Source organism: Pleurodeles waltl, chromosome 4_2 (genome assembly GCF_031143425.1).
Source record: "Pleurodeles waltl isolate 20211129_DDA chromosome 4_2, aPleWal1.hap1.20221129, whole genome shotgun sequence".
Taxonomy (NCBI): Eukaryota; Metazoa; Chordata; class Amphibia; order Caudata; family Salamandridae; genus Pleurodeles; species Pleurodeles waltl.
Genome location: NC_090443.1, coordinates 708,324,311 through 709,477,743, shown reverse-complemented (window position 1 = coordinate 709,477,743; position 1,153,433 = coordinate 708,324,311). Strand labels below are relative to the sequence as shown.

The 1,153,433-nt window shown below is 45.1% G+C and overlaps 1 protein-coding gene across 2 annotated transcripts; it reads right to left on the bottom strand.

Annotated features, from left to right (window-relative positions):
- Positions 1-182,832: 182,832 nt before the first annotated feature.
- On the bottom strand, positions 182,833-710,781 carry PKN2 (protein kinase N2). 2 transcript variants are annotated; one of them, XM_069232308.1, is made up of 22 exons: positions 710,545-710,781; positions 560,976-561,261; positions 533,993-534,147; positions 530,464-530,581; positions 527,769-527,914; positions 527,463-527,676; positions 516,344-516,529; positions 515,649-515,758; positions 497,585-497,728; positions 483,463-483,538; positions 410,357-410,528; positions 365,125-365,245; positions 364,315-364,451; positions 327,529-327,604; positions 327,353-327,444; positions 288,672-288,848; positions 286,165-286,227; positions 284,208-284,284; positions 265,652-265,794; positions 249,868-249,975; positions 185,500-185,580; positions 182,833-185,421 (listed from the first exon to the last, which is right to left on the bottom strand). In XM_069232308.1, exons 1-22 carry the CDS (start codon positions 710,587-710,589, stop codon positions 185,218-185,220), a joined length of 2,931 nt encoding a protein of 976 aa, XP_069088409.1. In that variant the 5' UTR covers positions 710,590-710,781; the 3' UTR covers positions 182,833-185,217. The 2 variants fall into 2 exon arrangements, with proteins under 2 accessions (XP_069088409.1, XP_069088408.1); XM_069232307.1 differs by lacking the exon at positions 710,545-710,781 and adding an exon at positions 648,257-648,279.
- Between the last annotated feature and the right edge of the window lie 442,652 nt (positions 710,782-1,153,433).

Genomic DNA, 1,153,433 nt, shown 5'->3' with positions numbered 1-1,153,433 from the left:
GAGACGTGGGGGAACGCTGGGTTGAAGGAAATTTGTGGCTCCTCTCAGATTCCAGAACTTTCTGCCACAGAAATGTGAGGAACATGTGTTTTTTTAGCCAAATTTTGAGGTTTGCAAAGGATTCTGGGTAACAGAACCTGGTCCGAGCCACACAAGTCACCCCATCTTGGATTCCCCTAGGTCTCTAGTTTTCAGAAATGCACAGGTTTGGTAGGCTTCCCTAGGTGCCGGCTGAGCTAGAGGCCAAAATCTACAGGTAGGCACTTTGCTAAAAACAGGTCTGTTTTCTGTGATGTGTCCACGTTGCGCTTTGGGGCATTTCCTGTCACGGGCGCTAGGCCTACCCACACAAGTGAGGTATCATTTTTATCAGGAGACATGGGGGAACGCTGGGTGGAAGGAAATTCGTGGCTCCTCTCAGATTCCAGAACTTTCTGCCACAGAAATGTGAGGAACATGTGTTTTTTTAGCCACATTTTGAGGTTTGCAAAGGATTCTGGGTAACAGAACCTGGTCCGAGCCACACAAGTCACCCCATCTTGGATTCCCCTAGGTCTCTAGTTTTCAGAAATGCACAGGTTTGGTAGGTTTCCCTATGTGGCGGCTGAGCTACAGGCCAAAATCTACAGGTAGGCACTTTGCAAAAAACACCTCTGTTTTCCTTCACCAATTTGGCTGTGTCCACGTTGCGCTTTGGGGCGTTTCCTGTCACGGGCGCTAGGCCTACCCACACAAGTGAGGTATCATTTTTATCGGGAGACGTGGGGGAACGCTGGGTGGAAGGAAATTCGTGGCTCCTCTCAGATTCCAGAACTTTCTGCCACAGAAATGTGAGGAACATGTGTTTTTTTAGCCAAATTTTGAGGTTTGCAAAGGATTCTGGGTAACAGAACCTGGTCCGAGCCACACAAGTCACCCCATCTTGGATTCCCCTAGGTCTCTAGTTTTCAGAAATGCACAGGTTTGGTAGGTTTCCCTAGGTGGCGGCTGAGCTACAGGCCAAAATCTACAGGTAGGCACTTTGCAAAAAACACCTCTGTTTTCCTTCACCAATTTGGCTGTGTCCACGTTGCGCTTTGGGGCGTTTCCTGTCACGGGCGCTAGGCCTACCCACACAAGTGAGGTATCATTTTTATCGGGAGACGTGGGGGAACGCTGGGTGGAAGGAAATTCGTGGCTCCTCTCAGATTCCAGAACTTTCTGCCACAGAAATGTGAGGAACATGTGTTTTTTTAGCCAAATTTTGAGGTTTGCAAAGGATTCTGGGTAACAGAACCTGGTCCGAGCCTCACAAGTCACCCCATCTTGGATTCCCCTAGGTCTCTAGTTTTCAGAAATGCACAGGTTTGGTAGGTTTCCCTAGGTGGCGGCTGAGCTACAGGCCAAAATCTACAGGTAGGCACTTTGCAAAAAACACCTCTGTTTTCCTTCACCAATTTGGCTGTGTCCACGTTGCGCTTTGGGGCGTTTCCTGTCACGGGCGCTAGGCCTACCCACACAAGTGAGGTATCATTTTTATCGGGAGACGTGGGGGAACGCTGGGTGGAAGGAAATTCGTGGCTCCTCTCAGATTCCAGAACTTTCTGCCACAGAAATGTGAGGAACATGTGTTTTTTTTAGCCAAATTTTGAGGTTTGCAAAGGATTCTGGGTAACAGAACCTGGTCCGAGCCACACAAGTCACCCCATCTTGGATTCCCCTAGGTCTCTAGTTTTCAGAAATGCACAGGTTTGGTAGGTTTCCCTAGGTGGCGGCTGAGCTACAAGCCAAAATCTACAGGTAGGCACTTTGCAAAAAACACCTCTGTTTTCCTTCACAAATTTGGATGTGTCCACGTTGCGGTTTGGGGCGTTTCCTGTTGCGGGCGCTAGGCCTACCCACACAAGTGAGGTATCATTTTTATCGGGAGACGTGGGGGAACGCTGGGTGGAAGGAAATTCGTGGCTCCTCTCAGATTCCAGAACTTTCTGCCACAGAAATGTTAGGAACATGTGTTTTTTTAGCCAAATTTTGAGGTTTGCAAAGGATTCTGGGTAACAGAACCTGGTCCGAGCCACACAAGTCACCCCATCTTGGATTCCCCTAGGTCTCTAGTTTTCAGAAATGAACAGGTTTGGTAGGTTTCCCTAGGTGCCGGCTGAGCTAGAGGCCAAAATCTACAGGTAGGCACTGTTTTCAATGAAAAAATGTGATGTGTCCACGTTGCGTTTTGGGGCATATCCTGTCACGGGCGCTAGGCCTACCCACACAAGTGAGGTATCATTTTTATCGGGAGACGTGGGGGAACGCTGGGTTGAAGGAAATTTGTGGCTCCTCTCAGATTCCAGAACTTTCTGCCACAGAAATGTGAGGAACATGTGTTTTTTTAGCCAAATTTTGAGGTTTGCAAAGGATTCTGGGTAACAGAACCTGGTCCGAGCCACACAAGTCACCCCATCTTGGATTCCCCTAGGTCTCTAGTTTTCAGAAATGCACAGGTTTGGTAGGCTTCCCTAGGTGCCGGCTGAGCTAGAGGCCAAAATCTACAGGTAGGCACTTTGCTAAAAACAGGTCTGTTTTCTGTGATGTGTCCACGTTGCGCTTTGGGGCATTTCCTGTCACGGGCGCTAGGCCTACCCACACAAGTGAGGTATCATTTTTATCAGGAGACATGGGGGAACGCTGGGTGGAAGGAAATTCGTGGCTCCTCTCAGATTCCAGAACTTTCTGCCACAGAAATGTGAGGAACATGTGTTTTTTTAGCCACATTTTGAGGTTTGCAAAGGATTCTGGGTAACAGAACCTGGTCCGAGCCACACAAGTCACCCCATCTTGGATTCCCCTAGGTCTCTAGTTTTCAGAAATGCACAGGTTTGGTAGGTTTCCCTATGTGGCGGCTGAGCTACAGGCCAAAATCTACAGGTAGGCACTTTGCAAAAAACACCTCTGTTTTCCTTCACCAATTTGGCTGTGTCCACGTTGCGCTTTGGGGCGTTTCCTGTCACGGGCGCTAGGCCTACCCACACAAGTGAGGTATCATTTTTATCGGGAGACGTGGGGGAACGCTGGGTGGAAGGAAATTCGTGGCTCCTCTCAGATTCCAGAACTTTCTGCCACAGAAATGTGAGGAACATGTGTTTTTTTAGCCAAATTTTGAGGTTTGCAAAGGATTCTGGGTAACAGAACCTGGTCCGAGCCACACAAGTCACCCCATCTTGGATTCCCCTAGGTCTCTAGTTTTCAGAAAAGCACAGGTTTGGTAGGTTTCCCTAGGTGGCAGCTGAGCTACAGGCCAAAATCTGCAGGTAGGCACTTTGCAAAAAACACCTCTGTTTTCCTTCACAAATTTGGATGTGTCCACGTTGCGCTTTGGGGCGTTTTCTGTCGCCTGCGCTAGGCCTACCCACACAAGTTAGGTATCATTTTTATCGGGAGACGTGGGGGAACGCTGGGTGGAAGGAAATTTGTGGCTCCTCTCAGATTCCAGAACTTTCTGCCACAGAAATATGAGGAACATGTGTTTTTTTAGCCAAATTTTGAGGTTTGCAAAGGATTCTGGGTAACAGAACCTGGTCCGAGCCACACAAGCCACCCCATCTTGGATTCCCCTAGGTCTCTAGTTTTCAGAAATGCACAGGTTTGGTAGGTTTCCCTAGGTGGCGGCTGAGCTACAGGCCAAAATCTACAGGTAGTCACTTTGCTAAAAACACCTCTGTTTTCTGTGATGTGTCCACGTTGTGTTTTGGGGCATATCTTGTCGCGGGCGCTAGGCCTACCCACACAAGTGAGGTATCATTTTTATCGGGAGACTTGGGGGAACATAGAATAGCAAAACAAGTGTTATTGCCCCTTGTCTTTCTCTACATTTTTTCCTTCCAAATGTAAGACAGTGTGTAAAAAAGACGTCTATTTGAGAAATGCCCTGTAATTCACATGCTAGTATGGGCTCCCCGGAATTCAGAGATGTGCAAATAACCACTGCTTCTCAACACCTTATCTTGTGCCCATTTTGGAAATACAAAGGTTTTCTTGATAGCTATTTTTTACTCTTTATATTTCAGCTAATGAATTGCTGTATACCCGGCATAGATTGAAAACCCACTGCAGGGTGCAGGTCATTTATTGGCTCTGGGTACCTAGAGTTCTTGATGAACCTATAAGCCCTATATATCCCCGCAACCAGAAGAGTCCAGCAGACGTAACGGTATATTGCTTTCGAAAATCTGACATTGCTGGAAAAAGTTACAGAGTAAAACGTAGAGAAAAATTGACGTTTTTTTCACCTCAATTTCAATATTTTTCTTTTTCAGTTGTTATTTTCTGTAGGAAACCCTTGTAGGATCTACACAAATTACCCCTTGCTGAATTCAGATTTTTGTCTACTTTTCAAAAATGTTGCAGTTTCTGGGATCCAGCGTTGGTTTCATGCCCATTTGTGTCACTGACTGGAAGGAGGCTGAAAGCACATAAAATCGTAAAAATGGGGTATGTCCCCGTAAAATGCCACAATTGTGTTTAAAAATTGGGTTTTCTGATTCAAGTCTGCCTGTTCCTGAAAGCTGGGAAGCTGGTGATTTTATCACCGCAAACCCTTTGTTGATGCCCTTTTCAGGGGAAAAACCACAAGCCTTCTTCTGCAGCCCATTTTTCATTTTTTTTTAAAAAAAACGAAATTTTCACTGTTTTTTGGCTAATTTCTTGGCCTCCTTCTGGGGAACCCACAAAGTCTGGGTACCTCTAGAATCCCTAGGATGTTGGAAAAAAAGGACGCAAATTTGGCGTGGGTAGCTTATGTGAACAAAATGTTATGAGGGCCTAAGCGCGAACTGCTCCAAATAGCCAAAAAAAGGCTAGGCACAGGAGGGGGAAAAGGCCTGGCAGCGAAGGGGTTAACAGAGTATCCGTCAAAGCAGAATTGACCGAAAGTCAAAGAGGAATCGCCAACACACATGGGGATAGTCCAGATATAGCACTGCAGAAGTTTTATCAGGCTGACAACAGGGAACTTGGTGCGCTCACAAACGTAATGGATCAGTAAATAGTACCCTGCAGCTTTCAGCACAACATTTGTACACAGGGTGGCGTCTAAAATTCCCACTGCAACAGGGAACATCAGTGCCTCTGTGCTGATTAATCTCACAGCTAGTCACCACACAACCACCATCATTGGGTTGCAGTCAATGTGAATCTGTGTGTAGACCGTCAGGGCACAAACATGTTTTGTCCTTTCATGCACATTAGCAAACGTTGTTTGTTGCGCTGGAGGCACCATATCCAATCCATGCATACAGCCATAGTACACTGTCACTGTTTGTCACTCATGCATACATGAAACCCAGGCAAGGGATAGGGCCGGGATTAGGCTATTTGAATATCTGTCCCAGACCTTGATGCCATATGTAAACTGATTAAACTATTCAATATATTTGTGGATTCATCATAGACCTACTACACACAATACCCCAGGAGGAAAGTGAGGGCATGGAAAGCAACTATGAGAGAAATGTAGCCACAGGGAACCTCTATGGTAACACAAAGACAGGAACCAATCAGGCTAACAGGATGCACGCTCTGTCAGGAACTAACATGAACAAGGCAAATGTACAGAGAGCAGACTCAGACTGGGAAAAGCTGGAACAACACTGTGGAAAATAAAAACTGGATTTGAGCTGTGGGCTGCAATGTTACACAATAATCCAAGGGCTGTGTTACACAAGTGGCTTATACGGCACTGCACAACAAGGATATACATAAAATGGCAGCTTCTAAGCAGTTCCAGGCAGCAGCAATGGCAGTGCAGGTTCAAATGGCTGGTCTGCATGGAAGTGCTCACAGGTGTGTGCAGCTTCAGTCTCTCACAAGTCCGGTAGGTGTGCATCCAGTTCAAAGGGCCAACAGTACCTTTCACATGGGAAGCAATGGACAGGTGATTACAGGTCCTACAGACTGCCAGGCATTGCATTTTCGGACATGAAGTCCATGCAGACAGGTGAACTAGGACTATGGCATGCCGTACTAAAGAGGGAAGCACACTGGAGTCAGAATGTGAGTCTGGGTGTGTGTAGATGAAGGATTATTAGGGTACAAATACTCCACTTACAGGGCCACCTAGAGAAGGATAGGGAGAGACTGAATACATGTGTGTGGCAGAACTCAAACCTGGGATGGCATGCACAGGGCATGTCTTTTGAGCAATGTTTGTCATACCTGGGGTCACTTGTGCTATCCATTTGCAGCTTATATGGACTTCTTGTCACACATGCTCCTTGCAGAGATAGCTGATGTCACATTTACTGCTTTCAAGGGTGTGGTCATACATTCCTGTTACCAATGCAATTGCACATCCATGTATGAAACAGGTTTTTTACTTGTGATTGATGGTGTCTTAGTTGTGTGCCATTTGCTGCGATGAACCATGTTGCCAACATGGATGTGTGCCATAGCTGTGCTACTTTGATATTTCCCTTCAAATGTGAAATGAACACGGTATATGTCATTTACACTGTGTGTGAAGTTGAGTGTACATTCATACCCAACAAATGTGATGTGGCTTTTTCAGTATCCTAATCTGTTTTAATGCACTGCTCCATGAGGCTAAACTCTGATTGTGATTCCTAGGAATCATGTGATGCATAAATAATTACCCAGACCGTGATTTAGTGATTAAATTAGGTGTTTAACGACATATGATGAGAAAGTGGTGATGGTGACTATAGTTAAAAGAGTTTTGTACAATGTGTTGTCTCTGACGCAATCCTGCTGAAGTGTTTGGATGGACCCCCTCATGTTGATGGACAGCATCCTCCTCTTCCTCCTCTTCAGGCATTTGTGGGTCTGGTTCATAGAGGGGAATGTTCCTCCTTACACATATATTGTGCAGGATGGCACAGGTCAGAATGATCTTGCAGACCATTTCTGGTGAATATAAGAGGCTGCATCCTGTGATGTCGAGGCACCTGAATCTTGACTTGAGGATGCCAAAAGTCCTCTCTACTACGGTGCGTGTCCTCCGATGTGCCTCATTACAGGCACGCTCTGATGCAGTGCTTGGGTTTGCAAATGGGGTCATGATCCATGGCTGGATCCCCTACCCCTGATCAGCTGAAAGAGAAAATGAGTGAACATTTTTTGATATAGCTTGCACCATGATTATCACTTTGCATGGCAGTTGTTATCTTGTGTTGTCTGTGACCCACTGTGTTTGTGTTATTATGTGGAATCCTAGGTTTCTAGGATGTACCATCAGCATTGGGTTGTTTCAATATCTGAACTGGTATTTGGCTGATTGACCGGATATCAGCGGTATTTTTGTACACTTGCAGTACATTGTGTACTCCCATGCATTATGTCATGTGAAAGAGGTGTCCATGTGTCTTCACTGTGGGTCACATGATACTTCCACACACATAATCAATTCCACAGTGGTGGTAACACGGTTGCATCTACATGGCATGAACATCCCATCCAATTCAACATATGCAATAGCATGTGTTAAACAACAGTGAGGGCCTTTGATTTGGCTAGGTGACAATGTACAACACATCTCCACTGAAGTGTTGACAATTCACAAATATCCCATGTGTGACAAGTTCTATGCAAACCTATTTTTGTGCCCTCACCAAGTTGGCTTATGTTCAAACGTGCACCTACACTACTGAACCTGGTCCAGGTAATGTGGCTAACTTGGTTGTGGGGGTGAAAGTTCAATTGTCAGAAGGTCCATATGCCTGTACATCTGTTGTGCATATTTGTAATTGTCTCAATCCATATGTGTAACAATGAGCACTTTGCAATATTGTCACATCAATATGTGTTCTTAGCACAGTCCACTTGCTTATTTGTAGCGGGCAATGTCACCCCAGGAGTGATGTGAAATGTTGGTACAGCCTCAATGATTCCATGTCCCATTCATTAGAGTCATCATCATCATGCTATGTGTCTCATGGTGTTTGACCTTCAGCGAAACACATTACACACCCCATACACATTACTTATTGCTTGGAAGGCTGTGTGATTGAGTGTTATTGATGTGATGTTGGGAGATACATCTTCCAAGTTGTACTGCCAGTTAAGGTCATGTCATTGTCACTGTGTGGTTTTAAATTGCTCCCTTGTGTCTGTGGAGTGGCATCTGTTGTTATTTGCATCTGTCATTTGTCCATAGGTGTGTATCCCATTGGGTCAGTGTTAGAAATGGGGTTTTTGGTTGGCAGTTAGGTTGCCCTCTGTCCAAGCAAGAACCCTCACTCTAGTCAGGGTAAGTCACACACAATCCAAAATCAGCCTGTGCTCACCCTCCGGTAGCTTGGCACGAGCAGTCAGGCTTAACTTAGAAGGCAATGTGTAAAGCATTTGTGCAATAAATCATACAACACCATAGCATAACACCACAAAAATACACCACACAGTATTTAGAAAAATATATAATATTTATCTGGGTATCTTCAGGTCAAAACGATCAAAGTTGCAATATGAATTTGTAAAGATATCACTGAAAAGTGATATAAGGGCCCGTATTTATACTTTTTGACGCTAAACTGCGCTAACGCAGTTTAGCGTCAAAAATTTTTGCGCCGGCTAACGCCATTCTGAAGCGCCATGCGGGCGCCGTATTTATTGAATGGCGTTAGCCGGCGCAAGCAGACCGGCGCTGCCTGGTGTGCGTGGAAAAAAAACACGTACACCAGGCAGCGCCGGCGTAGGGAAAAATGGCGTTAGGGCGTCTTAAAAATGGTGCAAGTCAGGTTGACGCAAAAAAATCGCCTCCACCCGATTTGCGCCATTTTTAACGACGCCCAGACGCCATTTACATGACTCCTGTCTTAGTAAAGACAGGAGTCATGCCCCCTTGCCCAATGGCCATGCCCAAGGGACTTCTGTCCCCTGGGCATGGTCATTGGGCATTGTGGCATGTAGGGGGGCACAAATCAGGCCCCCCTATGCCACAAAAAAATTATAAAAATAAAAAAATGGATACTTACCTGAATGTCCCTGGGGTGGGTCCCTCCATCCTTGGGTGTCCCCCTGGGGTGGGCAAGGGTGGCAGGGGGGTCCCTGGGGGCATGGGAGGGCAGCTGTGGGCTCATTTTGAGCCCACAGGTCCCTTAACGCCTGCCCTGACCCAGGCGTTAAAAAGCGGCGCAAATGCGGGTTTTTTTGACCCGCCCACTCCCGGGCGTGATTTTTGCCCGGGAGTATAAATACGACGCATTTGCGGCGCAGTCATTTTTTGGGACGGGAACGCCTACCTTGCATCTCATTAACGCAAGGAAGGCGTTCCCGCAAAAAAATGACGCTCTTTACTCCTACTTTGGCGCTAGACGCGTCTAACGCCAAAGTATATATATGGCGTTAATTTTGCGCCGAATTTGCGTCGAAAAAAACGACGCAAATTTGGCGCAAACGGAGTATAAATATGCCCCAAAGTGTCTTAAGTCTTTAGAAAGTAAACAGAGTCTCTTTCAAACACAAAGTACCTGGTTTCTGGTGGAAAATCTCCTCAGAGGGCCACAAAGGAAGAGGTGCGTGGAAAAAGGGGTGTGTGCGTCGATTTCTCCCCAGCACACACGGACTTGCGTCGTTATTTTCCACGCGGGGAAGTCGGGCGTCGTTTTCCGGCGCGCGGACAGTCTCTTTCTGTGGGTCGCGGGGATTACCAGATGTCCCGGGTCTGTGCGTGGATTTTCCTGCTTGTTTTCCGGCTGCGTGTCGTTCTGCGGGGCTGCGCGTCGAAGTTTCGATCTCACGGCAGGCGTCGCGTTGATTTCTCCTGCGGAGTCGGGCGGCATTGTCCTTGCGAGGCCGTGCGTCAAAGTTTTGATCTCACGGCAGGCGTCGCGTCGATTTCTCCTGCGGAGTCGGGCGGCGTTGTCCTTGCGAGTCCGTGCGTCAAAGTTTTGATCTCACGGCAGGCGTCGCGTCGATTTCTCCTGCGGAGTCGGGCGGCGTTGTCCTTGCGAGGCCGTGCATCCAAGTTTCGGTCGTCCCGAAGGCGTCGCGTTGATCAGCGTCGGTGTGCGGCGTTTTTCTTGCCGCGGAACAAGCTGTGCGTCGAAAAGTTCGGCGCACGGAGCGTCCAAGAGGAAGAGTGAAGTCTTTTTGGTCCTGAGACTTCAGGGAACAGGAGGCAAGCTCTATCCAAGCCCTTGGAGAGCACTTTTACAGCCAGGCAAGAGTTCAGCAAGGCAGCAGGCCAACAGCAAGGCAGCAGTCCTTTGTAGAAAAGCAGACAGGTGAGTCCTTTGAGCAGCCAGGCAGTTCTTCTTGGCAGGATGTAGTTTCTGGTTCAGGTTTCTTCTCCAGCAAGTGTCTGATGAGGTAGGGCAGAGGCCCTGTTTTATACTAAGTTGTGCCTTTGAAGTGAGGGTGACTTCAAAGAGTCTCTAAGAAATGCACCAAGCCCCCTTTCAGTTCAATCCTGTCTGCCAGAGTCCCAGTAGGGGGTGTGGCAGTCCTTTGTGTGAGGGCAGGCCCTCCACCCTCCCAGCCCAGGAAGACCCATTCAAAATGCAGATGTATGCAAGTGAGGCTGAGTACCCTGTGTTTGGGGTGTGTCTGAGTGAATGCACAAGGAGCTGTCAACTAAACCTAGCCAGACGTGGATTGAAGGGCACAACAAGATTTTAGTGCAAAGAAATGCTCACTTTCTAAAAGTGGCATTTCTAGAATAGTAATATTAAATCCGACTTCACCAGTCAGCAGGATTTTGTATTACCATTCTGGCCATACTAAATATGACCTTCCTGCTCCTTTCAGATCAGCAGCTGCCACTTCAACAGTGTATGAGGGGAATCCCAATGTTAGCCTATGAAAGGAGCAGGCCTCACAGTAGTGTAAAAACAAATTTAGGAGTTTCACACTACCAGGACATATAACTACACAGGTACATGTCCTGCCTTTTACCTACACAGCACCCTGCTCTAGGGGTTACCTAGGGCACACATTAGGGATGACTTATATGTAGTAAAAGGGGAGTTCTAGGCTTGGCAAGTACTTTTAAATGCCAAGTCGAAGTGGCAGTGAAACTGCACACACAGGCCTTGCAATGGCAGGCCTGAGACAGGGTTAAGGGGCTACGGAGGTGGGTGGCACAACCAGTGCTGCAGGCCCACTAGTAGCATTTAATCTACCTGCCCTAGGCACATGTAGTGCACTCTACCAGGGACTTACAAGTAAATTAAATAGTCAATCATGGATAAACCAATCAGTAGTACAATTTACCCAGAGAGCATATGCACTTTAGCACTGGTTAGCAGTGGCAAAGTGCCCAGAGGTCAAAAGCCAACAACAACAGGTCAGAAAAAATAGGAGGAAGGAGGCAAAAAGTTTGGGGATGTCCCTGTCAAAAAGCCAGGTCCAACATGACCCCCTACCAGCCTAAAGCCAGGGGAGAACAATCACTATCCTGATGTACTTCCCTGTTTGAGGCGACAGAACAAGGACCCAGGCCCACAACAGCAGGGGCATGCTCCAGTTCTTCGCCTTCCTGACTCCAATTGGATCACTCTGTCCATACTCTCAGGGCCCACTAAGCCAACCCATGGGGAACCTTTCTCCTTACCTGCGGATCCCATCTGTGCAGCACCTAACCTTACTTTGCTCACAGATGTATCCCAGGATCAGGATAGTACCACCATGACCAACACAGTGGTGTTGCCCACTCTACCCCTGGGGTGTGACACTTGTCCCCTCCCCAGGGATAACTCTGTCCACCCGGACAGCAAGCCACAGTGATTACTGACAGCTGCCAGGGATGAGAGCCAGGCCCCAGGCCTCTCAAAGCTCTCCAACCACTGTGGCTGTGGAGAGTGGGGGGCGGTAGCCCCAGGTGCTGGGCACCCTTTAACCACTCTCCCTTCCACCAGGTCAGGGATGACAGCCTGAACCTGGTCCTCCCCTCTGGGGCTTTGTACCCTCCCTCCTGGAGCGGTACCCCCAGAGTCCAACATGGTCAGGGTGCTTACAGAAGTCACCCTGTACCATTCCTCCACCAGTGCAGGGCTGTTAACCTGCAACTGGCCCTCCAACCTGGGGCCTGTACCTTCAGGTTGGACTAGGGCCCGGGGTGAGGCTTCCCTCCCCCTGCCCTCCCTTCTGGGGTCCAGCACCCTCCAACTAGGAGTGGCCTCCTCAGAAGACAACATGGTAGAGGCACTGTTATCAGTAGCCCCTCCCTCCAGGTCCGGGGGGACACCCTGAACCTGGTCTTCCAGCCCAGGGTCTGTACCCTCAGACTGGATCACTGCCTGGCAAACCAGGACTTCCTGGGAGGCACACCTACCCCCCACCAGGTCAGAGTTTAACCTCTGCACCTGACCATTCAACTCAGAGTCACCACCCTGAAGTTGAACAATTGCCTGGCACGCCTGGACTTCCTGGAGGGCACACTGACCCTCCACCAGGTCAGAGTTTAACCTCTGCCCCTGACCATTCAACTCAGAGTCACCACCCTGAAGTTGAACAATTGCCTGGCACGCCAGGACTTCCTGGAGGGCACACTGACCCTCCACCAGGTCAGAGTTTAACCTCTGAACTTGGCCATTCAACTCAGAGTCACCACCCTGAGTCACCACCCTGAAGTTGAACAATTGCCTGGCACGCCAGGACTTCCTGGAGGGCACACTGACCCTCCACCAGGTCAGAGTTTAACCTCTGAACTGGGCCATTCAACTCAGAGTCACCACCCTGAAGTTGAACAATTGCCTGGCGCACCAGGACTTTCTGGGAGGCACACCTACCTCCCACCAGGTCAGAGTTTAACCTCTGAGCCTGGTTCCCCAACCCAGGGTCACCACCCTGAGGTTGGGCAATTGCCTGGCACGCCAGGACTTTCTGGGGGGCACACCTACCCCCCACCAGGTCAGAGTTTAACCTCTGAACCTGGTCATCCAACCCAGAGTCAACACCCTGAGGTTGGACAATTGCCTGGCACAGCAGGGCTTCTTGGGAGGCACACCTACCTCCCACCAGGTCAGAGTTTAACCTCTGAACCTGGGTATCCAACCCAGAGTCACCACCCTGAGGTTGAACAATTGCCTGGCACGCCAGGACTTTCTGGGGGGCACACCTACCCCCCACCAGGTCAGAGTTTAACCTCTGAACCTGGTTATCCATCCCAGAGTCAGCACTCTGAGGTTGAACAATTGCCTGGCACGCCAGGACTTTCTGGGGGGCAACCCTACCCCCCACCAGGTCAGAGTTTAACCTCTGAACCCGGTTATCCAACCCAGAGTCAGCACTCTGAGGTTGGACCACTGCCTGGTACACCAGGACTTTCTGGGGGGCACGCCTACCCCCCAACAGGTCAGAGCTTATCCCCTGAACCTGGTTAGCCAACCCAGAGTCACCACCCTGAGGTTGAACCATTGCCTGGCAGGCCAGGACTTCCAGGGAGGCACACCTACCTCCCACCAGGTCAGAGTTTAACCTCTGAGCCTGGTTCCCCAACCCAGGGTCACCACCCTGAGGTTGGGCAATTGCCTGGCACGCCAGGACTTTCTGGGGGGCACACCTACCCCCCACCAGGTCAGAGTTTAACCTCTGAACCTGGTCATCCAACCCAGAGTCAACCATTCTTGGAATGTGTGGAATGTCGTATCTTTTTTTGGAATGTCATGTCTTTTCTTGGAATGTGTGGAATGTCGCGTCTTTTATTGGAATGTTTGGAATGTCGTGTCTTTTTTTGGAATGTCATGTCTTTTATTGGAATGTGTGGAATGTCGTGTCTTTTTTTGGAATGTGTGACATGTCGCGTCTTTTCTTGGAATGTGTGGAATGTCATGTCTTTTTTTGGAATGTTTGGAATGTCATGTCTTTTCTTGGAATGTGTGGAATGTTGTGTGTTTTTTCGGAATGTCATGTCTTTTTTTTAGAATGTGTGGAATGTCGTCTTTTCTTGGAATGTGTGGAATGTGGTGCTTTTTTTGGAATGTGTGGAATGTCGCGTCTTTGCTTGGAATGTCATGTCTTTTCTTGGAATGTGTGGAATATAGCGTCTTTTTTTGGAATGTCATGTCTTTTTTTAGAATGTGTGGAATGTCGTCTTTTCTTGGAATGTGTAAAATGTCGTGTCTTTTTTTGGAATGTCATGTCTTTTCGGAATGTGTGGAATGTCGCGTCTTTTTTTTGGAATGTCATGTCTTTTCTTGGAATGTGTGGAATGTCGTGTCTTTTTTTGGAATGTGTGGAATGTCACGTCTTTTCTTGGAATGTGTGGAATGTCATGTCTTTTTTTTGGAATGTTTGGAATGTCGCGTCTTTTCTTGGAATGTGTGGAATGTCGCGTCTTTTCTTGGAATGTGTGGAATGTCATGTCTTTTTTCGGAATGTGTGGAATGTCGCGTCTTTTCTTGGAATGTGTGGAATGTCATGTCTTTTTTCGGAATGTGTGGAATGTCGCGTCTTTTTTTGGAATGTCATGTCTTTTTTTGGAATGTGTGGAATGTCGTGCCATTTCTTGGAATGTGTGGAATGTCATGTCTTTTTTTGGAATGTTTGGAATGTCATGTCTTTTCTTGGAATGTGTGGAATGTCATGTCTTTTTTTGGAATGTGTGGAATGTCATGTCTTTTCTTGGAATGTGTGGAATGTCATGTCTTTTTTCAGAATGTGTGGAATGTTGCGTCTTTTTTTGGAATGTCATGTCTTTTTTTGGAATGTGTGGAATGTCGTGTCTTTTCTTGGAATGTTTGGAATGTCGTGTCTTTTCTTGGAATGTCGTGTCTTTTCTTGGAATGTGTGGAATGTCATGTCTTTTTTTGGAATGTTTGGAATGTCATGTCTTTTCTTGGAATGTGTGGAATGTCATGTCTTTTTTCGGAATGTGTGGAATGTCGCGTCTTTTTTTGGAATGTCATGTCTTTTCTTGGAATGTGTGGAATGTCGTGTCTTTTTTTGGAATGTGTGGAATGTCACGTCTTTTCTTGGAATGTGTGGAATGTCATGTCTTTTTTTGGAATGTTTGGAATGTCGCGTCTTTTCTTGGAATGTGTGGAATGTCATGTCTTTTTTCGGAATGTGTGGAATGTCGCGTCTTTTCTTGGAATGTGTGGAATGTCATGTCTTTTTTCGGAATGTGTGGAATGTCGCGTCTTTTTATGGAATGTCATGTCTTTTTTTGGAATGTTTGGAATGTCATGTCTTTTCTTGGAATGTGTGGAATGTCATGTCTTTTTTCGGAATGTGTGGAATGTCGCGTCTTTTCTTGGAATGTGTGGAATGTCATGTCTTTTTTCGGAATGTGTGGAATGTTGCGTCTTTTTTTGGAATGTCATGTCTTTTTTTGGAATGTGTGGAAAGTCGTGTCTTTTCTTGGAATGTGTGGAATGTCATGTCTTTTTTTGGAATGTGTGGAATGTCATGTCTTTTCTTGGAATGTGTGGAATGTCATGTCTTTTTTCGGAATGTGTGGAATGTCATGTCTTTTCTTGGAATGTATGGAATGTCATGTCTTTTTTCAGAATGTGTGGAATGTCGCGTCTTTTTTTGGAATGTCATGTCTTTTTTTGGAATGTGTGGAATGTCGTGTCTTATCTTGGAATGTTTGGAATGTCGTGTCTTTTCTTGGAATGTCGTGTCTTTTCTTGGAATGTGTGGAATGTCGTGTCTTTTTTTGGAATGTCATGTCTTTTTTTGGAATGTGTGGAATGTCGTGTCTTTTCTTGGAATGTTTGGAATGTCGTGTCTTTTCTTGGAATGTGTGGAATGTCATGTCTTTTTTTGGAATATTTGGAATGTCGCGTCTTTTCTTGGAATGTGTGGAATGTCATGTCTTTTTTCAGAATGTGTGGAATGTCGCGTCTTTTCTTGGAATGTGTGGAATGTCATGTCTTTTTTTGGAATGTTTGGAATGTCATGTCTTTTCTTGGAATGTGTGGAATGTCGTGTCTTTTGTTGGAATGTCATGTCTTTTTTTGGAATGTGTGGAATGTCATGTCTTTTTTCGGAATGTGTGGAATGTCGCGTCTTCTTTTGGAATGTCATGTCTTTTTTTGGAATGTGTGGAATGTCATGTCTTTTTTGGAATGTGTGGAATGTCATGTCTTTTCTTGGAATGTGTGGAATGTCATGTCTTTTTTCAGAATATGTGGAATGTTGCGTCTTTTTTTGGAATGTCATGTCTTTTTTTGGAATGTGTGGAATGTTGTGTCTTTTCTTGGAATGTTTGGAATGTCGTGTCTTTTCTTGGAATGTCGTGTCTTTTCTTGGAATGTGTGGAATGTCGTGTCTTTTCTTGGAATGTGTGGAATGTCATGTCTTTTTTCGGAATGTTTGGAATGTCATGTCTTTTCTTGGAATGTGTGGAATGTCGTGTCTTTTTTTGGAATGTCATGTCTTTTTTTGGAATGTGTGGAATGTCGCGTCTTTTCTTGGAATGTCGTGTCTTTTCTTGGAATATTTGGAATGTCGCGTCTTTTCTTGGAATGTGAGGAATGTCATGTCTTTTTTCGGAATGTTTGGAATGTCATGTCTTTTCTTGGAATGTGTGGAATGTCGTGTCTTTTTTTGGAATGTCATGTCTTTTTTTGGAATGTGTGGAATGTCATGTCTTTTTTCGGAATGTGTGGGATGTCGCGTCTTTTTTTTGGAATGTCATGTCTTTTTTTGGAATGTGTGGAATGCCATGTCTTTTTTGGAATGTGTGGAATGTCATGTCTTTTCTTGGAATGTGTGGAATGTTGCGTCTTTTTTTGGAATGTCATGTCTTTTTTTGGAATGTGTGGAATGTCGTGTCTTTTCTTGGAATGTTTGGAATGTCGTGTCTTTTCTTGGAATGTCGTGTCTTTTCTTGGAATGTGTGGAATGTCATGTCTTTTTTTGGAATGTTTGGAATGTCATGTCTTTTCTTGGAATGTGTGGAATGTCATGTCTTTTTTCGGAATGTGTGGAATGTTGCATCTTTTCTTGGAATGTGTGGAATGTCATGTCTTTTCTTGGAATGTGTGGAATGTCATGTCTTTTTTCAGAATGTGTGGAATGTTGCGTCTTTTTTTGGAATGTCATGTCTTTTTTTGGAATGTGTGGAATGTCGTGTCTTTTCTTGGAATGTTTGGAATGTCGTGTCTTTTCTTGGAATGTCGTGTCTTTTCTTGGAATGTGTGGAATTTCGTGTCTTTTTTTGGAATGTTTGGAATGTCGTGTCATTTCTTGGAATGTCCGCGTCTTTTCTTGGAATGTGTGGAATGTCGTGTCTTTTCTTGGAATGTGTGGAATGTCATGTCTTTTTTTGGAATGTTTGGAATGTCATGTCTTTTCTTGGAATGTGTGGAATGTCATGTCTTTTTTCGGAATGTGTGTAATGTCGCGTCTTTTCTTGGAATGTGTGGAATGTCATGTCTTTTTTCGGAATGTGTGGAATGTCGCGTCTTTTTTTGGAATGTGTGGAATGTCACGTCTTTTCTTGGAATGTGTGGAATGTCATGTCTTTTTTTGGAATGTTTGGAATGTCGCGTCTTATGTTGGAATGTGTGGAATGTCATGTCTTTTTTCGGAATGTGTGGAATGTCATGTCTTTTTTTGGAATGTCATGTCTTTTTGGGGAATGTGTGGAATGTCGTGTCTTTTCTTGGAATGTGTGGAATGTCGTGTCTTTTCTTGGAATGTGTGGAATGTCATGTCTTTTTTCGGAATGTGTGGAATGTCGCGTCTTTTCTTGGAATGTGTGGAATGTCATGTCTTTTTTTGGAATGTTTGGAATGTCATGTCTTTTCTTGGAATGTGTGGAATGTCATGTCTTTTTTTGGAATGTTTGGAATGTCATGTCTTTTCTTGGAATGTGTGGAATGTCGTGTCTTTTCTTGGAATGTTTGGAATGTCGTGTCTTTTCTTGGAATGTCGTGTCTTTTCTTGGAATGTGTGGAATGTCGTGTCTTTTTTTGGAATGTCATGTCTTTTTTTGGAATGTGTGGAATGTCGTGTCTTTTCTTGGAATGTTTGGAATATCGTGTCTTTTCTTGGAATGTCGCGTCTTTTCTTGGAATGTGTGGAATGTCATGTCTTTTTTTGGAATGTTTGGAATGTCGCGTCTTTTCTTGGAATGTGTGGAATGTCGTGTCTTTTCTTGGAATGTGTGGAATGTCGCGTCTTTTCTTGGAATGTGTGGAATGTCATGTCTTTTTTTGGAATGTTTGGAATGTCATGTCTTTTCTTGGAATGTGTGGAATGTCATGTCTTTTTTCAGAATGTGTGGAATGTCGCGTCTTTTTTTGGAATGTCATGTCTTTTCTTGGAATGTGTGGAATGTCGTGTCTTTTCTTGGAATGTGTGCAATGTCATGTCTTTTTTCGGAATGTGTGATATGTCGCGTCTTTTCTTGGAATGTGTGGAATGTCATATCTTTTTTCGGAATGTGTGGAATGTCGCGTCTTTTCTTGGAATGTGTGGAATGTCATGTCTTTTTTCGGCATGTGTGGAATGTCGCGTCTTTTTTTGGAATGTCATGTCTTTTCTTGGAATGTGTGGAATGGCGTGTCTTTTTTTGGAATGTGTGGAATGTCATGTCTTTTCTTGGAATGTGTGGAATGTCATGTCTTTTTTTGGAATGTTTGGAATGTCGCGTCTTTTCTTGGAATGTGTGGAATGTCATGCCTTTTTTCGGAATGTGTGGAATGTCGCGTCTTTTCTTGGAATGTGTGGAATGTCGTGTCTTTTTTTGGAATGTCATGTCTTTTGGAATGTGTGGAATGTCGTGTCTTTTCTTGGAATGTTTGGAATGTTGTGTCTTTTTTGGAATGTGTGGAATGTCACGCTCTTTTCTTGGAATGTGTGGAATGTCGTGTCTTTTCTTGGAATGTGTAGAATGTCGCGTCTTTTCTTGGAATGTGTGGAATGTCATGTCTTTTTTTGGAATGTTTGGAATGTCATGTCTTTTCTTGGAATGTGTGGAATGTCATGTCTTTTTTCGGAATGTGTGGAATGTCGCGTCTTTTTTTGGAATGTCATGTCTTTTCTTGGAATGTGTGGAATGTCGTGTCTTTTTTTGGAATGTGTGGAATGTCACGTCTTTTCTTGGAATGTGTGGAATGTCATGTCTTTTTTTGGAATGTTTGGAATGTCGCGTCTTTTGGAATGTGTGGAATGTCATGCCTTTTTTCGGAATGTGTGGAATGTCGCGTCTTTTCTTGGAATGTGTGGAATGTCGTGTCTTTTTTTGGAATGTCATGTCTTTTTTTGGAATGTGTGGAATGTCGTGTCTTTTCTTGGAATGTTTGGAATGTCGTGTCTTTTTTCGGAATGTGAGGAATGTCATGTCTTTTTCGAAATGTGTGGAATGTTGCGTCTTTTCTTGGAATGTGTGGAATGTCATGTCTTTTTCGGAATGTTTGGAATGTCGGGTCTTTTTCTTGGAATGTGTGGAATGTCATGTCTTTTTTCAGAATGTGTGGAATGTCATGCCTTTTTTCGGAATGTGTGGAATGTCGCGTCTTTTTTTGGAATGTCATGTCTTCTTGGAATGTGTGGAATGTCGTGTCTTTTTTTGGAATGTGTGGAATGTCACGTCTTTTCTTGGAATGTGTGGAATGTCATGTCTTTTTTTGGAATGTTTGGAATGTCGCGTCTTTTCTTGGAATGTGTGGAATGTCATGCCTTTTTCGGAATGTGTGGGAATGTCGCGTCTTTTCTTGGAATGTGTGGAATGTCATGTCTTTTTTTTGAATGTTTGGAATGTCACATCTTTTCTTGGAATGTGTGGAATGTCATGTCTTTTTTTGGAATGTTTGGAATGTCGCGTCTTTTCTTGGAATGTGTGGAATGTCATGTCTTTTTTCAGAATGTGTGGAATGTCGCGTCTTTTCTTGGAATGTGTGGAATGTCATGTCTTTTTTCGGAATGTGTGGAATGTCATGTCTTTTTTCGGAATATGTGGAATGTCGCGTCTTTTCTTGGAATGTGTGGAATGTCATGCCTTTTTTCGGAATGTGTGGAATGTCGCGTCTTTTTTTGGAATGTCATGTCTTTTCTTGGAATGTGTGGAATGTCGTGTCTTTTTTTGGAATGTGTGGAATGTCACGTCTTTTCTTGGAATGTGTGGAATGTCATGTCTTTTTTTGGAATGTTTGGAATGTCGCGTCTTTTCTTGGAATTGTGGAATGTCATGTCAATTTTTTCGGAATGTGTGGAATGTCCCGCATCTTTTCTTGGAATGTGTGGAATGTCATGTCTTTTTTTGGAATGTTTGGAATGTCATGTCTTTTTTCGGAATGTGTGGAATGTTCATGTCTTTTCTTGGAATGTGTGGAATGTCGTGTCTTTTCTTGGAATGTTTGGAATGTCGTGTCTTTCTTGGAATGTTGTGTCTTTTCTTGGAATGTGTGGAATGTCGTGTCTTTTTTTGGAATGTCATGTCTTTTTTTTGGAATGTGTGGATGTCATGTCTTTTTTCGGAATGTGTGGAATGTCGCGTCTTTTCTTGGAATGTTTGGAATGTCGTGTCTTTTTTCGGAATGTGTGGAATGTCATGTCTTTTTTCGGAATGTGTGGAATGTCGCGTCTTTTCTTGGAATGTGTGGAATGTCATGTCTTTTTTTCGGAAAGTGTGGAATGTCGCGTCTTTTTTTGGAATGTGTGGAATGTCATGTCTTTTTTTGGAATGTTTGGAATGTCGCGTCTTTTCTTGGAATGTGTGGAATGTCATGCCTTTTCTTGGAATGTGTGGAATGTCGTGTCTTTTCTTGGAATGTGTGGAATGTCATGTCTTTTTTTGGAATGTTTGGAATGTCATGTCTTTTCTTGGAATGTGTGGAATGTCATGTCTTTTTTCGGAATGTGTGGAATGTCGCGTCTTTTTTTGGAATGTCATGTCTTTTCTTGGAATGTGTGGAATGTCGTGTCTTTTTTTGGAATGTGTGGAATGTCACGTCTTTTCTTGGAATGTGTGGAATGTCATGTCTTTTTTTGGAATGTTTGGAATGTCGCGTCTTTTCTTGGAATGTGTGGAATGTCATGCCTTTTTTCGGAATGTGTGGAATGTCGCATCTTTTCTTGGAATGTGTGGAATGTCATGTCTTTTTTTGGAATGTTAGGAATGTCGCGTCTTTTCTTGGAATGTGTGGAATGTCATGCCTTTTTTCGGAATGTGTGGAATGTCGCGTCTTTTCTTGGAATGTGTGGAATGTCGTGTCTTTTTTTGGAATGTCATGTCTATTTTTGGAATGTGTGGAATGTCGTGTCTTTTCTTGGAATGTTTGGAATGTCGTGTCTTTTCTTGGAATGTGTGGAATGTCGTGTCTTTTTTTGGAATGTCATGTCTTTTTTTGGAATGTGTGGAATGTCGTGTCTTTTCTTGGAATGTTTGGAATGTCGTGTCTTTTTTCGGAATGTGTGGAATGTCATGTCTTTTTTCGGAATGTGTGGAATGTCGCGTCTTTTCTTGGAATGTGTGGAATGTCATGTCTTTTTTCGGAATGTGTGGAATGTCGCGTCTTTTTTTGGAATGTCATGTCTTTTTTTGGAATGTGTGGAATGTCGTGTCTTTTCTTGGAATGTTTGGAATGTCGTGTCTTTTTTCGGAATGTGTGGAATGTCATGTCTTTTTTCGAAATGTGTGGAATGTCGCGTCTTTTCTTGGAATGTGTGGAATGTCATGTCTTTTTTCGGAATGTGTGGAATGTGTCTTTTTTGGGAATGTGTGGAATGTCACGTCTTTTCTTGGAATGTTTGGAATGTCGTGTCTTTTCTTGGAATTTCGTGTCTTTTCTTGGAATGTGTGGAATGTCGTGTCTTTTTTTGGAATGTCATGTCTTTTTTTGGAATGTGTGGAATGTCGTGTCTTTTCTTGGAATGTTTGGAATGTCGTGTCTTTTTTTGGAATGTGTGGAATGTCATGTCTATTTTCGGAATGTGTGGAATGTCGTGTCTTTTTTGGGAATGTGTGGAATGTCACGTCTTTTCTTAGAATGTGTGGAATGTCATGTCTTTTTTTGGAATGTTTGGAATGTCGCGTCTTTTCTTGGAATGTGTGGAATGTCATGCCTTTTTTCAGAATGTGTGGAATGTCGCGTCTTTTCTTGGAATGTGTGGAATGTCGTGTCTTTTTTTGGAATGTCATGTCTTTTTTTGGAATGTGTGGAATGTCGTGTCTTTTCTTGGAATGTTTCGAATGTCGTGTCTTTTCTTGGAATGTGTGGAATGTCGTGTCTTTTTTTGGAATGTCTTGTCTTTTTTTGGAATGTGTGGAATGTCGTGTCTTTTCTTGGAATGTTTGGAATGTCGCGTCTTTTCTTGGAATGTGTGGAATGTCATGTCTTTTTTCGGAATGTGTGGAATGTCGTGTCTTTTTTGGGAATGTTTGGAATGTCGCGTCTTTTCTTGGAATGTGTGGAATGTCATGTCTTTTTTCAGAATGTGTGGAATGTCGCGTCTTTTCTTGGAATGTGTGGAATGTCATGTCTTTTTTCGGAATGTGTGGAATGTCATGTCTTTTTTCGGAAAGTGTGGAATGTCGCATCTTTTCTTGGAATGTGTGGAATGTCATGTCTTTTTTCGGAATGTGTGGAATGTCATGTCTTTTTTCGGAATGTGTGGAATGTCGCATCTTTTCTTGGAATGTGTGGAATGTCATGTCTTTTTTTCGGAATGTGTGGAATGTCGTGTCTTTTTTTGGAATGTTTGGAATGTCGCGTCTTTTCTTGGAATGTGTGGAATGTCATGCCTTTTTTCGGAATGTGTGGAATGTCGCGTCTTTTCTTGGAATGTGTGGAATGTCATGTCTTTTTTGGGAATGTTTGGAATGTCATGTCTTTTCTTGGAATGTGTGGAATGACATGTCTTTTTTTGGAATGTTTGGAATGTCATGTCTTTTCTTGGAATGTGTGGAATGTCATGTCTTTTTTCGGAATGTGTGGAATGTCATGTCTTTTCTTGGAATGTGTGGAATGTCGTGTCTTTTCTTGGAATGTTTGGAATGTCGTGTCTTTTCTTGGAATGTCGTGTCTTTTCTTGGAATGTGTGGAATGTCGTGTCTTTTTTTGGAATGTCATGTCTTTTTTTGGAATGTGTGGAATGTCGTGTCTTTTCTTGGAATGTTTGGAATGTCGTGTCTTTTTTCGGAATGTGTGGAATGTCATGTCTTTTTTCGGAATGTGTGGAATGTCGCGTCTTTTCTTGGAATGTGTGGAATGTCATGTCTTTTTTCGGAATGTGTGGAATGTCGCGTCTTTTTTTGGAATGTCATGTCTTTTCTTGGAATGTGTGGAATGTCGTGTCTTTTTTTGGAATTTGTGGAATGTCACGTCTTTTCTTGGAATGTGTGGAATGTCGTGTCTTTTCTTGGAATGTGTGGAATGTCGCGTCTTTTCTTGGAATGTGTGGAATGTCATGTCTTTTTTTGGAATGTTTGGAATGTCATGTCTTTTCTTGGAATGTGTGGAATGTCATGTCTTTTTTCGGAATGTGTGGAATGTCATGTCTTTTCTTGGAATGTGTGGAATGTCATGTCTTTTTTCGGAATGTGTGGAATGTCGCGTCTTTTTTGGGAATGTCATGTCTTTTTTTGGAATGTGTGGAATGTCGTGTCTTTTCTTGGAATGTTTGGAATGTCGTGTCTTTTTTCGGAATGTGTGGAATGTCATGTCTTTTTTCGAAATGTGTGGAATGTCGCGTCTTTTCTTGGAATGTTTGGAATGTCGTCTTTTTTCGGAATGTGTGGAATGTCGTGTCTTTTTTGGGAATGTGTGGAATGTCACGTCTTTTCTTGGAATGTGTGGAATGTCATGTCTTTTTTTGGAATGTTTGGAATGTCGCGTCTTTTCTTGGAATGTGTGGAATGTCATGTCTTTTTTCAGAATGTGTGGAATGTCGCGTCTTTTCTTGGAATGTGTGGAATGTCGTCTTTTTTCGGAATGTGTGGAATGTCATGCCTTTTTTCGGAATGTGTGGAATGTCGCGTCTTTTCTTGGAATGTGTGGAATGTCGTGTCTTTTTTTGGAATGTCATGTCTTTTTTTGGAATGTTTGGAATGTCGTGTCTTTTTTCGGAATGTGTGGAATGTCATGTCTTTTTTCGAAATGTGTGGAATGTCGCGTCTTTTCTTGGAATGTGTGGAATGTCATGTCTTTTTTCGGAATGTGTGGAATGTCGCGTCTTTTCTTGGAATGTGTGGAATGTCATGTCTTTTTTCGGAATGTGTGGAATGTCGCGTCTTTTTTTGGAATGTCATGTCTTTTCTTGGAATGTGTGGAATGTCGTGTCTTTTTTTGGAATTTGTGGAATGTCACGTCTTTTCTTGGAATGTGTGGAATGTCGTGTCTTTTCTTGGAATGTGTGGAATGTCGCGTCTTTTCTTGGAATGTGTGGAATGTCATGTCTTTTTTTGGAATGTTTGGAATGTCATGTCTTTTCTTGGAATGTGTGGAATGTCATGTCTTTTTTCGGAATGTGTGGAATGTCATGTCTTTTCTTGGAATGTGTGGAATGTCATGTCTTTTTTCGGAATGTGTGGAATGTCGCGTCTTTTTTGGGAATGTCATGTCTTTTTTTGGAATGTGTGGAATGTCGTGTCTTTTCTTGGAATGTTTGGAATGTCGTGTCTTTTTTCGGAATGTGTGGAATGTCATGTCTTTTTTCGAAATGTGTGGAATGTCGCGTCTTTTCTTGGAATGTTTGGAATGTCGTCTTTTTTCGGAATGTGTGGAATGTCGTGTCTTTTTTGGGAATGTGTGGAATGTCACGTCTTTTCTTGGAATGTGTGGAATGTCATGTCTTTTTTTGGAATGTTTGGAATGTCGCGTCTTTTCTTGGAATGTGTGGAATGTCATGTCTTTTTTCAGAATGTGTGGAATGTCGCGTCTTTTCTTGGAATGTGTGGAATGTCGTCTTTTTTCGGAATGTGTGGAATGTCATGCCTTTTTTCGGAATGTGTGGAATGTCGCGTCTTTTCTTGGAATGTGTGGAATGTCGTGTCTTTTTTTGGAATGTCATGTCTTTTTTTGGAATGTTTGGAATGTCGTGTCTTTTTTCGGAATGTGTGGAATGTCATGTCTTTTTTCGAAATGTGTGGAATGTCGCGTCTTTTCTTGGAATGTGTGGAATGTCATGTCTTTTTTCGGAATGTGTGGAATGTCGTGTCTTTTTTGGGAATGTGTGGAATGTCACGTCTTTTCTTGGAATGTGTGGAATGTCATGTCTTTTTTTGGAATGTTTGGAATGTCATGTCTTTTCTTGGAATGTGTGGAATGTCATGTCTTTTTTCGGAATGTGTGGAATGTCGCGTCTTTTTTTGGAATGTCATGTCTTTTCTTGGAATGTGTGGAATGTCATGTCTTTTTTCGGAATGTGTGGAATGTCGCGTCTTTTTTTGGAATGTCATATCTTTTTTTGGAATGTGTGGAATGTCGTGTCTTTTCTTGGGATGTTTGGAATGTCGTGTCTTTTCTTGGAATGTCGTGTCTTTTCTTGGAATGTGTGGAATGTCGTGTCTTTTCTTGGAATGTCATGTCTTTTCTTGGAATGTGTGGAATGTCATGTCTTTTCTTGGAATGTGTGGAATGTCGTGTGTTTTTTCGGAATGTCATGTCTTTTTTTTGGAATGTGTGGAATGTCATGTCTTTTCTTGGATTGTGTGGAATGTTGTGCTTTTTTTTGGAATGTGTGGAATGTCGCGTCTTTGCTTGGAATGTCATGTCTTTTCTTGGAATGTGTGGAATATCAGGTCTTTTTTTGGAATGTCATGTCTTTTTTTGGAATGTGTGGAATGTCATGTCTTTTCTTGGAATGTGTGGAATGTCGTGTCTTTTTTTTGGAATGTCATGTCTTTTTTTGGAATGTGTGGAATGTCGCGTCTTTTTTTGGAATGTCATGTCTTTTTTTGGAATGTGTGGAATGTCGTCTTTTCTTGGAATGTGTGGAATGTCGCGTCTTTTCTTAGAATGTCATGTCTTTTTTTGGAATGTGTGGAACGTTATGTCTTTTCTTGGAATGTCATGTCTTTGCTTGGAATGTGTGGAATGTCGTGTCTTTTCTTGGAATGTCATGTCTTTTCTTGGAATGTGTGGAATGTCGTGTCTTTTCTTGGAATGTCATGTCTTTTTTGGAATGTCATGTCTTTTTTTGGAATGTCTGGAATGTCATGTCTTTTCTTGGAATGTTGTGTCTTTCCTTGGAATGTGTGGAATGTCACGTTTTTTCTTGGAATGTCATGTCTTTTTTTGGAATGTTGTGTGGAATGTCATGTCTTTTCTTGGAATGTCATGTCTTTTCCTGGAATGTCATGTCTTTTTTTTTAATGTCATGTCTTTTCTTGGAATGTCGTGTGGAATGTCATGTCTTTTCCTGGAATGTCATGTCATTTTTTGGAATGTCATGTCTTTTCTTGGAATGTCATGTATTTTCTTGGAATGTCATGTCTTTTTTTGGAATATCGTTTGGAATGTTGTGTCTTTTCTTCGAATGTCATGTCTTTTTTGGAATGTCATGTCTTTTTCTGGAATGTGTGGAATGTCATGTCTTTTCTTGGAATGTCATGTCTTTTTTTGGAATGTCGTGTGGAATGTCGTGTCTTTTCCTGGAATGTCATGTCTTTTTTGGGAATGTCATATCTTTTCCTGGAATGTGTGGAATGTCATGTCTTTTCTTGGAATGTCATGTCATTTCTTGGAATGTCATGTCCTTTTTTAGAATGACATGTCTTTTCTTGGAATGTCAGGTCTTTTTTTGGAATGTCGTGTGGAATGTCGTGTCTTTTCTTAGAATGTCATGTCTTTTTTGGAATGGCATGTCTTTTTCTGGAATGTGTGGAATGTCATGTCTTTTTTTGGAATGTCGTGTGGAATGTCGTGTCTTTTCCTGGAATGTCATGTCTTTTTTTGGAATTTCATGTCTTTTCCTGGAATGTGATGTCTTTTTTTGGAATGTCATGTCTTTTCTTGGAATGTCATGTTTTTTCCTGGAATGTCATGTCTTTTTTTGGAATGTCATGTCTTTTCTTGGAATGTCATGTCTTTTTTGTTAATGTCATGTCTTTTCCTGGAATGTGTGGAATGTCATGTCTTTTCTTGGAATGTCATGTCTTTTCTTTGAATGTCATGTCTTTTTTGGGAATGTCATGTCTTTTCCTGGAATGTGTGGAATGTCGTGTCTCTTCTTGGAATGTCATGTCTTTTCTTGGAATGTCATGTCTTTTTTTGGAATGTCATGTCTTTTCCTGGAATGTGTGGAATGTCGTGCCTTTTCTTGGAATGTCGTGTGGAATGTCATGTCTTTTCTTGGAATGTCATGTCTTTTCTTGGAATGGGTAGAATGTCATGTCTTTTCCTGGAATGTCATGTCTTTTTTTGGAATGTCATGTCTTTTCCTGGAATGTCATGTCTTTTCCTGGAATGTCATGTCTTTTTTGGAATGTCATGTCTTTTCTTGGAATGTTGTGTGGAATGTTGTGTCTCTTCTTGGAATGTCATGTCTTTTCTTGGAATGTCATGTCGTTTTTGGAATGTCATGTCTTTTCTTGGAATGTTGTGTGGAATGTCATGTCTTTTCCTGGAATGTCATGACTTTTCCTGGAATGTCATGACTTTTCCTGGAATGTCATGACTTTTCTTGGACTGTCGTGTGGAATGTTGTGTCTTTTCTTCAAATGTCATGTCTTTCTTGGAATGTCATGTCTTTTTTTGGAATGTCGTGTGGAATGTCGTGTCTTTTCCTGGAATGTCATGACTTTTCCTGGAATGTCATGACTTTTTTTGGAATGTCATGTTTTTTTCTTGGAATGTCATGTCTTTTCCTGGAATGTCAAGTCTTTTTTTGGAGTGTCATGTCTTCTCTTGGAATGTCATGTTTTTTTGGAATGTCGTGTCTTTTCTTGGAATGTCGTGTGTAATGTTGTGTCTTTTCTTGGAATGTCATGTCATGTCTTGGAATGTCGTGTCATCTCTTGGAAGGTCATATCTTTTCTTGGAATGTCATGTCTTTCATTAGAATGTTGTGTCCTTTCTTGGAATGTTGTGTCCTTTCTTGGAATGTCGTGTCTTCTCTTGGAATGTCGTGTCTTCTCTTGGAATGTCATGTGATGTCTAGTGTGAGAGAACAGGGCTGATTGCAGAGGCCTCTAACATTTTCCTCTTTTTTGCTGGTGTTTTCCTGACTCTGATGGTGCCCTGGGTGTGGCTAACCAGTCCCAGGGCCTGTGCTCTGTGTAAAAATCAGTATGCAAATTAGGCTAATTATAATTGTCTAAGTCAACCTACCTATAAGTCCCTAGTATATGATAGGGCATGTAGGTTTAGGGACCCCAGCATAGGTAGTGCACCCATAGGTGCACTGCTGAGGTGCCCAGTCTCATTTTAAAGGCAGGCCTGCCTTGCTGGCTGCTTTTAAATTAAAGTTATATGCAAACTTCACTTTGGAATTAAAAGTAGTTCCAAAGTCTTAAACTACCTTATTTTTACATATGTCACCCCTAAGGTGTGCCCTATGTGCCCCTAGGGCTGGGTGCCATGTAACTATAAGCAGGGACCTTATAAAAATAGTTTTATAAGCCATGGTGAGGTAAAACAGTGAAATTTGTTTCTCCCTCATTGTAGTGAATGGCCTCCATAGGCTAGAATGGGGAGACTTTATTTTAATTTTTAAAGTCCCCTTAAGTAACAGATACCTGAAGTTTGGTATCAAATTAATTGTTACAATAAATCTCACAACTTCCAGTTGTGGGATTTAATATAACTTGTTCAGGTAAAGAGTTTTAAACTTTACCTGAAAAGTTGCCAACTTCAGCCCTGCAGTGTTTTTGCTGCTGTGCTCTGATTGGCCAGTCTCTGGCAGCCTGGCCAGGCTGCATTGATGAAGTGTGAAGTGGCCTGGCTCCACACAAAGAGATCTGAAAACCCAGACAATTAGGTGCCCCCTTGATTAGATTAGGAGATGGCAGGAGAGGGATGTGTTTAGGATTTGTAGCCACACCAGTGGGTGGGCTCAGCCAGATGTAACCTCCAAAAATCACTTTCAGCCATGATGGATTTTTGAAGAATGTTGCTCCCTGGGATTGCTTTTTGCCACACTTCCCAGGAAGTGGTCATCACTGGGGGAATGACCCTGCCCCTGATTGGAGAACCAGGACCCCCCTGTTTTTCACCCAGGATCAAGGATACAACTGGCAGACTTACACCGACACCTCCGGCCCCTACCAGGAAGAACTACAGAAGAAGAAGGACTGCCCTGCTAGACCCCTGGCCTGCACCTGGACCCTGCACTCTGAAGGACTGCACCAGCTGCACACTTGGGCTTCACCACAAGAAGGACTTTGCCTGGCTTCAACTGGTTCAAGGAGGGACTCCCTGTTTGCTACAGGTGAAAACTTGTAAAACCAGAGTCCCCTGCACCAACTCCTGAGGAAACCAACCAGCTGACCAATGTCCAGTGGCCAAAAGGAGTTTGCTCCAGGTGCATTCTGGGAGTTGTAGTCCACACCCCAAGTAGCACCTCAGAGCTTCTGGAACCATGGGGTGAGCTGTGGACCCCAAAAGAACCTTAAGGGAATATCTTGAAGAAGATCCAGAAGTTTGGAGAACTTTGGAGAACTTTTGGAAAAAAGCTCCATAGAGGGACCAACCTGCTGCAGCAAGTCTAGCCGGCTTGCCTCACCACGACAAGGCCTGACTTGCAGGTTCGTCCCGGTGAAGAAAATCTCCAAAAAAGAGACTACGTCCGAACGTAGGAAGTTGACTGGGACCTCCCAGCCAGCGTATCCGAGGAAGGCTCCAAGGATGTCGGATCAAGATCCAGGTTTGCCCCGGTCGAAGGATTTACAGTCCGAAGGTAAAAATCTCCACCGAGGGCTCACGTGACACGTATCCGAAGAACAGTTCCAGGAGGTTGGATTGGACTGTCAGGTTCGTCCCGCTGAAGAAAATCTTCAGATAAACGACTAAGTTCTAAGGTAAACGTTTGACCAAGGCCTCCCACGGGCTCCATCGTGGTCGGCCTTAAACTTTGACTTTGCCCCGGTCAAGGTGCGACCAGATGACCAGATTGGCGCTTTTTGTTTCTAGGCACTAGAAAACAATAATTCTTTAAAAATTCATATCTCCGGTTCCCCGTATCCGATTTTATTCGTTTTTGTGTCATTTTAAAGATAAAAATATAATCTATTTTTATAAACTGATTTTGGATTTTTAAACTGTTTCCTGTGTTTTATTTGATTACTGTTTTGTGATATTTGAATGCTTTACACTCTCTCTCCTAAGTTAAGCCTTGTCGCTCGTTGCCAAGCTACCAAGGGTTGAGCTAGGTTTAATTTACTGAGACCTAACTGGACATAAGTGGAGGTTAATGGCCTATTGCTAAGTGTAGGTACTTACCTGCCCTTACCAGTAACCCATTTTCCAACATTTATGGTGCACAGTGGTGGGATCTTATACGTGTGTTCAGTATCATATTACAGTTTTAAGTAAAACAAATTAAAAATCATTTAAATTGTCCTAGTGCAAAAATTGTTTTTAATTTTTAATTTGGATTAATTTAAATTATTGAATTTTTGTGATTTTTCTAAATTCTTGTTTCTAATTTTTGCACAAGGTTTTTGTTGACACAAAACTAGGGAACCATGGAGCTTGATCTGGCTAGCCTACCCACACTGACAGTAGTCCAGCTTAGGGGGTTGTGTACTGCAAGGGGGTTCCCTGCAACCACTGACCTCAGGAAGCATGTCCTGATTAAATCCCTGACAGCATGGGCTGAGGCCCAAGAAGTAGGCCCAGAGGAAGCTCCAGAGGAGGAAGAAGCAGGGGAGGATGCTAGCTCCAACCACTCTGGGGAGGAAGGGCATCTGAGCCTAAGTGAGGATGAGGAAGACCGGTCCTCACTACACACAGTCACTAGGGTCATACCCAAAGCTAGTTGGGGGAAGTGGGTCCCTTCAGGAGGAGAGAACCTTTTCCCTCAGGGAAAGAGAGCTGGAGGCCCAGCTAGCATTTATATCTTTGGAGGCAGAGGAGCTGGCCCTAGAAAAGAAACAGTGGGAAAAGAAAGAGAAAAGAGATGGTGGCAGCGACAGAGAAGCTGAGGTGTCTATGGGTGGGGGTTTTGCCCCAGATTACCCAAAGGGGTGGTTCCTGCTTATGTAGAGGAGGATGACATAGACAAGTGGTTGTGTAGTGTGGTCATTTTTATGTATCCTTTGCGCGTTTGCTTCAGGCGTTAGGCTTTTGTGCACTTTGCCCTGGATGTATTTTATTCCTTTGCTCGCAGCATAGGGCCTCTGTGCACTTTGCTCTAAATGCATTTTATTCAGCTTCATACTGTTATTTTTCAAATAGCCAGTTCTACGGTCTTGTTTTATTTTTTATATCGCACTGTTTGGCCTACTTCAGCACTGGAGTTCTCAATAACACATTCTTGCTCACTCTGTGCTTCAGTCAAGGATACAGGGGGTCATTCTGACCTTGGCGGTCCATGACCGCCATGGCGGAGTGCGGCGGAAGGACCGCCAACAGGCTGGCGGTGCTTCCTGGGCGATTCTGACCGCGGCGGTAAAGCCGTGGTCGGAAAAGGGGAGCCGCCGGTTTCCCGCCGGTTTCCCGCTGGCCCTGGGAACCCGCCATGGCGGCGCTGCTTGCAGCACCGCCATGGGGATTCCAACCCCCTTCCCGCCAGCCTGTTTCTGGCGGTGTCCACCGCCAGAACCAGGATGGCGGGAACGGGTGCCATGGGGCCCCTGGGGGCCCCTCCACTGCCCATGCCACTGGCATGGGCAGTGCAGGGGCCCTTTAACAGGGCCCCACAAAGATTTTCACTGTCTGCCACTGCACCCGTCGCACCCCTTCAACTCTGCCGGCTCCATTCCGAGCTGGCTTCATTGTTGAAGGGGCTGTCCCGCTGGGCTGGCCGGCGGTCTTCTGGCGGTCGCCCGCCGGCCCAGCGGGAAATCCGGAATGGCCGCTGCGGTCTTTCGGTGGGAACCGCTTGGCGGGCGCCGACCGCCGCGGTCAGAATGACCGCCTCAGTCTGGTACATTGCTGATAGACGTGGTAGGAGTTTAGTCTTTGGGTTGCAGATATACATTCTTGCGTAGGGACGTTTTGCTATCACACTGACATGTTAGTTATAAAAACACTTCCTTGTCCTAATACACGCAAGAGGGACAACAAAATACAGATCCTTCACACAGAACACTTACCAAAGAATAGCACAGCTATTTGTCTTGCATCGGCCATGCTACCGTCAACAACTCACATATTGGCACTGCCCCACATATACCATGCTGTACAAACGTGAGGCAGCACCAATATTTAATGCCACCCGAGTTGTGCCATCACCATCTACATATCACCAAAGCATGCCCAATATACTCATTGTGTACACCTTTCCCTTGTGTGGTTCATAGTGCTGCACACATTGAAATACAACATCGCCATCTTTGAAAGGTTGTGTGTAGGAATGGACACCTCACAGCACACCAACAATAAAATCTGTAAATCCCACATCTCCTTACCATAATACAAGGATACCAACAGTGGACAGTGGACTGTGGCAGCTGAACTACTTCCAGTGTACTGCTGGAGTCCAGAAATGCATATGAGTGAGGAAACATGGGACTTAGCAGGGCTGGACTGGTGATGCAGGGCAGAGCAGAAAAGCACATCATGTCCTGTCCTGTTCCACGGGTGTCTGCAACCTCTTGCATACATCAAACATCAAAATGCATCCCCTACAACTGTGCCACAAGGTGCATATGAACCTCATGCACATATGCAAGCTAGCCAGCAATTAGCAACAACAACACTTTGTGCAAAGGAAGCATTTCAAGGGCAAAGGGTTAGGATTCACATGAAACACACAGGGCTCAACACCTGTTTAATGGCACACAACACACAAAAAAGGTACAAATTTACCTAACATCACTCTTCTGCAGGTCTAATTTTAAGGGACTAAGGGACACAAGTTAGAAAAGTGGTGCAGCATCCAAAGCAGCACCACTTTTCTTGCACCCTTTAGTGCCCCCCACTGCCAATATGTGTGCGATGTATTCAATATACGGAGCACCATGGCACAGATTAGGTGCAATAGTGTCAAGATAATTTATGCTACTGATGGACTGTGTAGGATTAGTGCAAAATGTTTGGTGCAAATCCTGCTTAGTACATAGGGGCCCATTGAAAGCAATGGTGTGCCCCCTCTTAATGCCTGCTCCGTACAGGTGTTAGAAGGAACCACTAAAAATGACACTTTGGAACGTCTTAGATTCCTCTGCACCGTTCTGCAGTCCCCCTAATGGGGGAACTCCCCCCTTGCATACATGTTATCTTGCACAAGCATAATGTTGCACAAGAGTTTACAAAGAGTGGCACTGCATGCGTAGTGCCACTTTGTAAACATGTCACCATGATTTTGGCCTTGTTGGGCCACAGTGGTGTCAATCAAAAGGACGCTAATGTTGCACAAGGAGGTGATATATCCTTCTAAATTTGGGCATCAGGGTCAAATATAGAAAACACCACACAAATTAGGCATTGGTGAACTGTCAGACCAGTAAATATTTAACAATCACCAGGTCCCTGAGGCACAACCCATGATAGGAAAGTGCACCACAACACACCGGTAAGAAAGTCCCCTTTTTTTGGTGTGGTTACTACCCCCACTTTTTGCCCGATATTGATGCTGACTGGACTGAGTGTACTGGGATCCTGCTAACCACGCCCCAGCACCAGTGTTCTTTCCCAAAAACTGTACTATTGTTCCCACAGTTGGCACGACCCTGGCATACAGTTTACAAGTCCCTTGTAAAGGTATCCATGGTACCAAGGGCCCTGTGGCCAGGGAAGATCCCCAAGGGCTGCAGCATGTATTATGCCATCCCGGGGGACCTCCTCACCAAGCTCATGCACACTGCCTTTGCAGCTTATGTGTGTTGGTAGGGAGAAAAAGACATGCATGCCTACAAACCACTGCCTGTGGCATAGGTAAGTCACACCTCTAGCAGGCCTTACAGCCCTAAGGCAGAGTGCACTATACCACAGGTGAGAGCATAGCAGCATGAACAATATGCCCCTATTGTGTCTAAGTCCATTTTTAGATATTGTAAGTGCAGTGTGGCGATATAAAGTACATGGGCTGGGAGTCATTACGAACTCCACAGCTCCATGATGGCTCCACTGAAGTCTGGGAATTTTGGTATCAAACGACTCAGCACAATAAACCCTCACTGATGCCAGTGTTGGATTTCTTGAAAAAAGCACCCAGAGGTCATCTTAGAGATGCCCTTTGTATTTTAGCCAAACTTCTAGTGTAGGACTGACCGGTCTGTGCCAGCCTGCCACCTCCAGATGAGTTTCTGACCGTGTGGGGTGAGAGCATTTGTGCTCTCTGTGGCCAGAAACAACGCTTGTACTGGGTGGAGGTGCTTCACACCTACCCCCTGCAGGAACTGTAACACGTGGAGGTGAGCCGCAAAGGCTCAGGCCTCCTATTACAGTGCCCCAGGGCACTCCAGCTAGTGGAGATGCCTGCCCCACCGGACAAAGCCCCACTTTTTGGCTTCAAGTCCAGAAGGAAAATTAGGAAAAACAAGGAGGAGTGACCACTTTAACTAGTACCATTCCTAAGGTGTCCAATGCTGAAGTGACCCCCCTCCTTGCAAAATCCCTTATCCTGTTTTGGAGGACAGGGACCAATAAGATTAGGTCTGTGTCCCCCTCCCCAAAGGGAGTGGACATTGGAAGGGTGTAGTCACCTTCAGGGACAGTAGTCATTGGGTCCTGCCCTTTGACCCCTGCAACACCCCTAAATCCAGGATTTAAGGGCTCCTGTGAACCTAGAACATCAGATTCCTGGTGACCTCAAGAAGAACGAAGAAGGACTGCTAAGCTGACCCCCAGCAGAGAAGACTGAAGACACTTGGGCCCATATTGATACTTTTTGACCCAAAACTGCGCAGGCGCAGTTTTGCGCCAAAAATATTACCACCGGCTAACGCCATTTCTGTGCGCCGTGCGGGCGTAAAATTTATACTTTGACGCACTGCGGCGCAAACCACAGGTGTAAGTCATTTTTTTTTTACGCACACCGCAGCGTCATGTCGTAAAGCAAAACGATGTTAGCGCAGCGGAAATTACTGTGGGTTGATTTACGACACTGCACACCGGATAGGCGGCGTTTGTTTGACGCGATAGCATAAAAATTCCTCGCAAAAACAGCCATTTCAGCAGAGGAGAGCCAAAATGGATCCCAGATGCCTGTACAGACCCCAGGAAGATGACAACAGACCAGGAACCAGTCAGGAGGACCCACACAAGACCCAGGACAGTTTTAAGAAGAAAAGAAAGTGTTGCTTCAGTGCAGAGGAACAGGAAATTCTGGTTAAAGAGGTGACGGAACACCAGCACAAACTGTCACCTCATAGTTGCCAATCAGTAGGAGAGAGGCAATATGGCAACAAATTGTTGACAAGATTAACAGTGTGGCAGAAGTACGCAGAACAGTCATTGAGTGCAAGAAACGCTGGCATGACTGCAAGCGCAGGACCAAGGAAAAAATGGCCAGAAACAGGAAGGCAGCACTGCAGACTGGAGGTGGGAGTCCAGCACACCAGGAGGCCCTGGACCACATGGAGGAGATGGTCGCAGCCGTCATCCCTGAGGAGATCATCACAGGAATTCAAGGACAGGACAGCGCAGACTACCAGGAGACAACGCACATGCAGGGTAAGTCGCATGGGGATTTAAAATGCACTAATGTCAACTGTAAGCAGGGGGGGATACGGACCACAAAATGCATGGAAGTCATCATATACATGGAGTGGCATGGGTAAAGGGGTATGGCATGGGGGCATGGCCTGCACAGAGAGAAGCTGGGGCACACCATTACACTACACCAACAACAGTCCCAAGGGGGCATGCTGCCATGCCAACGATGGAGCAAAGGTAAAGCCACGCCAGGAGGGAAGGGCACAACGTCAAACTGACATCCCGTCACACGTCAGCCACTATACCCCCTACATTAACTAGGGCCCAATTAACAACCTCCAGCCATACAGACAACTGGAATGTAACAGGGGGTCATTCTGACCTTGGCGGTCCATGACCGCCATGGCGGAGTGCGGCGGAAGCACCGCCAACAGGCTGGCGGTGCTTCCTGGGCGATTCTGACCGCAGCGGTAAAGCCGTGGTCGGAAAAGGTGAGCCGGCGGTTTCCCGGCGGTTTCCCGCTGGCCCAGGGAACACGCCATGGCGGCGCTGCTTGCAGCACCGCCATGGGGGTTCCGAACCCCTTCCCGCCAGCCTGTTTCTGGCGGTGTCCACCGCCAGAACCAGGATGGCGGGAACGGGTGCCGTGGGGCCCCTGGTGGCCCCTGCACTGCCCATGCCACCGGCATGGGCAGTGCAGGGGCCCCCTAACAGGGCCCCACAAAGATTTTCCCTGTCTGCTTAGCAGACAGTGAAAATCGCAACGGGTGCCACTGCACCCGTCGCACCCCTTCAACTCCGCCGGCTCCATTCCGAGCCGGCTTCATTGTTGAAGGGGCTGTCCCGCTGGGCTGGCCGGCGGTCTTTTGGCGGTCGCCCGCCGGCCCAGTGGGAAAGCCGGAATGGCCGCCGCGGTCTTTTGACCGCGGAGCGGTCTTTCGGCGGGAACCGCTTGGAGGGCGGCGACCGCCGCGGTCAGAATGACCGCCACAGTCTGGTACATTGCTGATAGACGTGGTAGGAGTTTAGTCTTTGGGTTGCAGATATACATTCTTGCGTAGGGACGTTTTGCTATCACACTGACATGTTAGTTATAAAAACACTTCCTTGTCCTAATACACGCAAGAGGGACAACAAAATACAGATCCTTCACACAGAACACTTACCAAAGAATAGCTCAGCTATTTGTCTTGCATCGGCCATGCTACCGTCAACAACTCACATATTGGCACTGCCCCACATATACCATGCTGTACAAACGTGAGGCAGCACCAATATTTAATGCCACCCAAGTGGTGCCATCACCATCTACATATCACCAAAGCATGCCCAATATACTCATTGTGTACACCTTTCCCTTGTGTGGTTCATAGTGCTGCACACATTGAAATACAACATCGCCATCTTTGAAAGGTTGTGTGTAGGAATGGACACCTCACAGCACACCAACAATAAAATCTGTAAATCCCACATCTCCTTACCATAATACAAGGATACCAACAGTGGACAGTGGACTGTGGCAGCTGAACTACTTCCAGTATACTGCTGGAGTCCAGAAATGCATATGAGTGAGGAAACATGGGACTTAGCAGGGCTGGACTGGTGATGCAGGGCAGAGCAGAAAAGCACATCATGTCCTGTCCTGTTCCACGGGTGTCTGCAACCTCTTGCATACATCAAACATCAAAATGCATCCCCTACAACTGTGCCACAAGGTGCATATGAACCTCATGCACATATGCAAGCTAGCCAGCAATTAGCAACAAGAACACTTTGTGCAAAGGAGGCATTTCAAGGGCAAAGGGTTAGGATTCACATGAAACACACAGGGCTCAACACCTGTTTAATGGCACACAACACACAAAAAAGGTACAAATTTACCTAACATCACTCTTCTGCAGGTCTAATTTTAAGGGACTAAGGGACACAAGTTAGAAAAGTGGTGCAGCATCCAAAGCAGCACCACTTTTCTTGCACCCTTTAGTGCCCCCTACTGCCATTATGTGTGCGATGTATTCAATATACGGAGCACCATGGCACAGATTAGGTGCAATAGTGTCAACATAATTTATGCTACTGATGGACTGTGTAGGATTAGTGCAAAATGTTTGGTGCAAATCCTGCTTAGTACATAGGGGCCCATTGAAAGCAATGGTGTGCCCCCTCTTAATGCCTGCTCCGTACAGGTGTTAGAAGGAACCACTAAAAATGACACTTTGGAACGTCTTAGATTCCTCTGCACCATTCTGCAGTCCCCCTAATGGGGAAACTCCCCCCTTGCATACATGTTATCTTGCACAAGCATAATGTTGCACAAGAGTTTACAAAGAGTGGCACTGCATGCGTAGTGCCACTTTGTAAACATGTCACCATGATTTTGGCCTTGTTGGGCCACAGTGGTGTCAATCAAAAGGACGCTAATGTTGCACAAGGAGGTGATATATCCTTCTAAATTTGGGCATCAGGGTCAAATATAGAAAACACCACACAAATTAGGCATTGGTGAACTGTCAGACCAGTAAATATTTAACAATCACCAGGTCCCTGAGGCACAACCCATGATAGGAAAGTGCACCACAACACACCGGTAAGAAAGTCCCCTTTTTTTGGTGTGGTTACTACCCCCACTTTTTGCCCGATATTGATGCTGACTGGACTGAGTGTACTGGGATCCTGCTAACCACGCCCCAGCACCAGTGTTCTTTCCCAAAAACTGTACTATTGTTCCCCCAGTTGGCACGACCCTGGCATACAGTTTACAAGTCCCTTGTAAAGGTATCCATGGTACCAAGGGCCCTGTGGCCAGGGAAGATCCCCAAGGGCTGCAGCATGTATTATGCCATCCCGGGGGACCTCCTCACCAAGCTCATGCACACTGCCTTTGCAGCTTATGTGTGTTGGTAGGGAGAAAAAGACATGCATGCCTACAAACCACTGCCTGTGGCATAGGTAAGTCAGACCTCTAGCAGGCCTTACAGCCCTAAGGCAGAGTGCACTATACCACAGGTGAGAGCATAGCGGCATGAACAATATGCCCCTATCGTGTCTAAGTCCATTCTTAGACATTGTAAGTGCAGTGTGGCGATATAAAGTACATGGGCTGGGAGTCATTACGAACTCCACAGCTCCATGATGGCTCCACTGAAGTCTGGGAATTTTGGTATCAAACGACTCAGCACAATAAACCCTCACTGATGCCAGTGTTGGATTTCTTGAAAAAAGCACCCAGAGGTCATCCTAGAGATGCCCTTTGTATTTTAGCCAAACTTCTAGTGTAGGACTGACCGGTCTGTGCCAGCCTGCCACCTCCAGATGAGTTTCTGACCGTGTGGGGTGAGAGCATTTGTGCTCTCTGTGGCCAGAAACAACGCTTGTACTGGGTGGAGGTGCTTCACACCTACCCCCTGCAGGAACTGTAACACGTGGAGGTGAGCCGCAAAGGCTCAGGCCTCCTATTACAGTGCCCCAGGGCACTCCAGCTAGTGGAGATGCCTGCCCCACCGGACAAAGCCCCACTTTTTGGCTTCAAGTCCAGAAGGAAAATTAGGAAAAACAAGGAGGAGTGACCACTTTAACTAGTACCACTCCTAAGGTGTCTAATGCTGAAGTGACCCCCCTCCTTGCAAAATCCCTTATCCTGTTTTGGAGGACAGGGACCAATAAGATTAGGTCTGTGTCCCCCTCCCCAAAGGGAGTGGACATTGGAAGGGTGTAGTCACCTTCAGGGACAGTAGTCATTGGGTCCTGCCCTTTGACCCCTGCAACACCCCTAAATCCAGGATTTAAGGGCTCCTGTGAACCTAGAACATCAGATTCCTGGTGACCTCAAGAAGAACGAAGAAGGACTGCTAAGCTGACCCCCAGCAGAGAAGACTGAAGACACTTGGGCCCATATTGATACTTTTTGACCCAAAACTGCGCAGGCGCAGTTTTGCGCCAAAAATATTACCATCGGCTAACGCCATTTCTGTGCGCCGTGCGGGCGTAAAATTTATACTTTGACGCACTGCGGCGCAAACCACAGGTGTAAGTCATTTTTTTTTACGCACACCGCAGCGTCATGTCGTAAAGCAAAACGATGTTAGCGCAGCGGAAATGACTGTGGGTTGATTTACGACACCGCACACCGGCTAGGCGGCGTTTGTTTGACGCGATAGCATCAAAATTCCTCGCAAAAACAGCCATTTCAGCAGAGGAGAGCCAAAATGGATCCCAGATGCCTGTACAGACCCCAGGAAGATGACAACAGACCAGGAACCAGTCAGGAGGACCCACACAAGACCCAGGACAGTTTTAAGAAGAAAAGAAAGTGTTGCTTCAGTGCAGAGGAACAGGAAATTCTGGTTAAAGAGGTGACGGAACACCAGCACAAACTGTTTGTCACCTCAAAGTTGCCAATCAGTAGGAGAGAGGCAATATGGCAACACATTGTTGACAAGATTAACAGTGTGGCAGAAGTATGCAGAACAGTCATTGAGTGCAAGAAACGCTGGCATGACTGCAAGCGCAGGACCAAGGAAAAAATGGCCAGAAACAGGAAGGCAGCACTGCAGACTGGAGGTGGGAGTCCAGCACACCAGGAGGCCCTGGGACAAATGGAGGAGATGGTCGCAGCCGTCATCCCTGAGGAGATCATCACAGGAATTCAAGGATAGGACAGCGCAGACTACCAGGAGACAACGCACATGCAGGGTAAGTCGCATGGGGAATTAAAATGCACTAATGTCAACTGTAAGCAGGGGGGGATACGGACCACAAAATGCATGGAAGTCATCATATACATGGAGTGGCATGGGTAAAGGGGTATGGCATGGGGGCATGGCCTGCACAGAGAGAAGCTGGGGCACACCATTACACTACACCAACAACAGTCCCAAGGGGGCATGCTGCCATGCCAACGATGGAGCAAAGGTAAAGCCACGCCAGGAGGGAAGGGCACAACGTCAAACTGACATCCCGTCACACGTCAGCCACTATACCCCCTACATTAACTAGGGCCCAATTAACAACCTCCAGCCATACAGACAACTGGAATGTAACAGTGACAACAGTTGCCACTACCACCTCCGCTCTGTGTGCAGCTCAAGTTGCCAATGGCAGTAATGTCCCCATGGATCATACACACCTAAATTAGCGGGTTGAGAATGACAACTTTAACAATCCCCTGAAACAAGACAAAGGCTCCAGTCCTGTCAAATATGAATGCCCATAGTTGCCGCAAACATCAGCCAATGTCATCAACACGAGGAGCTACACAGCACTAAGGACACACCCATGCTGTATATGCCAGGGCCCATCCTATGCCTGGGTCACAATGCAACATCCCAAATGTCATACTGCTCAGACAACAGCATTGAGGGGGAGGACACATGTAACTGGTCACTGACATACACCTGCACAGTCAGAGGAGGAAATAGGACACTGCTACAACTATCAGGGCAATCCAATGTACCACACATTCCCCAACATCAGCTGTACACATTACCAATGCTAACATCCATATCGTGCCATAACAATGCTATGCATAGAATACGCTACATGTCAACTACATATAAGTGGATGTGAAAGATCAGAGACTGGGGCAGGTCCAGATTGTTAAGTGTGCTGCTAGTGCCATCAGAGCACCCACAGCCAGTGAAAGGCCTCGCCATTAGAATGGATGTAGACGGAGGCTTGAATAGGACAAGAAGGTGGCAATTCACTATTTGGGCTAAAACAACACTAGAGGAGATGATGCCGACAAGTCTAATAACTTATTACAATACATGTGACATGCAGGTGGGCCATAGGCCTGGGAGAATGCCCATCTGAAAGACTGGAGCAATGAACAGGAAACAAGTTCACAGTGTTAATTCATCACAAAGCAGGCATGTCACATCACCAATGCCACAACACAGACACACTAATTGTACCCTATTTCATTGCAGAGGATGATGGATTTCCTGCAGATATGCCTGTCCAGGACTACCCTGATGACATGGATGACAAGCTGACAAGCATCACCCAGCAGACCCTCCAAGATGTCCTTGGAACCCTCCAGACCCCACCTTCTGTCACAAGGAGGATCTCAGAACAAGCAGCCATCACAGAGGACCCACCCACAACACCAATTGTAAGACCTGCCAGCTCCAATACAGCTGAGGACTCAGACGACACAGGCACCAGCTTTGAGAGAACTGTAGTCGGAGTACAGCGGGAGCTGGCCAAGGAGGTGGGGGTGGGGATGCAAACTATGGCAGCCAGCCTAGAGGGGGTGCGTTCGTGCATGATGTCATCTGCAGATCAGGCATAAGCCATGCAAGCCCTAACATCCATCCTGCAAGGACTACAACAAACTGTCAAGGAATTCACCACTGCAGTAAGGGAGTTGCCACAACAGCTTGCACCCCAAACCTTCCACTGCATGCACAAATGCAATCATTACCCCTTCAGGGCCGACCGGACTGCCTACCATTGTGATGTGGCTGCTATTCTTAAGAATCAGCAGATCCTCCTTGCAGCAGTACTGCCCTTAAGACCTTCACAGGTAGCAGCGACCGGGATGTCTGACTTTACGTCTTCTAACACTGAGGTGTGTGTTGCCCCTTCACAACCACCACCACCAAGAACAGAGGAGGCAACACACACATCAGAAGAAGAAGACATGGAACAGATCACCTTCACACGGAAAAGTACCCGGAAGCACTAGTCCCTGCCACATGGCCAACTATTACCAAGGTCCAGCACTTTGTAACATGCCAGTCTTACAACAACTGTACTCAATGACTGTTCTGCAAACTACTGTTTATCTTGTCATCCTGCCCAGTGATTGTCTCTCACTTACTCATTGGCAAATCCTGTCCCTCTGCACTGTCTGAAACATCACCCCAGCATGTCAAATGCATTTTCCTTTACCACTTGTGTAGGATCACAATGGAAGATGTCACTATAATGGACTCACAATCATGGACAATGTACATATAGCACTAAAGCACTTTCCAATAAATAGCACTTACACAACCACTTTGTCTCAGTGTAATGTGACACATCAACTGTGCAGTAGATAACTGAAATGTGCCTCCTGTCAAATTACGTAGCTTGTCAATGCAACTGTCCTGAAATTATGTAGTCTGATAACGTTGCACAGTGGCCTATATTGCATCATACTCTGCCCTTCCTGAGGGTAAAATCTGATAAAAAGAGAAACCATACACCATCATGCTGTGTTGGACGGAATAATGCTTCCTCAAGGGATATCTAAGCCATCAAATAGTGGCAACAAAATGTTGTCACCATGCAATACTAACACATATAACAGTGCCCACAAATCTCAGCAAACACTCAAAAAACTGCATGAATGAAGGTGTCTGAGTTTACATCCAAATAAGTAATCTTGCTGAACAGTGTCACAAATCATGTCTGTGAGTCATGAAGACGATACTACAAGAGTGCTTACGACCACTCACCTTATAAGGGTTTCCTTGAACATCACACTGCAGTCAGACATAAAACAGTTCCCCCAATACCAAATCTGGAAGCACTGTTTGTGACTTTGAAAACACTTATTGAAATAAACACGTTGGGATCCATATTAACTGTGATTGGTGGTTGCAATGAATGGTGGAATCTTTGCAAGGTAGCTCTGGGGTAGCTGCCAATCTTACAGCTCAGTTGGGATTTGTCCGTAGCATAGGACACAAATGTAATAGAAAAAAATGCATGTACACTTATGCCAAGGCCCTGATCAACAAGCATTTAACACATACTGTAAAGGGTTCACTATATATTTATTAAACGGTAATAACAGAAGAGGAAACTCGGGGAAAAGTCTTACCTACCCTAATCTACCCTAACTACTCATTACCCACAATTGTCCCTAACTAACCTAAGCTAAACTCACATGTAACGAAACGTTCTAAACATCAACTCCCCACCCCCTTATGAGACGGGACACATGGAGGACAACAGATACTAACCTAAACACATACTATCCTATACTAAACAAATATATATATTTTTTGTATTTTTTATATTTAAAAATAATAATAATTCTAAACACACATGAACCCCAACATAGCACACTCACACTCAAAAAGAAAAAATAGAAATAATCAGGACCCCCCCACCCACTAACACTAACTAAACTAACAGCCTATACTAACCTAACACTAAGCCCCCTAAGCCCACTAAGTATAAGAACAAGGAAAGAGGAGGGAAGGGAGGGAATCATGTCCATTTACAAAGTCTAGAGTTTGGCCCTCCGGAGGGTCCGCCTTATGGACCGCACACGCCTGTTCATATAGCGAACATCCCGGCTCAGGTGACTAATTTTACGTAGGACACGGTCCATTTTGCGCTGCATGTCCTGAAAAGCTGCAGGGTCAACTGTAGCAGCTAGGGCGGTCTGGGTACCAGCTGAGGACGTGTGTGGGCGTGTATAGTCAATGCCTGTGGGCTGCCCTGAAGGTGGTCCACTGCTAGGGCCTGGAGCACTTGCAGACGTTGTTGGGACAACAGTCCCAGCTGTGGGTGGTGCCACCTGGGTGGAAGTAGTGGTTGTGCTGGTGGTGGCTGTGGTGGGCAAAGTAGGGCCACCCTGTGGGAAAGCCTTCCAGGCTCCGGAGGCCCGTTCGTTCCTGTATCTTCAGGCCATCCGTCTGAACCCTGAGTCTACCAGCAGGATATTCTGGTAACTCGTTGCCCGCCTCTGGAACTCACAGACCTGGATGGGTGTCATGTTAGCAGCTGTGAAGACAAAGGCAAAAAATTACATTAGGAACTGCATTGTGTGAAATGGCACAAGAAGTAAATCAGACATTACATCTACTGTACTTGTAACAGCTCCTATGATCATACAGATCATTGAATGTCCCAGAGGAAGTACATGGCAGGCCAGCCTACAAAGGTCGTATCACACATAGCACATCCAAACCCTACAAGGTTGGTAACAACTGGCATTAATTTGGCATCAGAGTTCTGACAGTTGTCAGCTAACAATCATGCAGCACATCCTCCGCCAATGCCGGGGCTACAAATGTCAGTGTACGGGATGGAAATCTAGGGCCACATGATCTGCAAGTTGTAAATGGACTTGCTAGTATAGTACTCATGTGCTATACCTGAGTGTATATACTAGGTTCCGACCAAACATTCACAGATTTACATGTCTGTGTAACATACTTCTATCATCAGTCCTAGGTACACTATTCACAAACCCATGCCTGTGTTTGAGGGTGGAGAAACAACTAACAATTTCAAACAACATGGACACCCAGGAAGCTTAGGAAAGCTGGACATGTGTTTGGCTCTACACACACACCACAGGTAAGGTGTATCTACAAATAGGAGACAGCAAACACTTGACCAATCGCAGCGCCACACATGTCTGGAAATGCAGACCTTTGTCCACATCATATACTTCCAGTAAGGCATGACTTTCAACAGACACAGAGTTGCAAGAACACCCATGGCCATGATTTGCATGCACACCTAGGCCATTGCACTCATGTGCCGCATATTTCCAGTGATCAATTGCACAGAGGTGTCTTGTTCATGTGTGTGGTCCAATGTTGATCCTGTATATTTTTAGGGGTGTATGTTGTCACAGTTACGTCCAGGTCTCATCATGAGTCAGTGGCAGCTATTCCTGTATCTACTGAGTAACCTTCGGAGATCAATGTGAGTAAAGTGGATGAGAACATGAGAACCTACATGGGGATGGACCCGCCCTGTCACTGAAGTTGTGTAATGAGACTGTCAACGGGGCAACCTTGGTGTGCTGAGTGAGATAATGTGTCAGGTGTCTTGTTCCAGCAGGAGTCATTACAACATTTGTACACAGGTTGGCCTGCGAAGTTCCCACTGCATCTGGGAACATCATAGCCTCTGTGCTGATTAATGTAGCAGCTATTCAGCATGCACAGCCCATCAATATGTTGTGAGCAATGTGATTCAGCGTGTGAACTGTCAGGGTCCTAATATGTGTGGACTTTTCATGCACATTACCAGAGGTAGCTGGTTCTGCTGGAGGCACAATACCCAATCCCTGCATACGGCCCTGGCACACTGTCACACTTTGTTGTTCATGCCTACATGAGACCCAGACAAGGGATGGGCCATGACTTTGGTATTTAAAGACAAATTTACTAATATGGTACAATTAAAAAGCAGATGATGCTATACAATGTATTTGGGTATGCATTGATGAAGCACATGACAAAATACCCTCTGAGGAATGAGAGGTTTGCTAACGCAAGTGTGGTACATATGTAGCCACAAGGATAACGCACAGACAGGTGCCAGTCAGGCTGACAGGATGCAGGGTCAATCTGGATCCAGCAATTTCACAAGGTACATAATCAGTGGTCTGACTAAGACTGGTCGGAGGAAGGACAAGACAGTTGACATGGAAAACTGTGTATGTCCTGTGTTTTTGAAGGTGACACATAAACCCAAGGGCTGTGTTACACGGCTTAATTACTAGCGATGCATTACGGTGTATTTGACAAAATGGAAACTTCTATGCTGTTACAGGCATCAGCAGGGGCAGTGCATGTTCAAATGGGTGGTGTGCATGGAGGTGATCACAGGTGTGTGCTCCATCATTTTCTCACAAGTCCTGTATGTAAGATTCAAATTCAAATGGCCAACAGTACCTTTCACACGGGAAGCAATCTACAGGTGATAAAAGGGCTTCGAAACTACAAGCCAGTGTATTAATTGACCTGACGTCCATGCAGTCAGATGTACTATGACAATGGCATAACAAAGGAAAGGGTGTAGCACAGAGGATTAGTATTGTTTGTCTGTGTGTGTAGAGGAGGGAATATCGGGGTACACATATTACCATTCCAGGAGCCTCTTCAGACAGGTGGGTTGTGACCAGGAGCATGGGTGTGTCAGGTGTTACGAAATGGGCTGACATGTACATGGAATGTCATGTGCGCAATGCTTGTCATAGGTGTGGCACTTGTGCTGTCTATGTTCTGCTTATATGGAACTCTAGTCACAGATAGTCCTTGCAAAGATCGGTGCAGTTGGACTTACTGCTGTCAAGGGTCTGGTCATACATTCCTGTTACCAATGCAATAGCACATCAACTGCCTCATGTATGAGGCTTGTTTTCCCCTTATTGAGTGATGGTGTCTTAGTTGTGTGCCATATGATGCGATGAACCATGTTGCCAACATGTATGTGTGAAATAGGTGTGGTCCTCTGCTATTGCCCTTCAAAGGTTAAATGAACAGAATATATGTCATTTACAGTGTGTGTGTATGTGACTGTTGTATGATACGCATCACAATTGCTCAGGAATTTTCTGTGTCCTGATCGGTATATCAGCAATGCTCCATCAGCTATATTCTTATTCTGATAGTTAGAGATAAAGGTGAGCAAAAATGATTAGCCAGACCATGATATGGTGATTATTATCGGTGTTTATTCACATTAGTTAATACAGTGGTGATGGTGATTAGTTTTAAAAGAAATGGTTCACGATATGTTGGCGCCTACGCAATCCAGCAGCCGGGTTTTGTTGTTCCCCCTCATGTTGCAGGCCACCATCCTTCTCTTCCTCCTCTTCAGGCATGTGTGGCTCTGGTTCCAAGAGGGGAATGTCCCTTCGTATGCAAATGTTGTGCAGGATGGCACATGTTAGAATGATCTTACAGACCATTTGATGGGGAATATAAGAGGCTACCACCAATGATGTCGAGGCACCTGAATCTCGACTTGAGGATGCCGAAAGTCCTCTCGACCATGCTGCGTGTCCTCCTATGTGCGTCATTGTAGGCACGCTCTGCTGCAGTGCTTGGGTTGCCAAATGGTGTCATTATCCATGGCTGGATCCCATACCCCTGATCAGCTGAAAAAGAAAATGAATGGGATCATGTTGATGTAGCTTGCCCTATTGAAATCACCTTACATGGCAGTAGTTGTCTTGTGTTGTGTTGTCTGTGACTCTTTGGTATTATAGTGTTACTTCTTAGGCTTGTAGGATGTACCATCTGCATTGTGTTGTTTCCTTGGCTGAACGAGTGTTTGGCTGCTGACCGGTTGTCAGCAGTATGTTTTGGGATTTGCAGTACAATGTGCACTCCCTAGCATTGTGACTTGTGATACAGGTGTCCCTGTGTCTTCATTGGGGGTGAGATGATAGTTCCAGACACAGATTCATTTTGACAGTGTTGTGAACACGTTCACATCAATGTACCCTGGACATCCCATACCTTTAGACTTATGCAATGGATTAATTTAAACATCAGTGAGATGCTTACATTTTGCAAGGTGACAATTAGGCAAACCTCTCCAAACGTTGTGATCATGGAGGTCTTAACATTAGACTGTACACTAATTTCAGATGTGTGACAGGTTCAATGCTGACCTATGAAACATGGCTAGCGATGTCACGACCTCAGTGTGTTCCTGTTCACATGTTGCTGTCGTGGTGTATGTGTTGTGTGTCCTAGAGGGTTGCTGTGCAGTGTGTATATAATTAGGCTTTTGTACTTACCAACAAGTAGTCCATTGCCATACCGTCCATCCTGGAAGTGCTGATTGATGGTAGAGTGACGTAAGATGAATGAGTCATGGACACTCCCAGGATATTTTGCCATGATGTTGGTGATCAATCCTTGGTGATCAACAATGGCCTGCACATTGATGGAATGTGTGTGCTTCCTGTTGCAGTAGAGGTGTTCAGTTGCAGCAGGTGGCAAGAGGCGTACATGTGTGCAGTCGATGGCACCAAGAACGTGTGGGAAGCCACTAATGAGGTAAAACCCCTGTTTTGTTTCCTGCTGCTTCTGCAGTGTGTTTGGGAAGCGGATGTGGCGGGGTGTGAGTCCAATGATGGCTTCCAGAACTTTGGGCAAGAAGGCAGAAAATGATGGCTGTGATATTCCGGCAACCAGGGCACCAGTTGTTTGAAAAGAGCCACTTGTCAACATGTGAAGTACAGCTAGCAGCTTGGTTTCTGTTGGGATGGTGTTGGGTGTCAGCAGGGTGGGTGCCAACTGTGGCTCTATGTTTCGCAGCAGCTGCTGAATGGCCTGCCAGTTCAACCTGTACCTCTGGATGATGTCATGTTCCCTGAGGCCATGAAGGGTTGTTGTGGTGCAGAATAGCCTCTCCTGCCTTCTGCGCTGCCTTTGGGGTCCCTGCTGGTGTTGTGGTAGCTGCTATTGTTGTTGCTGGGCTCTGCGTCAGCGTGCACGCTGGATTAGAATCACCCCCATGTCTCCCTTTTGCTGCTCTGCTGTTGCTTCTGTGTGTTCTGATTAAATACAGGTGTGTTTGCCCCATTTTAACGCCTGCCCTGACCCAGGCGTTAATTTTTGACGCAAATCGGGCTGTGCGCCATTTTCCGGCTCCGCCTCCCGGCCGTGTGGGATTTTTGCCCGGAAGCATAAATATGACGCACGGCCGTTTAAGTAATTTTTTGGACAGGAACGCTTCCTTGCATATGATTAACGAAAGGCGGGTTGCTGCATCCAAAAAATGACGCACACTGTGGGATTTTGACGTCCGAGGGCTCAGGCGTCAAAGTTTAAATATGGGGCAAGGGTTGCACTGAATGTGCGTCAAAATGTTTGATGCACATTCGGCGCAGACAGAGTATAAATATGCCCCTAACTGCTTTGGCCCCAACCCTACCGGCCTGTCTCAAGCTTCTGAAGTTCCTGTTACAAAAAGGCGCACCCCAGAGGACAAAGATCTTCCATGGACAGCGGCCCTGTCCAGAAAGAAACTCCAGCAAAGAACTCCAGAATCTCCCCGAATCCACGAGTCGTACCCACTCTGCACCCAATGCCCACGGCCCATGTCTAGGTGGCCCAACTGACTAGAGCTGGTCCCCTTGCGATTCTGACCTAGTGTTCATCCTGGTTTGACCCCCTCCTATCCAGCACAATGATGCCTGTAGACTGAATGGTGCAGGACCCCCCCTGCCTGTGAAGGATCCAGACAAAGATACCCGACACCAAACGGTAACCTGCACCCACAGCCCTCTGGCCTTTGGGAACCAGACATCTGGTGCAGCAACGTACAGCAGGCAGCCCTCCTCTTTGTCCAGCCTGTGCCTTTTCTGAACCGACCCCCTGGACCCAGCCTGCAGCCAACTTGTGACCTCTGGGGTCCCCCTATTGAGAAGCATTGGGAGCCCGACTCTAAGTTTGCACCTTCACCCAGCCACCCCTGTGCTGCTGAGGGTATGTGTTTGGTGCTGACCTGTGCCTCCACTCCATTGCTCTCCTAAACCCCCCAGGTCTGCCCTCTGAAGACCCAGGTACTTACCAGCAACCAGGCCTGATTCTGAGTGCCCCCAGTCTCCACAGGATTCCATTTTAAATACGACAGCAACTTTGACCTAGGTGTCCAGTGGTCAAAGGTTGCTGGTGGTGGTTGTTTGGTGTTAACAAAACATATTTTTGCTATATAAACACAATGGACCTGGAGTTAGTCATTGATCGTGTGCTTCATTTATTGCCTGTGTGTGTACAACAAATGTTGTGCCCTACCCTCTGATAAGCCTAACTGCTCAACCACACTACCACAAAAGAGAGCATTAGTATTATCTACTGTAGCCTCTGTTAAGCTTCTGGGGAACCCCTGGGCTCTGTGCACACTGTGGCCCTCATTATGACCCTGGCGGTGAGTGATAAAGTGGCGGTAATACTGCCAACAGGCTGGCAGTAATTACCATCAAATTATGACCATGGCAGAGAAAACTCCCATAGACAGCCAATGTACCACACCAACCACCAGAGCATTAACAATACTGACCATGGCGGTAGCCAACAACAGCCAGTTGGAAGACAAAGTACCGCCTACCATATTTTGACCCTTCCATCTGCCATGATTTCCGGGGCAGTACCAACGCCATCAAAAGCCTGGTGGAAACCCATCACAGAAGACCAAATTCTCTCCATCGGAGACAAAGGGAAGAACAATGCAGCCATGGAACCGGAACTGCAAGTCTTCCCGATGCTTATCTACGTCATGCTCCAACTGAAACACCAACAATGATGAAGACGACTACGGTGAGTACAGCCGCCTAGCACACAAGAGAGGGAGGGAGGAAAATGAGAGTGACACACACACAACACACACCATACACACACACCATACACACAACCAGCTGCAGATGAAAAACAATGGCACACGATACATGGCAGAATAATGCAAGGACAACAAGAATGCAGTAATGAGAATGTATTGATATAAACAGCTACCAAATTAACCATTTGTGCGAAAAACAGATATGTACAAATGTACACAAAGGGCTAATGCCCAGTTCAATGTACTAAGGGCCCACATGGCCACAGGGCACAGTCCAAGGCCCAACTCGTATCCTGACTTCATCCAGATAGAACTCTGCAGGGGCATCAGTTTGCAAGTAGGCAGGCACCTAAGAGGGATGTGAGGCACCTCAGCCGAATACAGGAACAAGCCCACTGGTTCTGGAGGGGGCTCCATGCCCACTTCTCTGTGCTGGGGAGTGCAAGGCCACAGTTTCTCAGGTGGGTGACTTTCCCACTGGTTCTGGAGGGGGCGTCATGCCCTTTACTCTGTGCTGGTGAGTGCAAGGCCACAGTCCCTCAGGTGGGTGACTTTCCAACTGGTTCTGAAGGGGGCTCCATGCCCATTTCTCTGTCCTGGGGAGTAAAAGGTTACAATCCCTCAGGTGTGGAACATGCCCACTGCTCCTGGAGGGGGCCCCTTGTTCGGCAGTCCCTGGTGGGTGGCCTACATGGCGTTCGCTGGTGGTGATGGCTGCACTGTGTCATCTGGAGGTAAGGGCTGCACAGTGTCAGCAGGTGAATGTGCCTTCTGGGCAACGTCTGCTGGAGGTGAGGGATGCATTTCCTCAGCTGGTGGTGAGGGCCCCGTGACCACTGGGCCTCCTGACATCCTCCACTGGAGGTGAGGCCTGAACTGTGTTGGCAGGTGGAGGTGCCTCCTGGGCAGCCTCTGCTTGAGATGAGGGGATGTACTGTGTTGGCAGGTGGAGGTGCCTCCTGGGCAGCCTCTGCTGGAGGTGAGGGATGCACTTTCTCAGTGGGCGGTGGGGGCCCCGCGACCACTGGTGGTGGTGTCACCCTGACAGCCTCCACTGGAGTCGAGGGCTTCTTCCCCTTCATGGTAGGAGGTGTGGGATCCTTAACCTTCCCGGCTGGTGGAGTGGGATTCTTCACTGACTTGCCACCACGACTAGGTGGTGCCACCTCTGTCCACGTGGACTGTTTGGCTGAGGTGCTGGGCTGGGTCGTTGGGACCCTGCTCTTACGGGCAGGACAGGGGCGAGGGGGAGGGGGAGGGAAGAGGTTAAGTTGGGCAAGGAAAAGCTTCTTAGTGGTGTTGGGGTGGGATGAGGGAGGAGGGATGGGAGTGGAGGTGGAGGGAGTGGTTGTAAGAGGTGTATTTCTGCTGGACATGGGTGCAGGTGCATGGGCAGTGTGCTGATGTGAGGTGGATAACTGTTGGGTGTTTGAAGGCTTGTGTTTGCATCCTTGAGGAGGGGGGAACAGACAGGGTGGGAGAGAACACGGATGCGCGCATGTATTTTGTGGAGGTGTCTGCTAGTGAGGTGTGTGTCCTGCTTGATGTCGTGGTGCTGGTGGTGAATGTTGATGCAGTGAAAGCAGGTGTGAGTGTGGACGAGATTGTGAGGGAGATGGAGGAGGAGGACGGGGAGACAGTGGAGGCAGTGGATATGGTTGTGTCTGCAACTGTCTGGTGTTTGCGTGAGTGCTTGTGGGATGAAGTGTGGTGCTTGTGTTTGACTGTGCCTCTTGTGTGTTGTCTTGTGTGCATGCTTGTCTGTTTGTGTGCATGGAATGGGTTGGAGTTGAGGAGAATGGGACTGGGAAGTGGTAGTTGGAAGAGGTGACGGTAGGGACATGGACAATGGCTGCAATCAGAGAGGAGGCCAGAGCCTCAATTGATCTCTGTTGGGCCGCCAATCCACCGTGAAGGCCCACCAGGAATGCATTGCATTGCTGCATCTGGGATGCCAGTCCCTGGACGGCATTCACTATGGTTGACTGCCCTACAGAGATGGATCTCAAGAGATCAACAGCCACCTCACTCAGGGCAGCAGGGCTCACTGAGGCAGGGCCTGAGGTGCCTGAGGCGAAGGAGATGCCCACCCTCCTGGCAACTCACTGAAGGGCTACTGGGAGAGTGGTGCTGGCACAGGGGTGGTGGCTGTGCCTGCAGCTGGGGTGGTCACAGAGGTGTCCGTCACCACCAGGGAGCTTCCATCGGAGGAGGTATCTGAGTCTATGTTGTCACCACCTGTCTCTGCCGTGGTTCTCCCCTCGCCCTCCGTCCTACTGGTTCCCTCAGCATCGGTGGACTCTGCCTCCTGGGTCCTTTGGGATGCAGCTCTCTCTATAGCCGGTGCCCCTGCTCCTCCGCCAGATGATGCTAATACTCACATAGGATGACGGAAGAAAAAAGAGTGGGAGAGAGAGAGAGAGGAAACACTGAGTCAATTACTGCACCAACACCACAGTTGGCATACGCAGCACCGTCACACACAGGGATCAGGCTTGAGCACTATGCGTTGCACTGCCAGTGATTTGGCTATATGCCATGGCAAGATGGGGGCCACACACCACCAACTGCAGCCCTCCTGGTACCCACAAAGCCCTGACTGACATGGAATGCTAACAAGCTAGGTTACTTGCATTTGCCATACACCCATTACCATTGAGCTGGATCACGCTGCAATGTCTGGCCTTAGGGGCACCCACTAAGTCCGCCTGCCATATACCACCAGGGTCCACACGTCCTTGGCGATGGCACGCCATAATCCCTTCTTTTGATGGGTGCTGACCTGCAGAGGTAATACAGACAGGAAGACACCATTACACATACAATCCAGCCTGTCACTCAAATGGACCACCAATCCCGTTTCCGTCACCATTGGCACAGACATCGGCCCAAGCACACCAGGTACACTACCACAAGACATTCCCCTCCCAATGGCACAATGCTTGCACACACATCTCCATGCACCCTTCCCACATTCATCGTGCCCAAGGTGTACACACCTGTTGGCCTGGAAGCCCATACAGCAGTCTGTACTGGGGTAGGACCCCACCCACCAAATGCTCCAACTTCTTCGAAGTGAAGACAGGGGCCCTTTCCCTGGTCACACGGGCCATGGTAGGTTCCAGACACAGGTCACAGCAGCACACGACCTGTAGGTGTTCTCCTGTTGAAGGTCAAGAAACAAGTGAGGAATCAGATAAAAATTGCGGTCACGTCCACGGCGGTGTACACCGTCATCGCAGCACAGATCCCCATTGGCCACTGTACTCCATAGAGCCCCATCTTATCCAATGAGGAATTGCACTGCAGTGCAAAACTGCATTCAGCCACGACGCCTAACATCAGCGGAGTTACTTCACTTCCACCTGTCCCTACATACAGGACAATGGTCATATCAACCTTAACTGCGTCACAGCCTAGATTAGCACATACCTCGCCATTCCCACTGTCCCATCACATAAATGCACTATGTACACTGAGGTTGGGGTTCCATTGATCAACTTGTGACAGCCTACACACTCCTGTGTCCCTTGGATACCTACCGCTGCGGGTAAATAAGAGGAGGAGACATAACCCTGTGTACAGACCCCTTGTGGACTTGGCTACACTGGAGGACAAGCACAATATACTCACCTATAGATTGGACAGGGACACAATCACAGAGCTGTATGCCCAATTGGAGCCTGGCCTGATATCTGCTATCCGTCATCTGACTGGGATCCCCACTCTTGTGCAAGTGCTATCAGTGCTCCATTTCCTGGCAACTGGTTATTTCCAAGTAACAGTGGGCTGGGCAGCAGGAATGTCACAGCCAATATTCTCAATCGTGCTGGCAAGAGTTTTGTCTGCCCTGGTGAAACACATGTGCAGCTACATAGCTTTCCCCCAGGTGGAAGATCTGGCCACTGTGAAGGCCGGATTCTATGCAATGGGACATATACCCAATATTGTTGGGGCCATTGACGGAACACATATTGCGCTAGTCCCCCCGCCAGAATGAACAGGTGTTCAGGAATTGGAAGAGTTTCCACTCACTGAATATGCAAATGGTGTGCCTGGCGGACCAGTACATCTCCCACGTCAATGCTAAGTATCCTGGGTCAGTGCTTGATGCCTTTGTTCTGAGGACTAGCAGCATCCCAAATGTGTTGGCCCAACTACAGGGGCACAGGGTGTGGCTAATAGGTGAGCCATGGTCCCCACCCACTGTATGTTAATGTTATGACTTCAGGTGTCATTCCAAAATCATTGTGTGAGGCTAAATGTTGTCCTTCAATACTTGCAGGTGACTCTGGCTACCCAAACCTATTGTTGCTGCTGACCCCTGTGAAGAATGCAAGGACAGGGGCTGAGGAACGTTGTAATGAGGCACATGGGTGAACCAGAAGGACAATCGAGAGGACCTTCAGGCTCCTGAAGGCCAGGTTCAGGGGTCTCCACCTGACAGGTGGATCCCTGTGCTACTCACCCGGGAAGGTCTGCCAGATAGTAGTGGCATGCTGCATGTTGCACAACCTGGCCTTCAGATGGCATGTACCCTTTCTGCAGGAGGAGGAGACTGGAGATGCCCCTGTGGCAGCTGTGGACCCTGAGGACAGTGAGGATGAGGACAACAGAACATCAGTTATATGTCAATACTTCCAATGACACACAGGTGAGATACTGCAACTGACCATTCATCTAACTATTGATGTTTTCTGTGTGGCTGTAGCACGATGGCATTAACTTCCATTGCATCTCAACTTACTGTCACCTATGGCTTGTCATTTTACAGATGTTGGTGAGATAAGAACTGTGTACTGATGTGATGACTACAGACAGCTACAAGTCATTATTTCTATGCTCTCACAGTGTTCAGATCATTTGCACTAGATGTGACTGTTTCCATAAATGCACATTTTCCACACATAAAATACTAGAGTTGTGTTCAAAGGTGTTTGTTGTAGTGCTATAAAATTGAGGGAAAAGTGCAAAGGAATGGGGTGATGATGGAGGAAAGTCCAGGGTATTGTTCCAGTCTGTTTGTACCACAGGTCCAGTGTCCAAGGGGTCAGAGGAAGGGGAGCAAAGGCAGTTCATAGAGGATAAGGTGACAGGGTGGGACACAAGCGGGACAATCAGGAGAGTCTAATTTCCTGGAGGTGGTCTTGGCAAGTGTCTCTGGCTTCTGTCTGGGTCGCAGAGAACATTTGCAGGGTGGTTCACCTTCTGCAGGGGGAGGGATACTGGTGGCCTGTGGGTCCTATGGCGGGGCCTTCTGCCCACTAGCTGAAGCGGAAGTGGAGGGTTGGTCAATGGACTGGCTAGTGGTAGTGACCTGCTGGTGTGCTGTTGCTTCCCTCATGATGTTGGTCATGTCTGCCAGCACCCCTGCTATGGAGATCAAGGTGGTGTTAATGGCCTGCAAGTCCTCCCTGATCCCCTGATACTGTTCCTCTTGCAGTCACCTGTTCTCCTGCACATTGTTAAGGATCTGGCCCACTGTGTCCTGGGAATGTTGGTAGGCTCAAAGGATCTTGGTGAGGGCCTCCTGGAGAGTAGGTTCCCTGGGCCTGTCCTCCCCCTGGGGCACAGCTGTCCACTCAGTGTCCATGTTGGCCTGTGCCTCTGTCCCTTGAACGGTGTGCCCACTGCCACTGACCCCAGGTCCCTGATTGTCTTGGGTATGAGGTGTGGACTGGGGTACCTATACAGGTGGGCACACTGCTGATTGACATGTCCTGGGGACAGAGGTGTGGGTACACTGGGTGGGTGCTGTGGTGTTGGATACTGATGGGGGGGGTTCTGTGGTGGACTGTGAGTGGGCTTGGGTGACCCACTGTCCAGTGGTCCCTGATAGGCCAGGCCGTTGGTCCAGATCCTGTAGTTACTGTCATCACTGGGGGCATCTTCTGTTGGGGGCCTGGATAGTCATGGCGCCTCCTCTCCGGTGACATTGGCTGGAGCACCTGTGGAGATGTAAGTGATGTATTATGCTTTATGTCTGGGACATATTGTACATCTTGCCCTGCCACCTTTGTTTGTGTATGGTGATAAATTGTGTGATTGTTAGTTTCCCTGTGCTGTGCATGCTTTGGTGACGGGTGTCCATGCAGGGCTGGGAGGGCTGTCCATGCATTGGTATGGCATGCAGGGCTTGGCATTGAGGTTAGTCATCTGCATTGGTGCAGTGTGTGGGGTAGAGTGGAGTGATAGGAGTGAGGGTGAGGGGGTGTGATGGCATGCAGGAATGGGGGTGATAAATGGTAAATGTTGACTTAACAGTGTCCAGTCCTCCGGCTACTCCAGCGAGTCCCTCAGGATGCAGTAGTGCCAAGACTTGCTCCTCCCATGCTGTGAGCTGTGGGGGAGAAGGTGGGTGCCCACCACCAATCCTCTGTAAGGCGAGCTGCTGCCTTGCTGCCACAGAACGTACCTACCCCGTAGGTCATTCCACCTCTTCCTGATGTCGTTCCTTGTTCTTGGGTGCTGTCCCACGGTGTTCACCCTGTCCACGATTCTCCACCATAGCTCCATCTTCCTGGCAATGGGTATCTGCTGTACCTGTGCTCCGAACAGCTGTGGCTCTACCCTGACCATTTCCTCCACTGTGACCCTTAATTCCTCATCAGTGAAACGGGGGTGCCTTTGTGGGGACATGGGTGTTGTGTGTTGGTGAGAGTGTGTTGAGTAATGTGGTGGGGTGTGTGATGTGGGGTGCGTGAGGGATGTATGGGTGTATGTGATGTGTGGGTCTAGTCTCTGTGCTGTTCGTGTCCATATCCTGGCAGTAATTGTTGTTTGTAAAGGGTTGTGGGTAATGTGATTGTGTGTTTTATAGTGTTGTGGGTGGGTGTGGTGTGTGTATGAGTGTCAGTTGTGTGTTTTTAGTATTGGCCAATGTAGTGTTGTTTTGTATGTGGGTGTCCATTCTGAGCGCGGCGGTATGTACCGCCAATGGTTTACTGCCATTGAATGTCCGCTGTGGTGATTCGTGGGTCATAATGTGGTGGGCGTTGTTCTGTTGGCGTAACGGTATGGGTGTTGGTACCGCCACTTTAGCACTGACCCTTAGGCTGGCGGATTTGTGTATGTGGCTGTATTCTGTCAGATTGGTGTGTGTGTGTCATAATATCGAGAATGGATATTCACCACTGTGGCGGTATGTTGGCACCCGTCACTGTGGCGGTAAGCGGGATTTACTGCCAATGTCATAATGAAGGCCTAGTTCATGTGCCTAGCTGTTACAGGAGGAAGCCTGTTATGTGAACCGCCCCTGTCTGCAAAATTATACTTGTTTGTCTATTTTGCATAATATTTGTGCACCCACCAATGTCCCCTGGGACGAACAGGTAGATGTCCCCAATAAGGAGGATGACAACAATGATGCACAACAGGAGGAGGTGGAACAACCAAACTCTGCTGCTGGAGCACGAAGAAGAGAACAAATTGTGTACAACTTTTTCTCATAGATACTGTCCTCCAAGATTCATCATTTAAATATTGCAATAAAATCAAATTAACTCTATTTTCTCATGGTGTACTGATTATCACCATCACATACCATTCTTAACTTTCCCATATCTCTGAGAGCATGACTACACCACAACACCTGTAAATAACTTTGGAACACAGGCTTAGATTTAACAAGGCCTAGCACTACCTTGTGCAACATTAGCGTCATTTTTGTGATGCAATATGTGGCACAACAAGGCCAAAATTAATGCAATAGATTTACAAAGTGGTACAATGCATGCAGTGCACCACTTTGCAACTCCTTGCACCACATTATGCCTGAACCAGGCATAATGTATGCTAGGGGCGTACCCTGTTATGGGGGCTCCAAAATTGCGCAGTGGAAGCAAAGAGATTCCACTGCGTCATTTATTGCGGCTACGTTTAACACCTGCTCAGGGTTAGGGCCAAAAGTTTGGCCACTAAACCTGAATAGTACATCAATAGCACTAAATGAATAGACGCTATTGCCCCCTACCCTGCCACATGGTGTTCCTCATTTTCAATACGGTGCACACATAGTGGCAGGAGGGGGGCGCTAAGGGGTGCAAGAAGAGTGGCACTGCACTGGGTGCAACACCACTTTTTTTAAAATCTGCCCTATAGTCTGGAACCAAAAACAAATTAGTAGAATGCACTACCACATGAATGTGTGGGTGGAATGTAGGCATAGTCTGTAGCAATTACAGTTGACATTGTCATACACATAATACACAAGTGTGTTGGCTTGACATATGCCAGCAGCAATCCTGGAAATACACATGAAGACTGCTGTACAGATTTATGGTCTAGGTAGGAAAATGGTAGCAGTGGTAGGTTTGTGTCTGCTAAGTAAACAAGGATAGTGTGATTGACACTGTCACACATGACAACTGAAAACACTCCTCAGGGGCACTCACATGTCTGACCAAGGGAGAGTGACGTACAGGGACAGAAATTCCTAAATGTCTAGGTCTCTCACACTCAATCCAGTTTGGTATGTGCATTGAAGTCAAGCAATGTCCAAACATGTCACAGACCCTTACCAAATTGTACGTGTGATGAAGGTGATGAAGGAGACAGATAGGTATGAGTAGAGGAGATGCAACATTCAATCTATCACTTACAAAATACACTCATGGTGAAAATGGCATAGATTGCAGAATACAGAAGTGAGTGTGTGCCCATGTTGAACGAATGATGTGGAAGGACAGCTGGGAGTCTCCCTTATGTCAGTTTGAGATCCCGTATGTGGAGGTCTCTCAGGCACTACACAAGTGTGGCTGAAGTTCTGTAATGTGTGGGGGTGTAGGAGGCTGGCCTGGTGTGTGGTGGGTGGTAGGTGCCCAAGGTACTTGCACCTTATACCAGGTCCAGGTATCCCTTATTAGTGTAGTGTAGTCAGTGTCTAGAAGCCAGGCTCTCTAGAGGTAGCTGTGGATGAGCAGCCAAGGCTTATCTAGGAGACATGCAAACCTCATGCTATACCACTGTAGTCACACCCAGTACTTACACACATGAAATAAAACACTATGGGGCATATTTATACTTTTTGATGCAAAACTGCACTGACGCAGTATTGCATCACAAAGTTTAGCACTGGCTTTCGCCATTCCTGAGCACCAGCCGGGCGCCATATTTATGGAATGGTGCAAGCCGGGGCAGAGGGTGGGCTAGCGTCAAATAAAAATATCAATAGCCGGGGGGGTATGGGAGAAGGGGATTGTGCACCAAAAATGACATTAGGCTGGTTAGAGACAAAAAAGTGCCTCTAACCAGCCTAGCATCATTTTCTGATGCAAAACCAGCCATACCACATGACTTCTGTTTTAGAAAAGACAGGAGTCATGGCCACCACCCCAATGGCCAGCACAGGGGACCAGTGTCCCCTGGGCATGGCTATTGCACCCTGTGCCATGCAGGGGGGCCCAAGTTGGGCCCCTGATGGCACTTTAATTAAATGGAAGAAAAAAAAGTACCTATACTTACCTTACTTATCTGGGATGGGGTCCCCCATCCTTCGGTGTCCCTCTGGTGTGGGTGGGGGTGTTCCTGGGGTTTGAGTCAGGCACCTGCGGACCCATTCCATGGTGTTTAACCATGGAAATGGGGCCATATGTCCCCTAATGCCTGGTCTGACCCAGGCATTAAATAATGGGGCAAAGCAAGCTTTGCTCCATTACTAAGCACCTCCTCCCACCCTTGCATCATTTTAGCATGGGGGATAAATATGGGGCAGTGGGGTTAGCACCAATTTTTAGATGGGAACACCTACCTTGCATCTCATTGACTGAAGGTAGGTTCACACATCTAAAAAACGGTGCAAACTCCAACATTTTGAAGGTAGACGTGTCTAACGTCAAAATATAAATATGGAGTAGGTACTTTATTTTGGTGTCACAAATACCAAAAATAACATACAGGCTATAGTCCCTTAGGAAGTAAGTAATACACAAGCTATACACACTAGTATGCAGAAACAGGCATAAAACAGTTAGAAAACAATGCAATATAGTGAAAATCACAATAGGGAATAATGGTCCTAGGGGGAACACAAACCATATACAAAAAAAAATGGAATGCGAGACTTGATCCCCCACGTAGGGAAGTGGCGTGTGTAGAGGGGAGCTGGGAGTACTAGGAAAGCCCAAAGGTAAGTACCACAACAATCCCCCAGTGACCAGGAAAGCAGGAGTAAATCACTGTAAATTCCCAGGAACACCAACTTAGAAGAGAAGAAGTAGAACGCAAAGCCCAGAAGAGGCTGCAAGACACCAACAGTGGATTCCTGGACAAGAGGACCCGTGGAAGAAGGGGACCAAGTCAAACAAGCACAGCAGAGTCCAGGAAGGGCAGGAACCCCTATCCACCAGACTGAAGGTGCAAGAGATGAGTCGATGGTGCGAAAATAGAGTCAGCACTGCACCCTAGAAGACCGAGTCGAGTTCCTGGAGGATGCAGGTGATGTCCCACCTGGAAGAAGGATTTCAGTTGGGTTTGCGTCTTCGGATTCCACCAACAAGCCTTGGCACATGCAAAACTTGCAGTTGGTGGAAAGTGGTGCTTCCAGGAACCAGGAAGAACCAGGTGTACTCTACCCAGGAGGAGGAGTCAGAGGGGGCCCTCAGCAACACAGAGAGCCCACAAAAGCACAGGCCGCACCCACAGGAGTCCCACAGGACGGGAACATAGAAGTCAAAGAAGGAGCCCATGCAGCACTGTGAAAAGGAGTCCCACGCTGCCGGAGAACCACTCAGGAAGCTGTGCATCACAGGATGGAGTGCTGGGGGCTGGAGCTTCAGGATGCTTGAAGAGCCCTTAGAGAGCATGCCAACAAACCTTGCCAGCTGCAAATGACTAGGTGCATAGGGTTGCTGTCTTGCGTGGGAAGGCAAGGGCTCATCTCCACCCAATTTGGACAGCAGGAAGAGGGGACCATCGGGACCTCTTCAGTCCACCACCCGTGTTCTAGGATCCATGCTGCTCAGCAGGAAAGGGGATACACGCAGCCACTTGTCGTTACAGTTGGTGCCTGCAGATGCAGGGGAGTGACTCCTTCACTCTAAGGGAGATTCCTTCTTCTTTCTTGTGCAGACTGAAGATGGGCTTTCCTCAGAGGATGCACGACTGGGGAAATGTTGCAGTTGCTGGAAGGTGCCGCGGGTCCTGGAGCATCCAGATGCAGATTCTTTGGTCAGAAGTTGAAGTGAAGATTGCAGAGGAAACCTGCTGGAATCTTGCAAGCTGAATCTGAGGAACACCCAAGAGAGAGACCCTAATATAGCCCTGAAAGGGGGATTGGTGACCTAGCTGGGTGACCACCTATCAGGAGGAGGCTTTGACATCACCTGCCTGCACTGGCCACTCAGATGCTCCCAGAGTTCCTGCCAACCTTGAATCCAAGATGGTAAAACCCAGTGACCCCCTGGAGCAGCTCTGAGCACCACCCCTGGGGTGGTGATGTACAGGGAAGTGGACACTCCCCTTTCCTTTGTCCAGTTTTGCGTCAGAGCAGGGACTGGCGGTCTCTGAACCGGTGTAGACTAGTTTATGTAAGGAGGGCACCAAATGTGCCCTTCAAAGCATTTCCAGTGGCTTGGGGAGGCCACCCTTCCCAAGCATCTAACACCAATTTCCAAAGGAGAGGGTGTAACACCCCTCTCCCAAAGGAAATCCTTTTTTCTGCCTTCCTGGGCTTCAGCTGCTCAAGCAACAGGAGGGCAGAAACCTGTCTGGGAGGTGGCAGCATCTTGGGCTGCCTGGAAAACCTCAGAAGGCTGTAGGAGCAATGCTGGGGGTCGTCTAAGGAGCCCCCAGAGTGCATGGAATCACACAACTAATGCTTGCAAAAGCATTGGGGTATGATTCCAACATGTTTGATACCAAACATGACTGTATTCGGAGTTACCATTATGTAGCTGGACATCGATATTGACCTATGTCCAGTACACGTGTAAAATGGTGTCTCCGCATTCGCGAAGTCCTGGAAAATGGGCTTCGAGTTCGTGGGGGTACCTCTGCTAGCGTAGGGGTATTTTGCACCCTGACTTAATAATGGGGTGAGAAAGCTAGGGAAAACAAGGCGCTCAAGTTACAAAAGGACCACAGATCTCAAGGAAAGAGGATGCCTGCACGAGGGTAATCACCCAACCCTCAAATTGGTTCCAAAGGAACCATAAAACTAATCATAAAAAGTGCGATACCTCTTATGACAATCCGTAAACAATTTAGTTTCTGTAAATAACAGATACGTTTATAACTTTTTATAGATCAAACACTCAATTCCTCGTAATTCATCTACCAAATCCCATCATTAATTGTTGTGCATAGTATCATACATTGTTATATTTTTACATAAGTCAGGCCAAATTGTAACAATCAATTTATTGTAGTTTATCCATATTGTATATGTGATCAAGCCATGATTCAAATCAGCCAACACGTGTTTCGTCTCGGGACAATGTTTCTTTATATCCCCAACGACTTCTTCAGGGCTGAAAAGATTTTTTGAATATATATTGATACATGAAAGCAAAATGCTCCAACTTGAGATTGAAAAAAACGTCATAAAGGGTCCCAAATAAAAAGATATTTACATAATCCAGTATAATCAAGAAGGACCACCTTATATTCCAAAGGAAAGATGAGACAAGTGAAAAGAAGGCAAAAAATGTATGTCCACGGGGCTTTCCCAACCCCAAAACAACTATGAAGTATCCCTGAAAAAGGGAGAAATTTTTGCTGACGTCATGCATTACTCTTTCACCGTGATATAAAATACCCAATACACACCTCCGTGTAAAAAGTGAAAATCCCTTAGTGTCTAAATTTCACCTCTGTGTAGCATGCCATTCACTAACTGAATCCACTCAAATGGCCCAATTAACCATTACTACTGGTGCCTTGATTTAAACACAAAAAGGACAGATTTAGTTTCATCTGTCTTGAAAATACATGAGGTAACTCACCACTCGTCTTTATCAATATGATTCTATTACACAAACGAAAATAAACAAATCCCAGTGAAATAACAACCTCTTATAATCCAATCCTTGGTAAAATAATAGCACAAAGAATATATAATACCTACATTGAGTCCTCCAATCAAAAAAAGAAATCCATCACAGCTTAAACATGAAATACTCCAGTGTTATTCTAAATGTAAAATATATAATAACCATTAGTTGTCATCCAAGGTACCAGTAGTTATTAAAAATGAACTGTCCTAACTTAGTCGCTCACCTGACTAGTGCACGTGAATAAATAAAATCAGTAGTCAATGGCGCAGGACATCAGCGTGTCGAGTAAAACCAATGTATCAATTAAATCACCGAACAGATCTGCATAGAAAAAGATATACTTTTAACATTACTCTCAAGTCAACAACCTTCAAGTGTAAAAAAGCGCAACATAAATTTACCTTGGAACCACCGATACGATTCCAAAACAGCAACAACAGTTAAATCCTGCGCCGAGTTGCGAGTACGCGTACTCGTATCGGTGGCTCCAAGGTAAATTTATGTTGCGCTTTTTTACAGCCCAGTCCACACCACACAAATCCATTTCACCCCACTCCATTCCAACCTACCTAAATCCACCCTACTCAATCCAGTCCAGTCCAGTCCACCCTACTCCAATCCACCTCAATCCAATCCACCCTGCCCTAATCCAATCCACCCCACTTGAATCTACTCCAATCCAATCTTCCCCACTCCACTGCATTACATTCCACCCCACTCCAATCCAATCCACCCCACCTCAATGGACTCCACCCCACTCAAATCCGGCCCACCAAACTTTAACCCACTCCAGTAAACCGTGTTCCACCCTATTCCAATCCACCCTATTCCAGTCCACTACAATGTACCCCACTCCAATCCAATCTACTTCAATCCACCCCACTCTTCCCTAATCCAATCTACCCTACCCCAGACCAGTTCACCCCACTCCATTCCACCCCACTCCAATCCAATTAATTTAACCCAATCCACCCCACTCCAGTTCAATCTAATCCACCCCATTCCCATCCAACCCACCCCAGTCTAATTTACCTCACTCCAATCCACCTCACCCCATGTCAGTCACCCCACTCAACCCCATCCAGTCCACCCACTCTACCACAACCCAATCTACTCAAATCCAACCCCCAGACTACCTTGATCCACTCCATCCTATCCCACACCCCTCACACCACGACACACTCTGCCCCTGAACTTTACTCCCCTCAGCTTTACAACAATTCAACTTCCCCACTCTAACAAATCCACTCTACAACATTTCTCCCCCACTCCACTTTGACACTCCACACCACTAACTTTAGCCAGCTACACTGGTGTACAACCTGGCAAAAACCCATTGCCAAGCATTGAGGGCCATATGTACCAACACATTTTCCCATAGACACAGAATGGGTAAAACCCTTTGATACATCTGGCCCTGAGTCTTGTATTAGATGAGACCTATTGGCTTTGCCAATGGTTGTTCTTTAGGGTGTGTCGGCTTTCCTTCCTCTTCTTGTGTTAGTCCCTCACCTGGTGCATGGATGCATTACTGTGTCCTTCCACTGCTTGCTTTTTCAGGCACTACTTTTTTCTTTTCATTTAGGAACTCTACAAGAGTGCATTTGGTTTCCAACTGTCTCCCACGTATGCTGCTTCCCACCCACCGCGCTCTTCTATCTTGCTGATGGGCTTCTCCCCATGCCTCTTTCTAACCCACATGCTTTCTCCCGCTAGCACGACGTTGGTTTGCTTTCTCTCCCCACCCCTATGTTGGTTCCTCCCAAACGCCCATGTTGCTTCGAATTCACCACTTGCATCTTCATGTTGCTTCCCCTGCTTTAAAATTTACTTTTGTGCATTTCGTTTTTTTAGTTACTGATCCAAGTCAGATTGGTAACAAAAAGTACTTGCCTCATTTTATAGATGTGTGCACAGCTAGCTGTTCCACAATGCATTATGTTCTGAGGTTGTTATGGCAGAGATAGCACATGCAGCCCTGTGGTGGACAGGAAGCTGGGCGCAGGCCTCTGGTCTTAATTCCAGGAGGGCAAAAAAAAGATACGTCCAGGGTAAGGCTTTCTGTGTGCGTAGGCACAGAGACAAGGTGGCCATCATATCATAGGTCCAGCTGGTAGTTATAACAGGCTTCGGTCAGGATGACAGAGTGATATGTGATAAGTAAGGAGGGGAAGGGTGTGGCTAGATGTGAGATGGAAATGGATTTTAGAGCTGACAGCAGTGTCTACGTTGTGTGTTCTCCTCAATAAGACTGGCTCGAAATTTAGTAAGGTTAACTGTGAAAGGTAAGTGTTCAATGTGTGATTAGTGTCTGATGAGCTATAGCGTTTTTGGTTAGTGAGTGGGGGCAGTTGTGGTTTTTGGAATTGAAGCAATGGTGAGAAGGATAGCACTGAGTAAGATGAGGTGCCATGCAGACGTGGCTCGCCAGGGTTACAGGGGGAGGGATGGTGTGCAGAGTGAATGCCGGGGTGATATTAATAAAATAAATTAAAAAATTACCCCCACTCCGTGCTGCCACTCCTCTGCTGAAGGTACAGGCTCCTGGCCTGCCCTGCGCCCAATCCTGACGCTGCTCAGAGCAGCGTTAGGATAGGCTGGGAGCCTGGGCCTGCTCTCTCCAGCCCGGCAACACAGTGCCAGCCTGGAGAGAGCCTATTGCGCATGTGTGGATAGCCAGCCCCAGACGGACGTCCGAACATACCTGTGCACTCCCCTTACGGCTTGTCACCCCTCATGGCCCTGCCCATTTCACAACAAAAGGAAAATAAACAAAGGTTATTTTCCTTTCCTTGTAAAAGGTTTGCAGCTTCTGCTGCTGGCGGGCGGCGAGGCCATAGCGGAGGAGCCATCACTTGTGCCATGAGAGAGACTCAGTTGTTCCTTATTTGCCAGTTGTTGGTGTGTGCAGTAGGGAAAGTGAGAGTATTTGCTTGGGAGCCCCAAAGGCTTAGATGGATGTTAGTAGTGTGCTTATCTGTGCACTATTAGCATGTGTTTGAGCCGTGGTGTAAAAGACTTGCTGAGGATGAGGGCGTTGCGATAGCATATAGACGAGATGGAATTATTAACTTTGGAGCAGTTTGCCAATGGGGAGAGGGTTGCCTGACAAAGCATGTGGTAAGGAGGGAATGATAGAAATGAGTTGCTTATATGAGAGGGTACATTACAGAAATGTTTAGTGCCACAGCGAGAAGAAGAGTTATGTGAGAAGTACGGAGGGGAGTGGGAAGAGAAAAGTGACGAAGCAGGTTCGATATGAGATGTAAACTGGTTGGTAGGGAGCTATTCCATAGGGAATAATCCGAAAATGATTGTTGTCTGTGTGAAATGAGGGAATCGGGACTCTGAGGGCGGGTGGTGATTTGGGATAAGGATGTGAAACAAGGACGATTTTTAAGGGGAGTGGGAAAGAAAGGTGGCTGGAAGATAAACCCAATTAAGAAATTTATAAAATGGATGGTGATAGATTTAAATGGGGGTTGGAGGTAAAAAAGCATTGGCAAAGCCGATAGGTTTTGCCTATGCGAGATTTATTCTCTGTTAATGCCTGTACTACTATTGTTTTAGAGTATACATGAGGTGGTGGGTTAACACAGCTAATGGATGAGGAAGGCAGAGCTGCTAAATTTGGACCTGGATAACTAGGTTCGAGTCTTGGTGTCGGCTCAACATCCTGTGTTCCTGGGCAAATCGCTGAATTCCCCCGTATGTAATAGAAAGAAAAAAAACACAAAATGAAAGTGTCTGTAATGCAAATGGTGCTTATGTAAAACACTTTATCTTAGGGGACACAAGTGAGGGTGCAGGAGGTGGCTGAAGCAGGGTGATGGGTAAAACAACAAAGTACTGAGGAGGGCGTGGTGGGTTAGCATTAGTGAGTGAGAGGTGGTGAGGGAATACGCAGGGAGGATGGGAGACGTCCCACGGATACAATGACTGAGCTCACTAGGGCTCACGAACATTACAGTAAAAGGCTCACAAATACCGCAGCAGGCATCGGTGATACGAAGACGAGACGCAAAGACATTCACATAGCACTCGTAGATACCCCGATAATGCTTCACAAATGGGCTGGCAACCACGAGAAGAGGACTCGGACATCCCTAACTAGGACTCAGATAAGCCGTTTTTGCTGATTTCATCTGTGAGTTCTTTCACTTTGCACCACCCCTTTGAGGAGTCCAATGTGAAAATGGTTTACGGACAAAGTTGCATTTCCAAAACTTTGCTAGATTTCTTTTCACACAGCCCCCTTCTTCGCAGTTCATACAATGTGAGTGACAAAGGCATTTACGACTCAGTGTACCTTTTGTCCATTGAGCCTTAAGGTTTTGTTGCAATAGCAGTGTGTGTGATTTGGGGAACTGCATGCTTTCTGACAGCAAACCCTTTTGGCAAATCAGCTCCAAGGTCTTGTGAATGGAGCGGGTGTACTAACAAGCATTTGCATCCATTCCAAAATCGTTGTAAAGGCATGCGTGGTAAAGGCATTTGTGGTAACAACGCAGTCATTATTCTGACTGCGTTGTTCAGGCAGGCGTGGTTCCAGCATTCATTGTTCCATCATACATTCCTATTGTGGTGGTGTTGGGCACAATACACATTTATAGTCAGAAGTCACATTAGATTGCAGGTGCCCATTATAGAGTCAAATGGCAGATTTTCTGAATATCCACTTAAAATATAGATTTGCAAACTACAAGGCAGATTTATTTAATAAAAAAGAAGCAATGCAGTGAGCAAACAGAGGCCCAGATTTACAAAATTGTAACTCGGTGCAGCAGCCACAAATGCTGTGTGATGCTGCACTGCGTGAGAAGGAGAGACCAGGAGAGCTCCATATTTGCAGAAATAAGGCACTCTCCACCCTTCTCCCAAGCACTGGCGCTGATTTTTAGATGCCATGCGCCACACACACCTTTGCAACATAGTGCAAGGGTGTGCGCATGAATTTAGCATAGCTTTTGTACTGGAAGGATACCCGTTCCATTGCAAAACACTATGCTTGGACACACTTTAAGACGTTTCTTACTTTGTATGCGTGTTGCACAGTGAAGCATGCATGCAAAGTCGGAAAAGAAAGGAGAAATTAAAAAAAAATCTTCTTTTAACGCCTATTTCAAATGGCATTAACTTTTGGTGCAAAACAATGTCTACTATTGTTTGTAAATAGGGTTTTGTGTCAAATGGCATGGGTACGCCCATATACCACTTATGTAACGCCCCCTTGGCGCTACATAATGCTAAACAGTGCTTCATGCTGCCTGGCATTACTTTTAGAGTATTTTCTAGTGCAAAACAAGTTTTGTGCAGGAAAGTAAGTTAGTAAAAAAAAAAAAATTGTTGCTAACCCAGCGCAACATGTTTGTAAATTCCCCACCCCCCTCCCCAAAGTTGCTGCACTGTATTGGGCTTGGTGAAAAGCCATTTCAATTGATATATGGTGGTGCTGCTCTCTATATGTATGCACGATGTCCAGCAGGGGTTTTGTGCTGGAAGGTTACTGTAAGAAATTAGGTTACTGGTTGAGCAGTTCAAATAGTAATAAAGTGAAACATGACACAAGAAAAATTCCACACCAACTTTTAGACCTGCCAGACATAGGGTGGTCTCCCCACAAACTTTTTGCCTGCTTGCCTCCATTTTGTCTGGATTTCTGCTCTGTTGGCCTTAGGACTATGTGCACTTTACCACTGATAACCAGTGCTAAAGTGCATGTGCTCGCTCCCCTAAACATGATTTCATTGGCATATACCTGCTTCGCATATTTAATTGATATGCAAGTCTCTTGTAGAGTGGTATACCATATGCCTAGGACCAATAAATTAAATGCTACCAGTGGGCCTGCAGCACTTTTTATGCCACCCACATAAGTGGCACCTTAAAACTTTTCCCAGGCCTGCCATTGCCATGTTGACTTGGCATTTAAACCCCTTGCCAAGCCTTAAGCTCCCCTTTTATTACGTATACGTCACCCCTAATGTAGGCACTTAGTAGCCTATCGGGAAGGGTGCTGTGTAATTACAAGGTAGGACATGTATTTTTTAGTTTTACATGTCCTAGTAGTGAAAAACTGCCAAATTCATTTTGTCACAACTGAGAATCCTATCCCACAATAGGGTAATATTTGGTATTCCTTATTAAAATTAATACATTGTAATTCCTAAACCAGAGGTGGTAGATATATCATGTTTGATACCTATGAACTTGTAACGATAAACCCTCCTTAATGGTAAAGCCATATTAATCATCACAAGTTTGAAAGAGCCACTAAAAAAAAAAGCTGGCATTTTCCCACCACTTAGCCCTCTGTGCCTGTAATCTGCCTTAGGTCACATGACTGGGTGTAACTGACAGTTGGGACTTTGTGAATTCACCCCCGACAGTCCCACAATAGGGGGATTAGCAGAGCCTGAATGGGCCATTAACTGACTTGATTGGGTGCAACTAAGCACAACCCCACTTGCAACTGAATAGACTGGGCTCTTCCACCACACAATAGGCTTAATGACCCTGTATTGCCAGTGCATCCAGCTAGGACCAGGGAAGGCAGGAAATTCCAGGAACTTCAGAGAACTCTTCTGGCAACTTTTCCCAACTTCTAGGAGCAGGGCATCAGGGTATAAAGAGAGCACTCTAAGTCCTGTTCCTCAGTTCACTACTGGACCTGTGGAAGGCCTCTCAGAGAACTGCTGGCTCCTGTGGACTCTACCAGACTGCTGCTGTACCTGGAAGGACTGCTTTGCTGCCTGTGCCCTGCTAGGGACCTTTAGAGACCAGCCCTGCTGCAGAGCCCCGCATCACCACCTACACACAGGACTCCAGAAGTGACTCCAAGGGCTAGTTCAGCTGGTCTCCTGTTTTAAGCCACAGTGACATAACAGGCTCCCACCATTTAAACTTGCACCTGGACCCAGCCTGAGTGAAGTCTTGAGCCCCCAAAAGGCCTCCACCCACTCCTGGACCCTTGGTTGTGGTGCTAAAATGCCCAGGTGGCCATTTCTAAAACGGAGGACTTGCTATTTTGAACCTTAAACTTTAAAAATTCAGCACTCTGGTTCGACTAATTGGATTTATATGGTTTTGGTGTCGCATCATTTATTACCATTTTCTCTATTTTTCTAAATTCGTTTGATAGTTTTATTTGGTTGTGTTTTCACGGTGTTGCTGGGTACTGCATAAATACTTAACACATGGTCTCTAAGGTTAGCCTGACTGCTTTTTGTGCCTAGCTACCCAGGGTCAAGTACAGGTTAATTTAGTGACTTTTTGTGGGTCACTCTGCAAGGGAGTTTGGCTGTCGCTTGACAAGGGTTCACACCCTAGTCAATAAACAACCCAATTTCTCACACCAACTTAGAAAAAAAGAGGGAAAAAGTAATACATTATTTAAGACCAAAATTACAACAATCCGATCAGTAGAATTGAAGATATGCAATTATAAAGATTTAAGTGAATAGAGCACCAAGAAGCACAGAGCTCCAACTGTGGTTTTCTGGTTGTGCCGGACTGAGACAAAATCACAAGATCAAGCAACCGTGATCGAGTGTGGGCCAGATATAGGGACTAAGGCCCTGATTTATACTTTTTTTGCACTGTATTACCGTCATTTATTGATGCAAAAGCAGCGCAAACTTAAAGTTTGCACCGCTTTTGCGTAAAAAAAAGATGGTAATGTGGCACAAAAAAAAATCTAAATCAGGGCCAAAATCTGGCCTGCTGACCAAGAGTATCCTAAGTACTGGTTGCGGAGCCTTGTGAAATCCTGCGTCACGCAGCAGAGGTTCTAGGAATCTGCGAGGTGGCGATGTGAGGTCCTGCATCACAGCTGAAGATGCCGTCAACAAGGAGCTTGCGATGCAAAGTCCTGTGTTCAAGATGCGTTGCACACTGTCTGAATCTGAAGTTATTGCAGGGCTTGAGATGCGAAGGTCTGCATCAAGAATGTGTCGTACAGCAGCTGTTCCAATGAGGCTGCATATCGTGATGCGAAGTCCTGTGTCGTAGATACTTCGCACATCAGTTCTGATGCAGAGATTTTGTGAGGTGATGCATCAATACTACTGGGACAATAGCTGGGCTGGTAGAGCACCTTTAGGCACACGTTAAGAGTTCAAGACTCGGGTGACACCACCTGAGAAGGTAGGAATTGCAGCAGACACAGTTCAGGTGCTAGATTTAAGGTGGTTGGACTCTTCTGTCCCTGAGGCCCTGGTCAGGAGGCCAGCCAACTATCCCTTTGAGTCCCTAATCTGGTACTGGGCTCAAGTTGCAGGTCCAGTCCTTTCACTCAGGCAGCAGGGTGACAGTGCAGACCTGAGTTTTCCACTGGTGCAGAAGTGTACTGAAGAGTTAGGTCTGAGGGTCTAATATATGTGCCCACTTTGAAGTAGTAGAAGGTTCTGGACGGTTCCACCCCTAGAGATAATTGGAATTTCCTGCCTTCCTGGCCTGGCCCCAGATTGTCTGGAGTCGTAAAAGATAGTGTCAAACATTTGGTGAGTATGATGAGACAGAGCCTTTGCAATATTCAAGTGTGGTCGGTGGTAGCTCCCCACATCAGTTCAGACATGGTCCATCCTGCCAACTCTCCCTTTGTTTCATTGTCTGGGCCCAATACTCAAAGATGAACTGCCAGCTACACCTAGTTATGTGACCCAGTAAACATGCATCAAATGGTTAGGACAAGAAAATGCCAACTTTCTAAAACTGGCATTTTCAGAATTGTGACTTAAAATATAACTTTACCTTTAAAGAAGGTTTTAAATTACAATTCTTTAGACACAAAACTCAATATCCTGACCTGCTCTGAAATGAATGGTATCACTTATTAAATGTAACAAGGTAACATATGGTTATCCTATGGGAGACATTGGCCTCACTCTAGCGAAACAACAAATTTAGGAGCTTTTCACTACCAGAACATATAAAACATGAAGGTGCATGCCCAAGTTTTTAAATATACTGCACCCTGCAGTCTAGTTTGTTTAGGGCATACCATAGAGGTAACCTATGTGCAATAAAAAGGAAGGTTAGGGCCTGGCAAGAGGTTTACTTTGCTAGGTTGAAGTGGCAATTTAAAACGGCACACACAGGCTGCAGTGGCAGGCCTGAGGCTTGTTTAAAAGGGCTAAAGCGGGTGAGGCAATCATTGATGCAGGTTAACTAGTAGCATTTATTTTACAGGCCCCAGGCACATGTTGTACGACTTTACTAAGGACTTACAAGTAAATTAAATGTGCTTTCTGGTGTAAGACAATGTTACCATGTTTAAGAGAGAACAGAAGCATTTTAGCACTGGTTACCAGTGGTAGGTGCACTGAGTCCTAAAGCAAGTAAACACAAAGTTAGCAAAAAGAGGAGGGTGGATAGCAAGAATTGGGATGCCAGGTCCAACAGCTCATCATCAACAAGGTCAACAGTTAGGCGGAGGTTAAGAGGTCTGTTACTGATTGTAAGAAGCGTTGGCACAATTGCAAGCGCAGAACTAAAGAGAAAGTGGACAGGAACGGAAAGGCAGCACTGCAGATTGGAGGTGGAAGGACCTGGATGAGCTGGAGGAGATGGTGGCAGTGGTCATACCGGAGGAGCTGGTTACTGGAGTTGCAGGACAGCGCAGACTTCCAAGACCTACCACAAATGCAGTGTAAGTTGCAGTGGTGGGCAATATTGAAACTAACAAGTGGTAGAAGGGGGAGGCACGTAGGACACGCATGCATTTAAAAGGCTTGCATCTGGACACAATAATGCCCAAACACTTCCAATGCGCTCACGCCTTATCCCCTGTATGCACAGACCCAACCCACACAACAATCCCTACACTGTTGCAACTGAACCACCTGCCTATGTGTAACACTATTGGGCAACATGTACAATGCTTGTTGCACAGGGTGGGTTTAGATCTGGCATCCTTAGTGTGGTCTTCCCTGTCTTTTTTGCCTCTGCTTCCCATGTTTTGATTGTCTGCTGGTCGCTGTTTGTGCTGTTTTTGGTACTCTGGGCACGTTACCATTGTTGACCAGAGCTAAAGTACAAGTACCAGTGCTCCTGTGTAAAATGTATGTGTAATTGGCTTTTCCATGATTGGCACATTTGATTCACTGTTATGTCCCTAGTAAAGTGCACTAGAGGTGCCCAGGGCCTGTAAATAAATTGCTACTAGTGAGCCTGCAGCACTGGTTGTGCCACCCACTTTAGTAGCCCCGTAAACATAGCTCAGACCTCCCACTGCAGTATCTGTATGTGCAGTTTTTAACTGCCAATTCAACTTGGCAAGTGTACCCACTTGCCAGGCCTAAACATTCCCTTTTTATACATGTAAGGCACCCCTACGGTAGGCCCTAGGTAGCCCCATGGGCAGGGTGCATTGTATGTTAAAGGTGGAACATGTACTAATGTGTATTACATGTCATAACTGTGAAATACTGCTAAATTAGTTTTTCACTGTTGCAAGGCCTATCTCTCTCATAGGTTAACATGGGGGCTGCATTTAAATATCCTTAATGTGCAGTTTCCCTTTGAGAGCAGATAGAAATTAGGAGTTTGGGGTCTATGAACTCACAATTTAAAAATACATCTGTTAGTAAAGTTGGCTTTAAGATTGCTAGTTTGAAAATGCGACTTTTAGAAAGCAGGCATTTTCTTGCTTAAACCATTGTATGACTGTCTGTTTGTGGATTTCTTGTCTGGGTTAGACTGACAGTTGTGAATTCCCTTCTAGACAGTGGCACAAAGGAAGCTGGGGTGTAACCTGCATATCCTGATGAGCCCTCTGACCTGGAGTGGAAGGAGAAGTGGTCACTTATACCTTAATGGGCTGTGCCTTCCCTCACACAATGCAGTCTCCAACTCCCTGAGTGTGTCTGGGGCCTGGTCTGGGCAAAGCAGGATCTTGTGAACAACAGAGACTTTCCTAAGAAGTTTGCCTACTTCAAAGGCAGAAAGGAGAATAAGTATTGGACCAAAAACCCCAGACTGTAAATCACTTCTGGAACCAAGAGGAACCTCTGCGAAGGAGAAGAGCTGAGGAGAAGTGCTGCCCCTGTCTGTGACTGTGCTTTTTTGGGCTATCCTGCAGTTGCTGCTTCTGCCTGTAAAAGGGGACAAAGACTGGACTTTGTTGTGCATTCCTGCTGCAAGAAGAGTCTCCAAGGGCTCGAACTGAGCTTGCCTCCTGTTTTGAAGTCTCAGGGCCATCAAAGACTTCCTCTGCCAACACCTGAACTACCTATTGAGACTCCTGCCCTGCCAAGTGGTGCCCTATTCAGTCCCTGGATCCTTGAAAGCTGAAGTTTGCAGAACAAAAGCTGAAATCCACCCAAAAAATGCTGTGTGGGGAAATTGTCAATGCACCACCTACAACGCAGCTGATAAACGATGCACCACCGCTTCGCGACAAGAATCAACGTTCCACCTGCATCGCAGCTGGGAGATCGACACATCGTAGTTGGAAAAATGACGCAACACCCGCTTGCAGCTGCTGCTAATGACGCGAACCCCACACGGTGCAGTTTTCTAGCACCGTGCAACTGGATCATCCCTGGGTGCAAAGTCATCGTGAACCTGCGCAGATCTGAGGTGCCCCGTCTGGAAATTGACACATCGCTCTCTTGCTAGGGAGAAAAACGACACATTGCCGACCCGACAATAGAAGGAAACGACGCAAGGCGTCACTTGTGAGTAAGGCTCGCCCGTGCGGTTTTATTCTTGACTCAAATCAGGTACTTTGTGTAAAATCAACTTTTCTATTGTTTTCTATGGAGTAAGTCTCTTATTCTTTTGAAAATTCATACTTTGACTTGTGTATGTTGGAATTTTGTAATTTTTGTTTTGTTTGATTTAGATAAATATTGCCTATTTTTCTAAACTGGTGTGGTGTCCATTTTGTAGTGTTTTCACTGTATTACTGTGTGTGTTGCTACAAATACTTTATACATTGCTTCTGGGTTAAGCCTTTATGCTCATGCCAAGCTACCAAGGGGGTGAGTGAGGGTAAGTCAGGTGTGTTTCTCCTTTGCCCTGACTAGAGTGAGGGTCCTTGCTTGGACAGGGGGTAACCTGACTGCGAACCAAAGACGCCATTTCGAACAGTGGGCCAACAAGAACCCCAAGACGCCTCCATGCACCGCTGTGAATGGGCACAAAAGTGATCAGACACAACATATGGGGCATGTCTGTGATCATTATATGTGCTGCTGTACAAGTAGCCTCCATGTTACTAAGTAGCACGGTTGCCTGTGTACTGGGAATGTTTGGAGTCAGCCACAAAGGGAAACCTTCATGGATAACATCAACTACAAGTGGTCTCACTGTCTCACTAGGGGTACACATTTACAGGCCTTTCTGCAACATTAGCATCATATTGTATGATGCCAATGTGGACTCAAGAAGCCCATTCTCCTTGTGGTACCTTAACAAAGTCACACAATCCATGCATAGATCCACTTTGTACATCCTTTCACCACAATATGCCTGAGCCATATATGATGTATGCAAGGAAATATTTCTTACGCAGGGAGGGGAGAACAAATGGGGCAGACATTCCATAAAGATTGCACTGTACTATCTGTAAAGCTAATTTGTGATGCCTGCCAAAGGTATATGTGAAAGTGATGCAATCATTCTAAGCAATGGACCTCCCTGTGCTTTGATGTACTAGTTATCATGTATGGTGCCAATGCAGTAAAGCAACTCAATAGTGAAAAAGATCATGAGGCTACTGGGGAAATGTCCACCATGGTTACCAGTAATGTAAATACCATGGTTCCATGTTGTTGTTGGCTGAGACAAGGGTTCTGCTAGGAAAATGGTAGTCTGGGATCACTGTACCAAATACACAGAAAGTTTGCTCTATGTGTGATGCACAATGCAGCACACAATGAACAACTACAATCTTTGGAAATACAAACTTGTAACACACCCACTTGTCACTCACTCACCACCCTTGAATTCTAGACTACACTGAACCAAATGCAGATGTGAAAAATTTGTAAAGGCATCAGAAGCTTGGTGGGTCACATGTATTGCATGGGAAGATCCCAAATACCTGCCTATTATATGCAGTGTCAGGTGTGAGAGGGGGACATTAGACTTAGGGCAGGATAAGGTATGCAAGGTGATTTACCTTGGCATGGTACTTATGAGCTACTACTATCCAGTACTGGAGTGTACGGTAACAAAAAGATACATTGGTAGAGCACTATGATGTCTGTGTCAGGATTTTGTGTCACATATGTATCCATTCATGATGAAAGACACAGTGCAACAGCTCAGCGTGCTGTGCAGCATCATGACAAATATGCAGGGATGTGTATTTGTCACAAATAGTCAATGCATCCCTTAATCAACCTTGTTTATGGCAAAACATATGACGGACAATCCCAACTTTGCCACACAAACTGCATGGTGTAGAGGTGTCCCTCTTGCCGGTCCTAATACACATGTGCCGAAAGGTGCACATCCTGCAAATTCAACTAACAGGAATGCTGTCTGCCACTTACAATGCTTGATGATGATTTCAACAAACGTTTAAAGTAGTCCACAATAGAATTACAAGAACATCAGTCACCAGTACTATGACTACAATACCACCCCTGATGTGGTGTCCAAACATGATACATCCACACATCAACAAACCTCAAAATGTTTAATGTCCTCATACAACCGTGTTCTATGAGTGATGGAAGTGGCTGGGCTTTCCACATGCATCCCCCTAGCCACTTTGAGTCATGTGTTCAGCGTCCTGCACCACACAACATAACGATGGACCACCATATGTGTATGTGAGCAAACAGGAAGGTCTACCTTCCAGCAAAACAACAATCATTTCAGAGATGCAGGCATCCTTGCAGCTCTGCAACATGGAAACCTCTCATGCATGGATGAGTGTTGTTCTGCAAGAAGGGAGACATTCCTGTTTGCACACATACACACGTGGTGGCTGACTCTCACAATGGGTGGTGCAGGATGCTGAACACATGACTCAAAGTGGCTAGGAGGATGCATGTTGACAGCTTTGACCCTTCCATGACTCCAACAACACATGTAGAGTGGCAGAGAAGACCGTGACTCACTCAAATATCTCTAAAAACAAATGCTACATATTCTGTAAATCCCCATTTGTGGTGTGTTCACGCCCATGGCATGCATATGTAACACAGTCAAATCAATGAAAGTGGAACATATGCAGAAGACCATGATAAGGCAATCAAGGTGGGGGTTACACACTGGTGAATGTGGACTGACAGATTGTGCCACTGGTGACTCCTTTGAAATGATGTTCAGAGGGCACACTGTGCCACTAGGGGTCCATAAATGTGAGTCTTGATGTGTGAGTCTGTAAACCGAAACAAGAAAAACAGTAACTCAGGCCCTCGTCAGCAGCAGACTCGACTACGGCAACGTTCTCTACACTGGCATCCTGTCCAAACACCTGCAACGCCTCCAACGCATCCAAAACGCCTCCGCCCGACTCATCCTCAACATCCCTCACCACAGCCACATCACCCCCCACCTAAGAGACCTTCACTGGCTCCCCATCAACAAGAGGATCACCTTCAAGCTCCTCACCCACGCACACAAAGCACTTCACAACACCGGACCAACCTACCTGAACAGCAGACTCAGTTTCTACACCCCCACCCAGCAACTCTGCTCCGCCGACCTCACCCTCGTCTCCGTCCCCCGCATCCGGCGCAGATCCTCTGGTGGCAGATCTTTCTCTTACCTCACTGCCAAGACCTGGAACACCCTCCCGTCTGACCTAAGACAGATCCAGGACCTGCTCTCCTTCAGAAGACACCTTAAGACCTGGCTCTTCGAGCAGTAGCAGCACCCCCTCCCCCTCCAGCGCCTTGAAACCCTCACGGGTATGTAGTGCGCTTTAGAAATAGACTGATTGATTGATTGATTGATTGATTGATGTCACAAAGCCACCAGTAGCAAGTAAATGATGACTCATGTTAACAGCCACCACAGTACAATATTGTCCTTTTATTATCCCATTGCAGAGGATGAAGCCTTATCTCCTGCGGAGCTGCCTGTCTTGGATTTTTCTGATGATCTGGATGCTCAGCTGACGACCATCAATACTGGCACTCTCCAGGAAGTCCTGCATTCCTTCCAGAGACCATATCCAGTCACAGGGAGAACACAGTGTTGTGGGTTCTCCACACGAACCACCCAACAATCAACACACTGCACCGACCAGTACAGCCTGGACTCTGAGGACTCAGACATTCCCTTTCAGAGGACAGTGGTAGAAGTCCAGCTGGAGCTGGCACAGCAGGTGCGTTTGGGGATTGAGACCATAGCGTGCAGCTTAGCGGGAGTACAGAGGTGCCTCAGTCCATATAAAGACAACTCTGCTGCCATCAGAGGCACTCACTCTCCTCTATGTGGACTCCAGCACTCCCTGGCTGACATAGCTGCTGCCCTGAGACAATTGCCCTCCCAAAGTAGCAGCAGCATCATTGGCAACAGGCTGTGGTCCATCCAAAAGGTCCTGGAGTCCAAACATGTTATTTAACATCTACGTATCTCCCCTAGCAAAGATAATGGAGCCATATGGTCTTTCATTAGTGTCATATGCAGAACTAAAGAGATTCTGGGCTTAATATCAAGCCAGTGTAGTGACAGCTGCCAACATGCCCTCTTCGCTTTACCACTGATGATTCATCATGCCTGGACTGCCATAGTCTCAATTCCTACCTATTGTTAAATTGGACACCTCCTCACTGATGCTCACCTCTACTACACATGTCTCATGACATGTCCCTCAACCCTTGACTGACTGGACATTCAATGGCTTGAGATCTCTCTTGGGGTCAGTGAACTGTACATTGTACATCATCTATTACAAAACTTGCACATGTAGAAAATTACAATAATCACATATGTACTGTATTTTGCTGTGATCCATCAACTGTTTTAAATGTATGCATTGTGTGAAGCTAGGACACTGACCACAGAACAAACGGACAAGTGTGACTTTCTGTCTGACACAAAGTCACAAACATAGACCCACACATGACTAAGGTGACTGATAGCATTGTGAACTATGATAAAATGTATGAGTCTTCCAAGCATGTGATATACAGGTACATGTAAGTTCACATATGGCATGTGTGGTTCAGAACATGTGTCGGTAAGTATCCCTGATGATTGTGCCAGTACAACATTGATGTGACCAACAAAATAGGCATATGTAAGACTTTGAGGGGCAGCTGTTTGTGTGCCAGTATCCATTCCCCAAATGAGGTGGAGTGCAATGTGCTAAACCTTTCAAGAATGAGCGTTACAACACAAACAATAGATGTTGCATGATTATCTGTCTTAGAATTTATATCCATACACAAACTGAGTGCCAGGAACTTCACTGACAACTGTATTGAGTAGCTGATGTCATACTGCTGCCAATCAGACAGGTCCTTTGTTATAGGGGATACCCATAGTCACACATGTAAATCAATACTGAGAGCATACCCAAAGGCATTAGTCTAATGTGGCAAGTGCAGACATGATAACACCCAGGCAGTCAATCATCATGGACACCATGGGCCATATTTATACTTTTTGACGCAAAACTGCGCTAACGCAGTTTTGCGTCAAAGAAATTAGCGCCGGCTAACGCCATTCTGAAGCGCCATGCGGGCGCCGTATTTAATCAATGACGTTAGCCGGCGTTAGCCGCCGGCGCTGCCTGGTGTGTGTGTAAAAAAACAAAGTACACCAGGCAGCGCCGGCGTAGGGGGATATGGGGCTTGGGCGTCAAGAAATGGGGCAAGTCAGGTTGAGGCAATTTTTTCGCCTCAACCCGATTTGTGCCATTTTTTTCGACTCCCAACCCCCATAGAAATGACTCCTGTCTTAGCAAAGACAGGAGTCATGCCCCCTTGCCCAATGGCCATGCCCAGGGGACTTATGTCCCCTGGGCATGGTCATTGGGCATAGTGGCATGTAGGGGGTCACAAATCAGGCCCCCCTATGCCACAAAAAAAAATGAAAAAAAACACTTACCTGAACTTACCTTAATGTCCCTGGGATGGGTCCCTCCAGCCTTGGGTGTCCTCCTGGGGTGGGCAAGGGTGACAGGGGGTGTCCCTGGGGGCATGGGAGGGCACCTCTGGGCTCCTTCAGAGCCCACAGGTCCCTAAAAAACGGCGCAAAAGCGGCTGTACGTCATTTTTTTTCACCCGCCCACTCCCGGGCGTGAATTTTGCCCGGGAGTATAAATCCGACGCACATGCCTTGGAGTCGATTTTTTAGACGTGAACGCCTACCTTGCATCTCATTAACACACAGTAGGTGTCCACGCTAAAAAATAACGCAAACTCCATGGACTTTGGCGCTAGACGCGTCTAACGCCAAAGTATAAATATGGAGTTAGTTTTGCATCGAAATTGCGTCACAAAAAACGACGCAATTCCGGCGCAAACGGAGTATAAATATGCCCCCATATTGTAGAAAACTAACCATATTTATAATCACTAACAAACACTACATATACAAAAACCTAAGCTACACACTAACCTACTGTTGGAAAATGGGTTATTGGTAAGGGCAGGTAAGTACCTACACTTAGCAATAGGCCACTAACCTCCACTTAGGTCCAGTTAGGTCTCAGTAAATTAAACCCAGCTCAACCCTTGGTAGCTTGGCAACGAGCGATAAGGCTTAACTTAGGAGACAAAGCGTAAAGCATTCAAATATCACAAAACAGTAATTAAATAAAACACAGGAAACAGTTTAAAATCCAAACTTAATTTATAAAAATAGGAAATATTTTTAGCTTCAAAACACAACAACGAATAAAATCGGATAAGGGGGACCGGAGATATGAATTTTTAAAGAATTATTGTTTTCTAGCGCATAGAAACAAAAAGCGCCAATCTGGTCATCTAGTTGCACCTCGACCGGGGCAAAGTCAAAGTTTAAGGCCGACCGCGATGGAGCCCGCCTCGGCTACAGCTGCGGGAGGCCTCGGTCAAAAGTTTACCTTAATACTTAGTTGTTTTTCTGAAGATTTTCTTCAGCGGGACGAACCTGCCAGTCCAATCCGACCTCCTGGAACTCTCCCTCGGATACGTGTCGCAGGAGCCCTCAGTGGAGATTTTTACCTTCGGACTTAGTCGTTTTTTCGAGGTGAAAATCCTTCGACTGGGGCAAACCTGGATCTCGATCCGACGTTCTTGGATCCCTCCTCGGATACGCTGGCTGGGAGGTCCCGGTCAACTTCCTACGTTCAGACTTAGTCTCTTTTTTTGGAGATTTTCTTCACCGGAATGAACCTGCAAGTCAGGCCGGGTCGCGGTTGAGGCAAGCCGGCTAGAGTTGCCGCGGCGGGTCGGTCCCTTTATGGAGCTTTTTTTCCAAAAGTACTCCAAAGTTCTCCAAACTTCTGGATCTTCTTCAATATGTTCTTTTAAGGTTCTTTTGAGGTCCACAGCTCATCCCAAAGTTCCAGAAGCTCTGAGATGCTCCTTGAGGGTGTGGACTACAACTCCCAGAATGCACCTGAGGCAAACTCCTTTTTGGCCACTGGGCAGTGGTCAGCTGGTTGCTTTCTTCAGGAGTTGGTGCAGCGGACTCTGGTTAGCAATTTTTAACCTGTAGCAAACAGGGAGATCCTCCTTGAACGAGTTGAAGCCAGGCAAAGTCCTTCTTGTGATGAAGTCCATGTGTGCAGCTGGTGCAGTCCTCCAGAGAGCAGGGTCAAGGTGCAGGCCAGGGGTCCAGCAGGGCAGTGCTTCTTCTCCTGTAGTTCTTCCTTGGTGGAATCTGATGGGGATCTGAGGTGTGGATGCAGGTCTGCCAGTTTTATCCTTGCTCCTGGGTGAAAAACATGGGGGTCCTGGTTCTCCATTCAGGGGCAGGGTCCTTCCCCCTGTGATGACCACTTCCTGTGAAGTGTGGCAAAAATCAATCCCAGGGAGCAACATTCCTCAAAAATCCATCATGGCTGAAAGTGGTTTTTGGAGGTTACATCTGGCTGAGCCCACCCACTGATGTGACTAAAAATCCTAAACACACCCCTCTCCTGCTTCTCCTAATCTAATCAAGGGGGCACCTAATTGTCAGGGTTTGCAGGATGTGAGGGTGTTGCTGGGTTGCTCCAAATGTCCTTCTTTGCCTTTTGGCAGCCCTTCCCCTTCCTGCTTCACCATCTACTGAGGGGAGATCTCCTCCCACAGGCACATCTCTTTGTGCTGAGCCAGGCCTTTCACACCTCATCAAGGCAGCCTGGCCAGGCTGCCAGAGGCTGGCCAATCAGAGCACAGCAGCAAAAACACTGCAGGGCTGAAGTTGGCAACTTTCCAGGTAAAGTTTAAAACTCTTTACCTGAACAAGTTATATTAAATCCAACAACTGGAAGTTGTGTGATTTATTATAACAATTAATTTGATACCAAACTTCTGGTATCTGTTACTTAAGGAGATTTTTAAAATTAAAATAAAGTCTCCCCATTCTAGCCTATGGAGGCCATTCACTACAATGAGGGAAAAACGAATTTGGCTGTTTTACCTCACCAGGGCTTATAAAACTATTTTTATAAGGTCCCTGCTTATAGTTTCATGGCACCCAGTCCGAGGGGCACATAGGCACACCTTAGGGGTGACTTATATGTAAATAAATAAGGTAGTTTAAGACTTTGGAACTACATTTAATTCCAAAGTTGAACTTGCATGTAACTTAAAAACTTTAAAAGCAGCCAGCAAGGCAGGCCTGCCTTTAAAATTACACTGGGCACCTCAGCAGTGCACCTATGGGGGCACTACCTATGCTGGGGTCCCTAAACTTCCATGCCGTACCATATACTAGGGACTTATAGGTAGGTTAATTTTGCCAATTATAATTAGCCTAATTTGCATATCCACTTAACACAGAGCACTGGCCCTGGGACTGGTAAGCAGTACCCAGTGCACAACCAATAGTCAGTAACCACCAGTTCCTGTCCAGAAAGTTTGGGGGTGACCAGGGCGAAAAGTAGGACTTTCCTACACCTACATTAACCTAACCTATACTAACTTTTCTTAACTTATCCCTGCAGCTATCTATACTAATCTAAACTTATTTTATGCAAGTAACACCACACATTAAACATTGACCCCCCCACCCGCGTTAAGAGACAATAGGTGAGTAGGACGACATGAACTAAAGCTAAACATAGACTAACTAAACCTATTGTCTAAACAAATATATATATATATTTTTTTAAACATATACTCCTATATGTTACAAATTCCTAATTCCCCTCCAGCTATACTAAAAATTATCTAACCTAGTCTTTGCTACTTTACCTCTGCCTACCCACCTAAAACTATTTACAATGGACACTAGAGGAAGGGAAGGTTCTGGGAAGAGAATACTATCCACACTTAGAGCTTCTTCAGCTTCTTCTTGATGTATTTCAAGAGTTTATAATTCCTTGCATTGTCCTTCTTCAGTTTGGCTAACCTTGCTTTCACCTCCACCATGTCCTTGCACATATCTGCCTCAAAGGTTGAGCCAACAGCAGCTGATATAGTGGTTGGTGCTGGAATGCGGGTGTTGTATGGGCCATGGATATGGAGGGGGCAAGACCTGCTGAGGAACCCCTGACCCTCTGCGTTGAGGTCACACTCTTCTTTGAGACTATTGCAGGCTGTTTTGCTGGTTCCTTATGTGAAAACGCCTGCCACAACCCAACGTCTTCTCCCTTCTGTACCTTTTGCCCATCCCACAGTACCCTCTCTGGACCTCGTAGATGTGTTTGAACCACTCTGCTTTCTTTTCAGAAGCACGCTTCTGTACTGGAGTCATTGTGGCTGCTAAAACATAAGGAGAACATGTTATCAAAACCTGGGTTGGGTAGAGGAAGAACAAGTATGCAATGGAAACAGCTTCTTCAGATGACACGTTGTCCCCCAGACATCCTAAAACAGACAAAAGTCTATAGCAATCTGCCTTCCAAGTATCTACAATATATTGTTCATGGTGCTGGGATAACGCCTATCCAGTGTAGCACACTATCTGTGCCCAAGCTTGATACATCTCCTAAGTACCAGATAAACACTCATCATGATCATCTCATACACACGTGATGTGACCATGCTCGCTCACAATCATCATGATGGTTAGATCATGTATGTTTTTCTGCACCCATCTTCCTTGCTACAATCTGTAGACATGTCACACATCCATCTTGAGAAGAGCTGAAATGTCTATGTGTACCTAACTGACCGTTGGCCTTCTCAAAAAGCTCCTTGCATGGTAGGTGCCTCACTTAATTTCTGAAGAGTAGTGAAGCACCGGTGGTGCAGGTGTCTCATTGATAAGCCCTTTGGAGACCTCAACACGTACATAAATTGTACCATGTCCAGAGTAAATGTATGCAATGTGTGGCACACAGTGCAGTAACATGCTGTGACTAATATGTTGTCAACATCCATACATTTCTGAAAGCCCGCACCTCTGACACATATCTTGACTGATATCACTGTTTGTGGACATAATTACCTTTTCCAAAGACTCACTAATCCATTGCAGTGCACGTTGGCACCTGTGCATCATTCAACTCATTCCACATCCTCGACATACCATCAGACATGTTGTCGATACCCAAGGATGGAAGATTGTGTCTTAATTGACACACATGCCGTTTGAACATTGCATTGCACACATCATGCTCTCACACATAACCCTTGATCTACACATTTGACATACAAGGTGACACTTACTGGCTTCATCGGGGTCTTCAAAAAGGGAAACCTCACCAATAGTGTAGGGTGGAGGCCCACCTGCAAGACATTACAGGAATACACAGCTGTGTGATTGTTGAACAAAGAAAAGCATGGACAACTGTTACACATTCCACTTGTTTAGCTGAGTGACCTAGTAAACGTAGTTTTAGGAATGACCAACTGGCATCTATAACATGTCAGTCAGACAGGCATCGTTAGCCCACAAAAACATTTACAGATATGGGATTCACCCATACATACGTCTCACATACATATATACATTACAAATTTCTGGGGAACAGGATACTCTCAATAGACAGAAGGTTAGTTCTTTGTAGTATATCTATGTTAAAATGGAGTAAGCACTCAGATGCTTGACCATTTTCAACCCCCAACTCCCACCACATAACTCTACCATGCATGTGCTGTACTTGACATGGGGCCCACCATGGCGCATATTAGGACACTGACGTTGTAAACTATGACATCATGTTGGCACTTAGCATGCTTTGTACCATACATGAAGGTGCCAAACCGACTAAGTGAAAATAGGCATATTGAAAACAATGGAATTGCCATTTAACCAACCTGCCTTAGGCATGCATTCAGGGTCACTCCAAAAATGGCACAGTGTAAACTAGTAGATTTAAATGCTCATTTTATGTCTGCCTCCTACTGCAGGAATACACACCTTGCATTCATCATGCCTTGCACAGGCATCATGTGGCACCAGGGTTTAAAACAGCCACAATGCTTTCATTGCGCAAATGGTTTGGCAATTCTTGCCTCTGTCAGCCACATTACCTTCAAAAACTATGACACTGATGTTGCAGTTGGAGCAAGTAAGTCCTTCTTACATTTGTGTCCTTGTTGTGCCACTCTGCACATACATGACTCAAGAAACACCCCCCCCCCATTACTACCAATACTCAAGCTTCATGTTTGTAATCACTTAAAGATTACTTTACAAATTTCCACAGTTGTAAAGCCCATGACGGACATGTACACATGAACCTGGGAAATATGAACCCTTGCACCATTGCACAGGTGTGTTCCATTCTCGGCACTTCAATATGTATATGCGATACACACGGTACAATGAGAGGAATGTGCAAATTGTCTGCAACCAGTGCATTGCTGACCTCTCATGAATGCAGGTTGGCTGAGACACAAAACCTGCTGTCCTCTCCTTTATCATTACATTATGCAGTAATCCTTATGTCCTACTGTCATGCACATGCCAATAAGGATGTTGCTGTGTAGATGAGGTACTTACCAACAGTCCCACCGACCTGAATCACCAAGTGATCTAGGAGATCCCTTTCATAGGCAATGAGGTCTGCCCACCAGTGCTTCAACTGATGGTCCGTCTGCTTCATCGAGAAGACGCGTCAAAGCTGGTAGAGCACCTTTCCCAAGCACAGCTTCCTTCCATGATCACATGGCCACCCGTTGTCACCATGTTGGGGAGGTAGTGACCCCCATCCTCTGTGCCCTTCCCTTCTCTGGCATCTCACAGTTTCCCTCCACTGAAATCTAATTACCCCCAAAATAAAAAACGAATCCCGAACTAACCCCAACTGACCCAACAAACTTAACTACCCCAAGACAGACACCCAACAATACTAACACAATAACAGGACAGCAATGTACAAGAAAACTACAAAATTCAGAAGATGGGCAAGACAGTTTTAATCAACTGAAACAATAAACATTTACAACAAGACACAAACAGGACACAGCACAAAACAATCTCAAACCAACACTCCTCACACCAGCACAACCTCTCTCAAGCACAGACTACAAGACTGTCAAGTAAAAGTGAAAGTAAATTAACTTTTCCATGTGTGCAGCAAGAAAAGGCCTATTACATCACTTCTTGGGCATATGTGTCATGTTTTCTGATATGCATTGTTTTTTTGATGCATGATGGCCATGCATGGATTTTTCTAAGAAGGCAGACAAGGCATGAGGAATTAGATTTGATGCGCAAGTGCGAGGCGTCATTTTTGGTAAATGCAATGTTTGTAGGGCTACAGTATGCATCTTTTTTTAAACATGATGGCCATGCGTGGATTTTTCCATGAAGGCTGACAGTGCATGAGGATTTAGATGAGACGCGCAGGTGCGAGGTATCATTTTAGGGATTTGCAATGTATGGAGAAGTACCATATGCGCCTTTTTTTGACACATGACAGGCATGCGTGCATTTTGGAGGGAAGGTTTACAGGGCACCCAGATTCACATTACTTTGTAGTTTGTATGGTAGGGCAACATGGTTATGCATGTGTATTACAGTGTGTACCGTAAACATGGGAATGCGTTACCATAGGTTTGCAGGTGAGTGTGATGCATGAGAGGACTGATATTGTTTGTAAATGTGCATTCGTATGAAGATTGATTTTTGCATACATGTTTCCACTTGTGCACTGTGAGTGTACATATGTGATGGAAACCATAATGTGGGTCTACCACATTGTCATGTCAGAATTCCCACTGTACGTTTCACAAGACAGCATAAGATAGGAAGGGCCATGTGCCAAACATGTTAAAGCGTATGATACCCTTGACAAATCTTTAGCAAAGGATGCTGTTGACTAAGGCTGGGTTAAGTCCCGGTAACCCATGACAATGTGAGTGTAAGTATGTCCACACTCTGGTGTGTTCTAAGGGTCAGACTTCACGATGCAAAGCAACACGTGTAATGTATAGTTCCCCATGCATGCAAATTGTTAGAGATGGTGTGCTGACATGTGTCATTGTTGGCATGTATGTGACATGTTTGTGTGTGAAAAGATATATTTCATGTATGATAAGTGATGCATACTACTGTGGTGTGTTTATGGATTTGACACAAACCAATTCTCTTTTCCAGCATGGATATTTGTAGGCCATTGTCTCAAGGCTGTGTACTCATATCTCTTTTAACTATGTGTCCCTATGTGGGACCATTTGTACTGTTCATGTAAGTTTGTGTGTAAATATGTGACACATACACATTTCACATGTGAATTGTTCCCTTTTGTCCATACGCCAATAGAGGGCACCAAGCCTGGTCCACATAGGTGGGACATGTGTGCTAAGATTTAGGAAACCTATGTTTAGCACATACACTTGGAATGTAAAATGACTCAAACTTTATTTTAAGGCCATGTTTACATGATTGCATACAATCTGTATGACAGGGCTGCTCTCAGAAAGTGATGGCACCCTAGTCATCAGTGCTCCAGTGGCACTTTATATGCCCACACAAGGCCATTGTTGCATGTATTGACACAGGTTGATTGTGGTCACCTCAGCTCAGTTCACTGTGCACAGGCAGCAGGCCCCCAACATCTGTCAAGAGTCAATGTAACCTCCTCAAGGGGCTGGGGGGTGTTGGTTGGGGATCTGCCATCCTCTGCCATCCACAGAGATGCACAGCCTCCTGCAGACATACACCTGCACATTTGTGGTCTTATGAACAAGTATATTTTATAACCTTTGGGGTTGTTGATGTCAGTCTTCCCCAATTATGTTCTGGGGATTGGCAGCTTGTTCGTGTTGGATATGTCTCATCATTTGCTATGGTTTGACATGACTTGGCATACACAGGTGAGATTATTCCTATGATTCTTGGTTAGGTCATTGATAGTTTGTGGAACTGGGTCATGTCTTGAGCCCCAGGGTACAGATACTGTCATTTGTCACTAGCTTCTTTCACACTTCTTTGTGTTGGCCAAGCACATAGTTGTAGTCGTTGCCAATGTGACTGGAATATGCACTAACCTACACATTATCTGTGAATATGTGTCTGGGATTACATGGAAACCTTGCTGTGTTGTACAGTGAGCATTAGTCTATGTGTGGTCATTCACACACATCAATGGCATATTTTGTCATGTATGGTTCTAGTTCAACATTGCTGCCATAATTTACCCCTATGGTAGGCCTTCTAGCCCAGAGGGCAGGGTGCAAAATACCCATCATAAAAAGTGCGATACCTCTTATGACAATCCGTAAACAATTTAGTTTCTGTAAATAACAGATACGTTTATAACTTTTTATAGATCAAACACTCAATTCCTCGTAATTCATCTACCAAATCCCATCATTAATTGTTGTGCATAGTATCATACATTGTTATATTTTTACATAAGTCAGGCCAAATTGTAACAATCAATTTATTGTAGTTTATCCATATTGTATATGTGATCAAGCCATGATTCAAATCAGCCAACACGTGTTTCGTCTCGGGACAATGTTTCTTTATATCCCCAACGACTTCTTCAGGGCTGAAAAGATTTTTTGAATATATATTGATACATGAAACCAAAATGCTCCAACTTGAGATTGAAAAAAACGTCATAAAGGGTCCCAAATAAAAAGATATTTACATAATCCAGTATAATCAAGAAGGACCACCTTATATTCCAAAGGAAAGATGAGACAAGTGAAAAGAAGGCAAAAAATGTATGTCCACGGGGCTTTCCCAACCCCAAAACAACTATGAAGAATCCCTGAAAAAGGGAGAAATTTTTGCTGACGTCATGCATTACTCTTTCACCGTGATATAAAATACCCAATACACACCTCCGTGTAAAAAGTGAAAATCCCTTAGTGTCTAAATTTCACCTCTGTGTAGCATGCCATTCACTAACTGAATCCACTCAAATGGCCCAATTAACCATTACTACTGGTGCCTTGATTTAAACACAAAAAGGACAGATTTAGTTTCATCTGTCTTAAAAATACATGAGGTAACTCACCACTCGTCTTTATCAATATGATTCTATTACACAAACGAAAATAAACAAATCCCAGTGAAATAACAACCTCTTATAATCCAATCCTTGGTAAAATAATAGCACAAAGAATATATAATACCTACATTGAGTCCTCCAATCAAAAAAAGAAATCCATCACAGCTTAAACATGAAATACTCCAGTGTTATTCTAAATGTAAAATATATAATAACCATTAGTTGTCATCCAAGGTACCAGTAGTTATTAAAAATGAACTGTCCTAACTTAGTCGCTCACCTGACTAGTGCACGTGAATAAATAAAATCAGTAGTCAATGGCGCAGGACATCAGCGTGTCGAGTAAAACCAATGTATCAATTAAATCATCGAACAGATCTGCATAGAAAAAGATATACTTTTAACATTACTCTCAAGTCAACAACCTTCAAGTGTAAAAAAGCGCAACATAAATTTACCTTGGAGCCACCGATACGAGTACGCGTACTCGCAACTCGGCGCAGGATTTAACTGTTGTTGCTGTTTTGGAATCGTATCGGTGGTTCCAAGGTAAATTTATGTTGCGCTTTTTTACACTTGAAGGTTGTTGACTTGAGAGTAATGTTAAAAGTATATCTTTTTCTATGCAGATCTGTTCGGTGATTTAATTGATACATTGGTTTTACTCGACACGCTGATGTCCTGCGCCATTGACTACTGATTTTATTTATTCACGTGCACTAGTCAGGTGAGCGACTAAGTTAGGACAGTTCATTTTTAATAACTACTGGTACCTTGGATGACAACTAATGGTTATTATATATTTTACATTTAGAATAACACTGGAGTATTTCATGTTTAAGCTGTGATGGATTTCTCTTTTTGATTGGAGGACTCAATGTAGGTATTATATATTCTTTGTGCTATTATTTTACCAAGGATTGGATTATAAGAGGTTGTTATTTCACTGGGATTTGTTTATTTTCGTTTGTGTAATAGAATCATATTGATAAAGACGAGTGGTGAGTTACCTCATGTATTTTCAAGACAGATGAAACTAAATCTGTCCTTTTTGTGTTTAAATCAAGGCACCAGTAGTAATGGTTAATTGGGCCATTTGAGTGGATTCAGTTAGTGAATGGCATGCTACACAGAGGTGAAATTTAGACACTAAGGGATTTTCACTTTTTACACGGAGGTGTGTATTGGGTATTTTATATCACGGTGAAAGAGTAATGCATGACGTCAGCAAAAATTTCTCCCTTTTTCAGGGATACTTCATAGTTGTTTTGGGGTTGGGAAAGCCCCGTGGACATACATTTTTTGCCTTCTTTTCACTTGTCTCATCTTTCCTTTGGAATATAAGGTGGTCCTTCTTGATTATACTGGATTATGTAAATATCTTTTTATTTGGGACCCTTTATGACGTTTTTTTCAATCTCAAGTTGGAGCATTTTGCTTTCATGTATCAATATATATTCAAAAAATCTTTTCAGCCCTGAAGAAGTCGTTGGGGATATAAAGAAACATTGTCCCGAGACGAAACACGTGTTGGCTGATTTGAATCATGGCTTGATCACATATACAATATGGATAAACTACAATAAATTGATTGTTACAATTTGGCCTGACTTATGTAAAAATATAACAATGTATGATACTATGCACAACAATTAATGATGGGATTTGGTAGATGAATTACGAGGAATTGAGTGTTTGATCTATAAAAAGTTATAAACGTATCTGTTATTTACAGAAACTAAATTGTTTACGGATTGTCATAAGAGGTATCGCACTTTTTATGATTAGTTTTATGGTTCCTTTGGAACCAATTTGAGGGTTGGGTGATTACCCTCGTGCAGGCATCCTCTTTCCTTGAGATCTGTGGTCCTTTTGTAACTTGAGCGCCTTGTTTTCCCTAGCTTTCTCACCCCATTATTAAGTCAGGGTGCAAAATACCCCTACGCTAGCAGAGGTACCCCCACGAACTCGAAGCCCATTTTCCAGGACTTCGCGAATGCGGAGACACCATTTTACACGTGTACTGGACATAGGTCAATATCTATGTCCAGCTACATAATGGTAACTCCGAATACAGTCATGTTTGGTATCAAACATGTTGGAATCATACCCCAATGCTTTTGCAAGCATTAGTTGTGTGATTCCATGCACTCTGGGGGCTCCTTAGACGACCCCCAGCATTGCTCCTACAGCCTTCTGAGGTTTTCCAGGCAGCCCAAGATGCTGCCACCTCCCAGACAGGTTTCTGCCCTCCTGTTGCTTGAGCAGCTGAAGCCCAGGAAGGCAGAAAAAAGGATTTCCTTTGGGAGAGGGGTGTTACACCCTCTCCTTTGGAAATTGGTGTTAGATGCTTGGGAAGGGTGGCCTCCCCAAGCCACTGGAAATGCATTGAAGGGCACATTTGGTGCCCTCCTTACATAAACTAGTCTACACCGGTTCAGAGACCGCCAGTCCCTGCTCTGACGCAAAACTGGACAAAGGAAAGGGGAGTGTCCACTTCCCTGTACATCACCACCCCAGGGGTGGTGCTCAGAGCTGCTCCAGGGGGTCACTGGGTTTTACCATCTTGGATTCAAGGTTGGCAGGAACTCTGGGAGCATCTGAGTGGCCAGTGCAGGCAGGTGATGTCAAAGCCTCCTCCTGATAGGTGGTCACCCAGCTAGGTCACCAATCCCCCTTTCAGGGCTATATTAGGGTCTCTCTCTTGGGTGTTCCTCAGATTCAGCTTGCAAGATTCCAGCAGGTTTCCTCTGCAATCTTCACTTCAACTTCTGACCGAAGAATCTGCATCTGGATGCTCCAGGACCCGCGGCACCTTCCAGCAACTGCAACATTTCCCCAGTCGTGCATCCTCTGAGGAAAGCCCATCTTCAGTCTGCACAAGAAAGAAGAAGGAATCTCCCTTAGAGTGAAGGAGTCACTCCCCTCCATCTGCAGGCACCAACTGTAACGACAAGTGGCTGCGTGTATCCCCTCTCCTGCTGAGCAGCATGGATCCTAGAACACGGGTGGTGGACTGAAGAGGTCTCGATGGTCCCCTCTTCCTGCTGTCCAAATTGGGTGGAGATGAGCCCTTGCCTTCCCACGCAAGACAGCAACCCTATGCACCTAGTCATTTGCAGCTGGCAAGGTTTGTTGACATGCTCTCCAAGGGCTCTTCAAGCATCCTGAAGCTCCAGCCCCCAGCACTCCATCCAGTGATGCACAGCTTCCTGAGTGGTTCTCCGGCAGCGTGGGACTCCTTTTCACAGTGCTGCATGGGCTCCTTCTTTGACTTCTATGTTCCCGTCCTGTGGGACTCCTGTGGGTGCGGCCTGTGCTTTTGTGGGCTCTCTGTGTTGCTGAGGGCCCCCTCTGACTCCTCCTCCTGGGTAGAGTACACCTGGTTCTTCCTGGTTCCTGGAAGCACCACTTTCCACCAACTGCAAGTTTTGCATGTGCCAAGGCTTGTTGGTGGAATCCGAAGACGCAAACCCAACTGAAATCCTTCTTCCAGGTGGGACATCACCTGCATCCTCCAGGAACTCGACTCGGTCTTCTAGGGTGCAGTGCTGACTCTATTTTCGCACCATCGACTCATCTCTTGCACCTTCAGTCTGGTGGATAGGGGTTCCTGCCCTTCCTGGACTCTGCTGTGCTTGTTTGACTTGGTCCCCTTCTTCCACGGGTCCTCTTGTCCAGGAATCCACTGTTGGTGTCTTGCAGCCTCTTCTGGACTTTGCGTTCTACTTCTTCTCTTCTAAGTGGGTGTTCCTGGGAATTTACAGTGATTTACTCCTGCTTTCCTGGTCACTGGGGGATTGTTGTGGTACTTACCTTTGGGCTTTCCTAGTACTCCCAGCTCCCCTCTACACACGCCACTTCCCTACGTGGGGGATCAAGTCTCGCATTCCATTTTTTTTTGTATATGGTTTGTGTTCCCCCTAGGACCATTATTCCCTATTGTGATTTTCACTATATTGCATTGTTTTCTAACTGTTTTATGCCTGTTTCTGCATACTAGTGTGTATAGCTTGTGTATTACTTACTTCCTAAGGGACTATAGCCTGTATGTTATTTTTGGTATTTGTGACACCAAAATAAAGTACCTACTCCATATTTATATTTTGACGTTAGACACGTCTACCTTCAAAATGTTGGAGTTTGCACCGTTTTTTAGATGTGTGAACCTACCTTCAGTCAATGAGATGCAAGGTAGGTGTTCCCATCTAAAAATTGGTGCTAACCCCACTGCCCCATATTTATCCCCCATGCTAAAATGATGCAAGGGTGGGAGGAGGTGCTTAGTAATGGTGCAAAGCTTGATTTGCCCCATTATTTAATGCCTGGGTCAGACCAGGCATTAGGGGACATATGGCCCCATTTCCATGGTTAAACACCATGGAATGGGTCCGCAGGTGCCTGACTCAAACCCCAGGAACACCCCCACCCACACCAGAGGGACACCGAAGGATGGGGGACCCCATCCCAGATAAGTAAGGTAAGTATAGGTACTTTTTTTTCTTCCATTTAATTAAAGTGCCATCAGGGGCCCAACTTGGGCCCCCCTGCATGGCACAGGGTGCAATAGCCATGCCCAGGGGACACTGGTCCCCTGTGCTGGCCATTGGGGTGGTGGCCATGACTCCTGTCTTTTCTAAAACAGAAGTCATGTGGTATGGCTGGTTTTGCATCAGAAAATGATGCTAGGCTGGTTAGAGGCACTTTTTTGTCTCTAACCAGCCTAATGTCATTTTTGGTGCACAATCCCCTTCTCCCATACCCCCCCGGCTATTGATATTTTTATTTGACGCTAGCCCACCCTCTGCCCCGGCTTGCACCATTCCATAAATATGGCGCCCGGCTGGTGCTCAGGAATGGCGAAAGCCAGTGCTAAACTTTGTGATGCAATACTGCGTCAGTGCAGTTTTGCATCAAAAAGTATAAATATGCCCCATAGTGTTTTATTTCATGTGTGTAAGTACTGGGTGTGACTACAGTGGTATAGCATGAGGTTTGCATGTCTCCTAGATAAGCCTTGGCTGCTCATCCACAGCTACCTCTAGAGAGCCTGGCTTCTAGACACTGACTACACTACACTAATAAGGGATACCTGGACCTGGTATAAGGTGCAAGTACCTTGGGCACCTATCACCCACCACACACCAGGCCAGCCTCCTACACCCCCACACATTACAGAACTTCAGCCACACTTGTGTAGTGCCTGAGAGACCTCCACATACGGGATCTCAAACTGACATAAGGGAGACTCCCAGCTGTCCTTCCACATCATTCGTTCAACATGGGCACACACTCACTTCTGTATTCTGCAATCTATGCCATTTTCACCATGAGTGTATTTTGTAAGTGATAGATTGAATGTTGCATCTCCTCTACTCATACCTATCTGTCTCCTTCATCACCTTCATCACACGTACAATTTGGTAAGGGTCTGTGACATGTTTGGACATTGCTTGACTTCAATGCACATACCAAACTGGATTGAGTGTGAGAGACCTAGACATTTAGGAATTTCTGTCCCTGTACGTCACTCTCCCTTGGTCAGACATGTGAGTGCCCCTGAGGAGTGTTTTCAGTTGTCATGTGTGACAGTGTCAATCACACTATCCTTGTTTACTTAGCAGACACAAACCTACCACTGCTACCATTTTCCTACCTAGACCATAAATCTGTACAGCAGTCTTCATGTGTATTTCCAGGATTGCTGCTGGCATATGTCAAGCCAACACACTTGTGTATTATGTGTATGACAATGTCAACTGTAATTGCTACAGACTATGCCTACATTCCACCCACACATTCATGTGGTAGTGCATTCTACTAATTTGTTTTTGGTTCCAGACTATAGGGCAGATTTTAAAAAAAGTGGTGTTGCACCCAGTGCAGTGCCACTCTTCTTGCACCCCTTAGCGCCCCCCTCCTGCCACTATGTGTGCACCGTATTGAAAATGAGGAACACCATGTGGCAGGGTAGGGGGCAATAGCGTCTATTCATTTAGTGCTATTGATGTACTATTCAGGTTTAGTGGCCAAACTTTTGGCCCTAACCCTGAGCAGGTGTTAAACGTAGCCGCAATAAATGACGCAGTGGAATCTCTTTGCTTCCACTGCGCAATTTTGGAGCCCCCATAACAGGGTACGCCCCTAGCATACATTATGCCTGGTTCAGGCATAATGTGGTGCAAGGAGTTGCAAAGTGGTGCACTGCATGCATTGTACCACTTTGTAAATCTATTGCATTAATTTTGGCCTTGTTGTGCCACATATTGCATCACAAAAATGACGCTAATGTTGCACAAGGTAGTGCTAGGCCTTGTTAAATCTAAGCCTGTGTTCCAAAGTTATTTACAGGTGTTGTGGTGTAGTCATGCTCTCAGAGATATGGGAAAGTTAAGAATGGTATGTGATGGTGATAATCAGTACACCATGAGAAAATAGAGTTAATTTGATTTTATTGCAATATTTAAATGATGAATCTTGGAGGACAGTATCTATGAGAAAAAGTTGTACACAATTTGTTCTCTTCTTCGTGCTCCAGCAGCAGAGTTTGGTTGTTCCACCTCCTCCTGTTGTGCATCATTGTTGTCATCCTCCTTATTGGGGACATCTACCTGTTCGTCCCAGGGGACATTGGTGGGTGCACAAATATTATGCAAAATAGACAAACAAGTATAATTTTGCAGACAGGGGCGGTTCACATAACAGGCTTCCTCCTGTAACAGCTAGGCACATGAACTAGGCCTTCATTATGACATTGGCAGTAAATCCCGCTTACCGCCACAGTGACGGGTGCCAACATACCGCCACAGTGGTGAATATCCATTCTCGATATTATGACACACACAAACCAATCTGACAGAATACAGCCACATACACAAATCCGCCAGCCTAAGGGTCAGTGCTAAAGTGGCGGTACCAACACCCATACTGTTACGCCAACAGAACAACGCCCACCACATTATGACCCACGAATCACCACAGCGGACATTCAATGGCAGTAAACCATTGGCGGTACATACCGCCGCGCTCAGAATGGACACCCACATACAAAACAACACTACATTGGCCAATACTAAAAACACACAACTGACACTCATACACACACCACACCCACCCACAACACTATAAAACACACAATCACATTACCCACAACCCTTTACAAACAACAATTACTGCCAGGATATGGACACGAACAGCACAGAGACTAGACCCACACATCACATACACCCATACATCCCTCACGCACCCCACATCACACACCCCACCACATTACTCAACACACTCTCACCAACACACAACACCCATGTCCCCACAAAGGCACCCCCGTTTCACTGATGAGGAATTAAGGGTCACAGTGGAGGAAATGGTCAGGGTAGAGCCACAGCTGTTCGGAGCACAGGTACAGCAGATACCCATTGCCAGGAAGATGGAGCTATGGTGGAGAATCGTGGACAGGGTGAACACCGTGGGACAGCACCCAAGAACAAGGAACGACATCAGGAAGAGGTGGAATGACCTACGGGGTAGGTACGTTCTGTGGCAGCAAGGCAGCAGCTCGCCTTACAGAGGATTGGTGGTGGGCACCCACCTTCTCCCCCACAGCTCACAGCATGGGAGGAGCAAGTCTTGGCACTACTGCATCCTGAGGGACTTGCTGGAGTAGCCGGAGGACTGGACACTGTTAAGTCAACATTTACCATTTATCACCCCCATTCCTGCATGCCATCACACCCCCTCACCCTCACTCCTATCACTCCACTCTACCCCACACACTGCACCAATGCAGATGACTAACCTCAATGCCAAGCCCTGCATGCCATACCAATGCATGGACAGCCCTCCCAGCCCTGCATGGACACCCGTCACCAAAGCATGCACAGCACAGGGAAACTAACAATCACACAATTTATCACCATACACAAACAAAGGTGGCAGGGCAAGATGTACAATATGTCCCAGACATAAAGCATAATACATCACTTACATCTCCACAGGTGCTCCAGCCAATGTCACCGGAGAGGAGGCGCCATGACTATCCAGGCCCCCAACAGAAGATGCCCCCAGTGATGACAGTAACTACAGGATCTGGACCAACGGCCTGGCCTATCAGGGACCACTGGACAGTGGGTCACCCAAGCCCACTCACAGTCCACCACAGAACCCCCCCCATCAGTATCCAACACCACAGCACCCACCCAGTGTACCCACACCTCTGTCCCCAGGACATGTCAATCAGCAGTGTGCCCACCTGTATAGGTACCCCAGTCCACACCTCATACCCAAGACAATCAGGGACCTGGGGTCAGTGGCAGTGGGCACACCGTTCAAGGGACAGAGGCACAGGCCAACATGGACACTGAGTGGACAGCTGTGCCCCAGGGGGAGGACAGGCCCAGGGAACCTACTCTCCAGGAGGCCCTCACCAAGATCCTTTGAGCCTACCAACATTCCCAGGACACAGTGGGCCAGATCCTTAACAATGTGCAGGAGAACAGGTGACTGCAAGAGGAACAGTATCAGGGGATCAGGGAGGACTTGCAGGCCATTAACACCACCTTGATCTCCATAGCAGGGGTGCTGGCAGACATGACCAACATCATGAGGGAAGCAACAGCACCAGCAGGTCACTACCACTAGCCAGTCCATTGACCAACCCTCCACTTCCGCTTCAGCTAGTGGGCAGAAGGCCCCGCCATAGGACCCACAGGCCACCAGTATCCCTCCCCCTGCAGAAGGTGAACCACCCTGCAAATGTTCTCTGCGACCCAGACAGAAGCCAGAGACACTTGCCAAGACCACCTCCAGGAAATTAGACTCTCCTGATTGTCCCGCTTGTGTCCCACCCTGTCACCTTATCCTCTATGAACTGCCTTTGCTCCCCTTCCTCTGACCCCTTGGACACTGGACCTGTGGTACAAACAGACTGGAACAATACCCTGGACTTTCCTCCATCATCACCCCATTCCTTTGCACTTTTCCCTCAATTTTATAGCACTACAACAAACACCTTTGAACACAACTCTAGTATTTTATGTGTGGAAAATGTGCATTTATGGAAACAGTCACATCTAGTGCAAATGATCTGAACACTGTGAGAGCATAGAAATAATGACTTGTAGCTGTCTGTAGTCATCACATCAGTACACAGTTCTTATCTCACCAACATCTGTAAAATGACAAGCCATAGGTGACAGTAAGTTGAGATGCAATGGAAGTTAATGCCATCGTGCTACAGCCACACAGAAAACATCAATAGTTAGATGAATGGTCAGTTGCAGTATCTCACCTGTGTGTCATTGGAAGTATTGACATATAACTGATGTTCTGTTGTCCTCATCCTCACTGTCCTCAGGGTCCACAGCTGCCACAGGGGCATCTCCAGTCTCCTCCTCCTGCAGAAAGGGTACATGCCATCTGAAGGCCAGGTTGTGCAACATGCAGCATGCCACTACTATCTGGCAGACCTTCCTGGGTGAGTAGCACAGGGATCCACCTGTCAGGTGGAGACCCCTGAACCTGGCCTTCAGGAGCCTGAAGGTCCTCTCGATGGTCCTTCTGGTTCACCCATGTGCCTCATTACAACGTTCCTCAGCCCCTGTCCTTGCATTCTTCACAGGGGTCAGCAGCAACAATAGGTTTGGGTAGCCAGAGTCACCTGCAAGTATTGAAGGACAACATTTAGCCTCACACAATGATTTTGGAATGACACCTAAAGTCATAACATTAACATACAGTGGGTGGGGACCATGGCTCACCTATTAGCCACACCCTGTGCCCCTGTAGTTGGGCCAACACATTTGGGATGCTGCTAGTCCTCAGAACAAAGGCATCAAGCACTGACCCAGGATACTTAGCATTGACGTGGGAGATGTACTGGTCCGCCAGGCACACCATTTGCATATTCAGTGAGTGGAAACTCTTCCAATTCCTGAACACCTGTTCATTCTGGCGGGGGGACTAGCGCAATATGTGTTCCGTCAATGGCCCCAACAATATTGGGTATATGTCCCATTGCATAGAATCCGGCCTTCACAGTGGCCAGATCTTCCACCTGGGGGAAAGCTATGTAGCTGCACATGTGTTTCACCAGGGCAGACAAAACTCTTGCCAGCACGATTGAGAATATTGGCTGTGACATTCCTGCTGCCCAGCCCACTGTTACTTGGAAATAACCAGTTGCCAGGAAATGGAGCACTGATAGCACTTGCACAAGAGTGGGGATCCCAGTCAGATGACGGATAGCAGATATCAGGCCAGGCTCCAATTGGGCATACAGCTCTGTGATTGTGGCCCTGTCCAATCTATAGGTGAGTATATTGTGCTTGTCCTCCAGTGTAGCCAAGTCCACAAGGGGTCTGTACACAGGGTTATGTCTCCTCCTCTTATTTACCCGCAGCGGTAGGTATCCAAGGGACACAGGAGTGTGTAGGCTGTCACAAGTTGATCAATGGAACCCCAACCTCAGTGTACATAGTGCATTTATGTGATGGGACAGTGGGAATGGCGAGGTATGTGCTAATCTAGGCTGTGACGCAGTTAAGGTTGATATGACCATTGTCCTGTATGTAGGGACAGGTGGAAGTGAAGTAACTCCGCTGATGTTAGGCGTCGTGGCTGAATGCAGTTTTGCACTGCAGTGCAATTCCTCATTGGATAAGATGGGGCTCTATGGAGTACAGTGGCCAATGGGGATCTGTGCTGCGATGACGGTGTACACCGCCGTGGACGTGACCGCAATTTTTATCTGATTCCTCACTTGTTTCTTGACCTTCAACAGGAGAACACCTACAGGTCGTGTGCTGCTGTGACCTGTGTCTGGAACCTACCATGGCCCGTGTGACCAGGGAAAGGGCCCCTGTCTTCACTTCGAAGAAGTTGGAGCATTTGGTGGGTGGGGTCCTACCCCAGTACAGACTGCTGTATGGGCTTCCAGGCCAACAGGTGTGTACACCTTGGGCACGATGAATGTGGGAAGGGTGCATGGAGATGTGTGTGCAAGCATTGTGCCATTGGGAGGGGAATGTCTTGTGGTAGTGTACCTGGTGTGCTTGGGCCGATGTCTGTGCCAATGGTGACGGAAACGGGATTGGTGGTCCATTTGAGTGACAGGCTGGATTGTATGTGTAATGGTGTCTTCCTGTCTGTATTACCTCTGCAGGTCAGCACCCATCAAAAGAAGGGATTATGGCGTGCGATCGCCAAGGACGTGCGGACCCTGGTGGTATATGGCAGGCGGACTTAGTGGGTGCCCCTAAGGCCAGACATTGCAGCGTGATCCAGCTCAATGGTAAAGGGTGTATGGCAAATGCAAGTAACCTAGCTTGTTAGCATTCCATGTCAGTCAGGGCTTTGTGGGTACCAGGAGGGCTGCAGTTGGTGGTGTGTGGCCCCCATCTTGCCATGGCATATAGCCAAATCACTGGCAGTGCAACGCATAGTGCTCAAGCCTCATCCCTGTGTGTGACGGTGCTGCGTATGCGAACTGTGGTGTTGGTGCAGTAATTGACTCAGTGTTTCCTCTCTCTCTCTCTCCCTCTCTTTTTTCTTCCGTCATCATATGTGAGCATTAGCATCATCTGGCGGAGGAGCAGGGGCACCGGCTATAGAGAGAGCTGCATCCCAAAGGACCCAGGAGGCAGAGTCCACCGATGCTGAGGGAACCAGTAGGACGGAGGGCGAGGGGAGAACCACGGCAGAGACAGGTGGTGACAACATAGACTCAGATACCTCCTCCGATGGAAGCTCCCTGGTGGTGACGGACACCTCTGTGACCACCCCAGCTGCAGGCACAGCCACCACCCCTGTGCCAGCACCGCTCTCCCAGTAGCCCTTCAGTGAGTTGCCAGGAGGGTGGGCATCTCCTTCGCCTCAGGCACCTCAGGCCCTGCCTCAGTGAGCCCTGCTGCCCTGAGTGAGGTGGCTGTTGATCTCTTGAGATCCATCTCTGTAGGGCAGTCAACCATAGTGAATGCCGTCCAGGGACTGGCATCCCAGATGCAGCAATGCAATGCATTCCTGGTGGGCCTTCACGGTGGATTGGCGGCCCAACAGAGATCAATTGAGGCTGCAGCCATTGTCCATGTCCCTACCGTCACCTCTTCCAACTACCACTTCCCAGTCCCATTCTCCTCAACTCCAACCCATCCCATGCACACAAACAGACAAGCATGCACACAAGACAACACACAAGAGGCACAGTCAAACACAAGCACCACACTTCATCCCACAAGCACTCACGCAAACACCAGACAGTTGCAGACACAACCATATCCACTGCCTCCACTGTCTCCCCGTCCTCCTCCTCCATCTCCCTCACAATCTCGTCCACACTCACACCTGCTTTCACTGCATCAACATTCACCACCAGCACCACGACATCAAGCAGGACACACACCTCACTAGCAGACACCTCCACAAAATACATGCGCGCGTCCGTGTTCTCTCCCACCCTGTCTGTTCCCCCCTCCTCAAGGACGCAAACACAAGCCTTCAAACACCCAACAGTTATCCACCTCACATCAGCACACTGCCCATGCACCTGCACCCATGTCCAGCAGAAATACACCTCTTACAACCACTCCCTCCACCTCCACTCCCATCCCTCCTCCCTCATCCCTCATCCCACCCCAACACCACTAAGAAGCTTTTCCTTGCCCAACTTAACCTCTTCCCTCCCCCTCCCCCTCGCCCCTGTCCTGCCCGTAAGAGCAGGGTCCCAACGACCCAGCCCAGCACCTCAGCCAAACAGTCCACGTGGACAGAGGTGGCACCACCTAGTCGTGGTGGCAAGTCAGTGAAGAATCCCACTCCACCAGCCGGGAAGGTTAAGGATCCCACACCTCCTACCATGAAGGGGAAGAAGCCCTCGACTCCAGTGGAGGCTGTCAGGGTGACACCACCACCAGTGGTCGCGGGGCCCCCACCGCCCACTGAGAAAGTGCATCCCTCACCTCCAGCAGAGGCTGCCCAGGAGGCACCTCCACCTGCCAACACAGTACATCCCCTCATCTCAAGCAGAGGCTGCCCAGGAGGCACCTCCACCTGCCAACACAGTTCAGGCCTCACCTCCAGTGGAGGATGTCAGGAGGCCCAGTGGTCACGGGGCCCTCACCACCAGCTGAGGAAATGCATCCCTCACCTCCAGCAGACGTTGCCCAGAAGGCACATTCACCTGCTGACACTGTGCAGCCCTTACCTCCAGATGACACAGTGCAGCCATCACCACCAGCGAACGCCATGTAGGCCACCCACCAGGGACTGCCGAACAAGGGGCCCCCTCCAGGAGCAGTGGGCATGTTCCACACCTGAGAGATTGTAACCTTTTACTCCCCAGGACAGAGAAATGGGCATGGAGCCCCCTACAGAACCAGTTGGAAAGTCACCCACCTGAGGGACTGTGGCCTTGCACTCACCAGCACAGAGTAAAGGGCATGACGCCCCCTCCAGAACCAGTGGGAAAGTCACCCACCTGAGAAACTGTGGCCTTGCACTCCCCAGCACAGAGAAGTGGGCATGGAGCCCCCTCCAGAACCAGTGGGCTTGTTCCTGTATTCGGCTGAGGTGCCTCACATCCCTCTTAGGTGCCTGCCTACTTGCAAACTGATGCCCCTGCAGAGTTCTATCTGGATGAAGTCAGGATACGAGTTGGGCCTTGGACTGTGCCCTGTGGCCATGTGGGCCCTTAGTACATTGAACTGGGCATTAGCCCTTTGTGTACATTTGTACATATCTGTTTTTCGCACAAATGGTTCATTTGGTAGCTGTTTATATCAATACATTCTCATTACTGCATTCTTGTTGTCCTTGCATTATTCTGCCATATATCGTGTGCCATTGTTTTTCATCTGCAGCTGGTTGTGTGTATGGTGTGTGTGTATGGTGTGTGTTGTGTGTGTGTCACTCTCATTTTCCTCCCTCCCTCTCTTGTGTGCTAGGCGGCTGTACTCACCGTAGTCGTCTTCATCATTGTTGGTGTTTCAGTTGGAGCATGACGTAGATAAGCATCGGGAAGACTTGCAGTTCCGGTTCCATGGCTGCATTGTTCTTCCCTTTGTCTCCGATGGAGAGAATTTGGTCTTCTGTGATGGGTTTCCACCAGGCTTTTGATGGCGTTGGTACTGCCCCGGAAATCATGGCAGATGGAAGGGTCAAAATATGGTAGGCGGTACTTTGTCTTCCAACTGGCTGTTGTTGGCTACCGCCATGGTCAGTATTGTTAATGCTCTGGTGGTTGGTGTGGTACATTGGCTGTCTATGGGATCTTTCTCTGCCATGGTCATAATTTGATGGTAATTACTGCCAGCCTGTTGGCAGTATTACCGCCACTTTATCACTCACCGCCAGGGTCATAATGAGGGCCACAGTGTGCGCAGAGCCCAGGGGTTCCCCAGAAGCTTAACAGAGGCTACAGTAGATAATACTAATGCTCTCTTTTGTGGTAGTGTGGTTGAGCAGTTAGGCTTATCAGAGGGTAGGGCACAACATTTGTTGTACACACACAGGCAATAAATGAAGCACACAATCAATGACTAACTCCAGGTCCATTGTGTTTATATAGCAAAAATATGTTTTGTTAACACCAAACAACCACCACCAGCAACCTTTGACCACTGGACACCTAGGTCAAAGTTGCTGTTGTATTTAAAATGGAATCCTGTGGAGACTGGGGGCACTCAGAATCAGGCCTGGTTGATGGTAAGTACCTGCGTCTTCAGAGGGCAGACCTGGGGGGTTTAGGAGAGCAATGGAGTGGAGGCACAGGTCAGCACCAAACACATACCCTCGGCAGCACAGGGGTGGCTGGGTGAAGGTGCAAACTTAGAGTCGGGCTCCCAATGCTTCTCAATAGGGGGACCCCAGAGGTCACAAGTTGGCTGCAGGCTGGGTCCAGGGGGTCGGTTCAGAAAAGGCACAGGCTGGACAAAGAGGAGGGCTGCCTGCTGTACGTTGCTGCACCAGATGTCTGGTTCCCAAAGGCCAGAGGGCTGTGGGTGCAGGTTACCGTTTGGTGTCGGGTATCTTTGTCTGGATCCTTCACAGGCAGGGGGGGTCCTGCACCATTCAGTCTACAGGCATCATTGTGCTGGATAGGAGGGGGTCAAACCAGGATGAACACTAGGTCAGAATCGCATGGGGACCAGCTCTAGTCAGTTGGGCCACCTAGACATGGGCCGTGGGCATTGGGTGCAGAGTGGGTACGACTCGTGGATTCGGGGAGATTCTGGAGTTCTTTGCTGGAGTTTCTTTCTGGACAGGGCCGCTGTCCATGGAAGATCTTTGTCCTCTGGAGTGCGCCTTTTTGTAACAGGAACTTCAGAAGCTTGAGACAGGCCGGTAGGGTTGGGGCCAAAGCAGTTAGGGGCATATTTATACTCTGTCTGCGCCGAATGTGCATCAAACATTTTGACGCACATTCAGTGCAACCCTTGCCCCATATTTAAACTTTGACGCCTGAGCCCTCGGACGTCAAAATCCCACAGTGTGCGTCATTTTTTGGATGCAGCAACCCGCCTTTCGTTAATCATATGCAAGGAAGCGTTCCTGTCCAAAAAATTACTTAAACGGCCGTGCGTCATATTTATGCTTCCGGGCAAAAATCCCACACGGCCGGGAGGCGGAGCCGGAAAATGGCGCACAGCCCGATTTGCGTCAAAAATTAACGCCTGGGTCAGGGCAGGCGTTAAAATGGGGCAAACACACCTGTATTTAATCAGAACACACAGAAGCAACAGCAGAGCAGCAAAAGGGAGACATGGGGGTGATTCTAATCCAGCGTGCACGCTGACGCAGAGCCCAGCAACAACAATAGCAGCTACCACAACACCAGCAGGGACCCCAAAGGCAGTGCAGAAGGCAGGAGAGGCTATTCTGCACCACAACAACCCTTCATGGCCTCAGGGAACATGACATCATCCAGAGGTACAGGTTGAACTGGCAGGCCATTCAGCAGCTGCTGCGATACATAGAGCCACAGTTGGCACCCACCCTGCTGACACCCAACACCATCCCAACAGAAACCAAGCTGCTAGCTGTACTTCACATGTTGACAAGTGGCTCTTTTCAAACAACTGGTGCCCTGGTTGCCGGAATATCACAGCCATCATTTTCTGCCTTCTTGCCCAAAGTTCTGGAAGCCATCATTGGACTCACACCCCGCCACATCCGCTTCCCAAACACACTGCAGAAGCAGCAGGAAACAAAACAGGGGTTTTACCTCATTAGTGGCTTCCCACACGTTCTTGGTGCCATCGACTGCACACATGTACGCCTCTTGCCACCTGCTGCAACTGAACACCTCTACTGCAACAGGAAGCACACACATTCCATCAATGTGCAGGCCATTGTTGATCACCAAGGATTGATCACCAACATCATGGCAAAATATCCTGGGAGTGTCCATGACTCATTCATCTTACGTCACTCTACCATCAATCAGCACTTCCAGGATGGACGGTATGGCAATGGACTACTTGTTGGTAAGTACAAAAGCCTAATTATATACACACTGCACAGCAACCCTCTAGGACACACAACACATATACCACGACAGCAACATGTGAACAGGAACACACTGAGGTCGTGACATCGCTAGCCATGTTTCATAGGTCAGCATTGAACCTGTCACACATCTGAAATTAGTGTACAGTCTAATGTTAAGACCTCCATGATCACAACGTTTGGAGAGGTTTGCCTAATTGTCACCTTGCAAAATGTAAGCATCTCACTGATGTTTAAATTAATCCATTGCATAAGTCTAAAGGTATGGGATGTCCAGGGTACATTGATGTGAACATGTTCACAACACTGTCAAAATGAATCTGTGTCTGGAACTATCATCTCACCCCCAATGAAGACACAGGGACACCTGTATCACAAGTCACAATGCTAGGGAGTGCACATAGTACTGCAAATCCCAAAACATACTGCTGACAACCGGTCAGCAGCCAAACACTCGTTCAGCCAAGGAAACAACACAATGCAGATGGTACATCCTACAAGCCTAAGAAGGAACACTATAATACCAAAGAGTCACAGACAACACAACACAAGACAACTACTGCCATGTAAGGTGATTTCAATAGGGCAAGCTACATCAACATGATCCCATTCATTTTCTTTTTCAGCTGATCAGGGGTATGGGATCCAGCCATGGATAATGACACCATTTGGCAACCCAAGCACTGCAGCAGAGCGTGCCTACAATGACGCACATAGAAGGACACGCAGCATGGTCGAGAGGACTTTCGGCATCCTCAAGTCGAGATTCAGGTGCCTCGACATCATTGGTGGTAGCCTCTTATATTCCCCATCAAATGGTCTGTAAGATCATTCTAACATGTGCCATCCTGCACAACATTTGCATACGAAGGGACATTCCCCTCTTGGAACCAGAGCCACACATGTCTGAAGAGGAGGAAGAGGAGGATGGTGGCCTGCAACATGAGGGGGAACAACAAAACCCGGCTGCTGGATTGCGTAGGCGCCAACATATCGTGAACCATTTCTTTTAAAACTAATCACCATCACCACTGTATTAACTAATGTGAATAAACACCGATAATAATCACCATATCATGGTCTGGCTAATCATTTTTGCTCACCTTTATCTCTAACTATCAGAATAAGAATATAGCTGATGGAGCATTGCTGATATACCGATCAGGACACAGAAAATTCCTGAGCAATTGTGATGCGTATCATACAACAGTCACATACACACACACTGTAAATGACATATATTCTGTTCATTTAACCTTTGAAGGGCAATAGCAGAGGACCACACCTATTTCACACATACATGTTGGCAACATGGTTCATCGCATCATATGGCACACAACTAAGACACCATCACTCAATAAGGGGAAAACAAGCCTCATACATGAGGCAGTTGATGTGCTATTGCATTGGTAACAGGAATGTATGACCAGACCCTTGACAGCAGTAAGTCCAACTGCACCGATCTTTGCAAGGACTATCTGTGACTAGAGTTCCATATAAGCAGAACATAGACAGCACAAGTGCCACACCTATGACAAGCATTGCGCACATGACATTCCATGTACATGTCAGCCCATTTCGTAACACCTGACACACCCATGCTCCTGGTCACAACCCACCTGTCTGAAGAGGCTCCTGGAATGGTAATATGTGTACCCCGATATTCCCTCCTCTACACACACAGACAAACAATACTAATCCTCTGTGCTACACCCTTTCCTTTGTTATGCCATTGTCATAGTACATCTGACTGCATGGACGTCAGGTCAATTAATACACTGGCTTGTAGTTTCGAAGCCCTTTTATCACCTGTAGATTGCTTCCCGTGTGAAAGGTACTGTTGGCCATTTGAATTTAAATCTCACATACAGGACTTGTGAGAAAATGATGGAGCACACACCTGTGATCACCTCCATGCACACCACCCATTTGAACATGCACTGCCCCTGCTGATGCCTGTAACAGCATAGAAGTTTCCATTTTGTCAAATACACCGTAATGCATCGCTAGTAATTAAGCCGTGTAACACAGCCCTTGGGTTTATGTGTCACCTTCAAAAACACAGGACATACACAGTTTTCCATGTCAACTGTCTTGTCCTTCCTCCGACCAGTCTTAGTCAGACCACTGATTATGTACCTTGTGAAATTGCTGGATCCAGATTGACCCTGTATCCTGTCAGCCTGACTGGCACCTGTCTGTGCGTTATCCTTGTGGCTACATATGTACCACACTTGCGTTAGCAAACCTCTCATTCCTCAGAGGGTATTTTGTCATGTGCTTCATCAATGCATACCCAAATACATTGTATAGCATCATCTGCTTTTTAATTGTACCATATTAGTAAATTTGTCTTTAAATACCAAAGTCATGGCCCATCCCTTGTCTGGGTCTCATGTAGGCATGAACAACAAAGTGTGACAGTGTGCCAGGGCCGTATGCAGGGATTGGGTATTGTGCCTCCAGCAGAACCAGCTACCTCTGGTAATGTGCATGAAAAGTCCACACATATTAGGACCCTGACAGTTCACACGCTGAATCACATTGCTCACAACATATTGATGGGCTGTGCATGCTGAATAGCTGCTACATTAATCAGCACAGAGGCTATGATGTTCCCAGATGCAGTGGGAACTTCGCAGGCCAACCTGTGTACAAATGTTGTAATGACTCCTGCTGGAACAAGACACCTGACACATTATCTCACTCAGCACACCAAGGTTGCCCTGTTGACAGTCTCATTACACAACTTCAGTGACAGGGCGGGTCCATCCCCATGTAGGTTCTCATGTTCTCATCCACTTTACTCACATTGATCTCCGAAGGTTACTCAGTAGATACAGGAATAGCTGCCACTGACTCATGATGAGACCTGGACGTAACTGTGACAACATACACCCCTAAAAATATACAGGATCAACATTGGACCACACACATGAACAAGACACCTCTGTGCAATTGATCACTGGAAATATGCGGCACATGAGTGCAATGGCCTAGGTGTGCATGCAAATCATGGCCATGGGTGTTCTTGCAACTCTGTGTCTGTTGAAAGTCATGCCTTACTGGAAGTATATGATGTGGACAAAGGTCTGCATTTCCAGACATGTGTGGCGCTGCGATTGGTCAAGTGTTTGCTGTCTCCTATTTGTAGATACACCTTACCTGTGGTGTGTGTGTAGAGCCAAACACATGTCCAGCTTTCCTAAGCTTCCTGGGTGTCCATGTTGTTTGAAATTGTTAGTTGTTTCTCCACCCTCAAACACAGGCATGGGTTTGTGAATAGTGTACCTAGGACTGATGATAGAAGTATGTTACACAGACATGTAAATCTGTGAATGTTTGGTCGGAACCTAGTATATACACTCAGGTATAGCACATGAGTACTATACTAGCAAGTCCATTTACAACTTGCAGATCATGTGGCCCTAGATTTCCATCCCGTACACTGACATTTGTAGCCCCGGCATTGGCGGAGGATGTGCTGCATGATTGTTAGCTGACAACTGTCAGAACTCTGATGCCAAATTAATGCCAGTTGTTACCAACCTTGTAGGGTTTGGATGTGCTATGTGTGATACGACCTTTGTAGGCTGGCCTGCCATGTACTTCCTCTGGGACATTCAATGATCTGTATGATCATAGGAGCTGTTACAAGTACAGTAGATGTACTGTCTGATTTACTTCTTGTGCCATTTCACACAATGCAGTTCCTAATGTAATTTTTTGCCTTTGTCTTCACAGCTGCTAACATGACACCCATCCAGGTCTGTGAGTTCCAGAGGCGGGCAACGAGTTACCAGCATATCCTGCTGGTAGACTCAGGGTTCAGACGGATGGCCTGAAGATACAGGAACGAACGGGCCTCCGGAGCCTGGAAGGCTTTCCCACAGGGTGGCCCTACTTTGCCCATCACAGCCACCACCAGCACAACCACTACTTCGACCCAGGTGGCACCACCCACAGCTGGGACTGTTGTCCCAACAACGTCTGCAAGTGCTCCAGGCCCTAGCAGTGGACCACCTTCAGGGCAGCCCACAGGCATTGACTATACACGCCCACACACGTCCTCAGCTGGTACCCAGACCGCCCTAGCTGCTACAGTTGACCCTGCAGCTTTTCAGGACATGCAGCGCAAAATGGACCGTGTCCTACGTAAAATTAGTCACCTGAGCCGGGATGTTCGCTATATGAACAGGCGTGTGCGGTCCATAAGGCGGACCCTCCGGAGGGCCAAACTCTAGACTTTGTAAATGGACATGATTCCCTCCCTTCCCTCCTCTTTCCTTGTTCTTATACTTAGTGGGCTTAGGGGGCTTAGTGTTAGGTTAGTATAGGCTGTTAGTTTAGTTAGTGTTAGTGGGTGGGGGGGTCCTGATTATTTCTATTTTTTCTTTTTGAGTGTGAGTGTGCTATGTTGGGGTTCATGTGTGTTTAGAATTATTATTATTTTTAAATATAAAAAATACAAAAAATATATATATTTGTTTAGTATAGGATAGTATGTGTTTAGGTTAGTATCTGTTGTCCTCCATGTGTCCCGTCTCATAAGGGGGTGGGGAGTTGATGTTTAGAACGTTTCGTTACATGTGAGTTTAGCTTAGGTTAGTTAGGGACAATTGTGGGTAATGAGTAGTTAGGGTAGATTAGGGTAGGTAAGACTTTTCCCCGAGTTTCCTCTTCTGTTATTACCGTTTAATAAATATATAGTGAACCCTTTACAGTATGTGTTAAATGCTTGTTGATCAGGGCCTTGGCATAAGTGTACATGCATTTTTTTCTATTACATTTGTGTCCTATGCTACGGACAAATCCCAACTGAGCTGTAAGATTGGCAGCTACCCCAGAGCTACCTTGCAAAGATTCCACCATTCATTGCAACCACCAATCACAGTTAATATGGATCCCAACGTGTTTATTTCAATAAGTGTTTTCAAAGTCACAAACAGTGCTTCCAGATTTGGTATTGGGGGAACTGTTTTATGTCTGACTGCAGTGTGATGTTCAAGGAAACCCTTATAAGGTGAGTGGTCGTAAGTACTCTTGTAGTATCGTCTTCATGACTCACAGACATGATTTGTGACACTGTTCAGCAAGATTACTTATTTGGATGTAAACTCAGACACCTTCATTCATGCAGTTTTTTGAGTGTTTGCTGAGATTTGTGGGCACTGTTATATGTGTTAGTATTGCATGGTGACAACATTTTGTTGCCACTATTTGATGGCTTAGATATCCCTTGAGGAAGCATTATTCCGTCCAACACAGCATGATGGTGTATGGTTTCTCTTTTTATCAGATTTTACCCTCAGGAAGGGCAGAGTATGATGCAATATAGGCCACTGTGCAACGTTATCAGACTACATAATTTCAGGACAGTTGCATTGACAAGCTACGTAATTTGACAGGAGGCACATTTCAGTTATCTACTGCACAGTTGATGTGTCACATTACACTGAGACAAAGTGGTTGTGTAAGTGCTATTTATTGGAAAGTGCTTTAGTGCTATATGTACATTGTCCATGATTGTGAGTCCATTATAGTGACATCTTCCATTGTGATCCTACACAAGTGGTAAAGGAAAATGCATTTGACATGCTGGGGTGATGTTTCAGACAGTGCAGAGGGACAGGATTTGCCAATGAGTAAGTGAGAGACAATCACTGGGCAGGATGACAAGATAAACAGTGGTTTGCAGAACAGTCATTGAGTACAGTTGTTGTAAGACTGGCATGTTACAAAGTGCTGGACCTTGGTAATAGTTGGCCATGTGGCAGGGACTAGTGCTTCCGGGTACTTTTCCGTGTGAAGGTGATCTGTTCCATGTCTTCTTCTTCTGATGTGTGTGTTGCCTCCTCTGTTCTTGGTGGTGGTGGTTGTGAAGGGGCAACACACACCTCAGTGTTAGAAGACGTAAAGTCAGACATCCCGGTCGCTGCTACCTGTGAAGGTCTTAAGGGCAGTACTGCTGCAAGGAGGATCTGCTGATTCTTAAGAATAGCAGCCACATCACAATGGTAGGCAGTCCGGTCGGCCCTGAAGGGGTAATGATTGCATTTGTGCATGCAGTGGAAGGTTTGGGGTGCAAGCTGTTGTGGCAACTCCCTTACTGCAGTGGTGAATTCCTTGACATTTTGTTGTAGTCCTTGCAGGATGGATGTTAGGGCTTGCATGGCTTATGCCTGATCTGCAGATGACATCATGCACGAACGCACCCCCTCTAGGCTGGCTGCCATAGTTTGCATCCCCACCCCCACCTCCTTGGCCAGCTCCCGCTGTACTCCGACTACAGTTCTCTCAAAGCTGGTGCCTGTGTCGTCTGAGTCCTCAGCTGTATTGGAGCTGGCAGGTCTTACAATTGGTGTTGTGGGTGGGTCCTCTGTGATGGCTGCTTGTTCTGAGATCCTCCTTGTGACAGAAGGTGGGGTCTGGAGGGTTCCAAGGACATCTTGGAGGGTCTGCTGGGTGATGCTTGTCAGCTTGTCATCCATGTCATCAGGGTAGTCCTGGACAGGCATATCTGCAGGAAATCCATCATCCTCTGCAATGAAATAGGGTACAATTAGTGTGTCTGTGTTGTGGCATTGGTGATGTGACATGCCTGCTTTGTGATGAATTAACATTGTGAACTTGTTTCCTGTTCATTGCTCCAGTCTTTCAGATGGGCATTCTCCCAGGCCTATGGCCCACCTGCATGTCACATGTATTGTAATAAGTTATTAGACTTGTCGGCATCATCTCCTCTAGTGTTGTTTTAGGCCAAATAGTGAATTGCCACCTTCTTGTCCTATTCAAGCCTCCGTCTACATCCATTCTAATGGCGAGGCCTTTCACTGGCTGTGGGTGCTCTGATGGCACTAGCAGCACACTTAACAATCTGGACCTGCCCCAGTCTCTGATCTTTCACATCCACTTATATGTAGTTGACATGTAGCGTATTCTATGCATAGCATTGTTATGGCACGATATGGATGTTAGCATTGGTAATGTGTACAGCTGATGTTGGGGAATGTGTGGTACATTGGATTGCCCTGATAGTTGTAGCAGTGTCCTATTTCCTCCTCTGACTGTGCAGGTGTATGTCAGTGACCAGTTACATGTGTCCTCCCCCTCAATGCTGTTGTCTGAGCAGTATGACATTTGGGATGTTGCATTGTGACCCAGGCATAGGATGGGCCCTGGCATATACAGCATGGGTGTGTCCTTAGTGCTGTGTAGCTCCTCGTGTTGATGACATTGGCTGATGTTTGCGGCAACTATGGGCATTCATATTTGACAGGACTGGAGCCTTTGTCTTGTTTCAGGGGATTGTTAAAGTTGTCATTCTCAACCCGCTAATTTAGGTGTGTATGATCCATGGGGACATTACTGCCATTGGCAACTTGAGCTGCACACAGAGCGGAGGTGGTAGTGGCAACTGTTGTCACTGTTACATTCCAGTTGTCTGTATGGCTGGAGGTTGTTAATTGGGCCCTAGTTAATGTAGGGGGTATAGTGGCTGACGTGTGACGGGATGTCAGTTTGACGTTGTGCCCTTCCCTCCTGGCGTGGCTTTACCTTTGCTCCATCGTTGGCATGGCAGCATGCCCCCTTGGGACTGTTGTTGGTGTAGTGTAATGGTGTGCCCCAGCTTCTCTCTGTGCAGGCCATGCCCCCATGCCATACCCCTTTACCCATGCCACTCCATGTATATGATGACTTCCATGCATTTTGTGGTCCGTATCCCCCCCTGCTTACAGTTGACATTAGTGCATTTTAATTCCCCATGCGACTTACCCTGCATGTGCGTTGTCTCCTGGTAGTCTGCGCTGTCCTGTCCTTGAATTCCTGTGATGATCTCCTCAGGGATGACGGCTGCGACCATCTCCTCCATGTGGTCCAGGGCCTCCTGGTGTGCTGGACTCCCACCTCCAGTCTGCAGTGCTGCCTTCCTGTTTCTGGCCATTTTTTCCTTGGTCCTGCGCTTGCAGTCATGCCAGCGTTTCTTGCACTCAATGACTGTTCTGCGTACTTCTGCCACACTGTTAATCTTGTCAACAATGTGTTGCCATATTGCCTCTCTCCTACTGATTGGCAACTTTGAGGTGACAAACAGTTTGTGCTGGTGTTCCGTCACCTCTTTAACCAGAATTTCCTGTTCCTCTGCACTGAAGCAACACTTTCTTTTCTTCTTAAAACTGTCCTGGGTCTTGTGTGGGTCCTCCTGACTGGTTCCTGGTCTGTTGTCATCTTCCTGGGGTCTGTACAGGCATCTGGGATCCATTTTGGCTCTCCTCTGCTGAAATGGCTGTTTTTGCGAGGAATTTTGATGCTATCGCGTCAAACAAACGCCGCCTAGCCGGTGTGCGGTGTCGTAAATCAACCCACAGTCATTTCCGCTGCGCTAACATCGTTTTGCTTTACGACATGACGCTGCGGTGTGCGTAAAAAAAAATGACTTACACCTGTGGTTTGCGCCGCAGTGCGTCAAAGTATAAATTTTACGCCCGCACGGCGCACAGAAATGGCGTTAGCCGATGGTAATATTTTTGGCGCAAAACTGCGCCTGCGCAGTTTTGGGTCAAAAAGTATCAATATGGGCCCAAGTGTCTTCAGTCTTCTCTGCTGGGGGTCAGCTTAGCAGTCCTTCTTCGTTCTTCTTGAGGTCACCAGGAATCTGATGTTCTAGGTTCACAGGAGCCCTTAAATCCTGGATTTAGGGGTGTTGCAGGGGTCAAAGGGCAGGACCCAATGACTACTGTCCCTGAAGGTGACTACACCCTTCCAATGTCCACTCCCTTTGGGGAGGGGGACACAGACCTAATCTTATTGGTCCCTGTCCTCCAAAACAGGATAAGGGATTTTGCAAGGAGGGGGGTCACTTCAGCATTAGACACCTTAGGAGTGGTACTAGTTAAAGTGGTCACTCCTCCTTGTTTTTCCTAATTTTCCTTCTGGACTTGAAGCCAAAAAGTGGGGCTTTGTCCGGTGGGGCAGGCATCTCCACTAGCTGGAGTGCCCTGGGGCACTGTAATAGGAGGCCTGAGCCTTTGCGGCTCACCTCCACGTGTTACAGTTCCTGCAGGGGGTAGGTGTGAAGCACCTCCACCCAGTACAAGCGTTGTTTCTGGCCACAGAGAGCACAAATGCTCTCACCCCACACGGTCAGAAACTCATCTGGAGGTGGCAGGCTGGCACAGACCGGTCAGTCCTACACTAGAAGTTTGGCTAAAATACAAAGGGCATCTCTAGGATGACCTCTGGGTGCTTTTTTCAAGAAATCCAACACTGGCATCAGTGAGGGTTTATTGTGCTGAGTCGTTTGATACCAAAATTCCCAGACTTCAGTGGAGCCATCATGGAGCTGTGGAGTTCGTAATGACTCCCAGCCCATGTACTTTATATCGCCACACTGCACTTACAATGTCTAAGAATGGACTTAGACACGATAGGGGCATATTGTTCATGCCGCTATGCTCTCACCTGTGGTATAGTGCACTCTGCCTTAGGGCTGTAAGGCCTGCTAGAGGTGTGACTTACCTATGCCACAGGCAGTGGTTTGTAGGCATGCATGTCTTTTTCTCCCTACCAACACACATAAGCTGCAAAGGCAGTGTGCATGAGCTTGGTGAGGAGGTCCCCCGGGATGGCATAATACATGCTGCAGCCCTTGGGGATCTTCCCTGGCCACAGGGCCCTTGGTACCATGGATACCTTTACAAGGGACTTGTAAACTGTATGCCAGGGTCGTGCCAACTGTGGGAACAATAGTACAGTTTTTGGGAAAGAACACTGGTGCTGGGGCGTGGTTAGCAGGATCCCAGTACACTCAGTCCAGTCAGCATCAATATCGGGCAAAAAGTGGGGGTAGTAACCACACCAAAAAAAGGGGACTTTCTTACCGGTGTGTTGTGGTGCACTTTCCTATCATGGGTTGTGCCTCAGGGACCTGGTGATTGTTAAATATTTACTGGTCTGACAGTTCACCAATGCCTAATTTGTGTGGTGTTTTCTATATTTGACCCTGATGCCCAAATTTAGAAGGATATATCACCTCCTTGTGCAACATTAGCGTCCTTTTGATTGACACCACTGTGGCCCAACAAGGCCAAAATCATGGTGACATGTTTACAAAGTGGCACTACGCATGCAGTGCCACTCTTTGTAAACTCTTGTGCAACATTATGCTTGTGCAAGATAACATGTATGCAAGGGGGGAGTTCCCCCATTAGGGGGACTGCAGAACGGTGCAGAGGAATCTAAGACGTTCCAAAGTGTCATTTTTAGTGGTTCCTTCTAACACCTGTACGGAGCAGGCATTAAGAGGGGGCACACCATTGCTTTCAATGGGCCCCTATGTACTAAGCAGGATTTGCACCAAACATTTTGCACTAATCCTACACAGTCCATCAGTAGCATAAATTATCTTGACACTATTGCACCTAATCTGTGCCATGGTGCTCCGTATATTGAATACATCGCACACATATTGGCAGTGGGGGGCACTAAAGGGTGTAAGAAAAGTGGTGCTGCTTTGGATGCTGCACCACTTTTCTAACTTGTGTCCCTTAGTCCCTTAAAATTAGACCTGCAGAAGAGTGATGTTAGGTAAATTTGTACCTTTTTTGTGTGTTGTGTGCCATTAAACAGGTGTTGAGCCCTGTGTGTTTCATGTGAATCCTAACCCTTTGCCCTTGAAATGCTTCCTTTGCACAAAGTGTTGTTGTTGCTAATTGCTGGCTAGCTTGCATATGTGCATGAGGTTCATATGCACCTTGTGGCACAGTTGTAGGGGATGCATTTTGATGTTTGATGTATGCAAGAGGTTGCAGACACCCGTGGAACAGGACAGGACATGATGTGCTTTTCTGCTCTGCCCTGCATCACCAGTCCAGCCCTGCTAAGTCCCATGTTTCCTCACTCATATGCATTTCTGGACTCCAGCAGTACACTGGAAGTAGTTCAGCTGCCACAGTCCACTGTCCACTGTTGGTATCCTTGTATTATGGTAAGGAGATGTGGGATTTACAGATTTTATTGTTGGTGTGCTGTGAGGTGTCCATTCCTACACACAACCTTTCAAAGATGGCGATGTTGTATTTCAATGTGTGCAGCACTATGAACCACACAAGGGAAAGGTGTACACAATGAGTATATTGGGCATGCTTTGGTGATATGTAGATGGTGATGGCACAACTCGGGTGGCATTAAATATTGGTGCTGCCTCACGTTTGTACAGCATGGTATATGTGGGGCAGTGCCAATATGTGAGTTGTTGACGGTAGCATGGCCGATGCAAGACAAATAGCTGTGCTATTCTTTGGTAAGTGTTCTGTGTGAAGGATCTGTATTTTGTTGTCCCTCTTGCGTGTATTAGGACAAGGAAGTGTTTTTATAACTAACATGTCAGTGTGATAGCAAAACGTCCCTACGCAAGAATGTATATCTGCAACCCAAAGACTAAACTCCTACCACGTCTATCAGCAATGTACCAGACTGTGGCGGTCATTCTGACCGCGGCGGTCGGCGCCCGCCAAGCGGTTCCCGCCGAAAGACCGCGGCGGCCATTCCGGCTTTCCCGCTGGGCCGGCGGGCGACCGCCAGAAGACCGCCGGCCAGCCCAGCGGGACAGCCCCTTCAACAATGAAGCCAGCTCGGAATGGAGCCGGCAGAGTTGAAGGGGTGCGACGGGTGCAGTGGCAGACAGTGAAAATCTTTGTGGGGCCCTGTTAAGGGGCCCCTGCACTGCCCATGCCAGTGGCATGGGCAGTGCAGGGGCCCCCAGGGGCCCCACGGCACCCGTTCCCACCATCCTGGTTCTGGCGGTGGACACCGCCAGAAACAGGCTGGCGGGAAGGGGGTTGGAATCCCCATGGCGGTGCTGCAAGCAGCGCCGCCATGGCGGGTTCCCTGGGCCAGCGGGAAACCGGCGGGAAACCGGCGGCTCCCCTTTTCCGACCACGGCTTTACCGCCGCGGTCAGAATCGCCCAGGAAGCACCGCCAGCCTGTTGGCGGTCCTTCCGCCGCACTCCGCCATGGCGGTCATGGACCGCCAAGGTCAGAATGACCCCCTGTATCCTTGACTGAAGCACAGAGTGAGCAAGAATGTGTTATTGAGAACTCCAGTGCTGAAGTAGGCCAAACAGTGCGATATAAAAAATAAAACAAGACCGTAGAACTGGCTATTTGAAAAATAACAGTATGAAGCTGAATAAAATGCATTTAGAGCAAAGTGCACAGAGGCCCTATGCTGCGAGCAAAGGAATAAAATACATCCAGGGCAAAGTGCACAAAAGCCTAACGCCTGAAGCAAACGCGCAAAGGATACATAAAAATGACCACACTACACAACCACTTGTCTATGTCATCCTCCTCTACATAAGCAGGAACCACCCCTTTGGGTAATCTGGGGCAAAACCCCCACCCATAGACACCTCAGCTTCTCTGTCGCTGCCACCATCTCTTTTCTCTTTCTTTTCCCACTGTTTCTTTTCTAGGGCCAGCTCCTCTGCCTCCAAAGATATAAATGCTAGCTGGGCCTCCAGCTCTCTTTCCCTGAGGGAAAAGGTTCTCTCCTCCTGAAGGGACCCACTTCCCCCAACTAGCTTTGGGTATGACCCTAGTGACTGTGTGTAGTGAGGACCGGTCTTCCTCATCCTCACTTAGGCTCAGATGCCCTTCCTCCCCAGAGTGGTTGGAGCTAGCATCCTCCTCTGCTTCTTCCTCCTCTGGAGCTTCCTCTGGGCCTACTTCTTGGGCCTCAGCCCATGCTGTCAGGGATTTAATCAGGACATGCTTCCTGAGGTCAGTGGTTGCAGGGAACCCCCTTGCAGTACACAACCCCCTAAGCTGGACTACTGTCAGTGTGGGTAGCCAGATCAAGCTCCATGGTTCCCTAGTTTTGTATCAACAAAAACCTTGTGCAAAAATTAGAAACAAGAATTTAGAAAAATCACAAAAATTCAATAATTTAAATTAATCCAAATTAAAAATTAAAAACAATTTTTGCACTAGGACAATTTAAATGATTTTTAATTTGTTTTACTTAAAACTGTAATATGATACTGAACACACGTATAAGATCCCACCACTGTGCACCATAAATGTTGGAAAATGGGTTACTGGTAAGGGCAGGTAAGTACCTACACTTAGCAATAGGCCATTAACCTCCACTTATGTCCAGTTAGGTCTCAGTAAATTAAACCTAGCTCAACCCTTGGTAGCTTGGCAACGAGCGACAAGGCTTAACTTAGGAGAGAGAGTGTAAAGCATTCAAATATCACAAAACAGTAATCAAATAAAACACAGGAAACAGTTTAAAAATCCAAAATCAGTTTATAAAAATAGATTATATTTTTATCTTTAAAATGACACAAAAACGAATAAAATCGGATACGGGGAACCGGAGATATGAATTTTTAAAGAATTATTGTTTTCTAGTGCCTAGAAACAAAAAGCTTCAATCTGGTCATCTGGTCGCACCTTGACCGGGGCAAAGTCAAAGTTTAAGGCCGACGACGATGGAGCCCGTGGGAGGCCTTGGTCAAACGTTTACCTTAGAACTTAGTCGTTTATCTGAAGATTTTCTTCAGCGGGACGAACCTGACAGTCCAATCCAACCTCCTGGAACTGTTCTTCGGATACGTGTCGCGTGAGCCCTCGGTGGAGATTTTTACCTTCGGACTGTAAATCCTTCGACCGGGGCAAACCTGGATCTTGATCCGACATCCTTGGAGCCTTCCTCGGATACGCTGGCTGGGAGGTCCCAGTCAACTTCCTACGTTCAGACGTAGTCTCTTTTTTGGAGATTTTCTTCACCGGGACGAACCTGCAAGTCAGGCCTTGTCGTGGTGAGGCAAGCCGGCTAGACTTGCTGCAGCAGGCTGGTCCCTCTATGGAGCTTTTTTCCAAAAGTTCTCCAAAGTTCTCCAAACTTCTGGATCTTCTTCAAGATATTCCCTTAAGGTTCTTTTGGGGTCCACAGCTCACCCCATGGTTCCAGAAGCTCTGAGGTGCTACTTGGGGTGTGGACTACAACTCCCAGAATGCACCTGGAGCAAACTCCTTTTTGGCCACTGGACATTGGTCAGCTGGTTGGTTTCCTCAGGAGTTGGTGCAGGGGACTCTGGTTTTACAAGTTTTCACCTGTAGCAAACAGGGAGTCCCTCCTTGAACCAGTTGAAGCCAGGCAAAGTCCTTCTTGTGGTGAAGCCCAAGTGTGCAGCTGGTGCAGTCCTTCAGAGTGCAGGGTCCAGGTGCAGGCCAGGGGTCTAGCAGGGCAGTCCTTCTTCTTCTGTAGTTCTTCCTGGTAGGGGCCGGAGGTGTCGGTGTAAGTCTGCCAGTTGTATCCTTGATCCTGGGTGAAAAACAGGGGGGTCCTGGTTCTCCAATCAGGGGCAGGGTCATTCCCCCAGTGATGACCACTTCCTGGGAAGTGTGGCAAAAAGCAATCCCAGGGAGCAACATTCTTCAAAAATCCATCATGGCTGAAAGTGATTTTTGGAGGTTACATCTGGCTGAGCCCACCCACTGGTGTGGCTACAAATCCTAAACACATCCCTCTCCTGCCATCTCCTAATCTAATCAAGGGGGCACCTAATTGTCTGGGTTTTCAGATCTCTTTGTGTGGAGCCAGGCCACTTCACACTTCATCAAGGCAGCCTGGCCAGGCTGCCAGAGACTGGCCAATCAGAGCACAGCAGCAAAAACACCTTAGGGCTTAAGTTGGCAACTTTTCAGGTAAAGTTTAAAACTCTTTACCTGAACAAGTTATATTAAATCCCACAACTGGAAGTTGTGAGATTTATTGTAACAATTAATTTGATACCAAACTTCAGGTATCTGTTACTTAAGGGGACTTTAAAAATTAAAATAAAGTCTCCCCATTCTAGCCTATGGAGGCCATTCACTACAATGAGGGAGAAACAAATTTCACTGTTTTACCTCACCATGGCTTATAAAACTATTTTTATAAGGTCCCTGCTTATAGTTACATGGCACCCAGCCCTAGGGGCACATAGGGCACACCTTAGGGGTGACATATGTAAAAATAAGGTAGTTTAAGACTTTGGAACTACTTTTAATTCCAAAGTGAAGTTTGCATATAACTTTAATTTAAAAGCAGCCAGCAAGGCAGGCCTGCCTTTAAAATGAGACTGGGCACCTCAGCAGTGCACCTATGGGTGCACTACCTATGCTGGGATCCCTAAACCTACATGCCCTATCATATACTAGGGACTTATAGGTAGGTTGACTTAGACAATTATAATTAGCCTAATTTGCATACTGATTTTTACACAGAGCACAGGCCCTGGGACTGGTTAGCCACACCCAGGGCACCATCAGAGTCAGGAAAACACCAGCAAAAAAGAGGAAAATGTTAGAGGCCTCTGCAATCAGCCCTGTTCTCTCACACTAGACATCACATGACATTCCAAGAGAAGACACGACATTCCAAGAGAAGACACGACATTCCAAGAAAGGACACAACATTCCAAGAAAGGACACAACATTCTAATGAAAGACATGACATTCCAAGAAAAGATATGACCTTCCAAGAGATGACACGACATTCCAAGACATGACATGACATTCCAAGAAAAGACACAACATTACACACGACATTCCAAGAAAAGACACGACATTCCAAAAAAACATGACATTCCAAGAGAAGACATGACACTCCAAAAAAAGACTTGACATTCCAGGAAAAGACATGACATTCCAAGAAAAAAACATGACATTCCAAAAAAAGTCATGACATTCCAGGAAAAGTCATGACATTCCAGGAAAAGACACGACATTCCACACGACATTCCAAAAAAAGACATGACATTCCAAGAAAGACATGACATTTGAAGAAAAGACACAACATTCCACACGACAGTCCAAGAAAAGTCATGACATTCCAGGAAAAGTCATGACATTCCAGGAAAAGTCATGACATTCCAGGAAAAGACATGACATTCCACACAACATTCCAAGAAAAGACATGACATTCCAAAAACGACATGACATTCCAAGAAAAGACATGACATTCCAAGAAGAGACACAACATTCCACACAACATTCCAAGAAAAGACATGACATTCCAAAAAAGACATGACATTCCAGGAAAAGACATGACATTCCAAGAAAAGACATGACATTCCAAAAAAAGACATGACATTCCAGGAAAAGACATGACATTCTACCCATTCCAAGAAAAGACATGACATTCCAAGAAAAGACATGACATTCCACACGACATTCCAAGAAAAGGCACGACATTCCACACATTCCAGGAAAAGACATGACATTCCAAAAAAAGACATGACATTCCAAGAAAAGAGATGACATTCCAAGAAGAGACACGACATTCCACACATTCCAGGAAAAGACATGACATTCCCAAAAAAGACATGACATTCAAAGAAAAGTCATGACATTCCAAGAAAAGACATGACATTCCACACATTCCAGGAAAAGACATGACATTCAAAAAAAAGACATGACATTCCAAGAAAAGACATGACATTCCAAAAAAAGACATGACATTCCAGGAAAAAACATGACATTCCAAGAAAAGACATGACATTCCAAAAAAAGACATCACATTCCAGGAAAAGACATGAAATTCCAAAAAAAGACATGACATTCCAGGAAAAGACACGACATTCCACACGACATTCCAAAAAAAGACATGACATTCCACACATTCCAGAGAAAGACATGACATTCCAAAAAAGACATGACATTCTAAGAAAAGACACGACATTCCACACGACATTCCAAAAAAAGACCTGACATTCCAAGAAAAGACATGTCATTCTAAAAAAAGACATGACATTCCAAGAAATGACATGACATTCCAAGAAAAGACATGACATTCCACACATTCCAGGAAAAGATATGACATTCCCAAAAAAGACATGACATTCCAGGAAAAGACACGACATTCCACACGACATTCCAAAAAAAAGACATGACATTCCAAGAAAAGACATGACATTCCACACATTCCAGAAAAAGACATGACATTCCAAAAAAGACATGACATTCGAAGAAAAGACACAACATTCCAAACGATATTCCAAAAAAAGACATGACATTCCAAGAAAATACATGACATTCCAAGAAAAGACATGACATTCCAAAAAATGACATGACATTCCAGGAAAAGACATGACATTCCACACGACATTCCAAGAAAAGACATGACATTAAAAAAAAAGACATGACATTCCAGGAAAAGACATGACATTCCAAGAAAAGACATGACATTCCACACAACATTCCAAAAAAAGACATGACATTCCAAGAAAAAACGTGACATTCCACACATTCCAAGGAAAGACACAACATTCCAAGAAAAGACATGACATTCCAGACATTCAAAAAAAAGACATGACATTCCAAAAAAGACATGACATTCCAAGAAAAGACACGACATTCCACACATTCCAAGAAAAGACATGACATTCCAAGAAAAGACACGACATTCCACACATTCCAAGCAAAGACATGACATTCCAAGAAAAGACATAACGTTCCACACATTCCAAAAAAAGACATGACATTCTAAGAAAAGACGCGACATTCCACACATTCCAAGAAAAGACGACATTCCACACATTCCAAAAAAAGACATGACATTCCAAAAAAAGACGCGACATTCCACACATTCCAAAAAAAGACATGACATTCCAAAAAAAAGACACGACATTCCACACATTCCAAGAAAAGACATGACATTCCACACATTCCAAAAAAAGACATGACATTCCAAAAAAAGACCTGATATTCCACACATTCCAAGAAAAGACATGACATTCCAAGCAAAGACGCGACATTCCACACATTCCAAAAAAAGGCACAACATTCCACACATTCTAAGAAAAGACATGACATTCCACACATTCCAAAAAAAAGACATGACATTCCGAAAAAACACACGACATTCCACACATTCCAAGAAAAGACATGACATTCCACACATTCCAAGAAAAGACATGACATTCCAAGAAAAGACACGACATTCCACACATTCCAAGAAAAGACACGACATTCCAAGAAAAGACACGACATTCCAAACATCCCAAGAAAAGACACGACATTCCACACATTCCAAAAAAAGATATGACATTCCAAAAAAAGACGCGACATTCCACACATTCCGAAAAAAGACATGACATTCCAAGAAAAGACATGACATTCCACACATTCTGAAAAAAGACATGACATTCCACACATTCCAAGAAAAGACATGACATTCCAAACATTCCAAAAAAAGACATGACATTCCACACATTCCAAGAAAAGACGCGACATTCCACACATTCCAAGAAAAGACACGACATTCCACACATTCCAAGAAAAGACGTGACATTCCACACATTCCAAAAAAAGACACGACATTCCACACATTCCAAGAAAAGACATGACATTCCAAAAAAAGACGCGACATTCCACACATTCCGAAAAAAGACATGACATTCCACACATTCCAAGAAAAGACGCGACATTCCACACATTCCGAAAAAAGACATGACATTCCACACATTCCGAAAAAAGACACGACATTCCAAACATTCCAAGAAAAGACACGACATTCCACACATTCCAAAAAAAGACATGACATTCCAAAAAAAGACACGACATTCCACACATTCCAAGAAAAGACACGACATTCCAAGAAAAGACACAACATTCCAAACATTCCAAGAAAAGACACGACATTCCACACATTCCAAGAAAAGACATGACATTCCACACATTCTGAAAAAAGACATGACATTCCACACATTCCAAGAAAAGACATGACATTCCAAACATTCCAAAAAAAGACATGACATTCCACACATTCCAAGAAAAGACGCGACATTCCACACATTCCGAAAAAAGGCATGACATTCCACACATTCCAAGAAAAGATTCGACATTCCAAACATTCCAAAAAAAGACACGACATTCCACACATTCCGAAAAAAGACATGACATTCCACACATTCAAAGAAAAGATGCGACATTCCACACATTCCGAAAAAAGACATGACATTCCATACATTCCGAAAAAAGACATGACATTCCACACATTCCAAGAAAAGACGCGACATTCCACACATTCTGAAAAAAGACATGACATTCCACACATTCCAAGAAAAGACATGACATTCCACACATTCCGAAAAAAGACATGACATTCCACACATTCCAAGAAAAGACATGACATTCCAAACATTCCAAAAAAAGACATGACATTCCACACATTCCAAGAAAAGACGCGACATTCCACACATTCCAAGAAAAGACACGACATTCCACACATTCCAAGAAAAGACGTGACATTCCACACATTCCAAAAAAAGACACGACATTCCACACATTCCAAGAAAAGACATGACATTCCAAAAAAAGACGCGACATTCCACACATTCCGAAAAAAGACATGACATTCCACACATTCCAAGAAAAGACGCGACATTCCACACATTCCGAAAAAAGACATGACATTCCACACATTCCGAAAAAAGACACGACATTCCAAACATTCCAAGAAAAGACACGACATTCCACACATTCCAAAAAAAAGACATGACATTCCAAAAAAAGACACGACATTCCACACATTCCAAGAAAAGACACGACATTCCAAGAAAAGACACGACATTCCAAACATTCCAAGAAAAGACACGACATTCCACACATTCCAAGAAAAGACATGACATTCCACACAATCCGAAAAAAGACATGACATTCCACATATTCCAAGAAAAGACATGACATTCCAAACATTCCAAAAAAAGACATGACATTCCACACATTCCAAGAAAAGACGCGACATTCAACACATTCCGAAAAAAGGCATGACATTCCACACATTCCAAGAAAAGACGCGACATTCCAAACATTCCAAAAAAAGACACGACATTCCACACATTCCGAAAAAAGACATGACATTCCACACATTCCAAGAAAAGATGCGACATTCCACACATTCCGAAAAAAGACATGACATTCCACACATTCAGAAAAAAGACATGACATTCCACACATTCCAAGAAAAGACGCGACATTCCACACATTCCGAAAAAAGACATGACATTCCACACATTCCAAGAAAAGACGTGACATTCCACACATTCCCAAAAAAGACGCGACATTCCAAACATTCCGAAAAAAGACATGACATTCCACACATTCCAAGAAAAGACGCGACATTCCACACATTCCCAAAAAAGACACGACATTCCACACATTCCGAAAAAAGACATGACATTCCACACATTCCAAGAAAAGACGCGACATTCCACACATTTCGAAAAAAGACATGACATTCCACACATTCCGAAAAAAGACACGACATTCCAAACATTCCAAGAAAAGACACGACATTCCACACATTCCAAAAAAAGACATGACATTCCAAAAAAAGACACGACATTCCACACATTCCAAGAAAAGACGCGACATTCCACACATTCCGAAAAAAGGCATGACATTCCACACATTCTGAAAAAAAGACATGACATTCCACACATTCCAAGAAAAGACGCGACATTCCACACATTCTGAAAAAAGACATGACATTCCACACATTCCAAGAAAAGACGCGACATTCCAAACATTCCAAAAAAAGACATGACATTCCACACATTCACAAAAAAGACACGACATTCCACACATTCCGAAAAAAGACATGACATTCCACACATTCCAAGAAAAGACGCGACATTCCACACATTTCGAAAAAAGACATGACATTCCACACATTCCGAAAAAAGACACGACATTCCAAACATTCCAAGAAAAGACACGACATTCCACACATTCCAAAAAAAGACATGACATTCCAAAAAAAGACGCGACATTCCACACATTCCGAAAAAAGACATGACATTCCACACATTCCGAAAAAAGACATGACATTCCACACATTCCAAGAAAAGACGCGACATTCCACACATTCCAAGAAAAGACGCGACATTCCACACATTCCGAAAAAAGACATGACATTCCACACATTCCAAGAAAAGACGCGACATTCCAAACATTCCAAAAAAAGACATGACATTCCACACATTCCAAGAAAAGACGTGACATTCCACACATTCCAAAAAAAGACACGACATTCCACACATTCCAAGAAAAGACATGACACTCCAAAAAAAGACGCGACATTCCACACATTCCGAAAAAAGACATGACATTCCACACATTCCAAGAAAAGACGCGACATTCCAAACATTCCAAAAAAAGACATGACATTACACACATTCCAAGAAAAGACGTGACATTCCACACATTCCAAAAATAGACACGACATTCCACACATTCCAAGAAAAGACATGACATTCCAAAAAAAGACATGACATTCCACACATTCCAAGAAAAGACATGACATTCCAAACATTCCAAAAAAAGACATGACATTCCACACATTCCAAGAAAAGACACGACATTCCACACATTCCAAGAAAAGACACGACATTCCAAGAAAAGACACGACATTCCAAACATTCCAAGAAAATACACGACATTCCACACATTCCAAAAAAAGACATGACATTCCAAAAAAAGACGCAACATTCCACACATTCTGAAAAAAGACATGACATTCCACACATTCCAAGAAAAGACATGACATTCCACACATTCCAAAAAAGACATGACATTCCACACATTCTAAAAAAAGACATGACATTCCAAAAAAAGACGCGCCATTCCACACATTCCGAAAAAAGACATGACATTCCCCACATTCCAAAAAAAGACATGACATTCCAAAAAAACACACGACATTCCACACATTCCAAGAAAAGACATGACATTCCAAACATTCCAAAAAAAGACATGACATTCCACACATTCCAAGAAAAGACGCGACATTCCACACATTCCGAAAAAAGACATGACATTCCACACATTCCAAGAAAAGACGCGACATTCCAAATATTCCAAAAAAAGACATGACATTCCACACATTCCAAGAAAAGACACGACATTCCAAACATTCCAAGAAAAGACACGACATTCCACACATTCCAAAAAAAGACACTACATTCCACACATTCCAAGAAAAGACATGACATTCCAAACATTCCAAAAAAAGACATGACATTCCACACATTCCAAGAAAAGACACGACATTCCACACATTCCAAGAAAAGACACGACATTCCAAGAAAAGACACGACATTCCAAACATTCCAAGAAAAGACACGACATTCCACACATTCCAAAAAAAGACATGACATTCCAAAAAAAAGATGCAACATTCCACACATTCTGAAAAAAGACATGACATTCCAAAAAAACACACGACATTCCACACATTCCAAGAAAAGACATGACATTCCACACATTCCAAAAAAGACATGACATTCCACACATTCCAAAAAAAGACATGACATTCCAAAAAAAGACGCGACATTCCACACATTCCGAAACAAGACATGACATTCCACACATTCCAAAAAAAGACATGACATTCCAAAAAAAGACACGACATTCCACACATTCCAAGAAAAGACGTGACATTCCACACATTCCGAAAAAAGACATGACATTCCACACATTCCAAGAAAAGACGCGACATTCCAAATATTCCAAAAAAAGACATGACATTCCACACATTCTAAGAAAAGACACGACATTCCAAGAAAAGACACGACATTCCACACATTCCGAAAAAAGGCATGAAATTCCACACATTCCAAGAAAAGACTCGACATTCCAAACATTCCAAAAAAAGACATGACATTCCACACATTCCAAGAAAAGACGTGACATTCCACACATTCCAAAAAAAGACACGACATTCCACACATTCCAAGAAAAGACATGACATTCCAAAAAAAGACGCGACATTCCACACATTCCGAATAAAGACATGACATTCCACACATTCCAAGAAAAGACATGACATTCCAAACATTCCAAAAAAAGACATGACATTCCACACATTCCAAGAAAAGACGCGACATTCCACACATTCCAAGAAAAGACACGACATTCCACACATTCCAAGAAAAGACGTGACATTCCACACATTCCAAAAAAAGACACGACATTCCACACATTCCAAGAAAAGACATGACATTCCAAAAAAAGACGCGACATTCCACACATTCTGAAAAAAGACATGACATTCCACACATTCCAAGAAAAGACGCGACATTCCACACATTCCGAAAAAAGACATGACATTCCACACATTCCGAAAAAAGACATGACATTCCACACATTCCGAAAAAAGACACGACATTCCAAACATTCCAAGAAAAGACACGACATTCCACACATTCCAAAAAAAGACATGACATTCCAAAAAAAGACACGACATTCCACACATTCCACGAAAAGACACGACATTCCAAGAAAAGACACGACATTCCAAACATTCCAAGAAAAGACACGACATTCCACACATTCCAAGAAAAGACATGACATTCCACACATTCCGAAAAAAGACATGACATTCCACACATTCCAAGAAAAGACATGACATTCCAAACATTCCAAAAAAAGACATGACATTCCACACATTCCAAGAAAAGACGCGACATTCCACACATTCCGAAAAAAGACATGACATTCCACACATTCCAAGAAAAGACGCGACATTCCAAACATTCCAAAAAAAGACACGACATTCCACACATTCCAAAAAAGACATGACATTCCACACATTCCAAGAAAAGACGCGACATTCCACACATTCCGAAAAAAGACATGACATTCCACACATTCCGAAAAAAGACATGACATTCCACACATTCCAAGAAAAGACGCGACATTCCACACATTCTGAAAAAAGACATGACATTCCACACATTCCAAGAAAAGACGCGACATTCTAAACATTCCAAAAAAAGACATGACATTCCACACATTCCAAGAAAAGATGTGACATTCCACACATTCCCAAAAAAGACAAGACATTCCACACATTCCGAAAAAAGACATGACATTCCACACATTCCAAGAAAAGACGCGACATTCCACACATTCCGAAAAAAGACATGACATTCCACACATTCTGAAAAAAGACACGACATTCCAAACATTCCAAGAAAAGACACGACATTCCACACATTCCAAAAAAAGACATGACATTCCAAAAAAAGACACGACATTCCACACATTCCAAGAAAAGACGCGACATTCCACACATTCCGAAAAAAGGCATGACATTCCACACATTCCAAGAAAAGACGCGACATTCCAAACATTCCAAAAAAAGACATGACATTCCACACATTCTAAGAAAAGACGTGACATTCCACACATTCCAAAAAAAGACACGACATTCCACACATTCCAAGAAAAGACATGACATTCCAAAAAAAGACGCGACATTCCACACATTCCGAAAAAAGACGACATTCCACACATTCCAAGAAAAGACATGACATTCCAAACATTCCAAAAAAAGACATGACATTCCACACATTCCAAGAAAAGACGCAACATTCCACACATTCCAAGAAAAGACACGACATTCCACACATTCCAAGAAAAGACGTGACATTCCACACATTCCAAAAAAAGACACGACATTCCACACATTCCAAGAAAAGACATGACATTCCAAAAAAAGACGCGACATTCCACACATTCCGAAAAAAGACATGACATTCCACACATTCCAAGAAAAGATGCGACATTCCACACATTCCGAAAAAAGACATGACATTCCACACATTCCGAAAAAAGACACGACATTCCAAACATTCCAAGAAAAGACACGACATTCCACACATTCCAAAAAAAGACATGACATTCCAAAAAAAGACACGACATTCCACACATTCCAAGAAAAGACGCGACATTCCACACATTCCGAAAAAAGGCATGACATTCCACACATTCCAAGAAAAGACGCGACATTCCAAACATTCCAAAAAAAGACATGACATTCCACACATTCCAAGAAAAGACGTGACATTCCACACATTCCAAAAAAAAGACACGACATTCCACACATTCCAAGAAAAGACATGACATTCCAAAAAAAGACGCGACATTCCACACATTCCGAAAAAGACATGACATTCCACACATTCCAAGAAAAGACATGACATTCCAAACATTCCAAAAAAAGACATGACATTCCACACATTCCAAGAAAAGACGCGACATTCCACACATTCCAAGAAAAGACACAACATTCCACACATTCCAAGAAAAGACGTGACATTCCACACATTCCAAAAAAAGACACGACATTCCACACATTCCAAGAAAAGACGCGACATTCCACACATTCCAAAAAAAGACATGACATTCCACACATTCCGAAAAAAGACACGACATTCCAAACATTCCAAGAAAAGACACGACATTCCACACATTCCAAAAAAAGACATGACATTCCAAAAAAAGACACGACATTCCACACATTCCAAGAAAAGACGCGACATTCCACACATTCCGAAAAAAGGCATGACATTCCACACATTCCAAGAAAAGACGCGACATTCCAAACATTCCAAAAAAAGACATGACATTCCACACATTCCAAGAAAAGACGTGACATTCCACACATTCCAAAAAAAGACACGACATTCCACACATTCCAAGAAAAGACAATTTTACATTCCAAGTGTATGTGCTAAACATAGGTTTCCTAAATCTTAGCACACATGTCCCACCTATGTGGACCAGGCTTGGTGCCCTCTATTGGCGTATGGACAAAAGGGAACAATTCACATGTGAAATGTGTATGTGTCACATATTTACACACAAACTTACATGAACAGTACAAATGGTCCCACATAGGGACACATAGTTAAAAGAGATATGAGTACACAGCCTTGAGACAATGGCCTACAAATATCCATGCTGGAAAAGAGAATTGGTTTGTGTCAAATCCATAAACACACCACAGTAGTATGCATCACTTATCATACATGAAATATATCTTTTCACACACAAACATGTCACATACATGCCAACAATGACACATGTCAGCACACCATCTCTAACAATTTGCATGCATGGGGAACTATACATTACACGTGTTGCTTTGCATCGTGAAGTCTGACCCTTAGAACACACCAGAGTGTGGACATACTTACACTCACATTGTCATGGGTTACCAGGACTTAACCCAGCCTTAGTCAACAGCATCCTTTGCTAAAGATTTGTCAAGGGTATCATACGCTTTAACATGTTTGGCACCTGGCCCTTCCTATCTTATGCTGTCTTGTGAAACGTACAGTGGGAATTCTGACATGACAATGTGGTAGACCCACATTATGGTTTCCATCACATATGTACACTCACAGTGCACAAGTGGAAACATGTATGCAAAAATCAATCTTCATACGAATGCACATTTACAAACAATATCAGTCCTCTCATGCATCACACTCACCTGCAAACCTATGGTAACGCATTCCCATGTTTACGGTACACACTGTAATACACATGCATAACCATGTTGCCCTACCATACAAACTACAAAGTAATGTGAATCTGGGTGCCCTGTAAACCTTCCCTCCAAAATGCACGCATGCCTGTCATGTGTCAAAAAAAGGCACATATGGTACTTCTCCATACATTGCAAATCCCTAAAATGATGCCTCGCACCTGCGCGTCTCATCTAAATCCTCATGCACTGTCAGCCTTCATGGAAAAATCCACGCATGGCCATCATGTTTAAAAAAAGATGCATACTGTAGCCCTACAAACATTGCATTTACCAAAAATGACGCCTCGCACTTGCGCATCAAATCTAATTCCTCATGCCTTGTCTGCCTTCTTAGAAAAATCCATGCATGGCCATCATGCATCAAAAAAACAATGCATATCAGAAAACATGACACATATGCCCAAGAAGTGATGTAATAGGCCTTTTCTTGCTGCACACATGGAAAAGTTAATTTACTTTCACTTTTACTTGACAGTCTTGTAGTCTGTGCTTGAGAGAGGTTGTGCTGGTGTGAGGAGTGTTGGTTTGAGATTGTTTTGTGCTGTGTCCTGTTTGTGTCTTGTTGTAAATGTTTATTGTTTCAGTTGATTAAAACTGTCTTGCCCATCTTCTGAATTTTGTAGTTTTCTTGTACATTGCTGTCCTGTTATTGTGTTAGTATTGTTGGGTGTCTGTCTTGGGGTAGTTAAGTTTGTTGGGTCAGTTGGGGTTAGTTCGGGATTCGTTTTTTATTTTGGGGGTAATTAGATTTCAGTGGAGGGAAACTGTGAGATGCCAGAGAAGGGAAGGGCACAGAGGATGGGGGTCACTACCTCCCCAACATGGTGACAACGGGTGGCCATGTGATCATGGAAGGAAGCTGTGCTTGGGAAAGGTGCTCTACCAGCTTTGACGCGTCTTCTCGATGAAGCGGACGGACCATCAGTTGAAGCACTGGTGGGCAGACCTCATTGCCTATGAAAGGGATCTCCTAGGTCACTTGGTGATTCAGGTAGGTGGGACTGTTGGTAAGTACCTCATCTACACAGCAACATCCTTATTGGCATGTGCATGACAGTAGGACATAAGGATTACTGCATAATGTAATGATAAAGGAGAGGACAGCAGGTTTTGTGTCTCAGCCAACCTGCATTCATGAGAGGTCAGCAATGCACTGGTTGCAGACAATTTGCACATTCCTCTCATTGTACCGTGTGTATCGCATATACATATTGAAGTGCCGAGAATGGAACACACCTGTGCAATGGTGCAAGGGTTCATATTTCCCAGGTTCATGTGTACATGTCCGTCATGGGCTTTACAACTGTGGAAATTTGTAAAGTAATCTTTAAGTGATTACAAACATGAAGCTTGAGTATTGGTAGTAATGGGGGGGGGTGTTTCTTGAGTCATGTATGTGCAGAGTGGCACAACAAGGACACAAATGTAAGAAGGACTTACTTGCTCCAACTGCAACATCAGTGTCATAGTTTTTGAAGGTAATGTGGCTGACAGAGGCAAGAATTGCCAAACCATTTGCGCAATGAAAGCATTGTGGCTGTTTTAAACCCTGGTGCCACATGATGCCTGTGCAAGGCATGATGAATGCAAGGTGTGTATTCCTGCAGTAGGAGGCAGACATAAAATGAGCATTTAAATCTACTAGTTTACACTGTGCCATTTTTGGAGTGACCCTGAATGCATGCCTAAGGCAGGTTGGTTAAATGGCAATTCCATTGTTTTCAATATGCCTATTTTCACTTAGTCGGTTTGGCACCTTCATGTATGGTACAAAGCATGCTAAGTGCCAACATGATGTCATAGTTTACAACGTCAGTGTCCTAATATGCGCCATGGTGGGCCCCATGTCAAGTACAGCACATGCATGGTAGAGTTATGTGGTGGGAGTTGGGGGTTGAAAATGGTCAAGCATCTGAGTGCTTACTCCATTTTAACATAGATATACTACAAAGAACTAACCTTCTGTCTATTGAGAGTATCCTGTTCCCCAGAAATGTGTAATGTATATATGTATGTGAGACGTATGTATGGGTGAATCCCATATCTGTAAATGTTTTTGTGGGCTAACGATGCCTGTCTGACTGACATGTTATAGATGCCATTTGGTCATTCCTAAAACTACGTTTACTAGGTCACTCAGCTAAACAAGTGGAATGTGTAACAGTTGTCCATGCTTTTCTTTGTTCAACAATCACACAGCTGTATATTCCTGTAATGTCTTGCAGGTGGGGTTCCACCCTACACTATTGGTGAGGTTTCCCTTTTTGAAGACCCCGATGAAGCCAGTAAGTGTCACCTTGTATGTCAAATGTGTAGATCAAGGGTTATGTGTGAGAGCATGATGTGTGCAATGCAATGTTCAAACGGCATGTGTGTCAATTAAGACACAATCTTCCATCCTTGGGTATCGACAACATGTCTGATGGTATGTCGAGGATGTGGAATGAGTTGAATGATGCACAGGTGTCAACGTGCACTGCAATGGATTAGTGAGTCTTTGGAAAAGGTAATTATGTCCACAAACAGTGATATCAGTCAAGATATGTGTCAGAGGTGCGGGCTTTCAGAAATGTATGGATGTTGACAACATATTAGTCACAGCATGTTACTGCACTGTGTGCCACACATTGCATACATTTACTCTGGACATGGTACAATTTATGTACGTGTTGAGGTCTCCAAAGGGCTTATCAATGAGACACCTGCACCACCGGTGCTTCACTACTCTTCAGAAATTAAGTGAGGCACCTACCATGCAAGGAGCTTTTTGAGAAGGCCAACAGTCAGTTAGGTACACATAGACATTTCAGCTCTTCTCAAGATGGATGTGTGACATGTCTACAGATTGTAGCAAGGAAGATGGGTGCAGAAAAACATACATGATCTAACCATCATGATGATTGTGAGCGAGCATGGTCACATCACGTGTGTATGAGATGATCATGATGAGTGTTTATCTGGTACTTAGGAGATGTATCAAGCTTGGGCACAGATAGTGTGCTACACTGGATAGGCGTTATCCCAGCACCATGAACAATATATTGTAGATACTTGGAAGGCAGATTGCTATAGACTTTTGTCTGTTTTAGGATGTCTGGGGGACAACGTGTCATCTGAAGAAGCTGTTTCCATTGCATACTTGTTCTTCCTCTACCCAACCCAGGTTTTGATAACATGTTCTCCTTATGTTTTAGCAGCCACAATGACTCCAGTACAGAAGCGTGCTTCTGAAAAGAAAGCAGAGTGGTTCAAACACATCTACGAGGTCCAGAGAGGGTACTGTGGGATGGGCAAAAGGTACAGAAGGGAGAAGACGTTGGGTTGTGGCAGGCGTTTTCACATAAGGAACCAGCAAAACAGCCTGCAATAGTCTCAAAGAAGAGTGTGACCTCAACGCAGAGGGTCAGGGGTTCCTCAGCAGGTCTTGCCCCCTCCATATCAATGGCCCATACATCACCCGCATTCCAGCACCAACCACTATATCAGCTGCTGTTGGCTCAACCTTTGAGGCAGATATGTGCAAGGACATGGTGGAGGTGAAAGCAAGGTTAGCCAAACTGAAGAAGGACAATGCAAGGAATTATAAACTCTTGAAATACATCAAGAAGAAGCTGAAGAAGCTCTAAGTGTGGATAGTATTCTCTTCCCAGAACCTTCCCTTCCTCTAGTGTCCATTGTAAATAGTTTTAAGTGGGTAGGCAGAGATAAAGTAGCAAAGACTAGGTTAGATAATTTTTAGTATAGCTGGAGGGGAATTAGGAATTTGTAACATATAGGAGTATATGTTTAAAAATATATATATATATATTTGTTTAGACAATAGGTTTAGTTAGTCTATGTTTAGCTTTAGTTCATGTCGTCCTACTCGCCTATTGTCTCTTAACGCGGGTGGGGGGTCAATGTTTAATGTGTGGTGTTACTTGCATAAAATAAGTTTAGATTAGTATAGATAGCTGCAGGGATAAGTTAAGAAAAGTTAGCTTAGGTTAGATTAATGTAGGTGTAGGAAAGTCCTACTTTTCGCCCTGGTCACCCCCAAACTTTCTGGACAGGAACTGGTGGTTACTGACTATTGGTTGTGCACTGGGTACTGCTTACCAGTCCCAGGGCCAGTGCTCTGTGTAAAGTGGATATGCAAATTAGGCTAATTATAATTGGCAAAATTAACCTACCTATAAGTCCCTAGTATATGGTACGGCATGGAAGTTTAGGGACCCCAGCATAGGTAGTGCCCCCATAGGTGCACTGCTGAGGTGCCCAGTGTAATTTTAAAGGCAGGCCTGCCTTGCTGGCTGCTTTTAAAGTTTTTAAGTTACATGCAAGTTCAACTTTGGAATTAAATGTAGTTCCAAAGTCTTAAACTACCTTATTTATTTACATATAAGTCACCCCTAAGGTGTGCCTATGTGCCCCTCGGACTGGGTGCCATGAAACTATAAGCAGGGACCTTATAAAAATAGTTTTATAAGCCCTGGTGAGGTAAAACAGCCAAATTCGTTTTTCCCTCATTGTAGTGAATGGCCTCCATAGGCTAGAATGGGGAGACTTTATTTTAATTTTAAAAATCTCCTTAAGTAACAGATACCAGAAGTTTGGTATCAAATTAATTGTTATAATAAATCACACAACTTCCAGTTGTTGGATTTAATATAACTTGTTCAGGTAAAGAGTTTTAAACTTTACCTGGAAAGTTGCCAACTTCAGCCCTGCAGTGTTTTTGCTGCTGTGCTCTGATTGGCCAGCCTCTGGCAGCCTGGCCAGGCTGCCTTGATGAGGTGTGAAAGGCCTGGCTCAGCACAAAGAGATGTGCCTGTGGGAGGAGATCTCCCCTCAGTAGATGGTGAAGCAGGAAGGGGAAGGGCTGCCAAAAGGCAAAGAAGGACATTTGGAGCAACCCAGCAACACCCTCACATCCTGCAAACCCTGACAATTAGGTGCCCCCTTGATTAGATTAGGAGAAGCAGGAGAGGGGTGTGTTTAGGATTTTTAGTCACATCAGTGGGTGGGCTCAGCCAGATGTAACCTCCAAAAATCACTTTCAGCCATGATGGATTTTTGAGGAATGTTGCTCCCTGGGATTGATTTTTGCCACACTTCACAGGAAGTGGTCATCACAGGGGGAAGGACCCTGCCCCTGAATGGAGAACCAGGACCCCCATGTTTTTCACCCAGGAGCAAGGATAAAACTGGCAGACCTGCATCCACACCTCAGATCCCCATCAGATTCCACCAAGGAAGAACTACAGGAGAAGAAGCACTGCCCTGCTGGACCCCTGGCCTGCACCTTGACCCTGCTCTCTGGAGGACTGCACCAGCTGCACACGTGGACTTCACCACAAGAAGGACTTTGCCTGGCTTCAACTCGTTCAAGGAGGATCTCCCTGTTTGCTACAGGTTAAAAATTGCTAACCAGAGTCCGCTGCACCAACTCCTGAAGAAAGCAACCAGCTGACCACTGCCCAGTGGCCAAAAAGGAGTTTGCCTCAGGTGCATTCTGGGAGTTGTAGTCCACACCCTCAAGGAGCATCTCAGAGCTTCTGGAACTTTGGGATGAGCTGTGGACCTCAAAAGAACCTTAAAAGAACATATTGAAGAAGATCCAGAAGTTTGGAGAACTTTGGAGTACTTTTGGAAAAAAAGCTCCATAAAGGGACCGACCCGCCGCGGCAACTCTAGCCGGCTTGCCTCAACCGCGACCCGGCCTGACTTGCAGGTTCATTCCGGTGAAGAAAATCTCCAAAAAAAGAGACTAAGTCTGAACGTAGGAAGTTGACCGGGACCTCCCAGCCAGCGTATCCGAGGAGGGATCCAAGAACGTCGGATCGAGATCCAGGTTTGCCCCAGTCGAAGGATTTTCACCTCGAAAAAACGACTAAGTCCGAAGGTAAAAATCTCCACTGAGGGCTCCTGCGACACGTATCCGAGGGAGAGTTCCAGGAGGTCGGATTGGACTGGCAGGTTCGTCCCGCTGAAGAAAATCTTCAGAAAAACGACTAAGTATTAAGGTAAACTTTTGACCGAGGCCTCCCGCAGCTGTAGCCGAGGCGGGCTCCATCGCGGTCGGCCTTAAACTTTGACTTTGCCCCGGTCGAGGTGCAACCAGATGACCAGATTGGCGCTTTTTGTTTCTATGCGCTAGAAAACAATAATTCTTTAAAAATTCATATCTCCGGTCCCCCTTATCCGATTTTATTCGTTGTTGTGTTTTGAAGCTAAAAATATTTCCTATTTTTATAAATTAAGTTTGGATTTTAAACTGTTTCCTTTGTTTTATTTAATTACTGTTTTGTGATATTTGAATGCTTTACGCTTTGTCTCCTAAGTTAAGCCTTATCGCTCGTTGCCAAGCTACCAAGGGTTGAGCTGGGTTTAATTTACTGAGACCTAACTGGACCTAAGTGGAGGTTAGTGGCCTATTGCTAAGTGTAGGTACTTACCTGCCCTTACCAATAACCCATTTTCCAACAGTAGGTTAGTGTGTAGCTTAGGTTTTTGTATATGTAGTGTTTGTTAGTGATTATAAATATGGTTAGTTTTCTACAATATGGGGGCATATTTATACTCTGTTTGCGCCGGAATTGCGTCGTTTTTTTTGACGCAATTTCGATGCAAAACTAACTCCATATTTATACTTTGGCGTTAGACGCGTCTAGCGCCAAAGTCCATGGAGTTTGCGTTATTTTTTAGCGTGGACACCTACTGTGCGTTAAAGAGATGCAAGGTAGGCGTTCACGTCTAAAAAATCGACTCCGAGGCATGTGCATCGGATTTATACTCCCGGGCAAAATTCACGCCCGGGAGTGGGCGGGTGAAAAAAAATGACGTACAGCCGCTTTTGCGCCGTTTTTTAGGGACCTGTGGGCTCTGAAGGAGCCCAGAGGTGCCCTCCCATGCCCCCAGGGACACCCCCTGTCACCCTTGCCCACCCCAGGAGGACACCCAAGGCTGGAGGGACCCATCCCAGGGACATTAAGGTAAGTTCAGGTAAGTGTTTTTTTTCATTTTTTTTTGTGGCATAGGGGGGCCTGATTTGTGACCCCCTACATGCCACTATGCCCAATGACCATGCCCAGGGGACATAAGTCCCCTGGGCATGGCCATTGGGCAAGGGGGCATGACTCCTGTCTTTGCTAAGACAGGAGTCATTTCTATGGGGGTTGGGAGTCGAAAAAAATAGCGCAAATCGGGTTGAGGCGAAAAAATTGCCTCAACCTGACTTGCCCCATTTCTTGACGCCCAAGCCCCATATCCCCCTACGCCGGCGCTGCCTGGTGTACTTTGTTTTTTTACACACACACCAGGCAGCGCCGGCGGCTAACGCCGGCTAACGTCATTGATTAAATACGGCGCCGCATGGCGCTTCAGAATGGCGATAGCCGGCGCTAATTTCTTTGACGCAAAACTGCGTTAGCGCAGTTTTGCGTCAAAAAGTATAAATATGGCCCATGGTGTCCATGATGATTGACTGCCTGGGTGTTATCATGTCTGCACTTGCCACATTAGACTAATGCCTTTGGGTATGCTCTCAGTATTGATTTACATGTGTGACTATGGGTATCCCCTATAACAAAGGACCTGTCTGATTGGCAGCAGTATGACATCAGCTACTCAATACAGTTGTCAGTGAAGTTCCTGGCACTCAGTTTGTGTATGGATATAAATTCTAAGACAGATAATCATGCAACATCTATTGTTTGTGTTGTAATGCTCATTCTTGAAAGGTTTAGCACATTGCACTCCACCTCATTTGGGGAATGGATACTGGCACACAAACAGCTGCCCCTCAAAGTCTTACATATGCCTATTTTGTTGGTCACATCAATGTTGTACTGGCACAATCATCAGGGATACTTACCGACACATGTTCTGAACCACACATGCCATATGTGAACTTACATGTACCTGTATATCACATGCTTGGAAGACTCATACATTTTATCATAGTTCACAATGCTATCAGTCACCTTAGTCATGTGTGGGTCTATGTTTGTGACTTTGTGTCAGACAGAAAGTCACACTTGTCCGTTTGTTCTGTGGTCAGTGTCCTAGCTTCACACAATGCATACATTTAAAACAGTTGATGGATCACAGCAAAATACAGTACATATGTGATTATTGTAATTTTCTACATGTGCAAGTTTTGTAATAGATGATGTACAATGTACAGTTCACTGACCCCAAGAGAGATCTCAAGCCATTGAATGTCCAGTCAGAGTCAAGGGTTGAGGGACATGTCATGAGACATGTGTAGTAGAGGTGAGCATCAGTGAGGAGGTGTCCAATTTAACAATAGGTAGGAATTGAGACTATGGCAGTCCAGGCATGATGAATCATCAGTGGTAAAGCGAAGAGGGCATGTTGGCAGCTGTCACTACACTGGCTTGATATTAAGCCCAGAATCTCTTTAGTTCTGCATATGACACTAATGAAAGACCATATGGCTCCATGATCTTTGCTAGGGGAGATACGTAGATGTTAAATAACATGTTTGGACTCCAGGACCTTTTGGATGGACCACAGCCTGTTGTCAATGATGCTGCTGCTACTTTGGGAGGGCAATTGTCTCAGGGCAGCAGCTATGTCAGCCAGGGAGTGCTGGAGTCCACATAGAGGAGAGTGAGTGCCTCTGATGGCAGCAGAGTTGTCTTTATATGGACTGAGGCACCTCTGTACTCCCGCTAAGCTGCACGCTATGGTCTCAATCCCCAAACGCACCTGCTGTGCCAGCTCCAGCTGGACTTCTACCACTGTCCTCTGAAAGGGAATGTCTGAGTCCTCAGAGTCCAGGCTGTACTGGTCGGTGCAGTGTGTTGATTGTTGGGTGGTTCGTGTGGAGAACCCACAACACTGTGTTCTCCCTGTGACTGGATATGGTCTCTGGAAGGAATGCAGGACTTCCTGGAGAGTGCCAGTATTGATGGTCGTCAGCTGAGCATCCAGATCATCAGAAAAATCCAAGACAGGCAGCTCCGCAGGAGATAAGGCTTCATCCTCTGCAATGGGATAATAAAAGGACAATATTGTACTGCGGTGGCTGTTAACATGAGTCATCATTTACTTGCTACTGGTGGCTTTGTGACATCAATCAATCAATCAATCAATCAGTCTATTTCTAAAGCGCACTACATATCCGTGAGGGTTTCAAGGCGCTGGAGGGGGAGGGGGTGCTGCTACTGCTCGAAGAGCCAGGTCTTAAGGTGTCTTCTGAAGGAGAGCAGGTCCTGGATCTGTCTTAGGTCAGACGGGAGGGTGTTCCAGGTCTTGGCAGTGAGGTAAGAGAAAGATCTGCCACCAGAGGATCTGCGCCGGATGCGGGGGACGGAGACGAGGGTGAGGTCGGCGGAGCAGAGTTGCTGGGTGGGGGTGTAGAAACTGAGTCTGCTGTTCAGGTAGGTTGGTCCGGTGTTGTGAAGTGCTTTGTGTGCGTGGGTGAGGAGCTTGAAGGTGATCCTCTTGTTGATGGGGAGCCAGTGAAGGTCTCTTAGGTGGGGGGTGATGTGGCTGTGGTGAGGGATGTTGAGGATGAGTCGGGCGGAGGCGTTTTGGATGCGTTGGAGGCGTTGCAGGTGTTTGGACGGGATGCCAGTGTAGAGAACGTTGCCGTAGTCGAGTCTGCTGCTGACGAGGGCCTGAGTTACTGTTTTTCTTGTTTCGGTTTACAGACTCACACATCAAGACTCACATTTATGGACCCCTAGTGGCACAGTGTGCCCTCTGAACATCATTTCAAAGGAGTCACCAGTGGCACAATCTGTCAGTCCACATTCACCAGTGTGTAACCCCCACCTTGATTGCCTTATCATGGTCTTCTGCATATGTTCCACTTTCATTGATTTGACTGTGTTACATATGCATGCCATGGGCGTGAACACACCACAAATGGGGATGTACAGAATATGTAGCATTTGTTTTTAGAGATATTTGAGTGAGTCACGGTCTTCTCTGCCACTCTACATGTGTTGTTGGAGTCATGGAAGGGTCAAAGCTGTCAACATGCATCCTCCTAGCCACTTTGAGTCATGTGTTCAGCATCCTGCACCACCCATTGTGAGAGTCAGCCACCACGTGTGTATGTGTGCAAACAGGAATTTCTCCCTTCTTGCAGAACAACACTCATCCATGCATGAGAGGTTTCCATGTTGCAGAGCTGCAAGGATGCCTGCATCTCTGAAATGATTGTTGTTTTGCTGGAAGGTAGACCTTCCTGTTTGCTCACATACACATATGGTGGTCCATCGTTATGTTGTGTGGTGCAGGACGCTGAACACATGACTCAAAGTGGCTAGGGGGATGCATGTGGAAAGCCCAGCCACTTCCATCACTCATAGAACACGGTTGTATGAGGACATTAAACATTTTGAGGTTTGTTGATGTGTGGATGTATCATGTTTGGACACCACATCAGGGGTGGTATTGTAGTCATAGTACTGGTGACTGATGTTCTTGTAATTCTATTGTGGACTACTTTAAACATTTGTTGAAATCATCATCAAGCATTGTAAGTGGCAGACAGCATTCCTGTTAGTTGAATTTGCAGGATGTGCACCTTTCGGCACATGTGTATTAGGACCGGCAAGAGGGACACCTCTACACCATGCAGTTTGTGTGGCAAAGTTGGGATTGTCCGTCATATGTTTTGCCATAAACAAGGTTGATTAAGGGATGCATTGACTATCTGTGACAAATACACATCCCTGCATATTTGTCATGATGCTGCACAGCACGCTGAGCTGTTGCACTGTGTCTTTCATCATGAATGGATACATATGTGACACAAAATCCTGACACAGACATCATAGTGCTCTACCAATGTATCTTTTTGTTACCGTACACTCCAGTACTGGATAGTAGTAGCTCATAAGTACCATGCCAAGGTAAATCACCTTGCATACCTTATCCTGCCCTAAGTCTAATGTCCCCCTCTCACACCTGACACTGCATATAATAGGCAGGTATTTGGGATCTTCCCATGCAATACATGTGACCCACCAAGCTTCTGATGCCTTTACAAATTTTTCACATCTGCATTTGGTTCAGTGTAGTCTAGAATTCAAGGGTGGTGAGTGAGTGACAAGTGGGTGTGTTACAAGTTTGTATTTCCAAAGATTGTAGTTGTTCATTGTGTGCTGCATTGTGCATCACACATAGAGCAAACTTTCTGTGTATTTGGTACAGTGATCCCAGACTACCATTTTCCTAGCAGCACCCTTGTCTCAGCCAACAACAACATGAAACCATGGTATTTACATTACTGGTAACCATGGTGGACATTTCCCCAGTAGCCTCATGATCTTTTTCACTATTGAGTTGCTTTACTGCATTGGCACCATACATGATAACTAGTACATCAAAGCACAGGGAGGTCCATTGCTTAGAATGATTGCATCACTTTCACATATACCTTTGGCAGGCATCACAAATTAGCTTTACAGATAGTACAGTGCAATCTTTATGGAATGTCTGCCCCATTTGTTCTCCCCTCCCTGCGTAAGAAATATTTCCTTGCATACATCATATATGGCTCAGGCATATTGTGGTGAAAGGATGTACAAAGTGGATCTATGCATGGATTGTGTGACTTTGTTAAGGTACCACAAGGAGAATGGGCTTCTTGAGTCCACATTGGCATCATACAATATGATGCTAATGTTGCAGAAAGGCCTGTAAATGTGTACCCCTAGTGAGACAGTGAGACCACTTGTAGTTGATGTTATCCATGAAGGTTTCCCTTTGTGGCTGACTCCAAACATTCCCAGTACACAGGCAACCGTGCTACTTAGTAACATGGAGGCTACTTGTACAGCAGCACATATAATGATCACAGACATGCCCCATATGTTGTGTCTGATCACTTTTGTGCCCATTCACAGCGGTGCATGGAGGCGTCTTGGGGTTCTTGTTGGCCCACTGTTCGAAATGGCGTCTTTGGTTCGCAGTCAGGTTACCCCCTGTCCAAGCAAGGACCCTCACTCTAGTCAGGGCAAAGGAGAAACACACCTGACTTACCCTCACTCACCCCCTTGGTAGCTTGGCATGAGCATAAAGGCTTAACCCAGAAGCAATGTATAAAGTATTTGTAGCAACACACACAGTAATACAGTGAAAACACTACAAAATGGACACCACACCAGTTTAGAAAAATAGGCAATATTTATCTAAATCAAACAAAACAAAAATTACAAAATTCCAACATACACAAGTCAAAGTATGAATTTTCAAAAGAATAAGAGACTTACTCCATAGAAAACAATAGAAAAGTTGATTTTACACAAAGTACCTGATTTGAGTCAAGAATAAAACCGCACGGGCGAGCCTTACTCACAAGTGACGCCTTGCGTCGTTTCCTTCTATTGTCGGGTCGGCAATGTGTCGTTTTTCTCCCTAGCAAGAGAGCGATGTGTCAATTTCCAGACGGGGCACCTCAGATCTGCGCAGGTTCACGATGACTTTGCACCCAGGGATGATCCAGTTGCACGGTGCTAGAAAACTGCACCGTGTGGGGTTCGCGTCATTAGCAGCAGCTGCAAGCGGGTGTTGCGTCATTTTTCCAACTACGATGTGTCGATCTCCGAGCTGCGATGCAGGTGGAACGTTGATTCTTGTCGCGAAGCGGTGGTGCATCGTTTATCAGCTGCGTTGTAGGTGGTGCATTGACAATTTCCCCACACAGCATTTTTTGGGTGGATTTCAGCTTTTGTTCTGCAAACTTCAGCTTTCAAGGATCCAGGGACTGAATAGGGCACCACTTGGCAGGGCAGGAGTCTCAATAGGTAGTTCAGGTGTTGGCAGAGGAAGTCTTTGATGGCCCTGAGACTTCAAAACAGGAGGCAAGCTCAGTTCGAGCCCTTGGAGACTCTTCTTGCAGCAGGAATGCACAACAAAGTCCAGTCTTTGTCCCCTTTTACAGGCAGAAGCAGCAACTGCAGGATAGCCCAAAAAAGCACAGTCACAGACAGGGGCAGCACTTCTCCTCAGCTCTTCTCCTTCGCAGAGGTTCCTCTTGGTTCCAGAAGTGATTTACAGTCTGGGGTTTTTGGTCCAATACTTATTCTCCTTTCTGCCTTTGAAGTAGGCAAACTTCTTAGGAAAGTCTCTGTTGTTCACAAGATCCTGCTTTGCCCAGACCAGGCCCCAGACACACTCAGGGAGTTGGAGACTGCATTGTGTGAGGGCAGGCACAGCCCATTAAGGTATAAGTGACCACTTCTCCTTCCACTCCAGGTCAGAGGGCTCATCAGGATATGCAGGTTACACCCCAGCTTCCTTTGTGCCACTGTCTAGAAGGGAATTCACAACTGTCAGTCTAACCCAGACAAGAAATCCACAAACAGACAGTCATACAATGGTTTAAGCAAGAAAATGCCTGCTTTCTAAAAGTCGCATTTTCAAACTAGCAATCTTAAAGCCAACTTTACTAACAGATGTATTTTTAAATTGTGAGTTCATAGATGTAAGGAAATGCCTCCTTGGCATGGTTGCCCCCTGACTTTTTGCCTTTGCTGATGCTATGTTTACAATTGAAAGTGTGCTGAGGCCTGTTAACCAGGCCCCAGCACCAGTGTTCTTTCCCTAACCTGTACTTTTGTATCCACAATTGGCAGACCCTGGCACCCAGATAAGTCCCTTGTAACTGGTACTTCTAGTACCAAGGGCCCTGATGCCAAGGAAGGTCTCTAAGGGCTGCAGCATGTCTTATGCCACCCTGGAGACCTCTCACTCAGCACAGACACACTGCTTGCCAGCTTGTGTGTGCTAGTGAGGACAAAACGAGTAAGTCGACATGGCACTCCCCTCAGGGTGCCATGCCAGCCTCTCACTGCCTATGCAGTATAGGTAAGACACCCCTCTAGCAGGCCTTACAGCCCTAAGGCAGGGTGCACTATACCATAGGTGAGGGTACCAGTGCATGAGCATGGTACCCCTACAGTGTCTAAACAAAACCTTAGACATTGTAAGTGCAGGGTAGCCATAAGAGTATATGGTCTGGGAGTCTGTCAAACACGAACTCCACAGCACCATAATGGCTACACTGAAAACTGGGAAGTTTGGTATCAAACTTCTCAGCACAATAAATGCACACTGATGCCAGTGTACATTTTATTGTAAAATACACCACAGAGGGCACCTTAGAGGTGCCCCCTGAAACTTAACCGACTGTCTGTGTAGGCTGACTAGTTCCAGCAGCCTGCCACACCAGAGACATGTTGCTGGCCCCATGGGGAGAGTGCCTTTGTCACTCTGAGGCCAGTAACAAAGCCTGCACTGGGTGGAGATGCTAACACCTCCCCCAGGCAGGAGCTGTGACACCTGGCGGTGAGCCTCAAAGGCTCACCCCTTTGTCACAGCCCAGCAGGGCACTCCAGCTTAGTGGAGTTGCCCGCCCCCTCCGGCCACGGCCCCCACTTTTGGCGGCAAGGCTGGAGGGAACAAAGAAAGTAACAAGGAGGAGTCACTGGCCAGTCAGGACAGCCCCTAAGGTGTCCTGAGCTGAGGTGACTAACTTTTAGAAATCCTCCATCTTGCAGATGGAGGATTCCCCCAATAGGGTTAGGATTGTGCCCCCCTCCCCTTGGGAGGAGGCACAAAGAGGGTGTACCCACCCTCAGGGCTAGTAGCCATTGGCTACTAACCCCCCAGACCTAAAACACGCCCTTAAATTTAGTATTTAAGGGCTACCCTGAACCCTAGAAAATTAGATTCCTGCAACTACAAGAAGAAGGACTGCCTAGCTGAAAACCCCTGCAGAGGAAGACCAGAAGACGACAACTGCCTTGGCTCCAGAAACTCACCGGCCTGTCTCCTGCCTTCCAAAGATCCTGCTCCAGCGACGCCTTCCAAAGGGACCAGCGACCTCGACATCCTCTGAGGACTGCCCCTGCTTCGAAAAGACAAGAAACTCCCGAGGACAGCGGACCTGCTCCAAGAAAGGCTGCAACTTTGTTTCCAGCAGCCCTGAAAGAACCCTGCAAGCTCCCCGCAAGAAGCGTGAGATTTGCAACACTGCACCCGGCGACCCCGACTCGGCTGGTGAAGACCCAACACCTCAGGAGGGACCCCAGGACTACTCTGATACTGTGAGTACCAAAACCTGTCCCCCCTGAGCCCCCACAGCGCCGCCTGCAGAGGGAATCCCGAGGCTTCCCCTGACCGCGACTCTTTGAATCCAAAGTCCCGACGCCTGGGAGAGACCCTGCACCCGCAGCCCCCAGGACCAGAAGGACCGGACTTTCACTGGAGAAGTGACCCCCAGGAGTCCCTCTCCCTTGCCCAAGTGGAGGTTTCCCAGAGGAATCCCCCCCTTGCCTGCCTGCAGCGCTGAAGAGATCCCGAGATCTCTCATAGACTAACATTGCGAACCCGACGCCTGTTTCTACACTACACCCGGCCGCCCCCGCGCTGCTGAGGGTGAAATTTCTGTGTGGGCTTGTGTCCCCCCCGGTGCCCTACAAAACCCCCCTGGTCTGCCCTCCGAAGACGCGGGTACTTACCTGCAAGCAGACCGGAACCGGGGCACCCCCTTCTCTCCATTCTAGCCTATGTGTTTTGGGCACCACTTTGAACTCTGCACCTGACCGGCCCTGAGCTGCTGGTGTGGTGACTTTGGGGTTGCTCTGAACCCCCAACGGTGGGCTACCTTGGACCAAAAACTGAACCCTGTAAGTGTCTTACTTACCTGGTAAAACTAACCAAAACTTACCTCCCCTAGGAACTGTGAAAATTGCACTGTGTCCACTTTTAAAACAGCTATTTGTCAATAACTTGAAAAGTATACATGCAATTTTTATGATTTAAAGTTCCTAAAGTACTCACCTGCAATACCTTTCAAATGAGATATTACATGTAGAATTTGAACCTGTGGTTCTTAAAATAAACTAAGAAAATATATTTTTCTATACAAAAACCTATTGGCTGGATTTGTCTCTGAGTGTGTGTACCTCATTTATTGTCTATGTGTATGTACAACAAATGCTTAACACTACTCCTTGGATAAGCCTACTGCTCGACCACACTACCACAAAATAGAGCATTAGTATTATCTATTTTTACCACTATTTTACCTCTAAGGGGAACCCTTGGACTCTGTGCATGCTATTCCTTACTTTTAAATAGCACATACAGAGCCAACTTCCTACATTGGTGGATCAGCGGTGGGGTACAAGACTTTGCATTTGCTGGACTACTCAGCCAATACCTGATCACACGACAAATTCCAAAATTGTCATTAGAAATTGATTTTTGCAATTTGAAAAGTTTTCTAAATTCTTAAAAGACCTGCTAGGGCCTTGTGTTAGATCCTGTTTAGCATTTCTTTTAGAGTTTAAAAGTTTGTAAAAGTTTGAATTAGATTCTAGAACCAGTTGTAGATTCTTAAAAAGTATTCCAACTTTTAGAAGCAAAATGTCTAGCACAGATGTGACTGTGGTGGAACTCGACACCACACCTTACCTCCATCTTAAGATGAGGGAGCTAAGGTCACTCTGTAAAATAAAGAAAATAACAATGGGCCCCAAACCTACCAAAATACAGCTCCAGGAGCTTTTGGCAGAGTTTGAAAAGGCCAACCCCTCTGAGGGTGGCAACTCAGAGGAAGAGGATAGTGACTTGGAGGACAATTCCCCCCTACCAATCCTATCTAGGGAGAACAGGGTCCCTCAAACCCTGACTCCAAAAATAATAGTCAGAGATGCTGGTTCCCTCACAGGAGAGACCAACACCTCTGAAATCACTGAGGATAGCCCCAGTGAAGAGGACATCCAGTTAGCCAGGATGGCCAAAAGATTGGCTTTGGAAAGACAGATCCTAGCCATAGAGAGGGAAAGACAAGAGATGGGCCTAGGACCCATCAATGGTGGCAGCAACATAAATAGGGTCAGAGATTCTCCTGACATGTTGAAAATCCCTAAAGGGATTGTAACTAAATATGAAGATGGTGATGACATCACCAAATGGTTCACAGCTTTTGAGAGGGCTTGTGTAACCAGAAAAGTGAACAGATCTCACTGGGGTGCTCTCCTTTGGGAAATGTTCACAGGAAAGTGTAGGGATAGACTCCTCACACTCTCTGGACAAGATGCAGAATCTTATGACCTCATGAAGGGTACCCTGATTGAGGGCTTTGGATTCTCCACTGAGGAGTATAGGATTAGATTCAGGGGGGCTCAAAAATCCTCGAGCCAGACCTGGGTTGACTTTGTAGACTACTCAGTAAAAACACTAGATGGTTGGATTCAAGGCAGTGGTGTAAGTAATTATGATGGGCTGTACAATTTATTTGTGAAAGAACACCTGTTAAGTAATTGTTTCAATGATAAACTGCATCAGCATCTGGTAGACCTAGGACCAATTTCTCCCCAAGAATTGGGAAAGAAGGCGGACCATTGGGTCAAGACAAGGGTGTCCAAGACTTCAACAGGGGGTGACCAAAAGAAAGGGGTCACAAAGACTCCCCAGGGGAAGGGTGATGAGACAACCAAAACTAAAAATAGTAAAGAGTCTTCTACAGGCCCCCAAAAACCTGCACAGGAGGGTGGGCCCAGAGCCTCTTCACAAAACAATGGGTACAAGGGTAAAAACTTTGATCCCAAAAAGGCCTGGTGTCATAGCTGTAAACAGCATGGACACCAAACTGGAGACAAGGCCTGTCCCAAGAAAGGTTCCACTCCAAACTCCCATCCAGGTAACACTGGTATGGCTAGTCTCCAAGTGGGATCAACAGTGTGCCCAGAGCAAATCAGGGTCCATACTGAAGCTACTCTAGTTTCTGAGGGTGGGGTGGATTTAGCCACACTAGCTGTCTGGCCGCCTAACATGCAAAAATACAGACAGCAACTCTTAATTAATGGGACTAGAATAGAGGGCCTGAGGGATACAGGTGCCAGTGTCACCATGGTGACAGAGAAACTGGTTTCCCCTGGCCAATACCTGACTGGAAAAACTTACACAGTCACCAACGCTGACAATCAGAGAAAAGTACATCCCATGGCAATGGTTACTTTAGAATGGGGAGGGGTCAATGGCCTGAAACAGGTGGTGGTCTCCTCAAATATCCCAGTGGACTGTCTGCTTGGAAATGACCTGGAGTCCTCAGCATGGGCTGAGGTAGAACTAAAAACCCATGCAGCAATGCTGGGTATCCCTGAGCTGGTGTGTGTGAAAACAAGAGCACAATGCAAGGCACAGGGTGAACAAGTAGAGCTGGAGTCTGGAAGAATGGCCCAGCCTACCAAGAGGAAAGGAAAGTCAGTTGGGAAACCAACTGCAACACAGCAAAAGAAAGGGAACCTCTCTTCTCAGGAAGAAGTTCTGCCCTCTGAGGGAACTGAGCCTTTGGAGCTTGAACCTTATCAGGTTGAGCTCTTAGGCCCAGGGGGACCCTCAAGGGAGGAGCTGTGTAAGGGACAAGAAACCTGTCCCTCTCTTGAAGGCCTTAGGCAGCAAGCTGCTGAAGAGTCCAAAGGCAAGAAAAATGGAACACATAGGGTCTATTGGGAAGATGGACTCCTGTACACTGAGCCCAGAGACCCCAAACCTGGTGCCACTAGGAGAGTGGTAGTGCCTCAGCTGTTCAGAGAGTTCATCCTAACATTGGCCCATGACATTCCCCTTGCTGGACATTTGGGACAAACCAAGACGTGGGAGAGGTTAGTCAACCACTTCTACTGGCCCAATATGTCCAACATGGTTAAGAAGTTTTGCCTCTCCTGCCCCACCTGTCAAGCCAGTGGTGAGACAGGTGGGCATCCAAAGGCCCCCCTCATTCCACTTCCAGTGGTGGGGGTTCCCTTTGAAAGAGTGGGTGTGGACATAGTTGGTCCACTAGAACCTCCCACAGCCTCAGGAAATATGTATATCCTGGTAGTAGTGGATCATGCTACCAGGTATCCTGAAGCTATTCCCCTTAGGTTGACTACTGCCCCTGCAGTAGCCAAGGCCCTCATTGGTATCTTTACCAGAGTGGGTTTCCCTAAGGAGGTGGTGTCTGACAGAGGTGCCAACTTCATGTCAGCATACCTGAAACATATGTGGAATGAGTGTGGAGTGACTTATAAATTCACTACACCTTACCATCCACAAACTAATGGCTTGGTTGAGAGATTCAACAAGACATTAAAAGGCATGATCATGGGGCTCCCAGAAAAACTCAAAAGGAGATGGGATGTCCTCTTGCCATGTCTGCTTTTCGCTTACAGAGAGGTGCCACAGAAGGGAGTAGGATTCTCACCCTTTGAACTTCTGTTTGGTCATCCTGTAAGGGGACCACTTGCTCTTGTTAAAGAAGGCTGGGAGAGACCTCTTCATGAGCCTAAACAAGACATAGTGGACTATGTACTTGGCCTTCGCTCTAGAATGGCAGAGTACATGGAAAAGGCAACCAAAAACCTTGAGGCCAGCCAACAGCTCCAGAAGTTTTGGTATGACCAAAAGGCTGCACTGGTTGAGTTCCAACCAGGGCAGAAAGTCTGGGTTCTGGAGCCTGTGGCTCCCAGGGCACTCCAGGACAAATGGAGTGGCCCTTACCCAGTGCTAGAAAGGAAGAGTCAGGTCACCTACTTGGTGGACCTGGGCACAAGCAGGAGCCCCAAGAGGGTGATCCATGTGAACCGCCTTAAGCTCTTCCATGACAGGGCTGATGTGAATCTGTTAATGGTAACAGATGAGGATCAGGAGGCAGAGAGTGAACCTCTCCCTGATCTTCTGTCATCAGACCCAAAAGATGGCACAGTAGATGGAGTGATCTACTCAGACACCCTCTCTGGCCAACAGCAAGCTGATTGTAGGAGAGTCCTACAACAGTTTCCTGAACTCTTCTCCTTAACCCCTGGTCAGACACACCTGTGTACCCATGATGTGGACACAGGAGACAGCATGCCTGTCAAAAACAAAATCTTTAGACAGTCTGACCATGTTAAGGAAAGCATCAAGGTGGAAGTCCACAAGATGCTGGAATTGGGAGTAATTGAGCGCTCTGACAGCCCCTGGGCTAGCCCAGTGGTCTTAGTCCCCAAACCTCACACCAAAGATGGAAAGAAAGAGATGAGGTTTTGTGTGGACTACAGAGGGCTCAATTCTGTCACCAAGACAGATGCTCATCCAATTCCAAGAGCTGATGAGCTCATAGATAAATTAGGTGCTGCCAAATTCTTAAGTACCTTTGACTTGACAGCAGGGTACTGGCAAATAAAAATGGCACCTGGAGCAAAAGAGAAAACAGCATTCTCCACACCTGATGGGCATTATCAGTTTACTGTTATGCCCTTTGGTTTAAAGAATGCCCCTGCCACCTTCCAAAGGTTGGTGAATCAAGTCCTTGCTGGCTTGGAGTCCTTTAGCACAGCTTATCTTGATGATATTGCTGTCTTTAGCTCCACCTGGCAGGATCACCTGGTCCACCTGAAGAAGGTTTTGAAGGCTCTGCAATCTGCAGGCCTCTCTATCAAGGCATCCAAATGCCAGATAGGGCAGGGAACTGTGGTTTACTTGGGCCACCTTGTAGGTGGAGGCCAAGTTCAGCCACTCCAACCCAAGATCCAGACTATTCTGGACTGGGTAGCTCCAAAAACCCAGACTCAAGTCAGGGCATTCCTTGGCTTGACTGGGTATTACAGGAGGTTTGTGAAGGGATATGGATCCATTGTGACAGCCCTCACTGAACTCACCTCCAAGAAAATGCCCAAGAAAGTGAACTGGACTGTGGAATGCCAACAGGCCTTTGACACCCTGAAACAAGCAATGTGCTCAGCACCAGTTCTAAAAGCTCCAGATTATTCTAAGCAGTTCATTGTGCAGACAGATGCCTCTGAACATGGGATAGGGGCAGTTTTGTCCCAAACAAATGATGATGGCCTTGACCAGCCTGTTGCTTTCATTAGCAGGAGGTTACTCCCCAGGGAGCAGCGTTGGAGTGCCATTGAGAGGGAGGCCTTTGCTGTGGTTTGGTCCCTGAAGAAGCTGAGACCATACCTCTTTGGGACTCACTTCCTAGTTCAAACTGACCACAGACCTCTCAAATGGCTGATGCAAATGAAAGGTGAAAATCCTAAACTGTTGAGGTGGTCCATCTCCCTACAGGGAATGGACTTTATAGTGGAACACAGACCTGGGACTGCCCATGCCAATGCAGATGGCCTTTCCAGGTTCTTCCACTTAGAAAATGAAGACTCTCTTGGGAAAGGTTAGTCTCATCCTCTTTCGTTTGGGGGGGGGGTTGTGTAAGGAAATGCCTCCTTGGCATGGTTGCCCCCTGACTTTTTGCCTTTGCTGATGCTATGTTTACAATTGAAAGTGTGCTGAGGCCTGCTAACCAGGCCCCAGCACCAGTGTTCTTTCCCTAACCTGTACTTTTGTATCCACAATTGGCAGACCCTGGCACCCAGATAAGTCCCTTGTAACTGGTACTTCTAGTACCAAGGGCCCTGATGCCAAGGAAGGTCTCTAAGGGCTGCAGCATGTCTTATGCCACCCTGGAGACCTCTCACTCAGCACAGACACACTGCTTGCCAGCTTGTGTGTGCTAGTGAGGACAAAACGAGTAAGTCGACATGGCACTCCCCTCAGGGTGCCATGCCAGCCTCTCACTGCCTATGCAGTATAGGTAAGACACCCCTCTAGCAGGCCTTACAGCCCTAAGGCAGGGTGCACTATACCATAGGTGAGGGTACCAGTGCATGAGCATGGTACCCCTACAGTGTCTAAACAAAACCTTAGACATTGTAAGTGCAGGGTAGCCATAAGAGTATATGGTCTGGGAGTCTGTCAAACACGAACTCCACAGCACCATAATGGCTACACTGAAAACTGGGAAGTTTGGTATCAAACTTCTCAGCACAATAAATGCACACTGATGCCAGTGTACATTTTATTGTAAAATACACCACAGAGGGCACCTTAGAGGTGCCCCCTGAAACTTAACCGACTGTCTGTGTAGGCTGACTAGTTCCAGCAGCCTGCCACACCAGAGACATGTTGCTGGCCCCATGGGGAGAGTGCCTTTGTCACTCTGAGGCCAGTAACAAAGCCTGCACTGGGTGGAGATGCTAACACCTCCCCCAGGCAGGAGCTGTGACACCTGGCGGTGAGCCTCAAAGGCTCACCCCTTTGTCACAGCCCAGCAGGGCACTCCAGCTTAGTGGAGTTGCCCGCCCCCTCCGGCCACGGCCCCCACTTTTGGCGGCAAGGCTGGAGGGAACAAAGAAAGTAACAAGGAGGAGTCACTGGCCAGTCAGGACAGCCCCTAAGGTGTCCTGAGCTGAGGTGACTCTAACTTTTAGAAATCCTCCATCTTGCAGATGGAGGATTCCCCCAATAGGGTTAGGATTGTGCCCCCCTCCCCTTGGGAGGAGGCACAAAGAGGGTGTACCCACCCTCAGGGCTAGTAGCCATTGGCTACTAACCCCCCAGACCTAAAACACGCCCTTAAATTTAGTATTTAAGGGCTACCCTGAACCCTAGAAAATTAGATTCCTGCAACTACAAGAAGAAGGACTGCCTAGCTGAAAACCCCTGCAGAGGAAGACCAGAAGACGACAACTGCCTTGGCTCCAGAAACTCACCGGCCTGTCTCCTGCCTTCCAAAGATCCTGCTCCAGCGACGCCTTCCAAAGGGACCAGCGACCTCGACATCCTCTGAGGACTGCCCCTGCTTCGAAAAGACAAGAAACTCCCGAGGACAGCGGACCTGCTCCAAGAAAGGCTGCAACTTTGTTTCCAGCAGCCCTGAAAGAACCCTGCAAGCTCCCCGCAAGAAGCGTGAGACTTGCAACACTGCACCCGGCGACCCCGACTCGGCTGGTGAAGACCCAACACCTCAGGAGGGACCCCAGGACTACTCTGATACTGTGAGTACCAAAACCTGTCCCCCCTGAGCCCCCACAGCGCCGCCTGCAGAGGGAATCCCGAGGCTTCCCCTGACCGCGACTCTTTGAATCCAAAGTCCCGACGCCTGGGAGAGACCCTGCACCCGCAGCCCCCAGGACCAGAAGGACCGGACTTTCACTGGAGAAGTGACCCCCAGGAGTCCCTCTCCCTTGCCCAAGTGGAGGTTTCCCCGAGGAATCCCCCCCTTGCCTGCCTGCAGCGCTGAAGAGATCCCGAGATCTCTCATAGACTAACATTGCGAACCCGACGCCTGTTTCTACACTACACCCGGCCGCCCCAGCGCTGCTGAGGGTGAAATTTCTGTGTGGGCTTGTGTCCCCCCCGGTGCCCTACAAAACCCCCCTGGTCTGCCCTCCGAAGACGCGGGTACTTACCTGCAAGCAGACCGGAACCGGGGCACCCCCTTCTCTCCATTCTAGCCTATGTGTTTTGGGCACCACTTTGAACTCTGCACCTGACCGGCCCTGAGCTGCTGGTGTGGTGACTTTGGGGTTGCTCTGAACCCCCAACGGTGGGCTACCTTGGACCAAAAACTGAACCCTGTAAGTGTCTTACTTACCTGGTAAAACTAACCAAAACTTACCTCCCCTAGGAACTGTGAAAATTGCACTGTGTCCACTTTTAAAACAGCTATTTGTCAATAACTTGAAAAGTATACATGCAATTTTTATGATTTAAAGTTCCTAAAGTACTTACCTGCAATACCTTTCAAATGAGATATTACATGTAGAATTTGAACCTGTGGTTCTTAAAATAAACTAAGAAAAGATATTTTTCTATACAAAAACCTATTGGCTGGATTTGTCTCTGAGTGTGTGTACCTCATTTATTGTCTATGTGTATGTACAACAAATGCTTAACACTACTCCTTGGATAAGCCTACTGCTCGACCACACTACCACAAAATAGAGCATTAGTATTATCTATTTTTACCACTATTTTACCTCTAAGGGGAACCCTTGGACTCTGTGCATGCTATTCCTTACTTTGAAATAGCACATACAGAGCCAACTTCCTACAATAGACCCCAAACTCCTAATTTCTATCTGCTCTCAAAGGGAAACTGCACATTAAGGATATTTAAATGCAGCCCCCATGTTAACCTATGAGAGAGATAGGCCTTGCAACAGTGAAAAACTAATTTAGCAGTATTTCACAGTTATGACATGTAATACACATTAGTACATGTTCCACCTTTAACATACAATGCACCCTGCCCATGGGGCTACCTAGGGGCTACCTAGGGCCTACCGTAGGGGTGCCTTACATGTATAAAAAGGGAATGTTTAGGCCTGGCAAGTGGGTACACTTGCCAAGTTGAATTGGCAGTTAAAAACTGCACATATAGATACTGCAGTGGGAGGCCTGAGCTATGTTTACGGGGCTACTAAAGTGGGTGGCACAACCAGTGCTGCAGGCTCACTAGTAGCAATTGATTTACAGGCCCTGGGCACCTCTAGTGCACTTTACTAGGGACATAACAGTGAATCAAATATGCCAATCATGGAAAAGCCAATTACACATACATTTTACACAGGAGCACTGGTACTTGTACTTTAGCTCTGGTCAACAATGGTAACGTGCCCAGAGTACCAAAAACAGCACAAACAGCGACCAGCAGACAATCAAAACATGGGAAGCAGAGGCAAAAAAGACAGGGAAGACCACACTAAGGATGCCAGATCTAACACCCACCCTGTGCAACAAGCATTGTACATGTTGCCCAATAGTGTTACACATAGGCAGGTGGTTCAGTTGCAACAGTGTAGGGATTGTTGTGTGGGTTGGGTCTGTGCATACAGGGGATAAGGCGTGAGCGCATTGGAAGTGTTTGGGCATTATTGTGTCCAGATGCAAGCCTTTTAAATGCATGCGTGTCCTACGTGCCTCCCCCTTCTACCACTTGTTAGTTTCAATATTGCCCACCACTGCAACTTACACTGCATTTGTGGTAGGTCTTGGAAGTCTGCGCTGTCCTGCAACTCCAGTAACCAGCTCCTCCGGTATGACCACTGCCACCATCTCCTCCAGCTCATCCAGGTCCTTCCACCTCCAATCTGCAGTGCTGCCTTTCCGTTCCTGTCCACTTTCTCTTTAGTTCTGCGCTTGCAATTGTGCCAACGCTTCTTACAATCAGTAACAGACCTCTTAACCTCCGCCTAACTGTTGACCTTGTTGATGATGAGCTGTTGGACCTGGCATCCCAATTCTTGCTATCCACCCTCCTCTTTTTGCTAACTTTGTGTTTACTTGCTTTAGGACTCAGTGCACCTACCACTGGTAACCAGTGCTAAAATGCTTCTGTTCTCTCTTAAACATGGTAACATTGTCTTACACCAGAAAGCACATTTAATTTACTTGCAAGTCCTTAGTAAAGTCGTACAACATGTGCCTGGGGCCTGTAAAATAAATGCTACTAGTTAACCTGCATCAATGATTGCCTCACCCGCTTTAGCCCTTTTAAACAAGCCTCAGGCCTGCCACTGCAGCCTGTGTGTGCAGTTTTAAATTGCCACTTCAACCTAGCAAAGTAAACCTCTTGCCAGGCCCTAACCTTCCTTTTTATTGCACATAAGTTACCTCTATGGTATGCCCTAAACAAACTAGACTGCAGGGTGCAGTATATTTAAAAACTTGGGCATGCACCTTCATGTTTTATATGTTCTGGTAGTGAAAAGCTCCTAAATTTGTTGTTTCGCTAGAGTGAGGCCAATGTCTCCCATAGGATAACCTTATGTTACCTTGTTACATTTAATAAGTGATACCATTCATTTCAGAGCAGGTCAGGATATTGAGTTTTGTGTCTAAAGAATTGTAATTTAAAACCTTCTTTAAAGGTAAAGTTATATTTTAAGTCACAATTCTGAAAATGCCAGTTTTAGAAAGTTGGCATTTTCTTGTCCTAACCATTTGATGCATGTTTACTGGGTCACATAACTAGGTGAAGCTGGCAGTTCATCTTTGAGTATTGGGCCCAGACAATGAAACAAAGGGAGAGTTGGCAGGATGGACCATGTCTGAACTGATGTGGGGAGCTACCACCGACCACACTTGAATATTGCAAAGGCTCTGTCTCATCATACTCACCAAATGTTTGACACTATCTTTTACGACTCCAGACAATCTGGGGCCAGGCCAGGAAGGCAGGAAATTCCAATTACCTCTAGGGGTGGAACCGTCCAGAACCTTCTACTACTTCAAAGTGGGCACATATATTAGACCCTCAGACCTAACTCTTCAGTACACTTCTGCACCAGTGGAAAACTCAGGTCTGCACTGTCACCCTGCTGCCTGAGTGAAAGGACTGGACCTGCAACTTGAGCCCAGTACCAGCGTAGGGACTCAAAGGGATAGTTGGCTGGCCTCCTGACCAGGGCCTCAGGGACAGAAGAGTCCAACCACCTTAAATCTAGCACCTGAACTGTGTCTGCTGCAATTCCTACCTTCTCAGGTGGTGTCACCCGAGTCTTGAACTCTTAACGTGTGCCTAAAGGTGCTCTACCAGCCCAGCTATTGTCCCAGTAGTATTGATGCATCACCTCACAAAATCTCTGCATCAGAACTGATGTGCGAAGTATCTACGACACAGGACTTCGCATCACAATATGCAGCCTCATTGGAACAGCTGCTGTACGACACATTCTTGATGCAGACCTTCGCATCTCAAGCCCTGCAATAACTTCAGATTCAGACAGTGTGCAACGCATCTTGAACACAGGACTTTGCATCGCAAGCTCCTTGTTGACGGCATCTTCAGCTGTGATGCAGGACCTCACATCGCCACCTCGCAGATTCCTAGAACCTCTGCTGCGTGACGCAGGATTTCACAAGGCTCCGCAACCAGTACTTAGGATACTCTTGGTCAGCAGGCCAGATTTAGGCCCTGATTTAGATTTTTTTTTGTGCCACATTACCATCTTTTTTTTACGCAAAAGCGGTGCAAACTTTAAGTTTGCGCTGCTTTTGCATCAATAAATGACGGTAATACAGTGCAAAAAAAGTATAAATCAGGGCCTTAGTCCCTATATCTGGCCCACACTCGATCACGGTTGCTTGATCTTGTGATTTTGTCTCAGTCCGGCACAACCAGAAAACCACAGTTGGAGCTCTGTGCTTCTTGGTGCTCTATTCACTTAAATCTTTATAATTGCATATCTTCAATTCTACTGATCGGATTGTTGTAATTTTGGTCTTAAATAATGTATTACTTTTTCCCTCTTTTTTTCTAAGTTGGTGTGAGAAATTGGGTTGTTTATTGACTAGGGTGTGAACCCTTGTCAAGCGACAGCCAAACTCCCTTGCAGAGTGACCCACAAAAAGTCACTAAATTAACCTGTACTTGACCCTGGGTAGCTAGGCACAAAAAGCAGTCAGGCTAACCTTAGAGACCATGTGTTAAGTATTTATGCAGTACCCAGCAACACCGTGAAAACACAACCAAATAAAACTATCAAACCAATTTAGAAAAATAGAGAAAATGGTAATAAATGATGCAACACCAAAACCATATAAATCCAATTAGTCGAACCAGAGTGCTGAATTTTTAAAGTTTAAGGTTCAAAATAGCAAGTCCTCCGTTTTAGAAATGGCCACCTGGGCATTTTAGCACCACAACCAAGGGTCCAGGAGTGGGTGGAGGCCTTTTGGGAGCTCAAGACTTCACTCAGGCTGGGTCCAGGTGCAAGTTTAAATGGTGGGAGCCTGTTATGTCACTGTGGCTTAAAACAGGAGACCAGCTGAACTAGCCCTTGGAGTCACTTCTGGAGTCCTGTGTGTAGGTGGTGATGCGGGGCTCTGCAGCAGGGCTGGTCTCTAAAGGTCCCTAGCAGGGCACAGGCAGCAAAGCAGTCCTTCCAGGTACAGCAGCAGTCTGGTAGAGTCCACAGGAGCCAGCAGTTCTCTGAGAGGCCTTCCACAGGTCAAGTAGTGAACTGAGGAACAGGACTTAGAGTGCTCTCTTTATTCCCTGATGCCCTGCTCCTAGAAGTTGGGAAAAGTTTCCAGAAGAGTTCTCTGAAGTTCCTGGAATTTCCTGCCTTCCCTGGTCCTAGCTGGATGCACTGGCAATACAGGGTCATTAAGCCTATTGTGTGGTGGAAGAGCCCAGTCTATTCAGTTGCAAGTGGGGTTGTGCTTAGTTGCACCCAATCAAGTCAGTTAATGGCCCATTCAGGCTCTGCTAATCCCCCTATTGTGGGACTGTCGGGGGTGAATTCACAAAGTCCCAACTGTCAGTTACACCCAGTCATGTGACCTAAGGCAGATTACAGGCACAGAGGGCTAAGTGGTGGGAAAATGCCAGCTTTTTTTTTTAGTGGCTCTTTCAAACTTGTGATGATTAATATGGCTTTACCATTAAGGAGGGTTTTTCATTACAGGTTCATAGGTATCAAACATGATATATCTACCACCTCTGGTTTAGGAATTACAATGTATTAATTTTAATAAGGAATACCAAATATTACCCTATTGTGGGATAGGATTCTCAGTTGTGACAAAACGAATTTGGCAGTTTTTCACTACTAGGACATGTAAAACTAAAAAAATACATGTCCTACCTTGTAATTACACAGCACCCTTCCCGATAGGCTACTAAGTGCCTACATTAGGGGTGACGTATACGTAATAAAAGGGGAGCTTAAGGCTTGGCAAGGGGTTTAAATGCCAAGTCGACATGGCAATGGCAGGCCTGGGAAAAGTTTTAAGGTGCCACTTATGTGGGTGGCATAAAAAGTGCTGCAGGCCCACTGGTAGCATTTAATTTATTGGTCCTAGGCATATGGTATACCACTCTACAAGAGACTTGCATATCAATTAAATATGCGAAGCAGGTATATGCCAATGAAATCATGTTTAGGGGAGCGAGCACATGCACTTTAGCACTGGTTATCAGTGGTAAAGTGCACATAGTCCCAAGGCCAACAGAGCAGAAATCCAGACAAAATGGAGGCAAGCAGGCAAAAAGTTTGTGGGGAGACCACCCTATGTCTGGCAGGTCTAAAAGTTGGTGTGGAATTTTTCTTGTGTCATGTTTCACTTTATTACTATTTGAACTGCTCAACCAGTAACCTAATTTCTTACAGTAACCTTCCAGCACAAAACCCCTGCTGGACATCGTGCATACATATAGAGAGCAGCACCACCATATATCAATTGAAATGGCTTTTCACCAAGCCCAATACAGTGCAGCAACTTTGGGGAGGGGGGTGGGGAATTTACAAACATGTTGCGCTGGGTTAGCAACAAAATATTTTTTTTTACTAACTTACTTTCCTGCACAAAACTTGTTTTGCACTAGAAAATACTCTAAAAGTAATGCCAGGCAGCGTGAAGCACTGTTTAGCATTATGTAGCGCCAAGGGGGCGTTACATAAGTGGTATATGGGCATACCCATGCCATTTGACGCAAAACCCTATTTACAAACAATAGTAGACATTGTTTTGCACCAAAAGTTAATGCCATTTGAAATAGGCGTTAAAAGAAGATTTTTTTTTAATTTCTCCTTTCTTTTCCGACTTTGCATGCATGCTTCACTGTGCAACACGCATACAAAGTAAGAAACGTCTTAAAGTGCGTCCAAGCATAGTGTTTTGCAATGGAACGGGTATCCTTCCAGTACAAAAGCTATGCTAAATTCATGCGCACACCCTTGCACTATGTTGCAAAGGTGTGTGTGGCGCATGGCATCTAAAAATCAGCGCCAGTGCTTGGGAGAAGGGTGGAGAGTGCCTTATTTCTGCAAATATGGAGCTCTCCTGGTCTCTCCTTCTCACGCAGTGCAGCATCACACAGCATTTGTGGCTGCTGCACCGAGTTACAATTTTGTAAATCTGGGCCTCTGTTTGCTCACTGCATTGCTTCTTTTTTATTAAATAAATCTGCCTTGTAGTTTGCAAATCTATATTTTAAGTGGATATTCAGAAAATCTGCCATTTGACTCTATAATGGGCACCTGCAATCTAATGTGACTTCTGACTATAAATGTGTATTGTGCCCAACACCACCACAATAGGAATGTATGATGGAACAATGAATGCTGGAACCACGCCTGCCTGAACAACGCAGTCAGAATAATGACTGCGTTATTACCACAAATGCCTTTACCACGCATGCCTTTACAACGATTTTGGAATGGATGCAAATGCTTGTTAGTACACCCGCTCCATTCACAAGACCTTGGAGCTGATTTGCCAAAAGGGTTTGCTGTCAGAAAGCATGCAGTTCCCCAAATCACACACACTGCTATTGCAACAAAACCTTAAAGCTCAATGGACAAAAGGTACACTGAGTCGTAAATGCCTTTGTCACTCACATTGTATGAACTGCGAAGAAGGGGGCTGTGTGAAAAGAAATCTAGCAAAGTTTTGGAAATGCAACTTTGTCCGTAAACCATTTTCACATTGGACTCCTCAAAGGGGTGGTGCAAAGTGAAAGAACTCACAGATGAAATCAGCAAAAACGGCTTATCTGAGTCCTAGTTAGGGATGTCCGAGTCCTCTTCTCGTGGTTGCCAGCCCATTTGTGAAGCATTATCGGGGTATCTACGAGTGCTATGTGAATGTCTTTGCGTCTCGTCTTCGTATCACCGATGCCTGCTGCGGTATTTGTGAGCCTTTTACTGTAATGTTCGTGAGCCCTAGTGAGCTCAGTCATTGTATCCGTGGGACGTCTCCCATCCTCCCTGCGTATTCCCTCACCACCTCTCACCCACTAATGCTAACCCACCACGCCCTCCTCAGTACTTTGTTGTTTTACCCATCACCCTGCTTCAGCCACCTCCTGCACCCTCACTTGTGTCCCCTAAGATAAAGTGTTTTACATAAGCACCATTTGCATTACAGACACTTTCATTTTGTGTTTTTTTTCTTTCTATTACATACGGGGGAATTCAGCGATGTGCCCAGGAACACAGGATGTTGAGCCGACACCAAGACTCGAACCTAGTTATCCAGGTCCAAATTTAGCAACTCTGCCTTCCTCATCCATTAGCTGTGTTAACCCACCACCTCATGTATACTCTAAAACAATAGTAGTACAGGCATTAACAGAGAATAAATCTCGCATAGGCAAAACCTATCGGCTTTGCCAATGCTTTTTTACCTCCAACCCCCATTTAAATCTATCACCATCCATTTTATAAATTTCTTAATTGGGTTTATCTTCCAGCCACCTTTCTTTCCCACTCCCCTTAAAAATCATCCTTGTTTCACATCCTTATCCCAAATCACCACCCGCCCTCAGAGTCCCGATTCCCTCATTTCACACAGACAACAATCATTTTCGGATTATTCCCTATGGAATAGCTCCCTGCCAACCAGTTTACATCTCATATCGAACCTGCTTCGTCACTTTTCTCTTCCCACTCCCCTCCGTACTTCTCACATAACTCTTCTTCTCGCTGTGGCACTAAACATTTCTGTAATGTACCCTCTCATATAAGCAACTCATTTCTATCATTCCCTCCTTACCACATGCTTTGTCAGGCAACCCTCTCCCCATTGGCAAACTGCTCCAAAGTTAATAATTCCATCTCGTCTATATGCTATCGCAACGCCCTCATCCTCAGCAAGTCTTTTACACCACGGCTCAAACACATGCTAATAGTGCACAGATAAGCACACTACTAACATCCATCTAAGCCTTTGGGGCTCCCAAGCAAATACTCTCACTTTCCCTACTGCACACACCAACAACTGGCAAATAAGGAACAACTGAGTCTCTCTCATGGCACAAGTGATGGCTCCTCCGCTATGGCCTCGCCGCCCGCCAGCAGCAGAAGCTGCAAACCTTTTACAAGGAAAGGAAAATAACCTTTGTTTATTTTCCTTTTGTTGTGAAATGGGCAGGGCCATGAGGGGTGACAAGCCGTAAGGGGAGTGCACAGGTATGTTCGGACGTCCTTCTGGGGCTGGCTATCCACACATGCGCAATAGGCTCTCTCCAGGCTGGCACTGTGTTGCCGGGCTGGAGAGAGCAGGCCCAGGCTCCCAGCCTATCCTAACGCTGCTCTGAGCAGCGTCAGGATTGGGCGCAGGGCAGGCCAGGAGCCTGTACCTTCAGCAGAGGAGTGGCAGCACGGAGTGGGGGTAATTTTTTAATTTATTTTATTAATATCACCCCGGCATTCACTCTGCACACCATCCCTCCCCCTGTAACCCTGGCGAGCCACGTCTGCATGGCACCTCATCTTACTCAGTGCTATCCTTCTCACCATTGCTTCAATTCCAAAAACCACAACTGCCCCCACTCACTAACCAAAAACGCTATAGCTCATCAGACACTAATCACACATTGAACACTTACCTTTCACAGTTAACCTTACTAAATTTCGAGCCAGTCTTATTGAGGAGAACACACAACGTAGACACTGCTGTCAGCTCTAAAATCCATTTCCATCTCACATCTAGCCACACCCTTCCCCTCCTTACTTATCACATATCACTCTGTCATCCTGACCGAAGCCTGTTATAACTACCAGCTGGACCTATGATATGATGGCCAACTTGTCTCTGTGCCTACGCACACAGAAAGCCTTACCCTGGACGTATCTTTTTTTTGCCCTCCTGGAATTAAGACCAGAGGCCTGCGCCCAGCTTCCTGTCCACCATAGGGCTGCATGTGCTATCTCTGCCATAACAACCTCAGAACATAATGCATTGTGGAACAGCTAGCTGTGCACACATCTATAAAATGAGGCAAGTACTTTTTGTTACCAATCTGACTTGGATCAGTAACTAAAAAAACGAAATGCACAAAAGTAAATTTTAAAGCAGGGGAAGCAACATGAAGATGCAAGTGGTGAATTCGAAGCAACATGGGCGTTTGGGAGGAACCAACATAGGGGTGGGGAGAGAAAGCAAACCAACGTCGTGCTAGCGGGAGAAAGCACGTGGGTTAGAAAGAGGCATGGGGAGAAGCCCATTAGCAAGATAGAAGAGCGCGGTGGGTGGGAAGCAGCATACGTGGGAGACAGTTGGAAACCAAATGCACTCTTGTAGAGTTCCTAAATGAAAAGAAAAAAGTAGTGCCTGAAAAAGCAAGCAGTGGAAGGACACAGTAATGCATCCATGCACCAGGTGAGGGACTAACACAAGAAGAGGAAGGAAAGCCGACACACCCTAAAGAACAACCATTGGCAAAGCCAATAGGTCTCATCTAATACAAGACTCAGGGCCAGATGTATCAAAGGGTTTTACCCATTCTGTGTCTATGGGAAAATGTGTTGGTACATATGGCCCTCAATGCTTGGCAATGGGTTTTTGCCAGGTTGTACACCAGTGTAGCTGGCTAAAGTTAGTGGTGTGGAGTGTCAAAGTGGAGTGGGGGAGAAATGTTGTAGAGTGGATTTGTTAGAGTGGGGAAGTTGAATTGTTGTAAAGCTGAGGGGAGTAAAGTTCAGGGGCAGAGTGTGTCGTGGTGTGAGGGGTGTGGGATAGGATGGAGTGGATCAAGGTAGTCTGGGGGTTGGATTTGAGTAGATTGGATTGTGGTAGAGTGGGTGGACTGGATGGGGTTGAGTGGGGTGACTGACATGGGGTGAGGTGGATTGGAGTGAGGTAAATTAGACTGGGGTGGGTTGGATGGGAATGGGGTGGATTAGATTGAACTGGAGTGGGGTGGATTGGGTTAAATTAATTGGATTGGAGTGGGGTGGAATGGAGTGGGGTGAACTGGTCTGGGGTAGGGTAGATTGGATTAGGGAAGAGTGGGGTGGATTGAAGTAGATTGGATTGGAGTGGGGTACATTGTAGTGGACTGGAATAGGGTGGATTGGAATAGGGTGGAACACGGTTTACTGGAGTGGGTTAAAGTTTGGTGGGCCGGATTTGAGTGGGGTGGAGTCCATTGAGGTGGGGTGGATTGGATTGGAGTGGGGTGGAATGTAATGCAGTGGAGTGGGGAAGATTGGATTGGAGTAGATTCAAGTGGGGTGGATTGGATTGGGGCAGGGTGGATTGGATTGAGGTGGATTGGAGTAGGGTGGACTGGACTGGATCGAGTAGGGTGGATTTAGGTAGGTTGGAATGGAGTGGGGTGAAATGGATTTGTGTGGTGTGGACTGGGCTGGTGTAGGGTGGACTGTATTGGAGTGGGTGGACTGGGGTAGACCTTTCAGAGAGGGGGATTTTTTTTTGGAGTGGTTGGATTAGAGTGGGGTGTGGTGGATCGGAGTGGGGTGGATTAAGGCAATTTGGAATGGGTTTGATTGGAGTGTGGTGGATTCAAGTGGACTGGATTGGGCTGGAGTGGGGTGGATTAAAGTGAAACGGATTAGAATGGGGTAGACTGGAGTAGGATGGATGGAGTGGGGTGGGTTGGAGTGGAATTGAATGGATTTGAGTGAGTAGATTGGGTTGAAGTGGACTGGAATGGGGTGGATTGGATTGGTATGAGGTGGAGTGGGGTGAAATGGGATGGGGTGGGATGGAGTGGGGCAGATTGGATTGGAGTGAGGTAGATCGGAGTGGGGTAGGTTGTTTTGGATTGGAGTGGGGCAGATTGGCGTGAGTCAGATCATTTTGGATTGCAGTGGGGCAGATTGTTTTGGATTGGACTGGGGCTGACTGCAGTGTGGCACATTGTTCTGGAATGGGATGGGCAGATTGTTTGGGATCGGAGTGGGGCAGATTGCCCCACTCCAATCCAGAACGTGTCACACTGCAGACTGGAGTGGGGCAGGTTGTTTTTGATTGGCGTGGGTAAGATTGTTTTGGTTTGGAGTGGGACAAATTGTTTAGGATTGGAGTGGGGCAGATTGGAGAGGGGAAATCTGTTTTGGAGTGGAGCAGATTGGAGTGGGACAGAATGTTTTTAACTCGAATGGGGCAGATTGTTTTGAATTGGAGTGGGGCAGATATGAGTGGGGCACATTGTTCTGTATAAGATTGGGACACATTGTTTTGGATTGGAGTGCGGCAGACTGGAGTGGGTAACACTGTTTTGGATTGGAACGGGACACATTGGAGTGGGGCAGATTGTTTTATTTTGAAGTGGGGTAGATTGTTTTAGATTGAGGAGGGTGAGTGGTTTGGTGTAGGGTGGATTGGATTGAGTGGATTAGATTGAGTGGGGTGAGTTAGATTGAATGGGGTGGACTGGCGTGGATTAGAGTGGGGAGGTACATGATTACGTGTTGAAGCATAATTTTGAAAATTACACATAAAATACAATGTCGCTTTGCCATATTTAGAACAGGATACTCATGAGCGCAAAGAGAGAAAAGAAGATGTGGCAAAATAAAAGAGCTGACTATAGAAAATAAATAAAAGAGTTAGCTATATAAAATAAAACTGCAATTTTGTTTGACCTGGTGGACATGTTTGCCAGTCACATGCCTTCTGTTTGGAGGGGCTTGAAGTTAAAAAGAAGTACCTCAATCATATCAGGAGCAGTGGAGGGGCACTGATTTAAGTTGAATCAATAGGTGCTTGGTTCCTGCTCCAGAAAAGAATGGATATTATGCTTGGCCTGCACTGCCGAATTACGAGGCTTTAAAGAAGCATGCCACGCAAGCCAATAAACGGTAGACAGCGGGAGGGCTCCAAAACTTTTTTTTTTTAAAGTTGGTAACAGTTTAGCTAGTGCATGCTCTTGCAGGCTCGACCCCAAATAGAAGCATTCAAATGAGTGACAATGAAGCCAACCAATGGTAAGCGATGTGAGTGCTCTAAGCGCACTGTAAGTTAACAATGTCTTGCAACTGACAGTGCATGTCCAGTCTTAGGCAGGACCTAATTACCTCCAATGGTGCATTTGCTACATCAGTCTCCATCATTTTTGCTTTGCTCTATTTTTTCTCGATATCTCCCAGCAAATACAAAACTTGATAACTTACTATGTTGAAGCTTTTCAAATTCAGGAAAAATCCAATAACCAACTAGCCAGCTCATTAAGAATAAAATGGTTTGATTTACGTGCACGGGAACCATTGGCTTGAGACCCAGTTTTAATTAAGAAAGTCATACATGATCTTTTACTTCTGCAAACCACAAGGGCGTGTTCATGCATCTCATTAATCCTCCAAACTAACGTGATTATTTCTTGGATATTACAGAAAACATTACAGTTAATCTTTCCTAAATCAGTATATAAGGACAAGAAAAAAAAAGTACAGTAAAGGAAGTTAGCAAACATGGCCAACGTGCCTCACATTGTAAAATGGAATCTTCCACCCTCCATGAACAGCACCTACACAGGATAGTACATTTCTTAATACACATTAATTCAGCTAGCATGCAATGATATTTCATGAGGGCTGTTCTGGTAGCAAGCCTTGCATCATAATGCGTTGCGAGCAAGAAGAAAAGAACAGTAAACATGGTTCACCAAGGTCATGAGCTGTTCAATAAATAGGCCTTGTTATCATTGAGTATCACAGGGCCTAGCAGGCCAAAAATGGGTTCCAGATAAAACGCAATTCTACATTCTGCCCTGTGATACTCAATGATACCCTGCACGTTCTTGCAGCAGGGCCATTTCCTGGAGGGGGAGGAGGGCATAGCCCCAGTAATACGAGACCTCCTGCGGCAAGGGGCTTCGAGGGAAATACGGGACAGCCCCTGCACCACTCCTATCCTTCCAGTGAAGAAGGCCTTCAAGGGACCCGATGGGGCCCTGGTACACAGATTCGCACAAGACCTTAGTGAACTGAACAAGGTAGTGGTCCTGTCATTTCCAGGGGTCCCAAACCTGGTCATCATCTTGTCCAGTATCCCAATAAAAGCTACCCATTTCACAGTCCTAGCTTTGAGCAGTGCCTTCATTTCTGTGCCCCTCCATACAGTTTATCAGTACCTTTTTTTTCTTCACATTCTGTGGAAGGAGAGTAACATGGGAACGCTTGCCACAGGGGTATTGTGATTCACCTTCCATCTTTTCCAACACCCTACAGACCGATCTGACATCAGCAAGGAAGGACCACAAAGCTTCCCCCAAGAAATTACAGTTTTGCCAACAAAGGGTGTGATACATAGGCCGCAAACTCTCTCAGGGAACACGAAATTTAATGCCGGATAGAATAGCCAGCATCACGCGATTTCCTAGAGGACACAGGCAGAGGGAGGTGAGGGCTTTCCCTGGAGTTATGGGCTACTGCAGACACTGGATATGCAGGTATCAACTTGAGCAGAGGAACAAACATTCTTGGCACCCATTAAAACAAGCACTGGCATAGGCCTTGCCAACTGCTTTTGGCGATATGGACATCATCTTAAAAAAACAATAAATAAATAAAAATAAGGCAAAGCGTGCAACCACAACTGCTCATGTCATTCCAGTGATGCACACACGCATGATGTGTGCATGGGCGCATCAGAATGACACCAGTTTTTTTATTTACCAATCCGAGATAGATGGGTAAATAAAAAGGAATTAAAGGAATGTGAACGCGCTTTTTAAAGCTGCAGCACCAGCAGCAATTTGCTGCCTATCCCTTCAACAGATATACATATATGCCCAAAGGTAACTATAATTCGTGCCCCTGCCATGCAGTTTTCTCTTCTATAATTTTACTACAAGTGTTACATTGATATGATGAATGATGTTATCAAAGATCTCATGAGCGATGTAATTTGTGGGATCATTAGTAGTGGATTGCAAGGGTGTGAATTATAGTTATCTTAGGGCATGAGTTATAGTTACTTTAGATAATTATAACTGCTGAATTTCTATGGTTTTGTGGGAGTAAAATCTGAGCCCAACTATATTGTCCCTATAACCTTGTTTTTTTTTTTTTTTTTTTTTTGGTGAATTTCCATTTTTTAAATAATGTTAAGTAATTTGAACCACAGCCTGCCCACCCCAAAAGCACCCAGCTGTGCGTTGGGGGGGTTGAGCGCTGAGCCTAGCCTGTGGCCAACACCCTATTAAGCAGTCAAGCCCAAACCACGCACAGCCTTGGCAAAGAAAAGGCTGCAGGGTGGAAATACCCAGACCACCTACCCTTTGTGCTGGGGTCCCCCTTGGACCTGGCCAAGGAAAAAAAGCATTTTTGCTGCAACTTTGTGGCAGATTCACAAATCTGCAGCATTTCTTTTTAAAGGGCTCGTTTTTAACAAACCCCATGGGTGGACTAGGACCCTGATATTATATTTAAAAAAATAAAGAACGGGGCGACGCTCCTGTGGCTCTTATGGTCCCCGGGGACCACCACCTCCCTTGGGCTTTGATTTAAAAAAAAAAAAAAAAGAGGGGGGGGGGGGGGGATGTGCAGACCCTCCTCCTGGCCTTCACTAAATCCTGGGGTCCACCACCTTCTGAGGCTAAATAATAAAATAAAAAAAGTAGGAGTCCATGCAGATCCCCCTGGGGCCCAGGGACCACCGCCTCCTGGGGTCAAATACATTATCCAAAAGGTGGGTGGGCTTTAAATGAAGTTCCCTGTGTGCGGGGGCAAACGCTTAATCTGTTTCCCTGCCCACAAGGCAGGGAAACAGATAAAAAGTCTGCTTCCAGCACTTGGGATCATTTTGACAGCTCCAGCTTGCTGGATCCAGAGTTAGTGTTTGTTCTCGCTTGGAAGATGCTGTCACAGCTCCTGCCAACCAAAAGCAAACAGCTATCCCCGAGGGTGGCCCCCTCAAGAGGTAGCAGGAGCCTGCCCTGGGGTTGGCAGTCTCCATGCTATTAAAGGCTCTAGAAGTAGGGTTGTGTGGGCCCCCTCCAATCGTGTGCACAGGCGTGCCCTGGGGAGGTGGTGGCTCCTGGGGCCGTATTTGGCCCCCCTCACACTTTAAAAAATGCATTTCCGTGGGGAGGTGGTAGTCCCTGGGTTTCCCCACAGCCTCTGCATAAATAATTAGCCCTAGGGAGGTGGTAGTCCTCAGGCCATGTTTAAGACCCAGCTAGGGGGTCCATGTGGCCCCCCTTCCTTGTGCTAGTTTAGGCCCCAGGGAGGTGGTGGTCGTCAGGCTCTAGAACACCAAAGAAGGAGGGGGTCCGCGCAGCTCCCCTCCTTACTAACAATAAGGACCCAGGGAGGTGGTGCTCCCTGGGGGTCATAGGAGCCACAAGAGGGGGGGGGGGCGTCCCTGTGCGCTCCCTCCTTTAATTTGTGTATATATTGTCATGCCCCGGCAGTGAATATATCCAACATTTATTTTAAAAAGTTTTTTTGCCTTGGCAGGACCCCAGCACCAAGGATACAGGATCAGGTTGTTTCTAACCTGCCTCCTTTTGTTTATTTTTTTGTGTGGTTCAAGTGTTGGCAGCCAATGAGATCTCTACACGAGATCAGGAGAATTCACAAAGTATTCACTCACCTAGATATACAATGTTTTTTTCTCGAAAACTACTGAATGGATTTACACCAAATAACAAAAAGGGTGCTTTATGGTCCAAGAGCTGCCTATCTGCCAAATTTGGTGTAAATCTATCAAGCTGTTCAGGCTGTAGTTGTGTCTAAAATCTCTATGGGAATTAACACGGAAACACTTATTTTCCCCTCCCTTGATGCATAGATTCTCATTATGCTAATGATGCTACTGGATTTGAGTGGCAAAATCACAGATTGTGGGTACTAAGTACAATTCCACACCAAATGACACCTGTCAGCCTAATCCAGATTTTCTGGCTAACTAGCAGTGCCTCACCTCTACCCAAAAGCAGGGATAATTGTTGCAACTGGGCGAATGACAAGATATACTCCTCAGAGGAATCATGGTTGATCAGATCTCATCCCTTTCCCTCAGTTACCCAAGTCTCACACAGGCAAAGACAAACAGAGGCAGAATATAGTTCATTAATGATTTATTGAAGTAACTGGATCTTAGATAAAACAGCATATATTGCAATTTCTAGGATGATAAAATACAATAAAAGCAAGCAGTAGACAGGAGAGTGAAACACAAAAACAGTGCCATCATACTGTCCCTAGGAGTGATATATAGTTCTCCTACCTATGCTATGTTGGAGCACAGACTAATAAGATTAATCCACCCTTCAGGTTTCCCCTTGGGAAAGCATCATCCCTCATACCCGAGTGAAGAAGCCTGCAGTCTGGAAAGACACCGCCCCCATGTAGATCAGGGGTTCTGTCATCTAAGCAAGCAGCTGTAGCGAGGCAATCAGCATGCAGTCGTGGTCATCTGGCTGGAATCTCCCTCTAACGTGTTTAAGACAAAGGAGTGTTTTTATAATAAAACAGTTGACATTCTAAGAAGGGGTCGCCACGCATGTGTGTGTTTTTCTGTGAATGTTGGAGACACAGCATAGCACGTTTGTTGTCAACCCTATCTGACTTAGGCCTTGGAGAAAGCACAGAGTGAAATAAATGTCCTACCAAGAACATAATGCTTTCATAGGCTAAAGGACAATGAGATAGAGAGAAATAAAACAGCACTGCAAAATGTTGCTATTGCTAGAAAAATAAAGCGATGCTGATTAAAATGTAACTGGGTTAAAGTGCACAGCGACAGGCCTAGCTTGCTAAAATAATGTGTCTAAAATATGGCAAAAACGGCCATACAACACCCTTTTTCTCTGCTCCCACTTCACGGATCAGCCCGAAACCTTCCATGCACAACATGAGCCAATTTGACACTTTTTGGGAGAATTTAATGAAAATTCGTCAAACTGCAACAAAGATGTAGCCAAACCAGAAAAACATTTCCTATGAAAACTAGGTCCTAACTATAACTAACTTCGGGCAACTGCCAGTAGGTGATATATATATATATGGACTGAGCTCATTGGGCAGTGGGGAGGGAGCAGAAGCAACATGAAATGGGTGGCAGCGGGTAGGGAAAAAACAGCGAACGAGGGAGAAAAGCACATATGACAGAGCTTGCTGCACACAAGGAAGAAAGCAACTTGCAACACGGGGGGAGGGGCATGTATCTGAGAGGGAGAGAAGCAGGAGTCACCTGGAAAACACATGGACTCTAGAAGGGCCCAGGAAAGAAGAAAAAAGTTGTTTTCTATAGTATGTTTTGGAAGGATAAAAGCCAGCCTATCTGATAGATGATAAAGAGGCCGGATGTACAAAGCTTTTTTATGGTTGCAAACACCCCAACGTGACATTTGTGACTGGGAAAATGCTTTTTACAATGTACCAAACGCAAAATGTGATTCGATATTAGGAAGGGGCATGTTTCTAATATCAAATAGCACACGTATATATGAATGTTGTGCAACTGGAATGTGGTCACAAAACATTCATATCCCCCCTTTGTGAATGACCACCGCTTACTCTCAAAAATTGAAAAGAAAACTTTTCATTTTTGTAATGCATTCCCTTTTCTTTTAAGGAAAACGGGTTGCATTACTAAAAAAAAAAAAATATTTATTAAAAAAGCAATCACAGACATGGTCTGCTGACCCCAGCAAGTGATTGCTGTGATTGTAGCCGTTCACAATGGTTCGAAAATTGCAGTCTGTCTCATGAATATTGATGAGGCAGGTCCATTTTCAACCCACTGCAAATCGCTAAGTGTCAAACACACACTGTTGTACATTGCATTTTGCAATTTCCTATAGCAAATCGCTAAAATTCACTATTAGGAAATCACAAACATGCAATTACGTACATCTGGCCCTAGGCTTGATGGGACAAACAGACAAGGAAACCATTGAATAAGAAGCAAGCAAATGGAGCTAAGCAATGGCAAGTAAAAGGTAGGCTATGCCCCCCCCCCAATACCTCTTGGTAAGCCCACAATAGGTCTTTAGCATCCAGGCTCAGCCTAAAAAGCGGCATTGCAGACATTGAGACCTGCACCTTACATGCTAATAGAAAGCGACTTCTGTTCGGCACAGCTCGTGCTTTGACTTCCGATACGCTGGGGAAAAATACAGAATAGTTCACACATTGTATTATGTTAGCTTAAATCCTCACTCCGCTTTGGTTAGAAAAAAAAAAATACGTTGAGTGCCGCAGAGCAGGAAGAAAAGAAAAACAAGCATTTGCATTGATGTTTGCTCAAGTTAGAGCTATTAACGCTGTAAAATCCTAACTGGACTTTTCTTGCCACTCAAATTGAAAATGAAAAGCAAAACGGTTGACACAAGCGAGCGGATTCAAAGCGCCATGGTCGCCATAAGCATGAACGCAAAGGAGAGAAACAAAAGGATGAGGAAGTTCGCTTGCAGTCAAACACATCAGCAACCATGCAATTATCCATGTAACAAGGGCAGTCTGCAAGGCCGTAACAAAAACACCCCAAGGAGGGACAAACTTAAAGCATTTACCAATGACAAGAAAGGATTTTTGAAAGGCAAGCTCAGGAACGAGTCAAAGGGATGGGCGTGCAGTGGGCATGGTTAAAAGCTCACAATACTTACAAAAGCCTAGCATGATCGAGTCATTATCCACAGAATTGTTATATTAATTTCTTTTATCCTTTACACCTGTACCAGGCTTAAACGTAACAGAAAATTACCGCACATCTCCTCACTTCAATTACTCCTTTGGGTATTAAAAACTTGGACTCACCTTTAGGTATAATTTTAGATAGCTTCGCCCTCGCAACATCACCCACATCTCCTTTCAGTCTTTTCTTTCCTTCTTGCACATATCTTTATTGTGCCAGCACTCTGGCCCAAACTTTGTGCAACTTGGAGTTAAACACAGAAAACTCACCTGTCTATGGTTTCAGATACTTTGATGTTGGTATTCTACATCTAAGCGTCACAAACGGCAAAATGTGTGTCCGCGTCAATAGTCCTCATAGCCTACAAACTTTTCCTTAACTCCTGCGGTTTTCATATGTTTCAGACCTAGATGTTGTAAAAATGCCTTAAGCTCTGTGGAAGCAAATTAAGTACCATTGTCAGCCGGTTAAAACTGTGCTTGGAAACGTTATGTAGCACTTGTATTTTGCTTCAAAAAGTGATTAGTTTAAGTGTTCAAAAAAGCAGTGTTTTGGTGGTTTCAGAATGGGGCCTTACCTGTAGAACTGAATCACAAAGGTACTGTATTCAAGGATATTCTGAATTGAGGAGCACCTCACAGCCCCCGCCCACAGCAGCCTGTGCTTAAGGTCACTTGCCCCTTATATAAGTTTTTATTGGGCATTACATTTGTCACTGAGATTGGTTGCTAGGGCTAGGATTTCTAGTGAACTATGGGCTTAGGGTTTGAATTATGATTGGCTGTTAGGTCTAGGGTTCGGATTGGTTACTAGGGCTAGGGTTTCTACTGGACTAAGGGATTGAGTTCTGACTGGCTGTTAGGGCTAGGGTTCCTACTCGGCTTAGGGTTTGTGTTTTGATTGGCGGCTAGGGCTGAGATTGTTTAATAGGGCCAGGTTTTGATTGGTTAGGGCTCCATTGGCCAATAGGGCAATTTAAGCCTAGGGTTCAGGGTGCCAAGGCTAGGGGCGGAGAGGACAAGGGCAGTTGCCTGTTTGGGCCAGTTCGGGACCAGGGCCAGGAATGCTGCTCGTTTTGCCACTCACCAGCAACCACCTTACGCCATCCACAAACATCCAAAGACAATATCAGCAAAGCCATTCTACTCACGTACCGCAAGCAAACCTCATATAGATTTCAATGTCTCAACAACCACAACAAAACCCCACAACCTACACCTATAATCCCTTCTACCACAACTACAACATGGCACCCTTCATTCTCACACTAAGCACAAATCTCTCTCATATACAACTAACAAATCCACACATCACCAACACAACACAAAGCCACTAATATATAACTTTAAAGCATCCAGACACACACTCCCTGTTCAAGCAAAAAACACAAGCTCTATCCTCTACTTCCTTTTAACATATCCCTTTTTATCACAACAAAATGTATATTAAGCCTTTCATCATATCATCCACCAACACCCTCCTGCTCTTTTTACCACAAACACACAGCTAAACAATTCTTACACTCCACCACACATTAACTCTTCCAGTGATCAAACCTAACATACTCATAACTAGAATCCATCCTGCTACACACCACCCACATTTTCCTCCAGAACACATCCCCACACCTGTACAATTCAAATACCACTCACCAGCAGTACTTTACATAAAAATCCTTCTCAGAAAACTACTACAATATCAATATTTGCCTCTCCCTACACCACAAAAACAAAAGAGACACCAGTACAAGAGAAAAAACAATCACTCCCTCCAATGCAGTACTCTGTCTCACCCTATACCTCTCTCAAGCTATCCTCTTTCCTTCACTCTGACTCAGCCCAAACCTCATTCTACTATGATTTCCAAAGTAACACTTCATAGACTCTACCCTCCTCTATCCCACCTGGCTGACCCCAAACCTCAGTTGACTGCTATGATCGCCCAAACAACCCTACCAACTTCTCCCTCATTTATTTTCTTTTTACTCATTCCAAACCTCATTTTACTAACTTGATTTCCCAAATCCCTTTCAAAAGACTCTTCCCTCCTCCATCTGTCCATTTACTCATCCCAAACCTCATTTTACTACTATGATCTCCCATTTAACACTTTCTATATTCTTCCCTCTTCTAGCCCTCCATTATTCTATTCAATCTGACTAACAGACTCACATATCCACCACTCAAATTAACTTGTGTTACCCTACACTTATACTATACTCCTATTTTCCTATACTAATCCACCACTAATTAAAGCACTTTGACGCCTCATCAGAGGTAATAAGCGCTATGTAAATACAATTACTGCGGTGACTCCCTTCACCACATTTCCATATCAAAGCATAAATGGCATACTTGGTGAAACAGATAATGTACATTCGAATCCAGCACTCGTCTCTTGTATTACACTGTAAACATTGTGTCCTGTCCATCGCAAATGTACATATTAAGTAACGTCTACATTTGTACAATAATTTTTCTGTAGCCAAAGCCAATTCTTTTCATGGCCTTTTGCAGGGTACCTTGGATGAATAAGGTTTCTAAATGCAGCACATCAGTGAAACGTAATGCTGGGGTGTTGCAAATACCTCACACACGTACTGTAGAAAATACACTTATTTAACAGTGCGTAAGGGGAAAAGGAGCCTATTCTCTGCTTTTGGTAAAATGAGAATTAAAAAAAAGAGTGAGAACCTCTCCAGATGCTCTTGGGAGAGCAATACAAAGACTTCAGATGGAATTGGTCAACAGAGAAGGAAATAAAAGTCTGTCAGTGAGAAGAGCAAACGCCCCTTTCAGCAATACATAAAAGACAAAATGCATATGCATCTCAACAAAGAAATGAACGTGGGGGGCCCAAGGCCATCTGTGGCGGGTGATGTAATTGCCTTGGATTCGATTTCATGGGAAATACACCAAGGAGCCTATGAAGCATATAGTTAAATCCTGGAAAGAATGCCAGAATGATTTGCTGGAGTTAAAATGCCTGCTAGGTAAAGATTTTGGAAATTACCAAACTGGCCAAGGAGAAAGATTATCAGTTGCCCCACAATCCTGAAAGAAAGGCTGTAAAAACATTAAGCCTGTTTGGCAGTGCACCACTGGTAGTGATCCCCAAACATGTGGGACTGGATAACTTCTATGCAGGAACAATAGCAGAAGTCTGCTTTTCGAAGACCCATTTGTAAAGGCCATAGAAAACTTTGTACAGACCTTCAAAGGACCTTCAAGTTACAAATCTTTTCTCCAGCTGTGTTTTCCTAAGACAGGGAAAAAACATTTACCATAAAGGTTATGAACAGAGCAAAGGGCCATCTGGTGAGTCTTCCTCTCAACCAAATGTACACGTGGGGTGCATGGTTGAGAGAGTCAGAGTGATCCTAATAACAATGTTGAATGTAGCAGAATCAACTGTATGCCACACCATACCCGTTTACAAATCCTTTGTCCATTAATCCCCCAAGAGGAAAGAGATCTGTTCATGCAGAAGAACTGGAGAACAAAATAGGACATTCCTACACCCAAAGAATTTAATGAGCAATCTCTTTTCAGTCTGGAACAAGAAAGCTCAGGGCCATGATCAGAGTCACAGGAATTATACAGCAGGAGGGGACCAAATTAAGCAGTAGGGTTGACTAAATTATGCAGGAAGAAAGGGCAAATTATGAAGTGTAATGTGGACATTTTGTGGAAGTATTACTTCCTTATTTGGTCATTGTTGCACAGGCAAACATTGCCTGGGAAAAGGTTTCACCTCAGTAGTACCTGTTTAACACCCAAACACACCAATAAGCACCAGTAAAGGGCCCGGGCCACCATTGCAAAGAGCATTCCACTGCGCAGCAACACAAGTGTGTTTTTTAGTAACTTGATCTGTTTGAGCCAGAAACCATTTTCTGTTAAAATCTGCAGATTATGCAGGGGAAGAAGGACCATGTGGTGAAACTATAACTATGCGGAAAAAGCCATGGCCACAAAATTACATAGTTCCAGTGCCACTGGCCGTCATCCACCAGAAGAAGTAAATGTACGTGTGTTCCGGCATTCCTAGATGGAGGGTATCCATACTGCAAGGTACTATTACAAGGTAAAGGGTTTTCCACACAGTATGGATCTGATGGCTGCATTTTGCGTGGTTTCAATTCACAGTCCTAGCAGGAGGGTCCCACAGTTCCTTTTGTGGGGACAGACTCACGTGGTTTCTCCTCTGTCTCTGGCTTTTCACAAAAGTTGTTAAAACCAGAGAGCAGGACAATGAGGTCATTAAGATCAAGGTGTGTATTTACATGGCAAGGACATTTCCATACTGCAGTATGAAAACAAATTAATAGTGCAAATGACATGAAAAACCTTAAAAGGGATGATTTTTTAGGATTCTTGATAGATTAGGGAAGGAGACATTCACATTTTCTCTCAGGAAACGAAAAGAAATTGCCATTAATGGCAAAGCTAATAGATCTGGGTTTGACGTGCTAACGGATGCAGAGTTAGCACATGAGAACGAGGCAGAGTACAGAGGACAATGATGTAAAGTAAGCCCTCATGAAGTTCAATGCAATCACTTACTTAGAGGCAGACGGATACACCCAAACAGCTAATACCAGAAACAAATATTTTACTGGGCTTAGCCGCAACTTAATTGGCAAATTCTCTAGCCAGTGGCTCAAGGAAACTGTGTATATATTGCTAGTAATTGGTTCGTTTGACAACTGCATTGTCAAAATCCACACCCAGAATAGGAGGTCAAGAGAATCCTTATAGTAACGGTAATGTAGCTGGGAGGTTTGGCCCAAGTTACATGGCTGTTACCAAATTCAATGGAGGACACTCTTCCGGTCTAGTTAAACTACAAACCACTGCAGAGGCTTAAGAGCTTGCATGTACGTGAGTAAGACACAGAGACAAAGTGTCTCTGCCCACAGATGTTAGAATAGAGTTCAGTTGGTGCTTAGGCTACATGGACGCATGGAGCAAGAGATCAATCACAAGGATTTAAACATAGAATCAGATTCCAAAAGTTAAGACTTGGGAGTAAGTTGCAGAGATGTCACCACAGGAGGTTACTCATGAAGAGAAGAATCTGAATTTTAGGTACATTTTCTCGGACTTCATCAATCTATTGTGCAAAATGTTCTTGCTAAGGAAAGATTAGTGTTGCATTCTTTTGAGAAAACACAGCATTTAAGTGGTACACTACCAAAGCAATCTGGGACAAACACTCAATAATAATAGCAGGGCGGACCAAAGATGTCTGCCACTGCACCCTGGACAGACAGGTCTCAGTTGAGACAAATCCCCCTCCCCACTAGCCAGATATAGGAATCAAAATGGTTGTCTATTACTCCTCAGATCCATGCTATCACACCATCCTTTTTTCAATCAGATGAGCATCGTCTTTGATACACAGATTCGAAGTAGAGTATAATAGTAACATTTAGATAGCAATTCCCATTCTGTTTACAAAGTGTAAAGGCCTTCTATAAGTGGTAAGGTTGCATTATCTATGTAGCACTTCATGTGAAGCTGATGAATATGTTGATCTCAGGGAGATTGTTTTTTTTAATGTAAAGCAGAGTTTTTCTGAAATGGAAGCAGTCCTTATTTCATCAGACTAGGTGGCATTACATTTGATCCCAATAGTGGGGAAGATTCAATTGAAATCATTGTGCCTAGTCCACAAATCGGAATATGGTAAAAGTATTGCCACTAAAGTCATGTTTCCATAAGTATAACCTCTATCAGTCAGCTGTGCTCAAGCTTTCCTCTAGATTCTATTTTTCAGGAAAAGTTGGCAAGGTGAAAGAGCTTTCTCTGTGAGTGCAGCCAGAATATGGAAAATGCTGCCAATTTATAGCTGGGGTCTGGTCTATTGAGATTCAGAACACTTTGCTCTGTTCCTAATAGATCAACATTTGTGGCAAAATGCAACAGTAACATAGCACTAAGTACCTCATGTGGCAAAAGAATGTACTGGCCAACTGCCAGTTGCATCAATTTAGGGAAGCCAGCAATGGGAGCTTGAATCAGGCAGTAGAGATATCAAGTGACAACCACTGGGGACTACTTTAACAGGGATATTTTCATATTCTCCCTCAATTCTAAGCCACTAGTCTTCTTGAGCTGTAGCCTAGACTGGGGAGTGACAACAGCAGAGGCTTTCGTATAGGACTAGAAAGTCAGAATCTCATACATTCCTGTCATTTTCAATGATTCACAGAATGCTTATCCAAAAAAGGCATTAGGTGGAGTCTAGAGTGCAGATAGAATCCTGATGGATGTCACTGTCCTGGAAACTTCCTATGCCATTTGCCAAGCATCTGTAACTTCTGCCATATCCCACAGGTCAACCGATCAAAGAGGAGGCAGAACAATCAGTGCATTCCAGTCATCTATTCAGTAAGATAAAGCAAGTTGGATACTACAGCGATTAAAAATAATCCAGCTGTCTACTGACTCTTTAATAAAAGGGCAACAGAAGATACAGACTAGAAAAAAGTATACACAATGCAATGTTGTTAAGGCTTTACAGTTATGTTTGGAATACCCTAAAAATACGATCTTTCTTGAATGCACCTTTCAGGAAGACTTATGTCCAGTATAATTTAAAAGGCTTGTGATGAGAAATATATTGATTTTAGTGGCATTTTCTTTGGATTCAGCTGTTTAACGGTCACTACTGACAGGAGAATTAAAATGTTTTTAAACACTATATGATAGCCTTACTTTCCAAATCAAGCTAGGCTTAGCGTGGTGTGCTGCATAAAAAGAGTATGTGAATGTCACTAGAAACTGGTCCCCAATTGTTGATTGTAACTGTTGAACATTTTTGCTCCAGTGTCTCCTCACACTTAAGCAAATTGGGTGAGATGAGCTATGCATCAAGCATGCACTGACACCATTCCATTTGCCATAGATTTAACGAAGAAGCAATGTCTTATAAAGCAAAGCTTACTTTAGAGGCTATCCGCGAGTCTGCAGATTGGTTTGAGGAGTTGACTTTCAAGAGAAAGTATTTGAAGCCTATTAGTGAGATAGCTTTGTTGGTGGCAAGTAAGCTTTAGAATAAGCTTAATCCTAGCTTCTGGTTAACAGCAAAGAAGCTGCATTTTTAAAGATGTTGCAAAAAAAAAAAAAAGTCATGATTCTAGCATGAAAAAAGAGGAGAAGCTATTCCCACATTAGAGGTTACATATTCCGACAAACTACTGACTTGAGAATTTCTGGATTCAATTGCCACACTCGGGTTATGTGATCTGATTATCTGTTCTTGTTGTAATTCTACTGGTTATTTTAAGGTTAACAATATTTACAATAAAGAGTAACAGGATGCTGTCCATGTTCCAATAAGGTTAGGCAATTTTGGAATTTGGTTTTCAGGACACACTTTACAGTTTTGGAATCGCTGTTTCCTTTGTCTAAATAATATGGTGTGCTGAAATGATTATGCTAATTAGAGTAAAAAATGGAGATACGCATGACCTTAACTGTCTGTATCCTTACTAGACTCAATTTTTCCAACCAGTACAATCAAAATTCTGTTGGTTTAGGTACCATTTTGTTCTTGGAACAAAGCTATTTTATTCCACTCCTCTCTCAATAGTGCATACATCTCAAACCACAGCTTGCACAAAAAACAAATACAGCACAACACACTGTAGAAAGTAAAGCATACTTTAGACATGAAGCAGAAACTATTTGATGGTTTAATTTGTGCATTGAAGATATTACTTATTGACTGCAAAACACTTGGTTCTCTTTAGAATGACATATGTTAAAGGCACATTTGTTTTTAATGCATAGTGTACCAATCTAAAATGTCCTACATTCCTTAGAAAGTGCTCGAGCAGCCACTTACAGCTATAGAAAAATATATTTACAATCAAGAGTTTAAAATCTTACTCTGACTAAAAATACTTGATACCTTAAAAAAACTACAAAGATAAAATTAGTGCTTTCTTCAACTTAATTTTTGTGAACATACCCTGCCCTCTACGTTTAGTGATTCACATAATAAAAATAGTTTTATGTACAGTTATGTAGTAGTAAATGGATATGTCAGTTTATAATGCTAAAATGCTCTTTTATACATTGTCTACAGATCGGAGAATATAAAGAGCCTTCAAACTGTACCTCAAAAGTGATATATACATATTTATATATTTGTACATATATATGTATATGCAGTAAAATATCAATCACGTTTTTATTTTAAGGGTGCACAGTGCAGCAAGGATTTCCTCAAACTAGTAATCCAAACCTTAAAACAAGTTTTTTCATCACTGCACACTTTTACTAAAATGCTGAAACACATTTCTTTGACGGGAAATGGCTAATTCAAGCACTGGTAATGTACTAAAAGGTCAATACTGGACTTAATTCTTTTAGTTAGCAAAAACATTTGCATGCATGGACGCACAGAGTATTTTCTGTACAGAAAATTTAAGTCAATCGCCACCAACTCTGCTGTGGTATGATTAAGGTAAACGGCTTCTACAGACAATCTCTTTTAGAAATATAAATTTAAAATTTTCTACCTTGGCATCTGTCACTTAAATACACAATTCGGATGTGATATATTCAATAAATAAGCACACTATAAAGATCGGACTTCATTTTCCCTGGACCTGAAACCCTAGGTACAGAGAGATCACAATCGAGGAAAAAATGGTCTTACTTGCCACCAAGTACTTTTTCCTTTGGAAATACACTAAATGGGTACAAATAAGCACTTAATATAAAAATCATACAGAATATCCGATGAAGGTGTGTAACTTTCGAGGTACAGATGATTAGTGTTACAATAGATTTATAAAATATACACTGTTTTATCAAAAATATTTATACATTCTGTTACAACATATTGCTTTTACCCTCAGTTATTGCCAATACATTTGGAATGCTGTGGCCAAAAATGTATACAAGTGATTCTAATTAACCTGTTGAGCTTGATTGTGTCCCTGTACTACTGATCAAAACAAATGAAGTGGTATGCTTACTTACACGCCTGAAATTCAAAATAGATTACAACTTCCAAATATACACGTTCACAGCATGTATACAGCGACAACCTCTACATCATCAAACCATTATGTTACACAACAAATACAACACAAAATAAAATGCTAAATACAGCATAAAGTTATTACAAGTAAACCACATACAAGTATAGTTCATTGATCAGCTGGAAAAGTCTCCATATACTCAAAAAACGTACGCTTTTAAAGATATGTTGATGACTGAAAAGAGGAAATCCGTTGAGCAGGAACAAGCACATGCTGACAGTCTTGAATAAGACTGACAAAATATTGAGTTCCTTCTTCACATCCCAATACTGGTAGTTGTGTATGTTTCCCGTTCTGCAGCACGCTTGGAAAACTTGATAAGGCAAAGACTGATTAACCAATGACTTTGGTAACCTATTTTTTTTCTTTTAACTTATGGAAACACTTGCACCATTATTATCTCACAAGTTTAAGGCATAAAACATTTTCCTCTTAAATACCATAAAAGAATTACAAAATCAGGCAAGGTTTCAAAGTCCATGATTTGAAATCTATGGAGAAACGTGCATAAAAATGTAAAACAGCGCATCTTGGACAAAATTACATTAATTGTTTAAAATTCACTGGGAAATGAAGTGTCTGCCTTACACTAGATGAAACTGCATTCCATTTGAATAGCACTCTAAACCTATTTTCAACATGGTCACGTGAAGTTACTTTAGTGGAAAATCAGGCCATTCATCCAAAGAAGACAAGCACTTTGCAGAAACGTGACAGAGGGTAGAAGAACGCTCCAAATATATTCCTGTGAATAGGAGTGATTGGGCCAGACTATTTACAATTTCGCTTGACACAACATCTTAAAACTGTTGTCCAGTGTTCACATAAAAATGTATACAGTGAAATCGGCCACTCCTTGGCAAAGTATTAAAATGATGTTTTAAAATAAATCCTCATGTGATTCAAATCAGGCGATATGTGAGGGCACAAACAGCAATCCATGGTTGCCATTCTTTCGTTTGTCTCATTAACTGGCCGATTTAGTGATCACATTGTTTGAAATTTAACACCAATCCGCAATATAGTCAAACTCTCGGAAAGCTTCCTGCTCCTCTTCAGAAAGAAACCTTGGTTCCCGTGGTGGGGTCAGAATGGGTGCTTCTGAGGTAAATTCGTCATCGAAATTACTAACATCCTCCCGTCCTTTAATGGTGGGCACAAAAGGGGGCTTCACCTTCTTAGCCAACAATGCGTTCCAATCGATTAGCTGTAAAATACATTGAACCAGTTATTCCAGTTTTCAAACTCTTCTTTAACTTTCAGTGTTAATTAACACAACACCTACCCGAAAAAAATGATGTTTCTTCACATCCTCTGCATCCTTATCACCGGCTCCAAGACGACGTTCTGGATTTCTTCTCAGTAGCTGACAAAAAGTAAAACAGTATGATTATTAATGATGCACATAAATTGGAAGCAAGCTGTTTTAAAGCCGATTCAATTGGTAGTATAAACTTTAATGTGAGCAGAAAGCTTTGCTTCTCTATTAGTCTTTCACGACTTCTACAGTGCAAGCTTGTCCCAGCGAGGGCCTGGCTCATTAACAGTTTAGGCAAACAGAAATCAAATTATCTGGGAGTGTTGCAACATCAAAGCAATTAATAACTGATTAATTATTCTTAATTAAAATGAGCATTCACAAAATACATTATTCTTCAATCGCTGCATATAGCTTTGCAAACCAGTCATATCAGTTGATTCTAGTAAAATAACATCCAGATTGGGATCACTTTACAACATGGCTGGAAAAATTAAAACACAAGCATGGGCTACATAAGAACTGCTTCTACATTCAATTGCTACAGAGTTTGCTTCATGTCCAAACCTTAACATGAGTGACTTTATAAAGAACCACCAAGTCGTCTATGCTTCCTATGTATAGCTCCAGAGAGTTTGATGGGGTTAGAGACTCATTCATAACTTTGAACAGACTTGTTACCTTGAGCGGGAAAGTGAATTATATGTAACACACTATATATGAATCTAAGTATTACTGGTCTAAACGTATTGGCGCCTAGAGGAGTAGTGACATTCTGGATGACCATGTAGATTGCTTGGAGCTCAGTATGCTAGAAGTTTTCTTCTATTCCTAAATAGTATATTGATAAGTTTTGGAACAGAAAACTGGCAACTGTAGCCCTCCTACAGCTTTTACTGAGAACATGCTAAAGGGAGTAGCATCTTAATCACACATGACGGAGTCATTCGGTTTCTGTTAATTCCATTGCACATGTGGCAAAATGAACATACCAAACGAGTTACTTACCATCAGTAAAGCTTTTTCTGGTGGGTACTACAACTACAGATTCCTCACCTTTAGACTATCCCCCAGACACTAGACATAGAAGTGCTCCTGCACACCGCTAGATGATGGGAGAATGGTTGATTGCCCAACGTGGAAAGGAGTCATTACGTGGCAAGAAAGAAGGCCAAGTCCTCAACACCAGTTTGTCTGTAAAAATGAAAGCTGCAATAGGGGGGTTGTACTGGTAAAGTGGAGTTCATTCGGGCAAGCTGAAGTGATTGCAGATAGGAAGACAATCTTTATGGTCAGAAGATACAACAAGCAGCTGTGCATCAGCTTTAAGAGAATACACATGAGAAATGTCATGGTCTTTAGCCTTGTTAGGCTAAAGACAGTACAAACAAAACATTTGACAGACTTATTATGGGTCTGGCTTGAGGACACCCGGTGTAAATGGACTTCACAGAAAGATGCCTAGCAGCAATGATGACATCCAGAACCTCAAATGGTAGATCAAATCAAGTCAACTGCTGCCTCTCGATCCCCATGCACAGAAGTGTAGATTGAGCAGGTACAGGTGCAGAACCCTGCTCTGGTGACAGAAGATACTTCCTAAGTGGCAACCTAACTGGGGATCCGAAGCTCATGCCCAGAATATCTGGGTATACCACTCTCCTGGCCCAATCCAGAGCCACTAGGATGACAAGTCCAGTTATTCCTGATCTTCAACAGCCCTTGGGCTGGAGAGGCAGACAGAGGAATGCGTACAGGACTCCTGTACTCCACTCCACTAGGAATGTATGAATTTTTGTGGGAACTGTAATGTGCAAAAGTTTAGATACTACACATTCAACAATGGCAAAAATATCTAGACAGTTTCCCCCAGCTGATGTAGATGCCATGTGCACCTCGGGATGCAGACACCATTTGTGATCTGCCAGCTGCATTCAACCAATCTAGCATTCAAGAACCCCACCAGTTTGTTTTCGATTATTGAAATGGCCTGACACTTCAGTCAACCGATAGGACTCCAGTCCAACTTGCTTGCTGTAGTTCTAACTGTTGGTCTTTAAGAACCCATGCTAGACTCCTCTTGATTGATAGTAGAAAAGCCTTTAGCACCAGAAACATGAACCGCAATTGCAACATATTGATATGCAGGCAGGATTCCCTCAGGGAACAGACTCCTTTGATCTCTACTTCCTCCAAAATGACCTGTGCAACCTAGTAATAAAGCATCCATCATCACTGTCAGCTGTAGGTGGAGGCGTAGTCAACAAGCAGGATGCAGGAGGCTAACAGGCCATGAATCCTCAAAACTGTTCTCACTAAGATCCAGGACTGAGATTAAAACATCAGGATGACAGCCCAAATGTTCTGGACTTGTTGCAACAGAGGTCAGCCCAGGTTGCAAAACATCTGTAATGAAAGAAGCCTTGACTTCAACTTAATTCAATGAGCAGCTGAGATCCTGGATCTATTACTATTTTACCACAACAAAGGAAGAACACTTGTTCTGGACAATTAAGTCTGTATTGCATTGTCTTCAGGCGTATGTAGTGTCAGCAACAAAATAAATGAAGGACAGACCATCACAGAGTTGAAGTGTAAGCCTGCACTGGTGTTGGGACAGAGCCCATGATGGGTGCAGATACTTTAAAGAGCGCAGGGATGGATCTGCCAACGGTAATCCAACTGAGGACCCCTGGCAGATTTTTCAGGCCTGAAGGTGCACCAGAGGAAGCCATAACAGCGTAAAAGATACACAGCTTGGTCTTCGTAAAGGCCTTGATCTGCTGCAGTGCCACCAACGGCCCAAGGAACTCTGGGAGCATCATTATCAACTTTGGTACTTGCACTCAATTTGGAGCAAGAGTAGCACTTAGGTGAGACCTGTGACTACTTCCTATGTTTGCTGCTACACAGTTTTCTTGTCTCAGATTGCCTTCGGGTATATGATGGCATACTCATTGAGCGACTTGGAGTTGTACCCCATGCCCAAATATAAAAAATGTATGCAGTGTGGGTTCATGACCAACATGTGTTTTCTGCAGTCACAGCAAGGTTTGAAGCCTGTAGTATTATGAGTGGACATCCTACCGTTACAAACTGTATTTTCTTTGGGGGGAGTCTAAAGTGGGAGTGGATTTCAAGATCCATGTTTGTAGAAACAGAAAGACAGGAACCATGCACAGGGCTGGCACTTATGTGCATCTCTGCTCTGCCACTTATTAGGGCCAGCCAACAGATCACAAGGGGAGAGCCGCATGATGCCTCTTAGCGCCGTGCTGAAGCACTGCTATAAAATATTTGGGATCCAGTTTGGCACCTGGGGAATATTTTAAGGGTGAAGAATTCGCAGTTAAGAGTATCCAACAAAAAGTCCCCGTTTTGGCACTTTGCAACACACTTCTGCTTCCAGCGACCCTTTAGAGATGAGCCAAATGAAATCTTGCATATCTCAACCTATACCAAGGCTAGCATTTTTCCCAGTGTCTGTATTTCTTTTATCTTTTCTTATATGTTACTGGCAATTTATATTCACTTGCCTTTTTTCAGCCCCACCATCGGCATCACCATCAAGCTACAGAGGAAACTACAACGAATCCAGAACGCTGCTGCACGACTTATCCTGAACATACCCCGCCACAACCACATCTCCGGACACCTGAGGAAACTCCACTGGCTCCCAGTCAACAAGAGGATAACCTTCAGACTCCTCACCCACGCACACAAAGCCCTGCACAACCACGGACCAGAACTCATCAACCACCGCATCTCCTACACTCCTCCTCGCACCCTACGCTCGACCGGACAAGCCCTGGCAGCCGTACCACGCATTCGCAAAGCCACTGCCGGAGGCAGGTCCTTCTCTTACCTAGCAGCGAAGACCTGGAACTCCCTTCCCAGCCACCTTTGCGCCATACAAGACCACCTTCACTTCAGACGGCAGCTCAAGACCTGGCTCTTCGAGCATTGAACCCCCCCCCCCCCCCCAACAGCGCCTTGAGACCCTTACGGGTGAGTAGCGCGCTTTATAAATGCGACTGATTGATTGATTGATTGATTGACCTGAGCCTAAGTTCAATACCTCAGTGAACTTAGCCTTCTTATCTAGTTCTTTTACACTTATGAAACCACTGTTATTAGACAAGCACTACAGGGGATTTCATATTACTTTCTGCTCTCGGCTATACCTCACTCAATCATCATCCATTCGTGCTTTTCAATAATTATGGGTGTCGCCTCCTCATCTAAATATTTTCAATTGATGTCAAAGATACGGTCACTTAATGAGGAATACACTCTTCTTGACCTATATTTCTCATTCAATATTCTTCCTCATTAGATACCAAATGGTCCCTCCCTCTCTAGTACTGCTCCTTTATTATAGATCGTTCTTTAAATTACAATCAGGTCATGATCACTGACCTACTCTCTATCTTGAAGATAATTATGGAAACTAGTGGGTAATACTGAAGAAAACAGCCTATAAAGCAAACATTAAGTAAATTACATAACATATTTTTGGCTGGCTTATCACATAGACATTTTTTAATTTAATAGTCTCAGAATATATCATATTAACAGACTGTTGCAAACAAAATGAGGACTATATCAAACGCCATCTTCAAACTAAATCTCTTCAAGATAAGATACCTCCCCTATCCAATCTGGTATTAAAGTTGCCCAAAAGGATAAACTGTTAAGCCTCTGGTTTAGGGAGGACAATGAGTTACATAATTTTCCTCCACTTGAGGCTTTGTATCTATGTTAAGTGAGTTTTCCTTTTTTGTGAAGAACAGTTTATATCCATGCTAGAAAGAGCTCGATCAGGGTCTCCAAGTGACCCATGTAGCGTTGCTATTTACAATCAATTTGAGAATGCAATTAGTCCTATGTTTGAGCCATGCGGAATGCACTATTAACTCAAGGCACTTTACCAGTGGCATTCAAGAATGCAAAAGTGACCCCTCTCCAAATAAATGTGGTGTAGATACCACTGATTTGAGAATTCTTCACCCAATCACCCTACTTCCACTAGGTGCAAAGCTTTTTGAAAGCTTAGTGGTCGAACAACTGTCAATTTCTCTAAACTACTGACTATCTTACAGACACTCAAGTAAGATTTCATACCAAATTTAGTACAGAGACCATGCTTGCCTCGTTAATGGACAAGCTTACGTGGGAACAAGACAAGGAATAAACTAATGTCTTCATTCGACTCGTTCTTCAGCCACTTTTGACACGGTTAATCATTCCATCATAATAAACGAATCACTTTGCATAGGATGACTGGCAAATGCCATAAATCATTCCTGACCAGATGCTCACAAACTACAGAACTGGGAGCTTTTTCATCTGGAAAGGAATATGTTACTTACTCGGATGCATCTGCTCATGGCATGCAGTTCTGTAGATTTACATGCTTTGCATCCTCATGTCATTTAGTGCTGGGAGCAACTTGTTTTTCTTTGAAGTCTTTCGAGTCACGAGGTTGAGTGACTCCTCCTCTCAGTTGTAATGCGCACGGGCATCAACTCCATTGTTCGATTGTTTTCCCACAGGCGGGTGAGAAAGGAGTGAGAGTATGTGTAAGTATAATGCGATGACCATTCTAAACCTATATATAGTGAAAATAATAACTGAAAGTAACGGCCAAAGGTGTACGGAGAGGAGGGTGGGCACATGCAATTCTACAGCACTACATACCATGAACAGAAACTTACATGGCACGTAAAATTCTGTTCGATGACGTATGGCTGTAGATACACAGGCTCTGCATAGACTGTAAAGTGGTCCACCTCAGAAGCGGTGGTAAACCTATGGGTGTTGCAGTGGTTTGGAAAAAAGGTATGTAGCACTGCCTGACCTACATTGGCTTGCTGGTGTGCTAAAACATCCACACAGTAATGTTTTTATCTTTTTCAGGTGTCGAAAGTGCGTGATGGGGCACAGGGCCATCTACCTTCAATCCAGCTCCGAGTCCCTGGAGCTCTCCTTTCAGGTTTCCTGCCATGTCTTATTCCCCTGTTCTCTCGCAACCGCAATCTGACAATTTGCATCGCCCCTTGTTTCGGGTCAACTGTCACTAAGGATATCGTTCCAAGCTCGATTTTAAGGTACACCCGCTGAGGATTGACGACCAAACCAGTGTGTCGGCTGATAGAGCAGGTGACTCCACTACTCCTTGTTTCACACTATGACAAGACGAAGCACCACGCGTGATGTACCAGAGTGGATGGGGGTCAGACCAGGGAGCAGCGCTTGGCATTGGGCATCCGTGGAGATTGAGTGTTTGGGCTGTGATTGCACTGCGGCATCGCTCGCCCAGCAGTGGCACCGCCTTCCCTGCCACCTTGCCCGCCATTTAGGGGGACAGATTGCTGAAGGGAGGCTGTGAGAAGCCCTGCAGACCGTGTGCTGCTCCGCCTTGGGTCCGGCTTTTGGCCCGCATTCATTGGGCATCTGGTGTGAAATCTCCCAAAAGATACCTCGTGGGGGAGAGAAAAGGTGAGCAAAGGAAGGGGGTTTGGCAGCTGGAGTCCCCCAACAGGTAGGACCCGGCTAGGAGGGTTGCGGCTGTGTGTCTTGTTGCCCCGCGACCCTCTTCTCTACTCTTGCTCACCCCTCTTCAACCCCTTGAACTGTACAGTTGGAAGTAGGAGCAGTTCACCACAGCGGTCTATTTTTCTTGAAGTGGGGCATTGTTCAACTTCTTATAAGGAGGTGCTAAGGTGGGAGGCTGTTATCTACAGACTCAACTTTTGTTTGAACCTGTGCCTGCTTGTCAGTGCAGAGAACTGAAGAAGCTCAGCAGCAGAGGGTTTTGCTGGCTGATGCTTCATTCCTGTGATCTGTGGAGGTGGCAAGTGACACTGGAGGGCAGGTTTGGACGACCCTAGGCTCCCAGTGAGGTTCAGTGACTAAGATTTTACGTTAAAGGGGGCCCAAGGTGTCTTTCCTTTCCGATCTCACGAAACACACTGAATTAGGGCATGTCTGTGGCATTAGAAGAGCACAATGATTGCAAAGAAGCTGAGACAAGGGTGTTTGCTCCCAGGAAAGGCCTGCACAAAAACTAAATCTAATCCCTTTCGGAACAGAGACCTAGCCTGGGCGTTGAAGGGCAAGAATCAAATTGTTTCTCTTTGGGAAAAGGAGGAGTCTTCGCCAGAGGTTTTTGAAACCAATGATTAACCATGAAGGTTCAAATGGGGTCATGTGGTCTGGAGGCACAAGCGGGACAAGTTCCGAAGGGATCGCCTCAGCCATTTATCTTTGGGAGTAGGACAGGGTAATTACACTGCTCCATGTGTCCCTTCGGCAACAAGAAGGATCATGGCTCTTTAAGGGCCCCCACCTTGCCTCTTTCTACACCTCCCTCCCCTCTAGGCTCTACTTTGTTGCTGTCGTTACCAGCCTCAAATGGGTCGGACAAGTCAACTGCTCTTCTTCTGGAGGGCCAACCTCAAAGGATAGACTCTGGGTCTCAGGTTGAGGATTTCGCATTGTCAGATCTGGTTATGGATTTAAGCAGGAGATTCAAGCCACAAGATAAAGATCATAATCGGGAGCTTGTGGCATCCCCTCCCTGCCATGGACTACAGGGCTGCAGCATTTTAGTGGTACCCCCTTCAAATCATCCCTCTTTGTACTCCCATCAATCTGTGAGCCAGATCTGCACAAGTGATTACCTACCCTAAAACCTCCAAATCAAGAAGTTAAGGTCTCTGCATTACTACTCAGTCTAGAGAGACTGCTCTCCTCGATTTTAAATTTGTTGGAAAAATGTGTAGGACTGACTATCTTCGATACAGCAACGGCAATATTGAAAGAAATTAAAATTGTTAAAGGAGTCTTAATTAGTCGGGCACCCCCATCTGAAGCGGCACCAACACCATCGAGTACGGCAGGGAATAAAGATGTCCACTCCAGTACTGACTTTGGTTCTCAGGATGGGAAACCGCAATGTAAAGACCTGCCAATAAATGTCTCCCCTGCCAACAGTCCAGTTTCCTCCATTAGATTGATCTTTGATATGCCTGCTGGGAGGGGTTCTAGTGGAAAGACCCAGGGTGTGGGACAGGAAGTATTTCCTATCTTTAAAGCTCACTCTACGGTGGACATAGGTGTCAGTGAAACTCATTCACCTGAATAAAAGTCTCACAACAAAAACAAAAAATGGAATGGGGTGAAAAGACCCAATTGTAGAATTTCGAAAAAAGGGCCAAAGTAAGGTTTGTTTCAGAGAGGAGGTTGTCCTTCCACAAGGGCCTCAAATATGAGAAGGGCTATCGCAAAATTGTAAAACTGGCTCTTTGGAGGTGGGTGCGCTCTCTGAGGTCTCAAGCCCCTCCAGCTGAAACAAAAGAAGAGGCGACAGTAGTAGAGGAGCGTATGGCTCTACCTCCCTGTGATCCATTGGCTCTAAACCCTATGCAACACAGTTTGTGGACTCTGGCCTGAAGAAGGATCTGCCTGAGTGGCTGAACCTAGAGGAAAAAGTCAGAGGTGGCATAAAGTGGACTCTCACATTCTAGATTTTATTCCTCTTTTTGAAGTGGATTTAATTTTGTACAGATCCTCTTTGCTAACACATTTCTTGGAGAGTGAGACTGAGGCTAATCTGAATGTAAGTTGAGATATTAACTTGGTATATCATTGGTGGACTTGGGGCATTGTATTACAACAGGGGAGTCCTTTTATTCAAAAGTTACGGTTAATACGATTTTATATAACTGAATGGTTACAATGTAGGGGCCATTGATGTCATCCCAATATAAGGAGGGAAGAGGAGTCAAATGGTTGGTTGGGACTCCCTCCAGATTGGGAAAGGAGATGGTGGTTTGCCCCCCCCACCCCCCTTTTGCCCGCGCTTCACAATGGTGGATTTCTTCCTAACAAGCAAGGGCTGAAAGCTTTCTAGGGAGGAATAGCAGACAGGTGTTACTGAGAGAACCTTCAAATTCATCCTCTCGAGACCCAAATGATGGAGTTCATACTTGGAACCGGTTACCAGGTGTTTTAAATAGTTCATGTCCAATGACTTGCCCGTTGCAATTACATCATTAGCAATGAGCTTAAGGTCATCTCCTGGAATGCAGCAGAAATAAAGAATTGCAGGAAAAAATTGTCCCTAACAGCAGACATGACTGATCTCCAGGAGATATGGTGAGCTTTTGTGTGATGATTACTATTCATTATGTTGCAACACTAGGCACTCTAGGAGGGGCCATTCAAAGGGAAGAGTGGCTTGCCAGTTGACCAATAGGCTTAAATGGAAGTATGAATTCTATAGAGACCCCAGTAACCTGTTTATGGCTTTAACCTTTTTCAGTACAGGAGGGGAGTTGGGAGGTAAATCCCTCAATGCTAAATGCTTATATACCCCAGATATCACATATGATGCCCTCCTAATTCTCTTTCATTAATACATTTATGGATAGGAAGCAGGCCCCCAACATAATTCTGGCAGGGGATTTAAATGGTGAAGCTTCCAACTTTGCCTTGCATCACTTCTGGGGTGAGGAAAAAGAGGAAGCATTGCAAATTCCCTTGTTTCTCTTTTCCCCAAAGAAAAGAGCTGACAAGAGAGGGGACCTTCTTCTAGAGCAACTGAAAAACAATTAATGCATTATAGCTAATGGGAGATTCCCATCAGACTCCCCGGCCCTGTTTACTCATAAATCTCCAGAGGAAGCAGCAATATTGGACTATGTGGTGGTAGGCTGCACTGTATGCTTCCTGCAGGGTGATCTAAAGGTACTGGAGACTGCTTTTAGTGACCACAGCCTGTTGATCTTCTCCTTGGACTTCAAAGTATTTCCTACCACTTCATGGGGTTTTTGTAGTATTTGTTTCTAAAGAAGTTATGTGTTCTATGTATTTTATTATTGCATTTGTAATGGTATGTTTCATCTTCCCCTGTCCTGGCACAATGTGATCTCTTGGAATGCTGGAGGATGCTAGGGAGTTCAGTTGGAGGATAGAGATTGCTGTGCCAGGTGTGGGTGGAGTTTCTTAGTGTAGCACTTATAAATAAATTTTCAGAAGAACTTCAACTGGATTCCAGATTTCCTTCATTTTCTAGTGCAGTGTCTACTACAATTTGGCGACGAGCTGTGGAACTTTGGACCTTTCAGAAACTTCAACACATCGCTTCTGTTTTATTGCTTCCTCGTTTTATACTGAGGTACTGTAACTTTCATCTTTTTCAATTTTAACTTGAATTTAAATACTTCTATTTTCGGCTTAGAAACAATATTTCTGACACAGACTTTGTTCAGCTGTTAGTTGCCAAGCAACATAACCGGCGTTTAAAACCTTGCGCTTTTGATTTCCTCGCGCTTCCTGCTTGGAAACCACAGTGCATTTCAAGAACCTCGCATTTCTCTAAGCTGGATCGTTGCCACGCAACTGAACTTGTGCTTCAAACTCCACGCTTTTGATTTCTCGTGCCTCCTGCTTGAATACCACTTTGCATTTCAAGAACCTCAAACCAAGGATATTAAAGCACAAGTGTTTAGCAACCATTAAGATTTGTTGTTTAAAGCTTCGCGCTTTTTATTTACTCGCGCTTATTGTTTTGAAAATATAGCGCATTTCAAGATCCTCGCAACAAGGCCTTTTTCGCTCGTGTTGTGCAGTTCTATTACATCAATCATTGCAAAAGTTGTTACTTTGCATCTATTTAATCCTTTTTCTATGTTTGGAAATTATAGTGTTCTTCTCTAATCTATACGAAGGATTTGAATATTTATTTCTTGGCAATCTGTAATAAGAAAAATGGACAATATGGAAAGTTAAAATTGAATTAAAAAAATATATATATATTTTTTTTTAACTTGATTAAACAAAATTATTTCTAAAGAAATATTGGAGGACAGATTTCCGTTGTCATGCAAAATATTTCACCACCTCCATTTTTTCTATCAGTTCCTGGAGAACCGCCAATTCCATGGAACCAGTGGAAAAAAGTGTTTTTAACTTACCTCCGTGTATGTGGCAGCAATTTATCGGCGGATAGGAAAGCATCTCTTCTTCAACACTGTCTTGGCGCTGATGGGCAAGAGATTTTAGAGACTTTACCTTCAATCACCTCATCAGATGGTGCAGAAGGAGATTCTTCTGTTAATGAATTGGAGATTCGTTTGCTCAAATTGCATAAACACTAATTACCAAAGATTTCTATTGTTCTACAGAGATATTATTTTGGAAAATGTAAGCAGAATGACGATGAAACAGTGGAAGAATTTGTGACAAATTTACGAAAGTTAACAGCTCAGTGCAATTTTGGTGGGACTCTTGAAAAGCGTATTCGGGACCAACTTATGCTTGAATGTAGGAGTGACAAGATTAGGGAAGCGTTATGGTAAAAAAATGATCCAACTTTAGAGGAAGTATTGGCAATTGCAAAACAGGTTGAGCACTCGGAAATGTGCATGGATGATCTAAAGAAATCTAAGGAGAAGCTATTTACTGTTCAATCTCTGAGTTTTAAGACAAAAGACAAGACTTTTCCTGACAAAAAATCCAAGTTAAATTGTTTTAGATGTGGGTCTGTTTCTCATTTGGCTAACAGTAAAGAATGTCCAGCTGTGGGTGTCATTTGCAAGAAATGCAAGAAGGGGCATTTTGCTAAATATTGTAGGTCTGGTACTAAACTAAAAATTAAAGTTAGTGAAGTTGAGTGTGAGGATGATAACCATGACTTCGTTCTAAAGGTGATCAATGATGTCAATTGTGTTTCTAAGGTGGGGTGTTGTGATTATCCATCTGATTTTGTGGAAGTGAATGGTGTAAGAGTAAGAATGATGATGGGTTTGGGTGCAAAGCTAACCTTGGTATCTGTTACAGATTTTGAAAATTTATTTCAAGGAAATGTGTTTCTGGAAAAACCTGATGTGACGCCTTACGGTTATGGTGGTAAACCTATAGATTTAAAGGGATATTTTAATGCTTCGATAATGTTTAAAGGCAACAAAATTTATGGGAAGGTTTATGTTCCAGTTGTAGGAGACACCATCTTAAGTTGGCCGCATCAGAAATTATTAGATAGCATTCTTAATCCAAATTCTGTACCTCAAGTACAAAATGTTTGTGACTTTGGTGAAGAGTTGATGAACGAATTTCCCAGTGTTTTTAGTTCTAAAGTGGGATGTATTAAAGGTTACAAGCATCGCATAGTGTTAAAAAATGGTGCCTTACCTGTTGCATGTAAGGCAAGAAACATTCCTTTTAGTTTGAGGGAAAAAGTTAAGCTTGTGTTCTTAAACAAGTAATTGATTGGAAAAAAGAAAGTATAATTGCTTTTGCTTCACGTGGATTGCGGGATGCTGAACGTAGGTACTCTACTATAGAGAAAGAAGCATTGGCCATTTATTGGGCCATTAAGAAATTTAAACAGTTTCTTTGGGGAAGAAAGTTCACATTGCGTGAGATTTTTGAAAAAAAAAAAAAGGATTTGACAATGTTTCATCTAGGATTTGTAAGTGGGTTGTGGGACTACAAGACTTTCATTTTTCTATTAATTATGTTCCAGGATGTGAAAACAAAACAGCGGATTGTTTATCCAGGTTGGGAGTTGAGAATTTGGAGGTGAGAGAGAAAGATGATTCTTGGTGGGTTGATGATGAAGTCAGAGTATGCAGTGTGACGGATGGGTGAATATCTGAGGATGAATGGTTACATGAGTTGAGCGAGGATAAAGAATTGTCAGATTTATTGATGTCCGGGAAAAGTTGGAATGATTCTGAAGGTAAGAATTTGTCTTTTAAAAAAGTATGGGATGAACTCTCTGTTCAGAATGGAGTAGTTTTGAGACGTTGCAAATTGAAACCTCCACATAGACTTCGTGAACGTCTGGTTGATCTGGCTCATTCCGGCCATCATGGAATATGTAAAACTAAAGAAAGAATGCGAGGTGTATATTGGTGGCCTTGAATGGATTTGGTGTTGGAGAGAAAAGTCAGAGACTGTGTTGAGTGCAAACTTACTGACAAGTCCTTGAAGGTCAGGACACAACCCATGGAGTTAAAAGATTCCTAAGGAAGCTTGGGAAGAAGTTTGCATTGATATAATGGGGCCCATCTGTTGCGGAGGTGTTGCTAAATATGTTGTAGTACTGATGGATGGTTTATCACGTTGGACTGAAGTGTTAACTCCAGAAATAACGTCTATGGTTATTATTAAATTTCTTTCTAATGTGTTTGCAAGAGAAGGAAATCCAAAATTTATTTTGTCAGACAATGGGGTCCAGTTCACCTCTAAAATGATGAAAGAATTTTTAAGGTCTAGAGGGATTGTTCATAAAAAAACAGCGTTGTGTCATCCTGAATCTAATGGAATGGTTTAACGCTTCAACAGAACTCTAAAGGAAGCTATTCAGTTAACAAAACACTTAGGTGTAAATTGGGAGAAGTCAGTATTGTCTAAAGTGGAAGATTATAGGTTTACACCTCATTCTGGCACAGGTTTATCACCTTTTGTATTGTTCAAAAAACGTACACCTCACACCATGATTTACCCTCCTTGGGAGAAGGAGTATGTTTCAGAACAGTTCAATTATGATGAGCTGAAGGATTTTGCTCTGAAGAAAATGTGTATCTTCAGAAGAGAAGAGAAGAGAAGAGTGTGTATGATGCTCGTAAGTCTGTCAAACATATTGATGTAAAGGTGGGGGATTCTGTCAAAGTAAAATTGCCTGGTAAGTTTCATAGTGGACAATCTCATTACAGTAATGTATTCAATGTGATAAAGGTTTTTAAAAAAGCTGTAAAGCTAGATGATGGTCGTATTTGGAATGTAAACAGAATTGTAAAGATATCATAAATGTTTTTTTGTTTCTTTTATCACACTAATATTATTTTCTTGTATTTGTATTTGTTAGAGGAAAACAGAGTGTAATGTTTACTTTTGTTTGTTAAAAGGGAGATAGTGTAGTATTTGTTTCTAAAGAAGTTATGTGTTCTATGTATTTTATTATTGCATTTGTAATGGTATGTTCTATCTTCCCCTGTCCTGGCACAATGTGATCTCTTGGAATGCTGGAGGATTCTAGGGAGTTCAGTTGGAGGATAGAGATTGCTGTGCCAGGTGTGTTTGGAGTTTCTTAGTGTAGCACTTATAAATAAATCTTCAGAAGAACTTCAACTGGATTCCAGATTTCCTTCATTTTCTAGTGCAGTGTCTACTACAGTTTTGAAGGGTCTAGATCTGAAAATTGGGGAAGATGCAGTGGGACCCCTAGGATGGTCATGGGTCAATAAACATAAATTAGAAGCAATGCTTAGTAACCTTGAACGTTGGGTGGGAAAGGAACTGGAAAAATCTAACATGTTTATGCAGCAGCTGCTTGCGGGTGCTGGCCAGAAAATCATTGAGAGTAAGTTCAAGGTGATACCCCGCCCACTACTCCTACTGAATAGGGGAAAAAAATGCCCTTGTTAGGGAACAATACAGGGTATACCCCTTGGAAAGTAACAACCGGGCGTCTCTATTGAAAAGGAGATGTCTGAAGTCCCGTATAAAAAAAGCCTGTGACAGTCTTTGCGTTAGTATAAGGGAAGTAGCAGCAAAGGCCAGTCAAAGCACTTCTGGTCACTAGTCGCTGAAGGATGTGGCTAAAGAGTTAGATCTTTACCAACGATCATTGATGAAGCTAGCCGGATTGCCTTCATTTTGGGTATCTATGCCGCTAATGGGGTAGAGGATGAGCGGCCTATAGTAGGAGGGGGTGCATGCCTGTATGCTCCCGTCTGAGAAAGACATTGAGTCAGTCACTAGAGGAATACACAGTTTGGCTGCAATGGGGCCAAATTAAATTCCAATCTCGGTAATACAACAAGAGACACCTAACTGGAATAAAATATTATTTCTAGTTTATAAAAGTTGTTACGAACTAGGAAAATTCCCCCCTCTTCGACGGAATGTATTATTGTTCCACTGTTCCAAGAAGGGTAATCAAAATTGTCCTGGAAACTATCATCAAATGGACCTTTTAGATGCGGCAGGCAAAGTTTTTTCAAAATGTCTACCTACCCAGATAAGTGAATGGGCGGAGGAAAACAAAATTATTCCAACTGAGCAAACTAGGGTTAAGAAAAAGCATGGAACTACTGATAACATAGTGGCCCTTCAGATGATTAATGAAAAATATGCCTCAGTGAGAGCAGGGTGACCTATGCAGCCCACACAGATTTCTCCACTGTGTTTGATAAAGTGGATCGTGCTTTGCTGTGGAGTAAGATTTCTAGGTTGGACATGCAAGGTACTCTATTAGATTTAATGACCTCTTTCCACTCTTCCACCTGGCACAGAGTGCTTTCAGGTGGTGACAATTGCCTTTTACAAGAAATCCCTCCACCAAACAAGTTAAAACAAGGGTGCCTGCTACCACTGATACTCTTTTCTTCATATATTTCAGATCTACCCTGCCACCTAAATCAGAGTGAGGGTATTGCCCTTATAATGGGTGGGGGACCAATAGTCTGCCTTCTTTATGTGGACATAATCTCGGATTTCACCCCCAAAGGGTTAAATAATCACCTGCAGGCCTTACAACAGTTTGCAGAGGTCCACTATCTAAAGATAAATATTTCTAAACACAAGTTCTTGTGCTTTCATGGGAAGCAGAAATTGAAATAAGGAAATTTCTCATGGTTCCTGGGAGTGCAAAAGTTAGAAATAGTTAAATCATACACCTTTTTGGGGGGAGACAGTATGGTGGAACCTTAGTGACAATGCTCATTAGAACATAACATGAAAAAGGCCCGGTTTCATGCTAATGGCTTGGGCACTGTTTATAGGGTGACTGACAGGAGACACTGTGCATCTTCTAGAGGTTTTTCAAGCAAAAATCTTGGCTTCTCTGCTCTGTGGATTAGAGCAGACTGAAGCTACCATGTGGGGGTTCCTAGACAGGATGGAAAGTCGACTTCTTAGAAATTTATACTCTATAAATTCAGCTACCCTGTGGTGGCCCTATGGTTGGAAATGGGTTTGAGACGTGTGTTTGTGTAAGGATTGGCGGAGTGGTACACTGGGTTGGCAGTCTAGCGAGGAGCGATGATGACTATTTAAGGTCTCTTATAAAGAACAGCATTTTGGCAGGTAACAAGGCAAAACACACAATCTGTAGAAATTTTTACTCATGACGTAGATATGTTACCATTAGATTACAACCTTGCCTTGGCTCTTTCACAGCCGCAATTAAAAGCCAGCTTGAAGCAGGCCACTTGGTCCTTAAGTTTTCATCTAGACAGAGAGGCTTAAAAAAGAAGGCGCTCTCAGCTTATAAATGATACTGTGACAATAAAGAAAGTGCAACCGTACCTCACCTGGAATATGCTGCATGGGGTAAGACATTTCTGGATTCTGTTGTGGCAGGGGTTGCTTCCACTTAATGTTTTGTGAGCCCGATGGTAGGGTACTTCAGCTGTTTGTAATCTCTGTCGAAACAGCCCCGAAGATTTGAACCATGTCCTTTTTGTTTGCCCGTCTTTGGCTGCTATATCGTCGTAAATGGCCTAGACCCATATGTCTTCAATTATCTATATTTACTGTGCCTGAGGTATTACAGTCACTTTATGCCCCTCCAAATGAAATGTTCTGCTATAGAATTTTTTATTGTAAGCGTTTTTTAAATATGTATTAACTACATCGTATTTATAGCACTGTGATCTGCACTTTACCCCAGTTTTATTTTTGTGATGGAACGTGATGAGCATGACATTTTTAGGTCCTTGGAAATATGTATTTTAGTCTGTGGTTTATGTGGATCTCCTTTGGAGTTCCGTATCATAAATAAAATAAACTTGAAAACTTTAAACAATGTTTAGTGAAGGTGTGTGGTGTGGACCATGTAGCTGCCTTACATAAGTCAGCTACCGGAATATTTCCTAAAAAGCCCATGGTTGCTCCTTTTTGAGTAAAGTGTGCTCTGGGAGTTAAAGGTAAAGGTCTTTAAGCCTTAGCACAACAAGTCTGAAAGCATTTTACTATCCATCTGGCTATGCCTGATTTGATATATGGTTGCCTTTGTGTGGTGAAAAGATAACAAAAAGTTGCTTAGACTTTCTATCAGTTTTAGTTCAATCAATGTAAAACAGAAGAGCTCTTTCAACATTTAGTGTATGAAGAGCCCTTTTTGCAACAGAATCAGGATGAGGAAAAAAAAACAAAAAAGAAAACAGGCAATTCAATGGGTTGAATGAGATAAAATTTAGACATTACCTTAGGTAGGAATTTAGGGTTGGGCGGAGAACTACTTTGTGTCTCTGTATGTGGAAGAAGGGTTCTTCTATGGTTGAAGCCTGGAGCTTACTAACACAATTAAGTCAAGTAATGGCAACTACAAATGCCACTTTCTAAGAAAGGAATTGAAGAGGCCATGAGTGTAGAGGTTCAAATGGGGAACCCATGAGTCTTGTAAGTATGATATTAAGATTCCAGGAAAGTGCAGTAGGAACCCTTGGTGGAATCATTTGAGTCCTTATATGAAGGCTTTGATGACTTGAATTTTGAACAGAGAAAGGTGCTGTTTATTTTGGAGATAGGCAGCTATTGCAGCAAGATGTAAGCGTATGTAAGTGAATGCTAATCCAGCTATTTGTTAGAGAAGTAGGTACGAGACAATATCTTGCACCGCAGCTTTGAAAGGGTCAACTTGTTTTGAGTGGCAGTAGCGAACAAAACATTTCAATTTAGCTGTAAAGAGGCCAGACTGGTGGGTCTATGTGCTTCCTTAAGAACCTCCATACATTATGGTGGTAAGTTGAGGTAACAAATTCGGGAAGTACTGGTCCTGTTAAAGAGAAAGGAAGAGAACAGGGCAGAGGACGAGACATCTTGGTGCCCTCATGCTTCATCATGGGGCCTACTCCTAGCAGGCCAGGCACTGCAATATCCTACGGGCCCAACGAAGGGTCGCTTTAGCTGAGATATTTTTTCTGCTATGCCATATGAGGAGAAGTAAAAGTGTGAGGGTCTCCCAGGTGTGTCGGGTGGAGTGACAGTATATGTATAAGTGAGTGTGAACCATTACCGAGACCTGCCCATCTATGTATCTTCACCTTCCTCTATTTTCGGTATATGCATCAGCATTTTACACCACTTCAAAATGGCCGCCACCAAGGGGCGAACGTCCTGGGCTTCTTAAGTCACGTTGGCCATATTCAACCACACTGTCCTCTGCCAACAAACCTGATTGGTTAATTGACACTCGAACTCTTACATATACTGCATATTAGCCCATATGGTATGGCCCAGCATTTGTTGCTCGAATGAGAATTCTTTGTCTTTGTACTCCACAACACTATTATGAATGGGCATATTTTTGACAGATTTATCGAAGACCACCACCTATTCTTTTCACCTTCTCTTCTTTGTTGTTTGCATGGCGGCATGAAACACCACTTCAATATGGCCACCGTCGAGCATCCTGGGCTCCTTGATGCACGCACCTATGACTCTACCACAATGTCTCCTGCCCACAAGTCTAACTGGCTGTTCAATGCTTGCACCTGAATCCAATCCACCAATTTACTAAGCTTTCAGACGGGCCACCTCCTCTGCTCAGTCTCAATCCAGGCGAGCAGGGGGGTGTAGTTTGGTCGTGCTCTCCACATAGTAACCACATGAGTACAGTTCTCACCAACAGCAAGCTGTGTTTTCTTTAACTTCTCAGCTGTATTAGTTTCTCCTCGTGCTTTGACTGCCATTTTTGTTATTGCTTGACAGTTAGCAGCTGTGTGCTAACCTCCGACTCTGACCTATGGGGTATATCTGATTGATCCAAAGGGTAAGACCCCTCACCTACATCTAAATATAAATACATCACCCGGGCCCCACTCTGTGGCACTGAAACAGATTTGTTTATGTGTATATATATATACCACATGTTCATTTTCTCTGTTAAGTTGATGTGTGTACTGTTACTCTGTCTCTACACTTGTGATGTAACACAGCGCCTTCTTCACAGCATGTGTATGTCTAACCTTGGAGAAATGATGACACCATGTACTGGAAGAGCAATCTTGCTGATCGTTTAACCAAAAACATAATATTTTCTAGTTTAATAGGTTTAATAATCTTTCTCTCTTTCTCTTCTAGGTTGGATGATAATTTACTTATTACACTAGTATCATTTTCAGGGGCAACTCCTTTACCACACACAAGACTTTAGGTGTGGAGTAGGGCTGCACCGCCACGGTTTTTTAGGTCCTGAAGCAGCACTGCCAGGGATCCTTTCTTGGGCCTTTAAGCATGAAACATATCGATCTGAGGGCATTCACTTATTTTTTAGGCTGCTTGGGTACATTATACCCCCATAGTAGCACTGACCACCTTATTAGGTTTTTAACGCAGTCCTCCACCACATTAAAAGATCCATTTGGTACCTCTTAGAGAGGTATATCTTCCCTCACTTGTACATACACTATAACTTCTCATCATACAGCATAACAGAAAAAAGATCTTTGCTAAAGCAACCCTTCCTGGGGCCCGTAGGACACTACAGCCTCAGTCCTACAAGGAGCATGCCCTATGATAAAGCATGACATCTCTAAGGAATGTTTGAGGGCACCAAGAAATAACTTCTAGGATTCACAGTCTCGTCCTGTTCTCTTCCTTTCTCTTTAAAGGGGACAGTACTTCCCTCATGTGTTATATAATTATTTCAGAGCCTTGGTACTGGACCTTCTTTGGCTCCTAGTTCCCCCTCTCCTCTTACTCCAAGGTAAGTTGAGGTAACCAAACTCTATGACTTCAGGGGCCAAATTGATAGGTTGAGAGTTTAGGGGTCTGGGTGCCTGATATGTCTGTGGTTCTGATTGAGAAGGTCTGGCCTGCTGGGTAGTTTCTCTTGTGGAGAGGTCAGAGAGGTCTGGAAGTGTGGTGAACCAAGGCTGACGAGCCCAAGTGGGAGCAACTAGGATCATTATAAGAAAGGTTTGCCTGAGCTTCCGAACCAGAAATGGAAGGAGAGGGAGAGGCGCAGAAAAGCATATCCAAATATCCCTGACCAACCCATCCATAGTGCATTGGGTTTGGATAGTGGGTGTGGAAACATGGAGGCAAAGTTTGTGCATTTCGCATTTTCTACTGGGGAGAAAAGGTCTATTTGAGGGAACACCCACTTTTGGAAGTATGGTACAAGGACTTGTGGGTGGAGTTCCCATTTGTGGACTTGTTGCATTCTGCTGAGCAAGTCTGCAAAGTTGTTGTCTGTTCCTGGAAGGTATTCCTCTATCAGGTGAATGTTGTAATGTATAGACCTATTCCAGATGGTCTGAGACAGGTGTGACAGCTGTAGAAATTGTGTTCCCCCCCCCCTTTGATTTTGTAGGTAATACATGACTGTCATATTGCCCGTCCGGACAAGGACAACCTTGTGAGTGAGGTGAGGTAGGAATGCTTTCAATGCTAGATGAACAGCTTAAAGCTCTAGGAAGTTGGCGTGGAGACCCTGATGCTTGGGATTCCAGAGGCCCTGCACTGTGAAGTCTCACAGGTGAGCACCCCAGTCCATCTGTGATGCGTCCACTGTCAGAGTGATACGGGGAACAGGCTTGAGAAAAGGCTGCACCTTCAACAGTTTGATGGTGTTCCACCATTGCAGAGAACAGTGAGTGTGGTGGACTACCAACACTAGATCCTCCAACTGACCCTGTGCCTGAGATCACTGAAGAGCTAGACATTCCTGTAAGGGACAATTCTGTAATCTTGCGTGGGCAACTATGGCAATGCATGAAGACATCATCCCTAACAGACACATGGCCGACTTCACAGAGTTGCTGGTTTGTCTGAAACTGGGGCAATGATGCTGAAAGTTTTGAATTCTTGTGGGATTGGAGTAGGCTAATCCTAGATGTGTGTTGAGGATTGCCGCTAAATATAGTTGAATCTGTAATGGATGCAGGTGAGACTTAGGAATGTTGACAGTAAGCCCTAAGCTGTGGAAAAAATCTATTGTTATCTGAATGTGTTGCGGAGACTGATGAGTGCTGGCTTTGATAAGCATGTCATCCAGGTAAAAGAATACAAAGATGTTTTATATGCGTAAATGAGTGGCTACCACAGCTAGGCATTTGGTGAACGCTCAGGGTGAGGTACTCACCCCGAAGGGGAGAACCTTCAATTAGTAATGTTTGTCTGCTATAACAAATCTTAAGTATTTGCGATGAGCTGGGTGTATTGGTATGTGGAAATAGGCATCCTTTAGGTCTAGTGCTGCCATAAAGTCGCCTTGTTGAAGAAGCTGAATTAGGTCCTGTAAGGTGACCATGCGGAAGTGCTCTGATAGAGTGCACTTGTTTAAAGACCTGAGATTTAAAATAGGCCTCAAAGACCCGTCCTTCTGAAGGATTAGGAAGTACAGATCGTATATCCCTGAGCTCTGATGTTGGAAAGGAATGGGTTCTATAGCTCCTTTGAGGAGAAGAGCTTGAACTTCCTACTTGAGTAATGTTTGATATTTCTGCTTTAACCTGTGAATGCAAGGTGGAATATTGGGCAGTGTGTTAATGAGCTCCAGACATTGGCCATATTAGATAATGGCTAATAACCACTTGTCTGCTGTGATGAAATGCCAGGTTGGAAGGAAGTGCTGCAGCCTGACCCTGAAAGGTGTTATATGATTGGAGGTAGAATATGGTATCCACTGTGTGGCGGAGAATGTGGCTCCATGGGGGGAGTCACCTTTACCTCTACCCTTGGTGTTATTGCCTCTGAAGGAGCCATGGTAGTAGCCCTTCGAATAGGAACCTTAGGGATGTTTTTGTTGGGAGGTGGATGCCCCTGAAGAGGTAGATATGTAGGCCCCACGGTAGCTGAGTGACGAAAAGTCCCCCGGGAAGCAGGTGTCTGAAGCCCTCCCATGCCTTAAGTGGTCTGATTGTCTTTTTTATGTTCTCTGAAGTCAAGTATACCCGAGGAACAAACAAGGCATGCTTAGGACAGAATGTTGAAAATCAGGTTTAAACCCAGAGATACCGAGCCAGTTGTGACGCTTAAGTAAAATACTGGAGTTTACTCCCCTTGCTGCAATGGCTGGCGCATCTAACGCACAACATATGGAGGTGTTTGAGATGGTTTGTCCCTCTGAAACCAACTGTTGACTGTGTTTTCTAAATTTCTCTGGTGATACTGAAGAAGTTCTTCCATTTCGACCCAGTGGGCGCAATCATAGTGTGCTAGGACTGCTTGGGAATCACAATACGTCAGTGGTTAGCAGCCTGAGCTGCAACCTTTTTTCCTGCACAGTCTATCTTTTTGCTCTCCTTGTCTGGAGGTAGTGTCTTTTCAGTGGCTTGGAAGTTGGCTCTTTTACGTGCAACTGGAGAGTCTGGTGGTAGCTGTCCTCTGATGAAAATAAGTTCAAAGGTGCAAGTTTATACTTTGTCTACCCGAGGTGTCATGACCGTAGCTCTAATATGATCTTTAATAATGTCATCAGTATGACAAAGCATACGCTTTCACATGGGTAGATACTGTGTGGCCCTGTGTGTAGTGGACATTATATCAAAAAGAAAGTCATCCTCCAATGGCTCCCTGTTTAACTCCACATTATGAAAGGCTGTGGCCCGAGGACAGAGTAGTTTCAGCCCAAGAATGGCTGCCTGAGTCTGCAGCTCCGCTCCTGTTCCAGAATGTTCGGGCTTATACCCCATCATCTGACCACACTTATGCTGGTAAACGTGTTAAGAGATAGCTGAAAGCTTTCTCCATATAGCTGGAGATCAGCAATTATGAAAAGTGATGGAGATGAGCGTACAGCCTCTCTCACTGTCGCACCAAACAAAGGAAAATGGCGGCCGCGATTGGTGCAACGGTCTGCGATAAATGAGCAGCAATTATTAACCTCACAAAAAATAAGATCAATCCTTGCACATCTCTATTTTTCAAACAGAAGATTGATCTTATGCGGACTCTTACCTAAATATGCACACAAGCCCATCTCGTTACCCCATTAACTCCTCGTTACGCTACCGTAAACTAAATGCTTTGCCATACCACACTTAAAGAACGCATTCTCCTGCATTCGGCTTTATCATCTCTCCGCTTTTACCCGGCTATTGATCCGTGCAGCCTAAGAGGTTTCAGAGGATTACCTATAAATATTGCTGAAACAGAGTCCTCTTTGTCCACAAAATGGCAGCCAACGCTTTCTCTTTGTATTGGCCTTGGGAGAATTTGCTATAATTTCTACAGCTATGTATAGCCCTTCGATCGCCCAAAACTAAGTTCTTTCTTTTGGTTCCTTTTTTGGTTTTTAGTTGTTTTGGTTGTTCTTGGTCATTTATGGCTAAACTTAATTCAATGACTGTCATAACACTGAGCCTTGCATAATACATTTCTTGTGCTGTTGTGCAAATGGATACAAATGACATTAGATACAGAGTCCTCTAGAGTCGGGTTATCGTTCTAACTCCTCTGTTACAACTTCACATCACCATTACTCTTGCTCTATGTCAAGTGACTACTCACCTTTCTGCAGTAAAGAATTGCCTGGCGTCACGTCCTTACTTTTTGTACATCAACTGGCAGGAATGGCAGAATTCAAACCCAAAGAGGTAAAAGAAAAAAAGCAGTAAGGATTCCAAAGACAGGAAGACAACTCTAAAACGTCAAGAAGCGGAGCCACCTCTTCCGTAATCTCCAGTTAAATAGACTCCGGTTCAAGCTACTAACCTTGACATGATCTTACAGCGACTTCGGGCTCCTTATGAATTAGCACAGGAAACCAAAACAGCACAAATCCTATTTATCAGGACATCCAAGCACTGCAAGCTGACTTCAGAATCCTTTCAATAAGGCTCACCTATGCGAAATCGAGGATTGGGAGACTGGAAGACTCATCTACCTCTGAAAAGTAATACTGTGACACTTTCCACAATACAATTAAATCTCTATCCAGATAACTCCCCGAACTTGAAGATCGTACTAGAAGGGGCAATCTTGGATTTTTAGTCTAGCAAAAAACGCATAAAGTGAAGCAAACTCCTATGTAGAATTTCTTGAAGCTTGGATCCCTCACACATTAGGGGTCTCATTTGATGGAGACTTTGAAATAGAAAGAGCTCATAGAGTTCCTGTGAGTAAACCTCGACCACAAATCTCCATTGGAAATCCTAATCCACCATCCATGCTCTTTTGACCGCTCAGCTATAAATGTTCTGAAGTAATGTTACCTCATACGAGAAAGGTACAAAACATTGAATGGAATGGCTTCAAGATCAGCACAGCCCAAGACGTCTCCAAAAAGACAGTCTCTATCAGAAAAGGTCTTCTTGCACACCGTCACAGGTTGAGAGATCACTCCACTCTTTTTGGTTTTGTTGGCCTGGTGAGATTTCGTATCACGATTAAAGGGAAGAATCTGTTTTTCCCTGAACTGCCTGCTTTTTTGGACATGTTGGGGTCTGAATTGTGACATACATTATTAAATACAATCATAGTTGTTCCTTGTTCACATTCTTGCCCTAGGTGATATTTTTCTTTGATAATTTCCTATTTGCTTTTGGTGTGTTTGGCTAATTATGTTACATTACTTTTCTTTCCTTTTGGTGTGCTATCGCTGCTGTAGATGGTAAGGTGGGGTGGAAATCCATTTCTAATATTTTCTAGCTTGTTCTTACCCCTTTGTATTGCATATATGTTTTTCATATCTATGTTAGGAGGTCGCTTGCAAAATTTGCACATATATCCATCTGGACTGTCTTGTTCAATGTTGATGCTTTAGTACAATGAGTGCTCTGTAATGAGTCAGAGTGGTTTACAACGTATTACTTGATGTCTATGTTTTAACAATCATATTGACGTATGGTATAGTTATATTCTTCCTCGTTATTTATCTGCTTATCATGATGCTCTCTTCTCTACTTTCTCTCTTATTTTCATAACATATACAATTGTGTGGTTGTACTACCTATGCTAGATTTTATGCAATGTGTGGGATTCTGAAGTGTTCTGGGCTGGCCTGCTTGTGGCCTTAGCGTACATAATCAACAGGGGTAGGTAATGTTCCCTTGGCACATTTCAGAGAATGGGTGGTGGGTGGATGAATTTCAAGAGGGTATCTTTGATTTGATTACCTTATGTTATTTTTTTCTCTACTGTCGTATTCTTCAGCATTTTTTACTTTTCTTTTCAGGCTATACATTTACACAATGATTTCTCATTTGCTAGTGGAATCTATGGAGTCATTTCCAGATTGTTCAGATATTTAAATATATCTCCACTATACACACTCAATGTCACAATCTTCCTTAAATTTAATTGTGGATTTTTCCAACCCTTTTAATTTCCACTAGATACCATTTATATTGTGGGTATTTCTCTAAGACGCTACGACTCATCCTCTTAAGAATGTTTCCTTAAACACAAAGGGTCTCAATCATCTGGTTAAAAGGCAGAAGATTGCGGATTATTGGTATACACTGAAAGGTGATGTAATATTACTCCATGAGATCCATTTGGACTCTGTACAAACTGCTAAATGTTACAGCCTATAGACAGTGGATGATGGCATATCCCCTGCAGCTAAAAAGAAAAATGGGTTTATAACCCTAACATCCAGGAAATCCGGACTAACAATATTATCACATACTCATGACCAAAATGGTAGATGGCTTTTTTCTAGAGTTGTAAAAAAATAGTCTTGACTTTTTCATTGTTAATATATATGCTCCCAATGATAATGCAACACATTTCTGGAAAGACCTGGATAAACAATTAGCAGACCTTCTGGACAATCCTGGGATAGTGCCTGGAGGTGACATTAGTCTCTCAATGAATGGAAAGCTTGACACAATTTCAGCTTGTAAATGTATCCTTACCAACTCCCATAAACAGATGAAGATTTGTTGTAATAACAATAATTTTATCAATAGTTGGCGATTATACAATCCTGTGGGTTGTGATTACACATTTGTTTACCCCTTAACATTCTTTTACCCGAAGTGATTACTTATTAGCAATTGTCTACTGCATTCAGCCTATTCTCCACAAATTGAACCAATTATAATTTCAGATCATGCATGTATATCGCTAGAACTTGATTTAGCAGACTCTATCCCTCCTCCTCGTATATGGAGACTAAATGATGCATTGCTTGAAGAGGAAAATACTAAAAAGGAGATAGCACAAGTGTATGAGATGCAATTTTCTACAAGGAAGCAATCAGATATCTTACCTTAGACTAGACGGAATGCCCTTAAAGCTACACTGAGAGGAGTAATGATAAACCAAATGTCAATTAAAAGCAAATTATCTTCTGCTCATGTATTAGAATTAAAACGGGCGTAACTAAATTAAATGCACTCAGACATACAAGAGACTCAAAGGTCCTACAACAATTACGAGCTCTACAATATGAATACAATCAGATTTTGAGTGCAAGAGCTAAAAAATGGCTTTATGCTACCAATGCCAGTAAGATTTGCAATAGAAATAAGGCGGGGTAAAACTTTGGCAATCTATTTAAAGTACAAGAAATCGAAATCCCTTATTCCAGCAATCAAGCACTCGAAAGATCTGGTGGTCTCTGCAACACAGGACATTCTCGAGCACTTTAAGACTTTCTATGAAGAATTACAAAACTCTAATAATCGGGCTACCTGTCCTACTATTAATAAATATTTGGAAACTTGCAATCTCTCATCTCTCCCATGAAGATGCTCTTAATTTTAGCAACCAGATTAGGAAATATGAAGTTACTACTGCTATATGTACACTTAAAACTGGGAAAGCTCCTGCTCCGGATGGTTACACTGTTAAATTATATAAAACATTTGTAGATAAAGTTGCTGATCCTCTATTTACTGTTTTTCATCAATTTGCTAACTCTGGTTTGATAGTTGGTTCTGCGACAGAGGCTACAATTGTTGTTGTTCCAAAAGAAGGGAAGGATCCTTTAAATGTTAAGAACTATAAACCGATTTCTCTGATAAACCTTCAATGTAAAGTATATGCCAAGATCATGGCACACAGTTTGGAATCTGTTATTTTGCATCTAATTAGCTAATCACAGATGGATTTTTTTTTAAATGAAAGCTTGCCTCACATAATATATTATTTTGTCATGTCTTGGAAAAAGCCAAACTATTGCTCTCCCCGTCAGCTGCATTGGCCTTGGATGCAGAGAAGGCCTTTGGTAAAGTATGTTGGCCCTTTAAAGAAGCAGTTTTACATAAATACCAGCTGGAAGTGAAATTTATCCGGGTGGTTATGGCTCTATTGTCTAATTCGACTGCAAAAATTAGAATTAATGGCTATCTCTCACAGACATTCTCTTTACCAAGGTACTCGTCAAGGCTGTCCATTATCTCATCTTTTCCTTTTGGTCACTGAACCTTTGATTGCTTCTTTTAGAGGCAACACAGATATCCCTGGAATTTCTTTCCAATCAGGAAGGCAGATGGTGGTGGGCTAGGCAGATGATTTATTGCTATTCACGGAAGATGCACATAAAGCTATTTCTATCATCATGATAGAAATTGAGAGATATTCAACTGTGACTGGATATACTTTAAGAAGGGATAAAACTGAAGTTTTCACATTGAATACACACTGTACATCAGATCTAATTGGTAATCTAGGTTTGCAAAGGCAGCCAGAAAATACCAAATATCTGGGAATTTGGTTTGGTAGGGACGTTAATCAAATTCTTGCTACTAACAAACAGAAAACCCTCTCAAAAAATTAAAGAACTTCTGAACACTTGGTCTCCCACACATATTACTTGGTGGGGATGAATTAACACTATAAAACTGATCATAGCTCCCTTACTTTTATAGCTAGTATGCTTCCAATGTTCCTTTCCTCCTCTTTTTCACAAGGCTATAGATACTATTTCTGAAAAAGAAAAAACGAGCATTGCAATAACTATGTTGATGATGAGTTAATACTTGGGTAGTTTTAATCTCTATAATTAGTCTCATTACCAATCGACTTTTCTCATTGCTCAGGTATCTTGGTGGTTCCGGATGAATGACAACTTGCCCTCCTCTGTGGCTTCTGATAGAATCACAATTATTACAACCATTACCGCTTAGCTTTCCTCTTTCAATACGTAATTTGGCCAAACTCTTCTTGAAGCATTCTAAACTCATAATACTAGATACAAGTCTGGCCCTTTTACAGTTTGATAAGCGTCTTGACCACAAAATGATGGGCTCTACTATGGCCTCATTGTGGTACAATCATAAAATTCAATTAGATGGGAAGGCCCTACTTTGAAAATCAGAGGCAACAAAAGGAATAATCTGGTCGATGACCAAGTTACTCGACTATGCCCTACACCGTTTTACTCCTTTAGACGCACATTTATCTTGAGGATGTTGAATTTTATCAATATTTGAAACTCAAAGATGCTGTTGTTGACCTGAATTCTCCAGATATCACCGGCTTACCTGGCTTTTTAGGTAATTTCAAAAAACAAGGGCATGCTGCGTCCAGGGTCTATAAACTGTTGCAATTCTCTAAAAGGTGTGAGATTAAATCACTTTCTCAAAAATGGGACCCTTACTTTGACTCTGTAAGCAACATGGTTTAGTCAAATATTAAGTGGGAGAAAATGTGTCAATCTCCTTTTACTACTAACATCACACCAGCTCTGGCATAAATCTGATTCAGGTCTCAACACAAGACATTTTGGACACCTAGACTTCATAATATAGGTTTAACTGCAACAAATATATGTTGGAGTTGGGAGATTTGCAACACGCTTTTCACTTGTGAAATGGTTAAACCATTTTGGACGGATCAGATTTCAATATTGATTGATCTTATATTAGCACTAGGTGTTAAAGTAATACTTTCTGACATCTATTACTTCTTTTGAAAAATGATGGAACCTCCTTTGATTGACCCCATGGTGCAGATAATGTATTATCTACTTAGTAATATGGTACCACTCCTCGCTCCAGACATATATAGAAGGATTTTGATTTCTACTTGCATAAAAGCAAACCTCCATAGATGTATCATTTCTTCTGTCCAATTAACCTCCTCCAAAGGGTTTGCATGGAGTTTTGAATTCCATGTTCTTTGGGGATAATACTTGATGGAATTTTGTGAACTATGTGTAGCATGTACTTCTTTCTTTCTTTGCTTTTCTTCTTTTTCCCTATTTGTAGGGACTTTTCTTTCTTCTGTTTTTCTTTTCTACCATGAAATGCTACACAATGAACCTCTTTATTGTTGAATATTACGCAATACTATCATTACTTTGTATTTATGTACTTTTAATTCAATGCTTGGAATACACATATTAGTTGTTGCCCCTTACTATGGCTTCTTTAAATCTGACATGTTATAGATTGTGGGAAGTAATGTATGTCATGTTTTTTTATTTTTTATTTTAAAATTCAATAAACATTCTGGAAAAAAGAAAGGCTACAGACCTAGTTATGACCTCTTGATAACAGGTAGCGTCCTCAGAGGGGTTGGGGGGCATGGGTGAGAGTGGGTGTTTTGGGCAAGTGGGGTAAAGATCAGGATCCGTATGTACATGATGTGGTGGTGGAGAGGAACTGTGGTATCTTGTATTTCCTGAGTTGGTTCATCCCTTGCCCAGGTGTCCCCTCTGACCCTTATCATAATGGGCTCTCCCACCAAGATTCCAGGAGGAGAGCTTAGACTGTTGTGGAAGATCTGAGGGCGACGAGGCCTGTGATGTGAGGTGGCTGTGGCGTTGCATTATTAAACTTATCATTTCACCGCCATCGCTTTCCTGTGTGATCACTGGTCACCTCTACACTGGCGACGAGGATGGGATACTGTGATGCAAAAGATAACACACCCCAAAACGGCAAGTTGTGAACAGCACATCCGAACTGTGGAGAAGGATTAATTGAGCGCTGTGATCCTGAGACAGATTCCGGTGAGGCAGTGTCTTACTTTTCACGAGGGATGGTGAAATTTAAATGTAACCCTGCAGTGTAGAGGCAAAGTTATCGGATGTGAAAGCTTGCGTAACGACACAAGTGAACATCCGTCCTTTTAGCCAGCACTCTTGCACTGGAACATTTAGGCATTCTTGCCACATTTAATTAAGGGACATTACTATTACTGTTCAGCTCAGCGTGTGAGGAAAAGTGTAGTGGCTACGAATGTCAACTGTTTGTTACCTGGAAGTCTCTATATCTAGCAGCTAAGTCGTGGTAGTACAGCAAGGCAATAACTCTCCAGCTAAAGATCAAAGGTGTAAAGTGGTTTAAATCTGAACCGGCTGTGAGGCATGCAGATTATATCAATAATTGTGCTTCGGGGAATTCACCACAAAGGCCAGCAGCTATAAATCTGCAGCGTGCTCTGGGCGTTTCATTTACAATGTTCATATCACCTCAGGGAATTCCTCTCAGCTGAGGCAGAGCGCACGCCCTTTGCATGGTTAAACAAGGAAGAAACAAATAGTTCAAGGAATCTTCATGCCAATACGACTTAAACAACTGCTGTATTTAAAAAATGTGAAACATTTTATAGAACTGAACCTCAATAAGGGACATCGAGTCGTTTTTCTCAAGATACAGCTGCCATTTCTCCATAATAGCCCTTATGTGCTATTAGCACCATCTAGTGGACAAACTTGAAAGGTGTCAGGCAGCAAGAAAATAACATAGGTTTCAACAAACCTCTGTGTCTGAATCGAACACATTAGAACAGTGGGTACTAAAGAGATACAGTGATCCACACACTAGAAATATTCAGAGTACAAAGGAAAGAAACGCTTGCATAGTTAACAGTTGTGATACTCAAATTACAACCAATAAGATTGAAGGCACCCTTGTGTATTATAATACAAATACATATGCTGTGTGTATTGATTACTTCAGAATTTAATAATAGAATATTCATGTGAACTGCAAATAAATGTAATCAATATGTATATTTAAAATCAAGTGAAGAGCTACAAAAGGATAAAATATGAGGTTGTAGGTGCATATATGTGTCAAATAGCTTAGTACACAGGGATTTGGCCAAGCACATAACTCAAATAGCATCTAACCACATAGTCTCCCACCATGCAAAACATCACGCAACCTTCATTCTTCTTAAAAACCTCACGGGAACCATCAATGACATGGAATAAGTGGAAAAAGGTTTTTAATAACTACCTTATAGTGTGTGGTCCTAATATAAATGTTGAGAGAAAAGTTGCACTACTAGCACACTGCTTGGGAGCGAAAGGACAGGAAGCCTTAGAACACCTTCCAGATTTGTCAGATGAGGAAACAATTTGAATGCATATGAAATATGTATAAAGAAGCTAAATAAATACTACCTACCCAGGATTAATACAATTCTAGAGAGGTATCATTTTGGCAAACGCTCACAGAGGGAGGGGGAAGAGCATAGAGGACTTTGTGTCTGAGCTAAGGAGATTGGCTGCATCCTGTAAATTTGGTGCAACCTTTCGAAGAACGCATTCGTAACCAGTTCTTAATAACATGCAACATTGAGAGGGTCCGTGAGGAGTTATGGCTCAAGGTTGACCACCCCCCCTAATGAGGTATTAATAGCATCAAAACAGGTAGCACATATGCTTTCGTGTGTAAAAGAACTTAAGAGTTGAGAGTAAAAGTGAGACATCTGGGAATAAAGCAGAAATAAACATGGTGAAAGAGAAGAAGAAGGAAACTCAAAATACATCTGATGAAGAGTTTAGAGGACAGTGTTTCAGATGCGGAATGACAGGTCAAATGGCCAACTGGAGAGAGTGCCCAGCATGGAGGGCAATATGTAAAAGGTGTGGCAAGAAAGGTCATTTTGTCGCATGTTGTAGATATAAGAAAAATGATAAAAGAAATAACACTGTCAGAGTTTCTGAGGTTTATGATGAAATTGTGTTGCAAGTGAACGATTTAGGCGAAGGTAATCCCAAAGACATCATAAAAATAGATAACACTGAGGTTGAAGCAATGTTTGATTCATGTTCACGTCTAACAATCATTTCTGACCAGGTATTTTGTAGAAATTTTGCAAAGTAAAATTGCATGAAATGGACATACAGCCTGGAGGGTATGGGGGTCTGCCAATAGCCATGAGAGGATACTTTTGGGGAACTATTTAATATGGAGAAACAGAAACACAAACTAAAGTCTATGTAGCAGAAAGGGGTGACAACATTTTAAGCTGGCCTATTCAAAAAAACGTAGGAGTTATCTTGGACCCTAATGCATCACCTCAAATCAAAGTTCAAGAAGTACAAGAAAATAACTTTGTAAATACAATTCCAGAAGTTTTCACTGAGAAACTGGGATGCCTCAAAACATACATTCACAAAATAAAGCTGAAGCAGAACGCAATCCCAGTTGTTTCTAAAGTCCGACGACTACCAATAAGTATCCTAGATGCTGTGAGAGATGAGTTAGAGAAACTTTGTAAGCAAAATGTCATTGAACCTGTTGAAGCAACGGAGTGGCTTGCTCAGATTGTAGTGGTTCACAAAGCAGATAATAAAGTGAGATTATGTGTGGACTTGCGTGCACTAAACAAGGAAGTGGTAGCAGACAGATTTCCCCTACCTACTATTGCAGAAATGTTCACCGCCCAAAAAGGGGCAACGTCTTTTCAACCCTAGATCTGGCCTCAGCATATTACCAAGTCAGAGTACACCCAGATTCCCAAGACCTAACCTCTTATCACATCTATGGGTGCATATAATTTCAAACGTATGCCTTTTGGATTAATTTCAGCATCCTCGGTCTTAGAAAGACCTATGACAGAAATCCTAAAAGGTATTCCAGGCGTTTTCTACTACCAAGATGATGTGCTAGTTTGTGGAGCAACCAACACGGAACATCAAGCTAGGGTTGAAGAAGTCCTCAAAAGATTTAAGAAATTTGTCCTCACAGTTAGAGAGGACAAATGTCAATTCCCATGTCCAGAGATATCCTACCTAGGACACAAAATTTCAGGCAAAGGGATCGAACCGAAGAGAGATCTTGTGAAATCAATAATAGATTTATCAACTCCATCAAACAAAGATGAACTTCGATAATTTCTTGGGATGGTGGAATTTTACAGTAAATTCATTTCTAACTTCTCAGAAAGAACATTCTGCATGAGATCACTTTTGAAATCCAAAACAGAATTTATGTGGGACTCCTTGTGTGATAAAGAATTCCAGGATGTGAAACAGTGCCTCAGGAATGCACCCAACCTCAGTGCCTTTATACCAGGAAGGAAAGTGATAGTGACCACAGATGCCAGCACAAAAGGTCTGGGAGCTGTCCTATCCCAAGTTGATAGGTAAGGAGAAGTGACCATAGCGTTTGCTTCAAGATCATTGAGAGGAGCAGAAGCCAACTACTCGGTGAAAGAAAGAGAGGCACTGGCTGTCTATTGGGTCCTCCCAAAATTTTAAAACTTAATTTGGGGTAGTGAATTCAAGGTCAGAACTGATCACAAACCGCTAAAGGAGATATTTGAGAAGAAAGGTCTAGATGCTATATCAACTCGCATTAGGAAGTGGATAATCAATCTGCAGGAATACACATTCACAGTTGACTACATCCCAGGTGTAAAAAACAAAGCAGCAGACTACCTATCCAAATTACCTCCCAGCACAGATAGTTTCGGGGATGACAAACAACTGTCAGAGGAGGAAGATGTTGTGCTCTCAAATGTCTGCGTAATATCTGAGGGGGTGATAACAGAAGCAGTATGGAAAACAAACCTCAAAGAAGATGAGGATCTGAATTTGGTCAGGCAGTACTTGAACAGCAAATGGCCGTCTAAAACCCAAATCAAAGACAAGCTGAAGGCATTTTGGTGTGTGAGAAATGAATTAGCAGAACATGATGACTGCTTGTTTAGAGGTACAAAACTCATACCCCCAAGTAATCTAAGACTGAAGCTTATAAACAGAGCTCACGAGGGTCATTTTGGTGTGTCCAAAACCAAAGAGAGAATATGAATTGACTTTTGGTGGCCTGGTATGGATATCGAAATTGAAAGATGCATAAGGGAGTGTGTACCCTGCAATGAGAGTGACAAAATTCTAATTACAAGAAAACCACCAATGCAGTTGCGTAAACTCCCAAAACACCCCTGGGATGAACTGGCACTGGACATTATAGGGCCCTACAAGGTGAACAGGCCACACCATATATCATAGTTGTAATCGATTTGTACTCCAGGTGGCCTGAAATAAAAATCACAGCCGACATCAGCTCCAGTAGTGTCATAAAATTTTTAAGCAAACTATTTACAAGAGAAGGATTACCATCATCAATACAAACTGACAATTGTGTCCAATTCTGCTCAAATGAAATGCAAACATACATGAAAGAGAATGGCATAACACATTGTCGTTCAGCTTTATACCACCCAGAGACCAATGGAGCCATTGAACGATTTAACAAAACTTTAAAAGAGATCATTCAGCTTGCCAAAGTAAATTCCCTCAACTGGAAGATGAAAATAGCCAAAAGAATTATTGAATATCGCCTGACTCCACACCAAAGCACTCGGAAAACACCTTTTGAACTACTTAAAGGGAGAAAGCCCCATTCACAGCTACTTCCATCATGGATAAAATGGGGAAAAGGATGGGTCACGATAAACACGAAACAGCCATGGAGACAGCAGGAAATCCGAAAACAGGAGAGGAGAAAGGAGAAATATGACAGAGATAATCACACAAAAGACAATAAGGTTTCGGTAGGTGACTGGGTAAAGGTCAAGGCTTCCACGGGAAGCGCTAAGGACTCGAAATTTACAAGAACAATGAGAGTGGTCAAATTGTTCCGCAATGCTGTGAAAACTGATGATGGCAGAATATGGAACCTAGGGAGGATAGCACTAATCAATCCTTCCTCAATTGGATATACAACCCACAATGCCTGTAGAGGAGGATCAAATAAAAACAAACCACATGGAATTGTGGAATCCTCATCAACACCGTGTTAAAGTGAAGGCACCTCATGGAGATATCCCTGTAGAGTACGAACACGACCTGTTCGACCACTGAAATATTTAATGGACTGTGTCTGTAACTAAAAAGAACCTCAGATTATTCTCTGATTTGTGCAGGGTGGCTATTGAATGTTTTCCTTCATTCTTCATTATATGTTAACAGCCCTGGTTATTTGATGTATTACACATATGGTTAAAATGCGTCACATGTTCCTTTTAGATTTAATTAAGTTCTAGTTCTTTCCCCTGTTCACCCCTTTTTCCTACTCTGTGATCATCGGTAACTAACTTGTTTCTGTAATGAAAGGGGGATGTGTGGTATCTTGTATTTCCTGTGTTGGTTCCTCCCTGGCCCAGGTGTCCCCTCTGACCCTTATCATAATGAGTTCTACCACCAAGATTCCAGGAGGAGAGCTTAGACTGTTGTGGAAGATCTGAGGGTGATGAGGACTGTGATGTGAGGTGGCTGGGGCGTTGCATTATTAAACTTATCATTTCACCGTCATCGCTTTCCTGTGTGATCATTGGTCATCTCTACAGGAACCTTTTGAGAGTATACGTCCAGTCCTAATTTGTATGTGGATCTTGTTGAGTGTCCAGCTGTTTTTGCAGCTTGTGCAGAACGGACTCCACTGGTGGATCAGGAGCAGAGAAGCTTCGTTTTCACATGTGCTTTCGATGCAGCCAAAGCACTTTTCCAGTACCGACTGTGGCTAGACAGCAGTGGTGGCCTGGGGACCTCAGGTTCTGCGACCAGGGAAGGAAAACGTTTCTTGTAAACTTGGTTTGGAGGGCAGTGGGTGCAGTACTCCTAGGTTGAGCCACTAGTATTTCCTGTTTTTTAGGATCAACCTCAAGGTTGGAGCCAGAGTTTGCATCATAAGGTCACCTCTTCTTCGACAGATGGCTGCTCCTGGATGTGCTCAACTTCGAATATGTCAGGAGTGTCACTGATGGCTCTGTGAGACATCTCTGGGCGATGAGCTCTGTGGTCCCAAAGTGTTTTCTTGGACTTGAAGGACTTGCATGTGTTGCAGTTGGATTCCTTGTTGTGTGGAGACAGGCACAAGTTGCACACTGAGTGTTGATCTGTGTGCGGGTACTTCACCTGTCAACACAGACAAAACCGACAGGGTGTGCTGCATTAACAGTGGAGCACTGTTGGGAAAACTGGTATTTATATTGAAAGAAGTCCCCAGAGGGTGGTGCCCCGAAGAGGCTTTAGTTGAACGAAGTCGAACTGATGTGATTTTCCATCAAACAGCAGAAGTAAGAAACACAAACGGTAACAATTATGACAAAGTGGATAGAGAAAAGACCAAAAGTCGAACTGTAATGGGAGTCGAAACAGAGTGAAGGCAAACACGTCCGAAACAGACAGCGGAGAAAAAACAATCTGAGTTGATGCCAATGCACATTATCACCTACAGGAGGAGTCCTTAGACCTCCTGACTCGAAATAGTTCTTCGAAGAAAAACAACTTGCACAATGACGGACCCAACACTAGCTGGCAGGATCAGCCATTTCCCTGTTTAATATCTAGGCCTCCCCACTTGCCAGAGTACTGAGAAAGAGCGGCGTCAGAGCTTTTTTGTACACAAATGATACCCAGATTCTCTTGCATTTAGAGAGTTATCTATCCACACAAGATGCATACAAACAAACCCTGCATTACATCTGACATTGTTGAGAAAACTGAGGTATTGTTGGTAAACCGTTGAATGACCTTTAGCTAGACACCTTTTGGCCCCCTGAAATGGGTACTGAACTGCAACCAGCAACAAACATGAAGAACCCCAGGGGGGTCATACTAAACAATCAGCTGTTATCCTCCTCCTTTACACAAACCGCATGAAGGCTACTGTCTAATTTTTAAATCCAGAAGCATTGTGTTCAAAGCTCACTCTAAGATAGTTGCTAGCTGAATTCAGAAGAATCTCCTGAAGTATATACTGAGGAGGAAATGGAGATCCACCAATGCTAGTTCAGCAGTAGAATCTAAATTCCACAAAACTAGATCTGAAGAAGCTTTATTTTTATTTAAGGCAGCAAGACTCAAACTGTCCTCCAGTGAAGCTGCATGCTCAAATGTCTGAATTCCAGTTCTGTTGCCATTTAATGACAGTTACTTAGACAAGAATCTGACTAGAAGCATTGGGCTCATCTTTTCACTCACATCTGGAACTACGCCTAGGGATCGTATGTTAACACGCTTTACAAGTGATATTAATATAACACATCATAACTCAACAACTGTCTATATCGGAAGTTATGCAGGGTCTCAAGCACACTGCTAGCCATGGACGTCAATTCACCAAAATGCCAGGAGTAGCAGAAGTGACACCATGTGCCCTTTGACCTCCACTTTCACTCACCTAACATACTTACACATGCATACAAATTCACACTTACACACACACACACACACACACACTCTCTCTCTCTCTCTCACATAAACAAACACATCCGCAAGCATGTGTACACCACACTTTTAAAAGCATTTGTACTTTCCTCAGATGCCATGGAAGGGCATATTCAAGTTAATTGTCCCTTTTTTATTACACTAATAGTGAAAAATATGTTATTATCCACTATTAGTGTAATAAAAATTGACGGAAAACAAAGAGTGAGCCCCAACTGATGTCCATAAGACAAGCTGCCCCTGTGTTCCAGACACTGAATTTGCCACCTCTGAAGCGTAAATGATGTCCATGCTGCTAGCATTTTTCATCTGTGAATCATAATGAAAATGTCACTTACCCAGTGTACATCTGTTCGTGGCATCAGTCGCTGAGATTCACATGGTATGCATGAGCTCGCCATCTGGTGTTGGGTCGGAGTGTTACAAGTTGTTTTTCTTCGAAGAAGTGTTTTCGAGTCACGGGACCGAGTGACTCCTCCTTCTGTGCTCATTGCGCATGGGCGTCGACTCCATCTTCGATTGTTTTCCCCGCAGAGGGTGAGGTAGGAGTTGTACTATAGTAATAGTGCCCGCGCAATGAAAAATGTAAGTATGTACCTATTAAAGGATTAAGTAATATATATACAAATGTACAAAATTGAAGGTAACTTCTGAACTGCTACAGGCTTCCGGGGAGGTGGGTGGGTCCATGTGAATCTCAGCGACTGATGCTACGAGCAGATGTACACTGGGTAAGTGACATTTTCAGTTCGATGGCATCTGTCGCTGTAGATACACATGGTATGCATAGACTAGTAAGCAGTTAGTTCCCCATAAGCAGTGGTTTAGCCTGTAGGAGTAGAAGTTGTCTGAAATAGAGTTCTTAATACAGCTTGACCTACTGTAGCTTGTTGTGCGGATAGCACATCTATACAGTAGTGTTTGGTGAATGTGTGAGGCGTAGACCAAGTGGCTGCCTTACATATTTCCTGCATTGGGATGTTTCCTAAAAAGGCCATTGAAGCACCTTTTTTCCTTGTTGAATGTGCCCTGGGAGTAATGGGCAGTTGTCTTTTTGCTTTAAGGTAGCAGATTTGGATGCATTTAACTATCCATCTGGCTATACCTTGTTTTGATATTGGGTTACCTGCATGAGGTTTTTGGAATGCAATAAATAGCTGTTTAGTTTTTCTGATGTTCTTTGTTCTGTCAATGTAGTACATCAATGCTCTTTTGACATCTAATGTATGTAGTGCTCTTTCAGCCACAGAATCTGGCTGTGGGAAAAAAACTGGTAGTTCTACCGTTTGATTTAGATGGAATGGTGAAATAACTTTTGGTAAAAATTTTGGATTAGGTCGTAGGACGACCTTATTTTTATGTATTTGTATAAAAGGCTCTTGTGTTGTGAACGCTTGAATTTCACTTACTCTTCTTAGAGATGTAATGGCGATGAGAAAGGCAACTTTCCAGGTTAGGAATTGTATTCCGCAAGAGTGCATGGGTTCGAAAGGTGGGCCCATGAGTCTTGTTAGAACCACGTTTAGGTTCCATGAAGGAACAGGTGGTGTTCTTGGTGGTATAATTCTTTTAAGCCCTTCTATGAATGCTTTGATAACTGGTATCCTATACAAGGAAGTTGAATAGGTAGTTTGCAGGTATGCAGATATTGCTGCAAGGTGTATTTTAATAGAAGAGAAGGCTAGCTTTGCTTTTTGTAAATGGAGCAAGTAATTTACTATATGTTTTGGAGTTGCATTTAGTGGTTGTATCTGATTATGATGGCAGTACCAAACAAATCTTTTCCACTTACTTGCGTAGCAGTGTCTAGTGGATGGCCTTCTGGCCTGCTTTATGACTTCCATACACTCTTGGCTAAGTTGTAAGTGTCCGAATTCTAGGATTTCAGGAGCCAGATTGCTAGATTCAGCGATGCTGGGTCCGGGTGTCTGATCTGTTGGTTGTGTTGCGTTAACAGATCTGGTTTGTTGGGCAGTTTGATGTGTGGTACTACAGACAGATCTAGCAGTGTTGTGTACCAGGGTTGTCTTGCCCACGTTGGTGCTATTAAAATGAGTTTGAGTTTGTTTTGACTCAATTTGTTTACTAGGTAAGGAGGGAGAGGAGGAAAAACGTAAGCAAATATTCCTGACCAGTTCATCCATAGGGCATTGCCTTGGGATTGCTTGTGTGGGTATCTGGACGCGAAGTTTTGGCATTTTGCGTTCTCTTTTGTTGCAAATAAGTCTATTTGTGGTGTTCCCCAGAGTGTGAAGTAGGTGTTCAGAATCTGTGGGTGGATTTCCCATTCGTGGACTTGCTGGTGATCTCGAGAGAGATTGTCTGCCAGCTGATTCTGGATCCCCGGAATAAACTGTGCTATTAGACCAATTTGATGGTGGATTGCCCACTTCCATATTTTCTGAGCTAACAAGCTTAACTGCGTTGAATGTGTTCCTCCTTGTTTGTTTAGATAATACATCGTTGTCATGTTGTCTGTTTTGACAAGGATGTATTTGTGGGTTATGATTGGTTGGAAAGCTTTTAGTGCTTGAAAAACTGCTAATAATTCTAGATTATTTATATGCAGTTTTGTTTGATGTATGTTCCATTGTCCTCTTATGTTGTGTTGATTGAGATGTGCTCCCCACCCTGTCATGGAAGCATCTGTTGTTATTACGTACTGTGGCACTGGGTCTTGGAAAGGCCGCCCTATGTTTAAATTTATACTGTTCCACCATAGAAGCGAGAGGTAAGTTTGGCGGTCTAGCAACACCAGATCTAGAAGGTGACCCTGTGCTTGAGACCACTGTGAGGCTAGGCACTGTTGTAAGGGCCTCATGTGCAGTCTTGCGTTTGGGACAATGGCTATGCATGAGGACATCATGCCTAGGAGCTGTAGTATTGTTCTTGCTTGTATTGTTTGGTTTGGAGACATGTGTTGAATGACTCTGTTGAAATTGTGGATCCTTTGTGGGGTTGGCGTTGCTACTCCTTTTGTCGTGTCTATTATGGCTCCTAGATATTGCTGTACTTTGCTTGGCAGAATGTTTGATTTTGCAAAGTTGACGGTGAACCCTAGTTTGTAGAGGGTTTGTATGACTTGATTTGTGTGGTTTGAGCATTGTGTGAGCGAACTGGTTTTGATTAGCCAGTCGTCTAGATACAGGAACACATGTATTTGCTGCCTTCTGATGTGTGCAGCGACTACTGCTAGGCATTTTGTGAATACTCTTGGAGCGGTTGTTAAACCAAAAGGCAATACTTTGAATTGGTAATGTATTCCTTTGAATACAAACCTTAGATATTTCCTGTGTGATTGGTGTATTGGTATATGGAAATATGCGTCCTTGAGGTCTAGGGTTGTCATGTAGTTGTGTTTTTTGAGCAATGGTAACACTTCTTGTAGTGTGACCATGTGAAAGTGGTCTGATTTGATGAATGTGTTTACTACTCTGAGGTCTAGAATTGGTCTCAGTGTTTCGTCCTTTTTTGGTATCAAGAAGTACAGTGAATAAACTCCTGTGTTTATTTGTGTGCTTGGTACTAATTCTATTGCATTTTTTTGCAGTAGTGCTTGAACTTCTATCTCTAGAAGCTGTGAATGGTATTTTGATAAATTTTGTGATTTTGGTGGTATGTCTGGGGGGAATTGCAGGAATTCTATGCAATAACCATGTTGGATAATTGCTAGGACCCATGTGTCTGTAGTTATTTTGTCCCATGCTTCGTAATATTGACGTATCCTCCCCCCCACTGGTGTTGTGTGGGAGGGGTGAGTGACGTGTGAGTCACTGCTTGTTGGTAGTGGTTTTGGGGCTTTGAAATCTTCCTCTATTCCTAGGGAATTGCCCCCCTCTATACTGGCCCCGAAAACCTCCCCTGTACTGTCCCTGGTAGGTGGGCGGTGCGGACTGTGAGGTGCTAGCTTCTGTGGCCTGACCCCGAAACCCTCCTCTAAAAGGTGTTTTGCGGAAGGTGTTATAAGAACCTCTGCTCTGCGGGGAGTAGAGTGCGCCCATGGCCTTGGCAGTGTCAGTGTCCTTCTTGAGCTTTTCTATGGCTGTGTCGACCTCCGGACCGAACAGAAGTTTTTCGTTGACTGGCATGTTAAGCACTGCCTGCTGAATTTCTGGCTTGAATCCAGACGTTCTGAGCCATGCGTGCCTACGGATGGTAACCGACGTATTAATGGTCCTTGCGGCTGTGTCTGCTGCATCCATGGAGGAGCGTATTTGATTGTTGGAAATGTTTTGACCCTCCTCAACAACCTGTTTTGCTCTTTTTTGCAGATCTTTTGGGAGATGTTCAATGAGATGCTGCATCTCATCCCAGTGGGCTCTGTCGTATCGCGCTAGCAGCGCTTGTGAATTTGCGATGCGCCACTGGTTTGCTGCTTGGACAGCAACCCTCTTCCCGGCTGCATCGAACTTCCTGCTTTCTTTATCTGGGGGAGGTGCATCCCCAGAAGTGTGTGAATTTGCCCGTTTTCTGGCAGCCCCTACCACCACAGAATCTGGTGGCAGCTGAGAGGTGATGAATACAGGGTCCGTAGGAGGCGCCTTATACTTTTTGTCCACCCTAGGCGTCACTGCCCTACTTTTAACTGGCTCCTTGAAAATGTCCTTTGCATGGCGTAGCATGCCTGGGAGCATCGGCAGGCTTTGGTAGGAGCTGTGGGTTGAAGAGAGGGTGTTAAATAAAAAATCATCCTCTACTTGTTCCGAGTGGAGTTCCACATTATGGAATAGTGCTGCTCTAGCCACCACTTGTGAGTAGGCTGTGCTGTCTTCCGGTGGTGATGGCCTAGTTGGGTATGTGTCTGGGCTGTTATCAGACACTGGTGCGTCGTACAAGTCCCACGCATCCTGATCTTGGTCATCGTGGCTCATGGCGGTGTGAGCTGGCGAATGTGACGGGGTGTAAGTTGGCGAAGCCGGAGTTACAGGTGGAGGTGAGGGAGGAGGTGTTACCTTTTGTGCTGTTTGTTGCTGAGAAGTAAACTGAAGCGTTCTCTTTCGTTTGACAGGTGGAAGGGTACTGATCTTCCCAGTCCCCTGCTGAATAAAGATACGCTTTTGCATATGATCCACGTCAGTGGATTGCAGTTCTTGTTCAAATCTATGTTTCTTCATTTGAGAAGACATAGAATGCTCTTCAGTATAGGAGCCAGAAACAGGGTCTGATGTCGCTTTTTTCGGCTCCGAAAACCCTGTTGTTTGTTTTTTCGGCTCCGAGGTAACCTTCCTCTTTTTCTGTGCCGAAAATTCTTGGCCTCTATGGTCTTCGGCGCCACTGTCTCGGCGTCGATCCGTGTCGACACCGAACTCTCGGTGTCGATGCTTCTGTTTAGCACTCTCTCGGTCCCGAGGAGGCTGCGTGCCGGTGTCTCGACGGAAGTCGGACGATCTCGACACTGAATGGGCCTTTTTCGGTGCCGATTGTTGGTCACTGAGAATTTGGGTGGAGCCATGGCCGGTTGGCAGTGGCGTCCCCTGGGCCTTCTTTCCTTTCTTAAGTTCTGATCTCGACGTCTTACTCACAGTTTTTGTAGAGTCTAGCTCGTCGGAGTCTGAATCCTGGATGGAAAAGGATTCCTCCTGTTCCTCTTCTGTCTCGAACTGTCGACGCTCCTTTGGCGTGGACGCCATCTGCAGTCTTCTCGCTCGACGGTCGCGCAGAGTTTTTCGGGACCGGAACGCCCGACAGGCCTCACAGGATTCTTCGCTGTGCTCGGGTGACAGGCACAGGTTACAGACCGAGTGTAGGTCCGTATAAGGATATTTGTTGTGGCATTCGGGGCAGAATCGAAACTGGGTCCGTTCCATCGGCGTTGTTCTCCACGCGGTCGGGCCGACTAGGCCCCGACGGGGTGCCGAAATCTACCCCGAAGGGCACCGAAGCGCTTCGATGTTCAACGCGTCGTCGTATGTGTCTATCTCGAACCGGATCGCAACGATACCGTCGAAAATCTTCCGTTTTCAGCTATCTTTCCGTTCCGAAACTCGGAGCGACAGGAACACGTCCGAACCCGATGGCGGAAAGAAAACAATCGAAGATGGAGTCGACGCCCATGCGCAATGAGCACAGAAGGAGGAGTCACTCGGTCCCGTGACTCGAAAACACTTCTTCGAAGAAAAACAACTTGTAACACTCCGACCCAACACCAGATGGCGAGCTCATGCATACCATGTGTATCTACAGCGACAGATGCCATCGAACCCATAATATCAAATCTCCCATAACTCCCTTGAAAGGCAGATTATTATTTGAAATTACTCCAATTTCTCACTTTACACCCAAATAGACAGAAATCCACAATACTCGCAACCCACAAGGTCTGCACTTTGAGTCGTGGGCAGCTTATTTCTAATATGTTGCTTATTCATTCATCAGTGGAGGGAGTGAGAAGCAGTAACTAAGGGAGACCCTCAGCTTCCCAATCTGAGATCCATCACAAAAAGAGTGTACTCCTCTATATTTTCGATCCTCTGTACCTACATTCCAGATGACCCTGGTGGTAGGGTAGAGAAACCTGAATTTTCTTTTATATGTAAATTGTATGAAAGGACCCTCAACCACTAGTACCACCAGTGGCATACTTCATCATCAGACCCTCACCCACTACATCTAATGTGTATGGGTAGGCTGAATACTGTTTGTTAGCAGAGCTCTTATTGCTAAGGGATCTATGATTAAAATTGCCTATCAATGTTTAGTAAGTGTAGGGAGCTGAGTTCTGGTTACAGTACTCCGCATCCCCCACTCTGCCTGATTTTTAGATGCAACTTTGACTGAAGTGCACTGTGTTCCTTCTAATTAGGTCCCAAGAGCTAGTGCCCCTTCCCTAAAACAAGACACCTGGTTATTTAATCCCCATGAGACCAGGCCCTTCACCCCCGCAAGACCCTAGTAAATGGTACCCCTGGTACCTAAACCATGGGTACTGAAGAGGACCCCTCAGAGCTGCAGCACAACTAGTGCTGCTCTGGGGGACCTAGCACCAACCTTATGCAGGCTGCTTGAAAACTTGCTTCCAAAATTGCATACAGCCTGTGTGCCATGTCCCCTAACACTGCATGTTATATATGTAAGGCGCTTCTCCAGCAGCTCTAAGGCAGGGTGCATTATATTACATGTGAGAGCATATCTGCACAAGCAGATATGCCCCTGCTATTCTGTTGATTCTCAGATATAGTAAGTGACCAGGGAAGCCATTTTAAATGCATTTGCTGGACACTGGCCACTACAGGTTTTCCAGCTACATGATGGCTTATATGAATACAGGAATGCTCAGTATTAAACATCTCAGATTAATAAACCCTCACTGATGGCAATGAGGAATTTATTAATATATGCAGCCACAGGGCACCTTGCAGGTGCCCCCTGAAAACTTATCAGCTACTAATGGGTTAACTGACTGGTCCTGACCAGTTCAGCAACCACATACTAATTTCTGGCCTCCCTAGGTGAAAGTCAGCACTCTTGAGGGCCAGAGACAAAAGCCTGCACTGGGCAGGTGTGTTAGCACCTCACCCAGGCAGGATAAACATTTCGGGGCAGGGAGCTTCAAAGGCCTATCTGCCTTTGTAATGCGACCCAGGTCTCTCCAGATGGTGGATATGACCGACTCCCCCTGTCAGACCCCACGTTTGGCAGCAGCCCAGGTGGGCAGATTAGGAGGTGTGCCCACTTCATGCCAGTCCCATCTCTAAGGTGGACGACCTGAAGTGGACACTACTTTTTCAATTCCTCCATCTTGTTTGAAAGGAATTAGGCCACTGGGTTAGGATTATGCTCACTCCCCAACAGAAGTGGTCATAGTAAGGGTGTAGGCACCCTAAAGATAGGTGGCCCCATTGGCTACTGCCTGCCACACCCTGTAAAGTCCCTAAATTGAGTATTTAGGTGGCTCCACTGAAGCCTAGAACTCAGATCCTGACTACATATGAAGCAGAAGAAGAGGAAAAGAAGCAGCAGCTGACTTGGAACCAGCCCCTGACCTCAACGGACTCTGCCCAAAAGACAACTCAGCTTGCAAGCTTGGCCACCAAGAAACCCAGGAGGACTGCCTGCCTTCTACAAAGAATCAGACCCCCAATAATCAGAGGAGCAGCTCTGCAACTGTTTCTAGAAAGAACTATGCAGCATCTGGAACAGCAAGACCAGACACCTGAAGTGACTTCCGCACCAGACGATTACAACCAGAGGTGGAGCCAAGCAACAGTGCCAGCCCAGTTCCCCAGCTGTCTAGAGTCAGAGTCCACTCAGTTTTCACCCTTCTTGAACTCCCCTAGGTTGCCTGCAGCCTCTGCACCCTGCCCCCCTTCTGTTGCAGCACTTTGGTGAGAGGAAACCTGACAATTCCAGCAACTACTGCAACCGTCGCCCCAACCCCATCTGCAGTGGGTCATTGGTGCCAACAACGTTCCCCTGACTCCCCTGAGCATGAGTCCACCCCTGCCGGATTCCTTGAGGATGCCTGCAAGCCTCAACACGCAGGTGCCCCTGACCGCCAGTGCCCCTGGCTGAGAAAACCATACGCCTAAAGTCACCCCTGCATCTGTCGCCCCTAGGTATAGAAGAAGAGGACCAAAGGTGCACCTACATCCCCAAAGCACCCCAAGTCTACTACCTACCTGCTTGTTGTCCTTGACTGGCTTCCTAGCCAGAGCCTGCATTGTCATGAGTCCCTCCCAAAGCTGTGCACTCTGTTGCAGAGGATGGCTCCTCCCTGACAGAAGAAGAACCGGTTTCTGGTCTGACTGCTGGGTATGCGAGTAACTGGATTCCCCTGCTAAAACCTCAAAACAAGTCTCAAATTTTACACAGAAAAGATGAAAGCCACTGTTCTGACCAACTGTTTGTATTCTTTCCCAACACAGGAACAAGCAAACCCATGCCCAAACAAGGAATAGTACATTGGCTGTCAGCCTGCATCAAATTTTGCCACAACAAGACAAATCGTCTACTACAGGAAAGGGTGAGGACACATTCCACCAAGAGTATGGCAACGACTGCAGCACTCCACACTGGTGCACCCTTGCCAGAAATCTGCTATGTGGCTACCTGGAAGAGCAGGCAAGCACTCACTAGGTGCTGTTGCTTGGACGTTAAGGTAACAGCTGATTTAGCTATGGGACAAGCAGCCGTACGCAACCTGTTTCAGTGAAGGTAAGCCTACTTCCACCTTTGTTATAATTGATATGTACTGCTGTAGGAAGCTGGCCCTTTATGTGGTATCTCACAGGTAGGCACGTTTGGTCCTCTTGTGGTGACTTCAGGTGTTGGGTTTTGGTGGTTTCCAGAGGCTTCAGAGTCCCTTCTCTGGAGTTTGCTGGATAACAGGTCCACTGTTCCAGGAGGTCTTAGTCTTTTTCGAAGGCAGACTGTCGTTCTAGGTTTCTGGAGTCACAGCTGCAGGATGAGTTGACTTTGGTGCCGATTTTTGAAGAGGGATGCAGACAGGCTGATGGGGTTGTTAGCAGGTCAGCCGCTTCTTTTTGCCTCTTCTGCTTTCGCAGCTCTTCAGGGTCCTGGGTCTTAGGTCATTAGGATCAGCTTCCCTGGTGGCGGGGCTCCCCTAAATACTGCATTCAGGGGTGTTAGCGCTGCCAATGGTCTATGGACCCTTAGGGTACCTATGCGCCTTATATGACCACTTCCTGTGGGAACAACCGTGTCCCAGAATTCCTAGGTATGCAATTTCAAAGATGGCTACCTCTGAAAAACTGAGGCTTGCCACCTTAGGAAGGCTAATCAGCACGTCATCCTGTGGGAGGGGGTGTCACACCCTTTTCCTGGACAGGCTTTTGTTCTGGGTCTCCTTAGAGCAGAAGGCTCTCACCCTAGGGGGCCAGGACCATGTCTTGGGTGGCAGGCTGGCAGAAACCAGTCAGCAAGCACACCAGAGGCTGGTAGGTTTTGAGGGGTCACCTCTAAAGTGCCTTCTGGGAACAATGTATTGATAAATCCATCACTGGAATCACTGTGGGTTTACCAATACAAGGTGTTTAATAAAAAAACATCCCTTTCTTCAAGAAAACCATCATGTTGCTGAGGAACTTGTATTGATCAGTGTCCAACACATACGTTTAAATTGGCTTCCCAGGCCACGTACTATATCTGAGAATTCACAAAGACACAGCACAGTAATATATGCTCTTTAAGGCATGCCCTCACCTGTAATATAATGCACCTTGACTTATGGCTCTCAGGCCTGCTGTCGGTGTGACTTACATATATAGGATGCAGTGTTAGGGGACATGATACACAGGGATGTGCGACATGTGTTTTCATTTCGGTCTGCACCAAGACATGCAGCCTGCAATGCCAGCCTGTCATGTACTTGGTGAGGGGTCCCTAAGTGTGGCACAATTCATGCTGCAGCCCCTGGACATTCTTTAGCAACCCAGGCCCTAGGTACCAGGGGTGCCCTTTACTAGGGACTTAGAGGGTGCTAAAGGATTTGCCAACCGGGGGAAAGAACACTGGCAGTGGGGACCTGGTTGGCAGGGACCCAGTGCACTTCAGTCAAAGTTGCATCCAATACCAGGCAAAAAGTGTGTGCACGTGGGGGCACTGCAACAAAAAAGAGATATTGGGTCTTCTCAAACATAATCCCATTATCAATATGTGAATATATGGTCACTATAAGAAATATCATTTGAGCTGCTATATGCACTGCAGGATCTATCTGAATCTCAGCCTCCCTCCTTCTGGTAACCAGCGGGTAGATTGGGATAATTCCTTTTATCAGGCAACTCCATCCAAGGAGGCAAAGATGGCACATCGTCTTCCCATCATTCTTAACCTTCCATACCGGAAGACGTTCATCCAGTCCCATAACTCCCCGCCGGAATGAGGTAGCTAATATAAGACTGTTGTGCTTGGAACTGGGACACCCTGGCCTCTGAGGGCTACTGCACCCAACCTCATGCAAAGTACTAGGCTGCGTGAGTCTCTGGCGCCATCTCCACATGGCAAATCTGGGGGATGAGTTGGTGCCGACTGGGGACAATAAGCCAGAGGTACCACCTCCCTAGCCTCCATGCGCAGCTGGGCCCTAGGGGCTCCTGCATGTCCTTAACCGACCCTTTTTACCTCACAGGATTTTCCAACCTGAGCAGCCCAGCCTGCTACAATTGAGAAACTATCTACACTGTCTTTGTGCCCTGGGAGGTGCAACGTCAGTAGTGACCTGCATCACCTCCTGCAATATAGCACTGACAGAGGGGCGACATGTGCGAACTCCTCTGAAACAGACCATTTGGCCTTCCCTCGCCCTCCAGCTTCTACTGTTCGTTGTAAGTGCTGGTGGTCTCATTGGTAAGCATAACACCCTGCGGCCTCCACCCCAATGGCTGGATCGCCTTCACCACAAGCCCTGAACCTGCCCTGGATTGATCATACAATACTTGTTGTGCAATCCCACAGATGTGGTGGCACCTAGACATCTGCCGGTCTTCCTCAAGTCCTCCTTCATACTCTACAATTTACTTTCCAAAGGTGTTACACTCCACTTTAACAGTCACAAGCAGTCCCACAGCCGCTACACAACCCTATGTTCGGAACGCACCCCCCTCAGTCGTCCTTCATGTTGGTGCTGCCCAGGGCTGGTGCTGCAGCTACACGATCAACAACACTGCCACCAGGCGCTCATTGCATCACAGACCTTGCAGGACGCTAGACAGACCCAGAGTTAGTTGCTAGTAAACAGGAAGTGGTACTTGCAGCAATAGAATGGCCCAGCATCTCCATTTCTGTGCAATGACCATCTGAAACTTTCAGATAGGTTGTGGACAGAGAACAGAAAGTGGCAACTCTTGAACCGCAAACATTGAAAATATAATCCCAACACTCTACTTTGCAGGAGAAAGCCTGCATCCTGGAGGAATGTGCGGAAGGCGTCAAAGAAAGATCTCGGCCTAAGAACATCAGAGTGGTGGGCCTTTCTGAAGGAAGTGAAGGTGAGACATACATAAACACCTGGATACCTAGTTTCATCCCAGCGGACCTATTGTTGTAGGAAAGTGGCACTTTAGTCATGGATGCCTCCCTACTTTTTGCCTTATATTGATGCTGACTTGACTGAGTGTGTGCTGGGATCCTGCAAACCAGGCCCAGCACCAGTGCTCTTTCCCTAAACTGTACCATTTTTTCCACAATCGGCATGGCCCTGGCATATAATAAGTCCCTTGCAAAAGGTACCAGTGGTACCAAGGGCTCTGTGGCCAGGTAGGGTCCCAAAGGGCTGCTGCATGTATTTTGCCAGCCTAAGGGGCCCCTCGCCAAACATGCACACTGCCATTGCAGCTTGTGTGTGCTGGTGGGCAGAAAAAGGTAAATTCTCTGGGTGCCATGCCTTCCAACCGCTGTCTGGGGCATAGGTAAATCACCCCTCTAGCAGGCCTTACAGCCCTAAGGCATGGTGCACTATACCGCAGGTGAGGGCACAGCTGCATGGGCAATATGGCCCTGCAGTGTCTAAGTCCATTCTTAGACATTGTCAGTGCAGTGTGGCCATACTGAATACATGGGCTGGGAGTTTGTCATTACGAACTTCACTGAAGACTGGGACTGGGAAGTTTGGCATCAAACTTCTCAAAACAATAAACCCACACTGATGCCAGTGTTGGATTTATTGTAAAGTACACACAGATGGAATCACAGAGTTGGTCCCTGTATTTCATCCAGACCCTTTAGTGTAAGGCTGAGCAGTCTGTGCCAGCCTGCTACTAATGGACAAGTTTCTGACTCCACCTCCCCCCCTGCAGGATCTGCAATACTTGGCGGTAGGCACTCCAGCTAGTGGAAATGCCCACCCCTCAGACCAAGCCCCACTTTTGGCAGCAGGTCCCATGGGAAAATTAGGAAAAACAAGGAATGACCACTGCAGCTAGGACCACCCCTAAGGTGTCCAAAACTAAAGTGACACCCTCCTTGCAGAATGCCCCATCTTGCTTTGGAGGAGAATAGCCAATAGGGGCAGGAAGGTGCCCCTCTCCCCAAAGGAAGTGGGCAGAGGAAGGGTGTAGCTACCCTCAGTGACAGTACCCATTGGCTACTGCCCTCTGAATCCTGTAATGTCGCTAAATCTATTATTTACAGGCACCTATGAACCTTGCTCTTCAGATTCCTGGCAACCCCAAAAAGAAGAAAGAAGGAGGACTGAAGAGTTGACCCCCAGCAGTAAAGACTCCAAATGACAACGGACTTGGCCCCAGCCTTACTGGCCTGTCTGCAGCTTCAAGACTCCTGCTACAAAAAGATGTTACATCCTTCACCTCTACAAACCCCCAGAGGACTGCCTGCCCACCAGAGGACCAAGAACTCCAGAGGACCACAGCCCTGTCCACAAAAGAAAATTCCAAAAAGGACTCCAGAAATGCCCTGGATCTGCGAGCCCCGTCCATTTGGCACCCAACACCCACCACCCGTGTCCTGGTGGCCCCCCGGTCCAGGGAAGGTCCCCAGATGACCCTGACCTCAAGTCCACCCTGGGTTGACCCCTCCTGGCCAACACAATGACTCCTGCAGCCTAAATCCAGAGGACTACGCCCCGACCACAACCAGATACGACGAAGATTCCCAAAGGTCTCGGGGAATCCAACCAATGGTCCAGCAACATCCAGCGGGCTCCTCTCCCGATTATCCAGCTTTTGGTTTACCGTAACAGACTCCCTGGACCCAGCCTGCAGCATCTTGGTGACACCCGGGGCTCCCCCACTGAAAAGCATTAGGCAACAGACGCTGTGTTTGCACCCTGTGTGAGTGTGTTTGGTGCTGACCTGCAGCCCCCCTGGTGCTCATCTAAACCCCCCACAGGTCAGTGCCCTGAAGTCACAGATACTTACCTGCAACATGTTTTCTCCAGAGTGTCCCAGTCCTCATAGGATTCCATTGAAAACCAGACACCAACTTTGACCTCTGGTACTGTACTGTGTGGCTGGTGGTGCACTTTTGGGGTCAACTTGAACTTTGACCTGAGGACATCGTAACCCCGAAGACTGGGATCGTAAGTCGAGTACTTACCTGTAAACTATGCTCACACTTTTCATCCCCTAGGACTGCACTGATTCCTAGAAGCATTTGCACTGTCTACTTTTGAAATTGAAAAGTGTTACTTACGTGTAAACTGTTTTATCTGCAAAACCTAAACAAAGTACATTTGATATATAAGCTTGATAAAAACTTACAAATGTACTTACCTGCAACAAGATCCTTTTGGTTCTAGAAATAAAGTAAAAAAATATATTTTTATTATATAAAAACATTAGCCTGGAGTTAATCATTGAGTGTCTGTGCCCCATTTGACTGTGTACGTATAACAAATACTTTGCACTACCCTCTGATAAGCCTAACTGCTCACCCACACTACCACAAAAGAGCATTAGTATTATCTACTTTAGCCTCTATAAAGCCTCTGGGGACCCACTGGACTCCGCACAATATGCCTCATTTTGGTATAGTACATATGGAACCAGCTTCCTACAACTGTCACCATTTTTGTTCTGTGGAATGTGCTCACAGGGTCCCCATGAGTCGACGCCCTCCTGGTGATCCGCCCTGCCCGTTGGTGGCGCACCTTATGCACTATCATGACAGAGACACTGTCTTGAACGAAGCATGTAAGCAAAACAACCTGTCGATTGACGATGCCCGGGTAAGGGTGTTTCCGTACTATACGTTGGAAGGTTCATGGAAGTGTCATACTTTCCTGGAGGTCAAAAGCAAACTGCGGGAACACCACATCCAATATGCACCTCTTTTCCTGGCACGTCTGTGTCCAGAAGGACGGTAAGACCTAATTCTTACTGACCCCATTGATGCTTAGGCATGGATGGAACAGTAGGTGATGGCTGACTCTCGACTGTCCCCGGAAGTGTGCAGACAAACAGTTGGCAGGGAAGAAATGCAGGAAATGTCCATGTCGCCCTCCTTTAAAGACTCTTCTAGGGGTGCAGCTCTCAAAACCTGGAGGACTACATCCAGAAACTCTGTTAGGCACTGCTGATGGCAGCAGACTTTCCTGATCCCGTATCATACTTCAGTGCAGAAAAAGAAGGCTCCGGATCCCTGGCCGACAACTATTCTTACATGTGACATTGCCTCACCCCCTTTCTCCCCTGAGCACAGATGATCAGTTGTGTGACAGTTCGCACATAATTATTTTCCGCTTATCCCCCTTCCCTTCTAATTGTATGTCATTTGTGATGTCTCTTACTCAATGGGGGAGGGGGACTCTGAGCTTGTTACTTATGCTCGCCTTATGGGTTCTTTATGCTGCCCTTTAAGCTAGTGGGTTTAGCTACTCCTGAATGACTGGAGTCTGGGTGGTCATCCAGACTGTGTTCCCCTATTCCTTCAAAGTGGGAAGCAGCTGCTGTTCATCATCTGGCCCTGCTGCTCACCCCCGTAGGCCACTACCTTCTATTGGTCCCTTTCATTTTACTGGTTTGGGTGGGTTGCATTTTATGCATCTGCTCTCAATGGTATTACTTGTTTATTGCTATGTTCTTGCATTATGGTTTTTCTATTGATGCAATTGCCACTTGTTCTTTCTCCACACACACACAGCCAAATTGGGTGCTCATACGATGGACAACTGAGAATACTTCACTTCCAGTCACCACACCATGGCCACCACTAACATTGGCACCTGGAACGCAAGAGGTATTCACACCCACCTCTTGTAGGTATGCGATACATTCCTACCAGCGGCACAGGTATGCCTACAAAGCTTACCTACAAGCCACGTGTCAAAAGTCTGAAGGCAGCCAGACTGCAGAAAATATGGCAAGGCCAAGTGCCCTCCATAAATCTATTCCATTTATGCCTGAGAGGTCTTGATTTGCGTTCGGACAAGAGTCCCCTTTGCTGCCAAACACATGATCGGGGACCCAGGCGGACGATATGCATTTGTGGAGGACAGCAGGCGTGTGCTCCTTGGAGCATTATACGCACCTAATGTAGATCAAGCCCCTTTCCTCTATTTCTCATCTGTGACTTTGGCCAAATGGAGCGACATACCCTGGCTTTTTGGTGGGGATTTCAACAGTGTCCTGGACGTGGAACTTGGTTGCTTCTTCCCACCTCTACCCCGCACTGTGGCCACCTCTAACGCACATACTCTTGCCCCTTTGCTGAAACACTAGACTTTAATAGATGTGTGGAGCCACAGCAACCCTAAAACGTTAAGGTGTAGTCCTACTACTCTAACGCACATGGCTTAGTTAGATTTACTTGCAGTCCTGACATAGTTCCTCATATCACAAGCGCAGAATACTTTGCACGCACTGTGACTAAAACCCGTTCCTACTAAAGGTCTGTTGGAATTACTAACCCCCACCCACACCCCTCAGGGGACTACAAGCCTCCACATAAGAGAACCCTTTTTCATACTTCCACTGCTCATAATGTCACAGAATACTCCCTTAATAGAGTGGGATGCATCCAAGGTACCCATTTGGGAACACTGTATGGGCAACGTGCTGAATATCCACTGTCATCTCACTAACAAAATTTCTCACTAATGTTGGCTATTAGGCCTTGAAGAACTGGCCTGTTTATCCAGGGCCGCTAAGGGGCAACTAAAACAATCTTGGCTGCAACACCTTGCCCAACTGGAGTGGCTACAATGTCTTAATTATGCTGAGCATTCTAAATATATGCACGCATGCAGACCGCCCAGGTACACTGCTGGAACGGTTGATACGTCAGGATGTGGACAGATGTCCGGTTTATCCGGAGCAATGACGGACAATTATTACTCAGAGGGATATACACTCGTCTTCACATGACACTACATATTGCTATATACCTCAGCAAGCCCACTATGAGGAGATACAAGCCCACTGTAAAGAGATGTTTAATGTTAAACTTTTACATGTCCTACTTTTAAATGCCATGCACGACCAACTAAAGTGTGACATACATTTTTAAAAGCAAGGTTTAGACCTGTCAAAAGGGGTATTTTGACAGGTTGCATTCAGCATTAAAACCTGCACAGCCGTGCTCCTGGAGGCAGGCTTGCACATGTTCACTGTCACTGTAGTGGACAGCACAATGGCTGCTGCAGTCTGACTTGTGACATTTCACTTACAGGGCCTGGGGACACCGTAGTACCATATACATGAATATGTCAAACAGGTGTATACTAATTTAATCACGTTGAAAGGAGGAGCACAAGCATGTTACCACTTGTTAGCAGGGGTAAAATGCACAGAGTTCCATAGACAGCAAAAATAGGGTTCAGCAAAAGCAAAAAGAAAAACCGTTGATGACCTTGCACAATGGGCAAATTTCCAACACCAATTCAATCATGTTGAAAGGGAGCACAGGCATTTTACAACTGGTTAACAGGGGTAAAGTGCAATGTTCTAAAGGCAGCAAAACACCATAGGGTCCAGCAAAAAGGTGTAAGGGCTCCAACTCTCTCCTAAGCTGGAGTAGAAATGGGTGGGATTCTGATGGATACAGGGGCTTTGTTCCAGATCCTGGGTGCATACATGGAAAAGGCCTGTTGTCTGGTTTTAATTTCTTTACACTTCTAAGTCTGATGGTATCTGGCTGTGGGTATGTCGAGAACCACTAGTGACAGTGAGCTTGTATGCAAGATAAGCAGGGGTGCTGGTTGTGATAGCTTTGTAAATGATGAATGATGAATGATGCAGCTGGTGCGGGGTGGCAAGAGGAGCAAACTGAGTTCCATCAAAGGAGGAGTGATGTGATCATATTTCTTCAGACCCTTGATATGTCACGGTGAGGCATGTAGAATGCACCTAAGGGGTACCAGTATCGCATCTGGGAAGCCCTGGAACAGGGCATTACCACCATCGAGATGCAAGAGTACAAAGGCTTCAACAACAGTTCTAAAGTAGCTTTCTGGAAGAAATAGTTTGACTTTCTTTCCAAGAAAGAACTGGTATCAGATGGTCTCATTATTTGGGCAATGTGCTCTGGGAGGGGGAAGTTGGTGTCCAGGGTGAATTCAAGTGACTTTATATCCAGTGAGAGTTTGGGTTCGAGGCAGTCAAAGTTCATGTACTTGATCTTGTTTGTACTGTAACTTGTTTGCTGTTTCTTGAAAATAGGAATTATGTTTTGGTTGGGTTGAGTTTCAGGAAGGTGCTGAACCTCCATGTCTGGATGATGAGCAAGCAGCATTTGAGGTCTTGGATGTCTGAAGCAGAGGAGACTTTCCCTAGAGTTGGGTATCACTGGCATACTGGTGAATCCTAATGCTGTTATCTGCGAGTAGAGTACCAAATGGCCCCATCTAAAGGCTGTAGATAACAGAAGATAGTATAGGACCCTGGGGGATTCTAGATGTGATAGGGATGTTTTGTGACCTAGAGTTGCCCACATGAACAAACTTGTTTCGGTTGGAAAGGGACTCAAATGTGCTTATGAAGGAGGGCTAGTCGACTGTGTCGAAAGCAGCTGAAAAATCCAGCAATACCAGGAGGCAGACTACATCTTCTTCTGTGGTCAAGAGGATGTCCTATATGATGTTTAAGTTGGTAAACTCCATGCTGCAGCATGATCTGAAGCCAGACTGGGAGTCGTACAGGAGATGGTTAGCACTGATGTAATCTTGGAGTTGAACAGACTGCTTTTTCAATAATCCTGCGGATGAACGGTAGGTGAGTGATTGGCCAGTAGCTGGCAAGAGCGTCAGGGCCTAGTGTAGCTTTCTGTAGTAGTGGGAGGAGCTGGACAGTCTTGAGGGATTTTGTGAAGAAGCTTTGAGTAATGGAGGCACAGACAATGGAAAGCAGGGATAACAGCACTCCCAGAGAGAGCTTTGATGAAGGACGATGGTAAGACATCTTCTTAAGCAATTTTGTTGTATTTGCTGGAGCGTGATCTTAATGGTATTGAGAAGGACTAGTTCTCAATTTGGGTCATATGCAGGGCCCCACAAGCTTCCCCTTTCAGAGGACAAATGGGGCAGCACTACAAACTCAGCAGTCTCATGAGGTGTGGTGAGCTGATTTCCCCTCCGCCTGACAGTAACCTGACACTAATAAACTATGCTGTGCCAAACTCTGCACGTAAACATTATTCATACTCTTGCTCACATTAACACCTTCCACTCCTACACAAATCTATGACTTTGGCATATTCTGCTCAAAATGTAAACCCAGACTTTCCCAAAATGGTACAGGGGGCACGTGGATTATTTTTGGTTCTGGAAATTAAAGCATTATATTAAAAAGGATGCTAATGAATGTAACCTCTGTGCAATATAGACTGTTTGTTACAATTTACTGGGAAAACTTATTTGGCACCATAAATATACCCCTTTTCAACTATTTTCCAGGAATGCATGCACCTCACTCCTATCTCAAGTTGCCTACCTCTGACCTACTGCCCAAACTACCACATTCCTGCCTCAGTTTGCACAACCTGTACTGAAGAAATGGGAGAAGAATCCCATTTGCCATCCCACCTCTGTTCTGCCCAATATTTCCTGTTCAGTGAGACCAGCATGTGAAAATGGCAGTACAAACGCACCTCATCAAGTGCAAATTTCTTTTACATAATCCGACACGCTCACATATGTACACAGGACATGCAGCAGCGCAAGGTTGCTTTGTGGACAGATAAAGCACACCAAAGACATCCCAGTGCGAGCTTCTTAAGTACACACAAAAAGGTATGACACAGATAGCAATAGTGCAAACTTAATTCCCACACTGTAGAAGTGTTGCATAAAGGGCAGTAGTACAAGCTTCTACAATCCACACAGAAAAAGTAAAGTACAGGCAATAACAACGCAAACATTTTCCATATTTCTGATAGATGCAGTACATTTGAATAGCCAGAATGTGTGGATAAGTATCATAGGCAGGAAAGGGGCACATTGAAGAAAGTGGGACATTAGATGCACAAGATAAGCTGCCACCATCCAAAGTGTCAGAGGATCAGTGAGCAAAGGGAAGGTAGGCAGATGTGTCGAGAAAGGCAGAGATTTCACCTTTACAGGGGAAGGACAAAGAAGGCTGATTGCAAATGTAAGGGTACATATAGAACACATGCAGATAAAAGGGGCAGGGTGAAGCAACCTGCAGAGCAATACTAAAGAGAGACCACGTGAACTGATAAGAGTAGAGAGGGAGGCCACCTGCAGAAAGATGTTACCAGTAGAGAGAAGGTGCAGGGCAAAGTAACCAGAATGGAGAAAAATGTCATTGGCACAGTCAAAAAAGTCTGCAGGAAACCAATTTGGATTTGCAAAAAGATTCATTCTAAGTAGATGTAAAGGGCTGACCTACACAGAAGGACGTCCTTCAAATTATAAGGAGATAGATCTGCCCAGTACAAACAGCAATAATTGTACCAAACGAACGAGTTACTTACCTTCGGTAACGACTTTTCTGGTGGATACATTAGCTACCTGTGGATTCCTCACCTAATGAATTCTCCCATGGCGCCAGCATTCGACGGAAATCTTCTTCCTAGTCTCTGCACGTCGACGAGGACGTCACTCTAGCCCACGCGACGCCGTCTGACGTCATACAGGCAATAAGAGGTCCTCGACGACGTGCCGACGTCAGTACCAATCATTTTTTACGTGCATGAGAACAACCAGGCAATGCAATGAAAGAGCAAGGCAACATCCCATAACATTGTAAAATACACAACATTTGCATGAATAGCTGTAAATCTTTTATATATATATATATAACTCTCTTTTTTTTTTTTTTTTTTTAAATATATATACACATCAAGTATATACACAAAGATATATACATATATATAAATATATTATATACAACATCTATTGCACCCTCGAAGACCAAGAGGAGCGCACTCAAGGATTACTTGGTAAGACCAGAAAGGCAACGGGGAGGCGGGTGGGACCGTGAGGAATCCACAGGTAGCTAATGTATCCACCAGAAAAGTCGTTACCGAAGGTAAGTAACTCGTTCTTCTGATGGATACAACTACCTGTGGATTCCTCACCTAATGAATAGAGTCCCAAAGCAGTACCACGCCTGGCGGTGGGTGCCTAAATGGTCAAACCAAGAAATCCTGCAGCACTGACCGTGCAAAATGGCCGTCCCTTCTAACCTCAGAATCCAAACAGTAATGTTTTGCAAAAGTGTGAAGGGACGACCAAGTTGCGGCCTTGCAGATGTCGACCACAGGAACACCTCTGGCCAAGGCCGAAGTGGCCGACTTAGCTCTGGTGGAAAGAGCTCTAATGCCCTCAGGACGATCCTTCTTTGCCAAAGAGTAACAGATTTTAATGCAAAGAACAATCCACCTGGATAGTGTTCTCTTGTGGACTGCCTTTCCTCTCCTCTTGCCCACATATCCAATAAACAGCTGATCCTCCAGCCTGAAATCCTTTGTTCTATCAATAAAGAAGCTCAACGCCCTCTTTGGGTCCAGACGGTGCAGTCTTTCTTCCTCTTTGGAAGGATGAGGCGGAGGATAGAACGTGGACAAAGTAATTGCCTGAGCCAAATGGAAAGGTGAAACAACCTTCGGGAGGAAAGCAGCCTTGGTCCTCAACACCACCTTATCCCCATAAAAAGTTGTATAAGGAGGTTTTACTGATAAGGCCTGCAACTCACTCACTCTCCTTGCTGATGTTATAGCTATCAGGAAGACTGTTTTTAAAAACAAATACCTTAAGGGGCAAGAATGCATAGGTTCAAAAGGGGACCCCATAAGGAAAGTCAGGACCAAGGACAAATCCCATTGCGGCATAACGAATGGTTTTGGAGGATATTTATTTAGAAGACCTTTCAAGAACCTGATAACAATAGGGGATTTAAATAAAGATGGTTGGTCTGGAAGACATATGAAGGCTGACAAGGCCGATAAATAACCCTTAATGGTAGCCACTGCACAACCTTTCTGCGCTAGAGACAGAGCTAAAGACAAAACGTCCGATAGATGAGCATGTAAGGGATCAATCTGCCTCTCTCCACACCATGCAACAAATTTAGACAATCTATTAGCGTAGATAGATTTAGTGGAGTGTCGCCTGGCCGCTAATATAACATCCACTACCTCAGGCGGGAGAGAGAAGGAACTCAGGTTGCCCCGTTCAATCTCCAGGCATGTAGGTGCAAACTCTGGAGGTTGGAGTGTAAAACCTGCCCCTGCGACTGCGAGAGGAGGTCTGCCCTGAGAGGGAGACGGAGCGGAGGGCACATTGAGAGTTGGAGAAGGTCGGAGTACCATACCCTCCTTGGCCAATCCGGAGCTATTAGGATGACTAGAGCCCGGTCCTGGCGAATCTTCCTCAATACTCTAGGAATCAAGGGTATGGGAGGAAACGCGTAAAGCAACTGGCCGCACCAGGTTATTTGAAACGCGTCCCCCAACGCTCCCTGCATCGGATACTGGAGACTGCAGAATAACGTACAATGCGCGTTCTCTCGAGTGGCAAACAGATCTACCCGCGGAAACCCCCACCTCTGGAAGATTAAACGGACTTGATCTGGATGGAGACGCCACTCGTGGTCTGCCGAGAATTGGCGACTGAGACTGTCCGCACGCACGTTTAAGACTCCGGCCAGATGGTTTGCTATCAAGCAAATCTGATGGTCCTTTGTCCAGGACCATAGTCGAAGAGCTTCTCTGCAGAGAAGGTACGACCCTACTCCTCCCTGCTTGTTTATGTACCACATCGTGGTAGTATTGTCCGTCAGGACCTGTACCGACTGACCACGAAGGGAAGGGAGGAAGGCCTTGAGAGCCAGACGTACAGCCCGTAACTCTAACAGATTGATGTGAAACATCTGTTCCTCTGGAGACCAAAGGCCTTTGATCTCCAGATCCCCCAGATGAGCTCCCCACCCTAGAGTGGAAGCATCCGTTATGACTGTGGCCACTGGTGGCGACTGCTCGAACGGCTTTCCTTGTGAAAGATTGTTGCTTGCAATCCACCACTTCAAATCCACAGCAGCATCTCTGGAGATCTTGACAGTACTCTCTAGATCCCCTTTGTGTTGAGACCACTGCCTTCGGAGGCACCACTGAAGAGCCCTCATGTGCCAGCGAGCATGCGTGACCAACAGAATGCAGGAGGCAAACAGACCGAGCAGACGAAGGACCTTGAGGACTGGAACTACCGCTCCATTTAGAAACATTGGAACCAAATCCTGAATATCTTGAATCCGCTGAGGCGGAGGAAAGGCCCGACCCAATGTTGTATCCAGTACTGCCCCTATGAACAGGAGGCGCTGAGAGGGCTCTAGGTGAGATTTGGGCTCGTTCACCGAAAAACCCAGGTCGAACAACAACTGGGTTGTTGACTGCAGATAATGCGACACAAGCTCCGGGGACTTGGCTTTGATCAACCAGTCGTCCAAGTAAGGGAATACTGCTATCCCCTTCCTTCTGAGTTCTGCCGCAACCACCGACATCACCTTCGTGAAGACTCGAGGTGCTGAAGTAAGACCAAACGGAAGGACCGCAAACTGATAGTGCTGCGATCCCACCACAAACCGGAGATACTTCCTGTGTGACTTGAGTATCGGGATATGAAAGTAAGCATCCTGCAAGTCGACAGACACCATCCAGTCTTCCTTGTTCAACGCCAAAAGCACCTGTGCTATGGTCAGCATCTTGAACTTTTCCTGCTTGAGGAACCAATTCAAGATCCTCAGGTCCAGGATTGGTCTCAAACGACCATCCTTCTTGGGAATCAGGAAATACCTTGAGTAACATCCTCGACCCCTTTCCTGCTCTGGGACCAACTCCACCGCGCCCTTTGAAAGGAGGGCTTGTACCTCCTGTTCTAGCAACAGGAGGTGTTCTTCTGAACAATAAGAAGGGCGGGGCGGGATGAGGGGCGGGTACTCCCGAAAGGGAAGGGTGTAGCCTTTTCCCACAATACTGAGAACCCAAGTGTCCGTTGTAACAGTCTTCCATTTGGCGAGAAAATGCTGTAATCTTCCCCCTACAGGAGAGGAGTGAGTGGGGAATGGTGGAAGCCTAAGGCTGCTTCCCCTGCTGCACCCCACCAGAGGATGAGGAAGAGGCAGAGTGCTGCTGAGAGGCTCCTCTGGTGCGGACCCTACCTCTCCCTCTAAAAGATCTATAGGGATGGGAAGAGGCAGGTTGCTGATATCTTCCCCGAAAGGAAGAGGAGGAAGAGCCACGCCCAAATCCACGAAACCTCCTGAAAAATCTGGAAGAGGCCGTGGAAGAAGGAGCTTGGAGCCCTAACGACTTAGCCATGGCCCTGCTCTCCTTAAAACGTTCCAAGGCCGAATCAGCCTTGGCTCCAAACAGTTTGTCCCCATCAAACGGGAGATCCAACAATGTGGACTGTACATCCGCAGAAAAGCCCGAGTTACGGAGCCAGGCCTGCCTCCTTGCCACCACAGTTGTGCCCATTGCTCTGGCCACCGAGTCGGTCGTATCCAGTCCAGTCTGGATAATCTGGGTCGCAGCAGCCTGGGCATTTGAAACAACGTCCAAAAGACCCTGGGGAAGCTCTGTAAATGATGAGGAAATGTCATCCATCAGAGCATGAATATACCTCCCCAGGATACAGGTTGCGTTGGTGGCCTTCAACGCCAGACTGCAGGACGAAAAAATCTTCTTGGACTGCGCCTCCAGTTTCTTTGAAGCTCTGTCCCCAGGCACCGTCGGGAAAGAACCAGGCGCTGACTTGGATGAACAGGAGGCCTGCACCACCAAGCTCTCCGGCGTAGGGTGCCTAGACAGAAAACCAGGGTCAGTTGGAGCCGCCCGATACCTCCTGGCCACGGCCCTGTGAACTGCTGGGGAAGATGCCGGCCTCTTCCACACCTTTAACACCGGATCCAGCAGAGCGTCATTAAATGGCAAAAGAGGCTCTGCCGCAGCTGAGGCCGGATGTAGCACCTCTGTTAGAAGGTTTTGTTTTGCCTCCATCACTGGCAAAGGCAGGTCCAGAAAACTAGCTGCCTTCCGTACCACTGCGTGAAAGGAAGCAGCCTCCTCAGTATATTCTCCCGGGGACGAAAGATCCCACTCAGGGGAAGTGTCCAGCCCACTAGCCGACTCCAGACCACGCAGCCCATCACCCGAGTCCTCTAGCTCTCCTTCTTCCAGGGCTCGTTGGTACTCCTGCTCTTCTAATACACGAAGAGCACGTCTCCTCGAATGAAGCCGTTGCTCAATACGCGGAGTCGACAATGCCTCCGCCGAAGTCGAAGATCGGCGCCGATCTTCAGAAGCCACCGACGCCGCGTCCGGCGCCACAGGTAACTTCGGCGCCGACGAAAGAGCAGTCGAAGCAGATGGACCCACCGGAGTCACAGGCCGAAATCCCGACGTCGACGGGATGGAAATCCCCGGGGCCAATCCCTCTGAAGCCACCGGAGCGGCCACCGGCGCCGACACCGGCGCCGAGCCCACGTTCCCAAAAGAGAGAAAGGGCATAAAGGGTGCCGGCCGAAGAGGCGCAGGATCACCCAATGAAAAGGCCAAAGGCCCAGCCGGAGCACCCCCTGGAGCCATCTGTTGGAAGATGGCATGCATCGCATTTAAGAATGCGGAACTATCGGCTCCAGGGGTAGGAAAAGCCGGATACTGGGGTGCCTGTCTCGGAGGCGACCCAGACGCCGGCCTCGACGTCTGCGACGCCGGAGATAACACCTGAGGCTCCAATACCTCAATCACCGACGCCTGTCCAGGTGAAGTCGGAGACGCCGGAGAGGGCAACGGCGTCGAAGGATGAGGCGTAACCGTGGGACTGATCTCCCATGTCCTTCGGCGCCGATCCGAAGACCTGGAACGAGTCTCCTTGCTTGAATGACGCCGAGATTCTCTACGGCGCCGGGAGTCTCGATGACGCCGATGTCTTGGCGAAGAAGACTTCTTGTGATGCTTCTCTTTTTTCGATTTCGCCATAAACAGCTTCGCCTCACGTTCCTTGAGGGCCTTTGGATTCATGTGGTGGCATGAATCACAAGTCGAGACGTCGTGGTCGGAGCTCAAACACCAAAGGCAGTCGGAATGAGGATCCGTCACTGACATCTTGCCTCCACACTCACGACAAGGCTTGAATCCAGACTTTCTCTGCAACATTATTACCACAGCGAAAGACTACGCAGCAAAAATACACTGTAACCACAAAAGTAACAGTTGCTCCCTCGAAGATAAGCGTTTCGAATGCACGGAAAAAAGGGAACTGACGTCGAGGACCTCTTATTGCCTGTATGACGTCAGACGGCGTCGCGTGGGCTAGAGTGACGTCCTCGTCGATGTGCAGAGACTAGGAAGAAGATTTCCGTCGAATGCTGGCGCCATGGGAGAATTCATTAGGTGAGGAATCCACAGGTAGTTGTATCCATCAGAAATGCATATTTTAAAGACAGTTCTCTGTTAGAATAGTTTCCATTTATTTATTTCCGAAAACAAATTGTGAATAAAATGAATGCCTACAAAATGAAAAGGTGTGCCACAAAATCTTTATTTTTGATGCTGCAAAATTTGCTCATCTATGCCGCAATATCTTGAGGAGTTTGGTTACGAGATTCAGGTCAATATCATAAGGAGAAAAACAACGTTAACAGACTCATTTGGCGTATCTAAGACAAGATGCTATGGCCGAGCCAAATCACCATGCCCTACTGTAACAAACTTTAAAGTTCAAAACTAGTACACATCTTTTATGTAAGTCTCCTTTCCTATAAGTGAGAAGTTATGCAGGTTAGAGGTTGGCCACTGTGAAATAGCCAATAAAGGGCCATGCTACTCCTGTCTAAACTACTTTCTTACAAAAAAACTGCCCCTGTACATTTATTCTCGCTCCTCAATGGAGAAAGCTGAGAGCCAAGTAAAAGTTCATTAACCTGAAACAAAGTATATGGGTCACTTGGAATGGAAAAATATCAGAAAGGGGAATGTTTAAAAACGTGTGAAATGGTATCAGTAGTTGATAAATAACAGTCAATACCTTAGATAAAACAAGTTATCACCATTTTAAATATACAAAGGCTAGTCAACATCACAAGTCAACAATGACATTCCGTTGAAAACCTGACCTTTTAGTATTCCCATAACATACAAAAAACATTGAACACTTTTAAAGTCTGGAAAATATGGTTAAAAAGTCTTACCCTTCTCATAATAGAGATTGCTTCTGTAGATAAGAAACGAGGATAACGGACTTCATCATTAACAATACTATCAAACACCTCCTCCTCATCATCTCCAGGAAAGGGAGACTAGATTTAAATTTCAAAAATGCTTTTTTTAGTAAACCATATATTTAATAATCAAATATCTTTTTGTCCATTCTATTAAATGCCAGTGACAGCATGCATGCTAGATACACAAATATAATAAAATCGGATCTAATGATCAAAATTTTAACTACTGAAATCTTAACTGAAACCACATCAATTAACAGTTTTTATATCGAAAGTGTTTTTTTTTTTTTTTTTAACATTAAAACAGGCCAGGAGGTATTAACAACTACAGGAGTTTAAATTATTAAGATTGATAGACCCAAAGTAGCACTAATGTACACTCAGTGCTTAATATGAGCCGGTGGTGGTTACCACCACCTATTTTTGGCACTAGACTATTTACTGAGCGCAAGAGAGTAAAAACAGACAGATCAGAAAGACGGCAAAACAGTCTCAAAGGGAGTAAGCAGGAACCTGGAAGAGTGAGTGGACAGGGACTATCTGATGGTGGATTCAAGACTACCAGCCTTGGTATTTGGCTGGTTTAATTGCACCCGACCGTCTGTTTCTGAGAAGAGCTTCAGGTACTGGCACACTTTCTTTAACAATTTAAGCACTGTCAACTACAACTAAGACAATACAATACAGGTGTGCAAAATTTACATTTTGTCAGTGTGATTTAGTAGCATACATAATTTTGGACTTGATAAAGTTGCAAAATAAAGATGTGCAAGTCAATTATACCGCAATTGATTTATTTTTGTAAAAACATTTCTGTTGGAATTTTACTAGCAAAATAAATTAAGTCAGGTGTTTGGCTATGTGAAACCTTCAACTTATTTTGTGTGGAATTTTAAACAATTACCTTGAAGTTTTTCATGGGAGTTTTTTCTATCATTTTCCTCGACTATTTACACTTATTTAAAAATGTAAAACATATTATTGGGGGTGTTATTTCCAAGCAAAACAAAAAACATGCGTAATTTCCAGTATTGCTGGTATTTTCCTAGGTGGATGAAATAGGTGGACATGATCCATTTAAAACAAAAAAACTGCTCAGCTGTTAGATGCCTCCATGACTTTTCACAGCTCAGATAGTCAAAGCACTATGCTACTGCCCAGGCAGAGATCCTAAAAACTCAGACCTAAGCCACGTCATGGCGCTCAGTTTCAATTTTGCATTCAAAGGAATTCCTACCACAGGAGATGAAGCATGACTTTTACAACATGCTTTCAATCTTGTTTGTTCATGGTGGAACCCACACCAGCACCTACTGACAAGTTAATTGTATAGGTCTTTATATGAGGAAAGATCGGTACTCAAATGCAACCCAAAAATACAAAAGATATTTAACTTTAATCATACTCTTGCAACCAACTTACATTAGCCCTCTATAAAAACCTCTTCCAATCCTACTTGGCTTTAAGGCAAAACACTTGCCTTAACATCCCATTCATCAAGTTCTCCCTTTTGGTTTAGCAACAGTTTGTAAATGCAATTTCCGAGTAACAGTTCATAGAACGCATGTGCTTTTCATTTTATAAATGGATACATTTCTGATACAAAGGTTGGAGATAGGCAGACTTCTGTTTTAGCTTATGTGTATACAATGGGGAAAATGACTGCAGGTTCTGCTTTTAGATCCTCCCATTTAGACTGAGAGCTTCTGTCTGTTTTTTGAGTTGTAATACAATTCTCATTTCTAACTAGGTTTACCTTTCAGAAAGCAATGCATTATGTCCAAATGTAAATAGTATCATTTGTATAAAACATGAGAAGGTAACAGGTTTATGCTAATTATATTAAACAAATGGCAAAAAGTACTTAGCAATTTTGTGGCTGCAAGCGTTACAATTGGCAAACTGGGAGTGTTTGCAGCTATAAAATAGGTTTTTCCTATGCACGATCCCATTTTAGTGGTCAGTAAACTTTTACAGACTCCTAAACAGGAATGTGAATGGATACAGATTCTAATTTGGAGGGGGCAAGTCATAGGCATCTCTTTTAGATTGGTACCATATGTATTAACATTAAGAGATTAAAACTGCTGTGTCACACTACAACTGGCATTCTGGTGATAAACCATTGAAAAGTTACTGACAAGTTGGGGTGGTCTTGCCTTTTTTTTTGGTGTGGGGAGTGGAGAGGGGTGAACATAGACTGCTGCCCTTTAAGAGTGCAGGAGCTTCCAAAATCCATGATGCACTGTATTGGCAGTTTTTTTTTTTATAGAGAGAACTTCAAGGAATGGAAACTTGAGAGTAGAAATGAAGGCTTCGCAGCAGTTTTCCCCCAAACTCCAGGTCGCAACCCAATGGTGGGTAGGGAGCTGATTTCTGGTGGAATGTAAACGTTCAAGCAATAAATAAAGATGCCTTTAAATTCTGTATTCATCTTGCCATTTATGCTGCACTTCAAAGACAGAGGTCAAATGACAGGCTATTTTGTCTGACTTTTTTTTTTTTTTTACATGTGGATCAGTGTTTACAATCTCTTCTCACTGCAGTCTGAGAAACAAAAGCAAAGTAAATTTAGCAACAATCTTACTGGAGCACAGGTGTGTGAAAGGAAAGGCAGTAGGATGCAATGTTTTGTAACACAACAAAATGTAAATACCTGTAAATGAACTGTACACATTTGGCATTTAGGAAAGCACAAACGAAGCACTTTTTGAATTCTGAAGTGTGATGGAAGCAAATATATTAATAGGATCGAAACACACCAAGACACTTTACTCGGTGTGGCACAGATGACACATATTCACTGAAACCTATCAAATCATTTGTGTGCAATATAGTTTTATCATTAAACCTGTACACCTGTGCAAATTTCGTGGCTATTTCAATGGAAAATGTGCTGTCTGTAAATGACATTGCGCTACCATGCAACGATTTATTTTTATTATGAAATCACCTGCCTCATGTCCATTAAAGCTAGGTGGGTCACAAACGTTTCTCTTTCTAAAAATATGGGTCTTGGTTCTAAACAGTGTGTGAGCCACTGCTTCTGAGAATATTAAAGGAACTTTTGAAGGATAAAATAACCCAGCAGGGGAGGCAGGTGGGTCGTTTATGACTCCAATGTAGATTCCTAAACTGCATAACGAGGGCTTCAAGTAACTATTCCTTAAGTATCCGAGGGTGTTCTTTGATATTCATGTTATATTCATAAATGTTAGACTAGAGTAGCAGGCTACAAGAAGACTGCTCCTATGTGTTTTTGGGAATAAGAAATAAAATGAAAGAATTATGAAAAGGGCCTGTGTTCTGAAGAGTGACGCTTCTCAACAACAGATTCTTTAGACTAACTCTAGCATAAGTTTGAGTATCAGTCTACACCTTTTCCTCTAGTCGAGTGGGCTCTCCATAAACCGGGAAATGGCTTATTTGCTAGGTGCCAACATAAGGAGCTTGCATGCCACAATCCATCTAGATATAGGTAGCTTGGATATGGTAAATCCCTGGCAAATGTGTCCATAACTAATCAACCAAATTGGTTAGATAATTCAAGGAACTTTTTCTTGCACATGATACATCTGTTGAACATGTCCAACATCAAAACAATATTAATGGATCTTTTTGCTGGTATGGAAGGACCTGGAAAATACAAAGGCAACATGATTGTCTCATGTGAAATTGAGAAACTACCCGTGGAAGGAATGAGGTATGTGCCCTCATGACTACTCTAATTTCATGAAATATTGAGAGGCTTCACTGCAAACAGGGCTTGAATTTCACTTAATCTCCATTCAGAAGTGATTGCTTTTTCCCAGGCATTCAAAATTTGAACAAGTGCTGCAGTGTAACCTTGAGTCGGCTGTAACAGGGGACCCATTAGTCCAGGTAGGACTATGTTGAGTTTCCCAAGAGGACGATGGTTGTTGATTTAGCGGGAGTACTCCACACATTCTTTGCCTACTGGACTAAGAAAGAAACTTGATCTTGGGTCTTTATATAGGCTACGATTTTGGCAGGTGGACCTTTATTGATTAGAATGAACATTTCGACTGGGCCAGGTGCTAGCTAGTAGTGAGGAATAATGAAGTACTCTTGACAAGAAAATGGGTCATGTCCATTGTTTTGGCACCATAAGTAAACATTCTTCGACTTAACTGCAACATGTTCCCATGGATGTTCCTTTTGCTTTCCGATTTGTCATAAAAGCATGTGATACATTTAATTATCCATATTGTCAGACATCGGCAGCCATGCTGCCAAGTTCAATAATGGTACACTGAAATGTTGACTCACCCCAGAAGTCTTATGAGGAGATTTGTTCTGTATTGCAGTATCTTGGGAGGCCTGATCGACACTTGGAGGTGGTTTGGGCACCACCACTGCCTTAGCCAGTCTTGCGCTATGAGAATTCTCTTAGATCGTGTGTTTTGCAGTTTCATCAGTACTCTTTGGATGTGTGGTATTGGTGGAAAGCATATATATAGCTATGTCTTTTACAAGACTATTAAAAGGGCATTCCACACTGACTTTGATCCTGAGAGATTCCCATTGTGCAAAGGTGTCCTTTGCTTGCCTTCATTTAGTAACCATTTGTGTTTTTCTTAGTAAAACTGGCAGAGGAAGTCCACTTGGTTATGAAAGCACTTTGAATATGTACTGCTCTGAGAGCCAGACCTCTTGATCGAGCCCAGTCATTTTGTTTATGTATCTAGAATGTCCTTGTTCGTCCCTGTTTGTTGAGGTACTGCATCTTAGTTGTGTGGTGCTTTTGAATCAGGACAGAGTCATCCGAGATGGAACAAAAGCTTTGAAAGCTATGTGGGTTACTCATAATTCCAGATATTTTCATAACAAGTCTTTTCTCTTACTGTCTGTTGACTCAGTCAGCAAGCACTGCATCCTGTTCAACATGTATCGGTGATAATCATTTGTAAAGGTGTTTCTTTTGGAAAAGGTATCTCTTGCATAAAATTCTTCAGTCTAACCTACCACACTAGAGACTCCTTTGCTGGCACAGTCATCATCAAATGGTGACCCCAACTGTCCTATTGTTGTGACCATTGGTTTTTGAGGCACTATTGCAAAGGCCATTCATGTAACCTTGCATTTGGAACAATGTAAAGACAGGATGCACTGGAGCTGAGAAATGTATATATCTGTGGCTTTGTGGAGGCGGATCTGCTGATGACATGCTCTTGATGTAGAGCAGTTGCCCCACTGAAGGAAGCACTTTTCCTCTGATGTTATCTATTGTAGCCCCCTAAATAAGATAGGTATTGTACTGAAGTTGCTGCTCCCTTCAGATAAATTGAATGGTGACCCAATAGTAGGAATATACGTCTTTTAAAGATCCTCTTCTAGCTTTGGCTCCTCAAAGCCAAGATTTGGACAATCTTCTAGATACCAGTAAAGGGTTATCAATTTCTAATCCTGGAGGAAAGCTTTCCCTCTTGTAGCCCTACAGCATTGTGAGGTTTTAATTCTTATAATTTTTCATGCTGGCTAAACAAAGCTGAGCTGGAAAAGAGGAGGTGCATAATGTTTTGTTGGGCACTGACATTTTGGGTGGCAAATCTCAGCCAAGATCATCTACCCAGAGATGAACGAGTGACTTACCTTCAGTAATACCTTTTCTGGTTGACATATTAACTGTAGAGTCCTCACCTTGTGAATCCCTCCCCCCCCCAGTACCTGGACTCAGAAACCTTAATAGCATTCCCTCACATGTTGACTTGTGGGTCATACATTCAGGTCTGCCTGTTCCAGATGTGAAGTTGGGGCCACTATAAGACCACCGCCACTATAAGACCACCGCCACCGCTGATGTCAGTCTCTTTCAGAATTTTGTCTGAGCCGTCGGACGTGGAGCTAATGAAATGAAGTGCAGTGTGCAGATGTTTCATATTTAGGATCTTATTAATGGACTGCATGAGGCCATGCCACAAAACAGGGATGAGGGTGGGTCGGGAAGGAAAAAGTAGTTCTACAGAGTGTCTATCAAAAAAGGAGTTAGCAAAGGTGCATTGTTCTTATGATAGAGACTTCTAATTGCAGATTACTTACCTTGTGACTAGATAACAAAACAGTACCTCCGTAATGTTGCGTCTGAAATAATTCAGACAAGGAAATCCTGCAGGGTAGACTGGGTGAAGTGCCCGACCTGCCTGACCATCCAGTAGGGCTTACTGAATGTGTGGAGAGACACCCATGTATCTGCTTTGGAAAATGCCCATGAAGGGCACACCACAGCCACCGCAGTGGTAGCAGCCTTTGCACTGATGAAGTGAGCATGTACATGGCCTATTTGGGGGCTGCTTCTTAGGTATCCCTTAGAAAACCTTTATGTATAGGATACTCCACGGCAAGATGGTCCTCTTCTGTACTGATTTAACCTTTTTCTCTGGCTGTCTTGCTTGCTTTATTTGGTTTGATTGATGCGAGAATGAAGAGTCCTCTTAGAGCTGAGCTGGTGAAGCTGCTTCTCCTCCTTAGAGGGGTGAGGTGGAACACAGAAAGCCAGCAGAGTTATGGATTAGCCTATGCGGAAAGGCATAATCACAGTAAGGCAGAAAAGCTTCTTTTGTCCGGAAAGAATGAAGGGTATGGTTGTTGGACAGACACCTGGAGTTCACTCACTTGTCTAGCAGACGTGACTGCAACAAGGAAGATGGTTAAGAGGTGTAAGCGGCAACTGTGCATATCTTCAAATGGCATGCACATTAGATAAGTGAAACCCAGATTAAAAGACCCACTGCCGTACAACAAAAGAGGTTGGTGGGACATGTGGGTCATTCCCTCCAAAAAACACATCACAACAGGCAACAAAGAGGGATGGCTGATCCTATAACCATACAAAAAAGCTGAAAGGGCCAACAAATAACCTTTAACTGTAGGCACCGAAAAATCTGGCTGGGCCAATGAAAGACAAAACCGAAAGCTGTCTGACAAATTTTATGGCAAGGTTTCAAGATGACGAGGGAAATACCAAGCAACAAACTTCACCGAGCACTCTGAATATTTAGAATTTGTGCAGCGGCGTTTGACTGCAAGAACTACACCACATTACCTCAGGAGTAAAAAGCCATCAACTGTCGCTGCGCAAGGTCCACGCATGGAGGTGTAATCTCAGGCCCAAGACTTGGCCATTGTGCTGTAACAACAAATTCTCCTTAAGAGGCAGCCAGATGGGAGGACAAATGCTCATGGACTGGTGTTCCAGGTACCACATACACACCTTGCACAGTTTGAAGCCACTAAGATGACTTAGGTCTGGTCTTTCCTGATCTTTCTCTGCACTCTGGGCAGCAAAGGGAGGGGATAAAGCATACAGGAGTCCCAATTCCCCCATGTAGAAAGGAGTCTCTAAGAGAAACCGCTTGGGAACGCCCACACAGGAAAGTTTGGGACACTGTACTGAGGTGGAGAATAGATTGAGCCAGAATTCTCCCCACTGTCGGAAGACACCCTAGTACACGTCTAAGTGTAACTGCTGTTCGTAATCCATTAGGTACCGGCAACTGAGTTTGTCCACCTTGGATTTTAAAGATCCTGCTAGGTGTTAGGTGGTAATGGTGATGTACTGATCATTCAGCCACTGCCAGATGCACAAGGCCTCCTGGCACAGGACTCATGCCCCTACTCCAGCAAGATTGTTGAAGTGGGCCTTGGCAGTCGTGTGCTCTGTGAGAACCTGCAACCGTTTTCCTCCTTTAAGGTTGGGAGGAACACATTTGGTGCCAAGGGTATCGCTCGCAACTTCACAAGTTAATATAGAGTTCAGCTTTTGCTGGAGACAAGATTCCTCTGATCTTTACTTCTCCCATGTGTCCGATGCACCACTCAAAAGACCATTTGCTGTGTTGGTGAGCCACTGTTAAATATGGAGCCAGGATGAATATATAGGCTGGGGATGAGGAGGCAGAATGCTTGGTGGTAAGGGTGTCTGCAACAGATCTTTGAGCACATAGTGAAACTCAGAAGATATCGAGGATTTACACGTTCAACCTGTGTCATTCTTTTTTTAGAGCAAGTATATATGGAGACAGTGAAAACCTAGATGGTGAGAGTTTAGTCAGGGTGAGTGGCTGGAAGATGCACAGTGGATTGTATTCATAGAAGATGACAACGATGTGGAGTAAGCCATGGAGTGTCACAATGTAGATGGAGTGGTCTTAGACAGCAAAAGGTTCTTCTTTAACATCAAAGAATGTTCGGACTGTGACCTGTGCCTCTTTGATAGTCTTCTTTGGCGACTTCGACAGCAAGAAAGCCGATATAAATTTATGGTCTATTGACATTGATGAACAAGTTACTTACCTTTGGTATGCATTATCTGGTAGAGACTATCTAGCTGCAGATTCCTCACCTTTGAATTTCCCCAGGTGTCAGACTGGATCAGGACATTTTTGCTCAAGCAATTATTTTATTCACAACTTTCCACACCAGGAGCACAGAGCCATGAAAAGAACTGATGAACATGTGTATTCAAATTAGGGCCCTGAAAGGGATCACCCTGACTATCAAATGAGTCCGCAGGGCGGGGAGACATAGGTGGATTAAGGGAATCCACAGCTAATAGTCTCTACCAGATAATGCTCTACTGAAGGCAAGTAATTTGTTCATCTGATATAGACTTCCAACTGCAGATTCCTTTCCCTTGAATAGATACCCAAGCCATATCCTCCTGGTTGTGGGCTGTGGACAAAATCTTCAAACTAGAAAGTCCTGCAGGATAGTCTGGCTATGATACTGATGATTCAGCCCCTTTCCTAGATTTCGGTGAGAATGACTCTGAGGCTGCTGGGCCTCATGGCTTCCCGCATCTTGCTGGTAAATCATGCCAGATGACAAATGTGGGATCTGCAGAGGGACCTGAAGTTCCAGTGGGCACAGCATCTGGGGAATCTCTCCGAAATGGTCCAGATCTCGAAATAAACTGTGGAAGACCTGCTGTACTGGATTATGAAACACAACTGGATCACAGGCAGACTCTTCTTCCTTCCTTCCTTCCTCACCCAGACCTTACGGTAGTGACAGATGCGTCCCTGCTGGAATGGCGTGGTCATCTGGGTGAGGTGGAGATCAGAGGACTCTGGTCTCAGGCGGAATCCAAACTCCACATCAACATGTTGGAACTCAGGCGATCTAACTAACATTGAAGGCATTTCTTCCCTCTGTCAAGGGGAAGTTAGTGCAGGTGATCACAGACAACACCACCGAAATGTGGTACTGCAACAAGCAGGGCAGAGTGGGTTCCTGGACCCTTTATCAAGAGGCCCTGAGTCTCTGGAGATGGCTGGAACAGCAGATCATATTCCTAGTGGTTTAACACCTGGCAGGTTCTCTGATCGCCGATGCCTAGTGGCTTACGAGTGGCGTTTCTATCCGGAGGTGGTACAAACTCACTTTCAGCAGTGGGGAGAGCCTTGGTTAGATCTATTTTCCTTCGAAGAGGATGAATAATGTCAGTAGTATTGCACGTTGGAGTTTTCAAGGCGGCTATCGCTTGGCAATGCTTTTCATCATGAGTGGAGCTCAGGCCTCATGTGCACCTTTACGCCCATATCTCTCCTGCCCAGAGCTCTCAAGAAGATTAAGAGCGACCGGGCCCAAGTAATCCTTGTGTCTCTAGACTGGGCATGAAGAGTCTGGTGTCCCGAGCTTCTGAAGTTCATCATCGATCCTCCGATCAGGCTTGCCCCTTCAGGAGGATCTTTTGTTGATGCAGCAGGGGAGGGTTCTCCACCCGAACCTGTCAACTGTACAACTTCATGCGTGGCGATTGAGCGGCGACTGTTGACCGCTTTCTTCTCCCATGCCTGGACTCACTGCTTGGGAGGATAAGCCTGAAACTGCACAGTGTCCCAAACAGCTCCCATGAAAGCATCTGAGCGGGAGTCAGGTGAGACTTCCGCACACTTATGGTGAATCCCAGCGAATGCAGAAGGTTTGCCGTACTTTGGAGGTGGGAGACAACTGCCTGGGGCACCTCCCCTGACCTGCGCAGATGAGCTGCAACCACTGCCATCACCATGGTGAACACCCGAGGGGCACTGGTAAGGCAAAATGGCAGCACAGTGAACTGAAAGTGTTTGCGGCCTACCTTGAACAGCAGGTAACATTGTGGGTTGGCAGGATGGGAATATGAAAATTAGCATCCTTCAAAGTCCAGTGCTACCAACAAGTCTTCAAGGTCTAAGGCAGATAAGACCTGAGCCAACGTCAGCATCTTGAACTTCTCCTTTTTGAGGAAGAGATTTATGATCCGTTGGTCTAGCATAAGGCGAAGCCCCCTTGTTCTTTTTGGGAATCAGGAAGTAGGTGGAATAACAACCACTGCCTACTTCTGATATCTGGACCCTTTCTAAGGCTCCCTTGACCAAGAGAGCCGTAACTTCCTCTCAGAGTAGAGACAAATGATCCTTCACAAGCAGTTTAAATGTTGGTGGTACCGGGGAAGGAAAGGATTGTAAATGCAGGTCACAGCCCTTCCTGATGATCTGCAGTATCCATGAGTCTGATGGACTGCCAGTGGAGGATATGATGGTGAATTCTATAACTGTGCAAGCATGGTCCTGCAGAACCAAACTAGAAGGGCTTTGAGGCTGAAGCTATAGGGGGGCTGGGTGGCGAACAACTTCTGGCTTCCAGATCCTCTATGTGGTAAGGCAACGCAACCACGTCCTCGCATAGCCTGGGGTGGTTGTGTGGAACAGTGGCTCACACAGGGATGGTGCAGTGCCATGCCCCTACTGTATCCACGAAAGTGGAGAAAGGCACACAGTGCACGAACGCTCGCCAAGAGGCCCAAGGACTTGGCCGTAGCCTAAACGCCCTTAAAGCGCTCTAGCACAGTCTCTGCCTTTTCGCTAAATGAGCGAGTCCCATCGAAGGGCATGTTCATCAGGTTTGCCTGGACATCCACCAAAAATCAAGGTGTTCTTAGCCAGATGTGGTGCCATAAGGCCACCGTCGACGCAACCACCCTTCCTAGTGAGTCAGTTTTATCCAAGCCACACCAAATAGTGAACTTCGCTGCGTCCCTCCCTTCTTTTACTGCTTGAGTATGGCCCGGGCCTTCTCCAGGACCAGAGGCATCACTTGCGCAACCATATCCCAAATAAGCATGTGGTGTTCACCAACCTAGGGAGTGGAAGGGAATTCACCACGGAAAGTTGAAACTTGGACTACCAAGCTCTCAGGGGTGGGGAGTTGGCTGAGGAAACTAGGGTTGCCCGGTGCAGGGCTATGGCGGTGGGCAATCGTCCTATTTACAGGAACCCCTATGCTGGGCCCAGATAATTTCACAGCAGGACATCTGTAAGCAGTCAAGATGTTAGTCTTGATAGCCACTGAGGGAAGTTAGAGGACCACCGCTGCCTTACGTACCACATTGCATTGGAAGCTGCCTTCTCTGTAGCTATAGTGAAGGAGAGAGCAATCCAGTATCTGGGAGGAGTCTCGTCCACTGGCCTCCCCTAGTTCCCCATACCAGCCCATAGACCTCTAACTGGTTTTCTCAAGGATCCAATGACCCCTCCCATTCTTCTCCCATGCCGGGCTGTGAAAAATAAGGCTCAGCCAACGATCTGGCACCTGTGGGTGCTGTTGGCGCCGGAATTGGTGTTGTCAATGCCGTTCTGTCTCCTGATCGCCTGGAATCAGAATGGGAATGGCGTCACTGGTGGGCGCCGAGAGCATCAGCGTCAGGACAGGCGCAGGAGAAGGTCGCCTGGGTACAACCGGTGCCGGTCCGGAGTCTGATCCCTGAGACCTGATGGGGCCTCCTCCGAAATCGTGGGGCCCAAAGGCACGCCAGAGGGGTCAGCACACTTGAAAAAGTTGCATATTGCTTCGTAAAATTATTTTATTTGAGTAGGTGTCGATCCGGCTCCCGGAAATGAGGGAAGGCGCAGAGTCAAACTGGGCAACAGCGCTGCAGAACCGTGCCGGGAATGCTGATGTTCCTTGCTCGTCTGGTTGGCTGAGGTGAAATGGAAATCCTCTTGTATTTCTTTTTGTGCCTCTTCCCTGAGCATCCAGAGGACCTCAAGTGTGACAAAGAGGACTTAGGGCTCCTGGAGCGGTCCTGCGACCACCTCCTTCACCGGGATCGAGGCCTCTGAGGAGTCACGCATGCCAGTGTCTTCAACTGCGAGACCGCAAGCAGCTTTTGGGACTGCTTCCTCAAAGCCTTCGGCGTCATGGGCAGGCAATTCGAACATGGCTTGGAGTCATGGTCGCGCTTGAGGCACAGGAGGCAGACAACATGTGGGTGCGTAACCGACATGGCGCGGTGAAAGGCACCACATGGTTTGAACCCTGCCTTCTTAGATGACATCCTCAACACACAAAGAAAAATATTTGACAAAAGATCAAAGAAAGGCATGTCAAAAAGAGACAGACGGATAAGCTCTCTTTGGGTGTGCGGTAACTGGTGCAGAAAGAAAATATCTGACGCCCGAGCACCTTGGTAATGCCTATGTAGATGACCGGAAGGTTACACAGATAAGAAATGGAGAAAAACATGTTTACTTGGTAGATGTTAGTAAAAAAAAAAGTTGAATATAGTTGTAAATGTTATTTCCGGAGGCAGAGGTGTGAAAACCTCAAGGTGTTCTGGCACTCTTCTCTCAAGGGATGGAAATAAATTGAGAGAAGCAACTGCCAGTAGAATACATGACTGGTAGTAGAAGCTCCTGGACTCCTAAATGGTCAGCAGCCTATTTCCACATCTATTCAATAAAAGACTAGCTACACTCTTTCCTCAATGGTAGACAGATTCTGCATGTTTTACATTTCAAGTGCTTCAATGTAATTTACAGGGATTATTTTAAACATAGTCTACGTTTTACATAATGTGTTAGATAGGCCTTCTGAAGGGTGCTATATTTCAAATGTATAATGTCATCCTGTGTATTTGAATATATATACAAATATTGAAATTGAGGTGTTCCAGGATCCATGCACGCAGAATGGAATTATCTTAACATTTATGACCATGATGATGAACAAGTATTCCTTTTGTTGTTATCTTATTCACTCTTCAATTCCAAACATTCAAAAAAGAAATTAAAAGATTTTATTTTCTTTCTTCCTCCTACCAGTCTGCAGAATATGCCTACATACAAACTGTGTTATGGGTTCCAGTACGGATCTAGAGTTCCAAGGGTGTGCCGACAGGTGGTGCTGCATTTAATGTTATCTAAGAAGCTCTCAATTACTGACCTGCCTGAAAACATTGCATTCATTTAATTATTCTAATTTCGGATTACTGTTTTTTTAAGTATCCCTCTGAATACAACACCACAACATTTATTATTAGAGTCGCAGGCTAATGTTAACATAACTTCAGGTCTATACATGGCATCAAAAAAGGCAATTTGCTTGTAGACTGCATGTATAAATTAACTATAACAGGGAACTCAGATGAGTATTGACTAATGGGAACATTCATACAGCTAAAAACAGCACATTTTCCAATCCTGAGATTATATAGGTGAAGGTAAGTGCTGCAGATAGGGATGCACCCTTAAGCAGGCCTTACTCTTTTATTTAAGTGCTGTTAGTGATAGTTGCTATAGCACTGGCAAGTGCCCCAGGATATGAAGGAATTTAGGAAGTTGCCGACTAATAATTGTAAATGGAGCAAGGGTCCCTACTTGACTAACAACATATTTGAAAATGCTGGCACAGCCAGGGTGCGCAGAGCAGGAACTGGATGGGACTATAGATTGGAGGACTGACAGAGCTGTACTGTGTAAAGGATGGTCTCGACCAAGAAAAGAAAACTACCAGATGACCTCAATTCAGATGTTCAAGCCCAGGTGATCCCTTATGCAGGACTATGGTAATGCAACCTCAGCGGCCATCCCAGATGTAAGCTGGCACCACTAAGGGCCTCTTCTTAACTCTGCTGATAGGCCTATAACAGGATCTGAAAGAAACAATCACATCATGCCTGATCTGAAACCACTAAACTGGCTCCCAAATGAGGCAAGGATTAATATAAAAATTACCCGCATGACCCACAAAGCCTTACATTTCAACACACTGTGATACCTTGTACAAAAACTAGAATTATCTGGAGGCTTTAGAGTATCCAGTGGCACTAGTACCCTACCTGTTGAAACCACTTAAATTCTAGAAAAAGAAAACATACAACCAAGCCTTCTCAGGTATTGCTTCTAGAACCTGGAAATCAGACTGAACCCCTCAACAGCCTCTTTCAAGAAAAAAGTTAAAATTATGGTGATGAACAAATTTATGCTGTAAACCTAATGAACACTATTTGTTTGGACTTGGAGGTGGTTTCTTTGCATATTCGGTCTCACCTTGTTTTCGTGCTGCTGCTTATGCTACCTGCATGCTGAACATCTGTAAAGCACGCTGATACTCACAAGGGTCACGTTCACGCTATAAAAATCATTATAAAATAAAGATTATGGCTTTTATGTCTTTCAGTTTCTGGGAATTACTGTCTACTGTCAGTACCAAATACACCATTGTTAATAAGAAGGGAAATTCATATTGCATTTCGCAGAAACATTGGCTAAAGTAACCATGACATGAAGTGAAAGATGCCAACAAAGACCATGGACAAAGGCAACCTTTTCAGCCCTCTATTGTCCAGTAGACTGACTTGTTTGCCAGGTTGGATCATTTGACAAATAGTTTCAGCATGGTAGTTTGTCTATATAAATAAGCCTAGGACAGGGGCTCCCAAATGAATTGAAGAATGTCCTAAAAGAATCAAACACGCTATGATCATGAGCTTGTGTAAGCCAGGAAAAATGGGAGTTCCATAATCACACTCAGCCACGAAGACTAAGAAATGGTCATAAAGGTTCAACAGAACATTTGTGCTCAAATAGTTCGAAAGTGTTACTGTATACAAGCAAATCTAACACTGCTTAATGATCATCTTCTTCAAAAATGCTTTGTGCAGGTCAAGCCTTTGTCACTGAGACAGCTGAAAGAGGAACTTTTTATTAAAAGAGGAAACTCGCACATTTAACATAAATAATTCCTAAAATATGTGGATGACTGATGAAGCCCTATCCCTTCAGATTTGGCTGCACAGATCCAGTTCGTGTGGTACCATAATGGCACTGAACAATGATGGGGAAAAACTGGGGTGGGGGTGGGTGACGGAGGAAAGAATGAAATAAAATATAAAAAATAAAAAAAAAACACTTACCTTTCCGTTCCCACGGCCACCTCGCTTGCCGCTCCTCTTCTGGTGTCCCAGCATTCACTACAACACCAGCACAGGCTCCCCAGCAATCCTGACACTGCTTTCATGCTAAAACTAGCTCGGACTGCCGCCCAGACAAAGCCCTGAGGTGTGTGCTGTTTCTCCAGCTCAGCTGTTAAGCACAGCTGGGCTAGAGAAACCTAAGTGCGCAAGTGTGTTTGGCCAGCCTGAGACGGCCAGCCAAACATACATGCACCCTTAGGTGCACTCTGTACTCCTCCACCTCCCACGACCCAGCCCCACCCCTCCCTGTACTGCTGGCTGAGCCAGCAGATGAAAAATAAAACGACAGTGAAACTATTGGTTAATTTTTCATCTCCTGGCTCTTGGCTGGGGGGGGGGGGGGGGGGGGGGGAGGAGGGGTGTGATGCTCCGCCGCTAACACAGAGGATCTGCTCTTGGCTATAAAAGCAGTTTTTAAACAAATTAAATATATATCCCCAGATCATTAATACGTTTTTTCCAATCATGATATTTTTGTAAAATGTTTATGCATACCTCACCAACAAGCATTTCATAAATTAGCACTCCAAGACCCCACCAGTCGACAGCTCTTGTGTAGGATGTTTCGGTCAACACTTCAGGTGCTAGAAATTCTGGGGTGCCACAGAAAGTGCTTGTTCTGTCTCCAAATCCCATTCCTGAAACAGAATGAACATTTTGGAATCGAAGTCCTAGACTATTAAAAATTAATACTCCCAGAATGTCACACTGCAGTCTAAAGTAACCATCAAATGTTAGCTGGTGCCAAATTAAAGTTATACTTAATTGAAAATAGTTTTGGCCATGAAGTACATTGAATTTTTAGTTTTAGTTTGTATTGGTTAAAATTTGAACCCTGCATAAAACCTTAAGGCAATAAACACATGTAAATAGCTACTGAAAATATTAATAGCATTATTTGGGTTAAATACGTAACTTCTCACAATCCAAATGTTCATTCCTTGTCATCCAATAGGAAAATTTTATCTTGTCTTTCAAATGTTGATGCTTGAGAAAAAACGGAGTATGGGAAAGTGTTTTCTTATGCTTCCGGAAAATCTGCAGTTATTAGTGTTGCTACAGAGAGAATTCCAACTACTGATTAGTTCTCGAAAAGGAAGTTAACCAGTCGAAAACAATAACAAAAAAGTGTCTCATCTTCCATTAGAGAACAATCATAGAAATAATTACTCACAAAAACAGCTCCTAGTTCTCTTCATTCTTCTTAAAAGGTACAATCAATTTATCTGCTCTGAGCTTTTTATTTTACTTTCATCGTAAAATCATATTTTGATGTACTTGTTTAGTTGTTTGAATTTTAACAATTGGACAACAGATCAACCTAATCAAGGATCTTTTTTCGAAATTCTAAACAGTTATGATCAAGACAACGCTCCTTCTCCCATCTCGCCGCCAAAGCCTGGAACACTCTCCCCCCTCCGCTCCGCACCCTCACTGATCCATTTCAGTAAGGTGCTCACGACATGGCTCTTTGAACGAGACCTGCAGCAAGTGCCTGGCTACCCTCTCGGGTGATAAGCCGCGCTATATAAATACTTGACTGACAACTGCCTTTGTTACTTCCTAAAACTCCAAAATGCTGTACACTTAAGACCTAGCCAAACTATAAAAGCAAGTTGTTAATTTTTCCATAACCATAAAGAGTTTGAACTTAGTTAAACTATATGAGAATAACCTAACATTGTCATAAAGGTGGCAATAATAAAGATCCTATCCTAGGTTCTTTGCCTATCCTAGTACATGGTTATTAAGCGTTTGTAGTTGAACATCAAATTGTAATGTGAAGATGCTAATCTGCAACCTTGCTTTACACCTCTGTTCAGGTGACTATTATATCACTCATCAGTTTGTCAATGAGCATCAGATAAAAGAATAAAGGCTTTGAATGGCAGTCATCAATTGATTAACTTGCACAGAAATTAACTTGTTTAACAAAAATTGCTTAGTGACTGAATAAAAGGCAGATGTAAGAACCACATAGCAAGTCCTTAGAATCTCCATTCAAATATTTGTATTGGTAAGATGAGCAAAAGCCATGCACTTCGATATCGAGTGGTTTCCATGGAAACCAAGTTTGGATGGTGAAAATAAGTTACTCTGACCATAAGTGTGGCCGTAAAAGCAGTGATTGGTCACAATACCATAAGTGCATATTGGAAACAGAATCATGCTACTACAAGCTTGAGAATGAAAATGTCACTTACCCAGTGTACATCTGTTTGTGGCATCAGTCGCTGAAGATTCACATGTTGTGCATAGCCCGCCATCTGGTGTTGGGTCGGAGTGTTACAAGTTGTTTTTCTTCGAAGAAGTATTTCGAGTCACGGGACCGAGGGACTCCTCCTCTTTGTCTCCATTGCGCATGGGCGTCGACTCCATCTTCGATTGTTTTCCCCGCAGAGGGTGAGGTAGGAGTTGTTTGTTAGTAATAGTGCCCATGCAATGGAGTGAATAAGTATGTACCTATTTAAGATTTAATATATTTACAAATGTACAAAGTTGAGGCTAACTTCCAAACGGCTACAGGCTCCCGGGGAGGTGGGTGGGCACATGTGAATCTTCAGCGACTGATGCCACGAACAGATGTACACTGGGTAAGTGACATTTTCAGTTCAATGGCATCTGTCGCTGTAGATACACATGTTGTGCATAGACTAGTAAGCAGTTATCTCCCCAAAAGCGGTGGCTCAGCCTGTAGGAGTGGAAGTAGTCTTAAATAAGGTTCTTAGTACGGCTTGACCTACTGTGGCTTGTTGTGCGGATAGCACGTCTACACAGTAGTGCTTGGTAAATGTGTGAGGCGTAGACCATGTGGCTGCCTTACATATTTCGTGCATTGGAATATTCCCCAGGAAGGCCATTGTAGCGCCTTTCTTTCTGGTTGAGTGTGCCCTTGGTGTAATGGGCAGTTGTCTTTTTGCTTTAAGGTAGCAGATTTGGATGCACTTAACTATCCATCTGGCTATACCCTGTTTCGATATTGGGTTTCCTGCGTGAGGTTTTTGAAATGCAATAAACAGTTGTTTAGTTTTTCTGATGTTTTTGGTTCTGTCGATGTAGTACATTAGTGCTCTCTTGACGTCTAATGTATGTAGTGCCCTTTCAGCTATGGAATCTGGCTGTGGGAAGAACACTGGTAGCTCTACCGTTTGATTTAGATGGAACGGTGAAATAACCTTTGGCAAAAATTTAGGATTGGTCCTTAGGACTACTTTATTTTTGTGTAGTTGGATAAAAGGTTCTTGTATTGTAAACGCCTGAATTTCACTTACTCTTCTTAGAGATGTGATGGCGATGAGAAATGCAACTTTCCAGGTTAGGAATTGTATTTCGCAAGAATGCATAGGTTCAAAGGGTGGACCCATGAGTCTTGTTAAGACGATGTTGAGGTTCCATGAAGGAACAGGTGGTGTCCTTGGTGGTATAATTCTTTTGAGGCCTTCCATAAACGCTTTAATGACAGGTATCCTAAATAGTGAAGTTGAATGGGTAATCTGCAGGTATGCAGATATTGCTGCGAGGTGTATTTTAATGGAAGAGAAGGCCAGGTTCGATTTTTGTAAGTGTAGTAAGTAACCCACTACATCCTTTGGAGATGCGTGTAATGGTTGAATTTGATTCTGATGGCAGTAGCAAACAAACCTTTTCCATTTGCTTGCATAGCAGTGTCTAGTGGATGGTCTTCTAGCTTGCTTTATGACTTCCATACATTCTTGTGTGAGGTTTAAGTGTCCGAATTCTAGGATTTCAGGAGCCAGATTGCTAGATTCAGCGATGCTGGGTTTGGATGCCTGATCTGTTGTTTGTGTTGTGTTAACAGATATGGCCTGTTGGGCAACTTGACGTGGGGTACTACTGATAAGTCTAGCAGTGTTGTGTACCATGGTTGCCTTGCCCATGTTGGTGCTATCAGTATGAGTTTGAGTTTGTTTTGACTCAATTTGTTTACTAGATATGGAAGGAGAGGGAGAGGGGGAAAAGCGTACGCAAATATCCCTGACCAGTTCATCCATAGGGCATTGCCTTGAGACTGCCTGTGTGGGTATCTGGATGCGAAGTTTTGGCATTTTGCGTTCTCCTTTGTTGCAAATAAGTCTATTTGAGGTGTTCCCCAACATTTGAAGTAAGTGTTTAGAATTTGGGGGTGAATTTCCCATTCGTGGACTTGTTGGTGATCTCGAGAGAGATTGTCTGCAAGTTGATTCTGGATCCCTGGAATAAACTGTGCTATTAGGCGAATGTGGTTGTGAATTGCCCATTGCCATATTTTTTGTGCCAGAAGGCACAGCTGTGTCGAGTGTGTCCCCCCCTGTTTGTTTAGATAATACATTGTTGTCATGTTGTCCGTTTTGACAAGAGTGTATTTGTGAGTTATGACTGGTTGAAATGCTTTTAATGCTTGGAAAACTGCTAGTAGTTCGAGGTGATTTATATGCAGTTTTCTCTGATGTACGTCTCATTGTCCTTGTATGCTGTGTTGATTGAGGTGTGCTCCCCACCCTGTCATGGAAGCATCTGTTGTTATCACGTATTGTGGCACTGGGTCTTGGAAAGGCCGCCCTTTGTTTAAATTTATATTGTTCCACCATAGAAGCGAGAGGTATGTTAGGCGGTCTATCAACACCAGATCTAGAAGCTGACCCTGTGCTTGTGACCATTGTGATGCTAGGCACTGTTGTAAGGGCCGCATGTGCAACCTTGCGTTTGGGACAATGGCTATGCATGAGGACATCATGCCTAGGAGTTGTAATATCATCTTCGCCTGTATTCTTTGTGTTGGATAGATGCGTTGTATAATCTTTTGGAAATTTTGAACCCTTTGTGGACTTGGAGTGGCTATTCCCCTTGTTGTGTCTATTGTCGCTCTTAGGTATTGTTGTACTTTGCACGGCAGAATGTGTGATTTCGCATAGTTGATGGTGAAACCGAGTTTGTAGAGGGTTTGTATGACCTGATCTGTGTGGTGTGAGCACCTTGTCAGTGAGTCGGTCTTGATTAGCCAGTCGTCTAGATACGGGAATACGTGTATTTGCTGCCTTCTGATGTGTGCAGCCACTACTGCTAGGCATTTTGTGAAGACTCTTGGTGCAGTTGTTAAACCGAACGGCAATACTTTGAATTGGTAATGTATTCCTTTGAATACGAACCTTAGGTATTTTCTGTGCGACGGATGTATTGGTATGTGGAAATACGCGTCCTTGAGATCTAAGGTTGTCATGTAATCTTGTTGCTTTAGCAATGGTAACACTTCCTGTAGCGTGACCATGTGAAAGTGTTCTGATTTGATGTATGTGTTTAGTGTTCTGAGGTCTAGGATTGGTCTCAGTGTTTTGTCCTTCTTTGGTATTAGAAAGTACAGTGAGTAAACCCCTGTATTTCTTTGTGCATCCGGTACCAGTTCTATTGCGTTCTTTTGCAGTAATGCTTGAACTTCTATTTCTAGGAGGTCCGAATGTTGTTTTGATATATTCTGTGTTCTTGGTGGTATGTTTGGAGGGATTTGTAGAAATTCTATGCAATAACCATGTTGGATAATTGCTAAGACCCAAGTGTCTGTTGTTATTTTCTCCCACGCTTGGTAATACTGACCTATTCTTCCCCCCACTGGTGTTGTGTGGAGGGGATGAGTGACGTGTGAGTCACTGTTTGGTTGTAGGTGTTTTGGGGCTTTGAAATCTTCCCCTGCTTCTAGGGAATTGTCCTCCTCTGTATTGGCCCCGAAAGCCTCCCCTTTGGTACTGTCCCTGGTAGGTGGACGGTGTTGAATGTGAGGTACTGGCCTGTGTGGCTTGACCCCGAAACCCCCCTCTAAAGGTTGTCTTGCGGAAGGTGTTGAAAGTGCCTCTGCTCTGCGGGGAGTAGAGCGCGCCCATGGCTTTAGCAGTGTCAGTGTCCTTTTTTAGCTTCTCAATTGCCGTGTCCACTTCAGGTCCGAACAATTGTTGCTCATTGAAAGGCATATTGAGCACCGCCTGCTGTATCTCTGGTTTAAAACCAGATGTTCGTAGCCACGCGTGCCTTCGTATGGTTACTGCCGTGTTAATTGTTCTTGCCGCTGTGTCCACTGCGTCCATAGAGGAGCGTATCTGATTATTGGAGATGTTTTGGCCCTCCTCAACCACTTGTTTCGCCCTCTTTTGTAGTTCTGTGGGTAGATGCTCAATGAGGTGTTGCATCTCGTCCCAGTGGGCTCTGTCATATCGCGCTAGGAGCGCTTGAGAGTTAGCGATGCGCCACTGGTTTGCAGCCTGTACTGCGACCCTTTTACCGGCTGCATCGAACTTGCGGCTCTCCTTATCCGGGGGTGGTGCATCGCCCGATGTGTGAGAGTTTGCTCTCTTGCGAGCTGCCCCTACCACAACCGAATCTGGCGGCAGTTGTGAGGTGATGAAAGCTGGGTCTGTGGGAGGTGCTTTATATTTCTTTTCCACCCTCGGTGTTATTGCCCTACTCTTGACAGGCTCTTTGAATATGTCCTTTGCGTGCCTTAGCATTCCTGGGAGCATAGGCAGGCTTTGGTAGGTGCTATGTGTGGAAGAGAGGGTGTTGAAGAGGAAGTCATCCTCGACAGGCTCCGAGTGTAGAGACACGTTACGGAACTCTGCTGCTCTAGCCACCACTTGTGAATATGCTGTGCTGTCTTCTGGTGGTGAGGGCTTTGTAGGATACGCCTCTGGACTGTTGTCTGACACTGGGGCGTCGTATAAGTCCCAAGCATCTTGGTCCTGGTCAGCTTGGCTTAAGGTGGTGTGAGCCGGTGAATGTGACGGAGTCTGTGCCGGTGAAATGTGAACTACAGGTGGAGGAGAGGGTGGCGGAGTTACCTTCTTCACCAGTTTTGTTTGTGGTGCCAGTTCTTGTTGGAATTCAAGTCTCCTCTTCCTCCTAATAGGGGGAAGGGTGCTTATTTTCCCTGTTCTACTCTGTATAAAAATCCTTTTTTGAGTGTGGTCCACCTCGGTGGATTGTAATTCCTCTTCGAATCTATGCTTTCGCATTTGAGAGGCCAGTGATTGTTCCTCTGAATAGGAACCGGTAGTTGGCTCGGTTGCGGGTCGTTTTGGCACCAAAACTATGTCCACGCTCTTTTTCGGCTCCGAGGCAATTTTTCTCTTTTTCGGAGTCGAACCCTCTCGGCGTCGATCCTCCTCGGTGCCGCTGTCTCTGCGTCGAGCAGCTTCGGCTCCGCTTTCTCGGCGTCGATCTTTGCCGGCAGCACTATCTCGGTCCCGAGATGGCTGGGTGCCTGTGTCTCGACCCGAGTCGGACGATCTCTGCACTATTTCGGCCTTTTTCGGTGCCGATGGTCGGTCACCGCTTTTATGGGTTGAGCCATGGCCTGATGGCGGTGGCGTCCCCTGGGCCTTGTCAGTTTTCTTATGTGCTATCTTCGACGTCTTACTCACTGTTTCATGGTCGTCGAATTCGTCCGAGTCCGATTCATGGATCGAGAAGGCTGCTACTTCTTCTTGTTCCTCGAATTCTCGGTGTCCTGTCGGCGTGGACGCCATTTGCAGTCTTCTGGCTTGTCGGTCACGGAGCGTCTTTCGGGACCGGAACGCACGACAGGCCTCACAAGTTTCTTCCCTGTGCTCGGGCGACAGGCACAGGTTACAGACCGAATGGTGGTCTGTATATGGGTATTTGTTGTGGCATTTAGGACAGAATCGGAACGGGGTCCGTTCCATCAGCGTCGGTGTCACACGCGGTCGGGCCGACCAGGCCCCGACGGGGGATCGAAAGCTACCCCGAAGGGCAACGGAGATGTTATCGGTTCGATGCGATGTCGATGCTATCTAACCCGATCCCGATCGCAACAATACCGACGTAATTTTCCGAATTTGAGCTAACTTTCCGTTCCGAAACCCGGAGCGAAAGGAACACGTCCGAACCCGATGGCGGAAAGAAAACAATCGAAGATGGAGTCGACGCCCATGCGCAATGGAGACAAAGAGGAGGAGTCCCTCGGTCCCGTGACTCGAAAGACTTCTTCGAAGAAAAACAACTTGTAACACTCCGACCCAACACCAGATGGCGGGCTATGCACAACATGTGTATCTACAGCGACAGATGCTATCGAACATACATTTAAAACACCATAGCTACATCTATTAAATAAGCATGCAATAAGGCCCAGTGTTTGATACATCTCAGTCAATTATTTGCCAATCTGTCCTGAGGGATTACATCCTCTATCAATTCATCTAAATCCCCTCCAAAGAGCAGACACATTCACAAGACTCATGGGAACTAGCTTAAACTATCCTTGAGCAATTCTCTGGGCCCTTAACTGATTAACCGTGGTAGGAGTTTTCCCAAATTCTGGCTTTAAGCATTTAGTTGAGGGAGACCAAATTTCCACCGACCTCAAGTCACTGTGTGACATTTTTGGTTCCCAAAACAATCCATTTGTTGGAGACTAAGCACCAAAGCATTAAAAAGAAAGTACATTTTAAGTAAGCAAATGTTAAGGTTTCAGCTCTTTGTGCTACGACTATCCCAGAAAATGATTTGACATAAGAGTAGTAACAGAGGGCTTCAGAGCAAATGACGACCAGGAACTTGAGGGTTCTGAACGTGTCAATTTGTGATCTAGCAAATATCACTAGACTGCTGATTGCAAAGTTGAAGTAGAACAGAGAAATACCTGTCACCACTGTGGGTATTGAGATTTTTTTTTTTTTTTTTTTTTTTAACAAACTCATTCCCTGGAACCAGACTAGATCAAGAAACACTATCACTGTCATTCCTTTATGGTATCATATGATGAGAAACAGAACCATGTGACTCCATCGGAAACTACACATACACCACATATGGGACACCTAACAGTTGGTAGCACCAGTCTTGTCCCCAGATATTTCCATGTGCCTACTGAAGTAAGCAATGTAGAAGATGGAGATAAAAGAAGATAAAAACAAAGTTAATCTATTCATCAATAGCATAGGAGACAGACTTACAAGGAATCTGCAGAGGTTCCTGTATCTATCAGAAAGAACAGTAGTGAAGGTGAGTAACTTTTTCAGGAATATTCGTTCCCGCAGCTTCCTTGACTAAAACCACTATATAATCATACAATGCCCCAAACACAATGCCTGCACCTGTAGAGGGTGACGCTGGATGCGGACTCAGATGACGACCCAGAAGCCCTATAGCACTTGCCCTGGCGCAATGATGTTAGCTTCCATCTATTTTTTCCAAGCCAACAAGGCGAGTGGACAGTCTGACTTTGACATAGTAGTGCAGAACCAAAAGATAGAGTGGGATCTTAAAAACCTTTCCTATAAAACATCCACTAAACAGAGAGGCAGGTGAGTAATTTGCAGGTAGGCAGAGTATCTATCAGAGATTGTTAGTGCAGCTAACTAACTTTTTCTTCTGATGGATACTTCTACCTGCAGATTCTCCACCTCAATAACAGATCGCAAAGCAGGGTTGACGGGATGCTAAGATTAGGAAATCATGCAGAATGAGTTGGCAAATTGTCAGTCTCTGTACACCTCAGAATCCAGGCAGTCATGGTTGGCCAAAGTGTGCAGAGATCCCCATGTCGCAGCCTACCAGATACCTGCAATGGGGAGGCTCTGACATGGTTGGAAGTCACTGGCTCTGGTGGAATGAGCCATTATGCATACTGGAGGGTCTTTTAGATAAAGGATAGCAGATTTTGATACAAACAATAATCCATCTCAAGAGAGTGCTTTTCTGTACTGCTCTACCCTTCTTAGCACTTCTGTACCCACATTTATGTCCTTGTTGTGCAGAAGTTGACTGCCTGCCTATGATCTAAAGAAATTAAATTGCTGCTGCTTCCTTAAGGGATGGGCCAGGGGAAGGGTAACGTTGGGAGGGTGGACGACTGACCCTGGTGGAAAGGACAAAAAAGCAGCCTTGGTTAGCAATACCAATTTATTTGAATAAAAAGAGGTAAAAGAAGGCTAAAAGCTTACAACTTGCTAACCTGTCTGGCAGAAATGATAGCTACCAAAAACTGTTTTGAAGGGACAACTATGTAAGGGCTCAAACAGAGTCCCCATAAGAAAAATTAAGACTAAATTAAGTTTCCACTAGGGCACAACAAAGAGGATTACAGGATACATATTCAACACCTTCAGAAAACACATGAAAATGGGGGACTTGAAAAGAACTGGCTAGTCCGCCAGACAGCAAAATGCAGACAGTGCTAGTAAGTACTCCCTGACAGTGCCTATCACACAAACTCTCTTACTGAGGGAAAGTGCATATTGCAGGACCGGAGACAGTTTGGTGAACATCACTGTCTGCACCCATGCAATAAAGTTGTTCCATCTGCCTAAATAAACCCGGTTGGTGGAGGGGTGACACGCTGATAAGGTGGCATCTACTACCTCTGGTGGAAGCTGAAAGAAGTTTAGATTCCCCAGCTCATTCTCTAATCATGGAGGTGGAGACCTCAGAGATTTCTGTTGGTTAGGAGATCAGGTCTGGTCCAAAGGGAAGGCAGAGCAAGAAACGCTTGGAGAAGCACTCATACCACACCATTCTTAGCCAATCTGAGGCAACAAGAATGACTTGGGCCCGGTGTGGAAGAATCTTCCACAGAATCAGAGGAACCAGGGGTACAGGCAAAGAAGTCCACCTGAGGAGTGCCCACTGGGCGGAGATCTCCTGGACCACCTCTGATAGAAGATGCCTCTTGTGATCAGCAAGATAACACCAGGTCAGACTGTTCGCTCCGACATTCAGGGACCCCACTCAGTGATCAGTGGCGAGCCAGAACCCTTAATGGTGTGCCTAAGACCAGAGTCTCAGCGCTTCCAGGCAACGGGTTGTGAGACACTACTCCCTCTTTCTTGTTGAAGTAGCACATCTGTTGTGTTATCTGTCAAGATCTGGACTGACCAAACCTTCCTGGATGGATGGAGGAAAGGAAGACATTAATTGCCAACTGGATTACCAGCAGTATCAACAGATTGATGCTAAGCACCTGCTGTTCTGGAGACCAGAGGAGCCTCTGATATCCAGATGGACTCCCCACTCTGGGTTGGAGGTATGTGTCACTACCGTACTCACAGTCGACGGAGGAGTGAAAGCTGTCCCACAGCTTAGGTTTGCCTCGTCCCCCTACCAAGTCACTTCTGCCGCCGCTCTGGGAAGAGATCAAAACAGAGTGCTACAGGTCTCCCCCATACCAAAGACAGCGCCTGCTGAGGCATTACTGCAGGGCCCTTATGTAACAATGTGCACATGACTAGGAGAATACATGAAGCCAGCAGACCTAGGAATCTTAGGACTCTCAGGACTGAAAGAACGGGACTGAGAGAATGAGAGTGATTCTCTGAGGTGAAGGAAAGAAGGGTGGTGCCCAGTACTGACCCTGCAAACTGGAGTCATTGGGAAGGCTACAGATAAGATTTGGGCTAGTTGATGGAAAAGCCCAGGTCAAACAGCACAGATGTCGGCTGCAAATGGCGCAACACCACTGCATGCAAACTGGTATTATTAGCCAGTCGGCCAGGCAGGGAATGATGGGGATGCCCAACCTTCTAAGATGGGCCGCAAGCACTCACATCATCTTCATGAAGACTTGAGGTGCCGTTTTTAAGCCAAAGAGAAGGACCGCGGATCAGCAGTACATGGAATCCACCACAAATCGCAAGTACCTCTGTTGTGACCGCAGGATGGGGATGTGGAGGTAAGCATCCTGCAGATAGAGTGATACCACAGTGTCTTCAAGTTTCAAAGCAAGTAGTAACTAAGCTCAGATAAGCATCTTGAACCTTTCCTTTTTGATGAAGTTCATTTCCCTGAGGTCAACGATCAGATGCAGGCCATCCTTCTTGGCCACCAGGAAGTAATGTGCATATCATCCTTGGCCCCTTTTCCTGTTCTGGCACTAACTTCACCATTTTTTCAGTAGGTGTGATGCCACCTCCTGTTGAAAAATGACCAAATTGTCCCGGATGGGGAATAAGGCAGGGGAGGGATAGGGAATGGAGTCTGAAGGGAGGTAAGGGTGTACATCTTTCCACAATAAGAAAGACCCAGCAGTTTGAAGAAATCATTTTCCAGGCAGGCTAACAAGAGGACACCCTCCTCCAGGTAGAGGGTGGTGTGTGTGTGTAAAAGAAGAACTAGGATTGCTTCACATTGAGGTGAGGGGGGCAGTGGAGGAAGAGGAGGCTTGCTGGATGAATCCAGTCTTTACCTTCGTCTCTGCCCTTGTATTGGTGGAACAACTGTTTTTCCGGTGGGTGTCCTTGTGGCTGATAGGACTGCTACTGCCAAAAGGAAAACCCTTTAGCAAAGCCCTGAAAATTGCCTAATTGATAGTAGTCTTGTTGAGGTGGAATTCACTGGAGGCCTAATGAGTGCACCATGTCTTTACTGGCTTTAAGCCTTTCAAGAGTTGCACCTGTTTTCTCAGCAAACTACTTTGTGCCAACGAACAAAAAATCCATCAAGATGACCTGTGCGTCTGACAAGAAGCCTGACATCCTTAGCCAGGCATGCCATCTGATTGCAACTGAAGTGCCCACAGACTGAGCTAAAAAGTCCACCGTACCAGGACCTGACTTAATGACATGTCGAATCACATTCTGGCCATCTTTAAAGACTTCCCGGAAGTGGTCTCGCAGAGTCTCTGGAACACAAAAAACAACCATCCATGTTATTCCAAACAAGACACGGACATACTGTGCCAAGGCAGCATTCAGTTATTTCAAGACCATGCTGTGGATGCTAAAGCCCTTCTTCTTACTTCAGGCTTCCAACTGTGTGGATTCCCAATCTGTTGGGGTAGTGGGGAGCATTCCCTTTCCTTTCGATTGCGCAAAGAGAACATGATGCCTGAATGACAAGGCTCTATGGTGACAGCGGAGCAGAGAGAAAAGTGGAATCACCCGAAGCAGGGAAGAAGCGCCTGTCCACTAGTCGATTGGCTGCTGCGGCAGAGGATGGCTTCTTCCAACATGCCAGAATAGGGTTAAACAGGGCCTCCTTAAAAGGCAATAGTAGTTCGCAGGCTGACTTAGCAGGGAGAAGAACCTCCTTTACCACATTTGTTTTGACATCAATAAATAGAAGTTAAAGACCGAGAACGTCTGTTGCTTTTTGATGACAAAACTAAGTGAGAGAACTTCCAGGGTACAGTTTTAATTTGTCATAACAACTGCATGAAGCCAGAGGTTTTAATCTCTGCGAGTCCATTAAGCCTGAAATCTAAAAGATTGATATGAACTATCAACAGGTTGAGAAAATGAGTACCACTGAATGATGTAACAATAAGTATGTGTTAATTGCGCTTTGGGAACAAATCTCGGGAGCGAATGTATGATTTACCAATACCAATTGTATTTTTTATGTTTACCCAACTTCCCACTGTGTAAGGTGGTTAGTGATGTGGATTCAGTCAGATATACGAAGGTGCATAGGACATAACTAACTCATCCTTTACTTTATCACCCCTTCTGATAAAGGGCTGATTCTGTCCCAGCCTCTAAGCCCTTTCAGAAGTATTCAAAAATATAACTGGCGGTGGCAAGTTCCAAAGATGATACAGTGACACATGACTAAATCTGAACCAGCCCTGGAAGGCTTTTAGAGGGAAATCTTATTTTTCAGTCCCTGAGCCACCCCTAATGGCTTTTATTCGGGTATGAAACAGACAATTCCTCCGTGTGAATTACTGCTCTTTAGTGCTGTTTGCTTTCACAGATGATCCTAATAGGTGACAACAGTGCTGTCAACAGAGTAGAAGGTTAACTGTTTGTCTCCATTACCTTGTGAAAATGTTTTTCCCCTAGATCACGTCACCAGCTGCTAATAGTAGCATTTAGTTTTCAATCGTCGTTACTGAGTTCCAGTTGAGAAGAATCACCTTAAGGCAGGCATACCCAGATATGAACTCCTGACATCCATTTTCAAACTCTAGCATTTAGTCAATCGAGTTTGGCTAAAGAGGATGACATAATGGCAGCAGAGCAGGAAAAAAACTACCTCACAGCAAAAGTCTAGGGTGGCTTCCCCCTGCACCTCAGGACCTCACCTAGTCGAGTTCCAGAGGACGCTGAAAACCTAGCTCTTTGACTGAGACTCTGGAAGTGCCTGGATACCCTCAGGTAAAAAAACAAGACACACTCTACAAGTCGACTGATTGAGTGATTGACCATTGCCACCTCCTAGGGGATAGTTACTGAAAAACCAGATCATAAGGAATGACTTACTCTATCATTTAAGATAATCACTGGCATGGAAGAACAAGTCACTTTCCTTCGGTAACGCTCTATCTGGTAGACACTCTGACCGAGATTCCTCAACTTTAGAATATTCCCTAGGAGCCAGAGTGGATCTGGAGGTTTTCATAGCAATTCTCCTGGATGCCGCTAGGTGGCTCTGCGTTGGTCTTTTTTTCTGTCCCTAAAGTGACATAGAATATAAGTGTCACCCTGCAGACTGACAGTTATTTCTTACTGGACTCCTTCCATACCATTGGATGTGCGGCACAAACAAAGTCAGTAGCAGTACGCAGATCTCCAATTTGGGACCTTTTTAGATGGTAAATAAAGAACAGATAGGTGGGAAGGCAGTGAGGAACCTGAAATTAGATAGAGTCTCCATCAGAAAGAGTGTTTCCTGAAGGCACTTATTCTGATGGATACTTCTAATCAGAGATTCATCACCTTTAGAATAGATACCAAAGTAGTGCCTCGCAAGATGGAGGTTCTGTGGCGTGGGCTCAGACCCAAAGGTCCTGCAACACCAAACAGGTAAAATGCCCTTCCCGGTGAACCTGGTCGATAAAGCAGTAGTGCACTATAAATGTGTGCACTGCCACCCATATGACAGCCTGGCAGATGTCAAGACCAGGCACTCCACATGCCAGACAAAGTGACCGCAAACTTAACTGAAGGAATGAGCATTCGCTGCTTTGAGGCCAGTGTGTTGTAGATTTTTATGAAAAGTACTATCAACCTCCACCTTACTTTTATTATTCCCAAGAGCCCCACAAAGGGTTGATTGTCCAGCTGACTGTCTTTGGTACGACTAATGTAAAAGCTCCAGGCTCTCTTGAGGTTTAATCGAAGGAGTCTCTCCTCCACTTTTGAGGGGTGAAACGGGACAAAGAAAGTTGGGAAGTTGATGGACAAGGCATTACAACTTTAAGGCAAAGAGGTTTCCCTGGTCTTAAACACCATTTTGCTTGAGAAAAAGGAAGTGTAGGGTGGCTGCACAGATAGAGCCTTGGGCTCATTCACGCAACAAGCTGGAGTGACTGCAATGAGGAAGATGTAGACACAAAGAGTAGCAGTGCATTGGCTCAAATAGGGTACACATTAGGAACAAATTTGGATCCCACTGTGACAGTGCATGGAGTCCAACCAACCAGACCTCAGTGCCAGTGTTCTTTCCTTAAAACAAGGGGCTGTCTAATTGTAGCACAACTGGTAAAGGACGTTAGCACCCCTGTATCCTAGTAAATGGTACTCCTGATTCCTAGGACTTGGGTACTAAAGAGGGGCCCTAAGGACTGCAGCATATCCTATGCTACCCTAAGGGACCCATACACAAACCCCCCACACAGACTACCGTTGCAGGCCATGTGACATGGTGCTAGTCACACACCCCTAAGATAGGCTACCTGAAGGGAACATGAATATTAGGATTTTGCAATCTTGGTTGTGTTAAATTTAGGAACTTTGGGATAGGGTGATGTCCACTCCTCACAGTGAGTGGTCATCTAAGGGGGAGGTGACCCCAGGGGTAAGCAGCCTACTACCGTTCACAGCCCTATAGTGACTATTTAGGGGGCCCTTTGGCACCGGGTAATTCAGATTTGTCTGCCTGAAGAAGAAAGAAGGACAAAGAAGAGCCTACAACATGAGAACTGAGCAGCAGCAACTGAACAGGTGCCAACCATGCCAGGCTGCCTGCTGTCCCAGACAGCTGCACAGACCTGGATTGAAACGAGAGCCTCTACCAGTGCAACCCCACCAGAGAAAGCCTCACTGCACACAAGCCCCCATGCCCTCCCCCCCGGCCCGAGTTGCCATGAACAGACAGTGCCCTGGGGTACAGAGGCCCTCAAGAACTAAGCCCCATCCTGGGTTTAGTCGTATTGGCCACTCCAGTATCTGCCTGCAGCCTCTGTTGGCAGAAAAGCAGCAGCGTTGAGAGCCGCTTGAACACTTGGTTTTGGCGCTTGAAAGCACCACTGCACCCATGCCCCACAGCTTGAGAAGTGTAACAACAGTGCCCTTGGGGTTCTGAGACCCTGCCACAGCTGAGCCACCCTTTGGGTTTGGCCGGACCGGCTCCCCAGTCCACGCCTGCAGCCTGTTTTCAAAAGCTACCACAAACTGCAAGTGTCTCCCACAGAGTGACCCTACCGTAAAAATCACGATTGCAGCTGAGCCCGAGTTCCAGTGGTGTCCCTATGTGCCCGTGCATCAGAAGGACTAAGCAACCCCCCCATGGGTTTGCTCAGATTGGGCCCTCAGTCCCTGCTTGCAGCCCCTTTGTCACAAGACTGTTTTCCACTGAAATCAACGAGGCACCAAATGCTGAAAGGCACCTCTGCACCCGGACGCCACTAAGACAACTGAGCTGACCTGCTGGTGCTGCCTTGGACTTTGCCCCTTACTTACCTTAACTACAGAAGGTTGGTCCTGCAAGTCACTGCTACGTACTTGTATGGAGTAAATGTGTCATTTCCCATAGGATAACATCACCGCATTAGAGTCAGTACAAGTGTATTTTCTAATTTCCAACTTAAAAAGTACTAACCCTATTACGAAGTTCTTGGTGTCAAAAAATGTGTTGTTTTCCTAAATTGGTCTTGAGTTTCTTTTTGAGTGTGTCCCCCATTTTTTTGATACTGTGTTCAACAAATGCTTAACACTGTCCTGTGATAAGCCCAACTGCTCTCCCACACTACCACAAAAGAGCTTCTGGGATTAAAATTTTAGCCTCTATCAACCAATAAGGGTCATCTGTACTATCTGCATGGTGTGCTGCTACAGCCGCTACACCACATAGATAGCCAGCTTCCTACATCTCATGCATCCTGCTTGTCCACTCTGTTTGGTGGCATATGCGGGCTCTACAGTGGGATCATAAGCCTCAATGGGACAAGCTCCAAGAAAACATGTTAGATGTCTTCCAGGTTTTTTTTATGGGGTCACACAGTAGAGATGGCAAGGGTTCTACCTCCAGCATGGGCAAAGTCGTAAATGGCTCAAATGAAGAAGGAACAAGTGTGGGTCTTTGAGCCAGAGCAGAAGCCAGCCTTGGAAACAGTGTGGAGCCACAGGAGAGTTTGAGGGGCTTTTATAGTGCTGAGGGTAGACTCACTGGTTGTTCACCCAAACGAGGCCTCTGTGGATCCTTGAGACACGAAAGTGCACCTGAGGGACCTGGAAAAATGCCAAACATGCATAGCATGGCCTCCTTAAAGCCCTTGACATGCTGCGTTGCCGTCAATGGCCTGGTAAATTTGGGGCGCAGAGGGACCAGTTTTGGAATTGACTCCTTTATTGGGGCTCTGGAGTGGGATCAATGAGAAACTTTATGTCCTCACGACTTCTCTTTGGAACTAGAGGGGCGAGATGTGGTTAAGTTTTGCTTCAACTTCTTATGCTTTCTCTTCTGTTTTGACTTACAGAACAACTTCGACCACGAAGACAACTTGTCACGGAAATGGGTTAATGCCTTCGACTTGAAGTAGTAGCAAAACATGTGCGAGATCAGAGACTTATTTTGATGCTCGGCAATGTTCATCTTTGCTTCACAGTCCCAGATGGCCTCTGGGTCCATGAGGGCACGTTTTGAAGTCACAACCCGAGCCTAAGCACCTGAGGCAGATCTCATGGAGATCTATCACTGATATCTGTTTCCGACAGTCATGGCACAGTTTATCTTTGGTGTGGACATTGTTTCCTTGCACACTGCAAAAAATGAATTTAAAAGGGTTCATCAACCAAAGAAAAAAGGAAGTAAAGCTCCAGAGCTGTGTTCAAAGGCATGTAAAGATAGGACCTGACCCTGGTGTGCAAGGGTGGGGCTTCTATAAGGCTCTTCTCTGTCATTTCACAGTTAAGGTGCTCCATAATGAAGCCCATGCAGAGCTGAACACCACCTAGTAATGCATGGGAGCGCCTCTTTGAAAACTTCTGGATCAAGTCTGGTCAATGGGGAATATTCTAAAGCTGAGCCATATGTGATACAAAGTATCCATCAGAATATTTGAGCCGTAACTAGAGTACTGGGGATGAATCTTTTGCTAATGTGTACACAAGGACCATTCACTTATCAGATCATTTCCTTATGCCTTCAAACATCATGACGTTTTTGTTCTTTCTTACACTGTAGAATAGCATTTAGCTGTAGCTACATCCCTAATAGCATTTTTAATATGACTAAACAGTCTAAGGCACTTGTCTGCCTGAAGGCACTCTCATATTTAAGAAAATAAAAAGAACAGTGTATTATTTCTCTTTGAATTGGCATGTCAAGCTGACTTCACAATGAGTCTCAATACTGTTAAATTGTGCGGATGATGTGTGGGGCCCCCTTTAAAGAAGGGTTTAACATTTGCAAACCTGAATCAGAATGTGTGATGCTCCTTTCTAATAATTTCTTATTCATTTATTCAATCACATTTTAATACAACTCTACAACGGTCAGACTGGCTGGTGCAATAATTACTGGTACACTTCAAGCGCAATGTAATGATAAATGTTTAGGACACAAAATTCTTAAAGCAGCATATACCACATCATGAAATTAAAAAGCCAACATATAAAATGTGCCCCATTATGTAGTTATCGGGGAACATTAAAAAAAAATGCGTTTTTTTTTTTAAAGTCTTTACAATGCATTTATGAGCAAAGTGACAGGATGTTGAAAAAAGATAAACATTAAAATTTGCTAAGTATGTGTCTCTCATTTGATATCTTATCAAATGCCAAACCATGGGACTTTATCGTTTCATACAATATCAAAAGCATAAAAAATAATAGTTACCTGGAGCAGCGTTAAAAAGAGGCTATTCTTTTCTAAAATTAATATTTACCTTCTTTGCAAAGACCAAAGTCAGCTATCTTCACAAAACCTTCTGTGTCCAGCAACAGGTTATCCAATTTCAAATCTCTACACCAATACAAATAAATGGAATACAGTTTAATAAAATAATTGAAAGCGATTTCACCAAATTTCCTCTTAATTCTCATAAAGGTTTAAAAAAAGGAATACAACACATTTTAACTTTATTTTTCAATTGCAGCATTCATAGTTACTCTTGCTTTATTCAAAATACTTGCTGGGAACCACCTCTTACCTTGTAGCAAAAACAGCAATCAACCGAATGTACCTCCATTTTATTACATATGGCACAGGGTCACTGTTATGCGATTTCAGATTGATTTGTTTTACATTACCATTGTATGAACTCAATACATAACAGCTGATGTGTAAACATTTCTTAGAAACAATATATTTATGTGCTAAGTACAAACATGTTTAGGACTCAATAAAAATTATTTAAAAGCAACAAAACAACACAATCAAAATTGGAAAATTCCAGAAAACGGTGGGTTAGGTAGGTGAGTTCAGCAGAACTGTTCATACTTAGCTTTACGCTGCTGACTGCAATCCAAGTTAGCTTCTTTGCCACCATTGTAATTTAACTAATTGGGTTGCTAACCCTTTAACTGCAGGCCATTGGATCGCTTTAGTAGCTTGATATTTGTGCCTTTCACCAGTCACTGGTAAACAGGAATGTTCAAAGGACAAAATGGCAAAGACTCACAGACCTCTGCATTACCTTTTTGCATTCTACTCCTTCCATTAAGTGAATCTTTAAAAGTGAAGCCATTACGGTCTTCAAGATCCACTGAACATGTGCAGCCACACTGGGTTTAGAAGGATCAGCCATGTGTTTCAAGCAGCAGTTAGTCAGATGAAAGGAAGGGATCAGATAATGGAAGCCTGAATGAACCAATCCAGGAGAAGAAATGCAATCCAAACCAAGATGAGTAAAAAGGTCTACTCTCTCTTCATGAGTACAGTAATGAAAGTAGCAACACTTGTCAGTCTTTATCACTCAAGAAGAAAACTGCCACAGTGAAAAAGGGGCAACTGCCCATCTTCTTAATACAGGACAGAGGGTGGGGAAGTATGATTGGATCAGAAGTACGTTCTACACCAGATAGGCAAAACATTTAGTTGACCAACGAAGAATCCAACGTGTGACCTGCAGGTTACGAGGAAATTTCATATGAATATTGCCCTTGCTATCTTATCAGCTAAGCACCAACCAAGTCCAAGATGTACTTCATTTCCAATATAAGGTACTAATATTGAGTTAGAAAAGAATCCAGTAAAACAACTTGAAACTCTACAATAAAAACAGATTTCAGAGGAATGGTGCTATGTGAGTTAATATCTCTGCAAACTGGTGGTGAGATCATGATCTGATATATCCATAATGTCACATGCTGTGTGAACTAGTTAAACAACAAAAAAAAATTGTCAGACTGGACTCTAAATAAAATATTGAAGCTGAAGCTATCTATTTCAGGTTGATGCTGGATGTATAATAAAGAAAAAGGTTCACACAAGCATATGTTGGTCAACTGACCACACAAACAATATGGGAGGACACTTTACAAAGAAGAAGTTCAACTAGGGGGCCGGCATTCCTGAAACACAATTAATTGTATTAACCCAGAAGAGACAAACGGTCAAACTAGAAAGCAAACTAGCAATCTCTCAGATCCAGCCACTGGTGACTACGCTGGTAACGCTGGTAACAGTTACTATAGATGGTAATGGAACTGAGGTTGAGTTCCAGTAAATGTGAGGAAACTGCACAGAAATAATAGCTGTCAACAGGTGAGTGAGATTGGTTTACTGCATAATGCATGCAATGAACCTTACACTATCATACGTAGTGGGTGTAACTGTAAGATGCAAGAATGTTTGTCAAAAATAACATTATAAAAATAGAAGTAATCATGGAAACTACTTACCGGTAAACAATCTTGTGCTCATGTAAATACTGTAGTCCAAGAACTACACATGCAGCATAAAACCTGTATACATGCAAAGAGAAAACACCATTTAGTTCATGCAATGAAACACAATTTCTCCATTACATACAATCAAATCCACATCCAAATACAGGACAGAGTTCTCAGGAACTGAAGTTATGTAAATAAATGTTTGTATATACTTTCCACTGTAACGTATAAGGTTTTTTTGGGTTGTAATTTTGCATCGATTAACTGGTCAAATTTGCAAATCGATGTAAACTGTAAAAGTAAAGATCTACAAAGTGACCTAAATTCATATTGGGAAATACCTCAGATAATAGAGCAGGCAGAAGCATAAAGGGATCCACATTTAGCCATTTCTTTATATGTAATAGGAATACACATTGATTTTGATTTAGATTACTCTGGTAGGAAAGACAGGATGGCAATCTGATTCTGGCTGTGTCAGTGTGCTGATATTTGATGAGTCAGCTGCAATTGGCACTGTCGATCACATCATTCTGCAGGGTCAACAGACAGTCTGAAAACCTTAGTGGATGTTTACAATTAGTTCACCCATTATGGGCTTGGATATTGGGGTCCTCACCAACAACCTGCCTTATTCCATAACCACTTGAATTTATCTGCTGGGTATTTGGCAAGCCTAATCCATCCCAATGCTATTGATCTCTACTGGTTTGCTAATGGCACTGGGCTATTACAATTTCATATAAGGAAAGTGAGAAAGACTTTCTCTTTTCTCAATGAAAATAGGAAGCGACTTGCAGTTGCTGTCATTTTTGCCTGGCGATGGAACTACAAAAAATAGATTTATGTTGGTGTGCTTGACTATTTTTTATTGTATCATGATTCTTCAAACTCAATCAGCCAGATTAGTAATGAGGGGAGGATTCGGGGTAATCGTTTTTTCAGGCTTGCCCTCTTCTTGTTGTCCCACTTTGGTTTTCAATTAAACTGCTAATTTCTTTTAAGATACTTTTGCACTATCTATCTGCCTTTGTATTGGCATAATCTCCAACCTCAAAAAGAACAGAGATACCTGCAAATACAGCACTGTCTATGCCGAAATCTCGGGCCGACCCTTGGAATCTCCCACCCTCGCCAATGGTGTCCTATCTTATGATCTGGGGCCGCTTCAAGTGTGTGATGTTGGGGCTCTACAGAGTCCTTACTAGCCATCTTTTTCAAAACCCCTTCTCAACAGCCTTTGCACTTAATGGCTCTCCCGACTTCATTTGGAAATGGAGGAGGAGGACTGGACGGACCTAGTGGAGACCCTGGGATAAGGGCTTACGGGAAGCGTGACTGAAATTCTGCCTGTTTAGGATGCTACACGACTGGCACGGGATGCCAGTAAAGCTTCACAGGGTACTCCTGCCACACCGAAATGCTGGTGCTGCACAGCTACTAGCTGTGACATCGTACACGTCCTTTGTGAATGCCCCCGGTTCAATCCCTCTGGAAGGAGGTCGGGAACACACTGGGGATTTTTTCCTCCTTCAGATGCCTTTATTCCCCTCTCTCATTCTCCTCCATGACTTCTGGGGCTCCCCCGATTTATGCAGACCACACAGCTGCCTCCTACACACAGCTCTTGAGACTGTCAAGATTTGTATTCATCGTCACTGGAGATGTTCTACCACTACGATTCCAGAGGAATGGACTGTGGCAATGATACAGACAGCTGTCCATGAATGTGTCATTTATACCTTGCATGGTCAATTGGCATTATTTGCGCAGGCCTGGGAACCCTTAGCTTACGAAATGTCTGTCAACCCTGTTTCACACCTGCTGGAGAAAGTAGCTGCAACCCTGACTCGTCCTCCTCCTGCCCCCCCCCCCCCCCCTCCCCCTCCCCCCTTCACTTTTTCCCTTTTCTCACTCTCTGGTTTCCCCTTCCTCTTCACCTCCACCCTATTTCCACCCATCTCCCCCTTTCAGACCCACCCAGCCAACATCAGACTTGCTCTTCTTTCATACCTATCCTGCTCGTCTCGCCTCTCCATGCGCCCCTCTACATCCCAGGTATCGCCACCGAATGGACAGCCCACCCCACTGCCATTCTTCTCCACCCATCCTGACAACCCCCCCCTCCATACTGGTATGCCCCCGCCCCCTAATCCCTGCTCGCCTTACCCAAAGCCCTACCCAACATATATATTAGGGACTCCTATATTGCCTTGGCTCTATCAATTCTTGGAACTTTATTCCCAATGTAAGTGCCCTCTTTGTGCTGTTATACTCCTACATCTGTTGACATTTTATAATGATGGGTGCATTGTTTATTGCCTCCTCTCCTTTTTTCCCTTCCCCCCCAAACCCATCCCCCTTCTGCCCCCTCCTCTCCTCCCTTCTCCAGCTCCTGTTTGTTCTGGTCATTTTGCCTACCTCTGTACTGCATTGTACTTGCATTCTGAAGTTCTGTTTATTCAATACAGAATTGCAACACAAAAAAACAGAAATCAACAAGTGAAACCACTTACACAGCTCTTGGTTCTGGAAATACATCAGTGTGAATATGCATCATGAGGTCTCCGCCAGCAGCATATTCCATTACGAAGCAAACATGATCTTTGGTTTGGAAGCAGGCAAACAGGTTCACCAAAAAGGGGTGCCGGACACTATTCACAGTTTCAAATATTCGCTTCTCGCACATAAGGCTAAGAACAAAAAATATTTTTATTGTAATTCTGATTCAGAAACTAAATTTCATAGAGACTAAACAGACAACAATACCAAAGTTATACCCTTAATTTTGTTTAATAATGAACGTCATTATCTGAGGCAAGTATGCTGACATACGTGGGCAATTGTAAAAATACTTTTTTGTAGTTGAATAAATTGTGCTAATGTGATAAACAATGTGTCAAGTGATTTTGGATGTTACATGGGGAATTCAATTATGTTTAGTAAGACAATTTTATGCATCAGGAATCTGAACTTACATTTCTCTTCAATCTATTTTTGAAGTGTGTAGACTTCCATAATAATCGTCCCATTTCCAGAATTCCAATTCACAGATGCGACTAGAACAGATGTCCAAGCCTCAGAACTAATGTCAAGTGTAAATATTTGGTCTTTCCTCTACACAAGAGCCATGAAGAGGATCCCTCGAAAACAGACTAGCCATAACACTGTGTAAAAGTTATACTTCTGGATTTTTCTCTTCATAATGACATTTAAGATAACCCTACTCTGATCTTTCATCTATCAGTCTGCCACATTTAGAAAGTGTAGGCCATGGTGGAAAATTACACCTACAGCCCTCTTGACCCCTTCCCTGTTAAAACGGGTCACAAACCTGGAGATCGAAATACATGACCAACTCTAATCAGATGCTCAAATAAAGTGCAAAGAGACAAATACCTGCTCTTTTCAATTAAGAAACTTTATAACAAAATGGTGCACTGTCCTCAATTAACTCGGATTAGAGAAGGTGCTGTCTGCAATAGACAGATATGAAATACCTACTCATTTGAAACGGTTGGTTACCTGTATTTTTTTGGAACCCTCCACAATATTTGGATGATGCAGAAAGAGATTAAATTGGAATAACGGTGTGCTAGAGTTACGTTAATCAGCTATTGCATGCCCTACTGATGAGGGAAGCAATATTGAACCCGTACAGGATATTATTGGATACTGCTAGCATACTATGTTTTGACTTCTAAAATAAATGTTTAGTGTTCTTGGGGAGAGATGTCACTGATGAGCAATGGATCAGGATGAGTGTGCAGGAACCACAAATACAAGGTGACAAATTAAAATCCTTCATCAGACATAGCTTTCATCAGCTAAACCGCATGCAGAGTATCTGGCATTAACTCAGGTCCTGCCTTACATACTATGCAGTAGAAGCAGAATACCTTCATATGTCTTGGTCTTACCATGTGTTATGCCCATGTTGGCTGAATATACGTGAAGATATCAATAAAGCCACTGACGGCGGCTGACAGTTTAGAAGTGTGCTTGTTCCCCACCACACTGATAAAGGGAAATATGACAAAGTTTAGAAAGGTGGCTCTGCTATTAGTTAGCACAGGACAGGGATGGAAAGCTTACAAGCCCCAACACTGTCCATCTGGAGATCAGATGCTATTATATGGGTATCGGCGTATGACATTTCCTTCTGCTTGACGTTAGCTAAGAAAACTCAGCATTTAAACATGGGAGAGAAAGTATTAGATAGCTCTACTCAGAAGTCTGATGACATGATCCCCTAGAAGCTACTATTTACATTTCAAATGAAAAGTGGAAAAATGTGCGCAAGAGGCCACAGCAGGCTTTGGGATGGGGTTCCAAACTGTATTCCCCACAATGGCTGCTGGTTTGCTTGGACTGGTTATGACTCCAATTGGTGAGTGGGTTGATGATGCATATACCATACCCTGCTTGGGTTGATGATGCATATACCATACCCTGCTTACCTAATGGGAACGGTTCACTTTCTTTTTTTTTTTCTTTTTAACTTTTTTGTAACTTTTTTTTTACCACTTTGCAGTTTCTGTCTCACTGCCTCAGATGATAATCTGATGACGGAGACTACTCTTCAATTTACTATGCATGTCTAAATACCGCATTTCCTTTGCACTGATTTATTGTTAAGTTACTGGATACAAGATTGGCCAAGACTTTACTGAACACTTAATACGTTTAAAAAATAAAAACAGGCTAATGCTTTGCCTTCAGAAGGTGGTTGTGTTTTTCTTTAACAAATCAAGTTTCGTTTTCTGTAATCTCAATGCCTAATATTTAGGCGGAACTCTCACCTCCACAGCAGGCTCAAGCTTTAAGGAGGGCCGAACCAATAAAGCCAGACTGTACACAGTAACACAAAAGCTACCAGCTCTGGACTGACTACCTAGGAGGACAATAGTACATTTTGAAGTGTTCTTCCCTGCACACAAGTCCTTTTTCTGGACAATGTCCACCTTTAATCAAAATCAGTTTTGGGCCCTGTGTACCTAGTAGAACAAATGGTGGGGAGAGCAATCTCCACTAAATAAAACACTGCTCCTTGCATTGTATCTCGAGTGGCTCTTGAGGGGTTTATCAATTGGACTAACATTGATGTTGGAAACTGACTAGTAGCCTCAGATCACTTAGAATAGAGACAGACAGTAGTCTAAACATCTCAACACCTTCTGGAGGTGGTTGGCTTTGATCAAACCATCATATAAACATATATGAATATTTATGTTTTCCTTAAATGTAACTCCCATGAACTTTGAGAATAATCTTGGAGCTGATTTTCGACCAAAGCAGAAGACATTCTACTGATAATATGACTTTCCTACAGGAAACCTCAGATACATCCTGAAGTCCAATTGTATTGCATTTGGAATGTAAAAGTATCTATCTTGCAAGTCTACTGCACACATCTAGTCTGCCAACTTTAGTTGAGGTAGAATCTGATGGAAACTCTTAACAAAATCTGCCTTTGGTCTTCCTTTGTGTCTTTCTTTTGAAAAAGAGCATTTTTGAATGAGGAATATATTACTTACTCTGTAAGCAACTGTTTGTGGCAAGTAGTGCTGTAGTTTCACGTGCCCGGCATACTCCTGCCACCTAGTGCTGGGTCCAGAGTTGTGCAAGTAGTTTTTTCTCCGAAAAAGTATTTCAAGTCAAGAGGTCAAGCGGGTCCTCCTCTCTCTGATATTGCACAAGGGCATGGACTCCATTGCTAGATTGATTTCCTGCTGGCGGGGGAAAAAGGAGTGTAAAGCATGTGCGAGTAATGGTATTTTACCATGATAAATGTATATGCATAATGGCTAGAGGAGTCTGGGAAGGGCGCATGTGAATATACAGCACTACATGCCACGAACAGATGCTTACAAGGTAAGTAACATATTCCGTTCAATGACCTGTGTGGCTGTAGATAAACATGCTCTGCATAGACTGTAGAGCAGTCCCTCCATAGAAGCGGCGACTAGCCTGTGGGATTTGCAGTGGTTTGAAAAAAGGGTACGAAGCGCTGCCAGTCTTACTCTAGCTTGTTGGCGTAGTGGAGTATCCACACAGTAATGTTTGGAGAAGGTGTGTGGTGTGGACCATGGAGCTGCCTTGCAAATGTCACTCATGGGAACGTTAACTAGAAAGGCCATAATTGCCCCATTTTTGCGAGTGGAGTGTGCCTTGGGAGAAATAGGTAAAGGTCTTTTGGCCTTAACTGACCAAGTTTGAATACATTTGAATATCCATTTGGCTATGCCTGATTTGGATAATATTGGCTTGCCTTTATAAGGTGGTGAAAAGGCAACAGAGTTGTTTAGTTTTTCTGAAAAAAAGGTTTTGTTCTATTTATGTAACTTTGTCTCTATGTACTTGGAAGAAGGGTTCTTCTAAGGTTAAAGCCTGGAGCTCACTAACACACCTGAGTGAGGTAACGGCAACTTAGAATGCCACTTACTACGAAAGAAATTAAAGGGGGCATGAGTGTAGGGACCAGTTAATCTGGTGAGAACAATGTTAAGGTTCCAGAAAGGTGCTGAGGAACCCTTGGTGGAATAATTCTTTTGAGTCCCTCCAAGAAGGCTTAGATGGCTGGAATTTTGAAAAGTGAGAGAGGATGCCTATTCTGAGGTAGGCAGCCATTGCAGAATTGTAACCGTATGGAAGTATACACTAAATTTGCCTTTTGAAAGAGAAGCAGGCAGCAGACAATGTCTTGTACCATGGCTTTTAGAGAATCAATGTGCTTGGCTTGGCAGTAGCAAACAAAGTGCTTCCATTGCTGCATTATAGGCTCTAGTGGTGGGTCTGCATGCTTCCTTGAGAATATCCATACATTCTGGTGGTACGTCAAGGGAGCCAAACTCAATGACCTTAGAAGCCAAATTGCTAGGTTGAGAGTTTTCGGGTCTGGGTGACTGATTTGTCCTTGATTTTGAGTGAGAAAGTCTGGCCTGATGGGAATCTTCTTGTGTGGAATTACAGAGAAGCCTAGGAGTGTTGTGAACTAAGGCTGATATGCCCATGTGGCGGCAATAGGATCATTGTAAGAGAAGTTTGCCTGAGCTTCCGTACCAGGAAGGGAAGAAAAGGGAGAGGAGGATAAGTGTAGGCAAGTATCTCTGACCAACTCAACTATCGTGCGTGACCTTGGGTAGTAGATGTGGGTACCTGGAGGTGAAGTTTGGTGACCTGGGGTTTTCAGGTGTGGCCAAAAGGTTGATCTCATGGAACCCCCACTTTTGGAAGTGTGGTAAGAGGACGTGTGTGTGTGTGTGTGGGGGGGGGGAGCTTTTGCATTTGTGGAATGGAATTGCTGCTGTATCCTGCTGAGCAGGTTTGCAAAGTTGTGGTCTGTTCCCCGAAGGTATTCTGCCAACAGGTGAATGTTGTGATGAAGAGCCTGGTTCCAGATGGTCTGAGAGAGGTGTAATAGTTGTGAAGACTGTGCCCCACCCCCCAGTTTTTTGTAGGTAATACATTTCTGTCATGTTGTCCTTCCAGACTAGGATGACTTTGTGAGATAGGTGAGGAAGAAAAGCTTTAAATGCTAGGTAGACCGCTTGAAGCTCTAAGCAGTGGATGTGGAGAGATTGATGCCTGGCATCTCAAAGTCACTGTACTGTTAGATCTTGTAGGTGAGCACCCCAACCCGTTTGTGACGGTCTGTGGTAAGAGTGATGTGGGGAATAGGGTCCAGAAAGAGAGCCCCTCCAAAAGGTTGTTGGTGTTTCACCATTGTAGAGAATGATAAGTGTGGTGGTCTATCAACACTAGATTCTGCTACTGACCCTGTAACCACTGAGGAGACAGACATTGATGTAGGGGACACAAGTGTAACCGTGCTTGGGGAACTACGGCAATGCAGTACGCCATCATTCCTAGCAGACGGATAACTGTTCTCATTGTGAGTGTCTGGTTTGTTTGGAATTGGGGTAATGTTGCCTGAAAAGTTTGAATCCGAGCGGGATTGGGGTAGGCTAATTCTAACTGTGTGCCTTGGATGGCACCCACGTAAGGTGGAACCTGTAGAGGTTGGAGGTGAAACTTGGGGATGTTGATAGTAAACCGTAGGCCGTAAAGCAGACCCATTGTGATCTGAGTGTGTTGGCATTGTTGATGTGTGCTGGCTTTGATAAGCCAATCATCTAGATAATGAGAATACATGAACATTTTGATTTCACAGATGTGCTGCGACCATCGGCAGGCATTTTGTGAACACTCGAGGTGTGGTGGTCACCCCAAATGGAAGAACTTTGAACCAACAGTGTTTGCCTGCTATCACAATTTAAAGTATTTGCGGTGAGCAGGGTGCATTGGTATGTGGAAGTAAGCGTCCTTTTGGACTAATATTGCCATAAAGTCACCCTGTTGAAGAAGCGGAATGACATCCTGGGAGGTGACCATATGGAAGTGTACTAATAGGATGTACTTGTTTAGAGGCCTGAGATCTAAGATTGGTCTTAGAAACCCATCATTTTTGGGGGATTAAGAAGTACTGGGAGTATATCCCTCAGCCCTGCTGGTGAAGTGGAATGGGTTCTATGGCCCCTTTGAGAAGTGCTTGGACTGTCTGCTTGAGTAGTGTTTGATGTTCCTGGAATAACCTGTGAGTGCAAGGTGGAATGTTGGGAGGTGTGGTAATGAACTCCAGACAATAGACATGCTGTATAATGGCTGACACCCATTTGTCTGTTGTGATGGTATGTCAGACTGGTAGGAAGAATCGAAGTCTGCAACGGCAGGTGTTGTGTGATCAAGGGGGGCCGGGTTAGTCATTGTTTTGCTAAAGGTGTTGCTCCATGAGCGAAGGCACCCTTACCTTGACCTTTGTTATTGCTGCTTCTTAACGAGCCTCTGTAATAACCCTTTGTGTAAGAGGTCTGGAGATGTTTATGTTGGGAAGTGGATGCCTCTGAGGAGATGAACTTGTATGTACCTCTGTAGGATGGACAACAAAAAGTTTTCCTGGGAGTGGCAGTTTGTAATTTTCCTATAGCTCTGGCTGTGTCGTAGCTTTTTTCTTCTTTTCCAAGGTACAATCTATCTGGGGGCCAAAGAGAGGTTCCTTTTCAAATGACATGTTGCGAAGAGCCTGTTCAAAACCAGAACATCTTAACCAATCTAAGAACAACACTAGTGTTTATACCAAGGCTACTGTACACGCAGCACCAGAGGCACACCGAATAGAAGTGTTGGTCTGCCCCTCTGTAACAATTTGTTGGCCCCTTTTCCCGTGTTCTTCAGGGACTTGAGGGGGGGGGGGGGGGGGAATGCTTCCCTATTTCATCATAATAGGCTCTGTCATAATGTGCCACGAGGGCCTGAGAATTGGCAATACACCAATGGTTGGAAGCCTGCACGGCAACCCTCTTTCCTCCAGCATTTAGGCACTTGCTTTCCTTTTCTGGGGGTGGGGTATCCCCTGTAGCCTGAGAATTGGCCCTTTTGTAAGCAGTAGTGGGTACAATGGAGCCTGGTGGTACTTGACTTCGAATAAACAAAGGGTCTGGTGGTGCTGCCTTATATTTTTTTATCTACCCAAGGGGTGATGATCCTGCCCTAACAGGGTCCTTAAAGATGTTGTCTGCATTTCTCATTGACAGGTATTGTGTCTCTCTATGGGTAGAAGGTAACATGTTGAATAGGGAGGATTATGTTACCCTGTAAGCATCTGTTCGTGGAATTGTTGAGTAGCCATTTTAGTTATAGCTCCATGCACGTTGTTTTAACATACTAGGCCGCTGTGCACTTTAACCTAGATATATTTTATTCAGCTTCGCTTTATTATTATTACAATAACCATTTTTAAGGTCTTGTTTTATTTTCATCTAACTGTTTTTGCCTAAGCCAGCACTCTGTTCTCAAACAAGACATTCATGATCACTCTGTGCTTCATTCACGGCTGCAGCTCGGTACATTGCCGGTGAAGGTGGTAGAAATTTAGGCCCTCATTCTGACCTTGGCGGTCGGCGGAGAGACGGCGGTCGGACCGCGAACAGACCGGCGGTATTAAAAATGGCATTCTGACCGCGGCGGTCCCCGCCGCGACCGACCGCCACTTCCCCACTCCGACAGCCACGGCGGTCATGACCGACGGGCTGGAGTCTGCGCACTCCGGTCCGGCGGTCGAACCAAGACCGCCAACGGTATCATGACCCTGCTTACCGCCTCGGTTTCTGGCAGTCGGGAACCGCCATGCGAACCATGGCGGTAGGCACTAACGGGGCCAGGGAATTCCTTTCCCTGGCACTGATAGGGGTCTCCCCCACCCCCCACTGCCCCCCGAGTCCTCCCCCCACACCCTCCACCCCCCTGCCACCCCCCAGAGGTGGTACGAACCCCCTCCCCACCCCCACCCCGACATGCACATACACGCACCCCGACATGCACACACCCCCTACATGCACATATACACACCCCCTACACACACACATACACAACGGGGACACATACCCGCACACATACATGCCGACATGCGCACCCGCCGAACTACACACATTGCCCATAGGCACAGCAGCACTCCCCGCCCGCATGCACGCACTCACACACCCCCTCTACACACTCCCACGCACACCCCCATGCACGCACACATCACACAACACCCCCCCACCCCCTCCCCTCACGGACGATCAACTTACCTTGTGCGTTGGTCCTCCGGGAGGTGACAGGAGCCATGGGGAGGTGACCGCCAACAGAAGACCGCCAACAGAAGACCGCCACACAGAAATGTGGGTCGTAATTCTGTGGGCGGTGTTCTGCTGGCGTGGCGGTGGAGGTTGACCAGTCTCCACTTTCCCGCCGACCGCCAGTGTGGCTGCTGGCGGTTTTCCGGCGGTACGCTCCCAGCGGTCAGAATGCGCACAGCGGCATACCGCCGCGGTCGGCGGTCTTCACCGCGGCGGTAACTCGGCGGTCTTGCGAAAAGACCGCCAAGGTCAGAATGAGGGCCTTAGTCTCCAACATTCGTAGAAAATACACATCCTTACGTAGGGACATTTTCTCCGAACATCAGCTGTGTTATTATATAAACACTTCCTTGTCCTTTACACGTTAGAGGGAGATTCCATACAGGGAACCACAACTGTATGCTGATTGCTTCGCTACAGATGCTAACGCAGACTGCAGGCCTTTGCTCAGGTATGGGGGTTGATGTCTTCTCAGGGTAACCTGAAAGGCAGAATTAGAGCTTATCATGCTGTGCTCAAATTACAACCTAGAAAGGAAACAGTCCATTGATCATAGTGACAATATGATAGCGTTGTTTTTATGCTTCACTCTTCTCGTCACAATTTTAATACTGTCATGTTGTGTCATCCTGGTTATTGCAGCTCACACTTTGCTATCTAAGAAACTGTTTTTTTATTAAACTCATTATAGAAACATATACTGCTCTGTTTGTCATTTATATATGAGACTAAATTGTAAATGAGAGAGCCGGATGCGACCTGAGTGACCACGACTTCCCTGAGAAGCCTAGTATGTCATGCGCTCGGCTGCCCAATCATCACTATCCTTTGGTAGAAATGAGGCACTGCTAGTTAGCCGGAGCAAAACCCGGATTAGAGCGACAGGTGTCACCCGCAGTGGGTTGGACTCAGTCTCCCACACCACGGGCGATTCTACAGCTCAAAATCCAGTAGTGTCATTAGAATAATGAGAGCCTACGCGACAGCATGTGGTGTAGATTCACATGCTCTGCATACTTCTGCCATCTAGTGTTGGATCCGGCTGTGTACAAGTTGTTTTTCTACAAAGAATCTTCTGGAGTCACAATGTAAAGTGACCCCGCCTCTCGGTGACAGTGTGCATTGGCATCAACTCCATTGTTAGATTGTTTTCCCGCAACTGAGTGAGAATGGAGTGTGAGTAAAGTGTTAGAAAGATATGCCCATGCATATGAGAATGTAAAAGTATACAACGACCACTGGTTTATGGGGAGGAACGTGGGCGCATGTAATTCTACAGCGCTACATGCTACAAACTGATGCTTACAGGGTAAGTAACATAATGCGTTTGATGGCATGTGTGACTGTAGATACACATGCTCTGCATGGACTGTAAAGAAGTGCCCTTCATAAAGAGGTGGCTAACCCATGGGTGTTATAGTTCAGGGCTCGAAAAATCAAACATTTTACTAGACCTGCAGATCGAGTAACTTAAATAATCTGCTCGACCTAACTGTAATGTACTTGACCCGTAAACTGGTGTTAAATAGTGTGATCCTAGGCAAACAGTTTACAGAGTCGCCTTTTTCTTAATTTTCACATATGATTGCACCTTCAAATATGTGAGTTCAGCATTTCTGCAGTACAAAAAAACCTATTTTGTTTGATTAAGTAGACTAAGGTTTGCTGCATGCATCACAGGAATCTAGCCCACATACCCATGAAGTCTAGTCCACATAACCTAAGACGTCTTTTAGTTTACTAACAACATTGCCATCAGGGCGGAGTGTTTCTCAGTTTGTTCAAACACTCAATTTTAATACATATATTACTAAGCCATGATGTGGTAACATTAACATCTAGACAAAGTAACTTTCCAAGAAATGTCTAAAAACCTCTACACTAACTTGCAGCTTTACTGATAAAACTATATAGTGTATGAATCTGTGAAAATTAGGTTTCAGAAAACATATCCTTTGCACATCAACATGTAAAGTATTCTGATTTGTTTTCATCCTATTAAAATAGTTTTTCATCCACAGAAATATAAAAAAAATGCTTTCACAACTACTAAAATATATTTTGAAACGTTTGAACAGTAGACTTAGCCATTTAAATGTTGTGTGTTAGGAAAATTCTGACACCCTATATCCTTTTATTTTACATTCTAAGCAGCAGGTCACACAGTTCACCTTACAAAGTCCTGGAACTCTGCAGTCGGAAGGAAAATTCATTGTAAGAAAAACCTCTGTCTGTGAACACACAGCAAATGTGACATAAGAACAAGATTTAAAGGCATTTTATAGTGCCCCTCCACTTTTCAACTGAACAGAACACCTGTTCAGTGTCAACTCGCCAGAAGGGACGAGTAAGTATTAAAAATAGCTCGACCTGGTCAAACAAGACTCGCCAATGTGAGTGGTCAAATGGATTTTTTTTAGCCCTGTAGTTGTCTGAAAAACAGTACGAATCACTACCTGTGCAACATTTGCTTGTAGACGTCCTAATACATCCACACAGTAGTGCTTAGTAAAAGTGTCTAAAGTTGACCATGTAGCTGCTTTATAAATTTCAGCTACAGGTATGTTACCCAAGAAAGCCACAGATGCTCCTAACTTATGATTTGAGTGTACTCCAAGAGGTGTGGGCAAACTTATTTTAGCTTTGGAGTAATAGGTTTGGATACATTTTGTTATCCATCCTGGAATACCTGCTTTAGATATAGCCTTTCCTGTGTAGGGAGGCGAGAAAGCAACAAAGAGTTGGTTAGTTTTACGAAACTCTTTAGTTCTGTCAATATAATACATTACAGCTTTTCTTTACATCTAATGTGTGCAGAGGTTTTTCTGCAACTGACTCAAGTTATGGGAAAAAAACGGGTAATTCAACTGTTTGGTTTAGGGGAAATGTGGAAACTACCTTGGGTAGAAATTTTAAGTTGGTCCGTAGCACTACCCTATTCTTATGTATTTGGAAAAAAACTGTCCTTCCAGGGTTAGTGCCTGAAGCTCACCAACACATCATAGTCCGGTGACTGCTATTAAAAAAAGCTCTCTCCCATTATAGAAATTGCAATGGACAGTTATACAATGGTTCAAATGATGGCCCCATAAGCCTATGTTCCGCTGCCAAAGCCTAATGCAGATCTTCTTGTTGTTCAACGCCCTGGAGACCGAAGATGTCTGGTGTCTCCTCTAATTCTTTGCACTGCATTTCCTTTCGACAATCCTGCAATGTCTTTTTGGACTGAAACGATCAACAGGCCTCACCAACTCTCCACGTCGTGATTGGGAGACAGACAGACGTTGCAAATCAAATGTAGGTCTGCATGCGGGTATTTAGAACCGAAAAGGAGTCTGATCCTTCAGCAGTGCATTATCTTCCAATTTCAATGCTTAAGGACAAAGACGCCTGACCAGGTGAGTCCAGAGGCCGCAAGTGGAGCATGTCAAATCAACAAAGGACCATTTTCTTTCTGTTTTCGATGAAAGGGTATAAAACAGGAATGAAAACAATACCGAGTATGGGGGTGTACTATGGCCCGAAGCAGTCTTGAACCAGAGCACGGAGGAACATGCCCAAACCAGATGGCGGAAAGGAAGCAATTTAACAATGAAGTCCATGCCCATGCGTATTATCACTAAGAGGAGGAGTCAGTTTACCTCATGACTCCAGAAAATTATTCTAAGAAAAATAAACTTTTACATATCTGGACCCAACACTAGATGGCAGAAGTATGTAGAATATGTGTATCTATAGCCACACATGCAATTGAACAGCCTGTTCAAGAGGTTCTTTGTCCAGTTCTACGTTGTGGAAGGCTGCCGCTCTAGCAATGCACTCCTGGTGTGAGCTTGTGTCCTAAGGAGGGGAAGGACAGGTTGGGTACAAATCGGGATCATTTGGTGCAGTGATATCCATGCCATACATATCCCATGGGTCAGGATCCACTAATGATCCCCACCAGTGTCTGACTGAGGTGACCCCTGAAGTGAAGTGTCCAGTGGATCATGTTATGGTGACAATGGCTGAAGAGAATGAGGAGGGGATGGGGGCTGTCGGGGGAGGCGGTGTAGGAGGTGGTCCAGTGACCTCTAATAGTGGGAGTGCTGGAGCTCTCAAGTTTTTGGTTGGCTTTGATGGAGGAGTAGGGGCAGGCGTCACAGTACTCATGCGTTGAGTGGATGGAACTTCCTGCATCTCCAGATCAACCTCAATGTTGTAATTTGTCCGCGATCGAGAAGGACTCCTCTTCTTCACCAGTTGGTTCTTCTTGAGCGCGTTCTTCACCAAAGAGGTTGGGAGTATCATCTGTGGCCTTCTGCGACATTTTGAGCCAACGAGCCGCCCTACTGTCTTGTAGGGTCTACGTTGATCGAAACGACTTACAGGCTTCACAGCCGGCCTCTTTGTGGTTAGGTGAAAGGCACAGATTGCACACAAGGTGTTGGTCAGTGTGCAGGTATTTCACGTGGCAACGCGGGCAGAACCTAAAGGGTGTGCGTTTCATCATCAGAAACACATTTTTGACAGGGCTGGTGATATGCTGAAGGTGGGCCCGAACGGGCAGTGCTCCAGAGGGCACTTAGTCGAACAAGCAAATTTTTCTTAAAGGCGCAGATGTTTGCAAAAGCGTGGATGAAAAAGACTACTGTTGGGGACAGTAAAGAGCCAAAGAATTGAACCAAACTAAGTTGATGCATGAAGTGAAGGCACATACCTCCGAACCAGATGGTGGAAAGAAAACAATCTAACAATGGAGCTGATGCCCATGTGCAGTACCACCGAGAGAAGTCGTCACTCAACCTAGTGACTTGAAAGACTACTTCGAAGAAAAAGAACTTGCACAATTCAGGATCCAAAACTAGTTGGAGTTTGCAGAGAATGTGTATCACCAGCCACACATGCCACTGAACGTATATTTTCTATCTTTTCCTCTTTGAACTTAAGTAAGCATCTCTATGGCCTATTCTCCAAGGACAGTATGTCTCCTTCTTTAAAAGATGTGGTTTAAATGTTGGAATCTACTTCAGGGGAATAGGAGGAGGCACTCTGAAAATGAGCACTATCATTCTGCATAATATTTCGTACTCATTTTTATCTACTTTAATTCTGCCATACTTTGGGGTGAATTTTGATACTTACGCCCCCACCAGAAAATCAGTGGGACGTAGAGAAGTGGGGCAATCCATGATGTCAGTATGAGGCTGTCTAGTAGCATCCAACTGCTTTTGGGATCCAGAGCCTTCGAAAGAACCATTGATTGTACTGCTTCTTCCAATGAAGGGTTTGAACCTTCTGAGGTTGATAAATGTGATAATGCTCCTCTCTATCAGAACTGGGGTGTGAAATATGTTTTATTTCTTTTAGTTTTGCACAAGTGAGAAAACACATAATTCAGAAAACCTCTATGTCTGATCGGGAGGAGCTGAACATGTGCTGTAACCAGAAAGTTCAGCCAGTGATAATGCAGGCCATCGCTCTCCTTAGATTATTACACTTCGCCTCTGTTTGATCCGTTATCTGCCCTTTTTCATTATCATCACTCCCTGATTTTTCTTCACTTTTCTCTCTGATCCCTCTCAAGTCACGCCTTAAATACATCAAGGAAATCATTATGATTAGCTTTCGAGACGGATTACCCTACTGTTTATGACCATCAATGAAGGTCCTATGACGCAAAACAGGAGGTTCATCTTCTGGAATGACAGCATTCAGACATGAGTAGCATTTGTCTTTACTTTTATAGCGTTTGTTACAATCAAGTCCCAACCCAGTTGCAGAGTGTGAGAAAATGGCCTGAATCTATTCACACTAAAATCCACAGGCTAAAATCAACTGAATGTTCTGGCTGTAGGGATTGTCTAAAATGATTCTGTGAGCTAATCATTCAAGCAGGGTCCCCGAAAACATCCTTAAGCTAGCTTTTAGCATAGTGCATCAAGGAACCACAGCAAAATCTGGTGTTTTATTTGGATGGGAATATGAAAGTATGTATTTGGTATACACAGTCTTTAGTCATTTGTCCTCTTCTAGCATCATATGTGTAGGTGGCACTGAAAAGAAAAGGTTATGTGTACTAGTTTTGCATCATAGAAAAGTTTACCAATGCTAATCAATGAACATTTCATAATGGAGACAGAATAAGCTGGACCTTTTGCTTCAAGAAATCCGGCACTCCAGAGCAGCAATCGAGCAATGACTAGGGACCAAAACCACAGACATCAGCCTGTTAAAGGCTGACCAATGCAAACTAGATGAAAGGTTCAAGACTAATTAACTGGCGCTCTTGGTCTTATCCCCCGGCCACCAAGATCACACTACACAACTAGCACAGTTGAAACGTCAAGTGGATATTGTCCAAGAATGAGTGGAGGATGCGGAGGGCGCATAGAAACAACATCAGGATTGCGGGGTCCCGGAGGGCCCTCACGCTACGCAGTATGTGGAAGACTGGCTTAGGGAAGTGGTGGCCCCAAACGGTCTCTCCTAGCTTTTTACTATTGAAAAGACGCACTGAGTTCCCACAATAGAAACCCATACCAGGAGCACCCCCGCGAACCACAGCAGCCAAAATCCTAAACTTCAAGGACCAGGATGTATTGCTTCACGCCGCTTGTGAGAAAATGCCTATCCTGATGGACAACATGAGAATCTCACTCTTTCCAGACTACACTATCGCAGTACAACAAAAGCATGCATCCTTCAACTGCTATGTGATGGCTTCACGTATGCCTTACTGTTCCCTGCCAAACTTTAAATAATTCATGATCACACTACTCCTTTTTTCGAAGTACTGGAACTGGCTTGGGAATGGATTGAAAATCATTTCCTGGACTCCCACCACCGGAGATGAAAGGGTCCCCCTTCACCGAACGCATGCCGTATTCCACGTCCTTGACGATGCGGACAGACCAACAAAAATGTCACTGAGGTGGCGCCTTTTCCACAACAAGCATTGGTAGGACAACTGGAGACCATTCGATCTGTTACTGATCTGAGGTTATCAAAATCACCTATAAGTTTGGGTTCACTGCAGGGCAGTGCGTCGGACTGAGTCCTGTGGCAGCAAGGCATTATTCCCAGAGATGACCCCGCAGACCTACTGGGATGACTGAAAAGTACCACTCCTAAGACTTAACACCAACTCCCACTGGTGAACCACCACTGATTTCACACCTTTCAGGCCTTAGATATGCGGTCTTACCAGATAAAGATATTGGTTGGAGCCTATCCTTTTGCTCACTTTAAATATACATTAAAGCGACTGAAAGTGCAACTAAACAGGTTTACATCTTTTTAATTAGGTTGCAGTCCCCGGTCCGAGCTTCCCAAACACACCAATGCTCAACTGCTATACCCGTCACAGGTCTACTAACAATTCCCCCATAGGTGGTTTATAATGTTTTAATTGTTGTTGTTAATTTTGAAGTTTAGTCGAATGACAGAGTATTGCTGGTCCGAGAATTGGGAAGGGAATGTTTCTCAATATTTGATGTTGTCACCTGGTGAATCACAGAGAGGGTGGGAGCGAGGTGGGGGAGTACATGGTACCTTCTGATCATCAACTTTACAAATGGCGACTGAAGCAAAGGTATACAACATATTCACCTGGAATGTACGGGGTATGGGATCCACACACAAAATACTAGCCCAACTTCATAGACGCTGTGCCCAATTCTGAAGCACACTAAGTACACAAGCGGTGGTGTGGTCAATTATTCCATACCATCTACTCTGCTTACTTGAGAGGAGCTGCTATCTGGCTCAGGGCAGGGATCCCATTTCAAGGATTAGATACTAAAATAGATATGCAGGGCCGTTATGTTTTGTTACGGGGCACTCAGGACAGGAAACAACTAGTGTTGATTTGTATTTATGTCCCCAATAAAGAGCAGGATGCCTTCTTTAGCTGTGTATCAGCTGTCTTATCAGAATGGGCATTAAAATCTTGGAATTGTTTTTGGGTGGGGGGGGGGTGGAAGGGGAGGGGGGGGGGACTTTAAAGCAGTTTAAGACAACGCTGGACTGTTCACACCCCTCCTACCCAGGGGGAGTTTGGAACACCATGCTCTTCGGAAGACCAGGCTCAGGAACTACGAAGGTGGGTGGAGGGCTGGGGTCTCCTAGATGTATGATGAAATCGTAACATGGGTATGAGAGAATACTCCTCCTGCGCTCATCCACATGCACTACAATCCCACCTAAACTCTCATTACACATGCCACATATTGATCTCCAATCATTGCTCACTAGCGGTCACACTTTCCAGGGGTACAGTACCAAACCCTATCCCAACTCGGCATCTACAACCCCTTCTTTTAGAAGATGCAGTTTTCCGAGCGACACTGGCTACAGCCATTGATGAGTACTTCACTGACAATGCTGGAACTGCCTTCTGACTGTTAGTGAAATGGGAAGTATTCAAGGTGGTGGTGCGTGGAATCTCGATTAATGCAATTGTTGGTGCAAGACAAGTAGTGCTTAGAGAACTCAGCCACACAGAAGATACAATAGGGCACCTGGAGAAAGCTGCAGCTGGGGACACAGACGCTATACCTAATTTGCAGGATGCCCAAATAACATATGCAGAATTATTAGAACATCTCCGCATGATAGATTAGAAAGCATACATGCAGAAAATACACACTGTGGCAGACCAATCAGGTACACTGTTGGTACGTTTAATTTGCCTAGATCGATTTCTGACATCTATCTTGACAATCAACACGCCACATAACGGACCTGTCGAAACGCAATTCAGGGATTAACACAGCTTTTTGTGATGTTTACTTTGAAGTACATACAGCCCCTCCGCCTTCAGCTCAAGCGGCAATCACAAAGGTTCTAGGACAAGTGAAACTAACAAAAGTATCTGCCACTGAAGGAGAAACCCCTTACTGCCCCCATAGCCACGGATGAAATTCGAGGAGCCATTAAGGAGTTGGCCCGAAATAAATCACGGGGCTCAGATGGGATTCCTGTGGAATTCTTCTCCACTTCTGCTACTAGGCTAGTGCCACAACTAGAAAAACTAAAGAATCACTTGCGATCTCTATGCTTAAACAAGGTAAATCCCCTATGGAATTATCCTCGTATAGACCACGGTCACTGCTCAATACAGAATATAAAATACTCAGCAAGATTCTAGCCAACAGATTACTCCCATTGTTATCACGCTTGATACACAAAGACCTATGCGTTTTTATTCCTTGTTGCAATACCACCCTGAATATAAGACTGTTTAGTGTCATCGATGGAGCCTGAAATCAATACCCACACGCAAGGTGTCTCTCTCTAGACATCCAGCAAGCATTCAACACCATAGGTTGGGATTCAATGTTCGTAGCACTGATAGGTTATGCAATACCAAATGTCTACAGCCAAGGGGTGACATTGCTGTACACAGCACCTACCGCAAGGGCCAGAACTGGCCCATACATCTTCATGGGACATGGCACTCGACAAGGCTGCCCCTTCTCCCCACTCCTTATTTTAGCCATTCAAACCTTAGCACAATGGATATGTCAGGAGGCTAGGTATAGAGGGATTCCAACACACAATACGGTACACACCATTTCTTTTTAAGCAAATACTTCAAGGATATCAGGGAGGGACGAGCTGAGATGGCACAGCTGGTGGCAACGTCTGGAACCTTGTCAGGACTCAAAATTAATGCAGGTAAATCATGGGTGTAGGAAAGTGCCCTTTTTGGCATGTTATCCCCCCCACCTTTTGCCTGATATTGATGTTGACTTGACAGTGTGTGCTGGAATACTGCTAACCAGGGCCCAGCACCAGTGCTCTTTCCTTAATCATGTACTATTTCTTCCACAATTGGCACACCCCGGGCACCCAGTTAAGTCCCTTCTAAAAGGTGCCAAGGGCCCTGAGGCCAGGGAAGGTCTCAGAGGGATGTGGCATGTATTATGCCACACTGGGTGACCCCTCACCAAGCACATGCACACTGCCATTGCAGCTTGTGTGTGCTGATGGGGAGAAAAAGGCAAAGGCGATATGGCACTTGGCACCCCTCTAAAGGTGCCATACCAACGCACCACTGCCTATGGTATAGGTAAGTCACCCCTCTAGCAGGCCTTACAGCCCTAAGGCAGAGTGCACTATACTACAGGTGAGGGCATAGTTGCAGGAGCAATATGCCCCTACAGGGTCTAAGTCCATTCTTGGACTATGTAAGTGCAGTGTGGCCATACTGAGCTTATGGGCTGGGAGTTTGTTATTATGAACTCCACAGCTACATTATGGCTTCACTGAAGTCTGGAACGTTTGGTATCAAACATCTCAGCACAATAAACACATACTGAAGCCAGTGTTGGATTTATTGAAAAATGCACCCAGAGGGCATGTTAGAGATGCCTCCTGTATCTTAGCCAAACTTCTAGTGCACGACTGGCCTGTCTGCGCCAGCCTGCCACTTCCAGACGAGTTTCTGACCACATGGGGTGAGAGCCTGTGTGCTCTCTGTGGCCAGAAACAAAGCCTGCACGGGTGGAGGTGCTTCACACCTCCCCGGCAGGAAATAGAACACCTGGCAGTGAGCCTCAAAGGCCCAGGCCTCTTAATACAGTGTCCCAGGGCACTCCAGCTAGTGGACAAAGACCCACTTATGGCCGCAAGTCCGGCAGGAAAGTTATGGAAAAGAAGGTGGAGTGACCACTTCAGCTAGGACCACCCCTAAGGTGTCCGGAGCTGAAGTGACCCCTCCTTGCAAAATCCTCCATCTTGGTTTGGAGGACAGGTTAAGTCTGTGTCCTCCCCTCCCCAAAGGGAGTGGACACCGGAAAGGGTCTCCTCACCCTCAGGGACAGTAGCCATTGGCTATTTCTCTCTGACCCCTATAACGCCCTTAGATCCAGGATTTAAGGGCTCCCTGGAACCTAGCTCATCAGATTCCTGGTGACCTCAAGAAGACAACAAGAAGAAAGAAGGACTGCTAAGCTGACCCCCAGCAAAGAAGACTGAAGACACCACCTGACTTGGCCCCAGCCCTACAGTCAACATAGGAGCCCATTTTAAATATACATCAACTTTGACTTATGCACCCGGCCAGCCTCGTGTTGCTGGTGGTGGGTGTTTAGGGTTAGCTTGAACCCCAACCTGTGAACATCTAAACTCCTGGAGCTGTCAGTCTGGTACTTACCTCAAAAAAGGTCCTATTCCCCCTCCCCCCGAGCTGTCTTTGAAATTGCAGTGCCAACTTTTAAAACAGATATTTGCTATTTTCCTGAAAACCATTTAACCGGCCATATTGAAACAAAGTGGTGTTGATACATATGTCTGAGACATACTTACAAATGTACTAGCAAGAAAATTAAATCTTGTGGTTCTAGAAAAGGACCAAAATATATTTTTGCTACATAAAAACAATTGGCATGGAATTGGTAATGGAGTGTGTGCTCCATTTACGGCCTGCATGTGTGTAACAAATGCTCTGATAAGCCTAACGTCTCGACCACAATACCACAAAAGACAGCATTAGTATTATCTACTTTAGCCTCTTTTAAGTCTCTGGGGAACGCCTTGACTCTGTGCACACTATCGCATTTTGATATAGTAAATACATAGCTAGCTTCTTACAATCGGCTTATTTGTTTGCTGCCACCTATACCAAACCCACACTACACTTTGAAGATTTACAGATCCCAGGGGCCTCTCACACATTTCGTTATCTGGGAATACAAATATACTTAGATGGCCAAGACCTCTTAGATGGTAATCTTATCTGAGCAATTAATGCCATTAAATCCCAAGTGCCTTTCTGGACAACACTATCCCTTACTGATGGCTGACCGCCTAGCTCTGGCAAAGATGGTAGTATTGCTGTGTTTATTATACTACTTTGTACACTTGGCAATTCTAATACCATCATGGGTGTTCAGACTACTATACACCATATTGCTCTATCTTATTTGGGGTGGGGGGCACCGCTGAGCCAGTTTAGCAAAACTGCAGCTGTCGACGGACGGGGACAGTATAAGGACACCCAACTTCAAAACCTATTGTATAGCAGAACAATTACAATGGCTTGCATACTGGTTGGCCGGACAGTACCTACTAGGAGTATGTTACACGTTGACCCCACTTAACAAAGGCCAACTACACAGATTACTCAAGAACGGTGCCCCACCTCCGCCCACAGGCCCACTTCTGTTGAGTCGCCTTAACATACTGGAAGATGGCAATAAAATACACAGCCTCCTAGTTGTCCTATGTGCCCAATGTCCCATTATGCAGCCTACTTACATCTTCTGGCACCCTGACATTGCATCAATTAGCCCCATGGGAACACGCAGGTGTGACCACAGTGGGTGCATTGTTTAGAGAGGGCACATTACTACCATATGCAGATTTTATACATGAACACGGCTTAGCAGACACGTTATTTTTAACGCATGCAAGTGTACTCGGATATGTTCGTACCCAATGGGTGCCGGACGGCCAATAACCAAGAACACATGAATTCCTCCAAGAGATTCATATCATGGGCCATGGCAGAATCCTTATACGATGGCTTTACCGTGGTCTACGGGCACACCTTTTAATATCACTTGCCCCTCTAAAAGCTACATGGGAGTTTGACTTGACCAGGGAGTTCACAGATAAAGAATAGGCCAGTTTGCTTGAGTACCCCAGCAAAATATCATGCAATTCAAGATGCAAGTTCATCCAATTTTCTATATTACACAGAGGCTACTTAACCCCACGCAGACTTCATAAGATGATACCTACCTCGTCTATGGCCTGCCTCTGTTGTCAAACCTGTGATGGTGATCTTATACAAATGTTGTGGGATTGTCCTCCATTATCCAACTACTGGAGGGGGGAGGGGATCTGAGAGGCACTGGAAGAACTGATGAGTCTACGACAATGGGGCACACCAGAACAATGTATATCAGGGTTATCACGATCACTGACCAAGTGCCTGAGGCTGCTAATCCCCCGCCCAGAGTGCCTCCTTACTCTGATTTGATCACACTGACACGATAACATCCCCCCGCACCACTGGGTGCTTATTACACCGAACTGGAAATATATTCCTACTTGGTTCATACATTGCATGCCTAAAGTACACACATGTACCCTGCCACTGCTATAGATTACCACTATCTATTCACTAGGTAACACATTCAAGTTGCTAAGTACTACAGGGAAGGGAGGGGGAGTTTACGGTTATTCATATTATATGCAGCATGTAATGTTTCTCACCCTTGATAATTACTATCCACATGATGAAATAGAGAAACTAATAATATGTCATTTCTATTGCGTTGTACAACTATGCCAGCCCGCATATAGATGTATATGCTTAATTAAAAACAAAATCTGTGATGTGTGTGTGTGTGTGTGTGTGTGTGTGTGTGTGTGGAAAATGTCACTTACCCAGTGTACATATGTTCGTGGCATGTATTGCTGCAGATTCACATGCAGCGCATAATTCTGCCATCTAGTGTTGGGCTTGGAGTGTTACAAGCTGTTGTCCTTCGAAGAAGTCTTTTCCTGAGTCACAGATTCAGTGACTCCTCTCGGTGATATTGCGCATGGGCACTGACTCCTTTATTAGATTGTTTTCACGCATAAGGGTTTAGGAAGGAGTGATAGAGTGAAAGATTGTAAATGTACAACTAAATGAAATAAGTAAATACGATTTCCATGCAAATGTAAATATATATACATATGTACAAATAAGTACTGCAACGACTACAGGCTTCCGGGGAGAAGGGAGAGCACATGTGAATCTGCAGCACTACATGCCACGAACAGATGTACACTGGGTAAGTGGAATTTTCCGTTTGATGGCATGTGTAGCTGCAGATACACATGCTGTGCATAGACTAAAAAGCAGTCCTTCTCCAAATAAAGCAGTGGCTAGCCTGTAGGGGTTGAAGTGGTTTGAAATAATGTTTTAAGTACTGCTTGACCAACACTGGCCTGTTGCTTTGATAATACATCCACACAGTAATGCTATGTGAATGTATATGGTGTGGACCATGTAGCAGGTTTGCATATGTCTGCCATTGGAAAGTTTCCTAAAAATACCATAGAAGCACCTTTTTTCCTAGTGGAATGTACTTTAGGAGTTATCAAAAGCTGTATTTTTACTTTAGTATAACATGTTTGAATACATCTCACAATCCATCTAGCGAATCCTTGTTTAGAGATGGGATTTCCTTTATGTGGCTCTTGGAAAGCAACAAAAAGCTGTTTAGTTTTCCTAAACTCAATGTTCTGTCAGCATAGTACATTAGAGTTCTTTTAAGGTCAACAATGTGAATAGCTCTTTCATCAGTTGAGTCTGGCTGAAGAAAGAAGACTGGCAATTCCACTGATTGGTTAATATGAAAAGGAGAAACTACTTTTGGCAACAATTTTGAACTTGTCCTAAGTACAACTTTATGCTTGTGTCCTTTAAAAAATGATTCCTCTAGAGTGAATGCCTGTATTTCACTCACTTGCCCTTAATGAAGTAATTGCTACTAAGAAAGCAACTTTCCATGTGAGAAATTGAATATCACATGAATGCATGGGCTTGAATGGTGGTCCCATTAATCTAGTGAGTACAACATTAAGATTCCATGCAGGAACTGGTGGGGTTCTTGGTGGAATAATATGCTTAAGTCCTTCCATAAAGGCTTTTATGACAGGGACTCTGAAGAGAGAAGTATGTTGTATTGTGAGAAAGTAGCCTCTTTCTAGCCTTGTTACCCCCACTTTTGGCCTGTTTGTGAGTGTATGTCAGGGTGTTATTACTGTATCACTGGGATCCTGCTAGCCAGGGCCCAGTGCTCATAGTGAAAACCCTATGTTTTCAGTATGTTTGTTATGTGTCACTGGGACCCTGCTAGTCAGGACCCCAGTGCTCATAAGTTTGTGGCCTATATGTATGTGTTCCCTGTGTGGTGCCTAACTGTCTCACTGAGGCTCTGCTAACCAGAACCTCAGTGGTTATGCTCTCTCATTTCTTTCAAATTGTCACTAACAGGCTAGTGACCAATTTTACCAATTTACATTGGCTTACTGGAACACCCTTCTAATTCCCTAGTATATGGTATTGAGGTACCCAGGGTATTGGGGTTCCAGGAGATCCCTATGGGCTGCAGCATTTCTTTTGCCACCCATAGGGAGCTCTGACAATTCTTACACAGGCCTGCCACTGCAGCCTGAGTGAAATAACGTCCACGTTATTTCACAGCCATTTTACACTGGACTTAAGTAACTTATAAGTCACCTATATGTCTAACCTTTACCTGGTAAAGGTTAGGTGCAAAGTTACTTAGTGTGAGGGCACCCTGGCACTAGCCAAGGTGCCCCCACATTGTTCAGGGCCAATTCCCCGGACTTTGTGAGTGCGGGGACACCATTACACGCGTGCACTACATATAGGTCACTACCTATATGTAGCTTCACAATGGTAACTCCGAATATGGCCATGTAACATGTCTATGATCATGGAATTGCCCCCTCTATACCATCCTGGCATAGTAGGCACAATCCCATGATCCCAGTGTTCTGTAGCACAGACCCTGGTACTGCCAAACTGCCTTTCCCGGGGTTTCACTGCAGCTGCTGCTGCTGCCAACCCCTCAGACAGGCTTCTGCCCTCCTGGGGTCCAGCCAGGCCTGGCCCAGGATGGCAGAACAAAGGACTTCCTCTGAGAGAGGGTGTTACACCCTCTCCCTTTGGAAAATGGTGTGAAGGCAGGGGAGGAGTAGCCTCCCCCAGCCTCTGGAAATGCTTTCATGGGCACATTTGGTGCCCATTTCTGCATAAGCCAGTCTACACCGGTTCAGGGACCCCTTAGCCCTGCTCTGGCGCGAAACTGGACAAAGGAAAGGGGAGTGACCACTCCCCTGACCTGTACCTCCCCTGGGAGGTGCCCAGAGCTCCTCCAGTGTGCTCCAGACCTCTGCCATCTTGGAAACAGAGGTGCTGCTGGCACACTGGACTGCTCTGAGTGGCCAGTGCCATCAGGTGACGCCAGAGACTCCTCCTGATAGGCTCCTTCAGGTGTTGCTAGCCTATCCTCTCTCCTAGGTAGCCAAACCCTCTTTTCTGGCTATTTAGGGTCTCTGTCTCTTGGGATTCCTTAGATAACAAATGCAAGAGCTCATCCGAGTTCCTCTGCATCTCTCTCTTCACCTTCTGCCAAGGAATCGACTGCTGACCGCGCTGGAAGCCTGCAAAACTGCAACATAGTAGCAAAGACGACTACTGCAACTCTGTAACGCTGATCCTGCCGCCTTCTCGACTGTTTTCCTGGTGGTGCATGCTGTGGGGGTAGTCTGCCTCCTCTCTGCACTAGAAGCTCCGAAGAAATCTCCCGTGGGTCGACGGAATCGTCCCCCTGCAACCGCAGGCACCAAAGAACTGCATCACCAGTACCTTGGGTCTCCTCTCAGCACGACGAGCGCGGTCCCTTGAATCCAGCAACTCTGTCCAAGTGACTCCCACAGTCCAGTGACTCCTCAGTCCAAGTTTGGTGGAGGTAAGTCCGTGCCTCCCCACGCCAGACTGCATTGCTGGGAACCGCGACTTTTGCAGCTACTCCGGCCTCCGTGCACTTCCGGCGGAAATCCTTTGTGCACAGTCCAGCCTGGGTCCACGGCACTCTAACCTGCATTGCACGACCTCCTAAGTTGTTCTCCGGCGACGTGGGACTCCTTTGTGCGACTTCGGGTGAGCACCGTTTCACGCATCCTTGTAGTGCCGGTTTCTGGCACTTCTCCGGGTGCTGCCTGCTGCTGAGAGGGCTCCTTGTCTTGCTGGACGTCCCCTCTGTCCCCTGACGCAATTTGCGACATCCTGGTCCCTCCTGGGCAACAGCAGCATCCAAAAACACCAACCGCACGATTTGCAGCTAGCAAGGCTTGTTGGCGGTCTTTCGGCGGGAAAACACTTCTGCATGACTCTCCACGGCGTGAGGGATCCGTCCTCCAAAGGGGAAGTCTCTAGCCCTTGTCGTTCTTGCAGAAAACCTACGCTTCTACTGTCCAGTAGCAGCATCTTTGCACCCACAGCTGGCATTTCCTGGGCATTTGCCCATCTCCGACTTGCTTGTGACTTTTGGACTTGGTCCCCTTGTTCCACAGGTACCCTCGACTGGAAATCCATCGTTGTTGCATTGTTGGTTTGTGTCTTTCCTGCAGAATTCCCCTATCACGACTTCTATGTCCTTTGGGGAACTTTAGTGCACTTTGCACTCACTTTTCAGGGTCTTGGGGTGGGCTATTTTTCTAACCCTCGCTATTTTCTAATAGTCCCAGCGACCCTCTACAAGGTCACATAGGTTTGGGGTCCATTCGTGGTTCGCATTCCACTTTTGGAGTATATGGTTTGTGTTGCCCCTATCCCTATGTGTCTCCATTGCATCCTATTGTAACTATACATTGTTTGCACTGTTTTCTAATACTATTACTGCATATTTTGGTATTGTGTACATATATCTTGTGTATATTTGCTATCCTCACACTGAGGGTACTCACTGAGATACTTTTGGCATATTGTCATAAAAATAAAGTACCTTTATTTTTAGTATATCTGTGTATTGTGTTTTCTTATGATATTGTGCATATGACACTAGTGGTACTGTAGGAGCTTCACTCGTCTCCTAGTTCAGCCTAAGCTGCTCTGCTAAGCTACCATTATCTATCAGCCTATGCTGCTAGACACCCTATACACTAATAAGGGATAACTGGGCCTGGTGCAAGGTGCAAGTACCCCTAGGTACGCACTACAAGCCAGTCCAGCCTCCTACATGTATGGTTTGTAAGTACGCTGATAAAGCGGTGAGATTAAGGAATAAGCTAAATTTGCTTCTTGTAAATGAAGCAGGTAACATACAATATCTTGTATTGATGCTTTAAGTGGATTTATATTTTTGGGTTGACAGTAGTAAACAATCCGTTTCCACTTGTTAGCATAGTAGCATTGTCTAGTTGTTGGTTTGCATGCTTGTTTTAGAACTTCCATACATTCTAATGGAAGGTGTAAATATCCAAATTCTTTGACCTCATGAGCAGATCGCTAAGATGAGTACACTGGGATTGGGGTGCCTGATTTGACCGTTGTTCTGTGTTAACAGATCTGGTCTGTTTGAAAATTTGCGATGTGGTACTACTGACAAATCCAGAAGTGTTGTGTCCACGTGGGAGCTATGAGTATCATGGTGAGAGAGGTGTGATGCAGTTTGTTGACCAGAAATGGAATTCGTTGGAGAGGGGGGAAAAGTGTAAGCAAATATCCTCCCAAAGGAGACTTGTGGGATAGTGGGATGTTGAGGAAGTCCTTGTTTTGGGGACGTGGTGACACTCTGAGGTATTACATTTTCCCTTGGCTCTAAAGTGTTGGCCTCTGTAAGAGCTTCTAAATGATCCTCTTAGATAATATTGTTGTGTTTGTTTAGGATGTGAGGTGGAAGTCTCTGAAGTTTGGGGTTTGAAATCTCCCCTAATCTGTTATTTGCGAAAGAACCCCGATAAGGTGTGGTATATAGGGATCCAATGGCTTTATTAGTGTCAGAATCCTTTCTGAGTTTTTCGATAGTTGTATCAACTTCAGGTCCAAAAAGATGTTCCTTTTCAAAAGGCATGTTGAGCACTGCCTGCTGTATTTCGGGTTTAAACACTGAGGATCTTAGCCATGCAGGTCTACAAATTGTTATGCTAGTGTTGGTACTTCTAGCTGCAGTATCAGATCTAATTTGATTATTAGTGATCGCTTGACCCACTTCAGCAATTTGTTGTGCTCTTTTCTGATGCTCTTTGGGTAAATATTGCAATAACTCTTGCATTTCATCGCAGTGTGCCCTGTCATATCTTGCTAACAGGGCTTGGTAATTAGCAAAACGCCATTGGTTAGCTGCTTGTGTAGCTACCCTTTTACCTGCAGCATCAAACTTTCTACTTTCTTTGTCAGGGGGAGGAGTATCCCCTGAAGACTGGCTATTGGCTGTTTTCCTTGCTGCACTAACTACAATAGAGTCTGGTGGTACCTGTTGGGTGATGTAGACTGGGTCGGTTTTCGCAGGCTTATATATGTTTTTAAATCTATTCTTGGGGTTAAAACTCTAGCCTTGACTGGTTCCTTAAATATGTCTTCAGCATGTCTAAGCATACCAGGCAGCACTGGTAAAAACATAGTGTGAGTGGGTGGAGGATAATGTATTAAGAAAAATCCTTCTCCAATGGTTCAGCATGCATCTGAACCGCATGGTATGCAGCCTAGAAATGACCTGCGTGTAAACCGTACTATCCACTGGTAGTGAAGGTTTGGATGGATAGAGCCATTTCACGGTATAGGATCTGGGTCATACAAGTCCCAGGGGTCCACTGTATTTCCCCTGTGAGTAGGTGTGGGAGTGTGTTGGTGAGGGCAGTGGTGGTGGGGTAGTAGGTGGTGGAGAGAAAGAAAGCTGTGTTGAAGGTGGTGGGGAGGGCTGTAGAGGTGATGGCTTCTTTCTTTTAAATATTTTTGCTGGTGGTGGAGCAGTGTCAAGAGTCTCTTGAAACACCAGCTTCCTTTTGGTCTGTGGAGGAGGTGAAGCAATAATTTTCCACGTCTCCTTATGGATATGTATCCTTCTTTGCCTACTGTCCATAACCTCCAAAATTGGCTGGCTACCAGAGTCCTCAGAAGGATATTCAGATGGTTTTATGCCTTTAGAGGATTGTTCAGTAGTTGTTAGAAAGTCCTTTCTCTTCTGTGTAGAAGGATTTTTTCGGCTCCGAAACGGTACCTAATTTTTTCAGTCCCGAAGATACCATCTGAAATTTTGGCTCCATAGCCGGACGTTGAATTTTCGACTCCGAAGATTATGGACGTCGGCTTGGCAGTGGAACTTTTAATGTGTTTGCTAGACTCCGGCACCGAAACAGGCATGGCCTGTTGATGGGGTGACTTGGCCTTTTTTGGCACCGAACCAGAGGGTCGGTCGCCGACAAGTTTCTTTCGGGTGGAACCATGGCTTTCTGGCAGTGGAGCACCCAAGGCCTCAGTAGGTTTCTTGGTAGTGGGCGTAGGGGAAGGTGTACTCACATGCTGAGCAGCAGTGATCAGTTGGCTGTCTTCACCTGAATCTGCTTCGGAGTCTGTGTCCTGAATCGAAACAGCCGTCTGTGCCTGGTCTTCCTCTAAGGTGTCAGTGGACTCTGTATACTTTGACGCCATTTCGAGTCTTCTTGCTCTCGGGGTCACGTAGTGTGTTTTTCAACCAAAATCACTGACAGGCATCACAATCTTCCTCTCGATGTTCTGGAGAAAGGCAAAGATTAGATGCCACGTGCTGATCAGAGTAAGGGAATTTCGCGTGGCATTGAGGACAGAATCGGAATGGAGCCCAATTCATCCGGCTATGGCGTGGAAGGCCTGGAGAGGCTCAAGTAGGGTGCAAGCGCCTGAAAGGGCATTTTCTTGTTCCAGACGGTACTATCGGATCGATTGCAGATGGAAACATGACCAAAACAATATCGACAGTGGAATAAAGTTAATATAAAGTTTCTGAATCGAAAGTCTTGGAGCGAGAGGAAACACGTCTGAACCCGATAGCCAAACAAAACAATCTAACAAAGGAGTCGATTCCCATGCGCAATATCACTGAGAGGAGTCACTCAATCCTATCTGCAGCTACACATGCCATTGAATATGAATATATATATATATATATATATATATATATATATATATATATGTATATACACACACACACGCACACAAATGGAAAATGTCACTTACCCAGTGTACATCTGTTCGTGGCATGTTCCGCTGCAGATTCACATGCTATGCACAGGTCCTGCCATCTAGTGTTGGGCTCGAAGTGTTACAAGTTGTTTTTCTTCGAAGAAGTCTTTTCAAGTCACAGGACAGAGTGACTCCTCCTTTTCGGCTCCATTGCGCATGGGCATCGACCCCATCTTAGATTGTTTTCCCACAGAGGGTAAGGTAGGAGTGATAGATTGTAAAGAAAGAGATGTCCATGCAATGGAATAGAGATCTATATACATATGTACAAATTTAAATGTAACTTAAACGGCCACAGGCTCCCGGGGAGGAGGGAGGGCGCATGTGAATCTGCAGCGCAACATGCCACGAACAGATGTACACTGGGTAAGTGACATTTTCTGTTCAATGGCATGTGTAGCTGCAGATACACATGCTGTGCATAGACTACAAAGCAGTAATCTACCCAAAAGCGGTGGTTAGCCTGTAGGAGTTGAAGTTGTCTGAAATAATGTTCTTAGTACAGCCTGTCCTACTGTGGCTTGTTGTGCTGCTAACACATCTACACAGTAATGCTTAGTAAATGTATGAGGCATAGACCAAGTGGCTGCCTTACAAATCTCTGTCATTGGTATATTACCAAGAAAAGCCATTGTGGCGCATTTCTTTCTAGTGGAGTGTGCCCTTGGAGTAATGGGTAATTCTCTTTTAGCTTTTAGCTAACAGGTTTGTATGCATTTGACTATCCATCTGGCGATGCCCTGTTTGGATATAGGGTTACCTGCATGTGGTTTTTGGAAAGCTATGAACAATTGTTTTGTTTTAGAAACTGTTTTGTTCTGTCAATGTAATACATTAGCGCTCTTTTTATGTCTAACGTGTGCAATGCCCTTTCTGCTACTGAGTCTGGCTGTGGGAAGAAGACTGGGAGTTCTACCGTTTGGTTTAGATGAAACGGTGATATCACTTTTGGTAAGAATTGTGGATTTGTACGGAGAACCACCTTATGTTTATGTATTTGTATAAAGGGTTCTTGAATAGTAAAAGCCTGTATTTCGCTAACTCTTCTAAGTGAAGTGATGGCTATTAGAAAGGCTACTTACCAAGTTCAAAATTGGATTTGACAAGAATGCATGGGTTCAAATGGTGGGCCCTTGAGTCGTGTTAATACAATATTAAGATTCCACAAAGGCACTGGTGGTGTCCTTGGGGGTATGATTCTTTTTAGTCCTTCCATAAAGGCTTTAATAACTGGGATTCTAAAAAGCGATTTTGTATGTTTAATCTGAAGATAAGCAGATATTGCAGTGAGATGTATTTTAATTGAAGAGAAGGCTAGATTGGACTTTTTTAAGTGTAGTAAATAACTTACAATGTTTTGTGTGGAGACGTCTAGTGGCGTAATCTGATTAGCCTGGCAGTAACAAACAAATCTTTTCCATTTGTTAGCGTAACAATGTCTGGTTGTGGGTTTTCTTGCTTGTTTAATGACCTCCATACACTCTTTTGAAAGGTTTAGATATCCAAATTCTAAGACTTCAGGAGCCAGATTGCTAGGTTGAGCGATGCTGGATTTGGGTGTCTGATCTGTTGTTTGTGTTGTGTTAACAGATCTGGTCTGTTTGGTAGTTTGATTTGAGGTACCACAGATAGCTCCAACAGTGTGGTGTACCACGGTTGGCGAGCCTACGTTGGTGCTATAAGTATTAGTTTGAGTTTGTTTTGACTCAGTTTGTTGACCAGATAAGGATTGAGCGGGAGAGGGGGAAAAGCGTAAGCAAATATCCCTGATCAGCTGATCCATAGAGCATTGCCCTTGGACTGAGGGTGTGGGTACCTGGACGCGAAGTTTTGGCATTTTGGGTTTTCTTTTGTTGCAAATAGATTTATGTTTGGTGTCCCCCAGCGGTAGAAAAGTGATCTTGTAGAATCTGGGGATATATTTACCATTCGTGAGTTTGCTGTTGATCTCGACTGAGATTGTCGGCCAACTGATTTTGAATGCCTGGTATGTATTGTGCTATCAGGCGAATGTTGTTGTGAATTGCCCAATGCCAAATTTTTTGTGCTAAGAGACACAGCTGTGACGAGTGTGTCCCCCCTTGTTTGTTTAGATAATACATTGTTGTCATATTGTCTGTCTTGACAAGAATGTGTTTGTGGGCTAGAAGTGGCGGAAACGCTTTTAATGCTAGAAATACCGCTAGCAGTTCCAAATGATTTATGTGAAGTAGTTTTTGTTGATTGTCCCATTGACCTTGTATGCTGTGATTGTTGAGGTGTGCTCCCCACCCAATCATGGAAGCGTCTTGTGATAATGGCGTGAGGCACAGGGTCTTGAAAAGGCCGCCCTTTGTTTAAATTTACAGGGTTCCACCATTGAAGCAAAGAGTGTGTTTGGCGGTCTATCAACACTAGATCTTGGAGTTGACCCTGTGCCTGCGTCCATTGTTTTGCTAGGCACTGCTGTAAAGGCCGCATGTGCGCCCTTGCGTTTGGGACAATAGCTATGCATGAGGACATCATGCCTAGTAGTTTCATCACAAACCTTACTGTGTATTGCTGGTTTGGTTGTATGCTTGATCCTATATTTTGAAATGACTGAACTCTTTGTGGACTTGGAGTGGCAATTTCTCTTTGTGTGTTGAGTGTTGCTTCCAAGTATTGTTGTATTTGGGATGGTTGTAAATGTGATTTTTGGTAATTTATAGAAAACCCTAGTTTGTGTAGAGTATCTATGACATATTGCGTGTGAAATTGACATTGTTGCTGAGTGTTGGCTTTTATTAGCCAATCGCCTAGATATGGGAATACGTGCATGTGCTGTGTCCTTATATGAGCTGCTACTACCGCTAGGCATTTTGTAAATACTCTGGGGGCTGTTGTTATTCCGAACGGTAGCACTTTGAATTGATAATGTTTGCCTTGTATTACAAACCTGAGGTATTTCCTGTGAGATGGATGGATGGGCATGTGAAAATACGCATCCTTGAGATCCAGTGTTGTCATGTATTCCCCTTTTTTTTAGTAAGGGAACTACGTCTTGAAGTGTTACCATGTGGAAATGATCTGATTTGATGAAGAGATTCAGTGTTCTGAGATCTAAGATAGGCCTTAGCGTTTTGTCTTTTTTTGGGATAAGGAAATACAGGGAGTAAACGCCTGTTCCTTTCTGGCGATAGGGTACTAGCTCTATGGCTTGTTTTTGTAGGAGTGCTTGGACCTCTGTTTGTAATAGGTCTAAGTGTTGTGGAGACAATCTGTGCGGTTTTGGTGGAACATCTGAAGGGAATGTTGTGAATTCGATGTAATAACCATGTTGGATAATTGATAGGACCCACGTGTCTGTGGTAATGTGTGTCCAATTGTGGTTGTATTTGGTTAGCCTCCCCCCCCACTGGTGATAAGGGTTGGGGAAGTGTGACATTGAAGTCACTGTTTGCTAGGGCTTGGTTTGGAGGGCTGGAATTTCCCTCTTCCTCTTGGGAATTGTCCTCTGTAGGAACCACAAAACCCTCCTCTCTGGTACTGCGACTGGTAGGTGGGTTTTGTTTGGGAGGTGGATGGTTCTGGTGTCTGATGTCTAACCCCGCCCCCCACCCAAAACTGTGGTTTCCTAAATGTTCCTCTGTATTGTGAGGAGTAGGGCGCGCCCATGGCTTTGGCCATGTCCATGTGTTTTTTCATTTTCTCGATTGCGGTATCCACTTCCGGCCCAAACAACTGATGTTGATTAAACGGCATATTAAGTACCGCCTGTTGTATTTCTGGTTTAAATCCAGAACTTCGCAGCCATGCATGCCTTCGAATTGTTACAGCTGTGTTTACAGTCCGTGCTGCTGTATCTGCAGAGTCTAGGGCAGACCGTATTTGGTTGTTTGATATGGCCTGTCCCGCTTCAACCACTTTTTGGGCACGTTTTTGGGGTTCCTTGGGCAAATGCTGGATGATGTCTTGCATTTCGTCCCAGTGTGCCCTGTCGTAGCATGCAAGTAGGGCTTGTGAGTTTGCAATTCGCCATTGATTGGCTGCTTGCGATGCCACTCTTTTCCCCGCTGCGTCGAATTTTCATCTGTCAGGGGGTGGGGCATCCTCTGATGATTGTGAATTTGCCCTTTTTCTTGCAGCCCCCACAACCACTGAGTCCGGAGGGAGCTGTTGAGTAATAAACGCTGGGTCTGATGGGGGCGGTTTATATTTCTTTTCGACCCTTGGCGTGATGGCCCTCCCTTTGACAGGCTCTTGGAAGACCTGTTGTGCGTGTTTGAGCATGCCCGGTAGCATTGGTAAAGTTTGGTAGGATGCGTGCGTGGATGCCAGAGTGTTGAACAGGAAGTCATCCTCCACCGGTTCCGAGTGCATTGTTACGTTGTGGAACGTAGTTGCCCTGGCTAATACTTGTGTATACGCTGTACTGTCCACTGGTGGTGAAGGCTTGGTTGGATAACACTCTGGGCTGTTGTCTGATATAGGTGGTTCGTATAGATCCCAGGGATCCACATCATCTTGAGTCATCCCAGACTGCGCCATCGGTTTACCCACTGGTGACAAGTGTGGTGATTGCAGTGGGTATGGTTGTGGTGAGAACTGTGGTAGTGGTGACTTTTCTCTAACCACTTTGGCTTTGGGTTGCATTTCTGTCTCTTGAAAAGCTAGTTTTCTTTTAGATTTGAGTGGAGGGATGGTTTGTATCTTCCCTGTGTCCTTCTGGATTTCTAACCTTTGTTGTGTTTGGTCATGGACTTCTAAATCCAGATCTTGCTAAAATCTGTGCCTTTCTTTGAGCTGCATAGAAAGCCCTTGCTCCTCAGTGTAGGAAGAGCGTTTCGGCTCCGAAGCCAGTTTTTTCGGTACCAAAATTCCCAGCGAAATTGTCTTTTTCGGTTCCGATAAGCTCTTTCGAGGTTTGCCCGACTCGATATCTCGATGTGGACTTTTTTCGGTGCCGGATTCTCGACCGGTGACTGAAGTCTTCAGCAAATCTTTGGCCTTTTTCGGTGCCAATGTTATTTGGTTACCTTCTTTTCTGTGGGTTGAGCCATGGCCTGCTGGCGGTGGCGTCCCCGTGGCCTTGAGTTTTTTGGTGTGACCCTGGGAGTGAGACGGGGCAGGTATACTCACTGTTTGCCGCGCCGTCGAAGGTCGATCACCGTCGGATTCATCCGAGTCTGTTTCTTTGATGGAAATTCTCTCTTCCTCCTCGACATTGAGATGTTGTTTCAGCTTCGACGCCATTTGTAGTCGTCTTGCGTGTCGATCCCTTAAGGTCTTCTTGGATCAAAACGCTCGGCAAGCTTCACAAGTATCCTGTGTTCGGGCGACAAACACAGGTTACAGACCCGGTGCTGGTCTGTATAAGGATACTTGGCGCGACACTTAGGACAGAAACGGAAGGGGGTCCTGTCCATTAGTCTTGGACGACAGGTGTGGTCGGGCCAACCAGGCCCTAGTTTAAGTGCGGAAGGCCCGAAGGGCCGACGAAGCGGTCTTGATGTCGGTGCTGATGCGATAAACTAAACCGGTGCCAAACGTAAACAATACAGACGATTTTTCAATTATTTTCTAAGTTTCCCGATTCGAAATATGGAACGAAGAGGAACACGTCCGTACCCGATGGCAGAAAGAAAACAATCTAAGATGGAGTTGACGCCCATGCGCAGTGGAGCCGAAAGGGAGGAGCCACTCAGTCCCGTGACTCGAAAAGACTTCTATGAAGAAAAACAACTTGTAACACTCCGAGCCCAACACTAGATGGCAGGAACAGTGCACAGCATGTGTATCTGCAGCTACACATGCCATCAAACACACATACATATTATATATATGGAAAATGTCACTTACCCAGTGTACATCTGTTCGTGGCATGAGACGCTGCAGATTCACATGCTGTGCACATCCCGCCATCTAGTGTTGGGTTCGGAGTGTTACAAGTTGTTTTTCTTCGAAGAAGTCTTTTCGAGTCACGAGATCGAGGGACTCCTCCCCTTTCGGCTCCATTGCGCATGGGCGTCGACTCCATCTTAGATTGTTTTCCCAGCAGAGGGTGAGGTAGGAGTTGTGTATATAGTAATAGTGCCCATGCAATGGAGTAAATATGTATGCACATAATGTGGTTAAAAGTGATATATTTACAAATGTTCAAGACCAATTTTTTCTCAACTTAAAAACGGCTACAGGCTCCCGGGGAGGTGGGAGGGCGCATGTGAATCTGCAGCGTCTCATGCCACGAACAGATGTACACTGGGTAAGTGACATTTTCCGTTCAATGGCATGTGTAGCTGCAGATACACATGCTGTGCATAGACTAGTAAGCAGTTATCTCCCCAAAAGCTGTGGTTTAGCCTGTAGGAGTTGAAGTCGTTTGAAATAATGTTCTTAGTACTGCTTGTCCTACTGTGGCTTGTTGTGTTGTTAACACATCCACGCAGTAATGTTTAGTGAATGTATGAGGCGTAGACCATGTGGCTGCCTTACAGATTTCTGTAATTGGTATATTTCCTAGAAAGGCCATTGTGGCGCCTTTCTTTCTAGTGGAGTGTGCCTTTGGTGTAATAGGCAGTTCTCTTTTAGCTTTAACATAACAGGTTTGAATACATTTAACTATCCATCTGGCAATGCCTTGTTTGGATATTGGATTCCCTGTATGAGGTTTTTAGTAAGCTACAAACAATTGTTTTGTTTTGCGAAACTGTTTAGTTCTATCAATGTAGTACATTAGAGCTCTTTTTATGTCTAATGTATGTAATGCTCTGTCAGCTACAGAGTCTGGTTGTGGAAAAAACACTGGGAGTTCCACAGTTTGGTTTAAGTGGAATGGTGATATAACTTTTGGCAACAATTTGGGATTTGTGTGTAGAACCACTTTATGTTTGTGTATTTGTATAAAGGGTTCCTGTATGGTAAAGGCTTGTATTTCACTTACTCTTCTGAGAGATGTGATAGCTATTAGGAAGGCTACTTTCCAAGTTAAGTATTGCATTTCACAAGAGTGCATGGGTTCGAATGGTGGACCCATGAGTCGCGTTAATACAATATTGAGGTTCCACAATGGAACTGGTGGTGTTCTTGGTGGAATGATCCTTTTTAGACCCTCCATAAATGCTTTTATGACTGGGATTCTAAATAGTGAAGTTGAATGTGTAATTTGCAGATAAGCTGAAATTGCTGTGAGCTGTATTTTAATGGATGAAAAAGCGAAGTTCGATTTTTGTAAGTGTAGTAAGTAGCTTACAATGTCTTTTGCGGATGCGTGTAATGGTTTAATTTGATTATTTTGACAGTAATAAACAAATCGTTGCCATTCATTTGCGTAGCAATGTCTTGTAGTAGGTTTTCCAGCCTGTTTGATGACCTCCATACATTCTTGTGTAAGGTCTAGGTGTCAGAATTCTAAGACTTCAGGAGCCAGATCGCTAGATTGAGCGATGATGGATTCGGGTGTCTGATCTGCTGTTTGTGTTGAGTTAACAGATCTGGTCTGTTTGGTAGTTTGATATGAGGCACTACTGACAGGTCTAGTAATGTTGTGTACCAAGGTTGTCGTGCCCAAGTTGGTGCTATTAGTATTAGTTTGAGTTTGTTTTGACTCAATTTGTTTACAAGATACAGAAGGAGTGGGAGAGGGGGAAAAGCGTAAGCAAATATCCCTGACCAACTCATCCATAACGCATTGCCCTTGGAGTGAGGCTGTGGGTACCTGGATGCGAAGTTTTGGCATTTTGCGTTTTCTTTTGTTGCGAATAGGTCTATTTGCGGTGTTCCCCACTTTTGGAAGTAGGTTTGCAGTATATGTGAATGAATCTCCCATTCGTGGATCTGTTGGTGATCTCGACTGAGATTGTCTGCCAATTGGTTTTGAATTCCTGGGATGTATTGCGCTATTAGGCGAATGTGATTATGAATCGCCCAATGCCAAATCTTCTGTGCTAAGAGACACAGTTGTGATGAGTGTGTGCCTCCCTGTTTGTTTAAGTAATACATTGTTGTCATGTTGTCTGTTTTGACAAGAATGTGTTTGTGGGCTATTAGCGGTTGAAATGCTTTCAACGCTAGAAACACTGCTAGTAGTTCTAGCTGATTTATGTGAAGTTGTTTCTGCTGATTGTCCCATTGTCCCTGGATGCTGTGTTGGTTGAAATGTGCTCCCCACCCTACCATGGAAGCATCTGTTGTGATTACGTATTGAGGCACTGGGTCTTGGAAAGGCCGCCCTTGGTTTAAATTTACAGGATTCCACCATTGAAGCGAGGTGTGTGTTTGGCGGTCTATCAACACTAGATCTTGAAGTTGACCCTGTGCTTGTGTCCATTGTGTTGCTAGGCACTGTTGTAAGGGCCGCATGTGTAATCTTGCGTTTGGGACAATGGCTATGCATGAGGACATCATGCCTAGCAGTTTCATCACTCATTTTACCTGATACTTTTGGTTTGGGTGCATGCTTTGTATTACGTTTTGGAATGCTTGTACCCTTTGTGGACTTGGAGTGGCAATCCCTTTTTTTGTGTTGATTGTTGCTCCTAAGTATTGTTGTATTTGACACGGCTGTAAGTGTGATTTTTGGTAGTTTAGTGAGAACCCTAGTGTAAGGAAATGCCTCCTTGGCATGGTTACCCCCTGACTTTTTGCCTTTGCTGATGCTATGTTTTGATTTGAAAGTGTGCTGAGGCCTGCTAACCAGGCCCCAGCACCAGTGTTCTTTCCCTAACCTGTACTTTTGTTTTACACAATTGGCACACCTTGGCATCCAGGTAAGTCCCTTGTAACTGGTACCCCTGGTACAAGGGCCCTGATGCCAGGGAAGGTCTCTAAGGGCTGCAGCATAGCTTATGCCACCCTGGGGACCCCTCACTCAGCACAGACACACTGCTTGCCAGCTTGTGTGTGCTGGTGAGGACAAAACGAGTAAGTCGACATGGCACTCCCCTCAGGGTGCCATGCCAACCTCACACTGCCTATACAGTATAGATAAGTCACCCCTCTAGCAGGACTTACAGCCCTAAGGCAGGGTGCACTATACCATAGGTGAGGGCACCAGTGCATGTGCACTGTGCCCCTACAGTGTCTAAGCAAAACCTTACACATTGTAAGTGCAGGGTAGCCATAAGAGTATATGGTCTGGGAGTCTGTCCAACACGAACTCCACAGCACCCTAATGGCTACACTGAAAACTGGGAAGTTTGGTGTAGGAAGTTGGCTCTGTATGCACTATTTCAAAGTAAGAAATAGTATGCACAGAGTCCAAGGGTTCCCCTTAGAGGTAAGATAGTGGCAAAAAGAGATAATACTAATGCTCTATTTTCTGCACCCAATGGAGCAATGGTTTTGTAAATGAAAATTAGAGCAGAATATTTATGTCAGACAATATTTTTGTTATCAATATTCTGACATACAATCCTTTTTACTTTAATGTGAAATCTCACCTGGTGTTTCTGGAAGCAACCAGAAAAATCTAATTTCAAAAGCTTCTGGAGATGGCATGTTACGCAAAATTATGTGAATATTTCCTTTCAACAACCTTATTCCATCTCCACAAGGTTCATTAAAGAAATCAATCATGTTATCTGGGTCAACTGTAATCCCAGAATAAATGAAAATTAGCTAACCTTTCTTTGTTTTTGATTAATAATACTGCTTCTCCAACATGTTTTCGAGAACCACATATTTGTGCTATACCAAATGTTCTCTGTGCATGATGCTCTCTCATCAGCCCACTCCTGCATATCTCATTTGCTTTCTAAGTTGTGCTTAAACAATTTATTCTCACTTTGCAACATTTACCACCATGTGCTATTGCTCAACTTCAACTGACCTGTCAACTTCATCACGAGCAACAATGTCTCCCTTTTTCAAAGCTTTAATTGCAAACATCTCATTTGTATTCTTGTATTCAACCAGCAACACCTGAAACATGAGACATGTAAAAGATGTATGAATGAATTAGGCATGATTTCACATTTTATGAATAAAAAAACATTCTTGACCTACTTTCCCGAAATGACCTCTGCCCAACACAGCACAACATCTGAAGTCTTGTAGGCTGAACTGGAACCTCTGTTGTATTCTGAAAGAAATACATCCAAAAATGAGCACCCTTTAAATTGGCAATATTTCCACAAATATAGCAGCCATTAAAAGCGTACACAAAACCAGAGTTAATTTGTGTAGACAAAGTAATAACTTACTAGATCTAGATTTGCATAGTATTTGGACAATAATTAGCTGCCAGCTTGCCTGGAGGAGGGAGGCACAATGGAACCACAGGCCAAACTGTACATGGAAGCGAGCGCACAAAACAATCATAAATGCAGATGAGCCACTGGCCACTTAATATGTGCTAAACTTTAATGCCCATGGGCAACTAGTCTTCATTCGCTCTGAACAATGCTAAAACCCCAGCTTTTTAGCCACTGAATGCTGGTTTTCGACTCGTGATAGCGCAGCGAGGCCTATCAACCAGACCTCACGGCCAGTTCTTTTGCCTTAAAACAAGGTGATGTCGAATTGTAACACAATTGGCAAAGGACTTTAGCATCCCTGTAAGTCCCTAGTAATTGGTACCTCTGGTACCTAGGGCATAAGTACTAAAGAGGGCCCTTAAGAGCTGCAGCATATCTTATGCCACACCCAAAGGGACCCAAACTGCAAACAGCCTGCCATCACAGACTGTGTGTCAGGGTGCAAGCCTGGAGTGAAAAAATGACATGGCACATTAATTGTACCATGCCAAAGTCACTGCATGTATTATATGTAAGTCACCTCTACAGCAGGGACAGGGCACATTATAATACATATTAGGACATGTCTGCATGAGCAGCTATGCCCCTGTGATGTCTAGTTCTATTACTAGATATTGCAAGTGACCGGGCAGCCATCTTAGACAATGTACAGGGCGCTGCCCATCATGAGTGACAGAATGTGGGAAAACTAGGCTGATTGCAGAAGCCCCCTCTCACTTTTTGCTCCCATTTTTTGCCGATACTGGTGTTTTCTGATTTTGACTGCTAACCTGTCCCAGGGCCAGTGCTCTGTTTAAACTGGTATATGCAAATAAGGTCTAATCAAAATTGGCTTTGACAACCTATATAAGTCCCTAGTATATACTAGGGCATGTAGGTTTAGCGACCCCAGGATAGTTAGTGCACTCATAGGTGCACTGCTGTAGTGTCCAGTGTCATTGTAAAGGCAGGCCTGCCCTGCTAGCTGCTTTTAAGTTAAAGTTAACCTCAAATTCGACTTTGGAATTAAAAGTGCTTACAAGGTCTCAAACTACCTTATTTTTGCATACGTCATCCATAAGGCCTGCCCTAGGTGGCCCAACGGTTAGGTGCAGTGTAAATATAAGCAGGGACTTTATAAAAGATGGTTTTATAAGGCCTGGTGAGGGGAAAACAGCCACATTTGTTTTTTCCCCATTGTAGTCAATGGGCTCCATAGGCTAACATTGGGAGACTTAATTTCAAGATAATAAAGTATTATTTCTGACAGAGAAAAGCTAAATATATCAAGTTTGGTACCAAATTAAATGTTATAATAAATCCAACAATTTGCTTGCCAATGTTGAATTTAATATAACCAGCACAGGGAAATAGTTTTAGAACTCTTTCTGAAAGTTACCCAACTCAGCCCTGTAGTGCCCTTTCCTGGTTGATCAGCCTCTGGCAGCCTGAGCTAGGCTACCTTAATGAGGTGTAAAGTGGCCTTGCTTGAGACAAAGGAAGCATCTTGTGGGAAGGGAACTGCTATAACAGATGGCAGAGCAGGATGGGGGAAGAGTAGTCATACTGGTCTTTAAAGGAGGGAAAGCCACTTGGGACAGAAACTGGACTCACCCATTTCCTGCTTCCCCAGACAGATGGAAGGCCCAATGGTTAGGTTAGGAGTGGGCTGAAAGGGGTGTTAGGGAGACGTAGCGACACCAGTTAGTGGACTCCGCAAGATCTAACCTACAAGGAGGAATTTTCACCATGTTGGATTTTTAGAGAATGTTGCTTTCTGAGATTGATTTTTGCCAAAATTCAAAGGAAGTGGTCACACTATAGGGTGGTGGCCTGCACCCCCACTGGACGGGAGCAACCCCCCTGCTTCCCCACCCACGAGCAAGGATAAACATGGCAGAGCTGCACCACAATCTAGATCCCTGCTGGAAGGTAGTGGAGAAGAAGGACTTCCCTGTTGGACCCCTGGCCTGTACCTGAAGAACTGCACTCACAAGGACTGCTGCACACCCTGGGCTTCACCCAAGACTTGTTCTTGCTTCTGCAACTGCCAGAGTTGACTCCCTGTAAGCTACAGGTACAAAAGAGCTGAACCAGAATCCCCTGCATCAAGTCCTTCAAGAAAAGCCCAGCTGACCAGTTTCCAGTGGCCATGAAGATACTGACCAGGTGCATTATGGGAACTGTAGTACCAACTTCTAAGGAGCAACTCTCAGCTTCTGGGACCTTTGATCAAGTTTGTGGACCCAAAAATAACCTCTGGAAGAAGATCCAGAGGTTTGAAGAAACTGCTGTAAAAAGCTCCATAAGCTGAAGAGGTGCATTGTGGGAGATGAAGTCCCAGACACCAAGACAGCTGTAGGAAGCTGGCTTCTTATATGATATACCACTAAGTGGTTATATCATGCAAAGAGTCTAGAGATTCCCCTAGAACTGTACAGGGCTCAGTGTAAAACCAAGTGCTCTAATTGTGGTAGTGTATTCGAGCAGCTTTAGGCCTAACACAGAGGTGTGTTAGGCACACAATGATTATTGAATGACATGCGACCCTAAAGGAGATCCACACCAATTTTAGAAAAATAAGCTTCTTTCAAGATTTATTTCAAGACCAAGAAATACGTAAGCATGTTTTTCAAGAAAAATACTTTTCACCGTAAAAGGTGACAGTTTAATTTTTAGTTCAGCAATGTTAACCTATAGGAGGAAACAAGAACGCAGTTTTGCAGCTAAGTATACAGTCTTGGTTTTCAAGATGAAGAATCAGCACCAGGCAAGGTTCAAAGGGACAGCCAGATGCAGGGTTTAATCTCGGAATCTAGCACCAATGTTATCCAATTAAGAAAGGGGGTAAACAAAGAGATGCTGCTCACAGGTTGGGGGAATGGTGGGAGGGGTGAATGGGAAACACAAGGCAGCACCAATCTTACACCCGCAGCAGCACAGGGGTGGCCAGGTGCAGAGTGCCAACACAGCGCCCAATTTTATCCAATGGAGAAAGGGGGCAGTCAAAGAGATGCTGCTCACAGATGAGTAAAACAGTTTCTTAACCCAGTCTCTGGGGGTGAGGGTAAGCATGGGGGGGGAGGAAGACACAAGGCGGCAGGGGGGTAAGGGTGTTTTAGTTTCAGAAACAGGCCGCAGGCTCTGGCCAGGAGGCTTGGCAAAAAGAACCCACAGCTGCCCAGTTAAGTAGAGATGCTGGGGAACGTAGGGGCACCCTTGGTCGTGCTCCCCAAGACCCAGGGGCTTGTCAGGGCTGCTAGAGGGGAGAATTACCCTTAGGCAGTGCTGCTGGACATGGCACACATGCAAAAACAACAGATGATGGACGGAATGCAGAACAAATCAAACATTCACCCCCAGTCACAGATCTGGGTTTAATCCATCAGTGGGGGTGAATGTTTGCACTGTTCAGAATTCCGTCCATCATCTGTCTTTTTGGACATGGCACACAGGCAGTGTGCCATGTCGACTGGGTCGTTTGTTCCTGCACCATGAGATGCCAGCTGCGGTGGCATGGCCTTTGTGAGGGGTCCCTAGGGGACCGTCTGCAGTCTCTATGCCCTAGCAACCAAAGGTACCATTTACTAGAGACTTGTAGGGGGGTATGAAGTTGTGCCAACCGTGGTTCAGTTTTAGGGAAGAAGCACTGGCACAGGGGATCTAGTTGGCATGGATCCTGTGCACTACAAACAAAACCATATTATTTTCCAGGCAAAAAGTAGGGGGTTAGCCATGTCATGAGAGGCACTTTCTCACACTACCACCCCCCAAACGGGGATGAAACTAACCTACTCCTGGAGAGCCATCATCTTCTAGGTGGACTAACCTGGAAAGGCCATCTGCATTGGAATGGGCAGTCTCAGGTCTGTGTTCCACTGTATAGTCCATTCCATGTAAGGATATGGAACACCTTACCAGCTTGGGGTTTTCACCTTTCAGTTGTTGTAACTATCTGAGAGGCCTGTGGTCTGTCCAAACTAGGAAGTAAGTGTCAAACCGGTATGATCTTAGTGTCTTCAGGGCCCAGACCATAGCAAAGGCTTCCCTCTCTATGGCACTTCAACGCTGCTATCTGAGGAGAAGTCTCCTGCTTATGAAAGCAATGGGTTGGTCACGTCTAAGACTGCTCCTATCCCATGCTCAGAGGCATCAGTCTGAACAATTAATTGCTTGGGGTAATTGGGAACCTTCAGGATTGGGGCATGGCATACTGCATCCATCAGTGTCTCAAAAGAATTGACAGCTCACTGTCCAGTTCACTTTCTTGGGCATTTTCTTGGAGGTGAGCTCTGTGAGGGCAGTCACCATGGATCCATACTCCTTCACAAACCTCCTGTAAAACCCAGTCAAGCCACGGAATGCCCTGACAAGGGTATGGGATGTCTGAATCTTGGGTTAAAGTGGCTGAACATAACCTCAAGTTACCAAGTGGCCCAAGTATACAACCCTTCCCTGTCTTGATAGTGAGGCATCAACTTTCCAGAGCATGAAGGACCATCCCAAGGTGGATCAGATAATCCTGACAGGTGGAGCTGTAGACAACAATATCATCCAGATAAACTTCACTAAAGGATTCTGATCCAGAAAGGACTTTATTCAACATCCTCTGAAAGGTGGCGGGGCATTCTCTAGTCCAAAGGGGATCACAGTAAACTGAAAGTGCCCACTGTAGGAAGTTGGCTCTGTATGCACTATTTCAAAGTAAGGAATAGTATGCACAGAGTCCAAGGGTTCCCCTTAGAGGTAAGATAGTGGCAAAAAGAGATAATACTAATGCTCTATTTTGTGGTAGTGTGGTCGAGCAGTAGGCTTATCAAAGGAGTAGTGTTAAGCATTTGTTGTACATACACACAGGCAATAAATGAGAAACACACACTCAGAGACAAATCAAGCCAATAGGTTTTGTTATAGAAAAATATCTTTTCTTAGTTTATTTTAAGAACCACAGGTTCAAATTCTACATGTAATATTTCATTTGAAAGGTATTGCAGGTAAGTACTTTAGGAACTTTGAATAATTACAGTAGCATATATACTTTTCGCATAAAACACAAATAGCTGTTTTAAAAGTGGACACAGTGCAATTTTCACAGTTCCTGGGGGAGGTAAAGTATTTAGTTTTTGCAGGTAAGTAACCCACCTACAGGGTTCAGGTTTGGGTCCAAGGTAGCCCACCGTTGGGGGTTCAGAGCAACCCCAAAGTTACCACACCAGCAGCTCAGGGCCGGTCAGGTGCAGAGGTCAAAGAGGTGCCCAAAACACATAGGCTTCAATGGAGAGAGGGGGGTGCCCCGGTTCCGGTCTGCCAGCAGGTAAGTACCCGCGTCTTCGGAGGGCAGACCAGGGGGGTTTTGTAGGGCACCGGGGGGGACTCAAGTCAGCACAAAAAGTACACCCTCAGCAGCGCGGGGGCGGCCGGGTGCAGTGTGCAAACACGCGTCGGGTTTTCAATGGTTTTCAATGAGAGACCAAGGGATCTCTTCAGCGGTGCAGGCAGGCAAGGGGGGGGGGCTCCTCGGGGTAGCCACCACCTGGGCACGGGAGAGGGCCTCCTGGGGGTCACTCCTGCACAGAAGTTTCGTTCCTTCAGGTGCTGGGGGCTGCGGGTGCAGGGTCTTTTCCCGCCGTCGGGACTTTAGGTTCAGGCAGTCGCGGTCAGGGGGAGCCTCGGGATTCCCTCTGCAGGCGTCGCTGTGGGGGCTCAGGGGGGACAACTTTGGTTACTCACAGTCTCGGAGTCGCCAGAGGGTCCTCCCTGAGGTGTTGGTTCTCCACCAGTCAAGTCGGGGTCGCTGGGTGCAGTGTTGCAAGTCTCACGCTTCTTGCGGGGAGTTGCAGGGGTCTTTAAATCTGCTCCTTCAAAACAAAGTTGCAGTCTTTTGGAGCAGGGCCGCTGTCCTCAGGAGTTTCTTGTCTTTCTTGAAGCAGGGCAGTCCTCTGAGGATTCAGAGGTCGCTGGTCCTTTGGAAAGCGTCGCTGGAGCAGGTTTCTTTGGAAGGCAGGAGACAGGCCGGTAGGACTGGGGCCAAAGCAGTTGGTGTCTTCTGTTCTTCCTCTGCAGGGGTTTTTCAGCTCAGCAGTCTTCTTCTTCTTGTAGTTTCAGGAATCTAAATTCTTAGATTCAGGGAAGCCCTTAAATACTAAATTTAAGGGGGTGTTTAGGTCTGGGGGGTTAGTAGCCAATGGCTACTAGCCCTGAGGGTGGGTACACCCTCTTTGTGCCTCCTCCCAAGGGGAGGGGGTCACATCCCTAATCCTATTGGGGGAATCCTCCATCTGCAAGATGGAGGATTTCTAAAAGTTAGAGTCACTTCAGCTCAGGACACCTTAGGGGCTGTCCTGACTGGCCAGTGACTCCTCCTTGTTATTCTCATTATCTCCTCCGGCCTTGCCGCCAAAAGTGGGTCCGTGACCGGAGGGGGCGGGCAACTCCACTACCTGGAGTGCCCTGTGGTGCTGGAACAAAGGGGGTAAGCCTTTGAGGCTCACCGCCAGGTGTTACAGCTCCTGCCTGGGGGAGGTGTTAGCATCTCCACCCAGTGCAGGCTTTGTTACTGGCCTCAGAGTGACAAAGGCACTCTCCCCAGGGGGCCAGCAACATGTCTCGGTTGTGGCAGGCTGCTGGAACCAGTCAGCCTACACAGATAGTCGGTTAAGGTTTCAGGGGGCACCTCTAAGGTGCCCTCTGGGGTGTATTTTACAATAAAATGTACACTGGCATCAGTGTGCATTTATTGTGCTGAGAGGTTTGATACCAAACTTCCCAGTTTTCAGTGTAGCCATTATGGTGCTGTGGAGTCCGTGTTTGACAGACTCCCAGACCATATACTCTTATGGCTACCCTGCACTTACAATGTCTAAGGTTTGGCTTAGACACTGTAGGGGCATAGTGCTCATGCACTGGTTCCCTCACTTATGGTATAGTGCACCCTGCCTTAGGGCTGTAAGGCCTACTAGAGGGGTGACTTATCTATACTGCATAGGCAGTGTGAGGTTGGCATGGCACCCTGAGGGGAGTGTCATGTCGACTTACTCGTTTTGTTCTCATCAGCACACACAAGCTGGCAAGCAGTGTGTCTGTGCTGAGTGAGGGGTCCCCAGGGTGGCATAAGATATGCTGCAGCCCTTAGAGACCTTCCCTGGCATCAGGGCCCTTGGTACCAGGGGTACCAGTTACAAGGGACTTACCTGGATGCCAGGGTGTGCCAATTGTGGAATCAAAAGTACAGGTTAGGGAAAAAACACTGGTGCTGGGGCCTGGTTAGCAGGCCTCAGCACACTTTCAATTCAAAACATAGCATCAGCAAAGGCAAAAGGTCAGGGGGTAACCATGCCAAGGAGGCATTTCCTTACACAACCCCCCCCAAACGAAAGAGGATGAGACTAACCTTTCCCAAGAGAGTCTTCATTTTCTAAGTGGAAGAACCTGGAAAGGCCATCTGCATTGGCATGGGCAGTCCCAGGTCTGTGTTCCACTATAAAGTCCATTCCCTGTAGGGAGATGGACCACCTCAACAGTTTTGGATTTTCACCTTTCATTTGCATCAGCCATCTGAGAGGTCTGTGGTCAGTCTGAACTAGGAAGTGAGTACCAAAGAGGTATGGTCTCAGCTTCTTCAGGGACCAAACCACAGCAAAGGCCTCCCTCTCAATGGCACTCCAACGCTGCTCCCTGGGGAGTAATCTCCTGCTAATGAAAGCAACAGGCTGGTCAAGGCCATCATCATTTGTTTGGGACAAAACTGCCCCTATCCCATGTTCAGAGGCATCTGTCTGCACAATGAACTGCTTGGAGTAATCTGGAGCTTTTAGAACTGGTGCTGTGCACATAGCTTGTTTCAGGGTGTCAAAGGCCTGTTGGCATTCTACAGTCCAGTTTACTTTCTTGGGCATTTTCTTGGAGGTGAGTTCTGTGAGGGCTGTCACAATGGATCCATATCCCTTCACAAACCTCCTATAGTACCCAGTCAAGCCAAGGAATGCCCTGACTTGAGACTGGGTTTTTGGAGCTGCCCAGTCCAGAATATTCTGGATCTTAGGCTGGAGTGGCTGAACTTGGCCTCCACCTACAAGGTGTCCCAAGTAAACCACAGTTCCCTGCCCTATCTGGCATTTGGATGCCTTGATAGAGAGGCCTGCAGATTGCAGAGCCTTCAAAACCTTCTTCAGGTGGACCAGGTGATCCTGCCAGTTGGAGCTAAAGACAGCAATATCGTCAAGATAAGCTGCACTGAAGGACTCCAAGCCAGCAAGGACTTGATTCACCAACCTTTGGAAGGTGGCAGGGGCATTCTTTAAACCAAAGGGCATAACAGTGAACTGATAATGCCCATCAGGTGTGGAGAATGCTGTCTTTTCTTTTGCTCCAGGGGCCATTTTGATTTGCCAGTACCCTGCTGTTAAGTCAAAGGTACTTAAGAATTTGGCAGCCCCTAATTTATCAATCAGCTCATCAGCTCTAGGAATGGGATGGGCATCTGTCTTGGTGACTGAGTTAAGTCCTCTGTAGTCCACACAAAACCTCATCTCTCTCTTTCCATCTTTGGTGTGAGGTTTGGGGACTAAGACCACTGGGCTAGCCCAGGGGCTGTCAGAGTACTCAATTACTCCCAATTCCAGCATCTTGTGGACTTCCACCTTGATGCTTTCCTTAACTTGATCAGACTGTCTGAATATTTTGTTTTTGACAGGCATGCTGTCTCCTGTGTCCACATCATGGGTACACAGGTGTGTCTGACCAGGGGTTAGGGAAAAGAGCTCAGCAAACTGCTGCAGGACTTTCCTACAGTCGGATTGCTGTTGGCCAGAGCGGGTGTCTGAATAGATCACTCCATCTACTGAGCCATCATTAGGGTTTGATGACAGAAGATCAGGGAGAGGTTCACTCTCAGCTTCCTGATCCTCATCTGTTACCATTAACAGATTTACATCAGCCCTGTCATGGAAGAGCTTAAGGTGGTTCACATGGATCACCCTCTTGGGGCTCCTGCTGGTGCCCAGGTCTACCAGGTAGGTGACCTGACTCTTCCTCTCTAGCACTGGGTAAGGGCCACTCCATTTGTCCTGAAGTGCCCTGGGAGCCACAGGCTCCAAAACCCAGACTTTCTGCCCTGGTTGAAATTCAACCAGTGCAGCCTTTTGGTCATACCAAAACTTCTGGAGCTGTTGGCTGGCCTCAAGGTTTTTGCTTGCCTTTTCCAAGTACTCTGCCATCCTTGAGCGAAGGCCAAGTACATAGTCCACTATGTCTTGTTTAGGCTCATGAAGAGGTCTCTCCCAGCCTTCTTTAACAAGAGCAAGTGGTCCCCTTAGAGGGTGGCCAAACAGAAGTTCAAAGGGTGAGAACCCTACTCCCTTTTGAGGCACCTCTCTGTAAGCGAAAAGCAGACATGGCAAGAGGACATCACATCTCCTTTTCAGTTTTTCTGGGAGCCCCATGATCATGCCCTTCAATGTCTTGTTGAATCTCTCAACAAGGCCATTAGTTTGTGGATGATAGGGTGTAGTGAATGTATAAGTCACTCCACACTCATTCCACATGTGTTTCAGGTATGCTGACATGAAGTTGGTACCTCTGTCAGACACCACCTCCTTAGGGAAGCCCACTCTGGTAAAGATACCAATGAGGGCCTTGGCTACTGCAGGGGCAGTAGTCGACCTAAGGGGAATAGCTTCAGGATACCTAGTAGCATGATCCACTACTACTAGGATGTACATATTTCCTGAGGCTGTGGGAGGTTCCAGTGGACCCACTATGTCCACACCCACTCTTTCAAAGGGGACCCCCACCACTGGAAGTGGAATGAGGGGGGCCTTTGGATGTCCACCTGTCTTACCACTGGCTTGACTGGTGGTACAGGAGGTGCAAAACTCCTTAACCTTCTGGGACATGTTGGGCCAGTAGAAGTGGTTAACTAACCTCTCCCACGTCTTGGTTTGTCCCAAATGCCCAGCAAGGGGAATATCATGGGCTAAGGTCAGGATAAACTCTCTGAACCCCTGAAGCACTACCACTCTCCTAGTGGCACCAGGTTTGGGATCTCTTGCCTCAGTGTACAGGAGTCCATCTTCCCAATAGACCCTATGTGTTCCATTTTTCTTGCCTTTGGACTCTTCAGCAGCTTGCTGCCTAAGGCCTTCAAGAGAGGGACAGGTTTCTTGTCCCTTACACAACTCTTCCCTTGAGGGTCCCCCTGGGCCCAAGAGCTCAACCTGATAAGGTTCCAGCTCCATAGGCTCAGTTCCCTCAGAGGGCAGAACTTCTTCCTGAGAAGAGAGGCTCTCTTTTTCTTGTTGTGTTGCAGCTGGTTTCCCAGCTGACTTTCCTTTTCTCTTGGTAGGCTGGGCCTTTCTTCCAGACTCCAGCTCTACTTTTTCACCCTGTGCCTTGCACTGTGCCCTTGTCTTGACACACACCAGTTCAGGGATACCCAGCATGGCTGCATGGGTTTTCAGTTCTACCTCAGCCCATGCTGAGGACTCCAGGTCATTTCCAAGCAAACAGTCTACTGGGATATTTGAGGAGACCACCACCTGTTTCAGGCCATTGACCCCTCCCCACTCTAAAGTTACCATTGCCATGGGATGTACTTTAGTTTGATTGTCAGCATTGGTGACTGGATAGGTTTGTCCAGTCAGGTATTGGCCAGGGGAAACCAGTTTCTCTGTCACCATAGTGACACTGGCACCTGTATCCCTCAGGCCTTCTACACTTGTCCCATTAATTAAGAGCTGCTGCCTGTATTTTTGCATGTTAGGAGGCCAGGCAGCCAGTGTGGCTAAATCCACCCCACCCTCAGAGACTAAGGTAGCTTCACTGTGACACCTGATTTGCTCTGGGCACACTGTTGATCCCACTTGGAGACTAGCCATTCCAGTGTTAGCTGGAGTGGAGTTTGAAGTGGTATTTTTCTTGGGACAGGCCTTGTCTCCAGTTTGGTGTCCAGACTGACTACAGCTACGACACCAGGCCTTTTTGGGATCAACGTTTTTACCCTTGTACCCAGGATTGTTTTGTGAAGAGGCTCTGGGCCCACCCTCCTGTGCAGGTTTTTGGGGGCCTGTAGAAGACTCTTTACTATTTTTGTTTTTGGCTGTCTCACCACCCTTCCCCTGGGGAGGTTTTGTGACCCCTTTCTTTTGGTCACCCCCTGTGGAAGTTTTGGACATCCTAGTCTTGACCCAATGGTCCACCTTCCTTCCCAATTCTTGGGGAGAAATTGGTCCTAGGTCTACCAGATGCTGATGCAGTTTATCATTGAAACAATTACTTAATAGGTGTTCTTTCACAAATAAATTGTACAGCCCATCATAATTACTTACACCACTGCCTTGAATCCAACCATCTAGTGTTTTTACTGAGTAGTCTACAAAGTCAACCCAGGTCTGGCTCGAGGAGGTTTGAGCCCCCCTGAATCTAATCCTATACTCCTCAGTGGAGAATCCAAAGCCCTCAATCAGGGTACCCTTCATGAGGTCATAAGATTCTGCATCTTTTCCAGAGAATGTGAGGAGTCTATCCCTACACTTTCCTGTGAACATTTCCCCAAAGGAGAGCACCCCAGTGAGATTTGTTCACTTTTCTGGTTACACAAGCCCTCTCAAAAGCTGTGAACCATTTGGTGATGTCATCACGATCTTCATATTTAGTTACAATCCCTTTAGGGATTTTCAACATGTCAGGAGAATCTCTGACCCTATTTATGTTGCTGCCACCATTGATGGGTCCAAGGCCCATCTCTTGTCTTTCCCTTTCTATGGCTAGGATCTGTCTTTCCAAGGCCAATCTTTTGGCCATCCTGGCTAACTGGATGTCCTCTTCACTGGAGTTATCCTCAGTGATTTCAGAGAGGTTGGTCCCTCCTGTGAGGGAGCCAGCATCTCTGACTATTATGCTTGGAGTCAGGGCTTGAGAGGCCCTGTCTTCCCTAGATAGGACTGGTAGGGGGGAATCACCCTCCAAGTCACTATCATCATCCTCTGAGTTGCCATCCTCAGAGGGGTTGGCCTTTTCAAACTCTGCCAACAGCTCCTGGAGCTGTAGTTTGGAAGGTCTGGGGCCCATTCCTATTTTCTTTATTTTACAGAGTGACCTTAGCTCCCTCATCTTAAGATGGAGGTAAGGTGTGGTGTCGAGTTCCACCACATTCATCTCTGCACTAGACATTATGCTTCTAAAAGTTGGAATACTTTTTAAGAATCTAAAACTAGTTCTAGGTTCTAATTCAAACTTTTACCAAACTTTTAAACTCTAAAAGAAATGCTAAACAGGATCTAACACAAGGCCCTAGCAGGTCTTTTAAGAATTTAGAAAAATTGTTCAAATTGCAAAAAGCATTTCTAATGACAATTTTTGGAATTTGTCGTGTGATCAGGTATTGGCTGAGTAGTCCAGCAAATGCAAAGTCTTGTGCCCCACCGCTGATCCACCAATGTAGGAAGTTGGCTCTGTATGCACTATTTCAAAGTAAGGAATAGTATGCACAGAGTCCAAGGGTTCCCCTTAGAGGTAAGATAGTGGCAAAAAGAGATAATACTAATGCTCTATTTTGCGATAGTGTGGTCGAGCAGTAGGCTTATCAAAGGAGTAGTGTTAAGCATTTGTTGTACATACACACAGGCAATAAATGAGGAACACACACTCAGACAAATCCAGCCAATAGGTTTTGTTATAGAAAAATATATTTTCTTAGTTTATTTTAAGAACCACAGGTTCAAATTCTACATGTAATATCTCATTTGAAAGGTATTGCAGGTAAGTACTCTAGGAACTTTGAATCATTACATTAGCATGTATACTTTTTACATAAAACACAATAAGCTGTTTTAAAAGTGAACACAGTGCAATTTTCACATTTCCTGGGGGAGGTAAGTTTTTGTTAGTTTTGTCAGGTAAGTAAATCACTTACAAGTCTCAGGTTTGGGTCCAAGGTAGTCCACCGTTGGGGGTTCAGAGCAACCCCAAAGTTACCACACCAGCAGCTCAGGGCCGGTCAGGTGCAGAGGTCAAAGCGGTGCCCAAAACGCATAGGCTTCAATGGAGAGAAGGGGGTGCCCCGGTTCCGGTCTGCCAGCAGGTAAGTACCCGCGTCTTCGGAGGGCAGACCAGGGGGTTTTGTAGGGCACCGGGGGGGACACAAGTTCACACAAAAAGTACACCCTCAGCGGCACTGGGGCTGCCGGGTGCAGTGTAGAAACAAGCGTCGGGTTTTCAATGTAAATCAATGAGAGATCAAGGGATCTCTTCAGCGTCGCAGGCAGGCAAGGGGGGGGGCTCCTCGGGGTAGCCACCACCTGGACAAGGGAGAGGGCCTCCTGGGGGTCACTCCTGCACAGAAGTTCCGTTCCTTCAGGAGCTGGGGGCTGCGGGTGCAGGGTCTTTTCCAGCCGTCGGGACTTTAGGTTCAGGCAGTCGCGGTCAGGGGGAGCCTCGGGATTCCCTCTGCAGGCGTCGCTGTGGGGGCTCAGGGGGGACAACTTTGGTTACTCACGGTCTCTGAGTCGCCGGAGGGTCCTCCCTGAGGTGTTGGTTCTCCACCAGTCGAGTCGGGGTCGCCGGATGCAGTGTTGCAAGTCTCACGCTTCTTGCGGGGAGTTGCAGGGGTCTTTAAAGCTGCTCCTTGAAACAAAGTTGCAGTTCTTTTGGAGCAGTGCCGCTGTCCTCGGGAGTTTCTTGGTCTCTTGGAAGTAGGGCAGTCCTCTGAGGATTCAGAGGTCGCTGGTCCTGGAGAAAGCGTCGCTAGAGCAGGGTTCTTTAGAAGGCAGGAGACAGGCCGGTAGGACTGGGGCCAAAGCAGTTGGTGTCTTCTTTCTTCTTCTGCAGGGGTTTTCAGCTCAGCAGTCTTCTTCTTCGGTAAGTTGCAGGAATCTAAATTCTTAGGTTCAGGGAAGCCCTTAAATACTACATTTAAGGGCGTGTTTAGGTCTGGGGGGTTAGTAGCCAATGGCTACTAGCCCTGAGGGTGGGTACACCCTCTTTGTGCCTCCTCCCAAGGGGAGGGGGTCACATCCCTAATCCTATTGGGGAATCCTCCGTCTGCAAGATGGAGGATTTCTAAAAGTTAGAGTCACTTCAGCTCAGGACACCTTAGGGGCTGTCCTGACTGGCCAGTGACGACTCCTTGTTTTTCTCATTATTTCCTCCGGCCTTGCCGCCAAAAGTGGGGGCCGTGGCCGGAGGGGGCGGGCAACTCCGCTAGCTGGAGTGTCCTGCGGTGCTGGCACAAAGGGGTGAGCCTTTGAGGCTCACCGCCAGGTGTGACAGCTCCTGCCTGGGGGAGGTGTTAGCATCTCCACCCAGTGCAGGCTTTGTTACTGGCCTCAGAGTGACAAAGGCACTCTCCCCATGGGGCCAGTAACATGTCTCGGTTGTGGCAGGCTGCTGGAACCAGTCAGCCTACACAGATAGTCGGTTAAGGTTTCAGGGGGCACCTCTAAGGTGCCCTCTGGGGTGTATTTCACAATAAAATGTACACTGGCATCAGTGTGCATTTATTGTGCTGAGAAGTTTGATACCAAACTTCCCAGTTTTCAGTGTAGCCATTATGGTGCTGTGGAGTCCGTGTTTGACAGACTCCCAGACCATATACTCTTATGGCTACCCTGCACTTACAATGTCTAAGGTTTGGCTTAGACACTGTAGGGGCACAGTACTCATGTACTGGTGCCCTCACCTATGGTATAGTGCACCCTGCCTTAGGGCTGTAAGGCCTACTAGAGGGGTGACTTATCTATACTGCATAGGCAGTGTGAGGTTGGCATGGCACCCTGAGGGGAGTGCCATGTCGACTTACTCGTTTTGTTCTCACCAGCACACACAAGCTGGTAAGCAGTGTGTCTGTGCTGAGTGAGGGGTCCCCAGGGTGGCATAAGATATGCTGCAGCCCTTAGAGACCTTCCCTGGCATCAGGGCCCTTGGTACCAGGGGTACCAGTTACAAGGGACTTACCTGGATGCCAGGGTGTGCCAATTGTGGAATCAAAAGTACAGGTTAGGGTAAGAACACTGGTGCTGGGGCCTGGTTAGCAGGCCTCAGCACACTTTCAATTCAAAACATAGCATCAGCAAAGGCAAAAAGTCAGGGGGTAATCATGCCAAGGAGGCATTTCCTTACAAGTAGTGTTAAGCATTTGTTGTACATACACACAGGCAATAAATGAGGAACACACACTCAAAGACAAATCCAGGCCAATAGGTTTTGTTATAGAAAAATATATTTTCTTAGTTTATTTTAAGAACCACAGGTTCAATTTCTACATGTAATATCTCATTTGAAAGGTATTGCAGGTAAGTACTTTAGGAACTTTGAATAATTACAGTAGCATATATACTTTTCACATAAAACACAAATAGCTGTTTTAAAAGTGGACACTGTGCAATTTTCACAGTTCCTGGGGGAGGTAAGTTATTGTTAGTTTTAGCAGGTAAGTAAATCACTTACAAGTCTCAGGTTTGGGTCCAAGGTAGCCCACCGTTGGGGGTTCAGAGCAACCCCAAAGTTACCACACCAGCAGCTCAGGGCCGGTCAGGTGCAGAGGTCAAAGAGGTGCCCAAAACACATAGGCTTCAATGGAGAGAGGGGGGTGCCCCGGTTCCAGTCTGCCAGCAGGTAAGTACCCGCGTCTTCGGAGGGCAGACCAGGGGGGTTTTGTAGGGCACCGGGGGGGACACAAGTCAGCACAAAAAGTACACCCTCAGCAGTGTGGGGGCGGCCGGGTGCAGTGTGCAAACACGCATCGGGTTTTCAATGGTTTTCAAAGAGAGACCAAGGGATCTCTTCAGCGGTGCAGGCAGGCAAGGGGGGGGCTCCTCGGGGTAGCCACCACCTGGGCACAGGAGAGGGCCTCCTGGGGGTCACTCCTGCACAGAAGTTTTGTTCCTTCAGGTGCTGGGGGCTGCGGGTGCAGGGTCTTTTCCCGCCGTCTGGACTTTAGGTTCAGGCAGTCGCGGTCAGGGGGAGCCTCGGGATTCCCTCTGCAGGCGTCGCTGTGGGGGCTCAGGGGGGACAACTTTGGTTACTCACAGTCTCGGAGTCGCCGGAGGGTCCTCCCTGAGGTGTTGGTTCTCCACCAGTCGAGTCGGGGTCGCCGGGTGCAGTGTTGCAAGTCTCACGCTTCTTGCGGGGAGTTGCAGGGGTCTTTAAATCTGCTCCTTCGAAACAAAGTTGCAGTCTTTTGGAGCAGGGCCGCTGTCCTCGGGAGTTTCTTGTCTTTCTTGAAGCAGGGCAGTCCTCTGAGGATTCAGAGGTCGCTGGTCCTTTGGAAAGCGTCGCTGGAGCAGGTTTCTTTGGAAGGCAGGAGACAGGCCGGTAGGACTGGGGCCAAAGCAGTTGGTGTCTTCTGTTCTTCCTCTGCAGGGGTTTTTCAGCTCAGCAGTCTTCTTCTTCTTGTAGTTTCAGGAATCTAAATTCTTAGGTTCAGGGAAGCCCTTAAATACTAAATTTAAGGGCGTGTTTAGGTCTGGGGGGTTAGTAGCCAATGGTTACTAGCCCTGAGGATGGGTACACCCTCTTTGTGCCTCCTCCCAAGGGGAGGGGGTCACATCCCTAATCCTATTGGGGAATCCTCCATCTGCAAGATGGAGGATTTCTAAAAGTTAGAGTCACTTCAGCTCAGGACACCTTAGGGGCTGTCCTGACTGGCCAGTGACTCCTCCTTGTTATTCTCATTATCTCCTCCGGCCTTGCCGCCAAAAGTGGGGCCGTGACCGGAGGGGGCGGGCAACTCCACTAGCTGGAGTGCCCTGTGGTGCTGGAACAAAGGGGGTAAGCCTTTGAGGCTCACCGCCAGGTGTTACAGCTCCTGCCTGGGGAGGTGTTAGCATCTCCACCCAGTGCAGGCTTTGTTACTGGCCTAAGAGTGACAAAGGCACTCTCCCCATGGGGCCAGCAACATGTCTCGGTTGTGGCAGGCTGCTGGAACCAGTCAGCCTACACAGATAGTCGGTTAAGGTTTCAGGGGGCACCTCTAAGGTGCCCTCTGGGGTGTATTTTACAATAAAATGTACACTGGCATCAGTGAGCATTTATTGTGCTGGGAAGTTTGATACCAAACTTCCCAGTTTTCAGTGTAGCCATTATGGTGCCGTGTTTGACAGACTCCCAGACCATATACTCTTATGGCTACCCTGCACTTACAATGTCTAAGGTTTGGCTTAGACACTGTAGGGGCATAGTGCTCACGCACTGGTGCCCTCACCTATGATATAGTGCACCCTGCCTTAGGGCTGTAAGGCCTACTAGAGGGGTGACTTATCTATACTGCATAGGCAGTGTGAGGTTGGCATGGCACCCTGAGGGGAGTGCCATGTCGACTTACTCGTTCTGTTCTCATCAGCACACACAAGCTGGCAAGCAGTGTGTCTGTGCTGAGTGAGGGGTCCCCAGGGTGGCATAAGATATGCTGCTGCCCTTAGAGACCTTCCCTGGCATCAGGACCCTTGGTACCAGGGGTACCAGTTACAAGGGACTTACCTGGATGCCAGGGTGTGCCAATTGTGGAATCAAAAGTACAGGTTAGGGAAAGAACACTGTTCCTAGGGCCTGGTTAGCAGGCCTCAGCACACTTTCAATTTAAAACATAGCATCAGCAAAGGCAAAAAGTCAGGGGGTAACCATGCCAATGAGGCATTTCCTTACACCCACTGTAAGTGGAGAATGCAGATTTCTCTTTTGCTCCAGGGGTCAGGCCTATCTGTCAGTATCCAGATGTGAGATCAAAGGTACTTAGATACTTGGCTGCCCCTAACCTGTCAATGAAACTATCTGCTCTAGGAATTGGATGAGCATCAGTTTTTGTCACAGCGTTGAGACCCCTATAGCCCGCACAGAACCTAATTTATTTCTTTTCATCATTGGAGTGAGGCTTGGGGACTAAGGGACGTGGGCTGGCCCAGGGGCTCTCTGAGGGTTCAATGACACCCAATTCCAGCATCTTGCTTACTTCAGCTTGTATGCTCTCTCTGACATGGTCAGACTGCCTGTAAATTTTGTTTTTGACAGGTAGGGTGTCACCAGTGTCCATGCCATGGGTACACCAGTTTGTCTGACCAGACGTCAGAGAGAAGAGTTCAGCATACTGATTGAGGATCTGCCTTCAATCACCCTGCTGATGGTGAGTGAGGGTGTCTGACAAGACCACTCTGTAGGAAGCTAGCCTGGTGTGTGGTGAGCTCCTATGGTGTTATAACCTTATACCAGGTCTAGGTATCCCCTATTAGTGAAGAGTAGGAAGTGTCTAGGAAGCCAGGGCTCTCTAGAAGTAGCTGTGGATGAGCAGCCAAAACTTATCTAGTAGGCATGCAAAGCTTATGCAATACCACTGTAGTCATACATCAAAATCACATAAGGAAGAACCACAGTGTTACAAAAATAAAGGTACTTTATTATGCTAACACAAACACTAGAATACTATTGGGCAGTTAACTGGAGGTGAGTAAACACATTAAGTATAAACACAATAGCAATCAGTAAAGAGCATAAAAAGCAACAAACATAGGCAAAGTATTAGAAAGCGGTGTAGGCCCTAAGGAAGGGCCAAAACCATATTCTAGATAAGTGGAATGCAAGATACAGTCCCCCTCACCCAAGGATATGGAATCGGTAGAGGGGAGCTGGAGGAACTAGGAACCCCAAGAGGTGAGTACCAGGATGACATCCAGCGACCAGGATCAAAGGAAACGCGGTATGAAGAGCCAGTTTGCAGGCCGTGAGATGGATTTTCCTCAAGGATAGAAATATATTGAGGCTGCACAAGTGGAAATCCTTATAATGCAATACGACCTATAGCCTGGTGTAAACAAGATGATTAGGTCTTTATCTCTCCATGAGTCCTGAAGAGGCCCATATACAAACGGGCCGAAACGCATCGACCTTTACACAAGGAGGTTGCCATAAAAATTGATAATGTATGGACTTGGATTATAGCTCACATCTTTCCAGTAATAAGTGCTTAAGGAAAGCGGGAATATCTGATGTGATTACATTGGCAACCATCTCTTTTTATGTGGATGACAATATATTTTGATAAACACACCTTTAAATAATTGTGGAAACCGATGAAGACAGTATTTATAAAAGTGTGTATATTTGTATACATGTCTTTGTAAATAATTGTATGTAACTCTATTTTGAGAGAGTCATGTTTGTCCATCACTTAGGATTTTTGTCCTCGACAATGTAAAATGTTTTTTTGTAATTAAAATATACTACCAATGACCAATTTAGAAGTTCATTGCAAGCAAGTCATTTTTGTGTATCTGTCCCTACTATTGTACCCCTTTTTCTATTTTGAGTATATCCAGCGACCAGGAGAGCAGAGGTAAATACCTGGTTTTCTACAAACCCAACAGGATGACTTTGTGCAAGACCCAAACAAGACTGGAAGAACCCAAAGGTGGATTCTGGCATAAGAGGACCTACAAAGGAAGGGGGCCAAGTTTAGTTTGTGATCAAGTGTCCGGTTGTGGCACGAGCCACTACTCACACTTCTGTGGATACAGGACCAGGTCGGTGGGGGATGAAAAAGATCAGCTGTGCAGGACAGGAGATGAATAGGAGTTCCTGTAGTGATGCTGTGGGGCAAAGGTGCAGGAAGCCCGCCAACAAGCCTTGGCAAATGCAACAGAAGAAAAAGAAGTGATGCAAGGCTGAAGAGGACCAGCAAGGCCCAGGAGACTCTACCCAAAGAGGGGAGTTTGGGGTGACCCTCAGCAGTCAGGTGAGTCACAAGAAGAGGAGGCAGCCCCCACAGGCAACCTACTGGCAAGCATGCACAGCAGTCGCAGTGAGGCCCACTCAGCACACCTGAGGAGGAGTCTCACATTGCTCGAGCAGCCTGCTTGGCAGTAAGAAATGCTGGGGGCCAGGGCTACACAAAGCCTGAAGATGCCTTGGAGGAGCAAACAAGCCTTGGTAGCTGCAAGAGTCGCGGTTCACAGGGGTACTGTCCTGCAAGAGGCAAGGGCTTACCGTCTCCCATGTTGGACAGCAGGCAGAGAGTACCAAGGGGACCATTCCAGACCACCACCTGTGATGCAGGACCTGCACAGCTGGTCATTGCAGTTGGTGCCTGCAGATGCAGGTGAGTGACTCCTTCACGCCAAGGGAGATTCCTTCTTACTTCTTGATACAGGATGGAGACTCGTCAACCTCAGAGGATGCACAGCTGGGAAAATGTTGCATTTGCTGGAAAGAGCCGGAGATACAATGCTGCAAAGCGGGGTCATCGCTGAAGAACAAGTTACTTACTGTCGGTAACGCCTTTTCTGGTGGATACACTAGCTACCTGTGGATTCCTCACGTAATTAATTTTCCCCATGTGCCAGCATCCGATGGAAATTTCCTTCTAGCTCTGCACGTCGACGAGGACGTCACAATTGCCTAACTCTCACGCGACGCTGTCTGATGTCATCCAGGCAATAAGACGTCCTCGCCGGCGTGCTGAAGTCAGTTTTCACCATTTTTTATGAGCCTTTGAGGCGAACAGGTGACTACCAACAATACATATTTGAAATGAACTCCATAATACTATATACATAACTACAAAACTATATATATATATATATATACATACATCACATATATAAACAATGGCAACAGTATATACATATCAATAATATACAGATACACACCCAAGGAAATCTTGATAAGACCATCCAGGCAACGGGGGGCGGGTGGTACCATGAGGAGTCCACAGGTGGCTAGTGTATCCACCAGAAAAGGCGTTACTGAAGGTAAGTGACTTGTTCTTCTGATGGATACAACTACCTGTGGATTCCTCACATAATGAATAGAGTCCCAAAGCAGTACCGCACTCGGAGGTGGGTGCCTGAATGGTCAAACCAAGAAATCCTGCAGCACGGACTGTGCAAAATGGCCATCCCTCCTGACTTCAGAATCCAAACAATAATGCTTAGCAAAAGTATGGAGGGATGCCCAAGTTGCGGCCTTACAGATGTCAACCACAGGAACACCTCTAGCCAAGGCTGAAGAAGCCAACTTATCCCTGGTGGAACGGGCTCTTATCCCAACAGGAGGTTCTTTCTTCGCCAGAGAATAACACAATTTGATGCAAAAAATGACCCACCTGGATACTGTTCTCTTGTGGACCGCCTTGCCTTTCCTCTTCCCCACATAACCGACGAAGAGCTGATCTTCCAGTCTGAACTCTCTCGTCCTGTCGACGAAGAAGCTCAATGCTCTTCTTGGATCTAGTCGGTGTAGTCTCTCCTCCTCCTTTGACGTATAAGGCAGAGGATAGAAGGAGGAACGTGTAATGGACTGTCCTACATGAAAGGGTGTAACAGCCTTCAGTAAGAAAGCCGCCTTGGTCCTCAACACAACCTTGCCCTCATAAAAGGAAGTGTACGGGGGCTTCACGCTAAGTGCCTGGAGCTCACTCACCCTCCTAGCTGATGTAATGGCAACTAGAAAAACTGTTTTTAAAACTAATAACCTTAAGGGACATGAATGCATTGGTTCAAACGGTGAACCCATCAGAAATGTTAGCACTAAGTTCAAGTCCCACTGAGGCATAATAAATGGAGTGGGAGGGAACCTGTTAGTTAGACCCTTAATGAACCTCAAAACTAATGGGGACTTAAACAAGGAGGGTTGGTCAGGTAGACACAGAAAGGCTTACAGTGCCGACAAGCACCCATTAATAGTTGCAACTGCACAACCCCTCTGCGCCAAGGATAGCGCAAATGACAAAATGTCCGATAAGTGGGCACGTAAGGGATCAATTTGCCTCTCTCCACACCAAGTCACAAATTTAGCCCACCTGGTAGCATAGATAGATTTTGTGGAGCGTCGCCTGGCCGATAAAATAACGTCCACCACTTCTGGCAGGAGAGAAAAAGAACTCAGATTGCCCCCTTAAATCCCCAGGCATGAAGGTGCAGGCTCTGGAGGTGGGGTGTAGAACCTGCCCCTGCGACTGCGAGAGGAGGTTTGCCCTGTAAGGGAGACGGAGCGGAGGGCACAGAGAGAGTTGGAGAAGATCTGAGTACCATACCCTTCTTGGCCAATCCAGAGCTATCAAGATAACTTGGGCCTGGTCTTGGCGAATCTTCCTCAGTACCCGAGGGATCAAGGTTATGGGGGGGAAAATGCGTAAAGCAACTGGTAGGACCAGGACCTCTGAAACTCATCTCCCAGCTCTCCTTGCACCGGATACTGGAGGCTGCAGAACGACGGGAAGTGCGCGTTCTTTCGAGTGGCAAACAGGTCTATCTGTGGATACCCCCACACCTGGAAGATGTAAAGGATCAGGTCTGGATGAAGGCGCCACTCGTGATCGGTCGAGTTGAGCCGACAGACTGTCCGCACATACGTTCAAAACCCCGGCCAAATGGTTTGCCACTAAGCAAATCCGATGGTCCTGTGCCCAGGACCAGAGTCGCAGAGCTTCTCTGCAGAGAAGGTACGACCCCACTGCTCCCTGTTTGTTTGTATTCCACATCGCGGTAGTGTTGTCCGTCAGGGCCTGGACAGACGGACCACGAAGGGAAGGGAGGAAGGCCTTGAGAACCAGACGTATCGCCTGCAATTCCAACAGATTGATGTGAAACATCCGTTCCACTGGAGACCAATGACCTTTGATCTCCAGGTCCCCCAGATGAGCTCCCACACCATAGGGTGGAAGCATCCGTTATCACAGTGGTCAATGGAAGTGGCATCGAGAACGGTCTTCCTTGGGAAAGGTTGCCGTTCGCAGCCCACCACCGTAGATCCGCTGCAGTGTCCCTGGAGTTCTTTACAGACTCCTCGCGATCCCCTCTTTGTTGAAACCACTGCCTGCGGAGGCACCACTGAAGAGTCCTCATGTGCCAGCGTGCATGAGTGACAAACAGAATTCAAGAAGCGAGCAGACGAAGGACCTTGAGGACTGGAACGACCGCTCCATTCTGAAACATTAGAATCAACGCCTGAATCTGCTGAGGCGGAGGAAAGGCCCGACTCAATGTTGTGTCCAGTACTACCCCTATGAACAAGAGGCGTTTAGAGGGCTTTAGGTGAGATTTGGGCACGTTCACAGAAAAACCCAGATTGAACAACAACTGGGTTGTCATCTGCAGATGGTGCAGCACGCGCTCCGGAGACTTGGCTTTTATCAACCAATCGTCCAGGTAAGGGAATATTGTTATCCCCCTCCTCCTGAGTTCTGCTGCAACCACCTCCATCACATTTGTGAAGACTCGAGGTGCTGAAATAAGACCAAACGGAAGGACCGCAAACCGATAGTGTTGCGATCCCACCACAAACCGGAGATACTTCCTGTGCGACTTGAGTATAGGGATATGAAAATAAGCATCCTGCAAGTCGACAGACACAATCCAATCTCCTTCGTTCAACGCCAAAAGCACCTGCGCCAGCATTTTTAATTTCTCCTGTTTGAGGAACCAATTCAAAATTCTCAGGTCCAGGATTGGTCTCAAACGACCATCCTTCTTGGGGATCAGGAAATATCTCGAATAACAACCCTGACCCCTCCTGCTCTGGAACCAACTCCACTACACCTTTTGATAAAAGGACTAGAACTTCATGTTGTAACAACAGGAGATGGTCTTCAGTACAGAAGGATGGACGGGGAGGGATGGGAGGAGGAAACTCAAGAAAGGGAAGGGCATAGCCATTCCCCACATTATCAATGACCCAGAAGTCCGATGTTATTGACTCCCATATGGAGAAAACGCAACAACCTTCCCCCTACAGGAGATGCATGTGAAGGGATTGATGGAGGACTAAGGCTGCTTTCCCTGCTGCACCCCTCCAGAGGAAGAGGCAGTGTGCTGCTGGGTGGCCCCTCTCGTACGAACTCTACCCCACCCCCTATATGATCTACAGGGGTGAGCAGTATTAGGTTGTTGGCCTGCTGGCTGGAATCTCCCCCGAAAGGACGAGCCATGCCCAAACCCCCTGATTCTCCTAAATGATCTTAAAGGAGTAGAGGTGGAAGCTTGCAAGCCCAAGGATCTTGTGGTAGCCCTACTCTCCTTGAACCGTTCCAAGGCAGAGACAACTTTTGTTCCGAAGAGTTTGTCTCCATCAAAAGGTAAATCTAGGAGGGTAGATTGTACATCGGAAGAGAATCCCGACTACCTTAACCAGGCCTGTCTTCTGGTCGCTATGGATGTGCCCATTGCCGTGGCCACCGAATCAGATGTGTCTAGCCCTGACTGGATTAACTGAGTTGCCGCCGCCTGTGCATCAGCCAAAAGGCTCAGAACATCCTGTGACAACCCTGTCTGTGCAGTCTTGGCCTCCTCCATTAGGGCATGATATATCTGCCCAAGACACAGGTTGCATTTGTCGACTTTAGGGCCAAACTACATGAAGAGAAAGTTTTCTTTGCTGACTGTTCCATTTTCTTGGATTCTCTGTCTGACGGGACCCCAGGAAAGGACCAAGGAGCTGTACGCGAAGAACATGAGGCTTGCATCACCAAACTCTCTGGAGTCGGGTGTTTTGAAAGAAATCCTGGATCCCCAGGAGCCATTCTGTATCTTCTCGCTACAGATCTATTCTCTGCAGCAGAAGACACAGGCTTTATCCACACTTCCAAAACTGGATCCACGAGTGCCTCATTAAAGGGTAGAAGTGGTTCCGCCACAGCTGAAGCAGGGTGCAATACCTCAGTGCGGATGTTAGTCTTAACTTCAGCAGCGGGAAGTGGAAGGTCAAGAAAATCCGCTGCCTTCCTCACCACTGAGTGATTCTAGGCAACGCCAACGGTACTGGTGCTGAACCAGCCCCTCCCACAGGCCAGAAAGGCATGAAGGGCATCGGTCTGCACGGAGCCGGAACACCCAAGTCAAATGCCATAGAACCCGAAGGTCCAACAGATCCATCGCCCAGGGCCATGTTGGCGAAAATATTAAACATCGCATTAAAAAATACGGCTGGATCTGTACCTGATGCCGGGAACGCCGGGTACTCTTGTGGCGCCGGTGCTTGAGATGGAACCGGTGTCAGCTCGGGCACCTCCGATTGCGCCGGTGAGAAGGCCGGACTCTGATGAGGTTCGACCTCAAACAGAAGGCGACGGAGAAGCAGGAGGTGTTGACGGTTGAGGTGTCAAAGTCGGGCTAACTTCCCAACTCGTACGGCGCCGAGCCGAGCGGCGAACTAGAGCTGGACCGGTCCTTACTCGACCAACGTCGTGAACCATGCTGGCGCTGTGAGTCATGACGACGCCTCTTATGAGACTTCGAAGACCTAGAAGATCTTCGATGATGATGTTTCTCCTTCTTCGACTTTGCCAATAATAACTTAGCTTCCTGCTCTTTGAGCGCTTTTGGGATCATCCGTTGACATGAACTGCATTCCTTGACATCAGGATCGGAACTGAGACACCACAGGCAATCATTTTGTGGATCCGTACCCGACATACGGCCACCACACTCCCTACAGGGTTTAAACCCAGATTTTCGTGGCTGAGCCATTATTAACTAAGTATCACTACACAGAGATACAGTTGCTCCCTGGAGCCTCGAAGAAATAACCGTTACTCGAAGGCACAGAAAAAAGGGGACTGACGTCAGCACGCCGGCGAGGACCTCTTTTTGCCTGGATGACGTCAGAGCGTGGGAGTCGGGCAATTGTGACGTCCTCGTCAACGTGCAGAGTTAGAAGAAAATTTCCGTTGGATGCTGGCGCTTGGGGAAAATTCATTACGTGAGGAATCCACAAGTAGTTGTATCCATCAGAAGTTGCAGATTGTTGGTTCCTGTGGAGTGCAGTTGTGGTTCCAGTGGCTAGAAGATGAAGTAAACGTTGCAGAGGAGTCCCGCTGGAATCTATGTCGAATCAGAGGATCCACCCAAGAGGAAGACCGTAAATAGCCCAGGAAAGGGGAATGGTCACCTAGCAGGGTGACCACCTATTAGGAGGGGGCTGTGACATCACCCAACAGACCTGGCCAGGTCAGATGCTCCCAGGGGCCTCTGCACATCTTAGATTCAAGATGGCAGAACCAAGTGTCCACCTGGAGGAGCTCTGGTCATCACCCCTGGGATGGTGATGGACAGGGGAGTGGTCAACTTCCCAGTCCTTTGTCTGGTTTCACGCCAGAGCAGGGGCGGGGAGGTTCCTGGACTGCGGCAAACTGGTTTATGCAAGAGGGGCACCAAATGTACCCTTCAAAGCATCATAACGGTGGCTTGGGGAGGCTACCCCTCCCAAGCCACTTAACTCCTATTTCCAAAGGGGGAGGGTGCTGCCTCCCTCTTCCCCCACAGGAAATCCTTTGTTCTGCCTTCCCCTGCTTGAGCTGGTCAAGCAGCAAGAGGGCAGAAACACATCTGGGGGTGGTGGCAGTGCAGGCTGCTTGCAAAACCCTGGAAGACTGGTAGAAGCAATACTGGGGGTCCTCTAAGGAGCCCCCAGAGTGCATGAAATCATAAATACCAATACTGACAACAGCATTGGGGTATGATTCAGACATGTTTGATAACAAACATGCCCAGGTTCGGAGTTACCATTATGTAGCTGGGCACAGCAGTACATGGGTAAAATGGCTTCCCCGCCCTTACAAAGTCCAGTGTAATAGACCTTGGAGTTCGTAGGGCCACCTCTGCTCAGGCAGGGGTGACCTCACACACAGGTACCTGCACCCTGCCCTCTGGGCTAGGAGGGCCTACCATAGGAGTGACTTACAGTGAGCTGGTGCAATGATCTGCAGTGAAAGGGCACATGCATGTTTTCACACAGGCAGCAATGGCAAGCCTGGAGACACATTTTACATGGGCTCCCATGGGTGGCATAATACATGCTTGCAGCCAATGGGGAACCTCTGGTGCCCCAATGCCCTGGCGTACCTAAGTACCATAAACTAGGGTCTTATATCGGGGCACAAGATGCCAACTGTGGGGTGTGCAAAGTCCTACACAACCAAATTTAGAGGGAGAAAGCATAATCACTGGGGTCCTGGTTAGCAGGATCCAGTGAAAACAGTCAAAGCATACTGATAGCAGGAAAAAAGTGGGGGTAACCATGCCAAAAACAGGGTATTTTCCTACACACTCCATTAACAGACCTATCTTTTGGTTTGCTAGACAGGCGATCGGGGAGAGGTTCACTCAGCTTCATGTCTCTCATCTGTGACCTTGAGCATGGTGACATCAGCTCTGTCATAGTAGGGCTTTAGGCAGTTGACATGTTATAACCCTTTTGGGATATTTGTAACTAACGCGGTCCACTAGATAGGTGACCTCCCCTGTTCTCTAAAGGACATCGTAGGGTCCACTCCACTTATCCTGGAGAGCCCTAGGTGCCACAGGCTCCAAAACCCATACCTTTTGCCCTGGTTTGAACCAAACCATGGTAGCCTTTTGGTCATACCATTGCTTTTGAAGCTCCTGGCTGGCCTCAAGGTTTTGGCTTGCTTTTTCCATGTACTCAGCCATCCTAGAGCGAAGGCCAAGCACATAACCCACTATGTCTTGTTTTGTCTCTTGGAGAGGCTTTTCCCATCCCTCCTTTACCAGACTCAGTTGTGGTGAATCCGATTTAGTTTTTATTGAAACTCAGGAATTTAGCTTAGCCCTTAGGATTGCAGGTCAGTGCCCCAATCAACTAGTGACGTTTAAGCTACTTAGCTTGCTCTGTTTTAGTCTATTTATTTTATTATTTATTTTAAGATGGCTGTCACTGTTTTTAGTTATAGAAATGTTTTAATTTGCATTATCAGTGCCACTCTACGAAAGCGTCATGATCAGCAATGTACATAGGTATTAACATCATGTCCCTTTCTAACTTACATGTGACATCAACATAATGTACACTTGCTGGGGATTGTTCAAATAATTGCCACCACAAGCCTGCCTCGTCAGTTGTTTGGGAACATACTTCTGTCAGGGGTCCTACATGATCTGTGTAAATACATCTCACCTGGACAAGGTCATTAGAGGGATTCTTTCAGATGCCATCTACACTGCACGTCACCTTGCTGCAGAACTCAGCCTTTTGTGTCACCACGGACTGTGTCCTAGAGACCCCATTCCAAGGTAACAATGCTTGGGGGAAGGCAGATTAAGTTTATCATAATTAGCTCTCCTTAGGTTAGAGATTAGGTTCTCTTCGCTAGGAACTTTACATCTCCTGTTTATTGTAAGATGGTGGGGGTTTTGTATTCACAACTCATCTTCATAATTATGCTTCTTTTACTGTTCATTATCCTAATCTTTGCAGCTCATGCATTTTACTGTAGACTGCAGTATTTTCAATAAATATATTGAAAACTTTCCTGCCTCTCCTTCATTGCCTGTGTGTGACTGAGACTTGCTGCTAACGTGAGAAAAGGATAACTTCTGTTTCACCACAACTTCCTAAGAGGTCTTATATAGAGTCCTTGGAGACGGTTGCCAGAAATCACCTTTTACTGTTTGGGTTTTTGGTGAGGCACTGCTTGGGAGCTGGGAGGGTTGGGCCAACAGTTGCGACTTGCTGTAGGAATGACTTAGGGGGTCATTCTAAGTTTGGCGGGCGGCGGTCGCCGCCCACCAAACTTACGCGCCAAATGACCGCTCTGCGGTCAAAAGACCGCGGGGGCCATTCAGACTTTCCCACTGGGCCGGCGGGCGCCCTCCAAGAGAGCGCCCGCCGGCCCAGCGGGAAAGGCCCTGCAACACAGAAGCCGGCTCCGAATGGTGTTGCAGGGGTGCGACGGGTGCAGTTGCACCCATCGCGATTTTCACTGTCTGCTATGCAGACAGTGAAAATCATGCTGGGGCCCTGTTAGGGGACACCCGTTCCCGCCATCCTGTTTCTGGCGGTGAAAACCGCCAGAAACAGGCTGGCGGGAAGGGGGTCGGAATCCCCATGGCGGCGCTGCAAGCAGCGCCGCCATGGAGGATTCTCCTAGCCGGGGCTAATCCGGCGGGATGACCGCCAGGGTTGGAATGAGGGCCTTAGTCATCTATAAACAAAAGTGCTGTCATCCTAAACAAGCAGTCTCACTTAGCAGTGAGAGTCCACTACAACATGGCGTCCAAAATGGGGCCCAACCTTCCCGGCTCACAAGCAGTACCTCACCAAAAAACGAAAAAGTGTGCAGAAGCCTCAAACACAGGATCATCCACGGAGCTACTACCACCAGCCCAGCTGTGTTGTGATCATATGGGACAGTTCGTTGGTGCTCCGTTGCTGGAGGAACTGAAGCATGATTGGTCATTGTCATTCCGAACAGTCCTATGATGCGTGCAACCTTTTATTGCACCTGGTGCCTCTAAGAGTGTCTACTTTCAGCGTATCTTGCTGTTCAGCCATAGTCTCCTGCAGACAAGGAATTGCTGATTTTCACGATGAGGGTTCATTCACAGTCATGCCTCATAAGACTGAGGTTGATTCAGAAGGCCACTTATTAACCACCGCTTGTGAACTATTTGGCTCCTATGACATCTGCCACTATGAAAGGTGCTACCTAGGAGGGTGATCCTGCGTTTGAGGCTTCTGCGCACTGCTGGTCCATGGATCGGTCTGCTAATCCTGTGAACGATCTTACATAAATTAGGCGATGTAGAGTCCTTCCTGGAGGCACTCCTATTTGATGACTTCGGGGACATTCTTCAAAACCATGATTATTGTTGAATGATTTGACCATTGGCCTTATTCAAAAGTTTAAAGGTTTAGTGCCAAATTGACTTTTTACTTTGATTCGGATTTGGACTGCTGTGGGTGTCAGGGTTGACATTTTATTTCCTTGTATCTTCTTAGCCTAGTTTTTAATTAGATTTTAGATGGTTTTGGCTCCGAACATTTTAGCTTGGACTCATGCATCCTCAATAGCAAGTTAGCATCAGTGTTTCGGCAAATGGGGAGGGTGTGGTGAATGCAATTTCGTTTTTAATTGGGACTCAGGAGTTGAGCTTAGCCCTTTTGCTTGCAGGCCTGTTCCCCTCATCACCTAGTGACTTTTAACCTACTTAGCTTGCTCTGTTTAAGTCCATTTATTTTATTATTTCATTTAAGATGGCTGCCACTGTTTATAGTTATAGAAATGTTTTGATTTGCATTATCAGTGCCACTCTGCGAAGGCATCATTATCAGCGTCATGATCAGAGATGTACATAGGTATTAACATCATGTCCCTTTCCCACTTACGTGTGATAACAACATAATGTACACTTGCTGGGGATTGTTTATATAACTGCAGACACTAATCTGGCTCCTTGTCTGTTGTTTGGTAACATACCTGCTTAGGGGGCCTAAATGATCTGTATAAATACATCTCAGATGAACAAGGTAATTAGAGGGATTCCTTCAAGATGCCATCTACACTGTACATCATCTTGCTGCAGAACTCAGCTTTTGAATCACCACGGAGTCTGACCTACAGACCTCATTCCAAGGTAACAAGGGTTGGGGGGCATTTCGCATGGACATGGTACTGGCAGATTAGGTTTATCATAACTAGCTCTCCTTAGGTTAGAGAGTAGGTTCTCTTTGCTAGAAATTTTACATCTCAGGTTTATCGTAAGATAGTGGGGGGTTTTGTAGTCACAACTCATCTTCACAACTATGCTTCTTTTCCTAATCATTGCAGCTCATGCACTTTACAGAAGATTGCAGTCTTTTCAATAAATATATTGAAAACTTTCCTGCATCTCCTTCAGTGCCTGTGTATGACAGACTCCTTGTTAACGTGAAAAAGGCTAAGTTCCGTTCCACGGTGACTTCCCTGAGAGGACATATCTAGAGTCAATGAGTAAGGCTGCCAGAAATCACCTTTTTGTGTTTGGGTTTTTAGTGAGGTACTGCTTGTGAGCTGGAAGGGTTGTGCCAACAGTTGCAACTTCTTATAGGAGTGACTTTGTCGCCTACAAACAGAAGTGTTGTCATCCCTAAACAAGCAGTCTCGCTTAGGCGCAAGAGTTCAACTACAAGACAGTGGACCTCCTAACACAATGCCCAATCAGAGGTTCAAAGGGGGAGAACCCACTCCAGTCTGCGGCACTTTCATGTAGGCAAAAATCAGGCATGGAAGTAAGACATCCCTTCTCCTTCTGAGTTATTCAGGGAGTCCACCAATCATGCCTTTCAAAATTGGTTCGAGGGTGGTAGGATGTGGTGAACTTGTAAGTTACTCCACACTCCTACCACACGTGTTTCAAGTATGCAGTCATGAAGTTTGTACCTCTGTCTGATACTACCTCCTTAGCTAAACCAACCACGTAAAGATATGAAGGAGGGCCTTGGCCACTGTTGGGGCAGTGGTTGTTCTAAAGGGAATGGCTTCAGGGTACCTGGTGCCATTATCCACTACCTCCAGAATATATCTGTTCCCTGAGGCGGCTTGAGGGTCTAGGGAGGCAACAATGTGAGCCCCTACCCTTTCAAAGGGTACCCCAACCACTGGTAGTGGAATTAAAGGACTGGCGCAGCAGGAGACACAGAACTGGTACAAGTCCTTCACCTTCTGGGATCTCCCTGGCCAGTAGAAGTGATTGACTAATCTACTCCAAGACTGATCCTGGCCAAGGTGCCCAGTTTAAGGGATCTCATGGGCCAACATGAGGAGAAACTCTCTAAACCTCTGTGGCACTACCACTCTCCAGGTTGTACTAGGTTTGGAGTCTCTGGCCTCAGTGTTTAGGAGCCCATTCTCCCAATAGGCCCTGTGGGGGCCACAGATATCACCCTTTGCCTGTGCAGCAGCTTGCTGCCTCAGGCTTTCAAGAGTGGGAAAGGTTTCTTGTCCCTGGCACACATCCTCCCTAGAGAGTCCTCCTGGTCCAAAGCGTTCTGCCATGCAAGGCCCAAGCTCCCCAGGCTCTGTTCCCTCTGGGGCTAACAAGTCTTTTTCCTGGGAAGAGGGGTTCTGACTTGTTATCGGTTTAGAAACTGGTCCCCCAGCCTTTTCTCTTGGAGAGCTGGTCCACTCTTTCCAGATCCAGCACATCTTTTTCACTCTGGGCTCTGCTCTGTGCTCTTGTTTTCACACAAACTCAGTTTGGGATCCCTAGCATTTGTACGTGGGCCCACAGTTCAACTTCAGTCCAGGGGGAAGTCTTCAAATCAAAGAAAACAGTCTACAGGGATGAATGAGGATACAACCACATCCTTCTGCCCTACTAGTCCCCACCAGTCAAAAGATACCATAGCCATGGGACGGATCTGTGTGACATTGTCAGCAATGGTAACTGGATAGGTCCTTCCAATCAGGTACTGTTCAGAGTGAACCAGCTGCTCTGCCACCATGGTGACACTAGCACCAGTATCCCTCAGGACCTCTACTTTGGTCCCATTTAAAAAGGGGTTCTGCCTGTATTTTTGCATATTAGTGAGCCAAGAAGCACACAATAAGTCTATCCCTCCCTCAGTGACTAGAATTACCTCAGTGATGTCACTGACATGGTCAGGCCACACCTGGGATTACATCTGGACATCAGCAATTGCATTCACTGCAGGTTGGCTAAAGACATTTTTCTTGTTTTTACAGCTAGGGTCTCCAGTTATGTGCCCCATTGACCTACAGTCATGACAACAAGCGTTCTTGAGATTCCAGTTCTTCCCCTGTTACCTTCCCTTTGGCCGTGAAGACTCTTGAGGCTCGCCCTCCTGAGCAGAGTTTTGGGGGCCTGAAAAATACTTTTTTTAGGGTTACTCTCTTTCCCTTGGGGGTGGGGGGGGGCTCTTTCTTTTGACCCATCCTGCCCCTCCACCAGTGGTAGTCTTGCTCACCCTTGTCTTGTCCCAATGGTTTGCTTTCTTTCCCACTCTTGAGGAGAAAGTAGACCTAGCTTTACCAGATTTACGTAGTTTCTCTTGGTGACAAATACTTAAAAGGAGCTCCTTCGTTATCAAATTATAAAGACCTTCAAAGGCATGCATATTACTACTATCTAAGCAACATCCTAGTGATTTTACTGAGTAGTCTACAAAATCTACCCATGTCTGGCTCGGGTTTTTTCAAGCCTCCCTGAATCTGATCCTACTCTTCTTGGTGGTGAATCTAAAGCCCTCAAAGCCTTCATGAGGTCATAAGATTCAGCCTTTCTCATTAAGTGTCAGGAATATATCCCTGCACTTTCCTGAGAACATTTCTCACAGGACAAAACTCTGGAGCTTCCTGCGGATCTGTCTGCTAAGACAGGCCCTCTTAAAAGCAATGAACCACTTTGCGATATCACCTTCAAAGAATTTAGGGACAATCCCCTTGGGGATTTTAGGGTCAAAAACTCCCTTTTCTCCCTATTTATGATTGTGCTGCCACCGGAGATGGGTCCTAAGCTCATCTTACCTCTTTCTTTTACTATGGAGTTTGGACTCTAAAGCTAGCCTCTTGACCAGCTTCTGAAGATCTACATCCTTAGTGTCTACCACCTCTATGATACGGCTGTAGTCACTACCAGTAGTATTGCTATCCAGAGGGAGTAGAGGTGGACTCAGAGTCCTCGTTCTCCATCTCTTGGGATTCATCGTCCCCTTCCCCACTGGGGAAGTTTTACTTGCCAGGGCATTGTCATTTTCTGCCAGCAACTGCTGCAGATGGGCTTTTGTGAGTTTAGAACCCATGGCAATTGAGAAAATGAACTCTCAGATGTGCATGGGGGGGGGGCAGGTTGAGCTCTTGGGAGATCCCTGGGGTTTCAGACATGGTGTTTAAAGTAGTTAGGAGCTCATTAGGAACTTACAAAGAATGCCAAGAACTGCTAAGGACCTAACCTATTTTACAGACTTTTAGTTTCTAAACAGTGGGGGACTTAACTAAGACCCTAACACTAGATTAAGTAAATTTGGATGTGGAGGAAAATCGAAAATTGGAAAAGTGGGGGTGGGTAGGCAGCACTAATCTTCCACACTGAGCAAGGGACCCACGTTTGGGCATACCCTTCCCACTTAGGGCAACTTTAGCAACACAAAAGGATGATGGACGGAGTGCTGAACACTCACCGCCCATCATCTGTTTGTGCATTTGTCGCCCCAAGTGGGAAGGGTATGCCCAGACGTGGGTCCCTTGCTTGCTATGCCACCAGATTCAAGCTAGCTTGGCTGATGAAGGGTGATAGCCTGGAACCGGCCCCAGGATGCTTGTTTCTGGTCCAGGGAGGACCTGGCCAGGCAGTTCGGGCTGGACTGTTCCCATGAGGAACAGGGTCAAGACTAATTTGCATACGTCTGGGTTCAAACTGGGGTGGCATGGTGAGCAAAAGAACAATGGATTAAACCCAGATCTGTGACTGGGGGTGAGTGTTTGCATTCTTCAGCACTCTGTCCACCATCCTTTTGTGTTGCTAAAGTTGCCCTAAGTGGGAAGTGTATGCCCAGACGTGGGTCCCTTGCTCACTGTGCAACTGGACTCAAGCGAGCCTGGCTGATGAAAGGTGATACCCTGAAACCGGTCCCAGGATTCTTGTTTCCGGTCCAGGGAGGACCTGGCTTGGCAGTTCGGGCTGGGGTGTTCCCATGGGTAACAGGGTCAAGACCGATTTGCATATGGCTGGGTCCAAACTGAAATGGCATGGCAAGCAAAAAACTGATCGATTAAACCCAGATCTGTGACTGGGGGTGAATGTTTGATTTGCTCTGCATTCCGTTCATCATCTGTTGTTTTTGCATTTGTTTCCCCAAGTGGGGAGGGTATGCCCAGACATGGGTCCCATGCTTGCTATGCCAACAGATTCAAGCTAGCTTGGCTGATGAAGGGTGATACCCTGAAACCGGTCCCAGGATGCTTGTTTCCGGTCCAGGGAGGACCTGGCTTGGCAGTTCGGGCTGGGGTGTTCCCATGGGTAACAGGATCAAGACTGATTTGCATATGGCTGGGTCCAAACTGAAATGGCATGGCAAGCAAAAAAAACCTGATGGATTAAACCCAGATCTGTGACTGGGGTGAATGTTTGATTTGCTCTGCATTCCGTTCATCATCTGTGGTTTTTGCATTTGTTGCCCCAAGTGGGGAGGGTATGCCCAGACGTGGGTCCCATGCTTGCTATGTCAACAGATTCAAGCTAGCTTGGCTGATGAAGGGTGATACCCTGAAACTGGTCCCAGGATGCTTGTTTCCGGTCCAGGGAGGACCTGGCTTGGCAGTTCGGGCTGGGGTGTTCCCATGGGTAACAGGGTCAAGACTGATTTGCATATGGCTGGGTCCAAACTGAAATGGCATGGCAAGCAAATAAAACTGATGGATTAAACCCAGATCTGTGACTGGGGTGAATGTTTGATTTGCTCTGCAATCCGTCCATCATCTGTTGTTTTTGCTCTGGAGAAATGGCAGAGTTCTGTCCGAGTACGAAAGAGACTGCATCGGTTGAGGCAAAATTGAAGGAGGACATGACTTTGGCTGAGGTAGTCTTGGGTTCTGTTTTGAGTCAGACAGCACAAAGGGTTTTTTCTTTAGCGTTGACACAGAAGGTACTGGGGTGTATGTGTGGCGCTGGAGTCACAGACCAGATGAGGCGGAGAAGTACAGACTGCATAAGGTTAAGCTGGCTGTAACCTAACTGGTTGTTTCCTTTCATTTGTGGGGACCGACCGATGGCATACTAGAGGGAGCTAGTAGGGTGATGATGATATGCAATATGGTCTCCTTGAAGGCTTCCATTAGTTCCGGCATCACCACCTGCCTAGGAAACAAGTCACATTGGGGCAAGTTTGGGAAATCGATCCTTAAATAGGAGATCATGATTGAGAGGCACCCTTGGCATCCATTAACCTTTTCAGAATGGGATGTAGAAGAGTCCAAAATCGATGATGTATGCATTGTTTTTTACTTGGGTTTACCCTGGAGTGGGAAGATGATCTATTGAGGGAACAGCCTCCAGCGAAGGAACATTAGCACACCCTCTACTATGATCAAGAACCTTTTTTCCTCACTTTTTATGTTCTGCACACAGAGTTTGGCTTTGCATTCCGAGATCTTCTTCAGATTTATCCTGGAACAGTCTTCACAAGACTTGGAGTAGTCATAGCTTTATAGATTTAAACCCTGTCATTTTACGGGTGATGTGTCCCTTGCGCACTATAGAAATTTTAATTAGAATGTTTTCAGTCTAGACATAAGAGTAAGGGAATGAACTTCAAATCCATGTTGTAAGGTGCAGCAAGACAGAGAACAGAGGTGGTAATTATATGGGGCTCCGGTGTCACTTCTGGGGTGGGATGAAGTCTATGCAGAGCCATACTAAGCTACCTACCAGCATGTAAGGGGAATTGCTGAAAACAACATTCCAGATCTAGTCTGGCACCTGGGGGGAATACACAAGGTGAGGAATCAGTAGTTAGAAGTATCAATCAGAAAGGGAGTAACAATGTATCTCACATGGCACCTTGAGACAGACACATTAATTAAAGTATTTTCAACTAGACAATTTCGAACACACACTTTCAGAGTATACCTTTTACGAACATTCTGCGCCTGACTCTACAACAAATGGGCATTATTGTTAGCAGTGGCAAAAAAATGGAAAGTTCCCCCGTCAAAGTCGATTTTGACTGTTAGCTATGGTTACTCAGCTTGCTGGCCCCCATTTATGGTACTCTGGCTCCTTTGTCAAATTAGACCAGTGTTCTGAAGTGGTCTTGGCTGCATCCTAAATCAAATAACACATACCTTTGATCCTCAGTTTCCTGGCCATTATTGAACTCTAGTTCCGGTTGTAAAATATTAGGCTCATGCAAGACTTCCGTTTGTGGTCTTGAAATAATACTATTTCGTTCATTTTCAAACTCAAAAGATTGTTCAGAATCCTAGAAAACAAAAAAATACAAGACGTCTTTTTTCAAAATCTGAGTAGTTTTAAGTTTCATTGCCACTTCTTATAGCCAAAATTCAAAAATCACTGAAAATAGTTCAACAACAGTGAATGCTTGACCAACAAGGACATTTGTTAACTAGTCAATGGATGAATTCAATACCCACAATCCACGCTTCTGGGCAGGTTTAGGGACCATGGCAGGTGTATTCCCACTTAGGTTGTAACGCTATTTTTCCTTCCCTCCTTAAACCTTTGTCAAACTGTATTTGTGTAGGCAACACATGCAGTGACTGTTATTCTGGTCATTAAAATTCTAAAAAACTGAACCTTTTAAATGTGCTTGCGTTCTGATTAGGCAGAAAGTTAAACTACAATTATATCTCATCAGAAAGTGACACTACACTGCTACACTAGGACACATTTGACTCAATAATCATATGTGCATCTTTTCTTTCCCAAAGCAATACTGTACCATTTTTAGGGGAGCGATGTTAGGATTAGGAACAGCATAAGTAAACTGGAGGAAACTCACCTTGCTGTGGTTGCAGTTATTTATCTACCCATATAGTTTTCCATTCAATCATAAACTACTTCATATGAAACATACAAACGTAGTTTTACTCAGATAAAACAAACTTTAGGGTATGTGACAGACCATGACTGACCTCTACTGGCGAATCCGGGAGCTTTACTTCATTAGGAGGAAGGTGGATCTCACTAGGAGTTGGTGGAATAGCTGGAGGATCCGGTTCAAACTCAAAACGCAGTTTGGGAAACGGCGAGCCACTAAAGGGAACAATATTGATTTAAAGTATCATGGGTTGTTAAATATTATTTAGTCAAGCAAATATATTTTCAAATTAACAGGTTTCAAAAGTACAACATTTAAGTATTTCATATTTTTTTTTGCCTATTATGAGAAATATACAGGCTAAAATATATGATGTGCCTTATATGTTTCAGTGTACGATCGTAGTGAAAAGATGAAGTGCATTTTCTGTTGCTACAGTCCATACATACAGGCGAGTTTCTTGGCCTTGTTTTTTCATGACTGGAAGTGCATATAGCAGGATGCAATGAGTGAAAACAGAATTCAGACTTGCATTCAAAATAAATTACAAAATGACTAAACTAACATTATAACAAGCTAATAAAAAAGCAGCAGCTAATATCTGGTATGATTCTTCAAGTGGGGATTTCGTAGAAACAAGGGTAGTTATAGTCAAATAATCCGTCTGCACCTAAAAGTGCTACAAAATAAGCTGCAATGTATTTTTTTTTACTGAGCAATCAAAGAAGATGTGTGAAAGTTTGAGCCTCATTATTAATAAACGTGACTTTTTTTGGTATGAAACAGATGATCCTATTTAGATAATGCATTAATGAGTAATGTAATATCAACCAAGGTCTTAAGGAAATGCTGTATTCAACAAAAATTTGGAACTAAATTGCCTGGTCTTCCTTTGTGTCAGGATGGAATTAAGTTTTGGTTACATGCGAAATTTTACAAGGAGTGATTTCACTGCTTTCATCTGCACTGTTCAAAGGAGATAACCTGTGAATATCTTAGGAGGAAATGCATTTTGCTACTAATCACTATATGACAAATGTTTAATAATGCAATGCTTAAAGGAGTAGATATACTCATCTTTGTCCAGCAACAAAGAAATTAACTAAAGCTAGTGTCCTTGTGGGAAGTAAACAGCCTTGACCAGAAATAACATGGCAGTTTGAAAAGGGTCAAAAACAGTGAAGTGTCACTCAAAGTTGGCCTCTTTTACAGACACTTGAAGGAAACTTGTTTCCAGAATGATCGGAGAAACTTTAATGTCATGTAACTCGGTCTGAAAGTATGTTACTAAGGTACCAATACAATCCTTTTTTATGAGAACGAATAATGGAATCCAAGCACATTAAATGTGTGCATATGCTGTGGACCGTTTTCAGTTCTAGCAGGTTGTACAGACTGAAGAGTCAGATGACACATATAGTAAACTAATTTGTAAAGGTTGGTGAGTTTTGCATAAATATGGAAGAAGTTACAGTAATATGTAAATAAATGCCTTGTGCTCAATTGTAGCCGGTATACATTTTGTGATTATTTACACTAAGGGGATTGTTATTCAGCATTTGTAGGTCGAATGGCTTTAAAGTGTACTCACAGAGAACGTGCTTCACCAAAACTAGATGGCAATTCGACTGAAGAAATCGACATATACGACATGTGGTGACTAAGAGTGGATTGTTGCGACTAATCATGAACACAGCTACATAGACTGAGCCCCAATGACTAGAAGTGGCTCATAGTGAAGACACCCAACGTACATAACAGAAAAAATAAATAAACACGACTAGCTGCTATTTAGAGAGCGGAACAGAGAGAATAGATGAATTGTAGTGCCGACCATGGAAAACAGTTGGTTTCTATTAAGACTGGCAACATAATTTTGATAACTTATCCTACTATGCAACTGTGTGTCAGAGAAAGAGAATCAAGTAACTCAGTTTTTCCTGTAGGGAAAACTCTCTTCCAGGCATGTGACGAATTGGTAAAGGAATATTCAGGATGACTATTTATTTTTGTTAAGGTAGAAAGGTCTGTTGGGCAGTTCACAGGATTTTGAGATCCATGTGTGACGATCTGTCACATTCTAAGCACAAATTAGTTTGGAGAAGTGATTTACAACTTAGGTCAGGAAATCCCATATCTATGGCTCAACAAGTCATAGCCGGCCGCAAAACAGGGAACACATTCAGCTGAGAGATATAACCCCAAAAGCTATATAAACACATACTTAAGAAATGGATTTCAAACCATACATTTTTTGCAACATCAATCCCTCTTACCAGCCAAGTAGATCATGCTGAAGGTCTGTAGTTTGTATAATGTCCGATATAAAACGATGCAAAGGATGAAAAGGATGAAATGCCCGAGATGAAGAACTGGCTAGGGTAGAGATCGAAATTGGCAACCGGGGGACAAATACTTAATTGTGCACTGTTTCAAGGCACTTTCTGACAAAAGAAAATTCACTCACAACTGGTGCGGAAATTTATTGTATTGTGGTTAGGAATGGAAAAAGGTTATTTAAAAATATGATATGTTACAAAGTCCAAGAAAAGATCCTACACAGTAATAAAATCCCTGTGACCAACCAAAGCATCACAGCTATCCCATCCTAATTATTTTTTTTCTCCAACTTTTTCCTTAGGAAACTGGCATGGCACATTAATTTGGATAAATGCTGTGAATTTGGGACAGTAAGTCCTACAACCTAAGAGTACTGAAACTGGTACAAAGGTCATTTCTTACTCACTTATAGATCACTTAATATGTCTTGACATGTTCTTAACACCCCTGCTATAATGATTGAACATTCACGGATGGTATTAGATTTTCCTTTTTATGTCTTCTCTTTAACAATGTGTGATCACCTTGAAGTACATCCACATCTTTCTCCGTTCCTTCTTGTGATCTCGCTTTCTTATATTTGCATGGTTGATTCACTTGGCTAGCACCTGTTTCCTCTGCATCACAAAGTTCCTCTACTGTTAGCGGTGTTACACATGCAAGTTAATCGACACATGACTTTTAGAGATAGTTGGTTATCTTCTTTTTTTTTTTTCCTCTATTCCTATCTTTCTGCCTTCCTGTCCAGAAGGATGGATGTTTTCTAATTGTTTTTGTATCTTTTCAGCCTTGAGAAAGCCCCAGGTTTACGAACCATTAGGGGGCGAAACACGTGCCGGCTTTATCTTTGTACACTTATTGGCGTTGTGTGTTCTATTTATGCATCTCAGAATAAACTTCGATAGACTTACTGGTTCAGCTGGATAAGTTAATTACAAAGAGAATCTTGATGTGAAGACAAAGATTGATTAAGTGATATATGGGTTTACCAATATTTTGTTGCTGATACTCTTCTTCAGAGGTTAATATAAGGGGTCCACACCTCTTTGGTAACCCATAAGCCCTTCCAAAAGCAATATATGGGCATTCAGAAAGAGTGTGCTGGAACCATCTAGAACGTATTGACTTAGAAATCAAATCGAGATGAAACACCATCAGTATGCGAGGGACCTCGACTGCAGCAGAAGAGGGAAACATGGAGGCTTATGTGCTAGTTCTCTTTGCCCGGATAATGTAAATATCTAGCCTGAAAATTAATCTGGACCGTGCACACAGGGTTGTCCACCCCCGATACGCGAATGCTTGCCGAGCAAACATCCTTGTATGTGTCCATGACTTCCCCATGAAAGAGCAAATCCTACGTAAAGCAAGACAACAGCAACCCCTTAAGTTTAGAGGCCACACTCTGATGTTATACGAAGATACTTCTGCACTAGCGCTACCGAAACAAAGACTTTACTCCAGACCAGAGGAGGTCATAATTGAAGGGAATGATCTTGGACCTTGGCCCACAAGACACTACTGGAACGCCTGTAGCTCCATCCAGAACCCTAGACTTACCAGTGACATTAACGTTGTTGTTATGCTGGGTGGTTAAAGAAGAGGGAAAGGACGTACTCATATGTCAGAGAGCAACATTTTGTAAGACCAACTCTCATAATTAATGGCGCAATAGAGTATTTTTGTAGCGATAACAGCAATCCACAGGGAAATGAGCTTCACTACCTAATGATGAGTGATGTGCACAACATATAAGTTGTGATTTCTGACCCTGAATGTTATGAGGATGAATAACCCACTTAGGAGACGGGCCTTACTTTCGTATTTAGAAAGGTTGAGGGTTGATGTGTGTAAGGAAATGCCTCCTTGGCATGGTTACCCCCTGACTTTTTGCCTTTGCTGATGCTAAGTTTTGATTTGAAAGTGTGCTGAGGCCTGCTAACCAGGCCCCAGCACCAGTGTTCTTTCCCTAACCTGTACTTTTGTTTTCACAATTGGCACACCCTGGCATTCAGGTAAGTCCCTTGTAACTGGTACCCCTGGTACCAAGGGCCCTGATGCCAGGGAAGATCTCTAAGGGCTGCAGCATATCGTATGCCACCCTGGGGACCCCTCACTCAGCACAGACACACTGCTTGCCAGCTTGTGTGTGCTGGTGAGGACAAAACAAGTAAGTCGACCTGGCACTCCCCTCAGGGTGCCATGCCAACCTCACACTGCCTATGCAGTATAGATAAGTAACCCCTCTAGCAGGCCTTACAGCCCTAAGGCAGGGTGCACTATACCATAGGTGAGGGCACCAGTGCATGGGCACTGTGCCCCTACAGTGTCTAAGCAAAACCTTAGACATTGTAAGTGCAGGGTAGCCATAAGAGTATATGGTCTGGGAGTCTGTCAAACACGAACTCCACAGCACCATAATGGCTAAACTGAAAACTGGGAAGTTTGGTATCAAACTTCTCAGCACAATAAATGCACACTGATGCCAGTGTACATTTTATTGTAACATACACCCCAGAGGGCACCTTAGAGGTGCCCCCTGAAACCTTAACCAACTACCCATGTAGGCTGACTGGTTTTAGCAGCCTGCCACACTCGAGACATGTTGCTGGCCACATGGGGAGAGTGCCTTTGTTACTAGCCACAGAGTGACAAAGCCTGTACTGGGTGGAGATGCTTATCACCTCCCCCTTGCAGGAACTGTAACACCTGGCGGTGAGCCTCAAAGGCTCACCCCCTTTGTTACAGCACCACAGGGCATTCCAGCTAGTGGAGTTGCCCGCCCCCTCCGGCCACGGCCCCACTTTTGGCGGCAAAGCCGGAGGAGATAATGAGAAAAACAAGGAGTCACCACTAGCTAGTCAGGACAGCCCCTAAGGCAACCTGAGCTGAGGTGACTATGACTTTTAGAAATCCTCCATCTGCAATAGGGATAGGAATGTGACCCCCTCCCCTTGGGAGGAGACACAAAGAGGGTGTAGCCACCCTCAGGGCTAGTAGCTATTGGCTACTGCCCTCCCAGACCTAAACACAGCCCTAAATTCTGTATTTAGGGGCTCCCCAGAACCTAGGAACTCAGATTCCTGCAACCTAAGAAGACGAGGACTGCTAAGCTGAAAAACCCTGCAGAGAAGACGGAGACACCAACTGCTTTGGCCCCAGCTCTACCGGCCTGTCTCCCCACTTCTAAAGACACTGCTCCAGCGACGCTTTCCCCAGGGACCAGCGACCTCTGAATCCTCAGAGGACTGCCCTGCTCTAGAAGGACCAAGAACTTCCGAGGACAGCGGCTCTGTTCACCCAAGACTGCAACTTTGTAACAAAGGAGCAACTTTAAAACAACTTGCGTTTCCCGCCGGAAGCGTGAGACTTGCTACTCTGCACCCGACGCGCCCCCGGCTCGACTTGTGGAGAACAAGCACTTCAGGGAGGACTCCCCGGCGACTGCGAGACCGTGAGTAGCCAGAGTTGCCCCCACAGCGACGCCTGCAGAGGGAATCCCGAGGCTCCCCCTGACCGCGACTGTCTGCTTCCCAGATCCCGACGCCTGGTAAAGACTCTGCACCCGCAGCCCCCAGGACCTGAAAGATCGGAACTCCAGTGCAGGAGTGACCCCCAGGAGGCCCTCTCCCTTGCCCAGGTGGTGGCTACCCAGAGGACCCCCCCCCTTGCCTGCCTGCATTGCTGAAGAGACCCCTTGGTCTCCCATTGATTTCTATTGGAAACCAGACACGTGTTTGCACACTGCACCCGGCCGCCCCGTGCTGCTGAGGGTGTACTTTCTGTGCTAACTTGTGTCCCCCCCCGGTGCCCTACAAAACCCCCCTGGTCTGCCCTCCGAAGACGCGGGTGCTTACCTGCTGGCAGACTGGAACCGGGGCACCCTCTTCTCTATTGAAGCCTATGCGTTTTGGGCACCACTTTGACCTCTGCACCTGACCGGCCCTGAGCTGCTGGTGTGGTAACTTTGGGGTTGCTCTGAACCCCCAACGGTGGGCTACCTTGGACCCAAACTTGAACCCCGTAGGTGGTTTACTTACGTGCAAAAACTAACAAACTCTTACTCCCCCCAGGAACTGTTGAAAATTGCACTGTGTCTAGTTTTAAAATAGCTATATGTCATTTATGTGAAAACTGTATATGCTATTTTGCTAATTCAAAGTTCCTACAGTACCTACCTGCAATACCTTTCATTTGAAGTATTACATGTACATCTTGAACCTGTGGTTCTTAAAATAAACTAAGAAATGAAAATGTCACTTACCCAGTGTACATTTGTTCATGGCATCAGTCGCAGTAGATTCGCATGTTTTGCAATAGCTCGCCATCTGGTGTTGGGCCGGAGTGTTACAAGTTGTTTTTCTTCGAAGAAGTCTTTCGAGTCACGGGACCGAGTGACTCCTCCTTTTGTCTCCATTGCACATGGGCGTCGACTCCATCTTCGATTGTTTTTCCCCGCAGAGGGTGAGGTAGGAGTTGAATTGTAGTAATAGTGCCCATGCAATGGAGTGACTAAGTATGCACCTATTTAAGGTTGAGATGATACATATATAAATAATTGAAGGTAACTTCCAAACTGCTACAGGCTCCCGGGGAGGCGGGTGGGCACATGCGAATCTACTGCGACTGATGCCACGAACAGATGTACACTGGGTAAGTGACATTTTCAGTTCGATGGCATCTGTCGCTGTAGATACGCATGTTTTGCATAGACTAGTAAGCAGTTATCTCCCCAAAAGCGGTGGATCAGCCTGTAGGAGTGGAAGTAGTCTGAAATAATGTTCTTAATACGGCTTGACCTACTGTGGCTTGTTGTGCGGATAACACGTCTACACAGTAGTGCTTGGTGAATGTGTGAGGCGTAGACCATGTGGCTGCCTTACATATTTCTTGCATTGGGATGTTTCCTAGAAAGGCCATGGTAGCACCTTTCTTTCTGGTTGAGTGTGCCCTTGGTGTAATGGGCAGCTGTCGTTTAGCTTTAAGGTAGCAGATTTGGATGCATTTAACTATCCATCTGGCTATACCTTGTTTGGATATTGGGTTTCCTGCATGAGGTTTTTGAAATGCAATAAATAGTTGTTTAGTCTTTCTGATGTTTTTTGTTCTGTCAATGTAATACATTAATGCTCTTTTGACATCTAATGTATGTAGTGCCCTTTCAGCTACGGTATCTGGCTGTGGAAAGAACACTGGAAGTTCCACTGTTTGATTTAGATGGAACGGTGAAATAACCTTTGGCAAAAATTTAGGATTGGTCCTTAGGACGACCTTATTCTTGTGTAGTTGTATAAAAGGTTCCTGTATTGTAAACGCCTGAATCTCGCTTACTCTTCTTAGAGAAGTAATGGCGATGAGAAATGCCACCTTCCAGGTTAGGAACTGTATGTCGCAGGAGTGCATGGGTTCAAAAGGTGGACCCATAAGTCTAGTTAGGACAACATTTAGGTTCCATGAAGGAACAGGTGGTGTTCTTGGTGGTATAATTCTCCTAAGGCCCTCCATGAATGCTTTAATGACTGGTATCTTATATAGGGAAGTTGAATAGGTAGTCTGCAGGTATGCAGATATTGCTGCAAGGTGTATTTTAATGGAAGAGAAAGCCAGGTTAGATTTTTGTAAGTGAAGCAAGTAGCCTACTACATGTTCAGGAGTTGTGTGTAATGGATGTATTTGATTAATATGGCAGTAGCAAACAAACCTCTTCCATTTACTTGCATAGCAGTGCCTGGTGGATGGCCTTCTGGCTTGTTTTATGACTTCCATACATTCTTGGGTAAGTTGTAAGTGCCCGAATTCTAGGATTTCAGGAGCCAGATTGCTAGATTCAGCGATGCTGGATCTGGGTGTCTGATCTTTTGGTTGTGCTGTGTCAACAGATCTGGCCTGTTGGGCAATTTGATGCAGGGTACTACTGATAGGTCTAGCAGCGTTGTGTACCAGGGTTGCCTTGCCCAAGTTGGTGCTATTAATATGAGTTTGAGTTTGTTTTGACTGAGTTTGTTTACCAGGTAAGGAAGGAGATGGAGAGGAGGAAAAGCGTAAGCAAATATCCCTGACCAGTTCATCCATAGGGCATTGCCTTGGGACTGTTTGTGTGGGTATCTGGATGCGAAGTTTTGGCATTTTGCGTTCTCCTTTGTCGCAAACAAGTCTATCTGAGGTGTTCCCCAGAGTTTGAAATAAGTGTTCAGAATTTGGGGGTGAATTTCCCATTTGTGGACCTGTTGGTGATCTCGAGAGAGATTGTCTGCGAGTTGATTTTGGATCCCTGGTATAAATTGTGCTATTAGGCGAATTTGGTTGTGAATTGCCCAACGCCAAATCTTTTGTGCTAGCAGGCTTAACTGCGTGGAGTGCGTCCCCCCTTGCTTGTTTAGATAATACATAGTTGTCATGTTGTCTGTTTTGACGAGAATGTATTTGTGAACTATTATTGGTTGGAAAGCTTTTAGTGCTTGAAAAACTGCTAGAAGTTCTAGGTGATTTATATGCAGTTTTGTTTGATGTACGTTCCATTGTCCTTGTATGCTGTGTTGATCGAGGTGTGCTCCCCACCCGGTCATGGAAGCATCTGTTGTTATTACGTATTGTGGCACTGGGTCTTGGAAAGGCCGCCCTTTGTGTAAATTTATGTTGTTCCACCACAGAAGCGAGAGGTAAGTTTGGCGGTCTATTAACACCAGATCTAGAAGATGACCCTGTGCTTGAGACCACTGTGATGCTAGGCACTGTTGTAAGGGCCTCATGTGCAGTCTTGCGTTTGGGACAATGGCTATGCATGAAGACATCATGCCTAGGAGTTGTAGTACCATCTTTGCTTGTATCCTTTGTGTTGGATACATGCGTTGTATGATGGTGTTGAAATTTTGAATTCTTTGTGGACTTGGAGTGGCTACTCCTTTTGATGTGTCTATTATGGCTCCCAGGTATTGTTGTACCTTGCGAGGCAGAATTTTGGATTTTGTGAAATTGACGGTGAACCCTAGTTTGAAGAGGGTTTGTATGATATGATTTGTGTGATTTGAGCACTCTATTAACGAATGGGCCTTGATTAGCCAGTCGTCTAGATATGGGAACACATGTATTTGCTGCCTTCTTATGTGTGCAGCGACTACCGCTAGACATTTGGTAAAGACTCTTGGTGCGGTTGTTAATCCGAAAGGCAGTACCTTGAATTGGTAATGTATTCCGTTGAATACAAACCTTAGGTATTTCCTGTGCGATGGGTGTATTGGTATATGGAAATAAGCATCCTTGAGGTCTAAAGTTGCCATGTAGTCGTGTAGTTTTAGCAATGGCAATACTTCTTGTAGTGTGACCATGTGAAAGTGGTCTGATTTGATGAAAGTGTTCACTACTCTGAGGTCTAGGATTGGTCTCAGCGTTTTGTCCTTCTTTGGTATCAGAAAGTACAGTGAGTAAACTCCTGTGTTTATTTGTGTGTTTGGCACTAATTCGATTGCATTCTTTTGCAATAGTGCCTGCACTTCTATCTCCAGGAGATTGGAATGGTGTGTTGTCAAATTTTGTGCTTTTGGTGGTATGTTTGGAGGGAATTGTAGAAATTCTATGCAATAACCATGTTGGATAATTGCTAGAACCCAAGTGTCTGTAGTGATTTCCTCCCATGCTTTGTAATAATGACTTATTCTTCCCCCCACTGGTGTTGTGTGGAGGGGGTGAGTGACATGTGAGTCACTGTTTAGTAGTAGGTGTTTTGGGGCTCTGAAATCTTCCTCTATTCCTAGGGAATTGCCCTCCTCTATATTGTCCCCGAAAACCTCCTCTATACCGTCCCTGGTAACTGGACGGTGTTGCTTGTGAGGTGCTGGCTTGTGTGCTCTGACCCTGAAACCCCCCTCGAAAGGGTGTTTTACGGAATGTGCTGTAATTCCCTCTGCTCTGCGGGGAGTAGAGTGCGCCCATGGCTTTGGCAGTGTCCGTATCTTTTTTGAGTTTCTCAATCGCTGTGTCCACTTCTGGACCGAACAGTTCTTTTTCGTTAAACGGCATATTGAGAACTGCTTGTTGAATCTCTGGTTTAAATCCAGACGTTCGGAGCCATGCATGCCTTCTGATAGTTACAGATGTATTAATTGTCCGTGCAGCTGTATCTGCAACGTCCATGGAGGAGCGGATCTGGTTGTTGGAAATGGTCTGTCCCTCCTCAACCACTTGTTTTGCCCTATTTTGTAAGTCCTTGGGCAGATGTTCAATGAGATGTTGCATCTCGTCCCAGAGGGCTCTGTCATAGCGCGCAAGTAGTGCCTGGGAGTTCGCGATGCGCCACTGGTTTGCAGCTTGTGCTGCGACTCTCTTACCAGCTGCATCGAACTTGCGGCTTTCTTTATCTGGGGGTGGTGCATCTCCAGATGTGTGGGAGTTGGCCCTTTTCCTAGCTGCTCCTACAACGACAGAGTCTGGTGGCAGCTGTGTAGTGATGAAAACCGGGTCTGTAGGAGGCGCCTCATACTTTTTTTCCACCCTTGGTGTGATTGCCCTACTTTTGACCGGCTCCTTAAAGATTTCTTTTGCGTGTCGGAGCATACCAGGGAGCATAGGCAGGCTTTGGTATGAGCTGTGGGTGGAGGAGAGTGTGTTGAATAAAAAATCATCCTCGACCTGTTCTGAGTGGAGGCTTACGTTGTGAAATTGTGCTGCTCTAGCCACCACTTGAGAATACGCGGTGCTGTCCTCTGGTGGAGATGGCTTCGTAGGGTATGCCTCCGGACTGTTATCTGACACTGGGGCGTCGTATAGGTCCTATGCGTCTTGATCTTGGTCACCCTGGCTTATGGTGGTGTGAGCTGGGGAGTGTGATGGAGTTTGTGCTGGTGAGACGTTAATCACGGGCGGAGGAGAGGGTGGTGGGGTAGCTCTTTTCACCACTTTTGGTTGTGGTGTCTGTTCAGTTTGGAACTCCAACCTTCTCTTTCTTCTAATGGGGGGGAAGGGTGCTTATTTTTCCTGTCCCCTGCTGTATGAAAATACGCTTTTGCGTATGGTCCACATCAGTTGATTGTAGCTCTTCCTCAAACCTATGCTTTTGCATTTGGGAGGTTAGCGAGTGCTCTTCTGTATAAGAGCCTGAAGCTGGGTCGCTTGCAGTTTGTTTCGGCACCGAAACCCTGTCTGCGTGTTTTTTCGGCTCCGAGGTGACTTTTTTCTTTTTCGGGGCCGAAACCTCTCGGCGTCGATCTTCTTCGGTGCCGCTGTCTCGGCGTCGAGCCGTGTCTACACCGGCATCTCGGTGTCGAGGCTTGTCTCCAGCACTTTCTCGGTCCCGAGAAGGCTGCGTGCCGGTGTCTCGACCGGAGTCGGACGATCTCGGCACTGTTTGGGCCTTTTTATGGGTGGAGCCATGGCCTGATGGCAGTGGCGTCCCCTGGGCCTTGTAAATCTTCCTCTGTGTGGTTTTCGACGTCTTACTCACGGTTTGTGTATCGTCGAATCCTTCGGAGTCCGATTCTTGGATCGAGAAGGTACCTTCCTCTTCCTGTTCCTCGAACTCTCGGTGGGCTGTCGGCGCGGACGCCATCTGAAGTCTTCTGGCTCGACGGTCTCGGAGTGTCTTTTGGGACCGGAACGCACGACAGGCCTCGCAGGTGTCTTCACTGTGCTCAGGTGACAGGCACAGGTTACAGACCAAGTGTTGGTCTGTATAGGGGTATTTATTGTGGCATTTGGGGCAGAAACGGAACGGGGTCCGTTCCATCGGCGTTCTTCAGCACGCGGTCGGGCCGACCAGGCCCCGACGGGGGATCGAAAAACTACCCCGAAGGGCACCGGAGCTCTTCGATCTTCGATGCGGTGTTGAATCTAAGTACGCCGATCCCGAACGCAACAACACCGACGAAAATCTTCCGAAATTAGCTAACTTTCCGTTCCGAAACTCGGAGCGACAGGAACACGTCCGAACCCGATGGCGGAAAAAAAACAATCGAAGATGGAGTCGACGCCCATGCGCAATGGAGACAAAAGGAGGAGTCACTCGGTCCCGTGACTCGAAAGACTTCTTCGAAGAAAAACAACTTGTAACACTCCGGCCCAACACCAGATGGCGAGCTATTGCAAAACATGCGTATCTACAGCGACAGATGCCATCGAACATATATTTTTCTATACAAAAACCTATTGGCCTGGAATTGTCTCTGAGTGTGTGTTCCTCATTTATTGCTTGTGTGTGTACAACAAATGCTTAACACTATTCCTTTGATAAGCCTACTGCTCGATCACACTACCACAAAATACAGGGAGTGCAGAATTATTAGGCAAATGAGTATTTTGACCACATCATCCTCTTTATGCATGTTGTCTTACTCCAAGCTGTATAGGCTCGAAAGCCTACTACCAATTAAGCATATTAGGTGATGTGCATCTCTGTAATGAGAAGGGGTGTGGTCTAATGACATCAACACCCTATATCAGGTGTGCATAATTATTAGGCAACTTCCTTTCCTTTGGCAAAATGGGTCAAAAGAAGGACTTGACAGGCTCAGAAAAGTCAAAAATAGTGAGATATCTTGCAGAGGGATGCAGCACTCTTAAAATTGCAAAGCTTCTGAAGCGTGATCATCGAACAATCAAGCGTTTCATTCAAAATAGTCAACAGGGTCGCAAGAAGCGTGTGGAAAAACCAAGGCGCAAAATAACTGCCCATGAACTGAGAAAAGTCAAGCGTGCAGCTGCCACGATGCCACTTGCCACCAGTTTGGCCATATTTCAGAGCTGCAACATCACTGGAGTGCCCAAAAGCACAAGGTGTGCAATACTCAGAGACATGGCCAAGGTAAGAAAGGCTGAAAGACGACCACCACTGAACAAGACACACAAGCAGAAACGTCAAGACTGGGCCAAGAACTATCTCAAGACTGATTTTTCTAAGGTTTTATGGACTGATGAAATGAGAGTGAGTCTTGATGGGCCAGATGGATGGGCCCGTGGCTGGATTGGTAAAGGGCAGAGAGCTCCAGTCCGACTCAGACGCCAGCAAGGTGGAGGTGGAGTACTGGTTTGGGCTGGTATCATCAAAGATGAGCTTGTGGGGCCTTTTCGGGTTGAGGATGGAGTCAAGCTCAACTCCCAGTCCTACTGCCAGTTCCTGGAAGACACCTTCTTCAAGCAGTGGTACAGGAAGAAGTCTGCATCCTTCAAGAAAAACATGATTTTCATGCAGGACAATGCTCCATCACACGCGTCCAAGTACTCCACAGCGTGGCTGGCAAGAAAGGGTATAAAAGAAGGAAATCTAATGACATGGCCTCCTTGTTCACCTGATCTGAACCCCATTGAGAACCTGTGGTCCATCATCAAATGTGAGATTTACAAGGAGGGAAAACAGTACACCTCTCTGAACAGTGTCTGGGAGGCTGTGGTTGCTGCTGCACGCAATGTTGATGGTGAACAGATCAAAACACTGACAGAATCCATGGATGGCAGGCTTTTGAGTGTCCTTGCAAAGAAAGGTGGCTATATTGGTCACTGATTTGTTTTTGTTTTGTTTTTTGAATGTCAGAAATGTATATTTGTGAATGTTGAGATGTTATATTGGTTTCACTGGTAATAATAAATAATTGAAATGGGTATATATTTTTTTTTGTTAAGTTGCCTAATAATTATGCACAGTGATAGTCACCTGCACACACAGATATCCCCCTAACATAGCTAAAACTAAAAACAAACTAAAAACTACTTCCAAAAATATTCAGCTTTGATATTAATGAGTTTTTTGGGTTCATTGAGAACATGGTTGTTGTTCAATAATAAAATTAATCCTCAAAAATACAACTTGCCTAATAATTCTGCACTCCCTGTAGAGCATTAGAATTATCTCTTTTTGCCACTATCTTACCTCTAAGGGGAACCCTTGGACTCTGTGCATACTATTCCTTACTTTGAAATAGTGCATACAGAGCCAACTTCCTACAATGTGTGTCTTTTTCAGGAGACACACTTGGTGTCAAGCGACTCGCACCATCAAATCTACATCCTTTCCACAACAATTGTTCTCTTCTGTAGCCTCAAAGAGAGCAGGGAAGCAATCTTGATTATCACACTTGTTTCAATAAGAATTGAAGCTAAAATAGCTGAAATCAGGGACCGTTTATTGGCATATCAAGTACAAGTATGGGACAATACCTTTGTATTAGGAACTATATACACCCACAATGAAAGCCAGGAACCCTACCACTTTAGATTGGTAGCAAAGTTCATGACTGCATTAGATATACTAGTATTACGGAGGGGAGACCTTAACAAAGTTTTTAGCAATACCCTAGATCGATCACCCCAAAGACAGAGAGGCTCGTGGGAGCTAACCACGGAGAGTAGGCACGGGCTCCAACAGATGGGACTGAGGGATTTATGGAGGGACCATCACCCAAACTTTCGCAACTACACATTTGTCACACGCCAACAAAACCTATGCACGTCTTGCTCACTTTTTAGGGACCAAGAAGGTACAAGATCTAACCATACTGATTGAAATCGATTCAAGATCACTCTCAGACAATGCAGCTGTGTTAGTCAACAAACTACCCCGCCCCCTGACAAGAGAGACATACCAGCCCTGGTGCTTGCGCAGAGCCCTCCTAAACAAACCAGAAGTGATGCAGCAGATCACAACGGCCTTATATAATTTTCTAGACACCAATGATATGACCGATACTCCAATTTCACTATTATGGACACCATGAAAGCAGTGATCAGGAAAAATACATCGCCATATCGACGGCAGACACAGAGCGCAGGGACCAACAAGAGAAATTACAGTGCCTTATGAGAGAACTGGAGCGTATTCACCAATGCACTTGCGCTTCAAGGCTGGAAGCTGCTAGGAATCCACTAGCTGAATACTTTTTGTTGTGGCTTAAAGATTCGTTCTACGCACAGGGTGACAAATACTGTTGGCTTCTGTCCAACAGACTAAGATGCTACTGCTCGAAGAGCCAGGTCTTTAGGCGCTTCCTGAAGGTCAAGAGGTCTTTGGTCTTACGTAGGTTGGCGGGGAGTGAGTTCCAGATTTTGGCTGCGAGGTGAGAGAAGGATCTGCTGCTGGTTGTGGTACAGTGAATGAGAGGGACTGTTGCGAGGGTGAGGTTGGTGGAGCGGAGCTGGCGTGTCAGGATGTGGAAGTTGAGTCGATCGTTGAGGTAGGCCGGTCCGGTGTCCTGGAGAGCTTTGTGACCGTGGATTAGGATTTTGAAGACAATCCTTTTGTCGATGGGTAGCAAGTGGAGGTCCTTGAGGTGGGCAGAGATGTGTTTGTGGCAAGGGAGATTGAGGATGAGACGTGCTGAGGCATTCTGGATGCGCTGGAGTTTTTTCTGGAGCTTGGCCGTTGTTCCCACGTAGAGGGCGTTGCCGTAGTCCAGTCTGCTGCTAACGAGGGCGTGGGTGACCGTTCTTCTAGTTTCTACGGGAATCCACCTGAAGGTCTTGTGGAGCATTCAAAGGGTGCTGAAGCATGAGGACGAGATGGCGTTGACCTGGTGGGTCATGGAGAGTGAAGAGTCTAGTATGAAGCTGAGGTTGCGTTCATGGGTGGTGGGTGTTGGGGGCGACCGCAGGGTGGCTGGCCACCAGGAGTCATCCCATGCTGACTTGTTGGGGCCGAATAGGATGATCTCGGTTTTTTCTGAGTTCAGCTTGAGGTGGCTTGCTGTCATCCAGTTGACAATAGCGAGCAGTCCGGTGTGGAGGTTGTTCTTGGCGGTTGCGGGGTTCCTTGTGAGGGAGAGGATGAGCTGGGTGTCGTCGGCGTAGGAAATTATGTTGAGGCTGTGGGATCGGACGATGTTGGCGAGCGGAGCCATGCAGATATTGAAGAGGGTGGGGCTGAGTGAGGATCCCTGGGGGACTCCGCAGATGGTTTTGGTGGCCTTTGACCGGAACGGGGGGAGACAAACTCTGTGTTCTCTCGGAGAGGAAGGAGGTGAGCCAGTCCAGGGCTCTGTGGCGAATTCCAGCATCGAAGAGGCGTGTGCAAAGGGTTTGGTGACATATGGTGTCAAAGGCTGCAGAGAGATCGAGGAGGATGAGGGGAACGGTTTCACCTTTGTCTAGCCTGGTCCTGATGTCGTCGGTGCAGGCGATGGGGGCGGTCTCGGTGCTGTGGTTTTTGCGGAATCCAGACTGGGAGACGTCGAGTAGGCTGTTGTCCTCCAGGAAGCGGAAAAGTTGGTTGTTGACTATCTTCTCTATGACCTTCGCGGGGAAGGGGAGTAGGGAGATAGGTCGGTAGAGTTTGAGGTCTTCGGGGTCGGCTTTGGGCTTTTAGAGAAAGGCGTTGACCGGCGTGTTTCCAGCTTTCCGGGAAAATGGCGGTCTCGAAGGAGCTATTGATTATGGTCCGGAGATGGGGAGCGATGATTTGGATGGCCTTATTGAAGACGTGGTGAGGGCAGGGGTCTGTGGGGGAGCCGGAGTGGATGGTGCTCATGGTTTTGGTGGTTTCTACATCGTTGGTGGAGGTCCAGGCGCTCAGTACGTTGGTGCAGCAGGGTACAATGTCGTCGACCATGACAGTGGTGGTCAGGGACGGCGTTGCAAAGCTTCCATGAATGTCTGATCTTGCGGTGGAAGAAGATGGAGAAGGAGTCGCAGAGGTCTTGTGAGTGGGGAGGGTCGGTGGAGCAGGACTTGGGGTTGGTGAGTTCCTTGATGATGTTGAATAGCTCCTTGCTGTTATGTGTGTTGTCAATTTGTAGCAAGATCTTTTGGGGATCCGGATGAGCTGGTGGGGTTTGCGCAAGGTTGATTTGAGGGCGGTGAAGTTGCTCTCTGATTGTTCTTGGCACCAGGTTTTCCCAGCTTTCCGGCATTCTCGTTTGGAGGCCTGGAGGTCTGCAGTGAATCAGGGAGCTTTCTTGTTAATGCGGGTATTGCTGGTTTTCTTGAGTGGAGCGAAGGTGTTGGTGCAGTCGTCGAGCCATTGCTTGAGGTTGAGGGCAGCGGTGTTGGGGTCATTGGTTTTGGGTGGCAGGGTTTGGGCGAGGTTGGAAATCAGTTGTTCCTTGCAGACCTTGTTCCACTTGCGGTGAGAGAGCAGATGCTGTTGGTGGTGGGCTTCAGGAAGGAAAAATGAACGCAAAGGTGTTCGGTTCAGTGGAGTTTGGTGGTGTGGGTGAAAGTGATGTGGCTGCTGGAGGAGAAGATTGCGTCGAGCGTGTGCTGGGCTGAGTGGGTGGGTGAGGTGACCAATTGCTTGAGGCCAAGGTTGGGGAGGTTGTCCGGAAGGGCAGCGGAGCTTCTCCAGGTGGAAATTTAGGTCGCCGAGGAGCAGGTAGTCCGAGGAGGCGAGGGCGTGGGAGCTGTTCACGTCGGCGATGGCGTTGCAGAATTGTGAGCGGGGGCCTGGTGGTCTATAGACGAGGGTTCCTCTCAGGGTGGGGTTGGCGTTGATGTGTATCTGAAAGTGCAGGTTTTCTGCGGCATTTAGGGCGTCGTCGGTGTAGAGCCTGATGGTGCTTCTGTGTATAATGGTGATTCCTCCTCCTAGTTTGTTGATACGGTCTCTTCGGGTGATCTTGTAGCCCTCAGGGATGGCTATGGCGATGTCTGGTTCTGAAGACGATGTAGGAAGTTGGCTCTGTATGTGCTATTTCAAAGTAAGGAATAGCATGCACAGAGTCCAAGGGTTCCCCTTAGAGGTAAAATAGTGGTAAAAAATAGATAATACTAATGCTCTATTTTGTGGTAGTGTGGTCGAGCAGTAGGCTTATCCAAGGAGTAGTGTTAAGCATTTGTTGTACATACACATAGACAATAAATGAGGTACACACACTCAGAGACAAATCCAGCCAATAGGTTTTTATATAGAAAAATATCTTTTCTTAGTTTATTTTAGGAACCACAGGTTCAAATTCTACATGTAATATCTCATTCGAAAGGTATTGCAGGTAAGTACTTTAGGAACTTCAAATCATCAAAATTGCATGTATACTTTTCAAGTTATTCGCAAATAGCTGTTTTAAAAGTGGACACTTAGTGCAATTTTCACAGTTCCTAGGGGAGGTAAGTATTTGTTCGATTAACCAGGTAAGTAAGACACTTACAGGGCTTAGTTCTTGGTCCAAGGTAGCCCACCGTTGGGGGTTCAGAGCAGCCCCAAAGTCACCACACCAGCAGCTCAGGGCCGGTCGGGTGCAGAGTTCAAAGTGGTGCCCAAAACACATAGGCTAGAATGGAGAGAAGGGGGTGCCCCGGTTCCGGTCTGCTTGCAGGTAAGTACCCGCGTCTTCGGAGGGCAGACCAGGGGGGTTTTGTAGGGCACCGGGGGGGACACAAGTCCACACAGAGATTTCACCCTCAGCAGCGCGGGGGCGGCCGGGTGCAGTGTAGAAACAAGCGTCGGGTTTTCAATGTTAGTCTATGAGAGATCTCGGGATCTCTTCAGCGCTGCAGGCAGGCAAGGGGGGGATTCCTCGGGGAAACCTCCACTTGGGCGAGGGAGAGGGACTCCTGGGGGTCACTCCTCCAGTGAAAGTCCGGTCCTTCAGGTCCTGGGGGCTGCGGGTGCAGGGTCTCTCCCAGGCGTCGGGACTTTAGGTTCAAAGAGTCGCGGTCAGGGGAAGCCTCGGGATTCCCTCTGCAGGCGGCGCTGTGGGGGCTCAGGGGGGACAGGTTTTGGTACTCACAGTATCAGAGTAGTCCTGGGGTCCCTCCTGAGGTGTTGGATCGCCACCAGCCGAGTCGGGGTCGCCGGGTGCAGTGTGGCAAGTCTCACGCTTCTTGCGGGGAGCTTGCAGGGTTCTTTAAAGCTGCTGGAAACAAAGTTGCAGCTTTTCTTGGAGCAGGTCCGCTGTCCTCGGGAGTTTCTTGTCTTTTCGAAGCAGGGGCAGTCCTCAGAGGATGTCGAGGTCGCTGGTCCCTTTGGAAGGCGTCGCTGGAGCAGGATCTTTGGAAGGCAGGAGACAGGCCGGTGAGTTTCTGGAGCCAAGGCAGTTGTCGTCTTCTGGTCTTCCGCTGCAGGGGTTTTCAGCTGGGCAGTCCTTCTTCTTGTAGTTGCAGGAATCTAATTTTCTAGGGTTCAGGGTAGCCCTTAAATACTAAATTTAAGGGCGTGTTTAGGTCTGGGGGGTTAGTAGCCAATGGCTACTAGCCCTGAGGGTGGGTACACCCTCTTTGTGCCTCCTCCCAAGGGGAGGGGGTCACAATCCTAACCCTATTGGGGGAATCCTCCATCTGCAAGATGGAGGATTTCTAAAAGTTAGAGTCACTTCAGCTCAGGACACCTTAGGGGCTGTCCTGACTGGCCAGTGACTCCTCCTTGTTATTCTCATTATTTTCTCCGGCCTTGCCGCCAAAAGTGGGGCCTGGCCGGAGGGGGCGGGCAACTCCACTAGCTGGAGTGTCCTGCTGGGTTGGCACAAAGGAGGTGAGCCTTTGAGGCTCACCGCCAGGTGTGACAATTCCTGCCTGGGAGAGGTGTTAGCATCTCCACCCAGTGCAGGCTTTGTTACTGGCCTCAGAGTGACAAAGGCACTCTCCCCATGGGGCCAGCAACATGTCTCGGTTTGTGGCAGGCTGCTAAAACTAGTCAGCCTACACAGATAGTCGGTTAAGTTTCAGGGGGCACCTCTAAGGTGCCCTCTGTGGTGTATTTTACAATAAAATGTACACTGGCATCAGTGTGCATTTATTGTGCTGAGAAGTTTGATACCAAACTTCCCAGTTTTCAGTGTAGCCATTATGGTGCTGTGGAGTTCGTGTAAAACAGACTCCCAGACCATATACTCTTATGGCTACCCTGCACTTACAATGTCTAAGGTTTTGTTTAGACACTGTAGGGGCACAGTGCTCATGCACTGGTACCCTCACCTATGGTATAGTGCACCCTGCCTTAGGGCTGTAAGGCCTGCTAGAGGGGTGTCTTACCTATACTGCATAGGCAGTGAGAGGCTGGCATGGCACCCTGAGGGGAGTGCCATGTCGACTTACTCATTTTGTTCTCACTAGCACACACAGGCTTGTAAGCAGTGTGTCTGTGCTGAGTGAGGGGTCTCTAGGGTGGCATAAGACATGCTGCAGCCCTTAGAGACCTTCCTTGGCATCAGGGCCCTTGGTACTAGAAGTACCAGTTACAAGGGACTTATCTGAATGCCAGGGTGTGCCAATTGTGGATACAATGGTACATTTTAGGTGAAGGAACACTGGTGCTGGGGCCTGGTTAGCAGGGTCCCAGCACACTTCTCAGTCAAGTCAGCATCAGTATCAGGCAAAAAGTGGGGGGTAACTGCAACAGGGAGCCATTTCTTTACAGACGGGTTCATCCATGTTTCGGTAAGGAGGCAATGTCAGGGGAGGTTGACGTGTGAAGGTCCCAGAGCTCGATGGCGTGCTTGTGGACGGAGCGGGTGTTGAGGAGGATGCAGTTGAGATGGTTAGGCTGTCTGGCGTTGTTGTGATGCTTGATTGCATGTGAAACGGCATGAGCGGCAGGCAAAGGGTCCGCAGGTGTGGCTGGGGCGGCCTGGGTGCAGGCGGAGGGCCAGCTGGAGTTGAGTGAGTAGAGCTCAGCGGTGGTGTAGTGGCTTCTGGAGGCATGGGAGGTGCGAGAAGCAGGGGGACAGGCGCTGGGCGCGGACGGGCTTGCCACTGGCGCGCCCGCTGTGCGTCCGCACAGCGGCAGGCAAAGGGTCTGTAGGTGTGGCGGGGGCAGCCTGGGTGCAGGCGGAGGGCAAGCCGGGGTTGAGTGCATGGAGCTCAGCGGTGGTGTAGTGGCGCGGGGAGGCATGGGAGGTGCAAGGAGCAGGGGGACAGGCGCGGCCGCCATTAAGAAGGAGAGGTGGGAAGGAGGAGCAGCTAGGAGGGGGTGGCAAATGGGGATTTGAGGGGGGCAGGGCCCCAGGGGACGCAGTGGGGGGAACCGGGAAGAAACAGGAAGCAAGCAAAGAAGAACGGGCAAAAAAGGCAGAGACAGCAGAAAAGGAAAAAAAGCAGAGAAACAGCACAACAGGCACAGAAAACAGAAGCAAGACAAACACACAATACTTACGTATAACACTAGACACCAGGGATGAGGCGCAGGTGGGTGCTTGCGGGTGGTGGAGGGCCTCGAACTCGCAGCGGGGGAGGGGACAGGAGCACTAGTGCAGTCTGGTGGAGCTGCTCGTTCGCGCAGAGTGGTTCCTGGCCTTAAGTCAGGTCAGAGGTCATTTTTACAAGACTTTTGGCACAATATTGGCCCTATTAACCAAACACTTTAACTCAATTACAGGCCCTGCCTCCATGCTGCCCTCAATGACCGAAGCCTCTATTATCGTCATTCCAAAACGTGGGAAAGACAAGCAATGCGAGTCCTATAGACCCATTTCCCCTCTTAATGTTGATGCCAAGCTCTTTACGAGTATTTTAGCAGCCCACCTGAATGCGCTTATGCCAGGCTTGGTAGCCCCCGACTAGGCAGGTTTTGTCCCACATCAGCAATGCAGTGACAACACTAAGAGGCTTCTCCACTTTACTGATGAAGCACACCGCTTCAAGAGACACATAATGCTCCTCGACAGATGGTGAAAAGGTGTTTGACCATGTACACTGGCTGTACCTTGCAGCGACACTGGACCACTTTGGCTTCAGGTAATGAGTCCACCCCATTTGTCATCAGCAGAGGGATGAAACAAGGATGCCCCCTGTCGCCCTCACTAATTGGGTTGTATATGGAGCCCTTTGCTTAAACCCTACTATCTCACGGGTCTGCTTTGGGGTTGGAGAGCATATTGGTTTGTACACAGATGACATTATAGTGGCACTTGACAACCCCTTATGCTCCCTTTCGGAATTTTTGACGGTAGTAGAAACATTTGGATCAGTGGCAGGTTTCTGTATAAAAGTCTCAAGCCCCCCCCCCTCACGGTCCCATCCCCTACTGAGGTACAACTCTCCTCAAGATTTCCCATACAATGGACGAAGGAATTTATTGCATACTTGGGCATTCAGCTCACCAGGAGAGTAGCGGGCACTGCATCTCTCAATTAAAGGCTGCTTTTTCAACAGGTCAAAACAGACCAGGCTCAAAGGCAACTATATCGCTTTCTTGGCTGGGTGGCGTGGCGGCTATAAAAAGGACAGCCCTCCCACAAATACTTTTTCTCTTCCAAACCCTGCCGGTCGATCCACCCGCTGAGATGCTCCACGCATTGCAGAAAGCCTTATTTCGTTTTGTATGAGCTGATAATCGCCCTCAAATGAGCAGGGACCGTAGCTATCGCCCGCCAGCCAGAGGGGGTCTGGGAGACCCACACCTTCAAAGCTATTATCAGGCCTCACAGCTCCGCTACATGGCAACGAAACCTAACAACAAACGATTGATCATAGAATTGTACAGTTAGCTCTTGCACGCTTTCACACTAGGCCAAATGCTTTGGGAACTCAAACTTGGCAGAGAGCTTTCCTCACCGAATGGAGTGAGGTATATCTCCAGGCTCGCCACACAGTATGCAACTCTGCTAGAATAGAAAGAGCCACTAAAATCATAATAAACTGGTATCTCACACCTCTGCAACTACACAAAGGCAACCCCACCCACAGCCCGAACTGCTGGCGATGTTGTGGAATGCTGGGGACCTTGCTCCACATGCTTAGGACTTCCCCAAACTTGTGCATTTCTGGGACAATGTCCTGACTGACATAGATGAATGTTTAGACATCAAACTACCTTGATTCCCAGCTTACACAAATCTAGGCCTCCAAAATGCACTCAATTACCCACTTAAGTCTTGCAAGGGCCGCCAAATCGGCATTGCATTGGGGGTGGCACATCAGACAATTCTCGCACATTGGGGACGGATAAAATTCCAACGCATCTAGCTTGGCTCCACTGCTTATGCCATGTCCTGGGGCTGGAGAAGCTGACCCTAGTGTTGGTGCCTCAGGGTGACTCTTACAGAGAACTAAAACTGCCTTACCCCAAATATCTGTGACTACTCCATCTTACAGATACACCCTCACAGGATCTAGATGCACATGTTAGTACTGCATATGATACACACACTAACAAGTGTTTTTTCCATGGAACTTCATGCATTATGAGTACTCTTGGAGGGAGTGCAGGGAGGAACAGGAGGGGGGTTGAAGTTATGGGGGCCATTGTTTCTTTCATTTAATCTACAGTTGTCCCATTCATCACAATCCACCGGCCAATGGTTGTAGGTGGGTGTTTGTTTATTTCACTAAGTATTTCAATAAACTAGAATTAACCCAGACGTGGCTTGCTGGCAGCACAAGAAGTAACCTGTGTGCAAACTTCAGCATCCAGTTTAGTAATTTTAAAATGTATCTCTATTGACTATGATCTGATGTCTGATTGGAGAGTCTTAGGGCAGTATACATTCCTATGATGTAATAGGATTGTATGACATGAGAGTACATCCCTCAATTAATGGCTAACTTTTGCACCTATTTTCACGGGGCAAGTAGAATGAAATGAATGATATTGTTTAAATGAAAATAACCAGATCAGGTAGTCTCTTGAGCATAGGAGGCCCATGTTTTCTGTTAGGAAATCAGTGAAATATTATCTTGGATCAAGAACCTCTAAAATGAACAAAAAGAACTATTTTATAGATAATTATACCTGTATACAAGACAAGATATACTTATGCAATTGGAAGCCTGAGGCTCTCCTATCCTTCAAGGTGATGTTATTTCAGCAAAAGAATTATGATTCCCCACTTACAAAGGTTGATGTTGCAAGAAGCCTACGATGTGAGAAGTTTATTATCTAAGATGTTACAACCAAACTGAACTTCCCTTAAGGATCAGGATTTTGAAAGATCAATGTTAATTAGGCATTATCAAAATGCTTCCTCACAGACTTACTCTTAAGTGAAATTGGCATTGTGAGGTAGATTGTTATTGCAAGAAGACCTTGTTTGCAATGCTCAAATAGAAATTCTGAACTTGAGTAAAAAACAGAAACGATTCATGCAGAGATGACCTCGAAGGGCTTTAATGCCTCTCTAGAGCTCATTAGCAAATCAACTATTACAGGTGGGGCAAAGTTGACAACAGTCTGGGAGAACTTTGCCCACAACCTCATAAAAAAAGATTCCTTAAGTAACACGAGAAAGGGTGCACAATTGAATCACCGCCAAAGTTCACTTTTACCGCTGCCAGTGCGCAAAAGGAAAGCAGCAGTAGGTAAATTATTAAGGTCACTGCGTAAATGCCCAGATAATGGATCAATATTGACCGCCCTTAGAGAGCAAAGGAAATTGTATAAAAGGGTTCTATGGACCTTTAAAAAAGGCCAACAGGAGGCCCTGTGGGCCAAACTACATTTTGCGACCAAAACATCTGACTCCAAAAGATTTTGGAAAATCATCAATACAATAGACAATGGTGCAAAAGCAGGCAATAACGCAAACTTAACAGAGTAAGTATGGGTATCCCATTTAAGGTCACATCTAAAAGAATCAACCATCGAAGAAGGCCCCCCAAATGCAGTCATATATGATTGGTGGGGATCCCAACACCCCTGAACCTTTGAAATTTACGGCACCAGAACTATTAAAAATCATTGGAAAGTCACGAATGGATTGTGCCCCTGGCCCCAATGGCCTACCGAAAGCACTATTTAAACAAGACACGGAAAGATGGGCCAATTTCCTGGCAGCAATGTTTAATGAGGTGATCACAACAGGCATTGTCCCGGCATCCTGGAAAGGCTCAATAATCCACCCCATCTATAAGGGTGGGAGCGCGCTCTCCCCAACCAACTACAGACTAATCGCTCTTTTAGACATTGACCTCAAGTACTTTTCCTGCTGTGTGCTTAAACATCTAGAAGCCTGGATTACAGAGAACAATATTCTACCCTTTCATCAAACCGGGTTTACCAAGCACCAAGGAACATTAACAAATCTTATGGGGCTAGGTTTGATCATAAACAGAGCAAAAGCAAAGGGGACTCCAACTTATTTATGTTTTGTTGACTTTAAAGCTGCTTTTGACTGTGTCCCCCGTGGCAAAATGTGGGTCAAATTACTACAGTGGGGGCTGCCACACCCTATTTTAAATGCCATCAAAATGTTATACTCTGATACTTGGGTAAAGGTTAAATTGGGGGAAGGCTTTCACCTATCCAGGGCAGTCAAAACAACAGTGGGGGTGAAGCAAGGCTGTGTATTGGCTCCAGCACTCTTCAACTTGTACATAGCAGATCTCCCCGCCAAGTTAAATGGTCACTCATCCCACTCTCCATCACTGGGCGGTCAACAAGTATCCAACCTATTATATGCAGATGACCTACTACTAATCAGTAATACCAGAATAGGCATGCAGAAATTGTTAAAGGCATTAGAAGAATACTCCGGTTCTAATGATTTAGAAATTAATCATAAAAAATCTAAAATGATTACCTTAAACCGCAGGCCAACCACGCAAGGCAAATGGCATATGAATGGGAAAAACCTAGAGGAAGTAACATCATACAGATACCTAGGATTGGTGGTAGATGCTAGAGGTAATTACACGCCACAAAAAGAGGCTATAAAAAACAAGACGCAGGCCCTTACTTACGCCTTTTGCAAGCTAGCAATCTCAATCTGTGGTCATGCTCTGAACCCATTAACAGCTGTAATGAGAGCAAAACTACTTCCATCTATTACCTATGGGACCGAAATAATGAGGGGGATGGAAGTAGGTCTTCTGGATAAACTTCTGATAAAAACCTATAAGCGCGTTTTTCGGTTGCCCGGACGTGCATCGCCAGCCCAGGTCAGATTGGAATTTATGCTGGTCAAACAGTTGTTAGCCCGACCGGCAGCATACATTAAATGCTGCTACAAACTGAGTCGCGCTTCAAAAGGGTCTTTAGCCAATCTAGTCTGGCAGGAAATTATCCTAGAAAGAGGGAACCCCAACTACATAAGGTATCTAGAAAAAAGTAAGAATCTTTTGAACTTAGATGATGTATGGAACCGGTGTCTACCCATTCCCATTTTCAATAAAGCAGTGAATAAAGCAAGTAAATTACAGAGCTTGATAGAAGATAAGATCTCATTGGCCAAAAGGGAGCATAGTTGGTTGATTCTTAACTCCTACAAAACATTTAAAGAATCAGCACTTATGGCTGGCCCCTACTCAAGGAAAATCAAGCAATCCTTTCTCAGACTTAGGCTGGGTGAAGTCCCTACTTTAGACCTCACGCCAAATTGGAAGAAGGAGCGGCAAGTAGGCTCCCTGGAGTGCCGTCTCTGTCATCTAGCAGATGAAAATCTGATGCATGTGGTCTGCATTAGCCCAGCCCTGGCGGCTGAAAGGAGACTCTTACTAAAAAAATAATTTAACGGTTTAAAAATGAGATCTTGCAGATAAGCATTAATTGCAGCCTTTAACCCTCGAAATACAATATTGAACATTAGGCTGGTTCAATTTTTGGAAAATTTCACTCTAAAAACCACAGCCTCTCGAAATAACCAACTCAGAGGGAGGGCTGAAACGATAGCGAAATCCCTATAACCCGCATTGAACATCTTAAAGAAGGGAAAGCTCCTAGGTAGTCCATTGGGTTGTTTAGCTTATGTCATAATAAAGTCTGGTACCAAAAACCAGACTTAAGTAGGGGTAAATAAAATCGATAGAAGGTCTCTCCCCACTTTGCACTATTTTTACCAATACCTCATTGGGTTACTGTTTATATTTCTTTGTGGAAGGAAAACTTCATATATCATTTCATTTTAATCACAAGATTTTATTTTGCGCTGTATTTTTTCTTACCTTCAATAATATTATTCTGTTGCCCTATTATCAATACCTTATAGCACTAGTATGTCTTTTCTAAAAAAAAATATGTGGAAGGAAATTTTACTTACCATTTCACCCTAAGCCAAAGAACTGTAATTGTCTTTTTGAACTAAAATTGTTCTGTTATTGTTTACGTGGAAGGAAAAGTTTTATGGTTTTAATTAACTAATAAACTTGTTATTATCTCTAAAAAAAAAAAAAAAAAAAAAAAAAAAAAAAAAAAAAAGAGCTCATTAGCAAATAGAAAACACACTTACTTTTTGTCAGACCCTTTTCCAGGCCATGGAGCTAAAATACGCAAATTATGTAGTATCCTTGCTGTATACTGTTTGTCACTACTGTGTTAGGATATAGGGTACTATTGTTTCGCACACGTTAAAAAAAGACTTCCGATGTGTATTTAACCCTGCAATGATAGCTTGGTCGAGGAGTTAAAACTTACTGGTGTGGGTCTGGGTCCAGAGAGGCAATACAATACAATCACACACTATAAAAGTCAAAAACCAAATCTGTGATCTCTCCAACAAACAAAAACACTAAATAAGTAATTTGACTTTGTGCAGAAGATGCTATTCACACACAAAGTTGTTATATCACCAAGAACCCTATCTTCTGGGGAGCACTGCCAATTCACTGCACATGCGTGATGAAGGATAGTAGATCACTTCTGGTATACCAGAGGATTCTTAGGGATAGCAAAATTGATCAAGAAATCCTTCACTTTTCACCTACAGCACATATGGAGGAACAGAGCAGGGACATATGTGGGTGCTTTAGGTGAATGGAGGGAGAGAGCATTCTCATGGTCAACATATACTTGCCAGGACTGAAAGAGGAGTTGCTGCAATTGGTCAGCGAACTATTAGCACACACCAAACCAGCACTGCTTCTGCTGGGAGGGGATTTTAACAGTGAAACGTAACTCAAAGGATGCTTTGCGCAATGCCCCCACACAAAACAAGGGGGCTATGCAAAATACATGGGCCTCTGCGATATGGGGGAGCAAATCAACAGCCAGGTTAGATGAAGTTTCACTCACCAAACATACAGGCCCATCGTTTTTGACAACACAAATAGCTGGCAACAGGATCTACTGCCTCATTAATAACTACATTACACACGAGAACTAGAAAGCCAGTGGCAGACTAGCGACTAGACAAATGGTACTTGAAAAGTCATAGCGGAGGACCTGCTAGTCTTGCCCAAAAGATACTTCACTGAAAATGAATTGTCTTAAACAAGTGCCAGCAAACTTTGGGAAGCCTACAAGAAGGTTATAAGGAGCTGCTTATCGTTGTGGCAAAGCAGGGACAGAAAAAGAAAGATATTGCATCTACAGGAAACACACACCCAGAACCCATGCTTTTGTGGCAACAGGCAAAGAGATGTCTATAAATAACTTAAAAAAACAGTACCTGGGTGTAGGAAGTTGGCTCTGTATGTGCTATTTCCAAGTAAGGAATCGCATGCACAGAGTCCAAGGGTTCCCCTTAGAGGTAAAATAGTGGTAAAAAGAGATAATACTAATGCTCTATTTTGTGGTAGTGTGGTCGAGCAGTAGGCTTATCCAAGGAGTAGTGTTAAGCATTTGTTGTACATACACATAGACAATAAATGAGGTACACACACTCAGAGACAAATCCAGCCAATAGGTTTTGTATAGAAAAATATCTTTTCTTAGTTTATTTTAAGAACCACAGGTTCAAATTTAACATGTAATATCTTGTTTGAAAGGTATTGCAGGTAAGTACATTAGGAACTTTGAATCATTTCAATTGCATGTATACTTTTCAAGTTATTCACAAATAGCTATTTTAAAAGTTGACAGTGCAATTTTCACAGTTCCTGGGGGAGGTAAGTTTCTGTTAGTTTTTCAAGTGCACCCTGCCTTAGGGCTGTAAGGCCTGCTAGAGGGGTGTCTTACCTATACTGCATAGGCAGTGAGAGGCTGGCATGGCACCCTGAGGGGAGTGCCATGTCGACTTACTCATTTTGTTCTCACCAGCACACACAAGCTGGTAAGCAGTGTGTCTGTGCTGGGTGAGGGGTCTCTAGGGTGGCATAATACATGCTGCAGCCCTTAGAGACCTTCCCTGGCATCAGGGCCCTTGGTACCAGAGGTACCAGTTACAAGGGACTTATCTGGGTGCCAGGGTGTGCCAATTGTGGAATCAAAAGTACAGGTTAGGGAAAGAACACTGGTGCTGGGGCCTGGTTAGCAGGCCTCAGCACACTTTCAATTCAAAACATAGCATCAGCAAAGGCAAAAAGTCAGGGGGTAATCATGCCAAGGAGGCATTTCCTTACACAACCCCCCCCCCCCAAACGAAAGAGGATGAGACTAACCTTTCCAAAGAGAGTCTTCATTTTCTAAGTGGAAGAACCTGGAAAGGCCATCTGCATTGGCATGGGCAGTCCCAGGTCTGTGTTCCACTATAAAGTCCATTCCCTGTAGGGAGATGGACCACCTCAACAGTTTTGGATTTTCACCTTTCATTTGCATCAGCCATTTGAGAGGTCTGTGGTCAGTTTGAACTAGGAAGTGAGTCCCAAAGAGGTATGGTCTCAGCTTCTTCAGGGACCAAACCACAGCAAAGGCCTCCCTCTCAATGGCACTCCAACGCTGCTCCCTGGGGAGTAACCTTCTGCTAATGAAAGCAACAGGCTGGTCAAGGCCATCATCATTTGTTTGGGACAAAACTGCCCCTATCCCATGTTCACAGGCATCTGTCTGCACAATGAACTGCTTAGAATAATCTGGAGCTTTTAGAACTGGTGCTGAGCACATTGCTTGTTTCAGGGTGTCAAAGGCATGTTGGCATTCTACAGTCCAGTTCACTTTCTTGGGCATTTTCTTGGAGGTGAGTTCAGTGAGGGCTGTCACAATGGATCCATATCCCTTCACAAACCTCCTGTAATGCCCAGTCAAGCCAAGGAATGCCCTGACTTGAGTCTGGGTTTTTGGAGCTACCCAGTCCAGAATAGTCTGGATCTTGGGTTGGAGTGGCTGAACTTGGCCTCCACCTACAAGGTGGCCCAAGTAAACCACAGTTCCCTGCCCTATCTGGCATTTGGATGCCTTGATAGAGAGGCCTGCAGATTGCAGAGCCTTCAAAACCTTCTTCAGGTGGACCAGGTGATCCTGCCAGGTGGAGCTAAAGACAGCAATATCATCAAGATAAGCTGTGCTAAAGGACTCCAAACCAGCAAGGACTTGATTCACCAACCTTTGGAAGGTGGCAGGGGCATTCTTTAAACCAAAGGGCATAACAGTAAACTGATAATGCCCATCAGGTGTGGAGAATGCTGTTTTCTCTTTTGCTCCAGGTGCCATTTTTATTTGCCAGTACCCTGCTGTCAAGTCAAAGGTACTTAAGAATTTGGCAGCACCTAATTTGTCTATGAGCTCATCAGCTCTAGGAATTGGATGGGCGTCTGTCTTGGTGACAGAGTTGAGCCCTCTGTAGTCCACACAAAACCTCATCTCTTTCTTTCCATCTTTGGTGTGAGGTTTGGGGACTAAGACCACTGGGCTAGCCCAGGGGCTGTCAGAGCGCTCAATTACTCCCAATTCCAGCATCTTGTGGACTTCCACCTTGATGCTTTCCTTAACATGGTCAGACTGTCTAAAAATTTTGTTTTTGACAGGCATGCTGTCTCCTGTGTCCACATCATGGGTACACAGGTGTGTCTGACCAGGGGTTAGGGAGAAGAGTTCAGGAAACTGTTGTAGGACTCTCCTACAATCAGCTTGCTGTTGGCCAGAGAGGGTGTCTGAGTAGATCACTCCATCTACTGAGCCATCTTTTGGGTCTGATGACAGAAGATCAGGGAGAGGTTCACTCTCTGCCTCCTGATCCTCATCTGTTACCATCAACAGATTTACATCAGCCCTGTCATGGAAGAGCTTAAGGCGGTTCACATGGATCACCCTCTTGGGGCTCCTGCTTGTGCCCAGGTCCACCAGGTAGGTGACCTGACTCTTCCTTTCTAGCACTGGGTAAGGGCCACTCCATTTGTCCTGAAGTACCCTGGGAGCCACAGGCTCCAGAACCCAGACTTTATGCCCTGGTTGTAACTCAACCATTGCAGCCTTTTGGTCATACCAAAACTTCTGGAGCTGTTGGCTGGCCTCAAGGTTTTTGCTTGCCTTTTCCATGTACTCTGCCATTCTAGAGCGAAGGCCAAGTACATAGTCCACTATGTCCTGTTTAGGCTCATGAAGAGGTCTCTCCCAGCCTTCTTTAACAAGAGCAAGTGGTCCCCTTACAGGGTGACCAAACAGAAGTTCAAAGGGTGAGAATCCTACTCCCTTCTGTGGCACCTCTCTGTAAGCGAAAAGCAGACAGGGCAAGAGGACATCCCATCTCCTTTTGAGCTTTTCTGGGAGCCCCATGATCATGCCTTTTAATGTCTTGTTGAATCTCTCAACTAAGCCATTAGTTTGTGGATGGTATGGTGTAGTGAATTTGTAAGTCACTCCACACATTCCACATGTGTTTTAGGTATGCTGACATGAAGTTGGTACCTCTGTCAGACACCACCTCCTTAGGGAAACCCACTCTGGTAAAGATACCAATGAGGGCCTTGGCTACTGCAGGGGCAGTAGTCGACCTAAGGGGAATCGCTTCAGGATACCTAGTAGCATGATCCACTACTACTAGGATATACATATTTCCTGAGGCTGTGGGAGGTTCTAGTGGACCAACTATGTCCACACCCACTCTTTCAAAGGGGACCCCCACCACTGGAAGTGGAATGAGGGGGGCCTTTGGGTGCCCACCTGTCTTACCACTGGATTGACAGGTGGGGCAGGAGAGGCAAAACTCCTTAACCTTCTGGGACATATTGGGCCAGGAGAAGTGGTTGACTAACCTCTCCCACGTCTTGGTTTGTCCCAAATGCCCAGCAAGGGGAATATCATGGGCTAAGGTCAGAATAAACTCTCTGAACGACTGAGGCACTACCACTCTCCTAGTGGCACCAGGTTTGGGGTCTCTGGCCTCAGTGTACAGGAGTCCATCTTCCCAATAGACCCTATGTGTTCCATTTTTCTTGCCCTTGGACTCTTCAGCAGCTTGCTGCCTAAGGCCTTCAAGAGAGGGACAGGTTTCTTGTCCCTTACACAGCTCCTCCCTTGAGGGTCCCCCTGGGCCTAAGAGCTCAACCTGATAAGGTTCAAGCTCCAAAGGCTCAGTTCCCTCAGAGGGCAGAACTTCTTCCTGAGAAGAGAGGTTCTCTTTTTCTGACTGTGTTGCAGTTGGTTTCCCAACTGACTTTCCTTTTCTCTTGGTAGGCTGGGCCTTTCTTCCAGACTCCAGCTCTACTTTTTCACCCTGTGCCTTGCATTGTGCTCTTGTTTTTACACACACCAGTTCAGGGATACCCAGCATGGCTGCATGGGTTTTTAGTTCTACCTCAGCCCATGCTGAGGACTCCAGGTCATTTCCAAGCAGACAGTCTACTGGGATGTTTGAGGAGACCACCACCTGTTTCAGGCCATTGACCCCTCCCAATTCTAAAGTTACCATTGCCATGGGATGTGCTTTAGTCTGATTGTCAGCGTTGGTGACTGTATAGGTTTTTCCAGTCAGGTATTGGCCAGGGGAAACCAGTTTCTCTGTCACCATGGTGACACTGGCACCTGTATCCCTCAGGCCCTCTACACTTGTCCCATTAATAAAGAGCTGCTGCCTGTATTTTTGCATGTTAGGCGGCCAGGCAGCTAGTGTGGCTAAATCCACCCCACCCTCAGAGACTAGAGTAGCTTCAGTGTGGACCCTGATTTGCTCTGGGCACACTGTTGATCCCACTTGGAGACTAGCCATTCCAGTGTTACCTGGATTGGAGTTTGGAGTGGAACCTTTCTTGGGACAGGCCTTGTCTCCAGTTTGGTGTCCAGGCTGATTACAGCTACGACACCAGGCCTTTTTGGGATCAAAGTTTTTACCCTTGTACCCAGGATTGTTTTGTGAAGAGGCTCTGGGCCCACCCTCCTGTGCAGGTTTTTGGGGGCCTGTAGAAGACTCTTTACTATTTTTATTTTTGGCTGTCTCACCACCTTTCCCCTGGGGAGGTTTTGTGACCCCTTTCTTTTGGTCACCCCCTGTGGAAGTTTTGGACACCCTAGTCTTGACCCAATGGTCCGCCTTCTTTCCCAATTCTTGGGGAGAAATTGGTCCTAGGTCTACCAGATGCTGATGCAGTTTATCATTGAAACAATTACTTAACAGGTGTTCTTTCACAAATAAATTGTACAGCCCATCATAATTACTTACACCACTGCCTTGAATCCAACCATCTAGTGTTTTTACTGAGTAGTCTACAAAGTCAACCCAGGTCTGGCTCGAGGATTTTTGAGCCCCCCTGAATCTAATCCTATACTCCTCAGTGGAGAATCCAAAGCCCTCAATCAGGGTACCTTTCATGAGGTCATAAGATTCTGCATCTTTTCCAGAGAGTGTGAGGAGTCTATCCCTACACTTTCCTGTGAACATTTCCCAAAGGAGAGCACCCCAGTGAGATTTGTTCACTTTTCTGGTTACACAAGCCCTCTCAAAAGCTGTGAACCATTTGGTGATGTCATCACCATCTTCATATTTAGTTACAATCCCTTTAGGGATTTTCAACATGTCAGGAGCATCTCTGACCCTATTTATGTTGCTGCCACCATTGATGGGTCCTAGGCCCATCTCTTGTCTTTCCCTTTCTATGGCTAGGATCTGTCTTTCCAAAGCCAATCTTTTGGCCATCCTGGCTAACTGGATGTCCTCTTCACTGGAGTTATCCTCAGTGATTTCAGAGTTGTTGGTCCCTCCTGTGAGGGAACCTGCATCTCTGACTATTATTTGTGGAGTCAGGGCTTGAGAAGCCCTGTTCTCCCTAGATAGGACTGGTGGGGGGGAATCACCCTCCAAGTCACTATCATCTTCATCTGTGTTGCCATCCACAGAGGGGTTGGCTCTGTCATACTCTGCCAACAGCTCCTGGAGCTGTAGTTTGGAAGGTTTGGAGCCCATTGCTATTTTCTTTAGTTTACAGAGTGACCTTAGCTCTCTCATCTGTAGATGGAGGTAAGGTGTGGTGTCGAGTTCCACCACATTCACATCTGTATTAGACATTATGCTTCTAAAAGTTGGAATACTTTTTAAGAAACTAAAACTAGTTCTAGAATCTAATTCAAACTTTTACCAAACTTTTAAACTCTAAAAGAAATGCTAACAGGGACTAACACAAGGCCCTAGCAGGACTTTAAAGAATTTAGAAAACTTTTCAAATTGCAGAAATCAATTTCTAATGACAATTTTGGAATTTGTCGTGTGATCAGGTATTGGCTGAGTAGTCCAGCAAATGCAAAGTCTTGTACCCCACCGCTGATCCACCAATGTAGGAAGTTGGCTCTGTATGTGCTATTTCCAAGTAAGGAATAGCATGCACAGAGTCCAAGGGTTCCCCTTAGAGGTAAAATAGTGGTAAAAAGAGATAATACTAATGCTCTATTTTGTGGTAGTGTGGTCGAGCAGTAGGCTTATCCAAGGAGTAGTGTTAAGCATTTGTTGTACATACACATAGACAATAAATGAGGTACACACACTCAGAGACAAATCCAGCCAATAGGTTTTGTATAGAAAAATATCTTTTCTTAGTTTATTTTAAGAACCACAGGTTCAAATTTAACATGTAATATCTTGTTTGAAAGGTATTGCAGGTAAGTACATTAGGAACTTTGAATCATTTCAATTGCATGTATACTTTTCAAGTTATTCACAAATAGCTATTTTAAAAGTGGACAGTGCAATTTTCACAGTTCCTGGGGGAGGTAAGTTTTTGTTAGTTTTACCAGGTAAGTAAGACACTTACAGGGTTCAGTTCTTGGTCCAAGGTAGCCCACCGTTGGGGGTTCAGAGCAACCCCAAAGTTACCACACCAGCAGCTCAGGGCCGGTCAGGTGCAGAGTTCAAAGTGGTGCCCAAAACGCATAGGCTTCAATGGAGAGAAGGGGGTGCCCCGGTTCCAGTCTGCCAGCAGGTAAGTACCCGTGTCTTCGGAGGGCAGACCAGGGGGGTTTTGTAGGGCACCGGGGGGGACACAAGCCCACACAGAAATTTCACCCTCAGCGGCGCGGGGGCGGCCGGGTGCAGTGTTAGACCAAGCGTCGGGTTCGCAATGGAAGTCAATGAGAGATCAGGGGATCTCTTCAGCGCTGCAGGCAGGCAAGGGGGGGCTTCCTCGGGGAAACCTCCACTTGGGCAAGGGAGAGGGACTCCTGGGGGTCACTTCTGTAGTGAAAGTCCGGTCCTTCAGGTCCTGGGGGCTGCGGGTGCAGGGTCTTTTCCAGGCGTCGGGACTTAGGTTTCAGAGAGTCGCGGTCAGGGGAAGCCTCGGGATTCCCTCTGCAGGCGGCGCTGTGGGAGCTCAGGGGGGACAGGTTTTGGTACTCACAGTCGTAGAGTAGTCCGGGGGTCCTCCCTGAGGTGTTGGTTCTCCACCAGCCGAGTCGGGGTCGCCGGGTGCAGTGTTGCAAGTCTCACGCTTCTTGCGGGGAGATTGCAGGGTTCTTTAAAGCTGCTCCTTTGGATAAAGTTGCAGTCTTTTTGGAGCAGGTCCGCTGTCCTCTGGAGTTTCTTGTCGTCGTCGAAGCAGGGCAGTCCTCAGAGGATTCAGAGGTCGCTGGTCCCTTTGGAAGGCGTCGCTGGAGCAGAGTTCTTTGGAAGGCAGGGGACAGGCCGGTGAGTTTCTGGAGCCAAGGCAGTTGTTGTCTTCTGGTCTTCCTCTGCAGGGGTTTTCAGCTAGGCAGTCCTTCTTCTTGTTGTTGCAGGAATCTAATTTCCTAGGGTTCAGGGTAGCCCTTAAATACTAAATTTAAGGGCGTGTTTAGGTCTGGGGGGTTAGTAGCCAATGGCTACTAGCCCTGAGGGTGGGTACACCCTCTTTGTGCCTCCTCCCAAGGGGAGGGGGTCACAATCCTAACCCTATTGGGGGAATCCTCCATCTGCAAGATGGAGGATTTCTAAAAGTTAGAGTCACCTCAGCTCAGGACACCTTAGGGGCTGTCCTGACTGGCCAGTGACTCCTCCTTGTTGCTTTCTTTGTTCCCTCCAGCCTTGCCGCCAAAAGTGGGGGCCGTGGCCGGAGGGGGCGGGCAACTCCACTAAGCTGGAGTGCCCTGCTGGGCTGTGACAAAGGGGTGAGCCTTTGAGGCTCACCGCCAGGTGTTACAGCTCCTGCCTGGGGGAGGTGTTAGCATCTCCACCCAGTGCAGGCTTTGTTACTGGCCTCAGAGTGACAAAGGCACTCTCCCCATGGGGCCAGCAACATGTCTCTAGTGTGACAGGCTGCTGGAACTAGTCAGCCTACACAGACAGTCGGTTAAGTTTCAGGGGGCACCTCTAAGGTGCCCTCTGGGGTGTATTTTGCAATAAAATGTACACTGGCATCAAGTGCATTTATTGTGCTGAGAAGTTTGCTACCAAACTTCTCAGTTTTCAGTGTAGCCATTATGGTGCTGTGGAGTTCGTGCAAAACAGACTCCCAGACCATATACTCTTATGGCTACCCTGCAATTACAATGTCTAAGGTTTTGCTTAGACACTGTAGGGGCACAGTGCTCATGCACTGGTACCCTCACCTATGGTATAGTGCACCCTGCCTTAGGGCTGTAAGGCCTGCTAGAGGGGTGTCTTACCTATACTGCATAGGCAGTGAGAGGCTGGCATGGCACCCTGAGGGGAGTGCCATGTCGACTTACTCATTTTGTTCTCACCAGCACACACAAGCTGGTAAGCAGTGTGTCTGTGCTGGGTGAGGGGTCTCTAGGGTGGCATAATACATGCTGCAGCCCTTAGAGACCTTCCCTGGCATCAGGGCCCTTGGTACCAGAGGTACCAGTTACAAGGGACTTATCTGGGTGCCAGGGTGTGCCAATTGTGGAATCAAAAGTACAGGTTAGGGAAAGAACACTGGTGCTGGGGCCTGGTTAGCAGGCCTCAGCACACTTTCAATTCAAAACATAGCATCAGCAAAGGCAAAAAGTCAGGGGGTAACCATGCCAAGGAGGCATTTCCTTACACTGGGTGTGAAAACAAAATTATGAGACATGGGACAACGCTGGAAAATTGTTAGTCTGACAAACCAGATGGAGAAAGGGACAAGAGACATCGGGATAATCACCTGGCAATTAGGCAGACTGGTGAAGGGAGATAAGGAAATTTCTGAAAAATGCTAAACTCCTCAAATTTCTATGAATCCAAACTCACATAACTGCCCTATGCATTGACTAATTATGGAACAACGAATGAGTCTAGAGGAAGAAATCCCCTTAGAATAGGAGCTGCACTAACTGAACTCCAGTCATGGAAAATCCGAGGCTCCATGGACTCCCTCTGGAATTCCACATAAAACAAAGAAATGTTCCTGGACTTCTGCTAAATGGGCATGCCACCCTAATGGCCAACCTGACGATGTTTAATATTTGTAATCCATAAATGTGGTAAGTAGAGGAGCAAATGTCCTTCCTATCCCCCATCTCATTAATAAGCAGCAAAAAAAAAAGTAGTAGCTAAAATATTTGCAAAACTATTGTTAACTGATGTAATACAACTTGAACAACCTGGAATCAAGTCACAGAGATCTACTTGACAATCTAAGACACCTACATAACAACCTGCCATACGCAATGAAAGGCAACAACTCATTGTCTTGCTACTAAGGCCTTTGATTAAGCTGAGTGATGGTGTACGCGGGAAAATGGACTGTGCCACTTATTTCATGTTGTGGAGCAGACGATTATACAATAGATCGATTAAGAAACTAAGAATAAATGACAATCATCCCAAAACCTTTCCTGTTGTCAGGGTAACAACCTAAGGACTCCCTCTGTCACCCAAGAGGCTCACACTGATGAAAGAGACAAATTTAAGGGATCAAACATTCACCAGATACAATTGGACACCGCTAACACAAAACCTGGGGATAGACATCTTGCACTAGAAAAACACTCACTTTAATTTGGCTCGGGCAAGCGGCAGCAGACCTTTATAGCAGTGCCAATATTTTGGTGCTACAAAACATGCCTTTCACAAACCCCATATCATTAAAGTACACAATTTGACTGCTTCTTTACTGCGGGCAGACAGACTCCAGTAGACCCTACAAAAATTCATATACAACGAGGACCATGAGATCCAAACATAAGGAATTCTTATGAAGTGTCTGTAATACAGAAAGGCAATGAACAGGCTTCATAAACATCGAAAGAGCAGGCATAGGGACACCTACAGGTTGTTTATGGAGCCCATCTTCGATAAGACATACCAATGACCACCTTATCTGTAGTTAACATATGGCACAAACAACAGGGAAACTAGCTGGAGTAAGAGGTGATTTCTAAGACAACACTGGGAGAAGACTGGAAACTCAAATAAGTGAATACACCAGAAGGTTTTCTTGTCAGGGCATTATAGGAATCTACACTCTAGAGTAAATCTGGTATGCAAACAGTAAGGTTGCAGTCACATACCTACAAACTGAATATGAGATAAGCAAGGCACAAATGTTTAAATGCCTTCGTCTCAGGCATACACCTTTGACAGGTACAGACTCGGGGACCAAAATGACAGAAGACCCTATAATGTACATACTAGACACACCTTTGAGGAACAAAGTAATACCCTATATGTAAGCCACATTTCTGACACAGACTGAACTGGGAGGCCTCAGAAATAAATGGGGAAAAGACATGGGTGCAACAGAGGATAAGATATGGGCACAAACCTTTAGATTATTCAGGGAGGATTTGATAAAGCCAACATCCCGGCTGGTACAGTTTAAAGTGGTACGTAAAATACCATACTCAAAAGACAAATTACACAGAGAAGGGTGAGCATACGACAATCTATGTCTGAGGTGCTCTAGGGTTCATACACTAGCGAACTTTACATGTAGATAAATACAGGGAGTGCAGAATTATTAGGCAAATGAGTATTTTGACCACATCATCCTCTTTATGCATGTTGTCTTACTCCAAGCTGTATAGGCTCGAAAGCCTACTACCAATTAAGCATATTAGGTGATGTGCATCTCTGTAATGAGAAAGGGTGTGGTCTAATGACATCAACACCCTATATCAGGTGTGCATAATTATTAGGCAACTTCCTTTCCTTTGGCAAAATGGGTCAAAAGAAGGACTTGACAGGCTACGAAAAGTCAAAAATAGTGAGATATCATGCAGAGGGATGCAGCACCCTTAAAATTGCAAAGCTTCTGAAGTGTGATCATCGAACAATCAAGCGTTTCATTCAAAATAGTCAACAGGGTCGCAAGAAGCGTGTGGAAAAACCAAGGCGCAAAATAACTGCCCATGAACTGAGAAAAGTCAAGCGTGCAGCTGCCACGATGCCACTTGCCACCAGTTTGGCCATATTTCAGAGCTGCAACATCACTGGAGTGCCCAAAAGCACAAGGTGTGCATTACTCCGAGACATGTCCAAGGTAAGAAAGGCTGAAAGACGACCACCACTGAACAAGACACACAAGCTGAAACGTCAAGACTGGGCCAAGAAATATCTCAAGACTGATTTTTCTAAGGTTTTATGGACTGATGAAATGAGAGTGATTCTTGATGGGCCAGATGGATGGGCCCGTGGCTGGATTGGTAAAGGGCAGAGAGCTCCAGTCCGACTCAGATGCCAGCAAGGTGGAGGTGGAGTACTGGTTTGGGCTGGTATCATCAAAGATGAGCTTGTGGGGCCTTTTCGGGTTGAGGATGGAGTCAAGCTCAACTCCCAGTCCTACTGCCAGTTCCTGGAAGACACCTTCTTCAAGCAGTGGTACAGGAAGAAGTCTGCATCCTTCAAGAAAAACATGATTTTCATGCAGGACAATGCTCCATCACACGCGTCCAAGTACTCCACAGCGTGGCTGGCAAGAAAGGGTACAAAAGAAGGAAATCTAATGACATGGCCTCCTTGTTCACCTGTTCTGAACCCCATTGAGAACCTGTGGTCCATCATCAAATGTGAGATTTACAAGGAGGGAAAACAGTACACCTCTCTGAACAGTGTCTGGGAGGCTGTGGTTGCTGCTGCACGCAATGTTGATGGTGAACAGATCAAAACACTGACAGAATCCATGGATGGCAAGCTTTTGAGTGTCCTTGCAAAGAAAGGTGGCTATATTGGTCACTGATTTGTTTTTGTTTTGTTTTTGAATGTCAGAAATGTATATTTGTGAATGTTGAGATGTTATATTGGTTTCACTGGTAATAATAAATAATTGAAATGGGTATATTTTTTTTTTTGTTAAGTTGCCTAATAATTATGCACAGTAATAGTCACCTGCACACACAGATATCCCCCTAACATAGCTAAAACTAAAAACAAACTAAAAACTACTTCCAAAAATATTCAGCTTTGATATTAATGAGTTTTTTGGGTTCATTGAGAACATGGTTGTTGTTCAATAATAAAATTAATCCTCAAAAATACAACTTGCCTAATAATTCTGCACTCCCTGTAGTAGAGGAAAGTGGAGAAGGAACTGCCAAGAATTCATTGGAATGACAACTGAACTAACTGCTCCAGCAGCAATCCTGGGTAATTGGGATGTACAGTTATCAAAAACTGTCTGCAAACCAAGACTATATGGGGGTCAGAAGAGACCATACAAAATAATGGGAAAGACCAGCAATGCTGACACTTGTAGAGTGGAACCATGCAATAGAGTACAATGGGAGGATTGCATTTGTCTGTTGGAGTTAGTATCAGTCTGGGATGCCTTATTCGGAAGGCACCACTAAAGCGTTAGCTTCTTTGTACAGTAAAGAAGGACAAAAGAGGAGACCACAACTGCAGATTTTGAATGAAGCTTTCACACGATAAGTCGGAATTTCTAAATCTTGAGACAAGTGTCTCTGAATGGAGTCTGACCCTTAGTGATACATGTAGGAGAGGGGACACATTTTATATTTTAACCAATTAGAAATCGGGAAAACCAATATGAACTCTTTCAGGAAGTGGGACAGTCAAAATTAAAAGGCAACAGCCGAAAAGGGGGCAGTAGGAAATAACATTAGGGTCTGATACCAGACCTTCCAGATTTATCGAATACATCTAAGTCAGAGAAACCAACTGCGTTATCAGTACTTAAACTGCAGCTACAAGAATGATCTAGAGAACTAAAACAGGTAAATGCATTAGAACTTTATTGCTTGTGGGAAGGTCATAAGGCTGATGTAGTAGTAGCAAGAATGTTGATAGGGACCAATATTGCTGCAGCCTGCCGGACTGCAAAACAGCAGTAAGGAGACAACATGTTTCAACATGCATCTGGCTACCTAAGGGTGGAGTCTTAACTACTGACAAGTTTCTAAAACATGAAAAAAAGGTTAATTATCTTTTGACGTGAAATTTCTTTAGTGTATTTTCTAATTTGAATATAATATAGCACACTAAATGTCAGTTAAGTTTACTGAACATACTATAAACATACCAACATTTCTAAGCTGAAGCAAAGCATTTAAAGATGAACAATTTTGATTGTTGGGCAGTGTAGGAAGTTGGCTCTGTATGCACTATTTCAAAGTAAGGAATAGTATTCACAGAGTCCAAGGGTTCCCCTTAGAGGTAAGATAGTGGCAAAAGAGATAATACTAATGCTCTATTTTGTGGTAGTGTGGTCGAGCAGTAGGCTTTTCAAAGGAGTAGTGTTAAGCATTTGTTGTACATACACACAGGCAATAAATGAGGAACACACACTCAGAGACAATTCCAGGCCAATAGGTTTTGTTATAGAAAAATATATTTTCTTAGTTTATTTTAAGAACCACAGGTTCAAATTCTACATGTAATATCTCATTTGAAAGGTATTGCAGGCAAATACTTTAGGAACTTTGAATAATCACAATAGCATACATTCTTTTTACATAAAACACATATAGCTATTTTAAAAGTGGACACTTAAGTGCAATTTTCACAGTTCCTGGGGGAGGTAAAGTAATGTTAGTTCTTGCAGGTAAGTAAACCACCTACGGGGTTCAAATTGGGGTCCAAGGTAGCCCACCGTTGGGGGTTCAGAGCAACCCCAAAGTCACTACACCAGCAGCTCAGGGCCGGTCAGGTGCAGAGTTCAAAGTGGTGCCCAAAACACATAGGCTTCAATGGAGAAGGGGGTGCCCCGGTTCCAGTCTGCCAGCAGGTAAGTACCCGCGTCTTAGGAGGGCAGACCAGGGGGGTTTTGTAGGGCACCGGGGGGGGGACACAAGCTCACACAAAAAGTACACCCTCAGCAGCACGGGGGCGGCCGGGTGCAGTGTGCAAACACGCGTCGGGTTTTCAATAGGTTTCAATGAGAGACCAAGGGGTCTCTTCAGCGGTGCAGGCAGGCAAGGGGGGGGCTCCTCAGGGTAGCCACCACCTGGGCAAGGGAGAGGGCCTCCTGGGGGTCACTCCTGCACTGGAGTTCCGATCCTTTAGGTCCTGGGGGCTGCGGGTGCAGGGTCTTTTCCAGGCGTCGGGATTTCAGAGTCAGGCAGTCGTGGTCAGGGGGAGCCTCGGGATTCCCTCTGCAGGCGTCGCTGTGGGGGCTCAGGGGGGACAACTTTGGTTACTCACAGTCTCGGAGTCGCCGGAGGGTCCTCCCTGAGGTGTTGTTTCTCCACCAGTCGAGTCGGGGTCGCCGGGTGCAGTGTTGCAAGTCTCACGCTTCTTGCGGGGATTGCAGGGGTCTTTAAATCTGCTCCTCTGGATACAAAGTTGCAGTCTTTGTTGAACAGGGCCGCTGTGTTCTCGGGAGTTTCTTGATCTTTTGGAAGCAGGGCAGTCCTCTGAGGATTCAGAGGTCGCTGGTCCCGGGGAAAGCGTCGCTGGAGCAGTTTTCTTCTGAAGGAGGGAGACAGGCCGGTAGGGCTGGGGCCAAAGCAGTTGGTGTCTTCTTCTTCTCTGCAGGGTTTTTCAGCTCAGCCGTCCTCTAATCTAAATTCTTAGGTTCAGGGGAGCCCTTAAATACTCATTTTAAGGGCGTGTTTAGGTCTGGGGGGTTAGTAGCCAATGCTACTAGCCCTGAGGGTGGGTACACCCTCTTTGTGCCTCCTCCCAAGGGGAGGGGGTCACATTCCTATCCCTATTGGGGGAATCCTCCATCTGCAAGATGGAGGATTTCTAAAAGTTAGAGTCACTTCAGCTCAGGGCACCTTAGGGGCTGTCCTGACTGGCCAGTGACGACTCCTTGTTTTTCTCATTAATTCCTCCGGCCTTGCTGCCAAAAGTGGGGCCGTGGCCAGAGGGGGCGGGCAACTCCAGTAGCTGGAGTGCCCTGTGGTGCTGGAACAAAGGGAGTGAGCCTTTGAGGCTCACCGCCAGGTGTTACAGCTCCTGCCTGGGGGAGGTGTTAGCATCTCCACCCAGTGCAGGCTTTGTTACTGGCCACAGAGTGACAAAGGCACTCTCCCCATGTGGCCAGCAACATGTCTCGGTTGTGGCAGGCTGCTAAAACCAGTCAGCCTACACGGGTAGTTGGTTAAGGTTTCAGGGGCACCTCTAAGGTGCCCTCTGGGGTGTATTTCACAATAAAATATACACTGGCATCAGTGTGCATTTATTGTGCTGAGAAGTTTGATACCAAACTTCCCAGTTTTCAGTGTAGCCATTATGGTGCTGTGGAGTTCGTGTTTGACAGACTCCCAGACCATATACTCTTAGGGCTACCCTGCACTTACAATGTCTAAGGTTTTGCTTAGACACTGTAGGGGCACAGTGCCCATGCACTGGTGCCCTCACCTATGGTATAGTGCACCCTGCCTTAGGGCTGTAAGGCCTGCTAGAGGGGTGACTTATCTATACTGCATAGGCAGTGTGAGGGTGGCATGGCACCCTGAGGGGAGTGTCATGTTGACTTACTTGTTTTGTCCTCACCAGCACACACAAGCTGGCAAGCAGTGTGTCTATGCTGAGTGAGGGATCCCCAGGGTGGCATAAGATATGCTGCAGCCCTTAGAGACCTTCCCTGGCATCAGGGCCCTTGGTACCAGCGGTCCCAGTTACAAGGGACTTACCTGGATGCCAGGGTGTGCCAATTGTGTGAACAAAAGTACAGGTTAGGGAAAGAACACTGGTGCTGGGGCCTGGTTAGCAGGCCTCAGCACACTTTCAAATCAAAACATAGCATCAGCAAAGGCAAAAAGTCAGGGGGTAACCATGCCAAGGAGGCATTTCCTTACAGGCAGCAAATCTCAACCTCTCTGTATGTTTGCATCACGATTTGGAGACCACATGTACTGCCGTTAGTAGATCACACTGCATGCACAGGAAAGTACAGGCCCCACCCATTTTTTAAGACAAAGCAGCAGACACATTTTTGCAGACACTTATTACTTTAACAAATTATTCAGTCTTCGACCTACAGCTAAGATGAGCTGCTGCATTTGTGGCATATGAATGGCAATCTGGTATGCCTAAACCAGGGAATTTGTAGGCCTAGAGGTGAGTAAAGTTAGAACTATCATTTTATGATGGGTTGAAGGATAAGGGGCAACAAGCTTCAGAATGTGCTACAAGACTATTTGTAACCCAGAAATTTCATGGAAGGCAGTCTCTAGGCAAGGAGAAACAATAGATGAGACCTAAAAAGGTCGGTTGCAGAGGTCTAACTTCTTATAATATGTCCAGTCTCAGACACCTGGTATAATAATATGGCTACCTATGCAGAACAACAGGAGTGCCTCATGCTCTCTGTGCTAGACCTAATTTCGTGGAAACCCTTGCAGCATTTATTAACTGCCTGTTCTCTTGGCACAGGCTAATTCCTCACATCAGCTGTAAATGTGAAGGGATCAGATTTATGAAAACTATTTTCAGGTCAGAACACATAACGTTAGTGGTTTACTTTATACTCCGAGAAAAACATGTCCTTTAAAAAAGAAACCTCATTCAATTTAAAACAACAGTGCTTTAAAAACATGCTTAAAACGTCAAGTTTGACATCAACAGTTTTCCGTAACGTATTACACAACTGGGAAAAATGGGCAATAAAACTGCTTTAATTTAATTTTTCCCCCCAATATTAAACATTTAAACAGAGATTTGATACCAGCTTCCGTTGGAAAATATCAAGAATTTAACCTTATCGATATTGTGTACATAAACACTAGGATACATCACAAGACAATAGATTTCTGACTCCCATATATTGAGATTATAGCACTAAATTAATGACATGACCTTCAACACTTCGTTCAGACCTACCTCACTGGAGATGATGGTTCAGAGTTGCGTCTATCCACTGCTGGTACTGTAGAATGCCCAGAAACATCAGGGCTGAAGGTACCAGAATGATTTACTGGTATTGCTCTTCTCACAAGTCTTCCCCAAGTAGCAATATTAATATTCATTTGAGGTGCACGCAGAAATGTTTTGCCTGTGAATATTGTGAACATAAAAAAACAGGGTTAATGAGCCCTCTTTAGTACATACAGGCCTGACAGCATTTTCTCCGTTTATTAGTCATCAATAAAATATGGCAGTTACCCATCTCTGATTTTTAGAAAATGCCATGATGTAAGATTTAAAATTTGTCAAAATGTAAAATCAAAACAAATATCGCACAACTTCATTTAAACAGAGCTATTTTTTCCTGCCTACATTTCTTACGTTTATTGGCATACTAGCCATCTCTCATCATAATTCCACATTCTTTCTTGCAATGTAAGCAAACTGTCTGCAAAGCGTTTTAATTTCCTGGCTCAGTCCTCTCTCTGCATTCGGTAATAGCTGAACTGGGACAGATCAGCCTCATTCAGTACCTTCAAGGTGTTGACTGATTTTTCATTAGTAAATTACATTTTATACACAAGATTCTATTTACATACCAACATCCTGAAAGCATACCTAAACGAATAGGCACAGACTGCACAAAATAGACTACACTGCAAAATTGTATCCATATGGAAAATGTCACTTACACAGGGAACATCTGTTCGTGGCATGTAGTGCTGAAGATTCCACGCTGTACATATATTGCCATCTAGTGTTGGGCTTTGGGTGTTACAAGTTGTTTTTCTTTGAAGAAGCCTTTTCTTTTCTTTTTTCAAGTGACGGGATAAAGTGACTCCTCCTCTCGGTGTTAGTGCGCATGGGCATCGACTCCTTTGTTAGATTGTTTTCCCGCAAGAGGGTGAAGTAAGGAGCGAAGAATTGTGTACATATTTAAATAAGTACTACGACGACTACAGGCTTCCAGGGAGGAGGGAGGGTGCATGTGAATCTGCAGCACTACATGCCACGAACAGATGTACACTGGGTAAGTGACATTTTATGTTCAATGGCATGTGTAGCTGCAGATACACACGCTATGCATAGATTGAAAAGCAGTTCTCCTCCTGGGTAAGCGGTGGTTAGCCTGTAGGAGTTAAAGTAGTTTCAAATAGTGTTTTAAGCACTGCTTGACCAACATTTGCTTGTTGTCGAGATAACACATCCACACAGTAGTGTTTAATACATGTGTGTGGTGTGGACCATGTGGCTGCTTTGCATGTCTGCAATTGGTATATTTCCAAAGAAAGCCATTGAGGCACCCTTTTTTCTAGTGGAATGTGCTTTTGGAATTACTAATGGATGCCTTTTAGCTTTGAGAGAGCAAGTTTGAATACACCTAATCCATCTAGCTAATCATTGTTTGGAAATAGGTTTATCTTTATGAGGTTGTTGGAAAGCAACAAAAAGTTGTTTAGTTTTTCCTCATTTTTAAAGTTCTGCCTACATAATACATTAGAGCTCTTTTGGGATCAAGATTGTGGAGAGCTCTTTCAGCGGCCAAATCAGGCTGTGTAAAGAAGCTGGCAATCGACTGACTGATTAACATGAAAGGGTGAAACCACTTGAGGATTTGTCCAAAGTACTACTTTGGGTTTGTGTACTTGGAAGAAAGGTTCTTATAAAGTAGATGCTTGAATTTCACTTACTCTTCTTAAGGAGGTAATTGCTACCAAGAAAGCAACCTTCCATGAGAGAAACTGAATAATCCAAGAGTGCATGGGTTCAAATGGAGGACCCATAAGTCTTGTGAGCACAATGTTAAGATTCCAGGCAGGAGCTGGTAGTACTCTAGGTGAAATAGCTTGTTTAAGCCCTTCCATAAATGCTTTTATGACAGGAATACTAAACAGAGAGGTATGTTGTTTGTTTTGGAGGTAGGCTAATATTGCTGTTAGATCAATTTTAATAGGCGAATATGCATGATTAGCTTTTTATAAATTAAGCAAATAACACAATATCCTGTACTGATGCTTGAAGTGGATCAATGTTTTTTAGGCGGGCAGTAATATACAAAATGCTTCCATTTATTAGTGTAGCACTGCCTGGTTGAAGGTTTACGTGCTTGTTTTAGAATTTCCATACATTCTGATGGAAGCTGTAGATATCCAAATTCTATGACCTCAGGCACCAAACCGCCAGGTTGAGCATACTGGGACTAGGAAGCCTGATTTGACCTTTGTTTTGAGTCAATAGGTCTGGTCTTTTTGGAAGCTTGTGATGTTGTACTACTTGAGAGATCCAACAGTATTGTGTACCAGTTTTGACGTGCCCATTTGGGAGCTATGAGTATCATAGTGAGGGACGTGTGACGCATTTTCTTGACCAGAAACGGAATTAACGGGAGAGGGTGGAAAACCATAAGCAAATATCCCCAACCAATTTATCCATAGAGCATTGCTCTGGGATTGAGGGTGTGGGTATCTGGACGTGAAGTTTTGGTACTTTGCGTTTTCGCTGTTGTGAAAAGGTCTATGTTTGTTGTTCCCCACATTTGAAAGTAATATTGAATTACTTGCGTGTGAATTTCCCATTCGTATATTTGTTGCTGCATCCTGCTTGAGAGGTCGGCTAGCTGGATGTGTATCCCTGGGATGTATTCCACTAATAGCTGAATGCGATTGTGAATTGCCCATTTCCATATTGTCCATGCTAGAAGGGGCAATTGGGATGAGTGTGCCCCCCCACCTCACCCTGTTTTTGCAGATAATACATTGTTGTCATGTTGTCTGTCCTTATTAAGACTGTTTTGTGTTTGATTAGTGGTTGGAATGCTTTGATGGCTAAGAACACTGCCAGTAATTCCAAGTGGTTTATGTGGAACCTTGCATTGTAAGATTGTTGACAGGGGCCCCCCAACCTGTTAGTGATGCATCTGTTGTGATTATGGTCTGTGGCACAGGGTCCTGAAATGGCTGCCCTTTTGATAAGTTGGTGTGATTCCACCACTGCAGAGATTTGTAAGTTTGGCAGTCTAACAACACTAGATCCTGCAGCTGACCCTGTGCCTGAGACCATTGCTGCAAGAGACACTGTTGCAGTGGCCTCATGTTTAGACGTGCATTGGGCACTATTGCTATGCATGATGCCATCATTCCCAATAGTATCATGAGAAACCTTACTTGATTGGCCTGCAATTGGGATATGCGAGTTTGAAACGCTTGAATTCGTTGTGGATTTGGGTAGGCTAGTGCTGACTGTTTTCAGAATTGCTCCTAGATAAGGTTAAATTTGCGCTGGCTGAAGGTGAGATTTCTGGTAATTGTGAACCCTAATTTGTGTAGGGTATTTATTGTGTATAGTGGGTGCTGTTGACAGCTTCGAATGGTGCAGACTTTTATTAACCAGTTGTCTAGATAAGGGAAGACATGTATGTGCTGCCTTCTGAGGTATGCTGCAACTACAGCAAGACATTTTGTGAACACTCTTGGTGCTGTTGTTACTCCAAAGGGTAGTACTTTGAATTGATAGTGCTTGCCTGCTATCACAAACCTTAAATACTTGCGATGAGCTGGATGTATTGGAATGTGGAAATAGGCGTCCTTTAGGTCCAAGGCGGTCATGTAATCTTGTTTTTGTAGCAAGGGCATGGCATCCTGCGGAGTGACCATGTGAAGATGCTCTGACAGAATATATAGATGTAGAGGCCTGAGATCAAGAATGGGTCTGAGAGTACTATCCTTTTTTGGTATAAGGAAGTATAGGGAATATACTCCTGTTCCTTGCTGAGTGATGGGAACTATTTCTATTGTCTCCTTTATAGTAGAGATTGTACCTCTTGTTTGAGCAGAGTTCAAGAGAGAGCCTGTGAGAACAGGGTAGAATGTTTTATGGAGTAGAGATGAGCTCTAGGCAATAATCATTGCAGATAATTGAGAGTACCCATTGATCTGTAGTAATTTGTTGCCATTGAGAATGGAATTGTTACAGTCTTCCTCCCACAGGAGATGTATGTTGCTGTGGAATGTCTGGGAAGTCACTATTTTGTGGATGCATAAGCACCTTTTGAGGCAGGGAATTTACCTTTGGACCAGAGATTTTGTCTGTAAGAGCCACTGAATGACCCCCTTGTGTAATACAGCTGTCCTTGTTTTGAGTGGGAGGTGGAAGCCTTTGTAGTTTGGATTTTAAATCCTCCGCTAAATTGTGGTTTTTGAAAGGAACTCCTAAATGGTGTAGTATAAAGGGCTTTTGCTGTGTCTGAATCTTTTTTAAGTTTTTCTATAGTTGTGTCCACCTCTGGTCCAAAAAGCTGTTTGTTAAATGGCATATTAAGGACCGCATGCTGTATTCTCAGGTTTGAAACTGGGGAATCTCAACCAAGCATGTCGCCTAATGGTAATGCTGGCATTGAGTCCTCTAGCTACAGTATCAGCTGCATCTAGAGCAGACCTAATTTGATTGTTTGTGAAGGCCTGCTTTCATCTACAATTTGCTGCGCCATTGTTTGGTGTTCTTTGGGGACATATTGCAAGAATTCTTGCATCTCATCCCAATGTGCCCTGTTGTAGCTTGCTAACAGGGCCTGGGAATTTGCAATACGCCACTGACTGGCTGCTTGTGTTACTACCCTTTTTCCTGCTGCATCAAATTTATGGCTTTCTTTGTCAAGCGGGTGGCGTGTATCCCCAGAGGACTGACTATTGGTGCGCTTCCTGGCTGTACTGACCACAATAAAGTCTGGCAGTAACTGCTGCGAAAGGTAAATTGGGTCTGTTGGTGCAGGCTTATATTTTTTTTGTCAGTTCTTGGTGTTAGAACTCTGGCTTTAAATGGCTCTCTGAAAATATCTTCTGAATGATTAAGTATATCAGGAAGCATTGGTAGACACTGGTATTGCGTATGAGTTCAGGATAGGGTATTGAAAAGGAAGTCCTCCTCTAAAGGTTCTGCATGCATTTGCACTCCATGGTATGCAGCTGCTCTGGAGTTAACTTGGTTGTATGCTGTGCTATCCTCAGGTGGAGATCTGTTGGGATACAAATCCAGATCGTTAGATGGGATTGGATCTGAATCGTAGATATCCCATGGATCTAAGGTGTAGGTAGTATAAACACTTTCTTCGTCTTGTGAGGAAGTGTGAGAATGTGTGGGTGAAGGTGGTAGAGTAAGAGGTTGTGGTGAAAAGGAAAGTTGCAGTGAATGTGGTGGCGAAAACAGCTTCTGGCTTTTCCTTTTGCTTGTAGATTTTTGCCAGTGGTGGGGCAGTATCCAGAGTTTCCTGGAATGCTAACTTCCTTTTAGTATGTGGAGGCGGAGAAGTAATAATTTTTCCAGTCTTTCTGGATTTGAATTCTCCTTTATTTGCTGTCCATAACCTCCAGAATGGATTAAATGTCTGATTCTTCCATTTGATGTTCTGAAGCAGGTTTTGTGCTTTTAGAGGAATGTTCTGTACATTTCTTGGGCACATGCTTCATTCGAGTCCAAAGCCCTGTTTCTTCTGTGCAAGTTGATTTTTTTGGCTCCAAAGCTAGACCGAGATGTTTCCGGCTCCAAAGCTGTTATCAGAGGTTTTGGCTCTGGAGCGGAGCGCACTTGTTTCAGATCTGATGCTGTGGGACTTCGACTCGGTTCGGAGGTGGAGACTTGCATTTTGCGGCTTGACCCCAACACCGAAACAGGTGTTGTAGCCTGTTGAAGGGGTGCCCTGGCCTTTTTCGGCACCGAACCCAAGGGTCGGTCGACGATTAATTGTTTTCAGGTGGCTAAAAAGCAGTCATACACCCAAGGCCTTGCCTGATTTGTTAGTTGTTGGGGCAGGTGTACTCATGGACTGCGCCGATATTGCCTGGCTGTCTTCCTCTGAATCCTGCTCTGAGTCAAAATCTGGAATCGAAACTGCTGTTTGTGCCTGCTCTTCGCCAAGGACATTGGTGGTGGGCTCTGTGAGTTTCGACGGCATCTCCAATCTTCTTGCCCTTCGATAGCCCAATGTTTTCTTTGATTGAAAAAAACGGCACGCCTCACAGCTTTCTTCTCAAAGTTATGGAGAAAGGCAGAGATTACACACTAAGGGGGTTATTACAACTTTGGAGGAGGTGTTAATCCGTCCCAAAAGTGACGGTAAAGTGACGGATATACCACCAGCCGTATTACGAGTTCCATAGGATATAATGGACTCGTAATACGGCTGGTGGTTTATCCGTAACTTTACAGTCACTTTTGGGACAGATTACCACCTCCTCCAAAGTTGTAATAACCCCCTAAGTGCTGGTCGGTGTATGGAAACTTGGCGTGGCACCAAGGACAGAATCGGAATGGAGTCCGATCCATAAGCCTATGACACAGTAAGCCCGAACAGGCCTGAGGAGGGTGCAGGTGCCCAAAAAGGCATTTATTTGATCCGGACGGTACTATCGGATTGAATGCAGAAGGAAACCGTGTTCGAAACAATACAGACGGTATGGGAAAGGTAGAAAGTTCAGAGAATTTCCGAATTGAAAATCCAAGAGCAAGAGGGAAACACGTCCGAACCAGACATCAGAAAGAAAACACTGTAACAAAGGAGTCAATGCCCATGTGCACTATCACCGAGAGGAGGAGTCACTCGATCATGTTTGTTAAAAAAAAAAAAAAAAAAAAAGATTCTTCGAAAAAACCCAACTTGTAACTCTAAGCCCAACACTAGATTGCGATATATGCATAGCACATGTCTCTACAGCTACACATGCCATCGAACATATATATATATATATATATATATATATATATATATATATATATATGTGTGTGTGTGTGTGTGTGTGTGTATATATATGGAAAATGTCACTTACCCAGTGTACATCTGTTCGTGGCATTAGTCGCTGCAGATTCACATGCTGTGCACATCCCCCCATCTGGTGTTGGGCTCGGAGTGTTACAAGTTGTTTTTCTTCGAAGAAGTCTTTTCGAGTCACGAGATCGAGGGACTCCTCCCATTTCGGCTCCATTGCGCATGGGCGTCGACTCCATCTTAGATTATTTTCCCCCGCAGAGGGTGAGGTAGGAGTTGTATATGCTAGTAATAGTGCCCGTGCAATGGAGTGAATACGTGTGTACATAATGTAGTTTAAAGTAATATATATATTTACAAATATACAGATGTTCAAGATCAACTTTTAAACGGCTACAGGCTCCCGGGGAGGCGGGTGGGCACATGTGAATCTGCAGCGACTAATGCCACGAACAGATGTACACTGGGTAAGTGACATTTTCCGTTCGGTGGCATGTGTAGCTGCAGATACACATGCTGTGCATAGACTAGTAAGCAGTTATCTCCCCAAAAGCGGTGGTTCAGCCTGTAGGAGTTGAAGTTGTCTGAAACAATGTTCGTAGTACTGCTTGGCCTACTGTGGCTTGCTGTGTTGTTAGCACGTCTACACAGTAGTGCTTGGTAAATATATGAGGCGTAGACCATGTAGCTGCCTTACATATTTCTGTCATTGGAATATTTCCTAGAAAGGCCATGGTAGCACCTTTCTTTCTAGTTGAGTGTGCCTTTGGTGTAATAGGCAGTTCTCTTTTTGCTTTAAGATAACAGGTTTGAATGCACTTAACTATCCATCTAGCACTGCCTTGCTTAGAAATTGGATTTCCTGTATGAGGTTTTTGGAAAGCAATAAATAATTGTTTTGTTTTGCGAATTAGTTTTGTTCTGTCAATGTAGTACATTAACGCTCTTTTGATGTCTAATGTATGTAGTGCTCTTTCAGCTACAGTGTCTGGCTGTGGGAAGAACACTGGTAATTCTACTGTTTGATTTAAGTGGAACAGTGATATGACTTTTGGTAAACATTTAGGATTTGTTCGTAGAACTACTTTATGCTTGTGTATCTGAATAAATGGTTCTTGTATGGTAAATGCTTGAATTTCACTTACTCTTCTTAAAGATGTGATGGCAATTAAAAATGCAACTTTCCATGTTAAGTATTGCATTTCACAAGAGTGCATGGGCTCAAAAGGTGGACCCATGATTCGTGTTAAGACAATGTTGAGGTTCCATGAAGGAACTGGTGGTGTTCTTGGTGGTATAATTCTCTTTAGACCTTCCATAAATGCTTTTATGACTGGTATTCTAAATAGAGAAGTTGAGTGCGTAATTTGCAGGTAAGCTGAAATTGCTGTAAGATGTATTTTAATGGAAGAAAAAGCTAGCTTTGATTTTTGCAAATGTAGTAAGTATCCTACGATGTCTTTGGAAAATGCGTGTAAGGGTTGAATTTGATTATTGTGGCAGTAATAAACAAAATCTTTTCCACTTATTTGCATAGCAATGTCTAGTGGTAGGTTTCCTAGCTTGTTTTATGACCTCCATACATTCCTGTGTAAGGTCTAAATGTCCAAACTCTAGGACTTCAGGAGCCAGATTGCTAGATTCAGCGATGCTGGATTTGGGTGTCTGATCTGTTGTTTGTGTTGTGTTAACAGATCTGGTATGTTTGGTAGTTTGACATGAGGCACTACTGAGAGGTCTAGTAGTGTTGTGTACCAAGGTTGCCTTGCCCATGTTGGTGCTATTAGTATGAGTTTGAGTTTGTTTTGACTCAGCTTGTTTACTAGATATGGAAGGAGTGGGAGAGGGGGAAAAGCGTAAGCAAATATCCCTGACCAACTCATCCATAACGCATTGCCCTGAGACTGATCTTGTGGGTACCTGGATGCGAAGTTTTGGCATTTTGCGTTTTCCTTTGTTGCAAATAGATCTATTTGTGGTGTTCCCCAACTCTGGAAGTAAGTATTCAGTATTTGGGGGTGAATCTCCCATTCGTGGATCTGTTGGTGATCCCGAGAAAGATTGTCCGCTAGCTGGTTCTGAATTCCTGGAATAAATTGTGCTATTAGGCGAATGTGGTTGTGAATCGCCCAATGCCATATTTTCTGTGCCAGGAGACACAACTGTGTCGAGTGTGTGCCTCCCTGTTTGTTTAGGTAATACATCGTTGTCATGTTGTCTGTTTTGACAAGAATGTGTTTGTAGCTTATTATGGGTTGAAATGCTTTCAGCGCTAGAAATACTGCCAATAGTTCTAAGTGATTTATGTGAAACTGTTTTTGGTGAGTGTCCCATTGTCCTTGGATGCTGTATTGATTGAGGTGTGCTCCCCACCCTATCATGGAGGCATCTGTTATTACATATTGTGGCACTGGGTCTTGGAAAGGCCGCCCTTGGTTTAAATATATACTGTTCCACCATTGAAGCGAGGTGTATGTTTGGCGGTCTACCAACACCAGATCTAGAATTTGACCCTGTGCCTGTGACCACTGTGATGCTAGGCACTGTTGTAAGGGCCGCATGTGAAACCTTGCGTTTGGGACAATGGCTATGCATGAGGACATCATGCCTAGGAGTTTCATCACCTTTTTGACTTGTATTTTTTGATTTGGATACATGGCCTGTATTACATTGTTAAATGCCTGAACCCTTTGTGGACTTGGGAGTGGCAATCCCCTTTGCTGTGTTGATTGTCGCCCCTAAGTATTGCTGTGATTGACACAGCAGAAGGTGTGACTTTGTGTAGTTGATTGAGAAACCTAGTTTGTGGAGGGTTTCTATGACATACTTTGTGTGTTGTGAACACCTTTCTAGAGTGTTGGTTTTGATTAACCAATCGTCTAGGTACGGGAACACATGTATTTGCTGCCTTCTGATGTGTGCAGCTACGACTGCTAGGCACTTTGTAAAAACTCTTGGCGCAGTTGTTATTCCGAATGGCAACACCTTGAATTGGTAATGTATTCCTTGGAATACAAACCTTAAGTACTTTCTGTGTGAAGGATGTATCGGTATATGGAAATATGCATCCTTTAGGTCTAGTGTTGTCATGTAGTCTTGTTGTTTGAGTAGTGGGATTACGTCTTGTAATGTCACCATGTGAAAGTGATCTGATTTGATGTAGTTATTTAATGTTCGGAGATCTAATATAGGTCTCAGAGTTTTGTCTTTTTTGGGTATGAGAAAGTACAGAGAGTAAACTCCTGTTCCTTTCCGGTGTTCTGGTACTAATTCTATTGCTTCTTTTAGTAGTAATGCCTGAACTTCTAGTCCTAGAAGATCTATATGTTGTTTTGACATATTGTGTGTTTTCGGTGGTACGTTTGGAGGGAATTTGAGAAATTCTATGCAATAACTATTCTGGATAATTGCCAGTACCCAAGTGTCTGTTGTTATCTCCTCCCAATGTTTGTAAAATTGTCTTAGTCTCCCCCCCACAGGTGTTATGTGTTGGGGATGTGTGACTTGGAAGTCACTGTTTGTTTTGAGGGGTTTTGGGGCTTTGGAACTTCCCTCTATTTTTTTGGAATTGTGCCCCTCTATATTGCCCCCGAAAACTTCCCCGCTGGTATTGGCTTTGATAAGTGGGCCTTGCTTGTGAGGTTGTGGCCTCTGTAGGTTGACCTCGAAACCCTCCCCTAAATGGTGTTTTGCGAAATGTGCCTCTGCTTTGTGGGGAGTAGAGTGCGCCCATGGCTTTTGCGGTATCAGTATGTTTTTTGAGTTTTTCAATAGCAGTGTCGACTTCCGGCCCAAACAACTGCTGTTCATTAAAGGGCATATTCAGCACGGCTTGTTGTATTTCCGGCTTGAATCCTGACGTACGCAACCATGCGTGTCTCCTTATTGTTATTGCAGTATTTACTGTCCTTGCAGCTGTATCTGCTGCGTCCATTGATGACCGTATCTGATTATTGGAGATACTTTGTCCTTCTTCTACCACTTGTTGTGCCCTTTTCTGGAACTCTTTGGGTAAGTGTTCTATGAAATGCTGCATTTCGTCCCAATGAGCTCTATTGTATCTTGCCAAAAGTGCTTGTGAATTGGCAATAAGCCATTGGTTTGCTGCTTGTGCTGCAACTCTTTTACCCGCAGCATCGAATTTGCGACTCTCCTTGTCTGGAGGTGGTGCATCTCCCGAGGTATGAGAGTTTGCTCTCTTGCGAGCTGCCCCAACAACCACAGAATCTGGTGTTAATTGCTGCGCTATATAAACAGGGTCTGTTGGTGGTGGCTTGTACTTTTTTTCCACCCTTGGAGTTATGGCTCTGCCTTTAACAGGCTCCTAAAATATTTGTTTTGAATGTTTTAGCATTCCTGGGAGCATAGGTAAGCTTTGGTATTGGCTATGAGTGGAGGAGAGTGTATTAAATAAAAAGTCATCCTCAATTGGTTCTGAATGCAAGGTGACGTTATGAAACGCAGCTGCCCTTGAGACCACCTGCGTGTAGGATGTACTGTCTTCAGGTGGCGACGGCCTTGTAGGGTAACAGTCTGGGCTGTTATCTGATACAGGAGCATCATAAAGGTCCCATGCATCAGGATCATCTTGACTCATTGCAGTATGAGTCGGAGATTGCATCAGTGGTGGAGTGGCTACCGGTGATGTGTGCATTCATGGTGGTGGAGTTGTTTGTCTTGCCACCTTTGCCTGTGGCTGCTTGTCCTTTTCTTGAAAGGCAAGTCTTCTTTTCATCTTAATTGGGGGAAGAGTGCTTATCTTCCCTGTGTCTTTTTGAATGTGGAGCCTTCTTTGAGTGTAGTCTGTCTCAACAGATTGAAGTTCCTCTCCGAACTTATGTCCTTGCATCTGGGAGGACAATCCCTGTTCCTCTGTGTAGGAACCTGTTTTCGGTTCCGAGGCTGGATGTTTCGGAATCGAAATCTTTTCGGTCGCCTTTTTGGGCTCCGAGGCAACCTTCTTTATTTTCGGCGTCGTGGTTTCTCGGTGCCGAACCATTTCGGTGCCACTGTCTCGGTGCCAAATCTGTTCGGAGCCGCTGTCTCGGGCCCGAGATTGTTGTGTGGCGGAATCTCGACCGGAGTCGGATGACTTCGCCACATGCATGCCCTTTTTCGGTGCCGATGATCGATCACCTATTTTTCGGGTTAAGCCATGGCCTGTTGGCGGTGGCGTCCCCTGGGCTTTTGTTGTTTTCTCGTGAGTTTAATGTTGCGACGTCTTACTCACGGTTTTCGGCGTTTCTTCGGGATCAAGCTCGTCCGAGTCATGGATGGAGAAGCTTTCTTCTTCCTACTCGAAACGCCCTTGTCCTGTCGGCGCCGACGCCATCTGCAGTCTTCTTGCTCTTCGGTCTCTTAATGTCTTCCTCGACCGAAACGCTCGACAGGCTTCACAGGTATCCTCCTTGTGCTCTGGAGACAGACACAAGTTACAGACCAGATGCTGATCTGTATATGGATACTTGTTATGGCATTTTGGGTAGAAGCGGAATGGGGTCCGTTCCATCAGCCTTGAAGAGACACGTGGCCGGGCCGACCAGGCCCCGATGGGGGAATCGAAAAAACCCCGAAGGGCCACCGGAGCTCTTCAAAAGTCGGTGTCGATCTGTTATAACTAACCCGATACCGAACGCAAACAATACCGACGATTTTTCCGAGATTCTAACTAACTTTCCGACCCGAAACACAGAGCAAAAAGGAACACGTCCGAACCCGATGGCGGAACAAAAACAATCTAAGATGGAGTCGACGCCCATGCGCAATGGAGCCGAAATGGGAGGAGTCCCTCGATCTCGTGACTCGAAAAGACTTCTTCGAAGAAAAACAACTTGTAACACTCCGAGCCCAACACCAGATGGCGGGATGTGCACAGCATGTGTATCTGCAGCTACACATGCCACTGAATATATATATATATATATATATATATATATATGGAAAATGTCACTTACCCAGTGTACATCTGTTCGTGGCATTAGTCGCTGCAGATTCACATGCTGTGCACATCCCGCCATCTGGTGTTGGGCTCGGAGTGTTACAAGTTGTTTTTCTTCGAAGAAGTCTTTTCGAGTCACGAGACCGAGGGACTCCTCCCATTTCGGCTCCATTGCGCATGGGCGTCGACTCCATCTTAGATTGTTTTCCCCCGCAGAGGGTGAGGTAGGAGTTGTATATGCTAGTAATAGTGCCCATGCAATGGAGTAATGTACATAATGTAGTTTAAAGTAATATATTTTCAAATTTACAAATGTTCAAGATCAACTTCTTAACGGCTACAGGCTTCCGGGGAGGCAGGTGGGCGCATGTGAATCTGCAGCGACTAATGCCACGAACAGATGTACACTGGGTAAGTGACATTTTCCGTTCGATGGCATGTGTAGCTGCAGATACACATGCTGTGCATAGACTAGTAAACAGTTATCTCCCCAAAAGCGGTGGTTCAGCCTGTAGGAGTTGAAGTTGTTTGAAACAATGTTCGTAGTACTGCTTGACCTACTGTGGCTTGTTGTGCCGTTAACACATCTACACAGTAGTGTTTGGTAAATGTATGAGGCGTAGACCATGTAGCTGCCTTACATATTTCGGTCATTGGAATGTTTCCTAGAAAGGCCATGGTAGCACCTTTCTTTCTGGTTGAGTGTGCCTTTGGTGTAATAGGCAGTTCTCTCTTTGCTTTAAGATAGCAGGTTTGAATACACTTAACTATCCATCTAGCAATGCCTTGTTTAGAAATTGGATTACCTGTATGAGGTTTTTGGAAAGCAACAAATAATTGTTTTGTTTTTCGAATTAGTTTTGTTCTGTCAATGTAGTACATTAACGCTCTTTTGATGTCTAATGTATGTAGTGCTCTTTCAGCTACAGAGTCTGGCTGTGGGAAGAACACTGGTAATTCTACTGTTTGATTCAAATGGAACGGTGATATAACTTTTGGTAAAAATTTGGGATTTGTCCGTAGAACTACTTTAAGGGATTATGAAGAAAAAAAAAATAGCATCCTGACATTTTCTAATTGATATTTAGGTAAGGAGTGGGGCTTCTCCCCAAGCCCATTCTGAGTTCCAGGTCTCATCTCCAAAGGACTGAAAGATAACCTGTTGCGAACTGCATTAAACGGGAAGAAGGGAATCTGCAGCCACCCCCTCTCACAGCCTAACACCCAGAGGGCCCCTCTGGGGCTGACTTATAGACTCTGACCTGGGGAGCCCAACCCCAGGACATAGTAGTTTCACGGTTGTCAAGACTGCAGGAAGGTAAACATATGTTTGCTCCCGCCTGGAGCATGGGTAGGGAAAAGCATGTCTACTCCCACCCAGCAAGAGCTTTGAAAATGCTTGCACTAGGTGGGAACAGACTTTTGTTTACCTTCCTGCGCTTGCAGGGAAACATACGACTCCCGCCCAGACTGAGTAAACAAAAATAGCTGCTCCCACCAGAGGGAGAAATGCCAGCTCCTGCAGCATACAAGGAGCTGGATTTGGGAGCCTTGAGGCTCCACCCATGGCCCCCAACGTATTGCTTTGTGGGTGTGCTGGTTCGGCACTGGGGTATTGACCCAGAATGAACACAGGTCCTGGGGGATGGTGTACCCGGGGCTTATGAAGGCTCGGGGAAGGGGGTACACACAACTCCACTATAATCAGAGCATCGCCCTGGGGGATGGGGCCATCTGGGCCTATTATGGCTCAGGGAGAGGTGCCTTCCCCTCCAGAGGAACTTTTCCAGAGTCTGCACCACTGTTAGAGAAGATTGTACAGCACAGGGAGAGCACTCACTGCAGCAGAGTCAACTTGACAGGAGCAGCCACGTGGAGCATGACTGTAAGGTAGTAAGGTGGATGTAAGGCACACAAGGCAGCGACTCCACCAAAGAAAACAACAAATGTGGGGCCCACCGAGGAAATCGGGAAAACACTTGCAGAGGAATAAGTAAACTGTCAGAGGGCTCCCAGCAACTGTCTCTGCATGGCAACATGCTACTGAGGCAGAAGAGTAGACAAACAGGTCAGTGGGGGGTGGGGGTTTGGAAGGCAGAGAGAGAGACAGAAATGTTGAATCAACTCTGCTAGAGGAGTGGGGGAGGGGGGTAAATGACCCAGAGAAGACCTACTACTTTGTTTGAGAAATTTAAAAAAAGAGAATCAAATACAAAGCTACAGCTCTGCTTAAGAGTAATTAAAATTAGTGTAGGCACAGATGCTGCTAGAGAGCTCACAAGGAAAGCACAGACTTGGACACAGATGGGAAGTTGTTTAAAATAGGGAGAACAGGAAGAGCACAGAGATCAACAAATTCCCTCATGCCCTCCTTTAAAGTACAACCGGAACATCCAGGAAAACAGGGAGCAGAGATACCAATGGTACACATATCTTGGACTTGAAGGGGGAACCCTCCAAATGTTGGTGAAGAACAGAGTAAATGTGGGGCTGCAGGAGGCCATCCCAGCGTTACCAGCACAAAATAGATTTGCTTGCCTTTCTGGGTGGAGGGGGATCAATGTGATGAGCCCAAGTTTATGAAGGATGGCCAAGAAGCTGGACCAAGCAAAGCCCGTACAGAGAATGTTTAAGGGCTCCCTAGAAAACTTGACCAAAGAGATAATTATTAAATCTGTCACCTCAGAACAAAATTAAAAGGGCATAGAAGAGGCATGCACAATTTTAGGGGAACAAATGATATTCTGCCAGTGCATACCAAAGTGTTGAAAGAGACAGCACAAGACTTGAGTGACTTTAGTGCCCAGAAGGAAGAGATGCAAGATATAAAACAGGAGAATAAAGAAGTGCAAGATCGAATGGAGAAACTAGAAAACAATGCTAGGCATAATAATACAAGGGTATGAGGAATTCCAGAAGGGCAGGAAGGTAGCAATATAAAGACTTTTATAGCAACTCTCTTTAAGGAAACATCATCTCTTGATGTGCCAGAATCAGAGCTCGTGCAAGATGTTCAGTGAATACTTTGTGAGCCATTTATGTTGGACCCAAACAGAGGCAAGCCACAACATTTTTAGTTAGTGAAAAGGAAGGCCAGTGCTTGTTGAGACCGCTTTACTGCAATGTGACAAATAAGCTAATTCTATTACCTGCAATTACAATGAGAACACCACAGAGACACTTGTTTATATACCTACTAAAAAAGAATATTTAATACTATAAAGAATGGTTATGGTTTATGCAAATAATATGCACATACGAACTATACATATCGTATAAAACAGCCATCAACTTCAAAAACAAGGCACTAAACGCATTGCAGCAATCATTAGTATAATCAGTCTATGTGACTCACTCAATGCCTGGTTCAGAAAGCATTGCCCACTGCATCCACCTGAATAGCACCGCCACAGAAAACACACAATGTCCAGCAGAATGGATGTGTTTGAGGTCACCTTTCCCTTCCAGCATCCATCCTGTCTCATAGAGGAGCACACCTGGCCTTAATCATTACCCAAATGAGAAGCAATTTCTCACTTGAGCCCTAGTTCAAGTGGTGTTCAGCAAGAGATAATGCCTACAATCTTGTGTAAGTTACCCATTGTGACATTTCAGCTCCTGCCCTGAAGAAGGCCTGTGTCCACCTGAGTGCACTACAGAATACACCAGTCATGATTCCCCAGGGGGCGGTGGCTCAGGCTGACAACCCAGACATTCAGAGACCCCCCTGCCAGGTGATGGGCAATGAGCTAGATTCCTTGGCAGTATGCCCAAGACCACAGTCTCAAAACTTCCAAGCAAAGGAGGTGAGGCCCTACTCCTGCTTGCTTGCTGACGTACCACATCGCAGTCATGGTGTCCAGCAAGATCTGGACAGATGACCTGCGATAGAGGGGAGGAAGAAACTGAGTGCCAGCCGAATGGCTTGCAGTTCCAGCAAGTCGACATGAAGAATCTGCTCTTCTGGAGACCAGAGGCCTTTGATCTACAAATCCTCCAGATGAGCTTCCCACCCTAGAGTGAAGGCATGAGTCATTACTGAGGTCACAGTCAAAAGGAAAGTGAAGGGCATCCCACTAGTGGGGTACGACTCACTCCCCCACCAAGGCACTTCTGCTGCAGAACTGTGGGAGATCATGAAGGATCAGACACGAGTCCCCCGAACTGGAGCCACTGTCTGTAGAGGCACTACTACAGGGCCTTCATTCACCAACATGGTTGTGCGGCTAGATGAATGTAGAATCTAGCAACAAAGCAATCATAGGACTAAGGACTGAGACTGACGACTTGCTGGGACGATGAAACAATTCCCTGAAAGTCCCTGATAGATTGCAATGGATGAAAAGTGCAGAAAAGAGTGGCCCAGTACTGACCCAATAAACTCCAGTCGTTGCGAGGGCCTCTGGTGAGATTTGGGTTTGTTGACTGAAAAGCCCAGGTCGGACTGTAGGGATGCTGTCAACTGCAGATAGTGCAACATCACCACTGGCGAAATGGCTCTGATGAGCCACTTATGGGGAAAATGGCCCATGGTTTGAGATGAGTCACTAACACTGTGTTTTGGCTGCTGGCCTGATTTGTAGTGGGTACCTAAGGTACTTACACCTTATACCAGGTCCAGTTCTCCCTTATTAGTGAAATGTAGACAGTGTCTAGAAGCCAGGCTCTCTAGGAGTAGCTGTAGCTGAGCAGACAAGGATGAACTAGAAGACATGCAAAGCTCATGCAATACTACTATAGTGGCACTGTACTCACACACATGAAAGAAAATATTCAGTGTTATAAAAAATAAAGGTACTTTATTTTGGTGACAAAAATGCCATACAGACTAAGAATACGAGAAAAAAGATACTACAAGAACCAGAAGAGACTGCAAGACACCAACAATTAATTCCTGGACCTGAAGACCTGTGGAAGAAGGGGGACCAAGTCCAAGAAGCACTGAAGAGACCAGGGTGAACAGGAGCCCCTGCTAACCTGGAAGAAGGTGCAAAAGAAGCACAACAGTCAGTACTGCACTGTAGGAAGTTGGCTCTGTATGTGCTATTTCAAAGTAAGGAATAGCATGCACAGAGTCCAAGGGTTCCCCTTAGAGGTAAAATAGTGGTAAAAATAGATAATACTAATGCTCTATTTTGTGGTAGTGTGGTCGAGCAGTAGGCTTATCCAAGGAGTAGTGTTAAGCATTTGTTGTACATACACATAGACAATAAATGAGGTACACACACTCAGAGACAAATCCAGCCAATAGGTTTTGGTATAGAAAAATATCTTTTCTTAGTTTATTTTATTTTAAGAACCACAGGTTCAAATTCTACATGTAATATCTCATTCGAAAGGTATTGCAGGTAAGTACTTTAGGAACTTTAAATCATAAAAATTGCATGTATACTTTTCAAGTTATTGACAAATAGCTGTTTTAAAAGTGGACACTTAGTGCAATTTTCACAGTTCCTAGGGGAGGTAAGTTTTTGTTAGTTTTACCAGGTAAGTAGGACACTTACAGGGTTCAGTTCTTGGTCCAAGGTAGCCCACCGTTGGGGGTTCAGAGCAACCCCAAAGTCACCACACCAGCAGCTCAGGGCCGGTCAGGTGCAGAGTTCAAAGTGGTGCCCAAAACACCTAGGCTAGAATGGAGAGAAGGGGGTGCCCCGGTTCCGGTCTGCTTGCAGGTAAGTACCCGCGTCTTCGGAGGGCAGACCAGGGGGGTTTTGTAGGGCACCGGGGGGGGGGGCACAAGCCCACACAGAAATTTCACCCTCAGCAGCGCGGGGGCGGCCGGGTGCAGTGTAGGAACAGGCGTCGGGTTCGCAATGTTAGTCTATGAGAGATCTCGGGATCTCTTCAGCGCTGCAGGCAGGCAAGGGGGGGATTCCTCGGGGAAACCTCCACTTGGGTAAGGGAGAGGGACTCCTGGGGGTCACTTCTCCAGTGAAAGTCCGGTCCTTCAGGTCCTGGGGGCTGCGGGTGCAGGGTCTCTCCCAGGCGTCGGGACTTTGGATTCAAAGAGTCGCGGTCAGGGGAAGCCTCGGGATTCCCTCTGCAGGCGGCGCTGTGGGGGCTCAGGGGGGACAGGTTTTGGTACTCACAGTATCAGAGTAGTCCTGGGGTCCCTCCTGAGGAGTTGGATCTCCACCAGCCGAGTCGGGGTCGCCGGGTGCAGTGTTGCAAGTCTCACGCTTCTTGCGGGGAGCTTGCAGGGTTCTTTCAAAGCTGCTGGAAACAAAGTTGCAGCCTTTCTTGGAGCAGGTCCGCTGTCCTCGGGAGTTTCTTGTCTTTTCGAAGCAGGGGCAGTCCTCAGAGGATGTCGAGGTCGCTGGTCCCTTTGGAAGGCGTCGCTGGAGCAGGATCTTTGGAAGGCAGGAGACAGGCCGGTGAGTTTCTGGAGCCAAGACAGTTGTCGTCTTCTGGTCTTCCTCTGCAGGGGTTTTCAGCTAGGCAGTCCTTCTTCTTGTAGTTGCAGGAATCTAATTTTCTAGGGTTCAGGGTAGCCCTTAAATACTAAATTTAAGGGCGTGTTTAGGTCTGGGGGGTTAGTAGCCAATGGCTACTAGCCCTGAGGGTGGGTACACCCTCTTTGTGCCTCCTCCCAAGGGGAGGGGGTCACAATCCTAACCCTATTGGGGGAATCCTCCATCTGCAAGATGGAGGATTTCTAAAAGTCAGAGTCACCTCAGCTCAGGACACCTTAGGGGCTGTCCTGACTGGCCAGTGACTCCTCCTTGTTGCTTTCTTTGTTCCCTCCAGCCTTGCCGCCAAAAGTGGGGGCCGTGGCCGGAGGGGGCGGGCAACTCCACTAAGCTGGAGTGCCCTGCTGGGCTGTGACAAAGGGGTGAGCCTTTGAGGCTCACCGCCAGGTGTTACAGCTCCTGCCTGGGGGAGGTGTTAGCATCTCCACCCAGTGCAGGCTTTGTTACTGGCCTCAGAGTGACAAAGGCACTCTCCCCATGGGGCCAGCAACATGTCTCTGGTGTGGCAGGCTGCTGGAACTAGTCAGCCTACACAGACAGTCGGTTAAGTTTCAGGGGGCACCTCTAAGGTGCCCTCTGGGGTGTATTTTGCAATAAAATGTACACTGGCATCAGTGTGCATTTATTGTGCTGAGAAGTTTGATACCAAACTTCCCAGTTTTCAGAGTAGCCATTATGGTGCTGTGGAGTTCGTGTTTGACAGACTCCCAGACCATATACTCTTATGGCTACCCTGCACTTACAATGTCTAAGGTTTTGTTTAGACACTGTAGGGGTACTATGCTCATGCACTGGTACCCTCACCTATGGTATGTGCACCCTGCCTTAGGGCTGTAAGGCCTGCTAGAGGGGTGTCTTACCTATACTGCATAGGCAGTGAGAGGCTGGCATGGCACCCTGAGGGGAGTGCCATGTCGACTTACTCGTTTTGTCCTCACTAGCACACACAAGCTGGCAAGCAGTGTGTCTGTGCTGAGTGAGAGGTCTCCAGGGTGGCATAAGACATGCTGCAGCCCTTAGAGACCTTCCTTGGCATCAGGGCCCTTGGTACTAGAAGTACCAGTTACAAGGGACTTATCTGGATGCCAGGGTCTGCCAATTGTGGATACAAAAGTACAGGTTTAGGGAAAGAACACTGGTGCTGGGGCCTGGTTAGCAGGCCTCAGCACACTTTCAATTGTAAACATAGCATCAGCAAAGGCAAAAAGTCAGGGGGCAACCATGCCAAGGAGGCATTTCCTTACACAACCCCCCCCCAAACGAAAGAGGATGAGACTAACCTTTCCCAAGAGAGTCTTCATTTTCTAAGTGGAAGAACCTGGAAAGGCCATCTGCATTGGCATGGGCAGTCCCAGGTCTGTGTTCCACTATAAAGTCCATTCCCTGTAGGGAGATGGACCACCTCAACAGTTTAGGATTTTCACCTTTCATTTGCATCAGCCATTTGAGAGGTCTGTGGTCAGTTTGAACTAGGAAGTGAGTCCCAAAGAGGTATGGTCTCTGCTTCTTCAGGGACCAAACCACAGCAAAGGCCTCCCTCTCAATGGCACTCCAACGCTGCTCCCTGGGGAGTAACCTCCTGCTAATGAAAGCAACAGGCTGGTCAAGGCCATCATCATTTGTTTGGGACAAAACTGCCCCTATCCCATGTTCAGAGGCATCAGTCTGCACAATGAACTGCTTAGAATAATCTGGAGCTTTTAGAACTGGTGCTGAGCACATTGCTTGTCTCAGGGTGTCAAAGGCCTGTTGGCATTCCACAGTCCAGTTCACTTTCTTGGGCATTTTCTTGGAGGTGAGTTCAGTGAGGGCTGTCACAATGGATCCATATCCCTTCACAAACCTCCTGTAATACCCAGTCAAGCCAAGGAATGCCCTGACTTGAGTCTGGGTTTTTGGAGCTACCCAGTCCAGAATAGTCTGGATCTTGGGTTGGAGTGGCTGAACTTGGCCTCCACCTACAAGGTGGCCCAAGTAAACCACAGTTCCCTGCCCTATCTGGCATTTGGATGCCTTGATAGAGAGGCCTGCAGATTGCAGAGCCTTCAAAACCTTCTTCAGGTGGACCAGGTGATCCTGCCAGGTGGAGCTAAAGACAGCAATATCATCAAGATAAGCTGTGCTAAAGGACTCCAAGCCAGCAAGGACTTGATTCACCAACCTTTGGAAGGTGGCAGGGGCATTCTTTAAACCAAAGGGCATAACAGTAAACTGATAATGCCCATCAGGTGTGGAGAATGCTGTTTTCTCTTTTGCTCCAGGTGCCATTTTTATTTGCCAGTACCCTGCTGTCAAGTCAAAGGTACTTAAGAATTTGGCAGCACCTAATTTGTCTATGAGCTCATCAGCTCTAGGAATTGGATGAGCATCTGTCTTGGTGACAGAATTGAGCCCTCTGTAGTCCACACAAAACCTCATCTCTTTCTTTCCATCTTTGGTGTGAGGTTTGGGGACTAAGACCACTGGGCTAGCCCAGGGGCTGTCAGAACGCTCAATTACTCCCAATTCCAGCATCTTGTGGACTTCCACCTTGATGCTTTCCTTAACATGGTCAGACTGTCTAAAGATTTTGTTTTTGACAGGCATGCTGTCTCCTGTGTCCACATCATGGGTACACAGGTGTGTCTGACCAGGGGTTAAGGAGAAGAGTTCAGGAAACTGTTGTAGGACTCTCCTACAATCAGCTTGCTGTTGGCCAGAGAGGGTGTCTGAGTAGATCACTCCATCTACTGTGCCATCTTTTGGGTTTGATGACAGAAGATCAGGGAGAGGTTCACTCTCTGCCTCCTGATCCTCATCTGTTACCATCAACAGATTCACATCAGCCCTGTCATGGAAGAGCTTAAGGCGGTTCACATGGATCACCCTCTTGGGGCTCCTGCTTGTGCCCAGGTCCACCAGGTAGGTGACCTGACTCTTCCTTTCTAGCACTGGGTAAGGGCCACTCCATTTGTCCTGGAGTGCCCTGGGAGCCACCGGCTCCAGAACCCAGACTTTCTGCCCTGGTTGGAACTCAACCAGTGCAGCCTTTTGGTCATACCAAAACTTCTGGAGCTGTTGGCTGGCCTCAAGGTTTTTGGTTGCCTTTTCCATGTACTCTGCCATTCTAGAGCGAAGGCCAAGTACATAGTCCACTATGTCCTGTTTAGGCTCATGGAGAGGTCTCTCCCAGCCTTCTTTAACAAGGGCAAGTGGTCCCCTTACAGGATGACCAAACAGAAGTTCAAAGGGTGAGAACCCTACTCCCTTCTGTGGTACCTCCCTGTAAGTGAAAAGCAGACATGGCAGGAGGACATCCCATCTCCTTTTGAGTTTTTCTGGGAGCCCCATGATCATGCCCTTTAATGTCTTGTTGAATCTCTCAACTAAGCCATTAGTTTGTGGATGGTAAGGTGTAGTGAATTTATAAGTCACTCCACACTCATTCCACATATGTTTCAGGTATGCTGACATGAAGTTGGTACCTCTGTCAGACACCACCTCCTTAGGAAAACCCACTCTGGTAAAGATACCAATGAGGGCCTTGGCTACTGCAGGGGCAGTAGTCGACCTAAGGGGAATAGCTTCAGGATACCTGGTAGCATGATCCACTACTACCAGGATATACATATTTCCTGAGGCTGTGGGAGGTTCTAGTGGACCAACTATGTCCACACCCACTCTTTCAAAGGGAACCCCCACCACTGGAAGTGGAATGAGGGGGGCCTTTGGATGCCCACCTGTCTTACCACTGGCTTGACAGGTGGGGCAGGAGAGGCAAAACTCCTTAACCATGTTGGACATATTGGGCCAGTAGAAGTGGTTGACTAGCCTCTCCCACGTCTTGGTTTGTCCCAAATGTCCAGCAAGGGGAATGTCATGGGCCAATGTTAGGATGAACTCTCTGAACAGCTGAGGCACTACCACTCTCCTAGTGGCACCAGGTTTGGGGTCTCTGGCCTCAGTGTACAGGAGTCCATCTTCCCAATAGACCCTATGTGTTCCATTTTTCTTGCCCTTGGACTCTTCAGCAGCTTGCTGCCTAAGGCCTTCAAGAGAGGGACAGGTTTCTTGTCCCTTACACAGCTCCTCCCTTGAGGGTCCCCCTGGGCCTAAGAGCTCAACCTGATAAGGTTCAAGCTCCAAAGGCTCAGTTCCCTCAGAGGGCAGAACTTCTTCCTGAGAAGAGAGGTTCCCTTTCTTTTGCTGTGTTGCAGTTGGTTTCCCAACTGACTTTCCTGTTCTCTTGGTAGGCTGGGCCATTCTTCCAGACTCCAGCTCTACTTGTTCACCCTGTGCCTTGCACTGTGCTCTTGTTTTCACACACACCAGTTCAGGGATACCCAGCATTGCTGCATGGGTTTTTAGTTCTACCTCAGCCCATGCTGAGGACTCCAGGTCATTTCCAAGCAGACAGTCCACTGGGATATTTGAGGAGACCACCACCTGCTTCAGGCCATTGACCCCTCCCCATTCTAAAGTAACCATTGCCATGGGATGTACTTTTCTCTGATTGTCAGCGTTGGTGACTGTGTAAGTTTTTCCAGTCAGGTATTGGCCAGGGGAAACCAGTTTCTCTGTCACCATGGTGACACTGGCACCTGTATCCCTCAGGCCCTCTATTCTAGTCCCATTAATTAAGAGTTGCTGTCTGTATTTTTGCATGTTAGGCGGCCAGACAGCTAGTGTGGCTAAATCCACCCCACCCTCAGAAACTAGAGTAGCTTCAGTGTGGACCCTGATTTGCTCTGGGCACACTGTTGATCCCACTTGGAGACTGGCCATACCAGTGTTACCTGGATGGGAGTTTGGAGTGGAACCTTTCTTGGGACAGGCCTTGTCTCCAGTTTGGTGTCCATGCTGTTTACAGCTATGACACCAGGCCTTTTTGGGATCAACGTTTTTACCCTTGTACCCATTGTTTTGTGAAGAGGCTCTGGGCCCACCCTCCTGTGCAGGTTTTTGGGGGCCTGTAGAAGACTCTTTACTATTTTTAGTTTTGGTTGTCTCATCACCCTTCCCCTGGGGAGTCTTTGTGACCCTTTTCTTTTGGTCACCCCCTGTTGAAGTCTTGGACACCCTTGTCTTGACCCAATGGTCCGCCTTCTTTCCCAATTCTTGGGGAGAAATTGGTCCTAGGTCTACCAGATGCTGATGCAGTTTATCATTGAAACAATTACTTAACAGGTGTTCTTTCACAAATAAATTGTACAGCCCATCATAATTACTTACACCACTGCCTTGAATCCAACCATCTAGTGTTTTCACTGAGTAGTCTACAAAGTCAACCCAGGTCTGGCTCGAGGATTTTTGAGCCCCCCTGAATCTAATCCTATACTCCTCAGTGGAGAATCCAAAGCCCTCAATCAGGGTACCCTTCATGAGGTCATAAGATTCTGCATCTTGTCCAGAGAGTGTGAGGAGTCTATCCCTACACTTTCCTGTGAACATTTCCCAAAGGAGAGCACCCCAGTGAGATCTGTTCACTTTTCTGGTTACACAAGCCCTCTCAAAAGCTGTGAACCATTTGGTGATGTCATCACCATCTTCATATTTAGTTACAATCCCTTTGGGGATTTTCAACATGTCAGGAGAATCTCTGACCCTATTTATGTTGCTGCCACCATTGATGGGTCCTAGGCCCATCTCTTGTCTTTCCCTCTCTATGGCTAGGATCTGTCTTTCCAAAGCCAATCTTTTGGCCATCCTGGCTAACTGGATGTCCTCTTCACTGGGGTTATCCTCAGTGATTTCAGAGGTGTTGGTCTCTCCTGTGAGGGAACCAGCATCTCTGACTATTATTTTTGGAGTCAGGGTTTGAGGGACCCTGTTCTCCCTAGATAGGACTGGTAGGGGGGAATTTTCCTCCTGGTCACTATCCTCTTCCTCTGAGTTGCCACCCTCAGAGGGGTTGGCCTTTTCAAACTCTGCCAAAAGCTCCTGGAGCTGTATTTTGGTAGGTTTGGGGCCCATTGTTATTTTCTTTATTTTACAGAGTGACCTTAGCTCCCTCATCTTAAGATGGAGGTAAGGTGTGGTGTCGAGTTCCACCACAGTCACATCTGTGCTAGACATTTTGCTTCTAAAAGTTGGAATACTTTTTAGGAATCTAAAACTGGTTCTAGAATCTAATTCAAACTTTTACAAACTTTTAAACTCTAAAAGAAATGCTAAACAGGATCTAGCACAAGGCCCTAGCAGGTCTTTTAAGAATTTAGAAAACTTTTCAAATTGCAAAAATCAATTTCTAATGACAATTTTGGAATTTGTCGTGAGATCAGGTATTGGCTGAGTAGTTCAGCAAATGCAAAGTCTTGTACCCCACCGCTGATCCACCAATGTAGGAAGTTGGCTCTGTATGTGCTATTTCAAAGTAAGGAATAGCATGCACAGAGTCCAAGGGTTCCCCTTAGAGGTAAAATAGTGGTAAAAATAGATAATACTAATGCTCTATTTTGTGGTAGTGTGGTCGAGCAGTAGGCTTATCCAAGGAGTAGTGTTAAGCATTTGTTGTACATACACATAGACAATAAATGAGGTACACACACTCAGAGACAAATCCAGCCAATAGGTTTTGGTATAGAAAAATATATTTTCTTAGTTTATTTTAAGAACCACAGGTTCAAATTCTACATGTAATATCTCATTCGAAAGGTATTGCAGGTAAGTACTTTAGGAACTTTAAATCATAAAAATTGCATGTATACTTTTCAAGTTATTGACAAATAGCTGTTTTAAAAGTGGACACAGTGCAATTTTCACAGTTCCTAGGGGAGGTAAGTTTTTGTTAGTTTTACCAGGTAAGTAGGACACTTACAGGGTTCAGTTCTTGGTCCAAGGTAGCCCACCGTTGGGGGTTCAGAGCAACCCCAAAGTCACCACACCAGCAGCTCAGGGCCGGTCAGGTGCAGAGTTCAAAGTGGTGCCCAAAACACCTAGGCTAGAATGGAGAGAAGGGGGTGCCCCGGTTCCGGTCTGCTTGCAGGTAAGTACCCGCGTCTTCGGAGGGCAGACCAGGGGGGTTTTGTAGGGCACCGGGGGGGGGGGCACAAGCCCACACAGAAATTTCACCCTCAGCAGCGCGGGGGGCGGCCGGGTGCAGTGTAGGAACAGGCGTCGGGTTCGCAATGTTAGTCTATGAGAGATCTCGGGATCTCTTCAGCGCTGCAGGCAGGCAAGGGGGGGATTCCTCGGGGAAACCTCCACTTGGGTAAGGGAGAGGGACTCCTGGGGGTCACTTCTCCAGTGAAAGTCCGGTCCTTCAGGTCCTGGGGGCTGCGGGTGCAGGGTCTCTCCCAGGCGTCGGGACTTTGGATTCAAAGAGTCGCGGTCAGGGGAAGCCTCGGGATTCCCTCTGCAGGCGGCGCTGTGGGGGCTCAGGGGGGACAGGTTTTGGTACTCACAGTATCAGAGTAGTCCTGGGGTCCCTCCTGAGGTGTTGGATCTCCACCAGCCGAGTCGGGGTCGCCGGGTGCAGTGTTGCAAGTCTCACGCTTCTTGCGGGGAGCTTGCAGGGTTCTTTCAAAGCTGCTGGAAACAAAGTTGCAGCCTTTCTTGGAGCAGGTCCGCTGTCCTCGGGAGTTTCTTGTCTTTTCGAAGCAGGGGCAGTCCTCAGAGGATGTCGAGGTCGCTGGTCCCTTTGGAAGGCGTCGCTGGAGCAGGATCTTTGGAAGGCAGGAGACAGGCCGGTGAGTTTCTGGAGCCAAGGCAGTTGTCGTCTTCTGGTCTTCCTCTGCAGGGGTTTTCAGCTAGGCAGTCCTTCTTCTTGTAGTTGCAGGAATCTAATTTTCTAGGGTTCAGGGTAGCCCTTAAATACTAAATTTAAGGGCGTGTTTAGGTCTGGGGGGTTAGTAGCCAATGGCTACTAGCCCTGAGGGTGGGTACACCCTCTTTGTGCCTCCTCCCAAGGGGAGGGGGTCACAATCCTAACCCTATTGGGGGAATCCTCCATCTGCAAGATGGAGGATTTCTAAAAGTTAGAGTCACCTCAGCTCAGGACACCTTAGGGGCTGTCCTGACTGGCCAGTGACTCCTCCTTGTTGCTTTCTTTGTTCCCTCCAGCCTTGCCGCCAAAAGTGGGGGCCGTGGCCGGAGGGGGCGGGCAACTCCACTAAGCTGGAGTGCCCTGCTGGGCTGTGACAAAGGGGTGAGCCTTTGAGGCTCACCGCCAGGTGTTACAGCTCCTGCCTGGGGGAGGTGTTAGCATCTCCACCCAGTGCAGGCTTTGTTACTGGCCTCAGAGTGACAAAGGCACTCTCCCCATGGGGCCAGCAACATGTCTCTGGTGTGGCAGGCTGCTGGAACTAGTCAGCCTACACAGACAGTCGGTTAAGTTTCAGGGGGCACCTCTAAGGTGCCCTCTGGGGTGTATTTTGCAATAAAATGTACACTGGCATCAGTGTGCATTTATTGTGCTGAGAAGTTTGATACCAAACTTCCCAGTTTTCAGTGTAGCCATTATGGTGCTGTGGAGTTCGTGTTTGACAGACTCCCAGACCATATACTCTTATGGCTACCCTGCACTTACAATGTCTAAGGTTTTGTTTAGACACTGTAGGGGTACTATGCTCATGCACTGGTACCCTCACCTATGGTATAGTGCACCCTGCCTTAGGGCTGTAAGGCCTGCTAGAGGGGTGTCTTACCTATACTGCATAGGCAGTGAGAGGCTGGCATGGCACCCTGAGGGGAGTGCCATGTCGACTTACTCGTTTTGTCCTCACTAGCACACACAAGCTGGCAAGCAGTGTGTCTGTGCTGAGTGAGAGGTCTCCAGGGTGGCATAAGACATGCTGCAGCCCTTAGAGACCTTCCTTGGCATCAGGGCCCTTGGTACTAGAAGTACCAGTTACAAGGGACTTATCTGGATGCCAGGGTCTGCCAATTGTGGATACAAAAGTACAGGTTTAGGGAAAGAACACTGGTGCTGGGGCCTGGTTAGCAGGCCTCAGCACACTTTCAATTGTAAACATAGCATCAGCAAAGGCAAAAAGTCAGGGGGCAACCATGCCAAGGAGGCATTTCCTTACATGCACCCAAGAAGACAGATGAGGGTTCCTGGTGGGTACAGATGCCCACACCGGATGGATGACTGCAGTCTGGTTTGCGTCGCTGGATTCCACCAACAAGCCTTTGTACACGCAAAGCTTGCGGTTGACAGAAAATGGCGCTGCCCAGGACCAGTTGTAGACTCTACCCAGGAGGAGGAGCCAGAGGGGGCTCTCAGCCAACGAGAGAGCCCTTAGAAGACCAGGCAGCGTTCACAGGGGTCCCACAGCACGGGGACAAAGAAGATGCAAATGGAGGCTCATGTAGCACTACAACAAAGGGTCCCACGCAGCCAGAGAACCACGCAGGAAGCTGTGCGTCACAGGAAGGAGTGCTGGGGGCTGGAGCTGCACGATGCACAAAGATCTTTGTGAAAGGATGCCAACAAGCATTGGCAACTACAAAACCAGCGGTGCACGGGGTACTCATGCATGGGGAGGCAAGCTCTTACCTCCACCAAAGTTGGTCAGTAGGACGTCAGGACCACCGGGACCACTTCAGTCCACCACCTGTGATGCTGGATCCACGCAGCTTGTCAGGAGAGGGGTCCCACACAACTGGTCGCTGTTGCAGAGGTGCCTGCTGAAGCAGGGGAGTAACTTTTTCACTCCAAGGGAGATTCCTTTATTCTTTTCTTCTGGTGCAGGCTGAAGACAGGATATCCACTGAGGATACACGACCGGGAAACAGTTGCTAGCAGCAGCTGAAGATACAATGTTGCAGAAGTCGCCTTTGCTTCTTTGTTGCAGTTTGTAGAGTTCCTGGAGGGCCCAGATGCAGTTTCTTCGGTAAGAAGATGAAGTAAAGTATGCAGAGGATTCCTGCTGGAGTCTTGCAATCCGAATCTGAAGAACCACCCAAGAGAAACACCCTAAATAGCCCTGAAAGGGGGACTGGTCAGCTAAACAGGTAAGCACCTGTAAGGGGACGTCAGCTGCTGGCACTGACCACCCGGATGCTCCCAGAGTGCCCTGCCAACTTAGAATCCAAGATGGAAAAACCCAGGGACCCTCTGGAGGAGCTCTGAGTATCACCCCTGGGGTGGGGATGGACAGGGAGTGGTCACTTCCCTTTCCTTTGTCCAGTTTCGTGCCAGAGCAGGAACTGGGGGTCCCTGAACCGGTGTAGACTAGATTATGCAAGGAGGGCACCATCTGTGCCCTTCAAAGCATTCCCAGAGGCTTGGGGAGGCTACCCCTCCCAAGCCTGTAATACATATTTCCAAAGGGAGAGGGTGTTTAACACTCCTCTCTCAAAGGAAATCCTTTTTTCTGCCTTCCTGGGCTTTTGCTGCTCAAGCAACAGAAGGGCAGAAACCTGTCTGAGAGGTGGCAGCAGCTGAGGCTGCCTGGAAAACCTCAGAAGGCTGGAATGGCAATACTGGGGGTCCTTTAAGGAGCCCCCAGAGTGCATGAATCATATAACCAATGCTTGCAAAAGCAATGAGATATGATTCCAACATGTTAGATACCAAACATGCCTAAGTTCGGAGTTACAATTATGTAGCTGGACATAGGTAGTGACCTATGTCCAGTATACACGGAAAATGGTTTCCCCGCACTCACAAAGTCTGGGAAAATGGTCCTGAGGTTGTAGGGGCACTTCTGCTAGTGCAGGGTTGCCCTCACACACAGGTGCTTTGCACCCTGCCCTCAGGGGCAGGAGGGCCTGCTATTGGGGTGACCTGGTGCAGTGTAAATGGCAGTAAAAGGGTGCATGCACCTTTCAACACAAGCTGCAATGACAGTCCTGTAGAACCCTTTGCATGGGCTCCCTAAGTAATGCTGGAGCCCATAGGGATCCCCATGGAACCCCAATTCCCTGGGTACCATATACTAGGGACTAATAAGAGGGCACCAGTATGCTAATTTTGGGTGACATACTGGGTTACCAGTATGCAGTGGAGAGAGGAAGAGATGGAGAAAGAGAGAGAGAAAAAGAGAGAAAAAGAGAGAAAAAGAGAGAAAAAGAGAGAAAAAGAGAGAAAAAGAGAGAAAGGGAAAGAAAGGGAAAGAAAGGGAGAGAAAGGGAGAGAAAGGGAGAGAAAGGGAGAGAAAGGGAGAGAAAGGGAGAGAAAGAGAAAGGGAGAGAAAGAGAAAGAAGGAAAGGGAACGACAAAGGTTGAGGTTAAGGCAGAGGGTAAGGCAGAGGGTAAGGCAAAGAGAAAGAGAGAAAGATCCCAGTGAACACAGTCAAGAACACTGACATCAGGCAAAAAGTGGGGGTAACTACGGCAAACTATGGCCTACACACTGCCCTCATCATCATGAAGACTGGAGGTGCTGATTTTAAGCCAAACAGTAGTACTCCAAAATGTCACTATGTAGAACCCACGACAAATGGAAACTGCGACCGAAGGATAGATACGTTAAAGTATGCATCCTGTAGGTCGAGTGATACCATCCAGTCTCCAAACTCTGCCAGTAGAACCTGAGCCAGAGTAAGCATCTTGAACATTTCCTTTCTGAAGTAGTAGTTCAAGTCCCTCAGGTCCAGGATAAGATGTAGACCTGCCATTCTTCTTGGGTGCAAGGAAGTATCATGCACAACATCCTCTGCCCTTTTCCTGCTATGATACTAACTCCACTACTCATTTGAAAAGTAGAGCTGCCATCTCCTGCTGAAGAATGGACAAATGATCTGAGGGTGGAGTGAAAGGAAGGTTTGGGATGGATGGAGGAGCTCGAAGGAACGGAAGGGTGTAACCCTTTTCTGTGTTTTGCAAGTCCCACTGGTTCAAAGCAAAGGCCTTCTGTAAGGAAATGCCTCCTTGGCATGGTTACCCCTTGACTTTTTGCCTTTGCTGATGCTATGTTTTGAATTGAAAGTTTGCCGAGGCCTGCTAACCATGCCCCAGCACCAGTGTTCTTTCCCTAACCTGTACTTTTGATTCCACAATTGGCACACCCTGGCATCCAGGTAAGTCCCTTGTAACTGGTACCCCTGGTACCAAGGGCCCTGATGCCAGGGAAGGTCTCTAAGGGCTGCAGCATATCTTATGCCACCCTGGGGACCCCTCACTCAGCACAGACACACTGCTTGCCAGCTTGTGTGTGCTGATGAGAACAAAACGAGTAAGTCGACATGGCACTCCCCTCAGGGTGCCATGCCAACCTCACACTGCCTATGCAGTATAGATAAGTCACCCCTCTAGTAGGCCTTACAGCCCTAAGGCAGGGTGCACTATACCATAGGTGAGGGCACCAGTGCATGAGTACTGTGCCCCTACAGTGTCTAAGCCAAACCTTAGACATTGTAAGTGCAGGGTAGCCATAAGAGTATATGGTCTGGGAGTCTGTCAAACACGGACTCCACAGCACCATAATGGCTACACTGAAAACTGGGAAGTTTGGTATCAAACTTCTCAGCACAATAAATGCACACTGATGCCAGTGTACATATTATTGTGAAATACACCCCAGAGGGCACCTTAGAGGTGCCACCTGAAACCTTAACCGACTATCTGTGTAGGCTGACTGGTTCCAGCAGCCTGCCACAACCGAGACATGTTGCTGGCCCCATGGGGAGAGTGCATTTGTCACTCTGAGGCCAGTAACAAAGCCTGCACTGGGTGGAGATGCTATCACCTCCCCCAGGCAGGAGCTGTAACACCTGGCGGTGAGCCTCAAAGGCTTACCCCCTTTGTTCCAGCACCGCAGGGCACTCCAGCTAGTGGAGTTGCCCGCCCCCACCGGCCACGGCCCCACTTTTGGCGGCAAGACCGGAGGAGATAATGAGAATAACAAGGAGGAGTCACTGGCCAGTCAGGACAGCCCCTAAGGTGTCCTGAGCTGAACTGACTAACTTTTAGAAATCCTCCATCTTGCAGATGGAGGATTCCCCAATAGGATTAGGGATGTGACCCCCTCCCCTTGGGAGGAGGCACAAAGAGGGTGTACCCACCCTCAGGGCTAGTAGCCATTGGCTACTAACCCCCCAGACCTAAACACGCCCTTAAATTTAGTATTTAAGGGCTTCCCTGAACCTAAAGATTTAGATTCCTGAAACTACAAGAAGAAGACGACTGCTGAGCTGAAAAACCCCTGCAGAGGAAGAACAGAAGACACCAACTGCTTTGGTCCCAGTCCTACCGGCCTGTCTCCTGCCTTCCAAAGAAACCTGCTCCAGCGAAGCTTTCCAAAGGACCAGCGACCTCTGAATCCTCAGAGGACTGCCCTGCTTCAAGAAAGACAAGAAACTCCAGAGGACAGCGGCCCTGCTCCAAAAGACTGCAACTTTGTTTCAAAGGAGCAGATTTAAAGACCCCTGCAACTCCCCGCAAGAAGCGTGAGACTTGCAACACTGCACCCGGCGACCCCGACTCGACTGGTGGAGAAACAACACCTCAGGGAGGACCCTCCGGCGACTCCGAGACCGTGAGTAACCAAAGTTGTCCCCCCTGAGCCCCCACAGCGACGCCTGCAGAGGGAATCCAGAGGCTCCCCCTAACCGCGACTGCCTGAACCTAAAGTCCCGGGGGTGGAAAAGACCCTGCACCGCAGCCCCCAGCACCTGAAGGAACGGAACTTCTGTGCAGGAGTGACCCCCCAGGAGGCCCTCTCCCTTGCCCAGGTGGTGGCTACCCCGAGGAGCCCCCCCCCCCCTTGCCTGCCTGCCTGCACCGCTGAAGAGACCCCTTGGTCTCCCATTGAAACCTACAGAGAACCCGACGCTTGTTTACACACTGCACCCGGCCGCCCTGCGCTGCTGAGGGTGTACTTTTTGTGCTGACTTGTGTCCCCCCCGGTGCCCTACAAAATCCCCCTGGTCTGCCCTCCGAAGACGCGGGTACTTACCTGCTGGCAGACCGGAACCGGGGCACCCCCTTCTCTCCATTGAAGCCTATGTGTTTTGGGCACCTCTTTGACCTCTGCACCTGACAGGCCCTGAGCTGCTGGTGTGGTAACTTTGGGGTTGCTCTGAACCCCCAACAGTGGGCTACCTTGGACCCAAACCTGAGACTTGTAAGTGATTTACTTACCTGCTAAAACTAACAATAACTTACCTCCCCCAGGAACTGTGAAAATTGCACTGTGTCCACTTTTAAAACAGCTATTTGTGTTTTATGTGAAAAGTATATATGCTACTGTAATTATTCAAAGTTCCTAGAGTACTTACCTGCAATACCTTTCAAATGAGATATTACATGTAGAATTTGAACCTGTGGTTCTTAAAATAAACTAAGAAAATATATTTTTCTATAACAGAACCTATTGGCTGTATTTGTCCCTGAGTGTGTGTTCCTCATTTATTGCCTGTGTGTATGTACAACAAATGCTTAACACTACTCCTTTGATAAGCCTACTGCTTGACCACACTACCACAAAATAGAGCATTAGTATTATCTCTTTTTGCCACTATCTTACCTCTAAGGGGAACCCTTGGACTCTGTGCATACTATTCCTTACTTTGAAATAGTGCATACAGAGCCAACTTCCTACACCTAACAACAAGAAAATGAAACACACACCCTCCCAAAGAGAGAGGAAGGTGAAGAGGGATGCAAGGTGCATCTACAGTCTTTTCCTCAGCTTCTTTCTCTGAACTGCCTGACAAAGGGATTAGGCTGCTTTTGGAGTGCAAGTTGGTACTTTTGCAAACAAAAGGATGAACCTCTCACGAAGCTGTGAAAGCGTAGAAAAGGACAGTAATCCCTAGACAGAGGCAGGAGCTGCAGCCCAACAGTGTGTGCTGTGGCCTTACAGGTCTCAAATCACTCCAGGGCAGAGTCTGCCTTGTCACTGAAAAGTCACAACCCATCAAAAGTAAGGTCCCTAAGATTGGTCTAGACACCTAAGGAGAAGCGGAGTGTGGGAAGCTGGGTTCTGGTTGCAGTACCACCCTCTCCAACATACACGGTCTTTTTTTTGATGCAACTTTGACAGAAGTGCACTGGGCTCCTGCTAACCAGGTCCAAAGTGTCAGTGATCCTTCTCCAAAACCAGACACCTGGTCACTTGATCTCCAAGTGGCCAAGCCCTTTAGCACCTCTAAGTCCACAGTAAATAGTCTGCTCTCAGGAGGCCCAGAACATAAACCTGTGTTGGAAGACGGTGTAACATCCTTTCCCATAGGATGACCTGCTGATTAACCTTCCTAAGGTGGCAAGCCACAAATGGGTGCCGCCTTATGAAATGTGAATCTGGCTCTCCTCACAGGAGAGGAAGCCACCTCCATTGTCCAGAGCCCACTTGGCACCTGGACAGGTGTGAAAATTAGATAGTCAGGTAGGCACACCAGCTCCAGGGTAGTACCAACTCTACAGTGGGCTAAGCCAAGGTGAACACGATTTTTTTAGAGGGAGCCACCTTTGAGATAGAATACCTAGGAATTCTGGGACAGGGTTATGCCCAAGTTCCACAGAAAGTAGTCACATAGGGAGCATAGTGACCCCAAGGTCAGTAGCCCATTGGCTACTACCCTACACACCCCTTAAGTCCCTAAATTCAGTATTCAGGGGAGTCCCTGGAACTAGAAAAGCAGATCTTGATGACCTAAGAAAACCAAGGACCCTAAAGAGCCACAAAAGAAGAAGAGGAGAAAAGAAGCAGATAACCTGGTACCAACCCCATCAGCCTGTCTGCATCCCTCGTCAAAATCCACACCAAAGTCAACTCGCCCTGCAGCTAAGACTCCAGAAACCCGTGAGGACTGCCTGCATTCAATATAGACTCAAGACCTCGAGCGAACAGCTGACCTGTCGTCCAGCAAACTCCAAAAGAAGGGACCTTGAAGTCACAACTTCATCCGCCGTCTCTGACCTGATTTGAAGTGGACCACCAATGCCAACAAGGTTCCTCAGCACTCCAGGTTCCGATTTCATCATGGTTTCACCCCTCATGGAGCCCTGGACCATGCCTACAGTGACCGCTCCGGTAAGGAAAACCCGACACCTAAAGACACCTGTACACCCGTCGCCCCTGAGCACTGGAGAAGAGGACCAAAGCAGTGCCCATGCATCATAAGGTCTGAGCCCCGCTGTACGCTCAACTGGCCTCCTGTTCAGAGCCTGCACACTGGCCACCAAATGCTGTTTTGCACCTGGCCGCCCGCATGCCGCTGGTGGTGTGTTGCTGGTGCCGCCTTGGCCCTTGCCCACTACTAACCTTACAACCTCGAGATCCGTCTTGTAAGTCACTGTACTCTACCTGTTTACAGAACATGTTTTTCCTCCTACCCACAGGATATCACTCCAGAACTCAGAAATTGCAGTGTCCACTTTTTAAAGTGAAAATAATTTCTATTTAAAAACATACTTAACTGAATGATTTTTCTCTGATGCCTAAACATATAAAAAGATACTTGATATTTTTATAAATTAGTGTGGATCTCCTTTATGATTTGTGTGTCATTTATTGACTATTGTGTGTATTTGTAGATGTCTTGCACTCCTTTGTGTTAAGCCTAAGACTGCTCGACAACATTATCTCTAAATACAGCACTTTGATATTGCATCCCGGGACCCTTCACACTGTATTGATATACCACATAAAGGGTCAGCTTCCTACAAATAAATATAATATTTTTGTGCTGCTCCATGTCGTCCCAGAACTGAAGAGGCAATCCACATCATGTCTACAAATAGAGGAGGGTTCCCCAGGGTGCAGGGGAAGCATTTGTGGGAAAAAGGTGAAAATATAGTCCTCTGTCCAAGTTTTAAGAAACAGATATTGAGGTGGCAGGTTTTAGGTATAAACATTGATATACTAGTGAACTTTGGAAGGCATTGCTGATAAGGGAAAAGTTGAAATTACTTTTCCTGACATTGTATGTGAACAGATTGAGGACGAAAAGGAAAAAGAGGCTAGTACTCTTGCAGAATAATAGACCACAGGCTATAATCTTACAAGAAGCAAGAAATGTGCCTACTCCGTCTTGAAATGAGAGGAGATTTAAATAGGTCCAGCAAGTTGCAGAATGGACCCAACCTGTTGGAGTAAAGGTGTGGTGTAGGAAAGTGCCCTTCTTAGCAAGGTTACACTCCCCCCACACACGCTTTTTGCCTGATATCAATGCCAAGTTGAGCGTGTGCTAGGATCCTGCTAACCATGCCCCAGCACCAGTGTTCTTTCCCAAAAACTGTACCATTGTTCCCACAATTGGCACGCCCCTGGCACACAGTTAAGTCCTTTTAAAAGGTACCCATGATACCAAGGGCTCTGTGGCCAAGGAAGGTCCCCAAGTGCTGCAGCATGTATTATGCCAACCTGGAGGACCCATCACCAAGCCAATGCACACTGCCATTGCAGCTAGTGTGTGCTGGTGGGGAGAAAAACAAAGTCGACATGACACCCTTCCCTGACTGTAATGCCCACAAACCACTGACTGTTGCATAGGTAAGTCACCCCTCTAGCAGGCTTTACAGCCTTAAGTCAGGGTGCACTATATGACAGGTGAGGGCATAGCTGTATGAGAAAAATGCCCTTACAGTTTCTAAGTCCATTCTTAGACATTGTAAGTGCAGTGTGGCCATATTGAGTATATGGGTTGGAAGTTTGTCATTATTAACTCCACGGTCCCATAATGGCTTCACTGAATACTGGGAAGTTTGGTATCAAACCTCCCAGCTCAAACCCATTCTGATGCCAGTGCTGGAATTATTGAAAAATGCACCCAGAGGGCATCTTAGAGATGCCCCCTGTATGTTAGACAAACTGCTAGTGCAGGACTGACCAATCTGTGCCAGCCTGCCACTTTCAGACGAGTTTCTGACCACATGGGGTGAGAGCCTTTGTGCTCCCTGTGGCTAGAAACAAAGCCTGTCCTGGGTGCTTTACACCTCCTCCCTATGGGAACTGTAACACCTGGTGGTGAGCCTCAAAGGCTCAGGCCTCCTGTTACAGTGTCCCAGGGTTCTCCAACTAGTGGAAATGCCTACCCCCTAGACAAAGCCCCACTTTTGGTGGCAAGTTTGGTGGGACAATTAGGGAAAACAAGGAGTGCCCTATGGTGATCAGAGCTGAGGTGACCTCCTCCTTGCAAAATCCTCCATCTTGGTTTGGAGGACAGGGACCAATAGTGCTAGGTCTGAGTCCCCCTCCCCAAAGGGAGTGGACAAAAAAAGGATGTAGCCACCTTCAGGGACAGTAGCCACTGGCTACTGTCCTCTGACCTATGTAACACCACTAAATCCAGGATTTAAGGGCTCCCCTGAACCTAGCTCGTTAGATTCCCGACGACCTCACAAGAAAGAAGAACAAGGACTGCTAAGCTGACACCCAGCAGAGAAGACGGAAGACGCAAACTGACTTGGCCTCAGCCTGTCTTCAGCTTCCAAAGCCCTGCTAAAAGAAGGCAACATGCTGCAGGATCAGCGACCTCTGAAAAGCCTTCAGAGGACTGCCTGCATCACAGAGGACCATGAACTCCAATGGACAGCGGCCCTATCCAAGAAAAAACTCCATCCAAGGACTCCAGAACCGCCTGGGATCTGTGAGTCCTATCCACTCTGCACCCGACGCCCACGGGCTGTGTCCAGGTGACCCAATCGACTAGAGCCGGTCCCCAGGCAATTCCAAGCACGTGCCCCCCCAAAAACCGCAACAGAACTGGCTGAAGATTCCGGATGCCAAAAAGGTACCCCTGGCCTTGGAGATTCTGACCTTCGGTGCAGCAAAATCCAGAAGACAGCCCTCCTCCTCCTTGTCCAGCCCGTAGTTTTCCGGAAGCAACCCTTTGGACCCAGCCTGCAAGATCTATGTGACCCCCGGGTTCCCCCTGCAGGAAAGCGTTGGGAGCCCAATGCTGTGTTTGCACCCTGCACCTGGCCGCCCCTGCACCACTCAAGATGTGTGTTTGGTGCTGGCCTGCGCCCACCCCTTTGCCCCAGACGCTCCTCTAAATCCCCCAGGTCTGCCCTCCAAAGACACGGGTGCTGACCTGCAAGTAGGTCTGATTCAGAGTGCCCATAGTCTCCATAGAAGCCCATGTAAAACCAAACTCAAATTTGACCTCTGCAACCGACCAACCCAGTGTTGCTGACGGTGGGTGTTCGGGGTTAACTTGAACCCTAACCTGTGGACATCCTAACCCCCAGATACTGGAACTCTAAGTCTTGTACATACCTCAAAACCACACTAACTTTTCTTCCCCCAGAACAGTTTCTGAAAATTGCACTGTCAACTTTTAAAACAGATTATTGCAATTTATTTGAAAACAGTATAACTTGCCAATTTGCAACAAAGTGGTATTGATACATATGTTGGATACTTACTTGCAAATGTACATACCTGCCACTTGAATATTGTGGTTGTAGAAAAAAGTGACAAAACATTTTTGCTCTATAAAAACCACTGGTCTGGAGTGAAGTCATTGAGTGTGTGCTTCGTTTATTGCCTGTGTGTGTACAACAAATGCTTTGCACTACCCTCTGTAAACCTAACTGCTCGACCCCACTACCACAAAAGAGAGCATTAGTATTATCTACTTTAGCCTCTGTAAGCCTTTGGGGCTGTGCACACTATCTCATTTTGATATAGTATACACAGAGCCAGCTTCCTACAGATGGCAATTATAGTTAGGACAAACCAAGCCATATAGATTATGAAGCATGAGATGGAAAGTCTAGGACGGTAGTTAGTAGTAGAGATGAAAAGATCTCATGGGGACAACTAGTGTCCAGCATGTTAGTGGATACTTTTTAGGTCTCTGCGATGTAGTGATCATGAGAGTTTTACTGTCTGCAAACAGTGAGGTACAGAGTAAACTCATTCCACAGGGAAAACACTGTTTGCAGTACATACTTTTCTACTCAGAACCACTTAATTTCTCACAGTATGTTTGATAACTGAAAGATACATCTAGATGTTGCCAATAGTAGGGCATTAGTGAAGTAACAGACGGCATATGCAGAGGAACTTATTTTTTCTCAAAAATTGTATACAAACAAAACATTGTGCAGTGGGGTTACCCATCTATGTGTGGTTGATTGTTACCATAAACACATCTACTGATGGAGTGTATGGTATAGGGTCAATGTTGCACATAACACAATGTATGCTTGATGGTATTAATGATGCTTTATATTAGTCTGAGCTATTTTGTACTCACTTTCATAACTCTACTGTTACAATCCTTTATAAAGTAATAAGTGCAAATGAAACTTGGATGAGGTCATCCGTGAGGTCATAGAACATGTCATGAGTGATACAATATATGATGTCATAAGCAGTGCATGGTGGGCGCAAGTTGTAGCTAGCTCTGCTAACTAACTCAGGGATTTTTTTAAATTTTTTTTATTCAAAATGAGATGATGGAACTGAAATTTTCACCCAACTGTAACCTCACTTCCCCTACATCATCCTGTCCTTAGATGCCAAGGTATTTGATGCTGTACACTGGCCTTTCCTAAGACAGGCTTTGGTAAAGTTTGGGTTTGGCCCCAAATATTTTACCTGACTAGACCTCCTCTACGGGAACCCAGGTGTCAAAGTAAACAGCAAACTATCCACTGACTTGCCTATTGAGAGAGAAACAAGACAGAGTGCTCTCTGTCACCCCTACTGTTCACACATGTTGGAAACCCTAGTTTTTAATAATTTGATCACATCCACATTTATCAGGTTTTAGGGAGCGGGAGGAGGAATCAGGACATGAATGGATATTGTTTAATGCTGACAACATCCTTTTGAATGTTACTAGACCATCTGAAACAATCTGAAACAATACTGAGGTTATTCAGGTTATCTGACAGAGATGGAGCCCACGCGGGCTTCCGTGTCATCTGGGTTAAGACCAGTATCTACCCAGCTAGAGGACACTTTGCAGACCAAAACTGTCCTGGGCAGATGCAAGACAGGGATTTAAGTACCTATGTGTTTACGTGACCTAATATAGAAGCCAGCCCAGACAATAATATGAAGAAGGTACTTGTAGACTTCCATGGGGACACTGAAAGATGAAGAAATCTGCCTCTGACTTTATTAAGAAGGGCGGCTCTGTATAAGATGATTACACTCCCGAAGCTCCTGTGTGCCCTCCCGAATAACTACCATAAGATCCTAGACAACATCTTTACCAGAACAGATACTGAGGTCTGGACGCGGTTATGGAACGGGGGCACCCTAGGGTGGGACTGGGGGACGCTGCAGAGGAATCAGTACAATGGGGGCATCTCCCTTCCCAATATCCAAGCAGACTACTGGGCAGTGCACCCAATGGTATTCAATGACTGGGGGTATATGGCCGGAAATCACCCAACATATGCACTGGAGAGAACCCAGTTTCAGACACACTCATATTTACACTATCTATATGGGGGAAAGGGTCAAAGAAATTGCTAACAGCGACCCAGGTGACTACTGATGCCTGGGAAGGGGTGGAGAGACTGACAAAATGGGGCAAGAGGTTGACCCAGGAGACACCACGATGGGTGTGTACATATTTTAAGGAATTTGAGAAGCTGAAAGGTTTTGGACAATGGGATACTATCAGAATCTCAAAGCTGGGAGACCTCAGAGGAGGGGCACACTGATTCCCTACAGCAGAAATATTATTTACACAAAACATAAAGCGCCCAATATTTTTTATATTTGCAATTGAAAGATGCCTGGAAGGCAGAGAAGATAGCAACAGAAGACATCCTGGAGTATGTACCCTTAGAAGGGAGAGTCCTTAAAGGTGAGATAGCTGAGAAAGTGGTCTCATGGACGTATAAGACTCACTCTCATCTCTGACAACCTGACGAAACTGAAAGCAATATGGGAGGTTGAGGGGCTGCTAGGAGGGTGTGGGGGGAGGGAGGGGGGAGGGGAGAGGCGACCGCACAGTACCGATTGGGAGATGGCCCTGATGCACCCAAAGGAGGTGGCAATCAAATTCCGATTCAGACTCCTCAAGTTCAAGGCCCTACATATGATCTATTATGATAGGGCATGCCTACACAGGGCAGTAGGGCAGAGATCCCTAACTGTTGGAGTTGAAGAGATGAAGATAGGTCATTCCTGCACACACTATTGTCTTGCCACCTAATACATGCTTATTGGACAGTCGTAATAGAAGAGTTTATGATACTGGGTGAAAGTATGCCAATGAACCCCAAATGCGTCCTGTTGGGGATACACACAAGGTAGACGTACCCAGACAGAAGCTCCTCTTTGGCAATCTGAGACATGTGGTGGTGAAACAAGATGTGGCCAAACATTAGGTTGCTCCAGACATCCCCACCCTTAGAGAATGGAGAGTTGTGATGGAGCTATACATGGTTGCAGAAAAGGTAACTTATGAGGCAGGAGGATGCCCGAAAAAGTTCCATAAAGTATGGGGTCCCTGGCTCAAATACAAAGACATTGATGTAGGAGGAAAAGGGATGGGCCCACTTCTCAATACCACCCCTGAGGCGTACAGTCAAGGAAGGAGGAGTCCGTGACCAGATCTGTGTGAAATGTGGTAGAAATGCATAAACTAATGTGTCCTCTACAACTCTACACGTTAATATGTTACACTCCAAGTGGCAATGTTGTTGGATGTGATGTTTTGCATCTGTTTTTTGTTCTACAGAGAAACTAATCAAAATAATAAAAATAAAAAAAAGCTATAACCTCACTTTTCTGGATTTGTGCCAGGGCTGTCTACTGCACACAACATCCAAACCATGCTTGCACTCATGCACTCCACAGACCGCAAACTCGAGGTACTTGCAGTTCTTCTGATACATTAGAATGGATGTATCTTTTCAATCTATTTCTTTGCCTTCAGCATGCACTTTCTGAGCTTGATCAAACTATTGTATACATCCCCACGGCATGGCCGGACATCAATTTGGAGGGGGAGGGGAGGGGGGGGGGGGGGTTGTCTATGATCTGTTTCCTGTCACTAGAGGCACCGGGCAGGGATGCCCCTTATCTCCTGTTCTATTTGTGATTCAATGGAGCTCTTGGCAGTCCAACTCAGAAGGCACCATTCTGACAGAGGCCTCTTCTTCACTGCTAGAAGAATACTAGTGTCCATGTAAGTGGACATCACCACCCTGTATGTTCAAAACCCAGGTCCAATCTCTTTCCTATCATTTGAGAGCTGACTTACTTTGGCAACCTATCTGGAATTTTTATTAACTGGTAAAAGTCCACCATCTTCCCCCTCACTTCTGCCACATATCAGTTTGAGCCTGAGTACTCACTCCTGGGGGGCAACAGAACCGCTCCGCTATCTAGGTGTCTGGCTTAGCACTGGTGGGCAAACTATAGGCTTGCCATGACGTAGCCTGAGAAGCACATACCATGGCAGGCATAAACATTCCGTTCCTGCTAACTGCACACTTTTTTTTTTTTTACGACTTTGCTCAAACTTAGTGACTGTGACGTAGGAGAGAAAACAGCAATGGAAAACCCTCACACTGCCCGTCAGCAAGATGGTCTCAATTCCCCCCGCATGTGTCTCTACGCTTACTGCGCAGAGGCCCAGCTTATTCATTATTGGCTATATCCCACTTCTTTTCAATCACATAATGCTGTGGAGACTGATCAGGCAACCTAGTTTCCCTTGAGTACAGCCCTGTACCAGAAGTACAAGTCTATGTGCTGAGACTGACACACTAGTGTTCGCTGAGCCTGGGATGGCCTATGTAGAAGAACCCATACTCCCAGTCTATGTGCGCCCAGCATGCCACTGGCCAAGAATTCTTTGCTTCCCATGCTGGTGGATGAGGGAGCGTGTTGGCGTGCCCACTGGCTGGGGCTCCTCACTTTTAGCAATCTATAACCAGCTGCACAATTTCTACAGTCGCCTGGCACCGACGTGCACCTCCAGCCTACTACCCTTGAGATACTGCTGTATCACCAGCTGTGCGCGGCATTTCAGGCACTGCATGACACTTTCCCTTCAGTCCCTCCTATGTTTCATACTTTAGAACACCCGAATGTGGATCTCTCTCCAGGAAAATGTATCATTCAGATCTATTTTATGATGCAGGAGAAGGCACCTATTTGTGACCCTAGAGCTCGTACTATCTGGGAGGAGGATGCAGATACTCCCCCATCACTGTAACACAATGGTGTTATGGCTGCTTTCAGTGCATGCCAATATCTCCAAAGCACAGACTTCACCATATCCATATCAAATTCCGTCACAGACTTTTATAGTACACCAACCCAACTGCATTCATTGGGGCTTGAGAAGGCTGCTCGATGCAGTGAATATGGGGCTCCACATGCCACTTTCCTCCACTTGCTTGAGGTGGCATGCTGTTGGTTCAGTGTTTACACGTAGGCAGCCCAGATCAAGTGCTATCTCCCTCAGCGGACACCACTGGTGGCTCTATTGGGCTATGTGCAGGATGCTTCTGTAGTACTCAGAAGACTAGGCCCACGAAGAGATGATGTACTTCACAAGGATTTATTAAAGTTTATAAGAAGATGATAGGAAAAGACCCAAACCACCAACTCTCAGCAAATGCAGTTTTCTCCTGCACTCGCTTGCTCTCTCTTGGTTCTCACACAGAACCTTCTGAGGTTCCAGAACCTACATAACTCACATATCTAGACACCACACCACCTCCCTCACTTCATTACGCGAACATTATACTTATTTCTTAACACTGTACATTGAACTTCACATATTATATAATAGAACAAAAATATTACAACCAACATAGCATTGTAGTAAGAAACACACAACATTACACATTTTACAAAGAAACACATAACATGATACACGAATACCATCATCTAACATAATCTTTCATAAAAACCGGACTACTTCTTACTCGTTGGGACCTACTATTTCTTTGTACAGCATCATTACTGGGTATGTTCTTACTTGGACCACCCTCACAGTCAACATCTAATGGAACAAATTTTGCAACTCTATTAAGGTTCCACACCCTCTGATCATTCAAGCTCACCTCATTTTTAAGCACTTTGATTGAAAGGTTGACTAAATTTGCTAAGACCCACTTTTCTAGGTAATTTTACTTTCACCCAATCCCCCACACTCACCACCGTGTCTTTCACTGCCTTCCTCTCATCATATTTCACCTTCCTATGCACCATTTTCTCTCTTTCTTTCCAATTACCCATTCCATCAATTTGACTGTCCATCAATCGTTTCTCTGTAACCCACAATGGCAGAATTTGAGTGTTGGGCTTCCTTCCTCTGAATAACTGAAAAGGAGAAACACCAGAAGAAGAATGTGGAGTAAAATAATATTCTCTTACCTTTTCCCTAACAGCAACCTCCCAATTACCACCTGAAGACAAAGCCAGTTGCACACATTCCTTCAAAACCTTAATAAACCTTTCCACAACACCATTACTCTCTGGATGATCAAGAGCAGCCTTCTTATGTCTCACGCCTCTCTCCCGTATAAAACTCTCAACCTCTTTTGACGTAAACTGTACAACATTATCTGAAAGAATAAAAGTAGGAAACCCTTCCCTCTCAAACAAACTCTCCAAAAACTCAATGGCCACCTTAGACTCCACAGAAGCTACAATCTTTACCTCTGGCCATCGAGAATACATATCTAGGTAAACTAGCACATATCGATCGAAAGAGTTGACTTTTATGGGTCCCATAATATAAATTGCTATGTCCGACCACAGACCACTTACCTGCTCCCTCAACACCATAGTTGGGTCCTACACTTCAAACCTTTGTCACCCATCGAACATTCCATACATTCTCTGACCATTCTCTCAACCTTTACATCCATAGCAGGCGACCAATACCCTTCTCTTACTCTTTCCTTTGTCTTGACTATGCCCATGTGACCCGTATGAGCATGCCTAATAAGGGTCTCCCTCACACTTACAGGAGGAACTAATTTCGTACCTCTCATGAGCAACCCATCCACCACTGACAACTCACTCCTGACCTGCCAAAAACTAACTCTTCCTCACACATATTTCTTACACACCACCCATTGTGAACCATAGAAATGACCTTCATCGAAACTTCATCCTTCTCCAATTCAACTCTCCAACTCTCTTCAGACACAATCCCTTCAGAGATTTCACACACCTTAATTTCTTTCTCCTCAAAATCCTCAACCCTTCACAAGTAGTATTTTCAACATTCACCAACCTCGAAAGACAATCCGCTAATACACTGTCAATTCCTGGAATATATCGCACCTCAAAATCAAATTCCTGCAGTGCCACAACCCATTTCCGTACCCTATGAGAGACCAAGTCAATCCCCTTTTAACCAAACACCTCCCTCAGAGGTTTGTGTTCTGTTTTAATTAAAAATGTCCTTCCCCACAAGAACTTTCTCAGTTTACGTACTGACCAATACACTGCAAGTGCTTCTTTCTCCACCACAGAGTAATTACATTCCGCACCCCTCAAAGCACGAGATACAAATAAAACCATCCGCTCAACACCATTCTTCTTCTGCATATCAAAACTACCAAGATCAGAAGCAGAGTTCAAACATTGTTTCACCAAACGAAACTCTTCTTCACACTTCTCCGACCCCCTAAACTTTTCCTTTCCGTAGTAATTCTCCCATAGTTGATGTTTTCTGAGACATATTAGGTATAAACTTGCTATAAAATTCTACCATGCCTAAAAATGTAATCACCTCCTCTTTGTTTTGAGGAGTTTCCAATTTACAAATTGTATCAACAAGTTCAGCTTTAGGATGAATACCTTTAACACTCACAACATGACCCAAATACTCAATCGCCTTCAACGTCAACCCTACATCACGCAGTCTTGATAACACATCACGCAGTCGACTATCATGTTCTCCACTATCAGATCCCACAATTAATACATCATCCTGATACACTTTAACACCTTCGAGTCCTTCCAGAATGTGTTCCAGAACGCTTTGAAAAACTGCCACAGCTGAGATCAGCCCAAATGGCATTCTCACATACTTAAATGTTCCAAATGGTGTTACAAATGAAGTTAAATCTTGACAGTCTGGGTGTAGCATTAGTTGATGATACGTTGATTCTAGATCCAAAGAAGAAAAGTGCTTAGCATCATTAAGAGAACATAACAATTCACAAATGTTAGGAAGTGGATAATGATCCACAATCACCATTTTGATAAGCTCTCTCAAGTCTACACACAATCTCACCTCTCCATTAGCCTTACGTGCCATAACCACCAGAGACAACCATTCAGTACCCTCCACTTCCTGTATCACTCCTTCACTAACCAATCTGTCCAATTCTCTCTGCATTTCATTCTGCAGTGATAATGGTACCCCCGGACTTTAGCAACCTTAGGGACAGCATTAGATTTCAATCTTATGAGGTGAGAATAATTCTTAAGACAACCAATCCTTTCAACAAATACTTCCGGAAATTCTTTAGTCCATTTAGCATCAATATTCTTTTCTAGACTGGTCACTGACTTCTCTCCTATCTACACTCCTGACAGCATCACCTCTAACGCATACCGGGGAATCAGCATTTGGATCTAAGTACACATTAAGATCACGCTGATGCATCCAGCTTATCAAAGAGTCACCCTTCATGGAGACATATCTTTCCTGGCACAATCATATCTTTGAACTCAATGGTGCCCCAAAAATATCCTAAAAGCCGTATAGACACACCCCCATAACCTCTTGGTTTGATGTCCGGTTTAAATAATTGGACTCTTCCAGTCAAAGTTTGCTCACAAAACTTCTTCAAAACATCTATTTGAGCTCCAGAGTCAAAAAGCATTTTGACCAAGCTTCCATTCCCTTTGACCAGTTCCTATGGGTCTTTAAGAGGAAAAACCCTTAACTTGAAAAATATAATTCCTCTGTTCAGAGTTCTCCTCATCCGCAATCACATTTATCTCTTGTACCTTCTTTAAATCCTTCACCGATCTGCAACACTTTGCGAAATGCCCCTTCCTTCCACAAGATTTACAGATGGCTTTCCATCCAGGGCATATTTTATTGTTCCCAAAGTGACCGTCATTACCACATCTAAAACACTTTCCTTGCATATACCGTACATTACTTATTAGGATCCACCCCTCCGTGATCAGTCTTAGCTTTTTGTATGACTTGTACAAAATCCCCTTTTTTACTCTCAGACCCACTAATACCCAGAGAAGAGTCCTTCTTTAAAACATCAGTGCATGCCCTGGAATGCTCAAATTTTTTTGCAGCAATCAAAACTTCTTGCAACTACAGATTGTCCTTGTGCCACATGCTTTCCCAGGCTTTCTCAGTAGCACACTCCAGCATCAGTTGATCTCTTAACCTTTCATCAAGCGGTGCTCCAAAATTACATGTAGGTACCAATTTACTTAACTCTGTAATATACTGTTCAACTGACTCCCCTGAATGCTGTGTTCGGCGTCCAAAATTATACCGTTCAAGCACCGTACTAATTACGGAGTTAGTGTGCGTCCCGCTTCCTGATGCATATTTCATACTCATTTAAATATGAGGTATCATGATCTGAAAGATGTTCAAATATCTTTAGCCCCTCTGATCCCAAGCAGTGCATTAAAAGAGAGGTTTTTCTTCTCCACACTTAAGGAAGTGCCACAAACCCTGGCATAATGGGTGAAGACTTTTTTCCACTTGATCCAGGGAATAGGTGGATCTCCAGGAGAGGACAGGAAAAACGCCGGTGCTGGTTCGTTCTGCATGTTGAAAAATATCAGTCAAAAATATTGCTAAAATATATTTGTAGTCAATCTGACTCTTCTTCTATTGTGAATATTGAAGACAGAAGCTAGATTAACCTTTCCAATATGGCCGCCCTGTTAGAGGCAAACACAAAGAGCATCTATTCACTGTAGTAGACCTTCATTTGTTTCCTTTAGTTACCAGGCAACGCAAAGCTTCAGGGACTCCTGCGTCCGTGTCGCGTTCAAAAGCAATTAAACGAGCTGCACACGCAGCAACGAGCAGCCCAAGACACTAAGTATATAAAAGTAATGACTTTGCCGAATCTGCTCTCATACAGGGCATAGAAATTAAATAATGATGCCATCACCGCTCCCTCCGATCGCCTGCTGCTCTCCGGTGCGCCTGGAACCATTCAGCCTTGAAAAGCGTGACCGCCAATGCCACGAGCATGTGTGCGAGCCTACTGGTTACCGTCCGTAAGGCTCCCTTGTTCACTTCTTCTCCTTCTTTTTATTTTATATATAAATAGGCATAAAAAACACTCGCATGCCGAGCATCAAGAAAAAGCGCACACCTCCAAAGTGTACACAGCTGATGTTAGGGTCTTTTCTGTTATGCTGAACGAAGATCTGTTCGCGGGTCCACTTGTCACTCGTCGCCACGCGTAGTACTCAGAAGACTAGGCCCACAAAGAGATGATGTACTTCACAAGGATAACAAAGAGGGGCTATTCACTGGAGGAAGAGGCCTGCTACTAAGAAAACCGACTGGTTGTAGAATGCCATATATTGCGAGGAACAGCTGTCTGCCTACTGAAAACTCTTGCCGGTGCGCTCTCGCCCAAAGGACATCTAGGTCCCACTCATTCAGCATTTGAGATTATGTGATGCGGCTGAGGACTCGGCGACTGACAACCTCACCCTCTCCAGAGGCTGACCCTAGCTAATGAGAGGAATACATCTGAGACTGGCCTTGTTAAGGGGAAAGCCTTTCTATTTGGTTGTGTGCTGCTGCAGTCACTATGTCTATTATGACCTCAATTCACACATGACCGACTGCTCCTATTTCACGCTGCTTTGCTCTTGTAAGGTATGTTCTCCTCCTCTGTCCCTCCCTCTCCTCAGTCTTGTTCATGTTATATACAAATAATAACCTTCACTTTAACCTTTGTTTTTTTTCCAGTGAATTCTTAATGTGTGTTTTAATGGAAAGTAAGAGATAATTACAATTGCTAACTGTAATGTCACTTTAACCTTTGTTTTTTCAGTGAATATATACATACATATACAGGGAGTGCAGAATTATTAGGCAAATTAGTATTTTGACCACATCATCCTCTTTATGCATGTCGTCTTACTCCAAGCTGTATAGGCTCGAAAGCCTACTACCAATTAAGCATATTAGGTGATGTGCATCTCTGTAATGAGAAGGGGTGTGGTCTAATGACATCAACACCCTATATCAGGTGTGCATAATTATTAGGCAACTTCCTTTCCTTTGGCAAAATGGGTCAAAAGAAGGACTTGACAGGCTCAGAAAAGTCAAAAATAGTGAGATATCTTGCAGAGGGATGCAGCACTCTTAAAATTGCAAAGCTTCTGAAGCGTGATCATCGAACAATCAAGCGTTTCATTCAAAATAGTCAACAGGGTCGCAAGAAGCGTGTGGAAAAATCAAGGCGCAAAATAACTGCCCATGAACTGAGAAAAGTCAAGCGTGCAGCTGCCACGATGCCACTTGCCACCAGTTTGGCCATATTTCATAGCTGCAACATCACTGGAGTGCCCAAAAGCACAAGGTGTGCAATACTCAGAGACATGGCCAAGGTAAGAAAGGCTGAAAGACGACCACCACTGAACAAGACACACAAGCTGAAACGTCAAGACTGGGCCAAGAAATATCTCAAGACTGATTTTTCTAAGGTTTTATGGACTGATGAAATGAGAGTGAGTCTTGATGGGCTAGATGGATGGGCCCGTGGCTGGATTGGTAAAGGGCAGAGAGCTCCAGTCCGACTCAGACGCCAGCAAGGTGGAGGTGGAGTATTGGTTTGGGCTGGTATCATCAAAGATGAGCTTGTGGGGCCTTTTCGGGTTGAGGATGGAGTCAAGCTCAACTCCCAGTCCTAATGCCAGTTCCTGGAAGACACCTTCTTCAAGCAGTGGTACAGGAAGAAGTCTGCATCCTTCAAGAAAAACATGATTTTCATGCAGGACAATGCTCCATCACACGCGTCCAAGTACTCCACAGCGTGGCTGGCAAAAAAGGGTATAAAAGAAGGAAATCTAATGACATGGCCTCCTTGTTCACCTGATCTGAACCCCATTGAGAACCTGTGGTCCATCATCAAATGTGAGATTTACAAGGAGGGAAAACAGTACACCTCTCTGAACAGTGTCTGGGAGGCTGTGGTTGCTGCTGCACGCAATGTTGATGGTGAACAGATCAAAACACTGACAGAATCCATGGATGGCAGGCTTTTGAGTGTCCTTGCAAAGAAAGGTGGCTATATTGGTCACTGATTTGTTTTTGTTTTGTTTTTGAATGTCAGAAATGTATATTTGTGAATGTTGAGATGTTATATTGGTTTCACTGGTAATAATAAATAATTGAAATGGGTATATATTTTTTGTTGTTAAGTTGCCTAATAATTATGCACAGTAATAGTCACCTGCACACACAGATATCCCCCTAACATAGCTAAAACTAAAAACAAACTAAAAACTACTTCCAAAAATATTCAGCTTTGATATTAATGAGTTTTTTGGGTTCATTGAGAACATGGTTGTTGTTCAATAATAAAATTAATCCTCAAAAATACAACTTGCCTAATAATTCTGCACTCCCTGTATATATATTGTGTAGGATCTTTCCAGGTATCCAAATAGTTATGTCAGACCTGTTCTTAGTATCAACACTCCAATTGAACCGCTATAACGCACACGCCTCACTTTCCCCCGCCACTCTAACAAAGGAGAGGCGACCATATGATGGCTCTCTTGATGTCTGCTTATATAAAACAGATGAACCAACAAGGTCACTTGGAATTCAAGTAATGTTGCTACATCCACCACTAATGCTTCTGACTCACCCACTGCTAAGAAGGAAAATGTTACTTACCCAGTAAACATCTGTTTGTGGCAAGCAGAGCTATAGATATACATGCTCTGCGTAATTCTGCCATCTAGTTTTGGGTCCGGAAGGTTGCAAGTTGTTTTGGTTCGAAAAGTCTTTAGAGTCACGAGGTAGGATGACTCCTCCTCTTGCTGGCAATGCGCAGGGGCATCATCTCCATTTTCAGATTGTTTTCCTGCAAGTGGTTGTGAATGGAGTGTAGTGTGAAGATAAGCAAGTGAAATGTCCATGCGTGTGAATGTATATTAATAGACTGTACTGACCACAGGTGACCAGGGAGGCAGGTGGGCGTATGTGAATCTACAACACTACATGCTTCAAACAGATGCTTACTGCGTAAGTAAAATGTTCTGTTTGATGGCATGTGTGGCTGAAGACAGACATGCTCTGCATAGACTGTAAAGCAGTGCCTTCTCAGAAGCGGTGGCTAGCCTGTGTGTGTGTTACAGTACTTTGAGAAAGAGTACGTAGCACTACCTGACCTACACTAGCTTGTTGACATGCTAAAACATTCACATAATAATGTCTAGTGAAAGTGTGTGGTGTTGACCATGTAACTGCCTTACATATGTCAGCTATAGGTGTATCACCTAAAAATGCCATAGATGCACCTTTCATGCCAGTTGCATGTGCTCTAGGGGTCATAGGCAGCAGCCTTTTGGCTTTTGCATAACAAGTTTGGATACATTTAATGATCCATCTTGCTATACTGGTTTTAGTGACAGGGTGACCCTTATGTGGTGGAGCAAAGGCAACAAAAAGTTATTTTGTCTTCCTAAAAGTTTAGCTCTATCAATATAGAACATAAGCGCTCTTTTCACGTCTAACGTGTGGAAGGCTCTTTTAGCAACCAACTCAGGTTAAAGGGGGGGTGGGAACTGGCAATTCAATGGATTGGCTGAGATGGACTTTGAGATAGTACTTTTGGTAGAAATTTAGGGTTGGTATGAAGAACCACTTTATCATTATGTTTCTGGAAAAAGGGTTCTTGTAACGTTATGCCTGGAGCTGACTCGCACGGCTTAGTGAAACGGTTGCAACAAACAAATGCCAGCTTCCATAAAAGAAATTGTGAAGGGCATGAATGTAGTGCTTCAAAAGGTGGCTCCATGTTTCTAGTGAGTACTACATTAAGGTTCCAGGAAGGCACTGGGGGTAATCTTGGTGGTTTTACCATCCTTTTAAGTCTTTCCATAAAAACTTTAACAACAGGGATTTTGAAAAGGAAAAAAAATGTTGTCTGTTCTGAAGGTAAGCAGCTATGGCTGCTAAATGTAACCATATAAAAGTGTATGCCAAGTTTGCTTTTTGCAAATGGAGTAGACTTTGGATAATATTTTGTACAGACACTTGGAAAGGGTCCCGGTTTTTAGAACTGCAAAAGTAAACATTGTTTCCACTTTGCTGTATAACATGCTCTCATAGTTGGTCTACGTGCATCCTTAAGGATGTCCATACATTCTTGAGGTAGGTGTACATACTCAAATTCTATGACTTAAGGAGCCAAATTGCAAGATTCAGCTCCTTGGGATTTAGGTACCCGATTTGACCTTGGTCCTGAGTGAGCAGGTCCTGATCTAGGGGAAACGTTTTGTGTGGCACTACTGAGAGAGATCTAGGAGAGTGGTAAACCATAGTTGCTTTGCCCATGTGGGTGTCACTAGAATTAGTGTGAGAAGAGTCTGCTTGAATTTCCGAACCACATACGGAAGGAGAGAGAGAGAGAGAGAGAGAGAGAGAGAGAGAGAGAGAGAGAGAGAGAGAGAGAGAGAGAGAGAGAGGTGGAGAAGAGTAGGAAGATGTTCCTGACCAGTTCATCATTAGGGCATTGCCCTTGGACTGAGGGTATGGAAACCTGGAGGCGAAGTTTGGGCATTTTATGTTTTTGTTTGTTGCAAACAAGTCTGTTTCTGGAATCCCCACTTTTGAAAGTAGGGTAGAAAGACTCTGGGGTCGAGTTTCCACTTGTGGACTTGCTGCTGCATCCTGTTTAAGAGGTCGGTAAAATTGTGATCTGTTCCTTGGAGGTGATCTGCTAAAAGATTAATGATGTGACGAACGGTTCAATAACAAATTGTCTGTGCAAGGCAAAACAACTGTAGTGAGTGTCCCCTCTCCCCTGTTTTTTGAAGATAAAACAAGGCTGTCATGGTGTCATTGTAAACGAGGCCTACTTTGTTGATGAGATGAATCACAAAGGCTTTAAGTGCTATGTGAATAGCTAGCAGCTCTATATAGCTGAGGTGTAAAATCCTGTGTGTGTGGTCCCAAAGACCTTGGATTGTGAGGCTTTGGAGATGAGATCCCCTCTGAGGTGAGCCCATTGTCAGAGTGACTTGTGGAACATGGTCCAGGAATGGCCACCCTTTTAAAAGATTGGTTTCGTTCCACCACTGGAGAGAGAAAGGTGCAGCTGTCTACCAACACTAGATCTTCTAAGTGATCCTATTCCTGAGACCGTTGGTGTGATAGACATTCCTGCAATATACGCATGTGTAGAGGTGAATGTGGCACAACTGCAATGCAAGAAGCCATCATCCATAAAAGTTTCATGATTGATTTTACTGTGACTTGTGGATTGGGGCGAAAGTTAGAGAGCTGTGTCTGAAAATTCTGTATTCTTGCTGCATTTGGATAGGCTATTCCTAAAAGTGTGTGGAGTATGGCCCTAAGATATGGCTGAATCTAAAGTGGGTTAAAATGTGACTTTTGAAAATTGATTGTGAAACCTAATTGGTGAAGCAAGTCTTTTGTGGCTTGAATATGACTGAGACATTGAAAGAATTGGCTTTGAAGAGCCAGTCTTCTAGATATGGGTACACATGCATTTTCTGCCTGCGCAGACATTTTTTAAACACCCTTGGTGCTGTGGCGACCCGAAATGGGAGCACTTTGAATTGTTAATTTTGTCCTTCTATGACAAAACTAAGATATTTGCCATGTGTAAGTAAATGCCTCCTTGGCATGGTTACCCCCTGACTTTTTGCCTTTGCTGATGCTATGTTTTGATTTGAAAGTGTGCTGAGGCCTGCTAACCAGGCCCCAGCACCAGTGTTCTTTCCCTAACCTGTACTTTTGTTTTACACAATTGGCACACCCTGGCATCCAGGTAAGTCCCTTGTAACTGGTACCCCTGGTGCCAGGGAAGGCCTCTAAGGGCTGCAGCATATCTTATGCCACCCTGGGGACCCCTCACTCAGCACAGACACACTGCTTGCCAGCTTGTGTGTGCTGGTGAGGACAAAACAAGTAAGTTGACATGGCACTCCCCCCCCCAGGGTGCCATGCCAACCTCACACTGCCTATGCAGTATAGATAAGTCACCCCTCTAGCAGGCCTTACAGCCCTAAGGCAGGGTGCACTATACCATAGGTGAGGGCACCAGTGCATGAGCACTGTGCCCCTACAGTGTCTAAGCAAAACCTTAGACATTGTAAGTGCAGGGTAGCCATAAGAGTATATGGTCTGGGAGTCTGTCAAACACGAACTCCACAGCACCATAATGGCTACACTGAAAACTGGGAAGTTTGGTATCAAACTTCTCAGCACAATAAATGCACACTGATGCCAGTGTACATTTTATTGTAAAATACACCCCAGAGGGCACCTTAGAGGTGCCCCCTGAAACTTTAACCAACTACCTGTGTAGGCTGACTGGTTCTAGCAGCCTGCCACACTCGAGACATGTTGCTGGCCCCATGGGGAGAGTGCCTTTGTCACTCTGAGGCCAGTAACAAAGCCTGCACTGGGTGGAGATGCTAACACCTCCCCCAGGCAGGAGCTGTAACACCTGGCGGTGTGCCTCAAAGGCTCACCCCCTTTGTTCCAGCACCGCAGGGCACTCCAGCTAGTGGAGTTGCCCGCCCCCTCCGGTCACGGCCCCACTTTTGGCGGCAAGGCCGGAGGAAATAATGAGAATAACAAGGAGGAGTCACTGGCCAGTCAGGACAGCCCCTAAGGTGTCCTGAGCTGAAGTGACTCTAGCTTTTAGAAATCCTCCATCTTGCAGATGGAGGATTCCCCCAATAGGGATAGGACTGTGACCCCCTCCCCTTGGGAGGAGACACAAAGAGGGTGTACCCACCCTCAGGGCTAGTAGCCACGGGCTACTAACCCCCCAGACCTAAACACGCCCTTAAATTTAGTATTTAAGGGCTCCCCTGAACCTAAGAATTTAGATTCCTGCAACTTACAGAAGAAGAGGACTGCTGAGTTGAAAAACCCCTGCAGAAGAAGAAAGAAGACACCAACTGCTTTGGCCCCAGTCCTACCGGCCTGTCTCCTGCCTTCTAAAGAAACCTGCTCCAGCGATGCTTTCCCCAGGACCAGCAACCTCTGAATCCTCAGAGGACTGCCCTGCTTCAAGAGGAACAAGAAACTCCCGAGGACAGCGGCCCTGTTCCAAAAAGACTACAACTTTGTTTCAGAGGAGCAGATTTAAAGACCCCTGCAATCGCCGCAAGAAGCGTGAGACTTGCAACACTGCACCCGGCGACCCCGACTCGACTGGTGGAGAACCAACACCTCAGGGAGGACCCTCCGGTGACTCAGAGACTGTGAGTAACCAAGTTGTCCCCCTTGAGCCCCCACAGCGACGCCTGCAGAGGGAATCCCGAGGCTCCCCCTGACCGTGACTGCCTGACTCTAAAATCCCGACGGCTGGAAAAGACCCTGCACCCGCAACACCCAGCACCTTAAGGATCGGAACTACAGTGCAGGAGTGACCCCCAGGAGGTCCTCTCCCTTGCCCAGGTGGTGGCTACCCCGAGGAGCCCCCCCCTTGCCTGCCTGCACCGCTGAAGAGACCCCTTGGTCTCCCATTGACTCCCATTGGAAACCCAACGTTAGTTTGCACACTGCACCCGGCCGCCCCCGCGCTGCTGAGGGTGTATTTTTTTGTGTGGACTTGTGTCCCCCCCGGTGCCCTACAAAACCCCCCTGGTCTGCCCTCCGAAGACGCGGGTACTTACTTGCTGGCAGACCGGAACCGGGGCACCCCCTTCTCTCCATTGAAGCCTATGTGTTTTGGGCACCACTTTGAACTCTGCACCTGACCGGCCCTGAGCTGCTGGTGTGGTGACTTTGGGGTTGTTCTGAACTTTTACTTACCTGCAAAAACTAACATTACTTTACCTCCCCCAGGAACTGTGAAAATTGCACTGTGTCCACTTTTAAAACAGCTAAATGTGTTTTATGTAAAAAGGATATATACTACTGTAATTATTCAAAGTTCCTAAAGTACTTACCTGCAATACCTTTCAAATGAGATATTACATGTAGAATTTGGACCTGTGGTTCTTAAAATAAACTAAGAAAAGATATTTTTCTATAACAAAAACCTATTGGCCTAGAATTGTTTCTGAGTGTGTGTTCCTCATTTATTACCTGTGTGTATGTACAACAAATGCTTAACACTACTCCTTTGATAAGCCTACTGCTCGACCACACTACCACTGAATAGAGCATTAGTATTATCTCTTTTTGCCACTATCTTACCTCTAAGGGGAACCCTTGGACTCTGTGCATACTATTCCTTACTTTGAAATAGTGCATACAGAGCCAACTTTCTACACCATGTGATGGGTGTACATGAATGTGTATATAGGCATCTTTTAGATCCAGTGTGGATAAAAAGTCGAACTGTTGTAGCAAGGGTAGCACATCTTGGAATGTGACAATATGGAAAGGTTCTGTTATGATGTAATGGTTTAACCATTTGAGATCTACGATGGGTCTTAAGGAGCTGTCATTTTTGGGTATGAGAAAGTAAAGGGAATACACAGTTTCCTTTACGTTGTATAGGAACTGGTTCTATTGCTCCCTACCAAGAGGAGTCATTCTAACTCGAAAGACGTTTCAAACAAAAACAACTTGCCACCTTCCGGACCCAACTCTAGATGGCAGAAGTATGCAGAGCATTTGTATCGAAGGCCACACGTGCCATCAAACACAAGTTACATATGTCATCTGAACAGCCACCAGGCTGATGTAGTTCAACATTTTTGCAGGTTGTCACCTCACTGTTTTTGCCCCAAAGTGGACTACTAGATGCTGGTTTTTGATTCGACAGTGCACTGGGTCCCTGCTAACCAGGCCCCAGTGCCAGTGATATTTCCCTATGACAGGTAAAATGGTTTGATTGTGTACAATTGGCACCCACTTTAACACCCATGTAAGTCCCTAGTACATGCTACCCAGGGCATGGGTACTAAAGCGGGTTCCTAAGGGCTGCGGCATTGAAGGCTGTGTGACATGGTGCAAACTGTGTGTGAAAACACTCATTGTGTGCCATGCCAAAGTCTTATCATAAGATATATGTAAGTCACCCCTACAGCAGGCCTTAAATCTTTAAGGCAGAGTGCATTATATTTTATGTGAGAACATATCTGCATGAGCAGAATGCCCCTATGATGTCTAGTTCCATTAATAGATATTGTAAGTGAACAGGGAAGCCATCTTAAAGTATGTACTGGGCACGAGTTACCAAGCTACATAACTGCTTCGCTGAAACAGATCGTGTTTGGTATCAAATACCTTGTCTTAAATCCATACTGATGCCTGTACTGGATTTATTATGACAAGCACTCAGAGTATTTAGAGGTGCCCCCTGAAACCTACTAGTCTTCTAGTGTGCTGGCTGACTGGTATCGACCCACCTGCCACCAGAGACAAGTTTCTGACCCCCTGGAGGTGAGACCCCGCACTCTGGGTCAAGAAACAATGCCTGCTCCGGAGGAAGGTCTTATCACGTCCTCCAGCAAGATGGCAGGTGAATCTGCATACCAAGGCCAGGGATTTAAAGTCCCTGGGGCCTTTGACACGACCCTGGCTTCTCCCAGATCTAGGAGATGCCACTCCATGCCCTGAGGCCCTTCTGGAAGCAGGACATATGGAACATTAGCTATGAAAATAGGTGTGTTGCACTAACAGGCTACAGGTGGACTGATGTGCTCCAGGAAGTAAGGGTTCCACCATTTTGTTTTAGGTGGAATTAGGAATTCTGGGAAAGGGATATACCCTCTCCCCCATAGGAAGAGGTTATATAAGGGTTGTAGTCACCCCAGGGTTAAGTAGCCCATTGGCTACTACCCCACACTCCCCTAACCACCACTAAATAGAAAATGTAGGTGGCTTCCTGACACCTGGAATTCAGATTCAACTGACTAAAGAAGAAGGACAAAGAAGAGCCGAACAGTGAGAGAACTGTGTGCTAGCTCTGGACTTTGGCACTGAACCCTGGCTGCTCCTGTCCCAACATTCTCAAAGAAACCGGCTGGTAGACCTGACAGCATTAGGGTGGTCATCCCCCAACTATATTGCCTTCCTCCCTCCAATTTTCTGACACTGTTTGTGCTGGTTTGCATATTGTAGGAGGCTGGCCTGGCTTATAGTGGGTACCTTGTGGTACTTACACCCTGTGCCAGGTCCAGTTATCTCTTATTAGTAGAATAGAGGTGTTTCTAGCAGCTTAGGCTGATAGAAGGTAGCTATGGCAAAGCAGCTTAGGCTGAACTAGGAGACATGCAAAACTCCTACTATACCACTTATATCATATAGCACAATATCACAAGAAAACACATACTCAGAGTTACTAAAAATAAAGGTACTTTATTTTAGTGACAATATGCCTAAAGTATCTCAGAGAATACCCTCACTTAGGAGGTAAGTAATATACACAAGTTATATGTACACAAACCCAAAACAGGTAAGTAACAGTAAGAAAAGTAGTGTAAACAATGTAGAATCACAATAGGATGCAATAGGTAAACATAGGTCTAGGGCCAACACAAACCATATTACTGCAGAAGTGGAATGCGAATCACAAATGGACCCCAGACCTATGGGAGATTGTAGATTGTCGCTGGGACTATAGGAAAACAGTCAGGGTGTCCAACATACCCCACCCCAAGACCCTAGAAAGTAGGAGTAAAGTTACCCTACTACCCCAGAAAGACACAATAGTCGTGATAGGGGATTCTGCAAGAACCACAAGCACCAGCAAAACACTGAAGACAGATTCCTGGACCTGAGGACCTGTAAAGGAAGGAAACCAAGTCCAAGAGTCGCGATAGTGTCCAGGGGGGGCAGGAGCCCAGGAAACCCCGGATGAAGGTGCAAAAGGGCTGCCTCCGGGTGGAAGAAGCCGAAGATTCTGCAACAACGAAAACGGCTAGGAACTTCTCATTTGGATGGAAGATGACCCACGGCATGCTGGATGTTGCAGAAGTGTTTCCAGGCAGAAATATCGCAAACAAGCCTTGCTAGCTGCAAGAGTCTCGGTAGAGGTTTTTGGGTGCTGCTGTGGACCAGGAAGGACCAGGAGGTCGCCCCTTGGAGGAGGAGACGGGGGTGCTCTGCAACTCAGAGAGCCCCCGCAGAAGCAGACAGCACCCGCAGAAGTACCGGAGCAGGCACTTAGAAGATCTGTGAACTCAGTCACAAAAGGAGGGTCTCACGACGTCGGAGTCCAACTCAGCGGGTTGAGCACTGCAGGACGGAGTGCTGGGGACCCAGGCTAGGCTGTGCACAAAGGAATCCTTGGAGAAGTACACAGAAGCCGGAGCAGCGGCAAATCACACAGTACACAGGTTTGCTGTCTGGTGTGGGGAGGAAAGGACTTACCTCCACCAAATTTGGACAGAAGGGCCACTGGACTGTCGGAGACACTTGGACCCTGCTCCTGTGTTCCAGGGACCACGCTTGTCAGGATGAGAGGGGACCCAGAGGACCAGTGATGCAGAAGTTTGGTGCCTGCGTTAGCCAGGGTGCCCACACAGTAAGTAACTTGGCACCTAACCTTCACCAAGTGAGGGTTAGACATATAGGTGACTTACAAGTTACTTATGTGCAGTGCAAAATGGCTGTGAAATAACGTGGACGTTATTTCACTCAGGCTGCAGTGGCAGCCCTGTGTAAGAATTGTCAGAGCTCCCTATGGGTCGCAAAAGAAATGCTGCAGCCCATAGGGATCTCCTGGAACCCCAATACCCTGGGTACCTAGGTACCATATACCAGGGAATTATATGGGTGTACCAGTGTGCCAATGAGAATGGTAGATAGCAGAGACAGCATAAACACTGAGGTTCTGGTTAGCAGAGCCTCAGTGATACAGTTAGGCACCACACAGGGAACACATATAGGCCACAAACTTATGAGCACTGGGGTCCTGGCTAGCAGGATCCCAGTGACACATATCAAACATACTGACAACATAGGGTTTTCACTATGAGCACTGGGGCCTGGCTAGCAGGATCCCAGTGAGACAGTAAAAACACCCTGACATATACTCACAAACAGGCCAAAAGTGGGGGTAAAAAGGCTAGAAAGAGGCTACCTTCCTACACATATGCACTCTCCCTTAAACATAGTAACATTAGCTCATACCCAACTGGCACATTTGATCTACTTGTAAGTCCCTAGCAGAGTGCACTACTTGAGCCCAGGGCCTGTAGACTGTCTAAAATAATATAATAAGCAGTGCTATTTTTTTTGTAAATTGGCCTCGAGTTTCTTATTGAGTGTTTGTCTCATTTATTCACAGTGTGTTCAACAAATGCTTAGCACTGCCCTCTGACAAGCCTCTACTGCTCGCTCACACTACAGCAAAAAGGGTAGCCTGTACTATCTGCATAGTGTACCAGTACATTTGGTACACTGCACAGATAGCCAGCTTCCTACCTGGAGGCTTTAGAGATCACATTAGATGAAGGTCTAAAAAAAGTAGATTAGTGCCATTTGCTGTCCAGTACAGAAAGCACACCTGTTTAACCAATAAAACTCATGTTTAAGTTGAGGGAACCAAGCCCCACATGTTCAATGAAAGGGAATTTAGGAATTTTGTCACTCATCTTGCCCCAAATGAGGTTAAAAAAATAAAAATAAACAAATATCACTGAGTATGACACATCCTCTTCATCCCAAGGGTTCAGGGGGCCTGCCTGAGAGTACAGCTAGGTGGCGCACCAAAGTCTGAGTTTCCGAAAATCTCCTGGTGAAATCAAAAAGCTTCAGTCAATCAACCAACTGCAAAGGGGGACTCCTTGGCAGCAGGGGCTCTGTTTATTCAGGAGACCAAAACGGACCTCTGCAGGTAGGCTCTGTATTCACCATCAATAGTCTGTATAAGCTGCCTGGTCCGCCATTAGCTGCTAACAGGAGCTTAACTAGGCACCTGAGAGGCAGTGCAGAAATAAAGTTGACCTATAACATGGTATAGTTGGGAAAAAATGATCCAAATAAAACAAAAATCCTGGTGGGCATTAGGCAAGGACTGTAATATTTCTTCGGTATAACGTGCAAGCTGTTACCTCCAATCACAATCTGAGGTCTGCAGTACTTTCTGCTCTTTCCAAGACAGTTAAGTAATCTCCTAATAGCGATTCCTCTTAATATTTCAGCACTAAACAAGCCACTTTTAATGTTCTTTCGTGACACCCCTGAGAGTTGGGTTGCCTACCATGAAGCGCTATCTTAAAGTCGCTGCATGAATGAAGGGCTTACTGTCTTAAAAACCCTTATGAAACGAAAACCCAGCAGTTACAGATCAGCAGGCACTGCTATTGTAACTGTGTTACCAATATGTGGAGTGATACTGATATACCCTATCTACCAGGGAAATGTACAGCACACTGAAGGTTACTTTTTACTTAAAAAAAAAAAAAAAAAAAAAAGAAGAGCAGCAACAGAGACTAGGGTTGTGAAACTGCAGGTGTTTAGACTGTGCAGCTAAAGTGTCACTCTGTGAGCTTTAATACTTACAGGAAAAGCAGCTTCTGGATAAACAGGATGTACGAGGTGGAGCAAAGGAGCTTAAAAATAACCTATGTTTCAAGTAATTAGTCATCTTGCAAAGTGACATACTCTTCACGGGATGACCTGATTCAAATTAAAAGGCTCACAGCTAGAATCCAGCACCTGGGCAGTAATGCACAGAGCTCTCACAGAATCCTTTTAGATTCTTGAAATGCAATGTGTTCAGTTTGTGCACACTATGCACTTTCTGCAAAAAAATTGATTTTCTTTTAGAATTGCCAATCTTTTTATTTTAAGCCACTTCAGACACAGAGAGAGGATGTCAAAAAGTTACCAACAAAGAGCCTCCTTCTTTCAGTAGTTCAGATCACAGTACAGTTCACTAAAGCCTGAAAAACCTTCTCCCTCTCTGAAAAAGCTTGACTCTTCTGGATATAGTAAAGGTGGCAAAGCAGGTTATCTCAGCCTTTCATCCAATCTGCGAGTTTGCTGGAAATGAGAAAGAATCTCTTTCAAAAACAAAAGTAGTGATAACATGCCAAATTACCACTACCTAAAAAATAAAATAAAAAAAAAAGAGAGTACCAATATAGAGAAGAATAAATCTAATCATTAAACACTTGTGGACAAGTGAGGGTGGTCGAAGAGGATGCCGAACTTAACGGAACTGTAGACGAACTGACCAAATCAAAATGCAATTTTTGCAAAATGATATAGGGTCTTCACATAATGTAGTGGATCCTGGAACCGTTTCATAAAGGTAATTTAAAACACAACTGGAACATCTAAGCCTACGGATCACTCCAGACTAGGGCCCAGGGCAATGGTGGTGCCTGATCTGCTAACTACTTCATTGAATACAAAGGTTGCTTCTTTTCAACTAAATGACAACATGCACACAACAGCGCAATCTTGCAAGTACAATCTTATAATAGCTTCTTAATATCCAAGCAACAGCTATAAGTTGCCTAGGTACACGTTTTCTTTTCAGCACATGGGAGCAAATATAAAACATATTGTTGTCATACACAGGAAAAATTAAACATAAATTGAAACAACTGTGTTTTGACTGGTAAACCCTCAAAGAGGGTGAGGAACCCACAGGTAGCTATTGTTTCCATCAGAAAAAGTGTTACCTAAGGTAAGTAACTTGTTCTTCTGATGGATACAAACGACCCATGGATTCCTCACCTTATGAATAGAGTCCCAAAGCAGTACTGCACTCGGAGGGGGGTGCCTGCTCGATTACACTAAGAAATCCTGTAATACAGAACGCACAAAATGGTCGTCCCTCCTAACCTCCGAATCCAAACAGTAATGTTTTGCGACGGTATGGAGGGACACCCAAGTTGCTGCTTTACAAATGTCCACCACTGGAACACCCCTTGCCAGGGCCAAAGTGGTTGACTTAGCCCTGGTGGAATGGGCTCTGATACCCTCTGGGGGAACGTTCTATGCCAATGAGTAGCAAACCTTGATACAAAGAATGACCCACCTGGAGATAGTTCTTTTATGGACTGCTCTGCCCTTTCGCTGTCCCACATATCCCACGAACAGCTGATCCCCCCGGGCGAAAGTCTTTCGTCCTCTCAATGTAAAAACTGAGAACCCTTCTGGGGTCCTATCGATGGAGTCTTTCTTCCTCCTTTGAGGGGCGAGGAGGGTAGAAGGATGGAAGGGTAATCGTTTCCCCATATGAAAAGGAGTGACAACTTTTGGCAGTAAAGCCGCCCTGGTTTTCAGTACCACTTTATCAGGGAAAAACAAGGTAAAAGGGGGTTTCACAGAAAGAGCTTGAATCTCACTAACCCGCCTAGCTGAGGTTATTGCAACTAGAAAAACAGTCTTAAGAACTAACAACCTTAACGAACAAGAGTGCATGGGCTCGAAAGGCGAACCCATCAAGTAAGTTAAAACAAGATTCAAATCCCACTGAGGCATCTGAAAAGGAGTGGGTGGAAACATTAAGCAAACCCTTTAGAAACCTATTTACAATAGGTGACTTAAACAGAGAGGGCTGATCCGGGAGGCAAATAAATCGGGCCGCCAAATAACCCTTAACTGTAGCCACTGTAAAACCATTCTTTGCTAGTTCTAAAGCGAATAATAAAATATCAGAAAGGTGGGCCTTCAAGGGATCAATCTGTCTCTCTCCACACCAAACCACAAATTTTGCCCACCTACCTGCATAAATGGTCTTAGTGGAGTGTTCCCTGGCCGATAAGATAACATCCACTGCACCCGGTGGGAGAGAAAAGGAACTCAGGTTGCCCCGTTCAATCTCCAGGCATGAAGGTGCAGGCTCTGGAGGTGAGGGTGTAGAACCTGCCCCCGTGACTGCGAGAGGTCTGCCTTGTGAGGGAGACGGAGCGGTGGGCACAGTGAGAGTTGGAGAAGGTCTGTGTACCACACCCTTCTTGGCCAATCCGGAGCTATTAAGATGACTTGGGCCCGGTCTTGGCAAATCTTCTTCAGAACCCGAGGAATCAAGGTTATGGAGGGAAACGCAGAAAGCAACCAGCCGTACCGGGACATCTGAAACGTGTCCCCCAATGATCCTTGCACCGGATACTGGAGGCTGCAGAATGTCAGGCAGAGCGCGTTCTCCAAAGTGGCAAACAGATCTACCTGAGGAGATCCCCACATCTGAAAGATGTAAAGGACCAGGTCTGGATGGAGACGCCACTCGTGATTGGCCGAGAAGAGCCTACTGAGACTGAACGCACATACATTCAAGACTCCGGCCAAATGATTTGCCATCAAGCAAATCTGATGGTCCTGAGCCGAGGACCAGAGCCGCAGAACCTCTCTGCAGAGAAGGTACGACCCTACTCCTCCCTGCTTGATGATGTACCACATTGCGGTAGAGTTGTCCATCAGGACTTGAACCGACCGACCGCAAAGGGAAGGGAGGAAGGCCTTGAGAGCCAGACGTATCGCCAGCAATTCTAACAGACTGATGTGAAACATCTGTTCCGCTGGAGACCAATGACCTTTGATCTCCAGGACCCCCAGATGAGCTCCCCATCCTAGAGTGGAAGCATTTGTTATAACCGTAGTCACCAGTGGTGGTAGCGAAAACGGCCTTCCTCGAGAAAGGTTGCCATCCACAGCCCACCACTGGAGATCAGCTGCAGCATCCCTGGAGATCTTTACCGATTCCTCAAGATCTCCTCTGTGTTGAGACCACTGCCAGCGGAGGCACCACTGAAGAGCCCTCATATGCCAGCATGCATGAGTGACCAACAGAATGCAAGAAGCAAAGAGACCGCGCAGGCGTAAGACCTTGAGGACTGGAACAACCACTCCATTTCGAAACATTGGAATCAACGCCTGAATGTCCTGAATCCGCTTGGGCGGAGGATAGGCTTGATTCAATGTTGTGTCCAGTACTGCCCCTATGAACAGGAGGCGTTGAGAGGGCTCTAGGTGAGAGTTGGGCACGTTTACCAAAAAGCCCAAATCGAACAATAACTGGGTTGTCATCTGCAGGTGATGCAGCACAAGCTCTGGAGACTTGGCTTTGATCAACCAATCTTCCAGGTAAGGGAATACCGCTATTCCCTTCCTCCTGAAACTTGCTGCAACCACCGCCATCACCTTCGTGAAGACTCGAGGTGCGGAAGTAAGCCCAAACGGAAGGACCGCAAATTGGTAGTATTGTGATCCCACCACAAACCGGAGATACTTCCTGTGCGACTTGAGTATAGGGATATGAAAGTACGCATCTTGCAAGTAGACAGACACCATCCGATCCTCTTCACCCAACACCAGAAGTACCTGCGCTAGAGTCAGCATTTTAAATTTCTCCTGCTTGAGGAACCAATTCAAAATCCTCAGGTCCAGGATTGGTCTCAAACGACCGTCCATCTTGGGGATCAGGGAATACGTTGAATAACAGCCCTGACCCCTTTCCTGCTATGGAACCAACTCCACCGCACCTTTTGACAATGGGGTCTGAACCTCCTGTTGCAACAACAGGAGATGGTCTTCTGAACAAAATGAGGGACGGGGAGGGATGGGAGGAGGAAACACCTGAAAAGGGAGAGCATATCCCTTTCTCACAATATTCAGTACCCATGAGTCCGATGTAATCGACTCCCACGTGTGAAGAAAAAGACGCAGCCTTCCCCCTACAGGAGAGGTATGGTCGATAAAGTGTGGAAAACTAGGACTGCTTCCCTTGCTGTTGTCCTCCAGAGGAAGACATTGACGAAGGGTGCTGCTGGGCAGCCCCTCGAGCTCTAGCCCTCCCCCACCCTCTAAAGGATCGATATGGAGGATTGGCAGGCTACTGGACTGAAGACTGGGGCCTCTGAAAAGCTGCTCCACGACCGAACCCCCTAAACCTGTGAAAGGATCTAAAAGGGGTAGCAGAAGTGGCTTGTAACCCTAAGGACTTGGCCGTGGCCTGGCTGTCCTTAAAACGTTCCTTGAATTGATAGTGTTTTCCCGCAATGATAAATCTGAGGTACTTGCTATGTGCTGGATGAATGGAAATATTAATGTATGGGTCCTTCAGATCTAACGTTGCCATGAAGTCGCCTTGTTTTAACAATGAAATTACATTTTGGAGAGTGACCATATGGGAATGCTCTGATGGAATGTAGAGGTTGCGTGGTCTGAGATCCAAAATGGGTCTAAGTGGCCTGTCCTCCTTTGGTATGAGGAAGTATAAGGAGTATACTCGTATCCCTTGCTGTGAGATGGGAACTGGTTCTATAGCCCCTTTGAGAAGAATGGATTGCAACTCTTATGTCAGAAGAGAAGGTTGCTCTTGTGAGATTTTGTGAGTGTGAGGGAGAATGTTTAGGTGGAGTGAAAATGAGCTCCAGACAGTAACCATGTTGGATAGCTGAGAGAACCCACTGATCTGTGGTGATATTGGTCCATTGTGGGTAGAACTCTTTTATTCTTCCCCATATTGGAGAGGTGTGAGCTGGTAGAAGGTGTATGTAGTCACTGGCATGCAGTGGAGGCAGATCCTCTAAAGTTGGATTCCCTTCCTCTGCCTTTGTTGTTTGCACCTCTGTATGAGCCTCTGAAAGAAACCTCCAGTATTGCAATAGGTGCCTTGCTTGCTTTGAGAGGTGGAAGGTTCGGTAGTAGATGATTTGAAGCCTCCCCTGAATTGTGAGTGACGAAAATAACCCTGTTGTGCTGAGTGATGCCCCCACAGCCTTTGTTGTGTCAGAGTCTGGTGTTAACCTCCTGACCAAATAAGTGTTCCCTGTTGAAGAGCATGTTGAGAACTGCCTGCTGAATTTCTGGCTTGAACTCTGAACATCTAAGCCAAGCAGGTCTCCTGATGATAATGCTGGTATTAATAGCACGTGCTGCGGTGTTGGAGGCACTGATTGCACACCTGATGGAGTTGTTTGAGATGGTCTGACCATCAGAAACTATCTCCTGTGCCCTTTTTCGATGTTCATCTACGAGGCACTGAAGAAGATCCTCCATTTCTTCTTACCATGGGCACTTTCATACTGTGCTAAGAGTGCCGGTGAATTGGCAATATGCCTGTGATTGCCAGCTTGTACAGCCACCCGTTTCCCTGCTGTATCCAGTTTTTTGCTGTTATCATCAGGAGAGGCATATCTCCTGTTGATTGGCTGTCAGCACATTTTTGTGCTGTGTTGACTACTATCGAGTCAGGAGGGATTTGTGAATGTATAAATATGGGGTCTGTAGATGCTTCCATTTATTTTGTATCCACCCTTGGGCTGATAAGTCTAGACCTAACAGGTTCTTTACAAATATCAGTGGCATATCTAAGAATGCCGGGTAGCATAGGCAAAAATTGAATTTCTATTTGGGTGGTAGTCAATGTATCAAAGAAGAAATCCTCTTTAATAGGGTAAGTGTGCATTTGGATATTTTGGTATGCAGCTGCCCGTACTATGACCTGCTGATATGATGTTGAGTCTTCAGGAGGAGAGGGACGTACTGGATATAGATCAGGGTCATTCAGTAAAACAAGATAGATCGTAGGACTCTCATGGGTCAATAACGTGTGTCATTTCTCCTAAATCATCTCCATGAATAAGTGGTGAACACTGTGGAAAAAGTGTGGCTCAGTTATAGGTTTAGGCGAATGGTGGGGGGGGAAGAGTGGTGGAGGGGTAGAAGGAATCACATGAGTGTGGTGGAAAAAGTCGGGATCAAAGTGGAGCCATGTCCCTGGAGACCTTTTAGGTGGAGGACCAGTATCTAAAGTCTCTTGAAATATAAGCTCCCTCTTGATTGGAAACAATGGGGAAGCAATTATTCTTCCTGTTCCTTTTTAAATATGATGCTGGCGCTGACGAGCGTCCATTATCTCTAAGATGGGCTCCACTGGTGAGGCTGCTTCCAAAGAGTGTCTGGAGTCTTTGGAAGATACAGACTTAAGGTTTTGACACCGAAAACTTCGGAACCTGTGTCGAGCAGAAGCTGTTGGCTCCGAAGCAGATGTGGTGGGCTTTTTGCTCGGTGCCAAAAGTGCGGATCGATGGGTCTGCTCGATCTCGAGACTGTGTGGGATGTTCCGGAGCCGGAGGTCAATGCCGGAGACAATTTGGTCTTGTCTATTTTCGGTGCAGAGCCAGAAGGCGGTGCATTTTAAGGTAACTTTCAGAGCTGACCATGGCCCGAAGGCAATGGCTGTTCGGCTTCAAAGTCTTTGTATAGGGTGTCGGGGCACATTTACTCATAGGTTGCGCAGAGGTAAGAGGCTGGCTTTTAATGACGGATTGGACATCTGACTCTTCTATGGAGAAGGCCTCCTCCTGTTCAACTCCTCCTGGGTGTGTTCTTACCCGAAAATATCAGGAGTGGTTTTCGGTCCTGGAGTGTCTTGGATCAAAAGGACCGGCAGGCATTGCAGCTTTCTTCTTTATGGTCTGGGGAGAGACACAAGTTGACCCATGTGTGGGAATTTCGAATGGTATTGAGGGCAAAATCAAAATGGAGTCCATTGCATCAGCCCAGCATATCCAGACACCACACAGAGGAGTAGGCGTGAGACCGACTCCCAGGGCAGATATTCAGATCAATTACGTTAGGTAGAGAAAACGTGATTGAATTACAATACTGTCGCTGAATAAAAGACAGAAAAGAACAATTTGGAATAGACTGAGCCAAGGAATACCGGAGTAAAAGGAACACAAGTCCGAACCCGACGGCTGAGAGAAAACAATCTAATAAAGGACTCTATGCCCATGCGCAGTATCACTTAGAGGAAAAGTCACTCAATCTTGTGACTCCTCGAAAATATTCTTCAAACAAAAACAACTTGTAACAATCTGGACCCAACACTAGATGGCGGACATATGCAAGGCATATGTATCTACAGCCACACATGCCATTGAACATAACTTTGCCTCCTGCTCTCTTATGGCCTTCTGGTGCACTGAGGTGCAAGCTGCACGCCGCCACTTCATAGTTTGGCCCAAGAGACCACATATGGTTATCACTCCAATTCAAAGTGACATTTCCTTGCTGCACTGAGTGCAAGGCTTGAAGCCGGAGGACATTGGAAGAGATATTTCACCTAGTTGCTGTCAAAAACTGACAATATAATTGGTGAGAGAGCTCCAGACTGCTTTGCAGAACTAATGTCAGTGTACTGGTGGATGCCTAATATACTTCAGTGATATCATCTTTGGAAGCAGAGTTGTGTCAGGAGCCGCATGGCACCACCTGTCGGCACTGGGGAGTCACTGCTGAGAATTTTTTTTTTCAAAAGCAGTCAGAAGGATAAAAGGAGTTTTCATGAGGTGAAGAGTCAGTGGTAAGATATAGCCATCAGAATGGCACCCAAAAGAACATTCATATCAGCAGCCTCAGTATGCAAGGTTAACATTTAAAATAAAATGAAATTAGTAAAGAAAACATACTAACAGGAACTCTATAATAACTGAAGGAAATAGTTTATTTATGATAGAAAAACAGTTCACTGCAAGTAGGGCTATAAACAAATCTCTTCCCTATATTTCTAAAATTGGAGACAACAATAGAACTCGCACGAACCAGAGTACAGACTTGTGTACTATCCATCAAAGGACATTTGTAGGCAGACAGGAAGTCAAAAGATTAGCGCCAGAGGTGTTTTAGTTTATATACATCTGTAATATAGAGTGCAAAATAGATTTTCAATGTTAATGGGGTCATCCTGTGTAGGAAAAAAATCAGTTCTCATTATCTGGTCCAACATGCCAAAAACACCAAAAATAGGCATTCTAGAATGTTACTTTGATGACATCATTTTTTTTTTTTTTGATGTACTAATGTGATATAATTTGCGAGATGGCTCCTTCAAACGGAAAGCTTGTTCTACATGCCTGAACAATTAGAAACTTTCTGGCTTTTATAACATTATAAAAAAATTTAGTAGTTAAATCAGGCAGAAGTATATGAAATGATTAAGCAAAAAAACACAGACTGAGGATTAAAAATAAAATGCTAACATGCAACTTTTAAATTCCATATTACAAAATGAAAAGCTCACTTTTCAAAGGCAGGAGGATTCAACTTAATTGTTTGCTTGTACTATTACACATGGATACATTACAGAGAAGCATTAGCTTCTACTGGACAGCATTGTTTAAATACATCACATAAAACTCTTCATGTAACTGTGACACAAAGATCATGCATGTCAAGTATTTACATGATATACATACATTGTGTATTAACGTGAAGCTAATTTCTGCAGTGTTTTATATATTCCTTCTTGATATGTTCTTTCCTCTGACCCCTCTTATTTCCTAGTGTTAAGCTCCATGTAGAATGTTGCCTACTGAATGAGAAGCTGTGATGGGACAGTTGCTTGGGGAGAATCTTATGGGAGGCTGTGGCTGGAGTTTCTTTTTCAGTGGATATAACTCTTATTTTTAGAGACACCTCAACGGTGCATATACTTCACTAGGAACTCTGCTATAGTTCCAAGGAGATTCCACATTGGTGACAAGGACATGGTTAAAAGAGGATGATATTAAAGTCCGCAGAGTGAAGCTAGGATCTATTACGAGAACGATTTTGATGCCATTGAGACTCTGTTCAGCAGCACCAGTCTTCCAAAGGCTCATGTTAAATCTGCTTTTTTAGGGTATGTTGGAAGTGAATATTTTCCCACAACATGCTAATCCTCAGCGAAAACTGGAAAAATCAGGGATGTCCTTAGAATCTTTGTGAGAAAGACAATGATGTTCAAGATCAGTAAATGTGAATTGTGCTAGCCAGAAATTAGATACTTGGGGCATGTATCCAGTGAGGGAGTGAAACCAAAGGAAGACCTAGTTAGAACTATGTTGAACTTACTCTCCCTCCCCTCCACCCCCAAGAAATAGGAAGTACAGTCTTTTTTAGGCATGAATGAGGACTATTCAAGCTTTTTTCATAAATCTGGCAGTTGCATTCTTGCCATTTTCAATCTTCTTAAGAAGGGTGAGCAGTTTGTATGCTCTGACGCTTGCCAGACAAAATTTGAGAAAAACAAATCTGCACTGCCCTCTGTGCAGACTCTGAAAGGTTTCAATACTGGAAGGCCCTGTTTGATTGTGACAGATGACAGTGAGGGAGGGCAAGGTGCAGTGCTCAATCAGAAGCAGGATGGTGGTGATGAAGTTACCACTGCACTTGGTTCTTGATCACTGAGAGGGGCGGAGGAGTGATATTCAACTATTGAGGAGGCAGCCCTAGCTGCGTACTGAATGATTCAAAAGTTTGAACTGTTTGTTTGGGGAGTCAAATTTAATGTACACACAGACCACCAGCCAATATAGGAAGTGCTTGGCAGAAAAGGCGAGTATTGTCCAGAATATGCCAGTGACTGGTAGCATGCCAAGATTTTCGATTTGAAGTGACTTAAGTACCTGGTTTGAACAATAATGTTGCAGATTGCCTGTCTAGGTTGGTGACTGATTTGAAAGATGGGATGAGGGGACATGGTGGAGAAAGGATGAAATTAAAGATTGCAGTGTGACGCTAGGATGTGTTATGGACAAGGCTTGGTTGTGTGAACTGGAAAAGGATGAAGCGTTAAACCTTGTACAATAATTTATTTTGACAGGAGAAAGAGCCTGGAAAAAGGATGAAATGTTTGTGGATTTCGCTAAGGTTTTTGATGAGTTGTCGGTGCACGACAAAATAGTATTAAGAGGGAGCCATTTAGAAATCAGACCATCTCATGCGCTTGGCTCATGAGCGCCATCAAGGGATAAATAAGACTAAGGTAAGACTCGGGTGAGTATATTGGTGAACAAGAATGGACATCATGATAGAGTGTTTGGTGAGAAAATGTGACAAGTGCAGAGTGTCAGACAAAAGTATGAACACAACAGCCGCCCCTATGATCTGTAGGGAGACACTAAATGAGGCATGGGAGGAGATAGGGATGGACAATGGTGGCCCATCACTGTAGGTTCGTCCAGCAAGTATTTGATAGTAACCATGGACATGTTATCCAGATGGCCAGAAGCTGGTGTCACTGAAAGGATAAACACTTAAGCGGTCTTCAAGTTTTTAACAGAATTGTTCGCATGAGAAGACAATCCCAAGGTTATTCTTACTGACAATGGGGTTCAATTCACATTGAGGGTGATGGTGGAGTTGCTGGGAAACAGGGGCACTGGTCACAAGAAATATGCCCTCAATCATCCAGAATGTAATGAGATGGTAGTAAGATTCAACTAGATCCTCAAGGAGAGTACTGAAATTGCTAAGAGTGGTGGAAGCAGTTCGATTCAGGCAGTAAAGAAGAGAGTAGAAGACTATAGATTTGCTCTCACTCCCCCACACGGGCGAGTCCCGAAGTGGTGTTCATGAAACGCAAACCCCATACAAAAATGAACCCTCCTTGAGTTGAGAAATACAGTAAAGATTCAAAATGTTCAAAACATGCAGAAGGACAGGTGAAGAAAAGAGATGTACATTCAAGCAAAATGAAAAAAAAAGTATGATGTTCATAAAGCAATAAAACCATTGCATTTGTGGGTTGGAGATCTAGTGATGATTAAGTTCCCTAAAAGCATAAGAGGTGTTTCATGCTTTAGTATAATTTGTAAGGTTACAAAAGCATTTTGAGGAGCTGCCAAGATGGAGGATGGTCGCATTTGGAATTTCAACAGGACTGCGATCATGAATCACCCATAAAGTAACAGGAAGTTTTTACCCAATAGCTGTACTCTTTCTCTTATCTTGTCTGTTTTGGGAGGAGGGCATATGGTAATGTGAAGCTAGTTTCTGCAATATTTTATACATTCCTTCTTTATAGGTTCTTTCCCTTGACCCCCCTTTTTCCCTAGTGTTCCATATAGAATGATGCCTACTGAATGAAAAGCTGTGAAGGGACAGTTGCTTAGGGAGAACCTTAGGGGAGGCTGGTCTGGAGTTTCTTCTTCACTGGAAATAAATCTTACTTTTGGAGACGCCTCAACTGTTTGAGTACTTCATTGCAAATTCTGCTCTACTACCAAGGAGATTCCACACATACCTTGTTGTTTGGAAAATATTTTCTTCTGCCTCTGAAGTCTCGGTCTTCTTTCAATCACTGGGTTAAAAAATGTGACCTGCAAAAAAAAAAAAGGAAATGTCACAATTACCATGTATAAATTTTCTGTATCACTAGCACAAGCTTAATACTTCAACAGTAGTGCCACTTTGCCTCACAACCTTGACATGGCACTCTCTCTCTACTAACATTCATGGTAATGCAGGGGTGCACAACATCCCTTGATGAAGGATAGATTTGTAGTCACAACAATTTTTGGGTGGGACAATACTACATGTATTGACAAAAACTGAGTCAGAGTCAAATAAGACTGGTAGACATTCCATCTAATTTTAAAGATTAATGTAAAAATGTCATGAAAGGGGAAATACTTCATGACAGATATTTTAAGCTACTGCAAAGCAGCAAGTATGTAACTGAGCCTTAGGACGGTGAAAATGTTATGGATAGTCTTCTTCCAACTGCCCTAATATTCATAATTTGGGTCACTTTTACTGCTTTTGAAGTGTAAAGGTACTTTACTGATACTTGGAATAAGCATGTCTCAACTCAAAGATATCACAAATATTATTCCCATACCATGCACAGTTAACATTTTGGCTGTTCTACCAGTAAACATGTGAAGGTCAGTACAACTGGAATTTGAAAGTTTCAATTTTGGATCTGCTTGTTACCTAGATAACTAAATCATAATCAAGTGTCAGTAAGACAACTTTGAGAATGGTAATTCTTCCATGCTTTTTGCCAAAGATCGCATAATACTTGGCACACAAATACCATGTTTCCTAATGTGCCTGACGAGGCCACATAAATCTGTCAATTTTAACTGTGACTAATCTTATGTGGGAACCTTAAAAGCCATCATTAAAATAATCACACTGAAAGACTTTATTCCAAGGTTTACAATCAAATACATTGTCAGTTTTTTTCTTATCATCCTACTCACTGTTCATATCACTAGAAGCACAAACCTCCTTTAGAACTTCAGCTATTCACTCTCCAGTGATGTTTTCCACACTAGATTCAGACACTAACCAATATCTAATTTCTAGCCAATTCAAATCCATTTCATAGGTTTAGTCAGCCATGCTGAACGCCTAGAATTATCAACCCATCTACTGAAAAACCCAAATTTATCATGACTATTCCTGGCACTGGTCTCATGCAAACATGCTGTGTTAGCTAATATGAATTGGAAAATAACCTACGAATCTTACTTCTGGCAAACACAGATGAGAAGCGAATAGTACTGCTTTCTGGTCACAGTCATCATAATATTTTGCTTTCGTTTATAAGGTATGACTGTATACTGTGTACTCTTACAGCAAACACATTTTTATTTTATTTTTCAGAGAAACAACAATATCTCTGGAAGGCAGCCTTGAAAGCATCTCAAATAATGGGAGCAGAGGATTCATAATTCCTGAGAGGACAGCAGCTAAAATAGTAATATGATTAAGAAATTCAGAGTTCTCTACAACAGCAGAGTTTGCATATCATTTTGGCAATTCAAGAGGATATGGCAGATGATTAACCTGTTCCATGCGGAGGATGGCGCTTGCCGTCCTCAGCCATGGTGGACAAATGCTGAGAACAACTCTGCGCAGTCCTCGCACCAACCCACAGGAAAAGCGCTGGCGACCCCATCCACCCACCCCCCTCCTTTGAGCCATCCCTTTCAAAGCCCCCCAACAGTCATGGCAGCAGAAGCACTTCTGCTGCCACCCTCCCCCCTCCACACCAGCTTCTGATGAGGTAAGAGTGTGCATGGAGTCCTGACATCATCTGAAGCTGCTGGGGATGTGCTGGAAGCCATTTGTTTCCTGTGCGTCCAAGAGAGAGGGTGGATGTTAGTTAAGTCCTTCTCTAGGGGTGGGGTCCTAAGGCAAGGCAAGGGTTGCTCTCCTTTAGTGGGGAAATAAATTGGTATATTTTTGGCCATTTTCTGCCCCCACCCCCAGAGCAAAATGGCCATATTTTAAGCCAACCTCTTCCCCCAAGACACCAGGGGTTTTAATATTTATACATCAGGGACTGGCACCTTAAGCAAGTGTCACTCCCCTTGATTGGGCCAATTATTTGGCTGTTTTCTGCCCTCCCAAGGGGGCAGAAAACCATTAGTAACCAGGCAGATAGAGAGAGTGGGTGTGTGTGTGTGAGGGAGAGAGAGAGAGAGAGAAAGAGAGAGAGAATTGGAGTTCGGCTGACGGTGTGTGTGTTCTGGCCTTTGGCTGGATGTGTGTGTAGACTGGCGCTTGGCTGGCGGCATGCGTGGAATGGCGCTTGGCTGGTGGTATGTGTGGACTCGCATTTCCCTAGCAGTGTGTGGAGACTGTCGCTTGGCTGGCGGTGTGTGGGGACTGTTGCTTGCCTGGCAATGTGCACTGGTGCTTGCCTGGCAGTGTGCATGGACTGGCGGTGTGTGTGGACTAGTGACTGGCTGGGGGTGTGTGTGGACTGGCGTTTGGCAGTTGGTGCATTTAAAATGAGGATTTGGCCAACGGTGTGTTTTGACTGGGTTCTGACTGGCATTTGGATGGTGATGGGCAGACTTTATAGAGTTTTATAATGTTAACTATTTTATTTCTTGTCATTATTTGCATTTGTGACCGTAATGTTTTATTTCTCCATTTTATTCTAATGCAAAACCTTTGTTTTCCTTTGTTGTGACTCCTGGTTCGAGTTTCAGCACTGGTAGATCTGCAGATTGTGTAGTTGCATGTGCTTAGTAAGAAAAAGTATTTTGTACTGTTTACTCCAAATGTGTATCATTCCCCTGCATTAATGCTTTTTTGTAAATGATGTAATAATAGCAGCATATTTAGCTTTATTGTGTATGAAAGTCTGTATTGTGTTGTTTTGTGTCATTTTTTCCCCTTTCTAGTGGGATATCATTTGTGTGTGCTGTGTCTGTACAGGGTAGGTGCAGGTGATCCAGAGTCTCTGGCAAATGAGTGGTATAATTTTTGAGTATATAGGTCTTTGTGTACTTTATATCGGATGACTTTTCCTTCCAGATTACTGTGTGTGTTAGTCCTGGCATCCTTAAGGTGCTCTTTCTCCAGACTTTTTGCCTTCACCTCTTGTTATGTTGTTGTATCTTTTTGTTGGCCCTAGGTCTATGAGCACTTTACCAGTGCCAAAGTGCATATGCATCTCCCCTATCCACGATTTACATATAAGTCCCTTGTAAAGTGGTATACCATATACCCTGAACCTACAAATCAAATGCTACTAGTGGGTTTGCAGCACTGGTTGTGCCACAATCTAAGTGGCCCTGTAAACATGGCTCAGGCCTGCCACTGCAGAGCCTGTGGGTGCAGCCTCACTGCCACCTGCCTTGGCATTTAAAACCTCTTGCCAAGCCTTAAATTCCCCTTCTCTTACATACAAGTCATCCCTAAAGTAGGCCCTAGGTAGCCCATAGGGCAGGGTGCTATTTAAGTGAAAGGCAAGACATGTACTCATGCCCTGGTATTGAAAAACGCCCCAACTTATTTTTCACTGCCTTGAGGCCTGCCCTTCTCAAAGGCCAACATCGGGAATTTCTTATAATTCTTTTAAAATGTAATTCCTAATCTGAGAGACGTAGCTGCATTGTGTTTACTACTATTGGAATGGTAATAATATATCCTCTTTACTGGTACAGGCAGATTTATTAGTACTATTTTAGAAAGTGCAAAAAGAACAGATGATGGACGGGATGCTGAACAATGCAGACATTCACCCCCAGTAACAAAGATCTGGGTTCATCTGTTTTTGCATTTGTCGCCCCAAGTGGGAAGGGTATGCCCAGTCGTGGTTTCCATGCTTTCTATGCCATCAGATTCAAGCTAGCCTGACTGATGAAGGGTAGAGACCAGAGCCCTCACAAAGGGGCAGATTACCATGCACTGATATTTTGGAGCCGGGGCTGAGCTGAAAGGGGACCTGTGCACTTCACAGAAACCTTCTGAAGACATCCCTCACATCAAAGGAGCTTTTTTAGTATATATACTAGGTCTCTGACCCCCTAAATACAGTACACTGCTAGACTCAAGGAAACCCTACTGCAAGACTGCTGTGTGCCAGAATCACCACTCTGCCAAATTTGACTGTTTCCAGGACCTGCCGCTCTGTCCTGTTTTGCTGCCCTGCTGATCTTTGACCTGCACCGTAAGGACTAGAAAAAACTGTGTGTGTCTCCAAGGGCTTGCCCCCCGTTCTGTGGGAAATCTCACGGATATCAAAGATTTCCTCCCCATTTGACTGTCGCTGGACTCTGGCAAGCTGTGAGCATTGTATGTGTCTTCAACATCATCCCGTTCCCCAGTGCCGAGGGACGTGTGCTCAATGATCAACCTAGGAGCAGCGTTCCCACTCTGTTCACTGCAAGGCTCCCCATCAGCCAAGTATCAGCCGACTTCCCTGACTGACTGCACTGCAGCGCGACTTGCATCCCAGCGCTGCGGCCTCTGAGTGAGAAGTCGCCGAAAACCAGGCAGAAGGATCACCTCCTCAGAGTGCTGTACCATGAGCTCTGACTCACCGTATAGCACTGTGGGCCCTACATGAGAGGCCTGCTGACACCCAGACGGGAGGAGCACTTACTCGACCACTGACTCATAGCGCAACAGACTTGCTGCACTGCGGCCACTGTGAGTAAGACCAGCTGACAGCCACCGCAGCGGCAACCAAACCTGCAGGTTATCGAGCGAAGGGGCATGCTGAGCCCCAAGCCATATTCCGAACACTCTACAGCTGAACTTAATAACCGTAAAGGCTCTGAAATGAGCACACGCACATCAGGCACTGCTTTGATATTGATTTCTGCAACAACTGTATCTTGTGATCTACTTGGAATTTTGCGGTTTTGGTCTTGATTTACAAAGATAAATAAGTTATATTTTCCTAGCCTGGTGTGGAGTCTTTTTGTGGTGTTTTCATTGTAATTACTGTGTGTGTCCTGCACAAATACTTTACACATTGGCTTCTAATTTAAGTCTGCCTGCTCTGCGCCAAGCTACCAGAGGGTGAGCACAGGGTAATTTAGGTTGTGTATTCGACTTACCCTGACTAGGATCGTGGTCCCTGCTAGGAGACGGCGCATACCCCTGCCTTCTGGAGACCCAATTTCTAACCATATGCTAGTGGTTTTACTTTCTGTTTGATAAAGCCACACTTTGTTACTTATTTTACACAATGTTGATTATTGTTGACATTTGTTGTATTACTTTCATTAGTAAAAAATATGGCTAGCCACATGATTACCCCTCAGCAGGATGTTGGTTTGCTTTTCGAATCAACCATGGTTCCGAGACTGACTCTGCGTCTGTAACAGAGGAAGAAGCCCAAGATTCTGGCAGTGAACTTTCTGTCCAAGAGGAATCATCTGATGATGAAACCACTCTCAGAGAAGAACACTGGTGTGCCGATAGTGCAGCAAGAAGCATCTGAATTGCAGTCTGGAGCTGAAAGTCTTCCCCTTGGAAGTGCTGAACTCTGGGCTGGCTCGAACTTGGCACAGCCTGTGTTGTCTACCTTTACTGGTGTTGTAGGGTGTAGAATGAACACTGAAAACTTTTTGCCTTTAAATTCTTTCATTTGTTCATGGACAATTAATTTTTGGATGAGATTGTTGACAAGACTAATTTGTATGCTGAACATTATTTGAGGGACAACAATGCTAAACTTAAGCCCCACTCCAGAGCTAGCCTGGATGAGTTGAGGAAATTCTTGGGTTTAACTTTTTTGATGGAAGCCATCTCGGTCTTCATATTGGTCTACGAGTCCCTTGATGGCAATGGCTGTATTTCTCGCAACCACAAGCCGTGATTGGTATTTGCTTCTGCTTCCGATGCTGCATTTTGTTGATAATGCTTCAGAATAGTCAGGAGATCACCATGATTGTGACAGTCTCTTCAAGATTCTGCCTGACCTTGATCACTTTGTAGATTGATTTTCAGAGATCTATGTTCTAGGGTAATAAATAGCTGTTGATAAGTCTTTGGTCTTGTTCAAGGGCTGCTTGGTTTTTAGTCAGTACATTCCTGCAAAAGAGCATGTTATGGAATTAAGATGTATATTCTGTCTAAGAGGAGTGCTGGATATGTGTATAATATCAGGGTATTCATCGGTAGAGATTCCACTTCTGACCAAAGTGGTTGTCCATCCACTTTTGGAGTCAGTGAAAAATATGTTGGGGAACTTGGTAGAGGACTTTAACAAAGGGGACCATTTATACATAATTAACTTCTACACTGGTGTGCAACTGTTCAAGGAATTGTTCAAAGTGGACACTGTTGCATGTGGCACAATCCACTCTAACCGTAAAGGTTACCTTAAAGAGCTAGTTTGTTAAAAACAAAAACTAAAAATCTTCAGAGATAGTAGTGCATTGCCTTCAGACAGGAGAGATGTCTATATGTTGACTACAGTTCATGATGAAAGTACTTCACCTGTGACTGTTTGAAGTCAGGCTACTGAAGTGCACAAATCTCTGTGCATTATGGACTATGATAAGCATATGAGTAGGATAGAGAAGATCAGAGGTTGGACCCTTACACTGCTGTTTTAAGTCATATATTTGGTATAAGAAGTTGGATGTCCATTTGTTGCATTTGGCAACCTTCAATGCTTCTGAAGTATTCAAGAATTGTTCTTCAGATTCAACAATTACTTTTGTTGAGTTTCAGCAGTGTGCGATAGGGAGACTTGTTGTAGTGGAGCAGGCAAGTGTGCCTAAAGTTGCAGTGGTACAGCATGTGGCTAGATTGAAAGATCATGACGCTACCTGGTGCACAACGGTGTGCCAGACCCAGGATGGACGAACCATCTGGCATCAGCCAATGAAGTCAACGATGCATAGTCCTTTAACAATTTTTGCAATTTAATCCACATTGCATTGGGTGTACAAAATTGTGGTCACGTGTAATGAATGAAGAATCGCCACCTGCTGCAAGTGAAAGCCTGGATCGGCACCTCATTTGAAAAAGGCTGAATTGGCACTTCTTATTAACTTGCATTTTGAAAATTGTGCTGTTGAAGACAAACATTGAAGCATGATTAATTAATGAAAATGTGGATTAAATTGCAAAAAAGGTTCATAAAGGACTAAGCATCATTGACTTCATTGGCTGATGCCAGATGATGGTGAATCCAGGGTCTGATGCACCTTCTATATAGCAATGTCCACTTTTCTGTCCTACCCGGATAGTTTGCACCCTGGAACTAAGATTGTAGTAACAGGAAACATCAGCGCGAGGAGCGGTGAGAGCAGCAAATACGGTGCAAGTGGCACTCACGGCTCGTTTTCAGTTTATGGTCTTGCAGTCACTTAGGAGATCATTTAGACCCAGCATACTGTCTTTCAAACTACCAGTAAATACTGTATAAGTCATCAATCAGACAATTGCACATACTGTTTGAAAACATATAATACAGGTCATTCTGAATATGCTTCATTTATAATTGATTTTATTTGTCATTTTTGATTGACATTTTATTATTGGGTGTGTCTTCATTTTAGCATATCACTGGCATGAGTACCGTTTTAGTTCAGCTCTTAATTTACTCAGTAGTTTGGGTGCACGGCAGGACTGTAGTATGGCGATTTCACTTGGATCGTGTAACACAGTTCAACACTTTAAAAGGAATTGACACACTGGGTTCTGCTTATGAAACACTTACAGATGGGTTGATCATTATTCATTCAGTTTATTTACTGAAGGTAAATTAATCTGTTTCTTTTCACTTTTAGGCAGCAGTTGCATTGCATGACTTCACCATGGAGAAGAGGTTAATCAACATCAACTTCACATTATATTTAATTTACATTGCCAGTTTAGATTTTGGTTCACGTTCGGGAATTTCTTTTGTAGTTGTTTCTTGCACAATGTATATTTTTCCTAACACAATGGTTAAGCACGGGGTCTTTTTTGAGTCATGCTATGCACAAGGTACCCTTATTTGGCAAGTTGTTAAGACAAAAAACCTCTTAATTTAACAGTCGTACGTGCGCATGGATTAAATTTGGAGTCATCATATTGACTGAGGGTTCATGACTATGAAAGTGGTATTTAACTTATCAGAATGGTGAATGGTATGTTTGATGACATGTTGACAATAGTGGTTCTGATATGATCTTTGTCGCACCACAACTACCCCTGCCGAAAGGATTATGCCAGAAATGCATTGAGTATACAAAATTGTGGTCATGTATAATGCATGAAGAATCGCTATGTGCTGCAAGTACAACCTGGACTGGAACCTCATTTGACAAAAGCCTGGATTGGCATTTCTTATAAACTTGCTGTTTGAAAATTGTACTGTCTCTGAACAAGTGTAAAAGCAAACAGAGTATGATTAACTAATGAAAATGTGGTTTAAATTGCAAAGATTTGTCATAAAGGACTATGCATAGTTGAATTAACTGGCTAACACCGTTATGGTTGTGCATCTTGGGTCTGGTGCACCATTGTGCACCAGTTAGTGTCAAAGCATTTTAGCATGTTTTTGGGCACAGCATGCTACATAGTAGCACACCAAAACTTTACCTGTGAGCAGCCATAAAACTCATGGATGAATCGGTTCAATTGGCTTAAACTGGTGTGCATTCTACCATCTATCTAGCTAGAATGAAAGATTGCTACTTTCCTAACTAAATTCCTCCCACGCCCCAAAAATCCTTTCCTTGTAGGAGATGTACAGTCTGTGTCTGAAGAAGTGTACAGAAGGAGAATCGTCTGTACTGTCCCCAGTGACCGTCCAATCCTGGGCTATGTGTGACCGCATGTTTTAAATTGTACCAAACGCAAACTAATTCTTGAGAGCGACCGTGAATGTAAAAGTGAACTGACTGGTCTATATTGTTTTATATGGTTTGTTCATATTTCACAAGGTGGCAGTAGTGTATTTTAGTTAGAGCTGGTGTTAGTAGTTATAGTTTTTCATCTACTTCCAATTGGTCTGTGTTTTCTTTTTTGTTAAAAATAAATGTGATGGTGTGTGTGGACTGGTGCTTGGCTGGCGGTGTGGTGGACTGGTGGTTGGCTGGCAGTGTGCGTAGACTGGTGCTTGGCTGGCGGTGTGCCTGGAGTGGCGCTTGGCTGGCGGTGTGCGAGAGCTGCCACTTTGCTGGTGGGAGTGCAAGTAGTGACTTGCTGCTGGTGGCTACACACACTTCTAGCCAAACCAGTCCACACACCCAGTCAGCCTCCTGCTGGTGTGGTTGCTGTGTCATTCATGTGGGGATATTAAAGTGATGGGTCCTTGAATGGTGTCGCCTGATGATGCGAGTATTGTAATGTGCTGGGCCCACGGCTGGCGGTGTCAATGGTCTTGTGCGCATCACATATGAAAGGTGTTTGAATGGCCTGTAAAGCCGTTGGTGCCTTTTTGCGGTCTTACAGCTCACAAACTGTCAAGTCTTTCGTTCAGTTTTTTTAACTTATTATTAAAAGTGTATTTCATTTTTGTGAAATCTCTTGTTAATAAAATTTGCATTTTGAAGATTTCACACACCCTTGTGCCAAATCCAACCAGTATGCATGTGTACTTCAGGAACAAATGGTTAGGCAGTAATGCTTGCCTTTTCTGTCTTTCTCTGCCAGGGTATACATTACCTCTAGGGAAAAATCTACCAAGTCTAGGTATTTTTGTAAACTAGACACCCAGGAGAGTACAGAGTGGTGAGCCTCTCCTGGATACCATCAAGTTTTCTTACCCACAATGCCCTGCAAACCTCACAATGTGAATAAAAATCACATTTCCTTGCATTTCTGTGCCATGTTTTTTCACAATGAGAAGGAAACCACAAAACTCATACCACCCAGCGTTTCACCACTTGTCCAATAATGCTGGCCACTTGGGTGGCTTGGCCTAGTGCCCAGGACAGGAACAGATCAAACTAACATCGATGGGAGTCCTTGCAAAGGGACCCTCATTGACCTTGGTTTGATTTGATCTGTCACAGGCACTAGGCCCAGCCACACAAGCAAGGTACCATTTTTAATCAAAAGGCTTAGGGGAATGCTGGGCGGAAGGAAGTTTGTGGCTCCCTGCATATTCCAGAACTTTTCAGAGAAAAGTGAGAAAAATGTGTTTTCTTTAGTGAACATTTGAGGTTTGCCAAGGATTCTGGATCATACAAATTAGTGAAAACCATGCAAGCCATCCCATCCTGGATTCTTCTAGGTGTCTAATTTTCAAAAAGGTATAGGTTTGCTAGGTTTCCTTAGTTTCCTGGTGAGCCAGTGCCCATAGTCCACAAATAGGCACACTACAAAAAAAGGGTCAGCTTTCAATGGAAAAATGTGATGTGTCCACATTGCCTTTTCAACCGTTTACTGTTGTGGGCATTAAGCCTACCCACACAAGTGAGGGACCATTTTTATCAGAAGACCGGAGGGGAAAGCTGGATGGAAGGAAGTTTGTGGCACCCCACAGATTCCAAAACTTTCAATCACAGAAATGTGAGGATAAAGTATTTTTTTTTGTCAAAGTTCGGGGTTTGCAAAGGTTTCTGGGTAAGACAACCTAGTGAGACCCACGCAAGACAGCCCATCCTAGATTCCCCTAGGTGTCTATTTGTTTAAAAAAATGCATAGGTTTGCTAGGTTTCCACAGGTACAAGCTGAGCCTGCCTATAAAAGTGAGGTACCATTTTTATCAGGAGAGTTAGAGGAACACAGAATATTAGAACAAGTGTTATAACCAAGAGTATTTCTCTGCATTCGCGCCTTCCAAAAGTAAGACAGTGTGCAAGAAAAAAGTCATTTAGATAAATGCCCTTCATTTCAAGTTAGTATGGGTAACCACAAATGTAGTGCAACTAATCTCTGATTTTAAATTCCATATCTTGTGCCCATTTCGGAAATACACCGGTTTCCTTGATACCTATTTCTCACGATTTATATTTTTAATTTTACATATGAATTGCTGCGTACCCGGTACACAATGAAAAACCATTCAAGGTGCAGCTCTGTTATTGGATCTGGGTACCCCTAGTTCATGGAAAACCCACAAACCCTATGTATCCCCATAAGCAGAAGGGTCTAGCACATGTAATGGTATGTTGATTTTGTAAATCGGCCATAGTGATGAAAAGTTACAAATGAAAACAATGACAAATGGGCGTTTTTTCCAACTAATTTTCATAATTTTTTTATTTCAACACAAATTCTTTGGGAAAACTTTGAAGAATCTACACAAATTACCCATTCCTGAATTCAGAAATGTGTCTAATTTTCAGAAAAGTACAGAATTCCGGGATCCACCATGGGGTTCACAACCGTTTCTACCACAAACTGGAAGGAGGTTGAAAGCACAAACAAAGAAAAATGGGCTATCACCCAGTAAAATGCCAGAAGTGTGGTAAAAAACACTGGGTTTCAGAATCAGTCTGCCTGTTCCTGATAGCTGGGAAGATGGTGATTTTAGCACCACAAACCTTTTGTTGATGCCATTTGTAGCAAAAAAGCCAGATACTTTCTTCTGCAGCACTTTGTCCCTGCGGGTGTGGGAAATTCTAGATTCAGCTCCAATAGATAAGAGTCTGGGGGTCCTCACCCCCAAAATGAAAGACATGTTGTCAACTTTACAGAAGCACTGCTGAACAGTGGGAAGAGTCCTGGTTCTGCAAGCAGACCCACAAGTCATTAAAAAACCTATATCAGTACTGCGATTTTGATTTTCAAATATCTCAGCTAGAGGCTTTAAGCTGAATCCTTAAACCACATGCTCATGCTTTTATCAGTCTTTGTTCTGCTTTCATTATCAGAGTTTTTCAGTACTGTCTGCTGTGCTTCAACCCCTTTTTGCTCAACTCCTCAACAAGGTCAGGATTCCTTTTAATTGCATCCTGTTTGGTAGAAGTAGCATTCATGAAAATGCTTAGACTACCAACTCATTCCATAAAAACACCAATCTGCAACAGGAACTGATAAGGGTGGAGAAACACTATTTGCTCTCCATATGTTTGGTACATGTTGAGAAGAAATACATACTTTTTTGAAGCATACTGAGGAAATGTAATAATACTTGAAATTAGCAGTGAAGGCCTATAAACAGACATTAATTCATAACCAGCAGTCTCTTATGTAGATAAGGAAATGAGTACAGTCTTACTGAAAGTTTTTAAGACTTGAAATGATAAGAGTAACTAGTTATTAACAGGTAATATTCCAATCTAGTCAGAAATCTATAAAAAATATATCATAATACAATATTTACTAGTCTCAATGACCTATTTAAACCATTTTTTTTTCTTTATTGTTTTAATATCGTCTGATAAATTACTAACATTTTGTCCAAATTCTACCTCTAAATTGCTACAAGCTCAGAGGTTCTCATAATGTTCAAATTCTCAAAGCTAAGTTGTAAACCAAAACTATATGAATGGGATGTTAGTCTTTCACAAAGTGGCATGATGGCTATCTGAGTTTAGGAATGTGCTGCACAATGGTTCTATAGTGCAAGAATGATCTTTGATTTGAGGGGAGTTTGTGGCTTCATGCTAAGGCCAAATCCAAAGCGTGCACAGTCTAACCTGCTACTAATTTGCTTATAGGCTTATGGTAAAAGGCATGTTTTTTTCCCAATAAAGAATTTCTGTGGGAGGCTCAAGTGATTCGTCTAACAATTAAGAATGTAATAAGTGTTACCTTCTTCCTTCCCTCCCACTAAGCTTGTTCGACTTGAAAACCAATGGATTTGGAAAACTACGGCATATGATTATAGAAATAACCACAAGAAATAGTTTTGTGGTAGATAAAGAAGGCAATCGGAGCTGCAAAACACTAAATGCAAAGCAAAAAGCACCCAAGGAGTTGAACTTGGTAATATTGGTCTAAACAATACTAGAACTTATATGTGGGTTGGTAAATAAAAATATTCTCATTTTCTCAGTATTCACGTCTTCACCTGCAACATAACTCACTGGGTATTATAGTTCTCAAAAATCCATCTTTCATCAATCTGGTGCAGCAGTGAAGGGGTCTGCTGCTTCATCAACGCTTACTCTCTAGTAAGAGTATTCTTCCAGATCCTCTAAAATATTTCAAATAACCTCTCACCCACCACTTCCAAAATATACATCTAACCATAGCGAAGTCATTAGTAAAGTTGGACGAATACTGGAATGCCAGAAGACACTCATTTTATTCAGCAAAAAGCAGCAAGTAAAAAATCATAAAAAATATGACACTACTGGCTGAGGTGTCAGACAACTATTTTCACAAAACTTTGGCACCCTTTTATACTTGTTCATGTACCCAAGTGTAATTTATAACATGGTTACATTATCACCTTTTTGCTTCCATGGGTTTATTTGTAGATACCTTTAGCACACACTTTCTTAAATCGTTAGTTTTCCAGGTAGGTTTGTTCACCTGCTCCAGATAACTCTGTAATCCAAAGATTTTACAGCGTTGAGTTCTCTGCAGGGCCGAGACAGCCTGTTCCCCTTTTGAAGGAAATATTTTATTTCAAAGACAGTTCTTGAGATTTATTCAGCATTTCCACCAATAGCAGCCCAAGAACTGGGTCGATTGAGTTACTAGGTTTGTACTGTTTGAGTAGTTTACGGGAGACAAAACAACCCTTAAAGAAACCCATGGTATGCTAGATGACAGCAAACAAAAACAAAGCCTGTGTTAATGCACCATATTTGCAGAATACGTCAACTGTAGTGCAGTTTTCCAGATTCTGCTATATGGTGGAAATATTGAAAGATGGATGGGGACATGTGTTTAGGTGGTATTCCAAAGCCACACTAGAGGTCTGGCATGTCTTTTTAACACATGTGGCCCATTTTAGAATTACAACCAACACCATGTGCTGTAATGACAATGTTGTAGCTGCATTGCGACAAGGCTGCAAAACAGCAACGAAAAACAGATAGCCACAGACTTTTGAAAAACTACGGGAAGTACAAGTAAATATCTAGGGGAAGAGTGAATAACAATAAGATGATGAGATGTTGCTGGAAAGCATCATCGCCACCTTATTACGGTTGCTAAACAAAGGCTCAGATTCATTCCATAAAAGTAGCTGTAGTAGGTTTCAGGGAGATACGCTACAACATTGGCATTAAATAAATACAACTTTTCTCTGTGTATGTTTTTACCTCTGCAAAAAGTGTACCCTGTGGCTCTAGGTAAAGGCACATTCCATGCCGCTGGTTGTCTAAAAAGTCTTCTAACCGTAGGAATTTCACAGCACACAGAGACCTCCAATCCCTCCAATACACTGAAATTTCTAACTCACGAGACTGAAAGAGAAAAAAAACATATCAGCGAAGAATTTCAGTTTAACTTTGAAGGGTAATCACACACTATGGAAAGCCGTATTAAAAACATCAAATTCTGAAACAGGACTGTTTTCAAACATAAATGCAGACCTTGATGAGAAGTTTTAGATCAAGCACTCTGAGATAGCAAGTAACAAGTACCAAATCACAAAACACTCACATAAAAGCAACACAAGAGGGCAGTGATCACGTTCGACCATTAGCTGCGTCTGTAGATAAAAACTCAAGTGAATACAAGAAGCAACATGAAATCAAAGATAATATAAAAATGCATTAAAAGCATGCAGCAGTAAGAGTTCTGTCAGCAGTTTTGTTTTCTACAATTGTGATAAATTATAAAAATGAAGGGAATGGTCAAGGTTTGGGGCTGTATGAGAAAGTAAACTTTTGACTAGTGTTCGCCAGTGGTGGAAGATAATTTGGAGTTCATTAGTAATGTAAAGAGCTAATTTTAATTACTGGAAAATTTAAAAGTTACACGCAGCTACGAGTTCACAAGCTGAGTATTTTAAATAGCGGCAGATGAGTACGCTGTGTTCTCTAATATGCCAACACTACATTATACTACCATCACTCAAGGGTATTAAAAAAATAAGTTCCTTACCTGTAACTGCGGTTCTCCAGTATTGATATCTTTCATAGATTCACATGCTTTCACCATTCCCTGTCGCCGAAGTGGGAGTCCCACAGTAAATAGAAGGCAGTAGCTTAAATTTTAACATTGAAATCAATGGAAAAATACATTCACTTTTACAGCTTATCAGCTCCATTATAAAAGGCCCAAAATCCATCTAATCAGGCGAGACCACCCTCCAGAACCCTCAGCACAGAGGCTCCAGTCTCTCAGATTTTCTAGCACAAGTGAAGTACAAAGGAAGGAGAAACACGAGATGAGCCTCTATGGGGAGGAGGGTGGGTCGCATGTGAATCTATGAAAGATACCAATACTGGAGAACCACAGTTACAGGTAAGTAACTTATTTCCTTCTCCAGTATTGGGCTATCTTTCATAGATTCACATGCTTGAATCAGAATAATTAGCAGTAAACATACGGTATTAATATCCATCTGTATGTTACATATGTGTATGTGTGTGTAGATATGGAAAATGTCACTTACCCAGTGTACATCTGTTCGTGGCATTAGTCGCTGCAGATTCACATGCTGTGCACATCCCGCCATCTGGTGTTGGGCTCGGAGTGTTACAAGTTGTTTTTCTTCGAAGAAGTCTTTTCGAGTCACGAGACCGAGGGACTCCTCCCATTTCGACTCTATTGCGCATGGGCGTCGACTCCATCTTAGATTGTTTTCCCCGCAGAGGGTGAGGTAGGAGTTGTGTATGCTAGTAATAGTGCCCATGCAATGGAGTGAATGTGTCTGTACATAATGAAGTTTAAAGTAATATATTTACAAATGTACAAATGTTTAAGATCTACTTCTGAACGGCTACAGGCTCCCGGGGAGGCGGGTGGGCGCATGTGAATCTGCAGCGACTAATGCCACGAACAGATGTACACTGAGTAAGTGACATTTTCCGTTCGATGGCATGTGTAGCTGCAGATACACATGCTGTGCATAGACTAATAAGCAGTTATCTCCCCAAAAGCGGTGGTTCAGCCTGTAGGAGTTGAAGTAGTTTGAAATAATGTTCTTAGTACAGCTTGACCTACTGTTGCTTGTTGTGCAGTTAACACATCTACACAGTAGTGCTTGGTAAATGTATGAGGCGTAGACCATGTTGCTGCCTTACATATTTCGTTCATTGGAATATTTCCTAGAAAGGCCATGGTAGCACCTTTCTTTCTGGTTGAGTGTGCCTTTGGTGTAATAGGCAGTTCTCTTTTAGCTTTAAGATAGCATGTTTGAATGCACTTAACTATCCATCTAGCAATGCCTTGTTTTGAAATTGGATTTCCTGTATGAGGTTTTTGAAAGGCGATAAATAGTTGTTTTGTCTTTCGAATTAGTTTTGTTCTGTCAATGTAGTACATTAGTGCTCTTTTGATGTCTAATGTATGTAGTGCTCTTTCAGCTACAGAATCTGGCTGTGGGAAGAACACTGGTAATTCTACTGTTTGATTCAAGTGGAACAGTGAGATTACTTTTGGTAAAAATTTAGGATTGGTCCGTAGAACAACTTTATTTTTGTGTATTTGAATAAATGGTTCTTGAATGGTAAATGCTTGAATTTCACTCACTCTTCTTAGAGATGTGATGGCAATTAAAAATGCAACTTTCCACGTTAAGTATTGCATTTCACAAGAGTGCATGGGCTCAAAAGGTGGACCCATGAGTTGTGTTAAGACAATGTTGAGGTTCCATGAAGGAACCGGTGGTGTTCTTGGTGGTATAATTCTCTTTAGGCCTTCCATAAACGCTTTTATGACTGGTATCCTAAATAATGAAGTTGAGTGCGTAATTTGCAGGTAAGCTGAAATTGCCGTAAGATGTATTTTAATGTAAGAGAAAGCTAGTTTAGATTTCTGCAAATGTAGTAAGTATCCTACTATCTCTTTTGCAGATGCGTGTAAAGGTTGAATTTGATTATTATGGCAGTAATAAACAAATCTTTTCCACTTATTTGCATAACAGTGTCTAGTGGTAGGTTTTCTAGCCTGTTTTATGACCTCCATACATTCCTGTGTGAGGTCTAAGTGCCCGAATTCTAGGATTTCAGGAGCCAAATTGCTAGATTCAGCGATGCTGGATTTGGATGTCTGATCTGTTGTTTGTGTTGTTGTAAAGAAATGGCTCCCTGTTGCAGTTACCCCCCACTTTTTGCCTGATACTGATGCTAACTTGACTGAGAAGTGTGCTGGGACCCTGCTAACCAGGCCCCAGCAACAGTGTTCTTTCACCTAAAATGTACGATTGTTTCCACAATTGGCACAACCCTGGCACCTAGGTAAGTCTCTTGTAACTGGTACCCCTGGTACCAAGGGCCCTGATGCCAGGGAAGGTCTCTAAGGGCTGCAGCATGTCTTATGCCACCCTAGGGACCCCTCACTCAGCACAGACACACTGCTTACCAGCTTGTGTGTGCTGGTGGGGAGAAAATGACTAAGTCGACATGGCACTCCCCTCAGGGTGCCATGCCAACCTCACACTGCCTGTGGCATAGGTAAGTCACCCCTCTAGCAGGCCTTACAGCCCTAAGGCAGGGTGCACTATACCACAGGTGAGGGCATATGTGCATGAGCACTATGCCCCTACAGTGTCTAAGCAAAACCTTAGACATTGTAAGTGCAGGGTAGCCATAAGAGTATATGGTCTGGGAGTCTGTCAAAAACGAACTCCACAGCTCCATAATGGCTACACTGAATACTGTGAAGTTTAGTATCAAACTTCTCAGAATAATAAACCCACACTGATGCCAGTGTTGGATTTATTAAAAAATGCACACAAAGGGCCTCTTAGAGATGCCCCGTGTATTTTACCCAATTGTTCAGTGCAGGACTGACTGGTCTGTGCCAGCCTGCTGCTGAGAGACGAGTTTCTGACCTCATGCGGTGAGAGCCTTTGTGCTCTCTGAGGACAGAAACAAAGCCTGCTCTGGGTGGAGGTGCTTCACACCTCCCCCCTGCAGGAACTGTAAAAACCTAGCAGTGAGCTTCAACAGCTCAAGCTTCGTGTTACAATGCCCCAGGGCACTCCAGCTAGTGGAGATGCCCGCCCCCCTGGACACAGCCCCCACTTTTGGCGGCAAGTCCAGGAGAGATAATGAGAAAAACAAGGAGGAGTCACTGACCAGTCAGGACAGCCCCTAAGGTGTCCTGAGCTGAGGTGACTCTGACTTTTAGAAATAAAATAGGGATAGGAATGTGACCCCCTCCCCTTGGGAGGAGGCACAAAGAGGGTGTACCCACCCTCAGGGCTAGTAGCCATTGGCTACTAACCCCCCAGACCTAAACACGCCCTTAAATTTAGTATTTAAGGGCTCCCCTGAACCTAAGAATTTAGATTCCTGCAACTTACCGAAGAAGAAGACTGCTGAGCTGAAAACCCCTGCAGAAGAAGAAAGAAGACACAAACTGCTTTGGCCCCAGTCCTACCGGCCTGTCTCCTGCCTTCTAAAGAAACCTGCTCCAGCGACGCTTTGTCCAGGACCAGCGACCTCTGAATCCTCAGAGGACTGCCCTGCTTCAAGAGGAACAAGAAACTCCCGAGGACAGCGGCCCTGTTCCAAAAAGACTGCAACTTTGTTTCAGAGGAGCAGATTTAAAGACCCCTGCAATCCCCGCAAGAAGCGTGAGACTTGCAACACTGCACCCGGCGACCCCGACTCGACTGGTGGAGAAACAACACCTCAGGGAGGACCCTCCGGCGACTCAGAGACTGTGAGTAACCAAAGTTGTCCCCCCTGAGCCCCCACAGCGACGCCTGCAGAGGGAATCCCGAGGCTCCCCCTGACCGCGACTGCCTGACTCTAAAATCCCGACAGCTGGAAAAGACCCTGCACCCGCAGCCCCCAGCACCTGAAGGATCGGAACTTCAGTGCAGGAGTGACCCCCAGGAGGCCCTCTCCCGTGCCCAGGAGGTGGCTACCCCGAGGAGCCCCCCCTTTGCCTGCCTGCACCGCTGAAGAGACCCCTTGGTCTCCCATTGATTTACATTGCGAACCGGACGCTTGTTTGCACACTGCACCCGGCCGCCCCCGCGCTGCTGAGGGTGTACTTTCTGTGTGGACTTGTGTCCCCCCCGGTGCCCTACAAAACCCCCCTGGTCTGCCCTCCGAAGACGCGGGTACTTACCTGCTGGCAGACTGGAACCGGGGCACCCCCTTCTCTCCATTGAAGCCTATGCGTTTTGGGCAGCACTTTGAACTCTGCACCTGACCGGCCCGGAGCTGCTGGTGTGGTGACTTTGGGGTTGCTCTGAAACCCCAACGGTGGGCTACCTTGGACCCCAATCTTAACCCCGTAGGTGGTTTACTTACCTGCAAAACCTAACAATATTTTACCTCCCCCAGGAACTGTGAAAATTGCACTGTGTCCACTTTTAAAACAGCTATTTGTGTTTTATGTGAAAAGTATATATGCTACTGTAATTATTCAAAGTTCCTGAAGTACTTACCTGCAATACCTTTCAAATGAGATATTACATGTAGAATTTGAACCTGTGGTTCTTAAAATAAACTAAGAAAATATATTTTTCTATAACAAAACCTATTGGCCTGGATTTGTCTTTGAGTGTGTGTTCCTCATTTATTGCCTGTGTGTATGTACAACAAATGCTTAACACTACTCCTTTGATAAGCCTACTGCTCGACCACACTACCACAAAATAGAGCATTAGTATTATCTCTTTTTGCCACTATCTTACCTCTAAGGGGAACCCTTGGACTCTGTGCATACTATTCCTTACTTTGAAATAGTGCATACAGAGCCAACTTCCTACAGTTGTGTTAACAGATCTGGTCTGTTTGGCAGTTTTATATGAGGTACTACTGAAAGGTCTAGTAGTGTTGTGTACCAAGGTTGCCTTGCCCATGTTGGTGCTATTAGTATGAGTTTGAGTTTGTTTTGACTCAACTTGTTTACTAGATATGGAAGAAGTGGGAGAGGGGGAAAAGCGTACGCAAATATCCCTGACCAGTTCATCCATAGTGCATTGCCCTGAGACTGATGTTGTGGGTACCTGGATGCGAAGTTTTGGCATTTTGAGTTTTCTTTTGTTGCAAATATATCTATTTGTGGCGTTCCCCACATTCTGAAGTAAGTGTTCAGTATTTGGGGGTGAATTTCCCATTCGTGGATCTGTTGGTGATCCCGAGAGAGATTGTCTGCTAACTGATTCTGAATCCCTGGAATAAATTGTGCTTTTAGGCGAATGTGGTTGTGAATCGCCCAATGCCATATTTTTTGTGTTAGGAGACACAACTGTGTCGAGTGTGTTCCTCCCAGTTTGTTTAGGTAATACATTGTTGTCATGTTGTCTGTTTTGACAAGAGTGTATTTGTGGGTTATTATGGGTTGAAATGCTTTCAGAGCTAGAAATACCGCTAACAGTTCTAAGTGGTTTATATGAAACTGTTTTTGCTGAATGTCCCATTGTCCTTGGATGCTGTGCTGATTGAGGTGTGCTCCCCACCCTGTCATGGATGCATCTGTCGTTATTACGTATTGTGGCACTGGGTCTTGAAAAGGCCGCCCTTGGTTTAAATTTATACTATTCCACCATTGAAGCGAGATGTATGTTTGGCGGTCTATCAACACCAGATCTAGAAGTTGACCCTGTGCCTGTGACCACTGTGATGCTAGGCACTGTTGTAAGGGCCGCATGTGCAACCTTGCGTTTGGGACAATGGCTATGCATGACATCATGCCTAGGAGTTTCATTACTAATTTGACCTGTATCTTTTGGTTTGGATACATGGCTTGTATGACATTTTGGAATGTTTGGACTCTTTGTGGACTTGGAGTGGCAATTCCTTTTACTGTGTTGATTGTTGCTCCTAGGTATTGCTGTGTTTGACACGGCAGAAGGTGTGACTTTGAGTAATTGATTGAGAAACCTAGTTTGTGTAGGGTTTATATGACGTAATTTGTGTGTTGTGAACACTGTTTTTGCGTGTTGGTTTTGATTAACCAATCGTCTAGGTACGGGAACACATGTATTTGCTGCCTTCTGATATGTGCAGCTACTACTGCTAGACATTTTGTAAAAACTCTTGGCGCAGTTGTTATTCCGAATGGCAACACTTTGAATTGGTAATGTATCCCTTGGAATACAAACCTTAGGTACTTCCTGTGTGAAGGATGTATTGGTATATGGAAATATGCATCCTTTAGATCCAGTGTTGTCATGTAGTCTTGTTGTTTGAGCAGTGGAATTACTTCTTGTAATGTAACCATGTGAAAATGGTCTGATTTGATGTATGTATTTAATATTCTGAGATCTAGTATAGGTCTTAGAGTTTTGTCTTTTTTGGGTATCAGAAAGTACAGTGAGTAAACTCCTGTGTTTAGTTCTTGTTTTGGTACTAATTCTATTGCTTCTTTTTGGAGCAATGCTTGAACTTCTAATCCTAGAAGATTTATATGTTGTTTCGACATACTGTGTGTTTTCGGTGGGATTGTTGGAGGGAATTCGCGAAATTCTATGCAATAACCATGCTGGATAATTGCTAGTACCCAAGTATCTGTTGTTATCTCCTCCCAATGTTTGTAAAATTGGCTTAATCTTCCCCCCACAGGTGTTATGTGATGGGGATGTGTGACTTGTGAGTCACTGCTTATTTTGAGGACTTTTGGGGCTTTGGAATTTTCCTCTACTTCTTTGGAATTGTCCCCCTCTATATTACCCCCGAAAACTTCCCCGCTGATATTGGCTTTGGTAAGTGGGCCTTGTTTGTGATGTTGTGGTTTCTGTAGGTTGTCTTCGAAACCCTCCCCTAAAAGGTGTTTTGCGAAAGGTGCCTCTACTCTGCGGGGAGTAGAGTGCGCCCATGGCTTTTGCCGTATCAGTGTCTTTCTTGAGTTTCTCAATAGCAGTGTCGACTTCCGGCCCAAACAACTGCTGTTTATTAAATGGCATATTTAGCACGGCTTGTTGAATTTCCGGCTTGAAACCTGACGTGCGGAGCCATGCGTGCCTTCTTATTGTTATTGCAGTATTTACTGTCCTTGCAGCCGTACCTGCTGCATCCATTGAAGACCGTATCTGATTATTAGAGATACTTTGTCCTTCTTCCACCACTTGTTGTGCTCTTTTTTGGAACTCCTTGGGTAAGTGTTCTATCAAATGTTGCATCTCATCCCAGTGAGCTCTATCATATCTTGCCAAAAGCGCTTGTGAATTGGCAATGCGCCATTGGTTTGCTGCTTGTGCTGCAACCCTTTTGCCCGCAGCATCAAATTTGCGACTCTTTGTCTGGAGGTGGTGCGTCTCCTGAGGTATGAGAGTTTGCTCTCTTACGAGCTGCCCCGACAACTACTGAGTCTGGAGTTAACTGCGTTGTAATATAAACAGGATCTGTTGGCGGTGGCTTGTACTTTTTCTCCACCCTTGGAGTTATGGCTCGGCCTTTAACAGGATCCTGAAAGATTTGTTTTGAATGTTTTAGCATTCCTGGGAGCATAGGTAGTCTTTGGTACTGGCTATGAGTGGAGGTTAGCGTGTTAAACAAGAAGTCATCCTCAATTGGTTCTGAATGCAAGGTGACGTTATGGGAAGCAGCTGCCCTTGCGATCACCTGTGTGTAAGATGTACTGTCCTCAGGAGGGGACGGCCTGGTAGGGTACGAGTCTAGGCTGTTGTCCGATACTGGAGCATCGTAAAGGTCCCATGCATCGGGATCATCTTGACTCATGGCAGTATGAGTCGGGGAGTGCATCAGTGGAGGAGTTGCTACTGGTGATGTGTGCACTGATGGTGGTGGAGAAGGTGGTGGAGTTGTTTTCTTTGCCACCTTTGCCTGTGGCTCCTTGTCCTTTTCGTGAAAGGCAAGTTTTCTTTTTGTTTTAATTGGAGGAAGAGTGGTTATCTTCCCTGTGTCTTGATGAATGTGGAGCCTCTTTTGAGTATAGTCTGGCTCTACGGCTTGAAGTTCCTCTCCAAATCTATGTTTTTTCATTTGTGAGGCTAATCCTTGTTCCTCTGTATAGGAACCTGTTCTCGGCTCCGAGGCTGGATGTTTCGGAACCAAAACTTTTTCGGAGGTCTTTTTAGGCTCCGAAGAAACCTTTGTAATTTTCGGCGTGGTGGTGTCTCGGTGCCGAATTTGTTCGGTGCCGCTTTCACGGTGCCGAAATTTCTCAGAGCCGATGTCTCGGGTCCGAGATTGCTGTGTGGCGGTATCTCGACCGGAGTCGGGTGACTTCGACACCAGCGTGCCCTTTTTCAGTGCCTTGGCTCGGTCACCGTTTTTTTGGGTTAAGCCATGGCCTGTTGGCGGTGGCGTCCCCTGGGCTCTTGTTGACTTCTCGTGAGTCTTATGTTTCGACGTCTTACTCACGCTTTTCGGCGTTTCTTCGGCCTCGAGCTCTTCAGAGTCCGATTCGTGGATAGAGAAAGCTTCCTCTTCTTCCTCGAAACGCTCTTGTTCTGTCGGCGTCGACGCCATCTGCAGTCTTCTGGCTCTTCGGTCTCTTAACGTCTTTCTGGACCGAAACGCTCGACAGGCCTCACAAGTATCTTCCTTGTGCTCTGGGGACAAGCACAAGTTACAGACCAGATGCTGATCCGTATACGGATACCTGTTATGGCATTTTGGACAGAAGCGGAATGGGGTCCGTTCCATCAGCCTTGAATTCACACATGGCCGGGCCGACCAGGCCCCGACGGGGGATCGAAAAAAACCCGAAGGGCCACCGGAACTCTTCTAAATTCGGTGTCGATCTGTTGTAACTAACCCGATACCGAACGCAAACAATACTGAAGTTTTTTCCGAGATTCTAACTAACTTTCCGACCCGAAACACGGAGCGAAAAGGAACACGTCCGAACCCGATGGCGGAAAAAAAACAATCTAAGATGGAGTCGACGCCCATGCGCAATGGAGTCGAAATGGGAGGAATCCCTCGGTCTCGTGACTCGAAAAGACTTCTTCGAAGAAAAACAACTTGTAACACTCCGAGCCCAACACCAGATGGCGGGATGTGCACAGCATGTGTATCTGCAGCTACACATGCCATTGAACATATATATATATATATACACACACACACATATACACACACAAACACATATATATCTCAAAGTAATAGACTCATCTTATGCAAATAAATTACGCAAAACGGCTTGTCCTACTACTGCACCCATTCTGTCTGCAGCGTCGAGGCAGTAATGTTGAGTAAAGATATGGCTGATAGTCCACGTTGCCGCTCTGCAAATCTGTTGTAGAGGCACTCCTGCGAAGAGAGCTGTGGGGGTAGATACATCTCTGGTGGAATGAGCCTTGACGTTGGCTGTAAGCGGTTTCCCCGGTAGTTGGTGACAAAATTGTATAGCGGTGGCTATCCACCGGGCAATAGACTGTTTGGTAACAGGGTATTCCTTTCTGAGTTGACCATAGCCTACAAACAACTGAGTTTACGAAAGCTGCTAGTTCTCTTTCTGCTGGAGTTTGGGGGTTAGGAAATAAAGTCTATAATATTACTAGTTCATTCAGATTAAAGTTCAAGGGAACTTTAGGAATTAATTTTGGATTAGTTCTCAGGACAACCATGTCCTGTTTAAATTGAAGAAAAGGTTGAGAGATTGTGACAGCTTGACTGTCACTGACCCTCTTAGCAGAGGACAGTGCTAGAAGCAGCAATGTCGTTCAGGAAACATATTTCAATTCTGCCTTGTTAATAGGTTTAAAAGGATGTTTCATCATTTGTGAAAGCACAATACTGAGGTGCCAGGGAGGAGGAGGGAGTTTAATTGGAGGAAACAATCTGAATAATCCCTTTAGGAATTTCTTTACTATTCTGGAGGTGCATAAAGATGGTAAAGCAGCGGTACAGCAGAATCGAGAAATGGCTGCGAGGTGAACTTTGATGGATGAGTGAGAGAGACCTGATTTTGCCAATTGGAGAAGATATGGGAGTATCTGTTCTGGAGAAGATGTTAGAGGGTGGATACTAAAAGCTTTACACCATATACAGAATCGTTTCCATTTGAGTTTGTATTTCTTATTAGTAGACTGTGCTCTGGCATTGGCATTGGCAAGCACTTCAACAGTCTGGTGGAATATCTAAGTTGGCAAATTCATAGAATTCAGGAGCCAGGCCGATAGAAGAGAAGTCGGGTTGGGGTGGTGGACCTGGCACTGAGTCATCGTGAGTAAGTTGGTTTCAATCGAATGTGCAGTTGTTCCGAGAGGAACAGGAGCTCTGTGAAACAAAACTGGTGAGGCCATCTGGGAGCTATCAGTAACAAGGTTCCCTCTTCCTTTTCTGCAAAACTCTCAGGATTAATGGAAGCAGGGGAAAAGCGTACGCATAGATTCCTGACCATATGATCAAAAATACATTACCCCTCGACCCTCTTTGCGGTAGCCAGCTTGTGTAGTATTGGCATTTAGGTAGAGACTGGGCTTATCCCAGCAAAGAAAGATCGTAGAGAGTTGCCTGGTGGAGCTCCCACTCGTGGCAGATCGTTGGGGTCTTGCTTAGCGAGCCCACCAAGGTGTTGGATATTCCTGGGACGTGTTCTGCCCTGAGAGTTATGTGATGACGAAGTGCCCAATTCCATATTTCCTGCGCTTGAAGGGACAGCGCCGACAATTTTGTACCTCCCTGCTTGTTAAAGTAATGCATACTTGTGGTGTTGTCGGTTGAGCCTTTGATCCTGGTGAGGAAGGCTTTGAGCACCAGGAACACGGCTTTCAGTTCCAACAGGTTGATATGGAGCATTGTTTCGTGGGTGTTCCGTTTCCCTCTCACAGTCAGGTCTTCGAGGTGTGAGCCCCATCACTCTAGAGACGCGTCTGTGGTCAGAACATGCTCCGGTCTTTTATTTAAAAGAGAGACCCTCAGAGATGTGGGGCTACTTCTGCCACTATTCCAAGGCTTGTTTCATTGGTGGGGTTATTTGGACAATATCGTTGAAGGATTCGCTTACTTGCTTCCACTGACTGTCTAGCTGCTGCTGTAGTGTTCTCATGTGGAGACAGCAGTTTGGTGTTAATGGTATGCATGAGGAGAGCATCCCCAGAAAAGATTTGCAAATCCGGACAGAAGTGGACTTTCTTTTGCTGAGGCGGAGCACTAGACTTCAAATAATCTTCTGCCTGTCTTGAGAGGTGAAAACGTTTGCTTGCTTCGTATCTAATACGGATCCTAGAAAGGTAATGTTGTTTGAAGGTGTTAGGTGTGATTTTTGGTAGTTGACTGAGAGGCCTAATCCATGGAAGAGGGAGAGGCATGTTGCTGTGTCTCTGGCTGCCTTGGACGCTGTTTGTACTTTTATTAGACAATCGTCCAAGTATGGAAACACTTGAACTCCCATTTGTCTGATGTGGGCTGCCACCGGAGCTAAGACCTTGGTGAAAACTTGAGGAGCCGATCTCAGGCCGAAAGGCAACACTCTGAATTGCTAATGGGTGTCTGCAACTCTGGAGCATACGAATTTCCTTTGACTGGGGTGGATCGGGATATGGAAATAGGCGCCTTGGAGGTCCAAGGCCGTCATGAAATCCCCTTGGTTGAGCAATCGTAACACATACTGTAGAGTGACCATCCGAAAGGACGAGGAAGAAGCGAGAGTAGAAGCCGGCCCCCCTCTGAGACTTCGGTACAATCTCTATTGCTCCTTTGTCTATCATATTGGCAATTTGTACAAGGAGCACTTTCAAATGGGCAGGTGGGGGTCCTCGTGGTGATACCTCCAGAGGAGATTGCTGAAATTCCAGGATATGCCCTTAAGTGACAATATTGAGGTCCCATCAGCCTGAGGTGATCTGGGACCATTGGTGGATGAAGTTGGAAATTCTGCCCCCTATCAGAGTTTTGGGGTAGGGGCTGGATGCAGGCACTAAATGGAGGGTCAGTGTTTGCTGTGTCCTTTCCACTATAAGAAGAGGTTTCTCTTGAGGTATGCCTGTAGGTTGCAGATGATGGTTGTCGATAGGGCTGTTGCTGACTGGTGGTTGGACGAAACTAGCTCTGGTAAGGCTGGTACTGTTGATATTGGTGCAGGTTGCCTCTGTAAGAATACAGTCCTCTTCCTCTTGCCCCACTAAAGGGCTGCCTTTTGAATTGCAGAGTACCTAGCGATCTAGCTGTGTCTGTGTCCACCTTTATAGATTGAAGTGCATCAATGAAGTGCTTACCAAATAATAGTTCTCCGTTATATTACATATAAAGGACCGTCACCTGAACCTCTGGGCGGAAGGAGGTGGCCTTCAGCCAAATTTGACGTCTCAATACTGCCGCTCTGGCTAGCTGGCGGAAGCCTGTAGATGACATCAATTGCACAGTCTATGGTATTTGCACTGTTGGCTCATGTTGTTGCTCTTGGGTGTATGATTGTTGTTGTTCTTGAAATGAGTGCTGAATATATACCTGCTCATTCTCTTCATCCGCCTCTTCTTGGCATTTTATTCGTAAATCTGAAGGACTGCATGCCTCCAGAAACAGACCATCATCAGAGTAGCCATCTCCATATTCTTCATAGTCCTCATCGAGCAGATGTTGTGGAGGTACGGGTGACACCTTACTGGGCGAGGTATGGGAAGGTAGTAACGTTTGCTGAGCAGATTTACACTTGATTGCCATAATTCTTAAGGGCAAGAAGGAAGATCCTCCAGAATCCACTGCTGCCGATGGTGAGAAATGGGCCATCGAAGAAGCTGTCGACCACAGTCCCGTAAACCGTACGCTCGTCGACGGTGTGGTCGTCGACGGAGTGCTCGTTGACAGTATGGTCATTCTCGTAGTTGTCGACAGAGCCGGTGTCAACAGGGTTTTCGTCAATGGGGGTTTAGCCTGTGGCTCACCTGTGGACATTGACGGAGCAGTCAAATGTGTGCATGTCGACAATGCAGATTTTAATTTCTTACCCATTGACGAGAACTTCTTTGATATTTTTATTGCCTGTGTAGATAAAGAAGAGACATATTTCAAGCTCACCCATGTTATTGTCGTCGACGATAACTGTGACGACGTTACTATCATGGGTGACGATGGAGTTGTGAAAGTTGCTGTCACTGTGGTAATGGATGATGCGAAACTTGTCGACGACGCGCTTGTCGACTGTCTCATCAACAAGACTGAACCTCTTGCCGTCAACAGTGGCAAAGAGCTAGATGGCTTCTTAAGTTTTATTGAAGAGGCAGCTGGAGTGGAGGGTTCAGAACAAACTTTTTCGCTATGTTTCCTTGAAGTAGAAGGAAGTTCTTCAGCTTTTTCCATCACAGAGTGTATCTTTCTGGCTGCCCAACTTCTTTTTAGAGAAAGATTGGCAACAAATCTTTTCCTTTTCGTCACAGAGGCGTCGCTGTCATCTGAGGGTTTCACGGTTTTAAGTTTTTGAAGCCAAAGCAAGAGCCTGGCTTCTCTGTCCCTCAGTGTCTTGCTAGGAAAGTTTCTACAAATTTTTCAGTCTTTAACCCTGTGTTCTGGGTGAAGACGGTGAATGCAGCCCTTGTGAGGGTCCTCACAGTGAAGCCTTTGCTTACCACAGGTGTTGCAGGGTCGAAACAAACCTTTCTTTGCTGTAGACATGTTATAGAAATCAGAGTTGTCCATGTAGAACAATATTTGGAAAAATCTTCCTGTGAGGAAAAGTAAACTGAGCAGAGCTCAGGGAGATTCCCTTACACACGACATGCAGTAGAAAATCTGAGAGACTAGAGCCTCTGTGCTGAGGGGTTCTGATGGATGGTCTCGCCAGACTGGCTGGATTTTAGGTCTTTTATAATGGAGCTGATAAGCTGTTAAGGTGAATGTATTTTTCCATTGATTTCAATGTTAAAATCCAATTTACTGCTTTCTATTTACCGTGGGACTCTACAAGCATGTGAATCTATGAAAGATACCCCAATACTAGAGAATGAGCCTTTCCTAATGGTGAACCACAATGCCAGCAAAGAAGAAATAATTGTGAAAGCTAAGGACTGAAGCTATAGCGAGCAAGTTGGTAAGCACCACACACAAAAGCTGCACAGAATTTATAGTTGGAGATTAGAAAAGTATTCACCTTCGTCATCAGGCAGTGCATGAAAATTAGCATGTGTATTCATAGCAACATTTGAGTATGTTCTTCCTTTATGTAAAATAGTCAATACTACACACTGGCAGATTTCAACTGTAAGAATACTCTAACGAAAAGATGCAGCAGTAATTTTAACTCTAGCAGTGTGCCCACTTATAACCAAACTCTTGGTGGCAGCTATTGACAAGTGCCTCAGATTTCTGGGTGCTCTTGCTATGACCAATTAGTACACATAAATGTTAATTTTATAAAACCATTTTCTAAAAGGCAATTGATATCTCTGAAAGAGAACTAAAGGTTATTGTTTCATTTGAATCAGCTGCACAAACTACCTTAAGAAATTAGCTTGCGGTTTAATCTGACAGGACTCTACATGAAGACAATGTTGTTTCCCTGCAATTGGGACGTTCCACTAAAAACGCAACATAACAAGATTCACATCTTCAAAACATGAGCAAAAAACAAAAACTTTCAGGCACGAACTAAAAGTGCAACAGATGGGGCAAAAATATTGTCTGAGGTGTTCATAAAAACTCAAAAGGATGATGGATGGAGTGCTAAAACGTTTTAAACACTCACCACCCAGTCAAAGATCTGGGTTAAATCCATCATTCGTTAGCTCACATTGTCCTCCTAGTCTGGACCCAACTATATGTAAATCAGTCTTGATCCGGCCCCCCATGGGAACAGTCCAGCCTGAACTGCAAAGCCTGGTCCCTCCCTGGACCGGAAACAAGCATCCTGGGACTGGTTTCAGGGTATCACCCTTCATCAGCCGGCCTAGCTTGAATCCAGAGGCACAGTGAGCTAGGGACCCACATATGGGCATACCCTGGCCACTTAGGGTGACTATAGAAACACAAAAGAATGATGGACAGAGTGCTACAACTTTTCAAACACTCACCCCAGTCAAAGATCTGGGTTAAACCCATCGTTCTTTTGCTCACAATGCCATACCAGTTTGAACCCAGCTATATGAAAAATCAGCCTTGACCCTGCTATGGTACCAGGATGATTGTTTCCAGTCCAGGGAGGACCTGGCTTGGCAGTTCGGGCTGGACTATTGATGTGGTGGCCAAAACACAAAGGATTGTAAACCTAGATCTCTGTGACTGGGGTGAATGTTTGCACTGTTCAGCATTCTGTCCATCTGTTCATTTTGCTTTCGTTCATAAAACACTCAGTCATGTTTATGTAATAAATGGATAAAGTAATATTGATGGTGGTTAAGTTACTTTTAGGGCCTCCTTGCATCTGGGGCTGTTTAGAGTTGCTGGGCCACCAGAATTACAAGGGCCGCAGAAACAAAGAAGATTTTCTTAGTTTCATCCAGAAATGTTGGCTACTCCCCACAGAGATACCAGTTCAAGCAGTAGCTCAGGAGGTAGGGCTTTGCAAGACTTTGCCAAAGAATTATGAAATGAACATGGAGCAAGTAGAAGTTTGACATATTCTGATCGGAGTTTAGCAATTTGTATTGTTGTAAGGACTTAAGATCTAGTAAATTAGATACATAAAGATTATACTGAATTTATTTTTGAGTTTCTTGTAAAATGGGTAAACACTGGTATTTCTGCTGATCGTTATTCTGGAACGTGTCGTAAACACTACTCCCCATATCACAGTAGTACATTTTAATCTCAAGCATGGCAATACTGTTAAGTTTCGATTGTGATACTTAATGCCACCTTAATTCCATAAGTAAACTTTCTTCAATAAATTAGATTTATTGGTTTTGGATGGCGCAGACTTTGCTGCTCAAGGTAACAGTAATTCAATTTTTATGTGTATCTTATTTCTGGACCTTGACCCAATTATCCAACCAAGAACAGGAGGGAATACATTAAGAAAAAAAAATCCCCATGACAATATTTGTAAGCACTGAGTTAATTCAATTGCATTTCGGACTGTTTGTGTACGACAACATCAGTCCCTAATCAGAGAACGACAAAGTCTAGATAAAAACGGAAAACAATTGTAATGAATTCAAAAGGGAAGCTATATTTCAAAGACTATCTGAAGTAAAACAATTTAGTATGTGCAATTCTAAACACGGCAATACATAGCAGTATATGAAAATATGTTGGAGGAGCAGTGGTTGGTGGGAAAGTGGGTGTAAAATATGAATACAATAATTTTAGGAAGACACCAGATTTGATGCCAATAAAACCAACAGATGCTACAGAAAACGCAGGCAGTAACCAGAGCAATCTGGGGGAAGAATGAGTCTACAATTGAACTACATTCAGAATGGCTTGTGGAATTCCTAGCATCAAACATCAGAATATGTAGGCTTTCACCATTCGAGGGAGTAGCAACATGGCTGACAATGAAGTTAAGTGAGCAGAAGGATTTGAAAGTAGTAGTCTGCATAGGTATGCAGGCAAGAATTTCTTCAGGCGTGTCAATACAGACTGGTGTTTGGAGAACTGCCCTAGCTGAGTTTTGACTGTTGTGATTAAGTCCCACACCCTGTGCAATATTTATGATTCACCTTACAATACCTGCATGACAACTGCTGTGGTTGAAAGCACATGCTAATATACCCCGGTATGAATGAATAAATTGTTCCCGTGATTTCCACTTCTGATCCTGGAAGTACACAGTTCCATGACCAACTGCTGCAGAATACAGGTGCCGTGGGTCATTCAGCCACGTGCACAAAGAGAAGAGCAACAACACTGCCAGAGGTACTTTATGACAAAATACTCCATGCTAAGAACCACAGTAATTGCTATTTGGAGTCGGTCCCCATTTTTAACCCCATCTAAAACCTTTAATTTCTGCAGAGCTATGAGTTCAGCTGAATCCGGCGAGTGAAGATTTCTTTAGCTCATGGCATACAGGTTTTTACTGCTCATTCTTTTCATCACCTATGTCAAACTATAATAGCCAATTGAAAGGTACACAATCAACATGGCACTATGGTCAACTTTCTAAATGTTTGCAAACTGGAGCTAGTTAAATAAAATGGACACACTTCTGAATGTTTTACTACTGGGTCACAGGTGTGGAATCACCTTTTAGCATTGTGCTTCAATAACTTCAGCAAAATATAGCAGCAGATACTTTGATTTATGATTAAGTTTCAAACACGTAAACGGAGGTAGAATGCTGCTGAGGCTTTTCTTGTCATGTAAATTTGTAAAACTGGTGCACACTTAAAAAGAAATGTAGTTTTTGAAAACATAATGTCTGTCAAATAATGAAAAGGCTTGAACGCCACAATATTATTCTCACCCTGTCCAGCTCCAGAGTAAACTTTTGATCCCATGACTGGTTAGAAATAGGCTTCCAGTTTGTCTGACCAACAACAGTATTGTCGAGCTTCAACACTGCACAGACCTCATCTGTAAGGAAAGTATAGTAGCTCAGCTTAAAGAAATAAGAGGATTTGGAAAACACAAAATGCAGTGTTTAACCCTGTGACAACAAACACTTTAGGGTCAGATGAAACAGTTCATTTAACACAGGATTTGTTTTCAAGCAAATCTATTGCTGCAAAGTATTTCTGTCCCATGAATTCCACATGAATGCTTTACGTTGTCAGAAGTATAACGAGGGTATTTGCAATCTATGTATAATTGTTATAATATCTTCTAGTATGGAACACAAGGTTACTTAACTGTGCTTAAATGTGTATGAGGTCGCAAATTCCTACTTCACAAAGTACAGCACAACCCATTCCTGAGTGACATCACGTCCTCATTACCATTTAAAACGTTCTTCCATAAGCTCAATTTTTTCCAGATTTAAGAGCTCACACAACATAACTTCCGTTCTTGGACAAGCTAAATGGTTCAGACTTTTACCACTACCACCATAAATTTTGCTGAACAATTTTTTTTAACGTTATAATAGCAATCAACTGACAATATTGCAGAGTCAAGGCAGGCAGCGGCATTATTGGTAAAAATATACTGAAATTACTGAACTCGAAAAATCCTCTGCCTTAAGAAGGTTTCGACTGCTTCCGCTTTTATTCTTGTTAGTTCGACTCATGAATGATGATCTGGATTCACTTGGACTCAAGCCGGGAAGGGTAGCTGATGTGGCTTTTGATCGACCAGGAACTGTATCCAGAATATCTCGACATCCCATTAGTCTAACTTCTAGAGTACCTATGAAAACATTATGTAAAGTAAAGATGTATAAAGATTCTATAGCCAAAACATCCACCAGTACGAGTTTATTTTCATTAACACTTAGTACAGCGCACAATAAAAAGAAATAATGAAGCTTTCTCTCAGTCAGGCTACTTGTGATACGTAGAAACAAAGACACACTAAAATATAATTTACTCTTACAGAAATAAAAAAGGACAAACGCAATAAGACAAAGAATGCAACATGCATATAATTTTGAATACGTGGTGAGGACAGAACATTTCAACAAGTCTAAACTTACTGCTGGGTCACTTAGGCTCAACTCTGCACCTGAGGACAAAGAGCAATCTCAAATCAAGGCTCCCAGTGAAGGACCACAATTATACATATTCTTGAAACAAACTGTATTTTTCGAGGACATTTGAACTTTCTCTTCTACTAAGCTTTCTAAACTACTGCTGAAATTTCTGAAATTAGCCTGCATGGAATCGCCATACAAATGTGTTGTTTAGAGATCAGTATCAGAAACGTATTAAAACAAACATTTGCAATGCAACAGGTCTTGCATGTGTGAGAGTTAGAGCTATTGACATTGTAAATGACAATGTCTTTTGCCTATGTGTTTTGGTTTGGAGTGTAGTGGATGTATGCCAGGTGCCACATCAACCCTCCCAGGCCTGTCGCTGCAGGAGAGAGAACACCACAAGCCCACCATTCTTGGAGTGTTTATGCATCATTCCTACAGACTGGCTGTGATACCCTAGAGATGAAACCATTTCTGGTGTGTTTATCTAAACCTTCGTAGCACAAAACCACAAAGAGGCACCTTTGTGGCATTTAACCTGGAGAACGAGGGGGGCAAATGTGTTAGGAGTGAATAAAAGGTGACTTCTGAAAACACTGACTGTATTCAAAGAGAATAATAGAAGAGGCAACTTAACTACACAGGAGACTTCAAATGTGTGCAGATTGGTGAAACATAGCTTCAATGGTAGATGGACCGCCAGAATAGGTTCCAGAGGTGCGCCATCTGTGACCTTGGGTCAGTGTTTTAAATGGAAATACAGAAGGGCTAGTACTCTGTATTCATTTAAAGCACTGCCTTGGGTTAATAGTCTCATGACAGCCCCCTGCTCAGGACTGAACTCTGTACAACAGATATGTGTACTGGTGCCTTTTTGCTGCATACATTTGTGCACTGGCTAATGGTTGTCAAGTGAGAATTATCTTGGTTGGGGTGATTACTCAAAATGTGAAGTTTTGGCCTTGCCATCTGGACGACTCAGAGTATAGCTGGAAGCCTAAGTTTGGAAGATAGCGTTTTTTTCTTCTTCACCAAGACCAGTGGTGCCCAGTGAGGCATTGGCATTCAGGGCTAGTTCATTGGCATTTTTTTCGGGGTATGAAAAGGATTCAAATGTATGTTTTTCTTGGGAATCCAAGGTAGGTCCCGAACCATGTCTAATAGTGTAATTCACTACCAGGGTCTCAATGTGGCACCACCAAGCTCGAATTTCAAATCCCAACCCTCCAATAAATTTTAATTGTTTTTTTTCAGCATCAGTTTTTTTCATTTAGGTGGAGGGCTTCCAATAGGTCTGAGGTAAACTCTAGTCCTAAGTATTTTATAAAATGGGGATGCCAGGAGTGACCTGTGGAGCTGAGAGTGGCTGAAGTACAGACATTATTTAGTCCCATGACTTTTGACTGGCCTTTGTTTAGTTTCTATCCTACAACTGAGGCATTTTCAACAATTATTTGCAGCACTGGGGAGGACTGATTAAAATATCTTCAGCGTAAGCCGCTATCACTATAGTTTTGTTGAAGTTGACAACAGAAATGGAGGAATTGTTCTGAATGCTGTGAAGTAAAGTGTCAAGTGAAAGAATGAATAGAGTAAGGGATAGAGGGCAACCTTAATCTTGTCTTGTCCCTCTTTCTAATTTGAATAAGGGTGTCGCGCAGGCTCTCATTATTCTAATGAGACTACTGGAGTTGAGCAGCAGAATCACCTACGATGTGGTAGACTGAGTCCGACCCACTACAGGTGACACCTGTCGCCCTAATCCAGGATTTGCTCTGGCTAACTAGCAGTGCCTCATCTCTACCCAAAGGCAAGGATGATTGGGCAGTCGAGCTCATGACACAATTGATTTCTCAGGGAAACCGTGGCGACTCAGGTCTCATCAGTTTCTCTCAGTTACATTAGTCTCACATACACAATGAGAAACAGAGGCAGTATATATTTCAGTAAGATTTTAATGAAGCGACTGCATCTTAGATAGCAAAGCATGTGCTGCAATAACCAGGACGATACAGCATGACAAGATTAAAATCGTGACAAGGAGAGTAAAGCATAGAAATAGCGCTACCATATTGTCACTAGAGTCAATGGACTAATTCCTACCTAGGCTATAATAGAGCACAGCGTGTTAAGCTCTAATTCTGCCCTTCATGTTCTCCTGGTAAGACATCATCCCCCATACCTGAGCAAAGGCCTGAAGTCTGCATAAGCAGCTGTAGCGAAGCAATCAGCATACAGTTGTGGTTCTCTGGCTTTAATATACATCTAACGTGTAAGGGACAGGGAAGTGTTTTTATAATATAACAGCTGATGTTCTGAGAAAATGTCCCTACATAAGGATGTGTGTTTTTCTATGAATGTCAGAGACAAAACTTGGGCCACGTTCACCAGCAACCTATCTTACTGCAGCCTTGAAAGAAGCACAGAGTGAGCAAGAATGTCTTGTTTGAGAACAAAGTACTGGCCTAGGCAAAAACAGCTAGATAGAGAGAAATAAAACGTACCGCAAAGGTGGCTATTGTAAAAATAATAAAAAGGAGCTGATTAAAATATATCTAGGTTAAAGTGCACAGCGGCAGGCCTAGTATGCTAAAGTAAAGTGCATGGAACTATACCTAAAATAGCTACACATCAAGGGGAACAGGACGACTCTGGTTCTCACCCTGGTGGAAGGTCCACTATAGAGAGCCATGATCATCTTAGTGAAAGTTTAACCTAAGTTAAACTTAAGGAGGGATTCATGAAGGAATGTCCATGAGACTCTATTGAATGCCTTTTCAGCATCTAGTGTTATCGCACACTGTCGGAGTTCGTTGGATTTAGCGTTAGCAATAATGTGACATAGAAGGAGAGTTTTATTATTAGACAGCAGGTTCTTCATGAAGTCCACTTGAGATTAACTAACCAGGCGTGGCAGAAGGGGTTCTAGTCTTTTACAGATGATTTTGGCATATGTTTTTGCATCCAGATTGAATAATGAAATTGGTCTCAAATTCTTAGCATAAGTCAGTTCTCTGCCCTCTTTGGGGATTACTACAATGGTGGCTTCACTGGCTGGGCCAATGATGGTACCGCAATTTGAGAAGTGATAGTAGAGAATAAGTAGTGTACTGCTGCGGGTGTTGACAGAAGATTTATAAAAGTTGGCAGAGAAACCAACTGGGCTCGGGGCTTTGTGTGATTTCAGAGATTGGATAGCCTTATTAATTTCATCTAACTTTATTGGGGAGTCTAGGGACTCTTTCTGAATCGATTACAGCAGGCAGCTGTAATTTATTTAGGTATGCCCAACATTTTTCTTTAGTAGTGTTTGAATCATTCTCATATATCATATTTACTGAAATTCTTAAAAATCTCCATGATTTTTTGTGGGTTTGTATGCGTAATGTTCTGATTATCTTTAAGTGTGTTAAGTCTTTTGTTGGACTACCTCTGTTTCCAATACGACACTAGCATTTTTCTGGCCTTATTTGCCTTGCAAAGTTCGAAGCTTTTGTATTTAATAACCCAAACCCCAGCTTTTGTGCTCAGAACCCTATTATATTCATATTTGTTTCTACTGTTGAGAGTAGAAAGAATTTGAACATCTGGATTGGAAATGTGAGAGGCTTCTAAGGTCCTAATCTCAGTCTCAAGATCCTGAAGACTTTTATTGTGAGTTTTTTCAAACTTAGTTCAAATTAAAGAGTCCCTAACCATAGCCTGGAGTGTGTACTAAAATATATTAGGTGCATAATCAATGTCTGGGTTATTCTTCGATATAGTTCAGAACGGACTTTTCAAAAATATCTTTGTGCACCACATCTTTGAATCTTTGGATTTTGCAGCATGGTCTAGCAGTGGTACCCATGAAAGATACAGACACAGTAGAGAGATCAAAGACTAATCTTGGGAGGATGTCTGGTTGATCAGGTCTGTGTGTGGCTTAGATAGTAGATGGTAGTTTATTCTTGAGTATGTTTGGTGTAGGGTGGAGAAAAAATTGTAAACCCTGGTGTCAGGATGTTGCAGTCACCAAGATTCCTGAACGTTAAATTGTTAGCAGGGTTTGCAAACAGTTTTGGGTGATATGGAGGGTTGCATTGTGGATCTTGACTGTTGGTCAAGAGTAAGGTCCAAGGGAAGATTAAGGGCCCCCACCCAAGACAATCAACTCATCTGTAGGGGTTTTGCTAAGTGGTACTGTCAGAGATTCCCAGAATAATTAATCATCAGCCTTTGTGCCATATACATTTAGGACATAAAAGGAGTTCTTGTTTTAAGACAGTTTTGATGACATCCACCTTCCATCATCATCTGCTGAATGAGAGTTCAACGGACAGGTCTGAGTTATTGATCAGGGTTATCACTTCTCTTTTTATTGATAGCAGGGGAGCGAAGAGTGAGGCTAATCCAGTTCCTTCCAAATGAGGCTAACTCTCTATTGGTAAGCTTGGTTTCCTGTAAAAGCAGTATATCAGCTTCAAGTTTGTATAGATAGCTCTCAGTTTGTTTCAGTTTAACCGTATGATTACGCCATCAAGAGGACTAACAGCCATAATATAAGAATGTATGAATGATGAGCTGTATGACATGAGATATCCCTACATAATCATAATGAAGAGGTATGCATGTGTGATCACTCTGTAATAGTAAGCACTGAGTCCATGTGAAAGAACTTTTTATGACTGATTAAATCGATATCATCTTAATAGGAGAGTGAAAGTAGGGAATTCGACTCCTATTGGTAGACATAAATGGGTAAAGGGGGAAGACTGCCATCACAGACCATAGGTCTTAAGGCACAAAAAAGAACAATACAAAAATACACAAAGAAAAATCATCAGGAAATGAAAGAAACCACAAATCCATGCTCCCCACCCTTCACCCAATCCACCCACCCACCCGTACTGCAGAATGCGGGGGAGACGACAGAGGGGTGGGAGCCCATGTGTCGTAGGTATGCAATGCTAAGCAGAATAAAAGATAACTCTTGTCTACATATCTGAGAAATGCCAAATGTATTTAAATTATCAACAGGAGTAGAGAAACAGAGAACAGCTAGACCAAGCAGGGGACCATATTTGGGGGCTAGGATTTGTGTATTATAACAATTCCACTGCTGGTAATAAACCCAACTAACATATGCAGATAGCTTGTAACATAGCGAAGGCCAGAACACGACTATCACACATTATGTGTGTAAAAATGTGTGAAGAAACGTTTGTTTTTCCATATCTCCTAACTCAATATTCGGGTACTATATCAATGTACAACGCAAGTAAAGACGTGTAGAAGAGATGAATAAAACTGTTTGGAATACAAGGAACAAACAAACATATTTGTAGTGTCAGTTAAGAGAACAAGGGCTCAGAGAAGCACCTATCAGTAGTAGATAACATGTGCTACGAGATTTGGTAGCAGACGAATGGGCATATGAGTTCCTTCTTTGTCATCTAGGGAGGTCTGTCTGTCTCTGTAGTCATTGAAGATGTGGTGTTTTTCATCAGCTACGACCTTAAATTTCACAGGTCCAATAAACGAAAACTGAAGGTTTGCATTTCTAAGTCTTGGTATGAGGGCAGGGAAGCCTTTTCTGATCTCCACAGTAGATTTGGAGTAATCCAAATGAAATGGTTGATTTTGCATATGTGGGTCGAAATTAGTTCCACATGTTGATATCTCAGCAGGCGGCACGCAATCTGGCGAGTGATGTTTCCTGTGATGGGTTTGACTGATGCGACCCGGTGTGCCCATTCCAGCTCAAAGTCTTTTTTAAAGGTTAGTCCAGTCACCTGTGGGATCCATTTATCCAGGAATACAGGAGTTTGATGAGTCTTCTGAGCCTTCAGGAACTCCAAAAATATGTAGATTTTCCCTACCGTTTCTGTCTTCCAATTCTGCCATGTCTCTATGCAGGGAGATGGTGGTGATTTGTAGTTTTTTGGTATCCTTGTTTAAGAGTTTATTGTTATCCTCCAAGGTGCTGATTCGTCATTCAGCCTCTTTTACTTTGGCATTGATAGCTTTAATGTCAGATGTGATCGCAAATATTTCTTGTTGCATTACATCTGTGTTAGTCTTGGTAGATTTAGCTAGGTCATGCACCTCAGTAAGTTTAAATGAATCAGATCCATGGTACTGCTAATGTCAGACTTCTCTTTGATAGGACGGTCAGGGAACAGCAGTTCCGCTTTAGTCCATTTGTGGCCTGTTATAATTTATTTTTCAGCCATGGTTTTGATGGAGTGGAGGCGATATGAGGGTAGCACCAAGCTGTCACAGAGGTTGGACTTGAATCACAAATTTGTTTGTAAGTAGTTGGAAACTGGAAGGTGATAGGTCGCCGTGATGAAGCCAAAGTTATGGTCCGTGGTGATTTTGGTGTCCCTATGGCTGTGGAGCCTCAAATAGAAGGCTGGAGAAGGCAGTGGGTTTGTAGCCCCGAAGAGGGGAGCACTCTCAGTAATGCACTCTCAGTAATGCCTTAGGTATGAACCATGTGTATATTTACTCCTTCATTTGTAAAACTGTAGGACACTTTGTGGCAATTGCCATCTTAAAGGTCAGGCGGAAAGCGATAAGATTCCAAGAGATTGCTGGAGCTACAAGGTTCAAGGGTGATTTAAATTGTGTTGTTAAGCAAGGAGGCGCTTGTAGTACTAGTTTGGAAACAGAATTGCCAAAAGACAGTTCTTACTTGTGTGGAGGAGCACAGTTGTATCCTTAATTCTGAGTCTGATCTCGCTGAGGTCCGCTGGCCATTTCGTTTCTCAATGTGAAGCCGCGTTGGAAAAGAGTTCGGTTAGGAGCACTGCATGAAAGTCTTATTAATAAGTCCAGTGGGTAGGGATGCAGCCAGCTCCCTAGTTTCCCATCATCAGATCGGTCTTTTGTTCGTTATGGGATGGCTCGCAGACCATGATTACGGCAGTTAACACATCTTAGCAGCAGGAGCAACTGGATCAAGTGGCCATTCACTGTGTGGTCCAATCTGCTGGCGGGGGAGTTTTTGGGCAGAAAGCGGACTAGACACCAGGGATTTTTTTTAAACTCCAAAATTGGTTAGGCACAACCCTCCCAGGTATTGGGCCTAGCCCCCACCCATCCATACAACCCCCAGCACAAGCTTCCACAGTTCCCAAAGTAGTTTTTGTTTCTTGGAATGACTGGTGCACATGACACCCCCCCCCCCCCCCCAACAAGATGGGAGGTGTTTTCCTCCAATATGTCCCCCATCAAGTGACAGAAAGCCCACTAGACCGCCAGGGATTATATTTCTATGGCAATCGTCTGCCCTGGCAATGGGCTAATGCTCCCCAGGACCAAAAATATTTCTACCCACCCAGGTGGAGATTCAGTTTGTAACTTCAAATCTGTCCAGGAGGGGGGGGTGGCTCATCCCATCCCACCCCTAACCCCCCCAATGACTCAAAACAGTCTTTCTGGTCCCCAGGGCGCAGATAAGCAGTCTTTCACTCTGATCTGTCCTAGTGGGAGGGGCGGAAAGCCACCTAGACCCCAGGGAGGAGTTTTATTTTATTTCAACAAGGAGGGTAGGTGGACTGCCCACACATCAGGCCTAGCCTCCACCTCCAATATGACCCCAAGAGTCTTTCTGCCCCCTGGCAAATAAAGCATCAAATCTTTTCAGCAAGGAACATTTGTATTTTGGATTTTTTTTTATATAAACTCATGGTTAGCAGAACTGAGCTAAGTACCAATTTCATCCTACTTGTATGATGACTGGCTCCACTTTTTGGGCTCGGCTCAGCTGCCACCTGGAGAAACCTATCAAATCAAGACATTTCTGAAGTCCAGTGTGTATGCCTCACATGAATCCCACAAACGTCCTACCACTCAGCATTCCCCCACTAGTCCTGATAAAAATGCTACCCCCCCCACTTGTGTGACTTGACCTTGCTCCCTCGGCAGGCACAAATCAAACCAAGGTCAACAAGCGTTACTCAATGAGACTCACATTGACCTTGTTTGCCTGTTATGTGCAGTAGGACCAACCACACAAGTCGGGTAGCATTTTTACGGGAACAAGTGAGAGCATGCTGGACGGTAGGAGGTTTGTGGATTCCTTCCAAAGTCACAAATGCAAGGAAAATATGAAATTTTAGGATAATTTTGAGGTTTGCAGGACATTGTGGGTAAGACAACTTTGACAGGGTCCACGCGAGGCAAGTCAAGTTTGACTCCCCTGTGTGTCTAGTTTTTAACAATGTACAGGTTTGCTAGGTTTCCTTAGGTGCTGGCTGAGCTAGGACCCAAAATTCACAGCTACCCACTTTGCAAAAAACGTGTCCGTTCAGAGTGGAAAAAATGTGATGTATCTATGTTGTGTTTTGGGCCATTTCCTGTTGCATGCACTAGACCAGTGGTTCCCAACCTGTGGTCCGGGGACCCCCTGGGGTCCGCGAAGCCTTCTCAGGGGGTCCGCGAGAGCCTAGGAAATTAAACAATATTAACAAATATTGACAAATTAGGTCCCCAGCTTCCAGTAATGACTCAGGCGGGGGTCCCCGGATTCCCATGATGATTCAGTGGGGGTCCCTGGGTTTCATTAATGTTAAAGTGGGGGTCCACAGAAATCAAAAGGTTGGGAACCACTGCACTAGACCTACCTGCACAAGTGGCCTACCATTTTTATTACAATACATGTGGGAGCATAGGATATTTATTATTAAAAACTGGATTTACCTGCATTTGTGCAAAACTAACCAAGTGTATAAGAAAGATGATATTTTGAAAAATACCCTCTAAATCATTTGCTAGTATGGGTATGCACAAACTCAGATGTACAAATAACTACTGCTCCTAAAACTCCATATGTTGTGCCCATTTCAGAAATACATAGGTTACCTTGATAACCTTTTTTTACTCTACATATTTCACCATATGAATTGGTCTACACTCAGCACACAATTAAAAACTATTGTACGGTGCAACTCAGTTTTTGGCTCTGGGTACCTTGGAGAAACTACAGACTCTATGTAGCCTCACAACCAAAAGGGTCTAGCAAACGTAATGGTACATTGCTTTTCTAAATTGGCCATCGTGACTAAAAGTTAGAGGAAAACATTGGCACAAACGGCTGTTTTGTCCTACTTGTTTTCAATATTTATTAAGTTCAACAGTTCGTTTTTTGGGGGGAAAACCTTAAGGGATCTACACATATGTCCCCTTTCTGAATTCGAATTGTGTCTACTTTTCAGAAATACATAACTTTCTTGGATCACCACAAACTGGAAGTAGGCTGAAAGCACACAAAATAGGAAAATTGGTTACCTCTTTGAAAAATGCCAAAGCTGTGGTAAAAATTAGTTTTTTTGATTCAGCCCTGCATGTTCCTGAAAGTCGGGAAGATGGTGACTTTGGCACAACAAGTCGTTCGTTGAAGCCATTTTTATTGAAAAAAGACAATTACCCAGAACACTCAACATTTAGCTACATTTTAACTATTTTTTCAGTCCCCTCCAAGGGAAACCACAAACCCTGGGTGCCTTTAGAATCCCTAGGATATTGGGAAAAAAGGACACAAATTTGGCATGGATAGTTTATGGGAATAAAAAGCTACGGAGGCCCACGCGCTAACTACCCCAAATGGCCGGGGGGAAGGGAGAACGTGGAATATAGCAGGAATAGGGGTAAACTCCATTTGTAAATAATTAGTATTTTAATTTTTTTTTTACAAAAATGGGTGCATTCGGTACTGGTGTAGTGCTCAAGCACATGAGCACACATGTAATGTACAAAGTGAATTGACCAATATGAGTCAATCTAAAAATCCTGATCTGAATACTTACGAGTATAATTTTCTGTACATTATGGTTATGAAGTTCTAAGGTTGCTGCCAAATCAATGCTTCCTTCAGCTTGAGGAAAATGGGGCTATTTATTCAAGTAAAAGGAGTGAGGACATTGACTTAACCTTTCTTTAATAAAGGTCAGTGCGAACAATAGGTAACAAGGAGGACCCTCACCAAGAATCATTGCCAAAACTAGAATTACCATGAATGTGTAAACTGGTTTCAAAGATATGTCACGACGTTTGAGCACCCAGATGCCTATTAATCTTGGACTTGGTGGGCCTGAACACTTTTCGGGAATATGTGGCTGCTCCAAGATACATGACTATAATAATCAAAGTATTTTTGAGAGAAGATTTAATATAAATTCTATGCACTTAACTTCGTAGTCCTACATTACATATAAAATACAAGGAAACAGCACTCATCAGATACCAAGGGGTAAGCCATGCTGCTGGACCTAAATGCCAAATGATTGTGGACAAGCTCCAACTATAGACCCTCTTTGGGAAATATATGGACTCTTTAGCCTTCATGATAACAACAATCAAAGTATTTTGCATCGTGGTTTCATGTAAGTAAATAACTCATTTCCCTTATGAAACCTCATGAAGATTATTTAATGTTCAAACTATCTGGGCTACCAGAACCCCAAAGTAATACTACAGGAGAAAATGTCTGACTTTTTCAAAGCACATTTTGCCAATCAGGGGGGCAATATCTTCAATTCAGGAACACAGTTCCTTCCATGGTCATTAGCAAGCTCCTGGACTAAACCCAAAATAAAGTCCTTAATTTCCATGGAATCAAAAAGGTGTTTTAGAAAAACAAATTAAACAAATACCTACCCGTCAAAGCTGCTGGTTTTGATAGTGTACTGTACTGGTTTTGCGTAGATATCATACTCTGACGTGGGCTTAACGGTGGTGAAGTGACCAGCGACAATTCCTCTATGATAATACTGCTTTTCGGATGGTTCTTAGGTAATTCGTTCAATCGTTGTTCCAAAGAATATTTTAAAAGGTCTAATTTCTGGCTTGATTCATTAAATCTTGCTTGAGCCTATATGGATGTAAAGAAAGCAAGCATTTAAAATAAAAAAGGCTCACTTACACAGTTTTGAAACTAAAAAGGAAGATAAAGGTATATAATACCTCAGAAAGTGCTTTTCTGTCTGTAACTCTCCCAGAACCAAGCAATTTCATCACATTCTTGGCACCTTCTGCTACTGCAAACTCTATCCTAAAATGATGTAGTAATTCTTCCATCCGAAGTTCAAGCGGGCTTATCACTGGCTTTGCTGAAAGTAAAGAAATACCACTATTAATGTATAATAAGATAAATACTTAATTTCTTGTAACATACAGAAACTGACAATGATTGTCTTCCAATACATTTGGTGAGAACTAAACCAGTGTTGGGAAATGAAAGCTATTTAGGACGTATAAGTGCAGTTCTATCCAGCACACATTAACTACCTACACTAGTCTGCTTCAATGTAAACCAGACCACGTATGGTTCCAACCATCATAGGATGTTAATTAAACTCAAAGACTACACAGGGCCAAGACTCGGCATCAATGGGAGTTTGCATTTGATTCAGCAACACCATATTTGAGCAAGTTTCAAATCCGGAGTTTTTTGTTGTTGTTTTATTTACATACACTAAACTCTGGCGATAATTTCGGCGGTCACAAAATTGCAAAAGTCTAAATTCTGAAGCTTCAAACGGGGTGGGGGGGGAGGACGTGCAGATTTACTAGCTAATTCATCCCGCTCCCCCCCCCCCAGCTATATTTCAAACTGAGTGCTACTTAATGGGGAAGAAATACCATTATATCCACAGCCTCAATACTTATTGGATGTAGAATTACCTTCCTAGCACCCTGACTTTCTGAATGAGATCTATAATATACGCTCCCCAGAATGTCCGGCGATCCTTAGCAGGTCACAACTAAGTGCTGATTCTAGCAGGCTTACCATATTTCATTTGTTTAAGAGAACGAGCCATTACAATACTCACATATAAAATAAAAACGCTGAAAGCTTTGGCTTGTCTAGAGTCCGCTACTGATAAAAACTGAGGATAGACATAAGCTAAATACGACAGCAGAGCTTGTAGAGAGATCTATCAAAAGAAAGACGCGTGTGGGATTCCTATGCACCTATACTGCTTGGTATCCCGAACTAGTTCCTCAATATGTAGAGGTTCCATGTCACTGATTCTGCAACTCGTAATTTAGGATCAGATCAACTGAAACACAGAAATTTGGTCCACAACACACTTTAGAATTACATTTCTCAATCCAGCAAGCTGCGACCAAAATCGAAGTTTATCCAGCTCAACTGTGTCAAACACCCTGTCTGTTTCCACTGCTTAAGGGCCACAAGCCTTTGTCTCAGAAAAGCAGTACAGTCTGAAGCAGCTGAACTATAAGATGTTATGCAGTAAGGCTATTCTAGGGAGGTGCTTAGAGGCCCATTTATACGTGACACAGAATACATGTCATTCTGTGAAGCTTGTGCCATGAGTGTGTACACGCAACATATCACTTGTTCACATTGGAACTTTGGATCAAAGCTTATGCTTAAATAGTAAGGGTCTATAATTGGGTACACAGTGATATGATTCAGTAGATGGCGGATACATCCAAACTGCATTGCTTTGTATGGGACAGAAAACAAGTAATTAATTGTGGAACCAAGGCATTCTGCTAAACGGAGGTTGGGAGCAGGTGTAGCGAATAGGAAGAGACCTATTTGCTCTAGTGTTTCAGGTTGGTTTGTTGCATGCCTCTGGATAAACTGCACATTTTATTATTTTCAACTGAAGGGGGGTGTGGTGGTGGGAGGCCCGATGCAGCAGCTTCCAAAAAAATCCAGTGATTTGGCTCAAGGACAGTTTGTTGATTAGGAATAAGGTATGTACGTTATCTAGGGTGGGCTTCTCCAAGGAGCAGCTCATGTGCTACTGGTAAACAGCTCTCTGGCTACCTGCAAGTAGCTCCTCTATGTGTAGCACGCACTACTAAGTTAGAAGCTTTTGCTCTGTTGAATAATTCTATGTATACTAAAATTGAAAAGCCTTTATTTGAGACGTAAATGTATGTATTTACAGAATTTATAAGCGGATAGTTGCAGGAAAATGTTGAATTTGCAAAATATATTTAAAGTTGATGTTCAAATTACATTGTATATACATATTACTTATATTATCTTGTTGCCAGGGGGTACAGCAGTTACTTATTAGACCTGAAGATGTCTTACACATTAATTAAGTTCTTTCTCGTATTACTGCTGGCAACCCTGCATGCTGCACCGAGCTGATCACTGCTGGTAATCTTGCATTGGGTTGGCATTATTGTTATCGTATTTGATGTGCGCACTATTACAACACTAATAATATCAGTAGCTTGGGATGCCGAAGTAGCTTAATACACAAAAGGTTGGAGACACCCAGATCTACGACATTTTTTCACAAAAAAAGTATTTTTTCATATTTGCATGTTTTGCATTAAACCTTTATGACTCACCATTAAGATGATTAAGTGGCAACACATATACAGTGGAAACGTTTTGCTTTTTTATGTGTAACATTTTGAAATGCAGATTATGTGCAGCAGGTTTCGTTCCCTATATGCAGCTTGTCTGCAATCAATCGGGCTTCCCATTTTTGCTTCAATGCCACATACTAAGAGCAAGCCACACTTCTTGATCGGTTTTCTAAGGCTGCACTTCTAAGTCGTATTCTCAGATTTTAGTTAATAAGCAATGAAAGCTCAAAAATGCCTGCAGAATCAAGCACTTCCATTAACACATCTTTCGTTTTCAATGTTCAAGTTTCATCACCATTATCATACGCCATTTCGTTTGTCTGGACGGCCTGCAGAATTTGCATTCTTATAACTTCGATTTTTGTTTTGCTGTCCTGAAGCATTTGCTGAGCTGTGGCCAGAAGCTTCCGATCCTATTGAAACACAGAATAGATTACCATTATTGAAATGCTTCATGAGAAATATTATCGCATTATAAAAACACGGTATGACAAATACTCCTATTTAAAACAATTAAAGGAAAATGGCATGCCCAATAGTGGTCAGTTCAGATACACTACTGGCTACAATGCTGTGCAGTCTGTATTTACAGTTCAAAACTCTTGCGAACGTCCTTCTGCCTGGGGAAATTACAGACGCGGTAAGTTTCACCACAAGAAGGAAGCTACCAGAGCCACTGCAGGGGGTGGGTGTGCAAAGCAGCATGATAAGCAGGAGCAAATATGCTTCTCTCCCCCCCCCCCAAAAAAAATAATAATAGTAAAAACGGCACGTATGAAGAATTCATAAGCCCTTTCACTGTAGTGTGTCAGTCACTGCTCTGCCCATGAGTATATGTTTTAAACTTCAACAGGAGAGCTCAGACAGCCCGTGTGGATTACTAATGCACCATGTGAACATGAACAAGACAGGACAAAAAAAGGGAGTGAAATGTGGGTAAACTCCCCCATACGGCAGAGAAGTGGATTAATACAGTTTAGAAAAAGAAAGAGGAGGGGTACTGGGTGTGCACCCACGGAAAAGAAGAGGGGACCTTAATCAATTGTCTGGGGATTCACAACTGGAACGTTACTGGTGTAGTCTTATAGGAAAAACGGCATTATCTTTTGGGTGGTTGCTACTATTTCCAGTAGAAAGAAGACTTTGTGGTGAGTCCCGAGAAAAGAATACTCAGGATGAACTGGATCTTTGTTGAAGGCACCAGCGAGATTTGGAGTTAACAGGACGCAAAGCCTGTTCGGACTTGTCCTGCATATGAAGTTGACAGCAATCCCGGAGACCTGGACTGAAGTAAGCAGCTGAAACTTCTGAAGAGAAGGAACTGCTACAGGTCATGGAAATCCAGGGCAGAGCCTTCCATCTGTTTTTCTTACAAGGAAATGGTGAGTAATATCTCTCACCCTTTCTAAGGACGAGACCAACTTCTTTACATAGCCTGGGAACAAAGGCTGTCGAACAACGAGGGTAGATTTCCTTCAGTAGGCTACAAGCGTAGATTTGCTGCTAAAATATCCTATACTAATCTTAAATCTCAGCTGCTAAAATGACAAAGTTAACACATACTAAAACTTTTGAACCCCGCTGTTATTGATTCTTATATAATCAACAAAGCATCCTAGATATTGGCTGTCAGGTGCTAAGAAATCACCTCAAGCTAAACAAGCCAAAACATGACACTAGCATCTGGTAAAGGGGATATGTACCACCCATTCACCAGTTGGCCAAAAAGCTTGGCTGATCTCCAAACCCATCACACCAAGTGAGGATGGCTGAAGACAGGTCTGCATATTGGCAGCTGGGTCTAGTCATCTTGAAACAGGGACTTCTGGGTAATTTTGCAGGAAGGCATAAAGGAAGTGCTTGAAAGGAGTTGAAAGAATTGCAAGAAAATTGTTAGTGCTGGGCAGCAGAATTCCTCTAGTCATTAGGTAATGTACAGGACAAATCTGGCACCTCCAGTACCACCTCTTCATAATATTCTTGGGAATGTTCCATCTAAAGGAGGCCTTGCTGGAAGGTAATGTTAGCTTTTGACTCCTGGCTCATGCTGGAAGGACTCGCATATGGACTCAAGGACTCTGGAATTCTGTTGGCACTCAGGGACAGGAACTGCTCTCCAAGTGTCGAGCAGTTGCCTCCTGTTTACAATCGTTAGGTACTCAAAAATGTAAGGTCTCTTGACAAGAGGAAAACCCAGCTGACAAAAGGGGGACGAGATCCTCCAGGACAGAAACCTAGTAGCCAGACATCTCCCCTCAGGAGCTAGGGGCTGCAGGGCTTCCAAGAAGAAGCTTTTCCAGACTAAGAGCTTCATTACGAGGATGGTGGTCTTAAGACCGCCAGCCTCACAATGGTCGACCGTTGCAGACAGGGTGGTCCGACCACCCCATTATGACCATGGCAGAGCCACCACGGTCCAACCACAGACACCGCCAAGCTGCCACCAGCCTACAGCCTACAGCCTGGAAGCTGTATTCAGCCAGCGTAGAGCTGCAAGCAACGATGCCCTGGGGATTACAAGTCCCCATCAGCCAGTCTTTCCATGGCGGTTAACACCACCATGGAAAGGATGGCGGAATGGGCGTCGGGGGGCCCTGGCATGGGCAGTGCAAGAGCCCCCCATGCACAGCACCATTGCGCATTTCACTGCCTGAATTACGGGCAGTGAAATGTGTGATGGGTGCACCCGACGCACCACAACATTGCCGCAGGCTCAATTACGAGCCGGCGTCAATGTTGTTGAGAGTGTTCAGCTGGGCCAGTGGAAAACTCCTAACATGGCAGGCAAAAGACCTCCAGTACTGGCGGTCTTTTGCCTGCAGTGGCTTCGGCAGTCCTGTAAAAGGACTGCTGAGGTTGTAATGAGGCCCTAAGTCTGAAGGCGAAACCTTTGACGGAGACAAACCACTTGATGCATCCAATCTTTTCTCTGTCCCGGTCAGCATTAAGTTGCTCCTAGGTCTTGGATCCATCATGAACCAATGTTTTTCCATATTTCTTGACTTCTTTTAAAGCAATTTTTGCCTCACAACTTTATAAATCCACATTTTTAGTTCCCTTTGGGAGACTGTCTGCTATAGCTACCAGGGGTTCAGCAGAGATTCTCTTATAACTGTGTTTTGACCTAAAGAGATTGGGTTTACTGAGTTGGAAGGGGTACCCTCCACTCCCAAATTAGTAACCAATTTCAGATAGGCTTTTCTTAGTTTTCAGCTTTATGTTGCCATTGCTAATTTTACTGGATATGTGCAAATCCTATTGGAATTTTGCAACTCATTTTGATAGTTGTTGTATGCATTTAAGGCTACTGATGCAGAGGACCTCAAACTCTTGATGTGTTCTCTCAAGACCCATTCTTGCTCTAGAGATCATACAATCATCCTCAAATGAGCTTCATGTATCAGCACTTTGTGTATTCTGACAACAAGCAAGTTTCTAGTCAACAGGGCATTTAGGAAATCATAACTAGCAACAGCAATACAAATGTGTTATGTGAAGGCCATTTGGAAGGACTTTGCTGAAATCTAAAATACCATATTTTTTCTCCAGGATAACCTGTTGTCTTCCTGTAACTTGTGTATCCTATAAGTGGTTTAATTTCTAATGGCGATTTCCTTTCCACATTTTTCCCATTAATTTCCTCTCCTCCAGTAATAGGATTTTCACTCTCTAGGTAGGTTTGTCATTTAATAGAGTGGGTCTTGATTTGCTGTTTCCCAGTCGCTATTTTACTTTATAAAATAATAAATATTTCTACCGGACATTGTTACTAAATGAACGCACGGCTGCAAAATAGGCATTTTAATGCATCTGTCAAGTGTTACCTTTGAGGGTCCATTGGAATATGTCTGTATCATGTTCTCGGCTCCCTGTTTGACCTTTGACTCTATATCCAACTGTTTTTTCAATGCCATCAAACGTCCTTTGTTCGTAGACGATCCACAGTCGCTACGTGGCGTATCTGGAGTTTTGGGGCAATCTACATATGAGCAAGGAACAAAGCTTAAGCAGCAATAGTAGGCAAAAGATTTTCCTTTACAATATTAAAAAAAAAAAAGCATAAGAACAGATGACAGCAGCATATATGTGCTTCTTAGAAGCAAAGAATAGAAAATGAAAACATAATAATTTAAAACACAAAATGCATTAGGCACTATACAAAACTTTATACATGGATTACAGGGTTAACAATGAATTCAATGATCATTATGGCAAAAATAAAATTTACAAATAATTAAGGAACAATAAATTTGTTACATCCCCACCAGCAAAAGTCGAAAATGAATTATATCTAGGAAACATTTGATTATGAATATTTCTACTTTACATTGAACACACAAACAGATCTATTTACGTATCTATAACAATATTATACAGTAGCTGTTTTCACACTGCAGTTATGGTTCAGATACACTTTTCTTTAAAAACTAAATAGTTACTTACCAGTAGGAGTAGTTGTGCAGTCTAAAGAGTTTTCTGGATTCACATGCTGTGCATTATTCCGCTATCTAGTGGTTGGGTCCAAATCTATCTTTTTTTCCTTCATTTCTTTCTTTCCTTCCTTCCTTCTTTTTTGTTTGCTGTTATTGTGGGCATCGTCGACCACCATCAAGTGGTATGTCCGTCCCCTGTGTGATGTCAGGCAATTCCCTGGATGTTCCTGTGGATAATGGCAATCTTGGGATTTTTTTGGGGGGAGTTTATTGTTTTTAGTCTGTCTTTTCCCTTCCCACCTGATTACATTGTTTCCCATTTCTGGGGAGGTGGGTGGGTCGCGTGTGAATCCAGAAAACTCTTCAGGCTGCAAAACTACTCCTACTGGTAACTAACCATTTTGCTTTGCAGCATGAATCCTTTTCTGGTTTCACATGCTGTGCATTATTAGATTATGTATCAGTATCCCTTTCTTTGGGTTGATTGGGATAAAATGAGGATGAACCTCCAAACAGGTGCTGCAGTACTCTGTTCCACTTGCGTTTCTTTGTTCATTTGTATATCCACACAGTAAAGTTCTGCAAATGTGTGAAGAGAGGGCCATGTTGCTGCAGCGCAAATTGTTTCAAATGGGCATCTCTGCTAGGAACACTAACGTTGCGTCCTCCTTTCTTGATGGGTGGGCTTTGGGGCGTGATTGGGAGTATCTTCTCTGCAGAGGAGTAGCAGATCTGTATTGTTTCCACAATCCATTGTGCGATATTCCCCTTTGCTACTGAAGAACCCTTGGTGGATTTTGCATAGGAAATGAACAATTGGTTTCTCTTACTTAACGGTTTAATTTCTTGCAAATAGTATATTAAAGCTCGCATTATGTTCAAGGAGTGCAGGGCTCTTTCCACTAGCGTTTGCGGTTCTTTGAAGAATACTGGCAGTTAAATGATTTGGCTGATGTGAAAATTGCTCACTTTTTTGAGTATGAACTATGGATTTGGTCAGGGAACTACTTTGTCCTTGTGTATTTACATGTATGGTTCCTGTATTTTTAAAGCTTGTAGTTCACTCACTCTCCGTAGTGATGTGACAGCAATTAAGAAAGCTATTTTACTGTGATACATCGGAGATCTGCCTTGTGCATAGGCTCAAAAGTTTTTGTCATCAATTGAATTAGCATTGTGTTTAGCTTCCACACAGGTGCTGGTACGGTCCTCAGAGGGTGGGTGGGTCAGGAGGCAATTCTCTTTGATCCCTCTAAGGGCCTTTTCTCACTGGTAAACTGAAGAAGTAGTTACATGATGTGTCTCTGGTGTATGCTACTATGGCTGCCAAGTATTGAATAGTTTAACCCGCTGTCCAACAGATGAGTGGGGTATGTTAGAAGTATTTGCTGTCTTGTTTGCATTGTTTTGTTTCTCGTGCACCAGTGTTTTGTTTCTTCTCCACTGTGCTGCACAGTATTGTCTTGTGGTAGCCTTCCTTTGATATTTCCAAAATTCTAGGCAATCGTTTTGTCTGAACTCTATGTATTTAGACGGAAGGTTGCTAAATTGAGTGTTGCTGGCTCCGGGTGGTACACTTTCCCCTCCTGCATTGTAAGGAGGACCTGTTACACTTTTATCTTGATCATTTGTCCCCTGGACATCTCTAGTAGGTTTGAGTACCAGGTCTGTCTGGCCCATTGTGAGATTATTAGGATGAGGTTTATCCTGAGTTGTCTGGCTTTCTCAGCAGCTTGTGTATTAGGGGGATCTGTTGAAAGGCGTAAGCCAATCTCCCTGACCATTTTAGGGACATGGCATTCCCTTCTGACTGGTGGTGTTGGAACCTGGATGTGAAGTGTCAGCATTTTTTGCTCTCTGATGTTGCAAACAGATCGATTGTTGGCTTGCCCCAGACCCTGAAGATCCTCTACTCAGTTTCCTGTTTAAGTACCCACTCATGTGAGGTGCTTTTAGGTCTGCTTAGTCTGTCCATCTCTGTGTTTTCTTTACCTGGTAGGTGAACACTTTGCAGGTTAATCCTCCTTGGGATCACCCATTGCCATATTTATTGGGCTAGCTTGCTGAGGGTGAATTACTTCCTCCTTCCATCTTTGTTCAGGAAAAACATAGTTGTATTGTCTGAATCAGTAATGACTTTCCGGTTATGTGTGCCTGAAAAGCCTTCAGAGCTAGAAACACCGTCTTTATCTCCAGGAAACTGATGTGTTTTACTGCATCTGTGTTGTTCCATTGTCCTTGTACCTTCAGGTTGCATGTGTGTGCTCCCCATCCTTTGTGGGATGCATCTTTCCTGATGGTCACAGTTTGAGTTGGTCTTTCTTTGTTGTCCACCATTATATCTCCTTTTATATCTTTGCTGTTACAACCACTAGATCCTCCCACCTTCTGCCGCCCTGTGACCATCTGTTGCATAATCATTGCAGGAATGGGGGCATTTGTATTCTGCATGTGTTATGAATGGAATGCATGATGCCATCATGCCCATTAGCTTAATGACCATTCTCAATGTCAGAGACTGCCCCATCTAGTATAGGGGAGCTCGCTCTACCATCGCGTTTACTGTCTTCTGAGTCGGGTATGCTTGTGTTGTTTTCGAGTTCAAAGTCACAAGTAGGAAAACCTTTTCCCGCTCCGGTTGTGAAGACGACTTCTTGTGGTTTATGGAAAACCCTAGGCGTTCTAAGGTTGTGATCACTCTTTAATGTCCCTTTGGCATTTTTGTTTTGTCTTTGCCTTTACAAGCCAGTCATCTAGGTATGGATATACATGTATTCCTTTTCTTCTCAGAAAGGCTGCAACTACTGCGAGGCATTGTGAAAAGACCCTTGCTGCTGACTTTATGCCAAATGGTAAGAATCTGAATTGCTAGTGTACCTTATCAAGTATGAATCACAGGTAACTTTTATGTGCTTGACTCATGGGTATGTGCAGATAGGAATCCTTCAGCTCTAATGTTGCCATGTAGTCCCCTTTTTGTATGAGTGGAATTACACCCTGAAGTGTTGTCATCTTGAAATGTGTGCGGATGAACTTATTTAATAATCGGAGGTCCAGAATTGGTCTTTAGGTGAGGTCTTGTTTTGAAACCAGGAAGGAGGTTGAGTAGTTTCCCCTGCTTTGTTCCCTTACTGGTATCTTTTTATTGCTTGCTTTTGTAGAACATTTCTGACCTCTTCCCTGAGCTGTATGATTTTGGTGAAACTGGTAATGGTTTTAGGATCAATTCTATTTAGTATTTGTGACTTATTACGTTTAAAATCCAATTGTCCATGGTTATTTCCGCACACTGCTGTGGGTAATTTCCTATTCTGCCTCCCACTGGTGGTTTGTTGGGTTCTGTTTCAGTTGTTAAGTCGTTTACTGATGGCTCCTCCCCTTGGGGTATTTGTCCTCTTCCCCAAAAGGGCTGCCTTGCAGGGTGTTGCCACTGTTTGCATGTGGTCTGCAGTGTGGCTTGTTGCGAGTTGAATTGAACTTGCTATTGTTGCTGACCTTATGGGAAGGGTCCCCTGCCTGTGGGTCTTTTGAGTGTGCTTCCACCCCTGTTGAATGCACCTCTCTATCGTAAGGCTCCCATTGCCTTAGCCATCTCATTGTCCTGTATAATTTGCTGCAAGGACTCACTGACCACCTGGTTAAATAGTACATCCCCTATAAACGGTTTGTTGATGACGGAGGCTGGTATTTCCTGCTTGAACCCTGGTAGTCTGAGTCAGACATACCTCCTTAACACTGTGCCCGAGCACATCTGCTGCAGACAGTGTCTGCTGCTCCCAAAAGCAGACTTCAGGCATGTGTTGGCAAAAGTTTTGCCTTCCTGTATTATTGCAGAGGCTCTCTTTTTGTCCTCTTCAGGAAGTTTCTGCAAGAGTTCCTCAATTTTGTCCCAATGCAGGTGATCAAATCTGTTTAACAGCGCACTGGAATTAGCAATTCTCAATTGTGCTGCAGCTTCGCTCTCCATCTTTCTTCCCAACGTATGTCGAGCAGCTTGCTCTCCCTTTCTGGTGGAGAACCTGTTGAGGTGTGTACGGTGTTTTGTTTTCTGGCTGTCGCAACAGTGTTGGAATCTGCTGGTGTGTTTGCCTGGATCTTTCAGGGGTCTTTAGTTGAGGGCCGATAATTAGTTTCGGGGGTGAGGAGGTGGTTGGGGAATTGGGGTAGCGGGGAGGATAGGAAAATTGGGGGAGGGGGTTCTAACTGCTTTGACTGTGGCAGGTTCCCGAAAGGCTTCTTTGCCCTGGTCCAATATGCTGGGTAGCACTGGGAACTATAGGTTCCCCTTATTGGCAGGCATTAGTTTCTCAAGCAGAAAACAGGAATCACATTTCTCCTCCTACAACTGAACCCCACGTGTCTACAGCCTTTCTGACCAGACTGTTGCACATTGTGAGGTCGTCAGGCAGTGATGGCCTTGAGGGGTAGTGATCTACCTCCTCTTCTGGAAATTGTGTGTCAAGGTTGTTCCAGCACTCCTCAGCAAACCCTACTGTTCCTTCTTCCTCTTCATGTTTGTAGAACTACTCTTCTGCTTCTTTATCATGAGATTCACTGAAGTTTCTAAAGCAGATTCCTTCTCTTGGATGGCGAAGGCCATCAAAGGTTCCCTTAAGGAGTCGAACTCCTTCTTTGGTTGAAGAAGCGAAGTCATCTCAGTCTCTACTCTTCACTTCCTTTCCACCACTTGCAACTTTTCAATGTTGAGTCAGCGATGGCCTTTTTTTCAGTGTTGACCGATCGGTTTCCAAGGGTTTGTCTCCCCACCCAATCAAGGTCTCTCGACCTGATGGGCCTATCAATGTTTTTGTCGCTTTGTCATCATCTGTATCCCGTGGCTGAGATCTGTGGGCTACTTTTGCTCACAGCTGACCTTCAATCGTCATTTTCTTCAGCGTTGCAGCTGCCTTGTGTGGCTTTTTCTCAGAGGTTTGAGTCTGTGTCTCTTCACAATTTGGTTACCCGCTGAGATTTTCTTTTGGCGTCCTTCACCACCTTCTTCGCTTGTGTCCTCTCCACATCTGCTTCAAGAATTGATGACCGATCCTCCGTGGGCTGTCTCTGCCTCTTGGACGTTCTTGTCATCATCGCTGGACAGTCCCAGGTCTTTAAGCAACATATGTGGTATTACAGTGGTCTGTTGTGAGGTTATTTTAGCAATTACATAGGCACATTACTTAGGCCTGGGCTTGAGGCCTGTGCCCTCCCATCTAGTTATATTTCGCTTTTATTTCCTTTATTATTTTAGCAAAGCTTAATTTTAGTGGAAATGTCTTTCATTCTTTTATCAGTTGCCCTTCTACGCAGAATCTGTTATTCATTTCTTTGCATAACATTTTCATCCTATACTCAACCCGGGACTGTACACAATATTTACCGGGTATTGCCGGTCCAAAGAGTACATTGTCTAGCCTACACAGAAAAGTATGTGCTGACAAGTCAGTGAAGTTCTTAGAATAACAGACATATTATAAAACATCACCTGCTCACACCATCTTAGAGGGGACATTCCAGCCAGATTGCCATCTCATGCTGCACGTCGTTGTGGTTTCTGCTGAAACCCTTTGGTACCTCCGCGTCTAAGTGGAAGGACTCCCAGCAGACTAACAGACCTCTGTTTCACCTCTGAGAGCAAGTATGGGAGTTGGGCTTCCTTTCCAGGACCAGAGGGGTGGATTAGGGCTACCAATGCAACTTGCTCTCATGTAGAAACTTAGTAGTGTATGTAGGGATGTTGTGACAATATGGTGGGACTCTTCTTGTGTTTCATTTTCCAGGTCACTGCTGTAATAGCGCTGTGTTTCACTATCCTCATAATCGCCATTCATGCCTTTTTATATAGAACCCAGTTACCTCAATAAAATCTATTGCGCCAAGACTCTGCTTCTCTTTTATCTTTGCATGAGTGATACTTGTATAACTGAGAGAAAGGGGTAAAATCTGTTCCACCACGACTTCCCTGAGAAGTGAGAGTGTCATGGGATAGGTTGCCACAAATAACTCTTATCTTTGGTATTGGTGAGGTGCTGCTAGCTACCCGGAATGGTTAGGCCGACAGCTGTCACACAGTGTGGGCTCAGACTCCGTCCCTCATACTCTGTGGTGCTGCTGCCAAAATTCTAGCAGTCTCGTTACTAAAATGGGAGTCTACGACAGTTCCAGTCTTTGTTTTTGACGTATCTTCAGGGTCTTTGGTACGAATGCAGCGCAGATCTAGCAGTCCTCGTACCGGTGGTCCTTCGCCACACAGATGTTACAGATTTCATGATGGTCTTGCTTCACACAGTTGTGGTCGCAGTTTGGGCAAAGTGTAAAGGTTTTTTCCATGACCCCTACCTTGCCTCATTCTCCAACCCCGTTGGAAGGAAGAGTGAATGGTCCCCTTCTCTCTAGTCTTCTCCTTTGCCTGGTTTGACAACACTTTTTTCAGTGAATTTTTTTTTTTTTTACAAAAAAGGTTTTGGAGCTCTTCCGTTGCTTCAAGACCCAACAGTGGAAAAAAGGAATATGAAGATGGCCACTACACACAGGAACTTCCAGGGCACCATCTGACGTCACACAGACAATGGAGATACCGCAAAAAAAAAAACGAGAAATGAAAGAAAGACAATTCCGGATCCAACCACTAGATTGCAGAATAATGCACAACATGTGAATCCAGAAAAGGATTCATGCTGCAAAACACATTTTTTGATTTGCCTGTAACTTTTCACCCTACAGACAGATCTTCATCAAATCTGGAAATCACCTGAAATAATCACCAAAGGTGTGGTGTAAATCCTCTAGCAGTTTGTAAGATATACGTGTTTTAAAAAAAGGTTTTGAGCTCGATTTAAACACATCTTGGCCATATGCAATCTGCAAATTCTCCCAAAAATTAAAATTAAAGGAATTCTATTGGGGGAGACAGTTTTTTCTGCATGCTTTCCTCTCAGAGACAAGGTTCCAGTGTTGGACCAATGGATCTAAATAATGTTATTTGCTAGCCACAAGAGAAAGACACAGTCTCTGTATCCTTCAGTATATATATATATATATATATATATATATATATATATATATATATATATATATATATATATATGGAAAATGTCACTTACCCAGTGTACATCTGTTCGTGGCATTAGTCGCTGCAGATTCACATGCTGTGCACATCCCGCCATCTGGTGTTGGGCTCGGAGTGTTACAAGTTGTTTTTCTTCGAAGAAGTCTTTTCGAGTCACGAGACCGAGGGACTCCTCCCATTTCGACTCCATTGCGCATGGGCGTCGACTCCATCTTAGATTGTTTTCCCCGCAGAGGGTGAGGTAGGAGTTGTGTATGCTAGTAATAGTGCCCATGCAATGGAGTGAATGCGTATGTACATAATGAAGTTTCAAGTAATATATTTACAAATGTACAAATGTTTAAGATCTACTTCTAAACGGCTACAGGCTCCCGGGGAGGCGGGTGGGCGCATGTGAATCTGCAGCGACTAATGCCACGAACAGATGTACACTGGGTAAGTGACATTTTCCGTTTGATGGCATGTGTAGCTGCAGATACACATGCTGTGCATAGACTAGTAAGCAGTTATCTCCCCAAAAGCGGTGGTTCAGCCTGTAGGAGTTGAAGTAGTTTGAAATAATGTTCTTAGTACAGCTTGACCTACTGTTGCTTGTTGTGCAGTTAACACATCTACACAGTAGTGCTTGGTAAATGTATGAGGCGTAGACCATGTTGCTGCCTTACATATTTCGTTCATTGGAATATTTCCTAGAAAGGCCATGGTAGCACCCTTCTTTCTGGTTGAGTGTGCCTTTGGTGTAATAGGCAGTTCTCTTTTAGCTTTAAGATAGCAGGTTTGAATGCACTTAACTATCCATCTAGCAATGCCTTGTTTTGAAATTGGATTTCCTGTATGAGGTTTTTGAAAGGCGATAAATAGTTGTTTTGTCTTTCGAATTAGTTTTGTTCTGTCAATGTAGTACATTAGTGCTCTTTTGATGTCTAATGTATGTAGTGCTCTTTCAGCTACAGAATCTGGCTGTGGGAAGAACACTGGTAATTCTACTGTTTGATTCAAGTGGAACGGTGAGATTACTTTTGGTAAAAATTTAGGATTGGTCCGTAGAACAACTTTATTTTTGTGTATTTGAATAAATAGTTCTTGAATGGTAAATGCTTGAATTTCACTCACTCTTCTTAGAGATGTGATGGCAATTAAAAATGCAACTTTCCACGTTAAGTATTGCATTTCACAAGAGTGCATGGGCTCAAAAGGTGGACCCATGAGTCGTGTTAAGACAATGCTGAGGTTCCATGAAGGAACTGGTGGTGTTCTTGGTGGTATAATTCTCTTTAGGCCTTCCATAAACGCTTTTATGACTGGTATCCTAAACAATGAAGTGGAGTGCGTAATTTGCAGGTAAGCTGAAATTGCCGTAAGATGTATTTTAATGGAAGAGAAAGCTAGTTTAGATTTTTGCAAATGTAGTAAGTATCCTACTATCTCTTTTGCAGATGCGTGTAAAGGTTGAATTTGATTATTATGGCAGTAATAAACAAATCTTTTCCACTTATTTGCATAGCAGTGTCCAGTGGTAGGTTTTCTAGCTTGTTTTATGACCCCCATACATTCCTGTGTGAGGTCTAAGTGCCTGAAGAACGAGTTACTTACCTTCGGTAACGACTTTTCTGGTGGATACATTAGCTACCTGTGGATTCCTCACCTCATGAATACTCCCATGGCGCCAGCATTCGACGGAAATCTTCTTACTAGTCTCTGCACGTCGACGAGGACGTCACTCTAGCCCACACGACGCCGTCTGATGTCATACAGGCAATAAGAGGTCCTCGACGACGTGCGGACGTCAGTACCAATCATTTTTTACGTGCATGAGAACAACCAGGCAATGCAATGAAAGAGCAAGGCAACATCCCATTATATTGTAAAAATACACAACATTGTATGAATAACTGTAAATCTTTTTATATAAATATATATATAAAACTTTCTCTTTTAAAATATATACACACACCAAGTATATACACAAAGATATATACATATATACATATATATAAATATATTATATACACATCTATTGCACCCTCAAAGACCAAGAGGAGCGCACTCAAGGATTACTTGGTAAGACCAGAAAGGCAACGGGGAGGCGGGTGGGACCGTGAGGAATCCACAGGTAGCTAATGTATCCACCAGAAAAGTCGTTACCGAAGGTAAGTAACTCGTTCTTCTGATGGATACAACTACCTGTGGATTCCTCACCTCATGAATAGAGTCCCAAAGCAGTACCACGCCCGGCGGTGGGTGCCTAAATGGTCAAACCAAGAAATCCTGCAGCACTGACCGTGCAAAATGTCCGTCCCTTCTAACCTCAGAATCCAAACAGTAATGTTTTGCAAAAGTGTGAAGGGACGACCAAGTTGCGGCCTTGCAGATGTCGACCACAGGAACACCCCTGGCCAAGGCCGAAGTGGCCGACTTAGCTCTGGTGGAATGAGCTCTAATGCCCTCAGGAGGATCCTTCTTTGCCAAAGAGTAACATATTTTAATGCAAAGAACAACCCACCTGGATAGTGTTCTCTTGTGGACTGCCTTTCCTCTCCTCTTGCCCACGTATCCAATAAACAGCTGATCCTCCAGCCTGAAATCCTTTGTTCTATCAATAAAGAAGCTCAACGCTCTCTTTGGATCCAGACGGTGCAGTCTTTCTTCCTCTTTGGAAGGATGAGGCGGAGGATAGAATGTGGACAAAGTAATTGCCTGAGCCAAATGGAAGGGTGAAACAACCTTCGGGAGGAAAGCAGCCTTGGTCCTCAACACCACCTTATCCCCATAAAAAGTTGTATAAGGGGGCTTTACTGATAAGGCCTGCAACTCACTCACTCTCCTTGCTGATGTTATAGCTATCAGGAAGACTGTTTTTAAAACCAAATACCTCAAGGGGCAAGAATGCATAGGTTCAAAAGGGGACCCCATAAGGAAAGTCAGGACCAAGGACAAATCCCATTGCGGCATAACGAATGGCTTTGGAGGATATTGATTTAGAAGACCTTTCAAGAATCTGATAACAATAGGGGATTTAAATAAAGATGGTTGGTCTGGAAGACATATGAAGGCTGACAAGGCCGATAAATAACCCTTAATGGTAGCCACTGCACAACCTTTCTGCGCCAGAGATAGAGCAAAAGACAAAACGTCCGATAGATGAGCATGCAAAGGATCAATCTGCCTCTCTCCACACCACGCAACAAATTTAGACCACCTATTAGCGTAGATAGATTTAGTGGAGTGTCGCCTGGCCGCTAATATAACATCCACTACCTCAGGCGGGAGAGAGAAGGAACTCAGGTTGCCCCGTTCAATCTCCAGGCATGTAGGTGCAGACTCTGGAGGTTGGGGTGTAGAACCTGCCCCTGCGACTGCGAGAGGAGGTCTGCCCTGAAAGGGAGACGGAGCGGCGGGCACATTGAGAGTTGGAGAAGGTCGGAGTACCACACCCTCCTTGGCCAATCCGGAGCTATTAAGATTACTAGAGCCCGGTCTTGGCGAATCTTCCTCAATACTCGAGGAATCAAGGGTATGGGAGGAAACGCGTAAAGCAAATGGCCGCACCAGGTTATTTGAAACCCGTCCCCCAACGCTCCCTGCATCGGATACTGAAGGCTGCAGAACAACGGACAATGCGCGTTCTCTCGAGTGGCGAACAGATCTACCCGAGGAAACCCCCACCTCTGGAAGATTAAACGGACTTGATCTGGATGGAGACGCCACTCGTGGTCTGCCGAGAAGTGGTGAGAAAATGCTGTAATCTTCCCCCTACAGGAGAGGAGTGAGTGGGAAATGGTGGAAGCCTAAGGCTGCTTCCCCTGCTGCACCCCGCCAGAGGATGAGGAAGAGGCAGAGTGCTGCTGAGAGGCTCCTCTGGTGCGGACCCTACCTCTCCCCCTGAAAGATCTATAGGGATGGGAAGAAGCAGGTTGCTGATATCTCCCCCGAAAGGAAGAGGAGGAAGAGCCACGCCCAAATCCACGAAACCTCCTGAAGAATCTGGAAGAGGCCGTGGAAGAAGGAGCTTGGAGCCCTAACGACTTAGCCGTGGCCCTGCTTTCCTTAAAACGTTCCAAGGCCGAATCAGCCTTAGCTCCAAACAGTTTGTCCCCATCAAACGGGAGATCCAACAATGTGGACTGTACATCTGCCGAAAAGCCCGAGTTACGGAGCCAGGCCGGTCTCCTTGCCACCACAGTTGTGCCCATTGCCCTGGCTACCGAGTCGGTGGTATCCAGTCCCGTCTGGATAATTTGGGTCGCAGCAGCCTGGGCATTTGAGACAAGATCCAAAAGACCCTGGGGAAGCTCTGTAAACGAAGAGGAAATGTCATCCATCAGAGCATGAATATACCTCCCCAGGATACAGGTTGCATTGGTGGCTTTTAACGCCAGACTGCAGGACGAAAAAATCTTCTTCGACTGTGCCTCTAGCTTCTTTGAATCTCTGTCCCCAGGCACCGTCGGAAAAGAACCAGGCGCTGACTTGGACGAACAGGAGGCCTGCACCACCAAGCTCTCCGGCGTAGGGTGCCTAGATAGGAAACCAGGGTCAGTTGGAGCCGTCCGATACCTCCTGGCCACGGCTCTGTGAACTGCTGGGGAAGATGCCGGCCTCTTCCACACCTCTAACACCGGATCCAGCAGAGCGTCATTAAATGGTAACAGAGGCTCCGCCGCGGCTGAGGCCGGATGTAACACCTCTGTCAAAAGGTTTTGTTTTGCCTCCACCACCGGCAAAGGCAGGTCCAAAAAACTAGCTGCCTTCCGTACCACTGCATGAAAGGAAGCAGCCTCCTCAGTATATTCCCCCGGGGACGAAAGGTCCCACTCAGGGGAAGTGTCCAGCCCACTGGCCGACTCCAGTCCACGCAGCCCATCACCCGAGTCCTCTAGCTCTCCTTCCTCTAGGGCTCGTTGGTACTCCTGCTCTTCTAATACACGGAGAGCACGTCTCCTTGAATGAAGTCGTTGCTCAATACGCGGAGTCGACAATGCCTCCGCCGAAGTCGAAGATCGGCGCCGATCTTCAGAAGCCACCGACGCCGCATCCGGCGCCACAGGTAACTTCGGCGCCGACGGAAGAGCAGCTGAAGCAGATGGACCCACCGGAGTCACAGGCCGAAATCCCGACATCGACGGGATGGAAATCCCCGGGGCCAATACTTCTGAAGCAACCGGAGCGGCCACCGGCGCCGACACTGGCGCCGAGCCCACGTTCCCAAACGGGAGAAAGGGCATAAAGGGTGCCGGCCGAAGAGGCGCAGGATCACCCAAAGAAAAGGCCAAAGGCCCAGCCGGAGCACCCCCTGGAGCCATCTGTTGGAAGATGGCATACATCGCATTCAAGAATGCAGAACTATCGGCTCCAGGGGTGGGAAAAGCCGGATACTGGGGTGCCTGTCTCGGAGGCGACCCCGACGCCGGCCTCGGCGTCTGCGCCGGAGAAAACACTTGAGGCTCCAATACCTCAATCACTGACGCCTGTCCAGGTGAAGTTGGAGACGCCGGAGAGGGCAACGGCGTCGAAGGATGCGGCGTAACCGTGGGACTGACCTCCCATGTCCTTCGGCGCCGATCCGGAGACCTGGAACGAGTCTCCTTTGAATGACGCCGAGATTCTCTACGGCGCCGGGAGTCTCGATGACGCCGATGTCTTGGGGAAGAATACTTCTTGTGATGTTTCTCCTTTGACTTGGCCATAAACAGCTTCGCCTCACGTTCCTTGAGGGCCTTTGGATTCATGTGCTGACATGAATCACAAGTCGAGACGTCGTGGTCGGAGCTCAAACACCAAAGGCAATCGGAATGAGGATCCGTCACCGACATCTTGCCTCCACACTCACGACAAGGCTTAAATCCAGACTTTCTCTGCAACATTATTTCCACAGCGAAAGACTACGCAGCAAGATATACACTGTAACCGCAAGAGTAACAGTTGCTCCCTCGAAGATAACCGTTTCGAATGCACGGAAAAAAGGGAACTGACGTCCGCACGTCGTCGAGGACCTCTTATTGCCTGTATGACGTCAGACGGCGTCGCGTGGGCTAGAGTGACGTCCTCGTCGATGTGCAGAGACTAGTAAGAAGATTTCCGTCGAATGCTGGCGCCATGGGAGTATTCATGAGGTGAGGAATCCACAGGTAGTTGTATCCATCAGAATTCTAGGATTCCAGGAGCCAAATTGCTAGATTCAGCGATGCTGGATTTGGATGTCTGATCTGTTGTTTGTGTTGTGTTAACAGATCTGGTCTGTTTGGCAGTTTGACATGAGGTACTACTGAAAGGTCTAGTAGTGTTGTGTACCAAGGTTGCCTTGCCCATGTTGGTGCTATTAGTATGAGTTTGAGTTTGTTTTGACTCAACTTGTTTACTAGATATGGAAGAAGTGGGAGAGGGGGAAAAGCGTACGCAAATATCCCTGACCAGTTCATCCATAGTGCATTGCCCTGAGACTGATGTTGTGGGTACCTGGATGCGAAGTTTTGGCATTTTTAGTTTTCTTTTGTTGCAAATAGATCTATTTGTAGCGTTCCCCACATTCTGAAGTAAGTGTTCAGTATTTGGGGGTGAATTTCCCATTTGTGGATCTGTTGGTGATCCCGAGAGAGATTGTCTGCTAACTGATTCTGAATCCCTGGAATAAATTGTGCTATTAGGCGAATGTGGTTGTGAATCGCCCAATGCCATATTTTTTGTGTTAGGAGACACAACTGTGTCGAGTGTGTTCCTCCCTGTTTGTTTAGGTAATACATTGTTGTCATGTTGTCTGTTTTGACAAGAGTGTATTTGTGGGATATTATGGGTTGAAATGCTTTCAGCGCTAGAAACACAGCTAACAGTTCTAAGTGGTTTATATGAAACTGTCTTTGCTGAATGTCCCATTGTCCTTGGATGCTGTGCTGATTGAGGTGTGCTCCCCACCCTGTCATGGATGCATCTGTCGTTATTACGTATTGTGGCACTGGGTCTTGAAAAGGCCGCCCTTGGTTTAAATTTATACTGTTCCACCATTGAAGCGAGATGTATGTTTGGCGGTCTATCAACACCAGATCTAGAAGTTGACCCTGTGCCTGTGACCACTGTGATGCTAGGCACTGTTGTAAGGGCCGCATGTGCAACCTTGCGTTTGGGACAATGGCTATGCATGAGGACATCATGCCTAGGAGTTTCATTACTAATTTGACCTGTATCTTTTGGTTTGGATACATGGCTTGTATTACATTGTGGAATGTTTTGACTCTTTGCGGACTTGGAGTGGCAATTCCTTTTACTGTGTTGATTGTTGCTCCTAGGTATTGCTGTGTTTGACACGGCAGAAGGTGTGACTTTGAGTAATTGATTGAGAAACCTAGTTTGTGTAGGGTTTCTATGACAATTTGTGTGTTGTGAACACTGTTTTTGCGTGTTGGTTTTGATTAACCAATCGTCTAGGTACGGGAACACATGTATTTGCTGCCTTCTGATATGTGCAGCTACTACTGCTAGACATTTTGTAAAAACTCTTGGCGCAGTCGTTATTCCGAATGGCAACACTTTGAATTGGTAATGTATCCCTTGGAATACAAACCTTAGGTACTTTCTGTGTGAAGGATGTATTGGTATATGGAAATATGCATCCTTTAGATCCAGTGTTGTCATGTAGTCTTGTTGTTTGAGCAGTGGGATTACTTCTTGTAATGTAACCATGTGAAAGTGGTCTGATTTGATGTATGCATTTAATATTCTGAGATCTAGTATAGGTCTTAGAGTTTTGTCTTTTTTGGGTATCAGAAAGTACAGTGAGTAAACTCCTGTGTTTAGTTCTTGTTTTGGTACTAATTCTATTGCCTCTTTTTGGAGCAATGCTTGAACTTCTAATCCTAGAAGATTTATATGTTGTTTTGACATACTGTGTGTTTTCGGTGGGACGGTTGGAGGGAATTCGAGAAATTCTATGCAATAACCATGCTGGATAATTGCTAGTACCCAAGTATCTGTTGTTATCTCCTCCCAATGTTTGTAAAATTGGCTTAGTCTTCCCCCCACAGGTGTTATGTGATGGGGATGTGTGACTTGTAAGTCACTGCTTATTTTGAGGACTTTTGGGGCTTTGGAATTATCCTCTATTTTTTTGGCATTGTCCCCCTCTATATTGCCCCCGAAAACTTCCCCGCCGATATTGGCTTTGGTAAGTGGGCCTTGTTTGTGATGTTGTGGTTTCTGTAGATTGTCCTCAAAACCCTCCCCTAAAAGGTGTTTTGCAAAATGTGCCTCTGCTCTGCGGGGAGTAGAGTGCGCCCATGGCTTTTGCTGTATAAGTGTCTATCTTGAGTTTATCAATAGCAGTGTCGACTTCCGGCCCAAACAACTGCTGTTCATTAAATGGCATATTTAGCACGGCTTGTTGAATTTCCGGCTTGAAACCTGACGTGCGCAGCCATGCGTGCCTTCTTATTGTTATTGCAGTATTTACTGTCCTTGCAGCCGTATCTGCTGCATCCATTGAAGACCGCATCTGATTATTAGAGATACTTTGTCCTTCTTCCACCACTTGTTGTGCTCTTTTTTGGAACTCCTTGGGTAAGTGTTCTATCAAATGTTGCATCTCATCCCAGTGAGCTCTATCATATCTTGCTAAAAGTGCTTGTGAATTGGCAATGCGCCATTGGTTTGCTGCTTGTGCTGCAACCCTTTTGCCCGCAGCATCAAATTTGTGACTCTTTGTCTGGAGGTGGGTGCGTCCCCCGAGGTATGAGAGTTTGCTCTCTTACGAGCTGCCCCGACAACTACTGAGTCTGGTGTTAACTGGGTTGTAATATAAACAGGATCTGTTGGCGGTGGCTTGTACTTTTTCTCCACCCTTGGAGTTATGGCTCGGCCTTTAACAGGATCCTGAAAGATTTGTTTTGAATGTTTTAGCATTCCTGGGAGTATAGGTAGTCTTTGGTATTGGCTATGAGTGGAGGATAGCGTGTTAAACAAAAAGTCATCCTCAATTGGTTCGGAATGCAAGGTGACGTTATGGAAAGCAGCTGCCCTTGCGATCACCTTTGTGTAAGATGTACTGTCCTCAGGAGGGGACGGCCTGGCAGGGTACGAGTCTGGGCTGTTGTCCGATACTGGAGCATCGTAAAGGTCCCATGCATCGGGATCATCTTGACTCATGGCAGTATGAGTCGGGGAGTGCATCAGTGGAGGAGTTGCTACTGGTGATGTGTGCACTGATGGTGGTGGAGACAGTGGTGGAGTTGTTTTCTTTGCCACCTTTGCCTGTGGCTCCTTGTCCTTTTTTTGAAAGGCAAGTTTTCCTTTTATTTTAATTGGGGGAAGAGTGGTTATCTTCCCTGTGTCTTGATGAATGTGGATCCTCCTTTGAGTATAGTCTGGCTCTACAGCTTGAAGTTCCTCTCCAAATCTATGTTTTTGCATTTGTGAGGCTAATCCTTGTTCCTCTGTATAGGAACCTGTTTTCGGCTCAGAGGCTGGATGTTTCGGAACCGAAACTTTTTCGGACGTCTTTTTAGGCTCCGAAGAAACCTTTGTAACTTTCAGCGTGGTGGTTTCTCGGTGCTGAATTTGTTCGGTGCCGCTGTCACGGTGCCGAAATTTCTCTGAGCCGATGTCTCGGGTCCGAGATTGCTGTGTGGCGGTATCTCGACCGGAGTCGGATGACTTCGACACCAGCGTGCCCTTTTTCGGTGCCTTGGCTCGGTCACCTATTTTTTGGGTTAAGCCATGGCCTGTTGGCGGTGGCGTCCCCTGGGCTTTTGTTGACTTCTCGTGAGTCTTATGTTTCGACGTCTTACTCACGGTTTTCGGCATTTCTTCGGCCTCGAGCTCTTCCGAGTCCGATTTGTGGATAGAGAAAGCTTCCTCTTCCTCCTCGAAAAGCTCTTGTCCTGTCGGCGTCGACGCCATCTGCAGTCTTCTGGCTCTTCGGTCTCTTAACGTCTTTCTGGACCGAAACGCTCGACAGGCCTCACAAGTATCTTCCTTGTGCTCTGGGGACAAGCTCAAGTTACAGACCAGATGCTGATCCGTATACGGATACTTGTTATGGCATTTTGGACAGAAGCGGAATGGGGTCCGTTCCATCAGCCTTGAAGTCACACGTGGCCGGGCCGACCAGGCCCGGACGGGGGATCGAAAGAACCCCGAAGGGCCACCGGAGCTCTTCAAAATTTGGTGTCGATCTGTTGTAACTAACCCGATACCGAACGCGAACAATACCGACGTTTTTTCCGAGATTCTAACTAACTTTCCGACCCGAAACACGGAGCGAAAAGGAACACGTCCGAACCCGATGGCGGAAAAAAAACAATCTAAGATGGAGTCGACGCCCATGCGCAATGGAGTATAAATGGGAGGAGTCCCTCGGTCTCGTGACTCGAAAAGACTTCTTCGAAGAAAAACAACTTGTAACACTCCGAGCCCAACACCAGATGGCGGGATGTGCACAGCATGTGTATCTGCAGCTACACATGCCATCGTGTATATATATATATATATATATATATATTAATATTAGCCTGGCCTGACCTCTGGCTGCTTTTGACATTTCCTGCCTCTGTGAACCCCAGAAAGGAAATACAGTTCTAAGAAAATGCCTCACTCACAGGTACCACGATCCCAAGCTTCATTGACCCATGCATTACCTACCAATATTGATTCGGAACCGCAAATCCTTGAAAGGAGATGCAGGGGTCAAAAACGTTGGCCACAGACAAAGGTCAGCAGCCAAACTTGACATGGCTAAAGGCCATATGGAGTGGCAACTAGTGCCTGCAAAGGACTAGTCACAGGGCATGGCAGGTCGTCAGGTACAGAAACCAACTTTGGACGTGTGCAGTGGGTGTTGGCTGTCTGTGGAGGGATGGGCTCGGGATCTAGGTTCACAACGCTGTGCATGCCTTGTTACTCAACGTCAAAGCGCCTCACAAATTGCTTTACTCAGCCATCTCTCCTCCTTTCACTCATACTCACATACAAAACCAAACATTTTTTTATCTATTACAACAAGTTCTTAAAAGTAAATTAGTTTTTATTTTGTTTTCTTTCCATTTGCACTTTTTTTTAGGGGTGGAGGGGAACAAAAACACAAATGTAACATGAACTTAGAGAAGAAACTGTGTTTAAAAAAAAAAAATATTCTGCTACAGAAGCACTGTGCATGCTCTTCCACTTTTCCCTCCACAAAAGACCACAATGCCACACACCAAGTAATACAAGCACACAGTTGCAAAACAGGGATCAATCTCGATGCCAGGATACCTCACGGATAATAGTGCACTCAACAAAGCTGCATAACATAACAAGACATCTGCAGGCAACCACTCTCCATGATGGAAGGCATGTTGAAACACTTTCCTCTTTGGTGCATCTCTACCTCTTCTCATCATTGAGCTGCTTTTCAGGCTAATTTTGGTGGTACCTAAGCATCGACGATGTTCTGAAGCAGTATTTTCCTCAGCTCCCTCTGCTCAGCTTCTTGTCACACAAGGTGCATGTGGCATACCTGGACAACCATTTATTTTACCCAGTTAAATGAAGAATTTTTAGGCGACATGTTGGCAGCAAACTGGAATTCTCAGAATGTACATCTAACCCAAAATCATGTTTTCCCCCATAAGAAATTAAGGATAAAAAAGTTTCACGGTGAGTAGCTGACAGATCTTAATAAAAGATCTGATTGGCAGCCACCCAATCAATGTGAATTCAAAGTTGTTAGTGTACAGGGTCCCTGTTAACCAGGTTTCCTCTGCCAGATCTGTTTCCCAAAACTGCTGAGACGCATTGGCACAATTGGAAACACCTTTAGGTGCCCCTATAAGTCCCTAGTCAATCAATCAATCATAGCATTTGAAAAGCGCACTACACACCCTTGAGGGTTTCAATGCACCGACGTGGGGGGTGAGTGGGTGCTGCTACTGCTCGAACAGCCATGTCTTGAGGTGTCTTCTGAAGGTTAGCAGGTCCTGTGTCTGTCGCAGGTGGGTAGGAAGAGTGTTCCGCGTCTTGGTGGCGAGGTGGGAGAGTGATCTGCGGTCGTTCTGTGAATGCGTGGAACGGTGGCGAGGCAAGGTCAGCGGAGCGAAGCTGTCGGGTCAGGATGTAGAAGGAGAGCCATCTGTTGAGGTATCCTGGTCCGGTGTTGTGAAGTGCTTTGTGAGCATGGATGAGGAGCTTGAACATGATTCTCTTGTTGATGGGGAGCCAGTGCAGGTCTCAGGCGGGCTGTGATGTGGCGGGGGATGTCCAGGACGAGGGTTTGGGTGACTGTTCTTCTGGTTCCGGTGGGGATCCATTTGTAGATCTCCCGAAGCATGCAGAGGGTGCTGAAGCAGGAGGAAGAGAAGGCGTTGACTTGCTGGGTCACTGATAGCGATGAGTCCAGGATGAACCCAGGTTGCGTGCGTGGTCGGTGGGTGTCGTTGCGGTTCCCAGTGTGGCAGGCCACCAGGAGTCGTCCCAGGAGGAGGGGGTGGAACAGAGGACGAGGACCTCAGTTTTGTCAGAATTCAGTTTCAGTCAGCTGTTTTTCATCCATTCGCCGATGGCCTTCATTCCTTCGTGGAGGTTGGTTTTGGTGGTGGCGGGGTCTTTGGTGAGGGAGGGTCTCAGCTGTGTGTCATCAGCGTATGAGACGATCTTGAGGTTGTGTGATCGGACGATGTTTGTGCACAGAGCCATGTAAACTTTAAAGAGGGTCGGGCTGAGGGACGACCCCTGGGGTACGCCACAGATGATGTTGGTGGCTTCAAAGCGGAATGGAGGGAGGTGGACTCTCTGGATTCTGCCTGTGAGGAAGGAGGTGATCCAGTCCAAGGCTCTGTCGCGCATCCCTGCATCATTGAGGCGTGTGCGTAGGGTGTGGTGGCAGACAGTGTTGAAGGCGGCCGAGAGGTCCAGGAGGATGAGGGCCGCTATTTCGCCATTGTCAAGTAGGGTCCTGATGTCGTCTGTGGCGGCGGCAAGGGCAGTTTCGGTGCTGTGGTTGCTGCGGAATCCGGATTGGGGCGAGTCCAGTGTGTTGTTCCTCGAGGAAACGGGTCAGTTGTTTGTTGACAATTTACTCGATGACTTGCCAGGAAGAGAAGCAGGGAGATGGCCCGGAAGTTCTTGAGGTCCTTTGGGTCCGCCGTGGGTTTCTAGAGGAGGGCGTTGATCTCTGTGTGTTTCCAGCTCTCCGGGAAGGTGGCGGTTTCGAAGGAGTTGTTGATGATCTTCCGGAGATGGGGTGCAATGTCAGAGCTTGCTTTGTTGAAGATGTGGTGGTGAGCTGGAGTGGATGGTGTTCATGATTTTGATGGCGTTGTCGTCGGTAACATGGGTCCAGGAGAGCAGGAGGTTGGTGTGGCTAGGGTCAGTGAGTCGGTGATTGAAAGGGGTAGGGGTGTCTGGGTATTAAAGCTGTCATGCATGTCTGCGATCTTGCGGTAGAAGGTACTGGCTAGGGAGTTGCAGAGGTCTTGTGATGGAAGGATGTCATTGACGTTGGAACTGGGGTTGGAGAGTTCCTTCACGATGTTGAAGAGCTCCTTATAGCTGTGTGCGTTGTTGTTGCATTCTTTGAAGGCGGCTGCTCTGTTGGCGGTGTCTGCGTATGGAGTTCTTGAAGGCTGTGTGGTTGTCCGGTGTCTGTTCTTGGTGCCACTTTTTCTCGATTCTTCGTCATATTTGCTTGGATGCTTGCAGGTCGGCGGTGAACCAGAAGGCCTTTCTGTTGGTGCGTTTGTTTGAAGGTTTCTTGATCGGGGTGAGAGTATTGGCACTGGTACACAGGGTATGAGGTGCTAAGGGTAGGCCCTGATGCCAGCAGCACAGATTGTGTCACCCTCAGGGACCATGCATCCAAGTGCACCCGAGTGTCCTGGTGCAATCTTAAAATGCAAAATGACATGGCACACAGCTTGTGTGCCCTGTCTACTACACACTACATGTAACATAGGTAAGTCACCCCTCTGGCAGGCCTTCCAGCCCTAAGGCTGCAGGTGTGGGTATGTGTCCCTGCCAAACCTGGGACATGGTAAGTGAATAGAGCAGCCATTTTACATGCATGTGCTGAACACTGGGCAGTCAGAGTTTAACAGCAACATGATGGCCACTGTGCACCCTGGGTGGTTTGGTATCAAACAACTTAGAATGATAAATTTAAACTGGCACCAGTATTGTATTTACTGCAAAATGTACCCAGGGGCCATCTTATAGGTGCCCCCTGCAAACGTTAACTACCCTGGCGTGATTGCTGGCTGGTCTCAGTGAGCCTGCCACCACCAGACAGGGTTCTGGGACCCTGGGGTGAGAGCCTGTGCTCTCTGAGTCCGACAAACAAAGCCCTCTTTGGGAAGAGGTGTTACACCTACCCACCCCACCCCTCTCCAGGAATGTGCACAGCCCTGCCTATGAGCTTCAAAGGTCTTACTGGCCTTGAAACTCGACCCCCAGCCATGCTGCTGGCAGCAGACAGCCGCCCCCTTTGCAAACCTACACTTTTGCCTGGAGCAATGGCTGGAAAAAGCTCAAAGAACAGGAGGAGTGGCCACCCCCAGCTTACACCACCCCAAGGTGTTGCGTGCGAGGTGACCTCTCCATTTCATTTGCCTCCATCCTGCATGGTAGGAAAATAGTCTATCAGAGATAAGGAAGTGACCTCTGCCCACACTAAGTGGTCACACAGTGGGTGTAGATACCCTAACGTAGATGACACATTGGTCACTACTAAGTACTCACATAAATACCCACCAAATGCAGTATTTAGTGCGCACCCCTAGACCTGTAGTTCAGATTCCAAGGATACAAGAAGGCCTGCAACTAAGAAGACCCAAGTCTTGAGAACTGCATTCCCGCTGCACAAAGAAAAGGTGCCAAACCCTGCCTGCTGTACCCAGGCCTCGACAATTGCCACTGAGGGGTTGCATGGATATCGGACAGACTCTACAAAACCCTGGAGGACCTCCCCCTTTCTGAAAATTGCCAAAGATCTCCCTCCAGAGTGAAAGCATCACTCCCTGCAACAAACGACCAAAAGACCAGTTCACTGACCGGCTGCTGACCAAGGAACTGGATGCTGCAGCCTGACCAAATGTCACCCGACGGACCCAGAGGAAAAATCTTGCAAGAGTGCCAAATTTGGTGGCACAGAGACTTCCAGTGGCTGAACCGTGCAATAGCCCGAGGTACTGGTCACTAATCATCAGACACCAAGAAGAAAAGTCCACTCAGGACTCTAAAAGGACCAGGAGCAAGCCCCAGTCGAGGGACTTCAGGACACTCAAGAACCACCACCCAGAGTGCCCTGCTGACCTGCAACCCACCCTCATAGTGACCTTCCTACTGCTTGCAAAGGCACTTTTGCGTACACCTCCTGGCTCACGTATCTGCTCTGCACCTGGCCTCCCTGGGCCCTGCACCGGTGAATCAGCTGTGTTCTAAAGGTCCCCCATCTCTTGTGACCGCTACACTCCAAGTGGACCCACTGGACTCACCTTGAAGTTCACCTGTGCATTGCGTTTCCAATTGGTCCCCCTGCAGTGGTTCTACACCAGCTCGAAGGAATTTCCAGCAGTTCTTCCTGACAAAACCGAGAACCACCTAAACTCCTCTGGCTGGCCCACAGGACTTTTTGACGACCTCGACCTAAAAGCAAAAGGAGACAATGGTATACATGTTGCTTGAGTTTATACGTACTTTTAAATTTTTCTCCCATTGATTCCTATGGTGCGTAATTGTGCACAGAAACAGGAAATTTTCGAAACTTTGAAAAATCATAACTTAAAAAGTACTTACCCAATTTTGATGATCTTGATTTTAAAACGTTTTTTAAAAATCTGACGTATTTTAGTAAATTGGTCTTGCGTTATTACTGTGAGCGTGTCTCTTCATGTTTTGATACTTTGAGTGCAACAAATGCTTTGCACTTTTCCAAGATCAGCCTAACTGCTCCACCAAGCTCCCAGAAAAATTAGAGCATTAGGTGGTCTAGTTTTTACCTCTGTAAACCAAAGTGAGGTTCCTGGCACTCTCTGCAGTGTGCTGGACAAATATGTTGGAGACAGTGACTAACTACAAGCAAAGCTCTGCCTACAAGCTAAGCACTGCTTACTAGCAGGCCTTTCCCAGCTTAAGGTTGTGTGCAGTTGGGTTTGCTGCCCTGTGGGGTGGGCAGTGATCCTGTCCCTACAAACCACACCTGGTATCCAATGGTTGTTTGCTGCAGTGGTTAATAATAAAATTCACTGAAGGAACAGTCTAATAGTAGCAAAAAAAAGTTGCAGTTTCAAACTACAAAGAAGTAACAGGGTAGAAACATCAACATCATCCTCAAAAGGGAAACAAAGCACACAAAGAACTGAATAAATTATCAAGCCTCAAAAACTGATAAGTAATTGACTGTACACTTCACAAGACATACTGAAAAACAAACACTGTGGTTGTTGGCCAAAACACACAAATAACAAAAAACTATGATAGCAGGGGAAAGACTTTGATAAGGAAAAAATACAACACAAAACTGACAAGCAGTGATGCTATGCACAGTGCAAGGGGGTGTCTGCAGATATGGCTTCTCCCCAAACCTATAACTGGTGAATTTCAGTTGTTTTAAAAACTTTGAGCCAGAACCATAACTTAATGTTAAATTCTTTTTTTCAGTGATTTATTTATTTCTATATACACATAGACACAGATATATACAAACCCACATACATATGCCCAAACAAACTTGCATGCATCTCTGGGAAGCAGCTGCACACATGGAAGTTGCTTTTCTTCACTGTAATTCTGAAAGATTATTAAGCATAACCATGTCATTGTGGCTCCAGGTTAGACCCGGTACCCAGTACACTTGCTAATCTCGGCCACAAGTTGTGCCTCCTGGATATTGGGCAAAACATACAAATCTACAGGAACTTGATATGCATGCCAAAAGTCTTTAGCTGTGCCCAGTTGGATCTGGGAACAAGGCACATGTTTTGGCTATGCCTAGTAACAAGTCTCACAGCTACAGCAGTGCATCTGTCTTTGAGCAGAAGACTCTGGATACAAACTATGACTTCTAGCCATGCCCTTTAAATTTTAATTATCTATGCACAGGCTTTTTAACATGAGTCAGTCAATTCACCTTATCTCTGTGCCTATGGGCATAATCTGCTGAAAGCCATGCCCTGGCCACAACTCTTGCAAGCCGTAAACAATAGGCAAAAGGGGTTAGACCTTTGGATGTACTTCGTACCCACAACCTTTTATCCCGGACCTAGCAAGTACCAGGCAGACAGGCAAGCCTTTTGTCAAGTCCATTCAAAAATACAAAACAACAACAAAACAGCCAAAATGGATGACCCAGCTAACTTTAGCTACAAGTAGTGACTATACAACTCTAATCTTACGAAGAAAATCAAAACATTTCGGCTTTTACGCAGGCAGATTTTAGACCTGGCTTTGGAACTAAATATGTCATCACATCAGCCATTCATGACCTAAGAATGTTTGTAGACAACAGGTGTTCAAATGTGTGCAACATTGATACCATTGACAAGATTCAGCTTCAACGTCAAACTTTCATACAAAGACTAAGGCGTTTGCATTGATATAATCTTTCATCTCTAACAGGAACAGCAGTTCCACCTGGGCTCCAATGCAGATCTGTAGGAGAGGATGAAAAGGTGCCCAGTTGCTACTACTCTCCGAGTGCTTGCTGATAATGCTGCGTTGCTTCAATCTGTTGTTCAGTATCTGCTAGGTGGAGACAATGTTCCACCCACTGTACCTTCAACTTGTGCCAACTGGGAACAGCTTGGCAAAGGCCCACCACTGCCCACTACTCTTCAGACATGCCCAGCTGCTACCGCTTCTCATGTGCCAAAGGGTAAGAGACATGGGCATTCCTAGCAAGCAAAGCTTTAAGCCACATCAAGTACCTAATAAATATTCTTGCACCACTGCAGTTTGACCATGGTCTTTAGGAGGGGTTTATGCTTTCTCACTTATCAAAAACCTCCTTATAGGCCTGCATATTGACCACAGAGTAAAAGTCAAGTTTGTGGACCTTGTGATAAAATACAGCCATTTTTCCTTGTACAAATGGGTACTTTCTATGAGCATCGGAGGGGGTGGTAGTAGGGGTGCTGCAAAGTCTATCAATCCCTAGCCTTGAGTACATTGTACTACTGAACAGACTGCTATTCAAACTTTTTGACACTTTGCCAAATGTTTCAAGTTAGTTAACATTTTTCTCTCTCCTATTAGCAGCCCACCTCCCTTCACTGCAGACGGACTGGCTGGCTGCTGGCAGATAGTACAGCCCACTTTGAATTTCACACAATACTAAATACAGAACACCCAAGTAATGCTCTTCATCCTCTCTATTTCAACTTCTCAGTTACTAAACCTTTGTCTGACCAAGTCTGCAACATTGCAGCATGACCTGAATGATCTAAACAGAACATACCTCAAATTAAGAGGATCTGAAACAAGGTATGCAATAACAGAAGTAGTTATACTCCTTGAGCAATCTTGCTTTTATACATTCCAATCCTCCGGCTTGTATCACTCATCTTGACAGAATACCCACCTTCTTGATTTAGAATAGCCAAAAACAAGCAGTAACTCAGCCAAATCCCTTCCTTTAATTAGGTGTTACTGCTTACCTAAATCTAATCACCTAAATGTATCATGTTCCTGCGACACAGTTTTGTACATGCCCTGGCCAACATTTATTGTAAATCTTCACCATCATGACGTTTCTGGCTGCCTCAAAGTTCTAAAGTAACCTTTCTCTTGCACCTTTATTTTCTTCTAGGGCATTTGTTTAAAAGCCCAAGGGAGCCTAATGAACCAAATAAAATATAGTGATGTGACTCCAAATCCAAAGTGCGTAGGTTCACAGACATCCATAGCCTTAAAAAATATTTCCAACCAGGTAGCTTTACATTCTTTGAGCTCACGTTTTCACTTTAGACACCTCTGCAAAAACTAAAATGATAAAAAGCTAAATTAAAATAGTAAACAGAAAACCGTAGCCTATGCCATCACGCCAAGCTTGAGGTTGATCAGTCAAAGGATTTCTTCTTCAGCCTTTTCTAAACCATTCCTTTAGGATTTAAAATTTGGAAACGTATGACAACTATCACCTCTGCCCCTCTAACTTTTGCGTATTGACAATCAGCGAAAAACTCTCCAGAATCAGCCAACGTAGTTTACACAGGTATGCCAAATGGGGTCTAAGTTATTTTACAGAACAAAAAAGGCTTCTCCAAGGACAGAGTTACCACCTCTGTGATACATTCTGTGTAATAACTATTCTGAGGTCTGGATGTCTGAGGTATGACAAATTGGGTACCATACCTGGAACATCATCTGGGTCATCGACAAGAATGTGTGCATTTAATTCCTGTAATTTATGATGCAATTCTTCCAACTTTTTGTTCGATTTTTTCAAAATATTGTCCACATAAGCCAAGTTCTTTTTGTCTGTAGTGACCTTCCTTAGATTTTCTGCTCCTTCTTTGATTTTAAGCTCTTTCCTTATTTCCCGTTTAATTTGGTCCTTAATCTCGTCCAACTTTGGTTGCACCATTGTATCCGATGTATCTAGTTTGCTACCAATACCAAAATGTTCATGGCCATCCCCCTGGAAAGAAAAGAAAACACCATGTAAAATGAACTGAATTGCATATTTCTTTTAATTATCATTCATTCAAAAATTTAAATTGTCATTCTGAAATCTGAGGGACAGACTATCTAATACGAATGATTCAATCAAAATAGACCGCCTTTAAGGATTATTATACAGATGTACCTGAATCCAGTGCAACAGTGGCCTCACCTAACAGCAGAGTTTATCCCTGTCAATAACCACACCACTTCTACCACTTTGAGATGCCCAGTCCTGACGTCTCAAAGAAACAACCAAAATCTACTAAGTATGTCGAGGTGGAGGGGAAGTGAAGTAAGAGGGTGTGCTTTTGAATAATATGAAGAAGATACCATTCTTTATTTATGCCACAAACAGCGTTCGTTTAAAAAAGGAGATCAAGAAACGTACAATAGTCTTGGTTGACACAGTAACTCCACCCTTAGCTATGACTGTTATTTGCCAATAAAAGCGCAACCCGTGCAATCACATCAGGAAAAGAGAATAGCAGTTGTATGCAATGACAGAAGCAACCAAATGGCGGTCTCCTGTGAGCCACTGCACAGCGTAAGCTAACGCAATATCTACTCGCAATGGAGCTATAGATTCTTTACGTTTTGCTCACATTCACAAGAAAGCCAATTAATTACTTGAAGGCTTACATATCTACCAGCATACGTGTCACACTTCCCTCTTTCTCCGGCAAAACCTGCATTTTGTTATTCTTATTTTGACGCAGGTAAGATCAGCTTCTTAAAGATGGGGAGACCGTTTCATGTATTTCTTATACAGTGGCACCACGCACTGTTAGTCTTGCATGATCAGAACAAACACCAACAAATATTTTTCCCAAGAAGGAACGTCTGGATATAATATAAAGGCCTCCCTCTGGGACTTCGTCCAATGCATAGGATTCAAAGGGTGAGTTAGTTTATGCTAACGGTGCATGTGTGTTGAACCACACAACTGGTGTGAGTTAATAACTGCAAACTCTGCGCAATATCCAATAGAACAAAAAAAAAAAAACAGCATACTGCTTATTCTGATTCAAAAGACATCTAATCGCATTCCCCAGGCACTAAAATCTCAATGCTGGCTTCGACCAAAAATAAAACATTTCAACGTAAATATGGTGTGTCTAACAAAGTGTTACACTGACAAGTATCGCTCCTCCTCACGAGTGTTTCAAGTCATAAAAGAGATAAAGTGCAAACGTTTTGCAGGCAGATACAGCCTTAAGTAGACACTGTTTAACAATTAAAGCCACAAAGGATTATTGTTTCCAGTAAGTCATTAATGATTTGCATAGGTGGGCCTCTGTCTAGAGAGGCAAGGTGGGCACTTGCCCTGGGTAGCTTTCTAACGCATTGTTTTTGTTTAAGTCCCTTGCATGCTGCGCCTCGAGATCCAAGCTGTAACCTAAACAACGAGGCCTAATAAGGCCGAAACTAGTCTGCTTTCTCTTCTGGAGAAGGCCATATCTGGCAATTTGAGAATAATTGAAGGGGGTCCTTATTGAGCAGTCAGTACAGATTTGCATAAGGTGGGTACCTGTGAAGAGTGGCACAGTAGGCAAAAACAATGATTGGCTGGTGTGCTACCTGCAGCAACAGGCTATGATTAGATTATTTGCAAGCAATCATCCATTCAACTTGGGTTGATTAACAATTGGTTCAACAGCAGAAACAAATCCAACCAATTGCAAAGCATGGCCTTCTATTAAGTTGTGTCTTCAAGGGCAGAAGATTCACCACCCAGAGGAGAAATAATACTAAAGTTGGGTTTTCAGTTGCGATTAAAGGAATCTGTGTTTCCGGTTAGGTAGGTAGACAGGTTCTGTCTTTTAAAGCTAAATGACTCTTCCTTGGCATCATTAAAGCAGAAGCAGTAAATGTATATAGGAGCTACTTTAAAGCAAAACAATATTATTTTTCAGCTAAAGCTAGAAAATCAGGGAATGTAATAACACCTCCAAGAGAATGTTTTAGATCTCTGAAAGATCCAACTAGTTCAATCTCCAACAATGGTATTGTTGAACGACCGAAAGGTTGGTGCATGAATATCCAAAAGTATTTCCACTCAAACATTCAATGAATCACTAAAGAACGAGTTACTTACCTTCGGTAACGACTTTTCTGGTGGATACATTAGCTACCTGTGGATTCCTCACCTGATGAATACTCCCATGGCGCCAGCATTTGACGGAAATCTTCTTACTAGTCTCTGCACGTCGACGAGGACGTCACTTTAGCCCACGCGACGCCGTCTGACGTCATACAGGCAATAAGAAGTCCTCGCCGACGTGCCGATGACAGTACCAACATTTTTTACGTGCATGAGAATAATAATAATAACCCAATGCAATGAAAGAGCAAAGCAACATCTCTTAATATTGTAAATCACACAACATTGCAATAAAATAGCTATAGATTTAATATAACTTTTTTTTTTTTTTTTTTTTTTTTTAAACAAATAAATATATTTATACATACGAACCATGTATATACCCAATATATATATAGATTTATATATAAATATACACATATATACAAATATCATACATGCAAAATGTATTGCAACTTTGAATACCAAAAGGAGCACACTCAAGGATTGCTTGGAGAGACCAAAAAGGCAACGGGGAGGCGGGTGGGACCGTGAGGAATCCACAGGTAGCTAATGTATCCACCAGAAAAGTCGTTACCGAAGGTAAGTAACTCATTCTTCTGATGGATACAACTACCTGTGGATTCCTCACCTGATGAATAGAGTCCCAAAGCAGTACCACGCCCGGCGGTGGGTGCCTAAATGGTCAAACCAAGAAATCCTGCAGCACTGACCGTGCAAAATGACCGTCCCTTCTGACCTCAGAGTCCAAACAGTAATGTTTCACAAAAGTGTGAAGGGACGACCAAGTTGCGGCCTTGCAGATGTCAACCACAGGAACACCCCTGGCCAAGGCCGAAGAGGCCGACTTAGCTCTGGTGGAGTGAGCTCTAATGCCCTCAGGCGGATCCTTCTTTGCCAAAGAGTAACAGATTTTAATGCAAAGAACAACCCACCTGGAGAGTGTTCTCTTGTGGACTGCCTTTCCTCTCCTCTTGCCCACGTATCCGACAAACAGCTGATCCTCCAGCCTGATATCCTTCATTCTGTCGATATAGAAGCTCAACGCCCTTTTTGGGTCCAGGCGATGTAGTCTTTCTTCCTCCTTTGAAGGATGAGGCGGAGGATAAAACGTGGACAAAGTGATTGTCTGAGCCAAATGGAAGGGTGAAACAACCTTCGGAAGGAAAGCAGCCTTGGTCCTCAACACCACCTTATCCCCATAAAACGTTATATAAGGGGGTTTAACCGATAAGGCCTGCAACTCACTCACTCTCCTTGCAGATGTTATAGCTACCAGGAATACTGTTTTAATAACCAAATACCTTAAGGGGCAAGAATGCATAGGCTCAAAAGGGGACCCCATAAGGAAAGTCAGGACCAAGGACAAATCCCATTGAGGCATAACGAATGGTTTTGGAGGATATTGATTCAGAAGACCTTTCAAGAATCTGAGAACAATAGGGGATTTAAATAACGATGGTTGGTCTGGAAGACAAATGAAGGCTGACAAGGCCGACAAATAACCCTTAATGGTAGCTACTGCACAACCTTTCTGCGCTAGAGACAGTGCAAAAGACAAAACATGTGACAGATGAGCATGTAAGGGATCAATCTGTCTCTCTCCACACCACATAACAAATTTAGACCACCTATTAGCGTAGATAGATTTAGTGGAGTGTCGCCTGGCCGCTAAGATAACATCCACTACATCAGGCGGGAGAGAGAAGGAACTCAGGTTGCCCCGTTCAATCTCCAAGCATGTAGGTGCAGACTCTGGAGGTTGGGGTGTAAAACCTGCCCCTGCGACTGCGAGAGGAGGTCTGCCCTGAGAGGGAGACGGAGCGGAGGGCACAGTGAGAGTTGGAGAAGGTCGGAGTACCATACCCTCCTTGGCCAATCCGGAGCTATTAAGATGACTTGGGCCCGGTCTTGGCGAATTTTCCTCAACACTCGAGGAATCAAGGGTATGGGGGGAAACGCGTAAAGCAACTGGTCGCACCAGGTTATCTGAAACGCGTCTCCCAACGCTCCCTGCATCGGATACTGGAGGCTGCAGAATAACGGGCAATGCGCGTTCTCCCGAGTGGCAAACAGATCTATCCGAGGAAACCCCCACATCTGGAAGATTAAACAGACTTGATCTGGATGGAGACGCCACTCGTGGTCTGCCGAGAATTGGCGACTGAGACTGTCCGCACGTACATTCAAGACCCCGGCCAGATGATTTGCCACCAAGCAAATCTGATGGTCCTTTGCCCAGGACCATAGCCGAAGAGCTTCTCTGCAGAGAAGGTACGACCCTACTCCTCCCTGTTTGTTTATGTACCACATCGTGGTAGTATTGTCCGTCAGGACCTGTACCGACTGACCACGAAGGGATGGGAGGAAGGCCTTGAGAGCCAAACGTACAGCCCGTAACTCCAACAGATTGATATGAAACACCTGTTCCTCTGGAGACCAAAGCCCTTTGATCTCCAGATCCCCCAGATGAGCTCCCCATCCTAGGGTGGAGGCATCCGTTATTACCGTGGCCACTGGTGGCGACTGCGCGAACGGCTTCCCCTGTGAAAGATTGTTGCCCGCAATCCACCACTTCAATTCCACAGCAGCATCTCTGGAGATCTTGACAGTACCTTCTAAATCTCCCTTGTGTTGAGACCACTGCCTTCGGAGGCACCACTGAAGAGCCCTCATGTGCCAGCGAGCATGCGTGACCAACAGAATGCAGGAGGCGAACAGACCGAGCAGACGAAGGACCTTGAGGACTGGAACTACCGCTCCATTTCGAAACATTGGAACCAATTCCTGAATATCTTGAATCCGCTGAGGCGGAGGAAAGGCTCGACTCAATGTTGTATCCAGTACTGCCCCTATGAACAGGAGGCGCTGAGAGGGCTCCAGGTGAGATTTGGGCACGTTCACCGAAAAGCCCAGGTCGAACAACAACTGGGTTGTTGACTGCAGATGATGCGACACAAGCTCCGGGGACTTGGCTTTGATCAACCAGTCGTCCAAGTAAGGGAATACTGCTATCCCCCTCCTTCTGAGCTCCGCCGCAACCACTGACATCACCTTTGTGAAGACTCGAGGTGCTGAAGTAAGACCAAACGGGAGGACCGCAAACTGATAATGCTGCGACCCTACCACAAACCGGAGATACTTCCTGTGCGACTTGAGTATCGGGATATGAAAGTAAGCATCCTGCAAGTCGACAGACACCATCCAATCTTCCTTGTTCAACGCCAAAAGCACCTGTGCTAGGGTCAGCATCTTGAACTTTTCCTGTTTGAGGAACCAATTCAAGATCCTCAGATCCAGGATTGGTCTCAACTGACCATCCTTTTTGGGAATCAGGAAGTATCTTGAGTAACAACCTCGACCCTTTTCCTGCTCTGGGACCAACTCTACCGCGCCCTTTGAAAGGAGGACTTGAACCTCCTGTTCTAGCAACAGGAGGTGTTCTTCTGAACAATAAGATGGGCGGGGCGGGATGAGGGGCGGGAACTCCCGAAAGGGAAGGGCGTAGCCTTTTCCCACAATGCCGAGAACCCAAGTGTCCGTTGTGATAGACTTCCACTTGTGGAGAAAACGCTGTAATCTTCCCCCTACAGGAGAGGAGTGAGTGGGAGACGGTGGAAGCCTAAGGCTGCTTCCCCTGCTGCACCCCTCCAGAGGACGAGGAAGAGGCAGAGTGCTGTTGAGAGGCTCCTCTGGTACGGACCCCACCCCTCCCCCTCCCTCTAAATGACCTATAGGGGAGGGAAGAGGCGGGTTGCTGGAACCTCCCCCGAAAGGAAGAGGAATAAGAGCCACGCCCAAATCCCCGAAACCTCCTGAAAACTCTAGAAGAGGCAGAAGAAGAAGGAGCTTGCAGTCCTAACGATTTGGCTGTGGCTCTGCTCTCCTTAAATCGTTCCAAGGCTGAATCTGCCTTGGCTCCAAACAGTCTGTCCCCATCAAACGGGAGGTCCAGCAGGGTCGACTGCACATCCGCAGAGAACCCTGAGTTTCGGAGCCAGGCCTGTCTTCTTGCCACCACAGCCGTGCCCATCGCCCTGGCCACCGAGTCGGTCGTGTCCAGCCCAGACTGGATAATCTGGGTCGCGGCAGCCTGGGCGTCCGAGACCACATCCAAAAGACCCTGGGGAAGCTCCGTGAATGAAGACGAAATATCATCCATCAGCGCATGGATGTACCTCCCCAGAATGCACGTGGCGTTGGTGGCCTTCAACGCCAAACTGCATGACGAAAATATTTTCTTGGACTGCGCATCCAGTTTCTTGGAGTCTCTGTCTCCAGGCACCGTCGGGAAGGAACCAGGCGCTGACTTTGAGGAACAGGAGGCTTGCACCACCAAGCTCTCCGGCGTAGGGTGTCTAGAGAGAAAGCCAGGGTCAGATGGTGCAGCTCGATACCTCCTGGCCACAGCCCTATGAACGGCCGAGGAAGACACCGGCTTCTTCCACACCTCCAACACCGGATCCAGCAGAGCCTCATTAAATGGCAAGAGAGGCTCAGCTGCAGCAGAGGCCGGATGCAATACCTCTGTCAGCAAATTCTGCTTTGCCTCTGCCACCGGCAAAGGCAGGTCCAAAAAGCTCGCTGCCTTCCTCACCACAGCATGAAAGGAAGCAGCCTCCTCCGTATATTCCCCTGGAGATGAAAGGTCCCACTCAGGGGAAGTGTCCAGCCCACTGGCTGTATCCAGACCATGCAGTCCGTCTCCAGAGTCCTCAATCTCTCCCTCCTCTAGGACTCGCTGGTACTCTTGCTCTTCTAAAAGACGGAGAGCACGCCTCCTCGAATGAAGTCTCTCCTCGATACGCGGAGTCGACATGGCCTCCGCCGACGTCGAAGAACGGCGCCGATCTCCAGAAGCATCTGACGCCGCGTCCGGCGCCACAGGCAGCTTCGGCGCCGAGGCAGGAGCCGATGGACCAACCGGAGTCACAGGGCAAAATCCTGACTTCGACGGAGGGGCAACCTCCGGGGCCGAAACATCCGAAGCCACCGGAGCGGCCACCGACGCCGGCACCGGCGCCGAGCCCACATTCCCAAAAGGGAGAAAGGGCATAAAGGGTGCCGGCCGAAGAGGCGCAGGATCACCCAACGAAAAGGCCAAGGGCCCCGAAGGACCAGCCGGAGCAGCTCCTGGAGCCATCTGCTGAAAGATGGTATACATCGCATTAAGAAACGCGGTACTATCGGCTCCAGGAGTGGGAAAAGCCGGATACTGGGATGCCTGGATCGAGGGCGACCCCGACGCCGGCCTCGACGTCTGCGACGCCGGAGAAAACACAAGAGGCTGCACCACCTCAATCACTGACGCCTGACCAGGTGAAGTCGGTGACGCCGGAGAGGGCAACGGCGTCGATGGATGCGGCGTGACCGTGGGGCTGCCTCGAACGAGACTCCTTGCTGGAGTGGCGTCGTGAGTCTCTACGGCGCCGGGAGTCTCGATGACGCCGGTGAGACCTTGGCGAAGAAGACTTCTTATGATGTTTCTCCTTCTTCTTTGACTTTGCCATGAATAACTTGGCCTCGCGCTCTTTGAGGGCCTTCGGATTCATGTGTTGACATGAATCGCAAGTCGAGACGTCGTGGTCGGAGCTCAAACACCATAGACAGTCGGAGTGAGGATCTGTAACTGACATCTTGCCCCCACACTCTCGACAGGGCTTGAAACCCGACTTCCTCTGAGACATTGTTACCGCAGAGAAGACTACGCAGCAGACAATACACTGTAACCACGAAGGTAACAGTAACTCCCTCGAAGATAACCGTTTCGAATGCACGGAAAAAAGGGAACTGTCATCGGCACGTCGGCGAGGACTTCTTATTGCCTGTATGACGTCAGACGGCGTCGCGTGGGCTAAAGTGACGTCCTCGTCGACGTGCAGAGACTAGTAAGAAGATTTCCGTCAAATGCTGGCGCCATGGGAGTATTCATCAGGTGAGGAATCCACAGGTAGTTGTATCCATCAGAAACTATCCTTTTGCCAGCTGAACGAGGTATCATGGATAGCGCAGTTATAAACAGCTTACACACATTAAATATTTCCTTTCAAAGAAGGAGGGGCTCCTAAACACCCTACTTGCTGCATTGGTAGGTAACCCGTGCTGCCGCAGCAGCAAGTATAACACATTGCCCATTGTTTTGCCAAGGCTGGCCATATTCCATAAGTGTTGAAGGCAGCATAAGTTACACCAAAGCTAAAGAACTCATCACTTGATCGGTCTCCTCCAAAAACTATTAAAAAGCTCTTCAACTGACCCATTTTTCATGTGCCCTGGGTGTTGGAATCCTTAGAGAAAGCAGCACAGTCTTAGCTTGATAACACTGCAATTATAAAGTCACACCAGTTGTGTGGTTCAACACACAAGCACTGTTAGCATTAAGTAATTGTCCCTTTGAATTCCATGCATTAGATGAAGTCTCAAAGGGAGGCCTGCATATTATAATTAGATGTTCCATCTTGCGCAAAGTATTTTTGACATATTTGCAGTAAATCAACCTATGCCTCACCCTCACAGTGGCAATGAGACATCATTACTCAAGAGGACCCAGCCCTACTAAATTGGTCAGACATACTATGCATCTGCACAGTATTAAGAGACTTGTCAGTATGTTGAAAATAGACCGCAAATGGCTGGACTCAAGTCATTTCTTCAAAGAAAAAGACATAGGTGAAAGGTCTAGAGCGACAATGAAAACGAAACAATTGGTCATGCAGATGTCATGCCAGTGTCCCCAGTTTTGTTTTATTATTAGACCTTGGTGTAGGATTCCAGATCCAATGATAAAGAGATGGATTGTAACTGATCATGTCTTAACTCATCCAAGACAGATTATTGTTACTCGGATTGGACATCTGTGTGAATTGAGCTCAACAACCCTCATTCATTTTCAGGAACTCCGATATTGCTAGTGACAATGCTATATTAGGAGTTATACTGGCTACAGGATGCTAGGCGACAGCCACACAGGTAGAATTAACTACCTATTGTATTACCTACTACCTGAAGATGTCAAGAATACATATGTCTATATTTTCAGAGGCAAGAGGCATTCTTGGTTAAAGAAACTACATTATCTCCTTGTTGGCATGAACATTCAAAGGCAATACCCAAAACAAATTCAGCTTCTACAGAACTCACAATACAATACAACAATTAATTTCCCAGTGTGCTAATAAAGAAATTACAATGGCAACTTGTATAGAATTTGCAACCTTTGTTAAGTTCATAGCGATGCATCAATTTATTATTTGAGCCAATTTTGGCCCCGTTGACCTCCTCCCTGGGGTCTCGAATAGCTAATTTTCTTTTCCTCCCTTGCTTCTGCTGCGGGAGAAGAGACAAAATCTGCTCCTGAGGGGTACGAACATAACTGTGGCCATCCTCCGCTAGGACCAGGGGCAGCTGGAGTTACAGGGGCTCTGATCCCCAGCAGCGCTCAATGGATTCAAGACATGTGGATGCCAGGTTGGGAACTTACCACTTACCACAAAACTAACTTCCAAACAAGTGAGCCAGCAGGGGATCTGGTACTCTACCCATGGCCCGAGCATATTTTGTATATGTGGGTGCCTTAGTGAGCAACAGAACATCTGCCCTACCCCGCAATCCCCCCAAAAAGCTGGGTCATTGGCGCTTCCCCCAGCCATCAACCAACAAAAAAGCAAAAAGCTGTGAGTGTCCTGTGTGGGACGGGAACACCTACAAAGACAACAAAAAAAAAAATAGGGGGCAGGAAAGGGTAACATTTTTTATTTGTATTTTTAAAATGAGCAGCCGGAGCCAATCATTTCTTATTCACTGGTCTGCAAGAAGCACCCCATAATGGCCTTTGTGGGCTTATTTAAATATATTTTCATGCATTTGTGGTGACCTAATCGGACCAGGGACACTACCTGTATTTTTCTAAGTACTGTGGGCGGGGTGTAGGGAGTACACCTTAAGGTTTTGCACCTTATTCTGAGACGAATGGCTTAGCTTCTTATCTAACATTTTTACACATTTTATCCTTGATGACCTTTGAAATGTCTCCAAATGAATTGCTATATCTTGCTTTTTCGTCATTTAGGTTATCTGCTATAATGCTGTTATTTATATTCTTTATAAACATAATACGGAATTGTTGTGTGCTTTTTTAATGGTTATTTTAAACCGAATAAAGAATAATGAGACTGCAAAGTATTTAACGGTTCATTGACAGACATAGCAATGACCCCTTGACAAAACCAATAGCCCTGCCTTTTATATATTCTATGAAAAAAACAAAGGCTAAGAGTGGCAGTTACAGTTAGGCATTCATAAAACCTTAGAAATTCCCTGAAATAACAAAGGTTAAAGTGATGTTATAGTTAGGTGGCAATGCCAGTTGCAACCTTCTATTCCTAAATTGAAAGAAAACACTGAAACTCACCAGTTATAATATTACTGAACTAACTATACCTTGTGCTCTCGCCATGCCCTACTTGTACCCTCACAAAGTACATCCCTCATGACATGTTCTAGGAAATCACTGATATCACTGCTGTCATCTGAAAATACATCATTGATGACAATTCTGTGCATGGTGGAAGCCTGAGTTATAGTTCCTTGGACATTTGTTGGCTACATACAAAGAAACTGGGGGTTCTTATGTACAGGCCATTAGTATCACCTACTTGCAACATCACCATTATCACAATAGCCAGCAATATCTGAAGGTACTCAGTGTGGAACGATGTTTTGCAGTTTCCACATTGTGTAGGACGCTTTTCTTGTGACTACATTAACACGTGGGATCAAGAATAGGTTATAGTCCGCTGTCACTCTGAAGCTTCTTGCTTCCCTTGCTATTGCTGGTGGAGTTTGCAGTTCATTGTTCCAGATATTAGTAGGATGGTAGTGCTCCCTTTCTCCACGTCATGTCGTCCGTTTGGGTGGAGTCGGTTTTAAGGTGACTCATCATCATTTATGACTTGGTGGTAAGGAGAAACTTGTTAAGTCTAGATGTGTCCACCGTTCCGGATTTTCTGTTTTGGTATCATCTGTCTAATTGTTACATGTTAAGTTGAATGAGCTGATGTTATCTAGTAAAGTGGTAAGGAAAAGGCTGAGAAGGACAGGAGAGAGAGGATGGCCCCTTATAAGGAGGTGCAATTAGGTTTGAGGAGCTGATGTAAGGAAAATGTTACTTACCAGTAGATATCCGTTTGTGGCATAAAGTGCTGTATATTCACATGCTGTGCATAAGCTCACCATTTAGTGTTGGGTTTGGAGTAATACAATTTGTTTTTCTTCTAAGAAAGTTTGAGTCACAGGATCGAGTGACTCCTCCTCGCAGTAATACCACGCATGGTCATCAGGTCCTTTGTTAGACTGTTTCCCCACAGGCGGGAGAGTGAAGTAGTGAAACAGAGAATAGAAAAGATGTCCATGCAATGTATATACATATGTACATTATTTACATAAGACTAAATTGCGATGTCTACACGTGTCCAGGGAGGACGCATGTGAATCTAAAGCACTATATGCCACGAACAGATTCCTACTGGTAAGCAACATTTTAAGTCAAATGGCATGTGTAGCTATAGATACACATTCTGTGCACAGACTATAAACCAACCCCTCCATAAAGCGGTGGCTAGAGTGCAGGAGTTGCAACAGCTTGACCAACATTTGCTTATTGTTGAGCTAAAATGTCTACACAGTAATGTTTTGTAAATGTGTGGTGTAGACCATGTTGCTGCTTTACAAATATCTGCTACAGGTATGGTACCTAAAAATGCCATCAATGCACCTTTTTTCCTAGTGCAGTGTGCACTAGGTGGTACAGGCAATTGTCGTTTAGCTTCAGTATAGCAAGTCTGAATGAATTTGACTATCCATCTGACTATTGTTTTAGATATATGATCTCCTTTGTGTGGTAAGAAGAAACCCACAAAAAGTTGTTTTGTTTTCCTTAACTTTTTTGTTCTATCTATATAATAATACATAAGAGCTCCTTTAAGATTTATAATATGTAAAGCTCTTTCTGCTCCCGAATCTGGTTGTGGAAAGAAAACTGGCAATTCTATTGTTTGATTAATATGGAATTGTGAAATTACTTTTGGAAGGAATTTTGGATTCGTTCTTAAAACAATTTTTTCCTTTATGAACTTGAAAGAAAGGTAAGCCTGGAGCTCACTAGCACTTTTAAGGGAGGTGATAGCGATTAAAAAGGCTACTTTCCATGAAAGGAACTGTAGGGCACAGGCGTGAAGTGGCTGAAACGATGAAGCCATAAGCCTTGAGAGTACCATGTGAAGATTCCAAGATGGGGCTGGAGGAATTCTTGGTGGAATTATTCTTTTTAGTCCTTTCATTCATGCTTTGATAACTAGAATTTTAAACAAAGAAAAAAGGTTGGCCATTTTGAAGATATGTAGCTACAGTTGCTAAATGTAAAAGAATAGATGTGTAAGCTAAATTTGTTTTTTTTAAGTGTAATAAATATTGTACAATGTCCTGTACTGTTGGTTCGAGAGGGTCCATGTTTTTTGTTTGAGAATAGGAAACAAAACATTTCCATTTTGCCGCATAGCATTGTCTAGTTGTAGGTTTGCGTGCTTGTTCAAGGATACCCATACATTCCTGTGGCAAATGTAAATATCCAAATTCTATGACCTCAGGATCCATATTGTTAGTTTGAGTGATTTGGATATCTTATTTGGCCCTGTTTTTATGTCAGGAGATGTGGTCTGTCGGGGAGCTTTTGATGTGGAACAACTGAGAGTTCTAAAAGAGTTGTGTACCATGGTTGAAATGCCCATGTAAAGGCACTGAGATCATGTGGAGGGAAGATTGTTTTATCCTCCGGACCAGAAATGGTAAGAGTGGGAGACGGGGAAAAATGTAAGCAAATATCCCTAACCAAACTCATCCACAGAGCATTGCTCTTGGACTGTGGGTAACTGGAGACGCAGTTTTGGCATTTTTTGTTTTGATATGTTGCGAACAGATCTATTTGAGGTGCTACCCACTTTTTGAAGTACTGTTGAAGGAATTGTGAGTGGAGTTCCCACTCGTGTTTGTTGCTGGATTCTGCTTAATAGGTCTGCTAAGTGGTTGGCTGCCCCTGGGAGATACTGTGCCACTACGTGCATGTGGTGATGAATCACCCATTTGCATATTGTTTGTGCAAGATAGGACAGTTGATGAGATTGTGGGCCCCCAGTTTTTAAAGACAGTACATGGCAGTCATGTTGTCTGTACGTATCAACACTGTCTTGTGTTGCAATTGTGAAAGGAATGCTTTCATTGCTAAGAATACTGCTTGCAGTTCCAGGTAACTCATACGAAGAGACCGTTGAGTACTGTCCCATATCCCCTGAATTATGAGTTTGAGGAGATGAGCTCCCCAACTGTTTGATGCATCCATTGAAAGTGATTTTAGACACAGGGTCCACAGTGGACAGCCCTTTCATAAGGTTTGCAGTATTCAACCAATTTAGAGAGGGATAAGTCTGGCGGTCCAACAACACTAGATCTTCCATTTGACCCTGTGCCTAAGACCATTGACGAGAGATACATTGTTGAAGAGGACACATATGTAGTCTGGTATGAGGCACTTTGGCAATACATGAAGCCATCATCGGTAACACTTTTATAACAGTTTTTACTGAGTATTTTTGGTTCTGTTTTAATGTAGCAATTAATGTCTGAAAAGCCCAAACTCGGGCTGGCTTGAGAAATGCTATTCCTTGTTGTGTGTTGAGGATAGCTCCCAGATAGGGTTATATTTGGAGAGGCTATAGATGAGACTTGAAGTAGTTTAGGGTGAGCCCTAGAGAGTGAAGGAAACGAATTGTAGTTTGAGTGTGTCTTTGACACAGTGTGAATGAATTGGCCTTGATAAGCCAATTATCCATATAGGAGAAAACATTTTTTTTTCCTTTTGAGGTGTGCTGCAACTACTGCAAGACATTTTGTGACTACTCTGGGAACAGTTGTGACTCCGAATGGTAATACTTTGAATTGTTAATGTTTTCCTGCAACTAGAAATCTCAGGTATTTGCGGTGTGCAGGATAAATGGGAACATGAAAGTAAGCATCCTTTAGGTCCAACGCCGTCATGAAGTCATCTTGTTGTAATAGGGGAATAACATCCTGAAGAGGAAGAGTGACCATATGAAAGTGTTCTGATAGGATGTAGTGGTTTAATGTCTGAGATCTAATATTTGTCTGAGAGACCGGTCTTTTTTGAGGATAAGGAAATACAGGGAGTAAACTCCTGTTACTTGGAATTGTAATGGTACTGGTTCTACAGCCCCTTTTATAATAAGGGGCTGTACTTCTTTGAGAAGAGTGACATGATCTTGTGAGAGTACTATGGGGTATATTTGGTGGATGGAATTGAGCACCAGACACTAGCCATTTTGGATAATTTGAAGTACCCATTGATCTGTGGTCATTTGAGACAACTGGGGTAAAAACATTGTAACCTTCCCCCTACAGTAGTGGTGCGTGTTGGTATGTGTTGTTTTAAGTCTTTTTTTAGTGACGGATGAGGAACCTCTAGATGTAGATGGTTTTCCTCTTCCTTTATTATTGTTTCCTCTATATGATCCTCTAAAGTAACCACTGGTGTACTAGAGGTGGATTTAATTTGATTTTTGGAGTGTTCTTGAAAGGATGTTCTAAATCCTCTTGCAAATGCGGCACAATGAAATGTACCCCTGTGTATACTGGCTTGTAGGGCTCCCATAGCTTTGGCAGTTTATCTTAAATTTTTCAAGTGTGGTATCCACTTGTGAACCAAATAAATGCTCATTATCAAAGGGCATGTTTAAAACTGCCTGTTGTACCTCTTGTTTAAAACCGGAACATCTGAGCCAGGCACTTCGCCTTATGACACTGGTGTTAATACTCTGCGCTGCTGTATCAGCAGCATCAAAACGCACATCTAATATAGTTGTTAGAAATTGTTTGCCCCTCATTTACAATTTCTACCACCCCTTTTACGGTGCTCTTCTGGTAGGTATTGCAAAAGTTCCTCCATAGCTAGCAGCCCAGTCAGTGGGATAACAACACATGTGCATTTGCAATTCCCCAGTAATTAGCTGCTTGATCTGCCACTCTTTCCTGTTGCATCTTATTTTTTACTCTCTTTATCAGGAGGAGGAGGAGGAGGAGTCTCCTGTTGAATGGCTATTAGCTCGTTTGCATGCAGTAGAGGCAACAATGGAGTGTTTTTTTTATATATATAAAAGGATGAGAGGGTGCAGCTTTATACTTTAGAGCCACTCTGACAGTGATAACTCTTGCTCTAACAGGCTCTTTAAATATTTTGTTTGCTTGTCTGAGCATGCCTGGAAGCACTGGAAAGAATTGCCAAGGTTGTCAAATAAAAAAATCTTCCTCTACTGGAACACCATACATATGTACATGGTGAAATGCTGCTACACTAGCTATAACCTGTTGATATGAGGTAAGATACTCATGTGGTGAAGGTCTAGTTGGGTAAAGATCCAGATCACTTGGTGTAATAGGATCTGGATCATACCCATACCATTGGTCCTGTTCATCTAATGCATCCCCTAAATCTTGAGACCCCCCCCCAGGTGGTAAACTAGGTGATGTGAACCCTAAAGGAGGGAGAGATGTTGGTGGACGAGTCTGTTATGGAAAAGTAGGTGGAGAAGTTTGAGTAGGAAAAGAGGTATTTTTCTTTGGTAGGCTTCTTTGGAGGCGTAACGGAATCAAGACTTTCTTGGAAAGTTAATTTCCTTTTTAAAGGTGGTGGAAGTGATGTTATAATCCGCCCTGTTCATTGTTGAATTTGAAGTCAGTGCTGCCTAGTGTCTATAACTTCTAAATTCGTTGAACCTTTGATGTGAGGGTGGTTATAGACGGTCCATACTCATTGAAAGTATTTTGTGATGTTTTTGGTTCCAAAGGTTTTCGTGGATGGAAAGTTTTTGATGCCAATACACTACTTGGATATTGTTTCTTTTTCGGTGCCTAAGTGGTTGGCACGGAAGCATGTATTTTCGGTCTTGTCGGAGCCAAAATAGAGGCACTGGTGGTCGATGCAGAAGATTTTCCTTTGACTTTTATTGATGCCGAGCTGGTGTGCTGGGCATCAGATTAAGTTTCTCGGCTCAGACTATGGCTGGAAGGCAGTGGCGGACCAGTGACACTATCTTTTTTTTTTTTTTTTATGTTTTGTTCATGAAAAAAATTGGCTTTTTACTCAGTTTATGCTGCTTGTAATGGTTGACTGGCGATATCCAACTGCATACCAGAGTCTGAATCTTCAACGGAGAAGGCCCCCTCCTGTTCAAACTCTGCTTGTGCTTGCTCGTCGCCGAAGAGGACCGGTGGGTCATCTGGATGTCAAGATGCCATTTCCATCCAACGAGCTCTTTGATCTCAAAGTGTCTTCTTTGTTTGAAAAGAACGGCACGCTTCGCAGGACTGCTTGTTGTGGTCTGATGAAAGACACAAATTACACACCCGATAGTGGTCAGTGTGTGGAAATTTTGAGTGCCATCAAGGGCAAAACCGAAAAGGAGTGCGTTCCAATAGGGCTGCATACTTTGAGAGGGTCCACGAGGGCCTCATTGCGCCTGAAAAGGTTAAAAAAATTGATTCAGAGTATGGGAATGGAACCAAAAGCTGAATTATTAAAGAATACACAATCGGAAAGAATACAGGCGATGACGGTAAGACAGAAAGAATACTGTGATAGACTGTATGGAGCCGAGAACTCGGAGCGAGAGAACACACGTCCGAACCAGACAGCAGAGAGAAATAATCTAACAAAGGACTCGTTGAACATGCGCAGTATTACCAAAAGGAGGAGTCACTCGATCCCGTGACTCGAAAACTTTCTTCAAAGAAAAACAAATTGTCCTACTCTGAACCCAACACTAGATGTTGAGCTTATGCACAGCATGTGTATCTACAGCTACACATGCCATCGAACACATTGTTACTGACACCACAAGTTGCATGTCTGTAGGGGAAGAAGAGTTCTGCATTGTGTTCTCCTCTTATGCCAAGGAGTTCATTCTTTACCAAATGTTTTCACTAAGATGCTGTTGAAGGCTGCAGATTGGTCCAGGAGTTGTACTGCTGCCACTCCGTTATTGTCCACGTAAATTTCAACTCATTCCAGACAGCTATCAAGTCATTTCTCATCCTTTTCAGGAGTCAGAATAATGCTCTGAGAGTAGATTGATTTCTTTAAAAAAAGTCAGAAATCTGGGGACTACTGCTCTTTACATAGGTTTTCCCAAGGAACAGTCTTGGAGACATAAGTTCATAACTAGCTGGAGTAGATAGATCTAGGTTCTATGGCAGATTCTGCTTTGTCGTTTAGTCTCAGTCATTTACTTGATGAATAAGTGTTGCCAGACTACATTTCCTTTACAACATCCCAGTATAGCACTATAGAATCACAATAGAAGGATCAAACAGGTTTACTTGTCTGTTTCTTTTACGTATGAAACATCAGTAGTGACCATTCTGTAAAAAACGTGGAAGCTGTCCCACATTTCAGCACTGGTTTTCAATTTCTTAATCGCTTTCACATGTTCAGCTGCAAAGTGAATCACTAAATGGAAGAATTACAGAAAAAAGAGTTATGATATTCTTAGTATAACTGATGCTTTTGGAAACTGCAACACAAAAATGTGTTTGGCTTCGGCAAAAATACATAGTAAAAATGGCATGTGTGCCAAACATATTAGACATCTGCTGTAGCACAAAGAGTTATGCATCTGGTGCTTACATATTTAACAAAGTTAACTAGATCTCTGTTTTTAAACATTAAAGATATTGAAGGTTTATCCAATTTTCTAGGTTTTTCTATTTGGGCATTTCTATGTGTTAAGTTGGGCCAGTGGAATTATGTGGCAAATTATACGGATGAGTTAAGACATTTTGCAACAAGAGAAGGCAAATTATGCGGCATGACAGCACATTTTTTTATAGTATTATTTCAGCATTTTTAAATTTGGTAACACTGTCTGGGCACTGGTTGCACTTTACTGGTACCACTTTAATACCCAAATATAGCAAACAGCAACAAAAATGTGACCAGTCTAGCTTTGCAAAGGGCCTTTTCATGCGCAGCAACACGTTGTTGCATTTTCAGTAACTTTAGAACAGTTTGTACTAGAAACTTTTTTGTTGTAATCAGCACATTATGCAGCAGATGATGGATTATGTGGCAAATGCGGCAAATCTTTAAGAATGCGAAAACTGCTGAGGCTGCACAATTGCATAATTCCAGAGTCTCTGGTGAAAAGTAGTGCCTGAGTTTCTGCACACAAATACACACAATCATGTGTATATCAGTCAGTATCACAGCATAATCGCTGAATTTGTTAGGTAATACAATGTGAATTACTTTACTTTTTTGAATCTTTAATACCGAAGTGAGGAGAATCCATTGTAGGGCTCTATCGAAAAAAATCCTTCGAGTATTGACAATAGTTTCAATTCAACAGATTGTTTTATGGGTCCTCTTTTTCAAGATAAAATATTGATTTCTCTGAGGAACAGGAGTAGAAAGCACCTGCCTTAGGCGATTGACCAGCGGTTCTGATGAGTATATCACTACAGCTCTAGACTGCTTGCGGATGGAAGCCTCATCATTCTGGAGCCAATAGAGAGAGACTTAATTAAATCAGGGCAACAAAATCTTGTAGCATCACTGCTGAGTTACAAGGAAGAGGCATTTTGGTTTACTTGTAGAAAACCACATAAATGTGGTTTTAGCTTGTAGGGGTGTTTTCCACTATCTGGCCTCTAGCAGCAAACCAGCAAGCTACACCTAATTTAAACTCCAACACTCATCCTGCGCATATTACACATTCCCAGCAAGGAGTATAAAAGGAAGTGCGTGTAGGAGCTCTGGATGCCTCAATCTCATTGCTTGAAGTGAGCAACCTACCGGTTCATGGACATTTTCCTCAGTGTATGTGGGAATGCCTCTGTAAGAATGAAATTCACAACTTCACAGATTAACTTAATTATCTTGAAAAATTTGGGTCAGTTGATAGAAAACCTGAGCTTGAACAGTGCACAGAGCGTTCAGGCTTATCAAAGGAGTATCATGGGGTGAAGAAGTTTATTGGGATAAGAGAGGGTCTTCGACAGGAAGGCTGCCAATGGAGCTGTCATGCCATCAGAGCCAGCAAAGACAAAAGTACTTGGCACCCCTGGAAAGATGGCACTACGACCCAGGGATTTCAACTTTATTGGAGCAACCCTCAAGACTTAGGAAGGGCCAGTAATTTTGGTCTTAGCAAAGCATAGTCTTTGGGAAGGAGAAGCAGCACCTAAATAGCAGAAACAGTGCAGAGACTGAGCCCAACGGCAGAGATCATGTACTCACCTCATGACTCTTCCTAACAATTAAATATAATGTTTCATGCAGGATCTGTGTACCTTTATTCTGCAGGCAAACGAAGGAGTTCAGACAGGTCCTTGTACCGGTGTTAGCAAACAAAGGGAAGGCGTGCACAGGCGGGAAGAGGCAAAAAAAAAAACACACACAAAAAAGAGAGGCAGGAGACCACATGGAAGAAATCAAGGCGCGTAAGAAAAGCCGGTTTGTAGTCACATTGTTAAGTAGAAAGAAATGGCGAAAGCATGCATACACCGAGCTAAAGGCACATGCAGCATCTGACACACATGCCTGCGTGGTCCCAGTATAAAAGGCTCTGCTAGAAAAGTCTTTGAAACAGAACAGTTTACAAAACGAGCCAGTTGGAGGAAGGGATACGCACAAGATGAGAATAGGAAAGAGGCAGAATTTAAGATTTATTTATTTTTATATAAAAGGAAAGTAGATTTAGGACTACTTCCAATTATAGCTATGTCATCTTCTACATTAATTAAAAAAAAATAACAATTCTAATTCTCCCAGTTTATGTAAATTTCCAATAGAAGGGTGAGGTTCAAATCAAAGTGTATTATAAACAAGTTTCAGTTTTGATGCGGTCTTTTAATTCAGTTTATAGTCTTAGTGTTGGTTTGAATTCTATCATCCAGTACATATGACATTTTTAAACAACTGCAGATTTGTACCTGCCCAGACCACAATTATGTAATTTGGTTAAATAAGTAGGGAAGTGGAAAATGCTTCAGAGAACCAAAAGGCAAAAAAGGGAAGGAAAAAAAGACCCATTTGATGATGGGACAGATGTGGAATGACCACACTGGATGTGCTGAAAACACCTGAACTAAACATTTTGCGATGTTCGTGAGACCTTCTATAAAAAAAATTTAAAAAAGCTAATGAAATTCTTTTAGTTACCAGCCACGTGTGCGGCAACAAATAGCGGTACACAAGCTGAAGACCCTTTCCTCTGTGTTTCAAAAGTTCCTCACTGGTTTTTTTGTTTGAATTATTCGGTTAAAGTAGAGTAACACAGGAACTTTGAGAAAGTCTTGGCACCTGATGTTTTCCTAGTCCACTCCCTCTGTTAAACAAAAATAGTCTATTTGTGAAAAGAATTCCATTACATACTTCTGGGGTGACTGACGCCCTACCTACTCACCAAGGAGCTATGCCGACTTCCACGGATTACGGGAAATACAGGAGCAAACAGCGCAGTGTTCAACATTTGAGCATTTTACCTTTTGAAATCACGACCAGCTGACACCAGTAAATTAGAACGCTCTGCATTAACTTAGTGCACTGCCATGAGGATAATCTGCATTTATGGTCAGTTCTCCTTCTGGCTGCAGAATGCTTATTCAAGAATAAAAAAATATTTTTTTTAGTAAGGCAGGAATCATGAGTCCCGTTCTCAATCATTCACTCAGTAGCTGGAAAGTGTGATGAAGACGGGTCAGGCACGGACACGTCTAACAAACATTTGCAATGCAATAGGTCTCACATTTACTTCAGTTAGAGCTATTGGTGTTGTAAATGCATAACTGGACTTTTCTTGTCACATAAATTGGTCACCCTGCTGCATAATTTGGTCCTCTGGCACATAATTCCAGTGGCCCTGCATATAACTAAAGCACTTCCATTCACCTCTCCCTCTGTCTGCAACAAAAAATGAAAATATTGCAATTATTTACTCTATTTATTTATATAATAATATTTTGGGGTCCCCCCAACCTAGCGCAGGCTCCCAGAAACGACCTAGACAGAAACAGCACATTGTGCTGAATGTTTTGATGGTGGTCCTATAGTCCTGGGATCACCACACTGAGTTATGGGCAAACATGTTTCGTAAAAGGAATGCCCTGCAAAGCATTATGGGTGAGTTTCACAGAACAGCAAATATTGTAGTATTTTGACTGTAATGCTCGGAAAAGCCCATAGAGGGCACCGGAATAAAAATGGCATTGGTTAATAACATGGGGCCAGATGTACCAAATGATTTTACCCATTCTGTGTCTATGGGAAAAAGCTTTCGTACATATGGCCCATGGTCATGTAACCATGCCCTTAGAGTCAGCCCTTGAAGAGCATAACCACATAAAAACAGAATGGCAAAATGTAATGAAATGTAACCATATATTTAGCCAATACAGGACCTAGCGCATCACACATTAACAGGCCTAGCTATTATTCTAGTAGACCTATGCCTACTAGAATAATTTTACAAACAAGGCACATAAAACACAATCTTCTCCCAACTGTAAAACAAAAGTTCCAGCCATGAGAGAACTTAACAAGACACTGAATGGTGAGAGGGCTTATTTTGGTGTCCCTCCCCCCCCCCCAACCTAGTTTGGGGACCCAGAGATGACCTAGACAGAAACAGTACACCCTGCTGAACATTTTGATGATGGTCCCATTATCCTCGGTTTATGCCCCGAAAAGCCTAATGAGATGAGTTTCTGAGCGCAGTGAATATTGTAGTATCTTCACTGTAATGCTCAGGACAGCACCCTAGAGGGCACCACAATAAAAACAGCATTTCTAAGAAACCTGCTCATGTAACCATATAGTCAGCCTCTAGAGAGCATAACCACATAAAAACAGAATGGAAGAACGTAATGCACTGTAACCAAATATTTTGCCCCTAGAGGGTGCAGTGCATTACACATTTTCAGGCCTACTAGAATAATATTACAAACAATGCCCTTAAAAACAAACTACTCCCAGTTATAAAACAAAAGTTCCAGCCATGCAAGAGCTTAAACACTGAATGGAGGGAGGGGTTATTCTGGGATCCCCCCCAACCTAATGGGGGGGACCTAGAGATGACCTAGACATAATGAGTGTGTTGTGCTGAACAGTTTGATGATGGTCCCACTGTCCTAGGACCACCACATGGGAAGTTATGGGCAAAAATGTTTTGTTAAAGAAATGCCCCGCAAAGCGTTATGGGGCGGGTTTCCGAGTGTAGAGAATATAGCAGTATCTTGACTGTAATGCTCAGAACAGCTACTAGAGGACACCAGAATAAAAAAAGCATTTTGAAGAAACATGGTCATGTAACCATATAGCCAGACCCTCTAGGGCATTCACCACATGAAAATAAAACAGCAAAATGTAATGCAGTGTAACCATATATTTAGCCCCTGCAGGACATGGTGCCTTACACATTTTCACGCCTAGCAGGCCTACCCTTTAATATTACAAACAAGGCTCTTAAAAACACAAACTACTCCCAGCAGTAAAACAAAAGTTCCAGCCATGAGAGCTTAAAAGGGAAATGAATGATGGGCGAGGGTATTACTTGCCCCCCCTGCCCCCCCCTCAACCTAGTGTGGGGACCCAGAGATGGCCCTGACAGAAAGAGAGCATCGTACTGAACAGTTTCTGTGGTGGTCCCATTGTTGTAGGACCACCACTAGCTGAGTTATGGGCCGAAATGTTTTGATAAAGAAATGCTCCACATTAAGGGGTGAGTTTCCTCAGTGCAGTGAATATTGTACTATTGGCTTTCCCGCTGTGCCAGAAGAGCCGCGTTGAGGATTTCTGAGTTTTTTCTGTTTTAAATGTGTCAGTTTGTATATCTGTCAACTGCTAAACTGTATGTAAGTGGTACTCATGTAAAGCGCTCCTCTGATCGAGTTCATGCTTCAAGGGTCTGGTTGGTTAAATAAAAGTTTCTCTATTAAAACAGGAGGGGCGATGCTGCACTTAAAAACTTTTTGTATTGTGATAAGGTGAAAAAATATTTAGCAGTAAAAACGTTGACGTCCAAGTTGGTGAAACACAAAAATATTGGAAAATTCTACTCCAATTGAGAAGATGCCATACAAAGGCGTTGAGGCATTTCTTATGCACATTCCTCTTTGCCGTTTTCACAACTGGATCAAAACTGGACATTTTATTTGCAGCTCTACTATCCATGCCACTTCTGAAATAAATAAAACCACACCTTCCACGTCATTTCTCAACCCTACTACATCTACTTTTTACCCATGTTCTCCTTCATTAATTCAAAACAAAATGTTATTTCCTGAACCACAATTTGTACCTATAATGGTTTTCAACACTCTGCCAGCATGTAAAATGTATCTGTACAACACCTCAATACCATAAATCTATACAAATATTCTTGTATGTCTTGAAATAATTCTTCTTCCGCACCCAGATCATTTTTGCTAAGCAAAATGAGTTCACCTGGAACCTCATCGCTCATCTTTGCTGGAATAAACAAACACTCTACACTTTCTATACTCGTTATTAGCACTTTGACAATAGGATCCACCACAATGGACTGTTCCATCCATACATCCAGGACTTCTTTGAATCCAGTAATCATTTATGCAACAATTCAATAGGCTTTATCCCGGTTTTCACTTGAAGTGATGTTATATATGATGTAACCGTCATCTTTGCGACAGACTTTTATCACTCCCCACTTGCAGCTGCCAACAATGATATTTTCACTAGCCTTATTGCTCTTCACTTAACAGTTTGTTCCAGGATGATTGAGCATCACAGACATTTGCATCACCCAATTAACCTCTAGTAACTGCGTAATTTCTTTCAAAGTAAACTGTATTTCACTGAGAATAACAAGTTTAAGACAGTTACAAGTCTTTCAAAAGGAACACCTCCATAAATCTCATTAGAGACTTCAATCATAAAAGATACTCAACCCACACTGGAAAATAATCTAAAATTATTACCAGCAGACATGTCTTGAGGAAAACCCTCTACAGTCAGGGAGTGAATTAAACCTAAACAACAAAGGTAGTTAGACTGTCCCAGCACAGCTGCAAAGAGCATTATCAGCCAGATTATATAACAAGCATATGCAATGCAATAAATCTTGTGCCTGCTTGAGTTAGAGCCATTGGCATTGTAAATTCATAACAGGACTTTTCTTGCCACATAAATTGATCAACTCTGCCTCATAATTTCATCTTTTACTGCCATATAATTCCAGAGGCCCTGCATTTAACAAAAAGCACTTCCATTGACCTTCTTCCTCCATCTGCAGCAAAAAAATAAAATGTTTACATTTAGCATCCTAATTTAAATCGGACTTGCTAATTCCAATACAATACCACTTTCACCACCCCACTATGAGAGTTGCTGGTTGGCTAAAACAATTCCTCAAAAAAAGACAAGATCACCACGGAGGAGTACCGAGAGAAATAAACCAGAAGAGTCACCCAAACATATCAAGAGTGTTCAAATAATCATAGTGTAATAAGTTTACGTTAGCCTGAATTATGGTCATAACTGTAATAAAGAGAGATTATTAAAACATATTCAGTTATCATATAAACCTTTATCAGAAATAAACTTTTGGCATTAGACGGTGATGCTCAAAACAGCCCCTAGAGGGCACCAAAACAAAAATGTTGTTTGTAAGAAACATGGTCATGTAACCATATTGTTAGGGCCTAGAGGCGATAACCCCATTAAAATACAGAAGTTAATGCAATGTAACCATTTACTTAGCCCCTAGAGGACATTATTAGGGCTAGCAGGACTACTAGAATGATATCACAAACAAGTCCTTTAAAACAAACTTCTCCAAGCTGTAAAACAAAAGTTGTAGCCAGGAGAAAGCTTAAAAGACGCTAATGGTGGAAGGGGTTATTAATTTTGGGTTCCCATTAACCTAGTGTGGGGGACCCAGAGGTGATGTAGACGGAAAGAGCGTTTTGAAGGTGGTCCCCATTGTCCTAGGACAACCACAGGCTGAGTTATGAACAAAAATGTTTTGTAAATGTAAATGCCCTGCAAAGCATTATGGGCAAGTTTTTGTACTGCAAATAGTACAGTATGTTCACTGTAATAATCACAACTGCCCCTAGAGGATACCACAATAAAAAATAACATTTGGAAGAAACATGGTCATGTAACCATACAGTCAGCCCTTAGAGAGCATAACCATGTGAAAAAAGAATAGGAGAAAGTAATGCAGCATAACTATACATTTTGCCCCTAGAGGACATAGACTATTACACATTTTCAAGGCTAGTAGAACTATTACAATGATATTGCAAACAAGGCTCATAAAACACAAATTCCCTCAGCTGTAAAACAATAATTCCATCCATGAGAACACTTAGAAAGTTAATGAATTGTGATAGGGGTTATTATTTTGTAGTCACCCACTAACATAATGTGGGGACCCAGAGATGATGTAGACAGAAAGAGCACATTGTGGTCAATGTTTTGAAGGTGGGCCCATTGTCTTAGGACCACCTCAGGCTAAGTTATGAGCAAAATGTTTTGTAAAAGTAATGCCCTGCAAAGCATTATGGGAGAAGTTTCCGTGCAACAAATATTTTAATATGACTAATACTTAAAACAGCCCCTAGAGGGCCCCATAATGAAAATGGCATTTGTAAGAAACATGGTCATGTAACTGTATAGTTAGCCCCTAGAGGGCATAACCACACAAAAAATGGCAGACAGTAATGCAGTGCAGCCCTATATTTAACTCCTAGAGGGCATAGTACATTACACATTTTCAGGACTAACAGGCCTATAGCAATGAAATTACAAAGAAGGCCCTTAAAACACAACCTACTCTCAGCTGGAAAACAAAAGATGCAGCCATGCGAAAGGTTAAACAGACACTGAAGGTGGTAGGGGGTTTTCACCACATGCTGAGTTATGAGCAAAAATATTTTGTAAAAGTAATTCCCTGCAAGGCATTATGGGACAAGTTTCTGTGCCATGAATACGTATGTCGATATGAATGTAATGCTTTAGAACAGCCCCTAGCAATGAAAATAGCATGTGTAAGAAACATGGTCAAGTAACTGTATAGTTAGCCCCTAGAGGGCATAACCACACAAAAAACAAGCATTTGTAATGCAATGGGTCTCATGTTTGCTCGGGTTAGAGCTATTAACGTTGTAAATACCTAACTGGACTTTTCTTGCCACATGAAGCACGCAGATTCAAAGCGCCACGACTGCCATGAGCGAGAGCGCAAGAGTTATTGCCTCCCTGCGTGAATGTCTAAAAAGGATCGAGGCTGGGATGAAAGGGAAACTGAAACTGAGGAGGGGCCATCACACACTGACAGGAGGAAGTGTGACCTTGTGTGATGGCCAACAGAAATGTTCACTTGGTTAAAATACCTGGAGAAGGAATTCAGCACACAAAGGAGGGGCATTTCACAAAATCCACCAATAAAAATGAAGTATTTAAGACAAGCACAATAAAGAATGAATAGCAAGAGTGGGCGTGATTAAAAGCCCACAGGGAGATTTACAACAGGCTAAAGCGCTTGCGCACTCGACCCTAACAATGACAGAAAGTAATGCAATTCAGGGATAGCACATAACACACACTCAGGACTAACAGGCATATAGCTATAATATTACAAAGGAGGTCCCCAAAACCCAACCTACTCTCAGCTGTAAAACAAAAGTTCCAGCCATGAGTAAGGTTGAACAGATGCTGAATGGTGGGAGAGGTTATTAAGTTGGGTCCTCCACTAAGCTAGTGCGGGTACGCATAGATAACGTAGGCTGAAAGAACACATTGTTGTGGTCCCATTGTCCTAGGACCATCATAGGCTACGTTATGAGTTACTTGTAAAAGGAATACCCTGCAAAGCATTATGGGACAAACTTCTGTGCCAAAAATAGTTTAATATGATGATATGACTGTAATTGCTTCGAAGTCTCTAGAGAACCCCACAATGAAAATGGAATTTGTAAGAAACATGGTCATGAAGCTGTATCGTTAGCCCCTAAGGAGCATTGGCACATAAAAAACAAGGCCGAAAGTAACAGTGGAAACATATTTAGCTCCTAGAGGACATAACACATTACACGTACTAAGGGCTAAGAAGCCTGTAACAATGATATTACAAAGAAGGCCTTTAAAAACGCAACCTACTCAGCTATAAAACAGAAGTTCCAGCCATGAGAAAGGATACTAAATGGTGGCAGGGGTTATTATTTTGGGGTCCCCACTAAGCTAGTGTGGGAACCCAGAGATGATATAGACAGAAACAGCATGCTGTTATGAACGTTTTTGTGTGGTCCCATTGTCCTAGGACCACCACAGCTGAGTTATGGACAAAAATATTTTGAAAAAGAATAATTGTAAAGCATTATGGGACTATTTTCATGAGGTGATTTGAGGATTTGGTTTAGTAAAGCATTCACCAATTCCAAGCACTTTAAGGGAAGAGTCACAAGAAAAGACTGATTAGGTAACAATATGACCAGTGATCTAATACAGCCGATCGAGTTCACAATGTTGTGTGTTTTTGCGCCGTTAACGCCATGGCAGCCATGCAGCACAAAGGTGAGGCAAAAGAAGTAGTTCTCCCGCGCCAAAGTATATTGGCAATGGTGCAATAATCCATCTAAAAGAAGCAGTCTGCAAGTCTTCACAAAAACAGCCTCAAGGCAGGACAAATGTGAAGCAATTTCCAATGACATCAAGTGATTTTTGAAAGGTAAGACTGTGAATGAATTAAAGTGATGGGCGTGAGGGGGGCATGGTCAAAAGCCCACAATACTTATAACAGGTCAAAGCGCTTGCGCCCTCGACCTAAAAATCATAAGAGAGGCATGAACATTTAATACAGGAGAAACAGCACAAAGGACATAGCTTAGAAAAAAAGTGCACAAGCACTTAACATTAAGGGCCACAATATAAGAGAATGTGTCAGAAGCTAACCCCCAAACATAGTCCTTTAGCAAACTTGTCTCAGATAGAATAAAAAAAGAGTGAAAATGGCTGTGACACTCATAATAATTCATTTTTCAGTAAGCACAAGATAGCCCATGCCCAGAAGTAAAACCTATGTGATAATTCCTGTGGCCATGCATATAACTAAGGCACTTCCATTTACCTTCTTGTTCTATCTGCAGCAAAAAATGAAAATATTGCCTTTTTTAAAAAAAATATATTATTATTAGATGATCTAGACAGAAAGCGCACATGGGTGAGTTATGGGCAAAAATGTTTTCTAAAAGGAATGCAGTGCAAAGCATTATGGGATGAGTTTAATATTGTAGTATCGGGACCGTAATGCTCAGAACAGTCCATAAAGGGCACCACTATAAAAATAACATTTGTAAGAAACATGGTCATGTAACCATATAGTCAGCCCTTAGACAGCATAACCACATGAAAAAAGAATAGCAGAACTTAATGCAGTACAACCATATATTTAGCTCCTATGTACATTTTCAGGCCTAGCAGGCCTACTAAAATAATATTAAAAACAAGGCCCTAAAAACACAAGCTACTCTAAGCTGCAAAACAAAGGTTTCAGCCATGAGAGAGCTAAAAAATACATTGAATGGTGGGAGAGGTTACTATGTCGGGGTCCCACCCAACTTAGTGTGGGGACCCAGATATGATCTAAAAAGAAAGAGTGACTTGTGCTGAATGGTTTGGTGGTGGTCCCGTTGTTGTAGGACCACCCCACAGACTGAGTTTTGGGCAAAAATGTTTTAAAAAAAGAAATGCCCAGCAAAGCATTATGGGTCAAATTTTCTGATTGCTGTGAATATTGTAGTATTGGCTCTACTGTTGGGCCAGGAGAGCTGCTTTGAGGATTTCTGTTTTAAATGCTCCAGTTTGTATATTTTACAACTATAAACTTGTTAAGTGGTACTCATGTAAAATGCTCCTTAGATCAAGGTCGCGCAATATGAAAATTTGCGTAGTGATGTAAAGAGATCCTCCGATAGAGTTTGCGCTGTATGAAACTTCACTTCCTCATCTAAAGTGATCAAGTTGCGCTAAATGAGACTTTAAAAAAAATATATATTATATGAATAAAAAAGACCCTCCCTCCAGCTTGCAGCCTTTGTGCTCAGACACCACAAAAACAGCGGCATGCCCAATAAAAGGAATAGGAAGAAACACGATACGCCCACGCACCACGAAGCAGCGAGGAAAAAAAGTAGTGCACCACCCTACAATATATGGCCGATTGTGCAATAATCCATGTAACAGGCCCAGTCGCCAAGGGGGTAACAAAGCAGCCTCAAGGAAGGACAAAGGTAAAGCATTTACCTACAAAATCTAGGGAATTTTGAAAGGCAGGCCAAGGAACGAATGGAAGTGATGGGTGTGGGGTGGGCATGGTGCAACCTACAGATGTAGATTACATGTCCAGAGACCGCGCTTGCGCAACTGCCTAGGCTCAACCTAACAGCTGTGCAAGAAATATCCAATGTCACTGACAAATAATCACATAGCAAATCTCCAAACAGATTTCCCAGTAAAACACATCTCAAAAGTGCAGCTGTAGTGCTAGCAAAGAAACAAAATTATTACAAAGCTTACGGCTTGAATAAATGGGAGTACTAAAGTTCCTGCTGCAATCATGTCTCTTTTTGGCAAGTTCCATCCTTTACCATAGTCCTCACGATGCTGGGAAAAGTATCAAGACAGGATCTATAAGAAGTTGTGTTATGGTGGCATCTAGTACTCATGTTCGAAAATCAGTCATCTGGGTTTCTGTTTTTTGAGATCATGCTTCATCACAGACAATGTGTGATAACCTATTTGGAAGAAAAAAAAAAAAAAGAACCTAGTTTGGATCGAAATAACTCAGACAAAGGGCCATTTTTGTCATCTTACAGACAAAAACCTGTTGAATAGATTGTCATCAACACTGATTTTTTTTTTGTGACACCCGATATCATCTAGACTCATCTTTCCATCAACGGGAAGTGAGTTAATCTTGGCTTTCATGGTGGAAAATCTGATGGGTGATGGAGGTGGTGCTGGAGGTTTTAACACTACAGTCCATTCAGCATGTTTACATCATACCTACGTTTAAATAATGAGACCAGCTCTAGGCTAGCGGAATTCATTTTGCTTAAGGCATGTGTTGGCTCTACATCATTTATCTGATAGTTTTATGAAGCACCCTCACATGCCTCCAACAAGCTCTCGCTCTCGCTCTTTTTTTTTTTTTTTTTGCAAAATGGTGGGAGCAATGAAGGTGCTGGTGAAGGTAGTCTGGTTGTATTCACTAAACTGTTGCATGTCAAATGGTATTCTTAATTGAGCAGCCTATTTGAATCATTTGCATTGCTGCAAGCTGATCTCAAACAAAACTACTTTACTAATTTGTATTACTCATTTTCAGTGCCCTCTATAACTCAATTTAATGCTACATATCTGATGGACACATCTATTTCCTTTAAATACCAACTGTGTACGCAGTAGATTGTTTCCCTCTGCTCCGTTCCCAATGGACACGTATGTTTCCTTGCAAGCAGATCAAAGTGGGATACTTTGTGTTGTAAGGTGACAAAGTCTAATAAATATTTAAAAAGTCATGAACAGGGCACTGGAAAGAATACAAGAATGGTTAGCTCCTACCGAAGGTTTACACATCATGATGGTGAGGGTAAGTAAAGCTCTGGTTCTCAGCCTACAATTTTCTGAGATATCGAATTCTTTATCTGAAAGGAAGACCTTGAAAGTCAGGCTTCCTTCTTTTTAATGTTAAAGCAGCCGAAAACGTACGCTTCAAGAGCACTTATTCCTTAAAGACATTCTAGTCTGTAGGTCATGGCTGTAAAGTTACATTTAAATATTCCCCTAAGCATAATTAGTGTGGTCCAAAAAAATGTGAGTTTAAGTAGAATAGTTTTCCTGCTATACGTGGATCTTTATAATATGCATTACTTATGTCATCACTACATGTCGCAGTAGTTAATTATGTAATGTAACACTTTCATTCTCACAGCTTTGAAGTAGCAAGCGAATGTGTAATGCTGAATAAGCTCCATCGTCCTCTAAAATCAGTTTTGTATTTCCTGAAAAATGACTACAATAATTCACCATCATTCGGAAGATGGCAGTAGTAGCATGTGCAAGCACTCCAATTCTACTACTAAATGGCCAACCATCTCCCCTCTTTCAGTGCTCTCTCAACACTTACAAGGATTGAGGGGGGAGGACTGAGAAGGATATCAGGCCTCAAATACACTACGAGCTCCTACTGGAGAATCATTCATTTCAGAGGAGGTGCGCCTTTGCAGAGCATTTACACTCATGACTGCACAACTCTCACGCTACACACGTGCCACTCTTCCTGAGTAACACCATGCCTTACACAGGATTCTGATGACTACGCCAATGAATAAATGGCAGATGGTTAGCATTAACCATGATTAGAAAATGCCTACTGCCGCTTCCCTAATGTTCTACGGACTGCGTGAAGCAAGAAAGATGCTGGATAGAAGAAAAAAAAGAGAAGAAAACATATATAAACACAATTATTTAATAATGTTCAATAAATGACAGTTACAACAATGCTTCCAACTCAAATGGATCAAAAGTTGTGTTGAAAACTATCTGCAGTCTTCTATCCTAAAATATTCTGATTGCTGTGTGTATGCATTCTCTGGTGGCATTGACACACACCAGGGGTGTGCAACAGTTTCTGGGTGACTGAAAATGGAGCTAATATTTTTTAGGATGAAATGGGTAGCATGGTTTGTTGAGTCAAACAGCAACAGAAAGGAAAATGCCACAAAAACGTACACTGTGGAATTAGATGTACTTTTGGGTAAATTTACTTGATTAAAAGATGTAACTATGGTTGCAACACAGATCTAAAAGTGGTCACATTTTTAAAAGTGAAATGAGAACTAAAGATCTAGAAAACAGTTAATTTAATAAATAAAACATACATCATTCAAGTGAGATCTGCTGGCTCCCATGGCCAAATAAAGCAAACGTCATCAATACTGTGTTACACTTCTAGTTGTATTTTGATTAGTTATACCAATTTCTTCACAGATTCATCCATATCTAAACATACATTATGGGGTACAACAGTCCTCTTCACTGTCCTTAGCCTTCTCCATGTGAGATACTGGTATCTCTCCAGCTACCAGCAAGTAGCTCACACGAGTGCAGCCCAGCCTATTAAAGTAGAGGTTTTTGCTTGGCTGAATTAATATTTGTGTAATTAAATAGAAAGTGTGTATTCAAGATGAGAATGTGTGTAATTTCAGAATTCATAAGCTGTTGTGTGGGGGGAAATGGCTCAATTTCCAGGATAAATATAAAGCTGATATTTGAATGATAAATCATGCATCACTGAGCATTCTTAATACCATAACCATGCAGCCACAGAAATATGGTTATCTATTATCCATGCAGAACCATTTAAAATAGACTAACTCCTATTTATACTGGTGCTGGAAACCTTGCCTGATGCACTGAGATGATATCTGCTGGACCACTGCCTCCACGTTGCACTTAGACTAGCAGCCCACCGTCACATTAGTGACCACCAACTTAATTTAGCATTTTGACTTTATTTTAGCATTAGCCACTGCCACGTTAAAAGCTTCAAGTATTTTTCCATGTGCTTCTTGCTCATGTTTTTATTCTGTGTGTTCTCTCTCACCAAGGGCTTAGGTTGATAAGAAGGTACTAGGACTAGGAGGAACGGTTTTGTTTTAAGAGGGCACCTTGGGATTTTGGCTAATTCCCAATGTGTTCTTTTCAAAACTGACCTAAAGTAACCAGCATTTAAAAATAAAAAAAAAACACTTATGCAGTGGGAGGGAGTTTCTAGAACTCTCCTCTCGTTTGTTAAAAGTATGTAAGAGTCCCAGGTCGATGGTGGGAAGATTCAGAGACCTCAATCAGGATTGAGACGTTGAATGTCTGATATATTTCCCATGAGGGAAAATCTCTTTCTTGTTGCAGTCGAACCGGGGTCAACGACTTGCTGGCATGAAAAGGATGAAGCACCAGATATGCCCCATGGTGATTAATTTTTACTAATTATTTGCTTTGCACTGTGAATTAATATATAGGTCAATATAGATATTTGTATCTTTGCATGTATATATTTGCTGTGTATATGGCAGTGGAGAATAATTTGTACATGTTTTCATTTTATTGCTGTGACTATTTTTAAACGTGTGCTTTCAGCATGCTAATCTCCTTTAAGAACCTTGCAAAGTGATTCAATAAATGTCTTCTTTAGAGTAAGAAGTGCACTCCAGAGATTTTTGTCAGTGCATGAGTGTTTCAGCTCGGTCATTAGTGAAGCTAAACAGCCACTAATGAAATCTTGTTTGATGTGGTTACTATTACACCATTAATAATATCAGGGTGCTTTTCATTTAGCTGAGGTAGCACTTGTTACAGAAACGATTGGAGAACCCAGCCTTAGACCCACCTACCAATTGTCCTTGTGGAACCATTTTGGTACCCGACTTCAGTGAGGAGAGTGTTATTGTACGCAACAGGTCACCTGTCAAGATTAGGGATTCATCTACTTATTCCAAAGAAGGAGAATACAATATACAGTAATACAAGGAGAGCAACCCAGTTTCCCTTTCCTCCCACACACCAATCTCTCTGTTCAAAGGGGGTGTTATCAGCCTTTCTAGCAAGCTTAATAAAATAACGAAAGTCACTCACGTCGATACCAGGCTGGTACAATCAGCCCAAATGCCAAAACTCATCAGCACCTTCTCTTTGGCAGTATCTCGTATCTATGAATGTTTTCCCACCAGTCAGTCACTCTAAATGCAAATGTCAGCTTTCAGGCCATGGTGTCTTTTTCTTAGTCAGGACGATGACTATGCCTTCATTGTAAAGGATTAAGAAGAACAGGGGGTCCCTTACCAAACGAATACAAAGTTCAATTCTACATAGAAATGCCATGAGCTGTATGTGTATTACTAATGTAAAAAAATATGTTTATTAATCATCAGAAAATTAATGGTCAAGAAACATATGTGCAAAAATTGAATTTTCAGCATATTTAATACATTCACAATTTCGAAAGAATGTCATGAGTACAGCAATTATATGTATAGCAAATAAAACTTCAACACAGCAAAGAATAAATGTTGAACAGACTTACAACAGTCGAACTCAGACAAAATGATGTGACACACAATATCGAGTTTGTGTGTCCATGCACCATTGTGCCAATACTCGTACAAGAGAATTAATATATAAATAACGAGATGAGTTAAGGTACAACTTTGTCGAAGATGTTTCGATCCCCAAGACAATTTGCGCGGGATCATCATCAGGACTAAAGGAATATTGCTTGAGAAGAGCAGGTTTGTTTCAATACCCATAGTGAGCACATAGTGACTGAAAAAAAAACGAGTTAAAGCAATTGGCGCTGTGAATTCCTAACTGGAATGAAAGGCACACCGAAACCGGAGGAGAGGCCATCACACGCTGTAACAGAAGGAAGCGTGAGGTAGTGTGATGGCCAACAGCAATGTTCATACATGTTCTCAGTTAATACGCCTGGTGGAGGGGGGGGGGGTAGAAATCACACAAAGGAGGGCCATTTCACAAAATGAACCAATAAAAATGAAACATCTAAGACAAGCACAACAATAAGTGAATAGCAAGAGTGGGTGTGGTTAAAAGCCCACAGAAATATTACAACAGACTCTAGAGCGCTTACGCGCTTGACCCTAAAAAAAACAGAGGAGAAGAAGAAAGAGGCTAGTGTTAAAAAAATTAAGATGAAGTTGTCAGAAGCCTTACCCCAGTACTCGATTTTTGCAATCCCAATTAATCTTGAAAGTGCTTGTTAATGATGCATGACTGTTCCTGATCATTAAGTGGTGCTTCGGTATCCCACATGAGGAAACCAGAATACACCTCACACTGACCTACAAGTGATAAGGTTGAAAACAACTAAAGAGGGCGCCTATATGTTTGCACTCTAATTAGATGAATGTTGTTCATGTTTTACAATAAGCATTTTATTCCTAAGTATATGGGCTTGCTGGAAAAAAAGGATTAAAATATGGTGCTTCAGTCCTTTAATACAATAATCAATTATTAATTATTGGGGTGTATGCGTATAAAGACATTTTAGGGTGCAATATAAATATTAACTGGTGCCCGGAGAGCGTGGATATATAGTTAATACAAGTGAGATAATGCCACATGATTTGAAACACGAGTTGGTTTAACTCGCTCAGAACAGTTTACAAAACAATTTGGGTCAATTAAGCCGCAGGAAAGTTCGGACCTGAACTGCGGAGTAGTTCCAATTGTCCTGAAGTTCAGTGCTGTGACAGGTTCGAAGCCTTTCCAGCACTTAAGATAGACTTGAATGACGGTTGCTGAACTAACAAGCTGCACAAGTGCTTCACTCGGCAGCAGAAACAGTGTGAATAAATACTCCGGGAAAAACCGTTCAACACAGAATCCATTTAGGAAAACATAACCAACAATAATCCGCCTGACCTCGTACCCATTATAGAATTAGAAAGAGAACACTGAATATTAATTAAGGGAACCATGAACAACAGATAAGGATAGTTTTTCGTTAAAATTATTTCATTACAACTAACCAAATACCAAAACTGGCATGCAAAAGTGAAGCAGTTGCTTTTACTCAGTGTGGATTACCACTCACAACATTGCTCCAGGACGACCACTACTTCCCATTATCTCATAGCCGCCATGGCAAATCACTCAATATGTCCAATAACTAGCATTGGCAAAGCCAATAGGTCTTACCAATGTCATCTTTGGCTTTGCAATATTGAGCTATGCTTTACAGCTTCCAGCTTTTTCCTCGACAACGTGCATCATCACCATCAGCAAAAAAAAAAGAAATCTGGGGCAATGACGCAACCACAATCAGCGGTGTAGTCATTCCTGGTTTACGTGTTACAATGTATGCACGTGCCAGCAGAATGACGCCCGTAACATTTATTATATTTAGGATTACCACTTATATCAGTAAAATATTTGGAGCACAAAAGAGTTAAAAAATAAAATAAAATAAAAAGGACTGCAGGTGATGGAGGGTAACGGAGGGGATAGAAGCTGGCAGCGGGGGCAGGAAAGCATTGCAAAAGGGAGAGAAGAACACAGATGGGCATGGAGAAAAATACATGGAGAGAAGAAAACAGCATGGGGGAGACAAGAAAACACTGTTTCGTTAGGGACATATGAAAGAAAGAGGCACGCAAGAGCAAGGGCAACAAGAGCAGCAGCAGAGAGAAGCACACAAGAGCGAGAACACTGAGCGCAAGGGGGAGGGGCGTAACAGAGCCCCCCATAGCCTTTGCAGTGTGGGGGGGGGGGGCCTAGGCTTACTCATAATGGATGGGCCCCCCTAACCCTTACTGATTTTGAGTGTGGGGCCCCTTAAGCATATCGGGGGGGGGGTGCGGATCCTCATGTTTTGTTATGCCTCTCGCAAAGGGCATGAGGGCCAGAAGTACATGAAAGAGAACCAAGGAGAGCATGAGTGGGCATTTGAGGGGGAGCATAAGAGAACGAGAGAGCTGCAAAACACATCAACTCCCATTGAGTGTTTAATCAAAAAGAAGAAAAAGTAGTTCCCTGGAAGTGGATAGCAGAAGGATAAAAGCCAGCCAGTTAGAGAAATGGTAAAGAGGATATGCTTATGCTTCAGGAGAGGGTCAGAGACACAACGTACAAGCAAAGCCATCAAATAAGAAGCAAACCAATGACAGTCTAGCCAACCAATGATATGCACAGGTCCCTTTGCTAACAAGTGACACTGCCACACAAGTCCTGCTCTCTGCCACAATTGCGGCTAGAGATGTACTCCTTCAGCTCTTGCTTCTATCTACTAATAGCTAGGCTTGTGGTAAAAGACAAAGTAGTAAAAATAAGGCTGATGCATTCATGGCACAAGTTACAACTCCTTATAGCTGGGTAAAAATCTATTTGCTGGGGTTTGCTGTCACAGCACAGGGCGAGCTCTTTTAAGAGCTCCTGTAGCAGAAGCATGGAACACGTGACATCTGTGTGTGAAATGTAAATGTATAAAATGCATAAGATTAACATATTGCTGTAGTATAGAGCAACTAGGCTGTGACTGTCATACTTAACGTGTACCCACTAATGAATACAGAAGGAGCGCCGTATTAGTAAGCGCTTGTGCCTTGTGATCAGAACTGGTTTACAGTTATGTGCCGCTGGTGGTTATTGGTTGTTATTATTCGCAGCTCTAATGTCTGTCATACCGATAGTCCAGTAGTTGAGGGTATGAATTAATTGCAACAAAAAAAAACTTTCAAGAACAAATCCAACAACAAAAGGACAGAGTAAATGTCCTGTTTCTGGGAGAAATTTAATAAGCAACCCTTATGAAAGAAATTCACAAAACTATACATCAGGTTTCAGAAAAGACACTGAAACCAAAACACTCTAGAAACAATGAGCGCTTTGCGGTCATAGCTCAGTGTGAATGAGAAATGTGTGCCAATTACTAAAGCTTAAATATGCCACTCACCAACTCACTACTTTGTGCCCTACCAGCAAGCCACAAGACAATATTTCTTCATTTATAAACACCTATGATTGTCAGCACAAAGTAGAATATAACTTAATACCAGGTTGCACTATTAATCATCGACGAGATATTGCTTTACGAAGGTAGAACAAGTTTAAGCATTCATGAGGAGCTACTTCATGATGTTGCAGGCTCCACCACAAATCTGCTGGAAAAAAGGGAGGACTCTGGCATTAAACAGTAGTGAAGACTAACTTCTCTGTTGGGTGGGAACAATGAAAGGGGACCCCGGCGGTGGACACAGATTTCAAGACTACTGCTTCTGTAGCACAAGCAGCTAAGACTACTTGTCTTTGACCTTGACAATTTTATTAAAGAAGGGAGCTGTTCTGACAATCTAACAGGTTTATCTACTCCTTCCCGTTGGAAGGCAGGAGACAAGCACATGGGGACTGACTTATGGCAGTGTGGAACTGCAACATCTGGAGCACCCACGCCAAGCCCTGCCTGAGGCCCCTGCAGCACTGCTGTAAATAAATATTTACAAGCCAATAAAAATAATTGTATTCAAAAGTGTTAACATGTTAGGAAATAAAAAGTTAATGCACTTGGGGCCCCCGCTCCTCCCCACATCCGCTATGAAGCTCAGCTGGATTGAGCACTGGGGTAGAGGTGGAAGGGGGAGAAGCACTATCACTGCTGGTCAGTGAGGTACAGAATCCAATTACAACAAGCAGGGACGGAGTTGCCGCTGCAACATCCTGCATTTCAGGGCAACTCACTTATCTCTCCCTGCCTTTAAAAAAAAAAAAAAAGGAGGACAAATGTGCAAGCGCTATGGAGAGAGCAGCAGGCTCGAAGAGTTCCCCTGTGGAGAAGGGGGTATGGTACCTCAATCACAGCTGGAGCAGTGGACAGGGACGGATTAACTTGAATCTATCTGTGCTTGGTCCCTGCTCCACAGAAATGACCGGAAATGATGCTTCACCTGCACTATCCAATTAAGGAGGCTATAAAGAAGAGTGATGCTGAAACACACAAATAGTAGGCATGGGCGTGCTCCAAGTCCTTCTCTGTATACAACAGAGTCTTGCAAATGAGGTGCGTGCATTAACATATGGTCTTGCAGGCTCAACTCTGAAAAAACTGAAGGTCTAGCCTTGTGCCTTCTCATTCTATCCTCTCTGTTTTGGGAGGTGTCAAACGAGAAGGACATTAGCACGCAATAACGTGCCACCGCTCAGCTCATGTGCATGCCGTCACTATCCTGTAGAACCTTGTTTGGCATTAAGGAGAAGGGTGTCCACAGCACATTCCCGGAACAGAGCACCACCCCCTTATATAAACACTTTAAGAGGATGGTAGTGTCAGCCAGTCAACCACTGCCCTTGCACGAGCTACCATCAAGTACAAAGTTCTGGTAATATCTCATGGAAGGGACCATGCACCAGCTTGACCACCCAAACCACCACTTTTTTTTTTTTTTTTTTTACAGAATACATACTTAGCTTTTACTACAAAATGCTTGTCTTCTCTCACATACATATAGACATTTGATCCAACTACTACCCTCTAGTAGCAGTATTCTTCAACTTTTTGGGGTCAAAATCAACATATGGCATTCCCATGAGCTTCCCAACATCAGTAAATAAAACTGAAAGATCTGAAAGTTGTTTCCGAATGCTCATTATCATGGAAACCAACCTTCTATGCTATGCGATTACAAAGCCAGTACTGCAGGTTTCCATGGTCTTTTTCATGATTTTATTTTACGTTTTCGCATTTACTGATGCAGTCTCTAGATTCCAATCTGTTAAAGTGAAGTTCGATTGGTAAGACTCAGGAGGCACGAATGTGACAAGTTGCTTCACAATATCCTTCCCATTGTTGGCTCATATACAAAACGAGGGCTGCCTCTGTATAATCGCCTTAAATACAAAACAATGCATTGCCATCCAACCAACCAATAATACATTTATGTGTCCCTATATCCCAAACAAGGCCCATTTGCCTCTTACTGACATGGCTCTCTCCTCCATGAAACTGACTTCCAGAAACATCAAACACACAAACATTGATGGGAGGAATGTGTTTAAATGACAGTTTAAAGTATATGAAACATTTCTCCCATCACCTTTTGTGTGACTAATAACATCCTAATTTACCAAGAGTATGCCGCAAAGTGGATCCCTTGTTCACTGTGCCATAGGATCTAAACTATACCTCATTGACGAGGCCTAAACCATTCTGATGTTGCTTGTGTTTCATTCTGGAGGCGAACCTTGCCAGGCAGTTTGAAATGGACTGTTCCCAAGGGGAACGAGGGCAGTAGTGCTCTGCATATGGTGGGCAATTGTCTAAAATGGCACAGTTGGCGAAAAACATTGAGTGGTATGCTCCAGTGGCAGCTCCTCCATTTGGTCGGAGGAGCATCGCCTCCCCGCCAGCAGCGGCAGCTGCAAAACCTTTTAATGGCGGCCCACGGACGGGAGTGACGTGCACTGAGGGGGGAGTGCTCAGCATTCCCCCTTCCCAGGGCATTGTGTTTGGCCGATCGCCTCTGAAGGTTGCTGGGCTGGAGAGAGCCTGCCTAGGCTCTCAGTCTGCCTGAGAGCACCCTGGCTGGGCGCTCCCTGCCAATCCTGACGCTGCTCTGAGCCTTTAGAGGCAGAGGAGCGTTGAGGGAGAGAGGATCGGCAGAGGAGTTAAGTGTTTTTTGTTTTTTTGAGGTTTTTTTTATGTTTATTGTCGGCCCCCCGCCCCTTCTGCGGCCCTAGAGACGCTGCTGCTATGCTCCCTAAAGCAACTGCCAGTGATTTACAATATTTGCAAGCATTTTGACCATCACCTTTTGCACGACAGACGCAATGCTTAAAGTGGACAAGAGTAAACAATAAATGGGTTCCCTGCTCACTATGGAGCTCTGTCCACACCGATCTGCTTAAGACGGGCATCTAAATAGAGTGGCAGAGTGGACAAAAAACATTGAGTTGGAGATGGCCCACTGGGGATAGGAACAAGCTCAAGAGGGCTCCATTGACGCATGGTCTCCCAGGATGGGAGAAACCACTGCTTTTCCCCTGCAGCGCTCCTAAGCAAGTATGCCATAACCCAGAAGCATGTGGGAGGAATTAATTTAAACATTATCACTTGTGGGATAGGATCTGAGGCAGCCAGTACACACCCCAGGGCGTTTGTTGTACCAAACTATTTGACAATATTGCTGGTGTGCTTTCGTAATAAAAGGAAAGAAGATACACTTTCTTCACCTTTTGAATGTGAAAAATTAAATAAAGTTTGAACAAATGTTAGGTTTTTTCCAATGGTTTCTTAGGCTTGTAAATTTGTCAAAATTCAATATTGCTAATTTTAAATTAGAGGTATGGACAGAAGGACAATCTCTTTACCCATTCTGAATTACTCAAGCACCAAAACTGGTGCAAACTGACATGCCGTATTTATACGGTTATGCACCAGTGCAAATGTAATCTATAACCAAATTCGCTATAAATGGGTTTCTTATTCTTGGAATGACTCATTTCTGTTTTCGCATGTATCTGGCATAAAACAACCAGGAAAGATCTAATGTTGTACGAACATTTTTCAGGACAGGCAGCAAGCTGAATTCTGAGCAGAATGCGTCCATGTTACAATCTATGCATTAGAACAGGTGTGGCGTGCAGTGGTGGCGTCCTCTTTCATTTGAAATTCTTTAGAGACAAGACAATTCTAATACCCCAAAAAAATATTCACCCTGATAACATGATACCCATCACAGCAGCATGGATCTCAAGAGCAGATAGAAAACGTAAGGCTAAACAAAGCTTGCCTCCATTAAAGGAGATCCCAAAGAGCGAGCAGCAGCTCAAGAATGCTAAACCAGAAGTTTGGCATTTATGATTTAGTACACAGTTACTTTATGCAGCTGCCTTAACTTTGGCACACTATTAAATGCGAGGTTGATGAAAAAAATAAGCCGTGCCATTAAACAAAAATCTTATAGAAGGAAGTGAATGACCTAGACAGCCAAATATTACTCCATATAACCTTCTTACTTAGGTCTAGCACAGCAATTCAGTTTTAAATATAGAACGTCGTCGCGGTGCTGGCATGTTACAACTGCAAAACGCTGTTCTCATAGCAAGCAGGCGAGTACAATCTCCCTATTAACCAGTGTTAAGTATTTTCTTAGAACATGTGCGTTCTGAAATCAGAAGAACATGCCTGTAATAAAAATGAATCACTTCTCACTTCTAACCCCTATTACAAGCAACTAATGATTTAACTACATTGGTCTGCATGTACAGGTGAAGCTGCGCTCCACGGCTTTCTTGGCTTCATATATCCTTCTCTCCGACCCTGTGGGAGAGGAGCCGCATTACAAATAAAATTGTGATAAATTCTCCAAAACTAGGCAGGCCGGAGCTACCTACCTGCTGACACCCTCAGCCTGCCACCTTCCCTATAGAACATCATACCAGTACAAGGAAGCAGCTGAACAGTCTGGTAGAGCCCCACCCAATTCCGCTTTGGTACGAGGGACACACCTTTTTCATGTCCTAAAATCGGCTTACCCGACCAACATTTCTGATGCCCCCCTACTTGCATGTAACTGCTGTTTCAATCTGGCTGCCACCTCCGGTTCCTGCCTGCAAACAGTCAAATCTATAAGTCTGGTTTACAGGAGCATTAAGACAAAGGGGAGCACTGCTTTTAATATATCCCAGGTTGCCATGAGCAGTATGTGCTATTTTCCACCGTATTCTGGGACTTCTAGTTTTCTTTTCGTTTTTTTAATAGGAGCTATAAGTACACATCAGGAACGCAAAGGAAAAAAGCAAGACTGCATGCACTACTCATTTCTGACCTAGGTCAGCCTCGCGGATTTTTGACGGAGTGCAAGCAGCGATGGTTAGATGAGATAAAGTACTTCGCACATACATTTTCAAGTATACTGTAAGTTACATTTGGCGTTCCAAGATCATATACCAGCACTCAGACTATGGCCTTGTGCTTCTGTATGGTCACAAAATCACTAGCCACCTACAATAACCTTTTAATGTACAACTAGAAGTACCTAATCCAATACCAAAAATGTATTGAAAGTTTCCAAAAAGGTTCCTCCGTTTGGTAAACTTCACCAACTGGATTAATGGAAATCTTCATAACCCTAATGGTAGTGATACTAAAGTGGAACAGAGTGATCAAAATGTATTCTAATTCTGAAACACAAGGCTCATCATTACCTCAAGTCTGAGGTTTGTTCACTGTAATAAGTGTATCGTATCGGCATACAACAGAGGAAAAACTCCAGGAGAGTAAAGGCTCCATCCTTAAGTGAGGCGTTTGTTGCATGACAACATACCACAGCACACTCGTATGTCCCTAAGTCAAGCAACCGTGTCCATCCACGCTTCACCAACCTATATTCTCTCCCTGCACTTTAAAATATAAACCCACTTCACAAGACTATAAGCTGGTTCGTTACATGTAAGGCATCATGTGAAATAGGCATGAACGTGTCCTGCTTGTGAATATTTAATTTACAACTTGACAAATACAAATGTAAACACATGCACATGAGCATAAGCGACAACATGTCACGCTCGTGCACGCAACACATCATCCACCCCCTTTCTTTTAACCCCTACGGTGCGCCTTGGACGAGGTGATCTCGTCCAAGGCACCGGTTCTCCCCATGGGCCCCCCACCCACACACCCCGGTCGTGAATGGAAGGGATCCTTCCACCCCGATCCCCCTCCACCCCCCTCTTTGACGTCAGTGCGCATTGCGCGCTGATTGTCACAGAGGCCTCCTCCTTTGCGCTGGAAGCTCATCTTCCAGCGTGCTCGGAAGAGAAATGCAAAGCATTTCTCTTCCGATCACTTGGAGGAGGCCCGGAGAGGCTGCAAAGGGAAGGAAATGTATTTCCTTCCCTTTGAAGTCTCTCTCAGTGTTTCAAAAGCCGGATTGTAAAGCAATCCGGCTTTTGAAACGCCCACTAGACACCAGGGATTTTATTTTTATTTGGAAATTGGCATAAGGGAGCGACCCCTTGGGCAAGGGTCGCTCTCAGGGGGAGGCTTTTTTTTTTTTTTAAGGCCTTTTATTAGGCCGATCTGCCCCCGGGGGGCAGAAACCTCTAGGCAACAGGGATCATTTTTTTTTTTTTTTTTTAAGAGGTGGGGAGCGACCCCTTAGGCAAGGTTCGCTCCCCTAGGGGGCAAATTACATTTAGGCCATTGGGCAGATTGGCCTATTTTTATGAGGCCGATCTGCCCCCAAGGGGGAAGGAACCTACTAGACACCAGGGAGGTTTTTTTTTCTTCGTGAATTTCAAGCAAGGGGAGCGACCCCGTAGGCAAGGGTTGCTCTGGGGGCGGTTTGGGGGACAAATTAATTTTAGGGCTATTGTTATTAGGCCGATCTGCCCCCGGGGGGGGGGCAGAAACCTCTAGGCACCAGGGCACATTTTTTTTTTTGTTTGTTTGTTTTTTTTAGAGATAGGGAGCGACCCATTAGGCAAGGGTCGCTCCCCTGGGGGCAAATTGTATTAAGATCATTTTGCCCCCCTTGGGGGCATATCGGCCAATTTTAGGTCAGGGGCAGGAACCACTAGGCACCGGGGATTTTTTTTTTGCGCCAATGTCACGCAAGGGGAGCAATCTCGTAGGCAAGGGTCGCTCCCAAGGGCGGATTGGGGGGAAGCAAATTTATTTTAGGCCATTTCTGCCCCACCCCCGGGGCAGATCGGGCTATTGTTATTAGGCCGATCGGCCCCCAGGGTGGGGGCAGAAACCTCTAGGCGCCAGGGCAAATATTTTGTTTGTGTTTTCTTTTTTTTCTTTTTTTTTTTTAAAGAGATGGGGAGCGACCCATTAGGCAAGGATCGCTCCCCTGGGGGCAAATTGTATTTAGACCATTTCTGCCCCCCTTGGGAGCAAATCATCCGATTTTAGGTCAATCTGCCTCCAAGGGGGGGCAGAAACAACTAGGCACCGGGGATCTTTTTTTTTGCGCCAATGTCACGCAGGGGAAGCGGCCCCGTAGGCAAGGGCCGCTCCCCGGGTGGGTTTGGGGGGCATATTTATTTTAGGCCATTTCTGCCCCCCCTGGGGCCGGCTGAGCTAGAGGCCAAAATCCACAGGTAGGCACTTTGTAAAAAAAACACCTCTGTTTTCTGTGAAAAAATGTGATGTGTCCACGTTGTGTTTTGGGCCATTTCCTTTCGTGGGCGCTAGGCCTACCCACACAAGTGAGGCATCATATTTATCGGGAGACTTGGGGGGAACGCTAGGTGGAAGGAAATTTGTGGCTCCTCAGATTCCAGAACTTTCTGTCACCGAAATGTGAGGAAACGTGTTTGTTTAGCCAAATGTTGAGGTTTGCAAAGGATTCTGGGTAACAGAACCTGGTCAGAGCCCAACAAGTCACCCCATCTTGGATTCCCCTAGGTCTCTAGTTTTAAAAAATGCACAGGATTGGTAGGTTTCCCTAGGTGCCGGCTGAGCTAGAGGCCAAAATCTACAGGTAGGCACTTTGCAAAAAACACCTCTGTTTTCTGTAAAAAATTGTGATGTGTCCACATTGTGTTTTGGGGCATTTCCTGTCGCAGGTGCTAGGCCTACCCACACAAGTGAGATGCCACTTGTATCAGCAGACTTGTGGGAACGCTGGGTGGAAGGAAATTTGTGGCTCTTCTCAGATTCCAGAACTTTCTGTCACCGAAATGTGAGGAAAATGTGTTTTTTTAGACAAATTTTGAGGTTTGCAAAGGATTCTGGGTAACAGAACCTGGTCAGAGCCCCACAAGTCACTCCATCTTGGAATCCCTGAGGTCTCTAGTTTTCAAAAATGCACAGGTTTGGTAGGTTTCTCTAGGTGCCGGCTGAGCTAGAGGCCAAAATCTACAGGTAGGCACTTTGCAAAAAACACTTCTGTTTTCTGTCAAAAAATGTGATGTGTCCACATTGTGTTATGGGGCATTTCCTGTCACGGGCGCTAGGCCTACCCACGCAAGTGAGGTATCATTTTTATCGGGAGACTTGGGGAAACATAGAATAGCAAAACAAGTGTTATTGCCCATTGTCTTTCTCTAAAAAAAATTCTTCCAAATATAAGAGAGTGTTTAAAAAAAGACGTCTATTTGAGAAATGCCCTGTAATTCACATGCTAGTATGGGGACCCCGGGATTCAGAGATGTGCAAATAACCACTGCTCCTCAACACCTTATCTTGTGCCCATTTTGGAAATACAAAGGTTTTCTTGATAGCTATTTTTCACTCTTTATATTTCAGCAAATGAATTGCTGTATACCCGGTATAGAATGAAAACCCACTGCAGGGTGCAGCTCATTTATTGGCTCTGGGTACCTAGGGTTCTTGATGAACCTACAAGCCCTATATATCCCCGCAACCACAACAGACCAGCAGTGGTAACGGTATATTGCTTTCAAAAATCTGACATTGCAGGAAAAAGTTACAGCGTAAAACGTAGAGAAAAATTGCTGTTTTTTTCACCTCAATTTCAATATTTTTTTTCCCAGTTGTTATTTTCTGTAGGAAACCCTTGTAGGATCTACACAAATTACCCCTTGCTGAATTCAGAATTTTGTCTACTTTTCAGAAATGTTTAGGTTTCTGGGATCCAGCATTGGTTTCACGCCCATTTCTGTCACTGACTGGAAGGAGGCTGAAAGCACAACAAAAATCGTAAAAATGGGGAATGTCCCAGTAAAATGCCAAAATTGTGTTGAAAAATTGTGTTTTCTGATTCAAGTCTGCCTGTTCCTGAAAGCTGGGAAGCTGGTGATTGTAGCACCGCAAACCCTTTGTTGATACCATCTTCAGGGAAAAACACACAAGCCTTCTTCTGCAGCTCCTTTTTCCCATTTAAAAAAAAAAGAAAAAAATGACATTTTCACTGTATTTTGGCTAATTTCTTGGCCTCCTTCAGGGGAACCCACAAAGTCTGGGTACCTCTAGAATCCCTAGGATGTTGGAAAAAAAGGACGCAAATTTGGCTTAGCTAGCTTATGTGGACAAAAGGTTATGAGGGCCTAAGCACAAACTGCCCCAAATAGCCAAAAAAAGGCCTGGCACAGGAGGGGGAAAAGGCCTGGCAGCGAAGTGGTTAATGTCAAAATAAAATCCTGGAACTTCATAGGTGGACAAGATCTCCCATTCCTAAGAGCAAATTTGACAGCATTTTCTGCTCTAGCATTCATTCCTGTGTTCTTGACACACTCCTGTTCAGCCACATCCAAAAAACCATAGCTCCCATGTTTGTCAGAACTTAGTTCTTTACACCCTTGAACAGCAATACCATGTTATTGTTCCAGACACTTCCTCTGTCTATCCAGCTACGAAATCCTTTACCATCCATCCTCCACTTAAGGCAAACCATATCACCAACTTTCAGAACCTCCGTTCTTACAACCCCCCTCCTTTTTATAAGTTCCCGTTTCATTTCAACCATGTACTCCTCCATTCTGCTTTAGATTTCTTTAAAATCTAACTCTGCAATCTAATTAAAAGTTTTAGTTTTATTCTTCAACCACCAGGGAACTAACTTTGTAGTCAGTTTTTGCCCTCCAAGTGACTCAAAAGGGCTCACATCAGTCACAGAGTTTGGTGAAGTTCTGTACCCCAACAACACAGATTGCAATAAATTTTTCCAATTCAAACCTCCTTTGACAGACAACTGAATCGCTTCTCTCTCAACGTGACCGTTCGGTTCGGGATGAAACACAGAAATTCCATTATGCAACACTCTGCACTTCTTCAAATAATCCTTTATATATTTACTATTAAACTGGGGTCCTTTATCCATTACCACTTCCTGGAGAATGCCTTCTCTACAAATAATTTCATCCAAAAACTCTACTACATTTACTGAAGTAACATCCTTTACCATTTTAATCTCAGGCCATTTTGAATATTAGTCAACTAACACAATACCAAAAGCCTACTGTCTTGGTAAACAGCTAACGGGCTAATAATATCTAGATCAAGCTTCCTCGTTGGTCCTTCAGGAAACGCAACTGGTTGTGGTTCAGTAGATAATGCTTTACGGATTTGTCACTTTATGCGCATACTCTACACATCTTTACTTGGTGTTCAATAAGTATCTATCCCCGGCCACCAAAAATAATCTACTCTAACACACCTAATGCTCGAGATACCCATAAGACCTTCATGAGCCATACTCTCAATTATTCTTCTCAGGTTAAATGAAGGTATGAACTTGTCACATCGTATCACAATACCATTCTCTACATCCAATTCTTCCTTTATTTTGAAATAAACCATTAAATCTCCTGGGATTTTCCTTTCCTCTGACCAACCGCACAAGCTAAACTGTATTACTTTGTTTAGTTCACTATTTCTCTCCATTTCATCTTTCTATTTAGTTTCCTGGATAATAGGTTGTTCTAATCCTACTAAATTGGTATCTTGCAGCATAAACACTACCTTGCATTCATCTACATCCACTTCATTGGGGTCATTTCCTGGCACAGGTAATCTGGACATGCAATCAGCAGGCATACTAACCTTCCCAGACATGTACTCAAGCTCATACTGGAAATTTTGCAATCTAGATGCCAATCCGGCTAAACTTGCATACATGGCCCTCCCTCCACCAAGCGCTATCCTACATACCAGTGGTTGTCATCTGTTTTAATGATAAACTTTATCCCCCACACAAAACTCCTAAAATGTTCTGCACCCCACACATGCCAATAATTCCCCTTAATTACGGAGTAATGGGGGCATGGCCAGCAGCCAATGAAGCTGCACCGGCGCTCCGGGGCCGAGAACAGGGCCCAGGCAGAATCCTGCCTTAAAAAAAAGCCCAAAAACTTAACTAAAAGCGGTCCCGATAATAGGGGACCCCCGAGCAGAAGCCTGTGAGGTGACATCGCCCAAGAGCAGAGGTACGGAAAGAAAAATGTAAACGAGCTACACCACGCGCAGATCCCAAAATGGCAGCCGCACCGGGAAACCAACTTCGCACCGATGAAGCCGCGGAGCTCCTACCGCAAACCCAGACACCCGACTCCCCGTGCTGAACTGAGGAAGAAATGGTGACACGACCCGGAGAACAAAAGAAGCGGCAAAAGTAGAACAACGGAACAACTGTGAAACCCAGGTGAGAGCGCAGAGCCGGGCGGACCGGGGGTCAGATGCAAGGGAGAAAGAACATGAATGCGGAGACAGCGGGTTGCACGGCGAACAACTAGCTCAGGGACATCACCAACCAAGAATTCCTGCTCCCACCGGTGTCCTGACATAATCAAATGCTCACCGCAACGGGACGCGCACAAGGAGCCACATCAGAGACACTAAAGTGTTTCAAGTACAGCTAGCTCAACCCCACCTCACACGAACCAGCCCGCCAAACTTCACCAATCAACCAGGGGCCTGAAAGACGCAGCGATCGTCACCCCTGGACCACCGGAGACTCACACACAGGGGCCCTTCGCGAGCGAGAGCCGAGTTAACGCACAGCCGGGAGAGCAGGAAGCAGCTGAAAGATCAAACACCTTGAAACCAGAAAAACGAAATAACCTGCCCGCTGGGCTCCAACAATCAGTCAGGGGCCAGAGAGACGCAGCGACTGTCGCCCCCTGGGCCACTGGAGACTCTCATACAGAAGGATACCCATCACCAGGGGCCCGTGTTGCGCTTGAAACCCAGCAATGAACACAGCGGCGAGGAACAGGATGCAGAGCGCTCTCCCCACCGCAGATTGAAATCGCTGCCCAATAATCCCCGACCTGAAACCGCACCACACCTGAATCACCCGGCAACGGCACCAATTCGCCTGGGCCCAGGACAGTCACCACGGCCGGGTTTCTTCTCACACACCACCCAACGATAAGAACAGCAAAATGGGCAAACCCAAAAAACGAGAAGGACAAGACCAAGAAGAACTGATGACCAACAAGATGCCCGGACAACCTCCTCATCCGGATCCCAAGACCACACCAACTCAACAAGAAACAACCTTGGACACACTCCTGCAGGCCATAAGAGAATCTCGTGAGGTTCTTGAACAGAAAATAGATAATCTAACCGTAGACTTATCACTATTACGAGACAACCATCGCAAATTAACAAAAAGGGTAGGATCTGCGGAGAAAACACTAAACCTGGTGACGTCAACTCAAAAAACAATGACCATAGAGACGGCCGAACTCCCAGCAAGAATCAAAACACTAGAGGCCAGAGCAGAGGATGCGGAAAACCGCTCCCGCAGGAGCAACCTGAGACTAACCGGAGTGCCGGAGGGGTCAGAGTCTTCCACGGCAAATATGGAAACATTTTTAGAAAACTGGATCAAAGACACCATCCCTTCCGAAGGCCTATCAGTATTTTTTGCGGTCGAAAGAGCCCACCGGGTCCCCGGCAGACCCCCTCCACCGGGAACCAGACCTCGCCCAATCATAGCCAAACTACTGCACTTTAAGGACAGGGACTATATCCTATCGCAAGCCCGCGCCAAAGGGGAAATCACACTAAATAACCAGCATATTATGATATTCCCCGATTTTACCAAGGAAACCCAATCCCTGAGGGCCTCATATAATGACTGTAAACACACCCTGCGCGAAAAAGGCATCAAATATGCAATGCTATTCCCAGCTAAACTGAGAGTCGAACATGATGGCAAGACACACTTTTTCTCAAACCGGCAGCTAGCAGGAGACTGGATGGAAACTCTTAGCTTCACACCATCAAGTACACAGAGTAGGTCCTCTCGCCCAGTTGGCAAAAGACGAGGTAGATCCACCAATAGAGTATTGGATATAGCACCCCCTAGACACCAATCTTTACAGGAAATGCGTGAGGCAATAGACACAGCAGCAACCCTGAGCAAAAGAACCTTACACGATTCACAAGCCTCAGGAGACGCCTCAGACCACGACTCAAGCTGTGGGAGCTTCTCCGTCTCTTCGCAAGACACCTGCACTAACCTCCCAAAAATCACCCCCAGAAAATCAGAAGAAATCATCTAATACCTCTTGAATCGGACACAGCAAACTTAAACTACCATTTGATCTTCACTAGCACACGGCCCTCTCCGAGAAGAACCCGACATGCAACCAAAAGTAAATAATAATCCACTAAGGGCTGCAGATATACCTCTACCGGGCCCCGGAACCGACCTGGAGTGTAAGCTCTCACCCGTGGCGCACCTCCCACCACCAATAGGTCATAAGACAAGTTAAATGGTTTGGACGGGGAAAGTTTTATCATCCGGTCCTGGGGAGAGGGAGTTGGGGAAAACCTTTGTTAGTGTTGGGAAGGGAATAACTCATGCAAACACAACCACAATAGTTGGAAGAGCTCAAACCAAACATAGGTCACTAAACCTGACCACACACACCGCAGAGCACACATCTAATCCTGTTAATGTAATACAGATCAATCTAGTCAATGACGACACAGTATAAAATAATAACATGGAATGTAAGAGGCCTAAATAACATGTCCAAACGATATAAAGTCCAAAACTACCTCAAGCGTAGAGGAATCCATATAGCCCTACTACAAGAAACCCACCTCAAAGAACAGGAAGTCAAAGCCCTTAGCAAAAGATGGAGGGGTCAAATAATAGCCACTAACTATTCCGCTTACGCTAGGGGGGCACTGATAAGGATCCGCCCTGGGGTCCCCATACAAATACTTCATAAGAGCATTGACAGAGAGGGAAGGTACGCAATGATAAACGGGAGACTAGGAGGAAAAGAAATAACTATAGGAAGTATATACGCGCCAAATCACAATCAAAGTAAATTCCTGGACAACCTGTCACTAGAAATACGCCCTCTGCTGGCAGGCATAAACATAATAGGGGGGGAATTCAACTGCATAGCTAGTAACTCTCTAGACAGATCACACCCACCAATATCCCAATCCCAATCACTGAATACTGCAAAGCAGTTCGTAGAATGGCAACAACACTGGCAATTAATAGATAGCTGGAGAACAACTAACCCACAGTCAAGGGACTACTCATACTACTCACCAGTACACGACCTACACGTTAGACTCAACACCATTCTGGTGTCTCCCGAAATACAGAGCGACATGATTGCAGCGGAATACCTTAGTAGAACGATATCATATCACAACCCCCTATTATCTACTCTATCCTGGGGCAGAGAAAAGCCCACAATACCAACATGGCGCCTTAGAGTAGAAATGCTCGAAGACGAAGCGTTCAAAAACAAACTACACGTAGCCATAGGAGATTTTTTTTTAAATCAATGGAGGAACCGCATCCACTAGATTCATCGAATGGGAGACTTTTAAAATAGTGATCCGGGGCAAGTGCATTGCCGAAAATATAGGTGTCCAAAAATCAATAGAAGCAGAACTTTTACAATTGGAAGAATCTCTTAGAGACCTAGAAAGAAGGCGCCCCGCACAACCTGACTTACACCCCACACTGGTAGCAACCAGGACAAAAATCTGCGCAGCAAGCACCAAACTTGCTCGCTTTGATTACAAACAATACCTAACCAGACAACACGCAGAAGGGGACAAAGCTAGCGCTCTACTAGCCTGGCTCGCAAAACCCCCCCCAAAAAACAAACCACCATAGTTGAATTCGAAAATTCGCAAGGCACACAGGTATACACTCAAAAAGAGATAAATGCCGTCTTCCACGATTACTATGCTAATCTATATGCACCCCCCTCTGAAACATTGTCCACCACCCAGTTACGCGAATTGGAAGCCCTCTCCACCCCCAGCCTGGATGCAGAAATAAAGTAATCTCTAGCACTACCTATAACAATTACCGAAATAAAAACAGCCATCCAAAGCATGGCAGGGGGCAAAGTTCCAGGAGCAGATGGGCTTCCACTAGAATTTTACCATCAGTACCAAGACCTGCTAGCCCCCCACCTCTGCAAATTATACGCAGAAGCATGGAATAGCAATGTTCTACCTCAATCGACTAACGTAGCCATTATGATCCCATTGCTGAAACCGGACAGACCCGCCACAGATGTCCGCTCTTACCGCCCCTTATCCATGCTCAATATAGACTATAAAATACTTAGCCGTATCTTAGCCGACAGACTGCTCCCCCCACATGACCTCACTGATACATCAAGACCAATCAGGCATCATACCCAAACGCAGCACATCCCAAAACATTAGACGCCTAACATCAATACGTCACTCCTTGCCCCCAAATATACCTAAGGCAGCAATCATTTCGGTTGACATAGAGAAAGCATTCGATAGTCTGTGGTGGGACTACCTAGAACAAGCCATGCTGAAAATGGGACTAGGTGAAGGGTTTGTAAAATGGACCAAACTGCTATATACTAATCCCACCGCAAGAGTAAGAACAGGCAACTACATATCCCCCCGCTACAGGATGAAAGGGGTACCAGGCAAGGGTGCCCACTGTTCCCCCTTCTCTTTGCAATTGCAATAGAACCACTAGCCCAAATGGCTAGATCCGGCTCCTACTATAAGGGTATCCCAATTAACAACTGGACTCATCACATCGCTTTGTACGCAGATGACATGCTACTCTTCCTACAAAACTTAGAGACGGAACAACCAGGGGCCATGAGTATGCTAGACAATTACGGAGCTGCTTCCGGACTCCAGATTAACTGGAGGAAGTCATCCATTTTTCCACTGCACGCTGACACCACAGAACCCACCAATACAAGAGGTCTTCCATGGTCCCCTAACACTTTTAAATACCTAGGAGTAAGGATCTATCACTCAGTAAACGATCTGCTAGAAGGAAACATACAGGGAGCACTTAGAGGGATTAGAACTAGCATGCGCTTCTGGGAAACGCTACCTCTAACAGTCACAGGCAGAATTCCTCTCCTTAAAATGATAGTGCTGCCTAGATTGCTATACTATTTTTCAACTATCCCACTCATAATCCCGAAATAAACATTCAAAGAAATAGAGACCATGTCAACAAACTTCATATGGGGCCAGAGCAGACATAGAATAGGAATACGAACTCTCCAAAGACATACAGCCGAGGGAGGCTTAGCAGCCCCGGACATGGAAATCTACTACTGGGCAGGCCAACTACAATGGATTGCAAAACTACTATGCAACCCCCCAAATACTGCCGAACTGCGCCTCCCCTTAAACTGCCCTATACACAGAATAGCGGGAATTCTATTGAACCCCTGGAAATCCAAAGATAGACTTCCGATGGAATGGGAGTCATCCAGACATTGCTGGTCCCAATACCTAAAACACTCACACATCAAAACTCCATATACACCGGAAGTCCCGCTGTCCTGCCTGACTAATATTTCAGGGAAATAAGCCATCCCAGGTCTCAACAAACTGATATCTTATAACATTACTAAATTGGGAGACCTATACAATAGAGGGAAAATGTTCACCTACGCTGAACTACAAAACCAATACAACCTCCCCCCCCCGGTTTATTTATCACCCACAATGCCATCATCAAAATCGCTCACAAAGCTTGGAGGACAGGGACCCTCGAACGCCCCACCCATAACAGTTGCAAAATCATTTGCTCAATAGGGGACCAAAAAGGAGTAGTATCAGGAATATATAAAACACTACAATCTAGCACACGCCTGCCATTAGTAAAACTTAAATCCAAGTGGCAAACAGAACTAGGCACCACCTGGGATGAAACACAATGGGACCAGCTCATATCACGTATTTATCCAGTATCCATAAATGCCAGGTTCAAATTAATAAATCTGTACATCTTCCACAGAGCTTATCTAACCGCACAAATGATCTTTAAAATCTATGGTAAAAATAACGAAAAATGCCCTAGATGCGCAGAACCTACAGCAGGCTTTCTACACATGCTCTGGAACTGCCCTCACCTCAACGCATTCTGGGAGGGGATCTTTGCAAAAATATCAGCCAGCACTGAAAGATCACTGAATAACTCTCCAACAGCGGCCCTGTTGGGGGATTTCCCAAGACCGTCAGCCCTTAAAATATCCAACAAGTTCATATACCTAGCCGTAATCCTGGCAAGACGTGAAATCACCTCCAACTGGAAGTCCCCAACAGGCCCACAATTGACCAGATGGCAAAACACAGTCGAGAAATGGGCGGACACAGAAGGATCAGTTCTAATGCGCGAAGCACTTCGAGAGCAAAGACCCAGAGACGACGCCGCGCAGTGGGACTCAATTCTGGAAAAACTAAAATCCCCAAAAACATCTACCACAGAAGCAAATGTAACTACCTCGGACACTGACACAGACTCAAACACGGCACTTGAACAATAAAGCTCTGCGAAAGAAGGAAAAAAAAAAAACACAGTAGCTAAACCTATTGAGACTCGCCAACAGAGAACTATATCACATAATCGGAGTTTCATGAGGGAAGGGAGGGGGGTTCAGTTATATAAGTAGAGTAATTACTATATCAGCGTTATTGTTATGTTACAAAACTTCAATAAAATCTTATTTAAAAAAAAATTACAGAGTAATTTTTTTCTGCATCACGCAAAGTCCTTGATTCATACGCTACCATCCACTTCTTGCCGAAATATCTCTGCATTAACAACTACCCCCTACCCAGTTCACAATTGCTGGCATCAACCATGATCAAGCATTGCTTCCCTATGATGAAAGGTTTAAGACAAGCTGCGTTCACAATTCGTCCCTTTAAAACATTGAACACTGCAGTCATACCATCAGTCCATTCAAATTTCATATATTTTTTTTTAGGTAAAGGTCTGAAAGAATCCACTTTCGATGCATAGTTTGGAATACATTTTGCGTAGAATTCAGACAGCCCAAGGAATGCTACTAACTGCTCTTTGCAGGTGGGAACAGGGCCATTAGTAAGGTTTTCTGCAGTGTTACTTTTAAGTTTGATACCATTACCACTAATACAATATCCCAGATACTCAACCTCAAATTTCTTAAATCTATATTTTTCTGACTGTTAGTATTGAACCCTTTGATGCCAAAGCCACTAAAACACACTTTACAATATTACCATACTCTCCTGCATTTTTGCAGAACGCCAGTATATCATCTTGAAAGGCTAGAGCCCCTTTCAAATCTTCAAGAATTTCTTTCATTAGCCGTTTGAAAAACAAACGATGCACTAGGTAGGCCAAAAGGCATTCGACAAAACCTAATAATCCCTCTGGAGTGATGAAAGCTGCAAGGGTTTTTGATTGTTCATTGAAACGCACTTGGTGGTAAGCACTCACTAGGTCCAAACAAGATAACACTTGTGCCCCTGCTAGAGTGGTCATCATTTCATGTAGATGGGAAAGAGGAGGAGCATCCACCCAAACAGCACTATTAAGACCGTGCAAATCAACACAGAGTCTCAATTCCCCAGAAGATTCAACTGAAATCACCACTGGAGACATCCATGGTGATGATTCTACAGGTGCAATAATTTTTTTTCACACGTATCACAGCAAATGTTTACATTTGTCCCTGTAAGACAGCTGTACATTCCTCATCCTATGGTGTGACGGAATAGCATTGTCACACAAACCCTTAATATTCCCCCAACTTATCACTGAAAACATTAGGAAATTGTGACTTTAATTCTTGAACACATTTGTTGATGTTACCATTATTAGTGTTAGGTAGATTTCCAAAAGTGTACACAGGAGGATCAGCCCTTGGGTCTAATCTAATCCTCATTTCTTCCCAGTGTGGCTAAACCAATAACGATTGTTCACTTCCAGCCACATACATTTTCCATTATGTGCTGCGTCCATCAAACTCTAGATTAGCCCAAAAATAGCCAACTAGGTCAATCTTATGGCCTGTGTATCCACATGGTGCCACATCTTGAGGCAATAACATTTTGTTAGGCCATTTCTCCTTAATTATATCATGTGATATGATTGTGTTCCATGCACATGAATCTACCAACAAACATATACCCACACCATCCACAGAAATGTCACATGAAGGGAAGTTAGACTTTTCCCTCCATTAATGTTCAATAAAGTATTGATATCATGTACATAATTATAAAAACTACTGCCATTGTCATCATAATTTTTTAACATGTTCACTCTCCTGGCAAATGACCTGCAAACATTACCAAAATGCTCCTTCTTTTTACAACTGGAACACATTTTTTTCTATTGCAGGACACAATTTTGAATTACCCAGATGTCAACTACTACCACAAATGTAGCGTAAAGCTATATTTGTTTTCCTTCAGATTTTTGCCATTTGGACTTTGTATTAATTTTGTTGGCATCTCATTTCTTCGTGTAAGAAATTTCTTTACTTATCTCCATCCTATGTTACAATCGCCACTGCATTCTTCTCATTGTTCATTATTTCTTGAACACATTTCAGAATGCTCAATAGCTTTTTCAATTTCAATGGCAGCATTGAGGGATATGTCAGTCGTGGTCTGTAACCTTTCTCTCATCATATTAGTTCTCATCAAAATGTGATCTCTTAGAACTTGCTCATCTATGATATGCTCAAAATTGCAAGTCAGAGCTACAGATCTGAGTGTAGATACATAATCTTCTATAGATTCATCAGGGCGTTATTTTCTAGGTTAGAAGATTAACATTTCCATCACTGCAATGGTTTTCTTACCATACCGTATAGCCAGTTGCTTATAAGCATATTGGCAGACATTCATATCACCAGGATTGACCAATCTTTGCAAATTCTTAAATTCTTTCAAGCCAATCCCACCTAGGCATTGTTTTAAAAGGGCTAGTTTTCTTTCTGGTTCACACTCCACTCCTAGAACCTCCACATAGGCTAAAAACATTGCCTCCCATGCCTCCCAATCCATAGTTGCTTCCATGGTGTGCGCATCACTGCTGTGGTGCGTGCTTGTAAATACGAGAAATGAACACACTCTGTTAATTGATACTGATACTTAAAAGGTGAGCGCATCACGGTAATATAACGCGCTGGATCATATGGCAGGAACTCAGTAATATATTTTATCCAAGTCAACCAGGAAATAGAAGGAAACGCTTCCCAAATGCTCCCCCTCAGGCTATGATGATTCACTGGTGCTGCTGAACTGGTAGAAGCCGGCGATGTACCGTATGAAATGTTGCCTCTCAGTAACTCAGGCCACAAATAAGAATGCAGACAGACAGTTTTGCTATTAAAACTCTATAGTGCACAGACAGATTGTGTGGGAATTGCATTACCTAGTGTAATGATTGTTTTGATCATATTGAAGTATTTGTTTCAAGCACACTTCAGAAAGAACAAAAAATGTGCTTCATTTGTGTTCCTTATTGTGATATATTCTGAAATACACACAGTTCAAGTTGTGTGCTAGAAATTATGAAAAAAACGTTCCTTCCCGCAGTATCCAGGAAGATTATCATATAAATCCTCTCACTTTCAAGTCAGAGAAAGAAAAGTAAAGAGGCACACTCAGGAATACAGAGCCTGACGTTTGACCTTGGTCTTTAAACGCACAGCAAATGTGACTAGATAAGAACAAGATTTACAGGCCTGTTTATAAAAAGGAAGCACTCGGAAGGATACTGTAAATAAGGTCTGGGCAGGAAAAAAGGTATGAACTCAAGTTGGACAATATAAAACAAATAAAGCCAGTAAATGGAAAGCAGGAAAATGTGAGTTACAAACCACAAATCCAATCGAAGGCAATGGGCAGAATGCATTCCTATGTCAACTTTCTGAATGTCTTTAGCAAACCAGACAGCTCTGCTGTCTGGTAGGTTGTGACCTAAAAAGGACTATGATCGTCATAATGTTCTAGGACAAAAGACAAAAGCATATTGGTAGACATTCATATCACCAGGATTGACCAATCTTTGCAAATTTTTAAATCATTTCAAGCCAATCCCACCTAGGCATTGTTTTAAAAAGGCTAGTTTTCTTTCTGGTTCACACTCCACTCCTAGAACCTCCACATAGGCTAAAAACATTGCCTCCCATGCCTCCCAATCCATAGTTGATATCCCATGTGTTGTGAGAATAGACAGAGGTGGCACAATCCCAGACATAGTACTATGTAAATTGATTGAACAATATACTCTTTAAGCAATATAGTCTTAAATCATATGATCAATACTAACAATACTTGTTAAGCAATAATCAATAACCTTAAGCAAGAATGTCATGTATATTGTGAATCATAAATGTAGTCACTGCTGTCAATGCTCCAATGGTGTGCGTATCACTGCTGTGGTGCATGCTTGTAAATACGAGAAATGAACACACTCTGTTAATTGATATTGATACTTAAAAGGTGAGCGCATCACAGTAATATAACGCGCTGGATCATATGGCAGGAACTCAGTAATATATTATATCTAAGTCAACGAGGAAATAGAAGGAAACGCTTCCCAAATGCTCCCCCTCAGGCTATGATGATTCACTGGTGCTGGTGAACTGGTAGAAGCCGGCGATGTACCGTATGAAATGTTGCCTCTCAGTAACTCAGGCCACAAATAAGAATGCACAATAAAATCCGGTGACTTCCCACTCCAATCGGTAGTTTGTACAGATACATATAAGAAGGGTCTTCTTCAAACCATAACAGCCAATCAAGATATTCACAGTCTGAGAAATTTCAAATCATGGCAGGCAAACGAGGAAGTATTTTTTGGGGGTGAAATTCGTGCCCGCTCGTTGCCAGTGTAAAAAGTGTATCATAGGGGCACACAACAGAAGAAAAACTCCAGGTGAGTTAAAGCTCTGTCCTTAAAGTGAGGCGTTTATTGCAGGACAACATACTCGTACGTCTGTAAGTCGAGCAACTGTGTCCATCCCTACTTCTCCAACCTATATATATATTTTCTCTTCCCGCCCTTTCAAATATAACCTCACTTCACAAGACTATAAGATCGTTCATTACAAGGCATCATATGAAATAGGCACAAGCGTGTTCCACTCGGGACTATCAAACAAATTGGCATGTTCCTCCTTTGAGCCCAAAACATGGGGCAGAAGGTGAAGGATGGCTTTGGATCAGACATGTTGTACAGAACACTGGTTTCTTATGTGATTAACTGGTCTCTTTACATGCCAGCTGGTGAGTGCTGGTGAGTTTTAGACATGATTGTCCCTTGTTTCTAGCGTGTCCTAATCTTCAGTTTGGGTATTCCAACATACTAAACATGAAGAGAAAACATTCAAAGGCAAAGCAATGTGAAAGGTGAGAATCGTGAGGCATTCCAGATAACTAAAGTGATGGCAGACTCTTAGCATGTAGATCTTGAGGAGGTGTGATCCTACATTAGCATATCATGCTCCAGTAAGATTTACCAACTCAAAACGATGGAATATAAATTTAAATTCCTGGAAGCTAAAAAGTTGCTGCATATATGTAGGAAAGTACCATCTTGCCTGGCATGTTACCCCCATTTTTCACTGTATATATGTTGTTTTAGTTGTATGTGTCACTGGGACCCTGGTAACCCAGGGCCCCAGTGCTCATAAGTGTGCCTGAATGTGTTACCTGTGTAGTGACTAACTGTCTCACTGAGGCTCTGCTAATCAGAACCTCAGTGGTTATGCTCTCTCATTTCTTTCCAAATTGTCACTGACAGGCTAGTGACCATTTTTACCAATTTACATTGGCTTACTGGAACACCCCTATAATTCCCTAGTATATGGTACTGAGGTACCCAGGGTATTGGGGTTCCAGGAGATCCCTATGGGCTGCAGCATTTCTTTTGCCACCCATAGGGAGCTCTGACAATTCTTACACAGGCCTGCCACTGCAGCCTGAGTGAAATAACGTCCACGTTATTTCACAGCCATTTCACACTGCACTTAAGTAACTTATAAGTCACCTATATGTCTAACCTTTACCTGGTAAAGGTTAGGTGCAAAGTTACTTAGTGTGAGGGCACCCTGGCACTAGCCAAGGTGCCCCCACATTGTTCAGAGCCAATTCACTGAACTTTGTGAGTGCGGGGACACCATTACACGCGTGCACTACATATAGGTCACTACCTATATGTAGCTTCACCATGGTAACTCCGAATATGGCCATGTAACATGTCTATGATCATGGAATTGCCCCCTCTATGCCATCCTGGCATTGTTGGTACAATTCCATGATCCCAGTGGTCTGTAGCACAGACCCTGGTACTGCCAGACTGCCCTTCCTGGGGTTTCTCTGCAGCTGCTGCTGCTGCCAACCCCTCAGACAGGCAGCTGCCCTCCTGGGGTCCAGCCAGGCCTGGCCCAGGATGGCAGAACAAAGAACTTCCTCTGAGAGAGGGTGTGACACCCTCTCCCTTTGGAAAATGGTGTGAAGGCAGGGGAGGAGTAGCCTCCCCCAGCCTCTGGAAATGCTTTGTTGGGCACAGATGTGCCCAATTCTGCATAAGCCAGTCTACACCGGTTCAGGGACCCCTTAGCCCCTGCTCTGGCGCGAAACTGGACAAAGGAAAGGGGAGTGACCACTCCCCTGACCTGCACCTCCCCTGGGAGGTGTCCAGAGCTCCTCCAGTGTGCTCCAGACCTCTGCCATCTTGGAAACAGAGGTGCTGCTGGCACACTGGACTGCTCTGAGTGGCCAGTGCCACCAGGTGACGTCAGAGACTCCTTGTGATAGGCTCCTTCAGGTGTTAGTAGCCTTTCCTCTCTCCTAGGTAGCCAAACCCTCTTTTGTGGCTATTTAGGGTCTCTGTCTCTGGGGAAACTTTAGATAACGAATGCATGAGCTCAGCCGAGTTCCTCTGCATCTCCCTCTTCACCTTCTGATAAGGAATCGACCGCTGACCGCGCTGGAAGCCTGCAAACCTGCAACATAGTAGCAAAGACGACTACTGCAACTCTGTAACGCTGATCCTGCCGCCTTCTCGACTGTTTTCCTGCTTGTGCATGCTGTGGGGGTAGTCTGCCTCCTCTCTGCACCAGAAGCTCCGAAGAAATCTCCCGTGGGTCGACGGAATCTTCCCCCTGCAACCGGAGGCACCAAAAAGCTGCATTACCGGTCCCTTGGGTCTCCTCTCAGCACGACGAGCGAGGTCCCTCGAATCCAGCGACACCGTCCAAGTGACCCTCACAGTCCAGTGACTCTTCAGCCCAAGTTTGGTGGAGGTAAGTCCTTGCCTCACCTCGCTGGGCTGCATTGCTGGGAACCGCGACTTTGCAAGCTACTCCGGCCCCTGTGCACTTCCGGCGGAAATCCTTCGTGCACAGCCAAGCCTGGGTCCACGGCACTCTAACCTGCATTGCACGACTTTCTAAGTTGGTCTCCGGCGACGTGGGACTCCTTTGTGCAACTTCGGCGAGCACCGTTTCACGCATCCTCGTACTGCCTGTTTCTGGCACTTCTCCGGGTGCTACCTGCTTCAGTGAGGGCTCTTTGTCTTGCTCGACGTCCCCTCTCTCTGCAGGTCCAATTTGCGACCTCCTGGTCCCTCCTGGGCCCCAGCAGCGTCCAAAAACGCCAAACGCACGACTTGCGTGTAGCAAGGCTTGTTGGCGTCCATCCGGCGGGAAAACACTTCTGCACGACTCTCCAAGGCGTGGGGGATCCATCCTCCAAAGGGGAAGTCTCTAGCCCTTGTCGTTCCTGCAGTATTCACAGTTCTTCAGCCTAGTAAGAGCTTCTTTGCACCAACCGCTGGCATTTCTTGGGCATCTGCCCATCTCCGAGCTGCTTGTGACTTTTGGACTTGGTCCCCTTGTTCCACAGGTACCCTCAGTCAGGAATCCATCGTTGTTCCATTGCTGATTTGTGTTTTCCTTGCATTTTCCCTCTAACACGACTATTTTGTCCTTAGGGGAACTTTGGTGCACTTTGCACTCACTTTTCAGGGTCTTGGGGAGGGTTATTTTGCTAACTCTCACTATTTTCTAATAGTCCCAGCGACCCTCTACAAGGTCACATAGGTTTGGGGTCCATTCGTGGTTCGCATTCCACTTCTGGAGTATATGGTTTGTGTTGCCCCTATCCCTATGTTTCCCCATTGCATCCTATTGTAACTATACATTGTTTGCACTGTTTTCTAAGACTATACTGCATATTTTTGCTATTGTGTATATATATCTTGTGTATATTTCCTATCCTCTCACTGAGGGTACACTCTAAGATACTTTGGCATATTGTCATAAAAATAAAGTACCTTTATTTTTAGTATAACTGTGTATTGTGTTTTCTTATGATATTGTGCATATGACACTAAGTGGTACTGTAGTAGCTTCACACGTCTCCTAGTTCAGCCTAAGCTGCTCTGCTAAGCTACCATTATCTATCAGCCTAAGCTGCTAGACACCCTATACACTAATAAGGGATAACTGGGCCTGGTGCAAGGTGCAAGTACCCCTTGGTACTCACTACAAGCCAGTCCAGCCTCCTACAATATATAAATACACATTTTCAATTGTACTGTTGTACAAGTCATACATATTCATATGTCATTAGAAATTAGCGCAAAAAGCAGGGGGGAAATGTCTTACGCTGCATACATATAAACATTTTGCACCACAGTCTGTATTTGCAGACTGCACTCGTCAGTCGAAGGGAAGCTTAGCATCTGAGGAGTTTGTGATCAAGACATAATGGTAGAAGAGCAAGAATCAATTTTTCCAAACAGGGCATAAAAGTCCAACAACAGTCCATAAAGGACCTAGATGCGTAAATAATCCACAGTTGCCACAAACTGACTTAAACGTGAAGCCTACAATTTGAAAGTCAAGGTGAGTAAGCACTTCTCCTTCCTAACATTTCCCCAATCTTCTCCACACTTAGTTTCAGTCAGCTGCATCTAACAAGCATTGTCAAAGCCAATAGGTCTCGCCTATGCTGGAGCAATTGACTTTGCCAATGTGTTTTAGCCATGTTAGCATGTTGTACCCCAGCATGACTGCTATTCAGCATGGCTAAAAATTAGTGGCATAGAAGAGAGTGACGTGGAGTGTCGTAGAGTGGTATGGCAAAGAGTGGAGTGGCAGAGAGTGTTGTCTACTGAAGTGGCATGGTGTGGAGTTGCGTAAAGTGGCATACACTGGAGTGGCACAGAGTAGAATGGCCTGGTGTAAAGTGCACTGGAATAAAGTGTTGCAGAGTATAGTGGGGCAGAGGGCACTGGGACTGAATTCAGGATTAGAGTGGTGCACAGTAGTGACGTGGAGTGGCGTAGAGTGGAGTAGCACTGAGTGATGCAGAGTATAGTGCCAAAGAGTGCACTAGCGTAAAGTGTACCAGTGCAGTGTAGAGTGAAGTGCTGCAGAGTGTCAGAGTGTAGCAGTGTAGAGTGGCGTGGGGAGCAGTGGCATACAGTGCAGTGATGCAGAACACAGTGCAGTGCTTCAGAGTAGAAGAGCGAAGAGTGCAGTGCTTCAGAGTAGAAGAGTGCAGTGCTTCAGAGTAGAAGAGCGAAGAGTGCAGTGCTTCAGAGTAGAAGAGCGAAGAGTGCAGTGCTTCAGAGTAGAAGAGCGAAGAGTGCAGTGCTTCAGAGTAGAAGAGCGAAGAGTGCAGTGCTTCAGAGTAGAAGAGCGAAGAGTGCAGTGCTTCAGAGTAGAAGAGCGAAGAGTGCAGTGCTTCAGAGTAGAAGAGCGAAGAGTGCAGTGCTTCAGAGTAGAAGAGCGAAGAGTGCAGTGCTTCAGAGTAGAAGAGCGAAGAGTGCAGTGCTTCAGAGTAGAAGAGCGAAGAGTGCAGTGCTTCAGAGTGGAAACAGAGTGGAAACAGAGTGGAAACAGAGTGGAAACAGAGTGGAAACAGAGTGGAAACAGAGTGGAAACAGAGTGGAAACAGAGTGGAAACAGAGTGGAAACAGAGTGGAAACAGAGTGGAAACAGAGTGGAAACAGAGTGGAGTGGCATAGTGCAGATTGTTTCAGAGTAGAGTGTACAGAATGGAATTGTGTAAGGTGGAGTGCAGTTGTGTAGAGAGGCAGAGTGCAATCACATAGAATAAAGTGGGGTAGAGTGCAGTGGAGTAGAGTGCAGTGATGCAGGTTAGATTAGAGTGACGTACAGTGGATTGGTGTAAAGTGCAGGGGTACAGAGTTGAGTGTTACAGAGTACAATGTGCTGGCGTACAGTGAACTGGTATAGAGTGCAGTGGCGCAGAGTGGAGCTGTGTAGAGTCAATTGGTATGGAGTAATGTAGATTGCAACTAAACTGGAGTAGTGTAGATTGCAATGGTGAAGTATGGAGTGGTGCAAAGTGATGTGGAGTGGAGTATTCATGCTGTGGTCGCACACTGCCATTACAGACAGAACATTTTCAATTGAGTTGACCATTACATTTGCACAGGCAGTTTTGCTATTAAAACTCTATAGTGCACAGACAGAAATGTGTGGGAATTGCATCACCTAGTGTAATGATTGTTTTGATCATATTGAAGTATTTGTTTCAAGCACACTTCAGAAATAACAAAAATGTGCTTCATTTGTGTTCCTTATTGTGATATATTCTGAAATACACACAGTTCAAGTTGTGTGCTAGAAATTAAGAAAAAAACGTTCCTTCCCGCAGTATCCAGGAAGATCATCACATAAATCCTCTCACTTTCAAGTCAGAGAAAGAAAAGTAAAGAGGCACACTCAGGAATACAGAGCCTGACGTTTGACCTTGGTCTTTAAACGCACAGCAAATGTGACTAGATAAGAACAAGATTTACAGGCCTGTTTATAAAAAGGAAGCACTCGGAAGGATACTGTACATAAGGTCTGGGCAGGAAAAAAGGTATGAACTCAAGTTGGACAATATAAAGCAAATAAAGCCAGTAAATGGAAAGCAGGAAAATGTGAGTTACAAACCACAAATCCAATCGAAGGCAATGGGCAGAATGCATTCCTATGTCAACTTTCTGAATGTCTCAGCAAACCAGACAGCTCTGCTGTCTGGTAGGTTGTGACCGAAAAAGGACTATGATCGTCATAATGTTCTAGGACAAAAGACAAACACTAAGGTCTTTGTGAGAAATGTCTCGAAGTTCCAAAGGGTGTGCACAAGTTTCACACAGCATCCTGCATCCTAGCACTGTACTCTCTGCAAGGTACAAAAAATGCAGACTAAAAACAAGCAGCGATTTACTCACTTATTCAACACCACCATGAAAACAATTCAGACTGTTATGCAGCAAGCTAAATAAATATGCTCTGTATGAAAAGGAATGCCTTCTATTCAATTTCAGTGTATTTGTATTGGCACGCTATTGGTAACGATAATCCTTAAGTGGTAATCTGAAGAAGGATGCACTAATAGTGGTAAACCACCATTCAACTCAATCCAGTGTAAATGGGAAAGAAATTCAATAAATGCACATTGGAACAAGGCTGGTATTTATTTAACTCAATATTGAAAAAGCTATCAACGAAGGGATAAGGAACCCTAAAAGTTTTCACTGATAAATATTTTTGAAGACTGCCTGCTGCCAGGGAGTACTGATAATGTGCAAATAAGGATTACCTGATCATCTGTCAGTGTCAATGATGGTAAAAAGCAACAAATCAACTAACAATGAAAGGGTTTCACATTAACTAAAACTAAGTGGTGTGATTTCTGGCTTCAAATCTGACAAGTGCTTTGACATGGACTAGAAAGTATATAGAGATTTATTTCCTGCTATTTATAGACATAGCAGGAATATAGGTTGTAGACCCTGCTGGACTATCGGCATACTTAAGCAGTTATTAAATTTTAATGCAGCACAGAGTGAATATGAAGCAAAAAAAGAAAGGAATGTGCAGTGCTTACATTTGAGCCAGTGGGGTGTCACCGGCACTTATCTTTGGTCGGACCAGCACTTATTTTTCTGCACCAGATATTAACCACAAGCAAAACAGAAAAAGGCACAAAAGGGAAGGAAGGAAGAGAAAGACAGAAAAGAGAGACAAACAGAGTGAAATAAATGGGAAGGTGGTGTCTGACAGTGGATAAAAGAGGTCTGGGGTGAATTCAAAACGACACAATCTTGGTATTCGGTCCGCCAATGTTGACCACCACCAGTCACAGCTTCTGAGCAGAGCTGTGGGCATCGGCACTCTTTATATCACAAACTAAGCAATGGGAATGTAATAGTGTCCTGCAGCTAAACCTAGAATCTATTGCATCAGTACCTCCATGCCCCTCATTTCTATTTCATAAGGAGGTTATAACTGTAGTACCATACAACCACAATGCAGCCACCATCAAACAATTAGGCATGTAAAGTAGGAAAAAATATGGTTGAGTTTTTAGATGAGCTTCACTAATGCTGGTGGTGAACTCACCTCACCAGCTGCCTGACGCACTTTACCTCGACCCATAGGTTCGCTCTCCCAGTTTTTCCAACAAGTTAAAAAAATTTAAGAAATAAAAAATAAAGCTTTAGTGCACTATATTGATTATTTAATGTAGATTGCACACTTTGACAGTTCACTTTTATTATATTCCATTCAATCACCTAACACTGGAAGGTCACCTGACCCTTCTTCGAGGGTTAAAAAAAATAAGAATGTTCATAAAGATATTCAGTGTCACGTGAAGGAACTACTCTACACAACTACCATGTCTCACCCCCCTGGTGACATGCTTGCCGTGCTTCAATAAGGATGTTCGAAAAGGAAAACGTCTTCAAACCATCCAATCCTCCGAAACCCAAGTGCATGTGTCCTAGCGTGCTGACATGAAAAAAGTTTGAGCCTACTGAATGTTCTTGGCCTGGTGCAATTGCCTTTTGTTAACTGTCAAGAGCCCCGTTGAAAAAAACTAAAGAAAACAAAGGACGCCGCTTGCACTTAATACTTGCTGCTAACAGCCAACTTCAATGAATGACCACGTGTCCAATGTACTTTAATGTCACCAGGAGTTATACCTCCATGCTGCGGAGAATTGCTAATACTCATCCCAATGAGTTAAGAGCCATACCAGAAGAATAAAGGTGTATTTTGTGATGGTTTACCAGACACCAGAAATTACGCCGCCCGCTATAGAATCAACCCGCTGAGTAAATCAGTCACTAAATCGGACTTAATCATGCAACGCTGATGATACTGTGAACCGCCCTTGTGTGCCCCACATACCTAAGCCTTAACATTGGAATAACTTACGTGCGAGACACCTGGGATTCCATCATGCACAGTGGAACGTGTACGTAGTGAATGAAACGCTTCATCGCTCAACCCGAAGAAAACTCTAACTGTGTTAAAACCTGGTTGCCACTCCCCCCTACGATGTGGAGTGAATGAAACCTGACGAAAGACTACCGAATAAAGACTCTTAGGCCTCCTTGTAAAAACCTTCACTTGTGAACCCAAACTATCATGGCTAGAAACTGAAAGTAGTAAGTGCACGTCAGTACGGTCGATGTCAATGACCATGTTCTCACTAAGATAGCTGTGTAATCAAAAAAAGGAAAACAAGGAAAACAGAAAAAAACAAACCTCCATATGAAAGCTTTACAGCCACCTTAAAGGTCAACCGTGTCTTTAATGTATGACAACCATTGTTGTACAAGTAGTTGAAAAAAATGGTCAAGGTAGAGGCCTATTGCTCATGAAGAGACCCACAGGCTGACACTATCAGCCTGGATGGCGGATCTTGTGGATGTTTATGAATTTTTTGCAGCATTTTTAACTTTCGTCTTGTTAACGCAAAATGACAATTAAAAATTATTAATGAATGTTTATGTGTTCTAATAAAGAGTTTGTTAGAAAATGGTTAACGTAGAAAATTAATGTGCACGTTTGAAATTGTGACCTCCGAGATTGTCCACTAGGATTCACTAATGTACTAATAAATGACTAGCATACATGGAAATGTAGTAATGTGTCATATTGGGAGATATAACCTATGTTTTGCAATGATGATAGGCCTTAACTTAGCTAATGTCTTGGCCTAGTTTTGCAGGCCTCATGCAGAAGCTGTATTTCTCTGCATTTAATGGAAAATGCTGACAAGCTGAACTAACCGTGAACTGCTAATTGTTTAATAAAATTTGCTTAGGTGAAACCCCTATGTGAACCAACGGACAGGAGATGATGGAACTAGAATTGTAACGATTAAGAGTGTAAAGCGCACTGAGTGTACTGTCCCAGGACTTGAACAACGAAGGCACTGGATGGAGAAAAGGATGCAACATTTTCAATACCTGACGAGCCGGATGATGAGGACACCGCAAAGCGGACAAATCAACGACATGAGAAATGTGAAATATTGGAATTCATAGATTTGGAATAAAACAACTATTGGGTAGAGACATAACTTGTGATTAATTGACCAATTGGAGGATAGTCTGGGTAACTTCGATATAACAACGTGACAGAGACAGATTAGACTGATGGAGAGAGATGTCAGACGCAGATGTTGGAGGTTACTGCCGCGATTTGAGATTCTGTCATTGGGCTCATACTATTGTGAGCCTGATGTGATGCTGACCGACTGATGGCCTGAAGATGAAGACTGACTCTGTTGCTGATCCATACCGAAGATAGGTAGATATGATAATGTGACTGAATATAACTATGTTCCTTTCCTTTCTAGGTACCAATGGCGTTGTCTAAATAGTTTTCTTAGATGGATGATTTTTCCAAAAATTCTAAAATTGTTTTTGCATGAAGCCCCACATTCTTATGCTAATCTAGACTAGATGAGGTTTTCCTTATATGACCACTGACAGACTTAGAGACAAATGATTGACGGACTGTTTTGCTGAACTCTATGAATAGTGAAGACTTATTACCTTTGATCTTTCTATTGATTTTTACTAATGCATTAGAATAGGTTTTGATGCAAGATTTGGTTAGATTATGTTTTTGGCGCCTTATAATAACTAATATGAAATTCATTTGATTTGATTTGGATTACGTTTAATTAACCTTATGACTTAGTATTGTAACAAATAGGGAAATAAAAATTACTAAAACGTATAACAAGTTGTGGTTATTCATGACTGGAGGATCATGGGGTGTTGTGTTCTTTTGATTTATTGCTGATGATGATTAGTGTTTATTGAGTTGTGTATTGATCATTAGGGTAATAACCATACGCTAGCTAGGATACTCCATGCGATTCACAAGGCTCATCGATCTATGAGCGTTCCCTTGTAAGTTTACTTATTAAGGACCAGGCACGCTAACAGTCTCCTAGGATAGTCAGGGGTCAGGAAAGCCTTCATGCAGTCAATTATCCATTCCTGATCTGCAGCTTTAAACAAAACGCCCTTGAGAATGGACTGGAACACTTCCCTGGGATCTGAATCCAATGGCATGTAAATACCTGAGTCATGAACGTGTGAATTCACTTATTCACATAATATGCAGTGTCTGTAAGGAATAAAGCTCTGCCTTTATCAGTTGGTCGAAACATAATGCTCGAGTTACTTGCCAACATGTGTAGAGTGCTCCATCCATTTCGGGTTAACTTTTTTATTAAACTAGCATCAAACTTTATGGATTTGAAATAATTTTTTACTAATCTCTCAAACGAACCCAGAGATTTATGAGACACTGGTGCTTAAAAACAGTTTTTAGGCTTAAATTCTTTGTATTCAGGAAGGCTTTGCAACAGTTCAGTTGGTTCCATGATGCTGAAAAAATATTTCAACCGTAAATTCTTCATGAATTTGAAAAAAGCTACCTCACTTTCCACGATGTTGCTCGGGTATGTGGAAACAAACGATGTAAGTTATTTTAATATTGCTTTCTGAAAAGGGGTCAGTTGGACAGAAGAGATGTTGATGACTAAGTCTTCAATGACTGTGCAGATTCCTCCCTTTCTCGTAACTTTTTTCTACTACTCCTCCTTGTCTTCCTGAGTTTTAATCTGGTTTGTTGTTGGCTGCAGGACTGATGGCTAAACAAGCCGATTTGGAAGGCCCCGTCACCCCCTTTTTCATGAACTCTGTGAAATACTTAGGATACCACGCCTTTCCTCTACAGGAGGCTATCAGTACTGACTTGAACAGAACATATCCTGATCCAAGGGGATCAAACACCCCTGAAACCGTTTTAGAGTTACAGCAAAACTCAAATAGGACAAACACAAATTGTGCAGTTATGTAGTGAGAAAAAAACATTTTATTATTACAACATTGGAATGTTGTGAGCTCTTCTGAACACAATGTAGTGCTCTGGGCTTCTAATGGCTGGTAAAAACCTGGAGCTCCAGCATTCCAATGTTTTCCACACAGCAACAGCTGGGAACAAAGGCCTCATGGAGCCAGAGGGAAATTCAATCCCCTTGGGCTCTGGGAGGCCTTTGTTTTATTTATTAAAACATTATGCTCTTTTGTGGCAGAATATTCTAACTTCGTAGCTGGGCTATACCAGCCATTAAAGCCCCACTCTCTTGTTAAACGCCCCGACCTTCGGCTTGGGCATTTAGCGCAGAAGCAGGGCCTTTAATGCCCATGATAGCCCGCTGAGGCAGGTTATAAGGCCATATTATTTAATTTTTATTCTGTACTCGGTGTGGAACAAGTCCTACAAGAGAATTAAAAACACTGACAGTTTTTGGTAGAAGTAAAACTACTTCAAGACTATCACAATAAATCAAAACTGCTCCCGCACAGTATGCACCCCTGCATGTTCCAGACAGAATCATAAGCACGTAGGAGTTCTGCTGTGTAGATGAATGTAGTTTCTCATGTGCTGATTTTTTATAATTCTAGAGAAACCTTAGACAGGATGACAGCTTTGCACTTATGTTGAAAAAACAAAGATAGGCGATTACACTTTTTTTTCTCCAGTAAAACATAAGTTCAAGAAAATATATCTTTATTTAAAGAGCTTGTAAAAAACTAAAGAGTAAGCAACAAATAAACAATTCACTCAGCATCGCTCTTCCAAATGTAGAACTCAAAGTACAATACAACATGTCTACAACAGCAAGAGAATGTGCAGTACTCACGCAGAAAAGTAGGGAGGGACAATAAAACAATTCAAATTACATGCCCAGAGAAGTATCTTTGACAAGTGTGTCCAACATAACAAGGAGGAGAAATAGTTGTGATACTACTCAAGTCCAAAAATGTGTCTTTTATGACATGTTATGAACTCCCTCCTCCCCCCTACCTTTTTCACAATCATTTTCAGAGGAGTCAGTTGCAATAATATCACCCTGCAACAATGTGAAGTCACAAGTAGTGTAGAACTGGGCCCTCAATATCAGCATTTTCTGTTCTATGGCCTAGGGGTGGGACTGGACAGGCTTGGGTTGCATTTAGGCACAATACTCCACCTTCGAACACAAAATCAGTCTCCATCAAAAAGGCTGTACGGAATCTCCTGGAACACCCCCTCGTGGTCAAGGGCGGGGTGTCACAGATGCAGGACTTGATCCGCTGTATTGAAGTGAAGAGGGTGACACTTGTGTTCCCCAACAGAGCAGGAAGCAGCAGGTAAGGCTGCTTCCTGCTCCGGTGGTGAAAACGGGCCCAAACAGACTTCACCACCGTTCAGTAAGGCCTTGTTTGAAAGGGGAGGCACCAGGGATTTCACTTGGGAAAGGAGGGAGGTATGTCGGCCCGCATGCATCACGCACACACGCACCAGCAATTTTGTGACTGTCTACGTAGGCTAGTGTTTTAAAGCGACAGTTTAGCAAGTAGCAGAGATGGTGTCTCGTTGGATGATTGCTGCTCAAGCCCTTGCTCGGATTATAGAGGACAGCTCTGACATAGGATCAGAAACTGAGACAGCATCTGAGGGATAGGACAGTGGCGCAGACTCAGAGGGATATTTCAGTTAGAGGAGTTCCATCCGATAACTCCTCTTCCAGTGATTCTGAGGGAGGTCATGAGGACAGTCCTGCTGTCCCTTCGTAAGCACAGCCTGTGCAGCGGGACAATAGCGGGTTAGCCCAACCCAGAGAGCATGTGCATGTAGCGGCAAGCACAGAGAGAGTGCTCTCTTGGGAGCCCCCCCAATTTAGTTCAGCCCCACATTCCACCACCCAAATCCGTATTGTGGAGACATCAAAAATATCTATCACAAAACAATCTGGTTTTGAGAGGCAGGCACCAGTGTTTTTGGTCATGGGCTTGGCGGCCATATAGGGAAACCTACCAAACCCAGACATTTCTGGAAACTAGACACCTGGGGGAGTCCACAGAGGTTTGGCTTGTGTGGATTCCCCAAAGTATTCTTACACAGAATACCCTGCAAAGGTGAAATGTTGAATAAAAACTCTATTTTGTTTCTTGCATGTCTGTCACACAAACCACAGGAATATGCTGTGATCTCCAAAATTCCTACCACCCAGTGTTTCCCCACCTGTCTTGATAAAACGCTACCCCATTTGAGTGCCTGTACCTAGTGCCTGCGTCAGGAACAGATCACCCTCGGGCAGTGGTTTTCAGACTTTTTAATGCCGAGCCCTCCCAATGGGGAAAAAATAATAAATCACCCCCCCTCCCCACTCAGAATTTTAAACAATTATTCTATTAGGTTGACAATGTACAAATATGTCTAGACTTGTTTAAACATTATAGTTAAGTTCTGTTCATTTTCTAAAAATGTAATAAACGTTTTTCTGCTTAAAACAAAACAGTGTTCTCTCCATAATGCTTCTTTTGTCTTGGGGTTACCGCACTGCAAGAATAACCAAGCACAATTGAGTTTTTTAGGTCACCTTGAACATTATATAAAGCAAACCAGAGTCTGTAGGAACGTTAGTGGCCCTCCGACGTCTTATAGCATTGTTATTTTCTCCACTATGCTCTGCTGCCTTTATCTTTCTTAGAGCCTTTCCCTTTGTATGTTTTAACATAGTGGAGGTGCCACATGTGAGTGGTCATGTAGCGCTCACAAAATGGTCCAACCAGCAACAGGTAGCAGGCATATTCATCACAAAGAGTCCTTCAATTTAGCTGACAAAGCCAAAAAGTGCTCACTATCCATGGACTGCAAATAGAAGTGTCCATTCAGAACCAAGGACATTGAGCCATGTCAAGCAAATGCCTTTTGGCACACAGTATAGTCAGCAGTGCCTCACATGGACATCAGTCACTAAAACATTTTTCTACAACTCTTCAATCTTGACTTTCAGTATTGGCCATTAAACACCAAATGTTGCCCCCCTAAAAGACAATGAGTCAGATGTGTCCCAAGAATTGGACAAAATATGTGAATAAGCAGCCCCCAGAACAGGACGGGGATACTTCAAGTGAGGGTTTCTGAACTGTACAGCACAGTAAGGATAAGTTACTTACCTGTAAATCCTAGTTCTCTTCCAGGGGTATCCTCATCAAAGTCATAAACATTGAATATTCCCGCCCTTGTGCGGGGACCCCGGAGCATATATAAAATACACACATATTATACATGTGTAAAACAGCAATGCAGGCTATAATGTTAAAACAGGCTAAAATGCTTTATTTCTATGACGTTTTTTTTTTTTTTTGTATATTATAAAATTACAATAGAGAATAAATATCTACACAAGCCCCCAAAACTGGGCTTAGGGAAGCAAGCAGCAGTAAACTCTAGAGAAAAAGAGAAAAAACTGCACTGAAAAACAATGGAGCATTCTTAGCCAATAGGCTGCATGCAGGTTAACACAGGAGAACCATAAAAACTTTGGCCCTGTGCCTTTAAGACCCTGAGCACCTCCAGTATCCCACCATGCCTCAGGGGTGAAGGAAAGGTGACAGTTGGTTCACAGTTAGGTCAGTTCTTTTTACGGTGACAATCTGTGTAACTGATTCAAAATACAGTCTGTCCTGCACTTCTAGGAGACGTGCGTCCGGGGAGGAGGGTGGGTTGTTTATGACTTTGATGAGGATACCCCTGGAAGAGAACTAGGATTTACAGGTAAGTAACTTATCCTTCTCTTCCAGGGGATCCTCATCAATAGTCATAAACATTGAATAGATTAGCAAGCCCATCCCTAAACCCTGCGGACTGTCCGATAGAAGTGCAGGAATAGATACGTATTATGCAAATAAATTTCTCAGAGAGGCCTGCCCCACTTGGGCATCCGCTCTTGCATCTGAGTCTAAACAGTAATGTCTAGTAAACGTATGCACAGACTTCCATGTAGCAGCCTTACAAATCTCAGATATTGGAACATTGTTAAGGAGGGCAGCAGTAGCCGCTTTTCCCCTTGTGGAATGCGCTTTAGGCCTCGCTAGTAATTGTTTATTAGCTAGCTGGTAAGTAGTAACAATACAAGAAACTATCCATCTTGATATCGTTCGTTTAGATGCTGCCTCTCCTGTCCTCAAATGACCATAATTTACAAACAAGCGGTTAGAGTGTCTAATCGATTTTGTCTTATCCAGATAAAATGTCAGCACTCTTTTCAAGTCTAAGGAGTGCAATGCTTTCTCTGCCGGAGTCTCCGGATTGGGAAAGAAAGTCGGTAAAGATATAGTCTGATTGATATGGAATTCTGACACCACCTTCGGAAGGAAAGATGGGTGAGTTCGCAGAACCACTCTATTGTCATGAAAAACCGTGTACGGTCCTTTGGAAGACAAAGCCTGGATTTCGCTGACTCTCCTCGCTGAAGTAATGGCCACTAGAAAAGCCGTCTTCCACGTAAGGTATTGTAAAGAGGCCTTATGTATAGGTTCAAAAGGAGGGCCCATAAGTTTTGTCAATACTATGTTCAGTTCCCATGGAGGAGAAGGTCTCCGAAGGGGAGGAAAAACTTTTTTCAAACCTTCTAAGAAATCCTTGACTACAGGTTTCGTAAAGAAGGATTCCTGAGAAGGTGACTTGCGATAGGCTGTAATAGCAGACAAATGTACCTTAATAGATGATACCTGCAGACCGGACTTTGCTAGATGAAGCAAATAGGACAGTATGACATCCTCCTGAGCCCGTATGGGATTATGACCTTGTTGACAGCACCATATGTAGAATCTCTTCCACTTAAAAGCGTAAGAACGCCGCGTGGAAGGCCTTTTGGACTCTTTCAAGATGTTCATGCACTCCTGTGAGAGCCCTAGGTGCCCATACTGCAGGAATTCAGGAGCCATGCTGTTAAGCTCAGAGAGGGTAGGTTGGGATGTAGAATTCTGCCCTTCATTCTGCTCAGAAGATCCGGTCTGCACGGCAGCCTCCTGTGAGGTTTTTCCGACAGCTTGAGGAGATCTGTGTACCAGAATTGACGGGGCCATTGTGGCGCTATGAGAATCATTCTGGTTCTGGATCTGTAAAAAGTTTGTTGATCACTGCCGGTATGAGGGGAATCGGTGGAAAAGCGTAGAGAAATATCCCTGACCAGTCGATCAACAGGGCATTCCCTCGAGATCCCGGACGGTAGAACCTGGATGCGAAGTCTGGGCATTTCTTGTTTACTTCGTCTGCGAAGAGATCCAGTTGAGGCCGACCCCATTGCGCGAAGATGTATTCTGCGACTTCGCCGTGTAGGACCCAATCGTGAGCGTCCTCTAGGTGTCTGCTCAGAAAATCTGCTTCCACGTTTTGCTGACCTGGCAGGTGGACCGCTGTAAGTGACATTCCTCTGGCCAGGAGCCAATGCCATATCGCTTGGGACTCTCGAGATAGGGGTAGGGATCTCGTTCCCCCCTGTTTGTTCAAATAATACATCGTGGTTGTATTGTCCGTTTGTATTAGGAGAGTTTTCCCCTGAATTAGTGGTATGAAAGACTTGAGAGCCAGATGGACCGCTCTGAGTTCTAGCAGATTAATGTGGTACTGCTTTTCCTTGTCTGACCACAGGCCCTGAGCTTGAAGGGAACCCAGATGAGCCCCCCATCCCTGAAGAGACGCATCCGTTACTAGGGTGTCGGATGGAAGTACCTGGTGAAACGGAGCACCCACTGACAGGTGAGGTCTGTGCATCCACCATCTCAATGATTGAAGTGCTACCGCCGGTAGTCGCACTCTGTCCTCCCAGCGACCTGTCCTTTGGCTCCAGTTGCTCTCCAATGCCTCATGGAGGGGCCTCATGTGGAGTCTGGCATTTGGGACAATAAAAATGCATGATGCCATGGAGCCCAGCAGCGATGTCACCTGACGTGCCGTAGGTGCGTTGGCTCTCAACAGGTCCTGACACTTCCTGTCTATTGAGGATAGTCGTTCCTCCGAAGGATACACTCTTTGGAGCTCTGTGTTTATGATAGCTCCCAGGTAGTGAAGGTTCTGTGTTGGACTCAAGGTTGACTTTTGGTAATTGACCTGAAGACCTAGAGACTCGCAAACTCCGAGCACAATGTCCCGATGGCTTCTCGCCTGCTCCGGAGAAGAAGCCTTCAGTAACCAGTCGTCCAGGTATGGATATATGAATATCTTTTGTTTTCGAAGATGCGCCGCCACCACTGCCATACATTTCGAGAAGACGCGTGGGGCAGATTTCAGGCCAAATGGTAGAACTCTGAACTGGTAATGCTGTAACGCTACTTGGAAGCGCAGGAATTTTCGATGTTTGGGAGCTATTGGGATGTGAAAATACGCATCCTGTAGGTCGAAGGAGCACATCCAGTCTCCCTGATGTAGCTGAGGGAAAATCTGGTGAAGTGCCAGCATCCTGAACTTCTGTTTCATTATATATTTGTTCAGCAGCCGTAGGTCCAGAATTGGCCTGAAAACACCCTCTCGACCCTTCTTCGCCACCAGAAAGTAACAGGAGTAAACCCCCTTTCCTCTGTGCGCAGGTGGAACCTTTTCTATGGCATTCTTTTTTAGGAGGTCGAGAGCCTCTTTGCGCAGCAGGCTGAGATGAGATGGATTGCCTTTGGTTGGCAGCAAGTGTGGTGGCGGCTGTTTGAAAAGAAGAGAGTAGCCATGTTCGACAATATTGAGCACCCATTTGTCTCTTGTGATAGAGTGCCACTCGTGAAGATAAGCTGCAATACTTCCCCCCACCGGAGTGGTGTACAGTGTCGAGGGAAGCAAGATCTCATTGTTTGGTGGGTGCTTTCGGAGTGGACTGCTGAGGTCTACTTGACCCTCGCTCCCTTGTGTTCCTTCGCTGAAAAAGAGGGCGTCCCTGTCGTTGCTGTGACCTTTGGGACCAGTGAGGGGTTTGAACCCTCTGCTGGAAAGGGCGCCTGTCATAAGGCCTGTACCTCCGCCTGAAATCTTTCTTTCTTTCCAGGCCCACTGCCCTCATGGTATCCAGCTCGGTCTTCATACGGGCCATTTCCTCGTCTGCATGGGCACCAAATAGAGAGTTCCCGGCGAATGGGAGATTCAGGATGCGTTGTTGTGCTTCCTGCTTTAAACCAGTGAGCCTCAGCCAGGAAGACCTCCTTGCACAGATTCCATGCGCGTACCCATGTGCAGCTAAATCCGCCCCATCTGCTGCCGCGCTGATAACCTGGTTGGATACCAGGCATCCTTCTTGCAGGATCTCTTGGAAATCTTGTCTGTCCTCTCTGGGCAGTTTCTCTGTAAATCTATTGAGAGAGTCCCACAGAGAACGATCATACCTACCCAGGAGTGCAGAAGCACTGGAGACTTTCATTGCCGAAGCCGCCGTCCTGCATATCTTTCTCCCCAGAGAGTCTAGATGCCTGCTCTCTTTATCCGGGGGAACCGTGGATGATGATGCCACCGAGTGGGTCTTTCGGGCTGCGGCTAATATTACCGAGTCCGGTGGCGGATCCTTCCTTAGGAACAGAGGGTCCTGTTCGGGAGCCTTGTATTTTTTGAGAATCCTAGCCGGGGCAGATTTGAGCGAGGCTGGGGCCAGAAAAGTGTCCATGGTTGGCTGCAACAAACCAGGCACTAGAGGCAGCAGCTTTTTTGATGCTGATCTCTGTTGTAGAGTCTCAAAGATGACTGATGAGGAGGTAGATGGCTCTGGAACTTTTATGTTTAGTTTCTGCGCTCCTCTCAGCAGCACCTTGTTAAACGTGGTAATGTCATCCACCGGTGAGACCCTAGCAGGTGGTGAATCTGCTAGGGTGGGTGAATAACGCCCGACAGATGATCCTGAAGACGACCAAGAGGGTGATCTTCTTCGTGAACGAGACCTGGATCGTCGTTGAGAACGAGACCTGCTGCGAGACGCTGTAGCAGAGCGCCCAGGTCTCGCGGCCGGTTGACGAGGAGCAGAACGAGCCCGTCCTGCCCTTGCTGTGGGTGATGGCGTTCTTGGTAGGGAGGCAGTAGGCGAGTACATTCGCGAATATTGCGAATCTGGAGAGGCGGTTGGTCTGTTAAGGCTCTCCAGCCATCTTGGAGATAGATTGATGGGCGAGACATGCCCAGATGATGCCGCTCTTGACCGAGAAGAGTCGCTCGGTATGGAGACCACTGGAGATGGTGCGGCCTTGTCTGGCGTGGGGCGATGTTCTACTCCCTGCGGGACAGGTAAAACCTGTGTCGACGTCGATGGCCGAGTCGACGTCGAAGGGCGCCCCACCGGTTGTTCATGCCTCGACGTTGAGTGTTTCGCCGTTGAGTGTCTCGACGTCGAACGGCGATCTTTGGACCTCGACCTGCTCGCCGTCGTGTGCCTCGACGTGGAGCGGTGGGAAGCCGACGGCGGATGTCTCTCATGCCGTCGTGGCGATTTCGACGTCGTGTCTCTTGACGTCGGGGGGCGCACAGCCTTTGGCGGCGACCGGGCACGCCGGCGATGGCTCGACGTCGATCGGCGGGCTGCCGTCGACGGAGACCTGCCCCTGCGATGGTGTTCCCTCGACGCCGACTCCTTCGACGTCGGGCGTGTCGCCGTCGACGGCGATCTATGCCGGTGAGACGGTGGTAGCGACGATGTCGACGGGGAACAAACAGGTACTTTCCTACCTGCTGACGTCGACCTAGCCATTCTCTCCTGAGAATGGCCTGCTGGTTGTCTGGGAAGTGAAGAGGACGATGTTTTCTGCCTCTCCTGAAGCCCATGCAGCCTGATCTTTTCTCTGTCTTTCAGAGTCCTCTTTGACATATTCTTGCAGTGCTTACAAGTGTCAGGGCAGTGACTCTGAGGCAGGCACACTATACACAGATAGTGTGGGTCTGACTGGGCCTTCTTCTTCCCACAAGCAGGGCATTTGACAAAAAGTGAAGGCATTTTTCTGTCAGGAAAAAACTGCCAAGCTCAGACAAAGATGTTATTTGTCGAATGAAAAAGGAAAAAATGCTTTTTTAAAGGATTTTTCTGAGAAAAACTCAGAAAAACTGAGAGTTCAATGCTCCAGGATCCTCTCAGAAGAAGCCGGAAAAAAGAACTGACCTAACTGTGAACTAACTGTCACCTTTCCTTCACCCCTGAGGCATGGTGGGATACTGGAGGTGCTCAGGGTCTTAAAGGCACGGTGCCAAAGTTTTTATGGTTCTCCTGTGTTAACCTGCATGCAGCCTATTGGCTAAGAATGCTCCATTGTTTTTCAATGCAGTTTTTTCTCTTTTTCTCTAGAGTTTACTGCTGCTTGCTTCCCTAAGCCCAGTTTTGGGGGCTTGCGTAGATATTTATTCTCTATTGTAATTTTATAATATAAAAAAAAAAAAAAAAAACTTCATAGAAATAAAGCATTTTAGCCTGTTTTAACATTATAGCCTGCATTGCTGTTTTACACATGTATAATATGTGTGTATTTTATATATGCTCTGGGGTCCCCGCACAAGGGCGGGAATATTCAATGTTTATGACTATTGATGAGGATCCCCTGGAAGAGAAGTATGGCATTCAGAACTTTACACCATTTAATATTGCACCCCAGACCAGGAGACAATATTTGAAAAAAAGGGATGGATGAAGCATTTCAGCAAACTTCACAAAGGACATCTTCCCGCACGATTCGCACCACAGGTTTAAGGGGAACAAGCAAGTAACATTACAATGTGAAGACCATCTTCACAACCTTAAAGATTTAGCCACATTAACGCTTATAGAAACTATGACAAATAGACGTATGCTTCTATTCCCTGTTCTGACCTAATCCCTCAGTTTGAGTAAGCACCATGAGAAACATCTTCTCACACATGTGGACAAGTTTTCAAGCCTCAGATTAAGTTTAAGAACAGATTCTTCAATAGTAACTGCAATCCCATTGGAGACAGGAAATTGAGAGAGTATTGTCTGCAAAAAGAAGTGCTGGGACGAAACCCCACCAGCTTGGGTGCGTCTATATTACCATTCTGTATAAACCCTATTGCATCATCAACAAAAAGAGAGGGGAGTTCAGGCAAGAATGCATCCTTACCTCACCCCCCTACATATTGGGATAAGGTCAGTCAGTTGCCCTGTGGGCCTCATCGCACTAGGCAAAATTGGCCTAGTGTCATCTTATTAACGAGATAAGCAGCACATCAGAGACCCTCAGGTTCTTGAGTGCACTAGATCGAAAGCAGCCCTGAGGTCTGCAAAAGCAATGTACAGATTGTCATACCTTAATTTAGTGTACTTCCAACCAATTAAAACCAGCCTTAGGACTTCATAGATAGTACTCACTTTTGCTCTAAACCCTGCCTGAAAAGGGGTTAAAATGTCAGTGTCACTCATCCAGTCAGAGATGTTTATTCAGTAGGAGTCTTGCAAAGACCTTCTGGAGGATATCCAAAAGGCTTATTGGTGTAAAATTGCACTGGTTCAAACAATCACCCTTTCTGTGTGTGGGAATTATCTCTGCGCCCTTCCAGGTTTCTGGAATTGCAGTACCCAAAGCAATAGCGTCACAGGGGAGGTTTGCGTATGGGACCAAAACTGACAGATCATAGGATTAGTAGCTCACCTGGTATTTTGTCCAGCCTGGGTGTCTTGCCCAATTTTACTGCAACTGTAGCAGCCTTTGTCTCCTCAAGAGAGAATTGGATAACCAATGTGGATGGGTCTGGCAGCATGAGGAAATATGGATCACTAAGCATCCTTTCATTTAGTTTAGTGATGTGATGTGATCCTCCCAGACTGCCTGATTTTGATAGCAGTCTCTGTGGTTTTTGAGTGTGCGCTCCTGTGAGATATTATTTTCCAGAACAATCTATAATCGCAAAACGTGGCTGCAACTACTAAATCGTTCAACTTAGAATCATCCCGTTTTCTTTGTGCTCTCTGTAATGATTCCTTGTAATGCGCTCTAGCTTTTCGAACCTCATCTGGGGCTTTCGTTTTAATTGCTTTCACAAGGGCTTTTTTGGCCCTACTACGGTCCCTTCTGAACCAAGCATTCCTACCAGAACTCTGTCCTCAGTTAGAGGTGATCTCATCCTGGGAGGTTGTGTCAACACCGATTTTTAACATATCAACCAAATTTCTATGGACGTCAACAACTGGAATCTTAGGGAGAGGCAAATGACTGAAGGGTGAAAAAAAAAAAAAATCACAGCAAATAAATTCAAAATTTAGGTTAAGGCTTCAAGATTCCCCAAAACTGATGGCCATATAATGCACCAGAAGTTGCTTCCCAAAACGGGCGCAACAGCTGGGATCAAAGAAGCATAACATTTGATGACTAAGGTTCCAGATAGTGATCACTGTATACCCTGTCAACTGGTTGAAAGTCTATCAGTTTATCCCACATAAAGACAAACACCAAAAGGTAGTTGATTCGGATCTAGTTTGTCCGCTCCTGAATGTTGGCTGACTATCCTTATCAGAAATGGACCAGTTACTGTTACATGCACATCAACAGTTTGAAATGTCAAAGTGTACTAATTGGGAGACTGATATTGTACAAAAGACAAACTTATCAATGCTAAGGGAGGGGAATCCCCAAATTAAATCTTTCTTTTCTGTGACCAAGCAGAGACCAAATATGGGCTCAAAATTGGCATTCATGTCTCCCCCAATAATAATCATTAATTCAGACTTGACTGAGTTGAAAAAACGCCACAGCATGGAAAGAGTTTGGGATTTCAAATTCTTAGGTATAGGTCTTAAGTACATGTTAAAACAATACAAACTATTTCCATCCAACATTTTAATTTTTTGACTAAGTATGTCCAGTGTGTCGATGCTTAAACACTCTTCACAATGATTTAAATTGATTTTGACCCATGTGAATAGGCCCCCAGAAACCCTACCACTTGTCGAAGGAGTTGCATTTACATATTAAGTAAAGTAATCAGATTTATATAATGGTTGGGTCAGCCATGTCTCCTGTAACATACAGAGATCAAATTGTGCAATAAACTTTATCCAATTAGGGAAACACCACATTGGAATTCAAACCTGCTATGTTCCGAGTTACTAAGTTAGAACAAGCAGGAGTAGAGGCGTGCAACTGACCTCCTGAGGGGCACTCTTGTTCTTGGACATGGCGGGGTAATCTGGTTTGTCATCTGCTGGAACAAAGAGCAGAACAGCTCTTTGCTCATTGAAAAGTTCTGCAGTAGTGATGGCCACTAGTGCCTCGACTGTCTTGGGCGACCTTACTTTCACTCTTGATGGCTTTTCTGGGAAGCTGCTAGTTGCGTTCATATGTAGTCAATCTTGTCCATCCAGATGTGAAAGGGCTTCAAAATAATTCTGAGTGGAAATGTTGTACTGTTGCTGACCAAAATTATTGCCTTGGGCCACTGTCAGGTTCAAGGTCTTTAGGCCTTCAAAAAGGTCGCCCGGTCTATACAAATAGCCTAAAAGAAGGGCTTTAATTCTGTTTGAAGGGAAGAGTATCTTAGTTACGCGCTGTAATAGAATCTCTGCGATGTTTTTTTTTTTTTTTAAGTTGATCAGAACACAATCCACAGTTGAGTCCTTGGGATGGATACCAATCAATGGAGGCCTCCTTAATGCTAATACTTCACGTGATAGGTCCTGGCACCATCCTGAGAATTTTTTTTTTTTTTTAAACCAGTGGTTTTTTTTTTTTCTTTTTTTTTTTTTTAGGGCAGAAATATCTTCTGTAGACTGTGGGGGAAGGACAGGGACGTCTTTCAAGACTACTAAGTAAGGCCTACATTCGTTTATTGCAGGCACAGGACTGCGCCATCTGGCTGGATGATTTCACCCGATTGTGAGCAACTTCTGGTGTGCAGTGTAGTTTGGGGTGTGGCAAAGTAAAGTCCCTTGTCTGGGGTCCAGGGGGTTTTAATTGTACTGTGTCTGGAGATGCGGATGACCAACCCCCTCCCATGGGTGATAACTGATGATGACACCATCTAATTTTTGTTCCACCAATCCAGGCGGCAAAGTAAGGGAGCAAGTTCAGCTTTTAAAATAAGTATGAATTTTTCTAGGTAGCATTCCATAATGCTCACCATGCTGTTGGAAATGCAAGGGGAAGATGCCACTTCTTTTTCTGGTAGAAGAGGAGGATTGGTTAGAACATCACACTATGTAGCCTTCTTGCAGGTGAGTTTATGTCGAGAGGCTAATGTATTGGCTAATGAGGGATTGGCAACTGATTTTTTTTAATTGGTTTTGAACAGGTTGCCTGCTTAGATTTCAGGATTTCATAGACTGATGGGCTAGAGGATGTAGGTGGAGCAATAGGGGGTGTTATAATTAATATCTTAATAGCTTCACAATAACATCTATTACTGACGTATCACGAGGAATCACTGTGTGTATATGTAAAAAAAAAGAAAATATTGGCACACTTTTAGAGAATCTCGACATTCTATAGGAAATTTAGCAATGTCTTAATTTTGGGGGAGTCAGACTACTCCACTAATATGCAAAATATCTAGCAATATTCTGTACAGAATAATAAAAATGATGTGCAAACAGAGTTTTAACGCATAAATTGCAAACATATATGTGGCTAGTATTTCATAACCTGAACCTGCATTTCAAGAGTAGAGCTTCAGATGCATAAATTGGCCATTTCCTTTACCTAAATATATTTCCATAAATTCACAATCGAACTGGGCAAAAGCCATATCATACTTTTGGAGTACAACTACTTTCACACTAAAGTTTATCTGACACAAAACAATTCAGCAGCCAATGTTTAGCACCTTTTACTTTTTTTTACATGCAAGATTTCTTGTATATTGAAACAACGTTATAAACAATTGTTTACTTAAGTTTCGAAAGTTGTCTTTTTTTTCTTTTTTTTGTTAGCCCAAAATGATTGTGCTGTTACAACATTTTAGTAGGTCTTCCTGAATCAAACTTCCATAAAGGCCCTCCAATATCATAATAAGCTTGCTTTGAGATGTTTTTCAAAAGGGTATGTTGACTTTTTGCCATCATCGACATACTAGCGACTTCACCCTAGTCAGTCCCCCTCCCTTAAACCTGCTTCACCTTACTGCAACACCAACACAGCTGCACTCAGTAAATGAGACGAGTGAGATAGGAGTACAGGATCATTCCCCCATCTCTGCCCCACTATAGGAAAAATACTCCTAAACGTATCACCATCCATTACTCACTGGCATGCTAGACTATAGAAGATGATGATGAAAAGTCGTACACAAAACACAGGAGTGTTTCAGGAAATGTGACGCAGTATGGGGGTCCGTTAGTGGCTTACATCCCAGAAAGCCTCTCATTGTTCATGTGTCCACCTAGATTGAGAGCTTTAATGTATTCTCCTGTGGAGTCCAAAAGGAGATCCCTTGTTCGGTCAACAGCTGAGTCTCCTACGAGGCGTAGATTAAAACTGACTTTAGACCTTAGAACATGCCCATATGATCATTGGGCTGATAACGGTAAAAGGATCCGAAGTTGTTTAAAATACTATGTGGAATCCGAGGGGAGTTTCTGAAGTAGAGTGCACAAGGGAAACATTCTTACATACTGGTGGAGAAACTATAGCCATGAAAAATTGAAGATACTTTACTCGCCATGATACATGGGGAAGTCAATATGGCTTTTTTTAGGCAACTATGCATAAGATATGACTAGTGTGTATATGATCTTTATTATGACAGTCAAATTCCTCCTCTCTAGTTTTCTTTCTGTACTTACATTGATTCATGTTTAAACCATAAAAAATATGTGGTCATTAAGAAAAGAAAAACAAACAAAAAAATCACAAGACGAATAGGTTAAAAAAAAAAAAAAAAGAGGAGGGCTACAAAAACTAAAAATGGCATAATTTGTAGGTTGCATCCCACTCCCAGAGTGTGAACATGCTGAGAACTTGTACACTTTAAAGGCATTATAAAAGTATACCGAAACCGTTGTGTAACCTGTAGTTGTAAAAACTGTCTGCTAATTCTAGATCATGTTATTATAAAAATAGGGTGACCATTTCCATATAATTGTGTTTGGTGAGAATTGTGAGAGCCACTTCAGTGGCTTAGAATGTGTGACATGCGGTCAATCTAAGTGAATCAATCAAGTCTTCAACTACATTAGACAGCAATCGTACAACAAGGAAACACTCCCCCTCCCCCCCACCCAAAAAAAAGTGGTGGCATGAGTTCTGCCTTGGCATGCATGCGAGTCAACCAAAATTAATATCAATACAAAGCGTTCCATGGCACAACAAGAACTATTGGGCAGCTCATGATAGGAACTGTTCCTGTGCCCAGTCTTAAGACCTCTTTAGTCATTTCAAGAGAGCATCACTCTCATCAATGGAGCATTTCATGCATTTCATACTTCCACCTATACAAAGCAAAAGAGACGTAAGGAAGCTCATCCTCCATGATTCTTTAGAAAAGGTCTCTAACATTCAGCAATCTATTATTGTTTCCAGCTCGTAGATGCCCTAGGATGGGCTCCTTCGATCTCTTAACAACCCTTCCAAAATCATGGTTTGGTGTAAACAGTGTCCTTTCTCAAGGCTTCCTCAACTAAATCAACTGGCAGTACATGATGTCTCAGCTTTGCAACGGTGCCTTCCTAAGAGGAACATGCCTTCCTAAGATGAACACAGCAAGGCATTGTTAGGCCTGTTGCCATCGATCCACCGCCCTCTTGCTTTTCTTTCCTTCTCAATGCGAGATCAGGCTTCTAGGAGCAGTACATTCAATTTAACTATAAATGAATGAAGTAGTCTGCTCTGGGTTTCTGACCCGAGTACCTATGCTTCAATGTTTAATTTCCATGTGATCTCTCCCTCAATTCTCAGTTACAAAGTGGGATCATTAACACCTCCGAGACTAGAAACTGCATTGCAAGTTAAGATTCCTAGTGCAGGACCAGTCTGTCCCAGTTCAAGCTGGTGTCACAAGGTGTATATTGTCTGCTGAAAAAGACTTGTTATCGCCAAGTGATATTATTTTTTTTACAGTGAAAAGCTCAAGGACGGGGGGAGACGACCGTAAGGCAAACAAAGTCAAGCACAAGAAAAACAAAGTATCAACCGAGGGAGAACCAGGACTAATTATGTTAAGGTTGGAGGGACACCACTTGATTCTGAACTTGTACACAAATCAAAAGGTAAAAACAGGCAAAGGAAGAACAAGCTATAGAAAGACAATCCAGCATTAAACCTCCGAGAAGTATTACATAAGTACAACAGCACGAGCAAGCGCACACAAATTCCAAGCCTAGTGAACGCACACGACCATCTTCTGCACAATACATACCTTGCCTAAGCAGTACCGGAGCGCCAGACGCCGGAAACGCTGCACTTAAGAGCAAACTACTCTATCCCTCCCACTCCTGAGTGTTAGAGAGCGCCAGCCATCGCTTCCAACTCGACCGCGCTTTCCTGCACTCAGCCAATCAGGAAATTGCCTTTTTTGGGTGTGAGCGAACTGTGCCAATTGGAGAAGGGGGGATAGGTCGATCAGGCAGTTACCTAGGCGCAGGGCACTGTAGCAATAACAAAAATATTATAATAAAAAAAAGTTCGATTGCAAAGCGTCCTGCCCAGCGTAATGAGTGAGTGCTCGTCATGCCGGATGAAGGGGTGAGGTCACCGCTGCCAAAGTTACAGGCCGTTGATAACATCTATGAGCGGTGACAGGGCAAGGCTCGCACACGTGATTGGTTGCATGCCAGGGTCATGGATACATCACCTTTGCAAGCCGGTCAGTAATGCGTTAAACGCCTGGGGAATATTTTGTCATAAGTGTGCTGCATTGGAGAGAGTAGAGAAAAACATGTCGCACGAGGTACAATTTGCATTCAGGGAGAGCAGGTAAAACGTGTGGATGAGATGTGCACTGTCAGGGGTGGGGCTGCAGAACAAGTCAGCTCCTGATCCTCACATCACGTAAAAGCCATACTTCGAAAAGCCACAGAAGTTGGTGTTGCCTGAACTCAAACAAGTTGCTAAAAATAGCACCATAAAAGAAGAAAACGTCGGCTGCTTAATGTTACAAGAAACAGGCCTGGCCTTGAGAGATAATGTGCAAAAGCGACTCGCAGCACAGGAAATCAAAACGCGCGATCACCGGCCCACCGATGAACTTTCTTCTATTACTATCAAACAAGCCGTACTTCTTCAGACCCAAATGATCCCGATGCTTCAGCTCCAAGTAGAAGTAAAAGATTCTGAAAATAATACTCAAAACAAAAAGCGGTGTAATTATTACACTTGATTGATTAAAGAAGAAAGGAAACGTTAAGGAAGGGGTGTTATGAAATTGAAAGAAAATACAAGTGAATCAAAATTTGCACAGCGCTGTATTCAAATAATTATTTATAATGCAAGCCACTAAACGAATTTTCCAAACTCGTCTAATAAATAAAAGAGACGACTAAAATAAAACAATCTATCTTCCCTGACACTTCTTTTTTTTATTCCTCTCGGCTGCATTTTTCAACTAATGGGGTTTCCTTTGAACAATAAAGAATGGCATGTTCTCACACTGAGGAGGAACTAGGACAGGTCTCCCTGAAAATGTAAATAATATACAAAGGGATCCCTTTGCCTACCCCTGGAAGGCACTCCCCTGACTAACCCATGCTATCAGGTGGGGATAATGTTTGCCTAACAATGCACAGAACAGGCAGCGCAATATATATAGCTCCGTCCCTCATGCCCCAGCAAACAGCAGCTGTGCAACCTTTTCTCATACACAAAACAGTTACAACACTAGTAGCAGCAATAAATATGTCTTTGCAACCAACCTGCAGTGTTTGGTAACTGGTCGTTGTTCCATGCTATACCGTACCTGTTAATCGTATGTAAAGCGCACTGACACGCTAAGGGTGTAATCCAGGCTATTAAACATGCATCCGTAAAGATTCCCTTATTCACGAGCATCGGGAGTCTTTCAATCGAACTACCTCAAAGTGGGCAATAATATGACTAGGACATGCGTAAAGGGGAGCCCTGGGGTGCAGAGGGCATATGTAACCAGCTACAAAATGGAGGCTCCATTATGATAGTTCGACAGATGCCAGTAGGAATCGGATGTCAATACCGCTATCAGATTAACAGCGGTGAATATAGAGTAAGATTTAACTCTCCCGTTCACATCAGGAAGTTTTGCAGTTTTCTATGCACATGAACAGCTCCAGTAGCTCAGTGCAGAACAAGCTATGCAGCCGAGGTTGATGCTGTACAATCAGTGAAAGGACTGTCCGAGTGGGACTTCTGTAGTAGCTCTAAACACCTAAGTGACACCAAGGGAACACAGGGTGCAGCAGAGTGATCAGGAGCAGGTGGGGGGGAAGGGACAGGAGCTCATACATTCATGGTGCAGTTCTAAGCCAAATGAGTGTCCACTCGCCGGAACTGATCCAAAGATCTTGTCCATGTGATACTTTGAAACAGACCAGCAGTCACTCAATTAACATTCAACATTTCAGTGTTCTTGTCATTCGTGTCCATCAAAACAAGCGCCATGGGCAAACGAAATTATCTTTGGGTCCAACTCACCCTGCCCCCTTGCAAAAAGAACAAAAACAAATGAGAAATGCATCCCCAGCGAGTCCAAAGATGAGGCCCCTCAACCAACGTTACCAACACCAGCCTACCGGATTAGTTGCTAGTAGCTGAGAGCAACACGCTCTGGCCCGGTTCACTGTAATTACGGGACAAAAGTCATCAGTTAAAGGAAGAATACCCGAAAACGGATTTACTCAAAGCGCGCACACAAATATTTGCTTGTTCTAAAACATTACTTAAACAGAGTCAACAAAGTTTTGGGGGATAAGGTGATCCTGCTTACTCCTCAAGAAATCATGCGATGAAAAAAAAGCATCTGATTTACAGAACTGCTTCACTGGTTCCTGAATGTAAAATAAATTGCAGATTCAATTTTGCTATGGAGAAATATTTTGGGTTTGAGAATCTCAACAGCAATGAAGTCCACAAAATTGACTCTGGTATATATTGCAGCAGGGAAATAGTACTGATGTCATTGTGAACGTCCTTGTGAATATGTTTTTTTGAGCTCTCAAACTGCATGCTGTTTCCCTAGATAGCATTGTTAGGGAAGATCTGGAGACATTTTTTAAGGTAAATTATGGAGGACTTTATACTAATGTGCAAAAACAGCTTTGGGAGGCAGGAGCTGCAGGAGCTATAGGAGCCCATTCGTGATAAATATTCATAAACTCACAATCAAAAAGAAACAAAGCCCACACACCTTAGGTGGCAAATATATGCAAAGCTTCCATGCTGACATTTTGCCATTTCATGTAGCACCTTCTACAGCACCATCTGTTTTTTAAATATTAGTAAAGGCATTGTATTTCAGTTTCTTCCAGGCTCCGAGGAAAGGAATAATGCCAGGGTTAAATCTGAGTCACCTGTTAATTTTATATGGTGCTGCCTTGGCTGGAAATTTAAAAACATTAAAGTGCTTGACAAATTTACAAAACCACAAAGTATTAGCTAATCAACATGTATTGTTTCAGTTTCCAACGTGGTCTGAGATTTGAGTGTGTCCTTGGAATCCCAATATGTGTTTTGAAGGGAATTTTCAAGCAGAATGTTTAAGAATATGTGCATGTTCACTGTATTAAGATATATAGTAACAGTGGCAGTAATGTGATTAATTCTGTCGTATGATTATGTGGTTTTGAAAGACAACGATAAATTAATACAAACAAGAATGAAACAAACAGGAGATGCCACTTCACAACCATCAAGAGACTATAGTTAAATACCAGATGCACATGCTCCAAGTGGGGCAGAACATAACACTGCTGAATATCATATTATTTGAAGCCAAGAATCCCAGACTTGTCAGAAAGCTATTGCTATTTTCCCCCCTCCGCCCTCCCCCCACTTCCCACTGCACCGAAAATAGGAACCGCGATTTAGAGTAGATTAGGGCAGCCCTACTTCGGTCCCGTCAGACAAAGCAGCAAGCTATTAATAGACGAGTTATTTCCAGACAGGGCTTCTGGAGTCATTGGGACTCGGAGGGGAGAGCCGTGCCCAGCTCGCAGATCCAGTGGGTGGACGTCCGCCTCGCTGCTCAGGACCCCTCACCCCTGGGATGAAGAGGGGGGTGTAAACAATCAGAGACAGAGTAATTCTGCAGCGGTGCAGGGAGTGCCCGCGTGTACATCTCAATCCTAATTTCCTATTGTCAATTGGTAGGTTGCTTCCATTTCTAGCCATCTGGAGTATGTATCAAATCTACTAGAATGTCGGTGTGGCCCACAGAGCGCTGTGTGAATGCCATCGGTCGTATTATTTAATGAGGGGCGTAATCTCTTATGTTTCCAATAAACTTCACCGTCGCTTATTTTCCCTGCAGCAAATAAACGGCCTCCCTTTTGACGCGGTCTAACCACTGCTATTTCGCTATATACAACTGCTTGGTGTCTGAAACATCAACTGTAATATAACATTTTTCTACAGCATCGCACCCTTCGTGAGCCTCGCTCGAGCTTTAGCCCCCATACAAATAAAACAAAAACAGCTCGAGATACAGGAGTAGGAAGTTGGAGGCCCCATTCTTCCTTGCTTGTTTACACCTACCAGTGCATTGTTCTCGCTGCCGTTATCTTTTGGATTGCTCTAGACAGAGAATGTTTGAACACCTAGGATACCCGCATTAACAGACCAGACGTGCGAGTCTGTCCAAATATACTCTGTGCCAAGGAAACGGATGCCTGGACACAGCAAGGAATGGAGGGAGGACAGCCGGCCAAGAAATAGCCTAGTGCTTTTTCCAGGTGGAATGTTGCATCTGCATACTATCTTTAAGCAGAGTGAGCAATGAAATAAGTCCAGGAACACACATCGAGTCGTGTCCCTTAAGTAGGGTTTAGTCCACCTTCACACTCATTCTGGGACACTTCCCACAAAACAAGATCACTAGTGTCCTTCTAATTTTTATAATGGATGCACCTGAATATAGTGGTATGGGGAACATCACATTATTGCATCCCAATGTCTGCATGTCATCAAAAGACATTCCCAGTTGTTCAGAAACAAGCCGTCATGCCACCTGAGTTGCCCTATGCTGTCAAAAGGTACAAAACTGCAGACTAATGAGTTGAGTCCCTTCTAATTCAACCTTCAAGAACTCAAGCACTTCCTGAAGAGATGTACATATAAATGGGTTAGAACAGCACATGGTTAATTTCAGTAGAGGTCAGAAAATAATACATACACCACCACAACAGAAGTGTGGAATTCCTATCACCCGAAGCCCAGGACATATTGTTTGGGGTCAAGGGCAACACGTTTTCATGTTTACTTTGTCCGATGGACAAGGAAGCTCAGGGCCCTGAAGAACAAACCCTCTGGCTGCAGGTTGACAATTCTAATCTCGTAAATAATTGTCTGCCACTTAAGCACGATTTATATTTATTTGTGTAAATGGTCAAAGCTTGCATATGTGACTCATGAATGTAAAGCCCTTACTATTAGGATTAGCACTGTAAGGAAATGCAGTGTGCTGGGGGCTCAACATGCATTTGCTGATGGTGGTTCCATTACAAAACTTGTTTGCAAAACTTAGCAACTTGCAGTATATTTCTAATGCTCACAGAATTATCCCTTAATACACGCAAAAAAACAATGAAATATTGATTATTATTGTGCTTTCAAAATAAAATGAACACTTAAACATTGCAAAAAAAGTGTTTTACTAAACTGTTGCCAACTTTTTATAACAATTCTCTGTTTTTGTAAAATAAGTTTGACGCATTCCAATATTAAACAAGCATTTGCAATGCATTAGGTCTCGCATCTGCAAAAGTTTGAGGTATTGGTGTTGAAAACAGCATTTTGTTTTTGTTTTTTTGCTTTTGTGGTTTTTTTTGTATGCAGTGGAATGCTGATGATTGCATAGCACTAGTGCCATTTGTATGACCTTGCAGCACTGGAGAACCATATTTTTACCCAACATAGTTTTGTAAACATATTTTCTGAAGTTTCAGTTAAGGCTCTGGCTGAAACAGCCATAATAGGCACACAGTTCAATTCATCTAATTAATCTGTGGGTTACAGAGCTCTACAGCGCATATGGTACCATACATCAGCACTCAAGCAGAATCAAAAAGGTTCTTTAAGATCGTTAGCTCCTGTCTCTCAACATTTCGATTATTGCCTCAACTTTTCCTTCAGATAAACAGCTCGAATGTGCGTAGATAATAGAATGTAATCATAAAAACTATGATTATCAAATTGAAAGACAGATGTGTCTCTGTTTGTTTTTTGTACCTGTACTTCACAGTAAGCATTCTAATTGCTTAGAAAAGCCGGTCCGTTCATAAACAGACCTTGCCGCACCCGAAGCAACCGCCCGTCCTTCCCGAAATCATGGACCAGGACCCCTTGAGCTGGTGTTTATCACTCTAACTTCTGCGTAACTAGCCACGGAGGTGGGCCAGGTAGGTTTCAGTAGTATTGTCCTGTGATGTATCCTGGGGACGATAAAGCAGCATGGAGGTAGGCAGTTCCATGGGGTGAAATTAGACAAGGGAGAGCAACACGGAGCATGAGGTGACAAAAGTTGTAAAGGCAAGAGGCGGTGTGCAAAAGAGGGGAATAACCACGGGAACCTACTTGTGCACTATGGGTTGGAATAGAGACAAGAGAGCAACGAACTCCAATACCGCTTATCAAGTTCACACTGTGAGTTTGCGCTATATCAAACTTCAAAGCGCCATGGTGTGTGAAGAGGACAGACAAAAGAAGAAGAAAAAAAAAAAAAAAAAAGGAGTGCGCCCACAGTGAAGTATAGGGTAGATGGGGCAATAATCTACGTAACAGGGTCAGTCTGCAAGGCATGACAAAACAGCCTCAAGGCGGGATAAGCGTAAAGCATTTACCAACGGATTTTTGAAAGGCAGCCCAGGAACGAATGAAAGTGATGGGCTTGATTAAAGCCCACAGAAGAGAATTCCACGTGTCGAAAAGCTGCTTTGTTCATCCGAAAAATGAGGTAGAATCAAAGTAGAAGCATGAAAACAAATTTGGGGTCCCAATTCTTAAAGAGAGACACAAAGTGCAAGCTGGGGATATATGTCCTTGCACTAGTTCAGATGTATGATTAAGAGGAATTGGCAAATGTTTACTCAGCTATTCCTGGAAACTGTACTTCTTTCTAGCAAACCTCTGAGAACTTCATTTTCACATGAGAAATTAAACATGATCGTAGGTTTGAATCCTGGCAGGTCCACTCAACCTTTCATCTTTCCAAGGTTGATAAAACGAGTATCACTGATTTGGGCAACAACAATCATTATTTTAGTGGCAAGAGACACTAGGCTGAACATGCACTTTGCAAATATAGGTTATATTTGCACATGTGAAAGTCAGCTGAGTGATCGCACCACCCTTTTACTCCTGGTCATGGGAAAAAGTTCAATTAGTACTGAACCCGTAAAACTATCCTGGTGACAGAAGTCGATCTTTCATGAAAGTTCTATTGAATTGTAACAAGTTCATATTTGCACAGCCACTGTTTTTGCTTTCCTGGTGCCTTAAATCCTTTAAAAAAAAAAAAAAAACACACACACACACAACAAAAAAAAAGGAACAACAGAAAAAATTAGAGCTTTTGTTTGTTAAGAATCCAAGCTGTTTTTGGCAATACCTGTTGCTACAGGATTCTCACAAATGACGGACAATATGGTTACTAAATGGACACAATTATTAACTCTGACCGACGTAGTACAGGACATCTACTATACTACCATATTTACCCTGATTAGTGCACGGTTAAAATCACTGTGAACCCTGAAATACCATCCCGGTAAATATATCTTTATGTGTTCTGTTGTGGCTGTTTCACATTCCATTTGTTGCAACCCCTCTTTCTTTGAATGCACTTCTTCTTCGTGTACAGCGGTGTGGGTCTTGTTTGAACGTTATGTGTGACCTATTTGCGTGTTGTGATTGCATATGTGTCCTCGCTGCTGTTTGCTGTTCTCATTCGTTCCTTATGCATCACTGTACACCTCACCTTATGGTTACTTACTGGAAACTACAGTTTTGCTCTTTACCTTTCTGATTTTGGGAAGAATACGGTATTTCAAAAATATGTTAACTGTGAGTGAAATGGCCTGGGACGAAATTACTTTATAATCTGCAGCAGTGGCAACAGACAATCACGGACTATGTTGGGCTCCTAATGACGGCGGCTACTGACTCCCACACGGCAGAGCAAACAAGCATCGACAAAACTAATGAGCCTTGCTTGGGAGTCATGTTGTACAGCAGGAAAAAAAAATTTTTTTTTAAAAAAAGCAATGATAGCGCTGCCCTACAACATGACCAAGAAAAAAAGCAAAGCAAAGCAATTGGTCTCGCATTTCCTTGAAATAGAGTTATTAGCAGTGTAAGCTCCTAACCGAACTTTTCTTGCCACAAATTGAAAATGAAAAGTACAACAGTTTCACATAAGCGAGATGACGGCTGACATGAGCGTGAAGGAGACACAAAAAAGAACAAGCATTTGCAATGCAACGGGTCTCGCGTTTGCTCATGTTAGAGCTGATCGCGTTGTAAACTCCTAACCCGACTTTTCATCTATCGGCAAAAGTGCTTTTATGTACGTAACCCGAAAAAGTGAAAATAACTGTGTAAAGCGCTTGACTTCTGCCAAGCAAAATCACGCTAGGAAAATAGAGAAAAAGTAGTCCACGATCCGACAGAAAACAGCGAGCCTCGCATGTTTTCTGTACTTGGTCGATGCGCTCGAGGAGGGCTAGCCACCGGAAAAGGCATGACGTATGCATGCCTTCACTAATGAAAGCAAGCAGATTTTACTAGGCAAGCCCACGAACCAATGAAAAACACTGACGTGACGTCAACAGGGCTCCGAGCCCTTTTCTAATACCTAAAGCGTCTCGCTGCGATATGCATGCGCGAGCGCATTCTACGCAGGCTCGACCCTAAAAAAGAAGTTAGTTCCCAGACAAACATATCGGCAAAGTGAAATTGGCCATAAAATAGGGTCGATGTCCAAGGCAGTAACCAAACCGCCCCAATGAAGGACAAACGTAAAGCATTTACCAATAACAAAGGATTTTTGAAGGGCAAGCCCATGAAAAGGGATAGTAATGGGCATGAGGCGGGCGTGGCTAAAAGCCCAAATAGATAACACGTTGGAAAAGCAAAGCTTGCGGGCTGCTGTGCTCGACCTAGGGACAAAGCCTATTGCTCTCTCACAGGTGAGATCAATTGGCTTTGCCGATGCTCGTTTTTCTTTAGTCTCCAATCTGGAGCTCTTCTGCTGCTATCTAAAAGACTGTGAAAACGGAGACTTACAATATAATTACATTATAAATATGACCAAATATCAGACTATTAGGAACTGTTTGGTAAAAACACTTTAGCTGCAAAGTACGGTATGCAAGTACCATTCACAGAAAGCTTTTAAGTGGCAGAGCAGCTTTGCATATTTCAGGACATTTTGGATTTAGTATTGGAAAGTAAAGGCCATAAATCCTTGCAGAAAAAGAATGCAACTGCTAGAAAAGGTGGTGGCAAAGCCTGCCCCATGCTCTACTAATGTTATATCTGTTGGCTTCCCCAATGCTTTTTTTATGTACAGGGGAGTGAGCACAGATAAAAGCAGCTGAAAAACAATCACTGGAAAAGCCAGTATCTCTCACCTTTGGGACCTATTGGCTTTTTGACCATGCTGAACAATATCAATAGAAGCATGAGTTTTGCTGATGCTGTTTAGTATTTGAGGGAAATAAATACGCTATTTTGGGTGGAACGGGGTGTCACATGATTCTGTAGGCATCTGCTTCCATCATCAAGCATTCATGTTCCTTCAAAATGAGGAGCACATCATTTTCTTTTATTTTTTAATGACCAATCAAAAATGGTGCATGCCTCGTAGATTGGCAAACTGATATTTCCTGCTTTGCACCGCAAACAAAAAAGAAATATATATAAAGAAAAAAAAACAAGGGGGTTGAGGAGGACAACAAAGGAGCTAAAAGAAAACAACGGTGAGTTGGGGGAAGGACATTTTAAATTAAAATTTAAGCGACAGGAGGAGGAGAAATGCGAACATGAGGCAGATCACAGAGTTTGAGGGAAAAAGCACAGGAAGGGTTTGGCAGGACAAAAAGCAAACAGAGCACCGCTGATCGGTGTAAGGGTGGCAAAATGTACATAATGGAAAGGGCACGTGGGAAAGAGCTACAAAACACGTGCACTCCGGTACTGTGGGTCAAACAAAAATAAAAAATTTAGTTCCCTAAAAGTAAGCAGTGAATGTATACAAGTTAACCAAGCAAAACAATGGTAAATAGGCCTTGCTTTAGGGGAGGGACAAACACAACACCAAACAGGACAGAGAAGGAAAACCAGTGACTAAGAAGGAAGCAAATGAGAGTGACAAAAAAGCCAACCAATATTAGGCAATGAGCGGAATAAAAAAGACCACTGTAGGCTCTTGGTATGCCCATAATATGTCTTTTCCAACAAGACAGCTTGCACTGTCTGATGGGTAGAAGCAATGAATGTTATAGAATAAGGTATGCTTTACTTTCTTCGGCATCCCCAAAGGTTGTGGGCCACTTTCCAACTAATTATAAATGTGATAGCCATCATGGAGTGGTTAAAAAAAAAAAAAAAAAAAAGTATGTAGAATATAATTCCAAGATGGCTACCATGTTTGTGAGCAGTGCAACATCACTGAGGAGAAAGCATGGACAAGAACATCTTAAAAATGGATGGTACTGGAAACAAAGCAGCCATTTCAGCTGTAGAATCAACTTTTCCTTTTGCCAGGACTCATTCATTAGAGCCACTGGGTTGCTCGCCGACTGATTTCTGATGCAAAACTGCCCATCATGCATCCCAAAGGAGGTAGAAGTACACATCAAACCACCAATGCAAAAGCGGCAAGATTAAAATACTCCTACAAGAAGATCCAAAATGAGACTGACAGTCTCAAGTCAATGGCTAAAGAATATGAAGCAAAATAAGGCAATGACTGCAAGAGGCTGACTCAAAGCCCTTTATATAACACGATTACCTGAAGGGGACAAGCAACATACACTTCAAACCTAAAATAGAATCCTCATCGACTTCCAAGTTTATTTCCCACAAGTTATATTCCCAATTACTAACATTAGTCCTACCATATATTTTAAAATTACTAATGCTGGTACCACTAGTACAGCATTAATAATAACAGTAGCACACAAATACTACTATTTTGATGGTTTCTCTACTATTACTACAATTTGCAAATAAGTGATGGTGCTACTATGAAAGGTTGGGTACCAAGTGCCATTTCTGTCACTGGTATTATTACTATGAATATTTAAATTATTACTACAACTGAAACAGGTCCTACAATTAGAGATCAAAATACTTCTTGTAATAGTCCTGTGTGTACCTATTCTAGTACTAAACTGCTAATGCTACTTATTGCACAAGTGATGCCACTTCAACTGGCACTCACTACTGCTGTTCAGCGAGGGACACCCTGTTCTCCTATTTTATCGTGGCTTCTTTTTTGTAATTCTGTTTTTCAAACTATATGAAAAGGTTCCTATGTAAGCGGGTGAAAGTATACAGGCACCTATAAAAAGAAACGGCTCACAGCAGCGCCAATATGCTTACTTTTTTTTTCCTTTTGATAAAAGAAACAAAAAAAAAAAAAAAACTGTCCTTCATGCTGTGTAGCTGCTGTGATGCTGTACAGAAAAAAACAACGATATAAGATCCCTGTCTTTTTCCTTTTGACCCTAAACTGCTCCTTGGGCATTTTACCCGTGGGAGCAGTTTGTGGGTCCCTTCACCCACATAGGCATTTAGACTGCAGAATCTGGAAACCTCCACTGGTCACCCTCCTTGTAGTCTCCAAAACCTTCTAAACAAGCTCTGGATTATTTATTGTTTTTGGGTTTCTAGAGGCACCCAGTTAAGTTGCCTTCTGACATCGCTGTGTATATTCAAATATAAAGGTTTAGATACGCAAGCCTGTCCGTCTTCTTTAATGAGCACGATGCTCACAAATATTACTCTGATCAACGGCAAAAATCTCTAAGAATATTAAAACGCATCCATTCAGGGCATGACTTGAGAACTGATCATGGTGGCTGCTCTCTGTATGAGCTCTGCACCACCACAATCACTATCTAGCTAATCAAGCGCCTTTCCCCGGGGCTCTTCACTCCGGATTGAGCCCTGAGATGTGGCAACATCGCCCACACGAAAAGGAGTCCTGCTGGGGCAGACGGGGTAGTGCAGAGACAAAATCAGAGCCTGGAGGACAGGACGGCCTTAGTGACTCCTTGTCTGTGATGCTTCCAGGCCGTCTATGGAGAAGCCTCCTGCAGAGTGTCCCTGATCTTTTTGGTTGCCACCGATGCCTACCTCTGGGGGCCCGCAGTTGCAAGCAGGCCCCAGGAAGTGGCACCACAACATTCTGCGTCCTGCTGTGTAGCCGCGATTAGCTGATGCCTGGTGAGAGCTGCACAGAGCATCAGGGTCACGGCCTCTGAAGCAGACAAGACCTGTGACCCTGCCGGGTTGCCTATGTGGATGCCTCCCACCGAGTCAATGAACTTTTTGGCTGCTGCCTTCCCCTGGGACCACGTGGCTGCGAGCAGGCCCCCGAGAAGTGATGCCACAACATCCTGTATTCCGCCATGCAGCGGCAATCCCCCTTTTCTTTCTCTCCGTCACTCTCTCCATCTTGCTTTTTCTGCCTTTTTTCTATCATCCCTAGTTTTTCTCTATCCCTTTTTCCTTTCTCCCCTCTTTCCTCTGCCCTCTTCCCCCCACAAAGCACATTTCCCGCCCTCGCGCTTCCCAGCTAACTGCTACCCCCTTCCCTTCTTATTGGCAGCCGCGCCACTGGTGCACCAAAGGCAAGCCCATCTGCGCGCAGCGCCAGGAACCCTGGATCTCCGTTAAACCACCCCCTGGACTGCCTTCATTAAGACTCCAAGACCCTGCTCTGCCTCAAAGGACGTCTCAACAACTGCTGCACCATCTCCCCCAAGGTCAACAAGAGACCTTTCACCTGCAGGAACTGTAACTTCAGCCCCAGCCTCAACAAACCAAAGGCTTATGATAGCTTGACACGGAAAGACCCTCCTTTTCACAGGTGCAGCAAAGTCCATGAAGTATGTGACGAAAGACAGTTACAGAGAAAAACAGGTGTACATTGGCTGACTGAGGGATCCTCACCCACAGTCTGCAGAAAAGACTGGCTAAAACTTTGTTACTAAATATCACAAGTGTTCATTGACTGTTCTGCCTGACAATTAAATATTGCTAATTAGTTACGTTTGGGTATCGTTGGAAAAGGTTCAAATACAGAAAGGAATGTTTTCCAATTTGACATCACTCTTGTTTAAATGGTGCAAACTACACAATCTGAAGGTATCAGTATGCCAACTGCGAGAATCAAGATTAACCTATGGTTAAGGCGACTGGTCGGCCACAGTCAGTCCCCTCTGTGGATTGCATTTACCCTTCTTTAGGTGAAGTGGAGAGGGTGTCTATGGGTATAGATTTCACTGACTGGTTCTGGGATCAGTGTAGGGGAAATTAGAGTTTGCTAGCCAGTAACAATAAAATGGAGTTGCTTAGTTTTGGTAGTGCAGCAATACTAAGTCATCTTCCAAGTTTGAGTTGTTTGGCCAATTATAAGAATTCATTGGCAAAGAATTCTCTCCAAAATAATGGAATATACAAGAGGTAGATAACCTACAGAAGGCTAGACTGGTAATGGGTGAGGAATTTGATAAAGTATCTACTTGTCCAAGTGACAAGATTCTTCAACATGCACTGGCAAAGTCAATAGGTCTTGGCAATGCCCGAGCTTTTGACCATGTCAATCTGAATGTCTTTTAGCCAGGCGGTCAGTGAAGGCCGCGTTAGAGCTTTTTAATGTGAGATGGGGATGGGGTGGGTGGGACAAAAGAAACAGCCTGACCGAGAGTTATTACTGTGCGAAAAAGCATTGTATTAATAAGTACATCCAACGCTATTAGCAGTCATTGTGCTGAGACTATGTATTTTGGTTGCAGCGTATACTATCGAGGCATCACGCTGAATTGGGCAGTTAAGTCAGGCTAATTAGATGTGTGTAGTGCATCTAGCTCGGTTAGTTGCCATTATGCCAAGGAAAGCTACATGTTGAATTTGCAGCATATTTTAGAACAGTGAAAACAAACAACTTGTAAAGGGGGAGCTAGGGGCCAGGTTAGCTGATAGGAAATAGGAATGGTATGCCCTCTTACCAGTCAAGGGTTGAATCCCAGTATTTTGAAGCACCCGATGTTCGGACGGCGTGCTGTTCGAGTGGCATTTTTAAAGAGGAATTGACCATCAGTTTCTCCACAGTTTTGTTAGCAGTGACTGAAGATATCTTAGAGTGTTGTTTTGCTCACCATCTTGGTGTGTAGTGAACTTGTATATGTGGTAATGAACCAGAGGTGATTGTCAGTTCAGGAAGTATAAGAAATCAAACTGATTTGATATCAAGTGACTGGTTTATCTGTAGATATTAAAATTATGTGAGAGCTAGCTAGTGTTAAGGATAAGAATATAACTAAAAATATGTGAGAATGAAGTGAAACAGTATTTCTAAAGTATTGGAATTACATTGTCTAACACCAGGACAATAAAAAAAAAGATCCCCTCTCTCTGAAGTCAGAGGAAAAAAAGGTGCTCTCGGAAACACCATCTGGCAAGTGATCTCAGTCTCTGAATGCACAGCAAAGGTGATGAGAAGAACGAGATTTACAGGCTTATTTACAGAATCGGAGCAACTGAAAAAACGAGTGCGCCTGTTTACAAATAAAGAAGGTAGTTTCTAAAAAAGTTCTGGGAGGGATAAAACACAGGAAGAGGTATGATGCATGCATGCCATGGACAAAAGGGGAAAAATGATATGAGCGTGATGATGGAGCCAGCAAATGGGAAGCATATGGGCGAGTTGAGGCCCACAAAATACATACGTCTCGGAGAGACAACGGCAAGCACTGCCTAGCAGAGACCTAAAAATCATCTTTTATGCAGAACTCGTTATTACTATTTACTTTTATTCTTGTAATTTTATAAAGCGTGTAGCTACTCAGCAGGGTTTCTCAGTGCTCCACACATAGGGTAAAGTATCTTGACCAATGAACGAGGGTAAAAGTTAAAAGAGCAAGGTTTTACTAATTTTTCAAAAGAGACTAAGGGATTGGCCCATTCGCATGAAGTTGGGCAAAGCGTTGCACGTGGGACCCAAATAAGAAACAGAGCGACCATCCTGACTAGTTTTCCTAAATCAAGAGACTGCACAAAAATTGTGATTGTTGATAAAATACTATTACCCCAGCTGTTCCTTCCCATAGTCTCAATTACCTTTGGTAATGCTCTTCCTAGTAGATACTCTGCCTAACCTTTATAGTATGCACCAGACTGTATGTGGAAACTCTTCATAGCAGTACACCCATGCAATGCTAGGTGGTGCTGTATGACTCCACTAGACCTTATGCCCTGTAAGTGACCAAGCTGAGCTGAATATAAGTGCCACTTGGAAAGAGACGTCAGTTTCTTGCTAGACTCTTTCTGCGCACTCGGACATGGAGTACAAAATAACTGGTGCCAATTGTGTGCAGATCTCTAATTTGGGAGTTTTTTTGGTGGTAAAAGAGACCATTCCACAGAATGGGGAGGTGGGAAGGCAGTGAGGAATATGCAGTGAGATTGAGTGTTCACCAGAAAGAGCATTATTAAAAAGTAAGTAACTTGTTCTCCTGACATTTTTAACTGGAGATTCCCAACCAACAGAATTCATGAGAAAGCAGTACCGCCTGATATGGAGGGTCTGCTGAGTGGGCTCAGGCCAGAAAATCTTATAAGGCCACTTAGCGAAATGTCCTTTCGGTCAGACCTGGCTGTCAAGGAAGTCGTTTTTTGTGAACGTGTGCACTGATGCCCACGTCATGACCTGCACTTTGCGTGCCAAGGCAGTGGCGGATGCCTTAGCCCTGGTGGAATGGGGTATCAGACCTTCTGGGAGCTGCTTCTTAGCCAATGCATAGCAGAACTACCCACCCCAACAAAGTCTTCTTCTGCAAAGCCTGTCCTTTCTTTGCCTCAGAAAACCCCACAAAAAGTTAATCCTACATTTGGCATGATCAATGTAAAGGTTTCACCTCATCATATATGACTAACAGTCTTTCTTTGTATTATTTTTTAAATTCCACAATTATTGAGGAATTGATTTTTCTCTGTATTTCTATTGATAGGGACCCTGTCACCTCAAGAATGAGTTCTGATTATAGCAGAAGTATTGATCGATCATTGCTCTACTTATACCACTGTTCTTTCTTTCTTTCGTTTCTGAAGAACTGTCTTGCAAATTTGCCTAGTAAAACCACTACTAAGCATTCAGTTGATTTCCTAAAATGTTACAGTAAATAAGCTATGATTCTTCTTGCACGCCAAAGCATATGTTGCCAACTAAGCACAGATACTTTCCACTTGGACTCATTTATACATTATGTAATTTATGGACCAATCATTTTGTCTCATTGTGTCCTTGTCTGCCACAACTGTGAGCATATACCAAGTGTTATGCTATATCAACGACTGGACAGTCATATTTTACTACTAGATATACTAGGCAAAGTCTTGTCAATCAAAATGTCGGGGCTGCCTAAGCATGGAAGTTTGGCTTACACATGCAAAAGATAGTTTGCATTCAAGAGGATTTACCCAAATGTGTAGAAATGCTGATACACAAATCTTCAAAAGGGCTAGATGTAGGCCAGAAAAGGTTGTCACAGGGCCAGAATACTCGGCACGCGTGTATACACTTGCAAATGTGCATATTTAAGAGTATTCCAAAAACCCTCTTTGACCCCTCAACAGCCTGGGCAAGGCCAGGAGTAAAACGTTTTTTTCCAGTTCTGGCAATGAACTTACAAAAAAGTGGCAAAGTTGACTAAAATGTTTCTCCATTACCTACCCTGCGAAAAAAGAGATAGCAGTTTAAACAATTAATCGTGCCCTTGCTCAGCAAATCTTTGCAAGAGCAAATATACACAAGAGTATTTGCTTCTGCAGAAAAAAAAAAAAATTACATACCTTTGTTAGAAGTACGTCTGGAAACATGGCAATATCGCAGATTTCTAGGACTTACTTTGGTAAACTTGTGAATTCCTGGAAGCCGTAATCTTCACCCTTGCAAGGTCATAGACGTGTGGGTGCACTTTGGTGACTAAGAAATGGACCCCTATTTTATTTTTTATTTTTATTACATGTTGCCTGCTATGGTTTAACACAGTTTCTCCACTGTTGTGGTTTTTAATATTGGCATGTATCACACGCTTTTTATTAAATGATGGTTTAGACAAAAAACATAAAACTGTTTAAAAACTGTACAAAAGTTTAACAAAACTAACATTCTCTGGCCTGCCAACATGGATGATGAAAGATCGAGTAACACCAATACTTGGTTGGTGCGCAACAACAGAGGTATCACAGCCATTTAGGATGAGGAGGGGTTACAGGGCGCACATATAAGCAGTCTCTTAAAGATGTTTACATCATACGATAAGAAACCGTATACGGCCAGACAGCAAGTCTCAACCACACAAACAGAACAGTACCTGGACGGTGTAGTGCTGGCGATTACAAGACACATACAATTCCTAAGCAAGCCGATCCCAGAAGATAACTAGGACAACCACTGGCAGTTTTTCAGAAGGGGCTGATATACGTGGGGCAGACCGACGTGAGGCAGAATTTTGCAAGGCTCATAAAGATTTACTACCACACCCGTTAATAGCTGTAAGGAGGCTCAAGAAGACAGTGTACCGCCTCAGTTATTCTAGGGAAGCAGTGATGCGGACATTTCCCAAACCCGGAAAGGATGAGGCGGCCTCGTTCCCAAGCAAACACAGGCAGTACAATTATTGACAAAGCGATAAACAGTATCTGCTCCCTGAGAGGGCTGGTGCTGCCCAATCAGGCTTGATTTATCGCCAAATACCACCAAATTGCAAAACTTGGATACACTGTGTACGATCATACAACAGCTGAGGTGTGAACTTGAGGTAGTCGGGCTGTTCTTGGCTGCTGATAAAGCCGCTGAATTACTGGAACGGTCATTCTTATTTGTCATATAACACAACTTTGGCCTGGCTGCAGATATGCTTATAGCCAATATACATGCCCCCCCCCCCAAGCCAGCCTAAAATGAGGACTCCTTGAAGTATTTGGCATCCAAAGAGAGACAAGGAGTGGGCCCCCTATATCTGTTGCTATTTGTCAATGTAATGGAGCACTTGGCATGCACCACATCTAGAGAGAGCCAACGTTCACGAAAGGGAGACTACTAATATCCAAGTATGCAGATCCCGATGACATGTTTTTTATTACACTTTCAAAGAAAATCTCTTCCTAGTGATCAGGGACATTATTCACTTTGCAGATACTTTGGTGCTATGGTTAGCATAAAATCTGAGCTCTTCCTGTTTACGCCATCACAAAACCGTTCGATTACAAATATTAAGTCAGATGGTGTACACACCCAGCCAAATGCCTAGGAGTGAAGATTCACAGAAACTACAAAGTCATGATCAGAGACAACTAGAGAAAAGTTATGAGTAATATGGCTGGTCAAGTGGATCGGCGCATGAAACCATCCCCGTCGAGTAGAAGGCTAACTGCAGTGATTCAAATCTTGATATTTCTAAAGCTGCTATAACCATTTGCTGATGCAACGATACCACTCAATATGTCCTTTTACAAAACTAAGATCTTTTGTTAACCCTCTTCATTTGGGTAGGTAAACAACCAGGTTTGAAATAAGATGTTTTAACACGCCTATACTTCAAATGGGGATCTGGGAGGTGTGCTTTTATGCACTGCAGGCCTACTGCAAGTTATACTCTTGCCACCTGCCAGTGACATTTGAAATGGAGTGGAAGCAAATAGAGGCGGCCCCTCACAGACAACAGGGGCATCCAAATTGATGGCAACTATGAGCTGGGTCAAGCAAGAGCTGCGTAGAAACAGGATTCATGGCCAGATATGTTGCCTTGCTACCCCCTTGAAACATATGCCACTCTTTCTCCCCTACTCCCAACTATCGAGAAAAATCAATATGACTGGACTGGCACCGGTTGAGCACTTCTGGGACAAATGCTATGAGCAACATGAGGAACAAGGTCAATACTGAAAGCAAAGGTGCATGGTCAGTAGAAAAACGTGAGGCACTGGATTATAACAGTTGACAATACAGCTTTTCCTAGATAACTTCAGTATCAATTAATTACAGGCATAAAGTATTATTGTTCAAGATTTTACACTGTTTGTATTAAACTCTAGTGCTTCTAAGTAAGACTGATCCCTCAACTAGCAAAGGGTGCTGGAGGTACCATGCTATACCTGCAGACTACTCCCACACATTATGGAACTGTCCACATGTGCAATCCCAATGGCAACAAGTGATTACGTGTTTGTCAGAAATAATGAACATGACCTTACAGTCTCGCCTTGAATAGCATTGCTGGGTTATGTCCCGCACACTCCAAAATTATTTAAGAGGTTGACAGCATTAGTGCTACTTTTACTAGAAAGCAGAGTAGCAATATCATGGTTAGCTGGAACAGTACCATGAATAAGAGACTGGCAGCAAGGCATGGTCATATACAGTGACAGAGCTGCAACATATGCATCTTTGAGGCATGAATCAGCCAGGCTTCAGGATATTTGCGGCATCTGAGGTCCTACCCAACTCATTAGACAGTTCACTTTGATTTAAGTATATGAAACATAACTATACTACAACTACTTAAAAGCGGCTTATTCAGACTAGCTTGTCTCTATTTTTAGGTACTGCCCCCCTACTCTTCATCCCCTGTGGAGGTATTGTGCAAGTATTATGTGTTTATGGTTCAGCGCCGGGAAAGCTGTTGCTGGAGCACCTATGTGCTCTATGAGGTTTTTAATTTTTTTTTTTAACATAACATATCAAAAACTTTCTTTCAAAAAGGCTTGCCGCTGGAGAGAGGTGTATCCATTTGTAACATGACTTTTCTGCAGTAGCTTTTTAAAATTATTAGTCAGGGATCATTAACTCAGCTCTAGAACACTTTTTAAAGTGTTTTCTATTTATACTGGCTGTTTGAATTATGTACAGATCAGGGCTACAAGTACCGGCTTTAGGTGATTTTACTTATTTTTGTATTGAAGGGACATTAAAATGCTGGTGGTGCAGGTAGAAAACTGGCCAGGTGGCAACCCTACCTGTGGGAGAGTTTGCAAAAACAGTCTAGTAGCTTTCCTCTCTAAATACTCTTTCAACCACCAAATTCCTCAATAGATAGGGCATGCCTGATTCCTTTTTAGGGTGCAGCCTACGCTGTTTGGTTTGCTAAAGACATCTTGTGGACATTCAGATAGCTCACCTAGGAATTCATTCTGCCCACTGCTTTCCATTGGCTTTGTGGCATGTAACTCATAATTTCTTGCTTTCCATTTGAAGGCTTTATTTGTTTTAGCCTGTCCATCTTAGGTTTGTAGCTTTACTTCTCCAAACCCTATTTGAAGTATCCTTCCGAGTGCTCCCTTTCTGTAGACAGGCATGTAAATCTTGTTCTTATATTATCCCATTTGCTGTGCGTTCAAAGAAAGGTCAAATGTGAGGCGCTGTCTTCCGAGGGTGCTTGATTACGTTTCTTTCTCGGACTTTAAAGTAAGAGAATTTACGTGACAATCTTGCTAGATACTGGGAGTAGAAAAGTTATTTTCTAGCACATGACATTTAACTGAACTGTGTAAGAATTTCAGAATATATCAGAATTAGGATCACAAATGAAACACTTTTCTTCCTATTTCCAAGTGTGTTGGAAATAAATATTTTAATATAATCAAAACAAATCATTAAACAAGAGGATGTAATTTCCACATTTATGTCTGTGCACTGAATAGTTTTATTAGTAAAACTGTATGTCATTGCAAATGTAATGGCCAATTCAATTGAAAATGTGTTATCTGTAATGGCAGTGTGCTACCACACCATGAATACTTCATTCTAAGCCACTTGACTACACCACTCCACGCCACTGCACTCTGCACCACACCACTGAAGCCGGTCTACTGAACCCTGTCACCACTGCACTTTTTGCCACTACATCCTACACCACTCCAGCGTTGGCTACACCAATCTACTCTCTACAACTCCACTGTACACCACTGCACTATGTCAATATACTTTGCGTCAATACACTTTGCATCAATGCACTTTGCTCTGTAGCACTCAACTCTATGCCCCTGCACTCTACAACAATTCACTGTACTCCACTCAAATCTACTCTGCACCACTCCACTTTACACCACTTCACTCTACTCTGGAACACTCTATTGTATACCACTCAACTCTGCATGACTCCACTCTGTCACTGCACTCTACTCTTAACTCTGCACTCTATTCTTCATCACTCTACGCCATTCTACTCCACTCAACACCACTGCAATGTGACACAAACACTGCACTCTCTGCCACTTATCTATGCTAATCTACTCTGCACAACTGCATTCTATACCCTTACACTCTATGCCAATCCTCTGTGTGCCATTCTAATGTACTCTGCACCACTGCACTCTACACAACTTTACTGTATGACACTATGCAACTACATTCTAGCCTGCACCGCTCCACTCTGAGCCACTTCAGTCTACTCTGAAACAATCTACTATATGTCACTCACTCTACTACACTCGGTGCCATTACACTTGTCCACTGCACTCTACTCTGATTCGCTCTGCATCACTGCACTCAACGCCACTCTACCACACTCTGCAACATCGCACTCTCTGCACTTAACTCTAAGCCATGCTACTCTGCACTAATGCACTCTCCACCACTCTACTTTGTATTACTGCACTCTGTGACACTCTACTCTGCACTACTGCACTCTATGGCACTATACTCTACAACACTCTATGCTACACCACTCTATGCCACTCAACTCTACTCTGCGCCATTGCCCTCTGCATCACTCAGCTCTACACAGCTCCACTCTGCAACAGTCCAATCTACTGTGCGCTACTCTGATCTACGCCACTGCATTCTACGATGCTGAATTCAATCCCACTGCACTCTATGCCACTATACTTTGCAATACTCTACACCGATTAACTATATGCCAGTCCACTCTACTTTATGGCATCTGCAGTGTATGCCATTCTACACCACTCCAAACAGTGCCACTCCACTATATAACATTCTACTCATCGCCATTCCACTTTACGACACTCCAAGCCACGCTCCTCTACGCCACTAACTTTTAGATTTGTTGAACTGCAGCCACTCTGGTGTACACCATGGCTGCAATACATTGGCAAAGCCCATAGCTATTGCATAGGCGAAACCTAATGGCTTTGCCATTGCTTATTAGTCTTGTAACAGTCAACACACCAGTGGATTAAAGGACTGGGAAGTACGATGTCATGGAGGCTCAATGGGTCTGAAGGGAGCTACAGCCTTAAGCACACACTTTCATATTCTTATGGGCGTCGTCAAGTAGAACATCTTACTGACCCATGCTTTCTTTAATTGTTCATGGGTATGTCTCAAGTCTTGTGTGTATGGCCATGTTTTTGGCAGACTATTATTGTTTTCATGGCTTGTGTTTGGATACCTCAGAATGATCGTTATCTGTGCAATTCCAAAAATACATTAAACAGTAATCATGACTAAATCACAAATTCTAAATCAGCATTCTCATATCACCTGTTGAACCACTGGTGTAAGACTAACGATGCCAAATGTGTCTCGAGATCAACAAGTGGTTCTCGTTGTCACACATTAACTCCTCCTAGATAATATGTGCAACTTTGCAACTTGGGTGATCTTAAATAACCTCACTAGATCATTTTGTGCTCCTTTATAGTCTGGCAAACAAAATAATCACTTAATTTATCAGAATTGGAAGAATGAAATGCAGTTTGTTATCATCAAGATAGACTGGATTCTAAATCTGTGGGAATCTATTACTTTAACACCCAGCAAAACAGAACTTCTAATATGATATCAATGGGACGTTACAATTCTACCAAAATAAAAGTCCATACTAAAAGACAGTTTACAACTGCGATACTCAAATTACGGTCCGGGGACCACATGTGGCCCTCCTGACTTTTACATGCGGCTCACTGGTCAAAAGAAGCACTGGACTGTCCTTTACCTGATTTGGCAATAACATTAAAAATATTTATAATAAATGGGCAAGCATTTTACAAGTTTAACTGAAGTTAAAGGAAGAAACTGAGATGTCCTGCACCACCTCATTTTAGGAGTACCTTCATTTTTAAAGATACCGTGCAGCAAAAAGAGTAAAAATATGATAAAATCTCTTCAAAATTCCAAAGGTTTATTTCATTAGAATGCAGAGCGGTTTCACCTTACATCAGCAAATTGTGAGATTTTTTTTTTTTTAAATGAAAGTTTTCAAACATGAATTTAGAAACATTCATCCCCCACCATGGCAACCATGACAATAGTGAATTAAGAAGAACAGTTGATGGACGGAATGCAGAACAAATCAAACATTCACCCCCAGTCACAGATCTGGGTTTAATCCATCAGTTTTTTTTTTGCTCACCATGCCATTCCAGTTTGGACCCAGCCATATGCAAAATCAGTCTTGACGCTGTTCCCCATGGGAACAGTCCAGCCCGAAATGCCAGACCAGGTCCTCCCTGGACCAGAAACAAGCATCCTGGGACCGGTTTTGGGGTATCACCCCTCTTCAGCCAGGCTAGTTTAAATCTGGTGGCATAGTGAGCATGGGACCCATGTCTGGGCATACCCTTCTCACTTGGGGCAACAAATGCAAAAACAACAGTTGATGGGGATGAATGTTTGATTTGTTCTCCATTCCGTCCATCAACTGTTCTTTTTTGCAATAGTGAATTAAGAGGCATGTGAGTTGCTATCTGCACCCTTTGTGCAGCCTGGCTTGCCATTATACACAAACAACATTAAAGTTCATTAAATCAAACACAAGAGAAGATTTTGTCCAGCACACATTCTGAAATTATGTATCTTGAGGTTCTCTTATATGTGATAACGAAGAAAAGTGGAATAAAACAATTGCCTACGTTCACACAATTGTGTCAACAGGGAAACGGGAGAATGATCCCTGGTTTCACATTGTGCAATTCAGCCACTAGATGTACATGCTTCACTTCCCCTACCCTACCTTACAACAACACCCCACCCAACCGCCACCCTCCTGGCATCACTGCCGCTCTCGGGGACACCAGAGACCACAATTTTGGGCCCTGGGAACATGTTTGCGAGTACCCACGGTTTAGAACAGTGGTTCCCAACCTGTTGGCCAGGAACCCTGGCGGGCCGCGAAGCCTCCTCAGGGGGTCCGCGACTGCTTAGAACATTAAATAATCTTAACAGATTAGGTCCCAATCTTCAAGTAACGACTAAGTGGGAGGGGAGGGTGGGGCTGTGTAACCGATTCCATTAATGATTCATTGGGGGTTCCCAGGTTCCAGTAATGATAAAGGTTGTGGGGTCCCTAAAGTCAAAAGGTTGGGAACCCCTGGTTTAGAATAGTTATTCTAGAGACCCGAGTCAAAGAACTGTTGCACAACATCATATGAAATACCTGCAAATCATGTTTGACCAGTTATTTTCCTAAACAGCAACAGAAAGGCAAAAGTGTCCAACATATTATTCAAGCAAGATTTCCGTTAGAGACGAAGAAAAGTACAGTATGGTAAATCAAAACAAGGGTAACTGATACCTTCCATGTACAAAGTACAGAGCAGGCAAGGATTCATAAAGCTACAATTGATGTCGGTATTTCACATTTAGAAGGGCTTTGGACGCGGGGTTTGGTCAGATTCTATCAATGGGAATTATTATTATTAGAAATAAACAGAACTCTACAGAAGCATGCCGAATGGCAGCCAGACTAGTGCATACAAGACCAGTGCCCCCATGGGGCATGTACCTAAAGTACATTGCTAATTGTTATTGTTTCACAGAAGTGGAAACATGTTTCAGTGCCAATCAAGGTGAAAAACCAAGAGACTTACTTGGATGACGAAGAAGCTCTGTAAATAGTAAAAGCTGGGTCATGGGGTGTAGTGTGACAGATAAGTCACCAAACAACAAAAACAGTTCAGCGTCATGGGCAAAAAGTACATTTTTCTGAAGAGGCCTGCGATTAAAGCATGGAAAGGCCTATTTGTTAGCTCAAGCAATCCTTCTATTTTAGGCAGAGTAAACCTTTCTTTTTTTTTGGGAGACATTTTTGTTTTGCCGAAGGTTACATGCTTGAACCAATCATGCAGTATCACTCTGTCGAGCATTGTAAATGGAACTGTATTTTTTGTTACTTTACAAAGTGCACATGTTTGGCAGGGCGCGGAAGGTTTAATTACCAAACTCACTAAACTGAACATTGGCATAAAAAACAATCCAATACAATAACCAATCCACCCCAGGGTACCTGTCATGGTGATTTTAGTGTCTAGTAAAAGTACAGTAAGTTGTTTAGATCTCATATCGTAAGGCACATTTAGCCAGAGGCACCTATTAAATAATTAAATCTACTGATGCCTCAGCCTAAATGTCAGCACTGTTGCACTTCAACATTTTACTGTGTTGGGTTACGTGCAGAGTTAAATCATGAACACCTTGGTACTGAATGTACAGCAAACTTGAAAAAATGATGTATGGTTGTATGCTGTCTGTCAGACAAAGAGAGATTATAATCCAAAACTCACCAACTCCAACAGTTTACTGTGTCCAACAAACTACCCTCGCCTGAATTCATCTATGGATACCAATATACACATTGGTGATCAACAGGCAAGTGGCCCAGCAGCTCTGCGGGGTGCGGGTGCAAGCTGATGAAGCATCGGAAAAATTGAGGCTACAGAAAATACAGCAATCTTTTTCTCCTGTAGCGCCCATTTTTCACATGTTGAGGTGTGCGTGTACAATAGCACTTACGTTTGTACAACCTGCATGCCATACAAATGTCAAAGCTATTGTCTTTGCCAACTGCTTTTTAACTTGTCTATTAAATTATCATAATTAATTAATTTAAATTTTGGACTCACTGATCGTACCACCCAAGGTAATACCTTAAGCTTTGAAAAGGAAGGGTTTCACTGGCTTCTGAACAACAAAAACAAGAAATACTATAAAACATCTGGGTAAGATGTTCCAGTCCAAAGCTAGATTGGAGCTAGGTGGCTGATGTATTTAAAATACTAAATGAAAATGCCCTCAGGCCTGAATAGAACTTAATGAAAGCAGAGTGGAGTGTAAACTTGTCAGATGTTCTGTAAACGACTAACACTTCCGCATCCATGCAATATGTGAGAATGGCGAGAGCTATTTTCCAATGCTAGGGTGTATCTAGATGGACAATTAGCAAATCTAGGAAGATAGGGGCTGAGAAGAGTGTCAAGCCTTACTCTTGCTGGGGCTTTAGGTAACCACATTTTTATAGCAACTGCAAGAAATTGTTACCACTTTATTTAATCCAGGGCTTCCAGGAAACAAAGTGTCAGTCGTATTCAGGGTGCAATCTTACAAATATTTCAGACGAGTTTCCCTGGCAAACAATTTGTAATCTTTTTTCCTAAGGCCAACCAGCACTAAGATACGGACCGACCGTAAGTCACATACTTTCACCAGAAGGCCAACAGGTCACTGTTAGAAGTGGACCATCGAATTAAGACTGATCACAGTACCGTTTACCTTATTCACTGACAAAATGAGAACGTTCCTTAGCAGTCGAAGTTTAAAAAAAAAAAAAATAATTTTTATGTTTGCAACTTCTGATGCCAACGATATTTTGGCTATATAGAAAACTGTGCTTCACCTCTTTGCCCGCGTTGAGAGAAAGACTTGGCCCACCCCTGCACAGAAAAAGAATGTGATGCCTTATTGGAAAGTCCAACACACGTCCCGCGAAATGCTCAATTCCACATAAGCTACCAATGCCAAATTTGCGTCCTTTTTTCCAACATCCTAGGGATTATAGAGGTACCTAGAGTTTGTGGGTTCCCCTGGAGACCAAGAAATTAGCGAAAATACAGCAAAATTTTTGTTTTTTATTTTATTAATTTTTAAAAAAAGGGAAATAAAGGGCTGCAGGTGAAGGCTTGTGTTTTTTTCCCTGAAAATGGCACCAACAAAGCGTTTACGGTGCTAAAATTGCCATCTTCCCATCTTTCAGGAACAGGCAGACTTGAATCAGAAAACCACATTTTTCAACACAATTTTCGCATTTTACTGGGACATACTCCATTTTTAATATTTGTTGTGCTTTTAGCCTCAATCCAGTTAGTGACAGAAATAGGGGTGAAACCAATGCTGGATCCCGGAAAGCTAAACATTTCTGAAAAGTAGACAAAATTCTGAATTCACCAATGGGTCATTTAAGTAGATCCTACAAGGTTTCCCTACAGAAAATAACAGCTGAAATAAAAAAATAATATTGAAATTAAGGTGAAAAAAACAAACACAAAAAAAACAAAACACAAATTTTTCTCCACGTTTTACTCTGCAACTTTTTCCTTCGATGTCAGATTTTTGAAAGCAATATACCGTTACGTCTGCTGAACTCTCCTGGTTGCGGGGCTATATAGGGCTAGTAGGTTCCTCAAGAACCCTAGGTTCCCAGAGCCAACAAAGGAGCTGCACCCTGCAATGGGTTTTCCTTGTATACCTGGTATACAGCTATTCATTTGGTGAAATATAAAAGAGTGAAAAATAGGTATCAAGGAAACTTTTGTATTTCCAAAATGGGCACAAGATAAGGTGTTAAAAAGCAGTGGTTATTTGCACATCTCTGAATTCCGGGGTCCCCATGCTAGCATGTGAATTACAGGGCATTTCTCATAGTCATCTTTTTTACACACAGTCTTACATTTGGAAGGAAAAACTGTAGAGAAAGACAAGGCACAATAACACTTGTTCTGCTATTCTGTGTTCTCCTAAGTCTCCCAATAAAAATGGTGCCTCACTTGCGTGGGTAGGCCTAATGCCCGCGACAGGAAACGCAACATGGACATCACATTTTTACACTGAAATCTGACGTGTTTTTTTGGAAAGTGTCTAGCTGTGGAGTTTGGCCTTTAGCTTAATCGACACCTGGGGAAACCTAGCAAACCTATACATTTTTGAAAATTAGACACCTACGGGAATTCAGAATGGGGTGACTTGTGAAGCTCTCTCCAGGGTCTGTTACCCTGAATCCTTTGCAAAGCTAAAAATTTGGCCCCAAAAAAAATCACATTTTGGTGACAGAAAGTTCTTGAATCTGAGAGGGGCCACAAATTTCCTTCCAACCAGCTTTCCACCAAGTCTCCCGATAAAAATGGTACCTTACTTGTGTAGGCAGACCTAGTGCCCGCGACAGGAAATGCCCCAAAACACAACGTGGACACATCACATTTTCCCAAAGAAAACAGAGCTGTTTTTTTGCAAAGTGCCTAGATGTGAAATTTGGCCTCTAGCTCAGCAGGTACCTAGGGAAACCTACAAAAACCTGTGCCTTTTTTAAAACTAGACACCTAGGGGAATCCAGGATGGGGTGACTTGTGGGGCTCTCACCAGGTTCTGTTACCCAGAATCCTTTGCAAACCTCAAAATTTGGCCAAACACTTTCCTCACATTTCGGTGACACAAAAGTTTTGGAATCTAAGAAGAGCCACACATTTCCTTCCACCCACCATTCCCCCAAGTCACCCGATACAAATGGTACCTCAATTGTGTGGGTAGGCTTAGTGCCCGCAAAAGGAAATGCCCCAAAACTCTAAGTGACACATCAAAATTATCAAATACAAAACTACCTGTTTTTGCACGGGGGCACCTGCGTTTTTGGTCCTGGGCACATGCCAAACCCAAACATTTCTGAAACTAGACACCCAAGGGAGTCCATGGAGATGTGACTTGCGTGGATCCCCCAGTGTTTTCTTACCCAGAATCTTCAGCAAACCTCAAATTTAGCTAAAAACAATCACATTTTTCCCACATTTGTGTGATATCACCGCAATGGGACTCATTTCCTACCACCCAACGTTCCCCCTCAGTCTCCTGGTAAAAATGATACCTCACTTGCGCAGGTGGGCCAAGTGCCTGTGACAGGGAAGAGGCAAAAACATGTCGAAATTGAGGGGGAACCAAAGCGGGTCCAAAAGGGCAGTTTGAAACAAAAAAAAATTATGCTGACAAGAGGGGCAGAATTGTTATCGATATAGATGCGACAATGCTGGGTGGTAGGAATTTTGTAGATTCCAGAAGGCTCCATCACAAAAATGTGGGAAAATGTGTGATTTCCAGCTAAGTTGGAGGTTTGCAGGGCATTGTGGTTAAGAAAATGGTGCGGGTGAATGTGAGGCACACCACCCTGGGCTCACCCAGATGTTTAGTTTTCAGATGTGTCTAGGTCTTGTGGATTTTTCTACATGGCAGCGTCCCATAGTCCAAAAAGTGCAGTCCTCACCATTCCTAGTGGGACGATTTTGAGAGTTAGACAAGCTCTCATGGCCCAAATGGAAAACCAAAACCCCAAATAATCAAATGTCCTCTTGCTTGCCGTGGGATAAGATGTTTTAGTGTGCGGGAGAAGAGCTGAAAGACCGCGACCCCCTTCAGTTTTGGTAGGGGCATAATCGTGGCCATACTGGTTGGTAGCCACCACCCCACTATTTATTTTTAATTTCCTGGCATCTAGAAAGCTTTCTGTCTCCACCCCAAGAAGTGGATAGGGGGTATTTGCCCCATCTCCCTACCGGTGGGCAGAACAACTTTGGCCCCATTTATTTGGGGTGAGGGTATGGCCATACCCCCACCCTCTTTTTTGGGAAAAAATTAAATAAATCTTCCTTGGTCTCTGGTGGGCTTTTTCCCCCCTTTGGGGGCAGATGGGCCTTCCAAAAATAGGTCCATCTGCCCCCCCCCGGGCTATGGCCAACAGTAATGTGCCCCCATGGGGAGCGACCTTTGCCCAAGGGGCTGCCCCCTAAACAAAACACACACAGACCAATCCCTGGTGCCCAAGTAGTTTCTGCCCCCTAGGGGCAGATCAGCCAAATAGTAATAGGCCGATCTGCCCCCAAGGGGAGCAGAAATGACTTAAAATATATTCCCTTCACCCCCCCCCCCCCAGGGAAGTGACCCTTGCCTAAGGGTTCACTCCCCTTGCATGAAATTGGCACAACAAAAAAAATCCCTGGTGCCTAGTGGTTTCTGCCCTCATTGGGGGCAGATCAGACTAATAAAAATAGGCTGATCTGCCCCCAAGGGGAGAGAAATGGCCTAAAATAAATTTGCCCCCAGGTGAACGACCCTTGCCTAAGGGGTCGCTCCCCTTACATGAAATAGACACACAAAAAATTAGAAATCCCTGGTGTCTAGTGGTTTCTGCACCCCCTTGGGGGCAGATCGGCCAAAGGAAAATAGGCCGATCTGCCCCAATGGGGGCAGAAATGGCCTAAAGACAATTTGCTCCCTAAGGGCGCAACTCTTGACTAAGGGGTCGCTCCCCACATATAAAAAAAATAAACAAAATATATATATATATATATATATATATATATATATATATATATATATATATCTATCCCTGGTGTCTAGGGGTTTCAACCCCCCCGAGGGAGGGGGCAGATCACCTAATTATAATAGGCGAATCTGCCACTAGGGGGGAGCAGAAATGGCCTTAAATAAATTTGCCCCCCCTAGGGAGCAACCCTTTCCCAAGGGGTCGCTCCCCTCATGACAATAACCTAAAAAATAGATTTAAAAAAGTTACATTCCTGGTGTCTAGTGGGCATTTCTGCTTCCCGGTGGCATAGGCCTTTCCTCTCCTTTCATGCCTCTCTCGCCCCCTCCATGTGATCGGAGGAGAAATGCTTTTGCCTTTCTCCTCCGATGGGAAGGCTCTGATGATGTTGAGTGCTGACGTCATCAGATGCGAGGGAGGGGGAGCGATTCCCCTTCCATCTCGGCCCAGGGAAGGGGGGTGCTTGGCCATCAGGGGGAGCGCTATCCACTCCCCCTCCCAAGGGCCCATAGCAGGAAGAGCTGGTCTCGGCCACGGCACTCCGAGGGAGAGACCAGCTCATCCTGGTCACCTGAGGGGTTAAGTCACTGCCTGCTTAACGCAAGAGTGAAAGACCATTCTTGAACGTAAGCTTTAAAATAGAAGCAGCACGAAAAAATGGTCACTCACTCTTTTGGAAGTGGATCAGGAGAAGTATCTCTTGAGGTCATGAAGTTTGGAACTGGGGGCTCTCACACATGCCATGTGCTCCGTTAGTATCAAGGGTAGGCCAGGGTGGCAGCAGCATGCAGGGGTAAATGGTAAATGGAAAATTTTGGACTCTGCTTTTTCAGGTCTTGGCTTCTGCTGTTTCCCACAACTCAAATATTTCATTTAGATAAGGATCTGCCTGCTCTGCGCCTGTACCCAATGCGGCTGGCCTCAATTCTAGAGTAAAAGCAAACTTAATTGCAGGCACTGCAGTCCACAAATGTTTTACAGCGAGATGTTTTAACTGTCGACCTCCACTTTGTCACTCGTGTTTTCATTTTCCCCATTTATTTTAAAAGGCAACACTACATTCTTACCCTTGAACACCTCCCTCTTCTCTGTTAACGTAGACATCCACGCGGGATTCAATTTTGTTCCAGCCTCCCTGCCTTTCATCACCATGAAGGGTATTTTACCTGATCCTCCATTTTCAGTCGTTCTATAAGCCCACACTAAGTCATTTACCATACCATGTTCATCCTTCCCACTACTCAATGCCATTTGAATAATACCCTTCACCACACGGTTACTCCTCTCCACTATACCATTTGCTTGTGGGTTGTATAAGGAGGTGGGAGAATGACCTATCCCGCATGATTTTAAAAAGCTTTCCATCTCGACATATGTTAATTCAGTCACATTATCAGTGATCCTAAATGGCCTTCATGTGCTAATCTAAACTATTTGATTCTTAAATCCTCTGGGGAATAAATCTGTCACCTCTCAAAATAATGTTATCAGTCGTCAATGACAACTCCTCCAACACCTTTGCAAAAGGATGACTTTGACACTAACAGTGCTTTCTCTCCTCCCTCCTTCCTTGATCAATTTGATCACACCATACATAATCCATTACATTTCCATACTCCTACACCCTTCTTTCTGGGAAATTGTGCCCTGAGTACACTCTAATACATCCTCAATACTTGCCACTGCTCCTTCTTCCTCACTCTTGCACACTCTCTCTATCGACTTTTTACCAATCTTGTGGCAAGCAAGACAAACAATTGGCCCTTACATTATGCCAACCCAGAATATATTCAACTTCAAACCTATATTCCTGCAGACTAGCCGCCAACCTGGCAAATCTTGCTGAGACCTTGCCTATACCTCCCGGTAACAACACCGGTTTATGGTCTGTGCAAAGAGTAATTTTCTGTCCCCACACATAGGTTCTAAAATACTCAATAACCCAAGGGGCAGCCAAAGTCTCTTTCAATCACCAAGTAATTTTGTTCCATTACAGCCAAAGATCAGGGAGTAAACGCCATAGTTTCTTCTTTGATACCATGCATGTGACAAGACTGCCCCCAAACCAATGGCGCTTGCATCAACTGCAATAATTGTTTTTGCATTCATATCAAATGGTACCAGTACTTGTGCTTTACACATCTCATTCTTTGAGTTGAAATGCATTGTTTTGCTCCATCATGAAATTTCTGTCCTTTGTACAACAACTTCCTCAAATTCTCTGTCTTGTCTGCAAAATTTTGTATAAATTTCGAATAATACTCACTCAACCCAAGAAACGATCTAAGTTGATCCTCATCCAGAGGAGAGGGAGCATTCTTAATTGCATCCAATAAACATCTCTTTGGCCTGACCCCAAGGATAATGTGTATCCTTAGTACTTGATGTCACTCACCAAAAATGTGCACTTTTCGTTCCTTAACGTTAACCCTGATTTTCTAATTGTGTCCAAAACACATCCTAACACACTGTTATGTTTCTCCACTGAGTCACCAAACAAAATATAATCTTAAAAAAAAAAAAAAAAAAGACATTCTTCATTCCCCTGAAAATCTCAGTCATCAATACTAATGCAGCAGAAGCAAGTCCAAATGGCATCCTTGTGAATTGGAAGATTCCCTCCATAGTAATAAAGGCCGCAAGTCCTTTAGACTCCTCATGAAGTTTGATTTGGTGATATGCACTTCTAAGATCAAGTTTAGAAACATATTTCTCCCCTTGTAACAATAAAATCAAATCATTGATATTTGGTAATGGATAGTTATCCACCACAATACTCTGATTGAGCGTGCGGAGGTCAACACAAAATCTTAAACTACCATGCGATTTTCCAGTTATAACCACCGGAGAAATCCAACTAGAAGTTTCAATTGGCTCAATAACACCCTCCTGTACCATTTTCGAAATCATCTTACTCACTTCCTGGCAAGCCGAAATTGGTACCGTTCTCAATTTATGTTGAATGGGAATTGCATTTTCTTTTACCACAATCTTATGTACATAGCCATTAAGATCCCCCAAAGTATCATTGAAAATGTCCTTGTATTCATCCAAAATTATGTCAATGTTATTACTGTCCACTAACATAACATTCTCCTGCGCGCGTGGATCTATTTTAATGTGAAGGTCATATTGATGATCCCATCCCAAAAATCGGTGGTCCGTTGCTGGCCACATAAACCTTCCCATCCACTCGTCTCTTCACAAACTCAATCTTTGCCAACATATAGCCCAATATGTCAATTTTCGCACCCTGGTAACCTCCTGGATTTATGTCTTTAGGCAAAAAAAAGTCTTACACCCGCCCACTCCTGTAAAAATAATTCTTTAGGTATAATTGTATACAATGACCCTGAATAAATCATTAGTTGTACATACTTGCCCCTTATCGTAAAGTTCGCTGTCGGTCTAGGTGGTTTAATGTCCCCCAACAAGTCAGTCTGGGACAGGAGATTAATCTGTTGGATGATTATCATGTACCACCCCACACTGTACTTAGACCCGGTCTTACATACACGTTTCCTTACGTACACCTTTTTTGTGGATTGGTTTTATCACAGCCTCTTTCCAACTCTCCGGAAATCTTCCAGTTGCCAGAATTTCCTGGAAGTCAGAGTGAAAAAGCCTGGCCCACCATGCAGTATTCGTTTTTAATTACAACTGCTGGCACATTATCAGGGCCAGCCGCCCTTGTGAGTTTCATCCTCTTGATAGTTTTCTTAATTACTAACTAAGTAAAACCCACCTTTGTTCCATTTTCAATACTAAAGATGGTGCTACTCTGCTCTACCGAAACACCATGATTATATGTCTCTTCTAAAACATTTTACCCACACATCCTCTCCCACCTGTCCCAAGGTCCGCTTTTGAGAAACACCTGTCCTACACAGTTGTAATCTCCAAAGTTTCCTAACGTTAGATTCTATAGTTTTTAATATCACATCTCAACATTTTGCTTTTGATTCCCTTTTCTTTTGTGCTACCAAAATTCTAAGTTTCCTTTTTAAACTATAAAGCAGTCCTTACCCCCCCCCCCAATCTATGTTTCTTACACGCCTTTGGTACCTTTCCAATTTCCTAATATTACATTTTAAAATCTTACATTCTTTATCGAACCAGTTATTTGTTTCCTGCTTCCTAGCTTTATTTTTTAGAGTGACAGATATTAAAATTCCTGACTTCAGGAGTAAGGCGTGCGACCACATTTGTTATTACCTTCTCATACTCGGCTAAAGGATCTAAGGGAACCTCCCCATTATCCATAGCACTATAATTGCACTCTAATTCCTTCAATAAATGTAGGTGCTTTTATGAGAGCCTTGTTCGTAAACATTTTGAGCAATCAGTATTCAACATTAGGTCCCTCCTCTGTCTTAGGGCAATAGCCATCTGGATAATAATTCTTAAAGGATAATGATCACTCTCCTCCACACACAAGACCTCAAAATTCATCACCAGCTCAAAGGCCCACATCGATACAAACACATAATTGATTGGGCACATCTGATTGCCTTGTTTAAACAGCTTTCTACCTGGGATATCTGTGGGTACATGACCATTTAAATTCACTAATCCATTTGACGAAAGGAAATCTAATAAAGCAATATCCTTCCCAATTGCCACCTTATATGGCATACAAATAGGTTGTATATTTAAAGCAGCAAGACACCCCCCATACTTTTCATCCACCAACTCAGAAAGCAGTTTATGATTAAAATCTCCAAACATAATAGTCGTGGTTTCAGTGACTTTACCACCTGAACTTACTATTGTTTTAATGAGACTTGTACGAACCACTGCTTCTATATAAATATGTACTCAGATTCACATTGGTGAATGAATGGGTTGATCTGACATCCAGCAGAGTTCAGATATTTTTTTTTCTCTGAACTGGGTTATTGGAGGTTCGCTCAACACAGTAACAGTTTCTCAAATAGTCCTGAAATCTCAGGAAAATACAGTCTCACTGCAATTCTAGAAAATAGCTGGCTTTAGTATAGGTCAAAACAAACAGCTGGCTGAAGTTCTGCAAAGGTTTTTTGAAACCAGTGTTTTAGAAAGTCTCACAGTTCAGGGGTGTGGAATTTAATAAAATATCTACTTGACAATGGGTCAGATTGCTTCTTAAATCTACTTGTTCCTTTGGTGCCCTGTAGTGTGGCAAGAAATTATGGCAGCAATCTCATTATTTAAGAGCTCTGATAATAGCCTGTCTGAATATGTCAGAGCTACTACTATAGTAGGGCTTGAATACTTACAATTTCAATCCCTAACAAGCAATTTCCTTGTTTTGCCACCTTTCTACAGATCTACATACTGGGGCTGGAGGAAGCAGTAAGCAATAGTTCCAGGGCTGTAATGTCCGAGTCTGCAAACCTACTAACTTACATGTTTTAAGGATTTTTAATCAGCTCTTCTCTAATCCTTTCTCACAATGACAAAGGTTGGAAATTTACTCCTGACAATGGCTGAAGTAAACATTCTTCCAGGGTTGGGAAAAAGTGGTTGAAGGTAAAGTGAACTTGTAAACGCTCAATAGAATTTCACATGAGCAAATCTACACATGCATATTTGCTCGTGCTAAAATACAGTTCACCAATATTTTCTAGGAGTACCATTTCCTGGTCTATTCTGTAAGTTCTTGTGACTGCAAGAAAGCCACTAATTCAAGGACATATACGATAGGTGCACTTTCGTGAATTTCTTTAAGCACTGGGTCACTAATTAGGTCTGGCGTTAACAAAGACATTTTGTTTTTATTAAACTTCTACTTCTTTCTCTATCCATTGATAAGCTTTACTGAGAGCGATCACATTCTGCTCTTCCACAAAGAGCATAGCGGCACACAAAGTAGTTTTGTTCAGTGCCAGGAACTACTGTAGCAATCAGTGGCGTAATGAAACTGGAGGGGGCTTCCCTGTAAATAATATGGAGGCCCCCATCCAGGCTCAGTCAGGGCAGCTGCTGTGCTGAGGGGGGCCCCTGGAGGAAGGCTGCAGGGCCTTTGTTACACCGCTGGTGGCAATGTGTGCTTTTTGAGACCGAAAATGTTGTTTTCTTTTAGCCAGTGTTTGTTACAATGGTGCGGGCCTCGCAGCTCCCACAACAATAAAGTGTTACAAAAGCCAGGTCAAAACAAGACACGCATTGACAAAACCAAAAGACTCACAAAAAAATGTCAGATCGGTTGGCTTTGCCAGTGCTTGTTTATTTTCATGCTTCCCATAATCTTGTTGAAAATGGTTGCACTGATTTTCCATTAGGAATATTTTTTGGAAATACTAGTATGCAGCAACACATTTTACTAAGTGGCTCTTCAAAGAAATAGCACCTAAAATTTCATATTAGGGAAATGTTTTTTTTAACTACCGGTACTTGCATTTTTTCCGAACATTTTATTTCGGAAGCAAAGAATCATCACTCTTGCAAACATCTACATCTAATCACAGCATTTCTGGGAGCATTATACTTAGCCGTATGCTGTTAAAACTTATCAAACGTGTACCCTTTTTGTTTCTTTTTTTACTGGAACCACTAGTGCAGTGCGACCTTAAAAAGTTTATTTGCAGCACTCACTTTAATAATGAAGGCTTTTCATTAATGAACCATAAATACAAGTTTAAACAGCATTAACATGTGGACACACATATTACCTCAACTGCAGACAGCGCCCTTCTCTGTAAATTGGTAACAAAAGGATTTGTGCTGCAGGGGGTTGGACCTACTTGTCCCAAGGACAAAATAAACATGAAAACGTGTTGCCCTTGACACCAAACAATATGTCCCAGACGCTGGGCGATAGGAAAGCCACATCCCTGAGGTTGTAGAGACCCATCCGTTCAGCAACAAAAATGGTGAATAAATCTCCTCGTCATTAGGGCAAAGGGAGCTAGACAATCTTTTAATCCACTATTTTAAGTATATTTCTCCCACGGTGAAACAATCCTCATTTTTCCAACATTCACATCTATGATTTTGACATCCTAATTGTAAGAGGTGCTTCTCAGCCATTTCTAGGATAAGTGTTTAAGTAAAAGATGTGACAGACAGGGATTTAAAAAAAAAAAAAAAAAAAAACTTTTAGGGCACCATAATCCATAGTCCGATTTTAATATCTTTTTGGGCCAACGTATAAAAATATGTAGCAAACATAAGACTGTACATATATGAGAGGAGTTCCGATTAGTTTCTTTGACTCAAATCACTTGCTAAATCTTGAATCTTGAACCAATTTGCAAAGATTTTTTGTACACCCATTCTCAAGTTAGATGCATAAAAAATGGAGTAACAGAAGCTAATCACAATTTTCCATTCACACAAGCAAAATGTTCATTTGTTTATGCCTGCAACTTTCACAGGCGATTCCTCCCTTAACTGAAAGTTCATCTTTAACATTTGAAAGGGCTGCAATCCGCCAAAAGTTTAACTGTTGGCCACCCTTCTATTAAAAAAAAAATGCTTGAACTGTTTGACAAGACCATCCTACCACATTACACATCATAATGAGCTATATATCTGAACAAATGCGCAATTCATATCCTGCACATTATTATTTCTAGGTGCCTACACAATTACAACCAGAAACAACCATAATGTAATGTCAAAACTTGCTCATCTAACTGTAAAAATCGTTCCACTACCAGCTGACAGCATACAGACGGCTTACGATCCATTTTCAACTTGGATCTGATCGGCCATAATGAAGTATTGAATTATTCCAAAATGAAGAGCAGGTATGCATCTCTCGTCCATTCACCAATAAGTTTCTTTCAGCAGCTTTTAAAATCTGCAATGTGAATGGTATTTTTTACTAACTAATATATTTTGCTGCATTTTTACAGAGAAAGAAAGTAAGACGCAGCCCATGGCTACAGCCCGTCGTCACAGGATGAAATCTATCTCAAAATAATTAAATAAGCACTGGCAAAGCCAGTAGGTCTCACCTATACAAGAGCTGCTGGCTTTGCCAATGTGTTTTAGCCATGTTGTACACCAATGTGGCTGCTGTTCAGCATGGCTAAAAGTTAGTGGCATAGAGAAGGGGGGAGTGTCAGAGTGGAATGGTGAAGAGTGAAGTAGATTGTCGTAGAGTGGAATGGTGAAAAGTGGAACAGAGCGTCGTAGAATGTAATGGTAAAAAGTGGAATAGAGTGTCGTAGAGTGGAATGGCGAACAGTAGAGTAGACTACTGTAGACTGGAGTGGCAGAATGTGTTGTGTATTGGAGTGGCATAATGTGGAGTTGCGCAGACAGGCATACACAGGACTGGCGTAGAGCAGAGTGGACTGGTGTAGCGTGCACTAGAGTAGAATGTTGCAGAGTATAGTGGCGGAAAGTGCAGTGGCATTGAATTCATTGGTGTAGAATGAAGTGGGAAAGATCAGAGTGGTGCATCGTGGAGAACAGTGGCGCAGAGTAGTGTGGCAGAGTGTAGAGTCAAGTGGTGCAGGGTAGAGTATAGTGTCGTACAGTGGAGTGGCACAGCAGAGTGGAGTAGCACAGAGTGGAATAGGGGAGTAGCAGAGTGTAATAGTGCAGAGTAGAGTGGCGTAAAATTCAGTGGCAAAGAGCGTAGCATTGCAGAGTGGTGTCAGAGTGCAATGGTGTAGAGTGGAGTAAAGTGGCAGACTGCAGTGGCACAGAGTGAAGTGGTGCAGAGTAGATTATGCTGTTGTAGAGTGATGCTGCATAGAGTGGAGTGGTGCAGGGTGGAGTGCAGTTGCAAAGAGTGGCATACAGCGAAGAGTGAATTGAATGGCATACAGTGGATTGGCATAGCGTGCAGGGGCAGAGTTGAGTGTTACAGAGTAAAGGGCAATGGCGTAGAGTGCAGTGTTGCAGAGTGGTGTAGAGTGGAACTGTGCAGAGTAGATTGGTGTGGCCTAAACTGGAGTGGTGTAGAGTGCAATGGTGTAGAGTAGAGTGGCAAAGAGTGCATTGGAGTAGAGTTGTACAGCGTAGAGTAGAGAGGAGTAGCGTGAAGTGGCGTATAGTGGAGTGGTGCAGAGTTGAGTGGTGTGGATTGGTGCAGAGTGAAGTGGCACAGAGAAGAGTAATAATGGTGTGGTAGCACACTGCCATTATGTACAACAAATTTTCTATTGAAATGACTATTACATTTGCACAGACACATTTTTACTAATAAAACTATATAGTGCACAGACAAAAATTTATGGAAATTGCATCACCTAGTGTAATGACTTGTTTTGATCACATTAAGGTTTTTGTTTCCAGTCCACTTCAGGAATAAATTAAAAATGTGCTTCATTTGTGTTCCCAATTCTGAATTACTTAGTTCATTTAAATGTTGTGTGCTAGGATTAAAAAAAAACGATTTCCTCCTTTCAGTATCCAACAAGATTGTCTCAATTGATAGAAAAAGAAGTAAATAAGCAACTTCAGAAGATTACGTCTGACATTAAACTTTGGTCTTTGAAAGCAAATGTAACTAGATAAGAACAAAATGTACAGCCCTATTTACAGAAGGGGAGCATTTGAAAATATACTGTAAATAAGGTTTGGGCAAGGCAAGGTACAAACTCAAGCTGGACAGCCCAAAACATTTAAATCCAGCAAATGAAAAGCAAAAGAATGTGAGTTACAAACCACAAAGCCAATGGCAAGCAATGGGCAGAATGCTTTCCTAGGTCAGCTTTCTGAATGTCCCCAAGATGTCTTTAGCAAACTAGACAGCTGCACTGTCTGGTAGGTTCTGACCTAAAAATGATGAAAGACAGGAAGCTACAAAACTGTAATATAATACTAACAGTACCAACTAGGGGGAGGGTGGAGACTAATGCAGTGGGGCAGTAGATATACAAGTAATGGAACTTTTCAAATGTTCCAAAGTTTTATAGCGCTAAACCTACAGAGCTCATAAGCAAATATATTAAGTGATAACCCAACAAGAGACCAAATAACGGGAAAATACGGGAGGCAGAGACACAGACACCAATGACAATATAAGGCAGCAGCCTTCTTCCTCTTCATAAGAAAATCTAGGAATGCTGCCCCCCCCCCCCTGGGAAATTGTATTTAAAAAAAAAAAAAACATTAATAAAATAAAAAGACAACGCCTGTGGGCAGGGTGACCCCCTGTGGGGGCAATCTTTTTTTTTTAGATGTTGTAGGGGTTTGGCCCCCAAGGAACCATACAACAACTAAAAAAAAAATAGAACTATATGTAGATCTATATATATATAGATATATCTATGTAGATATATCTAGGTACATGGATATATCTATAGATATATCTATGTAGATATATATATAGATAGATCTATATATATATATATCAATCAAAGAGATTTATACTCCCCCGTGAGGGTCTCAAGGCGCTTTAGGGGGGGGATGGGGGAGGGAAAGGGGCTGGGAGGTTCACTGTTCGAAAAGCCGGGTTTTGAGGCCCTTCCTGAAAAGAAGTAGGTTTTGGGTCTTGCGAAGGTGGGTTGGGAGGGCGTTCCAGGTTTTGGGTGCAAGGTAGGAGAAGGATCTGCCCCCGGTGGTGGTGTGTTTGATGCAGGAGAGAGAGGCGAGAGAGAGGTCAGCTGAGCGGAGGTTTCGTGTAGGGGTGTGGAAGGTGACTCTCGTTGAGGTGGGCAGGGCCTGTGTTGTGGAGTGATTTGTGTGCGAGGATGAGGATCTTGAAGGTGATCCTTTTGTCAATGGGGAGCCAGTGGAGGGATTTGAGGTGTGGAGAGATGTGTCCGGGGAGGTCGAGGATGAGTCGTGCTGCTGAGTTCTGGATGCGTGTAGTTTGCGCTTGAGTTTTAGAGTGGTGCCGGCGTAGAGGGCGTTTCTGTTATCAAGTCTGCTGCTGATGAGTGCATGAGTGACAGTTTTTCTGGTCTCTGTGGGGATCCATTTGAATGTTTTTTCAGTATACGGAGTGTGTTGATGCATGAGGAGGTGAGAGCGTTGATTTGTTGGGTCATCGAGAGGGAGGAGTCTAGGATGATGCCGAGGTTGCGTGCGTGGTTGGCGGGGGTGGGTGCAGGGCCTAGCGTGGTGGGCCACCATGAGGGGTACTAGGTGTTTTTGTGTGGGCCAAAGAGGATTATTTCGCTTTTGCTTGAGTTGAGTTTCAGGTGGTTGGCTGTCATATATATATCACTTTTGTCAATATGTGTGTGGTTTCCCTGGGGGGAAAAGGGTCAGACTTGTCTAGTGGCAGTTTTAGTGCCATAAAGAAGCGCAGAAGGTTTATATGCCTACTGCAAAGTGCAAATCTGTATTTTATGTAAATAGCGAAGTACATTAGTAAAGTCAGCCATTACCTGCGCTATAATACCAATGAAATGTATGTGCAGGGTGGAGGGCGGCTATGGAGAGATGAAGGGCACTTTTGCTGGGTGGTAATAAGGGAATCCTAGGAGGAGGGAGTGGGAGCACCAATAATGATTGTTGGACTGGGCGCAGGAGGTGCTAAAGACTGTGACGAATGGTATGTGACAAGGTGTTTTTTGAGTGTCTTGAAAGAACGTGCTGATTGAGGGAAGAAGCGCAGGTAAGGTGGCCTCTACTGTTGCACCTATCTCACACACACCACCGATTTTGTGACTGTCTACGTAGGCTAGTGTTTTAGAGCAACAGTTTAGCCAATAGCAGAGATGGCATCTTGATGGATGACTGCTGCCTGCACTCGGGTTATAGAGGACCGCTCTGACATAGGATCAGAGACTGAGATATCAGATACTGAGACAGCATCTGAGGGATAGGACAATGGCGCAGACTCTGGGAGTGATTTTCAGTCGGAGGAGTCCCATTCGATAACTCCTCTTCCAGTACATTATGAGGAAGGTGATGAGGACAGTCCTGCTGTCCCTTCGCAAGCTGTTTGTGCAACTGGGTAATAGTGGGTTAGCCCAACCCAGAGAGCAGGTGAATGCGGCGGCAAGCAGAGAGAGAGAGAGTGCTCTCTTGGGAGCTCCCCAATTTAGTCCAGCCCCAAATTCCACCACCTAAATCGTATTGTGGAGACATCAAAATTATCTATCGCAAAACAAACTGGTTTTGTAAGGCAGGCACCTGTGTTTTTGGTCCTGGATTCGGCGGCCATATAGAGAAACACACTAAACCCAAACATTTCTGGAAACTAGACATTCGGGGGAGTCCACAGAGGTGTGACTTGTGTGGATTCCCCAAAGTTTTCTTACCCAGAATACCCTGCAAAGCTGAAATGTTGAAAAAAAACTCAATTTTTCTCGCATTTCTGTCACACAAACTACAGGAATATGCTGGAATCCACAACATTCCTACCACCCAGTGACTCCCCACCTGCCCTGATAAAAATACTACCCCACTTGAGTGCCTACACCTAGTGCCTGTGTCAGGAATGGATCACCCCAGGGTCAACAGCTGCCTCACGTAAGGACCAACATTGACCGTTGTGCGATCTATTCCTGTCGCGGGCACCAGGCCTAACCACACAAGTGAGGTATCATTTTTATCGGGAGACTTGGGGGAACGCTGGGTGGAAGGAAATATGTGGCTCCTCTCAGATTCCAGAACTTTCTGTCACCGAAATGTGAGGAAAATGTGTTATTTTAGCCACATTTTGAGGTTTGCAAAGGATTCTGGGTAACAGAACCTGGTCAGAGCCCCACAAGTCACCTCATCTTGGATTCCCCTGGGTTTCTAGTTTTCAAAAATGTGCTGGTTTGCTAGGTTTCCCCAGGTGCCGGCTGAGCTAGAGGCCAAAATCCACAGGTAGGCACTGTTTTCTATGAAAAAATGTGATGTGTCCACGTTGTGTTTTGGGGCATTTCCTGTCGCGGGCGCTAGGCCTACCCACACAAGTGAGGTATCATTTTTATCGGGAGACTTGGGGGAACGCTGGGTGGAAGGAAATTTGTGGCTCCTCTCAGATTCCAGAACTTTCTGTCACCGAAATGTGAGGAAAACTTGTTTTTTTAGCCACTTTTTGAGGTTTGCAAAGGATTCTGGGTAACAGAACCTGGTCAGAGCCCCACGAGTCACTCCATCTTGGATTCCCCTAAGTCTCTAGTTTTCAAAAATGCACAGGTTTGGTAGGTTTCCCTATGTGCCGGCTGAGCTAGAGGCCAAAATCTACAGGTAGGCACTTTGCAAAAAACAGCTCTGTATTTTGTCAAAAAATGGGATGTGTCCACGTTGTGTTTTGGGGCATTTCCTGTCGCGGGCGCTAGGCCTACCCACACAAGTGAGGTATCATTTTTATCGGGAGACTTGGGGGAACACTGGGTGGAAGGAAATTTGTGGCTCCTCTCAGATTCCAGAACTTTCTGTCACCGAAATGTGAGGAAAACTTGTTTTTTAGCCACTTTGAGGTTTGCATAGGATTCTGGGTACCAGAACCTGGTCAGAGCCCCACGAGTCACCCCATCTTAGATTCCCCTAGGTCTCTAGTTTTCAAAAATGCACAGGTTTGGTAGGTTTCACTATGTGCCGGCTGAGCTATAGGCCAAAATCTACAGGTAGGCACTTTGGAAAAAACAGCTGTGTTTTCTATCAAAAAATGGGATGTGTCCATGTTGTGTTTTGGGGCATTTCCTGTCGCGGGCACTAGGCCTACCCACACAAGTGAGGTATCATTTTTATCGGGAGACTTGGGGGAACATAGAATAGCAAAACAAGTGTTATTGCCCCTTATCTTTCTCTACATTTTTTCCTTCCAAATATAAGAGAGTGTGCAAACAAGACGTCTATTTGAGAAATACCCTGCAATTCACATGCTAGTATGGGCACCTCGGAATTCAGAGATGTGCAAATAACCACTGCTCCTCAAAACCTTATCTTGATCCCATTTTGGAAATGCAAAGGTTTTCTTGATACCTCTTTTTCACTCTTCATATTTCAGCAAATGAATTGCTGTATACCCAGTATAGAATGAAAACCAACTGCAGGGTGCAGCTCATTTATTGGCTCTGGGTACCTAGGGTTCTTGATGAACCTACAAGCCCTTTATATCCCCGCAACCAGAAGAGTCCAGCAGACAAAACGGTATATTGCTTTCAGAAATCTGACATCGCAGGAAAAAGTTACAGAGTAAACCATAAAGAAAAATGGCTGTTGTTTTCAGCTCAATTTCAATATTTTTTTATTTCAGCTGTTATTTTCTGTAGGAAAACCTTGTAGGATCTACACAAATGACCCCTTGCTGAATTCAGAATTTTGTCTAGTTTTCAGAAATGTTTAGCTTTCCGGGATCCAGCATTGGTTTCACACCCATTCCTGTCACTAACTGGAAGGAGGTTGAAAGCACCAAAAATAGTAAAAATGGGGTATGTCCCAGTAAAATGCCAAATTTGTCTTGGAAAATGTGGTTTTCTGATTCAAGTCTGCCCGTTCCTGAAAGGTGGGAAGATAGTGATTGTAGCACCAGAAACCCTTTGTTGATGGCATTTTCAGGGAAAAAACCACAAGCCTTCTTCGGCAGCCCTTTTTTCCAATTTTTTGGGAAAAAACGAAATTTTCACTGTATTTTGGCTATTTTCTTGGTCTCCTCCAGGTGAAACTCTGGGTACCATTAGAATCCCTAGGATGTTGGAAAAAAAAGAAACAAATTTGGCGTGGATAGCTTATGTGGACAAAAAGTTGTGAAGGCCTAAGCGCGAACTACCCCAAATAGCCAAAAAAGGGCTCAGCACTGGGGGGGAAACGGCCCAGCAGCTAAGGGGTTAATTTTATGTGGCTATTCAAATTGCCTGTCTCAGCACAATTACCAAAGTATTGCATTGATGTGGGTAAGAAACTTTTTATGGTGTGTCACCCCAATGGTCTTATCCCAAAAGCCTTATGTTGGCCACCCTCCTTGAATTTCCTAGCTTCTCTGCCAATTCTTCTAGAATTATGAGTGCTTTTAAGTTCAGGTGCTGATCTGCTGATCTCCTTTTGCATGGCAAATGACGTCTCAAAAGTGGTGGATGTTGCTGATATAGCAGAATTGCTCCTTTAGTAACTGCAACTCTTACGCTACTGTCCCCAAACTATCTTCAAAAGCTGTCACTTTTCTGTTGCCATCCACTTACTTGTGGAAGCTCTCCAGCGAAGCCTTCAACAATTTCTCACTGTCAAGGAGATCCAGCTCGAAATGGCTTGATGAGTCTTTGTGGCTTGGTATCAGAGGACTTGCAGCAGTAGAAATCATCTAGTGGGTGGAGCTCCTTTTAACTTCCTCCCCAAAGAGGATTCTTTATCCTTGGTGGTCAATTTTTGAGTCCTTCCTATGGCTGCCACAGATGCACACTGTTGTCACTCTGCTTCTACGTGTGTCTATTTGCACCAGGGTACCGGCAAGTTCAGTGCCCATGCAGGTGTGAAATGGGTTACGGGTCCTTAATAAAAATAATACATGGGGCAAGATTGAAATTCCCCAAACACAACGTGTGCTACCACGTGCCACATCACATCTGGAAAGTCAACCCCAGAGCCACCAGTTCAGGCACGGAAATACCAATGGTCATGCAATCAGACATCCAGCATTTACTTTTGCGCTCCGTTGGTCTCTCGCTCCATTGTACCTCCACTCTTAGAGTGGATATGTGCACTGACATCTTGGACCCTTCTGTCCGTAGGGAAGCAGTCGCATTTTCATCAAATTCCACTATAACAGGCAACAATACAGGATTCTAGGTGGAGCAGCAGAGGCTGCACCACTTCACCTATCAAATCAGTCCTGTGTCGCCTAAATGGTAATACCACTGCTTGCACCATCTTTGATGCTACAACCTCAATTTCATAACCATCTGAATCCAGCACTAAAATATACACCTGGGCCAAACCAAATGTATGCCACTTGTTCAACCGCCAGGGGCTCCCCTAGGAGTATAGTTCTAGGGTTGCATCCTGGAGATAACTGTACTCATTAATTTTAGATAGCCGATCAGCTCTCTGGCTGCCAGTCACCTGTCCTGGAGTCTAAACAAAGGGACTGTTCACATTACCAAGCCAGAAAATGAAAATTTGTTAAAATATGGGGACCAGTTAGATGAACTTTGCATCTTCTTGCCTTTTTTTTTTTAATCAGTACATATTACAAAGAGTTACCGATTACTAAGAGAATACAGTACATGGCCTGTGCCCTGCTCAATGCCGGGCAAAACTATTGGGCAGAAACATATCAACGCTTTAGAAGATATTAGGAGTCCAAAGAACCACTTGGTTTGCTTTTAAATTTGTTTTAGGAGGTGCTAATGAACATTTTGTGTCCTACCAACATACGTTTAAACACTATTTCCCTAGTCCTTCCACATGGATAATCCACACTGGCAGTGTAGCACATGGAGGCTTTTTTTTCCAATCCTAGAATTTTTTTTTTTTTTTTTAAACAAACTTTTATTGGCATTTATAATAAAATAAACAAAACATTGCAATAATTAATCCATTAAACTCTCAATCCCTTCCCCAAAATCCCAGTCCCCATTACATCATGTATCCCTAAATTTCCAATGTAGCCTCCACACCCACACTCCTCTTTGCATTCGTTCACTGCATTTCTGTCGTAGCCTGCATACTCATCTCTGTATCTGGACACAAGCTCTGCTCCTGGTTCACAAAATACATTTAAAATCTGCAACTGACATATATTCTATTACTGACCTTCAATTTCAGAAGTTACTTATGCTGCTTCTACATGCTTTCTTCCCTGGATTCATCCACCATTTCAAGACCTGTTAGAAAATCTAATAAATGATCCCATGCTCATACCCTGTCAATTGATCCTCTCCCTTTCCTTACTCCTCCTTATACTGCACTAGAAGAGCTCAGATGAGCCCAAGTCCAACATCTACCAGGTGATGATTGAACCGTGTGATGAAGCATGCCACCTAGAGTGGGTGAGGATTCAGCATCCTTTTTACTCTGAATTACAGAGTAGGGTAGGTTATTTCTGAGTATAGACAGGATCATGGTCAAAAGGGACCACAGTATTTTTTGTGCAAGGACTCTGCAAACACCCTCTCGGCAACCGCCCACAAATACCACCACGGACCAAGCATCACACCAGATCTTGAACTCCTGGACTCCCATCACCAAAGAGAACACCCAAAGACTCATGAACTCTATTCATTCTGGAGCACCCTTGGACTTGTGCCCTCACATCTTCAACCTGACCAGTGCCAACACAGCACCTGAGCTCTGCCAAACTATCAACCGATCCTTTGAGACCGCCATCTCCTAATCAGACTGGAAGCATGCCGAGATCAACCCGCTACTCAAGAAACCCACCGCCGACCCAAGATGGCTAAAAAACGACAAACCCATCTTTCTGCTCCCTTTCCCAGCCAAAGTAATGGAGAAGGCCATCAACCAGTAACTCACCGAATTCCTCGAGACATAACAAATCCTAGAACCATCCTAATCTGGATTCAGGAGCAACCATAGCACAGAAGTAGAACTTTTAGCAGCCACCAACGACATACGTGCCATACTAGACCATGGAGTCACAGCCGCACTAATCCTCCTTGAGCTCTCTGCCGCATTTGACTCTGTCTCCCACTCCACCCTCTGTGCAAGACTCCATGACGCCGGCATCCCCGATGAAGCATTGGAATGGATCAGGATCTTCCTCAACCGAAGAACACAGAGTGTCAGACTACCGCCGTTCACATCAGAACCCAGATACTGCTGTGGAGTGCGCCAAGGATCATCACTCAGCCCAACGTTTTACAACATCTACATGGCCACGCTAACCAAGATCATCCAACAAAACAGACTAAACATAGTCTCCTATGCCAAAAATACCCAAATGATCGTCTCCCTGTCCAACGACCCTGTAAAGGCCAAGACAAATTTCCACAATGGGATGAGAGCAGTCGCTGTCTGGATGGAAGCCAGCTGCCTCAAACTCAACTCGGATAAGATGGAGAACCTCGTAATCGGCTTCACTTTTTCTGCCTGGAACGACTTCTGGTGGCCTACCGCACTGGGAAATGCCCCCGATTCCACAGACTACGCACGCGATCTGCGCATCATCCTGGACCCCACTCTATCCAGGTCAACGCTGTCCCGTCGTCATGCTTCCACGCCCTGGGACTCCTTCAAAAGATCTTCAAGTAGATCCCATCCGACACAAGAAAGACAGTCACCCACACCAGGGTGTGAACTTTAATAAAATACCTACTCGTTCATGGGACTTGTTCCTTCATAAATCTACTTGTCCTGTGGAAAAATAAAAAAATCTACTAGGCCCTTTGGTGTTATGCAGAGCGTCAACACATTTTGGCAACAATCTCATTATTTAAGAGCTACGATAATAGCCTCTCTGATAATGCCAATGCTACTACTACAGAAGGGCTTGAATACTAGCAATGACCTTATTTTGCCACTTTTCCACAGATCTACATACCTGGCCGGAGGCAGCGGTAAGCAAAAGTTCCAGGTTTGAAATGCTTTTTGAGTCTGTGCAAGCCTATTAATCTGCATATTTTATGGGTTTTCACCAGCTCTTCTCTAATCTTTTCCCATGCTGGGAAAGGTTGGAAATTTTCCTGCATTTACTCCTGACAAGGACAGAAGTAAAACATTTTTCAGGGTTGGGGGAAAAAAGTAGTTGGAGAGAAAGTGAACTTAGAGAACTCAATATTTTCACATGACCAAATCTACACATGCATATTTGCTTGAGCTAAAATGTAGTTCACAAATATTTTCTAGGCATACAGTTTCCTGGACCACTACTATAAATTTATGTGAGTTAATTAAATATATAAATCTGCACTGATGCAAAGACATATACCACGGGTGCACTTTTGTGACTTTCTTTAACTGGGCCCTTAATGTGGTCTGGCACTGACCAAGGCCTTTTGTTTTTATTAAAATTCTCATTCTCTCATTCTCGCTCTCCCTCACTCTCGCCTACCCCCCAATCTATCGGCTGGCTTCACTGTGAGTGATAGCAATCTGCTCTTTCACAGAGAGCATATCAGCATACAAAGTAGTTTTGTTCAGTGCCAGAAACTACTGAGGCAATGTGTGCTTTTTGAGACCAAAAATATTTTTGCTTTTTGGCAGGGTTTGTTACAATGGCGAGGGCCCGACAGCTCCCACAACAATAAAGTTTAACAAAAGCAATGTCAAAATAAGACACGTATTGCCAAATCCAAAATACTGGCCACCAATGTTGAGCCTATTTGCTTTGCCAATGTTTGCTTATTTCATGTTTCCCGTAATCTTGGTGTAACTGGTTTCACCGATTTTTCATTATGAAGATTTTTTCGAAATACTGGCATGAATCAAAACTTTTTACTGAATGATGCTTCAAAGCATCTTCAAAGAAATGGTACCTAAAAGTTCACAGTAATTTAGCAAAATATTTTTTTCCTACGTGCTGTTTTTGTGTGAACATTTTATTTTGAAAGCAAAGAATCATCAATCTTGCTTTCAGGCTTCTGCATATAATCAGAGAGCATTCTGGGAGCATTAGATGTATCCTCCTACTGTTAAACTCTGAAACGTGTGTACACATTTTTATTTTTTACTGGAACCACTGTCAGTACTGCAGTCCTTGATTATAACAATGTATTTAGCGCGCTCACCCTAATAATAAAGACTTTGCATTAGTAAACCATGAATAAAAGCTCGATCAGCATAGCACATGGGCGGAAATATTACCTCAACTGCAGAAAATTCCCTTTCCTGCTCCACAATATGGAACTGTTACAGACAGCCAAAGGGTTTGTGCTGCAGGAGGTTGGGCCTACTTGTCCCAAGGACATAATAAACAGGAAAACTTGTTGTCCTTGACCCCGAGCAATATGTACTGGGCAACGGGCTATAAGATTTCCACACCCCTGCATGCACTCATCACTAGCAAACTGGACATCAGCAACGCACACTAGGCCGGCATCACCAAGAAACTGCATCCAAGACTACAAAGAATCCAGAATGCAGCAGATAGACTCATCCTGGACATCCCCTGACACAGCCATATCTCCTCCCACCTCAGAGACCTACAATGGCTCCCGGACAAAAGCGCATTACATACAAAATCCTGATCCCCACCTACAAAAGCACTACACAACATAGGACCTGCATACCTCAACCACCGCCTCTCCTTCTACGTACCCAGACAACCCTGTTCTTCCCAGCTCACAGAGCGGTTCCCAAGATCTGAAAAAGCACAGCAGGAGGAAGATCCTTTTCCTACCTCGCAGCCCGGACATGGAAAATGCTACCTTTCAAACTCATACAGACCGCATCACTGAAGCAGTTCAGGAAGGACCTCAAGACCTGGCTTTTTGATTGAGCACAACGCCAGCAAACAGCACCTTGAGACCGTACAGGTGATTAACTGCGCTTTAGAAATTATTGATTGAGTATTGATCCAACGTAAACTAACCACGATCGCGTAAGATCAAATGGACCAAATGAAAGACAGGGTTTTCACCTGGACTATCAGATTTGCACCACGTTAACTGCAGAAAAGGCTGACAGCAGATTGTTAGACTTTTCCTTAGTACAACAAGGGAGCATCGCTCAGATTGAGCTCAAACTGCACAATGCTTGTTTTTTTTAAAACCATACAACTATATAGTACGATTTATATCGCAAATGCACAAACAAAAGCCAGGGATCCAGACCATGAAAGATTATACTACATTCTTAAATGCATACATAAACACAGCCATTGTACAAGAATTGACCCCTGATGAGACAGCAAATATTGAGAACCTGTTTTTGCTGGAAGAGAAATACTGCAGTGCAACTATTAGCAACCTACTGGAGTTTTACTGAACAAACCAACAACTTTTTAAACACCTACTCAGCATTAGCCATAGAGAAGAGTACGCCCTCCAAGAATGTGAGAAGCTATCATCACAGCTCTACCAAAGGCAGAACAAACTCCCTTAAATTGCACGTGTTCTCAATCACAGTCTATAATGAAGCTTCACTTCAAGATTATAGGAAAAGTGACATCAAGTAGGATGAAAAAAGGTGCTCCTATCCTTAATACACCCCAAATAAAGCAGGTTTCTGCCAAGGAGAAGCTCTTACATTACATGTGGAGACTCTTCCACGTGATGAATAGCATACCAACCAAACACACAGAAGCAGAGGTAATATCCACAGACCTCAAGAAAGTATTCAATATGCTCAACTGTTCAGAACTCTTGAAGAATGGGCTTCAGGTAAAGGATACAAGCATGGATCCAGCTACTGTATAGTGATCCAAAGGCCCAAGCAATAGACAAAGTGATATCAGAGCCAGTCAGTGAGGAATGGGCTAGATCAGGGTATCACCTGCCTCTGCTATAAAAGTACCTGACCCTGGAGACACTGGTCAACAACTTGTCAAGTGACGGAGGCAGGAAGAGACTCATCTCATGATACACAGATGGCATTCTGCTTTACCTGCCAGATGTGACGATGATACTGTTGCTGTCACTGGAAGCACTGAAGAAATTTGAGGAAGGCTTGGAGATAAGGGTAACTAGGACAAAATCATGTCTTTAGCCACTGAAAGATGAAAGTGAAAATGTTAGCAGCCGGCAAGAACTAAACTTCAAATCGCAAACCCTTAAATACTTAGGGATCAGAGAATATATGGATAACAAGCTGACATAATAACCGCCAATCTGAACAAGGCATTAGCATCCACTAGGGTACTGGTCCGCTTCTGGGAAAAAAAAAAAAAAAAAACATTATAACTGCCCATATTGATGTTGGGCAGAGTGGCACTTTAAAAAACGGTGCTCCTCCCAAACATGCTGGATCTCTTGCCAAATATATACCAACCATTCCAACCAAATCTTCCTTTCATTAACTTAACACCATACTGACTGAGAAAACATGGGGTACTGAGTGTGGAGAGAGGCTTGAAAAGCTTTTCTTGCCTGTAAATGACGGCAACCTAGGCATTCTGATGTTTACAGAGCACCCAATCATATTCCATGATACTGCAAGCAGCCAAACACTATTTTACTAGATACCAGTTGCAGTTTCTGCACAGGTTTTTGAAAAGGCTTAAATGTGTAGCGATACAGTATTGTAATCCACAAAACACCACTACCTGTATTTAGTCATTTGTTTTGTCTGACATAAAAGAGCACATAGGTGGAAGTTGGCAAATGTCTCCGTAGCCTGTGTGTGGGTCAAATGACAGCAGACACAGACAACCAAATTCCATGCCTCTCCTCAGGGTATGCGTTCAGATATTAGGGATTTTAAATTTTAAAAAAACAACGCATAAAATGTTTGAAAACATTCATGTTTTGCCTAGTATCCTTTTAAATAACTGCATCATGTCTCACCCGTTTAACTCTTACAGATATTGGTGGATTTGTGCAAGTTCTTTCTGGACCACAACTTGTACTTGGACACCTTAATGCACAAAACCACTAAATAAACCACAGTCTATACCACTGTGCCTGTACCAGTCTACTTCAGAAGTAGTAGTTTAAGCTCACTATCCAGTCAGTGCCAAATTATCAATTTCTTTGACATTTCTTCCTCCGACCCCAATTATCCAAACACGGTTTTTATTCTGCATACCTTTGGAAAGCAGACTTTTCCTCAACTCCTGAATTAATTATAAAACACAGTACAACTCTTGAGATTTATACACACACACACACACAAGACATTTCATTATAGACGCCTATACCATACCTACACAAATTCGATAAAGTTGAAATTTATGGAATGGTCAAAATGAGTTACATTTCTTGAAAACATTAATGTCCATGCACAAAACTGGACTGGATTCTGTAAACCAGAGAAGTGTTTGCTAATTAATATTCTTGTAACCCAAGAAACAGATTGAACTGCACTGGCTAAAACAGTCTCAGTGCTGCACATTCACCTGGCAAAAAGTTATTTTGGCAGGCTGTCCCAAGTTTCCAGTTGGCTGAGATCAAACCAAAAACATTGTTAAGCAGTCCTGAACAAGAGGGCCAAGGAATTGTATTCAGAGAATTTTGGATTTAATCCGGTATACCTAATCAATGGCCATATCCCACTGAACAAGAGTATCAGAGCACATGCTTGAGCAAACCAATAATGATTTCCCCATATGAAGCACTGTGAGATGTAATCAACTAATCGCAGTCCATTGCAACTGATCATGCAACACCGAATGAAAAGTAAACACATCACTGCACATAACAGAAAGGCACTAACTTTTGTATTTCATAACGATTTTACACGAATGTCAAATGGGTTGCACACTAAGCAGCATGTGCCACAGGAAAGAAGAACAATTTACGTAGGTTTTGCTGCTTGGAATATTTATTGCCAAATGTGGCTATACTGCCCCTCTTAAGAATAAGAATAATATGCATCCAAAAAAGTTGCAGATGTCTAGAAAATTCACCAAAGGCAAATCCCCAGAAGAGCATCACACTAGTACATGTCGCTTTCGAGCAAGATCTTTAGGCAAAATAAAATGATCTATTCAACTACTTAAACATATGGGGAAATGAACGTTGTATTTTCCTTTGAAGAGCAAGCAGAAGCTCAACCTCACAAGTTAAACAAAATTTGACTCCCAAAATAAAAAGTATCAGAAGGGATGTGGAATTCCTATCACCCGATGCCTGGGGCATATTGTTTGGGGTCAAGGGTAAGAAGTTTTCATGTTTATTTTCTCCTTTGGGCAAGTAGGCCCAACCCCCTGCAGCACAAATCCTTTGGCTGCCTGTTTACAGAGAAGGGAACTGTCTGCAGTTGAGGTAATGTGTGTTCATATGTTAATGCTGTTCAAACTTGTTTTTATGGTTCCTCAATGGAAAGCCTTCATTATTAGTGTGAGTGCTGTAAATAAAGGGTTTAAGGTCACACTGAACTACTGACAGTGGTTCCAGTTAAAAAATAAAAAAAAAGTCCACACACGTTTGAAAAGTTTATCAATAGGAGGCTAAGTATAATGCTCCTAGAATGCTCTCTCATTAAATGCAAATGTTTGCAGAAGCTTGTAAGCAAAAGTGATAATTCTTTGCTTTCAAAATAAAAAAGGTTCCGAAAAAAGTTCAAGTAGGGAAATAAAAGTTTCACTAATATGAAATTTTAGGTGCTATTTCTTTGAAGCATCTTTTAATAAAATGTGTTGATGCATGCTAGTATTTCCAAAAACTATATTCCTAAGGGAAATCACTGTAGCCATTTTCAACAAGATTATGGTAAGCATGAAAATAAACAAACACTGGCAAAGCCAACTGATCCAACATATTTTGTGAGTCTTCTGGTTTCATCAATGCGCGTCTTGTTTTGACATGGCTTTTGTAACACTTTATTGTTGTGGGAGCTGCCAGGCCCCCACCATTGTAAGAAACACTGACAAAAAGAAAAAGAGGTTTTTGGTCTCAAAAAGCACATTGTCACCTGTGGAATAACAAAGGCCTAGCATCCCCCCTCAGCACAACACCTGCACTGAGTGAGTCTGGAGTGGTGGAGCCCTCCATGTTATTTGCAGGGAGGCCTTCTCCCATTTTGTTACGTCACTGATTGCCACAGTAGTTCCTTGCACTGAACAAAAACTACTTTGTGTGCCAATATGCTCCTTGTAGATGAGCAGAATGCAATCGCTCACAATAAAGCCACCCGATAGAGAGAGAAATAGAAGTTTAATAAAAACAAAATGTCTTTGTTAACACCAGACCTAATCATGGACCCAATTAATAAAGAAAGTCACAAAAGTGGTCCCATGGTTTATGTCTTTGAATTAGTGGCTTTCATTAATTCACAAGAACTTACAGAAGTAGACCAGGAAATCGTACGCCTAGAAAATATTTGTGAACTGTATTTTAGCACGAGCACATATGCATGGAGAGATTTGCTCAAGTGAAATCTATTGAGCGTTTACAAGTGCAATTTCCCTCCAACCACTTTTTTCCCCAACCCTGGAAGAACTTCTACTTCTGCCATTGTCAGGAGTACATTTCCAACCTTTCTCATTATGGGAAAAGGTTAGAGAAGAGCGGGTGAAAATTATTAATCATGCAAGTTAGTAAGTTTGCAGTCTCAAAGGCATTCCAGCCCTGGAACTATTGCTTACTGCTTCCTCCAGCCCCAGTATGTAGATCTGTGGAAAGGTGGCAAAATAAGGAAATTGCTATAGTAGGGATTGAAATTGCAAGTATTCAACCCCTACTATGGTACTGGTCCTGGCATAATCAGAGAGGATATTATCATAGTTCGGACATAATGAGATTGCTACCATACTTTGTTGGTGCATTACATGGCACCAAAGGGACAAGTAGATTATTTTTTTACAGGACAAGTAGATTTAAGAAGCAACCTGTCCCAATGGTACAAAATAGAAAGTATCATATGCACAAGTTTCAATGGTTATGTTAACATGTCTCGGTATTGCTGGATATATTCTGCAGGCCAGTGGTTCCCAACCTTTTTTCCTCTGTAGACCCCGATTTTATAATTACTGGAACCCAGGGACCCACACTAAATCATTATTAGAATCTGGGGACCCCCCACTTAATCATTACTGGAAGGCATGGACCCCAGGCTAAACAATGTTGATGATCTGAACATATAAAATACAGAAGCAAGCATTCATTAAACACATACACAAATGCCAACACACACTATTTAATTTGCAAACAAATACAAATAACTTTAATAAGAAGGTAGTTTTTCTAAATTCAATTGAAGCCACACATCATCCATACTATATTCAGTTTGATGCACCGGCACTGCTCCCACTAAATCAATCTGATGATACTAATTTAATGTTTAGCCTCCAATTTGAAATTCCTTGACATTTACACTACATTTTAACATTTTCAATTGTACTTTTAGCCACTTTATTTATATACACTTTATTAATCTGTCACAATTATTTAAATGTTCTAAGCAGTCGCAGACCCCCTGGGGAAGCTTCACAGACACCCAAGGATACCCACACCACAGGTTGGGAACCACTGCTGTAAGCCAAATTTAGCACTAAAAAGGTACCACAAAACATACTGCCGACGCTTACAAGTTTCTATTATGAGACAGCACTTATTCAAACAGCTGATTCATATTCATCACGATTCTCGTGATTTTGAAAGTTTACCAGTGGCCAATCCGAAACCTTGCCACAACAACACAAAACATGAACTTCAGATGACCATTACTGATTCAAATTCATAATAAATTCAAATAAAAGTCATGCGCGGGAAAGAGGTCGCTGGAAGAAAAAATAAATCTGGATTATTCTTTTTTCACACAGTAGTCTGCACCCCAATCATTTTAACTGCTCTCCAAAGTGTTTAACTAACAATAATGTATCACTGTTTTAACTGCTTCCTCGTTGGTTCTTCACCTCATTATTTTGAGGAAATTATGAAACATCAACAACTTACTATGAAAGTCCGATGAACGTATTTGGAAGTCACATCCTTCATCCATCAAACATGACTTTTCTAAGTGACACTTTCATACAGCTAAAACCTAAACCACAAATCTGTTTTTTCTGTGAAATTAATACCCAAGATTAGCACTTGCAAAAGAAGTGTGTGCAGAATTCAGGTGACCAGAGTGAGGGCTTTGAACACTTTATAGCAGTGTACAAAAACTTGTCCAGGGGCAGGGGGTGGTGGAGGCAGGGGCAATGTGGTGAGAAGGTCGAAGATTGAATTGGAATGAGGTGGAAATATAACTATAAGTATAAAAAAACAAACACCACCAACTCACTTTCAAGGCCAAACAAAGATATATTGAAATTCAATTCAATAAAAAAGTGCCAATTTGAGCTGGCGGTTGCAGGTGGGCCCACTAGCACTAATTTTTGGGGACCTGCACATGTATTTCCTCATCAGATTTTGACTCAGAGCAAGTGAGGAGTAAAAAGGTAGCCATGAGGAGGAAGAACAAAAACAGAACACGCATTTACAATGCAATAGGTCTTGCATTTGCTAGAGTTAGAGCTAGTGGCATTGTGAATTCATAACTGGGCTTTTCTTGCCACATAAATAGGTCAACCCAGCCTCATAATATTGTCTTTTCTTGCCATACAATTCCAGTGATCCTGCATATAACTAAAGCACTTCCATTTACCTTCTTCCTCCGTCTGCGGCAAAAAAAAAAAAAAAAAAGTGTTGCCATTTAGCACCCCGATTTAAATTGTCCATGCTAATTCCATTAGAATACCACTTTCACCACCCCAGCAATCCTAGTTGCTGACTGGCTAACACAAACAAGCGTTTTAAGGGGAGAAATTATTCTGATTAGGTAACGGTGAACAATGTGACCAGCGGTCCAATACCGCCAATCGAGTTCATGTTGTTGTGCCTGTTCGCGCTGCGAGCACCATGGCCGCCGTGCAGCGCGAAGGGGAGAGCCAAAAGAAGGAAAAAAAATAGTTTTCAAGTGTATCGGCAATCCTGCAATAATCCAAATCCGTGCAGCGCGAAGGGGAGAGCCAAAAGAAAAAAAAAAATGTTTTCCTTTTGGAATTGCCAGGCATTACAACCAATGTTTCATCAGCACATTCTGCAAATAAGCCAAGACTGTGAATCTGGAGAAACACACATTAAGAAACATGCAATATAAACTAGCAGTATAAATGTGTTTCTTCCCAGAACTGGAAATCACAATGCTTCATTTAATAAAATTTGGAGAACCAGACAGGTATATCCAGCATACAGATTCGAAGACTGTAGGAATATTCGCAGATCTAGCGTTTTTGATCTACTACCAGTGATGGAGCATGTAATATCCATTGTGCAGCTCACCGAATAGATAATGATGGCCTAGCCTTCTATCCTTCACAAAAACAGTTCTGGAACGGGCAATATAAGACTTGCTCTTGCCAAGTGTGAGGAGTTTCCCTGTATCCCAAACGCTTTATTAAGGACACACTCAAACAAAAGTTACTTTAACAATGATTAAGGATACAAGAAGGAAAATGAAGAAGAGTCAAAAGGTGTGACTGCAGATGCTTCCAAAGGCTCGGGAAAAATCAAAACTTTCAGTGGTTGCGACATTGATAAGGAATAGGCCATAACTGGACACTAAATGAATGCAGAATGAAAACCAAGAGGGCGAAAGAGGGATTCGCATAATTACTAAACTAAGAAGGGAAAGCGAACTAGTCTTTGTTTTCTGGGAGGTTTACATTGCAGTTTTGTATAATGTTAGGGTAAATAACCAGACTCTGGTTGCAGTTGAGCCTACTACTCATAAGTTAGGAGAAAGCTTGAAATAAAACGGCGTTTCCCACATACTCAACTACTGAGAAGGGATAACAAGGTAGTGGAGACGGAGTTAAATACGATACTGCAAGCCCATCAGTGGTTGTAAGAATTCGTTTGTATGCATGAGTCGGTTGTGTGAACGTACTGTATATACTGTGGAGTGTGAATGCTGTAAGAATGTGATGGTGGGTGGATAATTGAGTTCTGTGAACTCTTTGCAGGCTTTTTGTACCATTACGTGCTAAGACCGTGCAATAGGAACATGCCTCTGTAGATAGCGCGGAGGCCTCCAGTTCTAATATATTATGTTCTGTTACTGTTGTCTTTTAAATACGTTTATTGCTTTCGTATCCATCAGGCTTTGAGTGGTCTGCATGTGGACACAATGCAAGACATAAAATAAAAACGCTAACAGAAAGTAGAACATGACCCTTATTCCGCAGCCCGAATGTCTTAGATCAAGCTACATCACCATCGACTTGGTGTGGGTGGCCAAGGGCCTCTTAGGTCGATGTGTTCTCCCCTCCCGGTGCCCTAAGGCCATGTGCGCAACATAAAGACCCTATAATTAGGCATGAGCCAAGGATCAACGTTCTGAAGTGTTTTCCATTTGAAATAAAAGGGTCGGCCAAGGGGCACAGACAGGCCAAAAAGAAAAGAAATCTTTAATCAATACCACACCCAAAGCACTAATGTTAAGACACCGCTGTAAAACAGCACCAGTGCCTCAAAAACAATTGCTTTTCTGCAGATGACAAAGTGTTGCTGCGGCAACTATGTATGTTTACTGTAGTCCGAGCTCGTGGTAAAGTTCACACGCCTGTCGTTCACGAAGACCCTTTTTCTCTGTTTAAAAGAGCTTCTTATATCTGCAGGCCCACTGGCCAAAAGTTTACACAGCAATGCAACACGCAGGTGTAGGGTATGGCGCTACAATCGGAAGGACATGAGAATAAAATCTGAATCTCAGCTATCCGTGTTGGGCTTGCAAATATAATCCAAGGCCCAATTAATTTAGGCTCAATTAATTTAGGCTTTTGCAAGTCTACCTTCTGTGTAGAAAAAAGTTCTAAATTCCACAATTTGATTCACGGAATCAGGATAAGTATTTTTTTAAATCATAAAGTGCGTTTATAAAGCGGGACACTGTCAGTAGGGAATGATCGGTGAGGGTGGTGTGTTTAAATTTGTCAGCAATTCACAAACATTCTGCATAGCCTTTCTCACACTGTAAACAACTGTAAAGTTACTACTACAAAGTTTAGAGTAACTGTGTTTCTAAATGGAACATGCCCAAAGTGCATGGGGTATGGGGGGAAAGGGTTCAACACTGAGCAAATATATTCAGCATCTACATGTGTCGATGCACAATTCTGCCCAATTTACTGCTGTGGATGTTCCTCCTAGTTTAAATCTAAATGTACAGCAGGGCAGAAACCTTTACCCGCATTCCCTCATAAATCTGACTAAATTAAAACAAAAGGATTTCTCCTTCCCCGAAAGCCGCACACACGAACAGACCTCCCTGCAGGCCAAGGACTTAAAGTGCTCTACGAAAAGGTTTAAAGATTAAAGGATTTCGGCAGATTACACCTGCTATATGGTATTTGGGAAGTGCGTTTACGTTCAGAACAGAATTGGACGGTCATTGTTATGAGAGCATTGAAAAATTGTCATGGTCAGTTTGTGTGTTAAGCAGAAAGGCTGGGTCTTCAATGTGTAATGCGATTTGTTGGTAATGTACAGTACTCACAAACCCACATAACGGCAAACAACGGCAGTGTTAAGCACTTTATTGCGTAATTGATTAAAACTATTGCAATTACCACTAAAAGAAAACGTTAGAATACCATAAAACATTCCATACATTCTTATTTTCCCTTACTGTTAATAGACTAAATAAACCCTACTCATTTGTGGAGCGCCTTATGGCGTACAGTCAAACATATCAGATCAACAATGAACACAACAGCAGTGTTAGATTTCACTAAAACACTCTCAACTCAAATCGGCAATGTGAAAATGAGATGAACGGTGAGCCTATATAGCAAACGACACAATCGTGCACAAAACGATATATGCATTATTCCCAGCAGGAAACACATTATAAACGTAAATTTATTCAAGCTGTATTAAAATTGCGAAGCAGCACTGAAGCAGTGTATTACCTTCACGAATATTTCATAGCACTTTTGCGAGGTAAAAAGAAGCAATGTTACTCAAAATCAAAAATCACTTTACACCAAGTCTTACACTAAATATTCCTTCGTGTCATTCACAACCACAGCGTCTACCGGCCAATTGCGCATTCAGGTTTAGAAAGGACATCAGGTGGTGCACGTAGGTGCCTATGCCAACACACACACCTGTAGAAAGGAAGTATATGTCGAAATACTGATGCATGACATTCTATCACAACAATGCTTAATACACTAACGAGTTAAACAAAACGCCCTTTGCGTGCCGAGGATCACGGGAGATTAAAGTAGATTCAGTAAATGTTAAAAGGGGGCGCTCTGTATTATATAGTATTGCTGGCACAGACTAACCGAAACAAATGTAGCGCCAACCAAGGTTTCAATGTACATTTATGTACTTTGCCCATAAAACGGTGAAAATAAGCCCCTTACACTTCTATAGAAAAGTTAGATTGCTGCATTCGCCCTCAAGTTTAATCACGTAAAATCTGCGCCCACCATGACTTCGAGTGGCGGACTGTAGATACGGCTACAATGTAGAGTAGATGTGATGTGGAGTATGATTGACCTGTCTTGTACAAGGTATGTCCGGTGCCTGCAGGACACTACTGAAGCAGATGATGGTGACGAACGGGAGGTGGCTGCGATCCCATCAAGTATCTGACTGGAGCACCGTTGGGCGTAGCGAGGAACATGAATGTACGTGGCAGAGAACTTCTATGAACATTTAGGACGATGGTATACGTTCTGAAATCTAATGCTCATACTTAGAATTCTCCATCTGCCAATTAGGGGTGTTCGGTTCAAGAACATTTATAAAACATATATACAGCTGTGTACTTCTCTCTTCTTTTAATATTCCTGACTTCAACGCAAGAAAGTGGGCAGATAAACAACTATCCGTTGTTTCTAAACCTGCCTATTTAGTATTCCCATATGCAAGCATGCAAGAGTACCTCCTGTGAGAAAGGCTTTCCCGAGATGGGGCACATGTGATAGCTAGGGGAAGGAGACGTAGGATCAGCACCTGCCTACTCTGGCACTGCTGTCCTTGATTTGGAAAGGATGCCGGGATAAGAGTAATCAACTATGACGTAAATACTGCTTTATAAGCACAAGATGGACTGTGCCAGTGAACCCATTAAGAACCCTGCTCAGGGGGACTGATCAGGTTTGGGGCGTGGGCTATTCCCTTCTCAGACAGATAACTGGGCAGGCTTGATAATTTCTGGTGGGGAATGTATACATCTTTTAAAGTGCTTGCATCTCGTCAGGAGCGAATTCATCGCCCAACTCATAATTTTCACTTTTCATTCTGGAGCGTTTAGTCTCGCTGTTATAATGGGCTTGGGAGATAACAGAAGACGGTCTGAATTAACTGCTAATACCCGACGAAGTACAATTTGACAGCTCTGCAACCAGTGTGCGAATATTTTACCTGCGGAGGGCACTGGTAGTTAAGGGGCACAGATTACCAGAGAAGCTGTGTCTGCAGGAGTGATGCCCTTGTGCCTGCCCTCGGTCAGGTAGGGCCACTCCGACCATAGCATGGCGAGCAGGTTCCTGCTTGCTCGCCAGACTACAAACATTCGTCCCAAACCTGGGGCACAGAGGAGCTTCCGGGGTCAGGCAATGGGGCAGCACTGGGTCCCGGCCTCTCACCTGGATGTTGGTGAGTACAATCTCCCTCTCCATGTTGGACGCCATTTGCCGCCGATCGCTGCGGCTGCCCCGCGCTAGCGGCTCATGGAGCAGGCTCCCCGGGGTGTGTCCGTCTCGGCTCCCAAACACCCAGCCCTCGCGGCGCTGCGGCCCCTCAGCCAGCCTCGGTCCCGGAGCTTTGCCCAGCTCGGCGTCGCTGCTGTCGCACAGCTCCTCGGTCACCCTGTCGCAAAGAGCTGCTTTGCGGCAGCGGTGTCACGTGACTCGGGCTGCAGCGGCTGTGCGAGGAGGCGGCGTTGCTGCCCTGTTCTGACTGTCGGCGCTCCCCCGTCCGTATGTGTACCCCCTACGTCAGAGGGTGCTCTTTAAGACAGCTGCTTTCTGTATGTTTCAGCTTGTGTGTCTGTCGGTGCTCCCAGAACGTGATGTTATGCAATGAGTGAGGAGTCACAGCAATACAGTTTCAAACGATATGTTTAACCCCTTCGCTGCCAGGACTTTGCCCTCTCAGGTGCCAGGGATTTTTTGGGCTATTGGGGTAGTTCGCGCTTAGGCCCTCATAAACTACGCAAGCCAAATTTGCATCGTTTTTTTCAAACATCCTAGGGATTCTACAGGTAACCAGACTTTGTGGGTTCCCCTGAAGGAGACCAAGAAATTTGCCAAAATACAGTGAAAATCTCAATAAGGGAAAAAAGAGCTGCAGAAAATGTCTTGTGTTTTTTTTAATTTATTTTTTTTAAATGGCATCAACAAAGAGTTTGTGGTGCTAAAATAACCATCTTCACAGCTTTCAGTAACAGGCAGACTTGAATCAGAAAACGCAATTTTTCAACACAATTTTGGCATTTTACTGGGACATACCCCATTTTAATGATTTTTTGTGCTTTCAGCCTCCTTTCAGTTAGTGACAGAAATGGGTGTGATACCAATGCTGGATCCCCAAAAGCTAAACATTTCTGAAATGTAGACAAAATGTATAATTCACCAAGGGGTCATTTTTTATAGATCCTACATTATTTTCCTACATAAATAACAGCTGAAATAAAAAAAATACTGAATTGAAGGTGCAAAAAAACAGCAATTTTTCTCCACGTTTTACTCTGTAACTTTTTTCTGCGATGTTAGATTTTTGAAAACAATATACTATTACCTCTGCTGGACTCTTCTGGTTGCGGGGATATATTGGGCTTGTCGGTTCATCAATAACGCTAGGTACACATAGCCAATAAATGAGCTGCACCTTGCAATGGGTTTTCATTCTATACCGGGTGTACTTCAATTTGTTTGCTGAAATATAAACATTGAAAAATAGGTATCAAGAAAACCTTTGTATTTCCAAAATGGGCACAAGATGAGGTGTAGAGAAGCAGTGGTTATTTGCACATCTCTGAATTGTGGGGTCCCCATACTAGCATGTGAATTACAGTGCATTTCTCAAACAGATGTCTTTTTTTACACACTGTCTTACATTTGGAAGGAAAAAATGTTGAATAAGACAAGGGGCATGTGACAGGCTGAACGGTATAAACCAGACGGAGATTCGGTAATATGGTAAGTAAGGGATCTGTTTATTTATATTCTTTCTTTGCCCAGGTGTATCACAAAGAGTTCAGTTGTTATGTCTTAACCCGGTTAATTTCTCATCTTCTAACATGGTCGTTCTTCTTCCTCTTGTCTCCTAGGTCAGTGGATTCTGGGAACTCGGGGTGGTTCCAGGGAGGTACCGGCAAGAAAACAGAAGAACGTCACGGTAAGTATAGAGATATTTCTGGGGTTTTCTCTTTACATAGGAAGCAGGGAAAGGGTAAGTAGGGAGATAGAAAGGGAGTGCATTCACCCGTGTGCTGTCTCTACACAAAAGGCCTGTGATTTAGGTGGGTGACCCACGGTGCTCCCAGGTAAGTATAGGATAGTCAGTCTCTCTTTCTTTTAAGAGACTGTGCCCTTCCTTTACCCCTTTTCCCCTCTCACCCCTCCCCAGTTCCCTTCCCCAGTAGGTTGTTAGTATTTCGTTCCCTTGTCCCTAGGAGGGACCGTACCTTTGTGAGCCACGACCCTCCTGGGTCGTGGCTGGGCTCTTTGGTCCTTGTCTCCGGTGCTCTTTCTTCTTTAGCCTTGTCCTCCACGTCTCCGCTGCTGACTGGGCCTGGTCCCGTCGTCTCCTGCTGTCCTGCTCTTGCTCCTGCTCCTTGGTTTCTCTTCGGTTCGCCGTGCACTCCTTCTCCTTCCCTCTCGACGCGTCCGGCGTCTTTTTGACCTCCCGCGGTCCGGAAAGAGTTGAGCGTTTCCCTGGAAACAGGGAAACGCGGTAGTGACGCCGCAAGCGTTTCCATGGAAACGCGGATCTGACGCGTCGGGGAAACCCGCCACGGAGCCGCCTTCTGCTGCCGGTAACGTGATCGGGGTTGCCCGATCACACACCCCATCCCAAGAACGGTCCTGTTCGAGGACCGGAGTATAGCAAGGAAACCTGGACAAGTAATCCGCAGGACCCTGTTGCGACCCAGGGATATGGCAGACCTGGAAGGAAAAAGGCTGCAGTTCAAGAAACCAGCGCAAAATCCTAGAGTTGGAATCCTTATGTGAGGCCAGCCAAGTAAGAGGAGCATGATCAGTATACAGTAAAAATGGTCGACCCAGGAGATAATACTGCAAGTTCTCCACTGCCCATTTAATGGCCAAACACTCTTTCTCAATGGTGGGGTAATGACATTCCCGGGGAAGAAGTTTTCTGCTAATAAACACAATCGGGTGATCCCTACCATCCGGGTCCGGTTGTGCAAGCACCGCCCCAAGGCCCACATTAGAAGCATCCGTGTACACATGAAAAGGTCTAGAGAAATCAGGACATTGCAAAACTGGCTCTGAGGTAAGAGAGGATTTTAAACGTTCAAAACTAGCCCTTTGACCTTCTGAAAAAGGGGCCAACTTGTTTGGGTGCTGTTTAGATAACAGATCAGTAAGGGGGGCCGCAATGGTGGAATAACCCGGTATAAATCTACGGTAGTAACCCACTAACCCAAGGAAAGAACGCAAATCTTTTTTCGTTCTTGGGATTGGTGCGTTTTGAATTGCTTCAATCTTAGTCATTTGTGGTTGTAGTGTACCATTGCCTATCTTATAGCCGAGATATGAGATGTCAGTCTTCCCTAATATGCACTTCTTAGGATTAGCCGTTAACCCTGCTCCTGTCAGAGTGGTCAAAATTTGGTTGAGATGTTGTAGATGGTCTATCCAAGTGTTGCTAAAAATGACGACATCATCGAGATAGGCTGCAGAGAATGAGTGGAATGGTTTTAATAACCTATCCATCAACCTTTGAAAGGTTGCCGGGGCTCCATGAAGACCAAAGGGTAGCACTGTGAAATGATAAAGACCGGATTGAGTAGAGAAGGCTGTTTTCTCTTTATCTTCGGGAAAAAGGGGAATCTGCCAATACCTTTTAGTGAGGTCCAATGTAGACATATATTTAGCTCTTCCTAGCTTCTCTAGGACATCATCCACACGGGGAATAGGATAAGAGTCAAACATAGAGATTGCATTGAGTTGGCGGAAGTCAATACAAAAGCGAACTGTTCCATCAGGCTTTGGGACCAGAACTACTGGAGAGCACCAGGGACTGACAGAGGGTTCAATTACTCCTAAGCGTATCATCTTTTCTATTTCCTCTTCTATGATATGTTTCCTAGCCTCGGGAATGCGATAAGGCCTTAGTCGAATGGTTTGCCCTGGTGGTGTTCGTATTCTGTGATAGATCAGGGAAGTTCTGCCAGGTATGTCTGAAAAAACCCATGGATATTGGGTTAACAGGGAGTACAACTGTTCCTTCTTTGACATTGTCAGAGAAGTGTTGATATAGGGCATATTTTCCTTTTGTTGATCCCTAAAGGGAAACATTTCTATCTCCACCTCCTTAATGGGAGATACAAGACGACCCACTGCTACCGTCTCGCCAACCTCCTCGTCTGTTTCCCATTTCTTGAGGAGATTCACATGGTAAATGTGTTTTTTTTGGGGGTTGACACTTAATTCTATGAGATAGGTGACAGGGGAGATTGCTTTAATAACCCTATTTGGCCCCTGCCATCTGGCTAACAATTTTTGTTCAGATGTGGGTCGCATGATCAATACTTGATCATTAGGAAGGAATGTACGCAATTTACTTCCCCTGTCATAATATTGTTTTTGAGTCTCTTGGGCCTTTTCCATATGTTGTCGTACATTCTTCCATAATTCTTGCAAATGTGTTTTAAGCTTTTGGACGTAGTCTAACAACGGTCGTCCTTCCTCTTCCTCTTCTTCCTCCCAAGTCTCGACAGCCATATCTAAAAGGGAGCGGGGTTGCCTTCCGAACACCAGTTCGAATGGGCTATGTCCTGTTGAGGACTGTTCGTGGGTTCGAATGGCATAGAGAACTAAGGGCAGTTTCTGATCCCAATCTCTCCCCGTTTCGTCGACTATTTTCTTTAAAAGTGTTTTAATAGTCCGGTTGTATCGTTCAACGAGTCCGTCTGTTTATGGATGATAAACTGAAGTTTTGATTTGGGTAATGCCGAGTACCTTGCATATCTGCTTCATGAGGTTGGACATGAAGGGCGTACCCTGGTCAGTGAGTATCTCTCGAGGAAACCCTGTCCGAGTGAATACTGTTATCATTGCCTGTGCTACCGTTTTAGTCATCATGCTGGCAAGGGGAATGGCCTCGGGGTACCTGGTTGCATAGTCTACGATAACCAGTATATAAGTGTGTCCCTTAGATGAGGGTAGTAAGGGTCCAATTAGATCCATTCCCACCCTACTAAACGGGATATCAATGATGGGAAGAGGTAGGAGGGGGCTTTCCGGGGTCGGCCTGGTTCGGTGAGTTGACATCTAGGGCATTGCGAGCAATATTTCCTAATGTGGGCGAAAACCCCGGGCCAATAAAACCTCCGGAGGAGATATTCCTCGGTTTTTTCCCTGCCGAAATGGCCCCCTCCCGGTTGATTGTGGGCTAGGAGGAGTACTTGGTCTCTATAGGTTTCTGGGACTACTAATTGGTGTTTGCGCTCCCCTTCCCGGGTAGTGGTTACCCTATACAGAAGGTTTCGTTGTACAAAAAAATAGGGACCCACCTCGTCGGTTTCTTCAGTTTTCGCTGTTCTCCAAGCATGAGTGAGGGTAGGGTCCTCTCTCTGCTGTTGACGGAAACTGATGGGCGCTCTATAATTTTCTGCTATCACTCTAATGGGTTGACTGGGCTCTTTAACCTCTCGAAATCGTGCCTTTCCTTCTCTTTTTTCCCGACGGGAAAGTTTCCTACGGTATGGGGGACTCTCAATAGGGCTATACGAAAAAGGAGCCTCGGTCCACCATTTGAGGCTCTCCTTCTGAGTTTGGGTACTATTTAAGAGTTGTTGAAAATGCACGTAGTCGGTGCCAACAATACATTCTTCAATTAGGTGATCCATAACTCCCATGGGAAGAAAGTCTCTATATTCCCCCCACTCTAACTCTACTGTGGTAAGGGGGTATTGCTCCTTATCGCCATGTATACAGCAAATGGTTACTTTTTGGCTGGTGTTCTCATCCACCGGGTCTATTAGATCTTGTCGGATGACCGATTGACTACATCCAGAGTCTATGAGGGCAGAGAGGAGGTGACCATTGACTTTTAAAGTCTGTTTAAATTTGGTGTCCCCTTTTCCAGTACATAAGACCCTGCGTCGTGTTACTCCTATCTCCATAGGTTCCACCCCCTCTGTTTTCCTGGGGCACATGCGAGCTATATGTCCCCATTCTCCACAGTTAAAACATTGGGGACCTGGCATTGGATGACCCTCCCCTGGTTTACGTGGAAATGGGTCTTCTGCAGGATATCGCGGTGCGGGCTTTGCTGGAGGTGGGAGAGGTCTGATAGTGGGCCGGGGTTGTAGTGCTCTCACGTCTGTGGACCGGTGGTACGCACAGGCCAAGTCTATAGCCATGTCTGTATCCACATTTGGATGTTGTCTTATCCAATTTTTCGTACTGGTTGGTAAGGAATCCAGGTATTGTTCGAGGATGATTGTCTTGATAACATCCTCTCGGTTAGTTCCAATAGGTCCCAACCATTTTAGTGCCAAGTCCTTAACCCTAAAGTAAAAGGTTCGGGGGTCCTCATTCTGTCCCCACTTGACTTTACGGAACTTTACTCTATAGTACTCGGTATCATGGCCCACCCGTTCCAAAATACAATTTTTTATGTCCTTGTAGGACGTGGTACCGTCTGGATTGGCCGCTTGATAAGCTGCCTGTATAAGACCTGTGAGTAAAGGAGCAATGTATTGTCCCCATCTTTCTTCGGGCCATTGAGCTGAAGAAGCGACCCGTTCAAAGTTAGTAAAGAAAGAGTCCGGATCGTCCCCTTCCTGATATCGTTGTAGAACCGAACTGGGGACATTAGGGTGGACTTTACTGGCAGCTATGGTTTCAGTTAGTTTTTTCATTGCCGTTTCATGGACAAGCTGGTTGTTCGCCAATATGGTTGCTTGACATTTTAGGGCAGACTGGAGGGCTTCCCTATCTTCTTTGGCCCCTCGCTGGTGACCTTCCCAGACCAGCTGTAAATGGCGCTGGCCTTCCGCCAGCTGTTTAATCATGTCCTCTAGACTAGGGCTTTCACTCATTGTTTATACCGTTCCTCAGCCGTCGCGGTTTGATCTCACTTCTGACACCACTGTGACAGGCTGAACGGTATAAACCAGACGGAGATTCGGTAATATGGTAAGTAAGGGATCTGTTTATTTATATTCTTTCTTTGCCCAGGTGTATCACAAAGAGTTCAGTTGTTATGTCTTAACCCGGTTAATTTCTCATCTTCTAACACGGTCGTTCTTCTTCCTCTTGTCTCCTAGGTCAGTGGATTCTGGGAACTCGGGGTGGTTCCAGGGAGGTACCGGCAAGAAAACAGAAGAACGTCACGGTAAGTATAGAGATATTTCTGGGGTTTTCTCTTTACATAGGAAGCAGGGAAAGGGTAAGTAGGGAGATAGAAAGGGAGTGCATTCACCCGTGTGCTGTCTCTACACAAAAGGCCTGTGATTTAGGTGGGTGACCCACGGTGCTCCCAGGTAAGTATAGGATAGTCAGTCTCTCTTTCTTTTAAGAGACTGTGCCCTTCCTTTACCCCCTTTCCCCTCTCACCCCTCCCCAGTTCCCTTCCCCTGTAGGTTGTTAGTATTTCGTTCCCTTGTCCCTAGGAGGGACCGTACCTTTGTGAGCCACGACCCTCCTGGGTCGTGGCTGGGCTCTTTGGTCCTTGTCTCCGGTGCTCTTTCTTCTTTAGCCTTGTCCTCCACGTCTCCGCTGCTGACTGGGCCTGGTCCCGTCGTCTCCTGCTGTCCTGCTCTTGCTCCTGCTCCTTGGTTTCTCTTCGGTTCGCCGTGCACTCCTTCTCCTTCCCTCTCGACGCGTCCGGCGTCTATTTGACCTCCCGCGGTCCGGAAAGAGTTGAGCGTTTCCCTGGAAACAAAGAAACGCGGTAGTGATGCCGCGAGCGTTTCCATGTTCCCATGGAAACGCAGATCTGACGCGTCGGGGAAACCCGCCACGGAGCCGCCTTCTGCTGCCGGTAACGTGATCGGGGTTGCCCGATCACAGGGCAATAACACTTGTTCTTCTATTCTGTTTTCACCCAATTCCCCTGATAAAAATGGTACCTCACTTATGTGGGTAGGCCTAGTGCCTGCGACAGGAAACGCAACATAGACACATTTTTACATTGAAATCTGACGCATTTTTTGCAAAGTGCCTAGCTGTGGATTTTGGCCTCTAGCTCATTCAGCACCTAAGAAAACCTAGCAAACCTTGGCATTTCTGAAAACTAGACACCTAGGGGAAACCAGAATAGGTTGACTTGTGGGGCTCGCACCAAGTTCTGTTACCCAGAATCCTTTGCAACCCTCAAATGTTGTAAAAAAAAAAAACATTTTCCTCTCATTTCGGTGATAGAAAGTTCTGGAATATGAGAGGCGACACAAATTTCCTTCCACCCATCGTTCTTCCAAGTCTCCCGATAAAAACAGTACCTCACTTGTACAGGTAGGCCTAGCGCCCGTGACAGGAAATGCCCCAAAACACAACCTGGGAACTTCACATTTTCCTAAAGGAAACAGAGCGTTTATTTGCAAAGTGCCTAGCTGTGGATTTTGGCCTCTAGCTCAGCCGGCACCTAGGGAAAACTAGCAACCCTGCGCATTTTTGAAAACTAGACACCTAGTGTAATCCAAGATGGGGTGACTTATAGGCTCTCACCAGGATCTGTTACCCTGAATCCTTATCAAACCTCAACATTTGGCCCCAAAACATTTTTTCCTCACATTTCTGTGACAGAAAGTTCTGGAATGTGGTTCCCCCAAGTCTCCCGATAGAAATGGTACCTCACTTATGTGGGTAGGCCTAGCGCTCGCGACAGGAAATGCCCCAAAACACTATCTGGACACATCAAAACTATCAAATACAAAACTACCTGTTTTTGTGTGGGGGGGGGGGGCAGGGGGAGCACCTTCGGTTTTGGTCCTGGGCTCAGCAGCCATCTAGGGAAACCTACCAAACCCAGAAATGTCTGAAAACTAGACAACCGAGGGAGTGCAGGGAGGTGTGACCTTTGTGGATCCTCCAATGTTTTCTTACCCAGAATCCTCAGCAAACCTCACATTTAGCTAAAAAATCAAATTTGTCCCACATTTCTGTGTGGAATCACCGCACCAGGACTAATTTCCTACCACCCAACGTTCCCCTCAGTCTCCCAGTAAAAATTATACTTCACTTGTGTAGGTGGGACAAGTGCCTGTGATAGGGAAGAGCCAAAAACATGTTGAAATTGAGGGTGAACCAAAGCAGGTCCAAAAGGGCAGTTTGAAATAAAACATTTTTAGGCTGAAAAGTGCAGCATAATATTTATTGGTATAGATGAGACAATTTTGGGTGGTAGGAAGTTTGTGTATTCCTGCATATTCTGTAAGGTTCCATCACAAAAATGTTGGAAAATGTGTGATTTCCATCAAAGTTGGAGGTTTGCAAGACATTGTGGGAAAGAAAATGGTGTGGGGTGCATGTGAAGCACACTATCCTGGAATCAACCAGATGTTTAGTTTTCAGATGTGTCTAGGTCTTGTGGATTTTTCTACATGGCAGCGTCCCAAAGTACAAAAAGTGCATACCTCAGCAATCCAAGTGGGACTATTTTGAGAGTTACCAAGCTCTCATGGCCCAAATGTAAAACCAAAAGCCAAAATAATCAAATGTCCTCTTGCTTGCTGTGGGATAAGATGTTTTAGTGTGCGGGGGACAGCTGGAAGACTGTTACCCCTTTCGTTTGGGGTGGGGGTAGACCCAGGCCCATACTGGTTGGTAGCCACCACCCCACTATTTTTTTAAAATTCCCTGGCATCTAGTAGACCTTCTGCCCCCCCGGGGTGTGGATCAGTGTTAATTGCCCAATCTGCCCACTGTTGGGCAGAACAACTTTGGCCCCATTTATTTGGGGTGGGGGTATGGCCATACCCCCACCCTTTTATTTTGAAAACTAAATCTTCCTGGGTGGGCTTTCTGCCCCCCTTGGGGATAGATGGGCATTCCAAAAATAGGCCGACCTGCCCCATGGGTGGCAGAAATAGCCAACAGTAATGTGCCCCCAAGGGGAGCGACCCTTGCCCAAGGGGCTGCCCCCCAAACAAAACACACACACACCAATTCCTGGTGTCTAGTGTTTTCTTCCCCCCTTGGGGGCATAATGGCCTAAATACAATTTGCCCCCCAGGGGAGCGACCCTTGCCTAAGGGGTCACTCCCCATACATTAAAACATACAGTAAATAAAAAAAACAATATATCCCTGGTGTCTAGAGGTTTCTGCCCCCCCGGGGGCAGATCGGCCTAAATATAATAGGCTGATCTGCCCCCAGGGGAGGCAGAAAAGGACAAAAAATATTTTGCCGCCCCCCCCCCCCCGGGGAGCGGCCCTTGCCCAAGGGGCCGCTCCCCTTATGCGTAAGTATGATAAAAAAAAAAAAAAAATCCCTGGTGTCTAGTGGTTTCTGCCCCCGGGGGGGCATAAATGTCCTAAAAATAATTCCCCCCCCCGGGGAGCGACCCTTGCCTAAGGGGTCTCTCCCCACATATGAAAAAAATAAATAAACCAAAAAAAATGTAGCCCTGGTGTCTAGGGCTTTTTCTGGCCCCCCCTGGTGGCAGATCGGCCTAATTATATTAGGCCGATCTGCCCCTGGGGGGGGCAGAAATGGCTTAAAAATATTTTGCACCCCCTGGGGAGTGGCCCTTGCCCAAGGGAACGTTCCCCTTATGCGTAAGTATAAAAACAATAAAAATTACCTGGTGTCTAGTGGTTTCTGCCCCCGGGGGTGGGGAGGTGGAAGAAATGTCCTAAAAGTAATTAGTACCCCAGGGAGTGACCCTTGCCTAATTGGTGGCTCCCCACATATAAAAATAAAAATAAACAACAAAAAAAATACATCCCTGTTGTCTAGGGGTTTTCTGCCCACCCTGGGGGCAGATTGTCCTAATTATCCCCTTCTGTGCCCAGGACGTAATGGTTACATCCTGAGGCACAGTGCTCGTGTGCCCAGGACGTAACCATTACGTCCTGGGCACAGAGCTCAGAGGGAGCGCTAGCTCCTCCCCACCCCCCAAAGGCAGGGATGAAAGCGGAAGCCCTTGGTGAATTATACATTTTGTCTACATTTCAGAAATGTTTAGCTTTCTGGGATCCAGCATTGGTTTCTCACCCATTTTGGTCACTAACTGGAAGGAGGCTGAAAGCACAAAAAATAGTAAAAATGTGGTATGTCCCAGTAAAATGTCAAAATTGTATTGAAAAATTGGGTTTTCCAATTCAAGTCTGCCTCAGATTCCGACCCCCTTACCGCCATCCTGTTCCTGGCGGTTTTCACCGCCAGGAACAGGATGGCGGGTAACGGGTGTCGTGGGGCCCCTGGGGGCCCCTGCAGTGCCCATGCCACTGGCATGGGCACTGCAGGGGCCCCCTAACAGGGCCCCACTAAGATTTTCAGTGTCTGCTAAGCAGACACTGAAAATCGCGACGGGTGCCACTGCACCCGTCGCACCCCTTCGATTCCGCCGGCTCCATTCGGAGCCGGCATCCTCGTAGAAGGGGGTTTCCCGCTGGGCCGGCGGGCGGCCTTCTGGCGGTCGCCCGCCGGCCCAGCGGGAAACCCAGAATGGTGCGGTCATTCGGCGGTTCCCGCTTGGCGGGCGGCGCCCGCCGCCCGCCAATGTAGGAATGACCCCCAAAGTTTATTAACCTCATGAGGTGGTACTACAGTTCAAACAGCACCCTTCGGTAATGTTTGAAGTAGCACACTGAACTGAGAGAGCATGGTCCTTTTATACCCACGCAGGGGCTAAAAGGAGGTGGTACAATTATAGAAGCAAGACTTGCATACATGTAAGATCATGTGGAAATGCACAGTCGACAGGTAGGAGGGGCTGACAGTTTTCAAGGACTAACAGCTGCAGACCTTACTGAGCCTGTGCGAAAGTGGGAGATGCTAAATATAACTTGTCACTAGGCAGATTTTCAAGAGTAGTTAACAGAAGGGTAGGACAGAGCACATGGTGAGCACATGGCAGCATGTGGCAGAGAAAATGGCTGCCATGAATACAAAATGGATTCCGCGAAATGTTCACAATAGTTACTAAATACAAGATGTCTTCTGCTAATGCTTAATCTAATCGCTGCTAAACTACAACAGACGACCCTTTCAGCATTAGCTGAAGACATTCGTCTTTCTAGGATAATCTAAATATTCATCTTGTATATTTATGCTCATCATTTCAGCTATTTCCTTATCTAACATATGTTGTGCTTTCATTTCTGTAATATTTCTTTTGATAGGCATACAAGCAGTAATACACATGGAGCAGAACATTGGACCACACTGAATACAGATACAGCATGAGAAAAATATTGCAATCATTACACACAGGATAGTCAGTAGTTTCCAGCTCCAGGCGGAAACAAGAGCCCAAAACCATCCAGAAAATGTCCAAGTACCAGTCTCTGTGTGGATTTCTGCAGCAATTTTATGCAATTTAGATATTGCATCATATACTGTAGGTGAGTGATCGGGAATGAAAACACAGCAACTACTCGGTCAGCTAATATCACATCTAGTACCATACGATTTTGGAGCGCTACAATCCTCGCAATTTGGAGCTCCTCAGTAATATTCCCAAGTGCCAGAAGTGCCAGAGCTGCCTGATTGGTAACAGCTTCCACAACCCTAGTCAATCGTCTCACTTTCCTACTGTTTAACGCAGCACCCACAAAGGGGAATAACCCTAAATTAAAATCAACATATTGTTGCAGGCTAGTATCCGTTTGGTCTACCTCATTTGTACTTATTGCCCTTTTATATCTATTGTTAATGATGTAATTGAACAGTTTAAAATCTCAGTGATACAATGCAGGGGCCAAAAACACAGGGGGTAATAGAAAAGATACACACACCTGACCACCCAACAGGTAGTTGGTAATATCCATAGTTACCACAAACAAAATATGTATTATGTGAAGCTGTAAAACTACTATTATTTACACCCTCAATAGTTAAAATCAAGGTACAATTGCTTATCCCGAATGGAATTCGCCCAATGCTACGTATACATAAATCTGCTTGAGTTTTTGTAACAGAAATCACAAATTGTTCTTTCTTGTCAGAGTCTCTTATATTTGTGAAGACATATGGTATTGAAACATTGTCCGGTTGATACTCTTCCCATTCCCATTTAGTTCCTTTGGCTTGGGGATACCCATCTTTGTCTTGGTAGCATACTTTATTAAGGCGAAAAAGAAGTCCGCCCTCTGTACGTTTTCCAGATGCAAACAAAAGTGTGTACCAAGCTTGACAAGAACCATTGTGTGAAAAAGGAAGAGGAATGAAAGGTGTTCCTCCTTTCTTTTGATGCGCAGGTATTATTCCACATACCCAACAGTTAGTAGTATTTGTAGCATTATGAGTATGATGCAACATCTGAATGAAGGTATTATTGAAGTACGATTGACGGTGCTTCTGCTCCTGATAGGGAAGTGTAAAGTAATAGTGATCCTCTGGTACTGGAGTAGTGGCAACAAAAAACTCACGAGCAGGAGCCTTCTTTTCAACAAACCAGGTGATTATTGCTATAACCACCAAAACAACAACAAACCCCATAGTACTAATGATCAGTTTGTTATTCATTTTAGCAACAGTGATAATCGACCCTTTTAGAAATGAATTAAAAACAATCGTTGGAGTTCTTATCCCTTGGCAGCCGCTGATTTCTTCACCACGGGCCAAGACGGGTGTCACTACTCTAATGCATGGCTGATCCCCCCACCTTGCCACATTGGTTCTCAGTTTCACTAACCTAGGGCGGTAGCTCAACCAGTTTTTTTCCCAAAAATTTCAGATTCTTTCCTCGGTCTCAAATTATATTGCGACACTCCAGAAGTAGTATGGTCCGGGAAGACTTCTGCAGATTCGTCAGGTGATATAGCACGGCCTTTCTCCGTAGTCAAAATCTCTCGATGATCGGTCAGCACAGCAGGTTCCACCAAGGTAGGTAGCACTCTCTTGCAGTGAGTACTATGGACCCAATTCTTTCGGCTCGTCACTCGAACTGCTGTCCTTGTCGCAAGGAGCACCTGTTCTGGGCCTCGCCACCTTGGTTCCAAGCTGCTTGATCTTTCAAAGGACTTAATCATCACCTGGTCACCAGGTCAGAGTTCATGGCCTTCACCTGTAGATCTGTCAGGAAGTGCTTCTCAAACCTGTTGATGAATAGAAACCAAATTGTCGGTTAACTGTGCCAAATAATCATTCATCAGGACACAAGGTACATCATATACAGAATTTGGCTTAGGAACTCCCCAAATATTCATTGGCCTTCCGAATACTATTTCATAGGGGGTCAGGCCTGTTCGAGAGTGTGGCACTGACCTAATAGACAATAATGCCAATGGTAATGCATCCGGCCAAGTTAAGGATGTGGAAGCCTGTATCTTCGCTAACTTCAGCTTCAAAGTAGCATTATATCTTTCCACCAACCCTGCTGATTGTGGGTGGAAAACCGCATGGAACTTCTGTTTGATCCCCAAGCCTTTCAGGACATACTTAATAACTTCCCCAACAAAATGAGGTCTGTTATCATTCCAGAAAAGTCTGCAAACACCAAACCTAGGGAAAAATTCTTTCAAAAGCACCTTCGCTGTGGTAATGGCAGTATTATCCTTTGTGGGGTACGCCTCTATCCATTTACTGAAGGCACATACCACCACCAAGACATTCTTTAAATTGTTGCAGCGTTCAAGCTGAATATAATCCATTTGTAGAACTTCAAAAGGTGCAGTTGGTGTAGCAAACCCTCCCGCAGGAGTACGTGTCCCTTTTCCAGGATTGTATTGTAAACAGATCAAACAAGACTGTACTACTCTCTTAGCTGTACTGGAAATTTCTGGATGCTCCCAAATTTGCGTAAGCAACTTCGTTATTGTTGAAGCTCCAACATGTGCCAGCCCATGTGCCATCTGAACCATAGGTTGTACAAAAGCTATAGGCAATTTTCATTTATCCATCTGCTTATTCCGCCAACAGCCCTCATCATCCAATTCTCCATCTTCAGACCATTGCTCACGTTCTTTCACAGAAGCAGATTTCTGTATATCTAATACGTCTTGACTAGCATTATGCCAACGTTCAGCTTGTGACTTCACTACATACATAGAAGTAGTACTTAGCTGCATCGCAGTCTCACGTGTTACACGGTCCGCAAGAGCATTACCTTGCCCTATCTTATCGGTCACTTTCTTGTGTGCACTACATTTCACAATAGCTAGTTTCTTTGGATATGTCAATGCAGTCAAGAGGTTATGCACTAATTCTCCGTGCATTATCCGCATCCCGTGGGATGTGAGAAAGCCTCTCCTTCCAAAGCAAACCAAAATCATGAGCCACTCCAAAAGCATAGCGGCTGTCTGTATAAATGTTCACACATAAGTCAGTACTAAGCTCACATGCTCGTGTCAAAGCTATTAGTTCAGCTGCTTGAGCGGACTTCTGTGGTATACGAGCTGTCTCCACTACCGTGTGTATTGTGGTGATTGCATATGCAGCTGAGGTCGTACCATCTGGCAACTTCAAACAAGACCCATCAACCCACAATTCCCCGTCTACATCTGGAAGGGGCGTATCTTGTAAATCAATACGACCCTTTGTCTGTTCTTCGGTAAGGAATATACAATCATGTGTTTCTTGTGACTGAGGCTGAGTCAACGGATATGGCAACAAAGTGGCTGGATTTAGTGTTGCACATCTCTTCAGTGTAATGTGAGGAGTCAGCAATGTCAACTCATATCCTGTTATACAAGCGCTAGTTAAAAGTTGTGTCTTTGTTTGATTTAAAAGAGCATCAACCGCATGGGGTACTAACACCAACAGTTTATGTGACAAAACTATCCCTTCACTCTGACGTATTGACACAGCTGTTGCGGCAACTGAACGAAAACACCCAGGCAACGTTCGAGCGACAGGATCAAGTACTGCTGAAAAATATGCACAGGGACGCTGCTTATCGCCATGTGTATGTACTAAAACTGACAACGCACATCCAGCTTTTTCATGTATGTAAAGTGCAAAAGGCTTCATATAATCTGGAGTACCTAACACTGGTGCTGAACAAAGGGCTTGTCGCAGCTGCCGGAAAGCAGTCTCACATTCATCTGTCCATGGGAGGGGCATTGGAGTATCTTTAGTCAAAAGTGCTAGCAAAGGTTTGACAATGTGTGAAAACCCTAATATCCATTGGCTACAAAAAGAAGTAAGACCAAGGAATGCACGAACATCTTTCTGAGTAGAGGGTACTGGTGTGTCTAAAAGTGCTTGAATACGATCTGATGTAAGTGCACTGCCCTCCTTAGACAAAAGGTGACCTAAATAGGTTACCTTTGGTCTACAATATTGCAATTTCTTTCGTGACACTTTATGATGGTGTAAAGCAAGAAAAGAAAGTAAGGACAAAGTGCACTTTTCACATTGCTCAGGGGTATCAGCCGCCAACAAAATATCATCAACATATTGTATGAGAGCCACACCTTCAGGCAAAACAAAAAGAATCAAGTTGTCGTTTTAACGCTTGACTATAAATACTTGGACTCTCCGTATAGCCTTGAGGAACTCTGCAAAATCTATATGAGCATTTATTCAAAGTAAAACCAAACAAATATCGGCTGTCAGGATGAATAGGGATCGAAAAGAAAGCATTCTTCAAGTCTATCACAGAGAACGTAGTTACTGTCGGGGGAACCAAAGTAAGAAGTGTTGTGATGTCAGATACCACAGGATATTGTGGTATCACAATCTTATTGACTTCTCGTAAATCAATAATGAATCGGTAAATCCTGGTATCAGTATCCTTTTTCAGAATAGGAAGAATCGGACTGTTACAAACATTATACAGAACTTTCTCAACAACTCCAACTGCAATAAGATCATGCACAATTCGTGTGAGTGCTTCTTCGCCCTCCTGTGAAATTTTGTATTGAGGCAAACGTGGCAATACAGCTCCCTCCTTGACACTAATATGTACCGGTGGAATAATCATTTGTCCCACATCAGTATCTGAAGTAGCCCACAAAGTACTAGGGAGTGAAGCTAATGCAATATCCTCTTTAACAAGACAAACTCTTTCCATCACAGGATGATTATCATTTAAAATAACACGCACCCCTTCAGGAGAGCATCGTATTGTAGCCCTGAAATACTTGAGCATATCAAGACCCACAATATTGTCTGGTGTATTTGGAGAAAGCAAAAATGGACATGGAGCAGTAAATTTATCAACATGGAATGCAAGTGGTTGTGACAATGGGCTAGGGGAAGGTGTTCCATCGAAACCTATCGATGTAATGGTTAAGCCAGACAGGGGAGCCCTTGGAATCAATTGTTTAGACAAGGCGCTACGAGTAGCTCCTGTATCAACCAGAAACTGATCAGTAGAACCCAAAACATGTGCTGTAACATAGGGACCCCTCTGATCTACTGGAACTTCAACTGATTCCTTACCCCATCCTAGGCAATCCTATGCATAAGCAGAATCTTGGAAATCAGGCTGCACATGGTTAGACATCTGGTATTAGTTCCGTCTATCAAAAGTGTTAAACCCATCCTGCCCTCGTACATTAACATCAACCCTAGCATGATCATTCGTGCTTCTTCTAGGTCCTGAATATCCAGAGCGATTTCTCATTTGTCCCCGACCACGTGAACACTGCTGAACACGTAGTGCTCGACAATCGGCAGCCCAATGCCCAAATTTCTTACAATACGCACACTGATCAACAGACAAATTGGAACGAGTGTAAGAAGAACCATAACATCCACGTCCACCTCTATCACTACCTCTAAAAGGCGGACCATAAGCTTGAGCCAACATAACCTTCGTCTTTAATTCTTTAATCTTTTTCTCCTCGCTACCTTTTGCTTCTAATTCCTGACGTTCATAATACTGAGCCATAGTCAAAAGAGAAACCAGAGTAGAGGTAGTCCATGAACTTTCACTAGCTTTTAGACGACTAGCTATTCCTGGTAACAGATTTGCAACATATTTTTCGACAAACAAATGTCTGCCCGTATCATCTGACAATAACTGGCCGCTAAAATCATGAAATGCTTCTTCAAAGCGTGTAAAGAAATCAGAGACCGATTCATCTTCCTTTTGCTTACAAGACGCTAAAACAGTCCAATCTATCTTTTTAGGGGGAATAATCGTTTTTAACTTAACTAATATGGCTGCAGAAAGATCTAGAATCAACTGATATGGCTTTTTTGCAGGTTCCCTATCCCGTCCATCTGTTCTAATTCTTTCCATGACGCCCCAAAAACTGCACGATCATCAATTTTACGAACAGTTCTCCACATATCTGGCGGTAATATCAATCCGAAAAATAAATCAATGTCAGCCAAAGTCATAGTACAAGAACTAATTGCTCCCTCAACTTCCTCATAAAAGGCGGCTGGATTGTTCCGCGGGTCAGGTAATGCTGTTTTAAGTGCCATTACATCTGCCCTATTCCAAGGAGTATACACCCAATTATAAATAAAATAACCCTTAGCATCAACAGAAGTTTTATCATCACTTGTACCCAATCCTTTAGGAGGAACATACAAAGGCGCAGCCTCCCGCATTGGTTTCGCGTGAACTATCACAGTCTTATCTGTTCCGAAGATGGAAGCTTGCACCCCACCGGTCTGAGATGTCCGTGCAACTACGTCCACAGCCCTTTTCTCCTCTTGCAAACGGACTGCCACAACACATAATTTCACCAAACGCCTGATTGCATCAGCCACCTGGGAGAAAACAAAAAGACCATCACGCATTTGCTCATGATCAGCTGCTACATCATCGGGCTCTAACTCATCAGAATATTTCCGATATAGTTCAATAACTTCTGAGCCAAATGCCTCAGTAAAATATAGCTGCTCCTTTTCCATCCACCCTTTCATGTTGTCAAAAAGTTCAGAAGCAGAGACAACGCTACGAATTGTTTTACAAGCAATAGATCTAAGCTCAGACGCATGGTCAGCAGGCAACATAGAGCGACTCTCTCGCATCTTCTGTTGCTCCGAACTGGAGGCCTTAACTAACTCATGAGGGGCAGAAGGAACGACATATGGAGGTGGAGGGCGATCTAATAACAATAAATCATCATGTGGTTTATTAAGGATAGGATAGAGAGGTTGCCTAACGGTGTATTGGCCAGTTACCTGTAATTTAAGTTCTTTCTCTTCTAGCTCCTTTAAGTCATTTCTTTCTTTCTTTCTCATTTCCAATGCTTTCACATATACATTCTTCCGCTGCTCTTTCTCAAGCAAGGCTTGCTCACGCTTCACTCGTCCACGCACTTCTTTCTCCCACATTCGTACACAGTCAAACATATCTTGCCTAGACTTTTGTTTACACATACATTGTTCCACATACTCAATCTTTCGCAAATCAAATGACCCATGCATAGGCCAACGTAACTCAGGATCCGCACGAGTGTATTTATTCCATAATGTGCTGTACATTATAGAAGAAAGACCATGTTTAACATACATATCTCTATTGGGCGTCCCCTCTTGGGGTGCCGGTTGCGATTCTTCCAGTCTCAAATTGGTACCATTACAAAAGCAACACATCCTACGAAGTGCGCTAAAAACAGACATGCCAAAAAAAGGTGCAGAATCCTATCCTTAATAAACCACATGATGATTTATTGTTATTATTGTAATCAAAGTAGCACTTAAGGTGCTGTTCAAATCAAAATTAAATTGGAGAAAATTCTCCTCATTACCTGCCTATATAAATTGCAATTTATATATCAATTCAAAGGACACAAATTGACTAGTCACCCAAAACACAAGAGCCACAGTAAGTAGTGCTAAACCACATTACCAAACAAAGGCATCAAAACCCACAGCAAGTGCCGTAAAACGGCTCTTACCAATCACAGGGTGTCCAGGTTCCAACTGCCAAGTTCTAAAATCGACCAAATGGTCACTGCATGACGAATGAACAAAAAGGATCTCAGTTGAGGACCAGCGCCACCTGGATGGTTAAATCAGAAAGAAGGGAAAAACGCCGTGGTTGCCAAGACTCAGGTCTCCTCGGGCATTGATCGCCCGCAGCGAGATCCCAATCCTTCGTTGCGACCAATCCATTGGGCATCCGAGTCGCCGATGAGTCCCTGTTCGGGTGCCAATTTGTTGAAGTAAGCCTCAGCAAGGCCTACTCGTGCAAGGGGTTCACCTTTCTCTGCACAAAGTCCTCAGACCATGTAGGAAGAAGTTGGCACAGAAACTGAAATAAAAGACAAAGTTTATTAACCTCATGAGGTGGTACTACAGTTCAAACAGCACCCTTCGGTAATGTTTGAAGTAGCACACTGAACTGAGAGAGCATGGTCTTTTTATACCCACGCAGGGGCTAAAAGGAGGTGGTACAATTATAGAAGCAAGACTTGCATACATGTAAGGTCATGTGGAAATGCACAGTCGACAGGTAGGAGGGGCTGACAGTTTTCAAGGACTAACAGCTGCAGACCTTACTGAGCATGTGCGAAAGTGGGAGATGCTAAATATAACTTGTCACTAGGCAGATTTTCAAGAGTAGTTAACAGAAAGGTAGGACAGAGCACATGGTGAGCACATGGCAGCATGTGGCAGAGAAAATGGCTGCCATGAATACAAAATGGATTCAGCAAAATGTTCACAATATTACTAAATACAAGATGTCTTCTGCTAATGCTTAATCTAATCGCTGCTAAACTACAACACCAGTGTGTTTGGACTGTGATTCACTGATATCCTGCAAACCATAACCCCAGTGATTGTGCTCTCTCCCCCTAAATTTAGTTTGGTTGGCTTTTCTCATTCCCCAATTGGTTACCGTTGTACCCCTCTAACTCACTATTAGCATGGTACCCAGGTACCCAGGTCATTGGTACACCAGGGGTCTCCCTTGTGCTTCAGCAGGTATGATGACACCCGTGTGAGCCCATTCAAATTGTCCCTGCAGGCCTGCCATTTGCAGCCTGTGTAAAACGATGTAAGACACCTTTTCACATGTAGTCACTTCATCATGCCACTGTAAGTCAACCCTACGGTAGGCCCTGGCAGCTCCAATGGCAGGATGCAGGTGTGTGTGTGGGCACCCCTGTACTAACAGAGGTGCTCCTTCAAACTCTAGTTCCATTGCACTAAACTTTGTAAGTGCAGAGAAGTAATTTTAGCATGTACTGCCAACCGGTCACTTACTGGTAGGCCATCTACACAATGCTAACTCCTAACCTCGTCATGTTTGGTGTTAAATATGTCACAATCGTATCCCAATACCAAATATGGCATTGGTGGTATAATTCCAGTTACTCTGGGGGTTCCTTAGAAGTATCCCCCTGATTTCCACCTTCCAGCCTTTCAAGGTCTGCTGGCAACCGGCGCTGTTGCAGCCCCTCAGACACGATTCTGCCCTTCTTTTGCTTCACTAGTGCTTTCAGAAGGATGGCAGAACAACAAAGTACTTACTGCTTGAGAGGAGGTGTGACCTACTCTCCTTATAAATTAGGGCCCATATTTATACTTTTTTAGCGCCGCATTTGCGTCATTTTTTGACACAAAAGCGGCGCAAACTTACAAAATAGCGCACTTACAAAAGCGGCGCACATGCTGCGCTAAAAAAGTATGAATATGGGCGTAGGTGTTTCTGGGCTGGGGGTGTGTTTGCCCTCTGCACCACCATACTGCTTTGAAGAGCACACTTGGTGCTCTTCATGCATAACCTGGCTTCAGCCAGTTCATGGGCCACTGGTCCCTGCTCTTGCACAAAACTGGACAAAGGATAGGTGAGTGTCGACTCCCCTCTCCAACTCCATCCCTGTGGTGGTGCCCAGAGCTCCTTCAGGTGGCCACTTCATTCTGCTATCTTGGAATCAAGATGTGCAGAGGCCCCTGGGAGCATTCTAGAGTTCAGGGCAGGTAACTGACGTAAGTGACCCCTCCTGATTGGTGGTTACCGCAGACAGTTGCTAAACCCCCTTGTTGGGCTATTTCATGGATTTCTGTGCAGGTGGTTCCTCAGATTCATCTTGTAAGTGCCAGGAAGGAACCCTCTTCAACACTCTTCAGCTCCTAGCCCTCTGAAACCGCTGCTGGGCAACGCAGGAACTGGACAAGTCTGCATAATAGTAGAAGATGTCTCTTTGAAACAGTGTATCCTGGCTCCTGTCTGCAATCTGCAACATCACGATGGCTGTGCATCCCCTGGGGTTGTTCGCACTTCAGCTGCACCAAAGAAGCATGAAGGAATCTCCTTTGGAGTGGAGCAGACACTCCCCTTCACTTGCATGCACCTCAGGTAACAATGGCTGGCTGTTGGAGTCTTCTGCCATACAGATCCCTGAAGACCCTGCAACACAGGAGGTGGTTCAGTGGTATCCAGTGGGTCCTAACCGATGTCTGCACCAAGATGAAGAAGGTAGGCCCTTGTTCTGCCACTCTGTCAGAACCTCTGTGCACCACATCTGTTGTCTGTACCAAGACTTGTTGGCTTCTGCTCCAGGGGTGCTTCATGCTCCACGAAGCTTGATCCTCAGCACTCTTCTGTTGCATGCACAGGCTCGTAGCTGCGTTCTCTGCGCTGTGGGACTTGTTCTTGTTGTGTGCTGTTGCGTCTCACGGTGTCTCCTCTGCTCGTCGCCAGTGGGTCACTCGTGGGGGCTCTGTTCTCTGATGCTGGCTCCTCGTCTTCTTTTGGGTTGCCTGCGACTCCCCCTTAAGGATAAAGACCCTGGAACCGTGGTGATACCCTCCATCTTTGCAATTTTTCTTTACCTCCTCTTGCAACTTCCAAGGCTTGTTAATGGCCTTGATGGCTACTAACTAGTGGATCCTCCTCAGTGTGCCGTGTGACAGCTTGTGGTCACCTTCTGGGACTCCTTGTCACCATTTGGACCTCTCCTGCAGGACTTCTCTTTCCATAACTTCCACAAGGGTGTCCTGTGCTTCCTTGCCCACCTGGCCACTACTGTGTGGTTTGGACACTGTCTGCTCTTCTTCTTTGACTCCTCCTCCAGAACACTGCCTTTTGACTCATCTGGTTGAACTGTTCAGCCTCCACAGCTACCGGCTTTCCTGAAGCCCTTCTGAGTCTGCAAGAGTGTTTCTGACTACACTTGGTACTTCTGCTACAGGCCTCCTGGGTAGGGTACCATGTCCTGTTGGGTCTTCTATGGTTGGGTGGGTCTGGCTTATGGGGTTTTCAGGTGTCCTTTTTTCTTCCTTCTCCAACCATGAGGTTCCTATACATGTCTATGGGATCTTGCTCCTACCCACCTATCTATTCCTGACTGATCGGCACTGTTTCCGAACCTACTTTTGGTGTTTTAACACTCCCTCGGCATTTGTCTGTTGATCCTCCCTCACTGGTGGGCAACACTTCTCTCATACCACTATTATTATAGTATATGGTTTGTTCACCCGTAGAGCATCTATACAGTTCTTTGCTTTTCTAAGATTCTAATGTGTATTTATTCTTGAACAATCTTTCTGGGATGTATATGTACATGATAGTCTAGTGTACTTACTTGTACTTATGTCCCTTTATTTTTGTAATCTTGTGTAGTGTCTTCTTGTGGGAAGTGATTGGGTGACTGGGCTCATGTTTTTAATTGATTTTGACTCATCCTGGTTAGGCCTCAGCTGCTCAGCACCACTACCTTCATAGAGCTTTGCTACCTGGCACACTCTCTGGCACTCTACAATAAGGGTTGGCTGGCACCAGTATAGGATGTTACACTATAAGTGACCACCACACACCGGTCCAGCCACCTACATCCACTGTCTATGAGTATGTTCTTTGTCAAGATTTGCTCTTTTCACTGCTCAATTTGGCCCCTTGGCATTGTTACTTCATGCTTGTTGGTTATGTCTTTTTCGTAGTGTGTGTCTCTCTTTCACACTCTTCACTTTTTTGTCTACAGTTTTCTCTTTATCCTGCTGCTAGTGTAATGATGTTATAGTGTCCTATTCAAATTTCCACATGTATTCCTCTTTCATGTATGGTGCACTCCTCTATCTCTATGACAAGAATATTCCTTTTCCGGATCAGTACATTATTCCTATTTTTTTCACATTTCTCATATTACCATTTTTATCTGTGTCTGCATGTTCCAGTATGCCTACCCTTCACTAAATGCAACTCCACACTGTAGTAGGCTGGCCCTCTATGTACTGTACAAAACCGAGCACACTATGCAGAGGGTCCGGCCCACCACACTGTGGCCTCTAGAGGTGAAAGCTACACCACCTAATGCTCCAATTTGTTAGGATAACTGGTCGAGCAGTTAGGCTAATACAGGAGATGTGCTAAGTATTTGCTGTATCACAAATCCAATCATGCACCAAACACACTCAATGAATAACTCAAGACCAGAATTTCTAAAACTATTTCATACTTTGATATAAATCATAAGACGAAGATCTTTTGAATACGTTAAGTACTTTTCAAGTTATAACTTTTTGAATGTTTAATAAGGTTAGTCTTTCTGTGTGTAATTATGCACCATTACAATCAATGCAGTCACCTTTAAAAATGTATTAAAAATCAGACAGTTGGGTTGCCAGTCTCTTCTCTTGCAGGGTGGCCGTAGTGGTCGGTAGGCACACTGTGCCAGCTGGAGAGCCTCAGCCGGCTCCTGGTTGGAGCAGCATTGGAAAACCTCTTCGTACAGTCACAGGGATACCTGCAGGGGCCATTAGGAAAAGGAGCTGGTTTGCAAGTTTAAGATGGGTGCTTGGGGGTCCCCTTGGGCTGTTGAGGTCGCAAGGGGTTGTGGACCCGGGTCACACAGCAAATCCAGTGATGTAAGGCTTAGGGCGGCCAGTTGCAGGGCGTTTTTGAGGTCTTGGATGCTGTGCACAAAGGGACCCTTTCCAGCTGGATGTGAGTCTTCTTCCGCGCGTTCTCACAGGATCTCCCTTGCGCTCTGGTGGGAGGTCCGGGTGTCATTGAAGTCACTTGACTGGGGATTCCTCCTGGTCCGGTTGCTGCTCTGGTGGAGCTCTTGTTGGTGATGTCCGACGTGCACTGACCAGCACCCAGGGTATTGCCACAACTCGGCCGGGGGAGGGTGCTGTGCCACCAAACTGGGCACAGTTGCAGTTCACGTATGGGCTGTCATTGGTGTGTCATCGGGTCCAGCTGCGGCTTCCAGTAGGGGACATATCATCCGGTCGGTGAAGTGTCCCTCACCAGTACTTAGGTTCCTTGAAGGTACCTGTAGTTTCTTCAGTGGTGCCTCCACTCACAATGCAGTTCTTGGGCTTGAAGCCTGGAGGTCTTTGGGGGCATTTGAGGTAATTCCGGTAGTCAGCTCCTCTGCAGCAGTGATTGTCAGGGTACTGGTGCAGCAAGCAGGGGTCTTAGAGCCTCTTCTGGTGCAGTAGGTCCGATGTTCTCGTCCTTGCGGGTTCTTTGTTGCTGCCTCATTTTCTTCCAGATGAATCTAATTTCTTGGTCTAGGGGAGCCCGCTAAATACTTGATTAAGAAGGTATTTTAGGGGGAACCTGGTAGTGTCCAATGGGACACTTACCCTTTGGTGGCTACACCCACTACAGTCACCACTTCCTGTGTGAAGGGACAATTCCCTAAACCCTACTGCATATTTTCCTGCCACCCAACATGGTGGAAAATGAGATGGAGGGTCCACTTCCGTGCAAGTCCCTACGGGTTGTTCATGCTCAGTAAGCACACTCCTATCGTTTGTCTGGTTTCCCAACTTTGCTTCTGCCAAAAGTGGTGCTTTGCCAGGGGGGAGCCTTCTGCTGCTACCAGCATGCCTAGAGGTTCGAGTTTCAGGTGCTGTAGCCCTTTAAAGCTCACTGCCAGGGTGTTGCACAGTTCTGAGGGGGGGTATCTCCTCCACCCACGAAGGGTATTGTCTTACAAATCAGAGAGCCATGGCTCTCCCCCTGGTTTGTATATTGGCTGTCTGGAGAGGCCGGCTGGATGGCACCAGTCAGCAACTATGCCAGTTAGGGTAAGCTTTTGCAGGGGGCACCTGTAAGGTGACCCCTGGGTACATTTAGGGTTGATTCCAATACTGGTACCAGTTTGGATTTCATATTCTGAGTTGTTTGATTCTAAACAACCTAGGTTAGAAAGGCCATCATGTAGCTGGGGAACGTGTGGTTGACCACAGTCTAGTACATGTACTTAAAAGGGCTGCTCTGTTCACTCACCATGTGCCAGGTTTGTCAAGGACACAGTGGGGGCATATTGCTCATGCAATTATGCCCTCCCATATAGTATGATGGACCCTGTATTAGGGATGTAAGGCCTGCTAGAGGGGTGACTTACCCATAACATATGCATTGTATGGTGGACAGGGCACACAGGGAGTGTGCCATGCCAATTTTGTCTTTTTATGTTTGCCCCAGTACCTCCAGTCTGCAATGGCAGTGCTGGGTGCATCTGGGTGGAGGGCCCTAGAGGGTGCCACAAGCAGTGCTGCTGCCCTCAGGTGCCTACTATTAACATCTTGTGCCCTGGGCTACTAGGGACTTATAGTGATATTGACGAGTGTATCCAACTGTCCCAAGCATCACAACAGATTTTAGGGAAAGAGTATTGTCCCAGGGAACCTGGTTACCAGGGGACTTGGCACTACCAACTTCTAGAACACATCAACATGAGGCAAAAAAGTGGGGGCTAACCATGCAAAAAGAGGACTCCTCTCACACACACCACACACACAATTCCACTCAACTCCACTCAGGTGCCACACTGCTCCACAGGTCACTGCACTCCAGACCACATAATATGACTTCACTCTATACCCCTTTATGCCACAACACTGCAAGCAGCACAGTGCAACCCAATGCCACACAATTCCCCTGTATCCACACCACACCACACACTACCAGCTCCACTACACTAGTACAAAGCCACTACACTCGACACCAATGTTCTTCTAACTTTGTAATGTCATGTCCCTCCTCCCCATGTGTGAAAGAAAAAAGTTATTGTGCCCCCCCCTGGATTATTCACAATTATTTTCTTAAATTCACAATGTTTAAACACGTTGTGACTTATTTAAATAGTACAGATAAGTTATCTCACTGTTTCAAAAATGCAATTAAATATATGATGTCAGCAATACTATACTCGTCAGCCAGGTCTAATCAAATGTAAAAGTATTCCTTTTGTGATTCTTAAAAAGGGGGTGTGGTGGAGTGGTGGTTTTCAAGAGTATTTGGAGTACATTATCTTTTGACACACACTCCCAGCTTGGTTCTAAATGACAAATTGTGTTACTGATGGCCTATTAGAGAACAGATATCTGATACCCATTTCGATTAACTTTGAAACCAAGTGGTGTAATCAGCATAATCCTTTTAGCCTGAGCCAAGTGACTATAACGGTATACTTTGAGGCTCCCAGGGGGGGGGGGGGGGGGGGGGGAGCAGACCCCTACTTTTCACAATGTACAGTATTCCACAACTCTAAATGCAACTCCATGTCACTCCACTGCACTTTAAGCCACACAGTGTCACTCCATGACACAAAATGCCACATTACTCTCAGTCACACAATGCCTCTCTACTCCATCTTGTGCTATGATACTTCAGACCATACCAGTACACTAAATGGCAGTACACTACACTCCATGTCACAAAAAACATTACACTCCATGCAAGGCACTCAACTTCACTCAGTGCCACTCGATTTCATGCCACAGAACATTGATCCACTTTTCACAATGTTACTCCTCTGCAATCCACACACTTCAAATGCAACGCAAGGCCACTCCACTTCTAAGCCAATGTAGATTAAATAGAAGTGACCAATTGGTTTTGATATTGCTCATTTTGCAACATCCCATGGCATGTAGTAGGCTTTCTGTTCCATTGAGGTATATTGACTCCAAATCCAAAAATGTTCAAGTTCAAGGAGTGGGCAAACTTGTCTGAGGTGAGCTGTCCCCAAAGTAGTTTTTAATTTTCAAATACATTCCAGAGGTGTAATTGGTTTTTAACATTCCCCCTGCGAATGACAGTCAGACTTTGTGTAATCCCCCAATATGATAATTGTATTCGTAGTGACTGGTGCTGAGACTCTGGGTTAGTTTTCTTTTATTGGAGAACATTCTTTGGTTCCATATATTTGTCTCTTTTATTATTTTTGCTCTTTTTGAAGTTTTATGTCGTCCTGTGCCAGCTCCCCTTGCACTGTCTTTGTCCCAACAGACAGAACTTTGCTGGCTCTTTCACCCGTTCGCAGCGATCATGACGTGTGCTCCTTTGGCCATTTTCTGTCTTCTTCATCTCCCCACTACAACTCTGTGTTTGTCTACACCACTTGCGTCCTCATTGTCTATCTGTTTTCCTACTTTAAATGCCTGTTTCTTTGTCTCCTTTTGCTCTGTTAGTGCATTGGTTAATGCATTTCTGGTTGTGTCCTCTGTTAAAGATCTCTTTTCATCATTTATGGTTGTTTTTTATGTGGTTTTCTGTTTTTTTGTTCTGATTTTGCTCCTTTGTGCTGTATTATTTTTCCCGCCGTCCATCTTCTTCCCATTGCTCCTTTCCCACCCTCTCTCGCTGCCTCCATCCTCGCCCACTCAGTTGCACCCCACCTTCTCCTGGACCTACTTAAGGAAGCAGCAGCATGAACACACTATTGACGTGCTAAATGCAAGTCCTTCTGTGTCCATCTTCGCCTAGAGCTATGAACGTTGTCCCCACCGCCAACCACCGCTCCACTGCCAAGGAACTCAGAGCCTTAGAACCGGGATGCCACAAAGGCAGCTGCTACACCTCCTCCCCTTCGAGCAACCAAGGTACCCTTCAGCAGCAGACGCTGCTACTTCACCTTAAACACAGAGATGCCAACCCACACAGCACCCTGATCTATACCCATCCGTAAGATGACAAACAATCTTGAACAGCTCGACTGCATCCTGCTGAAGGCCCGATCCCTGTCCAAGCTTTCTACTGAAATCTGGGACCCCATCACCTTCATCTCAAGAGCCATGGCCTTCACCACCAAAACGTTGCAAAACCCCTCCTCGAACATTGACATCACCACTGCAACACCGGACTGCTACAAAATGATACACACGCACTGCACCAACAAACACTTTGGGGGCATCACCATTATCTTCAAGAACACCATCCAATGCATCGCCACCGCCAACCCCACAACCCTCATGGAACATCTACATTTCCATCTGCAAACTGATGCCAAGAAAAATGTAAGAGGCACCCTCACATACAGACCTCCATGACCTCAACCGATCTTCCGCGATGCCATCATCGCACCACTAGCCATCTACTCCAACCACTACATCCTATTTGGGGACCTCAACTTTTACATTGATGATCATGATGACACCAGCCCCACCACTCTCCTTAAGAACTTGAACAACAAATTTCTTGCCCAACTGCAGCCACACACAAAGCGGGATACTGACTTTACACTATCTTCCCCTCCAGCGACAGAGTCATAATTACAGACATCACAGAACTCATCTGATCTGACCACAGCATCGCCCACTTTACCATCTCCAGCGCCCAGCACATCAACACAAAGGGCCACAGACCCAACTACCGCAGATGAAGCAAAGTAACAGAGATGGGATTGACACAGGCCCTCTGCACTTCCCAAACCAAACACTCATATGACCTTGACTACGCTGTCCATAATTGCTCCTCCTGGATCATCGAATGCGCTGTCTGTGTCACTCTGTGGAAACCAGCTACTACCAAGAAAACCACAGGAGTACCCAGCTGCTATACCACAAAGCTCATAACCAGAAGCACAGCTGCTACCCACTTGAGAAACAATGAACAATTCACCAGGAACTCCTTGGACATAGCCACCCACAAAGCAGCCCTCAGCCATTACCAACGCCAAATCAAAGAAGCCAAGAGAGCGGTGATCACAGCCCACATTGACATACCAGCCAACCGCACTAAGGAACTATTCACAATTGTCAAAGAATATTCCAACACAACAGCCACAGAGAACACCCTCCACCCTTTTGTGGAACTAGGTGCCACCATCTCAGACTATTTCCACAACAAGAACACCATCTACAACAACTTCCACCCCCAGACTATGATCTGCAACCTCAGCTATTTTGCAACCCCCACACACTCACCAATAGAGCAATCACCACGTTGACACTGCTCGACAAATAATCCAACTCAGCCATCATGTCATTTGTCTACTCCAGGGCACTCACTGACCCATGCCTCACCATCTGTTCAACCTCGTAACCAATCACATCAGGCAAGGACTCACCAACATCATCAACACTGCCACCAACTCAGCAGTCTCTCTGAACAAATGGCAGCATGCAGATATCAAATCCATCCTAAAGAATACTTTCTCTGACCCCAGAAAACTAAAAAACGAATTACCTATTTCCCTACTCCCCTCACCTGTCAAAGTACTTTAGAAGGCCATTACCAGCTCACCAACTACCTGGAAGACAACATCTTACTGTACATCTCCCAATCAGGATTCTGTATCAACCATAGCATTAAGACGGCCCTCACCGCTGCCACGGATGACATTAGAGCACTCCCCAATTGCAGTGAAAGGGCTGCCCTGATCCTTTTTGACCTATCAGTTGCATTTGACACAGTCTCTGCCTACACCATCATCAACAGACTCCACAGCAATGGCATAAAGGAGGACTTCTACAAAAGGATCACCTCCTTCCTGACAGGACGCACTCAGAGCGTCTGTTTGCCTCCCTTCACCTCCGAACCCAAGAACACCAGATGCTGTGTACCATTAGGATCATAACTCAGCCCCACACTGTTTAACACCTACATTGCCCCCTTGGCCTAATTTGTCAGAGCTCACAGATGCAACAGCATCTGTTACACAGATAATTTTCAGCTCATCTTCTCATTCACTGACGATCCCTCCACCACCAGAACAAACTTTCACAAGGCCATACCCAACATTGCTTACTGCATGAACTCAAACTTCCTCAAAATCAACACCGACAAAACAGAAGTGCTAATCTTCAGGACAGGCACATTCATATGGGACCATATGTGGTGGACATCTAAACTCAGACCCACTCCCATGCAAACAGACCACCCATGCAATCTTGGCATTATACTCAACAGCAAACTGACCATGAAGCACCATATCAACACATTCGCCACCTTCTGCTTCCACATCCTCTTCATGCTCCAAAATTCTTCAGGTGGGTCCAACTCAACACCAGGGAAGTCATTACCCATCCGTTCATCACCAGCTGCCTCAACTACAGCAAGGCACTCTATGCTAGCATCTCCTCCCAGCTTCTCAAAAGACTCCATAAGATGCAGCACCCTGCAGTCGGACTCCTTCTCCTGTGCGCTAAAGTCTGTAACAACCTGCCCATCTCCCTTTGGACAGCACCCTCTCTGGCGGAATTCATTAACATACTCAACACCTGGCAGTTCTACAAAGACCTTGCCCCCCAGCGCACATATCCCCCCCATGGATACAGCACCACACTCTACAACTTATGACCGATTGATTGATGATGTTATTTTTTTCCACTTCTTCTCTTTTTGAAGTTTGAAGTGTGCTGCTCTGTTAGGTCAGAGTTCCACTTTTTGTGGAGCAGATATATATGTTAGATCAGAGGGATGTCCGTAAGCTTAAAATACATCCAAACAGGGGCGGCAAAACATGTTTGAAGGTTGCCTACATTTTTCAGCAGCGGAAACAGACACTTTACACTATTATTAGGGAAATTGCTTCCATACCTACAGTATAAGGATCTTACCTTTTCACACTACTATACTAGACAGGCCACCCGTTAAGAAATCCTTCAGATTAGATTTTACTTCTAATCATCAACATGTAAACAACATTAATAAAAGGGTATATTACGTAGATCAGGTCTCTGGTCAATGTCCTGATTATGGTAAAGGTTTACGCTGATTAAAGTTTTTGCTAACAGATATGGAAGTCTGTGTAGATATGCATAGTATGTCCATACAATATAAACTGGGCAATATGTAAAATATTTCTGACGTTTTGATGTTGTATCTTACAGGCTACTTTGTTCTTTGGGTAGTCTGACTGTCAGGGTACATTACAGATCCTAATTCTGTGAAGGCATTGAAATTCTAGTTCTTTGATACAGCAGGAGTCATATCATCTAACAATGCATAAACATTATTATTGATGGCATGTTGGTAGAACATGGTAAAGACAATTCGATACCCACTTCAAAAAGAACAGGTTGTGCACAGATTATTAAAATTACCTTTCACAAAGGTTTCATTATGTCCTGGCTATGCCACCGCTTACAGTTCATAAATCTTTGTCAAAGGGTCTTGATAGAATGGTTACATAACTGGTGAGGTTCTGAGTAAGCCCTTGAACCGGATGACTAAACTGCATCTATTACAAATGTAATCTTATTATTGAGCTAATCATATCTCCCAGATGGTATACTGATTAGAATGGAAAATGGACACTTCTGTGTGGATACAACTTGAGGCTTTTATGTTGCCAAGAAAGCCTATACTGTACATGATTCACATAACTAAATGTGAAGAGTTGAGACCCCATCACTGAAAAAATCATGAGAACATGGAGCTTTGCGCTGAGGGGGGTGGCTTTGTATTCATGCTCAGGCACCTATATGGAATAATGCTGGCATTGCAATATGTAATGTAATGTTTAAGTGGGAGTCTTGAAGGAAGGCTGGGATTGATGGTACATTAACTTGTACCAAACGATAGATGTTTTGTGACACGTCTACAATTTTTCTTATATATGGGAAAAGGTTTCAGTACCAACGACTCCAAATTAGCCTCATGGATTCATTTTGTGTACAGCCACGCATACCCACAAAAGCATTAATCAGATTCTATCAGAAAGATAGAATTCTGTCAAGGTATTATAGAATGTGTCTATATAATGTGCTTGCCTACAATGGTTTCTTGGAATCCTAATTATAGTCCGCAGCACATTTTGGGAATCATATGCTGGGCCACAAATACACACCTGGAGGATGTGTAAAAATTCAGAATACACATGATCCACTTTTCACGCAATCACAGTTCAGATGAAATATAACACATCTTCGGCATTGGTATTGCTTTCCAGTAAAACTATGTGCATGGTGCTTTCAAAACTCTGATATGTAATATGGCATTATGAGATGTACTACGTATATTGACGAGCGAGCACATAATTGTTTCATTCTGGTCCGTGCTGTGGGAGACATAAGGGTCACATAAGGATATACACTTAACAGTGTTCATACGTGGTTAATGCAATGGCCTTATTGGAGGTTTTAAAACAAACTAACATTGGTGTTGTATTGAAGTGGGCCATGTTCCCTTGCCTGGCTACACTCCGTTTCGATACAATTTTCACCATTGCATAGTAGACTTTCCATCGTTCCTCTACGGTGCGAATTCGCAAATCCAAGACTGGATTATTAAATTTAACATTAGGTCACTATTAAATGGGATAGAGATTAATTATGGCTTGAAAGTTAAATGTTTATTATGGGCTTCAGTAGTGGTTGAGCAAACACTGAATTGGCCAAGATAGATTTAACATTAGGCTTGAAATGTAGTCTAGCTGGCATGTTAAAAGTATACCTTAGGGAGAGTAGCCTATCAGTCAACAGATTAGGGTGTCTTACATGTTTTCTCCAGGACTCCATCAGTTTTACAACCCATCCTCAGTCCTGGGACCATGAACGAGCAGAGTTAGCCACAGTAGAATACCTGTGCCCTTTCTCTGCACGGGGGAGCTATTGGACCCACTGTAGCGTTCCCGCTGACACCATCATGCACTATTTGGTGCGTCATGGCTGGGCAGGACCTCCATTTTGCAGAGGTCGATGCCGATTCCCGCTAAGTCTGAGGCAGTGGCTTACGGCTGTGTTTTTTTGGGACCCCTTCTGGAGTAAAAGTGCAGTAGAGACCGTTGGTTATGCGGATGTGCCTGAGTGTCCTGGCTTCCCGCATGACCGTATTTGTTGCAGGAGCACTGCTTCATTGTGGCCTGATGTGTGACTGCCAACTCCCATAGGACTGAGTTTCAAGCCACGGAGATCAAGGCAGAGTCACAGTGGCTTTGCTGCACAGGTCTGCTTGGAGTGTGAGGAGGGTCGTGTTGACTGCCTTTGTGTTAGTGCCCATGTACTTTTGCTCCTGCTTCTTGAGAACTGGTAGGGTAGGAGGAATTTCAGTTCAGGGGAACAAAATCCCTTCTAGACAATGGGTGGCTTGCAGCCTGTGTAGGCTGCGACGAAGGTGTACTGGCGGAGCCTCCCCTTACCCCCTGGTTTTAGTGGGTGGCAGGGAGGACTGGTTGCACAGGAGTGACCAAATATTCCTGCTCCACCTCCATGGGGACTGCATGCTGAGCAAAAGCTTTACTGGTACTGCCTTCTGGATCACTACAGGACAGCAGCTGCTCTATCTCTCCACCCTGCAGCATCCCTCCAGTCGTTGTGGTCTCCCTGTGGAGGCATCCTGGGACACTCACCTGCTCTCACTTGTATGCAGATTGTCTGGTGCACATGGCATGGCTTGTTGGCTGTGGCTTACGCTGCACCGGGGGTGTGGTTTGCGGAGGACTGCACCACTTATGCCTCTCACCTGTACCCCCGTACAGGTGGATCTCATCGGACTGCCTGAAAAAGGCAATAGCCATGGAAATGTCTTCTCCTCTTACCTTCCATTACTGGGAGTATGCGCATCGCATTAGCAGAGGGGGTAACCACAAGTCACTGGCCTGTGCTTTCTGCCACATTGGAGGATCATCATTGGGTACAGCAGCCCCAGGGACAATAAAACTTGAAACCTGTGGGACCGTGGACAGCTGCTGATCAGCACTGAACGTACTACCTGCCCGAGCATCTCATGCACTACTGGACCTTTCATGGGCTGTGCATCAACTGCACCTCTTTTCTGGGGTGGTACGTCACGGGCCATACTTGAATCTATACTTGGTACCTACAGCAGAGATAGTCTCTCTTACCCCTGGAGCATGTTCAGCCTTTAATAGACTTTTGATAACACTTGTCCCTGGCTGTGAGTAACCTATGGTGCTGATATAGTTACATGTTGCTTCGTCTGAGAAGGAGCGTGCCACCCTGGATTGGACAGGGCATCCACTCTGAAATAGGTTCACTTAAAGCAGACTTTTAGGCTTGTATCCAGGACAAATGGTGCGATATCTCAGGCATAGCGAGTGGGTGGATGATGTTGAACAAACAGTTGATGTTCATTTCAAGGACCAGCAGATGGTGTGAGGATCAAAAGATAGATTTCCAAACCAAGCAGAATGAAAAACAGGAGCTGCCAGAACACTTTATGCATCAGAAGTGTGCTCAAGGGAGCATAAGGAAGCAACATTGTGCCCCTTACAGCTGATCTCCTGTAGACAATCTGCTTCTATAAGGAGTCCACCCTCCCAGTCGTTGATATGACACACCATATATCACCTATACATGGGTGCCCTAACTCACTTCCTGACATCCAGACTAGAGTTCCTTTTCCTACTACTAAAGAAGCTATAATGCTGGCCAGCCAAATCAACCAAGACCTTGTATTTTCTGCCCACACCATCCAACTCTTCCATGATCTTTCTCCACTTGCGCTATGCAGGTGGCATGACTTCAACCTGGTCACTGATAAAGTGAGGGAGCTTGTCATTCGAGATCAGTGGGGACACCCCTTTTTGATATGTAAAGGTAAATAATGGTCCATGTTTTCCTTGGCAATGGCAAAACATCTGTTAGGGCTTGCAAGCTACCAGCATGTCAAAGACTCTTACCCATCCCTCACGCCATTTAGAAAATAACTGCTTCCCCTTTTGTACCATGGTGGGCCTTATAGACCGGACTAGCACCAAAAGGAGACAGTGTCCCAGGGGACCAAATGTGATCCATTATCTGTCACGTTAAAAAAAAAAAATGGAGAAGCATCACTCCTCGGTTCCAGCCACCTTCGTCTCACTGTAATGCAGAGATAATCATTAACAATATGTGCCTCACTCGTCTGCTGTGAACTTAAGGTCGTGGATGCATGGATTCACAGGGTACCAGAGCTCAAAATGTTTATTCCCACAAGTTTAAACTCAGACTTCTCGTAATATCCTGTCACCCTAGGAGGGTGATGACGCCCTCGGAATTTGTTCTTGTCCATGCCGATCTCTGCGGGACGCTGAAGTCTTTGTTGGGCACAGTTGCTCTGTCTTTGCTGTTTGTTTTTGTTTTCTATGTCAACCATTACTTTAGACAGTCACACTTGAATTCTCCATTTCATGCACTGCATGTCTTATCAAGTGAGGAATAAGCCACCCATCCCATCTATTGTCTTATTTGCACATCATGACCCCCCAATAAATACTTAACCCACATACTCCCAGCTGAGAAAGTAGATATGTTATTTTTGTGTAAACTATTCCTTTGCCTCAGGCCTAACGCAGCCTTCCGTATATTACAGTGCCACTGCACACTCTTCAACTTCACAGACCCAACCATGGGCAGTAATTTGCTTTCCTTAAATGTTTGTGGTCTCAAAAGACCTAGCAAATGCAACAGGTAGAAGGAAACATACTGCACCATAACCTGGATGTTTTTCTCCTTCAGGAGGCTGATCTTATGGGGTCACACATGGCCCATCTGAAATACCCACTAAAACATCAGGCATGCATATCTACTAAAACAATGTTGGTGAATGTTTTATGTAAGGAAGGTGTCTGCTTCACTGTTTCTAAGGTAGTGGGAAGTAAGGGGTATTGCTCCTCCGTAAATTGACCATGCTTATGAGCCACAAAAACCTCACACTGCTCAACATATATGCCACCAAACATGCGCACATACGCTAATTCAGGCACACAAGGTGGGATCGTGTGACAGGTGATAGTCGGTGGGAACTTTCATTTATTGTGGAAACCAGACATACACAGAAGCAGGATTGCATCTTAGGCCACTGTGGCTATGTCTGTCAAACTAAATTGAGACTTCACGGAACAGGGGTTACTAGATACTTAGTGATATACACATCAAGATGTATGTGATTAGTCATTTTATCCCCATGTTTATGCATCATACTCTTTGAACTGGCCATGTCTTTCAAACACACTCCCTCATTAGCAACCTTGACACAGCAGATAACTGACATCTCGATTGCTGATCATTCCCATGTAAAAATGATATGCTCCAGCAATAGCCCCTCTCGCTGGGTGGATGTGGAAGAGATATCAAAGGTAATTTTGAGTACTTCCAGCTGAATGCCCTTCCAGACACCTGGCTGCATACACTTTAGGATGGATTTGAATAATTGGTGGTGTGATTTCCACCGCTGCTATAGCCGGAGGGAGAGAGGCACTTCTGTCATCTGAGATTGACACCTTGGAAAAGTAGGGCCAGGTGACCGCCACTAGATGCAAAAAAAAAAAAAAAAAAGGAGGCAAATAGCTATCCTGCATGGTCAACTGAGTGCATATAGAACTATTAAAGGGGAATGCTCCTACTTAACGTTAAAGAAGAAATATTAAAAAGGATGAACAAAGTGTGTTCTTTGCAAGCTTGCAGACTCTGCCAAGTCCAGGCCAGGGAGCACATTGCTAAAGTATACATCAGGGAAAGGGGATGGGTGATATCGGAGCGGGACAAGCAGCATGTTTCATAATTATCAAAATATTTTTTTTATTAAACATGCCACCTCCACAAATTTTGATAGGTGAGTACCTGCAAACATGTGGCTGGTGCCCCATCCATCCCCAACACATGGAGCTCCCTGACACTCATCACTCTTAAGAAGCTGCACACAATGTCTCGATGTGCTCCCTGTTTTTTTTTTTTGGCAGACTATTTCTAATTACTATGTAGGAACCAACTGTTAAAGCTGTTGCGTTCCTTCGCTTAGGACACGGGCCTAAAGTCCTCCATGGTGGCAGTACACACATCCCTTGTACCGAGGTCGGTTAATGACCAAACCCACTGCTATTCCTTCAGCCCCGTAGATCTTTGTAAAAAAAACTATTAACAAATATTTACGTCGATATGAGCAACTAGGCTGCCACCCTAGCTCCAAGGGCTAAATCACCTCTCAGCAGGTGGGGTTCACTTACAACAGCCAGTGGACAGATAGCACACCGTTGTTAACTTAATAGAAAAGTCTCACTGGCACAACATACCATCGGGATTTTTTTCACTTGACTCTGAGAAAGCTTTTCACAGGGTACATTGGTCCTTCTTTCAAACACTTTTCTGGGAGGTGGTTCTGTAGTTGGGCATGGTACCTACCATTTAAACCTCGTATGTCATCCCAACAGCCACCATACGAGTCAAAGGGCAATGCACAGCTCCCATTAGCATCTTCAGGGGCACCCGTCTGGGTGTCTGTTGTTACCCTTTGTCTTTTCCTTGCCAGGTCTATCATTGGACATTGTTGCCATTGTTTGCAGATGATGTCTTCTTTACCATCTCTATACCCACTCGCTCCCTACCAGCTATAGTTGAGAACTTAACTGCATTTCCGGTAGGGAAGGGGCTTCAAAATCAACATGACAAAAGCTTAAAACATCAATATCATTATACCCAAGCTGGACCTCCTGGCACTGCCAAAGGGCCCCAGCACAATTCCATATTTGGTTCTTAACCTAAATCTCATGATGTCATCTTGGACATAGGCCATCTAGCTGCAAATTCATATGTTCCTATTAACAGATCTCCAACATTGTACACCCCATTTTGTCTCTTGGCTGGGTTGCAATAATGTCTTATCAAATAGTGTCCTCCCAGGGCAATGTTGGATTTCCAGTCCCTGCCTACTCCGATTCCCAAAATGATATCACTCACTTACAGTGTGACATTCACTCCTGTCATCAAGAATGAGAACAAGCCGAGGATCTGTATTTATTTACGGCTGTGGCCCAGGTAAAGTGATACACTGGACTGCCCTAATAACCTTTACTACTACTGGGACATCCATTTACGATACAGCTCCGAGTGGGTGGCCCACGACAGTGCGAAACAATGGTGCTGCATGAAACCCCTTATCTTGATTTTAATGTCTACCCAAGCACACATATGACCGGTGTTGCTACAACAAACAGAATATTCAAAAGACGGTAACAGATTGGGAATCATTAGGGGGCTAAGCAACTTGCTATCACACGAAACTCAAATTGAAAGCAACCTTTGTTTTGCTGGCACACTACCACCCCAATCATTTCCTAGCTGGGAGGCAGATGACTGTAGGAAAATAAAGACCGCTTTGTCTGATCCTCCATCAAAACTCAGAACAGTGTAAGGCTGAATAGCTAGGAATACCTACTCTCACTAACAATAAGGCTACTGTATTGCTTCCTGCGTCATTGTGCATTGGACCTGTCCAATGACTCTAGGGCTACCAGGTCTTGCACTACCTTTGAAAAATTTGTCAGAGCCTATGAATGGTCTAAGGGAGTAATCTCCAATACTTATCAGACCATTCATCAATCCGCAGCCCCTCCAATTCTAGAACTTCCTGCCTGACTACCACTACAGTGGACATTTCATCTCAGTAATGGGAAAAACCTTCGGTGACACATACTTAAAACTCAACAGTTTATCACACAGCTAAATGTCTAATAAGATGTTTTGATGGTGTTACACACAGTATCACTTTTCCAGCATATACCCCACCACATATTCTCTCTGCTAGCTGTGTGGAACACTAGTGGTGGTCCGGCAGCCTCATTAACACATATTGGAAAGAGAAACCGGACCTCATTAAGGGAACCACAGGGTAGCCACTCCTTCCCTCTCAAACATGTGCTGTGACAGATTGCCTTGGAAGCAATGACCCATGCTGACTGCAAGGTTATTTCGCTTATACTGAATGCTGTGCTGTATCTTATAAAACTGGAGTGTAAAAAGACAACCATCTCCTCCATTGCTCAAAAGTTCACTCACCTGTGCCACATGATGGAACAACTTTCACATATCGTACTTCGGTTTACAGCCTAAATATAATTTTTGGTGCCCTGTACTCTGCTATCTTACCCGCTTTTATTTGAGCAGCTTCAGCCCGGCAAAGTTTATAGCAATGCAGATTTAAAAATACATTTTCTGTCATGCTTTTCATTCACAAGACCCCTTGCCCCACCTGCAATGAGCTTCACGCATACATGCAGTATCACTTGACTTAACTCATGCTTTGGAATTCGATGTTGATAACATTGACTTGAACTGGTTGCAGTCCGACGTTCCTTTGTTTTCCCCCGCCTTGGTTTGGAACATGTCATGGTGTACGACATTCATATTTATCTCTAATGCTCGTTTTGTTTCTTTCTGCAAACTTGTTATTGCTCCATGCTACGTTTCTCTACTTTGCCACAATTTCTCTCATCTTATTACTATTGCTTCAGACTGACGTTTCTGCTATTGTTGTATTTTCATAAACTTCAAAAACAATATTGTGCAAAACCAAAAACATATACCCCAATTTGATTAATTATGAAAGTTTGGTCCTCATCCATCAGGTGCCCTATAAACTGAAATTTAAGTTAAACTGTCACCAGTGGATTCAATGCAATTAGTAGGCACGAATGAGGTGAGAAGTGAAAACTTAGTCCCCGGACGGCCTTTTAGCCTAGCATAACAGATCTAAAATAATTGCATTTTACAAAGTTTTAACTAGTTTCCTATTACCTTACACAACAGCACATAGTCTTAACCAAGTGTCTAAAGGCTAGGGTTCCTTTTCGTAGCGAAAACAGGGCATGCAATAAGTGTCTTTATTTGTACTTGTTAGGGTGAAATCTACAAAGTAGTTGTTCCCAATTTTAGGTTATCAGCACCCTAGACAACCATGGGAGATATTTTATTTATTGTAAATTTTTAAAAAAGCTACTTGTAGCAAGCTGCAAAAGTTGTGAAAAGTTTACAGTTTCCGCATATTTTAAATACATAACATACTCAATGATTGACATATATAAATATTTGTAAGGTAACTTCTGCAGATTACTATCGAATTTGCCTTTCACAGATTTTATTGGACTTTCTGAATTTTATTGTATGAATACCACAATAAGGCAAAAAAATATATTATGTATGGGATCTATGCTGAGGTGTTTTGTATGAAATATGTTGATTCCCCTCAACTTCCAGTAATTTCTCTGTGAGAAAATCGAAATTTACTAGGTTATTTTGATATGAAATGTTTGAAAGGCCCATGCAATCCATATTATGCACGAGATTTCTATGCCGAGTTTTCAGGACTATTTTTTCCATATAGCCCTGCATTACAGCAATCACCGAATGAAAAGCAACTGTAACAAATAAATATTTATGTTTTGGTAATTATGATAATCACTGCTGTGGGTTATGCCTTTTAACTATCACAGTCATTTTCAATAGATATAAAAGGAGAAACAATGAAATTTGAATGCATGTGTATGGTGTGTAGTTTTAAAATTGCTGTTTGCCAAATATTCGTTTTTTTTTTTTTGTTTTTTTACAAACCACATGCTTTATTATATTCAAGGTGGGAATGTTTTAATTTCATGTGGTTAAATCAGTGGTTCCATGCAATTACATTGCCCTGGGCAATGTTTATTTTTGTAATAAATGTGACAGGTTGTAATTTTTTTGTTGTTGTTGTGGCCCATGCACCACTGAGCTACAGACGTACAACAGTTGGTTTTGCCAATTACATAAATGCTAAGTTCTAGGAGCACGCATTAATAAGATCAGACTAGTGAACCCATGGCTACTGAGGGCAACCATGTCATGAGACGATTCACATGCCAAATCTGTTCACTAAGCATATCTCCCTTCCATAACAATCCTGTGTCAGAAATTCACTAATAGAATGTAGCTAAATTGTTAAGATGGTAGGTATTGGCCTGCAGAGTACTTTCTGACAATGTGGTGTATTTTCAAATCACTGTTACATGCAGGTCTGTTTGAGTGTAATTCACTTGTCATACAGAAGGGACAAACATCTGCACGTTTTGGTGGAAGATTAAATGCCTATTCTTTAATTCTATGATACATACAGTAGTTTTTGGTGCAAAGCTCTGTGTCATGGTTTTGAAGCAGTGGTTGGATGGTGAGGCTTCAATAATGTAAACTAGAGATAGGACAGCACAGATTAGGGACACATTAGCAAATCAAAGCACATTTTCTTTTGATAATTTTGGGAAAATACTTGAATTCTATGTCAGGAACTGAGGTGCTGATTATGCTTTTTCTTCCTTTAATTTATTAATCAGCTGAATTAAGAATAAGAAAAGAAAAACAAATGATAAAAACCTTACGGAGCATTAAACCACATTTATATTATATACCTGGCCCTTTACAATTACAGATGTATAATTGTGGTGCTAAAATTTTATGAACCTTATCCTCTCATCACAATCAAAATATATTTAGTGATTATTCTTAGATTATGGCCCAATTAAGACTTTCTAGGTGCTTCCGACGCCACGCCAATGGCATGGGGAGGACGCTGCCGCTAAGCTTTATCTTTCTCTCCTACCCAGTTAGAATTTCTCCCCTGGGCTGAGACTGATGGAAGTGCTGCCTGCATGGACCTTGGCTAAAAGGTAGCTGAGGCCAATACAGGTTGCATTGCCTGTGTTGTGCAACACACTTGGTATGAGCACTGCCTGCCTGCCTTTGCAGGCAGTGTGTATTTATAATGTGCTCACAGGGGTACTGTTACACTGCCTATTTCAAAGGGAATGGGCAGTGCAGGGCTCCCATGGGCCCCTTAATTCCTTTCCGCCCACCTTTGCATGGCGGGCTCACAACCATGCAAAGGCTGGTGGTAAGGCAGGCAAGTTGTAATCAGCACAGCGGCGCGCCCTTAAACACCCATTTGACTGAACAAAACTTTCAGCGCTGCCAACCCATCCAGACCAATCATTCTGGCATTCTGACCGCCACAAACCAGATTGGGCACGCGCACTGCAAGGGATGCAGAAGTGCCGCAGCAAATTCAGCATCTTCCGCCATATTTGTAATCAGCCCCTTATTTACATACTGTGTGATTAATAGATTAACTGTTTAATTACTGATTTAGAACGTGCGTTTCAATGAACACGATCTCTTAAATCATGTTTGTGAATAAGAGTAAATGCACTCGTTACATATTTAAGGCACTAACGATTAAAAATCTACCTATTTTCAAACTACAGTGCAAAATGTGCATTTTTGGGCATTCACTTGTAATGTGGGGAAAACCATTAAACAATACAGATTTATCCCATTGTACTATAAAAATGAAATATGCATATGATTGCATCTGCGTCAACACTCCCATCCTATTCACAGAAACCTATTGTGCAGATATGCAGACACATTTAGATTTAGTTAATTTACAGATTTCTTTCAGCGTGTTCTTCTATATATACTTATGAAAGGCACTACAAAGATGACATACTCGTGTTGGTTTGACTCTGTTACAGCTTTAATAGTTCTTATTTAAACCTTACTCTCGTGTTTGCATATAAAACACCATAATGCAATCAATGCGTCTCTATTATAAGTTTTATGAGTCATAGGCAGTTCATGCCCAATCCAATATTATAAGCAAAAAATGGTGTCATTTTAAATAATGTATGACTCTTTCTTTTTTCATGTACATCTGAACTGAACTTGCTTCCTGCATTTACATCATAATTTATCCAAACCATAACGAAAACCACAATTTTTTTTTTTTTTTTAATGCTTTTCACTCTTAAACATACATTGTGCTCCAGTTCTTTAAAAAAATAAAAAATGAAATAAGACTGATAGTAACATAACCTGAACTAATCAACATAATTATTTATTTCAGTATGGAAATAGTTACATTTCTATCGTAATAACCATATTGCCAACATCTACAACAAAATGTGGTTATCTCTTTGCCTTTTCATGCCTGTAAGGAAGATTACAACCATCCATTTAGCTGCAGAGTGTGCTTTCTTTAGCAATCAAAGCTTGCCCAGGTTCCTGAGTTCTCTGTTGGAAAACAGGCAAGTTTTCTTTGTAGTGAGGTTGTTTCCGCCCGTCCTCAGAATCCTGCTTTCAGGGCTAATTTTGGTGAGCAGGTGATCCTGTGTGTGTTGTGATACCTCAGGGAACAAGAACCTTACTTAAAATGTTTCATAACATGTGAACCGCTTAACTAACGCATTTTTCTTCTACTATCATACATAGGATTAGTTTCTGTGTGTACCTTGGCAGTTACTTGGTTGAGTTACTAATGAAAGTCACCTTTTCAGCATTGCATTTTCTCACATGGTCTGCACATGAGACGTTCGGAACACAATTGAAAATAAATTATAAAAATCATTAGTGTTTGAAGCATTGGCATGTTAAAACTCGAGCTCTGAAGGCATTCACCTGATATACTTTACAAAACATACATTAACAATGAGATGGGACACTATGCACTTGACACAAGCTTTTCAAACATTTTGTGATGTCTTCTGTAACACACTGGTTTTGGATAAATGCCAATCTAATGCTGTTTCTTTTATTTTAAAAAAATAATTACTTTTGTTTGGTATTGATTTTGATAGCTGATATGCCATTTAATTTCAGATTTGACACCTTTGCAGTTATCCTTGTAGCCTGTTTGGACATGGAAACTTCAAACTTAAACTATTATTACACTCTATTATTCAGTCACTGCACAGCACATATTAACATTTCATTTATGACTGTGAAACATGACTGGATTTACACTTTGCATCACAGATTCATCACAAGTAGTTGTGATTAGCTAGCATTGGTTGGAAAACTGGACAAAGTGGATGTGTGGGCCTTATCATTAAGCACAACCCTCTTTAGACTATATGTGGCAACACTGGCTGCACTGTTTAAGTCATCTGGACTACATTTTTACACTTACCTGTGTAACACCAAAAATTAATCTTTGTCAGGATACAAGATGAGCAGGAGACATGTAAAACGATGTTCAAAGGAGACACTCGGCAGTGTCCAATATGGAAGAATGCTCACGGACTTAGACTAAGCACAGATAACATTGAATTACACTTTTGCTGTCACCAACCAATATAGAAATAACCTTGATGGCCTATATCTTTCAGAGCTGCCTCGCAGTCTCAAAATGTTTAACATGGTAGAATCTTCAATGCCAATCCATTCCTTGAATACCAATTAATAGAATGATAAAATCATTCTTTCCGGTTTAAAAGGAAACCTTGACATTTTCATAATGAACCAAGGGAAAGAGTTGTTTCTAAATTAAATTAACAGTATACAAGGCTACTGCAGCACAATCTTTACAAAGGTTACATTATCTGGTAGGCAAACTCCAGATTATACAAAATTCTGCTTGAATGCTTTTCAATATGTCAGGCTCTGAACATAAAAGACAGCAGCACAAAACTTTACGTCAGCTGTCCACCACCCTGAGATGCCTTACTTAAGGTGCTCTGTTATGGTTGCCGAATCTTTACACTGAAGTAAACATCCTATGGGTGGTGAGCGTGGACATATGGACTTAAGAAGACCAAGCTGTCACCTGAACTACGTGTTGCAAATCTGAAACTGTAGACAATTAATCAAAGGTGAAATGCAGTGAGCATTTCTGCCAACATGGAATGCTAAAATAGTGATATTTCAAGAGGGGAGAGCAGTACAGCAAGACCTGGTGTAAAATGGAGAAACTCTCCAGGCAGGCGTGTGACTGTACCTCTATGAATGTACTATGATCTTGTTGTCAAGCCTGCCAGAAAACGAGCCCCCCGTGGATAAGATACTTGGCCAGATTTATAGCAAGGCCAAGGGGAGAGGAGTGAATGCACTAAATACGGCCAACCAGCAGGTGGCTTGGTTAATTTTAACATTCTCAGTGCACTTCCCGCCACCACACAACGGACTCAGCAGGTATGTTCTGTGCCTCCTGCATGTCCGTATGCAAACAGTCACTCTACAGTGCAACTAATCTACTACGGTCACCCAGTACAATTTTGATCTTGCTCTTTCGGTTTTGAAAGAAGCTGTGACTTTAAACCAGGGGTATTACAATCACTCACACATGGATCCTAGGCTACCCACATTTACCTAAGACAGTTATAGCTGTGGGTCCATCACTGACTTAAACAAGAAAAGTATACTAGGTCCGTGAGAAATGAACTGAGCAAATCTCCAATGCTTTACGGGCAAGAATATAGTGCATACGACTTGAAGAAAAGCTGCACTCCGAAGTATGTCACAGACTGGGACTGTCCTGGGAGGTCCCAAACATCGACCAGGAAAATACGATTACATGAAAGCTTTAAAAAGACAGACAGATAGAATACTGCGTGTGTGCTACTGTAACATTAATGGCATGACAAGAAAATTACAAGTATCTGGTAGAGACATATTCTACTTGCATATTCCTTACCTTACAATTTGCCCCCAGGGGTCAGACTGTATCCTGATATTATTTTCTTCGAGCAATACCCGTGAGTGTGGGTAGGAGGCGCCAGTCGACTCTGCGTTCGACGTAGTCGCCGTGATGACGTTGGGAGTAGTACATAGACACCGCCTCAGCACAGTGACATCAGTTTCTTTTAACCACTTTCCACGCCAAAGCACAGAACAGCTAAGAACACTGAGAGTGGTGCGTCAGAGCTAAGGACCTTAAGGGGGAATCCCTGTCCCTAGAAAGCAGTTCTCAAGCTGGGAGGATGGGCGGGTCTGCAAGGAATCTGCAACTAGAATATGTCTCTACTAGATATTTCGTTACCAACGGTAAGTAACTTGTACATCTGATAGAGACTTCTAGTTGCATTTTCCTTACCTTTGAATAGATACCCGAACAATACCACCACCAGTGGTGGGACTGCGAACTAAGACCACACCAAAAAGTCCTGTATGACCGAACGGCCAAAGTAGCCATCCCTTTGGACCTGAATGTCCAGGTAGTAGTGTTTGCTAAAAGTGTGCAAAGATGCCCACGTTGCTGCCTGACAAATATCCAGTACTGGAACACCCTGTGCAAACGCTGTGGTAGCAGCATTAACTCTGGTGGAGTGAGCACGCAAACGTTCAGGGGGTTGTTTTTTAGGCAGAGCGTAGCACATTTTGATGCATAACAGTACCCATCTTGAAATGGTCCTCTTCTGCACCACCTTCCCATTATTTGCACCCACATATCCCACAAAGAATTGATCGTCCACCCAGAAGTCTTTGGTACGATCAAGATAGAACGCCAACGCTCTTTTTGGGTCCAGACGGTGAAGTCTCTCCTCTTCATGAGAGGGATGTGGGGGTGCATAAAGGTAGGCAAGGTGATGGACTGTCAGACATGGAAGGATGTCTATACCTTGGGTAGAAAAGAAGCTCTTGTGCGAAGTACGACTTTTTCAGGGTGTTTGGCAAGAAAGGTGTCCGGAATCACCAAGGTGCCTCCTGCATTATCTTTCAGCATCTCCAGGGATTAGTGTTAAATCATATCTCTTTCTTGTTTAAACCTTCATGTTTCTAAGTAAACATAATGTGCTGTGTTACACAACTGGTTTTATCAATGCTTGTTTGCTAATGTGAGTAGGTGTAGACATGTGCTTCTAATTGGGTGAACGCAACTGCTTTCCTGATTGGCTATAAATAGCAGAGTGAAGCATGCCTCCCTGCTTGGCTTTGTTTTGCTTCCTGATCTCAGCATCTGATTTAGCAGTCCAGCCCCTGCTGTCCTGCACATATTCAGGACTTTTGAGACAATTCTTTTCTTCGTTCCTGTAACAGCTGACACCAGGTATTCCTCCACCACACCTGAAAAGCCTGCAGCTAAGTGACTAGTATTCTCCAGGGAGTTTGTTCTTTGAGCGTAGCTCTTTCCTAGAACAGCTGGTGTATATCAGACCTCGTACTTTGGCAGAGTGCTTATCTTGAAGAGACAAATGCATTTATGAACATTCTACATTATTATTGTAGTTACTTGTCTAAATGTGCTTCATGAAATCTGCTTGAGCTCAAGTACTACAAAAAGTGACAGTGCAATTTAAAGAATGCATTTACGTGACTTTTCTTCCTCTAATAGGTTAACTCTTGGATTTAAATTGTGTCAATCATGTCCGTGTTCCGGGGAAATTTTTTTGAAGGGTTTTTCACACACACACACAGTGAAACCAAACCAAACTGTGCCACCCTAACTCCTTAAACCCAGAGTGGACATTTGTATTGCTTGGATTGTTTGTTCCTTTTAGTTTAACCCTATGCATGCATGAACGTTATACGTGATATAATTAATGCACTTGTTTGTCCTTCTTGTGCATGATAAGTGCAACCACAGTTCTAATTGTAGTGTGCAACAGTGAATCTCTGTGAAGCCAGCCCTAGTGTCGCAGTACTTGTTATGGTACTCAGTTTGGGTTTTTGGTAATGCAGTGTTAGTAATTGTGCCAAGAGTTATTATCATCCAAGAAACGTGCTGGAGCATCCTGGTATTCTTCTACCGCTCCTGTGCCCATATCAGAAAGAGATTGAGTTTCAAGGAAGTTGAGTGCACTAACTCTACTATCACTGTCAACAACGACCTGCCCCCCGAAGATGCAGGGTGCCTGGCTGGACTGGCAAGACGTGGCAGTGTTTTGTCTCTCTTCCACTCCCCCTTTCCTTTTGGGACACCTGCTGGGGTTTCTGTGTCCACCAGGAAGTTCCGAGAGGTGTTTCAGGAGGTTGGGGGGCATACCATCGCCCCTCCAGACATCCTGCTTTTCAGGTGAGTGGCCCGTCTTGACAAAAAGGTGGCGTAGATGACAGATCCTGGAGTTCACTTACTCTGTGGGCCGAAGTAATGGCGACTAGAAAGACAGTTTTCATAGTTAGAAGCCTTAGAGGACAGTTGTGAAGCGGTTCAAATGGGGTACACATAAGGTAAGTTAAGACCAGGTTGAGATCCCACTGGGGCATGATGAATGGGATAGGAGGAAAAAGATGTGCGAGTCCTTTAAGAAACCTCCCTACTATGGGAGATTTAAATAAAGAAGGCTGATCAGGTAACCTTAAGACAGCAGAGAGATATCCCTTAAGAGTGCCCAAGGTGGAACTCTGCAGGGCAAGAGAAAGGATAAAGAGAAGGACCTGAGAGAGAGAAGCAGATAGCGGATCGACAGAATGGTCGATGCAACCATGCCACAAATTTCATCCATCAACAGGCGTATACAGTTTTGGTTGAGGGTCGCCTGGATGCCAAGATAACGTCACAGACTTCGGGTGGCAAGTCGAAAGACGTCAACTGTCGCCGCTCAATCTCCACACAAGAATTCACAAAGTTGACAGGTTCGGGGGGGACGACCTTCCCCTGCTGCTGCGACAGGAGATCCTCCCGAAGAGGCAGTCTGATCGGAGGAGCTATTGCCAGGTTCAAGAGCTCGGGAATACCATACTATCCGTGCCTAGTCCGGAGCCACCAGTATTACTTGGGCCTAGTCTTGCATGATCATCTTCAGAACTCTGGTCAAAAGTGGTATTGGCGGGAAGGTGTACAGGAGGCCAGAGTTCTACTGGTGACAAAAAGCATGGCCGATCGAGGGCCGCTTTTGAAACTACATTGTGCAAAACAGCTGACATTGCGTGTTCTCTACGGACGAGAAGAAGTGTAACCAAGGTTCTCCCCACTGCAGGAAGAGTGGGGCCAGCTCTGGGATGGAGATGCCATTCGTGGTCAATCATGCATCGTCGGCTGAGTTCGTCTGCTCTGACATTCACGGAGCCTGACAGGTGTTGAACCACCAGGGAAATGCCCTGATGTTCCAGCCAAGTTCAGAGACGAAGGGCCTCTTGACAAAGAGTCCACAACCCCACTAAGCCTTGTTTTTTGCAATACCACATGGCAGGGGTGTTGTCTGAACACCTGCACTGCTTTCCCCTTGAGGGAGGGAAGAAATGCTTTCAATCATAGTCAAATCGCTCTGAGCTCCAGTATTTTGATATAGAGACCGGTTTCCGCTGAAGACCAGATACCTTTGATCTCTGCCTCTCCCATGTGGCCACCCCATCCCAGAAGTGATGCATCTGTCTCGATCATAAGATCTGGTTGGGTAAAGGAGAGGTATCTGCCCTTGACCCAATCCTGATTCGTTAACCACCACTGCAGGTCTTTCACAGTCCCTTCCAAGATCTGGACCTTGTCAGAGGGATTCCCCGATGCTGCGCCCACTGGAACTTCAGGTCCCACTGCAGAGCCTGCTTATGCCATCTGGCATCTTGAACTAACAGGATGCAGGAGGCCATGAGGCCCAGCAGCCAAAGAGTCATTCTCACCGAAATCCAGGATAGATGCTGAAACATCGGTATCATAGCCCGAATACCCTAGACTCGCTTTTGTCTAGGATATGCCCAAAACTGCACTGTATCCAGAACAGCTCAGATGAAAGGGAGTGTCTGAGAAGGAGTCAGGTGTGACTTTGGGACATTGATAGTGAACCCCAGCAAATGCAAAAGGTTTGCCGTAGTCTGGAGGTGGGAGACTACTGTCTGGGGTGAGTTCGCCTTCAACAGCCAATCGTCGAGGTAGGGGGAAGACTGTGACCCCTAACCTGCGCAGATGAGCTGCCACCACTAACATCACTTTCGTGAACACCAGAGGGGCACTGGTATGGCCAAAGCGAAGCAAGGTAAACTGAAAGTGCTCGTGACCTACCACGAATCGTAGGTAACGCCAGTGGCCCTGCAAGACGGGAGATGTGGAAGTACGCGTCTTGCAAGTCCAAGGCTACCATCCAGTCTCTGGGATACAGGGCAGATAGGACCTGATCCAATGTTAACATTTTGAACTTCTCCTTTTTGAGGAAGAGATTGAGGGACCGAAGATATAATATAGGTTGATGACCTTTGTCCGTTTTCGGAACCAGAAAGTAGTGTGAATAAAACACAACCTACTTCTTGCAACCGAATCCTTTTTATAGCTCCTTTGTTCAAAAGGGCTGGTACTTCCTCGCAGAAAATAGCCATATGATCCCCCTATATGGTTGTATGAAGGTGGCATGGCTGGAGGAGATGTCTCGAAGGGGTGGGAGTAGCCCCTTTGGACAATTTGGAGTACCCACCTGTCCGAGGTAATGGCTTGCCATAGGGGCAGGAGATGGCGTATCCTGCCACTGACAGGTTCCTGATTTACCTGCGGACTAAGAAGGCTTGGAAGGGGCAGGGGTGGACTGGGCGACCCGCTGGTTCCCTGATCCCCGGGAACGTGGGATCCCATGTTCGCACAAGGGCTGTACAGCATGCTTGGGTCTGTGGCCAGGTGTAAAAGGACGCAGTTGGGTGCCCCTGCCGTAGCCACGAAAGGGGCGAAAGGCAGACTGCTGGGGTCTAGGTGCAGCGCTAGACTGTTGGAAGAAAACAACTTCATCCACAAATTATCTAGTCATTTTGCTTCCCTATCCGGGGGTGCAGCAGGGAATGCACCAGATTAAGAAGAAGCCTGGATGACAAGGCTCTCATGCGTGGGGTGTTGTGTGAGGAATTTAGGGTGTGACGGCACAGGCAGATGCCGGCGGGAAATCTTCCTATTCACAGGAGCTCCTGTGCTGGGTCTGGACCAGGTATCCAAAAGGACGTATCTTAGTGCTTCATTGAAGGGTAAAAGGGTCTCGGAAGAAGACCCTGGTTGAAGCACGTCGTTTGGATGTTAGTCCTAACCTCCACAGAAGGAAACTCGAGGTCCAAGACCTCAGCCGCCCTTCTCGCTCCCATATATTAAGACTCACCCTCCACCGTAGCCACGCTAGGAGGAGAGCATAACAGTGTCCGGGGAGGTGTCTAGTCCACCGGCATCACCCAAATCCTGCACCCAGTCCATTTGTGGGTGAAGCTGGTATTCTAAAAGGTCCAGCGACCCCTCCATACTCTCCCCGTATCCATACCCACAAGAATAAGGGTCTGGATCAACCCTGTGCCCATGAGAGCCCATAGAGAAAGGACTTTGCGTCGATCGACATCGTTCCGGCTCGTCGGTTAGGAGTATGGGATCGACGTAGATTGTGGGCCCAACCGACGTCGGGAGTGTCGACGTCTGACCTGATGCTGGGGAAGGTCACCGAGGCACGACTGGCATCGGGACGTATCCGCAATTGGATCTGGAGGGGCCCTCCGGAGCAGAGGCAGAAACTGAAGGGACCCCAAACGACTCACCTGCGCCCAAAGGCTCCGAAGATGGGTCAGACCGCCCAAAAAGTAGGCACATGGCCTCGTAAAACTCTGATTTGGGCGGAGGGGGGCGCGGGGCTCCGTCTCCCGTGAAGTCGTAGAATAAAGGAGCCTACCCAGAAGATGGCTCCTTTGACCGAGGCCTAAAGCATCAACGCTCTTCCCGGTTTGTATCGTCCGATCAATGGGGAGAAGACTTCTTTTTGTGACCCGATTGTCCCAATGACTGAGGACAAAGAGTGGTGGTGACTTCGCGGGTGATCAAGACCTTCCTCTCGAATGGGACCGTGATCACGGCAGAGTTGAAAGTCGGGCGCCATGAGCTTTAGGGACCGCTCCCTCAAAGCCTTTGGGTTCATGGCCCAACACTCTGAGCACAACTTTGTGTCATAATCGCGCTCCAAACACCATAAGCACATGAGGTGTGGATCCGTCATAGACATAGTTAGGTGACAGGAGTCGCAGGGCTTGAATCCAGTCTTGCGGGACATCCCTCACCGCATCCACAAACTCGTCCAAAAATGTCAACTCAGTCAAAAAATGACTGCTGTAGCTCTTCTCCGGATCTGCGCATTAGCGCGCCGGGGTGGTGCCTAGCTACGACTGCGACATCACAGTGAGCACGGCGTATGCGGAGTCGACCAACGGCACGCAGAGGTACTACTCGAAGAAAAATTCTCCAGATCCATTCTGATGCCTGGGGAAAATCAAAGGTAAGGAATCTGCAACTAGAAGTCTATCAGATTAGTCCTGCAACAACGCCGTGCGTCAAAGTTTCGATCTCACGGCAGGCGTCGCGTCGATTTCTCCCGGGAAGTCGGGCGGCGTTGTCCTTGCGAGGCCGTGCGTCAAAGTTTCGATCGTCCCGAAGGCGTCGCGTTGATCAGCGTTAGTGTGCGGCGTTTTTCTTGCCGCAGAACAAGCTGTGCGTCGAAAAGTTCAGCGCACGGAGCGTCCAAGAGGAAGAGTGCAGTCTTTTTGGCCCTGAGACTTCAGGGAACAGGAGGCAAGCTCTATCCAAGCCCTTGGAGAGCACTTTTACAGCCAGGCAAGAGTTCAGCAAGGCAGCAGGCCACAGCAAGGCAGCAGTCCTTTGTAGAAAAGCAGACAGGTGAGTCCTTTGAGCAGCCAGGCAGTTCTTCTTGGCAGGATGTAGTTTCTGGTTCAGGTTTCTTCTCCAGCAAGTGTCTGATGAGGTAGGGCAGAGGTCCTGTTTTATACTAAGTTGTGCCTTTGAAGTGGGGGTGACTTCAAAGAGTCTCTAAGAAATGCACCAAGCCCCCTTTCAGTTCAATCCTGTCTGCCAGAGTCCCAGTAGGGGGTGTGGCAGTCCTTTGTGTGAGGGCAGGCCCTCCACCCTCCCAGCCCAGGAAGACCCATTCAAAATGCAGATGTATGCAAGTGAGGCCGAGTACCCTGTGTTTGGGGTGTGTCTGAGTGAATGCACAAGGAGCTGTGAACTAAACCTAACCAGACGTGGATTGAAGGGCACAACAACATTTAAGTGCAAAGAAATGCTCACTTTCTAAAAGTGGCATTTCTAGAATAGTAATATTAAATCCGACTTCACCAGTCAGCAGGATTTTGTATTACCATTCTGGCCATACTAAATATGACCTTCCTGCTCCTTTTAGATCAGCAGCTGCCACTTCAACAGTGTATGAGGGCAGCCCCAATGTTAGCCTATGAAAGGAGCAGGCCTCACAGTAGTGTAAAAACGAATTTAGGAGTTTTACACTACTAGGACATATAACTACCCAGGTACATGTCCAGCCTTTTACCTACACAGCACCCTGCTCTAGGGGTTACCTAGGGCACACATTAGGGATGACTTGTATGTAGTAAAAGGGGAGTTCTAGGCTTGGCAAGTACTTTTAAATGCCAAGTCGAAGTGGCAGTGAAACTGCACACACAGACCTTGCAATGGTAGGCCTGAGACAGGGTTAATGGGCTACTGAGGTGGGTGGCACAACCAGTCCTGCAGGCCCACTAGTAGCATTTAATCTACCTGCCCTAGGCACATGTAGTGCACTCTACCAGGGACTTACAAGTAAATTAAATAGTCAATCATGGATAAACCAATCAGTAGTACAATTTATACAGAGAGCACATGCACTTTAGCACTGGTTAGCAGTGGTAAAGTCCCCAGAGGTCAAAAGCCAACAACAACAGGTCAGAAAAAATAGGAGGAAGGAGGCAAAAAGTTTGGGGATGTCCCTGTCAAAAAGCCAGGTCCAACACAAACCTTATTAGCAGCAAGAGTCGCGGTTGAGGTTTATGGGTGCTGCCAGGGCCCTGGAAGGACCAGGAGGTCGCCCCTTGGAGGAGGAGACAGAGGGGGCGCTCAACAACACTAAGAGCCCACGCAGAATCAGGCAGCACCCGCAGAAGCACCTGAATGTCTCAGTACAACAAAAGAGGGTCCCACGAAGTCTGAGTCCAACTCAGTGAGTTGGGCAATGCATGACGGAGTGCTGGGGACCAGGGCTAGGCTGTGCACGAAGGCAGTCTTGAAAAAGTGCACAGAAGCCCTAGAAGCTGCAGTTCACGCAGTACATAGGATTACTGTATGGCGTGGGGAGGCAAAGACTTACCTCCACCAAATTTGGACAGAAGGGCCACTGGACTGTCGGGGACACTTGGATCCAGCTCCTGTGTTCCAGGGATCACGCTCGTCAAGATGAGGGGACCCAAAGGACCAGTGATCCAGACGTTTGGTGCCTGTGTTGACAGGGGGAAGATTCTGTCGACCCACAGGAGATTTCTTCTTGGCTTCCAGTGCAGGGTGAAGGCAGACAGCCCTCAGAGCATGCACCACCAGGAAACAGTTGAGAAAGCCGGCAGGATGAGGCGCTACAATGTTGCTGGTAGTCTTCTTGCTACTTTGTTGTGGTTTTGCAGGTGTCCTGGAGCAGTCAGCGGTTGATCCTTGCCGGAAGTCTAAGAGAGAAGTGCAGATGAACTCTGGTGAGCTCTTACATTCGTTATCTGATGAGAAACACACAGGAGAGACCCTAAATAGCCCTCAGAGGAGGATTGGCTACAGAGAGAGGTAAGCACCTATCAGGAGGGGTCTGTCAGGTCACCTGCTGGCACTGGCCACTCAGAGGTTTCCATTGTGCTCTCACACCTCTGCATCCAAGATGGCAGACGTCTGGGACACACTGGAGTCGTCACTCCCCTTTCCTTTCTCCAGTTTCACGCCAGAGCAGGGCTGGGGGGGGGAATCCCTGAACCGGTGTAGACTGGCTTATGCAAGGAGGGCACCATCTGTGCCCTTCAAAGCCTTTCCAGAGGCCAGGAGAGGCTACTCCTCTCAGGCCCTTAACACCTATTTCCAATGGGAGAGGGTGTAACACCCTCTCAGAAGAAATCCTTCGTTTTGCCTTCCTGGGACTGGGCTGCCCAGGCCTTAGGGGGGCAGAAACCTGTCTGAGGGTTGGCAGCAGTGGTAGCTGCAGAGAAAACCCCGGAGAGTTTGGCAGTACCCGGGCTCTATGCTGGAGCCCCGGGGATGCATGGAATTGTCTTCCCCCAATACCAGAATGGCATTGGGGTGACAATTCCATGATCCTAGACATGTTACATGGCCATGTTCGGAGTTACCATTGTGACGCTACATATAGGTATTGACCTATATGTAGTTCACGCGTGTAATTGACTCAAAGTCTGGGGAAAGTGCCCTGAACAATGTGGGGGCCCCTTGGCTCACACTAAGTAACTTTGCACCTAACCTTCACTAAGTGAGGGTTAGACATATAGGTGACTTATAAGTTACTTAAGTGCAGTGTAAAATGGCTGTGAAATAACATGGACGTTATTTCACTCAGGCTGCAGTGGCAGTCCTGTGTAAGAATTGTCTGAGCTCCCTATGGGTGGGAAAAGAAAGGCTGCAGCCCATAGGGATCTCCTGGAACCCCAATACCTAGGTACCATATACTAGGGAATTATAAGGGTGTTCCAGTGTGCCAATTAGAATTGGTAAAATTAGTCACTAGCCTGCAGTGACAATTTTAAAAGCAGAGAGCATAAACACTGAGGTTCTGGTTAGCCGAGCCTCAGTGATACAGTTAGGCACCACACAAGGAACACATACGGGGCACACTTTATGAGCACTGGGGTCCTTGTTAGCAGGATCCCAGTGACACAGGAAAAAACAAACATAGATACAAGTAAAAATGGGGGTAACATGCCAGGCAAGATGGTACTTTCCTACAGTCAAGCAAACAGTTTTTAAGAAAACAGAGAATATCTACTTTAAAAGTGGACACTGCATTTTCAGAACAGTTCTTGGGGGAAGAAAATAAACTATAGTTTTAGAGATAAGTACATGACTTACAGTTACAGCCTCTGGGTCATAGGTAGTCCACCGTTGGGGGTTCAAGTCAACCCCAAACACCCACCAACAGCAACACAGGAGGCCGGGTTCAGAGGTCAAAGTTGACCAATTTTAACATGTGCGCCTATGGAGATGGGGGTGCTCAGGATTCAGTCAGCAAGCAGTTAAGTAGCCGCGGCTTGGATAGCAGACCAGGGGGGGATTAGAGGAGCACTGGAGGGGCCCCAAGTAGGCACAAATCACACATCCTCAGCGGGACTGGGGCGCCCGGGTGCAGGGTGCAAACAGGACATCGGGTTTCCAATGAAACTCTATGAGGGGAGCCCGGGGATCAGTCAGGTGCTGCAGGTGAGGTCCTGGGGGGAGGGGGTGATATTGGGTGTTTAGGACACACCACCGGTCAGACACGAATGGGGGCCACCTGTTGATAGACGCTGCACCATGTATCAATTTCTCCAAGGCCTGGTGGCTGCAGGAGCAGTGGGCCTTTGGCGTCTGTTATCTTCATCCATGGCAGTTATGCTTGGAGGGTGGGGGGGGCCGGTATTCCCTCTGCAGGCGTCGTCGTGGAGGGGTGGAGAGGTCAACCCAGGGTGGGGACTTGCACACCGTCGCCTGGGGGTCCTCTATGGTCGGTTGGGCCACCTGGACTCAGGCCATGGGCGTCGGGTGCAGAGTGGTCACGATTCATGCTTCTGCAGTGAGGTGGGAGTCCTTCAGAAGAGGTTTCTTCTTCTGTTCTTCTTTGGACAGGGCCGCTATCAACTGGAGTTATTGATCCTCCGTGATGCAGGCAGTCCTCCCGAAGTTTTTCCTGAGGTCGCTGGATCTGCATGATGCATCACCTTTTTTCTGAAAGTACTTTGAAGCAGGAGACAGGCCGGTAGGGCTGGGGCAGTCAGTTGTTGTCTCCTTTCCTTCTCTGCTGGGGTTTCCGCTAAGCAGTCCTTCTTGTGAGGTCGTGAGGAATCAGACTCTCTGGGTTCAGGGAGCCCTTTAATACAATATTTATGTGTGTTGTTAAGGTTATAGGGCAGTAGACCATGGCTACTGTCCCTGAGGGTGGCTACACCTTTCTGGTGCCCACTCCATTTGGGGAGTGGGGCACATTCCTATCCCTATCGGCCCTGATCCTCAAAACCAAGATGGGGGCTTCTGCAAGGAGGTGGTCACTTCAGCTCTGGACACCTTAAGGATGGTCCTGGGTAAGGTGGTGACTCCTCCGTTTTATTCATTATTATCCAGCTGGACTTGCCGCCAAAAGTGGGACTTTGTCTGTGTGCTGGGCATCTCCACTAGCTTGAGTGCCCTGGTGCATTGTAACACGAAGCCTGAGCCTTTGAGGCTCACCGCTAGGTGTCGCAATTCCTGTAGGGTGGAGGTCTGAAGAACCTCCACCCAGTGAAGGCTTTGTTTCTGGCCACAGAGAGCACAAAGGGTGGCACTCCAGGGGGTCAGAATCTAGTCTTTCAGGGGCAGGCTGGCACAGACCAGTCGGTCCTGCACTGAAGGACTGTGTAAAATACAGGGGGCAGCTCTAAGATGCCCTCTGTGTGCATTTTGTTTTTTTATAAATCCAACACTGGCATCAGTGTGGGTTTATTATTATGAGAAGTTTGATACCAAACTTCCCAGTATTCAGTGTAGCCACTGTGAACTGTGGAGTTTGTTTTCACAAACTCACGGACCCTATAATTAATATGGCTGCACTGTACTTACAATGTCTTAGAATGGACTTAGACACTGTAGGGGCATATTGTTCATGCAGCTATGCTGTCACCTATGGTATTGTGCACCCTGCCTTAGGGCTTTAAGTCCTGCTAGAGGGGTGACATACCTATGCCACAGGCAGTGTTTTGTGTGCATGGCATCCTGAGGGGGATGTCATGTCGACTTTGCCTTTTTATCCCCACCAACACACACTATCTGCAATAGCAGTGTGCCTGTGTTAGGTGAAGGGTCCATTAGGGTGGCACAACACATGCTGCAGCCATTAGGGACCTTCCCTGGTCACAGAGCCCTTGGTACCATTGGTAGCTTTTACAAGGGACTTATCCGTGTACCAGGGGTGTGCCAACTGGAAACAAAAGTACAATTTTATTGAAAGAACACTGACGCTCGGGCCTGGTTAGCAGTGTCCCAGCACACTTCTCAGTAAAGTCAGCATCAATATCAGGTAAAAACCTGGGGGGTAACTGCAACAAGGGCCATTTTCATATATATATGTACTAAGCACATTTCTTAAACTATTTGTACTATAGTTATTCTACTGGCATGCTTCAACCTGAAGAATTTGATAGGGCTCCTATATATTTAGGTGAACTCAGTTAATTATAGGAACCATTGTACATATGGTAATGCCCATTTTACAATACTATGTTAAATTGGATGCACTTAGTTTCTTTAAGTGCAAAATAAACTTGGAGTATGTTTTCATTGGTAATTTGAGGGTAATTTCTATCATGTTTGTTTCTAAAAGAAAGTGAGTGTTTTACCATCGTGTTTTCAAAGTTGTTTTCCCTATATTTCTCGCTGCACACGCCACAGAATTCATCGACTGAATCTTGTAAAAAATATTTAGAAAGATTAGTAATAACATTTCAATGGGAATCACAACAAGGGGAACACAATTAAAAAATGAAATAGATTTCATGTAACAAAAGTTTCACAATCAAAGAAATTAACTAATTGGCATCACTTTACAAATAGCTAGAAAGGAGCAAAATACTGCTGAGGTTGAAATTTCCATTAATAGATACATATTCACTAACACATTTTGTCACAAAAAAAACATGTTTACAGATAACATGTCTATTATTTCAGATAGCCATTCAGTGCTGGACATCTTCTCTACCTAGGAAAGGACATTCATAACAATATTGCATAAGGGAAATTGAGTCAAACAATTCTAATCTTTCATCTTGACTAGTAGCATCACATGATCAGGTTACACTGGAAATATTGTTCAAGCAAACTCTAGCACTATATGTTTGTGTGTCTATATCTAGTGTCTTGTTAAAATTTAGTGAGCAAAAGGTACTGTAAATAAATACACCAATCCATCAATGGGCAACATACATAAGTTTGAAAACTCTTTATTGCAGGTTTCTAATGGTCAGCCTAGTGGAAACAAAGCGGCGGCATTGGTCGAGGGCTCTCTTAATGGAGCGAAGGACAATGCCATCGCACAACATGCTGGCAGGGGGACACCCACATTGCCTATGCCGATGGGTACTGTGAGTGCAGGGGCTGCCCTGTATCCCACCAGCATTGTATTTCCCCCATCCATTTCATGGCAGTGAAACTGCCATGGAAAGGCTGTGGGAAGCAAACTCTTGATCAGCACGGCAGTGCTGCCATGGGCACCACCGTGGGTGATCATGACTCCGTCTTCTGCCGCTCCATCGTGAGCCATGATTCTGGCAGTGGTGGGAGTCCACTGGTGGTTGGACCACCAGGGACGTAATCAGGCAGTCAGGCTTCCAGGAGTGTGGTGTACGCCCCGCCACCATGAGTTTGTTGATCTTAAGAAGGCCAAAATCAGAATGAGGCCCTTTGCTGCTAAGGCAATAACCCTTATTTTGTACTATTTTGTATGTTCCTACATCCCCCATGTGGCATATTAACAACTTGTAGAAAAGTTTAAGAAGAAATAAAAATTATATTTTTTTAAATGGAAAATAGGATAATGGTCTGCATGTCCGCAGTTAATACATATTACACTATTTATGGTGTTGTTTGTTAAAAATAGCAATAAGACCATAAATAATAGGGACACCCATCAAGAATAAAAACATATATAACCTCATGCATAAAAAAAATAAAATAGAAAGATTCATTCTAAAAACTCCACATTATTACGCCAAGTAATAGCTCCCTTCAGGAATGATCCCAGCCCCTTCCACACCAATACATCTGAGGCCATCTGCAGCCACATAAAAGTAGGACGATATTGCACAAAACCCTTGGGCCTTAGGAGAGGTAATAGAAAACGAGTTCTGAACGGTGCATAAAAAACACAAAACAAAGTAAAATGGGGCAAGGTCTGTTGGGACACCCCATCACAGAGGCAGGGTCTAATACATTTGTCCCCATACTGACCTAACTGGAAACACAGATTACTTCTGATGATCCCCAAACGGAAACGGGTTATGAGAGACCTTTCCCTCACATCCTTTATCTCTAAGAGATAGCGCTCAGGACCTACCCACATCTTTAACATAATGAAATCCCTGATAAATTTTTTCCCTAAGGCCTCCCCCTCCCTCCTGTTCTTCTGGATTCTTAAAAAATTCTCCTTAACCCATTTCTTATCACAACTGGTCAGGCCTTCAGGATAATCAACCAATTCAGGCCGCCCCAAATCACGAGCCATCTTCCTTCTGTGCATCAACCAGGGAATATTCTTTACATTGTCACAAGCCAGACAATCCCTTAAGATATCCCTATTCAGAGTGGCATGTTCGTTACTCCAAATTGAGATCCATAGCAGAAGGGGAGCCAACTGAATAGTGTCCTGCACAAACTCAAGCTCCAGCTCCAAATGAAGGCTAAAACCAGGGGTATTTTGTCCAACTCCCAATAGCCTTCTACAGAACCGATTTTCTTCCACTGTAAGGGCTCGGGTGTCCCTATACCCCCAAAGTGCAGCACCATACAGCAGGACAGGGAGGCATTTCTGCCTATAAATTTCAAGCAAAGGCTTGATAGGTTTACTACCTACCCTTACAGCAAAGTCAAAAGTCACGCCAACTGCTGCATGAAAAAGCGCACCCCTTCTGGCAATACAAGGTTTCCAATATCCTTTCTCATCAAAAATAATCCCTAGGTATGGAAACTCATGGACCCTACTAATAATTTGATCCTCCGCCCTTAGCTCCCCCACCCTACTCAAGGGTCTTCCACACACCATAAAATGAGATTTCTTAAAATTGACCTCTAAACCCAAAGCTGACATAAAGGAGGCATAAGCTCTAACTATTTCCCGGAGACCATTCATAGTGCGGGCCATGAGGACTGCGTCATCCACGTACGTCAGCACAGGGATATCAGTACCATTCACCTTGGGAACATCCCTACAATGTTTCATCAGAAAATCAGACAAACCATTTGTATATAGAAGGAACAAAGTAGGAGCCAGAACACACCCCTGGCGCACACCCCTTGAAAGCTTAAAAGCCTCTGAGCATTCCCCATTAGACCCCACCCTCACATTTACAACCGTCCCAGAATGTAGATATCGGGGCAGCTCTACAATATTAGGATCCAGCCCTAGCTGATTTAACCTTTCCCATAATATAGACCGGCTCACCTTATCGAAGGCACAGCTAAGATCCATAAAAGCAAGATAGAGCGTACCTTTCCTGGCCTGCGTGTATTTACAGATCAACATCAGTAGGTTGAGACATTGATTTCGCGTGCCAAGGCCTTCCATAAAACCATACTGGTCCCGGCTTAAAATATCATTCCCTATCATCCAGGACTCCAGACACCTTAAAATAATCCGTCCCAGAATCTTCACCTTAGAGTCCAGTAGAGAAATAGGGCGGTAGGACTTAGGATCATTTCGTCGCCCTTTTTAAACACTGGGACAGTACATGCCAGTCTCCAAGAGGCAGGGATACCCACAGTAACTGCTGCATTAAGGACATTCAAGAGAATAGGTGCCCATAACTGGGGGTTAGCTTTATACAAGTCCATAGGGATCGAATCCGGACCCGGAGCTTTATTACTCGCACTACTCTGTATCGCATCCATAACCTCCTGGAGCGAAAACCTAATTGCTAGGTTGGGAGCCATCTCATACTCGTGCTCCCGGATATTTCTTAGGGGAGAACCCTCAAAAATACTACAAAAGTGAATTACCCATGCTTCCGGGGCGATGTTACAGCCAAGGCCCTCAGATGTATCTGTTCCAAAGGAGCCTCTATGTACCACTTTCCAAAACAGGCCAGAATCTTTCAGAGCTATGGCACGTTCCAACTCTTCCCAGGCTTTATCTTTATGTTTTATCTTGCTATCCCTCAGGGCCCTCTTATATTTCATTCTAGCTTCTTTTACGAGGACCCAATCTCTAGGATGTTTCTTAGTGGCCATCTTCAGGTTTGCCCTTGCAATATGGCAGGTCTTATCATACCAACCACATTTACGTTTACTAGGTTGGCTGCCTACTGAAAAAAGGCAGTCTCTCACTGCTGCATTTACTACTGTTATTGCTTTCATAACAGTTTTAGGATTAGGAGCCTCTTTCAAGAGTGTGTCCATAAATAAATGTAAATTTTCCCCCACCGCCCTTTCTACAACTTTTAGGGAATCCACTTGTTTCCACCCAAGCCTTCTACCCTGGTCCTTTATCTCCACTACTACCGGCCTACCTTGTCCTAATTTACGTAGGGCCCCAGGGAGTTTAAAGGATACTATAAGGGGATTATGATCACTGAAACTCTCCCCCTGCACCTCCCCTCCAATCACCAGGTCTTTCATAGGTGGAGACATAAAAGTATAGTCAATAGTGGATTCAGATCCTCTTCCCACATAGGTTGGGAGTTGATGAGTGCCTACGGCTTCTATATCACACAAATTCAGAAGGCCCATCTTCCTGAGTTCCTTGATTAGAACCCTGCCTCTGGAGTCCTGCAGACCATCCACTAAATAATCCTCGCAGTCAAAAATAAAGGGATTAACCACAGTACTGAGCCTCCCCAACTTTGCATTAAAGTCACCAGAGACAATAGCACAGAATTCTAGCCCCATCTCCTCCTTTCTGTGTTTCAAAACCTGAAGAACGGAAAACATGGCCCCAATTTGGCACCCCACATCCCACACAGCGTTATAAAAGTTTACCAGTAAAATATTAAAATTATTAGAGAAAATTACCCATACCAGCAATATACCTTGGTGATTGCAGTTCATTTGAAAAGCACACACTATCTTAGAGAGGCGGATTAGGGTAACCAGGCCACCTTTTGAGCGGCCACCAAGAGACTGAACATCTGGAATTACAAATCTGTTATACCCATCCCACACAGACAACCCCTCCGACCAGGTTTCCTGAAGCATGATCACGTCAAAATTAGTCACACACCTAATCCACGCCTGATCAGATAACTTAGCATCATAGCCCGCAATATTCCATGAAATAGGTTTACACTGTGGGGGCACCTCTTCCCGTATAGCTAGGGTCTTGGCGCATTGTCAGTCCACCCCTTCCAAGGATAAATGACTGTTAGTGGCAGTTCTTCTGCTGGTTGCCTGGAGACTATTCTGACCCAGGGGGGGAACCTACCAGAACCCGGAGACACCCCAGCACTCAATCGCACGTGGTCATAAAAATAACCCAAAGGGACCATACCTATTGTACCAGCTCTAAATACAGCAGGGCGGTAAGTAGAAAGGAGCCTTTGACTCAGGGCTGGGTATCTAACATTTATAACAATACAATCTTCATCCCCCACCTTATTTTTGGGCCCGACCCATCCAATTCTTCTGGCAAACAGAATATCCTTGAAATCCTTACATGAGAAATCACAGTTCTTACTCAACCAATATCCAGCCTTGTTTGTGAGTTGGGCCGTGGACTCAGTTACCCCAGGGGCAAGAGCAGGTACATTCTTCAACACCACCACATAGGGGGCACAAGCTGGGGGGAGATCCAAACAGGTCAATGCAGGCCTGGCCGTCGGGAGATTCAGATTATTGTTCCCAACCAGCTGTTGGTCAACCCTCCCAGCTACCACAAAATCAGGATCAGGCTGCCTACTACAGCTAGGCCTATTGACAGTCCTATCCGCCCTTAATATAGAAGTCGGTGCAGCCGGCGCAATCTCAACATGAGCGCCCTGACCCCCAGAATTTCCAGGATTAACCAATAACTGAGATGATTTTCTCAGAGGCCCCAATGGCCCGCAGCGTCCTCCGGCAGGAGCAACTCCTCACAGAGATGGGATCGCCTGGTCGGGCCACACATCCACCTACACAGTGTCTCCCTTGACTTCCTTGCACAGATATCAGAGAAACAGCCTTTTCTATGGCCGATAGTTTCGCCACAACGGGGGATAAAATCTCCTGGATCATTTCACGAAGTTTTGACAATAAAATAGTAGCATCACAACCCAGCTGCTGGCAGGGTGTAGGGTCACTACTCGTACCCTTAGGGAGTTCCAAGGGGGATGTTTTCGACTTTGGCATAGATTTCTTTAAGACCTTTTTTTTCCTCGGGGGGGGGCTACATTTATCCAGGGAGCAGGCCGGGGGAGAAGATAATAAAAGTCTTTTGCTTCTTCTGGGGGGGCCTTGGCCACCAGAACCCTCTGTTGTCTCTATTAGCTCAATTTGAGCAGGCTCAACAGCAACCATAACAGTACCTTGGTCTCCCCCCGGATAAGTCACCTCCACATCCACAACCTCACGAGGACCACTATCTATTGGGGCCTGACGCCAATCCTCCAGTTCCATGGATAACCTCCTCTCTGCCAGATCAATCTCCTTCGTTACGACCCCGACAGCTCTTGCGAGGAAGGAGTCCAAAGTGGTGGTGCCACTACCCTGTCTACTACAGCCACCAGCCCCCCCCTCATGGGACCAGTTAACGGACCTCTTTTCCTGCCCATTTTAACAACAAAAAGTTTCAATAACAAAATAACAAACAAAACAGACTAATGAATAAAAATTTAAAAATTTAAAAACCCACTAGACCCACTAAAAAGGCTCCAAAATGTTCCCCAATAATAGTAAATGTATAAATAGTCACCCTCCACTGGAGATGAAAGAGGGGTGGCCCAGCCCAGCCTCAGACGGGCGATGACGGGCGCAAGACGGGCCCACCCTTGGCCCGGGCATTGCCCGGGCACCGCCCGCGCGCCTCCAGCCCCCTGTAGCTGTGACGCCGCCTCCTCAGTTGACGCGCTTCCCGCCGTTGACATTTTAAAAGACAGTTGTAAGAAACACCATTAGCCAACAAAAGGATTGAAGGTTTCCTCTGTCACAACGGCAGGAGACTTATCCAAAATTAAACAAATTGTGAAAGTCCATCCTGATGACTATCAAATCGAGTGCAATCTTCTTTCTATACATCTCCATATCGTTACAATTGTTGGAAATCACTGTTACAGTCTGTTGGCTCAGGTATGAATCTGCAAACTGTGAATATACATGAATTCATTATTCTCAAAAATAACAGAATATTATCATTTACATTGTTTAAAATGATAAACTTTCATTGTAATGGCTTTCAAAAATGTTTTTTATTTATAATTTTATAAAAAAGTATTAGTATTAGTATAAATTAGTATGACACATAATTCTAAGGGTTTCATTACGACTTCGGCAGATGGAATAGGCCATCTGCAAAAGTACAGACAGTCAAGTTGCCGCCAGTGCTATTTCCTTACAGAGTGACCCATTAATATTTTTCTGCTGGGTCAGCGTGCGGAAACTGCGTTTTCTGACGCTGGCCCAGTAAGAAACAGCGTACAGCATTGAAGCTGGCTCATAATTGAGCCAGCGGTAGTGCTGCTGTGCCTAGGGTGCACCAGCACCTGTCGCGCTGATCACTGTAAAGCAGACAGTGAACATCGCAATAGGGCTGGCCATGGGGACACTGCACTGCCCATGCCGTATAAGGGGCCCCCTAAACACCGTCTCCGCCAGCAGATACATGGCGGTGCTACCGCCATGTAACCGCCAGGGGAGTAGTCTAGTAACCCCCAGGGCATTGTTTCCCTGGTGGATTAGGACCACCATCACACCTAAGAGAACTCCTGATCTGGAGGAACTAGCGGTACGACCGTAGCAAAACCACCACAGTAGTATTGTGCCTGCCACATTTGCGGCAGTCCTAACGCCACTGTGACCCTAGCGTTTTAAAGCCGTAATGAGGCCGAAAGTTACTTGTACATACATGTCACAGTAATATTTTCAAGCAAAGTTTATATGTTGCTATTATGATGAAATAACTATTTAGATGTAAAAAGGACTCCCTGGACAATTTCTTTTGCAAACAACAATTGTAAAACAAATGAATGTCACAATTTATATTAAAGTCTCATTACCAGCATGCAAAAAATACCAGAATTGTAGCTATCAAGTTGTTTTGGGCTTGACTGAACCATTAATTCCCATAGATGGTAATCTGGTTTCTTCACAGCCTGTAGAAAAGCCCTTTAAAAGCATACAAATAGATATAACAATTATTAAATATTAACCATCTAAAGCAATGAAATACTAAGTATTATAAATGACAGTCACAAATGATACTTCAATAAAAAGGTGACTTCACTGTGCTCTCCATTTTTCGTTTTGAAATTTGAACACATTAAATAGGTAACTTTGTTATTATTCTAAACAGTACCTCCAGTTTAACAACAAGTTGGTGTAGGTCGAAGATTTCCCGCCATGGAATCATACAGGAGAATTTTCCTTGAAGTGGGTTTTAGTACCTGCGGAAAGAAAATACAAGTAGTGTGTGGAAAACAAGAGCAATACACTTATATTATTAATTTAATATAATAAAACGTATGTTTGAGCAACTCATAAAAAATGTATTTAAAAAAAATATATATATTATTTTAAATAGAGGCGGTAAGAAGAGAATGTGTGTTGCAAATGATCAAACTAATACAAACATCATCAAAATGAATGGTGCATAACACACTTGTACACCGCCACTACTAGTATAGGTCTTTTTACATCATGTTTTCAGTATTTCCAAGTTATTCTGTCCACATTTCCTAATTAGGAAGTTGAAAATGTCTTGATCGAGGTATTAGCCCATGATAAAATTCAAAAGACAATAGGACATATAAATGAACAATTTCATTGGACATATTACATCCACTTGCACCTTTATAAGCACTTACATATCACAAATTAATAACTTACAAACTTATTTTTAATTAAAAAATATTTGTAGCAGCTCACCAAAAGGAGCCAATGGATGCCAGTATTTGTTGGACAAAGAACAGTTTTCTTATCTTCAAATGGTACCTGCACATGGATAGAATCTGGACCAAAAAAACTCTTCCTGACATCTAAACTACAGAGGCAAACAGATGCAGGACTATAGAGGTATAAATGGCTTTGATACAACTACAACAAAGAAACATTGGAAAAAACACAAACACATACACACAGATTTTTTTTTGATGAACTCTGAAATGTTATCTGATGTGGTAGGATACAATCTTGAATTTTTAACAATGTGCCCTTTGCCATACACACACACACACAAAACAATTTGACTACTGACACAACACAACTTAACAGTGTAAAAAAAATAAATCAGATATATTCAAGTTGGTACCCGAAAAACTGATGATCGATAGTTGCCCATGAAAATAGCAATGACACCGTTGCTGAAAATGCAATACACTAAGGGGAAAAGTGAAAGATTTCATTAAAGAGATTGGAACAGAAATGCGTTCTTTAAGAAAATTAAAAGACAAATATTTTATGTGTAAATATACGTACATTTGGTCTGGCCAAACATAGCTTCCCGAAATAAGCATCTATTACCTAAACAAAGACACAAAAAGTTACATTTAAAAAAACAATTAGCAATAATGATTTTTTTTTTTAAATAAGTATATATTGCTGTTGCAAAAAAAAAAAAAAAAAAAAAAAAAAAAAAAGATTTGTATGACATTTTCTGTTCAATGTTTAGGGTGAGTGCAACAAAAAATAAATAAAAATAAAACTTTTATTTTACATAAGATACCAAGTAATTTTATATTTGAGCACAGCAGGTGTGGCATCAGACAAACCTCATCGACAATCCATTGTGTTGGTTTGAGTGACTGTAAAGAAGAGTCGTATAATTTTATGTTCGATGCTATTGCTTCCAAACGACCCCTAGCCGGTTTGTCCCATACTGCCTGAAGTTTTTGGAGAGTATAGGAGCCACAATCATTCCCACCTGTGGAGAAATTAGTGCCAACAATAACTTTGACGTTTTTACACGTGTACATTTTTTCGTGCAAATAATAAATCATCCAAACTTTCGATACCAGTACATAATTTAAAATGTATAATAAAGAAAAAAATAATAATAAAGACAATTGTTAAGACACTTTTCTAATAAGTTGTTTATTCTGGATTGGATATGAAAAGTTAAAATAGGATCTTAGAGACTTAAATATTTCAACAATGATTTATTTTTGAAAGACATTCAAACTTTGATTTTGATGAAAACTTCAATTCAGATCAAGACTGAAATTCTTTATGAAAATGTTATTTTTCCATAATTATTCATGACTTTTACGGGACAGACATACACCTGTACAAGAAAAATGTACTGATTCCAGAAAAAAAAAATGATGGAAGATTGCACCCTATTTGAAGAAATCCCACACCTTCCATGTACTTTCAGTGCTACTCATAACATTGTATTGTTTACAAGCTGTGTGTATGCTGTGTTGGTGGACTGTGATCCATCTGGTTCATCTGCTAGCTACATTCCAAGCGAGGTACTCCTGATCTGCTCCACCTCTACATTGTGTCTCGGTGGATTAGTGATGCAATATTGAATACTAAAATAGTAACAAACACAAATATCATTCACAAAATTTCAATGAGAGAATTATTGTTTCTCTATACAGTACAAATAATGTTAAATAGATAATACTATCTATATTCACAATTATATTGCTGAAAAAAAGGCCAAATATTTTAATTCCTTTTGACTCTAAAATCTTAAATGTAAAAAAAAAATTCAGTACTATACATTAATATTATGTATATTCAAAAGTAAGAAAATTTTATAAGCAGAAATTGTTTAGGAATAGGAACCAAAATACTGAAATAAAAAAAGTGTGTGTGTTAGCATAAACATATTAAATACCAAAAGTATTTAACATAAAAATACATATTATTTATTTGTATGTTTTTACAATTATTGGTAAAACACGTGTTTATATAAATACATAAAGTACAAGAAAAAATATTGCAAACCAAAAAAAAGGGAAAAGATAAATAAAAAAACATTTATATTAAAAACAAGAACAAAAATCAATACCAAGAAACAGGTTCACGGGCGAAGGAGAGGTGAAGCTCGTGCGGGACCTGTGACGCGTGCACCAGACTTGGAGCAGCTCATACAAGAGAGGAGGGAGGCGATTCACTCAGCCACGGCTATAAGTACCTCCCCGTTGGCGTCAGAGTCGGAGACTGAAATTTCACAGCCACCCAGGGATCGACCTACCACACCTGATCGATCCTCCGAGTTGGGTCTTGTTGAGGGCCCACCCGTAACACCAGCCACGGCGGATGAACTTTTTTAAAGGCTGCACGAGCTGTGTTGGAAAACTATACATTGCTGGAACTGCACACCTGGCCTGTTGTATGTGCTTGACTCCAATCAGCGTGTTTGATGCTGTGATAAGATGGCGGATATGGTTGTCGTATGTGGGCTCCTGGCCTTGGGGCTCTGCACGAGTGGCTGCTGGGTCTGTACCTGTCTTCATCTCCTGCTCATTCTTATGGCTGGCGAACGTGATCTTCCCTTCTGTCCCCCTCTATTATCCGCCATAGCCGGACAGCATGGTTCATGAAGGGGTTGTCTCTCTGTGGGATTGGCCTACCTCATACTCCTAATAGTGGAGATACATAATGGGTGGTTGTGTTGTTGCACGCTACTGTTCTTGTTGTTGGGTTTGGGAGGTGGCCTGTTGTCAATCTGCTCTGATGGTATTGGTTATGTTTTGGTTATACTGGAAGACATACATAGAGTGCCCGATCGGGGGTTGGGCTACTGTTAATGCGAGTACGGCGCTGTGCGGTGGGGCGGGGTGTCTGTGGGTGGGGGTAGTTGGCTATTTATGACATGTCTTCATACACTGCGATCACTTGGAACGTGAGGGGCATACACACCCCCAAGCGCCGATATGCTATCTATTCCTATCTTAGAGGGCACTCAATCCATTTGGTGTTTCTGCAGGAGACGCACTTGGTGGACTCAGAGATCCCCCGATTGCAGCGACGTTGGAGAGGGCAGCTATATGCGACAGGTCACTCAGCGTATGCTAGGGGTGCTCTGATCTGGATTAGAGCTGGAGTTCCCTTTGCTGCAGAGGAGCGGATCACAGACCCATAGGGTAGATTTGTTCTGATTTGAGGGAGGCTGGCGGGTCATGCTGTGGTACTGGGCTCCATCTATGCTCAGAATGTAGACCAGACCTCTTTCCTGCGCGGACTGTCCCAGCACTTGGCGGGTTGGAGTGAGTTTCCCTGGTTGCTAGGTGGGGACTTCTTGCTGAGAGCCCTGAGATCCAAATGGGGAGATGTGTTGGTGGCTCCCCCCCATGCATTTGCTGATTCAATACTTACATGTGATGGGTCGGGGTCAGCGCTTGATTAGCTGGTTTGCAGACGCGTTGCGGGCGCGCACTGTCCTGGACAGTGATGCGCTGCGTATGGCCTGGGAGGAGGATACGGGCAGCTCAATTTCGGAAACACATTGGAGGTTAGCCCTTTCTGTCCACCGTAACATAACCCCGTAATTCCAGATTTCATTTAATTCAGTTCTACATTATTCACAGAGCTTATCTCACCCCGGCCCGAGTGAATAAATATTTTGCTAGTCAGGATGCCGCTTGTCCCCGCTGTTGTACTGTGGGTGCAGACTTGCTACACATGTTGTGGTCTTGCCCTTCTTTGTGCTCCTACTGGAAAGTAGTGGTCACCTGTATGTCGGAATGCACAGCTCGGCGGGTTCCGTTCACCTGGGAAGTGTATATGCTGGGATTGTTTCCCAAAGGCAAGAGGCATAGATCTGGGACTGATTACGGCAAAGAGGCTGGTGACTCGTAGGTGGAAGTCATCGGATCCCCTGTCGATGCAGGCTTGGAAATGCTCTTTGAGGTGTGGGCGGGGGCCGAGGGAGCAGCGCTGAGGAGGGTAGAGGTGTTAGGGCTGCGTCAGTTTCCATTGTCGGCTAGTTGGGAGGAGCTGATGTTGCGACTACGGAACATGAACGGGACTCCGGAAGTGGAGGGCTTGGTCTAGCATGGATGAGTGCTCGCTAGGTGTGTGATGTGCCAAGATGGGATGCTGTGTGTGCTCATTGGCGGGGCCTGATGCAGTGCGGGAGTTCTGCAGGGTATTGTTGGCTGGAATTGAAGATAGGCTGTACTCCTCCGCCGGTATGCCGGATTGAAGCGGATCAGATCCCAGACCGGTCAGGATGGGCTCACATGGCAGTTTATCGCATGTATGTTTAGAACCAGTGATTGTTATCGTTGTATCGTTTGTTTGTAACCTGTTTACAGCATTAGCCTACCAGCCAACCACACTTTATACTGTAGTGTGAATGTAGGTAATATGGCACGATGATCTGTCTTGTTACGTAATGCTTTTGTTCAATACTTCGTTACTAGCGCTCATTATTTGAGGCCATAAGAGTAAGCATTTCTCTCTGTATCAGTGTGGCTCTCTTGAAAATAGTATGCTGTTGGAACTTAGCTCCTACGTGGCCCAACGGAACGACTAGAGGTCAGGCAGCAGTTTGCCATGTTACCTGAATTTTTCCTGTGTTCTTTTCAATCCGAATGGATATCTAAGGGCACTGTAATTACACAATACTATTTCTTCGCATGCCAGTGATTCATATTTAGTTGTTATGTAGAAATAAAATGCAAATAAACAGATTTGATAAAAAAAAAAAAAAAAAAAAAAAATTGGTTCACAGGACTCCTGTCAGAGTAGTCATGAAAACAAGGCCACAGTCTTGTCCTACAGCGCATGTAAACTCTGAGGATAGGCCGCGTGGAGATGGTAGTCTAACCTTTGCTAATTATATAAACGTTCTCTCAGGGTCGGTTGTCGCTCCTTCAATTTAAGTCTTCCTTATACAAGTTCATTTTCGAGGTCGTGAGAGTGTTTATCATGGTGGGTAAGGTCCCACTCTAGTTGTCTCCTCACACCTTGGGTAACTGTGGCACAACCACCTTAGCACCACCATCACTGCCCACCAATCATGCGCCAGACTACTAAAGCTTTCCCCATTTCTCACTATACTATAAGGATATTTACACTTTTCTATCTGACTCTAATGGGGGCGTACGTCAGTGCCTCTGCCCACAGATGCCTGATCTGAACTACATGGTGCATGGTACTCTGACTCATCAATAGCTGAGAGAGTCAGAGAAATATCCGGAAAGATAAAAAAATATCATTTAAGTGTTGGGCCAAGGTAGTTGACACAAAGCACTAATCGAACAGGCTACATGTTCATATAATAGTCGTACAACAGGGTTATACCTTGGACTCTTCAAGAGTCTGTCTTCATGGGTAGATCAGTTTGGTTTCTCGCAAGAGATTCAACAACTGCACCGTCAGGTTGTGCTTGTGTGAAAATTCTCAGTCGCTCAATCTCCATCAAGAACACAATTACAATCAACCGCTAAAACAATATATGCTGTTCAAAAAGCAGCAGACGTCAAAAGCCATTAATATCGAATTCACAGGAAACAAGATTAGGGCCATAGACATTTAGACACATCTCACGTCTGTGAAGATTAACAAAAAGTATCGCTTATCTTCCCTCAGAGTAAGGAATCTGGCATTGATGTTGGAGTGGTATGCCAGGGACATCAAAAATTAGTACACCTCATGGCATCCTAGAGTGCGATGTTGAAAGATTTGCCCTAGCAACCGTGCCAGGAACTACCTACACAACCCCTCATACAATGTGTCCACTGAAAGAAGGGAAACAACACGTAAACTCATGTCATGCAAGTATCTACTCCGCGGTGCTTCTCAAGTTGTGCCAGGCCTCTCAATTTCCATGTCATGAATTTATATTACATATCCACTGCATGCTGTCCATGGTAAAAGAAGTTTCGTCAAGTGCCCTCTCTAGTGCACCAGCATACCTCAAGCATGTGAGGTCCCACTGTGCGGGCACCATATCATACATAAACACAAGCAGCAAGCGTTCTCTGTACATTGGTAACAAAACCAACCATAACATCCAACAACCCCACCTGCCTTTGGGCAATGAAGCTGTGTTGCCCAGTCTATAAAAATTATGGTCACACACTTGCATAACTCTCCACACTTCGATACTGTAGATATTAAAATCAGTTAAAACACTTTATACTTACATGATTGTCAATGCTTTGCTAGACGACATTATGTTGCAGTTGCCACAAAGCTGAAACATTTAATTTCATTCTACAAGGCCTAGGGCACATAGTCCCTTCTGCTCCTGCCAATATGTAGAATTTAACAGTGTAATAGTCGGTAAAGGTCCCTCAACAGTAGCAAACACCAACATGTAAGCCAACTCCATTGCCAGCACAAAAGATAAAATGAGCTTTGTCCTCATGCACAAATCGGCATTTCTCAGGGAACATAAGGAACCATCTCTAATTCAAAACCCATAGATTTATTTTCAATAAAGACATTTTCACAAATTCAGTGCATTATGAGTATGATTGAGAAAAACTACAATTAGCTTTGCCTCTACGTTTGCATAATTAAGGCTCAGGATCTTGCCACAGTCCCTATAATTGAAAAAGTGAGCAAAACTTGCATGTGGTGGTGCACTGGCCTGCATATGGTGGACATGGTTCGACGTGTTCTGTCAATTTTTAAATAGTTGGAGATTACTTGTATAGGCATGACAGGCATAAACCATTCCTCCAGAACGGTTTCTACAGACCGTCCCTCTGCCTTCTCTGGAAACCACACAAAAAGCAAAATAATCATCTTCATTCTTACATCGGAATCTTAAACTGGTAGGTCGCCGATATCCTCCACTGTGGTCACGCTGTCTGGCAATTTACAAAAGGTCGGCCCACTTAAGGTTTATCACCCAAATCTTTGTTGCTAGCTCAGAAAAAATACCTTTGACTGCATCCATGACATCTGATGAGGAAGGGCACAGGGTCACTTGTGTCGGGGTAGATTCATGATTGACGCTTGTCCGAATGTCCCATGTGGTTTCTGTCACTGTTGTTGCAGGAGTATAGTTGATAATTTTGTTGGCCTTTAGCAGTTGCATTGTCTTATGGTTCAGCATTTTTACTATGGACATCTGAGGTGCTCCCCTATGGTATTAGTTCCAATTGGGCATGGCAAACACCAGCAGCACACTCCAACGGATAAAGCTGTAGGCAATTTTTAGAAAGGTGCACAGTAAAACAGAGGGTGCCCCAACACCCTCAAGCCGACGACACACTGCGTGTCTACAAGATGCTTGTGAGCATTTCAATAAAACGCAATCCGGGGACTGCCCTGGGAGGGCGGTCCACGCATTCATAACCTTAAATGTGGAGTTCAGTCACAGGCCCTCAAACTGTGCTGAGGTAAACTGTAGTACCGCCCGCTGTTAGTGGTCATCCACGGACATCATTCAATACTTCAAATGCCCCCTTTTAAGCATTCTTTCACAGTATATAGGAGTTTCATACCAACATTGTCCCTGCCGGCTCAGTAAGTTTCTTAAAAGAGGCAGAAGGAATGGTAGCAAAGACACTGTTTACTGCCAGTCAGTCTTAGCGCTGCATATTACTGTGTCAAGTCACCAAGATCAGTATTGCCAGCAGCCTATGAGCTGTTTACAGTACCTCTTTACTCACCGCAGGGCCAAGGTACACAATCACTGAGGGCAGGCCAGGATGCAAGAGATGGACTTTACGCCCTCTTTCAATCAGTCCTCCTTCTCTGGGATGAGCTGTCTGTCGGCTGGTGAGCATAATTAAATACCTTGTTTAAATACCCAGACACTTAGGGTGAGTCCGCCACGTCACAGATGCCCGCACCCGCTCGTCTCACCCATTCTGCCCTGCGGTCCATAGCGTTGTGGGATCGGTGTCTTTTTAGGTGATTTAACTGTTCCCAACAACAAAAATATGCTAGAGGGTGCACATATCCCGTTCTCTCTAGCGTCCCCCACGTAGGCAAAGATAGCAGCCCCTTGTCCTCATCACAGCATGTCTACCAGGGCTTCTTCCAGAGCCTAACCCAGGGACGCCACTGTGAACCCCACCGCCGCCTCCCCACTCCCCCCCAATCATCTGCCTGCTACACACCTGGAGGGATGTAATAAAAAAAGGGAGATGCACACTTGTTCCCCCATCCACTTCTACAATCCTGCATGGACAACAGGTTTGTCTGACGGGGAGGCAAAGTTTTAGCATGGGCAGCTGCACGCAGTCTATCAAGCACTCATGCAGGTGTGTCTGACATCCATGCCGTCCACAGTACTGACCTCTATTCGTCATCAGGGACTCAGCGGGGTAGTATCTTGGTACAATGCACCCGTGCAGCACATGCCTGTATGTGGGGGGGGAAGAGAACATAACATGAGCGTGAATCAATCTGGGTTTATTTTTTCAATGGTAGTAGCTTCTACTGTAGCATCTAGCTGGCCATCTTGCTGTCCACACCATTCAATTAAATACTTGTTAATCCAATAAGTAGTTATTAATGAAGTAAACCTATGATTGTTGACATTTAAATTATTGAATGCATTAAATACGCTATCTTTTGTTAATGTTGACTGTTGGAATTAAAAAGATGTCATAAAAAAAAAAAAGACAAAAAGTAATACCAAGCTGCTTGTGACAAAACCCTTCACACATTGTTGTCAATATGTACAAGAGAATTGGCCTGTGGCCATCTGTATGCTAAAGAGCATTCGAAAACTCACTATGCACTCTACACAATTTAAATTTCCTGCAGTACCTGGCATATCCACCAAAGGTGATTCTCCTGGGACAGAACCTGTAGATTCTTGAATGATAACGCTTTCTGTAAAAGATTTAAGGTTACACCAGTACAAAATGTTTTTTAAAAAGTATTGACAGCATTATACATACGAAATAGAATAATAACATATCAACCCACATTATAAACTACGTTAACAAGCTGTTTTTTTTAACATTTCGGAAATGTGGATCGGATGGCCAGTATTAAGCTGAACCACTTCCACCCTTATTGAAGGAAACTTGGGGCGTCATTACGAGCCTTGGGGGTCCGCGGACCACCACGATCATGTTGTCTTCCAGACTGCCTTCAATGATGCGGTCCAGATGGCAATATTGGAACTTTGGTGGGCGGACCTCCCAGGGCAACGCCGTCAAGCTGGTCTCAAAAGCTCACTTCAGTCTGTGCCATGAACTGTAGTGGCAGTGCTGACTTCGTCAACGACATGCGGATCATGCCACTCTCGCCTCCAGCCTTTACATGGCGGTTTCCACCCTCATGAAGAAGATGGCAGTGAAGTATGCAGGGTGCCGGGCGGGGGGTCTGCTCCACTGAACATGTGCATGGCATGAGCATTGCAGGGATCCCCCTGTCTACCGTCAGAATGTGGCTGGTCTGCTGTCCAGAAAATGTGGATTTCAAGGATGCTCATGCACCCTGCGTGCTTCACCATTGCAGCGTCAATTGTGAAGCCACCTTACCATTGTGAAGACTTGCTTTCTCATCGTCCTCCCAGTGGGAAACTCTTAATATGCCCATTCTGAAGACCGCCTGGTCACCGGCAGTCTCCTCACTTCATCGGAGGTGGGCGGAATTTCAGCATGACAGCCTCGTAATGAAGCCCTAAATTTGGATGATTCAGAAAAAAATATATATATTGTCCTTCTAAAACCATACACCTTCACCAGCTAAATTTCTGATCCTTTACCTCACCTTTAAACCTGTTTTTTTTTAACCTAATACGGGGCCATATTCACTAGTTTGTGATCTCTAAAAATACCCTAACCCATACATTTGTCTTACATATAAAAAAAGCATACCCTTTGAAGTATTGATGATGGTGCTCGACTTGTAAGGCCCCAACATTTCAATATTGAAAGTTCTAGATAAGAGCACGTTACTGGCATTGGCCAATTTAACTCACTTTTTATTAATTTCTGTGATTCTGTATGGTCCTGTAAATTTAGGCTCCAAAACTCCACCTTTCCTTGTACTCCTCCTGCTGTTTTTTTTAGGAGCACCAACTGTCCTTCTGCAAAGGTCCATGGCTTATATCGCTTTGACACCCTCTTTTTTATATTTTTCTTTCTGCTTCTCCTGAGCAATCTCAATATTCATCTTGGTCTGACTCTGCAACTCTGCTCTTTTACTTTGCATTTCATCCATAATGTCTACATAGTCTGACTCAGTCGGAAGGGTAAAATGAAGCTATGAAGAAAACATAAAAGGGTAATTATTAATCGTGGTCAAAATAACTACTAGTCAAGGATTTGGAAGTGCAAATAAAATATTGAAGTGCAGGCGGTAAAAGGAAAATTATGAAAAGAAAATAACTATTTCACCTTACATTTCTCTCAAACATATATTTGTAACATAAAATCTGGTATTTAAAAAAGTAGATGTTAGGTACAACAAAGGTGACGGAGCAAAAGTAAACCATATAGTTATCAGAACACCAACAGTGGCTACTAGTGATTCTTCGGATAAATCAACTACTAAATAAGCCAATGTGCAATCGAAAGATGCATAGGGAGGTAATGATTTGAAAAAAATACAAACAAATAACTGGTTTTCAAATATTACACACATTTATTTTTTCATACCAGATCCTCTGCAACCTCACATGGAAATCTTGCTTCCCGGCCATACATTAGCTTAAATGGAGAGACTTTTGTAGTTGTATGTGGCTTCAACCGTAAAGCAAACAAAGCATGATCCAAGCACAAGTCCCAGTCGTTTTGATGTTTGTTCACATATTTTTATAACGTGCTGTAAATGATAGATATATGTGTGTACATAACAGTATTTTGCTTGACCATTTATCATTAAAGTGTTTATGATTCAAATTAAAAAATTAATACAAATTTTCGCTGGTTTTACTAAGAATTAAAAAAAAGTTTTGAAAAACTGTCATAATACCATAAACAATTAAAAATTAAATACAAGAAATAAATTTGCAGTTAACATGCGTCTTTAATTTAAAAAAAATTAGCTTTACCTCTTTGTGTTGGCATTTCTGCGCTCACCTAATCCGTTAACTGCGGGTGATATGCTGCACTAACAGACAGTTCTGTTTGCAGTAGTTTTGATCATTCTGAATTTACCTATAAAAAATTATTTCGTACCATAATGAGTTATAAATTTACATTAAACACTGTCAAATCAAAAACAAACAAAAAATTGGCGCATGAAGTCGTTATATAGATCACAGATTTTAAAGTTACATTTCGCGCAACTATCCAATTAGTAGGAGGCAAGTCATAATCCCTTTCAACTCCGGGCATTTTTTGAAATATTTGTGTTTTAGATACAAATGAGCAAAAAGACAATTATAATCCCATGCCTGTGACTCTTACTTCAACAAGTTGCTAATCTGATTGTACTTGTTATCTGATGTTTGAAAACACTACAAAAGGAAGGGAGCTATAGCAGCAACTTAACTCGCATCACATTGTAAGTTATTCCTATAATGGATCTTCTCTCTTATTGATTATAACTGGCTGCAGACCAAGAGGGTGCTATCATCCACTGTATTAAAGACTGGATTTTTTTTTTTTTTACAACAGCACTGCCAGTGAATGCTCCTGCTCGTTTGTCAATCGGATGTACAAAATAGCAAGGGCATGGGCAATATTTTCATTTGACCTGCTCCTAATCCTATTTCACAAGGAGTTAGGAGATTAAGATTTTAAAGACCTGCAGAAAATTCTTTTGATATTGAGGTCTCGCTTAGTTTACCTAGGAAGTAATAAAATAAATTTCAAAACATAACCATCTTCGCATTGGCAAACTTTCGATAAGTATTCACTCAGCGCTCTTGACAATCTAAATGAAGATGTTAAACTATATATATATATATTTAAGAAATACTTACAAAACATATTTTTTACAATTTTTTTTTAATTTAAATCGAAAGTAGATAGCATTACATTGTTCATAATACAGTAACCAGTGCAACAAACATAAAAATACAGAGATGCAACCACACTTGATTCAGTGTTAAAATTATTACAAAACCGTTGCCACAGCCAGTCCCAGAACCCATTCCACCACAATCCATGACAATTCCTGAAGGACTATTCATGAAGAGATCTGTTGCAAGTCTTGTTGTGGCTATGGGATGAGCCCCCTCTTTAATCCTGTACCTCTTTGTCTGTCCCTTTCCCTCCATACCATGCCCCTTGTCAATGTGTAAAAGAGTTATCATCCTCTCCTCCCAGGTCTCAGATCTGTTCAAACTTATTTCAGCAATCATATTCTAGATCAGCCTTGCATTCCATATTTTTACATTGAAAAACCCTTTCTTCCACCTTTTTTAAATACCTGGGTATCCTTGCTTCCACATCATAGGGTGAATATATTTTTGCACCAATAAATGCAAAATTTAACAGTGGAATCTGATATCATTTTAAGTTGATGGGTCCCCCCATCACTAGTATGGTCTTCTGGGGATCAGATCCATGGGTGCTGTCACTGCACTCTCCAAAGTAACATTCCCAAATTTGCAATGAGCGTTTGCCACCATGTAATAATATACTTCACATCTTGTCCACATTTCCAAAGACAGAGTCCCTTATGTTTACAATTTTGTGGAGCAGTATTCTGGTACAGTATGTAGCGTTTTGGGATTTTAATTGAATTGCCCTTTATCTGGGTTTAATGGACACCTAGACTAGATATCCCAGTGCCTTCTGCTGTTCATCATCGCCAATATACCTTACGTCTCGTTCACACCAATCCTTATATGTAGGAGACCCCGGTGTGTTTTGCATGATTGTCCCATTTGTTATGTATTTTAACATGGATTGAACGTACCCTATACAAACTTTGTTTCACAGGCGTATTACTCCAGTGTTTCGAACTGTTTTTATATAATGCTGTTAATGGCATGTCGCTGTTGTCTGTGTAATAAACACTGCATGCTTGGCATGTTAAACTCAGGCTGAAGGTGTTGAAATGGGACTACCCCATATACCGATTGTATCCCAGACCTCAAATCCCACCAGTGCAGTCACTGGTCCCAAAGCCAATCTCTTGCAATCGGTTTTTCAATAGCTTTATAACTGCTGTTATTACCAGGCATGCTTGCTTTCTCAAGCACTTTACAGTGTGCAAATAGCTCTGGTTTCCCAATCACCATCTGTGCATCCATACTGCGTTAACTTTCTTGCCTGCGTAAGCACGTTCGTTCTCCAGAAAGACATGAGACGCCTTGCAGTATTTTATAAGATCGTCCAGCGCTATACCCACTTAATAAATGGAACTTTGAAGGGTCCGTAGTGCTATATGCCGTTGCTCTCCAGCCCATAGTACTGCCCTTACCACAGAGTCCACACACGTAACAAACAGCCTCTGATCTGCATATGGTCTTCTCTGCAACACAGAGCAGATGGGGGAAGGCAATAATTTTGAACATAGTCTTGCCAAGCAAGGATACTTGTAAAATACAACACTTTCCAGTGTGCTTCTCTAGCCTTCCCAGTAGGGTCAAGAATTCTTTGAATAAATGAGGACATTTTTCTGATGAGGTAGATAACTATTTAAACTTGTGCTGTTGCACTCACAGAGAAAAGGGGAATACGGTTTGCAGGGATCATCATCATTGCATCGTACATTGAAGTGACTTTTACAATTTTAACACAAAATCAAAGTTTTCAACAATATTGTCAATAACTTTCTATGCTGGAAGACACTGATTTGTTTGTATCAGACAGGTTCAGCAGGATGTCTTCGGCATACAATTCCAGTCAGTTTTACATCTGCAAACGTCCTCTCACACACACATTGACCCCATGCATGCACTTTTGATTAAAGAGAAGTCACAAAACAGTCCCAGCACAGTCCATCTAACCATTGTCATATTGTTCCAGAATTGTACTTAAGAGTTCTAAGAAGTGGTAGTGGAGAACTGCTGCTTTCATTTAAACTTGTCGGTCTCTGTGGGGGGAGACTACCACTAATTGCTCACCTGCAGTTTCCGACACAGGACCCACAGAGCCAGTGACACTACAAGCCCCTTCCTCAGACTGAAGGTACCTCCAATTATTATTGTGCAGTGTATCATTACAGTAAATGAACACAGCCACTTAGTGTTCCTACGCAACTTTCATCTGTGCTTCGGTCGTTGGAGGATCTGAATCCTGTATGTTCCCTCCTCCTGCAATGTTCTGCAGCCATCCTTAATTGTCCTCAATAGACCGTATTGCACCTGGAAGTTCCATGCATTTTGTATAGTAAATTGGAAATGGGCCTTGTCTCTGTACAACACTAGGTTTTGCATGAAAGCTAAGGGCATACCTGAGGTCCATCTGACGCAGCACTTTTTTGTCTGGTGCAAAATTATCACTTTGTATCTGGATCTGTGACGTATAATCATGGTAAATGATCACTTCTCCCCCATCTATGAGCTGACGGCCATGCCTGTGTGACAGGTGTAAAATATTATCACGCTCTTTTTAGTCTATAAAACATACAATAAAGAGCCAAAGAGGCTGTCCGTGGATCAGGTCCCTCAACTGTACTCGGTGAACTCGTTCTACAGACATGAGCTGCTAAGGTTTGCCCTGTGTCACTGTCTTCCACAACCATTCTTCCACTAATAGTTCAATTCGGCATCCTTCCGCCAATTCAGGGAATACAATGAGGCACACGTTGTCCCTCCTACATCTCCCCTCCAGGTGTTCATCAATATTTGCCATTCCCTTATTCAGCTGTTGGCAACATTGCTAAGGTCTTGTACCATCAATCATATCAACACTAAGTTACTTTCTGTCTCCTCTTTTTGCTCTGGGCGCTTCGTAAGTTCTGTGCTAATGATGGCCACTTTATTTACCAATGGCGGTCTGTATGCCGCCAGTGTTTGCATTGTCTCTCTTCTGGCTGCCAGTGTCACTGAATTGTGGGCCTCCAATGGGTTGTCCTGTGTCTCCTGGGTCAGAGTGTCTTCTCCATTCTCCTCTGTCGTCTTCTATGGCTCATTCCCCCTCCCTGTGTTAAGTTTACCCATGTTGCTATGTCAGTCCTGATCACCCCACCAGTTCACAAATCAGGCAGCTCAATATCAGAGGGGTTAGGGGAAGAGTGCACATGGTGGACAAATGTCAGCAATCAGGTGTGCTATTCATACATTCTGTAGCATTCCGGCTAGCTGTCCCTCTGAAAAGTCTCACCTCACAGTTGATCAAACACCCCACACAAAGGTTACATGCGGGGGAAGAGCATGGGTCCTGTTCATCATTCACGTATTGATGCCTTTGTAATATCAAGGTGCCAGTCTTCCCAGTTGCTGCACCAATATGTATCAGTAAATAATCCCCTCATTATTGCAGACAATGTCAATAGTGCCTGGGTTAGAGTACAGTTGCCTCGCTGCAAGTCTTGTGAACCTTTGAGGCCCAGGTATTGTTGGGTCTCCACTCCTTAGACTTGACCGAAATCAGTTAGCAGGCGGCATATATAGCTGGCCACATACAGGCTTTCAACTGATACGTTCTTGCGGCCACCCGATGTATTAAAGGTCTAGGGCTGTGCAGGGCCACACTTCAAATATAGAACATCTAGGGGTTGCTGTCACGTGCAGAGTCTCTGCCTTGGTTCATACAGTGGTGTAACAGTGCGGGAACACAGGAAGCCCGCTGTGGTCTCCACTATGTGGGGCTGCCACTATGCGGAGCACAGTCTGGTTTGGAAAGACATCCAAACGCAATGAACGTCTGCTAAGCAGCAGCTAAATGGTGCATTTCGTTTGTTACTTGTGCACCATCGGGTAGCCTGCTGCTAATCTCATGGAGGGGCTGGGCCCCAAGGAACCCCCAATCCCACCAGAAGGTTGATCCCAAAGTGTTATGCACCAATCTGCAGGCCCGGGTTGTGGGCAGCTGTGGCACTTTGCATTTTAGCACAGGGGTGTAATCAGTGAGCAAAGCTCAGGATCAAGTGTTTGCTGCCATTGCTTGCGCCGCCACACCTAACAATACATTCTTCAGACTGAAAATAGGGCTATCATTTTAATTATAACATATTCAAATAGGAAAATCCATATGTCACTAAGCAAACAATCTATTTCTTAACTTGCATATCCAAAATTTAAATGCTATATTCTGTACTCACTTGATTCACAAACTCACGCCCCTGATCCGAGAGAACCATTTTCGGGCTTCCATGGCGTAAATACATGCTGAGAAGTCTAGAAGCAACCTCTGCTGCAGTCTTTGTTTTTAGTGGAAATGCCTCCACCCATTTCGAGAAGTAATCTGTGGCAGTTAAAATATATTTGTTGCCTGTAGCTGTGGTGGGTAGCGCTCCAATTAAATCCACTTCTATAAAGTTCCCAAACATCTTTAACCTATTTTAAAAATATTATAAATATATATTAGGCACAAATTGGTAAAATTGATAAAAATGTTTAATAATTCAGTGTTTTCAGACACACGAATTTCGCTATTATAACTTCCTGCAGACAGAACTACAAAGTCATAAAGGGAAGCATAATACGGATTTCATACTTTAATTGGTTTTAACTCAGAATAAATCTGCAGTGCTGGTTGTTCCTTTTGGCAACAATCACTCTACTTAATCTATTAAAAAAAATAAAGAAAAAAAAAATACATTTTGCATTGTTCTCACCCAAACATAGATTTACAACAACTTCTAAATTCTTACCCAAATAATTTCCATGTGTTCTTAATGTGAATACCTGTCCCTCCATCACTGATGCCTGGCTCACTTCCAGAGAAAAATCTTTCATTATTACAATTTACTAAGGTACACAATGGATGTGATAATATTGCCCGGAGACTTATGTTGTTGTAGAGTGAGTCATTTACAGTCAAGTGCACTCTGCTTTTCTGTGTATTAGTACAAACAACATGAGCTTGCTGAATACTGTACTCAGTCGTAAGTCTGCTCAGAGTAGTGTATTTCTGTAAATGCCCCACAACCACCTTGTCTTCAATTTGCCAAGGGTGCAGCTGCATCACCAACATTCTAGTAGATATGGACAACGATGCTACATCTACAGTAGTCATAGCACAATATTAATATGTCCCAGTGGCACAGGATAGTGCTGCAACAGAATAACTCTACCATCCTCTACGGGGCCGACCATTATGTCCACAAACATGATATTTATTTACAAAACACTAGAACACACCTTGCATGATGGAAAGACATTCATGCGAGTCAGGAAATACCACAAATAGTCATTTGTGCAAGGGAAGAGTATCATTGCAAAGGGGTGGCAGTTTTGCATGCCTCATACAGGGTACAACTCTGCTGGTCTCATGGCACAGAATACACACAAAACGATCAGACACACAACTTGACTCATCATTCTTATTAATAAATAACTTTTACAAAAATGTGTCTGGGCTCTTCTTTTTGATACAGACGAACAATCAAATCTGCTACTAATCAAAATCCTTGCTAGACCACAATAGTTGCTACACAAGGATACACATACTGTAGGAATACCAAAACACACACAATGCAATGATAAAGAAACGTCAAAGTGAAATCTTTGAACAGTCAAGACAGGGTCACACTCGTATCACACAAGTCGAGCAGAATGAAAGAACAAGTTACTTACCTCGGTAAACGCATTATCTGGTAGAGACTATCTAGCTGTAGATTCCTTACCTTTGAATTCCCTGGCGTCATCTTCAAATCCGTAATCTTTTTGCTGAGAAATACCCTGCGTGCGCCATTGGGTGGTGTTTGGCTACATGTGCGTTGTTTGGCTTCACGTGTCGTCCGGCTCTGCGTGGCTTCGTCAGTGTCATGGGAGCAGTCTATGAAGTCACGGTCGTCTGTATAGATGCCACCTCGGCGCGCGTACGTCAGTTCTTTTATCCACAAAAACTTCCACGCCAGAAGCACAGACTCATAGATAGAACCAACATTTATATGTGCAAAAGTAGGGCCCTCTGAAGGGATAAACCCTGACCCTATGTCATATCCACAGAGCGGTGAGGCATGGGTGGGTGTAAGGTAGATAGAGTCTCTACCAGATAATGCGTTTCCGAAGGTAAGTAACTTGTTCTTCTGGTAGAGACTTATAGCTGCAGATTCTTTACCTTTGAATAGATACCCAAAACATCCGTATCCGCAGCCAATCTTCTAGTGGCTGGCTGCGGATACCACTCCTTCCAGTAGAAAATCATGTAGGACTTAACAGGCAAAGTACCCGTTCCTTCGTACCAGACTGTCCAGGCAGTAATATTTCGCAAACATGTGCAAGGACGCCCACGTTGCCGACTGAGATCTCCAGGACTGGTACACCTTGAGCTAGCGCAGTGTTAAGAGCTTTTTCCCTGGTAGAATGAGCCCGCAAGCCCTCAGGAGGCTGCATCCTGGCCAATGGGTAGCATATCTTAATGCAGCGAACGACCAAGTGCGAAATGGATTGCTTCTGCAAGTCTCCAACCCTTCTCTGCTCCCACGTACCCCACAAAGAGTTGGTCACCCACACGGAACTCTTTTGTGCTGTCAAGGTAGAACGACTATGCTCTTTTTGGGTCCAGTCAATGTGGTCACTCCTCTTCCTTAGAGGGATGCAGTGGACCAAAGAAGGTGGGCAGTACGATATTCTGAACCATATGGAATGGGGTCACCACCTTGGGGAGGACAGATGCACGAGTTCTGAGAACCACTTTATCTGGATGGACAGTGAGATACCGTGGCCTTGATGACAGAGCTTGCATCTGACTCACACTCCTGGCAGATGTTATTGTCACTAAGAAAGCTGTCTTGCTGGTGAGCAGCCGGAGGGGCAAGTTGTGTAAAGGCTCGTAGGGAGCACACATAAGAAATGTGAGGACAAGATTTAAGTCCCATTGAGGCACAATAAAGGGCTTAGGGGAAAATATATGTACAAGACCTTTTATGAATCTCTGTACAATAGGAGACTTAAACAAAGACTGTTGATCAGGCAGTCGAATCAAAGCCGATAAGGCAGAAATATAGACCTTGAGAGCCCTGAAGGTGGAATCCTGTTGGGCAAGTGTCAGAGTGAAACAAGGATATTAGAAAGATAAGAAGAAAGAGGATCAATAGATTGTTCTGTACAAAATAATACAAAACGCTTCCAACGGCAGGCGGAAACTGTCTTGGTAGAGGGGCGCCTGGCTACCAGAATGACATTACAGGCTTTGGGAGGGAGGTCATAAACCATCAACTGCCGCCGCTCAATATCCAAACATGAAGGCGCTGAGTTGACAGGTTCAGTTGGAGAACGCCCCTCTGCTGCTGCGACAGAATATCCTCTAGAAGGGGCAGTCTGATCAAAAGATTTATCCTCATTTTGAGTAGCTCGCAATACAAGACTATCCATGCCCAATCCAGAGCCACTGAGATGGCTTGGATCTGGTTGTTCTTGATCTTCTTGAGAACTCTGGGCAGAAGTGGTATGGGTGGAAATAGGAGGCCTGAATTCCACTTGCGACGAAAAGCGTTGCCCAGCGATTACCGCCTTGGAAACTCCAACGTTCAATACTGCTGATATTGCCATACTCTGCGGAGGAAAACAGATATAACCAAGGCTCTCCCCACTGCTGAAAGAGTCCTTGCTCCACCCCAGTATGGAGGATACCATTCGTGATCCCCTAGGCATCAAGGGCTGAGTTTGTCCACCCTGGCGTTCAGAGAACCTGCCAGTTGCTGAACCACAAGGTATATGCCCTGCTGTTCCAGCCATGTCCAGCGATGCATAGCCTCTTGACAAAGAGCCCACGACCTCACACCGCCCTGCTTTTGGCAGTACCACACTACGGTCGTGTTGTCTGAATACCTGCACTAACTTCCCTTTCACAACAGGAAGAAATGCTTTCAATGCTAGTCGGATCGTCCGGAGCTCCAATAACTTGATATGGAGCCCTGATCTCCGCCTCTCCCAGATGGCCACCCCATCTCAGAAGTGACACATCTGTCATTACTGTGAGACCTGGTTGGGGAAGGGAGATGAGTCTACCTTTGAGCCAATCGCAGTTCACTATCCACCACTGCAGTTCTTTTGCAGTTCACTCTGAGATCTGAACTGTGTCTGTAAGATTTCCCTGATGCTGTGTCCACTGGAACTCCAGGTCCCATTGCAGAGCCCTCATATGCCATCTGGCATGTTTGACTAACAGGATGCAGGAAGCCATGAGTACCAACAGTCACCAAAATCCAGGATAGAGGCCGAAACATCGTTCTCATAACTGGAGTATCCTGGACTCACTTGTCGGAAGGACAGGCCCGAAACTGAACTGTGTCCAAAACCGCTCAGATGAAAGTGAGCTTCTGAGAGGGAGTCAGGTGTGACTTTGGCACGTTTATCGTGAACCCCAGCGGATGCAGGAGGACTGCCGTAGACTGAAGGTGGGTGACAAGAGCCTGGGGCATAGGAGCCTTCAACAGCCAGTCGTCGAAGTAGGGGAAGACTAAGATCCCTAACCTGGGCAGATGAGATGCCACCACCGCCATCACTTTGGTGAACAACCAAGAGGCAATGGTGAGACCAAAGTGGATAACAGTATACTGAACGTGCTCGTGGACCATCTTGAACCTAAGTAACGACTGTGGGCGGGCAGGAAGGGGATGTGAAAATACACATCCTGCAAGTCCAACTATACCATCCAGTCTCCTTGGTGTAGGGCAGACAAAACCTGAACAGGAGTGAGCATGTTGAATTTCTCCTTTTTGAGGGATAGATTGACATCCCTTAAATCCAAAATAGGTCAAAGACCCTTTTTCTTTTTGGGAATCTGAAAGTAGCGGGACTAAAAACCACAGTCTACGTGGGATATCAGTACTCATTCTATGGCTCCCTTGGCCAAGAGAGCCGTAACTTCCTGGCGGAGTAAGATCAAATGATTCCCCCATCCGCCGTTCTTTTACTGGAGGGATAGAGGTAAGGAAAGACTGGAAGGGGAGGGAATAGCCCTTCTGTATGATCTGCAAGACCTATTTGTCTGATGTTATGGATTGCCAGTGAGGATGATGAAATTGAATCCTCCCTCCATCTGGATGAACATGGTCTTGCAGAACCATATTAGGAGGGCTTGGGTGTTGCGGAAGAGGGGAGCTGGCTGACCTCTGGGTAGACCCTCTGGGTCTGAAGGTAGCACGACTGCGTATTCACACTGGATGTTGTGATGACAGAGTACGGTGGCTAACCTGTTGTTGGCATGGTACCGCGCCCCTCCCCTCCCGAAGCCTCGAAAGGGGCGATAGACAGAATGCTGTCGAACAGGTGAGGAAAGACCCAAGGATCTGGCCGTAGTTCGAGAATCCTTGGATCTCTCAAGTACAGAGTCTGGCTTTACACCAAAAAGGCGTGTGCCATTGAAAGGCATGCCCATCTAGTTACACTGGACACCCCAAAAAGCTAGTGGTACGCAGCCAGGCAAGGAGTCAGAGGGCCACTGTCAAAGAAATCGCTGTGCCCAGCTAGTCACTTGTGTCCAAGCAACACCTCATGGTAAACTTGGCTGCATCTCTCCCATCCTTGACAGCATGGGTTAGAGTGTTCTGTACACCTTCCGTGAGCTTGGGCAACACTTGTGCCACCGTATCCCATAAAGTATGTGTAAAAACGGGCCAACAGGCAAGAGGTGTTTACCGATGGCAATGCCAGGCTTGTGGAAGAAAACAACATCTTCCCAAGTTGGTCCAGCTTCTTGGATTCCCTATGAGGGGGAGTGGAAGGGAAGGCACCACGGGAAGTGGAGGCTTGGACCACCATCTCTCCAGGGTGGGGTGTTGGGTGAGGAAACTAAGGTCGCTTGGAGCTGGTCTATGGAGGCAGCTGATTGCCCTATCCACAGGAGACCCTGTGCTGGGTTTGGTCCACGTTCCCAGACTGACATCTGTGAGGGTTTCATTGAAGGGTAACATCGGCTCGGATGTACCAACCCTTGGCTGAGGTACCCCAGTCAGGAGATTAGTCCTGACTGGCAGTGTAGGCTAGTCTTGGTCCAAGACCCCAGCTGCCCTTGGCACCACCATGGCATAGGATGCCCCCTACTTCATAGCCACAGTGGGAGGTGAGAGCATGCCAGCATTTCGAGAAGTATCCAGTCCACTGGCTTCCCCTAGATCCTCATACTAGTCCAGTTCATGCTCCAATCCGTATTCCTCAGACCCCTACCACTCCTAACCTGTGCCTGGTTGGTCTAAAGAGGCCTCGATCACTGATCTGGGCCTAATCGGCGCTGAAGTCGTAATCTGCATCGTATGTCATCGTTCCGGCTCCTGATCATCAGGAATAAGGATTTGGCCACTGCCAACAGTGGGTGCCGGTGGTGGAGGGAGCGTCGACATCGGGCCCGGTGTTGGAGGAGGCAGAGTGTGAGAACCCAGCACTGGTCCAGATCCGCAATCGGAAACTGGGGTCCCCAACAGTGCTGATGCTGAATCTGCCGGTGTGGAATCAGATGGGGCCCCTGATGACCCTGGGGACCCCAAGACCCTCCTGAGGGGGCAGCCCGCTCGAAAACAAGGTGCATAGGTTTGTAAAATTGCTTTAAATCAGCGTGGGTCGCCCTGGCTCCCGGAAAGGGAGGGGGTGTGTGATGCAGAGTTGGCCCTGGCAGCGGCTCTGCAGAATCGTGCTCAGAACGTCGACTATCCTGAGATGCCTCAGTGGCCGACGGGCATGGCGAAGTCGAAGTCCGCTTGGAATTCTTCTTTTTGTGCCTCTTCTCTGAGTGCCCCCCAGGAACTGTAATGGGACGCAGAGGACTTGGGGCTCCTGGAGCAGTTCAACGACCTCCTCCTTGTGCGGGACCATGACCTCCCAGGAGTCGCGCCGACCGCAGTCAACTACCGTCCCACTATGAACTTTAGGGACTGCTCCCTCAAAGCATTCAGGGACATAACCTGGCAGTTGGAACACGATTTCGAGTCGTGGTCACTGTCGAGGCACCAGAGACATAACTTGTGGGGGTACGTCACCGACATCACGCGATGGCATACGCCACACGGTTTGAAACCCTTCTTCCTAGAGGACATATCCCTCATACAGGCGACAAAAATCCTCGACAAAACGTTGAAAAAAGGCTTGCCAAAAAAAGTGAAGGGTAGCCCGATCCAGGATCTTCACTCAACCGGCGCAGAAGGAAAATAACTGACATACGCGCGGCTAAGGTGGAATCTATACAGATGACAGTGACGCCAGACTGCTCCAATGACGTTGATAAAGCCTTGTGGTGCCGGACGACACACGCGGAGCCAAACAACACCACACGACTGGGCACACAGGGTATTGCTCAGCAAAAAGATTCCAGATTCGAAGCTGACGGCAGGGAATTCGAAGGTAAGGAATCTGCAGCTAGAAGTCTTTTACAAATCATGATAGCACACTAGATTGAGATCCAAGTGGTGAATGATATTCATATATTTGTCATAAGTATGTCAGCAGTGGGCAGTGGCTCAATGAGAGCCATATGACTATTCCACACCTGACCGGCACACATACAAGTTTAATATTACTACATACATATCAATGGAACACAAAGGTTTTGCAAATACTGACTGGAATACATAGTAAAATGCAACTTCATGTCCAGTTCTTTCAAACTGGATTATTTTGTTATTTTCCATGTAGGACTAACTATTAGATTGCATTATAATAATTCTGGCAAATGTGCATGTTTTACTCAAAACACAACCAGTCCACCCAAGGCATATTCTAATGTTCTGTGTCAAAAAGAAGCATACAGGCCATTCACACTATTGTGCATCAGACTGAAGATGTTGGTGCAGCATTGCTGTTGGATGCATTTTAAACACAAACTTGTTGAACATGTGAAACACTCATGTACACAACTGTCTCTGTCACTTTATGGAGTCATCTCACCTAGTAAACAAGTGTTTAGGTTAAGGGTTGAAAATATAGGGAAGGCTGACAATAATTATACATACACAGGATAACAGAAATTAAAATTTTGAATTCCTGAAGACTAACAAAACTATATCAGAAAATAATGTTTGGACCAACTGTTTTTAAGCACAGGATGGTTAGTAAAATGAGCACAAGGAAGTTGTAAAGCCACCACAAAGCAATGCAAACAGTGACATCCATGTGACAAAAGAAAGCTACAGTACAAAAGGTAGCAGCAACTGATGACAAACACTCCGTGTCCTATTTCAATCTGCATATTAAAACTATTGCTGTATCAGCTCTCAAACATGATCACACATTGCGAGGACCACTTTGCAGCAAACTCACATTCTCACCAAGCGCCCCAGTGTGCTAGCTCAACACTATAAAGTATGAATGAGTAATATTGCTACTGACACTCTTTGTACACCAGGTATAAACACATGGCCTGTCCCAATATTTACAAAATATTAGGACAACTCTGAAGGAATATGTGAAAACCATTTAAAACAGTGTCCTAAAAGTCAGTGATAGATAATAGTGCATGGTTATGATCTGCTGTCCCGTAAGTACCTACTAGATAATAGGGCAGGAGACTGTAGGCAATGTTCGGTGTAAAAGCACTTGTAGTGTGCACTAATGTGTAACCAACATTACAAATGTAACACAGTCGTGGTACGCGGAGTCTGTGTCTAAATGTAGTCTGAAAAGTTACACATGGCGAGGTATGTCACCATCAAAGACTATGGGGGTCATTCTGACCCTGGCGGTCATGGACCGCCAGGGCCAACGACCGCGGAAGCACCGACAACAGGCTGGCGGTGCTTCCTGGCCAATTCTGACCGCGGCGGTAAAGCCGCGGTCAGAAAAGGGAAACCGGCGGTTAACCGCCGCTTTTCCCCTGGCCATAGGAATCCTCCATGGCGGCACTGCAAGCAGCGCCGCCATGGGGATTCCGACCCCCTTCCCGGCATCCTGTTCCTGGTGGTTCTTACCGCCAGGAACAGGATGGTGGGAACGGGTGTCGTGGGGCCCCTGGGGGCCCCTGCACTGCCCAAGCCACTGGCATGGGCAGTGCAGGGGCCCCCTAACAGGGCCCCATAATGATTTTCAGTGTCTGCTTAGCATACACTGAAAATCGCGACGGGTGCCACTGCACCCGTCGCACCCCAGCAACTCCGCCGGCTCCATTCGGAGCCGGCTTCATCGTTGCTGGGTCTTTCCCGCTGGGCGGGCGGCCTTTTGGCGGTCGCCCGCCCGCCCAGCAGGAAAGTCAGAATGACCGCCGCGGTCATTTGACTGCGGTGCGGTCTTCTGGCGGCGGAACTTTGGCGGGCGGCCTCCGCCGCCCGCCGAAGTTGGAATGACCCCCTATGTGTATGGAAAGAGTACACAAAACATTTTACATTTTAATCTCCTTGATGCCCACAGCATTGTTTGTATTTGAATTTTCATAAACAGTCAAATGCATATATGGATTGTAGGGCCTGGTTTGAAGGGGGAATCCATTCTGCCCATGTAGGTGGAGGAGACATGTTACAAAATAGAATACAACATGTTGTATATCTTTATGATAAATAATTGTGCTCATATAAAGTGCAAGGATGCACTGATGAGTCCAAAGATTGTGGAGGGAACTTCACAGGGCACATAACTTTACATGGCAGAAGTGGAACATATACCACTCACATACATGTCATGTCCATGGTAAAATAACACATTTACGTATGTCCATCTAACACATCCGCAAACATGTTTGCAACACCAAAAGTCCCCACCGCACCTAAGAAAGGCTTGCTTGGCATCCTGCACTCTGCACTTTTGAATGGTGCACAAATATATTACAAGTGCTCAAGCCTACATAAACATATACAGATAAGATTACATGTCAATGCCAGGTCATCCTCGGGGGAATGCGGGTAATGTATGTCGCACAGCAGGGACACATTTTGCACATCACCATGCTGCACCACTTTAGTAAGAATGTGGCCCATATTTTACAATTAAAATGCATCCTCTGTTTGTGCTGGACCTTTAAATGTTTCTGATGGAATGCCAACGGTTAAACACAGAGTACAATGTTAGTCAGTGCTGATGCAACATCCCAAGGCAGAACAGATCTTTGACATATGTGTACCCATATATAAAAAAATGATTCTAAAACCTGTTGTGCCATATGCTACACATATGTTTTCAACTTTCATAGACAGTAAGTTATAAAATGGTGATAAACATAAAAGGAATTGTTGGACTCCCACGTCAGTTATTGTATGATGAACCTGGGACAGGGCTTTGTTGATTTCACTGTTTTATCTCGCTCCACTGACATGTTGCTCTTTGAAATATTAATATACACAGTCCTTGACATAGCAGTCAGCAAGTGTTGTGCCAACATCAGAAACGAAAAACAAAATGATGGACGGAGTGTTGAAACCTTTCAAACACCCCCACCACCAGTCTCAGAACTTTGTTTAATCCATATTCATTTTGCTTGCAACGTCCCACCATTTTGAAAACAGCGATAAGCGAACCAGTCTTGACCCGTGTAAAGAAATGGCTCCCTGTTGCAGTTACCCCCCACTTTTTGCCTGATACTGATGCTGACTTGACTGAGAAGTGTGCTGGGACCCTGCTAACCAGGCCCCAGCACCAGTGTTCTTTCACCTAAAATGTACCATTGTCTCCACAATTGGCACAACCCTGGCATCCAGATAAGTCCCTTGTAACTGGTACCCCTGGTACCAAGGGCCCTGATGCCAGGGAAGGTCTCTAAGGGCAGCAGCAAGTCTTATGCCACCCTAGGGACCCCTCACTCAGCACATACACACTGCTTGTGCCAGCTTGTGTGTGCTGGTGGGGAGAAAATGACTAAGTCAAGTCGACATGGCACTCCCCTCAGGGTGCCATGCCAACCTCACACTGCCTGTGGCATAGGTAAGTCACCCCTCTAGCAGGCCTTACAGCTCTAAGGCAGGGTGCACTATACCACAGGTGAGGGCATAGGTGCATGAGCACTATGCCCCTACAGTGTCTAAGCAAAACCTTAGACATTGTAAGTGCAGGGTAGCCATAAGAGTATATGGTCTGGGAGTCTGTCAAAAACGAACTCCACAGCTCCATAATGGCTACACTGAATACTGGGAAGTTTGGTATCAAACTTCTCAGAATAATAAAACCACACTGATGCCAGTGTTGGATGTATTAAAAAATGCACACAGAGGGCATCTTAGAGATCCCCCCCTGTATTTTACCCAATTGTTCAGTGCAGGACTGACTGGTCTGTGCCAGCCTGCTGCTGAGAGACGAGTTTCTGACCCCATGTGGTGAGAGCCTTTGTGCTCTCTGAGGACAGAAACAAAGCCTGCTCTGGGTGGAGGTGCTTCACACCTCCCCCTGCAGGAACTGTAACACCTAGCAGTGAGCCTCAAAGGCTCAGGCTTCGTGTTACAATGCCTCAGGGCACTCCAGCTAGTGGAGATGCCCGCCCCCTGGACACAGCCCCCACTTTTGGCGGCAAGTCCAGGAGAGATAATGAGAAAAACAAGGAGGAGTCACTGGCCAGTCAGGACAGCCCCTAAGGCATCCTGAGCTGAGGTGACTGACTTTTAGAAATCCCCCAATAGGGATAGGAATGTGCCCCCCTCCCCTCAGTGAGGAGGCACAAAGAGGGTGTAGCCACCCTCAAGGACAGTAGCCATTGTCTACTGCCCTCCCAGACCTAAACACACCCCTAAATTCTGTATTTAGGGGCCCCCCTGAACCTAGGAACTCAGATTCCTGCAACCTAAGAAGAAGAGGACCGCTGAGCTGAAAAACCCTGCAGAGAAGACGGAGACACCAACTGCTATGGCCCCAGCTTTACCGGTCTGTCTCCCCCCTTCGGAAGAAAACTGCTCCAGCGACGCTTTCACCAGGACCAGCGACCCCTGAATCCTCAGAGGACTGCCCTGCTCTAGAAGGACCAAGAAACTCCCGAGGACAGCGGCTCTGTTCATCCAAGACTTCAACTTTGTTTCCAAAGAAGCAACTTCAAGACAACTGCGTTTCCTGCCGGAAGCGTGAGACTTGCAACTCTGCACCGGACGCCCCTGACTCGACTTGTGAAGAACCAACACTTCAGGGAGGACTCCCCGGCGACTACGAGACTGAGTAGCCAGAGTTGCCCCCCCTGAACCCCCACAGCAACGCCTGCAGAGGGAATCCCGAGGCTCCCCCTGACCGCGAATGCCTGACTCCCAGATCCCGACGCCTGGAAAAGACTCTGCACCCGCAGCCCCCAGGACCTGAAAGATCGGAACTCCAGTGCAGGAGTGAACCCCAGGAGGCCCTCTCCCTTGCCCAGGTGGTGGCTACCCCGAGGAGCCCCCCCCCCTTTGCCTGCATCGCTGAAGAGACCCCTTGGTCTCCCATTGATTTACATTGGAAACCCGACGTGTGTTTGCACACTGCACCCGGCCGCCCCGTGCTGCTGAGGGTGTACTTTCAATGCTAACTTGTCCCCCCCCCCCCGGTGCCCTACAAATCTCCCCTGGTCTGCCCTCCGAAGACGCGGGTACTTACCTGCTGGCAGACTGGAACCGGGGCACCCCCTTCTCCATTGAAGCCTATGCGTTTTGGGCCCCACTTTGAACTCTGCACCTGACCGGCCCTGAGCTGCTGGTGTGGTAACTTTGGGGTTGCTCTGAACCCCCAACGGTGGGCTACCTTGGATCCAAACTTGAACCCCGTAGGTGGTTTACTTACCTACAAAAACTAACAAATACTTACCTCCCCCAGGAACTGTTGAAAATTGCACTGTCTAGTTTTAAAATAGCTATATGTGATTTATTTGAAAAGTATATATGCTATTGTGATTATTCAAAGTTCCTAAAGTGCTTACCTGCAATACCTTTCATTTAAAGTATTACATGTAAAATTTGAACCTGTGGTTCTTAAAATAAACTAAGAAAAGATATTTTTCTATACAAAAACCTATTGGCCTGGAATTGTCCCTGAGTGTGTGCTCCTCATTTATTGCTTGTGTGTGTACAACAAATGCTTAACACTACTCCTTTGATAAGCCTACTGCTCGACCACACTACCACAAAATAGAGCATTAGTATGATCTCTTTTTGCCACTATCTTACCTCTAAGTGGAACCCTTGGACTCTGTGCATACTATTCCTTACTTTGAAATAGTGCATACAGAGCCAACTTCCTACATTGGTGGATCAGCGGTGGGATACAAGACTTTGCATTTGCTGGACTACTCAGCCAATACCTGATCACATGACAAATTCCAAAAATTGTCATTAGAAATTGATTTTTGCAATTTGAACTATTTTCCTAAATTCTTAAAAGTCCTGCTAGGGCCTTGTGTTAGTCCCTGTTTAGCATTTCTTTTAGAGTTTAAAAGTTTTGTGAAAGTTTGAATTAGATTCTAGAACTAGTTTTAGATTCTTAAAAAGTATTACAACTTTTAGAAACAGAATGTCTGGTGCAGAAGAGAATGTGGTGGAACTCGACCTCACCCCTTACCTCCATCTTAAGATGAGGGAGCTAAGGTCTCTCTGCAAAATAGAGAAAATCCCAATTGGCTTAAGACCCTCCAAACAACAGCTCCAGGAGCTTTTGGCAGAGTTTGAAAAAGCCAACCCCTCTGAGGATGACACCCCAGAGGATGAAGCTAGTGACTTGGAGGAGACTTCCCCCCCTCCAGTCCTGATAGGGAGAACAGGGCCCCTCAAGCCCTGTCTCCAAATATAATAGTCAGAGATGCTGCTTCCCTCACAGGAGGGGCCAGCACCTCTGAAATTAATGAGGATAGCCTCAGTGAAGAGGACCTCCTGTTAGCCAGGATGGCCAAACGATTGGCTTTGGAAGGCAGCTCCTAGCCATAGAAAGGGAAAGACAAGAGATGGGACTAGGACCCATCAATGGTGGCAGCAACATAAATAGGGTCAGAGATTCTCCTGACATGTTGAAAATCCCTAAAGGGATTGTAACTAAATATGAAGATGGTGATGACATCACCAAATGGTTCACAGCTTTTGAGAGGGCTTGTGTAACCAGAAAAGTAAACAGATCTCACTGGGGTACTCTCCTTTGGGAAATGTTCACTGGAAAGTGTAGGGATAGACTCCTCACACTCTCTGGAAAAGATGCAGAATCCTATGACCTCATGAAGGCTACCCTGATTGAGGGCTTTGGATTCTCCACTGAGGAGTATAGAATTAGGTTCAGGGGGGGCTCAAAAATCCTCAAGCCAGACCTGGGTTGATTTTGTAGACTACTCAGTGAAAACACTGGATATTTGGGTAACTGGAAATGAAGTGCATGACTATGTTGGGCTTTATAATTTGTTTATGAAAGAACACATTTTAAGTAACTGCTTCAATGAAAAGTTGCATCAGTATCTGGTAGACCTAGGTCCAATTTCTCCCCAAGAATTGGGAAAGAAGGCAGACCACTGGGTCAAGACTAGAGTAACCAAAACGTCCTCTGGGGGTGACCAAAAGAAAGGGGTTACAACGCCTCCCCAGGAGAAAGTGGGTGACACTAGAAACAAAGAAAAAGAGTCCTCTGTAGGCCCCCAAAAACCAGAACAGGTGGGTGGGCCCCAAGACACAACCCGAAACAAAGGTGGGTACCAGGGTAAGAACTGGGATGCCACTAAGGCATGGTGCCATAACTGTAGACAGACAGGGCACCACACCAAGGACACTTCTTGTCAAAAAAAAAAAAAACCCTATCAAAATCCCAGAGGTGACCAGTGTAGCCATTGGGGATGACTCCTCAGATGAGTAGGTCTTCATAGCCTTCAACTGGAAAAAGGGCCCAACAGGTGAGTTGGAGATTCCAGAGGGAAGTAGACACTTCCACCACCTACTGGTGAATGGAATCCCAGGTACTGCCCTGAGAGACACTTGTGCCAGTCACACTATTGTGCATGACAGGCTGGTGTTCTCAAACCAGTATATCCCAGGTGAGACTGCCAGAGTAAGAGTTAGCCCAGACAGGGTCACTGATAGGCCTGTGGCTTTTGTGCCCATAGAAGTGGGTGGGACTTTTAGCTGGAGAAGGGTGGTAGTCAGTACAGACCTCCCCCTTGATTGTCTCCTTGGAAATGACTACCCAGAGGTTAGTCAGAGCCCAAGAGAGGAACTGGTCCAGTGCCAGTCCTCTCCCAAGGATTCTGGAGGTCCTGCCCCTGCAGTAACGGCAAGCAGGCCCCAGAAGAACAAGAAAAGAAAACAGTGTAGGAAGGGTGGACAACCTTTAGCCAAGGTTCCAGCAAGCCAAGGAGATTCTGCTCCAGTAGGGGAGAACTCTAAAAGTGGCACTGGTAAAGTCCAACCTGACCCACAAGAAGTCCTGGCTAGTCAGGCAACTGTTAAGCCTGAGTTGGTGGCTCCTCAGCTAACAGAAGAAAGAGTGGAAGAAGGGTGTTTACTACAAGATGTGGTAACCCCCCACTCTAATACAGCAGACAGGCACCCTGAACCCAAAGAAACCTGTAACTTAGCCCCTTCCCTTGTAGGTGAAGAGCTAAAGGTGTGGTTCTGGGCACTGACAGCTGTCAGTGGCCTTTGCTGGGTGTTAACCTTTATGGCTGCACTATCCTTGGCATGGTGGTCTGACCCCATGCCAAATAGCAAGTTAGGCCCCCTGACTCTGTTGGTCATGGTGGGGTTACTCCAGCTCTGGGTAACCTCTTTGGGTAAGCTAGGGGTGACCCTGGCTAAGATAAGATTAGCAGAGGTGGATACCTCTAACCCCAAAATAGAGAGAATGGGTGGAGACATTAAAAACACAGACAAGATGCAATTCAGACTAGGTCCTATCACTGTGGAAGTGGGTCAGTTCCCCAGAGGGAATGACCTGAACAGGAGGATGTAAGGCAGAGTAGGCCCTGCAACAAACCAGCCTATTTCCTCTACTCTTCCTCGTCTGACAGACTAGGAAGACTCTCCCAGCTTTGGCTGAGTCTCCTGGCCTGTGGGCTGGGGGGGGGCTTGTGTAAAGAAATGGCTCCCTGTTGCAGTTACCCCCCACTTTTTGCCTGATACTGATGCTGACTTGACTGAGAAGTGTACTGGGACCCTGCTAACCAGGCCCCAGCACCAGTGTTCTTTCACCTAAAATGTACCATTGTCTCCACAATTGGCACAACCCTGGCATCCAGATAAGTCCCTTGTAACTGGTACCCCTGGTACCAAGGGCCCTGATGCCAGGGAAGGTCTCTAAGGGCTGCAGCATGTCTTATGCCACCCTAGGGACCCCTCACTCAGCACATACACACTGCTTGTGCCAGCTTGTGTGTGCTGGTGGGGAGAAAATGAATAAGTCGACATGGCACTCCCCTCAGGGTGCCATGCCAACCTCACACTGCCTGTGGCATAGGTAAGTCACCCCTGTAGCAGGCCTTACAGCCCTAAGGCAGGGTGCAATATACCACAGGTGAGGGCATAGGTGCATGAGCACTATGCCCCTACAGTGTCTAAGCAAAACCTTAGACATTGTAAGTGCAGGGTAGCCATAAGAGTATATGGTCTGGGAGTCTGTCAAAAACGAACTCCACAGCTCCATAATGGCTACACTGAATACTGGGAAGTTTGGTATCAAACTTCTCAGAATAATACAACCACACTGATGCCAGTGTTGGATTTATTAAAAAATGCACAGAGGGCATCTTAGAGATCCGCCCCTGTATTTTACCCAATTGTTCAGTGCAGGACTGACTGGTCTGTGCCAGCCTGCTGCTGAGAGATGAGTTTCTGACCCCATGTGGTGAGAGCCTTTATGCTCTCTGAGGACAGAAACAAAGCCTGCTCTGGGTGGAGGTGCTTCACACCTCCCCCCTGCAGGAACTGTAACACCTAGCAGTGAGCCTCAAAGGCTCAGGCTTCGTGTTACAATGCCCCAGGGCACTCCAGCTAGTAGAGATGCCCGCCCCCTGGACACAGCCCCACTTTTGGCGGCAAGTCCAGGAGAGATAATGAGAAAAACAAGGAGGAGTCACTGGCCAGTCAGGACAGCCCCTAAGGCGTCCTGAGCTGAGGTGACTCTGACTTTTAGAAATCCTCCACCTTGCAGATGGAGGATTCCCCCAATAGGGATAGGAATGTGCCCCCCTCCCCTCAGTGAGGAGGCACAAAGAGGGTGTAGCCACCCTCAAGGACAGTAGCCATTGGCTACTGCCCTCCCAGACCTAAACACCCCCCTAAATTCTGTATTTAGGGGCCCCCCTGAACCTAGGAACTCAGATTCCTGCAACCTAAGAAGAAGAGGACTGCTGAGCTGAAAAAACCTGCAGAGAAGACGGAGACACCAACTGCTTTGGCCCCAGCTCTACCGGCCTGTCTCCCCCCTTCGGAAGAAAACTGCTCCAGTGACGCTTTCCCCAGGACCAGCGACCCCTGAATCCTCAGAGGACTGCCCTGCTCTAGAAGGACCAAGAAACTCCTGAGGACAGCGGCTCTGTTCATCCAAGACTGCAACTTTGTTTCCAAAGAAGCAACTTCAAGACAACTGCGTTTCCTGCCGGAAGCGTGAGACTTGCAACTCTGCACCCGACGCCCCCGGCTCGACTTGTGGAGAACCAACACTTCAGGGAGGACTCCCCGGCGACTACGAGATTGTGAGTAGCCAGAGTTGCCCCCCCTGAGCCCCCACAGCAACACCTGCAGAGGGAATCCCGAGGCTCCCCCTGACCGACTGCCTGACTCCCAGATCCCGACGCCTGGAAAAGACTCTGCACCCGCAGCCCCCAGGACCTGAAAGATCGGAACTCCAGTGCAGGAGTGAACCCCAGGAGGCCCTCTCCCTTGCCCAGGTGGTGGCTACCCCGAGGAGCCCCCCCCCCCTTGCCTGCATCGCTGAAGATACCCCTTGGTCTCCCATTGACTTACATTGGAAACCCGACGTGTGTTTGCACACTGCACCCGGCCGCCCCCGTGCTGCTGAGGGTGTACTTTCAGTGCTAACTTGTGTCCCCCCCGGTGCCCTACAAATCCCCCCTGGTCTGCCCTCCAAAGACACGGGTACTTACCTGCTGGCAGACTGGAACCGGGGCACCCCCTTCTCCATTGAAGCCTATGCGTTTTGGGCCCCACTTTGAACTCTGCACCTGACCGGCCCTGAGCTGCTGGTGTGGTAACTTTGGGGTTGCTCTGAACCCCCAACGGTGGGCTACCTTGGATCCAAACTTGAACCCCGTAGGTGGTTTACTTACCTACAAAAACTAACAAATACTTACCTCCCCCAGGAACTGTTGAAAATTGCACTGTCTAGTTTTAAAATAGCTATATGTGATTTATTTGAAAAGTATATATGCTATTGTGATTATTCAAAGTTCCTAAAGTACTTACCTGCAATACCTTTCATTTAAAGTATTACATGTAAAATTTGAACCTGTGGTTCTTAAAATAAACTAAGAAAAGATATTTTTCTATACAAAAACCTATTGGCCTGGAATTGTCTCTGAGTGTGTGCTCCTCATTTATTGCTTGTGTGTGTACAACAAATGCTTAACACTACTCCTTTGATAAGCCTACTGCTCGACCACACTACCACAAAATAGAGCATTAGTATTATCTCTTTTTGCCACTATCTTACCTCTAAGGGGAACCCTTGGACTCTGTGCATACTATTCCTTACTTTGAAATAGTGCATAGAGAGCCAACTTCCTACAACCCGGTTACCCATGGACCCTTAAGTGGGATGTGGGTTCCATGCTCACTGTAACAGTGGATTCAAGCTAGCCTGGCTGATGCAGGGTGATAGCCCGAAACCGATCCCAGGAGGCTTGTTTCAGGTCCAGGGAGTACCTGGCGTTGCAGTTTGGGCTGGACTGTTCCCATGGGGAAGAGGGTCAAGATTCATTTGCATATAGCTTGCTCCAAAGTGGGGTGGCATGGTGAGCAAAAGAACAAGGAATTAAAGCCAGATCCTGTGACTGGGGGTGAGTGGTTGAAAAGATTCAGCACTCCCTCCATCATCCTTTAGTATTATTAACTGAGCCTACCAGGTGGAAGAGCACTTTGCTCGGAAGGTCCTTTTATAGGCTATTAGAGCCATCAGTATATAGTGCATGTATGTGGGACATTGAAGAGCTATCCCACATTTTTAAAATAATGTACCAAAGTCACATGGCTGATATGTATGACAATAGTACACAGTGGAGTCATGATCCTTAGGAGGTGATAGAAGATACTGAATTCACATTGTATCAAAATAGTGTTATGAGACCTATCAATAAAACTAAAATTTCAGAAGCTTCAAGTTGGGCCCAATAAATAACACATCGTTCTTTTGGTATAGCCAAAGGAATGTGCATATCAATGTCCATGGTTTGCTGTTCTGTATTTGTATGAATACCTGTTCAATTGAGTAACTGACAGTAGCATAACAAATCCTATGTTTATTATAGCCACCAACATGGATACTGTTGCAAAGTGCTATTCCTTTACAAGTGCAGACTGCGATCGTGATTATAATATGCAGGTTCACCAAGGGTACAGGAGGATGCAGTCTATGTACCAAAGGAAAAAGTTCTCCATTCAGCGGAGAGGATTTCAGCATATGGGACCAGCCCGTCAAGCAACAGGTTGTGACACACAACTGTACAGCAGGTTGGCCACTACTTTAACCAAAGATGTAGCTGGACCTTCTACAGCTCACGTGCCACCCAGCAAACAGCCAACGTCCTATGCATCAAAGCACCGAAAGCAGCCAGCATATATGTCTGAGCTATAAAGCGAACATACCAACAAGCACTGTTGAATAGCTTGTTTGGAGCACAAATTGGATCAAATATTAACAATAGTGAGGGACATCCAGGCCAACCAGCGGAGATTAGCCAATTGTGAATAAGACTTTGAAGTGTCTATTACTCTTGTTTAACCATACTCTTACTTTTAATATTTGGTCTATAATTGATAGTTTAGTATAGGTCAATTAGTGTATTTAGATTATTTTTAGTACATAGATTTGCTCAAATGGGGGTGGGGATGGGACTTTTTAGTGTTAGTTGTTTTGGAGGGAGGGGAGTGGAGGAGGGGGAAATAGAGGTTTGAAGATGGTTTAGACATATGGTCCAGGAGAACGGACAAATGTCTGCAAGATAGGTGGCAACCTGGTTATGATCAGCCACACAACCATACGCAGGCCATGTGAATGCATACTATTGTCAGTTTGTGACTAGCATGGTCAATGGCGTTTTTGTTAATACACTACGTTTAACTGAAGCTCAAGGTTGCATGCGTGGTTGGTGGGAGTCGAAGTGGCTCAGAGAGTGCCAGGCCACCAGGAGTCATCCCATGCGGAGAGGGTGGAGCCGAAGATGAGGACTCAAACTCAGTTCCGACAAGACATGAGGCAGTTGCTCTTCATCCATTTGGCGATGGACTTCATTCCTTGTTGGAGGTTGGTCTTGGCAGAGTCTTTGGTGAGGGAGAAGATCAAGCTGGGTGTCGTTGGCGTATGAGATGTTGAGGTTGTAGGATCAGGCGATGTTAGTGAGCGGGGCCATGTAGACGTTTAAGAGGGTCGGCTGAGGGACGAACCCTGGGGTACGCCACAGATGATTTCGGTGGCCTCTGAGTGGAATAGGTGAGGGGTTGGGGTGGTGAAGGCGGACTCTCTGGGTTCTGCCGGTGAGAAAGAAGGCGACCCAGTCCAGGGCTCCGTCGCGGATTCCTGCATTGCTGAGGTGTGAGCTTAGGGTGTGGTGGCAGACGGTGTTGAGTGCTACCGAGAGGTCCAGGAGGATGAGGGCCGTGGTTTTGACGTTGTCCAGTATGGTTCCAATGTAGTCGGTGGCGGCAATGAGGGTGGTTTCGGTACTGTGGTTTCTGCAGAATCTGGATTGGGAAGGGTCCAGGATGCAGTTCTCCTCGAGGAAGCGGGTTAGTTGTCTGTTGACAGCCTTCTCGATGACCTTTGCCGGGAAGGGGAGCAGAGAGCCAGAAGTTCTTGAGGTCCTTTGGGTCCGCCTTGGGTTTTTTGAGGAGGGCGTTGATCTCGGAGTGTCCCCAGCTCTCCGGGAAGGTGGTGGACTCGAAGGAGCTGTTGATGATCTTCCGTAGTTGGGGTGCGATGATGGAGATTGCTTTGTTGAGGATGTGGTGAGGGCAGGGATCAGATGGACAGCTAGAGTGGATGCATGCAAAAGCACCAGTGTTCTTTGACAAAATTGGTACCTTTGTTTCCCCAATTGGCACACCAAGGGCACACAGTTAAACCCCTTTTAAAAGGTAGCGATTCTACCAAGGGCCCGGTGTTCTGGAAATGCCCACAAGGGTTGGAGCTTGTATTATGCCACACTTGGGGACCCCTCACCAAGCACAAACGCTGCAGTTGCAGCATGCGTGTGCTGGAGGGAAGAAAAGGCAAAGTGGACATGTCACCCCTCTCAGGGTGTCCTGTCTAAACCACTGCCAGTGGCTTCGGTAAGTCAGCCCGCTAGCACCCCTTACAGCCCTAAGGCAGGGTGCACTATACCACATGTGAGGGCATATGAGCAATATTCCCCTACGGTGTCTAAGATCATGCATCAACATTGTAAGTGCAGTGTAGCCTTATGGAGTATATGGTGTGGGATTGTGAACTACAGTGCACCATATAGGTTTCACTGAATGCTGGTAATTTTTGTATAAAACTTCACAGGACAACCCACACTGATGCCCCCGGGTGCATTTTATTAAATCACACTTTTGCATCATAGTGAAGCCCCCTGCATGGTAGCCGACCTGCTAGTGCTGGACTGAACACTCTGTGTCAGACTGCCACTTGGAGACAAACTTCAGACTACATGGGCTGAGTGCCTTTGAGCAATTGGTTGCCATAAACAAAGGCTGTCCTAGGTCATGGTGCTTCACACCTCCTACCCACAGGAACTGTAACACCTGGTGATGAGGCTTAAAGGCTCAAGCCTCTTGTTACAGTGCCCCAGGGCATTCCAGCTAGTGGAGTTACACGCCCCCCATACTCAGCCCAACTTTCGGCAGCCAGACAGAAAGATTAGTTAAAGCAGAGAGAGTCCACACCCCCCACTCTCCAAAGACCACTACCCCAAAGGTGTCCAGAGCCGAGGTGCCCCCCTCTCTGCAGCAACCTCCATCTTTGTTTGCAGGACATGGACCAATAGGGTTAGGTTTGTGCCCCCCTCCCCAAAGGAGCTGGGCACAAGAAGGGTGTAGCCAACTCCAGTGACTATAGCCAGTGTCTACTGCCCTAGGACCCCTGTAACACCCCTAAATCCAGGAATTAAGGGCCTCACTGAACACAGCACACCAGATGACCGGTGACCGGAAAATAAAAGAAAGCCTGCTAAACTGAACCCACAGTAGAGAAGGAAGAAGATAATTGACTTGACCCCAGCCCTAACAGCCTTTCTTCTGCTTCAAAGAACCTGCAAAACTACAGCGACGCATCCAGCTGGACCAGCGACCTCTGACAAGCTTCAGAGGACTTCTGCACACCCAAAAGTACCTAGAACTCTGGTGGACAGCGGCTCTGCATAAGAAGAAAGATCAGAAACTACATCCAAAGATTCCAGACCCACTCCGGATGCGTGAGTCTTAACCACCCTGCACTAGACGCTCACTGCCGGTGGCCAGGTGGTCAAACAATCCTGAAAGAGTCCCAGGCAATTCTAAGCAAGTGCCAACCCTGGATTCACCTTTCCACCCCTCCAAGACAACACCTGCAGAGGGAATCCCAATAACCCCCCATGACCGCGACTGCCCCGGACGCAGATATGATGCCTAAAGGACCACTGTACCTGCTGCTTCCAGGTCTTGGGGACCACAAACATCAGTGTGGCTACGTTCAGACACCCTCCCTTCCTATCTAGCTTGTGATTTGCCCCAGTCGACCCCCTTGACCTCACCTGCAGGGGTTGAGTGACCTCTGGGGTGCAATCATTGAGAACCATAAGAAAGCCAATGCCCTGATAGCACTCTTCACCCAGCCGGCACAGTGCCACTGAGGTTGGGGGATGGGTGCCTATTTGTGGCACCTCCAGTGCTTCTCTAAACACCCCAGGTCTTCCCTTCAAAGATACGGGGATTTACCTGCTGCCAGACCTAACTCTGAGTAAGCCCCATCTCCATATGAGCCCAAGCACAAATTTCTCTACTTGGACCTCTGCACCAGACTGACCCAGTGTTCCTTGTTGTGGGGCGGTTTGGGGTTACCTTGAACCACCAACGGTGGGCTACCTATACCACAGAAACAAGAACTTCAAGTAATGTAATAACTTGTAAAACTGTGTTACTTTTTATTCCCCTAAAAACTGTTAGAAAAATGCACAATGTACACTTTTAAAATAGTTTTCTGGCATTTTAATTAAAACTATATTCCTTATTGTTTTTACTCAAAGTCCTGGTGATAGACAATGTGAAGTAACTTTCATTTTATGTACTTACCTGCAAAATGAATTTTGCGGTTCTGAAAATAAACAAGAGATATTTTTCAACACGAAAACCTATTGGTCTGTGGTTCAGTCATTGAAGGTGTGCTTCTCCAATTGTCTCTGTGTGTACAACAAATGCACTGCACTACCCTCTCTTAAGACTAAGTGCTCGACCACACTGCCACAAAAGAGTATAATTAATATAATTATTATTAGACTCTGTGGAACCACGGAACTCTGTGCACACAATATCTCACTTTGATATAGTATATACAGAACCAGCTTCCTACACCACACTAGGATGCCTCAGGTATGACTTGGTCTCAATATATGTGCCCGTCACCTTTGATCAGGCTTCAGTCACTATATGTGACATTGTGCCATTTACATATGACGACGCATTCAAAGCTAGGTATTCCATGGCATAAGTGGAATGCGCGGACATGCACATGGCATCCTGTTGTGTGACAAGAAAGTGATGATGGTTTAGATCACATTTGTTCAACTTGTTACTGTGGCAATGTGGATGCTGCAACATTGATTTCGAGATAGAGAGGGCCTTCAGCAGGGTGATACAGCACAGGGGCATACAATGGATGCTGCTTTAGTCATACCCAAGTAACACAATTTATGTTGTACACTGCATCAGATATCAAATGAAGTATGTACTTGAGGCAATTGACATACGTTCTGTCACGGGCCCGGATGTTGGTGCTTGATTGGCACATTATGGATCATAGTGATGACTCATTCTCCGATTATCTTTAACTATGAGTGCACATTTTTTCACCCACGAGTAGTGTAAAGATACATTAAGGCATGTTATCAACCTAAAAGGGACACCAACATGCAGATACTGATACCATTAATCGAGCACACATTGCAGCCTTGTGCTAGGATGACAGCATTGTGTATGGGGATTTTCTATAGATGCCTACCCTGCACTTTGGGAATGGCACACCTCAGTATTTCAACTTCACTTGCTGATATGCGGAGATCCATTTCAATATATATAGGCTCCTCACAGTATAAAATGGATTTATAGCTGAATTGCTCGGCTGAAATGTGCATGTGCCACTGACTGTAATTACCGGGCTGTTTTTCTTGAAAAAGATGTTTCCTCCACATCTTCATCCTCTGAGTTGTGCATTGCCTCCTGCACTAGGGACTGAGATGAGGTTGAAGTAGAGCTAGGCACACATACATCAGGTGCAGAATAGGTGGACTTGTACGTCCCCGCAAGCTTCATCTGTTGCAAGATGTGAAACCTCACTGCAGCACCGAGGAACTGCTGGTTTTTCAAAGCAGCAGCAACAACATGACGGTGCAAGCGTCAAAGTAGCCTTAGATGGATAACATTTACCGCTGCATGGACTGCATGACAGTGAGCATTTCCCGGAGCACGTTGGATACTGCGTTGGCACCACCTTGATAAGGTATGTGTTGGTGTCTCTCCTTCATAACGCCAGCAATTTAGGATAGGGACTGCTTCACTCTACACATGTGGGAAGTGAGTGCCTATGATGGCAGTAGAGTTGTACCTATTGGGAATGAGGCGCCTATTGACTTCAGCTACGTTTCCAGCCCTTCTTCTCTATCCCCCACCTGCACTTGTTGCACCAGCTCCCTCTGGACTCCTACTGCTTGCCTTTGGAAGAGGATGTTTTGGTTCTGGGAGTCTCGGGCTCTGTGGGAGCAGGCAGGTGATGTGTGCTCTGTTCATCTGGAGATGCCGCAGCCCTGTGTGTACTCCCTGCAACCGGAGATGGTAAACAGATGGACCCCATGACCTGCTAGATGGTGTCAGGATTTATGGCTGACTTTATATCAAAGTCAGTTTTAAAGTAACGGATAGACAGATGAGTAGGCGGTAAATATTCACTCTCTGCAATGACATGATGATATGTGAAAGTGGACCTGTACTGGCTGATCTACATGTGTTTTAGTTTTTAATGGGGTATTAATTTACTTTACATGATATAGCACAACACATCGATTTCCAGATTAACCGATAACAGGCGCATTACAGTGCTGCGCAGAAATTAGCAGCACAATACTGCGCCGTTATTGACAGTGGGATACACCATAATTAAATGAATACATCTCCCTGTGTTTCCACATGCACTGGCAATAAATGTAGCAGACTGTGCCAATGCAGGTATTCGCGCCCCGTAATAGCAAGGATGTATGCATAGAGATAATGGATTGTTTTGTGCATGAAGGGGTCCCTCCCTGCATATTACCAATCTACAATGGCAGTTTGTCCATTCTTTGTGTGCTGCACAAGGCAGCACACACAAAAGTACAAAAGCATCTTTGTCAGACAATTTTTTATATGCAAGAAGGGAGACGCTCCTGCACATGAACATTAATACACGGCCTTTTGCTGTAAATGCGTGCTGTAGTTTTCAGGACACATTGAATGATAAAATGTTTTTTCTTTTTTTTTTAAATTGAGGATTGATATTGTTCCATCGCACTGCTGCCTTGGTATTACCACCCTTAGGTCACCATTATTTTTTGGCAGATACACAGATTTGCAGTTAGTTGTACATGTGTGGAAGCATCAATATTAATGTATGTTGCAGTGGAACACACACTGCAAAAAGCGATTGCACACCCCTTCTGCTGCATGAAAAAATGCATGTGAAGGGCCAGTATTTACAAGGAGGCCTTAAACCCCAAGAAGTGGCTTAGGAACCACTTGTAAACATGTTGCAGGGTTCAGCAGGACGTAAGCATTACTGAAGGTGACTCTCGAGTGGGGCTGGGGCTTTTTAAATCTGTTCTGAAATGCCTAATTCCACAGCCCTGGCCTCCACAAAATCACACCAGTATATGTATTTTTATTTCACTTTGGTGACCCATTGTGCATGTTGACATGTCCTAATGTTATCGAATCTCATCCTTACTCAGCTTTTCTTTGGTGTGCGCCTATGGTCCAATACTGGAAGTTGAGTGCATGGGAGGTGATTTACAAGGGAGTGTTTGGTGTTGTTCCCCTACAACATTCGTGTAAGCATGGCAAATCTAATCTTTTGGCATTTTTAATTTTTGAGGCATGTGTACAGTTCCAATGCCCACAAAATGTGTTTTAAGAGTAGTGCAAGTGTAGAGTGTAAAAAGTGCATTCTCCCGGTAGAGTCCTTGTTTAATGTGCTTCATCCTGCCTCATACTTAGGGAGAAGCACCCGGTTTGCATGTGTGTGTCCATAGAAGTAGTTTGCCCCTCATGCACAAGAGCAATGATGCCCTCTACAGAGGCCCCTTGCAATAGGATGTAGATGTTTACTGCATAGGAACATGGAAGGTAGGTGTGCATGAGCTCATATGGTGAAAACAGTGAAGCCCCATGTGCTGTGAGTGCACTGAATTGTTATTTCCCAGTGGTACAGACTGTTCTTTAACCTGAGTAGTCCCCCCCCCCCCTACCCTCTGCATACGCTGCCTGGTCCTTGCTTCACATTGTGACTTAGAGATGGGTAATGTTAGTGTGCATAGATTGAAGGTAGTGGTGTGAGGGTAGTGAAGTCTGGGGAGGGAGGGGGGGGATGTTGACGGTTTTGATTGGCCATTACATGTCTTTGCTGTTTATCCTTTATTGTGCCCCCAGGCAACCCAATTATGCATAGAGCGCCTCCAATGTGCCTCCCCCTTGTGAAAATTGTGAGTATCAATGTAGCCACCTGCCGCAACTTGCCCAGTGTTTGCTGTTGCTCTCGGGTAGCTGCACTGTCTTGTATGTGGACTCCTTTCACCAGATCCTCACGGTTTATCCCTGTGACCATCTCATCCGGAATCTCCTGGGATGCAGGACTTCCGCCTATGGTCTGCAGTGCTGCCTTCCGGTTGCTGGCCTGTTTTATTTTGACCTGTGTTTGAAATATTGCCATTGCTTCTTGCAATCCATCGCTGCTCTTTGGACCTAAGCGACACCGTTAACCATACCCACTACGGACTGCTAGGTTGCCTCCTTCCTACCTAATGGCAATTTAGAGGTGGCGAATAGCTGCTGTGGGTGGACTGTCACCTATGTCTTAATGAGGTTCTTTTCCTCTGGACTGATACAACACTTAGGCCCTCATTACAACCCTGGCAGACGGCGGTAATTTGTTGAAAGGTACTGCAAACAGGCTGGCGGTGCTTTTCCCAAATTATGACATTGGCGTTTTTGCTCAAGCCAAACAGCCAATGTACCGCTCCGTCTGCCAGTGTGGTAACGACCGCTGGGCTGGAGACCGAAGTCTCCAGCCAGGTGGCCATCACAATCCCACCCTCAGGATTATGACCCCCGCCTACCGCCATGGTTTTGGTGGCAAGTGTAGCGTCACGAAAAATATGGCGGTAGGCACTATCAGTGCCCGGGAATTCCTCCCCTGGCACTGATAGCGGTCTCCCCCACCCCCTTCCCGAGTCCTCACCCACCCTGTTCTGCCCTCATGCACATTTACACACCCACACGTGCACACATACACAATCACACTCACATGCATACCCACATACACCCACGCATGCACACATACATACTCACACACCAACATACATTGTCGCACACATGCTTCACAACACACTACATACACGTACTCACATTCAGTCCTTCACGCACGCATCCAACGCGACTCACACCCACATGCACGCATACAAAAACAGACACGCACCCCCCACCACACAACACCCCCACAGACGCTCACACCACCTCCTGTTGGAGAACCAGACTTACCTGCTTGCAGGGGGTCTTCCGGCAGGAGACGGGATGCGGCGCTGCCGCCAGCAGCAGCGTCCACCAGTAAAACCCCGCCAGGTCGTATCATGGTTCATGATACTGCCTGGCGGGGTTTTACTGGCAGCAGCGCGCCACCTTACTGTCGTTTGCCGCCATAACCGTGGACGGTATTCTGCCAGCCTTCTGGTGGAATTCGATCTACGGTGATAATGCGGGTGGGCAGATGGTAGCCACGGTGACGGTATGTTGGCGGCCGTCGCTGTAGGCTGGAGTTATCGCCAAAGTCATAATGAGGGCCTTACTCTTCCTTTTTGCTCTTTCATGGCATTCCTTGCATTGTGATGTTTCTTGGATCTCTCCTGACCATTGTGTGCCATTTTCCTGATTTGAGGACTTAGTTTGTGATGTCTTTGGGTACATTTAAGAACAGCATTTTATGAAACATGTCTCAAACCTGGTTTGCTTCACTTTATGTGCCCCAAAATAGGTTAGCATTACTTTCAGCACCGTTTTTTTAATACTAATTATTCTTTTACTGACAGGTTGCGCCGTATTATTAATATTGGTCAAGCACGTCGGTAACGACTCTCATAGCATTGCATTCCAAAATATGAAGAAAATCACAGCTTTGTGTCATTTATTTTAAAACGCGGCCTTAGTCTCATGGGCAAACCAATGTGCCTAAGTGATGCCTGGTGCACAGGGAATCCCTCACTACGGTCTTTGGACCTCGAGTCTATGGCTCACCATACACAATCTAGATTTGACATGTTCTGGTTATAGGCTGGATAACCTGATGTCACTCCATTCTGCTTGAATCCTACAGTGGGGTATATCAGATCAGAAGACCCTTCTTCTTGAGTGGAATGCTAAGCTCCGTGCCCTTCAATTGATGTCGAGATGTAATACATGACATCTATTTAATTTGGAGTGTGCCAAATTTGTGAAGGAAGAAGTACAAACTTTATTTGATAGTTATAGGAACTCTCTGTCCTCGAATGACAATTTTTTGTTGGTGAGTAAACACAGTTTATGGTCCCTCCTCAAGGGTTATGTGCTCCAGAATGCAATTATTGCTGCTGACACAAATATCCGACTTGGAGACCCAGATGATCGCCTTGGAGTACTGTGTAGATGCTCATGACTTGGGCAAAGTGGAACTCCTATTTGGCGGTCGCATAAGTACCAACTGAGGGGGTTCTCCCTGTAGGAAGCAAAATAGTATATAGAGGGCATCAACCCTAAGGGTTTACAAATCATCAGACATATCAGGCAAAGTTCAATATTCCCTTGGAATTGATAATGTTTCCAACAGAATATTGCCAGCCATTAGAGACTGCTTGGGTAAACTCTATGAGCAGCAACCAACAATTACTCAAATACTTTAACCTTTCCAGATCATTGAGGCAATTACGCTCTCCCATTTGGGTTCATGAGACATACATCTACCATCTAATCCATGCCTCATGACCCTTGAAGTTGAACTGCCCTTAACAGCTCTAGAGGTGGATCATGTCATATCTTGTCTCCAATCAGTAAAGAATTCAGGCCAAGGCAGCTTATCTGTTGCAAACTGTAAATCGCTCTTTAATTGTGAACCAATTTCTGGAACTCTATAAATAGGCAAAATTGCAAGGCTCAGTCACCCCTTCAATAAAGCTACAATTGCTGTCAAACCCAAAGCGGGACTTTGGCCAACCGCACGATTAATTTCCCTTACCAACTTGACTATCAACATCATCGACAAAGTCTTAACAAACATGATGAGTTTGAAGTTGTCACATCTTAAGGATATTCATCATTTTGGCATTATGCCAGGGAGAATAACTGGACAATGCGGCCATTTAAGACTTTTTCCAATCACTCTGACTAAATCAAAACCCGGCCATTGTTCTGATTGATTTACAAAAGGAGTTTGATTCTGTCTCCTGGTAATTTTTCAAGGCTGTGCTCCAATGATCTGGCTCTGACCTATGCTTTTGGAAGATGGTGCTTCTGTGTACTACACCCACAAACCATGTCCGAGTAAACAGAAATCTATCACCACCCTTTCCTTTCCACAGAGGTATATGTCAAGGTCGCCCTTTATACATTTTTCTCTTGCCATAAAGCTGCCTGTGCTCCTGATATGAAGTCACACTCCGATTTGGGGATGGCGAGGTAAGTGGAGTGCATAACCTCACACTGCCCTTTATTTGTAGATTGTACAAACATAGCGATGGAGGATAAAAAGCCACCTGAAGCCTGAGTGAGGCTCTGGTCTGAGGGTAAATGCACTCAAGTCACTTTTGATAGTGGCATCTGCAAGTGGTGAGACGCATTGTTGGTGCACCGAGATTCCAGTTTACCTCAACTCTTTTAGGTATGTGTGGATTACTATGTCACACCTTCCATTTACGGCATAGACCTTTAAGTTGCACCCACTCGCAACAGGCTGAGACATGTACTTGCACAGGTGGAGCTGCCTACCCTTCAATCTGATGAGATGCATTTCAGTCTCCAAGATGTTGTGACTCGCCAGTAACCTAGGTACTTTAACGAGCATTCCATATCCGATTCCTCAAAAATGATTGTGCTCTGACATAGAAAGTGTTGAGCTTATTTTAGGCAGGTTGGTGGCACAGAGTGCCTTTACCCTCAGCATGGTAATGTAACTCAGACGTTGACCTCTGTGTGACTGACATTACCGGTTGCTATCTTGAAGCACGTCTGGAACACATTAATAAATGGTTAACAGTGGGGTGCAAAGATTCCGCATACCATCTGGATAGTTACATTTTGTGATTGCGAGTGGATTCTTGGTGTGTGAAATGGGGACCGACTGCTACAAACCACACTCTCCTGCATCCGAGAAATGGTGCACTGCCACAGGGTGGCTCTATGCTTAATCCCGTCGGATTAATTTATGACATAAATGATGCCTCTCTGCCAGGGAACCTGTCACAGTGCATGATGCTGGCTTTGTTAAAATTAATAGAACATGGTTATAAGAAAAACCTTATGCATATTCCTGCATGCAATGGATGATGGAATATTTGCCTCTATAATCATATCATTACACATACAGGGTAGGGAAAAGCACTTCATTCTGTATGTACGTTGAAACTCACTATACTACGATATAATGTATGGACCGTTAAACCCATTTATTCGTTACACAGCATGGCCTAAACATTGTCTACTACGTCATCCATACCCAATTGTTCCTCCCACCCTTCAACGACGACCCATCAACAGCCAAGAGAAATTTCCCCAATGCAATGAAAGCAGTCGCCGCCTGGATAGAAACCAGCTGCCTCAAATTCTAATCGGACAAAACAGAGATACTGGTACTCTGCTACACCATGGACGACTCCTGATGTCCGACGGTACCTGGAAACGCACCCACTGACCATGCCCACAACAGCAGTGTTCATCTGTGTTTGGAAACCTGTGCAGCTCATGACTTGTTGACCGAAGTCGTATAAGATAACAAGCTTGTCTTCCTTCGGCACTTATGCGGTGAGGGAGTAAAAGTCTTCCTTAAACATGTCTTTGATCACCTCTGCCCCCTTGGTGGGATCATATGCATTGATAAAGGTGGCGCAGCGCTTTCCTTCAAGGGGAGCTGCAGAGATGACTCGATTGTCAAATCCTTTTGTGTGGCTGCCTAATTTGCTGATCTGATTAGATGTGATTGCAACCCACTCCTGCTCCAAGACATTCTTTGGCTGCTACGGCCACCCATAAAAATGAGTAACCGGCTTTGAAATCTGTCAGCTGGCCTTCGTATGGGACGCTGGTCTCACTTAGGGGTGCAAGCTGGATGTTGTACCTGCTGAATTATTTTGTGACAACTGCTGTCAGTCTCCCAGGTCTGTCTGTTTTAAAGGTATCCATGAGCGTGCGAACATTCAATGTGCGAATGTTGAGCGGAGTCACTGCTATGTTCTTCTTAGTAATGCTACCACATTTTTTGGATCCCCACATACCGTGGCCAGCAGGCCATGTTTAGGGGAACTTTTTCTAGCGCCTTCCTCAGACCATGGAGGTGAGCAGACCAATCCTAAATAGGGCTACTCAGACACCCAGGGTGCTGCCAAGCTACACTGCTGCTTCGGTACAGTATAAAGCGACCCATTACCCTGGGTCACCTGTGTGTGGTGTTGTGTCTACAGCTTCCGGTGTATCCGCACCTGCTGCTTCGTCAGTCACCCACTGACACAGGACTTGATGGATGGGCAAGGGAGGATGAGCGTGAACTGGATTACAGTGAGGGAGAGTTGTGTAGGTCGTCAGCCTCACTCTCTTGCTCTCTTGCCCCCGCCTATCTTGATCCAGTGCCACAACATAGTCCAGACGACTGGTGATAGGTAGGGATGCAGTGGATGTCCTGCATTGTACGAATGTGTCTGACTGTTCCCTATTTGCGCTCCACAGCAGTTTGCTGAGTCTGCCTTACTGCCCATTTACCAAATCTTTTTATGATCCCTATGTAGTCTGCTGGATCCAGTCTTCGCAGGCATAGGTAGACAAGCCCTAACCTACCAGAGTTTCAGCACCATTTGCTCCCTTCCCCCATATTTTTGCCAGCCAGTTGAAGCCGTTGCATGGGGTGTGTCCACTGTTGAATGCACAGTGCTACAAGGAGCAACAGGTGAGAGATGAGTTTCAGGCCAGGACCAAGTTAGATGAACTACTTCAAAGCGCACAACATGTTCCCCCAAGAGAGGTACTACCTCCCTCTAACACCCTATGTAGATTGTAAATCTATAAAGTTTGTGTACCATGAGTGGGAGAAGTGTGATGTAGTGAGTGAGTGTTGAAGTTTGGGGGGAGGGGTTGTTATTTTCCTTATGTATGTACCAAAGTTTGACCTATATCACCCCACCAACATCTTGTTTAAGGAGGGTTTCAAGTGTATCACCAAAAATATCCAAAATAAAAAATAAAATAAAAAAAATACAAAAAAATAAATAATTACCAAGCCAAAAGGTACTTTACCATCAAGTCTGCGAAGCAGTGCGAAGATCCACATCCAGAGCCGATCCCAAATAGCCTGCTCTTCCTTGCCAGCACCAAACGTTGCAGAGTTCGTCAGAGAAGCGCAGAACATTTTGATAGCTGCCTGTAGATCTTCCATAGTGTGAACTTTCTGGTGCAGAGCCTGTGGGTGTCTAAAACAAACTTTATAACAGAGGGCACAAAAACGCATAGACCTAAGCCAGGTTATGTTGTGACTTTAAAGACTCATATTGACTAGCAGGCTGAATGTCACCACACTAGACTGATGAATAACCTGGGTCTAATAGTGGTTAAGAAACAAGGGGAGCCCACACAAACAGTTATAGACTACAGTTCTGAAAAAGACTATTATTTTGCACACTATGTTCTATCTTGTGTGTGATGATAAATACCATGTTTAATTAAAAAACAAGTATTTCAATGGACATCACTCGTTCGGTTGGTAGGGCGAAGGATAACTGTAGGAAAGTACCATCTTGTCTGGCATGTTACCCCCATATTTCACTGTATGTATGTTGTTTTAGTCCTTGTGTCACTGGGACCCTGCCAGGCAGGGCCCCAGTGCTCATAGTATGTGCCCTGTATGTGTTCCCTGTGTGGTGCCTAACTGTATCACAGAGGCTCTGCTAACCAGAACCTCAGTGTTTATGCTCTCTCTGCTTTCTAAATTTGTCACTGCAGGCTAGTGACTAAATTTACTAATTCTCATTGGCACACTGGTACACCCATATAATTCCCTTGTATATGGTACCTAGGTACCCAGGGTATTGGGGTTCCAGGAGATCCCTATGGGCTGCAGCATTTCTTTTGCCACCCATAGGGAGCTCAGACAATTCGTACACAGGCCTGCCACTGCAGCCTGCGTGAAATAACGTCCACGTTATTTCACAGCCATTTTCTACTGCACATAAGTAACTTATAAGTCACCTATATGTCTAACCTCCACCTGGTGAAGGTTGGGTGCAAAGTTACTTAGTGTGTGGGCACCCTGGCACTAGCCAAGCTGCCCCCACATCGTTCGGGGCAAATTCCCCAGACTTTGTGAGTGCGGGGACACCATTATACGCGTGCACTATACATAGATCACTACCTATGTATAGCATCACAATGGTAACTCCGAACATGGTCATGTAACATGTCTAAGATCATGGAATTGTCACCCCAATATCATTCTGGTATTGGGGGTACAATTCCATGATCCCCCGGGTCTCTAGCACAGAACCCGGGTACTGCCAAACTGCCTTTCAGGGGTTTCCACTGCAGCTGCTGCTGCTGCCAACCCTTCAGACAGGTTTCTGCCCTCCTGGGGTCCAGGCCGCCCTGGCCCAGGAAGGCAGAACAAAGGATTTCCTCTGAGAGAGGGTGTTACACCCTCTCCCATTGGAAATAGGTGTGAAGGGCTGGGGAGGAGTAGCCCATCTCTGCATAAGCCAGTCTACACTGGTTCAGGGATCCCCAGCCCTGCTCTGGTGCGCAACTGGACAAAGGAAAGGGGAGTGACCACTCCCCTGACCAGTACCTCCCAGGGGAGGTGCCCAGAGCTCCTCCAGGGTGTCCCAGACCTCTGCCATCTTGGAAACAGAGGTGTTGGGGGCACACTGGACTGCTCTGAGTGGCCAGTGCCAGCAGGTGACGTCAGAGGCCCCCCAATGATAGGCTCTTACCTTTCTTGGTAGCCAATCCCCCTTTCTTGGTAGCCAAACCTCCTTTTCTGGCTATTTACGGTCTCTGCTTTGGGGAATTCTTCAGATAACGAATGCAAGAGCTCACCAGAGTTCCTCTGCCTCTCCCTCTTCGACTTCTACCAAGGATCGACCGCTGACTGCTCCAGGACGCCTGCAAAACTGCAACAAAGTAGCAAGACGACTACCAGCAACATTGTAGCGCCTCATCCTGCCGGCTTTCTCGACTGTTTCCTGGTTGTGCATGCTCTGGGCGTCGCCTGCCTTCACCCTGCATCAGAAGCACAGAAGAAATCTCACGTGGGTCGACTGAATCTTCCCCCTGCTAACGCAGGCACCAAAAGAACTGCATCACTGGTCCTCTGGGTCCCTTCTCATCCTGACGAGCGTGGTCCCTGGAACACAGGAACTCTACCCAAGTGACTCCCACAGTCCAGTGGCCCTTCAGTCCAAGTTTGGTGGAGGTAAGTCCTTGCCTCCCCACGCTAGACTGCAAAACTGTGTACTGCGTGATATTCAGCTGCTCCGGCTTCTGTGCACTCTTCCAGGATTTCCTTCTTACACAGCCTAGCCTGGGTCCCCAGCACTCTGTCCTGCAGTGCTCAACCCGCTGAGTTGGCCTCTGACGTCGTGGGACCCTCTTTTGTAACTTTGCTTGGACTCCGGTTCACAAATCTTCCAAGTGCCTGTTCAGGCACTTCTGCGGGTGCTCCCTGCTTCTGTGAGGGCTCTCTGAGTTGCTGAGCGCCTCCTCTGTCTCCTCTTCCAAGGGGCGACATCCTGTTCCTTCCTGGTCCTTAGCAGCACCCAAAAACCTCTACTGTGACCCTTGCAGCTAGCAAGGCTTGTTTGCGGTATTTCTGCCGGGAATACTTCTGCAACCTTCATTGCGACGTGGGACATCTTCCTTCCAAAGGAGAAGTTCCTAGTCCTCTTCGTTCTTGCAGAATTCCAAGCTTCTTCCATCCGGAGGCAGCTTCCTTGCACCTTCATCCGGGGTTTCCTGGGCTCCTGCCCCCCCGGACACTGTCACGACTATTGGACTTGGTCCCCTTGCTTTGCAGGTCCTCAGGTCCTGAAATCCGCTTTCAGTGCACTGCTGGTGTTTGTTGTTCTTGCAGAATCCCCCTATCACGACGACTATTGTGCTCTTTTGGGGTAGTAGGTGTACTTTACTCCTACTTTTCAGGGTCTTGAGGTGGGGTATCTTGGACACCCTGACTGTTTTCTTACAGTCCCAGTGACCCTCTACAAGCTCCCATAGGTCTGGGGTCCATTGGTGATTCGCATTCCACTTTTGGAGTATAGGGTTTGTGTTGCCCCTAGACCTATGCTTGCCTATTGCAACCTATTATAATTCTACACTGTTTGCATTACTTTTCTGACTCTTACTTACCTATTTGTGGTTTGTGTACATACAACTGGTGTATATTACTTACCTTCTTACTGAGGGTACTCACTGAGATACTTGTGGCCTATTGTAATAAAAATAAAGTACCTTTATTTTTAGTAACTCTGTGTATTGTGTTTTCTTATGATATTGTGCATACAATATAAGTCGTATAGTAGGAGCTTTGCATGTCTCCTAGTTCAGCCTAAGCTGCTTTGCCATAGCTACCTTCTATCAGTCTAAGCTGCTAGAAACACCTCTATTCTACTAATAAGGGATAACTGGACCTGGCACAAGGTGTAAGTACCTTTGGTACCCACTACAAGCCAGCCTCCTACATTGGTGATGCATCAGTGGGATAAGTACTTGTAACTGCTTTACCACTTTGTCATTTTGTACTTTTCATAAGAGAATCATATACCAAACAAGTTCAGTGTATGTACACTTAACCCAAAAAGTTTGCTTTTCTATCCTAAAACTTTTTACAAAGTGTCTTAAAACTTCTAAAAGTTTTCTAAAAGTTAGAAAAAGTTTTTTTCTCTGTGCTTTCAAAAGTTCTAAAACTTTTTCTCTCTTCTCCCTATCTCTAAACCTTTTACTATCATGTCTGTTGTAGATTCCACTCTCAAAACTGTCAATGCTACTTATGACATTTTGAACTACAAGAGCTTAAGGAGTCTCTGCCTAGATAGAGGTTTAGTTATAGGAAAGAACCTTACAAAAGAGTTTCTTTTTAACATGCTTGTTGTGAATGACCAGAACCAGTCTGGCCCATCAAATGAGGTTAGAAAATGTAGAAGCTTCCCAGTCTGACTCAGGAGAGTTCCCTGAGAAGGATGGGGAGGGTTCTGAACAGGGTCTGCCCCCTAGCAGGGCACCTAGTAATGCTGGTAGTGATAGAGGTTCCCATCACAGTAGGGCCTCCTTTATTCCTAGAGGCCAGGTTACCAGGATTAACACACTATTATACACCAATGTCGTTAGTTGGTTGTTACACAGGTGTTTTCCCATTGGTAGGTGGTAGGACACGTGTGCCTCTTGTTCGTGCAAATTAGTGGAGTGGTCTCTTGTTGCAGGAGCTCAATCAAAGATCCTCCAGAATAGTTTAAATGGAAGCTCCACATCTAAAAATCCAAAATGATACGTTGGAGCATTGATTGAGCAATCAAAAAACTTTTGTAAAAAAATGAAAAAGGAAGGTTCCCACGCATACGCCTTAACTTTCATAGAGTAATAGAAGAATAATGGTTTACTCATGGTGGACTGTTATGATTGACAAGAGTTTATATTGACTACAGGATAGTAGTTATACTTACAACAGATTTGAAGAGATGTAAAATTTATACTCACCACTGGTCATTGGGAAAAAACTGAAAATCCAGTTCTGAAGGTGGAACAGTCCCTGTTTAGCAGTCTTTGTGGCAAGTTGAAGGAGCTCATTAAAGAGATATAATGGAAATCAATGTGTTCTTATGGAGCCCAAACGTAGCAAGTGTTTGAAGGTTAGGGAAAAAAAATACCACAAGAACCTAAAAGGTACTATAACGTGAGTTTGACAGAGGTGATGAAGCTACTCATGTGTCACAAAAGGGGCTTTGCTTTGCTGCAACTCACCTCCAGCTCATTTTGAACATAAAAAAAAAAAAAAAAAAAAAGTACATTTTATTGTAGATTCAGCATTGCTTCCACTCTCACTTCATGTGCCGATAATGAGTTATTTAAAAGAATCTTAAAACTTTGGGTACTATACGGAGAACAAAGTAGTAGCGATCAAATGGATGAATTGCACAATGTTAACGAGAAAACCAGGGACCGATATTTTCTTCGTCGCCTAAAAAAGAGGGTGTGATTCTAGGCATATAAAGTCTCTTAATGAGCATGGCACTTTTTGGTAAAGTAAAAAAAAAAACTCCCTAACTTTGAATAAACAGATAATCCATAAAAATGGTCAATAGGTGCGCTGAGAGGAAGAAAAAAAAAAAAAGATGTTTTATGTTTGAAAATTTAGAGATGGAATTTTTTTTGGCACACCTCTAATTGGAAACAAATATAGCAGTTAAAGAAGGGAAATTTGGACAAATGAATAAAGTTTTAGGTGAATTTGCTGGCGGATATAGATAAAAAAAACAAAAACAAAAAAACACCTTGATTTCTTATCACCCACTGTGCAAATGGAGGGTGAATAGGATATATGGCTTTGCATAGTGGCAACAAGGTCTAATAAGGTTTGGCTCCTGAGCTTCCACTAGGTCCACATATGTGGCCTCCTGAAGCATAAAGCCTTGCAGAAAGAAATTAGCAAAATAGCAACAAAATAGTGCGTTCATTTCAAAATTTGAAACCAGAAAACAAGTGACCAATCCTGGCTTGAATGGTTGACTAAATTATGTTGTCGTAGCCCAAAAAAAAAAATTATGACGGACCAAAGTTTTTAAGATTTATCAGATTTGACTGAAAGATCCAGAACTTGAGTTGATGGTGTGCTCTCAACTAAAATTAACTAAAATGCGAGTGTGACACCACAGCATGTAGCAGTAATACCTATTGCTTTGATGCAAAAGAAACTGTCCTTTTTAAAACTCTATGTAAATTCTGGTTTTGGATGCTTGCTCCCTGGGCTTTGACCAGACAACAAAGTCTCAGCTACTCGCTTTATAGGTTTACGGACTGGCCACATGATCACCAATGGTGACCACTCAAATTAACGTTAACTGTTAAGATACCGTAGTCCTTGGTTGGAACCGTTCCTGTTGCTGCTGTAGCCCCACACACACAAGTGGTGATGTTCTTTTTTGATTCAGGTGGGTGAATGCAGGGCGGTAGTAGTTTTGTGGCTCCTGACACGTTCCAGAAGTTTCAGTAATAGAAACTTGAGGAAAATGGGATTTCATTCATAATTTGAGGTTTATTGGAGCATTGTAGCAAAAACAAAAACAAAATGTGATTCATGCAAGTAATGCCATCATTCACTTTTAACTATGTGAGTAGTTTTATAAAAATTAATAAATAAAAAGGAACAATTTGGCTAGTTTCTCTGGGTACCGGTTGATCTATGGTTGCAAAATGTAGGAGGTACACACACTATAAATTATGATGAGTTTTCACTTGAAAAATGTCCTGCGTAAAAGTTGCATTTCGTGATGTTTTCTGTCCGAGCCACTAGGTGTACCCACACCAAGAAACACTTTTGGTGCGAGACTTGGCGGAAAGTTTCCAGCATGCTCCATAAATGTGATGATTTTTTTTTGCTTTTTAAAATACATCTCTGAGGTGTGTATGGGATTATGGATCAAAAATATTGAGAGCGAGGTAAGTAAGCACACCATAGATACATCTTGGTAACTATTTTTTAAAACTTTTCCGGCTAGCTTTCTCTAGGTGCCAGATGGGCTACTGTACAAAATGCAAGGACACCCACAATAGAAAAAGAGGGTCAATTTTCTGGGGAAAATTTGCATGAGTCAATGTTACGTTTTGGGTCGTTTACTGTTGCAGGCAGCATGTCTACCCACACAAGTGACATACCATTTTTTAATCAATAAAATTATTGGAGCATAGAATGCAAGAAAAATTGCTATTAACAATTTGATGTAGATGCATTTCGGATGTTAGCTAGTGTTATGGGACACTGACAGTTTGAATAATGCCATACAAATCATATGCTAGTGGAAGTACGCTCCAATTTTGTGATGTAAGAATAACCACTGTTCATAAACTCTGTATCTTATGCTCATTCCAGAAATACATATGCTTCCTGAATACATATTTTTCATTCTGCTTCTTTTGCGTTCATAATTGTTGTAAACTCAAGACCAAATAAAAAAAAAAATGTGTGTTTTAGCTCAGTTTCAGAATCTGTGTACCTTGGGCTATTGGCAAACCTACAGACCCTATACATCCCCTAACTAGAAGGCTCTGACAAAACTGTCAGTCTTTTGCTATTTCCAATCAATCATTGTGACAAAAAATTATAGTTGTGCATGTTGTCATAAATGACCGTGTATTCATACTATTTTTTTTTTCAAATAATTGATTTTATGAAGAACCTGAAGCACTTGTTGCAAATTGTTGACTGTTCGCCGCAATTTGGATATCAACTCTTGGTTTTCATTAGAGGATGCTATTCCATTCGTTAAATCGAAACCCACATTTTGACCTATAACACGATGGCAAATAGAGGCCATGGCCATCAATCAATCACATGCAATATGCATACTGCTGTCTCCAAAGCCATTCTCACATTCTTCCTCTACATACGCATTCCAGCTATCCCATATCTTGTATCATTTTTATATCACCCTGCACTCAGACAGACCACCCTTTCAGCCTCCCTGAAAACAGTTTAGGTCATCCTTCCAAGCCCCATCGCTTGGGGGCTGCCACACCCCACAGGCCCTCTCTATATTTCATTTAGCTACCATGGCCGCAAGAGTCAGCCACCTACTTTTGTATTTCGAGCAGTTGTCTTCGCTACGGATATTCAAAATAATAATTTCTGGTCCAATGGAACTTTACCCCCAGTCACCCAGGTCATAACGCCCTTCAAACCCTCCCAGTATCACTAAGATTGCCAAGCTGGACCAAAGGATGTGGTAGAAGGTCACCTTCTGTCCGCATTACCTAAAAATGAGTAATACCCCCAGTCGATCCTGTGCAAGAATGTTGTAGAGTAGTGGGCCCTTGAAGAATTCTCAGCGGTACCAGTCTCAAACGGGCATGAATCGGCAACTCCCTTGGAGATCTGGAGCACAACTGCCCAATCATCGTCCTCCAGTCCTCCCACATCCCCTTCCCAAGCCTCACACAAGAAAAACAATGGGCCAGCGCAATTATTCATCAGATTAATATCAATTAAAAAGGTTGTTTTATTTTCCAATAGCACTGTGCGGACGGTATCTTCTAATATGGTTGCCTCAGGCAGTTGTTTGGCCCTCCGATGTGAAAGTGCAGGGTAATCCCCAGCGAGAGCTGAAGATAGCCCTCCAATCCATAAACACTGTATTCTAACCTATGCTCAAGTGAAATATATGACCGTTCCCTCCAGACGCCAACCAGAAGTTCAATGCCTAGCAGTACCCACTTTTGAAAAACTTTCAAACATCCCACCTCACTATGCACAGGGGTGTCATGTCCAAGATGGTGCCTTCCTGTTCCACATACTAGGACGCACCCTTCCACATTTGTTGTACCGTGTTGGTTTTTGCTGGCCAGCCAAGATCTAAAGACCGTTAATAGAGCACCCTTTCGTATCCCACGCACCAAAAGGCATCCCTGTATGCCCAAAATGCTGGGTCCTGCTGGACACGCAAACACCCAGGCACTGACTAGTACTAATTATGTTATCCGCTAATATCCGTTAAGATCCATAGCAACAAGTCAACCCTCATATGCTCCGAGCTGCTATGTAATGAAAGCTGTAAGCGAGCCTTCCTCATTCCACAGCAGCAGTACAAGCTAATGTTTTATCTTTTGGTTCACCTAATTTGGGACATTGTTAGAGGTGTTCTGCAAGACATACAATAATCGCTAGAGTGACATCATTTTGTATAGTGAGGCCCTCCCGATGAGAGGCAAGGGCAGGGCCTGCAAAAGACACATATCTCTCTGCAACCTAATTAGCTGGGTGAGGAGAGTGGACTCATAGCACCCTAATGGCTCACTAGCAATGTATATACCCAAGTACATTAATCCATCTTGAAATACGGGTGCCAGGCTTAATGGAGGCAATTCCAGCTTGTCCCCAGCCAGTGGAAATACAAGGAACTCATCCCAGTTAATAAGGTAGCAAGAATGTTCTGCGAAAATATTGAAGACTTGCATATTCCTATCCATGGCACAACGTGGATTAGTAACAGAGCAGCACATCATCTGCGTATAGCAAGATTCCCTCATCCCAGGCCACGTACGCCCTGATGCCCCATATCAGGGAATACGGTTGAAAACCAGGCTACCAGTGGCTCAAGTGCAAAAGCAAAGAGCGTAGGGGAGAACGGACACCCATGATGCGTGGACATGTGCATTAGAAAGATTCGTAAGAGGGTTGCATGAAACCAAACCCTAGGCATTTGTTCCCTGTATAGGCGACGGAACAAGCTCCAAAAGTAAGGGCCGGATCGCAGCAACTCGAGCAGTGCCATTATGTAGGGCCATTCAATAATATCAAAGGGAATTTTGGCATCTAACAAAAAAAGAGGGCCGTCTATTCCGCTGTACACGTCTTGGTCAGATGTAGATTTTCATAAAGGCGCTTCAAATGGAGGCTTGGACTCTTGCATGGCATAAATCAGGATTGATCCTTATGTATTAACTTGCCTATAATATTACTCAGTCTGACAACCCAGGCCTTGGCAAGTACCTTGATCTCTGTACTTGTCAAAAAGATGGGTCTTTAGAAACTGCACTCCTAAGGTTTTTTTTCATTTTTATGTAGTACTATCATGGTTGCTGTCCTTTGATCTAATAGCAAGCTCCCCCTATTGAGTGACTACATACAAATTTCAAGGATGGGCATCATCAGTACATCAGTCGAGCATTTAAAGAATTCAGAGGACACTACATTGGGTCCAGCCGCCTTACAAGACTGCAAACTTTGCAGTGCTTGCACTATCTCATTGACAGTCAACTCAACAATCAGGGCCGCCCTGTCACCCTTGTGACAGTTGGGAGAGGTCAATATACCTTAATATGACTCTACAGCCCTCTGGTGTGTCCTGGGTCCCAGAGGCATATGTTGGCTCATAATATTCCACCAATGCTTTTGCGCTTTCTGCATTGGCAACCCACCACTCTCCATCCTGTGGTTTGTGTAAACCAGGATCTGTGTCCCTCTTGTCCTGGCAAGCTAATTGCTTAGAGACTTTGTCCCCGCACCGTGGAGGTGCCTCTGCACCAACGCGTAGGCCTGTGCTTGACTTTCCGGTACTTCCCGCAATCACTGACACTTAATACAAATTTGATGTTGAAATTTAGGGGGTAATGCCCCCCCGCTCTGCAGTGCACGCCTGTAGAGCCCATGTATATCGCTCTTGTGGCACACATCATTCCTACTGCTCCTTCTCCCCCACCCCTTATGAAATCCTGCAAATGAACTCCCAATGAAGTCTTAAAGGCTTCCCAATAACACACACGCTGATTTAACTGAACCTTTGTTTTCATGGAAGTATTGTTCTGACCTTTCACTCAAGGCATCTCAAAAATTCCTTGTGCTTCAAAAAACACGTAATTAGCTTGGGAAGCAGTGCATACCTCTGGATTGGGTCCTGCAACTGCACTGTCACTAGGGAGTGGACAGAGATTCCTTTCGGTTTGTGCTGCGCATCCGTGTAGTACCCCAAATGCTTTTGAGTGGTGAGCAAGTAATGTAGGCGCGAGTAGCGGTCATGTGCCAGGTAACAATGAGTATACTGTTTTGACTACAGGGGGATGTTCTCTCCATACGTCGACCAAGACGCTTGGCATACAAGAAGTCAGGTCTAGTAACCTATTCAAGTCTCCCCCAAACACCAACCTGCCATGTCCAGAAGTAATGTCCCAACTCAGCCAGGGTTTGTGTATGCAGCATTGGAAGCACATAAACCAAGCACAAATTCAAGATCTGTCCTTCCCACACCCCTGATATCCCAACATACCTACGCAATGAATCACAACTGGTCCAAGTCACAGTGACTGCAAGTGATTTCTTCAAAAAATATCCCCCAGGCCGGGAGTCAGTAGAGTTTCCTGCATGTGCGAACAGGTAGTATATAAACCTGTCTATTGCCCAGCATATATTCCCCTCATGTGTGTCTCCTGGAGGCGAGCCACCTCAGCAGCATGTCTATGTATGTACTGCAGGACGATGGTGCGCTTATTATGGTTCACTAGGCCATTAACATTCCATGCCAATACTTAAACAGCGCGAGACATTGTGAATCTGTAGTGCTATGCGATGGACCCATGAATGCATTGACCTTGTACTCTATGGTTCTCCTTTACAAATCTGTGCTCCCCGGAGGGCCCTCCGTACCACCCCTCCAACTAGTCAGTAGAGGCATAGTCGGACAACAGGCAGTACTGAAACAAAAAAATGCAACAGCTAACCACACACAACAGAAAATTCCAAAATACCCACAAACTGCTCCCCTGCTAGATAGGACCTATGTGCCCACCCAACCAACTTGCAGAGTGCAGGTACACCCAAAAATAGGTTCAAATCACCTGCGTTGACCAGCAGCAACATATATGGCTGAGGTGATATTGTTTAACAATCAGTTGTGTGAAATCCACCATGCACCTCTGTACCCTCAAAATTGCAGACTTTGAATAGTTGAAATCCATATAGTGCTAACACACACATTTGTTGCAGGTGTCCTCAATCACAACCGCGCTTCACAAACAGTACACAACACTTCCCCGTTCGGCTCATTGATCCAAAGTACGAGACAAGGAGAAACAACACCGGACCAAAACACAAGATCATTTCCAGCCTGCCACCCGTCCTGTGGTACTTGTATTAGGACAGCATCAGATGGACTGGAGATTGTCCATTGTCTTTGTGTGTCTGTGCTTCAGGGAGTTGTGCTGAGCCCCCCCAGCTCCTCGCATCCACACCTTGCTTATGTTGACATGCCCCTGTGTTCCTCACCTCTCCAACCATTACCACAATTCTGCTGGGGCATTGAAGTACCAGGTCTTTCCTTCCACTACCACCCGCAGCAGGAATGCATACACCATCATATAATAAGGGCACCTGTGTCTCTCAGAACTTTTTTTCACCTCCTGAAAATGGGGTCGCTGTCTTTGTACTTGAAGTATGAAATCAGTTTAAAAAGTAACAAAAAATATACGGGATGACAGTGTTTTAATATGAAAGGTCACCTTTCGTTTGGGCAGTTTGAAAAATGTGTTCCGTGTAATGGAAGTTGAAAAGCCTGCAGGTTATAGCCTAGGTGGGTAGGCACTGACATAACTGTGGATCCGGCAACTCTTTCTATAGTGAGAAAGTGGGACAACTGTTTGGGGACATAATTTCATAATATTGCGATCGTCCAAAAAGTGTTCCGAACTCTGCCCCTCTGCCCATTCCAGCACACCCACTACTCAGATGTTATTTCTTCTGCCCCTTCCCTCCTGGTCCTCCAGCTGAGCCCCCATTTTTTCAACACTCCGTGATCAGGAACCACTGTTAGCTCCTCGGGTGTTTTGATGTGGATTGATATTGCATGAAATCCATTTCCGGGACTAAAACTTTGTTCTCCACTTTAAGATCTGCATGTCGGAAAGTCACATCTATCATCATAGAATCCAATTTAGGTTGCAAAGTCACCTTCAGACATGAATAGCAGCCATAATTGCCCAAAGCAACGGTTTGGCCAATGCAGGTTAAAACCCCTTCTTTCCAGGCACAACCACCTGCCGCTCCACCTGAGCCACTGGCAGCCTAGTGACCGCATAGTTGTCAATTTTATTGACCCTTGCGGGGACCTGCACCTGGTTTCTCACCATGCTGGAGTGTCCACCAGATGCAAATGGGCTCACCTCACCAAAACTTCCAGGCCCCTACTTCCTCCACACAGCGTTTATCAGTCCAGAACCAATGGGGGACTAGGTATAACTACCACCATGCGTCGCTGCGGAGATGTCACTACCTCATGCAATCTATCATGCTCAAAGTCTGAGGAACCGCTGCAGGCTGCAATGGCGCACCCCTACAGCCCCTCAGAGGGCCCACTACAGTCAGCGCGCCGCTCACAGCGCAATCTTGTCCATGCCGGTAGAGCCTACCATGTGAGTGGTGAAGCTACGGCCATCCTCAACGGCTGATTCTCCTGAGGTGCCCAAAAAAAGCACTCATCGCCAATGGAGGCACCAGACTGGCCCTGACTCCTGAGAGCTGCATCCTGCGAGTCAATACAGTAACCTTGAGGAAGATGGTGGCCGTGTCAGTGGTTGGGGGTTTTGGGGGTAAGGGTGTGTCTCTCCTCCACACCCAGAGTCAGCCAGCCAGAGGTGGAGCCACACCTGCCACAAGCCACCACTTTGCTCTGTCGCCGAGGTGAATGGGGCGCCATCACCCAAGCTCCAGAGGCCTCCTGCCAAGCTTTCCTCAACACTCGGTGCTACAGCCTCGCCAGGCCTCACCTGTCCTCCTCTGGTGTCAGGAGCGCCATCCCTCCTCGAGGAGACAGGTCACCCGCACTGCTTCTCAGTGGCACCCCATGTGTGGGTCACCAGCAAACCAGGTACTTTGGACAGAATAATGTATGGATTTTAGCTGGGGGATCTCGCCGCTAGTTGCAGAGATCAATGACCATACGGCCATATTAGTAGTAGCATTTTATCACATTTTTTACTCCATAAAAAAATATTAAAGAAACAAAAAACAAAAAGCCAATCAAAAAATTACAATCTAAATCTTAGCTATACTTTAACTATTTCCACAGTTCTCTACAGGGTAATCCATAAACCCTGGTCACATTTAGAATCCACAGGTTGCTGTAAAAAAACAGAAATTTATTGTGGACAGTGTATGTGGTGAAAAAGTGATGGATGCTTAAGTGTAAACTACTCCAAATTATCTAAAAAAAAGCCTTAGCAGTGGGGGTTGTGGGGGACAAAGCAGGAAAAAGATTAAATAAATGTAGATGTAAGTACCTTGGATAGAAAAATCACTGTCTAAATAATGGAACAATATAGAAAATTACTGATGTTTCTGATACTTAAAAAAACAAAATGGCACAAGGTCCTAAGGGACACTGTTAGACTTTTCATCCTTGGCGTGGTATCCCTTAACTTTTTGCCTCTGTTCCCCAGGTTATTGATGTGTGCTGGACTCTGATTTTATTACTCTGGGCACTTTACCACTGCTAACCAGTGCTAAAGTGCAAGTGCTCCGGTTTAAAATGTGTATGTAATTGGTTCTCCATGATTGGCATATTTGTTTTACTGTTAAGTCCCTAATAAAGTGCACTAGAGGTGCCCAGGGCCTGTAAATCAAATGTTACTAGTGGTCCTGCAGCACTGGTTGTGCCACCCACACAAGTAACCCTGTAATCATGTCTCAAACCTGCTACTGCAGTGTCTGTGTGTGTGTGTATTGTTACACTGTAAATTCGACTTGGCAAGTGTACCCACTTGCCAGGCCTAAACCTTCCCTTTTCTTACATGTAAGGCACCCCTAAGGTAGGCCCTAGGTAGCCCCAAGGGCAGGGTGCAGTGTATGGATAAGGTAGGACATATAGTAATGTGGTTTATATGTCCTGACAGTGAAATACTGCCAACTTCGTTTTTCACTGTTGCAAGGCCTGTCTCTCTCATAGGATAATATGGGGGCTACCTTTAAATATGATTAAAGTATAGATTCCCCTAGAGAGTAGATGCACATGTGGAGTTTGGGGTCCCTGAACTCACAATTTAAAAATACATATTTTAGTAAAGTTGATTTTAAGATTGTGCGTTTGAAAATGCCACTTTTAGAAAGTGAGCATTTTCTTGCTTAAACCATTCTGTGACTCTGCCTTGTTTGTGGATTCCCTGTCTGGGTCAGTTTGACAGTTGGGCTGTTTTTCACCTCACACTAAACAGTGACACAAAGGGAGCTGGGGTGTAACCTGCATTTCCTGATTAGCCATCTCTGCTAGGAGGGAGCGGTAGAGTGGTCACTCATCTGAAAGGACTGTGCCTGCCTCTGACAATGCAGACTCCAACCCCCTGGTGTGTGTCTGAGGCCTTGCGCATCGGCTTGTTTTCACTCTTCACCAAAAGGTACTGTACTTGGCGGTCTACACGACTCAGTGTCCGGCGCCGCTGGTGTCTGCTTGTTGGGAACGACTCCATCATGACGCCGTGTTAACATCTCATCAAAGCATTTTTGTTTCTAAGTGCTATTTTTGAGTTTAATCTTTAAAAATTCATAACTTGATTTGTGTATGTCAGATTTTTTGTCGTTTTGGTCTTGTTTTGTTTAGACAAATATTTTTCTAACCTGGTGTTGTGTCATTTTATAGTGTTTTCATTAAGTTACTGTGTGCATTGGTACAAATACTTTACGTCTAGCACTCTGAAGTTAAGCCTACTGCTTTGCCAAGCTACCAAGGGGGTAAAGCAGGGGTTAGCTGAGGGTGATTCTCTTTTACCCTGACTAGAGTGAGGGTCCTTGCTTGAACAAGGGGTAACCTGACTGTCAACCAAGGACCCCATTTCTAACAGAAACACTGCGAGCTGTAAAGGTTTACACAGAGTGGGGGGGTATGGCTGTAAAATAGCTGTACATTTTTTTTCCATGGCGGTCAATGGTAGTGCTTTGTGGCAATCCAACATACTTTAAAAAAAAAAAAATCTTTTTATTGTAAACAAAGCTCATCATACAATGGAACCCATATCAATTACATAAGCATGGTATCTCTATCAAGGTATACAAGACACAATCATTGATCTTAAATCGTCTCAAGTCACACCCACTCACTCTTGTCTTCCCTCACTTCCTGAGAGTCGACTTCCTGTGTCTCTATGTGCCGCCCACTTTGACTGCATTTCTTCACTCATCCCCTGCTGTTGTAAATCACTTGTTCCGCTCTTTGGAACCAGTCTAAGTCCCTCTCCAAGTCTGTGATTCTTGGAGGGTACCTCACCCCCCCCCCCATCTCCATGCAATGTGTCGCTTAGCCACTCCACCCGCAAATTTTTGCAAAATCTTCACGTATCTGGGCCACCCCTCATCGCCAGTAATGTCCAATAGCAGCCATTTCACCTCTAGGGTTGTATGCAGTCCAGTTACCGTACCCATTATTTGAACCACCCTCTCCCAATATTCCAGAATCTTTGGGCATCCCACAGGGTTTGGAAGAAGGAACCTGCTGCATCGCATCCCCTGGCATACCTGTCGTAGTCAGTGCGAACCATCCTATGCAATAGTGTTCTGCTCTGTGTAGAACCCTGAACTGTATGAGATGGAAAAGGGCCTTTATGCCCACCTCCCTGGGTGTTTGCATCTCCTCCACCCAGTCCTCATCCTCAAGCATTCCTAAGTTGCTTTCCCAGGCGGACCGTAATGTCCTCCGAGGGTCTGGGAAATGGTCCTTAATTTTTTTGTATATCCGTGAGATAGCCCTACTCGTCAATGGTTCTGTCAGTTATCTACCCTTCAGGGGCGAAGACTCTGGTAGCTGCTCTCCCTCTACCATGTGTCTGTGGAGCACGTGGCCAGATTGCAGTATCCTATAATGTTCCCAATGTCTCATCTCATATTTACGTTGAAGGTCCTCAAAAGGTCAATAGTGCTCCTCCTCTCCATACATCACCCAGGAACTCTATCCCAAAGAGCTCCCACCTTAAATCCCTGGAGTTTCCACACATCCTGCAACAGTGCACTGGACCAAAGTTGGGTTCTGTCTGTTAGTTTCCCTTCCCATCCTAGAAATCTATTGGCTGCCCTCCAGGCTTTAGCCAATGACTGTGTATGAAATGGCAGACGACCCAAATGGTCGCCCCCATACAGGAGTGTATGAAAGCCCAGAGGTCCCATCGCCTCTCTATCCAGCCGAAATGCTAGGTCGTCTAATGCCGTGAACACCCAGTCATTGATCGTGAACAGTTGTGCTACCCAGTAATACGTATGTACATCCGGTATCGCCAGGCCTCCCTCGAACACTCCCCTCTGGAATTTAGTTAGGGAGATGTGCGAGATATCCCTGTGCCAAAGCAGTTTACTCAATTCACTATTAATATTCTGAAATACTCCAGGGAGAACCTTATATGGAGTATTTTGCAGACAATACAGAAGCAGCGGCAGGGCCATCATTTTAAAGAGAACCGCACGTCCCATCAGAGAGACCAGGAGCCACCTCCAATGCAAGACATCCGTCTGGAGCCGCACCAATTTGCAAAACCAGGGCAGAATCCCATCCTGTCCAGTGCCACAAATAGATATGGCCATTCTATACTGTCAAATGCCATTCTGGCATCCAACGCCAGCACTACGGCATCCTAATGGTCTGCTTCATTGATCATGTGCCGGACCCAATACAGGCGACAGAGGTTGAGCCTCGTCCCCCAACGGAGGCATGAAGCCTCCCTGATCAGCATGAATCAGTTTTCTAATCACCCTACGCAGCCTGTTGGCCAGTATCTTTGCCAAGACATTAAACGCTACATTTAAAAACAAATTGGGACTGTACAAACCGCAAGACTAGAGGTCTTTCCCTTTCTTTGGGATTTCCACTATTGTGGCTAATCTCTGATCCCTTGGCAGTATCCTTTCTATCCTTGCTGTCCTGAACATTTGCAGCATATATTTTGCTGCCTCCAACTGTACACTTGTACGGTTCAACCCGGGATACCATTGGGCCCGACTGCCTTTACGGACTGTAAGTCTCGAAGGGCCTGACCATCCTCCTCCCCCTCTAGCTCATCGCGGGCCTCAGTTGTGACAGTCGGCAGGGACACATCCTCCAGGAGCTCCACACATTCCCTTCCGGAGTATTCGAACATGGACTCGTATAGCCACTCAGAATAGTCGGCAAAGGCCTCAGCTATGTCTACACTGGTCCTGCACTCCTGCCCCTTAGCATCTTGGACTGTCATGACCCAGTTCCTCCCCCAGTCTCTTCTTTCAAGCCAGGCTATTAATTTGTTGGCCTCATCTCCCACGTCATACAGCCGTCATTGACCTGCTAGCGCATTAGCCCTGCCTTCTGCCAAGTACATCAACTCTTGCTGGCGAAGTCTAAGTTGGTGACATTGTTCCATACACGGCCAACCGGCCTGCACAGCTACCCTCTTGAGTGTCCTGATCTCTGCTTCCAGACCCTCTACTTTGATCTGTTGTCCCTTTTTAATTCCTCCTATTAGCACCTGCACCTGGCCCTGGATCACTGTTTTGTATGCCTTCCATAGGGTGACTGTTGATGCCACTGATGTGTCATTTTCTTGAAAATACAGAGTGGTCTGCACTCTCACTTTATCCCGGAATTCCATTTCTAGGAAGTGCCAAGGGTACAACCTTGGAGGCAGTCCCCTACCCCTCCTCGTACCCCCGAAAACCACCGTCACAGGGGAGTGATCAGAGATCCCTCTTGCAAAATGAGTCACCCCATCGAACCGCCCAGCCTGGGAATCGAGTGTAAAAATGTAGTCTATCTGTGAAAAACTGCTGTGTGCTGCAGAAAAATACATATATTGACTACCCCCAGTGGTCCACCAGGCCCAACGCTTCCACAAACTTCCTAAGGGTACTCTATCACCCCGTCACCCTAGGCCCCGAAACCCTGTCCCCCTGCACATCCATGACATCCTTCATATCTCCACCCAGGATCAGGATGCCCCTGGGCAGGCCCTACAATGTATAAGCCCATTCTTAGACACTGTGGCCATATAAAGTATATGGTCTGGGAGTTTCTCAAAACTACCTCCACAGCTCCATAATAGCTACATTGAACACTGGGAAGTTTGGTATCAAACTTCTCAGAATAATATACCCACACTGATGCCAAACCTGGATTTATAAAAAGAAAACTGCACACAGGGTGCGTCTTAGAGATGCCCCATGTATTTTACCCCAATGCTTCGGTGCAGAACTGACTGGTCTGTGCCAGCCTGCCACTGAGATGAGTTTCTGTCCCCCTGGGGTAAGAGTCTTTGTGCTCTCTGGGGCCAGAAACAAAGCCTTCACTGGGTGGAGGTGCTTCACTCCTCCCCCCTGCAGGAACTGTAACACCTAGCAGTGAGCCTCAAAGGCTCAGGCTTTGTGGTACAAGCCCCAGGGCACTCCAGCTAGTGGAGATGCCCACCCCCCCGGACACAGCACCCACTTTTGGTGGAAAGTCCGGAGGAGATAATGAGAAAAACAAGGAGGAGTCACCCTCCAGACAGGACAGACCCTAAGGTGTCCTTCGCAGAGGTGACCCCTGCCTTAAGAAATACTCCATCTTGTTTTGGAGGATTCCCCCCAATAGGATTAGGGATGTGCCCCCCCTCCCCACAGGGAGGAGGCACAAAGAGGGTGTAGCCATCCTCAAGGACAGTAGCCATTGGCTACTGCCCCCAGACCTATAAACACCCCTAAATTGATTATTTAGGGGCGACCCTGAACCCAGGAAATCCGATTCCTGCAACCAGAAACAAAAAGGACTGCTGACCTGGAAGCCCCGCAGAGACGACAACTGACTTGGCACCAGCCCTACCGGCCTGTCTCCAGACTCAGACAACCTGCACAGCAACACATCCAGCGGGACCAGCAACCTCTGAGGACTCACCTGCACCCAAAGGACCAAGAAACTCCAATGTGAAGCGGATCTGTCCAAAACTACAACAAAGAAACCATCTTTAAAGAGACTCCAGCCTCACTCCGAAGTGTGAGTCTCCACACTGCACCCAACGCCCCCGGCTCATGTCCAGAAGAAACATCACCACAGAGAAGACCCCCAGGCAACTACCACGATGTGGACATCCTGAGAAGACCTCCCTGCACCCCCACAGCGATGTCTGCAGAGAGGATCCAGGGGTTCCTCCTGACCACGACTGCCCGGTAACAAAAGAACCCGACACCTGGAAGAAGCACTGTACCCGCAGCCACCAGGACCGAGATGAACCAACTACCAGTGCAGAAGTGACCAGCAGGCAGCCCTCAACCTAGCCCAGTCAGAGGCTGTCCCAAGAAGCCCCCGTGCCCTGCCTGCATCGGAAGAGTGCCCCACAGGTCTCTCCATTGATTTCTATCTACAACGCAACACCTACTTTGAACACTGCACCCGGCTGGCCAAAACCACCCTGGTCTGCTCCCGGAGGATGCAGATATTTACCTGCTACCAGATGGGAACCGGAGCACCCCTGATCTCCATAGGCGCCTATGCTATTTGGCCCTACTTTGACCTCTGCACCTGACCTGGCCTTTGTTGCTGGGTGTTTGTGGTTGACTTGAACCCCTAACAGTGGGCTGCCTTGTACTTACCTCCCCAGGAACTGTTGAATTTTGCACTGTCCTATTTAAAAAAAGAAAAAAAGCTTATTCCCATTTTTGTCAAAACTGTGTACCTTACTGTTTTCATTCCAAGTTCTATATTTACTTATGCCAAGTACCTTACAATTTATGTACTTACTTGAATTCTGTGGTTCTAAAATAAATTAAGAAAATAATATTTTTTTATATAAAAACTTACCTAGCAGCATGGATATGGATGAAACACACCTCCCCTCAAGCTCAGGCAGACAGCATCACTGAAACTGTTCAGGAAAGAACTCAAGACCTGGCTCTTCGACTGAGCAACATGCACACTTTCTACTTCCTGAGACTCTATGGGTGATTGGCCGCGTTTTACAAAACTTTGATTGATTTATTGATTGGCGTATATATGACTTACCTGGACCATGATTGTTTCTTTTTTTGATAAGGTGCATACCCCTTCCAAGCTGAAAACTGATACCTCAGCCTTATTATGTTCTATTTTGTATGCATTAGATGTTCAGTACAGCTAAGGTTAAAAACACATTAGTTGTAGTTTTACCTTGAACCCCCCCGCATGTTTTTAGAGATGGGTTTTTCTGGGCATGTAGCTCCTGCTAAGTCCTCCTTGTCTCCTGTATGGTTGTTTTGGCTACATAATTGGCAGCATGGTGTCTGTTTCATCGTCCAGAGTTCCCTATTTTCTCTTGTGCGTATGCATATCTTTGTACATATGCTTACTAAAAATTTGGTCTTCAATCATTGTATTTGAAGCTGCAGTGTATCAGGAGTGCTCAACAGGACTGGAATGGCATGAAGTGCTTCAGCTGATGCCCAAGGATGTTGCATTGAGGGGAGGCGTGGCTTGTCAGCAGACAAAATGTCCGTATATTACAAGATCTCCGATCACCGCACATAATTAACCCCGATATCCGTACATAATCCAACAAGATTTGTACTGAAGAACCTGCCCTAAAGCAAGAGAATTCACGCATCAGCGGGCTGTGTGGATCCAGGGTCCAGCTGGCCAGCTTTTGCCTGCGCGGGAAGAGTGAACTGGAGAGTATATGACAGGGGTGTGGACGAACTACGGGCCCGCCGGAGCAAGGCCATGTGGCGGCGCCTGGGGGGGGAGAAGTGCTCATGTATCGCGGGCCCATAGGAGGAGGATGGCAGCGTGCTGACAAGTAAGGAGTGGTGGCCTGGGAACAAGCAACTCTGCCCCCGAGCAGCATCTGCAGTGGACGGTGAGGGGGCAGGGGGCCCTCGTGGCCTGACAAGAGGTCGACGGCCGGTTGCAGAGGTGCGGCCTGCCTTTCTCGTTTGTTCCTGGAAGGAGATTGGGAGGTGGCGTTTTGCACTGACCGAAGAGCGCGATCTGGGTCAGGAGCCTTGGAGCGCATAGCTCTGCTCCAGGGCAGCACTGTCAGTGTCTGAGGAGCGCGTTGCCCTTGCGGCCCGGGGGCTTAAAACATTAAGAAACTGGAAGGGCCCAACAACTGGCAAAGGAGATGGCCTTCACCCCCAATATGGTTTGGGGGGGTAGTGCAAGGGGTGTATCATCGTGGCCCGGAAGCACAGAGGGGTCCTATAGGACAGCACGGAGGAAGGCCTGCACTGCCGGGATAGGCAGAGAGTGGTAGGAGGTGGCCCAACCACCGGGACGGGCAGTGCAGGTCGGACAGCATGCCATGGCCAGACTGCAAGCCTGGGGGTTGGAGGTAGCAGCGTAGATAATCTGGGCCTGCAGACAAAGAGAAGGCCAGTAGGGTGCGATGAGCCCTCGGGCTCATTGTGACAGCGGCAGGGGTTGGTGGGGCCTCGTGAGAGACAGAGAGAGTCTGCGGCCGAGGGGACCGGTGTGGGACAGCAGGAGGTTGAAAAATGGTGAATCCAAAGTGCCATCCCAATGCACAGTCAAATCAAATGGACAAGTATACGGTGGTGAAACTACAGACGGCAAGCGAGGGGGATGGGGAGCTGCCCGGAGATGCAGAGCCCTCATTGTGAGCCATTATGGACGCCACTCGAGATCTCAAGAGCTTGCTAGAACCAAAATTGGACGCTGTGACGCTGGATGTAAATCTGCTGCCAGCAGACTTTCGCAAGATGTCCGACAAACTTAAAACAGCGGAAGCACACATTCACCTATTGCAATCTACAACCAAAAAGTCTGAGGATCAGGTCCAGTCCATAACGAAACAGGCTCAAATGGAAGCTGTGTGGTGGGAGTCCCGGTGGGGGCGGAGGGACCTTCTGTGGACCTCTTTTTAGAGGACTGGACTATATGACAAGGCAGATGGTCTCGACACATAATTGACTTGGGGTGGTGGTATGTAATGAGGGAGGACTGCCAGGAGACAGGTACCCTACCATGAGAAAAGCTGATTATTTGGTAGTCAAGTAGAGGCAATGTTTTGATACAAAAGAGAACAAGGGGTGTAGGGCTGGTGCATCCAGTTTCGAAACGCTGATTGGAGCCGCCAGCCAGTCCTTTCCTAGTTATACCGGTCTATGGCGACAGGCGCTCTGCAACTTGGGCAGGTGGGTGAGTTTGGATCCACAATGAAGGGTAGCAGGGTGGGAGGTGTGGGGGGAGTTGGAGTGGGTTTCCAGGACAGTTCCTGTCCAAGTAAAGGCCTATGGTTTTAGCTCAGCAAGAAGACACTTACTTACAGGGTAGAGGCAGGGTCAAGGATCAGGAGGGGGTGATACTCAAGAACACGACATGCTACAGCAATCCACAGCAGAGGTCAAGATTATGACCTGGAATGTCAATGGCCTTGGCAACAAAATTAAGCGCACTGTAGTTGTAGGAAGCCGGCTCTGTATATACTATCTCTAAGTGAGAGATAGTGTGCACAGAGTCCACGGGTTCCCCTTAGAGGTTGAAAGTGGCAAAATTAGATAATACTAATGCTCTATTTTGTGGTAGTGTGGTCGAGCACTAGGCTTATCAGAGGCTAGTGTTAAGCACTTATTGTACACACACAGGCAATACATGGGAACACACACACTCAATGCTTTAACTCCAGGCCAATAGGTTTTTTATATAGGAAAATATTATTTTCTTAACCGATGTTAGAACCACAACATTTAGCATTCAAGTAAGTACATAAATTTTAAGGTACTTGACATAAGTAAATATAGAACTTAGAATGAAAAAAGTAAGGTACACAGTGTTGTCAAAAATGTCAGTTAGCTATTTTAAAAGAGGACAGTGAAGGATTCAACAGATCCTGGGGGAGGTAAGTACAAGTCAGTCTAGCAGGTAAGTAAAGGACTTACAAGTTCAGTCTCCAGGGCAAAGGCAGCCCACCGTTGGGGGGGGTTCAAGTCAACCACAAACACCCAGCACTAGCAACACAAGGCCGGTCAGGTGCTGAGGTCAAAGTAGGGCCTAAACAGCATAGGTGCCTATGGAGAACAGGGGTGCTCCGGTTCCAGTCCGCTGGCAGGTAAATACCTGGGCCCTTGGGGAGCAGACCAGGGGCGTTTTGTAGAGCACTGGGGGGAGGGGGTCCCAAACAGGCACACAAAATACAGCCTCAGCAGCACAGGACCAGCCGGGTGCAGTGTGCAAAGTAGGTGTCGGGTTTTGAATAGAAATCAATGGAGGGACCCGGGTGTCACTCTGGTAATTCAGGCAGGGCACGGGGGCTTCTCTGGCCAACCACCAACTGGGCAAAGATGAGGGCCGCCTGCTGATCAATCCTGCACCAGTAGTTGGTTCCTCTCAGGCCTGGGGGCTGCGGGTGCAGGGCTTCTTCCAGGCGTGGGGTTCTTTGTTACCAGGCAGTCGCGGTCAGGGGGAGCCTCTGTATTCTCTCTGCCGGCTTCACCGTGGGGATGCAGGAAGGTTGTCTCAGGGTGGCCACGTCGTGGGAGTCACCTGGGGATCCCCGCTGCAGTGTTGGTTTCTCTGGACAGGCGCCGAGGGCAGAGCTTTGGGGACTCACGCTTCAGGAGTGAGGTGGGAGTCCCTTTAAAGATGGTTTCTTCCTTGTTTGGACAGAGCCCATGTTCACTGGAGTTTCTTGGTCCTTTGGGTTGCAGGACAGTCCCCCGAGTCGGTAGAGGTTGCTGGTCCCGCTGGATACGTCGCTGTTGCAGGTTCTTTAAGTCTGGAGACAGGCAGGTAGAGCTGGAGCCAAGCCAGTTTTTGTCTTCGTCTTTTCCGCAGGGCTTTCAGGTAGCAGTCCTTTTTTAGGTCTTTAGGAAATCTGAAATCCTGGGTCCAGGGTCGCCCCTAAATACTGACTTTAGGGGTGTGTTAGGGCTGGAGGGCAGTAGCCAATGGCTACTGTCCTTGAGGATGGCTATACCCTCCTCGTGTCTCCTCCCTTTGGGGAGGGTGGCACATCCCTATTCTTATTGGGTAAATCCTCCAAAACAATATGGAGGATTTTCCAAGGAGGGGGTCATTCCAGCTCTGGTCAACTTAGGGTTGCACCTGGCTGAGGGGGTGACTCCTCCTTTTTCTCATTATCTGCTCCGGACTTGCAGCCAAAAGTGGTGGCTGTGTCCGGGGGGTGGGCATCTACACTAGCTGGAGTGCCCTGGGGCAGTGTAACACGAAGCCTGAGCCTGACTGCTAGGCGTCACAGTTCCTGCAGGGGGGAGGTGTGAAGCACCTCCACCCAGTGCAGGCTTTGTTTCTGGCCACAGAGAGCACATAAGGGTCTCACGCCAGGAGGTCAGAAACTTGTACACCTGTGGCAGCCTGGCACAGGCCAGTCAGTCATGCACTGAAGGATTGGGTAAAATACAGGGGGCATCTATAAGATGCCCTCTGAGTGCAATTTGTAATAAATCCAGCACTGGCATCAGTGTGGGTATATTATTCTGAGAAGTTTGATACCAAACTTCCCAATGTTCAGTGTAGCCATTAGGGAGCTGTGGAGTTTGTTTTGACAAACTTCCAGACCATATATTTAATATGGACACACTGTAATTAGAATGTCTAAGAATGGACTTAGACACTGTAGGGGCATATTGCTCATGCAGCTATGCCCTCACCTGTGGTATAGTGCACCCTGCCTTAAGGCTTTAAGGCCTGCTAGAGGGGTGACTTGCCTATGACACAGGCAGTATTTGGTGTGCATGGCATCCAGAGGGGATGCCATGTCGACTTTGCCTTTTTATCCCCACCAAAACACACTATCTGCAATGGCAGTGTGCCTGTGTTAGGTGAGGGGTCCATTAGGGTGGTACAACACATGCCCTTAGGTACCTTCCCTGGTCACAGGGCCCTTGGTACGACTGGTACCTTTTACAAGGGACTTACCTGTGCGCCAGGGGTGTCCCAATTGTGGAAACAATAGTACATTTTTAACTGAAAACACTGGTGCTTGGGCCTTGTTAGCAGGATCCCAGCACACTTCGCAGTAAAGTCAGCATCAATAGCAGACAAAAAGCTGGGTGGAGGTGGGGGGTATAAGCCATTTTCCTAAAGAGGGTGTGTTAACTTGTTGAGGAGACAGCGTTAACTTGTTGTGTCATTGATAGAGAGAAGTCAAGGGCAATGGCCAGGTTGCGCAATTGGTCAATGTGGGCGGGGGTGTTAATCTGAGTGGGGGGCCACCAGGAGTCATTCCAGCCAGAATGGTGTGTAGGCAATCACAAGGATTTGGGTCTTGTCTGAGTTGAGCTTGAGGTAGCTAACCTCCATCCAAGGCCAAACTGCTCTCATCCTATTGTGGAAACGCATCTTGGCTTGAGCAGTCGTCCGACATGGAGAGGATCAGTTGGGTGTCATTGGTGTAGGAGACTATCTTTACCTTCTGTTGTTTGATGATCCTAGCAAGCGGGCCATGTAGAGGTTAAAAACCTTCAGGCAGTGTGAAGATCCTTGGGCCACTCCGCTGCAAGTGTCTTTAGATTGTGATGTGAACTGTGGTAGTCTGACCCTCTGTGTTCTTCTGGTGAGGAAGGACCAGATCCAGCTCAGGGCTTTGTCTCGGATGCCAGCGTCGTGCAGCCTGTCGCAGAGGCTGAAGTGGGAGACAGTGTCAAATGCAGTAGAGAGGTCTAGAAGGATGAATGCGGCAGTGCCTAAGTGGTGCAGTATGATGCGTGTGTCGTCGGTGGAGGATAAGTGTGCTGTTTCGGTGCTGCGATTACTTCAGAATCCGGAATGGAAAAGTTGTAGGTTACGGTATGTCTCGAGGAACTCAAGGAGTTCCTGGTTGATGGCTTTTTCGGTTACCTTGGGTGGGAAAGGGAGCAGAGACATGGGTCAGTAGTTCTTCAGCTCCCAAGGGTCGGCTTTGGGTTTCTTGATGAGCGGGCTGTTTTCAGCGTGTTTACAGTCTGAGGGGAATGTGGTGGTCTTAAACGATATGTTGGTGGTTCAGCAAAGCTCTGGTGAAATGATGGTGATGACAAGGTTGAGGGTGTGATGAGGGCATGGATCTGAGGGTGCTCCCAAGTGGATGGAGTTCATTATTCTTGGGTGTCCTCTACAGTAATGGGGGTTCAGAAGTTCAGTATCTGGTGGGGATGCAAGGTCCGTGGTGGTGAGCAGTGAATGCAGGCTTTGTATGCTGAAGCCTTCGTAGACGTCCCAGATATTACAGTGAAAGAATGTGGGGGAAGATCATTGGAGGTCTTGGGAGGGAGGGATGGATGAGGTGTCTGCCCTTCAGTTCGTGAACTCTATGAAGAAGAGCTCTTTGATGCTGCAAGTGCTGGTGTTGAGGTATGCTTGAAATGCAGCTTTTTGGGTGGCTCGGATGTTCTGGTGGTACGTGGTGGGAGTATTTTTGTAGGCAGTGCAGTCTTTGGTGGGTTTGCCGAGGATCCATTTGCATTACAATCGTCTGCAGGTGCGCTTGGATTGATGTAGGTCTTGCGTAAACCACTTGGGAGTTTTGCTCTGTAGATGACATGCCAATTTCCTTAGGGGGGCTACATTGTCGGCACTTTCAGAGCGAGCGCTTTAGTTTGCCTGCAGATTCATTAGCGTCCGGTGGGAGGGAGTGGTTGACATCGTTTGGTGATCTGTGCTTCCCTGACTTTTCCACAATGTCTGCCAGAGGGTTAGGGTGTGTGGTGGCGTGCAGTGTTTGAGTAGGTAAAGTAGATGCACTTGTGGTCAATCCAACATTGTTCGGAGGTGTGGACGATGATGAGGTTGTCCACTGCTGAGAGAACGGCGTAAAGGATGTGTACGGCTTTGTGGCTGGGGACGGTGACAAATTCTTTTGAGGCCGAGAGTTGTGGGGTTGTACAGGATGTTTGACGTATTGGGGGTCATCAAGGGTATCAAGCTGTAAATCGAGATCACCAAGTGGGATGCAGTAGGAGGAAGTGAGTGCTTGGAGAGGCAACGAGGTTGACGATGTCTTGTCAAAACTGGGGTTGAGGTCCAAGTGGCCTGTCTATGAGGGTGCCGTGAAGGAAGGTGTTTTGGTTGGTCAGGATCTGGAAATGTAGATGCTCATGCGTTGACAGAATGCGACAAGATGATGAAAGGCGGAGACTGTTCGTGTAGATTATGCCAATGCCACCTCCAGGCCGGTTGGCTCAGCCCTTGTGTATGATTTTGTTGTTGTGCATACAACATGTCTGTGGTAGCGGCAGGGGTGATCCAAGTCATTGTGAGAAGGTGACATCCGGGGCTGTTGAGTCGAGGAGGTCTCAGACTTGTAGTGCATGATTAACGAGGAAGCATGGGTTGAGGAGCAGTGTGTAATCATAGGGTGGCACTTGGAATGTGCTGGAGCAGGCACAGCAAGAAAATGATCCATGGGTGTTCATGTGGTCGGCTTGGTGGCATTCTGATGATCTGTTCGGGTTGAGGGCACGTAGAGTGCTTGCGTTGAACTGGCAGAAGGGGTGAGAACCAAGGTCCGTGGTGCTGGGTGCCACCCATGCACGAACAGGCTTTCCTGTGGTGCACCAGTGTGGTGGCCATCGTTAAGAAAGAGAGGGAGGCGGGGGTCCAGTGATAAGGAGGTGGGAGAATCGCTTTGCGTGGGGAGGGTGGGGATGCCGGGGCACCAGCGGTGCGGGGTAAACACACAGGAAGAAAAGGACAGAAAAGTAGTAAGTGAAAGAAACAGAAGTAAAGGCAGAAGTAAAAAAAGCAAGAGTAAAGAGAGGCAAAGAATATTTAGAGGAAGATAGTTACTTTCAGACAGCCACTAGGCCACCATCGATGAGGAGAAGGCAGGAGCCTACGGGTGGAGGTGGGCCTTGACCCGAGAGTGAGGCAGGCTCTGAGTTCATCCCAAGCAAAGGCAACAGCATCAGCCAGAGGAACTGCACTGGGGAGGGAAACAGATGCTGACCAGGAGGTCAGAGGAATCACCCTCTCACATAGTGCTGCACCCGCCATTAAGGAGGGGAGAGGAGGGGGGTGCTCTGCTGGGAGGCAAAAGGGCAGGAAAAGAGCTTCGCAGGAGAGGGGGAAGAGTGACCGGGGAAGCAGTGGAACGTAGAAAACGCAAGATGGAGAAAAAGAAAAACAGACATAAAAGAAACAAGTGAAAAAATATAAGTAAAAAGGCAGAGGTAAAGGGAGGCAAAAAGTTAATAGAGTGTGATATACTTAGTGTAAGATGGCCACTAGGTCACCAGGGATGAAGCACATGGAGGAGTCTGCGGCTGGAGGTGGGACAACATACATACATTAAGAAGCAATATCTAATATATTTGGGCAACAATGAAAACAGCAACAAAGTAAAAACACAAAAGGACATCATGTTCATAAACGTAGATTCAAACTTTATAAATAAAAATAAACCCACCAAAAATCCAAAATACAATGATTAGAAGTCAGGCATGTATTTGTAAAGATTAAATGCAATAGGGCTTAGAAGCAGAAAGTGAATATTGAGTTATCTGTCAAAACTGGACCCGGAGAAAGTCAAGCTTTCAGGCCACTCGTAATGGTATGCAAACTGGCTACAGGACCCAGGAAGGGACTGGTGATCCAAACTACCGTAATACTTGTCACAGCATGAGACGATTTGAAAATCCCCACGTAATTAGGGTGTTGCAACGGATTTCTCCAAACAATTGTGGCAATACATCAGTTCAGAGCATGATGCTCCAGTCCAGTACCTGCACCAGCAGCGATGCGCTGGTGGCAGTCTCGCAATAGGAGCAATGTAATATGCTTAATAACTGTGGCGTCAATGGAGATGTGCCAGTTCTAAGCAGCACAACGACATCAATACCCAGGTTCTAGCAGTAGCAGCACTTTATGTACACTTCGAAGGGTTCAGGACTGTCATTGGCACCATTTGGCAGGGCAAGAGCTGCAGCAAGCAAATTCCAGATGTAGTAGGTGATGCGTCAGAAGTCTTTTGTGTCCTTGGGACTGCTAAAAACAGGAGGAACGCCAGCAAGCACTTAAATCCACATTGCTTCTGGGTTGGAGGGATTCAGGAAGAGCCCTTACAAATACCAGGCAAGGAGGGCAGCAGACAGCAGGTCAGCACAGTAGAACAGGAGTCCAGTCGAGTGACAATCCTTTAAGCAGCATAGCAGTTCTTTCTAGCAAAGTGTCCACATGTCCAGAAATGTACTGCGTTCGTGATGTCTGAGGTCCAATTATTATGCCCAGTGGTGCCTCTGAAATAGGGGAGACTTGAAAAAGAGGACTTTGAAGAAAGTGCACATAGTCACTACACTTCCTGTCCTAGCTGCAGAATCGCTACGGGGGATTATGAAGCCTTGTATGTGGGAAGAATAGCCAGCCCATTTATATGTGTCAGCCCCACCATTTGATTCTGGCAAGGGTGGGCCATCAGGATGTTTATGGCCCATGAGTCACACCTCAGCCCCCTTGGTGTGTGCCTGTCTGGAGGGAATGCACAAGAGATGATGTGTCACCCACCCAAACATGTAGTCAGGGGCAGCCAGTAGGCAGTAAATATTTAAGAAAATAAAACTGCAAATTTCTTCATTTGTGACATTTTCAGCCTCACTAATTAAAAGTTTGACTTGACCATAAAGTTGTGATTTAGAATTTGGAGTCCGGAGACACCCAACTCCATTTTTTGTTTTTTGAACAATTGGAAATTAGACAGGCTGCTTCAAGGTAACCCTGATGTTAGCTTAAGTGAAAGTTAGGCCTTGCGTTGGTGAAAGACAAGTGTAATAGTTTTTCTATTACCACAACAGGTTGAAATTACAGATACATGTCCAACTTGCCCCTGCCCTTTGATCTGTCCCGGGCCCACTAAAGGGGTTACATATGTTTTAAAAATAAAGGTTTGAACCTGGAAAGACTTAACTTGACAGATCCAAATCGTAGTTTAGAACTGCACACACAGGCTCTGGAATGACAAGCATGTCATGTTGGACGTACTACTTAATTGGGATGTACAATCATTTCTGTAGGCACACAAGTAGCCTTTAATTTACAAATCCAGGGCATAGGTAAGTGACATTTATTAGGGACTTATAAATAAATTAAATATGCCAACTGTGGATAAGCAAACATTACCATATTTTAAGGTAAGAGCACATGCACTTTAGCACTGGTTAGCAGTGGTAAAGTGCTTAGAGTCCTGACAACAAGAACAAAGTCTGAGAAAGAGAAGAAAGGCAAAAATTTGGGGGTGAACGTTAAGAGAAGGACATTTGACAATAAGCAAACACAAAATACAAATAGATATTGTATTTGATTCTCATTTTTGAACCACTGTAACAATATGTATTGCAGATAAAAAAAAATATAAACTGAGAAGATGGGATATATGGTCGTACAAAAATACCAGAGTACTGGCTAACCAATTAACTGAAAGAAGAGATTGACTGCCCATACACACAAACAATACATATATGCATAACTAAGTTCAGCTGCTAACTGTACATCAACTATATTGATAGGGGAGCCATACTATATGTGAGTTATACTAAGTATGATGATGTACCTCAACTAACCAGTACCTCACACTTATGTTGTGTGGTTCACCTACATACCACAAATGTCCGTAATACACATGAAGGTCACTCTTCTTTACATGAAACAAACATGAATGGGGCAGATGTCAGACAATACAAGATCGTATCCATGCTCTGAAAAATGGCCATTTCATTTTGGAATCCTGGAAAAAATTAGTTCTGGCCCAAAGTACCTGAGATGGTAGGTTGTTGTACAATATACCCTGTGCACGATTAAGAATTAATAGGCATGCCTTCTGTGAGTTCCAGCAGTACAAGGCTGCCCTTTGATGCCGATGATATTTGACCTGGTGGTAACGGATATGGGTGGATGTGCAGATTTGAAGGTGGCCAAGATGCACAGGGTGGGGGTAATCACCCAGAATGCTGCTTATGTTTTTTTTTTTTATTTTTTATTACTTGACGTAAGTGATGGGAGCACTAAAGAGGTTGCAAAGATCTTTTAGGTCTTTGTAAAGGTCTCTGGATTTAATGATATTAGGGACAAATATTTATTGGTTCCAATGGACAAAGTACATGATCAACAATTGGCTTTAGCCCTTACAGTGGACATGACTAAATTTAAATATTTGGGGAGATAATTTGTTACCTTTGCTAGCCCACTTTGACAAGAATGTAAGGCAATGGCAGTCAATGTCAATCTGTCCGCAGGTAAGCATGGCATATTTTAAAATGCAAGCACTAACTTGCTTCAGGCATAGAAAAATCATAAAAATGTTACTAGACATACAAGTCAAGTAGATTGAATAATCTACTCAACCGAACTGCAATGTACCTGAACCGGAAACAGATCTCATATTGTGGATTCCTAGGCAAATATTGAACTTTACAATCACCTTTTTGTTCATTCTCATATGAGTTTACCTTCAAATATGTGAGTTCAGCATTTCTGCTGTAAAAAAAAAAAAATCTTTTGTTGGAATCAATACACTAAGGGGGTCATTCTAACTTCGGTGGGCGGCGGAATCCCCATGGCGGCGCTGCTTGCAGCGCCGCCGTGGAGGATTCCCTGGGGCAGCGGGAAGCCAGCGGGAAGCCGGCGGGAAACCGCCGGCTTCCCTTTTCTGACCGCGGCTTTACCGCCGCGGTCAGAATAGCCCCTGAAGCACCGCCAGCCTGTTGGCGGTGCTTCCTCCGTCCCCTACCCTGGCGGTCTCGGACCGCCAGGGTAGGAATGACCCCCTAAATGTTTGCTCTGTGTATCATAAATATAACCCACATATAGGGTACACATGATCCATGCATGACTTGCCTCTTAGTTTACTAATAGCTTCACCATCAGGGCAGGAGTGTTTCTCAGTTTATGTGTAAACCCTCACTTTAAATAAATATATTACCAGAGCATGATGTGGTAGCACACTGTCATTTACAGACAGTATATTTCCCAAAAATGTCCCAAAAGCTGCTTATTAAACTGCAGCATTAATGATAATACTATGTAGTGTATTAACAAAATTCTGTGAAAATTGGATTTCAGAAAACCTTTTTTTATTTGCACAACACCACTTAGTGTTACGACTTGTTTTTAATACTAATAGAATATATCTTTTTTAATAACACAGAAGTTTAAAAAAGGGTCTTTCACAGCTACTGAAATATATTTTGAAATGTTTCTAAAGGTGACTTAGTTAAATAGATGTGTGTTAAGAAAAAACAGATACCAAAAGCCTCTCATTTCACTTTAGTCAGACAGTTTACCTTACAAAATCCCAGAACTCTGCAGTCACAAGGAAAATTATTTGCAATCCAAGAAGACAAACTGACTTTTGAACTCGGTCTCTGAACACAGAGAAAATGTGACAAGAATAAGATTTAAAGGCATCTTAATTGCCAATTCAGTTTCTGATTGGACAGAACACCTCTTATTTGTCCACGCACTAGAAGGGTTAAATGGAATCAAAAAATTGCTCAAATGCATAAGATAAAACTCAACATAGCGAGTGGTCGAGTAGATTATTGGAGCCTTGTGCTTTCTCTACATTCTTCCAAACACACCATATATATAACAGACACATTCTTTATACAGATAGAAGCGATGGTGCACACCCTGTTATGGATGGGTGGGAAGCCTAGGGTGGCTCTGTATTTTCTCCAGGAGTCTAAATATAAAGGCGGATAGAGCTACAAAACATTCGCAAGTATTATGAGGCTGGACAGGTTTGTGTAGTTATTCAATGTGCATATGCTCAAGTGGAAATGACACCATTTTGGGCTGACCACCAATTTATGGGTAAAAAAAGCGATCCTACTTTGGCTGTACAGGTGTAAACTGGAATTGACACTCTGTCCAGGCAAGGAATTGGTGGATAGGACTTGGAGGAAAAAAAAAAACAAAAAAAAATAGCTAAGTGTACCCGATGGATCCCGGGAACACTGTTTTGGGAGGGCTCTAGGCTCCCAAAGTTAGTAACTCTGAAGGGGTTTTGTGGTTGGAACCAGAGGCATCTCAACTCTGGCAGACATGTGGAATGACAATGGAGTACTCACCTTTGCACATGTACAAAAGGAATATTGGATCACCTGCCATGAAATGGATAAAATATGGCCAACTAAAGGCAGATCTTAATCAAAGCACTCTCAGAAATGTAGAGATGCAAGAGTAATTCTTTGCAGAGATGGGATTGATGGATGGGTCAGCAAAGGAAAAACGAATTTCCTTCACATACGGGACATTATTGAGAAACAACCAGCACCCTTGGTGGAAGCACAGGGCAGCTGGGTGCGAGATTGTGGAGAAATGAATGACGACTGGTGTAAATCACTCATGTTGCTGGCAGAAGTGGACACACCAGCGTCTCTCTGACTAATTTAATTTCAAATCCTACAGTCCATTACACCCGTAGGCCACTTTATGGACTGCGTAGAGTGCCCCCCCCCCAAAAAAAAATAATAATAATAATTTAACATGCAGTGGGTGATTTTATAAAATGTTAATTATCCAATTTGAATAACATGATTATATTACAATCCACATAACTCATCTGAGTAAGCAGTTACAGGAGAAAACTAACCCTGAAACATATGTAAAGTGTACAACAAAACATTTATTGTACACAACTGTCCTGCCACAAGGTATTCAAACTCTGCACCTTATGTGTTCTGTGATAGCCGTCATACCAGTCCCATAACTCGCTACACATACTCATGCCTGCCCAGAGGCTCACTAAATCCAAACTTCAGGGGGAAGAAGTTAAAAGGGCAGAGCTAACACTTCAAACAATGGCGCTGAGCAATATTGTGCACCTTCAAAAAACACAAGATTTAAACAGGGTCGTAGCTTGGTCTGTTAGAGGGGGTTCTGCAGTTTCTCTGACAATCAGGCTGGCATATAAGGCGACTACTAAGCCCCACAACTCTTAATGTGGCAGCTACAGTGCGGAAGGACAACCACAGCGAGGCTGGAATGAGGCCCATAATAATTATAGGAGAAGCAGGGTGCATGAGAGTGGTGCATGTGGCAGTGGAAGGGGAGAGGAATGCACATTGGCGGGAGAGAAAACAATATTTTGTAAAATAACATAGTTTTGACTACTCTCAAAACAAGGAGGGATAGTGTGTGCACATTGCTGTCTGTGTGCACAAAGTGCTGGTGAAATCACCTGTACGAAATGATTACATTTTTTAGGGGAGTGTAACACCTCAAACACCCCTGTATTTAAATGAACAGTAAAGTCGTAAATTCACAAAAAGCCACAGTCAAATATCACATTCATACTTTCATGCCATTCATTTTTAAAATCTATATTTTTAATAGGTTTCATTGTTCCATTTTTTTCTCCCCAATTTTTACAGGTGCGGACTTTCAGGCCTGCCCCGCCTAAGGATCCAGACAGCAAGACCCTCAGTTACTGTTGTTGAATGAAGAGAAAATAGCCTGCGGCATGACCACCAACAACGTGCGTGTGTCAGGCTGTTGCCCTATGGTACACCCTACATAGATGCCAAGATTTGTGATAGCTGCATTTTAATACAGATTAAGTGTAACCGTTAAAAAGTCACCCATATAATTAAATTATACAAATGTCACATACAGCAACAATAACCGAAGGTCTTGCTGTCCCCGTGATAATTAGGCGGGGCAGGTCTGAAAAGTACAGACTTGTAAAGACGATGGCCTGCCCTGTATAATGAACACACAGGTAGCAGTAACATTTGTGCATTGCTGGATGCCTGCACGTCTGGCTACCCATGAGCATTTTATCATTGTAATCGCGCTGCCTGCCGTTTATTTACTGGCGCTGTCTGCCGTTTATTTACTGGTTCCAAAATGCGTGCGGAGTCCCTAGCTGCTTCTAACGGCCCAACGGGGTGCCGCGACGCAGTTCGGAACCGGTAACAAGCAGGTGGGCAGAAACGCAAGAGAAACTGACATTTAAAAAAGCAAGGCCGAAATTTTTATATATTAAATATATAAATCGGCAAGAGTGCTTACCATAGAGAAGAGCACAATCAGCCGCAACCGCAAACAGCTGTGACCGGTAACACCCTCCGACTGCAATCCACATGTCCGTATGAGCTGTGAGGGGAGTTGCTAAAGACTACCTTGAAATTAAAAAACGCGCATGCGCACGACCGCAATCCTCGTGACTGTCGCGTAATTGTAATTAGCTGACTGCAATCCTCGTGACTGTCACGTGACTGAGCTGCTAAAGACAACTTTTAAATGAAAGCGCATGCTCTTCAAAGTGCGCTGTACAGGGTGCGCTTTCGGATGGTGAAATTGACAAAATCATCAATGCGCATGCGCATGAGCTCAGGACAAAGTCGACACGAAAAGGACAGAGCGCCAAAAGACAGAACACCGGCAGGGGACTCCAGGGAGACTCCCCAACTTAGGGAAAGGCAGGCCCAGGGCTCTGATAACCCAACGTCCGTGGCACCAGGGCTCAGCGGCATACAGTTCTTTTGAAAAATGTTCGGTTGACGAGTTAGGCGTAGTAGTTAAACTATAAAATAAAAGTGGCATTTCCAAGAAATCTTTTTAACAAATGCTGCAAATTTAGCAATACGCATAAATATCAACTTAGTACCCAACACATACAGTACAGAACCACGTTTGCTGAGTGGGGCTTGTTGAATCTTAACCCCTTCACTGCTAGGCCCCCTCCTCCCCAGTATGAGCCCTTTTTTTTTGTCTTTCTGGGGTAGTTGGCGCTTAGGCCTCCGTAACTTTTTGTGTACATAAGAGATATACCCCAAATGTGTCATTTTTAGGTTGAGACTAGGCAGCGCGCATGTGCGGTCTCTCGACTTGTTCTTTACTTCTGTGGGCTTTCACTACGCCCATCACTTTACTTCATTCCTTGGCCTGCCTTTCGAAATTCCCTTGGTTTCATTGGTAAATAGTTTACTTTTGTTCTGCCTCTTGGCTGTTTTGTTCTGTGTAAGCTGAATTTCTTATTAATGATATTTCATGTATTTTGGGGTAAGAATTGACGTAGAATTTAACTAATATTGAAAATAATGTGTGATTTACAAAATGCACCTACTTGAGTGGCAGCCATGAACGTAATTCTTTTAGAGAATGCATATTAATTATTCAAAGTGTATGCGTTTAGAAAATTGTTGTAGTATGTCATATTAATGTTTTTACATTATGTATTTTCTTATTAATTATAGCCCTTAAATTAGCGAGGTTTGGGCTTAGTCTGCACAGCCTCATATTAAGCTACAATGTTTAGTAAAATCGTGGGAATGTATGTCCAGAGAAATCAATGCATTTATTGTTCACACTGTGTTGATCAAACGTTAGCAGATGTCTTTAACTTTCTCATGAGAACTGCCTGCTAGAATGTCTTGCATTAGGAGTGGTTACTTTGTATAGTTTGATGTGTGAGACAGCGATGTTCCCAGGAACCAACAATGGATGCACTGACTGGAGTACGGACTGCTGCAATAAAGTTACCTGACGAGTCAGACGATGGGAACAGCAGAAGAGGAGCCAATCTTCCCCAAGTGAAAGACAGTTCTATCTTAGATTTGGGTTTTTATTTCTATTGGACTAATTGTAAACATACAATTTTTCAGCACAGCATCCGAAATTCATTGGGGATGTGTTGAACTGAACAATGGAGGGTGCAGCACCTTATGCAGCCAAAAGAGATCCCAAGGGGCACCTACAGACAGTCTATGGCACTGGACCCTTTCCCTGCTTCGTGCGCATTAGAATGGCAAATGTTGCAGGCTTTCTTCAGCCAGTATAAGCACAAAAGCGTTAATGTTAGACTTTTCATCCTTGGCGTGGTCTCCCTTAACTTTTTGCCTCTGTTCCCCAGGTTGTTGATGTGTGCTGGACTCTGATTTTGCTGTTTTTGTTACTCTGGGCACTTTACCACTGCTAACCAGTGCTAAAGTGCAAGTGCTCCTGTTTAAATTATATGTAAGTGGTTTATCCATGATTGGCATATTTGATTTACTAGTAAGTCCCTAGTAAGGTGCACTAGAGGTGCCAGGGCCTGTAAATCAAATGCTACTAGTGGGCCTGCAGCACTGGTTGTGCCACCCACATAAGTAGCTCTGTAATCATGTCTCAGACCTGCCACTGCAGTGTCTGTGTGTGTATTCTTACACTGTAAATTCGACTTGGCAAGTGTACCCACTTGCCAGGCCTAAACCTTCCCTTTCCTTACATGTAAGGCACCCCTAAGGTATGCCCTAGGTAGCCCCAAGGGCAGGGTGCAGTGTATGGATAAGGTAGGACATATAGTAATGTGGTTTATATGTCCTGACAGTGAAATACTGCCAATTTCGTTTTCACTGTTGCAAGGTCTGTCTCTCTCATAGGATAATATGGGGGCTACCTTTAAATATGATTAAAGTGTAGATTCCCCTAGAGAAGAGATGGACAGGTGGAGTTTGGGATCCCTGAACTCACAATTTAAAAATACATCTTTTAGTAAAGTTGATTTTAAGATTGTGAGTTTGGAAATGCCACTTTTAGAAAGTGAGCATTTTCTTGCTTAAACCATTCTGTGACTCTGCCTTGTTTGTGGATTCCCTGTCTGGGTCAGTTGACAGTTGGGTTGTTTTTCACCTCACACCAGACAGTGACACAAAGGGAGCTGGGGTGTGATCTGCATTCCTGATTAGCCATCTCTGCTAGGAGGGAGGGGTGGAGTGGTCACTCTCATCTGAAAGGACTGTGCCTGCCTCTGACAATGCTGTCTCCAGCCCCCTGGTGTGTGTCTGAGGCCTTGCCTGGGCAAGGCAGGATTTCACAAGAAGGTGTGAGTCCCCTTTGAAGGAAGGTGACTTCAAAGACTAAAATGGGTATAAGAAGGGCACCCAAACTTACAAACTTTAGAAACACTTCTGGAATCAAGGGGAACCTCTGCCTGGAGAAGAGCTGATCGCTGAGGAACAAGTGCTGCCCTGCCTGTGACTGTGCTTTGTGGAGCTTTCCTGCAGTGCTGCTTCTGCCAGAGTAAGAGGGCAAAGACTGGACTTTGTGTGCCTTCCATCTTGAAGAAGAAATCTCCAAGGGCTTGATGTAGAGCTTGCCTCCTGTTATTGAAGTCTCAGGGATAGCAAAGACTTCTTCCTGCCAGCACCTGGAGTCTCTGGAGAGACCCCTACTCTGCTCTGTGGTGCCCTTCCAGTTCCTGGGACCCTGAAAGGAGAGGCTGGCAGCCTAAGGACAAAAATACACGCACCGCGCACCGTGCGGAGAAAAGATCGACGCGAATCCGATCGCGGCTGAGAAAACGACGCGACGCCGGCTCCGCAGCTGAGAAACGACGCCGCTGGAAACGCGACCGGAGAATCGACGCCCGGAGCAGGAGAAACGACGCGTAGCATCGCTGACGAAGGCTGAGAGATCGCAACCAGCGCCGCGGGACTTCGGACCGTCGCGTGGCTGGCTTTTTCGACGCGCCTCGCCGAGCCGAGCTGTTTTCAACGCATATACCCGTGCCGGGTTATTTTCGACGCACACCGCCCGTGCGGGGTTATTTTTGCCGCAAAGCAGGTACATTTTCACGCTAGCAGCGCTAGTGTGTTGTTACAACTACCTAAAGACTCTTTTTATTTTAAACCTTTTAAAAAAATCATAACTTGACTTGTGTATGTTGGATTTTTGTCGTTTTGGTCTTGTTTTGTCTAGATAAATATTTCCTATTTTTCTAAACTGGTGTTGTGTCATTTTGTAGTGTTTTCATTAAGTTACTGTGTGTGTTGGTACAAATACTTTACGCCCAGCACTCTGAGGTTAAGCCTACTGCTCTGCCAAGCTACCAAGGGGGTAAGCAGGGGTTAGCTGAGGGTGATTCTCTTTTATCCTAACTAGAGTGAGGGTCCTTGCTTGAACAGGGGGTAACCTGACTGTCAACCAAGGACCCCATTTCTAACAGTTAACATAACCATGTTCTTCCTGATTACATTTTACATGCTTTACTTAATTTTGTTTTTGGTCCGTGCTATCCAGAGCGTTCACACTGTGATTAATGCTCTTCATCAACAAATGTCTCAAATGTGACTTAGCGCCAAAGCTGCTCCCTTTGTAACTGGGGGAAAAGGTTTGAGCATCAGTTCACCATCTCATGATTCAGGGCAATTCACCTAATCTCGTTGTGCCCCCTCCCCTCCCCCCCCCCCCCCCAAAAAATGAATCTGCACTTGTGTAATATAATTGGTGCTTCTGCAAAGCTCTTCATTGTCAGCATATTACAAGTATAAAAACGTTTATGTAACCATGTTGTTCCGTACATTTCACAGACTTTATTTAGTCTTGCATTATCTATGAGTGTTTGCTTTTCCCGGGATGTTATTTATTATTATTACTTTTATTATTTTTTATTTTTTTCCCCACAGCTAGAAATTTACTAAAGTCGCCCCTCTATCATAACCGATTTCCAATTTTCTGGTTCTCCAGTACCACAAGGTCATATGAATGGCAATAGAGTTTAGTTTTTTTCTTTTTTTTAAATGCACAGGGAGAGCCGATGACGAGACTCGCTAACAGCTTCCCAGTTCCAAAGTTGGCAGCTCTAAATTTTATGCCACATCCTCTCCAAGACAATTGGCATTTTCTTAGGGTTTTATCTCCATTTCCCTCACTGAGTCACACTCCCACCGTGCTTTGTCCAAGTGAGACAATTTAATTAAAGTAATACTACAGCTCCCAGGGTGCATTGGGTTAGCCGATAGTCCAGCACTGGAAACGTGAGGCCTCTGCCGGTATGCTCTAATCTGATCCCGGTGTGTGGGGTGTTGATCCTCGGCGATGTGAGAGAGACCATGAAGGAATGAATGTTCCTTAGAGCACAAGAGATGATAGCCCTTGGCGTGAGACAGCAGGCGGTAATTTAATCAGCAGGATGCGCCTTCTGAATTATAGCTCCCTTCATCCCTCCCATAGAGGCCAAAAGATCAAACAGCTCATGTTTCTATGTCATCCTGCATAACAAAAACACATTCTTCAAGTTATGGAGGGTAGTTTTCACATCCTTTTTTATTTTAATCGCTCATAATGCAATGTTTTTCCTTGAAGGCATTTGTTTTACCAGCTTGGGTTTCTGTTTCTTTCTGTGCTAAAAAGCGCGCAGACCTGCCAACGTATCCTTATGGTATCTGTGATTATACTATTTATTTGATTTTGTGTAATTTTAAATAGAGCGGAAATTACCCAACGGTGCCAGAGCACTTTACAATAAAAACAATGATGGTTACATATAGGCAAGCCTTACATTGTTACGCATCTATTCACTTTTAACGAACCACCCCTTCTATTCTGGGATTTTTAGGTCTAGGGTTCTCATTGTAAGTAAAAGCACGACTTGCCGAGTGGTGCCTGTTTAGAAGATAGGATTTATCCTGATGTCTCACTTGACAGTGATGCAAATACTATTGCATAGCCAAACACAACCCAACCACCCATCGGCACCCACCACCTCTGCAAAAGCCTTCCCTTCCTCTTTGCAGAAGAAAAGGGGGGCTGTGGCACCTCTGGGGGTGTGAGAGGTTGTGTGGAAGGAGGTAAGCAGTCGAGGTAGGTGAAAGTGAAACCTGTCAGTGCTGAAGAGTGGGAAAGGGGGTGGGGACGTTTAGTCTGAGGTTAAAATTAAGGAATTACCAATTGCAAAAAAAATTCCGCAAGAAGTTGCCTTACTCCAGAGTAGACTTTCTACAAAAGCATTGATCTCGGTGAAGTTTTTGTTTATGTTAGCCTATTACCTGCTCCTTCGATTGAAACTTAAGTTTAAAAAAAAAAATTGGAACACACAGGGAACGCAGACGGCAAAACTCAAAATCAAGGTTCCCAGTTCCAAAGTCGACGGCTCTGAATGTTATGCCACATCCTCTCTCCAAGACAATTGGAATTTTTTTTTTAGGTTTTATCTCAGTTTCCCTCACTGAGTCACCCTCCCACTGTGCACCCACATTTAACCTCTTACTCTTGTTTCCCTAAGGGCCCCTGTTTTTACATTTTAAATAAATTGCACTTCTATAGCGCTTACTACCCTGCGTTAAAAAGTCTTGGAATGTGTCCATAAATGTTTACTAATGCAAGCATATATTCCTAAATCAGACTGCATGACCTAGTGTGTAGCAACTGTAAGCTGTTCAATCCCTGGCAGCCCAGTACCCAGGATAATGTGCTGCATGGTTTAACACTTATAAGGTTCCAAAGGTGAGACATATTGGCAATGCCAATGCTTGTTTTGCTGGAATTCTAAACCAAGGATAGTGAGAGTCCTTGCATGGAGACTCCTATTGACCTCAGTTGGATCAGTTCTTGTCACTGGCCCTATGCCCAGCCACACAAGTAGAGCAGAGTTTATCAGCACAGGTGGGGCAATGCTGGGTGGTAGTAATTTTTTGGATTCCGGACGTTTCCATCACAGAAATGTAGGGAAAATGCATGACTTTAGGCAAAGATGGAGGGTTGCAAGGCATTGTGGGTAAGAAAAATAGTGTAAGGTGCATGTGAAGCACACCACCCTGGACTCCCCCAGATATCTACATTCCAGAAGTGTCCAGGTCTGGTAGGTTTTTCCAGGTGGCAGCCTACCCAAGTCCAAAAAGTGCAGTGATTCACCATCGCAAGTGGGACAAAATTGGAAGCTACCCAAGCTCTCCTGGCCCATATGTAAAATCAACACCCAGTATAGTCAAATGATCTTGCTTGCCATTGGGTTGAGATGCTTTAGTCCGCAGGGGGGAGCAGAAAGACTGTTGTCCCCTTCAGTTGGGGTGGGGGCATAACCAAGCTCAAGGTGGTTAGTAATTCCCTTGCATCTAGTGAGCTGTCTGGCCTCCTGGGGATGGATCGGGGCTAATCAGCCCCATTGACACCCTGGGGCCATATGGTGGTGGGAGCATGGCCAGGCCCTCGATCTTTTCCAGTCGACATGGAGAGCAAGTGAAAAAATAGCATTTACATTCATTTCTATGAACACTGAAGACCACTCTACAGGAAACAAGAGAGATGAAGTGAGATTAAAAGAGATTCATTCAAGAAAAATAAGTTAATGCAACTAATTGGTTTATTAAATATTAAATTATAGCAGGATTATTACAGATTTAAATGATGTAAAAGTTGATGTTTAAAAATACGGAGAAAGCAACAGAATATGCAATAAGTGTGTTCCATACAGGAAAACCCCTAATCTAATTAAGGAAGAATAGGTTGAGAAAGGTTATTTTAGTTAGGCATATAAGCTAAGGGGTGAGCTTCAGAAAACCAAATAAAGGTTTCTGATGAGAGAATAAGGATGCTTAGGAATGAAGCCTTTGCATTCAAGCAGTGGAGATCAGCAGAGGTGAGAATGGTCTTCTCAGAAGTCAGCAAGCATCTCTCTAACATACAAGTGTGAATGAGAAAGTAAAGTTTTCTCCAAAGTCTGGGAGCGGGTATACTCCCCTTGTTCTCATGTTATTACAATGGTCTACGCATGGATGTATCCATGGGTTGTTGCCCTAAACAGACTGTTTGGTACAATTAACGCTTACTACGAGTCTTCCATTCTGGCATCTTTTCCTCCTCCTCTCGATGGGAACCTCACTATCAGTTGTCCACTGCATAACAAATGCCTATTCACTAACTAGTGGAAGGCTTCTGGAAAAAACACAGCACCTACACTGGCAAGAACAAAACATAACATGCAAAGAATATGTGCAGGTCTTTTAGCTTTAAATGTGTAAAGTCGACATTCACAATGGTATTAATGCTAAGCTAAATTATACGAACATGTTAATTCAGGTGCTGCTTCTAAGGACTAAATGTGGTCACCTACTACAATTATATAACCAATATGCACACATTGTTTAATGTTTTAAATCACACTTTGTTAATGAATGAGTTTTGGTTTTAGAAATAAATTTACAATCTTCCAGTACATTCTTTTGTTAAGTTGTATCTTATTTGACTCTCCAAGGCTGCCACATTGTGCTTTTCCAATTCCATTCTAGAATGTGGGGAAAGATGGGAACAGAGTGGAGGAGCTATTGGGGATGCACTGTTATGACAGGGGCTACAAATAAAGTATGGTTTGTCCAGTACCTTCCTTTCATGTGAATTCCTTTCATGTGAATAATTGGACACAGACGTTGCAGTCCCAAGGTATCTTACCCATGCGGACAACTGAAAATAACTACAAAGTTACCAATAACTTTTATTTGTAAGAAGTTTGTCAGTTGCATTTTTTATGTACTGCAGATTTGGCAACCTGCACTAGAAGATCGAGCTGTGGTGGTGAGAGATCATTCATTCTATATTTTCACGTTATTTGAAGGTGATTTTTTTTTTTTTTTTTTTTACCATCGGCAAAGCACAGTCAACAATCATAGACTAAAGGAATTAGGTAACTTTTATGCTAATGGGATCCATTTGACAACTTTCATTGTTCCATCTCACTTAAAGTGATGTAGCGGGATGCCTTGCAGCACATATGTGAAATGCATGCATAAAGTCATGTAATGCCACACATGTGTGCCGCCATCTTTTGAGTCACAGTACAAATGCAACAAGTTATCGTACAGCAGCTTTCTCTTCATAGTGGGCTGCACACAAATAAATTTCTTTGCGATCCCGGAGTGAACCTTCAATAGATTCAGGGATTGTATAGGTCAGTATTTTGTAGCAGTTAGTGCATGAAGTATTTGTTTCTATTGATCACTACTATTCATTGTGACCATGGCATATACAAATATGCATGCAGTATTTATATACATCACAAGGTGTATAAAAATGCAATATTTGTATTCAACTGCAATAAAAGAAAAATGTTAATAATGAGCGCATCTAGAAACATCTTTATTGTTTAACGCAATGAGTACTGTCCATAATCTCAATCTAACACCACCACAGCCATTTCTACATGCTGGGAGACCTCAGTATGAAGTGGGAAGAACAGAGAGAATATTTCATTATTTACATATTATGTTTTGAAGAAGAACTATCTCAGTAATGGAAAAAATACTATTGCACTGTTGTGGCCCAGGTGGTTTCAAAATGTATAATCATATATAAAAAAAAACCTAGACAAGATGGTATTAGAGATAGGTTCTCTTATGTTCTGGAGGACTTGAGTACTTATCTTTTACCAACAGTTTGTGTTGCCGTAGACAGATATAACAATTTGCACTGTAATCAAGAAAAAAACTGTAAGCACAAAAGTCTGTGAATCTTCTCTTGAAAAAATTGGCATTAACGTGCAAGAATGGTTCTCTCCACAATTCTGAGTTGAAGGAAGTTAGAGCAATCAGGAAAAAAAAAAAAAAAACAAAAAAAAAACGCATGATTGTCCGACAAATGCTGAATCGTTGCAAATGAGTATAAATACATTATCAGTGGGAAGTACAGCACAGGAAATCAGACTAGGAAGGCTGAGAAAAGAAGTACTTCAAGAAACAAGGCCAGATTAAAACCAGAACATCTGAGACTTTGAATAAATATTATAGATGCTTAGACCATCTAGTTGATATAAATTCTTGTCCTGCAAATATAATTATATATATATATATATATATATATATATTCAGAATGTGGTATTGGTGGCCATTTTTTTGTTCAACTATTTGCAGCAAACGGAAAGGGATTATAGTAAAATTTGATTGCAATGATCAAGTTAGATTTCTAAATTAGATCAAAGATAACAAAGACGAGGACTGAGTTTTAAACGTTGAAGTACTAAGTGTTAAAGAAGAAATAAGGAATAAAACCTGTTTGATATACCAATTGGTGGTTTTGCAGTGAGCACAGTTGCTGATTCTGGCTCCCCTTACACTTTCATTAATAAAGATGCGTGGCAAAATAAGTTTGCAAATGTTCCAGGAAGATTTTTTTTTTTTTTTTAGAGAAGGCTGATTTTGCTGTTTTTATTTAAGAATAAGAAAGCTGTGTGTAGGTTGTATCTATGAAGGTAACTTCAGAGTTGGGATGATAGATCAAGGCGAGGTAGGCATGATGTTATTACCTCAAAAGTTTTGAATCTGTGATTTTAGTTAGTGTGAAGAACTATGTTAAAGAAGAGATGTTACAAGCGATTCCTACAGCGTTTTCAGGTAAAATAGGCAAACTTTGTGGTTTTAAGCATAAAATTGCTTTCAAGCATAATGTTATTCCATTTGTACATAAGGTCAGAGAAAGTCTTATTTCAATTAGAGTCTAGGTATTACAGAAGTGAGCAAAAGTTATAGGAAGCCGGTGTGATTGAACCTGTACAAAGTTCTGATTGGGTGCAGAACAGGCAAATGGTAAAATGAAGATGTGTGTGGACTACAGAGACCTTAAGAATATTTTGATAGACTGGTTCCCTTTGCTGAAAATTAATAAGTTACTTGCACCTACAAAAGGTCTTAGCATTTTCCACAGTAGATCTGACTGCAGCAGATCACCAGGCAGCTTTACACCCAAACAGTGGGTATCTTACTATTTCTATTACACCTGAAGTATGCTTCCTGTTTAAAAGAGTAGCTTTTCAGGTAGCCTTAGTGACTGTCATGTTTCAGAGACTAATGCATCAAATGTATAAAATATGTCATCTTTTTTCAGGATGACATCTTGATTATGGGAAGATAAAAAAAATGGAACATAATAAAAACTTAGAGAAGGTATAAACATTTTCAAAGAAATAGACCTGACAGCGGAATACTAATAAATCTGTATTTGGGACATGAAGTTGGGGTGAATGGTTTACAACTCAAGAAGGAACTTGTAGAGGCAGTACAGAATTGTCCACAGCTGTACAGCAAGGACAAAGGAAGATACTTTTAGGACTCACAGAATACTACACAAAGTTTGTGGGTAATTTTGAAAAGTTGACATACCCTTCAGACAGTTATTGAAAAACAAATCAAACTTTGTTTGGGATTCTGATTAAACAAGCTTTACAAATGTGGAAAAACAAAAAAAACAAACAAAAAAAAAAAAAATGTACTGCTTCCTTCCTGCAAGGTTAAGATTCAAATTGGAAAACACATTATCACCATTGATACCACTAGTAGTGGTACAGGGGCAGTATTAAAGCTGAGGTTGAGCGTGTAACAGCCTCCCACTCCACATCAGAGCCACCTCCTCTCTTTAATTCAACAAGAAGCTATAGACATGGCTTTTCCATTAACCAACCTATCATGGGCAAGGCTAGGGGCACTCTCTCTCTCTCAAAACTTTCAGGTGACAGTACACCTTACAAATACACATACCATAACAAGTACTGTAGTGACTGTTTTGATGTAAAGCAGAAAAAGTTGTAAGAGATGTTGATAATCGTGCAGACAAAGCAAATTCAGAGAAACAATAGCAACTCTGATGAGTTATGATTCAGATTATGTGCAGCCTGAACATTTTGGTATGGAGAGGGACTCGGCATTTCACAAACAGCCTCCACACAGTGTATGAGCAAACAATACTGACAGTTGAAAACCGTTTGATTAAGAGAAGCAATATCTTAAATCCTGCTGCTGATTCCAAAGGAAGATGAAGACCTCAGTCACAATTGTGTTAATGTAACAGAATTACATAACAGGCAAACTATTCAGGTGAGGAAGTAGCAATTGCTTTTGCCTCTCATGCACTTACTTCTGCAGAAAAAATGTTCTCGGTTAGAGAGAGAGAAGCTTTGGCATGCACCTGGGCACTAGATTATTTCAGACAGTTTGGCGCAGACCAGTGATTGGATATTTTGATAATAAACTTACCACCAAAGTTTTAGCTACTGAAGGACGGACTAATACTTCACCAAGGCTTGCATGCATTTCTTTAAGACACATGGAGTGTAATTACAATATAATATATGTTCCTGGGTTTAACAACAAGGTTGCAGACTTCGTCAGTCACATGCTGCTTACTGTAAATGATTATAAGTCGTTTGAGAATGAAGTGCAGACTGGATGTTGTGTGTCAGGACTATGGGATAAGGACAAATCTACATCAGTGAAGAAGCTTGGAAGGAACGTTTTTTTGGGAGATCAATATTTAGGCAAAGTAATTAAGCATACAAGAGAAGAATGGTTGCAAAATAGAAGAAAAGATGTAGCAAAGGAGTTGAAAATCTTCTGGGAAGTTTGCAATGAGAAGGCTCTAGAGAATGGTTTGTTAATAAGGAATGGAAGGCTTATCCCTCCAGCAAAGCTTAGAAGAGGTCCTGAAAATGTGTCACTAATGAATATGGCCGGGTATCACAGAGGCCTCCTACCACCAAACACCACTCACCCCCGTGTAAGCTTGAATTAAAACCTTTGATGCACTTCACTTTGGGATTAGGGGTCGTAAACCCCCGGCCGTATTTTATTGACACAATTTTGTTAATCATAATCAAAATTATACGCAGTAACCACCATCATGTTCCCAAAGTATTTACAGAGTTCAAGGGATGCCCAGCCTTAACAGAGTACGCTAATACATCCACATTCCTGTCACTGACTAAAACTGTTCGTTCCTGCGTACCCAATGTTGGTGGTCGTGAATGAGATCATGACTGTTTTCCCATACCCCAAAACCCTACCCCCTCCTTAGGCTACAAATCCCAGGGGTAGGATCTCCATCAGGGCGCTCACATACCTTCCGGACTGCATTGCTGTGGAGGGGGCCCGGCTGCCCGCTAGGATACCTACCTCGGGCGTCCCAGACACTCTGTGACTCCACCCCCACCCCCTAAGGGCCAGTTCTCACTTCAGACCTTCTGTGCATGCGCGGGTGGGTTGGCCCTAGGGGCCAGAATCCAGCGACCACTCGCAACTCCCCGCGCCCCTGTGTGTCGGCCACACTTCCCAGCCAGCACCCCTTGGAGGGTCCAATTAGCTTGTCACCCAATTTTGTAATAAGAAGGTACCCATTTATATTCCCCAGTCATGATCTCACCCCGCCACAGGCCCGCATTGTTGCCCGACGATGTGGTTCTCCCCCCCCCCCCCCCCCCCCCAGGAAGAGGTCACATATGCTGATAGAGCCAGGCAAGTATATTTTCTAAAAACATTTCATAGCCTACTCGCGAAAGATGAACTCCATCCTGCAGAAAAACCAGTCGCCTTTAATGCAGCCATGCAAGATCACCGCCAACCTTGGAGTCCGAAACAACTTGGCCAATTTGCTATTGATTCTTCTCACTGAGTCATTGAGGGCTTTTACAGAGATCCCGCCCCTCCAGAGAGAACGAGGAATCATATTCGACCAAGCAAGGACAGCCGGATTGAATTTTTGGGCCAACCAACCAGATATTACCAGTTCAAACAGCTGCCGGCGTTCTAGAGCAACCAGACCATTACCGACAAGGTGCAGAACAATGATGTCCGCTGATGCGTAACCTAAGGGGGGGGGGGCATTGAATCCAGGAATGTCCTTAATTGAGTGAGCCGCAGCCCGCCTCGGCCAAGGAAAGAGATGCCGAAACCAGCCTCTGATGCGCGTGATGCAAAGACACTCCTTGCGAATAGTTCACCTGCACGTCGGACATGGTAATGCCCGATTACCCACACCTTAATGATACCAGCAACTCCTGCGTGCACCAGAGTTTTTGGAACCGTCAAATACTTGTGGAGGGTGTCTGCAAAGAGTATGAAGAAAGAGAGGTGTCAAGGACATGAACTCATAGCATGTGCAGCCTCACATATCGCTTGTAGCAATCCGATGACCACCTTCCAATTCTCTTAACCGCTACTCCTGGGAATCCCATTGCCACAGCCGCTGTGGCTGCCCCTATTCTAAAGGAGTGAGTACCAAAATCTGAGGCAACCAAACTCGCTGTCAGAAGGGAACGCTTGAGTACCTGTGAGAATTGGTACCTAGTAAGCGGCGTACCGTCCTCATGCACAAAAACCGCACCAGTCTCCCCTGGAGCGCGCTGTGCTAGGAAGGCCTCCAATTTCTGTACAGGACAACATGCATTACCCGGTGCTCTATGTAATAGAATATGGTCCCCCTTTCCATCCTGATCTGCCTTAGAGCGGGGAACAGTAATCACCAGACACCCAGTCCCCTCCGGCCAATGAATATTCGCCAACTGCAGACCCCCCCCCCCGAGGTGTCCCTTTAATTGCGCGCGACCAGTTCACCCACTCTAAAAGTACCATAAAAGGCAAGGGTAAAGGTGGACTTAAATAAGGTGGCCTCCCTGGGAGAAGTACAAACGCGATCCAGCACAACTAGCAAGGCCCCCCAACTTTTCCACATCAATGGGCCGCCGAGCGTCCGGCTTAGAACCCTGAATGCGCTGCCAACCCTGGAGGGCCCTTCTTACCAAAAATTATTTTGGCCCGTTGGGCAACCCCCATAGTTGCGCAAAGAAAGAAATAGCAGCAGAGTAACGCCTGGCGCACGCAACTGACTTCCCCTCAGCCCTCAAAACTTCTAAAAATGCCAAGATTGAAGCCGGATCAAAACAAGTTGGCAATACCGCCCCACCCCTGAAATCAACATATGCTGCAAATGCTCCCTGGTAAGCCTTCAGTGTCCTGGGTGCTAAGCTGGCTGCCATGAGGTCAGTATTCCTTGGCACCAATCTGCTCTGGAAAGGGCGTTGGGAACTCCTCCGCTCCGGGGAGGTGAGACCTGAAAAACTGCATCTTAAAATGGGAGAGTGCATCAGCAGCGTTATTCAACACTCCAGGTACGTGCTTAGCTCTGAATGTCACATTCAACCTTAAACACTATAATACTATCTCTTTCAGCAGCCTTAGGATCATCTTGCATTTAGCCGCTTGCTGGTTAATGCACTCAACAACTGACATATTATCAGACCAGAAAATCACTGACTGATTCCGGAATCCCTCCGGCCAAATAGACAAAGCCACTAAAATTGGGAACAGCTCAGAGAAACCAATATTGGCCACTAGGCCGTCCTGGACCCAATCTAAGGGCCATCGCTGGGCGCACCATGCTGTACCAATTATAGCCCCAAAGCCTACACTCCCAGCTGCATCAATAAAAAGTCCCAATTCCTCATTGGACCTCGGCGGACTAGGCCACACCACCATCCCATTAAAGTCATGTAGAAAGGTTTCCCAAATCCTCATATCTTGTTGGACTTCACTGGAAAGCCTGGTGTGATGATGCTTGACCTTTAACCATGACATGGTTGGGCAATTGACCGAGAAAAGGGGCGCCCCATGGGTATGATTCGCAGCGCAAAGTTGAGCTGCCCGACCAAGCACTGCAACTGATGAAGTGTCACCTTCTGCGCCCTTAGGCAGGAACGCAACGCGTGTGAAAAAGATACCACCTGCTCCCCAGGCAATCTGGACACACCTGCCACTGAATCCAACTCTATCCCTAGGAATTCAATTGTGGAGCAGGGGCCCACCGTTTTTCCCCTCCGCAAGTGGAACCCCAAATTCCCTCATGAGTTTTTTAAATACATCCAACGCACCAGCACATTGATTAGATCCAGCGGGCCCCAGAAAAAGGAAATCATCCAAGTAGTGTAAAACCCACCTATGCCGCGCCCTGTCCCTAAATACCCACTCCAGAAAGGTACTAAATTTCTCAAAATAGGAACATGACACAGAGCAGCCCATAGGCATACACCTATCAAAGTAATACTTTCCTTCCCACTGGAAACCCAACAAGCGGAAGTCCTTGGGATGCACTGGCAACAACCAAAATGCAGATTCAATGTCCAATTTTGCCATCAAAGCTCCAGGCCCCAGCTCCTGCAGCATTTGAATTGCCTGATCCAAAGAAGCATACCTAACCGAACACAATGCCCCATCAATGGCCTCATTCACCGACTGCCCCCTTGGAGCGGACAGATTGTGAATCAGTCTGAACTCCCTTGGCTCTTAGTTGGGGGACTACCCTTAAGGGAGAACAAACTAAGCCCTGCATGGGAATTTCATCAAAGGGCCTGCGCCACCCGCCCCAAATCCAGTTCCTTCCTGATTTTCTTACTTGCCACCCCGGGGTTGGAACGCAAAGACAGCTGAGCCGGTATTCTGAAACCGTCCCTAAAACCCAAATACAACACCTGCGCAGCTGCTTGGTTGGGGTAAACGTTAAGACAAGGGACCATAGCCAAAAGATTAACGGGGGACAAAGCCTTAACAAGATACCATGCGACCCACGCACCCCAAATCGTCAACACTGTTTCTAGGCCCCTTTATCTCGTGATTTTTAAAAACACTTGAATTCTGGGTGGGAGGCCTGGCCACAAAAGGAACAGCAGTGCTTAAAACGGCATGTCCCGGGAGACTGGGAACAAGTGCGCCGGTTGAAATCCCAGCAGGCTCCCTTCTTGGCCCCAGTACCACCTGAGCATCCTGAACCCGTCCCTGCAGGCCCATGAAAAGGCTGCTGACCCAGCCCTTGAGTGCAATTTGTATAACGCAACCAAGTGATTATGTGTATCTGACCCCATGCCAATGAAGGCTGATACGCCTTAATTCTCCTGAATTCCTTATCATATTCCTTCCATGCCGTGCCACCATAGTCATCTAGTGCTCCCACTATCCTGTTCTGATAGCAAGCAAACTGCGCACCCAAGTCACTGAAAAGTTCAGCTAGAATGGCCTGATAAATGGAGAATGCTCTAACCCAGCTGGACAAAGACTCCTCCACTCTCCTTCTTTGTGGCCCATGCCCACACTCTCTCGAATGTGCGCACTTTGCAATGCCGCACCTCCTCATTCTCAGCTTTGTCAACCAGTAAATTGAAGATATCGATGTACGCCCCCTTCCAAATCTTCTCCCTCACCTCAACCGGTACATGTAGCCCTAACTGTTCATGCTCTGAGCAAATATCCCCCAAGCCCGTAAGGGGAGAAGGGGGTACCAGTACCTGCACTTGCGCTTGCGCTTCCCTGGGCCACCGAAGTCGCTATTGTAGAGGTCACCACCGCTGGGGGATTAATGTTCTGGGTTGCTGGCGCCCGACGCAGAAGTAACCGGTTTTGTCGTGGACTCCGCACCAGTAGTCAACTGGTCCCCCCCCTGTAGGGGTTGGGGAGAAGGAGCTGGCCCCCTGAGCCCCACACGCTAGTGTTAGACTCTGGCCCTTTATCTTGAGACCCCTGGGCACTCTTTGCAGTGCCCAACCTGGAAACCAATTGTCGCGCCTCTTCCCTAACGTCGCTCTCCTTAGCCCCTGACAATGGGCCACCCACTAAATTGGTGAACAGCAACCCCATCTCAGACAGCCACGGCAATACAGACGTCAAGTGGCCTACAAGATCCTGCTGATTGGCCTCCCTAGTGTCTTTACCCACAACTGCGTCATGTGGAGGGACCACAATGCCCGAAGTGTGCTCTGCCGTCCACCTCTACCCCCCCCTTTCAGCATGCCCTTCATCCACTACCAACGATGCACTAACCCCAGGCTGTAATTAAGCTATATTGACACCGTCCCCAAACTGCGCCAGGGTGGCCTCCAACCGCCTCCCCCCAGGCACCCTTGCCCTTCCTCTGCCCCCGCGCCCTCTTTGGAGCTGGGGGTATCGCCTCGCTGGATGGTATTCCCACCCGCTGGGGCACATCCCCATTGGAGAACGCAACCACCCCTGAAGAAGAAGTCTGCATCTTCAAAGATGCTATGGCCTGGTTCATAGCGTCCATCCTAAGCATCAGGGCCTCAAGGAGCTCTTCTGTTCGCAACCGTTTCTCCGCCATGACCCACGCACGGACCCTAGCACAGGCAAATGTATAAATGAGCCCCACAAGGAAACCCCTCCAAACAGGAATTCGCTCACCGACCCCAATGGGACTCCCCTTACAGAGAAAACACTTAATGTAAGGGGCCCTTTACCATATGCCCCAACAGGTGTGACAAAAAGGTACCTCCCCTGCACTCTATCCCAATCTAGGAGGCCCCCTACCCTGTCTACCAAGAAAGAAAAAAAAAAAAACAGGACCACTAAATGCTCCCCACACAAAATTACCCAGGTGGCCGCTCCCCTAATAGCCCAGGACCACCACAGGAGCCGCCACTGAGAATAACTCGGGTCAGGTGAGCTAAGCTCGAACCCGTACGGCCCCCCGTGAGGCTTGCTGGGCCACTCGCGTCGTCCTCTTCTCCCCTGAAATGCTGCAAAGCAACCTGCAAAATGAGTTAAATAAGGTTATAAGGTTAAAAAGTGCACAGAGAGAACAATTGCTAAAAATAGCCAAAAACACACAAATATAGCCCAAAGTAGCCCAATGTCAGAGAAAAATAGCTCAAATGGCTTGTTGCGGCCACTGGGGTCTCCTAATATGATCGGTAAGCATGAGAAAGACGCGTTCACCAAACGTGGCTGCCTTATAAGGCTGGCCGCGTGACGTTATTCCTGTGCACGTGAAGAGCGCCTCCGGCGGGGCCGCCAAACAGTGCTTCCGGGGCCGCGGAACCCTTTGCAGCCAACCAGCTGTGTTTTTATTTAGGGGTGGGGGCCAGGGAGCGTTCCGGCCCGATGACACTGATTGGGGTGGCCCCGTGCAAGATCGTAAAAACCAAATGCAGGTTGAAGGAGATGTACTGGTGAGCTCGCTTGGATAAAGATGTGGAAAGTGCGATTAGAAAAACTGTTATGAGTGAATTATTAGAAATTGTTATAAGTGTCAGAGATGCTGTAAAAAACACAATCTATAGACCTCCTTTGCATCCAACTGAGAGACCTTACCTATCTCTGGAAAGAATTGGATCTCTAGCATGGGACCAGTGCAGGAGGATGTGGAATATAAATTTATTATAATTATTGTTATTTTTTCAAAATGGTCTGAAATCAAAATGGTACGTAAATCAGACAGTAATACTAGATTACAATTCTTAGATGAGGTGTGTGTATGAAGGTCTACCTAAAGTTATTGTTAGTGACAATGGAGTACAGTTAATGTCAGGATTGTGCCAAGATTACATGAAGACAAAATGGCATAAAACACAATACCACTTCTGTTTATAATCCCGAAGGAAATAGTTGTGTAGAATTTTTCAAAAGGTTTTGGAGGGTATCATCAAACTAGCAAACAACAACATTAATTGGGAAAAGGACACCAAGAGGCCATTATGGGAATACACGATTCCAAAGACAACCTTGGATGGTTATCAAAGCCCATAGTATTAGAATGGTCCCCTGAAGCAGTGAAAAGAAAAATATATGGAACAGAAGAAGCGTATAAAGCTTGATATAATAAACTGGATGTAAAAGAAGTGAAGCTTAAAAAGATGGCTGGATCAAGGTTCAGAAAGTTATCAGGTAGCTAAAGGAGAGGACTAATACTCCCAAACTTTGTGTGTTAAGTAATGGAAGTGTAATTGTGCAGTAATAAGTGCTGGTAGAGTCTGGTACATGCCCAAATTGTGAAAGTGCAAAGATATCAATGAAAATACTAAAAAGGAAAGATTTTGAATGCTTGGTAAATGAGGAAACTAATGGGAGGAATGCTGAATATGGTAACAGTCAAAGCTTTGTAGGTGTTTGCAAGGAGGAAACACAAGATATTATTTATATTAAAGGGACAGGTGTAAAAAAGGGTAGATTTAGCAAGTCAATTTGTAAACCAAAGAGATTTGCTGGCTATTTTTTAATCCAATTCATTACTAGGTTGAACAGTTCTGGAATACTTAACCTTTCATTGTATACAACTGTTCTCATTGTACTACATATATCATAATTAAAAATTTGTTGTTAGTTGCACATACTTTATATTGTTGATTCATTTTTGTTATTACTTTAATGTACTTTATATTGGTTAGACATTTTATTTAAAATTTCTTTTGGGGGTGGGGGGGGGGGGGAGATATTTTTGCTTGGCACACTATTTCGTTAAGTTATTTCTTATTTGACCCTCCAAGGTTACCATATTATGATTGTCCAGATTCCATTCTAGAATGTGGGAGATCAGGGGATATTGGAACTGGAGACAATGGTGGAGATGCACTGTTATGACAGGGGCTGCAAATAAAGTTCTGTTTGTCCAATATCTTGTTTTCATGAGTATAAGTGGATACTAGAGATATACTTCCAGAAGCCAGAGAACAAGTTAAGAAGACATTTATTACGAACATTGGACGCCCATGACCATCAATGACCATCCAGCTCAGATGACCGTGATCAACTGCCCCAAAAAAGCAGTTGATCAGATCCTTGAGCAAGACAGTTCCAGAATCCAGAACATGGGGCTCAAAGTATATGTAAACAAGGTAAGTACACATTGAGCAAGGCAAGTACCACCGATATATCTACCACTAACTGTACACACAAACAAGCCACACACCTACTATTTGCTGAACACACACACACACACCACAACTATATACAGACACACACACACTTTGTCCTCTTTTTCAAAACAAAAACAAAAGATGGTCACACATTTTCTTCTTTTTCAAAACATGTAAAAGCCCTACATTTGTGTGGTACAGAAGTAATGAAACCTGAAGGAAACTGTTCAACTTCTTGAGCAACTTCCTGCTTGTCAATGATCATAGACGCCTGCAAATATCCCCAGCATCTGTGAGCTGTGGAAACCATTGACATTCAGAATCGCTTTGTGAAAAATGATGTTCATTAGAACCCAAATAATCTGAACTTTGTGGGTGTATTGAGGAATGGTCAGAGAATTTGTGCAGAAGAATCTACCAGCAACTGCTTCCTCACCTACACCATTAAAACAGCAATATCATCACCCAACCATGCACAATTATCTTGATCTAATACATTATTACATTTAAATTGTTTTGGCCTGTTCTTAGGTTACTTTTACCATGCTTATTTTACTCCACTAGCCCTTCTCAGTGAGCTAAACTGCACCCGTGGACACTACTTCCACCTTTAAAATCAATTGTAAATTTGGAATCTCCTTTTTTTTTTTGTAAAATCTTGGCTAGCTTTCTGATCATTACCCAATCACCATCCTTCAGATCAATCTCTTTGGCATGAACATTTCTTTTTTTGTTGTTTAATCAAAGTGCAATTCACTGCTTGGTTGTGTTTCTTTGCTACATACTTTGTCATCTACACCACCACCACCATCACTGCTTGACATACTGTCTAACTTTCATCCAATCTGGAAAACTTGTCCTTGACTACCTTTTCCTTAAAAGTCTGAGCGGTGACACACCAGTTGTACTATAAGGGGTATTAAGGTATGATTACAATCTCAGCCTCAAAAACAAATCTTCATCCGGAGCACCTGTAGTGATAGCTGTCTGCACACCTTCTTTAAGAAATCTAATAGAACTGTCCGGTAAGCAATGTGATGAAGGGGATTAAAGTGCAAATTATAAATGTTTATTATCAAGCTCAGTAACAACATTCTCACTATGAGAAAGTAAAATGTGTACCAATATTAGTAATCAACTCTTTTGGGGAACCTTCATTGCACAAATGTTAGCCCAGACGTTGATTACACTACTGTATTAGATGCACTAAAAAAAAAAAAATCAATTTAGAACAGTAAAAAGCCAAGCGGGTCAAATCTCTTACACTGATAAGGGCTAGCAAAATCCAGTGCAACTTTCTGCCATTCTTCTCCGGGGAAGGGTACTCTACGAAATGGACTTTCACACATCTTCCAATGTTTATCTGACAGTAAACAATATTGACATGAACAGGTCCATTTCTCTTCGTGTGCATCCATAGCCGGCTACCAATAATATTGTTTAAGACTCTTGCAAGTGCTAGTCTCACCTAGATAACCTTCATGACCAATACTTACAGGGGGCTTTTACAGGGATATTTGTGGTATGAAAAGATAAGGGCACACTACCAAATGTTGACCTAGTGTTATTTTGCTGGCAATCTAAACAAACAGCCTCAAAGTGATGTCAGGATTACAATGTTTTGGCCAAACATTCTGGACAAAATTCATCAAGAAATGCATCAACAACCACCTGTGACTCAACATATTTTTGCCCCTTTTTCAACAACTGACAGAGGCTAAATAACAAGCATAATTATGTATATAACATACATATTATTCACTCTCTCCTAACAGTGAACACAAAGTATCTTTCCGAGTTATGGCATATTTGATAGCCAGAATTTAAGAAAAGTTTGGTTTAAATCCAGTGGAGGTTACTGTATGCCATAGATAGTCCACCTCATGGATAAGAAATTTACATTTGTCTAGCCTCATGGTGATACCATTTTCTTTAAAAAATGGTCAAAGCTGGTTCTAAAGTCTTGTTATGTTCCAAAGGTGGTTCTGCAAAAATGAGATTATCTAGGAACACCTGCATGTAGATCAAGCTTTCCGCCTAGTAATATATCCATTCATTTTTTCAAAAACACTTGCCGCAGAATAGAGTCAGAATAGTGAAATTTAAAGACCTCAAATGGAGTAATAAATGTGGTCATCTCCTGCAATCAAGCAGCAAATCGAGTCTGTTGATATGGGGAATGCAAATCCAAAATTGAAAAATATTTGACCAGTTCTTAATAAGAAAGAATATCATGTGTATTTGGTAAAAGAGGACAGTCAATAAATATATTTTTGTCAAGTGTGCTTAAATCTGCATGCAAGCAAATCTCTGATTTTGTGTTTTTGTACAAACTGAGTTGAACCATTCAGATGAATCCATCTATTTGATAAATCCTTTAAATACTTTTACTTAAAATATGTTTAAAGTTAATCTCTTGCAGTTAAAGGAACAGGGCACACCTTATGAACTACTGGCACACATTGTGGTTTCAATCTAAATGCTCAAAATGACTTGTTCCCATACGTTCTAGAAAACTTCAGTAAATTTGCCTAAGACTTAGTCTACGGTCTTCATCATTCTCTCATTTATGCCATTTGCCATAGACATACTTATATAATTACAGGGTTGTCTGCACCATGCTTTAAAAAAAAATAAAAAAAAAAGAGACTCAACCTTGCATTATCTTGTCATATAACTACATTCCTGCCCTTGTTTGCAACAACATGTTTTTGTAATTGTTGTCCTTTCAAGACCGATTAAAGAGTATGTAAAAATCATCAATAATACTTAAACAGATATTGCTGCCCCACAATTTATAAAACATAATATCTGAAAATATTTTGGGCTTTGTGTATTCCTCCTAGACAGCAACACAGAGTTTAGGTGCACCTGGATGGCCCATCACTGGCAGGATAGGAGGGCAGAGCTGGGCACAGCTCTGCCTACACTTGAATAGGCTGCCTCCACACACAGGGCTGCTTACCCAGACAAGAAGCCGGTTAGCTTCAAAGGGAAACCTCTAAAGGCTTTTCCACACTTCAAAGGAAGGCTCAGGTGTAAATATTAGACCTCAAACACCAACTCCTCAATACATTCCTGCTGGATCTGGGATCTAAATAGACCCCCCCTCATTTCCTGTGCCTTAGGGTACGGATGTTATTTTTTTTTATTTTACAGCGACTGCTTGTTGGAGATGCTATAATGGTTTGCTCCAAGGTCCAACACAGCCCTCCTGTTGCATAATACTCATTCATTTAAGGGGTGGACCACTAGTTGAGGTTTGGAGCACCTGTTCCTCAGATTCAAGAATTTATGAAAGATAAATAAGTGAATCCACCCAAAAATAAGAGTCAAGATGATTCTCTCTGGTTCTTGAACAATGATTTTATTAAGAACAATTTATTCAGTTTGTTTTTCCAATGATAGGCAGTTAAACTAAGCATAGCTTAATTTGTCCAAATATTCTTTAGCGCAAAGGATTTGGAAAAAACACAGCTGAAAGCCCAGAGTTTTCTCAAGGTTGCAAAAATAAATGCCATACAATGTAATGAGCCATTAGATCTTAGAGAGGCCATCACCCTGTGTGAAAAAAATGAAGAAAAAGAGCAAATGGAAAAACACCTAGTGATAATCCAAATGATGAAAAAGGATAATGTTTGATCCACAGTGGGCTATATATACACAAAATTACAACTGAGTCTGGTAAAGAGATCATATCCAAAGTGCGCACCGTCATGATAGAAGAAGATATTAGTAGGAAATAGGCGGTACTGGTGTGTTTATGATATCTTAAATGAGATAGGTTAATGTGGGTTCAATTCAAAGGTAAAAGAGCGAGAGGAAGAGGAAAGTATGAGCCCTCATCCCAATGCAGAATGTAAAGTTATACTAACTGGGTACCAGTTTGCAGAATGAAGTGAATGGTACCTCTAAGTCTGTAGGCAGAAATATTTCTCATACATTGTCCAGTAGTTTTCCCAGCAGCATTTTTTAGGTAAAAAACCATATCCAAAATAAGTACACCTAAATGTAAAAACAATATTGATAAATACAGGTGATGTGGGCAGTAAGTTTGCCTATAGTTCAAAACACATACATTTGTTGAAATACTGCATGCAAAACAGGTGCTCTTGTCAAGTAAAAAGTCCCATGCAAATCAGGCCATAATTCCTTCACTCTGAAAACAATATACATTCCATTACTTTGCAAAACTTGCTTAGTATACAAAGGCAGCCTATAAATGGACAATAGGTGCACCGTAGGCATGACTACAACAGGTTTATTACATGTAAACTATACTGGATTAGATGGTACGGAGGAGTGGGGTCCCCTTTGGGCTTGGTGGGAAGTCCTGGACTTGGAAAGAGCCAAAGCCCTCATCATCTGTAACGGCAGTGAGTTGGTCATTGACCTTTTTGGTATGGGAAGTTTGCAGATTGCAATTCCGAAAGAGGGGACTAATTTATTTTTGTTTTTGCTTTTAAACAGAGTTCCAATAACCTGTAGACTCCGTTACTAGCCTTAATACGCACGACTAATCACTGTCCATCTTGGCACTAGTTTGTTCTCTGTCCCTTCAAATATATCACAGTAACATGTGTTTGCATCTCAGCAGATCTTCCCACCCAATATTGAGTTCAATTATAATCTGAAACAGTTATCAACCGAGATAAGCATGTTTTACCACTATCCATGTTTTAATTTTGTTTATGGTTGCTCCTTACATATGCTATGGCAACGAGTGGTCATATCTGAGTAGAACCTCACACGCAATAACAACTATTTATTATTTGACCGATTCCTGATTAATCCCAGATCTTTGTGACTGTGGGTGAATGTTTGCATTGTTCAGCATCCCAAAACTGGTCCCAGGATGCTTGTTTCCAGTCCAGGGAGGACCTGGCTTGGCAATTCAGGCTGGACTGTTCCCATGGGGAGCAGGGTCAAGACTGATTTGCATATGGCTGGGTCCAAACTTGGGTGGAGTGGTGGGCAAAAAAAGCAAACAATGGATTAAACCCAGATCTTTGTGACTGAGGGTGAATGTTTGCATTGCTTAGCATTCTGCCCAACATCTGTTCTTTTTCCTAGGCCAATCAGTGGCATCTGACACTGTCCACCACAGCACACTACTATACAAAGTCATCAAGGAATACATGAAAATGCTCTGAAATGCACTACCTCAGACAGGCAATGTCTGTTGTGCCTACAGCCATTCCCATAAGACCCTCATACTCAAAGTGGTTTCCCTCACAGGCCCATCATGTCTCCTCTTTTGTTTGATATCTATGTGACCAGACCTTATCATTCAGCTTCACCTGTTAGAACTATACAGATGATACACAAATCATTTCAAACGTGGGTGAACCAGAACACCTTAACAAGACTTGACAACTGCCTCCATGCCTTAAATGCATAGATGAGAAGTAACCACATAAACCTCAACACTGTAAAGGCAGAGCTCTGTGAACCATGGTAAAAACAACAGCTTACTGCAAGCAACTTGATCCCGCTTCTAATACATCCAAGGGAGGTAAGAAACTGACAGATAACCATACATTCAGACCCAATCTTGATACCACAACTCAGCAAGGAAATAGAGTGCCTGCTACACAATGAGAACAGTGTGTCACATCTTTCTATAACAAAACTAACAAAACCAATAAAAGGTACAATCTAATCTCACAGTTGCACTATGCAAGCTTGACTATGCCAACAGCCTATACCTTAGTGCCACAGTTTTATCATAAGCAAAATACAGCAAATCCAAAGTGATGCAGCATAACCCCTTCTCCCCAGAGAACACATGCCACCAGTCCTACAAGCACTCCTCTGGCTACCAGTACCTAGATGACCAACTTTGAAAGCACTTTGCATCATCCACAGAGCCTCAAGGAAAATGAACTGTATATCTACAAATTGAAAGCAAGCAGAACAAATAAAATTGGACACAGTGGTCCAGGATTGCACTTCAAATCTTCATATTGCCTTGCTATAAGAAATCCGTAGGAGGCACCACTTTCTCAGAACATACCACCAAGCTCTCAAACTCAGACAACATTAGAAGCATCCAGGAGCACTTACAACTGAGAAGAAAAATAAAAAAATGTTTATTTCCAGGATAACTACATCATCCCATAACACGGAGATAGAACCTAGAATCATAATTGCTTTTTTTTTTTCTTTATTTAAATATAATCTACGGTTAACAGATACACAACAGCCCAACCAGCACACTCTCCTCACATTGGCAAAGACTAAAAACCTCTATGTTCAGGTATGTTATGGCTCACAGGTGTTTAGCGTGGGTATTATTATAGCAATGTTTAATAATTTATAACCTTCCTGTTCCACCTCAATATTATAACACTCAGAGGTCATGCAGCCAATTATAGTTCAAACAGGATATATAACTTAAGAGATCTGCTACATACCGCTGGCCACCACAGGACTCTAATTTAGTCTATGGCTGCAGGTCCCAACTAGCTACCTACTATGATTCTTGACATCTTCAAAGGGTATTTATTTAAGGGATGATTGTAAGTAACTCCACCCCAGTCAATCTCTCCCTCCAACCTATACCTACACAGGACCATAAACAAAAATCTCAGAATGGGCAATCACATGCATTATCCCACTAACTGGGCTGTGATCATAACAAATGCAATAAAGAGCACTGCTAAGCTCTATAAAGCTGCCAGCTTACAAAAAATAAGCTGCACATCTAGCTCTCTCACTTCTTTACCCATCACTCTGCATCTTATACAACAATAACCTTACCTCAGTGGCCATCACGCATGACATGGTAACACTTCCCACATAGGATAAAAACCATGATAATACCGATCTATCCAAAAACCCTACACAGTGTAGCGTGCTGCAGATGTAGGCAAATGCTTCAGTGTATACCTAGGGGTCAGTAACCACTATACAAATGTTACAGCATAATACAACTAAGTAAATCTGTTTTAGATCAACAAAATCCTAACAAATAAGGACTGTAAGAAATTGATTGCTGGTTGAGGGGGGTAAAACCCTACTCAACTAGACACCACAATTCTTCTCACAGTGAAGTCACAAGCAAACTCAAACTTAAACTGTGCTCAACACTCGGGTAGCTTGGCAAAGGGCACTCAGGCCTAATGCAGAGGCAACTTTTAAAGATTCTGCGCAACACTTCAAACAGTAACATAGTGAAAACACACCACAAAAGAATACCCACACCAGATTTAGAAAAAATTATTACTCTTTAATAAATAAAACAAGACCAAAATGAAAAAAATCCAATCAGTAGAACCAGAAATAAACAACGTTAATGATTTCAGCAAAAATAACATCAAAGAGCACAAAGCACCAACTGTGGACATCAGGTCATGTCGGACTGGGGCAAAGTCACAAGTTCAGGGAAACCACAATGAAGTGCGGGCCGGCTACAGGGACCCTGTTAGGCCCACTGAACAAGAGTACCTTTAATCCTGATTGCAGAGTGTTGCAAGATCCAAGGTGACGTGGGGGTGTGCATCAGCACTGGGGATCCTGTCGCGAGGGCTTGCAATGCAAAGTCTGGCATCAAGGACGCATCACACAGTTGAGGCAATGCATCGGTTCCAAGGAGCTGCAAGGTTATGATGCTAGAATCTGCATGGTCAAGCCTGCAGTCAAGGGATTTGCGATACGAGGGCCTGTATCGGGGAAACTTTGCACAGTGATGGTTCCAATGCAGGCTGTGTGGTTTATGCAGTGTCCCTGCACAGAGAGAATCCTTGCAACACAGGTGATGCAATCGCAAGCAGAACCTACGCATCACACAGCAGAGAAGATGCATTGGTTCCGTAGGTCCACAGATGGGCAGCACTTGGCAAGGTAGCACTATTAACTTATGGCAGAGTACAGGTGCTGGTTCAAGGTGGTTGAGACTTCTGTCCCAAAGGCTCTAGTCAGGAGGTCAGCCAAGTAGCTCTTGGAGACACCCTGGGATCATAAGTTCAAAAAAGGCAGGTCCTTCTCACCCAGGCAAGTTGGCTTGCTGGACTTCTCCGGCTAAACTTTCCTGCAGAAATGCAAGGTACTGTAATGGGGGACTGGCTGTGCATCAGTGGGTTCAAGTAATTCCCGATAATATAATGTATTCCTTGTTGCATGAGATGTTGCTGGTCTATACAACATCATTATAGGTGTTTGAATAAACCACTGTGTATTCGGGATATTGGCTTTACCTAAAATTAACTCTTCCTAACTCAGTACCTCAAACAGCAATCAACCTTGTTGACTGCCCAGACTGAATGTGCCTTGTGTTTTAATTTCTCATTCTTAGCAGTATCCTGTATTCCACCTATTGCCTTTAAGAAAGCTTATGCCTCCAATGAGGGACAGGGTATTGCACCATTAGTACTCCATTAAAGTCAACCTTGCTCAGGGAGGGTCTGGCGGAAGAAGGATAGACTTGAAATTCCAACAGAGGTGCGACCATATGTGGGTGCGCCAAACAAGATCCTGAAAAAGTGACAGCTATTATTGAACATACTTAGAATTGTTGATGGCAAAAAGGCTTAAATGGGCAAGAAAATGCTTTAAGCATTTAATTGCGAAGGCCTACCCCCTTTCACAATGCTTAGCCCTTTTGTTGACTATTTGGGGTAGTTCGCACTTAGGCCTTCATAACTGTTTTTTGATACAAGGTATCTGCACCAAATGTGCGTTCTTTTTTCCAACATGTTGGGGGATTATAAAGGTGCCTAAAACTTGGGGATTCCCCTCGAGGAGAATATAGAAAATAGGCAGAATATAGCTGCATTTTGAATTTTTTTTATGAAAAATAGGAAAAAATGCTTTACAAAAATGAAAGGTTTGCTGTGCTAAAGTTACTATAGTCCCAGCTTTCAGGAACATGCAGCTCTGAATCAAAGAGGTAGCACATTGTTCATATTCTTTGTGCTTTCAATCTACTTCCAGTTTGTGGTGAAAAGTGGTTTGAAACTCACTGATGATCCAGGAAAGTTATAGAGTTTTAGAAAGTAGAAACAATTCTGAATTCAGCAAGGGGTGATATGAGTAGATCCCTCAAGGGGTGCAAAAAGAAATACTGAAAATGAGTAGGAAATAACAACCGCTTGTGGCACTGTTATTCTCTGACATCTTATCACAAAAGCAATATACCATTACGGCAACAAAACGCTTCTGGTTGTGAGGATATATAGGCGTTGTAGGTTGCCCAAGACCCAGAAGAACCTAGAGTCAACAACTGACTCGCACCTTACAATGGTTTTTCGATGGGTTCAGAGTTTGGCCAATTTATATGGTGAACAATAGGTTGCGTAAAGAAAGTGTATTTAAATTATATTAATGCCCATGCCAGTGGTGACAAACAATAGAAAGTGTGATGTAAATCCAGTGTTTTCCAAATATTTTTGATGTTATTACTGTATGATTCAGCTTTTAACGTTTACATGACTTTGATGAAGTTAAACTGTATTTTGAGCACTTACTTCTTTTATTTAAAATACAAAGTCACTTTACATTAAGTGAATCAATGAGTAGTTGACTGGGACAGAGGAATGGGAATGTTGGATTATTTGAATGGATGAGGTTTTATTTGGATGTATGTTGAAGTAAATGTATTGTTTGTGAGTTTTGTTTGGCTCAAATCTCACAAATAACAAAAATAAAAATCTGTACATATGGTGAAATATGAGAGTGAAAAATGGTTATCACCGAAACATATGTATTTCTGAAATGGGCACCAGATGTGGAGTTTAGGAGCAGTGGATATTTATACATCTCTAAATTTGTGGGCACCCATACTAGCATGTGATTCAGAGGGCAATTTCTAAAATGCTTCTTTCTTACATACTTGCTAACATTTGGAAGACACAAATGCAGCAAAACGCAATTGTTAATAACAGCTGTTCTACTATTCTAAGTTCCGACATGCCTTTCAACAAAAATGGTACCTCACTTTTGTGGTTAGGCCTAGTGCCTGTGACAGGAAAGGACCCAAAACACAACATAGACAACTCACATTTTTATTGTTGAAAACGGACCCTTTATTGCAATGTGGGTAGCTGTGGATTTTGGGTCTTAAGTCAGCTGGCACCCAGGGAACCCCTGCAAACCTGTACATTTCTTAAAACTAGACACATAGCTTGAATCCAGGGTGAAGTGACTTTGGTGGCTCCTACCATGTGTACTTACCCAGAAGCCTGTGCAAAACCCAAGCTTTGACTACAAACACACATTTTCCTCACATTTCTGTGCAGAAAGCCCTGGAATGTGTGGTGATCCACAGGTTTTGCACCACTCAAAGTTCCCACACATCTCCCGATAAAAACGCTGCCCCACTTGTGTGGCTGGCCCTAGTGCCTATGACAGGAACAGATCAAACCAAGGTCAAAGGAAGTTCCACTGTGGGATAATTCTGTATCTGAACCACTACTTTGATTTCAAGAGTGTAGGTTTGTGGTGACCTCTTGGTTGGCAGATAATTCCTTGAAATTTAACTCTGAAAAGACTGAGGTGATGCTCTTATCTGTTTGTTACCCTCTTTCCGCTCTTCCCCAGCGATTTTAGCCAACCTCCTTGGGAACAGCACCATCACAGCATGGGAGACGTGGGCTTGAGTGCTTCGGAGCAGTTTAGTGCCCAATATAAGAGTAGTCATTACTAGTGCAAGAGTATATACATTTGTGGACATCTGCAGTGCTTCAATGAAGCGTGTACGAAACATGCACAAAACTGCAGTTTTGCCAAAGTTCAGCTTAGACACTCCGTTTATGCACCAATGTTATGTTAAAATTAGCATTCTGAATGCTGATCTGACAATAAATTCTAAACATCTGCACTCCTTGTAGCATGTTAAAATTTATTTTACGGTGACTCCGCTCCTAATTCCAGTCAGGCATTTCATTCACTGTGCTGAGCCAAGTTAATTACTCTGCTGACCACTTTTTTTTTTTTTTGAGGTGGGGGTGGGAGGGGGAGGCCACCCGCACAATAAGCCATTTGCCAGTACTTATACCTGCTTGTGGGAGGGGTAGAATGGGGATGGAATCGGCTTGTGCTAATTACTTTTCAGATTACACCTGGCTTGGAAAGGCGTTACACCACAGAAACAATTAAGGGTAGCCAACCCCCTGGAGCGAGTCACAGGAGGGGCTGCCCTTTGAAGTTTTGGAGGGATGGCACCAGGCAGTTGTGACAGTTAGGGGCAGAGCTTAGGATCTTCGAGAAGGTCTTTGAACAGACTGCTTGACAACACCATCTTGGAAAATGCTTTGCAGGATGACTGGGCAGAAGGAGAGTGATGTGTCACCCTAGGATTCAGCAGGGGTGCCTGGTTTATTTACCTTTACACGCCCACTTAAAAAACCCTTGCACAAGACAGACTTTTGAAAACAGACTGGACCTGGGGGAAGGGGAGGGGAAGCAATGCTGCAAGAATGCCTAGTTGAGGCACCTCACCCAAAACCAAAATGATGGACTCAAGGCCATCGTATTTCAGTTAGTATACACAGCTAGGATTTGTTCCTTTTAGGATAGCAACACTGCCCCCACATGTTTTGGTGGGATAGATGAGGTTCGACCTGTTGGGGGTGTGACCCTGGTCTTCTGTGGACTGATCCTGCAAATGTATGGCATCCAGAAGGAGGGAGAATTGCAACTTCTACTGATCCTGGTTCTCTGCAAGTGGATAAAGGTGGATGTGGGACATGGAGGGTGCAAGCAGAAAAAGCGCTCTGATTTGGTGACATGGGAGAGCTGGTGAGAAAGACCGCAGGCCATGGAGAAGTGCCTCACAAAATTGTAGAGGCCAGGAGGTCGGAAATATATGTGCCCAGTGGATAGAGCTGGCCGTCAACTCAGCTTCCCCTGGGAGAAAAGGCTCAGCAGGAGCAGAGGAAACAAAGGAAGGAATTTAGTTTCCTGGAGCACCCAGAGGCACACACAGCACTCTACTTCTTGAACTGGTGAACCCCATGTGGACGGCTAAGACCTGGGAAAAGAGAAGATTGCTGAGGGGGAGAGTTGAGACTGCATGGTCCAGTCTCTTCTATAAATTCCTCTGAGGACACAATACCCCAGGGACTGACACACCCAATAAGAAGGGAAAAAAAGGTAAAAAACAAAGTGAGCACCAATATACTCGTTTCCAAGCTATCCTGTGGGCTCCCCACTATCACCTGAAGACAGCTTTTAGGCTCCCAGAACATGCCAAATCCGCTCGCGTGCAGCTGGACACTTACCCCGCACACCCTGTGCTTGTATTTGAAGTAGGACAGGCAACCCAATAAGCTAGTCCCACCCATGCTCCATGTGGGAGGTAGGCGGAGGATTGATAAGAAAGCTGCTGGGGCCCATTCAGCCACTGTAAAGACTCAAAACTCATGTCGCCTTACCTCTCCCAGGAGTTTATATTGTTGACCCTCCTGTAAGAGGTTTGTCAAAACTGCAAACACTGCTGGAAGTGGGCCTTTTAACCAAGGGCTCTGATGTACAGTGGCAGGTCCTAAGGCTATGTAGCAACATGTATAAAAATAAATGATAGGCCCATGCACACAGTTTATTGTAAAATGAAATGCTTTATTGACCGAGCCAAAGTTAACAGTGAGTTCTTTTGGGCCCTAATGATTGTCATTGTAATGTGGTACCACCTATACTGATTTTAATGGTGTTGCATTGGTTTATTATGAAACATGTAGGCTTTTATTAAGGTGGTAACACCATGACAAAGCCATTAACCCCATTTTTTGATAACTACACCCTTTTATATTGTGTTTGGTACATGTAGGAGGAATCCTGTATTTTAGAGTTAAAGGCTCGCTAGGCATGTGAACTGTTAGGAGGGTGTCACCACAGGTATTTTTACCTACTATCATGTAGATATTTAGATATTAATGCATAGTATCCTTTTTAATAAGTATAAGCACTGACCCCATTCTCAGGTGGAGGGAGTGATCAAGACACGTTAAGGTACTGCAGGTTGTTGGGGCCACTGATTCTTAATCCACCAGTGTGACTGGGGTTGAGCGATCACTCTCCAGTCATGACGGCTTGGAAGCTATTACAACAGGAGAGGCTGACCAGATGGAGTCTCAAATTCCAAGTGCAGAGGCTTCTAAAACCCAGCGTACAGGTTGCTGATAGACCAATTTGAACTTTGGGAAAGAGTTTCTTTTTTCAGGAGGTCAATGTCAGAGATGCTGACAATCCCGATACAGAGCCTACATATGACAGACAAATGCCAGCACCCATGTCGGTGTTTCCAGACTGAGGGGCTAATGCCTAATTGATACTGGAAGGTGAGAAAACACCCAGTCTACCCATGCCCCTGACAGTATTGAACTGTCAGTGACTTCTGGAGCTCAACATGGAACTGCGGAGGCAGCAATGGAGACCCCTGCTTCCAATCAGAGCTCTGCAGATGCCTGAGGGAAGATTGTTGAGGGGCAGATATTCAAACCTGAATGCCATTACTTCCCCAAAATATCACCTCCCATGTCCATCAGTCAGTTCCACTGAGGGAAGTGAAGAGAAGAAGTCTAAAAGTCTAATAATAATTTTTTAAAAAGTGAGAATAGTAAGAAATCTTTAAAAACCACAATAGGACCGGTCATGTTTGGCGACAAAGACCTCCAAGATAAACCTCATGCTTGAAATGCACCAAAACCAGTCAAAGAAGACTAACAAAAATGCATAAGGGGCGCCTCGCAAGTGAGCTGAAGAGGATAATGTCTTACAAATATTGTAAAACAGTCTACAGCATGGGGGTGAAAGAAAGCGAGCGATCCTCGGTAAACGTTTAAATGTACCTTATAAATGACCATTGAAAAACACCTACATTAAAAGTTAAATATAACAGTATTTTAAAATGGATAATGTTCTCCGTAAAAGAGGGCCATCTCACTATACTCTTTGTAATAACTAAACAGGATGCCTTGCTCCTGTGATATATTACTTACGTATGTATTTTTTTTTGTCAAAGGGGTTTGTTACATAAAAAAACACAACAACATGTGATGACGCAGAAAAAGAGGGTCCAACATATATTCATACATATTGTGTAATCAAAACGTATAATGTAGTGTGATTTTAGTAAAGAAAATAATGTACGAGGGAAATTGTGCCCTCGGGGTAGTTCGCCATCATTGTAAACGAGCTTTATTAATCATGAAGTATTGAAATGTAGTAATCCGTCATAATTGCAAATGTACGCCATGATTTCTTGTTTGAAAACTGTTTTGCTGAGCTTAAATTTAGTACAGGCTTTGGCCTAGCTGCCTGGTCTCAAATTCTAACTGTGTGGTTTTTTTTCCTTGAACTAATGAAACATATATTCTTGCTTGAAGTTGTGTTTTTCCAGTAGAGCTGACTGATACACTTATCTCCAAGGTTTCATACTAGGCCGGTTTCATCCCCTTTGATACAAGGTCAGTCTGCAGGTGCAGACAATGAAGGTACAGATAGTAAAATAATTGGCAAACCATGTTACAATTTGTGTTCCAAGGCTCCAAGGACAGTGTATGCATAAATGAGCGCTAGTAAAAGACAATTTTCATTGGACAATTTGAAGCCAACCTATGAACCCTCCAATGGAAGACCCTGCAGAATTTGGAATGTTTCTTACTTAAACCCACTGGACAAAGAGAAGTCAGCCATTTTCCTCGATGCCAGTTTGAAGCCTGATGCCAGACTCCATTTTGGACGACACCCTGATGCCCTTTTCTCTATCTGAGAGAAAGAGACTTTAAGAATTCTCACCCTAGAGACTTTAACTTTGATTTGCCCCGTCTTGCCTATGCAGTAACTTTGCCCCATTCTCCTTGCCGCTGCAAGGAAGCTTGCCCTTAACTTTGCCCCTTTGAAACTTGCCCCATGCTGATCAACCGGTACCTGAAGGACGAAGACTTTTCTTGAATGCTGATTGTATTTGGTAAATATGAAAGGATAAATGAATAATGCATTGTGTTTTTCCTTTTAGGTACCAACTGCTATTTTGATAGGGTCCTAGTTAGAAGTTTTCCAAATTTGTGTTGACTAAATTCGTTTTGCATGAAGCCCCACATGCCAATGCTAATTAGAGGTTAGTCGAGGTATTCATTCAATGTACCATGCTAAATTGAAATCTTGTTATGCTGACCAATGTATGAAATTAGTCAAATACAGTTAGTCATATTAGTGATTTGTATTGCCATAACTGAGTGTATCATTATCCAGATTTTGCATACATTGCGTTTCTTCCGCCGTTATGGACAGCCAGTAATGTTCATATACATATATCATTTGGTTTTGAGACTTATATACATCGTGTTAGCTTTGTTAATATAGGGAAATAAATTCACTAACTTAATAAACTGGTGCGGTTATTCATGACTGAAAGGTCATGGTGCGCCGAAATTCCAACCATTATTGATTTCTGATGTATTATATTGATCTATTAATTGAGTATTGATTACCGTTTACAATAGTCCTTGATTATTGATCTGAGTGACTCGACTATTTTAGGATGAGGAGAGCCCGACTCGGTTAAAAGATTCACCGACCTCCAACGTGTCCAGGTACAGGTAGTTTATAAGGGCTGGATGCGTTATCAGTACATGGTAGCAGAGATTGATGGTTTAGCCCTTTGGGACCCCATCCGAACAATAGACAGAGTCAAGTTAGAATTTTCTTTGATAAAACAAGTTGGAGGGATGATGATGCCCTAAGTCCCCAATGACTTTCCCGGAATCTCGGAGCTTGCGAATGAGGAACATGGAGGTATAAGAATGGTTTTGGCGTTTCTAGTGACGGTATGAGTGAAGTTAGGGTTTCGCGCTTGCACAGCTTATCGCCGCAGATTAATTGAGAAGTTTGTGAGGATTTTAAGGGGGGTTAAAAGATATTAGAGGAGTGTTACTCCAAAGGTGTGAGAGTAGGGAAGTCGTCGAACTTCACGTGTGTGTAGCGCTTTGAGCAGAAAAAAATTGTCCACGTGGTTGTTGATGTTGAGACGGGCCCTGCGAGGTCAAGAGACTCCGGAGTATGTTGAAAAGTGTATGTGACACTTGTTTGATGTTGTGATCTGGTCAGGTTTAATAGGTTGATCGGGCGTGGTCAACAAGTCGGTATGAATGTTGCAGAGTGAAAGAAAACTTTGACTTTGAGATTCGACGAATTCTAAAGTGCACTAGAATAGTTCATTGATCAGTTGAGAGTAAAGTTTGCGGGTCAAATTTTGCTTGCGAAAGTGGGAAACTGAGAAAGATGGAATAACTGCCGAGGCTAGTGAAAAATCCCTAAGGTTTCTGAAGCGATTGTATTACCTTTCCTGTAGTAAACCAACAGATTTGTTTATTCTTTTGGTTAAGTGCTCGTGTTATATTGCAGAAATTAGTTTATGAGTGAAGCCGAATGAAAAGAGGACAAGCTGCAGGACTTTGTCAGCCGCAGTATGTGAGTGTGACGTCACTAGGAGCCGCGCTGGGATAGGTCGGTTGGTGAGAAGGGTCGCGCACGGATTGGACGCAGTCCGTGAAGCGCAATTGGAAGGGGGAAAGGCAAGCAAAGAGTATTCCGGGAATTAAAGTCACTTATTGATTACATATTTAAAAAAAAAAAAAAGAAAAAAAAAAAGACGAAAGATTAAATTTTTCTAAGCATTTAAGAGTGCCATGAGGGGAGATGTTTATATTAAAGCAAATGTAGGAGAAGAAACACCGCCTGAGGGTACACCAGCTTACATTGTCATTGAAGAAAAGGGTGTAGCACCATGTCTTTGGTTAAAACAATGGTGCAAATTAACAGAGAAACATGGAAGTGTAGCGTTCCCTATCCACGGGTCGTTTAATCTAAGAGTTTTAGAAAATCTGAGATTTGCGCTATACGACATGAAAGTACCTGCAAGACCAGCACAGTTTGAGGCACTAGCAATTTGGGAACTAGTAGCTAGAAACCAACAACAAAAGAAATTTGAGACAAGAATAAGAAAAGTAGAAAAGACACTAGCGGATGCTAGATGGGACAGCACACAAAAGGTTTGGAGATCAGACGTATTGCAGGGGATTAAATTGTTTCCAGCGATTACTGATGAAGTGGAGACGGAAGGAAGGAAAGCCACCTATAAGACAAACAGGAGTCAGTCCAGAGATAGAGAGAACAATAGAAACTCGAAAAGGGGAGACGAGTCAGATGATGAGGAGTTCATTATACAATTGCTGAATGATCGCCCGCCACCATACGTGGAAAGCGAAAAAGGCTCAAGCATTAGTACTGCCCCTCCAGAACCAATACAGGGTAATGTAACACCAAATTTGAGAATATCTCAGAGGCCGAGCAGCTCCGACATGCCTTTCTCACCACAAATACCACAGATTCAGAGAATATACCCAGACGTGCCGACATTGAAACCTGCTGCTAACTATCAGCCACAGGTTCAAAGGCACTGTTGTGATGAGCATAACATTGGAATGACTTCTGATTCAATGGCGCAGGGAGGACAAAACTATCAGAGACCGACATTGATTCAAGCTGAATCAACACAGTTCTCGATGCCCCAAAAGCAGACACAAGAAGTGCGAGTAATAGAAAGCCAGTTGGGTATGCCAGCAATGATGAACCACAATGTGGGGATTAACATGCCACAGAATTCGGGGAACAGACAGAATCCAGACGCAATATCTCTACCTATCACTGTAGGTCCACCAGTACCACTGTACATACAGGCAAATTCAAGCACAAGCGACCAAGGGTTAATGATACAGAATGGGACAGGGAGAAGATGCATAGAAACCACTCCAGAGACAACTCCGATAGCGGCACTGCCAAATGGATCTGGGTCCTTGTCGGAATTTAGTCCAATTCCAATTTGTGCTCCGTCAACCGTGGTAAGGTCACATCCACCACTATTAGTACCGTTAACCTCACAGACTGAAACATTACAGAAACCGTCAGTGGTAGTTGATGTAACTGCTACACTGATGGGACTGAACGCGCAACAGTTAACACAATGGTTCAACAGCCTGAACTCCCCACAGAGTGCATCTAGCGGGAAGGGAGAAGAATCCCTGAATAAAATAAGGTTGGGTATGGAGGCAGATGAACTGGTAGAGGGAACAATGGGTTTGAACAGATTAGAATCATACACAGAGGAAGAACTAAGATACATGTGCCCTAGGATTACAAGAGAAGTAAGCAGCATACATAAGAAGTTACAAGAAATTGCAGACAGAAACGAGATCGATATAAGTAAGACTAAACACCTGAGCAGAAGTTACAGGTTAGACTTTGAGACAAAAGATTTTGAACACATGAGATCCGCAGGGATGAAAACACACCTTAAAGAGATACTGCAGAGTGCACAGGTCTGGAGATGTTTAGACAAGAGGGAAAGCAGGTGGGTTAAGAAAAAGGACAAAAAGAAAGAAAATACTCTAGAGCGGAATGAGAGAAAACAACAGGATGACGACCTGATAACTATGTTACCAATGAGAGAGACAGCAGGGGGAAAACTTGTACATGTACCATGGCACAGGTGCGATATTCAATCCTTTACGGATGACTTTCCCAAATTGAGAGAGAAGCCAATTGAGTGGTATCAACAAACAGATAGATTTGTGAAACTCGCGAAGTGTCTCTGGGAAGACCTGAATACTTTGTTTGAAATTGTGGTTCCGGCGGATTTGTGGGAAGATTGTAAAAGGGCTGTAGGTTGGCCGACGAGTGAACCAGAGAGAGATAGGGACACAGGTGCGCCATCACCTACGGTAATTAGTTTGTACCACAAGGTGATCGAGCACTTGAAAACCAAGGTTGCGTTGAAAAATGTGGATTGGCAGAGGATAGACAGAACAGCCCAAGAGGTTAAAGAGTCTATACATGCGTATTATGAGAGGTTTTTGAAAGCGTTTAAAAATTACAGTGGCACGGAAACGATTGAGGCAAAGGACATGCTCCATTTTGTGTTCAGGTTTGTGGAAGGGTTGAGACCCGAAATCAGCCAGATGATTAAAACGCATTTGATTTGTTGGCAGTCGAAGTCGATCGATGAAGTGTTGAATTATGCAAAATACTACAGTGATGAGATTGAGACCAAACAGAAAAGATTGAAAGAAAAGGTGATGGTGATGCAGCTCAGAGCAGCTCAGACAGGTTTACAAGGTTTTCAACAACAGGTGCCGCAGCAGCAGCAACAGGGAAATGCTATGTTTCAGCCACAGATGAGAGGCAGAGGCCGAGGAGGTTTTGTGAATAATGGTCCTGATTTGAATACCGTTATGATTCCAAATGGTATACAGGCAATGAAGAAGGTGATGCCATGTCACACATGCGGAATTGTCGGGCATTGGAAACGGGAGTGCCCAATGATGGTGTAGGTCAGCAAAACAATGATGTCAATGCATTCCAGACTATGAGAGGACCGAAACTGAGAGGTCCAAACCCAAATTTCCAAAACAATATAAACCAGCTGCAGGGTTTACAAGCCATGCAACCGCAACAGGTGCAAATGCCCCATGTGAAAATGACACAATTGCAGCCAATGCAACAGCAGTTTCCTATGGTACCTAATCAGCAAATGCAAATACCCTTAGTACCAATGAATCAGCAGCAAGCAATGCTTCCTCAACAGGTCACGGGTCAGGGAATGAGTCAAAATGACACAGTACACCAATTCCCACTACACAGCGAGAATGGAATAAACGATGTATGGGAGAGTGAAAGTTCAGATGAGGAGGGAAATTGTGTGCTTGCAGCATCTTTGGAAGTTGATCAAAAGGGTCCGTATGTGGAGGGAAGAGTTATGGGTCATCGCGTTTCATTCTTGGTTGACACAGGAGCTACACGTTCCACTGTCAGGAGCATTGAAGTACCAAATTTGCCACTTTCAGGGAGAACAGTTCAAGTACTGGAAGTAGCAAACAGGTACCTGACGAACCCAATCACAGATCTAGTTCAAGTCAGAATTGGAAACTACCAAGGGTCACATAAATTTGTGGTATGTGACTCAAGCCCGATATCACTGTTAGGGAGGGACCTATTGTGCAAATTGGGATGTTCAATTATGTGTTCGAACGATGGAATTAAAATTCAGACAAGCAGTGATGGGGAAGAAGAGGACAGTGTAGGAGGGGATGAGGTGGAGACTGTCGAAGAGTATCCCCTGATTACCCTTTATCCGATGATCACTGAAGCAGATATTCCTGCTGAGTTACAGGAAACAGTCGGAAAAGAAGTGTGGGATATGACAGGAAAAGAGGTGGGATTGGTGAAAGGAGTGGAACCAGTGAAAGTGACTGTAAAACCCAATGTAACCTTTACCCAGACCCCACAGTACCATATGGCACAAGACACCCTCATGAAAGTCGCCCAACTCATTGATGAGTTTGTAAAACAGGGAGTACTGAAAGAGGTGTTAAGCAGTCCATGTAATTCACCAATTTTGGGACTAAAGCCAAGTGGAAAGGTGCGAATTGTGCAGGACTTGAGGAAAATAAATGACATAATAATAAAATGTTGCCCTGTAGTACCAAATCCAGCTGTGATAATGTTTCAAGTCCCTTGTGATGCTGAGTGGTTCTCAGTCATCGACTTGTCACAAGCATTCTTTTCGGAACCTCTTCATGAGGACAGCCAATTTATCTTTTGTTTCAAATTCTTAGACAGAGTTTACAGTTGGTGTCGAATTCCTCAAGGGTTTTCGGAGTCACTGTCAATTTTCAATCAGATTCTAAAGAAAGATTTGGAAGCGTTGGAATTGCCATTCGAGTCAACCCTAGTACAGTACATTGACGATTTACTGATTGCATCTAAGACAGAAAGTGACTGCACAGCCGACACCATTGCCCTATTGAACCATTTGGGAAGGAATGGACACAAGGTGTCTCCTTCAAAATTACAATTCTGCCAGAAGAAAGTGAAATATTTGGGTCACCAAATAGAGAAAGGGTCACGAAGAATTATGAAGGAAAGAACAACAAGTGTACTTCAAATGAGTCCCCCAAAGACGAGGAGGGAGGTGAGGAAGTTTTTGGGAATGGTGAGCTACTGTCGCCAATGGATTCCCAACTTCTCAACCCTAGCAAAACCTTTACTGAAACTGACCCAGAAGGATGCATTGGATGAAATTGAGCTGAAAGGAGACGAGAGGGATGCTTTTATTGAATTGAAAGAATGCATGTGCAGGGCTCCAGCTTTAGGTATGCCTGACTACACAAAGCCTTTCACATTGTTTTGTCATGAACGTGATGCATGTTCCTTGTCTGTCTTGACCCAAGCCCATGGTGGCGTAAACAGACCAGTAGCATATTTTTCAGCTACTTTGAATCCGGTCGCAGCAGCACTGCCAGGGTGCTTGCGTGCCGTAGCCGCAGTTGGTATCAGCCTCACTCAGAGTGAAGGAATAGTGATGGGACACCCTTTAACAGTCATGGTCCCTCACTCAGTCGAGATACTTTTGACACGTTCTCGAACACAACACATGACTGGTGCTAGACTCACAAGGTATGAAACAATAATTCTGGGATCACCTAATGTGGAGCTGAAAAGGTGCCCTACGTTGAACCCAGCAACCTTTTTTCCCAGTGAAAATGCCGAAATTGAGAACGCCGAAGACATCGAGCACGACTGTCTTCAGGTGACTGAATTTTGCACCAAACCAAGACCTGATATCAAAGATACCCGATTGGAAGAAAATGATCAAGTCATTTTTGTTGATGGTTCATGTTTAAGAGATGCACTGGGTATATTGAAAGCAGGGTACGCTGTATGTACGGTAACAGGTGTTTTGGAAGCATCTTGGCTTCAAGGAGTTTACTCTGCACAAGTAGCAGAATTGGTAGCCCTTACTAGAGCTTGCCAACTCTCTGCATTAATGAAAGTTACCATTTACACTGATAGCCAGTACGGGTTTGGAATAGTGCATGATTTCGGACAATTGTGGTCACAGAGAGGCTTCATGACCTCTTCAGGATCACCAGTGAAAAATGGTGAAAGAATAAGAGAATTGTTACATGCCATCCAACTACCAGGAGAAGTAGCAGTGGTAAAATGCAGTGCACACTCGAAGGGACAAGACTATGTTTCTCTGGGAAATGGATATGTGGATCAAGTCGCAAGGTTTTGTGCATTGAACTGTATATTGCTTAGGGATGAATGGAATTTGATAAGTGAACCAGAACTCGAACCAAGCGAAATCTTTGCTCTAAAGGTGGTAGATACGATGGACGAATTGAAATCCTTATAGAATGATGTCAGTGAGGATGAGAAACTCTTGTGGACCAAATCACAATGTGTAAAGAGACTAGATGAATTATGGGTTTCAAGTGAAGGGAAATTTGTTCTACCAAACAGCCTTTTGACACAGATAGCCAGATTTTACCATGGACAAACTCATCTTGGGAGGGATGCCATGATTAGATTGTTTAAAACTGATTGGTTTAACCCCAAATTCCGTCAAGTTGCTGAAGCAGTTTGCCACCGTTGCGTCATTTGCCAACAGATGAACACAGGGAAGGAACTGTAGTAAATTTGAGCCACATAGGAAGGGCAGGGGGTCCATTCAGCAGGATGCAAATGGACTTCATTGAGATGCCTGTGCATGGAGGCTTGAAGTATGTGTTGGTGGCTGTGTGCATTTTTAGTCACTGGATCGAAGCATACCCTACACGCAGGAATGACAGTCTCACAGTTGCAAAACTACTCTTGAGAGAGCTAATACCACGTTTTGGATTCCCGATCTCCTTAGAATCAGATAGGGGAAGTCAATTCAATAACGAAGTAATAAAATTGCTTTGTGCAGCACTGAACATTGAGCAAAAGCTGCATTGTAGCTACCGCCCTGAAGCATCAGGTCTAGTGGAGCAAATGAATGGCACATTGAAATCAAGAATGGCGAAAATATGCGCATCAACAAACTTAAAATGGCCTGACGCATTGCCCTTGGCGCTAATGTCAATGAGAAACACCCCTGACAGAAAGACTGGACTGTCCCCACACGAGATTCTCATGGGCAGAGCTATGAGACTTCCAGCAGTTCCTGCAAATGCGCTTTTGAATATTACAGATGATATGGTGTTAGACTACTGTAAAGGTCTAGCTGATGTGGTTCGCTCTTTCTCTCACCAGGTGGAGGCAACCACCTTGCCACCGATCCAAGGTCCAGGACACGCCCTGAAAGCTGGTGACTGGGTCGTGATAAAGAAGCACGTGAGGAAGTCGTGTTTGGAACCCCGTTGGAAAGGACTTTTTCAAGTGATTTTGACAACTACCACCGCTGTGAAGTGTGCAGGAGTTCCCAATTGGATTCACGCCAGTCACACAAAGAGGGTATTGTGTCCCACAGACGAGGAAGTTGAAGCGCTGAAGTTACCAGTACCTGATAACAAAGTGCCAAGCGCTGAGACAGAGCGAAAAAGAACTAGAAGCGAACAGGCAGAAATAGAGGAGGGAGAAATATTCTCTGAGAACGAAGCAACTGATTCACTTGGGGAAGACCAAGGAGGAGCCTCAGAAAGCGACGAAGCAGCTGAAGGTAACAAAGAGCCTGAAGCAGCTGAAAGTGACAAAGAGCCTGAAGCAAGTAACGGAAGCAAAGGGCTTGAAACAGGTGAAGAAGCAGGAGAGCCTGATCAGAGGAGGGCTTTCCCAGAAGCAGACGATACAGGAAAAGAAAAGGAAAACCTGATTGACTCCCCAGAAGGAGGGGACAAGGCAGAACAGAACAAAACTGCTCAAACTCCTTCAGAAGAGATTGCAGGTCCCTCAAGTGGACCCAGTGCAAAAAGGAGACAAAGCATATCACCAGTAAAATTAATAATTAGGGAAACGCTGAACAACAGTGAAGGGCCAAGAGTGAAAGAGAAAAGAAAGGAAGTGTCTGTCGTAGTACCAACACCAAGTGAAGAAAAGGACTTGGCCAAAGAGGAAAGTACCAGTGAGAAAGAATCAAAGAGAGATGCAAAATTGAAAAGAAAAAGGATACCGAGCAGGAGGTATTCTGGTCCGGAGTGGGCATACTTAGCCAATAACGATTGGTCAGACAAATTCGTATCCCTCAGTCTTGAGAACGAAGAGGTAGAACTTCATTTTGGAAATAAAAACTTTATGGACTCTGTCGATTGAAGACATTGATCACCTGATTGACTTTTCAACCGGCTAAGACATTGCTAAGTTGATTGACTTTGAAACCGATTTTGAGACAACGCTGCTAACCGATAAGAGACCAAAACTGCTAAAGAAAACTGTGTGAACATTGAACTCGTTCAGCTTTGTAAATACCTGCAAATCCGCTTTGATAAAGTGTCTTCAACTTTCTGATTCTATACAGATCATGACTAGCTTCACTACACAGGGGCGTAAGATGAAGTGTTGTAAATACATGTGTATCGGTCTAATAACCGCATGCGTACTAATCATTGTAGCAATAGTTCTTGGAATGCATGGTAAAAATGAGAGTGAGACGAATGATGCTTCTACTTCTAAACCTATTATTGTTACTGAACTAACAGCTCTGAAGAGACTCGAGCAAGACGAGAGACACTTGCATGATAAGAAGGAACTTTCATCTAACATTTTCTATCGCTTTCTGAGTGAGTATGTTGAGACCATGGATGCGAAAGATTGTTGTGTGTACACAAATACCTACCTCAGTAGTGGAATGGGGAAACGTATCACAGCATGCCTCTTACGTATGGAATTACATGTAGTATAATAGCTTCCAGATTTTATGGTCAAACATACATTCATTATTTTTACACTAATTATGATGTTACTTTTGCATATGTCCCCATAATAGAGCACCTGAGTTAAATAGCTAGAGATTATTATGCCAAATTAATGAGGGAATTCTTCAAACCAATGTCACCTTTTCACACAGCTCACGCACATAGAGAGAACCTTACATGCTTGCTTTCACCAGTAGAAATAAATTTCTTAGACCGCACTGATGATAGGAGGAAAGAAATGAAGGAGGAATTAGAAAGGGAATTACACAAAAGAACATCTGTAGATATTTATGCTTTTGCCGCAATAAAGACACAAGGAAAAATAGCTTTAGATACATTGCACTTAGGGAAATTTTGTATATATAGAGCTGAATCATATTATGACACAGTTTTTGTGGTAACGAGTGAATGCAAACATACGTATGCATTTAAACCTAAGTGGACGTTCATGCTGAATGGACAAGACCCAGTTATTCCTGGAATATATTATATTTGTGGACTCAACGCCTATCATCGTCTTCCTAAAGGATGGTATGGGAGGTGTTATTTGGGAATAGTGTTCCCAAAGATTTACCAACTAGACGACAAAGAAATTTCCAAAGCTGTCTGAATCACATCATGTTCAGAAAAGAGAGACAGCTTCTGGTGTGGTAGGAGATATATTTGGAGCATTGATTCCTTCAGTAGGCGTCATATTGAATTCAATCAAAATACGAAAGTTGTCTACTATTGTGGATAACATGCTGACAAAGTTTTCAGGAGCTATAATCCTGATGGATGCTGAACTCGCTGCAGAAAGAGCTAGGACTCTTCAAAATCGGCTTGCTTTAGACATTCTTTTAGCAAAGGATGGCGGCGTTTGCAAAATGCTTGGTACACGTCACTGTTGTACATATATACCAGACAGCAGTGGAAAAATTAGAACAATGCTTACAAATTTAACTAAAGAAAGTGTAGATTTAAAGGAATTGAAAGAACCCGGAGTTTGGGAGAAAGTTGGAAAAGGATTTGCTTCTGTGGGAAATTGGCTCAGCAACGTTTGGAACGGATTGTTACTAAACATAGTAAAGGGAATATTAATAATATTGATTTGTCTATTAGGCTCTTGGGGAACATGGAAAACCTTCAAAATGTTAAAAGCAAGGAACAAAAGGAAAAGAGAAGAGAAAATAGAGAACAAAATGGTGGAAATATATAGAGAAAAATCAAAAGGGACTAAAAGAAAAAGGGAATTGACTGAAGTGCCAAATTACTATACAGAATTTTAATGGAATAAAATTTGTGGGTAGATTTGATGTGATGACATAATTAGTCATCAGAGGAGGGATTGATGACGCAGAAAAAGAGGGTCCAACATATATTCATACATATTGTGTAATCAAAACGTATAATGTAGTGTGATTTTAGTAAAGAAAATAATGTACGAGGGAAATTGTGCCCTCTGGGTAGTTCGCCATCATTGTAAACGAGCTTTATTAATCATGAAGTATTGAAAATGTAGTAATCCGTCATAATTGCAAATGTACGCCATGATTTCTTGTTTGAAAACTGTTTTGCTTAGCTTAAATTTAGTACAGGCTTTGGCCTAGTTGCCTGGTCTCAAATTCTAACTGCGTGTTTTTTTTCCTTGAACTAATGAAACATATATTCTTGCTTGAAGTTGTGTTTTTCCAGTAGAGCTGACTGATACACTTATCTCCAAGGTTTCGTACTAGGCCGGTTTCATCCCCTTTTGATACAAGGTCAGTCTGCAGGTGCGGACAATGAAGGTACAGATAGTAAAATAATTGGCAAACCATGTTACAATTTGTGTTCCAAGGCTCCAAGGACAGTGTATGCATAAATGAGCGCTAGTAAAAGACAATTTTCATTGGACAATTTGAAGCCAACCTATGAACCCTCCAATGGAAGACCCTGCAGAATTTGGAATGTTTCTTACTTAAACCCACTGGACAAAGAGAAGTCAGCCATTTTCCTCGATGCCAGTTTGAAGCCAGATGCCAGACTCCATTTTGGACGACACCCTGATGCCCTTTTCTCTATCTGAGAGAAAGATACTTTAAGAATTCTCACCCTAGAGACTTTAACTTTGATTTGCCCCGTCTTGCCTATGCAGTAACTTTGCCCCATTCTCCTTGCCGCTGCATGGAAGCTTGCCCTTAACTTTGCCCCTTTGAAACTTGCCCCATGCTGATCAACCGGTACCTGAAGGACGAAGACTTTTCTTGAATGCTGATTGTATTTGGTAAATATGAAAGGATAAATGTATTATGCATTGTGTTTTTCCTTTTAGGTACCAACTGCTATTTTGATAGGGTCCTAGTTAGAAGTTTTCCAAATTTGTGTTGACTAAATTCGTTTTGCATGAAGCCCCACATGCCAATGCTAATTAGAGGTTAGTCGAGGTATTCATTCAATGTACCATGCTAAATTGAAATCTTGTTATGCTGACCAATGTATGAAATTAGTCAAATACAGTTAGTCATATTAGTGATTTGTATTGCCATAACTGAGTGTATCATTATCCAGATTTTGCGTAGATTGCGTTTCTTCCGCCGTTATGGACAGCCAGTAATGTTCATATACATATATCATTTGGTTTTGAGACTTATATACATCGTGTTAGCTTTGTTAATATAGGGAAATAAATTCACTAACTTTTAATAAACTGGTGTGGTTATTCATGACTGAAAGGTCATGGTGCGCCGAAATTCCAACCGTTATTGATTTCTGATGTGTTATATTGATCTATTAATTGAGTATTGATTACCGATTACAATAGTCATTGATTATTGATTATTGATCTGAGTGACTCGACTATTTTAGGATGAGGCGAGCCCGACTCGGTTAAAAGATTCACCGACCTCCAACGTGTCCAGGTACAGGTAATTTATAAGGGCTGGACGCGTTATCACATGTGAGTCAAAATCGGAGCCAACCCTCAAACATATTTCCCCTTGTGTTTAAACTAAATTGGGACCTGGATCCTATGTCTGTAGTACAATGTACATTTTGTAGTGCTCTGTGTAACTTTACATTCATGCCGTGGTTCAGTTCTTTTCTTCAGTTTCAGTTCTGAAATAATAATTAAACCTGTGCTTGCTTTGGCCGTTGCATGTTAAGGATGTTTCCGGTATGAAAACATTAAAATGTCCATATTTTCAAGTGTCCCTATTTGTAAGCTATGCAAATCAGCGAGGAAAATAGTGCATAATTAAAAAAAGAATAATCACAATATCTTCCTGTAAGTGGTAATAACAAGACACCAATTTTCAAACAACGCAAGCTCCGATGAATCGCAGTATAAAAATAATTTCACTGACTTAAAGTACTCTAACACATAGAAGGATAAAAAATATCTTTTTTATATATGTTCAAAGTCTCTTCTAGGTTTCGATCATGATGTATAAAAGAACAGAATGAACCATTTTCATCTCCATCGTCCATGTTCTCTAAAGGAAAGTGAAGGAGTCTAGTGATAATTTGTGCAGCAACATGTCGCCCTGCGAAGGCACATTCTGTTAACAAGGTTTGCACACCAAGTTTTGTTTTTTTAATTATACCCCTTTGATCTCTAGATAAAAGCGTTATGGAAATCAGGGATATTAAATATGGGCTGCGACTAATGATGTTTGTCTAAGCTTCTGGCTTGAAATCTCTCCAGCAATCATTGACGAGCTAATGGGCCAATCAAAATGAAGACTTTAGGTATTCTGCTGCTGTCAGATTTACAAATATAAATATCTGCTATCAGTCAGTAGATGAGTGGGATCTCTAAAAAGTATAATGTTCTCAAATCAGGGCTTCAGAATGGAAGTGAGACTTAGTAAAATATAATGTTAAAAATCAGATGGCCCACAATCAGTTAAGTTCCTCTGTGAACAATCAGAAAATGAGAATCTCTAAGGTGTCCCAGGTTGGATGTCCATATTTAAATGTGGGATTCACCATACTGTGTATTCTGCCAGATTCATTTTCGATATGTCATATGTGTTGCTTTTGCATCCTCTGAAGAGACCACTAGCCCCAATGACGTATTACATATTTTATGTATATCATAAATTGTTAAATGGTAATTTATGTTTAGTTTTGGTCATAAGACATTAATATATTTCCATTAGAACCCAGAATGTCAGTATTTTTATTAAACTGTTGAATATATATATATATATATATATATATATATATATATATATATATATTTAGAGACAAATGAAGAGGGCACTATGGGATATAATACCATTATAAAGGGTACAGAGGGGTCAAGAGTCACAAGAGGGGAATACAGTTGGGTCACAGTGCCCACACCCTCATTAATAGTAATAAGCATATTACACTCTGCACATATGGATTATGCCCTATTGCAGTTTCACGTTTAGCAGTTATAAACAAAGCTATTTAACTGTTACCAGGGTACAAGACAGTAGAGGTCAGTACTGGCGGGGTGATGGGAAGGCTTGTGGGCCACACAAACTCATTCATATGTACCAACACTCACCCATCAACATGCACACTCACTTGTAACCATATATTCACATACACCCACCATTCACAAGCACATACACAGTCAGTAATAATACATACATTTACACACACACACATACATGCAAAAATAAAAGAAAAATGTACTCAGCCACAGCAGCGATCCCAGGTGGTGAGAACTGGGACTTCTGCCTCCTCTGACTGGCTGACCTGGTTACGGGTAAGCCAATGAGAAGAGGCAGCAGTTCCTTGCTCATCACAGTACTGGATGGGGTCAGTAAGACTGACTGAGGCCGACCACGCCTCACTCTGTGATGAGGCATAACTGACAGACACTCAGGGGGTCATTATGAGTTCGGCAGTCTTATGACCACCATGTTGGGGGTGGTACCGCCAACAGACTGGCAGAGAAGACCACCAAATTATGACCATGGCGGTATTCCCAACAGAATACAGCCAATCCACCCCCGGCAGCACCACTCTGACCAGGCCACCACAGATGACGGTAGCCAGCTGCAGGTCGCACAAGACCATGTTCCTGCCGGACAGGTTATGAGGCTGCACATCAACAAGGTTTCCATTGCGGTGGCACCACCACAGAAACCAATGCTGAAAAAAGGAGACACTTACCTTCAGGAACACATACCCGCCTGGACCCGCCATGGAACCTCAACTACACGTCTTCCTGCTGCTCCTGCTTGCACGACGACTCTGGATCCGGCGATGACAGCAACTGTGAGTACACACAATTACCTGTCACTGTTGCAAAATGCCAAGGTACCTATGCACACACAACATACACATCCTGTATGGGTGGCGAGGGCAACACACACTAGTAACCTCACACTGACACGCACACTCAGACAGCCACATACACACCCGCACATATACAATACGTATACGTACACACACACACACACACACACACACACACACACCAACCCCCAGATACACAGCACCGGCACAGTCACAGTCACACCCGCCATGGATGACACCGAATGACACAACTACACCACAACACCTGAAAAGCACCATTAAGCATCCACAATACACACCTCCACTTGACAAATCATACATACAACACAACGTAACAACACCAGAGAATGAACACACACAGTCACCCACCCTTACGAGGTATACATCATACCCTGCAAACACACATCACAACGAATCTGACATACCAATCGCCACACACACAGTACAACCACACAACACTGCAAATAACATGTGCCAACACAATTAAAACACACAATACTAACACAAATACAGGTACCCAACTTATACATGCCCAAACACACAATACACATCCATCACTGTGGGACAAATGCAATGTACACCCCCACACATGCTGCCCAGACAACTGATAGAACAACCACCACACCAAAAAAAAAATACTCACCCACAAACAAAAGCAACCAAGACCAAAACAGCCCTAACATGCACATATGGAACTTCCAAGTGCCCCAACTTGACTCCTGACTGCCATGTAACCTCCACAGGTAGGGGCATCAAGGAGGCAGGCAGGCACCTCAAGGATTGGGGGGGGGGGGGCAAAGGGATGAGGTTGGGATTCGATTTGGGAGGGTGATCTTTGGGCTTGGTTGGGGGGCTTAGGGGAGTACTGGGAACTCTTGGGAGGGGTTGACTTCTTGGCGGGGGAGGGGCATGGGTACTTGCGGGGGCACGGGAGGTCTTGGGGAGGGATACAGACCATTTGGGGGTGACACAGGATGGGAGAGGAGTAGGGAAAATGCACAACTCTGAGAGGATACATTTCTTAGCCACACAGAGACGGTTATGGCAAAAGGGTTTGGGAGTGGAGGAAGAGGGAGTGGTTTTAATAGGTGTTTTGGTTGATGTCTTGGGTGCATGTGTGTGTGAGGTTTGCTTGGGTGCTGGGTGTCTGTTGGGTGGGTGATTGTGTGCATTAATGTGTCTTAGAAGGGGGGGTTGAGGTGCTTGGAGATGCCATTGTGGATGGGTGATTGTTGGGGTGGTGGCTGCAGGTATGGTGGATGTGCTGCATGTAGGCATGTCTGTGGTTGTGGTGGCTGCAGATGTGGTGACTGGGGTGGATGTCTGAGGGTCTGCGATTGGGCTGAATGTGGGTAGGACAGGAGTTGTGGCTGGATCAGTGAATGTTGGTGTGGTGTATGTAGGTGTGTCTGGTGTTGCTGGGGCGGGTGTCAGGGCAGGTAGTGACTATTGGTGTGACTGCAGGTGGGTGTAGTTTGTGCGCATGCTGGTGGTGGGTCTTGTGGTGCTTGTGTTTGTCATCGGTACCCTTGTATGTTGAGGTAGATGCATGCCTGTCTGTTTGTGTGCTTTGGCTAGGTCAGGGAAGACGGGTTTGGGTATGGGAAGAGGAAGGTGGAGTGGGGACAGAGGACAAAGGGTGACCGACTGCTGTCCGTGTGGAGGCCAGTGCCAGTGAATACCCTCTAGGAACCCATTACTCTGCTGGACTTGAGTTGCCGGTCCCTGGATGGCATTCAAGATGGTCGACTGACCCACAGAGCTAGACCTCAGGAGGTCAATAGTCTCCTCAATGAGGGCAGCAGGGCTGGCAGGGGTAGGGGTACCTGCAGCAAAAGAGACTCCCACTCTCCTGGGTGAGCGGGCATGGACAATTGGGTGGGGACCTACAGGGAAGGCTGTGGTAGTAAGGGTGTGGCGGACAAAGATGGTGATCGGGTGGTCCTAGGTGGGTCCGCCACCACCAGGAAGTGCCGATTAGAGGAGGATTCTGAGGATGATGATGAGGATGATCCGGTCTCCCCCGTGGCGCTCCCCTCACCCTCCGGGCCACTGAGTCCCTCGCTGTCAGTGTCATCAGCACTCCTGGTCCCACGGCCAGCAGCATCCACACTCTTCTGTGCCCAGTCTCCTTCACCTGCCGATACACACAAATAGAGAGGGGGGGGGGGGGAAGAGGGAGAGGGAGAGAATCACCACAATCTTCACATTCACACTTTACAACATGAACAACTGTAGGTATACACCTCCTGGCTAGGCAATCCCATATAGAAGACCACACATCCTACATCATGTCACAACAGGTTACTTCTATCCACCCCTTTATGTCATCTCTCCCAATGACATCATAATCCATGTAAGGTAGCACAACTGGATCATTCCATCAAATCACCTATAAAGTTATGTCAGCATGCTCATCATGCCCTGGCTAAAGCTGACAATCTATCCTAACCCTGGTCATAAGTCTCCATACTCCTATCACCTTTAGGGAAAGCAGGAGACTGATCACATCATAGCATGCATTTTCCAATTCAATACCTGACCAGTCAATGTCCATAAGTAATGTCCCATGCAAGTAAAGACAACTCTATTCACAGACGACACAGCACCTGCCATTCCAACCACATGCCTAGCTGAACCCTCTGTACACATTTGCCATATTGGATACAATCTCTGATGAAGACAACATGTGGCAGTCTCATACAGGTGCCATCTGATGTTTAGAATCCATGTCTGGAGAACAGCCATGTCACTACATGTACCAATGCCCCTAGGAGTATCTGAGGTCACTATACGCAGATACACCACATCACATCATACATGCATGTACAGCTACAGTGGCCTACATAGCACATGAGACATCCACTGACAATCACACAGAGCAGTTTAAAAAAAACGAAACAAACGCCAGCCAACTAAATCATAATAGGACACATAAGATTCCACCTGACATGCAGATACATTTCCACGACAACATGAATAAACCAACATCACACCCCATTTCTAACATGTGATTACCTGTACCCGAGTCCAGACAACACAGATCCTACTGAAAAGACATGTACACACACAACTGCCATTGCACTGACAACATATCCCACAACATCTGTATGAGAACTAGCAGTACAGGTAAACCATGACATCCTGAATAATGAGGTGAGTCAATACCAATTCCTGTCCAAACTGGCCACATCAGCTTGGCTAAGGATAGGAATGATTGTCCCACTCAATAACATCTGCCCTCAAGTAACCATTGAGACATGATGTAGGAAGCCAATACCATATGTTGCACTCTTATTGGTAGGACATTGGCACTTATAACATGGACATTGCACATTGTCCAATGGTAAGACAGCTTAGCCACTTACATCCTCTACAACAAAGGCATAGGGATAAAACTGAATTGACCACGTCAATGGCATGGAAATGCATGGTGAGGGCAAATAGACAAAATCAGACACCCATAGTTGGACGTCCTTCGTTACAACCTTCACATACCCTATAGTGTGAATATGAAGGGGCAATTGGGACACATCGACAAACCCATATGTACAGTCTTCTACTGGCCATATTGGATAATTGATTGAGATGCCAGCCTCACATAGAATCAATACCTGTACCAGGACAAAAGGTAACTAGGCCCTGTAGCAAATATTTCTGATGGATACAACTACCTGTGGATTCCTCACCTAATGAATACTCCCATGGCGCCAGCATTCAATTGAAATCTTCTTCCTAGTCTCTGCACGTCGACGAGGACGTCACTCTAGCCCACGCGACGCCGTCTGACGTCATACAGGCAATAAGAGGTCCTCGACGACGTGCCGACATCAGTTCCCTTTTTTCCGTGCATTCGAAACGGTTATCTTCGAGGGAGCTACTGTTACTTTAGTGGTTACAGTGTGTTTTCTGCTGCGTAGTTCTTCTCTGCGGTAACAATGTCTCACAGAAAGTCAGGTTTCAAGCCCTGTCGAGAGTGTGGGGGCAAGATGTCCGTTACAGATCCTCACTCCGACTGTCTCTGGTGCTTGAGCTCCGATCACGACGTTGTGACTTGCGATTCATGTCAGCACATGAATCCGAAGGCCCTCAAGGAACGTGAGGCTAAATTATTCCTGGCGAAGTCGAAGAGAAAGGAAAAACATCACAAGAAGTCTTCCTCGCCAAGGTCTCATCGGCGTCATCGAGACTCCCGGCGCCGTAGAGATTCACGGCGTCATTCAAGCAAGGAGACTCATTCGAGGTCGCCTTCGGCTCGATGTCGGAGGACTTGGGAGGTCAGTCCCACGGTCACGCCGCATCAATCGACGCCGTTGCCCTCTCCGGCGTCACCGACTTCGCCTGGACAAGCGTCTGTGGTTGAGGTGATGCAGCCTCTTGTGATGTCTCCGGCGTCGCGGACGTCGAGGCCGGGGTCGCGTTCGATCCAGGCACCCCAGGCACCCCGGTATCCGGCTTTTCCAGCCCCTGGAGCCGATAGTACCGCATTTCTGAATGCGATGTATACCATCTTTCAGCAGATGGCTCCAGGAGGTGCTCCGGCTGGTCCTTCGGTGCCTTTGGCCTTTTCATTGGGTGATCCTGCGCCTCTTTGGCCAGCACCCTTTATGCCCTTTCTCCCTTTTGGGGTCGGTGTCGGCGCCGGTGGCCGCTCCGGTGGCTTCAGAGGGATTGGCTCCGGATGTTTCCATCCCGTCGACGTCGGGATTTCGTCCTGTGACTCCGGTGGGTCCATCGGCTCCAAGATCCCTTTGTCCTGTTCCTTCATCGGCGCCGAAGCTGTCTGTGGCGCCGGATGCTTCTGGAGATCGGCGCCGATCTTCGACTTCGGCAGAGGCCATGTCGACTCCGCGCATTGAGCAGAGACTACATTCAAGGAGGCGTGCTCTCCGTCTGTTGGAAGAGCAGGAGTACCACTGAGTCCTGGAGGAAGGAGAGGTTGAGGACTCGGGTGATGGACTGCATGGTCTGGATACGGCCAGTGGGCTGGATACTTCCCCTGAGTGGGACCTTTCATCTCCAGGTGAGTATACGGAGGAGGCTGCTACCTTTCACGCGGTGGTGAGGAAGGCGGCTAATTTTCTGGGCCTGCCTTTGCCGGTGGCAGAGGCGAAGCAGAATTTATTGACGGAGGTGCTGCATCCGGCCTCTGCTGCAGCGGAGCCTCTCTTGCCGTTTAATGAGGCTTTGCTTGATCCGGTGTTGGAGGTGTGGAAGAAGCCTGTATCTTCCTCGGCAGTTCATAGGGCTGTGGCCAGGAGATATCTGACTGCACCATCTGACCCTGGCTTTCTTTCAAGACACCCTATGCCGGAGAGCTTGGTGGTACAAGCCTCCTGTTCTTCAAAATCAGCGCCTGGATCCTTCCCGACGGTGCCAGGGACTCCAAAAAACTGGATGCGCAATCCAAGAAAATATTTTCTTCTTGCAGTTTGGCGTTGAAGGCCACCAACGCAACTTGCATTCTGGGGAGATATGTCCATGCTCTTATGGATGATATTTCATCTTCTTTTACGGAGCTTCCGCAGGGATTTTTGGATTTTGTCTCAGACGCCCAGGCTGCTGCAACCCAGATTATCCAGTCTGGACTGGACACGACCGACTCGGTGGCTAGGGCGATGGGCACGGCTGTGGTGGCAAGGAGACAGGCCTGGCTCCGTAATTCAGGGTTTTCTGCGGATGTACAGTCGACCCTATTAGACCTCCCGTTTGATGGGGACAAACTGTTTGGAGCAAAGGCAGATTCGGCCTTGGAGCGATTTAAAGAGAGCAGGGCCACAGCCAAATCGTTAGGGCTGCAAGCTCCTTCTTCCTCTGCCTCTTCCAGATTTTTCAGGAGGTTTCGTGGATTTGGGCGTGGCTCTTCCTCCTCTTCCTTTCGGGGGAGGTTCCAGCAAGCCGCCTCTTCTCACCCCTATAGATCATTTAGAGGGAGAGGTAGGGCCAGCACCAGAGGAGCCTCTCAACAGCACTCTGCCTCTTCCTCGTCCTCTGGAGAAGGGTGCAGCAGGGAAAGCAGCCTTAGGCTTCCACCATTTCCCACTCACTCCTCTCCTGTAGGGGGAAGATTACGGCATTTTCTCCACAAGTGGGAGACTATTACAACGGACACTTGGGTTATCAGTATTGTGGAGAAAGGCTACACCCTTCCCTTTCGGGAGTTTCCGCCCCCCCTCCCGCCCATCTTATTGTTCAGAAGAACACCTCCTGTTGCTAGAACAGGAGGTTCAAGTCCTCCTTTCAAAGGGCACGGTGGAGTTGGTTCCAGAGCAGGAAAGGGGTCAAGGTTGTTACTCAAGGTACTTCCTGATTCCCAAGAAAGATGGTCGGTTGAGACCGATCCTGGATCTGAGGATCTTGAATTGGTTCCTCAATCAGGAAAAGTTCAAGATGCTGACCCTAGCACAGGTGCTTTTGGCGTTGAACAAAGAAGATTGGATGGTGTCTGTCGACTTGCAGGATGCTTATTTTCATATCCCGATACTCAAGTCGCACAGGAAGTATCTCCGGTTTGTGGTAGGGTCGCAGCACTATCAGTTTGCGGTCCTCCCGTTTTGTCTTACTTCAGCACCTCGAGTCTTCACGAAGGTGATGTCAGTGGTTGCGGCAGAGCTCAGAAGGAAGGGGATAGCAGTATTCCCTTACTTGGACGACTGGTTGATCAAAGCCAAGTCCCCGGAGCTTGTGTCATATCATCTGCAGTCAACAACCCAGTTGTTGTTCGACCTGGGCTTTTCGGTGAACGTGCCCAAATCTCACCTGGAGCCCTCTCAGCGCCTCCTGTTCATAGGGGCAGTACTGGATACAACATTGAATCGAGCCTTTCCTCCGTGGGTTCAAGATATTCAGGAATTGGTTCCAATGTTTCGAAATGGAGCGGTAGTTCCAGTCCTCAAGGTCCTTCGTCTGCTCGGTCTGTTTGCCTCCTGCATACTGTTGGTCACGCATGCTCGCTGGCACATGAGGGCTCTTCAGTGGTGCCTCCGAAGGCAGTGGTCTCAACACAAGGGAGATCTAGAAGGTGCAGTCAAGATCTCCAGAGATGCTGCTGTGGACTTGAAGCGGTGGATTGCGTGCAACAATCTTTCGCAAGGAAAGCCGTTCGCGCAGTCGCCACCAGTGGCCACGGTCATAACGGATGCTTCCACTCTAGGGTGGGGAGCTCATCTGGGGGATCTGGAGATCAAAGGACTTTGGTCTCCAGAGGAACAGAGGTTTCATATCAATCTGTTAGAGTTACGGGCTGTACGTCTGGCTCTCAAGGCCTTCCTCCCTTCCCTTCGTGGTCAGTCGGTACAGGTCCTGACGGACAATACTACCACGATGTGGTACATAAACAAACAGGGAGGAGTAGGGTCGTACCTTCTCTGCAGAGAAGCTCTTCGACTATGGTCCTGGGCAAAGGACCATCAGATTTGCTTGGTAGCAAATCATCTGGCCGGGGTCTTGAATGTACGTGCGGACAGTCTCAGTCGCCAATTCTCGGCCGACCACGAGTGGCGTCTCCATCCAGATCAAGTCCGTTTAATCTTCCAGATGTGGGGGTTTCCTCGGATAGATCTGTTTGCCACTCGGGAGAATGCGCATTGTCCGTTATTCTGCAGCCTCCAGTATCCGGTGCAGGGAGCATTGGGGGACGCGTTTCTGATAACCTGGTGCGACCAGTTGCTTTACGCGTTTCCCCCCCATACCCTTGATTCCTCGAGTGTTGAGGAAGATTCGCCAAGACCGGGCCCAAGTCATCTTAATAGCTCCGGATTGGCCAAGGAGGGTGTGGTACTCCGACCTTCTCCAACTCTCGCTGTGCCCTCCGCTCCGTCTCCCTCTCAGGGCAGACCTCCTCTCGCAGTCGCAGGGGCAGGTTTTACACCCCAACCTCCAGAGTCTACACCTACATGCCTGGAGATTGAACGGGGCAACCTGAGTTCCTTCTCTCTCCCGCCTGATGTAGTGGATGTTATATTAGCGGCCAGGCGACACTCCACTAAATCTATCTACGCTAATAGGTGGTCTAAATTTGTTATCTGGTGTGGAGAGAGACTGATTGATCCCTTACATGCTCATCTGTCAGGTGTTTTGTCTTTTGCTCTGTCTCTAGCGCAGAAAGGTTGTGCAGTGGCTACCATTAAAGGTTATTTGTCAGCCTTCATTTGTCTTCCAGATCAACCATCGTTATTTAAATCCCCTATTGTTCTCAGATTCTTGAAAGGTCTTCTAAATAAATATCCTCCAAAACCATTCGTGATGCCTCAATGGGATTTGTCCTTGGTCCTCACTTTCCTTATAGGGTCCCCTTTTGAGCCTATGCATTCTTGCCCCTTGAGGTATTTGGTTATTAAAACAGTCTTCCTGGTGGCTATTACATCTGCAAGGAGAGTGAGTGAGTTACAGGCCTTATCGGTAAAACCCCCTTATACAACTTTTATGGGGATAAGGTGGTGTTGAGGACCAAGGCTGCTTTCCTCCCGAAGGTTGTTTCACCCTTCCATTTGGCCCAGACAATTACTTTGTCCACGTTCTATCCTCCGCCTCATCCTTCAAAGGAGGAAGAGAGACTACATCGATTGGACCCAAAGAGGGCGTTAAGCTTCTACATTGATAGAACGAAGGACTTCAGGCTGGAGGATCAGCTGTTCATTGGATACGTGGGCAAGAGGAGAGGAAAGGCAGTCCACAAGAGAACACTCTCCAGGTGGGTTGTTCTTTGCATCAAAATCTGTTACTCTTTGGCAAAGAAGGATCCTCCTGATGGCATTAGAGCTCATTCCACCAGAGCTAAGTCGGCCACTACGGCCTTGGCCAGAGGTGTTCCTGTGGTCGACATCTGCAAGGCCGCAACTTGGTCGTCCCTTCACACTTTTGCGAAACATTACTGTTTGGACTCTGAGGTCAGAAGGGACGGCCATTTTGCACGTCAGTGCTGCAGGATTTCTTGGTTTGACCGGGAGTGGTACTGCTTTGGGACTCTATTCATTAGGTGAGGAATCCACAGGTAGTTGTATCCATCAGAAGAACGAGTTACTTACCTTCGGTAACGACTTTTCTGGTGGATACATTAGCTACCTGTGGATTCCTCACGGTCCCACCCGCCTCCACGTTGCCTTTCTGGTCTTACCAAGTAATCCTTGAGTGCGCTCCTCTTGGTCTTCAAGGTTGCAATAGATATTGTATATATGGATACTTGTATATATTTTTATTGTGCATATCAGACTACTAAAGTTCAAAATAAACGTGCATAAATCAAAATGAAGGCGATGAGTGAGGTCATGGTAGATGAATTCATCAGAGTAGCTGCTACTCCAGTTGGTTACACAGGTCTAGTGTCCTTGTGCCATGGGAAAATTGAGTTAGGTCTCAGAACAGTCTACAGGGTATCTCTGTGGCACACAAGTGTGACAAATCAGGAGAGGTTTGCTTCCTGGAAGTGGGTTTGGTCTTGGCATCTGCTCCAGCCAGATATCTTGGTGGACATCCATGTTTGCGTGGGGAGGGTGGAGGGGAGGGAGGGGTGGTGTTTCTTCAGCTACAGAGGGAGGGATTCGGAGGCGTGTGGTTCCACTGGCAGTGTCTTCATTCTACTAGCTGCTGCAGATGTAGAATGGGGAGATTTTACGCTGCTACTGGAAGGGGCCTGATGGTTTGTTAAGGAACCAATCAAGGTGGTATTGATGTCCTACAGCACCCCTGCAATAGTAGCCATTGTGTCATTATGTGCCTGCCACCGCTGCATGACTTCCTGGTGGTATTCCCTCTGCAGCCTTAGGATTTTCCCCCAACATGGTGATTTTTTGGCCCATTCTGTCTTTGGAACTTTGGGATGCTCCCAGGATTTGGGAGAGGGTTTCCTGGTCAGTGAAGTCCCTTTCAGGCCCCATCCTCTGGCCCACAGCATCCCCTCCAATGCAACCTACCCCCAGGTGCCTGTGCCCACTCCCAGTAGTAGCAGGTCCTTGATTGTCAGGCATATCTAGGTTTGACTCAGGTCCCTGTACTGTGGGGCACACAATTGATTGAACAGTCCTTGAGACACAGGTTTGAGAGTGAATGGTTGCCTGTGATGTGGCTATACCAGGAGGGGAGGTTGATGTGGTCAGGGTGGGGCTGACCAGATGTCCTGTATGGGCCAGGTTGTTTGTCATTGTAGAAACATCCAGGCGTATTGTCCTAACTAGGGGGGACTGTCAGTCTCGGGTATCCTCTCCATTGTGGCAATGGCTGGGTTACCTGTGGAGGGAGTGAGACACAGCTAACAAAACACACATTCTAAAATGAACTCTTTGTGAGATGCAGACAGTGGCTTTACATGATTCCCTGCAATGACAATGACGGATGCTGAACAGCATACCTTTGTTGTACATACAACTCTGTGACTGGTTTCCATACTCCATGTTGGGAGCGGTCATTCAAGTTTGGTACATATTGCACTGCAGATGGGTTTTGGTTTTGTCTCATAACGGATATGATTGTTAACCTCGGTTAGCTAGTTAAGAGTCAGGCTTGCTAGATGTTACACATTAAAGCTGAACAATGTGTCCTCGTGGGAACACAGTTTGTATGTAAGGGGAATAGTCCTGTATGTAGATGTTGTGCATTTGCATCGACTCAGCTATCTTACTTTCCAACCCAGGTAAGTTTATTTCTGGCTTGGGATATTTGATCTGTGGCCATTAGGAATGGTCACTCAGCTGTAGCTGTGTTATGCTTGGTTTGCTATTGTGAATGTGCCATTGCATTGCTGTCATTGCCATGTACCGGTCCTCACTAGAACAATCTAGATGGTGCAGCTAGTTCTTTAGTGGTATATGCATGAAATGTGATGTGTTGTGTACATTCAAAGTTTTCACAATAATGGGTTAGTGCATGCTGGGAGTATAGGGATATGATTAGCCAGTAGTTAACATGCCATTGCCAATGGCTGTGGGGGCACTTGGGCTGAGTGGAGTGGTCGCGTGCAGGAGAGGGGCATTAGGTGGGAGGTGTAGTGGGACATTTAGTTACCCAGGGAGTATTTGGGTGGTGAGGAAACATGCAGGACAAGACAAATGTGTGACATGACGGTTATGGGTACTTATCAGACTCTAGTCCCCCAGGTATTCCAGTCAGGCCCTCAGGAGGCAGTATGTCCATGACCTTCTCCTCCAATGATGTGAACTGTGTGTGTGTGGGGGGGGGGGGGGGGGTGAGGGCCCACCACCAGTCGTCTGCACAGCTATGTGTTGGCGTGATGCCATGGAACTCTCCTTCCCCCCCGTAGGTAGTTCCATCTCTTCCTGATGCGCGGATGGCTGTCTACTGAATGGATCCTGTTGACTATTCTTTGCCACAACTCCATTTTCCTGGCAATTGAGGTTTGCTGGATCTGTGATCCAAACAGTTGTGGCTCTACCGTGACAATTTCATCCACCATGACCCCATTGTCAGTGAAAAGTGGGTGTTTTTGTAGGGACATCGTAGTGGTTATGTAGACAATGTGTGGGGTGTTGTGAGTGTAAGGGTGCAGTGTTGGGTATTTGGTGAGGTGTGGGTGCTGCATTGTGAGAGTGAGACGGTTGTCGCAAACTGTGTGTGCGAGTGATGTGTGTATAGTGTTAATAGTGCTAATATGGAGTGTGTGATGTGTATGTGTGTCTAGTGTGTAAAGGTGCTATATCTATAATTTTGTCCTACTCTCTGCGTATCTGAGTGGCGTATTTTTTGCAAAGGATTGTGGGTGGTGTAGGGGTGTCTTATGTAGAGCAGTGCATAGGTGTGTGGATGTGTGTCAGGTGTGGGATATTCAAACTATCCAATGTAGTGTGTTATTCTGACCGATGTGAGATCTGACTGCGGCGGTTCGCACAAACCAACCGTTTTCCAACCATGGAAGAACTGCTTTGGTGATTTGTGGCTCGTAATGTGGTGGGTGAATTTTTGTTGGACTGGTGGTGCCTCTTTCCCGCCCTCCAGTGTCCTGGTGGTTTCGGATTCTGGGCTGTATTTTGGCGATCTTCACAGTGTGACTTGTAATACAGATTACCACCAACATGGCAGTCTTTTGGCAGCTGCCACCTCAGTGGTATTCTCAAAAGACCGCAAAACTCATGAGGCCCTCAGTGCTGGGCACTACAGGGCTTAAAACTCAAGTGCCAAGGTCAGAGTCTACAAGTGATGCACTCCCTTCATATGAGAGGGAGGCCCTCAAAACACTTTGCTGGGCTAAGGAGGTCACACCCACAGGGCTCTAAAATCCTTGATCTGGGAAAGTTCAGTATAGGCAGCCAGACTCCTACACATTTAGTGCATGTACAGCTTCTGGCTACTTGACCTGAACATGAAGAGTGTCAGGCTGACCTTTGCTCAGCCTGATGGACACTCTTAATGGCTGCAAAAAGGGAGGGAATCGGTGCCTCTCTGCCTTTAAGGATGGGCCACATTTGGTACAAGGTCATAAATTCCCAGTTTTCTTCAAAGTGATTCTAGAATTAAACTTCAGAGGCATTAAGCAGTTGTTTCTCTAGTAAGAGAAGCTGTACGGTGTTCATACTGAATCTGACATTCATACTGTAGTAATAAATGTGCCAATGTTAATACTACACTTATTATAAATGAAATGTTCCATTGCTCTATATTACATTGCAGAGTCACTAATAGTAGTTGCATTGACTCCATTTCTAGTGAAAAACTTTTTATTTGCTAATATCCTGGGCATTGTTTGATGAACCTCCACAAAATGCTTAAATCAAATACTGGAAGGGTCTACGTATCAACACATGGGAGTACTCATTAAAGTTCAGTTGAGGGTAAAAAGTGATATATTCAATACTACCTTTAACAGGGTTTTTGCTCTCTGCTACATCAAAATCCACTGAACAGATTTACATGAAATTGGGCACTAAACTACAACTTTAATCAGACTATTTTTGTTTGTTAGGTAAATTCATTTCAGTAGTTTTGAAATATTTGGAAAACACTGTTGGTAGTCATTTTAGTGTTACTCACACAAACTACAGGATATCTTGACAGTTTATCCTCAAGTTGTTGTGGATCTAAGGGCCATATGTACTAAAGCATTTTCCCATAGACAAAGAATGGGTAAAATTCTTTGGTACATCTGGCCCTAACTACTTAAATCCTCCAAATAGTAGTAATCAAATCTCATTGGAAGATGGAACATTTTATCTATTTGCGCACTGCGCTATGGCTGATCCCCTGACTGGCTGGCAGCAACTCAAATGTTTTGTTGCATCAGACACTACATGATACGCAGCTAATGCCAAGCAGCAAAGTTAGAGTCCTACAAAAAGTGACTGTAATGGGAAAGGTCGTTATAAGGGAGCAGCTCTTGATATTTTTAGGTTGGAAAGTGAACACAGAGCCGTAGATACTGTACCATTTTTTTTTTTTTTTTTAACGGAAACAAAAACAAATAGATTTTTGTGAGGAACTTGCAGATGCGATTTTAATCAGGAATACAGGGCCTAGCAGGCCTCACTTAGACTAACTGCAAGTGAATAAAACAGCACACTAATACATTAAAATAAAACACATTTAATACGCAAACTACAAATTCAGCATTAATACACTTTCATTAGCATTCATGTTACAGTAATTTTACACAAAGTGACTTTGTTAATACATTTCTATTAATGTGGCACAGAACTACATTTTTCTATTTTTGCATACAAAGTTAAAACACTTTTCACCAGAAAACTAATATTGTTTTAATGCAATTAGTTTAGACTCTATAATATAACATTACAGGTTAGTACCCCAAACATGCATTTTAACCTCTCTACCACAGAAGTTTAGATGACTAGTCTAGGGTGAATGCACACCAATATGCCTCTTCAGTGCTTCACTTTACAATCAAACTATTAGTAGTTTGATTAACATAATGCATAAACTGTCACATATAATCACTGTGACATGAGGGACAGTACTAATATTTCTGCTACAGCAGAGCATTATGCTGGTAACTAGCAAACAAATCCATATCCCACAGCAAATGTCAATGCTTTATTCACTTTACAAGATACGTCTCCTTACAGCAGTACAGGGCTTGAACTATACTTTTAAGTGGGTAAGAAAGTTGTCTGAAAAGGACAAGGAGAGGAGGTCACTGCCAGTGGTCCCCAACAAAAGGACTTTTTGCTAACCTGGTGTGTTGAAATTAAGTAACAACAATACCAAAAAACATCAACACATAGATCAGGAAACATAAATCAAGCAGTAGGGTGCTCAGAATTATTTGAAATATTCACAATGTGGTCGGTAGGAACCCAGTGCAGAAGTCTAGCCAGTGATGTACAATATCTGATGTTCAAATAGAAGGGATTCAAGTTTAATTAGGAAAGCAGGCCTAGATGAAATAACCATCTCAAAAAGTAAGGGGCAGAAAAACAAATATTTACTGACAGTTTATACGTTGGCTCAGTGGTTTGAGTCCCTAATATAACTTCCTCACACTGGCATAACAAAATGGGAGCCACACCCCCGCCACCCCAAGAGAACACTCAGGCCAGGTGCTGTGATGAGGGGCCCCCTGGAACTCAGTCCCCCAACTCCCAGCACTTGGGGGAGGGGCTCAGGGGGCCTTTCTAACGCCACTGCTTCATCACAGCTATTCTAATTATTGTCAAACCACTGGAATAGGTTGTCTCAGTCAAATTCAAATAACACATATGAGATTCTGAACGTCTGGGCCTATATCAGTCTTTAATCTGGGTTTGCAGAAAAGAAACTATTGCAAGTCTGCAGAAGGCTGATGACAATTATCACAAGTTGACTGCAAGGGGTGGCAAACCATTCATGTTGCTGGATCTGTCGATCGCAGCGGCCTTGATATTTAGAACCCAACTAAGAGGTTCTAAAAGTCATATAGAGGAACCAAACTGATATTGGTGAATGCCGTGCTTGTGGAGCGGTTTCCCTTCTTTTCAGTTTCTCTACCTTCATTAGTATAATATTAATATATTGGCACATTTTCGCCATTAATCCTAGCTTCACATAATATGAGCAGGATAAGAATCACTGTGCAGGGATTAGAATTCCATGGTTTGCGGTAAACACTGCAGCCCACACAAATGGGGTCCGGCTTTAACACTGGTGGCGCCCAGTGCAACAATCTTTTTAGGTGCCTCCCCACCTCCAATGACCTCCTCGTATTCCCTCACTACCACTCAGCAAAAGTGCCTCATCTCTCCAATGCCCCTCTCTCACATACATTTCATTTGTTTTAAAGCACTGGCAAAGGCTGACTGTACTAATCCACTTAGCCATCCACATAGAATACAGATCTGTTCTTTACAGCAGGCATATTATTAACCCTCTGTGTTACTTTATGGTAAATCGAAATTGCCACTATAGAAAACTCAATCTCTCTCTCTAGCAGAAGATTAGTCCCAAGTTATCTTGACATTTTTATTGCTGCCTTAAAGCAGGAAGCACAAGGAACTCTGCAGCAAGTGCTCTTAAATCCTAACTTATGCTGACCCTAAGGTCAGTGATCCCCTCCAGACCAGTGCCCAGTGTGGCCGCACCTGTCGCACTCTTCCTTTTACTTGGATTTACTATATGGCCAAAGTAATGCTTCCTACTTATATCCAAGAACTCCCACCTATATGGGTCGAGCGCCCAAAGCGCTCTGTCCCTGGTGTAATCATCAAAGCCCATGTCACGCCCATCACTTTCATTGGTTCATAGGGTTGCCTTTTAAAATGTGTCTGATTTCATTAGTGAAAGGCATGCATACGTCATGCCTTTTCCCGTGTTTAGCCCCCTCAAGCGCACCGGCCAACTACTGAAAACATAGGAGGCCATGTTTTCTGTATGGTTTCTTGACTACTTATTCTCTTTATTTCATAGGCAGCGTGATCTCACTAGGCAGTAGTCGAGCACTTTGCATGACATCGACCCACTTACATGGATATTTGCACTTTTGCCGGTTACATGGATAATTGCACTTTTGCTGATAAGTTTCACTACCAGTGAACTTCTGTTTCCTTTTATGTGTCTGCTTTACGCTCACCGTTGGCTCACTTATGTGAAACTGTTTTACTTTTCAGTTTATGCAAGAAAAGTCCGGTTAGGAGTTAACAACGCTAATAGCTTTAACTCGGTCAAACGTGAGACCCAACGCATTGCAAATGTTTGTTGTGAAGGGCACCTGCTTTTTGTAAAATTTCCTTTTTTGTGATGCCTTGATTAACACCGTTATAGTGCCTCCCCCCACCATGTGCTCTTCCTCTATTTCCTCTACACCAAATGCACATTTGAGTTGAAACTTGCAATAAAAAAAAAAAAATAAAGAGATAAAATGCTGTCCACATTGACTTATCTTTTAGAGTTTGCTAAATTATGCAATATTTACAGGTCTTCGAAGTTGTAAGCCTCTTTGGCTATCAAGTGCAAATTTTAATCGATGACTAATAACAATTGTGCTTAAAGAAAGGGTGTTTAAGGTAGGTGCAGGAAGACTAGATCCCATTCATGTTTCAATTTAGGTTAATTACATCTAAATGCAGCCAGATAGGGTATATTGACTTAGCAGCATAGATGTGTTCTGCCTAGATGTACTTGGGATACCCATGGTCTAAAGAATTGATACAGCTACGCAAACACAGGAAGCACTTCCAAAGTAAAAGGTCGTAATAGTTTTGAATTGTAGGCATTTATTGTCATAAATTATATTAGTGTATAAATTAAAAACAGCTCTCGAGCGTTTGGCTGCTCAGGACACTTAAGCCCTCATTACAAAACACTCAAAAAGACCAGGACAGGCTCAAAATGGGCCTGCGTCTAATTCAGCATTATAGGTTTAGAAGGAACACTCACATCTTAAAATATTTTCCTCAGACTCATTTTGCCGGTAAGAAAACACAGAAGACAAAAAAAAAAATGAAGTATTTAGGGAAAAGAGGCTGTCACTAAGGAAAAAGAGCAAATTGCTGCAAAAAAGAAAAAAAAAAAGTTTGCAACTCGAAATGGTGTTGAAATCACACGTCTCATAATTACTGCATTCTGCAGTAATGGTAATAACAAAACGCTTTATTTCACACCGAATTTGTCAACCTGTAATGTGGGCCTCAAAAAACGGAACATTCTATTTTACGAACCAGAATATTTTTTCATTAACTTTTATTGTTTTAGGCTGAACCTGCAGGCTCTTCTGGGCATCAGATTAATTTTTTATTGTTGCTCGAGTGAATCAATAAGCTGTTAAGTGGCACGATGGCCATGTTTCTCTTGAGTACAAGACACATCCTAGGTACAGCACTTGGCCAGCTACAGACTCCATGCAAGGCTTACATAAAATATAACGTGTAGAACGTTTGGAAGCATGATGGGGATATGAGTAATCGTTCCCCGGATCTGGGAGAGGACATCCTCTGAATGTGCTTCACTGCATTCTCCCAACAGGTTCTTCTAGATTTCAGGACACCGCCACCAGCTGGATACACCCAAGTGTGTCGATCAAACAGGTGCAGTGGGACGAGCGGGCTTGTTCTGTGGGTCACACCCCACACGATCTTCGGAGTTCCATTCACAGAACAAACGTGTCAAAGATAATATTCATGCCTTGCCTCATACAAGAAATTCAAGTTTTGGATCGGAACTTCGATATGAAACTGGTTTTCTGTACATCAGTATACAGAGTTGGTACAACACAGCAGGGAGGCATTTTATCCAACAGCTTTGATCTTGTACCTTGATTTCCTTCTTTAAGTAGGCTGAATCGAGACAACTCCAAGAGAGGTAATTCCCGACGAATGAGGGCGTAACATGGAAAGCATGGGGTAGAAGCGTGACTTGGGGGAGCAGCACACAAGAGAGAAAGAGCTAGAAAATGTTTACACCCTCTGGAAGGAGGGATGAAAAGGAAAAAACATAAGAAGAGGGCAAGGCTTTGAATAAGAAGCAAGAAAACGAAAGTGACAATAAAGCCAACCAATGGTCAGGCGCAAACCCACAGCAGGTTTTTGATTTTGTCCAGGAGAGGCTTTCACCTGCAAACATCTAAGAGCTGTCTCTAGGCGAGACCAAAACGTGAAAGATGTCTTGAACTGCTTAAATGTAGTGGACAAACCATTCACATCTACCTTTGTAGTGTGTTGGACATAAACAGTTCAGCCACTGCATTTGACAATGAAAAAGTAATTCAGATGATGAGGGAAGAGCATCCCCGCATCCTGAAAGCTTTTTTTGTTACTGTGACTGGGCACTGATGTTACAGTAACAATAGTAAAAGGAGCCACAAGGCGCATTGACCTTTCACAGTCAATATATATTTGAAGGGCCAAATTTTGTCCTCCTGAGCAAGAGAATGTCCTTTTTCCAGATGTACTTGTCCCGAGTGGATCTCGGTTTGGAGAACACCAAGGACCATGAACCCTAAGCAGGAATTCAGCCACTAGATACCAGGGAGTGTCCCCACAGGCATGGGTAAGTACTCCCCCAATTTTAAAAAACAGAAGTCTTTCTACCCGCTGGGTGAGCTGATTAGTGGAGTTTTGGAAACCCTGATTAGGAGTCTGGCGGGCAGAAAAGCCCACCTGCCAGCCAAACTCCTGCGGTCGGGTTAATATCTATGCGGCAGCCCTCCCGCAGCCCCTATTATGAAACAGAGTTCTCCCCCCCCCCCCACTGACCCAGCGGAACAGCCCACAACATGGACACCGGCTCATAACTGAGCCAGCAGCAATGCTGCAGTGCATCGGATGCAATAGCACTCATCATGATTTTGACTGTCTGCTATGCTGTCTATGGTATCCCCTACTCTGCCCATGCCAAGTGCATGGGCAGTTCAGGGGCCCCCGATGGAGCCCTTGGCACCCAGTCTACACCAGCTTTTACATGACAGTGCAACTGCCATGTAAAAGCCGGCGGAACGGGGACTTGTAATCCCCAGGGCAGCAGTGCTCCCCTGGCAGATTAAGACCACTGGCACTGCAAGGCTGTTGGCTGGCAAAGATGTGGCAGTACCAGCGGTCTGACCGTGGCATGTTCACCACAGTTATAATGTGGAGGCCGGACCGCTGCATTGGAGGCGGTCCGTCCGACACTGCAAGTTTGGCGGTTCCAGGACCGCCAGACTCGTAATGAGGACCTTTGTGTCCCCTCCCCAGGCCCTTTCCCAATAGCAAGCAAGAGCACATTTGGATTAGTTTGAGCATAGTTTTGACATTTGGGCAAGCAGAGATGGGGTAAATTAAAAAAAAATTGCCATGCTGAATGCCACACTATTCGGGCTCTGGGTCAGCCAGGAGCCAGGAAACAGTTGTGTCTTCTACATTTGTAATAGTATGGTTAGTTCCTGTTCTTAGAATATTATTATGTTAAGGGTGGTCTAAATTCTAGAGGTAGCAGTTACTACACATCTGTTGTGGATAGGATGCACAAAAAAAAAAAAAAAAAAAAAAAAAAAAAAAAAAAAAACAATTATGCAATTTTCACACTACCTGTGGGACCATTCTGATCCCTAGAGAGTAGTACACTTATTCCCAGGAACTCGTACAATCCCTGGCCATTTTTGAAACCTAAAGACCTGGGCGAATAACAAGTGGGGATCTAGTTTTATTGGGAGAAGTGTGGGAAAAAGAGTTAGTAGGAATTTTCTGGATCCCCACCGATTCTGGAATGCTCCCACACAGAAATGAGGAAATGCATGATTGCAGCCAAAGTTTGGCATTTGCTAGACATTCTGCCTAAGAAAACATAATAGGATTCACAGAAGCTATACCATCCCAAATTCTTCTGGGTGTCTACGTTTCAGAAATATGTGGGTTTAGTAGGTTTCCCTTGGTGGTGGCAGAGCTACTCAAATCCCTAAAAGGGATCAATTTGGAAGTGAAAATTTTTTCATGGCTCCATGTTGTGTTTTGGCCCATTTGTGTCACAAGCGATAGGCCCAGCCACACAAGTAGGGTACCATTTGTATCGGGAGCAGTGTGGAAATACAGTAAAGTAGAACATTTGTTATAATCAATCTAATTTCTATCTTTGTTTGGCTTCTAAATGTAACCCCCTGCGCAAGAAATAACACATTTTGCAAAATGCCACTGAATCACGATAGTATGTGTTAGACCTGTCAGCTTTAGGGTGGTCTTTCCACCCAAGATTTCTGCCTTACTCTTCCATTTTTGCTGGTCTTAGGACTCTGAACATTACCACTCGAGAACAGTGCTAAGTGTGTGGGCTCACTCCCTAAAACATGGTAACACTGGCTCATAACAAATTGGTGGCTACAACACATCTCCTCGCAGCTCTGTATCAGAAATATTGCTGCACGGTACATCCTTAATGCAGGAGCTTGCATTGTAGCCTCCCCGCTTCTCAGAACTATTGCTGCGTGATGCATTTTTGACGCAGGACTTCGCATCACATCTTGCAGATCACCAGAACAATCCCTGCATGACAAATCCTCCACGCAGGATCTAGCCATGCTTCATAACCAGGATTTAAAGTACTTTGTGCAGCACACCTAACTTGTTCCCCATATCCATCCCACGCTGCATTGTAGTCAGCCTGACCTTGTGACTTTCTCCTGGTCCTGCGTGACCAGATGACCAAAGTCGGTGCTTTGTGCTTTTAGGCACTATTTTTATCTAAATATGTATAAGAGCATAACACGCTTCTACTAATTAGAAATTTTGGTCTCAAATAATTTATTACATTTTAGTTGATGTGGGTTTTTTCTTGTGTTTTATTTTCACTTAATTACCATTAAAGTGCTGCATAAATATATTACCCATTGCCTCTCAGTTAAGCCTGAGTGTTTTTGTGCCAAGCTACCAGAGAAATGAGCACAGGTTAATTTGTATTTTACTTGGGTTTCACCCTGACCAAAATTGTGGTTCCTGCTTAAATAGTGGTTCACCCTCCTCAACCAGTAACCCAACAAATTGTTAGTTGTACAAATAACAGCTATTCCCAAACTCTGAATAATTAGCACATTTCAAATACGTATGGGTTGCATTCATATCCATTTTTACTTCATTATATTTTAGCATATGAATAGCTGCATGGTGGGTACACATTGAAAAAAAGTCATGAGCTGCAGCTCCGTAGTTGGGTCTGGGAAACGCACGTTTTTGGACAACAAATACTATAAAGTCCCTGCAACCAGAAGGGTCTGATGGGTGCAACATTGTATCACATTACTAAATCAACCATTGGAGAGGATTTGCACACACAAAAAAAAAAAAAAAAAAAAAAAAAAAAAAAAAAAAATCACAGATGAAAAATGTGTCAGCTATATCAATTTTGTCTACTTATTTTCATTATTTTTTATTTCAATGATTAGTTATTTTAGGAAACCCATGTGCAATCTACACAAATGACCTATTGCTCAATTTGATCTTTATCATCATTATTTTATTGTTTTCCACATTTATCAGTGGGTTTTACACCTTTTTCCACCACAAACCTAAAGTAGGCCAGAAACCACAAAAACAGGAAGAAAAAAACAAAAAAAACAAAAAACACACACACTGAAGACTACCACCACTTAGAAGTGCGTAAAAATGGTGGTACAAAAAGTGATTTTTATTACTCTGCTTGTTACTTGAAGTTGGGAAGACGGTTATCTTTTGTCTATGCCGTTTTTAGAAGAAAAACCCCTTATGCTTTCTTGCACAGTTCTTCTTCCCCATTTTTCAAAATAAAAAAAAACTGTACATTTTGTGTATTTGTCTACTTTCTTGTTCTCCTCCAAGGTCATCCACAAACCCTGTGTATCTTTAGAATTCCCAACACATGGAAAATTAGGTTTGGATATCTCTTGTGAAAAAAAGTTAAGACTTAAATGTAAAGAGCACCAAACGTTAAAAAAGCGCTCAGCACGAAGGCAGGAAAAGCCTCAATAGCTAAGGGTTAAGGAACGTGGACCACTGTCCACACACAATAGAGCAGTGGTTCTCAACCTTTTGATTTCTGTAGACTCCCACTTATGACTGAGTCATTAATAGAAGACATGGACCCCGGCCTAAACATTGAGGATGTTTTGAGCCACAAAACATTAAAAAAAAAAAAAAAAAAAAAAAAAAAAAAAAAAAAAAACACAGAAACAAGCATTCATCAAACACATACACAAATGATAGCATATTCTAATAAATTTGCAAACTAATATGAATAAAAATAATAACATTTTAATAGGGAGTTTGAAGCTTTTCTAAATTCAATTGAAGCCACAAATCATCTGTGCTATATTCCATTTGATGCATGTGCACTGCTCACACAAATCAATCTGGGGATACTAACCTAATTTGTAGACTCAAATTTTAAATTCTGTGACATTTATAGTACATTTTAAACATTTCAATTGTACATTTAGCTACCTTATTTGTATACAATTTATTAATCTGTTAATATTATTTAATTTTTTAAGTAGTTATTGACCCCCCCCCCGAGGATTCTTCACAGACCCCCCCCTGGACCACAGGTTGGGAACCACTGTGTTAGAGCTTCCAGTGAATTTACAGACAACCACATAACAGTTTTTTGATGCCAACTGCTTCCATTCATTTTTAATTCATAATTTATCCCTGAACTTTGTAGAGAACCATACACTCCCCATCCTTGCTGATCTTTGTAGTGCGCTTTATAACCTTTTGACATACATTCCTGCAGATGTTGTTGACCAAAGATCGAAAGTTTATTGAATGAACTAGTAACCTTTATCCCATGCTAGTTTTCTGATCGCTCATAACTGCGGCTATCTGAAGACCTGCTTTGGCATTTAATATATTTTCCATCCATTGGCATTCTTGGTAAGTATATGCAAGTCAATACATTTCAACCACTATCGACATTGGATTGATCGCCAATTACAATGAGGTTGTTTTTATTGCTCAAAACAAGAGACTTTTGTCCTGCTTTAAAATGCACCAACACATATTAGAACATTGGAATGCTGGAGGCTCCATTGAAAACAATGGAGTGCTCCGGGCTTTTACTGGCTGGTAAAAGCCCGCAGCGCCAACATTCCAATGTTCGCTTTGTTCACCGCAACAGCGGTGAACAAAGCCTCACGGAGCCCGAGGGGATTTTAATCCCCTCGGGCTCTGTGAACATATATTTTTTAAAAGAACATTCTGCCCTGTGTGGCAGAATGTTCTAATAGCCTTAGAACCCGCCGTAGCGGGCTCTACCGGCTATTAAAGTCCCTCTCCCTTGTTAAATGCCCTCGCCTTCGGCTCGGGCATTTAACGCAGGAAGCGGGCCTTTAATAGCCGGTAGAGCCCGCTACGGCGGGTTCTAAGGCTATATTTCAGTTTATACTTAGTCAGGAAGCGAGCAATTAAATTATCCTTATGCAATAAAAACAAAAAGGCAACCAGAATAAAAACGTGCTCGTCTCCTAATGGACTTACAAGAGGCAAGACATATTAGGTCTGATTATCCGTGAAGGTGTGGATCTTACTAGTGTAGCACGGAATAAAACTAACTTCAAAGCCAAAGGCTCAAAAGATTAGAACAAATTACTCAACAGCATGACATTCGGCTTCTTAGCCCCCAGGTTCCTGAATACTTGAAATTTGTCAGAGGTTTCTTGAGGCCAAAAGTGTTTTTTTTTTTTTTTTTTAAACCGGTTTGAGAGCTTTAAGAAAGGTGCATGTGAAGCATCGTAACAACACACATGTACGTCCTTTGTGCACCATTGGGCTGAGCTGTACCTTAACTGCCATTGAAGGTACTAGTTCTATTAAAAAAATTAAACAAAATGAGAAAGAAAAAAAAAAAAAAAAAAAAGAGAGGAAACTTGATTTTTAAATAAACATTTTTTTGCTTTGTCCCTAATACTTATTTGTTACAACAGTGGGGAACTTGTTCGGTTTCTTACATTCTCGAGCTCTCAGCATTCCAGTGTTTTGTTATTGCAACAATTATATTGGGCTTACTACCCTATCGGGGTGCTAAAGCACTTGCCTACATGGGCACCAAGCTATACCATGTAGGGAATGTGGTTGGAAGAGTGTTGACTTTGTTTTGATCTTATGTGGAACTGTTTCTATGTTGTGTGTGATGACCACTGAGGTACGATTATCGTGTTATGGGAGACTGAAGCTTAGCAGTGTGGTGGATGAACAGATGTGAGGGACAGTTGCACAGTTTATGATTTTTAGTAGCTGGAAGCTTTGAGCAGCTCTGCAGGTCGCTACATGCTAGTTATTTTTTTAAGACCATATTTGGTTAAATATTATTATTCTAGTTAAATGTACATGGGACAGCACTGGCTATTCATTGATATTGAAAAATTAAAGAACCCCTCTTTTGTTTAATTTCCAACGATAGTGGGGCAAAGGATACAATGCCCTTCAGTAAACATTATCAATGTTGCCATTTCATTTAGCTATTGATAGAGCGTTCCGTCCTAATAAATTACCTGTATTTGGACGCTCTTGGGTCGATGAATCTTTTGACCAAGTGGGGCTCTCTTCACCCGAGATTAGTCAATTTAATCAAATCAATAATCAATAACGAACATAAGCAATGCCCTGATCAACATAACACTTCACAATTAATCCAGAAAACATTTCGGCGAACCATGACCTTTCGGCCATGAATAACCACACCAGTTCATTCAAAGTTAATGAATTTATTTCCCTATATTAACAAAGCTAGCACGATATAAATGTGTCTCAACACCAAATGATATATGTAAATGAACATTAATAGCCGTCCATAACGGCGAAAAAGATGCAATCTATGCAGCATTTGAATAACAATGCATTCGATAATAGCAACGCAAACCACTAAAACTATAATCTGTAATGGGCTAATTGCATACATTAGTCAGCATAACAAGGTCTCAAATTGCATCGTGCAACAAATGGATCCTCATCTAACCTCAAATTAGCATCTGCATGTGGGACTTCATGCAAAAACAATTTAGCAACATTGATTTGGAAAACTCCTAACTAGGGCTCTTATCAAAAATCAGCAGTTGGTTACCTAAAAGGAAACACAATGCAATTGTACATTTTCCTTTCATATTTACCAAATTCAATCAGCATTCAAGGAAGTCTTCGTCTCACAGGTACCGGTTTTCGATCAGCATGGGACGGGGCAAAGGGGCAGGGTGGACGGGGCAATTGCCTCACAGCGGCAAGATAAAAGGACAAAACTACTACTTTATGCAAAGGGGCAGATCAAAGTTAAAGTCTCTAGGGCGAGAATTACTTAAAGTCTCTTTCTCTCGATTAGAGAAAGCATCAAAGTCTCATTCAAAATGGCGTCAAACATCAATTGGCATCGTAGAAGATGGCAAAATGACGAGGTCGGCAAGATGGGCCATAATGGCTGCAATGTCCTGCAAATGGCGGGTAATGGCCGCTTTCTTCTTGTGCACCAGGTTTAAATAATCAACAGTTCAAATCCAGTAGGGTCTTCCATTGGAGGGTTCATAGGTTGGCTTCAAATTGTCCAATCAAAAACAACAATTTACAAGCTTCTACCTAGGCATACATTATCCTTGGAGTCGGGAACGTAAGTTGCAACATATTTTACCAATTAACTCACTTTCAGAGCTTCCATTGTCTGCACCTGCAGATTGACCTTGGAGCAAAGAAGAAGATGCCAGGCTGGCACGAAACCTTAAAGATAAGCATGTGAACCGATCTCACTGGAAAAGTACAGCTTCAAGCAGGAATACACGTTTTATTAGCACATTAGAAAAACACGAGCATCTAAACCGTGAGACAAGGCAACTAGGCCGAAGCCTCCACTAAAGTTATGCTAAGTTAAAACATTTCAAACAAGCAAATCATGGCACACGTTTACGGTTATGTCAGATTAGTACAATTCTAATACATCACGTTATATAAAGCACGCTTATAAATGTTGGCGAACTACTCTGAGGGCACATTTCTCCCCGTACAATCTTTATTAGTTCGGTTAAAGTCACACTTGATTATTGCGGCACTACGTTTATGCGCTAATAAATGTAAAACCTTCGTTTCTGCGTCATCACTATTGAACTGACAGTCTGATCAAAAGTTCTAGAACTTGCATGTTCTCCCCATCATGCCACCCACTCCCTCTGGTGAGGCATCTAAGTTGGTGGCATCATGTGTGTGCAATAACATTGTTTATTAGGCATAACCCCCCTCCCCCTTCTCCATGGACTATCAGCCAATTGAATGCCCTAGGAGAACTAGTTAATAATTGTATAGTCATTCAACATTTACTTCTGATTCAGCTTTGTCGGAGGAGCCTGACGTTCTATGCATCTCACTCCAATTCCCAAATATTTTAAGCCAAACTGCACCTTCCCACGATGGCCCCTGACTGAAGTCTTGAATGGCTTCACTGTTTTTTTTATGCACGTACTTTAATTAGCAAATGTGGCAGATAGCTTTTATATGGTCTATATGTGCCATTTCTTGCTACCCACATACCTATCAGTAGTAGGTCTTTTTGTTTCCAAAACTGTGCTGAAGGTAATCACCGTACTAGGAGGAAAGAAGAGAAAAATCTACTTTTGAATGTGTAAAGGAATTATACTATTGTCCCCTGAGTGTCCTAGTAATATCTCGACTGGATACCTGGAGTAGTGTTACTCCAGTTATGTCTTTTATAATGATAAGTAACAATGCCGGACTGGTAGACAGACCCAAAAGATCTGTATCAATGTGCCTCTCAACTGGTAGCCATGCTATCAAATGTCAGACCCTCCATAAATAGAGTTGAGCCTAACTAGTGCTAGAAATGGGGTCCCTGGTTGGCAGTCGGTTTGCACCCTGTCCAAGTAGAGACCCTCACTCTAGTCAGGACAAGGGAGATACCCACTCAAATAACACTTGCTCACCCCCTTGGTAGCTTGGCATGAGCAGCCAGGCTTATCTCAGAAGCAGTGTGTAAAGCATTTGCACATAACACACAGCAACACAGTGAAAACACTACAAAAGGACACCACACTGGTATTAGAAAAAACAGCCAATATTTATCTACATAAAACAAGACCAAATCCTATAAAAATCCAACATACAATAAATAAGATACGAATTTTGCAAGACTTACTTAAAAAGACAGTTCCTTGAAGTCGATAGCTCCACCTGGAGCTATCACAGCATCGTGATCAACAAAACCAACAGTTCAGGCTGGTTGCGGCATCGGGGGCCAGCTACAGTGTCGGGAAGACCCTTAAGCAGTACCTTTGGAATTGCAGGGCTTCCTGATCCTCACGCTGAGATCTGGAGAGTCGCAGTGTCACTTCTAGAGGTCGGTGCAGGGGTCGGTGGGCCTTGAAGTCACATGCGTCGAACTCCAGGCTGATGAAGTCAGGAGCGCTGGTGTGGATGGCGTGGGGGCTGCGATGCAAAGCGGGACGATGTGACGTGCGGGGCGCCCACAGGTCTTGGTGCAGGCAGAGGCTTGGTGATGGCTTCCAGCAATGTTGGTGAGACCAGGGCTGCAGTGTGAAGCAGGGCGGTGCAACGTGCAGTGTCACCAGGTTACGGTGCACGCAGCGTCGTCGTTAGTCCCAACACTGCGGTGCAGCATGGAATGGGCTCCGTGCGGCGTCCACAGGTCGCACTGCAGACAGGGATGCCTGGTGATGACACAATGGTGCTGGCATCGGTGGAACGGGGCTGCGGTGCGGGACAGGGTGGCTTTTCTTGTACCTCATGAGTGGTGTCCAGTGCAGGCAGCAGCGTCTGTCAGGAGGAGCGGCGGCATCGAGGATGCCTAGGCTACTGTGTGAGAAAAGCGGTGGCGGATTAGTGGACCCACAGGTTGCGGTGCGAATTAGGGTGGTGCGCAGTCAGCATGGCAGCCGCATCGTTGTTGTGGTTTTTCTTCCTAAACAGCACAAACACACAGTTCCTAGTGCTGTAGGGAGATGAAACTGAAGTCTTTGGTGTCCATGAGACTTCCAACAGGAGGCAAGCTCTACTCCAAGCCCTTGGAGAACTCTCAAGCGGGATATACAGCAAAGTTCCCCCTTTGCTTTCTTAAGGCAGAAGCAGCAACTGCAGGCCAGCCCAGCAAAGCAACAAAGCAAAGGGGCAGTACTCCTCCTCCAGCTCTTCAGGTCTTCTCCTTGACAGAGGTTCCTCTTGATCCACAAAGATTCTAAAAGTCTTGGGCCCACTACTTATACCCCTTTCCGCCTTTGAAGTAGGCATACTTCAAAGGAAAGTCTCTGTTGTTCACAAGATCCTGCCCTGCCCAGGCCTGGCCCGAGACACACTCCAGGGGGGTTGGAGACCGCATTATGTGAGGCAGGGCAGGCACAGCCCTTTCAGGTGTAAGTGACCACTCCTCCCTCCCCTTTAGCCCAGCTCGTCCATCAAGATATGCAGGCTACACCCCAGCTCCCTTTGTCTCCCTGTCTATTGGAAATTCACAAACAAACCAACTATCAGTCTGACCCAGAAATGGAATACACAGTCACAGAATGGTTTAAGCAAGAAAATCGCCACTTTCTAAAAGTTGCATTTTCAAACTAATAATCTAAAAACTAGCTTCACTAAAAGATGTATATTTAAATTGTATGTTCTGAGACCCTAAACTCCAAATTTCTCTGCTCTCAAAGGAAAACTGCATTTTAAGGATATTTAAAGGCAGCCCCCCATGTTAACCTATGATAGCGATAGGCCTTGCAACAATGAAAACTGAATTTGGAAGTATTTCACTGTTTGGGCATGTAAAACACATCAGTACTTGTCCCATCTTTAACATACACTGCACCCTGCCATAGGGCCCACCTTAGGGGTGCCTCACATGTATAAAAAAAAAGGGATTGTTTGGGCCTGGCAAGTGGGTACACTTGCCAGGTCGAACTGGCAGTTTAAAACTGCACACAGACACTACAGTGGCAGGTCTGAGACATGTTCGCAGGGTTACTTATAGTGGTGGCACAATCAGTGCTGCAGGCCCACTAGCAGCATTGGATTTACAGGCCCTGGGCACCTCCGGTGCACTTTACTAGGGACTTAACAGTAAAGCAAATATGCCAATCATGGATAAATCTATCACCAATACAATTTACATAGGGAGCACTTGCACTTTAGCACTGATCTGCAGTGGTAAAAGGTGCAGAGACAATAAACCAGCAAAAACATATCTGGGGAAAAAAATATATATGGGAGGAAGAACGCAAAAAGTTTGGCGATGACCTTGCAAAAAGGCCCATTTCCAACAGATAACATCAGGTCAGAAGTAAGCAAGTATTTTCTTTGTGATAAGTAATTACTGATATTTTCTCAGCTGTGGACCAGATAATTTCCTACTCACCCTCCTTAAACTGCGCTCAGGTTACTCCTCCCACTTTAACATTTATTTATTCCAGATTAAAGGGGAGGGTTATACACAGGTTCGATGTGCCTTTCTGGGAGAATGCCCATGGGGAATATTATTTCAAGTGGGATAAGTGATCTGCCTCCCTGGATTCATCTAGCCTCTTTCTGGACCAATGTAACACTAGAAAGAGCTCAAAATGTTTCCCCCACGGCAGGGACAGGGGTTGGGGATGGGGTGAGAAGGACGGTAATGTTCTTTGCAGTTTTCTCTTCTAAATATTTCACCTTCCCAAAAAACTCAATGTCTAGGCCTAATCCCGCTACGTGTAGCAATTGTATACAAGTGAGCCCAGGCAAGATTTCAGGATTGTAAACTAGAGAAGTCAGTGCAGATGGTATGGCATTTGCCTTTTTGTTTCTAATTAAGCTCAATCAATGAGAGAGCAAAATCCTTACAGGGTTTGAGAAGCCATCATCCATAGGTCTATGACCTGATGGGAGCGACATCAGGTATTTTTTTGGGTATCTGGACTTCCCATCCAGCATTTTAATGGTATTTGGACTTCAGCTTCCTCGGTCAGTAGCCATGTATTTGTGTGGTGCCCTTTCGCTCCAATGCCAAACAGTTTTGTGCAGCTACTATATAACGAGTTATATCTGGAAGTACCATGTCCCGCTGTGAGGGTTTACGAACGATGGTCCTTTTGTTTTTTTAACCCAATGAGACCTGCCCTCCCAGATAAAGCTCAGCAAGTGGGACTGGATGCCTTTTAATGTGCCCTTTGGAAAGAACAGAAGTGGGGCTTGTGCAACGTATAATAATTGTAGGGCGGAGTCCATGTTTATGCTGTTGATATGGCCAATACATGACAATTTTAGGCGACTGCATCTATACAAATCTTTGAATAGTACATCCAACAATTCTGAAACTTTGAGCATATAAAGCATTACAGATCTAAAACTCCCAGATGAAGTATTGATATATACCTGAATTTCCCTCCCTTTGTATGTAGGGCCTGAATCTGCCATCCCTCTGCCAAAAGATTTGATGTACTTTATTGTGAACCTTCAGACGACTGGAAATTATTCTAGATCTACTACTATGGCAGTAATAGAAACAGACGGATTTCTTCGGAGACATATTATATTATTGGTGAATACAGAGATTTTATATGCACCTGTCTGTGTAATTAGCCCCATCATTGCCTAATTTTTACAGATTTTGTGTGTCAGGGCTCCATTTAGAGGGCAAAGAGCAGAGGGAGGCAGCCCTGCCTTATTTCCCTCGTGGGGTTGATGCGTTCCTATTTATTTTGATTCGGGCTATGGGCGGTTTAAAATTTCCTGTGGTGAATGAGGTCATTGCAGGCCCTATTGTTGTTTTTGTGAAAAATATAAACAGAAGGGTCCAGTAAACCCTAGTGAAAGGCTTCTCCGCATCAAGCGAGAAGAACCATCAGGATACCTTGTTTGGTTGCTACGTTATTAAGGTTTATTACTAAACTTGTACTTTCACAAGTTTGGCGCCTGTTGCAGGTAAATTAGTGTTGGGCAGACTTTATGCAGCCGGGAGACAAAGGTTTGAGTAAGCACTTTGGTATTGTTTGTGAGTAATCCAATGGGGCTGCAGAAGCTCCAGCAAATGGTATCCTTGTCCAGCTTTAAGAAATCCAAGACTACGTACTCCATCACCATCTCACCTATGCAGTTGAATACTTTATCCAATGGGTCAGACAGCAAGTCTTGAAATGCTTTATAGACAACCATTGAATATCTATCAGGACTAGATGCCTTATTGCAGGGTGTTCTTTGAACTGTAAGTCTGACCTCGAGCAGAGAGTTAGGAGTCTCAAGCTCTTCATTGACTTCCAATGATATAGCAGAGGGGTGTATTCGGACAGATATGCATCCAGTGTTTAACCTGTAAAATAGTTCTTATAATCATAGTCTGTTGAGCTGGTTTTTGTACTGGGATGGCAATACTGACATCATGTGTTTAAAGTTTAAGGTCCTGAGCAGACATAAGATGGGAGAGAAATGGTGGAGAATCACCTGGGGTGGACTTTGTTACTGTCATTCCATAGCTGATGGTCATTGTGAGATTTCAAGAAGCGGTCAGCATTGTGGCAGGCGAGAGCTGAAGGTGGGAGGGATAATACACAATATATAAGATTATAAGACATCAGGCCAACAATAACAGTTTGAAGAAGTTGGACAGCAACCAAGGAATAAGATTTATGGATGCATAAGAAGCAACCCAGTTTGCTGCAGTTCAGGCTTCCATGAGGAGTGCTCTCTTTTTCTGCATTTAAATATACACTCCTGGTGTCTTGTAAAATTGACCCAACCTAAGTGGAATGAGTTTTAATTGACTTAAAATTGCACAGAGGAGAACAAAAGGCATGCAAAATGATGGGAACATTGTTAGAAAACATGCAAACAGGGGTCACATACTCATATTAAGGGGCATGGTATCGTTTACATATCAGAGTTGGTGGGTTAATTGGGCTAAAGTTCGAACTGCAAAAATACGGTGATGATTAGATAATGTGATACCAAATCATAACTTGGCAACAGTGGGGTCAAAGGATAAATTAGCAAGGTGCCCAAAAAATTGCTGACAATGTCCAATCCCAAAAATACCTTGTAGTACGTACCCTACCTGAAGGGCAGTGAAATAAGGCAGAAAGAGTCGTTATCTGAACACCAGATGTGAATATTACACCCTATACAAAAAGTATAATGGATTAGGCTATTTTATGACCTCAAATCATTCCTTTGAGCTAAATCATCTCTCGTCCTGTCCTGTTACTGCCCATTTCCCTCTTTTCACAATGCTTTTTAATTTTACATAAGCAGTTTCCATACGTTTGGTTAGAAAACACAACCGTTCCTGAACTGTTAGTGCTGTCTTCAGCTGAAAGTAAAGGGTGAGTGGTTAGTCTCCTTCACTGTGTATACTGTGAAGAGAGCTGAAGAAGAAAAAGACCCTCTCGCCAGGTAGACACAATCTCCTAAAATTCTGTCCTAATTAGTTGTTGTTGAACTAGGAAACCTTTGGTGTGTGAGTGGTAACTGCATATGTGAAAGAGCGATGTAGATTTTGTGAGCAAATCCATCTGATCTGGACAGGTCCTCCAAAAAAGGAAAATAAGAAACGAGTTGGACTGATGTTCTAGAAAGCCAATATCATGCCCAGAGGAGACATTCTATGTATAGGGACTACAGGAATTGTTGCAGAGCTGCCAGGTTTATCAAAGTGGCAGACCTACAACTATAGTAGATATACAAGTCACCCCCACAGTGCTAGCTTGCCCTTCTCTGACAGATACTGTTTTTCCCTAGTGGTGATAGAGCGTTCCGTACTAATAATTTACCTGTATTTGGACGCTCTTTAGGCCGATGAATCTTTTGGCTAAGTGGGACTCTCTTCACCCGAGATCAGTCAATTTAATCAAATCAATAATCAATAACGAACGTAAGCAATGCCCTGATCAACATAACACTTAACAATTAATCCAGAATACATTTCGGCGAACCATGACCTTTCGGCCATGAATAACCACACCAGTTTATTCAAAGTTAGTGAATTTATTTCCCTATATTAACAAAGCTAGCACAATATAGATGTGTCTCAACACCAAATGATAAACGTAAATGAACATTAATAGCTGTCCATAACGACGAAACAGGTGCAATCTATGCAGCATTTGAATAACAAGGCATTCGATGATAGCAATGCAAATCACTAAAACTATAATCTGTAATGAGCTAATTGCATACATTTAGTCAGCATAACAAGTTCTCAAATTGCATCGTGCAACAAAAGGAATCCTCATCTAACCTCAAATTAGCATCGGCATGTGGGACTTCATGCAAAAACAATTTAGCAACATTAATTTAGAAAACTCCTAACTAGGGCTCTTATCAAAAATCAGCAGTTGGTTACCTAAAAGAAACACAATGCAATTGTACAATTTCCTTTCATATTTACCAATTACAATCAGCATTCAAGGAAGTCTTCGTCTCACAGGTACCGTTTCTCGATCAGCATGGGACGGGGAAAAGGGGCAGGGGTGGACGGGGCAGTTGCCTCACGGCAGCAAGATAAACTACTACTTCATGCAAAAAGGACAAATCAAAGTTAAAGTCTCTAGGGTAAGAATCATTTAAGTCTCTTTCTCTCGATTAGAGAAAGCATCAAAGTCTCTTTCAAAATGGCGTCGCAGCAAGGTGGGCCATATTAGCTGCAATGTCCTGCAAAATGGCTGTAATGGCTGTAATGGCTGTAATGGCTACTTTCTTCTCGTGCACCTGGTTTAAATAGACAACAGTTCAAATCCAGTAGGGTCTTCCATTGGAGGGTTCATAGGTTGGCTTCAAATTGTCCAATCAAAAACAACAGTTCTCAAGCTTTTACTTAAGCATATATTATCCTTGGAGACGGGTACGCAAGTTGCAACATTTTATACCAATTAACTCACTTTCAGAGCTTCCATTGTCCGCACCTGCAGATTGACCTTGGAGCAAAGAGAAAAATGCCAGGCTGGCACGAAACCTTAAGATAAGCATGTGAACGATCTCAGTGGAAAAGTACAGCTTCAAGCAGAAATACACGTTTATTAGCACATTGGAAAAATACGAGCATCTAAATCGTGAGACCAGGCAACTAGGCCGAAGCCTCCACTAAAGTTAGGCTAAGCTAAAACATTTCAAACAAGCAAATCATAGCACACGTTTATGATTATGTCGGATTAGTGCAATTCTAATACATCACGTTATATAAAGCACGCTTATAAATGTCGGCAACTACTCTGAGGGCACATTTTGTCCCCGTACAATCTTTATTAGTTCGATTAAAGTCACACTCGATTATTGCAGCACTACGTTTATGCGCTAATAAATGTAAAACCTTTATTTCTGCGTCATCAGTGGCCTCAACATAACACACCCGCTGAAAGAGCTCAGTGTTTTGTTTCCTCTAAAAGCAGAAGACTAGCCTCTGATGGGCGGTGTGGTATCCCCATCTATAAGGAAGAGTTTTTACCCCCTCACTCCCTCGTCGAGCCATGGAGTGATACAAGGCTTATGCCAGCTGAAAGGCAGGGTAAAATGCTTTTTATCTATACCCCTAGGAATGGGACATTTTGAGCCTCTTTTTAAAAATCTCTTAAGAACCCAGTAAAAGTGGTTCTTCTCTTCCCCTTGAATGTGTGCAAAGTGGATGGACTGTGTCCATAAGGACTATGTGCTGTCCAACTCTAAGAGGGCAGGGCAAGGCAGAGATCCCTTGCATGATAGTTCACACCATATCAGTCAATAGGGATGCTTCTGGGGGCTGCTCCTCTGAGACCTCATATTGTTTCAACTAAGTCTGTATGTAGGCACCCATGGCAAAGATGTTCATTTGTAATTAGGACAAAGAAAAGTAGGATTCTGAGTAATGAAAAATACTGGCATTGTTGAGCCGTCGCGCACTCTGGCACTACCAGATGAACCAGTGCGTTAGTTATTTTGGGCATGTGAGCCGTGATAGGACCCAATTAAAATGAGTCTCCACACACTGGGGAATTCAAGCAAGCCCATCTTTGCAAGTGGAGGCCAACCCAATCAGAATCCTGGTCTTACTAGACCAACTTTCAACTATGGTATCCTACCACCATCAGAACAGTGTTTTTTCTAAGAACCAATGGGTTTGCCTCGATTCCCCAAAGAGAATATTAAATATTATCATTTTGGACCCTCACACACCCTATTGTCGTAATGCTTCATCATCGAGCCACACCCTGGTCCCTATAAAGGGAGGTACTATTTCCTCAGGTTTGCTGAAGACAAGTTCTGTGTTATCCCATGTATCTAAAAGTATTGGTTTTGATGGGGTGAGCAGGGAGTGTTTGTTTTTAAAATTTTGAAATTCTTTGTTAACGGTTGGGGCATAGGTTCTTTTGTGTAAAGGAGAATGTAGAACAATGTCAAATTTATGTACTACTAAAAAAAGCAAACTGATGATAAAAATGCAGTGTGCAAAATTTACAAGATAATTCATTTTTGTCAAGGATTCAATGAACCAACACCCACCATGCGCCTCTAAAATTGATACAACAGAAGCGAAGACAATACATTTGGGTGGAAATGTGTCTATAATACATTTCTATTGCATTTTATCTTCTTAAAGCTCAATCCCCTTTTTCATATACAAGTCTAGGAGAACAATATAAAATATAAATGAGAAAATATAAAACAGTGTCTTGGTAGTGTAGGCAGTCATCCTTTTTAGCGGTTTCTGTGTGACTAGAAACTGTTTCCCTTTGTAGGCCATCAGGGTAGCGTAGGTACTTTTCCATATCCCTGCAAGTTATATTAACTTGCCTCGAGGGGCCTGTAACAGACGACTCTAATACAGAATAGCAAAAGTGCTTATGAGTAAGATACGCAAGAAGGACTTGAGTCACCTAGCTTGGTGTCCAGGTACCCTCTTTTCCAAGGTTTATCGGAGGTATTTGGACATATAGTTTCACATTTGCGTACACAGCTTAGGTAGGCAGAACGAGGTAGCTTTGTCAGTTTTGTTTTGTTTTTGCATTGAGAGTTGTTTAGTCCTGTTGCTCATTTTATAAAATCAGGACTGCTCCCAGAATGCCTTAAAGCCTCTAGGCTGGATGAATTACTCAACCAGGGCCCTGGGATTGCCGAGAACTGCTATGCATTGTTAATCAAATTAAAGTCATACATAAATATCGATAGAACGGGAATTGCAAGTGAAATTATACTTATTTTGAAATACAAATCACTTCTAAACAAAAATTGCCCTCGCCTTAATCTCTCTTTATTGGGTGCTTGCAAATAAACCCTCATTTAGCCACACTTGTAACATGACTGAACAACCATTATTTTTTTAGCAAGCATCTTTTTTAACCTGGCGCCCTGTAGCCACCTTTTTAGGTTTCGCCTGCATGTGCGCATTTGCGAAATCTTTTGTTGGGGGTGCGGGAAAAAATAAAAAAAAATAAAAGCCACTTACTTATTACCATTGACTTGGTCCAATGTCACTGTAATTTACTTGCATCTGATTGGCCAGCATGTAGTGTTCTTTGCCATTCATGCGGTCAGGTTGCCTCTGGACTGAGGACTCCTTCCGGTCACTTGCCATTGGACACTGGCCAGTGGCCTTCCTCTGGCTACGACACTAAAGATACTTCTTTTTCCTTTCAGCATGCCATCTTCTTTTGTCACTGATATCTTCTTTCTAGGATGCTGTCTTTTCTGTCTTCTTTCTTTGTTGCCGTCTTCTTTCTTCTTTACTGCATGCCATCTCCTGTCTTCTTCCTTCATTGCTGTCTTCTTTCTTCTATGCTGCATTGCCATCTTCTCTTCTTTCCTCACTGGTGTCTTCTTCCTTCACTGCTGTCTTCTTCCTTCACTGCTGTCTTCTTCCTTCACTGCTGCATGTCGTCTTTGCTGCATGCGGTCTTTGCTGCATGCGGTCTTCTGTTTTCACTGCCGACTTCTTCATCTCATGTCATCTTCTGTCTTCATTCTTCACTGCTGTCTTCTTTCTTCTTCGTTGCATGCTGTTTTCTTTGCCTCATGCCGTCTTCTGTCATTTTTCTTCACTGCTATCTTCTTTGCCTTATGCCGTCTTCTGCCATCTTTCTTCACTGCCATCTTCTTTCCTCTTCACTGCATGCCATCTTCTTTTTTCTTCACCACATGCCGTCTTCTGTCTTCTTCCTTCAGTGCCATCTTATTTTTTCTTCGATGTGGGCTATCTACGGTGTCTTTGTTTGCAGTCTTTCTTCTTTACCGCATGCCGTCTCTACCTTCTTTTGTCACTGCTGTCTTCTTTCTTCTTCACTGCATGCCTTGTTCTGTCTTTTCTTCACTGGTGTCCTCTTTCTTCTTCACTGCATGTTGTCTTCGCTGTCTTCTTTCTTCTTTACAGCATCCCGTCTTCTTTCGCCTTCACTGCATGCCAACAGGTTTCACTTTTGTTTCTTCCTTCTCTCTAACTGGATTACAAAATAATAGAAAAAATGTATGCTTGTTTTAAATTTGTTAAACCGTTAATAGTTGTTTATGTTGTTGTTTAATAAATCAACATACATCACAACATAAATGATTAACGGTTTATCAAATTTAAAACAAACATTATTATAACAGTTTTCTAATATTTTGAAATCCAGTTAGATAAAAAGAAAAAAAAAAATTAAAAAAAATAAAGGCAAACCCTATTGGCTTTGCTAACGCTTGTTAAACAAGTGTGTAACCTCCCAACATATCTGTGTTTAGCTGCACACTGATGCCTGATATCAAATGCTTAAAAAACAATGATCAGAGTGGGCAATACTATAGCGCGTAGCCTGCAACTGGTACCATGGCAGAATGGTGGCGTTCACCCAGTTGTAGATTATCAATCAATACCACAAAATGCTGAGATTTGTAGGTCCATACATACAGTGGGAGGAGCGAACCTACCAGTTCCAGAACACTATGTTCGTTTGGATAAAAATCAAGGACTAGATGGCAGTAAACTTTATAACACAAGACCAGAAAACACCCCGGAAATTGTTTGATACAGTGAATAAACATTGAGCACCACAACAAGAGTTCAAACTTTTAATTCACTTCCAAAAAAGTACACTAATTTATAAAAAATAAAAAGCGACCAAGTCTAACAAGCGATCATTAATCAAAACGAGTCGGCTTTGTCAATAGCTAAGCAGCAGAAAATATACACAAAACATTTAGGGCCTGAATAAGAGTTGATCATAATATTCCGACCCATGGGTTAACCCCCGTTTATGCATGTGTCGGAATTATGAGTCAGAAGGTATTTAACGCTTCTGATAGTTATCGGATGCGTTATATAAAACTCGTCCTTCACTTAATGTCAGCAGGTCAAGTCTGCCAAAATTTAACATAGGGAAACATATTGTATTTACCACAGTATGCGGATTTTGATGTGCTAAGCACCAAAACACGTTATTCCCCACAAACTCACAATTTGTGTTATTTATTGCACCAGATAAATAAAGTACTCCATGGTATTGTTGTGTATCAAGGGGGATAAATGACGCCTCAACTTGTAATCATGCCTTTGTGTATCTGACAATTGTCAGGAGAATAACTCCTCTAAAGCAGAAATTTGTCAGACCTTGCTCCATCATGATGTTTATCACAGAAAAAAAAGTCACTCACATGCGGCCAAATTAAGTCACTAATCTGCATTAAAAAAACCTTTTTAAGAATGTTTAAGGTCTCTGGAGTTGGCCAGCCTTCATTGTGAGTAGCTCATCCTATCTTTAACTCTGTCCCGGAAACAGTGTTAGTTTTCGGTCTATCCTCTTGTTTTCCAAAGAATCATAAGCAAAACACATGCAGATATTTATACAAAAGGGCCTTTTGATCAGCACTCTTCATTCATTGGTCTAAGTGTCATTCGCCTTTTGTTTTTGCCCACCACAGCCAACAACATGAGGCAATGGGTCAGGACAACTTAGCAATTAGCTCAGTTTACTGCGTGAGGGCATTTTGCTCTTGTACATGTGAACATTCACCTACAAATTATTCCATTACAATGCCGGGACTCGTACTCCAAACTCGATTCTCATTTAATTTTTAACCTATTCTTGCAATTGGTCGTTTTCGTGATGTGTCATTTCTTATGCACCTTTTGAAAAATGCATGTCATCTACATATATTTTTGCTTTTCAAATTACTTTTCATTACTTTTACACTTTTGTCTATTGCACAGCTTTGCAAAAAAAAAAAAAAAAAAATAGGCTGCTGCGGGGACAAGCTCAAAGGTCCAAAGTATTTGTATAAAGGACGCCACCTGCGTCTCACGTAGGGCAAAGCTTTGGCATGCGGCTCCTTAGCACAGCATTCCCCTGCTGGACTATACACCCCTCCCAACAGTTTCAGCCCCCCTCAGGGCTTGGTTATCAGGGGTAGAGTGTTTGCACCTGGGAAGTGGGACATCCTCCCCAGTGAAAATCACTTCCGGGACTGGATCTACCGTTATAAGCCCCTCTGCCCCAGGGTCCCCCCCGCCCACGCCTTTGGGAAAGCCTGCAGATATCTTGATTTAAATCATGCAGTTTAAACCAGATTGGAACTACAGTGTTTGTTTGGTTTTTTTTATTCTGTTAGTCGCACAAACCTGACCCAACTGGTGGTTATTTATGCCTTCTGATCAGAATCTGTGAGTTTGTAGATATTAAGGTAAGCTGAGGTTTTCCTAACAAAGTATTTGTTGTGAAGGGCATGGAAAATGAGAATGGTCAGGTCTATTTGCGAATCTTTAACTTTTCCAAGGACAAGCTGTCTAGGGTCAAGGTTAAGGTGATTATGGAGTTTACAGATGGCAGGTGGACTTTGTTGCGGGGGCTGAAGGATGCGGATGCATGTCATACAGACATATCCTGGAGGTGGACTCTGCCAGACTACACACTGCTCATAGTTCTTGATCTACTATATAGCATCCAGTCTCCGAGTCCACCTCTGGCAGGAGAAGGAGGTACTGCATCTGCAAACAATACATGCTGTTTATAGAAAAACAAGTGAGGGTCAAGGAGTTACAGAGCAGTTATCTCCCATCTAATTTGCTCCTCTATTTATCTTACAGAGTGTTTCCTTCAATTGTAATCTGGGACATATGCATAACTTACAAATGAAGTGCAGGAGTGTTGCTGAAGCAAGTATTTCAGGATTTGAACTCTCAGTGGGGACCCTTAGTTTCGCTCGTAATGGGGTTGATATGATTACTCCTCATCACCGATATAACCTCTCCATGCCTGGATTTTTTTTTAAATTTCAGTTTTAAATTTTGCTTCTTATTTACATATATTGTATTAATCTGTTACTATTGTTTCATTTTTAAGCACGCCCTATTAGTGAAGGGCATCAGCACAACCTCACGGTTCTTGTTTTTAGGATAAGGAAGGGTTTCTAGTCAATACAGACACGAAATTAAGTAGAACACCAGGGGTACCTTCAGTGTGTCCTTGGGCCATGGTCAGCTTCAGCTTCTCCCAGGCCTAGGTTTGGGTGGTTAGAATCACTCCATCCATCCACGCGGAAAGATTAGACAGCTTCAATTGGATGAGCCATCTATTCAAGTTGCTTACATTTGGGGAAGGCTATGTCTCTTATCCCAACTGGAGCAATGCACCCACAGTATCTGAGACAAGAGACTATAACTAACACACACACACACACACACACACACTTCACAATTAAAAAAAAAACAGGCACCCTCTCTGCATGTCGTTGCAAATGGCTGGACCACGAAGCAGTCAACTCCGTACACCAAGCTTGATAGAATATGTCCCACAACTGTGGAAAAAGTGGTTTGAAATCACACCCCATGGGACCTTTTGGAAAGAGTATATATGGTTAAATAGGAGTTAAGATAACGGTTGTTAGGCTGACCACAAGCAATAGCTTATTAATGTAGGTATACTCACAACACTGCGACCTAAAATAACTTTGCACACCGGATGCAAAAAAGCCACACCTGTTGAAGAGTGACATACCTTCATAACGGCATCAAGCAATTTTAAATTATGTATTAATGATGGGTGTGGTGCAAAATGGGTACATTTATAACCCATGACAAGATCTGGGGACAGTTTGACAGAGCACTACACAATTTAATGACAAGTGCGTCATAGTTTCTTTAGCAATTCAAGAACCAGCGTCAACGCCTTGACAAGCATAATTTGCAAACACAAGTAGCCTCTTCATCCCATGTTCCTTTAGGGTCGCAAAGGGGCAGCACCTAAGCGGAGACAATGGTTTAGTCTCTCTGCTTCAGATTTTTCAAAGATGTGCAATAGTGTTGCATTGGTTGGCAGGAATAAAACCAGCTGCAGTGGGGGGTGATCCCTGCTGCCGGCGCAGGCCCATCACCATGCCCCTACCTAATGAAACATAAACAGTGTAAGCATGACTTGGGGTCCTGCCTCCCTCAACCCCCACCCCTCAGCGCTCCCAACCCTCCCTCATGATCAGTGATCGAATTAAGCAGTTTCTGTCTTCATAAAAACAGCATTGTATATAGCTGATCTGTTTTGGAGGGACAGATAAATACCATCCACCACACCTTGAAATTATGTTTGCCAGGGCACCTTGAGTTATGCTCACTGTACACTACAGTAACATTTGACTGAACCCATGGTGGCAGCAACTGTGCTTGGCACTAAGAATGGAATGAATTCAGGTCAGATAAAGTGACAGGTAGGGGTGGGGGACACAGGGCTGACAGTTGCCACCCCTGAGGTTTGGTGGAGCTAGAGGGCGATCCAAAGGACTTTGGTGCAAAAAGCAACCACAAGAAGGATCCCAGAGGGGCTTCAAGTCAATACCCTGCGAGCCCTTACAACAGGGCCCCGGGATTAAAGCAACAGCGTCCCGGGATTCCCAAAGGCAGTTCTAAACCTGAGCAATTGAGGCTTGCCTGATAAAGCTCTGCAGCTGGGCGGGAGTTCTTTTTTCTGGATTAAGGGGTCCAGATGTGGGGTGAACCCCCAATGGTTCTGTACCAGATGTTGTGTATTCCTGGTCTGCATTGGCTAATCAGGAGGACAGCCAGTTTAGGTCATATCATCACTGGCTGCCTTTGAATCGTCCATAAATTGACCCGTTCGGTCATTTACCTCTGTACTTCTCCTTTGCATGCATTTGTACAGCGTAAGTTAGTGTGTGGGCCTGGCTATGGGATACCGGTTCTGTGTGACTTTTCTGCATCGCTGCCAAGATTCCTAGATCCCTGGGTGATGTGCTGCTCCATTCCAGATTTTTTCCTCTAAACCAAATACGTTAAACTGACTGTAACAAGATAACCTTGGAGGTTTAGTCGTTACCCCCTCTCTCTGATCCGGGGCATATACAAGGTATAGCTTCCAGCGACATACCTAGAGACTGACTTTCAAGAACTCTAGGCCCATGCACGTGTAGATAAAGTGAAACTGCATGTTCCAGCATGGTCCGTGGTGCTAGCTCCGAAACAGTGACCTAACAAAACTGGAGCCTCCCTGCGAAGAACACGAAGGGGGCCACCCTTCGGACTGACTTCAGATAGGTGCTGTGGGGTTCCCCCTGGAGCTCGGGGATCCCTTCTGCACCGCCGGTGCTACGGGGTCCTTCGCTATGCCAGTGCACAAAAACCACTCCCGACATGAGTACAGTTTAAATACCTATACTCGGCTAAAAGTAATAAAGTATGTTTAACACGTCTTTGGCCTCTTACCCCCATTTTCACATCTGCACTCATCTATTAGAAATTAAAACATAGCGGCCTCGTTTTATTTTACGCAATGACTTTTTCAAACAACTCTATTATCCTGCTCTCGATTTGCGTGGGATCATCTCACCTGTAAACAAGTTTGGCCCAAACCCCTCCACCTCCCGTCATTTTACTATACGTCAGTGCTTAATTTGTGAATAAAAACGTACCGGTGCCCAAAACTCTCTTGTAAAACACGCGGCTGCTACAATTAAATGTGCAAACACAGACCATCAAGGTAGCATAATCCTGAAGCCTTCTCCGGCCTCTTTAATCCCTCCACAGCCACTCCCTGAATCTTCAACTCGCTCTTGCAGCCTTCTGCTCTCTCGCCTTTGTACATTTTATCGTTTTTCTCTTCCTCAGCCTTTCCCTTAAGTCTTTTGCTCGAAGTAAATGCCTGATGCAGAAAACTAAGCGCCGGCCCTCAAAAATAAGTGCCGGTGCTCAGCACAGGAAACAACAAGCACATATTAAGCACTGCTATACGTCCAAAGATGATTCCATGTCATCAGGGATGCTGTGTTCTAGTCCTGAGCACTCATTTACCAACTGAATGCATTATGGGTCGGAGTCTTTGATCACCTGGGTTGAGTCAAGAATTCTGTATATTAGAGGTTTGTAAAAGTAAACCCCGCGCTGTCCACACGGAATAAACACTATACACAGATCATAATGTTTTTTGGTTAAAAGACAATAAATGCATTTTTAAATCCGATTTACATGAAACGTCTGGCTCAGTAACATAACACTCACCTTCAAAATCGCTTCTCTGCAGGATCTTCTCATAACGGAATTGCTTAATAGAGCTGTGTGTTATGAACCTTAGATTCTCTTTCGTCCATCAAGTTATGTGAAGTACTCACAGATCCTGGCGTTTGATAAAGGCGAAAAGACAGCAGAAAAACCGACACCAGTCTAAATCCCGATGGTGAGGAAATGATTCACTCTTGCTGATTTACCAGAGTGATCGTGTCAACCTCAGTCCGCCGCCACACGGGGCTATTGTTTTAATAGTCGCTTCTGGATGACGTGTAACTTCATGCCTACCACTGTTGGCCCACGGGAAATGAGATGGAGTCTGTAACATTTGCACTACAAATCGTTAGTCTGTTTGATCACGGATAACTGAACCCAGAAAAAAGTCACCAATTCTACAGATCACAAGATAGACCAAGACAACGTGTTGTTCACAAGCTGTCCTATATCAGACGTGGGGTGGTCAAACAGGCTTTCATTGTTTTCCTTATAGTATCTGTACAGTTTTAATTCCGCGATATAAAAAGATGGCTACAAGTACCAGAATGCAAGGTTATGAAAGCTGCTGGTTCAACATTTCACATACTTCATGGGACAACGTGCTTTGAGTGCTCTGCCAAAGTGTATTCCCACGTGGGAAACAGAGTAGAATGAACGTTACTGGTAAGCCGCAATTTGTTACTTTAGGTTGATCTTTCCTATTTATCTGTCTTTCATTTTTGTTGGAAAATAGCCATTTTCAGAGGGCCACAACAAGTTCCCTCCAAGTACACTGTTTTGTTCTCTAGGTCTGGTGCCAAGGAAACCCATGCTTTACATCTCTTATAAGTACATTTAAATGTATTCGTCAGATGCATAAAATACGTTTTGACACTCATTACAAACTACTTAACTTCTTAGCTGGCAAGTTACCAAAGGTTAGGTATGGGGCGTACAGCCACTTCTGGCTTTTAGTAAATACATTTTTGGTGCGTCGCAAACCTGCACTTTTATAAATTCGAAACTACAAGTCCCAGAATGCAAGGTTCTGCTGGCTAAAAGGTCAGAAATGGCCCAAGAAGCAAACTATTGAATTCATTCTTTGATTTATTAGTCACCGCCGTGTTGCCTAGACCACTTTACCAAATAAGGAGCAGAGCACAGGCCAGGGCTAATCATTCAAGGAGGGTTGGTGAGAGTTGACGTGCTAATACAGTGGGGGTAGTACAGTATGACAGTCTTGTCCTAAAAAGAGATGTGGCTATAGATAGAGTTTCCTTAAGGGCCGGATATTAGCAGTACTTTGTGCATAGAGCACCTTCATCAAATTTATATTTTTAGAAATCGCCACACAAGTTATCATGTTACCTGTGCCATAGGAAGGCCCAACATGCTATTTAACATTGTTAAACATTTAACAATGTTTTCCAAAAGGAGAAACAGTCCTGTGACATTGCAATTCTATATGATGCATGTTAATAAATCTGATCACCAAGAATTATACATAATACAAGGTACACAGGAAAATACGCTGAAAATTATACTGGGCTCTTCACCACTGACTTGCATGAACTTGTAATTATCTGAGAGATAAACGAGGTAAACACTGGGAATTCTTGATTGGAGGTGCAGCAGTGCTTAATTTGAGCCAGTGGTTTGCGATGCTCAACACAGATTCTTAATTGTTAGTACTGCCGCTTACAACAGTCTGCCACATGGCGGTGCTATCTGCCTAATTTAGGTATGAGCACAACTGCTGCTTATGAATTCAATATACATTAACAATAACTACTACCTGCCACTGGAGACATTCTTATGGAGTTGGGGGCCTGGAATAGTAAGGCTTGCCACACTTGTAAGAGTGTGATGGTTAGTAGTTGTGTTGGTTCTGTCATTAGAAGCTCTAGCAGGAGCAATGGATGGTGCAAGCTGCAGTGTCCTCCTGAGGAGGGCCCTGGCATGTATTTTTTTTTTTTTTTTACGAATAAAGCACTGGAGTGCAGTACACGATAATGGAAATGGTGTTATCCAGTTTTTAGATAAAGGAAAGGTGTCCCTTTTGGACCGATATGGATACCGTAATTTTTTTAATTCAAAGTCCTCTCTTGAGATCTCGGCTAAGGATGTCTAGGGCCTGCTTCTGTCACCACCTTACATCTTTCAACTGCTTTCAATTTCAAGGCAGTAATGGAAGCCAAGACAGGGCCAATCAGATTACGTTGGGTCTCTTCTGCTGCAAACAACAGCCATACAAACACCTATCATGCAGTGCCATCTTCCAGGTTTTTATAGCCCTGGGTAAGACACATTTAGAGGTCCCCTGTTCAGAACACCTCAAATTTTACTTTTTTCAGCTAATTCAAGCCCTCAGGATTGATGAGTTTTAGAGAAATGAGTCAGAGAGAGGTAGGGAGTGAGGTGGGATATACTTATTCGTGAGGCAGATGCAATATAATAGGTAGATGGAGATGCTATAGAGAAAGATGAGGTTGGAAGAGAGGTGCCGAAGGCTGCTGAAGGTAAGACTAAGTTACAGAGATAGTGAGAGGTTAAGAGGCTGATCATTATAGGGAAATAAATAGACGATAGAGCAAGAGGTAAGTGAGGTGCAGAAAGAGAGGCAGGTAAAAAGGGTGAGAGAAGTGAATCGGTGACAGAGAGAAGCATAGGTACAGATACTGATGAAGCTGGACAGAGAGAAAGAACAGAGAAAGAGAGCATTAGCAGTTCGATTCTGAAGTTGCTTGGAGGTGTGAAAGGATGGGTGGTGGGCTGTCAGTAGGGGCGGCCATCACATTGCTTATGGTAGCCCCTCCTCTCTTTGGTCTCAGTCCCTGGGGCTCTCAAAATCCCAGAAGATTTTAACCACTGACCTTCAGCACAACAACAGTGAGATGGCTCCTGCCACCCCCGTACAGTGAGGGGGCACTGGTAATTTTAAGAATTACATTTAATGGAAAGTCATGCATGCTCCCTGAAAAAGAATTCCTTTGCGGACACCTCATGTTTTGTACTGATTCTCTTTTGTCAGGGGATTCAGTCCAGGCAAGGTAATTCTTGGATTACCGTGCACATTTCCTTTACATGAGGACAGCAATTTGACACTATACCAATCCCCTTCGGGAACTGGAAAACTATGGGCAAGGAGGTTACATCTTAAATTCTGAAGGTTTTTTTTTTTAACTGGCTCTGCCCGACAGTTCCACTCACAAATTAGATAGAGGCTGGATACTCCCAAAGCACGTGCTGGAAATGGGGTTATTCATTTAGAAGATGGATAACCCTACCAACTGAATAAATCCAGTCTGTTAGACCTGTCAGGTTTTTGGCATGTCTCCCCTGTCTTTATGCCTTCTGACCTGCTGTTTTTATGGTGTACTGGACTCTGTTTTTGCTGGTTTATGGTCTCTATGCACTTTACTACTGCTAATCAGTGCTGAAGGGCAAGTGCTCCCTATATAATGTTGATTGGTTTTTCCATGATTGGCATATTTGATTTACTGTTAAGTCCTTAGTAAAGTGCACTTGAGGTGCCCAGGATCAAATGCTACTAGTAGGCCTGCAGCACTGATTGTGCCACCCACATAAGTGGCCATGTGAACATGTCTCACACCTTCCACTGTAGTATCTGTGTGTGTAGGTTTATACTGCCAATTCGACCTGAGAAGTGTACCCACTTGCCAACCCCAAACCTTCCCTTTTACTACAAGTAAGGCACCCCTAAGGTATGCCCTAGGTAGCCCCAAGGGCAGGGTGAAGTGTATGTTGAAGGTGGGACATGTACTGATGTGTGTTACATGTCCTATCAGTGAAATACTGCTCAATTCAGTCTGTTGAAAGGCCCATCTCTCTCATAGGCTAACATGGGGCTGCCTTTGGTCCTTTAAATAACTTTAAAATGCAGATTCCCTTTGACAGCAGATAGAAATATGGAGTTTGGGGTCTCTGAACTCACAATTTAAAAATATATCTTTTAGTGAAGTTGGTTTTTAGCTTGTTAGTTTGAAAATGACACTTTTAAAAAGTAGACATTTTCTTGCTTAAACCATCCTGTGACTCTGCCTATTTGTGGATTCCCTGTCTGGGTCAGTTTGACAGTTGTGCTGTTTACACCTCTCCTCTAGACAGTGACACAAAGGGAGCTAGGGTGTCGCTTGCATATCCTGATGAGCCATCTGAGCTGGCGTGGAGGGAGGAATGGTCACGTAAACCTGAAAGGACTGTGTCTGCCCTCACACAATGCTGTCTCCAACCCCCTGGTGTGTGTCTGGGGTGTGGCCTGGATAAGGAAGGGTTTCACAAACAACTGAGACTTTCCTTTGAAGTGGGAAGTGTGTGTTTAGTTCTGTTCAAGACGAAAAACCTCTGCGCTGCCGCCGCCAACCACGCCACTGGCCTGCACTGTGACCTGCCGACGCTGCACGGAGCAGCATTGCCCCACTTTGCACTGCAAACCTGGTATCACTAACGCCGCCACTGCTTGCACAGTGACCTTTTGGCCCTGGATTCCGGCATCGCCTTGCTCACACCGCAGCCTGGGCATCCCCTATGCCGCCGCTCCTTCTGACACCGGCACCACTGCCTGCACTGTGGCCTGTGGACACCGCTCGTGAGGTACACATAGCACTGTACTGTCCCTCACCGCAGCCCCGGTCCCTCAATGCCAGCACCATCAACTCCAGTGTTGTTACTAGGCATTCCTGCCTGCACCGTGACCGGTGGACGCCTCATGGAACCCATCCCGTGCCGCACCGCCGACTTGGGCCCACCTCCGACAGTGCTTCAGCAACGACGATGCCGCTGTCTGCACCGTGACCTGGTGACACCGCACGTTGCACAGCCCTGCTTCACACGGCAGCCCTGGTCTCACTGACATCGTCACCAAGCCGCTGCCTGCACCGTGACGTGTGGGCACCGCACATCACATCGTTCCACTTTGCACCGCAGCCCCAACGCCATCCACGTCAGCGCCCTTGACTTCATCAGCCCGGCGTTCGATCTGCAACATATGACTTCAAGGGCCCGATGACCCCCGCACCGACCTCCGGAACAGACACTGCGACGTCAGCGAAGCCGCTGCCCAGACCTCATCGCGAAGATCACAGCGCCCTGCATGTCCAAGGTACTGTTTGCAGGTCTTCCCGATGCCGTAGCTGGCTCGCGACACCGCGGCTGGCCTGAACTGTTGATTTCTTTTTGTTTTGTTCTTGATGCCATGATAGCCACTGACGTAGCTATAGACTTCAAGGACCTGTTTTTTAAAGTAATTTGTGCAAAGTTTATATCTTTAATATTGTATGTTGGATTTTTCTCGTTTTGGTCTTGTTTTATATAGGTACATATTGGCTATTTTTCTAAAACTGGTGTGGTGTCCTTTTGTAGTGTTTTCACTGTGTGACTGTGTGTTATGTGCAAATGCTTTACACATTGCTTCTGTCGCGTAGGCTCTCATTATTCTAATGAGACTACTGGATTTCGAGTGGCAGAATTGCCTGCAGTGTGGGAGACTGAGTCTGACCCACTACAGGTGACACCTGTTGCTCCAATCCAGGTTCTGCTCCGGCTAACTAGCAGTGCTTCATCTCTACCCCAAGGCAGGGATGATTGGGCAGCTGAGCGCATGACATAACTGGTTTCTCAGGTACAACGTGGTCACTCAGGTCTTATCCATTTCTCTCAGTTACATTAGTCTCACATACACAATGACAAACAGGGGCAGTATATATTTCAATAATGCTTTAAGCATCTTAGATAGCAAAGCGTGGACTGCAATAACCAGGACGATACAGCAAGACAAGATTAAAATTGTGACAAGGAGAGTAAAACATATAAATAATGCTATCATATTGTCACAAGAGTCAACAGACTAATTCCTACCTAAGCTATGACAGAGCACAGCGTGTTAAGCTCTATTTCTGCCCTTCAGGTCCCCCTGGGAAGACATCATCCCCAAAACCTGAGCAAAAGGCCTCGAGTCTGCAAAACAGTTGTAGCGCAACATTCAGCAATCAGCATTTAGTCGTGGTTATCTGGCTGTTATCTCCCTCTAACGTGTAAGGGACAGGGAAGTGTTTTTATAATAAAACAGCTGGTGTTCTAAGAAAATGTCCCTACGAAAGGATGTGTATTTTCTATAAATGTCAGAGACCAAACTTATACCACGTTCACCGGCAACCTATCTTACTGCAGCCTTGGAAGAAGCACAGAGTGAGTAAGAATGTCTTGTTTGAGAACAGAGTGCTGCCCTAGGCAAAAACAGTCAGATAGGGAGAAAATAAAACAAAACCGTAAAAGTGGCTCCTGCAACAATAATAAAGCTAAGCCGAATAAAATATTATCTAGGTTAAAGTGCACAGTGGCAGGCCTAGTCTGTCAAAATAACGTGCATGAAGCTACTAAAATGGCTACACAACACTTCTGAGATAAGCCTGACTGCTCATGCCAAGCTATCATGGTGGTGAGCAGGGGTTATCTGAGCAGGTATTTGCCTTATCCTGACTAAAGTGAGGGTCCCTACTTGGACAGGGTGCAAATCGATTGCCAACTAGAGACCCCATTTCTAACACACTCTATGTCTTATCAAAATAGGTTAAGGGGAACCGAGATAGGATTTTCAAAGGTATTGATACAAAAATCACCTAGGAAAAGTCAAACACTATGGTAAAAGAACAGTTTGCAGTGGACCGGGACCTAGCTGCAATTTCATGCCGCTCGTGATGGAGTGGAGTTTTGAAACACTAAGCAGGTGGAACCAGTCAAAGACTTTACCTACAGATTTAGGCCCTCATTCTGACAATGGCGGGCGGTGGGCGCCGCCCGCCAAGCGGAAACCGCCATTTGGCCGCTCCGCGGTCAAAAGACCGCAGAGGCCATTCTGGCTTTCCCGCTGGGCCGGCGGGCGCCCGCCAAAGGAGCGCCCGCCGGCCCAGCGGGAAAGGCCCTGCAACAATGAAGCCGGCTCCGAATGGAGCCGGCGGAGTTGCAGGGGTGCGACGGGTGCAGTTGCACCCGTCGCGATTTTCACTGTCTGCAATGCAGACAGTGAAAATCTTTATGGGGCCCTGTTAGGGGGCCCCTGCACTGCCCATGCCAGTGGCATGGGCAGTGCAGGGGCCCCCAGGGGCCCCACGACACCCGTTCCCGCCATCCTGTTCCTGGCGGTAAAAACCGCCAGGAACAGGATGGCGGGAAGGGGGTCGGAATCTCCATGGCGGCGCTGCTTGCAGCGCCGCCATGGAGATTCAGCCCATGCAGGGGAAATCCGGCGGGAAACCCCCGGATTCCCTTTTCTGACCGCTGCTTTAACGCCGCGGTCAGAATGGGCATTGAAGCACCGCCGGCCTGTTGGCAGTGCTTCCGTGGGCCCCGGCCCTGGCGGTCTTGGACCGCCAGGGTCAGAATGATCCCCATAGTCTTCAACTATTCAGAAAGCTTTTTCTTGACAGTCCTGCAGCCCCATGCTCCTCAGGGCAGGTTTTGGTATCCCAGGTCTCTCACCAGACAGGTCTCCTGTAGGGTCTAGTCATCTTTAGTCAGCTAGGCCCTCTAGGAGTCAGCTTTTTGTGACACTGAAGTAGGCAAAGAGGAGTCCAACCACTTAACCCTTAAACAGCAGTTCCAGTCCCTAGGTGGCAGCAGGATTCAGGGATCCCATAGTCCTTCTGTGAGTCCTCTTCCAGCAAGAGCTAGGAATCAGGAGTCAGAAGACCTGCTTTTTCTTCCAGCAGAGTAATCTTCTTTAGAAGGAGCCTTCCCAGGTCCAGGAATGTTCTTAGGAGGTGGTATTGCAGGTGACAGATTTATCCTGTGCATTATCTAGTGATTGGAGAAATTCTACTGCACAATCCTAATAATTGTCTATGATAATCTTGAGAATAAATAGAAGTCCTCCATGGCATCTTCTAGGCATCCTGTCTTTACTGTAGTGCAATGCATTTACTTCATGTTTTTGTACATTAAGTGGCACACGTGTGAGTGTGAATCGGGGTCACTGGAATAATGCAGTGGGGAGGATCACATTTTGTGGCAGGGATAACTAAATTATGCAGCATGAAAATACAAATTGTGCAGCACATTTTGTGATGGTATTACTGGAGGAAGCTGGCCTGGTGTGTGGTGGACACATGTGGTGTTGGCACCTTATACCAGGTCCAGGCAACCCTATTAGTGAATGAAGACAGTGTCTAGGAAGCCAAGGCTCTATAGAGGTAGCTGTGGATGAGCAGCCAAGACTTATCTAAGAGGAGGGCAAAGCACTTGCAATACCACAGCAGTCAGGCAGCAGCTTATCCCACCTGAAAGGAACCACACAGTATTGCAAAAGTAAAGGTACTTTATTATAGTAACACTGAACTAGATTACTTGTAGGCAGCCCCCCCCCCAACTGGAGGTAAGTGCACACTATGTATATCAATACACAATAATAATTAGAAATTAGCATAGGAAACAACAAGCATTGGCAAGAATTGTAGGAAATAGTAGGGCCAAAGCATATACTGAGATAGTGGAATACGAAGTGAAGCCCCCCACCCAAGGACATGAAGTTATTAGAGGGGAGCTGGGAGAACTCTGGACCCGAAGAGGTGAGAACCTTAGTGACCCCCAGCGACCAGGAGAGCAGAGGTAAGTACATGGTCTTCCCAAGGACTAACAAGAGGACTTAGAAAATGGATTGTGCAAGAACAGGACCAGACCAGAGGAACCCAAAGGTATATTCTGGCCCAATCAGCACACATGGAGAGGAGTCCCACGTCACTGGAGAAGCAGAGGAGAGACTGACCTTGCAAAGATAAAGTGCTGGCCAGGGCTATTCGGGCCTGAAGATCCCTTGGAGCAGGAGACAACAAGCCTTGGTTGCTACAAGAGTCGCAATGCACAGGTGTACTGTCCTGCAAGGAGAGGCAAGGGCTCACCATCTACCAAGATGGGCAGGGGGCAGAGAGGACCAAGGGGACAACTCCAGACCACCACCTGTGTTGCAGGATCTATGCAGTTCAAGAGGAGAGCAGATCCATGCAGCCGGACGTTGTTGCTGTAGGCGCCTGCAGATGCAGGGGAGTGACTCCTTCACTTCAGGAGAGATTCCTTCTTGCTTCTTGGTACAGCTGAAGCCTTGCTGACCCCAGAGGATGCACAACAGTGGAAATGTTGCAGTTGCTGGAAGGAGCTGGGGAAACAATGTTGTAAGGTGAGGCTGTCGCAGAAGTTGCAGTCTTGTCGGTTCCTGAAGTGTCCAGTTGCAATTCTGGTGGCCAAGCGCAGAAGTAGATGATGCAGAGGAGTCCTGGTGGAGTCTTGTACACCGAATCTGGGGTCCCACCCGCAAGGAAATCCCTAAATAGCCCTAACAGGGGGTTTGGTCACTCCGCACAGTGACCACCTATCAGAGGGGGGTCACTGATGTCACCTGCCTGACCTGGCCACTCAGATGCTCACAGGGGCCTCTGCACATCTTGTTTTCTAGATGGCAGAATTGAGTGGCCACCTGGAGAAGCTCTGGGCACCACCCTTGAGGTGGTGATGTACCGAGAAGTGGTCTCTCCCCTTTCCTTTGTCCAGTTTCACGCCAGAGTAGGGACCAGAGGTCCCTGGGCTGGTACAAACCGGTGTATGCAAGGGGTCGCCAAATGTGCCCTTCAAAGCAAACCAGTTGCTTGGGTTGACTACTCCTCCCAAGCCTTGTAACACCTATTTCCAAGGTAGAGGGTTTTGCCTCCCCTCTCCCACAGGAAATCTTCTGTTATGCCTTCCCCTACCTGAGCTGGTCAAGCAGAAGGAGGGCAGAAACCTGTCTGAGGGGCTGCAGCAGCGTGGGCTGCCCGCAAACCCTGGAAGACCGGTAGGAGCAATACTGGGGGGTCCTCTAATGAGCCACCAGAGTGCATGGAATTATGCAACCAATACTGGAAATAGCATTGGGGTATGATTCTGACATGGGTGGCACCAAACATGCCCAGGTTCACAGTTACCATTATGTAGCTGGACCTGTGGCCTGTACATGAGTAAAATGGCTTTTCCGCACTTACAAAGCCCAGTGCATTGGAACTGGAGTTCGTAGAGGCACCTCTGCTCATGCAGTGGTGCCCTCACACACAGGGACATGCACCCTGCCCTTTGGGCTGGAAGGGTCTACCATAGAGGTGAATTGCAGTGGCCTGGTGCAGTGACCTGAAGTGAAAGGGTGCATGCACCTTTTCACGCAGGCTGAAATAGCAAGCCTTCAGGCACATTTTGCAAGGGCTCATATGGGTGGCATACTGCATGCTGTAGCCCTTGGGACTCTAGGTGTCCCAGTGCCCTAGGTACCTAAATACCATATACTAAGGACATATAAGGGGACACCAGTATGCCAACTGTGGAGTGCACAGAGGTCCAACGTAACCAAATTGTGAGGGTGAGAGCACAGTCACTGGGGTCCTGGTTAGCAGGATCCCAGTAAAACCAGTCTAATCACATTGATAGCAGGCAAAAGTGGGGGTAACCATGCCAAAAAGAGGGTACTTTATTACAATTACTTCATTTTTGTTACACACGTTAACACTGTCTCGACAAAGCTGTCCCCTTTTAGTATCAGTTTAAAACCCATAAACGACAATAAACAACAGAAAGGTGACCTGTCAACCTGTTAGAATGGGTTCAACTCCTCAATCCATATAAAGCCACTCCCCGCACCTTCAGCTCACTCTTGCAGCTTTCTACTTTCTCCCCTCTTGACGCTTTTTCGTTTTTTCTCTGCCCCCGTCTATCCCAAACGTGTCTTTTGCTCGCAGTAAATGCTTGAGGCAGAGGATTAAGCGCCGGCCCTCACTCAGCACCGGAAACAAGCACAGATTCCAGACATGACTGTCTAATCATCTCTGTGTTTTTCCTCGCAGACTAGTCTCATTCAGCTTGTGGTGATGTGCTGTTATTGGTGGTGTGATAGAGTATGTTCGGAGTCAAGGTTAGTGAGTTGTGAATGAATGTTCTAGGGGTTGATGGGTATGCCCGTATGGGTGAATCGAGAAAGGAATGTATATCCTTATTAGACAGATGTATAGGTCTGTCAGGCATGATGTGGTGATTGTGACTGCTGTTGGGTGCCTTCAAAGCATATTAATATCATGGAGCTGTTGTTGTGCAGACACAAATAATTCCCCATAGCTTGGCATTGTGAATGCCATTTTGTACATGCACATTACTCGAGCTCGAAAATGTATTTTGTGCATAACCATGGCCAAAGATACTACATTATCATACATAGGCTAGGTATAAATTGTAATGATAACTTACGGTATGATGTTAAGGCTCTCCTCAGCAGATGGCACATGCAGCTAAAAGGCAGTTATTGTAAAATATACGTTTCATAGGTGCAGGAAAAAACGTGAAGGAAATTAATGAAGAAATTCTTTTATGGAAATGTGGATCGTGAAAAATAATACACTTCTATTTTTTGCCATCTATTAAGAAGCTTAAGAACAACATGTTCTCATTTGCTAAGCAGCTTCAATATGAAAGAAGAAAAAGCAGCGAACAAGCCTGACCTAATATATATCCCGTGCAATGTTTTCCACCGGCAGGGAGCGACTTATTTTGTTGCTAGACAAGTAAACACGGTGACTAATCAGAATACAGAGGCAGCTACCTTTTTATAGTGAGATAAGCTCCAAGCAGTAGGAATTCAGGAAAACGTGACGCAATACAATGGGAAACTGACGGCAGCAGAGAACAATCATCAGCTTCTGGCACAGCTGTGAACCTGGAGTTTATCCAAAGTGGGTAACCATCAGCAAATGCATTAAATCAGCCTTATTCACGAGTACAATATGTTCTGCAACATTCTTAAGTCCTGGTGCTGGCATCTGTGCCGTGCTATCTGCCATTATGATGGCACTTTAACACTTTCTTAATTTAGGCGCCCTTTGTTGTCGACGGGTCGCCACTGCTCGATTGTGTGTTATTTTCAGTGTTTAACTTATTTGTAAAATAGTAAGTGCCGTGCTCAAAGTTTCGCTCTGAAGATCCAGTGTAGGATTGATTTTAAAATAAGAAATTGTTATGATAAATAAGTTCGTATGAGTGTAACATTAGTTTGAACCAAGTAAACATCTTTGTAGTATTTTATGTGGATGTGCCTCCCCAAAAACTTTTTAGTATTTTCTCTCAACTGGAAGTCTGCTGTCCATTGCTTGGCCATGGCAGAATGCTCTCTGTATTGATATCACAGTATAGGAAGGTAAATAAGCACAGTGCTTAATTTGAGCTGTTGGTTTCCGGTGCTCAGCACCTGCGCTTAATTTTTAGCACTGGTGATTGTGGCAGTCTGCCACATGGTGACATTGTCTGCCAAATTTTCGTATGAAAACGACAGCTGATTATTAATTCAATATACATTAAAAATCTCTAATACGTGCCGCTCAAGCCATTCTTATAGCTCTGGGGAGCTCGAATATTATGAATTGTCCAACTTGCAGGAGTGAGATGGTTAGTAGTTGAGTTGGTACTGTATTTGTCAGAGTTGGCAGGGGCATAGGATGGTACAAGCTGCCATGTCCTCCTGATGAGCCCCCTGGAACTTATTGTTTTACAAATTAACCACTGATTACACTGTGATGTTTGCAAGGGTGTGGTGTGCTTTTGTTAGTTTTATCTGAGTGACTATGGGGTGTGTGTTGGTGTGGTTGCATAATTAGAATACCGAGGACTCAAATACAGCTACAAGGCTAATTCCAGTTTGGGTGGAAACTCGCATTTGCACCTGAGCCAGGATTCCAAAGAAGGCAGTATTTGCCTAAATGCTATTGGCACATGGGCTATCCAGGGTTGGACAGAGACACAAAATAGGCCTGGGCCCCTTTTAGTGAACCAGATAGCTAAAAAGTGACATACATTTGCAAATCTGGCCATTTTCGAGCCTGTAAAGATATGTATGGGTATTTTGAAATGTATGGGAGGCTGCATGCCTTTGTGTTTGCTGCAGGAAATGCTTGTGGTAATATCAGGGAAATAAACAGTAAAAACCGGCCCGCCTGATCATAAAACCAGCCCACAAATTGCTAAAAAATGGCTCACACAATGATCTGTCAGAATAGCCCATTAGACACTGCCTTATTGCCTTAAAGGCCAGTCAATCCCTGGTGCTATTCCCTTCCAGGGTGGGAAGGGGACACCCACAAAATTTATTGGAGGGAAGCGTGTGTTGCTATGGGAATTAATGTTTTCCCTGTGAAGAAAAATTAATTAAAATAAAAGAAAGTGCATTTGCACAGTGAGTTTGCCTTTCCCCAATGTCAAATTGTACTTTTTGCAGTTCCTCATAGCAATATGAAAAATGTCACATGACATTCCCACTAGCAGTTTCGAAAACCTGTGACTAGCACATCTTTCCATGTGTATTACTGGCCATATTTTCAACTGTATAGAGTAGTAAATTTGTACCAGTTTCTTGGAGTACTCACACAAATGCTGCTTTACAACTTTATTGTAAGAAGTTGGCCCTATGTGTTATATGGGTGCGTTTGTTCCCTTTGCCAGCTTTGCTGTTTTCTATTATGTATATGTTATTCCAGTTAATTGTTACATGGTTGCTGATTTATCGCAGTTTGTGATTAAGTTCCCTTCTTAATGTATTTTGTTTTAGAACTGATTTTCTTTAAACTTGACTAATCATTATGCTTCATCTTTGTGTGTTTCATGATAGTTTGTCATGGACAAGGTTAATAATTACACTTGTGTGTAGTGGATCCTGGAATTAAGATGCTGTTGTTAGCAGCATTTAAATGTTATTGTTTTTCTGATCTAAATTATCCAGGGAGTACCAGTGTCAGTTAATTTCTGGTTTGATTGCAGTAATTGCTTTCAGAGGTGTGCAATTTTATAAAAATGAAGTGGCAATCACCTGGGTCACAACCCCATTTATGATGTGATTACTGGGTGTGCTGCCTTTACATCGCAATCAGTACATTGAAGGTAAAATACAAACAAGCATTTGCAATGCAACGGGTCTCGCGTTTGCTCGTGTTAGAGCTGATAGCGTTGTAAACTCCTAACCCGACTTTTCACTGGTAATGAAACCTATCGGCAAAATTGCATTTATGTACTAACCGGAAAACGTGCAATTAACTGTGAAACAGGGTCGATATTATGTAAAGCGCTCGACTTCTGCCAAGCGAGATCGCGCTGGGAAAAGAGAGAAAAAGTAGTCCATGAGCCGGATAGAAAACAGCGAGCCTCGCATGTTTTCTGTACTTGGTCGATGCGCTCGAGGAGGGCTATCCACCGGAAAAGGCATGACCTATGCATGCCTTCCACTAATGAAATCAAGCAGATTCTAACAGGCAAGCCCACAAGCCAAACACAAACACTGACGTGACGTGGATGGGGCTCCGAGCCCTTTTTAATTACAAAAGCGTCTCGCTTAGCGAAACGCATGCGCAAGCACATGCGACGCAGGCTCGACCCTAAAAAGGAGTCGTGGGCAATGATCTAATCTTCTTCACCAGCAGAAAAGCTCAATGGAGGAGAGCCATAGCCTCTATGCTACATATCAACATGTCTAAGAAAACCGCACATGGTGTATGAATCTCTGTAATACCCTCACCAGCCTTCAAGGCCAAAGCAACAACAACAACGGGAATGTTCTAATTCACGCATCGGACTGAAGTCTAGAGTGGTTTGACGAAATGTTCATGAGGATTAAAAATACGATGCTACCACTGACTCTGTCAGTCAATGTCTCTCCTCCAGTTCCACGTCTGAATCACAGACATCATCCAGTCCCATCTCTACCCCATCATCTATGCTTCCTCATGACCATCCTCTCTACTCCAACACTTGGAATCATCACTGTTGGTTACAGACCATCTACTCAATGTGATGATTTTTGCCTTTCCCCCACATTCCACATATCTGACATGCTGTATCCCTCAGCTCTCTCCTCGGGATGGGAACTAATGCCCACTGCACAAAAATTGTCAACAGCCCTAACCTGGAGATACTCAAGGCTTCTAACCACCCTGTTCCGATCAAGTGCAACCCCTCTCCTACCCACATCTATGACCCAATGGGCGACTGTAATGACGGAGTCTTTTCTTTATACATGAAGTCTCTTTATTGTGGTTGTAACAACAAAAGCTTGCCGAGTCTACAGTCCGTGTGCTGCGCGTCTCTCCTCCGACTCCAAATCCACCACAATGAATTCCGAACATCAATTCGGAATGGAGGAGACACGCAAATGTACACTATCATATAAATACAATAACGTGCTTAACTAAACATTACACATCTTCCATCTTTAAATAAAAATAAATAATAAAAAATAAATAAAACAATAAACAAGAATTATGAAACAAAGTCACAAATGTAATCATCCAACCATTTGGGTTTTGAAAGAATCCTGTTACCCATACGGCCTGTGCATTCCTTTAACCCCTTCTTTTATTAATAAGTGTACCATCCTCCTTCTCTTGGATTGAATGCTTTTCCATAGGTCCAACACTTCCTCCCTCTTTAGTAACTGCATCTGCCATAATCTCATCACATGCCGAAACTTCATCCTCTTCAACTCGCTCCAGATTCCTACTGGACTCACCAATCTCAACTCTGTCACCCACGTGAATTTTCTTTTACAAACTCCCACTCACCTTATTCCTTTCCATACCAACATCCTTTAAGGGATCACATAAATTCCATCCATTGGCAGGCTGCCCCTTAAGTACTGCTATTCTTTTAAGGTTCCAAACTTTTCCATCACTCAAATGAACCGCGTTACGCAACACCTCACTAACCTGAATAGGTTCTGAAAATTGACTCTCACCCTTCCTTACTCTCCAAGGTTTCTTCAACATAACCCAACATCCTACACATGTTTACATTTCTCTTTGAACCCATTTTCCAGTCAAAAGTTTGTTTATAATTCAAATGCTTCTTCACAATTTGATCTCTAACTTTTCCAAATGGCACCTTACACTCAGATGCTTCCAATAACCACTCCAGGTTGCACTTCGCCCTTGGTACTCTGCTCCTCATCAACTCAAAAGGAGATAAACCAAGAGCTTCATGATAACTTGTTCTGTAGGACTACAATGTTTTAAAGACTTGAAACTCCCCAGCACTTCAATTTTTACATGCAATTTGAATAGCATCTTTTGTGACTCTATTAAACCTTTCAATCATTCCATTGCCACTCGGATTATACAAAGATGTAGTCCTATGTTTAATTCCAATTCTTTCCAAATACTTCCTTGTCAAAGCAGATGTAAATTGCACTCCATTGTCACTAATAATCTGCACTGGTAAACCTTCATCTACAAAAGTACTGTCCATAAATGTTACAACTTCCAAAGAATCCATCATATCCACAACTTTCACTACTGGCCATCTGGAGAAAACATCAACCATGGCAATGATATACTTCCCTGGACTTCCAGTAGGACCCATAATCTCAATTGCAACAGTATGCCATGGCTTATTCGGTACAATAGTCTCACACATATTAGGTCTTAAAGTCTTATCTGAATTTGCACAAATAACACACTCCCTTACAATCCTTTCAGCCTGAACATCAATTTCTGGCCACCAATACCATCTTTTTACCCTCTGTTTGGTTTTAACTATACCACAGTGAGTCTCATGAGATAACCTCAAGATATTATTCCTAGGTGTCTTATAATAATACAATAACATGCTTAACTAAACATTACACAGACCCACTCAACCACTTCAACTCCCAACCTGCATGCGACCGCCCAACAATACATGAGGCCCGTTGCTGACATACATAGAAGACCTCTTCCTACCCATCTTCCACTGGCACTTCTATTATACCATCTGCTATCCCTCATAAGCCAAGCACTTCCCCCTATTACCTCCCTCACCCCCTCTGACTCTTCCAATGTGTGGTCCACTCCCTCCAACTCAGAGGGACCACACTTGTCTTCCTTCCCCCAGGTCACAGTACACTCATCTGTATTATTGACCCTCCCTTCCTTAAGGATAAACTCTCTGATCTCAATCAAGACCTTCAGCTAGTTAAAGCTGACCTCCAGAACTTTATATTTATCATCTCGAAACTCAAGAAGCTTTGGAATCCCAACCAAATGTCTGGAATTAACAGAACCCCACACACTAAGCTATATTACCCACCCACGAGGGGAAGGCCAACCTATTCCTGGCATGGGACAACGATCACCGTGAACTCACCGATCATGTATTGGAGATCTAGACCTCATCTCAATCCCTCCTCCAGACCACAGAGGATTACAAGCCATTTATCTGAGGCCGACATTCACTCCCTTCTATTATCAAATACCACTACACATTTTTTTTCTTTTTCTTTTTCTTTTGAATGAAGTGAATTAAAACTAAAAACAATATTACAAACAATCGATAATAAAACCCTTAACACTTTTTGCCTTTCATGAAATCTAAAATCAGGCATTAAAGTATGTCAAACCGATTTTCTGTATAACGATCATTCATAAGTATACTAGCTATTTGATTGATCTGTGCTAAAAAGCTTGTAAAACGTATAAAAGCAAGAAACATTGGAATACGTAAGACCAACATAGTGTCTCCCTGACCTAGTTTTGGCCAGGAGTCCTCTCGGCTCCACCAGCCTGCCCCCATGATCCTGACCCCCAACTGCCGCCCGGACAGTAGTTCGAGGCCCTCCTCCACCCGCAGGCCCCTGCGCCTGCGCCTCATCCCTGGTGCCTAGTGGTAGGCTTCTCCAATATAGTGTAAGTGCTCTCTTTTGACTTTTCTTTATTCCTTGCATCTGCGTTTTTATGGCTTTGTATTTTGGTATCTGTATTTGAATTGTATTCCACGCCGTTGTTTCTGCCTCTTTGTTTTTCTCTGTGCCCCTCGCTCTTTCGACCCCCTGCCCCCGCGCTTTTACTCGCCTCGCTCTCCCTCCCCCACCCGTTTCTCCAAGCCCTCCAGCTCCCTGCCGCTGCCTCCCCTGCGGCCCTTCCCCCAGCACACACCCTTTGCCCCCCTCCCTCCTCCCACACCCTCCCACCCCACCCTCTTAATGGCGCCCGCTGTGCGGACACGCTGCGGCAAGCCCGTCTGCGCCGGTCCTTGCCTGGACCGCGCCCAGTGCCAGTCCCCCCAGACAACTCTACTCCCACCTCACCCTCCACTCACTCAACTCAGGCCCCCACCCCACATGCCTCCTTTCCAGCCCCACACACACACAAGGCCCATTTACCTGCTGCACCTGTCACTTCTCCTGCTCCACACTCCTCACACCACACACCACCATAGCGACCTCCAACAAACAAAACACCGCCAACACAACAGACACCTGCTCTGCCCCCACGCCCACCAACCAGCCCGACCGCACACCACCACACAACCAGAACACACCCCGCAACAACACCACCACACCACACACCAACGCCACCCACCACAACCATCTCAACTGCCTGCTTCTCAACACCCGCTCCCTTCACAAACATGGCCTAGAACTCTGGGATCTCATCACATCACACTCACCAGACATCGTCTTCCTCACAGAAACCTGGACCAACCCCTCCTCAGAACCCGACATAGCCACTGCCACCCCCATGGGTTACAAACTCCAACGCAAAGACCGCCTTAACAAGCCAGGAGGTGGCATCGCCATCCTACACAAAGACACCATTAAAGTCACCACCAACTCCCAAGACACTATCGACAGCACAGAACACATGCACTTCCTAATCCACATTAACAACAACTCCACTCTCAGAGGCACACTAATCTACAGACCTCCTGGACCACACCCCGCCTTCTGCGACACCTTCGCCAACACCATCAGCTCGCACGCCCTCACCTCCTCAGACTACATCCTCCTCGGTGACTTCAACTTTCACTTGGAGAACTCTCTCGACCACAACTCCACCGCCCTCATAGACAACCTCACCAACCTCGGACTCAAACAACTGGTCACTGCACCCACCCACTCAGCAGGACACACACTCAACGCAATTTTCACCTCAAGCCAACACATAACCTACACACACACCAGGGAACTCCACTGGACCGACCACCACTGCGTCCACTTCTCCTTAACCAAACCCCCACACACCACTGACAACACTCCACACCCTACCGCATGTGGGACAAGATCCCCACAGAACGCCTCAACTCCCAACTGGCTCGCAACTCCCCCTCCACACCAACGACCCCAACATAGGAGCGCACAACCTCTCTAAATGGAACACTACCTGCGCAGACATACTAGCCCCCCTCAGAAAACACACCGCTACCCACAACATTAAGAACGCTCCCTGGTTCACCCCCGAACTCCAAGCGCAAATGCCGCCAAGTGGAGAAAATCTGGCAACAAGAACCCTCTACAACCAACTTCTCAACCCTCAAAACTTCCATCCGCACCCACCACCAACTCATACGCATCACCAAAAGAGCTCACTACAATACACGCCTGGACAACAACTCTCAAAACAGCAAAGAAGTCTTCACCATCATTAAAGAGCTATCCAAACCCAATGCCAGCAACATAGACCCCCCCCACATACACACACACACAACTCCTATGTGACGCCCTCTCCAACCACTTCCACCACAAACTCCTGGACATTCACAACAGCTTCCTACCACTCACACCCCTCACACACACCCCTCACTCGCCCAACTCCACCCCCACTCCCGACCCCCCCACCACTCTTACCACCTGGGCCCCTACCACACATGAAGAAACCAAAAAAGCCATGAATTCCATCCACTCCTGATCCCCCTCAGACCCATGTCCACATCGCATCTAAAACAAAGCCAGCCCAACCATCGTCCCCATACTCCGTGACATAATCAACTCCTCCTTCAAGTCCACCACCTACCCAGACCATTGGAAGCACGCAGAAATCACTGCTCTCCTTAAAAAAAAAAACAAAGCCGACCCGGAAGTCCTCTCCAACTACTGCCCATCTCCCTCCTTCCTTTCCCCGCCAAAGTCGCAGAGAAACTAGTCAACGCTCGCCTATCCCACTTTCTCGAGGAAAACAACACTCTCGACCCTGCACAATCCGGATTCCACAAGAACCACAGCACGGAAACTGCCCTCATCGCATACACTGACGACATCAGGACCGGAGTCGACAAAGGCGAGACCGTCGTGCTCATCCTCCTAGACCTCTCTGCAGCTTTTGACACTGTCTGTCACCACACACTCCGCACACGCCTCCACAACATAGGAATTCGCCACAAAGCCTTAGACTGGCTACCCTCCTTCCTTACTGACTGCACCCAAAAAGTCTGCCTCCCACCCTTCCACTCCACCGCCACCAAAATCATCTGCGGAGTCCCCCAAGTGTCCTCCCTCAGCCCCACACTCTTCAACATTTACATGATCCCCCTCGCCAACATTCTCCGACCACACGGAATCACCATCCTCCCCTACGCAGACGACACCAAACTCATCCTCTCCCTCACCTGCAACCCCACCACCGCCAAAACCAACCTACACGCCGCTCTCCTCGACACCGCCAACTGGATGACGACAAACCACCTCAAGCTTTACTCCGACAAAACTAAAATCATCATCTTTGGCCCCAACAAAACCATATGGGACGACTCCTGGTGGCCCACCACCCTAGGCCCCGCACCCACCCCCGCAAACCACGCACGCAACCTCGGCTTCATCCTGGACCCCTCGCTCTCCATGACTCAGCAAGTCAATGCAGTCACCTCCTCCTGCTTCCACACACTCCGCATACTTAAAAAATCCTTCAAATGGATCCCCTCCGAGACCAGGAAGACAGTCACCCATGCACTCATCAGCAACAGGCTAGACTACGGCAATGCCCTCTACGCCGGCACCACACTTAAACTCAGACGCAAACTCCAGAGAATCCAAAACACGGCCACACGCCTCGTCCTGGACCTCCCCCTCCACAAACATATCTCTCCACTCCTCAAAACCCTTCACTGGCTCCCAATAGACAAGCAAATCACTTTCAAGATCCTCATCCACGCACACAAATCCCTCCACAACACCGGCCCGACCTACCTCAATGAAAGTGTGAGCTTCCACACTCACACCCGCAACCTCCGTTCAGCCGACCTCGCACTAGCTACAGTTCCCCGCATCCAACGAACCACCACTGGAGGCAGGGAATTCTCTTACCTCGCCCCCAAAACCTGGAACTCCCTACCCACAAACCTCCGCAAAACCAAAGACCTCCTGCTCTTTAGAAAGGGCCTCAAGATCTGGCTGTTCTAACAGTAACCCTCCACTCCCCTACCCCCCCTTTCTCAAGCGCCTTGAAACCCTCAAGGGTGAGTAGCGTGCTCTATAAATTCTTTTTGATTGATTGATTGAGTGTCTATACCAGCAACACATTTCCTGCTGGATTTGGTAAAAAAAACTTCCCATGGCCCATACGGGCTGATTTGGTATTACTAGGTTCCTGCATCGCTATCGCTTCTATGGCTGTTTCATGTGTCTGCAAGAATTTGATTAGTTTACAGTTTATTTGTGTGTTTTCTGAGTTAAGGCTGCAGATAATGGCTGACCTACACATACTCGCCGCACTGGCCAGAAAACATTTTTTAAGTATGGCGACCCAGGCTTGCATTAACATAGGACAGATTCAACTAAGGTGTAAAAAGTCCTCTTTTTTGGATCCACATAATCTGCAGTTTGAGTCCGTTATATTTCTAAGGTGATAGGTCAGAGCTGGGAGATTACCAAAACGTAGTGCCGTCGACTTTCACTTAATATAGATCAAGAATATATGGGATGAGTATAACGCTGATTTCATTCTCTCATAATTTTTGATGACCATCCTGGTGTGCAAGCGTTTACTGAAGGTGTTCTTATAATCCATGACTGAGTGGACTTTTGCTGCTATATTGACAACTTTCTTGAAAGTTGAAGGGGGTGAATTATTTTCGCGGAGGTCTTTCGTATTCGTCTGTCTTAATGAAGAGAACAGATATTTATGATAACTGAACGAAGGATCGCTGGCCAGGGCAGCACATAGAGCATTATTTAACAAATTGTCCTGTGCCGATCTAATTTTCAAACAAGTTTTTATTGCAGCATATTCTCTGCCCAACAGCTGGGTTGAAATGTCGAATTCCAGGCGCACTTGTGAAGGTGGAGCATTTTTTGGGAGACCAAAGACTGCCTTATATGTTTTAATTTGCAGTCCATCCAAGAGCAGAGCGTCCTTCTCCTGCAAGGTAGCACTTGCATAGGCTATTGTCGGAAGAAATGTGGCTGCTACTATGGACAAAAGAGGCTTAAAGGAAGGACCGTCCAAGTTCTTACACACATGCACTCATCGCCCTTGTCATTCACTATCCAAATCATTCCCTCCAACCTGCTCTGAGAACCCAGTCTCAAATAAAGAAACATGAACAAGCACAATCTATTGCATGTCCCTGTAAGACACCAAGAGACATTAGTAAACAAATCTCAAGACTATGCCTCCTAATTGCGGGGCAGCGGTAAAACACGCAGCAGACATCACCGATCTCATCCTTGCACAAGGTGTTGACCTACTAATATTAACTGAAACATATCTCAATGATACCTCCTCACACATTCTAGATATTCTAGTCCACCCAACTATGACATTGTCAGATTGGATAGAACTGGAAGAGTTGAAGGTGGCATAGCATGCATTTACTGCTCCTTGCCTACCTTGAAACTTGCACAGTCTGCTCCACTGCCCTCATGTTAATGCCTAGGTTTAAAAATGTGGAATAATGACAAGATCATGTGCAAACTCCACACAATTTACCACGCCTGGGAAATAACTTAACTTTCATCAAACAAATAATGGAAACCATCTACTCTAACACAGACCAACACACCAACCATATTTTCCTTGGGGATTTCAATATTCACTGAGAGTGTCATACTATATACAGATGTTGTTATTAAGCCTTTATGAACTCCAATTCACTGCCCGGCCACTGAGTTTTTTGAGATTAGAATTGGTGTGGACTACAAGAGTTGTATATTGTATTTATATTGCACTTATGTCCCTTGACAATGCATTGAAGCAATTTATGCTGTGCAGCATTTGCTGCTTCTGACCCAAAGTTAGTGTTAGTGTTATTTTGGGTTATTGGGATTAGTCTTGTGCTCTTAATTAAACCATCCCATGCAATTACTCCAGTTTCAATGCGGTAGTTTAAACTGATGGGAGTTAGATGTAATCCTTAGTAGGAAAGGAGACCTGTGAATACAAGCAAATGGAATTAATGATGAGCTACAGGAGAAACGTTATTGTTAGGTACAGGGGTATGGCTTTTAAAGCATTGGTTGTGATACCTGAAATGAGGTGTGAACAATTTGCAGAAATACAATAGAGAAACATGCATGTGACTTGGAGTAGGCTGTGCTAAGTGAGAGGAGGCATACACAGACTGGAAACTAAGGAAAGGTGAATTTGAAAAAAGGAGAGAACAATTGGAAGTTTTTGGTCAAGGGTAATTTTCATTGAAAATATATATGCATGCAATCTCAGGATACAAAACTCTAGAAAGAAACATTATATGCCAGGGTTATGCTGGCCTATATGACAATCAAGCAGTGCTCGACGGGCTGGCCTGACAGGTCAGTGTGTGGGCCATTTATTTGGCTGTTTGTGGGCCTGTTTCATGGACAGGTGGGACAGAATTTACTCTTACATTCCTTGATATCACCACAAGCATTGCATGCAACAGGCTAAAATCCATGCAGTCTTCCATACCTTGCAAAACACTTATACAGTGTGTCCTCACAAGTCACAAACTGCCCTAATTTGCAAACATGGATCACATTTTTTAGTTATCTAATTCACTAATGGGTAGGGCACTTTTATTTTGGTGCCCAGGCATATTTTCTTTCCCAGTTCAATACTGTTATTAGGTATGTATGATGAAAACTAGCATCAGGAAAACAATTTATCCCTTGAAAAACAGCCTCTAGACCTCCCCTATAGCAAGCACAGCTGATCATCTCAGGGTCCTGAAGCATAAATTACAGCTAGACTCTTATGTAAGGAAATATCAAGGGTGTGCTTAAAGGCAGACGTAACCTCATGATCATTGCAACATATGAGAGTTCACTGGGTAAACAATGCAAACATTGAATAGGATGTTCTGCAGATGCTCGAGCAGATGTCTTCTGAAGTTCATCCTTAAAGTTTGGCTTGTGTATTAATCACAAAAGTCAAGTGTAATCCATTTTAGTTATGGTATATCATAAAATGGGAGTGAGGATATCTTCCACAGTGTCATTCATGTGACTAGAGGGCAGAGACCCAAAAATGAAGTGAAGAGGATGTAGACAGGTCTACGTTTAGCAATTCCATGAGACTTGTTATGAAGGATGTTGGCTGATTATTAGTTTTTCCTGAGCACTGCCATTTAGTAGATGGTAGGGACGAGGGGTGGGACTGCAGTTTCTGTTGTTCATGGTGAGAAATAGTTTAGGCCAGGCCAGCTCCCTTTCTCTGTGGCTACGTTTTGCTTCAGAAAGGTTACTGATGGCCAGATAAAGAGATCTCACACTTTATTGTGACCATATTGTGGTTACTCCTAGTTGGAGCTGCCCCAGTGTTGCCGGCAATAAAAAGTATCACTTTACACAAAGGCAGGGTGCCCGAAAGGGTACTTGAAAAAGAATCAAGCCAGTTCCACAACCACACCATTAAATGGTCTTGTAGGGGTAGCTGGAACAGGTTTTTGACTTATTGATACTGGGATTGTTTCACTATATCCCTGAGTCATGATTTCAGATTTAAGTTTGTGACTTGAACGTTGCAAGCAGATCTCATCAGTGACTACTTAGTTGACAGAGATATGCCAACAGTAAACAGTAGGAGCGCAAATTATAACTGTGTGGAATTTCCCTGGGTTGACAAGTGTTTGTACTTTGCTTAACCCATGTAGAATAGTAACAGAAGGAAACATAAAATACTAAATCAGATTATGACATTGTACATACATTTGCACACACTTACTCACTCTCTCTGATGTGCTTAATGTTATACAGTTCAAGAGTATGAAACGTGTGAACCTCTGTAGGATGAACAGTAGGGAGTGTGATCCACGGTTACACAAAGACCTTAGCAACAGGCACTCAACACTCTGAGCTACTTTGCTGGCTTTAAAAAAATATTTCCAGCAAGTAAAGAGTCAGCTACATGGATTATTATTAACAGACCTCTGTCATGCTCTCAGAACGTGTTTTTGTGTCCGTAGGAGGTGGCCTGCAACATGGAAGAGACACCTTTAAAATACTGCACATAGAGCTAGATGATAAATCACCAGAGCTCCTTAACAAAAGGTAAAGAGCAGGAGAGGAAGGAATCGGGTACCCGATAATAATTTACCAGCCTATGACTGACATGTAACACAGTACGGAGACCCCCCAACCTAAACTAAGGATAAACTGGTGTTTCAAGGCGCATGCTTTCCATAGGTAGGTGCCTCCTCCTCCATTGAGACACCCTCTGCACCAGTTTCCCCCCAGCCACATTGAAATAACCCAATTTCAGAGATCGTCACTTCCCTGGTAGTGGGTGTATAGTAAAAACAAGGCACATTGGCTCTGTTTTCGGAGATGAAAAGAAAGTACCTTCTCACAATAAATAAGCATCTTCGCACCTTGAAGCCTCTGCCCACAAAGCACTTACTTGAATGCCACAATGGAACTTTGGTGCTATGTACATGCGGATAACATATCACAAATATGATAACATAAAGCAACATATTGTAACATAATGTATCACTACATTTTGCAACAACAAGGTCTGTAACAACCCATAGTATTACACCGTAACCCAAGCAATCATAACAAAATATTGACAATTACTATTCTGATTCATTTTCCAAACACAAGATTGTGATACAGTACAACTTATCCTAGTACAACCTACAGTAGTCTAGACTATCACAGTATGATATAATTGTAGCATAACATAATTCAGCATAACATTTAATAGCATAACATATAACACAACAAGATATAGGATAATATATGATAGCTCTGCATAACATAGTGTAACATAATATTAGTATGACATAACAAACCATTGCATAACATAATTTAGCATATCATATCACAACAAAACATACGCAACACAACATATGACAAAGCAGAACATGATGCAACGGAAGTGATGTGGAGAATTCTATCCCTAGGAATGCTCTTTATAGAGTGACACATGCATCTTCCATAGGGAAAAAATCCAGCCATGTATGTGATTATGTTTTTGCCCAGAGTTAAAAATACATGGCCTCATTGCGAGCTTGAAGGTCTGAGGACCGCCACATTTGCGGTAATGGTTGGACTGCTCTAGGTGGTCCCACTGCCACATTGCAACCCTTGTGGGCGGACCCACCAGGGGACCACCAGGAATATTGTTCCTAATGGGCTGTTGGCGGTCTGAGTTGTACTCGCCCACAGCTGCACTAAACTCAGCGCAGTCGTGCTGATCACGACTCCTTTTTTCGACCAGCCTTTCCATGGCGGTCATGCTGCCATGGACATGCTGGAGGAAAGCCAGTGCCGGGGACCAAAGAGGGAACCTGCACTGCCCATTGCATGGGCAGTTCAGGGCCCACCCCTGCCCAGTACTATCAGAATGCGCACGTTCTGCTTTACAGACTGTGCGCATTCCGGTGGTGCTGGTGTGCTACGGTAGTCCAACCACCAAACTCATAATGAGGCCCTTAGCTTTTAAAGCATTGATGGGGAATAAAAGGGATGAAAGTAGAGGGATAGGGTATTACCTGGGGATATCATAGGGGGATTGTGAGATGAATGCAACCTTTCAATATAATTAAGAATATAAACAGGGGTCTCTACTGCAGTAAGAGCTACTCATGTTAAATGAAAATCATCCTAAAGTACTAATAGTAGTGTTGTAATAGTGACTACATCTTGCAAGAACCCCTTTGTGGTTACCCCATGCAAGATTCCCAGAAGTAGTCAACTCAGTGCATCAGCAGTGGCATAACAAAGGCCCCCGCAGCCCCTGCCAAACTCCAGGGGGCCCCCTCAGAACAGCACACTGCACCCGAGAGCTCCCAAGAGATCCTGGAAGGGGTGGGAGGGCCTCCATGTTCCTTGCATTGCGGCCCCCTCCAGTTTCGTTATGCCACTGTGCATCAGACAGGATAGTCAGCAGTAATGTAAAAAAGCCTTGGTCAATTTTGAATGTCTGCTACATGGGTAATATGTAAGAGTCATGCAATGCCACTGGCACAAAGGTAATGATATCAGTAATACATCTTCCGAATGCAACATCATCTACCACTCAAATACCAGCTTTAAATAGATTTTGGAATTCTGTCATTTTTTTCTACCCATCAGTTTATGCTTTTCATCTTAAAAACACACTCTGTTTTGGGTATACATATGTTAACTCAACCAAGCAAAAATGTCTAATTTAGTTAACTAGGCTGCACACAGGAGAGCTGCATACAGGTAGCTGGAAATCTACCAGCAGCTCACAAGCTACTTGATAGAGAATCCTGGATTGAAAAAATCAAAAACATAATAGACTTAAGTGGCCGTTTGATATTGTACTTTCTAAGCTATGCAAATAGAAATGGTTTGAAGGAAAAATGGGAAACTAAATATAAAATACTTGAAAATAAGTTTTTGCCCTTAGAACCCAGATGCTTTAAAGTGAGTTGACATTTCTCCTGTTAACCCTTTAATGGCCTCTGCATGCTTGAAGAAAGAGGATCCCCTCAACCCATCCTTGATAAATGAGAATGAGAGCGAGGCCTAAAGCCTCACAGTGCACTTGGCCACATTGATTGGATATCGTAAAACAAAAGGGATGCATCCAAACTCACTGCCCTACAATTACTTCTTTTATTCGGTTGGGGATTCAGGGTTTGCTATTTTCATATTCAAGAAGATACAGAAAATGTATCGTACATGAAATACAATCCGAAGGTTTTGTCTCAACTTGATGAGCACAAATGACATATACTATACAAGCAAATTACTAAGTTTCACGTTTAATATTTATTGACCATATTGAAAATGTGACGTGGCATACCTCTAAATGAATGTAAGTGCCAGTGTTTAATTTGTAAAAAAACAATAATAATAATAAATGCAGATAAGCAACAAGCAGGCTATTTTTCATCCCTGGAGTTTCCTTTTCATCACCGCTGTCAGTTTTGTCTGCCCCTTCCTTTCACTTTTTTCTCTTTCTACCTTTATCTTTCGTCTTCTGGACTAAACTCTCATGTTAAGAAAGAAGTTAAGGATTCCAATAATGAGGGCTGGTGCCCACCACTTGCATACATTAAGCACTGGTCATCACATAGCTATGTTCTACATTCTTACTAGAAAAATGTAAGACTGTAGAAATAACATGTTCGGAGGCAAATATCTATGGTGCAGAGTACATCCGTTGACCATTGAGATGGTACTATTGAACAGAACTTTCCTTTAGTTTTATGTATATCTTACATCGTGGCAATCACAGGACTGAACAATCTGAAGAATAATGTTGTGGCTGCCTTTTTGGGAGTCGGGGATACCCTGACACCATAGGTCTGTGGGGTCATGTAAAAAAAAGAAAGAAAACCAACAATCCTCCCCTGCCCTGCACAGCAGAAAGCTGTACCCGGCAATGGTTCGGGTGCAGGACCTGGTTGTAGGGGTTGGTCGTCAGCATTTTGTAATAAAATATTACTTTACATTAAAAAAAAACAATAGAAATTCACTGAAAAAAAACAAAGGTTATAGATAAGGAAAGTAGTAAGATTTCAACTTGCATTAAAAAAACTTGGAAATTCAATGAAAAAGCATTACCTTTTTGAAAACCATAAAACCAGGGAAATTCTCCAATTAGCCATTACTGACATACGTAAACCTTGCACCCCAGGGATGCAATTCTTATGACTTCACATATTACATCACTGATAACATCTGAAATCTAAGGTGGTGCAAGTTATACTTATCCCAGTTATGTCTAACTAGCACATTTCTCTGGTTTTGTGCTTTTTAAATGGTACCATCTTATTTTTATACACATTTTAAATAGGTGACTTAAAGTAGATGTTTCTTCAGATGGCATTAGTTAAAGGCAAAAGTGTGATGCATGCTCAAAGTGTGAAAAAGAAAAAAACATAAGCTATGTGCTTACATAAGAATCTTGCAGAAAAATGCCCTCTTGCCTACCTGTACCTGTTCATATTGCTTGATGTATACCATATTTTGACACACACACACACACACACACACACACACACACCCACGCACACACCTACACACCTAACAAATGGGGGAGCTGAAATCACCAGATGTGTATTTTGTAATACAAAGGAGACAAAATATATAAATAATTTACCATGTTAAAGAGTTTGAGACTTTTTTTGTTCTATATGCTTAGGCTACTTAAATTGTTGTCAGCCGACACATTGCATCTTGGTTAGATAATTCAGCACACATACACCTTTGAGACTTCGTTGTTTTTAAACACATAAGATACTTCAATAAAACTTTCACTCAATCAGAAAACATTTACCATAAGGTTTAAAATAAGAAAACCTTCACATACTTTGTATGTAAGGCAAAATATTGAATAAAAAATATATAAGATCAAAATATGTTAATACAATTGTAGAATACATTGACTTTAAATATTAAACATTATATTAAATTAAAAAAATATAATACTTAAACAAAAAATAGAATTATAATATGCAAATATATGAAATACAATCAATAAATAAAATTATTAGAATATAAATGTAAAAAAAGTAATATTTCAATTATATATATATATATATGCATACAAATAATTTAAATTAAAACAACTTTTAAAATTAAATCACAAAAAATTATGATGGGGAAAAATAAGCTAAACATGAAGGATCAAATTCACTTCTTCCACTCCAACCTGAGCAACAGTAGGGAAAGTGTTGGGGTTTGGATGGGTTATGATTTTTATTACCACTCCAACATGAGGAACAGCAGGAAAAGTGAATTTGCATTGTTCAAATATACTATTCCTACTCCAATATAAGCAACAGTAGGAAACATGCTAAAATTTGGAGGTGAGTAGTTTACCTACCCCATTCCAACCTAAACAGTAGTGAAAGCATTGGACCTTAAAGCGCTCATATTTACTATTTCCACTTCAAGGTAGGCAACAGTAGGGAATGTTTTGACTTGAAGTGGTCATATTTAGTAGTCCCACTCTAAACTGAGCAACAGTAAGCAAAGTATTGTACTTTGGAGGGTCCAGATTTACTATTCCTGCTTCAACGTAAGCAAAAGCATGGAAGGTGTTGGACGTTGCAACCCCTATTTTTTCTAAAGCTAACTGTACATAAAATAAGTGAGCATAAGATATATTTCAACAAATATCTAAAACATTGTATAGTTAAGATGAACAATTAAAAACTAAAATGATTGAATTTACAATTATAATTCCACACAAAATATTTAAACATTTTACCAATTTAAACATGAAACAAATAGTTTTAAAATATTAATATTTCCCTCTCTATTATCATAAAAATCCAATAACTACAAAAACAAATAATTTAATACTCGAAAATAGCAATGGACAATAATTAAAATAAGAAATACAATTATTTATTACATAAACAACCTAAAAGAAATTTCAATTAATTACTATGCAAAATACTAAGAACAAATAAATGATTTACAAAATTATGTAATTAAGTAATTCAATTAAAAAAGTTAATGCAAGTTTTATAAATTATCAAAAAATTAAAAAAACTGTTTACATATTTGATAATCAAATTAACAAATTAAACATTATGAAATAAACTATTTGTAAACAATTAAAATGATGTATTAAAAAACTTTCCATCCTATTTCCCTACGCACCCAACAGCTTGCCAATAAATAAATTCAAATAACAAAAATAATTTCAAATATATTATCAAGTGAAAGAAAATAAATATAATTGCACCTACTCGACCACAAACTAATAAGAACTTATTACATAAAAGGTAATAAATACAACAAAATATTAGAAACCAATATTATATCCTAAAGCTCAATGGGAAAAAACTAGCTATCCCATTATATAGGAAGGTCTATAGTGCTTGAAACAACTCATGGTGGTCTACTTTGTTGGACTCAGCCCGAAGCCAAAGCGAGTAGTAAAGAGCTTATGCTTTATGATAGATTACTCTTTTCTTCAAGGACAGGTCAGTGCTCTGTTGAGGATTTGTTTGGTCTTCTGCGATCTCTTCGCAGGATTCCTATTGTCTGGCACAAACTATTGTATACGTGCTCATTATGAATCGTCTGCACTCCAGAAATGCTTTGTATGTAGGGGTGGCAGACTACCACTTTACAATGTATTTAAAATATGGTGGCACAACTGATTTGTGATCTTCCCGCCAGGACTTCAGTTTTGGCCAGTCTGATTTTTCTCCACTGGCTATCTGTCCCTAAAATTGCTGTTTTCAGACTGGTCTGCCATGTGCATCAAGATGTCTGTTCCACTGGGCCCATGGTTCTAAGAAGTAGAATATCCTTCTACAAGCCAACAAAGGGTTTCTTGTCAGCTGCCAGGTTTTAATTCAACACCGGCATACTAGGAGACCACATACTGGAGTTTGCTTCACCTATTTGACGGTCACCCACTGGAATGCCCTTCCCCTCAATCGGTGGATCACTCTTGATCTTATGACATTTTGTAAATTGCTGAAAACTTGGATGTTTCATCTCTGAAGCTCTTTGTGTCTGGCTTTCTGGAGCACGTTCGCATCAGACTGCTCTCTAGCACCAGGATATCCCTTTAGGGATGAGAGTGCACTTTATAAATACTGTAAATAAAATAAATAAAAATAAACATCCAATTGTTCTTAAAACAATGATATATATATATATATATATATATATATATATATATATATATATATATACATATATATGTATGTATAATAAAATATAATATATTTAATATCTTTAAAGATATCGACTCTCAAACAGCAGCAAAACTAATTACAGGTTTGAGATGTTTCAACAACATCACTTCATCTCTTAAATCTCTCCACTGGCTCCTTTTCAAAGTCACGATCCAGCTGAAGATAGCCTGCTTGATGCACAAAGCCCTACACTATAAGACACCCGTATATCTTGCACTGAAGCTCACAACAACAGGAGGCAACCGCTCCCAAAGGGGTGCTAGTTCCCTCCTGCTAGAAGCTCCAAAATTCAGAAAAAAAGACTGAAGCCCAAACCCTTTGAGTCGATCCCTAGAATTTGAAATTCTCTTCCTCCTGAAACATGTGCAAACCTCTCAACTTTGGCCTTGAAGAAAGGATTCAAAATTATCTTATTTAACAGATTCTTTCCATGACATCTCCATTTCAGGATCAGGCCTGATCGTTCGGACACAGAGGGGGTCATTCTGACCCCGGCCGGCGGCAGTAGCCGCCGGCCCGGCTGGGACCGCCAGAAGACCGTACCGCGGTCAAAAGACTGCAGCGGTCATTCTGGGTTTCCCACTGGGCTGGCGGGCGACCGCCAAAAGGCCGCCCGCCAGCCCAGTGGGAAACACCCTTCCACGATGAAGCCGGCTCCGAATGGAGCCGGTGGAGTGGAAGGTGTGCGACGGGTGCAGTAGCACCCGTCGCAAATTTCAGTGTCTGCTGAGCAGACACTGAAATTCAAAGTGGGGCCCTCTTACGGGGGCCCCTGCAGTGCCCATGCCATTGGCCGCCAATGGCATGGGCACTGCAGGGGCCCCCAGGGGCCCCACGATACCCCTCACCGCATCCTGTTCCTGGCGGTCAAAACCGCCAGGAACAGGATGGCGGCCAGGATTCCCATGGGCAGCGGAAAGTCGGCGGTACACCGCCGACTTTCCGTTTCTGGCCGCGGCTGTACCGCCGCGGTCAGAATGCCCAAAGGAGCACCGCCAGCCTGTTGGCGGTGCTCCCGCGGACCCCGGCCCTGGTGGTTTTTACCGCCAGGGTCGGAATGACCCCCAGAGTCTCTAGAAGGTTTGAATGGAGGATGCCCTTGTGCTATATACGTACCGCTATAGCTGTACGATCTGTCCTCTCCTCACTCAAGGTGGTATGGCACAGTGCACAGCTAGTTTTTCCTTTGATTATATGTCACGTGTGATTATCTGTTTTATAACAGGATGGGAGTTTCTCGCTGTACAGTGCTCTGATGTTTGCGTTTTATAAAACGCTCTAAATAAATATAAAGTACTGGAAAAACTATACCCTTACCTGCAGTATTCTGTGCCATGAGAGTCTTGATTTCATGATATTTCTGACATATTATTTGCACCAATTAATATTTTGGAAGAACAACAAGCCACTTGATGTCACTGTGTTAAAGGGACAGACGTAGTGCACCATTCGGGTGCGTCATGGACATTTTACAGATGACAGGGGGTAACACAGGTGACTGGTGCAGTAAGACATACCTAGTTTGCAAGCCATTTAGTCAGCATGCCTCAACCTACAATGGGGATAAATGAGGGTCATTATTCATAGGGAAATATTCATACTCACTGTAGAACAAAAGCACAGTATCTAATTTTCTTCTGTAGGTTGGAAACTATCCTTTTTTTTCATCTGTGATTGCTCATATTTGGAGTAACATTTTATGAAAGTTGTGTAAATCATGGTTGGGTCTGTTTTTATAGAATGCCTAATGACAAGAGCATGCATGTCACAATATAGCAGGGAGTTGCTCCACATCAGAGTGAACAGCATCTTTGCAAGTATGAACATTTGCAAGAGATGAAACCTAGTTGTCATTGTAACCTTAGAAGTACGGTCATTTAAAAAAAACTGCTCATTGTACACATAAGAAACAGAACCACACTGAGAGCGTTTGTCAGAGTTTCATAACAGAAAGCAATTGTGTCGCTTGTGATAGAGAGACACATGCCGAGAAATTCTACACTTCACTTGTTGACACAATTTGATTTGGCACACTACACATTTTATTCTACCCGTCCAGATGAAGACCATGTGAAATAATCTTCTGGGGTTGAATTATCAATATCATTATCCGTTTGCACCGCTCCCTTTCTGTAAAGGGTATTTTGAGACATAGGCCCTCATTACAACCCTGGCGGTTGGTGTTAAAGCGGCGGTAAAACTGGAATCACGACCATGGCGGAAACTGCCAACATAGACAGCCACTTTAACACTTCGACCGCCACGGCGGTACAAACAAACACCGCGGCGGTAACCCCCAACAGAGAGGCAGAAGACAATGTACCGCCCACAGTATTACAACAGGCCAATCAGCCACCTTTTCCGGGGCGGTCTCACCGCAAACAAAAACATGGTGGAAACAGGACTTGGAAGGGAAATTGCTCACCTCTACACACCCCACGAGGAACCAGTACGCCATGGAGCCAGAACTCCATATTCTACCTTCCTTTTTCTTCCTGCTCCTTCACCAGGAGCACGAACGCCGGCGGCAAAGACCACGGTGAGTACTGCACCCACAACACAGGGGAGGGGGGAGGGAAAAGTGAGTGACACACACGCCCACCCCCACCCTCACCCACTACAACACACACACACTAATACATGTTGATACATTACAGTCACACCCCCTAACCCCCCTGGAATAATGCGAAGACAAAAGGAAATGATTGTAATGATTGTAATCAATTAAAATTTGGTACTCAAAAATATATATACACTATTAACAAATATATACACCAATAATACAAGTCCAGGTATTGCACCATTTATAGTCCATAGACCAGTGGGCCCAAAATGCATGGGCGAGGCCCACACTCGATACCCAATCAAAACGGAGAGAACACTGCAGGGGCATCAGATAGAAATACAACAGGCACCTCAGGGGGAAGGGAAGGGCGGCACCTCAGCTGGATCCACGAGGGGGCTGAATGCCCACTGCTGTATCCTGGGGAGTGCTAAGCCACAGTCTCTCAAGCCTCTCCAGTGGGTGGTTTGCCCACTGCTTTATCCTGGGGAGTGCAAAGCCACCTTCTCTCAAGTCTCTCCAGTGGGTGGGTTGCCCACTGCTTTATCCTGGGGACTGCAAAGCCACAGTCTCTCCAGTGGGTGGTTTGCCCACTGCTTTATCCTGGGAGTGCAAAGCCACAGTCTCTCAAGTGGATAACAGTCTCCACTGGTTCTGGATGGGGCTTTGTACCCAGAGTGCTTCATCCAGCCAAGGACAGAGGTAGTGGATGTGAATCTCCACTGGTTCTGGAGGGGGCTTTGTGCCCAGAGTGCTTCGTCCTGCCAAGGACAGAGGTAGTGGATGTGAATCTCCACTGGTTCTGGAGGGGGCTTAGTGCCCAGAGTGCTTCATCCTGCCAAGGACAGAGGTAGTGGATGTGAATCTCCATTGGTTCTGGAGGGGACTTTGTGCCCAGATTGCTTCATCCTGCCAAGGACAGAGGTAGTGGATGCCTTTCTCCACTGGTTCTGGAGGGGGCTTAGTGCCCAGATTGCTCCATCCTGCCAAGGACAGAGGTAGTGGATGTGAATCTCCACTGGTTCTGGAGGGGGCTTAGTGCCCGGAGTGCTTCATCCTGCCAAGGACCGAGGTAGTGGATGTGAATCTCCACTGGTTCTGGAGGGGGCTTTGTGCCCAGAGTGCTTCATCCTGCCAAGGACAGAGGTAGTGGATGCCTTTCTCCACTGGTTAGGAGGCTTAGTGCCCAGAGTGCTTCATCCTGACAAGGACAGAGGTAATGGATGTGAATCTCCACTGGTTCTGGAGGGAGCTTCGTGCCCAGAGTGCTTCATCCTCAGTAGCGGCGGTGATTGCGGCTCTCATTGGCCTGTGGTGCTGGTGGGTGGCTCAGTGAGCATGCTGCTGGCAGCGGTGTCCTTGGCAGCGGTGCTGCTGGTGGCGGTGTCCTTGGCAGCGGTGCTGCTGGTGGCGGTGTCCTTGGCAGCGGTGCTGCTGGCGGCGGTGTCCTTGGCAGCGGTGCTGCTGGTGGCGGTGTCCTGGGCAGCGGTGCTGCTGGCGGCGGTGTCCTGGGCAGCGGTGTCCTTGGCAGTGGTGCTGGTGACAGCAGTGTCCTTGAAGTGGTGCTGGTGGCGGCGGTGTCCTGGGCAGTGGTGCTGGTAGCGGTCTTGTCTGCCGTGCAGGTTGGCGGCGACTTCCCTTTCTTTCTGTGCCCCTTCCCCACCTTGGATGGTGGCGCAGCTTACTTCCCATTCCCAACTGTAGTCCTGGGAGGGCCCTTGGTGGCAGGTGTTTTACCCTTCTCCCTCTGGGCAGTGGCCAACTTCTTATGCTTCTGAGGTGGGGGACTGTCCGTGGTCTGGCTCCTTGGCACACTGGCTGCCCTGCTATTTGGCGCACTCCAGAAGCCGGTTACTGCTGGCACCACTGTTCCCGCTGATGTGGTGGCTGAGGTGCTTGGTTGGGACTTGGAAAGGTGTACCCTAGGGGACTGAAGGGGAGGTGAGGGGGAAGAGGTCAAGGTTGGACAGGAAAAGATTTTTAGACACACTGGGACGGGTAGATGGAGGGGGTTTGGGAGTGGAGGGAGAGGTGGTTGTAGGAGGTGTACGTTTGCTGACTTTAGGTAAAGGTGCATGGGCTGGAGGCTGTCGTGAGGTGGATGGCTGTTGGGTGGGTGTGTGACTGCGTTTGTGTACCTTGGGAGATGGGCTCACAGACACACTGGGAGAGGACACAAGGGATGTGTGAATGGTAGTGGGGGTGGTGAGTGCACGTGAGTGGTGTGTGGTGATGGGTGTGCTGGTTATGGACGTAGTGGATGAAGATGTAGTGCATTCAGGTGTGAGTGGAGACGTGACAGGGAGGGAGGAGGGAGACGAGGAGGAGGGGGATACAGTGGAGGCAGGGGCCCGCCACTGCAAGGGAGCGCCCATCAGAGGAGGAGTCCATGTCGCTGGTCTCAGCTCCTGTCCCTGCTGTGGAGCTCCCCTCGCCCTCCGTCCCACTGGTGCCTTCAGACTCCGTTGTCTCACCCTCCAGGGCCATGTGGGATGCAGCTCCCTCCTGCTCCAGTGCTACTGCTCCTCCGCCTGATGATGCTATTGCACACAAGAACAGGGAGACCAAAAAAAGGGGGAAAGACAGAAGAAAGACATGTTCAGTGCATGCAATACCGCTACCGTTTTCGGACACTACAGACACAGAAGACCTATGCACTACGACGTGCACTTTGAGTTCCCTAATTAATCACAGGGACATGGGGTACAAGGCCTATGTCCGATTGATGCACACATGGAAGTCACACGAGCCTGACTAGGTGTAGTTGGCTGTGAACACTGGTGGAGTGGGGTGCCACATGGCCTGCCTTACGAAGGGACCTTGGCTACTAAACTCGCCCTGGCCTAGGGGAACCCACTGCCCACCTCCCCCACCCAGACACCTTGTAATGCGCGCTGAATCAGCTGAATGAGAATGTACTCACCCCCTTGTGGCTGCTGTGAGGCTCTCAAGCCCCCATCCAACTCCGGATACACCACCACCAGGATACGGAACATCGGTGGGGTCATGGTACGACAGGCACCCCTGCCACGTTGGGAGGCCATCTCCAGCTGGGCCTCCCCCGTCTTCTTGCTGCAGCAGTGAATGTCCTCCCATCTTTTCCGGTAGTGGGTGTTCTGTCTATGGTGGACCCCCAGGGTCCGGACTTCCTTGGTGATGGAATGCCAAATATCCTTCTTCTGGTGGGCGCTGACCTACAGGAATAGTACAGGGGAAAAGGAGAAGATATAACCGTCCAGGCTGTCACAGTCATTGTTCCTACCCTTGCCATGACGTACATGCACTCACCGTCGTTTAGTGCACGCCTCATTCTCCCCCCCCCCCCATCTTCCATCCACACCACTCCACACAGGCATTGCCCATACAGCATGCTAACAGTGTACTTACCTGTTTGTCTGGAGGACTGTAGAGTAGCGTGTACTGGGGGAGGACCCCATCCACTAGTTTCTCCAACTCCTCCGTGGTGAAGGCAGGGGCCCTTTCCCCAGACACGAGCCATTGTCTCATCCAGACTGAGGTCACAGCAGCACTTGCAGTGTAGGTCCTCTCCTGTTGAAGATCAGGTATCAAGTGAGTGAACATATAGAAAATGGGGGTCACGTCCGTGGTGGTGCGTACCGTCATTTTCATTGGCTCCTGGGACCCATATTGTCCAATGTTAACCAATGCAGGATTGCGCCGCGGTCTTCGACCGCCTACTGCGACGGAGTACAACGTCAGCGCAATTACCTCATATCCCCTTGTCCCACATTACAGGTCAGGCAGCTGCCATTTCAGGGGGCCACATGGAATTAATTTTAAATGCGTCACACATATCTAGGCCTTGCATACACATTAAGACAGGGACATAGCGGATTGAAAAATGTGTGCAATAGTGTTTTCGTACCTCAGAGTTGGCTGACCCTCTGCTCGCTGTTCTCCTCCATAGAGCACGTCCACTGGGGCAGGTGATGAGATGGCGGCATCCTCCGGTGTGCAGACCGTTGGTGGACCTGTCGACAATGGAAGAGCGACATGTAATTGCCACCTACAGACTTGATCGTGCCACAATCCAGTAACTGTGTGCCCAGTTGGAGCCAGACCGGATGTCAGCTATCCACCATCCCACAGGAATCCCCCCTCTAGTGCAGGTCCTGTCAGTACTCCATTTCCTGGCAAGTGGGTCTTTTCAAACAACAGTGGCCATGGCATCAGGGATGTCCCAGCCTATGTTCTCAAACGTGTTGTCCAAAGTGTTGTCTGCCCTGCTGAAACACATGCGCAGCTACATCGTTTTCCCTCAGGTGGAGGATTTGCCTACAGTGAAAGGTGACTTCTATGCCCTGGGACATATCTGCAACATCATAGGTGCCATTGATGGGACACATGGGGCCTTGGTACCCCCCGCAGGAGTGAAGAAGTGTACAGAAACCGGAAGAGCTACCATTCAATGAATGTGCAGATGGTGTTTTTGGCCGACCAGTACATCTCCCATGTGAATGCCAAATTTCCTGGCTCAGTGCATGATGCTTACATTCTGAGGAATAGCAGCATCCCTTATGTGATGGGGCAACCCCAGAAGCACCGTGTGTGGCTATTAGGTGAGGACAAGGACCCTATACAGTGTGAATAGTAGTCTGGGTCTGGGGTTGTACCTAATGGTTAGTGTGTGTCTAACAGTTGTCCCTCGACATTTGCAGGTGACTCTGGGTACCCCAACCTGTCATGGCTACTGACCCCAGTGAGGAATCCCAGGACAAGGGCAGAGGAAAGGTACAATGAGGCACATGGGCAAACTAGGAGGGTTATAGAGAGGACCTTCGGCCTCCTGAAGGCCAGGTTCCGGTACCTCCATATGACAGGTGGTTCCCTATACCACTCACCAAAGAAGGTGTGCCAGATCATCGTGGCCTGCTGTATGCTGCACAACTTGGCTTTGCGACGACATGTGCCTTTTCTGCAGGAGGATGGTCCAGAAGGATGTCTTGTGGCAGCTGTGGAGCCTGTGGACAGTGAAGAAGAGGAGGCAGAAGAAGAGGACATAGACAATAGAAACACCGTGATCCAGCAATACTTCCAGTGAGACACAGGTAAGAAGACATCACTGCCTCATACATCTTATAAAATTGTTCGACCTATCATCTGTCTGTCACATTCACCCAGTGTATGGACCCTAATTTGTCACTTTCCCTTTCCATTTCACAGATGTAGGTCCCACTGTGTGACCTCTGCTATGTTACCGCATGGACTAGAGCTATGTGACATAGGTATGTTGACAATACAATGGACATTGCTATTTTCCTCAGTTATTGCAAATACACATTTGAGAAAGCACAGACTGACTCCAGATTGTTTTGTGATTCAAGGGTGTTTATTTAAGTGCTAAATAGTGGAGGGGTTGTAAAATGGGCAGGGGTGATGGTGGAGGAATGTCCATGGCAGAGTCCAGTTATTTGTCTCACAGGTGCATTGTCCAAAGGGGCATTGGAAGTGGAGCTAGGGCAGTTTAAGGATGGACAGGGTGACAAAGTGGGACAGAAGGATGACATTCAGGGTGGTCTCATTTCTTGGCGGGGGTCTTGGCATTGTTCTCTGTCTTTAGCCTGGATCTCAGGGACCGCTTGCGGGGTGGTTCTCCATCTGCAGGGGGTGGGGTGCTGGTGTCGTGGTCCTTTGGCGGTGCCTCCTGTCTACTAGTGCCGGCGGAGGTGATGGGCAGTTTATCGTCCAGGCTAGTGTCAGGGGCCCCTTGTTGTGCCACAGTGTCCCTCGTGGTGTTCACGAGGTCCTTCAGCACCCCTACATTGGTGCCCAGGGTAGTGTTGATGGACTTGAGTTCCTCCCTGAACCCCAAATACTGTTCCTCCTTCAGCCGCTGGGTCTCCTGACACTTGGCCAGTACCATTGCCATTGTCTCCTGGGAATGATGGTACGCTCCCATGATGTTGGAGAGGGCCTGGTGGAGAGTGAGTTCCCTGGGCCTGTCCTCCCCCTGTTGAACAGCAGACCGCCCAGTTCCCCAGTTTTCCTGGGCCTCTGTCCCCTGAAATGTGTGCCCACTGCCCCCAGGTCCCTGCTGTTCTTGGGGCGGTGGGTTAGGCTGGGTTCCCTGTAGTGGTGGACACATTGCTGCTTGACGGGTCCTGGGGACTGAGGTATGGGCCCGCTGGGTGGGAGCTGTGCTGGTGTTTCCAGAGGGGGGAGGCTCTGTAGTGGCTTCTGACTGTGTGAGGGGAACCGACTGTCCTGAGGTCCCAGATGGGCCAGGCTGGTCATCTAGATCCAGTTTGACAGCGCTGCTGTCATCACTGTAGGCCTCTTCTGTGGGGGGAGTGGACATGTCTGGAACCTCCTGTCCGGTGACGTTGGGTAGGGGGTCCTGCAGGGGTGTAAAGGCATGATTATTGCATCTGTGTGTGCCATGGTGTGCAATGGGTGGATGACCCTGTACCCCAGTGCTTACATTCTTCTGTAGGACCTTGTGTGATAATTGTTTAGGCGTCTGTGTGGGTATCTGTAGTGGATATGCATTGGTGATGGTGTCCATGCTTTGTTGCATGCAGGGCTTGGTGTTGGGATGTGTGGTTTGTGATAGTGGGACATATGTGAGGAGTTGAAGTGATGGGGGTGAAGGCGAGGGTGGGGGTATGTGATAGCATGCAGGTAGGTCGGGGATGAAGTAGTGAAAGATTTGACTTATTAGAGTCCATTCCTCCAGCCACTCCTGCGAGGCCCTCAGGATGCAGTATAGCCAAGACCTGCTCCTCCCATGTTGTTAGTTGTGGGGGAGGAGGTGGGGGTCCGCCGCCAATCCTTTGAACCGCAATGTGGTGTCTTGAGACCACGGAACGTACCTTCCCCCGTAGATCATTCCACCTCTTCCTGATGTCATCCCGTGTTCTTGGGTGCTGTCCCACTGCGTTGACCCTGTCGACGATTCTGCACCATAGCTCCATCTTCCTAGCTATGGAGGTGTGCTGCACCTGTGATCTGAATAGCTGTGGCTCTACCCGGATGATTTCCTCCATCATGATCCTGGGCTCCTCCTCAGAAAACCTGGGGTGTCTTTGAGGTGCCATGGAGTGGTGTGAGTGATGTGTGAGGTGGTGTGTGTTGTGATGTGTGGGGTGATGTTTAGGGGTGTGTGTTGTTTTGTGCGGGGATGTGTATGAGTGATGGTGTTGTGTGCCTCTGTCTGCTGGTGTGGTCTTTGCTTTGCTCTCTCTGCTTCTTCCAAATTGTTTGTTGTAAGGGTTTGTGGGTAATGTGGGTGTGTGTTTTATATTGTATTGGGTGTGTGGGAGTGGTGTGTGTGTATGTGTATCAGGTGTGTGTATTTTGATTTGTCCAATGTGGTAGTGTTTTGTAAATGTGTGTTTATTTTGAGCGCGGCGGTGTGTACCGCCAATGGAATACCATGGTTGAAAGACCGCTGCGTGCATTCGTGGGTCGTGATAGTGTGGGCGTATTCCTGTAGGCTTTACGGTAGAGGTTTTGTTATCGCCAGTTTATCACTGACCTTGGTGTGGCAGTCTTGTGTGGGTGTCTAGATCTTGGCAGATTCTGAGCTGTGGGTCGTAATAGCTATGGTGGGATTCCACGGCCGCGGCGGTTTGTTGGCGGTCTTCTGCACGGCGGTAAGCGGGATTTACCGCCAATGTTGTAATGAGGGCCAAAATCAGGCCCTATATCTTTAAAACAATTACATGACAATCAAGTTTTTTTAAGTTTAAATAAATGTTGGAGCTTTTCAAAATGTAATTTTATTTCTAAAAGATGAAGTGATATGCTAGACAATAGAATACCACTGTGCCTTTTTTGCTCTTGATGCATGATCTTTTTGTTGCTGCAGACAAGTGCTGCTTTAATTGAGGCCACCATTCATTTATACTAGATTCTGTTCATTGCACTTGGGCTTCTCCCACGAATCAAAGAAGAAAACCAAACTTCATTTTTAGCTTCCAGTTTCTAATTCCTTTATTTTATATAGCGTTTTAAAACTTTCAGTTTTCAACTTTACTTTTTTATTCATATGTACTTTATTAATTTGTTAGTATTATTTAATTATCTAAACAGTCAAAGTCTTCCAGAGTAGGCATTGCAGATCCCAGAAGTTCTCAGACCCCAGTTTATGAACCTCTGACCTGTACTGCTAAGTGTTGCTCAAATTATCCTGAAGGAATTGTTGTGGTTCTCTTGCATACATTTACCAAATGCCCTAGGATTAGAGAGCCTGATTCACAAAGGTAAATTTAAACCTGTAGATTTAGGGCCTGATTATGATTTGGCGGTCTGTGCACCGCAACGGCTGTGGTGGTGGTCTGACTGCCATTGGCTTAGATGACTGTATTACGATCTTGGCAGGCCTATGGAGCAAAGACCACCGCGGTCCCTCCAGCACTGCAGGGCAGCGCAGACCGCTGCAGTGAGGAGGCAGGAGAAACAGGCCAAGGGAGCCAGTGTTTCCGTCAGACTCATTATGAGGTTGCACGTCGCCAGCGTGACTGTAGCTGTTCAACCCCTACATGCAAATTGGCAGAAACCAAGAGTATAAAGGAAGCAACTCGCTTGCAGCCAGAGTTACATGTCCTGTGCCACCATGGAGCCCATCGTACACATCCTGCCGCTGTCGCTGTTGCTCATCGAAGGTGCCTAAAACCCATGCCATCGTGGACACAACTGACGGTAAGTACACACTCGTACCTGTGTCATTAACCTTCACAGCAGATCGTTGCACCGTTGTTCCATGATATGGGGCCCACACTACGGGCACCAAGTACACATCATTGTGTCCATAGTCATTCATTCACAAAGAATGACACATTCACAGCCATAAACGCCCCCTTTGGTCAGGCCATTCACACTGCACCACCACACTACACATAAGCACAATTCTGACCATCTCAGGCACAGGGACAGACAAATGTACACAACATTGTTCCACACAACAGCAACAGCACAGCAACATCACATCTACCAATACAAGTGACATGCTCACATTGCAAACATGCTATGGACTGTCATCAGATTGAACACTGATCTAAATGGATGTGTTATGGAACTCAAACACTCCTCCAATGAAACAGCCCTGCTATGGACCCACACATCACCCATGTTGCAACACAATGGAAGGACAATGGGATGCACAATAGTTAGAGAGACACATATCCAAAGCTCACTATGCAAACAATACCTGCACAATAGGGATCGGGGCACCAGGAGCACTCATGAAAGGATGCTGCCTTGATGCACATTACACTTTGCACATGCCCCTAAAACAACATTTGCACTGGAAATGGCCCTTTAGGTATCTCGGGGACAAACAATACTAGAGCCAAGTGGCAAGCCTGTCTGCATAATGTGGAAGTGCAAGTCAAAAAAGCACATACAACTGCAATAGCATGGGCCATACATCTAGATAAAGTAGCTGCAAGGTACTACAGTAAAACAGACACATGTGCAGTCAAATGCAAAGGAAGCTAGCACAATTGAACATCCTCCATGTCTGGACAAACAAAACTAAAGCTTTCACACACAAGACAAATGTACATTTGGTATCTGGGGGACAAGTCTAATACCATACATGCTGACATTGGACCACACAAGATGAAATACATACCATAGCAAACAGAACACAATGCAATGACACCCCATTTGGATTAACACCCACATATCCATACAGTAAACATCTACCTTTGTCTTGGGTGACACCAACACTGCCCACAAAGTCAGATATTGCAAACAACAGCAAATGGATCAGCAATTACGCTGAAGCACACATAACTGTAGGCATACAACACAAGTTACTCATGAACAACATAAGGGTAGAAAAGGAATTGCAGGAGAAAGGTGTACCCAGAAAAACAACAACTTGGGTTTAGTAACTCACAATGCATAAGAGCAAAGGCCATTGGTCAGTCCATATAGATATGTCCATGCACATCACTGTACCCACATTTGACTCCAATCAGTGCCAGTGATCCTCCACAGGAAGGGACTTCAAGTGGGTAGGCAGGCAGGCACCTCATGGATCATCTTTGGGTGGGGTCAGATTTGGATGGGTGGGTTTGAGAGGGGGGCTGCTTCTTTGGAGGGGCGGGCTTCTTCTTGGGGGGGAGGGGATATGGGTGCTTGCAGAGGGGCAGATTTGACAGGGGAGGACTTGGATGTGGAATCGGTGGGATGGGATCTGGGTGGGGGCCTCATGTTTGGGAGGGCCTTTTGGAGGTAACAGGGGAAATGGCAAGGTCGAAAACGAAACTCCTTGGGATCACTGGGACAGTCTGCAGAAGGGGTTGGTGATATGGAGGTTGAGGGAATGGTTGTCTGGTGTGTGGGTGTAGATGTGTGTGTGTATGTGTGTGTGTATGCTTCTGTTTGGGAGGTGTATGTTGCATGTGTGAGTGTGGGCGTTTGCGTGTCTTGCGGGGCTTGAGGTGGAGGTGCTGGGCGATGGAGTGCTGGATGTGTGTTGTCTGTTGGGCTGTTCCTGTGGGTATGCTGGATGTTGTGGATTGTTTGTGTGTCCGTTGGGGCGGTGTCCGCGAGTATGTTGGACGTGGTGGATATGTCTGTGGGTATGCTGGATGTGGTGGATATGTCTGTGTGTGTTGTGCTGGTGTCGGGGTATGGTGGGTGTGGTGGATGTGTCACTGGCTGTTGTGGGGGTGTCTGTGGGTATGCTGTATCTGGCGTGTGGGTCGGTGGGTGTGGTGGGAGTTTCTGGTGAAGTAATGGCTGATGTCATATTTGTGGGGGTTTGTTGAGTGCCTGCCTGCATGTCTTGTGGTGTTTGTGTTGATGTGTGCTGCTTGTGTGTGTTGAGGTGGTTGCGTGCAAATGTATCTGTGTACTTGGGACAGTTAGGGGAAAAAGAGAATTTGGATTGGGAAGAGGGAGGTGGAGGGGGGGAAGGAATATGGGAGGGTGACTGGCTGCAGTCAGTGAGGAGGCCAGCGCCTAAAAGGATCTCTGTAGGCCAGACATGGCACTATGATTGTCTTCCAGGAAAGCATTGGTCTGCTGAAGTTGGCTGGTCAATCTCTGGATGGCATTCACAATGGCAATCTGCCCCACAGAGATGCCCCTCAGGAGGACAATAGCCTCCTCACTCAGGGCAGCAGGGTTAACAGGGGCTAGCCCGGAGGTGGCTGTGGCAAAGGAGATGCCCACCCTCTTGGATAAGTGGGCACAGCCAACTGGGTGGGGAACAACAGGGAGGGTGGTAATAGAACTGGGGGTGGCTGACAAAGACGGTACAGGAGTAGGTCCCGATGGGTCCGCCACCACTAGGGAGTGACCACTGGAGGTAGAATCCGATGGTGAAGACATTGATCCTGTCTCCTCAGTGGCATTCCCCTCACCCTCTGGGCCATTTGGCCCCTCCATTTCAGTGGTGTCATGACTGGAGGTATTGTGGCCCGATGCTTCCCCACTTGGTTGTGCCCTGTCTCCTTCACTTGCCTGGGCTGATGCTGAAAATCCAAAAAGGAAGAAGCCACCTCATGTCCCTGAACAAACTTAAACTGCTGTGATTAGCAAACATTACCATGACGTCAAGTAGGCCCCAGAAACAAATGACAACAAAGTAGCTCCTACATGTACCATACCATATGCTTGTATGCCATCTGAACTGTCAACAGTTTTCCACAGGAAAATCAGGGTCTCAGACAACTACAATTGCAGGGCTGAAGTTATTCAATCACATAAAGCATTGAACTAGTAGGAGACCACATCACCTTCAATGCTTTGCCTTGTGGAGCATACCTCTGTTACCTGTTGTCATACAACATTAGGCCAATGTCAGCTTGATTCCCACAGATCCCACACACAGTCATACAGACATCTATTTGTCACACATACAATAAAACATCAATGAGAAATGATGCTCCTAAAACCTGACATGTTGCTGACAGCAATACAGTAACTTGGAAAAGGTGACATGGAAGCACTCATGTCACACTGGAAACATGTCAGAAAAGCACACGTCACCATGTGAAATTTGTCCTAATGGAGTCATGGAGGTAGTACTAATGTTGCTCAGATATGATACACATTTGGCATGGAAATGGACACTGTTGAATTTTTTTCGAAATATCAGGGAGGTATGTCCTTCAAATCCACAACACAATAAATTAGCAAGCCCCTGGGAAATCACCACTAATGTCTAGCACCCTTTACAGTGACATACTCCATGATGCATGCCATCAGTCAAGTAACAAACCTTCCCCATTACACATGTGCAATGCTCTTTTCCACATAATGCCACATCAATGGGATAGAAATCCACATTGTGGCAAACAAATCTAGTCATACCTGTCATGTCCCTCATTGGTACTGCAGTTGTACATGCCAAATAACATGCTATGACAGGTGAGGGTATGTGTCAGCCAACAATAATGGTGACACACTCCTGTCTGTGCAACCACATGAAATGTCCCCCCATTACAAATGTCCTTTTCCAAACACAGGTTGGCACGCACATACATGGTAGGGAATACAGAAGTCATCCCATGAAGACAGGTAGACCATGCATGAAACAGCAGTGTACACATTTTTCAAAAGAGAAAGTGACACATGCTAACATGCATGCACAAGGAATGTTGGCAATAGAGATCGCACACAAATCATGTCAATGGACATCCCCACGTACCAAGGGAATGTATTGATCTGTTGCTGCACCTAAAGAACAATGTATGCTGTCACATGTATGATGGCTAACTTGACATCACAGACAGTAGTGAGGCACCAGCACTTGTCACACGCTGAAGACAAGTGGCCAATGGGGGGGGGGGGAGGGGCAGAGGCGAATATACTCATTTGACCAGACACATTGCTGAGGACAGTGACCCATCACTTCTTTTCCTTTGGCCTATAACACTAAGGAATAATGGTCTGTAGCGTTGAATTTACACCCCACAGCAAAAAACAATCATTACTTGATTGATCAATGTACACAGCCATGTGATGTGCTTGGAGAGCAAATTGTTTGTGGATTGTACCCAGTTGTATCCTAGGTCCCTGGGCGAATAGGCAAGGCACATCAGTATGCACCACATTACATATCCAACAGTCACTCATCTACTGTGTTACACATTGCTCACCTCTAATTGTTAGGGGGAGATGTCAGAACCTAACAAATTAACGTGCCAATGTGACAGGCAGGAATGTCCCCCTTGTGGCTGCTGTAGGGCATTAGGGGGGCTTATGGTCTGATGTGGGCCCACCCACATTGGGAGGACAGCTGTACGTAGACCTCTGTGATCTTCTGGGCCCTGCATCTCAGGTCCTCCCACCTCTTGTGACAGTAGGCGCTTCACTGGCTGTGGGCCCCCAGTGTCTGTGCCTTCTGGGTGATGGCTCTCCATATCTCTTTTTTCTGATGGGCGTTTGCCTGTATGGATGCAAGAGGCAAGTCAAGCCATTACAATCACAAGTGTTTCCACAAATGGTTGTGTCTCACACGTCAGAAACACCAAGCAAAAAATTGTGCAATTTTTTAACACACCACAAGTGTAAAGCGCACAAGCCAATAAGAATAGGAACATGACTACAGATGTTTGTATCCATCTGCAGACTAACCTACTACCGTGCTCCTGACCTACAATGACTACGCAAGCCTACTCACATCAGGTAGCCCATGCCCCTGCAGCATGTACTGTGATGTGACCACATTGAAACACTACACATATATGTGGCTTCTGAAGGGTAAACTCCTTGGGCCTGAATGGACCAACACATAAAAGGCAACTTCCATAGTACAGACTTCACCCTTACACTTGAGTGAAAATGAATGGGACTGGCATGGAGGGTACAGAAAGTATCTTCCCTGTGCATGTGTGGACATGTGGCCTACCTAATGTAGACTCATGCCACTTCAGGGGGGGTTCTCTGGTATGTACCTGTACCACAGAACACTCCTTTGGACATATGTTTCTAACCTACAGAGATCGCATCCAACATACAAAAGTATGCATTGTACAATTTCTGCTAAACTAATGACTCATGTCATGACCTCCCAAGAATCAACACACTGTTTGCACTTTAGGACTCTCATTCATGCAAAAAGCATGTACAGGACAGTCATGTCTTATGTGAAGGTGACAACAGAGCTGTGGGAGTAAGGAACCTGTCATGAGTCAAAGACACACATTGAAAATGATACAAAATGCACATATTGACTACTTCTGGGATGTACCTCTGTACCCATTTCTTATCTGGTCAATGGACTGAGGCATTCTGGGCAAGTTTTGCCACTAGAGCATCATAATGTCCACATGACAGGATCTGCTGGAGTTCAGGGATTGGGCACAGTGCCATAGTTGCATAGCCACATTGACTTTCCCACAGCCTGGACTAGGTCCCATACTGGGAGATATGTATGACAGGCCCTGGTCTTTGCAGGCTGAGCATACAGAACCTCCATGACTCTCACATTTCCATCACTTCCATGCATAAAAGTACATCATGGCCATCAGCAATGTTGCATGCAGTTTGTGTGGCAACCTGAAAGGCAGAGTGAGTCATGATATGCCTTCCAGACAACAGTTTTGCAAGGCCAGATATGGGTTGAAAGATCAGTGGCACTATACACATTGCTTACAAGATCCTCAAATAACTCCGAAAAGAAGCATACACAGCTCATGCTGTCGTGCACACACATGTTGTCCAACATTTACAAACATCATGAAGAAAGAAATGTCATTGGATGGCAGTAAAGTCTCCTTGCCTAGTCATGTGCATCCAACTCAAGGAGGATCTAGGACCCCAAAAAACATCACACAACACAATATTAATGAACACAGCGTATAATACCGGTCACCAATACCTGTACATCCCATTGATGCCACACAGACTGAAAAAATAGGCACAAAATAAGTCTAACTGGCACACAAGGTCACATTGTAGCCTGTGAGGAGGGAAAGGATGGTGTTGAACAGAGTCCGAGTCATGAGGTACTGTCCTACTCTGGTGAGCTATACAGCTGTCAATACAGGCGAAGGACCTCATTCACAAGCCTCTCCGGCTCCTCTGGAGTGAAGGCAGGGGCACTATCACCTGCTGGATGTGGCATGATTGCTCACAGAGGCAGCACACAGTAGCTCTAGTAGCAGAGGAGTTGCTGGCAGCAGTGTAAAGAGTCAAGTGAGTGAATTTGCACAACATGGCAGTCACTCCCACCACGTACGTGCTCATCACCACTGACCGGCGTAGCCATTGGGCCACGGCCCCCAAAGGCAACAACGTTAGTCTCTGCCTGCTGTGGTTAAAACCCCCTACTTTCCAGATAACTTCCGCCGGTGATAGCGGGCTGTTCCTAATGTCCAGTGGAGTGGATTAGGTATCCGCCATTTTGGCAGCCTGAAATACTGTTTATGGCTTTGTAAACTGTGCCACACCTACAATACATGTGTTGTAGCATCACAAACATCCTTATTCTGTTTTGTTATGTAGGCCTGACTACACAACAACCAATGTAGTGTGTTGCATGGCACGGATAACATATAACGGCAGTGCATGGTCCACCACCACTGACGGTATTTTTGGCGGTCTTAAAAACAAGTCACTTTTCATGGGGCAATTGTGTAGCAGATGTTTGGGTTTCACCCGAATCCGTTATGGACATGAGTTCACAGCCATGGGGGTCACATGTGATCCTTGTATAGTTGCCAGCTGGGGTGTCTACAATGTGTCATGTATATCCAGTCAGAAATACTTTGTCACATGGTATTGTTGGCATGCATCACATACTTTGCTGTGGACACATTGACTAATGTTACAAATCATGTCTTGTCATACATAGGTACCCTGGGAGAGGGAGGATCCAACAACTTCCTGTCTATTGTCTATTGCCATACCTTCAGACCATGGAGCAATGGCACATAATCCAGTTATATCACCTGGATAGGCAAACAATAGTGGACTTATGCCGTCAGTTGGAGCCAGATCTTATGCCAGCTGACAGTAATCCAACCTGCATACCACCCATTGTACAAGTCCTGTCAGTATTACACTTCCCAGCCACAAGGTCCATCCAACATACAGTGGCCCTATCTGCTGGAATGCCCCAACCTATGTTCAGTCTGGTGTTGAAGGGTTTCCTCTCAGCAATGTGGAAACACATTGCCAGCTTTATCAGGTTCCCCCCGACGTGAGGGTTTAGCCATATATGAAGGATTACTTTTATGGTTTTGCCTGCCTCCCACATGGGGTGGGGGCTTGGTGACACTGCAGGCCACTGATCAAGTCAATGGGGAAAGAAAGAACTTCCATTGCATCAACGTGCAAGTTGTCTGTTTGGCAGATCTCTACAACTCAAATGTGTGTGCATATTATCGTAGATCAGTACACAATTCCCTCATAATGTGGAACAGCACCAAACCCCAGCTAATGTTATAACTACACACAGAGGGCCTGGCTGGTTGGTAAGTCACGCCTGTCCTAATTGTGTGTGAGCAATGTCAGGTGCTACAATCATGAAGTGAGACTCATTGGTTCACTTATGTCCCATTCCTTAACAGGAGACTCAGCATATCCAAACCGTCCTTGGTTGTTGACGCCGCTGAGGAATCCAACTATGTCAGGGGAAGTCTGCTTCAATTAGACCCATGGAAGAACACAGCGGGCAGTGGAGCGGGCTTTTAGGCTCATGAAGACCAGATTTAACTGTCTGGACAGGACTGGGGAAGCTCTCCTCTACTCACCTGGTAAAGTGTCCCTGATCACTGTGGCATGCTGCATGTTCTACAACATTGCCCTGCGGCGGAATATCCCATGTATCCTATAGAAGGGTGAGCCTGCAGTGCCACCTGGTGAGAATCCTAGAATGCCAACTGAGGATGACAGTGATGAAGAGGAAGCAGCTGACTTGAGGGAAGATCTCATCTACAGCTACTTCTCATGAATGTAACTATGGTGGTCATTATGATCCTGGCGGTGTGGCCACACTGCCACATAATGAACCCTATGAGGGCACCATAGGTGGCCCTCACTCACCGCCAGGCTGCCACTGTGAGGCAGCCTGGCGGCGGTCAGAATCATTATCCGGAAGGGCAGCGGTGCTGCCCCTCGGATAATGATCCATAAGCCTCCAGCCTTTCCCTGGTGGGTTTCCCTGCCAGGGAAAGGCTGGCGGAAGGGGTGTACCGGGGCACCCCTGGGGGCCCCTGTGCTGCCCATGCACTTGGCATGGGCAGTGTAGGGGCCCCTGTGCAGTGCCCCATTGCGCAGGTCACTGCCCAGTTTTCAGGCAGTGATCTGCGTGATGGGTGCAGCAGCACCTGCCGCACAGCGGCATTGGCAGCGGCTCCATGTTCCGGCCAGGCATTCCTGTGGGCTGGCAGGCGGAAACAATGTTTCCGCCCACCAGCCCACAGGAATGTTCTTAATATGGCCGGTGGGGATCCGGGGGCGCTGGCGGTCAGTAGTGTGACCGCCAGCATCATGAGGGCCAATGTCTTGTGATGTCATGACTGTGACTGTACAATGAACTGTAGTCATGAGAATGTTTTGAGTTGAGTATTTTGGATTCAGCTAGAAAGCTAATACTCTGCAATAATCAGCCAAACACTGCTTGATGAGATATCTTTTGAAACATCCCCATCTTGATAATGTTGCTTTGTTTTTGACAGTTTCCTTGCAATGTACTTTGTTTTCCAGATGCTTGCTATGTGAATTGTGTCATATGTATGGTTTAAAGCCTATACGTGATGTTTTGTTCGTGGTACAGGTACCTTCACCATGACATCTTCATGTGGGCATTTCAGAGTTGTGACATTGGCAAGTATGTGATGTTGTTTCGACATATGAAGTGAACATTGTGACCTATGTTACCAGGAACAACCAGAGTTTGGGTGTATGAGACCTTTGCAAAGACAGCTTGCACAGTGTATGGGTGGAAGTTCAGACGTGCCCACTGGACTTTTGTGTGCTGTAGTGGGCCTGATGCATCATGAGTGTCATTATGTGGGCATAAAATATGTAGTTCTAGCTTATGACCAAGTCATTTTTACATCACATTGTCTAAATAATCTGTTTGTATGACCTGCATGTAGCTGTAGATGTGTTTCATCACTGTAGGGCACAGTGCCTATGCCACAACACTGACATGTGTTTGTGTCATACCACCAGATGCATGGGCATTGTTTATGATGGCCCTGTGATTGGGGACTGTTGTACTGTCTGTATCTTGGATTATGTGATGTTGAATTACTTTAGTGTGGTATATGAGAATGCCAAGCAGACAACATCAACCACATCAATGTTTGCCTAATCTACAAAACAATGCATGACAAGTCCCTTCCTTCCGTGTTCTGGGGTCTGTACCTGTCGATATGTGCATTTACTCAGTATGAGTCAATCATTTTTGATTTCTAGTAGTCCTGACAAATTGACAGTCTATGTGCTGAACACTATAATACAATTTATAGTTTGAGCAGGCACTTTTATGTATGTGTTGGGAGGCTTTTAATCCTGAGCTGGACATTGTGTACATGCAATGTATCTCATCTTGACCAAGTAGCTTGTATCATCATTGTATGGTTCACATGCTCTGACATATTTACATGGCTAAATATGAAATCAAAATCAGCAGACAAAGAGTCAATGAAGGGTGATTTTATTGTGCAGCTATGACTAACAGAAAATATTTGTGACATAAATTAACAAAAATTGAAATGTGAAGGCCTCAGTCATGGTGAATGAAATCATTGGAGTAGGTGCCACACCAATGGGACTCCAAATGTCAGTGCACTTCTCCCATTGGAAATGGTAGGTGGTTCAGGATCAGTCTAGAGTGAAGGAGGTCCTTGAGGAAGAGGGTTATTACTGGATGCCCCCACTTGCATATAGGGGGAGTGATCTGCTGCTACAGAGGCCAGGGTGTCTGGGTCTTGTTGTTCCTCTGGCAGGGTCTCCCTTCCAGTGGCTGGCACTGATTCTGCTGGGCCTGCTTTTGATTGGCCGAAGGAAGGGTAGACTGGTGTTGAAAAGCCCGGCTCAGGGTGCTGTGTATGTACCCCTGTTAGGGAGGTCATGTTGGTATTGTTGGCCTCCATCTGTTTGCACATGCCGCTGTGCAGGTCCCTCTATAACTGCTTGATTTCCCAGAGTACGGTCAACACCTGACCCATCACACCTTGGGACACCCTGTAGATCCCCAAGTTGAGGCTATGGTGTCCTGGCGAGGAGCAGCCCCAGTGGCCTCATCCAGCTGGCCCACAGCATCCCTCCCACGCACCCTACCCCCACAGTGGCACAGTGGTTGTGCCCTTGCCACAGGATGCCCTCTCCTGCTGGTTCCTAGACCCCCATTGTCTGAAGTGTTGCACTGCAACTCAGGATCCAGGACTGGGGGGCACGAGATGCTAAGGACACAGGTTGGGGGCGAATGTGTGCATGTGATGTTGAAGCAACAGGGTTGGGAGGTGACGTTGTGGGCACAGTGAGACTCACAATTGAGTCTGACTAGGTTGCTCAAAAGGGCCAGAAGCATACTCCACATCCAGGCATCCAGGAGTGTTGTTGTCACTGAGGGCTTCATCCAGGGGGGTAGAGGCAGCCTGTTCTGTGGCCTTTGTGTGACCAGTGGCATGTCCAGCTGTTGATGTAAAATGTACAATGTTAATGGTTGTTTTATGACATCTACCTCCAACAGTTTAGAGTTACAATAAGAAGAAGCCTTGTACAAACTTAAGTTGTAGTTAATCCAATTGTGGCAAGTAACCATTGTATTGGGTGAATTGATATGACATGTGTGAAACATGCCAGCTCATTTGGACTCAAGCAACTACTGAGATGTGCAGATCATTTGCACTTGGGAGGGTGGCCTGAAAATGACATTTTGACACCAGTGCAGTCAAAACAGTGGATAGGCAAGATATTGCTTTGACCATATGAAGGCCTAGTTGAGTGAGATGCAAGCAGACCCAGGACTTTGATGCATATGTGACTAGAGTCATCAGGTGCAATATGCTGTGCCAGTGTGTGTGTTGCTGCTGCCAATCTGCTGATACATTTTGAGACCATAGGAATAGTTGTTCCACACACTGAGTAAGGTGGCCTTCCTTTCCTCAATAGTTTAATCTTGGGTTAGCAAGTCAAGATGTAGCTAGGTAGACAGACATGTCTCTGATTTAGGCATGATCTGTGCTTGATTACGCCCAGGTGAGTACACTTTATTTGTGAGTTGTCAAACAGGTGTCTTTGGACAAGAGAACACTGGGCTGGTGGTTGGATTTACAGGAACAGGGCCTATTGTGCTTTGCAGTCAGGTCACTCTCTCTACTACACACGCTTGACCAATGTTATCCCTCCACGTGAGTAAACTTTATTTCAACAACCATGGGTCTTTGGACAAGAAAACACTCGGCTGATGGTTTGAATTGCTGAAATAGTGCCTCCTGAGACTTGCAGTCACATCACTCCCTGTACTACACACACTAGACAAATGTTAAACTAGACAAATGTTAAACCCCAGGTGAGTTAACAAACAAGGGTCTTTGAACAAGAGAACACTTGGCTGGTGGTTGGAGTTACTGAAACTGTGCCTCCTGGGAGTTGCAGTCAGGTCACTCTCATTACTCCCCTATACTTAACTGTTGTGTTTTACATATCTGAATGCAGGCTGCATTTATGTTTGAACATGCATTGTCATTTTGAGACATGCCAAGGATCCTATCACCTATCATGTGTTTCTGAGATTGTGAGATTTCCAGGCACCATTTGGACATATGGCATGTGTTGGGCCTTGGTAACTGTGATGATGGGTAAAATGATACACATTGACAGTGTTATATCTCATATACTCTGGGTATTGAAGGTGGGTGAGGTACATGAACAAGACAGTGGGTAAAGGTGAGCTGTGAGCATGCATTACATTGCATTTTGATGAAATATTTTGTGCTGTAACTTACCAGGCTCCACTCCCCCAGGTATTCATGTCAAGTCCTCATATGCAGGATGGCCAAGACCTTCTCCTACCAGAGAAAGAGTATTAATGGGGCATTGGGAGGGCCACTGTCAATCTTTTTGGCTTGCAGCTGGTGCCTGGAGACCAGGGAATGGACCTTTCCCCTGAGGTTGTTCCACCTCTTCCTAATGTCCTCCTTTGTGCACAGGGTGGTGCCTACAGCATTAACCCTGTCGAAGATCCTGTCCCACATTTCCATTTTCCTACTGAGAGGAGTGTGCTGGACTTGTGCTCCAAACAATTGTGGCTCTACTCTTGTGATTTCATCCACCATGACTCTTAACTCATCTTCAGAAAAAAAGGGCTTTTTTGAACATGACACAGTGGATACAAAATATTAAGGGTGACAGGGAATTACATAACAGGGGAAGCGCAATAGGGTGTGAATGGACAAAAGTGTGTGCAGGGTGTTCAATGGAATGGTGAAAAAGGGGTGCCTAATGTGTGTACTCTATGGAATAAAAGGAGCTTGGGCTTCTTTAGCTTGCTGTGTAAATGCAAAGGATTGTGGTCTGTGACGGGGTGTGTTTTGTAGTGTGCTTTGCAGGTGTGTCCACAGGAGCAACATGTGTCAGCTCTGTTGTTTTTGAATTCATCCAATGTGCAGTTTTCTGTTACTTTGCTGACCGCGAACTGCTGTGGTCCTGACCGCCATTGGCTGACCACCATGAACGGACCATCATACCAACTGTATGATTATAATGTGATTGCTGGTAGGCCAGGGCACCTATATCCAGACCGCTGCACCGCTGGCAGTCTGCCTTTCTTGCTTGGTGGCGGTTCTGCCTGTGTAACACTAAATAGGGCAGTCTGGACGCATGCCTACGTGGTGGTCTTTTCAGGATTGCAAACATGGCAGTCTGGCAATTTGGTTGTGTTTCTTTTTATCTGATTTACTAAGGCACCCTACAAGTTTTGTATTTTATTTCTTAATTGCCTCATGATCTCTTAATCTTTTCTTGATGAAAATCTCTATCTTCTGTTTTGAACAGGCAGGGTTGTTTTCTCCCCATTTCAATCCTGTAAAATACCATTTAATGTGTCCTGAAAAGTGGGCACTGGAAAACCTCACTGCCCCACTGGGACACGATCAACTTCTAAAAAAAATTGTATTGTGATGTCTCACCATTTGTTTAGTTCTTTCTTATTCAATGATTCTAAATCATAGACTTTTTTGTTTTAAGCCTGTTTGGGAATTATCTTGTATATTTTCTTTTTTTTCAATAGCATTGTTCCATTAGATTCCCTGTTTACCAACACCTTATTAAGACTCACACACTCCAAAGCTTCCATTGTTAAAAATGTGTACTTTTACTACTAATTCCTCACCAAAGCTGACTTCCTGATGTGAGCTTCTATTATACTCTTCTAGTATTGTTCAGGATTGTTCCTTATTGTATTAGCAGTGGGTGTGACGCCACGAAGACTGGCGGCGCCTCACTTACGAGCCATGGTCAGATCGGCGGTTTCTCGTTTCAGACAGCCATTTCTGCTGCGGTCTGCTTTTTGTCTGAACATTCCCTTTGGGCACTGTTTATGCTGTCCTCGCTCTTGCCCTCTTTAGTTGCTTACCTGTTCTTGCTGTTTTCCTCTTTTCTTCTTTTTTCTTCCTTTTTTCTTTTCCTTGCCTTAGCCATGTTTCTTCTTCCCAAGAGTCTGTGTTCCTTTCCCTGCATGCCTTGCTCTTTACCTTTCTATACTATGGCTATTTTACCATTCATCTGAATGTGGTATTTTCCAATCCAAGATGGTGTCTTCAATATTTCCTGTATGTCACCACCTGTTTTTCAGTATATAAGCACGAGTTGGTTTTCTGTTCCTTGCATTGCAAACACTTCCTTCGTGGTTGTGCTTCTCGCTCCCCTATCCTGTGATTTTGGATTTCTCCTGTTGTTTTTCCACCTGCAGTTTGTTCCAGTTCTTTTTTGTGGTTTTGTTCTTCTTTTTCCAGGAGTCGTTGATTCTGAGGTTTTTCCCACTTTGGGTTTTTTCCTCTGGGACTCATTCTGGAAGTTACAGCCTGCTTGGTGTTTTATTATCAGCAGAACTGTGGCCACTGGAAAGGGTTGCCCCTACCTTGGTTAATCCAGAACAAGCAAGAAACCAAGTGGAGCCCAGTGACTGGCTGATTATAGCGGTAAGAAGCATTCAAGTCGTGACAGTGGGAACCTGTCAACTGCTACCTTAAGCAGGGCTTATGGAATTATGCGATTTTGCAGTAGTGCAAGTTTGAATATGAATTTGATGCATTTGCCACATAACACATCTTCTGCTACTTGGCCTCCAGAACTTAGCAAAAATTGTTTCTAGCTCAAACGGATCAAACCTTACTAAAAACGCAGCTACATTTGTTGCCGCAAAATGGAAGGTGTTTTGCAAAGGCTGACCGGTCACCTTTCTGTTGCTTACTACTTTATTTTGGTACTAAACCAGTACTAATGAGATGAAATCAGTTTAACACCTGTAAAAATAAAAAAGTAATACCATCACAAAATGTGTGTAATTACTCCACATAATTTGCCATTTCTTGACAGATAATCTAGTCAAATCTGACACGTAATTTGGTCCTCTACTGCCACATAATTCCACTGACCTCCACCGTGAGCTACTGGCAAACACATCCTGTCGAGCATGAAATGGGATAACAAAGATGTCCCTTTCTTTGTAAAGTTTGTCAGATTAGTGTCATTCTCCATTCATGCTGTACCAATGCTTGTGTTCTCACTGTTATTTTGAAATCATTTTCTCAAGCTCAGATGCTTGGCTATTGTCGATCTTGGTTCATTTTCTACAACACAAAACAGCTAATATGATAATCTATCCTTGGTGAATTAGTCCCACGAAATACTTACAGACCAGTTTCTTCTTCAAGAAGACAGATGAAGACCCTCCGGGAAGCAGTTTTCACAATATTCCAGCATTTACTGCTTCCACTTAGAAGAAAACGCAAAGTACAGCGTCTTTCTCCCTGAAAAATGGGTGATGTATTATTGTATGTCTTTTGGTTCTGCACTGGTCTAATAAAAATCAACCTCATAAAATGAATAACATGTGGTTTGTAATTACAGAATTCTGTTGTCAGTGCTTCATGAAATGTCGGTAAGATTAAGGCATTGATCTTTCTCTGGCACTAATCAGGATTCTGAGGTGTGTCTATGATGTACAACTGTGAAGTTCCCCAGGACATGTGGATCATCCCACGATGGGTTAATTAAGTAGTAGTAGTTGAAGAAAACTGGGCTGTAGGTAGCCCACCAGACTGTGGAAAAAACAGGATAGCTGTAAAGCAAAATAAACTTACAAAATGTATGGCTGAGAAATTGCTCAGGATTTCAGGCTCTATCATTGCTATATCTGGTTTTCAATGTTTCCTTACTTCTAACAAAGAGTTAAAAAGCAAACCTTTAACTACATTAGCACTGCTTGACTGCCTTTAATGGTTAGCCTGAATTCTTTCTGAGCGCGGGGACCCACTAAAAAAGGTGTTGCATCTCCAGTTAAACTGTCTGTTTCATTCATTATTATAGTGTGCTCCGACGTGAAAGTTTCAGGCATTGATTTAGAAATATCCGGCATTTCCTTTGATCACCATACGTTCTGATTGGTGGTGGAAAAGCTACCGTAGACTATGAAGATTCTGTGTCTTGTACGTCTTTCACCTTTAATTTAGGCTGTAATTCTGTATCTCTAAGGCTTCAATCTTATCCAAGAACTCCTACATTGTCTTCCATAGCATTGGAAAATGCACCCAATCAAGTTTTTTTTCTCACAATTTTATCAGGCTCTAAAACTGATGTGAAGTTTCAACCTTCACTCTAGTACTGATAACACCACTGAACGGCAAAGAGAAGATAGCCAACAGTCTTAAGATGAGTGTTGCCAAAAGCTGCAATAAATTTTACCTGAATTAGATTGTGCTGAGGAAACTGCGTAAAAGTGAGTGGAGTCAGCAAGAAATTACCTCAGGAGGATTGCAAGTAATCAAAGAAAAGACATTGGAAAAAAAGATATTAAGATAGACTGGAAAACAGTTGGCAGAATACAAAAGTTGGGGACATTAATAGGAAATGGAAGACTGTAGATGACGAGCTGGGACATACAAAGGCCAAAGATCTTCTTATCTGTGTGGAGAAGAAACTGTTGTGAAACACTGAACAGGGAGAGACAATGGCCTAAATTGATCACAAGTGAGCTGTGCAGGGCAGACAACATTAGAATGTTCACTGATCCTCAGGCTATGGAAGGGAGCGTATTAAGCAGGATCAGAGACACTGCTCACTTGCACAGGGACAGAATAACAGAGGGCACTTTTGAGAAGATGGCTTATTAGGTCAAAGCCTACCAGACAGTGCAGCTGTCTGACTGCAAATACATATTGGGGACATTCTGAGAGCTTCCCTTGGAATGCACAGCCTTTGTGTTTTCTAACTCACATTTGCTTGCTTTATATTTGCTGGCTTTGTGTTAGGCTGTCCCGCATGTTTTTGTCCCTCCTGTGGAGCATACAATTGTCATTACCTCTCTGACTGGCTCCTTGTATTCTTCAACAAGTGCTTTTGGGAACTTTTTTAAAATCTTTTTCGTGAGGCACTCCACAAGAGTACGTCTTGTCAGTTGTCTCCCTAGTTCACAGCAGTAAACATTTGTATTTCTTTTAAATGGTTTCCTGCCTCCTGTCTTTCTGCTTGACTTATTCTACTTATCTCTGCCACTACCAGTTAATCAATCTCTCATGCCTGTGAGTAACAGGCTTGAGAGATTTTGTCTACAAGCTTGTTTATTTTGGTTGGCGCTCTTTACTAATACAATATCTTAGATGATCCTCTTCTTGCCCATGCCATTGGTGCTGGAAGGTGCTGAAGCATCCCTGAAATAACCATGCTGGAGTACAGAACTATATTGACATGCCTTTAAATTTTGTTTTTATCTTGTCACATTTGCTGTGCATTCAAGACCGAGATCTAATGTTAGGTCATATCATCTGAGGAGGGTTGGTGTTTACTTTTCTTTCTCTGACTGCAAAGTGAGAGGATTGATGTGACAACCCTTCTGTGTACTGGGGGTGTGAAAGAAAAGGTGGCAGTATGTTATTTTTTATAGCACACAACAAAATTGAAATGCCAGAAAATTAACGTTCCATATATTTCAGAATATATCAGAATTTGGAAAGCACAAATGAAGCACTTTTTTGTAATTCTGAAGTGTGGTGGAAACAAATATTTGAAAACGATCAAAACAAATCATTACACTATGTGATGCTGATTTCCACATATCATTTGTGCGCTGTATAGTTTTATCAGTTAAATTATATGTGCAAATGTAATTGTAATTTTAATTGAAAATGTGTTGTCTGTAGTGACATTGTGCTACCACAATGTTAACTCCACTCTACACCACTCCCCTGTATGACACTCTATGCCACTTTCCGTCACCTCCACTCTGTCTCTACTCTACTCTATGCAATTTCACTCCACTCCCCTTGATGCCACTCACCTCCGCTCTATCCCAATTCACTCTACTTAACTCTGTTACTTGAATCTATCCCAGTCCACGCCACTTAACTGCACTTTATGCTACTAAACTCTACTCCAATCTACAACATTACTCCAGTCTGACACTCCATTCTATGCCACTCCACTTTACAACACTCTGGCCCTCATTCTGACCCTGGCGGTCGGCGGAGAGACGGCGGTCGGACCGCGAACAGACCGGCGGTATTAAAAATGGCATTCTGACCGCGGCGGTCCCCGCCGCGACCGACCGCTACTTCTCCACTCCGACCGCCACGGCGGTCATGACCGCGGGGCTGGAGTTTGCGCACTCCGGCCCGGCGGTCGTCCCAAGACCGCCAAGGGTATTATGACCCTGCCTACCGCCGCGGTTTCTTGCGGGCGGGAACCGCCGTGCGAACCATGGCGGTAAGCACTATCGGGGCCAGGGAATTCCTTCCCTGGCACTGATAGGGGTCTCCCCCACCCCCCACTACCCACCCGAGTCCTCCCCCCACACCCTCCACCCCCCTGCCACCCCCCAGAGGTGGTACGAACCCCCTCCCCACCCCGACATGCACATACATGTACCCCGACATGCACACACCCCCAACATGCACATATACACACCCCCTACACACACATACACAACGGGGACACATACCCGCACACATACATGCCGACATGCGCACCTGCCGAACAGCACACATTACCCATAGACACAGCAGCACCCCCCGCCCGCATACACGCACTCACACACCCCCTCTACACACTCACACGCACACCCCCATGCACGCCCACATCACACAACACCCCCCCACCCCCTCCCCTCACGGACGATCAAGTTACCTTGTGCGTTGGTCCTCCGGGAGGCGACGGGAGCCATAGGGACGTGACCGCCAACAGAAGACCGCCAACAGAAGACCGCCACACAGAAATGTGGGTCGTAATTCTGTGGGCGGTGTTCTGCTGGCGTGGCGGTGGAGGTTGACCAGTCTCCACTTTCCCGCCGACCGCCAGTGTGGCTGCTGGCGGTTTTCCGGCGGAACGCTCCCAGCGGTCAGAATGCGCACAGCGGCACACCGCCGCGGTCGGCGGTCTTCACCGCGGCGGTAACTCAGCGGTCTTGCGAAAAGACCGCCAAGGTCAGAATGAGGGCCTCTGTCACTTCACTTTACATCACTCTGTCACTCCACTTTACACCACTCCACTCTAATATATGCCACCCTACTCTGACACTATGGGGGTCATTCTGACCCCCGCCGGCTGCGGCGGAAGCCACCCGCCTGGCGGAAACCGCCAGAATACCGTACCGCGGTCAAAAGACCGCGGCGGTCATTCTGACTTTCCCGCTGGGCTGGCGGGCGACTGCCAAAAGGCCGCCCGCCCGCCCAGCGGGAAAGCACCAGCAACGAGGAAGCCGGCTCCGAATGGAGCCGGCGGAGTTGCTGGTGTGTGACGGGTGCAGTTGCACCCGTCGCGATTTTCAGTGTCTGCTAAGCAGACACTGAAAATCAATGTGGGCCCTGTTAGGGGGCCCCTGCAGTGCCCATGCCATTGGCATGGGCACTGCAGGGGCCCCACGACACCCGTTCCCGCCAGCCTGGTTCTGGCGGTGAAAACCTCCAGAACCAGGCTGGCGGGAAGGGGGTCGGAATCCCCATGGCGGCGCTGCTTGCAGCGCCGCCGTGGAGGATTCACAGGGGCAGGGGAAAACCGGCGGGAAACCGCCGGTTTCCCTTTTCTGACCGCGGCTTTACCGCCGCGGTCAGAATTGCCCTTGATGCACCGCCAGCCTGTTGGCAGTGCATCCTCCAACCCCGGCCCTGGCGGTCCATGACCGCCAGGGTCGGAATGACCCCCTATGTCCTTTATGCCACTCTACTCTGACAATCTACTCCATTCCAGTCTACAACAGTCCGCTCCAGTCTACACTCCTACATTCTATGCCACTCCACTCTAAGCCACTCCAATGTATGACACACCACTCTGACACTGTACTCCACTCTATGCCACTTCAGAACATTCTACACAACAGTACTGTATGCCACTCCACTGTATGATTGTAGACGGGTCTCCGCGACCGCGTCTTCCATCTCCCAGGGCTGGCCCCCTCCCTGGCAACTCGGACGATTAATTTCCGAGTTCCCATGGCAACATGGGAACGCTATCCGACGTCACAGTGGTAGAGTTCAGGACGGGAGACCTAAAACTGACGACGGACCACACGGCGGGCACGGAAGAAGCAGAGAAGGACGCGTTGGAACGAGATAGACGGACGGACCCAGAAACAGAAGGCGATTCCCGAACCCTACCGAGCCTAGAGGAAAACGAAGTGGTTGTCCCCGGAGAGGGAGAGACAAAGGCACACCCGCCACGACCCAGGAGGGTCGTGGCTTCTCAAGGTACGGTCCCTCCTAGGGAGGAGGGACGTAAGGGACTAAACAGGGGCACAAGGGAATAGGAAACCGGGGAGGTGGGACAGGGGGAAACACCAGTGAGCACGGGGAGCACGTTTGTGAATACTTCTGTCTACTTAGAGGAAGAGACGGAACGTGTCTTCAGTACTACTCCACCCCTCACAGTGGAATTCCCTTCACCCACTCACACTGAGGAATCCCTCCCTGCATGTACCCTTACTAAAAGAAACCATAAAACGCCCCACAAAAGTACTTACTCCAGTTTTCTCCTCTGTTTTCTTTTCCGGCACTTCCGGGAGGATCAAGGACCAGAGGACCAACGAACCTAGAAGAAGAACCAAAGAACAAGACAATTAACAGAGACTATAGGAAACACCACGATATATAATAAAATAGAGTACTGCACCGATATCAATAAAAATCATTTGTTTTATTGCACCCTAAACAAGACTCAGACCCTTTTGTACCGCCCAAAGCCTACCACAGTGGTGTCAGAAGTGGGATTTGTATCCCGAAGTCTACGGGCCGGTATACAACATGGGTGAAAAACCAACCTTAGAAGACATGATTAAACAGCTAGCAGAAGGCCAGCGCCACCTACAACTGGTCTGGGAGGCACACCAACGGGAAGCAAAGGAAGACGGAGAGGCACTCCAAACAACGCTAAAAAGCCAAGCTATGATCATGGCTAATAACCAGCTCATACATGAGACTGCATTACAGAAATTAACAGACACCATAGCAGCCAGCAAAGTCCACCCCAAAGTTCAGAGTTCTGTCTTACAAAAGTTTCAAGAAGGAGAAGATCCGGACTCCTTCTTCACGAACTTTGAACGCGTGGCCTCTTCCGCTCAATGGAACGGTGGGGCCAGTATATCGCGCCACTGCTCACGGGAATTCTACAGACGGCCTACCAGGCCGCTAATCCGGGTGGCACCACCCCCAACAAGGATATTAAAAGGAGTATTCTGGAAAGAGTAGGACATGACGTGGAATACTACAGAATGAAGTTTCGGAAAGTGAAATGGGGACAGAACGAATATCCTCGTACTTTTTACTTCAGGGTGAAACGTGGCTTCTCAAGGTACGGTCCCTCCTAGGGAGGAGGGAAGTAAGGGACTAAACAGGGGCACAAGGGAATAGGAAACCGGGGAGGTGGGACAGGGGGAAACACCAGTGAGCACGGGGAGCACGTTTGTGAATATTTCTGTCTACTAAGAGGAAGAGACAGAACGTGTCTTCAGTACTACTCCACCCCTCACAGTGGAATTCCCTTCACCCACTCACACTGAGGAATCCCTCCCTGCATGTACCCTTACTAAAAGAAACCATAAAACGCCCCACAAAAGTACTTACCCCAGTTTTCTCCTCTGTTTTCTTTTCTGGCACTTCTGGGAGGATCAAGGACCAGAGGACCAACGAACCTAGAAGAAGAACCAAAGAACAAGACAATTAACAGAGACTATAGGAAACACTACAATATATAATGAAATAGAGTACTGCACCAATATCAATAAAAATCATTTGTTTTATTGCACCCTCAACAAGACTCAGACCATTTTGTACCGCCCGAAGCCTACCACAATGATACTCTATGGTACCCCATGATATGCCACGCCACTCTACTTAACACTACTTCACGGCACTCTACAACACTCCATGACAATCCACTCTTCTCCATTCTATGCCTCTCCACACTAAACCACTCCGCAACACTTTACTCCACTCTATGCCACTCCACTCTGTCACTTCACCCTATTCCACTCAAATCTACTCCATCCTATGACACTTTACTCCACTCTGTGCTGCTCCATTCTACTCCACTCTATAAAATGCCACTCCACGCCACTCCACTTCACAGTGTCACTCCGCTCCATAATACTCTGGGTCACTCCACTGTATGCTACTCCACTCTATGCCACTGCACTCTACTCCACTCTATCCCACTTCACTCTTTGCCACTCAACGCTACTCCACGCCACTCCTCTCTATGCCACTCCACTCTACTCTGTACCACTCTACGCCACTCCATGACTCTCCACTCCACTCTGTCACTCCATGCCACTTCTCTTTACAACACCCTACACAACCACTCCACTGTATCACACTCTACTCCACCCCACAATATGTCACACTACTCCACTATGTGCCAATCCACTTAACACCACTCCACAGCACTCCACTCCACGATGCTCCACAACACATCATGACACTCCACTCTATTACATTCTATGCTGCTCCACACTACACGGGTCCACAACACTTTACTCCACGCTACTCAACTCTCCTCTCTATGAAATGCCACTCCACTCTATGCCACTCGGCTCTACAACACTCTGAGCCACTCCGCGCCACTTCACTCTATGCCACTCCACTCTGCGCCACACTACTCTATGCCACTCCACTCTATGCTATTCTACTCCACCCTATTCCACTCCATGACACTCTGTTCCAGTCTACGCCACTCCAGTCTGTCACTCTGTGCACTCCACTTTGACACTCTACGCTATTCCACTTTACTCCACTCCACACCCCTCAAATCTATGCCCCTCTGCACCACTCCACTTTACGCCACTCCATTCTGTGCAACTCCACACCACTCTGTGCCATTCTTTTCCACTCCACTCTACAACACGCTACTCCATTCCACACATGCTACTCCACTCTATGCCACTCCACTCTATTCCACTCTACTCCACTATATGCCACTCCACTCTACGTTGCTCCACTCTGTGACTCTCCACTCTACAACAACCTACTTCACTCTACTTTACTCTGACACTCCACTCCATGACGCTCCACACCAATCCACTCCCTGCCACTCCACTCCCCGCCACTCTACAATGATCCACTCTACAACACTCCACAATATGCAACTCTACAGCCCTTTACGACTCCTATGCCGCTCCACTCTATGCCCCTCCACTCTATGCCCCTCTACACCACTCCACTCTAAAACACTCTACTCTGACACTCCACTACAACACTCCACTCCACTCTATACCACTAAACGTCACTCCACTGTATCCCATTCCACTCCACATTACTCCACTCTGAGCCACTCACTCTGTGCCACTCCACAACACTCTACTCCTCTCTGATACTCCACTCTATGCCACTCTAATTTGCACCAATCTACTACACTCTACACCACTCCACTGTATGCCACTCTATTCTACACCACTCTACCCTGCAATTCTCCTCTGCCCTATGCCTCTGCATTCCATGCCACTCCACTCAGTGCCACTTAACTCTACCTTATGCCACTCCGCTCTATGACCCTCTACACTAATGGTGGCACTCTACTCTGAAAATCTACTCCATTCCAGTCTACAACGCACTCTACTCCACTCTATGCCACTCCATTCTACGTCACTCCACCCTATGCCACTCCACTCTTTGATGCTGTACTCCACTGTACTGTATGCCACTTCCATTTGTCATTCTACTTTAATTCACTCTACTCCACACTGCTCGGACACTCCACTCAACTCTTCACCTCTTTGACCTACTCTTCACCATTCTACTTAATTCTGCTCTGCTGCAATCTAGGCCACTCTACACTTCTATCCCACTCTATACCACTACACTCTGCAACACTCTACTCCACACTGCTCTTCTCTATGCCACTAACTTTAAGCCAAGCTGAACATCAGCCACGCTGGTGTGCATCATGGCTGAAACACATTGGTGAAGCCAATTGCTCTCACATAGGCTAGAATAATTGGCTTGTGCTAATGCTTGTTACTGTATGCCGCTACCATTAACCATGTGATTTTGTCCCAGATTCCCAGAGACTGCAATGTCCAGACTGCTGTGGAGGTAAACGCAAGGGGGACATGACCTCGACCAGCATATAAACTGACACTATCGTTTTTGATCTTGGGCTATATTTATTTTTCTCTTTAATCTCCGGTTGAACTCCGCAAAATCAAAATGCTAATAAATGAATAGGCAGCTCTTGAAAGTACAACATACATGTTGGTAGTGTTAAGATATTTATCAGGTTGATGTGGGTTATTAGTGTTAACACAGCTGTTATATCAGGGAGTAACTACTGCTGATGAAAAACAGCACAGCTTCTGTGTTGGCGAAGGAATATGTTCACTCAAAGTAGCCTCCTTGGTTCGGTTCCACATGTTTTCTATATTTTAAAGTTAATCCTGTAACTGGATGTTTCTAAAAGTCTTTTGATGATGCCCCGTGCTGCTAGTTTTTCAGAAGTGTAATCGTATTATTGGCTAATCTGCATATTTCATCAACTTCATTGTAAAACAAATATATATCAATTCAATACCTTTATCGTGCCTGAGAACTTTCTCTAGTGATTCTCTAAAGAGAGCGAATAGGAAAGGTGGCAGTGAACAGCATTGTCTAGTAACACTGGATATCTCAATAGGATCCGTAGTTATGTATTTGAATCCATCCTGTGACAAGGTTTGATTTAAGCCATCTTCATCCTAACTATGAGTTTTTTTCTCATTTGCTGCCATAGGAGCAAAACAGAGAGCACTGAAGTGAGGATAGGAATTTTCGAACTGTTGCACCGGTCTTCCCAGTTATGTCTCGACAGTTTTGGTTTGAGGAAAACGGCTCAGTCGGGGATCTGCAAACAGATCTGGACATTTGCGAAACTTTCCATTCATTTAGATCTAGGTGAATGTTCCAAGAGAAAGAGCAAAGTCTAACTCTCGGGACCCTTCTAGACTGAATGTGCTTCCCATTTCAAGCCCCACTTAATTCCAGGTTTCCCATCCAAGTTCCACTTATTTCTAACTTGATCTTTTTGAAAGAAGGATTTCAATGACTTTTTCCGGATTTTATCACTAGGTTTAAGTGTTCATCGTGATACCACTCCCGAAGCCTATTGGCTGTTTGTGTCCCTTCATGTTCTGGTGTCTATTACTTCCATTACGAGCTCATGCTATGGCCCTCCTTCCAGTGGATGGGTGTGTGACCTGATAAGGGCACAGTATGAGCATCATTACTCCTGTCTCCCTGAGCTTTATATCACCCCTTATAAGGTTTAGTCAAACATCTTTCTTCTAGGGGTTTTCTTTCTCCTTCCAGCAACCTTTTTGTGAATCTCCACCACTGACTGCACTCACTCAAACCCATGATGGTGCAATATTGAGTAATCCTAGATTCCAAATGTTGCATCACATTGATTGTACCTTGCCTCTCACAATGACTGTGCCTGATCCCCAAAGTTGTGTAGCACTGGTTGTTTATGCCTCTCTGACTGTGCCACGGTCACAGTACGTTCCCTCTTAAATTTAACTACATTATACTTTCCCTTTCCCCTACTGTGTGGTTTTATTATAAATGCTGTAGTTGTCTGTCATTTGATCTTCACTAAGAGCTGTATGGATGAAAATCATTGAATAAACTAGAACTACAATACTATCCCTGCCCTCTATCCCTGAATATACCCAGGAACCTTTCTATGTTTACCCTGTCCGTAGTGTAGTACCTCTATACTTGTCTGTAGCCACGCTCAATACCACTACCTATACCATATTACTTCTTTTGCTACCTCTAATATAATAGTGTTACCTCTACCTACATCCTGGCACCCACAGACCTATCTTTACCTCATACCTCTACCCCTGCCTATTGCCTAATACATCCTGTCCTACCTAGTGCTTCGACCTCAACCTACACCCAGTACCTTTTGTTCAGCATACACTCTAGTACCTCTGGACCTACCTGTTCCCTCTTACCTACTCCACCTTCCTCCCTCATTAGGTCTTTTATCTCCTTACTTTGTTTCTTGTGCTGTGATCTCAGCCCAGGTGCGCCTCTCTTCTGATGCTTTGTGAAGAAATAGCCTCTTATTTTTCAAGGATAGTGTTTTCCTTATTTGACCTAAATGGAGACTCTGTAGTTCTGGTGTTTTTCTGTGGAATGAGGCGTTTTCTTCTGCGCTCCTTGAGTTGCCCGACACAGGTCATGAAGTAGTACATATGTACTTGGGTCCAAATACAAAAAAAATCCCTTAGTAGTATAGGAGCTGGAGGGAATATATTTGCTCAATTTACTTAATTATGACTTTATTTAGTACCCCTTCTAGTCCCCATGGACAGTGACACTATGCAAATACTCAGCAGGCACTGAGGCTGTGGCCTGAATAACTTACTAGCAAATACTGTGACTTTTTCGGCTCTTCCATTCTACAATGGCCTGCTGATCAAATAGCTGAACATGACAGTATGTAAAACTGACATATGTAAGTGGAATTATTATATTTGTAATTTCAGGAGAAATATATCAAGACATGCGCCTCTGTAGCAGAAATGTGGTAAACCAGATCATACAATGAACTGAGGCACTGCTAGCGCCGCTAATGAGGATTTTAATTAATTCTGTCAGGGAACTTGCTGTTATCAAACCTCAGCACAAATAGAGGGAAAGATCTCTGCTCTATTTTGTGTCGCTTCCTCTTTCTTTTTATATATTTTTTTATTTGGGATTTGAAATTGCACAACATTCAGTGTAGCTCAGACATATGGCTGTGAAGCAGACCAGGTTTGATAAGTTAATCCTTGCGAAACAACACAGTTATTTATACTTGAGTATAAGTAATCGTCTTTAAAATCAAAAGATCAAAACATTCGAATGCACTTCAGAACATATCGTAAAGGGTATTCTAAATGTCCAAAAACTGATTTTGAAAAGATTTTTCGAGATGAGTATGGGGAAAAAGGGAGTGTATAGTCTTCGAGAAAGGGAAAGCAGTTGAGGGTACATTTCGGGTTAAAAAAATACGACTATTAGTTATTAGACGCAAAAAATAGCCATCTAAAACCATATGTTTGTTCCTTTTATTCAGCGGCAGCTGGTACCCGTTTAAAGTGATGAGAGAAGTGCCCCAACACTCCGCAAAAAAAACCCAAAAAAATAAACACCCCGTCCTCCCTCCAAAACCTCAAAGTAAACCACCCCTCCCAGTACCCAATTACCAAATCGTAAAGTAGGCAAAGTTTGCACCGGCCGATGGGCCCCACTTCTTTTAGGTGTCCAGCCACAACAGATCAAAATAATATTGATTTGATCTTGAAAGAAAATTACAGTCAACCTTTCTTAAATTGTTTCTATAAGGCAGGAAAAAATGAATCCACTCCAAAAAACGAAATCTTTACATTAAAGACTCTAGAGAAAATATTGTATTAATGTAATGTACCCATTTACGATTTAAGGTACGTAAACCATAGACATCAGATTCACATAACAGTTGGGCCCATATTTATACTTTTTGACGCAAAACTGCACTAACGCAGTTTTGCGTCAAAAAAATTAGCGCCGGCTAATGCCATTCTGAAGCGCCATGCGGGTGCCGTTTTTATTGAATGACGTTAGCCGGCATTAGCCGCCGGCGCCGTCTGGTGTGCGTGAAAAAAAACGACGTACACCAGGCAGCGCCGGCGTAGGGGGATATGGGGCTTGGCCGTCAAGAAATGGGGCAAGTCAGGTTGAGGCAATTTTTTCGCCTCAACCCGATTTGCGCCATTTTTTTTCACTCCCAACCCCCATAGAAATGACTCCTGTCTTAGCAAAGACAGGAGTCATGCCTCCTTGCCCAATGGCCATGCCCAGGGGACTTCTGTCCCCTGGGCATGGTCATTGGGCATAGTGGCATGTAGGGGGGCACAAATCAGGCCCCCCTATGCCACAACATTTTAAAAAAAAAAACACTTACCTGAACTTACCTTAATGTCCCTGGGATGGGTCCCTCCAGCCTTGGGTGTACTCCTGGGGTGGGCAAGGGTGACAGGGGGTGTCCCTGGGGGCATGGGAGGGCACCTCTGGGCTCCTTCAGAGCCCACAGGTCCCTTAACGCCTGCCTTTTGCAGGCGCTAAAAAACGGCGCAAAAGCGGCCGTACGTCATTTTTTTTGACCCGCCCACTCCCGGGCGTGAATTTTGCCCGGGAGTATAAATCCGACGCACATGCCTCAGAGTCGATTTTTTAGACGGGAACGCCTACCTTGCATATAATTAACGCAAAGTAGGTGTCCACACTAAAAAATTACGCTAAGTCCATGGACTTTGGCGCTCGACGCGTCTAACGCCAAAGTATAAATATGGAGTTAGTTTTGCATCGGAATTGCGTATAAAAAAAAACCGACGCAATTCCGGCACAAACGGAGTATAAATATGCCCCTTTGTCTCTTAAAAGCTCATCTTCTGTCAAGTGTTAGTTTGTAAAAACAAAATTGGTGCAAACTACGTACTTGTAATGTTTAGTTGTGTGTAATAAAATTGGTTTATTAAAATTGTTGGTGGTAAAATTAAAAACGTATTAGGAGATAATTTGAGAGAGGGGCCTCCACTGGTTTAATTCTGGCACTGACCCCTCCCCCCAACAGCCCAAATAACACTATAACATGAACAGAACCACTGTACTTATATGCACTACACACTTAGTTACATTACACACATGCATTACACATTAAAAAAAAAAAGGCACTTACCCACACGCTGTGCGTCTTTCTCCATGTTCTTCTGCTTTCTGATAGAGGAAGAACTTCCCTAACCAATCTAGATGCTGCTCTCATGCTGTTAACCAGCATGAGAGAAGCGCCTGGATTGGGTGGAGTGTCCTGGCTGGACACTCCTTCAGGCCCTGGAGGCCTGCGCCTGGTCTCCTCCCAGCTGTTTTAAGACAGGTGAGTGGAGAGCTTCAAAGTGCACATCATTTTGGCCAGCGCAAAGTAGCCAGCCAAAGTGACATGCACACTTTGGAGTGTCCAGTTCAGGCACTGCTCCACACCTCCTCTGCCGGCAGCAGAGGCAGTCCTCTGCTGCCTGCAGTTGAGGACACACCCAGCATGTCTCTGGGCTAGTGTGCGCTGTGCAGAAAAAATAAAATGGCAATAAAATCTTTTTACTGCCGTTCTATTTTTTCCTGCGCAGCTCATAGGGGCCAGGAAGGCAACACTCCACCTCCCTCTAGAAGAAACTGCTGCCGCTTTTATCAGACAATCAAAATGATTGCCTGTCTCATATCATACCAACAAGTCCTATCCCAAAGCATTCAGTTTCTATTATTCCTAGGAAGGCAGTAACACCTTCCAAGTTTGGGTGGCTTGCTTCCCTTACCCAGTACTGTGACAGTCGGTATGTGTGGTTGCTTAAAATCTTGAAGTACTGTGCATAACTGCATAGGGTAGCTATGCGCTCTACAAATTCTATAACATAACTAATTGGATTTTGATTGTACACTTTGTATGGAGTATGTTATTGAATAGAAAGTTGTGGAGCCTGTCTTGCAACTTATGTTATAAGCATGATAACTTATAAAATATGATAGATAGATATGGCTATTTTGTGTGTGTCAATAAGCCATTGTTCCTGTGTGTGTGTGGACAGGGGTTACTCCAAGAGTCATGCTGTCATGTAAACATGTTTTGACCATGGCTAATGCTGATGACAACCATCTTCTACGATGGTGGTTGGGGGGGGGGGGCGGTTTGGGGTAATACTAGATATGTCTGATGTGCCATGCAGTGAGACTAGTCTTATTTTCATATGTTCCAAATTGCAGTCTCATATTCCCCTCCCCAAAGTTGGGCAAGACCATAAAATATTTTTTGGCACATTCTGCTTGTTATCTTACCACAACCAGAGAGTCAGGGAGAGAGGAAAGACTAACAACCCATGCTTTCTCCCCAGAAACAGAACCGTATACACAGGAAGTATGGGGTATTTGTGTGGGAACCACTGGCAACCAATTTTACCTTGGACCCTTTTGTCTCAGATTTTGAGGTTTATTTTGCGTGCTGCTTAAAGCTATGTGTTAGGGGAAATGTCCTTTACGGACTAGGTGGTCTCACACACTATATAGTGTCTTGCATTCTGCTTGTTGACATCTCCAACATTGTGCATCTCCAGTGAACCCAGCCCTGGTCAATTTTTGCAGGTCCAGTATTAGTTCTGAGGAATTCTAAAATGACTACTTTTAATAAGCCTTCTCGAATACAAGTGTCGTGGAGTTCTAAAGTCTGAGACCAGTTCTCTTCGGAGAACTCATGGTCTAAGTATGTTTGATACTGTTCCTTTAGATGTTCACTTACGGGCAGGGAGCAAATATGGTTTACTATGGTACTATAAATACCAGACATTACATCTTTGTGGTTATCCCATAGTCTCCGATATTGTAGTGTGGGGAGTTCCGGGTCATTCTATGAAGGTAGTCACAATTTGCTGTTACAATGATGCAGTTGGAAATATCTCAATTTCGAGGACATTTAAACTCCTGTAGTAAGTACATTTTTATTTTTATTTTGTGGTCTACCAGTAAATGTTCAAGAGGGGGCATACCGTCGTTTCACCATTTACTCTGTTGAAGAGTTTTGTTTCCTACCAGGGTCACTGTGAATCGCCAGGTGGCACCATAGAGGCGCATGTTTGTTTAACTCTCCATGTACCTTCAGTACTTTATATGCTAATAGCCACGTTCTAACTGTAGATTGGAGTACAGAGTTCATTGAATGCTTTTGGTTGAATACAGTGGCCAGTCTCTCACAGAATAAGTCAGAGTGTGCATGCATTTTGAAGTATGTTCAGTTCTGCCCAGTCACAAGTAATACTTTCCTCTAGACAGTCCTCTTGCTCGCGCTGCACAGTTTTAACTATCCTCCTTCAATGTGGATGCCCTCCCATCCACAACTGTTGGGGTTTATCCTGTCCACGGTATAGGCCTGTGGTGCGAGTGTGGGCAGGGAAGTGCAAGAGTGTGAAACAAGCGAAGCCTGTGAACCCCCATTCTGCATTACATTGTAGTATTGTAAAGTCTTTTCCAGCCATGCTTTCTAGGTTTGCAGATCCAATTCCCCCAGACAGACTCTGCCCTGGAGACCGTGCTGTTCCAATGAAGTCACAAACTTTAGACCAGCCAAGCCCTTCATTTTGTACTCCTGAGGTGAGACTCCAATTTTGATTTGGCAGTGTGGGTGACAAGGTGCTCCGTTGTATCAGTGACACACCACAGATTCAGGGGCAATTGTTGTCAGGGTTAGTTCCTAAGGGGCCAAATTGCCTGGGCTTTAAGGCGTGACTCCTGGATGTCGCACTGGGACTCATCCTGGTTGATGCTACGGCTAGAGGCAGCCATCTTTCACGGCAGCCTAGCCCCACTGACATTTCCACTTATGCACAATCTGCAACTTCAGCCACTTACTTTAATGATATGAGAGGGTAAGGATGGTTATGACTTATGAAACAATACGACTACCGAGTGACTAACGTAACCTATACTCAGTGGGACTGATTCATAAAATGTTGCTTTGACTTGCTTTTGTAGTACTTCTGGCTTGCTCCTGGATTCCGGAAGTTGAGCAGGATTGCTCCTACAATTCTGGAGCAAGTCAAGAGTATCATCAGAGAGTCACATCCATTCATAGAAAATTATGTGAACTTAAACCCATTACTGTCACTATGAGCATCCCACTCTGTAGCAGGCGCTCAGCAGCGACTTGACTATGTGCCTGCCAAGGCAGTAACTTGATACACAATTACTTTTTATATCATAGTTCAATGGCAATGTTAGCAATATAAACATCTTCGGCATCTCAGGCTTCCAGATATGATTATTTGTTTGAATTCCTTTAAGCTTCTTGTTTTTTGAACCAATGTTAGCAATATAAACATCTTCGGCATCTCAGGCTTCCAGATATGAATATTGTTTGAATTCCTTTAAGCTTCTTGTTTTTTGTTTATTATTCATATGCCTGCAAATCTGCCTGTCTGCAGATGCCACTGTGTGAACCAATGCGATAAACTTGGACACAATGAACTAGAAAATGTAAGGGGGGGCGTGGCCAAGCAGCCAAGATGGCGCACGCTTGAGAACATGGCTCCGGAGGGGCCTACAATTAATCCTTGAAAATAGCCCACTTTCGGGGACCATCGACTTGATGAGTCGGTACCCGGGGGCACCAGGGGTCCAGAGGAACGAGGGGGAGTCCGATCCCGGAACGTGGGGGGCCTCGCTGGAGCTGATACCGCGGGGCTTGCTGGCATCGTCGAGGCCGGGGACTCGTGTGGCGATGCGATCCTGCCGGCTGCTCCGGCGCTTGCCAGAGGAGGACGTTGAAGGGCGATCTCGCCCGACTTGGCAGAGAACACGCTGCAGTGCATTGGATAAAGCGCCCGTGTGTGCTGAGGGTGCGACAGGGTGCGCGGTGACGGTGTGGGCCCAGCACCCATAACGAGGAAGTAACACCGGGGAATGAGGAACGAGGCACCGAGATCTGCCCCAGGGGACTGGTATAGGACATTGAAGGGCGGTCTCCCCCCGGCCTGGCAGAGAATACGCTGCAGTGCATCGGATAAAGTGCCCGTGTGCGCTGGGGGCGCAACGGAATGAGCGGCCCGCCGGCGGTGTCGGTGCCAGCCCGGCACTCACAGCGAGGAAGTAACGCTGGGGAACAAGGAACGAGGCACAGAGCACACCCCTGGGGGACTTGTAGAGGACGTTGAAGGGTGGTCTCCCCCCAGCCTGGCGGAGAATACGCTGCAGTGCATCGGTTAAAGCGCCTGTGTGCGCTGGGGGCGCGACGGAGTGTGCGTTTCGCTGGCGATGTCAGTGCGGGCCCGGCACCCACAATGAGGAAGTAACGCTGGCGAACAAGGACCGAGGTACGGAGCACAGCCCTGGGGGACTTGTAGCGGACGTTGAGGGGCGGCCTCGCCCTGGCCTGGCAGAGAACACGCTGCAGTGCATCAGATAAAGTGCTCATGTGCGCTGAGGGCACGACGGAGTGAGCGGGCTGCCGGCGATACCGGTACAGGCCCGGCACCCACAGCGAGGAAGTAACGCTGGGGAATGAGGAACGGGGCACGGAGCATGGCCCCAGGGGGCTTGTAGAGGACGTGGAAGGGCGGTCTCGCCCCGGCCTGGCAGAGAACATGCTGCAGTGCATCGGATAAAGCACCCGTGCGCGCTGAGGGCACAACAGAGTGCGCGGTCCGCTGGTGGTGTTGATGCGGGCCCAGCACCCACAACGTGGAAGTAACAATGGGGAACAAGGAACGAGGCACGGAGCACACCCTCAGGGGACTTGCAGAGGACGTTGAAGGACGGTCTCACACCGGCCTGGCAGAAAATATGCTGCAGTGTGGGCCGTCGGCGGTGTTAGCACAGGCCTGGCACCTACAATGAGGAAGTAACGCTGGATAACAAGGACCGAGGTATGGAACACAGCCCCAGGGGACTTGTAGAGGACGTTGAAGGGCGGTCTCACCCCGGCCTAGCAGAGAACATGCTGCAGTACATTGGATAAAGTGCCCGTGAGCGCTGAGGGCATGGTGGAGTGCGTGGTCTTCCGGCGGTGTCGGTGCGGACCTGGCACCCACAACGGGGAAGTGACGCTGGGGAACGAGGACCGAAAGTAAGTGAAACACCTGGGCGGACAGAGCGCTCTCACACTGCACATAATCTTTAGACACCTGGAGTGAGCCCAGCTCCCCATAAGGACTTGAAGCAGAAGTAAGGGGGTGAATCCTACCACACTTAGCTGGAAGGAGGGAGCGCACTTGGACTAAAGTGAAGGTGGAAATGAGAAGGCCTGTAATAGGGGCTATTGCCCTGGGTGGTGTACTGCGCCCGATAGAGGTGGAGAGCAGTAAGACCTGGACCCGGTGCTTAGGGCGACAATAAGAAGGGTCAGCTGGGCCCCCTGGAATGAGAGAACCAGGTGAAAGAGAAGGAACACTCTAAGAGAACCGCAACACTACTGAGTGGAAGAGCTGATCTGGACTGCTGGATGTGACTGACTGGCCTAAGATAAGCTTTTGAGCTTACGTGAATGAGCGAAATATAACGGTCCTGCTCAGCTTCCCGTTAACATCGAAGTGTAGCACTGCAAGTCCGATGTCATCCAAAATCCGGCACAAGACCAAAGCTATGGACCGTCCAACACACACTGACCCTAAAGAGGGGGAACCTCTGAACTTCTCACAGACTAGAGTGCAGGATACCCTAGATAAGATCCTAGGGGCAATCGAAGACACCAAAGCTACACTACAGCACAACATCAATCAAGTGGCTGTAGAGGTGGGTCTTCTGAGGGCAGACCATCAAAAATGAACTGATCGAGTTAAAGAGGCGGAGACCGCATTGGCGGATATCACTCACAAACAGAGAGACATAACAATAACGGTAGAGAACCTCAATGACAGAGTGAAGCAGCTGGAACAGAGAGCTGAGGACGCAGAAAGGAGGAACCAAAGGAACAATATCCGAGTGGTAGGCCTGCCAGAGGGAGCGGAAGGGACGAATATGGTGGCATTTTTGGAAAATTGGTTGCGCACGGTTGTAGCAGCAGACAACCTGACTCAGTTTTTTACGCTTGAATGAGCACACAGAGTGCCCTCGAGACCCCTTACCCCGGGCAGACCACCCAGAGCGGTGATAGCCAGAGTTCTGCATTACAGAGACAGGGATGCCCTGATCCAGAGGGCCAGGGAGACGGGCCCCTTCAGAGTTGCGAATGGAGAGGTGACGTTATTCCCAGATTTCACCTTTGAGGTCCACCTCAGACAAACTCGTACATGGCAGTAAAAAAGGCCCTCAGAGCAGAAGGGATCCAGTATTCGCGCCTCTTCCCAGCTCGCTTGAGAGTGACGCACGAGGGTGAATCTTTGTTTTTTCAGAACCCTGAAGAGGCCTGGGAATGGTTTGAAGCTCATGGGGGCCAGTCTGCCCAGAGTGCAAAAGTCAACGCAAGAGAGACTGGAAAGCGTAGAGTCCCAGGGAGGCGGAGGAACAGGGACCACTCATGTGGGATACCAACGCAGACACTGAAAGAACTTGGAAAGCGAGCAGCCCTTGAGGCGGTGGCGTCCAAGAGCAGAGAGGCATCCCCCCCTGGGAGGCTCCGGAGTGGACTCAGATGGCACGGCCGGGTTCTCGATAGGATGTTTGGAGTCCTTGCCGCGGGCTCCGAAGGTGACCCCCCAAACATCAGACGAACTTGGGTAACAGATGTGATACCATGCCCCTGGGGCAAGGTGAATAATATGTACACGTAGCCCCTCTGTACTATCCCCCCCCCCCACACGAGTTCTGGTCCAACCAATCAGGCTGGCGAGAATTTTAGATACTCTGTTGCACAGTTTATTGGGCAACCTACTGTTTGCGAGGCGCCCTGGGGATAGGGAGTTGGGTTTTACAGTTACAACTGTTGCAGGTGTGATGGGCAGAGCGGAGAGAAATACTTACGTATACACTTCGAAACATGGGGAGACTGTACCCGGGGCAGGGGTGGGCAACCTGGAATGCTAATAATACAACCACATGGCGGAATATAATATACTAACATGGAATGTACGCGGTATAGGGTCCCCATACAAACGTCACAGAATACTGTCCTTTTTTAAAAGAAGAGGTGTACAAGTGGCAATGCTACAAGAGACCCACTTAACCACGGGAGAGGTGGAGAGATTGAGGCATAGATGGAGAGGGCAGGTGTTTGCCACTAGCTATTCAGCATATGCGATGGGCGCCCTGATTTGGATATGAGTGGGGGTTCCCTTTGAAGTCGTATCTAAGGACATAGACCATGTGGGTAGGTTTGTGATAGTGGAGGGGAGGCTTCATGGAAATCCAATTGTCCTGGGCATTATCTACACCCCCAATCAAGATCAGGTCCCCTTTATAACGCAACCTTCGAGTCATCTCACACGCCAACAAACCGGGGGTATCTTAATCGGGGGAGACTTTAACGGAATAGTAGATGTGGACTTAGACCGGTCCTCTCCACCGGTTACAGGGGCAGCGACACATAGAGTGGCGAGAAAATTGAGAGAATGGATGAATGCGCGGGGCCTAGTGGATGTATGGTGGGTACAACACCCCACTGAGAGGGATTATTCATTTTATTCGGGACTACACCAAGTACATACCAGAATAGATAGGGTGGTGTGTACAGCAGATCTCGCACAGGGAATGACCCCCGCAGAATACCTTGCTCACACATTTTCAGACCATAACCCCCTACTGGTTACCTGGAAGGCGACAATGGATAGGCCCCCTGTCCTGTCATGGAGACTGACCCCCGGCTCGTTAAAGGACCAAGCATACAGATAATCCCTTCGCCTACACCTCTCAGACCATATTAAAACCAATAAAGGATCAGCCTCTTCAAGATCCTTGGAATGGGAGGCTCTCAAGGTGACAACTAGAGGTTTTTGTCTAGGTCAGACAGTCTGAGTGAGACGCACCCTAGAACGCGAACTGAATAGTTTGGAGAGGATAATACATGAAGGGGAACGAGGTGGGGAGAACGGGGACGCCGTACAGGAAAGATATATCCAGGCACGGAAGTCATATGCCCAGGTGGAAGAGCAGCTCCGCTGTCACAGCCTTCGGAAATATCTGGCATCACTCCAGGCTGAGGAGGGCCGCTCAGGTAGAATGCTGGCATGGTTAGTGAGGGCTGAAGGCGACAATGGACCCATTACGAGTGTCTATGATAAACGGGGGGAACGTCAGTGTATGCCGGGACTCATAAATGATGCCTTCAAAGAGTACTACTCCCATCTCTACAGGGCCCCGGGAGAGTTTAGAGCAGATGACCTTGACAACTTTTTGCGTCCAATCCCTCTGACCATGTTAGTACATGAGGAACAGGATAGTTTAGGAGGCCCACTGATGGTTGACGAGGTACAGGAGGCTATAGCACAGCTGGCCCCCGGTAAGACCCCAGGGATGGATGGACTTCCCATGGACTTTTACAAAAAATATTCTACACTGTTAGCCCCCCAGTTGGTGGAGATGTATACAGAGGCATTGCTACACGGAATGCTACCGGACTCTCTTAGGGATGCACTGGTGGTCCCTTTGCCCAAAACGAAGTCGAAAGATGCCTCAGTAACGGACTTCCGACCTCTGTCGATATTGAACAACAATTTTAAAATCCTCAGTAAAGCCTTAGCCAATAGACTCCTACGCCACATCACCGGGTTAGAGCATACCGATCAGAATGGCTTTGTCCAGCACCTCTTTCAACTTGAGGCGTTTGTTCGCCATCTTACACATGCCCGAAGAAGAGAGGCCCAGGGCAGGAGTGCTGCTTGCAGTAGATTTTGAGAAAGCTTTTGATTTGGTCAGATGGGACTATCTGAGAGCAGTGATGCGGCGGATGGGAATGGGAGAAGGCTGGATAAAATGGGTGGCCTTATTGTATATGTCCCCGGAGGCGAGGGTGAGGATGGGCAGAATGATATTGGATACTTACCCTATATACCGAGGGACGAGACAAGGGTGCTCGCTATCGCCGCTTCTATTTGCTCTGGCCATAGAGCCACTGGCGGTTGCAATGCAAAGCAAAAGCACTGGCAAGGGAGTAAAATGGGGTCAAACAGAACATATCATTTCACTATATGCCGATGATATACTCATATACCTCAATGATGGAGAGTCGGGCCTACCTTGGGCTTTGCTGACGCTGGACCATTTCGGTGCACTCTCAGGTCTGAGCCTCAACAGAAGCAAGACATTCGTTTTTCCCCTAACACAAACTTTGGGCGACCCTCCTCCTGCCCTGGGGACATAGTTTGGGCTCCACGCACTTTTAAGTATTTGGGTATACAAATATACCATGAGACTGGGGACCTAAGAGATGGAAACATTGGAAGGGCACTCCGCTCCCTGAGGGCCTCAGTCGGTTTCTGGCTCTCATTAAAATTATCCTGATGATGCATCTCCAGCATGGGACATGATGAAGATTCAAAAACAAGTGCAAAGTTCCAAAGGCAGAAACACAAGTTCCCAAATGAAGTTCCAAAGAAAGTCAATCAAGGAATCAGCGAAAAAAAAAAAAATAATGGAAGTAGAACAAAAACAGTCCCAAAGAGAAAAAAAATCAAAAGATCACCAAACAAGTATATTGTTGACCACATTGTTGTAGTGGTCTGAACTCAAACAGTAGTGTACACTTAATCACTGTATGTCAAGTAGAAATACAAGTCCAAATCCCAACCGCTGATCACCAATGTTAGAAATGGGGTCTTTGGTTGACAGTCAGGTTACCCCCTGTTCAAGCAATGACCCTCACTCTAGTCAGGGTAAAAGAGAATCACCCTGAGCTAACCCCTGCTTACCCCCTTCGTAGCTTGGCAGAGCAGTAGGCTTAACTTCAGAGTGCTAAGTGTAAAGTATTTGTACCAACACACAAAGTAACTTAATGAAAACACTACAAAATGACACAACACAGGTTTATAAAAATAGGAAATATTTATCTAAACAAAACAAGACCAAAATGACAAAAATCCACCATACACGCATCAAGTTATCAATTAAAAATCAAAAAGAGTCTTTAAGTAGTTTTAAATACACACTAGCGCTGCTAGAGTGAAAATTTACCTGGTGTGCGTCAAAAATAACCCCGCACGGGCGGGTGTGTGTCAAAAATAACTCCGCGCGGCTGTACGCGAGTCAAAAATCCAGCCGCACGATGATCCGAAAATCCTGCAGCGCAGGTTGTGATCTCCCAGCCTCCGTCAGCGATGCTGTGCGTCATTTCTCCTGCTCCGTGCGTATATTCTTCGGTTGTGTTTCCTGCGAGCGTTGTTTCTCAGCTGCGGAGCCGGCAGCGCGTCGCTTTTTTCAGCCGCAGATCGGATTAGCGTCAATCTTTTCCCCGCACGGTGCTCTGTGCGTGGATTTTCTTGTCTTTAGGCTGCCAGCTTCTCCTTTCAGGGTCCCAGGAACTGGATGGGCACCACAGGGCAGAGTAGGAGTCTCTCCAGAGACTCCAGGTGCTGGCAGAGAGAAGTCTTTGCTGTCCCTGAGACTTCAAACAACAGGAGGCAAGCTGTAGATCAAGCCCTTGGAGATTTCTTCTCACGATGGATGGCACACAAAGGTGGTCATTCCAACCCTGGCGGTCGGTGTTAAACCTGGGGCCAAACCGCAAACAGGCTGGCGGGGTAAAAAATGGAATTCCGACCCTGGCGGAAACCGCCAACAGAGACCGCCACATTCCCACAGCGCCCGCCACGGCGGCACAAACAAACAGCACGGCGGTCACCGCCAACAGATAGGAGGGAGACGATGTACCGCCCACTGTATCACAACCTACTAATCCGCCACCTTTTCTGGGGCGGTAGCCCCGCCGATAAAAAGACGGCGGAAACAGCCATTTCGAAGGGAAAACGCCCACCTCCATATACCCCACGAGGAATCAGGACAGCATGGAACCCGAACTCCACATACTCCCAGCGATAGTGTTCCTACTCCTCTACCAGGAGAACGAACGCCGGCGCAGAAGACAACGGTGAGTACTGCACCTACGACACAGGGGAGGGGGGAGAAGAACATATTACGGGTACACACATACGCGACACACCCACCCTCACCCACTACAACACACACATCAATGCATAGCAACACATCAGAGTGACACCCCCCAAACCCCCGGAAGAATGCAAAGACAAAAGGAAATGATTCTAAACATTGGAATATATTGTATAACTGGCTTAAAAATATATCTACACAACAAAAAATCTGATATACATAAATGTACAAGTCCGAGCATTGTAGCATGCATTGTCCGTGGACCACTCGGCCCAAATCACACGGGCAAAGCCCACACAAGATACCTGACTCCAACGGAGAGAACACTGCAGGGGCATCAGATAGCAAAACTACAGGCACCTCAGTGGGAAGGGAAGGGCACCTCAGCCAGATGAGTGAACGACAGTCTCACAAGTCTCTGCAGTGGGTGGTTTGCCCACTGGACCATCCTGGGGAGTGCAAAGCCACAGTCTCACAAGTGGATAACAGTCTCCACTGGTTCTGGAGGGGGCTTTGTGCCCAGAGTGCTTCGTGCAGCCCTGCCCAACACAGATGCGGGCCAGCCCCTGCCGCTCATGGGGCAGCGGTGCTTGAGACGGCGGTGCCCAGTTCAGCGGTGCTTGAGATGAAGGGCCCAGTGCAGCGGTGCTTGAGATGGCGGTGCCCAGTTCAGCGGTGCTTGAGACGGCGGTGCCCAGTTCAGCGGTGCTTGAGATGAAGGGCCCAGTGCAGCGGTGCTTGAGATGAAGGGCCCAGTTCAGCGGTGCTTGAGACGGCGGTGCCCAGTTCAGCGGTGCTTGAGATGAAGGGCCCAGTGCAGCAGTGCTTGAGACGGCGGTGCCCAGTTCAGCGGTGATTGAGACGGCGGTGCCCAGTTCAGCGGTGCTTGAGATGAAGGGCCCAGTGCAGCGGTACTTGAGACGGCGGTGCCCAGTTCAGCGGTGCTTGAGATGAAGGGCCCAGTGCAGCGGTGCTTGAGATGAAGGGCCCAGTTCAGCGGTGCTTGCGACGGCGGTGCCCAGTTCAGCGGTGCTTGAGATGAAGGGCCCAGTGCAGCAGTACTTGAGACGGCGGTGCCCAGTTCAGCGGTGCTTGAGATGAAGGGCCCAGTGCAGCGGTGCTTGAGACGGCGGTGCCCTGTTCAGCGGTGCTTGAGATGAAGGGCCCAGTGCAGCGGTACTTGAGACGGCGGTGCCCAGTTCAGCGGTACTTGAGACGGCGGTGCCCAGTTCAGCGGTGCTTGAGATGAAGGGCCCAGTGCAGCGGTGCTTGAGATGAAGGGCCCAGTGCAGCGGTGCTTGAGATGAAGGGCCCAGTTCAGCGGTGCTTGAGATGAAGGGCCCAGTTCAGCGGTGCTTGAGACGGCGGTGCCCAGTTCAGCGGTGCTTGAGATGAAGGGCCCAGTTCAGCGGTGCTTGAGATGAAGGGCCCAGTGCAGCGGTGCTTGAGATGAAGGGCCCAGTTCAGCGGTGCTTGAGACGGCGGTGCCCAGTTCAGCGGTGTTTGAGATGAAGGGCCCAGTGCAGCGGTGCTTGAGACGGCGGTGCCCAGTTCAGCGGTGCTTGAGACGGCGGTGCCCAGTTCAGCGGTGCTTGAGATGAAGGGCCCAGTTCAGCGGTGCTTGAGATGAAGGGCCCAGTGCAGCGGTGCTTGAGATGAAGGGCCCAGTTCAGCGGTGCTTGAGACGGCGGTGCCCAGTTCAGCGGTGCTTGAGATGAAGGGCCCAGTGCAGCGGTGCTTGAGATGAAGGGCCCAGTTCAGCGGTGCTTGAGACAGCGGTGCCCAGTTCAGCAAAGCTTGAGACGGCGGTGCCCAGTGCAGCGGATCTGGCCATGGCGTGGAGGTCATTTGCCACCTGTCCTGTGGCTGGCGGAGCCTTCCTGCCCATCTGTCCTGTGGCTGGCGGGGCCCTCCTGGGCTGCAGTGCCGGGCCTGTTGGTGGCCTCCTGCCCACCTGGGATGGGGCTGGCGGGGCCCTCCTGCCCACCTGGGATGGGGCTGGCGGGCCCTCCTGGCCAGCTGAGCTGATGGCGGTGTTGTCGGGCGTGCTGCCCTTCCCAGCCTTCCCTGATCACCTGTGTCCCTTCACCACCTTGGGCGGGGTGCCAGCTGTCTCCACACTTCCTGCCGGAGCCATGGTATGGGTTTTAGTCCCTGCTGTTTTCACCCTCTCGCGCCGGCCACTGCCTATCTTTGGATGTTTCTCCGGGGGTGGGCTGCCCCTGCCTTGGCTCCGTACTGAACTTGCTGCCCTGGAGGGTGGGGGACTCCACAGTCCATGGCAGACTGTCATGACAGGGCCCGGTTTTGTCGTGGCTGAGGTGCTGACTATAGTCCTATGACATGGACGGGGTGGGGGAGTTGGTGGAAAGAGGTTGAGTTTGGACAGGAAAAACTTCTTAGGAGCAGTGGGACGGGTAGGTGTAGTGGGTATGGGAGTGTAGGAAGAGGTTGTGGTTGTAGGAGTATGAAGTCTGGTGTCTTTGGGTGCAGGTGCTTTGGCTGGAGGCTGTCGTGAGGTGGATGGCTGTTGGGCGGGTGGCTGCCTGCGTTTGTGTATCTTGGAAGAGGGGGTCACAGACACACTGGGAGAGGACACAGGGGACGTGTAAATGGTAATGGGGGTGGTGACTGCACGTGTGCGGGGGGTGCTGGTGTGTGTGCTGGTGATGGACGTAGTGGCTGAAGATGTTGTGCATGCAGGTGTAAGTGGAGACGTGACAGGGAGGGAGGAGGGAGATGAGGAGGAGGGGGACACAGTGGAGGCAGTGGGTGTTGGTATGTCTGTATGTGGATGTTGCTTGGGTGAATGCCTGTGTGATCTGTGGTGCTTATGTCTGCCTGAGCTTCCCTTGGGTGTTGAGGTGTGTGCAGGCTGGTCTGATGGTGTGTCAGGGATAGGCAGAGGTACAGGTGATAGGGTCTGGGTGGAGGAAGTTGGAGGGGGGAGGCTAGAGACAGGGACAATGGCTGCCATCAGTGCTGAGGCCAGAGTGTTGAACGATCGCTGTAGGGCAGCATGACCAGAATGAATGCCCTCCAGGTATGCATTACTCTAGTGCACCTCTCTTTCTACACCCTGGATGGCATTCAAAATGGTAGACTGCCCAACAGTGAGCGTCCTCAGGAGGTCAATGACCTCCTCACTGAGGGCAGCAGGGGTGACTGGGGCAGGGCCTGTGGTGCCTGGGGCGAAGGAGATGCCCACCTTCCTGGGTGAGCAGGCACGGGGCAAACGCTGAGGGGCTGCTGGGAGGGCGGTGCTGGTGTGGTGGGTGGCAGCTGTACCTGTTGTTGCGGGGGGCACAGATGTTGCCGCCACAAGGGAACTCCCTTCAGAGGACGAGTCTGCGTCGCTGATGTCTGCCTGAGTCCCCGCTGTGGAGCTCCCCTCGCCCTCCGTCCCACTGGTGAATTCGGAGTCCGTTGCATGGCCCTCCATGGCCATGTGGGATGCAGCTCCCTCGTGCTCCGATGCCACTTCTCCTCTGCCTGATGATGCTAATGCACACATGAACAGGAAGACCACAAAAAAGGGGGGGAGAGAGAAAAGAAAGACATGTTGAGTGCATGCATTGGCGACACCGTTGGCGGACAGGACAGACACAGAAGCCCCCTGCACTACGCCGCGCACTTGAGGTCGACTACTCAATCCGTGGAACATGGCCTGCAAGCCTATGGACGACATCTGCACACATAGATGACACAGGGCCTTGATTAGCTGTACTTGGCACCCTACAGAGGTGGGGGGCACAGGGCCATGCCTTACGGAGGGGCCTAGCCTACAGAAATCGCCCTGGCCCAGGGATACCCACAGCCCTCCTCCCCCACCCAGACACCTCCACTGCGCGCAAAGTCAACAGAATGAGAGTGTACTCACCCCCTTGTGTCTGCTGTGATGTCCTCATGCGCCCATCCAACTCGGGGTAGGCCACCGCCAGGATCCGGGACATCCGGGGGGTCAAAGTCCGACTGGCGCCCCTCCCACGTTGGGAGGCCAACCCCAGCTGAGCCTCCGCCATCTTCCTGCTCCAGCGTCGGATGTCCTCCCATCTCTTCCGGCAGTGGGTGCCCCATCTCTGGTGGACCCCCAGGGTCCGGACGTCCTTGGCGATGGCACGCCAAATATCGATCTTCTGGTGGGCGCTGACCTATGTGAAATGTACAGGGGGGGAAAAATAGTCATCACCATCTGCATGCTCAATGTGAGTGGCCCCCCATCCCTACCCTTGCCATGTGGCACATGCTCTCACCGTCGTTTGATGCATGCCTCAATCGCTCCCCTCCCCACCATCATTCATCCACCCCACTCAACACAGGCATTGCCCACAAAGCATGGTCCCAGTGTTCTTACCTGTTGGTCTGGAGGACCGTAGAGTAGCGCATACTGGGGGAGGACTCCATCCACAAGTTTCTCCAATTCCTGAGCAGTGAAGGCAGGGGCCCTTTCCCCAGTCGCATGAGCCATTGTCTCTTCCAGACCGAGGTCACAGCAGCACTTGCAGTGTAGGTCCTCTCCTGTCGAAGATCAGGTATTGAGTGATTAAGCTGATAGAAAATGGCAGTCACGCCCGCGGCGGTGCGTACCGCGGCGGTGCGTACCGCGACCGCCGGCGCACATCTCCATTGGCTCCTGAGACCCATAGGGTTCAATGTTAACCAATGGTGCTTAGCGCCGCGGTCTTCGACCGCCTACCGCCACGGTGTGCCACACCAGCGCATTTACCTCACATCCCATTGTCGCACTTCACAGGTCAGGCAGCCGCCATTTCAGGGGCCCACATGGCTTTCTTTCTACTGCGTCACACATACCTAGGCCTTGCATCAACACTCATACAAGCCATTCAATGCATTGGGAATCGTGTTATGTGCAAGCTGTGGTTACGTACCTGCGGGTTGATAGACTCTGTGCTCGCTGTTGTCCTTCATAGGCACCGTCCGCTGGGACATGCGAGGAGATGGAGGAATCTTCCCGTGTACAGACCGCTGGTGGAACTGTCGACAATGGAGGAAAGACATGTCATACTGACATACAGGCTTGACCGAGCCACTATCCATGAACTGTGTGCCCAGCTGGAGCCAGACCTGATGTCACCAATCCGCCAACCCACATGGATCCCCCCTCTAGTGCAGGTGCTGTCAGTGCTCCATTTCTTTGCAAGTGGGTCATTTCAAACAACAGTGGCCATATCATCAGGGATGTCTCAGCCTATGTTTTCTAAGGTGTTGTCCAGAGTTTTGTCTGCCCTGCTGAAACACATGCGCAGCTACATCGTTTTCCCTGAGGTGGGGGATTTGCCTACAGTGAAAGGTGACTTCTATGCCCTTGGACATATCCCCAACATCATAGGTGCCATTGATGGGACACATGTGGCTTTGGTACCCCCCAGCAGGAGTGAACAGGTGTACAGAAACAGGAAGAGTTATTATTCGATGAATGTACAGATGGTGTGTTTGGCAGACCAGTACATCTCCCATGTGAATGCCAAGTTCCCTGGCTCAGTGCATGACGCTTACATCATGCGGAATAGCAGCATCCCTTACGTGATGGGTCAACTCCAGAGGCACCGTGTGTGGCTAAATACCCCAACCTGTCATGGCTACTGACCCCAGTGAGGAATCCCAGGACAAGGGCAGAGGAACGCTACAATGAGGCACATGGGCGTACTAGGAGGGTGATCGAGCGGACCTTCGGCCTCCTGAAGGCCAGGTTTCGGTGCCTCCATATGACAGGTGGTTCTCTCTACTACTCACCAAAGAAGGTGTGCAAGATCATCGTGGCCTGCTGTATGCTTCACAACCTGGCTTTGCGACGCCAGGTGCCTTTTCTGCAGGAGGATGGTCCAGATGGTGGTATTGTAGCAGCTGTGGAGCCTGTGGAGAGTGAAGACGAGGAAGCCGAAGAGGACGACATAGACAACAGGAACACAGTAATACAGCAGTATTTTCAGTGACACACAGGTAAGAATCCACACCGGCATATTACTTATACTTAACCACTACTACGTCTCTACTGTCTGTCCTTTTCCCCCAGTGTATGGTAACTGAGTTGTAACTTTCCCTTCCGATTTCAAAGATGTGGGCCTCACTGCGTGACATCTGCTTTGTTTCCCCATGGACTACAGCTGTGTGACAGTGGTATGTTGGCATCACAATGTAAATATGCATTTTGGCACAGTAATCTCTAATACATTTGTACTAAATCACAGCCAGACTCCAGAATGTTTTGTGCAATGACTGTGTTTATTTCTGTGCTCTATATTGGTGGGTGGTTGCAAATCGGTGAGGGGTGATGGTGGAGGATTGTCCATGGCAGAGTCGAGACTAGTATTATCACAGGTGGATTGTCCAAATGGCTGTGGGAAGTGAAGCAGGGGTAGTTTAAGGATGGACAGGGTGACAATGTGGGTCACTGGGATGACAATCAGGGAGGTATCCTTTGCTGGCGGGGGTCTTGGCATCTGACTCTGTCTTCTTCCTGGATCTCAGGGCCCGCTTGCGGGGTGGTTCTCCTTCTGCAGGGGATGGGGTGCTGGTGGCCTGTTGGTCCTGTGGCGGGGCCTCCTGTCCACTAGCGCCGGCAGAGGTGGTAGGCAGTTCTTGGTCCATGCTAGTGTCAGGGGCCCTTTGTGGTGCCACAGTGTCCCGCAATGTGGTGACTACCTGATTCAGAGCCCCTACAATGGTGCCCAGGGCGGAACTGATGGTTCGTAGTTCCTCCCTGAACCCCAAATACTATTCCTCCTGCAGGAGCTGGATCTCCTGAAACCTGGCCAGGACCGTCGCCATTGTCTCCTGGGAATGATGGTAGGCTCCCATGATGGAGGAGAGGGCCTTGTGGAGAGTGGGTTCCCTGGGCCTGTCCCCCCCCTGTCGCACAGCAGCCCTCCCAGTTCCCCTGTTTCCCTGGGCCTCTGTCCCCTGGACCGTGTGCCCACTACCACTGCCCCCCAGGTCCCTGTTGTTGTTGGGGTGGTGGGTTAACCTGGGTGCCCTGTAGTGGTGGACACACCGCTGATTGACGTGTCCTGGGGACAGAGGTATGGGCCCGCTGGGTGGGTGCTGTGCTGGTGTTCCCAGAGGGGGGAAGGTCTGCTGTGGCCTGTGGCTGTCTGAGGGGAACCGACTGTCCCGAGGTCCCCGATGGGCCGGGCTGGTCATCTAGATCCAGGTCGACAGAGGTGCTGTCATCTCTGTGGGCCTCTTCTGTGGGTGGAGTGGACATTTGTGGACCCTCCTGCGTGGTGACGTGGCGTTCGGGTCCTGCAGGGGTATAAATGGATGGTTATTGCATCTGTGTGTGCCATAGCGTGCAATGGGTGGGTGCCCGTGTACCCCAGTGCTGGCATTCCTGTGTGGGGGCTTTTGTGACGGTGGTTTGGGGGGGGGATGGGGATGTGCAGTGGACATGCTTTGGTGATGGGTGTCCATGCTTTGTGGTCGCATGCAGGGCTTGGGGTTGGGATGGGTGGGTTGTGATGGTGAGACATTTGCAATGAGTAGGTGTGATGGGGTGAGGGTGGGGGTATGACTTGGCATGCTGGTGGGGTGGGGGGATGAAGTAGTGAAGATGAGACTTACCAGAGTCCATTCCTCCAGATACTCCGCCGAGGCCCTCAGGATGCAGGATCGCCAAGACCTGCTCCTCCCATGTTGTAAATTCTGGGGGAGGAGGTGGGGGTCCGCCGCCAGTCCGCTGCACCGCGATGTTGTGCCTGGATACCATTGAACGCACCTTCCCCCGTAGGTCGTTCCACCGCTTCCTGATGTCATCCCTATTTCTTGGGTGCTGTCCCACTGCATTTACCCTGTCGACTATTCTGCTCCATAGCTCCATCTTCCTGGCAATGGAGGTGTGCTGCACCTGTGTTCCGAAGAGCTGTGGCTCTAACCGTGCGATTTCCTCCACCATGACCCTGAGTTCATCCTCAGAAAACCTGGGGTGTCTTTGCGGTGCCATGGGGTGGTGTGGGTGATGTGTGGGGTGGTTTGTGTGGTGCTAAGTGTGGTGATGTGTATTGGTGTGTTGTGTGAAGTGCGTGGTAATATTGCTGGGTGAAAGTAAAATGCGCGTCTGGGTGCTCGGATCTCTATTTCTCTGTGCGTGGTCCCGATTCTGGAGGAGTGGGGGTTTGAGGGTGATGTGGGTGTGTGTTTTATATTGTCTTGGGTGTGTGGGAGTGGTGTTTGTATGTGTATCAGGTGTGTGTATTTTGATTTGTCCAATGTGGTTGTATTTTGTAACTGTGTGTGTATTTTGAGCGCGGCGGTGTGTACCGCCAATAGAATACCGCGGTTGAAAGACCGCTGCATGGATTCGTGTGTCGTGATAGTGTGGGCGTATTTCTGTTGGCGTGACGGTGGAGGTTTGGTCATCGCCAGTTTCTCGCTGCCCTTTGGTGTGGCGGACTTTTGTGGATGTCTGTATTTAGGCAGTTTGCCTGTTGTGGGTCAGAATGACTGTGGCGGTTTACCGCCGCGGCGGCGGTATGTTGGCGGTCTTCTGACAGCGGTAAGCTGATATTACTGCCAAGGTTGGAATGACCACCAAAGTCCAGTCTTTGCCCTCTTACTCTGGCAGAAGCAGCAACTGCAGGGTAGCTCCACAAAGCACAGTCACAGGCAGGGCAGCTCTTCTTCCTCAGCTATTCAGCTCTTCTCCAGGCAGAGGGTCCTCTTGGTTCCAGAAGTGTTTCTAAAGTCTGTGGTTTTGGGTGCCCTTCTTATACCCAGTTTCTCCTTTGAAGTAGGCCTACTTCACAGTAAAGTCTCATTTGAATGTGAAATCCTGCCTTGCCCAGGCCAGGACCCAGACACTCACCAGGGGGTTGGAGACTGCATTGTGTGAGGGCAGGCACAGCCCTTTCGGGTGCGAGTGACCACTCATCCCCTCCCTCCTAGCACAGATGGCTCATCAGGATATGCAGGCTACTCCCCAGCTCCATTTGTGTCACTGTCTAGTGTGAGGCGTAACCAGTCCAACTGTCAAACTGACCCAGACAGGGAATCCACAAACAGGCAGAGTCAGAAATGGTATAAGCAAGAAAATGCTCACTTTCTTAAAGTGGCATTTTCAAGCGCATAATCTTAAAATCAACTTTACTAAAAGATGTATTTTTAAATTGTGAGCTCAGAGACCCAAAACTCCACATGTCCATCCGCTCCCAAAGGGAATCTACACTTTAATCAGATTTAAAGGTAGCCCCCATGTTAACCTATGAGAGGGACAGGCCTTGCAACAGTGAAAAACGAATTTAGCAATATTTCACTGTCAGGACATATAAAACATTACTATATGTCCTTCCTTAACCATACACTGCACCCTGCCCATGGGGCTACCTAGGGCCTTCCGTAGGGGTGTCTGACATGTAAGAAAAGGGAAGGTTTAGGCCTGGCAAGTGGATACACTTGCCAAGTCGAATTTACAGGTAAAACTGCACACACAGACACTGCAGTGGCAGGTCTGAGATATGATTACAGAGCTACTTATGTGGGTGGCACAACCAGTGCTGCAGGCCCACTGGTGACATTTCATTTACAGGCCCTGGCACCTCTAGTGCACTTTACTAGGGACTTACTAGTAAATCAAATATGCTAATCATGGATAAACCAATCACATACACATTTTGTAAAGGAGCACTTGCACTTTAGCACTGGTTAGCAGTGGTAAAGTGCCCAGAGTAACAAAAACAGCAAAATCAGAGTCCAGCACACATCAACAACCTGGGGAACAGAGGCAAAAAGTTAAGGGAGACCACCCCAAGGATGAAAAGTCTAACACTTACCATTATCGATTCCTTCAGCATGGTTTAGAGAGTTAAATACCCTACTTAGGGAGCTTATCTGGGATGACGGCCGCAGACGTACAGCACTTCCAACCCTTTGTAGACCAACTTTAGCAGGAGGCCTGGGAGTTCCAGACTTTGAGGCCTATTACCTGTCGTGCGAGCTGCAATGGGTCGCCAGTTGGTTCGCTGGTAAGGCATACCTGGACAGATGGATTACCGTTGGAGATAGAGGTACGGATCGAATCATAGCGCAGTTGATTAATAAGAAGGTGGCACGCCAAACGGACAGTCCGATGACGAAAGTAGCCATGTTTTGCTGGAAGAGATGTGCAAGACGAGTGCGGGTGGGACACCCTTATTCCCCGGCCTTGCCGAGTTCAGCGGTGCTTGAGACGGGGGTGCCCAGTTCAACGGTGCTTGAGATGAAGGGCCCAGTGCAGCGGTGCTTGAGATGAAGGGCCCAGTGCAGCGGTGCTTGAGACAGCGGTGCCCAGTTCAGCGGTGCTTGAGACGGCGGTGCCCAGTGCAGCGGATCTGGCCATGGCGTGGAGGTCATTTGCCACCTGTCCTGTGGCTGGTGGAGCCTTCCTGCCCATCTGTCCTGTGGCTGGCGGGGCCCTCCTGAGCTGCAGTGCCGGGCCTGTTGGTGGCCTCCTGCCCACCTGGGATGGGGCTGGCGGGGCCCTCCTGCCCACCTGGGATGGGGCTGGCGGGCCCTCCTGGCCAGCTGAGCTGATGGCGGTGTTGTCGGGCGTGCTGCCCTTCCCAGCCTTCCCTGATCACCTGTGTCCCTTCACCACCTTGGGCGGGGTGCCAGCTGTCTCCACACTTCCTGCCGGAGCCATGGTAGGGGTTTTAGTCCCTGTTGTTTTCACCCTCTCGCGCCGGCCACTGCCTATCTTTGGATGTTTCTCCGGGGGTGGGCTGCCCGTGCCTTGGCTCCGTACTGAACTTGCTGCCCTGGAGGGTGGGGGACTCCACAGTCCATGGCAGACTGTCATGACAGGGCCCGGTTTTGTCGTGGCTGAGGTGCTGACTATAGTCTTATGACATGGACGGGGTGGGGGAGTTGGTGGAAAGAGGTTGAGTTTGGACAGGAAAAACTTCTTAGGAGCAGTGGGACGGGTAGGTGTAGTGGGTATGGGAGTGGAGGAAGAGGTTGTGGTTGTAGGAGTATGAAGTCTGGTGTCTTTGGGTGCAGGTGCTTTGGCTGGAGGCTGTCGTGAGGTGGATGGCTGTTGGGCGGGTGGCTGCCTGCGTTTGTGTATCTTGGAAGAGGGGGTCACAGACACACTGGGAGAGGACACAGGGGACGTGTAAATGGTAGTGGGGGTGGTGACTGCACGTGTGCTGGGGGTGCTGGTATGGGTGCTGGTGATGGACGTAGTGGCTGAAGATGTTGTGCATGCAGGTGTGAGTGGAGACGTGACAGGGAGGGAGGAGGGAGACGAGGAGGAGGGGGACACAGTGGAGGCAGTGGGTGTTGGTATGTCTGTATGTGGATGTTGCTTGGGTGAATGCCTGTGTGATCTGTGGTGCTTATGTCTGCCTGAGCTTCCCTTGGGTGTTGAGGTGTGTGCAGGCTGGTCTGATGGTGTGTCAGGGATAGGCAGAGGTACAGGTGATAGGGTCTGGGTGGAGGAAGTTGGAGGGGGGAGGCTAGAGACAGGGACAATGGCTGCCATCAGTGCTGAGGCCAGAGTGTTGAACGATCGCTGTAGGGCAGCCTGACCAGAATGAATGCCCTCCAGGTATGCATTACTCTGGTGCACCTCTCTTTCTACACCCTGGATGGCATTCAAAATGGTAGACTGCCCAACAGTGAGCGTCCTCAGGAGGTCAATGACCTCCTCACTGAGGGCAGCAGGGGTGACTGGGGCAGGGCCTGAGGTGCCTGGTGCGAAGGAGATGCCTACCTTCCTGGGTGAGCGGGCACGGGGCAAACGCTGAGGGGCTGCTGGGAAGGCGGTGCTGGTGTGGTGGGTGGCGGCTGTACCTGTTGTTGCGGGGGGCACAGATGTTGCTGCCACCACAAGGGAGCTCCCTTCAGAGGACGAGTCTGCGTCGCTGATGTCTGCCCGAGTCCCCGCTGTGGAGCTCCCCTCGCCCTCCGTCCCACTGGTGAATTCGGAGTCCGTTGCATGGCCCTCCATGGCCATGTGGGATGCAGCTCCCTCGTGCTCCGATGCCACTTCTCCTCTGCCTGATGATGCTAATGCACACATGAACAGGAAGACCACAAAAAAGGGGGGGGGGAGAGAAAAGAAAGACATGTTGAGTGCATGCATTGGCGACACCGTTGGCGGACAGGACAGACACAGAAGCCCCCTGCACTATGCCGCGCACTTGAGGTCGACTACTCAATCCGTGGAACATGGCCTGCAAGCCTATGGACAACATCTGCACACATAGATGACACAGGGCCTTGATTAGCTGTACTTGGCACCCTACAGAGGTGGGGGGTGGGGGCACAGGGCCATGCCTTACGGAGGGGCCTAGCCTACAGAAATCGCCCTGGCCTAGGGATACCCACAGCCCTCCTCACCCACCCAGACACCTCCACTGCGCGCAAAGTCAACAGAATGAGAGTGTACTCACCCCCTTGTGTCTGCTGTGATGTCCTCATGCGCCCATCCAAATCGGGGTAGGCCACCGCCAGGATCCGGGACATCAGGGGGGTCAAAGTCCGACTGGCACCCCTCCCACGTTGGGAGGCCAACCCCAGCTGAGCCTCCGCCATCTTCCTGCTCCAGCGTCGGATGTCCTCCCATCTCTTCCGGCAGTGGGTGCCCCGTCTCTGGTGGACCCCCAGGGTCCGGACGTCCTTGGCGATGGCACGCCAAATATCGATCTTCTGGTGGGCGCTGACCTATGTGAAATGTACAGGGGGGGAAAAATAGTCATCACCATCTGCATGCTCAATGTGAGTGGCCCCCCATCCCTACCCTTGCCATGTGGCACATGCTCTCACCGTCGTTTGATGCATGCCTCAATCGCTCCCCTCCCCACCATCATTCATCCACCCCACTCAACACAGGCATTGCCCACAAAGCATGGTCCCAGTGTTCTTACCTGTTGGTCTGGAGGACCGTAGAGTAGCGCATACTGGGGGAGGACCCCATCCACAAGTTTCTCCAATTCCTGAGCAGTGAAGGCAGGGGCCCTTTCCCCAGTCGCATGAACCATTGTCTCTTCCAGACCGAGGTCACAGCAGCACTTGCAGTGTAGGTCCTCTCCTGTCGAAGATCAGGTATCGAGTGATTAAGCTGATAGAAAATGGCGGTCACGCCCGCGGCGGTGCGTACCGCGGCGGTGCGTACCGCGACCGCCGGCGCACATCTCCATTGGCTCCTGAGACCCATAGGGTTCAATGTTAACCAATGGTGCTTAGCGCCGCGGTCTTCAACCGCCTACCGCCACGGTGTGCCACACCAGCGCATTTACCTCACATCCCATTGTCGCACTTCACAGGTCAGGCAGCCGCCATTTCAGGGGCCCACATGGCTTTCTTTCTACTGTGTCACACATACCTAGGCCTTGCATCAACACTCATACAAGCCATTCAATGCATTGGGAATCGTGTTATGTGCAAGCTGTGGTTACGTACCTGTGGGTTGATTGACTCTGTGCTCGCTGTTGTCCTTCATAGGCACCGTCCGCTGGGACATGCGAGGAGATGGAGGAATCTTCATGTGTACAGACCGCTGGTGGAACTGTCGACAATGGAGGAAAGACATGTCATACTGACATACAGGCTTGACCGAGCCACTATCCATGAACTGTGTGCCCAGCTGGAGCCAGACCTGATGTCACCAATCCGCCAACCCACAGGGATCCCCCCTCTAGTGCAGGTGCTGTCAGTGCTCCATTTCTTTGCAAGTGGGTCATTTCAAACAACAGTGGCCATATCATCAGGGATGTCTCAGCCTATGTTTTCCAAGGTGTTGTCCAGAGTGTTGTCTGCCCTGCTGAAACACATGCGCAGCTACATCGTTTTCCCTGAGGTGGGGGATTTGCCTACAGTGAAAGGTGACTTCTATGCCCTTGGACATATCCCCAACATCATAGGTGCCATTGATGGGACACATGTGGCTTTGGTACCCCCCAGCAGGAGTGAACAGGTGTACAGAAACAGGAAGAGTTATTATTCGATGAATGTACAGATGGTGTGTTTGGCAGACCAGTACATCTCCCATGTGAATGCCAAGTTCCCTGGCTCAGTGCATGACGCTTACATCATGCGGAATCGCAGCATCCCTTACGTGATGGGTCAACTCCAGAGGCACGTGTGTGGCTAATTGGTGACTCTGGTTACCCCAACCTGTCATGGCTACTGACCCCAGTGAGGAATCCCAGGACAAGGGCAGAGGAACGCTACAATGAGGCACATGGGTGTACTAGGAGGGTGATCGAGCGGACCTTCGGCCTCCTGAAGGCCAGGTTTCGGTGCCTCCATATGACAGGTGGTTCTCTCTACTACTCACCAAAGAAGGTGTGCCAGATCATCGTGGCCTGCTGTATGCTTCACAACCTGGCTTTGCGACACCAGGTGCCTTTTCTGCAGGAGGATGGTCCAGATGGTGGTATTGTAGCAGCTGTGGAGCCTGTGGAGAGTGAAGACGAGGAATCCGAAGAGGACGACATAGACAACAGGAACACAGTAATACAGCAGTATTTTCAGTGACACACAGGTAAGATCCACACCGGCATATTACTTATACTTAACCACTACTACGTCTCTACTGTCTGTCCTTTTCCCCCAGTGTATGGTAACTGAGTTGTAACTTTCCCTTCCGATTTCAGAGATGTGGGCCTCACTGCGTGACATCTGCTTTGTTTCCCCATGGACTACAGCTGTGTGACAGTGGTATGTTGGCATCACAATGTAAATATGCATTTTGGCACAGTAATCTCTAATACATTTGTACTAAATCACAGCCAGACTCCAGAATGTTTTGTGCAATGACTGTGTTTATTTCTGTGCTCTATATTGGTGGGTGGTTGCAAATCGGTGAGGGGTGATGGTGGAGGATTGTCCATGGCAGAGTCCAGACTAGTATTATCACAGGTGGATTGTCCAAATGGCTGTGGGAAGTGAAGCAGGGGTAGTTTAAGGATGGACAGGGTGACAATGTGGGTCAGTGGGATGACAATCAGGGAGGTATCCTTTGCTGGCGGGGGTCTTGGCATCTGACTCTGTCTTCTTCCTGGATCTCAGGGCCCGCTTGCGGGGTGGTTCTCCTTCTGCAGGGGGTGGGGTGCTGGTGGCCTGCTGGTCCTGTGGCGGGGCCTCCTGTCCACTAGCGCCGGCAGAGGTGGTAGGCAGTTCTTGGTCCATGCTAGTGTCAGGGGCCCTTTGTGGTGCCACAGTGTCCCGCAATGTGGTGACTACCTGATTCAGAGCCCCTACAATGGTGCCCAGGGCGGAACTGATGGTTCGTAGTTCCTCCCTGAACCCCAAATACTGTTCCTCCTGCAGGAGCTGGATCTCCTGAAACCTGGCCAGGACCGTCGCCATTGTCTCCTGGGAATGATGGTAGGCTCCCATGATGGAGGAGAGGGCCTTGTGGAGAGTGGGTTCCCTGGGCCTGTCCCCCCCCTGTCGCACAGCAGCCCTCCCAGTTCCCCTGTTTCCCTGGGCCTCTGTCCCCTGGACCGTGTGCCCACTACCACTGCCCCCAGGTCCCTGTTGTTGTTGGGGTGGTGGGTTAACCTGGGTGCCCTGTAGTGGTGGACACACCGCTGATTGACGTGTCCTGGGGACAGAGGTATGGGCCCGCTGGGTGGGTGCTGCGCTGGTGATCCCAGAGGGGGGAAGGTCTGCTGTGGCCTGTTGCTGTCTGAGGGGAACCGACTGTCCCGAGGTCCCCGATGGGCCGGGCTGGTCATCTAGATCGACATAGGTGCTGTCATCACTGTGGGCCTCTTCTGGGGGTGGAGTGGACATTTGTGGACCCTCCTGCGCGGTGACGTGGCGTTCGGGTCCTGCAGGGGTATAAATGGATGGTTATTGCATCTGTGTGTGCCATAGCGTGCAATGGGTGGGTGCCCGTGTACCCCAGTGCTGGCATTCTTGTGTGGGGGCTTTTGTGACGGTGGTTTAGGGGGGGGATGGGGATGTGCAGTGGGCATGCTTTGGTGATGGGTGTCCATGCTTTGTGGTCGCATGCAGGGCTTGGGGTTGGGATGGGTGGGTTGTGATGGTGAGACATTTGCAAGGAGTAGGTGTGATGGGGGTGAGGGTGAGGGTGGGGGTATGACTTGGCATTCTGGTGGGGTGGGGGGGATGAAGTAGTGAAGATGAGACTTACCAGAGTCCATTCCTCCAGATACTCCGCCGAGGCCCTCAGGATGCAGGATCGCCAAGACCTGCTCCTCCCATGTTGTAAATTGTGGGGGAGGAGGTGGGGGTCCGCCGCCAGTCCGCTGCACCGCGATGTTGTGCCTGGATACCATTGAACGCACCTTCCCCCGTAGGTCGTTCCACCGCTTCCTGATGTCATCCCTATTTCTTGGGTGCTGTCCCACTGCATTTACCCTGTCGACTATTCTGCTCCATAGCTCCATCTTCCTGGCAATGGAGGTGTGCTGCACCTGTGTTCCGAAGAGCTGTGGCTCTACCCGTGCGATTTCCTCCACCATGACCCTGAGTTCATCCTCAGAAAACCTGGGGTGTCTTTGCGGTGCCATGGGGTGGTGTGCGTGATGTGTGGGGTGGATTGTGTGGTGCTAAGTGTGGTGATGTGTATTGGTGTGTTGTGTGAAGTGCGTGGTAATATTGCTGGGTGAAAGTAAAATGCGCGTCTGGGTGCTCGGATCTCTATTTCTCTGTGCGTGGTCCCGATTCTGGAGGAGTGGGGGTTTGAGGGTGATGTGGGTGTGTGTTTTATATTGTCTTGGGTGTGTGGGAGTGGTGTTTGTATGTGTATCAGGTGTGTGTATTTTGATTTGTCCAATGTGGTTGTATTTTGTAAGTGTGTGTGTATTTTGAGCGCGGCGGTGTGTACCGCCAATAGAATACCGCGGTTGAAAGACCGCCGCGTGGATTCGTGTGTCGTGATAGTGTGGGTGTATTTCTGTTGGCTTGACGGTGGAGGTTTGGTCATCGCCAGTTTCTCGCTGCCCTTTGGTGTGACGGACTTTTGTGGATGTCTGTATTTTGGCAGTTTGCCTGTTGTGGGTCAGAATGACCGTGGCGGTTTACCGCCGCCGCGGCGGTATGTTGGCGGTCTTCTGACAGCGGTAAGCTGATATTACCGCCAAGGTTGGAATGACCACCAAAGTCCAGTCTTTGCCCTCTTACTCTGGCAGAAGCAGCACCTGCAGGATAGCTCCACAAAGCACAGTCACGGGCAGGGCAGCTCTTCTTCCTCAGCTATTCAGCTCTTCTCCAGGCAGAGGGTCCTCTTGGTTCCAGAAGTGTTTCTAAAGTCTGTGGTTTTGGGTGCCCTTCTTATACCCAGTTTCTCCTTTGAAGTAGGCCTACTTCACAGTAAAGTCTAATTTGAATGTGAAATCCTGCCTTGCCCAGGCCAGGACCCAGACACTCACCAGGGGGTTGGAGACTGCATTGTGTGAGGGCAGGCACAGCCCTTTTGGGTACGAGTGACCACTCATCCCCTTCCTCCTAGCACAGATGGCTCATCAGGATATGCAGGCTACACCCCAGCTCCCTTTCTGTCACTGTCTAGTGTGAGGTGTAACCAGTCCAACTGTCAAACTGACCCAGACAGGGAATCCACAAACAGGCAGAGTCAGAAATGGTATAAGCAAGAAAATGCTCACTTTCTTAAAGTGGCATTTTCAAGCGCACAATCTTAAAATCAACTTTACTAAAAGATGTATTTTTAAATTGTGAGCTCAGAGACCCAAAACTCCACATGTCCATCCGCTCCCAAAGGGAATCTACACTTTAATCAGATTTAAAGGTAGCCCCCATGTTAACCTATCAGAGGGACAGGCCTTGCAACAGTGAAAAACGAATTTAGCAATATTTCACTGTCAGGACATATAAAACATTACTATATGTCCTACCTTAACCATACACTGCACCCTGCCCTTGGGGCTACCTAGGGCCTTCCTTAGGGGTGTCTGACATGTAAGAAAAGGGAAGGTTTAGGCCTGACAAGTGGATACACTTGCCAAGTCGAATTTACAGGTAAAACTGCACACACAGACACTGCAGTGGCAGGTCTGAGATATGATTACAGAGCTACTTATGTGGGTGGCACAACCAGTGCTGCAGGCCCACTGGTGGCATTTCATTTACAGGCCCTGGCACCTCTAGTGCACTTTACTAGGGACTTACTAGTAAATCAAATATGCTAATCATGGATAAACCAATCACATACACATTTTGTAAAGGAGCACTTGCACTTTAGCACTGGTTAGCAGTGGTAAAGTGCCCAGAGTAACAAAAACAGCAAAATCAGAGTCCAGCACACATCAACAACCTGGGGAACAGAGGCAAAAAGTTAAGGGAGACCACCCCAAGGATGAAAAGTCTAACACTTACCATTATCGATTCCTTCAGCATGGTTTAGAGAGTTAAATACCCTACTTAGGGAGCTTATCTGGGATGACGGCCGCAGACGTACAGCACTTCCAACCCTTTGTAGACCAACTTTAGCAGGAGGCCTGGGAGTTCCAGACTTTGAGGCCTATTACCTGTTGTGCGAGCTGCAATGGGTCGCCAGTTGGTTCGCTGGTAAGGCATACCTGGACAGATGGATTACCGTTGGAGATAGAGGTACGGATCGAATCATAGCGCAGTTGATTAATAAGAAGGTGGCACGCCAAACGGACAGTCCGATGACGAAAGTAGCCATGTTTTGCTGGAAGAGATGTGCAAGACGAGTGCGGGTGGGACACCCTTATTCCCCGGCCTTGCCGATGACCGCCCTAATACTAGTTCTGAGGGAGGATGGTTTGGTGGGTACAGGACTCGGGATTTGGAAAAGGGTGGGAGTAGAGACGGTAGGCGACTTATTCCGGGATGGGGTGTTGAGGCCCTTTACTGATCTAGTGAATAATAGGGGAATCCATCCGGGACAATTCCTTCTGTGCCAAAAGTTAACACATAATCTACGGGAACACTGGGTAACAGTGAATGCAGAGCCCACCACCCACCAGATATTACATCTCCTTCTAACATTTGGAGATGATGCACACCGCATCACAAGACTGTATCGAGCCCAACAGGAAGGAGCCCTTGACCCAATGCAATCCCTACGGGAGAGGTGGGAGAGATCCCTGGAAAATGAAATAACAGACTCAGAGTGGAGTAGAGTGCTAGCGTACCCAAGGGAAGTGTTGAGAAACACGAGACTGAGATATACTCAATATAATTACACGCACAGGACGTACCTCACCCCACACCTCTTATCCTTAATGTACGGGGGGTCCCCAGGGCATGCCCCAGGTGCAGTGACGTGAACGCAGACTTCGACCATATGGTGTGGAGCTGCCCGACCTGCGACAGGGCTGGGGCAGGGTGTTGGCCGACCTCTCTAGATTGCTGGAAAGGGACTTGGCCCTATCACCCAATGTGTGCCTATTGGGTCTTAGAACAGGACTCCCACGTGGGAAGGCGAGGGGTCGTTTTCTGGACCTGGCTCTGGTTTTATACCGGAGACTGATTACCTTGGGGTGGAAATCCCCCAGATGCCCATCACTGACGGAATGGAGACGGGAAGTAGAAAAGTGGGCTAGAGCAGAACTGCAGATATTGAAGAGAGAGGAGGAGCGTGGACTCCGCCAGAACCCCATCGCTCCAGAATGGGAGGAGATGCTGACAAAATGGGAGGAGATGCTAAGGGGCATGGACACAGATACAGAGGGACTGACATAAAAATAAAACTAAAGGACAAAGAAAGAGGTCGGCAATGACGCAACTCCTGGGGTAAGGAAGGATGAATCCAGGGTTTGGAACCTAGAAGACATTAGAAGGGAAGCGAAGACAGATATGGGATACACGGCCCAAGATTACAGAAATGACCGAGTGGGGTTAGAGGGAAACAGGCATTATTGGAAGGAGTTATCGTCATGGGATTAAAAAGGGGCGGATAGCATGAAAAGTACCAACCCTGCTCCAAAGGGTAACGGAGAAGTGGTTGACTTCAGACAATGGAACCGCCTGCCCACATAAGTTCCATCGCACCATTAACCTGTTTAATTTTAGTTAAAGACTGTTTTAGATGTACAACAATCAGATCGATGGCATAGCTTTCATATGGTGCACAAGTAAATGCACGAGTCTTCAGAATTAGACCATAAGCAATTAAAATTGATGTAAAGGTAAAAGAAAGTATGTGATATTCGATCAAAGTATGTAACACCCTGAGCTGCAGGGGAAACACCAGCTGCCACACCAAATCATTCTGTATTTGCATAACAGCAAATTGTTAATAATTTTTTTTTTTTTTTAAACAAAAAACTAGAAAATGTTAAATGCCTCTGTCAGGACATAAAGACTTTCTTAGCCTGGTGATGAGCTGTAGATGATAGCCAGCAGGAAACCAGTACACCATTACTCACTGGCCTCATGTTACAACTATAGGGCAAATTCTGTTTCTGGGGAAAACTATCGTTTGCACCAGAAACAGGATCCCATTGAGCAAATCTCAAACCATTTCCAGTGTGGGAGATGGTCGGAGAGAAGTTCGAGAATGGACACAAACTATGTGTATGAGGCACCTTACATCTGCTGGCCGTAGTGCCAGTGCATCTGCCACAGCATTGTTAGCTACTCCCCGGCAGTAAAGGTGAACAATGAAATAGTAGTATATGCCTTTATGCCTGTTGGGTGTCCTTTTTGTGCATAATTGTACCATAAATGTACGTTTATAGTCATAAATTGCTCTGTGGATTGGGCTCAAAGAGCACACCCTCCGAAACCACACCCTTTATGCCTTTTAATACAATGGGCACTGCTGAGATGCAAACACAAGGCTGAAGAATACATACAGGTAGCACTCATTCTTGTAGATCATACATGGAGAATGAGTATGGCAATTCTAAATCTGTGACAGAAAAAATGACCGACTGTTTGGAACAGGAAAAATTATAGATTTTTTAAAAATGTGTTTTATTTAATTGCAGAGGAGAAAGCAATAACAGCATATCATCTTACAATGATGGTGAATGGAGCACAATATAATCAGAGACATATCTGAAATATCTTGTCCTTTTGTAGTTCCAGATGACCCCCTGATACAGGGAAGGCCCGCAATAAACATTTGAATTTTTTAATAGCATATTTTACTGTTTTTGTAAACTTAACATACGTAGCAGTGACCATTAAGACATGAAAGACATAACATTTTATTTTTTTGGTAAAACAAATAATTTGACAACTCTATCGTTCAAAAACAACACATCGACGGAGCTTCTGGCTTTTTCAGATATTTGTCTGCAATACCGCTTACCCTTTACTTTCCAGTTTCTTGCAAGGTTTGGGCTAGTATGAGCACCAAATCTGCCGTAAAGTATAATTTGGTTCTACATTGTAGCTAACTTTAATCTGTGTAAAACTCTTCTCAGTTAGCTGATGTATGCCACACCTGTGAAGAACCTTTAAAACGTATACCTTGATTGCCTCAAAATAATTGTGCCTCTGTTCCTCCAGGATAGACACATCACAGCATGCACACAGGCTGATGTTCTGCTGCTCTTTGATAGGTATCAGAGCACTGTAGCATGTCCTTTCATGTTGGTTGCGCTGATGTTCTTGAGTAGGCTCTCAGATCATATCTTAGGTGCATTCGTATAATACCATTCACACGGTCACACCGGAGGTGCCACAGATTGAGCTTTTTCTACCACACACACACACCACACAAAACATTTCACACAAAGGCCACAATCCATTCTCACACTCTAAACATCCATACTCACGCTTTAAAGCTAGTATCCTGTTCCTCTGTCCTCAATGGTTTAGCCTCACTCCTAGGAGCAACATCAAATCACCACAAAAAAGCACAACTCTGTACCTCACGCACAGAATAACACTACCTATTCACTACCCACCTAACAAGCACACACCCTTCCAATCTTAGCATTTCTTTGCACCAGCACCTTACCAGTACACAGGTGCACTTTGGGAGCCACTGAGGGACTTGGACCACATTGTAAGTGCAACTTCAATACAGTACATTACAATACATAGAGATGTATGGTGGGCCTACATCGATCCCCTGGATAAATGCACATGGTTCCCCATGAGGTCTGATCTTGGCGATGCCGACGTTTAACGTGACTGACCAATATATGTGTAGCTCCACTGATCGTGTGCCAAGATTCCCTCCTAACCACATCGTTACTGTCTGTACACCGTCTCCAATGCTTCTAGCTGTTTTCATTGGTCTGGATGCAGTCCACTGGTGAAAGTGTTCTCTGTATCATAATCTTCAGTGTTGTTTGTGAATTGGGAGATCCCCTTGCAACAAGTCTGGAAGCGTTTCTAAGTTGTCATCCACTAAAGACTTTCATTCGGTTGCCATCAAATTGTTATTAATTGTCTTCAGCTAGCAATATGTTGAATTTTATAATTTGAAAGGATCTGTTTTCATGGCTTTTATGCCTCCATGGATTATCTTTTTTCTCTTCACAGATGTATTACACGCTGTCTGCTAAACAACGATAATAATAACAATAAACAAGACCGACGTTGAGGCAAAACATTTAACCTGAAACCATGCCCGATGAGCTGAAACCTTTCTGTGCTCTGCAAGTGCTTGGAATCCGCTCTCTGAAGAGATGTACTGGAAATATTCCTGGCATCTCGCATCCATATGTGTCCAAGGCAGCTCGACAGGTCATATAAGCACGTTATCCCAATGGGGAGGGAGAGGGGAGACCCCCTCCGCGCCCCCCCCCCCCCCAACAAACACAGAAGATTCATTAACCGCAAATTATAGCAGGGATGTTACACTAACCTGACTGTCACTTCCCGTTATTTAGGCCAGCTGTGTGTCAGGGGAACTGCCTACACCCAGATAAATAAACTGGTGCCCCATACCTTGTATTAGGGTGACCAGACGTCCCGGATTTCCCCGGACAGTTCCGTTTTTTAGAGGACTGTCCCGTTGTCCCGGCGCTTTTCTTAATTTTAAACAAATGTCCCGGTTTTTGGGACAAAAGTCAGACCATGACATAAATGTCCAGGTTTTTGGGACAAAGGTCAGATTATCTACAAGCACAAATTCAAGGTATGCTGTCCTTTAACAGACTCCTACAAAGTATGCAATAATAAAAGTAATTTATCTGTTACTGTCAGGCCACACAGTCCCCTGTCTGCTCCCAGCAGGGAGACCAGTGGGGAGCAGAGAGAGGTGGGTGGGGGAGGGTTGGGGTACAGGGTGGAAGGTGAAGCGATAGCTAATTTCATATGTGTAGTCCGCAAAAAAACGGGACACGCCAGATATAAAAGTGAGTGTCAAGTCGTTAGTCCTTCTTTTATGTCTGTCCTGTCCTGGTTTGTTCTCAAAATCTGGTCACCCTATCTTTAGTCCTTGAAGGATTATTATATTAAGCATCAAATTGGACTTTCATGTGGCGCCTCTCTGAAGTGTGTCCTCGAAGGCTTGTGCCCAGGTTTAGCTCGGCCTATTCAATCTGTCAATAATGCTTCACTACACACAGGACAGGTACCACAGCATTTGAAGAAAGGTGTAGTAAACCCCTCACTGAAAAAATCGGGGCTGGGCCCTTCTGCGCTGAAAAACGACCACTCTTTCACAGAGCTGCTGTGGCCAAGATCAAGGACAAACACATAGCAAGGTGGCTGTCTAACCATCTTGAAGAACTGAATATTCTTGAAGGTTCTGAAACGTTCGGCCCGGGGCAGAGGAGAATCTGTACTAACAGCCATTCTAGATCAGCTGCGTACTTGGCAGGACGAGAGACCACGTGGAGGAGTTCGGCTTATTGATCTCTCAGTGACTTTCGACAATGTCAATCAAGGCCCCTGGCACAGTGGGGTAGACCCTTGACTCGTTTACCTTATTTCTTTCATAAAGAAAGCAATCACTATAAGTGCCTACTTAACGCTACAGCAACACATCACTGCCACGTGGGGCTCCGAAAAGCTGTTCACTTTGTACATTCAGCCACTCTGTGACCTGCTACGCTGATATGAGTTTGCAACGCTAGCATATGGAGAAGAACACGTTGCTGCTAAGGTTTACCAGCAATCCTCGAATTTAATCGGACAGTTTCGTGACTGTCTCACAGGCATACAGCACTGGATGACCTACAGTTTCTTTAAACGAAATGCTGACAAAACATAGATGTTAATTAGCGGTGGCGACTGGATACTTCATCTTGGCAACCTCCGTTCCAGGGCAGAAGCAAGAATCGGGGGATGCTCTTACATCAAAACCTGCCTTTCTTGCCCCAGATTGAGAAAGTCAGCCTAAGATCTTCAGAAAGCTCCGCCATTTCTGGTAAAAAGTTTGGGAAGGTGATGGGGTTATATGTTCATCCTACCTACCTTATTGTAATGCGATTTATCTAGGACTTACAGTTCAGGCCATTTCAAAGCTGCAAAGACTTGAAAATATAGCTGTGAAACCTGCTAAGCGTCTATGTCCCTCATTTAACTTTCCATAAGTCTGGCACGTTTCTTAGTTAATTCAGTGACCCATCCAGCTTACCCAGCTGCTGCCTTTCAGGGTCTCCTCGTTTCTGTGGGCCACCATTTTAAACAAATGAGCTGAGGTGGCAGAGCCTTTACTACTTTTGGAATCAGCCTTGAAATGACCTCCTGCAGGATGTCCCTAACTTTGGAGCCTTTACATATACAATGAACGCTTTCCTATTTTCTCAGTTTTAGCTCAGCCTGACCTGGTTGTGTTGGAGCTGTGTGACCTAAGTGGTATGAACTTTTTTTAAAAACTTTATTCTGCATTTTGAATAAACAACAATTTCAGTAATGAGTCTCATGTCAAATAGTACATATTACGGTATAACTTGCTATGGCTCCTCGGTGGTCCCTGGATCAGGAGGGTCGGCCTTAGAAGGCAATTCCAGAGATGACCCCAGATATCGCTAATTTGTAATGTGCGTGGCAACAGAGCTGCACACATGTCCATTAAATAGTTACAGAATACTACATTTTCAACCCATCTTTCACCAAAGCATCAGATCCTTTACCTTGGCAAACTACCACTTCACCTCTTCACCAGCAGCAGCGCTATAGCCAAGAATCCGCTGACAGTGGCTGGTATCTTCTACACAAACAACTATCAATAGCTCAAGAGGGGACCGAGAGAGCATTGTGTCCATCATGTCAGAAATCATTGTAATGGTTTGCACCAAGTAGTAAGACATTAAAGAGGACACCGATTCCAGATGCAAAATTTGCCCCCTGGGTAATAACAGCGGGAGCATTCTAAATCTGCAACCCGGCCAAAGGACTGCAGTTACACAAATGTGTGGTATAGTGTGTCCAGGTATTAGGAGTACAGCAGTCTACGTCTACGTCTGCTGTTCAGAGAGTCATTCTTGTCTGGGAGCAGCACTAGCTCCACTGTTAGTCCAAGAGTGTTTCTCCCAGCCTCACCTCAAGTCACCAGCCTGTGCCTAATGACAACTACTACAGGATATAAGCGGGAAACAATCTTGTGTGGTATGTCAGCAAAAATTAAATATGTAAGCTCCAGGAGTACCAGATGTTCATCTGGGAATAAGGAGTTGCAGCGTTGGAGTGAATGCCTAAATCTAAAGCATAAACAGATATCCATTGGGGTCTTGTCACCTAGTTCTTTAAGTTGGTATAAAGGCAGGCACCCCCCCTCCAGTTAGATATTCCCTAATCTGGTCAGGCCCAGGTGCCTCAATTGCCTCCAGGTTTTATGTTTTGTGGTCATTTAGAAGCCAGGATTATCCATCAAATGGAACTCAGGGGAGTATAACACTTCAGAGCCCTAAATGGCATTCAGTGCAGGCCAACTGGCCAATGGAGTGCAAGCCACTGCATCAATCTAGTTCCATGCCAAGGACCTCGACTCAGTCTGTATGAAGTTCAATGTGGGGGTGGGGTGGTTACATCCTTTTCTATCCTCCCGTGGCCCAGTTGGTATTATGGGCCTGATTTAGAGTTTCGCAGAGGGATGACTCTGTCACAAACATGACCGTTATCCCGTTCACCGTATGAGAAGTTCCATAGGCTATAATGGAATTGTAATACAGCGGACGGAATATTCGTCACGTTTGGGACGGAATAACCCCCTCCGCCAAACTCTAAATCATGCACTATGGCTTATAACAGATGTAGGTATATTGTGCCTTCATCGACCAAAAGTATAGCTACAGACCAAGATCAGAAAACCTCCATCTCTCATATGACAGTGTCATCATGTCCTAGCTCAGGGCTGGCTGTCTGACCAACCACACAAATATTATGAGTATGATGCACATGCTCTTGAAAATGATCATGCCAGAGGTATAGGGATATTGGCAAAAACATAGAGCATTTTTAGGAGGAAGATGTTTTTTCAGAAGTGCCACCCGACCAGCCAGAGAAAACAGGAGGGGCATCGATCTTGTAACAGTCTTTATTCCTGAGTATTACCTCTAGATGTTGGGGAATCCTGATGCACCGGGTCTTCTTGTCATTCCATGGGAAATTTCATGGGTTAGCCGGATAGTACAAGGTGTCATGGGGAGTAGCCCCGATTTGCTCTTGCTCAGATGTATGCCAGATATCAAGCCATTATTTCATTAATTCTTCACCACTGCACCACATATGTTGCAGTCAGGGTAGACAATTATGACTTCAGCATACAAGAACACCAAATAGCACATGCCCTCTCTACTACATCAAAGTACCTCTATCAGCATAATATTCCCTGCCTGAGATGTCATTATGATGGCACACAACAATAGGGAGCTTGGACATCTGTAGGAAGCTGGCTCTCTATATGGTGCACTAAAAAGAAGTACTTCGTGCAGAGAGTCCAGTGGATCCCCAATTGGCAGAGTGTGGGCGAGCAGTTAGGCTTATCCAATAGAAGTGCAAAGCATTTGTTGTACTCAGAGGCAATGAATGAGAGACATACTCAAAGAATAAATCTGAGACCAATTTAGAAAAATAAAATAACTTCTTTTTATATATATTTATATTCTGAAACCAAGAACTTCGCAAAAGAGTAAGGACTGTTTTCGTTTTTAAAAGTTACAGGTAAGTAAAGAGTTCAAACCTGCGCTCCTTTGCGCAAATGCATTCCTGTTGGAGAGAAATATCAATAATGCATAAAGGTAAGTAGAGTCAATTTCAGGGGCTTCACCATCTGGGTTTAGAGATGTAGGGGCCCAAGGTCCAAAATACTACCAGCAGTTTGTCGGGAACAGCCCGAATTCCACAGAACCGGGGTGCTGGTGAGGTGGCAGTAGCTGGGCGTGCTATGGAGAAGGGGGGGGCACCTGGAAACAGGCTGCACAGGGCGACTTGGAGATAAGTCAAAGGGCTCCCAAATTGGGGCTTAGATCACAAGGGGGCACAGCCGGATCTCCAGGATATGGTGGCTGGGCTATGTGCGCAAAAGTGCTCCTCACGGTCAGGGACAACCATCTGGCAGGGACATAATCAGGACAGCTGGGCCACTCACAAAGTGGGTCTCAGTGATGCTGACATCCCTTGACAGTGGCTTGGTCCTGGTGCAGTGAGAATCCTGACTGGATGCTCACTGTTGGTGCCCAGTGCAGGGCATCTGGTACCCCGGGATTGGTGCTGCACATCTCTGGTGGGTCCTGCTGTAATCACACTTGGCAGTCTTGGTACTTCAGAGCAGGGGTACCTCCTCCTGCTTGTCTGCACTTTTGGTCAGGGCTGGGGAGCTGCAAGGCGGTGGACCGGACTGTGCTTTTCTGTATCTGTGGACTGCAGGGAAGTAGCTGCTCCACTCCATGGGAGACTGCCTGTGGTTTGGAAGGGCTGGCAGGCTACCCAAGGCTTTGGTAGTTCTCCAGCTCGCAGGACGAGTGCCTCTTTCACGATTGTTAAGAGAGGTGTGGGCCTGCAGGGTTTTGTGTCAAAATGTCACAGCTCTTCTGCTGTTCTCGTCAGGCAGTGGCTCTTCTTCATCCTTCTTCTCTTGATCTATCGAATCTAAGTTCATGGGTTCAGGGGTGCCACCTAAATACTCAATTTAGGGGCATTACCGGGAGTGCCAGGTAGCAGCCAATGGGTTGCTTACCTGTAGGGTTACTACACCCTCTATATGACCACTTCCGCTGGGAAGTGGGCATAACCCTGACCTTAGAATACTAATCCTGTCTAAAACAAGATTGAGGGATTTGAAAAGAAGTGTCCACATCAGCTGGTCCACCTTAATGGTGGAACTGGCATGATATGGGCACACCTCCTAATCTTGCTAATTTTCCCACCTGTCTTGCCGCCAAGAAGTGGGGTCAGGACAGTGGGTGGTCTTCTCTACCATCTAGAGAGACCTTAGTTGCATAACAAAGGTGGCTGTTCCTTTGAAGCATCCTGCCCTGGAATGTCCATCCTGCTTGGAAGACGTGATAACATCCTCACCAAAAGAAGGCTTTGTTCCTGGCCTCCGAGAGCACTGGCTCTTGCCTCAGGAGGTCAGAAATCTGTCTAGGGTGGCTGTACTGGTTAAGACCAGTCAGTAAGCACACTAGCAGTCGGGTAGGTTTTCAGTGGGCACCTCAAGGGTGCCCTCTGAGGGCATGTATTAATAAATCCATCACTGGATTGAGTGAGGGTTTATTAATATGAGATGTTTGATACCAAACATCCCTAGTATCAGTGAAACCATCATGTGGCTAGGGAACTTCTAATGACCAGGATCAGTGTTCAGCACATGTACTCAAAATGCCTTCCCTGTCCACTTACTATGTCTAAGAATCAACAAAGGCATAGCAGGGGCATATCTGCTCATGCAGATATGTCCTCCAATATGATATAATGCACCCTGCCTTAGGGCTGTAGGCCTTCTTTAGGGGACACTTACAAATATCCTATGCAGTGGTAGGGGGCCGGGCACACGGGGGGGGTGTGACAGGTCGCGTTCTCACTTTTGTCTGCTTCAAGACACGTAGCCTGCAATGGTGGTAGTATATGCATTTGGTGTGAAGTTCCTGATGGTGGCACAATTCGTGCAGCAGCCCTTAGGGACCCTCTTTAGTACCCCAGTGTAGGAAAGTACCCTCTATTTGCCAAGGTTGCCCTCATTTTCTGCCTGATGTCAGTGTGCTTGACTGTGTTCACTGGGGTCCTGGTTAGCAAGACCCCAGTGATTATGCTCTCTCTCCTCTAAATTTGGTTGTTGCATACTGGTAACCCAGTATTTCACCCACAATTGGCATACTGGGACCCCCTTATAAGTCCCTAGTATAGGGTACCCAGGGCATTGGGGTTCCAGGGCATCCCTATGGGCTGCAGCATATCTTTTGCCACCCATAGGGAGCCCATGCAAAGGCTTCTATAGGACTGCCATTGCAGCCTGCGTGAAAAGGTGCATGCACCCTTTCACTGCCATTTACACTGCACCAGGTCACTTATAAGTCACCACTATACCAGGCCCTCCAGCCCTGAGGGCAGGATGCAGAGTACCTGTGTGTGAGGGCACCTCTGCATTAGCAGATGTGCCCCCACGGCCTCCAGGACCATTTTCCCAGACTTTGTGAGTGCGGTGATGACATTTTCTGCGTGTACTGGTCATAGGTCACCTCCTATGTCCAGCTACATAAAGGTAACTCCGAATATAGGCATGTTTGGTATCACACATGTAGGAATCATACCCCATGCTTTTGCAAGCATTGGTAGTATGATTCCATGCACTCTGGGGGCTCATTAGAGGACCCCAAGTATTGCCATTACAGCCTTCTGAGGTTTTCCAGGCAGCCCCAGGTGCTGCCACCTCTCAGACAGGTTTCTGCCCTCCTGTTGCTTCAGCAGCTCGAGCCTAGGATGGCAGAACAAAGGATTTCCTTTGGGAGAGGGGTGTTACACCATCTCCCTTTGGAAATAGGTGTTACAGGCTTGAGAGGGGTATCCTCCCCAAGCCACTGGAAATGCTTTGAAGGGCACATTTGGTGTCCTCCTTGCATAATCCAGTCTACACCGGTTCAGGGACCCCCAATCCCTGCTCTTGTGGGAAACTGGACAAAGGAAAGGGATGTGATCTCTTCTTGTTGATCACCACCCCAGGGGTGGTGCTCAGAGCTCCTCCAAAGGGCCCCTGGGTTTTGCCATCTTGGATTCAAGGTTGGCAGGGAACTCTGGGAGCATCTGAATGGGCAGTGCCAGCAGGTGACGTCAGAGCCCTCCCCTGATAGGTGCTTACCTGGTTAGGTGACCAATCCCCCTTTCAGGGCTATTTAGGGTCTCTCTTTTGGGTGGTTCGTCAGATTCGGATTGCAAGACTCCAGCAGGAATCCTCTGCATCCCCTACTTCACCTTCTCACTGAAGAAACTGCATCTGGAGCCTTCAGGAACTCGACAAACTGCAACAAAGAAACAAATACGACGTCTGCAACATTGTATCTTCAGCTCCTGCCTTCAACTGCAACTGTTTCTTGGTTGTGCATCCTTAGTGGACAGCCTGTCTTCAGCCTGCTCCAGAAGAGCAAAGGAATCTCCCTTGCAGTGAAGGAGTCACTCCCCTGCTTCAGCAGGCACCTCTTCGCAACGAAGACCGGCTGCGTGGGTCCACTCTCCTGACAAGTTGTGTGGATCCTGCATCATGGGTGGGGGACTGAAGTGGTCCTGACGGTCCTGACATCCTACTGTCCAACTTGGATGGAGGTAAGATTTTGCCTCCCCACGCAAGACAGTATCCTCATGCACGGTGTGTTTTGCAGTTGCCAAGGCTTGTTGGCATCCTTCCATAAAGTTCTTTGTGCACCTTGCAGCTCTGTCCCCTAGCACTATATCCAGCGAACCACAGCTTCGTGAGTGGCTCTCTAGCAGAGTGGCATCCTTTGTTGTCGTGCTGCATGGGCCTCTTTTTGCACCTCCTTTGTCTCCATGCTGTGGGTCTCCTGTGCACGCTTCCTGGTCTTCTGTGGGCTCTCCGAGTTGCTGAGAGCCCCCTCTGACTCTCCCTCCTGGTTAGAGTCCACCAGGTCCCTCCTGGTCGCGGGCAGCGCCATTTTCTGCTAACCGCAAGCTTTGCGTGTGCCAAGGCTTGTTGGCGGAATCCAGCAACGCACACCAGACTACAATCTCCCAACCGGCGTGGGACATCATCTGCACTAATCAGAAACCTGCATCCATCTTCTTGGGTGCAGTACTGACTTTTGTTCTTCACCAGTGGTTCTACTTTTGCACCTTCATCAGTGTTAGCAGGGGCTCCTGTTCTCCCTGGACTCTTCTGTGCTTCTTGGACTTGGCCCCCTTCTTCCACAGGTCTTCAGGCCCAGGAATCTACTGTTGGTGTCTTGCAGTCTCTTCTGGTTCTTGCATAATCTTCTTTCTCGTGGTCTTGTGTGTTCTAGGAAAGTTACTGTGGTTTACTCCTGTTTTCCTGGGCTCTGGGGTGGGTTCTATTACTTACCTTTGGTGTTTTCTAATACTCCCAGTGCCCCTCTACACACCACACTTGCCTAGGTGGGAAACCGACATTCGCATCCCACTTTCTTAGTATATGGTTTGAGTTCCCCTTAGGCCCATTTCTGACTATTGTGATTTTCACTATTTGCACTGTTTTCTAACCGTTTTTGCACCTGATTTTGCATATAGTGTTTATAATTTGTGTATTACTTACCTCCTAAGGGAGTATAGTCTCTATGGTATTTTTGGCATTTGTGTCACCAAAATAAAGTACCTTTATTTTTGTAACACTGAGTATTTTCTTTCATGTGTGTGAGTACTGTGTGACTACAGTGGTATTGCATGAGGTTTGCATGTCTCCTAGATAAGCCTTGGCTGCTCAGCTACAGCTACCTCTCGAGAGCCTTGCTTCTAGACATTGCCTAGATTTCACTAATGTTAGAAATAGGGTCTTTGGTTGTCAGTCAGGTTACCCCCCCTGTTCAAGCAAGGACCCTCACTCTAGTCAGGGTAAATGAGAATCATAGCTAACCCCTGATTACCCCCTTGGTAGCTTGGCAGAGCAGTAGGCTTAACTTCAGAGTGCTAGGTGTAAAGTATTTGTACCAACACACACAGTAACGTAATGAAAACACTACAAAATGACACAACAAAGGTTTAGAAACAGAGAAAATATTTATCTAAACAAAATAAGACCAAAACAACAAAGATCCACAATACAAAGATCAAGTTATCAATTAAAAAGCAAAAAGAGTCTTTATGTAGTTTAAAACACACACTAACACTGTTAGAGTGTAAATGTACCTTGGGTGTGTCAAAAAGAACTCCGCACGGGCGAGTGTGCGTCAAAAAGGGCTTGCGATGCGCCGATTCCACTCACGAGCTGGACCTTGCGTCATTTCTCCTTTCGTCAGGTCGGGGGATGTTGTTCCTTCTCTCCGCAGGAGAGCGATGCGTCGATCCGGTCAGCACTCTCGGGTCCGGGCAGGCCTTCCGTTGTTTTTACACGCCCATCGGTTCTTGCCTCGGAAATCCAGCCACACGATGATTCGAAAACCACGCAGCGCAGGTTGCGATCTCCCAGCCTCCATCAGCGATGCTGCGTGATGTTTCTCCAGCTTCGTGCGTCGAGTCTTCGGTCGCGTTTCCGGTGAGTGTAGATTTTCAGCTGCAGAGCCGGCGGCGCGTCATTTCTTCAGCCACAGATCGGAGTTGCGTTGGTTTTTTTCTCACGCACGGCGTCCTGTGCGTGGATTTCCTCCTCCTAGGCTGCCAGCTTCTCTTTTCAGGGTCCCAGGAACTGGATGGGCACCACAGGGCAGAGTAGGAGTCTCTCCAGGGACTCCAGGTGCTTGCAGAGAGAAGTCTTTGCTGTCCCTGAGACTTAAAACAACAGGAGGCGAGCTCTAAATCAAGCCCTTGGAGAGTTCTTCTCAAGATGGAAGGCACACAACGTCCAGTCTTTGCCCTCTTACTCTGGCAGAAGCAACAACTGCAGGATAGCTCCACAAAGCACAGACAGGGCAGCTCTTCTTCCTCGAGTTTCCAGAAGTGTTCCAACGTCTGTGGTTTTGGGTGCCCTTCTTATACCCAATTTCTCCTTGGAAGTAGGACCTACTTCAAAGTAAAGTCTCTCTTGAATGGGAAATCCTGCCTTGCCCAGGCCAGGCCCCTGACACACACTAGGGGGTTGGAGACTGCATTGTGTGAGGACAGGCACAGTCCTTTCAGGTGTAAGTGACCACTTCTCCCCTCCCTCCTAGCACAGATGGCTCATCAGGATATGCAGGCTACACCCCAGCTCTCTTAATGTCACTGTCTAGTGTGAGGTGCAACCAGCCCAACTGTCAAACTGACCCAGACAGGGAATCCACAAACAGGCTGAGTCAAAGAAATGGTATAAGCAAGAAAATGTCCGCTTTCTAAAAGTGGCATTTTTAAACACACAATCTTAAAATCAACTTTACTAAAAGATGTATTTTTAAATTGTAAGCTCAGATATCCCAAACTCCACATGTCCATCCGCTCCCAAAGGGAATCTACACTTTAATCAGATTTAAAGGTAGCCCCCATGTTAACCTATGAGAGGAACAGGCCTTGCAACAGTGAAAAACTAATTTAGCAATATTTCACTGTCAGGACATATAAAACACATTACTATATGTCCTACCTTAACCATACACTGCACCCTGCCCTTGTGGCTACCTAGGGCCTACATTAGGGGTGTCTGACATGTAAGGGAAGGGAAGGTTTAGGCCTGGCAAGTGGGTACACTTGCCAAGTCGAATTTACAGTTAAAACTGCACACACAGACACTGCAATGGCAGGTCTGAGACATGATTACAGAACTACTTATGTGGGTGGCACAACCAGTGCTGCAGGCCCACTAGTAACATTTGATTTACAGGCCCTGGCACCTCTAGTGCACTTTACTAGGGACTTACTAGTGAATCAAATATGCCAATCGTGGATAAGCCAATTACATACACATTTTGTAAAGGAGCACTTGCACTTTAGCACTGGTTAGCAGTGGTAAAGTGCCCAGAGCAACAAAAACAGTAAAATCAGATTCCGGCACACTTCAACAACCTGGGGAACAGAGGCAAAAAGTTAAGGGAGACCACGCCAAGGATGAACACGTGTCCCCTCCGCCCCCCAGCTGAAAGTGGGGAGCAACTACCCAACCTAACGGGAGTTCTCATCACTAAGGTGGCCAATGAGAGGTCAGCATTCTCTACCCCAGATGGACACTTTCAATTTAAAGTGATGTCATTTGGGATGAAGTATCCCCCTGCCACCTTTCAGAGGTTGGTCAACCAGGTGTTGGCTGGACTGGATGAGTTCAGTGCCGCCTACCTGGATGATATTGCTGTGTTTAGTTCCACATGGGAGGAACACCTGCAACACCTCTGGAGAGTGTTAGAGGCCCGGCAGAAGGCAGGCCTCACTATTAAGGCGAGGAAGTGCCAAATAGGGCAGGGTTCTGTGGTGTACTTAGGACACCAGGTGGGGAGTGGCCAGGTGGCACCCCTACAGCCTAAGATCGATACCATTCTGGCTTGGGAACCTCCCAAGACCCAGACTGAAGTGATAGCCTTTTTAGGTCTCACAGGATACTACAGGAGGTTTGTTAAGGGATATGGTACCATTGTTACCCCCTTAACTGAGTTGACTTTGAAGAAGCAACCCAGGAAAGTGATCTGGACAGAGGCTTGCCAGAACGCTTTTGATGCCCTGAAGGCTTCCATGTGCACAGCACCTGACTTCTCCAAGGAGTTTGTTGTGCAAACCGATGCCTCAGAGCATGGTATTGGAGCAGTACTCTCACAGCTTAAGGAAGAGGGCCTAAATAAACCCGTAGCCTTCATTAGCAGGAGGTTACTATCCAGGGAACATACGTGGAGTGCCATAGAACATGAAGCGTTTGCTGTGGTCTGGGCACTGAAGAAGCTAAGACCCTACTTGTTTGGAACTCACTTCCGAGTTCAGAATGACCACAGGCCCCTCAGATGGTTAATGCAGATGATGGGTGAGAATCCAGAACTGTTTAGGTGGTCCATTTCCCAACAGGGGATGAACTTTATGGTGGAACACCGTCCTGGTACAGAGCATGCCAATGCTGATGGTCTGTCCAGGTTATTCCAAAGGTTTGCCGCTCACGAGTGAATGATTCAGACTAATCTTGACAGTTCAAAGCTGAAATAAAAATCTCTTTCATAGCTGATGTGTCATGCCAAAGTATGACAAGTTCAGAATTCCCTAATAATATTTAAATGGGAGGATGTTAACGTTATGATGTAAAACCTCAAGTCATATGCTTATGACCTTAAACACAACAACGCTTATGGCATAATCGGGGACTAATGTGTAATGAAATCCAGTAGAAGATCATTTTGGCAAACAGGGGAGCCACTGATAAAGTGAGTGTGTCTTAAATATTTTATGGTTTTATAGCAGAGTATTTTAAATAAACGACTGCCACAACTTTTGCAGGATTAACTGATTTGCTGTCCTTGATAATGTGCCAGTGGGATATGCAGACACTGGCATATATTTTACATTATTCCAGAAGTATATTCTAGTTCTGACTGCTGACACATCTGATCAGAGACTTCCTGTCAGATCTATTGTATTCTGGTCATGGATGGTCACATCATGGTGGTCATGGTGTAGTAACTACTCTAGACAGGGTACTGTTCCTATCAGAAAGAAAAGGAGAGCAAAGTGGTGGATGAAACATGAGATGGGGATCACATGGATAGGTTCTTGGTGCCCTCACACATCCCTAAAGATATCATGCTTCTTCATCGCGAGTACTCCTTGTGGGGCTGGTGCTGCAATGCCCCACAGGTCCCTCAAAGGGTTGCTTTAAAGGAGTTCTTTTTGTTCACTGCTGTTTAATGAGAGGTATATGTGTGAGGGTGACCTAAATGTGTGGGGTCGAGTGGTTGTGTATGCACAAGTGAACAGGAATTAAAACTGTCTAAGACACCAAATTCAATTTTAATGCAGTGGATCTCTTGGCAGGATTAAAAACACCTGTGGAACGGGTCAGGGCTACTCGAGGGGTGTGATGTGACCAGGTAGCCACAAATCTCCAAGTGTAGTCAGGTCAGGTGTAATCTGGGTGACATGTTTTGTCCCTTTGAGACCCAAACAGGATCCACGGCACTTCTTCAGGACCTAAGACAAGTGTTACCCTACCCTACACCTAAAATGTGATATGTAAGTCAAAGTGTAGGTGGTCGCCTAGAAAAAAATACCTGGTCTTTTAAACAAAAGTTGTTTGTCCAAACCTATGGATATATCAGATCAGGCTCCATAGGTCAAAATCAGAGGTTAGCGCTCAGCTGCTAAGTGGCTTAAGCACATGGAGCTCAAGCTACCTAACCTCTTCTGCTCGCCTGGATTGAGGTATGGCGTAGTGACATCATGCACTCTTATTATCCCAAAAACATCACAAGGTTGTCCCTTTGTCCCACATGGAGCCACTTAACAGCCTCCTTTTTCCGGCTGACTGGCTAGGAGAAGAGCAATATGTGATCACTATAGAAAGTAAAGATAGCCTGTAAAGCCCTGTTTACTTTTTAGGTCTAGTGTTGATCAAGACCTTTTGATTTTACTAAAATTATATGTATAATGTACTTACTTATAGGGGCTTTCAGCCAACCTTTTTCATTCATTCATCTGTTACTTTGACATTCACATTTTAAATCCTCCCACTATACCATGGGTCAGCTCACTTCAGCTAATGGCTAACTTTACTGTGAGTGATGGGTTTCTGCCCTTGCAGAAGGAGTACATCCACACAAAAAGTAGTTCTATTAACCCCTCGGGTGCCCTAGACGTAACGGTTACGTCCTGGGCAGCACCACTCGGGTGCCCAGGACGTAACCGTTTTGTCCAGACAGGGGCCCATGGGGGAAGCACTAATGCTCCCCCTAGGGGCCTGGCACCCCCCTCCCCTGGGCAGGGATGGAAGGGGAATCGCATCCCCTTTCACCCCGGCCACCCCCGAATCCCCCATGGTGTCTGATTACGTCAGCGCGCGATCATGCACTGACCTCATCAGAGGCTGCCCCCGCCGTGCTGGAAGCTCCTCATCAGAGGCTGCCCCCACTGCGCTGGAAGCTCAACTTCCAGTGTGGTTCGGTGGTGAAATGCAAAAGCATTTCTCCTCCGATCACGTGGAGGGGGCGAGAGAGGCATGAAAGGAGAGGAAAGGCCTTTCCTCTCCTTTCATGTCTCTCTCTGCATTTCTGAAGCCCTATCACGATGCGATCGGGCAGCAGAAATGCTACTAGACACCAGGGAATTTCTTTGTTTGTTTGTTTATGTGATAAGGGGAGCGGCCCCTTGGGGAAGGGCCGCTCTCCAGGGGGGCAATTTATTTTTAGGCCATTTATGCCTCCCTAGGGGCAGATCGGCCTATTATAATTAGGCTGATCTGCCCCCAGTGGGGCAGAAACCGTTAGACACCAGGGATTAAAAAAAAAGGTTTTTTTTGTTTCATGTATGTGGGGAGCGACCCCTTAGGCAAGGGTCGCTCCCTTGGGGGCAAATTTACTTATAGGCCACTTCTGCCCCCCTTGGGGGCAGATAGGCCTATTTTTATTAGGCCAATCTGCCCCCAAGGGGAAACCACTAGACACCAGGGAGTTTTGTTTTTTATGTATGTTTATACATAAGGGGAGTGGCCCCTTGAGCAAGGGCTACTCCCCAGGGGGGCAAAATATTTTTAGCCCTTTTCTGCCCCCCCCGTGGGCAGATCAGCCTATTATAATTAGGCCGATCTGCCCCCAGGGGTGGCAGAAACCCCTAGACACCAGGGATATATACTTTTTTATGTTTACTTTATTTTTTTATGTATGGGGAGCGACCTCATACGCAAGGGTCGCTCCCCTGGGGGGCATATTGTACTTAGGCCATTTCTGACCCCCTTGGGGGCAGATCGGCCTATTTTTATTAGGCCAATCTGCCCCCCGGGGGGGTAGAAACCACTAGACACCAGGGATTTTTTTTTTACAGTTTCACATGAGGGGAGTGACACCATAGGCTGTCCCTCTTGGGGGCAGATCGGCCTATTTTTATTAGGCCAATCTGCCCCCCAGGGTGGTAGAAACCACTAGACACCAGGGATTTTTTTTTTGTCAGTTTCACATGAGGGGAGCGACACCCTAGGCTGTCCCTCTTGGGGGCAGATCGGCCTATTGTAATTAGGCTGATATGCCCCCGGGGGGGGCAGAAAACCCTTGACACCTAGGAATTTCAAAAAATGTATTTTATTTTTTAATTTGTGGTGAGTGACCCCTTAGGCAAATTGTCTTTATGCCATTTCTGCTCCCCTTGGGGGTTGATCGGCCTATTTTTATTAGGCGGATCTGCCCTATTGGGGGCAGAAACCACTAGGCACCAGGGAATTTTTTTTATGCGCCAGTTTCACGCAATGGGAGTGATCCCTTAGGCAAGGTTCGCTCCCCTGGGGGGGAGGGGGGATTTATTTTGGGCCATTTCTGCTCCCTTTGGGGGCAGATCGGCCTTTTTCTATTAGGCCAACTTAGGCACCAGAGGTTGGTGTGTGTTTTGTTTGGGGGGGCAGCCCCTTGGGGAAGGGTCACTCCCATGGAGGGCACATTACTGTTGGCCATATCTGCCACTCCTGGAGACAGATCGGTCTATTTTTGGAAGGCCGATCTGCCCGAAGACCAGGGAAGATTTTTTTTCTAAAATAAGAGGGTGGGGGTATGGCCAAAGTTGTTCTGCCCACCAGTGGGCAGATGGGGCAATAACCCTGGATCCACTCCACGGGGGGAGCGGTAGAAAGCATATTAGATGCCAGGGAATAAAAAAAAAAATAGTGGGGTGGTGGCTACCAAAGAGTATGGGCCTGGTTATGCCCCCACCCCAACTGAAGGGGTAACAGTCTTTCAACTCTCCCCTGAACACTGAAACATCTTACCCCACGGCAAGCAAGAGGACATTTGATTATTTGGGGTTTTGGTCTAACATTTGGGCCATGAGAGCTTGGCTAACTCTCAAAATCGTCCCACTTGGAATGGTGAGGGCTGCACTTTTTGGACTTTGGGACGCTGCCATGTAGAAAAATCCACAAGACCTAGACACATCTGAAAACTAAACATCTGAGTCATTCCAGGGTGGTGTGCTTCACATGCACCCCACACCATTTTCTTACCCACAATGCCCTGCAAACCTCCAACTTTGCTGGAAATCACACATTTTTCCCACATTTTTGTGATGGAACCTTCTGGAATCTGCAGGAATCCACAAAATTCCTACCACCCAGCATTGTCTCATCTATACCGATAAAAATTCTGCTGCACTTGTTAGCCTACAAATGTTTTTTTTCAAACTGCCCTTTTGGAGCCGCTTTGGTTCCCCCTCAATTTCGACATGTTTTTGGCTCTTCCCTGTCACAGGCACTTGGCCCACCTACACAAGTGAGGTATCATACTGGGAGACTGAGGGGAACGTTGGGTGGTAGGAAATTTGTCCCAGTGCGGTGATCACACACAGAAATGTGGGAAAAATGTGATTTTTTTGTTTTTTAGCTAAATTTGAGGTTTGCTGAGTATTCTGGGTACAAAAACATTGGGGGATCCACGCAAGTCACACCTCCCTGGACTCCCTTGGGTGTTTAGTTTCCAGAAATGTCTGGGTTTGGTAGGTTTCCCTAGATGGCTGCTGTGCCGAGGACCAAAATCGCAGGTGCCCCTCCACCCCAGCAAAAACAGGTAGTTCTGTATTTGATTATTTTAATGTGTCCAAATTGTGTTTTGGGGCATTTTCTTTTGTGGGCACTAGGCCTACCCTCACAAGTGAGGTACCATTTTTATTGGGAGACTTTGGGGAACGCTGGGTGGAAGGAAATTTGTGGCATCTCTCAGATTCCAGAAGTTTCTGTCACCAAAATGTGAGGAGAAAGGTTTTTTTGGCCAAATTTTTAAGTTTGAAAAGGATTCTGGGTAACAGAACCTGGTGAAAGCCCCACAATTCACCCCATCTTGGATTACCCTAGGTGTCTACTTTTCAAAAATGCGCAAGTTTGGTAGGTTTCCCGTGGTACCTGCTGACCTAGAGGCCAAAATTTACAGCTAGGCACTTTGCAAAAAACACATCAGATTTCAATGTAAAAATGTAATGTGTCCATGTTGGGTTTCCTGTCGCGAGCATTAGACCTACTCACGCAAGGTAGGTACCATTTTTATCAGGAGACTTGGGGGAAAACAGAATAGCAAAACAAGTGTTATTGCCCCTTGTCTTTCTCTACATTTTGTCCTTCCAAGTGTAAGACAACGTGCAAAAAAGATGTCTATTTTAGAAATGTCCTGTAATTCACATGCTAGTATGGGCACCTCAGAATTCAGAGATGTGCAAATAACCACTGCTTCTCAACACCTTATCTTGTGCCTATTTTGAAAATACAAAGGTTTTCTTGATACCTATTTTTCACTCGCTATATTTCAGCAAATGATTTGCTGTATACCCTGTACAGAATGAAAACCCATTGCAAGGTGCAGCTCACTTATTGGCTCCGGGTACCTAGGGTTCTTGATGAACCTACAAGCCCTAAATATCCCCGCAACCAGAAGAGTCCAGCAGACGTAATGGTATATCGCTTTCAAAAATCTGACATTGCAGGAAAAAGTTACAGAGTAAAACGTTGAGAAAAATTGCTGTTTTTTTATCTCAATTTCAATATTTTTTAATTTCAGCTGTTATTTTCTGTAGGAAAACCTTGTAGAATCTACACAAATTACCCCTTGCTGAATTCTGAATTTTGTCTACTTTTCAGAAATGTTCAGCTGTCTGGGATCCAGCTTTGGTTTCACACCCATTTCTGTCACTAACTGGAAGGAGGCTGAAAGCACAAAAGATAGTAAAAATGGGGTATGTCCCAGTAAAATGCCACAATTTTGTTGAAAAATGTGGTTTTCTGTTTCAAGTCTGCATGTTTCTGAAAGCTGGAAAGCTGGCGCTTTTAGCTGGTGATTTTAGCACAGCAAACCCTTTGTTGATGCCATTTTCAGGGAGAAAACCACAAGCCTTCTTCTGCAGCCCTTTTTTCCCCATTCAAAAAAAACAACGAAATTTTCACTGTATTTTGGCTAATTTCTGGTCTCCTTCAGGGGAACCCACAAAGTCTGGGTACCTCTAGAATCCCTGGGATGTTGGAAAAAAAGGACGCAAATTCGGCGTGGGTAACTTATGTGGACAAAAAGTTATGAGGGCCTAAGTGCGAACTGCCCCAAATAGCCAAAAAAAAGGCCTGACACCTGAGCGGAAAAGGCCTGGCAGCGAAGGGGCTAACTAATGTGAGCTTTTTGAGGCCACCATTTTTTCTTTTAGCCAATGCTTTTTAGTTCTGAAGTTAGTCATAACATTGTTTTTACTAGAATTATTTGTTTAGTATACTTATAGGGGCTTTCAGCCAGCCCTCTTCATCCATCGGTCTGTTATTGTGTAAAACAATTTTCTTCTGCCCATTACAGCATGGGGCAGTGGTTCAGTCCACTTCAACCATTGACTAATTTCATTGTTGCCAGAGGTGATTATGGCAATGCATGCTTTCTCAAACAAAGGAAATAATTTTGCTTTTAGCCAGTATCTTTTTTTTTTTAGGTCTCGCCTACTAGACAGTGCATGTGCTGTCTGTTGTGAGATGTTTTACTTACAGTGGAGCTTAGAGCTCAACCATTTTTTATCATTAGTTGGCTTCATTGTTACTCTCATTTACCTGCTTGTTATTTGTTAGCATGTGTTGGTTGACTTTCCTTCCTCATTCTGTGTTTGTTCCTTCGCTTGAGCATGGGCGCATTACCGTGCCCTTACACTGCTTGCTTTTTCAGGTGCTACTTTTTTCATCGTATTTAATCACTCTACAAGATACATGAGGTTTTCAGCTGTCTCATTAGTGTGCTTCTCTTCCCTCTCCGCATTGCTCTCTCACTCATGTGCTTCTCTCCTGCTTCACTTTGATGTACTTCCCAACCCCACCCATATTGTTTTCTTGCCTGTGGGCTTTTACCTCCTCCCATTTCCAAATGCTCACTCTCTCACCGATTTGATTTTCTCCTCCATGCACTACTGCCCATCCTCCATGTTGCTTCTGTTCAGCCCCCACAGGCTCACCTTGTTGTTTTTGTGCCCCCACCTCATTCGTGCTGTCTCCACCCCCTGCTTTGCCCTATGTTGGTTCCACATCCTCTATACCTGTGTTGCTTCCCCCATTCGCTTTTCACAAACATGCTTTTGCACTTTGATTTTTGTTTTCCGTTAAACTGAGTTGGAAAAGAAAAAAACCGGAAACGTCATTTTTTTTAGGCATGCGTGTGCATGGTGTGCGTACATCCAAAATGGTGCAGTACTTTTTTTAATTTTTATTTAGCCACGCTGCACAGCATCGAGGAAGCTGTACAGGATAGCTGAAAGCAATTGAGAAAGCCAATAAGTCCCAAAGGCAAGGCATATTGGCTTGACCAATGCTTATTCACATTAATGATGGTCCTGCTTCTTCCCCAGCAACGTTTTGCAAAAACCATGCCATAGCAAAGTAAGCATTCACAAGACCAAAATGCTGGTAGTCAACGCCAGATCTGCTGGCTTTATCAGAGCCTTGCTTTTTAAACTGAGGAGGGCCTGGCAGCTTCCCAAACAATATTTTTTTGCAAAAAACATGATAAAAACAAAACTAGCTTTGACAAAGTCAAAAAGCTGGCAGCCAACCCCAGACCTATTTGTTTTGCAAGCGCCAAGCCCCTAACTGATGTTCACGATTCTGTTTAGTTCTGCATTACCTTCTGAATGAGACCAGCCCTTCTCACATTTTGCGGAATGACAGTGTTATTTTCTTAAAGTCATTTGTACTAACGTTGTGCTCCTTTTAGTTCATTTTGTGTGCTTCCTGTTTTGAATAGCTCAGTAAGCTTATCTAGGTCTCTGATCGCTTCAGTAGATCTGGTGGCCGCGTAACACCCAGTACAGCGTGCACCTAACTTAATGCTGTCTCACTGGTGGCGGTGACGGCATCAGGCCTCCAGTTTGTCATCACCATATGCAGGAGCGTGTGGTAATCCTCGCCGATAGAAGAATTATATAATTGGCATCACAAAGAAATCACATCATCTTTAAAAATAAAATATCGGAGCCATCTCGGCTGCCTCAGTGAATGAAGTTCAGTAAATCTGTGCATACAATGGCGCCCTCCAGTGGTTGTAAGGTGAATAATATTGTTTTATGGAAACTACAGGTGTTCAAAATAAGATTTTCGTTTCGAGAAAAAAGGGACCGGTTTTTCCTGCTCACCTGTAGAGAAGCCATCAGCTGCGAGATAGTTGTGAGTACGCTCTTTTCGGTGAATGCCGAGAAATGTTTGTAATCGAGTAACAGAAAAAGGGTAGACATCTCCTATCTAGGCTTTGGAATGAACTTGGACCTCTATTACTAGAGGTGGCCTCCGAAACCAGGTGAAAACTGCCAGGGCCGGCTTTAGCGGGGTACCTACCGCTTGTGGTACAGCACTGGGCGCGGACCCGCAGGGTGGGCGCTGACCTCAGGGGAGGGCCCTGTGTTTAGTAACAACTTACAATTTAAAAAGCCTGCTGCAGAGTTACTTGTGCATCCAGCTATCAGGCAACAACACATAACTCTAGTGATTAATGTCCCTGCTAGAGAGAGAGATCGGAGTTTTGTCTTGTGGCAGTTTTGATTCGCCATAAAATAGCGCAGGGTTAATATGCCTTCTGCAAAGAAAAGATATGCATTTTATGTGGACAGCTGAGTGGCTTAGTAAAACCAGTTTTTACCACCTCTTTAAAACAAATGAAGTGTATGCGAGAAAGGTGGAGAGATGAGGGACACATTTTCTGGGTGATGGTGAGGGAACACAAAGAGGAGGTCATGGGATGGGGGTGCCAATAAAGATTGTCACAGTGCTAAAGCCAGCCCTGCAGACTGCCAGGTCCCAAGATTTTTTTTCGCAGACCTGGCCCCAGGATTCTACTTCCGGGAGGGGCATGGGAAATCATTCGCAATGCAAGTCTGGCTCATTTTGTGAAAACCTTATTTCGAAGTCAGATTTTTTCCCCTATTTGAGAGAAAAGAAATTCAATTTCCTGTACCAATGAACACCTATGGAATTTCCGCCCGCAACTTAATTTTTGACAGATTTATCCCAACAATAAGGTGGCATAGAAAAAATTGTCACTACGGCAATATTGTAAAAAAGCCAAATATCTTTGCAAATTTCAAAAGGGAGACATATGGACTGTGTAAATTTGTTGGGCCTAGGCCTACATGTTTAGGAACTCAAGATAAAGACACTACTCCGGTGGGTGGTAACTGCCTTGGGGATGTGTGCCAAGTCCCTTTTTTAGCAGGGTCACTTGACTGGTGATGCTTGAGTGGATGGGTGAGGGTTGGGTGTTAGCACGGCTCCTAGGGAGGGGCTGCATCATTACGTGTCCAGCAAGACAGTACACCCCTCCAAAATTCCAAACATAAAGACATGTCAAAATTGTGGGAAACAAAATACACTGGATACTACTTGATCCATCAATCTCTAGTGTCAATCAATAAGACAGCAGTGAGTACACGTACTGATAATGCTGGCTACCCAAGGATATTTCCGCTCGCCTCCATAATTTACCCTGAGTGGTTCAGAACATGAACACTGGCTTGGAGACATCAGGGACATTCTGGCAACATACTGGGTGGAATCATGCCTATAGTCTGGAGTGACTAGGAGTCAGAACCACGAATGCTGGAACCACGCATGCCTAAACAATGCGGGCGGAACAAAGACGGCGTTACCACGAATGCCTTTACCACGAATGCCTTAACAACGATTTTTCCTTGTAAAGGCATTCCTGGTAAAGGCATGCGTGGAACCGCATGCGTGGTTCCAGCATGCGACACCCCCGACCCCACCACCCCTAAAAAAAATCCTACCACTACCCTGACCCCCACCCCTAAAACTTAAACTATCCCGCCCCTAAAACTACCGCGAACCTCCACCCCCCCAAAAATTACAAATTCCCTGACCCCCTCCCCACCACTAAAAATACCCGACCCCCCACCCTGCCCCTAAAACTACCACAACCCCAACCCCTGCCCCTCAAAAACTAAAATTACCCCAACCCCCACCCTGCCCCTAAAACTACTGCGATCCCCCACCCTCTAAAACCTAAACAATCCCTACCCCCCACCCTGCCCCTAAAAACATCCCAATCCCGCACCCGCCCCTAAAATTACAGCAACCCCCACCCTCTATAACCTAAACTACTCCGACCCCCCACCCCTAAAAACTAAAAATACCCTGACCCCCACCCCTAAAACTACCATGACCCCCCACCTCCCTAAAACCTTAACTACCCTAACCCCACTCCTAAAAACTAAAAATACCCCAATCCCACCACCCACCCCTAAAATTACAGCGACCCCCCTCATCCCCCAAAACCTAACTACCCTGACCCCCCCACCCCGTCCCTAAAACTACCACGACCCCCTCACCTCTGCCCCTAAAACTACCACAACCCCCCACATCCCCAAACCCTAAACCACCCTGATCCCCTCCCCACCCCTTCCCCTAAAACCAAAAAATACTCTGACCCCCCCACCCTGCCCCCAAAACGGCCTCAGCCCCACTTACCTGATCGCTCCTCCGACAAAGCTGACTCCCTTCTTTTGTGCCTTAACTACGCATGTGCGTTGTTCAGCACATGTGTGGTTAAGGCACAGAACAACAAAGTCGTGGTTGCTGAAAGCGTTGTTCCTCTTTGGTTGTTCATGACTTCGTTTTTCCGGAGTCGTGGTTGGGGATGTTTCCCGTCTGGAGTTGGTCCCATCTACTGATGCTGAGGATGATTCGTGGTTGGTGTCAATAGTTAAAAAAAAAAACTGGTGCGTAGGAGCGTTGTCTAAGTTCAGGTTGTGATGACTTGCCTTGATGGTTGCATGCCTTCCTTCTTGGGATGTTGACAACAGGGAGTGATGGTGGCCAGTTGTTTCCATTCTTTTGTGTGGAGGCATCTTTTGAGAAGAAAAAAGGGACCAAATAAGTTAGATTAATTTCTGTTAATAAGCATTTATGTGCAACCCCCGCCAGACCACAGCGAAGCCTCCCAAGCTGTGAGCGGTCTGCCAATCTAGAACACTATCAACAGCAAACTCTAAGAGAATCTTACAGTTGCTATGATACAACACATCTCCCCCCTTTAATTTGATACAGAAACTAATACCCCAAAAATGTTGTAAATACACTACTAACAAAACATGTAGTATAATTTGTCATTAACATACAGCAGAACAAAATACTAGAAAAATTCATGTAATATTACACAGTGGTATATTCATGGGGACACCAAGATCGTACAACTAATCACACACATAATCTCGCATCCAAAGCGGTCTAGATGACTCCTGGTTGCTCCTTCTCACACTGTAATCCACACCCCTCCATCTCTTCACATTCCTAGACTTACATTCAAGATCATTGCAACGAGTCAATCTCTGTACATTCCACTTTTTCCCATCACTCAACCACACTTTATTGCCCATCACCTCCTTACCCTGCTTCAGCTTAGACCACTTTGACAAACCCTTCCTTTGGCTGTTCAACAAAAACGACCTTACCCAGTCCCCACTTTTGTACTTATGACCTACGTTCTACACAGCGTCATTGTGCCTCTTAACATACTTACTTTGATATTTCGCCACCTTCACCTCAAGGTCCTCTCTCTTCATCGTCCTGATACCAGACTTATTCATCCATGCAGGAGTTAATTTCATCCCTGCCACCCTTCCCTCCAATAGGCAAAAGGGAGTCTCCCCAGTAACAGAGTGAGGAGTATTACGATAGTTCCAAATCATCTCCTTGACAGCCCTCCTACAATCATAACCTTGTTCATCAGCCAACTGCACACATTCCTTCAGCACTCTTTATAAATCTTTTTACAAGACCATTCTTTCTGGGATTATACACTGCAGTAGTATAATGTCTCACACCACAACCCTTCAAATACCTCCTAAACTGTTCAGCCACAAATTGTGGTCCATTATCCGTAACCACACACTCAGGATAACCTTCTCTGTGAAACACCTCTTCACAAAAATCAATCATGTTATTAGCCTTTACTTCCTTCATAAAAGCTACCTCTGGCCATTTAGAGAAATAATCCACCAAAACTACAGCATACTTGCTTTCAATCCCTTTAGATACAAATGGACCGCAAATATCCATTGCTACTCTTTGCCAGGGTTTTTCCGGCAATTTAGTACACGAAATGGGCGAATCCCCCAGAACGTGGGATTTGTCACAACACATGCATGCAACACAATTTCAAACACATCTCTCTATCTCCTTATCCACACCTGGCCACCAAAAGTCCACACACGCTCTCCTTTTCATTCCCGACATTCCACCATGACCTTCATGCAATAGACACAACAATTTATTTCTCAAATTCAAAGGCACCACTAACCTCTCCCCTCTCCTCAAAACTCCATCAATTACTGATAATGCGAGCCAAATCCTATCACACGCACCAAATTTACCTTCTCACTCACTTTATGCTCACCCGACAAATGATCACGAACCATACTCAAAACCTCATCATCCTTTAAAGACTGCATCCATTCCTCCATCTTAATGGTACCTCCACTTGACTCATCTACGCTGGCAACTAACCATTCTTAACCATCCCGTCTTTCGGCATCATTCATATTGTTTTTCAACGGCATACGTGACAAACAGTCCGCATGCCTGTTGACAACACCCGGTACATACACAAGGTTAAAATCATGTTCCTGCAACTGGTAAAGCCATTTGGCTATTCTTGGCATAGCTTTACCAGCTCATTTGGTAGTAAGTATGTCTATTAGTGGTTTATGGTCAGTTCTCATTTCAAATTGGTTGCCCCACACATATATTTTGAAATACTTAACACCCCACCAACATGCTAGGGCTTCCTTCTCAATTACGGAGTATGTTGTTTCTGCTCCTCTGAGAGTTCGTGATGCAAATGCCACTACCCTTTCCCGGGCCATTTCCCGGTTCTTTTGCATAAGAACTGCCCCTAAACCATGTGCGCTAACATCTATGGCTATTATCGTTCGATCACAGGGATCAAATGGTTTCAGTGCCACTGAATTTACAATCTCAATTTTTATAAAGTCAAAAGTTTCCTGACACTCTTCTGACCAAACAAACTTAACCTTAGATTTCATGAGATGTCTTAAAACATGAACTTTTTCATCAAATTGTCGAACACATTTTGAATAGTACTCAGCCAGACCCAGGAAACAACGTAACTGTTCTTTGTCAGTAGGCGGCGGTGCTTTTTCAATAGCCTCCAATAGACTTATTTTGGGCTTAACTCCTTCTCCCGATAAGGTGTGTCCTAAGTAATCTATTTGCTTCACCCCAAATTTACACTTATCAACACTAATGGTGAGACCAGCTTTTTGTAATTTTTGCAATACATCAAACAGAACAGCGTTATGGTCCTCAACATTCGTACCTCAAACTAAAATGGCATCTTGGAATACCGCAGCCTTTTCAATGCCCATCAAAATATTATTCATTACTCTCTGAAAAATAGAAAAGGCTGACGCCAATCCACATGGCATCCTCACACATTGAAACATCACCTCAGGAGTTATAAATTACGTGAAATGTTTAGAGTCTGGATGCAAACGAATCTGATGGTATGCATTTGACAAGTTTATAGAAGAGAAATAATTTGCATCTTTAACCGAGGACAACAATTCATTGTTATGCGGCAAAGGATGCCAGTCCACCCAAATACATTTGTTAAGATTTCTCAAATCAATGCACATAACGCAACTTTCCATTCGGTTTATGTGCCAAAACGATGGGACAAAGCGGTTCCGATGATTCAATAGGGTCAATCACATTGGCATCACATAGTCTCTTTAACTCATCTTTTAACTGCGATCTCAATGCAAATGGTACAGTTCTTACTTTATGCACCTTGGGTGTAGATCCTGACTTCACGACAATACGATATTCAAATTTTCTCTAGCACCCCAAAGTATTAAAAAACAGATTAGGAAACTTTGCACGCCACTTATATTTCTTCACATCCGCAATTAACAACACTTGATCAGGATGATTGGGATTCAAAACAATGTTCAACGCTTTTTGTTCACTCCACCCTAGAAGTGCCTTTCCTTGCTTTACTACGTACACGCAGGCATCAGTGCGCCTTTCCTTGAACGTAAGACAACACTCAAAATACACAATCAACAGTAATTTGGCACCACAATAACCCACAGGTTCAATATCTGGCGACAACTTTTCACCAAAGCCTAACTCCATCCATGTTTGTTCATTTATGATAGTATACGGTGAGCATGAATCAGCCCAAATTTCCACCTTTTTATCATCCATCTTCACTCGACACTTTGGCAGAGCATACCTTTTTCCAATTGCACTCACAGCATCATCTATCGTTAACACCTCAATTCTTTCCTCTCCCTCCTCCTCCTCTGAATGCTCATTACTACACACTTTGTTGACATTCACCAATTATTTCTGAGCATGACTTGGTCATCGTTCTGCCTTGCACACCCGTGAAAAATGCCCCACCTTTTTACAATTGTAGCACTTTGCTAATACTGCAGGACACTTGCTCGCCTCAGCTGTGTGAATGATGCTTCCGCATCTATAACACTCCCTTTTTTCTTTCCTCACAGGTCCTCCCTTCTTTACTTTAGATACTGCATTCACCTCTTTAAACGCATTGTCTCCACTGCTCTGATTAAAATTGAGCTCAGTTAAATACTTCAATGTATTTTCTATACGTCTTGCTATGTTAATAGTCTTTTGGAAAGAGGGATCTTTCATTTCTAAAAAACGTTCCTGAATTTTGCTATTGTTAGTACTAATTATAAATTGATCCCTTATCAATTCTTCTTGCAAATCCCGAAACTTGCAAGAAACAGCCAAAGTCCTCAATTCAGAAACATATTGTTCTACCTTTTCTCCTAGAGCCTGACATCTGGAAAAAAATGTGTCTTTCCACAACCACGCTAACTTTCTTACCGTAGTTATCCTCCAAGGCCTTCATAGCCTCACTATACTCATCCCCATTAGTGTTATCTGATACAGAATCATCATCACCCTCGCCCTCAACATTTGAAGAGGCACACCGATTAGTTTTAGGTGATGTTTTTAAAACTCTTCTACCCTCAACACCCAGATTGTGCCTTAAAATCGCCAACTTCCTCGAAGAATCAAAGGTATGTCCACCAATCACCTCAAGATAAGTTTCAAAGGCCTCATGCCAATCCTCCCAAACCATACATGGCATGCCAGGGCTTTGCAAAAATTTCGCTGGTGCTAAAATGGAAGATAAATCCATTATAATAAATAAGATTGCAGAGCTAGCCTAACACTCTGAATAATGATGCAACTACCACACTTTCAACAATCTGAGCACTAGAAAATAACAAAAAAAAAAACGAAAACAAAAAAAGTAGTCACCGTTGTCTACGCCGCATTCACAGTTTCATATAGTACCTTACAATGTATAAGAGTTAAACCAATGTCTTCTTCAATACAAAATTATTGATTAAAACAATAAACTAAAATAAACAAAGTAGACACCATTGTCTTCATCGCCTTCACAACATCTGCAAATAGTCTCACAGTGCGTAAAAGTTAAAGCAACAAATGCAGTCCAGTCGTTGTTGATCCTTTTGTTGACGCTGTTTCACCCTGAAATAAAAATGTTCGACCAGGTTTAAATGCAACCTGCTCGCATTAACTAAAATTTTGACGTGCCCAGCGTCCCGACACGCCTCACGTCTACTTCTGCGGAGATCAAAGCGGCAACAATGCTTGCCAGCCAATTATCGATTGCCAGGCGCTTCCAGTAGCGTCTCCGTCACCATGGCAACCACGCTCTGGCTTGCCGTAGCGTGTATGACGTACACGTCGTCGTCGCGCACACAATCGTACAGCTGCTCGCCTTCGCTCCGAGATTCTATCCAAACGGTGAGGCTCTCACACGTTGTTTATTTTTGTATTCAAAATAGTTCGTTTGTGCTCACCGAAAGCATTAGAGCACCAACAACGATAATAAAGAAAACACTCACCACAAAATCTTTTAAAGCGTAAGTTCACTCATATTAAATCCCAAACGGGTGCTATTTTGTTCTTCACGTATCCTCAACGCCACAGTACCTTCCCAGTTTATTGAAATCTGGCACTGGAGCCTCACATCACCAAGTTGATATCGCTGTAGATCTACCAACATTCATCTGCATATTCTTCTAGATATGTGCTGTTTTTTTTCTCTTTTTTTCTTCTATTAAATCTTCAACCGTTTTGTTTCCTTCCGTTAAATCTTCATCCGACAGGGGTTAAACACTAGTGTCACCTTATCTTAACAGCAGAGCTTAAATTAACTGGATCCCACCCTCGTCGCCACTTTTGTGAAGAAAAAGGGGCCCAATAAGTTAGATTAATTTCTTTTAATAAGCATATATGTGCAACCCCTGCCAGACCACAGCGAAGGCTCCCAAGCTGTGAGCGGTCTGCCAATCTAGAACACTATCAACACCAAACTCTAAGAGAATCTTACAGTTGCTATGATACAACAGCATCTCCATCCTTGAGCCTGGATGTTTTGGGTTGCTGAGCTGTCGGTGACTGTGTGTGGAAGGATTCGCTGGGAAGCGTGGAGCAGAAACTCTGTTTGCTTGCACTTGCAGCTTACTGTCGGTTCTCACGCTGTGCTATCTCCAGGTCGTCCCTGTTTCACCTTGATGCCTTGCTGCTTGTGTTTCTAGATGTGCTCCGTCAGCAGCTCAAGTCTTCTTGAGTGTGCCTTTCAGTCCTGGCCTCGCTTTAGCTTCCCTTCTGGGCTTGGTAGATCATCAGGTTTCCCAGTGTGAAATGGCAGGTCACACTTCTGTCTTATCTTCCTTCTTAGTGCATCAGCCTGCACCTTCTTTCCAATGAGGCAGTTGAGACTTCTCAGTATGAGTCTCTTCTTCTGGGTGCAGCGCCATGTACTCTCTTTGGGACAGACCAACAGGGCCTCTCAGTGGTTGACTGTCTCTATTCCATGTATGCAAGACTTCTAGTTGTTTGAGTCTTCTCTCCTTCTTCTTGAGTGTGATGTAGCATCTGGCCATACGTCTCGCATTCCCTCTTCAGGTACCTTCCTGGAGCTCCTACTCCAGAGGTTAATAAATGTAGCTGAACCTCTGCTTCAAAGGTCTACCAACTGCCTGTGACCCTTTTCTTCTCTGGGTCAGTGTGGTGTCATGTCACAATTCACACATTCCCTCCTCAAGAACCTTCTTGAACCTCCTACTTCAGGGTGTTCCCTCTTCTGGGACCTTCTTCCACAGGCAGTTGGGAGCTGTGATTCTGATCCACTCTCTGGTCCAGCCTTGCTTTCCTTGATCTTTCTTCTGTCTGGGGTTGTGTCCATGTTGCTGGCTTGGAAAACCAGTGTAGTGCCTCTGGGGTTTTGTCTTTTAGGGGGTGGCACTCGGTGGGTTGTAACTAGTGATCCAGGTTCCCTCCTGGGATGCTTTCACTTCTCTGTCATGTGGAAGAAGATTCAAAATGCTTTCCTTCCTTTTGCTACTCAACTTTTTCCAGGCATGGCATGCGGGCCATGCAGGTAATTCCACCAATCAGTGCCTGTGTGCCCTTTGACAGCTCGCTGCTTGCACTACAGGCATGAGTGTTATTTTCTAACCACGACCTAGCTGGGCCATCCTGCACTCCTCTTATTCTCCTTGGGTGCCCACTGACCGCTGGTTGGGCCTCTTGCCTTGAAAACTCTGGCAGTGGCCTCTTTAGCATACCTGTGCCCCTCTGTACTACTGGGCTTTGTGTCAGTGCTGAGCCAGCCTCAGCAGGGGCTGCGTGCCTGGTTTATGCTCTCTCTGACAATCATCTGCTGAGTCCTTTTGTTCCTTGGGGTGTTTTGCTTTGGCAGAGTGACTTCTGTGCTCAAACCCAAACCCTCTAGCTGTTACTTGTTTATTCTCTCATGCCACCTTCTAGGGAACTGTGCTGATTTCCGTTGGTAGAGGAGACTTGAGAGCCACTGCTTTAGTCCAAATCTCAGCCTGGCGTTTCTTCCCCAGCAGGACTGTCAGTTAAGGCTTTTCATCCCACAGTTACACTGCCCTTGCTGACAGTATGGATTGGTGCTTTTGACTAGGGAGCTGGTGCAATACCACTGTTCACCAGTGGGGCCAGCAACCCAAACCGTTTTGACCGCTCCGGCCCTGCCACAAGGCTGTCTTGTAGCTGGGGCACAATGGTGCAGGGTTGGAGCGTGCTTTATCTTTTTGCTTCAGGTGAGTCAGGTGATGTGGTGTTGGGGTGCCTCTTTTGGATCTAAACCACCTTGCCCTTTAATGCCCACCTCTTTTGTCCGCCTCTTCCAGTGTTGTAAGAGGCTGGCCTGGTTTGTAATGGGTACCTTGGGTACTTACACCAGGTCCGGTTATCCCTTATTAGTGAACTGTAGTAGTGTTCTAGCAGCTTAGGCTGATAGAGGTAGCTATAGGAGAGCAGCTTAGGCTGAACTAGGAGACATGCAAAGCTCCTGCAATACCACTTATAGTCACACAGTACTTATACACAAGTAAAAACAATACTCAGTGTTACCAAAAATAAAGGCAGATTATTTGGGTGGCACAGTACCAAAAATATCTTAGAAGCAATACTCCTTCTGGAGGTAAGTATTATACACAATATATACACTAGACACCAAAATAAGGTACGTAATTAGACATAGAATAGTACAAACAATAGGAAATGCTATAGAATGCAATGTGATAAAATAGTTCTAGGGGCAACAGATACTGAGAAAGTGGAATGCGAATCCCAAATTCCCCCCTAAACAATTGTAGTGTGTGCAGAATCGCTGGGAGAGTTGAGAACACAGTAAAGGTGAGTAAATTAAACCACCCAGAGCCCTGAAAAGCAGGAGTAAAGTACTGCAAGTTTCCTTAGGACACACTACAAGTCGTGATTAGAGTTAATGTGAGAACCAAGCAAGACTGCAAATAACAAATTGTGGATTCCTGGACCTGAAGACCTGCAAAGGAAGGAGACCAAGTCCAGAAGTCGAAAGAAGTTCTAGGAAGGACAGGAGCCCCTGCCAACCCAGAAGAGGGTGCAAAAGAAGAGTCCCCCGTTGTACGAAGACTGCAGAAATGCACCCTAGGAAGATGTCAGCGGGTTCCTGCTGGATGCACTGGATGTCCCACGGAGAGATGTTGGATGCAGGTGAGTTTTGTCACTGGATTCCTCCAACAAGCCTTGGTTCCGGCAAAGTTGTGTTTTGTGTCAAGTAGGTGCTATCTGGACCCAGGAGGGACCTGGGGGCCTCAACTATATGTGAGGAGGAAGAGGGGGCATTCAGCACTTCATAGAGCCCACAGAGCACTTCATAGAGCCCTCAGAGCACCAGATAGCACCCATGAGAGTCCCAGGACATGGGGACAAAGGAGGTGCAAAATGTGGTTGGTGCAGCACTACAAAGGAAGGTCCCACGGCACCGCACCGGAGAACAACTCAGCGAGTTGAGCATCACAGGATAGAGTTCTGGGGACCTGGGCCAGGCTGTTCCATGAAGGAATTTTGCAAATAGTGCACAGAGGCCTCAGGAGGGTAAGAGGATGCTGTGCAGAGGGGTACTGTCGTTCTCGGGAAAGGCAAGAATTTACCTCCTCCAAATTGGGACAGCAGGACCTCAGGACAGTCTGTGTCGATGGGGTCCACCCTCTGTGTTCTAAGGAGCGCGCTCATCGCCAGGAGAGGAGTCCAAGAGAACCAGTCATTGACTTAGAAGGTGCCTGCTTCAGCAGGGGAGTGACTCCGTCACCCCACGGGAGATTTCTTCAGTTCTTCTGGTACAGGGTGAAGACAGGGAGTCCTCGAAGCATGCACACCGTGGAAACTGTTGCAGTTGCTGGCTGGAGCTGAAGTTACAGAGGAAACATATCCCTTCTGAATACTTAGTTGCTGTTACAGCGGTTCCTGGAGCAGTCTGAGGTTTATCTGAGGTCAGATGATGAAGTAGTAGTTGCAGCGGCTTCTTCTGGACACTTGCAAGTAGAATCTTCAGAGAACCCACAGGAGTGACCCTAAATAGCTCTTAGAGGGGGAATGGCTACCTTCTCGGGTATGGACCTATCAGGAGGGGTCTCTGACGTCACCTGATGGCACTGGACACTCAGAGGCCTCCAGAGTGTCCCCACACCTTGGAAAACAAGATGGCTGAAGTCTGGGACACACAGGAGGAGCTCTGGCCACCACCCCAGGGGTGGTCATGGACAGGGGAGTGGTCACTCCCCTTTCCTTTGTCCAGTTTCACACCAGAGTAGGGACAAGGGGTCCCTGAACTGGTGTAGACTGGCTTATACAATGAGGGCACTATCTGTGCCCTTCAAAGCATTTCCAGAGGCTGGAGGAGGCTACCCCTCCCAGCCTGTAAGACCTATTTCCAAAGGGAGAGGGTGTAACGCACTGCTCCCAAAGGAAATGCTTTGTTCTGCCTTCCTGGGACTGAGCTGCTCAGACCCCAGGAGGGCAGAACCCTTCCTGTGAGGTGGCAGCAGCTGTAGCTGCATTGCAAGCCTCAGAGAGCTGTTTTGGCAGTACTGGGGGTCCACGGTGGAGCCCCCAGGATGCATGGAATTGGCCCCCCAATGCCAGAATTGGAATAGCGGACAATCCCATGATCTTAGACACCTTACTTGGCCATATTCTGGGTTACCATTGTGAAGCTACATATAGGTATTGACCTATATGTAGTGCACCCGTGTAATGGCGTCCCCGCACTCACAAAGTTCTGGGAATTTGCCCTATGTGGGGGCACCTTTGCTAGTGCAAGGGTGCCCTCACACTTAGTAACTTTTCACCTATGCTTCATTAAATGAAGATTAGACATATAAGTGACTTCTAAGTTACTTAAGTGTAGTGAAAATGGCTGTGAAATAGTGTGTGCACTATTTCATTCAGGCTGCAATGGGAGTCCTGTAAAAGGGTTTGTCTGAGCTTCTTATGGGTGGCAAAAGAAATGCTGCAGCCCATACAGATCTCCTGGAACCCCAGTGCCCTGGGTATCTATGTACCATATACTAGGAACTTATAAAGGGGGTCCAGTGTGCCCATTGAAATTGGTAAATGAAGTCACTAGCCTATAGTGACAAATTTAAAAGCAGAGAGAGCATAAGCACTGAGGTTCTAATTAGCAGAGCCTCAGTGACACAGTTAGGCACTACTGACAACACACACACTAGGCCACAAACTATGAGCACTGGAGTCCTGGCTAGCAGGATCCCAGTGAGACAGGCAAAACACACTGACACATAGGTTTTTATCTATGAGCACTGGGGTCCTGGCTAACAGGATCCCGGTGACACAGTAAAAACACACTGACACACACTCACAAACAGGCCAAAAGAGGAGGGGGGGTAACCATGCTAGAAAGAGGCTACTTTCTCACAAGTGTTGACAGGGGTGGTGTTTATGATGAGACGTACTTCCCGGGTCCAGCTGCGTATGCTGCTATGCCTCTAACACAATCTTTTCTTGTGAGGGAGAGCAGACAGTACCCAACAATTGTTTTCTAGTTGGGTCACTGCACCCCCAGGAGTTTCCTGCCTGTAAAATAATGTGCAGGAAGCTCCACCGGACAAGTCCACAAGCAGCTATGTTGCTGCGGAGAGTCAAAAGGGCCTTCTCTCCTTCTGTGGTAATGACAACTTTCAACTATGGGACTTACAGCAATCCTTGCACCTGCGACGGGAGGCAGAATCTGCTGTCGGTGGTTCTTCAGGCTTCCGCAGGGACAGTGGGACCAGCCTTCTGGTCTCCTTTCTTGGGGGCAGGTGCTGGTTTGTTTGTTAGTAAGGTTGCTGTGGGTAATGACTTCTCTCATCTTCCTTGCAATAGTAGCACGCAGTCAGCAAGGGGCACTTGTTGCTCACTGCACTTGTCTCGGCTTCATCTTACAGCCCTCCGGCACTGCTGCATTGCGGGAGGTGGGGCTACTTCTGCATGCACTTAGGTAGGTGAAGCGGGTTTATAAGTTCCTGTGTAAACCTTTCTGTCTCTGGCGTTGGCTGCTCTGGGGTGGTGTTGGAGTACGGGACCTTCTGGCCAGCCTGATGTTGATACGTCAACAGGGAGTAGAGTTGGCTGAAGCCACACTCTCACTGTGCTATGTGTTTGGCTCACCCACTAGCACCTCAGTTATGTTCTCTCTTCAGCTCCTTGCCGTGCTACCTGCCGATTCATGCTGTCTCCATGCTTGGTGCAGTGGTCCTGCACCGTGCTGTATGCAGGCAGATGGCGGCAGGGTGTGGGAGGCAACCAGTATCTGTTTCTTCCCTCAGGCCAGGGCAATGTTCCTCCCCTTCATAGCACGAGGTAAACTTGTGCCTGAGCGGAATATGGTAGCAGCGACAATCCAGCCACCCTTCACCTTCATGGTGCTTTACTTTGGGGCAGTTCAGCACGTTCGGTCAGACCCACTTGTCGCCAATGTAAAGTTGTGGGTCCACATGTTGAAGAACTCACAAATTAAATCGATGTAGAACATTGGTTGGAAGAGGTTTGTACTCTGCCCAAGTAGGGACCGCAATCCTAGTCAGGGCAAGTAAGATATATCCTAAAAATGTTCCTCTGGTAGCTTGAAACAGAGAAGACAGGCTAAGCTAAAGGCAATGTGTAAAGTATGTATGGCACACCCAAAGTAACACAGTGAACACACCACAAGGAGATTCCACACAAGTTTAGAAAAATAGCCAATATTTATCTGAGTCAAACGACCAAAAACAAAAATCCAACATATACAAATATACAATCCAAGTTATGAATTTTGAATAAATCAAAATGCAGTGCTTAGAAGACAATAGCTGCCACTTGGGACGTGCTAGAATGGGCCAATCCAAAAGTTCCGTCTAACTGCGATGGAGCACGGGCTGGGTACAAAAGTCACGCAGACCCACTCACAGTACCTGTGTTGCATCAATGCTTAGTGATGATGTGTTGATCCAGAGGAGGGCATGCGTTGCACTTGCAGGTGATGCGTTGTTTCCTGATCGGGCAATGTAGGTGATGCATCAAGGTCCAGAAGCAATGAGTACTGGTTCTGAAGCGTCGATACTGCGTCAGCCAAGCTGGGATTGTTTTGTAAGTTGGGGTCATTGCGTCATGCAGTTGGCAAGCGGTGTTCGCGGTGTCGGTGCAGGCAGCAGCAAAGTGGCGTCACTGCAGTGGAATGCGTCGGTTCCAAGTGAAATGCTGCAGTTGTGCCAGTTTTTGTGTTGCAGCACCACACTCACCTCCAAGGACCCAGGACTGGATTTGGCACCACTTGGCAGAGCAGGTCTCTCGGCAGAGGAGCAAGATGTGGGTGACCTCTTTGATGTCCCTGAGACGTCAGAAACAGGAGGCAAGCTCAGTAAGGCCCTTGGAGAAACTTTAGAATATGGTATGTAGGGAGTTAGATCCAGTCCTCTCACTCCCAGGCAAGAAGCAGCAGTCAGCAGGCCAATACAGCAAACACTCACTCTCCAGTCACAGATATGGGTTTAATCCATCATTCTTTTGCTCACCATTCCACCCCAGTTTAGACCCAGGCAATTGCAAATCAGTCTTGTCCCTGTTCCCCATGGGAAAAGTCCAGCCAAAACTGCCAGGCCAGGTCCTCCCTGGACCGGAAACAAGCATCCTTGGACTGGATTCAGATTATCACTCCTGATCATCCAGGTTAGCGTGAATCCAGTGGCACAGTGACCAAGGGACCCACGCCTGGGCATACCCTGGCGACTTTAGCAACACAAAAGGATGATGGACGGAGTGCTGAAACTTTGCTTATTTCCAGTCCATGGAGGGCCTGGCTTGGTAGTTCGGGCTGGACTTTTCTCTTGGGGAGCCGGGTCAAGACTGGTTTGCATTTGGCTGGGTTCAAACTGAATGGCATGGGTAGCAAAAAAATTATAGATTTAGGGACAGATCTCTGTACTGGGGATGAATGTTGGATATTGTCCAGAATTCCATCCATCAGTTGTTCTTTTTGCATTTGTCATCCTAAGTGGGAAGGATATTCCCACACGTGGGTCCCTTGCTCCTCATGCCACTGGATTCAAGCTCACCTGGCTGATGAGTTGTGAAACTCCAAAACCGGTCCCAGGATGCTTGATTCCGGTCCAGGGAGGAGCTGGCCTGGCAGTTTGGGTTGAACTGTACCCATGGGAACAGGGTCAAGACTGATTGCATTTGGCTGGGTCCATTTTGTGTTGCGGCATTTTCAGACCTGCAATTTAAAAAACACTTTTACCACAAGCTGTGTTTTCAAATTGTGAGTCGAGGGAGGACACTAATTTCCATTTTTCTATCTTTTCCCACTGGGAAATTACACCTAAAATATATTTTAAAGCAATCCCCATATTAGCCTATGGGAGAGATAGTCCTTGCAATAGTGAAAAACAAATGTAAGACTTTTTCAATACCTGAACATGTTAAACCTAAACGTTCATGCTAACTTTTTAAATACAATGCACTGTGCCCTTGTGGCTAACCATAGCCTTTCTTAGGGGTGTCTTATATGTAATAAAACAAAGTTTGGGCCTGGCAAGTGGGTACACTTGCCAGGTCGAAATGGCAGTTTAAACTGCACACACAGGCTCTACAATAGCAGTCCTGAGGTATGTTTGAAAGGCTACCGTAGTGGGTGGCACAACCAGTGCGGCCGGCCCACTGGTAGCATTTGACTTATAGGTCCAGGGTACACATAGTGCACTTTACAAGAGACTTGCTAGTAAATCAAATATGCCAGTCATGGAGAAGCCAATGTTACCGTGTTTTAGACACAGAGCAGATACATTTTAGCATGGGATAGCAGTGGTAAAGTGTGCAGAGTCATAAAGCCAGCAAACACGTTCAAACCAGGACGTCAGAAAGCAAAAACATCAGGGGAAACCATGCCAAAAGATGCCAGGTCTAAAAATGTATAAGACCAATATTTCAATATCAGCAATACAGTAAATAAGGAAAACGTATGATACTTTGAATTCAGACTAAAGTTATCCTGCCTAACCATTTAATCTAACCTCCTACCTATGCTATTGGGTATAATAATTTTCAGAGAAAATTATCAGCACTGCAAAAACCTCCATTGAAATCTCTGTCAAGAGAGATGCGAGCAGCGTAAAACCACTTAATCTAGTGAAGGAAGAGAGGTCTGTACCTCTGAGAGGTCCGCTCTGATCGGGGGCAAAGGTACTCTTAATCTGTAACTGACTAAACAACTCTTAACTCTTGATTCTTTGAAAAGCTAATTTCACCGCCAAAACTTTCCCTGTGAGTAACAGTGTTATAAATAGCACATCTAAGTGACCCTCTCATCCTTTCAAATTAAATCGGAATGTCCTTGGATCACTCCTATGCTCAGGAATGTGGAAGGGGGATCAGCAACCGTCTCCAGGTTACTTCTTTCGACTTTGGTAACATGTCCTCTTAGGCCCTCTTATCTCACAGCAACAATAGGCTTCTTCACTAGTACAATGGCACCTGCAGCTTAGGAAAATATGCAGAAAAACAAGCTTCACTTTGAAGATTAAAAAAAGAAAGAAACTCAGGCCTTCCCTCTGGTCAAGTTAACATAGGCATAAATGCACATTTGATCTGAATTACTTTCTACACATTTCTAATAAACACAATGAATATAAAATGGTTATGACATAACCTTTCTGAAAAAATCTATAACATAAGCATACTAATAAAATGATTAATAAATGCACTTTACAATGAAACATTCACAGGATTTTACTCATGCATGCACTTTACTAGTATGCGTTTCGGTGCATCACGTTTATATGAAAAGCCATTTATACAAGTTACATAGGAAGCTGATTACTCCTTTCTTTCATGTTTCAGTAAGCATAATGACACATCCAAGTTATGCTCTGTAACTATGAGAGCATGGATTCGTGTATCTTGTGTCTAGAGTTTCTTAGGAAGAATCAACTCACTGCATACCTGTTTACTGCAAAACACAGTAGCTATCAGAGGTCGGGAGAAAGTGTTCCCTTGAAAGGAAAATGTGCATTGGTCTCATCTTCTCTCGTTCCGGACTTGGCTCAGTATCAGCTTTAATCACAGAACGCTGTACTGCAGCATAGTGGCAGTCTGGAAGTTTCTGTCAAGATCTTCTGCCAGTATCTTGTATGATAGTCTGGGGTGAAGGACATATCCTAACAAGGGGTTGATTGGCGGGCCTTTCATAATATGTCTGGTCTGAGATGGGAATTTCTGACATATATTTAGAAATGTCAGGCATAACTTGTGTGTATCAATATGCTAGGCTTAGATGCATTTTTGTAAACAAATAAAGTAACATCATTTCAATTCAGACTACAATTTTTTATATTATTAATGTTATTTGACCTTGAGATAGGGATAACAAGGCACTTGTTCCAGACTAATGTCGCATCAGGTGTTCTTATCGATGGCATTGTCCGTGTGACTTGACACTTTCCCAGGTTAATTGACAGATAATGACAAACGGAATCTCCTTCAAAGTCAGACATGTCAATGATCAGGCAGAAATAGTGAAAATGGAGTCTCAGCCTGCTCAAGATGGAGTCTTACCTCAGGGACTTTAAGTTGAGTTGAATGACAAGTCAAGTCCAGAGCAGGGTTGTCCCATTTCACCACTCCTATTTGCATTAGCAGTTCAACCTCTAGTTCTATCTCCAACAGATAGGTCAGGTTGGGGGATTCCTATGGGAGGGAAGACACCTATGGTCTCCCTCTACGATGACAGCATCCTTATATATCTGTATGAGGGTGACAGGCATAGCGGAGACACTCAGGGCCTTTAGGGACCCTTCGGGTCAACTGGGCCAAATTTTGCACATTCTAATTAAATTCCATTTGCCCGGCCCAAAACATTGTGATATAAACACCAAGTACGCTGGGAAAACCAGTCATTCCACTGCCTTGGAATAAATATCTACCATACAATCAAAGACTGACTAGATGGCAACTTTCTGGTCACAATTTCTGCCATAAAGGCCCAGATCACGTTTTGAAAGACATTACCTATACCAGTCTCAGAAAGGGATGCGCTTACTTTCCTACTTGTCCAACTTGCCACTCCCAGTTCCTACATCCATATTTCACAGACTAGATGGGATGCTCAGTGAATTGCTGCGGAGCAATGGCAGACATAGTTACACTTCAAAAACTGAAAATCCCCATTGACCAGGGATCCTCGGAGTTCCAGACTTTGAACACTACTACTTGACAGTGCAATTACAATGGCCAGCCCACTGGTTAGCTGGTCGACATGTACAGGAAATAGGTGCATGCAATGATCATACAGCATTAGACATCACATGCAAGACCTTTCTTCCCACAGTCCCCTAACCAATGGCAAGTAACAAGCTACTACTTGTAGCAGACATGAGCTACCACAGACCATTGGCAGTTACACCTGTTCTGGTGTGGTATGCACTGGCAATCTCCCTGGGAAGCTTTCACTGCTTTAAGAGAGGCCCGAGTCTGATCCTGCAACACATTTGGATAACTCTAGGACACTCTGCTTGGGGGATCTCTTCCAAGACAAAGTCTTGATTCCCTTTGTCACACTCACAAAACAAAATGGAGTACCAGTGAGCCAATTCTTGACACAGCAACACATCCTGTTGCTGCTGAACATCACCTGAAATATCACTAACAGTGACCTGGCCCCTCACCCACTACTACAAACACTTTTCACTATCGGTTCTGTAAAAAAGCTGGTCTCCTGGCTTGCTTGAGACATTTCAAACCCTACTAGTACCCTCTTATTGCAACTCCATACTAAATGGGAAACTTAATTTGGGTGCCCTCTCACCCAAAAAGAATGGGACAAGGCCATCTCCCTCCCTCATGGAATGCTAGGTTCCAATATATTAATTTCAACATATTACACAGAGCACACTTAAAACCTTCACAGCTTCAAGCAATTTACCCTCCCTCCCCCACTTAAATGCCCCCATAGCCCAGACCTGAATGATGGCATGACGCACATGCTCTTGTCCTGCCTGATTGCATCTACTTACTGGGGGTAGATCTGCACCATACAGATTTTTGTAACTGACTGACAAAACCTCTTTACAATGGAAAACTGACTTTGAGCCTTATTATGACGCCTTCAGGTGGAAAAAGGCTCTTAGTAGTTTCATAGACCTGGCTCTTCTATGGGCTAGGAGGTCTATTGCCATGAAGTGGAAATCTTTTTCCCTGGGTCCCATCTCACATTGGTGTGAAACTATCCTTCGCTGAGATGGGATGTGTGACCCTGCACAGACAGGAAGCCAATGGACTACACAAACACCCTATTGTGAACACATTGGGATAAACTAATAATTGCCTTTCCAACAACATGTCAAAGATGACAATCAGACCCCCTGAACGAGTTAGAGTTAAGGCATATTCATGCCCCCCACACATGCTGTAATGAACGGATTCCCCTCTCAGCCATGCTTTTACTCTCCATGCTATCAAGTGTTTCGCCCATAGGGGACACACTTCACATAATTCTGATATTAAATGGGGATTTAGTGGTTGTGGAAACATAAGCTAGATGCTTACATGAATACCCCTCTCTTCCTTGCTGTCTTTACCTTGTCACAGTACTTGCCAGACTCAACAGATTCGTATTTACTGTTAGTTTGTGTTTGTTCTATACATAGTACATTCTGTTCACTGATCAGGATACACATCGCACTGGAGCCGCAAACCAGCAGGGTTCTACACCTCTCATGCAAACACTTCATATTTTTAACAAAATCTGAACTAACACGAGGATGACACTGTGAGAAAACCTTCATATGCTTCACCCAGGTGATTTTGATGGTGTGTACAAAGTAGTACAAAACACTAAAAATGCAATAACATTCATTTAAAAAGAGTCCAGATAAAATAGAGCGAAATGGTGGTGGCTGTTAAATAAGCCATTAAAAACTGTGCAGCCAAAAAGGGCATACATTTGTGCCTGGTGTGCCTCACACATGTTGCTTCAGACACGAGAAGCTTAACCTTCCAAAGGTAAACAAAGTTAGTACTGTGGAAATGTGGAACAGTGGCCGTGGCAGCTTGTCAATTATTGCAAACAAGGCACTGCCCTACCTGCCCACTACCTCAGCTAATCTTGTGAAATACCATAAAGAAACAAAATTAGCAGTCCATTTTATTTTTATGTTGTACGCTGTGTGAAGGAGGTGAAGGGCTTCTTTAGCTCATGGATGACACATGTATGAGTGGCAGGAACAGTAGTGCTCCCCTCCCATGGACACAATATACAGGTGCAATTCTGCACATGCACCAAGCATTGCAGCATGTGATCTAAGCCAGCCACTGTGAGGTCATTCTAACATGTGCCTTATGTCCTATCAGAAGCCAAGATGCTAGTGGTAGTGGGTGACAAAGTGCAGTTTCCCCGGGAGGGCAAACTTTCTCCATCCTTTAAACCGTAAATCAGTCTACTTCTGCCCAGGCGATGGAGCGGACATGGATTAGACCACAAACGTGGGAATGGGGGACATTAGTTGCTCAACCAACTCTAGCCTCAGTGTGATCTTCTGCTACAATGGAACACATAGGTCGAGTCATGAAGAGCTGTGCTGGCTCTGTGCAGTTGGGCATCTTATTTTTGTACTTAAACTGTATAAAGGTAACACATATAATTTGGAATTCCTCCATAATAACCCCTTGGGTGCCTCGGATGTAACAGTTACGTCCTGGGCAGCACCGCTCGGGTGCCCAGGGTGTAACCGTTACATCCTGCACCCGGCCCTCGGGGGAAGTGCTAGTGCTCCCCCAGAGGCCCTCCCTTTCACCCCCCCCCAGGGCAGGGCAGGGCTGGAAGGGTAATCGCTTCTCCTTCCATTCCTACCCCCCACCCCATCTAATGACATCAGCGTGCGATCGCGCGCTGACATCATTGGAGGCCGTCTGATGCGCTGGAAGCCATTTGCTTCCAGCGCATCTCAGAAGGAAGAGGTGAGTTTCTCTTCTGGCCGGGGAGGTGGGGGTTTCCTTCAGAAGAGGCATCGGGGGAAAGGAAAATGTTTTCCTTTTCCTCTATGCCTCTTTTAGCATTCCTGCTGGCCGATCGCAATGGTATCGGGCAGCAGGAATACCCACTAGGCACCAGGGATTTTGTTTGTGTGTGTGTTTTTTTGTGAGGGGGCACGGCCTCTTGGGCAAGGGTTGCCTCCCTAAGGGGGCTTAATGTTTTACACCTTTTCTGCCCTCCTTGGGGGAAAATCGGCTCATTATTTTTAAGCCGATCTGCCCCCAGGGGGGTAGAAGCCACAATGACGCCAGGGATGTTATGCCCTTTGTTTGTTTTGTGTGTGGGGGCCCCTTGGGCAATGGTCACCCCCCTCCCCAAAGGGAAAAAGCACTGTTGGCCAGTTCTGCCCCCCTTGGGGGCAGATTGGCCTATCTTTTTTTAGGCCCATCTGCCCCTAAGGGGGGCATAATCCACTAGGAAACAGGGATTTTGTTTGTGTGTGTTTGGTTGCCCCTTGGGCAAGGATTGCCTCCCTAAGGGGGCATAATGTTTTACACCGTTTTTGCCCCTCCCTTGGGGCCAGATCTGCTCATTATTTTTAAGCCGATCTGCCCCCTAGGGGGCAGAAGCCACAATGACGCCGGGGATGTTTTTCGCTTTGTTCTTTTTTGTGTGTGGGGGTGTGGCCCCTTGTGCAAGGGAGGCAAAGGGCCACCTCCCAAAGGGGGAAAAACACTGTTGGGCACTTGTCTTTTTTTTGTTTTTTTTAAGGCCTATCGGCCCCCAAGGGGGGTAGAATCCACTTTGCACCAGGGATCATGTGTGTGTGCTTTGTTGGGGGGGGGGGGATTGGCCCCTTGGGCGAAAGATTCTGCACTGTACTGGTGGCCATTTCTGCCTAGTTTTTCTTTTTTTAGAGACCACTAGACACCAGGGAAAATTTCTAAATGTTTGGTGGCGGGGTGTTTCCTAACTGGCAAAGTATTTGCATTTGTGATTATAACAGTTTTTTGTCTTTTTTGTTCTAGTTGAAAGCTTTTGCTTCCTTTTCTGTGGCTCGTTGCTGTTTTGGCAGTGGTTGACCTGCAGTTTGCGTAGTTGCATGTTTTAGTTAAGTAAATTTACACCAAAGGAGTATTGTTGCCATGCATGAATGACTGTGTACTAAATGCAGGATTGTGTGTGAAATTGTCCTTAGATTTGTGCACAGTTATATTTGTGTTGTCTTATGTCTAATTTGCTTTTCTTTTTTCTTTTTAGTGGGATATCATTGGTGATTGCTGTGTCCGTGCAGAGTAGTTGCTGGTGAGTCTAGCTTTTTCAAGCAAGTGAGTGATATATTTTTTGAGCACATAACTCTTTGTGATAAAGCCACACTTTGTTTATTACATATTTTAGACAGTGGTGGTTGGTGTTGGCACATTTGTCACATTACACTTCTTAGAAAGGATCATGGCTAGCTGCAGAATGACCGCTCAGCAGGTTGTTGGCATGCATTTTGAGTCATCTTCTGACCATGATTATGAGACGGACTCTGCATCAGAGGCAGAGGAGGAAGCAAGAAATTCTGGCAATTCGTTTTCTGTCCAAGAGGAGTCTTCTGATGAGGAAGCCACTGTCAGTGCAGATGAAGGGCCTGTTTTAGAGGACACCGATGTGCCAATGGTGCCACAGCCAGCGGCTGTAAGGCTTCCATAGGAAGACCTGATACCTGGGTTGCCCCAAACATGGAGCAGCCACAGTTGCCTGCCTTTACTAGTCTCCCAGTGTGTAGAGCAAATATGGAAAACCTTTTGCCTGTCAATTTCTTTGAGTTGTTTATGGATGATGTATTTTTGGAAGAGATTGTTGAGCAGGCTAATTTGTATGCGGAGCAGTATTTGATGGACAACACTGCCAGACTTGGGCCTCAGTGTAGAGCTACCTATTGGATTCCGACAAAATATGGAAGAGATGAAAAAGTTCTTGGGTTTGACTTTTTTGATGGGGTTGATAAGGAAGCTGTCCCTGGCTTCTTATTGGTCTACTAGTCCCTTGATGGCACTGGCTATATTTCCTGCAACCATGACTCGTAATCAGTATTTGCTTCTTCTTTGCATGCTGCATTTTGTTGACAATACTTTAGCCTTGCACAAGATCATCCCGATTGTGACCGTCTTTTTAAGATTAGGCCTGTACTTGATCATTTTGTAGATCGGTTTTCAGAGGTCTATGTTCCAGGCAAAGAAATAAGTGTGGACGAGTCTTTGGTCCTGTTCAAGGGTCGTTTGGTTTTTAGGCAGTACATTCCGAACAAGAGGGTACGGTATGGTATATGGTGTCTGAATGTAGTACAGGATATGTTTTGAATTTCCGGGTCTACACTGGTAGGGATTCCAGTATTCACCCCCCTGGTTGTCCGCCCACTTTTGGAGTTACTGAGAAAATTGTGTGGCAACTTGGTAGATGACTGTTTAACAAAGGTCACCATTTGTATGTAGATAACTTCTACACTGGAGTTCAGCTGTTCAAGGAGTTGTTCAGAGTGGACACTGTTGCTTGTGGCACAATCTGCTCTAACCAGAAAGGCTATGCAAAGCTTGTCTGTAAAAAAAATTACTTGAGAGGGGACAGTGCAGTACCTTGTGGAATGATGTTCTGCTAGCTCTGAAATTTGTAGACAGGAGGGATGTGTACATGCTAACTACCATCCATGATGAGAGTACTTTACCTTTGGCTGTTTGGGGTCAAGTTGCTGAAGTCCGCAAACCTGTGTGCATTTTAGATTACAATAAGCACATGGGTGGTGTCGATAGAGTAGATCAGAGTTTGGAACCCTACACTGCTGTTTCGTAAGTCTTAAATGTGCTATAAAAATGTTGGCTATTCATTTGTTTAATCTAGCAACTTTTAATGCTTTTATTGTGTTTAAGGATTGTTCCCCTGAGTTAAGGATGAAATTTGTTAAATTTCAGGAGTCAGTGATAGAGAGCCTTGTTATGATGGATCATGCAAGAGTTCCTAGATTAGCAGTTGTGGAGGATGTGGCTAGATTGAAGGATCGCCACTTTCCTGATCAGATTCTTCCCACTCCCAAAAAGGACTTTCCCGCTAAGAAATGTAGGGTCTGTACCCAAAGAGGTATCCAGAGGGAAAGCCGGATGTACTGCCCGGACAGTCCTTCAAAGCCTGGGCTGTGTGTGGCAGGCTGTTTCAGGTGTTATCACACACAGAAGAATTACTGGGAACTACTGTGAGCATAAACTGCTGTTTTATATGTTCATATGTTCAGTTTCACTGTTGGCATTACTGTCATGTATTCAGTTAGAGCTTTTGTGTTTGTAGTTGTGTACTTATTTATAATTAGTTAGTGGTTTCTTTGTTGTTTAAAAATGAAAAAAAGTGATGGCGGTGTGCATTAAGTGGCGCTTGGCCGACGGTGTGTGTGGAGTGGCGCTTGGCTGACGGTGTGTGTGGAGTGGCGCTTGGCTGACGGTGTGTGTGGAGTGGCGCTTGGCTGACAGTGTGTGTGGAGTGGCGCTCGGCTGGCGGTGCGTGTGGAGTGGCACTTGACTGGCGGTGTGGAGTGGCGCTTGACTGGCAGTGTGTGTGGAGTGGCGCTTGGCTCGCGGTGTGTGTGGAGTGGCGCTTGGCTGGTGGAGTGGGTGGAGTGGTGCTTGGCTGGTGGTGTGGGTGGAGTGGCGCTTGGCTGGTGGTGTGCGTGGAATGGCAGTGTGCGTGGAGTGGCGCTTGGCTGGCAGTGTGCATGGGGTGTCGCTTGGCTGGCAGTGTGCCTGGGGTGTGGCTTGGCTGGTGGTGTGCATGGGGTGGCGCTTAGCTGGCGGTGTGCATGGGGTGGCGCTTAGCTGGCAGTGTGCGTGAAGTGGCCCTTGGTTGGTGGTGCCAGCCAAATGCCAGTCCACACTCCTATCAGCTGGTGTGATTTCTGTATCAGGCATGTGGGCGAATGAAAGTGATGGGCCCTTGAGTGGCACTATCTGCCGATGCGAGTGTTGTAATGTGCTGGGCCTGTGGCTGGTGGCATGAATGGTCTTGTGCATGTCATGTATGAAAGGTGTGTGAATGGACTGTAAAGCGGTTGGTGCCTTGTCGCGGCTTTACAGCTCATGAGCTGTGAGTCATTGGTTCAGTTTTTTGGCTGTTCTGTTATTAACAGTGCATTTCATTTTTGTGAAATCTCTTGTTAATAAAATTTTATCTCCTGAACCATCACTCACCCTCATGCCAAATCAGGCTTCGCAGCACACCTGTGACACACTAGGTGTCTCGGTGGGACACCGATGATGAAGCATGCCACCAACTTGGTTGGTGGGTGCGGGGTCTTTTTAACATAACCTAAGTGCGTTTCTTTTCACACTTTTAGTGTTTGGAACATCACAGAAGTACGTGGACACATCAAAATGATCTATTATAAAACTACCTGTGTTTGGGGAGGGGCACCTATGTTTTTGGTCCCGGGTGCGGTCTTCATCTAGGGAAACCTACCAAACCCACACATTTTTTTTAAAGTAGACACCCCAAGGAGTCTAGGGAGGCGTGGCTTGCAAGTGAGGTATCATTTTTATTGGGAGACTTGGGGAAACGCTGGGTGGAAGGAAATTTGTGGCTCCTCTCAGGTTCCAGAACTTTCTGTCACCGAAATGTGAGGAAAAAGTGTTTCTTTTGGCCAAATGTTGAGGTTTGCTGAGGATTCTGGGTAAGAAAACACTGGGGGATCCACGCAAGTCACACCTCCCTGGACTCCCTCGGGTGTTTAGATTTCATAAATGTTTGGGTTTGGTAGGTTTCCCTATATGGCTGCTGAGCCTAGGACCAAAAACGCAGATGCCCCCCCTCCGTAAAAACAGGTAGTTTTGTATCTGATAATTTTGATGAGTCCACATAGTGTTTTGGGGCATTTCCCTTCGCAGACACTAGGCCTACCCACACAAGTAAGGTACCATTTTTATCAGGAGATTTGGGGAAATGCTGGGTGGAAGGACATTTGTGGCTCTTCTCAGATTCCAGAACTTTCTGTCACCGAAATGTGAAGAAAAATCTTTTTTTTGGCCAAATTTTGAGGTTTGCAAAGGATTCTGGGTAACAGAACGTGGTGACAGCCCCACAAGTCACCCCATCTTGGATTTCCCTAGGTGTCTAGTTTTAAAAAATGCACCGGTTTGGTAGATTTCTCTAGGTGCCAGCTGAGCTAGAGGCCAAAATCCACACCTAGGCACTTTCCAAAAAACACACCATATTTCAATGTAAAAATGTGATGTGACCATGTTGCGTTTCCTGTCACAGGCATTAGGCCTACCCACGGAAATGAGGTACCATTTTTATCCGGAGACTTGGTGGAACACAGAATAGCAGAACAAGTGTTATTGCTCATTGGCTTTCTCTACATTTTTTCCTTCCAAATGTAAGACAGTGTGTAAAAACGTCATCTATTTGAGAAATGCCCTGTAATTCACATGCTAGTATGGCTCCCCTGGAATTCAGAGATGTGCAAATAACCACTGCTTCTCAACACCTTATCTTGTGCCCATTTTAGAAATACAAAGGTTTCCTTGATACTGATTTTTCACTCTTTATATTTCACCAAATGAATTACTGTATACCCTGTATAGTATGAAAACCCAATGCAAGGTGCAGCTCCTTTATTGCCTCTGGGTACCTAGGGTTCTTGAAACTACAAGCCCGATATATCCCTGCAACGAGAAGAGTCCAGCAGATGTAACGGTATATTGCTTTTGAAAAGTTTACATGGCAGGAAAAAGTTACAGAGTAAAACGTGGAGCGACATAGCTGATCTTTTCACCTCAATTTCAATATTTTTTTATTTTAGCTGTTATTTTCTGTAAGAAATCCTTGTAGGATCTACACAAATGATCCTTTGCTAATTTTTGTCTACTTTTCAGAAATGTTTAGCTTCCCGGGATCCAGCGTTGGTTTCATACCCATTTCTGTCACTAACTTGAAGGAGGCTAAACGCACAAAAATAGTGAAAATGGGGTATGTCCCAGTAAAATGCCTAAATTGTGTTGAAAAATGTGGTTTTCTGATTTAAGTCTGCCTGTTCATGAAAGCTGGGAAAATGGTAATTTTAGCACCACAAACCATTTGTTCGTGCCATTTTCAGGGAAAAAAACACAAGCCTGCTTCTGCAGCCCTCTTTTTCCATAAAAAAAAAAAAAATCAAAAGTTTTTTGCTGTATTTTGGCTAATTTCATGGTCTCCTTCAGGGGAACCCACAAACTCTGGGTACCTCTAGAATTCCTAGGATGTTGGAAAAAAAGGACACAAAATTGGCATGGGTAGCTTATGTGGACAAAAAGTGAGGAGAGCCTAAGTGCAAGCTGTCCCAAATAGCCAAAAAAAAGGCCTGGCAGCTGAGGGGGAAAAGGCCTGGCAGCGAAGCAGTTAATGAATGAGTTGCAGACAGTGTTAGTGCGTCAAACCTTAATAAGTAAACTTACAAGGAGACGCGAATAGGCCAATGGACCTTTTGATTACGCTTCGAGTTTTTCCCACCATGAACCCTGCACCAAATCCGAATCAATAGCAATAAAAATCAATGACATCTGTAATCAATCAGTAATTTCCACACACCATGATGTTGCGGTCATAAATAAGCACATCTTCATGTAAAACTTAGGATGTTTATTTCCCTATATTAACAATGCTAAAGTCACGTGACATAATCTCAAAATCAAATGATAAACATACAGAAACAACACTGGCTGACCAAAGCGGCGAAAGGATCACACTCTAATCAAAGCTTGAGCCACTACACAATCTAAAGCTACAGTACAAATTAATAGCAAGAATAACTGCTCAAACGATATAACATACATTTAGATTCAGCAAAGAAAAGACATCAACTGTTATTCAGCGAGCATCATCAGTGAGAACCCTAACTAACATCAGATTAGAATAGCATGTTTGGGTTTCATGCAAAACAACTTAGTCACAAAAATTTGGAAAAACATTTAGCTATGGCTCTATCAAAATTAGGGGTTGTTACCTAGAAACAAAAGCAGATAGACATAGCAACCAATAACCTGTCCTCAATATGGTTCAGCACGCTGTGACAGTTTTCGTCAATAGGACATCAGTTCTGTCAGCAAGGCATCAGGTTCAGCATCAAAGTTCAGAAAAAGCAAAGTCTCTTTAAGCAATAAAGTGAGCATGTCTCTTCTCAGGATGGTCAAGAACATAATGGTGATCTCTCCTCCAGGTGCAGTCCGGCTAAGTTAGATTTCCTAAAACTACTTCCAATGTCCCTATTGGTTAGAGAATCGCATGCTCACAGTTAATCCAATGAAACCAAAATTCTAAATCTACACTTTTACTAATACATGGTTCACATTTCGATGATTGTCTCCTCTTCTCCTGTTCCCATTGTTTGGCTTGTCAGGTATCAATATTATTGCAGCTTATACTCCAGTCAGTGCATCCATTGTCTTCTCCTGGGAAGGTCAATCTTACACACATTACAATATACAAAGTATCCTAGCTAGTACATCATCTTTTAGCAAGCAGTTCTCATGAGCAAGACTTTCAGCTACAAGCACTTGGTCAGCACAGTGGAAAATCACAATTTAATTCTTTAGACAGCCATTTTATAAGTAGATTAAGAAATGCAGCTTGACATTAGGCCGTGCAACTAGGCCAAGATCTTGCTAAATTGAGGCCTACAATTAAGAAAGCGAATACATAATACATGACCCTTAATATGACATAATACTACATTAATCAAACATAAGCTCAACATTTTACATTATTAAGCTACTAATAAGTACAGTTTGTGAACATTGGTGGCCACTCAAGTGGGTGCACTTTCAAATGTGTGCATTATTTTTCTCTAAGTTAATACATTTTCTACGAAAATCCAACACTCAAAATACAGGAATATTCATTATTAAATTCAGCGTTAACAATCCCTCCTCTGAGGACTAAATGTGTTATCACACCAAATCTACTCACACAATTTTTCTGCTTCAGCTTAAATTTCTGTCATCTCTATCCCTTCAAATTTTTGTTTCTTTTTTTAATTTCGCCTAAACAAATTTTCCCTACTCTGATTATTTTTCATTTTTTTAAATTTCGATACTCCTTCACAATTTACATATTCCCTATTTTCCAATTATGCAAATGACAATAATCAATATCCCTTGTATTATTTTCAATAGTGTCCCTTTCCCAATGTTCCTGAGCCAATTTCCCACTGAAGCAAAGCCTTTGCCAACTTTCGCCCAAACACCTGGTTCTTTCATTTCTTTCAAATCCACACTTTCATTAGTCATATTAGTAAGTAAGCTTCTAATTTCTTTACTATTATCAGGAATAAATGAGCAGCAATGCCTAGAATTAAGCATTTTACAAACTCCGCCATCTTTTGCTAAAGAATGTCTAACACAAGGTGGTTCTGAAGAGTCATAGCTCTCTCAGCAGCTAATTCTGTATCTACCAGGACCATGGCTCTTGAAAACATTTCCAGCATGTTATCCATAATGGTAGACAACGTTCAAATCTTTATCGAATTCAGAACAACTCCTACTGAAGGAATCATTGCTCTAAATATATCTCCCACTATACCAGAAGGAGACTCTCGCTTTTCTCTAACATGATATAACTCAGTCATTTTCGGAAATCTTTTCAAGTCCTCGAGTTGGAATATCTTTGGGAAAACTATCCCCAGGTAACATGTACCATACCATCCCCTTGGAAGATGGTAATAAGCATTAGGTCCACAAATGTTATATCTACCAGGAATCGCTGGATCCTGCCTATTCAACATAAATGTACATTTACTCTGAAAGAAAAAACACATGTCTATATTCACTCATTCCCACAAATAGTGTCAGTGCGAGATTTAGATCTATGTACATAAGCTTTCCTACGTGTTGTGCAACTAATGCTGATTTCCCTTGTGTTGACTAAAAGCATAATCATTTCTAAAAGTCCTTTTCCTTTTCTAGCTTCTCCTTTAATGCTTTTCTTCTGTCGTCTGTCTCTCTTTTCTAATGATGTTAGTAAGCATGTCAAGTTGTTCCTGTGCACGTAAACTGTGCCAAAAGCTAATGTGGGCTCAAAGAAACCTCTCACTAATACTATGTCATTGTCCTTAGCTACTCTACTCAGATATCTAATTATGGGGACAAAAGAAAACACCACATCGTGGTTGGGGTAGAAATATTGAATATGCTTCTGGTTTTAGAATCTTGTTAGTAACAGACTATAACTTATCACATAAGTAAGTGGCAAACTATGATAGGTAACTTCTTCTTCGACTGATGAAGGAATCTGCGTACACACATAACAATTCTTTGCATCCATCGTCTCAACATACTCACTCAATAAGAAATAGAAGACATTAGAAGAAAGTTCCATTTGTGCATTACCTACGTGCAGACACTTCTTATCTAACCTAAACTTCTCTATTGCTGTTAATGCAGTGGTTGTCTCTAAAGATGAAGTATGGTTGGCTTTACCTTTGTCAAAAACAGCCATACCCACAATCAATATCACACACAATATCACACACACAATTTCCAAACCAATACTCATGTATTTACAGCACCTGTTCTTCCTACCCTGCTGGCTAATATTACTCATGATCTCTAAAGAATCAGAAAGTAGAAGAGAACGTTTAGAAACTATGCATCAAAAATCAAAACAAAAATCTTCAGTCTTCTTTCAGCGGTTATTAACATCTTTCAGTCTCACTACCAGGATCCTTTTTGGCAAAAATTGGTTTAGCAGCTTGTCAAATAGGGTTATCTTTGTCAAAATCAGGTTTCAAAAAGTCAAACCAGGTTATCAAAAAGTATTTTCCGGTTACTTTCAACAGTCTCTTTTTCTTTGCACTTTTGCTCAATTGGTCTCAACAGTTCAGTTCATTAGCTTCCTTCAAGTGCCAAAATATGGACCTGGAATGTCTCGATCAAAACAAAAAGAAAATTCTCTCTGCCATTCACTTGTTGTTGCAAATGCCCATTCAGGACCTGCGTATCTTCGACTTGCTATTCTCTTTCTTTTCAACTTTCGATCTCCATTCAATTCTGCTTCACTCAGATCTTCTCTCCTTGTCGTATCTACTTCTTCGTCTATTGTTGTCACAACAACTGCTTATTTTCTCTTTGCTTGTGACTCTGGCCACTTATTGCCTTTCAGTGTATCCTTGGTCAATGCTCTTTTTAATGTTGAACTTGAAACTTCTTCTTGCTCTGCAGGACTTTCTCTTGGCGGGCCTGCAACTGGTTCAGGAGGAGTCAGATCACATTGGCTTTGATCCGTCTTAACTCCTTCCTCCTCAGGGCCTGGCGCTCTGTTAGTCTCTCAAAATCATCTACTTCTGGGATAGCCCTCCTCTGACTAGACTCTCCTGCTGCCTCAATTGATTTTGGCTCCCTGTCACCCTCCTGGAGGTCTTCTCCTTCGTCTTTCACAAGAGTGACTGAACCGCCCTCAATGTACTTAGATCTGGTCTCAGTTCCTCTTTCTTCTCCTTCCGTCTCTGAGACTTGTCTGGTCATTGTTGGTACTCTCAACAACTCTTCTGCATTGTCCAAAGAACATGCCACTTTTTTTGTGAGGCTGGCGTGTATCCAGTTTGGAACGCCAGCGCACTTCACAGCTGTGGTAGTGATCAAAACTACCTGTTACGGGCCTTTCCACTGAGGCTCCAAACATGTCTTTCTCACTTGTTTCTGGACCACCCCCCAGTCACCCGCTCTCAGCATGTGTCCTTGATCTTGGATCGGTGGCAGTGTGGTAGCTTTCACCTGCTGAGAGAAAGAGCAAATCACATAAGCCAGACCTTTGCAGTGGTCCAACACCATATCATCTGTTACGTTCACAAGAGCATTTGCAGGGACCTCTGGCAACCACATTACTCTGCCCATTAGGATTTCATATGGCAACAATCCTGTCTTCCTGTCGGGTGTGTTTCTCATTGTCATCAAAACTAAAGGCAGTGCGTCAGGCCATTTCAAATTCGTGGATGCACACATTTTCGTCATTCTTGATTTCAAGGTACCATTCATCTGTTCCCCTAGTCTTGATGCTTCATGGCGGTAACTACATTGCAACTCAATGTTTAATGCTGCACATAGTAATTTAATTACTTCCTTTTTATAGTGACTTCCCCTATCTGATTCTAAAGAGATCAGAAACCCAAAATGTAGTATCAGTTCCCTAAGCAGTAGTTTCGCTAATGTGAGACTGTAATTTCTTTGTGTAGGGTATTCTTCAATTCAATGACCAAAGATGCAGACAATCACTAACACATATCTCAAACCTCCACACACAGGCATCTCAAATTGATTTGCATTCTGCTGAAAGAACCTCATGCTCTTCCAATGGGCTCAAACTAACCACTGTCCCTTTTCCTGCATTCATTTGTTGACAAATGACACAACAATAGCAAACTGCTTCAGCAACTTGGATTGAACCAGTTATGTTTGAAAAAACAAATCATGGCATCCCTCCCACCATGTGCTTGACCATGATAAAACCTAGCCATTTGAGACAATAGACTGTTTGGCAAAACCAATTAACCCTCTTCTGAAACCCACAATTCATCCTGTCGATGTACAAATTTCGTTTTGCTCCATGTTCGTTTTTCTTCCCTGCCAACCTTATTCTGCAATGTTCTCTGACATATTTCATCTTCTTCAGGTAACAGTTCCCACTTGTCTTTGCACAATATACAGTTCAATGTGCAAAACCTTGCGACTTGATCCGCGTATCCATTTCCCATTGACAAAACATCTTGCGACTTCAAATGTGCACTGCATTTTACCACGGCAATCTTTTCAGGCATTTGGATAGCTTGCAACAATTCTTTAATTCTCTCACCATTTCTCACTGGTGAACCAGAAGAGGTCATAAAACCGCTCTGTGACCACAACTGGCCAAAGTCATGGAGTATTCCAAATCCATACTGGCTATCCTTATAGATGGTAACTTTAAGCTGAGCAGAAACATGGCACTCTAGTAAGGGCTACCAGTTCCTCTACTTGTGCAGAAAATAATCCTCAAAGCCAGGACGCTTCCAGTATACCAGACAATATGCACACAATCCTGCTCTCAGTACACTTATATTGTGCCTTAAACAAGAACCATCAACAAAGATAATTTGGAAATTTTCTTCCAATCGGGTGTCTCTAATGTCAGGTCTCGGTTTTGTGCACAAATCAGTTATGCTCAATGTCTTCCACTTTTTCAATTTCAATATTCTCATTAGGAAGTAAGGTTGCCAGGTTAAGCACTGTACATCTTTTCAATTACACATTTGGTGACCCTAAAATACTTGTATTATTATGGGTCAATCTGGCAACTGTTAGGTACTGGGTTTTTGTTTTTGTAAGTAGGATCTCAATTGAGTGAGGGACCATAATGACAAAAGGGTGACCCATCACAATGCCTTCTCACTGAGTGAGGCTCTGTCCAACTGCTGGAACTGCACGCAGACAGCCTAGTAAAGCTGCTGCAACTGAGTCCAAAGTAGCTGAAAAATATGCTCCTGGGTGGTTTACACCTCCATGGACCTGCGTCAAGACAGACAAAAAACATGCATCACGTTCATGACAAAACAATGAGAAAGTCTTTGTGTAGTCAGGCATACCTAAAGCTGGTGCTTTGCACAGACTCTCTCTCAAATCAGAAAATGCCCCCATGCAAGCCTGATCTAACACTAGGGGATCAGTGACCTCCTTGTGGGTCAGCTTCTACAAGGGCTTGGAAATTACTGAAAAATTGGGAATCAGTTGGCGACAGTAGCCTACCATCCTTAAAAACATCCTGACATCTCTCTGTGTGGCTGGGGGACTCTTATGCAATATGGCTATGACCCTTTCTCTGGATATTTTCCTGGATCCCTTCTCAATCTGGTGACCCAAGTATTTCACTTCTTTCTGACAGTATTGCAATTTAAGTGGGGACACTTTATGACCATTCTTTCCCAAATGGTTCAGTAAGGCAATCGTCTCATACTTGCACTCTTCCTTCATTTTGGATGCAATCAATAAGTCATCAATATACTGTACCAATGTCGATTGGAAAAGTAGTTCCAATGACTCTAAATTATTTTTCAAGGTCTGATTGAATTTGGAATGTGACTCTGAAAAACCTTGAGGAATTGTACACCAACAGTAAACTCCATCCAAGAATTTGAAACAAATCGAAATTGTCTATCCTCATGAAGAGGCACAGACAAGAAGGCTTGTGACAAGTCTATGATGGTGAACCATTCAGCATCACATGGAGTCTGAAACATTATTATAGCTGGATTCGGCACCATGGGGCAACATTTGATTACAATGTCATTTATTTTTCTCAAGTCCTGGACAATTCGAACTTTCCCATAGGGTTTTTTCAATCTCATTATCGGTGAATTACATGGGCTGCTCAACACTTCTTTAAAGACCCCTTGGTTTACAAATTCTGCAATTATGTGATCAACCTTTATAAGAATATCCTGTGACATGTGATACTGGAGAATCTGAGGGAAAATTGCGTTTGGCTTTACAGGATCCATAACTGGTTCAACTCCTTTTATCAAACCAATTTTTTTCCCTGTCCAACCCCATACTTTCTTTTCAACCATTCTCTTTAAATCAGAAGGAAGCTCCTTCACTCTAAAGTAGATACTGGAAAGAAATTAATCAGGGGGTACTCCTCATTTATAGTTTCATACTCGGTCTCAGGAGCTGGGTCATTCTCATCATCACTATTCGTCTGTATCTCAATTTGGTCATTTGAACAAGTAATCGAGCACCTGGTTTTGCACAGCAAGTCTCTCCCCAGTAGGGATACTGGACTTGAATCACAGACTACAAATTTGTGCAGTGCTTGAAAGTTGCCAATTTTAACCTGAACTGGTTCTGTAATTGGGCCTTGGTCAAATACTGATTCGCTACTCCTACAATCTGGACTGTCTTTCCTTAAAGGGGCAAATTTTGAACTTCTGCAGTTCTTACTATAGAGGGTGTAGCTCCTGTGTCAACCAAGAATGAAACTCTGTGACCCAGTACCTTTCCCTTCACATAGGAACCTTTCTGATCTACTTCTACGGAAGCTTTATGCACACATTCCTCTTCATCCGAACTCTCACCCAATCATCATTTATTCCATTCTCACTGGGTAACGGGAATTGGTGTACAGTGTTATTACTCTGGTTAGACTTCTGACCTGTTGAGGAAGCATCACCTGCTGCTGTTCCATTGGGGCTTGCAGTATTTGGATTTGCGGTCTATATACCATTTGAACCTGCTGTTGTATTGGCTGCAACTGTGTCATTTGTACATGTGGCATTTGCACCTGCTGCATGGGTTGAAAGTTTTGCATTTGGTTCACATTATTATGAAAATTTGGATTGTGATCTCTCATTCTCGGTCCTCTCATGTTTTGGAACAAATTGATGTCACCTGTTTGATGAACACCTTTCTGTATCATCATCAAACACTCCCTCTTCCAATGTCCAACCACTCCGCAAGCGTGACAAGGCACCAATCTCTTCATTCCCTGCACATTATTCTGAACCATTACAGTACCCAAGTCGGGACTACGGTTTAAATTACCTCCGCGACCTCTACCTCTCATCTGAATCTGGAATACCACATTTCCCTGCTACTGTTGCTGCTGCTGTGGAAAATGTCCCTGTATGTCTGTTTGTGCTGCTTTAATCTGCTTCATCATCGCCTTTTCTTTGAGCTTTCTCTGCTTCAACTCAATCTTGTCACTACAGTACTTGGCATACTACAATACCTCATCAATCGGCTTTGCTTGCCAGTAAATCAAATGACTGTTAATCATCTGACTAATTTCAGGTCTCAATCCATCCACAAATCTGAACACAAAATGAATGTCTTTCGGCTCCATTTTCTCTGTACCACTGCAGTGCTTAAACGCCTGCAACAATCTCTCATAATACGCATGTATTGACTCCTTTGCTTCCTAAGCTGTCCTCTCTGTTCTCTGCCAGTCAACGTTTTTGGGTGAAATTCTCGTCTTCAGGAATTCAATCATTTTGTAATAATATTTCATTACCTCGGGAGACGGTGCACCTGTAACCTGATCTCTCTCTGGTTCTTTTAACTCCCTAAGGTGTGCCTTCATTCCTGCAGATCTCATGTGCTCAAAATCTTTTGCGGCAAAATCTAACCTGTAACTCCTTTTCAAATGTTTTGTTTTCTCTATTTCTATGCTGTACTTCTCTGCCAAGTCTGCTAGCCTTTGATGCACATTGCTTACTTCTCTCGTAATTCTCGGGCACAGATATCTTTAATTATGCTTCTGTGTAGGACTCTAGTCTATTCACACCGATAGTTCCCTCAATGAGTTCACCCGCTTCCATTCCTAGTCGCTTATAATTTACATACTCATCTCCCTTAGAAGCTCTCTGCGGGGTATTCAGCTTGTCTAACCATTCAGTCAATTGTTGGGCAGTCAAACCTTGCAACGAAATGTTGCTGGCCTGAGCATGTGGTGTCTGCTGCATAACTGTATTTGGGGTCTGCGTTGTCAGTAACTTCAGGCTCTGACTAACATTCAGCCCTATGACAGTATCCGGGGGAAATCCAAATGGACTAAGGTCTAGCAATGATCTCGATCCGTCAAAGGTCTGTCCCACAGGAGAGACTACTCAGATATTCTCATTAGGTCCTCCCCTCATTGCATTCTGACTCAAGGCTTCCTGTCCACTCGCATTGTTATTCTCTTGTGCAAACAAAGGTACAATTGGTCCAATGGTGACAGGTACAGATACTGCATCTGGGCTCGGTCTGACATTCAAGTTCTGTGGATGCATAATTCCCGTTTTCTGGCTCATCAATGCAGGCCTATCTGACTGTGTCCCTACTATCATACTGTACTTAGGCATCGCTTATGACTGCACTTGGGGCAGTAAAAGTGGAGTTGGTCCTGTCTGAACCAATATCGGTTTTGGGAAAACATGTTCTGTTGGCACTATGAGGTTTGTGGAAGTTTCCACACTAGGTACATCAGGTAAATTCTCAGGACATTTGACTGTGGCACCTGGGTTTGTGCTACTGGAGTAGTAGGTGCATTAAGACTGCTCTGCATTGGGCTCTGTGTCAGGCTAGGATTAACCTTCACTGGACTCATTGTCACATTACCCTGTGTTGGAGCTGAAGGATTTACACTAATGCTCAGACCACTCTCTTGTGCTGCATATGGTAGGGACGAATTCTCAATAACTGCAAAATAAACTCATCATCGTCTGACTCTTCCTCCAATGTCAAAGATCTTCTAGCCTCCCAATTCTCGGAAGGGCTTCTGTTTGTCTTTCTAGTAGCCTTCCTCCCTTCTCTTTCACTGTCCTGTCTAATCGCTGGAAACAACTAAATCCCCTGTAAAGTCTCGGTTCTCCAAAACCTCTGATCGCTGTCCCATCTAGCCTCTGCTAGTGTCTTTTCTGCTTTTCACATCCTCCTCTCAAACTTCTGTTGCTGTTGCTGTCTGGCTACTAATTCCCAGATTGCTAATGCCTCATATTGTGGTGATTTCTGAGGGGTTTCAGATCATACAGCACCCTCCGTAAATTCTCTAAGCTCCTCAAATTAAATGTTCTGTGAGCAGGAATCACTAAACTCCCATCTTTCTTTGTCACTTTGCACCATTGCTTTAGCAAAAGACATGGCGCAGCACCCTTTTCTTCTAATATAATGTAAGCTGGTGTGCCTTCTGGCGGTGCAATATCCACAATACTCTTTGTAATGTACGGATCTCCCATCAAAGCACTCTTTAAAGCTTTGAAAAATGTAATTTCTGCAACCTTTATTTTATTCTAAATCAAATCAGGAAGTGACTTTTAATCCCAGAATTCTCTTCAGCCACCTTCTCAACCAATTGCGCTTCACGGACGGCTGCCAATCCGAGCACGACCCTTCTCACTAACCAAACTATCCCAGCGCAGCTCCAATGACCTCATCTCTCACACGTACTGTGGCTGACAAAGTCTTGCGGCTTGTCCTCCCAAACTCAGATTCATGCTAAACTAATACAAAATTATTACGAGCACTAAACAAAATCAAAACCCAATTTGTCCGTTTACTACAGGTAAGGTAACACAATCGCTTCAGAAACTTTTAAAAAATTTCACTGACTGCATTTTGCTCTAACACTACTCCTTCTTTCTCAGTTTCCCTGATTCGCAAGCAAAATTCGACCTGCAAATTTCACTCTCAACTGATCAGTGGATCTGTCCTGATGCACATAGGACTCGCCAGATCTCAGTCGAAAAATTATTTCACTCACTTTGACTCACAGTCTGACTTGTCGACCACGCCCGATCGACCTATTAAACCAGACAAATGACAACAAAAGCCAAGTGTCTCATACACTTTTCAATATACTCCGGAGTCATAGACCACGCAAGGTCCATATACCAACAACCATGTGGACAATTTTTTATCACAAAGCGCCACACACATGTGAAGTTTGACGACTTCCCTAATCTTACACATCGGAGTACGCACACTGCGTCTACATCTTCATTTGGAGTACGCAAAACTCCCTAAACACTCACAAAAATCACAAATCACCTGCGATTTGCATAAGCTGTGCAAGCACAAAACCTACTTCATTCACACTGTCACTATAATGCTGAGAAAATCCTCAAACAATCATCAGCAAGCTCCAAGACTATGGGAAAGTCATTTTAAGTACTTAGGGACACATTTTCTCTCCACTTTGTATCATCAAATCGGAAAAAAACAAAATTTCACTAATTTTCCTACAAATTACTTTGTAGGAGGCTAACCTTTAACCCACTACCATCTCTGGAAATACCTGTTCTTTCTCACTTACAATCTCTGGGACCAAATACTCTACTACCTATCTCTGGACTATATGATGGACTATTGAAGAGCCAAACCATGTACCAGGCCTCTATGATGGGCTCTTTAGGAGACTAACGATGTACCAGGCCTCTATGATGGGCTCTTAACAAGACGAACCATTAATCTCTGCTACCATCTCTGTTAGCACATCAAACCTTAATAAGTAAACTTACAAGGAGATGCGAATAGGCTGATGGACCTTTTGACTATGCTTCAAGTTTTTCCCACCATGAACCCTGTACCAAAAACAAATCAATAGCAATAACAATCAATGACGTCAATAATCAATCGGACTCAGTCATTTCCACTTACCATGACCTTGTGGTCATAAAAAATCACACCTTTATGTAAAAGTTAGAATGTTTATTTCCCTATATTAACAATGTTAAAGTCACGTAACTTAATCTCAAAATCAAATGATAAACATACAGAAACAGCACTGGCTGACCAAAGCGGTGAAAGAATGGTAATCTAATCAAAGCTTGAGCCACTACACATTCTTAGGTTACAGTACAAATTAATAGTAAGAATAACTGCTCAAATGATATAACATACATTTAGATTCAGCAAAGAAAAGACATCAACTGTTATTACATGCAGCAAGCATCATCAGTGAGAATCCTAACTAACATCAGATTAGAATAGCATGTTTGGGCTTCATGGAAAACAATTTAGTCACACAAATTTGGAAAAACAACTAGCTATGGCTCTATCAAAATTAGAGGATGGTACCTAGAAACAAAAGCAGATAGACATAACAACCAGTAACATTGTCTTAATGCCTGTCCTTAATTTGGTTCTGCATGCTTTGACACTCTTCGTCGATAGGACATCAATTCGGTCAGCAAGGCATCAGGTTCAGCATCAAAGTTCAGAAAAAGCAAAGTCTCTTTAAGCAATAAAGTTAAGCACGCCTCTTCTCGGTCAAGAAAATAATGGCGGTTTCTCCTCTTGGTGCAGTCAGGCTGATTTAGATATCCTAAAACTACTTCCTATGTCTCTATTGGTTAAAAAAATCTCATGCTCGCAGTTAGTCTGACGAAACCAAAATCCTAAATCTACACTTTTATTAATACATGGTTCACATGTCGCTGATTGGCTCCTCTTCTCCTGTTCCCATCGTTTGGTTTGTCAGGTATCAATATTGTTGCAGCTTATACTCCAGTCAGTGCATCCCTTGTCTTCTCCTGGGAAGGTCAGTCTTACACACATTACAATATACAAAGTATTCGAGCTAGTACATCATCTTCTAGCAAGCAGTTCTCATGAGAAGGACTTTCAGCTACGAGCACTTGGTCAGCACAGTGGAAAATCATAATTGAATTCTTTAAAAAGTCATTTTATAAGTCGATTAAAAAATGCAGCGTTACATGAGGCCGTGCAACTAGGCCAAGACCTCGCTAAGTTGAGGCCTACAATTAATAAAGCTAAAACATAATGCTTAACCCTTAATATGACATAATACTACATTAATCAAGCATAAGCTCAACATTTTAAATTAATAAGGTATTAATAAGTACACTTCGTGAACATTATTTTTCTCTAAGTTAATACATTTTTTATGCAAATCCAACACTCAAAATACATGAATATTAATTATTAAATTCAGCGTTAACAACAGCACATGTCTGAAACACTGAGCAGAGATTGCTTCTTTCTGTTTTTTACTTGTGCTGTCTATAATTCATGCATTAAGTTATATGTGTGAACTTTAATGCAAAAAAACTGGTGTTCAGCTGTGCGCTGAGCTGGCGTAGCTTTTTAAGATACAGCCCCAAGACTTTCAGAGGCAGACATCAACTAACTCTGTTATCCCGGCAAATAGTGTGCAGTCTCTGGTGGTCATTAGACCTGGTACCCTAGGAAACTGCAAGTACTGGAGCAGCAGATGATGTGAGGAGAAGTCCAGGGAACTGGAAATGGAAGCAGGGCAAAAGCTTCCCAGATAGACAGTAAGGTTTTCTGTGCCCACAGACCTACATGCTCGTCAATTAAAGGATACGCAATTAGAAGTACATACAATACACCTTGTATTATGTAAGGTTGCAGCGATCAAGTGCATAAGAGGAGGGAAAAGGGGAGAAATTTAGTAACTGGGACGCTTGTTTAGAGATGTGAAGGAAGACGCACCAATGTTATATTAACAAAGGCATTTAAGTGATTTGAGATCGGTAAAGGAGCTATTTTCAGGCCAATGCTGGAGTAAGTAGCGGTAACGTCATAGACTGTGATGCAAATGTCAGACAGACAAAAGGGAGTGAAGCACTTTTTTGTTACTAAATATGTTCGACATTGAACTTTCAAAGCTCTGTCCTCTTTCTGTCGTTTATAGGATCCTTATTTAAGAGGGAAGGATAGAAGCCGACACATCATTCATGCTAGTTATAGTTTAGTAGGGAGATGTTTTGCATAATCCTTTTTAGGAAGAGCTACCAGGTCTTCACTATGAAGGACGATATTTCAGCACCATTCAAAGGACCAAAAAAGCTGTCTCTATGGATCGTGCATAGGGGTCACCAGGAGGAACACGTATGCTCCTGAGATTGTTTGTTGTAAGATGAGCCACATCCTCAGACTGGGCTGAAAAACAAAATCAGCCCTCGAAAAATGTTCATATCATTCTGACATGGCAGAAAGCTGCGACTAGAACAGGGCCATGGGACCTCTCATAATTAGATCACTGCCCCACGTACTTCTCTGAAAGCAGCCCCCTAACCTGCAGCTCACTGGGGAAATGTCAGAGTGGCTCAATGTCCAGACCAAACCTGTGTATCCAGAGTCTCGAGCAACCACTCCCATTCTGTATGAACCAGCCTAGAAGTAATGTACGGAAGCCATTGTGGAGTCACGTTGCAGCTTCGATCCCTATGCTCCTATTTGCTTCTATGAGGCTGTGGAGTTATTTATTATATTTACACATTTTTTGCTATTTTCTTATGGTTTAGGAATTTATAGAGCGCTCAGTCTCTCAAAGGTATCACGACGCTAATACTCAAGAAGAGGAGGACATATACCCGAAGAAGTATGTGTCAGAGCCACAATCTCTCCTAAATAGCCAAACTTTCAGTGACAGCCTAATAGTATCCACATTGTGATTTTCTTAAGGTTCAGGGTTATATAAAGTCACTTATTCTGATGTAATTACGACTAAAGGTTAAGACGTCACTTCCAGTGACGCAAGCAGGGATTTAAAGAGGTTATATGCCCCTTCCGTTGCTGATCGGATTTTGGTGAAATGACACCGTTCAAGAAGTTTCTCCTCCCATTATTAGCTGTCCGGTTTCCTGTTGGAATGAAAGTGCGACTGCGCAAAAGGACTCGTCAGTGCAGTAACGAAAACAGACGGGGCCCCCAACGGATTGTGAAGATTGGATCCGGAGTCTCCAATATCTCACAGCTATCCACAGGGCGAGGGTGAATATTCCCCTTCGAATGGTTGGGTCTGGAGCCCCCTCTGCGGTGCCGGGGCAGCTACATGTCTCACACCCCTGGACTCAGTAAAGGTGCCCTTGAGGAGGGATGTACAAAAACCCTCTTTCCTTTTCTAATGCAAGACGAGTGTAAAACACTAAGGTCCGCGCACAATTACGTGCATTATTAATGAAGGCTTGTCAGATTAACTAGAGCACTAAATGTTATTTTTCCATTAGTAGAGGCTTCTGCATAAATAATATACACTCTCATCATTTACAGCATTGAGATTATTTGCTAATGGATGCACTTAATGTAGGGAAGGTCTTAGTGTACTGAAGTTGTAATTAACCAAGAACAGATTTTTTTGTAGTTTTCACAACAAACACCCGATGGATCTGTGTTCCGTACAAATACATAATTAACCAAGTTCCTTGAACGGTATAACAAAGTCGCACATATTTACAAATTAAGTGGCCTCCAGACGTAAATGAAAGCATCACTCACAAATAGCGATATGGCTGAATTTAAAGCAGTGCTTGCGCTACCTAGTCCATGAAGCAATTAAACACAACAATATTCAGATTACGTGGGACTCTAGTGCACCCCGTTACTGTTTATACCTAAATGACTCCCTTTTCCTTTATTAAATTTAACTTCATACAGAGTATAGTTGAAATGAGCACAGCAACAATACATTTACTTAACATGTATGCGTTAACTCTTAAGACGGGCTATCAGAAAATAACCAGGAATAAATGATGTGTACTGAAAAATGACGTCCTCCTAAGTAATCATATCGCAGCAAACAGATGCACCTTCCTTCCCCTGGACCAGCTACTTCTCCAGAATCACACAGGTCAACATCCTGAGCCCAAGTCCACACCTCCAAAATAGAACGTACCCTTTCCTAGTTTTAATGAAGGCGTACCGCCCCTAATTGGAAGTGCTCGTCCTAAAATGTCTGAACCGATAATGTTGATGGGAGCAGGAAAATGGCCCTTTTTAAAAATTAAACATGGGTGTAAAACTCTGATGGTCAGACCCAGTAGTTTACACTCTATTTTCTACAAAAAAAGTGTTTTCCAGCAGTGGTTCTTCAACTTATTTCTCCCAGTATTTTTCAGAATACTTGTATGCACTTCGAAATTGGTGTGTTCTATACCAGGGGACCAAGAGACCAGCGACCGCGCTAGAAATGGGGTCACTACACACACTACTGCGTTAACTGGACTGGCGGGAAAACCTCCAGAGTCCTTTTTATTACAATCGGTTACATCACCGACTAAACCATTGCTCCATGTCACTGTAGGGAGATTGGGGTCATCTCCTTGCCAGTGCAGACGTCATGGACGGGTCCATGACTAAACATAACATTCCTCCTTTACCCATGATAAAAACATGTAAAACCAAACCTTACTTCTTGTTCCAAAACAATACACAAAAGAAATAGAGCTTTCGCATGCAGATAGCATAGGAGGCATGATCAGTCTAATACAAATCCTTGTAGCCTGGTAGAGCATTGTGGGCGGGGCCGTAAGCTATAACGACCCATCCCACGGCTTGACCCAGCCGGCACGGATCTATGTGTGTCAGGTTCCGAAACTAGACGACCCTCAGGGTTCTGCACTTCTGAGCTCATTGTCCCACTGGACGATGCACCATCAGTCACCAAACATGGACTTTGAGATGCAATAACAACGTCTTCTTGACTAGCAATGCTCCCCGGGTCCAGATAAATTGAGGACTTCTCTGGAGCTCCTGTCATCAAAAAGTCTGAGGTGTGTACCTTTTAAAAAAAAAAAATGTTTCTTGTGATAGTCTCCTGACCTCGTTTATCAGTGATCATGGTGCCTTTGACCTCACTCACCACCCAGGGATCCTTCTCAAAAGGTAACACAAATTTGCTTCCCCTTCTTCTGCACTTTACCAGAACCAAATCCCCGATATGAATGGTTCATTCCTTGGCTCTCCTTTTCTGTGACATCTTGTCATTCCTGTCCTTCCTTTGTGACTGCGCTTTCCCCACCTGATGATGCAGATCAGACAGTTCCTGAACATGGGGAATGGTATCTCTTACCTTCCGATTGATGCATACGGAACTAGGCGTCTCTCCAGTGGTAGCATGGGGAGTAAGACGGTATTCCCGTAGCAAAGCATACACAGCAGAGTCCACATTGTGACCTCCAGCAATTGCAATTTGCAGTACTTTATTCAGAGTTCTCATTAAATGTTCCACCTCCCTGTTTGCCTGAGGCCAACGAGGCGTGATCTTTTTGTGCACAATTCCCCTAGACAGTAGGTATTCGCAAACTCTTGGCTTGAGAACGGAGGTCCATTGTCAGTGCGAATCTCTTGTAGCAAGCCATGGGTGACCATAATCTTCTTCAGATGCGGTATGATCTGAGCCGCAGTGATAGATTTCACGATTTCAACCTCAGGATATTTTGAGAAATCATCTATCATGACAAAAGTGTGACGGCAATCTTGTAGACTGCCAAAATCAGCGCTCGCTCGAAACCATGGGAAAGGATGGATGGTCTCCGTAATGATCGGTGGGGGATGGTCAGCCGGACCGACATCTTGACACATCATACACTGACGTACAACTCTTTCAACGTGGTCATCGAGTCCCGGAAACCACACCTTGCTCTTCAATCTGGACTTCGTCTTCACCATACCTTGATGAGATGCATGGGCAAGCTCCACTACAGCGTGTTGCAAAGCAATGGGAATGACAAGCCTATGCCCTCTTAGCAGGCATCCTTCAGGAGATACAGCCAGCTCTTGTCTAACCTGTGCAGTGAGGATAACATGGTGTGGGCTTCCGCCGTCCGGAGGATCACGTTTCGAAGTATAGAATGCCATTTTCCTGATACCACAGCTGACATCACCTACTGCAGACACTCATCGTCCTCTGTGGCTGACTTGATTTCGTCCAGAGACAGGGGTAGTGGTCGAGACCTTTCCACAATCAACCTTACATACTCTTCTACTTCCTCCGCATCCGTGACTTCGCAAGAAGTAGCAGGCCCGGCATCCTGTGAGAGGTAGTCGGCAGGGTTCAAACTTCCAGGTCGATACACCACCGATATCTTTTTTTTTTTTTTTTTTTGAACTTTTCTTTTATTGTTAATAACACAATATGATACAGAGTCAGTGGGATCAGGGTCCCGTCAATCGGGAGTAATTACACATCAGTGATATTAGGAAACCGAAGAAGAAGAAAGAAGAAAGAAAAAAGTAAAAAAAAAACAAAACAAAAAAAAACTCGTAAGGCACAAACAAGGTATCAGTCATAATATAAAAACTTGAGGTAGAGTTCACTTCAAACATATTTTAGGCTATGTGGGGGGGTTTAAAGAGGGTAAAGATATGAGGGTAAAGGGTAGGTTGTACCTATTCAGACGAAAGGACCGGGGAGTGCCACCCTGGGAAGCGAGGGATGTTGCTGCACGGATAATGGGTGTTGCAGCTCATGTCAACTCTGTGGTCAGTATCAGTTGGGACCAGGTGACTAGCTGACGACATGGGGAAAAGAATCTACCATGGAGGTCTGTTTGGAGTGTTGCTAGAAGGCGACGTTCTGACTCTAGTGGGCGTTTTAGAAAGGGACGTGGGGAGAAGGGGCGAGAGGGAGAGAGAAAGAGAATGAGAGAGGATAGAGAGTAAGAAAGAGGAAAAAGGAGAAAAGAAGAAGAAACAGTAGGAAAAGGGAGAGGGAGAAGGGGAAGAAGAGGAAAGAAAAGAAAGAGTGGGAGAGGAGAAAAGGATAGAAAAGAGAGGAAGAGAAGTGGAGAGAAGGAGGGGGGAGAGGGGGGAAAATACAGAGGGAGGGGCAGGTACGGGAGCGAGAGGGAGAGTGGGGAAGAGACGCATGTGGGGGAGGGGAGGGAGAGGGAAGGGAGAAGGGAACAGTGGTGGTTCCGGGTAGGGCACTATTGCCCCCTTGTGAGGAAGGGAGCCCATACCTGTAGGAATAATTGAGCTTGGTCTTGTAAGTTATAGATGATCCGTTCATGCATAGCAGTGCGGATCATGGCTGTAATCCATTCCTCCGGGCTTGGGGGGGTTTCTGACCGCCAGTGTCTGAGTATGCAAATTTTTGCAGTAGCTAACGCTGTGTGCAACAGTCGCTTGTGTGGTCTAGGGAGGTCTGGTAGGGAGGTCGTATCTTGCAGAAGTATAAGGGCAGGAGGAAGTGGTGACGGAAGTGACATTACTTCAGCCAGAGTGGAGCTCACAGCATCCCAGAGTGGTCTTACTGTTGTACAGTTTACTAAGATATGTATCAGGTCACAGGATGTTTCTGGACATCGCCAGCAGTGCGCATGCGGGAGGAGTCCGGTCCTATGCAGTTTCGCTGGGGACCAGTGCCATTCATGTAAGATTTTAAAGAGGCAGAATTTCAAGCGTGCTTCCCGGGTGCCTCTGTCTAGTGTCTCTAGGGTAGCTTCCCAATCGTCTGGGTCTAGATCCTGCTGCAGCCTGGTTTGCCACCGTAGACGTAGTTTGTCCATTAGCGGTTGGGAGTAAAGCCGTCGAATAATTAGATCATATAGACCCGACATTACTCCCTTGCATTGTCCCCATTGCTGCAGGTAAGCCACTATCGGTGAGGGCAGGGATCCCCGCTGTGGAGGTATATTCCCTTCGGAGAGACAATGCTTGAGTTGCATGTATCTCCATTCCTGGTTCGGGTGTAGGCCGAACTCCTCCCGTAGCTTGGGGAATGGTTTGAGCACATCGTTCTCCAGAACCTGTGAGAGGGTAAGGATGCCTGCCTGTTTCCATTGCGGCCAATGGAGTACCTCGCCACCTATGCGTAGGCCACTGTTGTGCCACAGGGGCGCTTGGGCATGTATAAGGGGGTTGACCCCAAACAGTCGGTGGGCCCTTTGCCAGGATGCCCTGGTCGCCGCCAGGATAGGATTCACTGAGTTGGTGGCTGGGAGGTCTGCACGGTAGGGTCCACTGAGTCCTTCGTTCGCAGTCAGGAGTCGTTTTTCCACTGCTATCCACAAGGGGGGATCTGGTATATTCGACAGTTTATTGGATAACTGAGACATTTGGAGGGCTAAAGAATAGTGTTCCACTGATGGGAGTCCCATTCCCCCGTTTATGCGGCGGGCCAAAAGCTTGGCTGGTGATAGCCGCGGTCGCATAGTGCGACACACGAATGATCTAATTAGTGCATCAATGCCTCTTAGTGTGGAGAGGGGCACTTGTAAGGGCAGGAGACCTAGGATATAGGTGAAACGGGGGTACCGTCACCATTCTAACCGCTTGTACTCTGCCCCACATGGAAAGGCCTAACTGGGTCCATTTTGCAAAGTCCAGTTTCGTCCGCGTGATGAGAGGATCAATGTTGTCCGCAACCATGTGTGCCAGTCCAGGGTTAACGAGCACTCCTAGGTATTTAAGGCGTTTTGGCGTCCACCGGAATGGGTAGCCTAGGAGTGCCGCTTTTGTGGTTACTCGCGATAGCGGAAGTGCCTCACTTTTGTCCCAGTTAATACGGTATCCCGATAGGGCTGCGAAGTCCTCGATTACCTCTAATAGGGCCGGAATGGATCTTTCCAGGTCCGTGAGTGTTAAGAGGATATCGTCAGCATAGAGGTATATCTTGGAGGTGCCTTCGGGTAGTGGTAGGCCGGTTATGGAGGGGGAGGACCGGATGGCTGCCGCCAAGGGCTCCATCGCCAAAAGGAACAGGAGAGGTGAAAGGGGGCACCCCTGCTGTGTACCCCTTCGGATAGGGAAAGGGTCTGAGAGGAAGCCTCCGCAGTTGACTCTGGCCGCGGGTTGGTCATAGAGCAGTCGTACCATGGAGATAAATTTGTTGCCTAGGCCAAATCTCTGTAAGGCCGCAAATAGGTAGGGCCATTCTATGCGGTCGAACGCTTTTTCGTCGTCTAAGGACAGGGCCAGCGCCGACTCCGGGGAGTCTCTGGCCGCCCATAAGGTATGGCATAGGGTTCGTAGGTGGTTCCTAGACGTGCGGCCCGGTACAAACCCCACCTGTGTATAGTGTATTAAGGACAGGATTACTTTACGTAGTCTGTTTGCCAGGACGCTTGCTAGAATTTTGATGTCCCCGTTTAGTAGAGAGATGGGTCGGTAGCTGCCGCATAATAAAGGATCTCTCCCAGGCTTCGGTATGACCGCTATTGTGGCATTGTTGGATATGGCCCCTAATGTCTGTGTTTCGCAGGCTTCATTGAGGGCTTCGCATAGGATATCAATCGCCTCTGCCCCTACCCATTTGTAAAATTCTGCAGGGTATCCATCCTCTCCGGGTGATTTGTGGTACGGACGTCAGAGATGACTTTATCTATCTCCTGTCTGCTTATTTCCCCTTCTAATAGGCTACGGCCCTCGTTTGTTAGGGAGGGGAGGTCTAGCTTCTTTAAAAAGGTGGTAGCTTGCGCTAGGTTAGTCGTGGTTTCCGGCGTGTAAAGGTGTCTATAAAATTGGGCAAATTTGTTTGCAATGGCCTGCGGGTGGGTCAGTATGTCCCCGGAGGGAGAGCGAATGGCTGGGATGGCTAGGGCGGCAGCTCTTTGATGGAGTTGGGCTGCGAGCAGTCGTCCCGCCTTCTCACCTTGTTCATAGTGTCTCCCTTGGTGTCTCTGTAATGCGAATTCGGCCTGGGTGGTGTATAACTCATTAAGGGCCATTTGTGCTTGCTCTAAACTTCGGCGGCCTGGAAGGGAGGGGTGTGCCGTGTATTGTCTGGTTAGTCGGCGTATGTCGAGTTCCAGAGCCGCTTGTTGCTCTTTTCTGTCTTTGTTCGCTATCGCCGCATCCCGCATGAGCTGTCCCCGTATCGAGGCTTTGGCTGCAGCCCACATAGTTCGACTCGAATCAACCGTACCAAGGTTGTCTTGGGCGAAAGTGGTCGCATGGTCCTGTAGCTGCAACTTACCTTGGGGGGATCGATATCAATGGATCGCTAATCTCCAGGGTTTTCGGCCCGGGGATACCAGGCCTAAGCGGATGGCTATAAGGACTGGGGAGTGGTCTGATAGGCCTCTCTCCAGTGTATCGTCCTCCACGGTGTGGGCCATAAGATTGTTGGATAGGAGAAAGTAATCGATCCGTGATTGGGTACCGTGCACCGGCGAGAGAAAGGTAAATTCTCTGTCCGTTGGGTGAGTCAGCCTCCAGTGGTCAACCAAACCGTTATCTGCGAGTATATCAGACTGGATGGCCCTGTCTGCGTTGTTACTCGTGTCTAGAGGCCCTGTCCTGTCCAATGCTGCGTCCCTTGCTAGGTTCCAGTCTCCTCCTATAACGTAACGGGATGCCCCTATCTCGGTTAGAAGTCGATTGAGCTGGAGAAAGAAGAGGCGTTTGGGACCTGTTGGTGCATAAACTGATCCCACACACAATGTTGAGTCCCCTATTTTCAGTTTGGTAAATATGTATCGGCCCTCGGGGTCTGTCCACGATTTGACGACCGTGAAAGGGAGGGTTTTGCGTAAGAGGATCGCCACCCCGCTTTTTCTTGGGACATTCTCCATATCGGGTGAGGGTGGAGTGCAACTAAACAAGACGGTTCCCACCCAGTCACGTCGTAATTTATCAGATTCAAGACTGTCTAGGTGTGTCTCTTGCAATAAGGCAATATCTGCCTGCTTAGAATTAAGGTAGGATAGGACTTTCTTCCGTTTGATAAAGTGGGTAAGGCCGTTTACGTTCCATGATATCACCCTGAGGGGAACCACCGGTGCTCCCATCTGGTTGGGTATCCTTGTTTCCTGTGTCCCCCCATCCGGGTGTATGAGCTCGGGGGGGTGGGGTGGACTCTGTGAACTGAAGAGGATGTCGGGGAGAGGGAAGGGGGGGAATGGTAGGTGGCGGGCGCGTTGGATACGAAGAGGAGTTGAAAAGAGAATAAAGAGAAGACAGTGGGGGGGAGAAGAGATAAAAAAAAAAAAAAAAAAAAAGAAGGTAAAGAGGGGGAGACCGGGATACAAATCCCGAAGTGCACGAACTTTGACCGGCGGGTCTAAAACCTAGGCCGAATGAGCTTCGACGCCCGGCCAGCGGGCCCCGCGCCGGGGGAGGAAGAAGGGGGTGGCGCCCACGGGGCGCCCCAGACCTCCGCGTGGGTGCATCCAATTATGTCGGGGGGGGGTGTGGCATGTGTTTGTGACCAGAGGATGGGGGGAGGAGGGGAGGGCGCATGTTGGCTGCGTCCCTTTGCGGGGGGGGATGGAGGAAGCGCGAGGAAAGGACAGGGGCAAATATTATTGTTACTAAGGTCGCTTCCCCTTGGTTATTCTGAGGGGTTGTGGCATGTATATGCTCTGGGACTTGGCATCTGTGGTCTGTTCTGCTTTGCACCAACGCGCATCATTATGTCACTATTGCGTTTGTTAGTAGATCGGGGTCTAGAGCTCAAAACCCAGTTCAGAATCATTTTGCCCCAGCCCTGCCAGGGCAAGCCAGTAGTGTGCAAGGGTATTGCGCCAGTTCCCATATTTTCCAGAGGACGTTATGGGTCCTGATTCTAGATGGGAGAAGTGATACGGGACATGGAAAGTGTTACCCGGCATGAAAGGGAGGGACGTTGAGAAACAAAAGTAAAGGTAATCGGGGGCCAACAAAAACTATCACACAATCCGAACAGTCTGAGCAGTCCGAGGCGGTTAAAGCCTTCTGGGGGGGGGGGGCGGTTCTCCGTGGTTCCATGTTTGAGGAGTGTACATTAAAGTAGAGTACTCATCATGTCTCTATGTCTGGGCTTTTTCATCAAAGTTCCAATGTTTCCTGCAACGTTTCTATGGCAGTCTGTGGTTGTAGATATCGAGAGCTTGTAGGAAAACTGTGTCCATGTTGGTTTCAGGTAGTAGGCACCTAGGGTTTCAAAGGGGATCGGGACTTGTCTCTGTCCGGCAGTTGTGTGTGCATCGCCACCGCCTGTAGGACTTGGCCCCTGTCATCAAAACTTTTTGTTAACCTCTCCAGGTCTCTGCCCCTGGTTTGGGGGTCTGTAGTAGGTCTTCCGTCGGTGTCCAGAGCAATTTCCGATTGGCCCATTCCCCTGGTTTGGTTCTGTGTGTCTTGGGGGGGTTGGGTTGTTAATTCCATGGATTGTGTCGGATCATGCAGCCCCTCTAGGAATGACTTCAAATCCTCTGGGTCATAGAAGGTTCGTGACTCTCCGTTCTTAGTTATCCACATCCTGGCTGGCTCGAAGAGGCCGAATTTAACGTCCAGATGGCGAAGGCGAGGGCGGAAGGAGAGAAAGGCTCTTCTTCGATCTGCTGTTTCTTTGGAGAAGTCTGCTGAAAGGCGGATTTCGAGGGGACCGAGCCGGAGTGGGCCTTGCCTTCGGGACAGCTGTAGCAATTGGCGGACCTGCCCGTGCCGGAGGAAGCAGGCTATGATTGGACGAGGACGATCTTGTCCGTTTTGTCTCTTGAGACCAAGTCTATGCGCTCTTTGAAATTCCAGAGGGGGGTCAAATGTTACGTCGGCTAGTTTGGGAAGCGTGTCTCGCAGGTAAGAGAGGATATCTGTACCCTCAATGCCTTCCGGAAATCCGAGGAAGCGGATGTTGTTTCTGCGGCTTCGGTCCTCAAGGTCGGTTAACTTGCTGCGAAGGTACAACAGTTCCTGATCTCTGTCAGTCTGTGAGACCACTTGACTTTCCACGGCCGCTACTCGATGGTCCAGTCCGGAGATTTGTGACTGGAAGCCCGCTATTTCCAAGCGCATGGATCTCGTTTCCGCTGTTAATGCTGACATGGCAGTGTCCATACCTTCCAGTTTGCGGCCTACTGCCGATATCTCCTGCAGTATACGATCCATTGATGCTCCTTGAGTATTGTCTGACATGGTGTCGTGTGAGGGGGGCGGAGAGGCTGCGGGAGCAGGATATTTCTGTTGACGCAGGGCTTCAGAGAAGAGTAATTGGCGAGCGGGTTTACACGGTGCTTTACCCGCCGTCTTGCCTCTGGGCATTGCGGGTTTCTCCCTGCAGGTGGGGATCCAAGGGGGTGCCTGTTCGTGTCTCAATGAGGGCGATCAGCGTGGGCGGAAGAGGAGAGAGGGTGGCAGGTGGGGTTCAGAGTTCAGGGGGGTACCTCTCTAAAAATGGCCTCCTGGGGGGGCTGTCGTTGGTGTATATGTACGAGGGGAAGGATCACGGTGTTGGCTCTATAGCGTTCAGCGTCACGCAGGGCTGTTCCGTGGAGAGAGGGGTTGTTTTGGAGCCGAGCCGAGGTCCGATGTTACTCCTGGCCCTCTTTGCTCTTCATGCCTCGTCAGTTCCTGTTAGTGTGGTATTGCTTCTTTTGTTGTTATGTTTGTGTTGATCGTTTTCCTTTCTCTTTTTTCCTTTTCTCCTCTTTTTTTTTTTTTTGTTTTCTTACTCTTTGCCCCCTCTTGTGCTTGCCCCTCTTTTTATTAGGTAGTTTGCTCCTTTACTCTTTGCCTTCTCCTCCTCCTTTCGTCTTCCTCCTCTCTCCGCTCGTTGTTATATTCCTCTCTCTCTCTCCCCACTCCCGGCCCCTTTCACATTTATCCACCACCCTCCTCTCCGTACGTCTCTCACCCTCTCTGACTCACCAGCTCGGCTCTCACCTCTCCAACCTCTTCGGGGCCTCTGTCATTTCTCAGGGGGTCTTCTCTGGAGCAGGTAAGGCTGGGAGGGTGGAGGTAGCCGTCCGTTGCGCTCCGCTGGTGGTGAGGCCTCTTGTCGCCGATCCCGTCACCCCCGGCAGAAAGGGGGAGGGTGGAGAGGCACTGGGAGACGCGTCGTTGTTGTTCCGGGCCCTGATGGTGGTCGGCTCCGTTCTCCCCCTTCGGCAGCTATCGATCAGGAGGGAGGGAGGGGTCAGGCGGCGTCCCGGCCTGTTGCCGGCTCCGGGAGCCGCAGTTGAGCCGCTGTCAAGGCGCGGGCAGGGACGAAGGACGCGCTCTCTCCCACTTCAGGCTTCAGCGAGGGACGCGTCTCTCCGTGTCGGGGTGATTCCACACTCGAGGCCGCGGCTCAGGGGCCTGCCGTAGGCCTCAGGCCTCCTCCCCTCGCTCCGTTCGGCGCCTCCGGGGAGGGCGCTCCCCCCACGTCACGGACGTCGGTCGTTCACTGTCTCCAACTCCTATGTCGGCCCCGCTGCGTTCGGGGGTCCCGTGGAGCGCCCCCAGCGCCGCCGCCGCCGCCACCGCCGCGTGGCCTGCCGCCGTGCGGAGCTCGGCTCTCAGGCGGCCATCATGGATCGCGGCCAGACCACGCCCCCACACCACCGATATCTTGTAACTGCAAGATCCACTTTTCGATTCATGGCCGGGGCTTGTACGAGGACCCATTAAACAAAGGAATCGGGGGCTTATGATCAGTGTGTACTACAAATGGCTGACTATACAGGTAAAAATGAAAATGTCTGCAGCCCCAATGCACTACAATGGCTTTTTTTTTCGATTTGGGAGTAGCGTTATTCAGTCTCTGTTAGGGCTCGACTGGCATATGCCACAGGAGCCCACTCCCCGTCCATCTGCCTTTGTGCCAACACTTCCCTTAGCCCTGTGGGACTAGCATCCACCGACAGTTCTGACTCCTTCCTAGGGTCAAAGTAGACTAGGGTGGTGTGTTCAGATAGTGCTGATTTAGTGGCCTGGAAAGCAGCTTCCTGTTCGGGTCCCCACTCCCAAACAGCATTGGCCTTGATGAGGTCACTGAGAGGAGCCGTCAGAGCTGTCAGGTTCTTGATAAACCGCCCACAGTAATTTAACATGCCTAGATAGCTGCGGACACGAGATACATTGATGGGAGCCATGGCAGATTGAATGTCTTTTACCTTGGCCGGGTCTGACAACACTCCCTCTCCAGAGAACCGATACCCCAAAAAAGCCACTTCTGTTTGTAAGAAGGAACACTTGTCTCTATGAAGCATCAGGCCATTCTTGTGAAGCCTCTGGAATGTGGCTCTGAGGCGAGTAAGATGTGACTCCACACTGGGAGCATGCACAAGTATGTCATTGCTGACATTGATTACTCCTGGTAGTCCAGCAAGTTCCCCACGAATGGTGTCCTGAAAAACCTGTGCTGCGCTGGAAATCCCAAAACTGAGGGGTTTATACCGCCTGAGACCCACATGAGTGGAGAAAGTGGTTATTTCTCTAGAATCGGAATGTAACAGTAGCTGATGGTATCCCGCCCGCAAATCCATTTTCGAGAACCATCCTGACCCTGCCACCTCTGCAACAATGTCATCTACAGTAGGTGTTAGATGCCGGTCACGCTTAATGGTGACATTGGGCAGGTGCATATCCACACATATTCTCACCTCCCCAGGTTGCTTGGGTTTCCTGCCAATCACAATGGGCGACACCCATGGCGTGGGACCATCGACCATCTCTATGACATCTGCTTGCTCCAACTTCCTAAGCTCCTCCTCCACTTTGGGCCTCAGGTGGAAAGCAACCCTGCGATGCTTCAAAGCCACCGGTTGTATGGACTTGTCAATGTGTAATCGTGACATACGATCCTTCAGGCAACCTATACCTTCGAATAGTGGTTTAGATTCAGTTACCAGGCTCTCCACAGTCTCCAGGTGAACACTAAATGCAAAGGAGATGAGGTTGAGCTGCTCTGCGTCCAGCAGCTTAGTAGCATGTCCGATCCAGTGATGGTGACAAAAACCTTGGTTTTTATTGCATGTTCCTCATAAGATAGTGTCGTGGTAAAAACACCTGCCAATGGCAATGGCCGTGATGACCCAAACGCATACACCTGAGTCATTGTAGGTTGTAGCTTGGGCTGAATGGGAAGACTTTTTAAAACAGATTGTGCCATAACATTGATGGAAGCACCAGTGTCAATCAGTGCGTTAACTTTATGGCCTGCCAGAAGAACTGGGCACCTTGGTACTCGCTTCCGAGGATGCCCACTGGGTTGCAACGCATGTATCACATGGACTGTTCCTTCACCGCCCTCATCATCGTCCAGATCATCATCTTCTTCCGTCATAACTGTTGGTTGTACTGAGTTGACAGCTTTGGATTTCTGTGATCTTGGACGGGGCGTTCACCTGCATACTTTGGCGAAGAGATTTAACTTATTACAACTCGAGCATTTCTCACCTTGCGCAGGACACACCCCTTGATGAGGGAATGGACCTCCACAAGAGTAACAGGATCGCGATGACGTGGTGGCCTTTTGCCTGGATTACTTTTTATCCGCAGCTGCTGCAGTGACGGCGCTCACTGGCTCCACTTTGATCTGGGTTTGCAGCGCCGCTTCTATATGGGCTCCACGTACCTTCGATAGCTCCTTGGACCTTCCCAGCGTGAGGATATTCACCATGGACATACCATGTATCTGCAGTATGTGTTCTCTCAGCTTCACGGACGTGCATCCCTGTATGAATTGCGCACGGACTTCATCTTCGACATCCACTAAGGTGCAGGTGTGAGCTAGGTTCTTAAACCTTGCATAGAAAGTATCAACTGATTCATGCGGAAGTTGCCTGGCTTGTCGGAGAAGAAAACGTTCGTATTCAGGATTCACCAGGGGTTCAAAGTGAGCTGTGAGCGCCTGTTTTAATGACTGGTAGGTGAACGGTGGGCCCTCTTCGGCCACTGATTGGCCCAGTTTATGAATGGCTGCACCTCCCAAGTGTAAGAGCATGGGACGGCGTCTGTCATTGTCCAGAGCTGTTGCAGCAAAGTAGGTTTCTAACATGTCCACCCACTGTTTCCAATGAGCTGCTTGGGCGGAGGGAGGACTTTCTACAACAAAAGGATCCAAAGCTGGTACAGACGCCATGGTTGCACCTCAAACGTGCAACGATAGACCACCCCACTGTCGTATGCACGCAAATGGAGAAAAACAAACAAGAACTCACACAAAAAGTCACTGCGTGCTTTAAGTCATGTACACGCACACCTGACGTGTGAAAATGAAATGTCTGATCAATATCCTCTCACTTTGCGCAGGAGTCACTTGTCCTGTTGTTCTCCAGGGCACACAGTCACTTGTGGGTGAGGCACACAAAGAAACCACATCCAAAAGAGGACTAACAGTCCAGGCAGATGGCCAACAGAGAGAAAATAAAAAACAAGCAAGATGAGGGTAGGTTCTGAATCCCTTAAACAGGATCCTTGATGCTATTCTGATGTTGTGCACTTCAGCGCGTGCACCACCGAAACCCAGGAGCCTTCCATGCCTCTCTTAATTACCGCTCACCTCGTGCCGGAGGAAGGACGTTCTGCTTGTGTGGCTGGTTGCTCTAGCAACCGTCAGGACTCTCGCCTCGGGTTGAGAACACGATGCACCTCGGCACTCTGGCACACCACCTGCAGGCAAAACTCTCAAGGGACCACGCCCACGGCACACAGATCAGCTGGGGTGTTGGTTGAACAGGCGCGCGTAGATGGGCGCGTCCGCTCACTGCCTCTTCCTTCGGCCACCTCGTCCAGGCGCCAGGGCACGAACATGCCTTCTGGTGTTAGAGCAGATGGGAGGCACCGGCAGTGAACAAGAGCCAGAGGTTGCCAGTCAGCGAAGAAAAACGACACTAGGTGAGAGCTCCACTACCTGCAGGGGGCCACCCACATTGCCCGGAGAAAACTGCTCTTGAGGTGAGCGGACAGGTAAGTGCACGAGGGGGTCCGATCAGCCGGATCACCCACCTTCTTCGCCAATTTGTTGTGTTCTATACTAGGGGCCCAGGAGACCAGCGACCGCACTAGAAAGGAGGTCATAACACACACTACTGTGTTAACTGGACTGTCGGGAAAACCTCCTGAGTCCTTTTTATTACAGTCGGTTACGTCACCGACTAAACCATTTCTCCATATCAATGTAGGGAGATTGGGTCATCTCTCTGCCAGTGCGGACGTCATGGACGGGTCCATGACTAAACATAACAGAAATGAGGGCCACCTTTTAAATGGTTGTAAATATGTCCATGCCCTGATGAGCATTTTGCCCTAACTGTAGTAAAAATTGACACCCCTTCCTATTCCCCTAATAAATCAACCACAGCTTGGTGGCGTCCATCTGCCACTTTATGGATAAGAGAAGGATTAGAAGGAAGAACACCGGCTCAAGGACTTTGTTGGCCTGTGTGAGTTGAACTCATACACTCCTATTACCTGCGAAAGTCGATGACGTTACCATTACAGGTGATTATAAGAGTAAATGTTTTCATGCTGAATACTGAACAAGGAACTAACTACCTAAGTCACCTAACTTATGATCTTATCCTTTCTAGGTCTCCTTCCCTGCAGTTCCCAACCCTAAAGCCCTTCCCCTCAACAGGCCAATGCGTTAATCTGTGAACAACAGATAATCTGTGAATGGTATTGGTGGTGCCTGTAGATAGCCCTATTGATCATGGTATCGATCTTGAGGTATTGTAAAGCTTACATCAGAGCTTAGAGATTGTTTGTCTGATTCTTTGCCTAAAAGTCTTCCTTTGTCATATATGTGTTATGAGTTGCTTTATCAATCTGTTTGATGGTTAATAGAGTGGCTCTTCAGTATTTAGCCCTAGCAATGTCGATACAAATATCTTGCAAGAGCTCAGCTCACAGATACTATGACCGCAAAAAGCTATCTTTCTCCTCTCTGACTCAGGCTCATTTTTTAAATTTCTACACTTGTGAGCCCTTACACATGTTTCAATATCTCCAGGAGGGGTTTGATTTGGGGCTGAGATTTTTGGTCTGGAAAGTCTAGTGAGCAGCGGTAAAAGATGTCCGTGCCTCTTGGGATGGTCTTTCTAATATGGGTTCCTGTCCTTTGAAGGGTTTCTCTTTATAGGGGCCTCCTGTCAAGTCAGTGGTTCCATCATGGGACTTGCGCTAAGTACTTTAATCTTTGCAACTTGCTCTGATTGAACATTTGAGGAAATGGATTTCAATTTTTTGACCCTGAAGACCTTCTTTTTGGTAGCCAGCTTGTGGGGTTGAATTCTTTGTCAATTTAGGCTCCTAATTAACAAGACTTTTCAGATAGGCTACTGTTATGTTTACTATCTGGTTTTCGCCTTTAAGTGACGTTTCATCTTGACAAATATATCACGTTTCCATTCTTTTCCCCTAAACGTTCCATGGAGGAAGAAATGTTTTGGCATCTTTTAGATGTAACCCAGATTTTCCTCTCTGAATTGCTGGATCAAATCTACTATTCCCTTGACCCGCAGGGCTCAAAGAATCTGTTTTTTGGTACAGTTTGAGGTCATTCCACTTGTGAGGTGGTGGCCTGGTAGGCAGAGGATGGGCTAGCATGTCCCTAGAATATCTGTCAAGCAGCAACATGGGCGACTACTTCAACCTTTATTTCCCAATATAGGATGGATATGAGGGATGAGAGAACCATGGAACTTGGAACTAGAGTCCCTGCAGCTGTTATTCTTGAGTAAAATCCTTCTTCGGTAATGTTGAGATGCTGCATTACTCTAAAATGTTTATGTTCTTTTGTTATGGGGTGTGAGAATACTACCCTTATGTTTCACCAATAACAAGGACTTTGCCAAGGTATGTTTGAAGAGGACTTTGTGATTACTTACTGGTATTTTTCGTTAGCCATCATGTGCTCATGGGAGTTTCAATGCATTGGAATATTTTGTAAGAAAATGACATAGTTCATGTGTGAGCTGACGAGGATTCAGACTGACATGAGTTAGGAATAGATAGTTACACTGCTATCTAAAATAAATGTAGTCCACCCTAAAATAATCATACAATAAAGAATTAATCATGCAGTAGTCAGTGGAATCGATGCTGTTATGACAGCAGGGTTAGCTCCTTTAATTTTACCTTTTGTTTTCACCTTCTTTTAAAGTACCATAGTTTGCACTAAGGTTACATTGATTTTATTGTCTAAAGTATCTAATCTTCTGAAATGAGATGTTCCACCAATGACCCATTGTATTAATGTACATTCATGTTCAGTTTTTCATACTCTTGATTGGACATGTGCTTGATGCATTTTATTTGAACATAGAAAATCACTGAAATGTTTAGTACAACCCTGTGTTTTAAGCAGTTTTGTACAACTGAAGAATTGCGTAGAACCAGATCAGAAAAAGTTGTACACTATTGGTCGTACTATACAGATTGACCTGTGGGTGCAATTGGCATGTGTTTCCACGTTTTACGTCCCCTGGGCAATTTGATAATACATAAGGGGCTGCAGAGGGTTGATTAGCTTCTTCTGTAATCAAAATTCCCAGTGCTAAATGTGTGCCGGCATGATCTCATGGGCGTGTGGTCCCATGCAAATGAGGAAATTCTTAACCTCTCCCATTTGTGCAAGGACTCCCGCCCGACCAACGATCACCATGCATCCCCCGCAAGGTCCCATACCCTTTTGCCCACAAATCATGAGTGAGCCATTGCTGGGAATAAATCAGCTGCAGCTTATTAAACACATTCAAGAGGCATTCCATGGCACATCAACATCACATTTACTGGTCATCAAACCTCCCATCTATCCCCGTTATTATCATGAACCTCTTATGCTACTCTGCCTGTCTGTTGGTCTGATTTGATCTTGGTAATGTTCAAGCACTGCCTCTTTTCATGGTAGCCTTCGTGGTCTGCTCCACAGTGTTTGGCGGCTACTTGGCTCCCCCCCCCTTGTTACCGCTGAGTGGTACCTCTGACCTCCCGGGCTACAAGTGCCATGACTACCCGCTGTTGAACTCTTGTGGCCCCTTCACCTGCTCTCTTCTGTCCCTGCCGTGATACATCCCAAGAACCTTGCCTGCTCTCCCTTGTCCCTGCTGTAAGGCATCCCAAGGACCATGTTGGGGCAGGCCTCTTTTAGGCTTCAGAGCTTCAGACCAAACTGAGTTCATCTTCGCTTTTATCACTCCACTTTCCCATCTTGCTTGCACTTCCTGCAGCTGCAACGTCCTGCCTTCTTAGGTGTGGGTGGGTCAAGCTTCCCGGTCCAGCTGTTGCGTGTGGGGGGGCCTCTTCCATGGCCTTTCCTTTAAACTTTATCCTGTGAGCCTGGATTGGCCTCCTCAAAGGTAGTCTGCCAATCCAGATGCATTATTTCTGCTGGCTTTCTTTGCCTGACCCGGGCTCCTGTCCTGCCCCAAGGGAGGCGTTGCGTGCTAGCCCCAAACTAGTCTGCCTTGTAGACCGGCCTGCCTTTTAAACCCCTCCCATTTGTGCAAGGACTCCCACCCAACCAGCGACCACCATGCTTCCCCTGCAAGCTCCGGTACCCTTTTGCCCACAAATCACCAGTGAGCCATTGCTGGGATTAAATCAGCCGCAGTTTATTAAACACATTCAAGAGGCATTTCATGGTACATCAGCATCACATTTACTGGTCATCAAATGCCCTTGCACCCCCTTTATAATCATGAACCTCTTCTGCTACTCTGTCTGTTGGTCTGATTTGATCTTGGTAATGTTCAAGCACTGCCTCCTTTCATGGTAGCCTTAGTGGTCTGCTCCATAACATTTGGAAGCTACTTGGCTCCCCCTCCTTGTTACTGGTGGGTGGTACCTCTGACCACCTGGGCTACAAATGCTGTGGCCACCCGCTGTTGACCCCTTGTGTCCCCTTTGCCTGCTCTCCTGTCCCTGCCGTAAGGCATCCCAAGGACCATGTTGGAGCAGGCCTCTTTTAGGGTTCTGAGCTTCAGACCAAACTGAGTTTATCTCTGCCATGCTGCCTGTGGTTTCCCGACCGCAGGCAGCTCCCTCTTGTCTCGTTTGGGCTAGTTAAAACCATGCAGTTCATGGGCTGCTACCTAGTTCATATGGGCTGCGTCAGTATAAAAAAAAAAGAGGGCAATCTGAATCTGGAGGGAGCCCCACCTTGGCCAAGGCCGTCTTTTAAGACCGCTATGAACTGGAACAGGCTGAGAAATTACCCATCCGTTTGGCAGAAGAGAGGGGTGACCCCTTGGGCAGTCCTAACAGCACATAATCTCACATGCAGCAGACAGGGCAGCATGTTGCCTTCGCTATGTACTTCAATCTAGAATATGTCTCTTCCCCTCTTTGGTCTGTCTTTGACCACCATAGATGGATTTTCATGTGCATGCTGCCCAGATGTAGGTCGTTCCCCCAAAGGCACCTGATCCCAGGATCCATTTTGGAGGGTGCCACAATTTCGCTTACATAGTAGGCACCAAAAATGCCTGTGTAAAGTCTGCTTTCAACAAGATAAGCTTGTGGTCGGAGGCACAATTTCTTATCAGTGTCGCCATCACTCTTCTCAGTGCCTCAAAATCCAGAGGCCTGTGCTGGTCCCCCTGCTAAGGCCTTAGTCTACGCCACCCCTTCATGGCTGCCCTTCAATAGAATGATTTGGTAGGGTCCATCCCTGTTGCCAATTTTGTGGGGTAGGCTACTGCGGTGAGGTAGGCTACTGAGGTGAGGTGTGCCTGAGCTCAAGTGAGCATTCTGCCATCCTTAAATGCCGAATTGATGAAATACCGATATTACCTCTCTTCCTGCAATGCTGGTCACCATTTCAAAGGTCCACCCAACACTGACTATAGTTTTGCTGGCTAGTGCGCTGTTCACCAACGTGGTCAAGTCAGGTTGGCTGGCTCCTATAGCGATCTGGGTATCAGGGTCCCGATGGGGTCTGCATGCATTGTCAGCTCCCTGAAACGCTGCCACTGAAAATGAGACAGAGCTTCAGCTGCAGTGTTCTCGCACCCCGGTATGCACCCTAATGGCTATGTTGCCTTTGAGTTGATACCCCACCAGATAGTGTAGTAGACGTACTACTACTGGGCAACGTGTCGTACCAAGATTCACTGCCTGCACCATCCTGTGGTTATCTGACTGGTAAAGGCCACTACAATGAGAAAGAGCTCCAGGAGGGTCATGTTAGTTGTGTAACCGTTCTGCACCCACGACGTAGGCCAGCGGGCTGCAGCCCATGCTGTGCCCAAGAACACCCAAGCCCCTCCCCCTCTGCATCGGTGAATAGCTCCAATTGCTCTGCCATTACCCACGGGTCACACCAGATGACTGTGTCATTGAAATTGGTGAGAAAGTCTAGCCACTGTTTTAGCTCCTCCTTAACCTCTTGCGTAATCTTCACTTAGTGATGCTTCTCTGTCAGGCCCCTACATAACCAAGCTAACCTTCTGGCAAAAGGTCTTTCCACTGGTATGGCCCTACACAATGAGTTGCTGTAGCTCACCTAGTGTGGCTTTCTTTTTTAGATACAGTCCTTCTATTGCTCCTTCAGATTGTGTTTCTTGGTTTCTGGCAACCTGCAACCTCCTTCTAAGGTATCTAATTAGACCCCCAAGAATGAGAAGCTGGGCCCTCCATCCTATCCCATGCCAGTGGCACCCCAAGATCTCCTGCCAAATCCTGAAAACACTTAAGACGGTCCTGGCAATCTGCTGCCCTTGGTGCCTCAATGAACAGGAAGTCATCTTGATAGTGGGTAACCCAGCCCTTTTTGCAATGCTTGGTGACTGCCCATTCCAAGAATGTACTAAATGTTTCAAAATAAGCCCAGGAGATAGCGCATCTCATTGATATACATTTGTTGTAGTAGAATGCCCTGTCCATCTGAAAGCCCAGCAGGTAGAAGATGTTGGGTTGAACTGGTAATAAGCGGAAGGCAGATTCTGTTAGTTTTTGTTAACAAGGCACCTTTGCCCACTGCCCTGATGCGATCTAGTGCCCTGTCCACTGTGGCATCCGACACGGAGCAGCTGTCCTGCCCCTGTCACTGACTCGCCGATGGGTACAACAGGTGATATATCAGACTGTACTTGCCTTCTTCTTTTTTGCGGACCACCCCTAGCGGTGATACTGAAAATGTGGCCATTGGGGGTTGTGAGGGATCTGCTACTCTACCCAGTGCAAACTCCTTTACTATCTTTTGCCTGCCGACTGTTGGATTGTCCTTCACAGACTTAAGCTTTTTGCCCCAGAGGAATTCCTGGGGACCTTCATAGGTGATGGGAAAGCCGAACCTCAAGCCTTAAATCAGTATGTGCTTGTCTCTGTCTCTAGGATATGTACTCAAGATATCTATCAGCCGACCTACTTGTATGGGTGTTGGCAGAGGGTTGTTAGCCCTTTGGGTCTCCCTCTGTCCCTTTTAGTCCCTATTTCCTGTTGTTGTGGTCCTTCCTTTCAGGGTTACCTATTGCTTTCTTGCACTCAATTGCTGGGTGAGCCCCCTGCAGTTGCTACAGCTGTGCTTGAAATTGCAGGATTGGCCCCACTTGCAATCATCCTTGTTGTATTTCCAGCATGCGGGTGGTTTTGTCTTGCCTTGCCTGCCCCTACCTGCACCTTAGTCCGATTGTGATGTTGAAACCCTTACGTTATTCCTTTTCCCCATGAGTGGTGAAAGCTGGGCTCCTGGTTGCCTACCCCTTACCTGGCCACCACCATATGATTTGTAAACCCTTCTACATCCTGTTGGTCCCACTCTATGAACGACCAGAACTCCATTTTTTCCCTGAAGCCTTCATCGTACCGCGGCCAGGTATCCTTGGTATTTTTGTTGGACAGCGTGTACCTGCTGTTCAAGTAGGAACAGTGCTGCTGCACTATCTGGGAATTTCTCAATAAATATACTGGCTTGTGTGTGGAAGGCCTCAAGCCAATTCTCAATGGACCTTTCAACCCAACTTTTTCTTTCTCTTTTTTTGTCTTGAGTTGTCAAGTCTAGGCCTGCCTGCTGTACCTCAAGCAAGGAAAAAATGTCAATGAATTATTTGACCCATATTCATTCTTTAACTGTCAGTGCGCTCAGTGTTTCTCTCACCATTACAGGAAGGTCGCCAGGTGATGGTCTATTCACTCCCGGCATTCCCCCCTCCACTCTTGTGTATCCCACTGCCTGTCCAAAACTGTGTAGGGTCTGACCTTTCTCCTGATGCACCCCTATCATCTGTTGTGGGCCCCCAGTCCCTTTGGTATCTTCTATGGGGGTGTCCTTCACCAATTCACCCATGCTGGGGTCTAACCGCTGCACCTTCCCACTGGTGTCCTTGGCAATCTCCTTTTTCTGCCCTTGAGATGCCTTGTCTCCATGTGCCATTGTGACCTGTGCTGCATCTGGAAGGGAGCCACGGGTAAGCAAGGCCTGATGACCCTGGGCCTGCCCAAGGCCACCAAAAGGTAGGTCCGAATGAAGGCAATGCTGGGTGATGCGTCCATGAGCCCACCCCTCCCGCACCAGGGGGCCCTTGCTGCTGCCGGAAAGGGGGGACCCATCACACTTGTTACATCATGCTGTTTCGTATTTACCACCCCAACCTGAGTCGCAAAGTTTGTGATGGTGTCAGTGTGTGGACCCTCGCTTTGCCCCTCAAACCCATCACGCTGTTCTTCTGTCTCTCCCTCCTGTGACATTGCTTGACCTCTGTTGATCCATGAGGCAGCCACGAGGCTGGATCCAGGTCCCTCCTCACATTCTCCCCCATTGTCTTGCTCCATGCTGCCAGACCAAGCCTCCTCCCTGTATGCGGCTGTGCCTCCCAAGCCCCTTGATTTCCTGTCTGTAGGGGCTTTGTTGCACCTTTTCTGTGTTTTTGCAGTGTCCTTCCTGGTGTTTTGGCGTAGATTTTTTTTTAGAGACTGGTGGGGACTGCCGTTCTGGTTACACGTGCCCCTTGCTTGCTCTTGTTGTTTTTTATTCCAGCCTGATCAGCCCCTTCTGTGGATCCTCCTCTGCTGAGCTTGCTCCCTTGTGCTTTCCGTTGCTCTGTCAGAATCTCTCATGCCTTGTCTAAGAGCGCCTCCAAATCAGCATCCAACTCAGACCCATTGTTCCTGGTACGTGCCCTGTGCTTCTTGGGAGGTGAACCAGCTGCTATGTCCTGATCTCTAAATCCGGCCGGGCAATTTCTCTCCCTGCCCGTCGTGTGGCAGCTGTCTCCCTCCATGTTCTCCTGGCTTTCTTTTTGTGAGAGCCCTCTTGGAAATGTATAACCAGCTGTAAATAAAAGGATTTAGGAAAAGGTATATTTGAAGTTAACTCCGAGCACAGGGTTCGAACCCTTGACCTACAGAGGTTTGCAAGGTCAAATGCAAGTATCTGCTGATTTAATAGCTGCTGTTGATTTTAAGGAAGGAGTTTGAAACCTTTGTCCTCAATGTAGTCTGAACTGATATAGGTGAATCACTACTAATGAGCTACCACTCACAGCATGCATCCCAAATTACGGTGGGGAATCAACGCAACACATTCTGGGGGAACTCTCGACAATCAGTGTAGGCAACAAAGTCTTTTACTGTTATGTCCCAGAAATAAGGGGAATGCCCTTGGTCACACTTGTGGTAGCATACACAACTTGTCATGTGAGAGTCTGTGATTTTTAACCATCCCACTACAATCGCCGTGACTCCTGCCAGTAACGAGAGACTCTTCAGAGATACGCTTCTGTTGAGTAACCAAGCAAACGTTATCCCACTCACTGCCTACTATGTGCCTCTAGTATGGTTTTCCGGACCAAGCCCTGCTCACCGCATCTAGGAAAGGCTTTTGCCTCTGATATCCATGCAAGTCTGGGGCTGCATCAAAGTCACCACTGCCCCCAGATCGATCCAGCTGTTCACAGGTCCGCGCGTGTGTCGGCAGAGAACTCCTTGGTCACGCTTCACTGTCGCGCAGTCTTATGACGCGCTGCCTCCAGGCTGCTCACTGGAAGATCACCGGCGTTCCTAGCCTGCATGCTGGAATTTCCTAGCCCTCCTCTGCTCCTGCAGTCTTTGCGGGCGAAGTACCATTGCTAGTCATTGTGTGCCATTTGGCTCCACTGGCGAGACGATCTCCTCAAGTTGACTGGAAACACACGAGGTCCAACGACAATGGGTTAGGCGGTGTCAAACTTCCCAGTCCGGTTCTTTGCGGGGGGCCTCTTCCATGGCCCTCCCTTTAAACTACATCCCATGCAACCAGATTGATCTGTTTAAAAGTCTTGGGCCAATCCAAGCAAACCATTTCTGTGGGCTTTGTTTGCCTATCCTGGGCTCCCGTCCCACCCCAAGCGAGCAGTTGCGTGCAGGCCCCAAACTGGTCCACCTTGCAGACCAGCCTGCCTTTTAGATTTGCACCCATGCCAAGTTATACATACACATGGAGGCGCAGAGGCAATCAACAGATGCACTGATTGTGCACTACATATCAGTAACATACAGTCAATACACACCCAGAGGGTGTCCGTGGGGCTGGGGGGAGGGCATGCCAGGGACCTCCATAGACATCATCATGCAGGCAGGGGCAGTCATTCACTTTACCTGCCTGCAGTCAGTTTTCTAGCCCCCTTTAAAAGTGATGTCCAACAGCCACCTACAGTGGAATGCAGACCAGCGGCTTCAAAATTTGGTCACCTTTTATTAATGGTTTGTTCACAGTGAAGGTGCAAGATAACACTGACTGTATGAACAGTGCATTTTCTGTGACAGTGCACACTACCCTGGTATGCGTCTAGTGCACACACTAAATTGTGTGCAATGGTACAGAATGGGGAAATGCGTCTCACCTGTAATGCCGCCCCTTTCGCAGTAGCACTGTACACATTTTTTTCCCTCATTTTTGATGAATAATTGAAAATGTAGAAATACTGAATCTCTACCCTTGTGTACTTTGATGTGATAGATGTAAATCAGTCCTTTAAATCTTCTGTGAAGCATACGTTCTACATTGATAAGATAACATTATTTCCAGAAATGATTACTGGGGTCAGATTAACAATGATTACCATAAATTACTGAGGAAGAACAAGCTCAGTACTTTTTTTTCAACATATTTATTTATTGGTATTTCATTTGGTACACCATCTTAGTCACAGGATCATCTTTACTGTTAAAAGTCTCATAGGTCACATGTTCATGCAGGTATTACTTAATCATCATACACTGTTGTCCTTTAGCTTGTACTCCACACTGCTGATTAACCCTCGTCTTGCTCTGCATGTATAACAAACAAGCACACTGTGAGTTATCAATGGTTATCCGGTTCATGTGGTGTGTTCAGGAGGCTGAGTGGCTATACACCACCAGCTTCGATTCAAGGATCTCAGATACCTAACTAATTCAAGTGCTGAAGTGAACAATCTTAACATAGTCTGCAGGTGTGTCCGCAAGCATGCAGAACCCGGCCAGGGGGGTGGGGAGAAGGGAAGGAGGGGGCACCTTCCAACAGGCCATGGGCCACTCGTGCCGTCATCTGGGGGTCCCATGTGTCCGGCACAATCGGGATCCTAGCTTCCCTGATCATGCAGTCCATTTGCAGGTTGGTGTAGGGTGGCCTCAAGCATTTCCCACGTTCCCACCACTTCCGCCCACGGAGGGCTATCAGTCTGTTTCTCATCCCTCTTATCTCTTCCCTCTGAAGGGCCCAGTCCTCCGCCCTAGCCCATTGTGTAACATCTGCCACCCATGTGCTCAGTGTGGGCCCTGTGGTAGACTCCCAGGCCATTGCCACCCTCCTACATGCCAGTCCGAGTGCCAGGTCAATAAATCTACTCCCCACTTTTTTTGGAAGAGGCTTATCAAAGATTTCCATTAAGAAGACAGGCGGGCCACAGTCCATCTGCCTTTCCAGCGTGCTATTGAGGCGATCAATCGCCTCCCTCCAGAAGCGCTGCAATTCCGGGCATCCCCAAGTCATATGGCAAAAGTCAGTGTCGCCCAGCCTACACCGGGGACAGCCCCCTGATGTTGTGCTGTATATCCGGTTGATTCTCTTCGGGGTAAGGAACATCCTATGTACGTAATTATACTGTATATATTTCAAGCGGGTGTTGCAAGACATTTTGTATGGGTAAGCCAGGGTCCGAGTCCACTCAGCGTCCATCAACTGTCTCCCTAGGTCCGTTTCCCACCTACCCCTCAGTCCTCACAAAGAGCAGACCACCATCCCGTTCAGAGCTTTGTAGAACCATGTCACCAGGTGGGAACAACCTCCCAATGTCATCATAGACTGTAAGATTGCGGTTGCTGCAGGTGCCTCGCTTCCCTCCCTGTCTCTCAGGGCTCGTATGATAGCCTCATAGTTTAGGAATTGACCGTAAGGCATGTCCGTCTGATCTGTTAGGTCACCAAACGGGATCAACATCTAAATCGTTAAAGTAAACTGTTACTATGCCAGCCTCCATCCAGTGTTGTAGCTGTCACGCAATAAATGAAGTGCAAGGGTCATCGTGTGGGAGGCCCACCAGCAGGGGGGCAGAGGCGTATGGATTTGTCGTGTGTGTTCGGAGGAGGGCTCTGCGCCAGAACCACCCCCATCAATAGGTTCAATCCTGGGGGTGTCTCCCCCGTATAAGTATAACTGCCTCTTGAGAATTGGCTTTGTCTAGGTAGATCATAGATTAATCCAGCCCGTGGAGCCATCTCGCCAGCCACTGGCCACCACGTGATACATTTTGAAGTCACAACGCTCTGAGTCCCCCCGCCTTCCGGTGACAAGCAGAGCATCACCAGTGCCACTCTGGCGTCCCCGTCCCATATTAGCTCCTGCAAAAGCCTATTCAGGGTGCGGAACCAGGCCGCAGGGATGAGCAATGACAAGTTGGCGAAGTAGTAAAGAAGTCTGGGGAGCATCACCATTTTGGACAGGGCTATCCGAGCCATGATAGGGAGTTTCAACGATCGCCAGAAGGCCACCGCCACCTTCAGAGCCCTGTACATCCACCCAAATTGCCCTTGCGCAGGTCCTTCAGATCATGATAGATCTGCATACTCAGGTATTTAAAAGTACGGGGAGAAACATCTTTATTTTTTTTTCTAGTTCTTTCCTTTTTCTATGTTTTCTGCATTCTTCATCAGACATAGGAAGAGGAAAATACCTCACCAGGAAGGTGCCCCATCCTGCACAAAAACAATCCTCCTGACAAAGCAGACACCCTTGCATCATGGTGCAAGGGTGTCTGCGTTGGCGCTTAGCAACAATTTGTGCACCAGCGCAGGGGGAAAAGAAAAACATGCACCATATCTTGTAAATATGGTGCATTTCTGATGGATACAACTACCTGTGGATTCCTCACCTCATGAATACTCCCATGGCGCCAGCATTCGACGGAAATCTTCTTACTAGTCTCTGCACGTCGACGAGGACGTCACTGTCTCGCACGCGACGCCGTCTGACGTCATACAGGCAATAAGAGGTCCTCGACGACGTGCGGACGTCAGTTCCCTTTTTTCCGTGCATTCGAAACGGTTATCTTCGAGGGAGCAACTGTTACTCTTGCGGTTACAGTGTATATCTTGCTGCGTACTCTTTCTCTGTGGAAATAATGTCGCAGAGAAAGTCTGGATTTAAGCCTTGTCGTGAGTGTGGAGGCAAGATGTCGGTGACGGATCCTCATTCCGATTGCCTTTGGTGTTTGAGCTCCGACCACGACGTCTCGACTTGTGATTCGTGTCAGCACATGAATCCGAAGGCCCTTAAAGAACGCGAGGCGAAGCTGTTTATGGCCAAGTCAAAGGAGAAGCATCACAAGAAAAAGTCTTCTCCAAGACATCGGCGTCATAGAGACTCCCGGCGCCGTAGAGAATCTCGGCGTCATTCAAGGGAGGCTCGTTCCAGGTCTCCGGATCGGCGCCGGAGGACATGGGAGGTCAGTCCCACGGTGACGCCGCATCCTTCGACGCCGTTGCTCTCTCCGGCGTCTCCAACTTCGCCTGGACAGGCGTCGGTGATTGAGGTATTGGAGCCTCAAGTGTTTTCTCCGGCGCAGACGCCGAGGCCGGCGTCGGGGTCGCCTCTGAGTCAGGCACCCCAGTATCCGGCTTTTCCCACCCCTGGAGCCGATAGTTCCGCATTCTTGAATGCGATGTATTCCATCTTCCAACAGATGGCTCCAGGGGGTGCTCCGGCTGGGCCTTTGGCCTTTTCTTTGGGTGATCCTGCGCCTCTTCGGCCGGCACCCTTTATGCCCTTTCTCCCGTTTGGGAACGTGGGCTCGGCGCCAGTGTCGGCGCCGGTGGCCGCTCCGATGGCTTCGGAGGGATTGGCCCCAGGGATTTCCATCCCGTCGACGTCGAGATTTCGGCCTGTGACTCCGGTGGGTCCATCCGTTTCATCTGCTCTTCAGTCGGCGCCGAAGTTACCTGTGGCGCCGGATGCGGCGTCGGTGGCTTCGGAAGATCGGCGCCGATCTCCGACTTCGGCGGAGGTATTGTCGACTCCGCGGATTGAGCAACGACTGCATTCAAGGAGGCGTGCTCTCCGGGTACTAGAGGAGCAGGAGTACCAACGAGCCCTAGAGGAAGGAGAGCTAGAGGACTCGGGTGATGGGCTGCGTGGACTGGAGTCGGCCAGTGGGCTGGACACTTCCCCTGAGTGGGACCTTTCGTCCCCGGGGGAATATACCGAGGAAGCTGCTTCCTTTCATACAGTGGTACGGAAGGCAGCTAGTTTTTTGGACCTGCCTTTGCCGGTGGTGGAGGCGAAACAAAACCTTTTGACAGAGGTGTTGCATCCGGCCTCAGCCGCGGCGGAGCCTCTATTACCTTTTAATGACGCTCTGCTGGATCCGGTTTTAGAGGTGTGGAAGAAGCCGGCATCTTCCCCAGCAGTTCACAGAGCCGTGGCCAGGAGGTATCGGACGGCTCCAACTGATCCTGGTTTCCTATCTAGGCACCCTACGCCGGAGAGCTTGGTTGTGCAGGCCTCCTGTTCGTCCAAGTCAGCGCCTGGTTCTTTCCCGACGGTGCCTGGGGACAGAGACTCAAAAAAGCTAGAGGCGCAGTCGAAGAAGATTTTTTCGTCCTGCAGTCTGGCGTTAAAAGCCACTAATGCGACCTGTATCCTGGGGAGGTATATTCATGCTCTGATGGATGACATCTCCTCTTCGTTTACAGAGCTTCCCCAGGGTCTTTTGGATCTTGTCTCTGATGCCCAGGCTGCTGCGACCCAAATTATCCAGACGGGACTGGATACCACCGACTCGGTAGCCAGAGCAATGGGCACAACTGTGGTGGAAAGGAGACAGGCCTGGCTCCGTAACTCGGGCTTTTCGGCAGATGTACAGTCCACATTGTTGGATCTCCCGTTTGATGGGGACAAACTGTTTGGGGCTAAGGCTGATTCTGCCTTGGAACGTTTTAAGGAGAGCAGGGCCACGGCTAAGTCGTTGGGACTCCAAGCTCCTTCTTCCACGGCCTCTTCCAGATTCTTCAGGAGGTTTCGTGGATTTGGGCGTGGCTCTTCCTCCTCTTCCTTTCGGGGAAGATATCAGCAACCTGCCTCTTCCCATCCCTATAGATCTTTTAGGGGGAGGGGTAGGGTCCGCACCAGGGGAGCCTCTCAGCAGCACTCTGCCTCTTCCTCATCCTCTGGCGGGGTGCAGCAGGGGAAGCAGCCTTAGGCTTCCACCATTTCCCACTCACTCCTCTCCTGTAGGGGGAAGATTACAGCATTTTCTCACCAAATGGGAGACTGTTACGTCGGACACTTGGGTTCTCAGTGTTGTGGGAAAAGGCTACACCCTTCCCTTTCGGGAGTTTCCGCCCCTCATCCCGCCCCGCCCTTCGTATTGTTCACAAGAACACCTCCTGTTGCTAGAACAGGAGGTAGAAGTCCTCCTTTTAAAGGGCGCGGTGGAGTTGGTCC

Bases quoted from the DNA above. Each gene is read 5' to 3' on its own strand.
- PKN2 (XM_069232308.1), bottom strand. From the start codon at position 710,589: ATGGCGTCCAACATGGAGAGGGAGATTGTACTCACCAACATCCAG. The intron at 561,262-710,544 runs GTGAGAGGCCGG...TTTTCTTTCCAG, and splicing joins TTGTACTCACCAACATCCAG to GGGGATGGCCATGAACATTT. The intron at 327,445-327,528 runs GTAGGTCAAGAA...CTCATGTTTCAG, and splicing joins GCAGAGGTCATTTCGGGAAA to GTGTTGCTGGTTGAATACAA.